Source organism: Zootermopsis nevadensis, unplaced genomic scaffold (genome assembly GCF_977971745.1).
Source record: "Zootermopsis nevadensis isolate Lab colony 2312 unplaced genomic scaffold, Znev_1.0 Znev_ptg000022l, whole genome shotgun sequence".
Lineage (NCBI taxonomy): Eukaryota > Metazoa > Arthropoda > Insecta > Blattodea > Termopsidae > Zootermopsis > Zootermopsis nevadensis.
The window spans coordinates 21,434,668-22,588,100 of record NW_028259154.1 but is presented as its reverse complement, the minus strand read 5'-3'; the positions used below and the strand labels follow the sequence as shown (position 1 = coordinate 22,588,100).

Sequence of the window (1,153,433 nt, the reverse complement as noted above, 5' to 3'; positions counted from 1 at the left end):
ATGCGATCGAGGTATATCGGAGACAACAGCTTATCTTATATTATCACCATTTTCATTAACTTTATAATTCCACAAAGCAGAATTCTTCTTTGATATTCGCTCATCAAGTCAAGAAATTTCTCGAAATTCATGGAACTCGATGGTTTCATTACCGTGTTCACTTGAACCCACTATTGGGCCTTGCACTGAACCAGATGAATCCAGCTAGCTTTCTCAAGATCCGCTGTGATATTATTCTACGGTCTATGCCTACATCTCCCAGTTGGTCTCTTCCCTTCGGTACATCGGACTAAAATTTTGTACGCTTCACCATTTTCGTTTCATAATAAAACATAATCAAGAGGAAAACTTCGGGGATTGAAAAAGATGCTTAGAATTAAATACAGCGAAACACCTGCAAGAAATTCTTTAGCTATGTGTACAGACAGACCATTCCACCCGACACCAAAGAAAAAATAATCTTAATATGAAATGCACATTGTGTCATGATGGAGGGATGTTTCAACAACCAGAAGGAGGAAAAAAAACCTGCAGAGAACTGAAGAGGAAATGGTGGATGACCAAGAAAGAAAGAGAAGAAAGACATGGGAATGCATAGTTGCGAGTGAGAATAGTGGTTGGTAAAAAATGGTAAAGGGGAAGAGGAAGACAGGAGAGGAAGAATTTGAGGCTAGATTTCGCCGGCAAACAGGCCCTTCTCTTTTTTCACGCAACCCACTCTTTACCGCCATCAAGCTTCATCAGGATGGCGCGGGCTTACCCCTTCATTCCCATACTTTCCCAGCAGATAAGTCTGGTGGTAAAGAAGTTAGTTATTCGGCCCCGTTGTTGATGCCCGCCCATGTCCAAGGACAACCAGATTGCACCGCCATCTGCAGCCCTGAGCCTTGTCGCACACAGTGTGAGTCTGACTTACGAGAAGCTTCGTACAGAAACTCCTTCAGCTCTTGACAGAAAAGTCTGCTCAAGAAATACCTTTTTCCCAAATACGAAGATTCATAATAATTACTTCTCACCAAATACTAATGGGCTGGGGATATCAAGGAGGATGCGTGGAAGAACATGAAGTACACATAGGGCAATCTGACGAGATGATGGGAGGATAATATTAAAATCTATGTAAAAAATAGGGTGCGGACTGAATTCAGATGCCTCAGGACAGTGTAATATGGAGGATTCTTACGTATATAATAACGCACTTTCAGGTCCTCGACCAGCTAAGCGACTATCGACTTTTTAAGAACTCTGTTGCATGGTTAGTTTATGGTACCTTGAACATTCATTACCGCCTTTCACAAGCCTCATCGTTAAACCCTGTTCATCACTAAATCAGTTCAATTCACATCTTCAAACGCCACGATGCGGCCTCTTTTCATAAAAAATTATAGTTATTAAATGCTTTAATGACACCTAAGATCAGTTAGCATACTCACAGTATCCTAATATTGGACCCAGTCTTGGGTTACTTAAACCCAGTACAGACACTCATACTCGATATCTTTGTAATCCAATTTAATATCTTCCCATCTACGCCTAGATCTCCATGACGGTTTTTCGATCAATTTCTGTATGCATTACTTATCTCCTCCATGGTTGGTACATGCTTAACCTATCCTGCTTCGGTATTGAAAGGGCGGCTGGCAACCTCTCACCCAAAATCAAAAAGTGAAGGTGCCAATAATTATTGTAGCAACTGAAGAAATTATCAGGTTTGTTCACTTTGTACCTAAGGGACAAGATTCTTATTAAAGTGCAATGCTAATAAACAAAATAATCATGGTTACAAATTATTGAAGTCCACACTGCCAGCGCCCTGTTAATTTTAATGACAAACGTTTACGTAACAAAGATGCGGTGGCAAGAAGTTTAATCTAAATTTAATGAAAATCGGTCTATTAGCGTGCCTCGTTGGATCAGAGGCATATAGTCTGGCAGATTGTCATGCCCACACATTTCAGAAAATGCTCCGAATAACATTTCCTAAAGACAAATCACGTTTGTTTTAGTCAGAATAATTTTTTGGTCAAGGCGGTAGCAAAGTTTGTCTCGTCTTTTGTCCGACTTCCTTCGAAAGTTAATTTTTATTTTCATTGCTTTATACTGAGAATTGCCCATCTTATTAGTGGATATACGAAGCCCATACTTCTAGATTAAAATAGCCTGTATTCAACCCCAGGAAAGTCCTTGTGGTATTTCGTCCGAGTAGGCTTCCCCTGCTATTCATCATCCTGCCTACTTGGTTCCGTAACAAAACTGAAAGCTTGTGGCGGCTAGGTGAAGAAGTTGTCGGGCCGCGTTGCGCCAACGATCGCCAGTCAGTGTACGAGCTTCCCCCGGAGGGCCAGACTATGCAACATTTCTCCACAGCCGACCAGCCCCTCATCCTACGCACAATTAACCCCTTCGTTTTTTATTCGGTTCCTTCCACGTAAGCCCTTAAAGAAGAAAACCTGTTTTAAAAATTCCCGCGAGTCAGCACCCCCCCCCCCTTTCCACACTCGCTCTTTTCCACGCAATAAAAAATAGCAGCAGTCACAACCCACATACGCACAGCGAAACCTGCCTGAAGCGACCATTAGGAAGAAAATTGGGGCCATTTGACAGGTGGTTTTGTTTGAATTCTGTTGCGGAGTGGAGCATGAAATAATCAACGTCAGCGATGAATTGTCCCATCCAGTGTAGCTGGTGGATGATTATAAACAAAATTAATACAACGGTTCGTCATCGTAATTCTGCTTTTTTATGGGACTCAAACATTTTCTTCCAGTCTTACAAAGTGTTATTTTTCTATCTCTTTCCTCTTCCGTGATGTCTCTTGTTTCTTTCTTCTCCATTCCTTTATGCACTTGTCTCTCTTTGTTTTATTCTACTCCTTCTTTAGCTCCTTTAGTTTTCTTCTCCTTGTATATGTTGTTATTGATCTTCATTATTTTCGTCTTCCTCCTTTTTAAGAACTTCAGTAGTATTGGAAACAACTTTGTCTCCTCTTTTGCAGAATCTCTAAGTCTTGGTGTTATTTCGGGTTCTCACGGAGGCTGGTATGAACATGATTTTCTTCTGGGATGTTGCTCCGTGTAGCCCAATAGAAGTTTACCGACGACTTTCGATTAGCAACAAGTTGAGCCGTCGAAAGGCAGGGGAAGTATGCGTAATTAAATTCATATGACCTACTTGAGGACAGACTGACTAAGTTCGCTGTTCGAGTGTTTACCAATTATTACGTAGCCGAAGCAAACATAAAGTCCTATAAAAAGATTGAAGTTTTAATAAATTGGCTAATTATGTGGGTGCATGTTTGGTTATTCGTTTGCTTCATTTGCTACATTAGACGCGGTGTATTATGATAATTTAGTTACAATTAGCGACGCACTATAGTCTGGTTGTCGTTGAGTCTTTTTGCTGGACACATGACACATACACACACGCCTGGATTAACAGACTTTTAGGAAACTGAAACATTATTTGTTTCACATTTATTTACTTTTCTGCTTCAGACTCCCTGTAACAAGAAGGCTCATCTAAATGAAACCTTCCCTGTGCGTCAACACCTGTTCGATGATGAAGGCGTTCTTATTCCACCTGAAGTCTGACTGGCTACCTCAAGAGATCTAGAATTCGGTTTCGATCTTTTAGCTTCTTCTCGTTGGCTGTGCCTGCAGTCAAGTTACATCCACAATAACCACTTCCCCTACAGTGCGTCACAGATGCATGCGTGCATGAAAAAAGGGGCTTTACTTACGCATGCAAAACAACGCACCATCACAGATCCTTATGCTTGTGCGTGTCCTTAGAAACATGCAGGGGTGCACATAACTACCCTACTCAAAACACTACGGATATGTTGAATTAGAGTTAGAAAAGATAAAATTGTCCCTGTACCAAAGTACAACGTCTTAAATCATATAAGGGACGTGACAGCAAATTCTGCGTATTCTATATCTCTAGATTAGAGTTTCTCAACCTATAATACGCGTGCCACTGTTGGTACGCGAACTAAGTAAGAAAATCAAAAGATAATATTAACATAAATAAGTTCCCCATGAACGCATTTGTCTAGTGGTACGCCAGCGAAAAAGGGTGAGAACCCCTGCTCTAGATTGAGGCGAGGAGTCAGCCATCTGTACATATTTCTGGAGGCTGGATGGATAAACAGCTGGTCTACAAGCTGTGGCGGAGAGCCAAAAATACCTGGCTTTGCCAAGAATCAATCTCAGAGGTCCATTCCGCCGTCAGTCTGTCCTGAATTACATAAACAGGCTTATAAGATTTGATTTAATGCTAGCAAAAAAAAAAAAAAAATCAGATTTCATCTTCTTGAGATTTCCCATTTCTTCTGGTTTCTTGTATGACTATAGGCCTTAAACTTATAATTTCACTATGAAGGAATGACATATAAACTAAGAGCGCTTGAAAACAGAGTTGCGAGGAAAATACTTGGACTTCAGAAAGAAAAACAGAGCAAATTTAATTTTATAATTTAACATCACAACTTGTACTCTTTAAGAAGCATGTTGATTAAGTCACAAAACAACAAAAATTATGAAATACTGGAAACACGACATGCATGTGCATTTCGTGTCGGGAAACCTCAAAAGAAAAGATCGCGTTGTTATGAATATAATCCAATGTACAGCTTTCGTGAATTATGTGACGAAACTTCATGTTCCATAAAATACAAGTATCTCTGACCGTCGGTAAACTTTTATCAGACTACATGGCGCAACATTTCCAGACGACAGCCATCTTCATACCCGCTGCTGTGAAAACCTTTTATCTCCCAGAGGCTGATTGATATTTGTTATCCTCCCATAATTCTGTATGCATCCCTTGCCTCCCCATGCGTGCTACATATCCAGCCCAACGGAGTCTCCTAGATTTCACTATTCTCACTATGCTAGGTGACACGTATAATTCACACACCTCTTCCTTATGCAGTGGTGCAGACCATTCAATTCGTGCCCTTCCTGTTCATGTTCTAGAGCAAAATTAAAAGGCACTTGGGATAAAGCATCCCCCTGTTTTTGGTAATTGATCACTGGGAAGGGATCCGACAGAAGTTTATTTATACGAACTCTACTAGACACTCCGTCCACACACATCTTAATTAACCTAAGAGTTTCCTTGGTATCTTAACAAAACAAAAATTATCATAAGTGACCAGGCGAAGCCAAAACATACCAGAATCTTCATGAAGCCAAATGGCAGTGGCAATCACAAGAAGAAGTTCAATGAGAATGACATTAGATGGCACGAATGTAAACTCTGTGCACTACTTTACACTTTTTTCACTGTAAGTTCATAAAACTGTAAGCTGTAGTTCATTTCGTGGCGTGTCAGCCGATGGTTTGATTCCCAGTGTGGTGTTTCTTTTTTAATCACCACGTCTCCAATGGCTTAGGAGGCCGTAAAATGAATTTTACTTTTAGAGACATTTAAATTTATTTCATTTATTCATATAGCATAACTTGGTCTTCCATAATTATAACAAGCCATTTCTCTAAACCAGTTTTAATTTATTTACCACCATAACAAATTTTTCGTTGTCTCCATTATAAAACCAGTGTTCACATCTTGTAAATGATACCGTCATTATAGCACGAGAGATGTGAGACGCACCAAATTACCTTCGTATTTTGTACTCAATAACACTGACGCTGAACAGTCTTAATAGCTGGTATAAAGTCGTTAAATAAATTAGTCGGACTAACGTGGCATTTCATATGTCTTAAAAATTATAAGTTACTATTAAAAGGACAGCATCTCCAGCATTTACTGTGATCCTTTAACAAGCTCCACTGACAGGTATTAATTAATTTAATAAACGCAAAACGTGGCACAGTAAATTACATACACTTACGACACCATTATGAGAAGGATATCTGTGAATTCAATGCATGATTTATGAGCCTTATAATGTTAAATTATCAGGCGTGGAAGACAAAAATTAGAACACTTTATGAGAAGGGTGTGTCCCTTTTTACCTATTTTCACCATTTCAAAAAGAAAAACAGGCTTATGGTACCACAACGTCCGTCTGTGTATCTTATATCCCTATTTTAAACAATTGATCCATTTTCATGAACCTTGTCAGAAAGCCACACAGCTTTCTTATTACTGCACTGTCTGAATGAGTCTGGAGCCCATCCAGTCTGCAACTCAAAGACCCCCGGATTCCTTTTCTCAGGACGTAAATTAGCTGAAGCGCTAAGCTGACGTACAAAATTCTGGACGTCTTTAACGCAAGAAGCTATATATAATGCAACTTCAAGCAGCAGTTCTTAGGCACACTGGAAACTTAACTTTAAGGTGGATGTTAAGAAGATTTGTTGTGATGATGGTTGGGGGGGAGGGGTTACCATACAATGGTCACATTCTGTTTTACAAACATCAAGGAATGAAACATACCTTGCATACTGAATCAGGGAGAAAGAAGGCAGAACTGACCACACAAAGGCGCCAATTCCCAGGACAAAAATTACCTGCTGTGTAGACCTAGTCTTCATCAACACTAACAGCACCTACACTCACCACTGAGCATGATCATCTCATCTCGGTATCAAAGCAACTCTCACCATGTATAAACCTTTTCCTTTAAAATTTATCTTAATATTGCCCTCGAATAGGATTCTCATGATTCTAGTGTAGGCTTCCTTACAGTTTTCTCCCACCAAAATTCTGAGTCGATTTCTTGTTTTCTCTATCCGAGCTACACATTCAGCCCGTCCCGATCTCTTTCATTTCCCTAACCACTCAGCACTAAATAACCCAATTTCTATATGAATACGGAACTGCAGAAAGTAGAATTATCTGAATAAAAGAAAACTAGATAAATTGTGTTTTACACATGCTTGTACAATGGCAGAAGCACTGAACTGAAGGTTAACAGAAATCCCTTTGACAAGGAACCAGGACACGACGGCATATAGAGATATCGAATGTAGCGCCTCAAACATTATTAACCTCGGCAATAGACTAAGGTGAGTGGCTAGCTACACGCTCAGGCCGCATTACAGTCTTGGAGAAAGACTGCGACACTACCAATCTAGTAGGAAGTTGTTCGACCCCCTGTGCCAGTCTGTACGCGGTGCAACGAGAAATCTCCACTTCCGATCGACCGGCATTGAAGGTTTCTAAACGGACTAGCGTAGCGGCAAATCTACAGTTTTGTATTCGGAAGGCATTCGGTTTGAATTTCGGCTACATTATTGTCTATCGTGACTGGGGTTTTTCATAGTTTTCTTCGGACTTTTCGGGCTAATGCCGAGATAATACCTTGAAATAAACTTCCAAATTTCTTATCTGTCATTCACTAATGATCTCCGTTGCAGTTGTTTCGTTTATGATCAAGATATGCATTTGAACAAATCAATAAATACGACCTGATCTGGTAAAGAATCTGGGTCTCTACTGAGCAGCCCGTATTTACACAATATTTGTGGGCATTAGTCAGATGGCGTCCCGTTCACCCCTTTCAGCGCCTACTTCCTGCTTCCCTCGTCAGAGGGAAAACGTTTAGTCTGGTCTTCATTTACATTTTGGTCATCCCCTTTGGACGCTTCACCCCATATGTGTGCAACACAAATGTTTCAGACACACGGAGACGTAAACAAGAGAAATCAAGGCTTTCATTACACGCAAATAGAACCTCATCTCCCATCCCCGTTTCGTTCATCTACAGGAAGAGAACCATATTTCAGCTATGACTGCGCAAACAGAAACCGCCTATTCTACTTGTCTTTGATGCAAATGTCAAATCGCATCTAACATTGATAAGAATGTGTAATACATTAAAATTATACCAAGATAAATAGTTAGAATACATGTCCGTTATTCAAAATGGCCCGTGTTTCATCTCAACCGCCACTACTGACCATAAAATAACGATGTCAACAAATGATTACCTGAAGAAGGCAGCAGATTGAACTCTTCAAATGTCATGAAGGCATATATCAAACACATTCCCTCTGACAAGGGCAAATGCCCAATATAATATTGGTATAATGAATGAACCACTGTCTCAATTTTTATTATACTTCCTTAACATGCAGAATAGGAGTCACGTCCCTCAGAGGGACCTCTGACATGAAAGTGGCTCGTTTCTCAGCAAAGCATGTTACACAGAATTGAGTGAAAAAATAATTATATAATAAGAAGTTAAGTAAGTGTGTCTTATTAAACGGTGCTGGTTCAGAATTATACAGTCCTTTTTCGATCTCCGCGTCGAGATTTTGATTAATCCGAGTGTATCTATGCGTGATAAGAGTTTATGGGAGACGATACGTTTCAAGCACAATTACTTATACATGTGCCAAAACACTGTTTGAACTAAATAAAAGGGTACAATATGTACATCTAGGTTTACATACAGAAACCGTGGTGTAATTTTGCTACAAGTTTGTTCAGAGTTAAAGGTACATTTAAAACTCAAAATTTGGATTTTTGAAATGCCTTCATACATATTATGGAAGAAATTTCCTTTGCTTATGTACTTCACCGTAAATTGTATAGAGGGCCATCACATTAATGGAGATAGATGGTCAGCCTCACGGCCCGGCCGCTTTACACCCGGGTAACAGTAATCTCGACTCACTGAATAGGAGGCTGGTTGTGACCTAAAGCTGTCTGGAGACGGTAGGGAAGAGAAGAATCCCTCCTGTTTCGAAAAGAGAAGCCCTGTAGACCAGTCCCTAGCTATTCGCTTTAGTGACTACCGTGGTAGTTATTCTAATGTAGGTCATTTTTACTATTGTGCCTTTCCGTCTTCATGTACACATATTGTCAGGATTTGCAACACGTAGCTCGAAAAAAAGCTTTCCCTCTGATAAAGGTCTCTTTACCTCCATACAACCTGATACGTACAATTCACGCAAAGTGTTCGCTTGTTGCATAGCGACCGACAAAACATAGACCTCTCCCCACTTCCTCCGCCCACAACAATTGTACTGGTTTTACACGCATCTACTTCGCATTCTATTCTGTTATTTCCTCGCCATTAAGACTTGCTCTTTTGTACATATAAATGTGACTCGTAGAATAATGAGAATGTTATGTCTAATTCAAGTTCCGGCTACACTCTGCTCTGTGGTATTCTTAGGGTAACTCACCGTTTATGGAACCCTATCTTGAGTCAGATGAATGCATCTCCACATCCTCGTAATGCTCCACAAGCTAAAAGTTTATTTCTACTACAACAGGAATGCAAAACAGTGTACCCCGGATTGCATATTCATCTATTACAGATATAAAACTATGAGTACCTTAGCAAATCTGATCACATAAAGATATCACACAGTATAATGAACTATTAATAACTCCACAGAGAAAAAGTCCTTATTCAGAAGCTGACAGAAACTCACCTTTACAAAAACTGAAATTTTATTTATGTTTTCACAACAGTCTAAAGAATATGTGCACGTTTGAGGTCCTGTGTAGCATTTCATAACATGCTACTTTCTAGAAAAGGTATCCTAAATACTTAATTGTTTGATAATTCTGTTGTCTAACAAAATACTTTCTCTTCAAACTTTATAGACAAATTTTCATGGCGACTGGACTTTGATAGCCCAAGACAGGGACCGGTGAAGGGCTTTGGTTAATTCGGTGATAAACCATCGGGTTCCCTAAGACATCTGGTTGGTTAGTTAGACGCATTTTCATACGGATTTTGTTCTATGGTACAGACTTTCATATTGATGTATTCATATGCAAAGATGTTTTATCGTTGTGTGACCATTTATAATTCACTCACTGATTCATTGATATGATCTGGGTTGTATAATATTTCTAAAATATCTCGTGTTAACCTTTGGTCATCAATGGCATGAAACAATAAACCCATTTCACTTCTCTGCAAAACTTAGGCATGGATGTTCATGAATACGGTATATGCTTTCACTCTAAGATCGATCTTACGTGAGTTCACGAAAAGCAGGAATAGTTTCGGTTGTTTCGCAACTGCGTCTTTGAATTTATAACAGGCGCTATTATAGGCGATGCAATGTGAAAGCTTTATGGAACGAGCCGTAAAGGGTTAAGAAAACAATTTTGAAGAAAGCCATAAACATTGTGGAAAAGATTGCGTTTAAGAACTTCAGCATTACCTCAGCCGTTGTAAAAATGAAAAGGGTTAGAGCAAAAAGAAAATTTAGAGAGAAAGAATTGGTAGAAGCAAATCCTCACACCCTTAACTATTTTATTAATGTCTACGACTTATCCGGATCCTCATCCCCTTTCAATCCAACCATTTTGGAAGCCTCAGTATAACCCTGACCCTCTTCATAGCCATTTCTCTTAACCCAAACCCTTTCTGTTAATATTACCCTCCCTCTTTCTTGTCTCAAGTATAGGAAATATCCCGTTAGATTAGGTAAACGATGTTGGCTAGTAAGTTGGCTGGCTGCCTACTATCTCACTGGCTTGCAGTTCCAATAAGGGTGCCTGCCCTTGCATTTCTCCTTTAATTGACTGAACCTCCCAACCCTTTCACTTTAGTAGCCGTATTCCCTTCCCCTCGCATCGTCTCTCTGAGAGTACAATGCTCGAAAACTGACCTATGCCTTACAATGAAGAATTCAAGCTTGCAGGACTTTCGAGACGAATGTACGATTTCCCATTTGATTGATTGACATGAGAACAAAACAAAATTGTAAAGCCGTTCAGAAGAGCGCAGATCAACGCGAAACTTTATCACGCCCGGTCCTCGTCGAGGAGTTTGTAGCAATTCAGATGAACACGAAACGTCCTGATTTTAGAAAGTCTCCAGATCTGCAGCTTTGCTTACAAAATCTTTAATTGAAACAGCTCAATCCAGTTCCCATCTTCAAAATCGGTATCTCTAAGAGTATTTCTAATATTATATTCTCATCTACGCCTAATTGTCATAGAGCTTCAAAACAAAATGTTGTGTATACACCGCGTTTCTCTCATCCGTGATAAATGTCTAGCTCAGGACATGCTTCTCTCTGTTTTACCTACTCACGCAGCAGTAAGAGGTGTGTAGGTTTGCTTTCCTCAAAACTCTGTCTCTTAGATAAAAGTTCTCTCAGCCTCCCAGCCCTATCCTCCTCAACTCACCTCAGTTAAAACCACGGCTTCTACGAAACCCCGTAAAATCACATAATGTCCGCATATTAAGTTATCACCATATACACGATATTAGGAGTGGTGGTTTACACAGTCCAGTAAGTATCGAAAGAGGGGGGGTCCTTCAGTGGGGTGCAGCGGCAATTTCTGTATTATACTGCGTTCCAGCGTTTTTGGCCGCTGAACTTTGTGAATTGGAACCTCGAAGCGAGTCACTTACCAGAAGTTTCCTGGGAGGGATTTCAGCAGGTCGCTTACAGTACACTCCAAATAAAATATCACCACGTTATGTAACACAGGATAGTAGATTTCACTACACTACACATCACTAGAAAATTAACACTGCAGAGAGTATTAGATAATTTTATTTTCTTCACAACTCTTCGGTCCTCTTCAAATTCTTCCACTCCTCACAGACCATCGCCTTTTGACATATCAATCGATTCATCACTACCGCTGCTGCTGTCCAATCCATTATCTTCAAGTATAATACGTTCAATAGCGTCTTCGATTATGCCTTCTTGCTCACAATAAATTTATTCTAGTTTTTCCACATGCTGACATACATTATCCCATTCCTCTTGCCCAATTTCTTCGAATCTCTCGCTACGTAGGTGTTCGACGTCCTTACTTTTAGATGTTGTGTTCTTGCTTACAACCCATTGTCTCGTCACAGTACGTTCTTTGTCTGCTAAAATCTGATTAATCACATGTTATTTGTTCTTTGACTTATTTAATTTGATTAAATCGTACAGTCGAGCTTTCAACACGTTGTCACAAAATGGGATGTTTATTTCCAATAGCCAGGCTTTAATTTCGTCCTACTTTGATTAAGACGTCGGTGGTTTGTCTGTCTGAGTGTTATGATACGAGGCGTTATCAATGACCAGAAAGGAGATTGCAACGAACAGGTGGCATGTTGTTAACACAGCACAGTCACAAAACAACAATTATCAGGCTCCTAAACTGCTGCATTGACACACTTGTGTCCAAACATTCTTCTCAGGAGCTCAGACATCCTCAATTCATATTATTTCCTTAACATGAGAGACCATGTTTCACACGCATAGAATATACTACGTAAATTCATAGTTTTGAATAGGCTTATATTCAAGTATTTACACTTTTAAATAGGAGACAAGAAGACAGAAGTGTTTGTACTGAATGGAAGCATGCAAGTAAATTAGGTAGTGGCATTTCTTCCACACCAGGTGTTAGTTAATGGTTATACCGCTATGGAGAGGTGACATTTCCCACATACAGACGTAATCGCTAAACAGCCAAATTCAGTCTCCAGTTTGCGATAACGGTATGAGTAAATGTGAAGTCGAGAGGCTGCATCACAATGTTCTTCAGTGCAGCACCAAGCGCTATTCTGCCACCCGCCTACCCCTCACCCCACCTACCCCATTCTTATTTTACTTTTTAACCTTCATCATCCACCCACTGCCAATTGCTTTTTACTGCATCATCTCTCCGGGTTGTTTTTTCCTGTAGGGAAGTCCCCACCAGACGATATTCGGACATCCTGTTCCAACCCCTTTCGAGGATTTTCTTTTTACCATCGATGGGAGCATTAGCTTAGCTGGTGAAAATATCTTCTTCGGGATGAACGACCTGAATTCGGTTCTTGACAGCGATCCTGAAATATTCAGTTCTGAAGATGGAGGCAGTATATTTCTCCAGAACGCTGGTATCTCCTTACGAGACCACAAGGCATTTTAACCCAGGAGACATCAACATCTTCACACCGCTGTGAGAACTCCAGATCTCACGTTTCACTTAGCTACCACGTCCAGATCCGTTCTGGAGTACAAAGTGCCTCTTTCTCGATGTGTATAGCCCATCGACAGTTCTACCCACTCTGGTAAAATCGGTTGGATCTTGATGATCATCACTTCCGTGCCGGCGTCTGTAATATGTGAATCTTGATCTCATTTCCGCTTTCCACTTAAATTGAGTTGAATTTAAAAACAGCTACATCTATGCCTACACACGGACTGGACGACGTCAATTCGGTTTATGACACGGATGCCAGTGTTCCTCAGCTACCACGTCCAGAAGCGCAATACATCGGTCTTTTGCCTATTTAAGTTGCTAAAATATAAAGCTCCTCACCATGCAGTTTTTTCCATTTTCATATACTTCAGGTCTATTGGGATCAAATACACCACACCATAAAAGCCAAGTAATTTATATAAAGATTTTAATACTATTAGTAGAATCACAAACATTAATGGCACTGCTCGCTGAATTTTACGTCGGTTAGGATCTGCCAGAATGCCCGGTGAAACATTCCAGAATACAACCATTTTACACTCGTCGCAACGAGAATCTGAAATCTCACAGATTACTTACGGCACGAAACTAACCTGTTTTTCGAGACGTTTGGATGTATCACGAGCTGACAATGTACTTAATACAGAACGCAGCAATGGTGTAAGCAAAAGCCAACGGCAAAATCTGCATTGCAAGCATGTTAAACAATACTTATTTGCATGAAACAATAAGTATTTTAAAAGTCTGCGTCTATACCATCCCTATTTAGAGACAATTGACGCTTATTTATAAGCATAATGAAACTACACTACCTTTAATGTATATATCAAGATAGTTTCACTGAAGTGTCACCAGAAGGGGCCTTGTCTCTGGCCCAGAATCGTAAGTTGTGCTTCGGCAGTTAATTGGCTACATCTTATTATATATGACACGTGAGGTAGTCAGTCACACTACGATGTCCACTCGAGAGATTTATGCCGGTAATCAGAGGTTCAATAATGACACAGCACCGGACAAGGTCAGCCTGTCATGAACAAGCCATACTCTTTTCAAGTCCTCGAGAGCGACAGTGACAATAAAAATTATAATTTGTTTCGGAACACTAATTACTCCTGTTTTATCCCTAACTCCAACGTGCAGCGCCTTCCTTGAAAAGTTTATACTTACTCAGCTGATCAACAAATTCCCTTATTTTATAAAACCAAAACTTTCTTTAGCGTGCCAATAAGACCCTACCATTGGACCCTATCCTGAGATTGTTGAATCCAATCCACCCCTTCACATCACCATATTTGTCTAAGATTCGTTTAATGTTGTATTTTCGCGTACGCCTAATTCTCCCAAACGGTTTTCCGATCAAATTTCTATTTGAATTTCTCATTCCTCCCATTAATTCTAATAACATTAGCTGAAGTGTACAAATTGTATTGTGTAATTCGATCTAAGAAAAAGATGAAGACATATATAAAACCACATTTAAGTTTTCCACTTGTCTCACATTCGTATGAAACGCATGTTGTGCTAAGTAGGTCTCTTCCAGCGTACTGCTTATAAAGGTTCCGCATTACACAGGTGTCGTATATTCTATCTTGCTATTGCAAGTGTACCGGGCGGTGTTGCTGGATATTCTCGCTTTCCGTTTCAGTCAGGTTTTACTGTAAATTCTAGTGTGCCGCTAATTGAAAAATATTATGGAACACTGTAAGACGAAAAACGTGCTATTTCCAGTCTTCCTGTCACACTAATTGTACTCACCTCCCATTTTCTGTGTTAATTAAGGATGAAATTTCGTTCAGTGGAAAAGACTGAGGTGGGGGTGAACAGTGGTTGCTGTATGTAGGAAAGGGGACAGAGTTGTGGGTAGTTTCAGGTTCAGTGCCATGATTACCGTCAAGAACAGAAGCCGTGTCCACTCACCGTGAAGCTGACCCCAGAAACTCAAACCGTGGGTCACGACCGTCCTTCGCACGAAGACAGGTTCCTCTTGAATTATATTATTTACTGATACCATCAATTGCATCCAGAGTAAAGCAATGAAGACCACACATGTACCTTTTTCTAGGAATAGTTCTGAATGTCTTTCCTGCTGCAAAAATGATGCAGTTCCTTTTCATAAGTTAGTACGAAACAAGGAAATACTGAATAATTTATGCATATGTTTGGAAAATTTAGCATCACAGATCAGAAACATATAAACTCGCGCTGTTTAACATAAATTGTTACGTTTGGGCTTAATTATATAGCCCGTTTGTTTGATACGTTGATCGATGATGGCAACAGTCTGTTGAATCCTACAGCGAAATGTAATGGCATGTCAGAAACGTTAATTTTGTGGTTCAAAATCGAAACTACGAGTAAGATGAAGTCAGCTCTTCCGCCACAGAACCAAGAGGCTTGAGCCAAATGGCTGTCTCTTGGGAGTGACTTGAGGAATTCAGTACTGTAAATATGTTTTTGTCTGTTTTTGTGCGTGTAGCAGCTACGCTGTTGTGCGTATGGGAAAGGAGAGAGAGCAAGAATCATCCGTGGATCCTGTTCTCGCCTTGTAATTCCAGTGGCGGACCTCCAATTGTCCTTACTCTGCACCCACACAGACTGACCCTGCACGGACAAACGGACAAGGTGCCCTCGAGTGAGAAGAAGCAATTCACTGGTTGACAGAAGTGTTCCTGTGTCTAAGCACAGCTGCGTTGTGGGGAAAAGGGCACTGGACGTGAAGATCAGCGTATTTTAACCGTTTAACTGAACGCATCCCGCTCCGGCAACTTTACCCTTATAAAAACCCTAGTTCCTATTGGATCTGACACTGCATGACCCCTAGATACCGTTAGGACATGGTGGGAAAAAGAAAAACTCTGCCCCCACGCCCAATTCGATGTCCAATTTGCGTAGGCAACCACTTCATTGACTTAGCTATCCTGGCTCACCGTTGAGTGATCGTATGTTATTTAAGACTCGTTATAAGGACTGCAAGGTTAGAGTCACATCAAAACATTCCTGACAGATTTACCGGCTGGCTACGAACTGGGTGACGTCTGATTCCCGGCAGACGCAGGGACTCATTTTCTTCACTATCACATCCAGATCAGAAAGTTCTGGATCCCGTCCAGCATCCTGTAAGACGGATACTAGTGGCCTCTTCTCCCGGGTTTCAGTGGTCGTGTGGAAAGCCGAAAGCTCCACCTAGTGTCGAGGTCGAGCTTTAACTCCATGTGTCTGTCTACCTTAAATCTTATATGCTACGTCTTAAAGTAGATTCTTAGATTAAAAAGGAAAAACAAGAGACAGACAAATACATGGATGAAAACGACCTGCAAATTATGCATTAATTAATGCACTCTGTAAAACGTGTGCACAAAATAGTGACCATACTGCGTTTCCCTAGAAATACCGTTATCACGTTACTAACGAATATTGCTTAATGAGGAAAATTTTGAAAACAAAACAGTTTTAAGTAAACTTCTGTGAATTTATTTAAGTAATAAAGATCTTGCCCTGAGTAGGCCTATTTTATCTTCAACGATTGCAGCCGCGAGAGTCCTTCAGCAACTCCTATCAAAAATTTGCATGTCTCATTACACGGCTAAAGTTTTAAGAATAACGCTAATGCTAGTCATTCCCTGCCTTCTAAAAGACTACATTTAATCGATATAATTATTCAGACACTGGCCTAAATGTATAATAGGCGAATTTGCCTTGAAGATGCACGGGGAATGGAGTTATAGCACCACACATTCTTAAACTCAGCACTACTTGAATGTGAGTGATCAGCTTCGCGCTCCGGCAAATTTACCTCCTGGAAAAAATCCACCAGTAATCGTTGAGCAGGAGGATGGCTGGGCCCCACAGTTGATCTAGACGCGGTGGCGAAGAAGGGCATATGTCCCTGTCGGTAATCGGAACCACGTATTTCAGCCCTTAGACTAGTTACATCGGCTCCTATTCAGCGATTTATAAGCTTTAAGATTTAAACAATCCTAAATAATTTAATGCTAGCTATAACAAACGCGGCAGTATTCGACAACCCACAAAAAACATTTTGATCTTTTGAACTGAAATTATATTCTTGTTCCTGAAAAATCTTCTCAATTCAATGTACCAATTTGTGTGCTACGAAAACGTTTTAGAAAGAAATTAAATTAAATTTGAGCTTTATATAATGTAGGGGTTACACTATAGATCGATACATAGCACATTTAAATTCTCTCAAGGTTTTTTTTTTAGCGTAGATTTCCGATATCAAATTCCATTGAATTCAGTTACGCAGCTTCGGTAATGAAAGTGTAAAACCAACATCGATGGATATTTTCTACCCTTAATGCGTTCACTTCGTCCAAAGAACGCACAGTGACCCAGGGTCCAAATCCGCCTGTTCCCGCCACTGACATCTCTTCATATACATAAATGTATCCCCCTACATTCACGGTGTAATGAAGAAGAGTGAGAAAGATAGGGTTTGCCGTGGCGGGTCACTGACCTCTCCTTGTGTTCACGCAACACGCCTCGTCTTGACTGGGACCCGAGGCCTTCCTATCCCGACCCGTAACACTGAGACTCCTCTTTAGCTTGCCCTAGAGTTACAAACATTCTCCTCTTTCAGTGTTTATTCCGAATATTCTTGTCATATTTCATGACATCAAGATATTACATACAGGAAAGGCCAATGTCAATAATTTGTAATATTCTTAGTGTTTATGTGGAATATACACGAACAGTCACGGCGTTCTGCAAACATAGGCTATCAGTATCGAAAGTTCACTGAGGGAGCCAAATAAATCAGGATGTTCTAAGATAATTTGCGGCACCATCTCGCCTTTAAATGTATTATCTACTTACAGAGTCTAATATAAATAACAGTTAATAATTATCACAAATAAAAGGTCCATTTCTTGCGCAGCGTCCGCTGGTATAATTAAAACTACCTGACAATTTTAAGAAAGAGCTTAAAAGTTTCACACATTCGCAACACACTTACTGATACAGAGTGTCCACAAAAGATGTATAAAATGATCTCTGTTAGATTCGTGGCACAGCTGACAGCGGTGATCAAGTGACTGAAAAGCGGTCATCGTATTATAATGTGTATACATCTTTTGGGGACAGCCTGTTTTAATCGACTCTACTCGAAATACAGGCTTACATATATTCTTATTATTATTTTTATACCAAATTTCACTCCAATTTTAAATGCAGAAAAAAGGAGAAAGAATTCTAAATGTTACAGCACACAACTGGCTGCTGCATCATGACAACGCGCCAGCGCACACTGCCCTCAAAGTTCGGCAGTTTTTGGCCTCAAACACCATGGCCGTCATCCCGCACCCTCCTTATTCGCCGTGTGACTTCTTCCTCTTCCCAAAGATGAAAATTCAGCTAAAGGGAAGAAGATTTGAGACGATAGAAGAGATTCAGGCAGAATCGCAGATGGTGCTTGACAGGCTGACAAAGAAAGATTTCCAGGGATGCTTCCAGGCTTGGCAGCGGCGCTGGGATCGTTGTGTTCACTCCCAGGGGAACTACTTCGAGGGTGATGGATGAATTTAATACCTGTGATAAGTGTACGGGTTTTTTTATACGCGTAGTCTGGAAACTTTCCGATCGCACCTCGTATAATGCAGGCACCGTATCAAAACTATTTCGTGTTTTGCGCTTTAGGATTAATGAAGTTTTCTTATACAGCGAGATAAAACAGAAACAATATAAACTGCCACTGAATTAAGACGTCGAAACGTTCAAGTAACTATACATTCTTCATAATGATTGTGGTTACGTTGAGCGTCAGGTTCTTAGCAACCGACCAAAGGATTTATATAACTTCAAATAAAATGTAAATATAAACATAAACTGTAAGAACATAATTAATTAGAAGGAGGAGACTGTCAAATTTCAGGACACTATCCAAGAATCCGACTGGAGAGACAGGACAAAAACCAAAGACTTCAATCAGGCTAGCCAGCAATGCGTTAGAGTTTCGAAGCGGGTAACACTCAAATACAAGTCTAGAAGTTACTTCTACGCCGCCCAGCTCCGTATGATTCTTTTTTCGAAACAGTACGTGGGGACAATAACTGGCTTACTACAAAGTCCAATGACAGAACTCTTGCGAACAAGGTGGCGAACCTTATGTTTCAATAAAAGCAGAAAATTTGCTGACCAATTAAATTACCAGCAACTGCTCAAGAAAGACCATGGAGTTAAACTATTTTCTCTCCTTTTTTGTGAAATACAATATTTAAATTAATGTAAATGTTCCTAGATGGTCAATTTTGACGCTCAAACTACGGATTACAAGCCATACACTCTTTGTGAAACTTCAGTTATTTGATTTTAACAGGATGTAAAAAAAGTCCTTCTTTATCCCACGTGGCATTGGACGTAACGCGTAATAAGTGTGAGATCTGCAGGATAAATCGCTGACATATCAAAGACACGTGGACAAGCCAGGTCTTGATTCCAGACTACTTATTGAAAACTACGTACGTGATACTGAGGCTCGGCGCATGTTAGGAATACCGTACGTGGGACTCTGTTAGCGTTTGTAAGCTCTTCGTCCTACAATTCAGATATTATCATCGCCATCAGCAACTGTTAATAGCACGCCATTCTCCATTGACGTCATACGATTCTTCAGAAGGAACTAATGCAATTGTAAACCGTCTCCCTCGAGTACCCTTGACCGAGTCAACGACCGCTTCCTACAATCTGCTATCTCAGTGTCAGGCAATACGTAAAACGAAACAAAATAACGAATTATGAAAGATTAGTAAGCGTACTGTTTACTATCTAAAGCATCGTCGTTACGAAATTATATAAAACATACACGCACTACCTTCGGGCGAATGGCAAACATGCCATTATACTGACGGATTCTTAAATGGTTTTCGATTATAGTTAAAGCAGTTGGATTCGACCCGTGCTTCTCTGATAACTACTAAACTATGAATATGACAATAAAATGGTCTGTCAGGAAGCCTGGTGTAAAATTTATAGGGCAAACTGAAATTTCACACGTGTTCTGTATATTACAATCGCCCTGATGATGGAGGCGACAAGGACCTCTGAAACGTCGATAAACTTCTACCAGACTACAAGGTGCAACAACCTGGAAAACAGCCATCTTCAGGAAGGAAAGTTGTGCTTGTGGTTAAACAACACTTCATGAAGACGTATAGCAGAGTGGAATTACATATCCTAGCGGCACTAGATGGAACTGATTAGTCAGTTTCACACTCCGACCATTTTATCACCGGGAAAGAGCCCCGGGTCCTTTTTGTTGGACGTTGGGTGAGCACCTAAGCCAGTCTCGTCGTGGTGATGAAGAGAACAAACAATTCCTGTCAAATCGTGTCCAGAACTTCTGCTGAGATCAGGAAATGGACCATTCGCAGCGTAAATCGAAATAAGCCAAATTATTTGTTGGGTATCTATTTACGCGTATCTGTAACGTTATCTAATTGTAGTAAACTAAAAACTCTTAGTAATATAACTTTACAGCTGCAGATGAAATAAAAAGTCGAAGCTTTTCACATTAAAAGTTATATTACATCATAACGGTTTAAAACATACATAGATGGCATATTCCTTGCATTGTACAATTCTTTTGATTAATTATTGCCTGTTCGTGCATTGCGTGGTTTAAAAATTCATATTATGAGCGATATACAGTATTCAAGTTATAAATAACTTAATATACAAGGGCAGTAACGGGGACGAATCAGATGGGCCGATTTCTCGTCCTATTACAGACAATCTGCAGAAGAGAATATTCAAGCGGAATAATTATATGGCACGTACGCTATGCTTTTTAATTATTTTTTTTATTTGGGGAAAGCTCCAGGCACTCATCTCCGAGTGGACGCCATTTCCAGACACTCCTACTTTTATAACATTAATATTTCAAGAATCATGATTCAATAAAATGACTGACAAAATGTAAATTCAGAAATAAGGAGAAGCACGCTATGTGAAAGTGAATAATCTAAACTACTCTTTCGTCCTTGCTTCCGTTCCCTTCCCCGTTTACCCATCTATCCTTATATTGCCTATACATTGATGTTAACAATTTTCGTGTTCCTTTGTTCTCCCAGGTTTTCCCGGAGAACTGTTACCATTTATCTCGCTATATTTGGTATACGTATGCATACACAATGTGTGTATGTTTACTATACTGCCTGTACTGTATACACAGGTATGCATTTCGATTTATTTAAACACTTTGTTTTTTATGGATGAGTTATACACCGTCGGTCGGGAGGAGAAAAGCAGCGACAGCGTGAAGCTGACATTTGTCTCCATATGATTCCAACGCGGAGCGTGGAGACATTACACGGACTTAGTGACAGCAACAAAAATAGTGTGTGTATGAAAGAACTTTAGTACGCATTTGTAATTATATATTTACATGGATCCCCCGTTTTGGAGTTTCTACCACGTAGGGTATAACTCAGATGCAACGTAGTCTAACTCGAAGTTCAGTCTTGGAAATAATTTCATATGGCTTGAAATGAACAGTTCATCGAAGACGATGATTATAACAAAACATGTCTTAAAGAGATCGTTTCCAAAATCAAATTCATAGTTAAGAATTTAATAAAAATAATTATATTGAGGTTCACATTTATTGATTATTAATACTACCAACTTAGATTCTTAGCATCATCGAAAGCCTCGAGAACTGAAACGATGACAATAGAAAACTGATTTTTAATACCATTTGTTTTATTTGTGCATTTGAACTACGTTTTAACAAATATACATGCTGTATAAATTCATATGTACCAGTAATCATGAGTGAATAACTAAGAAGAATGTAAAAGAAAGTGGTCAACCCAGTACGTTCTTAGAAATGCTGACAAAAATCACGAACCTAAGTTAGAACGGCCTGTCTGTGAACCGAGATCAAAGCCAGGACATTCCGAATAGGCAGCGGGACGTTTGTCTAGACAACTACGAAGAGCACGTGGATCTGTGAACAACAGAGCGACCTTCAGATTTTCCCTTTCGTGTTTTGCAGCCTGTATGCAAATGAAGCGTCATTTCATTTCAAGAACAAACCTTGTTTCATTCAAATGCATGCATTCACAGGCATAGGTGCTCACGCATTTGCAGAAGAGCTTTTGCAAGCCGTGCAATAGATACTTGCTAAACCAGTCAACCGTGTTTTGCATTACATTAACAAAACTGACCTTCCTCTACTGTAAAAATATTAGCGAGATCAATCCCAGCACGTCGAAACCCTACCCTCTTTAAGGAAACCTGTTCTTAATCTCGCCGAAACGTATTTTGTGGTGAAGCTACTTTTTGTCCCATGTGATGAGAAAGGATGCCAGCTGTCGAGGTATTCGAACCATGCATTTTGCAACGACAGTTCCCTATTTAAATTTCCTTCTCACACTTATGGCTTTGAACATTCTGAGAAATGATTACTGTTTCCTCTGTACTAGGGTTCTGCAGAATCGGGAGCCTCTAACATGTTCTCAAAACTCAGAATTGTGTAATGAATGGCATGCTACGTGCCTCGACTATCTCATCTCTATCATCATAACAATAATAGACAAGAAATCCAGAAGGATGGAATGAAAGAAAGAAATAATGATCATTGGCACCGGTACAATTTATTTCGCTTATAAGAACACCCGACTGTGGAGGAATTAATGAAACTGAATCAGGATTCAAACAAGGTACCGACATTCCATTCTGTTTAAGTTTTCATTAAGCACAAATGTTTGCATAAACCTTAAGTTTATCTTCCTAGATAACAGAGAAGTAATGTATAGAATTATGAAAAAATAAGATGAGAAACATAGCTCAGTACATTACTTTGCGTGAGTGCGTGTTTACGTGAGTAGTAAGAATTTCTTCGCCGACCTCATCCCCAGCCGTTAGCACAGATAGTCTCCTACCACCAAAGTTACAACTCCGTTTGTTTGACTAAAGAAATAACTGCTGAAGTCGATGTCTTGTTCACATCAAGTCTGTGATCCTGCTTCTCCTACCACCGCTAAGTTATGCTGTGTTAAACATCCCTCTCGCCAGTGATGTCCAAACCGCTCAGCAAGCGACGCATTTGACTAGAGAAGTGTTACTTGGTATAAGGTTTCGTGAAGGGACTTAAAAATTTGTACTTTTTAAGTACAGTAAAACCTCTCTAAGTTGGACACTTAAGGGTTCCACGAAAATGTGTCCAACCTACAGAGGTGTCCAAGATAGAGGGAAAAATCAGATTGTGGTCTAATGAAAATATAATCTATTTATTTACATACACTTAGTACTGTAGGCTTACTTGAATTAGGAAGTAATGAAAATAGTACTGATAATAATCTTTTTAAGCCCACTCCCATGCATTACACATTACACCCCAGCCTCAGTAACATTTTATAAAGTTAATTCCACCAATTTTCGCTTCCCCATCGCAAAAAGAAAAATTCCATTTCTGTTAACACAGTCTGAACTCAAATGCAAGCACAGTACTGATGGAATTAAAACTGTGTCTTCTGCAATACTGTAGTCCGGTTAATGGTGCAGCAAAAGAATATTTAAACGCTTGCAATGCATTCCAATGATGGGTTCATGAGGAGGCATTCGTCAGTCAGAAATTCAAAATAACAAAATATTTAACTGAAAAAGTTTCCCTGAAAAGTATTGAAGCTAAGTGCGTGAACCTGTCCAACTTACAACAAAAGGGGTGTTCAAGTTCCAGGATAAAGAGGTGTCCAAGATATAGGGTATTGTGGACATGTAACATTACAGGATATTCGCCGGTTCCAATTAAAAGTGTCCAATATAAAGGGGTGTCCAACTTGAGGGGTTTTACTGTATATAGATTAGGCTCAGTGGCTATACGGCGCAGGTCTTGGCCGCTCGAAAACCGGGATCGTGGGTTCGAATCCATCCTTTTTCTGTGTTGTGTTATCCTGACACAAGCCTTGAGCCGGAGCAACCCCCCCCCCCCCCCCCAAATAATCCGCCCAAGTAAACCTTCCAAATGTTGAACAACGTTTTAGAAGTTGATAGAAAAGTTCTCTAGGAAACGTCAAGACTAGGAGAGGAATGCAGCGCCGATGCAGTATTTCTATAGCACCCTCTCGCGACCTCCAGCTCTCACGGATCACAGTTTGGGAAGCACTGACAAAGACAATTTTCTCAGAAAAGATTCCTTAGACTGGACATAACACAATCGCAAGGTTTCGATCATAATGGGACGATAGCGAAATTCGAACCCGTAACCTCCAATAAGTGCTGAGGTTTAGAATGTGTCAGTATTTACCTCCGTGCCTTCTGCCAGCCTTCATGACGCGGAGCTCAGGCACAGAAACAATTTCGAGACCGTTTTATTGTTTGTTGTCCGACAATCTTTATTATCATAACAAAAAAGAAGAACTCCTACTATCACTACTAAAAATAAATCACTTATTATACTTTTGCAAGAGCTGTACCCGACCAAAGTTTCTCTTTACCGTTACTCTTCCTTAAGGCATTGACCAATACCATTCATAACGACGTTTGTATCGAAAAGTGTGGTTGATATGGAACTACGCACACTCATTCTTTTTGATTCGGAACACTTAATTTGCAGTAAGAATTAAAAGCGAACACAGAACACACAAAACTGAATGGAATTAAATTGAAAGAAAATTAGAGGAATTACGTTTTTCGCGTATGAAATAAAAGTTTTTTTTCCAAACGTTTTGTGAAAAGATTTCGGCCTGAAAAATATAGACAGAACCTCAAGCCGTGACCAAAGGTTGCAGACATAAAAAGGGAGATAAATGAGCTGCATGTTCCACTCAAGGTAAAACAAAGCAAAACTTAATTTCAAGATGATCCCCAGCGTATTTCAACGTTTAGAGGAACGTTTTATTTATTAGTTATTTATTTTCAAAATATGCAAGGAAAGAACGTTTGCAAGAGAACATAACAGGACAATATTTCTTTCTCTCATTATTTATTTATTTTTGCAAAACAGTATTTGGGAAAGAATGAAAGAGAGACAGACAGACAGACATAAACACATATTTAGAAAGAAATATAGGAGGATACAGAAATAAAATATGTTGATGAATGTCTAATGTTCACAAATAAGTTATAATGAACATTAAGGTTTTCTGGTCTTGATATAATATAAATGGGTAGTATAATTTATCTATTGTATGTAATGGGTGGATGTATTTGTAAAGTATCACTAATTTTGTTAACACTTTGTAATGTGTGTAATATATTTTGTATTATTAAGACTTATTCCATAACCTATTGTTGTCTGACTAACTTATGGACAATGGAAGGTAATGCATATGTATATATGAAAGAAAGGAATGAATAAAGAAGAAATTGTGCGAATTCCACGAAAAAAATAAATGCCTTCCAACGCATTATCTTTACGCTGTTATTACGCATTTTAGAAACCAAAATGCCTAAGAATCATGACATGTTTCATAAAAAAACGTTACTTGCCTCATTAGGACGGATGTTGTATCAATGCAGACTCAGACTAACCGGAATATTTTATAATGCTTGGTCTCTGCAAAATGTTACCAGCTCTATTTAGGTTGATTGTAAGGCTCTAAAATGTCGTTCTAACCTAAGGGGAATTCGAAAATTATGTATTCGTCTATACTCCACATTTAGATACTGCCATATTTCATCGTTGATATTCTTTAGGTACCATTACACAGAATCTGTGTGGCATAAACTCCTCCTGAGAAAACACTGCATACAAATAGGTCTACTTGTCGAGGAGCAATATTTATTTAAATACACTAATGTAACCTAAAAGTAAGATACTAGAAATCATTGGACATGACAAGAGTGAAAAGATATATGTATGCTAAGCGCATCTGTAAAAGTTCTCAGCACTAAAGTGCAGAATTTTGTCAGCTCCTTAACGCAAAGGGCTCGGAAAAAATTAGTATATAATATAAAGTACGTATCTCATTATTATCTATATTTTATTTGAAACATTTTAATATATCTTCTGTTTATTTAACGAGAATCATGCCATAGTGTATCAGTTTAAACCCGAACAACTTTTTTTCACAAATTTAATGATATAGTGTACTGAATTATTATACACATCCATATCCACGAAACTGCTTTGCACGACTATGTCTGTCTAGCTGAAACACACGAACTAAAGGATGTGGAGTCCCTGTTTAGTGACACAAACTGAGGATAGAAGGCCTTAAAACAACTTTCATATTCAATTGCTCTGAATAAGTCTTTTACCATCAATAGCTTAAAAAGTCCATTCACGGCTTATTTAGCAAACGAAACTTAGACAAGACGTATTCAAAGGTTTTCTAAAAGTCAACGTCAGTAGAATTTAAATAAATGGATTTTAGGGTTTATTCCAGTATACCAGATGCTTTCTAGCAACTTTTACTCAGTCACTGGTCTTTATTTTTCTTAACTGCAGAGAAAATACATCGCTGACAATGCTAATCAACAGTGCAGATATTGTTTAGAGGCATAAGAATTTCTCTCGTATTTTCTTAAATATAAAATCAATTGAGCAATATTTCAAACAAAATTTAGACCATTAATATTTACATTTCATTGTCGTGTGTCATATCTTTTTTCGTACAGTGAACAGTTCTTAAGAAATTAAGTTAAGCTAGATCCCAGTTTCATGCAAAGCAGGGGTTTATTCGACCTGTAAGGACCAAAATTAAATTCGTCTCATATTAACATAAACACCCCTTCATCAAGTTTCATCGAAATCCGTCGAGTAGCTTTGGACGTAAAAAATGCAGATATGTATTCCTTTCACATTATGCACCCATTTCATTAACTCTGTGTAAATAAAACATAAAAAGTTAAAATTTTAAACTTACACTGGGCATCCCTGTAGAATTCTTCCATAGACATACATCCTCTCTCAGTTCTTTGAAGATAAAAAAAGGGTTAGAAAAGTGTTGCAGGAGCAAAAGTTTTGGTTCATCTCATTTCACCCCTCGGCGTTTACAATATGAAGACCACGTTTCCTCATTTAGTGTAAATTACCCGACTTACAAGCAAGCAAGCTGGCAGCACTACCAACCACATGGAGCAACATAAACCCTTCTACAGGACCCAGGGCAACGACCTTTATGGTCATGATAAAGCTGGTTGTACTTGTTCACGAACTAGCACCACGTTGGAACCAAGTGACCAAATTCGACAACTGCTTGTCGCCCGAATAAAGTTCATTCGCAGGATCAAGCGTAGACCTTGCACAGAACGGGTGTTTCACCAGCTGTTTCCAGCTGCAAAATATTAGTCCCTCTAATATGTTAAAAAAATATTAAAAGAACTTTAGAACTGTTTGAAACGCGGCCTGCATAACAGTCTTCTGTTCATTGTGTTAGGACGTCTTGCCATTTATGTTCGTTTTAATTTAATGATTTTAACCGATTATCTTAGCGTAAGATGTGAAGAGCGGAACTACCACTACCAGAAGGTTTAACACAAATAATATCAAGCACGCCACTGGACATGATCCTCTAAACCAGTACCAGCGCCATCCACCTCCAGCCTTCACAACCAACAACGTCAAACTACAAACATACTTATGTACAAACAGCATCGTCATATGGTGAAAATACAAGATATTTTGTAAAATATATTTTAAATGTTTTTAAATGTACTTTAAAATGTTTTAAAGTGCAAGTTCATTCCCTAATATCGTTCCCTAGCAGTCTAATCATACGTTATTACACAAAAATAACTTTCCTACTACCGTGAACATCAATCGCTTCATAACAAACTATTTATTTTATAGACTAATTTATGTTCGGGAAAAGCACTATTTTCATGTTGTCACAAAAATATTTTTGTTGGGGAGGCGGAGGATTTGAAACCTCAAAGCTTCAATTTAAATGTGAGCATAATTTCAAATAACGTTCTAAGAACACGACATGTAGTAAAGATGGTAGTTCTGTGTCCCCTCCTGGCTACAGAACACATCAATCATAGTAACAAAGGCAGAGTAATAAAATAAATATGCACGCAAATTGCATAGGGCGAAGAAGGAGTGACTGAAATCAGGATCCTTACGAAGTTTACAAGCAGCGATAGATCTGCTGAAATAATTATGAAGCATGAAAGCGACTGAAGGATTGCATTTAGCGAGCATCATTAAGATGGTACTTTGCTTTTTATTTAAATAATAAATCTAGCGTGTACAGGTTAACAACACATATGGAGTTCAGAACACGCAACTCATAGTAATTGTAAATTCTACTGCTGACGTTCATACCAACATGTCACGTATGAAGAAGCTTATAATTCAGGTTCTCATATTTAAAATTTCACTAAGTGTAAACAATCATTCTGCGTTTGGCGAGTACTTTGTCACCAGAGCATGACGCGCCCTCACTTTGAGGAAGGTTGAAACAGCCTTCTAATATAAACATGTTGAATAAAAGTCGTGAATAGCAGCTAAAAATGCTCCTCCATATTATGAAACAGTCATAATGATGATCCCTTACTATGCAATCAAAACAGAAGAGCTACCATGTAACGAATCGTTAGATAGGCCCCCGCAATTGGATAAGTTCTTTGGCACGGCTCAAGAAGAGGAAAAGGATATGGGATTTGAAAATAGGAATCATTATTTTTATCAGGTTTATGTTTTATGTCATATATATTTTTTTGTACGATAAGAATATTTATTAAATTCGTATGGTACAGCGTCTTCCCTGGAAAGTTCACAGTTCTTTAACCGAACAAAAATTACCTTTTTAGAGAGTCTGAGATTTATTCCTTTAAAATCTCCCTTGCATCCTATGTTTGTTTAGCTGAATCTAGTCTATATCACCGTACCCAACTTCTCAATGTGTTTTAATACTACCCACGTATCTATGCTTAAGTCTTCCAAGTCACTCACTTACCAAGTTAAGAAATTACCCGTCTTTTATGGAACCCTAAGTTTCAACAGCTCGCCACTGGGCCCTATACTAAGTCTAATGAATTCAATTGATATCCTCACACCTCCATCTCTAAACCCTTTTTAATACCATATTCCCATTTAATTACCCCAAGACATAAAATGTAATAAAAATCAGTTCACGCAGAGTAGATTTATACCTCAAGTATGAAGAAGCTACCAGGAGCTGTCACTTTGCAAAAACAAAAGGACCCCGAAGGAAACAAGGAAGACAGCAAACAATTTCTTTTTCTACCGAGTATGAGGCACAGGGAAGTACGGTCCTCGATGACATGATTATAATGACATTTCCGGTAACATTAAGGGAGTTTTCTTTTCTGTGCTAAATTACAAGGAGTGGATGTGACTTTGTATGAATTCTGTATCCAAGTCAGCAATATTCTAATTCAATTTTCATATCGAAAATGAAAAGGCACCGATATACAAGTACAAAAGTGTACAAACCTCCTGTTCAGTTTTAAATGAAGACACGGCATCTCATGAAATATAAAAGGAATGAAATAAAATGAAACCAATCGATATGTCAAAACGTTTTGTCACATCCCAAACAGCCATGTAATTGTGGGCATTTTAATGCAGGCCTATCCCAAAATTCATACGACGGGTGTAACATAACATTGAATTTGCATGTCTGTCATTCAGCTGTACGTTTAACTTATTATTAATATCTGAAGGAAAGCTGTCAGTTTAGAATATATATACATATACGATCACAGAACGTAGACTGCTTTGTTCTATAATTTTACCTTTTGAGTCTATTAGAGGAAATGGTCAGTGATGGGGCAAATATGAAATCGTATGTTCTGTTCATTCATTGTTTATTTGCCTAGGATGTTTCAAGTGTAATAATTATGTAGCGTGGAGTGAAATGGAATATGATGATGATGATGATGATGATGATAAGTAAGAATTCAGAAGACTGTCTGCTTAAAAGTGTCCGAAGGCACGAAGAATTAAGAATAATCGGTTCGATCTACTTCAGAATCTAAGGCGGTAGAACAATTACTGAACTGAAGAAATATGAATTTAGGGCCTAATTATTTCTTCTCATAATGTGTCAACCAACCAGATTTTATAGAAAATTAGGTTCGAAGTGTCCGGGCTAAGAAACTAAGAAAGCGGCGTTAAAGTTTTGTAGTTGTTGTTGTTGTTGTTGTTATTATTATTATTATTATTATTTAGGTATTAAACTCCCACGATAAGGAAAAAACATAGATTAAGGTGCCTGGAAGAGTAATTGGACCAAACAGGAGGGAACTAACAGGAATGCAGACGAAATTTATAACTTGTACTCTTCGCCAGATATCAATGAAGTGGTGAAACCATGCCGAATGAGATGGACAAAGCATGTAGCACGTGGTATAGAAGAAACAGACAAGGGAATTTGATAATACTTTTTATTAGACAAAGTGGCTGTGCTAGCGGATAAATTTTTGATCAGCAAAAATGTAAAATACTATACATCCGGACCCAACAGTTCCCGTGGCGAAACTACTTAATGTAATGAGTTCAAAGGGAAGAACACAGCATTGGTCCAAACCAGTTAAAATCCTAAGTAAAGTTGTTCCTGGCCCTTAAACACCATTTCATGCAGAAGTATGAAAACTTGGAGGTATAGTGCCACGCATTCGTAATCTCGGCACTAGACAGTGGAGAGTAGTTAGCTTCATCCCCCAGCCGCTTTAGCCCAAAGAATAAACCCCGGTTGGTTATCACTGGAGATGGACAAAACTGTACTTCTTTCGCGTTAGGTAAAATGATAAAAGGCTCTACGAAAAAACTGATTGTCAGGTTCAATGGCGTCCTATTGTGAATACATTTCTCTAAAATTAGGAGAAATTCTTGAGTAACTTACAACTTCTCAAGAAAAGTCCTGCACCTTACAAGTCAGTAAGTCGTAAGTTTTTAGGTTGTCATTGTATATCTACATAGAATGTGGAATCACTCTCACGATGAAAGACGAAGTTCTTACGAAAAGTCAGAAGATTCTTAAATTATACACGGCGTTACAGCCCACAAGACTGTTCTTTATTAGAAAGTCGGTTAGGGTTTACAAAAAAGACCGGTATCTAAGATTCTTTTCAATGTATCTGTTGTATCAGATTGTTGATTCTAAATTAATTAAAAATCTGCATTTTATTTGGCAGAGTTGTGCGTTGAGTGTCATCTGTGATAGGAGCCATCTGGTAACTCTAAATGGAGCCAAATATGAACTTCAACATTGAAGTCACAAATGCAAGAAACGACAGCTTCGCTCTCCACAGACCAAAGATCGCTGTGTTGCATGATGACAGAGAGATACACGCAAATGACAAAGATATAAAAAGAGACATTTATACAGCGTCACAACAGACGAGGAAGAGAGAAGCCAGACAGGACATGTAAACAGCATAACCTTGAACACACTGAGGAAGGTCAATAAGGGTGGTGGATACTGTCATAAAAAAAATTTAATTCTCCCACCCTGTTGATTGTTAACTGGAGACCCCCACCCTGTCCTAATACCACACACCCTACAGGCAGCAAGCCAAATTTCGGTAATAGTACATATTTCGTTTCCCATACAGCAAGAGTGGACTGGATGAAATAAACCAACTTTCGGCCAAAAGAAATTACTAAATTCGTGTGAGATTTCAGGTTCTCACAGCGGAAAGTTTGAAGACAACTGTCTTATAGGTTGTTACACCGCATAGTCTGGTAAATGTTACCAACAATTTAGAGGTCCTTACTACATCCATCATCAGGACGATGATAGCAGATGGGCGTAATAAATTTTGTATACAAAAACTGATATGTATTTTGCTCCAAAAATAAATTGTATGATGGACCTCTTGCAGAAGTTGTTGAGTGTAGACATGAACACCACAAGTTTGCCCTCCTTTTACTCTCAAGATCATAAGTGCAATATTTCGCACAATATGGCACTTTAATAATTTAATAAGTAAAAATATAGAGACCCAAGAACAGAAAATAAAAAGTTTATCTCTCCCGCTTTTACTCCAATATTGCGGGTGGCCTTGTCAGGGTTCGACTACACCTTTGCCGTTAACTTGCACAACTTTTTCGCGTTCCATGAAAACTCGTAAAAAATAAATAGATACGGGAACATACACCATAATCCATTCATCTCTCTTCCGTCTCACATTCCTTGCTCCATTCACCACCGTCAGTACCCAATTGAAAATCTTGTTAGACGCCGGCTTTCATTTGCCATTCCCTTGTTTAGACTGGTGGTGGGGTGATTATATCCCCCAACCCCCAGTAGCCCGTCTTTCCCCCGACTGCCACAACCCTCGTCTCATGGAACTCCTTCCGATCCGCCGCCCTCCTAATCAGCGACCTATTATCACCGCCAGAAATACTGCCTCGTGACAGGGCAGCTGGCTTATAGGAATAAACAAACAAAACCAAGTGATATATTGTAGGGATAGGCGACAGGCAGATAAAGGTAGATTTGTGTCACTTCCTTCCACCACTGAACGGTGTGGTATAGCGGTGCCTCGTATCCTGCAAATTTGGTGTTCGAACCCCATAACTATCCAGCCTAAGTGAAGGTGTTATACGATTCTTTATAAGTTACTTATCAAATGCGTTATTTTCATATCACTTATAGTGAACAACATATAGACCTACGAATTACGATATAAATATTCTGTCTGTATGATGAAATAGTCTGTTCACTACATCACAACAAAAGTTTCATATACAACTAAAGTGTGTGTCGTGGTCCATGCAAAACGCCACAAGCCTGTCTTCAGTGGTTAATTAACGTACGTAATTATTACATCAGATCCTTAAGAACCATCAGAGTGTTATCTTTCGCAGATCTATTACCACGCAACATTTCGAGATAATATATAGTGTTATCCCACCTAAGTTCGCAGGTTACCATGTCGGTATTATTATTGCGAAGAAATTAAAAAGTAGCCTTCAGCAGTGAGATATGTTCTGGTGGCTTGATATTCATATCAGTTCCTTCAGATGGTTCAAAGTGATTAAGAAACGGAAGACAGAGGAGCACACAACGCCACAGCACACCTTTCATAATAAATTAAAGAAAAAGAATTGAATATCGGCAGAGGACAAGAAATAAGCATTACTCTAATGCAACTAAATTTTATAACGGTATAGCGCATGCTACATCTTTCATGCCATCGTTGAATAGGAGGCTTTGTTGGAAGCTATTTTTTAACTTTCGCTACACAAAGGGTGAAGCACAGTCAACAACTTTTTGTGTGTTGGTGTCATTATCTGGCTGTTCACAGAGATGTTCAAGGAGGGAAAGAACTGTTTTTTACTTTAATCCTGGAAAGAATATTCTTGTGCGGTTGTGTTTTGCCATTTTGTTCCGATAATTACTATCTCTGAGATTACTTTCTCCTGTTATCGGCAGTATCCTATTTGGTGGAGGAAATCGTTACCAAATTGGTTGTTTCAATAGCCCTGTGAGTGAATGTCTTGTGCGTGTAAGCCTATGTAAGATTGTTCGGAGGGCATTGCACCGCGAAAGACCTAGTAAAAAAAAAAGTTTGGCTGGATAGAGGACAAGAGTCGAAATTCAATGACCCCCGAGTCTCTAAACTTCCAGAGGTCATCGGAAGGACATAGAACGGCAGAAGACGAGATGCAGTGTAGAAGGGAAGTGCGTTCACAGGAGATAGAATAGGGAGGGAAACAGATAGAAGGACAAGTAGACGGAACGATATACCGAATCTCCATTCAATTGTCAATGGTCCATTGACGCTTCTGAGGGGAAAAAATCTTCACGAGTTCAGGGGTTCTTAAACTTTTCAACAGTGTCAGCAATTGCTCTAACACACATTATATGGCTGACATTCATATATATGTGTTCATCAAGGGTTATACCTTTCTTTCCTTCAAATTCCTACTATATTTTCTTCATTCATCAAACTCAAATTACGTTTTCAGTTGAAATAACACATATTAGAAGCGTATTGCCTTTAGTAATGCTTCATTCAACATGCAATTCGGAGAACGCCTGCTACCTTGCAGTTTAAAATGTTTTGTCTTACAGTCTGCTATCTAAAAAAGTAAAAAATGATAATGGGCGTAATGATAATAAAATAGTGGCAATAATAATAATCGTCTAAAAACAACAACAAATATATCACCCCTTAACAATATGTAGTTTTGAAGCATTTGGCAGCTTAATATTTTAGTGCAGCACTGATTTCTACCGTTAGAACTCACAACCTTTCCCTGGCAGACTATTCAGAAAATGACGATAGAATTAATTTCCTTGTTATTCCAGCAGCTGTTCAAAGTTTAATTTCAGTGTGATCTAACAGGTACAGACCAACGTTTCGGAGAAACATGCTTTCTCCTGGGCCATTCCCCTAGCTCGACCTTCGTCTATCCCTTTATAAACTCTTCATTTCCCAGAACCGCTACTTCAATCCTGAAGATGGAAACAGCGTATTTCTCCCAAACGTTGGTATCTACCTACGAATCTACATGACATCACAACTCGCAAGAAGAGTACCGCCATCAACATATCCTTTACCTCTATCTAAATTACAAATCAAGCACATAAATATGGTGAAGTGAACTTAGAAGGAAATATGGTGTTATAGTGCTTGGGAAAAGGTGATGGAATAAAATAATTGCAGCCCAGTTTAAATCTCTAACCTCCTATCCGTACAGGGAAGCTTGAAATCAGTAAGTTGTAGCTGTTAGCAACGCCTGTAGTCACAATCTGATCTAGCCATTTCTGCACCTCGAGAAAGTTCAAAGATCTGAAACCCCCCAAAAAGTTTGTTTTACCAACATACATAACATTAATAACGTATAATATTAATATATTTAACCGAATAATAATCACACGTAATTAACCAATTCGTTTCATTCGCAGTTCGTAGTTCGTTTCACACCACATATGCTGCTGCCACAGCGGTAAAGCTCTCAATTTCTGTGATAACATTGTACATAATAATTTGTAAGTATCAGTCGTAGTCTATTTTAAGACATCATACCAGTAATTGCCTAAAGTAAACGAGTAAAAAAACCCGAAAAGTTCTAACTGAATAGCCGGCTTCATAGCCGGTAATTTAACCCAAGGCTTTCCGAGCACAAAGCAGTACAAACCACTGAACAGACACATTCGGTTTTGAGGTCGGTCGGAGCATGCACTAAACACATTCCGTTGTTCTCAAGTCACAGATAGGGTGGCGGTTGGTAAAGCGGACCTACAATTCAAAGTGGGTCCTAGTATTCCTCACACACACACAAAAACTCCTTTTGTCAGATGTAAACATTGACTGACGAGCTCAAAATTAGCATTGAAGCCGGGTGGTTTCGACCCCAAGGCCTATGGAAGCAGCATACGTATCCTTTGACTACGGCGTTCTCGGGATACTGAGAAAGCGCATCATGATTAGTCATTAATGACAAAAGTCAGCTCATCAGCCTAGGTTTCGAGACAGACTGGGAGAAGTAGACGGCATTAGGACAGACAAGAACGAATTCAGGAATTACTTTGTATTTTTATTAGGCTACCCAATTTCCAAAACAATAATATTGTCAATTATTTTGTGTGGCTGTAATAGATGGTCTCTTGCTTGATAGGAAGTACATGCTTAACAGACGTTTCAAAAATGTGAGCTCATGAAAACATTAAGACGTAAGAGAAATTAATCAAATGGACAGATAACTTGGGATATTACATAGCAAGGATGATGGTCGTTTCACAGCTAGTCTAATATCGTTTGGGCTAAGACTTGTCATGCAGCTCGAACGAGAAAAAAAAGAAAAAGGAAATAACTACCGAATTTGCATAGGGAAATTTGTTGAAACTTAGAAAAGCGGTAAGGATATAGGATAATAGCACAAGACAGATGTTGCAGAAACAGGTTTTGAGAAAAGGAAGCAGACCGATGAAATTCTATCAGGATCATGCCCAATGGCGAACTTTAATATTAACTACATTTAACCTCGAGGTTCTACTGCCGGAGGGTTTTCTGACATTCGGACATATAAAATCAGCGTATGAGCAGCAGGAACTCAGCAGCAATTGGGTAATTATGATCTCAGTACTGCCATGAGAGATCCGCTGCAGTTCCCTTTCAACACCAGTCTCTCATCTCAAAAAGGGATATGTGAATGGCTGAGACGTTAACACTCTGCCTTCCGCAAAAGCCGCTGAATAAACAAATGCAAACACGTTTTATAATTATTTGTTATTTGACAATAATGTTATCAACTATGGATTTTCTGTGTCGTCCAGTGAGATGATGTGATAATTTTATGTCGGGTAACCCTTCTCATAAAAACACATTGCAAAAAAGGAGTCAATTTTAGAAGTTTTCTTTTTTGAGTGTGTTTTTTCGAGTCAGTTGGCGACTTGCTTTCGATTATGTTTCTGTGTCAACGTATTTGGAAAATCGAAATCTTCGCTTTCGTTCGCATCCTATCTGCCGTCTTTCTTCGTACCATGTGTTTGGGGGACATCGAAAGGACAAATGGAACCCTGCCCACACCGATTATGATGTGTTACGTAAAAAACCCTCCGGATTAACATTACTTGCACATTACGTACTCACATAGTTACAATACAAACCGCAACGGCACCACCTACGTAACACTGTTTGTATCGATACCTGGGAAGCGGAAATCGATTGTAATTTACGTCTCTACCACTAGAGTGCAGTTAAAATCTCTGTGTCTAAATGGTGTTTCTGTTCTGCAGATAGAAGTAATTGGTATTGATATCTATATTCATCTAAAAAATGTTAATGTTAAATATGTGATAAAATGTAGATTTCGTAACAAAAATTTGTTTCTTTCATTGTTCAATTACGAAAGCTTTTGTAGACCTTATAAATATGTAGTAACTCTGATGTGGCGTGGGGCTTTCAGGATGTATGCAAATTCGTTTCGTTTCGTTTGTTACAGGTAAAAATGGTCAAACCGAAAGGAGAAAAGAAAAACAAATCAGCTATCAATGAAGTAGTCACACGTGAATATACTATAAATTTGCACAAAAGACTTCATGGAGTCGGATTCAAGAAACGTGCGCCCCGGGCCGTGAAAGAAATTCGTAAATTTGCAATGAAACAGATGGGTACTCCCGATGTTCGAGTAGATACCCGATTGAACAAGCAAGTGTGGTCAAAGGGTATCAGGTTTGTAATTATTAGACATTCAGTGCAATTCAGCACATTTAGTGTTAAAACTGATAAATGTAACAAAAGTACTGTTTGGTATGTATGTTCAAACCTAGTAGATGAATATTACCATAGGACTAGCAGCACCTATGAAGTTTTCTGTATTTTAATTTTGGATTATGTTGTAGCATTGTAAGTACAAAATTCACTCCCATAGGAACAGAACATTTAGAAAATCCATCTTATAAACAAAGTATTAGAGAAGATTAATGTATACTTGAAAAAGTTTATGGACATGGTAGGAATCTGTTTGTGGTTTGCATTACTTTTTTTGGTAGAGTACATAGTAGATTCATACGAGAACTTCCTCAGTATAGTATTTGTGTTTGATTATGAGTGTGTGAGACAAAGTTTTCTAGTTCTCAAATATTTCATTAATGGTGGAAACAATCACTTTCACATTGTGATTATATTTCAGGCTCATTTTTGTTGAAACCAATAGAAAATATAACATTTGGGGTCATCATGAGATTTTATGTTTACTATCTTCATTAGAAACAGATTAAGCAATAAACATGATGAGTTTAAGGGCTTGATTTTTGTTCCTCAAAATGTACAAGGGTTGTCAAATTGTATTGTCTGTCCATATGACTTAAAAGTGTCCTGCTGTTGAAAGCTCTTAGTGCTATCGCTGAAGTCTGTACCAAGGAAAAGTTTACACAAGTTGACCATATGGAACACTCACAATCTTGTGTGTTCTGTGCCATAAATTTAATTTTGTTATCTTGTATTTCTAGGAATGTACCTTTCCGTGTTCGAGTTCGCCTGTCCCGGAGAAGGAATGATGATGAAGATTCACCAAACAAGTTGTATACTTTGGTCACTTATGTACCTGTAGCAACATTTAAAGGATTGCAGACAGAAAATGTTGATGCCAGCCAGGAATGAGTGTTGTGACTGATTTCTTGCAATAAAACTTTGTCTCATAACCCAAGTGATTATTTTGCCAACTACCCATTCCTTTTGCCTTGACCCCTTCCTCAGTGTTTTAAGTACAGTATGCGCTATAATTTCTTGGCCATAATTGATGAAAGTATGGAAACATGAAAAGATGCTTTTTTCCTTTTATACTTCTTATTTAAATTGTGTGGTTTGCTGGCCAACCATTCCAATGAAGAATATATAATTTAATTTTTAATCAATTAAAAGACATCTAAAGTTATAGAATGCAGTTTTTCAGAAATCATCAGTGTAATGGTTGACTCCAAACAAAAGTTTCTTATTAATAAGCATATTGTGTACTTTACCTTAGTTTGTGGAAAGTCCAATCACACTACATCTTCCAAGGCATCTTGAGATTTCCCATTTTAGAATGTGTCCTAATGTTCACTACACAGTTTCTTGAATATCACATTCATTTTAAACTCATTCACAATTATTGTGGCAGTATCTCTTTGTAGGTGAATCATAGCAAGTATGTCATATCTCGTACTACTTCCTCTCATCAAACTTCCAAACCAGTTTGGGAGAATTACACCCATGATAATGATTATTTTCTTGTCTTACAATGGAGTATGATCAACATTGTCAGAAACTGTCAAACTGCTCTTTTTGAGGTTAAAGTTATGATGGTTGGGGAAAAAAAAATTATTTTCAGAAACATTTCAAATCAATATGAAATGTGTAACTGTTCACCAGTTTTATAATTCATTTTTAGAAATCACACTATTATTGATTTTTATCTTGCAATTTTATACCATCCTTCCATGAGTGGTAAGAATATGTAATCTTCATTTATGTTACAGAAGCTGAAGCATTAATGGATGCAGTAAGTTTAGTCTATTACTTTGGCTTTCAGGGAGAAGACTAGAAGAGCAAGTTGTAACATGCTATGACAGATTTGTATATACAGTCACCTCATACAGCACTGCTCTGTATACTGCCACCCTCACATTGTACCCATCAAATCTTTGGAATAGAAATTCCATATGTAATTTAAAAGAGAATCCCCCCAGTAAAACATTACTTACATTAGCCACTATGTGGCAATACAAATGTACCATTTAAGCATTATAATTTTGTGTGATACAGTGCCCTATCTTTTTTTTATGATTATTTTCAATATATAAGCATGCTGTACACCAAAAATTCAGAACTAATAAATAAAACCTCAGATAAACTTGTTTATGGAGGTGGGTTGTTACTAGAGGTGACCAGTTTAAATGGTAACATTACAAATCCAAGTCAGTACAGTAAATGAGCTTGCTACTGGAAAATCATTGATTTAGTAATGGGCACATTCCCCAGAATAAGCTGTGCAGTAACAGGTAACATTCCAAGAATTCTGGTGACGGTAAGAAAGTTAGTATGCACCAGATGTGTACTGTATAATGACAACCATTTGTTTGACATGGGGAGTGGCAATGTTAAGTGCTGGTGAAAATAAAATGTGCCTACAAGAACAAGATCCTAGTACACGTCAGCAAAACATTGCCAACTATTTCTCCATTTTCTGGGTAGTCTAAAACTGAAAAAACTAGGCAAATAAGGGTTTAAATTTACCACTACCCCACTTTGACACCAATATTAGAGGTGGGCAAAAGGCGCTTTAATGGGGTATGACTATTTCATTCGCTTTGTCCTACTTGTACCAATTTTACAAATTCACCACCGATGGTCTGCGATAAATTACGTTCACTAGTCACTACTTGGTAAAATAAAATCTTATATAAACAAGTCGCCAATGGTACACACAACGGTTAAGTTTTCCCGCTCACATTGTCCATTTACTTTCCGCCATGATATTTATGGTCGCTTTTTCCTGCGATTGAAAGACTAACCAAATGACGCTAATTTTTCTTTCTTAGAACAGTGAATATTTTTTGGTATTATGTATCTTATCTTGTACAACGACTTTTTCCACGTCCTGATTGATGAGGATCATGTAAGCTAATCTATTGTAAAAAGACTTATGGAGCACAATCTTGCATTTCATTTTCGGTAAAATTCGTGTACGAAGGCACAATAGCGAGTGAGATTGGCAGCGCCGAGATCACCAACTACCGTAAACTAAACATGGTTCAAATTCTACATACCCTAATCTGAACGTGATATTACCATTAGTACGTAGGTGGTTACTGTTTAATTAAGTTTGTGAATTTGGGAGTGCCGAAAGCCCGATAAAGACCGTCAACTAAACTGTAATATATTATCTTAAACTAAGCATTACGTGAAGGTAATATACTATTGTTCGTTTGGCGCAGTTTACTACTCTGTATGCTGGCAATGATACTGCGCCCCTGCGTGCTGCGAAAATTCAATCTAGTCTTCTTTGGTATAGACAGTTTGTGGTCTTGATTACAAAAAAGAGTTTTTTAGAAAAAAAATAATGTTTGTCCAAATAAAAATGAAACAGTTACTGTTGTGTTTAATTATGAAGAACTTTCAAATTACCAGTTTTTGCCAAGAACATAATATTGGCGTTTCGGAAATAGGAAAGTATAATATCTGAGTTTAAGAGGTTGCAGCAAACTACGCACCGAAGACTGTCATTTATCAAATCCACGTGCCGTACTAAGTTTCTATTCACGGCATATGTGTACAGTAATAGTTAGCGAATTCGTACGTTTTAATGTATCTTGCCACAATGAATTGTGACGAAAATTCAGCATGTGATTGGAAGGATAATGAATATTTGGATTTTAAGGAACTTGAGGAACAAATAGCACAAATTGTTGGTAATGGAAATCTGGAAGAAATGCTGAGAATACAATTGTCAGAAGTGGAAATGTTACAATCCATGTTCTCAAATCCAGGAGAATTTTGCGTTTATGATTATAGTGTGATAGCTGATATCAACGAATTTGTTGATGGCAAATGTTCGATTTATCCCCCTCGATTAGACTTTACCATCAATTTATTCATGGATAAGGTATGATGAAAATAAACTTGGGTGATGTCTTGTGAAAAATCGTAACCAGGGTTTAGCAAAATGAATTCACTGATCTCATATAGATCTTAGGGTGAGGTTAATACAGAAGATTTTACCTCTGCAAGCCCTTTAGACAAGCTTATATTTATCAGCAGCTTCACAGAGGGAGGAAAGTATGCATGCCCTTCAATAAAATCCTGGTTGATGTTTAGGACAAGGTACTGACTTTTAAGACATTACACCCAGCTTCTGATATTGATGTGTCAGCTAACTATTTGTTTATTTAATATTGGAAAGCAGAGTACAGTCATTTCCGCAGAATTACACGTCACATAGTGTTATGTAAATATCTTGTGTAGTGCAGATTAAGAACATGATTGTCATAAGTGCTTCCACTATTACAGACCCACTGGCATATTACACCCAACACAACCCCTCCCATTATAAGCATAAATGTGTTGTTGTTTACATGGGAATGGTGTTATACAAGTTTATCCATTGCTATTAATGTCAATTACACTGGCAAGCATGAATATTTGTTTTCACAGTTGAAGTTATAAGGGCCACTCAAATATCAGACAAGTATGTGTCCTGTCAAATATTCTTGGCACATTGTGGTAAGGCTTTTTTTAATTAAGAGATTGTATGTGAACTTTAGTATTCATTATTTTTAATTATTATTACATTTGGAAGTAATACCTATGTATTTATATTGCAATAATATTACATCTGAATATGCTGAGTAACTGAAGATAGTATAGAAATTCTGGAGTTTTAAAGTTCTGGAAATGTGTTACAGTCCAAAACTGTTAACAATAATTGGCTGTTTTCATTTTTAGGCAAAGCTGGAAGTGTGCATTAATTTGCCTCATGATTACCCTGCTAGTGAACCAGATATTTATGTCCGAAGTGACAAGTTGGATCGAAACCAGCAGCACATCTTAAACAGTGATTTAGCCAATTATATATCTACACTTGAAAGAGGAGAGATTTGCACATGTTCAGCAATATCATGGTTGCAGGAAAATGCATCCCGATACCATGTTGAATCTGCAAAACCCAGGAAAGATGTAAATCTTAGTGATGAAAGTGATACGTTCTTTACACGATACTGGATTTATTCTCATCATATTTATAGCAAAATTAAAAGAAGGGAGATTCTAGATCTTGCAAATGAGTTCAGCATTACAGGATTTTGTTTACCTGGAAAACCAGGAATAATTTGTGCAGAAGGATTGGCTGGAGATTGCAATGAATGGTGGCAAAAGGTATGTATATGTGTGTGTTTACCTCTCGGTATGTAAATTGGTTATTAATTTGTTTTATGAGCAAGGACCTCTGAAACGTCAGTAAACATCTACCAGACTACATGGCGCAACAACACAGAAGACAGCAATCACTTGTTAATTCTAGTGTTTCTATTTTCATTTTACAGGTTAAATGCATGAATTGGAAAAAAATAATGTGCAAGAAAAAGGAAGTAATTAACTTAAGTTCATTAAGTGTGAATTCCCTTCGCAAGTTCTCTGCATTTCAAGAAATTTCATTTGAATGTAGTCAGAGTAAGTCAAGGGAATGCCATATGGATATGGGAGAACTGTATCGCTACCTGACTGAACATAATTGCAGTTATGTCTTCAAAGACTACTTTGGTGTTGATGGAAAATGCAGCAGCAACCCACAGCATTGAAATATGAGGCATATTTTGCTTAACAGCTTTCTGATGTATCAAACAAAAGTAATAAAACTGTTACCAAATGTATAAAGCTGTTTCTAAGTTATACTACCACTATGCTTTCTGTCTGTAAAAACTTTAGATCTTAAGGGTCATTAACTGAGCCAAATATTTGTAATTGGGGAAATTAATCAAGTGATACAATTAATTAAATGTATAGATTAACTATGTTCTTTCATCACTAACTGATTGATCACACAGGTTAATTGGTCAGATTCTGAATATATTGTTTCATAAGTTACAGATTCAGGTGATCAGTTATGTTTTTCAGTACTATACAATGACCTTAATTTGCATATGCTCAAAGTATGAAATGGATAAGGAGATAATGTAAGGTATATATTTTTGTATTTTTAATTTGTACTTTTTTGGTTCAGTACTACCTGGCAGCGAAAGGAGAAAGCTTAATACAAACTTCATTACTTTTTTATATAAAAATGTGTAGCTTCTAATGTAACTTGTTGCACTTGTGTCTTTCATATTTGCAGTTTGGTTTGTAATGTTGCTCAGAAATTTCAAGTACTGCTAGAGTATAAGAAAGTACATACACCACTGGTTCCCAAATTATTTTCACCATTGGAAGAATATCAAACAAAATTCCAATACAACCCTAATGATGTACATTGGTAACATATATGATTCTTCTTGGTGCTATAGCCTTATTCAATTCTTGGCCTCGTCTGTCAGAAGTTTTGTACATTCTTAATAAGATTGAGAGTATGGCTCCTTGGATGGAGATTCAGACCATCTCAAAGCTGCTTGTTCAGGACAAAAATCACAAAACATACCCTTTTTATTAATAAGTTAAGATTAAACTTGTGCATTACCAATTTGTTTCTGTGGATACCTAAATACATCTCAGATTATTTAATGGTGCACAGATTATAGTGTTGACTAGGATTATCATGAATGGTGAGTAGATATGGATTTGGAAGGAGATGGTTATAGCCTGTTTGTTTCAGCTTCCCCCCCCCCCCCCCCCCCCCCCCCGAAGTAATAGAATAACCACAGAAAACCTGTTAGGATAGTGGGTGACCTGGCTATGATTTGAACTTGATACCTCCCAAATATAACCCGTGGGTCTTTGCCACACCAGGCCACTTTATGTGAGCACCTAAAATCCTGTTCACCAAACACCTTAGTTCTACAGAGGAAAGACTCAGAGCCAGTGGCTTGCATTGTTCATTTAATCTCAAATGACAACTCTGTTTTAAAGAGATAGTACATTAACTTGACTGCCACTCTTCATATCTTCCTGTTTTGTAAGTACGCATTTTATCTTGCCTTACCTAAGGCAGTTTTATACATTATAGTTTGTATTCTTTAAGTACATAATTAAGAGGACTTATATGATTATGCAAGATTAAAAATGGAGGCAAGTAGGGATTTTATTTTGTATTTTTAAACCTGTTGACTATATGTATGTTTTGAAATTTCCGACTTAATTCAACTTCATTCACAACTGTTAAGATTAAATGAACTCAGCCATAAAACTCTTCAGTAGTTAATTCTTTAGAAAGAAGTTTTGTCTTGAAACATAAAAGATTAGTAATGTATTTTATTAGTGTTGAGTGTCTGTTTCAGACTTCCAAAGTGCAGTTTTGTATAATTTTGCTTATATTAAATTCAGCATTAAATGGGTGTTTATTATCAGTCTACTTCTTACATTCTTTGTTATCAATAGCAGACAGACAGTGGGTTCTCCCCTTCACTATTTCCAGATAGTTTTGTTTCTATGTGTATTATGTGCATTTCTGCACACACAAGTGACTGAGGATTGCTTACGCTACCACAAACACCAACATTACCTGAGGAATCCAAAGCATCCAGATAACTCTGACATCACTAGCACCATTCAGTGGTAAATGTTCAAATTAATCAGAAATGTTACAATGTATATACATTTTCTAACTTATTTGTGGAGATTTGAAGTGTTATACTAAAGTAATAACTTTATGTCCTTATGTAACAGAATGCTGTTTTACACAAAAAATAAATATTAAAGTTGTGACATTCTGTAATGTCTTTTTTCATATTGCTTATTTATAGATTTCAACGAACAGATTGTATTTACACTAAGATGGATGTCTTCTGGGTTGTATTACCATGTACTCTGGTAGAAGTTTACCATTTCAGAGGTCTTTGTTGCTTTCACCATCAGAGTAATGAGTATTTACACTAACACATCTCTAAAATGAAAGCTCTGTTGATTCACAATGTACAGGCTGAATTTTATATTCTAAAAAACAATATAAAGGAAATCTGAGTACTGCACTGTCCCAAAAATAAATGTGGCAGTACAGTATGCTAAAATTAATGTAACATAAAAATTGGTAACCTACGATACCTACTTTTCTTCAGATGCTTTAAACTATACAGGGACACCTGCAGATGCAAATTAATTCATAATTATATTAATTTCCAGTAATATAGTCCATCTACATCATATATGCCAAATATCACTTCAAAGCTACAAATTGTCACCGTGTAATTGTTAGTATGAAAGTTTCATATATAGTTCGTAAATATATTTATGGTCCATTTCCATACAAAATTTCACATGCTCATTAGTTACCACCATGAAGAAAAATGTCAGGTTTAGATCTATCAAGACAGAATTTGCTTAGGGTTCCACAGTAAGTGGTATTACTGTTACTGTCATCTCAAAAGTTTGTATGGCTGTCATGTTCAAATTATCCCAGGACATTCAAAGATCTGATGGGAACTGGAATGGTCAACAGTTATGGAGTACAACAGTGAGGAACCTATGAAAATTACATCCAGGATAACTGTCAGTCACTTGACTAGCTACAGGCAGAATTCTGCCTTTGGCCACCACATCCAGGACTAGTCTGGGGCCCACTCAGCCTCCTATCCAATGGGTACCAGAATAGCTTATGAGCAGCAGGAGTAACTTAAACTTTCAACTTACCTTAGCTATGAAAATGAAAAAGACTTGAAGGAAATGAATAAAATGCACTATACCAATACAAAATACAATATATTTCAGTCAGCGAAGTGTTAAAACGATTTACATTTGTCAACTCAATCCATTCATCTTATGTAGCTATATTGTTGGCAAGCAACAGTCACAAAGTTTCCAAATTCTTCTATTCCAATTCCTCTACACTGTATCGGAGAGTGTATCTTAATTTGTCGCATATGAGTGTCTCTTCCATTTTGATGATTGCTAATAACTGCTATTTGAATCATGAATGTCCTTATTGGTTTTTCATGAATGTCTTTAAGTGGTATGAGGACCCAACCAGTAGGCTCATTCAAGTCGATCACTTCAACTTCTTGAAGATCATTAAAATTAGTGCCAGCACGGATTGAAATACTGAAACAGAGACATGAATTATAAGTTACAAATTACTAGATGAATACCTAGGACATGGCATCAGTTGGCCAGTTACAGAAATAAGACTAAAAATTAAGCATTTAATAGCAGGTCATTAAGAAAAATGTGAAAGAAGATGAGATGAAATCTGGTACACAGTGATATGGACACATTATACATAGAAAATAGGATTACTCTGTGTAAGAAATAAAGATATCAAATGACAAGGGACAAGATCAATGACTAAAGCTGAAACCAAGTGGGGAAAGAGTAGACAGAAAAACAGAGTGCTTATGGAAGGATGAAGAAGATTTAGTCAGGGACAACCCACCCCACCATAAATGTTTTGTTTTTTGGTCTAACATAAGAATGGTAAAAGGGGGAACATCTTGAAGTGATCATGGTATATTTTAAGAAATTATCACAGTATTTGCCTGGACTGGCTGAAGAAGAAAAAAGACTGGTCAAGCCAATGTTTCAACATGGGACCCTGAGACAACAGCATGAGTGCTAACTTCTACAAAGTAACATTTAGTACCACTACAGAAATAAGTTTTTAGAACAATATTTAAATCTTGATAAACTCATAACATTACATTACATATCACTGTTAATGAAACATACACTGGTATCACCAAGCTGCCAATCCTGAAAATGTATATTATGTTATTAAAATGTTTGTATCATCGAAGACAGTCTGCTCAGAAGTTTACTTTAGACTTTTTGCAACAACATTTCCACTATTAGTTTTAGAACAATAATTCACGATAGCTCAAAATTTCTTGGGTAAAACCAGGATATTTTCCTTGAAGCTCATTTAAATTGTCAAGTACTTTGACTGAAAAAGAACACGCACAGAATATTTAAAAATGGCAACAACACATCCAATATTTAAAGACTTTCTGATATTGAGTTTAAATCCTGCAACTTCATTACATTGTAAAATAACAAACATGTAATATAATTTCTATACAATGTTTGCTTTCAATCATTAGCAAATATTAAAATACTTTAATTGCAGATGATATAGTATAAACACCATGGTACAAGTGCCTTTAGAAACTTACCGGCTAGGAGTGTAGCTTTCATCCAGTTTGTAGTCTGTAAAAATATATATATCATGAACAGTTGTCTTTCTTCGAAACTGAATATTTACTAGATGTGGCAATTGTCCATCAGATTGCCAGTAGGTTTCCGTACAATTATCACGCAATTGGTCAACACCAAAACCTGAAAGAAAACACAAAACAGAAAAGTATAAATAAGCAGTAAAAACTAAAGAAATATTGGTATCACTTAATTTACTTATATGAAGGATAAGTCAAGTGAATTATAAGAATTAAAGAGTGATATAACCTGATACTGAACCACATGTATTTGCCACAAACATATTATCCTAAGTAGCTGCACAGACTTGTATTCGTGAGATACTTGGCTTGAAGTTTAGACAAAGTTTTCAGACCATCATTACTCTCAAGGCATGAAGAAATTCAAATATGAAAGTACTTGATCGAGATGGTCACAGACGAAACCTACAGTTCAAATCTCAGCCAAGAGGAGTGGTTTTCCTAAGTCCCTCCAAGCTAATACTGTGGTACATCCCTAGTATAGGTCATAATGTTGCCATTTTTCAGTTATAATCAGTCTTATCATACTTGTTGGTTGGGTTAAAGGCATGCCAGCAACTTCGACTGTTTGTGCCTGTATACTGTCATTTAACATCATGTAACCCATGCAAGTGAGAAAGTGCCATTTAATAATCCAAGTAAATAAATCACAGGTCATAAGAATGACTGGTGAGAAGAGAATTAACAGCAGCTAAAATGTGCTTTATTAGAGATACAGCAAATTACACCCTTTCAACCACAAAACAAATGATGAGAAGATTACAAATTCTACCAATATTATATCTTAAACACTATATTGAATGAACTTAAAGATATTAAGGTATTACTGTAAAAATTATGATGGGTTCCTTGCACTCAAAAAATATTCAGGCCAAAGAAAAGAATCATTAGGGAACTGTCTAAAAACTTGATAGAAAAATTCTGTTTTGTAATATATGTATCAAGTCACATGTCTAATACTTGGGAAGAACACCCAAAATCTACAACATTAATACAGTTTCAAATATACCTGGTTTACATGATGATAAGCTCCATATAGCCTGAGAACCAACTTCCCGAACTTTGCCAGCCCTCTCTTCACGGATTGGATCAACAGGTTCTACACCCATCTTTGTGGTCATTGCAAAAAGACAATATATATCTATAAACAGAACATTCAAACACAAGGTAAATTAGGTTTACTGCTATGCCTATGCACAGTGTCTGGCTAAACTTAGCACTACAGCATATGCAAGAACTGCAAGCTGTTTTATAAATTCTGACACCAGGGAGATAATTTGCCTATCATAATAATCAGAAGGAGGCAAAAATCAAATATTTTGCAATGTAGCAAAAGTGGATGTGGCAAAAATCCAAGCATTCGCAGATCCTAATATTGAACCAAAGTAAATGGTTGGATGTTTCCTTTAACTTTATCCAAAAGCCTGGTACTACACTTGCTAGGTGAACTCCAGAAATGTTCTGGATATTATGGATATAATATTTCACAGCAACTCAACCATGCACACACACAAAATAATTCGGACAAAATAACATATTAATTTATTTTGAATTTATGAAGAAGGCAATGGCAAACCACTTCTGAATCATCTGCCAAGTAAACGGACCTGTCGTCAGACAGAACACTAATAATAATAAAAATTGAATTTATGGCAGATTAAGTGCTAGTTACGAGATTTTCAAGAAATCTACCATGTATTCTAAAAGAGAACCTAGTATAAGCACATAGAATAGTTCTGGACCTTATAAGGTATGCCAATCTGAACTGTTTGCTTATAGCAGAAGTAAATCTGTAGGTTGCTGAATGTTCCATCACAGTCATCCCAGCAACATATGAATGTGTCTGGCAAGTCTGGTAGCAGATTCTTCCCAACATGAACATATGAGCAAGCCAGAAGACTGAACTGAGCCAATGTGCTTGATCCAACAGACTTTGAGTGTGACATGAGTGGAAACTGACATGTCTCATGTCATTGGGATCCACAGACTTAACTTCACATGACTCCCACAAACTAGCATATACACTTTCCTCATCATTTTTCTCCTTCACCTCTAGTTGTGGTGTATGTTATAGCATTACTAATGTCTGAATCCATCGAATGTGTAGTCTGTGTTTGTAATGTTTCCAGAAATTTCTCCTTTCCTTCTATATTTATCAGACATATACTTGGGCAGAAATTATACACAACATCGTGATACACAATTATATAATACTGAAAATAACTTGTATTTCCAAGCAACATCCAAAACAATAAGGAACATCTTATGAATACTATTTATTGTAAGCAATTATTTAGAATCCCTTTAAGAATAAAAAATTTCAGACACTGTTATTATTACATAATTTATATTCAACCCGTTTTATTTTTGGAATACTTTTTTTTTTTAAATTTCCTACCATTTAATCTAACATTTTCAAAAACAGGATTAAAACCTAACTTACAGTACAGCACACATCCGTGGCGTCGGTAGGCACTAACGTAGGCGCAGTTCATCTACATCTTCTTCTTTTGTAATCAATCCTGGGATTGGTTGTCAGCAGCTTCCAAGCTTTACTTATAATTGGTCACAGTTTGAATTCCATAGATCCTTCATAGAAAAGAAACCACTGAATTCGTATGGCCATATGGCAGCAATGGAATGGTTACTTCCAGAATATAAGCAGAAGGCCGCCAATAACATGGGGAGAAGGCATTAGAAAAGCAAAGAGCGACAGAGGACTTACAGAAGAATGCAAAAGAAATTTGGGGGTGAGAAAGCGACGTTAGGCGCTGTGTTCCTTATAAGAGCTAAACCAAAGGATGTAGAACATGTCCTGACCTACTAGGGTACCTGTCGATTTTTACACCCAGATTCAGCTATGGTTTTTCAGTGTAGCTGTTGAATAATAAAACAAACCTTTGCGAAAGATTATGACAGCAATTGATCAGATTCTGAAGAGGTGTTACATAATAATTTAATTTCGGTCACAACATGCCGAGAAACCAATTGCGCTCCTGTCGTTTCAAATGTGAAAAAAGGGAAACAGAAACTAAATAAATACATGGTAATTCAAAATAGAAAACCATCATCGTGGTCGATACCACATAAGAGTCAGTATTGTAGAGTGTGCCGCGTGGCGTAATGCTATACAAGGCTATGTGCGATAGGTGAAAACTATGACAGATGTTTGATATCCAGCTGAACTCATCTGTGATTATTAGATGAGGTATGGGATCCATGGTTTACATTGCAGCGGATTAGGGGAGGGGATATGCCACACGTAGATCACGTGCTAAATTCGTTAACGGTACTTCCCGAAGAGATAAGAAGGTAGTAATTGATGTTGAGTATGTTAAAGTTGCGACGATGTTGAAAAACAAGCTGGGAAAAAGTAAGAAAATTGTTTTAGTAGAATGTAAATTATTTTCTTTATGTTCGTGTAATAGTGGGAATGTTAGTACGAAATGAACTTTTTTTTTTTACTTTGCACAATCTTATGCCCTTTAACCTCAAATATATCAATGGAATTTCATACATCTTTATTACAATCCATGTGTCCATAAGATAGTCAGATGACAGTAGGATGTGGAAAAAGTCGTAAAGTACTTTTCATACTATTATATAAGTTTAACATAATGTAAACAAAGTAAAGTTGTTCCACTATGCACCATGTAGGCGCTTGGGGGAGGGGAGGTGTTATACTCCTACTCATTCTTGACCTCGGCACCGGATGGGGGTGAGTGGTCAGCATCACGCCCCTGCCACATTTTACCCATTGGAAAGGACCATGGTACCCATTGGATGGGAGGCTGGGTGGGCCCCAGAGCCAGTATGGACACAGAGGCTAGAGGAAAAATCCTATGCCCCGTCGGGTATCGAATCCCGGTCGTCCAGTCCGTAGCCAGTCAGTATACTGAGTGAGCTATGCCAGCTAATGTAAACAAAGGGTTCACCCAAAGTAATGATAAGTTACAAATAAATCTACCCATTACATACAGCAAATAAATTATCACTTATTTGTAAACAACAGAAATTCATTGACAGAGTAAAAGGTGTGTGTAATTAAGTATGTTTCTAATGCTGCATTAAATTGTGCCTTTTTATTTACAAGATTTGTGAGACTTGATGGTATACTGTTGAAAATTTTGATCCCTGCATAATATGCACTCTTGTGAAAGCATTTGAGGTTGGCAACTGGTCTATGAAGTTGATTTTTATTGCTTGTGTTGACACTGTGTACAGCACAATTAGTTTGAAAAAGTTTTTGGTTATTTACAATAAAGTTCATTAATGAGAATTTATATTCACAAGGAAGAGCCAAGATATTTAATCTCTTAAATAGATAATGGCTCTTTGGGTTCCATGAAAGGCAGGAAGTTTCTTGACTAGGTGAGCATGGTATAACTTCTAAAGAAGAACTCTGCTTTGTGGAATTAATTACTTAGTTATTGAATTGCAGAAAACACATCAACCCACTAATGATGAAAATCCCCCCCCCCCCCCAAATGTTTTAATGGATAGTTTTGCTTTTTGAACAAAAGCTCATCCGTGTTTTATTTATATTTCAGCTGTAGCAGAACATTTTACTTACTTTCTGGTCAGTAAAGGTTATATGGAAGATGAATACTGTATGAATAAGAAGAAGTTGACTGATATTTTTAAGGATGAGTACCTGCCACTGTATCATGTTCGGATGACGCCTTACTTAATCCTTCAAGCTCTTGCGCAATATAAATGTATCAAAAGAGTAAATAAGGACACACCAGAGTTAGTACTTTTCAAAGCTTCAAAGGTCCAAGAAATAGTCTCAAGTCATGGAGGAAGGGTGCAAGGTAATAGGATTTCTTCATATTTATTAAATATATACCATACAAACCAATTTGTATTGTCTCAGTTGTGGAATATATTAAGATTTTTAACACCAAAGCTCTTTGAATTATGTGAGTTTTTTTTTAATTATGCAGTGAGTTGTGGTATTAGGGAATAACATTCAGTATTGCAGCTGAAATACATTATTTGCTTCTAGAACCTCTGCCTCCTTCTCCACCAGACAAGTCTGTGACTGATTCAGTCATGAAGGTGTATGTGACACAGCAGCATGCCTTTCACATTGGATTTAAAAGAGAACCTGCAGTTACAAGCACAGAGTGTAAGATATGTTCAGTAAACTTTGCTGACGAGGTTCAATATGAAGCTCACCTAGGTCTTGAGAGTCACACAGTGAAAGAAGCTTATAGATCAAACAGGTAAAAGTCCCCATTATTCATTTGTTTGTTTTGTATTTGAATGGATAATTTTTGTTTTAGATTGTTTAATTGATGCAGTAACATTTACAAAAAATTATTTAGTGTGAAATTAGTTGGGAGGATAATTATAAAATCCCCAGTACCTTGGCTAAGACTCAAATGTGTATGTTGCCAACACAGTGTTTCTGCTTAAGCTAAACTGCTTGGAGCATCAAATAAAGATGCATTATTTGTATTTTATTCAATAGATATTAGGAAAATTAAATTCTACGAGGACAACTAAATACTAAACTAACTAATTCAAAAGATAGATCAGTTATGGTGACTGAGCTGTGGCTGGATTACTGAGATTTTTTCCTGGCAGGAACAAGGATTTTTGTTTTCCCCACCACTTTTAGATTGGCTGTGGAGTCCACCAGTCTCCAACAATGGATGCCAGGCATGTTTTCTTTTCTTTTTTCTTCCCCCCCCCCCCCCCCCCCCCTTATAAGAAAAAAGGGACGGGGCAGCTGGGGATATGACGCAGTAGGCCTGTTGAAGATTACAGTGTCACAGGATGTGGTCTCATCTCAGTTTCAGTTCACTGCCACACGTACAACGTTCAATCCCATTCTGTCATTGTGTTACCTGTATGTACCTTTCATATTTTGACTGTTACAGGAAATCCCTGTTTAGCAAACACAGCATTTCAGTAAAGTTTGCAAGTGAAGATGTGGTGGAAGAAATAATTGTTAGGGATGGTGCTGTGGGAAGTGTTTCAGTTACTGTTTCTAATACAGGCATGGCACATTGTCAACTACTGAAGATATTTGTGTTATATCAGTTAACAGAAATTGAAGAAATGTTGCCAGCACTTCCTCTCCACTTAAAACCAGGTATAACAGAATTTCATAGTAGAGATATGGTTGTCAAGTGGTAAGGTGAAAATTTGTTGTGCTAAAGGTCTCTTGTTCAAGACTGACGGGATGGATGCAACTTGATCCACACATCTTTCTTGTCTGTTGCCTCTGGCAGGAGTCAGAATGTTGGCATATGAATAAAATTGTTTGTCATGTGCGCTACTAATTTTTATGTGTAATGCATAAAAATAAATGAAGAGGTTGATTTTGTTAAAATTAATAGAATTATGTCAAGTTTTCAAAATCTGCAAGTTCATGTAAGGAAGTAAACTGTTTCTAGAACAAGTATGAAGGTCCGTCATCAGCACCAGCAGGTAATGGTATAATTTTTAAGCTCCTCAGTAACGTATGGAAGCTGGGACATTAAAATAATAACTTCTCATTATAACATTTGGTCATTATTGCACATGTACAGGTTTAGCATTCCCATAAAGCTGCAAAAAAGAACAGCTAATTGTGCAGTGTTGTTACAGGTGGCCATATAACCATTTCATTGGATTATGACTTTCGTAATTCAGGAGCGTATTTATATCCTCTGCTACTGAAGGTACTGGATTCTAGGAACATTTCATCATACATCCTTAAGGAACTGGTAAATATAACAGTTACAAGTATTAAACTTTGTGTCTGTATTGTAGATGCATATTTCCTTCACAAGGTCCAAGTCATAGTTCATGTTTAATCTGAAGCTGATTTCCCCTCCGCCACACATATTTGTCACCTGTCATACAGAGTATGCAGTACTGTCCTATGACAGCTCCCATGTCAGGAGTTTATTTCATCACTCTTGCTAGGCAAGCAGAGGTCATGAAGATTAAAAGTTTTTAACTGGTAGCATCATAAAGAAGTCTTTTGTAACTTAATTTCTAATACTAATCTTAGGTATTTCGAGTCCAGTCAGAGTTAATGGATGACCTAAAGCCAACATCCCCCTACAAAAGACCACTGAAGAATGTAATGAAGCATTGTGAAGGACCTATAGTGTATGGAGAGCCTATGCCTCCGTAAGTATTATTGCCTTGTTACTCGACATTATTGTGCTTTTCCAGGATTGGCATTATTCATTGTTACATGTAGTTCTTTGTTTTTGAGATTATTATTGAGTTTTGTCTAATATACATACATTATTCTCAGAATACCAAATCGGTTGGTTTCTGCAAGGAAGTTACCACAGTATGAATTTCCTCAAGCATTGCGCCATGTTATTAATCATGGCTTTAAGCCCTTGGAGAACATGAATCCTGCTGTTGCTCAGAAACTGAAGGAAGTGAGGTAGGTACATCATTGTACTAAAAAATTGGGGATATTTTTAGATACTGAAATCAAATCTTTTAAATCATACTTCTTCTTCCTCTTCTTCTATGGCTCTCTGGTCCGTATTCGGTCCACGGCCTCCTCAATTCTCCTCTTCCATTCTGTCCTCTGTTAGGTCCGTCCGTCCGAGGCTTTGATTGAGGTTTTGAAACATCTTCTCTTTTACGGTGCAAGGTTGTTGGCCTTGCAACCAACCCCCAACCTGGAGGACCAGGGTACCTGTCTTAGTCTGACCTCTCCCCCTCGACCAATCTGGCTAGGGAGGTCCTACCAGTAGCTCTTGGGATCACTAAGGTACTCTAGCCCCATGGCCATGACAAGGTGCAGGTACCATTAAGTGGGGTTTTAAATCATACTACTTAAATAAATTTTATGAATTGGGATAGCTCAGCCAACAGAGTGAATGGCTGTTGGCTGGACAGGTGGAGTTTGTTCTCTACAGTGACAGTTTTCTCTGTTTTACTATCTTGCTGGTTTATTTATGGTTTATGTTGGTGATGCTGTCAGTAGCTTATACTATATAGTGAAGAATATTTGGATGATTAACGATTATTGATTTAGAAAGGATATGGAGGAAAATGGCTGTGGCCTAATTTAAGGTATTATCCCTGATTTTACCTGGAGATAGTAAGGAAAATCTGAAAATGCTGTCACATAGCCTGTCTCCAGGTCAAGTTTTGAACCTGTAACCTCCTGGACAAAGCAGGAATGCTGACCACTCTTGCACAGAGTTCAGTGATTATGTTAAGAACGCATGAAGATTTTCTTCACATTCTCTGCAGATCTTTGTGGTGTGGTGTGGTGCTTGGCACAGAAGTATTTTTTTAGTTTTTTGTGCATTACTGATTTCTTGGTGAAGGATACAAATTGTGGATATTATTATTATTATTTGTTTCCTTCTTGATGTTCGTTCATTTTTCTTGGGTCCAAACTTTCTCTTAAGCATAAAGAACAATCATTTTCATGCCACATGTTTTTTAAAAAAATCAGTCTTAGAACTAAATCTTTATACCTGAAGTTGTCCTTGTCATGTTGAAACATGTATTTGATGGAAGAATAATTACTTAGAAAAACTGTTGTGTAGGTGGTTATTTTTATGTATTTCATATTGATAAGATTTTTATCCTTTTTTATGAATGTTTTATTAGCTCCACAGGAAAATACAGATCCTTATCTTTCTTGCAATTGTGTTATGTTAGGTTGTTATTAGGACAGGATGGTGAGAAATTACTGAAGGAGGAGAAGTACACACCATTCTTTAGACTACTTCTATACATTGAAGAACATCAGATGGAAAATGATATTCATGCATATGACTGTAAAGGCCAAAAAATGGAAGCTGTGGATGGAAACAAAAATTTGCTGTGCTTAACGGTAAGGAAGACAGATATCTTTGCTCAAGTTACTGAGCCCCATAACCTTACTTTTCCAACAGATGACAATTCTGAGTGACTCTTATAGTTCATAATGTAAGATTTACAACTGTTGACCTTTGAAGACATTACACCCATGCCTTCCTGCAATAAAGAGTGTATGTACAGTAAAACCTGTGTTAACCGACCCTCGATTATCCGATTCCCGCATTAACTGACTGAATTTCAACCAGATCAGTTGTGTTCGGTTTCTACCGGCGAGAGTCAGTAAAGCAATGCCCACTGACACTGCCTTGTTCTATTTAAGATTGTGCCTCCTGGGTTTGTATTCACATTTCTGATAACCTTTTCCATGGACAGATTAAACATGAGTCTAGATAATGAATCTTAGTAGCTAAGTTTAACAATACATGGACCTTTCCTTCCACTCTCCCTATACAACAACTTAATGGTGTGATGCTCTAGACACAGGGTTAACTTCACTCATAAATTTATCATACAGGCTTTTTGTAAAGAAATTACTTATTTGATTCAATCCCCTGTAGTATAATGAACTCCGTATTTGTAACTTATTTTCTTATATTTCCAATGCAGGTGCCTGGTCTGGCAGAAAATCGACCATCTGTCCTTCGTGGTGACAGCATTTTTGTGATGATAGAAGGAGAGAAGTCTGTGAAATATGAAGGAGTGGTTCATCATGTGAGGGAGTTGGAACTTTTGTTGGGCTTTCACAGATCGTAAGTGTGTTTAATTTGTCAAATTTGGGGGTTAACATTAGTAGAGAAAAATCAGGAGAGTTGAGAATGCACAAAAATTGAGAAACCTAGATTGCTGATCTTTTGAGTTTCATGAAGTTTGTGGATTCATATAGGCTGTAAGAGAACTGAAATACTTGAAGAAATGTCTTCATGAAGTAGTTCTAAATTAGAGTTAAAATTTGAGGTTGATGATGTCATTGATGTTTCAGTGGAAATTTTATTTGTTTCAGTTTGAGAGAGAAATTTTTGCCCAACATGAAGTTCTGCGTCCAATTCGGGTTCAATCGTTGGAATCTCCGCTGCCAGCACAGAGCTCTTGAAATGATAAAAAGCCATGGTATAACAAATCACCTGTTTCCTAGTAAACACACAACAATTCCACTCAGGAATGTGACTATAACGTAAGTACTATAGTATAAATACTAGTTATGTGTACGGTTTGCTGTGCAGTATGAAATATATGATTGCTTCCAAAGTATTGTATCAAACAGATATATGGAATATTCCTTGAAAAGGAATTGGATCTTATTTAATAATGTTTCATCTTTGAGGCATTTGTAATTCTGTTTTACTCTAATCTTGTATTGCCCCAATAGATTTGGGTGTACAGTATAGTGATGCATGGATGAGTCCACTTTCAGATATGGAGTTAGTTTAGCATGTTGATACTGTGTATGACCTACGCTTCCGGGTAAGAGCTGCGTTGAATTTCCGGTGATAACCAACATTTTGGCAAACATTTCAGTTTCCATTTTTAAGGTGGTTATGAGATGGGGCCACTTTTGGATGCTTTATATAGGGCAGGCACTGAGTGGTGAGATATATTTTATTGTGCTGATTATTCATCGTCCTGATAACAGAGGCAGTATGACCTCTGAAACGTTGGTAAACATCGACCAGACTACACACTGCAACAACTCGGAAGACAGAAATCTTCATACTCACCGCTGTGAAAACCTCAAATCTTACATATATTTTCGTTCAGATGCTTTAATCTAATCTTTGTACAGAGGATAGCAAAAACTATAAATTAAAATAATACGATATAATGATCATTTCTTTTTACATTTTTCACTATTATAAATTTTTTGGACTCCAGCAAGTGGTTCAGTAAACACCTGAGTGGGAACCCAAAGCAGCGGCAGGCAGTGCAGAGCATAGTGTCAGGCACATCATATCCTGCTCCCTATGTCATATTTGGTCCTCCTGGTACTGGCAAAACTGTTACTATTGTGGAGGCTGTCACTCAGGTAAGTATAATTTGAAGGGGGGGGGGGGGGAGTTTCAGTGCCTGAAAAAAGTGCTGAAGACAAACTTCCCAGAAAATGGAAAACTTACATGAAAAGCTTCATGCACTTAAAATATTGGTAGAGAAGCCTAATTTAAAAGGGGTTTCTTGGAGATCCAGGGCATAATAGGAGGATAATATTAAAATGAATTGTAAGCATATCAGTTGCAGTGGCTTTTATTTTAGTGCTGATGAATTATTGGGACTCGTAAGATTATTGCATGAACATGTAACTAAACAGTGTGATAATGTTTGTGTATTGTAAATTTTAGATGTTAAAGGTAGCTTTAAAGTTATGTGCTTATACTGAACAGCCATTTTAGTGTGGTTGCTGAAACTTTAAGTAAGTAAAACCTTTAGTTCCATAATCTTGTCATACTGATATATTTAATTTTATTCTAAAACAAATACCCCATTAGGTTGTGCTCTGACATTTGTATGTTATAACTCCTTTACTGAGTATAATCATTCAGACAGTGTAATGGACCTGGGAAGTAAAAGCATTCTTAATAAGACTTAGGGTTGTCAAGAGGTAAAGAAAGTACTGAATTTACATGTATATAAGTGGCGTACATATATATATATATATATATATATATATATATATATATATATATATATATATATATATATATATATAAGGACCACCTGACCTTTATGAAGACAAAAAAAAATAATAGAATTACATTCATGAGCTATTGCAAATTAAAATTGTGTTTATCAAATATACTACTAGTCAGTGGAAGGATAAGGAATATTTTTCTTTTTGATATCAATAGTTGTACCATCTGGACAAGCCTAATGGACATCTTCTGATTTGTGCACCATCTAATTCAGCAGCAAATGAAGTCACCAAAAGGCTGCTAATATCATGCCAAGGCCACATTCCAGACAGAGACATATTCCGCCTCTATGCTGCCTCATATAATGTGTAAGAAACTTTGTCTTCATGTTCATCTGAAATATTGATAACATGTACACGTTTACTCTGCTTTGTAGCACAGAAGGCCACAGTCAGCTATGTATACCTGCCCCCCCCTCTCCCTCTCTCTCCCCCTCCCTCCCTCCCTCTCCAATCCCCCCTTCTCTCACCATCTTTTCTTTTTTATAAAAATACTGTAGAAAATTTGTTTTGTCTTTTATTTCCAATGTTGGGGCATTTGTGCTTTGATCAAATTGTATCAGACTTTGGTACTTGTGGCTTATCGGGACACATCGCTTTAAAAATAGGTTAGGTTAATGTGTGTGGATAAATGACATGTAATTGAAAGTTATTATATTTTATTTCAGTAAATGACAACTAACCTAACCTAACCTAACCTATTTGTAAAGCGATGTGTCCCGATAACCCACAAGTACCCAGACTTATTATATTTTCAGTGTGTGTTACAGAATTTCATATTTTTTTCTGTATACTATAATAATTAAATCAAGATGCATGTGTTTGTGTGACATGATAGCACACACTTGAGAAATGGGAATTACATTCAAAACTGTGACCAGAAAACTTGGTAGGAATGTACCTATACAAGGGAGGTAATGTTAAAATTGACCATAGAGAAATAGGGTATGAAAAAGGGTGCACTATATTCAGCAGGCTATAGATAGGATAGGATTATTTTCTGTATTGGTTTGTTTATTGCTGCTGAATTACAGGCAACTGCCAATTGACAAGGAGACTAATGTTTTCACGGTTTTTAGTAGCAAAACTGCTGTACCTGTTAGTGGTGGGAAGGTTGGTATGATTCATTGCTTCAACTGCCACACATTCGTGGACAAGCTGGGCATTGAACTTCAGGTTGAATACTCTAGTTAGAAGTCAAATTAAGTTATCATGACTAAAGAAGTGAAATATATTTGAGTCCCATTTGTTTACACAGACCTATATAGTTCAATTAATGTGACCAATTGAACTGACTATCTTGTGTCTTATTGTGTTCTAGTGGAGCTATTCCTGAAGAGCTAAAGAAATGTAGCAACTATACAGATGATTTCTTTTTTCCATCAAAGGAGGAAATAATGAAATATGCTGTTGTAGTGGTAACACTGGCCACTGCTGCAAGGTATGGGTCACTCTTGACTTCTTATATTGTATTTATTTTAACTTTTATTATGTTATAATTTTCTCTTACACTTTAATGAAACCAGTATGTTACATTCTTACAATGACAGCCTAAATTGAATGTAAAATTCAAGGAAAATGAAAACAAATTGATGCATCTGTTGAAGAGTATAAAATAATACAGAACAGTATACTGTGTTCTTAAAATATTTTGAAGTAATAAAGCACCAACATATATGTCCTCTTTTACTGTTAAATATTTATGTATCTTAGTTTTAAATATAAAAATACTGTCTGTTGTTTAAAAGCTTTCATAAGCCCTGCTTCCGACATAATGGTTTATTAACCAATCTCAGGTTACAAAACAAAATTCAAGAAAATATTTTACAGTTTTCTCCTTTATGATAAAAACCTGTAGCTTTTCATTATTCTTGGGGAGGAGGGGGGGATTTAACAGTCATTTAATTTCATATCAGTTTCCCCCCACCCCCCTCAAATGCTCTTAATACCTTCCAACATTTTCATAACTTCATTTTCATTCATTAATCTGCTGTGTTTCCTTCTCTTGCGATATAATAATAATAATCTGTGGCATAACAGCTCTCCGAGAGCTGAAGCTGACTGTCCGACTAGCTGGCTGCTGGCCTCACGTTCACATGCCTAAGCAGAGGTGAACGATCATCCAACCAGATATAGGGTGACATGTGGTCAGCACGACGAACCCCCAGCCATTGCTAATTTTCATGACCAGATTACGCTACCCGTTGTAGCTCCCCAATTTCCTCATGATGCTGGGTTGGCACTGATCCCACACACCGGTCGAAAATCTCATGAGAAATTTCTTTCCCCGAGACTCGAACCAGCACACATTCTGTATCACCTGTCCGAAGCATCTTGCCATATACCCTTCTTATTAATTCTTACATACAGTCTTCATCAAACCAATGTTGCTTTCTTTTACACTTTCGTCCAGAATAATGCATTTTATCCTTGGCAGTCTTAAGTAAAAATTAACAGTTGATTCACTAATTAACTCTTCTGCTATATTTTCTGTTAATACAGATTGTGGGACATGACATAATAATTTAAGTTTGTTTTCAGAAATGAAGGGCACTAGATACTAGATTGAAGGAAAGAACATTTGTTTAAATGACTTGTTTCCTGAGGATGTGTGTTTGTAATCAGGCTTGTCACTGGAGGTATTCCTGCGGGTCACTTCTCTCACTTATTTATTGATGAGAGTGGTCAGGCTGTGGAGCCAGAAACATTGATCCCAGTAGGTGGTCTCTTCACCAGCGAGAAAGAGAACGGCAGATTGTTTGGACAGTTGGTGTTGGCTGGTGACCCAAAGCAGTTGGGACCGATACTGCGATCCCCAGTGGCTATAAATCTTGGTTTAGGTGAGCATTATACCTCTCTGAATCTTTATGTATTCACTGCACAAAGTGCATAAACTGAATATATGATGTCGAGGTTGTGTCTGTTGACCCATTTGTTTTGTCTTTGAAAGTACTTAGCATTGTTTGATATCTGTGATTCACATTGAAAGTTGTCAGTTGAATTTAATTTTGTTGTGCTTACCTAGTCAGTTACATCCCCCACTTTATATGAATAAATTAAAAAAGAACATTTTATAAAATAATTAGTGCATGTTACAGAATATAAACCTCTTTAAGATATACAGGCACTTGAAGAACGGGTTGTTCCCAGTATTCCCCCAGTATATTCATATGTAAATGTTTATGTGACTGAATCAGACTTTTTCTTTCTTTAAGGTATGTCTTTCCTTGAACGATTGATGAACCAGTGTGACTTGTACAAGAAGAATGAAAGAGACCAGCTTTATAACCCAGCTGTACTTACCAAGTTGGTGCAGAATTTTCGATCACACAAGTCAATACTTGCTCTGCCAGATAGAATGTTTTATGAAAAGGAACTACAGGTAAATGTAAAAATATATCTCTCAGAAGTATGACTTGTGTTTTTGTTACATAGCAAGTTGGAGCTGAGTTTCATCTTCCACTTGGCATTTAGCATGACAAAGCATTGTTAGCATGAAGTTCCAGCACTTTGTATGGATTATTATGAAACTGTTTTCCTTTTTCTGGAAAGTGTTTGTAAACTTTTTTTCTTCCCAGTTTTGCTTCAGCTTAAAGTTTGACAGTTGCTAAGTTTGAGACACTAACTTGTAGGCATTTTGGTATTTCAAGTACTGAAATTGACAGCAATCTTGAAATGCCAATAAGAAATTTATTAATGGCATAAGTAATTCCATTTTTACCAGTTTGTTTGGATGGGTCTTGCAAAAGAGATATGCCCCCCCCCCCCCCCATTTCAAAATTAGAAAATGGGAAAATTAGACTTGTTTTTGTACCATGACTGCTGGTCAAGACCTTGCTGTAGGAACCTTAAGGCATTTGCATACGCACAAATATATAATTCTTTTGCTGTTAATTATATAAATATTAACTGCGTTAGGTATGTGGTGATCCCGTACTAACATCTTTGGCATGCAGCTGGGAAGGTCTTCCAAAGAAGGGATTCCCATTAATCTTTCATGGAGTGAAGGGTAAGGATCAGCGAGAAGGAAATTCCCCAAGGTAAAAGTCTGAATGTTATGCTACATATTACATTGTAGCCTGTTCTGACAAGATGGCTATGTTTTGAATTATCTTTGTATGTCTTTGTCCTCTTTCGCCTCCCACATCCTTCATGTACAGTAATATGTTATGGTAGGTTATCAATTTTTCATTGTAATCCTCTGGTGATTTTTGTCTGTCTGTCCTTCCCTTTCTCCCTCCCACTCCTCTCTACTACTACTGCTGCTGCTGCTGTTATTATTGCAACAATGATGATGATGATAACAACAACAACAATATGAATTTTGCATAGTTTCAAGTTTATACGAGGTCTGTTCAAAATGTATTGGACCTTAATTTTTCCCACAGAAAGGAATGAAGAACGGGAGGTGTCCTCTGGTGGGGGTGGTGGGGGGTGGTGGTGGTGACCTTCATGCGCATGTGTGAATTTTTTCCCGCCCGCAGAGAGCGGCAGTCAGCCTGTGAGTGAGTGAGTGAGTGTAGTGAACGCCCGTCAGATTTTCATTTACCGCGATTCGGGTCCCTTACGGCAGCAGTGCTTCGTTTGTTTCCATGGGAAAAATTAAGGTCCGATACATTTTGAACAGACCTCGTATATTGTAATCAACTCCTTGACACTTTTTAAATGTTAATTTCTGCTACTTGAATTTTACGAACATTTTTATGTTCCTTAACCCAAGTTTTTTCTCTTCTCTCTCTCTCCCTCCCCCTCCTCCTCTCACCCACATAAAAGTGTGGGAACTACATTTGCATTTTAAATTCAACCTTCTTGCCTTGCTTATTATCCTATGCATTCAATAATAATGATGAATTGAATTACATCTTCATTAATTTCGTAAAAATGTATCATAGAAGTAACTAAAAATTAAAATGTTTTGTTAATGATTTAATTAGGTAATTGCCAAATATCACAAAATCTAATCTACAATACTTTATGAGCATATTTGTCGCCCTGATGACGGAGGCAGTATGACCTCTGAAACGTTGGTTAACATCGACCAGACTACACAGCGCAACAACCCAGAAGACAGAAATCTTCAGTAAAATGACTGTTTGTGTCTTCATGGCTAGAATTCATTTACCAATATGGCATAAGGATTTTTTTCTTCCATCACATCCAGAATGATTCTGGAATTCACCACCCCCATTCAATGAGAACTGGGGCTCCTTTCTTACATTGAAAGTACTTACAGGATAAAGCTGTCCACTGTCCTGTTGAGGCTAAGAACTTGTGGTTCTTGACTGCAACACTGATGTACTGATTTTGGTATGGTGGTTAGGCAGATGTATTTTACTTTTAACAGTGTCTTTGCCACACACTATAGAACTGTAGGAACAAAGTGTTTTACTTGCAGTTACTTCAACGTCCAGGAGATTGAGGTGATTGTGCGTTATGTGGAACAACTGTTGGCAGATCGTTTCAGTGGTCGAAAACTCAGGCAACAAGACATTGGTGTTATTACACCATACAGAAAGCAGGTGGGCTCCTTGTTATGCAGTGTATTGACTTGAAGACTGTTTTTTTGAAAATTTTACTGAAAAATGGAGGTGGTATTGATATTATTTATCTTCAACTTCTTAAAAATAATTGCCACTTCTCATGTAAATGTATTGGTTACTGGAATTTTTCTCTTGGATGTTCCTTCACTGTTTGATGTATGTATCTGTTAGATACATATTTTCTTTCTGAAAGGTGATGTTCTGAAACCCAGTAGTGAATTTTATGTAATCTTGGAAGTGAAAATTATTTGCACCTTTTCTATCATATAGTGCAGTTACTGAAAATGCAGTTTTATTTGTATATGCCAGATGTTGAGTAAATGTATGAAATGCATGCTAATGATCACTGAAGTTGGATTACAGATTTTCCTGATCTAATTATCAGAAGTGTTCATTTTTATTAATATTTTAACCATTTTAATTATGTGTGAAATAACAGTTTGAACAGTGAACTTACAAAACCCTGAAGTGGAATGTATTTAACACAGAGGTAATTGCATTGGAATCTTTTTTCCCCCAACTTTCAGCTTCATAAAAATAGGGTTGTCTGTTTTTCAGGAATATGTATAATTAAGTTATTTGAACAAATGTGTTGTATCTGGGAGTTTAGTATAATTTTGTGCCTAGTAGGTTTCGCAGCTTTACCAAATTTCAGTAAATCTGTTGAGTATAGGTAAATATCATCCTTTCATATAATTTAAAATGGCATGACCGGTTATTCTATTTAAAATAGTGCTGGCAGACAATTTACCTCCCCTCCCCTCTCATTACTTTGTTGTTTTTTTATCTCCCACCCCCAAGAATGTACTAAGCAAATGCATGTCAAGGAAGACATATCCATCTGTATGGATTCTTTATATCTGAAATGTAATGAACATGTTTTTATGAGATTTAGTATTGGATCTTGCACCAAAAGTTGTCAGGCAAATTTAGTTTTGATTTTGATGGTTCATTGTAAACCCTGCTTTGTAAGAAACTGAAATCAAACTTCATTGACTACCTCAAAAGTGGCTCATCATATAAGAGAATAGTATGTAGTACAGAACATGTTTAGATATTATTAAATATCTATATCATTGAGATCTATACTTTTACATTAAATGATTTTTGATTGGTGAGTGGAAATGCCTTTGGAAAATGTTTGTATTCCTTTTGGCTATATCTCTAAACTCTTATTAGAATTTTTGGGAAAGTAAAAATAATTATCTTTTGTGAATATACTGAGTGCCTGCCTCATTCATGTCTGGTTATGGTGTGATTGATGAACATAAATGTGTATACAATTAAAGGTTGAGAAGATTAAACAAACTTTCAAGAAATGTAAGTGGGAACACATCACTGTAGGCTCTGTGGAAGAATTCCAGGGTCAAGAACGTCTTGTAATCATAATATCAACAGTTCGTTCTACTGTGGAACTTCTTCAAGATGATTACAAGCTTCATCTTGGTTTTCTGAAAAATCCAAAGGTATAGTTGATGAGTTACTTTATAGTGCATCCATGGGTTTAATTCTAGAGCTTTGTTATTATTGTTGTTTATTGGATGATAAATCAAGAAGAGTGAGATTGACAGAAATATTATTTTTGAGTGACGTGGGAAATGCATACAAAACTTTGGCTCATAACCCTCAAGGGAAGAGGTCACTTGAGATACCTAGGTATAGTTAGAAGGATAATATTAAAATGGATATTAGCGAAATAAAGTATGAAAATATGGTTTAGATTGAATCAGTTCAGGATAGGATTCAGTACGGTTGTGTGAATAGAGGGTGCAAATGATGATAACCTCAAGCTCCCATGGAAAATAATTTCTTGAAGATGGCTGTCATCTGGGGCATAGCATTATGTATTCTGTTGGATATTTACCATTGTTTTAGAGGAACTCACTGCATCCATCATCAGCTTGATTTGATTAGTTATCTATCAGAATAAGCAGTGCTTTGTTCTAGAAGACAGCCATCTACATACTTCATGTCCATAGGTTTTCATGGCCGGTGTTCAGTATATAACTTCAGCTCTTGGGTGAGCAGCAAAGTTATACGTCTTTATAATCTTCGATATGGACACCTCAAACATCAAAGAATTTCCTTACCATTTGAATGACAACTGTATAATAGAGTTAGATGAGTTAAGAATACTTGTGTTTTTTGACGTGACTTACATAATTATTTCAAATTAAGAAATCTGCAGTTAGATCAGTAAATGATGTGCTAGTTTGTGTACTAAGTGGCTGGGGATTGGTTGCTGGTGGGAGCATTTGAAATTTTCTTTTTGTTGACATGTTTGGAATGGCCCTAGTTCCCACTACTATAGGGAATATTTATTATTATTTATTTGGGGAGGATGTGGACTGGATTCATGTGGATCATGGTAGGGATTTGTAGAGATCTTTCATAAAAAGCAGGGTATTTCTTGACTAGCTAAGTGATAATTATTAGCATCTGAAGAAAGGCTGTGCACCATGGAATTGTTTAAATATATAAAGTCTACATTTTTAATACACCTTTCATTACACATTTAATATGTAGCCCTCAAATAATATTAATTCTGTATAGTTCTGATTTATTTTGTACAAAAAGTGAACAACTTGACTTTATCTCCTTTGTGTCAAAATGGATCATGAACAAATGTCAAACCCCCTGGAAATGGTTTTGATACATAATTCAGTGCATTACCTTCCAACAGATAGCAGAGACATCCGTTGCTCTAGATAAATATTTATAACAAATGCTGTTTCCTGCTTGCCTATTTCAGTAACCTCAATATTTAATCCTTCATATTTTAAGCAAAATATTGTGCTAGCTTCAAAGGTTATATTGTCTTTAGAAATAAAAGAGTAATATAGAAAAAATCTCTCCTGTTCTGTTTCAGAGATTCAATGTAGCCTTGACACGTTCAAAAGCTTTGTTAATTACTGTGGGAAATCCAGATATTCTTCAGCATGATGAACATTGGCGAGAACTGATCTTATTCTGCAGGGATCATGGAGGTTATAAAGGCTATCCACTTAGGTTAAGCCCTTTGTCTCAGCAAGTGGAACACATAACTTTTGATCTCTCTTCTCTAAGAATTGACCTAGAAGGTAATATATTTCCCCTTAGTCTAGAAGGAGTCATAATAAAAACTGTATTTTCCATAAAGAAGCCCTTATGCAGAAGATGTTCAAGGTCTGTGGAAGCCCATTAATGGGCTTCCTTAAATTCTGGTATATCCTCAAACACTATTAAAAAGTAGAGTATAAAAAATATTTTTTATTTTGATCAGTTTGGATAAAATGTATTTGAGAGGATGACATTTGGACATCAAGCATCATGATTAGCAGTCTTGTTTTATATTGAAACTTTTCCCACAGACTACCTAGTTATGCTAACTGGAATTATGTTTCTTTTGGTTCCAGGGAGCAGCAACACACAAGATGCTCCACAATGGCACAGTGACATATAGTTTCCATTGGATAATGTGATGATCAGCAGTATTTCATAAATCTCAAGATAAATCCGTGATATGATTTTGCATTTTGGAAGCTGTAATGTGTGTTAGAAGTAGTGGGATTTTGTCATGCTGTAATTCTTCATATCCTAGAACAAATGCCAGATGCAATATGAAAACAAGAATGAGAGAAATTTCATCATAATAAAAAAAAGATACATGTACCTGGAACAGTAAGTTGTAATTGATTTGATTTTATCAAACATTGAATTTGTCATTTAAAATGTCTTTTAACCATATATATTTTTATACATCATTGCTGTATAATGTAAAATTAGGCGAGTGGAACTGGATGCATGTCATTAAGAATCCGTCTAGCATCTTCAGCATTTTATATGCCCATACTGTAGCAGATTCCTGCCAAATGTTGGGCTACGCAGTGCAGACTGAAAGGGGTTTTGCTTCAGGAAATGCTGAATATGCCCAGTGCTTCATTATTTCTTCTGCCTATAGTATGGGACATTCAGTTACATGTATAGTCTTTCTAAGGGTCTTGACTTTTATTTAATGATTTGCAGTGGTTGTATATCAACATGGAATGTTTTATGCATACATTCTAAAGATTGGGGAAGTAGTGTAATACTGTATCTAGTTAGTACAGAAAATTAAATTCTGTAAGTCACATTTTAAAAAAGGTTGTTGTCTTTTTTGCATTGAATTACTTATATGAATATGATGTTATATCATTATGGTGATGAAAATGATTGAGAAATTAAAAATATGCTATTAGCACTGTATTTTGTTTCTGAAATATCAAATAATTTCTTGGAAAGTTGCATGTAATGATATATATGAATATAATTTTTTCAACAGAGAACATGTATTTTAAAATGATCTTTCTTATATATCAGTGCATGACATAGGGACGGAAGACAGCAATCTTCATACTTATCACCATGCCAACCTCACATCTCAAACTGAAGTAGGTTGGTTTGAAAAAACTGGGAAGGAGGTGAGTGTGATTTTCATGAAATCCTTGAATTGGGAAAACTGAAAAAGGTCCTCTTTGTTTTGTGCACTTTAATAGATTTGATGTGTGCTTGAAAAAACTAAACATGTATTGACCTTTTTTAATTTCCCATCATAATGGTGGTCATGTAGTGAATAAACTGCTTATAGACAAGGACTGTATTAAAACCTGTGATTAGGTTCATTGTTAATTTATAGTTAATTTAGCAATGAGACAATCAGTAATGAGCTGTTGTCAAAGTATTCAAAGTTTAATGTGAAAGAATTGTGTAGTAAAGAGTATGTACAAGAAGAGTTGCATAATTTGTAGCTAATCAGAAATTGATAATGTGATTCCAGATTGAGTGATTTCATATGTAACCATTTGTAGTAATTTGTCAGATAGTATTAAACATGATACTGGTATTGTGAATAAAATTTGCCATGACTTTTTATATTCTTAAGTATAATCTTTCCAACTACTAATATTTTTAAGCACTGCTTTGATACAAGTATGAAGTTCTTTCTGTTATGATGTAGCTTGATTTATAAAAATGTTGATCATTTCCATTGATATATAAGAATTTTTTTGTTTTTCGTATATTATGAACATGATAAAAGTTTGTAACGTTTGATTCTATGATCCATTGTTATAGTAATTAAAGGAATATTTTTTTGAAATGTTTCAATAGAGTATGTTGTTTTTTTTAATTACATTTGGAATGATGATCATAATTCTGTGGAAGCTATGTGTGAGATTCAAGAAAATTTTGGTGTGTGTCTGAAAGTTATGGAATTAAATACAAATGCCATCCATAAATTGCATGTAATTTTTACAAAATGTTTTACATAAGAATTGTTAAATTTTAATTGTTATTGAAGTCAGTTGATTAATATTCTCTGTATTTAAAAAAAATAAATTAGTGCATTTGCGTGAACAATTATTTATTATGTCCCACCTTTTAAGGGTAAAATTACTTTTATTATTCCATTGCTGTGGCAACATATCTAATTGCAGTCATTTTTATCATTGACTGTTAATCCAGAATAGCTGTCAGAATGTAATAAAAGTTATGTTTTAAGTGTGTCTATAAATAATATGCTGTTTACTATGTAATAATGCAGGGTTGGCAAACTTGAGTTGTTGAGTCTCAGTTATCCTGTCTAGAAATACTTATGACAGATCTTCCAGACTTTTGAGTTCCATGAAATGACTCTGGGGTCCAGTGCATGAGCGATGGGGACTAGCAATATAAAGATGATTAGAATATGAAACTTTCACTTTTTACTCATAGTGCTGATTTATTAGAATTCATAAAGCTGAACCTCCATAGTACCTACATGCCTTCATGGCATGGTCTGTACTTGATGTTTTCTTATAGACTTAATAAATACTATTGCCATGGTTTTTTCTCAAATTATTTTGATGCCTGCATGTGGTACCTTAGTTTGAATCTGGTATTGTGCATAACCCTAAATCAAGTTACCAATAAAATAACTGTAGCTGTAAAAAAGTTGGTCAGTCCACTCTTTATAGGCAAGTGGAATGCAGTTTTGAAACTGTTAGTCAAAAAGCAAGCTTTAATAATCCCTGCAGTTTCGCAACAAAAGTGGAACTAGAATGAACATTTTGCGCAATTAAATATTAATGAACGTTTCTTGGAACGTAATTTGAATTAACCGCCCCGGGTTGCTATGGCGATACTGAATTCGATGTTTGGCATGGATGCCCAGTATTGAACGAATTCCTTTCACTTTGTCGTTTAAAATTGACAATATTTATTTTCTTGGTTGTAAGGAGTGATAAAGTATGCAGATTGTTGGTGTAATATAGCTGCATGCCATATATTTGAGCTATGTAATTTACGTAAAAGTGATGGTTTATTATTGTCTCGTATTTTTAGGTTAGGTGTAGTGTATAGACAATATATACATATATATTCCGAAACTTTTATTCACCAATAATAACAACGATCGTAATGATAGTACACAATGGTTATGTTGACAGTAATTATTAGACTAACAATTTAATTGTGTCATGTTGCTATTTTGAAATATAGATCTGACCATTGGAGAGAGGCAGCTGAGTTTTTATAAATCGTTTATTAGGGAAATAAATATTTATGGTAATATTTGAGTTTCTAACCTCCACTTTCCAAGCTTCCAATGTTAAAATTGTGAATAAATGTAGAATACTAGGAGAAACAATGGATATATTGTAAACTCTCCTGTTTTTACTGACTTACTAAATGTACCAACCCATGTATAATTTTTGTCTTGATTGTGCAGAAATTTTCTTGAATGCTTGAAAGTCTTTGTCAATATGTGTGGCCAGGATTGATAACAAGATAGTATATAAAATGCAAATGGTGTTAAAAGCTGTAAAGATAACAGAGTTTGAAGTTGACAACTTAATTCTAATTCCATAATTAAGAGTACAGTGAACTCTTACTCCATATTCCTGTATGCCTTCATGGCCTGGGTCTTTGGCATAGGGTACATTTATAAATATAAATGTTATTAATGTGTTTGTTGTGTCACCAATACATTGGAATGCAACAGTCAGGCTAGACTTCCTGGCCTTTCTTACAGAAAAAGAATATCATTTAGTAAGGTAACACACATTGAGATTGTATAAGCTCAATTGAAGGCTGATTTTTTTAAAATCTGTTATCGTAAATGAGGTCCAGTTTATTTTTGAGTTGAAAATATGAGTGATTCTTCTTTGCTATGACTCAGTTCATAACAAAAGAAACTTTTAGTTTGGATTTGGTTGTCTGTGTAAATCCTCAAATTCCCCCTTCCAAATAAATTTCAACCTTATTTATGGAATTAAATTATAATTTTATACTATTTTCATTTAATGTCATGTGGCATGTATCAAAATATAGCTTTTAAAGGCAAAAGACAACTTAATTGTAAGATTTGAGGTTTTGTTTGTGTACAAATGCACATGAACATACATATGTATTTATTTCAGAGTGATTAAACCCTTTGTGCTATGTGTTATCTTATGTTGTTTCTTTTCAGATTCCATTCTCTGTCTTTTACATCATGGAGATGGAGCTGTCGAGAGTGGATTATACATTGGTGGGGATAACAGCTCCACAAACAATGAAGCTTTTACCTAGCACAGGAACAGGAATGACGCAAAAGGTAATTATTACATTTAAATAATTAAGATGGTTGAATCATAGGATATTTAGCAATGCTGTATTATCCATAGTGGTTATTTAGTATTGAATTATGTGAGGAGATGATCACAAATATTGAACTTGATAGCACTGGGTGGGGAGACAATTTGCTGGCATTCACCTACAAGGACTGAGGATAACCATGAAAAATATATCAGGATAGTTGTTATCCTAGCCAAGATATTAAAAATGGACTCATCTTGATTACAAGTAGGAAGAATTACCACTTGAGCTAATTTGCTTGATTTGTTATTGTTTAGTAAACTGTGTACAACTCCAGTAAAATTACTATTGACCCATTTAGTAAAGTAGAGTAAAACTGTCCCACTATACGCCATGTAGGCGCTTGGGGGGAGAGGTAGTATAGCTCCTACTCTTTCTTGACCTAGGCATTAGATGGGGTAAGTGGTCAGCATCACGCCCCGGCCATGCTCTACCCCTGTGAAAGGACCCCGGTACCCAATGGATAGGAGGCTGGGAGGGCCCCAGAACCGGTCTGGATGCAGAGGCTAAAGGAAAAATCCTGTGCCTCATTGGGGATCGAACCCTGGTCATCCAGTCAATAGTCAGCCACTATACTGACTAAGCTATGCTAGCTCATGTTGACCCATTTACTTAACATATTGCTTCTCTAAAATACCATTTTAAGTTCTGTAATTTTCACTACATTTGCTTTGTTATAGGTAACTGTTGCAGATCAAGATGGGGTGTTACAAGTATTTTCTGTGAAGAAAGGAGATATCCAGATAGGTTTTAAAACATTGCCAAGTGCTGGTATATCTCGTTTGGAACTTGGTGGTGCATTAGGTAGGCATGTTTTAACTAGCCAAACTTCTGTTAGTAGGACTTCAAGGTTCAGTGCCACAAATACTAAGCTCACCTAGAACAGAATTCTGAGCCACTTGCATCCACCTTCTATTCCCAAAACTTACTTTCCAAGATGCATGTTAATTGTATGCTTCCATTTCCTCTCAGTGATCTCTAAAATCTGTTTGGATTTCTTGTCTTCCCCATCTGAAATGCAGCTTCCTAGATTTTATTATGTTATCAATACTAGGTGACCTGTAGTAATAACAAAGTCCCTTATTATATAGTAATTGTCTGCCCTGGGATTGAAGGCTGCTGAAACATGGATAGCTTTATAGAATGATGCTAGGCACAGTAATAGGTACCTTTTAATCTAGAACTTATTTATGATGTAAACTGTGAAATATTGTGTAATTATGGTATTTGTTACAGGAACTGTAAAGGATAAAATATTTGTTTCCTCTGAAAACGAAGTCCGTGGATACACAAAGAAAGGAAAGTTATTTTTGGGATTTGACACAAATCTTACAGAACATATTAAATCAATGTGAGTGAAACTTACCATACTTTTTGTGACATTTATAGATTATTTATTTATTTCAGCTTGAAGTACAATGGATTTTTACTAAGAAGATTGGTGTAGCAGTAACACTGTAGCTCTGTTGTCAAAAATATCTGCTTCAAATTTTGACATGGTTACTGGCCATCATCGTTGGGGTTTATAATGACTTTCCTCAAATTTTAAAGGCACATTTTTGGTATAATACCTTCAAATATGCCATTGCAACTCCTTCCCAAACCTTACCTTCTCTTCATTTATGATCATATTCCTATCTCATTTGACATTTTAGAACTTGCATATCTGGAAAAGTGTGATTAAATAATCTAAGAATCGTATAAAATCATGGATACAAACAAAACTGTTTACACATTAAATAACACTTTGTGCCAAATGCATTTTGACCTCAAAAGGTCATCATCGGTGGCAAAAACATTAATTCATTAGTCTGTCTATTAAAACCATACAATTCATGAATCGATGGTTTAGTATAAAGCACTGTAAAAGGTCGCACTTTATAAAGCCATACTTTATGTAATACCACACTGAACATTTAATTGCACGTGAGTTGGTGTATTATCTAAATTGAGTTACTCAGCTTAATGTCCACTGACCCAAGTTTTACTTGAGGTTGCCATTGTTGGTCTATTGTGAGCTGTGGTTGCGTTGTCTGTGCCTGGATTATTTATATATCAATACACTGCACGGTATGCAAGGTTTTAAGAATCTAAGAATCAATCAGCATTGGGTCTATGAAAGTCATTGGCCTTTATGAACATACAGTAGGGAAAAAAAGTAAAAGTAGGTGTATTCTGGTAATATATGAACTCCAAATTGGAGATAACCTCTTTTCTTGTTTTACAGGTGTTGCTAGCTTGCTAGTGTAGATAGCTTCATATGATTAGTTATTGGACAGATGGCATTAAGAAAGTTGTTTTGTAGTGTCATTGTTACTTTTTGATCTGATCACCATGAGTATTGTGCATTTCTTGCATCTGTGTAGCAATCTGGGGGATTATAAGTGTGTTTTTTGTCTACAAAAGAACATAATAGATCTAGGTTAAACACTATATGTGATATATATATATATTCACTGTGTAGAAGTTTGTAGTAAATGTTTTTTGTTATTTCAGTGAGCGTACATAGACACCAGATGAAATGCCATTACCTGTTGTAATTTGGTAAAACAATTTTGCATTGGATATTCATTTTATTTCTTGATTCTGAAATAAATAATCATAATTTCTGCAGTCATGTGTAATGGTACATGGGAAAGAAGAAAATGTCATTACTGGAAACTTTGTGAAATTTTTACGAATTTAGAATTGTGTAATACAAGTAGTGATTATAAAGGATTGGATTATGTATTAGGGCAGAATATTATTGTGTACTGAACTTGTACAAATTTTAAAAAAATCTCACTCCCTGGGCCTGTCAGATGACAAGAATCAAAGAATTAAAGTTGTTTACAGCTAATACTGAAAAACACTTTGTGTGGTTAAACCATGTTCTACTGCAGTTCTTACTCTCTCTGTCTGTGTACATTGGATCTGACCCATTTTTGATGTAATGTGAACATTGCTTGTTGCAGGCATGTTAGTGGTAGTAATCTTCTTGTTTGTGGTAAACATGCATACAATCAATATCACGATTGTAAAGACACAAACTCCTATCTGTGTGGTGATGAAATCAATGATGTCATTTCACTCTCTGCTGAAAAGGTAAAATATCTTTATCACAGTGGGCTCAAAATCTTTACAGATAGATCTCCCTTAGAGTAATTGTATGTAAAATCCTTTTTATATCTCATTGCCTATTCTCAACCCACCCATTCTTCTAATCAGTACAACTAAGGAGAGAACTTAAAGTAAACTATTTACCACAATATGGTTTCTTGTTTAAGGTGGAAGCCATCCTTTCACTAAAGGAGCTCTGTATATATTATAGTTTTCTTTCTTAGAAGTTTCTCCACCATAATTCTATATAATGTTTTTGCTTTCCTCATCTGTGCTACATTTGAAGCCCATTGTAATTTCCATATCTTAACCATCTGAGCAAACTAGAAGAATTTACAAAGCACATCATTTAGTTTCTGAATTTTCTGTGTATGGTGAACCCTTCTTAGGCTGAAATACTTTTCTTATATGTTTGTTTCAGATACTTGTAATTTATATTCTTTTGTCAGGATAAGAGTATAAAAATACTAAAAAAATGCTGAAAAATGTATTATATATATACATTAATCGTTAGTGTTCTTGGAAAGCACACACATGGAGGCAAAATCTTGAAGTGAAGAATAACAATAATTTCCTGCATTTATTCCTGTCATATCTTTGTCATGAACCTCATTTTAATTTGTTATTGTTGTTCACTGAATTAATGCCCTAACAGAGGATAAAAGCAATATTACAGAGCATAGCTTTTATGAAGAACTTATATGAGTATTTGATACATTTCCTATGTGCAGGAAATGTAACACACATGGGAGGGATGAGAAATGCATACAAAATTTTGGTCAAGAAATGTGAAGGAGGCCTAGTCATGCATGGGAATATAATATTACCACGGAACTTAAAGAAACTGAGTATGAGAGTGTGTGTTGGATTCATTTGGCTTTAGAGTCCAGTAGTGGGCATTGTAATGAAACTTTGCTTTCCATAAAAGGTGGAAAGTTTCTCAAATAGCTGAGTATTTATCAACTTCCCAAGAATGATTCTGTTCCATGTAGTTAGTTATTAGGATTTCTGTTGCCCTTCCTATGGAACTGAACAAATGAATATATTATTTCCTGTTCTTTTGCAGGTATTTTAACTCTAATGCTAAAGGTTTTTATGTATCTGTTTGCACAGAACAACAGGTTGACTCCGGTATTAGCTTGCGAGGATAGAACGCTTCGAGTATTGGACCGATCATCTCTGCTTCACAATATAGAGGTTGATGCTATACCCACAGTGCTTCATCTTAATGGCAATGAAGGAGGAGAAACTGGAGATGAGATACTATATGGCACTGCAGATGGGAGAGTTGGGCTTGTTTGCATAGGCAGGTTAGTTCTTTTCCTTTTTCGTTTTCTTCTGTCTGTTCTTATCTTGTGAAGTCAGTGTTTGCATTCACATCTATCCCTGCATAATTTAATTTATGTCCATATCATCTTTCTCCTTTCCACATTTTTCTCACAGTCTGAGATTTGAGATTCCTACAGTGGTGAGGATGTTGATTTTGGTCTTCTGGATTCTGACACTCTTGTGTTCTTGCAGGTGGATACTGTCGATATCAGCGTCTGTCCATCATATTGTTGACCTCACAGGTTCCTTTCTTCTTGAATTCATTTCCATTGCCATTGTGGGTAATCCATTCACTTCACAAAGCCATATCACTTGTAACTGTTAGTTTCTAATTTCTGATGTAGTTTATGTACTTATTAAAAATTCTATTTTGGTTTGCCTGTATTCTTTTTATGTCCTTCTTGTTAAGAGTGTTTGTCTGAACTGCATATGTCACAGATGAGCACAAAGGCAGGAGAATTCTAAGGCACACTCTTTCTGACTCCAGGTATCTAAAAGAAAACTATTTTTAAAATATTTATATTGGTTACTGGTTTTGTATAAGTAATTTCTCTGTGCTACCTATATAAGAAAAACAAAGTGTCTGCCAACTATTTCCACATTTTGTGCAGTTCACTTCTCAGAATGTTGTGTTCTGATGGTGAGCGCTTTTGCTTATGTTAGGATGTTTCCAGTTTAAAGGAGATTTGAATTGTGACTGAGATTTCTGTGGTCTTCCTCAGTCATTTCAGGTCATAACCACATCCTTCCATTATTTCCCCAAATCTCATTTATAATTATACAGCTACAATTTGATGATATACAGCACATGTGAAAATTCTCATGTTCTTTAGTCTAGTCATTAGGGATTAATGATGTAGGTGTCCATATTCATAGTTGTTATTTTCTGAAACAAGAAAATATTCGATCTGTTGGTGGGGTTTCAGTTTTAATTTGTGACTGGCTTTGAAAACAATAGTTCAAGAGATACATCATGAACTAGTGTTTTAAAATAGATTTTTCTCACTGCAAATTGTCTGTTATGCAGATGTTTTAAGCAGTTCATGCAGTATCTTTTCTTTGTTAGGACAGAGGTGAATCATCGATGGATACTGAATGATGGTAAGCATCGTGGTGGTATCCTCTGCATGGACTGCTATGATATGTCAGGGGATGGAGTATTAGACCTCCTGATAGGGCGACAGGATGGAACTTTGGACATTTTCTCATTGGGTGATGATGCTGGTGACGGAAAACTAACACAGAGGTTTTCATATGTAAGTGTGTGGTGACAGATGTAACCAATAAATGCTAAAGTTTTGGCAGGTATTATTATTTAATTCTTATTGGACACATTTTGCTGCATCCGTCTTGTCAGAATCCCACACTAACTCTGTAGTAGTTAGGTTACAAATTTTGTATTTTGTTTCAGTCATGCAATGAAAGTATTACCTCTATCCATGGTGGGGTTGTTGGAAATGCAGGCTATGAAGAAGTGGTGGCTTCAACATATACAGGTAATGAATATTTTTGTCTTTTTTCACAGTATGCCACTAAAAGGTTTTAAAACTTCAAAATGTTTGTTTTGAGAAATCTTATCACGCCAGACATATCAGAGCTACGTGTGTGTATGTCAGGTAATTGAGGTAAGACGCTCCTGTTAAGTGTAGAGTGGACCAAACTCATACCTATGGCTCATGAGGTTGTGTTATTTTTAACAAACTTTTAGTTTCATCTTGAATAAATGAGTGAATGGAAAATCTGCATTATGTCCATGTAGCTCCACCACAAGTTGTTAATAATAGATTTCTATTTCTTTTTCATGAATATAAATTCCATCGTTTCTTATAATATCAATAAGTTTATATTGTATAGGGTGGATTTTTGGCTTGACGACAGAAGTGGTGGATAAACAAATACTTATGGATACAGAGACTGGCAGTATGAACATTTCCCAGGATGCTCAGCAGAAGATTATGCGTCTGAGGTATCTTGCACTACATAGTGTTGGCACTTACTCGCAGCAGCTTACTGAGAAGTCTTTTGTGCTTGTTTCACTCATTGTCACTGTTTTATTTATGTTGGTTAGTTTTGTTAATTTTTCATTGAATATTTAATAGAAGGCATTTATTTATTTATTACTGACTTTCATATTAATGTTACCTCATGTTTTATTTTCATTATGCATCACACTGTAACTATATTCATATTTATTGATGTCATTTTATCTTTTTACTATCTGATAATATGAAAACCAGTGTTTTCTGTACGTACAAAAAAAGTCAGTAATAAAAATATTGGCTTCTTGACTAAGTTACATTGCTTCATGTTTTTATTTTTTGTTTCATCAAGGTTCTTATTTTGGTGTTATTTGTTTCAACTTCTTCAGGTTTTGTGTTTGGCATGGTTTCATCCAGAACAGGAGTTTGCTGTACACGTAGCACATTTACTCCCTTGTCTGATATTTCTGAAAGGCTTGAAAATTTAAGGTACTTATCATTATAAAACCTTGATACCTGCATGTAGAAAAGGATCAACTAAGTGAAGTGATCATTGTATAATTTCTGTTGTGCAGTATTTTTCATATTTTTCTCTCTGGCTAACTGCATTAATCAACTGGTGAACTGTGCATCTGTACTTTCCATCAGAAGTATCAATCCAGCCCATATAACTTCCTAGATGTTTTCTTTCCTAACAACAGTAGAAGAACCACCCATCTTATAGTGTTTGTTGATTTCTTTTGTGTGAACCTATGAGGTGGGAACAACACTTGTGCCATTCATTGACAGTTCTGAAGTTTTATATAGGGATAGATTTCTTTAAGCTTGACTTGTGAAATCTGCGTTGAAGTATGTTTGAAATGATTTTATGTGAAACATTTCTTTTCATTCTTGGTTTGCTACTCCATGGTAAGTACAAACTATTATAGTGCTAGAAAAGTGGCATAGGTTTGAATTTTGATGTGCTGTCACATTCTTTTTAGGCTCAAAAATGTAAATTAAAAATAAATCATTACATTGTTTAAATTTTAAGATGGAAGTGATCCCTGGAAATAGCAAAATGGAACAAGCTGACACTGATTTCTTTATTTGTTATTTATAATAATTTATATTATTTACAGAATGGAAATTGATGAGATAGAACAAAGAGTGAACAGAGAAAGAGAAAAGTACCAAGCAGCAACTCAGGACAAAGTGGATGGATTATCAGCAATTCCATTCATTGCAATTAATGATAAGGTAACAAATTTTATTTGAATTGAATTGTGTTATTAATGATCATAGGAAGAGTTCAGAAGTGTTGGAGTATAAGGTAAACAGCAAACTTCATTGTTGTTACTGTACAACGCTTGAGGCATTTTGTTATGATAAAATTTGCTTCCAATATCCATCAACTTATATAAAATGGAAATCACAAGAAGATTTTTTTAACTTTTGCCCAATATTGTACACTGCAGGAGACAAGCTTTCTCACTTTTATGCTTTTTACGACTGCCAAGTGCATTACCATGGGCTGTACATGAATTGGTGGGTGTTTAATACCAATGTAAACACTGTTTCATAAACAAGATCATTGTTCTCAATACAAAAATCATGCAGTGTTGAAAATAAAATATTTTGCTAGGATATGCTATCTCTTAATACAGGAAAGAATTACATGCAATTGAAAAGCAGCCATTAAACATTGGTCAGTTTAAATTATGACAGGCTTAGTAGAACCTGCTTCAATAGTTTATTTGCCTATGTACCCCCAAAATTCTAATGTTTATGCCTATTTTATAATTATGAAAACTAATACCACCTCTCATATGTTCTTGTGTCCATGTAATGCCAACATTTTGGTTTTTAAATTTCTATAAAAACAAAATTACACATTAACTCCCATGATAACATATTTTTTAATTTTAAAAATGTGTAATGTTTGTTATCTATAAACAACTCAGTGTGTTTTTGTATTTTATTTAAATAATGAATCTCTGGTACACATTAATGAGATATTATAGTGGATTCATCGTTTAATTTTTCTTGATTCAACATATAATTTCTGTTTTGTCTCCCTGTTACTTGGTGCTGAGTTCCTACCATTTAAGGTTTTCACCAGATTATGTTTAAAGTCATTGTTCTATAGAACAGTACTCCACTAAATTTGTTTGCAGTGGTATTTACATTTTTCTCAGCTGTCATTTTATTAATTATAATTGGACTACTTGCTGTCAGATGACTCTGTGCAGAGAAGATGCTTCATATTCACTAGTCCTGGAAGTGCAGACACCTATTGACAATGTGCTTATCCAAAGTGACGTTCCTGTGGACTTGCTGGATGTAGAGAGGAATTCAGCAGTTGTAAGCTACAGCGCATGTGAACCAGCGGTAAGAAGTGCACCCTGAACCACTGACACATTTTCTTCATGTTTCCTCAGCATGTTATGACAAAACCTTGTTCATTCTTCTGTTCTTTAAATAATCTTCCTTTATCTGTCTATTCTTTCCCTCACTTTTTCTCATCACCTAGTCCCTGCTGTCCCCAGTAGTTCTACTGTTTGTAATCGTCTTATGTCTCTGCCAAGTTTTTGCCCCACATGTAGAAATAGGCAAGTACCTTTTTGTTTTATATAACTAAATAGCTACTGTAATTAACTCTGTAGAGCCAGAGTTCTTCTTGAGATGATGATAATCACTCATCTACTCAAGAAATTACCTGCCATTTATGGAAACCACAAGATCATGTCATTGGATCTTTTCCCAAATTGGATGAAAACAGTCCGCACCCTCACACCTTGTTTCTGTAAGATAAATTTTAATATTATTCTCCCTTCTGTCCCTACATCTCCTAAGGAGAGACTACAAGAGACGTTTCCATTAGTGATATTGTCAAATGTCAAGCATATATTCAAAACATAGGTTCTGTATGAGACATCATATTCATAACTTTAAAAGGGTTTACTGACATATCTTCTGATCTACTGCATCATCTTGGAAATGATGTGGATATGAATATGGGAAGCAGAGAACAGTGAAATTGTTTTCAATTCTTACAAAGAACTAATTCTTTGTAAGGTTTGTTGTACAATCTTTAAAATGTCATGTATTTTGAGATTTATGTTTCCATTGTTGGGTGATAGCAATAAATTATGGTGGGCTGGTTTCCCGATATTTTCATCTCCAGAACAAAATTAGGTCTGCAAAAGCCTGAAGGCTTTAATGATTGTTTTATATATACAGAGTGGTAACTATTTGCTGGCAACATACCGCTGCCAAATGAATACTACCAGACTTGAGCTGAAGCTGCGGACAATTGAGGGACAGCATGGAACTCTGCGCACATATGTCACACCATTGGTTCAACCCAAATGCTGCCAGGTGCGGCAGTACAAGATAAAGCCCCTCTCCCTGCACATACGTTGTCATTCCTTTGACCATCAGCGGTAAGTAGAGTCCAACCCAATGTAAAAAAGTAAAGTAAGGTAAAGCTGTCCCACTATATGCCATTTAGGCACTTGGGGGAAATGTTTGTGACTGCTAGAATTTCATGTTTGTTGAATATAGGACAGCTTGAAGTTGGTTACACCACAAGTTTTATTGAATTTATGTACAGTTGAATTCTGTGTTTTGCCTGGTGTTATTCAGTATGTATATTCCAGGCCATATAATATACTTACACTGAAAGGAGCATTCAGCCTCGGAGAAATACATACATGGGTCTCATTCTGCCTGCCTGAAATACCTGAGAAGGTGCCAACTGGTGACAAAGTCACGTTCACTTTTGTCTCCACATTCCTCGACACTGTGTTGCATTGCAGCTATTCGTATGTATTGTATAGTAATAAAATAATATTTAAAGACAAGACTGGTAAGGTATAGATTAGGAAGCCCATAAAATTTTAATGTCCAATTTATAATATCCAAAATAGGTACAGGTAAACCTCGATTTACGCCGGGGATGCATTCCTGGGCAAATCGGCGTAAATTGAAACTCTTTTTATAATGTAAATCAATGGGAAGTCAATCACATGCGTTCCCGGCACCCAAACATTGATGACTTAAGTTCCTCAAAAATTTGCTTCACCTTATCCGTGATAGCAATTTCAGTCAAGGGAATGTTTTTTCGATTCATGTCATCCATCCATAGCAACAGTAATTTCTCCATTCTTTCTAAAAGTTTACTTCTGCTATAACTCACTTGCATTGCACTTACTCATAGCCTGTTGCACTGACTTTTATTTTATATGAAGTTTTCATTATGGTAGTCACAGTGGAAGGAGGCAACTTCATACTTCTGCACACATTATGACGGGTATCACCACCTTCTATTCTACGAATTACGCCCATCTTATCTTCTAACGCAATAGATCTATGCAACTTTTTAGCAACACATTCACTTCTCTTTCCAGACATGGTGGTTCTTTTGCAATTTATAAATATAAAACAGTTGCTACTGCACAATAGTGGTCGAACAACAACACAAACAAGTTTAGCACACAGTTTTCAGCACATTCAATGTCTCAACAAGAAGCGAACTGAACGCAATTTTCCTTACTCCCTTATCAGACTGAACGCAAATGACTCACCATGAAGAGTGACCAATGCTTATGTGACTGTTGCGCAATGTTGGCAAATTTTTAGATTATCTCGCAACTACTTAGCAATGAGTCTAGAGGTGACTGTATTTATAATTTTTATTCAAAATCAGCGATGTAAGAATTACAATTTAGTTTAAGAATCAGTATGAGAAACATTGTAAAACGTTATAAATAATAGTAAAATATATTTTTGTCACTTTTTGACTTGCTGGTTTCAAAAGCGGCATTATTCTGAATCGGCGCAAATCGAGGTTTACCTGTACATGAATTTGTGATTTATCAAAGGATTGGAGCTGGTGTATGGAGAAAGAGTTTTGTATGACTTGATTCACTTTTGTTGGGGGTTTCACAAAATATCTGTACTGTTCATTTCTTAAATAAATTTTAACTAAAAAAGTTATTATTAAGCTTAAATATTTAATATAGAATGTATAGCACCATAAGATGCTATTTGTGAAGCAGAAAAATTTGTTTATAGGAAGGGGGAAGCAGAATTCAAGTCAGATAACATTTCTACTATCTCAATTTTGAAAGATATTTTAACTAAAGAAGCTACAAAGAAGAAAATAAAGCTTGATCTTTTGTGTGGTAAGTATTCCTGTTCTTGTTATAATCAGTGGAATATGCTGCAACATTTGTGAATTATATTGTTTTCTTAGGCAAAGATACATTTAAATTTGCATACTTTTTGGATGTCATATGCTGCTGCCTTTTACACTTCTTGGATTCTCTATTTATGAAATAATCAACTTGCTTTAGACATGGTGTTGAGAAGGAAACAGGAAAATTGTTACGAATTTTAACATTGTGTAGTGATGATGACTGATGAATTTTATGATGTGTTATCAAATTTTTTATATATCAACTGAAGTTGCAAAAGTGTGAAAACCCTAATTCCTATTGTCTTGGAAGATGAAACATTTTCTACGTCATAGTTGAAGGCTTAAATGTATTGAATATGTGAACAAAATGATTGCAAAACAGTCTTCTTTTTTTTTTTTAAATTCTAACAGCAGTGAATGATGAGAGTGTAGTGCATACTCTACAGCTGCTGCATCCGAAGCTGAAAGTCCAGTTGGCACTCTCCAAACAAGTGTCACTTCTGGAAGCACTTCGAGAACTCGAAACTCATGATGCAGAATCATTGGAATGTCTTTTGCCTGAATACAAGCAGATATTGAAAAATGAGAAGGAGCTGCTGACCCAATACAAACGGCAACCTGCACATCTAGATCGCTTATATGGTAATTTTTTCCTTCATGTTGGTTATCACCAAGGGCTTTTACAGTACAGATTAGTACTGAACAAGACATACCATGTAATTCAGCTTCATGTAACAATTACCTGTTCTGTTGACCTCATTTAGGAATAAGGATATATCACCAATGACAGAACTGGTAACATCTTCAAACAACACATACAGAAGAGCTTCACTGAGTATTTTATAACCCCAACAAAATGGAAATAGAACAAGTCTACCTGTACATCAGTATATTGCACTCTAAAATCTTAGTGCTAAGGAGTATTTGAAGAATACTCATGCATTAATATAGAAACCTTAATACCTTGTTTTCTTTAAAACATAATATTGGTATTTATGATCAGTAATTTATTAAATTAGTGGCTGTGGTTTGGGAATGTAACATTTATATAATGGGACTAGGTCAACAGAAATTGAACACTAAGAAAAGAAAGTCAAAAAGGAATTAAATAAGTAAGCCATTGCACTAGTTTTATACCTCAAATGTAGCCTTAAGAACTGATAACTTGTTCTCTGTATTTCAGGCATGATTACAGATTTGTACATCGACAGACATAAATTCAAAGGAATTAATGTGAAAGGGAAAGTTCCTCAACTGATAGAAATATTAGATAAATATGACTTGCAAAATCTCCTGGACTTCTTTCAGCAACAGTCTGTGTAAAATCATAAGTGCACAACACCTATTTGTATCCTTTAGATGATTATTTAATATGATATTTGTGGTTTAGTAGGAAGACAAATGCTTCCTTTATTCTACATCTTCTACTTGGTTAAATTTCAGCTCAACAGTTTTTGCCTGATTGAATTTTGAGTTTTAGCAATGATACTCATAAGTTACTTAACTTACATTTATCAGATAGAATGGGGGGAAAAACACCTTTTGATGAATATGGTGAGTTCTATGGAACTTTCAATTAAAAAAAAGAGTTTATCTGTTAAGTGGTACTGGTACTTTTGTTGTATGATCAGTAGTCAAATTACATCCATGTGCATATACATGCCAATAACAAGTGAAAGCACTGTCCTAGATTTGAAATTTAACATCAGGTCTTTTCACTGTTTATTTTGTATTCAGTCATTATGCCTTTAAACACACACACACACACACAATTTTCGTCAGTTACAAGAGATATTCCTGGTCTGTTCTGACTCAGTATTTTCAGTCTTCTAGGTTGTCCTAAATCTGTGACCAGTCAGTAAAGATTCTTTAAGATGTCCTATTTGTGTCTATTTAGAGATGTGCAACCTGTCCCTTGGTATTTGTGCCAGTAAATGTATTTCAGCTACACTCATTCATATATATCAATAAATATATTCATCACAATCCATATACTTTGCACATTACAGTAAAAATAAGTGTCACAGGATATCCATAGGCAGTCATAAATAAAAATATCAATGTGATAAAGGTGAAAATGCATGTATTCAGAAAGAAAATAAAAACACCACTGTCTCTGAACACAACATTTCTAGCCAATGCCAGTTTTTATACAGAGATATTCAAAAGGTCAGGGCCAAACTGAAGGAGTGTATAGAGGGACTCAGAGAGAACAACTTTCGAATATGAATCCATGTCCGCCGAAGTTATCCTGAGTCAGTCGAGGCGATTGAAGGTAGGAAAGTCTGATAACATACCGCTGAAATAATTTGGTTTGTAAAATTGCTAATGTAATCCTTGTACATTAATAAAAAAAAACAAAATTAAGCTAGGAGGATAACAGCAAAGTACGATTATTTCAGCTGTATGTTATCAGACTTCCCTACCTTCAATGGCCTCGACTGACTCAGGATAACTTCGGAGGATATAGATTCCTATTCGAAAATTGTTCTCTCTGAGTCCCTCTATACGCTCCTTCAGTTTGGCCCTGACCTTTTGAATCATCCTGTATATCATGTTTCAAAAATAGGCTGTGAGATGTGAATTGGGGTGAACTGGCTACGGATACAATCCAATGGCAGACTTTTGCAATGACAGCAATGAAAGTTGAGCTTGCAGCTGAACAATTATGTGCTCAAGAAAGACTTCTGATCATGGAGGTCTTCTGGAGCAGTTGTTTTAACCCATCCCCCAGAGTATTCTGACAGAATTTATATTTTCTCAAGAACAATACACCAGTTTCCTTGGTCATAATAACTCTGGATAGGTTTAGCACCCTTCACAGAACTGCAAAGACATTCTAATTCCCCTTCCTGAAACACATGGTAATATCTATAAAATGTAGGCACTTCCTGAGAACTTTCAAGATGTGATGCCTCTGTTGTTTTATCAAGTTCAGCCTTCCCTGCTACTTTCAGCTTCCATGGTACTAAAAGATCCTGATGCTGGAACTGTGTTCTATTTGTATGGATAGGAAGTGATGGAAATTGACTTGAAGCTTTGTTTGAGGTTGTGTCTTTAGATTTACTGGCATCACTGTGTTGCTGTCCATGTTTTAGTTCACTATCACACACCTTCTTTCTGTTTTTCCTGTCCTGTTTCAAGTAGCTAGATTGTGTCTTGTACCTTTCTTGCTCTTTAGCCCATACATAAATAAGAGCCTTTCCACCTGGCAACAGAATTCTCACCATTTCTTCCACTGCTCGTAATCTTCGTTCCTGAAATATATATGCAATAAAAAAGATTTTGAGGTCAGTATATGAGCATGAAGCTACTTAACCCATACACAAAAACAATAAGAATGCTTCTTATGCTAAATTTACTTTAGTGGCAAGATGATGAAGAACTGCAATACTAAGACATCCCTCAGCAATTTCAGATTTCAGTGGCAATGACAGGCAGTTGCAATTGAACACTTCAAACCCACGATCTCGACAAACATCTGCAAGGCCAACACTATGGTCACATCCAATCTAAATACAGAACATAAATTATGATCTTAAGCTAGTGCATCCTGTTATGTATTGAATAAGGAATATACATATGCCATCAAACGAAAGAATTCAATACTGGAATAGTTGTTTTATAATAATCAGTAGTGTACCATTAAATACTCTACATTTGTCCACTTGACAATGACCAAGTACAAGGTCAGAAGATGTAGTGGATCATTTATTTGGTAGAACATTTATATAATCTAAACTGTGTAACAGAAGGTTATTTTTAGATAGTCTTAAATGAAATGATAATAACAAGGTAAAATTTTTTACCAATAACATATTTTGCACAGCAGTACAGATAAAAATTGAAAGAAGCAAAAGAAGTTAATTTTTAACCCAGAGAAAGAATTATCAGCAAAGCCTCTGAAAACATCTAAGATTCTGTTTTGTATCAGGCCAACCAGGTCTGATAAAAACAGTTACGATTATGAATTTCACAATACTCATCATTTATCTGTGAACTTACCTCAAAAATACCTGTCTTCTTCCCAAAGTACTTGCCATTACCACATCCTACATCAACTAAGAGTGAGCCGAATGGTAAAGACTGCACAAATGATACCACATTTGGCCAAGGTTTATGACGAGTATGACTGAAGTGATTAGCAATCTCTTCATATACCTGCAATTAGATGGAAAGTTAATATCTTATCCTCTTTATTTAACATTAATTGCTGGTGTATGAGATGGAACAGACATTACAGAGCGCCCTTAATTGAAAGGGTACGCCAGCAGTTGCATATCTGACATATTTCTACAAGTTCAACATACTTCACTCATTCTTAACCAATAAAGAAAGTTAAAAAAAAATATCTGTCTCCTTTCACACTGGTCAGTAGAAGAAAATTAAGAAAATGAGAGAAATACACATACAAGCTATTGATGGAACATCTGAGAAATTCAGTTAACTAATGAAGTATGATTAATTTTGACATGCATGAGATGAAGAGGTTAGTTTTTTTCTCCATATCACATTGCTGCTCTTGTTAAACATAATGGGCACTATAAAACACTGCTTGTAACATTTTACTGTCATATTGGCTCGTACCTCATGTACATGGAGTGATTCTAATTGTGCTGCTAGTACATCATCTATGATATGAACTTTTGATATACTATTTTTCTTCTTATATGAATCACACTGATCATGGTACACACAGGTACACTCTCCTTTTCTGATGCAACGAAATGTGAAGGATGTTCTTTCCCCACGTTGCTGAATCGTGAGATCCCCACTCTGTGTTGGTATAACATCCGTTTTACGTGGCGTGATACCATGGCTCCAGGCATATCTGAATTCAACAAGCAAGTCTGTATGTGCAATGTACAGAAGAATTTTGATGATTCTCATTAAATTTATAAATTTCTGATTTTCTCTTTTACTATTACTGTACTTACAAAAGGGGATTGGCGTTATATACATATATGTGTGTGCTCATGCATATATGTATAGAATATTGGCGGGAAAACCTCTTGAAGTGTTATCACATAACAAATTGAAAGCAGTGGGAAGAAATATAATCTCATACATCCGAGCTGGATTGAAGTGATTTGAGATAGTGGTAGGCTTTATGTTGATGAAACTGAACTTTCAGGTTCTATTTTCAGATAGTTACTCAGCATATATATAGAACATGCACTAATGAAAATACTTAGAATGTGACATAACTCTAAGCAGTACCTTGCCTCTTCTGACATGATTAACAAAGATCGGCGGGGTAAAAGAACAGGAATCATTTGGCCAATCTGATGCCTAAATTCCATTACTATAGAAGACCCGAGTGACAGTGATAAGATTGGATCTTCAAAAGCACTGTGTGTATCCACATGGGGTGGAATACCTGAAAATATTAATGTAATATGTATTTAGAGAAAACAGGTTGCATTAGCATTAGTTAATTAAAAAAATTGTAATGTTCTTTTTTCAAAGTATGAAGGAGGTGTCATCGTGACAAGTTTTTACACCCTGAATTAAACATGACACTGATCAAAATTATGAAAACTGAATTCATATCTTAGAAAATCAGAATGCACAGTGACATGGCTGCAATGAACGTATCCTAACATGTTACTGCATGTCCAAGCATGTTTACAGTTCATTCTATTATCAGTCTTTTCTGATCAGCATTTAAGTAACATCAATTTAAAGATATCAGAGTGCACACAATAATGCCTGCACATTACAATTTGGGAGGCTAGAAAGATGGAGACATGTACTATACTGTGAAAATGTGGGAGGATACACTCTGGAAGGATTTGATATCATAGCAGTTTATATGCTGATTGTGGTCTAAAGTGACCCTTACTTTAGACTAGTGACAATGTTTGTGATGGAACCCAAACACTAAATTTATAGTCTGCCACTGAATATGGTAATAGTCAACTCCATAACATCATGCTCATTAACTATACTTGAGACAATGGACAATATCCAATATAATTATGGTGTAAATATTATGACTAATTTGGGAACAATATTGCATGTATATGTTTCCATTATACATACAGTTATTTGCACTTATTGTTTGTTCTCTCTCGGGTAAAAAAGAAAAGAAATACAAGAAAGTAGGTGATTTATTTCCATCATGATGCAGTACATTTTGACATTCATGGAGTTCAAGAGAGATGTATGCATTTAGGAATGTCTAATTTTAATTATTCATAATTTACATATTTCCTTACCTTGGCCAGGCTGATAATGATTCACTGTAAGTTGAGTTGGGAATGATGACAGGACATTTGCATTATTTTCTTTCAGTCGATCCAGCAGAAAGTTGCATTCAGATGGTATAATTTCAGACAATGGACAATCCTTATCAACACTGTTTATATCATACCGAAACTCATAACCATAGTGTTTTACTCTTCTGTGCTTAAGGGTTTGGCCTGGAGTGAAAACACAATTTTATTGCAAAAATTTATATACACTCCAATACTAGAAAGAAAGGTCAAATTCCAGCCAGAAGATGTTTCTCTAAGGTACTTCATCTATAGCTATTAGTTACAGGAGATTTCTATCAATGAGGTTTTAAAACAAATATATTCCTTTTGCCTCAAGAAAGCTGCATGTCCTACCAATTTCACCCTTTTAAACCAAACCTCATTAGCAAATTAAGAAGCTCCCTATTGTGGATTTCCTTCATTCCTCTGTACATTAGATTTTGTATCACCCTGTATTTCTTTTAAAGTGACAGGTTATTAAACCCAAGCCCAACATTCAAGCTAAAAGAGAATCACTGTTATTGCACCTACCTATGCAACATATTAGCAGTTACCCTCTATATCTACAAGGATCCTGAATGTGCCATGCTATGATGACATGAGGCACATTTAACATGGAAACCAATTTCCTCACTGTGTGTAAATTTTATATCTTTTTTAAGAAATTATATATATTACGAAAAATACTGCGCTTAAATTGTTTGCTAATTCATAGATCTGATGTGTGTAAAGTAAATTACCGAAGGTATTTTTCATCATAATGAATAATATTTTAAACTTTGATTTTACTTAACTCAATGTCACAAAGTTCTTCTTGAGATGCTAATACATGCTCAGCTATCACGAAATTCCCCACTTTTTATGGAACAAAGAGGTTCATTACCATGTTCCCAAAAGCCTGCCAATAGAACCAATCTGAGCCAGATGAATGCATTCTCATTATCATATTTCTTTCAGCTCAACTTTAATATGATCCTCCCATCTATGCCTACTGTATGCTAGACTTAAGTGAATACTTGTGGCACAGAAAACCTGGTAGGAATATAATGTGCACATGCATAACACTCATATTCCTGAGTGGAGAACATTGGTCATTGTTACAAAGTTATTTCTAACATGTATTCGTTGTTTTCCACTGCTCTGCTCTTTGTAATATCATTGTCATTTATATGTTTTGTTATTAGTGTTCCTCTTTTAAAATAATTCCAGGATTACAAAGTATTACCAGCAAAGTTTACATCAATAAGGACAATATTTTTCAGTCTGCTATTAATGCAGCATGACTTCCTAGGTTGCATACATCTCAGGTATATAACTCTCTTGCGACAGGAGGTTAAACTCTGATCTTTCTATACCCAAATGTGAATCTGTTGTCTTCCAATCAATACAGTTTAACAGTGACTCTTCTTCATCTTCAGTGACAAATTCTTCTAGCAAAATTAATCCAGGAGGCTTCTGATAATAATTCCAAGAATGTGAAAACTCTGGCACTGAAACAATAAAAATGTCATAAAAAAGCAGGAAGATGTGTTCATGGCAATGTACATGCAATCAGTTATCCATCTGCATTGTCTGCATGTAATTATCTGTACCTATTTACTTAATGGTACAAGGCTTCCTAATTAAATGATTCATAAGATGTAGCATATTAGCGAATATAACAGTGACAATATAACAAATTCTAGGATTATATGAATTTAAAAATAATTGTCCCATTACCTCTCTCTGCATATGCAAGATACAATGGACCTGAATCATTTGGTGTTAATTTTATCTTCCCATGTATTGAAACATATGCTCTGGAAGCATGAAGTACATCCTTAAAAATTAGAAAGCAGTATGATTTTCCCGGCAGCATAATAATGCTATCAACTCCTCCATATGGTAAGGTGAGCTCCAGTAACTGTTCTTGCTGTAGACCAGTAACCAATCCGGCGTTTGCCACCATAACATACTGGAAAGAAAAGGCCAGTCTCAAAATATGCTAGTTGAACCACTTCATTAACAAAATTTAAATACCCCTTACTTTTGTAGGCTCATCTACACAACTGATTCCAGTATCTCGGAGTAATATATTTTTTGCTTTTGTCTGTTTTCTTTGTGCCTTTTTCTTGTATTTATTCTCAGCCATTGTATGACTTCATGTACAATAATAGTGAGTTTTTACTCTCTTGGAGGTGAATATGTAGATTTTGGTCTGTAGCTCCAGTAAGTATTGTAAACAGTAACCAATTGGTTCGTATGCGTCTGCCAACAGACGGAAGTAATATTCTCATTCGAATCCTTGTTGATCACTGTCAACACTGACGATGGAGGTCTTGTGTTTTTATGAAACGCTGCTAAACAGCCTATATGATACACGACACAACAATACTCCATACCACCACCTGCATTTACATCGTCGTGAACATCCCACACAAATTCAAATCGTTGGTACCTCAGATTACGCCAACACTGGTAACCACAGCTTAGTGACCGGCTACATGATAGTATAACCCACAGATCGGAATTCACACAAACCGAAACTTCCCTACAGTCAGTGTTTAATATCAAGGCGAAAGCAATATCAACGCCAATATTTTTTGACGTAAATACGTCTATACGGAAGGGTCATTCGGCAAAAAAGTGTAACGAAAATGTGTAAGATCCGTATCAACAAATTGACAACAATGGTTAGCTTGCGTGCATTGTTATGTTACCTAGGAAACGTCATCTGATAACTCGGCAGTGTTGTGTTACATTACTGCCGTCAACAATCCGCTTTCGTTATTGCGGAAAGAGCTGAGCTGTAAATCGCTTGTAGAAGAAATGCGTCGTAGACTAGATAATTTTGACATTACATTTCATTACATTACATTCAGCTACCTTCCTTTCATTGTATTTATTGCTTAAATATAATTTAAATACAGAGAATTATTTACATCAGATTCTCCGGAACCGTGGTTCCACTGACAATTTTTTAACAATACACGCTGCTTCACAAATCTCTGTCAATACATTGTTTGTAGAGCTATCTTATATATTATTGGTAATAAATGTTTCAACAGTTGGCGAAATGCACAAATAGTTGTGTGGACAACATGGCTGTTAGCTGTTTGAGTTCTGATATGTGGAAAAGTTGGGAACGGCAAGGGAAGACTGAATTGTAAGATATTATAACATTTGTTCCATTTTCTTACAGTAATTTTTGCTTTTGTGAGTGAATATATTTTCCATCTCGTGGTTATGTTGTGGTACAAAAGGTTGGTTTGCCTGTGTAGTACGAGGCTGTTTTTGATTCCGGTATCAAATGGGCAATATTTGTTGAGATTTACTGTTATATTTCTGATACATGTAACTTGTAGCACACAATAAATTGAATGTAATAAATATTTTGTATGTCTGTTGTGTTATAAGTTTACTTGTGTTTCTTGTACTCATACAGAAGACCGATGTTATACATAAACAAAACATACATTTTTAATGCCACCACAAGAGAGCAATTGTATATTCTTATTACTTGTCTTCTTTTTTGTGCGTCACTCCTGTGTTCCATTTCAGTAAAATATTTAAAAATTGTTCTTTTACAGCATCAAGGCATGCAAGCAATTTGTGAAAAGTGATGAGAATGTTAGCCCTGTTTTGACAAAGAATGGAAAAAATGCAGGTATGTTCTTATGTGTCTATATTATATGAATGTTACATTTATCTGTCCACATGTTTTATCTCTGAAACTAGTGAATGAGTTTCCCAATTAACCCTTTGCATTGGAAAGAGACTCAAGATTTAAGATGGTCTTTATGCTGGGCAACATCAAGGCAGGCTCATGAACAGTTGATATAGCCTAGGCTTAGTATATTCACTTGTCTCCAGTGGATGATAGGCTAGTCTTAGTATGTGTTCTTTGCACGATGTGCATGAAATGAATGCATGTAAGGCTGATCATGTTTCTGTCCACATGATTCAATGAAAGTACTGCTGGACAGGTTTGGATAAAATTTGGTATGGACATTGTGCCATTTGAATATTCCCTAGAATTGTGCTTTTCAATTTTCTAGGTCAGTAATACCAACATGGCAGATGAACAGTCTTGTTGGGTGGTGTCAACACTGGTACTACTTGCATTAGGGTCATACAATGATAAATGGTTATATATTTTCAGAAAATACAAAACTTTTATAAATACATATAATGTAAAATGATAACATGGCAGCATAACAACTTGTTTGTTTGACCAGGTTTCAATCCCATGATCCCATGTGTACAAGTCCAGTATGCTACCACAGAGAGCTAACATATATCTATTGATATACAGTTCTACAGGAAGACTGCATGATTAGTATAATAATTGTTCTTTGGAATAATTTTAGTTTGGTGCCTTCAGAATTAAGAATGTTCAAAGAATGTGTGTGTGTGTTTATTTTGGTACAGTTTTATTTTCTGAAGATTTAGGTCACTCTGTTGTGGTTGTGGTGGTCATATATATCTGTGTGTGTGTGTGTGTGTGTGTGTGTGTGTGTGTGTGTGTGTGTGTATATATATATATATATATATATATATATATATAAATAAATCAAACTAACTCCTGTTTTGTCTTAAGATTGACAGCAGAATTTACTTTTAAAGTAATCATAGTTGCTGCAGTCTCACAGTAACTCCATGGGGCAGACAGTCCTTGAGAAGGTACTAATATACTAAGCTGGTCAGGAAACTCCCTGCTTTTTATGAACATCAAAGATTAATTAATGTTTACAGGAGGCTGCCACTAGTCACTATTCTGAGCCAGATGAATCCAATCCACATTCCCAAACCCTTGCGTATTGCAGATTTTAAATGGCCATTCAAGGCCAAGCAGGTAGTTGTTTAAATTCCAACACAAGTTGTTCAATTTGGCATAGGGTCCACAATAAAAGTTGTAGTGACATATTTCACTTTAAACTTAATTGATTTTCTCAAAATCAGCCCATTGTACAGAAATGTTGTTTATGTTTTAAAGTAAAGATCCTACTGTTATCAACATCTGTTGGAAATGTATTTGAATATTTAACAAAATGCAAGTATAATAGTGTTGCTTCTGTTCAGTGTGATATCTTTAGCTGGATTGGCTTTGTGGCACAAAGTTGTATGTGCAATAAATGAACATAATGGTAATGGTATATGCTAAAGAATAAGAAATTGTTGTAACTGATCCATTTCTTTTGATTGCCTCTTGTCAGGAGTCTACAATTTAGTAATGGATTTGTGTTTCATTGCAGGACTCACAAGAGCAGTTTATGAATTAATATGGCATGGTATCAAAGGGCCATTGAGGCGAGAAGCAACTGCAACCACTCTAGGTGAAATTGTGGTAAGTATTTGTATTCTGTGATTTTTGTAGTATTTACTCTTTGTCACTTCTGTTCAACTTTGTCAGTCATCTAGAAAATCTTGTCTCATTCTGTTTGTAGATTGAGTCTGACAATTTACAGTTAAAATATAATAAATGTAATTGTGTGGTATTCACTCAGGTAAATGGATGTAAAAGTGTGTTCTCTATCAAACTCAGTCTGATGCAATAAAAATTACATATAAGTGTAATGGAGGCTGCAACTGATAGTTATAAAGTTTTAACAAAATAAATTAAAGCTATTAACATGTCATGTTGAAATAAATGAGCCTCGAAAGGTAGATTCTTTTTTGCCATTGATTTGTGGCTACATTTCTTACAAGACTTCTGTGGCCATCAGTAAAATGTTTATGAGCTGTAGATGTTGAACACATTTTTCTATTATCAGGTTTGTTTGGTATTGAAATTTCATATTGTGAGCTGAAGTAAAGTACCATATTTTTCTAAAATATGTTAAATTTGAATAATGTGTATGTTGTTTTAGAATTTAAATTTTACAGAGCTAATGGAATCAAAAAACAGCCATTGCACTTCTATAATTCATCTCCTCATTATGAAATGGAAACTGATGACATTAAGGAATTGTTGGACTGTTTTTAATAACTCAAGTGGTTTTTACTTGTTTCCATTGTGTTAATTTATAATGAAATTGTCAAACTTTACCAGGACTCAGAATCTGTAACTCTAAAAATTCCTTGTGGATACCAGTTACCAGTTGAATGAATGTATGTAGACTTAGGTTTTAATTTAACTAAATATTGCTGTAATATTTAAGTAAATTTTTCCCCAACATCCTGTCATTTTTCTATTCCAGAATCTACACAGTGATATGCCATCTATAATATTGGATGTTGTCAGTGTGATTGATGCAGAAACATCATGTGCAGAGAATAATGGCGATGAGAGGCAAAGATTTTGCTTCATTGTGAAAGAAACTGAGAAGGTCAGCAGAATATTAAAATTTTTAGGATGTGCAGTTTGTGAATCATATCTCTTATGGATTGGCATAAAAGTTTAATTTTTTCAACTGTTAATGACTGGATGCCCATATTTTTTTAATTTTAATTGATAGCTGTAAATAATTGTACTGTTTCTTTTATTCTAGTTTCTGTCTGACAAGTTACTGAAGGAACGTTTGGAGATTGATACTCTCCAGGATGTTGGTACATTAAAGAATAGAAATTTTTACACTAAGTTTATCAAAGTGAAGACAAAGCTATAGTGAGTATTATAAAAATAGTTGTACCCTTTTACAATTGGTAATATCAATATAGTCTTCATATTTCTAGTTTTTGTGTTTTCTCCTGTAGATGCTTTCATTATAACATGTGAGGTAGTTTTTTTACTTGTTAATTGATTTGGCTATTTATTTCAGTTACAAACAACGCAAATTTAACCTGTTCAGGGAGGAAAGTGAAGGTTATGCCAAACTTATTACGGAGTTAAATCAGGAAGTGTCAGGAAATGTGACACCTACTAATATTTTGGAAGTAATTAAGTCATTGATAGGTAAGTTTGATTCCTATGACCAGATAATATTCTTTTGTATTCATTAATTTTGAGGCTAACTGAAGTTTTTCCTATTATGGGATAAACTTTCATAGTTGTTCTTGTTTCTTGACTGGACAAGGTTTATCAGAGGTGTGTGTGAAAGGGCTCCAAGTTCTTATTAAAAATTGTGATTCTTAGTTGATTGTATTTAAAAGGCCTTTGGGCAAGGTGTTTGTACCATACAGGGATTTTACATAGCATATATTTTACTATTTACTCTTTATTCATTGTTCCCATGAAACTGGGATTGGAATGTCCTAGCTTATTAAATGCACAACCAAATAAATATATTTAAACATATATTTACATATTAGGATGGACATCCCCTGTTTAACATAGTGTGATGTTTTGAAAATGACAATTATGAAAGCCAGAAAGAAATACTGATATGATGGAGGGTCTTGTTGAATAGAAATGGACACCAAAGATTAAATATGTTCATAATAGCAAAATTTCTCTTGTAATGTAGCAAATTCAGTATTTTCCATTTTATATTTGAAATACAATTTTTTTTCCAGGATGTTTTAATCTGGATCCAAATCGAGTTCTAGATATTATCTTGGAATCATTTGAATGCCGTCGTGATCATCACCATTTCTTTATTCCATTGCTGCGTTCCTATATGTGTGATCCAAAGATTTTGTGTGAAGTGTTGGGTTTCAAATACTGTTTCTACCAGAACAATGCAGAAGAAACAACACCCAAGTCCCTGTACTTTGTAACTGCTCTTATGCTACAGCATAATATAATTGCTCTTGATGATATTTATTCTTGGGTATGTATCATGATGATTTTGGTAAATAGATTAGGTGAACTATTAATATCATTTTTATATTTGTAAAAAGTGAATGAAATTAAATTAAATGAATGCTTAATAGGAGAATGCTATCCACCTTCATATTATATTTAAACTACCCCACAAGTTTTAATTGAATTTTTTATTTGGGAGTCTTTGAAACAACAAGTTAGGAAATACATTACACAGAATGAAGAATATGGGAAGAAACTGTGAAAAATGTGTCAGGAAGAAGAATAAGTCTGAATTTTATGTTGGCCTGAATTGATGTCGTATTCTTTATATGAATCTGGATTACAACTTTTGTGTTGGAAAGAGTAGTTCATTATGTAAAACAGCGTTGTCCAACTTTTTATTCCCTTGGGCCATGAATAGCTGGCCACCTTACTCATTATCCTCAGCTGATGTTTGAATGTAACGTTGGATGTGTTTAAAAGGTTAATGCATAATTACGTATATGTGTTGCTTCAGCCACTGTAATCTGTGACATAACACTTATATCATACCAGAGTATGAGATCTAAATTCCCATACTATAGGCCTGCTTGTTGATCTTTAACAGTTTACCAGTACTACCGAGAGACACAGCCTGCTGGACTGTGCAGAATAACTGGCATCCAGCCAGTGAAGGTTGAACATATTCTTTACTTTAATATGTCTTAAGAGATGACTGAGTGGGATTGCACATGCATGATTAACAAACAATACAATAGAATCAGGATTACTAAATTCTTGGACTTTGTCCATTGTCTAGTATTCCGAAGAACACGTTTCGGAAACTGGATCTTTTTCCATCCTTGGGTGAAAAGGGAGGGGCTTATACTCACTTGGGTCCGTTAGAAAGATCTAACCTCAGTCATTGGACCTTGTCAGTAATTTGGAGTGTAACACATGATCATCAGATCCTTTTAAAATGCAAAAGAAGTTACCACTTTATCTTCACCTCTCATTTATTCATTATGCTTAAATAAATGTGCAATTCTTAGAATTTTTAATAGGTCTGTGTACATTACTTTAAGTATTGAAAATTATGCCATTGTGAGCTGTCGTTTGCTTATGTTTTATGTAATATTACCATGTAAATGGTAATAAAAAAGAACAATGTTTCTTTGAAACCCTTTTTTTAATCCTTTGTTTTGCTTTCTTGTACCGTAGTTGACTCCTGATGACAAAGTCATTCACAAAGAATGGGAGAAGGATATGAAAGAAGCTAAGGAATATGTCAGAAAACTCGGCATTATCTGTTTGAAGGACAAAGATAAGGAGGAACCAGTAGAAGAGAAGGAGAATGTACAGGAAAAGGTAATTGTATCATGGGAGATTAATATTTTCAGTATTTCTGTGTGTCATTGATACATCATACTGAATGTACAATTTAAGGTATTTGCAGTCTTAGATGAAGTGAATTCTGGGATCATGGGTTGGAATGCTGCATATAGTATGGATGTTTTTGTGCAGTTTTGGTCACTACTGATCATTCCACTTATCTGGTAATGTACACCTCTAATAATTTGCTGTTTTATCATGGACCATATTCATGCAGTTAAATATGATCAATGTATGTGATTCCTAGAATTCAGTGTTCCCAGAAAATATTTGGGAAATGTGCTGTGAGAATTGTCATTGTTATATTATCTTTAATGTCAGTTGTTTTTTCAGTATTAAATATTACAACACATCAGGAAAGTACTTTGCACTTTCATCTTTAGGATAGATGTTGGCAAGCTTTGAACCTCACAGAATTACAGTTATTTTTAAGTTTTCTTTTCAATGCAGTATGCAGCGAATCAGAAGTTTGGTCTTTGTGAAGCATTACTGAAGGTTGGAGATTGGAATCATGCCAAGCAGCTTACAAAACGGTTGCCAGAACATTGCGTATTGGATCAGCCACCTGTGGCACGTGCTTTATGCGAGTTGCTGCATTCAGTTATGGAACCAGTGTATAGAAAGTAGGTGGATCAAATACACATTTCTTACAAATTGAGACATTGGCATCCTGTGAAGGTCACTTTTATCTGATAACTTATATCATATATTGTTGATTTACTTAAAAGATTTGGTTGGATTATGTCTCAGTATGAAATCTTATTCTGAATTTCTTAGTTGTTCACACAGTCAAATAATATATTGACCATCCTAGTTCCTCTATTTCTGTTTTCAGTATCCTTTTTTAAATTGTGGCTCTATCTAGTACATTTAATTGTTTTGTAAATTGTCCTCTAACTTTGTGGTTTGCACTTTTTATCATATCGCTTTATACATTAATTGTACAAAGTGCATAAAATGTACTCATTATAGGGAATTCATATCCATCTTCATGTTTCTTGTCTAAAACTACTACTAGATGCTGATGTGTTATTGAATTTCACATCAATTCATGTTATTGACAGACTTTGTCCTTCTCCAGGAATTGTGGCCTGGCAGAGAAGATTGTGGGGCGTCCTGTACCTCTGCTTGACAGTCCACTGGCACCGCAGCCAGCACGTAGTTTTGTGGAGTTGAGGGAGTCTGTAATACCAATGCTACTAGCCCTAGGACCTTCCATGCATTATGACCCAGTGCTTATGTACAAGGTTATTCGACTAGCAAAGGCTGCACTTACCCAGGTACTTACATGTAGTGTTCAGAAGCATGTTTTATTATAAAATGGTCCATACTTTTTGAGTAACATTATTTTTCCCACATGGAAGTTGACATAATTGGAGACCTGCTAATAAAATTTGAAATTTAAATGTGTATTGTTCATTCAGATCAAATATATTGATATTATGTCTGACAAGTGGCATATAACAAAAGCCTGTAATTGAATTAATTGTATAATTTAATGTAGAAGATTAAAAATTTAAAGGAAAGTACCAAGCATTTATCTTAAATGCTTCTGAAAACTTTTTGTTAACCCTTTATAAGGCTTTCATTCATTAATGTGCCATTTATTTTTCTTATCATTAGGGATGTGGTGAAAACCAGCAGGCAATCCCAGAGGGAGAAAATAATTTATACTATGATATTATTACACTTTTGGATGAAGTCATACTTCCCTCCCTCTCATACATGGACTGTAACTGCTGTATAGCTGAAGAGGTGTGGAACGTCATCAAACTGTATCCTTACCAGTGCAGGTTAGTTTAACAAGTTTAAGATTGTCTTGATTGATAGTAAGCAGTTCTATAAAATGTCAGTATAAATTCAAACAAAATGCTGAATCACTACATTTAACTGGATGGAGTGATAAACAATGCCTGCAGGGGCAGAAAATATATATTTAATTTTTGAATTGAAATTAAAAAAAAATGAAATTCTGCTCAGAGTTCAAAAGACAATTATAAATTCAGTAACTTTTGGTATGGCACTGGAATGGTTAGCTTATTACATGTGCAGCTGACTAGTCAGTGTACATTACCATCGGCAATTGACGCAGCAAGTTACTTTCTTATAAGTGAATAAAATGTGAAATTTAAAATTAGTAATAGATCAAATAGTGCCAAACATGTCATTCCTCATTTCATGCACTCTTTGTATCATTGAAAGATTTATTATATATCTTACGATATCTGGTGACTGCTACCTTTATGCTGTATGATGATTATTTGCGTACATTTTACCTTAGGGGTGTTTTTCTCACACCTTGTGTGAATTTGGTTTCTGGGTTCATAAATTCACAAAACTTTTTATGAAATGCTTAGTGCAACACATAGGTACATGGATTGTTGTATAATAAGCTGTAGGTTGTGAGACTAGCTTATTAAATTTCTTTGGAGAACTCTTCTGAATGTGTGACATTGTCAAAGAAAACATTCTAAAGTACTGACTGCAATTATGTTTCCAATACATATTTTTCATGACAGAGGATGTTAATAAATGTAAATATTCAGACTTTGAGGATATTATAAAAATTTTAATTTTCAGTCCTCATTTAAATTTGTTCTTTGATTTAAGGTACTGTTTGTACAGCCGTTGGAAGAATGAAACTTATCAACAGCATGCAAAATTGTTGCGGAAACGAGGTGAAGCACTGAAGAAGATCAAGTCTATTATGAAGAGAGTTAGCAAGGAGAATATTAAACCTGTTGGGAGGCTCATAGGAAAACTAACACATTGCTCACCCGGATTCCTCTTTGACTATGTATGTTGGCATTTAGAATTTTACATTTAATATATTACTAGGTAAGTGTGGATCTTTACATCACTCTCCCATATGCCTTCATACAGACGTTATGTTCCTTCAAAATGTTTGGTAGATACCTACAATTCCACACAGCGTTCAACCCAGAAGACCAACATTGACATGATCACTGCTGTGGGAACATCACTCATGTAATTTGTTTTGTTTGTTATATCTCCAGGTTCTAGTTCAGATCCAGATCTATGACAACCTCATTAATCCAGTCGTTGATTCGTTAAAATACCTGACAAGTTTGTCATACGATGTACTGGGCTACTGTCTCATTGAGTCCTTAGCATCGGCAGATCGTGATCGTTTCAAACACGATGGAACATCAATCTCTTTGTGGCTACAAAGCCTTGCCTCTTTCTGTGGTGCCATTTTCAAGAAGTACAACATTGAACTTACAGGATTGTTGCAATATGTTGCCAACCAACTGAAGGCACAGAAGAGGTATGAACAGTAATTTACTTACGAACTATGTCTGCTTTATAAAAGAGAGAAAGGTCAAGAATATGAGCAGACTTAAATTGAAGTGATTAGCATGTACAGATGCTTGGTTTTGTCCAAAATTGATATAAAATGAACAGATTTGAAGCAATTTAATTTCTCTCTTCTTCTTCTGTTTCTTGACCGTTACTTCGGTCTTCTGGTGCCTAATATTTTCTTCCATTCTTCTCTATTTTCCCATCCTTCCGGATGTAGTTTCCACTCTATCATGGTTCTTATAATTCTGTTGTTCCATCCTGGTCTCAGTCTCCCTCTCTTCCTTCTCTCTTTTGGTTGCCATTTCATAGTCTTCTTTGGTAACCTTTCCTCCATCCTTTGCACGTGTCCGTACCAAATCAGTTGTCTTTTCTCTATCTCCTCAATTATATCTCGATCCATCCTCATGATTTCTCTAATCCTTTCGTTTCTCACTCTCTCTCTCTTCTGGAAATTCCAGCCGCTTTTCTTAGGAAATCCATTTCCATTATTCTCAATTTATTTTGTTGTTCCGAGAGTTGCCAAATTTCTGCTCCATAAAGAACCACGCTTTGTATCATCGTTTTATATATTCTCTTTTTCGTTCTTTTTGTGATATTTTTGTCCCATAATATTGGGTTGAGGGCTCCTATGAGTCTCCTTCCTTGTTTTATTCTTTCCTCTGTTTCAGTTTCATACATCCCTTGGTCTCCTATCATCGCTCCTAGATATTTAATCTTTTCTGTCCTCTTTATTATTTCTCCCGTTTCCATTATCAGTGCGTCATTAGTATTTCCTAAATTCCAATACATTGTCTTATCTAGATTTAAAGTTAATCCCCAACTTAATTTCTGAAACATTTAAAAACTTTTATGAACTTCAGTGGCATGGTAAGATGTTACTTGGTGTGATTGTTTTTTTATGTGGAGTGTCTCTTGTTTCTTATCTGAAGAGTAGCACCAGGTTGCTGCAGTATAGACTCGGTAATCTTCTTGTGATAACACATTGAGTACCAGTTACAAGAATTCTATATTTTTTTTATTTTATCAGCCGGGCTTCATGTTTTCTCCCCCGTACTCATACAAGCATGCTATAGGAAGTTTGTTAAATATTTGCACATGTTTTTTTAAAATCTTTCAAGGGAATTTTTTAGTAAATTATTGTTGGATAACTGGAGCTGAAAACATTACTTACCTTAAATATAATTGTTTAAATGATTTTTATGGAATTGTGTTGGTTTTTGATTTCCAGTTTGGACCTTCTGATTTTGAAGGAGATTGTTCAGAAGATGGCTGGCATTGAAGCAGCAGAGGAAATGACACCAGAACAGCTAGAAGCAATGGCTGGTGGTGAACTGTTGAAAGGAGAGGTATGTTGGTTTTCAGATTAAGAACTCGGGTTTTTATACACGAAGTTCTGAACTATAAGTTTATGCCTTAAATTCTACATAAATACATGAAATCAACTGTGAACTTAATGCCAGTTCGTACAAGTTTTTAGCAGATGTTGAACGTGTTGCCTTCTGTATGAGTATGTTTGCTGTATATAATGGGGCTTTATAGTGCATACTGTGTCCTGTTGTCTTTTATTTCAAGTGGCTTGTTCAGTGCCCTTTTAAGAAAAAGCTATTTACATGGCACTTGAAATTTCCAAGGTAAAAGAAGCTGGTATCTCTAAACTTTAATGGAACAATTATATTTGAACATTTTGCTGTTTGGATGTGGTGTACATGTGAGCAGAATTGCATGACTTGAAGGTACTAATGTGTTGGAATTTTCAGGCCGGATACTTTAGCCAGGTGCGGAACACAAAAAAGTCATCACAGAGATTAAAAGAAGCACTGTCAGAGCAAAATTTGGCTGTGGCTTTGTGTCTTCTCATGGCCCAGCAGAGATACTGTGTTGTGTACAAGGAAACAGACAAGAGTCATTTAAAACTTGTTGGTAAACTGTATGATCAGGTATGAAGACTTTCTTTTGCTGAGTTACTTTTACCTCATAAAGTACATCTTGAAGGAATGTGTGTAAGTTTTAATGATAAATACAATTAAATTATTTCTATGCTAAGGTACATGGGTTAGAAACAAAACAAATAATCTTGTTTGTATTGAATGAAAGATTTTTGCTGGGAACTAAACAATTATAAAATGCTGCATGTATTAATATCCGTGTTTTATTGTGACTTTTTGGATGCTAGATAATTGATATTTTTATCTTAATGGTGAATTGAGATGACATTTGTTGAACCCTGTGTTGGTAAGAACAAATTTTTACTTTATTCAGTCTTTACTTTCTAAGGTCCTTCCAAGGTTGTTATTAATAACTGATTTCTTCCATTGTGTAGTGTGGATGTACATTGGTCCTCAGAGAAACATAAATGGGGATTTAATTTTGCATCATAGAATTAAGCTCCGAGTAGGAATCTTGAATTAGGTGGAAGAGAAATGTGTGGAAAATAAATTTATGTGATGATAATTTTGTTACTGCATTATTTGCATAGTTTGCAAAAGTTGTTGCTGATATTGAGCTGGTGGGCCAACAACAGATGATGTAGAGACCTTCTTGAATGTCATGAGTTTCACTGTGTTTCCTTATTTCCTTCTTCTCATTTTTTAACATTATTTTTGCACAATTTCTATGCTGTATGACTTCCTTTGCTCATATGGCTGAGTATATTTGTGCTACATAAAATAGCAAGCTGTAACTACCACTCTTGAAATGTACTCAGTTGTGGCTTTAATACTTGCATACACTAGAATTCACATATTGTTTACCATAGTCTGTTTCATCAGAATCATAAACACTCACTTCAGCATGGTGTGTTTCATATTATTGTAGGATTTCAGGATGATTCCACTTTGTTTTGGTTCATTCTGTAGTGCAAATATTATAGTTTGTTGTAGTGGTGTTATCTGGTAAACTCTGAAAGTGAGGAAGTTTAAAATTTAGATTTTAGAGATTGCTCCTGAAGACATGAAAGTTGTTTTGCCATATTTATCCAAATACTGTGCACCCTCCAACAAGACACATTATCATTTTTGTAACATCAGGAAAAGATTATTATTTTAATGAAACATACCAACGATTAAAAAGTGATCAATCTTATTAATGTTCCAGCCTATAAAAATTTCACAAGTGCACTTGATAGCTAATAAAACAGCATAACATAAAAAATTAATGACAATGCAATAGTATACTTATATTACTGTTATGCTTCACTACTGTTAGGATTGCCATCTGAATTATTTCAACATTGTCACTGTCTCACAGTGCATTTTTGGTACTTTTGAAATGTTAACATCCTTCTTTATATGCATTAGGTGAATTTTTGTAATAATTCAACAAAAAAGCTGGTGCACAAGCCAAAGAGATGAAAAAGCAGGATTACACAAGGTCTTATGGTTATAAACACATTTTGTAAAATATGCATGTAAATTTGAAATGCTTGCAGCAGACCTATAAACATTGATTGAGAAATGCTGCCTTACTTCAGGCAGCGAGAAACTAATATTCAACCTTGACATATTTTTTTTCTCTCTCTCTAGTGCCAAGATACATTGGTTCAGTTTGGTACATTCCTGGGTTCTACATTGTCAATGGAAGAATATGTGACAAAGTTGCCTACCATCCACAGTATGCTGGCAGACTATCACATCCATGCTGATGTTGCTTTTTTCTTGGCACGGCCCATGTTCACACATGCTATTAATGTGAGTGCTATTAAATTATTATGTTTTTCAACATTGTCACTGCTGTGGACAGAATGATTCTATCATGAATGAGGAAGATGCCTTCTCATTTGAAATGGTCAGAGAGAAGAGAATTAGAGGAATGGAACAATAGGTAAAAACTTAAAAATATTTGAAAAGTGGTTACATATGTACTGCAGTGTTATGCCATTTGATCTTATGAGACATACTTGACATTTTTGTGCAAGGAGTTAATAGATCTGTGAGTGTTTCCAGCAGAAAATGTTTAACCAGAAATATTAAGAAAACATGTATTTTATCTTCTCCTACTTTTAAAAAGAAAATAATCTTTACCTTCATAATTTCATATCTTGACATAAGTTGGTATTATTGTTAAAATATAGGAAGACTAATACAGTGTTATGTTTTTTACTTATTTATTTATATATTTTTTAACATTGCCACATAATGCTATATTCATGGAAAGCATTTATCAGTATGTTAGTAAATTATAACAAAGAACTGACTTTATGAATATGATGTTACATGCTTGTGCATGGTTGATAGAGGAATGCTGGGTAATGATGCTTGAGTATGCAGCAGTAAAGAAAAAGCTGTCCCTGTGTATAAACTCTGCCTTGTATACATAGGAGCAGAAGGTAAAGCTCAGTGCATTCTTGACCATGGTTCTAGATGGAGGTAAGTGGTCACTTCACCTTTTTGTCTTGGGCCCCAGTACCCATTGTATTAGGGGCTAAATTGACCATAGAGCCTGTTGACAATTTCATGGGAAAGAATCCTGCCCTTGACAGGAATCAAATAACAGTCTTATAGACCATTGCCAGTCATTTAGATGACTGAGCTGTCCCAGTTCTCAGTAAGTTTCAAAGTGGTGCCTGGTTGGGTTCTTCATTCTACATTAACTTGGATGTAAGCAATTTTTCTGTGTTCTGTAAAATAATTATGAACACAAAGTGGAGTCCTGCATTGTTCAAATAATTACTGTACTCATATATTTTGTAGACAGTAGATATTGTTTGGAATGAATGGTGGAAGACGATAGACTATTCATATTTAACTGACCACGGTTCTGTTATATACTTTCAGCTGAAGTATGATGCATTGCGCAAGGCTGATCCAAACTGCAAGAAATTATCTCCTTCAGCAAAACACCAGAAGTACTGTGAGGCTGCTGGTGAAGTTATGAGCCCTATAGTTGCTTCTGTTCGGCCATTGCATCCTCCTAAGGTGTGGGAAGACATCTCTCCCCAGTTCCTGGTGACTTTCTGGTCTCTAACAATGTATGATCTGTTTGTTCCTAATGATTGTTATCAGCGAGAAATCAACAAGATCAAACAACTCTCCCTTCAAGTAATGGACTCCAAAGACATGGTAAGATTCATTTTTGTTATGAATATGTTGTTTTTAGTTGTTGTGGCAGTGCTCTGGACTTACATTTAGGATGTGCGCTGTTTGACTATCAATGTCAGCTGTGTTGCTTGGTTACACTGACTGGGTTCTTTATAGTATTTCTTCAGTCTTAGGATGGTGCCTTGAATGTACAACTGCCCCCTTCCAAGCCCTTAAATACTTCCCTTTCATGATCATCTTTCCATCTTGCATGATACTATACAATCTCTTCAGTTTTAGGAGCATTGTTATATAGTCCAATAATCAGTCATTTAGTTCTGTTGCTCCTGTGCTTTGTATTCTACCTCCATTTCCCATCTGATCAGATTGATGAATGGATCTGATTCCATGTGAAAGACAGCTTCTGTGTTAGCTTGCAGTAAAGTTTTTATGACTGTTGAGGCAGCAGTGTCATTTTAACATTGTGTCGTGTGCACTGCAGTATCCCTTCTCCTTCACTCTTGCCATCCCAACAAACTGTATGTTGTGTAATGGAACTGATGTCCAAGGAAGTCAGCTGGCTTCTTCTTCTTCTTCTTTCAAACAAGGTTTAGGCCCATCAGGTCTGTTCTGAAGTTGCACAAACTGTTCAAACGATGTCAGTGAAGTCAACTTAATTGTGTCTCAAAACAAAATGCTTACATCATTCAAGCACCAGTTCTATGCTTATCCTCATCATTGTGTTTTTTGTTAATGTTTACTTCATGATCTTCAATACACATTGTTCTCCTTCTCTGCCTTTTTCTGAATGACTGCAGGTGATAACTAATAATAACGCACATGCTCAAGTGTCAAGTATTCATAATTCACAATTGGTTCATCAGAATACAGTAAAGGCAAGAGCATTATTAAAAAAATGGGAGTTAGTGAATGATAGTGTTCTGCACTGTGTGATTTATGCTTTTAATACAGAAGCATATAGTAAAACTCCATTTCTTGTTTCTGCATTTTCTTAGAATGTAGAGAAACATTTAAACAAGTGCAAAAGAAGTAAAGATTTCATATATATTTAATGTCATTTTGTATCAAAAAGTTAAGGCAACAGTTGTCTTATATAAATAAATATCAAGGCAGCTACTGAATTTGTGATACTACTGAATATTTTGGTATACAGAGGCCATCCCACTTGTCAAGAGATTGTGGGGCAAATTAAGAGACTTGTTTTCTTTTTCAGGCTGCCAGCAAGGGCAAGAAGGAACAAGAGAGATATACAGCACTCATGGAGAAACTTCAGGAAGAAAAGAAGAAACAGCATGAACATGTTGAGAAAGTTATGGCCAGGTTAAAACAGGTATTGTTTTAAGATAGCTGTCTAAACTGGTTTACCAACTTCACTCCACATGTCAGTCTTACATTACATTGTGTGTACATTAATTATCATTCAACTTGTTAGCTTGGAACTGTCTATCCTGGTTAAGTGTTTGCAGCTAACTGTGCATAATAATTATCTTAGTTGGTATACTGTGTGGTTGATATAGCATTACCTACAAACAAACCGTAAACATTGTTGCATTATTAATTACAGGAAAAGGATTCTTGGTTCTTGTCACGATCAGCCAAATCAGCAAAGAATGAGACCATCACACAATTCCTGCAACTCTGCCTATTCCCAAGATGTATTTTCACAGCTACAGATGCTGTGTACTGTGCTAAGTTTGTGCACACTATTCACAGTCTTAAGACTGCCAACTTCTCCACTTTGCTGTGCTATGACAGAGTGAGTATCATTATACTTTTATCTTAAAAATAGAACAAGTAGTGCCAGATATTGATCTATGCATAATACATCTTCTACAAGTATTACATGTGGATTTTGTAACTGAGAGGTAATACAGCAGTTTCCTTTGCTGATATATTCTTGGAGGCATATTGTATCTATCTGCTCCTTGTCGTGGTGGTGTGGCTTGAGTACCTCAGTGACCCCAAGAGCTATGCTGGCGGTAGCATAGCTACTGGTAGGGCCTCCCTAGCCAAATTAGTCAAGAGGGAGAGGTCAGACTAAGACAGGTACCCTGGTCCTCCTGGTTGGGGGTTGTTCGCAAGGCTAACAACCTTGCACCGTAAAAAGGAAGATGTTTCAAAACCTCAATCAAAGCCTCGGACAGAATGGACCTAACAATAGGACTGAATGGAAGAGGAGAATTGAGGAGGCCATGGACCGAATACGGACTGGAGAGCCATAGAAGAAGAAGATTGTATTCATATCCAGTGCGGATGTTTACATTTGTCAGTCTCAGGACTCGGGTTGTGACAAAATCAAAACCAGAAGGAATACATGGCCATCATGGTGGTTGTGAACCCACACTGTGTTCATCGGTTTCCAAGTAAGGAAAATGCCTTGGATTAGAATGGGTTCTTGCTGCACAATGAATCCTCCTCCTGATTTTGGTTCAAATTAACCACTTTTTTCAAAATATATTTGTGGTTCATGTTCTGCTAAATTCATCTCCTGCCTACAGCAAACTTTAGTGACAGTTTCAATAAAATCAAAGCAGTCGGTGATTCAGCCATGGTTCCCAGTAAAGGTTCCAGCAGAAACAACTGTCATTACTGCTGTCAAACATAAATACCTTGAATTAAACTTCAATGTTCTTGAACCACCTCTCCCATTTAAAGACTTAATTTTTAGAACTCAGTCTAGTGAGCATGCTTATGTTCTGGAAAGCCTTGATGTTTGAACTCATAAGCCGATCTGAAGAACTAATGAAATAGCTGCAAATGTTTCTCACTATGTATATATCTTAATGCAGTAAATGGTAATTTATTGTGCAAGCTGAACATCATACACGGTTCAGCTTGTTAGGAGTGATAACTTACTTATCTCCCAGGCAATATGGGTTCAGTTCAGTTGCAAGGACAGAGTTTATTGAAATTTGTATTCTTTTGCAGCTTTTCTGTGATATCACATATTCAGTAACATCGTGCACTGAAAATGAGGCTAATCGCTATGGTAGGTTTCTCTGTGCCATGCTGGAGACTGTTATGAGGTGGCATTCTGAGAAAGCTACTTTTGAGAAGGTTAGTAATGCAAATTAATATTTTCTTTTTAGTTATGATGTAGTCTAAGGTGTTGAAACTTATGTAATTACAATTCTAAATATACATCTTTTTATTTATGTTGAATTGTTTCTTTCATCACAAGTATTGATTACATGAATGCTTCTCTCTTCTGTGCCATGTTCCTTCCTTTTGTGTCCAATAATGTACCACCCATTAATCCTTCTGTGGTGTCCCTCATTAGAATCCTTGTAACCTAACCTAACCAAAAATTCTTTTGCCCTTCCCTGGATCTGTCCCTGGATGTTTTTTAACCAGTTTTGTTTCATCATATGGCCATGTGTAAGCTGTTTCAGCTTGTTTATTTTAATTTAATATACTCTTCAAAATGTTTTCTTTAAGTTTTTGTTTTCCCATCTGTGCTCATCATTAATCCTGACTTATAATATATAGTTGGTCATAGCTTTTTCATTGTCTGTTCTGTTATAATAAGTTTTCATATAATTTCTTTGACCAAATGTTCCAGTTGAGTATTTAGAATTCTTGCTACATGTTCCTGTTGAGGCATTGGTGATTTTCTTCGGTCCCTACTGATAAATTCTGGGTTGATAACATTAAAACAGATCACATCTGCTTCCACATCCTTCCCAATGTATCATTTAGTCATTCTATTCAACTCTATAATCTGTACATTTGAGAAAGTGCTATTAAGTAAACCACAAAAAAGATATAAATTTGAGAGACAAATTTACCTGTTAAATTCAGTTTGAGGTTTGCTGTTTGTAATTGTTTTACAACTTCTTGCTATTGTGCTCCATATCTTACAATTACAAACTTTTTTTCTTGTTACAGGAATGTTCAAACTATCCAGGGTTTGTAACCAAGTTTCGTGTAAGCAACCAGTTTTCGGAGGCAAATGACCATGTTGGATATGAAAACTACCGCCATGTTTGTCATAAGTGGCATTACAAAATCACCAAAGCTATGGTTGTCTGCCTTGACTCTAAGGATTATGTCCAGATTCGGAATTCACTTATCATCCTCATTAAGATTCTTCCACACTTCCCAGTGCTTGCCAAACTGAGTCAGATTATTGAGCGAAAGATTGAGAAGGTAAACTGCTTTTGAAGATATTAATTTATAAGAGCATTCCAAATTTTTAATTCACCCTTGCACCAAAAAAGACACATTCCATGAAAAACTATTATAGTTTTCTGCAGCCTAAGTTTTGTTGAGCACACTTCCATATTCAGAAAATTGACCAATTTTTGTAATTACCAGAAACAGCTCAAGCTCTGTATTCACAAGAAACATATATATGTCTTCTCACTGTGTGAACAAGTTGCCATCCATATTAGATGCCACAGGCTGTAAATACAATTTTTCATAATTGTGGTTATATTATCTGCGTACATTGTCTGTGCTGTCAGTACAATCAGTGTACTGTTGAATCAGGTCTATGGCCTCCTTACAGTACAACTGAAAATTTCTGTGCAAAAAGATTACTCTAGAATGAGAATCATTTTGTCTGTATTGCAGTGAAATGCTTACAAGATTCTTCTTGGGGACAACATATTTGGACACGGCTTATGACAACTTTAAATTGTCGAAATTAAACATGATTGTAATTTTCTTGGAACCTTGTAAATTTAACAGTAAATAAAAGAAAACCTCTGGTCAGGATACACTAAATTAGGATTAGTGTCAGAATTATAAGACTAGCTTCTGAAGAATGTTACAGATAATAAGTGATGTGCAGTTTGGCAGTGATATAATTGTTTTGCTTTATCATGTCGCTATTTGTGTTACAAAAAATGGCATCCTAATTACCACATTACATACATATGTCTCTTTGGCTTTAATACTTACACTTCCATAAATGTAAGAAATTAAAATAAATTGAAAGGTATGGTGTCTTGAGGCATTTGCTGACTTCCCACAGGTAAGTTAAAATGACCTGTTATTAGTATTATGTGTATTAATTGTGTGATTAATTGAATCTTAAAAATATCCTTTGATGTAAGTTTTAGGTTGTGGGCATGAATTGTGTTAAGTGGCTAGTGGAATTTGTTTGTATTTTTGAGCCCTGCCTAATGTTGTCTATCTGTGAGGTAATATCTATAAGATACTGTGGGGAAAGAAGGGACACAGGAGAAAGAAGGAGAGGGTGGAGAAGAATGGAGACAGACACCTTTGTTAGATAACCTGCCCTGGTAGATATGCCATTGGATGGTGATGATATATTTTTATATTTTATTAACTGGAATTATAGTTTTGTCATCTGTTGATCTCAGGCTGCCTTCCAATTATTAGATGTTCAATTTATATTAAAATGTAAAAACAGTTTTGAAGTTTATACATATGTGTATTTCAGGTTCGTGAGGAGGAGAAAAATCAGAGACAAGATTTATTTATCCTTGCTACAAGTTACAGTGGTCAGCTAAAGGCAAAATCAGCTTCCATGATCCGTGAAACTGATTTCCATCAAGTTGGTGATAAGGTAACTTTGTTTCTGGTTTTGCTATCAAAAAAGGATCAAAATAGTTCACTTACCAGCTATGTGGGTGGTTGGTCCCTCACTTTGGCAAGCTTTTGTTGCCTGGATATGATCTCTCTTTCTTTCCCAGCACTGTTGGCTACTTTTCTGTGCAGTGTTGTTACACTTTGCATTTACCTTAATTAAATTTGCTTCAGCCATCATAGCTTTCTTTTCCATCATGCAAAAAATAGGAGGGGAGAAACAGGAAATGCATATGACACTTTGGCGGAGTAATTTCAAGGAGACCATCCTGACAACTAAGATGGAGGATAATATTTAAATAGCTTAGGGAGAGATGTGATGATGTGAATGAATGTTGGTGTTGATGGAGATCCACTGGATTTTTCTTTTGTTTATAGCCTTCAAAATCTCAAGACTGTGGATCAGTAAAACAGGAACTGAACAACCCAGCAGCAACTGTTGCCACAAAGCAAGTGAATGGAGAAATTAAGCAAGAGAAGGATCGCTCAGTAGAGAAAACAAAGGATGCAGGAGCCGTTCGAGAGAGTAATAAGGAAAGAAGTGAGCGAAAAAGTGCTGGCCGTCAACAGCAGCAACAGACAACAATTACAGGAGAGATGTCTGGTGGCAAATTGAGCAGTGCATCCAAGTCCGGTATCATAAATGCAACGAGTACATCTGAAGGCAAACGTGAAGCCTTGTCAGGGTATGTTTCAGTAGTAACAGTAATAGTAGTAGTAATCATTATTTTTATTGTCAGGGCTTGGCAAATTATGCCAAGTTCTATTCGAGCCTGACATGATTCTCATTGTTCTACTGCTAAGAATTTATTAATTTCAGCTTTCAGTATCCAGAAAAGTGAAGAATTTATAAGACATTGTTAGATGTCAGTCAGTGAAAGCAATTGGTGTCAATGTCAGAACTGTTAAAAACAAAAATTCCATTAAATTAATTCTTTTCTTGCAAGTGGGCATCCTTGTTTTTCAAGCCCTGATCATTGTCATGACCCTTATAAAACAAACTTTTTCATCTTTTGTGAGGCTTTCCTAAGTGTCTCATACTGTGGTTTGAAATTTTATTTATGCCCCCCCCCCCCCCCCCCCCCCCCCCCAAGAATCCTATTTGAACATCTAACTGTTTTCTTCTGTCAGATTCATCAGTTATGGTTACGACAATGTAACAAGTTTTGCCATGTGTTAGGAATATAAAACAGGTATTGGTGAAATCTCGTCGGAAAAGATGTCATCTTATATCTGATCCATAGGAAAAGAAGAATGTTATTCATTTTACAGTCAGTTTAAAAATGTTTTGACAGAGATAAACATTAGTTATGTGATACATACCATGGGTTTGATATCAGAATGAGCAGTGTAAAAATTTGTAATAGTGTTGCTCCAGTGCTTTTTGCCTGTTGCCTGTATTGATAGTGGCTTCTAATGTTGTGTTAGTAGTGTTGTTTGCCAGCCATATGTCTGTTGTGAGCTCAAAGTAAGCAATTTCTTTGAATACAAGTGTCATCATGACAAACATTAATATTTGATATTCATTTCAGATCAATTAAAGAGAAATCTGAAAAAGAAAAGAACAAAGAGAAAGATTATGAGCTGAAAGAAAAGTTGTCAAAGAAGGAAGAAAGGAGGGAGGAAGGAGAACGGGAGAAACGCTCCAAAGAGAAAAAAGAGGATAAAGCTGCCCAAAGAGAGGAGAGGGCATTACAAAGAGAAGAAAGGGCTTACCGAGTAAGAATACTTTTACTAAAAGATTAACACACAAATAGTTTTTATTTGAGTCAGTTGTTTCAAGCATGGTTACATTGCAGGATGACCGTTACCTGGAGATGCCAAACCCAAGCCTGAAGGAAGAACAGGTGTTGCAGCAGCGTTTTGGTGGCGGTGGAAGTGGTGAGAGGTACTATGGTGGTAGCAGTAGTGGGGGTATTGAGCGTAGTAGCCACTACTACCCACGTGAACCAACACATGATGACCGGGACAGAGACCTTAGCAGCCTCTCCAATAGCAGTTCGGGTTCGGGCCACAGGCGCAGCCAAGAGCCGCCCGAGGTCGACAGAGGTATGTGTAGTTCATGTTCAGTTCCCATTGATTTTTATTCTCTTGTACTCCTTCCAAAAGTGTCATGATATACTGGAACTCCTGTGATATTTGAGATTTCCATTTTAGGGAAAAGAATTCAGCTTGACATTCTATCATCACAAGAGTTTTATAATTAAAACAACAATTGAAATTGACTGTCTGCCTGTACCTTTTGTTCAGATATCCCAGTTCTCCATATCATCATCATCTAGTTTCACATAACACCACCTATTTTATTACATGAAGCTTTCAAACCTCCATGCTTTCACTGCCATGAACTCATCTGCATTTTGTATGGTTTAATATTGTATACTTAGGTCTTCAGCCGACACTGGAGTGGTTATGTTTGTCATTTTCTGCTCTCCATGGAACTGGAGGAGCATGCTGGTTTTATTGTAAGATATTCAGCACTTATTGTCCACCTATAACATAACAAGCTGTAAGAAACTAAGTGTATTTCTAGTACTTCTGTAAATGCAAACTTGGTTGCATTGTTACAGATGTGAAACGCAGAAAGCTGGAAGGCGGTTCGTCCACGAAGGTTAGTATCCAAGTCTCCTAGCATCGCTGGCAGGGGGAGACAGCTTGCAGCTTGCAGGCAGGCTGGAAGGTTTTCTGGGTTACAGACGTGAGATACAAGGTCCCTGCTTCGCTGAACGGCTACATGGAACCCATTCCGTCTCCCACACCAACCAACCAACTGTGTGTGCATCTGTCCATGTGCAAGCCAGAACGCAGCTCACGTGCCCATTGCTGCCAACTAGTTTGGCCTGCCTGGTGTCTGGTCACATGTGTATTGTTTCTTCTTGGGAATCTATCCACTCTGTCATTTTTCCCAGTGGCTAGTGGGGTGGAAGATGTAGAAGGTTATAAATATTGGAATGAAAGGTTGTGTTCATTATTGTTTAGACTTTGGGTTCCAGGAGAAGATCTCATTTTCAACAATGCCATCTTACAGAACATTTTTAGGTTATTTTCCAAAAATAGTTTTGAATTTTATTGCCCAGTGAATGTTCTTAATGGGTATAAAGGACCATTTTTCCATACGAATGTACTCGGCTTCATTTCTTGAAGGATCGGCAATTCTGGTTTTGGGATAGAAAGAGAAGAAGGGAAAGCAGTTTTTAATTATGAATAGTATACATATTACATAGTATCAAAGCTGCTGGTGCCAAATTTCCTTGCCCTTAATTATATTGGCAATTAAATTTGAGTGATATTTAGTAAATAGAGTATTGCCATGTCCCTGTGACACATATTCGATGTGAAAGAACAGAAACATGAAGAGTACGGATATGAATAGAAGAATTCTTGAGAGAAGATACTTTTCAACATATAACACACCTGAAACAATTCATAATTGCTCAGCTGTATATAGTTTTGAAGACTGCTGTGACCGTCTCCAAGTTGAAAATATATGATATATTACTAAAAATTACAGAAATATTATAGTTGTAAAACATTTGTTGTTTAATTCAGTGTATGTTGTTGATCACTGTTCCTCAAGATATTGTGTCAGAAGACACCTATGAAGGAAGAAACAATTGTAAATAATATTCAAAAGTTGTTGCAGCTAAAAATTGCTCTATGCTATTGGGGACATTATTCATCCTAAGTCTGAAAGTCCAGGAAACTTCTGATAACACCAGTTTGTTATACAGTATGATCTTCATTTTATGAGGAAGACTGGGTGTTTGGAGAAGATTGGAAGTTTAACATGAAGAAAGAAGACATTTTTATGTATAGAACTGTCATTGAAGACATAATGAATGAAGCAGTCATCTTTCCATTGGAGTGGGTTTTTGATTCTTGGATCTTGGTGCCGGCGTAATGGGAATTCCGAGCTATGTCGGAGAAACATGGCTGTCAGTCAAGACAAGATTCCATCATCTTTCTATTGTAGGCAATATGTTGATCTGGCTTCAGCATCAAAACCCTACATTTTTATGCACATTCTGAGATGGATGTAGAGAATTTTTTTGCGTTTGATCAAGATAGCACTCTGTGCAATTCATTCTATACTCGCTTGTAGTATAGAGAGATCAGCTTTGATTTCTCATCTGTGTCATGGCACATCTCGTGTTGATGAACATTGTAAGTAGAGGACAGAAACGGATGTAATGTGAATACTGCTTTACAGTTGTGTTTTGAAGATGTTTATAATTTTATCACGTTTGGAAGAGAAGATTGATGGTTCAAGTATCCACATCAACTCCTGAAGTATTACAGCAGTGTTACAAGATGATGAATATCATGTCTCTACAGTACAATTTTAAACATACTCATTTAATGCTGAATATTATATTCTGTAGTACAAATTTATTATTCATATGTTATGTTTTCTGTGTGCCATAAAAGAATTTATAACGGCTTATTTGATAAAAACAGCATTGTGTGTTGGAAATATGTTGCAAAAGGAGTTCAGTTCCATTTAAATCTACATGCTTATGGAATCTTGTTTCTTACAAGTGTAGTGTTAGAGACAAACTGATTTGAAGTTGGCAGTTTGCTGTTTTATCTCCGCCCCACTATACAAGTTACGCAGAAGAAGATTAAGGATGTATAATGAAGTCATCAAGGCAAGACACCACGAAGCTTTTGAAAGAAAGAGCAAGGTGATTTGGATCTACTCTAAGGTTATGGACATTCTCTTCGGGGTTAATCACGAGTTGAAACATTCCTTTGATTTTTACTGCTCTGACTTCATTCCCATGTCATCCTGTGGTCTATATCACTTCAAACCATCTACTTGTTGTTTTTATACATTTGGCTGGCTAATGGGGAAGCAATCGTCATTCACCAGGAAACTAGTGCCTGTGTATGCATATTTGTGAGCAATAGTAAATCAACCAACCAAAGAATAAGTCAAGTTTATGTGCTGGTCAGCCCAGGCAGGAATTCTGCCACATTCTTCTTTACTGGTTGCATCTTCTTGGAAGGCTACTGAATGAATATGAGTCTTCATGCAGAACAATTTGGTTAGTGATTTCTCAAATTCCTCATCTATTGGTGAGTATGCAGTACTGCTTAACATTTTGTTTCTTAGCAGTTGTTCTCTTTGTTTGAAGGACTTTAATAATGTGCATATTGCTGACTATCGACACTATTTACATGAAGATCAGTATTTCATGTCACTTTTCATTTTTTCGTATATGTTGTAGTGTTTAAATCTACAGCATTTATTATAAATTGTTACCATGTTGTAACGTAGTAAGTGTTTCTTAAACTGTTTCCTCTTGATATGTTATGAGACTGACAAACTACAAGAATAAATGCTAATCCTGCATCACATCAGAAATGTATGATTGCAGACCTGCAAAGACAAGTTACATTGGAAGTTTCTAAATATATTAAAATAATTACTCTGATGCTCAGCTTGGTCCATGAGCTTCAAAGGTGGACATAGATATCATGCTTTGCCGTTACTGGGATGAATACACATATCTTCAACTTACTATGGCTAAATATGAATATGTGAGGTGTTATAAAACTTTTATTCTGGTAGGCATGTGTTTTATTCATTATAGAACAGTAAAGTGTCTTAACATAGAAATGTAGGGTAATTTGCAGTTGCCATTTTGCTTATGTCCCACTAAAAGTTCATATATGATTGTAAAAAGGGCAAGCTGTCAAAACTGGCTTTTTAATGTGCAGTATCTGTTGTTTATGAACCTCCAGTACTGTTTTTTTTGAATTCTATATTATTGTATCTTTTACTGCTATTTGAACTTTGAGCTAAACTGAAATTGGGGTACTTTTAAATTAAATTTGAGCTTCTTCTTTTGCCATTTGTTTATCATCATCATCATTAAATCCCATATTAATTCTTCCCTTAGGTCCCGTAGTTTGAAGGCAGTATCCTGCTGAATGAAAATGGGGTCGTTTATTTCAGATATACTCCCAAATAAATTTTGGTTCATTTCTAAGTTAAAATAATAAAAAAAAAGATTTATTGTTGCAGTTATAGAGTGTAACAGCATATTGTGTCACCACTCCTGTATACTGGAAGCTTCTTCCCTTCAGTAGCAAAATTATAATTGATTTACACAATCACGTTATGCTGCTAATATGGCATATTATTTTTGAAAGATGTTAATAGCCACAATCCAAATGCTTGGTAGGACTTCCAGCTCTAAAATCAGCTGTATAAACTATTGTAATGGTTATTAACAGCATTTCTCTGCGCCCCCACCCCAAACTAAAAAATACAGCTTGAAAATAGCCGAAGGAGTTGCCATTTAGAAGAGTGTAAATTGCATCATTTTCTGTATGTAACTGCTTCAGGAGTTGAGAATGTTCTTTCTTACAGGATATGGTGTATTAATTATTCAACTAATGAAAAATTTTCAGAATAGCCAAGGCTATTAAAATCACCCGTTACTGTTCCTAGGATTAATGCACTATTTTCAGATAAAGTGTACAAGATTATGGCAATTGACACACGTGTAGTTGGGGTGAAAGTTTGTTTTTAATTAAGTGTTTGATTAAATGGGTAATTTGTTATGTTTGCTTTTTCGTTGCATCTGCAGGAACTTGTTATTAATGGTATGTGTATTTTCATTGTCAAAAAGTATGAGACTCACAGTTACACTTTTGCATGGAGTGAGAGAGAATATGATAATAGAACATTTTTCATTCTGTTTAATAATACTACTGGAATCTGACCTTGAACCAACTTACGTGCACACTTGAGGATAACACTTTTAATTGTGTCAGCTTTCCTTTTGCACAAAGGCTGTGTTTGTGTGATATGCCTTGTGAGAATAATAAGTGGTTTGTTGAATGAAGCAGATAACAGCTTGTGTGAAACATTTATTTACAGAGTAGGTTCACCTCATGTTTCTCAGAAAAGTGCAAGTTTAGCAACTGCAAATCAATGTTTTGAAATATTTTTAACCTGAAGCTATGTAACTCTGTAGTAGTAGAAACCAAAGGTTTATCACAACAAATACTGAATGTTGTTATTGGACATTGTGCTAGTGCAATCCAATTTATTTGTTCATCAACATTCATTTTAAAGTTACTCTTCCATTTAATTTTAATTTTTTTAAAGTGGTTGCTTTTCAGAAATATTTTTACATATTAGAACAAAAAAGGCTTAGTTGTTGTTGATGCTGTGTTGCTATGTGAGAGACTGCATTGTTTGTATGCGATCAGTCACCAGTGAAGGTTGTGTTAGTGAAAGTGATTTTCAAGCAAGCAAAGACTGATTTGCCAATTTTACAACAGGAATCAACGTGCATAATATGAAGCTACAAGGTGAACAAGAGTCAACTGATCATGAAACAGTTGCATGATTCAGGCTCAAGTTCTTAGAATTTGTGAAGGAAAGAGGATGTACTCCTGAATAGATATTTAATGCTGATATAATGGGTCCTTTTTGTAAGAAGTTGGATGCTAGGATGTACCAGAAGGCAGCTCCTGAGTTCAGGGCTTTTAAGGATAGGCTAACTGCAAAAATAAGTAATATTTGCATGTTGTTTGGCAGTCAGATAGTTCCTTTGTAACAGGGGTACTATTAAATGACTACAAAATAGTTTTGTCCTTGAAGTAAAAGCATACTTGGTGAAGAAGAATCTTGATTTCATAGTTTTATTACTTTTGGACAGTGCCTTCAGCCATGACCCAGAAACCACAGTTCATTCATACAGATGCTTATGTAATGTTTTTACCTCCAAATACCACATTGGTCTTGCAACCGAAGGACCAAGGAGTTATCAAGACATTTGAGACATCAAACTTGGACCGCCTTCAGATGTGCAGTTATTTGCTTTAAGATGGTTCCTCGGTGTGTACGAATATTTGTATTTCCTACTTTAATGTATATGTGAAGTTTGTAAGATGATTTTTGACAATGAACATACACCAGCATTTGTATTAAAGGTACTGCATTATTTTGAAGGGTGATTGGTGGTATAATTTATGGAAGTGTTGCTCCTCCTTGTTGCTTATTGGTAAGCAAGGAGTGAAGGAAAACTCTCCCCACCACACCCACAGCTGGAAGCAGTCAGACCGGCTGGCCAGGTGGGATGGAGTTGTTGCTGCTCACCGAATAACCTCCCATTTGTTTTCCCTTCCAACTGTGTTTGTCTGCAGAGCTCCAAGCATGAAGAACGCAAACAGCAGCAGTTACTGGAGGCCATGTCCCTCGGCGGAGGCAGTATGGAGAAGCCTGAGAAGAAGGAGAGGAGTTCCAAGACAAAAGATAAAAGCATGCGTGACAAAAATGTGACAGAAGAAGAAAAGGAGCTGCGTAAAGAACGAAAGCTGGGAAGGAAAAGGGTATACAAGTTGTTAATATTTCATAGGACTTGTAAAAAAAATTGGGATTTGTGTTTATTACGTATTATTTGCCAACTGAATGGCTTGAGTTTTCTTGAATGGGAAGTTGGTTGTGAATGACAAATTGGGAAGTAAATTATAGTGGCCCAAATTAGTTGTGTTATGAAAATCATTGATGGTAAACTTGTCCCTCTGCACAAATGTCATGCAGTGAGGATATATCAACTAAATGTCATTGGTGTAATGATAATGGCTCCTGCTTGGGAGATTCTCGGTTCAGTTTTCATCCCAAGAGGCAGCTGCCTTGATTGAAGATATTTTTCTCTTTCCATCAAGGTGAATTATCTTAAAATATACTACTGCTATTTCTATATATTTTCCAGTTTAGCATTCACATTCATACTCTCTTCTTACTATATAATTAATCTGTAGAGTTAAGGAGTTTTTCAATAAACTAACAAATAAACAGGGTGCAGATATGCTGGATCCATGAAGGTAAAATTCCATGCATGTTCAACCTTTGCAATAGTTGCATATTTTCACATATAAGGTTTTTAGTTTGACAGAAAATGAAAGCACAATTATAATGAGCTTTATCCTGATGGATTATACTCATATATATTTCTGAAAGCATAACAGTACCTTCATTCAAGTTTCATGTGTATTTGTCGTTAGGGAATTGTATTTGAATAGTATCTCTACTACAAAAACATGTTTTGCATTAAATTCAAATTATTTTAAAATAAACATTTCCTGATAAATGGAATTGGAACAGAGTACCCAGAGTAGGGGTAGAAACCTTCAAAATATATTCATTGTGAAAAAATTTGGCTTGCATAGAATTCCCTTACAAATAAAAGTTAACTATGTTTTCCTTTATTCAGACTCATACTCCTTCATTCAAGAAAGAATACATTTTACAAATAAATAATAATGAAACTGGAATGAGACTGTTATGTTAACACTAAATTCTTATTGCTTATATACTGGGATCCAACAATTTTATAAGTTCCTCTTTCTTGATATGTTTATAAAAACAAAATATTTACACCAATTGAAAGGGGAATTTTTGGAATTATTTAAAGTGTATATCATTTGCAAAATTTTGGGTGCATAAATGATGTGAATATAAATTACATTGTAAAACAAAAACACAAAATGGACATTTTTTTAATTTTTTTATAAATTACAAGGGTTTAGTTTGTTGTTATTTTTTTTAGGACCGTGCTGAGGAAGCTATGCTTCTAGCTGAACAGAAACGCCGAAAGGAAGAGGAAAAAGGTAAGGACAGTTCAGAAGTGTACTAATTTTTTTGGTTGCTGTAATCACTTGGTTCTTTGAGTAGTTAAACCTCAGTGAGGTAATATAGCTTTGTGCTAAGCACTACTCTATGAAGTCATAAATGGGTGGAGGAATAATTCCATGCATTTTGAATTCTTCACACAGTGCTCTTTGAAATTTATATAAATTCACAAAATGTGTACTATTTTCTCAGCCATGCCACAACTCAGTTGGTGAGTTGCTGGCTTGTCACTGCAGAGACCGGGTCCAGTCCCTAGTGACTACATATGAGATTTGTGGCGCACAAAGTGGCAGTGGAGAAGGTTTTTCTCCAGGATTTCTTTGGTTTTTCCCCTGCTAATCATCATTCCATCATTGCTTCCTACTGAACACTGCCTGTTGAGGTGTACAGTAGCCCCGACCAAGCAGCACATTACTGTATCCTAGTCCTAAATTAGGGACTCTGTCTCTAACCTGGCATTTGGCTGGTGTTGGAGTAAAGGTAGATTATGTAAGATTTTCAAAATCTATGCCTCTCTTAAGCAGCAGACAAATTTTGAAAGGCTGTTTAAAAGATTGGGTCCGTTAGGCTCAGACACTGGTGCTGTAACCTGGAACAGTCAAGGTTTGATAGTAATTGGAGGTAGTCTCCCTGACTTTCTGTCCATTAGGGGTCTTCAGGGTTATGATGCCATGTGGACTGAGGTCCACTGATGTTCCTCCAAAATATTACCCATTACAAATCCACAGTGAGGACCTCAGATTTCATGTAGATGTTACTGTTGCTCAGTCCTCTGAGCCATTTCAAGTTGTGTCATGGGTACCGTGAATTGCTGAGCAGGTGAAAACAGCTCATTTAGAACTAACCATGTTTTTGATAATAGAAACTGAAAACTCAGCACTGTTGATACTAAAGCATGTCATCAGACACAATTCTGATTTAGTTCCTACCCATCTTCAAGGTCAATTCTAATTTGACTTTTCCATCTCCTCAGTATTTCATATGACAGTTTCTGCAGTATTTTACCCAACAGTATTATGTGAATTGTTAAAGCTTGTAACTTGTTCTTATGTGATTTTCCCCATCCATTTAATTTTTGGTTGATTGATTTAGTTTCCTGTATTCTGACTAGAAGGCAATAAATTTTGTGAGAGAGATTACATTCAGTTCCTGGGAAAAATCACTTTTTAATTGATTAGAATCAAATTATGTGTCTTCTAACGATTTTACTTGGTGTTTATCACACAGTGCATTACTATTTCCACAGCTGCAAAGCTTGCAAGTCATCAGAATGGAGAACCCAGTGAGTCCCATGGTCGTGATAAGCACCATTATCCCAAGGTAAGTGCTAACTGCAGAACTGAGGAATCAGAGAAGTGAGATAGCACAGAGTAAACTGCAGAATAGTTTTTATTTCTACAGTGCAGGAATTTTGTGATTTAGAATTAAGGTGTTTGACTGGTATGTCAAAAGTTCTTCAATTGTAGAAACATTTTATAGCTGTGAGTTGTAATGTTTTCTTAAATTACTTGTAATACAGATATTTGCATTGTAGTTGCATTGTTATGGGACACTCTGGATTTACAAGTCACTCCAAAAGTTTCTGGACTGATGATAATGTGAAACAACAGAAATGTATGTACACCATTTCAAAATAGTCTCCTAAGTCTATATACAACTGCCAGTAGAGCTGTGGCAGTAGAAAATTGTGTTTAAAGTCTTCATATTCCTTGTAAGCATTACAGATTTATTTTGTCCAATGCCTCAAATGATTAAAAGTTGTGTTCTCAACAATTATTGAATTTGGACAACAGAAAGAAATTGTTAGGAACTAAGTCAGAAATATTTGATGGTTTATCTGGCTCAGAGACATTAAACTTCGTCAAAATCTCCTTTACTTGTAAAGTGCTGTGCACTGCAATCATCTTGGTTGAAGAAACAAATTCTAAATAAACTACTCGTTAGAAGTAAAGTTACTAAAAAGGAAGTTGAGAATGTTTACACTTCGGATTTTTACTTTTTTGACCTGGATGAATCAGAATATTTACATTGTCAGATCCGATGCTTGTTTGTGGATTGTGCTTACATGTCTCTTCATGTTAAGTTTTCAATTAAAATATGCCACACCATTACATTTGCCATAACATATTTCTGTCAACTCATAGTTCTTTCACTCCTTCAAAATTATCCCAGGTTACAGAACATTTTTATCTTCCACATTAGTTGATCCCAGACTTTTTTCTCTTGGACCACTTGAAAATTGCTGAGGGTCTTGCTTAACGATTTTCTACCTGTTTTACAGTTGTAATGCACTGTACTGTAGGTGCTAAAGATGAGAATAATGAAGTTGGTAGTGCACTTTATTTGTTCCCTAAGTATCTTGGTACTTCTGTACTGCTTGTCTACATACTTTTATAAATTTTGTTATCCTAGTTCCATGGATTGCTTGAATGAAGCTCGTGGATGACTTTGTCCATAGACCACAGTTATGGTACCTCTGTTCGATGTCATTCATGTTGTTGTCATTCTTGAGCCTCTTAAACAATTCAGAAGCTTCTGTATTTTATTGAACCTATTTACCACAGCCCACTTTCAACATTTCATACAAATGTTTGGGTTTTTCCACATTTGATACCCTTTCCATGGCTTCCAACAATGGCACATTGTCCAAAAATAACCAGTCCAAAAACTTATGGGTTTGATGGTGTATTTCCCTGTGTTAAATTCTGTGCCATTCATTTGAGATTTTGGTTTCAGGACAAATCTCCATATTCTCGTGAAAGAGAGAGGTCACATGATCGAGAGGGCCGTGATAAACAATATCCTTTTCTGTATACAAAGCTTTATAACTGTAGTTTATTGTCCAAGTGTTCCTTCAGCTGCCATAGTTTTAATTAATGCTTTGATTAATTGGTGTGTTCTGAATGATTGTAGATATTTATATTGTTTACCCTGCTTTCACAGAGTGGGTTAATGAAGTGGTAATGCACTTGATTCACATTCAGGAGGTGCCCAGTTTTCATTCCAGAAGGATTAGCTGCCATGGCTTTCATCATTCCTTCCAGTATTATACCAGGACAGTTACTTAAAATAGGCTACAATCAGTTCTTCCACATCTTTACCAATTTGTCATTCATAATTGCACTACTATTCTTTGTTCAGTGCCACATAACCAAACCAGTTGATACATAATCATATTTTTTCATTGCAGTGTATGATTTTTCCTGTAAGATCTTTCTACAGCTTTAAAGTGAAACTTGAGATATTTCAGTTACACTTTCAATAAAGTTTGACTTGTAGTGTATCTGAATCAATGGAATAACTTGCATTATGTCAGTAATGAAGGATAATGTAGGAATATAGAATTTGTGGTGTTGTTCAAAGCGATGGTATATGTCATTTAGTCTATTTTTGATTATTAACCAAATGCCTTCATGTGGCCCAGGAAGATTAGTGAACCCATTGGTATACTATTTGATTTTGTTTACTCAAAATATTTACAAATTATTAATGCAGTGTTCAAAACTATCACTTCTACATAGGTATACATTTTGTCAGAATATGCCAAGAGCTTGGTTTTAAACAAATTTTTGATGTTAGGTAAACAATGTCTATTTGATATCTTTCCTTAATGTTGTTTACTCGGCGATCAAATGAGGGCAAGCGCAGATGATGATGGGCTGAGGAGGGGGAAAGGGAAAGTGGCATAACTTTCAAGGCAGCCAGCATCCCAGCCAGCACCCTCCACGAGTCGTTCTCCACTGGTTGAAGCATATGGACACACAAAGTCATAGAAATTTGTTTAGAATATTTTTTTTTGTTAGTACACAAGAGGGGTTTAAATTGTGCGATACATGTGTAAACTGCATTTTAATTTTATTAATTCACTCAGTTCATTTTGACCTCAGATGTAATTTATTACTTTGTTTAAAATTAGAAGAAATGCTTGTATTTTGGTTAATGTTATAGTTTGAAACTGTGAAGAAAAATATCTGTTTGTAATTTCATGGACTGGACAGAGTGGGATTATGTTGCAAAAACAGATGCAGATAAGATGTGAATGAACGCATCATAAGTAATTCAGTAACAACATATGCCTGCTTGGAACATTTATGATAGTATTTTCATTGTCATAAAGAAATTATACTATTTTACACATATGTGAATGAGCTTTCATCTTGTTTTTAAGTGTAATTGTGACTGTAAATACATCCTCTTATTAATAAGGAAAAACATTGCAATTTGTGTAATGATTACTTGAATAATGGAATATATACAAAGTCTCTTTGTAGCATTTGTGAACAAAAAATAGATAACATGCCATTTGAAGAAAAGCATACGAATAAATTTCCTTTAAACACAAGTCCCATACCCAGTTTTGCAAACATATCACCATGTAGTTAATGATTTTCAGATGTCTCATGTAAATGTTGTCACCATTCAAATTCTTACATACCCAATTATAATTATGGTAATTACATTTCTGATGCTGTTCACCCTTTCATACCATTCCTCTGAGATTAGTTTTAAAATTATTCTCCCATTTATGCCCAGATCATGCCAGGACGGTTCATCAGTACAGTGACTAGCTGTGAGCAGGTATTTTTCTCATCACTACATCCAGACTCTAGCTCTGGTCCTTACTCAATCTCTTATCCAGTGGGTACTGCATGTAGCTGACCACTCTCCTACTGCTGTGGTTTACAGTGTGCTAAGCTCTACATATACTCCCACTTATTCATGGTATGGTGCTTAATCACAGGGACACCTTTACATTTACGTATGTCTAGACCTCCAATGTGATCCCTTCATTTTGAGATTTTCCACCCAAAATTTTGTATGTGGTTCTCATTTCTCCCATGAAAGCTACTTGTCCTGCTCATCTCATCTTCAACCTTTTATCATCTGTGCATCACAGCTTGTGCATGATTCAGCTGGCTGCCATGCATTACCATAGCATACCACTAAACCATTAGCCTCAGACCTAAAGTCTGATCATAAGTCCCCTATTCCACATCATGAAGGTTAATCAGACTAGGGAAAGGAAAAGATATTGAAAACATAATTTAAAAATGATATATTATTACCATTTTAAAGTTACAGTACTGATTATCACGTTTTAATTATGTTATAATTATTACACATTTCCTCTTTAGTTCTTAGTAAGACACAGCCACAGACTTTTTGGGGTGGGAGTAATCTACAAGACACAACAGCCATATCACTTGTGTTATTTACAAGAATTTTTAGAGCACCAAGAATGTCACACTTGTGAGACGAAACAGGCAAAAATTAACATCTAATTCCACACATACAAACAAAACAATAGTGTTATTCAGATTACAATAAGACAAGAGCAATAATTTAAAAGTAATATTATATTAAAAACTCAGATGGTTTGTAATACTATTTAGTTTCAATGCCAGGGTAAAAAACATTGAGTGCCTTTTCAATATGACAGCTAACTAAACCCATTTCTTAAATAACCATACCTTATACACATTTATAATTGGAAATTTAAATAAAGTATGGCTTGTCATATTTATCAGACATGTTTGACTAGGAAGAGGCACCTGACATAGGCAATTATATATTTTAAAATAAGAATTACAAATATAATATACCTAGATTGGTACTCAATTCTTACTTTCTGTTTAGGGTTACCAGATACATACAAAGCCAAACATTTAATAGCTATCCCACTTCTGGAAATATACAAAACATATTGCACAAAATTTCTTGTATCTGTTTATAAATTACAGTGTTGCATGAAAGTTGTAATGATAAGTACATACATTTTATGTAGTCTCATGTTTTATAAATTTATACTGGGTTTGTTTCCCTCAGGGTAAAGAGTTCTGAGCATGAAGCTGACTAGTTACTTCCATTCTAATTCCAAGGTTAAGAATGTGTGGAGATTTATCTGTCCTATTACACACATTCATGGTGTGGTATAGAGACCCAGGAGAATGTTTTATTCTGGATACGCAGAATTAAGGAACTATTTATTTGGAAATAATACATGAAGTAGTATTTTCAATGCTCTTCTATTCAAATATATATATAAGCTTCCATCAAAACAACTGGCCATTTTTTTCTTCAGAAATATCATGCATCATGTAATCGAACTGGGAACTGTTTGTTCCATTTGCGTTTTAGCCACTTTCAAATCACTAAGTTCATAGTTGTGTACAGACTAAATATGTACATGATGAAATAATTACAACACTGAAATTAAACCTGACATGTCAACATAATATGTATAATCAAAACTACATAAATGGCATAGTTTAATAAAGAAATAACATAAGGCAAAGTTCCTTTGTTACTTAAAAATAACTCATGACTTCTGGTAACCCTAAGATTGTCCACTGAAAGACTAGGATTTCTGTAAAATAAATGTGCAGATATTTTAAGTACCTCAATAGAAGACTTTTAATTAGACCAGTAAGTTTTGACAATAATGTATTCTTTCATACCCACACTCAGCATTTCTTTCCTCAATGTTATCACTCAGTGTTTTTTACTTGAATTAGCCAAAGACTTTGCTAGACATTCCTGTATAAATACTGTCCAAAGCTTGTTTTTTTGCAGTTCTTCAATAATGGCAAACACCTTCAGTTTCAAGATATATCTTCCAGTAAATATCTCTTAAAATTACTTTTAAGAAAATTGGATTGTGTTCCAGACATATTAAAGGGCATTAGCGTTGCATTTATTGTAGATGTCATAAACATCTGAATTTTACGACAGTCCCACATTGTGAGTGAAACATATGTGTGGTGTGTTTGTGCATGTGTGAAGATATTCAGAAATACAAAATTATCACAAAGAGTAAATTAAATGAAAATAATACTAAGTTTCTATGAATAATACCTTTGGTCTGAAAAGATGGTAATGTTCCTTGCCTACACTGTAAAATAAGAATTATTGAAAAACACTGACATTACTATAGACAAGCCACCTATACCACGTGCACAGTGATTTCATAACAATGTTCAACTCAAAAAGCTGCAGATATGGAAAATACATGTCCAAACCACACTTTAAAAGTGTTAATGAACTTCACTTTATATTCCACGTCAATGAAGAACCAGTTTCTTTAATTTGTATTCATATGACCGCAACTTCTTTAACTTTGGGTTCAATAGCATCATTTTTTCATTTACGTCTGATCAAGTAAGATATGGATACAAGGCTTTTGTATTACTTCATGAACTTGACAGTTAATAAACAAATGAGCACTTGCCACAGTATGGGCCCACATTCCACAAAACCCACCAGATATTTTGTTTGCACTGTTAATATTTTAATGAAGTGTTATGACAATAAATGTCTTCTAGTCCTCACAAGATTTTCTCTCTTCCTCCCCACCCATTCTAGAAGATTCTCATTTAGAAAGTTAACAAAGCAAACAGTGGGTATCTTCTATCACTGTATCAGTGGGTCCTTGCTCTTTTGCAACTTACGTTATATACAATTAGGATATTTGGTAGCTGTGCCACTAGGACTAGGAAATACCAACTGATATGACTGCACGTAGCAGAAAGACCACCAGCACAGCCATCAAATATCGTCACTGTGCATACATTTCAGTTTTCTTGCCCTTGAAATTTGTAAATGCTGCTCATGAATTTTCATGAACTTGGGCTTGTATTCAAGACTTGTAAAAGAACAACTATTACAAACATCACAAATTCCAAATTGTAGTTCCCTTAATACTTAGTAACATTAATACTGTATAAAATGTTAAAATCACTCCATGGACTCATGTTGCACTACATGTACATCAAATTTCCTAATGGCAAAGATTTCACATATACTACAATTCCCTTTTGCAATAAGTACAGAAATTCTGATTTAAAAATGAACTCATTACTCCTCAAATTATGCTTATATTTTAGAAATAAAAAACATAACCATTAGGTATATACCTCATGCTTCAGTTCTGTTGCAGCTAAAATTGTTTCTAGCAAATGGATTTTGAAGATGGCTGTCTTCTGGGTTGTGGCACCATGTAGTCTGGTCGAAGTTTACCAACATTCATCCCGATGATACAGGCAGCAACAACCTCTGAAACATTGGCTGCTATAACCCAAAAGACCGCCATCTTCGGACTCACTGCCGTGAAAACTTCAAATTCCACCAAATGGATTTTATTTTTATTTTTTAGTTATAAAAAATATAAATTATTATTTCAAATTTAAAACTTTCAACACTATTCTAATCATAAACTCTAAAACATTAGGCCAAAGCATCGGGGTGTGTTATAGGAGTTGCTGCTTTAATCAGACCTGAGGATAATGTTTAAATGACACAATTCAGTATAATTAGGAACATATAGTGAACACAAATCTAAATGCTTTCCTATGTTTAAGTCACATTTTGCTTTAAAGTACTAATGCAATTTTATATTCAGAAACTCTAAGTCCTTCATGTAAGGAAACTTTCAATTAGTATGTACTAATGCTATTGAGAATGTAAAACTTAAAAGTTGGTAACTTACTGGCTTCTTGATTATAATGAAAAATAACTAATTTTAATATATAATCTGAGGGTTTATTTTTAAATCTGACTATAAAAATATGTTGTATGTAAATATATAATCTGAAGGATATAAAAATTTGGTCATCTTTATGGTATTCAAAAAGTTATTGTATTGTGGTTTTTGTATATAGATTATTTTTCTTAATTATAAATTCCAATCCTAGCACAAAAATGTGCATGATATTTATAAAATAAATACTCACACTATACACTATAGCTTCAATACTGTTTCCATATTATTTAAATACATCTATAAAATATTTAAGGCTTCATGTGAAAAAATTCCATACGAAGAGATCTTGTACTGTAGTTCTTTTCTTTTCTTTGCTGAATTAATTTTGTATGAGTTTTTATGCTGTGACTTTGTCCCCATACAGCTTGGCACAGATCCGTTTGGTTTCTCATCATCACATATCACCAATCTATCTTCATCACTATCATCACTACACTGAGTCATACATTTCAAAGTACTATTTTCACTTTCTTCTTTTACACCTTTCCAGATCTGCTCTTTGTTTGAAGAAGGATACAGACTGGATATTGCACTTTCCTGTGACACCGTGAAACAAGAACTGTGAATTTTCCTCTGGTGTTTCTGAAGGAGAAAATTGCGAGTGAACGTGGCTTGACAAGCACTACATTTAAAAGGGCGTTCTCCAGTATGGGTCAAGATGTGCCGTTTGAGATCAGTAGACCACCCAAATACTTTCGAACATAAGTGACAAGGGTATTTCTTCCTAGATGCACAGGAAGAAACAACCTTCTCAGAATCACCTGAAACAAGTTCTGATGCTACATAATTGTGGTTCAGTTTTCCGTTTTGATGGTAGTACACTTTCTTTGGAGTTTTCTGTTTGCGACTTGATGCACCCCGTGGAGTCTTGACCATGGATTCTTCAGCCACCTTCCCTTTTTGCTCTTCTGCATTGCCCTCACTTTCCTCCAAGGTTACAAAACAAAATTTTAAAGGGTTAAAGTCCTCTGATTCTTCATTACTCTTTGCATACTCCTCCATTTTAATGGCACTTATGTTACCTGCCAGTTCTGAATTTGGTTTATACTGTACAGGATACAGTTGAATTTTCTTGTCTGGTTCTGATAAATTAGTGGCGCCACTTTTAAAAGATTTTTTGTTTCCTGACTTTAGCCCATTTTCCTGCTTTGATGTTAATTTAGTTATGCAATTTTCCAAACGTTTCTGAAGGTCATATTTAACAAGCTGAACATCACTGGAAGAATAAGATGATGATGATGATGACAATGATGAAGAAGAAAAGATATGCTGTGAACCCTGACTGTTCTCTCCTCCATGCTGCCCAATTTCCAACAACATATCCAGTCCAGGTGAAGTGTTATTTTTCAGAACCTCTGTTTTCAAAGAGCCTGCCGTCATGCAGCAGAGTTGATCTGGACCTACTGTTTGCAACACTGATGATGGGGAAGACAAACTTGTGTCAGGAAATGTTCCAATATCTTCATTACCTGCTGAGGGACCTGGTTCACAATGGCTGGTTACTGTCAAATGGCGCAAGGCTGAATTGCGTTTTAATACTTTTTCTAGAATGGTTTCCGTTTTCTTTTTCTGTAAATCTGGTACTGAGGCATGTTTCTGTATACACTGTGCCACATCATCAGATAGCTGGATACTGACATGCTTTAACTGACAGCCAATGGCTTCCTGAGAGACGTGTTGAGCAAAATGTTGCAGCAGCAAGGAAGCAGAGTTGAAACTAGACTTGCAATCTGAACATCCTAACAGACTTGTGACTTCTGCAATCAAAGAAGGTATTACAGTTAGCAATTAAGATATGATTAAAGGCAATGATAAAGTGACTGAAGATTCAAACACACAACTTTACTTTGAAATAAAATTAAGGATATATATATTCAAAAGTTCTGGATGACGTGGTATGTAAAGTGACAATGTTTCATAAAATTATATAAAATTCCACAACTCAATACATATAATAATGTTCCTAAATATTTTGTAAGATAGACATACGTTTCATGGAATATACATGAAACACGCTGAATGAAAAGTGTACATAATACAAAATAATTACAATATTATGTTTTTTAATCATGTCTAAAGCATTTTCAGAAATGGTGAATATTTAGTGAGATAAACAGAAGTCTGTAATATGTAACCAGCAAAAAATTAGTGGCTTGGAAAGACTTCCACAGAATCCTACATTTCCATGTATTAAAGTTACACAATTTCAGTACATGAAGACATACCTGTATGTGTTTGCATTACAGATTTCCCTGCAAGAGCTGGTCATGAAGATTGTTTCAGCAACTGGAATAGAACAAAGTCAATTAACTCAACACACTCTATATGCTCTACAGAATCAGCATCCAGAGAATAAACACCATTTGACAGGCTGCCTAATACAGTTCAATCTAGTCTACTCTATAATAATCAGTCCTCCATCAGAAAATTAAAAACTGAATTTGATTCTACTAAAATTGTCAACAAAAATATGTGAATTTATAGACACTTACGAATCTACAAGAGGCCTTTACCAACAAAACTGAAACACAAACTAGGCTGCCCATGTATACTTTAATAAATTTAATTATATCCTTGTCATTATTTGAATGTATGCCAACCATCTCATTAATAATTTGAATGTTGCCACGATGCTGAAATACATTTTTAACTAAATAAAACTTGAGTAATGGTACGTAACTACGAAATCACCTTATATCGTCATAAATAGAATATTCTGCTCTGAATCTTAAGCACGTATATACGCACAACAGCCCATTCCTTTATAGGGCAAGCAGTAATATACGCACAGTTCCAGATAGTTTTAAAAAGTATGAGATATGGTATTACATTTGCTACTTATGAAGCATAATTCACTATCACAGAACAGCTGAAGAATTAAGATGGATTTACGCTAACGTTTTAGGTTTTAAATCTATAAATACCAATAAATATAAACTTCTGACTGCCATCTTGGAAAATTCCGGTTCCTGTCGCAGAACGTTTTCAAATACACGACCAAAAGACTACAATCCATACTCTTATTTAATTTCCCAACAATGACTAAACTTTTAAAGTGTCAGTATATTTACTATAATATTTTAGTTTATTTTTTATTAAGTAAAAGTCCCATTTAATAAATGTGCAAGTCTTTATAATGAATTGTGTCAAGGACTACTACGCAGAACTGCAACATCTTACACGCTGCGTACAACAAGTTCAATTATCTTCTGGATTTAGTAATGGCCGTTTGACATCTACGCATGCGCATCTTGTTTCACAAGAGAGTATTTCCCGCCATTTTGTTTTGTTGCTTCCAGTGTTCCTCAGGTTGTGAAGAAAGCTGAGAATTTAATTGTTTTCGTGTCATTGTCCATGGTGTGGTGAGTGCATACATTTAGAATTACTCATTAAGTCTTAGTACAACAAGGATATTAAGCTGTACTATCCAGTTTATACTAGAAACTCCCATCTTGCTTATGAATTAGCTCATTTTTGCACAGTGTGGTTTTCCATCTCGCAACTGTCACACGTACGTCATAGTGCGAAAAAGAAGCCTACTTGTCCCAAATTAATGTGTTAGCGATGCTTATCTGGGATGTGATGCCGTGTAGACTCGTAAGTCGACACCATCTTTTCTCCATCTTTATCCTAGAAAATTCCTGAAGATGGAGGCAGCATGTTTTCTCCAAACGTTGGTGGGCCTGTCTACGTACGCGTTTACATGACGTCACAGCCCAGGATAGAACATCGACATTTTCAACGCTTTTAAGTATCTCAAGTCTTACAAATTCAAATTAATTGTTTGATTCAGGTGCGTTGCAATTCATATTCAGGGATTTAGTCGTAAATGAACGGAACTGTTTGCCCGAGCTTTTGTGGAAACAAGGTCCGTTTCTTCTTTTCCTGGGGAGAAAAATTGAAGTGTGGGAAGACAAATTTGTTTATCAGATCGGAAGGGACATATTCAAGGATACGTCTTTCATACTAGGCCCTATATGAGAAAATCTTGGACTATTCCGTTGCCCACATTTTCTGCCGTTCTGGTCTCACACTTGTTAGCTAATAGTAAACCTATAATAATAATCTGTGGCGTAACAGCCCTCTGAGAGACAAAGCCGACTAGCTGGCTACTGGCCTCACGTGAAAGATCATCCAACGAGATATAGGATGACGTGTGGTCAGCACGACGAACCCTCAGCCATTGCTAGTTTTCATGACCGGATTACGCTAGCCATTGTAGCTCCCCAATTTCCTCACGATGCTGGGTTGGCACCGGTCCTATACACTGGTCGAAAATCTCATGAGAAATTTATTTCACCGAGACTCGAACCTGCGCGCATTCCGTATCACCGGTCCGAAGCATGATATAGTAAACCTATAGGCTGGTGAAATATAAACTTGTGAAACATGTTGTGCTGTCATTGCTCGTAGTGAAACCGACCCACCTGAAAGCTGTTTATTGTTTGTAATCGAGCGAAATATAGCTGTTACTTCATGAGTTTATGAAACTCATATCCCAGAAGGCCACAATTTATATTGGCGATACTCGCTTAATTTGCTTTTTAACTCTGGAGCAAGCAAAAGACTGGCGTGGAGAAATTATGAATAAGTGCTTTATAGACAGCTGTTGCACGTAAACGGCGCCGTTATTTAAATCCGTCGTGGGATGACAGTTTTCTTTATTTAATCATCGCACTCTTTGTTTAAAGACCAATGTTAATGTTATAACGCGATGTTAGTACCGGTAGTGTGGGTTGAATAACTTATTAGAAAATTTGGTAAGTAGGTCGGCAAGAAAGATACTGAATTTCATAATGATGCATGTTTCCTGAGTGAATAACAAATGTAGAATTAGGCGAGTTCGAACATTGTTTCAAGTTGGGCAATTACAGGTACTGAAATCTCTGCCGCCTCTTGTGTCGAATAAAATCGTAAGGATTCAATCTGGCTTGTGTAAATCTTACTGTATGTCTAACTCTTGGCATTAGACTTAGTTGAATAGATTCACGCTCCGGCCTCTTTTACCCTCGGATGAAGCCCTGGTTCCAATAGAATAAGGAGACAGTCAGTTCTCCATAATATTTGCTGCTGTGAATATCAGTGACCTACTCAACAATCAGTATTCCCCTGACCATCAAAGTCTGAATATCAGTTACATACTGAATATTGACCCAGCAGAGTATTTTTAATTTTTAAATATTTATAATTGGTTTATAGCAGATAGTCTTTGTTATTGATTATTAAAAATAATCAGAATTGTTCTATAATTGTTCCTACATGAAAAGTTTGGACTATCTTTACCTGTACTGGTTTCAGTGTGATTGTTGGGGGGGGAGATTACAATATTGCGTTTCTATGCAAACTGACACCTAGACCAGGATTTTCCATAGATTATGTGATATATATTAGCCAGATATACAAATAGAAATATAAAACTAAACAGTAACATTTTCAATTGTTTTATTATGTGGTATGTTTTAATCTGAGATACAAAAAAAAACGAAAACTATACCCTTTGCATTTCAATTAATTTCTGTTTTGGCTCAATGGCCATAATCAGGCTCAAGTATAATGTGGCAAGCTGTTGTGGATTACATGTGTCTGTAGAAGCTGAATATTCCACAACAGGTTGCTAAAATGTTTTGCACATAAATGACTGCCCCTTCTCAATCATTATTTAAAAATTAAATAGTTTGTTTGTTTGTTTGTAAGAGCTGTACTGGTTTTCAAAGAAACTGCATGTTGTGTTTCTGTTAGTTAAACTAGTGCTAGAGTCTGTATATTCACAGAAAATTTATATATAAGTGTGGTACTTAAAAATGGTTATACTGCAAAAAGGAATGTCTTATTTTGCACAGCATTTTCTCATAAAAGTCCTTCTGAATGAATTTAATTTTCCATAATGCTGTCTGTACTGGTTGATTTTAGAAAACAGCTGAAAAGCTACGAATAACTTTAAACATCAGTCACAACAGAAAAACTTAATTTTCGGTGATATTATCAAATAACAAAGGTATGCATACCAAAAGTGGTTGGAGTTCCTGATTATGTTACCTTCTTTATAGCATGGAATGGACTGAAAAGAACCCAGAAACTGCTGTGATAAAATTCCGTTGGACAACTTTATTAGGAATGTTTAACTTACCTGTCCAGATACCAATTACATTTTAAACATATCAGTAGCCACTTTACTTAACGACCTATTAATAACACTTGTCCCCTCCTCAGTTATGCAAACAATCCTCCAGGCTAGTTCAGAATGCTGGGAAATATGTGAGCAGTTAATGCGAATTTTAATGGAAAAAGATGAACACAAAATAGTGGTGCAATTAAATAAAAGTCTGTGCTAAAGTTTTTACCTAAATTTTGTAAACAATAACTTCAAATATTTTGTTCAGATCAGTGCATGTGAAAGAGGATAGTAAATATTACCATCACAGTAATTTTTTGTAGGTGGTACAAAATTATAACAGTACTTTAGTAAGTATTATTTAAATGTGCTGTGATGTTGGTATGAAATTCTCGGCAATAATTCTTTTTAATTGACTAATCTACACCAAAATCCATTACAACTGAGTCTGAATATATCACAACATAACTTTGTAGGATATGAGGTTTTCATGATGGTGAGTCCAAAGTTCACTGTCTTCTGGGTTGTAGTTCTGTGTAGTCTGGTAGAAGTTTACCAAAGTTTCAGAGGTCCTTACTGCCTCCACCATCAGGGTGATGAGACCTCTGAAATGTTGGTAAACTTCTACCAGACTACATGGCACTACAACTGGGAAGCCAGTCATCCTCAAGTGATAACATTGATAATTTCTTGGGCTACATAAAGTCTTTATTGATAAATTAATAATTTGCAGGCCTATCAAAATAATTTTAGCCAAATAATCGTAATTAAACAGATTACTGGAACACATAGGTATTGATATTTTTTTCATTTACCATTACTTATGTTCAGCAGTACATGTTAATCAACATCTAAGGCTCCATGAAAGCATTTACTGCTTCTGTCATGCTAATGGAAATTTTAGAGGTGCTTAATAATATAGTAAAATGTTAATAACTGGTGAAAAATGTTTGTTATTATGGTGTGAGCAGTCAGTCAAGTCCCTGCATCCTTTTCCTGTTCACAAAAAGAAAATATTTGGCAATTTCCCAAGAAGAGCTTCGTCGAGTATTTCGAAACATGTTAACGAGATGTGAAACTTGCTTGCAAGCACAAGGAAGTCACTTTGAACATCATTTGTGATTTAAGGGAAGAACAATTAATGTAATAACATGTATTAGTGACGAGAAAAATTCGTAGTTCGCTGTTACTATCGGCACCGAAACTGATTCGCCCGTGACTCACGCGTACAAGTCCCGCCTTCGTCAACAGCAGCGGCCGATAACGCAATGTATGCACGACCGTAACCTCATAAATTGGAGACCCGGTATGTTCACAAACCAAGAAGTTTTCAAGTTATTTTGTATGGGTGTAAAACAAGGACTGTTTGAGAGTTAAAAAAAGTATTTGAAAACAAAGTACTAAGAAAAATATAAGGACCTGATTAGGCTGAAATAAGTGAGAAATTTATAATATTCTTAACGTATTCATCCAAATTATTTTCATGTAATAATTTAACAGATTACTGGTAATTTGAGCAATCAAGTCAGGCCTATATAGTTGTAATGTAATGACAATTTTAAATAACTAATTCCATGGAGCAGAGTTCTGCTTGAGATTCTAATTTTATGCTCTGCTAATCAAGCAATTCCCCACTTTTTATGAAACTTGGTTTGTCAAACTTTTAAATCACATGCAAAATTGATGATGAGGAAATTTCAGTGGTTCATGATATATACTGGACAGTGGCAACTGTTCTTTTGTGACAGAGCATTCAACTGGTGCCATGTTTAAGAATACATGGAGCTTTACCTCCACATCTTTGTTATGTCTTCACAGTGTGGATGACTTTAGTTTTGTTCCACATTCACATTTTATAAAAATACTTGTTTCTATTTATATCTTTGGAGTTTCTGCTCACTCTTGAAATTTGGATAATCTGTTGGACAAAGAAAACTGCTTTTTTATATATTTGAATCAGTGCACACATTTATGAAACCTGATGAACTAATTTTCAGCCTTAAGTTGGTAAGCAGAATCTACTAGCCATATATTTCAGAGCAGATCTAGATTTTTGTTCTATCCAGTGAAGAGAATCCCTGTTCCTGAACTGTGTTATTCATCAAATTTACAAATAAATAAAATAAAATAAAAAGAAAATACTAAAAATGTGAATGTAAAATTCTGAAGCAGTGCCAGGATAAAAACGATCAGAGTGTAAAACTCTTTCCTACCTCCCAATAAACTGAGCCCCTGTTTAGGTGTTCTCATGAAAAGAAGTTAAAAATTAAGGACACTATTTCTTAAATATCCTTTCAGTACTTTTCTAGGGATTTATTTTGTGGGATTCTTTAATTTGGCAAAAAATAAAACGTTAAGGTGATTTGGGATTGTAAGTTGTTGACACTATTCATCATCCTACTCTATGAAAGAGAGTGTTATAAACTTTCTCACTGATTACCCCTCCTTAATAAAACATCAGAAGTTTAGTTCTTTTTCATTAATAAGAAGGAGAACAACTTCGTAAAGAAGAAAACTAAGAATATCTGACTCATCATTTTGTAAAACTTATTTAACCGTCAGTTTTGTCTGATTAAATATGAACAATTGAAACAAAATTTCTAATATGAGAGTGGTGAAAAATATGTAACAAGGAGTTTCATTACCTGTGTAGTTCACCCAGTATTGCTGTTAGGGTGACCAAGTCAAGAGGATGTAAATATAACAAACCAATGCTTTAGCTTCACAACGAATGACGTACAAAATTGGGCTACAGTCTGTTCTACTTCATAAAGTCACATTTTTGTTAATTTTTCACGTGCATCCGAAAAATGAGGTTGATTATTGGTAGTCGATTTTGGTATATTTTGACAGTTAAAAAAAACAATTGCTATGCAAGAGCAATGGAAGAAATTCCTCTTCTCCACCGTATATTGATTGTTCCTTCTAATCAGTTACCAAGTGCTCGATCGTTATGATGCAAATCAGTTCCGCATTTTGAGAACAATATTATTTGATGCTACCTTCATCGTTTTATATCCAATTCGCGCAGAGAAATCATGAGTTCAGCAGAACCGACTGTACATAAACAGAGGAAATAATTCTTCAACAGTGCGTTATAATTCACAGTGATGCTATTGTTGGACGGAAGTTAGTTCAAATCAATGTTCTTTCCTGCCCATAAGCTGTACTAAATAATCATATACACTTAGTACCTGCGTTTTAAATGGGTAGCGGGTACTCGATAGCGAAGATTTTTATTTCACATTAAATAGGTCTGAATTCCGTTAACATACAACTCTTGTCGACGATTAAATGCAGCGCCATTCTGTAGCTAGTTAAACAACTTGTACATCTGGATTTCTCTTTATCAGTTTAATTGTTGTTATTAATCATTGTTATATTTTCAGGCCCCTCACCCCTGCGCCATGCATATAGCCAAACGGCAGTTTCAAATCAGGGTGTGATAAATTGTTGTACGAGGCTGAATAAGTAGACAGCGTTGCCCCGCATAATTCAAATATTTCAGTTGTCTCTAAATTCGAAATGTTGGGAAGAAGATTATTACATTTGGATGCTTCTTGCACGGATTGCCTGTTTATTATTTGTTTAGGTTAAGCACGATATAATATCAGTATAATCTAGCATAAATTAATTATACTTGTTTTATTATATGGCTGTAAATACGAGCAAATTATTCTGTGATAACAAGAAAGCAAGAAACGTGGTCATCTTGTTTAAAATTCAAAGAAACTAATTGAGTGAATGTAGCATAATTTTGAAATCACATCTGCGTTTCCTGTAAGCTGGTTGAGACGAAGTTATACAGTGTGTCCACAAAGTCCCTTCAGGGTTTTGAAAAATTGTGGCGCGCAAACAAATTGAGCCAGTCACATGAGGTTTGCGGCAGATTACAGTGAAACTCTGGAAGGGACTATGTGGACATCTGTATCTCTCTGTTCTCTTCCGGTCAGTGCCCCAGTTTTGTCATATGAATGTAGAAATCGTTTTTGTCCTAGTTTTCTATATTTTTAAAATTATACTTGCATTATTTGAGTTTTGATTTCTTTCCTTATGAGAATATCGAAGTTGGAAAGATTTAATGGTTATATTCCTAACATTATTACTCTCGTTATCGTGTTTCCGTATAGCAGTCCGTTTTATGGTGTTCTGATATAAAAGGTTTAACCGCTAGATGGCACTACTGTGTAGTCGAACTTTCTGGAATGACTCTGCGCGTACGTCTGAGCACGTGTAATGTGCCATACCTTTTGAAGAACTCTGAACAATGACGCAACGTAATGCGTAATATATTGCGCCTGTGAAGTTCCCAGCGCTTGCTTACCTTAACAACTCGAGCATTCTGTTGTAAAATGTGTAAATGTGTGGTTAAATTTACACAGCAGTTTTGTTATTATGTTTGAGAACCTCGGTTTTGAAAGCTATGAAAATGAATGTATAACGATAAAACCGTTGTCTGCCATTCTCTATATCTGCATGCTTTGCTTCCTTTCTGTTACACAGCTTTGATAGTACAATTCTTTACAATTAATGGTCAATATGTGACCTGGGAAGCTAGCGAAAACTTTGTTGATTGCCTACAGTTAAGCCTGAAAATTATTTGAACATAACATTATGTGGACATTTCATAACAATAATTCATTGATTTTGTTGGCCACCAGAAGTCTCCACTGTCACGAGGCCAGTTATGTTGGTGGTTTACCCGTAATGGTGGATGTGTCTTGTTTTGTTGCCAGAAAGAGTGTTGGTGCACATGTATGGTTCTGCAGTGTATGTTGTAGTTGTGCCATACTAGTTTTCAAGCAGGATATCAAGTGAGTATTATTTATTGGGCATATAAATACATTAATAGCCTTAAAATATACTAGTGTTTACCCAAAATGCCCTATGAAACGTTACACTATGAGTGCATATGACAAAGTGCAATTTTAGGCGTTTTGAGGCTGGTTAGAGTTGAAGTTTGTTTTGAACTAGGAATTTTCGCAGTGTTTAATTAATTGTGACTCTTCTTGTGATATGTCGTGCTTGCTGTCATGGTAACCCAAGTAAATCATTATTGGAAGTGAACAATGAATGGGCGGCCATCTTTTCAAGGCGTGAAGAATATACAACAATGGAGATACGTTAATTTCAAATTTAAATTCGTTTGTTACAGTACAGGTAAAATATATAGGTTATGGATCTGCAAAAATTCGAATCTAAAAATAACCTTGGCTTATTTAGGTATGAAAGCTGCATTTATTTCCATGATGCCTTTCTGTCTTTTAAGCTTACAGTACTAACATTCTTGTTTGATATTTATAGTGGGAGCATGAGATTTTGAAATGTGCCTGAATTTTTATGTTACTTAATTTTTGGAGTAACCTTGCTGGGATTTGGAAGTAAATCTAACTGGAGTGGTCTCTTCCCTCCAGGCTTACCAATCAGAATCTGGTTTGTATTTCTCTTCGCCCCATGCATGCTACATGTCCCACCCATCAAATCGTTTTTTATTTGATCATTATACTATTATATAGTGAAGAGTACAAATTATTTAACTTTTCTTACTGCAGTTTTACCCTCCCTCCTGTCATTGCATCCTTAGGTACAACGATTCCCTTCAGTGACATATTCTCAAACATATTTGAGAGACAACTTTTGATAGCCAGAAAGAAGGACATGTGATAATAATGTGTTGTGTTATAACTTTCAAAGTTGCTTTCTGCTTATTTATGCAAAGTTTGATTTATTATGCAATTTTAATGTTTCAGATCAAATTGAATCATTCTGCGTGAAGTTTTCCACAGCGATTGGGTCATGTCAGAGTTTAGGCGAGCCTTGACAAATACATAATAACAAAAGCAATACTTCATGTGGGAGGACAAGGTAATATGACAACTGTGAACATTTAGCTTGTTTCATGTCCTGTTGTTTACTTCATTATGAAGTCACAGGTAACGTAATTCCAGAACACACAAATTTGATTCAACTAAATTTGTTGCCTTGAGCAGCCCTTTGCATCATTCTGGTGCAAGTTATATTTTTATGCTTGAGCTGCATCTCTGTAAATGAGTGCTGATCTTTTTGTTAGAAGAAGCAAAAATAAACATTACTTTTTGTTGGCAAGTCATGTTATAAGTCTGTACATGGTCTGAGGAGGACATTTAGCCCATTTCATTTACTGTGATACTGGGAATGACCCGTTCTTCAAGTGCCTGAGCACTGCAAGTCCCAACTTTTCGTTGGCTTGATCTATAGACATTCGGTAGGACTCCTTGGACGAGGGATCGGCCTGTCGCAAGGCCTCTACCTGTACACAGGACAACACAACACAGAAAAACATCCATGGCTTGAGTGGGATTCGAACCCACGGTCCCAACGACCAAGCGGCACAAGGCCCATGCCTCAGACCGCGCGGCCACTGCGGACCCGCATCTCATATTATGAAGTGATATGTAGTAAGAAATTTGGTCAGAATAATGATGTTGTTCTTCCTGGTTTTGTCGCTGTGTAGACTTGTTAGCCGGAGTCTTCAGCCCTAAAGGTTGAGACATCATGTTTCTCGGAAATGTTGGAATCAACCGATGAGTCCGCGTGGTGTCAAAACCCAGGATATCATCATCATTGATTTACTGCAATATACGTAGAAGTCTTCATCCTTTCCATAAATGCTGTTCATGAATCCGAGATTATGCTAAACTGCCACCCAGTTTCCAACTGCCTTGAATCTGTTTCTGATTTTGCCCTTTATTGATAGTTTATACGCTTCTCTTGTTTTTCAAGTAGTTGTCCTTCAGAAATTTTATGTGTGTTTCTTGTTTCATTTGTGCGGCATTCTCCGGCATCTAATCCTTCGTAATTTAATCAGCATAGACGTATTAGATGAAGAGGGGGGGGGGGGGAGAGAAGTTCCTGAAGATGACAGGCTTCTAGGATATTGCACCATGTAGTCTTATAGAAGTTAACCAATGTCTCAGAGGTGCATACTGCCTCCATCATCGAGGTTACATGGAACACAGTATCACAGAAGGCTGTCATGTTCATACTTGCTGCTGCGAGAACCTGAAGCCTCACTATGTTGCTTCTCATGTAATTTTGCTCATTCTCCTATCTTCCTGCACACATGCACGCGCTTACAGTAACTAACTAACTCACACCGTAGTTAATTGAGTAAACAGCATCCACATTTGTCTAATGTTCCATTGACAGTAACACATAACTAAGTGTTAGAAGAGATGGTATAAATTTTGTCTTCTCTGATGAATTTCTCAGGAGTATATAATTTTATTTTTTATTTTCTAGGAGCATGAAGGAGGCTGTCTGCCAGGGACATTACAGACTTCTTTCTGGAAAGATTCTGAAGGTTGCTGCAGCAATGTACGGGGCAGATTTTATTTGCTGATGTATGTGGTTTAGTCAGTTCCTTACTGCATTTGCAATAGAAGTATTTTAAAACACATTAATCTTGTTCCGTTATACTTCCTTCTAATTTAAAAACGTATTAGTCGAATTTTGTTGTTAAAAGACCTGAGAATTTATGAACATACCAATCATTCATCCTCTCAAAATTAAATGTTTCTTTTAAGGACGATAATTATTTACCATGTTTAGTATTTGGTGTAGAGCACTGGTCCCTAGTCATATCATCATCACGATAAGATAGTATCCAGATACTAAAACATCCATTGCAGATTGTGTAATTAGTAAAATGTTACAGTGAAAAATGACTAGTGTCAAAGTGTAATTGTCTGTCCAAAATATATGTATCACTTGGGTTAGTATGTCTGGAGTATACAGGGTGATATAAAATGTCAGGGCCACACTGAAGGAGCATATAGAGGGACTCAGAAAGAGCAACTTTCGAAGAGGAATCCATGTCCTCCGAAGTTATCCTGAGTCAGTCGAGGCCATTGAAGGTAGGGAAGTCTGATAACATACAGCTGAAATAATCGTTCTTTGCTGTTATCCTACTAGCTTAATTTTGTTTTTTATTAATGTACAAGGATTACATTAGCAATCTTACAAACCAAATTATTTCAGCGGTATGTTATCAGACTTTCCTACCTTCAATGGCCTCGACTGACTCAGGATAACTTCGGCGGACATGGATTCCTATTCGAAAGTTGTTCTCTCTGAGTCCCTCTATACACTCCTTCAGTTTGGCCCTGACCTTTTGAATCACCCTGTATATTTTGTCATAATTAAGGTATGTAGTTTGATTATGCCTTTCTGATAGGTTATTTAGTTATGCTGAAGTTTGGTAAATGAGTATATCAAATCTTGACTATTTGTATAAATACTATCTACTTACCTTATTAATTAGCATATTGAAACTGAGAAATGAGATCTGATTTAGCAGTCCCACAACTATATGAACATGGTGGAGCATATTGATAGATTTTAGGTAAACTGTTCTTGACTTTGCTTTGTATAGGTTCAAGTTCGAAGAACATTCTGCAACATCAGGACGACAGGACCATGAGCAAGCTCAGAAGCACTGATCCATGTGACGAGAAAATGATAACAAGGCAGTTATTCAAAAATGTTGCTGTTGTCAGTAAAGAAATCCAAAGAATGCCATCTCATACATACAATGTTGATGGCAGGTCAGCTGTAGAAAGCACTGAGGAGAGTAAATCATTAAATGAATCAGAGAAGAAAAGATTGTCGCCCACTAGTCGCAACAAGCCCCCAGAACTTGTGCCCTATTGTGATGATGTGCCCGTTTCTGATCCGAATGAAGATAGCAGTCCACCACATTTATTTCCAGAGGGTATAATAACAAGAACTAAACTGAACAAATCCGTTCCTGGTAAAACAGTTCAGGATATTTGGGTCGTCAGTATTGCTTCAAGCCCACCACAAAAGCAAGATGAAGTGAAGTGCGAATTTGATAAGTCAAGTGAATCTGAATGTGATGAAGAATATATTTCAGCAGAAAAACTTAAGAGGAAGGTTCATCCTTTGTGTAAGTCAGTGGGTCTCCATCCAATGAAACGAAGGAAGTCGGGGGATAGAGTGGAAACTGATTATGAGCGTAAAGATAGTGAAAAATCTGTTTCCAATTTCTTTATAAACATGAAAATGGGTAAAGCAAGACTGAAGGAACGAGACAAACTGAGAAAAGCGAGCGAACGAATGCGGAGAAGCCCTCGAGCCCTGATACCGAAAGATGAAAATACTAACATGCGTCCAAGCTCGGTACATGAAAGACACTGCGGTGATGATGTAGGTACTTCAGGAAGTGAGACATTTAGAACCAGTACAGACAGTGATGATGTGAGTAAATGCTCAGCATCTTCTGCTGTTTTAGACAGAGAATGGAGCAGAACATTTTCTCAGAAACCTAGTTATACACTTTGTAAAGGAGTTCATTTTTCGCCTCCCTCTCAAGACAAAGAGGGTGGTATCTCGGACATTATGGAATGTATAGATGCAAGTCGAGAATCCATAGGTTCAGTCGAGTCTAAGTATGTAAAAACTAAACCATATTCCGTAGGAGGGTATGTGAGAAGTGGAATTGCTTCGTCAGAAGCCGCATTGAAACAGCAATGCACGGAAACAAATAAGGACTATAGTACCTGCAAGGAATCTTTAAAGAATGGTTGTACAGAATTGTGTCATAATCATTCAGCTCGTGATGTTGCCAAAGGTATACAAGAAGAATCCAAATCGGTCGTAGAGAAAATTTATAACGTGTCTAAAATGGCTGCGAAGGATTCAGATGCTTCTGTTTGTAATGAATACAGCAAGGCACAGTATCGTACATCAGTGTGTCTTAAATCGGGCATTGATTCTGACAATTTTAAAGTCCGAAGCTTGAGATGTGTATGTGGGAAACTGAAAAGAGTTTCCACTGAGCAAATAAGGTGTACAAGTTTGCAACAAAAACAAGTTTCAAGCATAACAAATTGTTGGGAGAAAAGAGGAGATGAAAAGGAGTGTAGTATAACAGAAAATGCTGGGGATTCAGCAGTAAGAAATTCGAATAAAGATGATGATTCTAGTTCATGTTGCTGTAAAGAAACATTTAAGACATGTGAAACTAAAACGAATTGCAGTAATGAAATTGCATCGCACATGCCAAATGAAGAATTGAAGAAGGATGAAACGGTGATGCAGACGCAGAGTGCTGAGTTTGCCAAATGTGATTGTGATTCAAATGAAAGTAACACTCTGGGGATGAAAAAGAACAAGGAAAATGAAAAACAGGTTGTAGTCGTAAGATTACACGAGGATCACAGGAAAGTTGACTGTCACAAATGCAGCCTTGGTTCAACAGGAGCAAAGGTTAAGAAATATGAAAGCATCTGCAGAGAAATTTCAAACATGTCAGAGTCTAATTTGAAGACCTACGCAAACACGACAATAGGCAACAAGAAAGAGACGTCCTGTGTTATGGTACCAGAAACTTCAAGTGACAGGATCTTCCCTGGCTTTTTGGGGAAATCAAATTTTAATGGCACATATAAGTTGAATAATTGTCATATTTCTGGTAAGAGTGTTAGTTGTCAGTCTAATGTTTCAAGTGCAGAAATTATGGTTGACAGTTTTGGTAGAGATTTACTTGCTGGATGTGATATTGCACAAGAGTCACCTGATGTCACTGACCCTAACATGTATGTGACGCTGGATCCAAACAACTGGCCTGTAATAGAGGGCGATGAAGATGATGATTATGATTATGATGATGATGATTATATTTTTACATTACCACAGCGTGTTAGTACAGGAAAGGAGGAGCGGGATATAATTGATGGAATTGAAATGTTATCTTTTGAGACGGAGCATGACATGGTTGAGTTTACTAAAATTCAGCAGGATTTCTGTCATGGCTCATCTATAGATGATGGGATGATTCAGAGTGATGATGGCCTGGATATGATGGATGATTCATTTGCACACTCTGGTGATGTGGATTTGCAGTATGCACGCCACGTTATTGTCCTCACAAAGACAAATGACATTACAAAAATTAAGGGCTGGAGGAATAAACAATTCGCTGTTAATGATAATCCGTCTCGTTACTCTGGCTTTAGCAACGAGGCTTTTGAAGAAGATGATGGCTTTGAAAGCTGTGATGTTAAAACAACAGATGAGACAAACATGGAGGAAGATCAGCAAAACCACTGGTATTCTGAAGACGCCAAACATGATGATACAGACCTAGTAGGTACATTCATTAGAGATGAGGACAGTCAGGTAACAGAGGAGAGGATTGGCAGCGCCAGTCTTGGGAAACAGAAAATCAACCCAGTAAAAGATGATGTAATGTTGAGTTCTGGAGCTGTTATCCGGCCTGAGGCAGTTGAACCTTTGAAACATCTTCAGGCGAGCATTACCGAGACTAATAATTCCAAATCTGCCTTTGTAAGTGATGTATTGGACAACTACCTTTCAGCCCATTCTCAGCTCAATGTTAGCTATGAAATTCCAAAACTAGGTGCAGAGGAAGGAATAACACACCATTCAAAACATGAGACAGACCAATTTCTTTCTCCTTCACCTCCCAAACCCTCACATACAGTTTCAGAGAAACCGTCTGTACCAAGAAAAACTGGGCCAAAGCCCAAAACTTTAGCGGAAAAAAGAAAACTGTTAGAAAAGGAAATGCGTGAGGCCGAATATATTAAAGGCCACAAAAAAAGACAACGGGGAAGGCCAAGATTGCATCCTAAAAATGAACCTGTCACACCAATAAAGTTTCAAAAACATTTTGAGTCTAAAATGCCTGTCACTCTGAAAATCACACCTTCAGTGCCAGAAAAAGAAGATTTGGAGCAGAAAGTCTTCTCTCTGGATCCTGACTATAAATACGCTTGGATTGGAAAGAGACCAATACGAATTACTGGAAGTAACGTGAACAGGGAACCCACTGTTAATGAGCATGTTTTGTTATGTAATGTTGAGCCACAAATTAAACTGAATCCTACTCATGTTTCAATTGCATCTGATATTACAAAGGATAAAAATGAAGTTAACACTGATACAAAGCTATCCTATGAAACAAGAGAATGGAATAACAGTACGGAAAACATAACAGCTTGCAGTGATTTACAGCCACATTCATCACATGATTCAACAAATCCTTATGAATATGGAGTGGTGGTTTTTCCTGGTGTAGGTCACCCATTACATCCCTTCGCTATTAAACATCTCATGTTTTTGAGAAGTTCAGAGGTTTGTATAGATAGAAAATGGGCTGAATTTGCTGTTGCAGTTGTTACATCACGCAAGGATATCGGCAATCATGAACGAACAGAAAAACACGTGATTCTTGTGAGACACACGCTTCCCTTTCAGGATTTAAATTTGGAGACTAATTCACCCAAAAACAATGAGATTTCTCCATCAGAGTCTGGAAATATATCCTTAAATACTGAAATTCCCAGAGACTGTGATTTGACTTCTTCATCCTTTAAAATAACACAGATGTCTCCAAACCCAGAATTATCGAAGCCTAATCTAAGTTGTACAAATACTGATAGTTCAGTAGGGTCAGTAGAGATTGATCTTGGAGCCAAGTCTGTGAATCATAACAATGGTAAAGCAGATAAGAATCTTTCATCAAATTCCAGTTTTGAGCCATGTGATATGGTGCTAATAGAAGTCAAAGTCATTCTTACAGAGATGATAGATTGTGTTTTGAATCATGAAATAGAGAATACAATTATACAAGATGATCCTGATGCAGCAAGTTCAGTTACAGTGATAACTCCGAAGTGTTCTAAGAAAGTTGTCAGCAAATACATGAAGAACAAAGTGTATCGGGAACTTAACCGATTAAATGTGAATGTTATTGTCATGGGAGAAGACAGAAATGGTTATGTGGAGAAAACGAATGGAGATTCCTTCTGTGAACAAGATTTCTGTCGATTAGGTTGCGTGTGTGCTAGTCTTGAGGCCTGCCAGTCTAATGCAGCATTATCTGACCACTGTGGCAATGCAGAATGCATGTTTGAATGTTGTTGCCAAGAACCTTCCACAAACCAGTCAAGTAGCAACTCTGCTGAAGAAAAGCCCTCACTCTTGTACAGTACAGCAATACGTTTGCAAGATGAGGGAAACAGGCACCTTGCAAAAGTAGAGAAGGAATTCCGACACACAGTGATACAGTCAAAGAATGAGGTGATTGTTATTGGTGGTGGCAGTAATAGTGATGGAGGAAGGCGTCGTAGGGAGAAAAAGTTGCCTGAGAGGTATAGGGATTCTTCTCTTGTTCTTGGTAAGGAGTTTGCAATGGCTGAATTCAAGATGATGACAGGTGAGGATATAAATGCTACATCAGCTCTGTCCGGTAATACAAATACTAGACGTGAGCGACAGCTGTATGTACCAAATTATGTGGAATTAGGAGTACTTAAGTCACCAGCAGCAAGTATCGCAAAACCACCCCGCAGGTCTTCAAGGGGGAAATTAACTCTTGACCAGAAGATGTCACTTTTGTGTGAACACTTCAAGGTTAAGTCTTGCAAAGTTCGTATTGAAAGAATGGAAGGATTAGAAGGTGTTGTGCCATGGTGTATGGTTCACTCAAGATACAACTGCTTTTGTTCTGGACAGAGCTTAAAACCATTCAAGAGAATGTTCTACCGACCTATAGAGAGACCTCCACCAGTTCCAAGCGTACCTCTTGATTCGACCGGAACAAAAGTGGATACTGTGAAACAGCATTGTGCTTCTAGAAATGTGGCAGTGAAGAGCACAAGTCACAGTACAACCATTCATACTCATAATGTGAATCATCATTCTGCTCGTACAAGTGGCACTACTGTAAACTATTGTCTTCGTAATCAGTCACATTCGTTCCAAAGGCAGCATGAGAGAATTCATCTTGAAGACTCTGAGACAATGAAAAATGTAATCAGTGCTCATTACTCGCCATTCACACTGCCTGTAAACAAAATCTCTAAATTAGATATGATGCCAGGTGACTCTGTGACGTCTGCCCCCTTTTCATTAAATGAACAGGGAATCATGCCCAATAATTCTGATCTTGTAAAGGATAATGAGGAAGTTGGCTTTGGCAAGATTGTAAGCATCACATCTCTCAGACCAGAAGAATTTGAGAAGTGTGGATCAGTGGATCAGTCACATGATGATGAAGATGAAGAAGAAAAGGAAAAAGAAGAAGAAGGAGCCTGTAATGCGGACATGTTTCTAAATCCTGAAAGGCAGTCAACAGAATTTTTGTCTGGTGGAACAAATATATCAGAAGGTAGTGCTCACTTAATCCAAACTAAAATGAAAACACTTAATTTCCCCAGAGAGCAAGAATGTCACTCTGAAGAACAATCTCATGAAAATGAAATATTTGGAAAACCATCATCAGCACTAATTCCTATTTTACCAGAAGGTAGCAACGATATAAATTCTGTGCGGCTGGCAGAACTGATATCAAAGAAAGACTCTGAGCTTAGAAGCATTTTGGAAAACTGCATTGTGCCACTGAATCTGTCCCAAACTACTATTGGTTCAATTCAGTTAATCAATTGGAAGATTCTTTTGGACCAGGTGGAGCGTAAAATATATCATCTATGGTTGCAGTATAAGCATGGGTCTGTGCCTAAACTTATTGTTACAGGAACTGCTGATAAACCTGATCAATACTGCATCAGTCTGCATAATACTTATCCTCATTCCCTTCCTGATTTTCACAGTAAATTACCACCATTTATTATTTTCCTTATAGAGCAATTATGTATCAGTAGCAGAATACCTGGTATTAATTCAGGAGGCATAAATTGTTTTGGACTCCTACAGTTTGATGGGAACAACTGGGTGTTGGTTGGTTCTTTTCAGAGGAATATCAGAGAAGTTGAGCAGATTCAGACCACAGAACAAGCAGGCTATCGAGAAACTTCTAAAAGTCAGCAGCAGGATCATATATCAGTTGAAACTTCCCAGAAGGAAATACCTGGAGTCATAATTGGAAATGAATCTAGCATTTCAGGTGAAAAAGAAATTACAAAGGAAGAGGAGGAAGAAATTAAGAAGTTTAATCAGGAGAACGAAAGTAATAAGAATGCAGTTGCTTCATGTAGTTCACCTCACAAGAATTTAAGGAAACGCCTGTGTGATATTGACAGTTCACAGGAAAGTGTGAATGAAAATTTACAAGTAAATGAAGAACCTTCTGTAAAACAGCATGGACAGAAACAAGAGAGCTATCTAGATCCTAATGTTTCATTACAGGAACAAGATTCGCCTGTTTGTGAATCAATCCTTTGTGAAACTACTGGGATACTCATAGATCCTAATAAACCATTGGGACCGCAGTTGGTGCAGGCTCGCTCTGTGGATATTACAGGAACTCTTGCAGATTTGACAGAAACCTGTAGAGGTCATAATGAACATATTGGTATGGTTTCTTATGGTGAATTAACTTCAGATGGTGTAAGTAATAATGACCAGACTGTGATAAACTGTGTAGAACAGAAGTTTGTTACTACAGGTCTAAAATCTGTTGCTAGAGAAGTAGTTCATCTTCCTGATACTCCTCTTTCAGTTCAGAATTTATCCACACAGTCGCCAGAATCTGTCTGTTGCAAATCTGATCCAAAGGTAATTTGTTCACAGGAACAAATCAAGAGTGATGATATCTTGAAGGGTAATGACTGTGAGATAACAATGGTGGTGAGTCAGGAACAAATATCTCTTATTTCAGAAGAAACAAAGGATACTACTAATCTGGAATCTGCTATGGAACATCCTCTGCCATCTTCCACTGGCAAAACACCTGTCACTTTTTCTGCTAACAGCTGTAATTTTGACAGCATTATTCATACTTCAGGGGTTGAAGTTCCACTTCCAACAGGACCTGATCCTGCTCGATGGTACATGTTAAATATAAGAAGTCATTTTGATTTGCTACATATTGCTCATAGTAAGTGCATCATTAGATATTCACAGCTGCTTCGAGCTGTCTACTTGGCTAACAGTCATCGTAAAACTGTCCGTGTACCACTACAGAAGATACCCAAAAAGGAAATAAACAGTAAGAATTCTCATGTGTCAGATGACAAAAAGCAAGCTCCTGATACTACTCAACCAAAATTTGGTGTGTATACTGTTCCAAACCTCTATACTCGAGTTTTCATTGGTCCATATGGTCTCAGAGATGAGGCTGGTGTGTGTGCTATCAAGATTGTAAACGGCAAATTGGTAAATACAATGTACTTAGATAAGGAATCCAATTCTTCAGCTGACACAGATGAGAGTTTCACTTCATTATTGAAATCTGGTGGAAAAGAGGCAATTCTGAACAAGAAGATGGAACAGTTGTATGATAGTGTAGCGCTACCTCCAAAAGATGGTGGAGTGTGTCGAGGTCTGTGGCTATACACAGCCAAATCGGAAGACAGAAAGAGCAAAGTAAAGAATGTAAAGGCATCTGTTGTAAGCCTAGATTGGAATGGAGTGTCATCAGGCAATAGTTCTGCTCCTTTACCTGTAACAGGGATGGGCGATGGGAAATCCAACTTTGCAGTGGATAGAAAGGAGTCATATACTGAGTGTCATGCAGAAATGGAAGACAGCAAATCACATAGTGAAAATGGAAACATTGCACAGTATTCATTAAAGGATGGTATTGGAACTGAGTCTAGAAGACAAGGGTCAAGACGTAAACAGACCCTTGAACTGAAGAATGACGTGCCTGTAACAATCAGCTGTCATAAAATTTCAGTACATAAGACTTCAAGAGACATGGGACAAGAGTCTGTTAAGGAGGAAGGAGAAAATGTGGATGGTTCACATTTGGCAGTTACTGAATCTTGCCCAAGTACTGCAGATGTATTTTCATCAGTGAAATCTGATAGTGATGAAGAAATACTTGATGTGGAAACACCCTGTGACACAGGAGAATTGTTTCGTAAGACATATTTGTTGATGAAGAAGAAAACTAGAAGGAACATAAATATTTTAGAAAACTTGCAGAAACAGTTTGTTCCAGGATCCAGAGGTGATGAAGCATCAACAATATCTATGTGTGGTACAGCATCTGTTAACAGGTAAGGCAGTATGAAGGTGTTTATTTGTCAAAAATGTTGTTGATACTGCAGATGTACTTGTGTTAGTAGTGTTATGATTGGCACCACCTCCACAGAAACCACCACTGTTATTATCAGTCACTCTGTTATTCTGGTATGTATTGTATAGTGCAGAGGTGTACAACCACTTCGTAGTTTTGGCCAAATGGAAAATACAAAGCTTTTTGAGAAACAGTTTGAAGTTTGATACCCATTTGTGTGAAATATTGTTATATTATTTCTAATTAATTTATTAATGAATTAGACTCGTGTGTAGGACAGTTTTGAACTGCTCACCATCGATTGATATTTGGCATTAATGTCTCCATTGAGGTTACAAATATTTATTTTAATATTAAGGAAGTAAATTTTAATTCATTTTGCTTCTTAGTTTCAGTTTGGAATGTTTCATAATTTTAATATACCTTACAAATATAGGTACTTATAGACAGTGCATTGGTTGCCTGTAAAGCTGATTGAAGTTACATTGTGAAAGGTGGAATTTGCAAAATTTAGAAGAGATGCATTGAGAAATTTTGATTTTTCTGTTGCCTTGAAAATCTATGAATTCTGTTTGGAATATCTCTTTGAACTTGAATTTGAACTCTTCTTCAGATCTCAACTTCAAATGCTTAATTTTATATATTTAAATATTCAGATTTAGCTCTCATTATGTTAGAACATAACTAACTAGTTGACTTAGGGAACCTGAAGGTTGATCACCAAATTAACCAAAGCCACAGGAAAAATATTGACTGTATTGAATGGATTGACCATGCTCCCTGTATTAACAAGTGGGAAAGGGCAAAGAGTATCTGAGCATGCCAAGCTTCTTGATTTTGGGAAAATCTAGTCCTCATCTACCAACTTCTTTCTCAGTGATTATGTGAGCAGAATCATCACAGAAATTCCCAGCTGAAATCTCACTTCACTAAGATAGTGTAAATCCAAAGCCAAAACGTTTATTGTAGTAAAATACAGATAAGCTAATGACTATTTAAATTTTTTTAAAAAAATTATGCCTGCTTTGAAAAAGCTGTTACAGGTTTACAGGCCATAAATTATGACGGTCTTGTTATGGCATTTGGACCATATGTGGCATATGTCTGATATAGTGTGTCTTATGTTTTTATAACCAGACTATATATGATTTACATGTTTAATAAATGCATGTATTACAGAGCATTGTTTAGAAACTTCTTATAATATGACATGTTTCAGTATCTGAAGTACCTGTTATGTTTTAATATTAGTCCATTTCTTTAAAGAATGACTCACAGTTTTTGCTTTTTTATTTTATTTCAGAAGCTTTTCTGATATTGCTCTTATTATGTCTTTTTCCAAGGGAATGTTATCTATTATGCTCAATTTTGCTTTATTTATGATCAATTTATCAGGTTTAATATTGGGAACTGTTTTATCTGTGATGACACTGGCATCCCAGTAGAATTTATATATTTTATGTGTTTTCTGGTAATGGTTGTGAATTGTATTTGTGACGTGGTAAATATTCCTTTATTCATTTTTCATCAAGGCCAGTTTTTGGTATGAATATTTCATTTTTGACTGTATCATGTCAGCCAAGTGCCTCAGTCAACAACAGGCTTGTATCTGCACATCAGAACCAATGGGAGGTGCAGAATTACAAAGTAATTCTGTAGTTGCTTTACTTTAAATTGTCCTTTGTTAATTCTTTTACAGTGTGGATTCTGTGTTGAAAAACTCATCTGAAGCTCCAAAGGATGCAGAACCACTATTTCCACAAGGGTCACCAGTGATGTCAGTTGGGAAAACCGCTGTGGAGATCAAACTCGTACCTTCCATTCCCAGTGTTGGCTACATAAAAGCTGTCATGTACCATAACAAATCTGTTATGCTAAAAAGTCCATTCTCTCTGCAGGGTGAAAGGGTTTACTTCAAGAACTTGGAAACAGCTTCACATTGGCTTACAGAGTAAGTACTGAAAAATATATGTGAAATTGTTATTTTAGTTTTCCGCTTGCTGCATACCCTATTTGTCAAAGACACATGACAGCACACCACAATATTTCACCTCACAGAGAGGATATGAAACTGTACATGGCCATAAATATGTACTATATATAGATTCTTGTCCTACAAGTGTGCAGGCATGTGAAAGCAAAACCTGACACATGTTGAATAAAACTATCAATTAAGAACTAGAATGTGTGTGATGCAAATTATGATCAAAAAAGATGACACAGCCTTTTTCTAGTTATAACATATGAATGTACAACTTACAAAAATTTGTGGCACACCTGTAACTTTGTGGTGACATGCCATTTGTGGAAAACTTCTCTGCAATATTTTCTTAAAAACTGTGATACCTTTTTATGTGTTTATTTTTATTTATGTAAACATTTTGAGTCAAGAGGATTTTTAAATGTCCCACAACCATATACTGGAGGGTTAAAGAGCAGTAGGTATATTAAATGCAAGAACTATATTGCATTGTTAACTAATTATCCAGATTTTAGTACAACAATCATCCAGATGGTGAAATATATTTTTAGACTTGGAAGTTTAATGTCCTGTTACTCACTCCTGTCATCTTGGTCATAATAATAATATTTTGCCATGAACATAAAAGAATCACATGCTGGGCATTTGTGTAACAGTCAGGTGGAGGAGGTTAAGTTCAGATTATGTTGTAAGTCCTCTGGCATCTTGGCAAAATGTGACAGGCACTACTAGTACAACATCTTTGCTCATAATGGTAATAATCAGTTCAGCATTGTAAAAATTATGAAAGTGCCACAAATTTTATATGAAACAGTTATTATTGTTGTATGATGGTAGATACAAATATTAGGATAGTGTGCCTTTCTGAAGGTTTGTTTTCAAGATGAAACAGTGTAGTGTGTTGCAAAGAAATTTATAGTTATTAATTATACCTAGAACTTTGTATGAAGTTTTCTGTCCCAAAGAAAGGTGTTGAAAGCACACATTATATAAGTAGGTGGTTTTTATTTAATGATTACTTGCTTTGTGTTTTCTTATATTTTGTTTTGTTACATTGTTAACAGTGAACTAAAGAAGAAAGTAGAGTTTATTCCACATAACATTACACTTTTATGGAGAGTTAAACATGCAACTGTGGATACCAAATTTTGCGAACTGTTTAATTGCAAAATATTGAATGGGAGTCATGTAAGTAGAAAAATTTCTCCATAAAATGTAAATAATATTTTCATGTATGTATGAGAGTTGTTCATTGAATAACTTTCAAGGGTGTGTTATTCTCATATTTCTTATTTCAACATACACACACAAAAGAACAAGGAGTAACAGTCAAATTATTTGTTTCTCCATGTGATCACTGAAGTAACTGAGACAGTTATCCTTCTGATACCACATGTTTGATTCCTACAGAAAATAAATCTTGTCTTAGTATTTGCACCTACTGGTGCACCTTGTCAGATGTGTTTTCCTTCTCTCTGTCATCTTGAGGAGATCATCCTGGGTTGCAAAGTTTGGGCTATTTGGTGGATAGGCAAGATATTTCCATTGAAATTGCTTCGGTAGTTCTGTTGGGATGTGGGCTGTTTGGGGCAAGTGTTGTCTTGAAGGATCACTTTCTCTGTGAGCTAGTCAGGGCCTTTCCTCTGGATGGCTGATTTTAACTGCTGCAGTGTTGTGCTGTACAACTTTACATTTCTGTTTCTTTATTATTGAGGAATACCAAGGAAGAAAATGCTTTGTGTGTTCATAAAGTCCTCTTATGGCATTTTATGTAGTGTTCTCCCTTCATTTTTGGACCTACTATTTCTAGTAATCTTATCCTTCATTCTTAATACTTGTTTATAAAATGCCACTTATTTTCTTGAGCCTTTGTTTCTGGTTTTTTTACATCATAGTTTGAATATTTCTGCATTTCCCATGCTCTATGTACTTGCATGTCTCTTATAGCCTCAAAACAGGACACTACCTATTCTTTTCCCTCTGTACTCATTGATAATCATCTTATCCTAAATAACCTCTGAATTTGATATACATTTGTTAAGTAACCTATAAACCAGCCAGCTACAGCTGTAATATTTCTTACTCTTCACAGTTCTTAACAGAGATAGGAGTGTTTGGACGACAACAAAAGAGCACTGTAGCGCATACCAGCCTTGAGCCTGAGTTGCTTCATGGCTTCCACAAACTTGGGTCCACATTCTTGTCAGAAGAGCAACTTTGTAGAACCGACAGTGACAACATACTTAAGCTGGTGATTGTAAAAATGAATATGCCATATTTACCTGAATATATAACGTGATTGATGATGGCTGTCTTTTGGTATGTAGTCTGGTTTTACATCGTAAAAGACAGTCGTCTTCACACTTGTTGCTGTAACCTCATATCCATAATACTTAAATTTTCAGCATAGACCAGAAGCTGATGGGTCTGGTTAAGTACCACTCCTTCTGTGTTTTCTTTGGCTTTCCTGATGTTACATTCTAAAGTAAAGTTGAAAGGCGATATAGATACGCCCTGCTATGTTTGCATGCATGCAAATTGTAGGCATTGATTGCACAGAGTAAAACAATTGTATTGGATTTTCAGTGGCGTTAGTAAATGCTGTATGCCGCATACTATACGTGACTTGTAGATACAGTGACAGGTGGAGCATCTGCTTCATGACTCTGACTCCACCTTTTTGAAATAGCTACTACAGTCATTTGAATATACAGGGTGGGTAGGAAGTAAGTAGGCATTGAGAAATGGTTATAACCTCTATATTTCCAATGCAACGATATTGAAAATAATTTTTACATGTACCTTTTTAAATGGGAATATGGACGCATAGCTTAAAATTCAATGTAGGCACCGGCGGCATCCACCAGCTTCCTCAAACAACCGGGAATGGAATCCACAGTCTTACTTACTTCCCACCCACACTGTAGTTGCCAGATCGTACAATGTGCACTGTAGGTCATAAAGGCTTAATGCCTTTCTGAAATCATTCAAATAAATTATTAATTTTTTCTAGTGGGGTTAAACATAATCTGTGGTTGGTATTACTGAAGTTCACGAAGTCCTTTCAGTTAATGTGGGCGTTGCATACTGTCAGATTGTCATTTTGTGGTCATATGATTCAAAGATTCAAATATGCCTTACTGCTGCTTTTAAAATCTTAAATACCATACTAATTACCTTTGTGGTATGAATATTCTTCCCTTCATATTTTGTTAACTTCATGATATGATTGGCTTTTACAGGCTATAAATGAAGTTAAAAATGTTGATCTTACAAATATGAAGCTCCTGTCAGAACTGGAGGTACTCAGTAAGAGAAGACTAACAAATTTTTCAAGATTCTATCAGTTATTGAAAGGTAAGGAACTACAAACTCACACATTAACTGATAATGTATTTAGGTGTTTAGCGTTAGTAGGAACAGTTTCTTGAGAATCTCTTTCAGTCATTTAGGTTGCCATTCAAGTCACATACATCAGTAGATATTAGTAGTGAATGCATATTGTTTCTCAGTCTTGACACCAATATTTTTGTACTCAACATCTCAGTTCATTTGTTATCAGTGCTATTGAACTAACAGGAAATATCCAGGCAATTTGCATTGACATATTTTACATGTGTACCGGGTTTTTCTTGTCAGCATCATGAAATTCACTTACTATTTTGCATACTTTGCATGCCAGGTGCTTATGTCCTGTGTCCCTCCCCACCAAAAGTAACTTGTGACCTTGTCTAACTAACTAACTAACTCCCTGGTACCAGAACCTTCAGGTCCAACATCGACAACACCATAGCCCGCCACCGGCCACAATCCAGAGCCAACTCCATCCATTTGCCATCATCGTCACATCTCACCTTCCTAAGACCCATCTTGATGTGATCCTCCCATCTCCTTGGTCTGCCCAGTGGTCGTTTTCCAGAAGGATTCCCTACCAAAATTCTGTATGTAGCCCTTGCCACAGCCCCCCCCCCCCCCATGCATGCTACATGTCCAGCCGATCAGAACCTCTTAGATTTCAATATCCTCACTATGGTAGGTGACCATACAATTCACGCAGCTCCTCGTTATGCGATATTCAAAATTCCCCGATTATTTCATCCCTCCTAGGTCCAAATATCTTCCTGAGCACCTTGATTTCAAGCAATTGTAATCTGCATTCTTCCTTCAAGGCAAGAGATTATTTTTATGTCTAATATATGATATTTGTTGTCAAATTTCATACATAAAAATCACATTAATATGTTTCTGTTTTCCAGCTCTTCCATTTGTTGAAGACAGAAATAGGGAAATGGCCAAGTTAAAAGAGGTTTTAGGTGACAAGATTCCTGTTGTTTTTAATGTAAATGCAACTTTCAGTGATGCATCATCCAGGTTAGGAGTAAATGTTGCTTCTTTCTTTGTGTTGTGAGTTTAGTGCTGACTGTACAGTTAGTTTTCCCGTGGCATTTAAAATTACATTTCATTATTTTTAACTGTCTACACACATACTATTTAATTTTGGTTTACTGTGTCTTCACAAGAGCACTCTGTCTTCATCCGAACTTCTTAAAGTAACTACATAGGTCGGTCACTTATAGTGATATCAATGCCCATGACCAAATAAGCAGGAGTTATGCAGCTTAATTCCAATGTACTTGGTAGCACACAAAACAGTCTCACTATAAACAACTGTATAGTTAAAGAAGTACTGCATAATGAAAAATTGTGTACAGGTAGCCCTCGATCGCGTTCCTGGACAAACCGGCGTAATCGGAATTGGCGTAAATTGAAATTCTTTTATAATGTAAATCAATGGGAAGTCAATGACATGCTTTCCCAGCACCCAAACATTGACGAGTAATATAATGGCATTACATTTAAAGCTCTGAAATAACGTAAATAAAATAAAGGGAATTTAAAAAATATATTTTATGCATTTTACGAGCCGGGATAGCTCAGTCAGTATAGTGACTAGCTATGGGCTGGATGGCCGGGGTTCGATTCCCGACGGAGACAGAGGATTTTTCCTCTAGTCTCTGCGTCCACACCGGCTCTGGGGCCCACCCAGCCTCCTCTACAATAGGTACCGAGGTCCTTTCCCGGGGGTAAAGCACGGCCGGGGCGTGATGCTGACCACTCACCCCCATCTAGTGCCTAGGTCAAGAAAGAGAGGAGCTATAACTCCACTCACCCCAAGCGCTTACATGGCACATAGTGGGACAGCTTTACTTTTTATTTTATATATTTACAATCGGCAATTCGTTGGTCCCCGCGATTCTTTCATTTGATTGATGTGTACAGTCATCTCTGCTGTTATGCGATAGTTGCATTCATGTAAGACACCGACCTATAGAAAATTGTGTAATAAAAATAACCCCGGTACCTCCGCAGAGATTAAATTAGTCCTTTGAAAGTTTAAAGCACCAAGAATGAAACTGCATAAGAGCATACTCGCATATGCAAAAGTTTGCATTTCACAAACAGCTTTTACCGATTCATCGATCTCATTGGAGCAAATTCGCGTTAACGAAAAATACGTAATTGCAGAGCTGACTATTTATAATTTTTATTGAAAATCAGCAATGTAGGAATTACAATTTAGTGTAAGAAGCAGTTCGAGAAACATTGTAAAACGTTATAAATAATAGTAAAATATATTTTTTTCACCTTTTGACTTTCTGGTTTAAAACTCGGCATTATTCTGAATCGGCGCAAATTGGGCCAACAGAATTGAGGGATACTTGTATTTTGATATAAATTATTACATGATGTATGTCAAATATGTTATCATCCACTTTATTTTGCTTTTGACATGTTATTCTGCAACAGAACCAATTAAATGTGTAACTAATTAAGAAATTCTATACATTAGTTTGGTTGTGCCATAATGCATCCACATATCACCTGATTCTCTGTGATAGTACTGGGATTGGTGTCCGCAGTGGCCGTGCGGTCTGAGGCGTGGGCCTTGTGCCGCTTGGTCGCTGGGACCGTGGGTGCGAATCCCACTCAAGCCTTGAATGTTTGTCCGCATTTTTTGTGTCGTGCTGTCCTGTGTACAGGTAGAGGCCTTGTGACGGGCTGATCCCTCGTCCAAGGAGTCCTACTGAATGTCTACAGAACAAGCCAACGATAAAGTTGGGACCCGCAGTGCTCAGGCACTTGGAGAACGGGTCGTTCCCAGTATCCAGTACTGGAATTATATATTGTCTTATTCCCGTGTTTCTCAATTACCATTTTGATGAGGAGGAATTCTTTTTAGAGAAATTGTATTGTTACTGAATATATTGCATAGAGGTTATCTTATGTTCTATTAAATATGTTAATTTTCTTACAGGAAATCTAAGGATTCTTCTCATCATGCTCAGAATGTTTTGCCTTCACACAAGTTTGATAGAGAAAACAGGAATGAAAGTAATCCAGGTGGTGAGTTTATTTTTTGTTAAAATAATGTAATAGGTTTTCGAAATTAGTATTTGAAACTTTATTCATATGAAGTTTTAGTTTGCAGCTATCTGTACCTAACACGAAGCACTGTTTGAATGTTTTTTTATGCATTTGCGGGCGTGTGGTATGCCTATTAAAATATTAAATAAGTCCTCGCTCTCTCGTTTCATAAATCCCCTTTTAATATTTTATCCCAACACAATGATCCTCAGCCAGTTAAATTCACTTCACGTTATCACAATTTACTCCCCTAGTATCCATTTGAATATTTTCCTCCACCTCTTTGGTATTCTAAAATGAAATCAGCAGCAAACAATCTACATATATTCTACAAATCATGCCATGTATATCTTCTTTGTTTCAGATTGCGTAACAAATGAAAATTGTGTGGGAGACAGTGTTATCAACACAGAAATGGTAAATAATGAAAAGCCACTGATAGCTCACTCTTTGCAATTAAAAGAGGGCGTGGATGATGATTCTGTTTCTGTGAGCATTTCAGTTGTGCAAGATGATGAACCAGTGCCAACTATATCAGACGCCGAGGACAGGGATGTGGTGACAGTAACTCGAATTCCACGGGGGTGTGTTGAAGATAAACTCCTCCAGGATGTAGTAAATAGAAAACATAAGTCATTTGTTAGCAAAGCTGAAGATGCCATTCATTCCAAATTTAGTGCTTCAGGAAAGCAAAGGAAATCAGAAGTTACAACTGTTCTGGACATACTGCAAGTTATTCCTTCAAAACCAAATACTGATACATCTGAAAGGCAAGATAATCATATAGTTAAAATGGATGAATTAATTGGTTCTCCTAGTAAATCTGAGAAAGAAGTAAATGACATCTCACCTGAAAACTTGAGTACTGTTGGCATTTTGAAGAAGTCATCAGATGAATCCATAGGATTCATTAGGTTTCCTGCTGTGCAAAAAATAAATAAATCAGAGGAAGTCACAAGGAAGGCAGTCTCAGAACAAATTGTTCAGAAAGAGCCAAGAAAATTGTTAATGGGGTCACTTGATGTTAAAGATGCCGTCCCAGACTCGGCCAAAAATCGGATTGACACCAATGAGGAGATAGATGTAGGGGGTTCAGTTTCTAATGGTGGTGGTGTGTGGTACACTTTGATGCCCTCAGAGAGAAAGAGAATTTCTATTTCTGTTGACAACAAGACAATCAGGACCTCAACTTCACCTGGAGCGAGACAGGACACAAATTTTATATTGCATAATGCAGATAAGTTTAATTTAAAACAACAACAGCTCGGTTTAAACTCATCTGGAAATTTAATACTGCCTAATAACGTGAATGACGTAGAAGACGGCCTTCTCAAAAAAGTACGAACGCACCAGTTGAGTAGGAATCTACAAAATAATTGTGTAAAAGCTGATAATTCTGCTGAAAAAGACATTGCTGTAAAAAACCCAGTCAGTGATTTGCCTACACAAATGAGCATCTCTAAGAGTCCCAGTACAAATGAGACAGTGTCCGTTAGTGCTCCATCACTGAAGGGAAACATTCTTCACGGCCAGAGTTCTGATTTAAAATATGCTGTTTTCGACAATTCTAAATGTAAATTGGTTTCTGGAAGAGTTCTTTCAGGAAATAAAATGGGGCACCATGTTCTAACAAGTGGCCAAATTGGGAAAAATATAAATTCCCTGTCTTGTACCGATGCTGCACAGAAGATAGGAACTGCCACCCCTGTGTTTGTGGCTGTTTTACCATCAGCATGTTCAAATACAACTATGACCAGCAGCAGCATTAGTGCTAGTACAGTGAAAAACAGCGTGGCCACTGATGAAGGCAGCAACCAACGAACTAAACAGGTCAGACCTCAGGTAGGAAACAGTGATTATTTCTTAGATTATTTAACAAATTTAAGGGAACACAGTGATGAGTGGTGCGTAGGTAATACTTTGGAAGTAGGTTATCATCTTTCTGGCATGTTTTCAATCTTCCCGCTTGTCTCTTTCTTTGTGATCTTAATTCGTTCTTCACCAGTGAACAAACAGCCTATGAAGCAGGTACTAGTGATTATAAGCTGTTTTCTTGTATGTAGTTCTTTTGGCACAACTATTACAGGTTATTTTAGTTTAAAAACTTTGTACTTATCTTGGGATACAAATATCTCTCTGATAAAAGAATAACTGTACTTTCCTAAGCAATATTTTTTCGTATTCTTTTTGAAACCCATGAAGATTTGTGTGTTTGTGTCACTCAGATTATTTAAAATTGTTGCATTATTATGTAAACCATTTTTTGTCACTTTTTATTTCATGTTTCAGATTGCATCCAGTGTGGGTCACCCTTCCAGTCATTTTGTTCACGTATTGCAACCAGTCAACAGAAAAAATTTATGTGCTGCTGGAAATAGGTTGATCGGTTTTGAGAGAAGTAAGAACAATCAGTACCTGATCTGCAATGGACACCAAGTCTATTCAGCACCCGTATGTTATCCAGTATATGTTCCAACACAATCACCATCAAGTGTGGTTAAAAACTCTAAGAATTTAAACAGTGGTGCTAATATAAATAGTATCCCATTGCTTGCGGTTGCGAATCCAAACACTAGTCTTAATAAAGATTGCCACCGTTCACTGGAATCTTCAATAGTTAAACCTGTGCAGCCATCAAAACTCAGCACAAACTCTTTAAATCCGACTATAGAAATAGAACGACTTCAACCTGGTGTGTGTGCTGCTGTTGTACCTGACAAAGTGAGAAAAATATCTTGTGATCTGGTCTCCGATACATACGTACCTACAACCAATAGTTTTCCAAAATCGACTTTAACAACTCGCTCAACTCATACAAACTCTACTGCATCTCATGTTTTGATGCGAGATCTTGTGAATACAGCACAGAATAAACCTGTAGTATCTGTCGTAAGTTCAGATTCACACGCAGCCACCATACTCCCCCCAAAATTAGAATCATCCTCAGGTTTCATTCCAGTTTCAAGGAAAGTACCTTCTGCCAGTCATTATAATTTAAAGAAGAACCCTACATTTTGCTTTAGAACTGCTGCTTCTAACATCTCAATAAGCAAAATAATCACAACTGACGTGAAGTCGATGGAGCCAGAGCCGTTTAATCTGAATGTGGCATCACCTGTTTCTTCTAGAAGACTTTTCATGGAAAGTGTTACAGGGTTTTCAGACATTACATGCAGTAAGAATAGTGTTTACAATGGTAATAGGATTGCGAGTGAAAAAACTGAAAAAGTTAGCGATAGACAACCAGTGGTTGCAGATATGGCAGTGACAAGTAACAGAAGTGAAAACAGAGAAATCTCTGAGAACAATGGTTCTGTTGATGTTAGATCTGAAACTAACTTTTCTATTCTTGGCTTATCAGATGAAAAATCTCAGTGTGACATATCCAGTGGTAGAACATCAGATGAGAAGTTACGAAATAAAAGCGTTTACAGTGTTCGAGCATCACCTAAAAAACTATTAGATAGATCTGCAATGTCTTTGCCAAAACAAGATTCCCCCAATACTTTAAGTCCAAAATCAAAGTCTAAAGCTCAAGAAGACACTGGAAATACAGCAAAACATATGGTAAGGGCAGGTTCTGGGAGAAATAGGACGAAGTCTCCAGTAGAAATGATGGTAACCAGAAGTAGCAGTAGAAGGAAATTAGTATTATACAAATTAAAATCTTGTACATGATTGTAAATAATTACATTTTGTGAGTTTTCTAAAATATCTAAACTGTTAAATATTCATGTAATATATAATAACCTGTTAGAAATGGCAAGTGATAACTATTTTGTATGTTCTTTAGTTTTGAATACAGTGAATGTTCTTTTTATAAAAGTAAGTCATAATGGAATTTTGTTTGTGATATATTAGTATGTTACTGATAAGTTACCCATACACGTGTATAAATTATCAGTGCTGAAAATTTGGCATCCTTTAATTTGTAACCAAAAAAGTATCTATTCTATATGTCAGTATAAACTTTGCAATCTCAAGTGATAGTAACATTATATTTGTATTATTACTGTTCATTTTGAAGTATTTGTTTTTATAAAATATGTAATTTTATCAAAAATGTTAAATAAGGTTTTAGAATGACATAATTCTGCATCATGATTGTTATCTGGGTTTTGATTTGACATATTTCTTGGTGGACTAGTGGTTAGCGTGCTTGCCACTGGACCCAAGGTTCGTGGGTTCAAACCCGGCTGAGGTCGATGGATTTTTAAGGGTAATAAAAATCCGTAGCACAACTTTGGAGGGAAGTAAAGCCAGCGATCACATGTCATAGATTTACGGCATGTAAAAGAACCATACGAGCATGATACGAGATGTCTCGTAAGCTAAATTCAGCGGCCATTTCTCACCCACGTCTCTCCTGATTCTCTAGCAGACAAATCAGGATTCAGTAGAAATAATGCAGAGGCAGTGAGCTTGTCATTTATTACTTACAGATGCACACTTCAAAGACTAGGAAACCTCCCGAATGGGAGGAGGCCAAGGCCCATATGAGTCTGTAGTGCCATTGGATTGGTGAAAATATTTAGTGAAAATTAAATATCTGTAATGGGCATGCAGAATTGCAACAGTCAATAGTAGGGTGACAGGTGTTTGAACCAACAAAGTTTTCCACAAAAGTAACTTCAAACTCGGCATTTTGAACACTTGCTAAGAAATATTTACTCTGATCACAGAGCAAAGTAACAGAAATATGATGCTGAAGATTTCTGTCTCCTGGGTTGTTGCGCTGTGTAGTCTGGTCGATGCTAACCAACGTTTCAGAGGTCATACTGCCTCCATCATCAGGGCGATGAATATGCCAATAGGGTGTGTGGGGCTAGTTTTATAGGGCCGTAAAGTGAAATTTTGGAAAGTAACAAGTGTTGTAAGTTGAAAGAGAGTCTTTTCTGAACTCGTGCTCATTACAGTTCTTTTAGTTGTTTTGTTGTGTGCAGCTCACCCTTACGTTTGTGTCAGACCTTTAAGTTACAGTAAATAACATGAAATACTTTGGTACTTTACTAGACTGTGAGTTTGTCTTCATGTGTACTGGTTTTTGGTTTCGAGATACAATTAATTTGATATATAGTTGAAGCTGGAAACCAAAAGTTGGTGGGAAATCTTATTTTATGTTGTGAAATCCCAATACTGTCATTTAAAAACGTGTAGTCCTTGAATATGTCTTGTCATAAAACTGATATGCTTCACACCTGTTCACAAAATGGCGATTTTTAAACTATACTTATAGTCGTACTTTAATAATACATCCTGCCAGTTTCATTTTCTTCATTTAGTTGATCTTAAATAATTTGAGAGTGGAAATTTAATGTTTCAGAATATACATTAATAGAGTAGAGCCCTCATTTAAAATTTACACCCAGCATTTAATTTCTGTAGTCTACTTTCACATTACTTGATTGATATATTTATTTTAATATTTATAAATAATATAATTTTCTGCCAGGGAAATATTAATATTAAATATTGAACTGTAAATCAGACATGAACTTTTCTAATTAACTGCAGTAAAAAAGTATATCCAGCATCTGCAGTTAAAGTAGTATATGCTGAAACATTAATTAGTACCATGAAACACATGTAGGAAATTCTCACATTGTGCATAAGAAAGAGAATGAGATACCGAAAACATGGTGAGAAATATGTTAGGTGAAGCAAGCTGTGGACAAGTTTATATTTTGTGCTGTATCCCTCTTCTGGGTAACACAAGTAATGTCCATTATTTGCTGTCTTGTGGGTTGTGAGGCTGTATAGTCTCTTAGGTTGATAAAAGTGTTTCAGGAGAATATGGGTGACTACCCATGAGACTATATAATATCACAAACCAGAAGACCATAGTTTACAACTTCACTGCTGTGATAACTTCTAACCTCACAAAGTTGTGTCCCTTTGCTAGGATTTCATGATTTTGCACTTGCAGCACAACAAATCAGGATATGAAGAAAGTGTTTAATGCATGATTTGTAGATATGTTTATAACATGTTACAGTACAAATTTCAGTGTCATGTTATAATGATGCTTATAAACAAAATTGTGTGTTCACCATCTTGTTATCCTACATTTTATAAATATCTTGGCAAACAAGAATTTAGATTTTCACGTAGATATATTACCATATTAGGACCCCATATTCAGTGATAGTTTGTTCCCTCCTCCTATGCTACCATTTTATTTTAATAGTGAGAGGGAGTTTAACAGAATCAAATGGGTGTGTCCAATGGCATGCTGTTCATACAGTTTCACAAAGATCAGGCTGGATCAAGGGGTGGATAGGCATATCCAGTTTGGTGACATGGTTCTGGAGAAAGATCAAGGTTTTATCAGAACAGTAAACATATTTGTTGTGCATAGCTCTTATTAATGGCAGGCAAATAGGTGGCATGGAAGTAGCAAAATGTGAAAGAAAAAGTTGTATTGTTTCTGAGTTCAGAGCCAGGATAGACATGAAGCTGAGTGGGGTGATAGGATTTGTATGAGTGGCATATATTGTGTTGGGCCTGTTCAGTCCAGTCCACAATACCAAACCATATTTTCTAATTGTTTAATAAATCACTACAGTTTTATGGTTGTTCCTTCCTGGCATTTGTTTCTGTATAAGCTAGATGTACAACCCATCAGAACAAATTTATTACGATCTCCCCCTCCACCAGTAGGTCCTGCTTGTATAGGTTTTGATACCCAGAATAGAACGACTTTGCAGTTTTCTGTAATTTCCAGTCTTGATTTCCGGTTATTGCGTTTTACATTCTGGGCAAAACTTAAAGGGTGGCATCATACTAGTTATTCCTTCCACCTCCACTTCTAATTTAGGACATAAACAGGTACGAACATCTCATTTGTTGAACCTGTGACGATCCGCGATTCCACAGATTATCGCATGCCCCCTCTGCTCCACCTAATAATTTTTTTATAAGTTGCAATGTTTCCGATAGAGTGCGTTGATTTTCATGAGTAGACCTGTTGTATCGTTGGGCTACCGCCAGAGAGAAAAGTTGTGTGGCATTTGTGGTCTGGCCGTGGAGATGTAAGTGCATAGAAGGTTTTGTGTAGAGTGTGTAGCTAGTTGCCTTGAAGTGAACACGTGTGGAGCTGACCCTGACATCTCAGTGGCACTGGTTTTTAAATATAGGCAGCGTTAACTGGGTGCTTCAGTGTGTATTATTACCCATAATAAAACTTCTTTTGTGGCTAACATTTCGTTGTGTTATCAGGTGGGAATATTGCTTTGGAGCTGTCAACACGACTTGTGTTTTCAGCTGCAGCGATTGATCTCTCCTTGAAGAATGGATTTATTGTGCGCTGAAAGGCTTGCAGATTGCAGATTAGCAGAAAGAGATCGTGTTATTTTTGAAGACATGAGAGTTTTGCAAAATTTATTGGACTTAGAGACAGTGTACACACCTACTTGCAATTACTTTGGGACTGTACAGAAAGATATTCAGCCTTTCATGCGGAAAGTTGTGTCGACATGGATGTTGGAGGTAAGTGTTGTTTTAGTATATGACTGTCAGTTATCGAGCACAAGTAAATTGTGAAATGTCGGTTGTTTTTACAATATTTAATGACGAAATTGGTACTCTGCAAGTACGTATTTTCTGCATTCTTAATAGGTTATCGCATAAGAAATAGCGGGAACCATATGGATAACTATGATTTGTTACTAGGTTTAGACCGCTTTTGCGTGAGTTGTGATATGAAGAGTGATGCTGTCTTGCAACAGGAAGAATTGGAAATTGACAATTTACATACAAAAACGGTGCCATGTTGAGGAGAAAATAAACAATTGATAATTCAAAATTATACGAACGGAATACAGCATATTATATTATAACATATTTCAATTTTATTCACTGTTTTGTTTTGTGTTTGTTACATATATTCCGCCGTAGATTAAATTGTTCGATGAATGACTGTTTTTCCCTGTGAAGGTCCCTGCACCTAGCTCGTATAGTTTTTGTGTTATCTTTGTATTGTTACCAAATTTGTCTTTCGACAGTTGTAGTCTGTTTTCAGCAGAATACCATTCTGTCAAATGATTAACTTTCAGATATTAGTGCATGTGTGCTAGCTAGATAGAGCATTTGAGAGGTAAGTGTTGGGATCTTTGAGGTTCAGATTAAATGTGCATGTATTTCTCTCATCTCACATCCCACTGTGATTTAACTAACAGAGCAGTACTAGGAGTTCGTAGTAAACGAACCAATTAGAAAGCATCTAGTTAGAGTTGTGCGTGAGGTTTAATCATTCCCGCATAACTGGAATTGGTAAACGGCATCTTGCAATTGGGGATGTGCTTATGTTAACGGGATTGTCTTGTCTGAAGGCCTTGACAGGATCAGACTATGGCCTATCGATGCTGATGAGAGGACGATCTCATCAGGCAGTTCGTCTGTAAGTTAATGTAGGTGCTTCCCTGGCACGGAACACACACGAGTACATTGTAGATTCCCCTAACCAATTTTATACGTTAGCATCGGTCTACCAAATGGCCTATTTGATGAGGTGTTCCAACTAAAATGCAAAATGCACTTCTTTGCTGTTTTTTTCGTGTGTGCCGTATGTCCGACCGGTCTTCAAACTCATAGTTTAAAGCTGCTACTTCTTGTTACGGTGGGGCGAGACGTCTTCGTTGGGCTAACGGGCCCATTGTCCACCCCCAGGTATACTATACGGAGTAGCGGTGGAATGATGACAGGGGAAAACCGAAAGATTTTGAGAAAAACCCGCCCCTATCGCCACTTTGTCCACAACAAAGCCTACATGGACTGCCTTGGGTGTAAAATACCTGCAGTATCTCAACTTTTTCATGACGGAGGAAATAGTCTCATCGGCTCCGCAAGTGTAGTATGGAATTTGTCAGCAGAACATTTTCTGTACTTTTGGTATATAAAGTTTGGTGCTCATGGCCCCTCTTCTGTTAAGAAACCGAAAGTTGCATTTTCAGGCAGATCGTGTTCAATTTATTCTCATTTTATTTATGAATTATTTTAAGGAAATGCCTTATCCCCATTCCTTTTAAACTGTGCGCTAGGATGGTCCGAAAAAAATTAGAAAGTATCAGTTGATTTGGGCATACTAACTTGTTGTCTGTGCCGACAAGTAATTACTAAGCTCTACTATATACGTCTTTTGCCTTCAGAGATCCTCGGACCACCATTTGGAAACCACTGTCTAACACACTTCTTGCTCTCCGTGATAATTGAACATCGGCATTCCACCCCCTACCCCAGCCCATGTAAGTTATAAATAATTTTCGCGTGTCAGAAACTGTTTGGACGTTGCTTTTTCCCCATTTTCTCTGACGCGTTCAATGTGATGGGAAGATGGTTCGGAAATGTGAGGATTTATAAAGGGGGTTGTGGCCTAATTGAAGATACTTCAGTCAGAATATTTCCAAATTCGGCCGATATTACAACTTCGTTTATCCCGCGTACATGTATACTTCACCTTCCGCTACACACTACTTGTGACGGTCTTGGGTGACCTGGCGGTAACCACCTCGTACGTACATTTTATTTATTTATTTATTTATTTATAGCTTATTTAACGATGCTTTTTAGTAGCTCAGACAATGTAGCGTCGAGTTAATTTGTTTCCTGAATCAATTGTGATAAACACCATATTTTGTTTAATTTGTCTTGAGATGGTAATGGCATCAGAATTGCTTTGCATTTTCGTGGATTTAAAATGGGTTATTATAGTCTGTGATGACCATTAGCTTGTCAGGTGAAAAGCATGTAACAGAAATTTACACAACATGAATCCTTCGGGCCATTAAGCGGCCACATTCTTAAACCTACAGCTAAATATATGTAACTTGTTGGTTAGAAGTGAGGTTAGGTTTCGTGTTCTCACAGCGGCGAGTATTAAGATGGCGGTCTTCGTAGTTGTTTGTCGTATTGCCTACACTGTCCGGGCACCCTGGTCAGTTCCTACGATACTACACGACACAACATCCCACAAGGCAGTCATTTTCATTGTTGGTTATTGAACAGTAGAACCAGAAAGTTCTATGTCGCTAACACCAACCCCATTGTAATGTTGCCATGATCAGAGTTCTAAGCTTTCCGAAGCATGCTTTAAAACTGTCTATTTGGTCACAAGGGAAGAACGGGCGTAGGCCACATTCAGACGAAAATATTTTAAAATCTTAGTTCCAGAGGTTTCAAGTTTAATTTTATTTTCAGCTTTTGTGGACCGTCCATTTAGAAAGAAATTTTTTCTCTCACCAAATTTTAAACGATTTGGTTGCCCGCGTTGACTAATAATATGACTGTGTTTTTTATGCAAGGTGTGTGAAGAGCAGCAATGTGAAGACCAGGTCTTTCCACTTGCGGTGAATTTCTTGGATCGATTCCTGTGCATTTGCGTCATATCTCGGCGTCAGCTTCAGCTCGTGGCTGCCGTGTGCCTGCTCCTGGCTTCTAAGATCAGGCAGTGTAATTCACTATCTGTGGATCAGCTCTGCTACTACACAGATCATAGCATAACTCCTGAGGAAATCAAGGTGAGACGTTGTCCTTTATATCCAGTTTGCAGCCAGACTACCTTACTTCATGATTCAACGCATTGAGTAGTTGATTCAGCCGAGAATAGACTTTGAACTCTCTGGTGTCGTGGGGCGTCGTCATGCCTGTATGAACCTTCCATTCCTTAATTAAACATTTAATAGGATAAAGCAGAGGTTCCCAAACTTTTATACCTTGCGCCCCCCTTAAAACATTTCATAAATTTCACGTCCCCCTTCCAGAACAAGTGCAAGCAAACAGATTTGACGTAAAATTTAGCTATGAGTATATATTATTTTATAATTTAGTATATATTATTCAATACATTTAATTTTAAAAAAACTAATAAAATATACGCTTCATACCTGGGTTAGTGGGATGGATGTGGTTGCTTCTGTTAACATAACTTACCATACCGAGGTTGGAATTTTGAAATGACCGCTCTAAGGTCGCTTTCCAGGTTCATCGTAGAACGATACTTTATTTTGATGGCTGCCACTGCTGAACTGCCTTAATCAAGCGAAGGATGTTAAAAATGTTTCTCCATATTTCGTTAAAAAAGTTTTTCATACAAACAACAGCCCCCCCCCCCCCAGGGGGCGTCCCCCACATTTTCAGAACCTCTGGTATAAAGTAACAAACTAACTCCTTAAAGCAGTCTTTACCGAAGTGCTAATAGATTATGGAATGTAATAAATGATAATATATTGCATGGATTCCTAGATGTCGTTGATTTTACAATGGCAGATCCCAGTTTCTTGTACCTAAGCACCATACCATGACGGAGTATGGGCATGTTGGTGGCGAAGCTCCACGAATTCTAGATCTCGTCACGAAAGTGTGGAGGGGGGAGTGGCCAGCTTAATGCTTTGGACATATTACAATGAAAGGATCTTCCAGAAACAATTTTATGCAGTGGGGTGAGTTGCAGAGCCATTCTGGAATTTCCAGGTCTTTGTCTTTTCGTATCTAGGAAGGAGTCGTGTTTCGTCGCAGTGGTGAGTGTGCCTTGGCGCCTGGTGGCAACAAATGTCCTTATTATTGTGTTCTGCCATCGCTGTATTCATTGTTAGTCCCTTGTTACAAGAAGCGTGAATCATACTATGGTCTATTCAATCACCGCGGAGGCCGATGTTCGCGTCCAGGCCACTTCACGTGGGATTTGTGGCACTGGACAGGTTTTTGGCTTCTGGGGGTTGGCAGTGGGTATGGTGAAGGCCAATTTCCATAGAGACATGGCCTTATAGCCAAGTGTAGGGGTTCTCAACCTTTCGTGCTCTGTGGCCGCCCGCCCGGTTGCAGTTGACGTCAGTTTATTGAAACTTTGTTCACATTTATTAAAAATGATATGAACTTGTTACAAAGAGGTTGACACATTACTTGAACCTGTGAGAAATTTGTTCTAGAGTGTAGGATTTGAGGTTTTCACAGCGGTGAGTATGAAGATTTCTGTCTTCTGGGTTGTTGCGCTGTGTAGTCTGGTCGATGTTTACCAACGTTTTAGAGGTCATACTGCCTCCGTCATCAGGGCGATGAGTATGAAGATTTCTGTCTTCTGGGTTGTTGCGCTGTGTAGTCTGGTCGATGTTTACCAACGTTTCAGAGGTCATACTGCCTCCGTCGTCACGGAATTCTTCCTTGTTCTAGAGTAATTGTATAGCTTGTAGTCGCCTCGCATTTCCGCTGCAGCATCAAGCTGTTAAGGTTTTTATATATGCCGTCTTCCGAAACGGCGAATACGACTAGTTCGCAGAACGTTGAATTTCTGTTTACCTTAGTGCCGCCGAATTATCTGAATAAGATTTTGCGTTGTATCCATGTTCTTTCATCTCTCTATCTACCTTATTTTTATCATTCCCTCTCTATTCTTCATACTGATCGTCCTTGTGTAGTTATTAGCTCTTTGTTTCGTATTTGGGAGATGTTCGGTTTGTGTCTGCCCTGGGTTGTGGGATGGTGATCCCGAGATATTAGGCTGTCCACGCATGTGGTGAGATGTTCGGTCAGCACAGGAATAAGACGGTATATGAGAGATAGATTTTTCCAAGAAGGTAGGCGTGTGTTGTACAGATAGTTAATTTACTACGCCAGTTGCAGGCTGAGTGAATGAAAATGATGAATGGAGAGGATGAACATTTTCTTTGTGTCCATTTGTGTGTTTTTGAAGTGGGTAAAATATTGAAGTTGGAAAACCGGTAACAGGATATAAGGTTACTGGGCACCAAGAGGAAGCACATGACAATTGTCTTTTAGCCCGCAGTTCCTTCGCCGTGAAACATGAAGGAATCTGATGGGAAGACGTTTGACCACAAAAAACGGACTCTGGCTAGGCACGGGCCGAGACCGAGTAGAGCACGGCTGGCAGGTGGAAACGAATTCGTAGGACAATGGTAATAAGATGATGACCTAATGATTTCTGTTGGTGACCCCGGATGTAATAGGGAATTCGTGCTTTGTTGCTGGTTGGACGTCCCTTATTAAGATAAGAAATGACCTCATATCCTCTAAATCAGAAGCAGAACGTGTACATCGCTGTAGAGAGGAACTCACGTGTGCACCTTTTTTTGGGGGGGGGGGGTGCTTGAATTATGAGTCGTCTTGCGATGAATGACTCAGAATTTCGAACTCTTTTGCTGAAACCTTGGGTTCGTTGTAAATTAGTGTAGGTGCTCACAATTAAATATTAGTTCCATTTGACCATACAGGAAACGATATGTTTTGTTTTTTTTCAGAAATGTCTCTGCAGGAGAATTGAGACGCTGCTTATATTTTGGGGAGCCATTAGTGTTCTTTGTTTACACCGTGGGAATCAGTGTTAAAGATTCCTAATTTAACATTGTCTTTCTTTCTTCCGTCCGGGAAATTTCCAATAGTCTGCTGTGTAATATACATGCATATCGCCCTCCTCCTATTTAGTGTTCAGTTAACTTTGTAGGCGACTTACGCCACGTCATTTCCGGTGACTTGTGACTTCTTTTCATTCATTTGGTCGTCCCTCCCCGTATCGGTTGTGGGACTGTCAAGACCTTTGGTGTATGTACATGTCAGGTAAAGCCTATCATATTTGTGATAATTGATTTTTCTTGAAGGACAGAAGCGTTAACCTTTTGTACCAAGTAATGTAATTGTCGCCAGTCTACATAATTATCTGTACTTCTAACCCTTCGTCTGGAACTCACTGTTTATCTAATGGGTTCGTTGGTTGCCATATTTTAATATGACACCGAAAATATCGCCGTATGTACAAAGCTTCACGACCGAATGTTAAAATGGCACTGGTGTTTTCGCATCTCAGAAGTTCGCATGGTCTTCATATTGGCATTGTTCAAGCCGTAAATTAAGAAGCATAGACATCTCTCGGTCTTTAGTGGTGCTGATTTGTTCGTACTGAGTTTCGCGAAATTCGTCGATGTATGTTTGTAGGTACAACAAAATAAACAGATATGCGGGCACACAACGTAGTAGGTCTTCCTAGGGACAGAATTTTCTTCTAGGGCGCTGAGACGATACTGACTGTACTGGGACGTCATTTCATGCATTATTTTTGTAAGAATTTTGGAACTTTGTTTCTTACTTTGAAGGAGAGACGTAAGTTGAAAGTACTTCGACAACGACGCATTGAAAGTGTCTGGTCCAAGATGAGCAAACAAGGAACTGAGAAATGAAACTTGATATATTTTTCGTCTGTTGGTGCTGGGACATTTGAATGAAAGGGGGTGGGCGCGTTGTTCCCGTGGCGGAAGCAAGTACAATTCTTTCATGGTGGAAGGGTGTCACTACAAAGATGTAAATGCAGATGAAGTATGATGTGCTAGGCACACCCGGGGTGTGAGGTAGTACACTTGTATGTGAATTTCGTGATATTGTACTGCTGAAGGAGATTGTGCAGTGTTTAGGGTGTTTTCCGAAACCAAAACAATTTCACCGGTTACTGCGTGCTGTGCGTTCCGACGCCATGTTCTTTTGATTGCTGTCTTCTGGGTTGTAGCATCGTGTTGCTACAACCCTGGAGACGGCCATCTTAGGACTCGCCGCCGTGAAAACCTCTAATCCTACCCAAGTTCTTTTAATGTCCGTCTCCAATGGCATTGTGTCTGTGCGATGGACACTAGCGCCATTGTAAGGGAGTTGCGTCCAGGAATATGAAATTTTAAGATCTTTCTTTGAAAAAAAAATAAGTGCCAGTTTCTTTTATTATTGACAGATTTTTGTATATACCACGTTCTAACTGGCTCTGAGGAACACCTTGCCTCGTTCCCAGGGACGAAGCCACCTCCGTGTAGTGCTGAGGTGTGTTTATACTGAACATCTCGTTTAAGTGGTAAGCACTCCTTCGTATTCGACCGGAGATAGATCTTGGCTACGAATATTGACCTGGAGATGTATTTCCCGAGGTTGTGTGGTTCGTTCTCTCCTACTTGTCATTTTAAATTACCTTTCTGCTCAGTCTTCATAATCAATGTATTGAAAAAACGTCGTTAAATAAACTCTGTACTGTGAATATTTACCTCCATTCCGTTTTCATCTTTATGAAGTGGTGATTTACTTTTTGCCTTCGGAACTACGAGGAGACTAATAAATGATGATTCCAAATTTGTACGATTACTCAGTCTTTTGCATTTTGTTGCGTGTTGGGACGACATTACGCCCGTTGTTTTTCGCTTGCATGTCAGAAGATGCGTCGCTCCGCTGCCCGTGTTTCCGTTCTTCTGGCTGTCCGGGTCTCGGGGCGTCCACTACGTTGCGTCTGTCGCCTGGGAGTTAGCTATTTCTTCCATCTCTGATGCTCAGTCTCGCTGTTTGTTTGTTTGTTCGTTTCATAATACGTTTGGGGTTATCATACGAAGCGAGCGAAGAGGAAGGAAGTGTCTTCGCCCTTCCTTTCCCAGACCAAGAGACCGTAAACACAAGCGACAGACGGCGAATACCTTCATACGCTACTTCACGGAATTGCGTCAGTCAAGAAAGGCATATGTTCGTGTTGTCATTATAAGTGCCCCTCATATGTCTTTGTTATCGAAAGGGATGTTCAAATTGCATTCACCGTAGCAAGAATATTCTATTAATGCAGGCGGATCACCCGTAGCGCATTAAGCGTCTCATATTGAAGGTAAGGTTGTTATTCAGCTCTTTCTGACCTCACCTTTAGATTAAGATGAATGGTCAGCTTCACGCTCTGGCCATTTTAATCCCCAAAGAGTCCCTGGTACCGCTGGACAGTAGGCTCGGTATACTCCCAAAAGTCCGTCTCGATATGGCAAAGAAAACATCAGTGAAAAAGTTTTTTTTAACATTAGAATATGTTATCAGGAAGGACCAAGAAAACAGAGGGATGGGAGTGATATGTGAGGTTCTGACGGCGGCAAGTATGAAGATACATCCTTTTGGGACATTGCGCATCGTAGACTCATTGCAGTTTACCGACGTTTTAGGGGCAGTACGCACAACATTCTGTTCTGACCGAAAACTTGGAAGTTACATTTGTAATAGGTGTGAAATTTTGATACTTTATTACTACATCGCTTTCTGCTGTTAATCCGAAATCCATCAGACCAGGAAACCCATTAGAAGACGTCACGTAGATACGTGGAGAAATTATCCATGCTTCGACCGCGTGCGGCCACCGAGGAGAGTTCGGTGCACCAGTACCTAAAATTAGCAAAATGAAAATTTAATATTCAAGAACAAAGACCTCTGATTGCCTGTTATGCCGTTGTTTCTTTCCCAGAGTATGGGAACGTTTTCTTGAAGAACAAATTACTTGGTGGTCTCAGACTTGAAAACATGTGCCCCAGTGGACCTTTCCTCCATTTCATCAGTTGACTTTTCTTTACGCTAGGGCGTTGAATCGACAAATTGCTTATTCTTTTCCTTTGTTTTCAAGACTTTTTTTTTTCTGGGCATCTTGTTTGTTACAGCATGCCGTTTATTTAAGAAAGCTATAATTGCTGTTGCTTCTCAGCGCTTTATGTTGGGACTATTTTAAGAACAGTTCCTAAATAAAGTGTGTCTGCCTTCTGTTTCTTCAATGAATGACATCATGCCGAGTCCTCTTGATGAGGTCAGTGTCAGACTCAGCAGCCGATGTAGTTTCTACGCGAATCTCCTACCACTCTTGCAGAGAAAGGAATGTTATGCCTCAGCTCGTGGGATTGTTTTCTGTTGCAGATAATGAATGTAGCCGAAAGTAGATGAGCACATCCCATCGGGTTTTCCGTTTTGCCAGATGCACCATAAAAATATGAGGCCAAATTTTAATCGAAAATCATATTAAATTAACAAAAGTTGACAAATGCAGCCATGACTGCTTTTGCAATGCCATTGGCTTTGAGATAATTTATTATAGATGTGCCTACAGGCTTATTTTTGCCGAGTTAGTTCAACAGAACAGATGAGCCTGTGCCATTGTATTGAGATCATTTTTATTTGTATTTCGGTCAATATTTATTAGGCCCTGTGTTTAAAACATGTTCCACATTAAAGCTGCAAATGTTAATGTTGAAATTACAGATATTTTATATGGTGAGCGTTCTTTAATAAAATGGACAAATTTTAATTTAATGTTTATCCCATGTGCATGTTTCGTCTCCGACAACTCAACAAGTCTGGGAAAGAAACGTATTTTCCGCTTTTATTTGAAGTGTTTTGTGTAATGAATTTAACTGATTGCAAAAGGAAATAGTTTGCGTCTGTAGGCATTGCAGCTTCCTGAGTACCGATCAACTCGGCAACAGCATTCAGCTCTAACGAAATTGCAAAAATGCACATTTCCGAAGTTGGAGCAAACCCTTATTATCTTTCGGAAGCCGGGGTAATTCAGTCAGTATCCTGGCTATGCAGCGGGTTGGAGGACGGGGTTTGATTGTCGGCAGAGGCAGAGATTTGTTCTTTGCTCTGGGTTCCACCCAGCCTTCTCCCCAGTTGGTAAAAGGGGCCCCTTCCCCGTGGGTAAACTTGATCATGCATTTCCATCCAGTGTCGAGGTTAAGCTTCCCTGGAGCTATATATATTACCTCTACTCTTCTTATTTTCATGGCGCGATGCTTAATTACGGTGCACGGATACCTTTGCCTTAACTGTTACTTTCCCAATCTTATTTCAAAGAATGGAACACTGAAATCAAAATAGAAAATCCGAGAAGCTTAACTTTAGTATTTTTGTATTCATACTGCCCTTTGGGTGGGTACAGTGCAACTGTTGTGGAGCTACTGTTGAATCGTTTCCCATTCCCACGTTGCTACTTAGGTCATGAAAGTTGTTTAATTTAATGCCGATCGCGTCCCGATAATATTGTAGTGTCAATGTGTCACGGTGTAATGCGCACGGCTGCCATCTTGAGACGCGAAATGGAGTCGTGGTGAGACATGCAAGAATACAACAGGTTGCTGACGGCGATCGTATGGGGTAGTTTCCCGGAAGGGTGAGTGGGGGCTCTTTAAAGAGGAGCAGACTCCCCAATTAGTTTCGCCATTAAGCCGCCCTTTGACCAGCCATTAATTTAAGAAAATTAAGTAGGTTCCTGCTGGCCTAATAGGTTTGTATGGGTTTCTTCCAAAGTAAAGGTAAATGTCCGTTGTATTATATGAAATGAGTAAGAAAAGGTCATTTTGTGGTCACATGATTAACCGTGAGAAATGTGGGGTCATTGACCGTTCTCGATGTCGCTTTGTTGAATGCTTGAAGCAACTTTTAAAGTTGTGTCTGTGTCATGGGGTTTCACTGCACAATAGAACATCAGCAAGTCTGGGTCTGTCTGTGATGAGGGGAAGAATTGCCATTGGTTCCACAACCCTCTCTGACTGAGAGAGAAGTGTGAGCCAAAACTTTGGTTTTTCTACCAGAATTTAATGAAGAAAAGAGAGATTTTGTTTTCAAGGAACAATAATATGTGTCGGTAGGATAACTGACATAACTCCAGTTTCGGAAATGAAAATTTAGACACTGAACTAGTTCTTCTTTTCCTCTTCTTAGGAGTATGCGATAAAGCCAGATGCTCATATTTTCTTTTGTAGTATTTAGCGTACCTTTTTAAAACTGCATTATTAAAATGTTCGGATTATTTCCGCTTTCGTCTCACCGTGGAGGTCTTGGTTCGCGCCCAGGGCAGTGGACTGAGATTTGTGGTGGACAGGTTTCCGTTTCCAGGGAGTTGATTGACGTTTCCTGGAACACTTCTTAATTGCGTTAATTGTTGTAGAACTGGGAGTTACTCGTCCTCTCCAAGCTCCAATGGATCGTGACAGCAGTAACGGGCTTCGACTACGTGGACCATGTTCTCGAAAGGGTCGATTGGTCCAAAGAAAGTCCATTGATCCGTAGACACGCGCACACACTCGTTGGTCTCTGCTATACCGGTAAGTATCATCTGTTTATTCAATAATCGCATGCCTCAAATGCTGAGATATTTGTAATATTCCATGTTCCCACAGCAATGAGTATGAAGGTGGCTACCTTGTAGGATGTTGCGCTGAAGAGTTACATGACTCTGTAGACAGTCATCTTCACCGAGAAATCTGTAAGGAATTCCTGTCTGAAATAGAACTGCTGTTATCGGTAAAATTATCTGGTTCCAGGAATAAAATGTAAATTTAAATCAAAGTATTTTTTGTTTTGGTTGTTCAGATATCTTTTACGTTTATGTACTATTTTGGATTTGAGGTTTTCACGGTGGTGAGTCTGAAGGTCCTTACTGCCTCCATCATCAGGGCGGTGATGGGGGCATAGAGGACCTCTGAATCGTCGATAAACGTCTAGCAGACTACATAGCGCAACAACCCAGAAGACAGTCTTCTTCAGAATTGTAATTTGTTGCCGAATGAAATTGCTGTGAACGGCAAACTTTTAAGGATTTCGTAGGGTTTGAGGTTTTCACGGCGGTGAGGATGTTGGAGGCAGCAAGGACCTCTGAAACGTTGGTAAACTTCTGCCAGACCACACGGCGCTACAACGCAGAGGGCAGCAAACTTGAAAGGATTTACGAGTTAGAGCCGTGACCAATTGAAGATTTTAAACCGTAAGATCTGAGTCAAGATGGCCTATTACCTGTCCCACATTACTTCTGATAACATGACAGTGTTGTGACTTTACTGCTCTGTGGCTGATGCTGACTTATTCGTATCGCCATGTGTATAGGCAACTTATCAGACAGTACGGTAACGTTGGTTGCATTCGAGATCCGTGACAGGGGCCGGCTGGTTGTAGCTCTTTGTAATTTGACTTGCTGCGGTAATGGCGTTTATAGATTCGTAATGTTCATGCTTAATATATTGGCCAGGATAAATTAATACATTCTTTCATAACGTCCTTTTGTTAATAATGCTGTCTTAACCGATGGTGTGCGGTCATATTTTAGTGCACGGCTGCTAACGGGTTTGGGAGTTCCGTACACATTTTGGATGGTATGCGGGTACTTATCAAAAGTGCAGACCCATGCGTGTGGAAACATGCGTAATGGTGCTCTGGACGTTTCTTAAAACAAAGAATTCATGCCTTGTGACAAGCACCTTGAATTTTTATTTGGGGTGTATACCCTCTACCAAGGCCGATAATAATATTACTGTCATTTGCGTTGTAGGAAGTGCAATGAACCGTATTAACGACGCAAGTGGGTTTCTTGGAGAGCAACAGGGGTGAACACTTCCGTGTTTGGCACTGCATTTGCTAACTTGGTCTTTTAATAAAGAGTTTCGCGATGCAATTATATGACGACAAGATTTTTACTTACATCTCCTTCCCGTATCACCACGGATTTAATGGCGCCCTGTCAAGCGATGCTACTTGGCGTAAAATGAGGTCATGAACGGGTTGGATTTGATCATGTGTTGTGTGACTGCACTCCGTCAGTTGCAGATATCGTTTGCAGTTCAGTTGTAGAATATTTTGAAAGAACTGTCCGAGTTTCCTCAGGAGTGCTGATTCTTTTGTGTTTGCCATCACGTGAGGAAACCATAGTTCTTAACTGATCCGAAATTAAATTCTAGATAGGATTCTGTGTGCGTTTTGCCCCCACACCCCTGTGTGTGTGTGGCAGTATGAGTGCGTTGTTGTGTATTTCGGAAGGACTCGAGAGCGCTTTCATACGGGCTCAGGTGCAAATACGGGAACTTTAATTAGTGTGCACGGTAAGTGAACTTGCCTCTTGTCACCTGGTTTCTTACGTAGTGAGAGTACTGTCTACTTACGTCAGCCGTCGTAGGTTATATAACGAGGCGGTATTAATTGCAAAGGTCTTTCATCTTCTGAACTGTTGTTTTCGTTTTGGTTAAACTGTGTTACCTACCAGTTTAGATTGGTTCTTAATGTATTCAATAGACTTAATACGGTTGTTAATTTACCATATGGGAAAGGTAGGGCTTATTTGTTGCTGCCAAAAATTCTCATGTTTCTTCAGGAAGAGTTTTCTGACTATATGGACACAGCTTTTGAGGTAGTTTACTGTTCCCAAATCATTGGAAGTACATTTAGTTTTTCAATTATTTCAGTTTCGTGCCTATAACTCGTAGTGTAGTGATTATCGCTCCTGTTTTTATGTGTAAGTTTATGGGTTCAGTTCTCGTACCAGAATTAAGCTCTCCTGAGGCTATACGTGGGTTTCCTCAATCCCTGTATACAGTTTTGCATTGAAATAGGGCATGTAAATGATTAGGAAGGAAGCAGTCATGGCTTTTTTCAAGGTAGTGTCGTAGAATTTTCCTTGTCTAAGACAAAACGTCAGTGACTGTCGGTCTTTGGGCCGATATTCGAACGAGCACAGATATTAACCACTTTACCGCAAAGTTTTGTACATACTATGTTTAAGTCCAGTGAAAGAAAATAATTTGAGGTGAAGACGGTGACACCCTGGAACACCTGAAGAGTCGTGATTTTGTTGTATTTGGACCAGTGTCTGTGATCTAGTAATGCGTAGGGCGGCAGCTGGTGACGTGTCACAACACTAGGGGAACCCTTATGCAGCTGCTCGTGTTCTGTAGCCAATCAGAAGCTTTAATTCTATAGGGGGAAATCCACTCCAATATTGTCTCCCATATGCCAAAGGAGATGTATTGGAACTATCTGCGATACGAAGCATGCCATCAGGCTCCGATTGATCTATAAAAGAAAAATATAACACTTATTATTTTGAAGATGACTATTCTGGGTTGTAGCGCCGTGCAGTCTGGTAGAAGTTGGCTCATCGATAAGTCACCACCCTGATGATGGAGGCATCAAGGACCCCTGAAACGTTGGCTAACTTCTACCAGACTGCACGGCGCTACAACCCAGAAGACAACAATTTTTTGACTTACTGCCGTGATATTCTCAAATCCTATTTATAATTTTGGTTTGTCATGTGCAATGTGTGAAGATTTGTGATCTTGTAAAGAACTCTTTTTTTAACTTATTAGCATTCTGTAGGAACCCATGCCACTGCTTTTATCTAATTGCGTCTTTTTAATAATTGTGATTCTTAGTCTGCTATAATATCTGGGTAGAAAATTAACTAACAAATTAATTTCATGAAATTGTAACAACTGTATCACGACGTTCAATAACTTGCGTACCGAGATGCGTTAATTAGGCTTATGTTATAGATTTCGCTCATTTCTGTGCCTATTCAAGTGAAAATGCAGAATGGAAAACCAGAGCTGACAGGGTATCCCAATAGTGGCGGACTGTGGTAGCTGTTTATCATAAATTACCGGAGTTGTATGCAAATGCATTGTGACTCCTCACAGTTTTGCAAGGAGGTCTCGCCAGAGAAGTAACAATCTCATTACCATTGACAGTGAGTTGGACAAAATTTGGGGAAATAATTGCTCATGACCAAGGACCAGACGCACTATTGTTTCCAGGAACAAGTGTGCGTGTGTGTGCAAGCCCGCACGCGCGTAATGAAATAATGATTCTCCAATATTAATTCCTGACTTTTTTTTTTAAAGTTGGTCTTCGAAATTAGGCGGGGACAAAGATTTTTCACTTTGCCACCACGTCCAAACCGATTTAGGGGTCCGCACAGACTATTCAGTACGTGGAGAGTGTTCTGTCCCCAGGCATAAAGCTGATTGCCTACCTCGATATACTCTGAACTTGCCCTCTACATCCCTTTGCGTCTTCTAAGCCTGGCGATTCGACACAAAAGGTCGTGCTGTAGCGATTTCTGCTAGACAGCACCTAGCAACATTACTGCGCGCAACGCACCCCCAACCAACTTTTTCCTGCTGACAATCTCTCTTGGAGCCTTATCAATTTGAACACCGGAAATGGTTCTCTTTTAAGGCACGAGAACTCAACAGTAACGCATTTTTCGAAGACTGAAAGTGGGTGGAATTTGATGCAGCGCAGTTTCTTGATAAGAAAACAGTAGGTGGCTCTGTATGACATTAAGTCAACGCCAGGCATTGCTACACTTTTTGGGTCTGTTATTAAATCCACTGCCAGACGGCACAGTAAGTAAGTAACCATGTGGAATTATTGCTCGTTAGACCGTTCTTTAGTTCAGATAACGGGATACAGAGGGCGTAAGAGCACGGTGCTGCAGGGAATGTTTGAAGCCCTTAGAGATGAAGAAAAGTACAAAGTAATGGAGAAAATTACGAAAATGAGTAGCGTCACACTTGTAAGATTTGAGGTTTTCACACCGGTGAGTATGAAGATTTCTGTCTTCTGGGTTGTTGCGCTGTGTAGTCTGGTCGATGTTAACCAACGTTTCAGAGGTCATACTGCCTCCATCATCAGGGCGATGAATCTTCAGCGTCACACTTGTATTACTTACAATGTTATAACGATTGAATAAAAATTATGATATATTTGGGTGTATGTGTAGCACGAATTCTGGATGGCAAGAGATGTATAACTCTCCTCCCCCCCCCCCCCCAAGTGATTTCTGCAGCAAGTTCCTCGTTCCATGCCATGTCACGTTTTATTTTCCATACCAAAATATTATTTCGGCAATATCGCGGGCTGATTCGCCATCAAGCAAGCTGAACAAATTTAATATCTCGTAATTCTTAATCAGAACAGATCAGAATCAATGAAAACGTACTGTTATCGTTTCTCCCGAATGAGAATAGCCGAAAGAAAACGTAAAATATCGTTCTTTTTAAATAACCACGCTCAGGCTCGCATCACCTCTTGCGAACAGCGTAGAAGTTCTTGTTAGTGTTATTCAGATGGCATCTTATTTATTCTTTGGTGCAATGTTTCCATTATAAACGGAGTAACTACCGCTCCTCTGATCTCCAACTGACATATGTACTCATTACGGGCAATGCATGAAGTTGCATTGTCGGCCGATGCCCACGGTGCAGCACGTGTTTGCATGTGTTATGATCGGGTTTGTGCAGCAGCTGTGGCAGACACACAATGGCGCCACCTCCAAGTACCACTAAGCTACATGCGACGCTTTGTTCTCGCACCTTGCGGGAGAATAATATGGAAACTAGGACCATATCCACGATTACGAGGGGTTTAAAAATCAGTGCACAAAATCTTGTTTGTAGCCGACTTTCCAATTCCACAAGGACAGTTTTGCTTGTACCATCATGTATCCTAACCCTTTTCCAAGAAACTTCTGGACAAATTGTCCATTTATCATGAAACCTAGACTAGACGCTTTGACCATGTGCGGTAACCCGACTTTCACAGCACTTTTTAGACTACCTACATAATGGGCGTGCAAACGTCTGCGGTGGAAGCAACGCCAATGCTATTTTGTTGAGATCGATATTTAGTGTAGTTATCTGTGTTACAAAAATTGTCTCCGTTTGTGTTTTCTATTCAGATTAAAGTAGGAGTCTGCACTTTGCATTGATGGTGATAACACATTAAGTACATCAACTTTAAAAGGCTTATTTGATTTGCGTCTGTCGCATTTCGTCGTCCTGTAAGAGCATCGAGTGACTTACGAACTTTTAAAGGAACGCATTTCACCACGAAACAAATTTGCGAAATTCGCGTGTTGCTTTGTGTTCTCATTTTGCCCTCCGTGTTTGTTTGCTGTAAAATAGAAATAGTCTAATTTTTAAAGAAGTGTGTGTAGGTTGGTTTGATGTGGACCCTGGAATTAGTAAATTTTATTATAACTATGTGGGATGGGGTTAAAGTATTTGGCTTTGTTGTTTCCCCCTTACTATTTCCCCCCCGTGTAATGTTATCCCCCCTCGACCACCCCCATTCCTCTGTAGTCGCACGCGCCGATAGACACCTCGGCCCTCCTTCCGTAGGTCTTCGCCCCCCGGATCCAGCTGTCGGGATCCCCACACCACTTTGTGATGGACAGCTGCGGCAGTAGTTGTCGGGAGAACAGACTCGGATGTTACGTCATATCTCTGCTATCGCCTGAAAATTTTAAGTGTTGGTTCACCAAATTACTGCCCTAATTTTGTCTTTAATTTTTATTCGCAAGAAGTGTCTTTCGATGGCGAAAAACTTGGTCAAGGACACCAGCTGTTGCTCCTGTAGCAATTATTTATTATTTTAGGTTTTCTGCGTGACTTGTAGAATTGGGTCAACGAACAAGGTGTGAGGGGGAACAGGGCGAAGACACTCGGTTAAGGAAATTTCTTAGAAAAAGAACATGTGGATGGCAGAAAATATAGATAAGAGTAACCGTGACAATAGAGTATTCCCCCATGTCCTTGGAAATTTTTATTTTAAGCCCTAAGTATGTTTTTTCCTGTAATAACGCTGTGAACTAAATTATCAAGGAGTCATTGCCCGTTCAAGGTTTTCATCTTTATTCATTAAGAAATATTTCCATAGGATTACAATAACTAAAATAAGATAATATGCGATTAAAAGTTAGTATACATTATGAATATGCATGTTGAATTGGTGCATAAATGTGTTTGTACAGGATTGCCCTGCTTCTAATTTATGACACTGTTTTTAAGGGAAGAATATGCTGTGGGTTGCAGCTTTTTTAAAGAAGGGGCTTTATGACTCTTGATATGTTAGAGCGTTGCTGAGGCGGTGATCGTTATGCATACTGACAACTTTCTTTTTGTTATTCGTGTGATAAGCTAATGTCCAGGTTCGGTCCTCGGCAGGGACCTAGGAAAAATGTTCGAAATTCTGTTACGTGTGCTTGATAACGCCTTCCCGTGATGCGTCACAACTTACATCTTAGTGCGGCGGGACTACATAACTCAAAGACCGTGGGGTATGAAAATTGTACGAATCCCGTAAACTGGGATGTTTTATTGTGGACACAGTAAGCAGACTTTTGGAAGACGAAGACTGAAATTACAGGCTAATACAAAGATGAATATTAGGGAAAGGGTTCGTGACAGTGACAGGTGAGTCAGGCTGATTGAAATAGTATCTAGTACCGGGCATTGGTACATAGCGACACTGCCCTTAGTTTTCCGTTGACTACGTTTTTAATTATTACTATGCATTGCCGCCGCCTCCCGATTTATGCACCGGGGAAATTCTCGTCGGGGATTTCTTTTTGTACCTTTCTGATGGTAATGCTCACTTTTCTTCCTTTTCAAGTACTAATTTACTGTGCGTTATTTTAATTCAGATTAATTTTGGTGTTCACATTCTTCTTTGAAACCGTTCCACGAACAGTTGCTTCAGCGGTGATGAGAGATTTTCAGAAATGTTTCAACTCTTTGGCGCAGAGAAGTGTAGAACATATATTAAAATTTTTGAATATACATTCTTGAAATATTTTCATGACACTTTTGTTTACCTGTGTGGATTATGGTGTTCTTTGTGCTTAGATCCGTGAAACTCACTTCACCGCAGAAGGAACAGAAGAAGGTGTTTAACTTGAAAGTTGATATTTAAAAAAAAAGAGAATTGATTCTGAACGCCGGAGAACTCGTTTTAAATCTCCCTTACCTAACCAGCACACGAGTCTTCATCTGAATCTCCTGAGTAGGCAGGTGGCTTTCGGAACAAATAAAACACTGCCAGATGAAGCTGTGTGAATGTCATTAAGCACCAGCGTCTTAGCCTTTCTTCCTTCCTTTCTTTCTTTCTGTTTTCTCTTCCTTGGAATCTGTGGTGTTACCACGCGCTACCACTGCGCACGTGATCTCAGGCTCTTTAAACTAACGGATTTCTCCGCTCAGGGATATCAAACTTCACCTTGCGCTGTGCGCTCTTGACGTAGAGACGGTGTCCGTCTGCGGGCTGGTGATGTGTGCGTTATGGACCATTATGTTTGACAAGGTGACGCTAACGTTATCGCCGTGATTTTATCACGCGTTCCGTAATGGAAGCAAAAATGGTGGACCGCTTTACGCAGATTCTGTGACCATCCGCGATCTAGCATTAAAAACACCTTTCTGTGGTACTGGTTTGAATCTCGGTGGGATTGTCGTCTATCCTGTTAGAGATTTCTCGTGGTTTTGGTTTTCCTCAGATGCGAATGCTGGTTTGATGTGATTTTCTGTCAGATCATTGCTCGTCATTCACTCACTCACTGCCGTTCGTGATCTGCCATTTCGTGGCTGGTGCAGGTGTTCAGCTTATCAGGGAAGCGTCTGTTTTTGTTTATCACGGAAGTCACCACTCTTGAGCCAGCTGAATTCACTCCATCTCTTCGCGCCTTCTTTTTTCAAATCATTTTTATACTGTTCACGGCATGTCACAGCCGAGTTGTTTTCACTTCTGCTTCGATTCGGGAGGTCCCGAGTTCAAATATTTTGCCCGGAAACCGACTCGTGACGTGTTCAATAATTTTCCTCAGATTCTCCAGGCAAATACCGGGATAGTTCCTTAATTAGGCTATAACCTATGTTTACATAACCGTTTTAATTCATCATCCACTAACCGTCCTATCATTCTACACTGTGTAGTCTGAGCTGGTTACAGCGTCATTAAATGAATTTTAAATAAAAAAATTCCCCATTTTTTTTCTTTATGTAATCACCCTATAATGTTTTTGAGGAAAATAAATTATGAGTAAAATACCCGAGGAATCTGTTAATCGTTCCAATGATAGGCCTGTGTGTGCTGAAAGTCGTTTAGCCCACATTCCACGTTGTATAATTTTAGCTACCCCTGTGATGTGCTGAGTGGACCTAGGTCTGAAGCGTATCCCACTACTACATTGAGTACTATAAACCTGCTACGTGTCTTCGGGGCAAGTCTACTGACTGTCCCTAATTCTTAAGACGTTTAAAAAGACTTGAAGACAAGACTGATTTTATACTGCAGAATTTCAGTAGCAGCACTGTCTACAAAATAAATTAAAGAGCCACTATCCTGTAAATGTGATGGATCCTATGTCTCTGGATTGTTTGTGAACATAATGTTTCATTATCTTTCTATGCAGTTCTGGAAATTAGTTTTTAATGGTTTTAAGACTTGAAGCGCTGTCGTTTTGCTCTCTGAAGCCGAACATCGTCTTCTTTTGCCTATCGGGGTGTCTTCTTCAGTAGTAAAGTTTGCCAGTTCGTGAAGCTAACTGGTCACATCTGATGCCACGGCTCTGTATGTGTTCTTGGCGGGGAGTTTACATCTGAAAAAGTAGGAATTTCAAGTAAACGGAAATATTTATTTCATTTGGATCTGCATGTTTCATATGAAGTGCATTTACTTGTTCTGATAATAAGTTATCAGATGAATAATGAACATGATGACGCCCGTCCTTATGTAATTGTCTTTAGTCTCCTGTTACTTCTTTGGTCCATGTTTTCTCTTGAACATCCAGATCTCACGCTCTGTTTGTATTCTCTGCACATGGTAAACTTATGGACGGCTGAGGAGTGTATCGTTTGTGTGACGGTACAGGAATACGTTTGTCCACGTATTCTGCATAATGATATTTTTCATATGAGATTGTCATCAATGGAGAAAGAAGCTCTTTAATGTCCCAGACGGACACGCGTTGCCTTCTCCCCCACAGATCTGGTCCTTCACCGCACGGAGCAGGTGGTAACACAACCTCAAGGTTCTGACCGGCATACCCAACGCACGACGACTTCTTCGCACTCATGAGGGTCATTCTTTGTCTCTTCAGTATGCACAAACACGTATCATAGCCCAGTGTTTGGTTAGACTAATTAATATCGGTACTTGCTAGGTTGCCTTAGGGCAATGTTTTTCTTTTGTCCAGCCTTACAGTTTAAGGAGAGTCGCTCTCCGATTTACGATGATTGAGTTTGTGGTGTTACTTGGGATGACTCAGTCGGTAAAGTGACTGCTGCGGTTTAGACGACTGGGGTTCGAATTCCTACAGGGGAGTTTTCTCTTCACCACCATGTGCAGTCCGGTTCTGGGGTACTCCAGCCTGGTCTTCGATCCAGTGAGTAACGGGAGCGCTTTCCCTGGGGGTGGTCTCCATTATGCTACTTTATGACGAATCACTCGGACAAATGAACAAACTATACTTTTACCAGTGCTCATGGACAGATGTAACTCATTCCAGCACGGCGTACCTTGACTGCTACGTTTGTGTCAATATGTATACAAATTCGTAGGCCTAAGACTTCATAACACTATGAGACTGTTTTCTCACATATTGTAATATTTTCTAACCCTTAATTTTGCAATGAAAAATGTAGTTTCTAGCCCGTCAACCGGGACGGAACTGCCAGTTACCGTCTAAGATTGCATCTGTGAAAAATGGGGTTCGAATTACAACGGAGTTTCCAGAAACTCCTGTGTTTTGTATAAGCCTGTTTTAAAATGCTTACTTTACTATTTTGCATCCTTCATTGTTCTTTACTTTTATTTACCTTTGGTAAATGTTATTTAAACATGGTTCGAAATTTTACCAAATAAAACCGAACAATAACACAAAAAGCCATATATGAGATCCAGCACAACGGGGTTTGCACTCATGCCACAACATGGCAAGTTTTGTTCACGTGTGCTGAACTTTTTGCCAGGCTGGACGTCTGCTAATGCATCATCTGAATCACCATATCAAATGAAACTTCAATAAAAATAAACCAAATATTTTTTAAAAATAATGTCTATAGTCGACTCTTTGTTACGAAGCAAGTTTTGCGATGGGGAGGTCATTCTTTGACCCCTGAATTTCTGTGTCACCAGTTGAGTTAAAAGTTCTTCGCCGTCTTTTCTTAGTCGTTCCCCTCTGGTCTTTTTCTCTTTTTCTTTTCCCTGAAGCAAAAACTGTTCCCACCTTTCCATTTACTGTTCTATATATCTATTACCCCCCCCCCCCCAATACCCCACTGTCTTATTTCCCAGTGAACATTCTTCTTGCATCCCCGGGCCACCATTCTTCAGATCGCAGCCTCCCTCTTTGCAAGAAATTTTCTTTCATGATGTGTACCTCATCCCATGTCCCTCCACTCACCAATATGGGAACACAATGCATCTTGATACCAGTTTCAAGAGAGAGAGAGGCAATGTTCAGGTTTGCATGAACCCTCTACATGGTCTTTTTTGAATGCACACCTGGCTTATTTTTATATTATATAGCGCACCCTTATCATTACGTGTAGCACTGTCATATCGGACATTGAGTTTGATAATGAGGAAACTGTGGCAGCCGCAAATTATTTTGTTACTGTGGGCCAAATTTGATGAAATTCTATTGACTCGTATTGAAGTTACTTCACGCGAACGGACAAGTGATAAATGGTCATGTATTATAGGCTACATGAACTGTCGTATTATTTCCATATGCGCTAAAGAAGGACCAAGTAGTCCCCGACATTTCGTTTAGGTAAGAACTCGGTTTGTTAAAGGACCGAAGTGAAATTTTGTGTTCATCTATCTTTAAAGAAATAGAAACATATTTTGAAAAAATATCCCTTTAAAGCCGAATTTCTCCTGAATAATATTTTATATCTCAGCCCTTACCTCAAAGAAAACACCATACGTCATCATTGTAAACATCAGTTGTTTTAAATTATTTAAGGAATTAATCCATGTCTACACTGAGAATCATACGAAACACATATTTATTTATTATTAAAGCAGGTGGGACAGTTACTGCTAGGTCGTAAAGGGCCAAAGACATGTAACCATCTTTCTACCAGCCCAGAAGAAAATTAAACCAGTAATAATTTAAACACTGCTACAAGTAAGATTCTGGTGAAATACTACATTGCACATTGATCAGGTTGGTGTAGCGGCAATACTTTACAGAAGTACCCGGTTCGAATGTTGGCCTAACTTTACAGTAGAATTTTACAATGATAAATTTAAATTTTCTTGCCTGATTATGTTGACTGTAGTATTATCATTTCGAATTATTATTATGATTATTATATGCAGCTGGTTAATGTTTGAACTGTGATCTCCTCCTTACAAGTCCGTTCTTACTCGTCACTTGTGATCATCTTTCTGTTGTGTAAATCCTGGATCTGAAAGAACGTCAATCAGCGTAGTATCTCTTAGGTCTGTATTTCTAGCTTCAGAGTTCTGAAGACGTGGTCATATGGTACCGTTTGCCACTTGGTTCGTTGTTCCATACATTGTCAACGTGGAGTGTGGCAAGGGAATGGGAAGGTGACTCGTGGCCATTGCGCCATTGCGGTTCATAACTGCAGGCGGCGAGGTGATAGGAGAGAGGACAGAGGGGGACACAGGACTCAGAAGGGTGAGAATGTAAGTCGGAGCGGGGTGATGTACAATAGCTTCTCTAGTTAGCCCTGTCAACTTTTATACCTCACCCCCGTCCTTTGTATTCTCCCATTCTTTATTCTTAAGACGAATTCGAAATCTTATAAAAGCCCCTTCTCTTCTCCCTTCTTTGTCGTTTTATGCCTTGGAGTTCTTGGGCTGATTCCAGCTCGCGTGCTGGTCGCGTGCCTCCTGACTCGTCCACCCACAGGATTCACGTCGGTTTATGATCGTCTCTCGGTAAGGAGGATAAGATGAGAGGAGCGAATCGCAGATACTGGAAAAACACAACTTTTGTTGAAGAATCTTGTATGAAGAGATGTTTGAGGGAATTTTGTTAGACGGAACTAGGCTTTCCTTCTGTATCGGAAAATGCGTTATTATCTTGTGCCTGTCGGATATTTCCTGGTGTTTTTTTTTATTATAATATTCCTTGCGTGTGACATGTCTTCGGCCATGCCTGCAACATACGACACCATCGCAGCCCTCTCTGATCGATTGTAGGATTTGGTCTCTCAGTTCTAGAACGAAAGGAAGTTGAAACTTGACATGGCATCGCTTCCCCCCCCCCCCCCCCCCCCGGTCACGGTAAAGTTTTATAATTTTTAATCAACACTAACCTCGATTTTGGACTTTTATTCTTCTAATGGTAATAACTTACTCGATATGCAATATCATGGCCCGCGGCCATAATCAGAGTATATCCTGTTTGGGGCTACTTTCCTGTATTTAACTAAACGGAGCTCGGTGACAGTCATATGTCGGACTTGATCTTTTATTTAGAAGTTCAGACATCCTAATTTGGACCTGAGGTGTCAGCATCAACCCTCAAACTATTAAAATATACCACAGCAGCTTTCGGTTGTGCCCCTGTCGATTCATTATTCATAGTAAACTTAAAGTATCTCCTTCGCGGCCACATAACCTCAGCATCTGAACGCACCAAGAGGAACGCAGATTGTAAATGTGCGGGGAACGGGAAGGGACGGCAGAGTGTCACGTCTTTTGAAACATGCTGTAGGCCTGCATCGCTATGCCGTCAGCACATATGGCATACGAGAAGGCGGGATAGACCTAGACAACAGCACGAATTACTTTATAATAAAGTACTAATTATACAGGCAAATAGCTTCATAGACTTGTCAGGCAGGGAAGTGAGCGAGGGATAATTACTGGACCCCGCTGTAGCACAGTCACTTCTTAGAAATTTTCAAAGGTGTCTTGAAGATCGCCGCTGCGGCTCTATTATCAAACGGAAACGGGAACAGCAGGAATGCCAACTGTGATAAACGGGATACAAGTTTAATTTCGTGGTTTTATTTCCAAGCTGTTATCTTTGAGTTCTTATAATACATTATCAAAACTTCATTTTTATAGGCGACGTCCACGAAAATATAATTCAAATTGTTGTGTTGTCATGATACTCTCACTCAGGATTTGATATCTGTAATTTGAGACAAATTAGTGCATTCTGCCGCTGTGCGAGATGTCATCACGTTCTGATGCTCTCTCAGGCCGCAGACAAATACACTGCAGAAATGTTGTATGTTCAGGGTGAGGAGTGCGCAGAGACGATGCACCATTGCAGCCAATAACGTATGAAAATTTGTGGATGCACTTAGCAGAAACATCGTCTCTTTTGAAGGTACTGTCTCTACGGGAAAGTGGCAAGATTGATTGTTTGTCTAAGTTAAATTTTGTTCTAATTTGTTCCTTTTAGTGATGTATGTTTTTTATCGTTTTCTCGACATATGTGTTTTGCTGTTGGCAAAACTCTAATCAAGGAATTTATTACCATCAGTGTAATCATCAGCATACTGCTTTGCAGGGAATATGTCCCTAAAGTTCAATACTTAGGCTAGTATTTTCTGTCCACGAAAATTCTGTGCTTCAGGGATGTAAAGAATGTCACTATGGCTGCATACTCGAAGGCGCTTGTGGCTTTAGTGGACTCATGGGTTTAGATTCCGCTCCTGACACGGTTGTTGGTATTTTTCTCTATTTCGTGGCGGTAGAGACCTTGCGATGAACTGCACTGTTATGTGTTTAGGAGACCTGTCACCTGTCTGAACAGGAGTTATGACGTTTCTGTGATTCTGAGAGTCCTGAGACGAAATATTGATGTTTACCGAAAGGTGTTGTAAATTTTTTTCCAATATTTTCTCGTCTTTTCTCCAGCCAGCAATGAATTCGTATCGTTAATGACAGGCGCCTGCCGTCTGTCTTAACTTACGTGAATGTTATCTGTCTGCATCTTCTTCACCCCCTCAGCTTTTCATTGTGGCACCCTTAAATTTGTTAACCCTAGTTTAAAACTGCTTTTGCTTGTTTCACAGTGCCTTTCCTTTTCTACGAAGTGGATTTTTTGTATGTACTGGGGTAATATATGTAACGGTCAAAGCCCGGCAGAAGGGTCTAGCATAACATGTGGTGTACGTGAAGTCTGTCCTTGTCAGATGTTGAAGTTCAGCGTTCTGCCCCGCCGGTTAATGGACTCATTTATAGGAGCAATTATGACATTGGAAGTGAAATGGATTAGAAAGGTTAGGTTAGCTAAATCGAAATAAATGCTGCTCTAATTGGTTCCAAAAACTGCGTTCCTTGGAATCCGAAGGTTTCTAATGTTTTATCTTGGATGTTCACGTTTTCGTATATTATGGCTGACACTGGCAGATCGGAGAACGCGAGTCAGTAGTTACAGTGTTTGTTATTTTTGTTGTGCATAAATGTGAAACAATTGATCTTGCCACTGTGTTGAACAGCTTTTGGTATCTCCAGGAAATTCGTTTTACTGCAGCTTTCATTGTCGTGCATTCTCTAGAATGTTATGTGTTTACTCTCCGCATTCTTGTTTTTTTTTGTTTGTTTTTTTAAGAAAACAGTAAGCCTGTTATGTCTGACACCTTAAGCAGTTTGATTATAATTGTTGTTCCTGTATGATAATTTCTCGAAAAGCCATTGTTTGTAATGCGAAATCCAAAATGAAATTGAGCAAACATTATTATTATATTTTATTTAGTGTTCTGTCTGACGACAGGTCCATATGAACAGGATCCTTCCATCCTTTTCTCGGATTGGGACCTGTTCATATACGTTCTTGGCAGATGATCCAGAAGTGGTTTGCCATTGCCTTCTTCTGTGTGTGTGAATGGAGTAATTGTTGGGATGCCACGGAGAAACCGGGGAAGCCCCCGGAGGAAAACTCCGTGTTGCCTAGACCACGGCCTTGCCCAACACAAGTTATAAATTCGGGCACCTAGACTTACGAGGAAGGTACAGAGTTCACTGTGAACCCTGAAAGGACCACTGAGATTTGAGCAGGGCCTGCCTGATTCCAGTAAGTCAGATTATTAACTTATCGACTTTTATAGTGAGCCAGAGAAACAAGGCACTTGTTGAGTGGCCTATCATTCTAAACCACCCTGCATGTTAACTCTAACTCCCCTTCTCTTGTTCCCTCTCAACAACTTTGAAATAACAGGAAACTAAAAAGTGAAACTCGCTTAACATGAAATGGGTGTACAACATTGTGGCTCATGCGCAAGACGACAGATGACGCGGGTCATTGTTCTCAATTTGTTAACTGTAATTGAAACTACGATATGTTACGTTACCTATTTAATAAATTCTCATCTCTTGCAATCCCAGTTGTAGAAACCGATAGAAATGCAAGTTGAAGCAGGTGTGTAAACGGAATATTCGGGGAAGAGGACTGTTATTTGTTTTACACTTAAAACCGTACAAGAACAGCTGCATGATTAAATTTCACCGTCATCTACATACGAAGCACATAATTTGAATCGAGAAGACAACGGACCAGGTTAAGGCCTGTCTCTGACTTCAGAAGCCCCGTGACGGGAGCTGACGGCTGAACCGAATTAAAGTCGTCTTAATCTTTTTAGTAATATCAAGTTGACATTGTGCATTGTCTGTAGTAGATCTTAGGTACACTACGCCATCGTCTGGCGACTGGCTGTCGTACTAACAGAATTGATGCTGTTTTTGTTGTAAGATTCTTATATCAAATGTTCCCTTTACCGCCACGAAATTTAATGAAAATCGACATTTGTTTAACAGATACGAATTAAAATTAATGATAGTAGTTTAACACCTTCATCGTGTGCTTTCCCTTATTTGGGAAGCAAATTTTTTGTTTTTTTGTTTTTTTATCTTTACGTTTTTAGATGGAAGACGAGCAGACATAAATTTATAAGTTGAATTTATTGTACCCTTGACTGCTTTGTGGATATAATTTGATTTAAAAATTCGCTGAGCTCTGTAAAATTTGACAACGAAATTTTTTGTTTCCGTACAAAAACCTTAAGAACTTTATTCTTCCCCCCCCCCCCGGGGGGGGGGGGCTGTTTACTTCCAGGATATTGGTTTTATTTTATTGGAGGTAAATTATGCAGGTAGTGGTAAATGTTTCTTTGGAAACTTGCCTGAGATGTTGCTTCTTGGCCCTTTAAATCGTGCAGAGGTGAGTAGCAGGTGGTAGGCTGTATTCAAGGGTTTTAAATCTCATCTTGGCTTCGAGATGCTGACGAAATCATCACCTTGCTTCACCCGTCTCAGGAGGCAGTGAAACAAGAGATACGTTGGAGAAAAATTGCTGGAAGTGCTGGACATCATCCTGCTGTTTTATGACGCTGTATCATGTGATAAGCTTATGTAACGTTTAGAAGTGTCGTGTTTGCGGGAATCCTGTGGCATAGAATAATCGGTATTTGGGCATCATAATGTGGTATTCTTAATGAATGTTGGTATTTGGTTATTTTATTTTACTGTACCAACTGCTGAGGTCTTATAGGGTGATATTTATTATGTATGGTGGACAGATGGGATGGGGAAATAAGCGGTCGTTTCGTAATTAAAGTTGCTATTTTGGCATTAAACGAGACAGAGGATAAACTTTACGACATTCTGGATATCTGGTTCTCGGTCGTAATTGGTATCTGGTAATCCTGAATTCGAGTCACACGCAGACTTGCTGCTCAATAATATTTTTTCTAATGGGAAAGCAACATTATCCGTTTGCTTAGCAGGAAACTTTGTTAGTGTAGAAGGGCGTGGAGTGAAAAATCCATGCATTCTAACCTCGTCACACGTTATGGCACCATCACACAGGCCATTGCGAACTGGGGCATAAATCCAACGCCGTTGCCGATAATCGAACCCCTGCCACCTTCCTGAAAAGACGTTTCACTATACGTGAACGTTGCATTGTTTGGTACAAGAGTAATTTTGTGATGTTAATCATACCTCTTTCCTTTGTCAGCTGTCTTGCTTTACCGATTCTGAGAACTTACATCAAGCTGATTATGAGCCGGGATAGCTCAGTCAGTATAGTGACTAGCTACGGGCTGGACGATCGGGGTTCGATCCCCGACGGGGGCAGAGGATTTTTCCTCTAGCCTCTGCGTCCAGACCGGCTCTGGGGCCCACCCAGCCTCCTCTACAATGGGAACCGGGGTCCTTTCCCGGGGGTAAAGCCGGCCGGGGCGTGATGCTGACCACTCACCCCCATCTAGTGCCGAGGTCAAGGAAGAGAGGAGCTATACCTCCATTCACCCCAAACGCCTACATGGCGTATAGTGGGACAAACTTTACTTTACTTTTTACATCAAGCTGATTATTGCCCATATCCTATATCCTCATATTCGGCAAAACCATTGAATCATGTTCCGCTGGTATGATAATCTGAATGTAAATCAAAACTTCTGAAGTACCCCACAGGGTAAAGGTTGCACGCGTTTCAAAAAGCCATCGTTTCGATTCTTGGTATTTATTTATGGTTTATTTAACAACGCTGTTATTATCTCTCTCTCTATACACGCACGCACGAATAGTAGGATGAATGATGAATTGGAAGGGACGTGTAAGGAAGCGACTGTTGCCTAATTTAAGTTACTGAGGTGAATTTGTGAGGTGGTATGGCTGCTGGAAAAACAATTGCTCTCGTCTGCATGTATGTAGGCCTTTTGTTTATGCATTTCTTTTGCTCAGGCATGGAAATAATATATGACGAACTCCCAAAATTCAGCTGTGATATTTTCAGAGTAGTATAGACCAATCTGTTACTGAGTGGTAATATAACCTACAAGATCTTGTCCTTCGGAACCACATATGCACCCCGCCTATGAACATGCTTTTGGAACTTGTTTCGGCGGTACACTAGGCCTACTCACTTTTTTGTCGTGTTAACAATTGAACAAACACAGCAGGGCCGTTTCCAGACAGTGCAAATGTATTGACTTATGTTTTATACAGCTTAATGCAAATAAACCATTCTTGTTCTATTCATCGTATCACTGTCGTTAATTTGTCTCCCGAGTATACTAAACAGGCTTTTAGTGTCTGATGAGAAAACTTGTGTTTTTGCGTGTTTCAAGTCTGATCTGCCGATGCAAAGTGCAAATAGTAAGTGCCCGGTTCCTTCAGGCGTGAATTTCGAAGGCCTGGATTCAGACAAGTGCTAGGACCTGATTAGAAAAAGTTATGTCCCGTTTTAATAATATTACGAGTGTGGACATGTTCCAGTTGTCTTCCAGAATGTGTTCCCATAGACCCACTGTACGCATATGAGGCAGGTTGATCCGCACAAGTGTTCTGGTTGTGAAGAGAAAAATACCATTGATGTTGAGGAGGAATCTGTCTGTTCGTTAATCAGTATTTTATTTTCGTTCTGTAACGCCGCGATGGTTTAACGCTCCTTTCATTTGAGTCGAGAATTAAAATATCCTGCTATGCTCGGACTCCCATTATTAGTTGTCCTTAGTAATTTAATAGCACCTCCTCATTTCTGCTGCAGATTTCGGTGATAAAATCTGCTATTTTGATGCCCCAAAACCAGTGTGAAGCTACGTTTGTGTTAAATTTCTGTACGCAGAGTTCGTGAGTTACGAAGCTGCTGTTCTTAGCCGACACGAATTATTAATGAAACGTTGTACCGAACCCATACCATTGCAGTATTAAGTGTTTACTACGAATACTCCATATAAGACCGTACAATGAAACGTTCTTCAAGTACCTGTTGATTTGGAGTAACTCGGTACATCCGCATTTACTGCGTTGTCATGCTGCCTGAAGAACAATTAATGTCGTCTGTATGCGTTAAGGGACTTTATTTATGTCTCTGTTTTGCTCAGGTATGGAAATTAACGAAGTTGTTAATATCTGATGCTTTTATTCGGGTTGTGTATAGGTCATTATTTTAACCCGTGGTAATATGATTCCATGTCAGCCTACATTCAGACTTCCGCTACATTTATGAATATTTTGTTGTGTAAAAGAAATACGAGAACTATTGTTATACTGTTTCCGTTGAGATCGGTACTTGCATTGCATATTAAATGTTCGTCTAACAAATCAATAGTTACATAAAAGTTATGCGTAATTATGTGTACCGATATGAGCTACGTTGGATATTCTGACAACATCCAGGCGGTGTAAGCCTGGAAAGAAATTTAGCATCAACTTTTCAAGTTGTCTTGTTCAGTGGATTTATAAATTAGATGATTAGGCCATATAATGAGTTGGTACGGGCCGAGCTTAGTTATATACATTTTAATATCGTTGCCCTGTAAAATGTTATGAGACTTGCGAGTTGTATCAGTAAATCTTTAGATCCGCCGCACTCGACGCCATCTTACAATAAATCGCTTACTTCGAGAAAAAAGTTTTTAAAATACTGTTTCATTTGTTACTAGTCCTCTGTAGACCATTTAATTGTAATTGTTATCTTTCTTAGTTTTAATTTGCACATATTGAACCAATTAAAAGATTATCGAAAATAATACAAACGTAACTCTGTTTTAAGAAAGATATTTTCCTTCTCATTACCATACGAGCCTAAACTGGAATTATGACATTACACTTATGTACTAATGTGCATAGTGCATATTATGTCGTGGGATTATTTCTCCTTTCCAATTGTATGAGAATATTGTAATATTCAGGACAAGGGGCTAATGGGCGTGATGACTAACCGGAAACAGGACCATTCTGTTTCATCTCCACTGGGGCTGTCTCGTTTTGTGCATCTCAAAGGCTTTGTGTTTGTGTAGGCATGTGTATGAACAGGAAAGGTATAAAAAAAGTCGATAATGATAGGGTTGACTGGGAATGAAAGAAGTGAATAAACTTGCGCAAATGTACGAACCAATTTCACACGGTGATAATATTTTACACAAATCTCTGCCCCCATTTCGATGAATGCACATAATAACAACATTAAAACTTATAATATTTACTGATGGATATATTCGTATGGTTTGTAGTAGCTTACATTTTAATTGAAATGTTCAGACGTATTTATGGAATTACATAAAGAAATTTGGATTCATTATTTCAAGACACTATCCGAAATTAATTATCTGCGTTGATATTAAGCGCAGGTTTAACACAGCTGAAATAGAAGCCAGTAATTGGATCTCAGTCGTTCTAAATCACCGACGCCTATTTCTTAATGCCCGCATTCGCCTATCTTCCAATGGTTTGTTTTTCCAAGAGGCTTCCCTACGAAAACTGTGTATCTTATCTGATCTGTAGGGTTTATTGACTGCCACCTTAAGTTTGTTGATTTAACTGCTTTGACAAAACTAAGAGGAGATTATAAATCACAGCTCCTCTAATTTTTAAGATTTGTATTATTTCTTAGTTCTCATTCTCCATACTAACTCGTTACCAAGTACGTATAAATTATGCACTTCGATCAGGACATGATATATTTTCAAACTGTACGAAACAACGACAAAAATTCTGCCTGTGTTATGTTTTGTATATTTTTTTAACATATGAGATGATGTAATATGTGACACGTGCCCTTTACATGGATGGATGGACAGGCGGAGAGAAAGTCGCCAGCGAGACATAGAATTAGCTGGCGTGTAGTTTTTTTTTTAAAAAAAATTCTGGCGACCAAGCTGGGAAATGTTGGCTACCCCTGTGACAGCTGTTTCAAACAGTTTGTTGGATCTGTGATTGTGTCTTTTGACATCGTAAAGGCAAAGTTGCAGTTGCCTCCGAAAAATTTTAAGAATGTCTTCATATTGAGCTTTGTTACGTAGTAAAAGTTTAGTGTTATGTAAATGTTCCGTGTTTAGCCGTGTTTATTTGTATCAGGTTAGTTAACTTTCTGAAGGAGCGACGACCTTTCCTAGAGTCTGTGCATAAGAAAGCATTTTCACGAGGGTAGTGGTGGTACATCGAACTGTTATTTTTATTCGCTTTGGAAACTGTCTCACTCGCGTTGTTTACGCATTTCGTTCAAAGCCTTAGGGGTAGTATCTTTCCTTTCCCACATCTTTTGCAAACAGTAGCTCGTTTGAATTGAACTCATTTACAATATTGTCTGCACAAAGCCTGTCTGAAAGATCCTTTGAGTAAGGTTCGTGTACCTTTTCCATTTTGCTGTACCCTGTCGTTCTGCCGGGTGTTAATATTGTTATGTATATGAACGAGGTGTGTGCAAGTTTTGGCTTGCTCAAGGCTGCGCAGTGCGAAAAATCCAGTTCTGAAGGGCATGGCGAAGTTATATAGGGGCGATAATTATTGTTTCCTGAAAACGTGGAGATACGCCGATGTACGTTCGCTTAGAAACGAAGAAACTTGGCGGAAGGGTCGACGAAACAGGGAGAAGGAAGGAAAGAAAGGAGTGAAAAAGGAACGAAGGAAAATGCAAAGAGGAAAACAACAATTAGAGGGTTGGAAATGCGTACTCCTTGGTGTACACTGGCATTCCAGAGGTGTTCTTCACACATCACGAGCATTGACGTCAGTAGGGCGACAGATGCAACAATGGAATCTTAGGTTGTTGTTTCATTAATGTGATCCAAAGTCATTGTTCTCAGTATAGTTTTCCTGCAGTGACCTCAGTTTAAATTGTTTTCCGTGCTCCAACAATGGGACCTCTTGCATCGTTGAAAGTGTGGGTTTATTCAAAATATGAATTAATCTTGTTGTAATTTTATTTGTAATCCTGACAGGATTTGTATCTATTTAAATTCGTATTCGTGCAAAGGACAATGGGTTGCTCTCAAGTCCTTGTGGCTACGTCGACTGCTGCTTTGTTATGACATTTGTCAGAGATGTATAACGAGCTAACGGAGAAACAAAACACAGGTTCCTGGCGCGGAGATCAGACGTTGGAGCAAGTCTTCGATTGCATGATCGTATCTTCGTGATAAACAGAATCAGACTTAGCAGGTCAGTGAGATTAGTGGAAAGACAATGCTCGATAATTTATGTGAAGAATGTACCCGGTTCGAATCTCGGTCAGCTTGTCGGATATCTTGACCGAGATTTTTTATAGTCTTCTCGATCGTAACAGACAAATGCGTGGGCTCTGTCTTCATGTAGGTCACGACAGCCCCTTCCCAACCCTTACCTACTCATATTTCGAATCACCTTCGTACCGAAGAATGAAGACGAGACCACGTGGTGATGTAAACATGAGATCAGACAGCCATTTTTAAAGGTCTGTTGAGATGACGGGGTGTCGCCCCATTTCCGGAATGGAGTGTAGTATCGTAAGAGTGGTTCGCGTGGCTGATCGCTTCGTTGCGCAGGTGTTGCTGCCAGGTAGCTGGTCACCCCCATTCTCACCCCCGACCTCAGCCATAAAGTATACCGAAGAACATGACTCTGGGGTCTACGCAGCTATGCAGTTGTGAAAGACCACAGGCTCGTAGAACTTCAACAGGATGGGCCTCTTCAATTGTGTGGACAAAATAGAGCTTGTGCCTGTGATGGACTTACTTTAGCCTGTTTTTGGCTTCAGATTATATGAGGAGATATTCTCCTTCAATGAAATTAATAGGATTCGGAGGAATCGGTGGTTGTCTGTTTCGAATAACTGTCCCGGCATTTCGGAGGGACTGAGGAAAACCATAACCTATTAAGACGGTTTCCCAGTAGAGGATTCGAACCGAGCACCTCCCGAATACGAACCAGAGTCGTTTGCCCTCGAGCAACTTGTTCAGTGTCGAATGGGTGGATGATTGTTAATGATGGATTGGGTACAACTCTGAATACAGCAAGTGTGATCTAATTGATAACAGCATCCTTGCTTGGAGGGACTGAGTAAATACACGAAAAGTCTCGTAATATCCGGCATTCAGGCTAAGATTTGGACCCGGTATTCCTTATGTATGAAACAGAACTTCGGACTTTCATCCGTCAGCGTTTGGTCAATTGACACGTTAAGATGAATGGTAGTTGAAAGGACGCGGCCTTAGAGTTATCATAATCTGCAGAAAACCGTGAAATCTCTGTGTAGTGGATAACTCAACGCTGGATATTTTGATCAGTTCTATAATGACACCATCAACCCCCTCTCCCGAAAAGACGCTTTGTGGGCCCCAGAGGGCCGTGGCTCACACTTTGGACCGCTGATCTAGATAGGATGTGCGCGGCTGAATCCTATTCCATCGTCCTCGAGATTTCTCGCACCTGTTGGCGCGTGATGCAATTTCTGTGAAGCGACTTGTACCGGTCGCCTTTGTCTTGAGACCGACGACCCAATTCTTTGTTCAGCTTCCTCTCCTCCTTTCCAGCCCAGACTGTTTACATCCCTGCTCCAGGTATGTTCACGTCACAGATTTAAAGGTCCACGTCTTCTGTATAACGGGAGCCGAGGAAGAAAAAGAATCAAGCAGATCTTTAAATTCAAGAATGAGTTTGTGCCAGGGCGGCGGAGTCTGAACTCCTCCCGCCCCTTCGAACCCAAGTGTTCCAATATTCTCTTATTTCAAGTTTTTATGGCTCTCACATTTCTATGAAGTATTTGGTTCGAATATTGGCAGGAAAATCTGATGTGTTCATGGTTTTACTCAGTATGAGGATCTCGGTTTCGTTGGGGTCCTGCCTTCTACAGTTTTCATTTGACTGTCATGTTATGAGTTTGGCGTCAAAGTGAACGATAGGCATACTGAGCTAATTGCAAAACGGAATTGTACAAGCCGAATAATTTCGGATGTCCTACGTACTACGTCAGTAAATATCGTCATTAATATTTCCACATCGCCCTGATGCTGGAGGCAAGAACATTCTTAAACTTCTACCAGACTACACGGCGTTACAGCCCAAAACACATTCATCTTCACTCTATCTTCGCTTCCATTTTCGACACTGAAGATCGTTATTTTGCTTTCCCCTTCTACTGTTATCTACTCCTTCCGTTCGCGTAGATCAAAGGCCACAGGGAAGTTATCGAACTGCAGTGGTTCTCACCCGGACTAGGGTTTGAACATATATGACTCAAGATTTGTGACTATAGTTGATTCATTATGCCAACATTTTGTGTTGGGTTTTCTCCGTTGTCTGACGGAGTTGCGTATAGTCTCGTCTTCAGTGGATCGCTTTATTTTAAGAATTGTGGCTACAATTTTAATCGAAACCAGGACTTTTAAATTCTAGGTTTTGTAATTTCCTTCCAGGGAGTGAAGGGCATTTTTGGCATAGACGAACATTTGTGGTATTCGGCATATTTGTGTTGCATCGGTTGTTCACAGCCTGCTGCTAACAATTCTTGCTGACTGTCATAATTATCAAATGGAGGAGTTCAATATATGAATTAGAATGATGCGAAACAAAGCGTCCGATACCTATGTTATGGTGCAATTCGAGCATTTGCATGGAGGTGCTGATGAAATGCACGTAAGTTGGTCTGATTCGAGCTTTTGTTTTAGAGCCGGAGTTAATCCAGAGCAGACCATCTCTTCTAGCAGCCGCCAGCATCAGCGCTGCAGTTCGCGGTCTCAACATGCCCTCTGCCGCCACCGCGTTGACCTCAGTTTGCGAACTGACTCGTGTTGACCCAGCTGCAGCTGAGAACGTCGTCCATCACATCGAACGTGTTGTAGCCTCGGAGACAGCGTCCCTCCAGCCCCTGCCCGCCACCACCAGCAAAGTCAGCAGCTCTGCTTCTTCAACCGGGAAGTTGATATCGGTGGCTGATGAGACAGGCCAACCTGAGACGCCTACAGACGTGCAAGATGTTTATTTCTGAAAGAAGGTGTCTCAGGATACGAAGGCTTGCCTTTAATCCTTTCATGCAGTGTTCGAGTTGTCTGTGTCGACATTCCATCTGATCACTTAATTTCATTGCCCATTCTTACACTGCGTTTTAGGACAGTAATCACGGCAGAGACGTTCAGTTTACCGTGCTCCGCGTGGCACTTTGTTAATTATTGTAATTCATCATTTTAGTTGTCAATGTTAAGAGAATACTTTTTTAAGTACCCACTGAATAATGTAATTTTTTCTTATGAATCTAAGGTAAAATTAAGCCAAACTTCTGATTTGGATCTTAAATATACTACCCACATTAACGCTTTGAGAATTGAGAAGTACTTCTTTCATTATCAATCTAAGGATGGAATTTCTTAACCAAACAATTTGTTTTGTGAATACCACTGAATTGTCCCTACATTGTACAGTAGCAGCCATGTTAATTTTTTATTTCAAGGACAAGTAGCGACAGTATCGCGCAAACGGGTCTCTCAGTGTGGACGCGTACTACTGGACAAAGAAATTACGTGCTTGGCAAAATATTTTGAAAAAGAAATTCTTTTAGTTTAATAATTTTAAACCACACGATTCAGATATTGAAGTTCTGTGATCCAGTAAACACTGCTGGAGAATGAACATAACTCATCTCCATATAATGGTTAGTGTTAAGAACAATAGTTACACCACTCTACCCCCAGATATGCTGATGGCATGGAGGTAACATTTCATTGGCATACATATTCAGTGTTTCTTCCAAAATTTAACTTTACATGTGAACGTATTACCGTCTTTTATTCATGAACGCACAGTGTAAGAATACAAGGTATTGAGCTGTAACAAAATTATAATTCTGCAGTTAATGTAGTCCTGCCTGCACCTTACTTACTTGTTGAGTATGTACAGCGTAGTTTTGATGATAGAGAATTTAGGCTGTCGAGGATTGTCGTGTCATATATTTTGCCAAGATATTAGAATATTAAACCAAACAGATGGACTGTTTCGTGAAGCTATCTCTGAAACTAGTTCAGTAAATCTGTATGAGAAAATACTGTCATACTTGAAATCTGGAATGATGGTAGGGAAAACATCGTGTACTTTTGAGACGCAAAATTCTGTGCTTCGTGAAGTATTCCAAGGTCCTGATCGAACATTTTTACGTGCCTTTAACTGAACATTCAGAAAGAATTTGTATTGCCAGGAAATTAATTTTCAATTTCCACAAACTTGTACGTAAAATTTTATTTCACACACATCTGTACATTTATTGTGTCCGGTAAGACAAAATTAAGGACTTCTCTCTTTACTGAAAATCCACCACTTCATAATTTTGTGTGAGGTTTTGATGTTTCCATGGTTTTACAGGTCTCAATGGGTCTGTGCGATTAACTGTCAAAATACGAACAATATTACGTGAGTTCATTTTACGCGTAGGAGTGAATGCTTCATCATCAGCTCACCTGACCATGCACAGTAGTTCTCATTTCTTTACGTTATCCACTTAGCTTACTGGATTCGTTACGAACTACAGAGTAAATACAATTTTCATCATAACTATATCCTACGTGTCTCATTCAGTCACCTAAATTCGTTGAATGATAGCAGTTGTGGAAACAAGGGGTGTTAAAATGTTCCATGTGGGTAGTCAGGCATACTCTTTTGTTCATCATGTTCCATGCAACATCCAAATAATAAATACGTAATGTTTATCCACCACATTTGTACTGTTAGTAAAGTAACATCATCAGTATGTACTTAGCTAAACAGAATGTATTTATACTAGCATGCATAATTTAATTCGTGGTATTAGAAATAGGTCTGCACCTTCAGGTCATTTTGTACGTCTTATATTAAACCAAAGCAACTAGTATTTTACCGGAGAAGATTTCTGTCTTCTGGGTTGTTGCGCCGTGTAGTCTGGTCGATGTTAACCAACGTTTCAGAGGTCATACTGCCTCCGTCATCAGGGCGATGACAGTATGACCTCTGAAACGTTGGTTAACATCGACCAGACTACACGGCGCAACAACCCAGAAGACAGAAATCTTCATATTCACCGCTGTAAAAACCTCAAATCTTACAAAGTATTTTACCGTCACCAGACTATTCTTATCCGACTAGTTTGGTGTCTGACGTCTTTAAATGAAACCTCTTTGACTGCCTCTGTACATTTCAAATGACAGAGATTGTAAGTTACAGTTTAAATATACAAATAAAATAACTTTTTCATCAAAATATGGAGCGTTGAAAGGGTTAGAACCAGAGTGTTATATGTTACATAACACTTTCTGATACCAAATATTAATTTACTGATGCGTGGTAGCTGTGTCATTTTAATAATACCAATGATGATAAGTGTCGTTACCTCATATTGATCTCAACGGCTTTCTGTGTGCCTTACTGAAGTGCCTTATCTTCAGAGACGTCAGAAGTGTTTTAAATCTAGAGGAAGAAGGGGTTGAACTCTGGTATGTTACATTGGGTTCCACTTATTAGAGCAGGGACCTCCCACCTACCTTCTGACGTCCCTACTTCTCTTTATGTAAATAGAATATTATTAGTTATTTTATATTGTATAGATTACACATCTTGTGAAGAAGTAAGATGTTTGAAGTAAGCCAGTATGTGCCTTGATGTCTGCGTGCGACTACACGGTGCGAAGTTAAACAATTCACCCTTCTGGGTTGTAGCACTGTATGGATCTACATTTAGAGACCACCGTTTTAGAGAAACACGCTGTCTCAATCTTTAGCCTAAACGACGTTACAACCCCGAAGATGAAAGCTCGTTCTTAATACCATTAGAACCTCAAATCTAAAATACACTTGGCCAAATTTTAATGCGTCCTATAATATAATGAGCACCCCAGTTCTAAGACCTTATATTGAAGATTACACAAAATTCTTTAATTAGTAAACAAGTGTCTCTGTGGATATCTTTTACTATTCTGGGACGCCTTCGTTTTTGTTGAAGAAAGACATTCTAATATGTAATAGCATTTTCTAATGAGTTACCTAACGGAAATTTACTCTCTCAATTACGATATATTTATCGCTGTATTACAATGACTCATATTTGAAATAACTATAGTTTATTAAAGGTTTGAGTAAGAAATAAATCAAGTGGCATTCAGAAACAAATTAAAATTTATGATTTAGAGGTTTTCTTGAAAAATTACTCCACTGTTAAAGAATTTCCTTGCTTTTGTGCAATATGAAGGTCCATGACTGTTCGTAAAGGCCCTCAATTGGACCCTAACTTGAGCCACTTAAATCCATTTTGCACCCACAGACCTTGTTTACCGGTGTTTGGTTTAAACAGTTCAAAAAAATGCATATTCCTTGTTCAACAAAATTTCTCCTGCATTATTTTGCGTGAGAATAAATTTTTAAACATGTAATGCAAACTGTCTATTGGCATTTACGCTAAAGTGCATTCAATTTACAAGGAAAAATTTGTGTTTCTTTGCCAAGGCTTGACGTATGCCATGTTTATAATAAGGTCACTTCCATACATTTTTTGAGGGGGGGGGGGTAATTCCTTATTGCCCGTATACACCTTTCTTCCACTCTGTGGTACAGATATCAAGGTATGTGAATTGGTAAGTCACTACATGGTTATATCAAACAACATATCTTATTTATGTACATTACCATGTACAGAAACTTGAAAGGGATGTTAATGAGTGCCGATTTTTAATTTTAAATAAATTAGCTAATTGATTACTGGCGTGTATTCAAAAATGCACACTAGGATTTTGAATTAATTATTTCATTGTTGACTCATGATGTTTTAAAATATTGTCTTGCGTAATTTACTTGAATTTCACAGATCAATATAGATACATAATTTATTATCGCGCATTGATTGGCATCCCTGATCTCACAGCTGTGTCTTCTGAATATGACGTACGATACATATTGATCTCATAAGCCGAATACACGTGGAGAGATTCACATGTCTTTATTGAAACTTTGAGAATAAAGAAGAAAATTAAAATAAGCTATTCTGTGATTAATAAAAGTAAAGTGTAAAAAAATCGGAATGAGTTTAACCCATAAATATTAATAGATGTGTTATGAGTAATATACCAATGTTGTAAATTTTCAAGTGTATATAGTTTACTTAAAGTTATTAGCAGGTATTTTAAATTATACGTTTCATTTAGTTGAAATTCGTTGTATTCCAAGTTTTAATTGTCTAAACAATTCCAAATATGTATGTAATGTATAAGTTATCTAGTCCTTCCTTTTTCTATTTATTCTGTTACGATAGTGTTCGTGTGTTTAAGTATTTCTGTTTAGAATGGAAATCACTTACATTAGTTCTTTTTGTGTTTCAAGTCGTGAGGCAAATTTCGTATGCCATTATGACGCACGCACTGTGAATAGCTCACGTTTGTGTTCTTCCAACACCACAGGTGACTGAAATTATAGAAACATTCCTACAGTCGTTAGTAGTCATATTTATGATATGAAAATATATATATGTAGTTAAAAGTAGAGTTTGTGTAATTGCATTGAGTATTTGTTTCCATTTCAAATTGTTGTATTCCAATTTAACGTGTTACATTTAACAACAAAGTGTTTCAGGTTACTTGTTCTGATAGATTTATTCAATTCAGTGATTAAGGTTATAAAGGAAGAATTTCTTAGGATTATCTGTAAAGTAATTTAATCAACGATTTTTATACTAAATTAATAATGTTTTGAGATTATTATATTAATGAATAAATGGTAAATAAATTCCAAATGTTTGTCTTTTGTTTTCTATAATGGGATTCTGGAGAAAAAATTAAGCCTTTGTATCAATTTACGAAAACTTTAACCTCTAATGTGGTCATCCAGTTTGATAATACCAGTTGGACGCCTATCTTTGAACTTTGTACAAATTCTACACCATTGTTCGCTGAACGTCCTGGTTGAGTGGTTAGCATTCCTTGACATTTTCGAGCTTCCTGAAAACTAAGCGCTATGGTCACCGAAGCACTATAGAGATCGTAGTAAGAAATGAAATATAAAACGATGATTACAGCTCTTTAAACAGACATATGACAACGAAATTCTTTAAAATTTTGTGTTCGTCGTTTGACGCATACAGTCTCCTCATTTTTGCAATATTTCCAAAAAATATTCTACGCTTTATGTCTCTAGATACATACCGAAACAATTTGATGTTGACGTGACTCAACATGACGATGTCAATGGACCGATTGTCATTGGCAGCAATAGCAACACACCTGTCCCTCACCCCCTCGAGCCTGCATCCTGCGGCAGACACCTGGAGATTGTAGTATATATCTGTCCACTGCTGATTCATAGTTACAGAAGGCCTACAATATCCGGGCATATTCCTGTCGTATTTGTAAAATGCATTAGACACATCCTCGATTCTCCCAGAGTACAAGCTAAGATGTTTGAATGTAGCAGTTTCAAGGCTATTGATCCATTCAATAAAGAATAGATACATGCTAGGTGCCTGAAGTTCGATTCCCGGCAAGGACACAATTTATACCTTCACTATCACGTCCAGACTCTATCCAAGCTGATCTACGACCCTCTTCATCCGAGTCTAGCACGCTAACCCTTGTCTGCTAGGAATTAATTATTCTGATCAAGTCTCAATATTGAAGTAACATGACGTATGTTTCTACTGCAACGTATTATTGTTTCTTGAACACGCCGAAAGATGACTGCACTACCTGGATTACGTAGACACATCTCGAAGGCTTCAACGGTATGTTTAGAAAGTATTTCCTTGCTGTCAAGTTGCTTCAACTGATTCGAGGGGATCGTTTTCTGAAGAATCGATTAATACTGATAACCAATATGGCGACATGTTTACATTAAGTTATTAGTGGTGACGGAAAGTAATTAAATTCGTGAGGAAATATACTTTCTTGGTGCCGTGTGAATGTACAAAGTTGGAAGAAAATTCTCAAATATGCTACTGTTAATGTTAATGGCATTGGTGACGAACACATATTCTTTTCATCTGTGATTATAGGTGAAGACTGTTTGTGATTAAGGACCGTTCGTCAAGAATGCAAGGAACGATTCGGGAGGTAAGTTTTCCAGTTTACTCTGCCCTTGCCCTTTATACTAGCCATGGTACTGTAACTCTGAGCGGAGGATAGACTCGACCCCCAAACAGAAATACCCATTGCTCAGGCGCACAGCCGTTCCAATACGTCGTGTAGACACATTGGCTCTCTTGATTTCTCCATTAGTTACCTATCTTTCCGAGTCCCGCGCCGTAGCCGCGTGGTCTGAGGCATCATGCTTCGGACCGGCAATACGGAATGGGCGCTGGTTCGATTCTCGGGCGGCCAGCAGTCAAGCTAGTCGGTTTTGGCCCTCTGGAGCTGTTACGCCACGGATTTAATTTTTAATTTTTACCTAACTTTCCAGTGTTTCGTGTCATTCTTATATTTATAATAATAATAATCCGTAACGTGACAGCCCTCTGAGAGCCAAAGCCGACTAGCTTGACTGCTGGCCTCACGTTCACGATCATCCAACCAGATACAGAGTGACGTGTGGTCAGCACGACGAACCCCCAGCCATTGCTAGCTTTCCTGACCGGATTACGCTACTCATTGTAGCTCCCCAATTTCTTCACGATGCTGGATTGGCACCGGTCCCATACACTGTTCGAAAGCTCGAGAGAACATCCTTATATTTATAGTATTTTATAGTTTATACATAATTTAGTATATTAGGTCACTGGTAGTACAACCATAGTACTTTAACATGAGGCAGTGATTTTAGGATAACATTCAGCATGATATTTCGTTAAGGTCGAGTCTATTCTTCGCCCAGACGGAAAAATTAAGTGCCGCAATTATCAGTTACCTGTGACCTGTGAGGTATTGAGTAGTTTCACCATTTACCGACAGACGTCTGTAACTATTCCGATAAAGTTAAAGGTTGTTCCCTTGTCTCATATTTGAATATGCATCGATTTTTATCCAAGAAATCAAATCCGAAGAGCTGGGAAGCAGGCAGGCTCTTCAGTTAATGATTCACAGAGAACAAAACTTTAGGTCTGTGACTGAACATTGCTGCAGTTGAACTGAATACCATCATTATCGCGCGACCCGCTCTGGGCTCGTAATAACTTGGTGTGTCATCCCTTGCCTACAATCATCACGCGAGAGAACCATACGACACATTAATGTCCGCGTTGTGTCCCATCTGTCGAAACGTACTTCCGTAATCTCGGGACCTGTTTCCGACAACAATTAAGAACACCTCCCCTGCTACCTTATTCCACTTCCGTCCAAAAGGGTTGTAACATCTCCTATTTAAATATTTGTTCAGAATACCCGTCCCTAAAATGTTGCGTAATTGTTATTTAATGAGGTTAAATGAATCCTGGTTAGTTAGGCTTGAATAGAAATACGACCACAATTTTTTTCCGGATGTGGATAACCATGTGTGTTTACACATCGAAGACCGACGCTCCGACTAATGAAAGATAAACTTCGGGCAGTGCCAAGTAACAGAAATTTAGTTCTCGAAGCCCACGAAGCCTCATTTTCAGTGGGCACAGGAGGTTCCTTTCTTCGGGATTGAAGCAGCCAAATTGGCTGGGAAGTTCTATGAAGAAAGAACATTTACTGTAATTAACAGGAATTTATTTTGCCCAAAAAATGAAATGGAACGAGATTTCAGGGGTGGTAACCTCAGACAAAACACCCGTTTTGTCTGAGGTTAGCATATCTAACTAACCTTTCTTAAACTAACTTAACTTGACTCGTCATACTCTTACCAATCTTAATTGCCTGCACATAGGACCCACATTGCTTTGTCGCATAATTGCCTGTTCATTAGCTCACTTGAACGAGCGGCCAATGCTCCTTAATATGTCTGTTGAGTATGTTATTACACAAGGATGCGGGATTGCGAATGCCATCCGTGCATCATGAACATATCTCACGCGTGTTTTAAAATCTCTTCCTGAATCAAATTCGAACAATAAAATTGTCGATTAGCCTTGACAAGGGGATTTAAAAGACATTAAAGAAATAAAAACAGAAGGTAAGTCGAGTGGTATGAGATGGAGGCGATGTGGGGGGTACTGAAAGATTTATAACAACATTTAGGCCTGCAGATCCTCAGCGTGATGGACCAAGGCGGGACTTAAGAATAATTTTAAGATGGATATTAAGAGAAATACGATGTGCGTGGACTAGAATGAAAATGCTCAGGATAAGATTATCGGGCGGGCTTTTGTGAACACGATAATTTTGTCTGGATTGTAGGATTTGTGGTTTTCACTGCGGTAAGTTCGAAGATGGTTGTCTTCTGCCTTTTCCAAATAGGTTAACAAGAATTTCGTGGTTCATTGTGCTTTGAGTAATGGACTAATGAATCCTGCCCTGATATTTTCCTGCTAAACATTGCTATCCACCTACAAAACTGTACATCACATACAGGAGACCACAATCGACATATATGGAAGATTTTATAGATGCCTTGAGATTGGTTTTTGGAGCAGGTTTTGCTGTAATTATATAAAAAACTTATTTCGCTGAATGTCGTAGTTATCACGTTCATCCATTCATTCTCGTTTAGAAGTAACTTGGGCAAGATTGTATGGGGGTGGTTGTGAAATAAATTAAGCTAGAAGTAGGGTTTTCATGCCGACAGTTTGTGAGGGGTGGGCTCCCCTAGGTCCTGTCATAATTATCGTGACATACGTCTGTTCATTCTCTGCATTAGTCTCCCATCAGGCCGAGGGGCATCTTCTAAAATTTTGTTTTGTCCTTTGCCTCAGGTCGTCGAACTTCACAATTTTTCTCAAGAAACAACTTATCATGCAAAACATTCAGGATACATCACATCACGGACATTGAGTGCTTTTAATGAAATACAAGACCACTCGACCGACAGAGTCAAAACTGAAAACCTAAAACTTTTGAAGTAGAGCCTCCTAATATTTCACAGTTTCCGAAGTGAAACAATACGATATCTGAGCTTCAAATCGTGACTTTATTTTATAAATTATAATTCGTGCAGTCGAGTGAGGGCATGTTCTCTGCTAGTCTTTAAAATTACATGACGTGGTCGTCGTGTCCGGAATCTGGACCCATCTAATAATAAACCTTCATGAGTCTAGTTTCGTCCATCCTGAGAAGGAGTCAATGTCTTGTAGTTTCACGGGTCGGGGGAGGATTCACTGAACTGACTCAAGAGTCAGAACGAAATTATTGTCTTGATGTCCGGGCATCAAGCAACTTAAGTAGGAAGTGACGTAAACGCCCAGATCGTCCCTTTCCTTCTTGCTAGACAGACGCCATGCCTCCCCCCTTATGTGGCCCACCATGGCCACGTTGAAGCAAAAGTACCAGAAGAATGTCGAGGAGGATAATGATTGCTTCTGCCACATTGATCTTCATAGTACCCTTTGTTATTTGTTCCAGTCTGTCTGATTTTATGACTGATCGATTATTAATAACGATTATTCCAACAGTGGTGGTTGTGGGCGCTATTTGCTGTACTATCAAGTTGATTGGTTCGACCGTGACTAGGACAGAAGCAAGTTTTAAACAAGATTAATATTCCCTTATTGTTGAACATCGCTGTCATGAAAACGTAGGAAATGCATTTTTACGCGTTCTGTTACTATATCAAAATTTTAAGAACGCTTTATTGGAAACCATTCAGCCAAATAGACTGTATCTTATAATAAAAATACATTAAAAATTGTTTGTAGAATTTGGGGTTTTCTGACGCGGCAACGAACGTGAGGACGAACGTCCGTGAGCTAAGAATAGACATCGCTTCAGGTACTACATGGTGAATTATTAGCTTCATACTCCGATCGCTTTAGTACTGAGAATATGGCTCCTGGTACCCTTTAAAAAGGAGGCTGCCTGGATTCGCTGGTAAAGAAAAAATCCACTGTCTCTACCAGGAACCGAACCCCAATAATCCAGCCAGTGGGCTGTTTATTACACAGACTTGGTTATCCCAGCTTCTCACATTCGCAACTAACAGATTAGAATCTGTCAAGAATTTGGTGGTAGCTCTGAAAGAGCTTCTGAGAAAGAACAGGCACTTTAAAAGTTTTGACAAAATTAGGTGATGCTTATGTGTAGGTACCAAAATATGAAAGTACACATTAACGAGTAAAACAACTTCATCAGTCTGGCGGTCAGAGGTCAACGAATTTCGGCTCACCTCACCAACGGAGATGCAACGTCTCCTTCGGAACACGGAAACCTGAGTAATTTTAAGGAACATTTTGAACAACGCGGTATGAGGTTCGTATTAACGCGATTCAGTTGGTGAGGGTAATCGATGTGTGACTCTGAGTCTGGTTCCTCCGTCTGTCTTCAGAAAGATTCGCAGAAACATTTCTGGCGGCTTCTTACAGCCACGCGCCTTATGCAGCTGGGGTGGTGCTCTTTGGGAAGGTGGCAGTCCGATTTCAAGGTGCTCCCTACCCTTAGCTCCTCTTTATGTCGAAGAGAAACCACCCCTATGTGGAACTGCTCACACGGTACTGAACCTCGGTAGCCTTCAGCTGTACTGTGCTTCGGAGAAGAGCGGTACAAGGCACGCCAATCTTGCATTTTCGTGTATGTATCTTCATTGAGCAGCTGATGTTTGCGTGATCAAGAAATTACGTAAATTTCTGATGCCGAATATCTTGATGTTGTCTTGGCCTTCCTTGGCCCATTCAGGATTGTGATTAACTTTCATTGTTCCAGTACTTTATTTTTGCCCACGCAGTTGTGGAAACAAAGGTGCAAACAATTATGAAATTCTCTCTTTCATTGGAACCGTTGTATAAAAGACTCCCTTATAACTTTGGCACTACAGCCGGGATGCCATCATAGCCTATTTCTTCAAGATCCTATTTAATATTATCCTCTCATCTGTTTTCTTCTCTTAAAATCATGAAGGCATTTCTCTCACGCTTCATATCCTGTCTTCGAATTCTTGTTGTTTTGATAATTAAACAATACAAGGTGAAATTCGAGGAATTAAGCTTTTTTACTATCACCCTCAGAAACAACTCCTTTCTTAGAGTGGCCATATTGACACCTAGATGTAAAAGATAAAGCAGTGCATGACATGACTTGACCTGAAATACGAGAAGTATGGTTTTAGGTTCTATTGTATCATCTGAATACTGATAGAACTATGGGATCTGAAACCTGGACCCTTGTTATGGCTAGGGTCTGACTGAGTGGTATGAGGGCTTTGATTCCGATTCTAAAACTGACCCTGTAATCTGTAACTGCCTCAAGTTGTCAGCGATAATCCCACGCCCAGTCACAAGGCGAGATAAAGACATCCTGTCACACTCTTTCTTATTCTGTGGACTGTGGTCTGCGCCCTCATCGGGCTTCGTTTCTTCCCGAATGTTTTTCCTGTTGCGCAGGCCAAACTGCAACTTTATTGTGGAATCTCAGGTTCTCAAGGCGTCAAGTATTAGGATGGGTGACGTCTGGAATGTTGCACCGTGTGGTCTGGTAGATATTGACAGTTTTCCCAACTTCAGTTTCTATTTCTATTTCATTCGATGCTGTAAAACCTCTTCAGATTCACAGCGCAGTTGAGAGTCTAACAAACAAACAACAGGCAATGTCCGAATTTTAGTGTGGTCTGTTGCTTCGACCACTCTTTGTACAGTGCAGTCCACCTAAGTAAGATGCCAGTTATTTATAACCTAAATTTGGCCGTTGTTTGAACAGGCATGTTCCTAAAATTAAAACAAAACGCAGGGAACGAGTGATGATTACCTATTGCCGACTCATGTCATATTTAATATGGATTTACTGAGTGCCTAAAAGCAATGACGTAACAGCTTTGAACATTGGCGAATAAAAGCCACTCTCGCCCTCATTGGTAGTCGAGATCTCTGAAGTCTGGACCAGGTCTCCCCCTCCCTTTCCTATCTGAGAGCATTCAGAAGACGGCAGCAGAATATAATTCCTCCAGTGACCCTAACCAAGCTTCAAAGGAAAGGGAATGTCTCTGCCAAGGGCAGAGACTCGCAGAAATAAAAGGAAACCAACCCTTGTTAAGTCAATGGACTGCGATTTAGTTAGGATAATGAGTCTGTGGCCGGTTCTCATACTCGTGGGAAAAAAGTTAAATATGCATTTCAATAGCAGATAATTTAGACATTGGTTATTGTAGCATGCTCCTTTATAGACCAGTAGTTCTGGAGGGCTAGTATACTGCAGTCCGCTATTTCCAATATTTCTTGATAAATCTAATTAAGGCGATTATGTTCATTTTTATCAAAACAAATGTCACTACACCAAAAATATTTTATTCATATCATAAAGCTCAGTAGGGACAAATTATTTGTTTTGGGGTTTGCAGTATATTGCAGTATAGAACGTCGGTCACTCGGGTAGGTATTGGATGTAAAAGAGAAAAGAAGCGGACAAGTGAGGTTATGACTTAACGACGAACTTCCTGATTTATAAATATTATCGTCAGGATGGTCAAATAAAGACTTTTCTCTCCTGCGTCCTATCACTATTATAAAGTACACAAAGTCTTACCAGGAAAACTAGGATAGAACTAGTGCAAAGAGGGAGGCTTGAGTGATAAGCTGACACAGTTTTCCAGCCTCAGTTTTGACTCCAAGTCACGTAAGAAATTCGTAAAATATGTGTCGGACTCAGTCCGACAGAGACCGCAAAGGGTTAATGAGAAATGTTAAATTAAATGCAAGAATTTCGGCGATAGTCTTCTATTCAGGTCATCAAAACGTCGTACATTCTCTCGAATTGTCCTTGGTTCTGTGAAAGTTGTCACTACGTTCCGCTGTCTGTTGTGGCCACATTTTTGTTCCGTAAATATTTATATTCAAGGATATCAAACCGTTATTAGAACAAACACATATTCTTACCACAGAAGAGATCTGGTTTGATAGTATGTGATGGCAGTATAAGATTTTTATTTTTAAATGGTTTTGGCTAACAGTGTCCACTTACTTGACATGTTGTGTAGTAAGCGTTTCTTATTTTGGTACCAGGCAGAGGTAGTGGTCCATGTTTTATTCGAGATGTGTCCGGTTTCAATTTCCAGCGATTTACCGTCTTTCCTGACTGAGGTTCGGGAGATTCTAATCTGTTTCTGAACGATAAGGCAGTTATGAAACCTTGGCGAATCCAGATCGTTGTACTCAATCGCCATTATCATCTTTCCGTTTTATTGAATGCTGCATCATTTGTGCTGTTGAAGAAATGGCGTTTAATAATCCAGGGATCGATAAATGAATCAATCATTTGATGATTTGTTAACGACATTCCATCTTCTTTGTCCTGTTTACAACGAACGCTTTCTCAACTTATCTACCATTTAAAGACAACTCTTTGTGTCGTATAAATGTAACCAGAGCGTGTTCCATAAAATTACATGTCGGTAAGAAAAAATATTTATTCATTCGAACATTCTTACATTTTCCACCTCTGACTCACTTGTTCCAGTTTTTATATTTTGGTCCTAACCCAGTTTCTCAACCTTGATAACAATCTAATATTCATGCTTGTAGACATTTAGTTTGTTTGACACTTGGACTGCAAAGTTATTTGTACTGTAAGGGTACAAGGGTTTGTTGAGGAGTTTGGACCCGTAAATCATCACCTTGGCACTTACCCCACGTTTAGGCAAATATGCTGTAGTAGATTATGATATTTCTTGAAAGTTCATTGAAAGAATTTTCTACCAATGAGGAAAACAAGTCTCTTTGTGCAAATAGTTCCTAAACAGTGATAAATTTAATCGCTGTCTTTAAAATTATGAGTTAATTATGTAGTGCAACGTATTGTATGTTTTAAAAGCGACTAAATTTCAACAAGATCTAGATTATTATGATTAGAAATTATCTGTATTTATAGATATAGACGTATAAAACATAATGAAATAAATCTTCTAGTAAATGAGTTAAAACTACTGATTGTTATTCTTTGGCACGCTAGAAAGAATTCTTTTGTTGTTGCGGGAACACTCTCTACCCTACTTATTATTTCTAATGCCACGGACTTAGAATTTGCAAAAGGCACAGGTTTCGAAGGAGAACAGATCATATAACAATATGTAATTAATTCGGTAAATAGTTAAATAAGGGCAACAAAATATTTGACCAGAAAATGGAGATTGTTAATTGTTTCGTGGGATATTTAATAATGCTTTTAGAAAGAAATTATGTGAAAGTTCATTACAAGCTTTCACTTGCAGGAACTAAAGGAAATTTCTGTAAAAAATTTAAATTTAAAGCTGAATCACTTTTCAGTATGACAGTAAATTTAAATTTTCACTGTTGTTATAACAAAGGGAAAGGCTGCATACATTTGTGTAATACTGTGATATATAATCTATTTTCTTTACCAAATATTCTTAGGGTGATCAAATCAAAGAACATGAGATGGGCGAGGCATGCAGCACGTATGGGAGAGAATGGAAATGTTTACAAGATTTATTATGAAAAACTGAACCTCTTAATTTACCCAGGCGTATATGCGAGGGTAAACAGAAACTTAGAGGAACGGCGTAGGGATGTCGACTTAATTCACTTGCCAAGGGGCAGTTTCTCGTGAATGGGACAGTGAATTTTTGGATTCCATACAAAACGGGGAATTACTTGACCAGCTGGACAGCTATTAGGTTATAAAATAGGCCCCTGCTTCAAGGAGTTGGTGAGTTCGTTTACAAGAAGCAGTGACGTGTCATTCATACGCTGATGTAATTTTCACAATTTTAAATATCGGTGAATTCCCGCCTTTTCCGTGGTAATACGTGAACATATCGCGACATCTGTTAAAAGTTTCCGAAAGTTCGTATGGCACTGTCGACACCGGGCAAATGTCGACCAGGCGTAAAGCGAGACTACAAAATATTGATCGCTGACTGTCCTGCTTTGCTAGTCTTTGCTGCCCTCTTCCGCGGCTGCCGGAAACTCGAGAGGACCACCTACCTTGCGGTTTTAGAAGTGGGGAGTCTTTTTTCAGGATTTATTGATTGTTGATTTATTTAATGACGCTCCTTTTCTATTTCCTCCGACATATTTCGTCAATTGCTAGGTTGATTTGCGAACGATAAACTGGAAAGGAAGTTGTCGTGGCTTATTTTAAGATAGGTCTACTGTCCTACCATTTGCTTGAAGCGACGGAGGATCTAGAAGGAAGGAGCCATGGCCTGTTGGAAGATATCTCTTTGGGGTGGTACTTAAGCCCAAGTACAAATTCTGAATACAATACAATGTCAAAGGTTCGCACCTTCACAATTCATGATATGCATCATAATCAATGTGTTAGTAGTCTATTCATGTTGTTAATCTTTGTTTAAAATTTCATATTTCTAGCTCGAATGGCATTTTAGTTGTGATTTCCAGACTAAAATCTCCATTTTCGAACCGCTGTCATGTTGCTATTTTACGTTCACGAAATAAATTATCTTGGCAAAAAATTATTATTGTACGAAAATCTGTACATTGTTTTAGGAAGCAGCGTTAAGGGAGACTATTGTCGCTTCTACCTCACAAATTCGTGCGTACGCCATGTTGTTGTTATTGGATGTAGGACATTAAAAAGTTTAGAGTGGGAATGACCTTCAGTGAAATGTTTATACCAGATTTCGTGATAGTTGGTTTATTGGTTCAACGTTGAAAAGGAAAACATGGAAACAAAAATGGTAATATACTGTCAGTAATTAATCTCATAAGCCTATTTTTTCGTTAAGGAAGGAAAATAGTCAAAACATATTATGATATTGATTTTAATCTAACTAACATTAAACGCTGTCGAGAAAATTTAATTCAGATTTGTTTGTTCCAAATATTAAAGTCCGCCTTAAAAGCTCAGATCAATAGTTACCGATTTTCATTTAAACGTCTTATCATACAAAGTTTCTACATATAAAAAATATATCATTGAGATCTAAAATTTGTGTTTGAAACATGTTTTCCACGTGGTGAGTACCCATGTTACAAGAGATTACAGTATAAGAAAACAATCTTACTCTTGATGCTCTGAGTGCAACACAGCCGTGACTTTAAATATTTATTGATCGTCCTAACTTTTATTAAGAAGATAATCGGAGTTAATGCGATTCCAAACATACGCATATGCAGTAAAATAGTCAATAGTACGATGACTATTATTACGTTGTGTGAATGGCAGTGGTGTGTGCATGTGTTTGTATGCGTGTATATATACAGACCAGGAAGCCGATAAGTTCGTCGAGGTCACGGAGTTCAACCTGTAAGCCAGGCATCTTAAACGACGTGGAGTATATAAATCCACATCAGTTGTCAGGCTATATAAGTGAATCACGAATAGGCGAAAGTCGTGGCCGATGCTGAAGGTGTGTAAGATTGCAACACCCGTGCAGACTATTCGGAACGCCGAATGCAGAATCTCCGCTTTTGCTAGTTTATTTCGTTTCTCCTGGAATAATTGCCGTTTTATTTCTTTGTTCATGTCTTCCTGTCGTCTAGCCACTCTTTCCTTCATCTCTCTTTCTTTGATGTCACATCTCTTTGTTTCGTAATTTTTTCCCTCTGTCTTCTTGTATGTTTCTTCATTTATATCCTTTCTAATTTACTTGATTCATTCCATATTTATTTTCATCTCCTACTTCTTTTGTGTCCCTTCTTTATTCCATTCTTCTCCTTCCTCTCCATTGCCCGTCCTTCGCTGCTTTCTGTTCTGGTGGCCTGCGCTCCCTGTTAACAAGGATTATGCCAAGTGGAGGAGTCATTGATTAAAACACGCGGTTAGCTAACTGCTGTAATGAAATCCATGTAGGCAAAGCGACGCGGCCTCTAATTAGAAGAACGTGTTTCTGCTACTGCTCCTTGCACGCCATAACGCATATTGTTTTGATTTTCCACTTCCATCTCTGCCTTTCAAGATTACTGTATTGTTTTAATTTTTTTGACAATGTATTTAAACACAAGTGGTTTTTGTCTGATTCATAAAATATGTACTGGTATGGTGTTCTAAATTTGTATGTTTAAGCATTTTGAAAAAACTTAAGCAATGTTCAGAAGTCGTGTCTTCAGATAAGGAAGTAGGGTTTTAGTTCCATGTCCCCATTGTTTCTTTTACTTCAAGTAATTTCAAACTCAAAATAACTCGGTAACATTCACACAGCCCTCAAAGGGTAAAATGAGCTTTAGTAAAATTCATTGAGCTTATGGACTCCCTGGTTCGCCCTCAAAGTTTCGACATCACGAATTCCGAGGCCCGCTATTTCGACCTTGAGCTAGTTCAGTCCACATTTCAAGTTCATAATCCTACTTTCATCTTTCTTAGTTTTTCGTTCTATTGGAAAGATTTAAGTTATTCAAGCACCAATTTAGACGTTCAGAACAGGAAGTATTAGATGAAAACGAAAAGGGGGTGTAAGTATATCTAGTTCTCTTCTGAGGTTATCGCATGAAAAGTAATTTGACTTGGGAACCGCATGTAAGCATGCTAACTCCTTGAGTAACACTGTTATATATTACGATCTACTCCTTTCAGTACAGGGATTTCAATTGTGCTTCAATAAATAGAAAGTGACGTACAATGTACAAAAGGTTTAGCAAATAGATACACAAAAGAAAATAGACCAAATTTAAAGCTATTTGGTCTGTCAGAATAATACAAAGTATGTCGAAAAATTGCCCGAATCAAGAGAATAACCGATTTACAACACGCGGAATAAGTTACCTACGAACTATTCGTAATTGCCTATGACAGAGTTAATGCGAATTTGAGGCAACACGCTAATATTTTATCGTGCCATAAAGCTTTTTTCTATTGGACACGAATTATCGGCACGCAGAAAATCAAAGTGTTTGCATAATTAAAAAATCATGGCATAACATCACATACACAACACAGGCCTGTAACGTCGCACCCGCAAACCTACACATTAACAAATATCACGTATTGCATACATGAAGCAACCATACACTGTTCAAAGCTTTCAATTATTTAAACATGCATCCAAGCACATAGGCCTATGCATACATTCTCCCACTCTCTCCGATGTTCGCTGCTATACATGATATATTTATTGCTATGGTCCTATACCATACCACAATTTATTTCATACACTAGGTAATTATTGTGGTTATGGGTTGTTCACTCACGCCCACCTCTCATTCCTCCCGTGTTATTTTACCCCTTCCTATATTCCTGCCCCTGTAGATTCGAGTGTTGTGTTGTTTCTGGGCGGAAAGTTAAAATTAACATCCCACCCCATCCCCTTTTTACCCCCTCCCCCTAGAACCTGCCAAAACTTCATTTAATATCCATGAAAATGTCAGGCCAGCCTCATGGGCAAATGCTCAGGCTACGAGCAGTCTCACTGTTGCTTGCCAGTTTCCAATCGAAAAGGCCGTCGGATGTCTACAGAGCTGTGAATGCTGGTCTTGTTTTAATACATAACATCGCACTTGACAGCCTCTGTGCCAGAAAAATGTGGAGGACTCTCTGTGTGCATGCCCGTCGAGCTCAGGGAACTACCAACATCCCAATTAAAAAGACAAATTGAACACAAATAATGCATCATCTTAGCGATCGGTTTCCTCCTTCAGGTGTTGAATGAATGAACGCCTGTCAAAAGCTGTGTGCTGTTAAATCATTCATCAGGGGGGAACATGAAGTCCCATTCCGATAGAGAGATTCAAGCGGATTTACTCGTTTGTGTCACATGATCATGATACACATGTTGCTTGTGTTAGGTGAGTCGTTGTACCGCGGCTGCTGCACTGATTTCGACTTTTTAAGGTTTTGTCAGTCCCAGTCTCAATGTAAACCACAACGTCTTTTTCCTTCGTACTTTTCATTTCATATTTTATGTCAGTTCAGCGGTCTTCATAGTTTTCCATACGTTTTATTGATATAATACCGAATCTAGATCTGTATAATCCATCGATCTGTCAGTTGAATATTGAAGTTAATTCTGGACATGTTTCTGGTACTGTGGATGAATGCGAAGAGAGTGTTCACTAAATATGATTACGTTTATTCATGGCCTTCACATTGCCGTTTTTAATTTACGATAAAAGCGACGCAAAATCTACACGTGTCATAACAGAATCTCAAAAAATAATAATATTCACTGTTCATACACTTATTACTGTCTTTTATAATAACATTTATCAATAAATAAATGGTAATTTTTAAAGAGCATTTTATGTACGTTAATTGATAATTAGGTCTAAGCTTATGCAACTCCGCTCTAATTTATATCTGATTCACTTTAAACACTACCTTTATTTTTAAACGTTCGTTATCTTGTGCTAGGAGCGTACATGTCACAGAAAGATAGTATTGCGTATGCAGTTATTTTTAAGGCATTTAAAGCGATTTTTGAAATGATGTCTAGGATGCACGTTGTTTTTAAATGTCGCGAAGTTAAATTATACCTCAACGTTTCGGCTTGTTCAGAACCAGACCTTCTGTTAAATAAATCCTAGTAGCTTTAGTCTGCATTTACAGAGTTGAAAATTATCAATTTGCTGCTTCGTTTGCTGTTCACTTCGTTTTTATCCAATTCAGGAAACAGAACGTCGAAGTCTTTAAAAGTAATTTGCACTATAAATTAGTTCTTTCAACCAATCACTGGTTTACAGGAAGTGTTTTATTGCTCAAAAATCAGTCCTCCGGTAGAATAAATTATTACCTTTTGTGTGTTTTAAGAAACCCGTCACGTTTCTTGTTCATTTCGCTTTCCAGAAATCTGCTTGTAGCAAAATTTGTCACCCGTCAAAGTGCTACATCAGGCGAAAGCGCACCGAAAGCTTTTCGAGCTTTCATTACGCAGTCACTCTTGAACTTTGCCAACACCTCGACACACGATAGCAGTACCAAGCCTTTACAATTTCACTTGCATACTTCACAAGGAATAGGAAGTTCTGATGGAACATGGGCTTAAATGCCTACATTTCTTTAGATTCATCCATGTCAGGGATTCTCAAACAGCGCTCAGCGTGTATTTTTGCAATATTGTAACACTGCGTACAATAAAAATTGTTATCGCCTATGTCGGATATTTAATTTTAAGTCAGCATTCAATAAAACAAGAAATAACAAGTTTGTGAAAGAACGGTATTGGATAATATTGTAATCTGTTTGCGATAGTAAGTTTGCACACATACAAACGCACGCACGTAAATATTTTACTCTTCATTAAAAATTAAAGTGGACTGAAACTGCTTATATTTAAACTTTTAACGATTCTTGTAAATGTTATGAAGACCAAATAAAAATAGGAACCAAAACTCTTTCAACAACTATACAATAGTTCATGGCAAAATGCTTACAGCTAATTTTATTACTTATTTTGTAAGGAAACATTGAGAGATTTTGGAGAAAGGACCTGAAAGCGTTCTCTGAATTCAGTTACCAAAGTTAAATGACAAGCTTTTATGAAAACCTTGACGAACCTTTGTGTTTATTAAAATCACACAATTTTTTGATTAATTAGGCCAACGAGTATCAACTTTTCAATGAAGATTTTCTTCCTTGGGCTAATACGTAGTTGGTGAGCTAAAGACTTTAATATGTGTTCCACTGCAACAGTCAGACTAATCCTTTAAAATAGGGCTTATCACGAAAGAAGACATTAACTCAGCTACACTTTTTTAGTCACAAAATTCACACTTTTTTCTATAATAACCATGAACTGCAGTTAACCCTCCGTTACTAAGTGAGGCGAACACGTGCCTGATTCTTATATCGCCTCTGTACATTAAAAGTATTGTTGTTGTTGTTATTGTTATAGCAGCTGTAGGAGTCTACTGGTTAAGTCGTAGCCCCTTCAAAGACTGCCCCATAAAAAATTTAGTAGTTACACGCTTATGCGACAATCGCTGCGAACATTTAATCACGAATGCGCCTTAGGGTAGAATTTTTTATTTCCGTGAATCATCTTGTGAATTTTAAAACGCATGAAAGGCTTTTGAACATCATTCTGCCCTCCCAAACTTCGCTTGTGTCACGAGTGAGAAAAGGATTTACCTGTTCGCCAGCATCAGAGAAAAGTCTGGTGGTACATAATTGGTCGGACGATTGTGAATAATTCAGTCCTTCAGCCCAGTTTTACCCCTTGTACCAAGGATGCATGTGTGTGGTGGTATATGTCGCTACACAGCTCGTGTCCCTTGTAAATCCATGCTGTATTTTTAACACTGTCGACGTATTTCTAAGGGTGTAGGTATAGTATGCAAAGTATCGGCAGGTCCGTATGCCAAAGTGCTTTTTAAAACGTGGTGTTTACTAATTATTTATACAGTAACATGCTCAAGAAGACTGGGGAAGTGAGAAAATTCTCTTTTTACTTTTTTTCCTTCTGTCGAGTGTTGCAGGAAAATTAAAATGTTATATTTATCTGTTCAGTAGGCGTTAAAGATTATTAGGTTTTTGCTATGGACGGTGGTTTTCATTCTATGGCTCTACAATTCTCGTAGAAACGTGGCCGACTCCTTGTATGAGGTTTCAGAATTGTTTTTCGACATTTCGCAGGATTCCTTGGACGAGATGTCGGTCGGTAGCAGTGGTAGTAATGGTAGTAGCACTGAACTAATTAGGCTTTGTCATTGCATTCGAATCCAGTAGCTGACAGTCTCATTTTGAGAGTTTACTTCTCTTCTCTGGGCGCAGCTGTCACACACTGAGACCTAAAGATAACATGTTTCGTCTTTAAAGATCACATTTGGTAGTTTTAAGTGGACAATCGAGTCATCCTTTTTCTGTGGACGGCACTACGTCGTAATATACGAGCGTGACATGTAGGACGCATGAAAGAAATTATAAATTCGTACGCCGAAAGGAAAAGATTACTAGTGGACGTAGTCGGAGATGTGAGGATAATATTGAAATGGATTGTAAACAAGTTGGTAGTGAGGTTGTGGAGTAAATTTATCTGACTCAGGATGCGGTTCTGTGGTGGGATTTTGTGAACAAGGTAATGAACCTTTAGGATTCATAAGAGGCAGCGAATTTCGTAACTGACTGAGCGACAATTGGTTTCGAAAGAAGGAGTTTGCTCCATACAATAAGTTGGTTATGAAATGTGTTATTGATTGATTAATTTTCAAGTGCGCATTGATACTCTCTCTCACTTAGAAGCCCACATAAATTAAAATCCATTATTTATAAACGTTTTTAGTGAACTTTGTCACACATTTATTTATGTGATAGGTTATGTCTCAGAAAACAGTTTACGATCTCGTAAAAAATAAATACGAGGCATATTTCGTGGTAGATGGCATACAGGTGACTTTCGCTTCTTGGGATTATTTATGCTTTCTTTCCAAGAACTTGATAAAATGAACTCACAATAGGGAGGTGAAATATCTCAGTCGGTGCGCATATTTTATCTCCAAAATTACTTGACCGATTTTAAAGTAACGGGCAATTTGAGTGCGGATTGGTTTTATCTGGCTCAGGACACGGACCAGATGTGGGTTCTTGTGAACGCTGTTTCTTGTAAGGTAGAGATTTTCTTAAGTAACTGAGCTACAGTTAGCTTCGCCAGAGCTCTGCTCCATGAAGTTATAGCAAAGTTGACTATCCTTTAGCCAAACAATTCAACTTCCTACATTCAATCACTGCTAACAACCAATTAAGTACAAACTCAGGATATTCTATTTACGTTAATAATGCAGATCATGCGTCGAATGCCACAGATCCAAATCCGCATTCGCCCTGTTGATGGGTAAAATGAATGCTCGTAAGACGCACAAAGTTCTTTGTGGAATGAACATAAATACCAACTGTATGTATGTGACGTGTTCTGTCTATTACTGCCGTGAAGTTGTTATATGAATCAGGTGAAGAAGGAGGATGAAGTGTTCGTTCGGTTACCTAGTCTGTTGTTGCTTAAATCAGCTCCCAGTTTCTGTTCTCTCACATCCGTTTTGTCATAATCCTTGCGTCTTTGCTTCATCATTCTGTTCTCAAGACTATTCTGGCTGTCACATTGTCTCCCTGCCTATTTCCATATTTGACGAGCGTTTGGGCCCCCTCCGGGGGTGAGAAGGGTGGCAACTAGGACTGGCTGCTTGTTGAGGATGCTGTATCTCTCCGTAGCCAAACATTCCATTTCGTACGCGTGGTATTATGGGTATTTGGTGACATTATAGAATCTGTTTCGAAATTTTTCTAGGCTATCAGAAACACTTCCATAATAGGTAGTTTGTGTTTGTCTGCATTAATTTCATTCAGTATCAAGCGACTTTTGATATTTCTGTGTTATCTGCACGAAGACCACTACGTGTGGGCGCATAGAGTGTTTGAATCCATCCTTCCGTCAGTCTCTTAAGATACTGAGCAGCTTTCTATTGAATTTGATATTGAGAGCCAAGAATATAAGATGCTGAGCAATTTGGTAGAAGAGACTCTATTCAGAGTTCGTCACTTAGAATATATTCAGTTTAGATTTTGACTGCCACTGTAAATATATTTTGTTTTTCGTGAAGTAATTTTAGGAATTTGATTAAATATCAATCCTGATAGACGATGAGATCGAAGAAGTCAAATTTAATGAGAATATTGTAATCATTGTGAGACATTCGGTTAGTTTGTACTATCTATGATGAAAACATTTGTAATTCAAGAAGTGTGTGCAATTACTTAATGGCGAAGGAAACGTTGTCATTTGGAAGGGGCGGAAGGGAAGCACTCAAGTGACTTAGAGGTACACTTCCGCTCCCACAAAGTCAATTCTCCACCCCTTTATACTTCTGTGCCGTGGCGTGCTAAAAATTTTTTTGTCTTCAACATCCAACAGCCCCTTCATTCGGCTCGTTCCAAACCAACCAACGTTTATTCGCTCGTCGGAGAGGAGACGGCTGACTACGTACCAGAAACTGGGTAGTGGCTGGTAGCTTGTCAAAGGCCAACAGTGCTGCTTAGTTATGTTACTGGAACAAACGCTGAAATTGGCAACGGCCTTCTGACCAAGAATTGAAGCTGTATAAGCAAGGATTCAAAAGTCATACATGACATTTTTGAAAATTAAAGAATTATGATCACTAACACTTATCTAAAGGAGCATAATAATTTGATTCCATCAGTAAAGTTATCATATTTAAATAATTCAACCAATAGATTTAGTTCTTTTTCTTCGCAGCTGTTTATTCTCATTAGTTTGGCCTTTTATAATTAAAAATGCCTAAATCCGTTTGAAGACATACGTCATGATTCTTTGCAATCGAGAATCAGATCATGACCTCAGTATTAAACTGTTTATCACGTATATTATTTGCGCCCCGCGGACAGCAGGATCGAAAATATATGACACGACACATGCCAATGTTAATTTTCTTTACACCACGTTGTCAATTGCAAATTTATTGAATTAACAGACCACAAGGGGTGGACCTCCAGCTTGGGGTTGGACGTGGACCTAAAATCCCCTAACTCTGCGTTGGACCGATTCTTTTTCATGTCCTATGCAACAGAAAAAATACACGAGATTTTGAAAATATTAAAAAGAAATTCTGATAGAATTAGCATGTATGGGTGTTGAGTGGATGTAGTTGGCTCAGAATTGTGTCTGTTAGCGGGATGCAGTGAACAGTGACGAGCCTTCGAATTTTATAAAAGCAGAAATTTCTTAACCATCTGAATAACTATCAACTCTACAAAAAATTATTTTCATCTACTAAATACGATGACTTTAAACACGATAATTCAGGAGAAGTTGAAAGTGTGACAAAACCGAAAGTAATTTTTGAAAATATTAATAATTCATTGCAATAATATTTCTTCAGACATCCAACGAAGAATAGTCTCGTCTCGTGTTTCCTCTAAATTGTCCTTGACTGTGTAATCCATGTCCACCCCATCTAAACCTCCTTGCTCTAGGGTAGGACCAGAGCGAAGGCAATGTTTGAAGAACTAATGAGTTACCCTCTCTTTCTTGTTCTGTCTCGCTCACTCTCTTGTCCCTAGGGATTTGCCCTATGCACTGACGTACAGGCTCTGTCTGCCAGCATGTTGGAATTATGGCAAATCAAATTATGAATGAAAATCGAAGTTGTTTTTTGTCTGTGTGCGTGTACGAATGTGTGTGTAGTGTAATTCTCTATGGGACTTGCCCATGCGGCACTATTACATACGTTTGCTTGTACAAAGAGAGAAAAAGGGGGAAGTATAAAGCCCGTACGAGCCAATGTGTGTTTATGTAGTTAGGACTTTGGTACACACACCCACACAGATCCACGTATGATGGAATTATGTGACGGATAAAGAGGGTAAAAATAGTCATATATATATATATATTTTATACACGTGTGTGTGTGTGCAGAAAACAGAAGACTCCCAAACGGTTAAAACACTGTCGTTTCTATAACAATTAGGATATTTCTTCCTCTAGTGTAAGCGGCTTAGACAATAAAATTAATGTTTGCTAGCCTTGCTGTTCCAAAATCCTCGTTCCCGGTTGTAGTTCTTATTCCACACAAGGACTGGAATTTCTCGGCTGCCTGAGCGATTATTTCTGTCTCAAGAGAGATTGTCCGATGAACTTAACAGTGAAAATCGAGAACGCACGTTCGGTAATTTTCGGTTTTAGTTACAATCTAAACCGAATGTCACGGCCGAGTGGTTAACCCACCTCCTCCGTATTCGGGGTTCAAATCTTGACCCGGAGACTAGCTATCCTGACTGACGTATCTCCTTGTTTTCCTCCAGGAAAATGTTAGGTAAGTCAGCCGTTAAATCGTTAACTGGCAAATGCTTACTGACGACACATTTGAACAGAGTTAACATGTACATGGGAATTCTTATACCACAATCTGTTGGCCTATTCAATAAATGTAAACAAATTGTAAAAGTCCGGAATAGTCGACAATAAGAACACTTTTTGTTGCTGAAGACAGTTCTTTCGCAAAAGGGAAGCAGTGCTTCGAGAACTGAAGCTGTTATTTGTATGAGATGTTGAGAGTTTGAGCCGTGCAAGGTAGGTTGGGATGAAGAGGCGGAGGAAGATGATAAAGTAACCCCAGGTCCGAAGATGGTCTTAATTTTCTCAGTTGCTGCTCGTGAACTCTGGAGAAATGCAAATAACTTGTTCTTCCTTTCGGTAATTAATTCCTGCAGGGACGTCTCCAGGATATCAATTATATTTTACTGCCGTTTCTGGGCTTTGCCATGCAACTTGCAAAATATAGAGCGTCCATAAAATTGTACTGAAATTTATAGCCATGTCCGTTACATGACATAAGCATATTCAAAAAATATAAACTTCATAGCGTCTGTTTACGTGATATTTCGCTCAGACCGGACAGATTTTGATAAAGTGTTCTTACAGAATATTTTCAATGAAGCTTGTTGAGCAACGCCACTAATTTTTACCTGTAGGAAATAAAAAAATCGGCAGACTAAAATTTATGCCTTGTGTCTATGAGATTGGTATTTTGAATTTTACAAATTAATTTTTCTTCACGGATCTGAGATAGGTCAGTCACGGAACGATAAGGTCACCGGTCTCTTTCCCCGGGCTAATGCGGCTGGAGCATGATTGTAACCACTCATATCCGTTTAGTGCTTTCATAGCACAGGACAGTTGTAATTACATTATCTTCCTAAAGCATGTTGCTTTCCAGAGAATGACGACTTCGTCAATAGCCTATATGAAGGCCTACATGAAACAAGCGTGTTTATGATAAATTGTACACTTTTGTCAGCCTTGTTGTGGATTTTCTGGTAAACGCAATTCCATTATTTTTAAAGAGGCATAGTCTGTTACTATAGATTATCCCTAATACGTTAATACCAAATTATATTGAATAGTAAAAGTACGAAGTATGAAAATCGAGGGAAAAATTATAATAATTACTTCTTAATTTTTAATTATGTTTAAATAATAGGTTAATGTCTTGAGTCTTGACAGGTTGGTCGACTAAGGGAAATATTTAACTGAGGAATTAATCGATTATTTAGGACAATCTTAGTGTAAACTAATACATCAATGCAACAAAACGTATCACCATTCTTGGAGTGTTCTTAATTTTGCCACATAAGTTTGACGTGAAATAAAAGTTTAAACTCTTTACGTTAAAACAGACAAGAGAGTTATAACATTAAATTGCTGGACGGTTCTCAACTCCCGAATTTGTGCTTTTCTTATGAGGAATAAACTAAAAGTTTTAAAACACAAGATGGGAAAGGATTTAATTATCATTACAGGGGGTGGTTCTCTGCAGGGTGAGATGTGTTACTTCGCGTTTCCTTTATGACTTCCTTCGCAAAGAATGAAGGGAGAACGAGGGAGTTACAAATTAAATAATGCTGTTTGTTCGACTGTTAAACCTAACTCCTAATTCCAACTTTGCAGAGACGATGGCGAACTGAAAAGGGATGAAAATCACGGAGACAAACAAACAATTTCACAACTTCTAAATTTTAATTTCTCCGTCTAATTGAAGGTCATTCTTATGAATCTAATCCCATCTGTCTAGATTTGTTGGATGCAGCAGTTTACTGTGGAAACTAAAGCAAGACTTCTTTCCATGCAGAGAGAAAGCGTCTTAGACTTCCATTGTTGGCACTCCACAAATTTAATTAACAAAGAAAGACAGGGAAAGTATATGAACAGCCTGATACTTCTTTTGCTGACGGTGTTAAACGCCCGTGTTTTTCATTGTTAAACAGGTTGCGTTCAGCATTGCCAGGCGACGCTGCATAAAATTTGCGTTGATGTATTATATAAAGTGAAATGTTATGCTTTCTGCAGTTTTTATTGATATACTGCATTTCTTATGAATTCATACGAACAATAACCGCCACGGTGGTCTAGTGGTCAGAACTTGTAATCCTGGGGTCCCGGGTTCAATTCCCGGTGGTGCTCAGATTTATAACTTGTGTTGGGCAAGACCGTGGTCTAGGTATCACGAAGTTTTCCTCCGGGGGCTCCCCGGTTTCTCCGTGGCATCCCAACAATTACTCCATTCACACACACAGAAGAAGGCAATGGCAAACCACTTCTGGATCATCTGCCAAGAACGTATATGAACAGGTCCCAGTCCGAGAAAAGGATGAAGGATCCCGTTCATATGGACCTGTCGTCAGACAGAACACTAATAATAAAATAAAACGAACAATGGCAGAGAACTACTTTGCCGGTATAAATACAATCGGAATTTGTGTGTAGTAAAAACAAACCTGCGCGAAGCATAATTGCGTCATGATATGACAATTTATTCTTTGAAAATCTGTGCACTTAAAGGAAGCACTAAATTCAATATTCTGACTCGTTGGCTTCAATTGGCTTCAAGGGGGCTGTAACGACGTTTGTGCGGAGTAACGACATTACAGTATTAGATTACTGCTCTGTGCGTACCCCAGATGAACTCGTAACTGGCTCCTTATGAAGTCTTATCGTCATCTTGTTCACTCCAGCATTCGGAAGGAGACCCTGTCAGAAGATGCGCTGCATCTCCTGTCGTGTCCCACAATATAACGTTGCTGACTCTATGGATCAGACAGAGCCATTCGTGAGAAGCTAATAGTCGGATTTGAGGTTTTCACGGCGGTGAGTCTGAAGATGGCTGTCTTCTGGGTTGTTGTGCCCTGTAGTCTGGTAGAAGTTTACCGACGTTTCAGAGGTCCTTGCTGCGTCCATCATCAGGACGATGAGTAAGCCGTGTGAGTGGAAAGCGCTTTCCACTCGCGCGGCTTAATTTTTCCCACAATCGCCCCTTTTAAACCCTTACCGACACTTAATTCATAATTATCCTTCAGTTTAATTCGATTCTGTATAACCCCTGAAGTTCAAATAGAGAGCTTAAATATTTAATAATCTTTCAGTCCCTATATGAAGCAATAATTTCAGAATAAATCGATAATTTTTTATGAAATAAGCTGTTTTATTGAAATCCGAAATAAACTCTGACTAATGTAAGGATTCCCTCTGGCGTAACCTTCAGGAAATGGCAGATTTTAAACAGTGGATTGTCTACGGTAATTCAAAAGACCGCGATTCCAAAGGATTAGTGTGAATTCGATTTTTGTAATATTACGAATTGTATTCAGTACATCGCCTGCAGGAGCCGTCTACATGATCCTACTGATTATGCTGCTAACAGCAGCCGTAGAATTGGCTTTGAATTCAGGGAAAGAATTAAATTGAAGGAACGACGAGCTAGCGATCTGTTGCAATAAAACCGATTAGAGCCAATGCAACGTTTAGATTATTGGAGGCTTATCACCTCTACATCTTCACTGCTGTCTGGGTCTTCTGCCTTCAAGACCCAGACTGATGGATTTTCTCCTTTGTGCCTGCTTTCGTAATTACCACCACCGCCAGTTTTATTAGCATTATCATAGTATATTTTACCTATTTAACACTTCTAGGACGATTGAGGAAACCGTAGGATTAGTATTCTCTCCCTTGTATGCGCGTAATTCGCGAGTTTTGTGCGAATCACATAAAAATAATCTAAAGATGTAGGCCTATGTGCTGTGAGAAAACTCGGTCGACTGTGCTCTGACTGTGCAGCAGACCCCAAGCGGGATTCGCTAGGGGGCAGCTTACAATGCAGCTGCAAAGTAAAATTACAAGCATCGACAACTTATCTCCTCGACGCGTGTCCTGGCACCAAACACGTGGCGGGCCCCTTAGCTGATCATTGATTAATGTTTAGGTCGCGTGTTCATCGGAGTCACTGATCCACTTTGCTGGTCGCACCCAAGTGCTCTATTATCAAAAGAGAGGAAACAATTATGCGATTAAATCTGTTTCTTAGTTGTAATAAAGCGGCATGAAGTTGCTTCTAAGTCAACAGGCTTCATCGCCGTTAGTTACAGATGGAATGAAGAGAGTTGTTCTTTTCATGCGAGTTGTTGTGATTGAAGGTTCAACTTCAGCATGAGCACATTCAGAGGTTTTTATTATTTCGAAGAAGTGTCAAATTTGTTACTTGCCTGAACGAGTATGTACTTCGCCGCGTAGACTTAACTTACATCCGTTCATCTGTACTCATTCTATATTATTAAATACTGATATACACATATTCCAGTCTCTATTTGATGACAATAAAAGCGAAATCAGGTTTTGCGCTCAAGAAGGGCGTACGAAATTCGAACGTAACGTGAGAATCAGTTTGTAGGAACTTGATTATCAAGAAAGGATCGCATACAGCGCATTAACCCTCCATCGGTACATGACCATCCCTATAGTTATTCATATAGATATTTTACCACCGTCCCTTGGGAGATTGCTCAGTCTCTAGTGGGGACCCTCAGTTGTTAAGTGTCGCACTGGTGGCTGCTCCAGGCCAGTGCGGGACCGCCTCCCTATGTACTTTCCCATCGTAAAACAAACAACGGCGTCTGTCCCTCGGGATGCCCCTGGCTCCTTGTATCATACCGGGTTAGTCCCGCCACAGACGACACGCGTTCTCAGCTCTAGCGGCTTCAGCGAAATATGCCATAATGTCATTGTTGTATGTGAAAGTCATTGTTATGCTGGAAGTGGCAAGAAGTGAGAATAAATAAATTGACCAGACAAATAACTAAGAAGCTAATGGACGAAGAAAGTAAACCCTCATAATTTCTAATTCATTATTCAAAAACAATTTGATGCTGTAGTAACCAGTGTAAGTGGTAAAGTGTCTTTAACATATATGAATAAGATATTAAATTGAGTGAAAAAATAGATTCTGCGAACACTTATGTGACGAATGATTTCCTTTAAATGTTTTGTTCAATCTTTGCAAGGAGGCAAGAAAAGTTGAAACACTGTATAGACGATTTCTACTCAGTAATTCCGCTGTTGGTCTTACAGATTTCCACAACCTGGAACTTGTAAGGGATAGCCCCCCAGAAATTCGTTGGTTCGATGTTATTACTTGTAATCACGTAACATAATTTCATATAAACGTTGTAAAGGTGTTCATAATCTGTTGCCATTACTCATGTCGTAGTTGACGTCACGAAACCAAAAAAATAAATGGGCTTATCTGAAGAGACCAAGGATAGCCACTATTTTATACTTTACTCGTTGACGACTGACTTCATGTTGAGCCAACTTCGTCGTGTTTGTTAATAAGCACCTCTTTTCTTTCTAGAGCCATTGATATAATTTGTAATTGCAACTGAACAAATGAAGTGGCTTTCATAGCATCAATGAACTCTTGAACATAACAAATATGTAGTGAGAGTTTAAACGAGCATCGACAGCATGACCTTTAGTAAGGATTGTACAACACATTAATACGCAAAATTACTCTTTTCGATCGATCACCTGCATTAACGTGCAGCCATAACAATCAGCCTAATTCAGCTGCCTCTCAGGTCATCGTGTTGAAGGAACATGAATATAAACGGTAATTCTATTGTCGAAACATTTTTAAATCGACGAGAAGTCTTCGCAAACAATTAAATGCTGAGTTTAGGTTCTGGTTGAGACGAGTATGAGGATGAAGAGAGTCATATTCGAGTATAGTAGCTTTTTTCGGAATATTTATGAAAAATTTGTATTAAATCGGGAGGTTCCAAATATTTCACAACAGTTTTACGTGTAAAAGCGATTGGTTTATTTATTTACTAGCTGAGCGATTATCAGCTTCTCAAGAACTATTCTGCTCCATGGATTTTGTTGGTTAATTCGTAATAATTAAAGAAAATTTAAGGAAGCTTTTCGCAATATGTATTTCCACTTTTTTTTTCTACTTGTCCGTACGAATCAGGTTTTGAAATCGCAGATTTAACGTTGCCTCAGCAGCTTTTTGTAAGCCTACGGTAGCTGTGGTTCTTGGCTTCACCGTCTTGCCCATTGTTGTCATAAATTGCAAAACTATGGATAAACTGACTTGCGTTTTTACAGTAGGCCCAGCTGTGTCATAACCTCCTTTTACTGCCACGTACAATGTAAGCACGTGATGGGAGGCATTTGTCAGCCATTACAATGAGACCCAAGAGCAGTCGAGCAGGCGGGCTGGCACGCGCATGCACCCCAGAAGAGCCACAGATGGCCGCGGATGACGGCCGCATCGTGTTTGGTGTCCCAACACTACTTCATGTTCTGACAGTCGGGGGTGGAGATGGCGAGGGGTAGCTCGAGTACTAGCTCAAGTGGCGTGTATCTCTATGAACTGTGGCAAGTGAATTAGTACAGTCTGTGTCAGACACCAAGCGAAATTGTTGCCCAGTTGTTTCCAAATCGAGTTCATGAAAGAAATATTGAGATTTCTTGAAAGCTAGGAGTAACTAGTGTAAAGGCCGTTGAATTTTCAATCGAATGTCTCTGCATTAGTTGTAGGAACTGTATTGTCATTGTGTGTACATTCAGTACGGCCACTCATAACGCAGGCCTATTTCTTAGCTGTAAAGATCAACAAGACGGCGAGACCGTAAAGATACGTGCTTGGAGTAACCGTGAATTTTTAGAGCTTGCGGAAGCCAGTATTCTATGACATCTCCTTACGATTGTTCATTATAAATGATTTGATAACCTACAGCGTTGTTCCACCGCGCAGAATCCACATTTCTGTCTTGGTTGCAAATTATTACCAAGAATAATTCAGTGCTTGAAGATTTCTGTCTTCTGAGTTGTTGCGCTGTGTAGTCTGGTCGATGTTTACCAACGTTTCAGAGGTCATACTGCCTCCGTCATCAGGGCGATGAGTATGAAGATTTCTGTCTTCTGGGTTGTTGCGCTGTGTAGTCTGGTCGATGTTAACCAACGTTTCAGAGGCCATACTGTCATCGCCCTGATGATGGAGGTAGTATCACCTCTGAAACGTTGGTAAACATCGACCAGACTACACAGCGCAACAACCCAGAAGACAGAAATCTTCATACTCACCGCTGTGGAAACCTCAAATCTTACAATTCAGTGCTTGATTTCTTGTAGTGCTCTGAGTAACACATTTAGAATCCTAGCTGAAACTATGCTGAATCGTTGGGTAAGTCGTAATGATCACGGAAATCTCGCTCAAGAGACCTCAATCCTTTGGATTTCTGCGTGTGGGTCACACTCAGAATTAAGGTTTATTATACACAGGAGGAGTTGGGTGGTCGTGCAATGCGTGCAGTAGCAGGAATGAGACCCACAACAGAAGTAACGTTGAATTTATGTTAGTTTCGGCTAAATACAGCTTAGGTTCTGATCTAGTAAGGGTCCCGAAAAATAAACAACATATTTTAGGTACAATTATGTTACTTTAAATTCCTTAAAACAAAATCCGTGTGTTTTATAGAACTTTTCCTGTCCCTATTTCTACATCATGAAAGATTTATTCCGCCTTTATATAGTAATTGTGCCCAGAAATTTGGCGATTATACGTGAATATATCTTATTTCCCCGCGTATCCTTGTGGACCATTTTTCTTACTGACATTTAAAGGAGCGTCCGTGAATTTTCTTTGTGATAATTTTGTCTTCAACAAATAAATTAAGGTCGAAAATTAAGTGGACTGATAAAGTACGAAATGAGCTGGTCTTGGACAGGATAGGCGAAGGAAGAAGTCTATGGAAAAAATCTTACCAGAAGAAGAGATAGAATGGTAGGACACATTCTGAAGCACCCAGGATTGGCTAATTTGGTAATGGAAGGAAAAGTAGAAGGGAAGAATTGTAAGGGGAGACAAAAATTGGAATATGTGACGCAGATTTTTGAGGATGTGGGCTGCAAAAAATATGTGGAAATGAAGAGATTGGCGCAAAATAGGCGAAATTGGAGGACCGCAACAAACCAGTCGAAAGACTGATGACAAACAACAACAACGAGCGTAGACCAGAAGCTGATGTCCCGCCTCTGTTTTCTTCCTAATGACATTCTAGAGCAAAGTTGGAAAGAAACGCGTTCAGAATATCTCGATCTGTAGCTTTAGCAAAGATTGTGAGGCTGTCGGAAAAAGTCTCGTCTCTCTGGTGGCTCGCGGCTGATTCGGCGACCGGTATAGCCAACGGCCGACACATCCAGTAAGTATTGTACGGTCCTTGGAGATTCCCTGTAGAAGACTGGGGGTGAGTCGAGCCCCTTCTGGCTGTAGAAGCATAAGAAGTCTGTAAGGGGGTAAGTAGCACGGAGACGCAAAGCAATTTCCCCTCATGCGACGGGAAAAGCAGCGTCCCAATGTGAACACTGACCGGGCGGGCTCTTACTCTTTGGTTTTATTTGTTGTAACAACTGAGGAAGTCGCTAAACAAACTGAACATTCAAAATTAGAAAACTGCTAAAGGCAAAATTTTGAGCCTATTCATGGCCTTGTGCAAAATGGGACCAATGAACCACGATCTTTGGTATTAGCAGCGTTGTCATTTCGCGTTCTGCTAATGAACTACTTACTGTTTATTACTCATTGCTGTGCCTATGTTTTCACGTAGTAGTTTCGTAACTCTGTACATTAAAATTGCCGTAATTTTGTGGTACAAATGTAAATTAATACATTTTAAACAGATTCCAGACGTTTGAAATTGTTTAATTGACTACGCAGTACCATTTTGGGTTTTTCTAATGATAATGCTTCTGCAGCTTTGCCCTCTGGGAAAGAGTTTCTGGTGCCCATTTTGTAGGACGCTGGACTACCCCCATAGCCGGTCTGGACGTGGTGATGAACAAACATTATACTCCTGTCGGGAAGGGCTAGACGATAGGACGCTGGCCTTGTAATCCTAGGGTCTCGGGTTCGATTCCCGGCGGTGCCCGAATTTATAACTTGTGTTGGGTAAGGCCGTGGTCTACGCAACACGGAGTTTTCCTCCGGGGGCTTCCCCGGTTTCTCCGTGGCATCCCAACAATTACTCCATTCACACACAGAAGAAGGCAATGGCAAACCACTTCTGGATCATCTGCCAAGAACGTATATGAACAGGTCCCAGTCCGAGAAAATGATGGAAGGATGCTGTTCATATGGACCTGTCGTCAGACAGAACACTAAATAAATAATAATAATATCTTAAAAATAATTGTAACTTCTGCTTGCAATACAAACATGAGGGCGGTATAACACCGTAAGATTATCGTTATATTTAATTTAGCCGAAATTATGCATAGAAATGGATCGCAATATTTTATAGTTACGTATTGCACACTGGTTTCTACTGTTTTCAGCAATTTGAAGAAAAGTCAGCGTTTTAAGTTCTTGCCAGGGGGTCTTTTGTGATATGAATGTGATTTCGTGACTTTAAACGCTGCTTGTGACACAAGTAGGAACATTGGGACCGGACCAGCCGGTCGACCTAACGTCTTCGACAAATTGCACAGAGGAATCGAGTGAGGGAGGAGGACGAGCTCTCAGTCTTGTTGCTGTTCCAGACCCCAAGCCTCCGTGATATTTTTCTTTCAGGAGGAAAATACTTCCAAATGCGATGAACATGATCACTGCGTTCAGTATAATAACGCCGATGTTAAAACCGCGCCTCGCATTGAAACACAAGATCGTTAGCGCACAGTCCTGAATAATTAGCAATGCCTAAGTGAATTGTCTCAGAGTGATTCTTTCTTAATCAAAATTGTATGCACGACTTAGCTAAAGTGTCTCTTTTTCGCCCTTTATTTTCTTAAAATAAACTGTAGGTTGCTCGTTCTTATGTCCCACATCTTTGACGAAACGTATATATTTAATGCTTGTAATTACGTATTTACGAAATTAATTTTCTACACACGTCTTTAATAAATTTAATAAAAGCTTCAGAGACACTTTGACTTCCTCTAATTGGTGTATGGAAGAAAAGTTAGTAATCAGCAAAACGCAGAGAGTGAATTGTTTCTGCTTATAATTAAAGTCTGTTATAAAAGACCAAAAGCTGTGAAAAGTCACGTTTTTTCCCCTATTATTTACAGCCGTAGCGCCACGTAATTTTCGCTTTATGCATTACTACGTATGATTGCCTGACTACAAAAAACTTTGGTTCTGAATTGCTCTATGTATTAACAAACCTTATATGATCTCCAAGCAACAAGATTAAAGGAGACAAAAAGAGAAATATTGAGGAGACGGATTGATCTTATATTGCTTACGGAAGAAACACTTCCAGACTTCAGACTGTCTAGGAACAGCAGTAGAAAGTAGAAATGAGGTTCATGATGTAATTACGAGTGTGGATATGTTATGCGGTCATATTTAAGGGAAAGACGTAAATCATTAGTGTTTGAAACGAAGGTGTTCAGGAAAATATTTATAATTAGAGTGGTTGAAGTGAGGAATTTAGGATAGCCATCTGCGTAAACAAGGAACTTGGTAATTTTTGGATATTGTTTAGTATTTTTATGAAAGTGGACTCTAAGATGTTATATTTGGTTGGGCATGTAGAGAGAGTTGGGAGAAAGGGAACTGCATGCACAGTTTTAGCCGAGAAACCGCCTGGAAAATGACAAAATTTGAAGATAGAAGAAAGAACTTTGAGGGTAAAAATTATATGGATTTTAGCGATGTTTCAACAGCTATTTCTCTAGCCTGTCAGTTTAGTTGAAATACCTTTGCATGTCTTATAAACACTAATAAATTGTTCTCGGGCAATTATGATGCTTTAATTCTTAGCCTATTGATGGAATTTGGAGATAGGAGACCAGAAGCGCTGTAGCGGCCACACGTGGCTAGTTTGTCCTTGTGCCCCGACACACCGAGGCTCACTGTGTTAGTGGTGATGATGATAATGACGGCGTGGCTATGGTGAGGTGATGGACAGATACAGGGGATGATAGTGGGGGTGATTGAAATATTAGGGTTTGTATGATGGTGTGAAGAAGATAATGGCTCTGCGGACCCTTGTTTTCCATTACGGCTTATTGCATGTAAATTGCTACCACAACACGTTCCAGAAATAACTTTCATTAGAAAATCTTAGTTTCTGTCTATAAGGAAATAGTTAATTTGAAACTTCAAGGTATTGACACTCCAGCGTAGTAAATCTCAGTGAATTTTCACTGTCAGTCTGACATTTCGTAACAGAGGTAATTGTAAGATATGGAAGAATTTTTAATCAACACTCACTATAGGCCTGTAATTACTGACCTGTTAACATTAATCTTGGGTGTGTGCTGCGTTATTTTATGTATTCATTTATCGGACTATTTAAAGATGCTTCATCATCTCAATGGCGTTAATGCTCGTTTAGTCAAAAGACTATACGAGCATGAACGATTAATTGCAAAGGACGAGAGAGGTGTGAGTTTTGACCTGTTTTAAGTGATTATCCCTGAATTTGCATTTATTGGGTCCAGTAATTGAATCCGGGGATTTTCCGAATATGTGCGTGTCCTAACCACTACACTACAAGGATATGTTGCTTATTTTGACGTTCTTGAAATGTATTCCTTTGTTTTTCTGTTTTCGTAGTGCGCGTATGCATTGTATTAACACTGTGTAAGCCTGTGCAACAAATAAGGTCATAAGTAACTGTGTAAGATTTGAGGTTTTCACAGCGGTGAGTATGAGGATTTCTGTCTTCTTGGTTGTTGCGCTGTGTGATGAATCGCCCTGATGACGGAGGCAGTATGACCTCTGAAACGTTGGTAAACATCGACCAGACTACACAGCGCAACAACCCAGAAGACAGAAATCTTCATCATAAGCAACTGTTTTCCAGTAGAGGCCTGTCTTTTCTTACCGGCATCAGAAATCTCGGGTATCAAATAGTTCAGTTCTTTTTGGTGTTATTTGTTAGTGAATCCGAAACACACAACCCGTCGACTGGGCTGTGGTCTCCATGCTTGTTATCTTGGGCGCACCGGGTCCAAGAAAAGCGAGTTCCTCTTAGAAAGATTGGAACCCACGTGACAAGTTGTGTGACATGCCAGAATGATCGATAGCAGAACTCCTCGTCTCCGATGCGACCCGTGGTAGCATCTGGGTCCGTACAGCCAGCCAACACTTTCAAACTAATTTGTTCTCGAACACATCAGCACAGTAATTGCTTTTCACCATTACCCGGTCTCTGGTATAGGCTCATGTTAAGCACCGATGTGACTGAATGCCTGAGGCACAGCACGTGGTCTGAGGCGAAGGAAATCCGATAAATCTATGATATAAAACAGAGCCAATACATTGAACACGACGTTAAGTGTTGAGCAGCATAATTCAGAACTAGAGCCGTACGTAAGTGATTGGGTTGGATGGTTCGGTTCGAAATTAGATACGTTGGTTGCTTTGCTGGTTTGATTGGTTTGTTAGTTGTTTTTTATAGAATATTTAATGGAGGTCACTGAGCACTGACAGTGATATTTGAGGAGAAGTGAACATGGTTAGGAGGAATAAGTGGAGTGTTATTTCGGATTTTATCACCCGCGTTTGACTCAGTGTCTTATTATTTTCCTACTGCTGTGTTATTTTTAACCATGTTTACCGTAATGGGTGGAACACTTGGAAAATAATGTCTGAAAGTCGAACCCCAAAGCTGCGCGATCAGAAAGTATCGAAGGGCGGAAGATCATAGAGGCGTTCAACCAGTTTTAACCCCCGGATTCGTGTTGTTAATGACGATAAACAGTCGTCTAGATAAATGGCGGTGGAAGAAGGACTTGTGACGTCTCTATTTTGTATCTTGTAGCCTTATATATTCTGTTGATTAGAAATGATACGACACTTCAACTCTTTAAGTAACGCGGTGTGGTCAAGCAATGTAGTGAGGGCGTGAGTGTGACGAAATCGGGCGAGAAACGTGTCGGTTCTCGTTACTCCTTTACGGACGCAGCGATGTTAAAGTGTTTGGTGCAAAAGTGACACATTGACCCGTAGAACTGTAGAATAATTACAGCGACGCCAAGCAACATTAAACCTACGCGTCATTTATGGGGATTTCTAACTTGCATTTAATACGAATAAAATAAACTTCAACACAGCGAGGATTATCGACTCGCTCTGGCATTGGTAATACGTACTGACTTCTCATTATTCTATATTCTCTAGCCTCCTTTTTCTTCCTGCTGCCAAGTGCAAATATTCTTCTCAGCATCCTGTTCTCTAACATAACAAATCTGTTTCTTTCCCCAGGATGAGCTAAGTTTCAACTCCGTATAAGACAAGAGGAAACATTATATTTCCTTTTTTGTAATGTTTACGCTTGCCTGTAGCTGTCTTGAATTCACATTCTCTACACTCTCATAAATATAGGCTGAGGAATTTTTACGGTTCTTATGCTGTAAATTTACATTCCACGAAAACTGCCTTACGCCTAACAAAAGTAATGTATTTTTCAGCTATCACATTGTCGGTATTGATGATTGGAAAGTAAAAGTTTGAAAGATGTGAATTGTCCAAGAATAATATCATATTCATGTCTAATATGATGAAAAGCGACCGTCTGTATTAAAACGGTTTTACCGGGTGAAGTTCACACGCAGAAACGCCTAACACTTGGGTTCAGTATAAAATAATGAAAACGGTGATAGAATGTCGACATTCTCACTGACATATTCTGTTAAACATGTATAAATTTATGGAGTTGCCCAGAAATAAACGCCGGAAGTTACACAAGCCGCTTTGTATTTGTTCCGTTCATGTTCTGGAGGTGCTTGCTGCGTGGCCTATATCTCAGGCGTTGTGTCTGAGGGAAGGAAGAAAACAGACGAAATAATCGTGCTTATTAAAAGCGCCACGTCGCTTCGACTCAGGCTCTGGACCAGTAATGTCCGCGCTGCCGTTGGCTTACAAGTGGGTAATGTCTTCCAGAACACTGGAGACCACAGGCGGAGAGATACTGAATGCGACAGTTCGCACAACTCAACTGTGGGACATGCTTTCTAATGTGCTTGAAGCTTCTCGCGAACCCGCCAATACAAGAGCTAGTAGAGCCTCATTACGTGCTACAGCGTTTCAAAACCGTTGAGCCGCGATATTTAGAATTTAAATGTGTTTCTACACATCTGGCAATAGGGAACAAAATGTGATAATAGCAGCGGGATTTTGTTCAGCCCTGTTTCACCATCTCACTGGCTTGAGCATGTTGCCTCAGCACTTTTCGTATATTATTTCATTGTTTTCATTAATTTTACAACAGCGTGTCTGTACGATACGTTGAGTTAGGGCCTTTATTTTGAGAAACACCAAATTTTAGACCAGACTCTGATGTTACGGTATGACACAACGTCGAAACATGTTCATGGTAATTAAGAGTTTGTCTAGAAAATACCCAGTATGTTCAATGTAACATTGTATATTCATGTAGAATAATAAAAATGCGTAAGAATATTTATCCGTCTTGTACACGACGAAGTAGATTCATTCTTACTAGCATGCAAGTTTTACTTAGTTAAATGATATTGATTACGTAATGAGCAACAGTTTAAAATCACGGAAACCTGAAAACAGATAGATATATATGCAGCTTAAAAGGAGTTTAATCTGCAGCTCGTAGTTTGTTTGGATTTTGCATATTTTCTCCGAGTTTTACTGCCATCATAAAAATGTGCGAAAGAGTTCCTGCTTTAGGATTTGAGACTTTCGCGGCGAGTACAATTAATAAAATCTTCTCGGGCTATCAGCCGCGTTAGCTGGTTACCGTAGTAAACCGACGTTTCGGGAACAAACTCTGTCCCCATCTTCAGGGTTCTGATGGGGACAGAGTTTGTTCCCGAAACGTCGGTTTACTACGGTAACCAGCTAACGCGGCTGATTGCCCGACAATATTTATTGTTAATTCCTGCTTTGTGTAAATTTTACGTTTAAATTTAGTGAAGTGTAATGGGATTTTTTGGGGATCCCTTTCTTGGGTATTATTGTAGTGTTTCGTTCGCTTTAGTTGAGAAAATGTCTAGACTTGCTCATAATAATGAGCCCTCTAAAGGCCGCGCTGTCTGTGATGGATTCTATGCACTTTATGTGCAGACAAAGCGATGTGGTTGGATTGCTGCCTGCATCCAGAAGTTTCGTAATAATAATGTGTTGACAATGGGTGCAAATAAATTCGCGTTTCATTTTGCAGGTTTAAAAGGATGAACGTTCGATACGAGTTGTGTGAAATTATAATCAGCCTAATTAGTCAGTGTGTGTGTATGTGTGTTTGGTGAACGGGTCTTGGTGCGGGGAGGGGGGCAGCGTGACAGGCACCAGTTGGGCGTGTACTAGTCGCTAATAAATATACAATTTTTAAACTCTACTTGGTTTATAAATTTCTAATTAATATCTGCAATTTTTTAAAATGTGCTATTTTTTTCTTGGCTGTTTGTGCTCTATCAGTTCTTAAGCAAAATTAGTGTTAATTTTTATCAGATGTCGTTCTTTGCCGAGAGGCAATTATTTTATTCTAATTAGTATGTTATTTATGGATTCCATTCCAATTGAAGGGGTTATGTGGTTTGGAACGAGATGAGATTATGATTATGAATAACGGCAATGTGTTGCAGTTTCGGAATGTGTTAGAATCCGTAATGGAATGAAGAAATGTATCAATTTATAAACTAATTATCGGGCTAGTAATTTCTACTGTGACCAAGATAACTAGCCGTACACACAACGAACGGAACAAAATTTCTTATTCATTTTTACGTGTTATAAACTACTAGCTATGTTTATGCCCCATTACATTTTATATTTTAATTCTTAATATCCATTTACTGAAAAAAAATGTATTTTGAAATTGCACGAATAAAGTCTTAGTTGTAGGAACGACAGTTTGAAGTGACAAGAGTTGATCAAGGGTTGTCGTCAAATAACTGAAGAATCACAAAGGGACCAAGTTGTCGCTAGGCCCAGCCAAAAGTTATGCAGAGACATCAGATTTCTGATCCTTAGCAACACAGATTTTTGTGTCGTCTTATTATTATTATTATTATGATTATGGACCGCGAGACTCCGCGACCGGGCGTCGAGTCCAGCGTCGCATGCCATGCAGCAGCTCGGATGTATCAGGGGCGTGACGTCACTGGTATTGAACCAATGACGATTCTCGCGTTTCTGGACCAGAGAAAGAGGCTTGGATTGGTTGTCACGGAGACAGGGATGTGTTTATGTGGAGAGAGACAGAGAGAGAAAGGGACAAGGGTTGGTAAAAGTACAGCAGGAGAGAGAGAAAGAGAGAGACGCGAAGAGGTGTTCCATCACACCAGGGTGACTATAAGCTCCGCCTATTCTGTCCCCCCGGAATATGCCCTTCTTCCCTCTACCTCACCAGTTTCCCCCTCACCCTTCATCCCCCTGTCCTAACATCAAAAACTGAACCCGCTACTGCTCTTTGCCTTTCCTCTTGCACATCCCTCGCTTTCTCTCGTTAACCACCTCCACCCACCCACCCACCCAACCACCCACCCCTCTCTCGCGCGGCTTCTTCCTGGTCCACCACCTTATCGGGGATGCTGCACTATGGAGAGACTCTCTCTCTGCTCCAGTTCTGGCTCCACGTTATTGAATTAAGCTTATCATTTGATTTCCGCACAAGCTGTGAGCGAGTCGGGCTCGTTCTTGCGCTACTATAGTCTGTACTGTACTAGCCCATCCGCACAGCGTCAGCGTAAGCACATCAGCAACAGCTTCCTCCTCTCTTCTGAGCAGCAGCGGCGACGGCAGCCGATATTATCCGTAATCGCCATAATTTGATATCACGACTTTGATTCAATTATATTCGAAGGACCAGTAGCTATAACATCAGCAAGGCAGAGCTACCAGCAAGAAAGAACTTCTCTTCCTTCGTACGTGTCTTCATTCAGAAAGGGATTATTATTATTTCGTTTACAGTTTTAGATTAACTTTGACTGAGACGAGTTCTTTTTTTTTCGCTGCTTTTATTATTAATTTATTGCGTCTTGTGGTTGAGTAGAACTTTAAGGGTAGGGGAAAGAAGGAAAATGGGAGAAGAAAGACAGCAAGAATGCGGTATCGCTCACCCCACTTTTCTAATATTTCTTCACGCTGAGTCGATTTCATTTTGACTTGCAACATTTCGTGCTGTCGTGAAGGATTTGGTTGCAAGTTTTTTTTATAAATCTCATATTGTCGTAAAGTTGCAAAATGCTGCAGGAAGGCTTCTTGTAAATGAATACATTTCACAGGCTTGTTGCACTTAACATGATAGGACAAACGTTTTCTTAATCTCGCAGACGAATTTTAGCAGTACCTTCTGCAATTGAAGTAAAATTGGCGTGTACAAAAGATAACTGCTCCTTTGTCTCAGTGCTCGTTTGAACTGCAGTCGCGTGTAGCAATTTTAAGTCCGGAGACGGAGTTTAATGGTGTCACGTGTTGTGAAATGACGGCCGCAGAGTCGAGCCAATAGTCACGAAATGTGTCTGATGACAGTTATATGATGTGAAGCGAAATATAGTTTTGTATCTCATTTATTTGTGTCTTCGTGTGAACCAGAAATTCGTGGACAAATAAAGTGCATCAAGAAGCAAGTCCGTGGTTTATGAATGTCAGTCTTCCAAGTGTCTAGAAAACTGAACAAGATTTGACAAGTGACTGACAAATGCCGATAAAATAAATAACTGTAAAATTAATATTACTAATCAAGAGTACAATTTCTTCATCGTACGGTGATAATCGAAACGAGCGTCTGTATGCAGCCTGAATTAATGTACTGTATTGTGAAGTGACTGTTATTCTCGTATTACTTCTTAAAGAGAACATGAGTTGTGCATTACTTATCATATGTGTCATCGACGGTAAGAAAGCTTAGAGGGAACTCTCAAAGCTATTAAGACAAAGTTAATGTTATTAGTCATATAGTGTATGTTTAAAAAATTAGGTAAAATCGACTGTGTGTGCGCGTTATTTAAAACTGAGGAAGAACAAGACATTTGTTACATAAACCATCGTGTGTCAATCTGTGAACTTCTCCTTTGAATTATTCGGCGAGACTGTTAACACAGAGTGTGCAGTGGATGGCATTGTGACATTAACTGACTATTTTAAAGTACTCCATGTCACTGAATGTTTTCTGGAGTAGAGTTTTGGGATTAGAACATGCGAAACACTAAAAGGACTAGCGAAGCACATGTGAACTTGGAACGTAACACATTCTGAAGTAAACTACTGACTCACATCACAACTTCACATAGTTTCTGTTTGTTGACGAGACTTAAACTTCAGCGGCTGTGACAAGTCCTGTGGGTAGATTCTAAGAACAGAGCCATCAAGAGGACGGACTGTCTTGCACAGGAAGACCATGGACTACTCGTATCTGAACCAGGCGGGTTTCGACGCTTCCAGTTGTTCACTGACGGCTGCGGCCGCCGCAGGGATGGACCCAACAGGTCTGAGCAACATGCCTTGCTCGTACGGAGACCTCACGTCCTGCAGCCAGATGTCCCAGGCCGCGTACCGCTACACCGCTGCCGCCGCGTCAATGGCGAGGTCCTATAACCCGGGTGCAGGTGTCGCCGGAGGAGCCGCTGCTGGGCACATGGCCGGCGTCGGACATCATCACCCAGGCGCCCCGGGCTCCCAGTGCGCCGTCATGGGCTCCAGACCCCATCATCAGGAACACGTGCACCATAGGGCCCCCATGTTTCCCTCGACCATGAATCTGCAAAGTGAGTACTACACTGAGCGGAGGTCATGTAGCCTAGGACGCTAATGCGGATTCTTCACTCGGACGGGTAGTTGTAGGCCTAAATTAACTGAAGTTTAATTTTGATCTCTGTATCAAGAAATTTGCAATGTTTTCTTTTAACAAGTAGCCCTTGACACTTTAAAGTTGGAGCTATATAGAGTGAAGTGGGTCTAATTATTGTATACTCACTATAAAGTTGTCTTCATTAGACTGGATCTGTTCGTGATGGATTTCCCAAATTCCTTTGCAACTCTGACTCGATAACAGGCTCATTGTAGGGTAACACAGGATTTGTCGGACACTTTTAAAACTAATGCTCTGCTCTGCTACAAGAGCATGTCGTTTGTTTAACTTTTGTTATAGGATATGCCATGCGTGTCTGCATGCAGACCTAGGCTAAACATAATGTTATGGAACACTTTTTGTAAATGATTTGTATCACCAAGGTACCGACATCTGATACGATAACCACTCAAACTTTAATCGGTATGACAAATGTCGTGACATATGTAAGCATAAAATGTGTTGTGACATGCACGAAATCATCAGTAAAAGAGTTTCATCTTCAGAGTAATCTTGTTATGTAGGTTTTATTTTTTATTTTTACAAGTCAGAACTACTTTTACGACTTTTAATAAATGCTCGTAGGGATACCAGGCGTCCTAATGATTCTGTTCAGTAGATGTAGGGAAAATGTTTTCATGCCATTGAAGAGGTACCGTACCGTCACAGGAAATAATTCAGTCACAAGCAGGGACAGTGCATGGAGTCTCGTGTAGTGTCTGTATCTCAAAGCAGCGGAAACTTCTTCGTCTCTAAATGAACTTGGTTTTTCTCAAAAGTGGATGTTTACACAATAAATTGGTGCGTAACAGAACGTACAGATCACATCAATATATGCCACTTTTTATATTATATGTATCTGAAGTAGACAGATTACAACGCCAACGAGGGATGAAAATGAAACCTCTAACTTTCAAGGGTGATTGTAGAATGAGAGAAAAGATATTTATCAACAATAATATAATAAAATAAATAAAAATTTTAACTAGGTTGTTTAGACTGAAAAATATGTAGGGTCTGGTTTCAAAAGTCTTGATTCAAAAATAAATTACACCGATTTTATGTTCTGTGTCGTGCATTAAGACAAACTCTGAAAACAAAACGCAAAAGAAAAACATTTTTGAGTTCTGTAAGACATTTGCAGTCCCATCTGTCATATGGAAGTGAGTTCTGGACATTGAATCAAGAGCAATATAAAACAACTGAAGCAATGATAGGCTAGTTTTTATTGGATAAAGAGAAATGAGGATATGATATAGGAGCATAATGAACCTATTCATCAGAATTGACTGGAAAAGTAAAGGAATATGCCCTTCAGCAAAATGGTTTCGACGCTTAACCGGAATGTCCACAGACTGCGTGTCAAGGAAGATGCTACAAGACCACAGTGAAGAAAAGAACGAGAAGCCATTTTAAATGATGGAAGAATTAGCTCATACAGAATTGGGGTCTGAATAGCCAGGCCGGCCTAACTCTGGCAGATAATAATTATAAGGACGATGAATGCGATTACAGTTAGAGAAGGTCTCTCAGCAATCATGTCGCGTGTTTAGGAAGTAATGAGATGTCCTGTAATCGATTCCTTTGACCACCGCCAGACCGAGTGACGTGAGTATCGATATTAACTATCATTTCGTTCTAGTTATTATCCTCACCATATCACAGCAAATCGTTGGAATTAGTAAGGAAGCAATCTTGAAGGAATCGAGACACAACGTCAAAAGTAACATAATTTCATTAAACTAAAATTACAATTTATAAAAATTCATCTGTTGTTTGTTAACTTGGTTTTTGTTTCCTGATGATTCGGGTTATAGGCAACTCTAGAAATTTCTCCTAAACGTAATTGGCATGAACTCCGTTATCTGCATGGGGGCCTGGGTTAATGAAAAGCAGCCAAATGTGGGAAGTGATTCATTGAGTGGAAGGATTAGTGATAACCACACACAACGGCCGTTACCTAGGCTGGAATCAAATCCACAAGCAAGTGAGCGGAGACCGCAAGTTGACCATCGCACTTGGGAATTTGTAAAGCTAGTCATTATGATAGGCTAACGGTAACGAAACTAATGTTGATTGTCTTAAACTTATTTGTATGTGGAACACACCGTTGTTACACTTGCAGTATTTCTTCTTTCCTTGTGCGGTCCATAGATTTTAATTGGACGAATTTTCGATATGACGAATATTTACTGAAATAACTTAATTTGTTTAGATTCAGTATAATTATACCTAGGTAATAGGCCTGAACATTGTCTGTTATGGTTATGTGATGAAGTTTGACTTAAATTGTGAGCGAGGGCGTGAACTGAATTAAACTTCCTCAGCCATAAAAGACGGGGTATTTCTGGAATAGCTGAGCTAGTTTTAGCTACTTAAGAGGGTCTGTTTTGGAATTAATGAAAGAGCTGAACCATTTTTTGGCCAATTCCGACATCAGATGTCTAGATTTTTTTATCTTCGCACTGTTTCTTTTTCCATTTAGTATTCATGTTATCATTAATTGATTTTGGAAATGTTTTTCTCTGTACTCTAACCTTGTAAAGAATACATTTCTTTCTGTAGAAGCCTATATCAAAATTGTGTCAATGCCGATTTTTAGTCCAACCAGAAGTAACGTTACTTAATTAAGTTAGAGAATTTTCTGGGTGGAGATTCCCGCCTAGTTACTAAAAAAATGCATGTAGGTGTTCGTTCAAAAAGACCGTTATTATTTTCCGATGTTAATCGAAATTGCAACTTCTCGAAAAATCTTAGTAAAATAGCTCAGTATTAAATTTAATGAAAATCCGTTCACTGGTTCTCGAGTTGTTACATACCAACAGATGGACAGACAGACGGACGGATTGACATATGAAGATAGCGAAGCTAACAGACGCATTTTTGCAGCTTATAATTGCAAAAGCGCCTGGAAAGAGGAAATGTGTTTTATATAGTCAAATACTTCACTATTTTTTAATAATTTTCCGCACATTTCAATAAAGTGGAGGTTTTAAGTTTTCCCAATGATATAAGATATCAAGAAAGTGAATTGGAGAGCGTAGAATTCAATCACCGTGTGTTTTCTCAGCATTTCGTATATTTCTGTATGTCGGTAGATAGGCTTCATGCAGTTTTGCTTTGAATCAGCAAATATATAATTTAGAAATTATCCGTTAGTTTATTATTGGCCTAAGAAGAATACTCTTTCACACCAAATTACCATTAGCAAGTGGAAAGATTGTTCTGCTTTTCTGAAGGGAGTTTTATCTGTGATATAAATCGTTAGCTGATTCCGAGTGTGCATTGTCAATTGATATTACATAATAACGTGTAGCAGTTCATATAGCCCATATAACGTTGTCAGAAGAATGAATTCTGCTGCTCCAGTGCGTTCGATGGAATCACGCCAAGTTTGCGTTGTAGTGATTGTATTGTGCGATCAGGCGATTGTAAGATTACTATATTTCCTCTAAGTCAGCATCTGAAGGTTTAGACTTAGCAGCAACTGTTACTGATTACTAAATAATATCAACGGATGACTTCCGTGTTTTAAGGCGCAAGAAATCTTATTATGTGACAACGACATCTTGTCACAGTGGGCGAATGTAGAGACGATAAAATAGGCTGCCTTAAAAATGATTTTGGAAAGTGATTACAGTCTGTACACAGCAGAGAAACAAATAAAATATACTGTTACAGAAAAAAAGTTTTACGATATTTTCTGACCTATATGCTGTATCTGAAGTGTAATATTATTTTATACACTCCGGTCATTAACTTACCAGTAAGGTTAATGCAATCACAAGATACTACTTGATTTATCTTCATTTTTTAATGTAACAAATAGTAAAGAACAGCGATATAATTTCTCCCATAAATTTATTAAAACCTATACACCTGAACTGTGTACGGAAAATTATATGTCGTTGTATTTTGTAATTTACGTATTTTATCTGATCTATAACATTGTGTGGAGCCCTCTGGACGATACTATAATCACTATAAAAACTTAAATTTTGAAAATATGATTTATGTAAAACTTTCATAACTCTTTCAAGTTCAGTGTGATTTATAAACTTATTTTAACTTCCTAATAACTCGAAACACGCAGTTTCATTTTGAGTTTTATACGATATTACATAGAAATTAAACACCTCTGTTAAAAACTATATTTATTTATCCTGTTGTGTATAGATTTTCATTGCTTCCTAATATGGCTTTGATCCACAGCGGGATTGTCAATATTATTTGAACGAAGTTCTGATCTTGATGAAACTTGGGGTTATACGATATTTGAAACACTCTGGAGGTAGACCCAACGATGTTGGATTATCACTGAAATCACAGCACTCTGATAATTTTATTTCTTTAGTGAAATGAAGAAAAAGTGGACCTCTGTTTTATATTATGAACATATAATCTGTCTGTTACGTGACCACGAACTGACACTTGCAGATCGCAGAGAGAGTTAAATTTCTTCGGTCGTACCAACAGATGATTAGCTTCATTTTGCTTCCTTCACAAAAGATATGATGTGCACAGTAGAATCTTTGAGCATCTACACCATCAACTAGTAGACTCTGACACCCCCACTACACATATCACCACCATCTTCACCCTTTGAGGAGACACAGCGGGTTTATGTTGACGATGCCGAAGAACTGCAGAGGTCTCCTGGAAGAACCGTCCGACCCGTGGGCCTCCTCTATTCATCCTGGTACTGCCGCCTGACTCAGACTCCCAGCAGCTAGCAAACCCGTAGCCTTCTTTTTCTCATTCGCTTGCATTATAAGACCATAACTCAGTTGTGCCCTCAACACTAACAAGGTTACCACCTCGCCTCGGCCTTGCAGTAGTACCCACCCAACCCCGACTACTTGAGTCCCTTCCTCTCCCACTCACTCACTCACTCACTCATTCACTCTCTCTCTCTTTCCACCGAAATTAAATAATTTAATACGAAGCGAAAGTTTATTGTGAATAATCTAGTTTGCAGGGCTGCTTGATGTTCAAGCTTCTCCATCTCCGAGCAAATCCCTTGGCTTCAACCAAATTCGGAGCAACAGAGAGCGAGAGGGTAAAGGGGGATAAGCGGGGGATGAGAAGAGAAGGGTGAGGGGTGGGGAAAGATAACTGCTTTATCGAGAAGATAGGATAGGGGTAAGAGAGGAAACACAAGGATGGAGAAGTGGAGTCAAGGGGGTGTAGCTGAGATGCATGAGTTTGTAGGTGATAAAGATCTCGGTGTGTGTAGTGACCAAAATATTCGAAACATTTAGGCCTATGTTTATTTTTAAAGTGACTGAAATTTATTCTCAAAATTAGTATAGATATGAAGAGACAGTCCAAGAAAACCTCATTGTAGGTTACAAATGTTCCGTAAAGCCTGTGTCTGGTATTGCTTTGGCATGGAAAATACTGCTGTTGGAGCATTCTGTTGACAGGGTCCACACACTTCGCTAGAAGTCTGCTTGATATGTACTAAGGGTAGTATGAAATTCTAATCGGGTGACCAACTTTATGGTCGCTTTGCATTTCATCTCTTGATACTGGAATCACAGAGAGTGTTTTGTTCTGTCAAAGACGAGAAAACGTGAAGATGACCAATAAGCACATCACGGAACAATTTATGGCCTATATAAATTTTGAGTTCTTCATGTGCAGGACAGTTCTTCACTTGCTGAAGACGAAATGAAGCACATAAGGGTATTTTTGTTTTATTACTATAATGGGTAAATTGATGTAGAAAGGTAAAGTTGTGTGCTGATGCCTAACATAGTACCAAATAATGAGTGTGAGGGAATGGAGATTAAATTCCGCGTATTCTAAACGTTAGATTAAGATGAGTCTTCACATTCAAGTCCCGGCCGCTTTATTCGCGACAAGAAAATGTGCTGGTGGAAATAAAATATTCCTCCCCCTAATTGGAATGGAACTCCAGTCGTGCTGTCCACTGTGGGTAAACTGCATGGCTCCGTGGTACAAAGCGCAGTGAACTAAACCGGCACTGGAAAATAATCCAGAAAGCCGGAGACCAAATATCAGTAACTGAAGGTTCTAGAACGTCGGTGCGTTCATTCCCTCTCGCCGTTCCGACTGTCAAGTCTCCAGTGAGATTTCGCCTGCCTCAGACTTCAGCTTCCATTAGCTGTGCAATTCCTCAACCGTTCTCGGGAAAAGGCGAGCTGCTTCTTCTGCTAGTTCCTGGTTCTTCTCGGAGTCGCAGTGCACAAAGCAGTAGATCCCTTTACGGCATAAACAACCGGAACAAGCTTTAAGCGTTCTTTGTTCCACTTTGTTAAGTAGTCCGAGTGAAGGACACTTCTTATTATCGTTATTCTTCTTCCTCCTTCTCTTAGTTGTCTTCCGCTTTGCCCGTGTGCGTGTTTATACATGAATTAGTTTTGATCTGAAAATGGCGAAATTAAGAGTCGTCGGTTCAGTGATTTATTCTGCCAAATGTGGATTACAAACGCTGAATGGAACGATTGCTTAATTTGTTTAGGTGGTAAGATGACTTTTTTGGCACATATCGAACGGGTGTCAAGAAACATTTCTCCCCTTTGTCAGTACACCAAGAGCATGAAGCTATAACTTAGGACAGGGATGCTGGAAGGAGGGAGTAGTGAAATGACGTCATAAAGTTAGTCTTATGGCTCTTTCTGCATGCTGCGACACTAAAATGGAGATCATAAAATAGGCAAGAGCATTTTTATGTAGCAGGAGCGTACACAGAGGGACCAAGACTTTAACAAGGAAAGGAATTCCCGTATTCCACGCCTCAGAGAACTCCGCATGTCGAAAATCCTCCCCCAACTCCGCAAAACAATTCTGTCGCTCGTAGTATGGGTCATGATTCCTGTCTGTCTGCACTTACTTTACCATGTTTTATATCAGTTCCTTATATGGCTTTCGTATTATCACAGCATTACTTCCGAGCTTTTGCATGTGTACCACAATTAAACGAATGTTCCCTTATGAGTGTTTCCGTATTATTAACATGAGCATTGCTTCTGAAAACTACAAGTTATTTATGACACTCCCAAATGAGAGAACAGAAAGTTGAAATGAAGGAAAATACAATTTTTGAAGATTCATTTAAATTTATGTTTTAATTAATCATCTTTATAGAGAGGGCACTAGTGGTCTCCCTTCTTTTGTACTTAGACTAGCGGTGGACAAACACAGTCTTAATTAGCTAGCGGCGATGTTCAGGTAATTATTAATAAAAATTTATTTTATCAGCATTAATTCCCTAGGCCTATTGACATCGTATAAAGGCAATAAATAAATAAAATAAATATTTTGGTGTAAATAAAAATTGTGGACTTCCTGGTATAGTAATCTGTATTTTAATATGACGCTAACTAAGTCACCCCCTGTTTCAGCAATTTTCTTAAAATAATTAATATTGGTTTATATTGTATACTTGAAATAAATACTTCTAACAAATGAAGTCGCTTGTATTTTATATCACACTTGTTTAATGAACCGTATGTTAATTGGTATAAACTTGTAACCACATATTATATTAGATTAATCGTCTGTAGGCCTATGCATCTTTAGTAAACTTTATAAACAATTACGGGGCATTTTAAGCTCTTACGTGACATTTGGAAGTTTCTATATATCACGAAAGTCGGGGGTAAATTATATTCAGAGGGAAAGAAAGTAAACTGGATGTCTGAAAATTTATGCGAGAATTATTGTATTCAGTCGTAGTAAAATGACATCTTTTGAGAAATAGTTTTAGTCATAACGAAGGAAATTCCTCCCTCAATGACAGTGTGGAACCCTAGCGTGCACGTTGCAAATGTGAGGTCGAAGTGAACTTGAAGTGTAATATAGTACAGCGATTTAGGACAGCGACTCTGTTCATGTATTCTGGTCGACGAAAGGAAGAAATGGTTTCCCATTTCTTTTTCTTTCGTTTACATTGACTTTTTTCTTGTCTCCATTATTTATTCCGTCTCCTCTCTTCCCCCACAGTCAGACTTCTCAAAAGGTCGAAGAAAGAAGAGAATAAGAAAGAAAAGGGGGGAAAACACAGTAAAATATATTATGAAATTCAGTTTAGTGAGATTTGCCAATGTATCATTTCAAATACGAATGCATACGAAATGAAAATAACGCTACTGTAAAACTGGAAGTTTGCAAGAAGGGATTTCTGTGCCGTATCTTGTGTGGGCCCTGTGTTTCTACCAGGGCCAATAAGTTAATGCATGCTAACCTAACCTAACATACATTAACATTAACTGTGTGTTTGAGAGCTCTTAAAGTGACAGATTATGTAGCCCAGTCCGGAATATGTCTCAATCGTCTTTCATAAATTTGCCCATTCCATTTTCGGGATATTGATAATACTTTTTGTTATTGTTTACAATATTTTACTGGTGCTCTCTCAATGCACGTCATATAAATCTATAAGTGTTTTCTGATAACTGAAGTTGTGAGTGAACGAAATTTCTAAGAATATTACCAGAATGAAACGACTCTCGTTAGAAAATATCGAAATCCTCAAGTCCTTCCTTCGTTTTCAGTCACAGTTGGCAAGTTTCTGCATTTCCTTAAGTATTGTGGCAGTGTTAAAAAGTTGTTGTGCAATATTACTATGGCATTACTTAAATATTCATGAGATAAAATATCTTTTATTATATTAAATTGTTAACCCTTACTCCCTCTTATAAACTAAATTAATTCTGAGTTGTTCCCGTATCTTTTTATGGTCCGAACCCCTAGTTTAACTTCATAGTCTGCAAGAATTTCCATTTTGTTAATATTCATATTGCTTTGTTTAAAAACTTCATCCCTTACGTAGAGAACTGAGTCATGTTTAGTATAAAATGTTCTTCGTTATATATTTATACTCTTGTCTTGCCGCTAGTTTATATGCTTCATGTTGTAGCCGATACGAAATCTTGGTCGCCCCATTGCCTGCTGCATGCCTGCGGTTCCATGCGTTAATTTAAACATGGTGATGCAGCAGGTCGGGATTTGGACTCCTTGTAAATTAGCTTAATTAACCGCTCCACTGAGGAGCCCAACCACACAGCTGTACTTCTCCATGTTATTGGTGCTGCACGGGCTGAATCAATATGCAGATTGTCGTAGTGTCATCGTGGTTAGGTTAGGTTCTTCTGCACGCAATGAACAACAAACGGTTGCTATAGGGCATTCTTTGCACGACACGTGTTGGCATAATAGGCTGTCATTAGAATTTGGAAAAGGACTGTCATCAAAGCAGTCTTAAAATTGTACTTTCTAATCACTTCTATCAATAGAAAAAGCCATTACGCTTGTAGGCTTTAGTAAATATGTCTGAAGACTTTATAAGTTAATACTTTACCATATCAAAAGGGAGTACAATTTAAATATGACTTTAAGACTTTTATAGGATATGAGGTTGTCATAGGACACGTCTTTACCACTTTCTCCAACATAAACTTGGAATTCTAAGTTTGTGGTGTAATGAGGTCCTGTACTCTGTGGCCGGCTCTCTGAATATTAGACAATTAGGCTGATAAAATCAAGTTTGTGATGGACGTGGCATGCAGCATGCATGGAAAAGATGAACAGTATTACACAGCTTTAGTCGGAAAATCTGTAGGGGAGAGACAACTTTGGACGGTAATAATAAAGCGAGTGTTAAGTAAATAGGGCATGACAATATGAACTGGATTAATCTGGCTGATGACAGGCATTAGTGGCCCGATCTTTTAAGCACGATAACCAACCTTCGGGTCCCGTTTGTGGGAGAACGTCTTGAGGGACTGAGCTGCTGTTGGCCTGCGCGCGAATATGGGCGTTTTTTCCGTAATTACTTGAAAATAATTTTCTTATTTTCTTAAAACTTAGCAATGACGTCATACCGCTCCATTTTAATAACTTTCTAATTTTATGCTATCACTAATGGCTGTCCTATGATCTTATTAGGTGGGAGTAACACCTGTCGCTATTAGGGTCCTGAAATTATGTGTGGTGATTGATCTTCGAAAAATGTTGTCTCAAATGTACTTTTCTGTGGACTGCAAAATACGAAATAACAGTGTTACTATTGGGCGAATGGTGTGCTTCATTTCAGTTTGGTGGCGATGACTGATGAGCAGTTGAATACCTGGGAACAACAGTGGGCTAACTTACAAGTTTGTACATATGGAATAATAAAAGAACTTGATCCCACTGTCACTCGCTTTTTTCATATACAGGCCACAAGTGGTTTCTTACAGTTAAATGTGCCTTTAAAAATTTTAAAAATTAAAATTACAGCAAGCATGTTCAAATTTATCTCCGTTTTTCTCACGGTGTAGAGTACTTCTTGAGAAGCTGATAGTGCGCACAGCTAGTGAAGAAATTACGCGCCTTTTATGGAAATCAAAGTTTCATTACCGTGTTCACAGGAGCCCGCTACTGGTTCCTGCCCTGAGCCAGATGAATACAGTTCACAGGCTCCAATACTATTTCCCTTCAGGCTTCTCATTTCTCAAAATTTTGTACACATTTATTATTTCATCATGCTCTCTGCATGTCTCCCCATCTCACCCCCTTTGATCTGATCATTGTAATATTTGGTGAAGAGAGTGAATCATCAAATAAGCCTCGGACGATGGAAAACACTCAAACTTTTACAGGTTTTGTTGTATCACCCAGTGAACAAGCAGTCAGCGTGTTTAATTTATGCTACATGCAAATCTTTTGCATTTGTCCCTCATGCAGCTGGATTGCCGTACAAGGTGTATCCGGGACACGAAGGAGTACTGACGGAGAAACGGAAGCAGAGGCGAATTCGTACGACATTCACATCGGCGCAGCTCAAGGAACTGGAACGGGCGTTCCAGGAGACCCATTACCCAGATATCTACACGCGAGAGGAGATCGCTATGAAGATAGATTTGACCGAGGCGAGGGTGCAGGTAAGAGAAAGCGAACTCTGGCTTCTGGTTGTACCGATAAAATCAAACGAATATCTTTTTACTGTCTTTAGATAAGTATGTAGACTATAATCCCTGCTGCCCCTATCGTCAGACCCTTGAAATGTTGGTAAACTTCTACCAGACTACACGGCGCTACAACCCAGAAGACAGCCATCTTCCGAGAAGAGTGTAGTCTGCGCGTCGCGTTCTAAGTGTAAGTGGACGCTGGTAATTCCGATCGTGAGAAAGCTGTAGCTGTGAGAAGTGGGGTCACGTGGCTGTTGTGAGCTTTGTTACGGAGGCCGCGAATTATTTAAGTGAAAACTGTCATCGAGTTATCCATCCGTTCTCTGAGATAGGAATCACACGTGACAAGCATGGAGAAACTGTTAACTGCATTATCGGGGGTCAGGTTGGTGTGTTGTTGCAGCTCGTTCGGGGAAGGAGTGTGAAATCATTAATATAATTTACTTTTATGCTTTTTAACGAAGTACATGAAGTTAACAAGTAGATGGGATGACTCGTCCAGTTGGTCTGTAGGTTTCGCCTGTATGCGAGAATAATAAAATAATTTTGTATAGATTTAGATTATAGATTATGGTTTTGGTTGTTTCGCCGTGTAATATTTTGTCGTTGTGGTACTGACGTGTGTACTAAATGTTGTCGGCCTAAATTATTTTTTTTTGTATTTGTCCAATAACAATCCACATATATTCTAGGTTATTTATCTGCAGACGTTATCTAGAATCGAATAATATAAGAAGATGATCGTAGATGATAAATCGGTAAGGACTTGGAAAGACGCGATTCTGCCATATTTCAGGGCATTATTCCAGTATTTGCCAGAGAAACTGAGGTAACCAAAGAAAATACGGTAAGAAAAATATGTTGCTCAGTAGAGGCTCAAACAGGATGCCGTACTAAAATAAGTCTAGGGATTTACCGTTACACCAGATCGCTCAGTATTTGTTGGAGAAACAGATATTATTTGCGGTGTCGTCAGGGATCTAAGGCTAGCGCACCCGGAATTCAAGTCGGAAGCGTTAACACTGAACTAACCTCCTCCGTCACAGTTTCTGAATCACCAGTGCACAAACTAATATTCGCAATAGTTGAGCGAAAATGAAACGCACTAATTTGCAGTGATAATCTGATACTTCACAAACAGCTTGGGTTTCTCTTCAACTACTTTGTACAAAAGTGCAAGCGACCGATCACGTGGCAATCTTACACCCCTCTCGAAAACGAGAGAGGGCGTGTTGTTATACACGTGCCGGTTTTTTAACCCCCAGTGAGTGAATTATGTACCAACTCTGAGCTGCAGCTGAGGTGAAATATCATGTGGTGACTCGAGTCTGACAGATTTATCATCTGTTGATGGTAGGTGGAACTGCTTTAAAAAGAAATCATATTTTGAGATAAAGTAAAGGAGACGTTGTCTCTGGTGTTTAATTGAGAACCACGCCATGCAGAGAGGTACAGGAGATGTAGCTACGCATATTCTGTATGGAGGTGAGTGGTTAGCTACACGACCCGACCGCTTTATCCCTACGGAAACTACGACACTGGTTTAATGTGTGGGGGGGGGGGGGGGAACTGCAACGGTCCCAGGGCCGACGTGACGTGGTAAGGAGAAAAATATTGTTTTTCCGGAAACTGAACCACTCTTGTCCAGCCTGCAGGCTAGTCACAGTATTGTCCGTGTGATCCGGGTTCAAATATTTAAGAGCGACATTAAAATATATTTAAAAAATAGGTTTTAGGGATGTGAGCTGGGATGATCGACTCAGATTAGTCCAGTAGTGTACTTTTTTGGTGACTGATGAACCTACGGGTTCTGTACTGCCGCGAACTTCTTAATTAAAACACACACCGATAGCTCAGGTAAGACCGTGAAGAAGGAAGTTAGTTTTGTCCAATACATGTAGTAAATAGCAAATTGGCGTATCTCACAAAGGTACTTAAAACAATCTCGAGTAGAAATGTTTGTGTTGTTACGTAATGCTTGTGATATTCCCAACTGGGATGTGGGAGGGGGTGGGGCTACGCCTGGCAGACAGTGACATGTCACATCACAATACAGTCACCTTGCAACACTAATCATTTGTCATGAAACCCTGCGTAGAAACTGTATCGATATTAGCTGGTCAGTAAAATCAGTACCTCTTATTGAAACCGAAGGTTTATTGCCGAGCTCATAAGATCTCGATACTGAACTTCGACCGAGTCGAATCGATTCCACATTCTCAAGCCCTAGTTCGTTAACATTAGTTTTAATGTTATTATTATTCGATCTACGACTGAAGTCGAAGTTGTTTGACTTCCTAAAACTTAACGTCGTTGTGTACTGGTAGCTTTTTGGACGTCTCGGCTTCGAATGTAGGATCAGTAACTGGTTCGCTTGACTGACTATTTTTTAGTCTGTTGGTGGATTTGCTGGAACGTTACTTTAAAATAGCATTATATCTTTTTATCAAAGACTTTCTAATTTATCATTCACACAGTAATCCTACCGTTCGGCGCTATAACTTCTGCAGTTGACAAAGCATTGTGAATACGTAAACAAAGACTACACCAATTTCCAAGAAACTTTTTCGATTGAGAGTGAACAGTACCTAGCTCATGCAGAATCAAAGGGTGAACAATCTGTGTGCGGAGTGTACTCGTTCGTATAGAGTAACTTTGCCTTGCGGGGTGTCTGCTTGCCCTTGTTTCCTGTCTGCTGTATAATCGCGTTAGTTTGGCTGCCTACGTCTCAAGGGGTTTCTATAGCCAGCACTATGGTCAGACAGGCACGTCGAGCTGTAGTGAAACAAGAGAGCAGACGTCAGGTCATTCTAGTGCTCTGCTGGTGCGATCTTAGCTCCATAGAACGGTATCCTCGAGAAGTTCATAGTTGCTCAGCTATCCAAAAAAATCCCAAGAAATATATGGAGTCATATTCACAAGAGCCAATTCGATCTTGTCTCCATCGTCTCAAACTGTGTGTCTAAGATCTTCTTTAATATTATCCCCCCATATACGTCTACGTCTCCCGAGTGTATCTTCACTCCAGGTTTTTCGAGGATAGTTCTTCTCATGACTCCCATGCCCTGCTCATTGCGTGTCCCTTGTTATCACCTAAATGATATTTATCGAAGAGTACCGTTAGCAAAAATGTTAATGAAACGAAGTTAGAATGAAGAGACAGATGAATTTGTTAAAAATGGTGACTTTGTCTTTTCCGCTGTTCTATTTTTTTTTTCGCCCTCGTTCAGCAAAAATTATTCGCTCCGACCCTGCACGCAAATATGCCTCTACCGTTGGCAGAACGCCGAAGTTCGTCAGAGCCTAAGTGATGGGCAGTGGCTTCAATACAAAAGGCCGCACGTATGTGAGAGATAAAATACGACTATGGGGATATATGGGGTAAAAATCATCCTAGTGGGTGAGAACGGATTCTGTGGTTTTTTGAGTGTGCAGTGAGGAGAAATTGCGGTAGGGTTGAGACAGGAAAAAATTATGGAATAAAGAGGAAAGAACGAGCAAGCATATGAGGTCATAAAATTCACAGTGCGGGAACGCGAATGCCATTGTTCTGAGCAAAAGCGTTATTCGAAAAAAAAAATGTGAGGTGGTGTTATTATAGGGACAGTGGCGAGAGTCTACACAGATTGTTCGTGGCTGTCGCCATTTCTACAGATGGAAATAAAACAAGTAGGACGACACAATTTCACTAAGTTAACGAGAATTTTAAGTTCTCTCATTTGTTAGCTTGTTGCATGTTAGAGTTCAAAAAGTAAAGCTGTCCCACTATACGCCATGTAGGCGCTTGGGTGGGGGGAGATGGTATAGCTCCTACTCATTTTTGACTTCGACACTAGAAGGGGGTAAGTGGTCAGCATCACACCCCGGCCGCTTTGCCCCCGTGAAAGGACCCCAGTTCTCATTGGACAGGAGGCTGGGTGGGCCCCAGAACCGGTCTGGATGCAGAAGCTTGAGGGAAAAAAAAAAAAAAAAAAAATCGTCTGCCCCCGTCGGGGATCGAACCCCGGGCGTCCAGTTCGTAGCCAAACACTATACTGACTGAGTTTATAAGAATTTTAAATATAAATCATACGGTACCTTGGGAAGACAGTAATATTAAATTAGAATAAATATCTGCGAATAAGTAGCAGCATGGAAAGGGCTGGTCAGTTTTTCCTCTGATATTTCAACAGTTTGTTTCGGTGAACAATGAAATCAGTTTTGCCTTAAGCTGGTGGAACAGAACACTGTGTTGTGCTTGCTAAGGGTGCAAGAAAAGGCAGCGTGAGACGGTGCAGACTTCCGAGACGCTGTCGTGTGTGCGCGTGTGTCCAAGTTTACGACCATTACATCGGTGCCAGGGAGTGGGTCAGCCACCTGCATTAAGTACTTTCTGCCTCTTGTATGGGGAGCGAAGTTTAAGCTGTAGCGGTGGGCGGTTAGGTTTACAACCATCTTGCTTTTAATGGACACATTTCGTTGTGCTACAAGGCTAGTTTCTTGCACCACAACACTCAAAGCAGCAACTTAAGACGTTGATGCTGTAGTCAACTACAGAGCCGTACTTCCGAGATTGTTACACAGTAATCTTCGCACAAAGTAAACTCCAAATAAGTACAAGAATCTCTCATTGAAGAACATAGACGCCATATACGTTTGAGACAATGGTGTATAGTCATATACAACACACATGTTGAATCCGACACTTGGGGTGGTTCCTAGGTTCGACGCTATATCAACTGAAGGTGTTATTTAGAGTAGCTTTAGACAAAGGGTCAGTGAGAAAGAATATTGAGGGATACTGTACTTTATTTTTACTTTTCAATGTTATTGTGATCAGGTTTGACATTATAATGCTTCATAAAATTAAAGAAGGGATTCACAGTACGAGTGGGGCGAAATAATATAATAGAATTGGATGTAAGTTTGGAATCGGGCCATTTTTTATTCATCTTCTCTACAAAGTCTGTAGTTTACAATTTACAACATGTACCTTCAATAAAACAAATTTTTAAGTACACGATAGGCTACATGCTAATTTGATATTCGTGTAAAGTGTGCTTCATGATGGAGCAGTTCAAACCAAGCTTGACCCAAAATTTAGTGTAAACGTAACTATGTCTCTTCATCCTCCGTGTAGTAGTTTCTGAGATGAAATACGCAGGAGGACAGACAGACGGTTATACATAATCTGCCAATTACGTGTTCATTTTATGCACTTAGTTCAAGGGTAGAATATAATAGAATTTAATTTTTGGTAGAAATACCCAACCTCCTATAACCAACGCGGTGTTAGCAGGACCAGAATATTCAACGCTGCTAATTCCAGAGTCCGCTATTGGATACGAACCTTCGCGAGTCCCACCCGTCTTCCAAACTTTCTCCTTGAAATTAATTTTATTGTTATGTCCCATCTTCTTATTAGTTTTCCAAGTGGACTTTTTCTGGAAGATTCCCGGTCTCCTATATTTTACTGTTCTTTCAGTATCTGTGCAGACAACGAAGCTGCCCCGTAAAATTGTTCTCAATTGTAACTTACTGAATCATTCTTAAGTCCATGGGCATTTTGTTCCCTGACATTTGCAGTGGAACTTCAGTGGTGGTGACTAAAAGAACGGCAAAGTCACGAATCACCACTTTTCAGGGAAAGAAAAATTACTTAGACGATTGTTCAGTAAGCTAATGCACGTATTACTGAATGAAAAGTATTGTCCTTTAGTGACATAACTCGGTTTTCACGTTGTCCTTCTTAAGGCGAATCTCTTGATACACCTTTTGACTGAACAGTCTTTACCGTAGAACCAAAATTTCTTATGTAAAAGTAAACAGTCTTTACGAGATTTGATTTTTCTAATTAGTATTTACATTGCACAATAATGACAAGAACAATATTTAAGTCGTTCGTACTCATCTTTCTGCTGATGTGAGTTTTCTGCTTCTTTTCTCGTCTCCTTGCTCGTGTTTCTGCGGCCTCCACACCAGGAACCACTCAAAGTGATTAAAAAATGTCCGCCTGGCGAACGATTCAATACATTACAAGTTAATAGTCCTGCTCGCGATACCCATCCAATTCTATCCCATCTCATTTCGACCCAGACCGGTCTACTGTTTCCCATACCGTCTTTTCGGAGGCTGCGTTGTTAAAATATGGTCATTACTGTACACTTGTTACCCTATTTGCAAGAGGTTCTTGCTTCGAGCCGATGAATGTAATATGTAAAAGTAATTGAAAGTTGTACTTTTATTCCAAGTGTAAGTATTTTCCAAATGCAGTCATCGCAAGTGCTTGCTAATCAATGATGCTGAAATCATTCTAATCCGCTATCATTTTTAGAATTGGCCTATAAAGAATCAGATCTACTTATCTATTCTCGTTTTTGCACACTTGTCAAGAACCTGGTATTCCTCCTGGGATTCCTCAACTTTACCACAGTCTTTCTTGCCAGCAATCAAATTTACATTCTGTAATAATCAGTCACGATCAAATTCCAGACGTATCTTTGTCCCCTTTAATCTGTCCAGCAACATTGTTTATTATCAACATTTATTCCAGTTATCCAGCTCGTCTTTTCTATTTACCAAGCTCCACTGAGCAGAGATTTTAGTAACCTCCCTCAGAGCTCACTGTTTTCGGGACGAGACTTTATTTCTTTCATGCCAGAAAGTTCTTTTACTACAGTTATTATTCCTACATGGCTTGTGTTTAATGTGCACAATTCCTCTAGATCCTTTTGTGAAAATAACCACAGAGAGATCGGCAATGCAGATCAGTCCATCGTTCTCCTTCCGGTGTGTCACAGCAGCACGCTGCTACGCGCCTTTTAATTGCACCGAAGAGTGAGATATTGGTGGTCAGGTAATGAATGACAATTAATAAATTTGTCCAGATAAAATTAAAATGTGTGGACATGTGAAAATAATATCTTCTGGCTGTTGGTTGATAGTGTACTGTGTTACTGGAGGTCAAACCACTGCTGCATTACCGTGAATTAGAACTCCATGGAGCAGTGTCCCTCTTGTTCTTGGGAAGCCGTCGTACGCTGAGCCAGTTAAGAAGTTGCCCGATTTTCATAAACCCCAAAGCTTCATTATCGTTTTCACAAGATCACGCAGAGGGAAGGATTATATGAATCACAGTTAATTTTCTACTCACAAGTCAGATGATCCAAACCTGAGTACGATGTTTGTTTTCCACTAGAGAATAATTCACAACCTCATTTAAAAGAATATTGGCATGTTCAGTGAAGTTTTTAAGAACCAGCCTAATTACGAAACGTCACGTTTTTAAAGTTCGATTCTCGATAATGAGATTCTTCGTGTGTTTGTTCAATAACTCCAGGCCATGCTGTAAGATTAAAACATATGAAACAAACAACTCCTTGTCCTTCTCATTTCATGATTCACAATTATCGTTCCACTCCGTTATTTTGTTACATAGTCACTTGGTTCTTGGCGCATTTCTCAAAATTCGGCTGGAAGGACTAAGGTTTCGCTCCTGGACCTTTCGACTCACTCAGCACTATGAAGGCTATAGAAGCAGGTGATCTCGTCAGTATGACGAAGCATCGTGTTCCATTAGGCTGAGAGGACAAGATGCAATTAATCACGAGTTAAACAGTCACGGGGATGTGACGGGAATCCATGCACCGGAACGTTACCCATGAATGGAAGCGACTTGGTCCCCCGACAGCCCTTACAAGCGTTCCGCTACCCCAGAATTTCCACTAGAATGAATCTCAAACCCGCATCTGTTACTGCGTCTGTTAATTTAAATATAAGGCAAAACTTAGAAATATACGAGTTCCTAACCTAACTTAACCTTATGGATTTTGATTTCGGTCTGATACCAAATTATGATTTTTTTTTCATATCTCACATGTACTTCAGTTAATTTTCAGTCATCGCACTTCTCAGTTTCATATAGGATTATTGTTACTGTATTATTGTTATTTGTAGTTAGTGGCTTCAGTTAAAGTCTGTAAACATTCCAGCGTTTGTTCAGTAATTATTAAAGTACTGAAGATACATATTTGAAATTTCCTGTAATACAAGTATTTATGAACGCAAATAGTACGAAGTTAATTTAAAAATTATCGAAAATAATTGGCTTAATTTTTATAAACTACAGAGCAAATATGAAGATGGGTCTAGTGACAGTCTGGTTAACAAAAGGACAGAAGAGCATTTATCATTTTAAATTAATTATACCAACTACTGACGTTAGTGTGATATGTGTCATGAGCAAATTTTTATACAACGAGTTATTTTTTGAGAAAGTCGGTTACGTTGACGTGAGCTTCTCATAAACTCTTTGCGATTAAAAATTAAATTCGCCTACAAATGTTGTGTGCCTGTATTTCCATCACCAAAATTAATCTAAATCCTTTCAGTAGAGTCGGAGATGAGAACCGCTGGTATACAAATGAACGGACGGAGACAACTCCCTTTATACATCCTCCTTGTGCTAAAATCACATTATAAAACGACTTTTTGTAAACACAAAATTCGTGGCTTCCGTCATCGTTACAATGTAACAAGCCACATGTTGTATTTGTAAATGTAAAACTTGCCATTCATTGGAAATGCAGGACTGATTATTTGAGGCACTGCGTTGTTTGCTGTCGTACTTTCATGAGAGCAGTTAAACGACGCGTTATCTTATTTAATTCTCTCATTCCGCTTCACTTGTTTTCAATCAACTCACACAGAGGTTCTATTCGTACACTTGCTCCAAATGTTTCTGCAATCCTAAGTCGTAATGAATATTAAATTATTTCCAGTTGACATGCTCAGAAAGAGGGTTCGTGATGTATGCGCCTGAGTCTTTTATATCCGTGTTATTATTAAATAAGTATATCCTGACTGTGGGGGAGATCAACCCGATGTATCAGGGGGTTGTACACTATTATCTGGTGCTTCTTTGTCACTGGCCGCTGCTGATGTTTGCATGACACGGATCTAAATGTCATGGTGAGTTTAATCGTTGTTTGAACTTTGCACAGTAGGTGTTAACTTGTTCTGAGACTTGTGTAGAGAGAAAGCGTGAGGGACAGATAGAAAAAAGAAGCCTGAAGGATCTGCCAAAATGTCAGATTCTTTTTATTAGCGAGATGACATTTTTATTACGTGATACTAATACAAGTACACAACGTGTTAGATGTCTGATGGAGCTGTGGGTTTTATCTTATTCATTCTTAAACAGGATAGGTCAGCGATGCAGCATATGATTTGACTTACACCTGGTTCGAATCTCTACCGGTGCCAATTCGTCTGAGAATGGAGGTTTTCCTTATTCTCATCAAGCAAACGATGGAATAGTAACCAAAGTTATGGTTTAGGGTCCTCTTAAGCAGTTGACAAGTTTCTGGAATTTTCATAAAATCCCGATGTCGGACAGTTCAGATAAATCCTCCCCTTCTGATGTCATTTTGATACATCGTCATGTAACGGGACATTTGGCGATAACTGTGTGGGTTTGTATTCAAGAGATACCCGGTTCGAATATCTGTCAGTATATCGGCTATTCTGACTGATGATTTTCTCTGTTTCCCTCATGTCACCTTGCGAATGTATGGATAGTACCTCGAATTAGGCCACAATCACCTCCTCCCAAATCATAATTTATTTTGCATTAATTGTTATCTTCCTGTTTAATGTGCACTGTATAATCTCTGTAGTTAGATCATGGTCATCAGATAACCGAAGAATCAACAATTATCATCTACTATATATGAGTGGATCTTTCAGTTAGTCTCCCAATCCTAAATTCTGCAAAATGTGCTTTGTATATATTTATAATTTCCCCTATACGTGCTACATATCTTACACGCCTCGTCTTTCATTATTTAATCACCCAACAATGTTAAGTGATGAGTAGTTCCTACAAATCATTTTGGAATAGTATATGAGCATGCATATCTCACTACTGGCTTCCTCCCGCCTTCCGTGCGAGTGGCGCTGTCCATATACACCCCTAACCTGTGTCACAGTGACGGACACAGCTTCCTGGGCTAGGCCTACGTGCAACCACGGAACATGATTTCTAAACAAAGCATGAAAAGACTCCAGATTCGAATGTTTTTAGACATCCGCTGTAAGTGACAGCGCTCCTGTACGGGCAGCCGCTGTTGTGACGTTCAATATTCTAATTGGCAATATGATGGACGATATCACACGGGATGCTCTTTTCTCTTCTCGCCGGCCACCAGGGAACGCGCGCCGCAGGAGTCATTAGTTTATTGGCTGCTCCCTACAGAGGCGCCCTCCGTCGTAGGAACCTGCTGCAGACATCAGCAGATGTCCTGTGACACCTCGCACGCACACGTGCTGGACGACTGATAAACACAAAATTGAGTTCTGCGACCGACTTACCTAACTGGAGTTTGGAACAAACGTACGAAATGAGCAGCGGAAGTGCCGATGTATTTCTGAATTCATTCCACGAAAGAAAAATTTATTATATTTAGGAGTTCTCAGACACCGAGTCGAGGTCGTCAAAGAAACGACGCGAAGCCACTCATTAACGTCTTTACACTAATAGAATTAAACATATGAATAAAATTAAAGGTTTTTAACTTGAATTAGTGAATATATTGTACCTAGTTGAAAATATAACAAAACTATACTCAGTAAAATATAAGTTTTATCGTTGATATTTAGCTTGCATCCAGATAGGAGTTTGAATTAACCCTCCTGTAAAAGCATTGCTGGCAACTCATCAGTACTAATAAAGCAATGAACAACTGTGTGACTGGCTCTGTAGTTTTCAGTCCTTCTTGAGTAGTATATAATGTATTCGGTGTAAAAGAAATGGTAACATTTGAAGTTTTATCATAGTCATGAACCCTTATCCTGTGATACTTCAATCCTGTTTTCATGCATATAATCTGATCCAGTAAGTTTCGCTTTAATGTACTTAATAACTAACTGCATTGAGGAAAGCCCTTCTTAAAACGCTGATAGTCAATTAGCTGATCAAGAAACTTGCCGCGATAAGTGGAATTCAAATGTTAATTGTCCCATTGTGTTTGTACCTTGCACATAGGTAAACTCCAGTATCCTTAATCATGAAACGTTTGATAATCTACACATGTTGTAAGGAATAAACATACACCGAACATTATGTTTAAGAAATTAGTGGATAACACGTAAGACTTGAAGTAGGTATGTCATCACAGAATTTTGTTATTGAAGTTTAATATGAACTGTTTGATAAATAACAAAAAAAAAAAAAAAAAATAGAGAGAAAGTATGCCATAAAATGTTCTTCTAAAGTTACACGCGGGCCCCCTTCCACCCGCTTGGTTAAAGTTGCTACATGTGTGACAATCATAAACCCTCTCTCGCGTCGCCAACACATCGCAGATGGCACTGTAGTCTATTAAAGATCACCCAATTGATGCTGATATTTACACAACTGATTAAGAAGGTGTTTCCTGCAGAACTATTATTATTGGCCTGTCTCTATTAGCTGGGCTCATTTAGTATTCATCCCTGCAGGCTTAGGAACCTCTCAGACCCCAACTTCACGCGCCACATATGATATTAGCTTAAGCCAGTAGCTATCTGCTGGAACGAACAGAAGGCGAGGTTCAGTGGCTTTGCCTATGCATGTATTTCAGGGATATACATGTCACGGAGATGGTAGAATACGAAAAATTTACATTGACAATATGTCCGACGTTTCCTAGATTCACAGATTCTATCTCTAACGTTGTATATCATTTCCATTTATTAAAATGTCGATCCCGGAAATTGCGGGCCACTGGAATTGTCTTTTTTTATGTATGTATAACCAGTTCATTCATGTTGAGATAAGGTTTCTGTTCATTCTTGCGCAGCAAAAGTTAGGATCCGGTAAATTGACGGTGAAGGTCCAGTAATTAGGCTGCAAGCTCAAACATTTACGTGACTATACCACGCGTTTAACATTTATTGTGGGTTATCTTTCTTTAAAGCAATGCCAACGAAGTTATAATAATGATAATGATAAATAAGGGAAGAATCCGAGGATTTAGTGATCTAGAGATAATGTGTTCCGTGAAAAATTCTAGAAGAAAGTGGGTAAATGAGAGGTATTTCCATGTTGAGGCTGCACGTTAAGTTGTAGAGCCATTTGCTGTCACAATATCCTTCCAGAAATAATTTTCTCATTCGATTCTACATAATCTAAATATTTAATACATTGCTGATAAATAAAACGAGATGTAGCACTCTATTTGAAAGACGAGGGTCTGTTACCGTCGTGTGTGGCTGTGTTGGTTGTATCTATAATGGACGACCCTGTTTTGAGCCCACATAGGCGCTGTAAGAAAGGGCAGTTGAGCATCAATGTGTGCGTAGGTAGGGCTGCGAGCATTAGCGTATTGCAAAACAGGGACCACCTGCTACCCTGCCTCAAGTGACAAGGGAGCGCTCGTGTCGCCGCGTCAGAAAATTTGTTGAGCGCAATTTGAGCTGAGCATCGATTAAATGTAACGAGGAAGGAATATGCAGTTTCGATATGTAGACTAAGCTGCCTGTAAAATTTCTGTTTACCACAACCCTTTTTTATTCGTAGATTAGCCTCGGTACTGGGTGAAGGTTAGAGGTCAAATTTACGCCTCGGGCGCTTTGCCCTGAATTAAGATATCCGGCGTAGACTACTGGATTGTTGAGATAATGATTCTCTAAAGGTCTTGAGGAGAGCAGAGCAGTGCACATAGGCCCGTAGGCTACAACACACTCTCAAAGATCCGCCTGTTTATTTGTGTTGTTTTTATTTCTTTCTTCTTTCCTTTCTAATTTGATTCTCTTCCATCCTTTTAGTCAATTGTGTAGAGGTTTTGCACTGCCTATTGAAATAGCTTTGCATAACTGAAACAGCGAAGTTGCTGTGAAGTCTTGTGTGTTTAATGTCCCTTTTTCGCATATTTAAATATATATGTACTAGAAGGAACAGACTCATAATTTATACATTAACAGGAGACTAACATGAACGTGCAACTAAGGTGCCTTGACTATTCAGCAAATCGCAGTGCCAGCAAGAGTTCGTGGTTGTCATTTGTCTCATTAGGAGTGCGTCACGGAACTAATTATCTTGCCGTAGCCTGTAGAAAGAGTGCAAGTCACTTTCATTAAGGCGAATAAGACAGCTTTACCAATGAAATGTGCTCCTACTATTAAGAGTTTCATGCACTGTTCTTCATTATTTAACTTATAATTAATTCATCGATTATATGAAGCCACGGAAGCTGGAATGACTCTAATTTGCTTCACTACATAACTGCCCATTTCTTGCATTCTACTTTTAGAAGCTGATAACTTGCATTCTTTATAAACTGTCTTCAGGGTAAAACATGTACACCAGAAATTCTTTTCGTTTTAGGGTTTATTCCTGTTCACATCTAAGAGTTCAATCAGGCGTAAATTAATTTCGGCTAAAGTGGAAGTAGTCCATTGTATCATCCAAACATGACGATAGTCCAAATTGTACGTTATGGACTACCACTTTAAATTAACTTTTAAATATGCATTTACATATATTTATATAGAAATTGACTACAGATTTCTACCTATAAGTAAATTGTCTTAAAAATAAGTCCTGCAAGCGAGCTGATAAGACAGATGGACTTCCCATTACACGTGTTCCTTTCCAGTTAGTACAAGAATCAGAGAGGCGCTCTTTTTCCAGTGTCTAACATTTATAAGAAAGGTCGACCCCCCCCTCCCACCCCAATCAAAGCTGAAGACAAGCGAAACATTGGTATGTGGATTGTAACGCTGGTTAAAGCTGTGTTTGAACGAATTTAATGAAGCTTAACTGGCAGGTTAACCAGGTTTTTATCCGACGTTTTGTGCAGCAGCTTGACCGATAGAACTGGGGGTGGTTTTTGGGGTGGGCAGGGGAGAGGCTTGACTCAAGCCGGGTTTCAGTGGAGTGGAGCGTTGCAAGAATTACAATGTGCACCAGTCTCCTTTGCGGGGTATTTTCCTCGAGGGTGAAACGGCCAGGGTGTGAAGCTGACCTCATATCTTCATATAGTATCGAAGTTAAGAATGCGTTGAACTACAGCTCAAATCCCCCATACGCCTGCATGGCACGGTGCTTAGTTAACTTCCAGGAACAACTATGACTTAATCTTTGCTGCTGCAGAGCAGTCGAAAAGCTCTGACGTCTGCGAAGTACAGAATATGACTAAAAAGTTCAATGATTCTCGATTATTTTTTCAAGTCTCTTCGTGGATTCTGTTCACAAAGTGAAAGCATAATGAGGAGGTATCTCTCTGGTCATCCAAACCACTTTCAGGATCTTTAAGAAATCTGGTTTAGTGAGAAGAGGAAATGTTTAGTGGCTCTGTACATTGTACAGTTTGGCGTTTCTGTAGTTGGTTATTCTTTCCAATAGCTTTTATGGGACAGTGGGACAACACACCAGCCAGCTACTTATAGACTTCAAGGCGTACGAGTCTCAGAAGAAAAGTGCTGTGCAATATTCTCATCTAATTTTGCAATGGACTATTCCGTCATGCGTTTCTTTATGTATCTTGATCTACCATACTGTTCTAGATCACATACCTGGGCGACTCTGAAAATGCGTGACAAGTAGGCAGATTCTCTTTTTAGTGCACGTCGAACGTCGTGTTTAATTTTATTATCTCGTGTAAGATTTTACTCGCGGTCAAGCATTCCTGCCAACGTGTGTGAGATCTGAGGTTTTCGCGGCGGTGAAAATGTACATGGTGGTCTTCTGGGCTGTGTCTAATAACCACCCTCGAAACTTCACGGCGCCACAACCCAGAAGAAAACAGCGAATTGAACACGATTTGCATAATTTTTATTTTCTCGAAACGAGTAAAGAAATTTCCGGTCTCAAAAGCGTAAAATGTCCACTCTTGATCCTCCGTTGGTTTCAAATCCTGTTAGAAGCAACCTGCCTCCAGCGACCCGAAAAGCCAGGCACGATAGAAAAAATAGAGGGTATGGGGTGAGGAGGATAGATTGGAAGAGCGCTAGGGAGCTAATCAAAAACCCAATAGTGGAGTGTTTGACTTTGGAGACTGTGGTGGGATACGGCTGCTGCAGCTGTGCGCCTGACTGATGTCTGTCTTCCGTGCTCCCAGCCAAACAAATCAATGCCTGCAGAAGCCTCGACGCCTTCCCTATTCTAATTGCAATTCTGTAACAATAAAAACAACAACAACAACAACATGAATAGAAATAATCATACTCTGTGACATGGTGTGGAAGTAATAATAGAAATGTACCCTAGTGATATTCGAAACACCAACATCTGCACCGTCACCTGGAATAGATGAAGATTTCCGTCTTCTGGGTTTTTGCGCTGTGTAGTCTGGTCGATGTTTACCAACGTTTCAGAGGTCATACTGCCTCCGTCATCAGGGCGACTCTTAGTATGAAGATTTCCGTCTTCTGGGTTCTTGCGCTGTGTAGTCTGGTCGATGTTTACCAACGTTTCAGAGGTCATATTGCCTCCGTCATCAGGGCGACTCTTAGTATGAAGATTTCTGTCTTCTTGGTTGTTGCGCTGTGTAGTCTGGTCGATGTTAACCAACTTTTCAGAGGTCATACTGCCTCCAACATCAGGGCGATGAGTATGAAGATTTCTGTCTCCTGGGTTCTTGCGCTGTGTAGTCTGGTTGATGTTTACCAACGTTTCAGAGGTCATACTGCCTCTGTCATCAGGGCGACTCTTAGTATGAAGATTTCTGTCTTCTGGGTTCTTGCGCTGCGTAGTCTGGTCGATGTTAACCAACTTTTCAGAGGTCATACTGCCTCCGTCATCAGGGCGATTCATTTGCATGGATTTCTTGAAAAAAATGATGGATAGACAAACGTGCTGTTGACATAAGTACTGACCCCTTCTTCGCCAAACATTTAACTGCTTAAAACAACTTTTCTTGTCATTCTTGAGTTACGAGATCACGTGTAACCTGGCTGTCATTCGAAACGAGTGACTTAAGTCTAGAGCACTGATCTGCTAACAGTAATGTAAATGTTGAGCTGCTCTTAAAAACTGCTTGTGTCAATTACAGCCACCGGCATTGTTTAGAATGAATGGATGGATGGGTCAAGCTGAGAGTTCATTTCGCAGTCTTTATACTCAGTTTGCCTATTGCTTTGCATCACCCTTGCCCGCAGTGATACATACATACGCGTGAAAACGCTTGTTACCTTCCCCCCAGTCTCCAACACAAATTTAAACATCGATTCGTTTTTGTTTGGCGCAATCAGTGTTGCGGTTTGCTGATGAACTAGCGTAACCTTTATGTTAGTTATTGTCAGAAGGCCTTGATGTTCCTCTGTTCCACATGTGTGTTGTGTGAATGTGTACAACGCACGGACAGCGATTGTCGAAAATCCCTCTAGTTAGAGGTTTGCTAATTGGACAGACAAACTGTACATGTAATGAAACTTTGACTGCGTGAAAGAAATATTTGTCAGCTGCACAAGTGGTGTATAACATAGGTAAATGCACTACGGCTTCTGAATTAGATTCCAAAAATGCAGAACATTACAATACGTAGCCGTCATAGACCAAATTGGAAACGAAAGCACTTTAATTACAGTTTTAACAGGCATTTTCTCAAACTCGTTTTTGGATAAAGCATCTCAAGCGTTTTTACATAATCCCATAGATGCAACAAGTATCTCGATAATTATCAGTGAAGGGCTAGGATTATAACTTACAATATTTGCTAGATCATAATTGTTTTTCTTTGCAAGTTTACATTCTAAAATCATGAAAATTTCTGCCGATTAGCCTGCAAGATATTGCTGACCTTGATTAGATCAGGTGGCGAGACATGCACAGTAAGTCTGTTATCATATATCAGACCCTATGTGTAAATTGAGTATGAAATACAAATACCGTTTGATTCGCTATAGAATCGTTTTTAATGTAGAGTTGAAACTTTTGATTAAATAAGGGACAGATGATTTTTGACCTGTTAAGTAACTGTCAGCTTCTGAAGCAGGATTGTCCTTTGTGGAGTTAACCATATGACCTACTTGTAATTCATCATTGATATTATGGTCTATATGGGACGATTGAACTAAGAACTAAGAACATAATACAGCAATATCATCAAATTTAATTTTCATGTTATTCTCCCTCAGAGAAGAATTTCACGACGTACTTGACAGTACATCGTGGTTTCTTACCTGCAGAAGAGACTTACAAAGGACGAAGTTTATTAGTAAATGTAATTGTAATGTTATCGTATAAAATTCATATTTCAGGGAATGGATATTTTATGAGAGTATGTAGAAAACACCCAATGAATATCTATAAATAAAATCAACTTTGAGTAATGTGCTTTGTTGTTTATCTGATGTTTCAATACCAATCAGGGGGTGACTGCATCCAGTACTGAGGGGTGGGAAAGGGACGGTTGTTGCTGATGGGATTGCAGTGTGCAATAAGCATTATGAACATAAATTTGCCCTGCTACAATGGTGATTTTGAAAAGGCGGCAGCAGTGGGCATCCACCGACTAGCAATTCACAAAATTGTTTACTATTTTCAGTGCTCGTGCAGCCATAATTATCCGCGAGATGTTGGTGTTAACGTTTTGGCTTTTATGGACATAACATTGCACTGCAGTTTTGTTGTTGTGTTTGGTGAATTTATGAGTGCGGGAATCTGTATGACAGAGGAAGCGATGAAACGAAAAATTGGGAAACCGAGTTTCACATGGATCCGGTGCACATACTGGATTTACGAATTTCTAAATAATTCAGATTCATTGTTTTTGTGTGTCTGAGTTATAAAAAATTGTGTACGTAATAAGATATAGATAAAAGGTGTTTATTTTAACATTGATCTAGTGTCTGGGTGGCCGAAGTCTAAGAGCAATCATTTTAAACATAAAATTTACTCAGCAGATCAAAACTCGCTTTGTAAAATGGTTTCTCACGATGATGATGTAAATCGACTAATAGCAGAGTTATGAACATTTGTGATAGGTTAGTTTTGTAAGAGAAATATAATCTCCGTTTATTTAGCAGATAGATGTAAGCGCGTGTGTTTGGTCAAGGGAATAGCAAAACGCTATGAAAGCAATTCGCTGGTAGAAGAGAATTGTACCTTATTAAGTTACTATACTTATTTTCCAATATGGCGATATAAAGGAACAAAAATTCTATTTAATATGGAGCTATGTTCCCTGTGTTCAGCATTAACTGTCTTAACATACGAAAATTGCATAAAAATGCTTTACCGGATTAAATCCGAGGCACTGTTACATTATTCTTCCCTAAAACGTGAAATCGAATTACTGTTCAGCCAATAAAACTGCTTGATTGTCTCTGCCTTTCTTCTTTGTTGATTTATTTATCGATTCTCTTAATATCTGTTTCATTGACGTGACCCAAAGTAAGAGACCGACATCTGACCCTTGTACCTGTGTTTTCCGCATTTTCTTACACGTCGATGTAATTACCTCTAGAATGATGCGCATTCATCGGTTATCATCCTCTTGCGAACACAGCAGTGAAACGTGGAATTATGCAGCAGTCGGCGAACTTGGAGTAAAATTTTACAATATTGTTTTAAATAATCGGATATGATTCAGGTATATTTCGCTTCGCCACTTTAGTGGTCAGAACGTGAAGCTGACCGCTTGCATCTATATAATGCCGAGGTTAAGAATGCGTGGATTTGTATATTCACACCTCCATACGTCCTGAAGATTTAGTATTTACTTAAGCACAGGAATCACTTACTCTTTCTCGTTTTAAGTTGTGTAGGATCTGCTCCTTTATGTACGTGCAGTCTGAAGACAAAGTGTCCGGAATTTTTAATCTGAATTTGTCACGCGATTCTGCAGGTTTGGTTCCAGAACCGACGTGCTAAGTTCCGTAAGCAGGAGAGGTTAGCACAGCAGAAGGCATCTCAGACGTCTTCAACCGGAGGCAGTGGTGCTAGCACGTCGTCGCCTGGGGACAATGTGACGGTAAGCGGTCAGCAGCAGGTGGTTAAGAACGAATCAGGCGGCGGGAAGCAGACCGGAGGAGGTTCGGCAGTATCGGGAAACCCCGGAGGCACAACCGGCAGTAACAAGGACGTCAAACCTGGTACCCCGACTGCTACAGTCTCTACCACCCCCAGCAGCGTCTCCTCCAACAGCAACGATGTGAAGCCCATGAATGGAAACGGTAAGTCCGATGCTCTGCTGCGGCATGATATTTTGCATGTTATGTTTCGGGTCAAATGATTTGATGACAATCACTTCTTTTTGTTTTTACCATTCGTCAAAGCGTCCACATGAGGTCTGAATTTCAAACTCGTGTGCATTTATCTGGTGCTTAAACTGACTTCTGCATGGTTTGATCCTAAGAAGATTCGGTCCAGTTATCCTATGCACACGTATGTGTAATTCGTTCCAAGGTCGCATGAAGGTCGGTAGAATACAGCAATCAGAAGTTCAATACAATCTATTGTTGGATTAAGGAATTCATCTTTTCCTACACAGAATTTAAGTCTGGATATTACTCATTTAATTGCATGGCGAAGAAATACATTTATGTGTTCGGCTTGAAAATTAGCATCACTAAGTAGTGAATATAGAGATCAGTAAGATGCGTAATATCACGAGGTATAGCTAACTTATTCCACAGATCAGAAGCTAATAGTCGTCCAGCTAGCCAAGAAATCACCATTTTTATTGAAACCAAAGGTAACCGGTTTCTTTCCTGAACCAGATGAATCCTAGCCACACCCTCCGACCTTATATCCCAATGATCCATTTTAATATTATTCTCTCGTTTACCCCTACGTCTTGCAAGTGGCCTCTTTCCTTCAGGCTTTCTAACAAAATTTTATACACATGTCTTATATCTTCCTGCGCGACTTGTCTCACCGATGTTATCCTCGTTTACGCGATCAGTAGTGTCCTGTTTCAAGTTGCCATCCAAAAACTCGCTAGGAGAGACTAAGGCCAAATACAAAAATATGATAGTCGATAATCTGGTCGAGATTCGAACTTGATACGTCCAGAACACAAGTCCAGATTCAGTGTTGATCTGCGTTTTAACGCCGTTTTCGCTTGCAGGTAGATAACCAACGCAATGTTTCGGAAAAATATACTCCCTTCATCTTCAGGGCTAAAGTCAGAGGCGGTATATTCCTTCGAATCTTTAGTATCTGCCTAAGAGTAGGAAGTGCGTTAAAGCCCAGAATACAAGCATCGACATCTTTACCGCCATGAGAACCTCAAATATCACAGGACTGCATTTTTACCGCTGCTCCAGTCTATTCTGTTGTATTGTCTTACTTACACGTTGCAGAATTTATCCACGCAAAGGCAACTTGCGTAAATGGCGGAAACTCGGAAGGCATAAAAACGCCACTGGAGGCCCGCGAGTCATGGATTGTGGTGCAGTGAGTCAGTGCACCGGCAGGCACAGAGACCTAAAGAGTTGACAGTAATGGAAACACACGACCAGTGCGAAGCAATTTTCTAGATTAAACGTCAGAGTTGGTGCTGCTGAGAAGGGAGAAGGATGCCTTCTGTGATGGCGAGATATATGGCGTTCAAGCAGGAGCTACAAGGGGTGGTAGATCTTCTCGGGGGATGATGTCTGGTCTAGGGGCTGACTGTCACAGTCGTATGGGAGAAGGGATGCAGTTGTATAAAAGAGATGGACGAGGTCCAGTTGAAATCTTGAAGCTTCCCATATGGACGTCAAATTCAAAGGCTCGCCCTTCAGATTTGTCAAAAAAAGAAGAAGCGATGGTGCGTAACCATAAAAAACTCGATAGACACATTGATAGAGTCAGCCAATACAGTACACACGCGAAACATCGGATATCAAAGGAAATGAAAGGAAGGCGTGAAAATATTTGGTATTTTGTTTTAGTTTTTAAGCTTTTAACACAGCGGACTACGGATGTTCACTTGTCATGTTTTTGCTGATACACAGATCAACGTAAAAGAAGTGTGGAGGAGGTACGTTTATTGCGATATAAAGATATAGGCTGCACACTCATTTGTTTAAAATTAATTTATTGAAGACGCATTGAAACAGATGAGTAACTGTTGATGTTAATATACGGTGAATGGGGTCTATACGTGTACATGAACAATTGAAAGAGAATACTGAACGTATTTTAGGAGACTCCTAAATATTAAACAGTGGGAAAATTTTTAATGATATATTGCCGAATTTAATTAATGTTCTGCAATAAGTTCTTACCGTAAACGCAGTAAATCCAGCATACAGAAGTATCCGTGTGTCACAAACACTGTGGCTGAATGGACCTTAATTAAATTTTTGAGAAAAATAATATATAAAGTAAATTTAAGTCAGAAATATTTATCGATCACAGGAAATGAATTGAATATAATATTTTGGATTGCAGAAGATATTTGTGGAAATTAAACATGACTCTGTCGTTTTATCTTGTACGGGTTCTTGGTTCAATCTGTCTTCGCGAGACGACCACTCTGTTCTGAAGGGTCGGGTATAGTTTGATCACTCTTAACCAAATTGTTTTATTTTTCCTCTTTCCGCCGCGTACATCTAACCCCTGCAAGAATATAATATGTACGCCTGCGAGTATTTAGTTATACTACACGCGGCACACATCAGGTGGAGAAGTTGCCGAATCGAAAGGCGAATGTGTTTTTTGTTCAGAAATAACAGTACGTTCCTGTAGGTTAGAGACGGAAGTGTTACTCTAGCCATTTGGTATACGGTATTGAAGTTAGTATGATGATTGATCTTCAAACTACAGCTTTTGATATGGTTTAAAAATGTGAAATATCAACATCACCACAGCTACAAACCTACGTTCGGTGTTTCACTTGGCAGTCGCAGCTGCTGAACCTTACTAGCTAGGCGTGGGAGATATCGTATGACGATAAATATAAATACACGATCGTCAATATAAGCTGATCTGTTTGTGCGTTGAAATTTACAAATATGATTATGACGTGACATTTTGATGCTGTGTTTGAATTCTTCCGGGTAGTGAAATTCTTTACTGTCGAAAATTGTCCAAAGAGATAGATCACTGAGTGTCATTAATATTAATGGACGCCAGAAGTGCTTCTTATATGTACTGGTCGCAAAACGAAATTTGCTTTTCCATATTCTTGCAGTATGTTCAGGCGTAATACGGATGTGTTTAGAAACATAAATTGAAGTGATAAATATTTAACAGAGGTACAGAAAACCATAATGTTTTATTTTATTTTCTTTATACAACTTGGACATGATAATAAATATGTTATTGCATTTTAACACGTTTAAACCGAGGCTCTCCGTCAGCTCGTCCTCGCTGGTCTCTCCACACAGATGGCAGCATTTGGTCTACAGTAAGAGAGTAACAGCTTCTTCCAGGAAACTTCAGTTTTTCAGTTTTGGTTATTCAGCACAAGGCCAACGCCGGCACTCGACTAAGAGATGATTACCCACCTTTCACATGACGAAACCTGGCATCTCTACTCTTTGAAGCTCCATATTTTGTTGTGTGTGCGCGTGTTCTGTAAAGTCACTTGGCAAAACAAGGGCGGAAAGTAGGAACCTTGCACTCCGCGATTTCCGCTGGGTCGTTAGGGACAGAGTTAACGAGCGTCCAATCTCTTAGCACCCGGCGGCGTCGCTTGATTCGTCGGAAGAACACAATATGTCCCTCCTCCATCCTCAGCCCATTGGTCGATACCATATGACGTCACTGATTGCAGCCTCATCGTGTACTTACTGACGACGTCTCAGCCTCCCTTACGATGTCTCTAACACAGGACGATTCTTAAATCTTACGCACTGTCAAATTTCTGAGCCAAACGACTGATCGACTCCCTCTCTCATGTTTCTCAATTTTTTTTTTACATCCAAATGTTACAGTAACTGCCAGCAATCTAATTGCACTCGACACCCTTTTATTCCTTGAAAACCATATTAGTATTTTTATTCACCTGAATCTTGATCTGTTTCCACGAAGTTTTCGGGAAAATCGTTGTTTCTCTTGTCTGTCATGCGCCTATACATGCCGACCCTAAACGTTTCAAGCTAATTGGGTTTTGAGCCTTCTATAGACGTTGGGATGGACGAAGATGAACATTGTTTCGGAACTTCTGAAATTTATGAAATTTTAGTAAAATTAGATGTATTTAACCTGCAATAAAATGGTTACGTAATGAATTTTGATCTTCCAATTTTGTGGACTAATCAAGGTACGTGAATATTTCGCTGACGTGTTTCTTAGTTTCAAAACTGTGTAACTCCCGGTTGCATCGTGTCAAAATTACTCTATACTACGTGATACTCAGCAAAGTAGATGTTTTTCTTCTTAATCTTAACAACACGCTTATTGCGCAGTGGTCGGGAACACGTCAGTCTGTGATAAGTTACAAGCTTTCCAATATCATTTGATTCTGAGGATTACTCTCTGCTAGATTTTATCTCTGTTTAGTCTGGTTGAAGTTTACCAACCTTTCAGAGGTTCTTGCTGCCTTCATCATCAGGGCGATTGCCCTGGTGAAAACCTCACATTCTACTTGTTTGATTCGACTATTTCAGTAGACTTTTCTCTTATGTTACGTTCATGCAAGATAGTTAATTTATATAAAGACGAGCAGTGAATGGAGTATTTTAAGATTTCTTTGCGTGAAGTGATTAATTGCAAACTTTGGAAACGTGACAAAATAATCTTCGCGAATTGTAACAGCATTCCATCTGATTATGACACAAATAAGCTAAACGGTGACGAACCTGTTCGTGCGAATACAAATGGGTAATCAACTGTCAGTTACACATCCCGTAGCCTAAAAGTACTGCGCTGATCTGAGTCTAGCCAACTGTTGCCATCTGAGAAGAAGACGAGAAGTTTACACATTTTTAAGCGGAGCTGTGTTCTTTTCAATCTCGGTGCTAATCGAGTACGCCGGTGTAGCTGGTAAGCGTTAGATCCTCTTGGGCTCTTGGACGGGTTACCCTCTAAAGTGTGGCCAAACTGAGATGCTTCGTGATTTTCTTCAGTCATTTAAAGCTTGATAATCGGTGTTATAATTCGTTGCTTGCTATCCAAAACAGTAAAGATCAAGATATATAAAACAATAATTTTGCCTGTTGTCTTATATGGCTGTAAAACATGGTATCTGACCTTCAAGGAAGAATGCAGATTACAAACAAGGCGATCAGAAGATATTTGGACCTAGGAGGTATGAAATAAGTGCGGAATTTAGAATATTGCATAACGAGGAGCTGCGTGAATTGTACGAGTCACATACAATAGTGAGGATATTGAAAGCTAAGAGGTTCCGATGGGCTGGTCATGTAACATGCATAGGGCGGCAAGGGCTACATACAGAATTTTGCTAGGGAATCCATCTGGAAAACGACCACTGGGCAGACCAAGAAGGAGATGGAGGATACAATCAAGATGGATCTTAGGATGGCAAATGGATGGAGCTGGCTCAGGATCGTGGCCGGTGGCGGGCTTTGGTGTTGATTCTTCGGGTTCTGTTACCAGGGAGTTAGTTTAAGTAATTCAGTATGCGTTTTTATACAAAAAGCTTAATATAAACTTATATCGGATAAATCGCGTCTCCACGTACTTTTAAGAGTTCCATCTTCGAAACCATTTATTGTACTTCGATGAAATTAGGTGTAGGGGGATCTACTCTAAACGTCGCGGTACGAATTTAATTTTGATCCGTATAATCCCTACTTTACAAGAAGCTTCAAATCTAAGTTCTATAATTCCTTTTCTGCGTCGATCTGTGGAATCCTCCTTTGCACGTGCAATTAGAAATGCCTAGTGTCGTGAGCCGAAAGAGAGGCTCTAGTTTTTGTAAACTCTTTTGTATACTTCTAGTCCCCCCTTTCTTGTTTTTTACCTCTGAGACAAAAGATAAAAAAGGAAAACCTTGGGGTGATAAATTGAGCAGACTTGCAGACTTACCCACACTGCACCCCTCAGCTCCCCTCGTCTTTCGGTTTCCTCTTCCATCTTTTTGGCTGTAGGGAGTGCCTCATGTAAAGTGTTCTTTCTGCACGCATAAAACCGACTGGCACAGCCCATTATTTCTCACCTCGCCTTGCATTTGTCTCTTGTTGAAATTTTTCCTTAACGACAAAACTCGTAACGAGTCCTGAGGGAATCACTGGAGAGAGATTAAACTCTGCCGGAGTCCACGTGGTTGAATTCCGGTCCTTCGTAGGAATTGATGACGCTCAGAAAAAGTCGAAAGCTTGGAGTTCTACCTACATTTGTGCTTTTTTCATATGTACGTTTTCAAGCTTATTCTTTCCTTAAACCTCCTTCCAAATTCTGCTCTGTGTACACGTTTTTACTTCGAAAAATTCTTAGTAGGCTCGCATGTCCAAAGAAATTGCACACTTTTCAAAATCGGCTCTATGTGGAAGAAGGTAGAAAACTTCTCTAAAGTTATCTGATAATGTTTAAAATTTAAATTACTTTAAATTTAATTGTTATGGATTAATTATACTATAAATGTACATACTTTTTTATTTCATTTAATGAAATAAAATATTGGATTATATTTGATACATTGTTTATGTTGGTAATCCTATAAGAATACTGTTTTATATACTTATATTACTTTAATTTGGAGTACTTGTGGTAATAGAAGTATAAAATGAACAGTCTGTCATACATTTAGATAGCTTTCTGTGACACTTAAATACTACGTGTGTTTCTGGTGTTATGTTTTGTAGCACGCATGCGTAGTGCAAATGACAAAGGAGTGAAAACAACGGAGCACGTTGGAATGTAGTGTCGTTGCTTGCTTTTCTGTGTTTTGTGGAAGATCGTTTACAGAAGATATGAAGAAGTCCTGAAACTACTTTTGTCGAGTAAGTACTGCATCAGTTTATTTTTTGTCTTCATGTTTATAATTTCAAGTTCTTTGCTTATGTACTTGCATGCATGCGTGAGATTACGTGATTTTGTTAATGAAAAAATGTATCATTGGTTGCTAAATGTTAATGTCCCTGTTCCAAAACATGTCAGTAGCTTTAGTCACTCTTAACGGCGAAGTCCGTGTACTACTTGAAAGGTCGCCAATGAATAAACCTCCACACTTATTTTTCCCTCTTTCAGTCTCTTCTAGTTCGAAACTGGTGATAGTGCAAATCACCAGCTTCAAAATGAGCCCCACACCACAAATTACAGTGTTATTTCCTCCTCTATGCACATCCCATGGTATCAGAACAGCATGGCTGTTATGTCTTTTGTCGTTAAGGTAATTAGTTGGTTAATTAATCAGTTAATTACGTGATTCGTTAGTTAGAAAATCACTGGATTGCCGAGATAAATATTCCCTGATCGCGATACTAATTTAGTTGGGGTGTGGGTTGGGCTTGTGCCTAACTGTGCCTCAGATACGACTAACAGCGTTGTTTGATCGCAGCCAAACTCGTGGATGACAGCGGGTCTGCAGGGGGCGCTAACAAGTGGTCGTCGCAGCAGTCTTGCGGTACGCCACTGCTGGTACAGCAGGCTGTCAGCAACAAGGTCTCTCTCACCGTGACCCAACAACATCAGCACCAGCACCACGGCGGGAGCGGAGGAGGCCTCAACAATTCGGCCATTTCCCACCACCACCACCACCACCATCATCATGCCGCCCTGACGTCTCCGTTCTCGTCTCTTTTGGGGGCGGCAGCGGCGGGGGGCAACTCTGCAAGCTATCTCCTGGGGGGTCCAGGTGACCCCCTCAGCCTCAACAAAGTCGTCAACTCAGCTGCCACGGCGAACCATCTTTTCTGAGATTTATCCATCTAGGGGCGTCTTAGTATGGCGCTTTGGGGTGTGCATCCACCCGAAAAATGTGCTTGATGAAGCAGAATAGAAATAAAACGTGACATGACAGTGATTTCCAAATCTTTGCTGGCATCAAAAAAATGTTAACATAACCGCACTTCAACACTAACATCGTGACGTAAGCATAAACTATGTGCAGCCTGTGCATTCTCTTGAATTTTGGATTAGCAAACGAAAACTTTCTCCTAAAAATTACACTCTAATTTTGTAATTTGCTGTAAGAATTATGTACAGTCGGTAAGAATGTAAATTTTATTCTTTTTTTATTCCTACGCTATTTACTTCAAAACGCATTCATCTCTCCATACTCGTGAATCCGATATTCGCACATTTATGACTCCCAAATAAGTGATGTTAGTAATGCAAGTGAAAATTCAAAAGGAATTAAGAAAGAAAATAAAATATATTCATACTTCATTAAAATGGTATATAGGACCCTGAATATATATTCATCACAATCCAAGCCTTCGTTGGTGGAATGCATAATGCTGGTATGTGGATCAGCGTTTTAGGGGTTCTTAAGGTTAAGAATTTATCCCAGTGGAACTTGAAAGAGCTGTATCGTGTCAGAAATCTCTTACACCCGGAATAAAAATAACGGAGAGCTTCGACGTATGTCTGGATTATGTTGTCTGAATACAAAATAATGAACATGTCTATATTTTTTAAAAATATATTACTAGATCAAGGACCCTGATGATGGAGGCAGAGACATTCTCCGAAGCGTTGGTTTGTAGCTCCGTACTTAAATAGCTGATCGCCCTAGAAGAATTCATTGCATTCAGTAGAGGAATATTGTTGCTCCATGTAAGCAAGAATGTCTTTTCTACATGACAGCGTTATTTCTGTTTCACTTTGTTAGTACTTCGTTCCTCGCAATAGATGTTTTGTTTTTGGTTCTCTGTAAAAGCCAGTGACAAGGAAAATCCTGAGCCCATCTAAGTTCTACGCTTATCAGTAAAGTTCGTTTCAGAGATAAGGCAGAGAATTGACGTTGTGAAAAAGACATTTATTGTTCGGATTGTATACCCCATCATCTGTGAAATACTTCAGATTTGATCCGTGTTTTCCTATTTGTAAAGCACTGTTTAGTGTGTGTCCAAATAACTTCTCGGATCGTTATGTTATTATCATTTCATACATTATCAAATAACAGTTAAAAGTGAAGGGTGTTTATTATAAGGTGTGCCTAATTCTAGGTTACCTTTACTCCATCTGGGCCCAATTTACGAAGGTAATCCAGATGGTTACAGTAATAAGGAATGCAGTGATAATCAGCATTAAGAAATGTTAATGTAATTTTAGAGGAGTATAATGATTTTTGAATTTATTTTGAAAGTGCGAGTACTTAAGACTGCCACCATCGCAGGAAGATGATTTCATAAACATTTTAGTGGGTATATATTATGATATTATAACTGTTCTTACAAGAAAACCTTAGGTTCGTTTTCTCTGTTGCCGATTTCTAGCCTCTGCATTCAGGCGTGCTGGAAAAGTTCCAACGAACTAGAAGAGTGGTGTGTCCTTGCTTGCCCGAAGACATTAAATAATAATCGTCAACCGTCCCTTCTTTACTTTAGAGTAGGCGTAAATTGTAAATTACTGACACAAGATAAAATTTGACTATCATTTTGCATAACATTTGGTGGAAAGCGATTTGATGCAGGAAATTTAATTTTGTAATATTATGTAAAGATGTTTATTTGTCGTCATAAAATTTCATAAGTTCCAGTGTATGGTTGTAAATCTGTTGAAGAATATCAATAAACTGTAGAATTTAATGGATTAATTGAATGCATAGCCCTTTTTTAGAGTGGAATCTAGTTAGTATGAAAATACCCTTAAACCATTTAATTTTATGAAATGTAGTATGGAAAGACTGATGATATTTCTGTCTTTAGGTTTACTTAACTTTTCAGAGTACAGCGATTTCTCGATATGCGCACCATATGCGTTAAACTTAAGCAATTCTGCACTTTGCATACAGAGTGTACTTAAAGGTTTCGTATGTTTCTCAGAGTAAAAAGCGATTATATCCGTAAAGACCGCCAAATACTAACATCGTCCGTGTAACTTCATTATACTACAGTATGTCATTAAACATTCATGTGAACATGAAGTGTCCATGCGACGTCCAATTATTGTAAATCAATTGATCACCGAACTTCGAGTTCAAATTCTTCAAAATATTAACGCACTTCTGAAATATCCCCGGATTTACATCTGAAATGTCACGTGTTCTGAATCTGTCATACCGCAGACAGCTAGACGCAGGTTTCTCATCGTGAAGACCCTTGATTAATCCCAGGCGACTTAAGTGAGAGTCGTGGTGTATGAAGTGGCACTGAAGCAGGTTTGTTTTGAGTTCTTCGATTTTATCTCTCAAATCCTCATTTTATTATTACTCCATACTCATCTATCAAATATATCACCCCCTCCTCCCAATGAGGAGTGCGATAACAGTGATAGACGATATTGTCATACCCTCGGACATTACGGGCTCCATCTCTGATCTGTGCTGTATTGTTTCCATGAATTTTCATCCCTTGAAACTTCAATGAAGAAGTCCTCAAACGTCTTTATGCAGGCATTACGTTAAGCCAAGCGGTTGGCTACTGAACAGCTTTACGTCGAACATAATAATCTGGACAGTTACGTTAGATTGCAATTAAGTTGAAACTTTTTTGTTATTACATTTGATCCTTAAGCTCATTAAACCGAAGCCGTGCATCGGACGTCGATTTGGGATGTATTTGAGATGTTACATATATACAGTTGATTATTAGTTTTGAACATAAAACGTTCTTTGTTGAGGTAAGCAATTTGTGACTGAGAGTGCCTTTCTTTAGCTCCCCACCCCTCCAAGTTTGATGATAATTATATTAAATTGTGAAAACATTTTAAGTTTCTTACGTAGAACTGCAATTTGGATTTAGAGAAGATCTACCTGATTCGCTCGGATAATTTGAATTGTGTATATCCTACAATAAAAATGTCACCTGGCACTTAAAACAAGTTCGCATTATGTAATCCTGTTAGACAAAGGTTAATGTGTTCATATTATGGTAGCCTACAGACAGCAGTTATCTCCTTCACATCGGTATTTTGCGATTTGATTACCTAATCCACGACTTAATCGCTTATAGAAACTGCGTCTGCCATATCAATTAATCTCCACATTTTAACCAATTACATTTCTGGCGCAAGGAAAAATTTACATTATTTACGTTATCAACTAACATATAATTTCCAAGTTTATGAGCTGAAAACCAACTTAATTTTGCAATTTAATCTAGGGAGCATTGTGCATGTATACATTATTTCGATCCAAAAGAAAAACAATACAAACTCACCCCTATTTCCCAGAAGGCTAATTCCCACATGAACCGTACGTTACCACTTGCCTCCCCCCCACCTCCATTCCCCGTTACCAACACCTGCCCCTCCCCAATTATCCACACAAACACGTACAGGTAGCCTTTGGGGGATTTTTGTTTATATGCATATGAACACGATTTATGCTTGAACCAACTCCGCTACATTGTAAATTAGTAAAAATTGGATGTAAATCACTGGGTCCACATACCTTTATTCTGATTAGCCAATACTCGTTTAGTTCGGCTTACAAATGAACGCAACTGCAGTCGGAGTGTGCATGCTGGTCTTCTCCATGGTAGCCTATTTTTACTTTTTGTCGCGAAATACTGAACATAGGCTATTTGATGGTTAGATTCACATCAGCATTGGTAATGAGCATTACGAATTTAAATCCCACCATTCAAAGACTACAAAGAATCAGGTCTAATCGCAGATATAATCGATAGATGACTCAGATTTTGACCGTTAATTTTTAAAATGTAGTAAATATAGCTACAATGGCTTTGACCTTTCATTAGAATTGACCTAGTGATGCGTGGTGCCTATGATACTGTGGCGTGTCTAGGGCTTCATTTCGGTTAATTAAAACATCTGCACAAACTTCAAGTAACGAATATTACATAGACTACATCAACTGTGCTGCTTAATTGATTTTTTTAATTTCGAATGTCATTACAGATATTTTAAGGCGGTGCGAAGAGCTGAACCCTTAAACTTCCTTCTGTATAATACGCAGGGAGCCTTCGATTTACGTTGTGGGCGGATTCTTAGAAACTACGATGTACAACTTAAAAGCAACGTAAATGGGACATCACAAAACAGTTAATTGTCTGCTGCATTAATCAGAACGACGTTGTATGAGACAGGAATGACGTTGAATGATTTTTCTTTTGTTAGTTAACAAAAGTAGAGCGAAGGAACTCGTTCGGAATTACGGTAAATAAGAATCTGTCTGTGTGAGTCCTTGAATATCACTCAAAACACAACACTAGGACACCAAGTCTTTTTTGAAAAAGAGAGAAGAGGCAGATTCGTTGTCTCCTTAAGAGAAATTCACTTTACCCTCCTGAGAATTTCAGCACATCATTTTATGAAGTCGAGGCTTTGATGGAGAAACGTCGTCTCCTGTGGGATCCATTTCTTATTGAGCGAAAGAACAGAAGGCGAGCAGTTGAAACCTTTCTCTCTGGTTTCAACAGATTCATCATGCACGTTTTAACCTGAGCTTACAATTTTATATATTGTGTTACTTTGTAGAAGGGTTATACTGTACATAAGGCTTGTAATACTCCAGGACCAGCAAAACAAAGTTCGAAGGAATATTCATTTTCAGGATCAAGAGTTAGGGTCACGTGGCATGATGGCACGTGGGAGATAGTTAGTGTAACCTGACCGTACTAACAATAGCACGCTGTGCCAGCTGTTGTTATGACTCAGGTCATTTTCCAAAAGGAATAGCGAAGTTGCGTTATCGTTTGGTCCCTTCCTGAATCAGTTGACAGAAAAAAAAATAAGAGACGAAATCACACCATTTTTGTGGACCCGTTTATCTTAACAATAACAATATAATAACTGTGTGAAATTTTGAAGTGTAAGTAAACTAGCGGAATTAGTGCAGTCGTGACATCCGTTTGGAGGTACGTCACTAAAATCAGTTTGGCCTATGAAGCAAAACGATGTGAGTACTTGTCCTTTGGATTTCGCGACTGGTGTTTAACAGTACAACTTAGATTTTCAGGGATAATCCACGACGACTGTTGAAGGTGTTGCAACGTTCCGGCAATGGCAATGTCTGCCGAAACGTTGGAACCTCTTCCAACACTCTACGCGGCTTTTCCCCGAAAACCAAAGTTATGCACAGTGAAAACTATTTCCATTTTAGGTTTCGTTGGACGTATGAGTCATTACAGATGGGCACGCTGAATCTGGTATGCTTAGAGGTTAAGAACAGTGCAGTCTGGTTCTTCTCAAGGATTACCGTCCGTTTACTTCCATAGGAGTATGTATAATCTGTTACTGGTAATTTGCTTGCTACAGCCTATCGTGAGTCAGAAGGGCACCGTCTCTACGGCAGTGTGGTAATGGGTGTCATTTGTCGCCTGGAGAAGACAGTTACAGCGATCCGTCCAAGCCTCCAGCTCTTTCGCCTGTTGACGTATACAGTCGTACTTACCCCTGCCCCTCCCCTATCTTCGTGTTCCTGATTTCCCAAAAGGCTTTCCTCCTCTTTGTCGTCTTCTTGGTTTTCTCTTCTCAGGATCTCGAATACCTTGCATCAACTTCCGACTCTCACCACGGCGTAGAAATTAATGGCCAATCTAAAATTATGCTGCTGTAAAACCTTTTCTGACATTTCGGGTCGTCGTTATAATCATTACATGTCTATACCGTCACTAAGTTAGGTCATTAATGTAGTTTCTCCTTGCCTTTTAAAATTTGCATCGCCCTTTGTCTTTGAAATTCAACCGAGTCGTCTTATTTCTGTCGTAAAAATATCTCGGAGTTCAGTGTCATATTTCAGCTCCCCATATTCAAGTAATCCAAAGTACCACGTGGATTGTCGTGAGACCATCGATGCGACTTACGTATGTTGTTGATTCCGGTACTGGTGAAAGTAGCTTCATCAGTGAATAGTATTAATGGAAGCAATTGGCGATGAAAAAGCTCTATCTCAGAAACCGTTCGGAATAGGACACGTGTGTATATATATATATATACACTTTTTGCTTAGAATGACCGATACTATGACCTCCCAGAATATTGACCATTCCTCCTGGGACACCTGTATATATAAAGACAATATGCAAAGATGGAAAATAATTAATGTATAGGTTGGAAATGTTGAATGTATTAGTAGTAAAAAAAAGTTGTTTATTTTATGTAATATGTGAAGGTATTATAAAAATTTTGTTTCCTGTTTATTATCCATTATGTACAGGTGGATGTGTGTGTGTGTCTGTATATACAGAGTGAGTCAAAAGTATGTTTACAAACTTTGTGTGCGTGTTCCAGGATCAAAATAAGAAAAAATGTTCCTATGAACATGGAGGCGCTAATGTTTAATTTTCGAAATAATAGCTAAAAATAAGTTTAAATGAAAGAATTATGCAAAAGTGAATCCAGCTCCAGAAAGGATTTTCAATTAACATTTGGACACGAATTGTTGGCGACATGCTTATTGGTCCACACATGCTTCCATCGCGTAAAAGAGGACCTCCATGTCGGCGATTCTTAAGAAGACGCTTGCAAAGACCGGGTCCGGCAGAGCCCCTGAGAGGTAGAGACAGGGTGAGACAGAGAAAGTGTCCGGCAAAGACAGAGTCAGGCAGAAATCGGTGCTGTTAGGAATCGGGTACAGAAATTTTTGAAAGAAAATTTAAAATTTTTTGAAAAATCAAAATATTCTGCAAAATGTCTAAAAAGCTAACAAATCAAAAAAATTCGAAATATTTGAAGATTTTTTGAAGTTGAAATTTATCAAAACTATTTAGCTTTGTGCGCTTTTTGGACAAAGTCCAGGATTTTTTAATATTTCGAAAATCATGAAAAACTTGAATTTTTTTCTTCAAAATTCTCCCTACCCGATCCCTGCCAGACCCGGTCTCTGCTTGTCTCATTGTTGTCACATTGTTGGTATGGATCTTACACATCTTCCTAAGGCTTTTTTGCCGAATGACCCTTCCGTATAGACGTATTTACGTCAAAAAAAATAATAACAGCATCAAGCAGAAGAAACTCTCACTACAACGTGAAAATACAAGGAAAATCACAATACTGTCTGTTATTCTTGGAAGCCGCAGCACATCCTCAGGTGAGACAAATCCCTTCTTCACCAGTGACTCTTCTGTAACCAGATCTGTAAACGAAACAAGGTTTTATGGTTGTTGGTGCCAATTATGAGGGGCTACTGAAAAGAGTTGTCACATCACTCTTCAAGAAAGGAAGAAACAACTTTTGAATTCTATGGAGTTCTGTACTTAACTCGGTATTTCACTGTCATGATTTCGTGACGTAACTCGATTTTCACGTCATTCTTGTAATAATAAAAATTTCATTTGCAATTATTTAGTTTGAATTTACTTAACCCTCTTTTCAGATCATCACTGATATTTGTACTTCGGCTGGTTGGAAAATGTCAGACCAAAAAGTGCATGCAACACATCGTAAGGTATCGCATTAATATGATATAAACAATTACCTCCATCTAATATTACGGTGTCTTTGCACTCTTTGTTGGGAATTGAATATCTTCCCATCCCAAACTCTCTGGACTCTTAGTTATGTCTGTAGTGTTTGACTTCCTTGAAATACATATGGCGTGTGGGGTGGAAGACGGCTGTTTGTTTGTGCAACGTTGCTCACAATACTCATTTCTACGTACGTTTAGTTCAAACACCTGATTATTTTATTGACCACACACATAAATTAACAAAAATATGAACAATGTAAACCTCTTGTTAACGAATCAATCATAAAATAAAAGTTAGTTGAGATATGAGGTCCTCACTGTGACGAGTGTGAAGATGGCTGCTTCGTGGAGTGTTAAGTGCTAATCTTTCTGTGTTTAATAGAACGTAAGTAAAACTCTTTAGGCTCATGTAGTGCTGTGCAATTACAATTCATGGGAATTGAGGTTATTAAGATTTGAGTATTTTTAATGTGAGTTTGTGCCTTAACAAAATAGAACTGGGCTCTAGACCTTTTATAGTACTAGGTTTTTGATTGGTGTATGAGGTTTCTGGGATTTCTTGTAGGTTTTAATTTTGAGATATTAGGGGGACGGTGGAGAGTTTGGAATACAAGTAAGGTGAATACCCTTGGAGGGGTGGGTTGTCTTCTAGGCTTTATTTGTTTTTGAGAGGAATGGTGTGATTCCAGATTAATAGGGTTTCCTCTGAAGTGCTTTAAGCTTTAATTGGGTTTATATCCCATGAAATACTTATTTAACTTCAGTGTGGTTATTGCCTTGAGAAGGGTTGGTTTCTTCATGTGGTGGGTTTTTCTTAGTTTCTCTTTTGTAGTGGTAGTGATCTTTATTAAAACTTTTGTAATTTGTAATAGTAGTTTCTTCACATATTTTTCTGTTTAGTGTGTTTGGTTATTTAAAGAGCTATTGGGTTATTAGTGGGATTTTGGGTATAATATGTGGTGTTGGTAATTTGTTTTTTATTGTGTCTTGAAGACTCTCAATCCTTCTCAAGTTAAAGTTTTTTTGAGACCTCAGAGGTGTGCATAGTCTCCTGATGTTCTCTTCGAAATTCTTGGGGTTGTTTTGTTTTCAAGTTTCAAGCTACATCTGGAGTTACTGGGTCTAGGAATTTTCAAACTTGTAAGGGTCTTGAATCACTTCAGAGGACTTGGGCTTTTTAAAGCATTCTGGGTTACCGGAAGACATCTTAGGGTTATCATGCTAGGCTTTACCTTATCGTATTAATTTTTTAGGTTATTGTTCCCTTTCTCTGTTAATAGGTGTTTTCAGAATTTTAGGTGTCTTGATTTTCAGGACTGGGCTTATATATTTATAGGTTATAATTTTTCCCCAAGGCTGTGGGGTCATTTGAGAGATGTTATTGGTTTTGAGGGGGATTGTTTGTGCCAGAAGTTTGTTTTCTTCAGGGGTTTGTCTTGTAGTTGAGGGGGTTTAAATTCCATCAATATTATTGCATGTGTGTTAGGAGTCTCATGTCTTCTGGGGTTAGGTTTGTTTTGAATGTTCTTTGGGTTGTTTGATCCATTCTGGACTTGTCATTGCAGTCTGGATCGTTGACTTGAGTGTTTATTATTGTTGCAAGCATTGTAATTTTTTTCTCAGGATATTTTTAATGTATGTGAGTACTTTAAGCTGCTGTGAGTGCTGTTGGCTGGGGTGAGTTCTGATGTCTGAATTCATTACTGTTAGGAAGTGAGTGTAATGTTTGTGGCGTCTATTTTGACTGTGTTGTGTGGCTTTTGGATGGTGTGGGTTGTGTGTGTGTGTGTGTGTGTGTTCGTGTGTTCAGTTTGTGGTTACACAAAATGTCCAAGGTTTCAGGAACTATCCCTTACCCCATCATTAGAGTTCTAATGTGACATGATGGGGGCAGAGATGGTTCTAGAAACGTTGGTCTCTTCGTGTAAGCATTTGATGCTGCTGATTACCCAAGAAGATGTTATTTAGCTTAGTCTGCAGATGATGATTATGATGCATGTTTTCTGTGGTCACACCATTTGTTAAGTTTATGTAAAACAATGTAGCCCCTTTCGATTCCTGCCACATAAGTCGAAAAACAGAGAAAGAAAGCAAGTCCCCATTTTCCCCAGCTTTGTCGAAGAGTGTATATGCCGTATGACCTCTGCTTACCACCCACTGTGCTCGCTCGTGTTCTACAGGTTGCATACAAAGTCCCACAATCCCAGGGTAAAACATAATGTCATGGGTGAGCTTTCAGGTTCTCATGGCGGCTGGTATAAAAAAGACAGAACGTCCACCAGACTACACAGCGCAACATCCCAAAAGAGCCATAATAATAATTTGCCATTTTATCGGTATGGACCCGCTCTTGGAAGTCTTTAAGAATTTCAGGCACGATCTTCCATTTACGTGGTCTTCTGGGTTATGATGCTGCACCGCCTTATAAGAGGTCATCCATCAACGTCTGTGAGGAAGGCATTGTGTTCTTGTTTATAAAACAGCACTGCTATTCTTATAACCCCCAAATATATTCAACCTGAAGCTGACGACTGCATTATTTGTCGAAGCGTTGGAATACCTTGAAAATACGACGCGGATTATTGTCTATCGGCTTCGAGGGCGAAGTTGATAATACAGAAACATTTATTTGGGGTAGCGAGACTTAACATGCACACTGTGCATTGCCATTACTTCTGTTATGCTACCCTTTGGTCCCTACCTCCATTTTTCCTTCCGCCCCCATCATGAACAAGAACCACTTCCTACGCCGTTGTTGTTAGACCGGTTTACCGTCTATTTTTTTTTTTTTTTTTTTTTTAGATGTCTTGTTCTTCATTCTGCTCTTGGCACCAGTGCAGGCAACGCAGTTTCTGGTAAGTAAGGACATGTTTCGCTTTTTCGTAGTGTTTTCTTGTTAAATGCTGCTTATACTTTACTATGACCTCTATTTGTTAGTTTCGAATAAATTGTTTTCAACTCTAAAGACGTTTCAGTATAACCTTGTTTTATCATTCTTATTTTAATACTGTTTGTGATTTTTATAACGTATGCAATTAATGGTCTTAGAGCGGCAGACATAGTAGAGAGGTGTGTAGAAACATGCTGATTTAGAAGTAGTTTAGTAAAGAATGCAATCTATACGCCGCTTCCCATACTCACAAGATGTGAGCCCCTGAGGGTGAAATGTGGTAAACCGTACCGATAAAATTTGTTAAAAATGTCCCAAAAAATCAGAAATTGCGCGATGAGTTTCCTATTCAGAATAGTCTGAAACTAGAACATATTTCATTGCCACTGCTTTTAAATCTTGTTTTAGAATATACGCTAACAAAATCCGAGAGGGTACTGGAATCGAATGGGGCTTCCGGCCTGTATTGCAGAGCGGAAAGACAGGTCCAGTAAAAGAGACGAGCACAAAAGCTGTGCAAGACGCAATAAGGATGTTGGTTGAGAAATAAAGGCAGAGGAATATAATTACGGTCAGTTCTGATAATGACTCGTGTTGTTTGGATTTAACGCGATGGAAATATTTGGGAACATTTTTCATGACGCGATCCAACACGTGGCAGAGGACCACTAGAGAAGTCCACAAATAGAGATGTTGAAGACAAGGCGAAGTTATCTCTAAGACTCGAGCACCGCGCTGTGACGCAGATGCATGGGGAATGGAGGTATAGATCCACGCATTCTTCGCATAGGCGGTAGAAGGAGGTCAGTTGTTAGCTTCACACAGCCTCTTTACTGAAGGAAGAGACCAGTGTCCATTGGATAAGAGACTGTTTGGACCACAGAGCCTGTCATGATGTGGTGAGAAATTCTGCCCAGAATCGAACCCCGTATGTCCAGCTCATAGCGTAGTTCCTGTACTGAGTGAGCCATCCATCACTCTGCATAATTTAACAATGGTTAATGCTTGAAATATTTAATTTTAGGTGGATAATTAATAAGTTAAGTAATATTGCTTGAGCAGTATCTGAACCTGTTGGTAAGTTAGTGACTAAATGCAGTAGAGCCATTGTGAGAAGCTAATCAAGAAATGGTGCCTTATATTCATGTAAGGCACAAGGTTCATTGCCATGCTCACAAGAGTCCTCCATCAATTCCTATCCCAAGACGGAAGAATCCAGTTCATTCCCTACCACTCTTTCCTTAAGATTCATTTAGGCATTTTGTAAAATTTTCTACATGAACTGAATTTCACTGGAATTTTTAAAGATTACACCTCGACTTCTTCAAGTAAACTGTATTCATGCGGATGAGGACCTGAAATGCTGTTGTTGATGACTGTTATCAATGCAAGATTTCTATGCAGTCTGAAATGCAAGAAACACGACTTATTAAAGAGAAAAGTATTTCAAGTGAAATGACTAGAATGTGAGAAATATACTGAATAGAAGAAATGTGGTCACAAAAGCCGAAATATTGTACATCAGTGATATGAAGTTTGAGGAGGTTTTGGAGGACAATTATAAATGAATATTGACATGATTGTAAATGTTGTATTTGTTCTAGTTCATGGTTGAAGTGGTTTCCTGATGGTGCGTTGATTACTGCGGACAAATGAATTCTAGAAGATAATGTAAGAGAATTACAATTTACCACCTGCATGTATTCTGATTATGGAGCCATGGACTTGGAAGGAATCATGAGGTAGTGGACAAAATCGATAACAGTATTAAGCTTTCTATAGACTTCAAAGAAACCAGGATTAATATTGGTCTTCTACATGCTTTAGTCCCCTCCAAAATCCAACCCTTGGCGTCCTCGTCGCGGAGGGGGGTAACGTTCTCGGACGGCTAACAGGGCTCTGGTCCACCGAAGCCAAGGTGTGAGGTATCATGCTGAGGGCTGCATGGCACAAAGGATCCCTTCAGGGCACTGCCGCCTTAGTTTGCTCTCAGTATCAGCCAGCCTGGGAAAGTTTAAAAGACAACTGGAGGCAGAAGCCCAGCAGTTGTCAGAAAACTACCAGAAAAGTTCTGTGATATGGAGTCTCCATTTTAAAGCTGGTCATTTTCAGCAGGGAGTCGGTATTTCTGGCATACCACCACAGAGAGCTGGCATTTGCAGCAGACCCATGGAAGAATGCGATAAACAGTTTATAGCCTTGTGGCCTTATGGTCGACAGGCAACATTTGGCACAGACTGCGTGTCTGGATGCCAGACGGAAGCTTAAAAGCCAGAGAGAGCCAAGATGGTACCAGGGGCATATGAAAACTCGGGTACATGACACTACCCAAGTTTAAGGATGCTCTGACCAGGGTGCTTACAAGGCCCAGGTCGAAGGGCAATACCGCAATTAAAGAGGTTAATCCTCTAGATAGACCCAGGGGTCTACAGGGAGGCCATGATCATGGTCACCAATAAAAGCTCTTTAATAAAGAGCTTTTCAGGATTTTGGCATTTGTCTGTCATTTAGAAAAATCAGACGATTATCACGAGATCTCGCCAGGTAGGGTACTGTGCTTTGACGTGGCTGGGGGCTACTGGTAGGTTAGAAGAAAAGGAAGCACAAAAGATCAGTTAATGGTCACTTTGAAGACCATGCCCATTTATTTACATTATATTACATGCTTCAGTCCACATGTGTCATTGTTTGCTTTCTTTAATTACTAATTATTGTGCTTTTCTCCAACTGAAAATATGTGTGTGTGTTTTTTATGCAGTTCTGTTGTTTATGCATGCAGCCTATGTGATGTTATTTTAATGTTTCTGAATTGGCCTATTTGTTGATTGATACATGCTCATACTGCATTTCTTTGTTATGTACTAACACATTATTGAAATGTGACAGAATACTTTAAACATGCTCTTAATTATAGGTTATTCCACTTGTATGTGTTGTGTGTACGCTGCATAGCATTTCACATCACATTTACTTTATTTTTTCCCAAGTGCTGTGTTCTTCTATACCTGTTAAAGTACAGATAATTATTGAATATTATGTTTATACACATCTTACTTATGCCATTGAGTTAATATGTACGGCCTACATGTGATGCTATTTTAATTTAAATTTTTTTAATTGTCCCATTTGTTGCAATGATGTATGTGTTCATATTGAATTTTTGTCGTGTTTTTTCACTGTCGAATTGTTGTATAACATTGATTAAACTTCCTGTTAATTGTTCATAAAATACAATTTTCTATGTGTCCATTGCAGATACGTAATCTGTACATCTGCCTGTTGATATATTTCCATCTGCTGGGAAGAGGCAACCAATCTGAATTGAGAGGGAAATGAGCATGCCAGGTGGAATGGAAAGTGACTTGTTTCTGTGACGAACATACTTTTTGCTTCAGAATGTTATGCAGGAGCTTTGAAGTTTCAGGGAGCCATGAAATACTAGAGAAGAGAGGTTACAGTACTTGTTTCTAACAGGCTTCAAAGAAACCTGATCTAATTCTTCTGTTCATGTGTTTCAGTGCACACATGCCATTAGGCCATTAGCATTTGCTTTCTGGGCAATCTGTGTTCTGCTGTTGTGTATTCAGATTTGCTGTATGTCTTATTTATTATGCTGTTATTTGTACACTTATTATATCAATTCTAATTTTTTGATGTGGTTTTATGTGTTGTATGTTCATATTGCATTTCTTGCTTCTCTACTTCCCCATTAATTGTGACACAAAGTAAAATTAATTAAAATTGACATTAATTATATTCTTACAGTGCAAATGTTTGGCTTATTTATATTACATGCATAATGTTGAGTGTACTTCATTTTGATGTTTTCTTGTTTTTCTTACTTTGTTGTGAATTTGATATGCATGTGCTGATTCTGTTGTATTATTTCATGCCAATTATAACACTAGTTTCATTTTAAGGCTAATATCTCGATGCACACGAGATATGTTTGTCTGGGAGTGTTTTAAAACCTTGATTTCAGGAGCTCCCTCATAGGCCGGCCACATTTATTGGCGTTTACAAGGCAACCAGTCTGAAGTGGCAGAAAATGAGCATGCCTGGTGGAATACGAAATGGATTGATTTCTGTGATGAGCGTAATTTTTGTTCCAGAATGTGGTGCAGAGAGCCTTGATGTTGGAGGGAGCCATGAGATAGTGGAGAAGAGAGGTTACAGTATATGCATTTTAAATAGGCTTCAAGGAATCCTGATCTAATTCTTGTGTTCATGTGTTTCAGTGCAAACATGCCGTGAGGCCATTATCATTTGCGTTCTGGGCATTCTGTGTTCTGCTGTTCTGTACATAAATATGTATTCAAATTTGTTGTATGTATTTCTTATTTAACTGTGTTCTTTTTACATATATTGTTTAAATTCCAATATTTTGATATGGTGTATTCATTGCATGTTCATATTGCATTTCTTGCTTCTGTAATTCCCTGTTAATTAAATGTGATACAGAGTAAAATCGATACTAATTATATTCTTACTATGAAAATGTTTCCTTATTTATATTGAGTGTACTTCATTTTGATGTTGTCTTGTTAGTTGTACTCTTTTGTGCATTTTATATTTGAGTGCTCCAAGCTGTCATAGTAAAGCTGCTGTATTGACGCACACAGGACATATTCTTTGCCTGGGGCTGTTTTAAAAGTATTTCAGGGATTCCGACATCAGGCCATGTTGATGGGTATTTGCGAACGATGGCGGGGCCTGTCTGCTAGGAAGAGGCAATCAATCAGAAGTGACTGGTGAGTGTGCATAGTGGAACATGAAGTGGATTTGCTTCTGCAATGATTCTCTCTCTCCCCCCCCCCCCCCCCCCCAAAGAATTTGAAAGCCTTTGGAGTCAGTGGGAGATTTTGAAGCAGGATGTGTGAAGAAAGTAGAGAACGCCTGGTAGATCAATTTTGTAGGTGGTCCTAAATTAGTACTATCCACATTTTATTCCCCATGAGCCTTTTTTAAAGCATGAATTCAGATTCGCACCTTAGGTAGTGTTCCTGTGTGTAAAGGACATATTGTGATGAATTAAATTTTTTCTTCCAGAGGCAGTCATTCAAAATCAGCTACTCAAATGCCATAGCAACCACAAAAGGCAGAGAAAGTGAGACAGTACGTGAGTAATTTATAGAATTCACTTAAGCCTGTGATTTAACTTTTGGAGACATTCTGGTAGTATACGAAATTCTTATCAAATGTAGGGTATCAATAAACTCAGTTTAGCTAGAAAGAAAAGTTTGAATGGCACATATCGCGAAACTCACAAATATGTTTGGTATACTCACCATTCAATGGTCTGATGTAAAGGATGCTTTATTTCTAGTGCCACAAGTATTTTTGTCTTGTCTCCTGATTGAAGGACACATTCAAGTAGTTAGGAGTAAGTGTAATAACTTAAAATTGCTTTCTTGATGATCAGCCAAAGTTTCAAGTGAAGACAAAATCCCGAAGCCTGTAATAAGAGGAGAGGTATTAGTTTTGAAAAATTCCGTTCATGGAGACAAACCAATTGATATGTTACAGACATATCGAATGTATGTCTGAAGGAAGTGCTGGGTTGTTTGCTACCAGGAAGACCACCAAGAGGTAGAGGGATAGAAGAGGTCCAGGATAGTGGCAGGGAGACGACTGGAAGGTCAGTGGATGGGTGGAGAATTTTAATATCAATGAGCACATTTCTTTTCAATGTTTCATGAAATTTAGCAGTATTTCATAAGTAATTAAAATAGTTTTTAATAGCAATGCTTTCAATTTCTCAGATTGTTTTCTCTGTTTTAAATTTCAGGGACAGAGTCGGCAGAACACGGCTACCCGTCTCGACAGCGTCTCATGAGCAGGTTCGTGCATCATTGCATCATGAATAATTACTGGTATTATCCAAGGTTCATACAGAATGTAGTGTATCAATGAAGGTTGTGTAGTTATTGAAGATGTTTTTAGGTGACATCCATCCTAAAATAAATGCAGGAACAACTTTATTACACCTGACATTCATGTGTATTTCTAGTATCATAAGGAGAAACATAGGACATTTATGTGTGTTCTTGTTGCATCTCTTGCACTAATGACTGAGTTCAAGTGTTTAGTACTAAAATTGCCCTCTCTTAATATCAGTACTGCTACCAATGCGAGATAAAATTCAAAAGCGTGTGATCAGAGAACGGGTATTAGTTTAGCTACTCTGTTTGTTCAGGTATAAAGTCAAAATGACTGATGTGTTACAGACTTGTCTGAACTATGTGTGAACGAAGTGTTGGGTTGGTTTCCACCACGAGAAAATAAAGGAGGAAGACCAAGAAGGAATTTTAATATTACTAATCCTATTGCTGTATTTTCATATCCTTCATGAAACTGATACATACACCATAAATAAACGAAATAATTTTCACTATTAATGTTCATAATATCTTCTCAGGTACTTGGATTAATTATTATATTTGTTCTCCTTTAGTCATGGCTGTAGTAGTTTCAGATATTGGAATTTTCACCGGCAAGCTATCTTTTACCAATATTTTATATAATACAATGCACACAGAAGAATTTCCTGCATAAATGTTCCTAATTCCAGGGACAGTGTCCACACAGAAGGGCCACTCACCTTGAAACATCGTCTCGAGATGTGGTTCGTGCAGTCGTGGAGTTCCTATGGGTGTGAGGCATGGTGGCAGCAGTTGCATATTGGGCACTTCAAGTTGTCTGTGGTTCAGACGTCACGGGGCTGACCAAGCTGTCCATTGGCAGGTAGTCAACGTTCAGGGCATAATGCAAGTGGACAACGGGTGACTGAAGACCAGTGAATGACTGAAGAATATAATCTGTGATGTGAAAGAGAAGTGAAGGCCAAGTGTCACAGCTTGGTTCAAAAATTGATCCCTGATTTTGTGTTATACCATTCATGAAGTCTGCAAACATTTTGGAGGAACAAAAGAAGACGAGACATTCTTTACTCCTGTGCAACTTGGAGTTGAGGGGTCTGCTGCAGGCCCTAACCAACTTGCCCTGAGAAGAAGCTTTTGGTAAGAAGTGAAATGGGTTACGCTTCTAGAGGGAATGAATCTGGTGGTCCATCTTGTGACTGAGCTACATATTGTGGTATGTGACATTGTAGTGTTTATGTATCTGCTACGTGTATCCTGAGATTTCATTCTATCCCCTCAATTATTGGTATCGTGTTGGCCCACATTCCTTACAGGCACAGAAAAGAAACAAAGTAGGCTTACATGTTTACCGCGAAGTCTGCGTTTGTCCGTCTTGCAGGAGTCAAATGAATTCACCAATTTTCATGGACAATTAGCCATTAGGCGTGGCGCGTATCTTGCACTTCTCAACCTTTTATAGCTGATAAGGTTGTAAACTCGCAACTTGTAGTTTTAACAGATTATTGAAACCATTGCAATTTTCATCTGGTAAAAAGCTAACTGGCTGGGACATATTATGAGAAGGAATGGATTACTGAGTGATATCACCGAAGGCCAGGTTGAAGGAAAGCGAGGACTAGGAAGAAGATTGATACAGCTACCCGACGACCTTAAACAAGGAAAGAAGATGACGTTCCAGGAATTAAAGCGAGAAGCCGAGAATAGGGACAACTGGAGAGCTCTGTTTGGGCAGAGCAATGGACCTGTCGTAAGACAAAACACTTAATAATAATAAATTTCTTGTGGAATTAATACATCGAAGTGACTGATGATAAAAAGTTTTGAATTTTAGGTGTTTGACAGTGACAAGTAATGAAATATTGAGGGTAGACACGCGAAGTTTAATATGGAGATAAATCTTAAACATATCGTCTACATCATTTACATTAATTTCAGGATACTTGCTTTTTTGACAATAGTATTTCTTAGTTGTTTAATGGACTTTGTGTGTTCAGGAAACTGATTTATGTTGCACATTCATAAAACATAGTCTTGAATTATTTTGGCGTTGCCCAATTATATTATTACTGTCCTTACTATATGGACGTGATGTTAGCATTCATCATTCTGCAGTAGGTGTTGTAAAGCGATATTTATATTTATATTTTAATTTGATGTTTGCGTGGTTAGAGAATATTAGTATTTGAGCTACACAGTGGCCTGAAAGAGGGCTGTTCGTTAATTTAATGCTTTTAATAGGTCTCTGGTTCAAATTCCATTACAGTACATTGAATGAGGTAATCACTGCCTCGTTTGTAGTCGTTTCCACTTTGATAGGGACCGGCCATTATGTCATAAAATTCCATATGTGTGTTTGAAGCAACTGAAAATGTTAAATGAGAAGAAGTAATTACTTAAGGACCCACAGACCAGCAAAGTTTTAATCAAAAAGTGACACAACCGTGTTGAGTAAGTCATCAGTTTCATGATTGCATATCAAGAAATATAATTCATAGATTGTTTTATGTGGCTAAGAGTAACTGATGAAGTCTTTCTTGCTGTGACCATTTCTGCGTGAATTTAGTTTATTTGTGTAGTAGTAGTAGTAGTGCATGCAGTTGAAGTAGCAGTGAGTAGCATGTTGCTGATTTGTGCTAATTTGAATTGCATGATGCAGAATTGTTGGTTGTGTGTAGGTAGATCATGTGTGAACATAAATTACGAATGTGCCATTTGTTATTGATAAACTGAAACAAGATTTATATTTCTGCAGTTTTGTGTACTCTGAAATTTGTGCTAGAATGTATTTATTGAAATTCTGAAGAAATTGTTTTGTGGGGGGCTTGAAGTACTCTCACACATGAGCATCGAAGTGCACGTTGAGAAAGGACGTATTGCGCTTCTGGATTGTGTTGGGCACTTTGTGCGGATGAGTTTGTTTTGGAAAGATGTCGCGGTGATCCTGCAGATGGGTAATGCGATTTGTATACCTTAATCCGTGCCTTTGCTACGTTCAGCGCACACGATACACGTTACCTTTGCGATAAGAAGCTTTTGTATTTGATTTGTTTTTGATTTTGTTTCTCGCCGGATTGTTTCAGCTGCCAGTTGTGCATTCTGGTGAAGAGTTATCTTATATCCCAAGAAGACATTTTGATGTTGCTGTTTCAACTTGCTCCATGAAGAGTATGAAGTTGAGCTGCTCCATTATATTAAGCAATCGCTCATGTTCACTTTGTTCTTCATAAATGAAGATGGGTGATACGTGAATCAATTTGCTGTAACGGTCAAAATGACTTATGTACAAATATGTTCTCCGTAAGCTGAGGTGGGTGATATGTGACTGAATTTGGCGTAATACTAAAATGATGTATAAGTGTATTGTCTGTAATAATTTCCTGTATCTGGAATAACTTACTGATACTGGTGTTTCATGTTGCAATGTGTATAAAGCGATGTAATGTGTTTTGCTTGTGTAAAGAGTTAGGAACTTGGCCCTGTATACTGTACTGTACTGTACTGTCGAAATTTTAAAAAAATCAAAAAACGTCGGAAATCGTCCAAAACGACAAATTTCAAAAAATGTCGAAATTTTAAAAAAATCAAAAAACGTCGGAAATCGTCCTAAAAGACAAATTTCGACATTTTAAAAAATCAAAAAACGTCAAAAAATCGTCCAAAACGACAAATTTCGACATTTTTTGAAATTTCTCAAAGGGGTACCCCTTTGAGAAATTTCAAAAAATGTCGAAATTTTACAAAAATCAAAAAACGTCGGAAATCGTCCAAAACGACAAATTTCGACATTTCTTGAAATTTCTCAAAGGGGTAACCCTTTGAGAAATTTCAAAAAATGTCGAAATTTTAAAAAATCAAAAAACGTCGGAAATCGTCCAAAAAGACAAATTTCGACATTTTAAAAAATCAAAAAACGTCAAAAAATCATCCAAAACGACAAATTTCGACATTTTTTGAAATTTCTCAAAGGGGTACCCCTTTGAGAAATTTCAAAAAATGTCGAAATTTTAAAAAAATCAAAAAACGTCGGAAATCGTCCAAAACGACAAATTTCGACATTTCTTGAAATTTCTCAAAGGGGTACCCCTTTGAGAAATTTCAAAAAATGTCGAAATTTTAAAAAAATCAAAAAACGTCGGAAATCGTCCAAAACGACAAATTTCGACATTTTTTTGAAATTTCTCAAAGGGGTAACCCTTTGAGAAATTTCAAAAAATGTCGAAATTTTAAAAAAATCAAAAAACGTCGGAAATCGTCCAAAAAGACAAATTTCGACATTTTAAAAATCAAAAAATCGTCCAAAACGACAAATATCGACATTTTTTGAAATTTCTCAAAGGGGTACACCTTTGAGAAATTTCAAAAAATGTCGAAATTTTAAAAAAATCAAAAAACGTCGGAAATCGTCCAAAACGACAAATTTCGATATTTCTTGAAATGTCTCAAAGGGGTAACCCTTTGAGAAATTTCAAAAAATGTCGAAATTTTAAAAAAATCAAAAAACGTCGGAAATCGTCCAAAAAGTAAAATTTCGACATTTTAAAAAATCAAAAAACGTCAAAAAATCATTCAAAACGACAAATTTCGACATTTTTTGAAATTTCTCAAAGGGGTACCCCTTTGAGAAATTTCAAAAAATGTCGAAATTTTAAAAAAATCAAAAAACGTCGGAAATCGTCCAAAACGACAAATTTCGACATTTCTTGAAATTTCTCAAAGGGGTACCCCTTTGAGAAATTTCAAAAAATGTCGAAATTTTAAAAAAATCAAAAAACGTCGGAAATCGTCCAAAACGACAAATTTCGACATTTTTTGAAATTTCTCAAAGGGGTAACCCTTTGAGAAATTTCAAAAAATGTCGAAATTTTAAAAAAATCAAAAAACGTCGGAAATCGTCCAAAACGACAAATTTCAAAAAATGTCGAAATTATAAAAAAATCAAAAAACGTCGGAAATCGTCCAAAAAGACAAATTTCGACATTTTAAAAAATCAAAAAACGTCAAAAAATCATCCAAAACGACAAATTTCGACATTTTTTGAAATTTCTCAAAGGGGTACCCCTTTGAGAAATTTCAAAAAATGTCGAAATTTTTAAAAAATCAAAAAACGTCGGAAATCGTCCAAAACGACAAATTTCGACATTTCTTGAAATTTCTCAAAGGGGTACCACTTTGAGAAATTTCAAAAAATGTCGAAATTTTAAAAAAATCAAAAATCGTCGGAAATCGTCCAAAACGACAAATTTCGACATTTTTTGAAATTTCTCAAAGGGGTAACCCTTTGAGAAATTTCAAAAAATGTCGAAATTTTAAAAAAATCAAAAAACGTCGGAAATCGTCCAAAAAGACAAATTTCGACATTTTAAAAAATCAGAAAACGTCAAAAAATCGTCCAAAACGACAAATTTCGACATTTTTTGAAATTTCTCAAAGGGGTACCCCTTTGAGAAATTTCAAAAAATGTCGAAATTTTAAAAAAATCAAAAAACGTCGGAAATCGTCCAAAACGACAAATTTCGACATTTCTTGAAATTTCTCAAAGGGGTACCCCTTTGAGAAATTTCAAAAAATGTCGAAATTTTAAAAAAATCAAAAAACGTCGGAAATCGTCCAAAACGACAAATTTCGACATTTTTTGTAATTTCTCAAAGGGGTAACCCTTTTGAGAAATTTAAAAAATGTCGAAATTTTAAAAAATCAAAAAACGTCGGAAATCGTCCAAAAAGACAAATTTCGACATTTTAAAAATCAAAAAACGTCAAAAAATCGTCCAAAACGACAAATTTCGACATTTTTTGAAATTTCTCAAAGGGGTACCCCTTTGAGAAATTTAAAAAAATGTCGAAATTTTAAAAAAATCAAAAAACGTCGGAAATCGTCCAAAACGACAAATTTCGACATTTCTTGAAATTTCTCAAAGGGGTACCCCTTTGAGAAATTTCAAAAAATGTCGAAATTTTAAAAAAATCAAAAAACGTCGGAAATCGTCCAAAAAGAGAAATTTCGACATTTTAAAAAATCAAAAACGTCAAAAAATCGTCCAAAACGACAAATTTCGACATTTTTTGAAATTTCTCAAAGGGGTACCCCTTTGAGAAATTTCAAAAAATGTCGAAATTTTTAAAAAATCAAAAAACGTCGGAAATCGTCCAAAACGACAAATTTCGACATTTCTTGAAATTTCTCAAAGGGGTAACCCTTTGAGAAATTTCAAAAAATTTCGAAATTTTAAAAAAATCAAAAAACGTCGGAAATTGTCCAAAACGACAAATTTCGACATTTCTTGAAATTTCTCAAAGGGGTAACCCTTTGAGAAATTTAAAAAATGTCGAAATTTTAAAAAAATCAAAAAACGTCGGAAATCGTCCAAAAAGTAAAATTTCGACATTTTAAAAAATCAAAAAACGTCAAAAAATCATTCAAAACGACAAATTTCGACATTTTTTGAAATTTCTCAAAGGGGTACCCCTTTGAGAAATTTCAAAAAAAATTTAAAAAAATCAAAAAACGTCGGAAATCGTCCAAAACGACAAATTTCGACATTTTTTGGAATTTCTCAAAGGGGTAACCCTTTGAGAAATTTCAAAAAATGTCGAAATTTTAAAAAAACCAAAAAACGTCGGAAATCGTCCAAAAAGACAAATTTCGACATTTTAAAAAATCAAAAAACGTCAAAAAATCGTCCAAAGCGACAAATTTCGACATTTTTTGAAATTTCTCAAAGGGGTACCCCTTTGAGAAATTTAAAAAAATGTCGAAATTTTAAAAAAATCAAAAAACGTCGGAAATCGTCCAAAACGACAAATTTCGACATTTCTTGAAATTTCTCAAAGGGGTACCCCTTTGAGAAATTTCAAAAAATGTCGAAATTTTAAAAAAATCAAAAAACGTCGGAAATCGTCCAAAAAGAGAAATTTCGACATTTTAAAAAATCAAAAACGTCAAAAAATCGTCCAAAACGACAAATTTCGACATTTTTTGAAATTTCTCAAAGGGGTACCCCTTTGAGAAATTTCAAAAAATGTCGAAATTTTTAAAAAATCAAAAAACGTCGGAAATCGTCCAAAACGACAAATTTCAAAAAATGTCGAAATTATAAAAAAATCAAAAAACGTCGGAAATCGTCCAAAAAGACAAATTTCGAATTTTAAAAATCAAAAAACGTCAAAAAATCGTCCAAAACGACAAATTTCGACATTTTTTGAAATTTCTCAAAGGGGTACCCCTTTGAGAAATTTCAAAAAATTTCGAAATTTTAAAAAAAACAAAAAACGTCGGAAATCGTCCAAAACGACAAATTTCGACATTTCTTGAAATTTCTCAAAGGGGTAACCCTTTGAGAAATTTCAAAAAATGTCGATATTTTAAAAAAATCAAAAAACGTCGGAAATCGTCCAAAACGACAAATTTAGACATTTCTTGAAATTTCTCAAAGGGGTACCCCTTTGAGAAATTTCAAAAAATTTCGAAATTTTAAAAAAATCAAAAAACGTCGGAAATTTTCCAAAACGACAAATTTCGACATTTTTTGAAATTTCTCAAAGGGGTACCCCTTTGAGAAATTTCAAAAAATGTCGAAATTTTTAAAAAATCAAAAAACGTCGGAAATCGTCCAAAACGACAAATTTCGACATTTCTTGAAATTTCTCAAAGGGGTACCACTTTGAGAAATTTCAAAAAATGTCGAAATTTTAAAAAAATCAAAAATCGTCGGAAATCGTCCAAAACGACAAATTTCGACATTTTTTGAAATTTCTCAAAGGGGTAACCCTTTGAGAAATTTCAAAAAATGTCGAAATTTTAAAAAAATCAAAAAACGTCGGAAATCGTCCAAAAAGACAAATTTCGACATTTTAAAAAATCAGAAAACGTCAAAAAATCGTCCAAAACGACAAATTTCGACATTTTTTGAAATTTCTCAAAGGTGTACCCCTTTGAGAAATTTCAAAAAATGTCGAAATTTTAAAAAAATCAAAAAACGTCGGAAATCGTCCAAAACGACAAATTTCGACATTTTTTGTAATTTCTCAAAGGGGTAACCCTTTTGAGAAATTTAAAAAATGTCGAAATTTTAAAAAATCAAAAAACGTCGGAAATCGTCCAAAAAGACAAATTTCGACATTTTAAAAATCAAAAAACGTCAAAAAATCGTCCAAAACGACAAATTTCGACATTTTTTGAAATTTCTCAAAGGGGTACCCCTTTGAGAAATTTCAAAAAATTTCGAAATTTTAAAAAAATCAAAAAACGTCGGAAATCGTCCAAAACGACAAATTTCGACATTTCTTGAAATTTCTCAAAGGGGTAACCCTTTGAGAAATTTCAAAAAATGTCGATATTTTAAAAAAATCAAAAAACGTCGGAAATCGTCCAAAACGACAAATTTAGACATTTCTTGAAATTTCTCAAAGGGGTACCCCTTTGAGAAATTTCAAAAAATTTCGAAATTTTAAAAAAATCAAAAAACGTCGGAAATTGTCCAAAACGACAAATTTCGACATTTCTTGAAATTTCTCAAAGGGGTAACCCTTTGAGAAATTTAAAAAATGTCGAAATTTTAAAAAAATCAAAAAACGTCGGAAATCGTCCAAAAAGTAAAATTTCGACATTTTAAAAAATCAAAAAACGTCAAAAAATCATTCAAAACGACAAATTTCGACATTTTTTGAAATTTCTCAAAGGGGTACCCCTTTGAGAAATTTCAAAAAAAATTTAAAAAAATCAAAAAACGTCGGAAATCGTCCAAAACGACAAATTTCGACATTTTTTGGAATTTCTCAAAGGGGTAACCCTTTGAGAAATTTCAAAAAATGTCGAAATTTTAAAAAAACCAAAAAACGTCGGAAATCGTCCAAAAAGACAAATTTCGACATTTTAAAAAATCAAAAAACGTCAAAAAATCGTCCAAAGCGACAAATTTCGACATTTTTTGAAATTTCTCAAAGGGGTACCCCTTTGAGAAATTTCAAAAAATGTCGAAATTTTAAAAAAATCAAAAAACGTCGGAAATCGTCCAAAACGACAAATTTCGACATTTCTTGAAATTTCTCAAAGGGGTACCCCTTTGAGAAATTTCAAAAAATGTCGAAATTTTAAAAAAATCAAAAAACGTCGGAAATCGTCCAAAAAGACAAATTTCGACATTTTAAAAAATCAAAAACGTCAAAAAATCGTCCAAAACGACAAATTTCGACATTCTTTGAAATTTCTCAAAGGGGTACCCTTTGAGAAATTTCAAAAAATTTCGAAATTTTAAAAAAATCAAAAATCGTCGGAAATCGTCCAAAACGACAAATTTCGACATTTCTTGAAATTTCTCAAAGGGGTATCCCTTTGAGAAATTTCAAAAAATGTCGAAATTTTAAAAAAATCAAAAAACGTCGGAAATCGTCCAAAACGACAAATTTCGACATTTCTTGAAATTTCTCAAAGGGGTAACCCTTTGAGAAATTTCAAAAAATGTCGAAATTTTAAAAAAATCAAAAAACGTCGGAAATCGTCCAAAAAGACAAATTTCGACATTTTAAAAAATCAAAAAACGTCAAAAAATCGTCCAAAACGACAAATTTCGACATTTTTTGAAATTTCTCAAAGGGGTACCCCTTTGAGAAATTTCAAAAAATGTCGAAATTTTAAAAAAATCAAAAAACGTCGGAAATCGTCCAAAACGACAAATTTCGACATTTCTTGAAATTTCTCAAAGGGGTACCCCTTTGAGAAATTTAAAAAAATGTCGAAATTTTAAAAAAATCAAAAAACGTCGGAAGTCGCCCAAAAAGTAAAATTTCGACATTTTAAAAAATCAAAAAACGTCAAAAAATCATCCAAAACGACAAATTTCGACATTTTTTGAAATTTCTCAAAGGGCTACCCCTTTGAGAAATTTCAAAAAATGTCGAAATTTTAAAAAAATCAAAAAACGTCGGAAATCGTCCAAAACGACAAATTTCGACATTTCTTGAAATTTCTCAAAGGGGTACCCCTTTGAGAAATTTCAAAAAATGTCGAAATTTTAAAAAAATCAAAAAACGTCGGAAATCGTCCAAAAAGACAAATTTCGACATTTTAAAAAATCAAAAAACGTCAAAAATCGTCCAAAACGACAAATTTCGACATTTTTTGAAATTTCTCAAAGGGGTACCCCTTTGAGAAATTTCAAAAAATGTCGAAATTTTAAAAAAATCAAAAAACGTCGGAAATCGTCCAAAACGACAAATTTCGACATTTCTTGAAATTTCTCAAAGGGGTAACCCTTTGAGAAATTTCAAAAAATGTCGATATTTTAAAAAAATCAAAAAACGTCGGAAATCGTCCAAAACGACAAATTTAGACATTTCTTGAAATTTCTCAAAGGGGTACCCCTTTGAGAAATTTCAAAAAATTTCGAAATTTTAAAAAAATCAAAAAACGTCGGAAATTGTCCAAAACGACAAATTTCGACATTTCTTGAAATTTCTCAAAGGGGTAACCCTTTGAGAAATTTAAAAAATGTCGAAATTTTAAAAAAATCAAAAAACGTCGGAAATCGTCCAAAAAGTAAAATTTCGACATTTTAAAAAATCAAAAAACGTCAAAAAATCATTCAAAACGACAAATTTCGACATTTTTTGAAATTTCTCAAAGGGGTACCCCTTTGAGAAATTTCAAATAAATTTAAAAAAATCAAAAAACGTCGGAAATCGTCCAAAACGACAAATTTCGACATTTTTTGGAATTTCTCAAAGGGGTACCCCTTTGAGAAATTTAAAAAATGTCGAAATTTTAAAAAATCAAAAAACGTCGGAAATCGTCCAAAAAGACAAATTTCGACATTTTAAAAATCAAAAAACGTCAAAAAATCGTCCAAAACGACAAATTTCGACATTTTTTGAAATTTCTCAAAGGGGTACCCCTTTGAGAAATTTCAAAAAATTTCGAAATTTTAAAAAAATCAAAAAACGTCGGAAATCGTCCAAAACGACAAATTTCGACATTTCTTGAAATTTCTCAAAGGGGTAACCCTTTGAGAAATTTCAAAAAATGTCGATATTTTAAAAAAATCAAAAAACGTCGGAAATCGTCCAAAACGACAAATTTAGACATTTCTTGAAATTTCTCAAAGGGGTACCCCTTTGAGAAATTTCAAAAAATTTCGAAATTTTAAAAAAATCAAAAAACGTCGGAAATTGTCCAAAACGACAAATTTCGACATTTTTTGAAATTTCTCAAAGGGGTACCCCTTTGAGAAATTTCAAAAAATGTCGAAATTTTTAAAAAATCAAAAAACGTCGGAAATCGTCCAAAACGACAAATTTCGACATTTCTTGAAATTTCTCAAAGGGGTACCACTTTGAGAAATTTCAAAAAATGTCGAAATTTTAAAAAAATCAAAAATCGTCGGAAATCGTCCAAAACGACAAATTTCGACATTTTTTGAAATTTCTCAAAGGGGTAACCCTTTGAGAAATTTCAAAAAATGTCGAAATTTTAAAAAAATCAAAAAACGTCGGAAATCGTCCAAAAAGACAAATTTCGACATTTTAAAAAATCAGAAAACGTCAAAAAATCGTCCAAAACGACAAATTTCGACATTTTTTGAAATTTCTCAAAGGTGTACCCCTTTGAGAAATTTCAAAAAATGTCGAAATTTTAAAAAAATCAAAAAACGTCGGAAATCGTCCAAAACGACAAATTTCGACATTTTTTGTAATTTCTCAAAGGGGTAACCCTTTTGAGAAATTTAAAAAATGTCGAAATTTTAAAAAATCAAAAAACGTCGGAAATCGTCCAAAAAGACAAATTTCGACATTTTAAAAATCAAAAAACGTCAAAAAATCGTCCAAAACGACAAATTTCGACATTTTTTGAAATTTCTCAAAGGGGTACCCCTTTGAGAAATTTCAAAAAATTTCGAAATTTTAAAAAAATCAAAAAACGTCGGAAATCGTCCAAAACGACAAATTTCGACATTTCTTGAAATTTCTCAAAGGGGTAACCCTTTGAGAAATTTCAAAAAATGTCGATATTTTAAAAAAATCAAAAAACGTCGGAAATCGTCCAAAACGACAAATTTAGACATTTCTTGAAATTTCTCAAAGGGGTACCCCTTTGAGAAATTTCAAAAAATTTCGAAATTTTAAAAAAATCAAAAAACGTCGGAAATTGTCCAAAACGACAAATTTCGACATTTCTTGAAATTTCTCAAAGGGGTAACCCTTTGAGAAATTTAAAAAATGTCGAAATTTTAAAAAAATCAAAAAACGTCGGAAATCGTCCAAAAAGTAAAATTTCGACATTTTAAAAAATCAAAAAACGTCAAAAAATCATTCAAAACGACAAATTTCGACATTTTTTGAAATTTCTCAAAGGGGTACCCCTTTGAGAAATTTCAAAAAAAATTTAAAAAAATCAAAAAACGTCGGAAATCGTCCAAAACGACAAATTTCGACATTTTTTGGAATTTCTCAAAGGGGTAACCCTTTGAGAAATTTCAAAAAATGTCGAAATTTTAAAAAAACCAAAAAACGTCGGAAATCGTCCAAAAAGACAAATTTCGACATTTTAAAAAATCAAAAAACGTCAAAAAATCGTCCAAAGCGACAAATTTCGACATTTTTTGAAATTTCTCAAAGGGGTACCCCTTTGAGAAATTTCAAAAAATGTCGAAATTTTAAAAAAATCAAAAAACGTCGGAAATCGTCCAAAACGACAAATTTCGACATTTCTTGAAATTTCTCAAAGGGGTACCCCTTTGAGAAATTTCAAAAAATGTCGAAATTTTAAAAAAATCAAAAAACGTCGGAAATCGTCCAAAAAGACAAATTTCGACATTTTAAAAAATCAAAAACGTCAAAAAATCGTCCAAAACGACAAATTTCGACATTCTTTGAAATTTCTCAAAGGGGTACCCTTTGAGAAATTTCAAAAAATTTCGAAATTTTAAAAAAATCAAAAATCGTCGGAAATCGTCCAAAACGACAAATTTCGACATTTCTTGAAATTTCTCAAAGGGGTATCCCTTTGAGAAATTTCAAAAAATGTCGAAATTTTAAAAAAATCAAAAAACGTCGGAAATCGTCCAAAACGACAAATTTCGACATTTCTTGAAATTTCTCAAAGGGGTAACCCTTTGAGAAATTTCAAAAAATGTCGAAATTTTAAAAAAATCAAAAAACGTCGGAAATCGTCCAAAAAGACAAATTTCGACATTTTAAAAAATCAAAAAACGTCAAAAAATCGTCCAAAACGACAAATTTCGACATTTTTTGAAATTTCTCAAAGGGGTACCCCTTTGAGAAATTTCAAAAAATGTCGAAATTTTAAAAACATCAAAAAACGTCGGAAATCGTCCAAAACGACAAATTTCGACATTTCTTGAAATTTCTCAAAGGGGTACCCCTTTGAGAAATTTAAAAAAATGTCGAAATTTTAAAAAAATCAAAAAACGTCGGAAGTCGCCCAAAAAGTAAAATTTCGACATTTTAAAAAATCAAAAAACGTCAAAAAATCATCCAAAACGACAAATTTCGACATTTTTTGAAATTTCTCAAAGGGCTACCCCTTTGAGAAATTTCAAAAAATGTCGAAATTTTAAAAAAATCAAAAAACGTCGGAAATCGTCCAAAACGACAAATTTCGACATTTCTTGAAATTTCTCAAAGGGGTACCCCTTTGAGAAATTTCAAAAAATGTCGAAATTTTAAAAAAATCAAAAAACGTCGGAAATCGTCCAAAAAGACAAATTTCGACATTTTAAAAAATCAAAAAACGTCAAAAATCGTCCAAAACGACAAATTTCGACATTTTTTGAAATTTCTCAAAGGGGTACCCCTTTGAGAAATTTCAAAAAATGTCGAAATTTTAAAAAAATCAAAAAACGTCGGAAATCGTCCAAAACGACAAATTTCGACATTTCTTGAAATTTCTCAAAGGGGTAACCCTTTGAGAAATTTCAAAAAATGTCGATATTTTAAAAAAATCAAAAAACGTCGGAAATCGTCCAAAACGACAAATTTAGACATTTCTTGAAATTTCTCAAAGGGGTACCCCTTTGAGAAATTTCAAAAAATTTCGAAATTTTAAAAAAATCAAAAAACGTCGGAAATTGTCCAAAACGACAAATTTCGACATTTCTTGAAATTTCTCAAAGGGGTAACCCTTTGAGAAATTTAAAAAATGTCGAAATTTTAAAAAAATCAAAAAACGTCGGAAATCGTCCAAAAAGTAAAATTTCGACATTTTAAAAAATCAAAAAACGTCAAAAAATCATTCAAAACGACAAATTTCGACATTTTTTGAAATTTCTCAAAGGGGTACCCCTTTGAGAAATTTCAAATAAATTTAAAAAAATCAAAAAACGTCGGAAATCGTCCAAAACGACAAATTTCGACATTTTTTGGAATTTCTCAAAGGGGTACCCCTTTGAGAAATTTAAAAAATGTCGAAATTTTAAAAAATCAAAAAACGTCGGAAATCGTCCAAAAAGACAAATTTCGACATTTTAAAAATCAAAAAACGTCAAAAAATCGTCCAAAACGACAAATTTCGACATTTTTTGAAATTTCTCAAAGGGGTACCCCTTTGAGAAATTTCAAAAAATTTCGAAATTTTAAAAAAATCAAAAAACGTCGGAAATCGTCCAAAACGACAAATTTCGACATTTCTTGAAATTTCTCAAAGGGGTAACCCTTTGAGAAATTTCAAAAAATGTCGATATTTTAAAAAAATCAAAAAACGTCGGAAATCGTCCAAAACGACAAATTTAGACATTTCTTGAAATTTCTCAAAGGGGTACCCCTTTGAGAAATTTCAAAAAATTTCGAAATTTTAAAAAAATCAAAAAACGTCGGAAATTGTCCAAAACGACAAATTTCGACATTTTTTGAAATTTCTCAAAGGGGTACCCCTTTGAGAAATTTCAAAAAATGTCGAAATTTTTAAAAAATCAAAAAACGTCGGAAATCGTCCAAAACGACAAATTTCGACATTTCTTGAAATTTCTCAAAGGGGTACCACTTTGAGAAATTTCAAAAAATGTCGAAATTTTAAAAAAATCAAAAATCGTCGGAAATCGTCCAAAACGACAAATTTCGACATTTTTTGAAATTTCTCAAAGGGGTAACCCTTTGAGAAATTTCAAAAAATGTCGAAATTTTAAAAAAATCAAAAAACGTCGGAAATCGTCCAAAAAGACAAATTTCGACATTTTAAAAAATCAGAAAACGTCAAAAAATCGTCCAAAACGACAAATTTCGACATTTTTTGAAATTTCTCAAAGGTGTACCCCTTTGAGAAATTTCAAAAAATGTCGAAATTTTAAAAAAATCAAAAAACGTCGGAAATCGTCCAAAACGACAAATTTCGACATTTTTTGTAATTTCTCAAAGGGGTAACCCTTTTGAGAAATTTAAAAAATGTCGAAATTTTAAAAAATCAAAAAACGTCGGAAATCGTCCAAAAAGACAAATTTCGACATTTTAAAAATCAAAAAACGTCAAAAAATCGTCCAAAACGACAAATTTCGACATTTTTTGAAATTTCTCAAAGGGGTACCCCTTTGAGAAATTTCAAAAAATTTCGAAATTTTAAAAAAATCAAAAAACGTCGGAAATCGTCCAAAACGACAAATTTCGACATTTCTTGAAATTTCTCAAAGGGGTAACCCTTTGAGAAATTTCAAAAAATGTCGATATTTTAAAAAAATTAAAAAACGTCGGAAATCGTCCAAAACGACAAATTTAGACATTTCTTGAAATTTCTCAAAGGGGTACCCCTTTGAGAAATTTCAAAAAATTTCGAAATTTTAAAAAAATCAAAAAACGTCGGAAATTGTCCAAAACGACAAATTTCGACATTTCTTGAAATTTCTCAAAGGGGTAACCCTTTGAGAAATTTAAAAAATGTCGAAATTTTAAAAAAATCAAAAAACGTCGGAAATCGTCCAAAAAGTAAAATTTCGACATTTTAAAAAATCAAAAAACGTCAAAAAATCATTCAAAACGACAAATTTCGACATTTTTTGAAATTTCTCAAAGGGGTACCCCTTTGAGAAATTTCAAAAAAAATTTAAAAAAATCAAAAAACGTCGGAAATCGTCCAAAACGACAAATTTCGACATTTTTTGAAATTTCTCAAAGGGGTAACCCTTTGAGAAATTTCAAAAAATGTCGAAATTTTAAAAAAACCAAAAAACGTCGGAAATCGTCCAAAAAGACAAATTTCGACATTTTAAAAAATCAAAAAACGTCAAAAAATCGTCCAAAGCGACAAATTTCAAAAAATGTCGAAATTTTAAAAAAATCAAAAAACGTCGGAAATCGTCCAAAACGACAAATTTCGACATTACTTGAAATTTCTCAAAGGGGTACCCCTTTGAGAAATTTCAAAAAATGTCGAAATTTTAAAAAAATCAAAAAACGTCGGAAATCGTCCAAAAAGACAAATTTCGACATTTTAAAAAATCAAAAACGTCAAAAAATCGTCCAAAACGACAAATTTCGACATTCTTTGAAATTTCTCAAAGGGGTACCCTTTGAGAAATTTCAAAAAATTTCGAAATTTTAAAAAAATCAAAAATCGTCGGAAATCGTCCAAAACGACAAATTTCGACATTTCTTGAAATTTCTCAAAGGGGTATCCCTTTGAGAAATTTCAAAAAATGTCGAAATTTTAAAAAAATCAAAAAACGTCGGAAATCGTCCAAAACGACAAATTTCGACATTTCTTGAAATTTCTCAAAGGGGTAACCCTTTGAGAAATTTCAAAAAATGTCGAAATTTTAAAAAAATCAAAAAACGTCGGAAATCGTCCAAAAAGACAAATTTCGACATTTTAAAAAATCAAAAAACGTCAAAAAATCGTCCAAAACGACAAATTTCGACATTTTTTGAAATTTCTCAAAGGGGTACCCCTTTGAGAAATTTCAAAAAATGTCGAAATTTTAAAAAAATCAAAAAACGTCGGAAATCGTCCAAAACGACAAATTTCGACATTTCTTGAAATTTCTCAAAGGGGTACCCCTTTGAGAAATTTAAAAAAATGTCGAAATTTTAAAAAAATCAAAAAACGTCGGAAGTCGCCCAAAAAGTAAAATTTCGACATTTTAAAAAATCAAAAAACGTCAAAAAATCATCCAAAACGACAAATTTCGACATTTTTTGAAATTTCTCAAAGGGCTACCCCTTTGAGAAATTTCAAAAAATGTCGAAATTTTAAAAAAATCAAAAAACGTCGGAAATCGTCCAAAACGACAAATTTCGACATTTCTTGAAATTTCTCAAAGGGGTACCCCTTTGAGAAATTTCAAAAAATGTCGAAATTTTAAAAAAATCAAAAAACGTCGGAAATCGTCCAAAAAGACAAATTTCGACATTTTAAAAAATCAAAAAACGTCAAAAATCGTCCAAAACGACAAATTTCGACATTTTTTGAAATTTCTCAAAGGGGTACACCTTTGAGAAATTTCAAAAAATGTCGAAATTTTAAAAAAATCAAAAAACGTCGGAAATCGTCCAAAACGACAAATTTCGACATTTTTTGTAATTTCTCAAAGGGGTAACCCTTTTGAGAAATTTAAAAAATGTCGAAATTTTAAAAAATCAAAAAACGTCGGAAATCGTCCAAAAAGACAAATTTCGACATTTTAAAAATCAAAAAACGTCAAAAAATCGTCCAAAACGACAAATTTCGACATTTTTTTAAATTTCTCAAAGGGGTACCCCTTTGAGAAATTTCAAAAAATTTCGAAATTTTAAAAAAATCAAAAAACGTCGGAAATCGTCCAAAACGACAAATTTAGACATTTCTTGAAATTTCTCAAAGGGGTAACCCTTTGAGAAATTTCAAAAAATGTCGATATTTTAAAAAAATCAAAAAACGTCGGAAATCGTCCAAAACGACAAATTTAGACATTTCTTGAAATTTCTCAAAGGGGTACCCCTTTGAGAAATTTCAAAAAATTTCGAAATTTTAAAAAAATCAAAAAACGTCGGAAATTGTCCAAAACGACAAATTTCGACATTTCTTGAAATTTCTCAAAGGGGTAACCCTTTGAGAAATTTAAAAAATGTCGAAATTTTAAAAAAATCAAAAAACGTCGGAAATCGTCCAAAAAGTAAAATTTCGACATTTTAAAAAATCAAAAAACGTCAAAAAATCATTCAAAACGACAAATTTCGACATTTTTTGAAATTTCTCAAAGGGGTACCCCTTTGAGAAATTTCAAATAAATTTAAAAAAATCAAAAAACGTCGGAAATCGTCCAAAACGACAAATTTCGACATTTTTTGGAATTTCTCAAAGGGGTAACCCTTTGAGAAATTTCAAAAAATGTCGAAATTTTAAAAAAACCAAAAAACGTCGGAAATCGTCCAAAAAGACAAATTTCGACATTTTAAAAAATCAAAAAACGTCAAAAAATCGTCCAAAGCGACAAATTTCGACATTTTTTGAAATTTCTCAAAGGGGTACCCCTTTGAGAAATTTCAAAAAATGTCGAAATTTTAAAAAAATCAAAAAACGTCGGAAATCGTCCAAAACGACAAATTTCGACATTTCTTGAAATTTCTCAAAGGGGTACCCCTTTGAGAAATTTCAAAAAATGTCGAAATTTTAAAAAAATCAAAAAACGTCGGAAATCGTCCAAAAAGACAAATTTCGACATTTTAAAAAATCAAAAACGTCAAAAAATCGTCCAAAACGACAAATTTCGACATTCTTTGAAATTTCTCAAAGGGGTACCCTTTGAGAAATTTCAAAAAATTTCGAAATTTTAAAAAAATCAAAAATCGTCGGAAATCGTCCAAAACGACAAATTTCGACATTTCTTGAAATTTCTCAAAGGTGTATCCCTTTGAGAAATTTCAAAAAATGTCGAAATTTTAAAAAAATCAAAAAACGTCGGAAATCGTCCAAAACGACAAATTTCGACATTTCTTGAAATTTCTCAAAGGGGTAACCCTTTGAGAAATTTCAAAAAATGTCGAAATTTTAAAAAAATCAAAAAACGTCGGAAATCGTCCAAAAAGACAAATTTCGACATTTTAAAAAATCAAAAAACGTCAAAAAATCGTCCAAAACGACAAATTTCGACATTTTTTGAAATTTCTCAAAGGGGTACCCCTTTGAGAAATTTCAAAAAATGTCGAAATTTTAAAAAAATCAAAAAACGTCGGAAATCGTCCAAAACGACAAATTTCGACATTTCTTGAAATTTCTCAAAGGGGTACCCCTTTGAGAAATTTAAAAAAATGTCGAAATTTTAAAAAAATCAAAAAACGTCGGAAATCGCCCAAAAAGTAAAATTTCGACATTTTAAAAAATCAAAAAACGTCAAAAAATCATCCAAAACGACAAATTTCGACATTTTTTGAAATTTCTCAAAGGGCTACCCCTTTGAGAAATTTCAAAAAATGTCGAAATTTTAAAAAAATCAAAAAACGTCGGAAATCGTCCAAAACGACAAATTTCGACATTTCTTGAAATTTCTCAAAGGGGTACCCCTTTGAGAAATTTCAAAAAATGTCGAAATTTTAAAAAAATCAAAAAACGTCGGAAATCGTCCAAAAAGACAAATTTCGACATTTTAAAAAATCAAAAAACGTCAAAAATCGTCCAAATCGACAAATTTCGACATTTTTTGAAATTTCTCAAAGGGGTACCCCTTTGAGAAATTTCAAAAAATTTCGAAATTTTAAAAAAATCAAAAAACCTCGGAAATCGTCCAAAACGACAAATTTCGACATTTCTTGAAATTTCTCAAAGGGGTAACCCTTTGAGAAATTTAAAAAAATGTCGAAATTTTAAAAAAATCAAAAAACGTCGGAAATCGTCCAAAAAGTAAAATTTCGACATTTTAAAAAATCAAAAAACGTCAAAAAATCATCCAAAACGACAAATTTCGACATTTTTTGAGATTTCTCAAAGGGGTACCCCTTTGAGAAATTTCAAAAAATGTCGAAATTTTAAAAAAACCAAAAAACGTCGGAAATCGTCCAAAACGACAAATTTCGACATTTCTTGAAATTTCTCAAACGGGTACCCCTTTGAGAAATTTCAAAAAATGTCGAAATTTTAAAAAATGAAAAAACGTCGGAAATCGTCCAAAACGACAAATTTCGACATTTTTTGAAATTTCTCAAAGGGGTAACCCTTTGAGAAATTTCAAAAAATGTCGAAATTTTAAAAAAATCAAAAAACGTCGGAAATCGTCCAAAAAGACAAATTTCGACATTTTAAAAAATCAAAAAACGTCAAAAAATTGTCCAAAACGACAAATTTCGACATTTTTTGAAATTTCTCAAAGGGGTACCCCTTTGAGAAATTTCAAAAAATGTCGAAATTTTAAAAAAATCAAAAAACGTCGGAAATCGTCCAAAACGACAAATTTCGACAATTCTTGAAATTTCTCAAAGGGGTACCCCTTTGAGAAATTTCAAAAAATGTAGAAATTTTAAAAAAATCAAAAAACGTCGGAAATCGTCCAAAACGACAAATTTCGACAATTCTTGAAATTTCTCAAAGGGGTACCCCTTTGAGAAATTTCAAAAAATGTCGAAATTTTAAAAAAATCAAAAAACGTCGGAAATCGTCCAAAAAGACAAATTTCGACATTTTAAAAAATCAAAATAAGTCAAAAAATCGTCCAAAACGACAAATTTCGACATTTTTTGAAATTTCTCAAAGGGGTACCCCTTTGAAAAATTTCAAAAAATGTCGAGATTTTAAAAAAATCAAAAAACGTCGGAAATCGTCCAAAACGACAAATTTCGACATTTCCTGAAATTTCTCAAAGGGGTACCCCTTTGAGAAATTTCAAAAAATGTCGAAATTTTAAAAAAATCAAAAAACGTCGGAAATCGTCCAAAACGACAAATTTCGACATTTCCTGAAATTTCTCAAAGGGGTAACCCTTTGAGAAATTTCAAAAAATGTTGAAATTTTAAAAAAATCAAAAACGTCGGAAATCGTCCAAAACGATAAATTTCGACATTTTTTGAAATTTCTCAAAGGGGTAACCCTTTGAGAAATTTCAAAAAATGTCGAAATTATAATAAAATCAAAAAACGTCGGAAATCATTCAAAAAGACAAATTTCGACATTTTAAAAAATCAAAAAACGTCAAAAAATCGTCCAAAACGACAAATTTCGACATTTTTTGAAATTTCTCAAAGGGGTACCCTTTGAGAAATTTCAAAAAATTTCGAAATTTTAAAAAAATCAAAAAACGTCGGTAATCGTCCAAAACGACAAATTTCGACATTTCTTGAAATTTCTCAAAGGGGTAACCCTTTGAGAAATTTCAAAAAATGTCGAAATTTTAAAAAAATCAAAAAACGTCGGAAATCGTCCAAAAAGTAAAATTTTGACATTTTAAAAAATGAAAAAACGTCAAAAAATCATCCAAAAACGACAAATTTCGACATTTTTTGAAATTTCTCAAAGGGGTACCCCTTTGAGAAATTTCAAAATATGTCGAAATTTTAAAAAAATCAAAAAACGTCGGAAATCGTCCAAAACGACAAATTTCTACATTTTTTGAAATTTCTCAAAGGGGTAACCCTTTGAGAAATTTCAAAAAATGACGAAATTTTAAAAAAATCAAAAAACGTCGGAAATCGTCCAAAACGACAAATTTCGACATTTTTTGAAATTTCTCAAAGGGGTAACCCTTTGAGAAATTTCAAAAAATGTCGAAATTTTAAAAAAATCAAAAAACGTCGGAAATCGTCCAAAAAGACAAATTTCGACATTTTAAAAAAATCAAAAAACGTCGGAAATCGTCCAAAACGACAAATTTCGACATTTCTTGAAATTTCTCAAAGGGGTACCCCTTTGAGAAATTTCAAAAAATGTCGAAATTTTAAAAAAATCAAAGAACGTCGGAAATCGTCCAAAACGACAAATTTCGACATTTCCTGAAATTTCTCAAAGGGGTAACCCTTTGAGAAATTTCAAAAAATGTTGAAATTTTAAAAAAATCAAAAACGTCGGAAATCGTCCAAAACGATAAATTTCGACATTTTTTGAAATTTCTCAAAGGGGTAACCCTTTGAGAAATTTCAAAAAATGTCGAAATTATAATAAAATCAAAAAACGTCGGAAATCATTCAAAAAGACAAATTTCGACATTTTAAAAAATCAAAAAACGTCAAAAAATCGTCCAAAACGACAAATTTCGACATTTCTTGAAATTTCTCAAAGGGGTAACCCTTTGAGAAATTTCAAAAAATGTCGAAATTTTAAAAAAATCAAAAAACGTCGGAAATCGTCCAAAAAGTAAAATTTTGACATTTTAAAAAATGAAAAAACGTCAAAAAATCATCCAAAAACGACAAATTTCGACATTTTTTGAAATTTCTCAAAGGGGTACCCCTTTGAGAAATTTCAAAATATGTCGAAATTTTAAAAAAATCAAAAAACGTCGGAAATCGTCCAAAACGACAAATTTCTACATTTTTTGAAATTTCTCAAAGGGGTAACCCTTTGAGAAATTTCAAAAAATGACGAAATTTTAAAAAAATCAAAAAACGTCGGAAATCGTCCAAAACGACAAATTTCGACATTTTTTGAAATTTCTCAAAGGGGTAACCCTTTGAGAAATTTCAAAAAATGTCGAAATTTTAAAAAAATCAAAAAACGTCGGAAATCGTCCAAAAAGACAAATTTCGACATTTTAAAAAAATCAAAAAACGTCGGAAATCGTCCAAAACGACAAATTTCGACATTTTTTGAAATTTCTCAAAGGGGTAACCCTTTGAGAAATTTCAAAAAATGTCGAAATTTTAAAAAAATCAAAAAACGTCGGAAATCATCCAAAAAGACAAATTTCGACATTTTAAAAAATCAAAAAACGTCAAAAAATCGTCCAAAACGACAAATTTCGACATTTCTTGAAATTTCTCAAAGGGGTACCCCTTTGAGAAATTTCAAAAAATGTCGAAATTTTAAAAAATCAAAAAACGTCGGAAATCGTCCAAAACGACAAATTTCGACATTTTTTGAAATTTCTCAAAGGGGTAACCCTTTGAGAAATTTAAAAACATGTCGAAATTTTAAAAAAATCAAAAAACGTCGGAAATCGTCCAAAAAGTAAAATTTCGACATTTTAAAAAATCAAAAAACGTCAAAAAATCATCCAAAACGACAAATTTCGACATTTTTTGAAATTTCTCAAAGGGGTACCCCTTTGAGAAATTTCAAAAAATGTCGAAATTTTAAAAAAATCAAAAAACGTCGGAAATCGTCCAAAACGACAAATTTCGACATTTTTTGAAATTTCTCAAAGGGGTAACCCTTTGAGAAATTTCAAAAAATGTCGAAATTTTAAAAAAATCAAAAAACGTCGGAAATCGTCCAAAACGACAAATTTCGACATTTTTTGAAATTTCTCAAAGGAGTAACCCTTTGAGAAATTTAAAAAAATGTCGAAATTTTAAATTAATCAAAAAACGTCGGAAATCGTCCAAAAAGACAAATTTCGACATTTTAAAAAATCAAAAAACGTCAAAAAATCGTCCAAAACGACAAATTTCGACATTTTTTGAAATTTATCAAAGGGGTACCCCTTTGAGAAATTTCAAAAAATTTCGAAATTTTAAAAAAATCAAAAAACGTCGGAAATCGTCCAAAACGACAAATTTCGACATTTCTTGAAATTTCTCAAAGGGGTAACCCTTTGAGAAATTTAAAAAAATGTCGAAATTTTAAAAAAATCAAAAAACGTCGGAAATCGTCCAAAAAGTAAAATTTCGACATTTTAAAAAATCAAAAAACGTCAAAAAATCATCCAAAACGACAAATTTCGACATTTTTTGAAATTTCTCAAAGTTGTACCCCTTTGAGAAATTTCAAAAAATGTCGAAATTTTAAAAAAATCAAAAAACGTCGGAAATCGTCCAAAACGACAAATTTCTACATTTCTTGAAATTTCTCAAAGGGGTACCCCTTTGAGAAATTTCAAAAAATGTCGAAATTTTTAAAAATCAAAAAACGTCGGAAATCGTCCAAAACGACAAATTTCGACATTTTTTGAAATTTCTCAAAGGGGTAACCCTTTGAGAAATTTCAAAAAATGTCGAAATTTTAAAAAAATCAAAAAACGTCGGAAATCGTCCAAAAAGACAAATTTCGACTTTTTAAAAAATCAAAAAACGTCAAAAAATCGTCCAAAACGACAAATTTCGACATTTTTTGAAATTTCTCAAAGGGGTACCCCTTTGAGAAATTTCAAAAAATGTCGAAATTTTAAAAAATTCAAAAAACGTCGGAAATCGTCCAAAACGACAAATTTCGACATTCCTTGAAATTTCTCAAAGGGGTACCCCTTTGAGAAATTTCAAAAAATGTCGAAATTTTAAAAAATCAAAAAACGTCGGAAATCGTCCAAAACGACAAATTTCGACATTTCTTAAAATTTCTCAAAGGGGTAACCCTTTGAGAAATTTAAAAAAATGTCGAAATTTTAAAAAAATCAAAAAACGTCGGAAATCGTCCAAAAAGAAAAATTTCGACATTTTAAAAAATCAAAAAACGTCAAAAAATCATCCAAAACGACAAATTTCGACATTTTTTGAAATTTCTCAAAGGGGTACCCCTTTGAGAAATTTCAAAAAATGTCGAAATTTTAAAAAAATCAAAAAACGTCGGAAATCGTCCAAAACGACAAATTTCGACATTTCTTGAAATTTCTCAAAGGGGTACCCCTTTGAGAAATTTCAAAAAATGTCGAAATTTTAAAAAATCAAAAAACGTCGGAAATCGTCCAAAACGACAAATTTCGACATTTTTTGAAATTTCTCAAAGGGGTAACCCTTTGAGAAATTTCAAAAAATGTCGAAATTTTAAAAAATCAAAAAACGTCGGAAATCGTCCAAAAAGACAAATTTCGACATTTTAAAAAATCAAAAAACGTCAAAAAATCGTCCAAAACGACAAATTTCGACATTTTTTGAAATTTCTCAAAGGGGTACCCCTTTGAGAAATTTCAAAAAATGTCGAAATTTTAAAAAAATCAAAAAACGTCGGAAATCGTCCAAAGCGACAAATTTCGACATTTCTTGAAATTTCTCAAAGGGGTACCCCTTTGAGAAATTTCAAAAAATGTCGAAATTTTAAAAAATCAAAAAACGTCGGAAATCGTCCAAAACGACAAATTTCGACATTTTTTGAAATTTCTCAAAGGGGTAACAATTTGAGAAATTTCAAAAAATGTCGAAATTTTAAAAAAATCAAAAAACGTCGGAAATCGTCCAAAAAGACAAATTTCGACATTTTAAAAAATCAAAAAACGTCAAAAAATCGTCCAAAACGACAAATTTCGACATTTTTTGAAATTTCTCAAAGGGGTACCCCTTTGAGAAATTTCAAAAAATGTCGAAATTTTAAAAAAATCAAAAAACGTCGGAAATCGTCCAAAACGACAAATTTCGACATTTCTTGAAATTTCTCAAAGGGGTACCCCTTTGAGAAATTTCAAAAAATGTCGAAATTTTAAAAAATCAAAAAACGTCGGAAATCGTCCAAAACGACAAATTTCGACATTTTTTGAAATTTCTCAAAGGGGTAACCCTTTGAGAAATTTCAAAAAATGTCGAAATTTTAAAAAATCAAAAAACGTCGGAAATCGTCCAAAAAGACAAATTTCGACATTTTAAAAAATCAAAAAACGTCAAAAAATCGTCCAAAACGACAAATTTCGACATTTTTTGAAATTTCTCAAAGGGGTACCCCTTTGAGAAATTTCAAAAAATGTCGAAATTTTAAAAAAATCAAAAAACGTCGGAAATCGTCCAAAGCGACAAATTTCGACATTTCTTGAAATTTCTCAAAGGGGTACCCCTTTGAGAAATTTCAAAAAATGTCGAAATTTTAAAAAATCAAAAAACGTCGGAAATCGTCCAAAACGACAAATTTCGACATTTTTTGAAATTTCTCAAAGGGGTAACAATTTGAGAAATTTCAAAAAATGTCGAAATTTTAAAAAAATCAAAAAACGTCGGAAATCGTCCAAAAAGACAAATTTCGACATTTTAAAAAATCAAAAAACGTCAAAAAATCGTCCAAAACGACAAATTTCGACATTTTTTGAAATTTCTCAAAGGGGTACCCCTTTGAGAAATTTCAAAAAATTTCGAAATTTTAAAAAAATCAAAAAACGTCGGAAATCGTCCAAAACGACAAATATCGACATTTCTTGAAATTTCTCAAAGGGGTAACCCTTTGAGAAATTTAAAAAAATGTCGAAATTTTAAAAAAATCAAAAAACGTCGGAAATCGTCCAAAAAGAAAAATTTCGACATTTTAAAAAATCAAAAAACGTCAAAAAATCATCCAAAACGACAAATTTCGACATTTTTTGAAATTTCTCAAAGGCGTACCCCTTTGAGAAATTTCAAAAAATTTCGAAATTTTAAAAAAATCAAAAAACGTCGGAAATCGTCCAAAACGACAAATTTCGACATTTCTTGAAATTTCGAAATTTTAAAAAATCAAAAAACGTCGGAAATCGTCCAAAAAGACAAATTTCGACATTTTAAAAAACCAAAAAACGTCAAAAAATCATCCAAAACGACAAATTTCGACATTTTTTGAAATTTCTCAAAGGGGTACCCCTTTGAGAAATTTCAAAAAATGTCGAAATTTTAAAAAAATCACAAAACGTCGGAAATCGTCCAAAACGACAAATTTCTACATTTCTTGAAATTTCTCAAAGGGGTACCCCTTTGAGAAATTTCAAAAAATGTCGAAATTTTAAAAAAATCAAAAAACGTCGGAAATCGTCCAAAACGACAAATTTCGACATTTTTTGAAATTTCTCAAAGGGGTAACCCTTTGAGAAATTTCAAAAAATGTCGAAATTTTAAAGAAATCAAAAAACGTCGGAAATCGTCCAAAAAGACAAATTTCGACATTTTAAAAAATCAAAAAACGTCAAAAAATCGTCCAAAACGACAAATTTCGACATTTTTTGAAATTTCTCAAAGGGGTACCCCTTTGAGAAATTTCAAAAAATGTCGAAATTTTAAAAAAATCAAAAAACGTCGGAAATCGTCAAAAACGACAAATTTCGACATTCCTTGAAATTTCTCAAAGGGGTACCCCTTTGAGAAATTTCAAAAAATGTCGAAATTTTAAAAAATCAAAAAACGTCGGAAATCGTCCAAAACGACAAATTTCGACATTTTTTGAAATTTCTCAAAGGAGTAACCCTTTGAGAAATTTAAAAAAATGTCGAAATTTTAAAAAAATCAAAAAACGTCGGAAATCGTCCAAAAAGACAAATTTCGACATTTTAAAAATAAAAAAACGTCAAAAAATCGTCCAAAACGACAAATTTCGACATTTTTTGAAATTTCTCAAAGGGGTACCCCTTTGAGAAATTTCAAAAAATGTCGAAATTTTAAAATAAATCAAAAAACGTCGGAAATCGTCCAAAACGACAAATTTCGACATTTCTTGAAATTTCTCAAAGGGGTACCCCTTTGAGAAATTTCAAAAAATGTCGAAATTTTAAAAAAATCAAAAAACGTCGGAAATCGTCCAAAACGACAAATTTCGACATTTTTTGAAATTTCTCAAAGGGGTACCCCTTTGAGAAATTTCAAAAAATGTCGAAATTTTAAAAAAATCAAAAAACGTCGGAAATCGTCCAAAAAGACAAATTTCGACATTTTAAAAAATCAAAAAACGTCAAAAAATCGTCCAAAACGACAAATTTCGACATTTTTTGAAATTTCTCAAAGGGGTACCCCTTTGAGAAATTTCAAAAAATTTCGAAATTTTAAAAAAATCAAAAAACGTCGGAAATCGTCCAAAACGACAAATTTCGACATTTCTTGAAATTTCTCAAAGGGGTAACCCTTTGAGAAATTTAAAAAAATGTCGAAATTTTAAAAAAATCAAAAAACGTCGGAAATCGTCCAAAAAGAAAAATTTCGACATTTTAAAAAATCAAAAAACGTCAAAAAAATCATCCAAAACGACAAATTTCGACATTTTTTGAAATTTCTCAAAGGGGTACCCCTTTGAGAAATTTCAAAAAATGTCGAAATTTTAAAAAAATCAAAAAACGTCGGAAATCGTCCAAACGACAAATTTCGACATTTTTTGAAATTTCTCAAAGGGGTATCCCTTTGAGAAATTTCAAAAAATGTCGAAATTTTAAAAAAATCAAAAAACGTCGGAAATCGTCCAAAAAGACAAATTTCGACATTTTAAAAAATCAAAAAACGTCAAAAAATCGTCCAAAACGACAAATTTCGACATTTTTTGAAATTTCTCAAAGGGGTAACCCTTTGAGAAATTTCAAAAAATGTCGAAATTTTAAAAAATCAAAAAACGTCGGAAATCGTCCAAAAAGACAAAAAAATTGAGAAATTGAGAAATTTCAAAAAATTTCGAAATTTTAAAAAAATCAAAAAACGTCGGAAATCGTCCAAAACGACAAATTTCGACATTTTTTGAAATTTCTCAAAGGGGTAACCCTTTGAGAAATTTCAAAAAATGTCGAAATTTTAAAAAATCAAAAAACGTCGGAAATCGTCCAAAAAGACAAATTTCGACATTTTAAAAAATCAAAAAACGTCAAGAAATCGTCCAAAACGACAAATTTCGACATTTTTTGAAATTTCTCAAAGGGGTAACAATTTGAGAAATTTCAAAAAATGTCGAAATTTTAAAAAATCAAAAAACGTCGGAAATCGTCCAAAAAGACAAATTTCGACATTTTAAAAAATCAAAAAACGTCAAAAAATCGTCCAAAACGACAAATTTCGAAATTTTTTGAAATTTCTCAAAGGGGTACCCCATTGAGAAATTTCAAAATATGTCGAAATTTTAAAAAATTCAAAAAACGTCGGAAATCGTCCAAAACGACAAATTTCGACATTCCTTGAAATTTCTCAAAGGAGTACCCCTTTGAGAAATTTCAAAAAATTTCGAAATTTTAAAAAAATCAAAAAACGTCGGAAATCGTCCAAAACGACAAATTTCGACATTTCTTGAAATTTCTCAAAGGGGTAACCCTTTGAGAAATTTAAAAAAATGTCGAAATTTTAAAAAAATCAAAAAACGTCGGAAATCGTCCAAAAAGAAAAATTTCGACATTTTAAAAAACCAAAAAACGTCAAAAAATCATCCAAAACGACAAATTTCGACATTTTTTGAAATTTCTCAAAGGGGTACCCCTTTGAGAAATTTCAAAAAATGTCGAAATTTTAAAAAAATCAAAAAACGTCGGAAATCGTCCAAAACGACAAATTTCGACATTTTTTGAAATTTCTCAAAGGGGTATCCCTTTGAGAAATTTCAAAAAATGTCGAAATTTTAAAAAAATCAAAAAACGTCGGAAATCGTCCAAAAAGACAAATTTCGACATTTTAAAAAATCAAAAAACGTCAAAAAATCGTCCAAAACGACAAATTTCGACATTTTTTGAAATTTCTCAAAGGGGTACCCCTTTGAGAAATTTCAAAAAATTTCGAAATTTTAAAAAAATCAAAAAACGTCGGAAATCGTCCAAAACGACAAATTTCGACATTTTTTGAAATTTCTCAAAGGGGTAACCCTTTGAGAAATTTCAAAAAATGTCGAAATTTTAAAAAAATCAAAAAACGTCGGAAATCGTCCAAAAAGACAAATTTCGACATTTTAAAAAATCAAAAAACGTCAAAAAATCGTCCAAAACGACAAATTTCGACATTTTTTGAAATTTCTCAAAGGGGTACCCCTTTGAGAAATTTCAAAAAATGTCGAAATTTTAAAAAAATCAAAAAACGTCGGAAATCGTCCAAAACGACAAATTTCGACATTCCTTGAAATTTCTCAAAAGGGTACCCCTTTGAGAAATTTCAAGAAATGTCGAAATTTTAAAAAATCAAAAAACGTCGGAAATCGTCCAAAACGACAAATTTCGACATTTTTTGAAATTTCTCAAAGGGGTAACCCTTTGAGAAATTTAAAAAAATGTCGAAATTTTAAATTAATCAAAAAACGTCGGAAGTCGTCCAAAAAGACAAATTTCGACATTTTAAAAAATCAAAAAACGTCAAAAAATCGTCCAAAACGACAAATTTCGACATTTTTTGAAATTTCTCAAAGGGGTACCCCTTTGAGAAATTTCAAAAAATTTCGAAATTTTAAAAAAATCAAAAAACGTCGGAAATCGTCCAAAACGACAAATATCGACATTTCTTGAAATTTCTCAAAGGGGTAACCCTTTGAGAAATTTAAAAAAATGTCGAAATTTTAAAAAAATCAAAAAACGTCGGAAATCGTCCAAAAAGAAAAATTTCGACATTTTAAAAAATCAAAAAACGTCAAAAAATCATCCAAAACGACAAATTTCGACATTTTTTGAAATTTCTCAAAGGGGTACCCCTTTGAGAAATTTCAAAAAATGTCGAAATTTTAAAAAAATCAAAAAACGTCGGAAATCGTCCAAAACGACAAATTTCTACATTTCTTGAAATTTCTCAAAGGGGTACCCCTTTGAGAAATTTCAAAAAATGTCGAAATTTTAAAAAAATCAAAAAACGTCGGAAATCGTCCAAAACGACAAATTTCGACATTTTTTGAAATTTCTCAAAGGGGTAACCCTTTGAGAAATTTCAAAAAATGTCGAAATTTTAGAAAAATCAAAAAACGTCGGAAATCGTCCAAAAAGACAAATTTCGACATTTTAAAAAATCAAAAAACGTCAAAAAATCGTCCAAAACGACAAATTTCGACATTTTTTGAAATTTCTCAAAGGGGTACCCCTTTGAGAAATTTCAAAAAATGTCGAAATTTTAAAAAATTCAAAAAACGTCGGAAATCGTCCAAAACGACAAATTTCGACATTCCTTGAAATTTCTCAAAGGGGTACCCCTTTGAGAAATTTCAAAAAATGTCGAAATTTTAAAAAATCAAAAAACGTCGGAAATCGTCCAAAACGACAAATTTCGACATTTTTTGAAATTTCTCAAAGGAGTAACCCTTTGAGAAATTTAAAAAAATGTCGAAATTTTAAATTAATCAAAAAACGTCGGAAATCGTCCAAAAAGACAAATTTCGACATTTTAAAAAATCAAAAAACGTCAAAAAATCGTCCAAAACGACAAATTTCAAAAAATTTCGAAATTTTAAAAAAATCAAAAAACGTCGGAAATCGTCCAAAACGACAAATTTCGACATTTCTTGAAATTTCTCAAAGGGGTAACCCTTTGAGAAATTTAAAAAAATGTCGAAATTTTAAAAAAATCAAAAAACGTCGGAAATCGTCCAAAAAGAAAAATTTCGACATTTTAAAAAATCAAAAAACGTCAAAAAAATCATCCAAAACGACAAATTTCGACATTTTTTGAAATTTCTCAAAGGGGTACCCCTTTGAGAAATTTCAAAAAATGTCGAAATTTTAAAAAAATCAAAAAACGTCGGAAATCGTCCAAAACGACAAATTTCGACATTTTTTGAAATTTCTCAAAGGGGTATCCCTTTGAGAAATTTCAAAAAATGTCGAAATTTTAAAAAAATCAAAAAACGTCGGAAATCGTCCAAAAAGACAAATTTCGACATTTTAAAAAATCAAAAAACGTCAAAAAATCGTCCAAAACGACAAATTTCGACATTTTTTGAAATTTCTCAAAGGGGTACCCCTTTGAGAAATTTCAAAAAATTTCGAAATTTTAAAAAAATCAAAAAACGTCGGAAATCGTCCAAAACGACAAATTTCGACATTTCTTGAAATTTCTCAAAGGGGTAACCCTTTGAGAAATTTCAAAAAATGTCGAAATTTTAAAAAAATCAAAAAACGTCGGAAATCGTCCAAAAAGACAAATTTCGACATTTTAAAAATCAAAAAACGTCAAAAAATCGTCCAAAACGACAAATTTCGACATTTTTTGAAATTTCTCAAAGGGGTACCCCTTTGAGAAATTTCAAAAAATGTCGAAATTTTAAAAAAATCAAAAAACGTCGGAAATCGTCCAAAACGACAAATTTCGACATTTTTTGAAATTTCTCAAAGGGGTAACCCTTTGAGAAATTTCAAAAAATGTCGAAATTTTAAAAAAATCAAAAAACGTCGACATTTCTTGAAATTTCTCAAAGGGGTACCCCTTTGAGAAATTTCAAAAAATGTCGAAATTTTAAAAAAATCAAAAAACGTCGGAAATCGTCCAAAACGACAAATTTCGACATTTTTTGAAATTTCTCAAAGGGGTAACCCTTTGAGAAATTTCAAAAAATGTCGAAATTTTAAAAAAATCAAAAAACGTCGGAAATCGTCCAAAAAGACAAATTTCGACATTTTAAAAAATCAAAAAACGTCAAAAAATCGTCCAAAACGACAAATTTCGACATTTTTTGAAATTTCTCAAAGGGGTACCTTTTTGAGAAATTTCAAAAAATGTCGAAATTTTAAAAAAATCAAAAAACGTCGGAAATCGTCGAAAACGACAAATTTCGACATTTCTTGAAATTTCTCAAAGGGGTAACCCTTTGAGAAATTTCAAAAAATGTCGAAATTTTAAAAAAATCAAAAAACGTCGGAAATCGTCCAAAAAGACAAATTTCGACATTTTAAAAAATCAAAAAACGTCATAAAATCGTCCAAAACGACAAATTTCGACATTTTTTGAAATTTCTCAAAGGGGTACCCCTTTGAGAAATTTCAAAAAATTTCGAAATTTTAAAAAAATCAAAAAACGTCGGAAATCGTCCAAAACGACAAATTTCGACATTTCTTGAAATTTCTCAAAGGGGTACCCCTTTGAGAAATTTCAAAAAATGTCGAAATTTTAAAAAATCAAAAAACGTCGGAAATCGTCCAAAAAGACAAATTTCGACATTTTAAAAAATCAAAAAACGTCAAAAAATCATCCAAAACGACAAATTTCGACATTTTTTGAAATTTCTCAAAGGGGTACCCCTTTGAGAAATTTCAAAAAATGTCGAAATTTTAAAAAAATCAAAAAACGTCGGAAATCGTCCAAAACGACAAATTTCTACATTTCTTGAAATTTCTCAAAGGGGTACCCCTTTGAGAAATTTCAAAAAATGTCGAAATTTTAAAAAAATCAAAAAACGTCGGAAATCGTCCAAAACGACAAATTTCGACATTTTTTGAAATTTCTCAAAGGGGTAACCCTTTGAGAAATTTCAAAAAATGTCGAAATTTTAAAAAAATCAAAAAACGTCGGAAATCGTCCAAAAAGACAAATTTCGACATTTTAAAAAATCAAAAAAAGTCAAAAAATCGTCCAAAACGACAAATTTCGACATTTTTTGAAATTTCTCAAAGGGGTACCCCTTTGAGAAATTTCAAAAAATGTCGAAATTTTAAAAAAATCAAAAAACGTCGGAAATCGTCCAAAAAGACAAATTTCGACATTTTAAAAAATCAAAAAACGTCAAAAAATCGTCCAAAACGACAAATTTCGACATTTTTTGAAATTTCTCAAAGGAGTAACCCTTTGAGAAATTTAAAAAAATGTCGAAATTTTAAATTAATCAAAAAACGTCGGAAATCGTCCAAAAAGACAAATTTCGACATTTTAAAAAATCAAAAAACGTCAAAAAATCGTCCAAAACGACAAATTTCGACATTTTTTGAAATTTCTCAAAGGGGTAACCTTTTGAGAAATTTCAAAAAATTTCGAAATTTTAAAAAAATCAAAAAACGTCGGAAATCGTCCAAAACGACAAATTTCGACATTTCTTGAAATTTCTCAAAGGGGTAACCCTTTGAGAAATTTAAAAAAATGTCGAAATTTTAAAAAAATCAAAAAACGTCGGAAATCGTCCAAAAAGAAAAATTTCGACATTTTAAAAAATCAAAAAACGTCAAAAAATCATCCAAAACGACAAATTTCGACATTTTTTGAAATTTCTCAAAGGGGTACCCCTTTGAGAAATTTCAAAAAATGTCGAAATTTTAAAAAAATCAAAAAACGTCGGAAATCGTCCAAAACGACAAATTTCGACATTTTTTGAAATTTCTCAAAGGGGTATCCCTTTGAGAAATTTCAAAAAATGTCGAAATTTTAAAAAAATCAAAAAACGTCGGAAATCGTCCAAAAAGACAAATTTCGACATTTTAAAAAATCAAAAAACGTCAAAAAATCGTCCAAAACGACAAATTTCGACATTTTTTGAAATTTCTCAAAGGGGTACCCCTTTGAGAAATTTCAAAAAATTTCGAAATTTTAAAAAAATCAAAAAACGTCGGAAATCGTCCAAAACGACAAATTTCGACATTTCTTGAAATTTCTCAAAGGGGTAACCCTTTGAGAAATTTCAAAAAATGTCGAAATTTTAAAAAAATCAAAAAACGTCGGAAATCGTCCAAAAAGACAAATTTCGACATTTTAAAAATCAAAAAACGTCAAAAAATCGTCCAAAACGACAAATTTCGACATTCTTTGAAATTTCTCAAAGGGGTACCCCTTTGAGAAATTTCAAAAAATTTCGAAATTTTAAAATAAATCAAAAACCGTCGGAAATCGTCCAAAACGACAAATTTCGACATTTCTTGAAATTTCTCAAAGGGGTACCCCTTTGAGAAATTTCAAAAAATGTCGAAATTTTAAAAAAATCAAAAAACGTCGGAAATCGTCCAAAACGACAAATTTCAAAAAATGTCGAAATTTTAAAAAAATCAAAAAACGTCGGAAATCGTCCAAAAAGACAAATTTCGACATTTTAAAAAATCAAAAAACGTCAAAAAATCGTCCAAAACGACAAATTTCGACATTTTTTGAAATTTCTCAAAGGGGTACCCCTTTGAGAAATTTCAAAAAATGTCGAAATTTTAAAAAAATCAAAAAACGTCGGAAATCGTCCAAAACGACAAATTTCGACATTCCTTGAAATTTCTCAAAGGGGTACCCCTTTGAGAAATTTCAAAAAATGTCGAAATTTTAAAAAATCAAAAAACGTCGGAAATCGTCCAAAACGACAAATTTCGACATTTTTTGAAATTTCTCAAAGGGGTAACCCTTTGAGAAATTTAAAAAAATGTCGAAATTTTAAATTAATCAAAAAACGTCGGAAATCGTCCAAAAAGACAAATTTCGACATTTTAAAAAATCAAAAAACGTCAAAAAATCGTCCAAAACGACAAATTTCGACATTTTTTGAAATTTCTCAAAGGGGTACCCCTTTGAGAAATTTCAAAAAATTTCGAAATTTTAAAAAAATCAAAAAACGTCGGAAATCGTCCAAAACGACAAATTTCGACATTTCTTGAAATTTCTCAAAGGGGTAACCCTTTGAGAAATTTAAAAAAATGTCGAAATTTTAAAAAAATCAAAAAACGTCGGAAATCGTCCAAAAAGAAAAATTTCGACATTTTAAAAAATCAAAAAACGTCAAAAAATCATCCAAAACGACAAATTTCGACATTTTTTGAAATTTCTCAAAGGGGTACCCCTTTGAGAAATTTCAAAAAATGTCGAAATTTTAAAAAAATCAAAAAACGTCGGAAATCGTCCAAAACGACAAATTTCGACATTTCATGAAATTTCTCAAATTGGTAACCCTTTGAGAAATTTCAAAAAATGTCGAAATTTAAAAAAATCAAAAAACATCGGAAATCATCCAAAAAGACAAATTTCGACATTTTAAAAAATTAAAAAACGTCAAAAAATCGTCCAAAACGACAAATTTCGACATTTTTTGAAATTTCTCAAAGGGGTACCCCTTTGAGAAATTTCAAAAAATGTCGAAATTTTAAAAAAATCAAAAAACGTCGGAAATCGTCCAAAACGACAAATTTCGACATTTTTTGAAATTTCTCAAAGGGGTACCCCTTTGAGAAATTTCAAAAAATGTCGAAATTTTAAAAAATGAAAAACGTCGGGAATCGTCCAAAACGACAAATTTCGACATTTTTTGAAATTTCTCAAAGGGGTAACCCTTTGAGAAATTTCAAAAAATGTCGAAATTTTAAAAAAATCAAAAAACGTCGGAAATCGTCCAAAAAGACAAATTTCGACATTTTAAAAATCAAAAAACGTCAAAAAATCGTCCAAAACGACAAATTTCGACATTCTTTGAAATTTCTCAAAGGGGTACCCCTTTGAGAAATTTCAAAAAATTTCGAAATTTTAAAATAAATCAAAAACCGTCGGAAATCGTCCAAAACGACAAATTTCGACATTTCTTGAAATTTCTCAAAGGGGTACCCCTTTGAGAAATTTCAAAAAATGTCGAAATTTTAAAAAAATCAAAAAACGTCGGAAATCGTCCAAAACGACAAATTTCGACATTTTTTGAAATTTCTCAAAGGGGTAACCCTTTGAGAAATTTCAAAAAATGTCGAAATTTTAAAAAAATCAAAAAACGTCGGAAATCGTCCAAAAAGACAAATTTCGACATTTTAAAAAATCAAAAAACGTCAAAAAATCGTCCAAAACGACAAATTTCGACATTTTTTGAAATTTCTCAAAGGGGTACCCCTTTGAGAAATTTCAAAAAATGTCGAAATTTTAAAAAAATCAAAAAACGTCGGAAATCGTCCAAAACGACAAATTTCGACATTCCTTGAAATTTCTCAAAGGGGTACCCCTTTGAGAAATTTCAAAAAATGTCGAAATTTTAAAAAATCAAAAAACGTCGGAAATCGTCCAAAACGACAAATTTCGACATTTTTTGAAATTTCTCAAAGGGGTAACCCTTTGAGAAATTTAAAAAAATGTCGAAATTTTAAATTAATCAAAAAACGTCGGAAATCGTCCAAAAAGACAAATTTCGACATTTTAAAAAATCAAAAAACGTCAAAAAATCGTCCAAAACGACAAATTTCGACATTTTTTGAAATTTCTCAAAGGGGTACCCCTTTGAGAAATTTCAAAAAATTTCGAAATTTTAAAAAAATCAAAAAACGTCGGAAATCGTCCAAAACGACAAATTTCGACATTTCTTGAAATTTCTCAAAGGGGTAACCCTTTGAGAAATTTAAAAAAATGTCGAAATTTTAAAAAAATCAAAAAACGTCGGAAATCGTCCAAAAAGAAAAATTTCGACATTTTAAAAAATCAAAAAACGTCAAAAAATCATCCAAAACGACAAATTTCGACATTTTTTGAAATTTCTCAAAGGGGTACCCCTTTGAGAAATTTCAAAAAATGTCGAAATTTTAAAAAAATCAAAAAACGTCGGAAATCGTCCAAAACGACAAATTTCGACATTTCATGAAATTTCTCAAATTGGTAACCCTTTGAGAAATTTCAAAAAATGTCGAAATTTTAAAAAATCAAAAAACATCGGAAATCATCCAAAAAGACAAATTTCGACATTTTAAAAAATTAAAAAACGTCAAAAAATCGTCCAAAACGACAAATTTCCACATTTTTTGAAATTTCTCAAAGGGGTACCCCTTTGAGAAATTTCAAAAAATGTCGAAATTTTAAAAAAATCAAAAAACGTCGGAAATCGTCCAAAACGACAAATTTCGACATTTTTTGAAATTTCTCAAAGGGGTACCCCTTTGAGAAATTTCAAAAAATGTCGAAATTTTAAAAAATGAAAAACGTCGGGAATCGTCCAAAACGACAAATTTCGACATTTTTTGAAATTTCTCAAAGGGGTAACCCTTTGAGAAATTTCAAAAAATGTCGAAATTTTAAAAAAATCAAAAAACGTCGGAAATCGTCCAAAACGACAAATTTCGACATTTTTTGAAATTTCTCAAAGGGTTAACCCTTTGAGAAATTTCAAAAAATGTCGAAATTTTAAAAAAATCAAAAAACGTTGGAAATCGTCCAAAAAGACAAATTTCGACATTTTAAAAAATCAAAAAACGTCAAAAAATCGTCCAAAACGACAAATTTCGACATTTTTTGAAATTTCTCAAAGGGGTACCCCTTTGAGAAATTTCAAAAAATGTCGAAATTTTAAAAAAATCAAAAAACGTCGGAAATCGTCCAAAACGACAAATTTCGACATTCCTTGAAATTTCTCAAAGGGGTACCCCTTTGAGAAATTTCAAAAAATGTCGAAATTTTAAAAAATCAAAAAACGTCGGAAATCGTTCAAAACGACAAATTTCGACATTTTTTGAAATTTCTCAAAGGGGTAACCCTTTGAGAAATTTAAAAAAATGTCGAAATTTTAAATTAATCAAAAAACGTCGGAAATCGTCCAAAAAGACAAATTTCGACATTTTAAAAATCAAAAAACGTCAAAAAATCGTCCAAAACGACAAATTTCGACATTTTTTGAAATTTCTCAAAGGGGTACCCCTTTGAGAAATTTCAAAAAATTTCGAAATTTTAAAAAAATCAAAAAACGTCGGAAATCGTCCAAAACGACAAATTTCGACATTTCTTGAAATTTCTCAAAGGGGTAACCCTTTGAGAAATTTAAAAAAATGTCGAAATTTTAAAAAAATCAAAAAACGTCGGAAATCGTCCAAAAAGAAAAATTTCGACATTTTAAAAAATCAAAAAACGTCAAAAAATCATCCAAAACGACAAATTTCGACATTTTTTGAAATTTCTCAAAGGGGTACCCCTTTGAGAAATTTCAAAAAATGTCGAAATTTTAAAAAAATCAAAAAACGTCGGAAATCGTCCAAAACGACAAATTTCGACATTTCATGAAATTTCTCAAATTGGTAACCCTTTGAGAAATTTCAAAAAATGTCGAAATTTTAAAAAATCAAAAAACATCGGAAATCATCCAAAAAGACAAATTTCGACATTTTAAAAAATTAAAAAACGTCAAAAAATCGTCCAAAACGACAAATTTCGACATTTTTTGAAATTTCTCAAAGGGGTAACCCTTTGAGAAATTTCAAAAAATGTCGAAATTTTAAAAAAATCAAAAAACGTCGGAAATCGTCCAAAACGACAAATTTCGACATTTTTTGAAATTTCTCAAAGGGGTACCCCTTTGAGAAATTTCAAAAAATGTCGAAATTTTAAAAAATGAAAAACGTCGGGAATCGTCCAAAACGACAAATTTCGACATTTTTTGAAATTTCTCAAAGGGGTAACCCTTTGAGAAATTTCAAAAAATGTCGAAATTTTAAAAAAATCAAAAAACGTCGGAAATCGTCCAAAAAGACAAATTTCGACATTTTAAAAATCAAAAAACGTCAAAAAATCGTCCAAAACGACAAATTTCGACATTCTTTGAAATTTCTCAAAGGGGTACCCCTTTGAGAAATTTCAAAAAATTTCGAAATTTTAAAATAAATCAAAAACCGTCGGAAATCGTCCAAAACGACAAATTTCGACATTTCTTGAAATTTCTCAAAGGGGTACCCCTTTGAGAAATTTCAAAAAATGTCGAAATTTTAAAAAAATCAAAAAACGTCGGAAATCGTCCAAAACGACAAATTTCGACATTTTTTGAAATTTCTCAAAGGGGTAACCCTTTGAGAAATTTCAAAAAATGTCGAAATTTTAAAAAAATCAAAAAACGTCGGAAATCGTCCAAAAAGACAAATTTCGACATTTTAAAAAATCAAAAAACGTCAAAAAATCGTCCAAAACGACAAATTTCGACATTTTTTGAAATTTCTCAAAGGGGTACCCCTTTGAGAAATTTCAAAAAATGTCGAAATTTTAAAAAAATCAAAAAACGTCGGAAATCGTCCAAAACGACAAATTTCGACATTCCTTGAAATTTCTCAAAGGGGTACCCCTTTGAGAAATTTCAAAAAATGTCGAAATTTTAAAAAATCAAAAAACGTCGGAAATCGTCCAAAACGACAAATTTCGACATTTTTTGAAATTTCTCAAAGGGGTAACCCTTTGAGAAATTTAAAAAAATGTCGAAATTTTAAATTAATCAAAAAACGTCGGAAATCGTCCAAAAAGACAAATTTCGACATTTTAAAAAATCAAAAAACGTCAAAAAATCGTCCAAAACGACAAATTTCGACATTTTTTGAAATTTCTCAAAGGGGTACCCCTTTGAGAAATTTCAAAAAATTTCGAAATTTTAAAAAAATCAAAAAACGTCGGAAATCGTCCAAAACGACAAATTTCGACATTTCTTGAAATTTCTCAAAGGGGTAACCCTTTGAGAAATTTAAAAAAATGTCGAAATTTTAAAAAAATCAAAAAACGTCGGAAATCGTCCAAAAAGAAAAATTTCGACATTTTAAAAAATCAAAAAACGTCAAAAAATCATCCAAAACGACAAATTTCGACATTTTTTGAAATTTCTCAAAGGGGTACCCCTTTGAGAAATTTCAAAAAATGTCGAAATTTTAAAAAAATCAAAAAACGTCGGAAATCGTCCAAAACGACAAATTTCGACATTTCATGAAATTTCTCAAATTGGTAACCCTTTGAGAAATTTCAAAAAATGTCGAAATTTTAAAAAATCAAAAAACATCGGAAATCATCCAAAAAGACAAATTTCGACATTTTAAAAAATTAAAAAACGTCAAAAAATCGTCCAAAACGACAAATTTCGACATTTTTTGAAATTTCTCAAAGGGGTACCCCTTTGAGAAATTTCAAAAAATGTCGAAATTTTAAAAAAATCAAAAAACGTCGGAAATCGTCCAAAACGACAAATTTCGACATTTTTTGAAATTTCTCAAAGGGGTACCCCTTTGAGAAATTTCAAAAAATGTCGAAATTTTAAAAAATGAAAAACGTCGGGAATCGTCCAAAACGACAAATTTCGACATTTTTTGAAATTTCTCAAAGGGGTAACCCTTTGTGAAATTTCAAAAAATGTCGAAATTTTAAAAAAATCAAAAAACGTCGGAAATCGTCCAAAACGACAAATTTCGACATTTTTTGAAATTTCTCAAAGGGTTAACCCTTTGAGAAATTTCAAAAAATGTCGAAATTTTAAAAAAATCAAAAAACGTTGGAAATCGTCCAAAAAGACAAATTTCGACATTTTAAAAAATCAAAAAACGTCAAAAAATCGTCCAAAACGACAAATTTCGACATTTTTTGAAATTTCTCAAAGGGGTACCCCTTTGAGAAATTTCAAAAAATGTCGAAATTTTAAAAAAATCAAAAAACGTCGGAAATCGTCCAAAACGACAAATTTCGACATTCCTTGAAATTTCTCAAAGGGGTACCCCTTTGAGAAATTTCAAAAAATGTCGAAATTTTAAAAAATCAAAAAACGTCGGAAATCGTCCAAAACGACAAATTTCGACATTTTTTGAAATATCTCAAAGGGGTAACCCTTTGAGAAATTTAAAAAAATGTCGAAATTTTAAATTAATCAAAAAACGTCGGAAATCGTCCAAAAAGACAAATTTCGACATTTTAAAAAATCAAAAAACGTCAAAAAATCGTCCAAAACGACAAATTTCGACATTTTTTGAAATTTCTCAAAGGGGTACCCCTTTGAGAAATTTCAAAAAATTTCGAAATTTTAAAAAAATCAAAAAACGTCGGAAATCGTCCAAAACGACAAATTTCGACATTTCTTGAAATTTCTCAAAGGGGTAACCCTTTGAGAAATTTAAAAAAATGTCGAAATTTTAAAAAAATCAAAAAACGTCGGAAATCGTCCAAAAAGAAAAATTTCGACATTTTAAAAAATCAAAAAACGTCAAAAAATCATCCAAAACGACAAATTTCGACATTTTTTGAAATTTCTCAAAGGGGTACCCCTTTGAGAAATTTCAAAAAATGTCGAAATTTTAAAAAAATCAAAAAACGTCGGAAATCGTCCAAAACGACAAATTTCGACATTTCATGAAATTTCTCAAATTGGTAACCCTTTGAGAAATTTCAAAAAATGTCGAAATTTTAAAAAATCAAAAAACGTCGGAAATCATCCAAAAAGACAAATTTCGACATTTTAAAAAATCAAAAAACGTCAAAAAATCGTCCAAAACGACAAATTTCGACATTTTTTGAAATTTCTCAAAGGGATACCCCTTTGAGAAATTTCAAAAAATGTCGAAATTTTAAAAAAATCAAAAAACGTCGGAAATCGTCCAAAACGACAAATTTCGACATTTTTTGAAATTTCTCAAAGGGGTACCCCTTTGAGATATTTCAAAAAATGTCGAAATTTTAAAAAAATGAAAAACGTCGGGAATCGTCCAAAACGACAAATTTCGACATTTTTTGAAATTTCTCAAAGGGGTAACCCTTTGAGAAATTTCAAAAAATGTCGAAATTTTAAAAAAATCAAAAAACGTCGGAAATCGTCCAAAACGACAAATTTCGACATTTCTTGAAATTTCTCAAAGGGGTACCCCTTTGAGAAATTTCAAAAAATGAAGAAATTTTAAAAAAATCAAAAAACGTCGGAAATCGTCCAAAAAGACAAATTTCGACATTTTAAAAAATCAAAAAACGTCAAAAAATCATCCAAAACGACAAATTTCGACATTTTTTGAAATTTCTCAAAGGGGTACCCCTTTGAGAAATTTCAAAAAATGTCGAAATTTTAAAAAAATCAAAAAACGTCGGAAATCGTCCAAAACGACAAATTTCGACATTTCTTGAAATTTCTCAAAGGGGTACCCCTTTGAGAAATTTCAAAAAATGTCGAAATTTTAAAAAAATCAAAAAACGTCGGAAATCGTCCAAAAAGTAAAATTTCGACATTTTAAAAAATCAAAAAACGTCAAAAAATCATCCAAAACGACAATTTTCGACATTTTTTGAAATTTCTCAAAGGGGTACCCCTTTGAGAAATTTCAAAAAATGTCGAAATTTTAAAAAATCAAAAAACGTCGGAAATCGTCCAAAACGACAAATTTCGACATTTTATAAAATCAAAAAAAGGCAAAAAATCGTCCAAAACGACAAATTTCGACATTTTTTGAAATTTTAAAAAAATCAAAAAACGTCGGAAAACGTCCAAAACGACAAATTTCGACATTTCTTGAAATTTCTCAAAGAGGTACCCCTTTGAGAAATTTCAAAAAATGTCGAAATTTTAAAAAAATCAAAAAACGTCGGAAATCGTCCAAAACGACAAATTTCGACATTTTTTGAAATTTCTCAAAGGGGTACCCCTTTGAGAAATTTCAAAAAGGGGTAACCCTTTGAGAAATTTCAAAAAATGTCGAAATTTTAAAAAAATCAAAAAACGTCGGAAATCGTCCAAAAAGACAAATTTCGACATTTTAAAAAATCAAAAAACGTAAAAAAATCGTCCAAAACGACAAATTTCGACATTTTTTGAAATTTCTCAAAGGGGTACCCCTTTGAGAAATTTCAAAAAATTTCGAAATTTTAAAAAAATCAAAAAACGTCGGAAATCGTCCAAAACGACAAATTTCGACATTTCTTGAAATTTCTCCAAGGGGTACCCCTTTGAGAAATTTCAAAAAATGTCGAAATTTTAAAAAAATCAAAAAACGTCGGAAATCGTCCAAAACGACAAATTTCGACATTTCTTGAAATTTCTCAAAGGGGTAACCCTTTGAGAAATTTCAAAAAATGTCGAAATTTTAAAAAAATCAAAAAACGTCGGAAATCGTCCAAAAAGTAAAATTTCGACATTTTAAAAAATCAAAAAACGTCAAAAAATCATCCAAAACGACAATTTTCGACATTTTTTGAAATTTCTCAAAGGGGTACCCCTCTGACAAATTTCAAAAAATGTCGAAATTTTAAAAAATCTAAAAACGTCGGAAATCGTCCAAAACGACAAATTTCAAAAAATGTCGAAATTTTAAAAAATCAAAAAATTTCGGAAATCGTCCAAAACGACAAATTTCGACATTTTATAAAATCAAAAAAAGGCAAAAAATCGTCCAAAACGAAAAATTTCGACATTTTTTGAAATTTCTCAAAGGGGTCCCTTTGAGAAATTTCAAAAAATGTCGAAATTTTAAAAAATCAAAAAACGTCGGAAAACGTCCAAAACGACAAATTTCGACATTTCTTGAAATTTCTCAAAGAGGTACCCCTTTGAGAAATTTCAAAAAATGTCGAAATTTTAAAAAAATCAAAAAACGTCGGAAATCGTCCAAAACGACAAATTTCGACATTTTTTGAAATTTTAAAAAAATCAAAAAACGTCGGAAATCGTCCAAAACGACAAATTTCGACATTTCTTGAAATTTCTCAAAGGGGTACCCCTTTGAGAAATTTCAAAAAATGTCGAAATTTTAAAAAAATCAAAAAACGTCGGAAATCGTCCAAAACGACAAATTTCGACATTTTTTGAAATTTCTCAAAGGGGTAACCCTTTGAGAAATTTCAAAAAATGTCGAAATTTTAAAAAAATCAAAAAACGTCGGAAATCGTCCAAAAAGACAAATTTCGACATTTTAAAAAATCAAAAAACGTCAAAAAATCGTCCAAAACGACAAATTTCGACATTTTTTGAAATTTCTCAAAGGGGTACCCCTTTGAGAAATTTCAAAAAATGTCGAAATTTTAAAAAAATCAAAAAACGTCGGAAATCGTCCAAAACGACAAATTTCGACATTCCTTGAAATTTCTCAAAGGGGTACCCCTTTGAGAAATTTCAAAAAATGTCGAAATTTTAAAAAATCAAAAAACGTCGGAAATCGTCCAAAACGACAAATTTCGACATTTTTTGAAATTTCTCAAAGGGGTACCCCTTTGAGAAATTTCAAAAAATGTCGACATTTTAAAAAATCAAAAAACGTCAAAAAATCGTCCAAAACGACAAATTTCGACATTTTTTGAAATTTCTCAAAGGGGTACCCCTTTGAGAAATTTCAAAAAATTTCGAAATTTTAAAAAAATCAAAAAACGTCGGAAATCGTCCAAAACGACAAATTTCGACATTTCTTGAAATTTCTCAAAGGGGTAACCCTTTGATAAATTTAAAAAAATGTCGAAATTTTAAAAAAATCAAAAAACGTCGGAAATCGTCCAAAAAGAAAAATTTCGACATTTTAAAAAATCAAAAAACGTCAAAAAATCATCCAAAACGACAAATTTCGACATTTTTTGAAATTTCTCAAAGGGGTACCCCTTTGAGAAATTTCAAAAAATGTCGAAATTTTAAAAAAATCAAAAAACGTCGGAAATCGTCAAAAACGACAAATTTCGACATTTCTTGAAATTTCTCAAATTGGTAACCCTTTGAGAAATTTCAAAAAATGTCGAAATTTTAAAAAATCAAAAAACGTCGGAAATCATCCAAAAAGACAAATTTCGACATTTTAAAAAATCAAAAAACGTCAAAAAATCGTCCAAAACGACAAATTTCGACATTTTTTGAAATTTCTCAAAGGGGTACCCCTTTGAGAAATTTCAAAAAATGTCGAAATTTTAAAAAAATCAAAAAACGTCGGAAATCGTCCAAAACGACAAATTTCGACATTTTTTGAAATTTTAAAAAAATCAAAAAACGTCGGAAAACGTCCAAAACGACAAATTTCGACATTTTTTGAAATTTCTCAAAGGGGTAACCCTTTGAGAAATTTCAAAAAATGGCGAAATTTTAAAAAAATCAATAAAACGTCGGAAATCGTCCAAAACGACAAATTTCAACATTTCTTGAAATTTCTCAAAGGGGTACCCCTTTGAGAAATTTCAAAAAATGAAGAAATTTTAAAAAAATCAAAAAACGTCGGAAATCGTCCAAAACGACAAATTTCGACATTTTATAAAATCAAAAAAAGGCAAAAAATCGTCCAAAACGACAAATTTCGACATTTTTTGAAATTTCTCAAAGGGGTACCCCTTTGAGAAATTTCAAAAAATGTCGAAATTTTAAAAAAATCAAAAACGTCGGAAAACGTCCAAAACGACAAATTTCGACATTTCTTGAAATTTCTCAAAGAGGTACCCCTTTGAGAAATTTCAAAAAATGTCGAAATTTTAAAAAAATCAAAAAACGTCGGAAATCGTCCAAAACGACAAATTTCGACATTTTTTGAAATTTCTCAAAGGGGTACCCCTTTGAGAAATTTCAAAAAGGGGTAACCCTTTGAGAAATTTCAAAAAATGTCGAAATTTTAAAAAAATCAAAAAACGTCGGAAATCGTCCAAAAAGACAAATTTCGACATTTTAAAAAATCAAAAAACGTAAAAAAATCGTCCAAAACGACAAATTTCGACATTTTTTGAAATTTCTCAAAGAGGTACCCCTTTGAGAAATTTCAAAAAATTTCGAAATTTTAAAAAAATCAAAAAACGTCGGAAATCGTCCAAAACGACAAATTTCGACATTTCTTGAAATTTCTCAAAGGGGTACCCCTTTGAGAAATTTCAAAAAATGTCGAAATTTTAAAAAAATCAAAAAACGTCGGAAATCGTCCAAAACGACAAATTTCGACATTTCTTGAAATTTCTCAAAGGGGTAACCCTTTGAGAAATTTCAAAAAATGTCGAAATTTTAAAAAAATCAAAAAACGTTGGAAATCGTCCAAAAAGTAAAATTTCGACATTTTAAAAAATCAAAAAACGTCAAAAAATCATCCAAAACGACAAATTTCGACATTTTTTGAAATTTCTCAAAGGGGTAACCCTTTGAGAAATTTCAAAAAATGTCGAAATTTTAAAAAAATCAAAAAACGTCGGAAATCGTCCAAAACGACAAATTTCGACATTTCTTGAAATTTCTCAAAGGGGTACCCCTTTGAGAAATTTCAAAAAATGAAGAAATTTTAAAAAAATCAAAAAACGTCGGAAATCGTCCAAAAAGACAAATTTCGACATTTTAAAAAATCAAAAAACGTCAAAAAATCATCCAAAACGACAAATTTCGACATTTTTTGAAATTTCTCAAAGGGGTACCCCTTTGAGAAATTTCAAAAAATGTCGAAATTTTAAAAAAATCAAAAAACGTCGGAAATCGTCCAAAACGACAAATTTCGACATTTCTTGAAATTTCTCAAAGGGGTAACCCTTTGATAAATTTCAAAAAATGTCGAAATTTTAAAAAAATCAAAAAACGTCGGAAATCGTCCAAAAAGTAAAATTTCGACATTTTAAAAAATCAAAAAACGTCAAAAAATCATCCAAAACGACAATTTTCGACATTTTTTGAAATTTCTCAAAGGGGTACCCCTTTGAGAAATTTCAAAAAATGTCGAAATTTTAAAAAATCAAAAAACGTCGGAAATCGTCCAAAACGACAAATTTCGACATTTTATAAAATCAAAAAAAGGCAAAAAATCGTCCAAAACGACAAATTTCGACATTTTTTGAAATTTCTCAAAGGGGTACCCCTTTGAGAAATTTCAAAAAGGGGTAACCCTTTGAGAAATTTCAAAAAATGTCGAAATTTTAAAAAAATCAAAAAACGTCGGAAATCGTCCAAAAAGACAAATTTCGACATTTTAAAAAATCAAAAAACGTAAAAAAATCGTCCAAAACGACAAATTTCGACATTTTTTGAAATTTCTCAAAGGGGTACCCCTTTGAGAAATTTCAAAAAATTTCGAAATTTTAAAAAAATCAAAAAACGTCGGAAATCGTCCAAAACGACAAATTTCGACATTTCTTGAAATTTCTCAAAGGGGTACCCCTTTGATAAATTTCAAAAAATGTCGAAATTTTAAAAAAATCAAAAAACGTCGGAAATCGTCCAAAACGACAAATTTCGACATTTTTTGAAATTTCTCAAAGGGGTACCCCTTTGAGAAATTTCAAAAAATGTCGAAATTTTAAAAAAATGAAAAACGTCGGGAATCGTCCAAAACGACAAATTTCGACATTTTTTGAAATTTCTCAAAGGGGTAACCCTTTGAGAAATTTCAAAAAATGTCGAAATTTTAAAAAAATCAAAAAACGTCGGAAATCGTCCAAAACGACAAATTTCGACATTTCTTGAAATTTCTCAAAGGGGTACCCCTTTGAGAAATTTCAAAAAATGAAGAAATTTTAAAAAAATCAAAAAACGTCGGAAATCGTCCAAAAAGACAAATTTCGACATTTTAAAAAATCAAAAAACGTCAAAAAATCATCCAAAACGACAAATTTCGACATTTTTTGAAATTTCTCAAAGGGGTACCCCTTTGAGAAATTTCAAAAAATGTCGAAATTTTAAAAAAATCAAAAAACGTCGGAAATCGTCCAAAACGACAAATTTCGACATTTCTTGAAATTTCTCAAAGGGCTAACCCTTTGATAAATTTCAAAAAATGTCGAAATTTTAAAAAAATCAAAAAACGTCGGAAATCGTCCAAAAAGTAAAATTTCGACATTTTAAAAAATCAAAAAACGTCAAAAAATCATCCAAAACGACAATTTTCGACATTTTTTGAAATTTCTCAAAGGGGTACCCCTTTGAGAAATTTCAAAAAATGTCGAAATTTTAAAAAATCAAAAAACGTCGGAAATCGTCCAAAACGACAAATTTCGACATTTTATAAAATCAAAAAAAGGCAAAAAATCGTCCAAAACGACAAATTTCGACATTTTTTGAAATTTCTCAAAGGGGTACCCCTTTGAGAAATTTCAAAAAATGTCGAAATTTTAAAAAAATCAAAAAACGTCGGAAAACGTCCAAAACGACAAATTTCGACATTTCTTGAAATTTCTCAAAGAGGTACCCCTTTGAGAAATTTCAAAAAATGTCGAAATTTTAAAAAAAACAAAAAACGTCGGAAATCGTCCAAAACGACAAATTTCGACATTTTTTGAAATTTCTCAAAGGGGTACCCCTTTGAGAAATTTCAAAAAGGGGTAACCCTTTGAGAAATTTCAAAAAATGTCGAAATTTTAAAAAAATCAAAAAACGTCGGAAATCGTCCAAAAAGACAAATTTCGACATTTTAAAAAATCAAAAAACGTAAAAAAATCGTCCAAAACGACAAATTTCGACATTTTTTGAAATTTCTCAAAGGGGTACCCCTTTGAGAAATTTCAAAAAATTTCGAAATTTTAAAAAAATCAAAAAACGTCGGAAATCGTCCAAAACGACAAATTTCGACATTTCTTGAAATTTCTCAAAGGGGTACCCCTCTGAGAAATTTCAAAAAATGTCGAAATTTTAAAAAATCTAAAAACGTCGGAAATCGTCCAAAACGACAAATTTCAAAAAATGTCGAAATTTTAAAAAATCAAAAAATTTCGGAAATCGTCCAAAACGACAAATTTCGACATTTTATAAAATCAAAAAAAGGCAAAAAATCGTCCAAAACGAAAAATTTCGACATTTTTTGAAATTTCTCAAAGGGGTCCCTTTGAGAAATTTCAAAAAATGTCGAAATTTTAAAAAATCAAAAAACGTCGGAAAACGTCCAAAACGACAAATTTCGACATTTCTTGAAATTTCTCAAAGAGGTACCCCTTTGAGAAATTTCAAAAAATGTCGAAATTTTAAAAAAATCAAAAAACGTCGGAAATCGTCCAAAAAGACAAATTTCGACATTTTAAAAAATCAAAAAACGTAAAAAAATCGTCCAAAACGACAAATTTTGACATTTTTTGAAATTTCTCAAAGGGGTACCCCTTTGAGAAATTTCAAAAAATTTCGAAATTTTAAAAAATCAAAAAACGTCGGAAATTGTCCAAAACGACAAATTTCGACATTTCTTGAAATTTCTCAAAGGGGTACCCCTTTGAGAAATTTCAAAAATGTCGAAATTTTAAAAAAATGAAAAAACGTCGGAAATCGTCCAAAACGACAAATTTCGACATTTTTTAAAATTTCTCAAAGGGGTAACCCTTTGAGAAATTTAAAAAAATGTCGAAATTTTAAAAAAATCAAAAAACGTCGGAAATCGTCCAAAAAGACAAATTTCGACATTTTAAAAAATCAAAAAACGTCAAAAAATCGTCCAAAACGACAAATTTCAAAAAATTTCGAAATTTTAAAAAAATCAAAAAACGTCGGAAATCGTCCAAAACGACAAATTTCGACATTTCTTGAAATTTCTCAAAGGGGTAACCCTTTGAGAAATTTCAAAAAATGTCGAAATTTTAAAAAAATCAAAAAACGTCGGAAATCGTCCAAAACGACAAATTTCGACATTTCTTGAAATTTCTCAAAGGGGTACCCCTTTGAGAAATTTCAAAAAATGTCGAAATTTTAAAAAAATCAAAAAACGTCGGAAATCGTCCAAAAAGACAAATTTCGACATTTTAAAAAATCAAAAAACGTCAAAAAATCGTCCAAAACGACAAATTTCGACATTTTTTGAAATTTCTCAAAGGGGTACCCCTTTGAGAAATTTCAAAAAATTTCGAAATTTTAAAAAAATCAAAAAACGTCGGAAATCGTCCAAAACGACAAATTTCGACATTTCAAAAAATTTCGAAATTTTAAAAAAATCAAAAAACGTCGGAAGTCGTCCAAAACGACAAATTTCGACATTTCTTGAAATTTCTCAAAGGGGTACCCCTTTGAGAAATTTCAAAAAATGTCGAAATTTTAAAAAAATCAAAAAACGTCGGAAATCGTCCAAAAAGACAAATTTCGACATTTTAAAAAATCAAAAAACGTAAAAAAATCGTCCAAAACGACAAATTTCGACATTTTTTGAAATTTCTCAAAGGGGTACCCCTTTGAGAAATTTCAAAAAATTTCGAAATTTTAAAAAATCAAAAAACGTCGGAAATTGTCCAAAACGACAAATTTCGACATTTCTTGAAATTTCTCAAAGGGGTACCCCTTTGAGAAATTTCAAAAAATGTCGAAATTTTAAAAAAATCAAAAAACGTCGGAAGTCGTCCAAAACGACAAATTTCGACATTTCTTGAAATTTCTCAAAGGGGTACCCCTTTGAGAAATTTCAAAAAATGTCGAAATTTTAAAAAATCAAAAAACGTCGGAAATCGTCCAAAACGACAAATTTCGACATTTTATAAAATCAAAAAAAGGCAAAAAATCGTCCAAAACGACAAATTTCGACATTTTTTGAAATTTCTCAAAGGGGTACCCCTTTGAGAAATTTCAAAAAATGTCGAAATTTTAAAAAAATCAAAAAACGTCGGAAAACGTCCAAAACGACAAATTTCGACATTTCTTGAAATTTCTCAAAGAGGTACCCCTTTGAGAAATTTCAAAAAATGTCGAAATTTTAAAAAAAACAAAAAACGTCGGAAATCGTCCAAAACGACAAATTTCGACATTTTTTGAAATTTCTCAAAGGGGTACCCCTTTGAGAAATTTCAAAAAGGGGTAACCCTTTGAGAAATTTCAAAAAATGTCGAAATTTTAAAAAAATCAAAAAACGTCGGAAATCGTCCAAAAAGACAAATTTCGACATTTTAAAAAATCAAAAAACGTAAAAAAATCGTCCAAAACGACAAATTTCGACATTTTTTGAAATTTCTCAAAGGGGTACCCCTTTGAGAAATTTCAAAAAATTTCGAAATTTTAAAAAAATCAAAAAACGTCGGAAATCGTCCAAAACGACAAATTTCGACATTTCTTGAAATTTCTCAAAGGGGTACCCCTCTGAGAAATTTCAAAAAATGTCGAAATTTTAAAAAATCTAAAAACGTCGGAAATCGTCCAAAACGACAAATTTCAAAAAATGTCGAAATTTTAAAAAATCAAAAAATTTCGGAAATCGTCCAAAACGACAAATTTCGACATTTTATAAAATCAAAAAAAGGCAAAAAATCGTCCAAAACGAAAAATTTCGACATTTTTTGAAATTTCTCAAAGGGGTCCCTTTGAGAAATTTCAAAAAATGTCGAAATTTTAAAAAATCAAAAAACGTCGGAAAACGTCCAAAACGACAAATTTCGACATTTCTTGAAATTTCTCAAAGAGGTACCCCTTTGAGAAATTTCAAAAAATGTCGAAATTTTAAAAAAATCAAAAAACGTCGGAAATCGTCCAAAAAGACAAATTTCGACATTTTAAAAAATCAAAAAACGTAAAAAAATCGTCCAAAACGACAAATTTTGACATTTTTTGAAATTTCTCAAAGGGGTACCCCTTTGAGAAATTTCAAAAAATTTCGAAATTTTAAAAAATCAAAAAACGTCGGAAATTGTCCAAAACGACAAATTTCGACATTTCTTGAAATTTCTCAAAGGGGTACCCCTTTGAGAAATTTCAAAAATGTCGAAATTTTAAAAAAATGAAAAAACGTCGGAAATCGTCCAAAACGACAAATTTCGACATTTTTTAAAATTTCTCAAAGGGGTAACCCTTTGAGAAATTTAAAAAAATGTCGAAATTTTAAAAAAATCAAAAAACGTCGGAAATCGTCCAAAAAGACAAATTTCGACATTTTAAAAAATCAAAAAACGTCAAAAAATCGTCCAAAACGACAAATTTCAAAAAATTTCGAAATTTTAAAAAAATCAAAAAACGTCGGAAATCGTCCAAAACGACAAATTTCGACATTTCTTGAAATTTCTCAAAGGGGTAACCCTTTGAGAAATTTCAAAAAATGTCGAAATTTTAAAAAAATCAAAAAACGTCGGAAATCGTCCAAAACGACAAATTTCGACATTTCTTGAAATTTCTCAAAGGGGTACCCCTTTGAGAAATTTCAAAAAATGTCGAAATTTTAAAAAAATCAAAAAACGTCGGAAATCGTCCAAAAAGACAAATTTCGACATTTTAAAAAATCAAAAAACGTCAAAAAATCGTCCAAAACGACAAATTTCGACATTTTTTGAAATTTCTCAAAGGGGTACCCCTTTGAGAAATTTCAAAAAATTTCGAAATTTTAAAAAAATCAAAAAACGTCGGAAATCGTCCAAAACGACAAATTTCGACATTTCAAAAAATTTCGAAATTTTAAAAAAATCAAAAAACGTCGGAAGTCGTCCAAAACGACAAATTTCGACATTTCTTGAAATTTCTCAAAGGGGTACCCCTTTGAGAAATTTCAAAAAATGTCGAAATTTTAAAAAAATCAAAAAACGTCGGAAATCGTCCAAAAAGACAAATTTCGACATTTTAAAAAATCAAAAAACGTAAAAAAATCGTCCAAAACGACAAATTTCGACATTTTTTGAAATTTCTCAAAGGGGTACCCCTTTGAGAAATTTCAAAAAATTTCGAAATTTTAAAAAATCAAAAAACGTCGGAAATTGTCCAAAACGACAAATTTCGACATTTCTTGAAATTTCTCAAAGGGGTACCCCTTTGAGAAATTTCAAAAAATGTCGAAATTTTAAAAAAATCAAAAAACGTCGGAAATCGTCCAAAACGACAAATTTCGACATTTTTTGAAATTTCTCAAAGGGGTACCCCTTTGAGAAATTTCAAAAAATGTCGAAATTTTAAAAAAATGAAAAACGTCGGGAATCGTCCAAAACGACAAATTTCGACATTTTTTGAAATTTCTCAAAGGGGTAACCCTTTGAGAAATTTCAAAAAATGTCGAAATTTTAAAAAAATCAAATAACGTCGGAAATCGTCCAAAACGACAAATTTCGACATTTCTTGAAATTTCTCAAAGGGGTACCCCTTTGAGAAATTTCAAAAAATGAAGAAATTTTAAAAAAATCAAAAAACGTCGGAAATCGTCCAAAAAGACAAATTTCGACATTTTAAAAAATCAAAAAACGTCAAAAAATCATCCAAAACGACAAATTTCGACATTTTTTGAAATTTCTCAAAAAATGTCGAAATTTTAAAAAAATCAAAAAACGTCGGAAATCGTCCAAAACGACAAATTTCGACATTTCTTGAAATTTCTCAAAGGGGTAACCCTTTGATAAATTTCAAAAAATGTCGAAATTTTAAAAAAATCAAAAAACGTCGGAAATCGTCCAAAAAGTAAAATTTCGACATTTTAAAAAATCAAAAAACGTCAAAAAATCATCCAAAACGACAATTTTCGACATTTTTTGAAATTTCTCAAAGGGGTATCCCTTTGAGAAATTTCAAAAAATGTCGAAATTTTAAAAAATCAAAAAACGTCGGAAATCGTCCAAAACGACAAATTTCGACATTTTTTGAAATTTCTCAAAGGGGTAACCCTTTGAGAAATTTCAAAAAATGTCGAAATTTTAAAAAATCAAAAAACGTCGGAAATCGTCCAAAACGACAAATTTCGACATTTTATAAAATCAAAAAAAGGCAAAAAATCGTCCAAAACGACAAATTTCGACATTTTTTGAAATTTCTCAAAGGGGTACCCCTTTGAGAAATTTCAAAAAATGTCGAAATTTTAAAAAAATCAAAAAACGTCGGAAAACGTCCAAAACGACAAATTTCGACATTTGTTGAAATTTCTCAAAGAGGTACCCCTTTGAGAAATTTCAAAAAATGTCGAAATTTTAAAAAAAACAAAAAACGTCGGAAATCGTCCAAAACGACAAATTTCGACATTTTTTGAAATTTCTCAAAGGGGTACCCCTTTGAGAAATTTCAAAAAGGGGTAACCCTTTGAGAAATTTCAAAAAATGTCGAAATTTTAAAAAAATCAAAAAACGTCGGAAATCGTCCAAAAAGACAAATTTCGACATTTTAAAAAATCAAAAAACGTCAAAAAATCATCCAAAACGACAAATTTCGACATTTTTTGAAATTTCTCAAAGGGGTACCCCTTTGAGAAATTTCAAAAAATGTCGAAATTTTAAAAAAATCAAAAAACGTCGGAAATCGTAAAAAACGACAAATTTCGACATTTCTTGAAATTTCTCAAAGTGGTACCCCTTTGAGAAATTTCAAAAAATGTCGAAATTTTAAAAAATAAAAAAACGTCGGAAATCGTCCAAAACGACAAATTTCGACATTTTTTAAAATTTCTCATAGGGGGAACCCTTTGAGAAATTTCAAAAAATGTCGAAATTTTAAAAAAATCAAAAAACGTCGGAAATCGTCCAAAAAGACAAATTTCGACATTTTAAAAAATCAAAAAACGCCAAAAAATCGTCCAAAACGACAAATTTCGACATTTTTTGAAATTTCTCAAAGGGGTACCCCTTTGAGAAATTTCAAAAAATGTCGAAATTTTAAAAAAATCAAAAAACGTCGGAAATCGTCCAAAACGACAAATTTCGACATTTTTTGAAATTTCTCAAAGGGGTATCCCTTTGAGAAATTTCAAAAAATGTCGAAATTTTAAAAAAATCAAAAAACGTCGGAAATCGTCCAAAAAGACAAATTTCGACATTTTAAAAAATCAAAAAACGTCAAAAAATCGTCCAAAACAACAAATTTCGACATTTTTTGAAATTTCTCAAAGGGGTACCCCTTTGAGAAATTTCAAAAAATGTCGAAATTTTAAAAAAATCAAAAAACGTCGGAAATCGTCCAAAACGACAAATTTCGACATTCCTTGAAATTTCTCAAAGGGGTACCCCTTTGAGAAATTTCAAAAAATGTCGAAATTTTAAAAAATCAAAAAAACGTCGGAAATCGTCCAAAACGACAAATTTCGACATTTTTTGAAATTTCTCAAAGGGGTAACCCTTTGAGAAATTTAAAAAAATGTCGAAATTTTAAATTAATCAAAAAACGTCGGAAATCGTCCAAAAAGACAAATTTCGACATTTTAAAAAATCAAAAAACGTCAAAAAATCATCCAAAACGACAAATTTCGACATTTTTTGAAATTTCTCAAAGGGGTACCCCTTTGAGAAATTTCAAAAAATGTCGAAATTTTAAAAAATCAAAAAACGTCGGAAATCGTCCAAAACGACAAATTTCGACATTTCTTGAAATTTCTCAAAGGGATACCCCTTTGAGAAATTTCAAAAAATGTCGAAATTTTCAAAAAATCAAAAAACGTCGGAAATCGTCCAAAACGACAAATTTCGACATTTCTTGAAATTTCTCAAAGGGGTAACCCTTTGATAAATTTCAAAAAAATGTCGAAATTTTAAAAAAATCAAAAATCGTCGGAAATCGTCCAAAAAGTAAAATTTCGACATTTTAAAAAATCAAAAAACGTCAAAAAATCATCCAAAACGACAATTTTCGACATTTTTTGAAATTTCTCAAAGGGGTACCCCTTTGAGAAATTTCAAAAAATGTCGAAATTTTAAAAAATCAAAAAACGTCGGAAATCGTCCAAAACGACAAATTTCGACATTTTTTGAAATTTCTCAAAGGGGTAACCCTTTGAGAAATTTCAAAAAATGTCGAAATTTTAAAAAATCAAAAAACGTCGGAAATCGTCCAAAACGACAAATTTCGACATTTTATAAAATCAAAAAAAGGCAAAAAATCGTCCAAAACGACAAATTTCAAAAAATGTCGAAATTTTAAAAAAATCAAAAAACGTCGGAAAACGTCCAAAACGACAAATTTCGACATTTCTTGAAATTTCTCAAGGAGGTACCCCTTTGAGAAATTTCAAAAAATGTCGAAATTTTAAAAAAATCAAAAAACGTCGGAAATCGTCCAAAACGACAAATTTCGACATTTTTTGAAATTTCTCAAAGGGGTACCCCTTTGAGAAATTTCAAAAAGGGGTAACCCTTTGAGAAATTTCAAAAAATGTCGAAATTTTAAAAAAATCAAAAAACGTCGGAAATCGTCCAAAAAGACAAATTTCGACATTTTAAAAAATCAAAAAACGTAAAAAAAATCGTCCAAAACGACAAATTTCGACATTTTTTGAAATTTCTCAAAGGCGTACCCCTTTGAGAAATTTCAAAAAATTTCGAAATTTTAAAAAAATCAAAAAACGTCGGAAATCGTCCAAAACGACAAATTTCGACATTTCTTGAAATTTCTCAAAGGCGTACCCCTTTGAGAAATTTCAAAAAATGTCGAAATTTTAAAAAAATCAAAAAACGTCGGAAATCGTCCAAAACGACAAATTTCGACATTTTTTGAAATTTCTCAAAGGGGTAACGCTTTGAGAAATTTCAAAAAATGTCGAAATTTTAAAAAAATCAAAAAACGTCGGAAATCGTCCAAAAAGTAAAATTTCGACATTTTAAAAAATCAAAAAACGTCAAAAAATCATCCAAAACGACAATTTTCGACATTTTTTGAAATTTCTCAAAGGGGTACCCCTTTGAGAAATTTCAAAAAATGTCGAAATTTTCAAAAAATCAAAAAACGTCGGAAATCGTCCAAAACGACAAATTTCGACATTTCTTGAAATTTCTCAAAGGGGTAACCCTTTGAGAAATTTCAAAAAATGTCGAAATTTTAAAAAAATCAAAAAACGTCGGAAATCGTCCAAAAAGTAAAATTTCGACATTTTAAAAAATCAAAAAACGTCAAAAAATCATCCAAAACGACAATTTTCGACATTTTTTGAAATTTCTCAAAGGGGTACCCCTCTGAGAAATTTCAAAAAATGTCGAAATTTTAAAAAATCAAAAAACGTCGGAAATCGTCCAAAACGACAAATTTCGACATTTTTTGAAATTTCTCAAAGGGGTAACCCTTTGAGAAATTTCAAAAAATGTCGAAATTTTAAAAAATGAAAAAACTTCGGAAATCGTCCAAAACGACAAATTTCGACATTTTATAAAATCAAAAAAGGCAAAAAATCGTCCAAAACGAAAAATTTCGACATTTTTTGAAATTTCTCAAAGGGGTACCCCTTTGAGAAATTTCAAAAAATGTCGAAATTTTAAAAAAATCAAAAAACGTCGGAAAACGTCCAAAACGACAAATTTCGACATTTCTTGAAATTTCTCAAAGAGGTACCCCTTTGAGAAATTTCAAAAAATGTCGAAATTTTAAAAAAATCAAAAAACGTCGGAAATCGTCCAAAACGACAAATTTCGACATTTTAAAAAATCAAAAAACGTCAAAAAATCGTCCAAAACGACAAATTTCAAAAAATTTCGAAATTTTAAAAAAATCAAAAAACGTCGGAAATCGTCCAAAACGACAAATTTCGACATTTCTTGAAATTTCTCAAAGGGGTAACCCTTTGAGAAATTTCAAAAAATGTCGAAATTTTAAAAAAATCAAAAAACGTCGGAAATCGTCCAAAACGACAAATTTCGACATTTCTTGAAATTTCTCAAAGGGGTACCCCTTTGAGAAATTTCAAAAAATGTCGAAATTTTAAAAAATCAAAAAACGTCGGAAATCGTCCAAAAAGTAAAATTTCGACATTTTAAAAAATCAAAAAACGTCAAAAAATCGTCCAAAACGACAAATTTCGACATTTTTTGAAATTTCTCAAAGGGGTACCCCTTTGAGAAATTTCAAAAAATGTCGAAATTTTCAAAAAATCAAAAAACGTCGGAAATCGTCCAAAACGACAAATTTCGACATTTCTTGAAATTTCTCAAAGGGGTAACCCTTTGAGAAATTTCAAAAAATGTCGAAATTTTAAAAAAATCAAAAAACGTCGGAAATCGTCCAAAAAGTAAAATTTCGACATTTTAAAAAATCAAAAAACGTCAAAAAATCATCCAAAACGACAATTTTCGACATTTTTTGAAATTTCTCAAAGGGGTACCCCTTTGAGAAATTTCAAAAAATGTCGAAATTTTAAAAAATCAAAAAACGTCGGAAATCGTCCAAAACGACAAATTTCGACATTTTATAAAATCAAAAAAGGCAAAAAATCGTCCAAAACGACAAATTTCGACATTTTTTGAAATTTCTCAAAGGGGTACCCCTTTGAGAAATTTCAAAAAATGTCGAAATTTTAAAAAAATCAAAAAACGTCGGAAATCGTCCAAAACGACAAATTTCGTCATTTTAAAAAATCAAAAACGTCGGAAATCATCCAAAACGACAAATTTCGACATTTTTTGAAATTTCTCAAAGGGGTACCCCTTTGAGAAATTTCAAAAAATGTCGAAATTTTAAAAAACCAAAAAACGTCGGAAATCGTCCAAAACGACAAATTTCGACATTTTAAAAAAATCAAAAAACGTCGGAAATCGTCCAAAACGACAAATTTCGACATTCTGGAATCACACCATTCCTCTCAAAAACAAATAAAGCCTAGAAGACAACCCACCCCTCCAAGGGTATTCACCTTACTTGTATTCCAAACTCTCCACCGTCCCCCTAATATCTCAAAATTAAAACCTACAAGAAATCCCAGAAACCTCATACACCAATCAAAAACCTAGTACTATAAAAGGTCTAGAGCCCAGTTCTATTTTGTTAAGGCACAAACTCACATTAAAAATACTCAAATCTTAATAACCTCATTTCTCATGAATTGTAATTGCACAGCACTACATGAGCCTAAAGAGTTTTACTTACGTTCTATTAAACACAGAAAGATTAGCACTTAACACTCCACGAAGCAGCCATCTTCACACTCGTCACAGTGAGGACCTCATATCTCAACTAACTTTTATTTTATGATTGATTCGTTAACAAGAGGTTTACATTGTTCATATTTTTGTTAATTTATGTGTGTGGTCAATAAAATAATCAGGTGTTTGAACTAAACGTACGTAGAAATGAGTATTGTGAGCAACGTTGCACATACAAACAGCCGTCTTCCACCCCACACGCCATATGTATTTCAAGGAAGTCAAACACTACAGACATAACTAAGAGTCCAGAGAGTTTGGGATGGGAAGATATTCAATTCCCAACAAAGAGTGCAAAGACACCGTAATATTAGATGGAGGTAATTGTTTATATCATATTAATGCGATACCTTACGATGTGTTGCATGCACTTTTTGGTCTGACATTTTCCAACCAGCCGAAGTACAAATATCAGTGATGATCTGAAAAGAGGGTTAAGTAAATTCAAACTAAATAATTGCAAATGAAATTTTTATTATTACAAGAATGACGTGAAAATCGAGTTACGTCACGAAATCATGACAGTGAAATACCGAGTTAAGTACAGAACAGGTTCGTTTTCGTAAGGGATAAACACATTCATTCCTTTGGATAATAAAACGACTCTGTCCATACATCTATTCATGTGAAACATTGGAACAAAATTTTGTGCCAATTACAAGTTTTAGCCAGTTTCATTTGACACTATTGCAGTGTAACCTATATATTAATACAAATTCTTGAAACTTCCAACTTTCAGCCAATGTTTTATCAGTTACCAAATCAATCTTTTAGGAGTAACAAACAGCTTCTTTATTTTAAACACAATAACATCTGCAAAATTTTAAATGTTTATTGGTTTCAATATTAAAGCACTAGGTGTATAAGGAGTAGGAATTATGTTCACTGATCACTAGCTAAGAATAAATTTCAGTTTTCGGGCAAGAAGTAAGAATGTCACACTTAGAGCACGGACATCTCTCCTGTCACGTTGGCAAATCACTCTACCAGTCAACACATCTCCTGAAAACACAAAAACTGCTGGGTCATATAATGTGCAGAACATTCCATGGACACACACATAGAAAATATTGAAAACTTTTACAGTTTTTGAAGAACAAACTTACCACAAGCAAAGTTTCTTTTAAGGGTCAAGCACTAATAACAAACTTGACTCACCACACAGTGAAGAGCCCACAGTCTTCCAAGTCTATCTATTGTACTTTTTAAAATAGGAAAGAATTAACAATAAAACAATGGAATAGGTCTGTGTGTGTTTTATTATATACAATTCAGTCTGCCTCATGTTTAAGTACTTTAAGAATGGAGGAAGACATTTAGTTTTATTATATTCTACTATTATGTGAGATGTGGTAATCATTCTTTGGAAATCAATCATATGATCTTACAACTTACCTTGTTTGACAATTATGGGTTCCTCGAGGAGAAATACAGTTTGTTTCCAATGTGTTGGTTTTGCATGTGGACCCGTAGAAAATGAAACTGGATGAGCCAGGTCAAAAAACACATCAAAGTAACCTACAAATGCTGTTATTGACCCATCAGCTATAGCTTCCAGTTTCAGTTCAGATGAAAAATGAAGGCTATTTGTACAGCATGTATTGAGATCCAGTTCTGTCAACAAACACGGTGATGTAATAATTTTGTCTGGAGGCACCACCTCTATTGTTGCTTCTTGAACCACCTCATGCTGAAGACAAGTCATACGATATCCATACACATCTGTCCAGAATCCAACCAGTTCTGCATGGCGATCTACAAAAGAGGCAATTCAGTGTGACCTCTGTGAACTGAGATTCTTCAAATGAACAGTTTATTAGCCCTTACTCTGCTATGCCATCAATATTCTGGTACAAAACAAGCTGTACAATATATATATATATATATATATATATATGTGTTCAAGGGCTATCCTGAACTGTAAAATTTACACTGTTAAAAATCTTACCAAATTCTCAAGATAAGAAACTTTGTGAAAATGAAGAACTGTTTATGATAACCCTTACATAACAAATGATTGAGCACAAAGTTACAGTCTTAGCACACTAGTATGAAGTACACAGTGACTAATATGCTCACATAAACAAAACCTCTATCATGAGAAGAAGAACATAACTTTTTTTCTATCAATCAGTCGAAGTATGTTCTTGTGCTCAGTGAGAGGCATGAAGTGAAGGCATATGTAAAAAGACAGAAAGGAAAGAGTAAACACATGTACAAGAGGAACTTTTGTGAAAGATGGAGGGAGGAAAAAGGGAAACAACAACTTAAAAATATGTTAAATTTGTTGGCCACTTAATTTCCAGACTAATAGATTTCACTGTGAATGCAAGTATGTTGGGTGGGAATAAACCAAATGTTATGTACATTATACTGAATCAATTCTAAGCTATTTAAAGAACTGATAATAAACATAAGATAATAAGATTATAAAACATAATACCATCTTATTTTTACCTGTGTCTGCCAATCCCACCAAGCTGATGGAACATCTGTTTGGAAGAAGCAGCCCTCCTTCAGCCAAGTGATGGTCTCGAGCATATACAAGGCTGTCCAACATTCCCTCGAAGAGAAGGAAGTAGCCCATCCACTCTGACACAATAACATCTACATGTGTTTGTGGAAGCTTAGTGTCTTCTATGCGACCTTTTATTAACTGGATCTTATCTGACAGCTTATTTTCCCTTTAAAAGAACATAAATCAAATCCAGAACAGTTCATGATAGTTGTCTTTATTCCAATATCCCATGGGAAGATGAACACAGATATTGAGAACACAATTCTGATGAATGTTTGGACTGAAAAATGATGCAATAAAAGTGGACTATTTTCAGAGTGATTAAATCAATAACAATGAGGTGAGCAAAACAAAATGCACACCAGGGGAAACAATAAACATATTTCAGTTGGATTACCTCAAGGGGAAACACCATATGGAAGATTTTGGCATAGACAGGAGGATAATATTAAAATAGAGCTTATAGCACTATCATAGCTGAGGTAAGCAGTTCAGTCTTCCTTATGTCAAAGGAAAAGATGTATTCTTGTAGCAGAAAGTAAACAGTATTCAAAAGCTGGCAGATTTTAAGTTCTACACCTGTATTAGACATAGGATCAGTCAGATTTTCCTGAATTAAACAGAACCACTTTGCACATCTGCGATGAGATGAGAAGTATCTGAAAAAACAGGAAGTGTCCTGCAACAACACTGATCTCCATGCCACATAATGTCTCAGGGAAACATGGAACTCAAATTCACAATTAGGCCTGCCTCATAAAATGTTACTTGAAGTTGTGCAAGAGGGACTAAAACCTGTCTATAACCTTCAGATAAAGATCATGCATGAATCAAAAAGTCTGTTTGCATTATGGCCTTCCTTCACAGAATCTACTTTTTATGAAGCAATGTTCCCATGTGGAAGAGTCAACAGACAATACTGCCATGACAGAATATATGATCATTTTTGAGCACACCATGGTTCCATGAAGATCAATATGTGGACTGTTTTGATAAGAAACAATGTTATTGGTCATTCCTTTTTCGAAGAACCAATGGAGACTGATAAAATCTTTCACACACTGATAAAGAACATTTCTTTGCCCCATATACCCACTGAAACAATGTTCCATTTACATGATGTACCACCTCATGTCTCCCCTGCATTCACACTGTTTTGGACAGGGAATTTCCTGAGCGATGGAATAGGAGGCAAAGAGACATTCCCTGTCCCCCTATCTCCGCAGATTTGACCTCCTCTACTTCTTTTTAGGGATCTGTAAGAGATTGTCTATTAGGAAAGATGCAAAATGTGAATTAGTTGAATGCAAGAAATGTCAGAACTGCAGAATGTGTTATCAAGAATAACTAACTAACTAGCTGGCTTAGGGAACCCGAAGGTACATCACCAAATTAACCAAAGCCCTCCAATGGTCCCTGTCATTATCAAGGATATGCTATGAAAAACCTGGCGAGAAATGAAAAACTGTATTGATGTGTGCATGCCACTAATTTTGCACATACTGAGCGAGGTTTACCTAACAGATAAGAAAGTTAATGAGGTACATTTTCAACATGTATCACTTTTCCCATTATTCAAAGTGACCTAAAATGGCAATAAATTATCATACACACAAATTGCAACAGACCAAGTGGAAGTTTCTTTTATACTAGAAACCAAGAACATTATGATAAAAGGCTGAACCCAGAAGTTCCTTATTTACATCACAATTACCTGACTATATCAATAGCATGGTAAATAATATCTGACTGGTCTATGGCAATAACTTTCCGAGCACCAGCTGAAGCTGCAAACATAGAAAGAATTCCTGTGCCACAGCCTAGATCCAGAAATGTTCTGTCCTTCCACAGTGTACTGTTAAGCATAAAGGCATCTCTGTAGCTTGATGTACGAACATGGTCCTGACAACAAACAAAGACAAATAAATTGTTCACATTCTTCTATATTTTTGTTCATTCACATGTTTTTTAAGCATTACACTTTTATTTAAAATGTCATTTCATTTAAGTGTATATTTTCACACAAAATTAATGAAATCCCACATATGAAATTTGGAGTGGAAAATAATGAACTAATATAATCACATCATACATAATATAATTACATGATAAATTAATACCCATACCTTGTGGTAAACTATACAGTGGTTACATCAGATATTAATCAAATATTATTCTTACTTACTTTACAGTCAATCAAACTTCAAGTCTGGTCAATGTTAACCAACGTTTCAGAGGTCATACTGCCTCCGTCATCGTCCTGATGACGGACGCAGTATGACCTCTGAAACGTTGGTTAACATCGACCAGACTACACAGCGCAACAACCCAGAAGACAGAAATCTTCATACTCACCGCTGTGAAAACCTCAATTCTTACAATCAAACTTCAAGTTGGAAATTTATATGGAGAAAACTATAATTCTTTCAAATATAATATATTATATTTATTCGCATCATCATAACAATTCATTTTCTTTTTACACTTAAACAGTCACAAATAAGAAAATTATGCAGTTTTCTCTTATAATATTCAAGACGTCACAAGTAGCGCATCCAGATTACGATCAGGTTACAGCTATTTGTATTCTCAAATAAATCATTCTGTGAATGATTGTGAATGCATATGATACATCAGACACTAAAATTTTCAAACCTGACTATAAGTTATGGTAACTGATTTCCGACTTACAGACAACATCTCATGATGAATGCTGAAATGAGAGTACGTATTAAAATAACCCTCATCACCTTCCAATTTGATGGCCTTAATGCACTGAGGTAAAGACGAGTTTTCCTCACTTTCTTCCCCTGCCACCAGTTCTTGAGTGACACAGCGCATTTTTTCAATATTTTCCATCAATGTATTTATTTCAAGATCTTTCTCCAATACCTGGAAAAATTATAAACACATGAAGGCATAAAACTAAAGTCGCAAGAAAGAAAACTATGTTGCAATAATAAAACTAAACACTGGCATTGTTAAGCACTTCTTTGTTTGTTTGCTTGTGTGATGATGCTCATGCACTGTTTCCATGTTTGGGATCTGCACCAAAAATAAAAAATGGTTTGTTTTAAATGGAATAGCAAAGCATTAACAATACTGTACCAACTGCATAGAAAGAAGAGGTCACGCCTTATTTTGAGGCAATATACTTGCATTTGCTTCTGAGGTCTGAGATGAACAACATAAAACCAGATAATAGTTGATCTCTTCACCAAAAATCAAATCACAGACTTCACCGATATGAAAGAAGAGTGCTGCCCATTGTACTATTTGTGTGTACTCTTATTTATAAAGGTAAAATTGCTAAAACATTACCATACAGCATTATATGACTATTTTGTGTTTGTTTCCCCAAGTTCCATATCAACACATGCACTGACTAAATTTTGTGTTCTTGTTTTGTGAAAATTTTACATTAGAATTGACAACTAAATTCAGCAATCAATACAAATTTTCTGACAAACTACTGGACTACAACTTTGCTCTAGATTTCAAAGACTGGTGGCTTAAACACTATAAGAAACTGTTCTACTGACTCAGTGTTAGGGATGGAAATCCATCCCCAAAAATCAAAAGTACATTACCGTGTCTCAAGCATTATTTTTTCATATCTACTAATTTTAATTCAGGAGCCAGGATAGCTCAGTCAGTATAGTGACTAGCTACGGGCTGGATGACTAGGGTTTGATCCCCGACAGGGGCAGAGGATTTTTCCTACAGACTCTACGTCCAGACCGGCTCTGGGGCTCACCCAGTCTACTATCAAATGGGTACCAGGGTCCTTTCCAGAGGGTAAAGCGCAGCCGGGGCGTGATGCTGACCACTCATCCCCATCTAGTGCTGAGGTCAAGAATGAGTAAGAGCTATGCCTCCACTTCCCCCAACGACCTACATGGCATGTAGCAGGACGGCTTTACTCTGCTTTTACTAATTTTAATTCAGGAACAGTCTTGCTATAGATTACATCAATGATCTGGCATATTACAACTTCAGTTTCTTGACATAACACTGTACCTGATATTCGCGGAAAAGTAACATTCAATCAAAAAGGACTTAACCATTTTTTTAAAGAAAAATAAATCTTATTCTTATTGGAAATGAAAATAAATGTCTTTAATTTCTAACACATAAAATATTACTACTTTATTATCATACATTGTGTTACTTTTTGTAAAAAAGTGCATATTTCTTTAGTAAAGACTTTGATACATAATAAAGTGGATGACACTGGGTGTCTTGAAAAGTAACGCAAGTCTCAAGGGGAAAATTGAATAATCAAACAAAAACAAAAGTACAAACACAAATCTTCATAAACTAAATTGATGTACAAAATACCTGATTGTAAATCAGTCAATAAACAAGCTATCTCTTTCTGGACTGTAATACAAGCAACATATCCTAGTATAAAACCAAAATCTTTATACTAATTACACATGCAGAAATAATTCAGCTCATTGTATTTGTTACTTGAGACGCTAGGCTCTGAATTGTCCGTTGCAACTCTGCAAAATGTTGTTCTGTCAGAGTAACAAGTCCATCTTCTGCATTTACATGGAAAGCACTATTACTGGGAATTTCAGGAACTGTTATTGGAGAAGGCAATTCAATGTCATCAAAATCTGAAATCAAACAGGTAACACAGTATGCAAAATTGATCATGAGAACAATGGTTCTCAGTTGATATGTGAGTGTAGAAGAAACTGAGTTACATCTGTGCACTAAAACACAGTACAATTTTTATAAAAATCCCAATATGACGAAAATTAAGACTACAAAATCTTGAGGTAACACACCTGATTTTGTGCCTTCCATGCATCCAATAAGCATTCTGTTGATTGTGCTCTTCTGTATTATAAAAACAGCAAAATGAAAGACAGAACAAAGTCTCATGTCATGAACCAAACATTAGAATATGCACTGTGCTTTCTTTTCAACATAGATAGAACTATTTTTCAACTTACCATACATCAACAATGGATCATCAGGCTTTACTGGTTTCATGTACTCTTCTTTTTCCCATACTGGTTCTGTTACACTCATCACAAGAGAAGCATCAGGATGATGTGTACGAACGTAATTCACAAGTTTTATGTAACCATAGCAATCCATACCAAAACGACCTTTCAGCTTTACCAAATCAAAACCATGATCAACGTAACAATGTGAGAGTACTTCAGATATTGTTTCATACACTTGAGGACAAAATAAACAACTCATATGTTCTGTATTGTAATCTTCCACATCAAATTCCTTCCAATCAGAATCATCATCAGAATCTGCAGAATCACTTTCACAGCACAGAACTGGAACACCTGTAAAAATATATTATCCTGCAGGTTTTGTGCTCATAGTATACAATTTTACAATACAGTTTATCAAGGACTGGAATTGAATGGGACATATTGTCTTCTGCTGTTCTGATGTTAATTTCTTGAATGAAAACATGCCATAAAGAAAATCAAGGAAACTATCAGCTGCTAGTAAAAAGGTAGGCATAGAAGTAAATGCAGAGAAAACTAAAATATATGTTCATGTCCTATAACCAGAGTGAAGAAGAAAATAATAATACACGGATTGCTATAAAATACTTAAAACAATATGGCAAAGTTCAAATATTTGGAAATGACAGTTAACAAATCAAAATTACATTCATAAAGAAATTAAGAGCAGATTAAGTTCAAGAAATTCTTGCTAATGCAATGAAGTTCAGAATCTTATATTTTTCTGTCTCCTATCTAGAACCATAAATTTTAAAATAAAAAAATTGTATTTCGCATATTATTTTGTATTGATTTAACACTTGATTTCTCACCCTACAAAAGGAACATTGACAGAACAATGCGCTAGGAACATTTAGCCCAAAAAGACAAAATAACAAGAAGATGGAGAAAGTTACTTAATAAGAAATGCTTACAAAATATTAGGTGAAACCTAAATACTAAAGACCACTTTGGAGATTGTGCATAAATGGAATAATAATATTAAAATGGATCCTAAAGACATGGACTGTGTGAAGTGGGCTGGATTCATATAAGTTATAATAATAAATTCATTAATAATATCTTCTGTACTAAATTCTTGGGAATTATGATTGATGGTGCATTAACTTGGAAGAATCATATTGATCTACTTATTAAAAAATTGAGCAAGGCTTGCTATGTAATTAGAAATATGAAACCATATATGTCTATTTCAGTACTAAAGACAATTTATTATGCTTTCTTTCATTCCTTAATGAGCTATGGCATCATTTTCTGGGGAAATTCATCTAGTAGTTACACTATTTTTCTCCTTCAGAAAAAGGCAATTAGAACAATGATGGGATGTAGCAATAGAGTATCGTGTAGAAATATATTCAAAGAATTAGATATCTTACCGTTGGCATCACAATATATATTTTCTTTATTATTGTTTGTATTACAAAACAAAACTCTTTTTCCATCAAACATTGACTCTCATACTATTGATACTAGACAGAGACAAAATTTGTATCTACCCCAAGCCAATTTAACTATTTATCAGAAAGGAGTTCACTATGCGGGTATAAAGATATTTAATAAATTACCCACAGAGGTTAAGAATACCTCAAATAATTTTAAAAAGTTCAAGGTTGCATTAAGGCATTTCTTAATTACTCACTCGTTTTACACTGTGGATGAGTACTTAATTGGATAACTATTGTAATAAAAATACTAATTATATTGTCTTGAATTTAGTACGCTGCTTGTCTAGATGTAATTTTTTTATGTATGTATTTTATGTTTTTATACTTGAGTTTGTGACGTGTTCTATATCCACTATTGGATTCTTGGAACTTGTAAATAAATATATAAATATATAATATATAGGACAAGGTATCATGGTAGGCTTTTATAAAGATGGTAATGAAGTTGTGAGTTACATAAAATACACAGAATTTGTGTTGTTTTTACATGGAACAACACAAATCTAACAGCAACATCAACTACAATAACCTAAACTCATAACTTAGAAGACTCACTATTATACAACATACTCTGATCACAACTTTCCACAGATTTCCTTAACAGTCTACAGACAGCTTCAAAACCTGAGAGCATAAATAAGATAAAATATCAACAAGAAACTACACATATAATATAACACCTGACTTCTATCCCTTCAATTTAAAAACTACTTAAAGCTGAAAATATAATACCCTACAAATATTTCAGTTGGGACTTACATGATTCCTAAAGGATCATATTTTGAAAATTTCAACTACTCCAGGCTCTGACCCATTTACAAGTTTTTATATACCCTGGACTATAATATTATGAGACCTGGAACCCATAGTGAGGCTTTGACAATGGCCACACACAAAATAAATCTCTTTAAAGCTGATCTTTCACCCAGATACTGAGTGTACTTAATGTGAAGTTGCGGATTACGAGAAAGGGGATGAGCAAAACATCAAGAAATGGCCGTGGTGCAAGGGTACATTAAGAGCACACCCCATTTAAAACAAACCAAACAATCTGGTTTTCATATCAATTACCATGTACAGTACTTATATTATGTATAAATTCGCAAGTTAAAACACATTTCAAGCAACCTTATGGGTGTGCTTATCATACTGCACGCTTACAAAATAGGTTAGCAGTAGTACTCAACATCATATAATACGAACGGTAAAATGTAATACAGAAATGGGACTGTTAAATTTTTTTAATAATAATTACAAAACTCAACAGTAAATACATAAAAATCTAGATCTGTCAAATTAAACCTTGCGTTACAAGTACATGATTTACATAGAACATACTTTCACCATCTGCCATTGCGTAACATTAATGTACTTGTGTTACTGTGGTTCAGAAACTCATGCGACCTGTGATGACCGAATTATCTTGTTCCGCCATCTATCCGCAGCGGTAGTAAAACTACTACATAACACTCTTGTAGGAACAATCGATAAAAACGTTAACTACCATTCAATTTACTCAGGCCTCAACACCAACATACATTTCATAAACAGGAACAGTTAATTTTACAAATCTGAAGAAGACTGACTTCTTGGATGTTATGTAGTGTTGTCTGGTAGAAACTAACCGACGTTTAAAGGTGCTTACTATCTCCATCATCAAGGTATCACCCTGATGAACAATGCACATTTGTGGAACCAAGGAATTACTATTGACCAGGATGTTTTGGAATGAACATGAAATTTGGGAAACTCTATTTGAAAATCAACAGATATATATCTGTCACCATGAGAAGCTCTCATGCTTTATGTTACTCATGTGGAGCTGAGATTGCTGACAAGGATCCTTAGAAAGGATGGGACACTTCAGAAAATGTTTCTAGCTCACATACTTTAGGGTCATATATTCCTACAGACTGAATGCCAATTTGTAATAAAGTTACCTTTACTAACAAATTATCTGAGTAGTAGTAAAACACAATATAAAACTATGTATACTTCATACACTCTCACAAATATAAACACAATCAAAATAAAATGTTGCAACAAATACAAGTTGTTGAACAGTTTCAACTCTTATTTATAAGCCATGCATTACAGCCAATGCAACTGAAATTATGCTTCATGAACTGCCGGTGCATAATCATTGTTAACATAATTAACTTTGGCACATGAATAATTGAAGATGTTTAAACATAGTTTAAAGCACATCCCCTACTGGGGGAAACTGCCAATGAAATAATCAGAATTCAGTATATTTACAAAAATTTACTCATATCAGTTTACCTACGTTACGTAAGAAATGTATCACTTGTAATACCAATGGGTAAAATCAGAGATATTCTTGGATACATGAACACTGCATCACATTTATTAATTTTTAATATATGCTAGAGAGACATGAAATCTACATCAGAATAACAAAAAGCTGGTAGATACTTGCTATCTGCTAAGCTGACATTTTCTTTGCCAAAGGGTTGATGGAAGTGCAATGTTATACAATTTAGAAATGGTAACAAGTATGTCATTAGTACCACTTATGGAATGGCTCATGTTTTATACGACATCCTTAAATTAGAATATAAGTATTAAAATACTGCTAACAATATTATTCACATTCTGGCTTCAAAAATAATATTGAAATATAAAAATTCAATGCCTTTCCAATCGGATCTCTGGTAGCCACTTTCCAATAACAATTATTCCTTTCGACACATAATTGCATAGAATGGTAGAATAAAATTAATTTCCTTTCACATTCTCATGCTTCAATGTTGCATTATCAAGAATATAATCAGGTACTGCCAGAAAAGTATCATAATTCAAATGGATCTTTGTGAAATACTTACCATTCCATGACAAAATAATTTTAATGGCCCTTTCTTAATAACTAATGCACAGTAATCAATTAGTAGTGTAAAGTAAAGTAAATATTTCAAAATACACTGAAGCACCACAATCATTATTGTTCTTGGGATTAAATCAAAAATTGAGATGGGTCAAATGCAGCACACAAAGAAAATACAAATGCATAAATTCAAATAAAATCAGACCACTTGATTGTCTGATGTGCAGCACTTTTTCATAGGGAAAAATGTTGCAGTACTCCAAGGTCATATCTGACAATTTTATTCTATTTTGAGAAAAAGTGATGGTACTGCATACTGCCACAAACACCACTGATAATGATAAGCAGAAGAACAATTTGTAAAATGAATACTGGAGACATAGCTGATTTGAAATTATTACAGACTGAGTCCAGTGTTGGACAATTATTATGGAATTTTCAGTGACTGTCTACTGCAAAAATACTGGCTACTCATGATAGACTCAATAAGTTTATCTAACATACTTGTGTATTTTTACTTTGATACAAATCTTCTAATTTAAAAGTTGTTTGGTGAATACAGATGACTGGCAAACACATCACTATTAGTGACTATCATTATTTACAGAAAATAGTTGTATTTCTATAAATAAATTAGTATTTAAGAAAAGGTTTAACAATTTTCCATTTAGTTCACTGTTACAAAATTTCTGCTTTCATCAAAACAAATTTCTACATTTTTCATTATCACACATATGAAATCTACAAGCAGTAACCAATAACCTAACTTCCACACCATAAAATGTGCAATACATCCTTAACTTTTACATTTCTGAATAAACCACATCTGTATTATATATCACTGAGAATATGTAGTCTGTTTATCATTTTATTTTTGTTACCACCAATGCATGGAGTAATTTTACATAACACTCCATAATCTACTGTACTTTCACCATTAGAATAAATATTACTAGAAATACATGCTGCCATACTACAAGTTCTTTTAAGTATCAATTTCTCATATAAAACTAAGGATAGATTTATGAACAAATGTATAGTTTATCCTAACTTGCTACCTGAGAGGTGGAATATAATTTGTGCATGACACATTTCTGCTACTGCTCCTATTCCTGGGCTACAGGCATCATTATTGTCAACGTGTTCTCAACTATTAACTGTCATGCATGTAATATGAACAAAATTACTTAAATTACAAATACAAAAAACTATGCTTATTTATGTGATATATCAAATTTCTGAAACGGGAATGACCTACCCATTTCAATAAGTTGACATTTGAAAATTTGAAGCCCCTCACAGGGCATGATAGCCGTGATGAATTCATAAGAAACCAGGTAATTAAACTGTCTTATTTAATACCTGCATGTACTTTGACAGCATTACTGTAACCATTTTACACCCATATATTTGATCACACCTGTCTTCAATTCATATGCAAGCTTGCACTGTATGGACAATTATGTTGTAACTACTGTTTTCAATTCCAAATTTCAAAACTGAAGGAAGGGAATTGCATTGTTATGACAGAAGATGTGTTTAGTTCAGTGTGGCACTGCTGTTTAAAAATAAGTTTATGTATTCCAACCTGAAATACTACACACACTTAGTAAAATTCACAAAACTACTAAACAGGAAGAACAATTAATTTAAAAACTGATTTCTCACATAGCTTTGACTCTGTAGGGTTGAATGCCTCTGTGAGGATTTATAATAACCTGCAATACAAACTCTGTAATATTTCAGTATGGAAGTAAAAATAAATACCTCTAATATCACTTCATAACAAGCACTGTAAATAGAATTTTTTGCAAATTACATTGTATGGACAAGGAAGATTATGTGTCATTGACTGTGATGAGAGAATGATTACACATTCTTAACTGGTAAGAGTGTGGAAGGAAACAATCTAATAGAGATGGAAAAGTTTTGTTCTGAACACTTTATGGCACAAATGCAGTACCCATTCCACAAAATATGTTAGAGCATGTCACATTATGATGATATTACTTTTGGAAGCACATACAGAAAAAGGTAAAATCAGCAACATTAAGATTAAACTTACACTTCACTGACAGCATAAATCAGAATTATAATAATATCCTGACTTTAATAGAAACAATGGTATAACACAAAAATGGAAAACAGTGGCTATTGCTGACTGCCTGATGGTATTAGTATGACAGGAAAATATATTAACTAGTCACATTTAAATATCTTCATAATTTAATCAAAGAATTTTTACTTAAATTACTACACTGTTCAAAAATCACATGTCATACATGCTCAAATGTCTCCCTAAGTTCTTACATACTTATTCAAAGATGTTATCTGCTAAAGCTGCTTAGTTGCCACTTACAAGACTGAGACATTGTAGAATGAAATTATTTTTAAGGAAAAATCATATTAAAATCTGCAACAGCACAAGTTTATATACTACACATCCCACACAATAAAGTGGGAATCAAACCTGGGATTATGATATGAAAGGACAAAATTATCAGAATTTCATAAACAAATCAAGAACTACATAATTATATGCCTGGCCATTATCAGAAATTAATACTTTGAAACAACAGGCAGTATTAGGGTATTTAATATATAAGTATTTGGTGGCCATAAGAGATTCATGGTATTTAATAGTCATATGAGATTTAATGTATCATACAGATGACACTTCAATTGGATTATATTGTGTAAACAAAATTATTGTAAAAATATCATTTGGTACTAATTTCATTAACTTAACCCCTCCCATGCTAGAATGCAATAGCCTACTATTACTTATCCATATTTGTTAAAATTCAGCACTTTCCTGCCATCTAATATCACTTGCTTTTGCTCAATAAAGTATGAACACAGCAAATGGCAACGGAATGGTCCAATAATAGCATGCAACATAAAGAGTATAGAATATATTCTATACAACATGAAGCAGAAATACTAACTCGCATAATAATCTGTAAAAATCATGAGGATTAAGTGTGTCCATCCAAAGATAATCTTTATCCAGTTCTCCATTCAGATCATCTCGGTACTTACACATTCTACAGCTGACATATGAAAGAAACTGAACTTCCAATATCTAACTGTGCACACTTAAATAATTTGTTATGTTCTCTAACATAAACCTTTGTCTTCTATCAGGTAAGAGGCATAACAAACACTTTGTATAACAGGAACACATTTAGAAAAAAGAGGCAGATTAGAATTCATCATGTCGTGCTAAGGCTTCTCCAAAGTCAGTTGCCTGTGATCCAACAAATAAATCATATTTGGCAAGAATTTCTTCCTTAGACAATTTATGATCTGCATCTACATCTGATTCGTAAATAAGATGTAGAGCTTCTGCTTCAGAATGATCAAAATCTGGTGGGATGATCCAGTTCTTAACCTGTAACAGAACATTTCAGATAACTAAGCTGAAATCCAGCATAACATTTCTTGTAAAACAGCTCATCACAAAAGAAGCTGGTACATAACATAAACTAAAACAGATTCAACATAAACCATACTTTACAGTTTACACTTGGAAAAGTATGTTAACTGTATTTGCACTCTTCATTACCTTTGTCAATAATGGAATTTCTAATTCTATGCAATGCAGTATCTGTACTGTTAATGGTACCTGCACCTTGTCATGGTGGTGGGGCTTGAGTAACTCAGTGACCCCAAGAGCTATGCTGGTGGTAGCATAGCTACTGGTAGGGCCTCCCTAGCCAGATTGGTCGAAGGGGAGAGGTCAGACTAAGACAGGTACCCTTTTCCTCCAGGTTGGGGGTTGGTTGCAAGGCTAACAACCTTGCGCCATAAAAAGGAAGATGTTTCGAAACCTCAATCAAAGCCTCAGACAGACGGACCTAACAGAGGACTGAATGGAAGAGGAGAATTGAGGAGGCCATGGACTGAATATGGACTGGAGAGCCATAGAAGAAGAAGAAAAATTAGCTGTCAACAATAGACTACCTTCGGTATCAGAATATCAAAACAAATATCATAGCCGAGTTTTTCATATTTGGGAGGTCCTGCACTTGGCCTAGAAATTGGTTATCATTACCAAGGCTTATCATGATCTTCCTCAGTCCCTTCAGGCAAATGCTGGGATAGTATCTCAAATTACACTATGACTGCTTCCTTCCATGACTTTTCCAATTCATTTCTCATTAAGGATCCTATGATTCAAGGCTACACAATCTGAACTACTGACAGAACCTTAAGACAAACCATAAAAATAAATTAAGAAACCATGATGGTTTCTTAATTTATTTATATGGTTTATTTTAAGGTTCCAATTGAGCCAATCATGACCAAATAATGAAGCAAAACTGCAAAGGACTAATTTGGAGAATGTTTGTACTTCAAACTGAAGTATACCTTTCTACCCTTCTTAAACTTCCACAAACTCACCTCTTCTTTATCCATAAACCCATCTCCATCTTTATCTCGATACTGAGAAAACTGTTCTCTCTCATTTTTTACCCAGTCAGGCTCAGGTTCACCCTCTGTGCCACGATACATGTCTGCAATGTATTCATTCAGTGAGATTCGCCCATCCTTATCTTTATCTATATCCTCCATGGTTTCTAAAACTACTATATCCCTCATATGGCCAGTTTCCTCAGGATGAAGAAACCCCGAGAACTCTTCTTTCGTAAGAGCATCATCTCCATCTTGATCAGCCACACTCCATCGCCGCCTATCACGACGCAGCATATTTTGATATGAGAAACCTTCTTCTTCCTTCTCAAATTCACTGGGATCCATATCTGAAAGAATCAAATGTTTTCCACAGAATGAAAACTTCAGATTAAAATAACAAAATAATTAGAAGAAACTGGTAAAAACATATTGATACAATAAGCTGTAGTAAAAATACTCTCATGATTTTACTCGATCACTTTCTGAAGCCTTTAAAATCACAACAAAGTCAGAGTTCCCACCAAAGATACAAAATGGCTGTTGATGACAAAGGAACTTGAACATCACTAGCAATAAATAAACAGATTATTATGTGATAACCCATATGCAGGAAAATGCTAACCTGCAATTACAGGAGACAGAAAGCATTCAACATGCCAAAGTGACTAGCAATGAAGAAAATGGAGGTAAAACACTTTTTGTATGCAAACAAAAGCATTTGGAGCAATTCACTCTGACGAGTGGAGTTACTGGAGCAAAGTATTTCAGGGCAACACATGAAAAAGTAAAGATTTAAAGGGTCAAAGGGTTTGCCTCATGCCCATGTGAATAAGAAATGGGAACTGGAGGGCCAGAATCATTCTTAAGACTACATTCAGACTAAAACTGTAGTTAAACTGACAAATTTCTTAGATTTTTCTATAATTTAAAGGTAAAGTTGTCTCTGTTCCTAAGCATCATATGAGGGCATTTTCCATTCCAGGAACTGAACACAAGCAGCAAGAATGGTGAGAAACAAAAAATGTCTTACGTTCTGAAGCTAGGTTAAACAAAGTACTTGACCAAAACTCAAAGAGTACATTTTGACAAAATGTGGTTTCATAAAGCATAACACACCACCACAAAATGCAAAGATCCATCTCATAACATGCAGTTTTCTTCAATCCTGTGATTTTTTTCAAAGAGGAACCAAATATAAACTTGATATTAAAACAAACCTAAGTCAAACATATCTAAGTTAAGGGCCTCCAACACTTCAGTTATAAGTCACCTTACATGATTTAATTATAAGTTACTATTGTTTTCTTACCATCCATGAACCCATAAACCATTTTCTTATATTCCTCCCATGAAAGGTTCCCTTTATTTTCTGGATTGTGGGTCTTCCATTGTCGTTCAACATCATCAGTTATGTACCGTTTCTGTGTGTATTGAATCCAGTCTTTTAGTTCCTCTCGTGTCACAAAACCATCTGCATCCTTATCAATTTTATCGACTATCAACCTGAAACAGTATACAAATTCCACAGAATAACATGGTATAATTACTCAGCAAATAAAAATTCTTGACAGACGTGCCACCTGTAATTAGCAACTCCATGGAGCAGAGTCTTTTCTTGAAAAACTAGAACCCATTCAGCTAGTCAAGAAATGCACAATTTTTTATGAAACCAAAAGATTCATCATTGTGGGTGCCACTGGTAGAATTGTAACCTATATGTTAACATCAAATGGTGGGAGAATATCCAGAAGTGTTCCCAGTGGGTGCAGGCCCCACAGGTGTTCTAGCCTCTAGGTAGCCAAGTCTCCAGTGAGCAGTCCATTGCTCCTAAGGCTGAAGTGAATGAGACAATGGTGAAACCCCAGAAGTAACCAAGACTAATGAAGGCAAAGCTATGGGTAACAAGTCTTATGGGCAAAGCCCTAGAAACTGCCTAATTCCTGGAGGCAGAACCAGTGGGGGATAGCTGAAAGACAAAATTATACAGAAATGAACGGACCCATAACCTATTCTTCATTTATGCTAAAGTGTAAAGAACAACTAACAAAATAAAACCTCAACTTCAACCAGGATAACTGTTTTTTGGCCGGAATTCAAATAGGGTACCTACCAAATATGAGTCAAGACATGTTACAAGTGTGCCAACCCATTGAGATGCATCAAGAATTTCACAATCTCTGCTCCACTGTTCCCAAAAATTAACATACACTACAAAAATATAAAATAATTTGAACACATGTAACTAAGGTATACAAATCATTACAATTATGTTTACCCTAATCTTCTTCTGCTTTCTTCAGGTGTCAACTGATCAAATGTTTTAGCTTCTTCACCTAGAAATGCTTCATGATCATACTGTGTATTGTGCTGTGCATTCTGATAATGCTCCTGATCACTTAGTTCCTGAAATTAAAATTACAGAAATTCAAATAATTATTTCACTCACCTTCATAATTACAAATGTAAATTCACGACTGTTAAAGTAAAAACAAACATAACAGAATAAGAGTTGAAAATAGTACAATTATGGCACAACAGAAATTTTAAAGATGGCGGTCTTCTGAGTTGTTGCATAATATAATGTGGTAAAAGTTTACCAATGTTTCACAGGCACTTGTAGCCTCCATCTTCAGGGATATGGATCTTCTGCCCTGATGATGAAGGCAGCATGTACCTCTGAAACATTGGCAAACTTCTACCAGATCAAATGGTGCTACAGCTTAGAAGACAGCCATCTTCACAGTCAATGCCAATGAGAACCAAACAAAAATTTTAATTATAGATCCCTTACACAATGACTGGATTTCTTATCATGTCTCTACACACTGTTAATGGCATCATGTAAAACAATTTATGAACATTTTTAGTGTATTTACTTTATCTAAAAAGGAGCATGACGACAATTACTGCAAGACTATTACACATCTGGTTTGAAAAAGTTTCATTCCATACAACTACACTCAGATAGTGTTCAACTGGCTCAAATGTCACTTCCTGTTCTCTACTGCCCCTATTTTATGTGAGTTTGTCTTTTATATGTTTCCAAAGCAACTTTGGATTCCCGGATACTTAATCACAGTTTTTATGTAACTTATGCACAAAATTTTTACAATGAAACCCATAATGGGGAGGAAGTGTTAATCTGTCCATCTATATGTCTCACCTCCAAAAGTACTAAACAGGTAGACAATAAATTTGGTATTGTTGTTCTAAACTAAAAACTGTCAAGTAGAAATTACTTTTAGTTGATACTGATGATGTCAGAGAATGAGACCAAAATAAATTTAGGCAAACATCATTAAAGCTTAAGATTTGATGTCAGGAAATAATTTATTGTACAATTTACATAGAAATGAAAAAGTGCCTTAAAAGACAGAAAATAAAAAAATAATAAAATAAATAGCATGTCCAAAAAACAAGAAATTATACATTGAAGGAAGGTAGGTCTTACATTGTCCAGCACCCGATCTTTCTTCTCCTTGTCATCTGGTTTAGGAATTGCAAGTGCTATGCTAATTATTAACAGCAGCAATGTTGAACAGCATACATGTCTCAAACGAGTCATTTCTGAAATTAATAACTTTGGTTAAAACTATTCACTTCTTGAAGATTACTGTCTTCTGGGATGTTGTGCCATGTAGTCTGCCAGATGTTTATAGGTATTACCGAGGTTCTTGCTACCTCAGTCATCAGGACGATTGTAATGAAACTGGATGGAGACAGCAAACACCTCTGAAATGTCAGATAACATCTACCAAACTACAAGGTACAACATCCCAGAAGATAGTTATCTTCATACTCGAAATCAACAATACAAAAGCAACTTTAACATTACTAGTATTTACGCCACACCGGCTGCAAACAACAAACAATCCATTGAGAATTCAGGTTCTCACAGCGACGAGTACGAAGATGGCTGTCTTCTGTCATCGCCCTGATGATGGAGGTGGTAAACACGTCTGAAACGTCGGCAAACTTGTATCAGACTACACGGCGCTACAACCCAGAAGGCAGTCATCAACAAATAATCGCACTATACCATTGTGATCAAAATATTATTTGCAATACCTTTAGCCACAACTGACACCCTCACACTCTAACAAACGCCAAACACTTTCATTAACCTCTAACTTCACTCACGAGTCCCCGCTGCTGTGTGTTCAATTGTTTCACTTCCAACTCATTCGCAAACAGGGTTGTCACTAGATGGTCTGATATGTGAATCTGTTACAACGCTGGATAATATAATTGCTGAAGTACTGGTTTTACGTATTAACTTAATACAAACTTACTACTTCAAAATACTTTGTTTAGGGGCATGATAATTCATTTAAGTGTCTCAAACAATAAAATATAATATGTTGGTGTTCATATCATGTTGGTAAAATCCTATGTTGGTGTTCACTGTAATAATTTGTGAGAATCGATAGTTCTTCCCAGCTTCCGGTTTTGTTGGGCCAGAGTAGGTATTATCATCAAAAATTAATATTATCATTTCGTGTTAATTAATAACGACTAAAAGCAAATATATTCAAAAAGTAATTTATATAGAACAATATCTTATCAGATATAACACGTTTCGCTTTTGCAGGAAATATTATTTAGTAAATCTTGGTTAACTGTACTATCAAGCCAGTATACCACGTGTGGTGGCATGGTTTTTCATGAAACTCAGTAAAAGTTTTTGTGTTTGACAGTAATATGTGAAATGTTTCAGGTTTACTCAACATGACGAACTCCAAAGGCTATAGGAGAGGTACGAGGGATTTGTTTTCACGCAAATTCCGTAAACATGGAACAATTCCACTGTCTACGTACATGAAAGTTTACAAAGTTGGTGATATTGTTGACATTAAGGTCAGTGAAAATGTAGTGTTATTTGTGCAATTCTAAATGCAGCAGTTGCAAGTAGGAACCTTAATCTTCCCAGTAGCATAGCTAGTTACATGGGTTATATCAGCATTCTGGTTATTACAAATTTCTTTTAGCAGTATGTTTAAGGTACAGACGTTTCAGAATGTCCATTGAACTGGTAAGAAAAAGCAAAAATATTAATTAGTCCAACGATAAAAATGAGTGTTTTGAAATGTCTGTATATTTGCAGGGTAATGGAGCTGTTCAGAAGGGCATGCCGTACAAGTTCTACCATGGAAAGACTGGTCGTGTCTTCAATGTAACACCTCATGCTTTGGGAATCATTGTAAATAAACGGCTTCGAGGGAAAATAATCCCCAAGCGGTATGTAATAATTGAATGGCATTGTTTTTGCATGAAATCCTTCAGTTGAAATTGTGGAAAGAATTAGATTTGAAATTGAAGCTGTACAGTGGTATATGAGGATGCCTCTGCAGACAAGACATTTATAAGAGTAAAGATAACTTCTCTGGTAAAATATGTGCAGTCCAGATACAATTATAAGATGCATTTGTACATGTCTGTTTTCTCCCCACCAGGATCAATGTTCGTATTGAGCATGTGACTCACTCCAAGTGTCGTGAGGATTTTCTAAAGAGAGTTAAGGAAAATGAGCGTCTTCGAAAGGAAGCAAAGGAAAAGAAAATAAAGGTTCAACTCAAGCGAAAGGTATTTCAGATACATTACTTACAGATTCACTTCACTGAAGAATAGTATAATTTAGCTTTATCGTTTGTGTGTTGCCTTACGCATATGATCTACTTGGTCATTTGTCACAGTAGCATACTGCTAAAACAATCAAAGGTGAAGTCTGACTGGTAGCACCTATTCCTCTATGATAAAGGTTGATACATATGTTTGACAATATCATTTCATGTCCTCGTCCCTATTAAATGTACTTTTATTATAAAAAACATTTTGGTCTGTGGGTTGCCTGACAACCAAACTTTTCCAACTGTCTCTGTCATCCCACCTTTCATTATAATTAGAGAATGTATGTTCATTTATGTTTTTATTTAAAGAAATCCACTGTGTTCCTTCCAGTCCTTTTTCTGCCATTGCATCATTGATTCTGTTCATCCTTCTAATGCTTAGTCTTCCTCACTTCATCTTCCTGCTAGTTTATACTCTAGCACTTATTTGGTCTGCTATGCTTTGCACACGTCAAATTAATTGTTTTGAATTTACATAATCCAGCATAGAAGTTTGTAAAACCCATTTTTTTTTGTGTAATGTGATCTGGTATTTTATTTCCTTGTTCTTATTGGTCCTCTTGAAAAATCCATTTTTAGAGCAAGTAATCCCATTACTTGTGTGTATTTTAGTAGTTATTTTTCTTAGGTTTTATTTATTTATTTTTCCTGTTTCAGCCTGCTCAGCCACGGCATGCCCATGTCATCAGTGGGAAAGTAGAACCTATAATGCTGGCCCCAATACCTTATGAATTCATTGCATAAACTGTATTCATTGGAATATATAATAAATTCAGTTCACTGAAATGAAATGTTTTATAATTGGGAGACTTACTAAATAATTACACATTCATCACTATATGTTTGAATGACTGGACATCTGTAGTAAGCACTTCTACTTTGCACCAGGTTTGCTTACTATATTTGACAGGTGATTCAGTACCCATTTTGTTTTTATGTTTTCCTAGTTCAGAGTTCCTATCCTTTTTTGTCATGGTATATGAATGCATATTACACAAAGGGAATACATTTAATATTTTAGAACAACATTTTGCAACTTCTGTTATACATTAGGAAGTATTTCCTACTCTTTGAAAATATTTGGATTCTGAATCACTGAAAACTTCTACATTTCATTCTGTTTGAAGAGTGAAATTATGCTATTTGTACAATCACCTTTGTTTTTATATTGTAAATGAGTTTGTATAGAATTATAAATTGTTGGTTCTGTGTTCTATCAAAAGAAAAATTGGCTGAATTTCAGTGTCATGTTACAATTATTTTGAAGGCAGTGATGTATGTGGTAGAGAATGTGTTGGAGCAGTCCAAGGTAAAAAATATTCTCTTATAAACATGAAACATAATGTAAAATGCTTTGAAGTGGTCCTGCACGTGCATAACTCAAGTACAGTAGAGTCCCCATTACTTGATCATATCCAGAACCAGTCTGGATGTAGTGGTGAAGAGAAATCCCTACATCTGATGGTAACTGAACCCAAGACACATAGAATAGTCACTCGCTCAGAATCATAAAATATTAGTAACATATTCTATGCAGCAGTCCTCCTTTAGAGGCTGGTAGGCACTCAGCCAGTCAAGAAATTCTCTGCCTTTTATGGATATCGTAAGTTCATTACCATTTCACAAAATACCACTTCTGGTGCTTATTCTGGGACTGATGAATCCAGACTACATCCACATACCTTGTTTCTTTACGATCCATTTTACTGTTAACTGCCCATTTAAGACCATATCTTCCAATTGGTCTATTCCCTTCAGGTTTTCCAACTAAAATTTTGGATGCATTTCTCATTTCTTCCATTATACCCACCCATCTAATTCTCTTTGATTTGATCACCATAATAATACATGGTGAAGAGTACAAACTATGAAGTTCATCATTATGCAGTTTTCTCCAGCCTCCTGTTACCTCTTCAGCACCTTGTTAGCACTTGACAGATTTTGTTTCCTTTGCCCAACATATTAATATCAGCAGAAATCAGAAGCTCATGTGTCCCATTCAAAATATCAGTGTAGTATGCACAAACTGGTTCTAGAAATACTAACATCTAGGCCATTTTCTTTGATAGATCATCAGTATGTGAGAAGTCCCCAGTAGATGCATTATTTACTACCTTGACATTTAATCCATGTCTGAACTACAACAATGTACACAATATTTCTTAAATAATTAAAACAGCTTTCAATCAACACAAAATTAACTATGCACAAAAGTTTCCAACTCTCAATGATTCTAGTCATATCTGCAATCCAAAATATACAGATATGGAAGGTGTAGACTCCTGTATTTATATTCCCTATTGTTTGACAAGTCAACCAAGTTCCAACAAAACTGGTGAGGGTTGGACAAAAGTTACTGCATAATATTACAAATGAATAAAGGCACAAATATTTGTGGATCTCAGAAACCATTGAAAACTGTGCTGATTCAAACAACACTGACATAAAAACAGTGCCTTGGCAATAAAACAACATGTCATACATATTGCTTCAAAAGTGAAATTCTCATATTAGGGAGATTTTTCAACATTATTATAGCCAGGGAATATGAAACATTTTAACTTTCATCATCTGCATATACCTTCATAAGATACAGTAAATTTATAGTTGTGCACAATTTGAGAAAATATATTAAAAACATATCAGCCACTGCAACTCGTACCTGCTGCTATAATTGAACATCCAGACAGCTAATCTTATTTAGACATGTACTTCTTTTACTCATGTCTGTCTTATAAATGTAATTTATCAATTTCAGTCAGTTCCTTATCTCCATTCTCATTTGTTTGATGTAATTACATATTTTAAAGAATGGGAGTAATATTATGAATGATTAATTGGAAAGCTGTAAAAATATTCTTTGTCTATGTTAAGGGTTTATCTTGTAATTAAACATGCATACACACATATGCACATATTATTCATATCACCAAAGTTTACCTTGTTTAAGAAGACCTACTGTCTTAGGGCTATCTGAATGTCGAATAACAATGTGCTATGTTCTCAGAACACTACAAATGGTGATATTTTAAACATGAACATAGTATTTCTTGTAATGTTAGGCTACTTTTTATGTGCATATCTAAATTGTTCTTGTCAACTGATCACAAACTATATTCATGAATGCTGCAATATATACATTTCTTTAATTTGATCCTCCCTTTTTTAAACATATACAACAAGCCATATTATATTAAGTCTTTAATATCACAGTTCACTACTACACCTACATACAACTTATTTTTGTTTTATTTATTCCAATGTATATCAGATAAATTTACAAAAATGAAGTTGCAGAAGAATAATTGAATTCTCAAATATTGTTAGATTTAGCCTGTAACCAGGAGCTATACTATGCCCTACTCCATGTAGGATAATTAAATCAAAGAAAAGAATCTGGCAAATATAATAATTACATTGTTTGTACTGAACAGTACAGCACCAAATCATCACTCACTACCTATCTGCATAATGTTATCAATCCCTTATTTTCACTTACAACCTAAAGAAATTTAAACCAATTCAACACACATATGAACCAGGACCAAGTCTTGTGTGATTTACAATTTACTTTGATTTCTTTGTCAATGTGACACAATATCTCTATAACTAATTCCAATATTTTTATTCTAATTTTTTTTAAAATGTCCTGACCTACATGACCAGCCTATACGGGAATGATAGTCTTAAAGGCAGTTCTTTTAACTGCAAAAGTCTATTCCATCCTAACAGGCTGGAAATATATCATGATGCAAGAATTAAGATCAAACACATTCCATGATCCTAATATCCACTTAATATATTCCCAGAGGCATCACAATTTCATAATGAAATGTATAAAAAAAATCATTATTTATGAAAGAAACCCACCATCTTTGAACTCACCACTGTAAAAACTTCAAATCTCAATTATTTACAAATTCCTATAGGTTGATTAGATAAAAAGTTTTTTGGATGTTTTCCTTCATCTAATTTAAACCTACTCTGTTGGGCCCAATCAGAGATAATCCCTATCTCCGGATAACTCTATCGATTAGGCCCAACAGAGTAGATTTACCTGAAGACTGAGATAGAGTCCCATCTCCGAAACGTCGTTAAATTTTATTAGACGATGGAAAACATCCAAAAAACTTTTTATCTAAATAACACACCATCGTCACAAACTTTTAGATTTGAGATCCTATAGGTTGGAGATCACTAGTGTAACCTTTAGGATTCAAACACTGAATTACGTGTTCAGCAATACCCCTCCAGCTCTCCCTCTCACATGCACGTACACACACAAAATGGAAACAAAATATTTCTCTGGCTTCAAATGCCACAGTGTGTCCATAAATAAAATAATTAGAATGACAGAACTGAGCAAAACATAAAATTCAGGCCAAGCAAAAGCATGATAATACAAATTGGAGGGTGTAGTTCAAAAACTCATAATCAGTCCATTTAACAAAATTTTCAGAAAAAAAAACTGTGGGAAAGTAAGCAGTCAATACATTTATTTGGTATACAAAGTGCTAACACTTTTTGAACATCAGGAAATGTTGAGGTAATTTAAAATTGCATGAATTTAAATCACTCAATTTCTGTGCCTGAAAATAAAATCTTTCAAGTTGGCAAAACTGTACTTTTTTGTAACTGTAAACTGCAATTTTTTGTCACAATTGTTTTCTTTTATACCTATGTAAGATCTATATACTTTCATCAACCAATATTTGTATAATCTGTATTATTATGAAATTAAAATAAGCAAATTATATTGAGTTCAATATACAACTGAAAGGAGGCACACAGACACACAAGCCAATTTGTTTTTATTAAGAAAGGGAAGTGGGATAGTACACAAAGGAAGCAGCAATGCACTAAGGGCCAACCATCTTAAAACATACACCAATGCAGCATACTGCCATGTGCACATCAGGATGACAAAGTTTTGAGGTAGAACACGCCCTGGACTGAATGAGTTTTGTAAATACCAGAATTTTCAACATTCCACTCAAAGGATGAACTGTATTTTTCCATGAAATGTTCTAAATGAAGTAGAATTTATTCAATTAACAACAGCTGCTCTTAGATAGAACATTCACAGAATGGACTGAGCAAGTTTTAGAACTACTCTCTTCAACTATCTGGTTACCTAAAGATTAAAATGTAAACAAAACTGTTTTATGGTTTCAAACAAAACTTACATGTATGTTAAACACACAGGTCCAGAGGCATTATACAAGCACACTTATGGCCTGTCTAACTTTCAGAAAAGATTACAGCTCTTAGAGGAACAGCATTGTAAATCTACAGTAGGATAATGTAGGCTGTCCATGTACATCACAGACTACAAGTTACACCAACATAACCACATTCCAAAACAAGTCTCTCTAAATCTCATAATCAACCTAGGGTTGCTCTTACATGAAGAAGTGGAAATATATCACATATCCCTACAATTTATTGTACACATTATCCCTTATGTTCAACTGAAGCCCTCAAAATGTCTAAATTCAAAAGCTTCGCTCCTAAAATAATGTACATTTTTCTCAGGATTTTTACTTTCATTTGATTAAACACGTTCAACACTAGTTGTCATTCTTTGCTTCTAAGCACTTGTTCACTCATACACTTCATGAAACCATCAGCATTACCCACTTACTAGCAATGCACACTTTGTATCACCACAATAAAACATGGAAACTAAAACTGACTGCTTGAAAAGATATTGTAACAAAGAGTACTGTTAAATTTAGAGAGCAGGGCAATGGAAACAGAAGAAATAAAGTTACAGTCCAATGTGGTAAAACAAAGATGGAAAAGTAAAAGCTCATAAAACCTATAGTCTTTTCATAAAGCTAAATGGACATAGTTTTTCCATTAAACACAATCTCTTGACTGGTAAAAGAGAATGTAACCCGTCTCTGAAGACTTCTGAATATCTGATGTCAGACCATAAAAATCTTCAATTGTAGATGCATCAATTTTCTGGCAACAAGAAAAGCATTAATGTAAATATCAGATACTTGTCTCCATAAATCCATGCCTCTTTACATCTGATTTAGCATTTAATGAAACATCATTTGAAAATCAAGTGTTCCCAACAAGTAACAGCGCATGAACATTTCTAAAAACATACAATTTGGTGTGATAAATTTTAGGGCTCTGAAGGATTATACCTAGTAGGTTTATAAAATGTCAAAATTCATATTTTACTTGTTCAGTTGCAATGATTTAGCAGTTAGTCACACTCCAAAATATTCCATATAATTAGTACCACATTGTTATATCCTGTTTTCCTAAAACCTAACCAGAATAAAAATAAAACACTTTTCACGGATCTTTCACCATTTCAAGTTACTACATGATATAATGCATGCTAATGTTCTCCACACCTCACAAGTCTGCAGAACTGTATGTTGTTACTGTTGACAGCCAAAGAACTGCCATACCTAACACTACAGAGTATAGTACAATTAAATGTCCTCCCTCACACTTAACATATTAAAACATAGCATACAAAGAGTATTGAAACTAAAATGCTTTATAGCAACAGAATACAGTGAATTTAAATGGCATGGCAGGGGTTAAAATATTATTATGAAATAACAGACCACTATTCAATAAATTTACTATCAAGACATAATTCCTGCAAAAATTGTACTTTTAATTTTAACAAGATGATACAATGTGTTTATGCTGAGTTTCATACTTCTAGTTACAACTGAGAGGAGGTAAAAACAACAAAAACAAACTAAAAACCAAATCCAGGAAATTTTCTCTTGGGTTAACTCCACTATTCAGTTAAAAATCATATTGTCAGAAGTCTGGACTGGGAAGGACTAACATGTAGCAACTTGCATCTGATAAAGTTCATAATTTTTTTGTACCAAATATCAAGCAAGATCTTGACCTAGTATATACTGGTTTCCACTTAACTATTAAACACATAGGTTCATGCTGTCACTCATGGACCAAGCATTTTCACTACCTACACAGGTGCTTACTTTCATACATAATGTTTATTGTTATTTTTCAATGTCTGTTTCATAAAAACAGTCAGATTCTAGATTACTGTCTGCAAACATTTCTTCCACAATTTCATTTTCTTTTAAAATCAACAGGTAATGCATACACATGCTCGCAACAATGCAAAAGACAAGCATGTTTCAACAAAATAAATCTCAATGGCAGAATGTAAACAAATGCACGGTACTGAAATATTTCTTTTTCCTTTATGTCCCATTTTGAAAACTTTATTTTACTTGTCAAACTTTGCGTAAGCTGGTTACCTAATCCCTTTTGCATTTACTGTCTGTAATTATGAAGTTAAAATGTATTACTTACATCAACCATATCATCATCAAAAAGAAGCCAAAAACCATGACTCTTCACAATACTGATATAATGTCCACGATTTGGACCACTTCCACAATGTATCACAACAGCAACAAGATCGTACAATCTGTCAGGGTTCACTGCATCATCAGACTGAAACACATAAGATCAACATACCATTTAGTTGTGACTTGCAACTTCCTGTGCCCAATCTAAAAATCTAGGAACTAAATTATATATATATATATAATTTTGTCAGCAATTTAGTACGAGCATAAAAACAATATCTACATGAGGAAGACTGTGAGTGACCAAGAGTAATGCACTGAGGATGATACTGCATTTGACCTTGAAAATATGGACTGAGAGGACCAGCTAAAATCTAAAATTGAGGAGTTACATACTTTTCATTTCTTTCCTTATACTGTTATTACATAAAGGTGAAATGTATAGGACATGTACCAAGAATAGGGAAAAGAATAACTGGATGCAAATTTTGGGTGGAAAATTTAAATGACGAAACCACTTGGGAGTCCTAATTATAGATGGTATAGCAATATTAAACTGGATCTTATAACTTGAACATCCATTTTAAGGTATTATTCCAGCATTTGTCTGTAAGGATGAAGGAAAACTAAACAATCTTAATGAACACAGATTGATAATCAAAACCACAATCTTCCTAACAAACAGTAGGAATGTTAATCACTAAACCAAATTTGGTACCTAACCTTAGGCACAAATGCTTGCATATAACATATGTAAAACATAAGAAATAAAATGTTTATTGAGCTTCTCAATGTTTGAAAAATATAGCATAAAACAACTGAATAGATAAAGGAAGAAAGGAGTGAACAGCAGAATTGCAGACAAACCATTATTGCATTATAACAATCAGGAGTACATTATTTAATCACTTTTAGTTACAAACACAAGGACCAATTACAAAATATCTAATCCTATATGCACATAAAAAACACAGCAATACAATTCATACATACTGTATTAAATAGCCTCAATTCCAGAGGAAACACAACCCTATGTGAAACCTTTATATGTCTGTTGAACTGCTCCATGTACTTAAACCTCTTCAAATGAAGTGCTAGAATCATTGGAAGCTTCTTTACCCTCATTCGTTTCTGTAAAAGAGAAAATATGAAAACGTGCATTTGGAATAAATGAGATTTACAATAAATCAAGGTATAATTACACTTCTGTATGTTATGTTTCCTCTCTCTTTGTGGGCACCTCAAATTATTTCTTATCATAATATTATGCAATTTGGCCCTTCCATTATTGAAGAACTGACTGAGCAAAGAAGAATTTTTTTGCTGGGCCTGCCACAGCTCCTGTGGCTCATACCTACAGGCTGAATTTAAATTCCAAGTAATTCATGAACATACAGTTGACTGGATTTACTTCTGTTGCAGTTACTACAATAATCAGTGTTCAGTCATGCATTTCCTTTTATTTTCCTTTGAAGATTGCATTATATTATTCACCTATTATAAATATCTTTCTTGTTTGGAGTGGTTTAAGTAAGTTTTTGAAGAACAATATTTGTCTTCAGATCTGAAGATTATTATTGTATGCTGTACCTTTAGCCGGCAAATCATTGTTATGCTTAGTAAATGGTGGTGATGACTTTTCACACTATGCTGCATTTTTATTTCCATTTATATTGGAATATGGCTGGTACATTTTAGCCACTACTCACAATGGCTAATGATTACTAATAATAGCCACTTTCAGACTCTGACCATACATGTAAAGTAGAAGTCCATTTTAACAAGAGCTCACAGTGTTTACTGAAAAATGTTGATATAATGAATATTTGTAATAGGCAATTAAACATCTGAAAACAGAAGAAAAAACTCCCAAATCAAATGGCACATAAATAAGTTTATTTTATGTTCCCATTTATACTAAAATTTTAACTAAATTTGAGTGTATTCTACAGCATCAAAAATGGTACATTTATCTTACTGACAATATACATAAAATTCATAGAAGAAAGATATTACACTCGTTTAATAACTGTGGTAGTTCATAATTTGAAAGTGTTGCTGTGGAGCCTAGAACAAACATGGTCCAGAGTGGCAGCATGGAACAAACAGCATCTATACAGTCTGGCAGTAACATGGTATCTAAAACAGACTTGTCAATGTGGGCAACACTCATTCCATTTGACTTTTACTGTGTGCTAATGAGAATGCACAATGCAAAATAATCAACTTCAAAAATTGTTTGTTGTCCCTTCTATATTATATAGGTTTCTGATGTGAGCATTACTTAAGAAAGATCCTGGCCATTTTACATCTCATGTAACACTATGCATGGCAATAAAAGTAATCATTCCTACCTGTGCTTCCTGGTAACTGCTGCAGTGGTCACATTTGAACTTGTTATCACTGCACAGTGTTTCTGTGTTGCTAAAGCATTTCAAACAATGGGTGATACTGGTGTTCTGGTCAACATCAACTTGAAGATCAAAAAAATCTTCATCTTTACTACTTACCTACAAAGTAAATAGTTGAAAATAAATTTCCAATATACAGAAAGACCCACACAACATCACAATTATCTATCTTACTAAATCTGAAGGTATGTGTGTAGGATGTATTATTAAAACAACAATATTCTTGGACATTCTTGATTTTGCCTAAGGTTATGTCTGTGCTCATTAAAACATACTTCCAGGAGTCTACCTGTTTTGGAAATATAACATATGCCAGAACGACAAGTAAGGAAATGTCTATAATTTACTCTGTGACTGTGGCAGATATTATATCAGTAAAACATGTAGACCCCTAGAGATATGCATTAAGGACCACAGAAATAATTTCAGCAAGATCTCTTGGAAAATTGAAAATTTGCTTGCATATGAAGGCCACAATGTAAATGTAACATTATATTTCTTTAACTTGGTCTTTGGTTTCAGTTTTTCCTCTTTTGTTTCACTGAATGTGGTTGGAATGCAAGCTCTTATCTATTTTGTTGTAATTTTAGGTTTGTATTGTCTCGCTTCATTTCCATGCCAAAATTTGTACTATTGCTGCTGTCCAGAGATAGGGACTAGCTTCATCAATTGGGCCCAACAAAATAGGTTTTACCTGAGGACAGAGGCAGTCCTGTCTTTAGAACATCATTTTTAGTTACATTGTGGTAATGGACAATGTCCAAAAAGCTTGTTATTTCAAGCAACTTACTGTTTCACAATTGAGGCATCTTGTTTCACTTGTCAGTATTCCTTGAAAAATCTCATGCACCCATGTAGGCTCAGGCTGAGGAGTAGGGGCCTCACCATTTCCCATCTTTGGTTTAGCACTACTTTGGTGCCTCTCGGCTGGAAAGAAATTTCAAATTCATCTTTCATTTATTTATTCTCAGTTCTATACCACTCACATTACACTACTGCAGTGCTTTCAAATAACAATGTGTGTCCACGTAACAGATTTTTATTACGTGTACAAACCTATATGCTTCAAGTCTTATGAGAAAAATTGTATGCATATGAAGGTTTTTATACAAAACTGACCACCATTCATTAACACCAAGAAGTGAGGATGATACTTCATATCAATTTCCTCACCAAAGAGGTAAGATGAGTTACTCCCACTGAACGTCCTCTTTATTCAAAGTTGCAGACCTCAATTTTCATTAATGGGAGTAAGGTTGGAAATAATGTGAAATCTTTCCCTTATCAGAAATATAAAATGTAAAACGACATTTCGGAGATGGGGCTCTATCTCTGTCTTCAGGTTCCTACTCAGTTGGGCCCACTAGATAGAGCTAATCCCTATCTCCGGACAAAGTAAAAAAGTGAAAGTCCCAGAATACAAGAACATCACCACACCATCCATCCGTGGGACGTAAAAGAATAAAATAGAAACAGTAGAAACATAATTCGTTAAACATGGAAAAGCCAAATAAAAACAAAGACACACAAAAAATGGGAATAAATACATATGACCAGAGGCGGCACACATAGCACTACTTGCTAATCCTATCAGCCAGCCTAGTTTGGATTAATCTCGCATGTGGATTCCGGTCATCTCTGAAGAAGTCCAAGTTGTTCATCGAGTTTCAAATTAATGGTCATATGCATTTATTCCCATTTTTTGTGTGTCTTTGTTTTTATTTGGCATTTTCATGTTTAACAAATTATGTTTCTACTATTTCTATTTTATTCTTTTACGTCCCACGGATGGATGGTGTGGTGATGTTCTTGTATTCTGGGACTTTCACTTTTTTTACTTTGTCCAGAGATAGGGATTAGCTCTATCTAGTGGGCCCAACTGAGTAGGAACCTGAAGATGGAGATAGAGCCCCATCTCCGAAACGTCGTTTTACGTTTTATATTTTATTTACTAGACGATGGATAATATCCAACAAAATTTTTATTCATATAATGTAATATAAATTAAAATGCACTAACATGACATAATCTAATCTAACAAAGCTGTTGAATCATACAACTATGTCAGAATACTGTGTGATCCAAAAAACAAAAACACAAGTCTCTATACTGTAAAGATATACTGACTCAAAACTTGATTGTGTTATATGTGTAAAGTGCTACTTTATATTTATACATGTATGTGTGAAAATCTTGGGAGCTAACTGATGTAAAATTCTCAAGAACTAATGCATTTTGAAATTTGTTTCATGACTGTACTTCTGGTAACACATGGTGATCTGAGGACTAGTATAATTGTGCTATCAAAACACAAGGCCGCTCTTTTCATTACTTTGTAACAAATGTGTACAAAAATATATAAAAAGCTTTAACAAAGAAAATTATTCACACACAGAAAGGTCACTTTGTTTAAGAAATACTTCTAAGCAAGTCAAAGAAAATTCTATAATAATGATAAAAAATGTTATAAAATGCCTATTGTCCCACCAGCTCACAAAATGTTGAAGACATTTCTTTATGTATTTTAAATGGTTATTTCTGTTGATCTTATTCTGTTTCATGGATAAAATTGTGAAAAATACTCACCTAAAATTATTTCATTGATATGATTGATCAAGAAGTTAAGGAATTCATGTGCATCTTGTTGCATGTAGTTATCAAACTCCTCTGAAAAAAACGGGAAGATTAAAAAATCTAATACATTACTAACTAATGACAAAACACTTTATCAAATGTATATTGCATATTAACAATACCAACCTTTCTCTTTCCGAAGCCTAGCAATAAACTTTTTTGGTGCAATGGATCCAACTTTCTTTTTTTGTGTAGCAATACTATAGAAGAGGTCAGCAAGGCATGTGAGAAGTGTCTCTTTTGTTCTTTTATTTCTTGCTTTATACTCTAGCACTTTTTCTCGAAATGGTTTACAAAAATATAAAGCCTGAAGGACAGAATTGCTGTAGCAAGTATTACCAAACTGAAAATAAATAAAACAGTTATGTAGATAGTTGACTAGTGACTTAAGAATAAATTGCATTTATCTGCAAATACAAAGTTAATTCTTCTGTGCTGACAGCCTGGTCACACCTTGGATATTTTCCACCACTTCACAAAAAGTAAACAATTTATGGTATGCCAGAATACATGGGTAAATGTAAATGCATTTCATAATACTATTACAAATACCGAAATTTATCTATTTGGAAACTCACATTTACCAGCCCAAAGTAATGTTCGTTGGCTGGAAACTGATCTGATCCAATATCTCGTTCCAGTTGAGAAATATTTGCACCCTGGATGCAAACACACAACAAATTAAAAGAATTGTAATAAGCAGTTCTTAAAATGTAAACGTAAACGCAAACGCAGAAACAAACTTCACCAACTTCTCCTTAAATAACACAATGTGGGCACAGCTGTCTACTGGGGCCTAAAATACGTCGTTATGATTTGTGAGTTAGCAGTCAACGTAAAACGCATGGACATGTGTATGCACATATTTACTGAAAATAAAAAGTCATAAAATGTTATTTCATTGTTAACAACATTACCATTATTGTGTGAAAATTCGGTCGAATTTAAATCAGTTACGATACTGCAATCCACTCAACACCCCCATCTTTACTTTTCTGACAGTAGCGCTACCTACAGATAGAAATTTTAAGTGTCGTAGGAGGATAATTGTCCTCGCTACTACGGGTTTCAGGTTTTCCAAATGTAGAAGAAGAAAGTGTTAATTTTCACCTGCATACATTCGCAGACATTGTTTGCATCAAACATTTGCGGACAAACATCAGCTGTGCGCACTAGGTATGAATATGTATTGATTGGCAATTAATATTTTCATACTTGGTTGGCAAGGCAACCGTCAAATGAACTGAACCAAACCTTATAAAATGGAGGATACAGAAGCAACAGAACCACAAAAAAAGCCCACAAAGCGAAAGGCAAGAAATCAGTCAGAATGGAAACGAGAGAAAAGAAAACGGTCTATAATTGCCGGAGAACCACATGTGACTGTCAGAGGAGAGATGACAGAACAGAAGAAGATTGGTTCTGATTGCCTCTGTAAGCTGAAATGTTATGAAAAAATTGATGGGAAAACTAGACAAATGCTTTTCGATGGTTTTTATTCGTTGAAAACATATGATGAACAGAATGCTTATTTATTTGGGTTAATCAGAAAACATGACGTTAAAAGAAAGAAAAATGCTGCTTCGGACAGAAGAACGTGTACTTATAAGTACTATATACGTTATAGGGGACAAGAAACACAGGTCTGCAAATTGGCTTTTGCACATATTCATGCGGTGTCTTTCAGAAAAATTAGAACACTGAGTGAAAAACTGGATCAGAACATACTATTTCCCAGAGATGGTCGTGGGAAACATGATAACAGGCCCACAAAAATTCCCCAGGAGACAAAAGACTTGATTAAAAATCACCTGTTTAATGTAATAAAATCAAATGATTTGAAAAGCTTTATGAAAGAAGACAAAAACAGACAAATGGTGCCAGAACTGAATGTGGCTAAGCTGTATCTTCATTTCCTTCGAATATATGAATGTGAAGCTTTGAACCCACAAACTGGTGAGTATTACAATCATTTTGCTTTCAGTAAGTACTTAGTACAAAATAATATTTGTTTCAACAAGTACTTGTATGTAAGTTGACTGGAGTAATCTATACAGTGTGTTAGTATGATAATATGATCCTTAAAAATGTGTTAATACATTAATATTAACTTTGAAAGTGTTTATGTTGTCTCTGGTTCTTATTGATTAAATAATTACAGCTTTTAGTGGTGTTCATTTTTATATTTACATTTTAGGACAGCTAATTCCGGGTTACATTCCGAAAGTGAAGAGCTGGTTGTACCGCAAAGTATTCCACGAAGAAGTGAAGTCGAAGGATTTCCAGACTTTGAAGAAGAAGTTAGACATCTTCAATGAGAGCCATATTCACAAGATGGATGAGATGGATCTTGCAGCTAAGGACAGGAACCCTAAAAAGTCAAGAAGAAAGGGAACTGCAAAGAAACTTTCCTTGGTTGAAAATGCAATGGTATCTAGTGATCATAACTCAGCTGCTAAAGCAGCTGAAGCACTCATGTTCCAGCAGAAAACTGCTGGTTTGGGCTGTTCTAATGTTCATTTCCCTATTGCTCCTAACTATAACACCCAGGGTACACCAACAGTTCAAAATATTCAGTTACAGGTACAAAGAAACATAGTAGAAACTGCTAAACATCATCAGCCAATGCAGAATCAACCTCCAACCTTATCAGTGTCACAGTCCATGAATCCTCATCAAGCCCATTCAGATTCATCTGGCCATCATCATTCCTCACAAGAATTTCCAAATGCTCATTACCACTTCTTAGCAGGAAGACCTGGGAAGGAACCTGTAGGCATAGGAAATCGTACCATGACACTTTTGCAGCATTCCATCAATCCTCAAACAATTGGTGCCATCTCTCATCACCATCCAATGACAACATTCACTGGAAGCATGAATGATCCTTTACAACGTGTTAGAAACTCTGCACAAAGTCAGCACTATGGGGCAGCCACTGGGCTGATGCATTCAGCTGATGCAAATCAGCAGTTGGATTTGTCTGTTAATGATATGACAAATGCATTCTATTCATAAAATGTATCAATGTTATTTGTTTTATCGTGACATCGTTTGGTAGATTTTAGTACTGTGTATTCATATGGATTCAGTATGCAGTGCAAATTTTTTTAAAAACTTTTAAAGTGCTTCTTAGTTTTATCTACCTTTTAGACATGTGATTAATAACATGACCTTTTTAATTGACAGCTGTCATTGCATGAATATTAAATAAAGATGAATAAATGCAATTATGTGTGACAGATTGTGTTCTGGAAGAAATATATAGACGTGTGCTTTTGTAATATATATATGTGTGTGAAGTTATTAACAATCATACTTTTGGGGTTGTGGGTAGTGTGGTTGGGTACGGGATATTTTGTGGATGCACGTTGGCTACTGTTGAATGTGGAATAATAATATTATCTGTAATGCATCAGGGACGGTGATGGCAGAAAATCGTAAATGCCTACGATCCGGGTTAAAATCAGAAATGTAACGTCTGTACTCCTAAAGTGTTTGTTTTATGGTGCATGGATATATACATTTTGGCGGGAAATGCGCCGCATCATTCTTCAGGTCCTGCAATTCACAGCATTGAAATTCCCTAAACGATGGCGAGTGCAATTTGCAGTATGGTAAACAAGATAAACGTTGTCAATATCAATGTGTACTCCACGTGATTGACGATGAACAAGTGAAACAAAAGCAGTACGGCTCTGTACAAACATGACACAGTGGACTATTTTATCAAATAATCTTGGTCGAAGCGTATCAGTTTTAGCTGTACAGCCCTAACGAATCTGTCGAGTAGGTTATTACAATTCAGAATGCTTATTGGAAACACTAAAGCTATTATATTTATTCTGCTCGTCGTCCTGATGGGCATTGTTGCAATCGTAAATTACCACGATCAGACTTTGAATATGATACCAGTTGTCATAAACACATGGCCATTTACAAATGCAACACAAAACGGTAAGTACAGTAACGTAATTATTCGACGAGCCTTGAATTGTCCAAATCCCAAGATGTTACTGTATGCCGACTGGTTTATAACATGGGAGATCACTGAGGATGAAATTTTACTGTTATTACTTTCCGTTATTTATTAAATTTAGGTCCGTGAAGTGTCATGTGCCCTGCTGACAGGTAGTCCATAATATGTTTATTCGTTCTTCGAATTATTTACTGGGAACCAACTAAATCTGCCGTGGGATCGAATAGCGAGTTATCAACTTTCTCTCAAAGTATACATTGGGCACAAGTGTAAAAGGCTTGTATTAGATGCCATCCCACTGAGAAAGAAAGAGTGAAGTGGATGAGATGTATAAATTTTAATGGGATTATTAGTTTTGCAGCCAAGTGTGACCACCCCACACTTGGATGTCTAAGTACACAGTCCACTTCTTGCTTAGGGAATTGCATATACCAATCAAGACTTTATTTTTTTCAATCCCTCTGGTCAAATGCAATAAACACTTCTTGGGATGTCACATGTATAAGTATGGAGTTTGAGATTCTCTGCCATCATCATCAGGGTTGATACCTACACTGATGATAGAGGCAGAGATCGTCTCCAAAATGCTAGGATCTAATGTCGTATATAGTTACTTGTAGCTCCTTGAATGAACAGATGCATTTGAAGGAAAATAAGTGTCATAAGTTCTCTTAAGCTGTTAATATAATTGTTTTTATCAATGATTTATTAGCTTTATCATCATACATGGATGTCTCCATTTGCTTCACCCTGACATTTATATTCCTTTATATTTCCCAAAATCTTTCTTGTATTTGTTTCCATATGTTCTTACCATATTCCTCATTTTGCCTTAATTTCCACATTTAAAGGTACCTTTACTGTTTTGTTATTGTCCATTCCTATAACACTGCCAAACCACTCTAATCCTGATGTTTGCAGATTTCCCTTAAAAATCTGATGACCATTGATTTAATTTGCAGGGAGGACAGAGGCAGGTTGTGAAATTGTCTTTCATTGTGGTAGGAAATACAGTGTAAGGAGTTGGACATTGGTACATTAAGATGACTTGAATTTTACTTTCACAGCTTGGAATACTATATACTTTAAAAAGAAGTCAGCACTGGATGGTGTAGAGAAGGGCTGTACTACATGTGAAGTTGATCAGTGTGATGGAACTGTAGGTTTTGGAGGTAGCCCTGATGAAAATGGAGAAACTACATTAGATGCTATGATTATGGATGGGTATGTATGTAAGTTGGGTTTTCTGGGAAATATGTTATTTATTCTGAGAATCTACAAATCCCGTTCCCACAGACTTATTGAATTTTGTAGTATCTATTTTAAAGGGGGCTGTGATCAGTTTCTTGGTTTATTTAATGGTGCTTTTTCTACTGCACAGCTTTAAATGGTAAGATGACTGTCAATGATTAATTGTAAAGTATGTGAGAGAAAGTGATAATGACCTATTTTAAGGTGCTGTCTTAACATGTGCCAGGAAGTAATGAGGAAACCCACAAACATCCTCTGTCAAAATAGCTGGTCACCAGGCAAAGACTCAAATAAGGGACATCCTGATGTCACCTGTAGTGTTGCCCATTATATTTGGTGGACTTTAATTAGTGCATAGAATACAAAAATACTGATCCGTTATGGAGACTGCTGTCAGATAATCTGAATGAGAATGAAGTATTTTACCATTAGGACACATTAACTGAGGTGACCAGTAGACTCATTAGTGTGATGTAATGTTTTACAGAATGACAATGAATGTGGGTGCAGTTGCTGCTTTAAGGCGTGTGAAGAGTGCCATATCTGTTGCACGATGTGTACTAGAGCACACACAACACACACTTTTAGTAGGTGATCAAGCAACACAGTTTGCTGTCTCATTGGGTTTCAAGGAAGAAACATTAGAGACAGGCAAGTCTCGAAAAATGTGGCAGCAGTGGAAGGAAAACAGTTGCCAACCAAACTTCTGGGTGGTATGTAAGATAATATAAATATACATTAATATGTATGTGACATACAAAAGATGCAAAGACATATGAATATATTGTTGTTGCTAATAATGATAATATTAACATATTTGTTACAATTCAACAGAATGTAAAACCTGATCCCACCAAATTTTGTGGACCATACAAATCAGATACTTCCATCACTAAGAGGCAGGAAGGAAACTACCCAAAACATAGAAGTGTATTTAATGATAAAAACCATGACACAATAGGAATGGTTGCTATTGATACTGCAGGCAGAATAGCAGCTGGTACATCAACCAATGGAGCAAAGTTCAAAATTCCAGGGTGAGTAATTTAATGCTCAGTGTAACAAACTGTAAGCATTTGAACTAAATTAGTATTATAGCTGGCATAGGGCCTGATTCTCAGTGACACATGTCCTATTCTTACAACTTATTTATTATTTTAGCCTTATTCTTTATTCTGTTTTTGGTCTTACATGGTCAGTTGTCACTAAAGATATGAAGTAGATAGGGAATATTTTTATGAGGAATATGCCCAAAGTTCTGTTGGATATTCAGCATGAATATGTCAGTATTGCTTACAATACCATTAGCAGTGTCAGTCTGTTAATACTGAGTCAATTAGCTGCATAACTAGATATCCTGGGGTTTTCATTGTTTTACTCAGTCACTGTAGACAAATTCTGTGATAGTAGTCCTTCTGAATCCTGTCCAGTACAGCTTACATAATCATCCCCATGGCATTTGCAGCTGAAGTATGTGACCTTTCAGTTCAGACTGCACTGTGAAACTAAAGTAAAGTTAAATGCAAGTGGTCATCAGTTGTTCATGTTATACATTTACTCTTAACCAAAAGCTGTTAAGACTGAAGGATACCCTAAAGAAATCTGGTATATAGCATTTGTAAAAGGGATATTTTGGTTAAAAAGTAATTTATTTTAAATGATATTTGGGATGAAACTTGTATAGATATGTCCATATAATGCACAGCGTTCTTTGTATTAATAAAAGATTTCTTAAGACGTGGTACAATAGGGATTTCATTTAAAAAACATAACAAAGGTACTTTTAACTTGAAGCTAGAATTGATGATAATTCTCCAAGGAGGAAATGTGAATTGCAAATACTGTGTATCTGTATATTTTAAAATCTCTATATCTTCTATGTAACTTTTGACATTTTAAAAATATTAACTTATTTTCAACAAAAAAATAGATTCAGTTTCAAAGAAATTTGATGCTGTTGGCATTCTTTTAGGAGAGTTGGAGATTCACCTATCCCTGGAGCAGGAGCATATGCTGATGGCACTGTAGGGGCAGCAGCAGCCACAGGTGATGGAGATATCATGATGAGATTCTTACCCAGGTATATATTTAGGATGATGAAGTGAGGACATGAATACACCTGTGAATTAGAGTTTAGTTCTGTACAGTGTTTTTATTATAGGAATAATCTGTTTTTCTCATATGTTTTACCATAATATTAAGGCTGTCACTCCAATTCAAGGTCTGCTTTGTCTGTTGTGCAAATATTTCCTTTTAGACCGAGACTGATTTTGTATGCATTCGTTGTACACAGTGTATAAAAGAACACATAATGGGCAGGTCTTGTCTCTTCACGTTTCATCTCTGAAACAGCTGAATGAATTTGTGTTATATTTGATATTGGGACATAGTTATCAAGTAAGTTTAATGTTAGCGCATATTAGTCAATTGTAATCCTTGGTTTACATTAAGCCCAGTTTGAACTTCATCAGGTTTCTCAAAACCAATATTTTAACACTATTTGATGAAAAATAAAGATATACATGACAGAATATAGGTTTTATTAAGTTTTACAGCTTTTATTTGGAACATCTGATATGGTGAATAGTTACATAATATAAGTTACACTAATTTCTGACTCTGCACAGTGTAATTAGCTTTGATACAATAGATCTTTATCTACAGTAAATGAACACCTAGGTGAATAACATATGCAAAATAGCAAGGAACACACCTTCAAATTATGTATGTCATTCGAAAAATCCCTTTCCACAAAGTATCTTGATTTTTTTATTCAAAATATGCTTCTAAAGGCTTTTTATCATGTGGTATTAATGACAACCTACTTACTTATTTCAGTTACTTGGCTGTTGAGGAAATGAGACGAGGGTCTTCTCCTTCACGTGCTGGTGAGCTGGCAATTAGGCGTATTGTTACTTACTACCCAGAGTTCGTGGGGGCAATTGTGGTACTAAAAAATGATGGCAATTATGGAGCTGCCTGCCATGGTCTTCAAAATTTCCAATTTTCAGTGTGTAACAGTGATCTTGGGCAGGTTACAGTCCATACTGTACCGTGTGTTCAGTGACCTGTCTGGAACAGTTACAAAATCATCGGAAAAACACAAAGTTATACTGCTTCTGCTTTCGATTTTAACAACTGAAGCAGTGCTGAAAGTGGGTTGGGATGACACAGTAGCATCCAATTTCTTTTCAGGGAGTCCCAAAATGATCTCATTACCACTACAGTTCCCTAAAATTATGTCAGTCTTACCCATTCCATCTCACTTTTTCACCCTTATGAAAACATTACAAACAAAATACAATGTACACAAAAATTTTGGTCTCTGCTTTTTAACAGTCTAAACGTCCTTACCATTGCAGCAGGTTCTCAAATAAAATGTTAACATAATTCAGAGTAGCCGTTTCAGATTAAATTAATACCAAGTTATAAATAAATTAAACATATCTGAGATCTGAAGTTATTACAGTGGTGAAGATGTCCATGTTGGTCTTCTGGGATGTGGCACTGTGAACTTGTAGTTAGGTACAAACATTTCTGAGGACTGAAGATGGATGCAGTATGTTCTTCCAAACCATTAGTATGGTATCATAACGCAGAAGACCAACATGAAATCATGCCTTGTTCTTTCCATATTTACCCTTGTCTTTGCAATTCTCTGTTGCATTGCTTGTGTGGGTATATTTAGTTATTCTTTCTGAAACAGTTAATTTTGTTAATAAACACAACTTTTTCCAGAGTTGTTAAAACAGAAAATAAGGATAATGTACAGTTTACTCTCATTATTTTGGTGTAACATGATTTTGTTATATAGTGCGTAATTTTGAAATAAATATTTACATTTTCATACATAAAGTATTATTATATCACCAGTATTTTTCAGTCCTAACCTTGGTATCCTGTGTTTGTGGCTAAGTCATTCAAAAAGTTATTGGAAAAATGTATAATTTACTAACTGTTGATATGTAGTGGCAAATAATACATAGGAATAGAGAACTGGGAGGATTTGAGATGAAGTTATTGTGTCTAATTTTAAGATATCACCCTGGTCAGGAAAATGTGGATGAAGTCTTAGACTTCTTGCTGACGAAGCCTGCAGTTTGTGCAGCTTCCTTTTTTTATTCGGTTTTATGTTGCTGCATTTGGAAGGAAGATTTTTTCACTTAATTTAATTTATTAAAAATTATATTCTTTACTATCAATGCCATTTTAAAAGATAATGTTGGTATGAACTGTATTACTTTCAACTCAAAAATGGTTCATTCCACCAACTTTGCTAGTATATATATATATACACACACACACACAACTGTAATTATTATGTCGAAGATTCATGGAACTAATAATTTGTGGTCTTCTGGGTTGTGACAACACTCCAGACGAACACATTACCTTCACTCAGGGTAGAAGACCAAGCTGCAGAATATCAATGCATAGATGAACTAACCAGGAAAAAGAGAAGTGAATTCAGAGATCATACACTTTGCCTAGCAACTTTAAAGTAATTAAATCAAGGATAATGCTGTTAACATGACATGTATCCCACAGGATGTACCAAATTTTGGTTCAGAAAATCATGGATTGAGACGAGTATAATAGTACTAGAATGGACAAAAGTGCACTGCATGATGTAACAGACTACTAAAATACATTCTGTATGAAACTAAATAAAAGACCCTCCCCCACTTAGTCTATTACCAGAAGAGAATGCTAAGGAACATAACCAAATAAAGTTAAGTACTAAATACTCTTGCATGCCTCTGAGAAATAAGTTGCCAAATTCTGAATGTAATATAATAAAAACTCTCTCCTGATATTTCATCCTATCTGGTCATGTATAGTTAAATATTATGTAAACTCCAGTCATTATCTTAAGTAATAAAATTGAGAGAACTGCGAACTTGGAATTATCTCAGATTGCGAACAGAGGTACAAACTTTACCTGTCAGGAAGTATGGCCTCTAGGTTGTACTTTGAACCTGATGGCCCCTGAAGCCAGAGTTCTAATTCACCATACTGTGGTACTTCAAATGTTAATGTGTAATGTTTGTTCCAGCAATCGTGACACTAAAGATGCCTCAGTCCTACTTTCACTCTCCATATGCCCAATGCTAACCTCACTACTTATCAGAAGAAGCCTATCTTTCAGGATGTTGCACCATGTAGTCTCGTAGAAATTCGGAGGTGCCTACTGCTTCCATCATCAGAGCAATAAGAACCTGAAATCTCACAAAGTTATTCAATACTCTTCAATCTAACATCAAAAGTTTAAATTTTGATATAAAAATATGTAAGCCAGTACAGAAAGATTATCCTTTATCTCAGGCCATCAACTCTGTAGGATTTACTGCAACTGAAAATTCTTAAATACTGTAAATATTTATATAATACGTGAAACAACCATGTACTTCAGTATATATTTATTTATTATTTCAGTCTATACACAAACTTGATTTTTTAAAATGTTGTTAAAATTAAAATTTGGCGCTTTTCATCGTTATTACGATGTTACAATTTCAGCGCATATTATTTTACGACATGTTTCGATGCTAGCTATTTATTTTTAAAGATAAAAATAACAATAAAAACCTGAGGATGATGCAATAGCATCGAAACATGTCGTAAAATAATATGCGCTGAAATTGTAACATCGTAATAACGATGAAAAGCGCCAAATTTTAATTTTAACAACAACATTTTAAAAAATCAAGTTTGTGTATAGACTGAAATAATAAATAAATATATACTGAATTCCAACACAAACATGACGCATCTAAACTACAAACCATGTACTTATATTTGTATCAGTATTATATCTGTACAAAGTGTTGGCATTGTGTTGTAACATATTCCACATCCTTGGCTTGTACTATGAAGGATCTATAAAATTTAAATAAATTCTATTCAATTCAGGATGCAGTTAATGAAACAAGTTGGATAAGGGTTTGAAAGATCACAAGAAAATTACTGAAGATATTTTTCAACTGTACATAGCAGAAAGACTGTGGATAATTACGTGGGAATGATATGGAGGGAAGCAGTTATCTCCTATTATTGCTCTTATGCTGTGACATACAACTTTAAGTCAGATGTTTGTGCAGTACCTCATACTGTGAAATTTGACTTTAGTCCACATTAAAGCACAATCTTCTCATTTAGCTGCAACATTTTACTTTACTCTTTGAGGTATAAAAAACATTCTTGTTGGTATATGTTACAGGGCTGCCATACTGTTTAAAGTCATGTTTTCAGATTAATTTGATGTTTCCACTTTAACTGGTTAAATGACTGTAAAAAAGTGTTTTGTAAACATAATATTGAATATCTGATCTGTTGGTAACTGTGATTTATTCACATGTGCTCATAATAACTTGACCCTCATAAGGAGTTTACATTTGTAACTTAAAATTATATTCTTTTAGCAAAGCAGTGAAAAAATAATATACAGGCTAAAGGTCAAGGTAATATCCTGCCATTTTCTTGGAGGGATTAAGGTAAACCATGACAATCTTCAGTCAGGATAGTTGGTTTCCTGCCAAAGATTCTAATCTGGGATATCCAAATGTGAAAGAAGAGTACTAACTACCCAACCACGACATTCAGTTTAAATGTGTGACTGAACAAGCATAAGAAAGTATAAACTACAAAGGGGATATGGAACCATATGTTTAGTATATTTATTTAATTTAAAAATGTATATCACATACTGTTAATATCTATCAATCAAATATGTGACATCCAAATGAGGTTGGTCATACAGAGACACATAAAAAATGTGATATCACGTTATGTAGTGCTATGCACATGATGCAGTGAAAGTAACCTGTAGTGCTTGCAAAAAATAAGAGTGCATTGTAATATCTGGTACATTCACACACAAATAAGTCACATATCTGAACTCAAAGTTCTGTTATGTAAATTTCATTGACAGTATTAACAAAGTCCTGGAAATCTGCTATCACACTGGCAACACCTTGAATGTAACATAAATGTTCATCTCATATATTACATATAAAACAATTCAAACACAATTGTACATAGAAAACTGTGACAATACCACTGCAAAACATTAATGCATGTGGTAAAAGTGTACATTTTTATTAACCCTCTGCAGTCACATAAAAAGTTATGAATTTCTACAACCAGGTCAAATGCTTGTTGGAAAGAAAAGAGCATGTTGATAATATATCAACATGTGACCATCGAAGCATATTCCAAGTGGCAATCATATATTAATATATGATGGAAAGGGGTTAAGAAATAAAAATAGGTTGGTGCCTAAAAATTTCAAAAAAATATATAAAACTTCTCAGTAACCAGAGGAAAAAATAAAAACTTCAAAAATAACCAACAATAAAATTGTACAAGACTTGATGATTTCATGGTGAATGAATGCGATTTATTCTCAGGAGATCTACCATGCCAACACTGAATAAATTTCTAATATTTCAGAGACAGTATCTGCTTCCATCACTAGAGACTGATGTGATGAGTGATACAGCTGTTTGTTGTATGTGTATGTGTGTGTGTGTGTGTGTACATGTATATACATGCATACAATTGGCTCTCACAGTCTAGTGTCCTTGAAGAGTGAATTAACAGTCATCCTACCTATGGCTACAGTCCATGTTTAACCCTTATTGTAAGGTAATAGGCGATTCAAACCCCTGTATTATGAAGTTGACAGCTGGACTTCAAACTTTGAGGTTAATGGTTTAGCAGTATTCTATGGCAACACAGTCAGATAAAATGCTCATAATCTGCACCACAATGGACGATAAAAGGTTAATCTGGAAAATCTAAGATGTAAGCTACATTTAGCCCTTCATTCTGTGGATCCTATTTGATGTATGCTGATGGATTTTCTTTGTTGAAGTGTGCTGGTAGTGAGATTCCAGAATCAACTTAAGTATGAACCCTGTATCTTCGGTGAAGTTGCCTGAATGTCATTGAAACTAAATGGCCTCTTTCACTAAGTGATACTTTTAGCTGGTACTGTAGTTTCCTTATCGGCATATCAAGGAACAGTATGTTAAACTTTTCAATTCCCATTGTCAACTTGATGTTTGGGTGGATGTTACTGAGATGCATCTGGAAATCCTGAAATTCTTTCTTGCCATGATGCAGATCACGAAAGTGTTGATGTACCTGTAGCAATATGTACATTTTGTAAAGAAATGAACTTAAAGCCAGCTGCTCAAAATTCTCCATGTAGAAATTGGTCATGACTGGAGCAAATGATGACTACATGATGATACACCAATTTCATCATATATCATCCCATGTACAGGAAGTATGTTGAAATGAGAAATTATATGAACAGCTCAATGGACCTAGATTAAAAATTAATAATTTTAAGATTAAACAACATTAACTATAGCCCTGGGTAGGTTGAATGAACAACTGACTTTATCTACTGTTCCCCAGTTGGTCTGCCCTCAGCCAGGGACACAGATTCCAGGAGCCAACTGTATACAACAAACATGCATCTCTCATCACACAAATTAATGATTATGGAGGCAGAAACTCACACACAAACAATGGAAACTTATTCCACATTGATATGGCTGGTCACTTGAGAAGACTTCATTACAAGAATAACATGAATTGCTATTAAAATGTATGCCATTATTTACACTTGTTAAAAACAAACAAAATACTGTTCCTGCTTCTAATTCATACTCCACACTTCCTTTTCACTGATAAAATGAAGCAGTATTGACATTCATATAACCACTAGAATTCTGTGCTAAACTCATAGTTCCTCCTGGCAAGGCAACAACACTAGAACACTGAAGTCCTTGTGCACCTGACCCTTGGACATTCATTAATGGACTCAAAACATTTTGTGTGGAAAATGTGTGTAGGTTCAGTTGCATGGCATGATGTTGCTGAGAGATCATGTCTGATGCCTGCGGTAACTGCAGGTCTTGCAGATTCACAGGTAATATATACATGTCTTGTGATGTCGCAAGAGATTGCATTTGATTGTGATGGATTGATGATGACATGTGATCAGCACCCATTGGATTTAAAGTCTGAAGACCAACAACATTCACACCAGAATCCTTCTCTCTACTTATCTTCTTTGGTGTCTTCTGTTTTCTTTCTGCTTTATTTATTACCTGATTTGATTCCACTTTGTCAGTATCCTTTAGATGCCAAAGTTTCTTCTTCAGAGTAAGGAAATCATGAAACTTGAATTCCTCATGAAATACCCTGCTGTACAACCAATGTTTTACAATAGGTACATGGCGTTTTTTATCTTCTTGATTATTGTGAGATTCTTCATCTCTGTTTATATATCGAGATTCACTATGATGTCCTGAAATGAATGTGTAAAAGATACATAAATATAATCCTTACACATGATATGCAAATTTTCTTTATTTTACTGTATATTCCTTACCCATAAGATTGATGTTATGATTCATTCCTGTCATCTGAAAATGTGTTAGGTCAGGTACATGCGCATAAGGACCAACATGCTGATGTGTAAGACCTTGATGACTTTCCATTCCAGAGAAACCAGGCAGAGAAACACCTTCATGTGGTACTTCAATACCATTGGTTGGATGTGACATGTTAATCTTTTCATTACCAAGATGCAGAACATAAAAATTGGGATCAAACTGTTCCAAATAATCTTTCCACATTTTTGTTATGTTTAAATCAGGCCCATTGTGTTTTTCTTCTTTCAAGAAATCCCTCACCTGAAAGACAAATTTTAAGAATGCTTAAATACATATAACATAATAAAAACAAAGAAAAAATTAAAAAAATCATTCAACATACATACTCTATCAGATTTTATTATGGAGTAAATGTGATCCTTGATCTGAGTCAACGTTTCAGTTGAAACTTTGCGTGGCCTGTTGTCATGTTTTCCTCTACCATCACGTGGGAACATTATATTTTGATCTTGCTTCTGACACAAAATCCTAATCTTATGCGGTGAAATGCCATGTATATGAGCAAATGCAAGCCTGCAAATTTGTATTTCTTTCCCTTTGGTACGAACAAAATATTTATAGCTACATGTGCGGCGATCACTTTCCTTACTTCTCTTCCGAGCAATCTCAGTTTTTCGAATGAGGCCAAAAAGATAAGCGTTTTGTTCATCATGGCTATTTAATGAGTAATAGCCAACAAACAACTTATGCCTTTCTTCTTCAGTTACCAGTGCGTAACACTTTCTTCTACATCTGCAGTCTTCACCAATTTTCCTCTCATCCACAATATCACCTCTACTGTTCACATACGCCTTACCGGCCACCCTCAGTCGTTTTCTTTTCTCTCGTTTCCATTCTGAAATTGAAACATAAACATAACCTTACTAACGGTAGGCATATTGAGACCCTAGGATTCAAAGAGAGACTGAAATGTACGTAACAATCAAACTCGACAGCGTACAATTTTCAACTTAAAATACAATTTACATTAAATACTAGGCTTCTTGCATATGAATACCTACCAGAAGGATTCCTTGTCCGCTTTTTAACTTGTGTATTATTCTGCTTACTACCTTCTGCTTCTGCCATCTTGTTTCGAGTTTCAAACTCTTTGAAATTCTTGCACAAAGAGTGTAGAAGGGGATCTCACACTGTGTTTACTATCTTTGGCAACTTCCGTAAGACTAGAGAAAGAAAAACTGGCATGGCAGTAGAATAAAGACGTAGGTGTACAGAAATAACGGAAAAGTTACATGCTGCCTTCATAACTTATCAAATGGTTCCTGCTTATTTTTGAAAGGTTAGAAATATGGTCTAAGTGTCAAAGAACGTCCAAACACTGCAGAAATACAATAATATTTAGAATACAAATGGTTTCAAGTTGGCACTAAACGGTGTCAAGAGGTGGTCTAGTGTATTTTTAATGTAACCACAGTAAAAGGTATTTACGAACGATGGTGACACTATATGAAGTTCTTGGATGCGACACTAATGCAACACACGACGAACTCAAAAGAAAATACCAAGAACTTGTGCTGAAGTATCATCCAGATAAGCAAGAGAAACACTCATTTTCAACAACCACATTCTTGCAAATTGATGAGGCATGGAAAATTCTTAGAGATCCGGAACGGAGGAAGTTGTATGACTGTCACTTGAAACACATGCAACTTACTGAGCAAGCCCTTATATATGCAACATTATCTGTAACTGAACTTGACTGGCATGAAGATAATTTAAACTACAGTTATTTGTGCAGGTGTGGTGGCATATATAGTATTGAACACTCGGAAATTGGATTGGAAGACTGTTTTGTGAATTGTGAGAACTGTTCTCTAATAATTCATATAACTTGTGACAAAAATATTTTGGATTGCCAGTGAAAATTAAATGTTTTATGACTGCACATAAAGTACACTATTATTTGTATTCTTAGGTATTTATTTTCCTTGAAACAATTATGCTAAAGGATAAAAGTGAGTGCCTACATGGCGCATAGTGGGACAGCTTTACTTTATTATAAAAATAAAAGTAAAGCTGCCCTGCTACATGCCATGTAGGTCATTTGGGGGGGGGGGGAGTGGAGGTATAGTTCCTACGCTTTCTTGACCTCGGCACTACATAGGGGTGAGTGGTCAGCAACATGCCCTGGCCGTGCTTTACCCCCAGGAAAGGACCCTGCTGTCCATTGGATAAGAGGCTGGGTGGGCTCCATAGCTGGTCTGGACGCAGAGGCTAGAGGAAAAATCCTTGGCCTGTCGGGGATCGAACCCAGTCATCCAGCCTGTAGCTAGTCACTATACTGACTGAGCTATCCCGGCTCATCTTTACTTTATTGTATATGTAGTAAACTAATGCTGGAGAACCTGCAAGCTGTCTGTAGTAGTCTGTTATTTAAAACTTGGCATTCTCATAGTAGTGAGTACAAAGATGGCTGTCTTCTGGGTTGTAGTGCTGTGTAGTCGGGCAGAAGTTTACTGTTTCAGAGGTCATTGTTGCCTCCATCATCAAGGTGATATTCATCAACCCAGAAAACAGATATCCTCTTATTAAAGACTTTCAGCTCTTAGGGCATCAAAGTTAAAGTCATGTGCATAGGCTGGGATCTGTAGTATAGGAAGAAGAATCAGTAACAGTCTAGAAAAGCTGAGTTTCATTTATTATACTGAAATTTCTCTTTAAAGTACATACTTAAAATTACTGTTTCAAATCATTTCATCTTGGCTGATACAAAAGGAAAAATCTTTAAACTCTTGTGTCACAATCCAGAAGAATAATATTATATCTAAGCTGCTGTGCAAACATAAGATCTCATAAGAATGTTGTATTGTTGGGAAGCACAAGTTACGTGGTAATTACTCATATTAACAATTGTAAGAACTGAAATAATTGTAACAATTTATATGAAGTATTTTGAATCATAAACATGACCCTTTCCAATATCATTATCTTCATAACAGTACTATGTGCATATGCATAGGTTGTATCACATAACATTACAATACCGCTGTGTACGAAATGTTGCAGTTACAAAAATGATATTATGCTATTTGAAGATGTTACACAGTGTACATTGGTTATGATTATTCAAGTTGCATAGGCTCATAAGACTTCTCTGGTATAGACTGCATGTGCAGCATCCTACTGTCCTAAAAAGGGTTTTAAAAATGACCAGTAATTCGTATTGAAATTCTGGTGAGTGTTACAATAGAATGGTACTGAATTTTTGCAACAATAAAATGAATTATACTCCACTATACACAGCTCCTGTAAGGTTTCACATCTTAACATCAATGACCTCCCAAGATGTTATCTAGGTCCCTCAATTCAAATTGTGCTTTAGAATATTCTTCAGTTGCTTAACAGGAATTGTATCTTATTAAATAATGTCTCACAACTTTGATAGTTGAAAGGACACTCTTAAGTAACAAACAACATTCCATTTCCTGTATCCAAAATCTGATTCACCATATTGTTTACATTAATTCATTTAATAATGACATGCAAGTTTCTATGCAACCAAATGTTAAGTACTTAAAAATATTTATTTTTATTTCTGTTTCTATTTTTGACATTGGTCACGGCATAAAAATTACTACCAGTTCGCTTTGGTTTCATTTCTCTTTCCATCCTCCTCCGTACCTTACTTGTCAACCAAACTGGCATTTTATCATCTGTTGCATCAGCCTTACTTTTCTTTCTTCTGTTAGAATACATATTCTTCCTCATACCTGTGACACAAAAGGCTCCACTGCTTGAACATGTTTGAGTGCTTGATTCCTTATCAGAATCACTGGAGCTGAACTGTGATTCAGATTCATCATCACATTCTTTAACCATGCTGGTAACTGAAGTTTCCACTTCTCTTGATATACCACTACTGGGTTCACCTACATCTGTAGCTGCTGTTTCTAATGTATCACTTATATCGGTCATGTTGCATTCTTGTTCAAGAGATTTCATGTTTTGTTGATTTAACTTTGTACCAAGATCTTCTGTATAATGTAGATTAACTCTAATCTTGCTGAAGTCTTGTATGACTTTGAATGCAGGTTCTGTAATTGTAGCTACTTGATCAGGAATACTCTTGCTTTCTGGATTTAAGAGCACATCTGCATTTAAATTTCTTTCCAAATTACAAATTCCTAGACTCACCTCTTCGGCATTATTAGCACCATTGCTTTCATTTGAAGACACATTTTCTGGCAATGCAGTGATTGTTGTAGCTGTGTTCTTTTCTGTACCATCAATTACTTGGCTTACCTTAGGTTCAGTGATCAGAGATGAAATGGTTCTTTCATTTAGAGGAACTTCATACCCAGGTGGAGGTATGTAAAATGGTAACTTGCCTCTTTGCCAATCATTAAGAACAATCCGAGCAGCAGTTGCAATATCAGGTTCACCGCCTTTCAATAGCTTCCCCATTCTTGTAGCTAACTTTTCTAAAAATCCTTGAGCAGAATCCCAATCATCTACTTTATATGTTTTCAACATATATTCCTTTTTTACTCTCTCAAGAACAGAAGGAATGTAGTCTTCAGGATTCTCCACCAGCTCTACCCTTACCACCCCTTTCAAAACCTTTTCAACATCAGTCTCTGCTGATGGGCACACTACTCCTGGGCAATCAATCAAGTAGATACGTCGCATCAGTGTAATATACTGCCATACCTTTGTTTCTCCTGCAATAGGTGCAACTTTGCATACTTTCTTAGATCGTAAAGTATTGATGACAGAGCTCTTTCCCACATTTGGATAACCAATAAACCCAACACTTATTTGCTTCTTATCAATATGTAATTTAGCAAACTGTCGCAGTAAATTAATCAGTGAGCCTTTACCAAATGGATGAGTCAATGATGCATGAAAAGCAACTGTTGGGTATTCTGAACTCAATATAGCGACCCATCTTTGGGTGACCCATGTAGGAACTAAGTCAACTTTGTTCAAAATAAAAATCAGATGTTTATGTGGTTTTTCTGTGCGCAAGAACTTCTCTATGTGTGAGGACCTTGTTCCAAGTGGATCCCGAGCATCCAGTACTTGGAGCACAACATCTGACGAATCGATCACCTTGTACAACTCATTCCAAATTCGTTTACTCTGACCTGCAGACATTATCCATTCTCTTGGAGCATCCTTTATACCCAAATCTTCTTTAACTAGATCCCTATCATTTTCACCATCATAAGCTTCAGATGATTCTACTGCACGGTGAGAAAGCTGATCCAGATTCCTGAATTTTAAATTGGGTCTTTTTCTTATTTTTTTAGGCCCAAAGACACTTTCAAAACTTTCAGTATCTAACAGATGAACTCTAGCATGCTTAGCTGTTTCATTTAGAAGAGTTACTGGCAGTTTAGTTGGTTTCATTACAACCTGATATGGGTTCTTAGCAGCTGCCCCTAACTCTTCCTGGAACTTCTGGAGTGCATTTTGTGTGATTACTCTGGAATTTCCAAACCATTTTTGATTAGGTTCTACTCTTGCAACAGTTCCTGATGGAAGTCTTCCCTGAAATGGAGCTGGACTGATTATCTGTCCAATTTTATTACGTTTTGGTTTAAAATTCCTGTACATTTGCAATCTCTTGATTGTAGATTTGCTCCGTACAACAGCAACACCTTTTAAGCCTTCAGATTTCCTTTCAGGGTTCATGCTGTGGCCATGACGATTTAAGCCCTGCTTCCTTGGTGCTTTTGATGCTGATTTTGTTTTTGCCATGTTCACCTTAACAGAGAAAGGAATATCTTCCATTATGTTTATTAAGTACATAATCCTTTTTGTTTGACAGTAAATACTCAGAATGTACTGCTTGTATTCTTCCCGTAGAATATGACATACGTTTTATACCTCGGTTTAGCAATCATCTCAAAAATATTAACAAATAAACTATTTCTGAAAGGAAAAACCCAATATGTATACTGTAATTCTTTCATATTATTGTTTTGCTTTAATTTACCTATTTCATTGAACTCCCCCCGGTAATGACATGTTATCAGAGGTACACCCAAAACCACATTCTTAAACCTTCACTACTATTCCTATTGGACCAGTCAAGTTAAAAAGTCATATGAATGGTAAGTAATGTTTTGAGAATGTATTAAAGAAATATTAATTTCATCAAGATTCAGTTTTGTAATACCACTAAGTACCCACTGCAAATTTTTCTGAATCTCCAAAACATAATTAAATCTTTTCTTCTGGTCTTCAATTTAATCTTGGGAAACAAGAAATTTCTGTGTGCAATGTCCTGACAGTAAGAACAGAATATTATTTGTTTACATTCCATAGATAATTCATAGGCCCCGGCCAAGGATGTAGAACATGTCATAGCACAAATACAATAACAACGGGAAAATAATGGTAATTTCCGGCAATAGACATAATTGAGGTTATGTTTAATGATCAGTTTGTTTGCTATTCGTTTGGTTCTTGCTCTTTTGGCAGTTTTATGTTTTATTATTTAAAACTGAAATGACTCGACGTTCTGTTCTCCATTTATTGCAAGGTCTCATACATACCAATAATTTTATCCGATGTTTCAGTACCAGGTCGGTATTATCCGATATATTGTACACTTTTATTCTGGGGCTATTAACTTCCTTTATTCACTTCATGAACTTATTTGTAGCACTTATAGTATAGGTTGTCCACTATGTTCCCATTTCTTGCTACGAACTGCAGTCTGAGAAGATACAGAATTCGGTCTGAAATCCTAACCACGTGGCCAAGATCATCTGCCAGTGAATAAATTATCTGTGCTTCTAATATTCTCATTATTCAGTCTGTTAACGTGAACGCACTAACATTAATATTACCTAGACAAGAAAAACTTGGTTGAGACAGACTAAATAAAATCCCTTTCTTTGTTTAACAGTAATAGTTCAAATTCAATAATTTAGATCCACTATTTGGAAAATACTCGATTGGATTTTCCTCATTAGTGGTGGGTTTTCATTCGTGGTATTGGTTAACCTGAGTACATGACAATTTTTTACGCTAATTTTCCGATTCATATTTCACTGAAATTTGTAGCTGGCTGTGCAAGTAAAACGAAATTTAAGTTCTTTTAATTTTTATAAACTTTCCAATAAATGATACTTAAATAAAACGTGAAATAGTACCTTTCTATTTCAAATAGGGGGTATTAGTTTTTGTCACCATATCTAGAATCCTTTTATTCCATGTTTTTAACAAACTCTCTTGACAGTATAATCCAAAACTAACATCAATATTACAAACGTCTTCATGAAGAACAATCCCATCCATCATTCCAATCCCAAAATTGGCAGGATTCCCCCCAAAAGAATACTACATATATAGACACCATCTGAGCTACATGAAGCCAGTCTTAGAGTAGAGAGTAGAGTTTATTTACATTACATAGATCCTTCTTATGACTCAACCAAAGGATGTAGAACATGTCATTTCATACAATATACATACACTTCAGAACTTTCAACACAAGTACAAGAACGTATTTCACATATCAATGTACATAAATTTCAGATTCTGCAATACAAGTATGAAAAATAATTTTACAAATTAATATACATACACCTGAGAATTTTAAATATAAATACAAAACTTGCTTTACATATACGTAGATTATGGATATAAAGCTTAAACATTTTCTTGTAGGTGGTTACATCTCACCTTAAGATACAGATTATATGAACCCCTGAAATACTGATAACCACCTACAAGACTACATAGTGTCACACTTCAGAAGATCACAATTGTCATCTTCACTTCAGTTCAACATAGGTAATAACGGAGTAAAATATCTGGAATAGATATGCTGACCACACAGAAAACACATCTCTTCATCATTACAAAGGTCAAATGGTTAATGGTGTTTAAGGAAATAACCACTGTTAATTACGGGATTCATATTAAACATATAAATACACTCTGTTAGCAAAATTCAGAATTATCGTGAGATTACTGATTGGTAAAGTTGGTTGTACTCTGGGCTTTACAGGGTTAAAAAAAGAAACCATCAACACATACTGGAGAAAATATTTGTATGATGTGTAACAACAGTAATTTTTACAGGCACTTGTATTTACCTTCCTACCTCCCATCAGCCACTGAAATAATTTCCCACACTAACACAGTATGTCAGACAAACAAAACTGAATGCTGTTTGCGTAATCTCACCACATGAAATGTTACTCTCAGTCTCTTGTCTGCAGTACACAGAATATACAAAAAGATTCAGTGCCTAAGAGAGAGAGAGCACAAAAAGTGCACTAAATTACTTGAAAGTAGGAACTACTTTCTACACACAATTACAATTCTTGTTCAGAATTGCTTCCACAACAGAAAAGAGATAGCAGCCATGTTTCTCCTACCATAGCAGAAATACCACACACATTGTTCTTTGATGCACAATTACTAATAACATGTGATTCTATGGAAGGCAGTGTAGAACACCATTATTTTCAAAAATAAATAAATATGACACTGATTTGGTGAGGGCCGCAATTAAATTTTTAAACACAAAAATGGTGTGAATAACTGTTGTACAAAAGATCCCAATGAATACATAGAACTCGTCTTCCATAAGGGTGCCTGCACAAGTTATTATATACCTTTCAAAATAAAACAAACAAACTTAAATATATTCTGTTAAGCAGGAATCTACCTCAAATGACATTACTCCAGAATAATTTAATTGTGTAACTGGAAAATACTTCTAAATGTACTACATGTTATTATTTCAGATGGTATGCATCATAAGACAGTACCATACATAATTGTTAATTGTACATAAGTAGCTGTCTACTGCAGTAATTTAATTGCTGAAACATGTAGTAGAGAAAATTGAATAAATATATAATTACATTTTTGTGACTGATAAACTTCTATTAATCTTTATTGACTGTGTCCCATCTTATGTACAATCCAGACGGTTGTATGGCATATTAGCACACTGCTAAACTATTAATAATGAATACATTTCAGCCAGCCCCCCCCCCAGCATATGAGGTTCACATCTCCTATTCCAATACAATGAATGTAAAAAGTAAAGCTGTCCCACTACATACCATGTAGGCACTTGGGGGGGTGGGAGGTATAGCTCCTACTCATTCTTAACCTCAGCACTAGGTGGGGGTGAGTTGCTAGTGTCATGCCCCAGCTGCACTTTACTCCTGGGAAAGGACCTGGTACCCATTGGATAGGAGACTGAGTAGACCGGAGAGCCAGTCTAGACGCAGAGGCTAGAGGAAAAATCCTCTGCCCCCATTAGGGATCAAACCCAGTTGACCAGTCCGTATCCAGTCACAAAACTGACTGAGCTACCCTGGCTCAATCCCATATAGTAAAGGTTAATGTAACAAGTCTGACAAAATATTGGGTTCAATTCTATAGATTTGTACTACTAAGGACCCAATCAGAACCAACAGAAAATGCACAAAGCTGGAGAACATGTACATACACTAAATGCATGATATGAAGACAGGAATTGAAATGGTTCAAGATCACGTACAAAAGTTCTGTGATAGAAGAATAATACTTGAAAGCAAAGAGATTAGATAATGCCCATCAAGTGCTTGTTCATTGGGAATAAGAGACAAATTACTGTCTGCCTGTTTGGAGTTCATTAGTGAAAACAAAGGAAAACATTCTTTACTAATAATATGGATTTCCTTCAACATATGCACATTAAAGCCACATACACTCATATCTATCCTGGACATCAATATAGCATTGTATTTGGGGTATTTTAATCACCTTCAAACAATGGACCAGCACCAGGAGTACGGTTATGCTGTAAAGAATTCCTGTGATCCTCAATAAGAGCATTACCAGCTGACTTGGCCGTCACTTTGGCAATTCTTTTTGGGGTAAAGTGCCTGACATTTCTTGCTGCTACAAAGGCATTACCCATTGAATACAAAGTATTATCTGTTGCTTCAGCTACAGAATGTCCATACCTGGAAATGAAGGACAATTTTGGAGGTCTATTATGAACTTTCTTCATATATTTTATACATACATCATACATCTTTATTACATTCCAAGGATCCATAAGTTAGTCAGATGACAATAGGATGTAGAATAAGTCATAATAATACAATACATGTTATACAAATACAAGTCATATAAATGTCACAAAAATACAAACAAAGGGTTCACATGAAATAGAGATAAGTTACAAATAAATCCACCCATTATATACAATAGATAAATTTTGACTTACTTGTAAACATTAGAAATTCATCGACAGAGTAAAAGGAGTGTGTAATTAAGTATCTTTTCAATGCTGGTTTAAATTGTGCCTTTTTATTTACATTTACATATACATGTATAAGTCAAAAGTTCTGTTAATCTAATATTTATCAAACTCAAATATTTATTCCTACATGCATGCATATATACAGATGTGCTCAGCAGGTCATCAGAACTTCACCCATTTCTAGGTGCTTTAATGACACATTAATACTATTTAGTGTTCAGAAGGAAGAGAAAACATGAGATATCAGTGTTGTTCTTTTGGGTTGTAACACTAAATGGACTAGTAAGTAGACACCAATGGTTCACAGGAACATACTGCCTACATCTTCACCAAAGACCTTATCTACAATTCCACATGGCATTACAACCCACAAGATCAACATCAACAAGATGAAGAAACAACTAAGCATATCCTGAAACTACACTTTGGGGTGTGAAGATAAAGTTACATCTATTCTACAACTGTACACAGATGGGGATGGGTGGTCAGTTTTGCACTCAGGTGGCTTTAACTCCTGGTAAAAGAGTCCCCCTCAGTTGAATTCCAGTCAGTCTGGACATGATGGCAAAGACAAAAATCCCTGCCATAGAAATTATCTCATTGTTCATATCTAGTCATTATACTGATCAGATATCCTAGCTCTCTGAAGGATAATTATGCACAACTGGAAACACTGTGAGAGAAAAGCAGTCATGGTCTTTTATGGGACTACCACTATACTGACTGAGAAAAACATGAAAAACGACCTGCCTAGGTAGTTACCAGTTACTCAGCTGAAATAACAGATGGACAAACTTGTGTAACAAACCTTCTCCATGCCACATAATAATTTAAACAAGGTAACATACTTACTTATGATCCACAATCTTTACAGTATTGTTGGCCAAACTGCTTGCAAGAAGTCCTGCAGATTTTTCCAAACCATCATACACTGTACTAAACCCTTCAACAGCTCCTGCTGCCACTTCTAGGACCCCATCCATTTTACTGGAAGCTTCTTGCTCTGTTAAGTTGCATGTGGAGGACAACAACTTTGTACCTTGTCTCTGGATGTGAGGCGCAAGATATCGTCCAAGAGCCATTGTACAACTCCCAATTTTTGAGGCTAAAAATAACAATCTTATTCTCAATATAAAGTTTACCTAAAACCAATAAAACTGCAATAACAATGGTATCAATAGTATTCAACCTAATATTATAGGTTTTGCTTATTTGGAACATGTAGCCTGAAGACAAACATAAGTCTCTTACAGTGCTAACAGAGAAGTTATGATTTGTGAACAAATCAAGCCAAATCAAATGAGTTGGGTAGCTAAGTCAAGAATGAGTAGGAGCTATCCCCCCCCCCCCCCCCCCCCAGTCCCTACATGGAGTATAGTGGTACAGCTTTACTTTTTTTTTTCTTTTATCAAGCCAAATGGTGAGCAGATAATGCTATACCTATTTTCAAGAACAGTCAGTGGTGGAAATGCATGCATTTATATAATGCACAACTGCTGCATCTGGGTGTACACATTTCTGATTCTTCCCATGTGTGCTACATGCCCTAGACCTTACAAAGATTAAAATTAAATTAAATCCGTGGTGTAACAGCTCTAGAGAGCCAAAGCCGACTAGCTTGACTGCTGGCCTCACGTTCACATGCCCAAGCAGAGGTGAATGATCATCCAACCAGATATAGGGTGACGTGTGGTCAGCACGACGAACCCCCAGCCATTGCTAGATTTCCTGACCGGATTAAGCTACTTATTGTAGCTCCCCAATTTCCTCATGATGCTGGGTTGGCACCGGTCCCATACACTGGTCGGAAGCTCATGAGAAAATTTCTTCTCCCGAGACTTGAACCAGCGCGCATTCCGTATCGCTGGTCTGAAGCATGGTGCCTCAGACCACGCGGCTATGGCGCGGGACCCTTACAAAGATTACAGACAAGTATTATCATATGGTGATTTCCATCTCACTGTGCTGTGAACAGGATATATATATAGTTGAATAACAAGTAAGAAAGCTGTACTTCAATGTAGAAATCATTTTCCAAATGTACTATTTGCTATTTTCTGAAGTTCATCCGCCTTGATGTTCATTTACTGCAGCCACACAACTATTAAAGACAGCAACCTACAGCTACAAATTACTCATACTACAGCTGCACTCTGAGCCAGAAATTATTTGTATTCTACTTCCACTACCACATTTCAATGAAAGTTATAGATCTTCATTAAACAGGAAGCCGGTGGGCCCTAAAGCCAGTCTGGATATGGAAATAAACACAATACATCCTGGCTCATTAAAAAAATGAAACCTCACCATCCACCACAGAGCCACTCACTTATGAGAATGATTTCACTTTGTGTGTTTCTTTTAGGTTGCTTCTTACACTATTTTTGTATTTTAATAACATCTGGGTAAATTACTTTTAGTAAAGAGCCTATCACAATGTAAACAGCAAACAATTTTATACAAAAGCATAACCAGCTGAATTAAAACTGTTGAAAACTGATTAGTACACCAGTCCAAAAATTACTACCTCCAATTTTCCCCAAAATAGGGAAAACCTCGCTACTCCATACCCAGTTACTACTCTCTCGAAACAATCTATAAGAAATATGCATTTTAGTCTGTCACATATGATCAGAAAATTAAATTAAATTTTAACTGTACTTTATGTGTTTATGCATATACAAACTAAGTTATAATTACCTTAAACACATTCAATTCCTAAAATCAGATGACAGTATACATTTGGACACATGGAAACACTGATTCTCACCCATAAAACCTGTGACTTCTACAGCAGTTCCTGTAACATCCTTGGCAACTTGTAGACCTCGGCTCAACTTAGGATTGACAGGCTGAGGTACAGGCTCAGGGGCTATCTTCTGGATCAGTTTAGGGGCTCCATAGTCCATCAGTTCACCAACTTTTTCTGCACCTCTTATGAGGCCATGAGAAATGTAATGTGCTCCTTGAAACAACAAAAATGATAAATGAACCACAAATCAATCAAGTGAGTACATTGAACAATAATAACTATGTTTTTCATTTCATTTTATTCATTAGTCACTGACTGAATGACCAACACTGGTATTAGAAGTCAAGTATTCAACAGTCAACATTGTTAGCACAAAAGTCTGACCCTGAACCAGTGCAATCCAACCATCAGCACCATAAACTGATATTTCCACCAGGACGGGTCATATTATGACAAAGCCTGATATATTATACCACCTAATATTACTTAGAATCAACTTTAGAGTTACCCGTTACAATCCCATGAGAAATAGAATAACTGTAGCCTGCATCCTTCTGCTGTGCAGAACGTTTGGTCTTTGCTGGTACTCTGGTCACAGTTAATTGCAAAATACCCTCTAATACCTCAAAGACTGTGTCATCAGCTTCTTCTGGAAGAATTAATCCCACTGATGAACCTAAAAAGTACAGTGGATAATGAGAAACAAACTGTAATTCTTAATACTAGATAACATATTAGAATTTTAGACACAAATATTTAAGTTGAAATGTGTTCTAAAATAAAATTCTTCTTCTTTCAAAGGGAAAAAGTAATTCTAGCCAGAATTCATAAACCTTACAGTTCTATTGTACATATTTCCAGCCATATAATAAATGTTGTGCCATATTTAGGTAATATCAGTTTTTTAGCCAACAATAAACCACAATGTATGAAGATAATAGTCTTCAGGAATGTTGTGTGGTAGACATCTGCCAGCATTTCAGAGGTGCTTGCTGCCTCCATCATAAAAGCAATGACCATGTTTAACATTTTAATCTGCATCAGCAAATTGTACTAGGTGAGGATTTACTCTCCAACTATACGTTCCACTATACTATACTATAGTACCATGCTGTATTATATTGTACTATAGTATGGACAATACAGAATTATATACCTTCTACAGCAGAATGAACATCTGGCAGGATGAATATGTTACGTCCTGTTTGATAACAAGGAGATACACCAGGAATTAATGGATAAATCCAACTCCCAACCTGCAGGAATGCCCTTGGTTTGTTTCCATTGCACACACCTGTTACCAAGAAATGCATTCAAATAGCTGATTACTTTGATTCTTGAAGCAGTGTATTATACTGAAATTGTGATTTTTATATTGAGAGGACAGGAATATCTTTGAATTTTGGTTTATTCTAGTGGTGCTTTTCCAGCCACTGAATGCAGGGCATCAAACTGTAGAATATTTCTCTGAAGGGGGTCATATTTTATTTTAAGTTGAATTCTAACATGTCTGAAAGAACTGAAGCTGGAAGTTCCCAAATATGAAGCAGGGATGCATATCCTATATGACAATGTTGTGTTTGAATTTCAAATAAGAATATTCAGTTAGGCAATGTATGTAAAATGCTTAATTTGACAGAGGCCCCTACTTGAGGTCTATTTGTTTAAACACAAGACACATCACCAGATCCAATTTCAATTAGTATCTAAAGTTATATTCAGGCCAATCTAGACTGGAACACAACTTCCCAAATGTCAAGCTGATTTTGTCACATGACCTAAAATTGTTAAAAGATTAATTGCATACCTTCTAGTTGGGCAATTTGTAATGTTTCTGGTCCTGAAAATGTACTAACAGAGCCATCAGGAGAAATGAAGTAGATGTGCACATTTTCTTGGACATAAATTAGCTGTACAGTTTCTGGTCCTAATTCAACTTCCAGTTCTTGTAGTGCTGCACTCAAATCATGGTAAGTCAATAGAGGCTGTGAAGATGCCCCACCAGTGGGAGATCTTGGGCATGTCATTGCTTCTTCATAACATGGTGGTGGAACCACAGGTGGGCCTGGTGTTACCTGAACATCTGCAATCCTGCAAAGTACTTCTTTCCTGAAAATAAAATTTAATGTGTACTTCTAGTACTTGGAGAGAAATGTGCCACAGACACTTTGTCCACCAAAGGCACCATATGAACTGCACTGTGAACCATGTATATGCCATAACACCTTAGCTCCCCTGCCTCTTTGGCTCTGGTACATGGGTTACAGGCTTCCAGTTTGATTTCAGCGTGCTCACCACTGGAGCCAAGGTTCGCAGGTTCAATATCAGCCGAGGTCGATGGATTTTTAAGGGTGATAAAAATCCATAGCACAACTTCCTTCGGAGGGGAAATAAAGCCGGCGGTCCCATGTCATAGATTTACAGCATGTAAAAGATCCTTACGAGCATGATACGAGATGTTTCGTAAGCAATATTCGGCGGTCATTTCTCACCCAAGTCTCTCCTGATCCACTGCTAGATGGCTTTGGCAGTCAAATCAGGATTGAGTACAAAATGTGCAATCAGTGGGCTGGTCACTCGCTACTCATAAATGCACACTTCAAGACCAAGAAACCTCCCACATGGGAGTAGGCCAAGGAACAATATGGGCTGTAGAGCCATTGGATAGATGGAACTGATCAAGACACACATCAGTCAGGACAGCTAGTCTCTGAGGTGGGAGTTGAATCTGGTTTGAACCCAGGACCTCACAAATACAAAGCTGGACTGTTAATCACTCACCTGTGACATTCAGTCTGTATTATATAATACAGGTTGCTGGAGATGGAGGCCTCTAGATATGAAGAGTAACAGTGATTATACTAAAAAAAGCAGTTGTGAAGAGCTGACTAGAGACAGTCCTCCAGCTTGGAGCTTACATACACATCCACATTTCAGTTTTTAGTTACATGCATGAGATATTAAGAAAGGAGGTTATAACAAGGAAGGATTTTCTTACCTAGTTTTCTTCATCTTCTGTAGCATCAAGGAAGTTTTTTCCCAAGTCACATCAGGATATGGAGGACATTCAATGGGAATACTTAGGGCTTTGTCTATCAGCAATAGGCCATTTTCATACTTTGCATATGCCTAAGAAAATCCAAGCAAATAAATTTATACAAAATATTTAGTGTTTTATCTAAACACAGAAGAATAGCATATATTTCAACTAACTGAGCTGCGGTCAGACCCAACACTATAGAATCAAAACAGACAAAATGAGAACAGTGAAAGTATTAAAAGGAATATTATCAAACCTGAGGAATTTATGTAAGAGATGACACAAAACAGATGTGTGACATTCAAGCAATGATACATCACAAGTAGAAAACAACAGGATGTGCACACAAGCCACACAGAAAATAAAATCATTATTACAAACAGGGCTCTGGAAATATGCTCACCCTCTCGCCATGGACAAGTTATAAGACACTTGTGGTACATTTATAAATACTTGTATGAAGCCTGAAAGACTATGGGGGAACAAATGTAGTGTAACAGTTTGTGGGCCTAAGTTGTATTTATAAAGCCCTGACCATGACAACTTGAGATAAATACACCACAGGAACAGCACTTAATACAGACACATAAACATAAAGAAATGATTCTGCCCTGTGATTTGCAAAAACCAAATATAAAGCAAATATTTATTACAAATATAAATTCCATCAACATACTTCACTTTGTTTTCCACCTATTTCTAATTTTATTGCCTCATCAATCATAAAGTAAGCTTCATCATGATTCTTCTTAAGCTCTGAATACAAATGTGACAAACTGCTTGTACTGTCAGCCATTACTGCAATTCTGAAATAATTAAAAACAGAACCATGAAATAAAAAAATATCTACTTCAAAATACAAAGTAAAGCTGGTAAGCAACCATTGTGATCGTGCAAGTGATTTATACCGCACATTTACTTCTACTTGTGAAACATTCTGAGTTCACATCATATTTATATTTTTGAATGTGATGTATTGTCATTGATTTGTCCCATACCATGCTTCCTAGGGTATATGAAATACGTCTATACCTATCTTGTCTATCACTGACAGAGCTTAGTACTCCTGCTTCATACATTGATCATTATTATAAATACAATAAAGAGGAACATAGAAGTTTTACTAGAAGCTAGTAAAAAGGTTCTAGAAATAAATTCAGAAAAAACCAAGTACATATGTTAGTATCCCATCAGCAGACAGGTGGACAAAATCTTATTAGGGTGGCTAATAAATCCTTAAATATTTGGGAACAACAATAACAAACCAAAATGATATTCACAAGGAAATTAGGAGACTAAATTTTGGATATGCTTGCTACTTTTCAGTTCAAAATATTGTCTTCCCATCTGATTTCTAAGAACCGAAAGATTAAAATATACAAAACAATAATTTTGCCTGTTTTTTTGTATGGGTATGAAGCATGGTCTCTCACTCTCAGGGAGGAACATAGATTGCAGGTGTTTGGGAGGATAATTAGGCCTAGGAGAGAGAAGAATGGGGTATGGCAAAAACTGCATAATGATGAGCTTAAAAATTTGTACTCCTCTCCCAGTAATCAGGGCGATTAAGTCAAGAAGAGATGGGCAGGCATGTGGCACACATGGATGGGGAAAGAGGTGTGCACCGGGTAGACTGAGGGGAAGAGACCTAGACGTTGATTGGAGGATAATAATATCAAGCAGGATGTATGGGAGATATCAGTTGACGGCGACTGGATTTTACTGGCCCAGGACAGGGGCAGGTGGCTTTGGTTGATTCAGTGATGAACCTTTGGGTTCCCTAAACCATCTAGTTAGTTAATGTCAAATTACGATATATAGTCCGAGATACTGAAAAAGCATGGTTAAATAGACTGCACAATAAATACACATAACCTAACACCAGACTATACAAAAGATCTGATACTAAACGAATAATATAGTGATTTTGAAATAAACTACAATGCAATAATGTAACCACCAAACCAATTAAAATCTCAGTAACTTAAAATGAGGCAAACATCAGATTAAAACGCCCTTTCAGTGAAATTGCTCTTTACCAACTATAAGACAATAACAAAAGTAAATAATCAACGAGATCGAAAACATAAGATAATCGCAATTACAAGCAACTACGTAAATCGAAGTGCGTTAACAAATTGTCCAATTCCACAATTACTATCACAGATTACTTAATTTCGGTAATGTAGGTGTGAGATTAGTGAAAGTCCACGGATCATAAACATTTTCTTGCTTCCGTAGTGCATTTGCGTCATTGATAATTTGTAATTAGAAAATAATGCAAGTTATAATAACTTAAATTGTTTGTAATGATAATACTTTGAAAAATGGTATTGTCTTCTGCACTTATTATTATGTACGCCACAAGGTCCATATGCAGTAAGAAACCAATTTAAAAGATCATCTCAACGAGCAGACTTACGAATGTATTGTTCCGTGTTATGGACATTGTTTGTGAACGTTGTCAATAATTTGGTTTTTCGTAGTTCTGTAACTTGGTCGTCCTTTGGTAAAGAGGGAGGATTTGTCATTAATACTTCCGGTTGTTTGTCGTTGCTGGAGGTCAATATTCGAAAGGAGTACGTCAAGTTCTGGAGTTCACTTATATTAAGAGTGTGTACAAAATCTTATGAAAATTAAATTTGTATTCTGTTTCAGAATGGATGGATTTGGCGACAGTTTTGACCAGCCAGAGGTAGATCCAGCAGCTGAATTTCTAGCTCGTGAGCACGATCAACTTGCTGGTCTAGAAGATGAATTGCATCCTGTTATTGCCACACCGCCAGTAGAAGGTATTATGTTTGCTATTTTCATTTGGTTTTGTTATTTAGCGTATTTCCATTCCATAATGTCATAAGGAGTTGTCAGGGGAAATTCGGCAGACCGCAAAAGAGCATTTGTAATGCAAGAGAAAATCATAGAATGACAGGTGTTACCGGAAAAGTATTTTGCAGAGATCTGTTTAAGAAAATTAATATTCTGTTTCCTGCTCTCATTGCCGCATTTCATTATATACAAAATGGAGAAAGTCTAAACAGACTGACATGTATAGTATATTTATGAAAATAGGTATAAAAAGTATGCATCTTTATATTCTTATTATTAATTTTAGTATGAGCAACTGATGTTCTTAAGTTTGAGTGTCTAAAGGAAATTAATTTATTTTTAATTACTTGCTCATCACTGGTCTTGAAGTATCTTCTGTAAAGGCCTATTAACAATTTTTTGTTGTTGCTTTATTCTCTTGTATGTTAAAGGAGAATGATTAATGTTTAGTGTTTAATTTGTGCTACTTGTTTTTATTTTTGATGGGTGTTATGGCATGTATATTTGCTTGTTGGTGTGAAATGCAAGATGGCAAAGCAGTGATTTCTGCTCTGCCTGTAGATGGTTCATTCATTCCACAAGGGTCGACCCTTCCTCAGGTCGATCACACAGGCAGCTTTGAGATGATTGATAACTTTGGTCAGCAAGATGGTTTTGAGTCAGAGGGAATAGGTTCTGGTAAGTTCTAAAAATGTTTAAAATACCTTTTATTTTTTATTTTTAAAGAAATGTGTTGTTTCCTGATGTTAATTATTGGTTTGAACGAGATTTTAATGATATAACCTGTCAGACTAACAGTTTTTTGCCAGGTGATCTAAGCTAAGTTGACTGCACACGCTTACTTTCTCGTCTCCTCTCTAGCACTCATATACTAATGAAAACAAACAATACGACCCTCAAAAGTGGAAAGTGCACTCCCTGCCCAGGCAGATAGTACCAGTTAATGTCAGATGTCATTTTAGGAGGAAACAAACACATGCAGTTTATGAAATTTTCTTTGCAGTGGCACTGAAGTTCCCTGTTTCTGTATGTTTGTTATGAATGCCATGTCTTATTATTGTGGTATTTCATATTTCTTTGTGTTCCCACTTACATAAAGTCTTGTTTTACAAGTTTCTCATACTTCTTTGAAACTGCCTTACCATTGTTACCAAACTTCTTAATTCACAGTTATAAGCTTTATCATGAAATTCTTATCTTCTAATCCATTGTAACACTATTTATCACTAATGGCTATTATGACCATAGGTAATATCCATTGCCAATAAGCACAATCAAATGCTATCCTGTGTATGTATCTCTATAAATCAGATATGATTCATCTTGTCTCCAATTTGATGTGTCTGCTTTGAAATTGCATTAATGTAATTTCCACAAATGATTTATTACTTTCTTCTTTGTTATAGTTTAATAGTTTATTGAAAATTACTAAAGCATACTCAAATTATTTTTGCTTTAAGTGTTGAAGTATTTGGAGTATTAGTGCATGCTTTTTGGTGATGGCATTAAATTGTCATATATATTTTCTGTGTAATTAAAAATTGAATATTTTACCATTGAAGTGACCAATAATAGGAAGGAAGTCCACATTAATGTAAGTTACTGAAATAAACCTTTGATGATTGCATGCAACTGTTTTATATTTGTGTTTGCTTATTGTTGCATTATTTTTATCCAGAGGGTGCCACTCTTGAAGGCAGGGGAGTGAGAGAAACAGAGAGTGGTAAGTCATTCTGGCACTTGTATATCAAATTGTTGTTGCTTTACTGTCTAAAACATTCTCTGTTTTATTACAAAACTGAAATGGATGAAATTATTTATATGTACATGCAGCTGTGCTACAGGAGGAACCGCCAGAAACTCAGCCAAGTAAGTTGCTTTGCAACCGTTGACTACTTAAATTTGTTACTGTTTCATTTTGGCTGCATTCATGAATCCTTTCTTAAACTAAGAAATAGCATGGCAAGAAGAGGTATCCTATAGATGTCTGCAGCTGAGTTATTCTTCACAAGAAAATGGCATCACCGCAGAGTGGTGAACCAGTATGTTTTCTACAGCCATTTTATTACAGCAGAGAGTGGGAACTCTAGTGTACATGAAATGGGCCTCTGCTTATTTTCAAATGATAAATACTGCTACCAGTCATATATCCTGTGTTCTACTTTATTCAGCATAACATTCGTGTCTTCTCACATATATATCAGAACCGAAAACAGTTGTATGTACAGAATTTCTTTGTTGTGATTTTAACTGAAATGAGAGGCAAATGTATATTGCAATCTTGGCAAGATTTATAATTTGTGAAGGACAAGTTCTTCTTGTGAGAGATTCTGAACTGGGAAAGCTCTGGATAGTTCTAATGTAATGATACATTCAATTTTTACATTGTATGTGATCCCTATATGACTCTTATCGCTGCTGTTCTTACGTGTTCAGTGGAAACCATATTTCCATGTTTCCCAATTTAAGGTGACCCTTATTTAGTATTGAATAACATAATCTGTATATTAAATTGTCTCCAAGGTTCTTTGTTTTGAATAAATTCATTGTCCCTCTAGAGGAACACTGAAGGGGAATTTAACTGTATGCAGTATATATTTCTGGAATGCCTTCAAAAGGTAATTTAGAAGATTTGCATCAATTATGAGAATCATCAGCAGTTCATTTGATAAAGCAATGGACAATACTCTGGCTTTTTATTGGTTATAAGAACTGTTAAACCATATAATGCATATTGTTGACTTTAATATTTTTTAAGGATGACTTCACTTACTTTAGTGTTTATCTTCTGAGTTCAGTATATTGCAATGAAACTTAATATATGACATTTAAGCAACATGAATACTATCATTATAAGATTCACATACTTCTGTTCATTCTTAGAGTGCAAGTGATCTTTTCATACATTTTGATCAAATAGATACAAGTGTTACCATGTGTTTTATTACTGTAATGGCCAAAATGAATTTCCACATACATCTTCTGAGTTCTTTAACCAACTTCTGTGAAATTTGATATATTAAATCTGGATTATCATGTTATCTAAGTTTAATTTTCTTTGGTTTATTTTAAATGAAGTTTTATGAGCTCTTTGGCAGATTTTGATGAAACTTAATATATGGAACTTGTATTGTATGTGATTACCATGTAAGAATTTTATTCACTGTAATTTGTTTTAAGGTCCACCTTATTTAAGGCTGTAAGTAGATTTTGGGGTTTAGTTTTCTAAGTATTCTCCAGGAAGAATATATCTTGAATGCATGCTATGACATTGGTAATATTTGTACATAACTTGATGATTTAGAGAAAATTGTTACTATAGTAACAGTACCTATTAAGTGTGTGCGACTGAAAGCATTATGAAACTTCCTATCTCACAGTCATCTATTGTCCACTCTGTTTACTATGCCTTTCATATACATAGACAGTGAATGGATATCTTAAGCAAAATACGTCTCTTTACGCTGTACGTGAATGTTTTCATGGTTACCGATACTTTAGTTTATCACTGTACACTTACCAGGATTGTTTGTCTAATTTCTGTAGAGTTATTTGCATCATCAGCTCCTACAAGATCTGTTACCAGAGAGGAACCTGAGAAGATTAAAAAGTGGCGTGAAGAACAAAAGAAACGATTAGAAGAGAAAGGTAAGATGTACGGTTTGAAAGAAAACTTGTGTTGTAGCTTAGTGCCTTGTGCTGTAACTGCTCCAGAAACATTGCCATCTATCGTTAGTTAATATTGCCAGGAGAGGAAGATTATATCACAAATATATATTTGTTCAAGGAAGTCATGGAAGTATAACCATTGCGTCTTGTGCAGGAAATGCCTTACAATTTTAGGTACATTTAAGTTCAGGTTCTGGTTTTGATTTATTTGTTGACATATGCATGTAACTATTACAGTTGAGTACAGTATAAACTACTTAACCACTCAGTCATTGATCATGTAATTCTGGAAAACAGTTGATTTAAATATCCTGATATCATCAAAAGTTTTGTTTAACGTACTAGACTAGTTACAGAACATTTTTGTTTACATATTATCTTGAAGCAATGAAAGTCCTACTAGTTGGACCTGGCAAGTCTGCTTGTAGAATTTCTACCACTTTAGCCTTTGAAGAGACGTTGTGTGCTTATTTTTTCCAGTCCTGATTGAACAATTATATTTCCATGACTGCCATCAGAGCCATGAGATTGAGAATGACATTTGAGTAGGAGAGGTTATTAGAAGTGCTTCTCACTCCTTATGTTGATATTTCAGATGCAAATGAGGAGAAAAGAAAAGAGGAGTTACGTGAAGGAGCCAAAAAGGAATTGGATGAATGGTATCGCCATCATGAGGAACAAATTTCAAAGACAAAAACAGCAAACAGGTATGGGTTTTCTAGCTCTGAGTTTTAATATATGTAATATAGTACTAATTTTTAGTTGAATAATGTATTTAGACTATTCAAGGATTACTATAAGTAGTGTGCTTTTGTAACACACCTTGTCTATCTTTTCTTGCTACCACAGAGAAGCTGCTAAGTAAGTATGAATGCAGTTAATGTTACTCTAGTCTATAGCATGAGTTGATAAAGAGTAGCTGGGATGCCTGAAGTAATTTAGAGGTTATAAACAAAAGTAACTATGTATGATCAGGTAAGCCTGTATGTAAAGCTGTAGGGTTCCTTCCTCCTGTAGTCTGCTGTTAATGAAGTTTGGATGCACAGTATAATCCAGATTTGGGATTGCCCTGAACAAATTGAAACATATATTAGCTTACATCTGATATATTTATTATTTAACTGTGCTGAAATATATTTTCCACTCTCTAATTATGTGGGGAAAGGCATGACTGTGGATAATACAAACAAGGTTTCACTTTCTTAAATTGGTCCATGAAGTTTGCATGTTTTCCATTGTCTTGGTAGAGTTTCTTGTATCCATTTGTATTTGAAAATTATTTCCTGAAGCAGTTAGCATGGTATTATGCCAGACTTTATTATTTTAAATGAACTTCTCTACTTTCCATTGTTCCCTGGTCTCATTTTGTAATTTTACAACAAACTGGCCTTGTAGTATTAAAAATTGATCTGTAATTCATGCTGAAGTATGAAATTGTAGGGAAATAAGTAGTGATTTGCTAACTGTTCAAAATGTTAAGTCGAGTCCCATCTATATGTAGGTCTTCCAAGTGATCATGTGCCTTCTAGTCTTGCAACTGAAATCTTGTATGCATATATTAAAAATAAAATAAGAGTCCCAGAACTTGCTCTTTGATACCATTTTATATGAAGAGCTAAATGCATGTACCTGATTGTGTTAAAAGTTATTCATTTAAGATAAGAGTTATTACATAAGGACAGACAATTGTACATAGCAAAGCTAACAACAGGTGTAGACTTTGCAGTATCTAAAATAGTGGGAAGCTGCTTGTCAATAGGTGTTATTATGTGGGCCTCTTTTTAATGTCTGTTCTTCTGTCCTACAGAAATGCTGAAAAGCAGTTTGTGGCCGAATCAGATGAAATTGAGCCTGGTACAGAGTGGGAACGAATTGCTAAATTGTGTGATTTTAATCCCAAATCGAGTAAGACTAGCAAGGATGTGTCTCGGATGCGGTCCATAATTCTGCAGCTGAAGCAGACTCCACCTGCTGCAAAACGTGCTTGAAATGTGCCGCATTATATATCTTCAATATTATGGAATATGCATTCCTAGTTTGTTAATATATGAATCTGTTAATTTATACTAAACAATTGAAAGATTATGCTTTATTTGTAAGATTGTATACTACATTAGAATAAAAATGAAAATCAAGTAGAAAAATTTATTTACAATATCAGTGAATACATAGTTATGTAACATGTAAACAAGTAAATAATGAATAAGAACATATTTTTCTTTTCTTTCCGTTTAGTATATGGTCCATGTTAGCTGTTTTAATTGTGACTTGGCAAAAAGTGTTCCTAATGCAACCCTAGATGCAGCTGTAAATAGAAATTTAACAAAGTAAATGTCACTGCAAAACTGGAGTACAAGAAATCAAAGAAAGACTGAAGTAGAAGTAACAGGTAGCATTTCATATTGTTTAACCTCTTCAGACAAATGTATTTGCACAATTCCTTAGCATGCTCGAAATGCAATAATTATGAAACTTGCAGATTTTCAAATACAATATTCAATAAGATGGCGTAATTTCCAACAGGGGAAACGGTATTGAATGTATTTTCAAATACAGAACAGTTCTTCTGATTACTTCGTTTCTTACAAATTTTTCCTGCACAATGTTTTTATTTATTAGTTTTATGTGGTTATTTCAAGTGTTTCAGCTGTTGTAGCTATCTCATCTTAGATTTGTATAGACAAAATGCACTAAAATATGTTATGGGAAGAATTTATCAATACTGTAAGTTGCAGAGTCAAGTGGATGCAGTCTGAGCTTATCTGAAATGGGCAAATGAGATAAGAGATTTATGGAATAATATACATTCATTGCTGGAGAATTTAGTATTCCACATATAAATCAGGTCTGATACAAGTACTACATATAAAATGAAGATTAATACCTTATAATATGCAGTCCAGATCTATAAATTTGTTCACAAAAATGTCTAGCCATCTGCATGTTTCATTTCCAGTACTATTAATTTAATTTAATTTAAATTAAACTTAGTTTCACAGAATTACATGCTAAATGATTTAAAAGAAATGTAGACTTGATTTCATTTCTTATTGATTCCCTATAATACCTTTACATGAAAAAACATCACAACACATTCAGATCCTTTCAAATAATTATATGCTATATAACCTTGCAGTTCATACATCATCAGTAAATAACCTATAAATTAGGAAATTAAACTATGGGAATGCATACAATCCTGTTACCTAAGTAATATGGGAACTAGGTTTGAGGTTAGTCCCTGCCTTCAAGATGGAGACTACAAATTTGTCCACAACAATGGAATCGACCCATAACTGGTATCTTCACCCAAGAATGGAAATATGTGGCTGAAAATATAATATTTTCTAGGGCACTACCTCATTGGTATGTAATGACTCGGCTTGTTTTCCATCCTCTTACTACGTTATTTGCATACTGTAAGGAATTGTAAGGTATAATTTACATTAAAGAATTCTTTTCAGGATACTTGTACTTCTGTACCTTGAGGACAAGAATGAAATTGGTTCTCAAAATGTTGGTGTTTTCTCCATTCAACCACCAGACACAGCTGGTAGCCCAAGAAGAATTCATTATATTTAGTCACTGTGAAAACTTGAGATCATACAAATTTACATTAATCTCACACTGATAAAAGACGTTCAAAGATGAAACCTACATTAGTAGTTTCATAACTTACTTACCTGAAATAGGGCATCCATGAAAGATGAGGACCTTCATGTTAGTACAGTGGAGAACAATGGCCTCAATCGCAACTTCTGTTATCCTTGGACTGTTTTGAAGTTGCAGTTCTGTGAGTGATTTTCGACATTCTCCTTGCACAAGGGCTGAGATTCCTATATCACTTACCTAAAAGCATATAACATTCACCTAGTCAGAAGTTTTAGACTCTTATTTCTTTCTTCAAATAAGTAGTATCAGGCGTGTGACACAAATCGGTCAATTGAAATGTAATAATGTCTGCCAACACATTGCATTTAGTGTATAATAAAACAGATCAGTTTTACTAAGTTAATAATCCTAAAACAAATTTCAGACTTCATAAGTATATTTACCTGTGAATGTGATATGTTTAATGAAGTAAGGTACTGAAGTTTCTTTAACAATTTGAGGGATGTATCAGTGACTGCTGAGCAACCACCAATATCAAGCTCAGTGAGCAAGGGACAACTGTTGGCAATGGAAGCCATCACTTCATCTGTCACAGTCGGACACTGACGCAGATATAAACCTGATAAGTATGGAATGCTTGGAAAGAGATCCAACAGAACTAGAAAGGAAAACAACATTCATTTACTACTGAATACTTAAAAATAATACATTTTTAGTCTATTCAGTTGGTTAATATTGATTTTATAACTTCCAAGGAATATGCTTGAAGTGGTTTATAAGCCTCTATAAATATGAATGAAAACAAATGACTTATAATTTATTTGATTTTTTTGACATCTTGTTCCAGTACTGTTACTTCTAGTGCTCAAGTTATTCATTCATCAATCATAAAAATTTGCTTATTTCTCTATTTCCTTGAAGATGAGTGCATTCTGGGATGTTGCACCATGTAGTCTCATAGAAACTGACCAATATTTCAGAGGTAGGTGCTTACTGCCTCCATCATCAGGGTGATTGTCCTGGCAGTAAGCACTGGTCAATTTCTACCAGACTACACAGAGCAACATCCAGGGAGACAGTTAATTTCATATTTAGTGACAAAAAGGTTCTCACAATGGTAATGGTGAAAGAGAACAGAGACAGCCATTTTCATCTTCCTACCTACCACCAATACATCTGTAAAGAGAATAATAACTGAATCTCTATACCTGCTGTACTGATGTCTCTTTGTTTCATTCCTGGATTCAGATAAAGTTTCTTCAGATGTGTGCATTTATATATTGCATGTATGAAGTCATCACATGCATTGCATTCACTCAAATTAAGTATCTTCACATCTGGATGGACCAAGCAATGCAAACCTTTAACAGTAAGTTTGCCTCTCTTACTGGCAACTAGTAACAATTTACTTTTAAGACTACGAGGTAGAACTTGCACTGTATCAACATGCTGTTCCATGTCCTGTACCACCTTGTTGACACACCTGTTTAATAAAATGTTATACTATAGCTGGTAAGGTTTAAAAAAACATATAAATACAAATTCAACAGAAATGCAATGAAGAGGGAACAAGCTATCATAAGTACTGTGGATACATTGAAGGTTACTAATAAAACTATGAATTATGTGATAAAATGGGCTAAATTATCAGTGACTAAGAATGTCAAAAATGTGACACCATAGAGAAGAACTACTGCTTGCTAATCCAGATTATCACAATATCAAGCCCCCCTCCTACTACAAATGATAATGAGAGTAAGAATTCACTAGCTAGTGGAAGAATATTAAATTTTTTAAACAGTTCCCTGCATGAGGCTGTATTTTTAGTGCCCACCATTATTCTAATGATTTTCTTCTGAATATAAAATACTTCTTTGTTGTCTGTTAAGTTTCACCTAAAAATATTTCCATATACCATAATCAAATGGAAGTAAGCAAAGTAGACTAATTTTAAAGTTTTTGTTTTCACGAGTGATATGAGTTCTCATAGTAAAGCATGCTTGAGCTTAGTTTAGGGATAATATATTGAATATGTTTTCCAATATATGTTATTGTCAATTTTTAAGCCAAGAAATGTTACCATTTATACTGTTTCAATTGTTTAATCATCTTACCCTGTACCTAGATTAACACATTTTGTTGGTAGTACAAAATTTAATGAAATTTGTTTTGTCAGAGTTAGAGTTTATTTACATTCCATAGGTCCTTCTTTGGGTTAAACCAAGGGATGTAAAACATGTAATAACACAAGGACAGAACTTATTTTACATATAGGTATACTGAAGAATATTTAATACAAGTACAAAACCTTATTTCACATATAGATATACATAACACTTAAAATCATCTACAGCGCAGGAGTGAGTTAAGAGGTAATCTTTTAATGCAGGCTTGAATACTTTTAATTGTAGTTGGAAGATTATTGAGTAACTTAATACCTGTATAGTACTCCTTTTGATATTTAGTGAGGTTAGGATTTGGCATATGGTCTTATTTACATCTTGTGTTTAAATTGTGTACATCTGCATTTCTTTTATTTCGCCTATATTTTCCACCACAAATGATAGTAAGGAGAGTATATATTTGCTTGCAAGCGGAAGTATTGTAAAATTCCGAAATAATTTTTACAAGAGATTCTTCTTTTAACACCTGCCATTATTCTAAATACTTCCTTTTGGATGCAAAATTTATTGTATGTTGGCTTGAATCCAATTGTTTAAGCAACCAAAGACATCGTTCATGCAAATTTGGAACCAATTTATGGATATGAAATAATATTAGTGCATTCACACAAAGCATGGGTTTACACTTGGAGACAGATCTGTTGTATCTTACAAGGTAAGTAAACTTCTATCAGTTTCCCATACGTGTTCTGGTAACATTTTTATGTGCTGTTTTATCCCAGTTGGCTTGAACTTGATTACAAATGTTCCAATTAGTGTAAAATTATTATCTATGATCACCGTGGCAATGCCAATGTATGGTGTGACATCTATCAGCGGCAGTGATCGAACTACTAGAAAGAAGTCCGGTGCTAGAGTCTCAGTTGGTTAAACCGCTAGCTATAATACTCATTATAATTATCTGTGATTGGTGTAACACACTATGTTGGTATTATGTGTGTGCTTTGTTACTATCAACATCTTTCATCTGTGTTACAAACAAAAAGTTGGACCTGAAGCAACTTATCAAGTTGTGATTTAATGTTTGAAAGTATAAAAAACAATATGCCATATTCTTCTGACGATATTGTTTCAGGAACTCCAAAAGAAGGGGATTACGATCTTCAAGAGTTTTTGTTGATGGAGAAGCAGAAAGCGCAGCTTAATGCGCAGGTATGGAATATAGTGGGAAGTTATAGTAACTATGTATGTGGTAGAAACGGTACCTTAGTATGGATGCCAGCTATATCTTGGTGTTATCAACAAGACAGTGTGTTATTTTGGGGAGTGGGGCATGCAAAAGTTTTTAGACCGAAGGAAACAATCTTTAACTTGACTGAGGTTTCCCATATTTTTGCTCACTTGTAAGGCAACTGTTAGTGTAATTCTAAAGGGGGCATGGTCTGCCTACCCAAGCCATGGAGGCCTCAGTCAAAATGATTCTCTCTCAAGTCACAGAGGTCATCAGCCAAAGTGATCCCAACCCTTCTGTGTTCATCTCCCAGACATCTGTCCAACCAAAGTTCTTTCTGTGAAGGACAAATTGCCTGATGGGATTATCCTCCCACCAGTAACAGTAGCCGCTAATCTGAACATGTCAAGGTTTCCCGCCATGATAGTCCCATTAGCATAAGCATATCTGAAGTCATAGTTTATAAGGCACCATTTACCAATTCCAGCTGTGCATTTTGTATGCATGAAAGGTTTAACCTAGCAGTGGATGGTGCTGTGTGCTTGTCAAGACTCTGCTCTTAGTTTTTTGGTTGGTTGAAATGTAATTATCATGTAAGAAGCAGTTATGTAGCTGGTTTATGAGTCAAGATGTGAAACTAGGATTTTGCAAATGCAGAGTATGTGTTCTAAGCATAGCAGTATGGTGTATGTTAATGCATGTGTAATAAATAACACCTGATTGTAATGAAAATACATTCATAATAAAAAAATATTATGTGGCCATGCAAAAATTGTATATTTTAACACTGTTTATAAGAACACGTTTTTCCTCTCTTTGCAGATCCATGAATTCAATGACATTTGCTGGGAGAAATGCATGGATAAGCCTGGTACCAAGATTGACACTCGGACTGAAACGTGCCTGAATAACTGTGTAGACCGTTTTATTGATGTGTCTCTTCTCATAACGAATAGGTTTGCTCAACTTCTTCAGAAAAGTGCCATGTAATATTTTGTAGAGCACTTATATTTTGAGATTTGCAGTCACTTGCAAACCAATGTGATTTATGTTACATGAAAAGAATGTTATGAACTTTAGAAAATTTATTCTGTGCTTGTAAGTTTTAAATACTTTTTATTTTTTTCTGTCATACTATTTGCTCATACCATTAGTTTTGTGTTCAGAGTTTTATATTACATTTTGTAGATTTCACTACTTGATATTCTTTTTGGAATAACAGTTCCCATGATTCAGAGTCTTCCTTGGGAAGTTAACAGTCACTAGGCTAGTCAAGAAATTCTCTGCCTTTTTTGGAACCAAAATGTTCATTACTACGTTTGCAAGAGCCTGCTTCTTTTCACAATTTATATTTATGTTTTGGACAACAAAATTGAAAAGAAACACAGTCAGAAATTTTTACCTTGTCTGTACTTCTCTTGGAGTGGAATGTTGTTCCTGTATCATCTTTAAATAATCTGTGTTGTCCTTTGTGAGATAGGTTATGTTTCAATGCTTTCATGTTATCAGAGGCAGCTCCAGTAATGTAGCTGTTCTAAGAATAAATTTGTAAATAGAACTTTCCCTATGATACAAGGTCAAGTTATAAAGAGAGTAGTTTCACTGTTGGACTGTAAGTCCAGTTGCAGATTATTAACACCAAGATGGTTAGGTAAACAATATACCATAGGGTATGGGTGACTTATGTATGAGTAAACAGTCATCCAGCCATCATGACACTTATTTAATACTTCAAACAGAGTCACTAGGCAGTGAATGTCAAAACTCTATAAAGCAAGCAGCATTGCGGTTGAAGAGTGCATTCCAGAATAACATATTTTACATCCTGCCGATGTTCTGCCATGTCGTATAGACCTCATTGTTACCTTTTGAGCTCCTGTACATGTCTTATCCCCTGCTGGATGAACCCAGAAGACTTCTACCCCGAGTTTAAATTGTGGCCCTGCTCTCTGACAAATTGATCCCATGACCCATCTTACCTGAGAAACCAGAACCTATTAAGGTGTGGTGTACCAACACTGATAAATAAAGACAGTTGCAATACATAGTGTGGGACTGTTATTCTTAGATCTCCGTAGTTTCTTCCATCCTCTGTGTGACTGCGGTGTCTAAAAGTCCATTTATGGTATAATACATAAAACAGTCCATTTCCATCACTGTTTTGTCACAAGGGAACAAAATAGAATTTAATGCAAAAGTGATAAGTTTGGTATTTAGAAGACTTTTGATCATGCAGCACCATGTTTATAAATAATATAAAAGTTCTGTGGTGCCCAGTTCTTTGATTTGATAACCTTGATTTAATGGTAAGTAACACTAATTCATTCCTTGTTGGTAGTGTACATCCATGTGTCATTTAAGAGGTTAAAGTGTCCTGTTGCTATTATATACATTGGGTAAGTTTATTTAAGATGCACAAGGAAGATTAATCTAACATAAGTTCTACATGTACTTACAGGCATTATGCAAGAGTTTATTAAAGATGTCATATAATAAATAATTACATTTTATTTTAAGAAAAACCCAGGTCTACTTTAGTTGGTGATCTAGTAACATTACTCAGGAATCTACTCACCTGATGTGATGTAGATATTTGTTTCTGAGGTGGGAATGCAATGAAATGTTATACTATTTGTAGTATCAGGTTGACTGTGAAATTTATAGTAAACTAATTCACTTTATATTTAATGATTTTCAGGATCTAACTGAAATAAATCAAGAAATGATTGCATATAATTATCTTTTGTATGTAGTGAGAGGGCAAATTATAATCCCACTTAGTAGTGACTATTTGGACCCTAAATTCCAAATTAGTAGTGAGTAAATGATGAAAATAACTTTAATTCTAAATTAGTAGTGAGTAAATAATGTAAAGACCAGACATTTAAAATGGTTTTATTTGTAAACAGTCACAAAACACTGTTTTGGAAATTTTAAACACCAGTTGCAGTATGTACAGAGTGTTCCCTTTATTAAGTCACAGTCTATTTATAAGCAATAAGATGATGTTTCCTTTTATTGTCTGTTCATAGACTATCGACTTCCACAATAGCTTACCATTTCTTGTATGGTACAACTTTTGCGACAACATTCATCATAAACACCGCGTGTATGTCTTCTGAGTGAGCCAGGAACAAGGGTTGCTGCATTTGATCTTGAATGGAATGGATATTGTAATTGGGGTTCTTCTATTGGTAGAGGCTGTATCCAAATACCAGAGTCATTCACATCTTCCACATCTGTGAAAATTAATATACAAACAATTTTGTTTTGTGTTTTGAACACAATATTTTCAAACAATTAAACTCAACATAAACAAATGATTAACTGTATTGTGTGTAGGTTTATCTTAAGGAAAGACGTTTCTAGTAATTTAACCCTAGGAGTGACAGTTGAATATTTCTCATCCTTTGAGTCTTTTATGAACATGAAACTACTTTTCTTCAGTTGAGTATTTTAAGTTAAATTTTATGAGAATGAAGTTGCTGTTTCTCCTAATACCGAAATTAGCACTGTCACTTCTAAGGTTAACAGCATTTTGCTATTATGCTATTACCTTGTGATGCCTTTTTGAACATTGGGTAGTAATTTCCATTACAAACGTATCGAAGCATATTTGCTAGATTTCTGCCACAATATTTATTTGTATTTCTTTTGTCTCCTAACTGGAATAAGTCTGATTGAGCTTGGGCAAGGGTACATAGACAAAGAGCTGCAATGGCCACCAGTCGCAAATACAGCCTCCACATCTGAAATAAAATTTGTAACATGAAATGATTATTTAATAATGTCCTGCAGCTGTTAGTTATGAAGTGTTATGAGAACCAAGTATCAGTACCTAACATTTGAAAGATATTCAGTTGTTTATGGTGATTCCATGGGTTTGCAAAACTTGAAGATTCATCAGTAGATCCTTATCATTAGCCACATAAGTTAATTAACATCCTTAATAGCTATTTTCCTAAGACAATTTCTAATTTAAGAACATGAGACTTGACTGTACACTTATTTAGTGCCAGTTAAGCTTGTTTTGAGAAATTGTTACTTTTAATAGTCTATTACTTTAAATCTGGAACATTATTTTTTCATTTAATGTCGGATAAAGTTGAGGATCTTAGAGTGTTACAAATTATACAAAACACAAAAAATAAATTTTTCAATTTTTGAAAAATTATGGGGGGTGCTGCAGCTCTTATGGACAGGCCGCCACTTACCAGATGATAATATGAATATTATGTATGAGGAGCGTGTGATATACCAGCATGCAATGTTGACTCTGCTCCTGTCTTAAAGTGACTGGTTGTGATATTTGCTAATTATTGTTTGTTTTGATGTCAATGGCAGCAGTTGGGATCAAAACCTGGAAATTCTTTGTTTCCTTGGCCTTCCATGGTAGTTTAGTGGTTAGTGTTTAACAATAAAAATCTGCATAATATTCAGTCATCTGAAGACGGGAGTACAGCCAACTTCCGAAACATCGTCTATCAAATATTCATCATTCAATGGGTATGTCCAACATGATAATTTGCGCAATGAAGCAACCACTGTCGCAGGCCTTGCAGAATAATTAGAACCGAATGATATCTGGCATTATTCATCACGATTATTTACCTTACATGAAGTCGCTTATGAAACGCTTTTCGAACATTTATACGCATAACAATGAACGCCGTAGTATGCTGGTTGTACCCGCTGGAGGGCCGGGGAGAAAGAAGTATGAGTCCAAAATAGTGCTTTTTTGTGGATTACAGTGTTATTCTATTTCAAGTCGGATATACCCATTGGATAGAGACTGCGTGGACCACACATGGTGTGTGTGTGATGGCGAACAGAATTCGTACCCTTACTGTGAATCTAACCCCACCCCACCAAGTAGTTTATCCCGCAAGTGTACTTTGCTGGCTGGCCGGGATAGCTCAGTATAGCGACTAGCTACGGATTGGACAACCGGGGTTCGATCCCCGACGGGTGCAGAGGATTTTTCCTCTAGCCTCTGCGTCCAGACTGCCTCTGGGGACCACCCAGCCTCTTGTCCAGTGGGTACCGGGGTACTTTCCCGGGGTTAAAGTGCGGCAGGAGCATGAAGCTAACCACTCACCCTTACCTAATGCTGAGTTTAAGATTGAGTAGCAGCTATATACCTCTCCTCCCAAGCGTCTACTTGGAGTATAGTGGGACAGCGCCCAGGACATGACCTCCACGCCCTCAGCGCACTTACACGGTATGGTACTAAGCACAAGGATAGATTTTTATTTATGTTTAAACTTTCGTTACATACATTTGTGATTTGGTTTTAATCTCTCTATGTGAAGTTGCAAGTTAAAACTCTTTAGGTTGAATGTATTGAGAACAATGTAACGTTACAAAGCTTCTTGTAAGTAGAGGGGTCGTTTAACCGAAGTCTGTATAATAGCGTCTTGATACCCAATAGAACGCAAAGGTTTGCTCATATCGCTTTGTCTGACTTCTTTGCCTGAATTGTCCCAATTGATCGTTTAGAGAGGTAATTTATCAATCATATGACAGGCAGGCAACATCATTTAGTCTATAGTACTCAGGAACCTTCTTGCCCTTGAGCAGTTCTAGCTAATCCTTTCGTAGACTATCGGACAAACTAATTCCTATTAATCCTTAGTTCTCACGTGTACTTCATAGCCAATTAACTCCATCGAATAGTCTCTATACTGACAAGCTGATAGTCACTCATCTGGTCAAGAAATTCCTAACCTTTTATGTGACTCCCAAGGTACATTACTGAGTTTTCAAAATCCCGCCAGTATATATATATATATATATACTCTAAAACATGTCCCATTGTTCATATAGGAGTGCGCAGTTTGAATATATTTTTATTTCATTTTTTAAATACTGATCATACCGAAAACATATTTCAATAGAAGCTGTAGCTCAGTGAAGCGTATAGTTTGCTTTATACAGTGTAACAATTTTTTGAACAATGGCTTTTTAAAAAATTATTCAAATTTGATATCTATGTAGATTATGTGTTATGTTCGACCGATTTAAAACAAAATTACATTTGGGTCACAACGTTTGGTATAGCCCGGAAATAAAAAAATTGAATTGAAGTCTTTTAGTAGTTTTTGAGATCGAATATATGGAAAGTCATCCTCTTTATGTGTAGAGTTACGCATTTTCGTGCGAATAACTTAACAAACTGAGAGTAACACGAAGTCTTAGGAACTTATATGACACACACTTTTGTACTCTTGTAAGATATAACAATTCTGAAGAAAAAAATCAATTCATATTTCTCTAGTTTAGTTTGCAACGATCGAATATTTTTATGTGGCCTCTGTGATGACCCGATATACAATGGATGCTGTTTTTTTAGGACACTGGGTCATCAGAGAGGCCACACTCACACAAAAACATTACAATAAATATAAACTGAAGCATGGTTTCCTGTTGAACCAGAAATTTAATCTGGCTACTTCCGATTAAAGCAATAAGATGGGATATTGCATAGGCCTCACTAAATTTTCAATTGACAGGCAAGTTTAATTTCGGTGTGTATTGCCGTTCTTTTTATGAAGCCAAACTTTTTAAATCATTCATATAAAGAACAGACCGTCTTATAAAACAGTAATTATATAACCAAAAATACGATGTATCATCTGCATATTTTATTCCAAACATTTTTCTGTGTGGTAATTATTTAAAGAAACATAGATTCATGTCTTTTACGCTGTGCAGGGTGATATCTGTAGTGTTTTCAACAATGCAACAGCAGATATGTAGCAGCAACAAATTAATGTGGAAGAAAAGTAAGGAAGGCCAAATTTGAAAAATACCTGTAACTCAGTAGAGTATAGCTTTCTAGCCATGTTCTAGACTCCTTTCTCAAAGAAAACTGTGGCTTACGAAATCACCATGCTTTCGAATCAAGTGACCTATTTTCATGAAATCTGATATGAACGTTACATTACTGGGGCCCCACAAGCTTGTAATTCTAATTTCCTGTAGTCAGTAATAATAACGTGACGGACTTACGAACTTGTGAGTTATAAGTGACACTTCCTTTACTTAACGCAGGGTCATGAAACTGTGTAGACTACTATAGTAACATCTTAAAAAATATAAGTTTTCCGAAGTTTTATTTTGCAGAATTTTAAACAACAGCATGGCGGTCTTACAAAAATATTAATTTTATCTAAATCTGACATTTATAATCAAACTGTGAAGGTATAACTATAATATGTTTTATGAAGGTAGATTATATACATTCCTACAAATTATGTATGAATATTATTTATAAATAAACAATTAAGAACACTACAAAAGTGTTAAGCGTTGAAGTCAGGCCTGTTCTCTTCACATTTAATGCAGTTATAATCGCGTTTAAGGAAGAAGGTACAAATACCAATCTTTTATAATAAATAAGAACGTAAAAGTGCGAGATTTTAAGTAGTAATGCATGCAGTTATTAAAATTTTATTACTGTTTTAAGCGTGTTTTATAGACTGGTTGAGCAATATATTAAATTAACAACCAGTTTGAACCTGCTGAATGTCACAGTTGCGTTTATACATCCTACGCATTAATCACACGTGCTATATGCTGGGATGTTGGCATTTCGTGTTTTGTCTAAACCTGACTTTTAGCGACATTAGCGGCAGTTTTGCAAACTTGCGTTGCACCTAATTGTGCTATGCTGTTTTGCTCCAGGAACTTGATTTCTTAGCAGTTAATTGTGGCGTATTGGTACTGACAAATGAGTAGTGGTAGAAGTGCGTGGCGTTGAAACGAGGTTATTTTACTTACTTCATTACTTCAGCAGTTAATGTAATTCAAATTAAGTTTTCTCTGATACGTGGCGTGTCATAGAACAGTTTAAGTAAAATGACGTATGTTTTCATACCAACTTGTACAATATTTCTTTGTTCAGTTTTCGATTTGGCAAGTGAGTGTGTTGTCCAACTAACTTACAGAATAATAGGTAGGTTTATAATAGGTTTATAGATTTATAGATTTTAGCTGTAAACAACTGTAGGATGTAGATCACATGTTCACTTGTACTTTCCAAAGTAAGCAAAGTACTTGTCGGGTTAAACAGATCCTTAATAGCATTTCATAACTGTGGCATTGGCGGGCTTTGTGTATTGAAGGCGACAGTGGGTACATCAACACTTTTTAATACCCACAAATTTCCAGAAGACTTGCGGGTTAAGGTTGGATGTTTGGTATAAGTTTTGTGACAGTGGGTGGAAGCATTTACGTTATATTTTAACCCACTGCGAGTCGTCTACCATGAAATGACATTAGTTACTTTGACAGACGCGAAACATCACGAAATGAAAATCAGAATTTTATTTAATAGGTTCGCAGTTTTGTATTTTTTTAATGTACGAAGGGGATCAAAAGGGACAACTTTGGAATATTTTCGTTTATGATTGTCAGCACTATTGAGGTGTAGCGTGCTGTAGCTCAAGGTCAGATGTGTCATGCTGCGAGTGTAGTTCAGTTGTAGTCCGTTTGTGACGAGCGAGCGTGGTGTAAAGATGGCTACTCCACCAGAAGTTTGCACCAAGGTCATGCAACATGCAGTAGCATGTTTTTTGGAGTCTGAAGAAATGAAAAGGGCAGAGGTCTATCGACAATTTACTGCCAAGTATGGACAAAACTGTTTGCCACTATGTAGTGGGTACGAGTGGATCGAAATGTTTAAAAGCAGCCGAACCAGCGTTGTTGATGCAAACAAGGATGGTCATCACGCCCACAAACGAACAGAAAGTAACAAATAGCTAAAAGACCGGGCATTAGTGTTGCTTGTTCTTGTTGCAAACCTGTAGTGTAGCAAAAATCTTTACGCGAGACCCACCCGGCACAAATTGTCTGCAACTGAACCACACACCCATCATGTCATACTCAGGCATTAACAGGGTTGACAGTTTTCAACAGGAATATTCCAATATTACTATTACAGTTTTAGTTCCCTTCGTATGTACTATGACCTATATCTTACGAATCTAATGACGAATATTAAGTAGGTTGGTTAATTTCCTTGTGAGTGTAGGCCAATCTATGTAGAGGAGTGAATTTATTATACAGTCAACATTACCGTAAAATTTTATGCAATAAAATACAATGGGAAAACTGTGGAAACGCTTAATTTATCGTCACTTAAGAAGAAAACATTTTATTTAGATTTAGGGCCATTGAATAAAATTATGTCAATAACTGGGTTCTAAAAAGAGTCCTTAACATTTTGTCAGAGACCAAATTTACTAAAGCTGACAGGAAACAGCAAGACCACTGAAGATTTACGTAATTTTTTCAAGCAAGAAATATATATTGTTTATGATTAATTTAAGTGTTAATTTTTTGACTTTCTTTGATTCAAATGTTGTTGGTTCTCGAGTTTCAAAAGGCCCAGAAACACTCAGTGTAGGCCTAGGATGTGTTGTACCTATAGTATTCCTTCCACCAGTTACGATAAACTTTTATTGTATACTCTGAACTGACAACACTCAAGTCATCGTAAACCGATGACTGTAAGTGCGAAACGTAAATAGGACAGTCTATAGCCTTTCAGTTACTTATGTCTATTTTGTTTGCACTGTGCTTTCAGACATTTAAAACAGACACATGTGGTTTCAATAGCAAAGTTGTAAACATCTTACGAAATTATCTGAACAAATCTTCATGTTTTGCCAACAATTACAAATTCCATGACAGGTTGGAGTCCTTTCTAGAATAAATTCTACATTTAAGTTTGAAAATTATTTGACATTAAAGAATAGCTCGGAAAACAACGGCGTTAGGGAAATCAGAGAGCCCAATTCCGTATACACCTGTTGTAAGCTATACCTGAAAGTAACGTTATTAAATTCTGAAACTCGTCTATAGGCCTTTATTTATAAATAGCTGCTAGTTTATGAATGTAACTCTCAACAATTTCATTGGCAATTGACGTCATGAAGGTGAGTGCGTATTTGTAAAACCGCTCCCAATTTTGTGACGCGAAACCACGATGGAAAAGTATTGTTTCGCACCTAGTTTTATTTCTCCAGACAAAATGGTCTGGTTTTTATAGGCTTGCACTTATCCTTTTCGCGGCATTTACCTTTGGTTCCATCGTATGATTTTTATTTAATTTTGATTGGCGTATACAAATAAATGATTCCCTCATTTCTGATTATTTAGTTAAAATGGTTATTACACCTTTATTAAAAAGTTGTTTACAGCATGCTGGTTATTTACAACATGTGTGCGAAACAGCGTGTGTAAAATAGTTTAAAATCACCACTCTGTGAGATTTCTTTATAATTTTACAAAGTGGTAAGTTGTAGACCTAGTTTTATGTGGACTAGCAATCTTAAATGTTAAACTACTGTTATGTTCTGTAACTAATAAGACGACATCGATGTCGAAGCTGCTTAAGGGTTCATGCACACTGGGGGTCAAAGGTTTGATTCTCTCTCAGAACTTGGATGTTCTTCTAAGCTTTTGTGTTACTACATGATCTTAGAGGCCGTTTAGTAGGGTAAACACCCAGCCTAGGAGTCTTACAGAATCTACTGTCACATAGTTAATACTGTGGCGGAGCTGGGAGATAAGTCCCTACTCTTTGGAAACACTATTTATACAGGAATAACGCATCTGACTCTTATTTGGGAGATGACCCGAAGTCTTCCTCAGTCCTCCCAGAAAAAATTGAGTTATCATCATCTTCCACGTCTGTGCATGCATTATCAGTAATCGTATTAAATACCAAATGAACTCTACGGTTGATACAGGTTTAGTTCCAAGGCTTACGAACTTCAGCTTCTTACTTGACGGTCTGTCGGGTTACGAACTTTCGAAGAAGACCGGCTTAAAAATTCCGTTAAGAAAGAGGTGTTCCACTGTAGAAATAAATAGGCATAAACAAAGAAAAATAATAGTTATTCGTGATGTAATAATAGCAGATATAATGTGAAGCCATAGGAATTTATGATATTGATAAAATCTAAACTCAACTGACCCTAGGCCTTGTAAACAACTTGTAATATTTTGGTGTTTACATCCAAACCACCTGATACGTTTTATTTGCTTCATTTGATGCTTTCTGTAGAGACGATGACTGGGACTGATTAGACGATTAGAAGAATATGTGGACTTTGTAAACTACTCGTACTAAACAGAGAACTTGTGAGACTGAAGATGAAGTCTGTTGCTACGAAAGGAATCAGACATCCATTCCCCTTCTGCATTAGGGTTTTCACACGAACACTATGGAACACAGTCCTTCTTGAGAAGATAATAGTCATTCATCTAGTTAAGAAATTTCATGTCTTTTATGGAAACTGTTATCTCATTACCATGTTCTTAAGAAGCACCCTTATCTTGAACCAGATAAACCCACTCCACATATTTCTGCTTCATTTATTTAAGATATATATTACTATTATCCTCCCGTCTACGTCAAGGTCTTCCAAGTGGTCCCTTACTTTTACGTTTTTCAACCAGAATTGAATTCTGATATAAATTCTGCGTGCTGCATGCCCATTGACTTAATCTCCATAATTATATGTATGTGGTGAAGAGTACAAATCCTCAGTGTTTCTCACTTTGTAGTTTTCTCCTGCATCCTTCTACTTCCTCGCTCTTAGATCCACTTACATGTGAGCCTCTCCATTGTAGGATTCGAAGACCCATTTAAAACTCAGTAGGAACTATATGTACCACCACTTTAACAATCAGTAACTATGCAGCTTTGAATCATGGGTCTTGTATGATTTTTAGCATAAAATGACGAGCTTCGGCTTCAAAGGGATAGAGACTGATATTTAGAGGTGAATTTTGTAACAACACCGGAACTGTATTTGTCCTTCCGTTCGTCAATGGAATAGCTAAACTACGGATTAACGAATTAAGATAACTTACGTATATAGTGATTTTTATAAAATTCATTATAAAACATAAATGTTGGTCTACTGTAAATGAACATTTAAATACATTTGAAAAAATATGTATTAATAAATATTGTTTGCTTTTCATTTAATCTGGCAATTAAAATACTTATGGAAGTTTGTAGATCCGATTTCATTATGAATGAAATTGGAAAATACGCGCTGTCAACTCAATGAAGGCTTATGTCGTGCTTTGATAACATTTACACACGTAATGAGTATAAGTACAAATATTTCGGACTTATGTTGCAACCACTAATGATCTACAGCTTTACATTAGGTCTATTAGCCTATTGTCTTCGAGAGTGTCCCTAGATTTTGGGGTAACTTTGTTGATTCAAGCACCTGGACGAAACGCTTGTCTGTCAGCGAGGTGCGCTTTTCCGACCTAGCAAATATTTCAGTCATGTCTGATAAGTGAATGGGTACCTAACAGTAGTATACTTTACGGGTTTCTTCATAATATACTACTGTTCACACTTCACTATCACCACAATCCTTTCCGTATATCTCATGGCAAAAGTATGCTATGGAAATAATGCACAGAAACACAGAGTAATGCATGCGTAATGTTGTAGTTGACCCACCTTAAAGACGACACAGCCGACAACCAACTCGAAACCCAGTTTTGGTTTTATTGCTGTAATTTATATGGCAGATACCCCGTACCCTCTTACTCCTTGCTGGATGTCTCGTCTGGAGCTGCCCTACTCCACAGACGGACTACGTGAAAAGAATCGTCCTCTTCTTGAACAGCTTGCAAGCACGCGAGGCGGCCCCACTATTCCGTCATCTCTTTCCCTGTCTCTGTTTTTACCCTTCCATTACATACTGTTTAATCGCTAGCTACACTTTGCTACTGACCGCCTGTCTCTTCCCTACCTCGTGTAATATGCTATCCCCTCTGGAGAGACCCTGGTCAAAGGCTAAAGTGTGTTATGCCGATAATTATTGTATTTCATAAAATATAGACTATTTTGAACTGAAATCTCTGTTGCTGCCAAACTATTTCGCTTCTTTGTACACAAGAGACATAACCAGCCATCAGTCCAAGGATTTTCCTTGTCAGTATTTTTTCAGGTGGTCAAGACGTTCCGGAATTTCATCATCGTTTGTGTGTTTAGGTCCAATAGGGACTGTTCTGAACCAACTAAATTCGGTTTAAGTGTGAACATGTTGCTGTGAAATACATGCGAACATTTTCCTTTAAGGTACGCCCTCTCGTTTGGTACTCCCCATTAGGCCTCGTTAGGTACAGGGTTCGAATCTCGGACTGGAGGCTGAATTTCACGACTTGTGGGTTTTCTCATCTCTTCAAGTGCTACTACCATTTCCTTCCTCGTCCTTCACGATTCATCGTATATAATGATCCTGACATTTGACCTATGCCCTTATAAAGCACCATTAAATCAACCAAGAAAGAACATTTGTCCTATTTCGCTATTGTCATATTACATTGATGCATAGACGTGTCAATTTCCCGTTTCCTTTTAGTAGTCGGAGTTTGCTGCATGTACAGCATCACTGGGAAACCTTGTTTTCCCCTCCTGACACCATCTGACTCTAGAAAGGGGAGAAGAAATAGAAACCAAACCTATTTCTGCTACGTTGTGTTCTGTCGTAAGAACTGCTTCGACGGTCTTTATCATCACAAATGCATTGGCAATTTTTACTTAACTGGTTTATTATAAACTGATCTGTGGGGCAGAGGGATGTGTTTAACTGAAGAGTAAAGTAAGTGGCTGTGGTTTCGATACCCAGTGTTAGAGGACTGATATTTATGTTCCCATGCTGCACCTGGGAATCAAATCCCAGCCGTCGAGTCCGTCACTTTGCTAAGTGACGATTTCCGTGCAGTCTTATATCTGGTACGAAGGAAATAATATTACCAAGGAGTAAGCTGGATTAGTTTTAAGTTTAGTCTAAGTTTTTATTTGGACTGTAAGAGGTGTTGAAATTTATATTTAAGTAGCGCAGTTGAGTCGAATATAAATCAATCAATCAGTTGGATCAGTAGTTCCATTTAACTTTATATTTTTAATTAATATATAATTGATTTACTTTCCTTTAAGATGTTCGCGCGGAGAGGCTATTGCGTCCAGACACAATGTGCTTATATGCAGAGACCACAAAAGCTGGAAACGGTATGTACGAGAATTACATATTATCTGAAAGATTATTTACGAGATACAAATCACAGTTTTCAAAGGACGTGGACGAAATATTGATACGTATCACAAAACACAGATCTTGTGGAAATATAAACTTTAATGATGCCATTTTCCGAAATTACGCACGTTTAACAAAATGCACGTATGTAAATCTCCTTTGATTCTAGGCTGAGTGGGATACACATTTTTCTCAAAATGTTTTGGATTTTTCCATGTGAAAACTTTTTTTATATAATCGATGTTTATCTGCATAATTTTATACGAAACACTGTGAACTGTGATTTGTCACATTTAAAGTATGATTAAATGCGTGTTATAATAAGATTAAATGTAGTAGCAGATATGTGATTTGTTCATACCTTGTTTATTTCTAGTGCACACTGTATGAAAACTTATGTTAAGAATCAAGTAACCTCAGAAAGCATCTCATCTTCGAAATGTAGACCGCCTTGTTCGTGGTGTTAAATATTTAGAGTGAAAGACTGCTTCGTAATATGCGTTTTTCAATTCCCTGCAAGGTTTCGGTCGGAAAACCAAGGGAGTATACTTGGAAAGCATAAACATAGGCGGGATGATAATATTAAAAAGGACTTAGAGAAATAGGATGAGATGGGACTGGATTCGGTTGCATCACAGTAGGGCGATATGTTGGGCTTTTGTGAAGACGATTATGAGCCTTCATAGTCTAGAAAGGCAGGAAATTTTGTCGACCAGATGGGTAATTAAAGATGTTTCAAGAACGATTCTGTACCATGAATTTGTTCAGACGCTTTCAAGTAGCTGAAATTTCGCACTTTCCTTTGTAGATCTACGTGAAGTCAATAAGCCTCAAAACTGAAAGGCCCAGTTCATTGCCTGTACACCAAGCGGTCTGAAAATAAGTCTCTTTAAAATAAAAGTTATTGGTCTAATGTAAAGGCATGTTGCAAAACATTAGTCTGAAGTTTTTGTGTTGAAGGGATGTTCTTAAACTAATACATATTCATGCATGTTTTCCTTCGTCCCATATTTTTGAGCAGAGTAAGGGAAAATGGGCAGTAGTAATAGTAATAAACCTTTAGGGAACACAGCAATGAATTTAGTGTTTAGATGCAATTCTCAAAGGTGATGTGCCGTGGAGTTAATTATTTGATTGATTATATTATCTGCAATGTATATCTTTAAGAGAGCTTCACAACAACATATGAATGTGTTGACGTCATAGTTTCCATTAGCACAGTGTGTCCGTACCATGTAATAATTACGTTTTGGATGAATGAATTCTAATGAGACTTGACACGTATAATTATGATATGATATTCTGGGTTGAAACCAGGGCTGCGGAGTCGGTACTAAAATCTCCGACTCCGCCTTCGACGCAGACACCGACTCCGACACCGACTTCTTCATAAAAGCTCAATATCTATTAATAAATGTAAACCTACTAAAATGGCAAATGGCACTATGATACATTTCATCACCACCACGTGAATCATCAGGTTACTTTTTAGACTTATAACCTATATATACGTCTAATGGTTATTGCAGAAATCGGTTGATTTGTAGACAGTTTGTGTTCTTAAGGTACAGGAGCCAAATTTACAAAGCATTGTTCCCACACCACGTGGCTCAACGCGTCGTTGAATCTTCCTAAGAGTGAGGCCGCCGGCTCACACGGTATAGAAATTGTTCTTAAGATTTTATATCGAGGTCGGAGTCGGATTCGGTACATTTTTATCGACTCCGACTCCGGCTCTACCTAAAATTGCTTCCTACTCCGACTCCGACTCGGACTCCATAGCCCTGGTTGAAACGCAGTGTAGTGTGGTAGACCACCTACAGGACTATACGGTGTCATAGACCAGAAGACCACAAACCACAAGCCGCATAGTTGTACGTGGAATTGTTGACTGGAGCATCGGAGTTCGTTACCAGGCAACTGTAAAAACTGAATTGAATTAAAAATTGATATTTGATGCATACGTTGTAACCACTGATGATATATTTTATATTATTTGCTTCTCGCCCACATAACGTTTTGTTTTTCTTATACCGATCTTCAATTGACGAACTGGTAAGGGAAGGAAGGAGCGGTTGTGGCCTTTTTGAAGACACTATTCCATGATTTTTTCTGAAAAATTTTTCGATTGGGTATCTTGCTGATACAAGTTATCCCTGTTGTTAGTTGGAAAAAATAGATTTGTTGGTGTAATAAAATTTTATTCTTAAATATACATGACAAAGGCCGATGCCACAGTTGTATATTTTTAAGCAGACACGTAAATTAGAATCAGTGACGTAGAAGTTGAATCACAGACTGCTGGCAATCAGATATGCCTTCTTCTTGTTGCGAACTAAGGAGCGCAGTAGCTCCTGAGTTCGTACACGGTGCAGCCCTTATTGATGCAGCACTCGTAGGCGACACCTACTGTGTGTCTTTTGAATATTCTGTGGGCGAAAGTAGATAAGCTGGAACGTGAACGGAATGGAAACTTCATTTGTTCTTCCACAGGTTGAAGTTGTTGCCAGAAATCCTCGTCAGCTTCTGAAAACACAATTGTTAATATTCGAGTAAACAGGATTCGGAAAAACGAAGTATCAGATAACTTCTTGTGTCTGTCTGTCTGACTGTCGCCTAAACTGCGGATACCGATTTTATTGTTTAACTTTCACGGATTAGGCCATCTATAATGTTAAAATTCTTATTTTGCTCTGAAACAATAAATCATTTAGATGTTTGATGGAAATTTTTGGATAGGATGTCTTTCTAAGCAGAAAAATACAAAGAAGCCTGAACATACATGTTCCACTGTAGCCATGCCACTAGCAAGATATACATCATTAATATTATAGACAGATTGACCAATTTTTGGTATTAGTATGACCCCACTGGAGAACATATCGTCAGTCAGTCAGTCATGAATTCAGTCAATTGTCTAATGACGTTTTTGATAGACAAGAATTTGTACTTAGTTTCGAGAACACTCAACTTGTTCTTTCATATGCTAAATAATGAGATAGGTTGGAAGCAGGAAAATTTGGCAGCAGAACTGTCTAGAGAGAAACAACATTCGAATTTCTTTCGGAGTAAATGCATTTTAGGTTACAATATCTCATCACAATTATAACAGCAAAACTATTGAAAAGTATCCCGAACAAAAATTGATGCGAAAAACTCATCACGCTATCTTACTTTCGTACGCCTTCATTTGTGTTAAGAAATATCTGAGATATACAAGATTTCCACAGTATAACCATTAACAGCATTTTACAAACCTATCTACTAATGTTATGAGTTATATCAAAATTCAAAGATGTATTTCTTTAGAAGGGCCACGCTGACGTCGAGTACTTATGTCCTGTCAGGAGCTAGTGGTCATCTAGTCTGTTAGAGCGTTTTTGTGTGTGCATATTAAACAAAATAGTGAGGTAGCATAGCAAGACGTTTTGTTAGACGGACACTTCCGTTTCTCACCGATTTGCCTTGAATGGGATTCATGAGTAACAGTGATAGGATGTCACTGAAATTACCTGGCATTGATTTCTTCCGACCAACGTGTGGGCTGTAGTTGTTGCTGTTGTTTATGTTGGAGTAGTATTTTCCATTGCAGACCAACTGCAATATGTCAACAAGGTTGCTGCCGCAGTATCTCTTGGTTTCTGGCCTTTTATCAGGGAACGGGAAGATGTCGGACTGAGACTGGGCTAGCGAACAGAGGCACAGAGCCACAACTACCACTATTCTGAAGCAAGCCCTCCACATCTGGGACAGTAATCGGAGAACAAATTATTGTATCACATCAGTCATAAAAGAGCGCAACTGTTATTGCGATGGTAATCGTACCGCAGTTTTAAACTATTTTTCCTTATACCTCGTTGTACATTTACCACATAGAAATTGTTTCAATAAATACAAAATTTAAGGAATAATGAACTACAGTGCTACCTAGCGTTTTGCTGTGCGATGACAAGAACTGAGACACATAATATGTTTAGTGTGGACTTCATCCAAAGTAGGGGTAGTGTGCCAAAATTACATTAGCCACACCGACATAATCATCATATAAGCTTGTAGGATTTGAGATTCTCACGGCGGTGATTGCAAAGATGACCGTCTTCTGGATTGTAGCGCCGAGTGGTTTGGCAGAAGTTTAGCAACATTTCAGAAGCCCTAGCAGCCTCTACCATCAGGGCGATGGTGGAGGCAACAACAAACTCGTTGGTAAACGTCTACCACACTACGCGACGTTGCAACCCTGATGATAGCCATCATCATATAATCTTAACCTCGAAGTACCTAACTCCATCGAGCAGGGCTCTATTGGCATGCTAATACTAGTTGTTCAGGTATTCGATAAAATACAGCCTCTTACGGAACCTGAGTGTTCATCATCGTTTTCACAAGATCCCGTCGCGCTGGTCCCTATTCTAAGTCAGATAATTCAAGTCCACGCCCTGTTTATTTAGGATCTTAATTTAACACTCCTATCGATGCCTACTTATTCTAGGTTCTCTCTTCCCTCCAGGTTTTCTAACTAAAACTTTGTGAGTATCTTTTGTGTCTCCTAAATTATTTCTGCGGTTGATTAACTTCAGTAATCATGTTCCGTGTATACAAGAGTACACTTTGCTTGCTGTTTGATTTTGTTCATTAAGGCCGATTAATAGTTTTAAATAGACTAGAACATCAAGCCAGAACATAACTCGTGTGCTTCCAGATTTCTGTATAATTTAAAGTGAAGAGGACAGTGCAGTTCTAATGTTAGTTTAGCTTCTTTATTTGCTACAAATATGTTCAGAAATAATGGTAACCTCATTTGAAGTTATGCTGGTAATAGAATCTTAAATTTTAACACTGCTAGTACCAAAGCCAACACCATTTCCCCTTCGGTCTTCCAAGCGGTTGCTACGAGAAGTTTGTTGCAAAATTGTGCGATTTATTCCCTCATCTGAGTTACATCTCAAAGTCATCATCAATATTCTTCTTACCATCTTAACAAAGCTAGGTGACAAGTTCGAATGTATGAATCAAGAATTTCTTTGTTGTGCAAGACTAAATTGTTCGTTTCTTCCCTCTTAGGTTAAGCTACTTTCTAAAGACCTTGTTTTAAACATTTATAATAAATTGAATAATTACTGTTAAGATAATAATATGATTTCACCCTGCCGTTGTACAGTTTAGCTTACCTTTCTATCAGTGAAGCTCCTTGAAGCTGTACCTAGTAAACACTGTTGTAATGCTCTGGAGGGTCTCGTAGTTATATAGGGTGCGTCCTGTTAACTTGGGGGAAAAAGCCAGGGGTTTTACACCTGGTTGCTTATCTCGAAACTATGATACGCATTCAAGAGTAAACGTTTAACCGTCTCGACGGCTGGCGTCTGTAGGGCCTCCTCTTCTCCCACGCGTCTGTCCCCATATTTGTTCTTGTAACACAATGGTGAAAACATGGCGTGTTATAAGATGCCACATGGGGGAACAGCCCCTCCCTGAATATTATCGAGGAAGGGAACAAGAGATGAAAGTGGGAAGATACAGTATACAAAGATCTAACGAAACCACATAAAAGTATCAAAACATTCCACGGTCAGAGAACCTCCAAATCGTTCACACGAAGAGAGTCGAGCTTCGTTCGTTAAAGGTTATTACATGGCTGTAATAATTTTAATCTGTCCAATTCTTATATCAGTTATATTAGATTTTATCTAATATTCAAACCGGAAGACAATAGTTAATCAGTTTAATGGAGAAGCATCCCTAAGAACCGATAATCGCTTATCTTGGCAACCCGAATGGTTGTTGACGTGTTTACAAGAATGTGCCGCTGGATTTAATCCTGACTTAGCTGAATAGAGTCTCATCCTCACACACTATTTCCCTGAGGTCCACTTTAATATTTTTACTAAAAGTTTGTATTAATTTTCCGCCTTCTGTGCATGTGCTACATGTTCATCCCATCTGACTATCCCCTATTTGATTACCCTCATGGAATATTCTCCTTCCCCTGCTATGCACTTTTTCGCTCGTATGTGCAATGTCCTCAGCACTCAGGTCTCGAATAACTTCACTTTTTTATAGTCATATAACCCACACGTTAAATTAGTCATTGCAAAATGTTTTGAAAATAATGGTCGCAAGAATTTTCCGAATTTAAGTTGTTCTAACCTTCGTAATTTAATTTCCTATTACCGTTCAAAAGTATTTCAACTTTAAGACATTTTTAGGTGTATTAGCTAGTTTTAGTAAGACAGCAGCAACCAAACATTTTCGTTTGTAGCTGCCTTCGGACAATTACATACCTCTGTTACTGATTTTTAGGTTAAGTACATCATATGAATTTCTCGGGTTACATGGCGTTGAATTAAATGGAAACATCGTGAATACTGAATTTGTAATAATTTGGAATGAAACAGTTAACCTGCTGTAAAACTGAGTAAACTCAAGATAAATTTTAGCCGAAATAAGCGACTTTTAGCTTCCCAAGGACTCTGCTGCGTTGAATTATTCGTTCAATACCAAGCAGATTGACGAAATGTAACTTAGTGTAAGGCGTTGCGTATTTAGGAATCTTATGTTCCATGTTACGGACACATTAATAATACGAGGGTCGCTCATTAAGTAATGCCCCACATTTTTTTCCTCAGAATATATTTATTCAAGATGGCTGAAATTTAGTGACAATATAAATCAATGTTTCCTTTACACATACTATTTTTCCACATAGTCCCCATCAACTTGTACAGTTTTACGCCAGCGTGGAACAAGTGCATGCATGCCTTGCCGGTACCAGCTCTTGTCCTGTGCACGTAGCCATTTCCTCACTGCTTGAATTACGCTCTCGTCATCTTCAAACCTTGTTCCGCGGATAGCATCTTTGAGTGGCCCAAAGAGATGGAAGTCGGAGGGTGGATGGGGCAGCACCGTCCAACCCAATTTGGTGATTTCTTCCCGGGTGCATTGTCGTGCAGGAGCAAAATTTCTGCTGGATGCTTGTGAGGCTGAACTCGTCAGAAACGCTTCTTGAGGGTTTTCAGGATCCTGATGTACGCGTCTGAATTGATGGTCGCACACATCCACAAGAATGACCCCATCACTGTCCCAAAAGCCAGTCATCATGACTTTCCCGGCGGAGGGAGTTGTCTTGAATTTCTTCTTTCTCGGTGATTGAGGATGATGCCACTCCATTGACTGCCTTTTTGTCTCCGGCTCAAAGTGGTGTATCCAGGTTTCGTCACCTGTAATGATCCGGGACAGAAAGACCTCTCCCTCAGCATCAAAACGCTCCAACAATTCAGAAGAAATCGTTTTCCTTTGAATCCTGTGGTCTGCTGTGAGACTTCGTGGAACCCATCTTGCGCACACCTTTGAATATGCGAGAGCCCGGATAATTGCAATCACACTTCCATTGCTGACTGAAAGCTGTTGGGCCAATTGTCGAGTTGTGATGCGCCGATCCTCACGAATAATGGCATCCGCGCGGTTCAACATGTCTGGAGTGATGGCTGTGGCAGGACGCCCAGAGCGCGGCAGATCATGGAGCTCGGTTTCTTCACTTCCTGAAGCTTTAACTCTCTTAGCCCAGCGACCAACAGTGCTCCTATCGACTGCACAGCTTCCATACACAGCACACAAACGTTTATGAATGTTCACCACCGTTTCTTTTTCAGCAAAAAAGAATTCAATTACAGCTCGTTGCTTGTAACGAGAGTCGTTCACAGACGCCATTTTAACAGTTCACTACAGCTCCGCCATCGGTTGGAATAATTTGAAACTCCGTACACGAACGCGAGAAACATCAAATCTCAAGCATGTAAAAGTACACTTTTCTATCTTCATTATTGGCTGAGAAAAAAAATGTGGGGCATTATTTAATGAGCGACCCTCGTAGAAGTGCTGTTTCAGGGGGAAATAGGATTCGGTCATAAAGATGAATTAATGTATATGCACAAGCTCCGTATGTTGGCTATGAACTGTGCTTACTTTGCGTTAAGTCAGTTCCTCAACCTTTTCAAAAAGGTCATTTAAATAAAATACAGCGTTTTGATGCTGGTGCAGTTTTATTGTAAATATGTAATTGGCACAACAGTTTGAACACAAGACATAATTAACATTATAATACAGTAATCTTAAAAAGGGTGTCCAAGAATATCATAATAAACTTTATACATATTTAACAGACTTTAAAATTTTTAAATATTTTGAATTTCCGTTTTATCCGTTCATCGTAAATAAGTCACCTTTAAATTTTCAAGGGACTAAATTTCTCACGCTTTTTTATCAACGAACTGTTTTACAAATATTAGTGTTACACGTTCTTGTTGTCATACGGGTACCAGGCCTATCCCTTTCAGTGAATGAACCGAATTTCATATAGAAAATTTCTCTCTACGTGATCAAACAAGAATTTCCATGTTTCTATAGATAAAACTTGAACTTTATAGAGTGAACATTAGATTTTTAAATAAATGAAATAAATATGGTACGGTATTCGAATACTTATCGTTCAGTGTTCGTTATACAGTGTGTGGTATGTGTTACAAGTATATGACGTTCGGCTGTTTGTGTGTCGTTTGTTTTTAGAGTACAGCGTGTTACAATTGCAGATATTCCAACATACCTACTGTAATATAATTTGAACATAACGCAATATTAAAAAAAATCTTTACAAAGTCCAACATCATATTGCGTTTTCAGGCCTACGCAGTTTTTTTACCTGACGGAATAACACAGATCACTTTGCTTTTAGCAGAACATCGAGACGACACATGATTTACCTAAATAGTGGAAAATGTCGAAAAATAACATACAGTTAGGCATTTCTTAATTATAAGTGGATCATAAATATACATATAGGCTTGGACATCCCTAATTCCATTAATACACCATCGCCAGTTAAGGCTACTGCACGGGTGAACAATACTCTGTTAATTCACTCAATGTACAACCTTTATATATGCAACATTCTTCGACAATGCCACCATTGTTCCTCTTTGGTCTCCTCCGGAATAACTTGTTCAGTAAGACGCTGGATACTGAACGGGGTCGGAACGGGTAATGTAGGTCTGCAAAGTCATCCACATCTTCCGCCTGGCTCCAAAAATCGTAGTCATGATCTAAAAATAAAATTCATGCACTTATTTGCCAGCTCTGGAAATAATAACCCCCCCCCCTTTTATGTTGTTAAAATCGCCAGTTGCATCGAATAAGAGCATGTACTATAAGTGTTACCAACATTGAGAATCGTGGTCGGATACTTGGCAGTCTTCCTTCGTAAATGGGATGTCTTGAATTCGAATTTTGACTAATAGGTTAAGATATCCTGTAGTTATTGTGTTTCATTGAGTCGTTTGTTATCAGGTATATTCTTAGGTAATAAAATAGCTTACAGTAGACCATGAGTCACGTTCCAGGACCTTCTCAACTCATTATTCAGAGCCATTCGAGCATTTGACGCTAAAATATTCAGTTGGAAAAGAGTCGTTAAATAGACTGAAGCAAACAACCAGTAGGACTTGATGCATTTAACGCCAAGACATGTAGCCTGTAGTTTACACACACAAGTGATTTATCAGTTATCAAGTTGAGATATACTTTGGTAAAATAACAGCTTGTGGAATTTCTCAAACGGCTTAATTTTAAGGAAACTGAGCTTGAAAGGGGTAGACAGTACAGTCTGTTGGCATGCTGTTCATTTATGATCGCACGGAGATCAGTTACTGGTGTGTCGTAATCAGCTGCACGACTGAGTTAACAGACTGACAGACGTTAATGGGGCAGGGTTCGTTTGGCATCGCCAAATGAAAGCATTTCATGGCATTTGTATCGAGTGACAGAGGCTGTCGCTTTAACATTCTTTCTGAAAGCAAAAACACCATCTCTGGACGTACAAAAACTAGTTAACATACATGAGAACTTCCCCGTTTTATTTAAACAATGGCTTAATTTAAATGAGGCAGATTTTAATTTTTTTAATAGAAGTTTTAGAAAATTAACTTAACAGTTTAAAGTAAGATAAATTCATTAAAATACCTCCGTAACGTGAGGAAATACAGGACTCGAATTTAGACAGTTTGAGTCACCAGTTTTTTTTACAAATTACTGTATCGCGAAGTGCTTCTGAAGAAACCTACGAAGACGGTAGAGGCGTTTTATGGATTTCTTTGGTTCCTCCAGGCGAATGCTGTGATAATAATCTGAAATAGGTTAATCCTGCTCCCACAATCTTCTCCTCATTTCGTAGTGTTTAGGAAGCGGCGCCAAGTAACCGATAGTTAATAGAATGCAGTCAAGTATCCAAACAACCAGTCATACTGTACCTCCATACAACTTCGGTTCACCGTAGAAGTCCACATCTCTTCTTTTCCTGTCGTAATCTATGCCGTTGTAATGGCCTTGGCACAGGAATTTCAGAATGTTGGCGAGGTTTCTACCACAGTACCTATGTGCCTCTCTTTTCTCTACAAATTTTGGAGTGGTCGATGGATTATCAGTTAGTGCGCACACACAGATCATGCTAATTAGCATCGCACGTAAACACAGTCTCCACATCTGAAACAGTAGTGGCCGTATTACGCCTAATAATAGACAGGAATGCAATCTAAAAATGCAAAAAGTAATTTACAAACTGTTCTTATTTTATAGTTATGAAATGTAGGTTGTTATTTTGAGGCTAGAGAAAATTACATATACTTAAAAACAAAACCCAAAATATAATGAAACACATCAGTTTCTGTAACCTGTAGTAAGTCTCTCATTTACATCATGGAAATTGCGCTGCATATCGAGACAAGCGAGGTCTAATTCAGTACCAAAACCACTGCGTTAAAAAAATTCTAGTTATTACTTGATGGTATTACGGGGAATGAACCCAGATCGGTGCAATTTAAATGTAGCCACTTCTACACCGAACAAAAGATTACAACTCTGGCTAGACGTTTTCAGCAATGCTGCAGCACAAAACACAGATAATACATGTTATTTACAGTGTGTTCGTTTTTAATTTCAGTATTTAAAACTAAGTTCAGCTCCGAGAGAGATTAAACGGAGGATTTAGAGTATTAAAAAATAGTAACAATCGCAGTTTATTTGCCACGCTTATTTCGGTTTGAAAATTGCAACTGACTCCACATAGTTCGGTCTGTAGAAACAAAAGTGCTTATACATTTTAACGGAAACTGTAAACAGCGGTCAGTCTCTGGAGTCCGAGCCGAAGATCGACAGGAAATATTAAAAGTCTGAATTCAGCAACTTAACAATGCGCGATTCACTGCCATGTGGATGAAAATGTAAACCAGCAAGTCACTTCACCGCAGATGATGCCTGTCACTTCTTGGACACGTGATTCCCTTATGTTGATCGCTGTGCATAACCTAGGATACTTTACGGTCACTAGGCCGTTATCCAACTCATGGCACAGATTGTACGGTTAGCGAAACAAAATAAAATAGTATCCGTAAACAGATCATCAATTACTTAAATGGTTCGCAATAATACTTGCAGATTTGAGTTACTAAAATGGTCGAGAAAGTCTTTTCTCTTATGATTAATTACAGTTTTCACAAAACCTTGTCATAGAATCATATACCGGGCCAGTTTAATCCAATCCACACTTTTGGACCCCATTTATGTAAAATCGTTTCTAATATTCTTTCCACGCTTCAGTTTTGCAAATAGTCTGTTCCCACGAGATATTCCGGCGAAGATTTTAAACGAATATTTCGTATAAGTCTTGCGTGCTACATGTTCCCTCCATGTTACCGTCCTTGATTTAATCAGCAGACAAATATGAACATAAAGCTCACATAATTTTCCAGAACGGGTTATTACACAAAAGATTTGTACACATGGGAACATTTGACAAACTGCAAGCAAAACATATGAAAGTTTTCCTCGAAGTCCAAGCCGATTCAAATACAGTATGGGGAAACTGGAATAGCATGAGTGTTTTTTACGTAACAAGAATTAACATCCCCCCCACGAAGATTGTCTATTATATGCACTGAGGTGCGTATAAATGTGGGCCTATAGCATATATTTTAGGATATAAAATACGTATACTAATAACATGAGAACGAGTACGAATGGAAAAATAACAGCGTCTAGAAATATTTATGTAAAACAAACATGGAAACATTTTCACTCATGACCCTATTAAAACAAGGCGAATGGAAATCATTTTTGTAAATATACTTTTTTATATGAATCGAATTGTTGAGAAAAGTAATGAACTGCATAGAGGCATGAATGATTTTCCTATGTAATCAAATGCATGTCTTGTCGAAATATGTTACTGTTGAAGTTTTAGGTTTTCATTAATCCATATTTTATGTAATGAAAACTATTTTTTCACGAACCATTTGTGTGAAAACTGAGAAGTATAAGTGAGATACTTGTAAAATACGCTTTGTGTTGGGCAAATACGGACAAAAATTAAATTCCTCGGTGTACGTTTACACAATATTCCTAATACTGAATTTTACTGAACTGCGTTTTAGTTAATTTTGGTTTAAAGGTGTTCGACGAAGACGTTGTCATTAAATTGAAGCAGATCTTTAGAATAGCTCGGAAATTAAATATACTGACAAAAATACACGAGATTTACGTTATTATTTTTTAATATGTCCTTACTCATCCTGCGAACAACTTATAACAATTGCGTCAATATAAATTTCTTAAAATTTCTTAGTTTCTGTTTAAATGAATTTTGAAGTTTATACAAGTACGGATTTACTAATAAATAATCAGCAAGTAGTCGTATTATACTACCACATCTTGGAATGCAAACTTACTCTGTTCAGTACTTGTTCCCTTACGTCGATCCTAAAGAATACTGTTCCGATGAACCGGCCTGCCTCTTCTTTATATAGGTAGAGGTGAGTTCCCTGTCAACTTTCAACTGAAGGTTTTTACTCCCGACTTTCCCCATTGGTAGGTAGTCAACCAAGAGAAAACATTTAGTGCTCTCGACGGCTGTCGTATGGGGAGGATTTTTCTTCGTCTTTAATTTTTTAATCCCTCTTTAGTATTTAACCATTACTGACATGAGCCGAATAGGAAGTGTCAGCTAGTTTTCCATTTATTTCATTTGACGGTGTTATTTGCTAACGTTCGTAAAATTTTCATTATTCCTCCCTCTTAAAGACATTTTGTATGTTTATATGTTATTATGACCTGAATCAGTGGTTCGCGGACTGGATTGTCTAACAACTGTCAGCCAGCCTGTCCAGTTCATTTTACAAATAGGTAAGGTACAGATCGCTTATTTGCAGCATGAACATTAATTCCTGTATATATGGCAAGATTTCATTTAAATTATGATTACTGTATCAACTTAATAATTTAATTAAAATGTGTCGACTTATGAATAATTTGTTTAGTAAGGATTTGTAGGCAACCGTCTGAGGATATATTCGAAGTTTTCACTGAGCCAAAACAAGGAGATATCGTATTTTCAGCTGCTTTTCGACTTTGGGCTAGAATCAAAATCAGAAAATACGTAGAGAATCGGGAAGGGCTGGAATTTAATGGATTAGCCTAAGTTAGACATAAAAAAGAGAAAGTTTGAAATATTTCGGTCATATAATGAGAAATAGTGATAGATACGGGCTGCTTCAGCTGATAATCTAGGGGAAAATTTTCGGAAAGAGGGGACATGGCAGGCCAAGAATCTCCTGGCTTCAGAACCTAAAAACTTGTTTCTCGATGTCCACTGGAGGTCTGTTTCAAGTAGCAGGCAGTAAAGCTGAAATTGCTATGCTGATCACCAACATGTGTTTTCACACAGCAAATTTATGTCATCAGCGTATAAAAGAAATTGATGTGTCTTATTTACTTCCAATCTTTCTTTGCTTTCTTGAACCTTCTTAATGACGTATTCTAAAGCCAAGTTTAAAAACAAAGTTATGAAGCATCTTGTTGCAGACCATTCTGAACAGGAAAAGCATCAGACTTGTATTTACCTGTACGGACCTTTCCATAGAATTTGTTTAAATATTGTACATTTTAATTATGGATATACCTAACTCATTGAAAATATTATGTAATATTTGACTACTGAGTAATTTTGAGTACATTTTGTGAAATTTCCTCCCCACTTTACATTAGCTAGGTCGTTATCATTATTTTTTATCATTATTTAACGGACGAATCCCGTTTTGATCATTATCGACCCAGTATATGCTCTGCTTGACACGTTGATCAAACAGACCTATCAGTTCTGTAAATAAATTGGTAATTGTACGGTACGTAGGAATTTGTGCTTGATGTAAAATGTTGACCTCATTAAGATCTTTGTGTGAGACAGTTTTGGCACATGACACATACTTAATGAAATAAGAGTGAATTCAATTTGTGTCGCTATGAAATATAATTTATGTATTATTAATCAGCTTCGTCAACAACACAATTCATTATCTACTATGTGCGGCTTGGCATTTACTCGCATGCGGTTCTTTAACTCTATAATAATCGAGTTACATTTGCAACACACTAACAATTACACCAAAGAAGGATGCAGAATTACAAACTAATACACTTGAAGAATACTCTAATCAGAAACTCAAACACTGATGTCATGGAGGAGCATATTCGAGCAGGAATGTGTCCCTCTAAGTCGTTTAGCCTACTGGTTCACTCAGCCTGTTTTATATTACAAGATCTCTTCTACCAATTCACCTGATTTTCAGAAACTCATACTAAACTTGAACGTAAAATTAACTTGAAACACTACTGCGCTAAAGGTCACGTTCTTCCGCAGTTCCACAAAGGTCAATGAGCTCTTCATTCCATCAGACTAATGCAGCAAAACGTATCCCATCCGTTTCCAGAAGTACGGAGCGCACAGCTGTCTCTCTTCCTTCAGAATCTCCTCTGTTCTTAGCGGACAAAAAAATTTCTCTGCTTAAAAGAAAAGCATGAAACCGGCCTACACTTCCATATATAAGTCAGGCATGCAAAGGGTACGCCAGCGTTAAGTGCGGACTGTCATAAATATAGTTTCGTTTCGAACGTGATGTGTTTTATGCGATCTTTGCACAAAAAGTTCTTATCTGGATACAAAAATAACTAGAGGAATTTCGTAAAAAAAATTTATTATGTGTTTAGAAAAGACATTCGTTATTGGAATTTAACTTTGACTCGTATCCGTTAAACTTGAAGAACAGGGGACACTTGCAGGTTCCTGTGAACACGGCATTGAAATTTTTGTACTGTAATGTTTATTGATTAGCTAAGCGACTACCAGCAATTTGGCTTAGTCATCGTTTAAACGTACCCCTCACTTTACATGGAGTTCAAATGAAATATTAATTTTATTAAAAAAGAAATATGTTTCATCGTACGGAATTTAGGTAATTACGTAAATTAAATATGTTATTAAGATGTACAACTTTTATTTGGAAAGTTCTAAATATTTAGTGAAATTCAGAGGAAATAATGTGACTATTCGGTGTGGTACCTATAGTGTAATTAGCTTTGCTACGGTAGACACGTATCTGCAATGAATGGGCATCAACAACTGTGAAGTATGAAATACACACAGAATTAATTTTAAAAATATTGTGCCCTCCAGACTGGAGTAATACTTTTTCTCTTAATCGTGAATTCGCATTTCAGTCAAGTAGAATTTAAAACATTTAACTGACTACTTCTAGCAAAATGAACCCGTATTAATTACCAACTTCATGGGAAGCTAATAGTTCTTCAGTTAGACAAGAAGTTACCATCCATATATGGAACCCGCCACTGGTTGTCCTTATCCCGAATGAGATAAATCTAGGTCACATCCCCACGCCCTGCTTAGTTCCAGAGACAAGTGTCTGGTTCTTCTGAACACGGTAATGAACTGCGGGCTTCATAAAGGGCGTGAATGTCAATAACTGGATGTGCAACTGCTAGTTTTGCAAGAAGTTTTTATGAAGTTAGTTAACTTTATTTTCCCATATTCTCGGAATGCTAGGAAAAAAATACAACTTGACGATTTTTCTGCCGGAGTAATTTTAGTAAAAGAAATGTTAAATTGTAGTTTTCGGCTGTCTCTATGACTCATTCGACGTTACAAAAGATATTTTGAATTTACCTGAAAAATATATTGCAGATACATTATCATATCTATTCTTTACAAACTTACGCTCTCGAAATGCCTGTTGCTTTAGCAGCTTCGCTTGTAACCCAGCTTCGATATTCTTGCTTTCAATAAAGTTAAACGCATTTAAAGCAGTCTGTTGTTCTTTGTCTCCACGCACTTGTCACTATTAAATGTAAATGTTTACAAAACCAGAATTTGCTCTGTGTAGCAAGCAGCACGCACTTCACGTCACCACATTGATAGACAAAACATAAAACCGTTTCGGAACGCACTATGTTGATATATGAGAAAATTATGCCGTGTGCAACAAACGCAGGCTGGAGTGTATAGTGAGCAGGGCAGTGCTGAAGAAAAAGGACATTATTATTATTAAAGTAAAACATAAAGCTTTCGCTTGAAAGATTAAATTAAGACGCGTTTTCCTTATTGTCTTATACAAGAAACTAAACTACATCACAATCCAGTGTGAGGAATTAGAAACAGAAAATTGTATCATAATAAATAAGAAAAAAGAATGTTATTTATTAGATGAATTTTGCTGTAAAGCGGGTATATTAATTGTATGGGTGGAGCCGATGAAAATAAAATCTCACTAGACAACATACTACAGTCTAAAGGCTGGATGTCCTATAGTATAATTTTTTTTTGGCAATGAAATTAGAAGTATCGAATAAATTTGATCACAAATGCTGAGGTTTCTTTATCCACTTTATAATATAACATAACATTATTTAAATGTATTAATAATTAAACAAGTTACTAATACCAATTAAATTTCATAGTAATCTTTCTAAAATAAGTTATACACACTCTTTTCTGTTTAAATGTCGAGGAATGTATGTCAAGCCATAGTATTTAATATCGGTGCTTACTCGTCTGTTACAATTATGTCGGTATTGGAGATATAACCGAATATGTTACGACCGAAATAACTTATTTGTTTGTAGGATTTTAGGTTTTCACGGAGGTGAATCTGAAGATTTCCGTCTTCTGGGTTGTAGCCTGGTAGAAGTTTACCGACGTTTCAGAGGTCATACTGCCTCCGTCATCAGGGCGATGAAACGTCGGTAAACTTCTACCAGGCTACACGGCACAACAACCCAGAAGACAGCCATCTTCAAGTTATTTGTTTCATTGAGTTTATCATCCTTCAATAAATTTACCGCGTTGAATTTTCCTCACATATTATCACCATGTGTCTACAGATGGGAACCCAGAGTCCATAGTCTGCAGTGTTACAAATTTGACGCCACAAAATATTTATGCTTCTGTAGTCAGTGCCACGGTGGTCTAGGGGTTAGAGCGCTGGCCTTGTAATCCTGGGGTCTTGGGTTCGATTCCCGGCGGTGCCCGAATTTATAACTTGTGTTGGGCAAAGCCGTGGTCTAGGCAACACGGAGTTTTCCTCCGGGGGCTTCCCCGGTTTCTCCGTGGCATCCCAACAATTACTCCATTCACACACAGACGAAGGCAATGGCAAACTACTTCTGGATCATCTGCCAAGAACGTATATGAACAGGTCCCAGTCCGAGAAAAGGATGGAAGGATCCTGTTCATATGGACCTGTCGTCAGACAGAACACTAAATAAATAAATAAATAAGTCAGTGTTGTGCTTACCTTGATGGTATTTTGTAGCCTTTCGATGCAATTCAAATGTTTGATATTTGAATTCAGTAACGAGTAACTCAACCCAAAGGTGGGGGGGAGGAAACTGAACAACCTACGCGTGGAACTAATTAAAATATAAACTTCTACAATAATTTATTTACCGTCTTTACACAAACTTAAAAATGTTGTTAAAATTACTTAAAATTATAACATTTTTTCATTAGATACTAGATCTTGTTACATTTTACATTTGACGACATGTTTCGATGTTATCTTATCATCATCAGGTCTATCAATTAAAATCTGTTGCACTTCTTGCTCTGCGTATATTGATTTGTTTTATTTGTTTGATTTTTTAAGTTCCTTCCATTAAATTTGAAGGCTGTGCCCGGATGCTTTAAATCGGGTTGTATGTGATGTGTTGTGTCCGATATTACGGGCCGATTTAAAGCATCCGGGCACAGCCTTCAAATTTAATGGAAGGAACTTAAAAAATCAAACAAATAAAACAAATCAATATACGCAGAGCAAGAAGTGCAACAGATTTTAATTGATAGACCTGATGATGATAAGATAACATCGAAACATGTCGTCAAATGTAAAATGTAACAAGATCTAGTATCTAATGAAAAAATGTTATAATTTTAAGTAATTTTAACAACATTTTTAAGTTTGTGTAAAGACGGTAAATAAATTATTGTATTAATAAACACAAACATGACGCAATTAAGATATAAATTAAAAAAAAAATAATAATAAAAAGTAAACTTATAGTACTACTTATCTTCTGTTATTGTTTTACCTTCTCTTACCTCATATTTTTCAGATGCAATCGGGAAGGTATTTAGTAGCACACTGGGTTGCAGCAGTAATTAAAAAAATTGCACGCTCGACCTATCTCTGCCTTGACTTGCTTTTAAAATCAACGTATACAGTACAGGAACATGGTTACATGAGTCGGTGGCACTGAATTTAGAATAGAAGTTTATTAATATATTTACTTCTGTTGGAATGATACTTTTCCTACAGCGGTCCGTGAACTTTAGACCAGTGGCAGTATAGGAATCGTCTGGAGAATTACATCACGCTGTTGACACGTCCACAGGAGGCATTCAACCAACATTCACACAGAAATACTGCATATTTAACGATCTGAAGCTATTGTACTTAAGGCGCCCAAAATTATGAATGGAAACAAAATTCACATGTGATGTAACTAGTTAACTACATTCTGTTCATGACGCTGGGTCTTTTATCAGCAACCAAAAATTTCTCTGCTAATTAAAAAAAAATTCCCTTGTATATTGAAACCAAAGATTTGAGTTCATCGCCGTATACACAGAAGTCTGCCATTGGACCCTGTCTAAACTAGTCCAATCCAATTCTGTACGTCAGAGTCGCTCAAGCTGCCCCTTCCTTTGAGTTTTTAAACAAAAATTCTGTACGAATTTCGCATTAGCCCACGAATACTCCGTGCCTAGTCAGTTAATTTAATCCTTCTTCTTGATTTCATCACCCGAAGTCTGTTTCGAACTCCTTATAAACTCGGCAATAAACCCTCGGGCTTCTTAATTAAGTATTACAAACATGGCGACCGTGCAAGCTTGTGAAGTGGATCTACAGCTGTCATTATTCAATGCAAGTCAATAATTATATCCATCATGCATGGCGTTTCTTTTAAAATTAATAGTTATTTGTCTACTTAAGATATTTTATTCATTTATTGGAGGACCCGAGTGTGCATTACTGTGTTCAAAAATTATTGGACCATGTCGTGAGCCAGTTGAGTCCCGTCCACGCTCTCACATCTAGTTCCCTGAAATCTAATATCCAATGTAGATGTGGCTCCCCCAAGCCATTTCTTTCCTTGAGATATTTCGACAAAAATTTCGTAGTAATTTCTCATTTATCACAAGCATGTCCCGCCTATTTTATCCTCTTTGATTTTATCACTCTAATAATATTAGATGGATACATGTTATAAAAAACCACGTTAGGTAATTTCCTCCATTATCTTATTTCATCTCCAGGTCTTTATGTCTAAATATTCTCCTAAACACTTTTTTCTTAAAAGTTCACAATCTGTGTTACTCCGCCAGGGTGAGAGATAGAGTTACAGTCCCGTGGGAGAACAAGTGTGGAAACCTCTTTTTTCATAATTTGTTTGATTAATTTAACAAAATCGCAAGAACAAAGCCTGACTAACTGTATTAAAACCCGAATTTGAGACGGATACACTAATTATCTTGTTCGGTAAAGTGAAGGCAGCTCTCTTGTTATTGTCGCCTGAGGTTTGGCTTATTTTCATAAGCTAAAGGTGAGAAAATAGCTTAAAGGTACATCACACGTAATTCAGCTGTCACTTGACATCATTTCGCTGTGGCTGGTCTTGTGAGTCGAAACTATGCAAAAGTGAATTAAGTCAGTTATCGTTAAGACAGTTAAATTACAGTATAATTCATACTTTGAAAGGTATAAGCGATAGAATGCGAAATGTAAAGCACACACTAACCTAATGACAAACTCTCTCCGACGTGATACTCTTAAATAAACGAGGCTGTGAAAACTCAGTCATTGTCGTACAAACGCCACATTTAATGTGAGGGAAATATTATTACCAAAATTGCGTTAGGTTATAATTATGTGCTGTTTTGTAAGTTTAGAATCCGATTTTTTGTTTAAAATGTTGACACTCACGTAAATAAACGAAGCTATCTCGACTTTAAAACGACCCATCGTATGTAGCATCCGTTATGTCATATCGTTAAAAGGTTGAGGTGGGAAAAAATGTGCCAGTTGTTTATAAGGGTGTAAGATGTGGTCTTTTACCTTGGGGGGAAGGGGGGAATACGTGAATCACAGGGAACATTTTTGAATTTAAAATGTTAAGGAAAATATGTGGATCTAGAGAGTAGAACATAACGTTAAGGCTTCGTGATGTGTACACCTCATGTACTATCCATACAGCAATTAACTGAAGAGAGTCTCATTTGTTCGAATATGCATCTTTTAAAGGGGAAACAAGAAATGTGTACATATTTTTTGTGGTCCTCATTCCTTACCATTTTCCTTTTCCTTTATCCACGAGGTATTATGTAACTGCAGTAGCACTTGTAAAACAATATTCTGCCATCTAGCGTCGTTATTGAGAACTTGATCAGTCATTTATAACATACACGTCATAACAGTATCCTATTATATACATATATAATATGATAATGTTTATGAACATAATATTACTCAGGTTGTAACGCTATAGAATTTTGGCTGGGTTACCAGTTATATTGACTGAGGTGTCTCATGATCTTAGTCTCTCCAGGTGACTACAGAGATAGTGCCTGAGTAGACTACGATAACTTCATTTCAAATACTTAGCTATTTATTATTCATCATCGTCTTTCCATCTTATTCTGTGCTGTATAACCTCTGGATTTGTAATACAGATGCTAAATAACCTAAGAATTAATCCATAATTTCTTCTTACGACTATTTTAAGTATCAGTAAGTAGTACATAAAAAGTCAACTATTAAGTATTTTTACCCAGCAAACTCCCATGAAATATTTCTCGTAACTCCCTTCCCCAAGTGATTCGCCACCCACAGTTTGGTAACCACTTACCTGGCTTAAGAGATAGTCCACTTACGATTCAAGCCTCGCTATTGTAATTACATGCGACCTACAGAAATTGGTGTCGTGATTATAACACGTGGGGTGGAGTGGGGGCGTGGTGCCATATAATCTTATAATATCCACCTCGTCGATTCAATTTGTTCACACTCTGCAGCACACTCTAGCGTGTTCTTTCTGGCCTAGGAGACAGCGGCTGAGTTCATTATTAAAATGTAGCCGTTATCCAAGAGGGAGCACTGTACAGGCTTTGTTTTATGACGGGAGGTTGTGGGAGGAACCGCAGACACACACAATTGCCAGAGGGCGCCCATCATCGTGTTGTACAAATATGCTATTTTGTGGTGACCTCTGACCTGCGCGAGAGACACAGGGATCTACGAGTACAGGAAGCAGACCGGAAAGGCTTGATGTGAGGCAGTGACAGCATAACTATGGATCTGTTTTAAAACTTCTGTCATCAACAAACTGACCTACATACGGGTTGAGAACTATATCCATGAGAGTGGTCTCGACTAAGTTTCTTGCCAGCCAAAACTTTGCCACCTCCATAAAATAAATGTACTGTATTATCTTTCGGCGACGGAATTCCGTAAAGAGTTGAGTACAATTTTTTTCATGCAGGGGAGTTAGTTTAAGCGGTATCGCAACCCTCGAAATGTACCAGCTTCGACTTTCGGAACAGGCACTAGTTAACTCGATTAAGATTTCCTTAGTTCTGTGGGAGATTCGTGTAAATCAGAAGTTATATTTAGCTGGTATGGACCGACAACGCCTGACAACCATTAATGTAATCTCCCATATTATAATTAATATACTATAATATAATTTCATTGAGTAGTTTCAGATATGACAATTGTGGACAAGAAAAGACTTCCTGATGTTACGTTAATTTTTGATACGTTTTACATAAAACACATGAAAAACTACAAATTTAGTTTGCAGAAACATCTCTGTGAATGTCGTTTATGTTATCAAGGCCATTTAAATTAAACCATCATAACAAGGCGTCGTTAAAGAGCAACGGAAATTGCAGCATATTTTAAGAAAACCACTCATGCCGCCTTTTATAAGATTTCTTACAATGACCATGGGTATGCTGTTCTCATTAATGCATCCAATTATTAACAGTGATGATTTAACGAGCGGTGACCGATGTGAATGGTTGGTTTAGGCGGCCACGTTCGGGCCCATTGAACTCAACGCTGCATTTCCTGCGGTGATCATCTTTAGTAAGTACAGTCGCTTTTCTGTAGCAAAGACTGCTTAGAACGATATCCAATGAGAACATTATTTTCCCGTTTTATACCAATTTTGCGCAACCAAGAAGTTACTCGATATATCGGTGGACCACGCTGAATTCATACAGATATAAAATTCAACCCGATACGTCGTATCGATTTATCGATATCAACTGGCAAACCTAATCGGCATATGGAGATCATTCAAACACGGATATGAAATCGAAACAAGCTTTAGCAAATATTATTAAGAGCAATAGCTTGATTCTGGTGGTAGTGAAAAATTCCGATTTTTTTTATTATTTTTTGATCTGAAGTTTGAGGCCAATATCCAATCAGTACTGGGGTTCATTCCTCGCGGATGAAGTTGTCGGGTGTGAAAATAACGACTCACACTATCTAGTGTTAAGGTTAAGAATGCGTGAAGCTATCCCTCCACTACACCATACGTATGTACGGCGTAGTGCTCAGTTGAACACCAGAGACTGCTTAGTTAAATAGTAGGGACAGCCTTTATATTTTATTCCAGCTTAAACATTTTACATCTAAACGGAATCATATGTCGTGTACCTACTAAACTTTATAGCAAAATATAATTTTTAGGCTTGAAATTGGAAGTCGCAGTTTTAGAAATTTGTGTGAAAACCGCTGTAGATCGCGTAATAATGCATTCCTCGTGCTGAATGAGAATCTGTGACCCAAAATCGCGCATTAACATAGTAGTTAACAGGACACGAAATGCTAATTCCAATTTTTGTAACAGAAGGATCACAGCCAAGCTGGCGACGACTGTACAGTAACAGCAGCAATTTGTGAGAGACAAAGTAGGCATAATCGTGAATGTAAATTGCGGCTAGCTGTGCGCTGAAGTCATTCAGTGTTAACAGGAATCAGCAGCAATAATTTAACTGGCTATAAATATATGGCATAAGTAGCTAAAAAGCTTCCGGGCAGTTTTCAGGTATTTTCAATTGAAGCCGTGCTAGGACGGCAACTTCTTCACTATAATTGTTGTGCGTATAGCCGAAACATTAAATTGCAGGCGTTTGTCTGATTGAAAAACACGTCTTCAACACAGCGCATCCAGGGAGCGACGGATTATATTGAACCGAGTCAAATAATTTTTTTATTCTTTTGAGCTTAAAAGTAAATTTTAATGCAGAAGTGGGTTTACACCTCATTGCACAATTTCCAACCGGATTTATTTACTTTTAATCAAAGATCTTCTTTCAGGCAAATGATAGTCTTCAATATTGTGAAGGTCGTATATATCAGTGGTATTCAACCTTTTTTGTTCGCTTATCCCCAGATATAATTTCTCTTCAACTTTGTACCTCCAAAGTTGTTGGTGTATAATTCAAGTTATACATAGTATATAATCTACATCTAAAATAAATTAAATAAATTACATTACTGATTATTCAGTGTTATCATAAAATAATTTTTTTTTTTTAAATTTCACGTACCCCCTAAGATGTTTTCGCGAACCCCCGGGGGTACGCGTACCCCAGGTTGAAAACCACTGGTATATATTATGAAGCAGCTCACTTGACGCACGCCGCGATGTTTATTTAATCAGAACCGCTCATTTTACACCTATTAATTTATATTTTGGCTGTATTATCAGTATTTTAATCTCTTGAAAGATATCCCACTATACGCCATGTAGGCGCTTGGGGGGTGTGGTAGTATATAGCTCCTACTCATTCTTAACTTCGACACAAGATAGGGGTTAGTGCAGATATTATGCAATGATAACATGCTAACATGAATATAGTCTAAGTAGCATTGCGAAGGTTTTTAAACAGACAAAAATGGTTGGTTGCCTGTTCATTTAATTAATGGAGAATAAAACAGAATAGTTCTCTAAAGGTTTGTGACAGTAGTCGATTCATTATACCAACATGTTTTTGACACTGTCTACTGTCCGAGTTGTGTTTGAAATACACATTTTGGGATTTGGCTCTTCTGCCATTTTCAAGTGACTGACCTGTAATTATACTTAGATCAGTGGTAACAACTGGGAAGTTATGGATAGTAAGGCATCTTTCTGGTATAGCGGTTAGTGTGGTAGACTAATATTAAGAAATTTCTGTGTTCAACTCTAACCACGGCACGTACTTTTATAATAAAAATTCTGCCAGTACAATGACAACCAGTCACCTGAAAATGGGAGGAAACTCGACTACCGAAACATTGTGTACATCAAACACATCTCAGTGTTTAACATAATGTCTTTATAAAGAGTTCATTTTAATGTGTTTTGATAAATATTTATTTGATACAAATTGCACAAAATGAAGGTCATACCAGAGTTTAATCTCATAATAAATAACAATTCATAATCTTGGAGTTTTTGCAAGAAATATACGTCACAAATGGCTGTTTTGAAGTTCAGTTACTGAAACATTGAAATTAAAAAAAATTTAAGCTACAAATTAATGTACTCCTTTTTGGATTTTGCTATTTTTGTGGGATTGTCACAGCTGACATAAATACAGATGCTACTGATTTTCTGCATTGTATATATAATTATTCAGTAATTACTTATATTAATTTATCTTATTTGACACATCATACATTTAACAGTACAAGACATTTTTTATTGATTGCACTAAGTTGCAAAGATTACTCCACTTTCTCCATGCATTAAACTCCCTTTAAATAAGCTCTGCAGATGAAATTTGCTTATCTTTTTAAAACCACTTTCTCCAAACCTTCACTTATAATAATATCAGAATTGTCAAGAAGCTTGAAATGAAAATAAATTAATTTAATTTATAATCAGAACATCACTGGTCTAATCACATAATACATGTGGCTCACTCGATGAGTAATGATGCAAACTATTCTGTTACAGTAAGGTATAAAATTCATTATTTCATTTTTTGTGTTTTAAAGTAGTAATAAGAGTAGTTTCAGAGTGGGGATGATGGATATACATGAAATATATAAAATCATGCATTCACACAAAACCGTTTACATTTGAAAAGACAATTACTGCCAAACGCGTTTTGACCTCAGGAAGTTTGGCACTAAGTGTCTTTTCAAGTGTAAACGGTTTTGTTTGAATGCATGATTTTATATTCTAGCATCTTGTTATCGGGTTATTCAGGAACATATACTGTGGATACTTTCATTACATAAAACAAAACTTTTCAGTTCACTGTTATATTTTAAATGTTACACATTAAACATTAAATGTTCCATGTAAAATTTAAAATATTATTATAAATTATCTGTGTGATGGAAATATTACATACGTGTAAAATGCACACACAAATAAAAATGGACCAATGAACAAACCCAAAATTCTTTACCAATCTTTGGCTAACGTGCATATATTTTTACATTAACTTATCCTACTGTAACCAGAATAAGAGTGCACATACCAATTATTATGCAGAAATTAATAAACTACAGAAAGGCAGGGATTCCCATGTTCACTGTCCTGTTTCCAAAAAGACATGTTTGTTTTTTAAATAATGCTATTTAAAAAACACTTAAGAAAGAGCAGATAATTCAAGATATCTGTCTGAAATTTAGAAGACAGATCTGGGATTTGTGGAAATAGCACCAACACTTCAAATACTTTTCCTCATGTATTTCTTTGGAGAAAAATATTTCTAAGTGAAAGCTACTTATTGCTGTATTAAAATAATTACCTATAAACCCAAAAAATTATACCTGAAAACTGTGCAACAAAACCAAAATTATTTGCGAGAATCTAAAAATGGAAAATTACTTATGAAAGATCAATTTAATAACTGACTGTATCTGAGAAATTAATAACTCCAGACCTTATGTCAGAAATGAAAAAAAAGCCTATTAAAATGGCTACTGAACATGTTCCAACAAAATTCCAGTTATATTTTATTAGTAAAATTTTTATATAAATAAAATGGGGAAATTATACAGATTATTAATACCATTGTCTCCAAATAACCAAAAACCTGGTAAAGTTACATGAAGGTTTACTGATTTTCCAAAAGTTTTCAAGACTTCTCTATTGCTAGACCTCTTTCCTGCCAATATACACTGACAAAAAAAACAACCAAAGTTTCGTCACTTATGAACGGGCCCATGGGAAACATTGCCATGATAATACAATAAACAGAAGCAAATATATTAAATCACAGATATGTTTACAGCATTAGATAAAAATATGTAAGTAAAAATCACAAACTATATATATATATATATACTGATAAAAACTGAAAGTTACCTTCAAGTAGTTAGAATCTCAGATGGATTTCCTTTCTCATTTTCATCTTTCTTTGTCATGATTGATGATCACTATTGAGAACATTCACTTTCCTATAAATATAGTAATACTTTCAGTCTCTCCGCATACACAACACTAACATCACTCGTCTGTTGCACAATGTGTTCTCTAAAACAGATACCAACAATTTTCTTAAAAAAATCACACATATGTATATATAGCTGTCCAGGAAAAAAAACCCACAAAGAACAAAGCATCAATTATGTATAGAGTACTGTCGTACAAAAACATTTTGCCTGAGTACAAGGGGAAGGGCAAAAGTACATCGTAGTAATTCATTTTGCCTTACAATTAATATCATGAAGCATCTCACTAAACTCTTTGCTTTGTTTTAAAAATGTATTTCACTGACTGTTCTCATCAGTATATTCTGTACTTTAAAGATTGCCATAGGTAAGACATTAAATGCAGAAAAAAGAATAAAAGTTGGCATATGTACATTTGCTTGATTTTGGGCCTTGCATGTTATGTATTTAGATTTACTAGTGTATTCTGCCTCTCCAGTCCTAAAATCATCAAATTAATTAAACCCCTTTTGCTCTTACAAAAGTTTTGAAATTGCTAATTTATTGTATGTGAACCAGCGTTCATGCCAGGAACAATATACAAACAATGTTACATGAATAATCTGAGTGTGATTACATCATATCAAACTGAAAAGTTAAATCACAATGAATGACCTACACTTTTGGCCAATAAATATATAATTTATGCTATGAAATATAATTCTTCTTTCTCCTATATTGACTTTATGTGGGTCATCTAAAATGCATCATACTGTATCTATAGAATTATATACCTCCTGGTTACTCTTAAAGATAATTCTGTATGAGAAGTTTCTGATCATTTTTAATACTGAAAATATTGAATATCAATAAAGCTTTGCTTTTTAAAAAGATTTATGGGCAAATAAAACATGAAATATCAATTTGCAAAGAAAGGCATAACAGTTCAGGAATTCCCCATAAATGCTATACAACCATAACATGCGGTTAAATATATGTGATATTGAATCATATACAAAGGAGTAAATTTTAATAAAATGCATTACAAAATACTGGATAAAAAATGAGTTCCCTGAAAATGCTGAAGACTGATATAAGCATTTCATCAACAAGTACTTCAGAGCCATGTTATTTATGCTAATGGAGAAGTCTATTTATACCATAACAGATAAATACGAGGTCCAAAATCCAGCCAATGCAGAGAAAGGTTATTTTTAAGCTCAACTAATGCATACCTACACACATATATATATGTACATATTTCCTACATCACATTACATTTTACAATACAAAACACATCATTACATTTATATACTATACTATTTTATAAGTCCTCTCTAGTTTTTGTGTGAACATCTTTCTAACACCATTTAAATACCTGCTTGACTTTATTTTTACTTTTAACATATATTTTTTGTGTTTCCAGAACATTTGTTTTAACTCTCTGATGAACATATAAAAATATTCATTATTATAATATATCTTACAAAAACTCATCTTTGCCTTAGAAATTTTTAACTTCATTTGTACAAGGCACCAATATACACATTTATATAGAAATATTTATATAAAAAATCATTATGAATGTGTGCTGTCTTCTGGAGTTGCAATACAAAACACTCTTCATATTTATGAAGGACCGCCTCATGTCAAGACAAAAGAAAGCAGAAGTCTCATAAGCAGCTGATTTTGCTCTTAATTTTATTAACTCTTCCAAACCACAATTCAGGAAAATTAATATGTAACACTTTAAGTTTATGATAAATAAAGAATTGTATAATATGTCAGTCTGTTTAAACCAAACAACAGAAGTGCTTAAAGAAAATAGGTCAGATTTACGTATAAAATGAACTTGAAAGTTTCATGGAATCATAATTTACTATTAAGATAATGCATTTTATTTGGCCCAACTTTCCCTTGCTTTAACCCTTATACCGAAATTAAATCACCGATATAGACATTCCTGCACAAATGGTCTTTAAAGACACAGTTCAAGTTTCCTGTCAAGGTACATTGGGCTTATAAAGGTTAATGTACAATGAGACTTTTTAATATTGTACCGGGATACAAAAGTAAAACAAATGCATTAAAGATGACACTTCCACATCATTTTACCTTTAATTCCAAATCTGTTTCTGTTAGAGTAATGAGTAGGTGTCAATAAGTCTGCAGGAGAGTAAACTACATGCTTGTGCGGTGCAGCCTACAACCCCCTAGCGCTATTTTCCGTTACTATGCTTCTCCATATACCAATTTTCTTACATAATGCACTAAAAATCTGGAAGATAAAGAAATCTCTTAGAGATACATACAAAGGATAATACAATTCCTAAGATTTTCCATATGACACAAATGTCACAATAACTGATAATATTTATTCTATGTTCATGACTCACAATGATGGTATCCTACCTCATAATACTCCACATAATATCTAGACACTCACGGTCCATCATACATGTACATCCATACAATATACTAGCTGTCAAACATTTTCATTGCACAAGGAAAGTTTACAGAGCAGTTACTATAAGTAGGAAGCATCATCAGTAAATCCTTGTACAGACATCGAGACAAGGCTACCAAATTACAAGCAGTTTACAGCTTACATAACCTAAAATCTCAAGAGAAATACAACTTTTAAAGTTATATAACACAAAATAAAAAGCTGTAATGTGTGGTATGGGTTTTCATGTGGGTTACTGCAATATCAGTCATAGCCATACGTATGGTGACACATAAAAATTCATGTTTTGTGATGGGGATTGTAGGAATTAGAAAATGCCAATCTATGTTATCAACACAGAATAACTGCCAGGTACAGAGCTCTCTAAAAGCTCTTATTAGTTGCTCTGCTAGTCACCGAATTTCCTGCCTTTTCTGGAAAATGAAGGTTTACGATCATGGTCACAAGAGCCCACCACTGGACCCTGTCCTTACTTAGCCAGATGGATCAGTCTACATTCTCACACCCCATTTCCTTACTACTGACATGCTGGAAGAAATTTTGGATCCATGTGATTCAAGTTATTTCATACTCTATTAGCACGTGTATAAACACACACATGCTTTAATGTCCTTGCAGATTTTTTAGAAATTTCAATTTAAAACCAATATCCTAAATACACAAGGTAGAGAATAAAATATATGACAGCATGAACAAACTGCATTAAAATAAATAGTCTGAAATGGTAGTGCAGACTGTTCTGTCTATATTCCCCCGACTAGGACTGGAGAGATGTATGAAATGCACGGCCATGTACGATCTTACGGCAATATTAGCAAAGGGGGTAATCAATGGAAATGTGCTATATGTCATTACATTATGTACCAAATTATATCTGTAAAATAACATAACAACAAAGAATAAATACATATAACAATTAACTCATAGCTGACAGTTCATCATTTTAGCAGCACCCTTTCCAATAAATGCACCTTCCAAGCCCATAAATTATAACACAGTGCTATGTCTTTGTAACATACCAGCACAGATGGTTTGTAACACTTATCAATGCTCTAAAAAGTACAGAATCCACTACCATAAATAAAAAAACCTTAAATACAGTGCGAGTTAAGATTGGAAAAAAGCCAAATTAACAAATAAATTTTTTTTATTTAACTCATTCATCTTGATGGTGTCATATGTGATGGGAATGTTATGTATAATAAACCAGAAAGAACAGAGGCAAGGTGATATCCCAGCATGGTCTGTATTCTTCCTTTAAAAAAAATCATCACAGCATTGGCACCTCAGTCAGTGAAGTAAATGACTATGGGCTGTATAGCCATTACATTCCATAGATACATAAGTTAGTCAGATGACAAAGGGACATGGATTGAAATGTTTTTTTGTCATTCTATACAGAACCACTCTGGGACACACACCCTTGACCCTTACAGTTGGTGCATCTTTTATTTAAGATAATCATAATTGCAAATATAAGGGTAAATGACCGACTCTTCCATGGGGAGTAGAGCAAATGGAACAAGAAACATGTTTGTTTTCTTTCAAAGGAATGTTGTAATTTTATGACAGAATGTTGACTGAGGAAGATAAATTCTTCAGATTACAAAAATGACAAGGGTAATTTTGCAAGGAAAATTAGTAAAAACCCACTACCAAATGAACATATAACACAACTGAAAATACAGTTATGGTAAGGACACTGCTCATTCTGAAACAAAATCTCTTTTGACTGTAGATGGTGTAAACCCACCTAAATTTATGTACAGCAAATCATTTGCAGTGAGTTTCCCACTTCACCTTTATCAGGGTAGAAAGTATGAACCACGTATGAGCTGTTGGAAAATCTTAAATGATAAAAAATAGACTGCCCCCTAAATGAAATTTTAAATGGATTTGATTTTATTCTCTTGTCTTGGATAAGAAGACTCAGTATAGATTGACTGACCTTTGAGGCAGTTAAAATATTTTTAATGCACAAAATTTTAGATGAACATTTGAAACACAATGATGAAATTCACTTCCAAATACCGAAGTTATTACAACACAACCAGATAACCTTGAGCTTTTAGGTATGAAAAGCATAGATCAAATAAAATTTATATAATTATACAAAAACATAACAATGCATAGAAAGTATATTCCACAACTTGTGAGATATAATATCACTAAGGTATATACATTACTGGAAGGCTAAGGAGAATTTCGTGCCCTAGGTACAGCAGAACTTAAAGCTATGAAGTCTTGTAAAAGAAACATCAAGCAACACAAAAAGCCCAACTTGCCTAACAAATGTGATTTCACTAATATAAAGCATGATTATTGTACTGAGATATCAGAAAAAATTCACAGAAACTCACATTATACTATAGAAACAAATGCTGATTATCACAGAATATTACATCTAATTATGTTGGGGAGCAAACCCTGTTGCTATACTGCTGCCAGTATTATTTCTTTAAGATATTTTCATAGTTGTCACAAACAAAGAAGGGATGATACAGAGAGGACATTTAACACCCCCCCCCCCCCCCCCCACAAAAATAGACATTACTGCTGGACAACCTCACCCACTTAAACTACAGCTAAAACATTGTTAGAATATCTTGTACTCTATTTGCGTGAAGTCTCAGTATAGTAAAACATAAAAACAGTACAAGAAAATTGCTTCTAACTGAAGTATGGAGGAAATAATGATAATTAAAATGTAATTTTCAAGACTTAGCAGAAAAGTTAAATGATCATTGACACAGTAAACTTTATACAATCAGCGGAGAACAACGAAATTCCTTGCAAAAGAATAAAGTAATGGTTAAGTACAGTACAATTTTGAATGTGCCCATATAAATCACGACTACCATATTCAAAAAGGGATACATATATCATGCCAGAGAAGAGGGAGGTGTATTAAAATAAAGGTCCCAAGGGGAACAGAGCCTCTTTTATAAGAGTGATCAAATTCTTTTTCACTTTTACTCCACCACACATTAAGACCTCACACAAGTTCCAAAAGGGAGTAACATCTTTTATGGTAGAATGTTCCAGTAATTTATCTCCATGTCAAGACATTAACAGATTAGATAACTTGCATTTTTGTGAATACATTTTTAATATCAATAAATAAAGTTTAAAAGAAGGTGCTGAAAAATAAAAATAAAAGAATTATTAACTGATATAAGAGATATATATTTAAAAGCACAAGCGAAATGTTTGTGAATAAAAATATTACACCTCCCATTAAGTATTGCACATTTTGTCTGGCACACTTATCAAAGGGTGGAAAATGGAACATTTGCAGATTCTGTTGGTGTCAGCTGATTGTACAGAAACTCTCCCCCTGATCCATACATAGGAGAAACATACACATTTCAGAGGTATCTACTTACTAGAGTAGAAATGCAAGTCTTACTAAAATGTGTGGTGCAAATTTATGACTGCTAAGATGATGAATGTTTGTTCAGTTCATTATGACTCAGTGTTTTCCTTTGGATTTGTTTTTTCAGACTGTCTGAGAAAATTGTTTCTGAAGATTTCTCCTCTTGTCTTCTTTCTGCTTGACTGGTAGGAGTATTTGAAAAGACTGGGTCTGTTGAAGTAAGGTGTGATTTATGTTTTGTGTTTCTTTGATGCGAATTGAAAGCTGAATATTGGGTTTCTTGAGGTGAAATGTTCTGTTGTTCAGGAGTGACTTCTATTGTAGGGTTTGGGTTATTTTCTCTAGTAAAACCATTCTGCACAGATGATTCTTGTAGAGTTTGTGCAAATCTTGTTTCAGACAGTTTCTGCTGATGTAATCCACTGTCAGTGAATTTCGATGTTTCATCACCTGCAACATCAGAATCCTCTTCCTTTTCTACCAAATATGCTTTCCTGAGAGATGCTTTGTGGTTATGACTATGTGTAATATCCCTTCCAATGTCTTCAATTACTTCAAGATCATCTGCACCTAATTCATCATCAAAGTCTCCCCCCAAGTTATCATCATCAAAATTCTCTTCATATTGCTGAAAGTCATGTGCATCCCCAAAATCTTCAAATTCCCTTCCCTCTTCTGAAGTACGAGGAATCTGGAGTTTGTTGATCTTTGATTGAACAATGTTGAGATGTCTTAAAACATACTCTTCATTTGGGGCAAGTCTATGAGCACGAGTCAAACATGCTTCAGCTCGTAGCAGGTTTCCTCGTTCCACATAAACCACACAGAGGTTGTGCAAGCCCTGAATATTTTCAGGTTCAAGTTGCAAGATACGTTTGTAGCACTGCAAGTAAAAATATATATTAACGTTTATGCAAAATATCAAGAGCTTCTAATATGAAACAACCAATTTATTAGCAAAGAAAGGCAACAATAAAATAACAATAGCAAAACGAAAGAACATTTCAATTTCAGTGCTGCACAAGGTCAAAGTAAATTATAATATGCATGAAGTGTAACTCTCACATGACAGAAAAGGCAACAGATTAATCCTGGGAGCATATTTTTAATATGAATATAATTTAATATTTATCACATGACAGATCGAAGAGTAAGAAGGAACATATTCTCTAACTAGTAAGTAAATTACATGCACCACTCATTAAACTCACATTTTCGGCTGCATCCAAATCTTTAATGGTGTTAATATAGATATCACCAAGTAAAATAAGTCCCTTGACGTGGTCAGGATAGAACTTGACCAACTGATTTAGAAATGGAGCTGCTTCCAATGGACGGTGATCATCTGTTAGTAGTAGTGCTAAATTAAATAGGGCACTGCGGAAATCTTCTTTCAGTTGAACTGCACGTCTGAACCAGTGCTCTGCCCCTGCAATATCTCGGTCATCCATTGCCAACATGCCCAAGTTGAAGTGCACTCTTTCATTTGTTGCATCCTGGAATGCATATGAAAACTTAATAAATTCTGTTGTATTCTATTTGTTGTCTTGAAATGAAACCAAAAGATGTGGGCTGATTTCTGAAGGCCTTTTTGTCAAATAGAAATATATTCAATACATGAAGTCATGTCACGAATTTCTCATTAAGAAATATCCTAAACCCACATATTTCATTCCTGTACGCTCATATATTCTGAGTATTTTTTTAAGCACTTACAGTGCACATTCTTCACTCAAAATGAGGCCATGTTTCACAACCATATGAAACAAATGGCTACATTATTTTTATATATATATTCAGCTTAATGGTTCACACAGTAGATATAATTATAATATCAGTATTTGAATGGAATAATAATAAATATTTCCGGACTTTTTTTTGGCTTAATTTCAACAAAATTATTTTTATTTGCTATCATTGTTTAACTATGTGTCTTCTTTACAAGAATTTCAAGGACATTATACTTTTAATCACAATTTATAACCATTACAACATAAACCACAATTAACATAACCACCATGACAAGCGTAAAAGGTAAGACAATTAATGAACAGGCGTACAGAAGTAAAGGAGACTCTTCATATATCTCATGACTTAACTGAAGTCTGATTTTGTTAACGCAACTAACCTTACGCAGTAGTTTAAGCAGTCTTTCTCTGGCCACTTTACGAAGCTCTGCACGACCCAACTCTTGAAGCAGTATGGCAGAATTGAGTAAGGCCTGTTCATGTTCTGGATCAAATTCAAGAGCTTTATCCAAGTAGGCAAGAGCCTGTGAAGCCTTCCCTTGCTCCAAGAAAACCACACCCAACTGAAATCAGAGATTGAAAAAATTATTCTCTCTCACTAGGATATCCATGTTTCCACGAATATGTTCCAATAATGGTAAAGCAGCAGTTAAAACTACACAATGTGATAAAAGTATATGTATAAGCCTGAGCAGCCATGATAAAATTCTTCAGAAGTACAACAGGAAAATATAGAGGATACTGATTTTGGAATGAAGTAAGAAATAATGTAAATATTGGTAAATCTTCTTCTTTTTCTGGTTTAACAATGTTTGTACATTTTCCGGTACCCTTTACGAGTTCCCAACTTTTTAGTTGACTTGATGTATGGACATTCAATAGGACTCCTTGGACGAGGGATAGGCCCGTCACAAGGCCTCTACCTGTACACAGGACAACACAACACAGAAAAACATCCATGGCTTGAGTGGGATTCGAACCCACGGTCCCTGCGACCACTGCTAACACCAAAGAGAATTTATAAAAAGGCTTAAATATTTCAGTCATATGAAACAAATAAAGGATGACAGACTGTCCAAACAGAAAATGGAATCAAAACCAAAACAAATAGATTTGCGAAAGGACCAAAAACATGGTGGATTGACCATACGACAGAAAAACAGAAAGAAGGAATTAAACATGTACAGAAGTGACAGACTTAAAATTTGGGGTGGACAGGAATGGAAATTTGTATCTCATACCTGATAAGGAGATATGGTAAAAAGAGGACTAGAAGAAAAGGAAGAATTTATAAAGGATGTATTAAAAATAAAGTGCATTCCAAATCATCTGATTTTAACAAGTGTTATTTTGAAGGAAATATCCCATAAGAATAATATTAATACTTATAAATGTGGAAATATCACTAGAGGTCATAAGTTACATCTGCTTTGGAAATAACAGTCCTGAAATGTGACAACAAATAAAATTCAAGTTTCAGAAACATGTTGATGGAACATCTTGTTAGATATACAAGGATATACTCACATTGTAATATATGTCAGGATTGTTGCTGTCATAGAAGAGAGCTCTCTCATAGACCTCCTGAGCCTCCTTGGTACGGTTCAGTTTAAGTAGAATGTCCCCTCGGTTGATGTAGGCCTGTGTGTAGTCAGCACGCATGCTTATAGCCTGTCGGTATAACAGGTCAGCTTCTTCGAGCCGCGTCTCATTACGGGCAATCAGATTTGCCAGGTTCAGGAACACATTCAAGTGATTGGGAGCAATGCGAGCTTGATAAGACTTACCTGGCTTTGCTTTTGGAAGTAGTGATTTTGCCTTTGCAAAGAAAAAAAAAGTTTTATAAGGCACAGTATCAGAAAACCGGAAGCAAACAGATGGCTCGGGTGACCAAGACATAGATGGGGGATGATACAAAAATTATATCAGTCAAATAAAGTATAAATGTGTTAACTGGATTCAACTGACCCAGGAGGCAATAGATGTGTGCATGCTCGGGCTCACACACACACATTCATGTGTGCATAAACACACACAAAATATATCTAAATGCATTATATTTAGACTCAGACATTTAATTAAACAGATAAAAGTCATCTCAAATATTTATAATATTACAGTGACTGAAAAAATAATATCAATATGCAACTGATAGGCTAGCATGAACTACGTTACAGTCTAGGACTATAAAACAATAAAGAAGTATGGAAACCAGCAACTTTTAGTGTGCTACTCTATGTGGAGAAACTAAACTCTTTCCATCTAACGACTTCAGAATAAACAAGATGATGTAGAAAGACAGTGGAAAATGTTATTATCGTGGAAAAAAATATCTGGTATTCTCCTCGAGCAAGTATACCTGTATGTCCATACCCTTGTAAGTAGTCCTCGTGTTTTGTTTCTTTCAACCATATAATCACATATGTTATCTTATCAGGTGTTTCCTAGAATATGGTAATGGCAATATTGCACAGAGAAAAATATTACTACTATGTGAATCCTATTTCTGGCCAATAGTTGCTGACTTTAAAACAATGTTATGATAACCTAGCACCACATACATATTAAAACATAGTATAGTACCTTAAGATATGCATCTTCAGCCTCCTTGAACATTTTCAAATGGTTGAATGTTCGACCAACATTGATGTGTGCTCCAATATCATCTTGCTGAACACTACAAAGAAAAAAATCATTGTAACAGATGAAAACTGACAGTTATTTAGCAACAGTACATGGATGCAATAATATTATAAAGGAAATATAGCAGATTAGAGTGATTTACCCAAGTTTACAGATGGTCTTTGTAATTCCCAGAAACCTAGTGATATATATTTATAGTCTATTTAACAAAGCTTTTTCAGTGGCTCAGACTAATCAGTGTCAAATGGGATGATGACAGGAAATTGGAAGCAGTCATGGCCTAATTTAAGGTTTTATCTCAGCATTGGACTGCAGGGGCTGAGTAAAACTGTGAAAACCCCCTGTCAGGATGGCCAGTTTCTGGGCTGAGATTTGAACCTGGGGCCTCCTGAATATGAAGCAGGAGTGTTAACCACTCGACCACAACGTTCGGTAAACCTACTGATAGACCAAGAACAAGGTTAAGATATATATTTACATGGATCTAATACATCATTTATAACACATTTCCATCTCTCTGAAAACAAATAAACTTACACACATTAAAATTTACCATTCTGTTTTAAGAAAACTTACTCTGAACCCAGCTAAATGCCCCAAGTGAGGACTGTGGTTGTCACAACATGTTAAACTTATTTTTTTTTAAAAAAAAACTTGGTTCCTACCTTACAGCTTTTTGGAAGTATTGTAAAGCCTCATGAAAACGTCCTTGGCTCTCAAGTGCATGACCAACATTATTAAAGAGCTTTGCATTGCGCTGGTTCACTTTCAGTCCAGCCATGAAGATAGTGTATTCAGATTCCCAGTCCAAGTTACGTGCGTAAGTCTTACAGCCATGGACTAACAGTAGGAAGCCCACTGAAAGCCATGCCAATTTCTTAAACCTGAAACAATAAGATGTTCTGCATAAAGCAACAGTGAAAAGGTACATTAAATTACTGAAAGATCCACTCTTGATTCAGCTGAATTGTAACAAGAATAGATTACAAAATTACTTTGTTAAGAATAATGTTTAACTGTAAAATTCCTACGTCTTTTTCTTCTGTTTTGTGACCTATCGCAACAACAAAATTTGTCATGTTAACTAACGTGTGAAGATACACCATATTTCTCATGGACATTTTCATTTAAAAAAGTAGCCTATGGGCCATAATATAAAATATTTGCCCAAACAGTATACCTTTCATATAAAATATTTTAAAATTTGATGAGCATTTAGATAAGCAGAAAAGTTTATATAAGCCTTCAATTAAAGTGTCAGCTCTGAGTAATCAAAACGCACGAAGAGAAAATTTTTAAACAAGATATGAAGGTAAGAAAGCTACAAGAAAAGGCAACCAAATCAAGGAAACAGCATTACAGAAATGTGTTGGAGGGCAATATGATTCCTCTGAAAGATTCAGAAATGAATATTGGGACAGACACCAAGGACAATGTGGAAAGACCAAGTTATGGGAAATATACAAATGAGAATACAGAAAGAGTGCACACATGCAAGGGGAATGCTTATGGGATAAATGCATAGTATGGCTCACCCTGCTGTAAAAATCTGTGGAAGATGAAGATCATATATATTGACAGATTGCTGGATATAACACACTCTTTCAGTGTATGTGTGTGTAAGGAATTTTTAAAAATATAAATTCAGATTATATGGATGATACAAACAACCTGTGTGCTACATAAACAACAGCTTACCTCATCTGAGCCAAAAGACTCCAACCGTAGGCAATTAGCATACACAATCCCATGGAAGGAATGTAAAGAATCCTTTCTGCAACCACAAATCCCACTGGGAAGAACAAGTTGGAGGCTGGCAGAAATGGTAGTATCAAGAATACAAGACTCTGGAAAAATTACAATTTAAGATTACATCTGTGGAAACTGTCTGGTGCTCTGGCATAATGAGACTTATTGGGACAGCTTTGTCTTATCATTTCCATATTATATCACCCCAGATGTTCATGGATCAACAGGAGAAGTAAATTCTTTCTTTAGGTAGCAGTTTCTTTTCTAATTATTTCGTTAAATAAATCTTAACTATGTATTATGAATGAAAAGGTTTAAAAATTCTGAAAGCAAAATAGCCTGTAATAACATCCAAATTATAATCTTTTAATGTCTTTGTCAAATGACAGTCAACCAGAAATTTCTTGATAATTAATGATAAGATAAACAAAAAAGGGTAGATTCTTATTCATTGATGAAGTTATGAATACAATAACAACTTGAGGACAATTAAGTGTAAATAAATCTGACATTTGTTGAAGATGAAACTAATTAATTCCCCAATGTTTCATATCTGAAACATGCCATTTCCTGTAAGAATTACTGGAACTTCAAATTACTCTTATACTGGAACTTCATGCTTTCACTCTTTCAGTAAAATTGTCTTTATTTAGTATATCATGCATACACGTATCCTTTAAAAAAACTGTTATAACTAGTGAATATTAATTCATGGCGTTTTATTTTAATTAGTTAATTAATTAGTTATACTTCTAAATTATTCACTTCACATATCACTTTTTTCTTACCATAATTATGACTGTTGCTTGCTGCCTGTTGTCTGTAACAACAGCCACGTATGTCAGAAGCGAGAGGATTGCATAAGAAATCAGTGTCACTAAATTACGTGCGTCAAGTAATGATTCAACTAATGGCACAGTTCCCATTGTCCAATCACAGCACAGATCACAAGGAAACAGCATGAGCCACAAATTGACACTAATTAAGTAGTTGTATGACAACTGTCGAACAGGAGTTGGTGCTACTGATGCAGGATTGTCAAACCTGTAAAAAGAAGTAAATTTTATAAAAGTAAAAGTGTGTATGTATTAAGCTGTCCGACTATATGCCATGTAGGCGCTTGAGGGGGAGAGGAGTTATAGCTTATATTCATTCTTAACCTTGGCACTAGGTGGGGGTGAGGGTTTTATAGAGAAGCAAGAATCTTTAGGAAAGATAACATAATATTTTGAATAGGCAATAACTAACAAACATATGTTATATAAATATAAAGCTAAGCTGTCCTGCTACATGCCATATATGTGCTTGGGAGGGAGAGGCGGCATAGCTCCTACACATTCTTAACATCAGCTCTAGATAGGGGTGAATGGTCAGCGTCAGGCTCCCACCATGCTTTATCCTCAGGAAAGGACTCTAGTACTTGCTAGACAGGAGGGTGGATGTTATTTACATTACAAAAATACTTCTGAATTGTCAATTCCTGCACATCTTTCAAATCCAATAAAAACAGTCTCACAGTTTAATGGGTCAGGTTTATTTAGATGCATAAAAGATTCAGAAAGTTATATTCAACCCTCTTAATGCTAACCTTAGTGCTACAGACGTAACAGGGTTTGACTGTAGATAAATATGAAGCATTGGTATATGATGATAAGCAGGGGACAATACTTTATCTAATACAGATTCAAAACAGATTTTGCTTAGACAGAACCAAAGCCTCCATGGTAAAAAGGAAGTGTTTGGCCACGTGATCTGTGAGACAGCTTGACATGTTTACTGTTAATATCAACTTTTTTTGTTTTAATGACAAAATAGGTTTTCATTAACTATCTTACTTATGGTAAATGGTTATTATTAAAAAAAATACCAAGTGACAGCCCTATAATATGAATGCCATAGTTAAGCGTGCATGCGCGCGCACACACACACATGTAACAATTCGAGTTGAATTTAATTACCTAGTAAATACTGGTAATCTTGAACCCATGATCTGCAACCTCATCATAAGAAGACAGATAGTTGTTGCTCCTAGAACGCTAAGTCGCTTAGTTGCATCTGACGTCCAAGATGAATTTAGGGATCCCTTTCCACTCACTGCCGAACGCAACATGTAGTGTAAGTCACTCAAGCGAAGCTGCAATTAATCCAAGTTTCAATAAAAAACTGCACAAGTGGAGATCAATGACACTTCATAATTAAATTTTCTGTAAACCTTTTGTGGCCTCCTTCACTGTTGCTACGTGACCAAAACTGAATGAAAAGAACATAAAATAAGCAAACATACAAACTATTAACACTATAAAACAGACACTAGTGCCAATAGTGTTAATAGTTTGTTTGCTTATTTTATGTTCTAATACACTACGGTATGCAAAGTTTTAAGATGAATGAAAAGCATAACGTTTTGTCCATATCTCTTGTTTTGTTGCCTGACAACTAATAATTGATATGTAATGTTATGGCAATAAACAGCACTCTCTAGTATCATAATAAGGAAGCAACTTCATTACTTAAGTACAGTTTATATGAACTTTCAGTATCCTTTTTTTTGTCAGCAACGATATGTATATTCACATAACTGTTATAATAAATATACAATTTCATTACTTCAGTAAATTTATTTAAAGATAAAAATGGGTGCTTTCATCATTTCATTCAGAAAAGGAATGCTACACTTACCTTCTGAGTAACTATCAACTCGTACACTGCGCAAATACCCGTGATTGTGATGCCTTGCTCCTTACATAACATTGCAGTGGCAACAGAGATCATAGATAAAACCAAATTCCTCCAGCCTACAGATCAGAAAATATATTAATTATGTTTCTAATTTACAGCAGTTGAATCATAAATACTACCTTCCTGAAAGGTAGCGCTGTAGTTTAAATACTGTAAAGGAAGAAAATTTTACACTATATATATATATAAATAAAACATTAGCACAAATGACATAAAGACAATTACATTCTAGTAAGGAAACTGCTCTATAAGCAAAGAAATTAAATCTAATATGTTCAGTCTTGTCACCAGACTACAAGACATAATAATAAATAATAAATCCCAAAATTTCATTTACAAGCTTCGATATTTGGAAACAATAGTAATAAATTAAAATTGCATTCACAAAGAAATTAAGAGCAGATTAATTTTAGAGAATGTTTGCTATCATTCATTTCACAACTGTTTATCTTTCATAAAAATACACAATAAAATTTTACCTACTGTTTTGTATAGAAGCAAAACTTGGTCTCTCACTTTATGGGACAGACTGAATGCGTTTCAGAACAAGGCACTGAGGGAAATATATGAACCCAAGAGGAATGAAGTGATAAAGGCCAGAGAAAATTGCATAATGAAAAGCGTCATTGCACATACTGGAGAGACCTCTTGGAAAGTTTCACCTTGCAAGACTAAAAAGGTAGAGGCTAAAACTAAACATAAGATGAACTGATTCAGGATCGTATCCAGTGGCAGGCTTTGATATTAGTTGTGAAAAACGTACAGGTTCCGTTATCGAAGTTTGTCTATCTGTTTATAAACATAGTCAACTATATTTTTATATCTATACCTGTGACATGTTTCCTCTTAGTTGATTTGGTGTACAAGATGAAGGCTGCAAGAAAAAACACAGAGGACAAGGTTTCAGCTCTCCCAACCACACCTGTCACCTGCAAAAATGAAATAAGAGAATTAAAATATGAAGTTTGAGGTTTTCATGACAATGGAAATTTGCACTGTTGTCTTCAGGGTACTATTTATTTTTTATGTTAATTTTAATGACAGTGATAATAAATCTGGAGTACAAGTAACTATTCAGGCAGTGAAGATAATTTAGCACTTGTAGAAGCACAAAACAGAAATTAAAGAAATAAGTTTTTAAGAAGCAAAGAAATAATACAAGGAACTTTCTTTAAGAATGTTTAAAACCTACTGCCGCAGCAGTGAAAATGTTAACTGATCTACATATTTGTGTTGGATGAAAACTGAACTACAGAGTACAATCGGTTTTAGTACAAAAGTGAAGAAAAAATTACAACAAAGCATCCATCAAAATTTCACTTACAGCTTCAGTATGGATTGGATGGACGGCAAAGAGCATTGATGCTATAAAACTTGAGATTTCTGGTAGAAACATGGAGCACATTCTAAAACAAAACAAAAAGTCAATTTTAAAAAAACAAACTTCATGGTAAAGAATCTTCCAGTTCAAGAAATTTCTTTTATGGAACATAAAGGTTGATCATATGTTCACAAAGCACACTGGACACAACTCTTATACTGCTGTATCCAGTCATCACATTTATACACTGTTTTTCTAAGAATTAAACCATAAATGAAAATGGAGGGCATTAGACACTCAGTTAATGGGGTGCAAATAAAGAAACTGGACTTCAAATGAAGGGAAATCAGAAACTGAGAAATAGTAAACGGGGATTTCACTGTCAATACCACATAAAGTTATATATAAACGCAACAGATTCGGGTGAAATTAAATTTTTGAATCAATGAAAAGGTGTACCAGTGTCAAATAAAAACAACAGGGACAAATCAAAAAAGTGTCACTGCAGAAAATGTAGAGTCAAACAACAAATACAGAACACATGAATACCAAAACCATGTCAGCACCAAGACTGATTAAAGCTCTGTTTATTAATTTTTCTTCTTTTACAATTGTTTAACAACTAGTTTAATTTCTTAGTTTACCTGAAGTACATGAGACATACGATGCTGTGTAACATCATATTGACCAAATGATAACCCATAGGCTCCAACTGATGTAGGGAATAATTCCACCGAAATGTCAGAATACATAAAGGCCGATATGACTTGTGACTCTGCTCCTAGAAAACAAAAAGTAAAATTATCTTCCTGCACTTTGCTTAGGAAAGAAAAGGAAATATGCAGTTGTGATTCAATGCACAGGTTAAATTCAGAAAGTGGCCGTTATCAGTAATGTACAGCCAGCACCAACAGTTGCCAAAATCAGCTAGCCAAAGTAGGATCTGAGGTAAACATGGCAGTACATACATACATCTTTATTACATTCCATGGATCCGTAAGTTAGTCAGATGACAATAGGATGTAGAATAATGCAGTGAATACGAAGACGGTTATCTTCTGTGTTGTAGCGCTTGTAGTCTGGTAGTTACGAACATTCCTTGTTGCCACCATCATCATCATCACGCTGATGATGGAGGCAGTAAGGACCTCTGAAAAGTTTCTACCAGACTACATGGCCTTACAACCCAGAAAACAACCATTTTTCAAAAAGCCAAAATCTGAAATAAATGAGGAAACAATTTCTAATAATGGCCTTTTATCAATAGTGTCAAATTATTTTTAATTATTGCAGCTTTGCAGCAGTAGTAGTTCTTTAGCTGTGTAATTCAGTTATGATTTTTTAATCTTAAAACCTTCCATACCATGCAGTGTATTGATATATAAAATCATGCATACAAATAAACCTGTTTACGCTTTGAAAAGACACTTAGTGCCAAACGCGTTTCGACCTCAAGAGGCCATCATCAACGGCAAACAAATTAATTCATATTAAATCATACAATTCATAAGACAATGGTTTGTTATAAAGCATGAAACATCGCAACAGAAACCTCAACTTAGGCCAGTGGACATAAAGCTAAAGCCAAGTAACTCACTTTAGATAATACACCAACTCTTGTGCAATTAACATCCAGTGTGGTATTACATAAAGTATGGTTTTATAAAGTGCGGCCTTTTATGCTTTATAACAAACCATTGTCTTATGAATTGTATGATTTAATATGAATTAATTTGTTTGCCACTGATGATGGCCTCTTGAGGTTGAAACACATTTGGCACTAAGCATCTTTTCAAAATGTAAACAGTTTTGTTTGTATGCATGATTTTATATATGATTTCTTTTAAATTTACTTTTCTTACTAATGTTTGTTGAGATATTCCAGTTTTGGTTAAATCATTAAGACATTTGCAGGTTTCTGCAGACAGAAGTGACTGTATGGGGTATTCCCAGGTAACTTTGGATGCCTGGAGGAACCCCAGGCATACAGGCAATTCTAATACCATTGGCACCATTTGAAAAGGTCAAAGGCAAAATTCTGGTAATTGTGCCAGAACTGTGATGCTGTGTATAATTTCCTAACTTCTTATTTTTAAAAACAATTTATCTTGTCCTTCCCATTCTCTCTGTATTTCTGTCCTGTCTCGTAGTATCATATTGGCCATTATTTCTCCTTATATTTGTGATTTTTTTTATACTCTTAGTCAGTCTTGTACTTACTTCTTGCTTTTATCTGTTCTTTTATTTGTGCCTCCTTCATGTTATCCCTTGCAGCTGCCTTTATGTGCGCAAGCATGCAGCATCAAACAGTCATTGAAGATATCTTCGTGAGATGTTTTAAAATTATCTTAGGTAGAATAAATTTATGCATGACTCCCAGAGATGTTTGTAAAGGACAGATAAAAAATAAAGGGCGAAGAGATAAACTGAGATGTTAAAACAAAAATTGAGAGTGGTCATGTAAGTTAATTAATAGCTATTTATTTATAAGTTTTTTTTAATTCTCAGATTTTTCTCATAAAGCTCTGCAACCATGATCATAAATAACTGCACATACCTCAGCTAAGACAGGTTTTAATTATCACAGAGTGAAATACTGAAATCAGAGCTCAATGAATCCTAAGTGCCAGGCTGCAATGGCACCTAAAATCTCCATTGTGGCACGCACTAATTCCTGGATTATGGCCCTAAAAGTTTCTCTGTGTGCATGAAACATTTTAAATTTGTAGCTGTTTAAATTCCATCCTGAAAATATCAGTTTCAGTCACTGATAAAGCTAGAAGCTTTTCTGTTGAGTCACTGTGACTGGAATAACTAGCAATTTTAAGTCAATCACAGACAAGTGGGGAGGCTCCCCTTATGTTACATTATTATAAGTCTATCAAATTTTATCAATACTACCATACATGCAGAGGCAAATGTTTTTAGATACACTCCGTAATAGCGTAAAATTAACAACTCACACGCCCATTAACACGCCACTATAAACCCATTAAAAAGGAAATCAAGAAATACAGATGATCATACTTTATGAATAGGGGTTCCCCAGAAGTCATTGAAAAAGATATTCTTCAGTGGCATGTGAGGTCTAAGATCTCTGTTGTCCTTGATGGCACTGATGTCATCGAACACAAAGCCGCACTGCAGGCTGTTGTAGTAGCACACTATGCAGGTGATGAAGATTACTGCAGAAAGTACCAAAGGTGCTGCCATTTTTCCTGCTGGTTACACAACACACCAAAGCTTTCAGTTTTAGCAGGTGTGAACTTAAAATATGTTATAAAATACACGATGCAAATTAGTATAAAAATGTAATTACAAGTAGACGAAGATAATGAATTAAATAGCACACTCTCAAACACAAACAAGCAAACCACAAGCCACAAATCCTTTTTTTCTGGATTAATATGATATAAGCCATAGTGCACTGAGCCAGCATAAACTATTTTCAAACTGGTGATAAATCTGAGCAAAGCTACAAGCCAGCCATATCACTTACCAGTGGTAAACATTGTATTCATACAAAATATTTTCATAAGAAAACCATTAGATGCTCTTCTCACTTGCATGGTGCATTTTAGGATTCCAAAAGACAAAACATTATAATTTAACTACTGTATCAACTGCTGAGGTTATGGACAGTTGACTGAGATATTAATGGGTGATGGTGAATGATATGTCAGTCCTGGCTGATCTTTATGTAATATATTGACATTTACTTAAGGGACTGAGGAAAATCATGAAAAACCTCTGTCAGGATAGGTGCTGGAATGTGAATTAGGTATCTCCCAATTTCAAGTCAGATATAATAATGAGGTGCTAACCCACTTCTTGTACCACAAGTAACAATTAATTATACAAATTCAACATGCCACATTATAACGTTTCATCTGTTATTGTCCTTAACCTTATTTGTATGATAATAGGGCTGCCAGCAAGATTTTAACTCCTAGGTTAATGGTGTAGCAATATGCTAGCAAAATGCACAGACAGCTGGACCACACAAGGTAAAAGCAAGGAAATAAAATGACTGATTGACTGAACACATTCTAAAGTTTCTTAACAACTGTTTTGTGTGTGTCCCGTTTGTGACACAGCTGATATTACAACGATAATCCAGTTGTCATGAATTTGCTGTGTGACTCATCAAATCCAAACCTTTAGTACTTTAGCACACTATGATTTGGTACTATAATACCTCAGCAGTGTCAGTACCATAAATATTAATTTTATATTTCTCATTTCTGCCATGTTGTCATAAACTCATAATAAAATAGTACTTATATTAGTTTATTCTAAAATATAAAATGCATTTTATATTTATTTTTCAGGCAGTCAGTCCACTGCTTGCTAACATGAATGGTCCCTCGAATTTAAACTACAGTACCGAAGATTTCCTCAATAGTGGCTGTATTTATGTAAGTACATTTTTGTTTACACACATTAATTGTTGAGTCCTTAGGCTCCTATGAATAAAATTAGATTATAATGATAGCATATGATATTTAAGCACTTAGTTATAAATCCTAGTTATACTCACAGCATTGCTGGTGATGGTAACCAAAATTTAAGAGCCTTCAGGACCTCAGTCAAACACTGTTACACCTTAAAACGATTTTTTAGAAGAGGCAGATCCAAAACTTTAATTCATTTTATAGAAATACATTCTCAACCTTCAAAAATCATCTTTACAACATATATTGTGTCATTTACAAGTAGTTCCACCATAACCTGCCTGACCAGGGTCAACCCCCTTCTGAGACATGTGGTGTAAAAAGTAAAACAATGCAAAATTTATATATTTCTGGTTGTGCATCCTTTAAATCACTATATTTAATGTTAGGCATGGCAGAAACATTCAAAATATACTGTGTGTTGTAGCAATAGGAATGGCAAGCAGATTAATTAGAACACTTTTTCATAAAGTACTGGAGTTGAAGATACTGAGCTCAATGGCAGTATAACTCAAATTTGCATGTCATATTGTAGGTACAAATTTGTTGATTTAGTGACACAAACGTATATTTCGATGGCTTACAAAACTATATGTACCATCTGCTTTAACAGTCATTAACTGAATTTTGTATTTATGGGTTTTGTACATTTCTCACTGTAAACAGTGATTATTCCCTTAAACAGCATTAACCAATTGATATTTGTAATGGAGAAGTGTTGTTTTCTTTGCAGTATGGATTGAACTCTTATATATTATTTAGACGAGCGTTCGCTTCAAAGAGTTAATGAGCACTTGAGCTCTGGTGTTTAGCTTTTATATACATTACCTCAGTATAGGGTATTTATATGTGTTTTGACATGTGGCATTTAAAGTCTCATTGACATTTCTGCAAATTTTGCATATGTCTGTGACACTCGTGTCATTTAGGTAGGATAACTATTGAAAGTTAGCCCGAGTTTAGGAGAAATATTCTGAATGAATATATTTTCAGGATAGAAAATTGTAACATTTTAAATGAAAAAAATTATTATAATCAAAATATCATAACGCATCTCCCACCAAATACAACAAACCCTTCAAGTATTCTTAAAGACACAGATATTATTACATATGTAATCGACAGTCATAAAGCAGTGCACATTGTTAATTAAAAACAAAGAACCCTTGGCAAAACTTTTTAGGCATGAACAGTCTACAAACGTAGTGCTATAGACTCACCATTCACACAGAAAAGAAGCAAATGACCAGTTAGCCATATTTTCAAGTTTTACATATGGGACAAGGAATATTATTAAATGTTTTTTTTCAATTTTTGACCATATGCCCTTATAAAAACTTATTCTGATCACAGTCCTGCATTAACATGCAAACTACATTCCAGCAGGTGTGATTACAGTGTGAATAATCATTGCAGTTGATGTGTTTAAAACACAAGTATTTTTCTGTTAAATATAATACATAAATTGAACTTGAGAGTCAATTTAAAATCTTAAATTACAAGCAACTGATAAGTGTTATTAAAATGCAAATTAACAATGATCATAAAACCACATTACTATGTTACAAAATTAAAACATCTGGCAGCAGTGCTCATTTACCATTTGTTGTTAAAATTAATTTGAGTTTAATTTCTACAGTTAATATGTTTTAATTTTATGAAGAGGAACGAAGAATAGACTGAGAAAGTAAAATTTTCAAACATAAACATAAAATCGATGAAAAATGCAAATAACAATGTCTTAAACCAACTGAATATCACGCCACCACATTTCGAATATAACTTTGGATTATAATTCACCCAAAAACACTGTTAACATATTATTTCGGCTGTGAACTTTCGCACTCTCCGCCGCAAGGTTGACGTAGGATTTAGGCCTAGCTGACGTATCCGCCGACCTACAAGACACTCCCCGGGAAAAATATACAAAAAACACTCTTCACAACCTTAATAAAACATAAATAAACCCTTCCTTCCTTAAATCAATATCTAAGGTTGCGCTACAATGCAATCATACGCCACTTGATATCCTAAAAGGGCCAAGAAAAGACATTCACTTTCCTCGTCACTTGCCTTTGCGGTTGTATGTCTGGTGCACAGATATCACTTACGGAGAAAAGCAGACAATAAATGTCGCCTAATGTCTTTTTCTCAGACACTATTTCCGAAGATTAGACCTTCCTCTGAACAGTATATGTGTGTAACAATGCGTGGATCTCTCGCTTATCGCGTTCATGTCGGATGAAATCGGCAACAGCTATCATAAAACCCAGGCTCAATAACGCAACTAGGATTTTTAGGAGCACTCTATACGAGCGACCTCAGGATCCCCGGCTGCCATACTGCAAACTCCCAGGTCACGTGATCCAGCCCCTTTGTGCTCAGACTCGGAGGCGGTCGGGCTACATTCTACTGTCGTTAACCGCGCGTCTTCCTTTCAAGTAATTAGGATCAACTAACGAGGGAATTTATGGGGCTGGTGTATCGGCATTGACAGTCTTCTGGGCACTTTTTAGTTGTACGTACACCTCCTCCTGGTTTACTTAGGCAGGGCAAAGAATGTCAAAAAGGCCAGTTTTCTCCAGAACTTTTAAGATTGCGTGGGGCATATAACGCATATCACAACATTCCAAGTTAATGAACGTAACGTAGGATAATCCCTATTTTTGGATAGGGAAAACTTTGATTGGTTACTCCCTAAGATTAGTCGCTATATTGCATTGTCATAAACAATTGGTCAAATTGGTTTCATACGAAATAATTCACAATTAATCTGCTACTCCATGAAAGTAAACACGTTTTAATTAGGAAATTAGCATGCGTTACACTCGTTTGAATCGTTATCTGACGGAAGGTAATGGTTAGTGTTCATATCAATTATGCGTGAGGTCCCACGTTCGAGTCAGTCCGAAATAAAATCACCAATAGTTATCGGATGTTATAGGTCTTTGTGAAAACGCATTCCATCACAAAAGGTGCTGAAAACGATCACACCCGACGTCCATGCACACAGTTGGACTCATTGCTCCAGATTTAATGGAGACCGAGTTATCTCATAATTAAAGAGCTTCTGGGGACAATGCCCGCTAGTTTTCCTCTGATGCCTACTGAAGGGAAAGGCGTAGACGAACACAACGAAGAGTCACCAGGAGGAATGTAGGCATTCGCACAGACATGCGACAGTGTACATTGCATCCAGTTGTGCATTATCGCCAGGGCGGGATGCATTTTTAAATACAGCATTTGATCACCATCGGTATATATTAATAAATAGTGATTTTATTTCAGAGGGCCCGGGGCCTCTAGCGAGAGGATCATTACGTATAACCTCTGAAATTTTCACGATTTTGTTAAATTGGCTGTATTTAGGAACAAATAAGTATGTTAAAAGCAAAGCCTCTTATAGACCAAGTGGTGTGGTGGTAAAATTCCATCCATACCTAACCTTGGTTCCAGTTGAAGCCTTTTTCACTGAATTGGAGACAAGATGTGTCCCAGAGCTAGCCTGAACATTTAGAAAAGAGAAAAAAACCTTGCCGGGAATCGAGATCTTGGTGATAGAAACTGCAGCGCTACATTAGCTTTTACACAAATTCGGCTTTGGTGACTACATAAAACGTAAAATGGTGTCAAACATATCAATAAAAAGGGCGAATGAAACTATGTATCTGCTTAGTGTAAAATTAATTTTCCATTCGAAAAATGCGGCATTATGAATTGCTAATATCAGGCAATTACTTTTCGATGGGAAAGTAGGAAAATTTGAAGAAGACGACAAAAGAAAATAATGCAACTTTATAAAACTATTTTGCTATAATTATGTTCTTGTATCGTGCTGCATAAACTGTATTTATGAATAACACAAAGACAGTAGCAATAAAATCTAAGGTGGTATAAACTTTCATTTCTATCTAAACTATATTTCTGGCCATAAAACCTTGGTAGATATGTAGATTAACATGTTATAGCTAGTCATTGTGTTCCGCATTCGATTATAGGAACTGTCAAAGGAAACGAAAATGCATACATTTTTAAATTGCATTTTAAGCCCTTGAAGACCGACGTAAAAGAAATTTCTGAAATATCGTGCTGTGTTTGTGAAAATCATCTCCCATAACAGACAACAAAAAATATATGTACAAATAATGAAAAGATTGTACACAACACAATACTTAAATTACGTTGTAATGTACCTACACAAAATATCCAACTGTAACAAATAATCTAAACCGATGAAATTAAGAGCATTTATATAAATATAGGTCACTTCGTTCAATACATCTCATACGTGGCGCAACAGTAGTCTGATTAGTGGTTTCTTATTTGTCTTATTAGTATAAGTTTGATCCCGATCTATGGTAATAATAGTCAGGATTCATACAACAAACTTTGATTCTAATCCCAGAGGTGGTTGGGAAGTTTTTGTTAGAATTTCAGCAGGGACGTATAGGAACTGGAATGGTGGAGGGGATGGAGAAATTATTATCAGCTGAATAGCTTCTCTCTCTCTCTCTCTCTCTCTCTCCCCCTTACTCCTAGTTATATATATATTGTGTAAGTGTGTGTGTTAGAGATATAACATCACAAGGAAAGTTTATGCTTTTGTTTTCCGTCGTACGGATAGAGAACAGTGAATTCAGAATTATAGCCATAAAGGCACTGCGCTCAATGTGAAGACCTCGTAAACCAAATGTTCAAATTGTCTTATTCAGTAAGATGAGGATAAAAGTGAGCGAAGAGAAAAGAAACAGAAGAAATTCAAAAGAAATAAACGGACAGAAGTCGACTGAAAGATCTGGAATAAAATCGGACATACGTAGCATAAGACCAGTCTGCTTCCACATCGCCTTAGGAAGCATGAATTGTGTTCCTTAGTTTAACTGACTGCATAACATGACTAAGTTGCTGGTGGTTGTTTGTATCTTTTAAAGTCTATTGGTGTGTTGTGGAGACAATATTTTTAAGTGTTAAAAGGCGAATTTTAGCACCTTTCTGACATCTAAGCAACCGAGGAATAAAATAAACTTCACAAAATTCATTGCACAAGTTTTATCACGTCCATTGAACGCCAAAATGAATAAGATCTACAGTGGCTTAAAGCAAATATGGGCAAATAAGTCGTGCGGCCCCGAATCGACCAGCTTTTAGAACCTCTTAAGGGCTGTCGCACAGGTAGGAGGCAACTTGACCGGGAGCCACTGTTCATATTTTTATTGTTGATTCTATTGTTTTCTTATTTCTTGGCCTTACCTTCGCCGGATTGGACACCCCTGTCCTTTTATTATCCTGATTCGACATTTCGTGCAAAAATGATTTAAGATCATTGTTAAACATATTGTTGCGCAAGAATGGCATTGGATCACAGTGCAACAATTGTCTGCTTGACGTGCCGTAAATAACATTTTTGGAAAGTCATTGTACTCGAAAGAGTACACCTTTCCAGTCTTGTTACTTTTTCGTTCGTGTTGTGTAGGAAGAATTGTAATAGAAAATAACAATACATCTTGACGAAAATTAGGATTTTGGGATCTCTAGCACTTTTAGCTTATTTTTTTAGCTATTTTTTTTACTGACTAAAATCTGGGCAAAAGGTAGTCAAGTGCGGCTGCACTCTAGACTTGGTTTTGTCTATCACACCGCCTTGATAATGCAATCAGAGTTCAGGATATCGTGTCCGAATTAATTAGTAATTGACAGCGAACCGTATGGAGGTTAGAGAAAAAGGCTTCGACTAATGAACGTTGTTATTGTAGTTTACAGTGCAGAAGTAACACTGTTTCTATTAGTACTTCACTAAGGAGAATTTACATTTTCGATTAAATTATGCAAACTGGCGCGGTTGTTTCATAGTTCAGACGGAGTTGTTCAGAAAGAGGGCCTTATAAATTCCTCTTTGTTTATGCAGCATACCATCACTGCCTTAAACGCGTCGTTTAGATTTATGGGTCCAGATTATTTGTACAATAATCTCAGAACGGTTTGAAAGGACACAGTTCTACCCCAGAAGACGTGAATAGATTTCTTATATTCCAACACAAGGAAATATCCTCTGCCTCTACGCAATGTCTACCAATTGGTCTCCTTACGATTTTCATAAAATTTTGGTGTGAGAAACTAAACTAGCGAGTACGGTTCAGAACTGGAACTCGGACTGTTGCCAGGTGGACATGATTGATTCTTTGAACACCAATTTTTATTGACAGAAATTTCGTACACAACGAGCCTTGAAATTTTCTGTATTATCATATTGCATGTAAATAAAGATAGCCCAAGTGGGGATGTTCGCCCAAGATTTGGCAGATTTCTGAATGTTGCCTGCGTATAACCCACATACAGGTGTAATTGTATTAAGAGAGACTTATAAAGCTGCCTTGTTATTACCTCTGGCCAAATTTTTGATTTTGCTACCCTGCATCTTGTGTTCGTCTTGTAACATGGGTTTCTACTGCCTTGGTGAGCTACGAGAACTTCGAAAGTGACTTTGTTATTTTCTTTGTCTGAATGTAGCCGCTTAAACCGGTATCCATCATCGCCACATCGATGCCTGCCGAGGTTTATCTGGGTTTAGAGGTGGTATCCGATTTACGACAGCCCGTTTTAAGACGATCAATATTTATGGCACTTGTATAATATGATTTATGTCTCGGTTTATGACAAAGAAACTTGTATTTACTGTGCACCTATCAGTATGACTCACGAATCCAAGTACTTGTAAAGATTATTAATAAGAAGGAACCTAGAAGTCCTAATTCATGTAAGATAAAAAAGAACAACAAAAAATAACAAATTTAAGAAATAAATGAAAGGAAGAATACAGAAAATATGCACTGCTTTGTAACATTGTATTGTACTTACGTAGCATGAGTTTTTTACTTATGATCTGGATAATAAATACATACGATTAGTATCGTGAAATACATTTTTGATCCAAGTACCTGCGTTAAATTGAAACCTATCTGATATGGAAAACATTTCATTGAGATTCCATTACAGTTAAGAAAATTCACTGTAGTGATATCGACCGTATGTTGCATGTTCTGGAGTGTTTCTTGCACGCTTCTTCTGTGGAAATATTCCATTATTCTCTGGGAGGGGTTGAAAGTCAGCAAAAGAAAGAATCTTAATACAGGATAAAAATAAACTTTAATGTGCGTAGAAACGAAAACAAAAATAAGAAACATTTGATACAAGGCAACATAGTTCTTATTCTTGGTATAAAGATATTTGAAAGGTGAACACGTGGATTGTTACAGTTGTGTTTTATTCGTATGTTGCATGTCTTCTTCACAGAATTTGTAGTAAATTGTATATTTACTTTTCTGTATATCAAGATTTTCTCCGAACCTAGAATATTGCATTCGTTAGAAGGAAAAGAGAAATAAATTCTGCTGCAGATTTTGCAAGAACATCGAAATGTGTACAAAGTAGCTAGATTTGGAGCATGTCTGTCTCTCTGCCTCTTGAACACAAAAGTTCCAATTTATCTCGTTCTCTCTTCAGGTTGGAACAGAGTCTAACTCTAACGGGTACAAAGTGTGTACCTGTTGGTTTCTCAAAATAATACCAGCAGTTGGTTTTGTTTCTTCACTGCCCCTCAACCAAACAGCAATGTCGGATACATAATTAAGCCTTCTGCCCGCCTGACAGCAGAACCAGAAGGTCCAACATCGCCGTACCCCCAATGGACGCGACTCTGAATAACTTCCCACTCTTGCAATTTAGAGCAATTTAATTTTATCCTCCCATCTTCCTTTAAATCTACCGAATGCTTACTTTCCACGAGGTTTTACCATTAAAATTCTGGACATATCTCTCGTACAATTTCAGTTATCTTCTTTGATTTACGTTCCCAGTGTGCCATGAAAAACCTACATAATAAGCTGTGAACGACGTATCCAAATCGTAAGGCTGCAAATGTGTCATAAAGATGAACATGATGAAACTTTTCTATCAACAGAACACTTGCCATTTCATTGGCGCCTTGTTGAACTAAAATACTTTAATCAGTATGTTTTAATTACTTCGGTGTACACATTACACGTTATATATAGGCGTTAAAGCCATTACATTTCCAGTTGAGTCAATTTTGTTTAATGGAAGGTTAGGTTGTAATAAAGTGCTCAGAAGTGCATTTAAGATGAAATTAACAGCTGTCGAAATGAGAAAGAGTTCTTAAACTTTCTACATGTACAGTTCTGATATATATATATATATATTAACGACGCTATTAGTATCTCACAGTATATAGCGTTGGATGATAGACTGATTAATAAATTATAAATTGGAAAGGATATGGCAGGAAGCGGTTGTGGTATAATTTAAGGTATTATCCCGATATCTGTCTGTAAGAAATTAATAAGAATTATGACAGTTTTCAATCAGGATATCCGGACTCCGGGCCGAGGTTTGAACCCGGGTCCTTTCTAATACGAAGTAGCATAACTCTATGCATTGTATGTATTATGTGTTCAGTTTTTATTTGTATAGTATTAGGTTTCACTATTTTGTTTATTTATACTTTTAAAATGTGTGACTTTGTTTCGGAAAGTATTTAGAAGGCACACGCTGTTTGTATAACACTCGTATGTGATATATTAAAACTGCATATCACACACATTTAATACTGATACATTCTGCTTAGTGTATTAGTTATATCTTTTTCAAAAACATACCTGTATTGCAGCTTGCTGTTATTTTAACGTTGCATTGCAACATATTTTGATTTTATCTTTTCATTCCTCCGCTACATCACACTTAATTTATTTATACATTACAAGTATTTTCTTATATTTAATTTACTTAATAAAGTAACGCCCTAAATATGTGTCTGTACACGTGCGAGCACAGGACGTAATTAATTACTCATAAAGCATAGCTTTGGAGAAGCACATAATTTGAGTACTGTCATTTTCTTATAAATGCATAGGTTATTTATGTTAAAGAAAGCACGAATTACATCAGCCTGTAGTTTTGAGAATATTGATTTTTCAATGATAATATAAAACATTACTTTTTGAACCCGTAAATGTCTACAGTATTCCTATTTGTAGTGAATTTTTTAATCGTCGGGACCGACAGTAAATTTAAAGAAGAGAATTTTCGACTTTGTAGCAAAAGAAGTTTAGCCAGAATATACATATTATCAAAACATATCTTGTAGTACAAAAACTGAAATAAACATCTTAGATGTTTATGAATAAAAATAAACAAAATTTTAAGGATTTATTCCTCAAGGTCTTTGGACACACGCTACTAGCTCCTAAATGACACTCGCTTTAGTAAAGTGTGTTCAAAGAAAATTAATTTTAATGGAAGTAATAGTATTTATACTTCCCGCCTTGTCTTATCTCCCATTCAAGATGTAAACTTTAGGCTTTGATGTCGTTTGATCAGCGTTTGTACTTGACGCCTGTTTCGTCATCTTCTCTCTTGAGGGCCTGAGAGAGTATAGTGGATAACACTATGTTGATCACCTGCAGGGTACAAACAACACAAGAGCACGATATGAAAAACGCTTATACTAATAATGCTTGCAAAAGTGTTATTTTACGAAAACTGGATGCGTTTTTATTCATAAATTTCAATAATTGTATCTCAGTTCAAACATACGAACCATTTAGTCCTACAATAAATGACAGTATAACACCACGTCATGACTTTGTCACTTTGTCAGTAGAAAAGTTTACTCCAACGCGGCATAACATTTTTTTCAGTTTAAGTCTTTGTGATTTTTCACATCGCATTAGCTCTGATGGAGGCTATATTCATATCAGATAAAACACTGTTATTGCACATACAAACCCACTGTTCTAAACGTAATCACACTTAGGTCTATTACAGGTTTCACACTGTATAAAATTATAAATACTTTTTCCTTATATTTCGTTAAATATTCTCTGTGTTCAAATATGTATTGATTTGAGCTTTTTACATTGATTCGTTACAAACCATGGACAAATTTTCTCGACTAATTTTAGTGTATAGCCCTCTCTCTTTAATCGGTTTAGTCAAAATCCTTCATTTGTTTGAGAAACATAACGTGAGGGGACATGTACGACATTCTCAATATTCTTTCATACGTACTTCCTTCGAAGTGATCATATAATTGGAAAGCTAATTTCCAACAAATAATGATCTTATTTCATATCTCGTTTTCAAAACACGCTGTGATCCGATCTCTCTGTTTTCTGCGAAAAATCTTGTGGCAAATGTGATAAATGATCCGTGCAGTTGAGAGGAGAGGCGATTCAGACACAGTTTACATTTAAAGTTTGATAGAGGGAAGCAGTGCTGTAGTGTAAAACATGCAAAGTCAACAAGACATCGTCGGCTATAAAACCATACACGGAGTGCAGATCCATGTCGAAAGACATGTTATCGGAAAAGACGAATTGATCTCCGGTCCTGAATGTACTGGAACAACTTTACTTGATCTATGTCTGACTCTGAAATGTAATACAAACTAATTTAAACGTAGCCCTTGCTTATGGGGGAAAAGAGTTTACGGAATAAACTTCTACTTAGCGAATTTCCTGATTTATTTCTGTTACAGTTTTGTCAATAAAACTCTTTACGATCCGAAACGAAAATCTTGTATCAGATTTGTCGTAGCGTAGGTAATTACCTGAAGCAAGTTATTTGCATTCACTCGCCAAGATTAAGAAAAATTAAGTGTTAACGTAGAACTAATACCCTGTTTGAAAAAGTATACGTCGTTCTGTGCACTGTCCCATTTTTTAGGTATGGTCGATGTCAGTTAAAAGCACGGTGGGCTTGATCGAATCCGCCAGCAGAGAGTACAGTCTTGTCTGTTTTCGTCATATAGAAACTGTGAGCTACTCAAATTCTCTATATGTAGTGGCTCACTGTTCTCAGTATCGATGATTTGTTCAGGCTTAATATGACTACGTCTGCCATAATTTTATTTACGCTCAACCCAACGATCAGAACTAAAAAAAAAATAGTAAGTTTTACGCTACTATTTGCTATCCATTATCTGAAAATCATAGCACTGAAAGATATTTTATATAATACATTATATTCGTCTCATTAATAGTAATAGCTTTTACTTGAAATATTTTTCTACCTACTTAATGTCTGTTAAACATATCTAAAACGTGAAGAAGTAGGTCATCTTTCCCAGCATGAACACTAATTCACTTGATATTTAGTAGACCCTAAAGTATATTTACCTTCAGCAATGACTTTCAGCTGAAATATTTTCGATCTGTTTGGTATTTGCATAGATGTGTCCACAATTGATTTAGGCATCCATATAAAGTAGTAGTCCATCTATTCTGTTTGGTACTACAGTTTGGTCCAAAAATTTAGTGTCATTGGATAATGGTTTAGAGTTGCAGTCTTTACAAGAACCCACCACTGACCCTTCTTACCAAGCCAAATGAAACAGATTCACCCCGTCGTTCATCTATATTTATTTTAATATCATCCATCCTTATGAATGTTCTCCTCAGTTTTTCCTACTAATTTTATACGAATTTCTTATATCTTCCAATCTTGCTATATGCCTGCTCATCTTATTCTCCTTATTAGCATACGCGGGGCAATATCTCAGAAAGCTGCCACCTTCGTACTTGACACCATGAGTACCTGAAATTTCACAGTCATACTCGTTGGTTAGATAACCATTTTGTTTAGTGACGAGTAAGCGATATTAAGTTGTCATTATTCAATTTTCTCCTGTCTCCTGTTACGTTCTCCCTGTTAGATCCAATTGTTCTTCTCATCACTCTGTACTCAAATATCCTCAACCTAGGCTCTACCCTTAACGTGACATAAAATTTCACACCCTTAGAAAACAACAGGTAAAATTATAGCTTTTTATATTCCAGTAGCAACGTTATTAGGTAACAGACGGGGAGACAGATGTTTCTGAATCGAATTATAACAAGCATTCCGCGATTTTAAACTACTCTTAATTTCCCCGTGAATGTAATTCTGATTTGTTACTGTCGTTAGAAAATACTCGAAATCTACCACATTTCAAAAGGAGTAATTAGCTGCCTTCTTTTAAGCTACTTAAAAATCACATATAATAATTATTTATAAAGTTAATGTCAAATGTAATAAAATCTGTTTACCAAGGGATAAATGATTGAAACAATAGCTAAGAGGCTTCCATATATTTTCCCGGGAGGTCATAATAAATGGAGCTAAGTCAGCCTGCATTTGATGGGAGGTCATAAAATGTAAATGATGTTGAAGTTATTACCGGATGCAGCTGGAGGCTGAAATGGCATGAGCTCATTCCAAAGATGAACGACTCATATCAGTCTACGCGGATCAGTGTAATAGGAATCGATTCTCTTGCCCAGAAATCAATAAGCATACAGATATATGTTTTCAGAGGTATGAGAATGGTAGCAATGTTTATTGTCCTTTGAATCTGAATCATTGTCCTGATCTTGGTCATGGCAGATTGTTAAACCAGTGGTATAACTTAATCTTTAATCCGATGTATTAATTGACTACAGTATACTGGTTAGCATTTCAGTGATAGGGAATAAACTCAGTGAACTACATAATCTATAATATATCAATAGTTTAACTAACGGTTCTATGCACAAAATTAAAAATTCTTTAAGGGTGGGCAGTTGGTGTCTGTGTCTCCGTCTATCCGTAAATTTCAACGAAAAAAAGAATTGATTGGCGGAGTTGGGTGTAATATTTCGTAAACGTGTGCAATAAAATTTATTAAACAATTTTACGTTCATATTTAGCATAAGGGTATAAATGATTAATATATTATATTTCACTAATAATATGGCAAATAAAATGTCTGAAAGAAAATTACTAATATTATCGGTGTATGTGATCATAAGAAACACGCTCTGGCATTAGTACATCCGAAAGTTACCACATCTGTATCAAAGCCCGCTAAGGCTTTATACAGGTATGTTTTGGCCATATTAAAGCATATACGAGACGTGTAATTGAGTGACCAGACTTCTGAATTTTATCACCACTAGTGTGCTTCACGCTACTGCTGATTTACCCCGGAAGAAAGCTTCTCATACCCATTGTGTAGGGGACTCGGGTTACCTCAGTATCATTTCTGACATGGAGGTGAAGAAGAATTTAATCTCTCCTACTGGGATTTGAAGCCTTGCCTGTATAGACCGCAGAAAGTTAAAGCTCTGAGAAACGATGCAAAGAAATCTGGAAAACTTTGATAATGTCATGTTTGTCAGAAGAGAGATTCTCATGTGCAGCCGCCAGCTATTTTTATGAATAATACGAAAGGCCAGAATTGATCGTATTAGGGTGTTATCGCGTTCCTCGCCAGGTTGAGATTTTTTCTGTATATGCTGACTGAATGTTTGTATACCCGTCCAGTGACCGAGTTTTTTCGGAATATCACGTAGTAGTAACATTAATGTGTGTGGAGGTGCTTCCTCCCCCGTGTTTTTCCACCATGGAGCATAGTATTAATACGTTAGTCGAAACTTAATTCTGCCACATCAAACATTTTTGTTTATGATAATTTATTTTGTCACAAATGTGGTTGAGGCAACTTTTTGTTTTATAACCTATATATTAGGTACAAAAGTTGTAAAATGAGAGTCAGAAATCTTTAAATTACTGCTACCATGTTCTGTTGAATATTTTCAGCTGTGAGTCACATTAGCAAAAGCCTAGCTTCAAAGCAGAGTTGAACAAACATTTTTTATTTTACAGTAAAGAGAAAAGTCTTTATCTCTCTGGTTGTCCTGTGAGCGTCGGCCACCACAGAACGGACTGTGGTGGGAGCTACAATGAAATCGCACATTTGTTGTTTCAGGCATATTCTGAAGCGTTCATACTGCGATATGTGTATTTTCTCTATCTTCTCTTAAAAATACAGCTAAATGAAATATGATTTATTTGATGTTTAAATGAAAGTTACAAGGTTTAATGTGATACATAAGGAACTCCATGGCGTAGATGCCTTTCTGAGACGCTAATCGTAGCCTATCTGATCAAGAGATTACATGTTTGCAATAGGCCGCTTATGAGCCCTATCTTAAACTAGATTAATCCAGCCCATATCCTCACATCTTACTTTTTTAAGATCCATTTTAATTTTATTCTCATTTCAGATTTTCTGATTGAAATTCTGAACGAATTTACATCCCTCTCGAGCTCCGCCCATTTCATACTCAATTTAATTATTGTATTATCTGGTGCAAGGTTCATAAAACAAAGACTCTCCATAGGTCAGTTTTCCGCCCATCTGTTCATCCAGCCTACCTCATGTTTCAGCTAAGGAACTGTAAAAAAGAAGGGAGATGATGATGGAAAGAATTAAACACTAAAGCGCTTCATAATTTGAAGGCCGATGGGTAAATAAAAGAGGATCAGATGGGCTGGATAAGCAGCATATGTCTGCAAGACACAGGCATAAATGGGAGAATAATATTAAAAAGGACCCTAAGTAGTGGGATATTACGGACTGGATTCTTCTGGTTCATGGGCTCCATTGGCGGCTTAATTTGAAATGCACAGGATTAAGCAAGAAAATGAACTGCGGTCTTAATTATAGCTATATTCATGCTACTGTCACGTGACTTAACAACTTAGTGACAGTGTAATATACGGCGTGCCTGACAGATGCATTTGGTATTACTGACATAATATTATGTTTTAAAATTATAAGTGTATAAATTATTAATGCAATGTAAATTAATCATAATAGTTCAAATTTATTATATGGATTAATGTGTAATAATTTTTTATTGTCGTTACCTCTCAAGACTTCGTTTCCTTTCTCTAATGATGCAACTCGGGCTACGACGTCGAGTTATAAAATTTTCCCAGAATTATGTAAGAGCTTGACAGGCACATTCTAATGAACAGGATAACGCAGCTTACTATCTTTAATTATTCTGCTCAGAAGTTCAGGAATTTTCCCCTACACACGCACGCCCAAAATGCCTCTGCGTTGGATTTCAGATTATATTTCCCCGGAGGTCAAGACAGATTATTTAAACAAGAATAAAACTAGGCCTGTTCGTTAGTAGATAAAATGTATTAAAATAAAAACTAACCGAATGGAAGGCGAATTTATGAAGCTTCATCCCACCACTTAGTCATGGATAGGCTATTAACCTCTCATGGGAAATTACCACTCCTTGCAAGCCTCAAAACTGTAAATGCAACTAAAAAGTAGCATTTATTTTTAACTTGTTTAAGATAAGTATAGGACATTGAATGGGTCATTGGGTCATTTAACGCTCTTTCAACTTGAATTGGGATGTAATAAGAAATAAGCAGGTATTTGAACTTACGTGCATGAAGGAGACTGTGAGGGCAAGTGCACTGAGCCATCCCGACTTGTCTTCTAAGAACCATGTTAGTTCGTCCACACAACCGTAAAAGAACGCGTTTCCTGTAACGGTGTCTCGGCATTCTGTTGGTAGAGGCTTCAGGAGCTGTATGTAGTCGCTGGGTCCGTCAGCACCGCAGCATCCGATCTGCGAAACATATTCTGCAGTCTCAGTGTAATGTAGCGAAATTAAAGACTTTCTGAATGTTGTAAGTGTTGATGCTTTATTGCTACTGATTCTATGTTCTAGAATGTGCTATAAGGAAAGTGCAACAGAAGTCTAAGACTTGTTATATTTATTATTAGACGTAATGAAATTAAATTATATTAGTTTTGATTCTAAAAGGGTTTTAAATACTCTTAATTTAATTTAATTTTTATTATTAATAATGATATTGATCTGGCAGCTAATTAGATGCATGGAATTTATACTGGTCGACATAATGGCTATAAATGAACCTCTAAATTATATAATTCCTGCTAGCTTGCTAGTGTAAATGGAAGAGTTGATGTCATACATTATTTACGGAACTTCTTTGTTACGCCTGTTAGTTTGTATGGCAAGAAGTTGCTTCTGTATTGCATGTTGCCTCACGGACCCTGATTACGGCCATAGTGTCTTGATAATATTTTCCTGCATATTTCTGCCCTTAACTTGTATTTTCATTCGTAGCCATTAAGTTGTTAACCTCAATACCATCGTTTCCTTCCAGAACCGTTTTTATTTCGCCATGCAAATTTTATGCGCTCGTCACAAATGAAAAAGATGTAGTGAAACTACGTAACGACTAGACCCACTTAACACATCCTATAGCAGAATAAGTGTAGATACGGTTCAGAGAGTTTTATCTATATTACTCTGCAATAAATAGTTACGTCTTTTCCTTAGGAAGAACTTGAAACTTGGATCAATTGGCTACAGTTTAAAAGTTTGAAGGATTTTCTATTTAAAGTTGAACTGCAAATTTGTTTCTAACTAACAGCTCTCTTTTCTTTCGATGCCTCCTATTTGTTTCTTATTATTTCCTTCCTTTTCTTCCAATTGGCTGGTTTTCTAGAAGTTTTCACATGATAATTTTGAATGTATCTTTTCCTCGCCGTCCGAGCTACGTGTCTAGCCAATCTTAGCCTCCGAGACTTTACTTTCCTAATGACATCAAGTGACCTGTACAGTTTTCACAAATTGCTTGCTTACGTCATCCCTCATAGATCAAAATATTTCTCAGAATACTCTCTTGTGAAACAATTGTAATGGAATATAACACAAGCTCTTCCCTCAGAACAAAACGTTTTACAACAGTACAGAGTCACTTATGGAAATATTATTATATTTTGCATATAAATACACAATAGTGTCGCGATTATTCGAAAAATACTCGCTTTTCACATACAAATGTTAATGAGATGGTTAAGTTGCGTCATATTCTGATATAATAAATATATATTATTTAAATCTTGTCCGTCTAATCACAATAAAGTCTTATTAAATATTAAAATATTACATTAATTAACATTTAAAATATTTAAAATATTAAATGATGCTCTTTGTCGAAATATTCGATTTACATTAGACCATCAAAAATGATGGTCATTTTTGATGGTCTAATGTAAATCGAATATTTCGACAAAGAACATCATTTAATATTTTAAATATTTTAAATGTTAATTAATGTAATATTTTAATATTTAATAAGACTTTATTGTGATTAGACGGACAAGATTTAAATAATATATACTAATGTTAACTTAGGGGCCTTGATCTATAGGCGTATTTGTTGTGGAAAGTAGGCGTTATGATAACGGGTTTGTAACTGAGTAAGAACTTCTTTAAGACGTGTGAAGTAGAGTAAATAAAGATAAAACATAACAAAAGCGCTTACGGGAGAGTAAAAAAATAATGGCGGACGCTTTATCACCCATGACGTCACTGTATGATAAAGATTTTGACGATGTTACCATTAGACCTAAATTATGAATCGTAATCCACGTAGGTACTCACTGTTTCTTGGACCATTCTCAACACAGAGGAGGCATACTCGTTTTGGGATTCGCTTATGAGATATCTCATCCGTTCCCTGATGAGCGGTTGGATCTGGGAGTCGTATGTGCTGTAGTCTAACAACACAGCTGCTCCTGCTGTGCCGATGATAAAGCAAAGAACCTGCACTCCAATAAACTGAAAACATACATAGTGTTCGATACAGGTAGCTGCTAGAGGAAACGAAAATAAAATAATATCGCAAGTTTCCTGGAAAACACCGATGATAAACTAGTAGCCGTGGATTAGATGTACAAGTGATGAAGATATGTTAGTGGCTACTCAACTCCTTATCTCATGGTACCAACTACATGAGTACTGATACACTTTTATAAATAATTGTTTAATATCAATAAAGACGGCTTTTATTTTCAATAAATGTAATTCACAAAACTCTCGAGTAAATTCAGTGGCTTAAATAGCAACTCAAGGGCAAATTGTAGCGCAGAAATTATTTATAATACCACTATTATTATCATAATCATCATCATTATTATCTCGCCAGCCTTTTCACTTAAAACAGACTCGTTTAATCATCTTACACAACAAATGATTATTACCCCTTGACTCTTGGTAGGAGCCAGAGGCCACAGTAGTCGCAGATAAAGCCTCGAGGAATGTATGTTTGTATTTATTTAGTTTTAACACCTCTCCGAGACGAAAATGTGCTGTGAGATTAAACAGACTTTTGAGTAACTGCCCTACATTCCACCCCCAAGGCGAGAATCAGTATTCCTATTTACAGAGACTTCGGTAAGTTGTCCAATGTCGTAATGTCTATGTATTTATTTAATTTATTTTTTAAAACAATTACCAATAAATGTTGTTGTTATTGTACGAGAAAAGTTTTTCTAACACATGCGTTTTCGGATTATTCATATTACCAAGTTCAGATTCTGCATTAACTAATATTGACGTTTTCTTGGTGAATATTTGACTTAATCAGTCACACTGCTGCCTAGATCACGTATGTTAGTGGCATTGTTACTGTGTTATGATGCTAACGTAGTATTTGGCTAATGTTAGTGAATTCCTATCAAGAGAACAATTGAAGACACCAACTCGGCTTCGAAATTTATAATCACCGATTTTAGCTCATCATTTTATTTTCTACGTCTGTGTTTGAATCCCTCTATTAGTAATTATGACGGGATATTTAGGCATTTGGATAAAGTTTTATTAACATAATTATCATCATTTATGGAGAAATAGAACCAGCTATAAAAGTTCTACCGGAACCGCTAGGAGTCTCCCTCGTGCAACGTTTGGAGTAGATTATTGACCGTATGACACAGCGTTACAACGCAGAGCGGAATACGTAGTAATCTTCAGAAACTGTTTACTTTCAGGCCTACTCTTTTAAAGAACAGCATCAGCTATTCTCTGCGAACACACACTTTGCTTCACAGCAAATCTAACACTGTTTAACATATTTTAGCACATAGTGCATTACCTGCGCGTGTTTAGAGAGAAAACTGTTTTGTGTAATGAGCAGAACTTATATTGTAAAAGCAACAGCGAAACTTTCGTCCGAACAAGTAAACTATGAATTGATTTAATTTCAGTCTAATAGGAGGAATGTAACTGTATTAAAACCGAGTGTTGTTATATGTGGAAATTTACTTCTTAAGAGTGGCTTCGTTGGAAACTTCCGAGGATCCAGTCACATCAGAACCCTGAGATGGGGACAGAGTTTGTTCCCGAAACGTCGATTTACTACGGTAACTAGCTAACGCGGCTGATTGCCCGAGAAGATTTTATTGAACCTCATATTACCTTACCTAACCTAGCTAAACCTAAGCCAATACAACGCAACTTAATCCAATGTAACTTATACCAATCAAACATAAACGAATCCAAATTAACATAACCGCATAGGATAAAACCCACCGCTGGTTTAGGACTTCCACATAACCTTCTAGGACCTCTCCAGCACTTCTCCAGGATTTCTCCAGCTCTTCTCCATAATCAATGAAATTCCGCATAAACTATCCAGGACTTGTCCTACAGCACTCTAGGACGTATTCAAATTTTCTCCAGAACTTTTCCAGGATATCCCCACAACCACTCGATGAACACGAATGAAATTCTACCTGACAACCTAACCCATCGTAAAACAACACAACGTTATCTAACTTAACTCGATCAACCTACCCTTACCTTACCTAACTAAACCTAACCTAACCTAACCTAATCTAACCCAACCTAACACAAAACGCACGTAAAATAAATTTGGAGAATTTCTCTTTCTATGCTACCATCCATTGCACCATTTAGGTCTAGCATTTTTTGTATTGTGTATAATGTCGAAATAAAACTGATAGATTATTAAGAATGGTGAGCCGGCAGGTATTCGGAAAGAGGCGTCTGTGACGTGTCTGAAAGTAATATCTCGATTTTCACGTAGAGGAACTGAAGAGAGTCGTTCCGGGTACATCCCGATTACAAGTGTAGAGCTTAACAGTTTAGACTTTCTCGGCAGTTACAGACAATTTAATGCCGTACGTATCTTCTGCGTTGTGGAATTCTGCATTTATAACAAATTTTTGAAGAAAGAATCTCATCGTAAATGGTATTTCATTCCGCACACGAGCAGCGGCCTGGCGAGTGTGCACTTAAAGATCCATCCATAAATAATATCACGTGTTACTGGGGCGGTGCTGAAGGGGTTGGGGAAATTACCTGGTTGAGAAGGTGACACCCTGCAGTTAGGGGCTGTGGGACAATCTTAGTTTGTTTGTAGGGGTTTCATACCTCACTCTTCACACTTTGGGGTTTGTATAAACTAAAAAAAGTTGGATTTTTTTCACGAAGATGTAATTTTCTTTTGGGCTTCGTTTATGATGTCTACCATCAACGCACTTCGATTTCACTCTCTCAGACAGAGCTGAAATACAATATTAGAAAGTGGCAAGGTGTTTTAGGACGCACTTTTCACCAGGAACTGTTTCATGCTACAGAAGAAAAATTATATTTTGTATGCAGCTTTAGCATCGTTTCAATTCTGATAATAAAATTACAGATATGCCAGACACATGGGTTATAGTTATGAAGGCTTAGAATTTCTCTCGTGTCTCATTCCTTCCAATAATCTTATGCCGTAGAAGAGGGTAATCACCAAGATGTGATGCCGCGAGAGCTCGTCTTTGTCTTATTTCTACAGCATTCTAAAATCCTAAATATACATTTTTTAAATTACAGGAACTCACCGCTGGACGGTGTTTTGAGCGATATGATTCGCGCTCACTGCAGCGTAAGTAGAGTAATTATCATTACTTTTTGAACTGCTTAACATGATAAAATTCGATGTTCTAATGAACATGCGCGTTATGAAAAGCCCATCGCCGTTTGAAGGTAAAATACTACGTTTGATTGACATATAGTACACTGTTGATATTTTAGTTCTGTTTTTGACATTGATGGAGAGACGAATTCATTTTGCTTATACAACCTGATATAGGTTAATTTGGCACCATCTGCTATAGTAATGGAGAGAGGTGTTGGAATTCTGTAGTTAGGTAATTGTGCTTAAATGACGCAACACACCTCTATGTATGATCACTTCACAACTTCGCGATTCTGTACCGGGCGCAAGTAACTTATCGCGCTTTGGTATTTAAGGGTTTTTTACCTGTAAACTAATTGGAATCTGACCAGCTATTTAAGAAGTGCAGTTATGACGAAATGCTATAGTGGATAAAGAAAATGCTACGGTTATTTATAACTCACATAACATTTTAGTGTTTTGTTTCAATTTATCAATTACAACCCAGTATGACGGGTTGGTTTATGACGCGACATCGCTCTGGCTATATGGGAGGTATGAATCGAAACTCGTTTGAGTTACCGGCCATCTCGATTGAGAATTTTGTCCTCAGACTTTCGAAACGGAGTTTCTGAATTGGGGCACGGTTAGATTGTTCCGGTTCACCACTCACCTCCATCTAGTGCCGAAGTTAAGAATGCGTCAAACTATAGCTCCATTGAACTTTATCTTATCTTTCGTTGCTTTACATGTGTCTGAACACTTAGACTAATCATACAAATTTCACAAGTCAAATTTAAATGCTTTGCCCATTGTCTTACACTAGAATTTTATAAATGATTACCATTCTGTTATTCTTCAATTTAAAGCTGTTATAAAGTGTTATCACTGCACTGATGTCGGTCTGTAATGTAATGTAAAGGTTGTGTTATCGGGAAGGAGCAGGGAAGTTTCTCTCTTTACTGTATCCAGCTCGACTCTGGGTGTCGTAAGGTGTGTTGAGCGATAATTCTATGGGAGTAAAACGGCAGAGAGACGAAGCCAACGACTTCCCGCGTGTAGTGTCAACGTTAAGAATGAGGCTGACTGTCTTCTGAGATGCTGCACCGTATAGTCTCGTAGCAACTGACCGACGCATAGGGGTACGTACTGTCACCATTTTCATGGCGATGTGTAACCCTCTGAAACGTCGGTAAATTACGCGACTACGGTTCAACAGCCCAGAAGACAGTTACGTGTCGTTTACGCACACGGAAAACTCTGCCGTTGCCTCCAGACACGTACTAAAATAATAATAAACTTTAAAATAGGTCTCAACTGTTTCTTTCTATTCGTAATTTACACTGTTCCTACCATACGATGCTGTGTTACTCATGAAGCTGAAAATTGTTGTTGAATAAGCTAAGAAACAAATGTGTATTTATATGAAAAGAATGTACAGCAAATTCTTAATTTTAGGAAGAGAATACAAGGAGAAGCTTTCCTACTCTTTTCTTCCTCACTTTTTCTCTTTGATTTGTGAAGGAAGGACCTTAAGGTATAAATATGCTTTTTGAAGAATGGGAAGAAATAAATTCTGCTTAATATTTCTAAAGGAAACAGCCCCATGAGGTGCGCGAGGGGCACAGCTGCTTGAAACTGCCAGAGCTTGCCTTGGTGTATTCATGCGAGTTCTTTTTGTTGGTAATATCAACCCTTGTTAGCAGCGCATTGGGATAAACCGCTTTAAATATGAAATAGGATGAGACAGAAGTGAGCGAATGTTCGATGCTCTCAGGGTTGAGTTACCTAAGCTGTTTTTCGAATCGGATTAACCTGAATCCTATTTTCGTTCTCTCCGTTTAAAATGATAAGTAATGGCGTGCTCGTATCCAAACGTGAAACAAAAGCAGTTTTCAGCGCTGCGTTACATCGGCTTTAACGCATGGTTCCAGATTTTCCACTGATGACAATTACAAAATAGTATTAAGCTTCGAATTAAGGTAGGCGTATGATGAAGATACTCTAAGGTATGCCCGCAGAAATTTTAACAGTAGATTCATGTATGCATGAAGCATAGTCCAATTTTGCACCAGTGATAAAATAAGGAGATCGCAATAAACAATTTTTACACGAATCTCCTCTTTAATTGTGCACATGGGCTTGCCTACCTGACTGACTCACCCACTAAATGACATCTTATGATTTACATTATTGCTATAGCTGTCGACAGATATTTTGCTGATCAAGAGATTATCTGTTATGAATCCTGGTATTGCAAATTCCAATAATTTGACTACATAATGATCCGGCTCATTTTTCCAATTCACGATTCCACAACCTAATTATCTAAGATCCATTGCAAATAATGGTCGGTACATTAAGTTACCTAATCTCTGAGGATAAAATAACAAGACGGCAGCTCGCGGAACTCCTGAGCGTTCCACAACATGCGATTCAGAAGCCGACAGCGTGATATTTTGACACGCAGAAACTAACGCATTGAGTTATCGACCTATGCAAATGTACGGAAGAAAGAATCAGAAAGTGTGGACTATAGGTTGTGTCAAGAGAAAAGCATCTCTCATGGTTGACCTGAATATGACCCTGTGTTGTCTTTCCGCCGATCTCGTGATATAAAGTGATACGATACGTCGCCTTCTGGCCCACTTCCCTAATCGGCTTAGTCGAGGTCGCGTGCTAAATCACTGTATCTTAGCAACTGACATCTCTTCTACTGATAGTCGTGGGATTACTGAGACCTCTCGGGCAAAGAATCAAATCTGCTCTGAGCTCTACTGATGGAAGCAGTAAGCACCTCTGAAACGTCGGTAAACTTCTACCAGACTACACGGCGCAACAGCTCAAAAGACAGAAATCTTCTCTCAACTATTCTTACAGTATAGCGCTACTATTCTCGAACCACAGAGAGTTCGCGACTCACTGGTACTAAAACAGCGGTAGAAGTTCGGCGGTCTTTAAAATTTACACATTCATCGTCCTATTTATTAAACCATCAATTCCTGTCGTTCATTTTCCCTCTTTATATAATAATTTGTATGTGAATTAGAACCAATTTTGAGGTGTTTGTGAATTGTGAAATATATCTGAATTCTCTCACTGTATCGCTGAAATTAAAATTCTAAAGCGACACTCATTATCCACATCCGTCTCTTCCACACTCGTTTTGCAGTCTCATATATCCATTACCGAGTTTTCTAATTCATTAGTCACGTTATATGAGATTTTAATTACTGCATTGGCCTGGAGAGAATCTAATATTCTGATGTACCATTGCTTCGTATTCGATTGATTTTCAGGGTCGACTAATCTAAGATATCGCAACTTTCTAAATAGGCCCACAGCTTGCATTTCTGTTTCCAAATAAATTGTTACTTTCCGACTATAATCTGTTAAAAATGACTTGTTGATAATGAGATGCAAACATAGTAATGCCTGCCTTTTAAATACCATTTTACAGCAGTGACTTTATGAATCGTGCTTTAATTTTCAGTAAATCTGTAAAAATGTTTCTGTAGAGTTTGTTTGGTTCTTACGATAGTCAGGATGCGTCTGCTGCCTTTCATGTCCGTCCTATTTCAACTTACATAGTCATTCTGCAAATATTAGCAAAGCCTTGTTAAATAACAGGCCACCGCCAGCAATAAAATGATAATAAAAGTTCAACTTTTATGCAGTTCATAGGTGAAAGCGCCAGTAGTAATCACTGGAATCACGTCGAATCCCTCGAGAAGCTTGTACACTACGCCTCTAGTACAAATTCTGTAAAAGCAACTGCTATAGGACCATAGTACGTACTACGAATCACTGATACAATACATCTATTAAATTTAGTTAAGTGCATGCCTATTTTACAGCTTTAGTTGTTTCTCTTCGTATCTACGTGACAAGGTGCGTGTTTCATAGATATAACCTAGAATTCTGAAGCTGTTGTATGAAAATAAACCGAAAGGTAGAAGATGTCAGGGACATATACGTAGACTATACAACTGGCTGATTGCCCAAGAAGATTTTATTGATGGAATAAAATAATTGGTACTAGACAGAATGAGATGGGCGGGACATGTAGCTCGCATGGATGGGACAAGAGGTGTGCATCGGGTACTGGTTGGGAAACCTGAAGGGAAGAGACCGCTGGGGAGACCTAGACGTAGATGGGAGAATAATCTCAGGCGGGATCTATGTGAGATAGGAGTTGAAGGAAACTGGATTTTGTTGGCCCAGGACAGGGTCCGGTGGATGGCTTTGGTTAATTCGGTGATGAACCTTCGGGTTCGGTAAGCCATCTAGTTAGTTTAGTTAGTTAGTTAGACATTCGCCCGTCACACATAGGTCTGTCAACCATACATGCAGACAGTGAAAAATACAAAATGTTGATTGTTATAAGGACTGAAGAAACACAGAAGTAAAACTGAAAATATAGCAGAAGAGAAATCCTTGGGGTACACCATTTGGCGTTGATTTTTTCTAGCTGCCGAGTGTACATCGTACATAGGGTGTTTTGGTACGTACAGTAGTGTGACTCTACAGTGTGTGTTCAGTAATGTTTGTCATTCAAGTCCGTTATTCTCAAGTTAACTGAAACACAACCTAGTAATTGCCAGTCCATGTTGTATTTTAGAATGCAGAAAGTCTCGCAGGAAATCTCGCGGGTCGAGACACCAGTGTAATATATTGTTATATAATTCCTTACTATGGCAAGCATCCTCCTGTCCTCCATGAATGCGCTGAGACAGCCGAGGAAGGACACAATTATGATGAGGACAGCTGCAGCAATGAGGACATATATCCCCGCATAATATTCGTGCAGCTCTAGTTTTTCGACCCATTCCCCGAACCCGGGTTCTAGTTTCATCCACAGGGCCAGACCGAAAATAGACGCTCCCAGCAGCTGCAAACAATGAAGCACAACATAAATAACTTGCACTTGTTAATTATTTTGTAAAATATTTATATTTAAACTCTGAAAATTCTTAATATACTCAATTATATTTTGCGTTGATAGATTATGTACTTCACAGACAAATATGTACATATGTTAATGTTTTATCACCAGAATTCAAGACAAAATCACAGTTAGTACAATAGGCAATAAATCCTTCGAAATTGTAGCAGAGTTTGAATATTTTTAGAACGAAAATAACAAATCAAAATTTGAGGTGAATAAATTAATATCATGTTAAATTATATAAATATTTGCTACTGTTCAATTCAGAATCTTTGAATTTACGGCATGCTGTCTAAAAACGTAAATTTTAAAATACACAGTCTGGTAGAAGTTTAGGACTTCTGAAATGTCGGCAAACTTCTATCAGACTACACGGCACAACAGCCCAGAAGGCAGCCATCTTCAGATTCACCTCCGTGAAAACCTAAAATCCTACGTCTCCAGACTTAATTAAGCATATAATTAATCTCGAGTGAGACATTATTCCGTAGAAATAGTTGCGTCTTAAATCGTTTTAGTCCTCCCTTGGCTTCAGTTCTACGTACTGAACTTCGGTTACGGAAACCAAAAAATTGTAGGCCATGCATGAATCAGCGTTACGTGAAGCAGGAAACTAGGGCAGTGTCCTCGAGTCGTGCCGCTTGAAGCTCTTGGCAGAAGCATTATTATCGGTTTGAAAATCTTATTATTCCATTAGATGAAGTCTTGTTCCAGTCAAGTCGTCTCTTGGTCTTTCCCCTCTTTCTCTCACTACTTTTGCCTTCTAGGAAACAAATTACTTCCTATATATTCTAAGATACGTAGGAGACTGCCAGGAAATTTCATTATTCTTCGCCATGTGCAAAACGCCATATCCAATATTTTGATATTAAGACGAGGACTGTATTCTGAAGAATCACAACAAAACAGAGACATATATTTTTTGAGGATGTGTCGCACTGAGATAGAAAACTTAAAATTTAATTTCGGTTCTCGGAATTGTATGTAGAGGCCGTCTATCAGGAGCATATACTTTCTTGATGTACACAAACCTACTACATTATATATTTAACTAAATAATTCCAAAGGAGCAGAGTATCTTATAATAATATTCTCTCAGTTAATCACGACATTTCTCGTCAGTTATGGAACAGAAAAGATCATTTGTGTGTTCACAAGAGTCCACTTATCTACGCGAGGACCTTAAATCTTACCACCATATACATATTTCGTACAGAGAAGATTGTTGTGGCAGTACCGATCCGGACTTGAGTTCGTGAATTCTTCTTACCTAGTTCAAATCTCGGCCGTGTTATCGGCCATCTTCACTGAAGATTTATTCGAATTTACTTCGTGTCTCCAGGTCTATTCCGGGATAAGACGTTGAAAAGGGTTACGACCACCACATTCAAAATTCTGACCTACACATTCATTTTAACTTACCATGTCTTCCTGCTTCGCATAACCTCTGCAGTTGAAGCGTTTGTGTGTAGTTTAAAGTAAATAAATTAGTTTTATCAATGTCACCGAGCAGGTTTCTGTAGGGGTAATGTTCTGGTATACTTCCATCAGAGAGATACATGATTTAAATCTTGTCCTAGATATTGGTCTGTCCTAGCTAATTTTGGGATAACTCTCGAAACAAACCTTTTCTGGATCCTTCCAAATATTTAATTATTCCATCTCTTAATATCCTGTGCAACCTACTCGTACGTAGTTGAAAAATCATTGTTAAACAGTGTAAGAATTAATGACTCGTTATAGTGATTACTGTACGTTGTGCTACTCGTAAAGGCTTGTCTTTTGCACCCGTTGGACACGCGAAGCTGTTTTGACGCGAGTGTACTTCCTGCTTTATATCATCGGGAGAGCGTAAACTTCCTTTCACGAATCCTGCCTCCAAAGTGTTTAATCGAAGCCAAGACGATAGGCCTTGTGCATTTTTTTTTAAGTATACGATAGCTCAAGAGGCCATTAACGTAGCAAATGATGTTGTGTCTGTTATATCTGCGTTTCCAGATGCAATTTAATGTTGATATGTTTATGAAATATGGGCTCTGCGCAGTATTGTGGATGTTATATGAAGCGTATACGAAAGCCTGGACTGAGATTCACATCGAGCATTCAACATATTTGATCTTTATTCGCTTACCCCGATTCGAGCTTCGGTCGAATTATTGGTCAGACTTAAAAATGTTTTCACATGTTTTATTTAGTTACTTCAAAGACATGCCAGTAAATCAATTAATCTCACTCGATTGTATATTATCTTAGTAGTTGAAACAGAATTATTAAATAATATATAAGACAACCATATCATCTAGCAAATTTGTGTATGGTACTAAATTCTGAAGGTACCGATTTTTAATTTCTTCTGTGTTGTTGATTATCCTAACAGACTCCTTGACTCTTCACTGTCTCTCCGGGCGAATACTGGGATAGTACCTTAAAACAGATCGCGACAGCTTTCTTGCAACTTCTAGCCCACTTCGAAGATATTCTAGCCCCAGTCAGAGCTATGTGACGTCTGCCGTTGAAAAATTCTAATTTCGATAATTTAAGAGTCAGACAGTCCTATTCAATACGCGGCCTGTCATCTTGACCTTTTCTTGTTATACGCTACTTAATTTTTGCATTTGGCACAACGTTGATGAAGGACCGATCAAGCAACTAGCCAGTAATTAAGAAAACAAGTGCCCGCCTCCACGGATACTGATAGATGCAGTACGCATTTCTGAAACGTCGGTCAACCTACATTTCACAATATTTCAGACGCCTGAAGCCTGTCATCTTTGGACTCGCCGTGAGAACCTGAAATTTCACAAAAAAGTATCCAAGCATCCATCAAGTCATCCAATTATAGAGTCAGATTCTTTTGGTTTCCCGAGTAGTTCGTGGTAGTCAGTTACAGAACTAGTTTACTCAACAGTTCGTCCTACATTAATGATTATGCAGATCGAAGCTGGAAGGAACTTTGTGCGCATTCATGCAGACTGTGCGGAAAATTCACACAGTTTAATTAAAAAGCTGAGGTTTGCAGTTCTAATGTTCCTAGTACTGTCTGGTAAAACCTCATCGTCGTTGTAACCATTCCATGCACCTGATGATATCATTAAGAATGAGGAGGGTAAGGAGAGACGAACCGATAAATCGATGGTCATTTCTCTGAAGTGAAAAAGCTCAAGTAGTGACTTGATACACCGATTCTGAAACATATACACAAAATAATCGTCTTATATTAAAAAAGAGAAAAGTTTTAAGATCGTAGGGATGGATCAAAGGAACCGAAACGGTTTGAAATAGTAAAATATCTCTGTGACTAAGCAGTATAACCATAAATATGTACACAGAGAGTTTGAGTGAAAATAAAAAGGCCTTGTATTCTTAATCTCTGTTGTAGATGTTTGAGGATTACCTTAAAGCTCTGTTTCCACTCTTAAGGAACAGACGTATAAAATTCATCACTTTAAAAGCAGACCCGACATACGTATTGATCTAGTTTTCAAAGTACAATGTTTCTGTCAATTTCATCCGTATACTCTGTTTATATTTTCGATGTTTAGTGAGACTCTTTGATACATCACTTACTTTCTGAAGGAAGATTATGAATTAAAATTATTTTAATAAGATTTCCAAGATTTACGAGTTTAAAGATAAACTAAGTCTAGAACGGAAAAAAGTAGCAACTTATACTCATCTCCTATTTGTTTATGATATTTAACGAGAGAAGTCACTACCGGCTAAACGTGTATCTCGGTGATAATCAATAAACTTACATGCTTCATACATTTGTAGAAAACAATTAAAAATCCAACGTGAAATATTAACATCAGAGAAAAGTATCTTTAATTTGCTCTTTGAGCCTTACATGTCATAATACGTATATTTTAAATTAAATTTTGGTGTATTTAGACAGACTAAATACGTAATCGTCACATTTTGTTGCGAATTCGTCCGTGCGGAGTCTTGAAGCGTATTTATGGAATTTGAGTCTATACATTTCTGAGGAATTTTATCAGTATTCCTATTTATTTCATTAATTGAATATTATTATGAACGCGTAATGGGGAGGTAATTTATGCCCGTTCGTCCTCCAGCATGTTATATATATCTGCTGATATTTTAAATTTAATTTTGACAATAGGATAACTTTCAGATTTCACATTGTAGATCCTACCAAATGCAATCGGAATTCGTCTAGTGATTTGAGAATTGAGACTTTGACGGGGTGAGACAGACGGACAAAATATGACCCGATGTCTGTTCACTTTATACTCTTCCTACTCGGGACACATGAAGAAAACAAAACGCTACAGCTTACAGACCACGTGTAATAAGCTTATCGTTTCTCAGAGCAATGCCTGCTGTTTCTGACTTGTGTGATTGAATACGGTGTATGAACTGGGACGTGCAGGCAAAGAATCAGAATCTGCAATTGTGTGGTTTCTTTTTGTTGTAGTCCAACCGCTTGTGGTTTCTAGTTTGATCCCGTACGTGCAGAATTCCTTGTGCTCTACAAAAAGAGCTGGAATGGGATGTGTGTGTATTGACGTACAAATACAAATGCACCAACTGTTTCGCAATCGGAGATTGAGGAAAACATGCGCAGAGTTCTGCGAAGCCGTGATGCAGATCTTTTTAGATGCCTGGCTTTGTAAGAGATAGAAAAACTGTTTTGAAAATGCTTTTTTGTAAGAGGTCTATAGGATTTTGATTCTTGAAAGCTCTTCAGTACTGTCGCTATGTATTTTCTTTGCACTGCGTGCAGTGTTCTTCAGCTTTGATCACGTACGCTGTTATTTATGCTTAACTAAGAATTTATGTGTAGTTGGATGCATACTGTCAAAGTGAAAAGAAATGCTCTGTGTCTGTGTGTACAACATTTCCGTGTGCTTATTTTTTAGAATATAGTTATTAATTTATTATGCATGCACATCCGTAGTTGATAGAGCTGTTCAGAAACAGAGGGATATATTATTGTACAGATTAAGTATTGATTGCTTATTGTATCATGTACTGCTCATGCGTAGATGCTACAAAGGGAAAGGTCGATGCTTTTTAATATTTATACAAAGAATATCGCCAGTAATAGAATGTAAAAAGAACTGGAAACTTGAATTAAAACTTGTATTATTTTTGTTACTGTTAATACATAAATTTCATTAAATAACTAACTCGATGGAGTAGAGAGTCCTTGACAAACTATAGTACTCTGAGCTAGTCAAGAAATTTCTCGCCTTTTATAGAACTAAAATTTTATTATCGTGTTCACAAGAGCCTGACAAATCCACTCCACACTCACCTTATTTTGTTAAGATCCAGTTTAATATTATTTTTCCATCTGTGCCTAGGTTCAGAGTGGTCTCTTTCCTTCAGGTTTTCCGACTAAAATCTTGTACACATTTCTTATGTACCACGTGCGCGTTACGTATTCTCCCATTACAATATGGGTGATGTTAGCGTATTATGAATCCCCTCTAGCCGTTTTCCCCAGCTTCCTGTCACTTGATCTCTCTTATGTCCAAACATTCCCCTCAGTACCCGGTTTTCAAACATCCTCAATCTGTTTTCTTGGGCTACTACTGCCAGAATTTGATCAGTTCCTGGAGGCAGGAAGAACCTCTGAAACATCGGTAAACTTCTACCGGACTACACGGCCCTACAACCTAGAAGACAGCCATCTTTGTATTCGCCGTCGTGAGAACCTCAAACGTTTATGCTTTTTATTTTTGTTTATAATTAATGTGAACTTTATATTTTATGGTATGTTGATGAATTCAAACCCAAGTATGTTATTTCATAAATACGTTATGATTTTATAATTGTAAAATTACATGAATTTATAGCAATTCACGACAACTAAATAGAATGAAGCATTCTCGGGCTATCATCTGAATCGATATAGAAACGCCAAAAGGGAAACCCTGCAAAATGCCGAATTCTTATTCCGTTCCGACGCAGCAGATAAACAGATATAACTAAATAATTTTGGGCTGAATGGAACTGAGTTTTTCCGAAATTATATCCGCCTTAACGATACTACTACAAACATCGAAACACATCCTCACAACATCCACTCACCCATATATTTGTCGCCTCTTACTCGCATCCACCATCCGTAAAGTTTGAGGGCTGAACTAGGTCCCGATTTCGATTCTTGAAACAGTACTCGCCTGTCCTAAGGTTTCTATTATTCAGTTTAGAAAAAGCTAGAATGATTTTAAAACAGGCCACTGCCACTGCCTCTCCAATTCGTAATTCGAAATCATTCAACCTTTCTGTGTTTTTAACTGCTGAAATTGAGAAGGTGTCATTACATGCAACAAAACGAATTTTGCCAAACCGTTCATCTACCCAACAGCTTCCACTCACTGCAGTTCTCATGTATCCACCCACTTACTGACCCGCTAACTCAGCCACCCAGCCATACGTTCGCGCGTCGATCAAACCGATACGTCATATTACGTTTACAGAGTTCATAACCGGTATTTGACTTTAACTATAAAAATGAATGTGAAGAAAGTATTGTATTTTGCATATTCTTTCTTGTCCGTAGCGTTACAGCCTCTGTCCACTCTTAGTCTTATCTAGAGCAGAGATGTTCTAAATCTTGTTAAGACAATCGATGGGAGTCCTTAGATGGAAAATTCGATAACGGGAAAGGCACATACACAGAGAAATTAGGAGAAAAATTCATTCTTCGAGCAGAATTCAAATTCGGGTTGTCAGTGTGCGCATCTTTGGAAACAGGAATGGTAAGTGTGTAGCTAAAATGCTAATGTGTCTGGTTAGGAGCTTAACCAGCAATCTGCTCCCTCTATGGGCTTTTTCGTTCATCAAAACTTGCGTATCAGTTCAAGGGCTCGTCGGGCCTCTTACGGGCTACCGGGTGTACTTCCTGTGGGTTTAAAGCGGCCGGAGTGTGAATTTGACTAATCGTCTCGATCTAGGATAGTGTCGACGTCTACACATCATACAACTCTTTCATGGCTTAGTATTTGGGCACAGGGACATCTTTATCTCTACGCAGCCTTGCAGAGAGATTGTGCAAGATGATTTGAAAGCAAGCGACAAAGAGCAAACCGGACCGACGAAGTTACTAACTCCCAGGACAGCAGCTGTAATTTTCCTGTCATTCCTCACAACGCAGGCTGACGTCTTGTTTTCATTTAATCCTTCCCAACCCTGGAATTGATTTATTCTCCGTCCTTCACTTTCTTTTTGTTGTTGTTGAAAAATGATTCAAAGCTCAGTTTCAGCATCTTGTTCAATGTACGGGGATTTATGACGGCTTAAAGACTTTTCATTCGAATTATTTGGCCTCGTCCCGACTCAATGTTCGCGGATGTTTGTTCCTGTGAAGTAGCCTACTATACTTTTGGATATAAAAGGCCTTTATTTACAATGTAGGCAGCTGTCTCTAGTCAATACTTTCAACGACTTAGTTTCAAGAAGTAGAGAGAGAGTGAGTGACTTCATGCAGAGTGGCAAGCGTGCTTGGTGTTGCACTTAGAAAATTGAACCTCCATGGAAAAGGAGAGATGTAAAGGAAACAACATAGTAAGCGCTAAGAAATTGGTTATAGACCTCTGGAATAAAGTTTGAGATGTCCGTCCTGTAGTCGTATATGCATTTATTGTATTGTCGTTGTTAGAGAAATACAAAAAAGAAATCAGAACGCTGCACAAAGAAATTCAAGAAGAAATTACTGCTAGAAACGAACGCTACAGAGTGTTTGAAAACGAAGTGGCGAGGAACGTAGTTGGATATCCGAGGGATGAACTGACAAAGGAATGTAGGCAATTATATATCGAGACTATCTATGATTTTTAATTTACATCCAATATTCTTGCTGTGTTTATGTCAAGAAATTTAACGAGCACAGTAAAAATGGACACCTCGTTTCGGTCGGAAAACTTCAAGGGATACCTAGGCATAAATGGGGCGATAAGATGGATTTTAGATGAATAAAGTGTGAAGGCATGGAGTGCATTGGTATGGCAATCTAGAATCCATTTCCGTGTGAAAACGGTGATGGGCACTCAGTTTTTGTAGAAGCGTGTGAAATATATTCGATGGCATCTCCTTTGCGTAGCTTCTGATCGATACATTTAACTGAGATATATGCCATTTGATTATCGCATTTACCTGTCGTGTTTCTGTAATTAATTTATTAAATGTCATCAATAACTATTACTAAAGGCTGAATTCTTAATTGATATTGATTCCATAATGTGATGCACGTTGATACTACTTATTCAATTAAAGAGACTTGCATTTTAATTAGCTAGTTTAGCTCAGTTAATAATGCGATTGGCTATGAGCTGGGAGGTTGGGGTTCTATTCCCGGTAGGAACGGGTATATTTCAATTGTTATGACGTTCGTATCGCCTGTGGAGCTCACTTTGTCTCGCCTACAAAGACAAAGGAAATATTTTCTTTGTAGCAAAGCGGCCGGAGTGAGAAACTAACCACTGACGTTTATCTAGAGTGGAGTAGAATATTTGTAGCGTCAACCTAGTCTCTTTAACTCTTCACGGCGCTCTACATAAATAGACGCAAAAGCAAAGTTTTCTTTATATTTCATTTTGGGCCTTTTTTCTGTTGTTGTTTAGAAATTCCGGGTATGTATATTATTATTACTGAATTGAATTAGAGCATTAATGTGCTTGGAGGTGTAAGTTGTTTATTGATCATATTCAGGGGAAGGCGTAAGGATAAAACGATGGTATCGCGGGACCTAACGTCTGGAGTTACGCGTTTGCTTTTGAGTGTTACTGAAAAATGCAACTGGTTTTGTATTGTCTGGAACGAGTAGATAAAACTCTGTTTGAAGTATGGCGGAAAAGTACAAGTTATTCGTTATTGTGAACATATACCGAGTTTCAGGGTCAAGAATTATACTCCGTAGATTTGGATTAAATGAATTAAAGTAAATTAAAGTTGCAATTAACAGAATTTAATATAAAATATAAAATTAATTAAAATTCACAAATTTTATTAGAAAATTTTTCGCTATGGTGCATATTTACCGAAATGAAAGAGAGAAATAATGTATGTCTCTATGCATTGTTGTAGTCGGTAATAATACTGTCATTCATTTAGTAAGGATAGGTTTGTTCCTACCGTCACGACTAATGCAGAATTTTAATGATAGAGTTTTGAAAGTAAATTGATATAGGCCTTGTTGTTCTCTATTCTCGCTTCACACTTCATCTGTCATGACACTTTTAATTTCGTAGTAGGTCTGTGGGCTTAATATAAATTATTATGCAACGTAAATAAAACTTCATTAAATATGCTGCATAATTTTACGGGTATTTGTAAGCCTAGGATATAGCATGCCTGCATTGAGGTGATAGTACGTACACATTGGAGTTCTCATCAACAATGAGACACGGGAATATTTTTATTATCCATACCCCTGAAGAGGAGATAACGCCATTAATTTAAATAATTGTTTGCTTTTCGAATGAATATTTGTTTTATCTGTTTTTAAAAAACGAGTCTATGACACGGTGGCACGTTTAGTTTGGTATTGTAGAATGACATGGGCTTTATACTTACAGACGGTGATCATTCCAAGGGCGATTTTAACTTTTAGATGTTGCTTGGGATGTTTGGTCGACTGTTATCATGCTCAGTGACTGATGCTAAAGAGGTGAAAGAGATAGTTACTGCTATTGTGGCAAATGGAAAACTGGTGGTGTGTGAAACATATCTTATGACCAACTTGAAGATCGCTGTTTGATGGTATTAGAATTTGGTGTGTAGGTAAGTCGTACGTTGTCGTTGAAACGTGTCTGTCAACTACTGCCTGTATTTCTCTAAGCCAAGCGACAATGTTTATTCTAATTCTTTAAAAGACTCATGTGCTAGTGAAATGATTGAGTTGGTAAGGCTGAATACCTCAAGGAAATCCTCGATTCACTTTGGTTCTTAAACGATCGCTTTCCGTTGCATGCCGTTAATATAAGTTGTGTATGTTTTTGTGATAAACCAGGCTTAAATGGCAAGTGAATCAGAAAATATTTGAACTACTGTGTTAACACATAACGCAGTTATGCAAGATGTTTGACTTTAATCTTTGCTGTTTTATTTTTTTTTAGCACAGATATCTCTATTGCATTTTTAAAACATAAAGAAACATTTTGGCAATCCTTGCATTACCTGAAGCAATAAGGGGTTTGAAGTGTGGTTCCCTCTGTTACTAGGAGAGCCAATCATCTAAACCCCGCCAGTATTATTAATGCTTGAAATGTCGTTCAGGTATATATTCAAATAAACCTCATAAAATGGACAACGATCAACAAAACAACGTAAATAGGCCAAGTCAAACGACGTATTTCACTCCCACTCATTTGTCTACTGCCAGATTGATAAGAAAGCTTATTTAACCTTTCAAAAATATTTACACTGAAGATAGCAATGGTAGTGGCAGTATTTTCTATAACGCCGGGAAGCACTAAACATTCGATCTGGCTTATCTCCGAAAGTCAGAGTAAAATTTTGGACTCTAACCCCGAAAGTCTAAGGATAAGAACATAATAATTCTGGTGTAATTTTAAGCGTGTTTCCATTCTGTACGCCACACCAACCCAGGCGATGGAAACTAGGTACTTTGTATTTAACAGGTTTTAATTACATGATTTTGAATATATATATATAAGGTAATTGAGTACATGGTAACAGAGGGTGGCTGATATTAAAGCAATACTACAATATTGTAATTTACCCCCTGGTAAGAACGCATATCAGAACAACAAAACATTTCCCCACTGGCCAAACGCAGGTGCAGAACGAAATATAGGTTATGAATTTTTATATGAACCATCAGGTATCTTCCTGACTCCAAACGCCGATGGCCTTTAACCTAGTAGCGTCATTTGGATAAACGTTTTGTTTACATTTACGTGCCTCTTTCCGTGTGATGTTGAAAAAGAAAGGAATTAATAAAATAACATCAATCAAAGAAGAAACCTGAGAAACCGAACTTAAGAAATAAGTGAAATAAAGGGAAATTTTGCAGATAGCGAAGAAGGGATTTCTAGCTGTTAAACACAAATTCAGAATGTTTAGAGCCATCGAAATTAAATAGGATATACTAGAAATAAAGTAACTCAGGGATGAAGAAAATTACGTAATTAGGCGGTTCACGGTATTTAGTTAATTTTCATTGATTTAATAATTATAATGGTACCTGGCGAAGAGAAAAGGCCATGAAGATGCTTATTATGTAGTTTTCTCAATGTTCCTGTTATTTCCTCATTTTATTTTCAAAATATTGTTCTTAAACACCCTCCATCCATGTCCTTCTCTCAAAGTGAGAGACAATAGGTCAAATCATAATTTTGGTACTGATGGGAAAAAATTACAAATCCTGGGGGCAATAGAGTAGCGGTTCAGACTGGTGAATGCGATGTGATAAGCCGTGTGTTGGTCTGATCCACGTGGTAGATTATTTAACGTCGGTTCAGCGGCGACACAGCGAATGGGGGTTGGGATGGGGATGTGGAATTGTCGGGTAAGTCAGGGGGCGATAGATCCCGATGCAACTTTGCCCTGATCTTCACCTTCCTTATCCACGTAGGCAGTAAGTGTCCGTTTGTCGATTATTTAAAGATGCTGTATCATCAGGGAGATTATTTGGCTTCGAAAACGCTGAGAGACTGATTATAGCACGTACTAAAATGTAAGGGATGAGGAATGAAGTGGTTGTGGCTGATTTCAACGTGAATCTCGGATACTTCAGTGTATGTCAGAAGACTGCAAAAATACAGACGGACAAATGCAGAGAAATATAGGTAGACAGGAAATTGAGGAATATGACCGGGTAAGGACACTAACGTAACGAAGTTTAAATATGTATTGAACAATGTTATGAATACAGGATTGAAAGCTTCTTAAAATTTACTCTTCAAGGGGTAGAAATTTGTAATAACATCCCTCTCACTTCAAACGCGTGGCTTCGGTTGAGAAATCAGTTTGCAGAGTGTTCATTACAATGGATTTTGGGATTAGGCATTTACTAATAAGTGGGGATTGTGCCTGCCTGATTCATAAGGGACGCAGATCGACAACAGATACCATTAACAAACCCATATAGTCTGCAACAGTTTTGAGTGCAGCATATGTTCCGTATGTGTGAAATGATGTTGACTACAACGGTAATATGATGATAATGATGAGTGACGATACGGATTATGCGTACAATGATGAAGGTGGTGATAATATTAACGCTGTAGGGGCGAAAGGGGTGGGAGGAATACCTGCATAAACTGAAAATCAAACAGACATTCACCAACTGTGGCTCAGCGGTCAGTATGCCTTACACCATTGTATTAATTCTGAAGTTTTCACGCTGAATCTTGTTTTTCTACATAGAGGAAAGTCAGCAGTGACGTTGATTACGTATTTATGAGATGTGTCAGAATTCCTGTGACGTCGCCTAGGTGTATTATGTGGTAAAATAATATACTTTACATGAGTGGTTGAAGGTCGTGTCAGTCAGTCTGTCCGTACGTTACATGACAAAGTAATTGATGGATTTTGTTGGAATTTGGCATCTGAGATAAACACTGAAAATTTCCAGGCGAGCTTAATGTTGGTGCACAGCGGTCCGTTTATAATCCTTTCTTTTCATGAAGCTAAAATGAGATTTATCAGGTATCTCAAAGTTTCTAAAATTTGGTTGTGCCATCTACGTAAGAAATAAGCAGTTTTATTATGCCAGTGCAATTTATTGCAACAAGAATGGATAATTAGCTATTGAAATATTGGAAACATGACTAATAAGATAATACGAGCATACGTTCTACAGCCATCTCTGGTTGTCTCTGTTTACTGCACCTGCATTCGAAAGAGAACCTGTATTTTCGCATTATCACTTCTTGTCGACATTAAGAAGACTTTAAGCGCACAGCCGAGACTTTTCTTTTTCCAATTATTTTCACCACCGCTAAGGTCAGATAAAAACATTCGCTCCACCAAACAGAGTTTGGATTAATCTCTATCTTTCGCCCGTAGTCCGTTTCCTTTGGCTTCGTCTCTCTCCACCTCCAATTCCACCGGGACTAGCAGTTCTAGCCGATTACAGAGCAGCGATTGTCAGATCCTATGGGGAATAACAGGAGGAGAAGAAACAGCAGCAGCTAGGAACCAGCCATCCAGTCAGGCATGGAGGGAGGCGAGCCCATATTCCCGATAGCGAGCCAGGTCGACGCCGAAAACAATGTGGAACAGTTGACAAACTATTCGGTTACAGATCACGCGCAAACAGCAGACGAAAGGAGGAGAAATGAGCAAACCCATGCCTTTTTCCAAGCAACAAACAACAAGCTGGGCAAAAATAATAAAAACAGGATGCCAGCGAGATGCATGAAGGCAATGCGATGGAAGATAAGTTACAAACAACCCAAGAAAACTGCACTGGAGACCGCGATGTAGACATATTTCATTATATATTAAAAGAGGGAATAAAGTTGTGGCGACTGAACGGAAATCCTTTAATGACAGATTTCGTGAATAAATGCGATACAAAAACATAGAGCAGTATTGTGTTTAACCTTTCCCATGCTACGAACGAGATTAATAGCCAAGAAACCTCGGTTGTTCTTGATCCGACGATCTTCAATATGTGATATTATTAGCGGAAATCAATTAATTCAAGTAAAGAATGTAACAATACTCGTAAAGTTTAAAATAACTATTTACCATAGAAATTTTTGTGTTCTTTATTATAACGTTCCAAAACAACGAAAAGAGGGTCCTTATCTCAGTTTCTCACCTTTAAATTGTTGAGTGTTCGGTTTTATTTACGTATACTTTTCAAGTAATATCTAGAGGAACTGAGGAAATCCATGGAGACTTCAGGATAGCCAGTTTCCGGGCTAGAATTCGAACTCGAGGCCTACCGATTATACTAAACACTCGACTGTGATGTTCGGGTCTTACAGTTGTATGAGCTAGCTGTGTAATAGTGTTGGTTGGGTGTCGGAATAGTTCCTGAATATCAAATTATGTTTAAAATAAAATGGTGCTTATTTATTTAAACAGCAGATTTTCAAGATGAAAGTTTTAAGTTATGTTGCGGTACAATAGTTTACAGGCCTAAGCGTTAATTTTCGTTTAAATCTCAACTCTGCGAGTTCTCTGTGACGTGATGGATTTTATGACGAAGACGTAGGGACCGTTCACTGGTGCATGAGTAACAAATCACTGCTGACTTAATGCAACAAAATGTCAAAGAAGAATCTTCATGTTAATAAAGGGGGAGATAATATATGTGTGGCAAAGTTTGCTCAGAGTTATCTCTTAAAACTTCTCAACATCTCTGAACTAGCACATCCAGACATAAAGTTCTAAGAACAAATGGGCGCATAGAAAATTGCACGTGATCCACAATGTGACAACGAATCCTTCAAAACTACAGAAGTGCAACCACTTCAGTGGTATCTTACTTCTATAGTAGCTTTTCCAGTTTCTATAGAACTATCGTTTCTCATTCAAATCAAAAGCAATTTTAGCGGATCTGAAGATTTATGGTGATGTTATCCACTGTACCTGCCTGACGCTGGTCTTCAAACTCCCGAGACCTATATCGTAATAGATGTTCCCTACGTGCTGGAATATTTATAATAGTTCATATCTACAGCTTTTTAATAATAAATGGCAACTCATTTTTATTATTTCTTGGAAACGAATGGTTGCAATGTGGAAGGGAATTTATTGAGTTGTAATAAATATTGTCCGGAACTTGGTACGTGCGTGACGGTAACGCTGGATACGAAGTTATGGTACTTTGCGTTATCTCTTCGCGCCATAGTGCTTGTTTATGCCGTCGGACGCCATTATGTTCGTCGCTTCTGATATCAGCGAATGATTTCTAAATTGCGCGTAGCAACGATGATCTGTTCGTTACCTGGCACAGCGTGTTTTAAGAATTCTCCTTGAGAATGTGATATTTGTTCAGCTAGTCAAGAAGAACCCAGCCAGTTATGGAACTCGAATGTTCATTACCTTGTACACGAAAGCCTGCCACTGGTATCTATCTAGAAACAAATGAATCTAGCTCATTTCCTCCTACCCCACATCTTTAAGATCTGTTTCAATTTTATCTTACCATCTACGGCTAGATCTCCAAGTGGTGTTTTCGCTTCAGGTTTCCTGATGGAAGTTTTCCATGAATATCGATTGTCCCTGCTACACGTCCTTACCGTTTCACTCTCTTTTGTTTAACAGTCTGATTACATTAGGAGAGCAGCTGAAATTGTGTAGTTTCTCATTGAGTATTTTTAATTTTATTGAATTGTAATATTCTGTTCATCACCTAATTCTGGGTTTTTAAATTATGTTGCGTGCTAGCCTTCGATCCAAGGAGTTATCGGATAACAAATCTTTACCAATAGCACTTCATATAAATGGTACGCTTTTCAGTTAAATGACTTTCTATGTATAAGGCATCATGCTTTGTTTCTTCAGCGTTACAGTTATTTGTCAGGTTGCTACCAATGTTTGAAGGCAGCTTATCCGTTACTCTTGATTAGAAGTTTTCAGTTGTATAGATAACGTGACCTCCGATGTTGTCAGTTTTAAAGTTAAGATTACAAAACTTCTAGATTTAAACAGATGACACAGTAGAGCTCTCTTACTGTGATTTGTATTTCTTATGCGTATCCAAGTTTTGAACCTGAAATTAATATTGAGACACGTGCTTGAATTTGATAAAATTCTGTTCTTGATTTATATGCATAGCTCTGCTGTTAAATAAATTGGTCTAATATTTTTCAAGGTCATCATGTTATTAGCCAACTTTTCTTACTTTAAAGAAAGAACCTTGTGTAAAATATTTGTTGTGTTTTAAAAGTTTAAACATGTAGACGGATAGAATATTGCAGGTTATAGATAAACGTAACGTAGTAGGATGCTGTACTTGTAGGAATGGGAGTCCTAAATAAGAGTCGTAGTGCAGCGCCTACGTAAGAATTTGCATTTCTTGCTCGCTTCACCATTTGCTAGGCTGAAGTATCATAAGCTCTTTTCAGACTTCTTGTATGTGATGAACATAGAATTACAAGGATCGGCTGTTATCACAAAGGGCCCTGGTGTAGCAGGAACGATTTGGGTTTATGTTCTGGCGATGCTTTTTTCTTCTTCGAATTTTGACTGAACTTCCGGTTATATTGAGAGAATATTTACGCTGTTTTTCCTCAGTTTTTCAGGTCGCATGTGAGGATAGTCCCTTGCAGTATGTCGTGAATTATTCCTTATATTTATTTTTGTAGAATTAATTATCATCTTCCCGTATTATTCTAATATAATAATTTCAGCTGGAACAGCAGAGTTTTATAACCGGAAGAGCAGTCAGTTGACGCACAGGTCATGTGTCAAACACAATAACGTTTGACTTATGCAGCGGGAAAACGCTAATAAATTCAATACTGCTATTTTGCATATGTAGTTGACCAATGAGAGGATCATAAGCGCCTTTGTTTAAAAGTCTGAGTCGCAAATGTGATTTACTGAGACGGTAGGAGTAGGATTCGCACCGAGTAAATCTTGTTAGTCCTAAAGCACATTTGGATGAAATAGAAAGGATTAAGTTAATTATCAGTAATGTTTATGCACACCAGTGAATCTTCCGCAGATCTGCCTGAGATGTTTGCGTACGGTTCAGCAGTTCGTCGTCGTATTGCAGATAATTCAGTGAGAATTAGACCTTCCGTAGAAAGTGATCTACACACTTAGAGAGGTCCACAGGTTTTGTCACTTTTCTTTTTTATCGTCATATCTACGTCATTAAATTTTGGCGTCGCCAACGACAGACTGATGAATTGCAAGAAATAAATGTAATTCCATCATTCTGAATTTAGTATTATAGCTGTAGTTTGGTTGTGCACATATCCATATGTCTTCCTTGTGGCTTTGTGTGTTTTACTGGTCTTGATATTTGTTTATTTATTTCAGGTGCAAATGTATGTTATAAAGCTAATCACACTGCAGATGACATACAGCAAAGAATTATTTTATCGTAAATCTGTTCAAGCTTGCCTAGTTAGAGGATAACCTGACTTAGTATTTTCATGGTTTTTCTCGGTCTCTTAAGGTGAACGTTGCAACAGAACCTGAAAAGGGCTACGGTCAGATCCAATTACATCATTACCTGCTTAGTATCCAAGAACATCCTTCTAATTGATGGGGTTATGTGTAACCATTGCAGTAGATAGATTGTCGTTACATAACATGAAAGATAATCAGCCTGTATTTACAGTTAAGTTACGGGCTTACCTGATTAAATACAATTCGACTTTCACACACCGTGTTAACAAATTCAGTATTCGTAAGCAAATCATAGACTACCTCTTGTCTAAACTATTTTCTGGGCGTGAAGATTACCTTTAACACTAGGCTGTATCGTATACTCGTGCTATACTGACATCATGCGTATTTTAAGGAGTTCTAGCCGGTTATTGTAGTGCATGGAACAGCAGAACAAGATCTAGGGAAGCATGCGGGAAGCATTCTACCCCTCACTCCACTTGTGGGGATTCGTTTCATTGATCCGAGTCCTGACGAGAGGAGAGGAGAGGAGATAATACTGAGAGCAGGAGCAAGTACTGAGGGACAATATGTCATCTATCCATCCGCCTGTCTGTCAATCCATCCATTCATCCATTTCTCTGTTTATCTATGCATCCGTCATTCATCTGTCTATTCCTCTGTTCCTGCTTCCACACGTACATCCATTCTTCTATCCATCCACTAGTCCATCCATCCGCCAAACCATCCATTTATGTCAGATAGGCCAACGATCCATAAATCCAACTATTATTCCATCAACTCACACACGTACCAAAATCTTCCACCCAACAAACTCATTCACCCAGCCTTGCACCATCTACCATTCGTCCAGTAATCCAACCATTCATTCTCAACCATTCCACCTATCTGCCTTTAAATATATATCAGATAAAATGTGAAGTAAATATTATTTTATGCGTTCTTGTTATGCACATTTTTATATTGCCATCAATTTGTTATTCTTGAAATTTGATAAAACTCGACTTCAGCTCCAGTTGTGTGCTTTATTACAGTCTTGTTGCCTGTTAAATTCTTTTATCTGTTGGATTTACATGGCACGCAAACGAAATTTCAAAATTTCTTCCGCTGTATGTTTATCACGCAAGCCAGCAATGTTTCGCGCACACTTGATCTAACTCGTTGCAGCACAGACCTCTGAGTAAAGTTAATCCAAGTAAAACTTATTAATCATGTGTAATATCGATTAGCATCACGTCTGCGATGTCGTGTAAAGTTTCGGTGGTAAATAGAAATGAGAGGAGAGAGGTTTGACAAAGCTCAAACGATTTGGCCTTGTAATCTGTAGATATCCAGTCAGAACCTCGGCCGAATTGGTAGACATCCTGAGGATTTCGGTAGTTTTCATAAGTTTCCAGTGAATGCTGGGTAGTATTTTGAAATAGGGCACGATCACTCCTTTCAGATCCTTTCCTAGTCACCAGTTATCACATTCATAACATCTACATCATGACGCTTTAAAACGTCTGCTGCTGAAATACTGTACTTAAGTAACTTATGAACCAGTTAATAAAAGAAATGCTTGAATACACGCTGGGTGAAATCGATTTGTTTTTAAAGCTTTACGCAACCTTGCTGTTCAGAGGAACTCTGTCTACTGCAGATGACGTATAATGCTGCCGGGGATGGATTTTCGAACCTCGGTGAGTTCCCTACATCTTTTTGAGAATTACCATGTTGCCTGTAGGTCTTGAAACAGATAATTCTTGTGATTATGTGAGCAGGTAACTATATAAACGGAATGGACTGGATTTTTATTTGCTTTTTGTTCGTGTGAAAACGACAGTAAGGGAGGAAATAACAGCTTGAAGGAAACAGATTCCTGGTAAGAAATAGTTTGATGTAATTATGGGCCTATGTATTCCTTGAAGATCTACAAAACTATTTCTTTCTGTTGGCTTATTTCCTATGCCAGATAAGAAGTAAACTTTCGCTTCCTTAATTATGACAGCTATTAAAAGATTTAAGTGCATTTGTTCACCCAGAAGAATATTATGAGAAATGATAATTATGAAGCCCTCATTATGCAGTTTTTTACAGTACGCGTTATTGATTACAGGTACATAAACCCGCTCGTATTACGCTTTGAAGTGTGAGATACTTTTTGCCTTATTTCATACAGCTGCAGAGCTGCTCCGTTTGTGGAATTAAATCAACTTTTGTGTCAGAGCGCCACGGAAATACGCGGCGGAAACTAAATTTGGCTTGGTGCTTTGATACAAGAGCAACTTTATTTTTAACCTACTTTAATTTCTTAAAGAAATTGTCTTAGTGTGTGTTTACCCTTTACGCTTTTGAAGATACTGACAGATTCTCATTAATTTTGGCATAGCTGGTTTGATATTGCAGACCGCTCCAACCTCGTATTTTTTAAATTTCGAAGAGCGAAATTAGCACCGATTCATATAAGGTCATAAATGTTTTGTGCTAGAATATTTCCGAGAAATGTGCAACTAATGTCAATGCAGTTTGCTGCAGAATCTAAAGCAACTTTACTGCAGATGCACAACATGTGCATTCAACTTTCGGATTGATGGCGATATTGTGCTAAACATAAAATTTTTCAAAAATTCTGTATCCTTCTGAAATATTTAGGTTATATTGACAGAATTTGTACTTCAGAGGTACTTGCTACCTTCATCATTGTCTTGATGATGGAGGCAGCGAGAACCTCTGAAACGTCGGCATACTTCTACCAAACTGCATGGCGCAACGTCCCAGAAGACAATCTTCCAGGATTTATGAGTTTTATCAGGAACTCTGATATCATCCGTGGTTCGCCTACAGTAGGAGTGAGACTACTCGCGTTACAGAGGTGTCGGAGAAGTTGCAGCGCTAGGTCGCTGAATATATAGATGAATTGTGGATAGATGGATGAATCGTACACCCTTATTAGAAACGTTTTAGCATAATTAAATCATTTATCAATTGTTCTTGACACTTTTTCTTTTAAATCGTACAAACTGCCCGTAAATAATATTTGTTATCAATTATATTTAAATACAACTTTCTCGCGTATAAAATCTGAGTTGAATTTGGCGGACTAATTATCTGTGATATCCTTATTTTATTGTTTTAAAGCTGCATTATTAGTCGCTTCGTGTGTCGAGTAGCCACAGGATAAGTTTCTCTTGTCTTTCTGATGTCACACAGCAAAGTCAGTCAGGGAAGAAGCTCGGTTTCAAGACCATTTATATCGTTTTTAGCATTGGAAGTGATGATCAGTATTTAATTTCAACAGATCCCCTTTTGTAACGTATATTTTGTGAATTTAATATGTCTAGTTTCAAATAAATATAATGGCAATTTCATTTCTTCTTTCAGACTTTTCCTTTATTTCGAAGGCTTTATTTTATAATCGTCGAGAAACTAATTTCAGACTGCAATTTAAACCTAAGCACCTCAGTCCTTTGAAGCATCCAAAATGAAAATGCTTTTTTTGGGGGGGGGGGGGGGAGGGGGGGGGGGAGAGCGAAGATACAGCTAAGACTGATAGCAGGACCATGTCTTGCCCTCGCGGACGCTGGCTTCTAGTGGCAACTGTAATCTAGGAGGCAGTGATCGAGAGTGACGTAGTGGGCTTGCGACGTGGTTAGCCAGGCAGCAGTGGCACTTGCAAGGGGTAAGAAAGAACCAGATCGAGCGTCGGCGTCGCTGTCGTCGTTTTCGATCGTCTCTACAATGGCTAGAAGTACAAGACTTGGGGGAGGGGAGTTCAGAGCGCCACGACGCCGACGCCAAGTATATATAACACAGTAGCGCCGTTTCCATCGTAACAAAATTTAGGTCTATGGATGCTGTTCAGGAGCCCATCTCCTTTCTCCTTCTAATTCCCTGCTTCCTCCCGTGATGTCCTAACAGCCCCGAATATTTTCTACGTTTCCCGAGAGATGGAAGTTGTGTGAATCCCAAGGTGCATAACGACTTGTTTTGTACATAAGCTCTGAAACCTGAGAGAAAATTTAACAGTTACTGCCTCTTTCTTTGCCTTTCCTGAAACAAACTTGTAACACGACCTGTATGTGACAACTTAACTATGTAAGCTGAGAGACCAGCAGAACTTAAAATAACTTACACAAAACGCAGTGGTGCGGGGTTCAGATCTTAGTACGTCTTTCAACAGGTCAAAATGAGCCTTAATATAAAGGAATCTTCGCTGTTATGTGTTCAGGGTCTCAAAGAAAGTGGACGTAATCGTCAGTTTTTCGTTGCACTGTAACATCGGATTAACACAAAGGATGATTAAGTGGTTTGTTACGTCGTCAGTAGACTTGTGTCGGAATTTCGGATGTAGGCTACTAGCCTTGTAGTACGATGATGGGGTTAGCAGGGACGCTATACGATATCGTACCATTCACATCATGTGTTTCCTAGCAAAGAATCGATTACACGCCATTAGTGTAACTAAGTCACTTCAGTACTGAATGAATGTGTTTCGAATTTTAACCGACTAAATTTACGGCTAAATCCGTCATTAGATAAATGTATCCGCTGTACCCACTAGGGACACAATTTGGTGATACTACTGCAAGGACGAATAAATACCCATCAGTCCGTATGAATTTATTATGTGAAGCAATGATTGACAGATTATTCGTACTTTATTGGCGATGTTACATACCGTCGGGCAAGATGGTAATATGATCATAAACGATGACTAGAAAAACATTTCAAAGGAGAAAGTTGTCACTTATTTTAGGGTTGTATCCCATTCACCACAGTTACTTTAAGCCCTTTCTGTATTTTTCTACAGTTCGCTGTTTTCACGTCTTCGACGTTCGGTCGCAATTGTAAAACGTTTTTAATTGATCTCATTTGCAAAATTAGTGAGAAGCTTAAGATGTAATGGCAACACACAAGGTACTGAGTTCGATCCCTGTCGTTACCAGTAACTTCAATAACATTAGTAAAAACGTGTTAGTACAATAACAATCAGTCTACCATCCGACCGCTTCCACACTGCACTGTATCTAACTTCAGCAACTCTCTGTATGTCTGTAACAAATATACTTCGGGTAATGTCGAACATAGTAGAGTATATTTAATCAAGTCTTTTCTCGCGCACTTTTGCAACATCAGACGTTAGTATTTGACCCGGAGATAAACAGAGCATGCTCAGTAACTTGGTACAGCACAAGTCAAAAGTTACTGACTCACTAACCTGCTCTTTGCGAAGACGCATACAAATAAAGTAACTGGCTACAAAATATACACTTCTCTCCAGTTAGCATTTCAATACAATTTCAACATCAATCTATCATCGAGTTTAATGTCAGTGTAAAAAGCCTTATTATTCGTGCTAATAGACATCTAGTTGAATTATCTGCGCTTAGTACGAAATTGGGATTATAACATTTTCTTTCTACACGATGCCCTATAATATTATTCTACATGGAAGGTCTTTTGAAGTGACGTTCTGTTCAGTAAAATACCGCAATATTTAGTTTCTTTTTATAAACAGTATTAAGAGAGGCAACAGCATTTTACATCGTAGTTTAAACAGAAGAGAATGTCTTTCCTATCAGTAACTTTCAACTGATAGGGAGGTATTAAAGTATCGACCACTTGCTGATATTTGTATAACGCTACATGATTTGTTATCACTTTGTTATCTGCGTGTTTGTTCTCTGATGTGATGTGAGGTTATTTCATCGAATATTTCTCATTTCTTGTAATTGTGAAATAAATTTTACAGAATACAAGTTAATATAGCGATGAAAAAAATTTAGAATTAGGTTGACAAAATATATGCTTTTATTTCTTTTATCACTCTTTACTTTCTTCCTCTGTTTATTTGACGAACCTTACTTAGCTTCACATGTTACACAGTATCCAATTTTAAGACAGTCGTGATTGGTATATTATGTAATGAAATTGGAAGAAAGTGGCAGAATTCTGATACGGAGTAGTCACAAACGCCTTGATAAAGGGTGAAAAAGGCAAATATAAATGGGGCATTTTTATTTTTAAATTAACTGCAGATCGGTTATAAGGTTAAATGCTGCTTATATAAGTTTTAATACGAACGCTTGATCTTTAAAAGGAAATCATCACAAATTTGCTTGTACTGCCTGCGAGTAGCTGCTGTCTTCTATTTTGTTCGGAGTGTACAGTCGGTTGCATTCATCATACTGGTTTTTCACTTCAGCATAAACAGTTAATGTGAGTTTAAAGCCAAGTCCCTGAAGTGGACCAACAACTTCATGGTATTTCGATGTGAGTGACATATTTTTGTAGTATTCGACGAGAACTGGAGCTGTAATCGTCAAAAGCCGAAACTTTATTCTATTGTAAAACATTTACCTCCCCTCCCCTCCATTATAAAAAAATATTTGTAGTTTATTGAACAATGCTGTTAGTAGATCAGCCGATGTAGCGTTGAATTAATGGATGATTAATGAATTGGAGAAGATTTGGAAGGAAGCGGTAATTATCTTATCTTAAAGTAAGCCTATTGTCACGAATTTTTTTGGAGAGACTGATAAAACCGCGAAAACTTCAGTCAGAATACCCGGTGCCCGGACCGAGATTTGAACCCGTTACCTCCAGAATGGGAAGCAGGATTGCCAAACAATTTGCAGGAACGTTTGATTTCCCTCAAAATAATTCGAATGCACGTAATTTTTTGTGATATGTATTCATCACACTGAAGTGCTTAATGTGATGTGTCTAAAGCGCAAAGTCTTTCACATTTCATGCAGTTTTGTATGCTGCGATGATGGTACTTGGCGACTGTGCCGCTGTGACTAGAAAACTCGAGATTCGACGCAGTGATCATACATTAATAACTAATTTTCTGGTACAGGTTATTCACTAAACTTTGACGAAGAGAAGTTACCATTTTTGCTTCTCATTCTGAAGGTCCTGGTATTATTTCTTCCTAGATACCGGCTTTGTCTCAGAAAACACTAAAATAATAAGTCACTTCACTTTGTTTCCTTCCACCAGAAAACAGTAATCTTCATATTGAGGTGTCTGATATTCGAGCACATTATTTTCTCGACACGGGCCCTGTGTTATGGCAATAAGTATTATAGCAAGCATAAGAAAGTTCCGATTGTTTAATATAGTAATTTGGTACCTACCCATGTTGCGATATTGAAGCAGAATAAAGTCGCTTTTAAGCAGGTTATTTTGGAATTCAAATCCCCGTAGCCGGATCCAGCTCCGTCTCCTTTCCCCCCAGCCATTTGACGATCTTGAAATTATTCTTGAAGTTTATTAATATCCTCACACAGTGGAAGACACACACTTGCTACTAGACTCTATTTCTCAGATAATGACTCAATAACTGGAGGGGCTGCATTAGCTGTTGGGGGACCTTATCTCTTACGTATGAACATCAAACACATGCGTGTAACATAGATAGGTCTGCCATATCTGAAAAGATACAAGACTCTAATAATTTATTTAGGATTGCCAACTTTGTTTCGAAATAGGAAAGTCTAGAGTAATTTGGTGATTTGATGCCTGTTCCCATGTTCAGGTGTTACATTTTTATGTCGATCCTTTGTTTGGTGTTTCTGTATCTCAATTTTCCCTGGAAGCACACCAACTTGCAGTGTTATAGATGATTTTATAAAGGTTTGTGACAATGGCTGATTCATTATGGAAATTATGTGTTGAACACTGTCTATTATTTGAGGTATATTTAATATTATACATGACGTTTCGTCAGTTGACTCTACTCCCTAAACGCGTTAAATATATTAAATATACCTCAAACAATAGACAGTGTCCAACACAGTGTTCCTACAGTGAATCAACTATTGTCACAAACCTTTTGAAATTTATCAATGTCCGACATGGGCCTGGAGTTAAAGAAACTTTCACGAGTTATGAGAAATCCCTGACTAGACTGGTGAAGGAAGAGAATCATCTGGCTTTCTTCTGCAAAATAAGACAAAACATTAGCATCTTGAAAGGCCTGAAGTTGAAAGTTCCGTTTCAAAGCCAACAGATGTTTAAAATCATGGCCCAGAAAGCGAAGCTCTACTAAGAGAACTTAAAAATATAACAACCAATTATCTGAAGAAATAATTAGTCAACTCCCGAAACGTCGTGTATATCAATAATAATAATTGTAACTTGATATTTACTTACACGCAGGCGAATTGATAACTGTGCATTTGACATAAAATGATGCTTTTATCAAGGTGTGATAAGTAACTTGTAACTGGATATTTGATTAGAACTTGCTTCAAAATGCGTTTACAGTTGCCATTTGTAAGAGGATTCACATTTTTTGTGCCAAACGTACGGATGATTTTTAAATAACAAATAGTTCTGCTTAGACTATTTTGGAGATACGCCCCTTTTCCACAAAACCCTTAAATTTTTAGAACATGGCAAGCTATATACTTCGAAAGGAGAACGGAAGAGATACAGTGTCCATTATTATTCAAATTAGATCCAGTTCGCTGGTATCTTCGAAGACATATGAAAGCAAGAGACTTTGGAATGGCCAGGAAATTTATAGACTTATGTTATCTCAGTTTTCTAGGAAAAGAAATTGGAAATAATTCATACAAAAGAGTATTTACTTCTGCTATAAAGTTAGCCGAATGCTGCAACAAAACTGACGAATTCTGACGCAGCATTTGTCCCTATATGTAATATGTATAAGAGGTCGTTAAAATGCTCCGTTACTGTCTATTGACTTCACATATCCATAAAACTCCTACCATAAAATATGGGAATGTTTTCACACAGCAAAAGAACATTGTACTATAATTTTTGCTGTATAATAGCAGTGCGAATTATTTTGGTTAGAATATTGAAGTTACTCGTACATTTTTAATTGTGTTTAGAGAATCATTGTAAATATAATTTGTTTATTTTATTTCATTGCTGTAATGTTCTCGGAGAAGGCTGGGGTATAGTAAAATTTTAAATAAATTATATTCAATAAAATATAGACTTTATTCTCATTTGGTTTGTGAATAAGCTGGTTTTGAGATTTTTAATTGGTTCTTGTAAATTACGTTTGCTTACCACTGACTTACGCTAACTATTGTTACACATTGTATTTTTTTATTTCCAGGTGAGTTTGCATGAAGTTGCAAAAAATTGCTCATAGAGATCCAATATGTACGCTGAACAGATTTTCATCAGTTTGATATTTCGAAGAAACTCTTTAGAGAAGAATAAACTCATTTTTACCCAATAGGCTACACTTTTTCCATACGGGTTCCGAGGTAATTAAACGAAAGGGGTATTTATACTGTACTTTATCATGATTCGAGAACCGAGGAAATGATTTTGGTCTGAAATATTGTGGAGGTTTTTGCTTGTCGGGTTCGCCTGTTTTATTTTATTTATATGAGAGCATCTGAAGTTAGAACTTACGAGTTCAGAATCCAAGATCAATAACAGGGCGAATGTGACATAATTTTATACTATGTGTAGTTTTCCTGACCTGTTTTGACCTATTGATCATTGAGGTAAATGTCCAGTGCCACGTGATTATTGCTAATAACTTTAATAATAATAACACCAAAAACAACAAGATTAATAATATTTATTGCGTTGAATGTTCACTTGGTGTTAGACTGAACCGCTTGCATTCGGGAGGTACCCGAATTGAACTTAGACCATTGTTTAATGTTTTCATTGTTCTTTTCACCCATTAAAAGTCCGGACCTATGTTTTGTAATACTTCCTTTCAGATCCCCATGAACGTATTAATTACAAGAAAACATAGGAACGTTGATTGCTTTCTTGTCATGGCTGTACTGTGCATTTGAACTGAATCATTTCAAGATAACGGTAGATAAGACTTCACGATAGGTTATTTCAGTGCGTAGGCGCAACAGTTTACGAAATTGTTGAAACTTGGCGTAGTGAAGAAATCACCAATCGCATTCCAAACAATTAATGGCAATGATACTTGATTTAAAGCGCATAAAGCGTGCATTTCGACACATCATATGAAAACAAAAGAAATTAAAGGAAACAGACGAAGCTGTTGAATTACGCAGTCAATCTCAGGCATAATAGCAAGCTTCCGAGCGGAGAACCGAACCCAAGCCCTCTCAGGTACGAAACATGGGTGATAATCACTGAACCGGGATGTTCGGCTGATGCATGGATTTCTTTGGATAGGAATGTCGTTCCGCAAGTGTACAGTGTGGACTAATCCAGTTTTAACAGAAACTGTGATAAAGTTTATTGTTTTATTGCACATGTTGAACACAAGTCGCTGTTAATTACTGTGTGTTGTGCAAACGAGCCCCGCCCGTAATTCAGGAATCCAAAACACGTCTCAAGAATTGATATCATACATTACATTCAACATCAACGTGTTATTTATGTACCGGTATTTGCGTGAAATTATTCGGTTTAAGGGGCGAGACTAGTGAAACCATAGTGGCTGAAAGGTGACCTACAAATCTTTAAGACTGGCTTAATTTTGCCGAGCATATTGTACTTCGTCCCAAACCTTGAACCCGCTTCTTTCGCAGTTTAATATTATACATGCAAGAATTTTGGGCGGCGTCGGGCGTTCTTTGCAGTTGTCCGTGACTCAGAGCGACAGTTTGCCCCCCGCCCGCTGAAGACCTTGTGTTGGCAACACAAGCATTGTGTTCTACCCAGATCATTTGCGTAATGTACGTTCTGCAGGTATCAAACAGTGAAAGTTGCTTTACTTCATAATTTCATCTTAGAAAGGAATCAAACGAATTTACAAAAATTCATCTCCTCTCGAACAACCTAATCTAGCGGGAAAATGTGTCTTTGGATCTGGCCTCAAGGTCGTATTTCATTTATGCTTAGGGTAATCATAGGAGCTTGGAGAACGCTTTCGATAGCGCAGAGTTAACATGAGTTAATTATTGTAGTTACCATTCATTTTCTTAATTTGTAAGTGTTAAACAAAGTGCACCATATTCTTAGGTACCTAGAAATTTGTTCTGTCGAGGCAATACTTAAATTGCGTTGCCCTTGAAATGTATTAAATTTATACGTAGCAATGTTACAGGAGTACCGTATATATTTCATCAACACCTGACAAATACTCACAAAATCATTTAGATCTTTAAGCAAAGTGACTCTTTGAATTTTTATGCTCTGTAGATGTAGGCGATAAATTTCTCCAGAGCGTTTGTAATCATCTATAAAACTGCAGAAAAGCATAATTCAGATTACAGTCAAATATTTACAGCTATGAATATGTGAAACATGATGTGGTGAATATGTTTAATGTTATGGATGAAAGACTATTCAGAGCATTGCTGATTCACGAACTTTTCAATATCTTGGAGCTTCTAAATATTAGGGTTTTTTTAATTTTCTTTCCTGATTTTAGTCCGCTGTACTTTTGTATATAAATTTTCTATATCATATTCTTGTTAGCAATTTTCCGAAGGCAGGAGCATAAGCAGTTTTATTATTTTACTTTCTACCCTACCAGAAAAGTAAGATAGAGGCGAAATGACAGGAGTTAACACAGCTCTGCCTTTGGCAACCTTGCCACAACAGAGACGAATGTAGGAGGAATGAAGACATTAAGTTTAGGACGACCCTCATGCTTTAACTTCCAGACGTTCTTACGGAATTGCGGGAGACGGAGAATAAAGGAGAATGATTATCAGTGGCGGGGTGGAAATAAACCTGTCTAAATACCCACAGTCTTTGTACCTGTGTACTTAATTTCCAACAAGGCATACGTTATAACGTCCTTCTGGAAACATTTTCCAGTTCACTTTTTTAAGAATTTTATTGGAAGTTGGGCCTATAGCGTTATTTTTAGGAATTAAGAATGTAAAGAATTACATTAACTAGCTCCATGGACAAAAGTTTTTCTTCAGAAGGAAATAGTTGATCATTTGGTAAGGAAATATCACGGCTTTTATGGAAGTAAATGGTTCGTTATCTTCCATACAAAAGCCTTCAAACGCTTCATTCTTTAAAATACCAGTTGTTGGCCATATCGATGTGTAGTGTGGATCTCTAATTTTTGTATGATGTAAGGAAAAAACTCCTATGACTTTTCTTAAGATACTGATGTAGAATTTTTTTTGAAGAGGTTGAATAAGTCTTGATAGAACTAAAGATGTATGCTTCCTGTCGGAATTCCAAATGTGATTTTTCAGAATAGGAGTCACATGCTGAATAGCTGAGCTAATGTGTTCCCATGGACTAGCGCTTTGTTATAACTTTGTATAGTATTGTATGACCTAAACAGATTTGAGAGCGATATCGACTCAGAACGGAGGAAAATGTATGCTCTTTTCAGAGTATGGTTTACTGAGTTAAGAGTCGCAATTTAAATTTCGATTCTTAACGCGGTAAACCAATTCACCCTGTGGTCCAGACTTGTTGGTCAGATACATCGTTATCATCTTTTAAAAACAAATGTTCCTGAAAATTGTAGACCTATAAACTAACTGGGCCTATGTCTCTCAACAGTCTAACTAATCTGTGCGTCATTTCCGCAGTCACTGACACGTAAAACTAGAAGATAAACGGTACGAAAGTGTTCAGATACTCTTATGCAACGTGGCGGAATTTCCAAATGAATATTTCAGCAAGAAACAGACATTTTATTGTTACGTGTATAAAGAATATAGAAAAATGATTAAAGAATGCCCCTAAAACAATACGAATGAAAATAAAACCGAAAAGACTTTGAAGAGAGGATGCAGGGCAAAGGAATAGTGAAACATAAAATAATGGAAATTTTGAGGATATAACATGTGGAGCTTTGATGCTTAGCTAACTACGTGCAGCAATGTTAAAACAATTTAATTCTTTGAACTTGTTTGGAAAAGGCGTCAGTTATTTGTCACCTGGCCAGAAAGGAAGAGACTTATCTAAGTTTGAGATAAGATAGGATGAGTAATGTTTTGATAAACGCTGCAGTAAAATGCCACGCAACATTGCACAGCCAAAACAGAATTTTCTCATCCTTATCTTGCTCCACTGCGTGCTTTAAAGCCACTAGCTAATAAGAGCGAAATCTTTACTTTACTAGACTGGTTCAAGGGCTAGAAGTAGTTTATATTCTTTTATTTACATGGGTTAAGCACCGCAGAATTGTAGGATTATTGCTTCGATTAGGCACTGCGGAAGGACGACGTTGTGGCTTGTTATAATGCACTAACTCAACACGTGTGAACTGAGGAAAACTAAGAGAAACTTCCCGCAGGATTCCTTTCCGATGCACAAACGCAGGACCTTTCAAACATGAAGGAGTGTTAGGCCAGATCATTAAGCTACGGCATTGTGTACTCATATGAAATGCACACGATTTAAAAATGCGTTTTTATCGTTTTTATACCTTATTATCCTTGATTTGCAATTTTTCTGGTACAGATCTGCTGTGAATCTTATCGTACTACGGATCCTGCGGAATCAGAAAATGTTTTCATAATCGTCAGATATTTACCACATGGAAAAATGTATGTTTTGTTGTCGCCCATTCTGCCTTCCTTGTATTTTACACCCAGACCTGAACAACAAACATACACTGACCTTGTCCTTTCAAAAATCTGGAAAAGTATTTTAAGGATAAGAATTAAAATATCCTTTTAACTGTTTTATTTCGATACCAATAATAACTGAACGTGTATGACCTATTATAACAGATAAATTTTACTTAATGTAGCGGACGGATATCGCGTTTGCTATTTGGTCCCAGAAAGAAACTAAGTTACAACTCGTATATAGAAACTGGGACTTCCATCGGGTTTCTCCCAGTTGTTGCTTTTCCTGGAGGAATTGACTATTAAAGTAAATCCACACTTTGATCTCTAGTTTCATTACATGCAAATGAATGTTGCTACCACGGCACACCCTTGACCTCTGACCAACAGAGTCTGCTCCACAGGCAGATGCCTCATTCCTGTTCCTTCATTAACTAAGATTCTCGCTGCAGTCTCTTACGTCGTGCTTGGTTGGCTGTTATGTTGGTATAAATTACACAGTTTACTATTGAATGTGAAAGATTACGATCATGATAACCGACCCGCTACCATCCACCTCCTCGCCCTCTCACACTTTTTTTTTGGCATAACGTGACTTGTTACAGACTTAAATGAAAAGGATTCTAATTCAGATTTAGAAATTTTTTTTCTTAACATTGAGCTCGGCTCTGGGGCCAACTGAGACTCATATCTCGTAGGTGTCAGGGTCTCTCTCTGGAACGATAAAGCTACACCCCACTGAAATAGGTAGGCCGAAGCGTGAAGCTAGCTAACCGATCCATATGCTGCCAAGGTTGTCGCTTTGTGGAGTTGTACTTAGTCATAGGGACAACCTTACACTTTCCGACCCATCTCTGTGTTATCTTATGTAACTCCATGGAACAGGCTGAGAGAAAAATTCCCCGTCATTTGTGAAACCAAAAGGTCATTTAAATGTTCACTAGAGCTCGCCACTGGTCTCTGTCCTGATCTCGGTGAAGGCTGTCCACTTCCATATCCTATATCCTGTTTTATTCTGATTTATTTTGATATTGTCCTTTCATCTACATTTATCTCTTCCAATTTCGTATTTCTCAGTTGCTCCGTACGTGATCATTTCATTTTATTCTCATTGGTTTATTTATCCTAATAATATTTTGTTAGTAATATGTTATTTGATCTTTCAAGGGTCATTTTCCGAGAGTCTCTTTTCACCAAAACTCTTGTAAGCTGTACATTTCTTGCCTCTTCCATCTAAGCTACATGTCCACTTCACATTAATGTCCTTGATCTCACTTTCCTAACAAATTAATGTGTTGAAAGTAAATAAGGAATTTCCTCATAATGTAACACCCCACTTCCTGCTTCTCGTGTACGGACGTACGATTACTTTTCTCAGCACTTTGTTTCTGACGCTTGTAATTTATATTCTTCCCCCAAAGCAACTTCTTCTCTGTTACCTACACACATGTCTGTGTGAAACTGTTTCATCTGCGTTCTTCTCAGCACGCGAAAGAGTATACACCATGGGTCGAGAAAGGAATGTAGTAATCAGTGGTATTTGGTATTATGTAATTTAGAAGTACAATCGCAGTCAGGAACAGGGTATTCTACGTGGGTATGTAGTTTAACTTTCGGTGCCAAAATTCCCTGGCAGTTTCATAAAAACAATAATGAATTGACGTGATGATGGTGCATGCCATTTCAAAATGGTTTACAGTTTTTGTTTAACAGTTTAAAAAAATTGTTAATTTAAATATAACTTTCTAAATCACTTTCAAAGTTGGCAATATTCTGATAGTTTGTAGATGTAAGATTAGTTTTTCAGTGACGCTGGTTAGTGATGAACACAGGGGATGGATTCTCACTTGATCGTTCTAAAACTATTCTATCAAACAACAGGGCGTTGAAGTGTTCACCCTACGAGCTTTCCTCTAGGGTAACATGAACATCTTCACCGGTGTTGCATCAACAGAAAATTGTTATGTAGGTGTAAAGTAAGATTCTATAACAGGCCATGAAAGTCACAAGCAATTCTTATTTCTCCCAGTTCGAACGTTAACTGAAGGAACGGTGCCATACTCGAGTAAATCTGACAAAATAACTTTTTATGCGAAGTTTTACGGCAGTGATCAATATTTCTGTTATGATACGAAAAGATCAGTGTTTGGAAATGTCACTTGCAGATAGGGAGTACAGAAAAATACAGTCGTGTTTTGTAAGTTACCTTTTGTAAATACGAGTCGCAATTGAATTTCTTTTAATAATGGAGCCGATAGGATATTTTTCTATTCGGTTTCTAAGTAGTTAGATAATTTATTTGCTCCGAGTTAGTTAAATGTTGGTTCAGAAGAAATGAGTTTCTGAGCTATGAAACTGCTTATTTTCTATCAGTGCAATAATTGTAAGTTTTTGGACACGGCATTAATACGAAATTCTGGCTGTGTGATGATACATGACATTTTACATTATTTTCATATTGCATGTCTTATTTTATAAGATAATACAAGCTATGGTAGGCCTGTCATATGCAACAAGAACACAGCGGCTTTGCGAAATTCTGAAGTGGAAGATACAGAATACAGGATTCCGAAGTTTTTATTAAAATGAATAGGACGCCGAACGCCATGTTGTTTCAGCTTAATGGCTACAACGTATGAGCCAACGTAGATGTGGAAGATTTATTATGAAAATAAATTTTAACTTTGTTACTAATTTTGAATCAAACTTTTACTCTTAACAGAATATTAACATCTTAAATGTGACCTTTCAAGTTATATTTAACAAATACAGAATATTTATTATAACAAACATTATTCCAAGAAGGAGATAAATTATAAGCAATAACTGAATCCATGAAGCAGAGTCTCTAATATTCCCCTAGCTGATCTACAAATTTCCCGCCTTTTGTGAAAATCGATTGTTCATTACCATGTTCACAAGAATGGGTTACTGAGCTGCATTATCAGCTAGCTGAAACAAACCACACCCTCATATCCTGTTTTTAAGATCTATTTTAATATTATTGTCTCAAATATGCCTAGGTAAATTGTAAGCGGTGTAAACCTTGAAGATTTCTGTCTTCTGGGTTGTTACGCCGTGTAGTCTGGTCGATGTTTACCAAAGTTTCTGAGGTCACCCTGATGACGGAGGCAGTATGACCTCTGAAACGTTGGTTAACATCGACCAGTCTACACAGTGCAACAACCCAGAAGACAGAAATCTTCATACTCACCGTTGTGAAAACCTCAAATATTTCGGTACAAACCTTAATTTATAATTCCCACCACAGTATCTAAAGATGTGAAAGCATTTAAAATTACTTACGCGCTATTAATTATTGCCGTAACTATTTTCATCGGGTAATACTTTATATGCACCCGTGTGAACATACGGCTGGAGCATTGTGTGTTAGGAGCGCCTGCACCAACTCATTACTAGTAGTATTATGTGCATACCGTAAAATTCTACCGTGCCTTCGGTCAAGGACCTTGTTGACAGCTTCTGCGTAGAGGGATTTGGAACTCCCCGTTATTTTATTCCATGCAATTCCATTGCTTCCAGCTATCCCACAGTTAGTTTCATACATAGTCAGTAATTAGCTAATTCTAAGGAGATCACTGCTTTCTGAAGTTCAACAGACGTCTAGTGTGTAATTAATTAGATTCCTACTTCAACATTATCTTGCAAATTCTCAGCGCTGTTTATGAAATTAGATTCGCAAGTTCATTAGATTGTAATTAAATTAGTCATTTGCAGAAGGGCATCAGCTCCTTTAAAAATTAATTATGTATGAATACACAAGATGGAGCCATAGATGTGTGTGTGTAATCTTTTGGAAATCTGATTAGCGCTGTAAACGTAAATGTCAAAATAGCAAACATTTTCTTTTGTGCTGGATGAGACCCTTCTTAATTCACATTTAGGGAATAAATGATTGCTTTTAAACACAATGAATAAGTTTATGTTGTTTTCAATTTTGTTAGTGGAATTCCGGTATACGGAAAATTAAAAAGGAAAATTAGGATGCGCACATATGGGTTTCCTGTTATGTTTGGGCCAAGATTAAATTCACCCAGTAACGTCAGTATAGATCCCGTTCAAGTTTCATTAAAATACTTCGATTTAAGAACTCTTGCTGTTATTATTGCTACTAGTATTGTCGATTTATGGTTTAGAAAAATATATTTGTGAGATGATAAAGTTGCGTCATATTGTGATAAATATATATTTGTTTAAATCTTGTCAGTCTAATCACAATAAAATTCCTATTAAATATTAAAATATTACTAAAATTAACATTTAAATATTTAAAATGATGATATAATTTTATACACCTGAAGATGGTTCTTTTAGAACTGAAACATGTCGTGTAAAAAGTGATGATCTAATGTAAATCGAACATTTCGATAGAAAACATCATTTTAAATATTTAAATGTTAATTTTAGTAATATTTTAATATTTAATAGGAATTTTATTGTGATTAGACTGACAAGATTTAAACAAAAAATATATTTGGTTAAATTCGTTACATAGTTTTATGTAGACAGCCTTCATAAGAAAGATTAGGATGTAAGACAAATTTTTAAAGGCAGTTTAAACGATTGTTAAAAATAAAAGGAAGTTCAGTTATAATTTACTGTCTTTATTGTCGTTTCTTAGAAAAATACATAGTATATTACAATTATATTTATATATGATGTTTTTCAATATTGGATTGTTTACTTAATATATATTTACAAAACTCACCAATTATAAACAAAATGTAGCACATTTTATACAAATGTGTAGAAACGTGTTTTGATCTCAGAATAAAACGAATCCCTCCATTTCTAAGTAGTATTTAAATTATGCATGAGTTTAGTTTAGTTTTCTTTTATTTACAGCGCTTATTGAAATTGAGCTAAAAACTTATGTTTTCATCTGAGGTTCTCTCTGCACTTAATATGTCGATTATAGTCTCTGACTTTAACTTCGCAAGTGGTTGCCAACATTTTTCAGAAACTTTGTTAAGCCCCTACAAGACTACACGTCATAATATCCCACAAGATTACAATAGTCATACCAAATCCACACATTACGATTAAGATTTAAGTAAGAACGTCGGTGGGGTCTGCTGTTCGAAGCCTTTCTCTTCCATTTGAGTTTAAGTATTTGGACAGCGTGTTAGTCTCTCTCTTTTTTCAAATATTCTTACCACACCCGAATAAAGAGAAGATAAATTATGTGCTACGTTATGGCTAGGATGGAGTGAAAGGAAAATAGAAAATAATCTCGATGTTTTCAGCGCATCTTGGCAAACATGATGTGCCCTGAATTGTACTTCATAGACTTGTTTGTGCGATGCTCTAATGTTACGGCAGTTTCAGTTATGATCGGTCACCCAATCGGGTTGGGAAACTGAATGGCACAGAGAGAGGTCGCACGTTTTGTAAGTTCATTGCTGAGTTGGTTCTAGGTAGTTGAGGGAAAAATAAATGCTATCTCTTTGTTTTGAATATTAGGTTTGGAATATAAACACGACATTTTTATAAAAAGAGTTCTCGAAAAAGTTCCTTACTTTAAAGATTTCTGCAAAAAAAAATAATAATAATTTTTCTTTGGTTTCTTTAGATCCCATACATCAGGACGAGATTCTCCCTGTGGGTCCAGGACGTTTCTCATCTGGTGGTAAGTTACTACGGAGTCAATTCGTAATTCTCAAAACGTTCTACAGCAGGTATCATAGAGCTTCATGGCGATGGACAGAACGTATTTTGTGTCAAATGTACGTGGTTTAAAATGCATTGTTTTATGGGTTTATTACAAGAAATATATTTTTAATTTAGCGGTTAAGATGTATTGACATTTTAGAGCCATCGTATTTTAAGGGGTGTTTTATTATATTATTTATATATCTCTTCCTAACAACGTCCAAACTGGCTCTGGGTTTTACCTAGCGTCCTATCCAATGAGTATCAGCTTTTCCCCCCGGGAAAAAGCGGCCGAAACGTAAACCTCATTCCATCTAATGCCGAGATTAAGAATGCGTTGTATTATATCTCCACTCCACCATATATCTGCATGACGTGGTGCTTAGTCAAGTACCAGGGATACATTTGCCTCATTATATTTATGCTGATTGATTCAATTGTGGATAATGTTGGATCTGCATTCATATGAAACGTCTGCAAACTGCTCTACTTCATTTGTTTGCCACGTAATCTCATCATAGTTGAGATCTCGCACTTAATCTCAAACTTGTTCTATTGTGATAAGTTCATTAGACAATAAGTGTTCTGTTCATTCCTAATTAATGTAATGAAACACAGTTTCCTTAACAATTTCCCTGCATAAAAGGCCCTTAATGTGAATGACAGTACAATATTATTCGGAAACTGTAATGCGACGCAGACATAAGCCGACAGACTCATACACTCTTGCATATCTTTAGATGCCATATACATCGAAAATGAGAGGATTTCCCGACTAAATTCACTTGAGAAATGCGAGTTTCATTGTTATTCGAGTACGTCAGAGGGTAGACTCATCAATTACTCTCGAAAGAATTAGGTCTTCGCAGATTTAATGAGGAGGGGGATTTACGGAACATGATTGTTATTCATTAGCTGTAGTTGGAATTGTCGTAAGGGCTGCATTTATTACAAGTAGCACATAATCTGTATTTAAGTGTATTATGATTTTTTGTAACAGAAATTCAATCATTTAAAATAAGTTTCAAGTATAAAAATCTTCTTGGATATTATCCATCGTCTGTTTTATATTTTAATGACTAGACGATGGATAATATCCAAGAAGATTTTTATTCAAATGACTCATCACCATCGTCAAGAAGTTTTAGATTTGAAGTTTCAAGTAACTCTGTAAAGTGTATTTTGAATGCATTTTGTTCCGATGGTGTATTAATACATTTAGAGGTTTTTAAGGCACAGACGTTTACCCACTGGCTCTTGTACGAAAGTAACGCCACAAGTGGGCCCCAAATAAAGTGAGGAAAAATGGACTGTTTGCAGAGATTGTAACTGATAATTGTGACATCGATTAACTCAGTTTTGCTGCTTTCTTTATTCGGTGTAAAAAGCTAAATTTCACGGATTTACAATATACTGCCCCTAATGTGGAAAAAGACAATTTAAATTAGGTTGAGCTCATTTGGCGAAAGAGTGTTCCGAATAAATTGTACCACGTTCACAGTCGCATTTTTCTTAAAACTGCGCACATCGGCGTTTCTAGCTATACGGATAGAGATATATTAGCACACAGAAAAACGATAAAGACTCTCAAAGTATGAATAATGTATGTGCATAGATTCTCTCAAATCTGTTTTAAATTCTAGCCTCGGTAACGGAATGATTGATGTCTGCATTTGGTCACATTACAGACGCATATTAAATAAATAGCATTGCCTTTGTGGCTGCAGAGGTTTGTCAGGTAGCGAATTCTATGAAGATGTGTGATGTGGTCGTGAAGGCAGCCAAGGTGAGACGTTATTTCTCTCCTTGTAATTGAGTGGAAGGTTGACGTGGCAGTCTCTAATGGTGGGACACCAAGTGTACTTACTACAACTGGAGGAATAAACTGGTAGAGGAACTGCGTTTTCTATACCGGTTACAATACCAGAACAGTTTCGACATCTCACTTGGGAATGCGTTGAATATGACAGTAGTAGTCCATATTGTGTCACTAGTCTGAATTAAATTAAATACTTTCACGTTTCCAGAGAGATCTCTTCTTTGGAGCGAAATCATCTTATCTTCCGAAACGGCGTGTATTGTCCAACATTTATGAATAATGGTAAACAGTACGCTCAGAACAAGAAGTCCTCTGAGTATTAATTGTTTTGTAGACAAAATTATATTCACTGGGGATAGCGCCACATTTCGATTTGATATTTGTGTATTCCATTCTTCAACATTCATTTTATAGTCCCCTCTCGTTTACCATCCCCCTCACTTTCGTCTCCCTGAGACATTGTCACGCTAAAAGTACTTTGGCTTTAGGCAAAGTCCACCGGATAGCAACAAAGGTTGTGTTACCTCGTTAAAATATATGGGACCTTTGTGTGGCGACAAATTCAGCCTACAAAGGGAAATTGTGGGTATGGCGCGGGGAAATATCCTGGGAATGCCGGTGCTGAAGGCTGAAGTGGGACGGATCCAGTGACATAAGTAGTTAAGACAGTTGGTACGACTTTCGTGGACAGAAGAGTAGTGTACGCCGTCTTGGCTCCAAACGTCAGTTTGAGAACCTTGCTGTCTGTCTCTGTCACTACAGTCTGTGTCACAACGGGAGTCGAAGTGAGTGCAAACTGGTGTTGCTGTTGGGGGAAGATGGGATTTAGCTGATTCACGGGAGGCACCGGCAATGCTGGCAATGTGCTTGTTCCGTACTCATATTCTGTTTTGCTGACGGTAGCCACTGGTCGGGAAATTGTGCTGTAACTAGTAGATGCTCCGTTTATAACTGGTAGAACATGCGATTCATATACAGTTTCAATTTTTAGCACCGGTCTGGATGTGGTAATAACTTGTGGAATAGCTGCAGCTGCAGCGGGATTTAAGAGTCGTAACAGAGCTAGCTGTTGAAGTTGTTCATGGCTCAAAGCAGGCGTTTGCTGGGAATCTGGTGAGCTGGTCTGTTTCGGAGGCGTGGATTGAGCTTTCTTAAGTCTGATATGACCTTCGGGGATACGGGTCTTGTCTACATCGGACAGATCAAAATCAGAACCAATATTTGCCAAATCAATGTCAGGTTGTAACGCCCTGAGAGCCGCCGGTTTGTCACCATCGTCGTTGTCATCACCAAACTCTAGCTCCAGGTGCAGTTCAGAGCCAGCCTCTTCCAGGTGCGTGTTGAATTCGTTGAGGGTCTTGCTGGGCACAAAGTGGTAAACCTCCATGGGCGGCAGTGTTTTCGTGGCTGTGACGAGGCGCGTCACGTGGTACGACTGCACCAGAGTGTACCTGGTTGTGTTACTGCCCCCACGAATCACAGGAAGAATGTGGGTCTTGAGTAGAAGCTGTGTTGTGCTGAAAGTCTCTGTCAGAGTCTCCAATGGTGGCGTTTCGGCGTCTCCTGCCAGCCCAATGGGAGGGAGCGTGGCGATGCTAGAGTCCAGAGGCAGGTTGTTTTCCTTGTCGTAACCGGGCGCTATTGTGCTGGCCAGAATGTTCTCGGTAAGTGGTTCGGTGGCGCTTGAGCTGATAATAGCGGGGCTATCTGTGTTCTCCAGGCTCTTTTCAATTGTTGACGTGACTGTGATGAACCGAGTGTTCTTTATTGTACCAACCTGAAATAGACAGACATCCATGTATATTGCAACTACAGTCACATTTTGAGTGTGGATGGACATTAATTTCGGTCCTCTGAACTTATTAAGGAATTCCTTGCCAGTTATGGAACCCAAAGGTTACTACCGTGCTCCCCATTCTGAGCCAAATAAGTCCCGCCCTATTTCTTTAAGATATATGTTCCCATCTGTGTCTAGATTTTGCAAGTTTTTCTTTCCTTATGGCTTTCCGACCAAAGCTTTATATACATTTCTCGTACCTCCCATGTGCGCTACATGTTCTGCCCATCTCATCCTTCTTGGTTTGATCATCCTAATAATTATATCAGGTGAAGAACATATATTATCGTGATCCTCATACATTATTATGTAGTCTTTCGTTACTTCCGCTTTCTGAGACCCAAATAATCTCCTCAGCATCCTGTTCTTATCTGCCCTCACATAAAAACAAAACACGAGGCACCGTGAAAATATGTTTTAATCTTTACCTTTTTAGATACACTGGAGAGAAAGACATAGAACAGGTGGCTAACAACGTTTACCCGAATGTAATCTGTTCTTATTTTTTTCGTAAATAGAGTTTTAAATTGTTATTGTAATTTCCAAATGTTTGAATTTCGTTTTATTTCCGAGTGATTAATTAGCTATGCGTATGTTGCATATATTATTTAACTTCGAATAAATAAGCCTATGTGTTCGTAAGTCGTACTAATTCCTATAAATGTCCGCTATCGAACAGGTCGCTGATAGCAGCACTCCAGGTTTAGAATTTTGTTTATGGGGATTATATAGCACGGCGGAGTCTCACACCACATTCTCGCCGTCTTCGCTGAGATCTTTGTTTTTTAATTACAGTTCAATAGCGGTACGTTGCCTTCAAATAGGTCGCGAAAGCTTTCCTTTGGAACTTTACCTGCTCGCCATTCGTAACAGCCTTACTGAATTTCCTAGCATGGGATATGGGTCGTAGATATTATGTAACTTGGTCGCAAATGTGTGAGGCTACTGTTTTGAATGGTGCATATATGTGGAGGAGGCTATAGAAGAGAATATCTCGTTCGTTAAGCAAATTATACAGTGTGTTAATTTCTTACAATGTTCTCATTCTGTAATGTTAAAATTACAGCACACCCATTGCAGTAATCTATGATCTCACCATGCCATTTCAACTATCAGAGTGAGATATTTAAAATTTCAAAGTTCAGCCTTTAAGTGGGTCATGAATGCGAAATGTGTAGTTAAAATTACAGCTTAATAATTGAAACTGCACCTGGAAAGTGTACGGAGATTTTATTGTTGCAATTTCGTAGTATGTGTCTTTGAAGTCGGCCGGGGTGGATATTTCAACCTTGATTGTCTCTGCCACTGGAACATCCTCCTCAAGGTCATCGTTATTTACCGAGGTCACTCCTACGTCAGACCCTGTAGGCTCCTGGTCAGGGTCATCTGACCTGGCTCTAAGTTCAGAATCTGCCGGGTTGTACTGAGGTTGAGGTTGTTGGGTTGTCGTAATGGTCGTGTTGTCGTACGGCATAGCTTCATCCTCGTTTTGCTTTCTGATGCTTATTCGCGGTTTGGGCGTTGTCTTGTATTGCCACCTGCCTGGTGGCCGTGCTAACTTGAACTTGTAGAGGCTGGTACTGCCAGAGGCGCTGTCTGCAGAAGAAGACTGGACTCGAGGCTTGTACCCCCTGCGGGTATAGCCGTTACCTTCATTATTGACTGTATTGCTGCTAGATCGGTAGCCGCTTCTCCGCTGTGAGGACTGTTGCTGATATCGTCGTCCTCCGGAAGGTGTCGCAGACGGAGGGTCACTGAACACTGACACGGTGGCCAATTCGGGCGTACTGGACACACGGGCAAACCGGTTGTTGCTGAACCTGACGGAAGACAAGCTGTCACAAGTTATGCTTCGAGAAAGTGATAACTAAAGAAATAACTGATGATCCCGTCGACTATAACAACAGTGACTGGCTTTCTGATTAACTTGTTAACTAATCGAATAACAGGCTGACTACCTACCTGACTGGTCGACTGATTGAAAAATTGAATAATTCACTCCGTGAGCCAGTTCTGTTCTGTTTGTGTATTTACATTCTATTTCTGAAAATTTTATTTCGTTATTTTTGTTATTGACTTCCGATATGAGTCTCGGCTTACAAAGGACAGTCCGCAAAGAAATTTCCTCGCCTGTGCACTAAACAGTTTTCCAAACTTTCCGAGTTCTATCATTGTATTGACTTTACAACACGAAACAATAATAATGAATTATTTTAAATCGATAAGCCAATCGTTGTTGTTTCAAAAATATTCTTGTTTAATTAAAATGATTTATCTTTAAAGTCAATAAAGCAATAAGCAGGGCAAACTTAAAAATATTTTTTTAAAATGTCAAAGGAACAAATTATATACTAGGTATATTTTCTTTTCACTAAGTCTTCGAGATGAATCTAAACACAAGCCGAACTTTTAGCGACAAAATACTTGCTTCCTTTTAGGCCACGATCTGTGGAAGGTAGGACAAGTGTAGTTCGCGCGATGTCTCATATCCCGCGGCAGAACAGCAAGCAGCCAGAAAATCAGGAAATGTGCCCAATACAGAACGATTACAGTGCTGTAGTTTAAATGTTTTTGTGTCAGCAGTACAGTAATTTATGGTTAGTTAAGCCTGTTACAAGTGGCCTTAAGAATTTTGAAAATTCTACCCTAGACCAGACGGTTTACTATAAACTAGTTTTTGTAATTATCCCAACAAATGTCTTTCCTCGTGTTTATAGAAACAAAACAGACATCGTGATCGTGATATAATGCATAGGAACAGAGTAGCACATGTGTGAATAAAATAAAATTCTTACGTATTTTTGGAGGCAGATTTGAATGGCGATCTGACGGATTGGGTGGGCTTCACGGCCGCAGCTCTAGAAGGCGCCTTTCTGCTGCTAGTTGGCGCAACAGTTAGATCGTCTTCTTCCTCCTCGTACTCTTCTCCCAGATCTTGCTCGCGATTGTCCTGATGTTCTCGGCCTCGTACTCGGTTGAATTTACTGTGAAAATTACTCTTCGGCGCCGTTAGACCGCCGTGTCTTCGAGAAGACCGTATGAAGTTCGAGCTAGGCGCTGAGCTGAATAGGGCTTCTAGAGGCAATGCGACGGTCTCTTCATACAGGGATCCGGCAGGAGTGGGCTCCAGATGTGCAGAACTTCTGGATTTGCCAAGGGCGGGAGCGGCCGTTTTCAGTATCCTCAGCGAGGATGATGGAGTTGGTTTTACTTTCCCGTGTTGTGGCTGGATTATGTGGGAAGTGCTCTGGAGAACCTGGGCGTACTTCCCCGAGACGTAGGTTCCGATAACGCTTGTCTCGTGCACTGTGGTGACGCCCTCCTTCACCACGGTTCCTCCGAGTGTGGTTACAAGTCCTGTGGGGTGCAGCTGTTCCCCAGCCCCGCGTGTCGCCTTGTTATTGTGATCATCACGACTGGTGATCACATTCACTTTACTTCGAATGTCGGACTGGCGGGGTTTTAGGTGAAATTTGGAGCTCGGTCTCAGGTTTATGACCTGCAGAGGACATTTTAATTAATTAATTAATAGAGTTGTCTTAGCTCAGTATCAGTCGTTACATTCAGAGGTCGAAAGAGGAGTGAAGCTGTTAGAAATACATTAAAAAGTAACAATAATATTACAGATATAGTTTCCAGCTACAGAAATTAAAAGTGTTTATGAGATAGAAAATTGTATCCCAGAGGGAATTTTTAATTATGGTCCACGAGAAAAATGGACGTCGGAAGACCTATGAAAATGGAGAATTGCCTAAAGGAGAGTTTATTTTGAACGGAACAAATCTTTGAACATGATCCTCTGAGATTTTTTTTAATTAAATAACTTCTTTTAAGCTTACTACAACAGTACAATGACAACCAGAAACCCAGATATTGGAATCGTGCCAGTTCTCGAAATGTCATATGCATGTATAATAATACCTCAGACAATGGATAAAGTCCAAAGTAACTACAGGGCTCTTTCAGATATTGTCACAGGCCATTATACTACGAAGATGGCTATCTTCTGGGTTGTTGCGCCGTGTACTCTGGTAAACTTCTACTAGACTACACGGCACATCAACCCAGAAGACAGCAATCTTCAGACTCACAGCCGTGAAAACCTCAAATCCTGCAATTACAATACGTACATCCAAACGCAGTTCTAATTACAGAATGTATTTTACTTAATAATTTAAAATTTTAATAGTTTGAGGTTAACGAGAGAATTTTGAAAAGCAAGAAACAGAGTAGATTGTACCCTAGAAAGTTAAGCATTGCTGTAGGGAACTTTACAACTCACGGATATATTTTTATACATGACGTAATGTTGAAAAATGAAACAGCTGATTGCGAGTATTCGTGTCAGCTGATGACAGAGCCAGTAGCATGGTAATTACGTCTAGGGTGTTGCTGCATCCGGAGGCACTAGTGTGTGTCCTGGTGCAGCTAAGATTCGCACAGCCTTCAAGAACTTTCTTATTCCCTCTGTTGGCTACAACCTTTTCACCAAGTTACACTCGTCTTTCAGGCTGTAACTCAGTGGTACATGTTCATCTCTCTGCAGTGAATATTTATTCAGCAGATAAAGAAATTCCGTGCGTTTGAGGAACCTGAATGTTGAATTTATAAAACACACATTGTTCGGCGAAGAAATGTGCACTACTTCTGCTTTGTATCCGGGAAACAGTGGCTACGAATCTCGGTTCGGGAGAAGATAAACTACGTCATTAGATGCAACATGTATCTATAACTCTGGGAAGCAGAGTCCATCTTGAGAAGCTAACAGTTGTTTATCTACTCGTTTGACCCCTAACCAATAGTCCCTGTCCCGAGATAGATTAATCTAGTCAACAAGCTCGGGGTTTGTTTATTTAAGATCCATTTTAATATTTTCATACCATTTAGGAGTAGGTCTTCTAAATAGTCTCTTCCTATGAGTCCTTCCGATGAAAGTCGTGTAAGCATTTCCCACCCCTATCATGCGTACTACATGTCCGTTCTTCTCACTTTCCTTAATTTTATAACTTTTGCAATATTCAATTGTTCTTCATAATTATTAGTGTCTAAAATATGAAAAAGACAAAAATAGTTAAAGACCATGTTGGAATGGCCACGCCTGTCTCCTTCCAAATCGTTGGATATTTACCGTTTATCGTCACCCCTTTCTGTCGTATTCGACACCACCGGAAAGGTGTCCGTAAATAACCGAATAATCAGTAACGATCTTGAATTATCTGAACATGCGTCAACTACCTTGTATGTCTCATCCACGACCTCGGACGGTTGTCTGGACAGGAAGTCGTACTCCGGTTCCAGGACATTGTTTCCGGACAAGGCCGGTTCCTCACTGCTAGACCTCACTTCGACAACGCTCGATAAAATGGTGGGTACTTCATTGTGATGATTCTGGTGATTCTGCTCCACGGTTACCGACGGAGAGACCTCTCCTCCGACAACCTGCACGTGACTCAACAGGATCTTAGATGGGCCCGCCTTCACTTCCACCACGCTGCTTGGTCCTTCGTGCACCTCAACCTTTGTCGACGGTTCTTTCTTCACCTTCGTTACCGTAGACGTCCCTTCTCGAACTTCTACTTTACTAGAGAGGCCATTCAGACTTCCTCCACGAATTTCAACTATGCTTGAAGCGCCTCCCTTTATTTCAACAACGCTGGATGACCCTTGTTTCAAATTCACCGCGCTGGATGGACTCCCACCTCCACGAACCTCAACTACGCTGGAAATTATGGTGGCGGGGGCCCCAGACTTTACCTCCACACCGGATGTTAACTTCTTGTTGGTCGGAGCGTTTCCTATCGGAACGGTAGAGCCTTTCTTCTCCGAGACTTTCGCAGTTGTTTTGCTTGGTTTTATCTCCAGTAATGATGTTGCTGCAGGCGAAGACTGCGTTGCAGGTTTCGTTTCTATGACTGAAGTAGTGGTAGCGGCAGTTTTCTTACCCCCATCTGCATACAAATAAGCAGCCATATAATTTATGTTATGTGATATTATACAATATGATAGATTCGTATGATATTATACAGTGTTCACATGACACCTAGCCTTATATTTCTTGAAGATTTCTGTCTTCTGGGTTGTTGCACCTTGCAGTATGGTAGGCGTTTACCAACATTTCAGAGGTCATACTGCCTCCGTCATCAGGGCGATGAATGAACCATTTGAGTGGAGAGGGCTCATTCATCGCCCTGATGACGGAGGCAGTATGACCTCTGAAACGTTGGTAAACATCGACCAGACTACACAGCGCAACAACCCAGAAGACAGGAATCTTCATATTCACCGTTGTGAAAACCTCAAATCTTTATGTTTATTTCAAAAAGTACAGTTAATCCAATGAGTAAGCACCACGAGCCGGAGGTGGATGTTTATAAGGGTATGAAGGTAACGTTGTACTTATTGCTGGGATGTAATTGCACTCAGACGAGTGTTCATGACTTCGGCTTTTCATTTCGAAAACTGTATATTGATTTAAAACAGATCTGTCCAACATTTCTGAATGTTCTCCTTCTGAATAGGCCCTAGTAATTTAACATATTTTGGTTCCTTGTCACAGTGTACAAGTACGTTTAGAAAATTTCTCGTTGTTTGCCTTAAGTTCTTTGTCCTCTTAGACGAACCCATTTGCGTGACCTACAGTCTTCCTTTATTCCTTATAAGTACGAAGAATGCGTCTCATATGATATTATTGAGAGACGACTATCAGAGAACTGAGAGTTGACCGACGTTTCCCGGTCTCTCATGAGCTTGGGTATTGTCAGGGTGATTTGATAAATGTGGTTGAAGCCTGCCGAAAAGGTGGCACACCATTAATTTCTGTACCTGCTAATAAACTTTGGGGAGAGAAGACCATCACGGTGTTGCCGATGGTAGTAGTAAAGTCGAGGAAACCGTAGACAGTTTGTGTGAGAAGCTCCACCGCTTCATTCTGTTGAATCGCTACGGATTTCGCAGTCGCCGCATCTGGATTCACGTACACCGGCCCCCCTGAGGGCGTGTACACGGCTCCATTACATCTGCACCACACTGCAAATCACATACACTGACTATTAAGCAGGAATATCAGTTTTTGATTTCCTAGAACAAATATAAGGGAACAACAGTTATTGAAGTCGCCGTAGAGACAGCAATGAATAGGAGAAAGTGAAATGGGCATAAAAACAGAAGTAGAACAAATTCTTCCTATGTCTTGTATATCAAACACCCCAGATACATTAATTGATTACAGTACTCGTATTTTATTCTTGTCAGGATTTTGTTGATGTTGAAATTGGTTCTGGGTAGTGTCACCGTGTGGAAGTTGGCTTGTTGCCAAAGTTTCAGAGGAACATTCTGCTTCTACCATCAGGGCTGAAGTGAGGAAGATCGGAGAGTAGTTAGTTTCTGTCGGGATCAGGTCATAGAAATTAGTCAGCCAACTAAAAAGGGTGAAATACTGTGTATCTACAATTACATTTAGGAACTAGTTTACGGTGAGTAGATAACTTTGCCCGAGGTGACTATTGAAAAGGAGGAGGGGTAGGCTCCAGATCCGGTCTTAAGACCTGAGTAACTCGCTTTTGTTTTATCGAGACCTGTTTAATTTGTCGTATTATCGTATAATAAAGTCAAGGATAGTTGAGAGCTGGCTATCCAGCTCTTGGAGAGATGGACGCACTTTCAGTGGCAGTACCATGCTTCCCCACTATCGATGTTTTCGTTATTTCTTATCCAAATATGATCGGAAGCCTTTCAACAACAAATTACGACCTTGTGCTTGTAACACACTGATGGCTGAACACACACTCACCCCGGGTTGTAAGAGCAGCAGTTGAAGGGTTTGGTGCAAAATGGATGCACCTGAAACGGGTCGGAAATTTATTTTATGCCGTCTTTACACAAAAGGCGTAACATGAACGCATTGTCGAGGGGGTACGTCTGTTTACTTAAATAATCACATATTTAATCTCGTGAACTTCTCAACGAAATTTATCTTTCTCATTACGCTGAAAACTGTCACGTGAGTTTAATTTTCTCCTGTGTTTGTCCAGTATCAGACCTGTTTTAAGAATTTTAAGTACTAACGTATAGATATCTATGATTTTAATGTCCTATAGAATCTAACTTTGTCATTACGCCGAAAACTCTCATAAGAATTAATTTTCGGCTGTATTAGTCTAGTATAAGAACTATTTGAAGAATTTTAAAGACTAAAATACATAGAACTATAATCTTACTCTCCTATAGAATGTTAAAGTGGTTTTTTTGCATTAAGGGAAGGATATAGATGTGGGTGCTTGAGCACAGGGTGCTGAGGAGAATATTTGGACATAAAAGTGAGGAAGTAGCAGTAGGCTAGACAATTTTGTGGTAATTCAATCAAGGGAGATGAGCAGAGACTATATGTACTTCTAATGGTAGAAATGAGAAATGAATATACAATTTTTAATCGAAGTATTTGAAGAGAAGTGACAACTTTGAAGACCTACTCGTGGATATAAATTAATATTAAAATTGTATCTTATAGAAATGAAGATTGAGGATTTTCAGTGGATTAATGTGGTTCAGATTAGGATACGATGTGGAAACATTAATTGCCCTATACCTTGTTTCATAACATAGACTTGATCTCCTGAAAATTAGCTTCAGAACTAATGCCTCATGGAAAATTGCAACACGTATATTTTCTTAAATTTTATCTACTCGAAAAATAAGAATATTTCTTCACTCTTGCTTCCCACGAGTATAGTAACATGGAGCTACACTACTTTTATGTGCCATACTCTTCAATTTCTTACAAACGTTGCACTCTGTCTGTGAGAAACAAAAGATATCATCACGTCTAAAAAGAAAATAAACACAAAAATTAGAGTTTAAATAAGTACCTGTACCAGAACTGAACACGAAGGAGTCAGTGAACGGTCCATCTACGTCCTCGCCCTCTCACGTTCGTGCCCTGACCCTCCTTGAACTCAAAACGTGGCGTCACACTACCTCTGAGTTTTTGTTGTCACATAAGTTCTTTGTATTATTAAAAATTACTTATATATATACACGAACCATTCTTATGCTCGATCATAGTGGCTTGTGAATGTTATTTTGTTAGCCAAAGGCGTGGAGTGTCTCCCCATCAAGAGCACCTGTGCCATAGCTGCAGACGGAAGAGAACGTACTTTAATTAATCCTCTTATTTTTAATTACAGCATTCATATTTAGTGTTAATCGTTCTGCACATGAATAACTAACTCTGAACTGTAATCAATCCGCCCTGCTCTTAAAACGTTGTGTTCTCTCGTGGTACTTAAGAACCTTATAGAAACAGCGGGTCTCACCCTCAAACAGGAATTTCAATTATACAGTAGCCTCTTCCAGTCTTTTCGTCGTGTGACGCGAAGTAAACTTACCTAAACGGCACAAAGGCGTCTCATTCGACTTCGCATCTAACATTTGAAACCACATCTGTTTGGTTACGTATTGTAAGAATGAATTGTCGCCTAAAAGTTGTAGTCGGGAGATACCCGGTTCGACCTCAAGCTATATTACCGGCTATCCTAGCTCACGGTTTTCGTAGTGTTACTTAGTTTTTCCAGGGGAACGCGCTATGCTCGTGGCTTAAAAGTGACTTCTTGTTTCATCCGATCTTCCATTAGGACGTTTCTTGGTTTCTGAGATAAGAAATGGGCAGTTTCTTTCACATCGCTATAGGATGTGTTGCTTTTTTTTTTGGCATTATGAAATTACTCAGCATTTCGCTTGGACCAAGCTTGTTTAATCATGTCGATTGTTTGGACATAAAGGCTGCGAGGATATTGAAAGCCAGACACTACAAGGCGAAATTGGACGCAAGCGCATCACCTTTTCCAGAACGTCCGAAGTTTGAATGAATCAACAATTTCCTGATTATTCCTCTGCGTTATTATTCTGGGCATTCACAGAGCAATTTTAAACCCCGTACGTGAGAAGTTTCATCATGAATGTCATTGATACACAGGACAAATTGTAGAACGTAACATTCAGAAACTCACAGAATTCTCATTTGTTAGACTGCAGTGGCGCAGAATATACAATATAGTTCAGAACTGTTGAAATTATTCGGTTTTGTCTTCGCCGATATTGCAAACTGCAATGGAATGAATACAAATGAAAGGATATTTTCAGGGTTATGTTGATATAATAAGTTATTATATTAACATTTGTATGCCGTAAGTAATATTGAGAGCGTGTTCCTGCTGAAAGAGAGAGACAGAAAACTCAAAAAATTAGGGATAATGTAAGTATCAGATTACTTCTTGAATTTGCTAATCTCAGTTTATAAATTAACCGAACGTTACGTAACTTGTAACCATGATCACAAGAGACTGGCACTTGTCTTTATCCTTAGCCACAGGAATCTGCTGCATATCTTGTTATTTTCTATAAAATCCACTTTATTATTATCATCTCGCATCTACAGCTAGGTCTCCCAAGTAACTAGTCTCTATATTTTTCCATTTCCGTCCATCTCATCATCTTAATTTTCTTAAATATCAGTAAATTAAAAATTTAAGACTCAAGGGTATGAGCTAGCATGTTGTTTTATTAATACTAATAATTTTAGTAATTGGAAATCTAAGATTAGTTAAATAAAGTATTTATGTCATTATTTTTATAGCGATCCGATTAATATTTTGAGCTTAATAAATTGGGCCTTGTTCAAAATTCTTCTTATTCCAGAGCTTAAATCTTTTACTGATTCAAGAAAAAATAAAGTGGATTAGGTCAATAGGGTAACTGAGTGACGAATCACTTTTCGGCACAGCAAGGACTATGTTGAAATCCTTATATTCAGTGTTAAATGTTGTGTCCACCTTCGTCCAAACAGAAATGTTGGCGCAACCATCAGGACGACCAAGAGCTAATCCTGTCGTCCGTCTCTGCCGGAACAAAGGATATTAAATACGTCACTAAAGCCCGCGTTTCGAATTAATCACTGTCCAGTGTTTGCAGGAAACATTTGTCTCTTCTTCGCTGTTAAACGCTACTGTCAGCAGAAACGGTCGCTCGGAAAATAATACAATTGCTTATGATAAGAAGAAAAATACTGTCATACATTCAAAATTAAATTGTTTTAGGGAAAATGCAACGCATTCATACGTTTGTGATGAGAAAATGTGTAAAGACGATCAATGTAACTGACCGTTTAAATGATGGCTGCCTATAGTTTAGTCGCACTGTTTGAGACACACACAGGCTTATCGCAAATTAAATACATACTTTTAAAAAATATTTTTATACAAAAGTTTAACTAACATAAATTAAAACAGTAGCTAAACCGACAATGAGCGAGGCATTTCTAACAGAGTATCAACTGTTCATGGACGATGGATTGTCTGCGAAAATCTAAACCATGAATCCCTACGTCTCCGGAAGTAATTATTAAGAACTTCTTGAAGATCTTGTCTATATCCTCTCGTAGCGACATGGTTTGATGACCTGGAACTTCGAATGGTATCAGTTTAAAAATAAACCCTGTAAAAAATTGGGACGATTTGTGCAGCTTAGATATTATAAAATTACTTAATGTGCTCAAATTAAACATTTAGGACATGAACTTGTAATTTAGTTATTATTTACATTGACGGTAATATAACTTTTATTTTTGAAACATAATTTGTTAAACTCTACATATCACTTGCAGTAGCAATTAGCTGTCATAAAAAATTAACAAAAATACAGGGACAGTTTAACATATAGTCTAATACTTCTTTTAACTGAACATTGACCTTCTATGTTAATCACATAAAAGTACGCGATCGTTTACAAACTTGTGTATGAAAGCAGAGAATTGTTTCACAAATCAAGTAACTATTGCTTTTAAGAAACACTCTGTATCACCGAGTAATTTAATTGTAGATAAATGTGTATTCCTTGTAAATAACAGAAGAACGATAATATTGTGCCACAAAATGCTCTGATCGAAGTCATTGCCAAAAGGTTAATTTTAGTGCAATAAATCTCATTCTTATCGGTTCCGTTCTTCAGATTATATTTAATTAGAAATGAATTATATTTGTGGTTAAATGACCTTTGTCCGTAGCCTTAACCTAACAGTTTACTTCAACTTATAATGCAACATGATTCATACAGCATCTTCTGCAATTGGAAAGGAATTCTTCCATGAGCCTGCACGTTTCTCGAACACGTGAGATTTAACGTTTACTGCGGACACACCCAAGAATATTGAACCTCTGAGTTCAAAGGCTGTGAGATTCACTTGTGGCTCTGGTGGTTACTAACAGATAACAGTAAATTAGCATAATTAGGAATCTCTGAGAAAGCAAATCCTATTTATTTCACTCGGGTGAGAAGTTTTGTGTTCAAACTCGCAAATTTATTACTAAAACTTTTGTTGAGAGAAAAAGACAGAGAGCACGTGGTTATAAAAATAATAAATGTGTGATATTGTATGCACTCAAGTTTTATCAGATTATCTCGTACTGACTGCTACCCGTTTTGTATTACTTAACTACTTAGTATCTTGGTTACGTGTGTCGTTTCAGGTTGGTCTATTCATGGAAAATAGTGAAAAACGTATAAGTATTTCTTATCTTACTTGTGATTCTTACTACAAACTTGACTCACCTTGCCGTTCCTGGTTTAACCATCCTTACAATTCTTTGTAAAGAATATAAATTTAAGAAGTTCGGCATCATATAAAGTTTGTATTCATTATTAGTTCATCCTTCTTATTACATAAGAAACATGTCCAATATTTGTTATTCTCTTTAGTTTCGCACACATTCAAAACAAGTCGCGGGATTAGAATTAAAGAATTTTGGTCGGAAAACAAGAGACATATAGACGTAAATGAAAGGATAATATTAGAAGCATCTTAGATAATTTGTCTATAAAAGTGTGGATTTGCTAAGGTTGTAGAAACAGAATATACATCAATGTTTCCTTTTCCATTTGCGTATGTTTGGGCTGAGAATTCCGTTTAGGTCTGGGCTGTAAACTTTTGTGACTCCTTTTCAAAATTCCAGCTTTGTTACTACACACAATTGGCACACATCGTAGAACCAGTATAAGATCTGACGGTATTCTTTATATAAACTTATTTACAAGTAAAAGAGAACCAAAGCAACTCCGTTCTTCAGAACGTTGAATTTTAGTTCACATGCTTGACGGTGAAAAGCTATGGTTCTCATTCTCCCAAGGACATACAAGAGGTCACATTATTTATCTAAATTTGGTGTGACATGCAAGTAACTGAATAATGGTTACGTTATAAAGAGCCTCCGTTAATCGAGACGAATTTTCACACCCATCAGACCATGCAGCATTATCTCATCTCCATCTTCCCATTGTGCTAATCCTTCACGCTAGATGCTTGTCGTGTGCGCTCAACATTACTTCTCCATTCATCTCACAAAACTCTGACGTCAAGCTTGTAATATACCACGGGATATTGCGTCATAACATTTTAGATCTGCTGTAAGATACCATTACTTCTCCCCTACTTAAGGGTTGCTTCATCTTATGTAGATTCAAATGAAGGTCCATGAGGGTTAAACTCACTTAGGTACCAGACTTAAAACAATAAGCTGCAGGATTTATGGGTAAACTACGCAGTAATCAATAATGCAATAACGTTGGAACACAATGTCTATTGTGTAGAAGTAAGAAATTTGAGTCAGTTCAAGCTATAAAAAAATATTAAAATGTTACCATAGCTGGTACATGAAACATACATCTAACAACAAAACAACTTGGTAGTCCTTAAATCTCGTTTACAGTTTCATAAAAGCCGTTAGATGGTGTGGGGTCGCCCAGAGCAGTCCAGAGAATTATTTACGTGGCCAAGAAAATCCCCATTGAACGTAGAGGTCCAGTGATCATTTCTCTTGTTTCGTATTCGTGAGGTCCAGGGCTTAAATCTCAGGCTCTGTGATTCTGCATGGAATCAATGTTGTGTGAATTAAATTAGAACGGCAACAGATAGCTCAAATTTAATTTATTCTTACATTATTTAATGAGACTTTTCAACTGCAGGGGTTATGTGGTGCTTGGTAAAAATGGTAAAGTCACACGTAACTAAGTCCTTCTTACCAACCATACCGAACGTCGTGGTCGAGTGGTCAGTACTCCAGATCGGCTAACCTGACTGACTTTTCGTGGTTTTACTCTGTCCTTCCAGATAATTTCCGTAAATTAGGCCACAACCGCTCCCCCTGTATCCTTTACAATTCAGTACCCATTAATCATCCTATCATCCGATGCTGTTTTGCCTCAGCTACTGACAATGCTGTTAAATAAACCACGAACGAGAGTACTTACCGAACAACAGAGATACAGCTTCATACAAGATCGAACTCATGGTGGTATAATCTTAGTGAATGGCGAATGCAATTTATTCAAGGTGCGGGGTTGCTGATGGGATAAATGATGAGGACGCACAGTAGATCATTATTGATCGCAGGGTATAGGCAGTTGGACGCCCACCGCTTTCCGGTCTGTTCTATTCCATTCTGTCATGTATGGTATGTAGATAAGGATTTGGAGCTAGTACATTGTAGATTAACTACCTGTATGGAGTAGAGTCCTTCTCAGGTAGTCAAGAAATTGCTCGTCTTTAATAGAACCCTGAGGTTCACAAAACCCCACATTTTTATACTATTTTAGTAGACAATTACGACGTCCTATTGGAGAGACTGAGGAGAACCACAACAAATCCAAGCCAAAATTGCAGATACCCCATCGAAATTTTATCCGGATACCCTTCAAATATAAATCTAGAGGGTTACCTCTATAAGAATTTGATCGATAGCCCAATCTGGCATTAATGCCTTCTTTTGTAGGAAATTATAAAATAAACTTTTAAAAGGAATCTCGTACTGGTATGTCAGCACATCCACACATGTCGTTAAGGATAGTTCATATTTAATTAAATATTATAAAATTTTGTTTTCTAAATAACTGAATTTAGTAATTTGTTCAGTGCTTATTCTGGCACTGAACAAATTACGAAATTCAAATATTTAGAAAATAGAATACACAATGGCACAATGACAACCATTTCGCCGTACGAAGACAACTAGGACTGTGTTAAGAATACGTAACATAACATCGAAGGCAGTACTCAGGTGAGAGGTTTAAAGTGAACACCGTTTGAAAGCAACTCAGACGAAGTGCTAAGGCCATTGCTGGGATTTACAGAATTGGTTTTCCAATTGAATACAGGTACAAGGGAGAGATTGCAAGTAAGAAATTTAGTGAGACACATCTGTGGTTATAAAGAAAACTATAAAAACATGTAGAATGAACGCAGAGGAACGTACTACCAAACTTAGCACTGAACTATACGCTCGTTGCGAAAGAAATAGAGGTCGTCTCAGAAAGAGATGGAAAGACAACTTCTTGCCTGAGAAGTGATGGAAGAGGCCCTACAAGAACAAGATGGCAAAACCAGAACAAGAGCACATGGCTCTGTGTAGTGTAGCTTTTGTAATAATTATGTTATGCACAAAAACTCGTTTGTACGAATACATGCAATAACACCAGGGTCGACGAGGCATGAATAATTACAAAGAAGGCAGCTGAAGAACATGTGTACTCCAAACTGGAGCAAATCGGAGTACGTAGCAGTAGGACCAACCTCGACACCTCGCTTATGAATAAGTAGGCCTGCATGTTGAAACGACCGTGTGGATTAGGAGTTTACACTCTACTGTGGTAGCGGTGCCTGGTTATGTGTGGGGCAGAAACGTAACTGCTTTGACAGAACATGCAATTCTAACAACCTTGACCAGTGAGGTGTGCAATTAGAGGCGCAAGGTTGAAGAGAAGAGTAAGAAGTTGAACATTTTCCAGGCGTGGTCTTCATATGAATTGTGGCTCCGGTCTTGTTTAATTTGTCAGCTGCCGCTATCCTCTCGTATTAACCCGTGGTTAAGACATCAAGACCTTGGTCATAGAAAGGACAAGAAGGTCCGTCATTTTCAGTTAATTTAGATGACCTCTAAACTCCTTTAACAAAGATGAGTTAGTTAACTGATTAACAAAGTTTCTGGTGTAACGTGTAAATTAGAGTACCCATTCATACTCTTGTTTCTGTGTGTTCAAATTCATACGAACATTTTTACTTCTCTGTGGCGTAAAACCGTAGGACATCCTTGTCTCTTTATGTCATAACTTCCAGAACAAGAGAGAAAGTGTACGCCTTCCGTGATGACATGAAATCTCTCTCAGTACGTAATTAACTTACGCTTCATTGCAACATAATTTATTGTTACATACACAGAAAACTGCCGCTTCTCACAACACATTGTTTCCAACGTAATTTTAAGGTATATTTATGTAACCGGAAGTTTTATATACTGTTTTAAATAGGATTTAAACTTCACCCGCCACCTTCTTTATAATTTCTGAGCCTGGCTTATCGCCATCTCTCTCTGACATCGAAAACCGCTGTTTTATTCAGTTATCGTTCTTAATAACATTGTCACTCAGTGGAGTGAGCACGTGGAAGCAGTGAGAGCCTGATGCTTGTCTAGATCAATTGTACTTTGTAGTCTCATAATTAGTGTTATTGCATACATGAGGAATCTTGCACAAGGCAGAGCAACAGCTCTTAGTGGGGATAATTTAATGCTTTAATTCCTTAGTGGCTTATTTAACTACGTTTCTTCATCAGAATACATAGAATATCGCAATAAAGGGATATATGTATGTTCAGGACAAAATTAAGAGAAAATTCACGCCTTTGATTTTCAGTGTCTTGTATCTTTCGGTGTTTTGTGTAAAACGTAAATATTAAAATGTACTAATCTATAATTTTAGATGTGTCATTATAACGAGCAACTGCATAGATTCAGGTTGGTTGTGCTGAGAAGGTTATTTGGATCTGGGAGTCAGGAAATGATAGAAAATTGCATAGTGAGGAGCGTTATAATCTGTTCTGTTCACCTGAGGGCTAGCAAGTTTCAATTAGTCAAATATGTAAATTATATAGTTTGCAATGGTACAGGATTCTGGATTTTTAATTGGGAATGAATACAGTGAGATATTTTAAAGTATTAATTAATTATTTTCATGAAGTAAGCGATATAAAATCTGTCTTTATAGCAGGTTTCGTAGCCGACATTCAAACCTGACATTTCTTAAATATGAGTGCTAATCAGTACAGCACGTTTTCTCTGAAGAACTGACCCCATTGAGAAGAATCTTACTTGAGAAGCTAATAGTTGCTAAGATTGTCAAAATGATCCTCGCAGTTTGTGAAATCCGAGTGTTTAATACCCCATAAAAAGCCCAGCACTGGTTCGTATCCTGAGCCAGATGAACACAGACCACGCCCCTATGTCCTACTTCTTTAAGATTCATTTTAATGGACTGATATGCTCGCGACTTTAAGAGTCAGTAAGAGATTGCGGTTTCGCAGGTCTTCATGGGTTATTTAAAGGTGCGGGTCATTTAGGCCTAATTCACGTTTTCAATTTTAGACAAAAATTTGATTGTATGTTTGTTATGTGTGTAATAAGAGGTCATCAAATTCGAGATAATTCTAGAAGAGAGTTTTATTAGCGACTGGATAACTTACCGTGCAAGAAGTAACACAGTAACACCAAACTCTTGTTCATCCTGGCTGTCTGATTATTGGTTGGTTGATGTCACTCTGGGTCAGCTCATTCTCAAGTTAAGACTGCTTGCTGATGCTTCCTTAACACTGCTGCTTGCTGCTCCTGCAACGATGAGAGGAAAAATGAAAGACATCCTTGTTAAGACTGTAGTGACTGAACAGGCTACAATCTCACACCATAACATCCCGTCATGTGAAAATTACGCCGAAGCGATTATGTAATATCAAAGGAATTTTTACTTACTACCGTTTTATCGTATTTAGGATTTATTATTATATTTTTCACAAGGGCAATTATGAATGCTTTATAAACCGTGCTTTCTTCTTCTTTGTATCTAATACCCCGTCCTTGTCTGCATGATCCCTAATTTTCTGTGGCCTTCAAAGGTGCCACAGTATCATACATCTTCTAAGCTCTGTGAATAATGCGAAAAAATAGCCAGCGTATATAAATAAATTTATTTTAATTGCGTGTCAAGTTTATTTTTCCTCATTTTAAGAACAGGGAAGTGGAGGACAGAGGAAGTTATATAACGTAAACCTACAATGCTCATTCCCCTCCTATTCGAGCAGTTACGCCTATACGTCTGACTTGTATTTGAGAATTACGTAGTTCGAGGCTCGGTGAGGGCATTAGCTAGTCTTACTGAAGTTTTTGTGGTTTCCCTCGGTCCCTGCAGCCGAATTCCAAGCTACAATGCTTGAATATTCCACGATTATCTGCTTTCTTCCGAATCCTTTCCAATTAATCACAAATGTCGTCTCATTTTATTCGACGGTTAGTAACCTTTGAAGCTGATACAGTGTCGTAAAAGAAGAATACGTACCAATTAAAGAATACATGTGTTTATGATAGTGTTGTAGGAGCAGTCTGTTCAGTTATGGGATGGGGTGTAGAGCAAATGAATTTGAAGCACGTAGTAGTGCGAATGTAACATTTGAAGGGAAATGCATTGGAAAATGACAGGCTGGAAGACAGAGGTGAAATGGTAAGGCAATATTAAAACAGACTGAAACCATTTCAATGCTAGTTACAAAATATTTATTTAAGAAACATATACGGAAATGCAGATACTTTTGTGGCAATATTAAAAGAATACATCGTTAAGTTTTTTGTTAATACGGTCGACATCGAAACGCTCAGGGAAACTGGGTTTAAGCGATTCAGGATTACGTACAACCCTTAGGTTGTAATTCTTGAGAGTTGCTATAAACAAAGTACAATTGTACTGCTCGTAACATAACTTGGATTTCTGAAAGGCCCATAATTTATATATGACAAGTGTTTTGTGTTATAATCATCGTACCTTAACTGTTCTGCTCAGAATAACATTGCTTACTTGCGTGATCAACTCTTGAGTCGTTCATGCGGATTCAGAGCCCTCAGGTAATTTAATGTTATAACAGTGTAAATAGTTAAACATGAGTTTTAAAAATGTTTTTTTCTTGTTTCCTACTATCAGAAAGTTAATATATCCAATAAACACATCCCATTATTTCCCTTAAAATAATTTAGACTGAAGACATTGGACTCAGCGTACGGAATCTACACATGACATCCTTATCACAGGACTATACACGCATCGAGTAATACTATTTGAATTTATGATATAAAAACAAAACAATTCATATGCGTGTCTGTTAGGTATAAAAATAAAATCCTGCTTAAAGAACCCTGAAAATGCAGTTGCATGTCGCCAGGCTGTGTAGCATGAAGAGACCGATTCATTTTAATTATGTGGAAACGTTAGAGTCTCTCTTTTTATCACAGGCACAATGTGAACGTGACGTCACGCAAAATGTCTCCCATGTCGTGTCACGAAACACTTGTTAGTCGAGAAGCTGCCCGTTTTCCTTTCTCTGTCACCTACAAAGGTATGACATAATTTATGAAACAGCCTGTTTTATCACGTTCGAGTATTAAAATTGGGCAGATCTGAAACAGCCATGTGCTTACTAAGCAATTTTATTGGTTTTAATAGCACTTAACTCGCTAACATTTCATTTAAAATTTTCTCATCGCTGATATGTCCCAAGGAAAATAAACCGAAACGAAGTCAAAGGGGAAATTAATATTATAAAATACAACTTTTATGATTTATACAACGGTATTATATTAACAGGATAGTGAAATCAGGGGCGTTTAGATGGGATGGACATGTAACTCTTTACATGAAATTCTGTTCATTATAATTTCTAACCTAACATTCTGTGTTCTTATGTTATATTTTAATACTGTCCAGTCTCTCCAAGCTAATTCACATTTACCGTTTCGAAACTAGAGATTGTAAACTCAATAAGAGGAATTAAACTCCCCTGCGAACCAGTTGGGTTGTCTAGTTTTTAACTTTTTGGTTTTTTTGTTAAAAGTAGATCGCTTTGATTTTACAGGTAGTTAGGTGTGGACGAAATGTTGCACCTAATGGATAGGCATACCACATATCTGCACGTCTCGCCGCGTTGCATGAGCAGCAAGCTTTTCCATGTTTGCTGGAGTAATAAAAAGACTGGCAAACTTTCCATCAGCCGAAATTACGTGATCTTTGTAATTTCATTTCTTAAATAATACGACGTTCCATTCTTTTCCTAGTTGCATTGCGATGTTGTAAACAATAATGTCAAATGAGAGGAATACTTTCTGTTATTGTATTAGCATTATCGTACAAGTGAACATCGTGTTAGATTCTGATTGGCGTATGGTTAATGAGGCAGTGAATCTTGTTTGGAGCTTGGAGCATGAACAGCTAACAGTTTCCATGTATCCTATTAATTTGATGTTGGACATTATCACAGAATAAAGCAAGGCATTATGCAGCGGTTGTAGTGTTGTGGTTATTTTCGGAAACGAAGATGATCTCGTGTTCATTCGAGAGCTGTGGTTATACATGATAAAATATTCAACATTGGCTTCGCAAGTGACTGAGTAGTTGGTGCCACTGACTGCTGCTATTTCTAAAGGAATGTTGTTCGTGATGTCCTTTAATATTAAAATGACGGTTACCTGATGTCTGCTTCAGAAATTATATTAATTCAGTCAATCAGTCCCATTTAATCGTCATGTTCGATTTAATTTTAAATAAAACGCCATTCAAAATAGAAGTACTTGAAATATTCGGTTCCCATTAAATGAACTACAGTTGAGTGACTGCTGATTCTGTGCTACGAGATCATCCTTCAGCAGTGCAGTTATTCAGTTAGCCATCAAGAGTTACCCTTATTTTATGAAAGCCCTAGGTTCCTTATAGTGTTCAGAAAATCCCACCATTAGATTCTGACCTAAACAGCTTGAATTTAATCTACACCTTCATATGTTATAAGATCATTTTTACATTATTGTCCAATGTCGCCTAGTCAAAGAATAGTTTTAAAATTTCAGAGAATATTAATAAAGTATTCAAATGGAAACTGCTGAAATATGTAAGTACACGTATTCATACAATAGGGACTTCATTTTTAAAAAAATATATCACTAAATTATTACCGTATTTGTGAAGAAGATTATGACCAGTTCTGTCAAATACTTTTAGTATTGAAATCTAGTACTTTCGTATCTAAAGCGTGACGGGATAAATAATTTATGTACATAGTACATGTTTCCTGTATTGATATCTGATGTGTCTAGTATAAAGTTCTGAACAATACCTTTATACAATACAGAAGCAGTGGCATGTGCGAAATCAAAACTGGGCTGTAAAATATCGTGTTGGCGGTGTAGACACACAATTAAATTACTTCCACTGCTATGTACAGCCGGCTGGCTTGCCCCCCTTACATTCACATTTAAATTTATCAATTTATATTTCTAATAATACAATCGACTCGTTCCCAGTCGCTTCATTATACGTACCCTGCTACTTTCAAGAAGGGACACTTATGTAGGAAATCACAGGCCGTGTGAGATAAAATTTGTATAAATAATATTAATAAAACTAAATAATAAATGTAAATACAATAATAACATGTTACGTAGTCTTATAATAAGAAATATATAATTTAAAATGGGGCCCATATAATAAGTTTTAGTTTGGTATGTAGCCAGACAGTAGCCTATAAACGGCCCTTAAATCGTGTCTTAGAGAAAAATTCCTGTTAGCGTGATTAATTGTTCCTAATGAAATATTTGTTATTTGTTCAGAAAATAGTAAGAAGTCTATAATGTACTCTGTGTGCAAAACGAAATTATTGATTTTTAAATCTGGTGGTGCATCCAGTTACCGCTGGGTTTTACAAGGTTGGCCTCTTAACGGATACGTGGAAAATCGGTGCACTGCAGAAAAAAACACTGAATTTTTATTTAAGTTTAATTTTGGTTTTAACACCGAACAGATGCGACGTATCAAATCTTTCTTTTGTTTTCCTATGACGCTTCTTAGTCATGTTAGCCACTTTACAGATTAAGTGTTTCGAGTCCGAGAAGTCCCCTTTGTGTGACGTTGTACCTTTATTCTCAGAATCATTCTTTTGTCCTCTGACGATATAGTGCACACATTTAGGTCATTCTGTATAACATTTGCATATGTTAGGTCTACACACGATATGAACATAGGACACTCATATGAAGAAGCAATGATGCTATCTCTAGTTTTATTACATATGCAAATTTGGAATGCAGACTATGTACAGTGTAAATCAGGTTTCAGAAAAAAAGAGTGTTGTTACGTTTCTGCTAGAAGTTGTATTGTTTCCGACAAACTATTCGATTTAAATGTAAATGAATTAGTATCTTGAAGTGTTTTTAATAGATGTTACTTTATTAACTTTAACTCTTTTGACTTCTTAAAGCTTTCTGTGAACTGATAGGGCACAGTCATGTATACGAATATAATTCAACGCATCTGTTATTAAGTGCTTAATACGTGCGATGGTGATTATGAATAGTAAACTGGGGATATATTGGAACAACATTCTCCTGGAATGACTGAGAGAAACGTCGAAAAAAGCCCCTGACAATAGCAGTTGCGTCTTTCGCAGTCTTTTAAAACGATATTACCTATATCTATAACAACTAGCAATTCTGCTCCGCATTCGTGGGGTTCTGTGAGTGATTGTCTGCCTGGAGATACGCTATTCCGACTGATGTTTTTAATATTTTTCTCAGTTACATTAGTCAGATTGTGGGTTTGTATCTTAAAATATGCAATCACTGCATGTTGTCAAATCGTTTTCAATTAATAATTCACTGCAATCCTGGGTTTCAACGCTATATAAGCATAGACTAACTAAGAGGTTAGATATTCATTATGTATGTAAAGTGGAAGGGAAGTTGTCGTGGCTTATTTCGGCCTTTTTTGAATCCACATCTCAAACACAAAGATATTCGTGTGATTCAAAATGTTGCTGGTTTAATGCATTCGTTGTCACGGAATTTTAGTATGTGGGAGCGATGAATGAGAAATATACAAAGGACCTTTTTAGTGTTTACACTTGTCACCTGTATAGCTCATCCAGTGTGACACCTGTATAGCTCATCCAGTGTGACACCTGTATAGCTCATCCAGTGTGACATCTCATTTAAATAATTCGACTTCAGTTTCTCATGTATGGCCTTGCCTGGGTTACCTATTGATTTCTGTGGCAGTATAGCAACACGTGGTTTTGTCTCTGCAGAATACTTCGTTATCCATTCAGCAACTGACCTTCCGCAAACTTCATTACATGTATTCCAGATGTCTGTATCGTTTATAGTTCATTAGATTATTTCCTAATTCAACAACTGTTCTTTCGATATTTTAATATTTCATCGTTCATGACTAAAGACAGATGATGATGAACTATTATTTGCAGTGTGAATTGCCAGTTTAGATGCATGTAGCACGCATGGAGGATAAGAAATTCATTCGACATTTTAGTCGGCAAACCTTAAGCGAAGAGAACCGAGGTAATCAGGCCCCAGTTACTGGCCACGGTAATGAATTCTCTATTTCCATAAAAGGTAAGGGATTTGTTGACTAGCTAGGGACTACTATTGGTTTTTTTAGGAAGGATTATGCCCCGTGGATATTGTTTAATTATAAAGTATGTATGCAATATACTTTCATTTGTGTTAAAAATTACAAAGTGGTTACGGCACAAACCTTTGCGTTATATCTGACACTCTTAATTTATCTAAAGCATATCTTACTAGAGAAATGTTGCACAAGCAAAATAAAAGTTAATGTTAGTCGTATAACCGCCCTGCACAATGCACGGGGAACACAGAGATTAAGTTCCGAACTTTCTAGATCTCGAAACGAGGTGAAGGTGATCATCAGGTTCAAGCTACGGCTGCTTTAATGTCGATAGTAATTATGAATGTGTAAGTTGGTTTTGGAACAAGCAAGAAGACCGGTTAGCGGAAGACGGAGAAGGAGAAAGGTGAGAGAAATAAAAAAGGAAGTGTGTGCCCTATTTTCGTTCGAAATGGAAAACACAAGCTGTTAATTTACATGAAGACATAAGTAAAATCTTAGATAAGTCTGTATTTCAATGCATTTTTGTGCAGAGAAATACACTGGTATATCACTATAAAATGATTGTTATTAATGTGTTCAGTATAATGTGTTACAAACATTTTCTTCGTAAAACGTGTCTTTTTGAGGAAATAAACGTGAGTTACTAAAGTTGATTTCATGAATACATAACGCGTCTAGTTGGAATACTCTGTATAATTTGATATCATTGTTAATTAATATTGTTTGCGTGTAGGCATCATATACTGAAATATTCTCGTTTCGCTAGATATGTTTGCTTGCATGGAACTTTGATATATGTAATAGATGAATATTTGTAGCTTCCATATATTAAATCACATTTAGTAAGGCAAGCAGACAATAAAGGTTTTTCAGTCATTTTTCGTCACACATTTTTATACTTCAAGAAATGTCTTAGCTTTAAAGTAGGAGGAGTCCATATATGAACAAGATTCATAAAGCAATTTTAGAAGAAAACATGGCGATAAACGATGTAAGATGAAGGAAAATATCTTTGCAGATATAATATGGTATTACCAACCATGTCCTAATTTTTGGGTTCAGAAAGTGCACGTGGAATTTTAACGGTTGTAAGACACTGATATTTACTCGGTGAAAACAGAACATATAAGAGGCATCTTTTTCTTGCTTAATATGGAGGTAAATGTAATGGTATGCAGGAACACTGGCACAGAAATAAATAAACACACGATATGTACAGTCTTCTTCCAAGACGTTTACGATTTGTCAGAAATGAGGGGTCGACTTTAATGGTTTCCAGACTTTTATCAGCCATGAACCGCTTCTAAAATACATCATGTGAAAGCAGAGAGAAAGTAGTTTTGTTAAAGTTAAGGAAAACCTAAGTGTATTATAATTCCAAAAATTAGTCTGTTGGAAAGTCTGGAAAATCAGAAAGGACCCAGAAATAGGTAGTATATCTTAGCAGAAGTCAATAAAGACCGTATTTTGCAGGTAGGATTTATCAGATTCTGCTAGACTCATCTTCAAACAATTGTAGATTTGGTTGTACTAACAAGCGAAGTTTGAAGGCCAGTCACATGGCAGAAGACATTCTGCTAATTGTAAGGGAAGTACATAAAACCTTTCATTCGTGTTGAGGAGCACATAATCGTTGCTAGAAATTACTATGAAAACTGAAGCTTTATTTATTATTTTGTTCTGTGAAGGCAAAAGTTCTGTTATTTTTTCAACCCAACGTTTCTTAAACTTTTCGAAGACGATTTTTTTGCTCTTGGTATTGTTTTAGTGTGTAACATCTCCATCCTTTTCGTCTATCACGAGCCTATTCCGTGAAACTTGCTTATAACAGGATCCCAGGAGACGTTTGGCAGGTTTACCTTTCATATAGTTGCTTCTAGATACACTGCACGGAACATGCTACATATGTCTGTACTCCATATCACTAATAAGTCTTTTATGCTCCTGTTACATTAAATTGTCACTGAAAAAAATGCATTTTTAGTTTTCTTGTCTTCCTATTTTTTTTACCATTTATCTGTAGTCTGCGAAAGTATCATGAAATTATTTAGTTAACGTTCAGGTTCAGTTACTATGAAAGAAGTGTCCCTTTACAGATTAGAGAGCAGTAACCAAACATATTTTTTCGTTTCCGCTTTAAAGAATTTACATTTATTTCGGGTAATTTTAGGTTGGTTTTTGATCTACGCGCCTATTTACGATACAGGAAATTATTTTGATAAGGTCAGGTATCTTTTAAATTAAAGTTCCGTCTTAGATGGATTATATTGCTCAACTATTCATATGATTTGAGGCTATATAATCTCAGTTGATGAAATGACTCACCATTAGTTCTATATCAGTTGCAAATTAGTGTAGTTTGAATACACCCAGCATAACAGCTTCAGTCAGTAGAAACATCAGAACATGCCTTTAAACCTGCAAGCGCATTGGTTAAGTGAAACGAATTATAATCTAGTTGATATGTGGATTTGCATTTCAGTTGAATTGACTAATATATGGGGGGTCACAATGTTAAAATACAATGTATGTATGTTTGACGTTAACAGGAATTGAGCTGTGCTACCCCTAAACATGAAGGTTACTCCCTGTCGACCACAGAAAAAGATATTGACCACCAAGATAGGTAAACAACTAACCAGTATGGAATCTCAACTAATTGGATCTATGCACCATGTTCCGAATATGCATGAATATAGTAGCAGTAAGCATACATGTAAAAGAGCAAACGAAGCATTAAAACTCATTTTGGCTCTGTGGAATTGATGTCAACTATGCACTTTTCCATTTACCGGTGGATGTTAATAGAGCTGGCTTTATGGCAGTACGCAGCCATGCGTAGAAAATGAAGACTCAAAGGTTGTTCAGTGGAGGGCTTATGACCAGATTTAATGCTGCATGAATTTTCAATTGGCGGTGTTGCCATTGCAACTGACGTGAGCAAGCAACGCGGATTTCGGGGTTTCGTACTACCGTATCTAGACCGGCGTCGTCTACGACGAAATAGACGTAGTTTGTGTTTGTGAGTGTGTATGTGTATCCTTGCCCAAAAATACTGAGAAAAATTGGTCGATCTTCATAAATCAGCGTGGTACAGAGTACCCCATTTTCGTAAAGGCCGTTTCAAACCCAAAATTGAACAGTGGACTATAACGCGGCGAACATGGAAACTACCGACGACCGAGCATTAATAATGTTGAATTTACGAATGATGGCGAATGTTTAAAAGAACGGATAATGTTTTTAGAGGCTTATTATTTTTCCTAATCTTGGCCAAATTTTTAAATAAGAATAGGCCTACACAGAAGATTTTAATTAATATTACGTCCTATATTCACACCTGAGAATTTAAGTAAATAACAACAATAATTAAATTAAATTAAATTAAATTCTTTATTAATAATAATATAATTATATAATATAATAATTATAAAGCTAAATACAATTTTACTTTTTTTTAGTTTATACTTAAATTAATAGTGGTAACAATGTAAGCATGCAAAATTCAAAGAAGTGTCTTTGTAACAACACGCGTTTGGACTTTATATGACAAGATCAGAAATTGCTTAAGGCGGAAATTAAATGTCAGCCTCGTTTTAATCGTTGTCGTTCATACTTCAGCAAATAAAACTGGGGGGTGTGATGCAGGGAATGAGTTATAAAACAAAATCCTTCTCAAGACTAGAAGGCAGAACTGATGCAGCCTACGAGACAGCAAATTTCTCGTTTCGATGGGGAAAACAGTGGGTGTGTATAAATGTCTTAACTGACAATAAATTGTTGTAGTGGCTGGCCTTGTAATCCTGGGGTCTCGGGTTCGATTCCCGGCGGCGCCCGAATTTATAACTTGTGTTGGGCAAGGCCGTGGTCTAGGCAACACGGAGTTTTCCTCCGTGGCATCCCAACAATTACTCCATTCACACACAGAAGAAGGCAATGGCAAACCACTTCTGGATCATCTGCCAAGAACGTATATGAACAGGTCCCAGTCCGAGAAAAGGATGGAAGGATCCTGTTCATATGGACCTGTCGTCAGACAGAACACTAAAAAAAATAAAAAGTGGCTGCTAACCCATTACACCCAATAGCATATAAGTGATATGTATACCTAATACACTATGTGTCTGTCATATTGAAACTAAAGTGGGGAGGTTTGCATGGATTTGGACAACACATATTTTTGAAATGTCATTTCTTCTTTTTGCAGATTTGCAGAATTTGTTGATGGGGATGTTGATTTATTTGTTATGCGCATCTGTTATTGCGAATCTAGTGTACAATATACTTCGTAAGGATATAAAGATTTTAACGAGATTATATTTTATATCGTGTAATGATATTCTGTACTACGATCCGTTTAAAACTGTTAAAATGCTTGAAGCTAAATTTAACATAAAGAGGTGATCATATAAGTCAGGTTCAGACTGAAGTAGCAATTTCTCGTCGACTGTGAGCTTAGACACAATATCACAGTTAATCTAAATCTAATGAGTGTTTTCGTTGATTAAACATGGGGACGGGCAGATAAACCGACAGACACGACAGTTCCATTGTGAGTTTGTCCAAAAACATATACAGAATCATTCAAGTAGTTATGATGAAATCCAGTCGCCTGAGGCCGCTAACAGAGGCGTTTAATGAAAGAGTGTGAAAACTGATTTATACATACGCAATGGGCATCGTAAGGTGTCTGTTTGGCTTGATTTACATCGCATGAAGGAAACCTTGGTATAGCTCCGTCACGAGACGAAATTATTTTTTATACAAGCTCACTTCTCTGATCATAGCAGCTAACAATAATTATTTCTGTTAGTTTTCAGTTTGGTCAGAATGAATCCGCAGTAATGAAACCCAGCAAAATTTGTTTCAGACTAGCTGCTATGATTAAGTGTGAAATGCTCTCAGCTGACAAAACAAAACAGATTGGAGCGAATATTAAATGTATTTTATGACACTCGTTGATGTGTCATATGGTTTGTCTTTGTGTGAAGTTTTGGATTACTAATTTCACAATTTCACACGATGACGAAGGTTTTATTTTTTTACTCCTCTAATAATTTTGCCGTTGATCTTGTTCTTGTCCGTCCGTAACTGTGAGTGGAAAGCATTTAAATTTGTTGATGATGGGCTTTATGAAACTGTCTAGGGTCTGCATTCCATGAATATTCATTGTAATTCTATAATCGTGACAGTTAAGAGAGAACTGTGAATCTCGATTCATTTAATGACTGTCATAAGCTGTACGACATAAAAAGTTTTGTTTTCTATTCATCCGCAATACCGTAGAAAAGATTCGTATTGATTGAGTGATGACACCAATTATTTTCTATATTTCAAGTCGTGCGTATGTGCCGCGTGGCTTGTTGGCACAGTAATTGGTGTTTACATATGTTGAATTGATTTTAAGTATTCAGTAGGAATGTTAACAGACATTGAATCATAAACATGACACAATATAGGTGAAATTTTCCCGGAAAATTCCATATCGATTAACAGCTGGTGGTTGCTCCGTAGGACTAATCTTGAAACTAGCAAACTGGTTTAGCAGTCACTCTTAAAATTCATTCGTGGTATCTGTCAATTATAATTATTTCCTTACATGAACCAAAATTCACGAGAGCCGCATTTTGAGAACCCCTGGATTGTCCTGTTGGCTATAATTTCATCGTCTGATTTGTGTTATGTTTAGATGATTTTTTTAGAATTAGATATAATTGATATGAGACCAATATTGAACCCATTGTTTCCTATCCCGTAAATTTATTCAGTACACTAATGTTTCAACTTTTTTCCAAACCGTGTTTATTCTCTTCCTAAAGATGTACTATGCCATCGTGACAAGAGATCCATTTTATTTTAACGTTTTCATAAATATTCCTTTAAAGTTTGTCCCACTATACGCCATGTAGGTGTTTGGGGTGAGTGGAGGTATAGCTCCTCTCTTCCTTGACCTCGGCACTAGATGGGGGTGAGAGGTCAGCATCACGCCCCGGCCGGCTTTACCCCCGGGAAAGGTCCCCGGTACCCATTGTAGAGGAGGCTGGGTGGGCCCCAGAGCCGGTCTGGACGCAGAGGCTAGAGGAAAAATCCTCTGTCCCCGTCGGGGATCTAACCCCGGTCGTCCAGCCCGTAGCTAGTCACTATACTGACTGAGCTATCATAAATATTCCTATACCAAATTTATCTCGCCGTGAGGTCTTACAGATGTGTATTTTGTAACCGTGACAACACTGGATGAACAGTATAAAACCATCAATCTCATAGTTAAAGTCTTTTTCCTTAATTTCTTCTCGGGGTGAAGCAGGTTTCTAATAAGTGATCGTACATCTTTGTTAAGTTCCAGGTTCAATTAAAACGCTTACAGAAACTCTGTATTTAATCATGGATTGTGATTATCTTCCGGATTCCGTCACAGAGAATTTTTGTAAGCTAATTTTATATAGGCTAAATCTGGCCCTCCGGTAGATCTACATTTATGTAATCTACACAAGAAAGACTTCATCGCAGGGATACGTACGCATGACGTGCTTCTTAATTGAGCACAAAGATAAGTTTATCGTTACCTTCCCGACTGAATTTCACGTCTCGGCTCTCATTATAACTTGTTTTAAATTTAAATGTCATTTCAACCACCTTAATTGCTAACAGGAAACGAAAGCTTTAGCTATATTATTTTCGTCGGCGAGATGAAGAGCTAGACTAGGAAAGCATTCCTTTCGAATCTGTGGATCATTCACGAACAAATGCATTACGACTTAGTTTCACCGTTTAAAACGTACTTTCTTTAGTGCTGGTAAACATAAATTTGACTTTATGTTTGACCAAGAAGCAGGAAATTCTCCTCAGTTTTAATGGCATGATGGTCCAGCAGTATACCATCAACATAACTTACATCACAGAATTCGAAATATTTTATTTCTGTTGGCGCGGAACATTTTTGTGCCTCAGGAAACGCTTTTTAGAACCAAGAATGGAACTGGTTACTAAACAAATTAGTAATTTACAGTGAGGGCATTCGATTATATGCACCGCTGTGAGGTGACCACAAGGGTAATGTTTTTTAAATGCCTAAGCGACCTCTGTTTGGAATTCATTATTCCATGGAAATAAATCGAGCTTCCAGCTGTGAAACACTTCAAAATTCTAAACAGGATTGTGATTATGAACTCTTCTTTTAACGGAAGAACGTGGCAAGTCACATACTTTAATATAACTGTGCTCCTTAACAGCCAATTAAATGGAAATTTCCAGAATGAAATTAGAATTTACCATGATACTTTGGGCCGACCTGATGTTTCACTGTGAAGCACTCGTCATTGTTGTTAAAGGTCTTGGATTTGAGATAGACCGGAAACCGTGTGGGTTTTCCCTCACCACCTCTCTGACAAAGTCGAAATTCCCTGCGAAAGAATTCCCCTCCATGGTTTGAATCACGTTTTAGGCTGAAGTATGCCTCTGCTGATCATGCACACTGTTCGGTCGGGTGTTGTGTTAAGAAAGAGTCATGAGAATATGTAAATTATATTTACAGCAAGTCGGGGCTTCTTAAAAATAAGTAATAAGCCTAATGTATTTGGGAGCGTCTTTTTTAACCCTTTGGCCCGAAGATCGACTGTCCTGAGGTTTTTGTGTGTTAGGGTCTCGTATTGTATTGCATGGGTCCCTTTCGGCTCTGAATCCAAAGTATCTCCTTCGTCTCAATTTGTTGCAGGTATGATTTTCTTATCATTCACGGGTTCAATAAAGTTTTGTGTTTACAATTTCCCTGTGGGCACTTTACCTGTGTAAGAAGATTACAAATTATGATACGCTGGATTATATAATTTCGTTATGTTCCTGTTACTATTTTCCTTATGTCCACTACTCTCTTTGGCGTTTTCCTTTGAATAGTGTATGTAACCCCCCCTGATTGATAAACCGCATTTTACATTTGTAAGAAACAACAGTTTGATAGGGTGTAAAGGAAGTCTACCACACTCGTGGAACGTATTCGGTTCTTCGTAGTGCAGGGTCTTTGATTTTGCCAAGGTTCACAAAAGTCCGCCATTGGACTTTATCCTGGACTGGTTTAGTCCAGTCCACACTTTTACATTCTTTTAATCTAAGACCAATTTTTATCTCTTCCCTTCCGCGCTTTGATCTCCCACGTGACCACTCTGTTGAGGTTTACTGACAAAGTCTTGAACATGTTTCTTATTTCCCTTTTGCATTGCTTAGCTACTCGTGTCCTTGATTTGATAATTCTAACAAAAAAAGGCGGGGATTAAAGATTATAAAGTTCTTCATTGAGTACTGTTCTCAACCGGTTTCTTCCTGGTCCAGTCATTTTGGCTCTTCTCAGTTATTTGCAAACTACGTTTCTTTGTGGTTGGTCAAGTTTTACACCTATTCGTGAAATTACGATGAAGCAGAACGTGATGCACTCGTCTGAAACGACTTCTCGTATCTCCACACCATGTGCGTGTGTATCCAGCAAACGTTTCCCGCCCTAGGCGTGTTATTAAATTCTGCGCTCTCCACGCATAATATCGGATATTATATGAAAAACTGTTCCCTGCTCTGAATCCATAACAGAGAAATCTGGATGTAATAAATGCAACATGTTTCGAAATCCTGTGGACGCGGAGGACTGGGTCATGCATATGGCTATTAATACATCTTCGTTTTTTTTAATTCTTTATGCTGCCTGATTTAATATATTTTTAAATATCTCTCAGAACGTTATTTCGAATTTCGTGTGGTTGATCAATCCTAGGAATCTCTCCACTTCTTCGTCGGGTTTCCATATCTCACAGCTTACACACGTATTTTTTATAATCTTTAATGTTTCAGTTTTCATTAATTTATTTATTTTATTTATTTATTTAGCAGAATAGATTATATATTGCTGGCAGGGTAAGTATTATGAATGATGATTTCGAAAAAGAAAATATATATAGAAGGAAGAAATCGTAGCTTATTTCTGGCATTAGAATATCTACTAGAATGTTGGGACGAGGAGGTTATTTTAACGGAAGGGCAACGCTTGTATTCGTGAGGTTTCAATATCTGTCGGGTTACCAGCTATTATAAAGTTCTTCGTGGTTTTTCTCAGTTTCCGCACGCATGTTCCGGAATGGAATTTTCAAAAAGAATTACACTTTATCCGACAATTGTTTCTCAAGGCTACGAAGATTCATATAGTGGTCTTCTGGGCTGTGACACCCTGAATGTGGCGGTGATATGTTCCTCCGAAATATTGGTAACCACCTACAAAGCCACCGAGAAGACCACCTCGTCAACCAGTTATCTGCTCATTATTCACGCTTTCTTCCTATTTCACTCGGTGCCCTGTGCCTGTAACTTCTGTAATTGATACAGCGTTGTTATGAGCGTAGGCCTATAAACAACAGCAAACACGCATTCAAACCGGAGAAATTGGGTTTCTAAGAGCTGTCGCTGGTTATTAGAAGGACTGCCAGTGCAGAAAATCAATTTGAGGATAAATTAATATATTCGGCACCCTAAACACGATCTTCCAGAAGGAGGAGTCAAATTACTGTAGGATATTACGATTATGATAAGCTGGCATTGTGTGCCTGAGGTGTGAAGTGGGCTCGATAATGAATGAATGAATATGTTATCAATCTATTTCCGTCTTTAAACGCAGTAAATGCCTTTAGTGCTCGATAAAAAGGGCTTACGTCAGATGTAATTTATATTAACTCCAGTCCTTCTTGCCGAACACCAAGATATTTTCTTATAATTTCAATACCGGTATTACAATACAAAGTTCGTCTGTCCAGTTAAGCTGTAGTCCTGTAGTTCAGTTAGTGTGTACCAATAGACTGTAGACTCTCATCAATATCTGTGGTAACTTTCATTATCTTAGCAAAGTTTATCATATTGCTCGGCTGTTGAAGAAGTAGCTTCAGGACTTAGCTCTTCTGAATTACCGAGTTTCAGCAGTATTGGGCGTATCCTATCTTATTAACCCAGTAATATTGACCTAAAACGAGTTAGAAATAAGTAATAGGAAACGTATGTTTTCAGGGAAGCTGTTGAACTAGGTATTCACGTGTTATAAACAAAAGTATTTTTACATATTTTCCAAAATATATTATTTGTGATGTTACGTACCACATTGAGCTTGATTTTAATTTTTGTAAACATAATGCTGTTGTTTCAAAGGTAATTACAGTGCATATTTGCTCCAGTTAGAAATGTTATTGCTTGTTTTTCGTCAAATATACATCATATCGAAAAACATTTCGATTAAACGTGATAAATCTTAATATATATGACAGTTTTTGTACGATGAGCCATTTAACAAATTATATTTGTTTTTAAGCTTTATGTCAAGTTGTGATTATATACGTATTGAAGCGATATGAGCTAAATTTAAATCTCCAGATAACCTTTATCGTAATATTCTCCTCCTATGGCAAATTGAATCGAGATTTAACAGTCACTTTGCCTTTCTCGAATAATAATGCTCATTGATATAAGTGTTGAATTACTGCTTCAAACAATGGTTAAAGGTTGTTTTAAAAGCTGTGTCCAAGGTTTTCAGAATTTTAGAGCTCAGAATGATTAGACATTTCAGACCTACTATTAGCAAGTATGGTATGACGGACATACCACACAAATTTCACACGTTACGTTACAATGATTCGTAATTATAATTGTCGCAGTAAATTATTTCGTGCGGCTGTCGTGTTATTTTTGCTATTTACCTAATACGACTGCGTATTGTTGAGTTAAGCTGTCTATCTCCAAACGAAAGTTGTAGTCTTAAATATAATGCAACTTGATATTTGTCCCACCTAACAAGTTTACACGGCCTCATGTTGGCATTCTTCGTAATAGGAATTTAAAAGCACAGTCCAGTCTAAATAATATTTAAGAATCCAGTCCGTACCTCAAATAAAGCACAACCCGTCACCATTACAAAAATCGGTTGGTTAATGCTGTTTAAGGAAATTATCACTGTTTATTCTGTGAATCGTATGAAATACATAAACCATCTGACATGGTATATAGGCAGGCGTACGCTACCTCTTCAGAAGATTCTAGGATGTTGAGTCATCTGTACTTACAAGTAGACGCCCTGCGTAGGGTTTTCTGCATATTTCCTCTACCTGAAGAACTGGGTTTGAAATCTTTGAAGGTGTAGAACGTGTTGTCATTTCTTGGAACAGAAGTCCCTGGTTCTGCCGCAAACGACTGTCCACCCAAGTTATTTGTATAGACCGACACGTCAAGGGCGAATAGTCCTCCCATCGACTAGCGCACAACAAAGGAACGAATTGGTTACCCAGCAGCCCTGAGGATGAGAACAGAGATTGTTCTCGAAACGTTGGCAAAAGATATGGTTTATTCACCGTTCAGCCACGTGACGCGGCTTGTAGCCCGAGAATTTTCTATCAACTTCAGTCGACGCGAAAGCTTCACCGCATTTCTCTTCGGAGTTCACCGCATGTGGTTACCAACTACATGGCATGTAATTTTATGCAGTTATTTATACTATCTGTATAAAGTAGAAGGTTTAATTACAGCGAAGTTAATGACTCGTTTGCTGCATCCTCACTGCTTCCTGCTGTCAGACATCTTGCAAGAAGATTCCCTCCACATTTCCTTACGAATTTATCCTTTCTGTTTTGAATCGCATGTCTGTCCCATTGTAACATCCTTAATTGGTTGCCCATATAAATAGTATAGTAGGTGGAAAAAATCACGGATTGTCTTGATGTGTAATTTTCTCTCTACTCCCACGTAATTTCGCACTTATGTCTGACAAACTTGCGACTCTGTCTATGCACAAAACCATCGATTGAAGGTTGGGGTAAATTTCAAGGGGTTCTAGATTTCGGTGTTGTAAGGATATAGGTAGGTAGGTATTCTGTCAGCTTTAAACTCCGGCTGTTTCTACCCGGGACACACCAGTCTGTGCATACATAGTTTTGGTGGCCCACCTTTTACTCAGTATTTTACGTGACTGTACATGAAATGGAGTATCGGACAGGAGAGCATCGATTCACTTTCGCCTCGTCCGGTATTTTACTTTAATGTTTTATCACCAGGGACAGCGTGTTTGTTCATCAACCATAGTGGTGGCCCATCAAGTTCCGACTGAAGATCAGTAAGCGTAATTGATGAACAGAATCAACGAATGAACGCTCGGCTTCGTACATGCAATTATTTCCCTATTATAGAAACCGAAGTTCGTCACTGTCATAAAAAACCCAATGCGTGACGCTAACTTGGAAACAGCTCAGTCTGATTCATATATACTTAACAAATTTCTGTAATATCTGTTTATATATTGTCTCGCCGTCTAATTACAGGATTAGTCTTCAAAGTGGTTTCTTTCCACCAGATGTTCCATCGCGGTTTCTATGAACTGTTTCAAAATATTCTACAAACCAAGTTCATTGTGACCAAATTGGTTTCTGCTTGTTTTGACAATGCACATGAATTGTAATGCAAACTTTTAAATTGAATTTTCTGTGCTTTATTTTTAGCCTTTTTCATTGAGATTTTCCAACCAAATTTACTATTTAATTCTTTTTAAAGTCGCTATGTTATATGTTCGACCCGATATCCTAGATCTTGTCATTTTATCTGGAATATGTAAATGTTAGAAACAATGAAGCTCTTCGTTGTGTAAATTTCTTCGAACGAAGTGGCGTCGAGGTTAGCACTTCCTATTCATATTCAAGAGGTTTTTGGGTTACATTCTCGAATGAAAGTCTGTTTTTACTGAGGGGTTTTATGATTTTCCTTAATATCTCTAGGCGCACTCTTTGGTATGTGACTTTGAAGTAGAGTCTGTCTTCAACTCAGCGGGTCAAGATATTCCTCGCCTTTTATGGAACCTCAAAACCATTGCCGTGCTCACAAGAGACCGTCACTGTAGGCGCATTGTATTCCGAACCATCTGAATGTAATTGACAACTTCACACACAGTTTATTCAAATCAAGTTCGATAATATTCTTCTAAGTTGTTACTTTATTTCCTGAAGCCAATAAATATGAAGAGCCTGCGGAATAATGCAGTAGGGATCGTATACAAACAACTAAAGCTTGCAGCGTTTGGTTGTTATCCATCCCTTGCTGTAACTGAACGGTTTCCTGCCGATTGATTTAGTGATCACGTAACGCAGTCAGAAAGTGTGCTGTTTAAATAGGTCCAATACGTATTTTAAAACACTAAGCATTTTATTAATACTAGTTCATGCAGCGTTTTCAACACTGGAAATAATGACGTTTCAAAATAACGAAATGACGAAGCAAAGATAGAACATCGTTGTGGCTTTAGTGCTTATAGGTGTAGCCGTCTGAAAGCACGACCATCGATTATCATGATAATTAGCTTCATTGATTATGGATGCCGCTTTTTATGTCAACATCGAGAGAGCAGAAACGATATTTCTTGTGCCGATGTTCTTGCCATGAAACATAATAGGGAACGTGAGTGGTGACTGCTGATGTATTTGCAAACGAATATTTAACAAGTGTTCCGTACCGACGTAGGACCACACCATTGCTAAGAGGGCTTTCTTGTCGGTTCATGTCATCGTATGTGTCCACTTGTAAAGCTGTTAAAACTTTGCGGTACGGACATTCCATTACATTCGAGGACCAACTTCCGTGAATGAAGACAGAGGTCATGATTCGTGGGATTTTATAGTTTTGAATCTAAAGTGTTCGTCTTGTTCATTATATTATCTCAACTTCGCGCGTTTTATGGCGTCACATTAACGATTTATTATTATTTATGAACTAGGATAAATGTAGAAGGAAGCGATTTTGAAATATTCTAGGGGACTATTCTAGCAGTTATTTGGAGGGACTGAAGAAAATGACGAAAACCTTTAGGACAGAATTCCCCCGGTTCACAGCAAAACTCACTTAACATTGTAAGATTTGAGGTTTTCACAGCGGTGAGTATGAAGATTTCTGTCTTCTGGGTTGTTGCGCCGTGTAGTCTGGTCGATGTTAACCAACGTTTCAGAGGTCATACTGCCTCCGTCATCAGGGCAATGAGTATGAAGATTTCTGTCTTCTGGGTTGTTGCGCTGTGTAGTCTGGTAGATGTTAACCAACGTTTCAGAGGTCATACTGCCTCCGTCATCAGGGCGGGAAATTTCATGATTATCTGAGAGACTATTAGCTTCTGAAGAATAACTTTGTTTAATGGCGTTAGGTATAAGACTCAAATAACATTTGAATGGAGAAAACTACATAGCCTCCAATTTAACGGTAACAGGAAGTTCTGTGTTAATGACAGCCAGATAGGCTATTGAAGTGGACTCATAATTATATTTGTACGAAACACTCCTATTTGTATTTCATACGTAGTGATCTTTATGAGCATTACTGTGTATCATACAACGAGATAAGCGCTCGTAAATCTTTTACTACGCAATTTGCCATAGAAGAAGGATTGGTATGTTGTGTGCCGAAGTAAAAACATAGCCTGTTCACCCCAGTCTGTGTGATGTTTGACTGAAGTCAAATGTAATATCACAGTCTTAGGTATACATGCTAAATTATGTGTGCAGAAGGTGTTTTAGTATTCCATCAATCATGTTTGAACACTGCGTATCATCACTAGGCCTGTTAATTCACCGGTGCCAGGCTAAAGAGGTGCACGTTCAAAAGTTACAGCCGGAATACGATTCCCTTTTCATATTTCATATTACCAGTAATTTATAAATAATTAACACTTGAGCCTTAAAAATAAATAATCTTGTATTTTGGAACTTTTTTAAAAGATTTTCTAATTTTGATGTAAAGAAATCTCGTAGGATTGATGTGGTCATGTTACTATTGTTTTTGAAAGACAAGAAGGCAAAGTGAGTAGAGTGCTGTAGGTAGACAAGGGTTGTGGAGGTAAAGTATTAGGTAGTTGTAATTTCGTCACTATGTGGAGATGAGTGGCCAGACTCACGCTCCGGCCATTTTACTTCTAGGAAAAGAGACCATTGAATCGATAGGCCAGGAAGTTGGATGAGTTTCAGAGCCGATTTGACCGCGGTTTTTATTTGTAGTGTTCTGTCTGCCGACAGGTCCGTATGAACAGGATCCTTCCATCCTTTTCTCGGACTGGGACCTGTTCATATACTTTCTTGGCAGATGATCCAGAAGTGGTTTGCCACTGCCTTCTTCTGTGTGTGAATGGAGTAATTGTTGGGATGCCACGGAGGAAAACTCCGTGTTGCCTAGACCACGGCCTTGCCCAACACAAGTTATAAATTCGGGCGCCGCCGGGAATCGAACCCGAGACCCCAGGATTACAAGGCCAGCGTTCTAACCGCTAGACCACCGTGGCACGTGTGACCGCGGTAGCGAAGATAAAATATTTTAACCTGCCGGATCGAATTGTGCTCATGAATTCTCTAGGCAGTCACTTAACTCTCTGAGCTGTCTCTGCTGAAAGAGTTTTCAGTTTACATCAAAGTTTAAATTCTGTGCAGGCTGAGGTACAGTCCATCATCAGCTCTAGTTCCGTCCAGCTGTCAAGCATTACCTCAGATAATTTAACATTCAGGAGAACTTACTGATTTCTTTTTCATGGAAAAGTTAAACACAACCGATCAGGTTGAATGGTATGACTTCGGATGAATTAGGTCTGTATGAATTACCATACACATAAATTTCAAACCAGTCTCTTTTCTTAATCATTTCACTGTTGGCGAAGGAAAATATGCCAGTTGGCATTATTACCAAGCATTCTTCCACTTGTTCTGACAGAACGGTTAAAACAGACAAGCAGTCACATTGTTCTCAATTCAATTCAATTCAATTCTTTATTATTTGTTCCATAATCAATTTTAACAGCAAAAAATAAAGAGTACACAGACACTATTAATCTAGTATCAAATTTAATAGTTCCAGTCTAAACGACGTAATGTACCCAATTAGCCCCTGATTCAAGAATAAATTCCGTAGTAATATAATTTGCTATGGCAGCTCTCTGAGTTAACTTGATTTCTCATTGCGATCGTAAAAATGTGGAGACGATGTGAAATACTGTTGATACAGTTGACAGTCGTAAATAGATTTCACATTTCTCTATTGACTGAAGAGAAACACAGAGATTACCAAACATATTCTGATGTAGACTAATATATTATAAACAATTAAATATCATTTACACAGCTGTTCACCTTAGAAATCTCCCTACTTTACTGTGTAACGGAGCACGTAATTACAGTTTAAGTACAATTATAAATAATTTACGAGTTTCAATCGTATGCGGTGTTCTAAATTAAGAAACAACTTGTTGGCAAGGTAACAGATGGCTTAAAGAACTTACAGAACTACATTAGTCTGTTTATAAAGTGCGTTATTTTCTTTTATGGCTTTCATTTAATTTTCCGCCATAGTTAATACACAAAATAGGTCCGCTAATGGCTCATAGCAACTGAACAGAATTTCACTTTCTTCAGCTACAAATCTCCCTGTTCGAGTAATGTGTGAGTTTCGTTGTATTTTAACTAAATTACAGATAAAGGTTTAAGAACCAAATATTAGTTTACATTGAAAATTAATAACGATGTCGACAAGAGGCCGCTGTGGTCTAAGGATTGTATGGCCTTGGATCGCGGGCTTGAATTCCACTCATGGACATTTTCCCGCGCGTTGTGACTTGAGCAGAGTCAATGCTCTTATACAAACATTCGATTTTTTCAGAATTAAATTTAAATCATATTCTACAGTGCCTGATCCCTTTGTAGCTGAACATGAAATGCATATGTGAAAACGTGCTAACTATTAAATATAAGTAAATCAGTTATAATTTGACCACACTCTAGCATTTTTATTCAACCCTAGTGTTGGAATCATGTGTGACATTTTCCAACATTTATGAACAATTATAGATGACGTACTTATTACGTGTGTGAACGCATGTGTAAAGTTCGATTACATTCCTACTAGTAAAAAGGTAATTGATATGTATGTGAATGAAGCAAAGATCGAGTCATATGACTGATTGCTTTGTGTTTACAATTAAGGGGTAAGTTATTTTTATCAGTGTTAAAATATTTGCTAATGTCTTATGTTGGGTGGGATTTGTGTGTTACCAGGTTACTATTTACCCGATTCTCATTTTCTTTTCAGGTAAGTGTTCTGCCACGTTTGATCCAGAAACGGATACCACAATAACAACGTAAGTGAATTCACGTTTTATTCCCACAGTTCTCTTTAGCAAATTGTAGGAACTGGGTACGACGTTTTCGCACGGAAGTTATGTCCAGTCTACAAAAAACATGTAATTTGTTTCCCCATTACCTCATCTGCCATTAGTAACACTAACTCTTCTTGCTTAGTCAATAGTTAATTGTTGTGAAAGTAGAACCAAGTTAGGCATAATTGATTTTTTGCTTTGCAAATTGGCCATTTTATCTGTTTAAATGCCGCTCATCCTGAACACTAAGGAAATTAATTTTGTATTTTGTAATTAATTACATTGTTAAGTAGCAGTTTTGTGTATATTGGCTTGCAGAAGACAGCTTTATGTTATTCAAATATTGTGTTTAGACCTTCATACTCTACTGAATCCGCGTGCAGCATAGAAATAATCTCCCAAACTTCCTCTTAGCATTTCATTGACTGTAACACTGCTCTTTAATAGTTTGTTTCTGATGCGAGCCAGGGCTTAATTACTGCATGTCGTTCTATCATATGTGGAAGGTCAGTATCAAAATTCAAAATCCCAAAACCCGGTCGAATGCAGCAAGATTCCTTTCAGCCTCTCTTCGTGCTCCACTTCTCATCTCTTCAACTTACCTTCAACACAAGGATGAGCGGATTCAGTCTGGGAATCTTCATAGTCAAAACTTATCTCTACCCCCCACCCTTTAAATGTAACGCTTCTCACTAATTTCCGCCACTTTCTCTTCTCTCTCTCTCTCTCTCTTTGCCTTTAGAGGTTTACGGTTTAATAAATAATCTAGAGTTCTGGGAAGCAATTACAACATAATGTAACGTATTTAATCCCGAAACTGTCAAGATGGATTTAAAACATCTCCGGTAAAGCGAATTGCTTAAAACGAGAATGTTGTTTAGGTTTAATACATCCGCCTTTTTGAACATTCAGCGTACTCCTGATAGCAGATGCGGGCCTGGAAACACACAATTGTGGTAGTATTTTTGTCTCAGTACTTGCAATTTCTATAAAAATTGTGTGTATTGTCGAAGTTGGCACTGGAAAGGATAAAATTCAGGATTTTATGGCACCAACATCGAATTGAAGTCTACATAGTTTTACAGCGCAGAAGATAAACGTTAAAATCTTTACCGCCGTGAGAACCTCATATCTCTTCATTTAACAATAAACTTCCTTTCCCGTCTCGATCTTCAAGAGGACCTTGAACGCCATTAAATAATCAAATGGTGCGGTGTCGACCTTGTGAAAGCTGATGGCTGCTCAGCTGGTAAAGAAATTCCCTTCGTTTGAATTAATTCGAATGTTAATAACTGTGTCTACAAAAGCCCGTCATTGGGCCTAATTGTAAAATATTTAAATTATGTTCACATTTTAACATCTTTTTTCTCCAAGATTTATTATTTATTATCTTTCCATATAGTCACAACTATCCCAAGTGGTTCTGACTTTGAGGTTTTTAGACCAAACTTTGTATTAATATTAGGCCGTATATCGTTATGGTTGGCACTTAAGTTATAACGATGTAAGCCTTAGATCAATTTTAGTTTTGTCTTTCTTTTCCTTATTGGTATTCGAAGTGAACATTCTTCTGTAGCGAGCATAAAGATTGGTAGCCACAGTGCAAACTGCAAAAGAATACAAGATGACTTTCACTTTGTAATGAATATGGATTAAGATGTTCTGCTTTACATAAAATAGCCACAGGTGGTAAGGCATTCAGATGCATGCCGGCTGTATTGAAATCGCAAGAAACACACTAGATACACAACAATTGGCATTGTAGCTTGAGGGATTTTGAAGTAGTAATTTCAGATCTAATAAGCGAGTTTAAGATTCTAGGAGACGTGGAGTTTGAATATGTAAGTCTGTAATTGCTCGCTGACCTGCTCTATGTAACGTTTAGGTGAGGTTCCCATTATATTGATACGTAATCAGTTTTATTTGTGGGTTTAATGATGTCTACAACAATCACATCATAAGCATTGTCCTTATTGTCCCTTATTCTTCGTAAAGCTGCTAATATTTTACATTTTGAAGTTGAGTGATGGAGGTTAACAACGATATACATTTAATGCGGAGTTAAATAATCTCTGTATTTCAACCTCGTTGTTTGTGGCAAGGCAATACAAACTTCCTCATTAACATATTCTAAATAGTTAATATTTTATTCCAATATTGTATTTTAATGTTGTATAGTATTCTATAACGAATTTATATACCCAATGAAACAGCTTAAAGCCGAACTACTGAAGGATTTCACTTTCAGACTCTTCCGATAATGGTAGATTTGGCATATTGATCGTACATATGTGAGTTGGAATTAAAAAAATACACAAGGGTAAAGAAAATTATATATTTTCCAGTTTTAATGCCAGTTAATTATTCCTGCACATAAAAATGCGTCCATTTAAAATCGGTGTTGGTAAATTATGCATGCACCCCTGCCATGTGCCTGTGAGTTTGGCTAATGATAATATTTCGAGATGCACCTAACTACAGCACAGTTAATTAATTCTGGTATGTCATGTCTGTGTGAACTATCCTAACAACAAAACACACACAAATGGAGACACTTGTTGCTGCTAGGTAATTGTGTGAATTTGATACTGACAATGTGACTCAGTTCCCGCGCCCGCCCTGTTTCAAAATAAGCCAGTGAATTTGTAAAACGAATATAACTTGGTTAGTCATGTTGACTACTCCTTATCATCAAACAAACATACTCATAGCTATATAAAACGTGGAGACTGAAAGACAGTCATCCAAAAGCGTAGCGAAAAATTAAGAAACTTATGTTTAGGACAACATACACTGGTGTGCCTGCCTGCTGCCTAGTTCAGACCATGAATTCTCTGTGCCAGGGTGTAATAAATTTTATACATACATTATAAAGTTTGTTTTGTAGTTATACGATCCGAACTCAATCACAGACGCGGGCACAGATCTTAGCCGCCATACCTACATTCGATATGGGTCCCACACAGTCCGTCATCCGAGTATCAGGAATTCGTTCTCCGGGTATAAAGCCGGCCGTGGAGTGAAGCTGACCTGACTCTTTACCTCGATGTCCCCTACAATCTTTCGTTGTGTGGTTCAAAAGCACAGGGGAAATACTACAATTTCGTTGATTAAGTTAATTTAATTTAATTTGTTCTTATTTTATTAAATAAGCACCTTATTGAAAGTGATCCAGACAGTAGTTGCATAGGCTGTATATACGTGGAAAGCTTTTCGTGTTATACCAAAACGACATGTTCAATTAATAGGTTTTAAAACGTTTCAGAATGCTTCATATTTTTGAGGTTCCTAGTTCAAATCTGTACCTGGAGACAGGTAATCGTGACAGGTTTTCCATTGCCTTACAAATTAATACCGAACTTATGAGACAATACTTTTTCAATTTTTGGTGTAGTTGAAGGAGACACGTTGTATTTACAAACTCTACCGCGAGCTGGTTTATTGTAAAGTAGATGAAAGTGTACCAGCTCTCGTGCCCTATATAATTAAAGTTTCTTCTCATACTTCTTATTATTTAGGTAATCTGGTTTTACTTTTTATCAGCTTCAATTACTTGTGTGCTGTTGTTAAAATTTTCTACTAAGCTCATTCTACAGACCACTGCGCCTATTTAATCATTGCCACTGTGCATTATAGTCTGTTGAACAATTTCTTTAGATTTACACGAGAAAGTTTCCCGCCGTTTTGTACATTATGGAGCTCACATGTGCTGATATTATAGCAATTTGTTTTTTATTAGTTGAGGGTATTAATGAAACTGTAAAGTACATGACTGTTGTTTCCTTAAGATAAAGTGTTATGCCACGGCAGTAATTTCACAACGTTCCCAAGCCAGTAGTGAGTTTCTTTCGCAAACTTTTTTTTTAAAGAGAAATGGACTTTCGTAACACATTTATTTGCTAGACTTCTGCAACATTTTCCTAACTTCTCTCGATAATAATCTCTCCACTGTTTACAACGGATTTATTTTATGTAAAAATTACTTTAACGCGATTAGTACGTCATATTTTTGTTGTAAACTTTTATTGACTTCTTCTAAAATTAATGGTTTTGTTTGTATCCGCTTTCTTCTCCTCCTGACCCTTGTTATACATCTTTACTTTGTCATTATCTGGGATATGAAAGCTACATTTATGTAGTCTCCGTATAACTCAATGATGCTTGGAAAGGAAAGATAAATTTGTACCCGTGCTTAAGCACACACACCGTTAAGATTTATTGTGAAGTAGAGGGGAAGTTACAGACATTTAACATTGGCCCTAGATAACGGCGAATGATCAGTTTCGCGCTCCAGCTGTCTTAACTTCTGAGCACAGAGTCCTTGGTTCCCATTGGATGGGAAGTTGGTTGGGATCCAGAGTTGATACGGGCGTGGTAGAGACAAAGTTTCCATCACCTACCGGGGAGGAGAACTCCAGTCATCCTTGCTTATCACATTATAACATGTTAAAACGTCAATTAAGATAGGTTTAGGAGACTTCAAGTTGACTTCACGGGAACCACGCAATTTTTAAAAGCGAATTTATTTTGTAATCACTTATTTGTGGCGATAATCGTTTTTTATTCAGGAGATACATAGATTAGTAATTATCCAGAGGTTATTGTGGTTTTCGTAATCTTTTTAGACTAACACACGGATAATATCTTCATCTAGATAGTATAATATGAGTTTATTCATGTCTCTGAAGTTAGTGGACAATGGCAGTTAAAATAATGTTATAATAGACTAATTGTTTACAGTATAACATAATAGAAGAATAAAGAAATAAGTGAGGTTGTGCTTAATGGGAGTTGGAATTAAACAAATAGATATTTTAGATCGGATATGTCAGCCATATTCATCGTTACGAGAGAACAGCATTGCAGATCATCTCCACATCAAAAAGTCCACAACAGCGAATTCATAGCGAAACACGTACTGTTAAATCAACATAAAGAGTATTGGTAAATGATATACGATTAATTAACTTTAATAAGCCCAATTAAATCTTCTGGCAGTTGTTATAATTCGCTGTAATTGCAACATTAAATATGCTTTTGTGATAGCAGTATATAAAATCACACCGTTAAAAATATGCTAATATCATCACAGTGCTTTATAATCTAATGTACTCATAACAACTGAAAATACGAATTTAAGCATCTGTTTTATCCATCATGCAGAATCTAGTTCACATGAGTGCTGCTCAAAATGAGTGACTATTTCAGAAGTTAAGAGCTTTGTTGGCAATCAAACAATTGTAGCCTATAGGGCTGGCCTATGCAGACTCGCCTCCAGTTTAAAAAGGGATACGCCCTTTAGATGGTCGTGAATACATGCGTGTAATCTTTGAATAAATTATTTGCAGCAAATGGCGAGTTGTGGACGAAAGTCTGCGATTAGTTAACACTTGCTTCATTTAAGATCTGAGGTTCACACGGATGTGAAGATATCGATTGTGGTCTTGTGGGTTGTGACGCAGATTGGTTTTGTAGTCGATTGTCAGTAACTCAGACAATAAACCGTCGAATTATAGGACGAATAATGAACTTGGAAGAACATGGAAGGAAGCTGTCGTGGTATATTTTAATGTATATCCCGGAATTTGTCTCGAGGGTCTGAGTAAAACCACGAAACCTCAGTCGGGATAGCCAATATAGAGGCATAGGTTTTAACCTGGGATTTTCCAAATACGAAGCTCCACTCTAACGATGGAGACGATACGTTCATAAGAACCTAGAAGATCACGATTGAGATCCACTTTGTAATCGTGATCATAATTGTTTATTATTTGTTTCAAGATATTGAAAGAAAGCAAGTGAAATGAGTCCGAAGTTGAGTTAGCATTAACATTTTGTTAAAAGTATTTTCAGCACGTTCGAACATATCAAAGAAGCATGAATGGTGCAGGCTAATTCAATGTGCATATTGAATAATGGTCTGAAATGATAATCATTCTGTTTTCTTACATAAATTGCTGTATCATATTTTCCGACCCAAGTGAAATCTGAAAAGGAAAGCTGGTGAGTGATTTGTATGGTAACTAACACATGCTACTACCACCATCTTGTTATCGTCATGTTTGTCATTTAGTAACAACCTTTCACAACCCGCTTAGCTCGTCTGATTTTGGGATTACCTTCCTGAATATCCCTTCGATTTAGTCCGTCGTAGGCCAGGTTATTTCTTAAGAGATCACACTTCTAACAAGTTAACACCCAGTCACCTTACGGAGTTTTCTTACAATAATGAACTTTTACTACAGTATAAATTTAGGGAATAAGTGTATTATTCTTGCTTTGTCAAGTGTCTAATATGCCTTTTCAGAAGAGTAGCTTGAATTGTGAGGTTGGAGGTTTTCGCTTCAGTAAAGATGTTGATTTTGGTCTTTTGGAATTAAATGACATACGGACTTGTAAGGAGATTCCAACGTTTCGGAGACGTACTGTCTCCCTATTAAATGCTCTGAAGTCTCTCCTGATTTTACGAGAACAGTGAATTTCTTTACCAGCCTTTTAACTAGCGATTTTTCAAGGAATACCCCACGCTTTCGAGTTAGATATTGTTTTTTGTGGGAAATTAAATTACCACAGGTAAGATGAACACAGGCCTATGTGGTATGACGCTCAGACTTATTTTAAGCAGGAATAAATTGCTAATTTGACATATTAAGAATTCTGATTTAGTTTTAATATGAGCTGCTTAGGTTTATAAGAATTCTAGAGACAGTTCTCATTGACATCCAATGAACGAAATTAATTTTTATGTTAACATTTATCAGAGCCTCCCCTAGTGTCTGCTCTCGTGCGATACTTGTGATGGAGTCAATTTGGGCGGGCCATGAGCAATTAGTAACGTCATCTCTGTAATTTCTGTGGGAGCACACAGACACCAACCGTCTCCCTAAGAAACACCAAACATTGATTACTGTATTTAAACAAGTTTCAGGCTTATTGTCAGAGATGTTCTTTGTTTTCCTTCAGGGCAGGGAAGTTTTACGTATAAAGACACAACGGTCCAGTAGTTTAGTTGCCTTAGGCAGGCTTGTGCTTGATATTTCTAGGCACGAAGGCAGTATTTATTAAGTTTCAATAGCCTATGAGGTTGGTGTGTGCGTAGTTTGTGGGGTGTGTATGAGCAGCTTTTGTAATACTGCTCCTGGAACATCTTTAAATAGTTCCCTAAGTTAAGGACGCTATTGTTTCTGTCTCAAAGTTGCTCTTTATCCTCTTCATCTTATTATTAGCTCTGGTATTAGTTTCATCAGTAAGGTAAAGTTTATATTATTAAAATAGAATACGAATAACAACATGAGTATCAGACAGTGTTCAAGAAGGCGAGAGTACACAAGCAGGTTTTTGTGGCTGTAACGATCTGGTCTCATATTCGGAAGGTTCCAGATCGAATCTCAAAGTAAGTATGGACAATCGTGATTAAGGTTGTTCCTATTTTTACTGTCTGTCCAGGCAAACGCAAATATGTCATGACCGCCGCCTTTAGAATTCAATCTTATTCACAATTCATTATCATTTTATGGTCAGGACAAGGTATAAATATTTAAATATTTCTTTCCGAATGGATTGCTAGACTCTTTACAGGCGTATATAAATGTGATATACTTCCAGGTATTTATAAATCGGTTTAGTCGTTTTAATTGATTTTATTAAAAATATCTGAACCGAAGAAATCGCTTGGAATTTGTGTTTATTTGGGAGGATGCTGTTGTGTTGGATGTCAAAATGCATTTTATGCAGATGTGGACTGGATTCTTGTGGATCATTTCGGGGCCCATTGGTGAGTTCTTGTGAACACGATCCCAAACATTGTCACTGTACGACTGTGTAGGGAACCTGTAAAGGGGTTCAATTCGCAGATCTCACAGATATATTGGTCATTGTATGACAGTTGTAAGTGTTGAGCTGGCGCTTTCGGTACAAACACCATAAGTCAATTGTCCGATCATTCACCTCTAGATCAAAGGCTTTCATGCATTTAAGCTATTCAATATCTATCCTATCAACGGCATAATATACATTCCGCCCTAGCGCGTTCATTCCTATATAATTTTCGAAATTTTGTAGAGGGTTCCAACAACAAACAAACATCTTCTGAGATTTAAGATTGTCACGGCGGTGAGTCTGGAGATGGCCCTAGATTACTGCGCTGTGTAGTCCGGTAGAGGTTCGCCGACCTTTCAAAGGTGGTTGCTGCGTCCAACATCAAAGCGATCTAATCTACACAGCGCAACAACCCAGAAGGCAGTCATCTTCAACATACATCCCAGTTCAGATTATTTCGACTTTTAATCTTCTTCCAGAAATATTAACAAGTCCCGGATGCGCAAGCCATGGATATAGTGAATCTTAAGATGTTAAAGGAGTAGAGTGTTGAGGCCTACGTTTTAAAATCACTCCTTTCAACAGATGCCTCTGTAGCACGTCACGGAACGGGTTTGACAGGTGAGGTTACAATGATTCGTCGGTTACCTTCCTCGCATCAAAATAGTTCCGCCACCTTGTTATTTTTTTTTCTTCTAAAAACACCTTCATAAAACTTTCATTTGTTTCAAAGATCTATCGCCATACATTCTTTCAGACTCTGTCCCCACTTCGCAATAAAGCATGACTGTAGTGCAGAGACTGTTCGCCACAGAAAGTTAGAAAGTAATTTATCACGCGGTTAGTTCGTATATGTGATCTTGAAGTTTGTAATTCCTTCAGAGCCTTTGGAATAAAAATACACAAAACTGTAATATTGCTTGTCGTCTTACACGGGTCTTGGGGAACAAGAAAATGAAAGAAGAATTATGAATAAGTAGATGGGTAGATGGATGGATAGACACACGTTGGAAGGTACATAATAAGGAAAGGGACAGAGGCGGGGAGATAAAAATAAAATACAGAAAAGAAGGAAAGGAGATGAGGAACAAACAGTCACAGAAAACGTGAATGCATGCCTATCAAATCGAACCATACCAGTTATATGATATATTGAACTGTAATTTAAAATATATTTCTTAACTTTTTCTTATGCTGAATAAACCTCGATTTTCGCCATTGTGGGTCGCCCTCTCACAATCCACACATTTCCTATTTAGGCTCTGAAACAGTTTCCTGGCGGTGTGGTTTACCGCAGCATAGCGCAATCTTGACGACTGGATGAAAGGAGTGTACATTTCTCCTTGAGTTAATGAGTTTTCTACTTCTTTGTTGCTTTCAACAGATATGGAAACGCAATTCTTATAATTATTAAAATGTTTGGCAAGACCACTTACATGACATGAATGTTGTAGACGGAGAGTAGAGGAGGAGATTAACATTGTAATGATGTTTGAGAAGTTATGTGTAAATGCGTAGACACATTACGCTGACTCAGGACAGAGTCCATTGGCGGATATGATGAACGTTCTGCTTTCATAAAAGCAGAATTTTTTTCCAAATTAATAACTGTTAGCTTTTCAAGGCAGACTTTCTGCCCTTTTAGAATTGTTTGCAGTTCATTTCACACATGAGTCAAGCGCAAACATCTGCGCTAGTTACTGTGATGGAGGTGCAGCTAAGCTGAATGAAATGTAGATTCTTTGTTGTCAGTCTCGTGTCCGAGAAATGGGCACACCAAATCTGCAGAAGGGTCGACGAGGTATCTACAGCATCCACAGACAAAGTGAAAATATTGAGAAAGCGTCCTCAATCTTCCGTTTGAGATTGACTGGTATCAGTACTGAATGAAACAGCGGATGCAAGACAGCCTTATGGGGCTGGGAGCTTTATCTGCCGTGTTTAAGGAAACGCTGGGTAAATGAAGTTATAGAATTCCATGTACTTTCAACGTCTGTACTGGATTGGTGTGTGATCGCTTTGACTCCGGTTAAAAATTCTAGAGTTCCAGTTGAATAGACACTGAGTGACTTAGAGCAAAAAAAGGAATCTTGCCTCTGCCAAAAATCGACAATCGATAGTCATTCAACAAGGTAATTCTATAAAAAAAACACAGTAACTATGATAGCATTTTCTAATTTGTTTCCTGGCTTCTTTAATTACTATTTGTATCGGTTATATAACGCGAATGTCTGGTGGTTGATGTGTAGGTTAGTTAAGGACGCTCTATATCAACTTCAGGAATTATTGAGTGCCGTATATGGTGACAAGATAATTGTTATATTAGTGTTTTAGTGTATAGTTGAGGATTTTTATTATGAGTCTGTATTTATGTGATTGACCTTCTCAAAGTTTTGTCGTGAAAACGCCAGCAGCTATAACGCATCCGGAACAAGTCTATTTAATTTTACATTTTAACCATCGATTCCACTAAAACTTTCAATATTAAACTCCCATTTGCGTCTCGGTCTCTTTAAGTGATATTTTCTCATGGCATTTTGAAAAAGAAAATTTGTATGAATTTCATGTATGCTAATTTAATAATGGTGTAGATTCACCAACTAATATTCTTTACTGTCTTTACTAGACTCAGAAACGTCTTCAGCTGAATTCGTACCCCATAATCTATATTACTGTTCTACAACATAATTGGGACTGACATTTAACATGCAGATGACTGCTGGATTTTTTTCGTGACCTGGAATATGTAATTTAAATATCATAAGCCGTCAATCCAATTAATGCTTAGTCTTATAATGACCAGAGCTTACCGTTTAAGGTAAGATACGAACGACGAAGAGTATGCGCTCGATATGTGTTTCATGTGCGTTGCTGTTTTCAGTGCAATGATTTCTTCTTTCAGTTCCCTGCTGCTGTATTTATCGTCACAATTTAATTTATATTTACATGTTATTGCTATGAAATGTCTGAACATTTAATCTCTTCTAGACAATTTGGGCGTTGAAGATTCCTGTCTTCTGGGTTGTTGCGCTGTGTAGTCTGGTCGATGTTTACTGATTCATCGCCCTGATGACGGAGGCAGTATGACCTCTGAAACGTAGGTAAACATCGACCATACTACACAGCGATACAACCCAGAAGACAGAAATCTTCATACTCACCGTTGTGAAAACCTCAAATCTTACAATTTAGGTATTATCCGTACAGGAATACCTACCACTACTGCAGATGCCGGGTGTGAATGTCGATGGAGGAGTTTTCATGGATTTTGTAGGCGTTCGGAAGAATATAGATAAAAATATTTTCAAATAGGCCACGACCGCTACTTCTCACGTCTTGCATGTCACTCGATGGTTTGTGATCTCAGTAGTTGAACGGAATTGTAGATTAATCGAATCTGTTGTATATTTAACGATATTTGTCAGCTTTATTGGTGGTCTGGTATCGAATGGGAATTGGAATGATGATTTTTGGGGAATGCGTAGGAAAGCATGTGGAAGAAATTTGTCGTCGCTTTCTTCTGTATTGTTCCAAAATTTCTCTATAGTGGCTGTGGAAAACTCAGCTATCTGTCGACCAAGAACCACGTACATCCCAAATATACCGGATTAATATTTGGACAGCCTTTGATTTGTCAATAGCACAACGGAACAATGTAAAATGAACGGCATACTATTGCGAATTAGATGAGAATATATAAGAGAAATGTTAAACTCAAAGATTGTTCGTCTGGAAGGATTCGTTATAGATGGTTTGTATTAGATGGTTTCTATCCCTGTGGCTGAAATGCCATAAGAATCAATAATGAACGGAAGTCGTAACACGAGACGAAAGTTTGTGGCATTCTCAGCGTGATTTGCGTCACTCTTGTTCGAAAGTACCCATCATCTGTCCCCCGTATCACTGTTTGCCCGCCGGTGAATGGTGCAGCGAGATGGAGCTCCGAAGTGAAAGTAAGATGTGGAAGTTGCAGGCAGGTTCAAGGTTATCCGAGGACAGTCAGAGACTAGAACGGAATAATAAATGGCGCGAAGAGTGTGAATTTATTAAAAAGGGCGGGTGGAATACCGTCCATATTCAGATTTATGATACTGTTTGAATTATGCACTTTTGTGTAGGGGCTGGACCGAAAGATTTGGTGTAGCGTTTGGGCATCGTTCGAGAGGTATCAGGTTTGAAATATGGCCAGATTATAGGCAATCCGCATTCCTTAGTCCCTCCAGCCAAATTCTCTGGCAGTAGCCTACCTTGCGATAGTTCTTACTCTTCCAAACTTTTACTTAATCGGCATTTATTATCAAAATGCATTCTCGTTCGAACACATAATGTCTGAAATGAGACAGCGTCTTTAAATAAGTCGAGTATCAGCAAGTATGCAGGGTTGTGTAACAATGTTTGTGTAGGATTAGATGAGGATATTTCGAGGTGATTTCAAACAGTATAGTATGAGAAATTCTGCAGGATTTTTAAATAACGTAATTCAGTTTGCAGATTCAGGCCTGTCAAGAGACGGATTATCCATAATTACATCAGAGGCGATATCTAAATTCTGCTTAGTGTTAGGTATGTGTTAAGACGCTCATTGAACTGTTTCACTGGTGCACTGTTTCTTTTCACTGAAAGGTGTTTTCGTTATTGATTCGCATATTTCCATTTACTTAGTTATGAATTTTATGTCTTAATCAGTGTTATTAACACATATACACATAGTGTATTTGGACTGTTTTGCTACATACGGACTGGATAGCAACTGGCAGCTATATCGACAAGTGTGTTTGATAAATTAATTCTTCATGGTCGGGTGTAATTGAGAACTGTTTTGCATATAATGTCTCCTAACTACGTAGTTAAATTACACATGATTTCCTGGAAGCAAGAAGTAAAGACAGCAATTATATTGGCGATATTTTACAATGCACGTGGAAACATCACATTTAAACAGATTGATAGTGAATAGTTAATTTTCATTATGAAGTTTGTGTTATCAATACTCAAAATTACGGTTAATAAATTTATTGAATGTTCAGGAATATTTTATGTGTCGTATTTTGTTTTATAACGGCGGAAGTGCAGACAGACCTACTTTGGGGGAGGGGGGGTGTCGTGGTGCATGGTTGCTCGGATAAAACCGATATAAGTGTATGGTAAAGAGTCTGAGAAACTGATTCTTTCTCAGCTGGTCAGGAAATTTCTTTATTTTGTGGAAGGTATACCAAGCGTTCTCTTCTCCTTAACAGTAAATACTTTGTATGTATTTTTATTTCAGCCTCGCTTGCTTGGAGTTAAAGTAACAAACAGAAATAAAATCGAAAATAATGAGGTGAAACCAGTTATTCATCAGTAAACAGAAAATTAAATCTTGACACATTTTGCCTAAAAATGTTCAGAATGCCGAACCAAAAAGAGAGATTTTACGTGGGGCAAATTTCATGCTGGTGAAAATATATAAAATTTATTTGGGCGCGTAAATCTGCTTCATACGTAAAAGGAAGAAACCTTGAGATCAAAACTGTGGGATGTCTCCACAACTTTCACTTGTTTTGCGGGTATCATATATCGCTAGGAATATCCTTCGTTCATAGGAAAATTTCTTGGAATAAGTGATCATCCTATGCCGGGAATGGAAAAGGAACGTGTTTGCTACAAGACACGTGACGGTGGAAGCCTTGATGTTTGTCTGTAGAACACAATCTGAGGCTTTCGCTTGATTGTACTCATCAGCACATGTCGCACTGCCCATCAGGAACTTCGAGAATCAAGTCGTTCAGGGTTCTCGGGTACAGAAAATCTGTCTCTATTAAATCTAAATCTTCTTCATTTTTTATGTGAAGCGCCTTTGGTTTCCAGAATATAGAGTGAAAATTACTCCTATTGAAAGGAAAATGTTTTAAGGAAATAGCGAGGAGAAACGAGGATTTATCTTATAAATATTTTGCTTCAATGATTATTGTTCTTTCTTGATGTAATTTTGTTTTGTACTTTGTTTGATTCCTGGAATTGATCTGACAAGAAAATTTCATGTTACAAATAAGAAAGAAAAAATCTGACCGCTGTCGGAACACTCGTATGTGTAAAGTACTTTAATGGACCACTAGTTGAACAAAGGAAGGAGTGAGAGGAAGAAGGAAAGAAGAGAAGGAAAAGGGAAAAATGGATGGACGGACAGCATATGTATCGTAATTTCTAACCTGCAAATACCACTTGCCTTATCTAGTCGTATACGGGAGGATGATATTAAAATGGGTAAACAGGGTATAATTCTGTGGAGTGGATTCTTTCGGTGAAGAACAGGAAGAATTTGCAGGTTCTTGTGAACAAAGAAAATAATCTTGGCGAATTTCATGACAGTAGCTACTGCCTTCTTCAGGAATGACAAGCCCAATATAATAATAGTTCAAGGGTCTCAAACTCTTCCTGACAGAGGGCAAGGCATTCAACATAAGAAGACAAAAGTTTATACATTTTAATTTGGTCCTTGGGAGGGGTTCATCGTACACTATTGTTTATTGTAATCTGATAAATGGGATGACTAATACCAGACATTCCATTACGTTAAATCCGGGTCTCTCTTTAGATGTTTTAACCTGCGTTACGTAATACACATTCCAGTCTGACCTAGTCATTTAAATAACAGATTGCAATATATCTGTTATTCATACTGGACTTGGTAGTATTCATTATTCGTAAAGTCATTTTAGTTCGTTACAAATCTCGGTCACATGTTGAGATTAGAAAATCATAGGGTTTCTGTCCTTGGACACTACTTTCTGGGTTTAGCTCTCGGTGCTTTATACAGGAACCCTCCCCCCCCCCCCCCCCTTACACGGGTCAGGCATGGCAACCTATTGAGTGTTGTAATGCGACAATACCTCAATAATTCATTCCTTTGAATAATCTAGACAGGCATATATTATGCAAAGGAGATCCGAATTTGAATTTCCTTTGTCTTTTATATACCATAAAATTTCTCTAATTCTTTCCTGAACCACATGAATCTAGACCACACCCTCCAACTTTATTACCTGAGTTCCATTTTAATATTATTCTTCGATCTTTTTTTGGTGTCTTCCAAGTGGTCTTTTTCTTAAGGTATTCCGGAAAGAATTTATGCCCACGTTTTATCTTCTCGCCATGCGTGCTGTATGACACACCTATCTTATCTTCTTTGATACGATTTTCCAAATAATACTTGATGAAGTGTGCAAATTATGGAACTCTTCATTATGTTGTTTTCTTCCAGTCTCTTCTCAATTCATCCCTCTTACGTCGAAATATTCTCCTCAGTACTCTGATCTCAAACATCCTTAGTCTCTATCCTTCCATTAATATGACAGATGAGGTTCACACTCATACAAAACAACATGTGAAATTATATGTTCGTGTATTGTAATCGTTTCGTTTAAGCAGGCCCCGTGTAGTCTGGTAGAAGTTTACTGACGTTTCAGATGAGCTAGAAGCCTCCATCATCAGGGCGATTCGCAGAATGCACGGCGCAACATACCATAAGACAGCCATGTTCAAATAGCTTTATTGCTTCAACATTAATTTGCTTTTTACACTTCAATATAATTATCAAAATATCGTTAGCAGCAAACACCAGTCACCTTTACGCAGGTGGAGCCAGTAATGTTTTGACCTTATGGAGTGAGTGGTGCTGGGTTTGCACATGGAATGCGTCACGTGTCAAACAGCAAACACGTGAGTGCAGGCCATTATAGCCGCTTCTCTGCCCTTGCAGCATTCAAGTTTATCCTTCACATTCCAACTACTGCATAATCCCGTGAGCTATAGACATGTGCCTCCGTTGTGCGATGGGTATTCACGAACTTATTGTCCTGACATCAGTTGTTTACGTGAGACTGTCTGAGGAGCCCTTGAGAGGTGCACATCCGCCCACTCGCGTCGTGTTCCTGTGGCTATGACAGCGGAGTCTATGTTCTTCGGTATGAAGTCAGCAGCAAACGCACAGTTAAAGGTCTATCTGATTCTGCTAAGTATATTGGAAATCCATCTTCCAGATCAGAGCAGGGGTCGCTTTTATTTAAATCATTATCACAGTAAATAATAATGTTAATATAACTTAATTATAAATGCCTCCAGAATACAAATGTTAAAGCACGAACCCGCTCGTGGTACGAATCGAAATTTTTTTTCCCAATAAATACTGTAAATCTTAAAGACATTTTTACGCCGCTTATTTCATTACGCGATGGTCTGAGTGATTTTATAAAGTTCTGTTCGAAGATCACGAAGTCTTATGACTATGAAGATTGCAGTGTAAATGACGAATCTGTCTTGTATTTGGGTCGGACCCCCTTCGAATGCGAGATGACGAAGCGCAATTTTAAATTTCATTTCGTGCATGAAGTGTGTGCGAAATTGTTGTGAGTTCTGTGTGGAATGTGACAGCTCTAGACTGCATGATCGTATTATTTGTTCGAAGTAACTGTATTTTTCATTCACTGAATATTATTATGACATGAAATTCGTTGCATGCACGAGAAACTAATCACGTTATGCGTATTACAGTAACATGTATGTGTTAACCAAACATGAGAATAAGAAATTGAAATTCGCGCACAACAATAACAATAATTATAATAACGACAATATTCGCGGTGGTGGATACTAATGCCAAAAGCAGATGTAAGAAAAAAAATTCCATTAGTATTACAGCCAATTTATGAAACGCCGTGTATAACAAGAACTCTTATGAATCAGCAAAAGGAAATGTACCGTGAAGATGCTACTGATCGTACAGACAGAATAAGGTCAGTAGAACAACTTCAGAGTTTTACGATCACACGCAAACTCCATATTTGGTAGAAAGTAGAAAGGTAATATTAGGTCAATATTTGTCCCTCGGTTATTTGTGAGAAATGTAAAGTTCCTTAATCTAAGAGTACGCTTAGAGCGTTCACTCAGCCCTGATCAAGTAAGGGTGATATCTGTCGTTTACCTCTTTATATAAAATATCCTTGAATTTCTCTAATATTCAATGTGGATCCTTTTTTCCTTGTTGCCACGGGGCCTTTCGTTAGCATTTGATATAGTTAATGGTTTACTAGTGAAGTGCAAGGGTGTTACAGTTATGGAAAGCAGGTTCGTTTCCCGCCCCTCCCTCTCAGCCTAAAGCCCTTAAAACTTAAGAAATCATAGCATTAACTCAGTCTGTTATGTCTACAAGTTACTAGTCGTGTTCCAATAAAATTATTGCAAATGTTGATCATAAGATGGCTTAAAATTCCACTGCCACTCCCCTTTTGTAATCAGTACCTTTCACTAACTAGATGGTATTCACGTTTCAGAAAAGATTCATATCTTCTATGCAACCACAAATATTACAAATCAGAACGAACGTCGCTTTACTGCCTCATATTGTAGAAGTCGGTTTGGTTCTTAGCCGAGAGGCTTAGCTCAGAATGTAAAAATAAAAATAACTGACATGTCACACTGTGAATGTGATTTCCACAGTTATATTGTCAGATAACAACGCATCATAAACACTTATTTATTATCGATTATTTGAGTTTGAAAGTGTTATATTAATAATTTTAAAGTATAAGTATCCAAACGCTATATAACTGAACACAAAACATAATAACGATTTCATTCAGCGACTGCGCCTTAATCATAATATATGTATAATATGTAATGTGGGGAAATTATTTAATGTAAAAATAGTTACAATCTTTATATGACTTTAGGTATCACGAATTAGAGACTTAAAGGGGGCATGCAGTTTACGTTTCACGCATTCTTAATCTCAGAATTTGTTGAAAGTGAACTGTCAGCTTCAGATTCCGGTCTTCTTAATCCACTGGCAAAGTTTTCCTGGTTCGTACCTTTTTATAATCAAACCGTAATTTACGTCATATTTGTCCTTCGAACGACGTCGACCTGTAAGTGCTGATGACACAACTAATAACACGATGCTTTTGGGAATGGGCCACTTTGAGACACGATGTAGACTACAATTTTCTGGCTCTCTTACCCTCCGGAGAGTAATTGGTCCCATTTCAGAACCAGTTAATCAGTAATAAGTAAGGAAATTATGTTTACTTAGAATAAAAACGCGGAGATGATCATCTCATATTGTATTCTTGAGGTATAAATGAACACTAAACGCTGTGCGCAGGCCTGTATGCTATGATTTGAAGAGAAGTAAATGAAGGTATAGCTAAAGCCCGCTCAGAGTTGAGATCAACTGAACCCAGCTCTCTGATGTACGGACCTAGGTCCGTAGCCGTTAGGTTACCAAAATGTCCGTATCTATGAAATATTTAATGTTGTATAATGTATTAGTGATTGTTAAGGAACTGATAACATCGTCGGAAAGAAAAGGATGGCAGGCAGGTTCGACATAATTCATCCAGGCATGTTTGATTTCTGCTGAGCAAACAAAGCAAGCACTTAACCTTCGAATATTTCTCTTGTATAGAAATATCTTCCACGCATCTGCATGTTAATGCTGAAGGTTCGCGTTATTTATTTGCGTCAACGGAGAATAGTTAGAGATTCGTGTACGCCTCCGGATACTGCATGCATTTCATAACTTTATGGTAAAAATAATGGAATTTATTGAGAAACCTGCGATTCTCAGGCAGACTTTCAAATTATATAGTTTCATGATGATTTGCTTTGGGTAGGCTATCTAGACTTCATAATAATAATCCCTTGCTTAATAAACGTGAATGAACCCACCACTACTGATATTAGATATCATTAGTTCTGCACGCTTAAGTCGCCATGCGGTGTTAGGTGAACGGAACTTTGGGATCAGGGCTGCAAATGTTGTCCAGGATTCAACGTCGGTCTGCATCTTTCATCACCACCTGTTTTCCTAGACATTCCCGCCGTCTCTCAGTTTTGGAGCTTTGCTGTGAGTTAACCCCACGACAGATAAAACGTGGAGTTATAATCCCAACAGAAGGGAGGTCGAGAAATGAGATTAAAAATGAGGCGACGTGAACTTCTTGTAATGTGTGGGGGTTTCGTATTCACAAACCAGTACCTTGATATTTAAATCAGACTTTATCAAAACATTTTATTTCAGCCTTTTTTATTTCCTTCCTTCCGCATTTCTCGCTGCCCGCTTTTCTTTTTTTCCCATTAATTTTTTGCCCGTTTTCTTCTTTTCCTTCTTACTTTCCATTTTGTAACTTTGGCATGTTTACTTCTACAACAGTAAGTTACTATCTATGTATATAAAATATTTTTATTTGTAGGGGCGACCTTCGAGTTCGACGAGGGGCACAAAAGTGCAAAGAATGTGTCTGTAAAATATGTGTATTCCAACTAGTATAAACTTCTTTTCCATCTTAAACAGTTTCGTTTGAGGATGCGGTCAGTGTATACAAACACTGGCTTGCCCTTGCTTCTAACATTGGCTATGATCCAACCTTTCGGTATGACACATCTCTTGTTTGTCTTAAGACACCGAGCATTTTATCTGATGTTATTGCTGTCGCCTGCTTTTTTTTAAGTTGGCATCCTCCTACACAAAGTGACTGTATAAATAAAGGTCTTTTAATTTTATTGTTTTTTACCAGGAATTCTTTGTAACTTACTACCTCATTTCCTTTTATTGTGTACTTGAACTTTACCTTCTGTTATGTAATCTTACTCTACAGCGCTTCATCTATATTGAAAGTAATGAGTAATACAAAGAAAAATATGTTTATATCGATAGGATCTTATATTAATAACCTCACGATTTCAGAAAGTATTAAGTACGTATTAAAGAAAGCCGCTCATATTAAAAATCTTTGACAGTTTTATAACAGAAAGCGAATGACCTACTGCAGCTTGTTACGTTACGAATTCGTGTGTTACTAGAAACGAGGTCATTATCAAGACCTGTATTTAGCGTCTCGTCAGTGCAGGAAGTGTTAAACGGTGGTAACAAATGAGACCCTGATCTCTTTCGTTCACCGTTAACTTCCCGTTTTGCATCACGACACTAATGGTATACTACATACATTAACATCTTATCCATCTTCCCTTCATCCACATTGGCGTAGATTTCGTGGGGTTGCAAATTTTTAAGACAATAAGTAACACTGGAAAATACAATACTTAATACCTGCTAATGTAAAGTGTTTGTACGCCGTGATATAAGTTGTGGTTATATTACTTATAAACTAGTTTATTTTTCATTCAATCAAATTATAACAGTTAGTTGATCATTAAATAGGACAGTTTTCAACTATTGAATATTAACAAAATATCGGACTGTTATTTTGTCAGCTCACAAATGTTCACTAAGATCTCAGGAGAGTCAGTTCTTAATTTACTTGGCAAATTCTAGCCAGAAAATCTTCTCAATTTTGATTTGGAATACGTTATTTTTAAAATTCCAGATGATTATACAAGTTTAATGCAGTGACTGTAAAAATGGAGAATTGTTTTGAGGGAGGTGGAGTTTGTAAAATTCTCTAAGGGATGCACTCGGAAACAGCGTAATTGTACTAAAGTAGTCCATTAGGTTAAACTGTTATGGATTCTCACATACTAAGAAAGAGTCAGCTAAGGTCTAATTACAGTTCTCCCAGTCATTATCAGTTTATGTCTCAGTATTTACAATCTGCGACGCTACAGAGATCTAAGTGAAGCTAATTTTTCTCTAACTTCATAGTTATTCCTCTTAAAATGTGTTAATAAAAGAGCGGTTTACAGAACAGACGATTGATTTCCATTGTATATCAGCTGACTAGCGATGCAGCCATTCATAATCTCGGCATAAACTGAGGCGATGACACTATTGAGCGTGAAACGAGCACAAGGGAGTGTCCCAGAAAGATAGAGAGGAATGAAAGCATGGGGAAATATCAGCGAAACTCTTCCACCAAATATGCCACGTGTATCACACACCCCTCACGATTTTACTCATGGAACCCTGGACGAAACAGTGAAAGACCGAGTCGTGACTGTAGGCATGGTCATGCATGTTGTTAGTGGCGATAGTTGATGAACATTTAAAGCTGGGATGTTTTTTTATAAATAATAGATAATAGAACTGTCTATAAAGATTGTATGAATGCTTCTGTTGTGCTGCAAATTGCAAATATGGCAATGGTTCGAACCTTCCATGTTTCTTGTTATAACTTCAAAGTATTAGACATTTTGTACTGGCGTATATCTTGAATTGCATTATTTTAAGCAATGTTATGAATATATGTGTGTATATATATATTATCGTGAAGGATGTAAATAATCAAGTTTGTCACTGAAAAATATTCTCTTAGAAACGTGACTCCCAATTCTTAACAGAAAACGTGTCTTGTGTTATGCGGTGTTCGTACGGAACACAACTTCTGTGTAAAACGGATTGTAGAATAAATTACGCTCTTTTAGAATAACGCCGAGTTAAAGAATGTTGACTTAACTATTTTTATTATCATCTAGGATGCATTGAAGTCTCTGCCAAGTGTTTTTAGTACATTCAGACATCTGAAACTCTGGTTACACTCTATCATAAGAAAGTTTGGTCCATACCAGCTGCATTTAATTGATGAAGATTTTGCTATCACATCATTTCAAGTGAAAGCAGTCTTTATTAAATTTGATGTCTGGTAGCTAACTAACGTCCTTCTTAGGTATAAATGTTCTCCTCGGCACACTGTTCCAGACAGTCTCAATGTGGGTTCATTCCGTCATGTCATAGACTAAGTTTTACACCCATAATAATCCAGTCCGCAGGTAAATTTATAGTTGTGTACATTTTTATATTTGCATATTTAAATAGCAGACGGGAAGACAGAATATTTTGAATTGCATTCTAGCAGGTATCTCTCGATTTTAATCTGCTTCTAATTTGAATACTGCTGTCTTGTATGTTGTGTCGTCATGTGGTCTGGTAGAAATTTGACGTAATGATTTACACTAATTCTCTTATCAAATGTTATATAACCTGTGAAATTAAGTAATTAAAAGCGTATTTGTTGGCAGCTGAGGAACTGAAGAGTAGTTGATAAAGACTGCAGTCACAAATAAGTTAAGGAGTTTATGAAACAACTTATGGGTTTCAGATTAGTTGTGGGCGCGGAAAATATTCCTGGTTTCTCTGTCAGATATAGAACCCAGGTCACCTAGTATGCAGCCAGTTACTTCACTCAGTGAACTGCCATGGAGCTTTCGTCAAGCATTTGGATCTGTTATTAGAACGTGAAACCGAACCATCTTTCCTCACACTCTTCACAGACATGAAAGTGCAAGTCAAGTCATTTCACCATCTTAGGTGTAAGTAGTTGAACAAAAGCGAAATTTGTTTGTGGAGAATCTCTCTGTCAACACTTGTATTCAAGCAGCAACCTGAGAATAAACCGAATATACTTTTTTCACTACTAGATCGCGCTATGCCTTTGACCTAGATCCCATTTGCCTTCATGTGTTTGTGGTCCAGTCTCTCTTTCCTATCCTGCCACACTCTTATGTCTTCCATCAGAAACCTGAAACTTGATGAACTGGTATTGATTCGTGTGAGAAAATATGGTACCATTCACAGACAAATTTATAGGATTTCTCTTCTCTTAGATCCGATACCAAGGTACAGACGACAGGAGCAGGTAGTTTCTAGAATGAACTTGTTATCGACAAAACTTTGAAATAGAAACTTAGACGATGGATTAACACAGATTACGTCGTGTGCATTTGTCACATCTCAACTTGTTAATTTGGGACTTATGAACGCCGAAACAGTTGTAACTGAATGTTCTCTGATAATCGAACTGTTGTGTAACGGAATTAGAGAGGAACAGTTTTGTTTATTGGAGTTCTGTTAGAATTCAAACTTGAACCACGGTAAAAGTAAACTTAGCCCTACAAGACGACGCGATAGAATGCTAACACTCGTGTTTAGTATCCGGGAGGTTCGTTATTCGAATTTGGGCGGGGTTAGTGATTGTACTGACCGAGGTTTATTTTTCTAGTTTTCCGAGGGCACTCCAGATGAATGCAATGAAACAAGTTAATGACTATATTGAGGAGGTACCCGGTTATAATCTCAGTTGGGATACCTGTTATCCCAAAGTCTGTCCAAGCGCGTGATACAATATCTTTAAATGGGCCGCGATCTCCTAAGTACTACTCAACATTGTACTTTCAAACAGGACACGACTGTGATTTTCGAAAAACGTTCACTCATCTTTCAGCAGAGAACCTCTGGAGGTCGCGTTACCGTAGGACTCAGTACGGTCAAGCATTCAGTCAGTCAAAGTTTGCTCTGCACCCAAAAACCATGCCGTATATGTGCACGGGGGCATTGATTAAGGCGCCATGTGTTGACCATGTGCAGCTGAATTGTAGTCTTCACTTTACCTACAGGGCACAGCCTCTCTGGCGCTTATATGAGTACTTGACAGAGCTTTCCTTTACACAATTCAGAGAATTTACGTTATTTACTGACGCTTTATCAACTGCAGGATTGATTTCGCATCGAATGAAAGGATAGGATTATTATGGAATGGTTACTGGAACGTCAATGTATTCTACCGGCGGTTGCTTGAAAGGAATGGGGAAAATTATGAAAAATCTGCCATAACACACGGTGATCTGGCCAAGACTCGAATCCTGTACATCCTGCATACGAGTCAGCGTCTTTTTAGTAACGGAGATTAAAATTCCCTGTAAGGCTAATACGTAATCATATTGTGAACACATGTTTATAACTACCAGACCAATTGACTAAGCAACCAACAAATCTCGTTACCTCTCTGATTGAAGCCATAACACGGGTCCCTTGTAAGCTGTTGGTCGATATACAGCTGAACTATAAATTCCCTGTCTCCAGTAGCCCAAATACTAAGTATCGTTATCACGAAATGTCGCCAGAGAACCCCGCCCTGAAACAGTTCCGAAGGAACTTTTATATTATCGTCTAATCAAAGTCTTGATCTTCTAACGCTATTTTCCTGAATGTTTTGCCACCAAATTTCTGTATTCATTATATTTCTTTCTTTTAACTAGTCCTCATATCCGCCCCATAATCAACTCCAATTTCATAAAGTTTTTTATTATTTAATTTTCTGGATTTTTGCGTATTTATCTTCTATGTTTTTTCTCAGCACTTCGTTTAAAAATGCTTACATTTTATGTTCCTTCTCCACACTAAGATATATTTAATAAAAGCAGGAAACATCCGACATTATTTTATAATTATTACCTCAATTGCAAACGAAAAGGGTAGAGTCGCGACGTAGGATCGAATCTTGTACATCTTAGGAGGGAAACAGATTCGACCACCCGTTTGTTTGAATATATATACACATATTTCACACTTCATTTTAATAAAACAGCAGACGATGAGAACTTAGAATGAGCTACTTTATGGGTGTGACGGAAAGGGACTAGTTCTGTGAAGGTAATCGGGACTCAGATATGCATAGTTCACGATCTGTTACGCTCATATCTCCCAGTTAACCAGCGTGGTGTGAACTCATTGGGCTTTGTTGCTTATTATTTTCAAGCGGTAAGGTGTAGCGGCAACACGCTAGATTCATAGTCGTGACGTAACCCTTTCAAATTTCACCAGGGTTACCGACTATCATGACTAATTTCGTAATTTTCCTCAGTCTCTTTAGATGAGTGCTGGCATAGTAACTTGTATTCCACTACTGTCCTTCTCGTTTTAAGGGATGTCTTTTCTACTCAGGATCTTTTCCCCAAATCATTCGACGCTATATTATTATGTATGCCAGCTTCTTCTGAACACCTTAGAGTCTTATGAAACCAGTACGTGGACGGGAGGATATTACTCAAAGGGATCTTCGCATAATGAGTCGTACGACGTCATGAGATTGCGTTTGACAACTATCAGAAATTTCTCACACGGACAGAACACTTGATATTTTAATTAATTTTGCATCCGTCTACATTGAAATGAAAATAAGATCCATGAATTTTTCTGGAATTTTTTTTAATGACTGCAGTAATCTGATAATGCGATTGTTCCACAAATCATTCTAAAATGTGCAGATTTGTAACATCAGCCTCAGTGAGTACGATAAGAGAATTGTAATATGATCTGAACGGACGGACGAAAGGGCTCAACTTGCGCGTTATACGTTCATATTTAGTTCTTAGATAAAACAGTCGATAGAAATTTCATTAACTCGGTTGCAAATTGGTATCATTTTGTAGCTTCTGTTTGGGATCGACTGCCACATCGTCTTGGATGTACTCTGAGTAGTAGCCGTGTTTCGATTTCACACAATGAGATTATTTAAAATCCAAAAGTACAGAAACTTACACATTTCAAGGGACGCGTTGCTTTTATAACTAGGCGCTTTAATTTCCAGTTCCTTCGAGTATCTGGCGGAGAACAGCCTGTTCTTTGTGAGGAAATGCTTAGCTTTTTGTGGAGTTTCACTTGGAAAGAATCGACAGCAAATAACTGTTAGTTTAATGTTGTCACTCGCTGGCACTATAAAGTTTGAATTGTTTTAGAAGGTGTATCTTTATTTGAACACTAAAAGAAAGAGACAGGACGTCGTGATGATGCGGTCAGCACAAATTGTCTAACTCCATGGCGCAGAGTTTTTTACCGGATAAGCTGTTACTCGGCATTAAGAAATAGCGGGTCTTCTGCACAAATTTAAACGGAGACAGATCAGTACTTTGTTATTAATTAAGGGAAATAATATATAAAATTACAAATATCCTAAATAAACTAATATTTACGAAATAAAATAAACGTAATTTATAAATTACATTATATTTTCGTATATCGCAAAGAAATTTACCCTGGAGATGGAGGAAAAACGCCCCTCCAAGAAACTGGTAACCACCTGCAAAATTATGTGAAATTTCAACCCAAAAGACCAGAATTCACACTTTATCCGCCGTAAACCTCAAACTTCGTATGGGTTACGTCGACCGATATGGATCAAATTTAATTAAAGTTCATTGAGTAGTTTTCATAATGAAAGGTAATAGACGGAAAGACACGTTAATTTTGTGGACGTTGTGAAAAGAAAACAAGGTGATCTTACTTGTCTAAATGCAAGTTTTGGGAAGTTCGCAGGCGTAATACGCTGAACAAGCAATTGGCCAGTTCTCAGGAGAGAGATCTGTGAGCCTCTTCCGTGTCCGTTTTCCCGCGTACAGCTGTTTGAGCGCCGCAGGAGAAAGTAGACCGTGGCAGACCGCGAAAAGTGAGAGATCCGGACGTGGAGGTTAGCCGCTTGACCCCCACTGGGAGCAAGTTACTCGCGGGTTCTGTTGGATATAACCTACGAAACGCCATATCACAACAGCCTATGTCACTTTCCTATTACGATACAATGTTCTGATCCTCTGCCAAACGCAGAGTATGTCAGCTGTACGCTCTTCCGTTTATTATGAACATAGTAATGCTCACTCACTGCTACTTTCGTATGAAGAAGGGCTGATAGTATACAGACCGTAACTGGATCTACTTGACAGTTTTCGACTTAAACCTCTAATCGCAATGTTATCTTTAATATATACAAATTTTTGGTAGAATTTTCAAATAACTATTATTCTTATCGCCATTTGACGATATTAACTTTTCATTACAGCATTTAATAAAATATATGCACATAAATTTTTTGAAGCTTTAAATGAGATTAATACTGATGTTGGCCTCAAATATCTTACTTTAAGTTTAACATTTTACGTTATGTGAAATTTATTTAAAGAATTTTTTTCGAGATAGCGAACATGTATTGCGTGCGTTTTCACAACGAATATAACGCTGAAATGACAGTAAGACTTATTTCGAAAGAAGAGACAGTCCATAATATTATATTTATTCCACGCAAAAGCCATAAACAATAGCGGAAAGCTAATGCACGTACATGCTCGTGGAACCTACATAGGCCTACTTTTGCACGGAAACTTTCCGGATTATTTCGTCACAGTCTGCAGTCTCTTGGCCACGATTCCACACTCAGTGTCACTTTGCCAGCATCTTGGCGGGCGGCAGTTCCACTTATTATTCGCCGCTCAAGTCTTCCTCAACGCTACATTTTGCATTTCAATTGCTTGGGCGTGCAGATAAACCTACAATGCATAACACTGCTTACTACCTTTAAAGATAAAGAAGAAAACAATAATAAAAAGACCAGTGCACTTTCTAACGTCGATCATTCACCTTCTTCATCTTCTTACACCTTCAACGTCACTTTCTTCTTCCGAATTCTATTTAAAATGCATTAAAGAAGTAGAACAGTTAGCTGCGATTTTTACACAGCTCTGTTTACAGCGTGGACATTTTTATATCAGAATACGTTGCTGGGATCTAGCCGTAAGTAAATAGGTTTCAGTCGGTGGTACAGTATCTGAGAGGATGTTCATCTTCAGCAACTACAAGACACTGAGTATTAGTTTACTCGTTCCAGAACGTATTACTGTCTTAAGAGATAAAGGGTATATGGACAGAATATTATCTGGAAGTGGGATATAAAAAGAGGTGGAGCTTACAAAGGGAGGAAACCAATAACCAACCTAAAAGGTAATTATTTTAACAGAAAAACACACCCTTTTGAAAGTATAGTTGGAAATGGATGACATAGGCATTCTCCAATATGAGGAGGAATGGAGGGGGTTCAAATTAAAAAAAAAATTCATCGTGACATCAGCGTCTGTAGCTGGTGGGTCGTCATAAACTCGTGGTTGTTATTTGATGATTAACTCAGGTGATTGTTCAGGAATATTTTATTTCTTCTGGTTCTCCGTGTACCTTCTGTCGCTGAAAGGTGGGTATAGAGGGGTGTTGCAGTGATAGGTAGACCTTGCTAAATGTGAAGGATTAATTCTTGCCACAAGAATATAAATAGATGAAAGATTCAGCAGAAGAAATTCGTTTTTGAAACTGTCGGTAGCTTCTAAATTTGTTACTCTCAAGACGAAAACTGCTTCCACAAGGTATATTTGATTTTTACGTAAACGTTTCTTGGCAAGTCTATTTGAGAAAACAATTGAAATTGTATATATAAAAACGAAGTTCGAATTGATAGAGATATATAAATCGACCTTATTTCTCCGTTGTGCAACCTCAGTTCTGAACTCTATGAAAATGGTATTGAGGACGAAATTGAAATTTCACTTGTGCCAAAAAAAAAAAAAAAAACTTGGTTTTCAGGACGATCACGTGCAAAACTCCGACACAGGATAAATTGTCGGTGTCTGTGAGAAGTCACTTACTGCATTTTAGAAGGTTTCGAGGGAAGCGAGCTTCAAAGTTCTCGCAGCTGCATATGAACAACACTTGTGGAAATTTCGAACTGTGTTTCAGTGGTAAAATTTCGATGTGTTACTTAGTGACTTCTTCTGCACGTGCTTCTGAACCAGTTCAGTTTGATACATCGCTTAACTAAATGTCATTTGATTTAATCACTTTTCCATGGCGTGGACGTAATAACATTGATTTAAGTCGTTTCAGATAAATATTTTATAAATAATTTAAAATCTAAATATCCTTGAGAAGTGTTAGGTAATATTTATCTTTACAATCAGAAAAGTTGCTGCTTTTTGGAGTGGTTGTGTGAGAGTAACAAAACTATATTCTAGTTTGTACATTTGGGAATAAAAAATGTTAAAGAACGTTAAATGTGTTTTCCCAAATATTGTTAGCAGCATGAGATAATCGTGATAATTGTCTTAAACCAATTATGCTTTCAGCGTTAAATATAATAAAAGTCATTTGTTATTGTTAAAAGAAAAATGAATAAGCGTATTTAATTTCAAAGGGTCCACGTCCTCCCTCTTTACTACCCCCTCCCCCAAAATTGACAAAAACTGTGTTACTTACAGTTCGTTGGCTCAGCTCGCGCGTGTTCTGTTTTGATGCTTTTCTGTCTCGCTCGAGAGTGAATCGACAGGAACTCGGTGTTGTCGCCCTGCCCGCCTCTACCTAGGTCGGTCTCGGCAAGTACAGCTGCTGGTTAAGGACGTTCTTTCTCTACTTCAAGAAGATTGTTGTAGACGCTGCGAGTGTTACCAGGCAACTGAGCAACCACGACCGACTTGGTCATTCCAGCGTCACGAGAAAATAAAACAGTGGCCCGTGCACCAAACATGGCACCCTCTAGGTCACGTTTACAGCATCCTAGCAGGTGGAACGTGGTTAGTTTTGTCAGTTATGTGGTTCCTAAGAGAGGGCATAACGCGTCGTCGCATATCTCACATGGTTACTGGGTAATCGGCAAAACTGCAGAGAAATATTCTGCCAGTTTTATTTTTGGAGAACCGTTAGTAGGCTGAATTTTTTCTGACGTTTGAAATATTATTTTTCGTAAATACCGTTGGAATCAATACTAGACACAGCACGTCACATCTGACGGTAACATGGTTGATAATACAACCCATGCCCTCACGCCCTAGTTAAGATCGCCATTAATATTATCCTCCAGTTCATGCCTAGATCTCCCAAGTGGTTTCCTCCCTTCACGGTTTCCTGACTAAAATGTTGTAATCATTCCTTATATCTCTCATACTTGCTACATTCCCGTCACATTTTACGTATTACCAAAGTTTTTCCAGTATACCTTCTTCTAGGTTCAGCTAGCAGACACCCAAATATTTCACTCCTTTACATACCAAAGGGATACAGAGAGACCACGAAATTGCGAATTTATAGCAGGCTGGAGCCTAATCAGTTGAGGGCAGACAGTTAACATGAAAAAGTAATTGGCCTATGGAGAAATGCTTTTATAATATCTGGATGTTGTTAATACACGAAATTGGCTGGTCTCGAACACCATTCCTGTAAGGAGGAGTAAAGTCTTCTGTGTTGCTGTTCATCTCATTTCTTTATGATTGTGTTATTTCCGGTGACATCACAGAAGCTCTTACTTCTTAAGATAATATGATTTAGTTAGCAACAGGACGCAACGAATGAGGTACATTATACATCATTTTTTAACTCTGTGACCTGGTGTGATCCAAGAAATAAATCCACTTCCTTTTCGGAACTTTCGAACACGTTCACAGCGAAAATTTTATGAACTTCTCTTTAGGATCTAGGGCAATTTGATCGTGGTTTCTCTTCGACGGTTTAACTAATTTAAACGTCTTTACAATTCTCCAACGGCTTTATGTTTAATTGAAATACTTTTCAGATAATTCTTGTTGTTGTTTCTAGGTCCAGTCATCACGCCAACACAGGAAAATAATCACATTTTCCTCCAATCGTACAGATTTTATTTAGCGACATACTACAAAAAAGCATCGTTGTTGATTCCAGACTATTTTGACAATTTATATTATTTAAGCTACTTATATAATATATAAATGTATTCTTCAAGGTCCTTTATGCTGTTATTGTGGTCATTAATTCCTGTTACCCCAATACCATGAAAGCGCCAGCTGTAATCCGTACATGAACTAAGAAGATTAGGCAATTGACGGCTTCCAGTCGGTTTATAATTTAAGAATTTGAGAGTGAAAGTACTGATGAATCAATAAACAGTTCTCATATGTGCACTGCAAACTAGACATGGCAGACTTTCATGTAGCCCATAGTTTTATGTCAAATAGAATGATCCTTGTTTGATTAATCTTTGTCCACGTTGTTCTTAATTTTTGAAATCAACTTGTTTGTAATTAATATGATTGCTTAGATCATCTTTAAACATTGCGATAAATGTGTTTCTTACTAATTGATTATTAATAGACACTGATATGCGTCCCGTTTTCAATTACGTAACACGACAAACACCGTAGAGCGTTCATAACATTATAAGACCTTACAGTTACTTAACAAACAGTACTTGCCAATAGTCTCTCGGTGTTCTTCATATTAAGGAGATATTTTTTAAATCTGAATATTATTTAACTCGATATTTGGACTGTGTTTATGGTAAACTATTAGGCTAACGCTCGTATCTTTTCATGGAATTAAAGGTTATAGACTTAAAATTAAAAGTGACAATCTTCAGTTTAGTATGGTGACGGTTTCTTATCCCATTCACTGTATAGTTTCTTTGTTTCATAATACCGTTTATCCAACTTTTAAATCTTTGTATGAATTTCCTGTTAGTTTATTCATAGGCCTACTACATATGCAGCTCCTGATGTTTCATAACAGTCCAGTGGGAAGTGTAGAAGTATAAAAATTATGTAGGCTGTCTTCAAGCTGAAGAATTTTCTCCGTTAATGCGGGAGGCATGTTAATCAGTGAGTCACAAACCTGTAAACCTTGTGATTAACTGTGTGGAAAAGTATCATCACATAACTTTAATTACACGTCTTTCTGGCTCCTAAGTCCCCAGAATCGCTAGGGGCAGAGATCTCTTGTCTATTCCAAATCTTAATTATATTCTAGAAAAAGCAGACTTCATCAAAAGGACGTTTATCTACTGTAAGGCTTTCGTTACGTTAGTGGAATGTATCAGAGTCCGTAAGTTATTCGAGAAGAGAGAAATATATCGTAACTGAGTGGAAGTCTTTCACTTGTTAAGCGGGTGGATGATGCTCGGGAATAAGGCGTAAACCAATTAGCATTGTAAAGTACGTGTGTGCTTCTCGTTACGTCGCACGGTTTGAGAAAACTCCGGTAACTGAACGTGGCAGCCGGATGAAATCACAGGAGCGTGCGCGAAACTTCTTTCCACTTGAGGTGCAGTCTGCTCTTCCTGGCACCTTTCGAAATTTACTCAGCTGCTGAAGAAAGTAGCGCTTCCAGATGTTCATTTCCTTATTAAACTTTCCGTCATTAGAATCTGTTTTGAGCCTGTTGAATGTAGTCTGCAACTTCACACTCCATTTCTTCGTCGCTTTTAATATTATCCTTTCAAGTCTTCTGTCTGTCTTAGATAGGCCTAGACTGCTATCATCCATGCTTCGTTTTCTGACACTTCAGAATTAATAGTTTGCTTAAAAACATCTAAATTAACGTAAGTATAAATTCTAGTATCCGACTAAACAGATTTCCTACATTCTTCGACCATTTGCCTCGTTTAATCTCTTACACTGTCCAAACACCTTCTGTACCAGAATGATCATTTCTTAAATAGACCTAAAGGGCAGTGACAACGGTGAATTAAAATATAATTGATATTTTTTGGGCGTATCCATCTTCTTATGTTTTAAGAACAGACAACTGCCTTTAAGGGGGCTGTATCTGCTTCTGTCTGCAGACACAGCTCCAAAAATGTAGTATTTTGTTTGTAGAACATAAGACGACGGATAGCGTCGAAAAATTATTATTTTTTCCACTCTTAACATGTCTTTAATTTTGCAGGCCTACATTTATTTTAATTGAAAACAAACTGTTATATTTCCTAGATATATCAGTCATAATGATTAATATCTACGAGTCACTTTGACGGACATTCTTTATAATTATGGGTTATTACTTAGGAATGGTAATAAGTACGAGAGAAAAAATGCAACACCTCTTCAAGGGTCGGGCAGCGCAAATTAACAGTTGGAACGAAGTGGCATTGTGTGTTCCAGTTACCATGCCTCGCGAAGGTTGTGACTGGAAAACAAAGGTTTCTGTTTCACGCTCACATCAAACTCCTTCTTCTAGCCGTTCATACTGACTGATGTGAAAATTCTGAGATCAGAAGTGATTTTAAATTTCGGACTACGAAAATCGAAGTAGGAAAATGTAGACTATTCCGATGGACTTTACATATTGGCCAAATGTATTTGTCACCCCTCATTGGCCCTGATGTTGTAGCCGCAAACCTGTCTTTGCCAAACGGACCGCACTACAAATCTCACCGACCATAGAATTATAGATAACTTTTCTTAGTATTTATTTAATATTCACCACACCTAAAATATTTGATGTTATGTTATCAGTCTAACAAGTCTTCAGATACATTATCTTTGTCTTATTGTTTGAGAGAGAAGAGAACATGAGATTTCAGTACCCTGACCCAAAAATGTTGATTGGAATTTTTTCCTACAATAAATACTTTTCTCTCTTGCGTTTATTTTGCTATGCTCTGTTTTGATGATACGGCGCGGGCCGAGTGTGATAGCCATTGCCTGTTGAATTTTGATATGTTTCTTCGCAACTTTTGGTATATCGGTGCAAAATTTAGGATATAATTTACTATCTGTTTGAAAAAATTCTTCCATTTGCTTCTACATTCCTCTGTATAGTTCCCATATGTCCCGTTCCAAGCGATTAAATTATAGTCAGTTTTAAAGTTAAAGGTCTAGAGTTTCTATGCAGACAATTTGGGTTTTGGTGATAAGCGAAGCGGCGATAACACGGATACTAAGCGTTTGTAATCCATTGCCAAGAAACATTTTTCCTTCAACGTGACTTTTAAGACTTCACACACATATTAATGACACTTATACGTGGACCTTAACTTCAGACCCCTATAATCCTCCACGACATGTTACTTAGGCAACGAGACATTAACATGTGATAGTCGTTCACAGACGGTCAGTCATGGGCCATGCCTTCTGTAAGACTAGCCAATTGCACAGAGTGGCGAGGAGTGTGGACATTTACAGTCACGCTCTCCACAGAGTGGTGCAGTGTTTTAAGTGGATGACAAAAACCGAGGGTTAACATTACATCCATACATCGAGATATACAAGAGAGTAAGTGAGTATGTGTGTGGTTTAGCTCTGATATACGACATCACACGTGCATGTGTGTGAGGACGTCCATCACTGCACATTACAGACCGTTAACAGTTTCATTGTAAACTGTGCACTTGAAGAGGCGCCGAGTAACACTAGTAACACGGGACGGAAATGCGGCTTCAGAACGCGACGTGTATCATCGGGCATGGCGAAATAATGCAAGATGGAGTTATGCCGGACTCGACTAGTTTAATCATGGGAAACGGACTGGAACTCAATGGGAATAGCTTTGAACTAATTCCCATGTGTATAGATAACAAAAAAATTGCAGAATCTACTATAATTTAATGCCTCATTGGATTATGGCTTCGAAATTAGATCACCAGGGACCGGATAGTCACTGCCGATACCATTTTGCTGTCTGAAGTGAGAACGTGGAATGCTTTCCCTTCTCAGTAAGTTCATATAACATTGCAATATTAGACAATTTTAAAAATATGTTATATGCAAATGAGTAATGAGCGTTGAAGAATATTATTCTGCATTCCTAAACCCACTATTCATATCAACTTACCTCCATTCACCTGCCATATAGTGGCCTTAAGTCGTGCCGATCAGGTGTATATCTCCTTGGGATTGTTGTAAATTTGTCAGTTTACTCTCCGACTTTCAACGGAAAATATAGAATTACACGTTTTACAGGTTACTTAAATTTCACTTAACGTGTAGGTTTGCTGATAATATGGGTGATTACCACCATAAAGAGCATGAGAAAGTTGATTTCTGTCGGATGTTAGAGGCAAGAACACGTCCAATTATCGAATGACATGCTGAAATAACGTGACCTCCACAGCAGCCTTAAACGAGGTTCGAATGTATATAAGAAGCAATAAAGTGTTCCAATATGATAATACTGATAGAAAGTCTTTGGCCCTAAATTCTTCGAAATCATGTGTTTGTTTTATTTTTTTCTCGCCTCGAAGTGACTTATTTTAAATACATTCTATCGACACTACATTTAAGATTTCATCGTGATAATACGATATTTAATAATGTATTGACACTTTAGTAACCTATAAAGTTCCACTCAATTAGCCTTAATAATCCATAATTTAGTACTCAGCTTTAGAGTCAGCAAGAGTTCGATTATAATTAACCGTGTTACAGTAAACATAATTGTACTGAACTCAGAATCATGTACTCATTAATTCACTGTTCTTCTACTATCCTACCCTACGTAACGTATACAATTGAGAAAGCGTTGTTAAATTAAAATACAGAGAGTTGAAACTTATCGGTTATTCTGCGTTTATATGATCTGTATCCGCATCCCATCTCGTGCCTACCTGACATGAATACTCGTCTAGCAGCTTGTCAGAACACAATAGATTTACCTTAGCATATCACACGGACAATTAAACACATTAATTTCCCACCGCCGTATTATTAATTCACAAAATTTAACGTCACTTAGTTATTGTTAAACATGATTCCAGTATCCCTACCTCTCATATATGGTACATAGTAACCTGTGTTAACTCGAACGTGGTTCAAGGTTGATCTTCCAATTAGAAGCCTTGAAAGCTAAGCTCACTTACAATGATTTATTTTTGCTTTTGCAGTAGGATCAGTTGATTTTCCGACAGGCCTGCAAGTCACGTCGTGTGCTGTTTGACCGCAGGTATTATAATAGTTTAACTGACGGACGAAACAGGAAACGTTTTATAATAGCTGCAACATGGCGTTCTTTAATGCGCGACCTGAACTCTGCAGTACAATAGATCAGTGGTATTTAACCTTTTTTGTTCGCGTACCCCCAGATATAATTTATCTTCAAATTTGTACCCCCAAAGTTGTTGGTGTATAATTCAAGTTATACATATTATATAAAATACATCTAAAATAAATTAAATAAATTACATTACTGATTATTCAATGTTTGTCATAAAATAGTATATATTTTTTAAATTTCACATACCCCCTAAGATGTTTTCGCGTACCCCAGGTTGAAGACCACTGCAATAGATGGTGTTTGCAAGATTGTTGTCAGCGAAAATTCATATGCTGAACTGGTCGAAGTTTTTAGAAATAAGTTATAATAGTAGTAGTAGTATTAGTAATAGTAATAGACCTAATTGCAGTGGTAATGAGGTAAATACTGTATACTCGTGTGCCTAAGTACCCTTTGTCTGAAGAAGACACTTTTATGAGGAGTCACATATTATTATTATCATTATCCCATCTATTCACCACTTAATGGGGTATGTACTTCTATGTACCCGAGACAGACCTTGTCCCTAAGGTACATAGGGCAGCAGCTATTTCCGGGATCCATATTGTTTTTAGCAAGTGCCACATGTATTATATAATTTTATTTTATGAAAGCGATTTCGGATGATGTTTGAAGTTCCCAAAATGGCGGTCTTCTGCAGTTCTCTGATGTGTTCGCCTGGGATGTTGGCCAAATATTTTCTGAGTGACCTGGAGACAGTTCCTGTCGCTCCTATAACTATTGGGATTACTTTTGCTTGAACGTTCCACATTCTCTGTATTTCTATGAGAAGGTCCTTGTATTTCAAGATCTTCTCTGCTTCCTTCTTAATCACATTCCTCTCAGTTTATTATTATTATTATTCAAATAATTGTTGTTATTTATTTTCCTTATATATATATATAATTAATTTTCACCATATCGCAGTTTATTTTATGTAAAAGTTGTAGGACTTTGAGATATATTTTATGTAATGCAGACCTACGCGGTTCTTGTAGAATGAGCCTTTTTAATCCAGAAGTTCAACATGAAATTCATAGGCCTATACTGTGTGGGTTAAACCGCTAAGAGTAAAAATTAAACACAATGCCATCTTTAGCAGAGACCCTTAATGTAACTAATTTAATCGAATTCGTCAGTAATTTACGTCAGTCTGCAATTATTTTGATATTTGCCTATTATATTTAGTTTCCTGAATGTATACGACGTTTCGGTAGTTTGATATAATCATGTCTGCAATTCATTTTACACATTTTATTGTTATTGTTACTTTTACCATATCAAGTATTATAATTGCAACCAATTATCTTCTACATTTCTCAGTATGATGACAAAAAATCTAATTCTACAGTCCGATACTATAATGTTTAATAACTGAAGTCATTTATTTTCTATATTCTGTAATCACTGGTAGTCTGTAATGGCAACCACCTGCTTCTCATATAGAAAACTTTAATGACAACCAATTATTTTCTATATTTGCCAATAAAATGACAGCCAGTCACCTGAAAACGGTAACAAATTTTTCAAGGTTGTTTTATACTAAATATACTTCATACAGTGGGAATTCCCCCACATACATACGGTATATTGGAGCATGGAGTATAATGTACAGTTCTAGAGAGAATCATCATGAAATGTCCGTGTTGACACATCGGCCATTGGTCCATAAGAACTCAATTCAGTGCGTTATTTATATGGGAGTGTCTTGAACTGTTGAGAAATGTGACATAATTGCTTCATCACCGAAAGCATTCCACATACTTCGGCTATTAAAGCCCATTGTGTATGTTTTATTGTGCAGTTCCAACCACAAGCGTGACATAATTTTATTTAATGAAGGCGCTTGTATTTCTGAGAGTTTAAACATGCACAATTGAGACTATCGATCTGTTCACTATGCCGTCCAGTCAATGAAGGCTTACCTTGACGTGAAATTGCTTTATATCCATGTACTGTGGATTACAGTGCTGATTCGCAAGTCCTTGTTCTGTTCATGGTACGTCACATTGTTCCCTAACTGCCGTTAATTGGCTACTCCAGGATATCAACCATCTGCTTTGAGTGGATTCCAAAATCAGTATGTAACTCCACACAATGGAATGCTTTTGTAGCAGAGTCCCTTGGAAGGGGAAGTTTAAGTATACTTACGGACAATTAGTAGCGCATCCATCATAGGACTTCATTTCGGAAGTGTTTTAAAAAAATCGTTGGGTAGAAGTCGAGTCTTTATTGTTCAGTCTTTGCGTGAAATGCATGTTTGTTCTTCGAAAATACAGACAGTATTTAGACAACGTTTGGAAATGAGAAATCCACGCTAATTCTTCTGTGCCAATTTAATTTTGATTTGTACCGTTCTAATATAATCCATACTTTACATGAAACGCAGATAAAAGTTAATCCATTCCTGAAAAGTGGAGTATAGTATTCTATAGGAAATTCCAGCCTATAGTAACAAGTATGGTGTTTTATACAGCACGATAATAAGTCGCATGAACATACATACATATACACATACTTCACGAAAATATCGAATGCGTGCTTTTAGCATTCAACTGTGATCGAATTTGAAGACAGTGGATTGATTGATTGTGGAAGAGGGAGTAGATTGTGATTAAGTGGGTGGTGGTAATAAGTATGTGTTGGATTGACTTTGTGTACGAGTGGAGTGTAATTAAGTAAGTGGAGGAAATTAGTGAGTTAGAAATCCATTGAATGATTAAGTTGGCGAGTGACTAAGTGGGTTAGTTGATAACGGAGTAGATGAGTGAATGAGTTCTTCAGTGAATGAGAGAGCTCATTAAGCGTTGTAATTTTTATACTGTTTACTCTTGTCTTCAGTTAATTACTCATTACAGGCGAAGAGGAGCTTCACATCCTGTCTCCTTCAAAGCCTAAGACTTTTAACCTAAGTTCCTGTTAATTTTCCCAGCGAGCATCACATGGCCTTGTTTTGTGTAGTTACGTAAGGCCTAAGAAGGATAAAAGCAATGGAGAATGACGGAGACTGCATAATGAGGAATCTGATGACTTATAATGTCACGACGTTTAGTTAGAGTAGTCAAACAATAGGACTGGTCATGTAAATCGGAGATGGGAATAAAAAGGAATGCATAATTTTAATTGGAAATGGGACACTTTAATGGTCGTTTAGATGTGGCCTCAGATGGTCGAAGGCTTTGTATTCGTTTTTATTTACTAATCGTTTTCAGGTACTTATCATGTCATCGTAGTAAAAATGCCAACTGTGGGATGACGAAGAAGCCGATATCAAATTATCATGTTGCACTGACAGTCTAAAGGATAATAAATTTACATTCCGATATAAGGTTTTATACAGCGAGTAATTGACCCTTCTTCTCAGGGTTAAAACGATCGGAGCGTCAAACTAGCCACTCATCTCCATATAATGCCGAGGACAAATGGTTAAAGATTTTCTTCTGTGACCTTTACACACCTTCAAAGACAGCAGATAGTTTGGTGTTGGTGGCCAGTTACATGCAAAGGGGAATTCATAACAAAACCGTCTCCTTCCGAATTCAGTGAGCCAGTCTTAAAACACAGGGCATTATCACCCTCGGAAATCTGCTTAACATTAACCTGTGTTGGCATAAAGCCTCAGGACTAAGGCGCTATCCGGGGCTTTTGTTAACATCGAGATACACGAAATTCTACGTACGAAGTCTGCGGTTTAACATCGCGTCATTATATGCATGCAGCTGGCGTAATGAGGAGCTGGATAATAGTGCGTAATAATTTCCTACAGCCGTAAGCACAGAATCTGGAAGAGGTGTTACTGTCTAATGGCTGGATACAACAGACACGGCTTAGAGGAGTAGCGGTCCTTCCTGACTTGCATAACAGGAGGTTTTCATTAATCCCAGAACTTTCTGGAAACTGTTTGACTGCAGAAGGACATGGTGCAAATGAGACTTCAAATTACCTGCGAGCTGAGAAAACTTCTCGCGTAGTTTATTTGTGTTTCTCACCTTCGTTCCATGTAGCAGTCACACATTAAATTCGTGTCATTCAGGCCAATTAAACTTGTTCTAAAACGACGTTTACTCATTAACATTGTAATTAAGTGGAAATTCTTAAAATACGGTTCTAGTTTTATCTTATTACAAATTGTATGTTCTTTCGTCTTTACGTGTTTCTTTATTTTCGTGACAAAATCAGGGAGAATGGTGTAGGCGGAACGTGTAGCATGCACGGGAGATAATATCATGTAATTCTTTAGAGAAGCAGTGTGTGAAACCGTAGATTAGATTTTAGTGGCTCACTGTTCGGTTTAATGATGAGTTTTTTTTAATTTCTTAAACAGTTATCAAAGAAAGGCTCTAAACGGTGAATAGGGAAGGAAGCGGTTGCGGCCTGTTTTAAGGTAGACTACATTCTAATAGAAATTTAAAAAAATCGTTCAGAACTCTCACTGTCCTGAACACAAGAATTTTTGAATGCAGATGATGACAGCCAACCACTACACCTTGACGTTCGGCGAAGAAAAATGTCGCCCTCTTAAGTATTAAGACAAATCGATAATTGATGACACGAAGCACACGTTTTTAAATTTGAGTGTGAATGCCATTAGAAAACATTGAATGTCTCTACAGAGAACTGCAAAGTCTGAGACGAAAGAAAAAATAATTAATGAACTACAACTTCAATCACTTTTCCAGCCTTGTTGCACAAGGATTTACTCCTCAGATACAGATTATATGAATTTGTAAGTAGAGAATCTGCTTTCACAGAGATATCTGATAAAATTTGCGTTATCTCGTAATACAAACATATTATTTTGTCACAGTTCTAATAACAAATCCTATTAGGTACAGTCCCACCACTCCTTTCAGATTTATCTTCAGAATGCGTCGTTAATAATCCGCTCAGCTGACGTCATATGTGGAAGACGAACTGGCTGCATGTCACCTCACACTCGTTCTGATGTCAGTTTCATGCTGACATGTACAATCAGTTTATAAATATTCTGCTAGCGTATTTTCGTAAGGAAAAGTGTTCGGGTTACATGCCATGAAAAAGCTACATCACGAGTTTTGTCTATACGAGACCTGGCAATAAAAGAACCGACTGATAATTTTAAGTAAGTGTGAATGCTGGTGAAATGGCAAGTGTTGAATCGCAAAGCAAGTTTCTATTATTCAATCATTATTTAATATGTTTTATGGTGACAGTAACTGTCTCATTGGCGCAATGCTTAGTTTCCTAAGATATAAAATTGGAGAAGACCGGTAAGAATGAAACAAAAATGGATCTCTAATATGAAGTCATTTTAATATGTTTAATATTTTAGGAAACCGTCACCCTATAACAATTGACATATTCGTAGTTAGACAGATCAATTAGGTTTGCCAAACAGGTTCGTGCAGCATTAATACTGTAGACCTGTATTCCAAACGTGCCCATTACTCTTCATATAATTCGACGCTACGAAAACTTTTCAATTGCACGAATGTCATTAAATCATCTAATAATCCTCCTGGAATTGTGGAAATGTAAAAGTCACTTCCGTGTAGTAAAACATATTGGCATTAAAGCTTCAGAATCGGAAGTGTCAGTACGCAGCTCAAGACAGGTTGTCCGGAAGAATGTTTGTACCACAGTTCCTTTCTCGGTGACGTATCATGCTTAATTGGAAACTGTTCTCTTCCTTGTTTAGGTTCAGTCAGCCTGCTTCCGCCCTTGAGAGATCTTGTTGTTGGACTTCAATATTGTAAAATGACGTGATTTCAATTCCAATTATGATAGATTATGAAATAACGCTTATAAGAACTGTTACAGCATATAAAGGAACTTCAGTAAGTTGGTTTGTATTCTGTTATCGAATATCCTTGCAGACTTTAGAGTTCAAGTAAAAAAATCAAGGCTTCTCTTTCAGTATCTGAGAAGGCTTGTACAATCCGCAGTTCCGAGCCGCATTTGGCCCACGTGGGCTCTTAACTACATAATAGCGAAGTGTTTTTGGAGAAGCCAAGGGGGCTGTACTCAAACAACCTTGTCACAGGACGTGTTTCATAGTTGGGTGATTGAAACTCAGGGAGGAGTCAAGACCACTTAATAGCCTACTTAAGTTCTCTGTGCTAGTCTGCTAACGAATTACCTAACTCTCCGAAGAATTTTCTTACTTGGAAAGCTAACAGTCGTTTACTTTAAGAGAAATTATCGTCCGATCATGGGACCGGAAGGTGTGATTACAAGATCTAGTCATTCGACCTTATCCTGAGCCAAATTAATCCAGTCTCTCTAATATGTATTACAGTATTATCCCACCATCTATGTCTGTCTCTCCCAACTTGTCTCTTTCCCTCTGGTTTTCCGACTAAAATATTGCACATATTTATATTATAACTTACAGCATGCGTGCTACATTTACCATCAATTTCATTTATTTTATGAAGCGTACATATCACGAAGCTCCCCAATATATATATATTTCTCCAGCCTGCACTTTCTTTCTCTGTCCTAGGTTCTAAAATTCTCCTCAACAACGTGTTCTCAGCTATCCTCAAGCTACAGGGTCAGAGACTAAATTACTCACAATCTAAAGCGATTAGTAAAATTGTAATTTTGCTTATTTTAATCTTTACGTTTCCTGACAAAAATTAAAGACGAAAGCTTCTAAATTGAATTTCAGCAGACATAATATGAATTAATTAATAATATAACCACTCAGTCCCGTCTTAGGAAATAGCAAGACTGGCAATTTTAGAGTTTATTTTCAAAATTCATTCATGAGCTATGTTGCGAAAATTGTCAATGAGCTAATTGCACCTTTGTTTGATCTACGTAACAATATTTGCCGAAGGATAAAAGTTGTAGAGTTGAAACGGTTCATAAAACAATAGATTACGTGAATGATCCGGTGAGACTGATAGTCGGTTTAACGTCTTCTCCTGATGTCTTAATAGGAATCCGACCGTGAAATGAGACGGTAGTGACGGAAAGAGCAATGTACAAACATTTGTGCATGGAACTGACTGATCACGTATTGATCTGAACGGTCATGCTTGTCGAGATTCACCGTGCCGATGCTAATGGTGATAATGAAGGTGGTGGTCAAGCTTCTACTATACAGATTCAAAGTCATATGTTTGAAGCGATTCATGCTATTACTGTGTAAGTCTACCCGAAACTACTCCTGTTACGTGACTGATTGATTCTCGCTTTATTTAAAGACTTTTTCATGTTTCTCCTAATATGATCCGTAATTAAACAGCAATGACACGAAAGTTTAGTGGACTTTGGTGACAGGACATGCAGGGGTAGGAGTATTTGGAGGGGCCACAAATACGAAATCTTTTCTTTCAGATATTTAAATTTGAAAATAAATTGTATTTAAATTATCTGTACACTAATCGTGTAATTAATCTGTAGGTCCTGTCAGTGTACCTAGAATTCAGAAGTAACAGAAAACTTGTAGGATTTGAGGTTTTCACAGCTGTGAGTCTGAAGATGGCTGTCTTCTGGGATGTTGCGCCGTGTAGTCTGGCAGAAGTTTACAGAAAACTTACCCTTTGTTCAGGAAATCGGTTTAGACATCAATACCATATTTGCCTGCTCCCATAAAGAGGATCACTTCATTTTCTAAAACTGAATTGAAGAATAAACCTGTTAAACAGATTTTGTAAAAGCATATTGACTGATTTGTGAATACAGTTAACAATTATGGACGTATTAAGCATTTTAATGGTTTTTTAATATTTTATAATTATCACTTTAATGCACAGTGGAATGTTAAGGGTTTATTTGCAGGAAGGAAACTGTTTGTTATAATCGGATAATAAGATAATAAATAAATTTCGGCATACTTCCTCTGAAGTTTAAGACTTCAGTTTCTGAACCGCAGATTCAGAAAATATCCGCGGATCATTTAGTGGGTTTATCCAGTGGAGGTTTGTTGTGTAACCATACGTTTGATGGCCGAACTGTGTGTTGTCAATATGCGGTTTGAGTATCGCTTGCACTTTGTGACTCAATGCCATGCCGACTGAATACTGACGAGAGAAAATACCGCTACCTGTCCTTTTACGCAACTGAACCTGAAAAAAATTCGTTGTCACGTTGATGAAACGTAACTTTCCACAGGGTTTTAACGTGAATTTGAAAAAAGAAATTTAATGTTTGCAATAAAAGTCTGCATTTATGTGGTTACACAGTCTGAAGTGTGGGATTTTACAACTGTAGATTGTGGTTTACCGAAATAAATTATTTAGCCTTACACTTACAATTGACTAATAATAGTGGACACGTTTTAATGATTCTGTAATTCTTGTTCAATAAGGTTCCAAGGCTCTGTAGCTGTGTGTGACGACCCTAGGTAACAGTCTTTATGGGTTTTAGAAGGACAGACTGTAATAACATCAAACTCCCTTTAGGATAAATTCTTTCCCAGTCGAGATCTGAAGATACTCGCCTGTTTGAAATTCATTTGTTTTCCTCTTAATGCTTCGATATTATTTGCAATGGTAACTGGTAATTATATTTGTAATAATAATGATAGGTATAATCTTAGACTGCTGCTGCTTCAACACATCGAGTCCCAATTAATTTTATATTTGTATTGCTTTCAGAATAGTATAAAGTGGGATGTAATTTTTAATGAACATCTTACAGAAATTTTAGTATTAATGGAGATTATAGTTTCCATTTACTATAACACTGAGGACATTATTAGTGTAAGACATAGTGGTTAATACTGCTCCTTTGTATTTGAATGTATTCGGTTGTGAAATTGTCGAAAAATACCTTAAAATGTTCCTAATTTCTTCCATATCCTTATCCAGCACAAAAGTTCTGTCATTCATTCCTTGTTTATCTTGTTAATTTGGTTAATATGTAATCGCGGGAGATGAAGCCACAGACTTCATATCAATCAATCTAATCACCGAAAATTACAGTGAACTGGTTAGCGATCATACTTCATTTTCAGGAAGCACCCGGTTAAAATCTCAGCTTAGATGCAGGCTATAGCGACTGTGACTTTTCGAGTCTTATTCGTTTCGATCTATTTATTTCATGTCTTCTTCCAGTCATCACCAATAACCATACAATTATTATGCGCTATGTAGGCGGTTAATTCTCTCCCAAATAGAGCGTTGCTGCTACACTAAAGCGTTCGGTTTCGGGAACACACCGCCAGTGGCTTACAGTATAATCTCGTATGAGATCCGAGTCCGATGCCAACAGAATACGAAACAGGAATGAAATAGACTGCACTATTCAATTCATGATTCTCCAGAATACAAGGCCGGACACTATATCAAGTGGGCAGTGGGAAATATTTTTGTTCTGATTTGTTCAGACGCCGAAGAGCCTCATATGAAAACTTATGTAATTCAAATAGGATTATTGTTGAGTATCACTTATTTAATTTTTCAGATCATTTTTTATAGATACTTCCGCAAAAAGATTCGAAAATGGCATTTCTTTTACTAACAGTTAAAGTCAGCAAGCTGTTCTGAACTTGGCTTGGCTTTCTCAAGCTGTTAACACTTTTATATTTAAAATTTACATATAAGATAATTAAAATATCATTTTATGTTCCATATCGAATAATCGATTTACATTTGGAACATTTTTACAACATGTTTCGGTTTCATCGAACTATCTTCAGGTGTAAAATTATATCAATAAACTTAAAACTCAATTACAATTTCTGTTGTGTAGCTTTTTGGTGATGTTTTCTGGTGATGTTCATATCCAGATTATTTTTCATATATTGGAGCAAATGTATTGTTTTGAAGTGAAATGCTTTTGATGTTCTACATCGGCCAAAGATGATAGTGTAGACACGTTGATGTGTCTGGAGGTGTCTAGAAGTACTAGCGTATCCGACCAGGCATGGTTCAATGTAAATTTTAAATATAATTGTGATTAGACGGATAATAACCGAATAATTAATTTAATATTTGATTCACAATATGACGCAATTATACTATCTGTTAACACCTGCATTTAATAATCTGTAATGGTTCTCATTGCACTTCTTCATACGCAGATGTAAGTAGAGACTATAATAAATGGAAATAGTAAATATTCTATGAATTCTAGGTATCCAACCATCGGGATTTCTAGCGTCGCGCTTGAGCCGTGGCGTGGAAGCAACTTCTTGAACTCAAGGCGACAAAACGAACTGATTTGAAAGAGTGTTTCCTTCACCAATCGATTCTCTCGATTAGTTCCATTGGTATGCTTTCTTGAACATAGTTAGGTACTCTGTCAGTTCTCCGTCACACCGCATTCAAATACGTAGCTATCCTGTACGAAAAGAAAGATGGATTGCTTCAAAACCAAGTTCATTCATTAGTTGTATTTTCATCATCTAAGTCAAGGATACTGAATATCTATAAAGTAAAGTAAAGTTTGTCCCACTATACGCCATGTAGGCGTTTGGGGTGAGTGGAGGTATAGCTCCTCTCTTCCTTGACCTCGGCACTAGATGGGGGTGAGTGGTCAGCATCACGCCCCGGCCGGCTTTACCCCCGGGAAAGGACCCCGGTACCCATTGTAGAGGAGGCTGGGTGGGCCCCAGAGCCGGTCTGGACGCAGAGGCTAGAGGAAAAATCCTCTGCCCCCGTCGGGGATCGAACCCCGGTCGTCCAGCCCGTAGCTAGTCACTATACTGACTGAGCTATCCCGGCTCATGAATATCTATACTACTGATGTATAAATGGCTTGTTGGTATTTTATTTAACAAATGCATTTGAAATGTGGAGATTATTGTAGCCCAAGCAGATAAGGGGTAAAGGTTAAGGTAATATTGTATGAGTCTTTTGCTCTGATGGGAGAAATTAGATTGTTGATGGAAGGTGTTTGAAGGGCTATGGCGATTGTGTCTGTAAAACTGCAATGCTTTGGGACCTGAAGATCCGGGTCCGATGCGAGTTGAACCAGGGGACCAAACGGACACGCTTTGTCATAGTCCTTCCTTATTACGTGAAGACAAAAGCAGAATCTAGCTTCCGAAATGTTGCAGTTTTATAATTTTATAATTTAGACGATAAACAAAGTCAAAAAGAACAATTTTGCATATTACATCGTAATTGTTTGGGAGTAAAAGTTTCCCTGAAAGAGAATGTGGAGGGCGAGAAGATGCTACTGTTTAAGAAAGAACTTTGTAATTTGTTCTGTCCGGCAGATAGGCAGTTATTAGTGTGAAAGGACGAGGAGGATATGTAACGCGAGTGGATAAGTATGAAATAAAACCATTTCTTTGTTGGAATTATTGAATCGAATAGAGAGCAGAGAGTGAAGATGTTTAATGGATTGAACTGGCTAAAGATCTTATATTCTCTTATCTATTTCATACAAATTAAGCATGTCAAGTAACGAGTCATAAGTTAACATCATCAAACTAAGCGATTAGAGATGCAGACATGCTATAGTGATGATGTGTCGTCAGCGCGAGGCCAGAAGGTTAACGCGATGCACGCGAGGGGGCGGTGTGGTCAGCATTGCGAGTTTGTAACCACTTCCTGTCAGAAGCCAGATATCACTAACAACTGAAGAGAACTGATAGCGTGTAAAAGAGAGTAACTTGTGTTATTATTTTCAAAATGTAATTTTGTACCAGTGATTTTAAGCGTAATGTCTCGTACTTAGCGTGGAAAGTGTTAAGGCCGGACGGATTAAAGTCGCTTTCGTTGGTTGTATTGTTTAACAATGTACGTCATCTTATTCCGCAAAAAGAAACCACATCTCGCTGTCTCATGACTGCTGACGTATTGTTGTTAATATTTGGGTTTAAGCATGTAGGGCGTGTTATTTCTTTACCGCATCCCAATCGAACAAAGACCTTTCATTTAAACATCCATGCAACAATGTAAGGACGTAAAAGAAGCCGTCGATGGGGCGAAACAGGTAGCGGGCCGTCCCTCATGGAACGCAAGATCTGAGAAGGTGAATCATTCCACTTACGTTCGGCAACAAATGTGCAGTTATCACAAAATATACAATTTTCTTCCCGTCTTTGGTAGCAGATACTTCAACACAGAAGTAACAGAGCTGATTTGTATTCAGTAGGAAAACTATTGCGTATGATTAGCTTTCGACCTGGACCCAAGTTATCCTGACTGAAGTTGAATTTGTCTTTCTTGTTTTGTTTATTAGTTCCTAAAGACACTTTCTCAGCTTCCTGAGATTCGTATAATGACTCTGAATGATGAATTGAGTAGGGTCCGGAATCAATCCTCTTGTAGGGCAAGGCTTACTGTCACAGTAGTTGTTTGGATAGCCTGAAGAAAACAACGGAAGCCTTCATTCTGAATTACCAACCTTCGAGCCGAGATCCATATCCGGAAGCTCCAGAAAACGAAGAATGAGTAATAAATGGCTGAGTTGTAATGTCGATAGGTTTATTTCAGTCACTCCAAGCGAGTATCCGAACGTTGCGATGAAGTGTTTAATAGTTACCAGAAATCATTTGTAATGGAAAATAAATTATGATTACAATCCGGACTGTGGACACACTTTCGCCTCCTAGCCAAGGTTAGTTTAATGGAGATCCGTGCTGAGTGGGCTATAAAAATATATGTGTTGAGGCTAGTGCGAGAATGGGCGAGATGGTTGTTTAAGCTGTTAGTAGATGCATAATCCCCCCAGCTGTGTTTATTGTTCTGAGTAGGCTATAATTCTTTAGAGTAAGCGATTAGCCATTTGTTCGAAGACTGTGTATTTCTATTACAAACAAGATGCTTTAATGCAAAGATAAAGATTCATGTTGCGTTAATGTAAGAGACTGTATCTCACACGCGCGTCTGCTTTTGTGTTTGGGCCAGAGAAATGAACGGCAAGACATAAAAGCATTAAAATGTTATTTTTTTCTGCTTGTTTTTTCCATAATTATATTTTCTTTCGTTGTTATCTTATAGCCGAAAAAAGTATGTCACACAACACAGATGATCGTGTAAGTATCTGCCCATCTCTTCGTCAGGCAGGTTAAAAGGAGGAGGAGATAAATGCTGAGTGAGGTCAACAGGCATGACGCCTGTTTGTAGGCTTCAGTATTCACAGGGACGCCCTATGTCATTATAAATTCAAGGGAGAGGCTCCATTGCTTGGTTCTAAGTATGGTAGTTGTCAGTAAATAAAATGGAATATCTTTTAAAACACCTGTATGTGTATCTGCTTATCATTTGTATTCTTATTCATGAGGTCATCTCCAACATGCGAACTACCACGCAGATCAGATAACTACAAACGTTCTGAAACACATAATAGATTGCCTCATTAGGAGTTCAAGCTTGCATGCAAAATTCTATCCTTCGTGATATACGTAGTATGACAGGTCTCGGTGAATACATTGCCTGTACTTGTCATTAGATTTACACTGTCAGTTGTCTAGGGATACTTAATAATAACACGACATTTCAGAATTTGGCTTTGCCCAAACTACAAGTGATGGGTTGGTTTTGTGCAGTTTTCTCCGCGTGTCAGTCACTTGCCCCTATGTTGTTTTAATACCAAGTGATTTCGTAGAACATCGGCGTTTCCTGTCCGTTGTTTCTTCCCGTAGATGCGTTGTAATGCTGATAGGCGAAGTCCGTCACCCCAAATGCGTCTCTTCACAGCGGAAGGTCGATTTGAATTATTGAAGTGTCTTCATAACTTGACGCTGTCAAAGCGACAGTAACTGAATATTCCTTCATGGTTATAAAGTGCTAACTCCTGAAGTTGTGCTATCCATCATGAAGATTTCAAACAGAACTTGGATTCAGAACTAAAGTGTACTATACTCTCTCCAACACCCGGGAAGCATTTCGACATTTATCATGGGTTCACAGCCCTCGAGGTGAAACACTCACGAAATCAACAGTATTTCGACAATGCCCTCATGTTGGGGCATGTGGATAAAAGACGAAAGCAATTAAAAAACTGCAGGTGCTTGAAAAACTCACCAATGGCCCAGTGCATTTTTTCTCTATTTAGAAGCCAGTAGTCACTTGACTGGTCAAGAAATTCCCCGAGTTGTATGGAACCCGAAGTTCCATTATCGTGTTTACAAGATCCCTCCACCGGTCCCTATCCTGAACGAGATGAAGTCTCACCTTGTTTCCAAAGATCCATTTTAATATCATCCTCCCTATGCGCCTTAGTCTTGTGAGTGATCACATCTTTTGATCAAAGATTCTATACCTACATTATAGGGCTGTCCTACGACTGTCCTAACCAAGCATTAGCGGAGCTACGATGGTTCATACATTTGAAAAGCCTTTAAGTCTACAAATTATACGAATGTGAAGTCATGATACGTATAAATGCGTCTATCGGTTTGTCAGTGAACATGTACTAAAGTAACAAGCACTTTAAACCTTCAACATGAACTCCAGAATAGATCTTATAAATTAAAGTAAGAGTTATTTATTCTACATGACGTTGCTTTTTCAGTTAAAGTTGTTAATGGTCGGATTAAGATTCTAATTAGGTATTAAGATACATATAGTCTGTAAATAAACTTTTGTATAAAGATATTACCAGGCCTTAAAATATCTGTATGTTGTCCTCAGAAATATAGTGGCTGCGTAGGTTTGTGCTTCTTGTATCTACATAATGAAGCGGATATGAAGTTAGTTGAAACTACGCGTTGTCAGAATAGAAGCAAACAGATCCCGAACCCCTTCCTTCACGCTCAGACCTCAGAGAACGAATATTAAGGTAAGGCCAGGATCTCCGTTAAATCACTGTGATAAGCCACAACAATCTACTGGACAGAGGATGCAGAATAATGAACGTAAACTACAGAATACCCAGACACCCTTTGACCGCGCAATATGGGCGGTATGCGTCACTGTTAAGTGTAGAACAAAGATGTGAGGGTCGTTAATCTATAAACTTGGCTGGAAGTAGACATAATAATCGACAGACATCCCCTTCTCTGAAACCTCTCTTGCAGCACTTCGCTCTAAAACATGCTTTTGTGCTTTACCGTAAGGTAATCAACCCAAGAATACAGGTCGGGGGAGGCGAGGTGAATAGTTTGGCTCGAAAACACTGTCTGGAGATCGATAGCCACTACTACGCAGGTGTTAACTTTCCCTTCTTTTAGAAAGGGGAGACTTATGGCATCATCATGCCTGCGTGTCCGTCTGTCTAAATCATTTGATGGATTTCCATTAAATTTCGCATGAAATTTGCTGTTAATTTAGTATCCTGATGTTTTGTGCTGTTAAATATCATCGAATAAAATACGTTCTGTTAATGTTACTTCTACGGTTATAAGTATGATAATTTGTACGAGAATAGTTCAGAAACAGCACTGGTAACCACAAGAAGAAATCGAAAAGAAAAAGTGTGCTAAAATTACAAATATGGTGACATGCTGGTTTTTGGGTAAAACCTGGAAAATTGCAGGTAGGATAGGGGTTTATATTCGAGAGAGTTATGATCGGAGATTAAATATAAATTACATAATTAATAATTTGTAATTCCTGTTAGCCAATCCATATTTTTGTAGATTCCAGCACATAACGGAAGTACTATTTATAAGGCTGAGCTTATTGTTTTACAATTTGGGCTTATAAAGCTTCTGTATGAGCGAGATCTTGTTTCTCAGTAATCCGCGACGTAATACGTGCATTATTATTTTCAGCAGCTACCATGAGAAGATTGAAAGGTGCATGGCGAATACTGTAGCTAAATGCTACAGGAGTTATTATATTCAAATTTCCGATGAGGGAGGTGCAACACAGGAAGAAATGCCACCCCGACCACCAAACCTTTCCTGCCATTTACAACCCGCGGTTTCTAAACGGCCCGCATCGGACCTCCTAAACCCACAGAGTTTGTGGCGGAAAACCGGTAGGGCTAAAACAATTGCCCCCAAATTCAATAACGTAGCTTTACAATATGCGGTGTAAAGCGAACCCTTTAGCCGCAACATGCAATTTTAGTGTGGGGGTGGATACAAAAATTATCTAGACGTTTATATGGGGTTCCTGAAATGCTGGCAATCACTTGCTTTCGACGATTGTAAATTCTCTTACTGCCATATCTAACTACAATGGTACTGTATGAGATTTTATGCTGTTTTTCGAACTCTTGTCATATTTATAGTCAGCTTTAAAGTATCCTCATTATCTACATTTACATTGAAATCCGTTCAAAACTTTTCATATTGTGCACTGGATCTGATGGAATACACGCTCTGATTCTTAGTGTTGTCACTTTTTCCATAGTAGGAAGACGAGCATAAAGTATGATAGAATCACACTAGCGACCTCGTAGTATTAACATTTAAAGACTAGGGCAACTGACCCTGGCACATCGATCTCAATTAGGAACTACCCTTAGGCCTAATTATAAAACAAACTGAAATTGTTTTTCTTCCAAGAAGATAGTACAGTTAAATAAGTTTGATTTGATTTTGAACAACGTGCGTTTTTAAAACTTAACTTAACTTCTAAAGAAGCTAATAGTTGTTCAGTTGACCAAAAATTCCCACCGTTCGTGAAATCCAAAATTTCATTAGAGTCCTCAACTTGCTACTTTTTTTAAACAAGATGAATCGAACCCTAAAACCAGATGTGTTTAACATCCATTTTAATATAATCCTTCCATTTGGGTTTTGGTTTTCCGAATAGTCTCCTCCCTTAGGATTCTTTTGTAAAATATTGCACGGATTTCGCATCACGCGTGCTACATGCTCCACCCTTCTCTTAATTGTTATTACTCTTGTAATATTTGGTGGAGATTACAAACTACGAAGCAACTCGTTATGCATTGCAATCTACCTATCTCATTTTGATTATTTTATGACTTGATTAATATTAATAATCCATAAACATGTAGAAGTGGTCGTCGACTGTTTTATGGTATCATCATGCCATTTTTCTGGTAGAAATAATAAACCACGATGAAGGTAAGTCATTATGTACAGTTTCTGCTTGGGATTCGAGCAGGTTATCTCTGGAATGCGAATCAGATGCTGTACCAGTTACTAACCCGCTCGATCCATCCTTTTTATTTCATTCTGGATATTGATGTCAGATGTTTGCCACTAGGTTCATGCCGTTAACGGGAAATTGTTTCTTGGAAACCTAACCTAGAAGTGACATAACAAAAGATGAATTTCGTGTCATGCTATCTGAGCAAATATCGAAAACTAGAGCGTTATATAATGGAGATCTTTCGCAAAACAAACGAAAACATGACCGCAGAAAAATTCTTTCTTTGTCTATGTGGCGTGATGCTCCATTAGGCACTTCTCCCATGCCTCAGTGCTCCTGGTATATAGACAGGCTGCTTCTTTCCAGCAGCGGATGACCTCTTGTGAACATCGACCCACGTAAAGTGACTGACTACTCGGATTTCCAAAGAAAGGAACTTTCTGTTTGTTCTAATTAAAGAAGACGGCAGGAAACCTAAGAACCCAGGGATGTCTCACGCCATATTTAAGTTCGTTTCTTAACATTTCTTTGGGCCAGAATGGTTCAGCCATTGAAGTGAATGGTTACGGTCCTGACGATCAGGATTCGGTTCCTCGCAAGAAAAGCCACGGATCTTTTAACAGAAGTAAAGCAGTATGAACGTGAAGCTGACCACTCACTTCCATTGAGTGGTGGAGTCTGTAACGCGGCAAAGTTTGCCCTTATGCCCCCTTTTGCGTCTCAACGACGTTGTGCTTAGGTGCAGAAACAAATTTACCTTTGCTTACGTAAATTTATTTGACAAAAACAAGGTTCATGATGGCTGCGTAACATTAAATAGCCTCAAGATAAACTGATTTTAATTTATGTACTAAGAGTGTTTATTAATATTTATGAAACAATTTATGTGTAAATTCGTCAGCAAAGAAGGTTCTCAGGAACATAGATTTGTTTGCATTTAACGATAACTACGTAAGTGAGGAAAATACATGAAGTTTAAAGGAAGAACTTCGTAAATCATGCACTTCTCCTCCTCGTATTGATACATTTCCTGTATTAGGAAACTGAGATGTGATGGACATGTAGCCCATATGACGAATGAGCATGAACAGATATGATATAGAATACTTTTTTGAAGGACTTTTCTTGGAATGTCGAGAGGAAGGTATGAGGATACTAATGATATGTAAATTAAATATGTGGGTTTGAGGCATAATAACTGACTCAAAATGATGTGTCAGTTTCTTGATGTCTTTGAAAGCTATCGCTTTGAATGCAGAGGCGAGGTGAACGGGCAATATTAATATTAACTTTGTAAAGATGTGATGTGGACTGGACTCTGTTGACTCAAAACGTAATAAAACACCTGGCAACTACAACAGCAGTTTTCAATCTTCTGTTTCCACTACGACGTATGTAATCAATCAGGCAGTTAGGAAGGCCTGTATTTTATGTATTTTAAAATTGTTCTATTCCGGTTTAGTGTTCTGAAATACTGTATAGAGAAATAGGTATTAACAAATGGCGTGTATTAACTTTACATTCTACTGTAGTGCCTCAGTGACGAGATAATCGTTACGGTTCTTAGTCCGAACGAATGAAAGCCCACACTTCAGGATTATGTGCCATGTTGTTGCACGCTTACATAAGAATCCTGTTATATACAGATAGACAGAGGGAATATGATTTTCAGAAACCGCAAGGTGCCAAGGAAACTTAGTTCTTGTAACTGTGCTGCAATTACAAATCTTGGTCTAAAGGCTAGAAAGTGTGACGCTGGCCGAAAAGTTGCCTCGGTCGCATGCTGACTTGTGTTAGTGGCTCAACGTGATTGGCGATAGAGCATATTATTGTTTGTTGCATAACGTGGGGGACAAATGGAACATTCTGCCGTCTAGGGATCAAGTAAACATGTACGTGCGTTTTAGAATTCCGAATAATGAAGCATTGTAGGTTTTAACACGAGTGACACGAGAATTAATTGGAAAAGCTCAAGTTAATAGACCAATCGAGACACTTAAGACCATGAAAGAATGTGAACTGCATTCTGGATCAGGATAGGGTCCGACGGCGGGCTTTTGTGAACACGGTAATGATTCTTCAGGTTTCCAACTGAGCCCCTATAAAGTAATAAAGGATTCTGCCCCATGGAGTACATGAGATAGAGTAATTGTTTTGAACTGATTTCTCATCTAAGATATCCTACCGCTGAAACTCTGTGTTACTACTAATTACTATTAACGTTAATCACTCCAGCGTATTACAATTTACGTGATATTGTCAGTCTTAAATTTTCTGCTGTACTGATTGTATTAGCTTTAGAGGTCTGTATTTTCAGGACTATTCGTAGTCTAATACGTGATGGAATTTACCATTTAATGTTAACTATAACTAGTCATCACAGCTAGTGATTTCAGTAGATTAGAAACTGTATTCTTCGGTTCTCGCTTGGAGTAAATTTGTTAGTTTTAATACATAGGCTTATTTATTTAGGACGTGCCACAAGAAACGGAACGAAAATCATTCAAGATATTATAAAAGTAGTTTCACTTTCATTTGCTTCAATTAAATCACTTTCATTTCTTACATTGAACGAAACAATAGTGTCCACGCGAAAAAATTCTGAGAAACCTCTTTTCTATTTCGTTTGGGAGTGTGCCAATTCATTTAAAATTTCTATTAGGCCTACTGCATGACAATTGAAGTCAGATGCAAAGTCACCGAATGGAAAGCAAGGCTTGAGGGGTGCCCAGATTATTTGTTTGCGATTTTCGAACCCGTGTTGTTCTTGATATTCATTTATTACAGACAACCTGTACATTTAACGTTGACATATCTAATCGTCTGCATAACACCTACACAAATATTGCACATTATTTCAAATTCCATTGTTCATATAGCCAATAGACACGGAAGCGTTGAACTACATAGCGATGTAAATTGTTATTACTTGCAGAACTTGTATTAAAATTTACTTGTTTTGCATACGAACCGTGTACCTCCAGAATGCATCGACGATCGGTGAACTCACTGGACCAAAATAAAACTAATCAGACAACTTTAAAGTCAGACCCCAGTATCTCATTTCCTCTTAATCCGTTGTTCGGGATTGAGACAAATTAGAATAAACCTCAGTTTAGCCAGCTACCGGGCCAATAGTCGAACCGAGTATCTTTCAAATATACAGAAGATGCTTTTAGTTTCTATCTGTGAATGTATACGTGCTTTTCTGTTTTTGTGGTTATGATATTGGCCCCAGACATTTCGAAAATAATTATTCACTAGTGCAAAATTGTGACGACAGATGAAATGGAAGTTATTTAAATATTTGATAACCTTTTTGCTCGCGTTTATTGTAAATATAGTAATAAGTGTAACAAACCAATTGTATATGCTATAACACGTTATAAAACATTTGTTGATTGATTTTGCACATGATGTGATCCAATCGATTGATATCCGTACACAAAGTCAATGGATGTTATGAAATTAAGTTTCATTAATAGTTACCGGCGTTACTTCGAACATCACAAGACTTCAGCTTTGACGTTGCGAACTATAATTATAGCAGTTACGAGTTTATAATCCCGTATTTAAACACTATAATATTAAATTAATTATTACTTGGACTTCTCAGTGCTCTTCAGAAACAAAATCTTGTTAACTATGGTAAGTACCAGAAGCAACATGGAATCCATATTTTCATTTAAGAGCTTCTATATCACAGCCGGTTCAGTTACATATACTGGTTACCCTGATTATGTGGTTCGTGGTTTTCCTCAGTCACTGTGAATGAATGTTGAAATAGTACCTACCACCTTCTTCTACATTCTCACCTACTCACCACTCACGATCAACTGCCTATCACACTCGACGTTACACAACATCTACTCAATTGTCACGAGAAAGTTAGACTATGTCTATGTGGAACTGCAGCAGGTAATGGGCCCACTGTCCATTCCTCAGGTGTTACGTGCATGAATATGGGCTATCGGTGGAATGATACTGACAGGGGAAGACCTAAGGACTCGGAGAATAACCTGGCTCAATGACACTTGTCTACCATATGTAACATCTAACCAGACTTGCTAATCTAATCCGTTTAGGCAGTTGATAAGGCTCTTTGGACATGTGGTAAGCCCGACGCCAATCATAAAATCTTATTCGTTTCCTTTATTACATGAATTTGGCAAATTAATAAAATTCTGGATACGACAGTAAATGTGTTTTGGGAGACAGCCATCTTCATTCTCGTGGCCGTGAGACTCTAAAATCTTTCTTAATAAAATTATCCTGCTTGGCGGATGTGATGTGATGTTCATATTTCTGGCTATCGTTGAAACAAACTTTTTAAGGATGAGCTTCTGGGGATATTATTATTGTGAACATTTTCAAATATATCGCTTAATAATGTCATACAAATCTATCAGATGGTTTTTGTAAGTTTAAAGTTACTGACGGATTCGTATGAAAGAATGTTTACGGGTGTTTACCTGGTAATGCTTAGTACTGAATTACCAAGCATTTCAGTTGTTGGTATTGTCGACAAAGTATTAAGTGTTTCTGTTTCACTTTCAGGACTTCAAGCCTTCCACGGACATCACCTAAAGGACGAAGGACATGTGGTGCAGGTAGGGAATACATCAGACTTTCATATTAGAATATAAACATTTTAAACGTCTGTCGTTCTTAAATATATAAATTAACGCAGTGCATCACGTTATCCTGGCATATTAACAAAACTGTACCGTGAAGTAAAAGGAGAATCGACCATGTGAATTACAGTAAGAGTACTTTTCTTTAGTACTCTAAACACGTTAGCCATAATCTATAGTTGGCATGAGGCTCAGAACTGTATCAGATAGGACGGTAGCTGATGATGCTTTAAAAGTCAGCGACTGAATTAAAAAAATAAATAATTATTCTCGTTATGTTTGAAACGTGGTAGTTTAATTCCAAGGGCAGGCATTACGTTACAAACGTACGTGCTGTTAGTGTTCAGATACAGAACATAAATGTTAATTTATTATGTGGTCTGAGGAAAAATGGAATTTCATACACAGTTGACATTAATCCATTTATCTGGCCACGTAGTTCACGATGGAGTCCTGAGATATGCAATAATACTAAAGTAAAGCAAGGTTTATCCGTATCTACATCTACAGCGCAATCTGTAGACAACATAAACGGTGTATAGTGCATGCATAGCGTGTCCGGAAAAAATTATGCATAATAAATGTATCCCTCTTCCAAACTGATAAGAATTTGGATTGGAATTTATCTCAGAAAGCCTAGGAAATTTCTCACGGTGCATGAGAACAAGAAAGGAAATGCGAACGACAAGTTGGGAAACATATTTCCAAAATACATATTTTGTATCTTGTCTGTTTTTCTGGTTATCTAATTGTTTGTGCCAGTTACGGAATGAGGGCAGTTTTAAGAATTTTTAATTGTAAGGGGAGAAAACTAATGCTACTTTATCGTATTCTTGTTGGCTGCAAGATCATTTAATGTGATTCTAATATTTCAATCACGAACAGCTTTCCTCTTCAACTGGTGTAATCAGCCTGAGTAGCTATGATGGGCGTACACATGAAACTGTATCATGTCTCATGATGAGATTATGATTGAAGTTTGTGATAAATATATAACCACCTGATGGACGGAATTAAACTGTTTATCTCATATGAGAATCGCATGCTTAATAAGTCAAATTAATACGAGTTCAAGAAGAAGAAGAATCACATATTATGCAGCTGTGATCATAGGATTATAAACAGAATTAAGATTCAGCTGATTAAAAAATGTCCCCCTTCTGTTGTTATGGTCTTCATAAGTAGATGCTTCGATTATATGTCTCCATGACAACACAGAGCCTTGTAAATGTGCGCGGGGATTTAGAAAGACATGCCGCTATTTGGCAAGGCTTCTTATACGCACCGCACAGCGTATATGATGCACTGTGGACCTCACCCATTGCTCGAGGAATGCTTATAGACAGTCAGATCTTGGACCTTACACTCGAATAGGACTGTGCATGAACGAAGATAGCATTGTCTCTTTAAAGGTGTGTGTTTCTAGTATTCGAAACCAGTACTCTACCGTTTTGTCTCTTGTGTACTGTGACTCTGAACTCCACGTGGATTAACAATTGCCTGAGTAAAGTAACAGTACTGGAAAGCGGGACTACCCCTGAGTTCCTAGGCAACCCTAATCGCTCATTAGGGATAAATAGAAACGAACTGCGTCGAGGTTTGTGCGTGAGACTTTGGGAACTCCGACTCCCAACCCAGCACGGTTTGAGGCCTTGTGTAGTGTTCATGCTGTGAACCCACGTTTCGGAGGATGATACTGCGTCTGTTATCAAGGATAAAGTGAGAAGGATTAGGAACTATGCCATCATCTGTACTCTTTCTTGTTTCGTGGTTTATTTAACTGCGTTTTCTCAACTTTATGTTTGTTTTGGAGAGCGAATACAAGTAAGATTGAAAATTGTTAGCTAGAGAAACTTTTGAAGAAAGTTCTTGTAATCAATTTTAATGTGATATACCAGCATTTTCTAAAAGGTGTTTAAGAGAACTTAGCTATAACCAAGGTATATTTTTACTTTAAGTATTATTAGATATGATAAATATTTGAGTGAAATGTAATATATGAATGTACCCTATCGTCAATTTTGCAATATCTGTTTTTTATCCGGAAAATCGCTTATATATCTATTACGTGTTCTGTAAAATATAAAGTAGCGCCTTTGCAAAATGTATGCACTCCAAGTTGGAGTGCATCTGCCCACACTTGTTGCGCTTGTTGCATAGTGTATAGGGTAAGCCCATATTTCTTCAGTTGCTGCCTTCGACTGTCTGAAACCAAGTGATGTAGCAGAAATCTGTAAATGGACTCTTCCAGAACACAGCGATGGATTAGAGCGACACAATCTTCTCAAAAGAAGATAGATGACTTCGTAACGAGGTGCACTTTAGGCCACAACAGTATTCTGACGCCTCCGTTCAAACAAGCCGAAACATAGTCTGTGCCCGAGAAATTGTGTCAATCTAAGAAAATAAAAGGAAAACGAATCTCTTCTTCCGCACAGCTCCACTGTAGCCAATTTCTTCAAGCAATAAACAGCCTTCAGCCAAATGTTCTCTGCTTCTCGTCGCAAATTACACATCAGTTCCTTTCTACCGGATGTTAACTTTTGAACAATATATTTCACAAATTAAGTTTCCTTTACAAATCTATGTACCACTCGAACTTCTCTTTAGTGTTCTAATATATTTTGTAAGTTAATTCAATGTTCCGAGTTCTTTTACATGGTTGAGCGAGATTTAGCAGAATGGTATTAGATGACAAATTTTTAATACAAAACCTTGTTAGTTCACACATCACCCCACATTGTCTATTTATATTTTTAAAATTATAATCGTAGGTTTCCGTTGAATTTTAATATCCATCACGCAAAATATTCCATTGCAATTATTCTGATCAATGTTGTATTGAATGGTTTGTCAATAGTATAGAAACCACATTCCATGTATTCATAATTCCTACTTCTGACAGATCTAGTAACAGAGACACGGAACTGCGTGCAGTTATGCGTTATTTTCATTGGATTTCGATAAAAATACATTCCGAATAAGGTTTTTCAAATAAAAGTTACACACGTCAATCAATTTTATATTTACACTCTTTATTATATTTTTAGTGTGATTCAACAAATTTGAGGAAACTAATCAAGTTTAATTTGAGCTTTATGTAATGTAGAGCTTGTATTTGGCTGACACGGGATAAAATACCATTTTTTACGACACTCAATATAACCCCCCCCCCTTCCCATTTCAATGATAGTTTCATCAATATGTTTTGCGTGGTCTTGAACGTTCAACATGAGAACGGACGGACGATGAGATTAAGTTGCGGTCTCACAACTATTTACTGTGTAAATGGCACACAAAACGACGGCCAAGTAAGGTTTGTAGACATAAATATTGTGATTGAGTTAAACGTTGTGCTAAAGTAATGCGCGTTATTTAAAACCAGTCTTGTATTTTCGTCATGAATTTTCCTTCTGTAAGGCTCCTGGACCATCTGCCATGTACACCTGAAAAACTGTAACTCAGGTTCCATCACTGGACATGCAGTGAGCATTATAGATTAATCACGCGACGGCCATAACAGCGGAACGAAGATCCTTTAGCAGTCTTCAGTGCCTTGCCTGAGTGTCGTAATATTCTGCCAAACTTAAGCAAGAATAACGCAATCTTCTAGCAGGGTTCTGTAATGTTTTCTATATGTAAGACGTAGTAATCGATTGGACAATGCGAAGTGCCTTAGAAAGGTATTCCTCATTTTACCCCTCCCCTGATTACTGTCGACAAACGGAGATTTGTTAGTAGAATAGGCAAGGACTTTTTCGTCAGATCATCTTTGGACGATGACGGGAACAATTATGGGTGTGAATCGATGGGTATTTGTCTAATACGTGTCGTCGAAATGAATTGTAGCTGAGGTTACAAAGCAGAAATACTGGAGAAGTACTACTTTCGTCATTATGTAAATCCGTATATAATAAGAAATGGATAATTAAGCCTATATGTTGAATGGAACTTGATACTCCAATTTATTGACAAACTAGCTACCTTACAACCTAGTTCCCTAAGGTCTGTTCAAATGTTAGCCTCTCATCTCCGTCTCTGTCTTCCAGGTTAACTCTTTCCAAGAGATTTTCCCAGTCACATTCGCATGCCTTCAAGCTACCAGTCGAACTACTTGTCTACATCTTAACGTCCTGCATTGTAGTATCTTAACAACACTAAATGTCTTGTATAATTCAAAAAGTTTCTCGTTGTATAATTATCAAAATGTTCCACTTCACACCAAATATTTCCCTGGGCACATTGTTTCTCTCAATTTCATATTGAGAATTTAACAGTCATTCTTGTTTGCTCACTATGTCAGTTCGTTTCAAACAATTATGTCGCGTAAACGTAGTCGTTTCCTAGATTACTATATACTACATGACCGCAAATCGATTCTCGATGTGGGTTGTCTGAGAGGTGGTTTCTGTGGTTGGCCTCATTAAGTTCAGCAATGCACTGATACGCTGTCTCAAAAACGGGTCACTGTAGTGGCGATGTGCGAGGGTCTCGATTAAGTCTCCACCTCCATCTAGCCTTGAAGACGTTTTGTCAGGAATCGTGAATGAGACGTTTGTAGCAGTAGTTAGTAACCAAATGTTAATGAATTTCCTTATTACCTTTAGCCAAATGATGGAACTCTGTGTAGAATTTGATGTTCTCACGGCGTTGAATACGAAGATGGCTCTCTTCTGGGTTATATCGCCGTCTGGTAGAAGTTTGCCAGACAAAATGGCGCTACAACCCAGAAGACAGCAATCTTAAATTGGACACCGCTTTAAAATAGCCCCCCACCCATTCCAGTTAATGATTCGCAATCATTCAACCATTAGAGCTCAAAAACAGGGCAGATTCAAAATCAGCTATTAGTATCATAGGAGTCAGTATGGTGACTATTCAAGAGAAGGAACATCGTTCATTTCGGATCGGATCCCAAAAATGAAATCTGAGGAGGAAGCCATTAATATTCTCGGCGCTTCGGTCCGAAATTGCTGTACGTTTCAAGTCTTGCTTATTTTAACACTGCACACTGCCATTCGTGTTGTGAATCACAAATCATGATGACCGCTCCTTTGAACCTCACGTATTCCAACGATCAGACCATCAAGTTCATTGTCCCAAATGACTCCGATGCTGACATAGGCCTGTGACCACTGAGCTATGGCGGTTTAGCAAATATATAAATAAGTATTTCCGTGGGGCATTTTAGTTCATCTGTTATTTATAATTTAAAATGCGCAATGTTCACTCGAAACATTTTCCCTCGTCACATTTATGTAATAAAGAATATGTCGTCACGTTCTGACCCGAATTCTTGTTGGTGTTACCGCATTAATGTGTTAAGAACAGCTCAATGTACTAAAATAGGATATTTAATTGTTGAAAATAAGTGCTATGCTAATTTTAATGTCGTGATATTATTAACTGCTCTAATTAGTCTAGTAACCCATTTTAATAAACCCAAACCAAGCAAACTTTTACTGATAACATTTATATTTTATTAAATACTTGCATAGCTTACATCTCATACATAAACACATGTGAATGTAGGCATATGCCGAACATAAAATGCATTTAATTATTATTATAAATTGTCCATTTGTCGGCACATTACTACTACTACTAATACTACATGTCATTTTAACGCCTTTCTCTCTTACACAGGTTTCTTTTATGTCTTTTATTACAAGTGAAAATGCATTATTAGTCACATTAAAATTAGAAAATGAAGAGCTTGTTGAACGCGTTAAACAATTTCTTCAACTTATCCTTTTAAATTATATTGTGAAGTTTCGATGAAGGTAGAGTGACAGACTCCGTCCTCTGAAATGAAAGATAATTCTCTGGAAGTTCTGTAAGTCCAGTCCCGGTAACAATTGTCGTTTACTTTAATGACCGCCAGGAGTCGCCATGAAGCAAGCCATCGCTCCGGTGAAGTTAGGAAATGTTAGTCGTTTGTGTCCATACTTGACTGACAAACTGTGGATTAGTCAGCTTAACTACTTTTACGTCCCGTCAAAGTTGCTGCAAGTTACAAATTGCATTCCCCACCGGAAGCGAGGGCCTTGAAAATCCAGCTTCTCCCACTAACTAGTAACACACACTCACAAGAGAAAATTTATAAACATAGCCCAGAAAATTTGTAACGTGTTCATTCGACGCATGAGAAAAACTTTGTATGTTAAACCACTAAAAAGAATTTGCAATTTTCATGATTTCTGTCCCCGTGCAATGACGAATTATTACTGGTCTGCGGGGACGTCTGACTATAGTTCCACTCATTCTGCACGTCGGTCAGCAATCAGCGATCGGTTACCTAACCGGCCGCTCTGCTCCATGAAAAGATACCCCGGTACAAGTAAACCTTGGACAGAACACCGATGGATTAACAACAAATTTCAGATAGCTAGTCTACGGGCTACTATTTGAAGTCCGGACCTCCTGAATACCAAATTAGGAGACGTTCAGTTTGCTTATTCCCCGTTTAGTGGCCTGTAATGATCCGAACGCAGTCGACGCTGCGTAGTCTCCGAAGTTGAAACAACGTAAAAATTTAAAAATGACTTTTATAGAAAAAATGTATGTAATCGGCCTGAACTTTGCCATAAATGTCTTTTAAACAGAGTTCCGATTGTTATAATGAAGTTATTATGGTATAAAATTGCTTAGCAATGTTGAAATATAACCATGTACCATAAAAAATATTAAAACGTGAGCTTAAACAGGTACAAGGTGGACGTTAATATGCGAATGACGGCATTACAGGCTGTCCTTTTTTCTTTTTCACTGACTCGACAGGGACAATATCGTCTTCATGCACATCCTCCGTGGGAAGATAAAATTGTTCCTGTCACAAAGTACAGCTTATACAACCCTGACCTCGCCTTTCACCGCTAACCTAATATAGTTAATCAAACATCCTCGGATGTGTAACCTGCGTGCTAGCTACAAATGTACTTGCGATGTTATTTATTTTTTCATCATTGTCAAGGTATGTATGGTCCATTTCGTGACGTAGAGTTGTGTACAACATGAGGTAGTATGGTTACTAGTAGGTGGAAATCAAAGATAAACAAAACTAAATTATGAACTCTGCCGCAAGGAAAGCAGGTACTTAAGTCACCAAAAAGACCTAGTTGCCATTGTAATTGCTTTGTCCCTGAAATAAGTAGGCGAAATTGTATGTAACACAGATGATTGATAACATGCTTAAATAGCATTCGTATTATAACTACAAAGAAATGCAGATGTTATTGAAACATGTTTCTTTATTATTTCATTTAAATAGCAAACAGACGTGCACAAGCAGCGGTTTGACATGCATTTCAGATTTAAAATGTATTAACGCTGGGAAATTTGGGGCCACGCATCGTGTATAATTCGAAAACTAGGTTTGGCCGCATCAATCATGATAGCATATAACACAGCCGAGGTTCGAAGCAGAAGCCTCCCTAATTCAAGTCTAAGGTGTTAACGTTACACCACCTTGCTCGGTCCAGTTCAGTATTCCGTACTTATGCTGAATATCTAGGTTCTGAGAAATCTTAAATCTTGATCAGAGGATTAATTATTAAAATGAATTGTTCAATTAAATAGTAACTTTATAGTACGGATTTGTCGGATTATTTACGAAGCATGAAATCACATCCCCACATCATGTTTCCTGGTCAAATACAATATTTATACAAGATTTCCGCCCTTTGCTAACTGGCGAACGGCTCCAGTTATGGAGGTATGCCCGTAGAAGGAACAACACGTAGGATTTTTCACGTTCGCTTTCGAAGATTTCTAACACAGGAATAAGCGTTGTGGCCTTTAACTTGAACCATAGCAGGAAGCGGTCCTGCGGTGTTTTAACGTACTATCCCAATGTGTTTGGAGAGACTGAGTAAGTCCGTGGCAAATCCTGAATCAGTATAGCCGTTAGCAGTGTCGAGGTTTCGAACCAGATACCTCACAATTCAAGTCTAAGCGTTACTTCTCTACTAACATTCTCTGTCATGCAAAATAATAGAATGGACAAACATACATATTTAACAGCGCATTGCTCTGTGTAACGTACACATTGCATTCAATCATCCTGTCACATGGGTATTAGTATATTCTCCTGTTCTCTGGTTGTCATGCCAAACTGTAACAACGTGCCAGACGTCCTTGTGTTTTCTGCTGAAGTTATTCATGTGTCATTATGCCCCCTCTCATGTAATAATCAAATCGCCATTAAAATTGTTACACTAACTGTTAGTACAACCTCCCCCTTCTCCTTGAAATACATCCCGCTTCTCTTTTTACATCATTCAGTAAGTTATGAATTATGGTACAGTATAACAAGTATTATTAACAGCGGTATAGAACCTATTCTTTATTATGTTGGTTTTTAATGCGGAATTCACAGCTTATTTATAAGCTTTTTTACAAAGAGCCGACTTTCATTGCATCACGTGTCTTGAAAAACACGTGACAAATAGAATGTTTGCAGCTGGAATGCAAATACTTGAGGAGTACTGCTTCGTAACAATATCAGGCATCCAGTTAAACAATTAAGAGAATTATAAAATATCTCGTTTACAAACAAACGCTTCCGCTGTAGGGACAGGCAATCCTGTTTTTGTATCCTTCCTCACTGCTTTAATTAATACGAGTACACCACATAATGTACTGAAACAATTAATTTTTCTCAGCTTTACGAAAGCGAAGGCAAATCTTAATTTCCGCTATAAGTACCAGCAGTTCCCTTGCACAGCATTCGGTTGTAGGATATAAAGTATTGTGGTTAAGTTGGGCTTTGTAGGGAAGTCTGATACGTGAATGAAGTCCTATTATTAGCGCATTTAACGACGCTGTTACAACAGCAGAGATTTTATAGCGTAAAAATGTATGTAAAACTGGAAAGAAAAGAGCATTGGTGTAAGTTATCATCATCCTCTTACAAGTCTTTAACTTATTTGGTAGTTGTGATGTCAGTAGTAGTAAGTCTGTTTAGACTTCGACATAAATTGTCTCAGGTAAGAGATAATGAATCTTTCGGGTTTCGTAAAAGGCGCGAAATTTTTTCACCAATTGAACGACTGTCAGCTTCTCAAGGAGGAGTCTGCTGCATGATGTCAATAATTTTTCTTCTTTGATGGATTTATTGGCTAGAACCTATAATTTTCTCTTAGTGTGCGCTGCTGAAAGTTCCCGCTTAACAGCCACCTGATCGAATGCATTGCCTTTGTTAAATGACCAATACCCATCGTTCACTCCATAAGTAAACCCTTTATTGTGCTCACAAATCTGACTTCCGGTGAAGGTAGCTGAAAAATCCGTGATTAAGATTGTAAAAGATCTGTAGGACCGTTTTGTTATTTTGTGTAACAGTGTGATGTTTTATTTTACCCTGAACTGCATAAAAAGTCCAATCTTTTTACTCCCTATAAATATCAGCCAGGAAGGAAAGTTATTCGTCTCTGCTCGTGTTTAACTGTTTTTAAACCTCACGCAACATCTGGGGTACCACCGAACATCAGGCTATTTAATATGCAGCAGGAATATTTGCTGTTTTGCTGCCTGTCGGAAGGATAGACGTTGAGGTTTAGGTCCATCCTTCTTGTCATAACTATCTATCCTCCTGACTGAATAGCTCTGCATATCATACTTCCACCCAAAGGACTCGAGACCTGCGAAGATAATATTGAACCTAGTAACGTGCATTCTTCACGTTAGTTACTAAAATATAATTTATAAATTGCGTGTGGCTCCTCAGAAACAAAGTAACCAACCATTCGACCAAAACCACTAAACTTTTAGTCTAATATTACGCTTTCGCTTGCCTAACTAATCAACTAAAATGTAATTAATGGCGTAATAATATCGCACTGATGGTGAAGGCTGTAAGCACCTCTGAAGAGTAGTTCAGTTTCTACCAGAATACACGGCGCAACAACTCAGAAGACAACCATCTCCGTACTCGCCACCTGAAATCTCAGTGTAATAGTAAGTTTTCGTATCTGACTTTGTTTTACCCGGAGTAACTTAAATAATAATACAATACAAAACAAGCACAACCCCACTAATAATTTTAAAAATTGGCATAATTTGTACTACATAAATTATCTTCTTGAAACAGGGTGTTGACGTCTTATTTGTGTGTCGTTCTCAAATCATCATTTAGCATAATCCTTCCATTCCTGTAATCATTGTGTGTGGGTTAGTGTCGTTAATTTAAAACAGTAATCAAGCAAGATACTGATTCGAAATTAGATTATCTTAATATTTATTGACATCTGCACAGATACTTTTGACTGGATCTTATTTGTACGTCAGTGTTTTTCTTGGAAGGTCTTAACTTTTTTCAGAAGCTTCACAAAAGTCGCCCGGGGCAGCAATGAAAGGCAGAATGTGAGGTTAGCAAATAATACCGGTCTTGGCGGAAGCTGCACAGTTAGTAGTGTGCTCTATCTAGTACGTGTCCTTTGAGGGAATTCATGTAAGCTGACCAAATTGGTCCAGTCAGTCTTTTTTTTCTTCAGTCTGCACACGCGCACACACATTCCCGTTTTGTTCGTAGTGATAGCCTGCTTCGAGTCTAAACACCTTATAAAAATGGGATGTGTTTTATCGATAAATGTAGACTTCTTCGAGGTAGTTGTTCATACTAAGTTACATTAAATAGGTGGTTTTTGTTCTGTGCTGTTCGTATTTTCTCTAAATATGTTTTCTTTTCCAGCCATTGACCACCAGTCACTAAAATGCACGTCTTACATAACATACCTGTGTACTTTGTATTGAATATCTAGGTGTAGATGGGGTTAAATATTAAAACGAAACTGGAATAAATAGGATGTGAGAGTGTGGACTAGATTAATGTGTCAGTGTCGAGCTGTTGCATACGCGTTTGTGACTGAAGGTGAACTGTGGTCCACCGGAGTAGTTATGTGCCTTACGTTAAAAACAATAAAAATTTGGTGAGAAATACCACGGCTAATTCTTTCTACGCGACCAGCACGTGCTCCACTTTAAGGAGCTTCATTAAAATGTCTGGCTATTCACATGCCTTATCATGAAATTTCCGCTGTCGTAAAATCCGAAATTTGTAAACGGTCATGGCAGAATCTCGCCATTAGACTCTATCCTGAACAACTTTAATCCAGTACACATCTTTACAACCATTTTACATAATACCGAATTAATTAATATGTTATATACTCCTGCCAGGTTTCTTTCCTTGACGTTTCCTAACATTTTAACGCATTTCTTGTTTCCCCATGCACGTCATGTGTCCTCTCGATATTACTCTTGTTTAATCAGCGTAAAATATTGTGTGAATAATAAAAACTTTGAAGCTCTTGCTGTGTAAGTTGCTATATTCTTCTATTCGTCTTTCTTGAGTCAAAATAAGGTCTTATGCAATTCGCTTCTGCGCTCCACAATTTTTGATCTCCTCTGAGGTCAGAGACGACGCCCATACTCTTCAGTTCTGAAATATGCGCACGCCACACTGTGAGAACTATTTTATCGCCTGTAGCGTTAATACCATTGTTAACTAAATTTTACACATAAAAGGGCATATCGTAATCATCATCATCATCATCATCGTTGTGAAAGTTTGTTTCGTTGCATTCTTATTGATTTGTATACGTCTTGCAGGAATACATTTCATCATACAGATTCATTACGTGACCTTGGGCGTAGGGCTGTCATGGAGTGAAGCAGACAAGTCACGTGCCGATGTCTCGTGAGAGAACAATGTTGCGTCTCTAACATAGTTCGACACACCTATCTCGCCAAGGTTTTTACAATATTATTTTTAGAAGGGGGGCGGACACGAGACTGTGTGGGCCCCTTAGATACATTCTGAACTGTTGCTGGCGACTTGAGACGGGAGGCAAACCGTTACTCACGTTTAACTCAGGACAACGAGATCAGCAGAATTACCATTCCTCAATTTCGGCAGAGTTGCAAAAATTTCATTGTACACGCTGCTTACACAAGCAACTTCTTGACGAAATGGACAGTCAGTTCCGATGCAGATGGCTCCTTTATTCAATCGATTCCGTGTTCTGAGTCCTTTAGACATACCAGTAGCGGTGCCTGACTTTTTCAAAAGCCTTAACCAAATTCCAGGCAGGGGTTATGAAAATTTTAGCAGTTTAGTGTGTACATACCGTAGGCCTGTTATGTCTGAGGTGAATCAAACTCGGTTCCATTAAATGATATGTTGTTGTCAGTTACGAGTCCATTATTCCCGACTCATCAGTTGTAAAGTAGTGTTGCCATTAACGTGTTTTGTGTCTATGTTCCTGGGTTATTTAATACGATATCATTTGTTTAAGTCATTCAGCGCAGACTGATGTCACAAAATCATTGCAGGGTAAATGATAAGAAGTGCTAGACGGAGGAACTGAGAAAAACTTTGACGGACCTATCCGGTTAGTATTTTGCAGTCTATTCTTAGTTCTTACGAGTGACTACTACTGTTAGTGATATAATTCACCTCGTGCATGGAATTTCCATTTATTCTTATTACTGAGTCTTCATGTCCAAAATAAACTGTATTTCAGATACATATTATAAAGCCTTTGTTAAATGTTATTCGGTTATGAAATGCCTTTAATCTATCGTTTATGTGTAATCGCTCATCTAAATATTTATTTAAATGATTATTAATTTTACACCACGGGTATTACATACGAGACTTGTTTTAATAATCCGATTTACGTGCCTGTAAATCTGAGTCGCAGTCCTGTCAACAACAGATTGGCACGTCAGTTACCTACCAGCTATCGTGTTTTATTCACAAGACAGACTCGTTATTAACCAACCTTGGACTACATCTCCACGCGTTTTAACGGAAGCGAAAGGTGGCAGATTTCTGTGATGATGACGACTGCAATGGAATTACGGAACTGTAATCTTAATTGCTGTTGTAGTGAATAAAACCAGTACACAAGGTGGCTATCTTCTGGGTTGTTACGGTTAAACTTCGTAGGACGAGAATTATTGAAACGGGGGTAGAAGTAAAGTTGTATAATTTACACTCAGGTAACTTAACAGAAGAAATAATGGCCTTTCTAAACACTGTATAAGGGTGTAATGGCTTCACTGAGCCGGTCCCCCTGCCTGCTTATACAAAACGCATATCACACGGCCGCTCTGAATAAATGGGCTATAACGTAATGTAAACCTTTGTTCTTGTGATGCTGACCTTTTGTACAGAACACGTATGGTTAATTATGTGCACATGAACCTATTTATATGTTATTCCACAACATGACGATTCATTACAATCTTGTTTAACCTAATTTTTTTATTAAGAAGAATTACTATAACGGAAAAAAAGTTTTGGTCCAGTAGGACAACACGAACTGTGTATCATGATGCTTAAATGTATTTTTATACTTCCTTCCAGCGATATTCTGGCAACGTGACTTAGAATATGACAAAAACTCTCTATTTTAAAACCTTCATGACTCTTTTATTTATTGTCATCCTACTTGGATGCTCTATAATCTTAACAGTTGAAACACGGTTATTAAATAAACCAAGAATTAATAAACCACGCTTTCCTAGCAATAAACGTTTGCTATCGTTCTTTATTTTACACGGAGTAATTACCGTTAACCATTGCAGATTGCGTGTGGTTTTGCTGCCGGTTTAAAAACTATACGTCATTCAGTGTGGGGCTTTCGAATTAACCTTTATACAGACAATAAAAAGTGTGTTGTCCAGTATTGATGTTTAATTGATATCGCAGGTTGAATTCCAACACGCGGTTGGCCTTGTCGAATACGAGGGCGACTAATCGCCAATAGCAGGTGGCGCTTTGCCGCCGCGTCCTGGGGAACTGGTACAGCTGCTAGATATAATTCTTTGTTCTCGTTTAGATGGGCAGCTGAGTAACTGCATGTATTAATACACGGCTATTGGAAGGAAGAGCATTTTTGGTTATGCGGCAGTGCTATTAATGTTAACACAGATTTTAATGTTCTGACGTCACGCATATATTTCAGACACCATTCTGCTGGTACCATTTTAGGTTCTATGCAGTGTTTAACTGCTTATATTCCATTCTTTGACGTGTGTGTTATCGATTTGCTTGAGATTTGTGTTAGACAAATTGGTACTGGGACAGGTTTTTATCCAAGACCTTCGGTGTTTCCCTGTCAATATCATTCAACCCCTGCTACATATTCCTTCATGTATCATATGGGGATTGGACAAAGGGCCCGTTACTGACTGTAATTCCACAGAGACAGTCTCTGACGAAAATAACACATCTCCTGTACTTAATCACCTCAGCATGAAGATGTATAGGAATGTGGAGGTAAAACTCCGCGAGATATAGAACTCTAGATGTTACCGGTCAGCTTCACGCAATTTCAGCCATATTTCCTTTAGCATTAGATATAATACTGGCTGAAGAAAGATAATAACTCGGACACCTGGATCGAACACTTTTATTCCAGTCCATATGCCGCCACCATGTTATCACGGCTTATAAGATCGTAACCCGGGACTTCCAAAATATAGGAAGACCTATTAAAGCGAAATGAATTTTTGTGTTCAGCGTTTCGAGAACCGGATGCGATTCGTCTTGTCATGTGTGTGTCAGTGCTGGAGGAAACACTGTTTCGGATTAGCAAACTTTGGCTACACTCCATCCCAGTGAGGTTACTCCGCCCTCCAATTCGTCTTCATTTAACATAATACCCGGATGGAGATCATGATGTATCGTACTCGCTGACCTTACGACTGAAAACTAAACGTCATTCTGTATGGGAATAAGAACATGTTTTACCTCCGACCTGTACTGAAACAGCAGGCGATAAAAATATGTTGTTACCAAGGAGAGCGCCTTATCCACGTTGATCAATTGCATTGTCGCCGTTAGTTGCTAGGAGACACATTACAACACGACAATATTATAAATAAGTAACACTGTATGTAGATCTAAGGGGAATGTCTTCAGATGATATTCCAACTTACTCAGCTAGTCATGAAATTACCAGTTTTCACGAAGTTCATTACCTTGCTTTAAAGAGCCAGTCACTAGACTAAGTCCTAATGACACTGCGTCTAAAGCAGTGGTCTCCAAACTTTTTTGGTCGTGCATCCCTACTTACTAAAAAAACCTAACACGCACTTCCGGAATAAATAAATATTTAAGTGTAATTTTTATTATATTTATTATTTATTTATAAATAATTTACATGATATGCATTTATATTTAGCATCACATCATAAAATCACATATAATTTCGTAAAATCACAAATTCAATTCAATATAAAAATACAAAACAAAATTACATTGAAATTATCTCGCGCACCCCACTTTGGAGACCACTGGTCTAAAGTACTCTCAGGCTGTCAGCGGTGTCGATTCGAAATAATTACCTTAGTACCTCGTTGGCGATGCTTTTCGTGTATGATTTGAGGTTTTCACAGCGGTGAGTATGAAGATTTCTATCTTCTGGGTTGTAGCGCTGTGTAGTCTGGTCGATGTTAACCAACGTTTCAGAGGTCATACTGCCTCCGTCATCAGGGCGATTCATCGCCCTGATGACGGAGGCAGTATGACCTCTGAAACGTTGGTAATCATCTACCAGACTACACAGCGCAACAACCCAGAAGACAGAAATCTTCTATGCTTTTCATCTTTGTATTTAGTGGCGAAGGAGAGCTTTTGGTCGCCCCTTGTGATGCTTTGCCTAACGGTTGTTATTGATTGCCACAAAGATTTTGTTTACGATAGTGATGCCTTGTAATGCTAAAATCATGAGTGCCTGTCCAATGTGAATTATATTAATCTGCCGTGATTGCAGTGGCGGTAGCGAACCTGTGTTACTGGTGGCTTTGTTATCCTCTTATGGCCACTCTTTCTTCGTATATGAATACTGAACGGCATGCTCTGGATTAATTACTCACACCAAGTATCTGCCTGTTTCATCAAGGGATAAAGGAAACCCTTAGTAGTAACTACGGGTTTGATGACAAAAATGTATTACATATATCAGGGTAATCCAAATAGTGTCATACTCCGGTCAGATTGCCAGATTTTAAATTATTATGAAAGGTTCAAAATATCCTCTGGTTCCAAATTTGCATACAGATCACGGTATTTAATCTCATGCAAAATAGAAACCGTATTACCTATAGACCTTAATTACTATAATGGATTGCCATATTCCAAATTTCTCATGACTTTGTTTTTAGAATGCTACGTGTTTACAAAACATTCACATTAATACGTACACTAAGTTTTCCGAGGAAATCTAAAGGGGTATTCTTATTTCCTTTAAAAATTAACATTTTTTAATGAAATTGTGAAGAAATACTCTGAAGGTGATCATCTGTGGTCTTTCTCTCCAAGGTAGAGTAGCAATAACGTCAAGCTAATAATTGATTTTAATTTAGTTCTCAGGTTAATAATTGGTGGATCTATAAAGTACTTCCCCATGCGTCTTAATGGCGTGGTACTTAAGCACAGAGACACCTTTATGACATTTTTATAGAAAGATGTATTTTTGGTGCTTGGTAAGAAGGGTTTAATTCGGTACAACTTAGGCTGACTTTAGTCCGTCTATCAAGCGCCATATATGTAGCATTCTTACATGAAACTGCGCTGTGTATTCAGTGGCAACAATCTGAAACAATAACCCATAACATATTCAACGCAAAATCGCTCGTTATACATGCCCTTGTTAGGAACATATTTTGCCATTAACAGATCAATGGGACTACATACACAAGCGACAACATTTAATATTCAAAACGAGGTGGAGCACATATTTTGTGCTTCTCCCGAACATCAACGTTTTTGCCACATTCTGCTACAATGATAACGTTATTTTAACCATTATTAATCTCTACTGACGACATAAAGTTCACACTGCAAATTCAAAATGTGCAGATTCGGGTAAATTGTGGGCCAAAGCATTTCTATCAATCTAATTTATATTTTTATGTTGTTTTATGTAACTTCTTAGCCCTTGAGATTCCGTATGTTATTTGGTTGAGTCTCTGGATAACGTATGAAATCAGATTGGGTGTTTTAATCTTTCATACAGAAAAATTAAACACAATTTTTAAAAATGAAAGGCAGTGACATTTCCTCCGCGCCCGATAGCAATATAGAAGGTAACCCAAACTGAAGTAAAGAAACATTTTTATTTCTTTCAGAAGTGAGACATTAATCATATGAATGTGTCCGACCGCCTGAAAATCCGTCTCTTTATTCAATTACATACATCAACATTATAAAATGTAATTGACTCATTTTTGCGAAACTCTGTAAAATTATTGGTTCTTTTCAATTTCATGCTATAAACAGTATTAATAGGCTGTAATATCATACAAATTTCTGAGGTGGTGACATCGCAAGCACTCTTCAGTGTGAAAGACTTTAAATTATATAAGGTGATATGTCTATGAAAATATTACAAAATATAATATTTTAGGAAAATATGAAATATTAATATGCCGACTGCATGAAATGCTTTGTTATATTTGTCTAATAACATGTTGGATACACGTCTATTGGTGTTGAAACTTACGAGGCCTATTCATTTGGAATCCTTAAATGTATACTACCACTGCGATAGCGAGATTTTTACCCCTAAAATTTGTGTAATTCTTTACTTGGAGTCTTTTTCTCTATGCCCTTCTTTCTGGTACTAGGGAGAAGCTAGCTTATATAATTCTGGTTATTATTTATTTTATTTAGTGTTCTGTCTGACGACAGGTCCATATGAACAGGATCCTTCCATCCTTTTCTCGGACTGGGACCTGTTCATATACGTTCTTGGCAGATGATCCAGAAGTGGTTTGCCATTGCCTTCTTCTGTGTGTGAATGGAGTAATTGTTGGGATGCCACGGAGAAACCGGGGAAGCCCCGGAGGAAAACTCCGTGTTGCTTAGACCACGGCCTTGCCCAACACAAGTTATAAATTCGGGCACCGCCGGGAATCGAACCCGAGACCCCAGGATTACAAGGCCAGCGATAATTCTGGTAATGAGAGAAAAGTAATTTTTGTACTGTGTCATTACACAAGTCGAGAACCGTTGGACTGAGTTGAATCAGATTTTATATTGGAAGTCCGCAATTGTCCGCTTCACTCGTTTTGCGCTGTTTGTAGATGAGCGTTATAAGTTATCAATCTCGAATAGAAAATCTATATCTAACAAGAGAGGGAACGCGCCAGGACTAAAAACACTTTGCGTACATTTCCTGAATTTTTATGATAGTGACAGCGGTCTCTGAAAAAAATGTATTTTTCAGTACAAACACAATCACCTTAAGACTTTAATAAAACCTAATCTCATGGTATTATGTATCCTATCTCAAAGATTCGTCATACATAGACGGTTTTCACCACAAAGTAATTGCTACGTAGCGAATCGATTGTAACAAATCATGCGTCTAAATTTTTCATTCATAGTGGAAACTGTCATGTGGTTAATACACTGCATGGTTGTACTTTATTTCTTCCTTCCAGGAAATAACACTAAAGTCTGCTTCGTGTTACGACAATTCCATAGCAGATTATTTTAAAGATAATAAAATGCAGGTTCTTGTTGTTGCCGTAAAAGAGGAAAGTAGGAAGACGACAGAGCCGGAATCAACCTCATCATCCATTCTCTGGCACACTTCCTGAGTCTGGTCTGACAAGGCTGATTTTCTTGTCGGGAGAACGCTCGGCTATACTTTACGACGCGATTAAGATGGCCTCCAACCACACAATGCATCGAAAAGTTTTTATCTCGTTGGTGACTCGGACGTTGAGACTGGAGTTGTTGATCCACCTAATTACAGTCGGCTGTTCCGAGGTAATGCGTTTGTATACACACTGTTTCTTAACAGGAGATAACAGTAGGACTTACCGCGGATAAACGTTCGGTTTATATGAAAATGTGGACGTGATCTTAGTTAGGCCTGAGTTGAAAAAGGAAATTCTACTGCCCTGAATTGACGGAGAATTATAAGCAATTTGGGAAGTTAATAAATTACATTCTCTCAGTAAAATATGAGTTCTAAAGTGTGCAGACGTTTATTGAAGGAAAAACTGTATCGAACAGAGGATGATATTCTTGACATCTCAACTAAATTTATGGCAATGAAATAACGTTTTGACAGCAGAACCTAAAGTTTTGACACAGCCTAATTAGTCAGGTTCGTCTTAATATGGATATGCAAATAAATATTGGCAGTGAGTTTGTTATTAAAATTAATGCAGTTATTAGGAGACGTACAAGAATATGTTGAAAAGCAGTTAATTAAGACTTCACAAAACAGGGGCAAAATCTTTGCTAATGTTTGGATTGGATGCGTAGACTTTGAAAATAACGTATTAAAAACAACATTTTAGATTTTTCAATCAGTTAGTTGGTCTTTTACGTAATTACAAAAATAAGGAATAATTAGAGATCAGGCTAACGGATGTTATAAAGAGATACAGGTAGCAATGGGAAAGGAGTCGGTCTATAATAGTAGATAATATATAATATTTTGGGTGTACATTTTATAATCAACCGCCCGCATACTATAACAACCAGATCAGTAATAATTTTCTATATAATAGGAAGCTTAAATAGCTTCTCATTTATAGAAGCTATTATTCAATTGAGGACATTATCAGTAGATATTTCTCATAGTGGATACCGATAAATTGTAATTGTAATTGTGCAAAATTTTGTACATGAACAAGCGTATGCAAGATTAAAAAAAAATTGAATAGTTCTACGTTATGATGTTTAACGAAACAAAGGAATAATATGCCGTGGATGTGTAATATATAGCTCTGTCGAAGTTCTCATTCTTGGCTATTCACAGTGTAGTGCTTGAATTGTTGAGTAGCCATTTCTACAATAGTTTTTACCTGCAATGAATTAACTAACAACAATGAAGTACGTAGTGCATATTTTCACTCTTGTTTTACACTTTTTTCATTCATACGTGTAATATATTTTAAGAGCTTGATGTTCTGATTTGTTATATTATTTCCTTATTTGACGGTACAACACCGAATAACAGGTGTTTGAAAAAAGTGTCGAGGAAAGTATTTGGATCTAAGAGGGAGGAAGTAAATTAATAATTTGGGATATTACTAACAAGGTTATTTGCATAGGTCAGATCTTTTATTGCGATAGTAAAATCGGATGGATTACAATGAGCATAACATGTAGATTGGATTTTGGGAGAAGATCCCTATGGACAGTCCTTATGGAAAGGAGTCACTTGCAAGAGAACGAAGGAGATAGAATAATAATAGCTTATGATAGATCTTTGGAAAGTAGCTTGTGAATATCGGACATTTTGTTGAATCTTTCATTATTAAATTTAATTTTATTAATTGTAATTGTTTTATGAAATTATCGTTGAATTTTTATATTTGTGGTTTATTTTATTAATGTATGTGGATGGAACTGATTACGATCACGTCTGATAAAGTGATTTGGCATAAACGTTGCTGACCCTTCAGTATGTATTATCATTAGTATGGTAGTTGTAGCTTGCCTGTTTAAAATAACTTTACTCCACTACACATGCACTACTCTAAAGACGTTAACTCATTTCAACCAACATTAGATCTCCTGCTGATTCAAAATTACACCTTCAACATTAATCAATCTAAACTTGCTCATAAAAGTTTTTATGCATAGATTATACATACCATAACAGTGAAACTACTTGTAGCATGCCTTAAATGCATGTTTATTATAACAAAAAAGCGTTCTCTATACAATGAGTTTAAATTAAGGTAATGAAAATACAATGTGTTATACATATTTTCAACTTGAAGCTACTTTAATTTTCGTGTAACAAGTATTTTTCGCAGAAACGCCTCCTGTTATTGTGTGGAACATTAAACCAATGCACATCTCGTTATATTTTTAAAATATTCTTTAATATCACATACACATACCTTCTAGAAATTTCTCGCTGCATGTTGTTTGAGGTAAAATATAAAATATAAAAGTAAAATATAATTTCACTCAGACTGCAGTTAATACCAGAAAAAATGTAGACAGACAATGAAATAAACTTAACAGCAACGCGCGAGGATCAATTACGTATTTATACTGCGTTCGTCCGTCCCGTGCAGTTTCATTAAACATATTTCACATTCTTAATAATAAGTATTAAATATTCTTACCTTTGTATTCATATGGTAATTTAGGGTTTCGAACAGATACTGACTTACCTAGCTGGTTTTAAAATCATTCTTATAACTAGTAGACCTATTTGTAGCTTATAACGTATCAAGATAACAGTTATTGGTCAATTATTATTGCATTAATTAGTGTTTGGCGCGTTTTCCATAGGCCTGATGTTGTTTCCCGTTACATAAAAAAATGTCATAATATCTCGACACCAATTAGGGCTAAAAAACAATACAGAATTTCAAGAGTCTGCACTGATCGACAGTAGCTTTCTCAGTTTCTCCATAAGAATTCTGTTAAATACGCCATAAATAATATATTTCAGTATACTTACAGCTTTAAATTCTGAATAAGTTGAACATCACACACACGGACACGACGCTTCGGTCTTCAGGGTTGTTCCGGCATGTAACATTATGCCACCAAAAAGTCTACACGAAGTAACAACCCAGAAGTCTACGATTTAGTTATATCTTTAGAGAAATTGTTGTCTTTGATGTGAAAGGACTTTTCAATTCCGCAGATCACGTAGTTTAAAATCGTAGGACGATTCTGAGTTACAGATTGAAAAAATATATAGAATTAAGCCGTCGGGGCTTATTTTATGTTATTATCCAATCATAGACAGAAGAAAACAAAAAGAAACCTGTGATTATAGCCGGTCCCGGAGACAAGATTTCATTGCAGGAGCTTCAAAACACGAAACAGGAATGCTAACAATTGAACCGCATTTTTCATTAGATTTTAATATGGCTTACATTTTATTTACGTTATTCACCATTTCAAGTATAACTAGTCAGATATTAAACTGAACTTCATAAATAGACCTATTTGCTCAGGAAACCCATTTATTGTAATATACAGGCCTTGTTTCCGTACCATTACTTGCCGTTTGAAACATAACCCAGCATTCGTTATAATGAGGAAGTCTGCAAACGACAATTTAACGATGTAAACCACTAATGGTTATTTGCAGTCTATTTAAAAAGTCATTATACCTGAAACCTCGACAATGGGGAGCTTTTGTCCAGTGCTCCATGCATATCCGTAGAAAGCAATGGAAGCTTATACTTTAATAAGTAAAATAACACTTGTAGTTGAGGATCCCAGATTTCACCACTCAACACTATTTGTTTCAAGTGCAACCCTTGAGAGTCTGAAACAACCTTGCTGGTGTATTGTTTGTTTTAATGAATGTCCATCACTTCCTGAATAATCATGCTGTCTTTCTACTTTTGTTTTAAAATTGCTTATGCTAGAATGATCTCTTAGAATAGAAGTTCCATGATTTCTGTCCGTCATCAGTGGAGCTTAAGTGATCCGGGAACTGCATTGTGGCCCTTAGAGTAGATGACAATATTAGCCGATGATATGAAACAGAAAAACATGATTTAAATAAGAAGAGAGAGGAAGCTTCTTCAACAAAAGAGCCAGTTAGAAAATATGTCTATGTATTATTTATTAATAAAATATACGAGAAAACGCTAAAACCAACCCCACTGAACTGTATAGTGTACCAATTGAAGTCTGCAATGTAGCATCTCAGTGTATTATGTTGATTTTTTTTCTTGTTTGTCAGTTTTTATACACTGTTTTTCACTGTTAATTTGCCAGAATATGTTTCGGTCAAATGCTGCCATCATCAGGTTCAATTAATTCCCTGCTTTATAGCATTGCACTGGGGACTGTATTTTATCCTTCTAGCAAATGGACAGTCATCTGTGAAAAGTGACGAGAAAAACCAACAGGGAACCGATTCAATACACTTTGCGCTACTAATTTTTCGTTTGCTAAGATACTACTTCAGGTCGCCACTTTCATAGGTGTGCCCCAACAAAAGTCTCTATTGATCTCTGTTACCTTCAATTTAAGCCTACCGCGTTCCGTGACCTAACTAAAGTTATGTAATTGCTCATCTCTCCATATGTCGCTTATCTGATCTGCAAAACTTAACCTTTTTTTTTTACAGATTACCAGGCCAAACCCTAACTAAGACGCGAGGTTGTGATAACATGCTGGCTGGCAGGAACTGTCCCGTACCTCAGAGACGGTGATAGATTAGTAGCCCCATAGAATATTGGCGGAATTATGTTGAGTTCTAATGTCATTTTGTCCACAAATCTTGGGATCTGACTTAGTCTTACGCTTTGAAAAAGAAACATCTAACAGTCAGAGCTGTGGAAAGACTGACATTCTATAACTCTTACGTCATCTAAGCAGATTTGTATTCGGGGAGTACTAGCTTAGAACATTAATAGGGGTACCTTCTATCCAGATTTGGATCTCGTAGATTTTGTTAATCTCTTATTAGGACTGTCCAGAGTTTTGGAACCTTACTAAGATGATTACCACGCAAGCTCATAAGTAAATCCCTGATGTAAAACAGTGTTAGCAAATTATACAGGGGTGAATCCGTCATATCTTAATCGCTGTAAGACAGAAAAATAAATGAACGTCAGTTCCCGGACAGGATATGATTGATAGTTAATTATTAAAGTATTAATAATGCCTGGTGCAAGGTATAAAGCTCTTAATGACACGGAGCGTCCATAAATGGACACATTAACTGAGCCACTTTATAAGTTGCCGTTAGGCTACTTATGTTTAGTTGCTCGATTTCTCACAGAATCACGTGCGAGAAGAGAACACGTGACAACATGAATTACTGAGGAGTGGCCGTTTGTTCAGGATGCTTGAAATTTTCTTTACAAGGACAAATACCATATCCCAGTGGTATTTTTCTGGGAGGAGGGATAGTTTGAAAACTTAAAAAAATTCTACCGAATCCGAAAGTCAAATAATACCTTTAATAAAGTTATATTTTGTACTGTGCTGTATTCTTATTAACATTTTTCTCCCGTCTACGTCTAGGTCTCAAAATTGATCTCTTCCCTTTAATTATTCCAAGGATCGGTTTTTGTCTGTTGTTTTTCCTTTGCATGCTACATGCCCCATCCACCTAATCCGTTTATTTACTTTGTAATCATTCTTACTTTAATTAAATGTCATAAAAATCAACCAAAAATATTAACTGTCAGGTGCACGATTTTAAAACCTATGAGTCTTCTCGAAAATTCTATCCACGTGGAGAATGCCCTTGTATTAATATGCGTAGATTATACATGAGACTACGAGGTAAATGACAGTTTTCTGGTGTTATGTGCCTTGCGAGGGACACGAGATATTTCTTGCATTATATTTTCTGCTGTTTAACGTTTTCTTTTCCTCTGGCGTAATTTGGTTAATTTTTAACTGTACAACAGATGCCCAGCAGAATGTGACCTTAAACTCAGAGAACAGGCAACAGAAAACACTAAAATATACGTGAGAATAAATGATCAACAACGTAACCCTCAATTTGCCGCTGCGGTCATCTGTAAATACGCAAAATAATTACATTATTTTGTAATAGTTTATTTGCGTGTGTGACTTTGCACATATGTTAATTGATTGGCTCTTTATAGGTGGAATTGTGTGTTCTGTGCGATATCTCTGTTTTAGCCAGTAAAACCACGTGACTCACTCCTCACACCCCCAAATAATTTCTGGCTATTAATCCTTCTGTTTTGTACGTGATAGCTTTTCCTTTCATGCAGTATCTGAACCTCCCACGTGTCAGTGTTTCAGTTCCGTGTTATTGGGGTCACCTGCACAGAAGAACTTAACGCTTTGCCTTCACCCTGTTGCCGTAACTTTGTTTAAATTGCCGTGCGTAAGAATAAGTCATTCAATACGGCATGGAATTTATGCAATTTAATTTTGGCTCTGTTCCTATTTTTTGTGCTGTATATGACCATTAACAATTTAGGTCTTACAATATGGAGAATGCTCGTGTGGATAATTATTATACTTGTAAGTTAAATAATTGCTACTGTAAATTTATTTGCTTCTTTTGTTCAAGTTGTCTTAGCTTAGACCTGTAGTTCACGGTCAGTTTGTGAATGGCATTCTCTTCTAATTATGTTGACTGCTTGCTTAGTAACTGGCCACACGATACAGGCAAGTCGGTCCACCACATGACTCTACATTATAAAACGTAGAAAGTAAGTGAATTTTAAATTATTGTTTTGAAATCATAATATCGAAATTCTTCGTCCTGTCATGCACTGTACTCCGCTAATGAAATGTCAGTAATAAATAATACTTTGCTATGTAATTTTTTCCATTTAACATTCTGGGTCCCCTAACATGGAGCCAGCATGTTTCTTCGAAAGTTTTCTAATCAGCTAGCGAGAAAACACGGTTTATTAACCCAGAAGACCACAATCCACAACCTACATTCTAACCGTCATAAAACTCTCATGTGCTATACAAAATTATACCCAGTAGTTCGTTTTAATTAAATATAATAGTTCTACTATACTGCCATAATTCAGTTTTCAAGTCCTCGTTTAAAAGAAAACGTGGTTAGCCGCATGAAAGTGTTGCGGGTTTAAAATAGGAGTGGCTTTAAGATGTGCCTTACATCATACATGGGATAAAAAGTATTTTTAAATAGTAAGGTAATATTGTATATGATCCCAATGGGACCCACCGATTATTTTGCTGTAGACAACAATTTAATTGTAGCGTTCCTTAGTTGTTAATGTGACTGGGCTGAAACACAATTCGAGAAAGCAATTTGTAGCAATTAGCAGAAAGCATTGAAGCAATTATAGTAGTTAATTGTAGAGTGATTAGAAAGTTAGGTGATTGAATTATTCAAGGAATTAATATCTTAACAAATTATACTAAATTCGTTTATGTAACAATGTCGTTACAGTGCTTCTGTGTCTGAGGCTGATTAGAAGGGAAAATTCTAAGTTTCTAATTGTAATGTCATTATTATCACGAGGAACGCAAAAGTGTTCATCATATTAGAACGTATTTTATTCTGTGTCAAGTTAGAGTTGTTAGCACTCCTGAATCATATTTTTAAGGTACCGGATTCGAATATTAGCTCAGAGATCGGCTATCATGAATCTTCATGTGATTTTCCTCAACCTCTCTAGACAAATTCCTGATAATACACCAAATCAGATAATGACCTTTTTGGTTTACATCCTTTTCAATGTGTTATTTACTAATCATCCTATTATTCGACCTTGTATAATCTGAAAGGGTCTTTAAATGAATTAAGAAAAATAAATAAACAAATACAAGTTGATTCCGATACTTCAAGTGTCTTCCCGAATACAGAAGGCTATCCCATTCTAATGAAAACAGGCATATTCCTTTGATATGTAATTAACTGGGAATAAGTTATAAATTACCACAAGAGCGACGGGGATTTGTTTTGAAAGGAAAAAAGTGAAACTCGGACATGTAAGTTCATTTTAGTTCATTTAATGTTGTTTAGTATAACAAAGGAAAGGAAAATAAAATTCAATAGGCCTACGTATGGTGAAATTATTGAATAAAAATGAGTCTATCATAAAATTAAGAAGTATCAGTGTGTTGTATTCAAGAATTAATCTGACCACGCAGTTTGCTGGCCACGTTTCAAGCTGCCTTTTAATCTTCTCAAATGTTAAGCTTGAATTTTGCAGAAATAATTATTCGTTAGTGGAAAAGGTAGGAAAGGAAGTCGGGCGGTATCCTGCTTACCACTGCTTTATCGCTAGATCAGTGAAATAGTCGCTCCAGTGAGCAACTGGAGGGAGGGGTCTGATACAGGGACCGCTGGCAAGCGTAGGCACGAGGACACATGGTAAATGAGATAGGCGTTTTTCGAATAAGAAATTGTGTGATCATTCCTCAGTGTCTGGTCATCACAAGTGATAATTACAATCACTGAACATACAGATAATTAAGATAAATTATCAGACACGAGTTCTGGATACTGATAGCAAGAAGCAGAGAAGTGAGGGAAGGAAGACGAACTCCACGGTCACGTGCCACGTTGTCACTTAGATTATGACAACCCCCTTTTCACATCCTTACTTACTCGCACTATTCATGATAATCTTCCCGTCTCATAGACGCTAAACCTGTGTATTTGAAATAAAGTCTTTAAATAATACATAAATCAATTAATCATTCTGTGATGGCTACCACACGTGCCTTTCCAAGAGATCATCATTCATTTCCAAGAAATTCTCTGTCAACCAAAGCTTCTATTGGCATTCACATAACAGCATGAGATTCTGTGTAGACTAACAAATGGACATGATGAGTTTCAACTGGTTCTCACTTGTTGATCTCTCTGTCTGTCTGTCCCATGCATTCCTATCAATGTCGCGGCGGAACTGAAGACCTCGGAGCACAGACTTCAAGTAGATGAACACGCATTTCCGCTTGTCGCTTCTGAAATGTTTTCCGATCGATACTGATAACATCAACTGAGAGAGTCAACCTGCTGTCAGGCACATGTCGTGTCGTATTCGTATTTTATTCAGGCAATACCTACCTGAAATAATGACTTATGTACCACCGAATGCTTTAGTACAGTCATTTATAAACTTTAAAATATTCTTGCGAACTACAGAAACGAACAACTTGTCCTTTACGATGTCCTGTAATTCTCATACAGTTGTCTTCGATATTAATTTTTGTTTTATTTTCTGAGGATATTTTTATTGAAGACGTATTCTTCAAGTTCTTGTTTAATATAGTTTAAGTCTGCTGTTTTATCTGGAGTATATTACATTTGAGTTGCAGGTAGCGGGAAACAGAGGCGTAGAGAAACATATCAAGTGCTGGTATTTTCATTAACAGCGATTAAGCAGGCGCAGAATAAAAAACGCACCAAAAAGCAGACTTTAGTTAAAGAATTATGACAGTAATAATAATAATAATAACAACAAGAAATGTTTATTTATACTGTGGCAAATCTGATGTTAGCCTAAAATGTTTCATGACTCATAGATATGGTCGTCCCACTGGTTAAGAACATGGCGAACTGAGATTTCGTTCAGTTACACTTTAGTATAAAATTAACTTTTAATAAATTGCCCACATTTCGTTCATGTAATTTAAACTTCTGGAGGTTAATTATATACTTTTGTAATTATTCATTTGATTGGGCCTGCCTTCTTTAAACTTTGGGATCTGTATGATGACCTCTCTCAGAACATGGGCGAGGTGATATCAATGGTTAGTATTTTTTTTTATAATATTTCTGTAATCCGGCCTCGTAATGTTGCGTGTAATGCACCTCGCACCACTGTTTCGCTAAATGTTCGCACTGACAGAACTTGTTACAGCTAGCATTATGACGATGCATATGCCTTTAGTCATACACGAAACATATAATTACTATGCTGCTTAGTTGATCACGTGCTTTTGGAAGAAAGAAACTTCTTCCCGATCGATCCCGTTTCGTTTCGCAATTTCTCTATAATAACAACCTCACAATGGGACGGACATTGTGAAGAAAAGAAAGGTTTATACCCATGGCAGTTTGACAAGTTATGTTACGTAAGGCAGCATCGACGTATGTCATTGGGAGTTGATAAAAAAAGTATCCAATCTGCCATTGTTTGTTTCATCCGAAAAGTGTCTTCAGTACGCATTGCCTTACAAGAATTACAGCAAAAGTGATCCAGTGTTAGAAACACGCCTTCGAGATGTTTGGGAGACTGAAGGTATAACTCCACACATCCTTAACCCATGTTTATGTTTTGTAGTAGCATTTCCTAAATGTAATCAAAATAGCTCCGATATGGCTTGGTCATGACTATTTATTAACTTTTTAATTACAATAGCCTTCACTGCGGGTTGTCGAAACCTACACAGTAGATCGGGTAACCCACTATTTACATTCTGATGAGCTCATAACGTGGTGGTGGCTTCTTCCTTCACAAGTTACGAATATCTTGTAGCCAGTCAGAAAGTTGAATTATTTATCCGTCTGCTACTAACCTTCACTATTAATTATTTTTCCTGTGTGTCTATATACTTATACGTAATTTATTTAGACATACTATTTCAACTTCAGGGGTTATACTCGAATAGCGTCGAATAATATGGCAAGAAGTTCACAAGTACTGAGTACGAAATGGAATGAGATGGTTGTGGCCTATTTTAATGTACTGTCACGAATAAAGAGTGTTAAGCTCCTTTAATTAGAGGTCGGTGGTAGCAGAAAAGATTTTAACTTCAGTAATGCAAAAATGATATCCATTAACCTCTGCATGTACTGTTCATTTATTATAAATATATAAGATTATTCTAAAATATGTGTAGTTACAAGCATTAAGTAAGGGTTCATTAAAAATGTGTGATACAAAAATAACTAATTTTATTGTTTCTTCAATGACTCGGATGAAGGACTTGTTCCTTATCAAAAAGTGAAGAGGCCTGGAAAGAACAAAGCTATTTAGCATGCAAAACGTGCATTAAGTGATGCAATTCAGATATAGAAACCGAAGGTTTAATATATATTTAGCACGAAATTATTAAAATCTAAGTAACTCAGAGACTATTTTCCAAGTCCCCGAGAATTGTAGGAAACTTTGCAATGCGTAACACAGTTAAAATTGTGAAACTCCCATTTCGAAAGCACTTTGTTCTGAAACGCACTTATTGTTCTCAGAATGAGAAACGCGACTTTCATGTTCTTCTGCCTTTCTATTAAACATGGAAGAGCTAATATCGAAGCGAACTGTTGAGGTTCTTTGTTAAAGATGAATGGAATTTAATTGAAATCATTGGAAATATTAATAATAACTATATAATACATGTAACACATAATTTAAACAAAATGTATTTCGGAAATAGCTGTTACACTATGTACCTCAGGGGCAGGGTTTGTCTCGGGTACATAGAAGTAAATAATAATTAAGAGTTTAAAATTTCAAATTGTGAGCTGCCTCATTCAGCAATCTCTTGGACCGGATTATTTAATTACTTTGTTCTCAGACACTCAATCTCTGCTATTTCTCTAAGTTTAGACACGAAATTTGAACTTGATTTTAAACGTGGAAAATCTTGCATAGGAGAAACTGGGAATCGCGTTTTAATGTTAAAACAGAATAACATTTTAGTCATTGTCAGTGCAATTAGTGGAACTGGACGTTTCTCTCTTGCGCCAAGTGTAGTTTCAAGCGGTTGTACGCTGCAGAAAGAAGTCTGGACCCGCGTCACTGATGCGTTTGTCTCAAAGCTGACAGCGAAAAGGACAAAAGATGGAAACGCTATCGGAAATATCATTACTGTTATTAATGTATTGTTTGCTGCAGACGATCAGCAATCACGTGCAGCTCTATTGTATTCCGCATTTCCATAATCTCGCCACTCGTGTGACGTCATGTACGCCGATCTGTCCATTTTTGCACACTTCAACGGTTTCACTCCCCTGTCTCCCAGGCACATCCACAGGCCGTCTTCACATTGGAATAGGAAAAAAGTATATTTTAGCTATTAGAAGCTGTAGATGTGTATGGCTTCAGGCTTATTGCTAGTAAATAGGGATGTGTTATTGGTAATTAATCAGCTGTGCTCAAACTACAGACAGGCCTATATCCATGCTGTTTTTCATTCCATTTTAATATTCTTTCCCATTTCCCGTCTTGTGTTCTGAAGTCTGAACCAACCAACATACCACTTTTCCGGATGTCTAAGTGGTGTATTTCGTGATTCTCATCAGTTGTTTGAAACTAATTCTGGGAAAGTATTTTCCTTTGTTACGCATTTTTTACAAGAACAGCGTGAAATAAAGGGATAATGGGGATATCGTGTCTGTCCGTCTGTCCGTATATTCCATCTACAAACCCACCTGCTGGATTCCAAAGTAATTAGGGTATTGTGAGTTTTCACTAAAAATTCTTTATGAATATAATTTAGAATTTCATTATATTTTCCACATTTTAAATTATTTATTATATGTTTTATATTATTATAAGAATTTGTCTTTGTATCCTACACATCTCTAACATCAACCATTTTCAATGTAAGGCTAATTATAACGAAAAATCCTACAAGAGACAGTATGTCCATGTCTGTTCGTAGTGTTATGCCCGTGTTGTTCATTAGTTTCTCAACTATGGATCTGTATCAGCAATACTTGAACGTCAAGACCAATTAGGTATGCGAAATTTCGTATAATTTGTTAAGTTAGAGTTCGGTTTGTGTGGTGTGTTGACAGCGAACAGCCAATGCTGATGTGTCGAATTCAGACTCAGTAATCAACCAAGCGAAATAAAAATGGCAGTATGTTACGTGCTGTATTCGAATGTCTGTGTCTGTACGTACGTGAACCTCTTCATCTGCCTCCAACACACGTCAAGACCAGCCTTCGGAATTATTAAACCCCAAACCCCACACTGCGATATTAGATGCATCTATTCTCGTGTCACTCATAAAGCCGAAGAGTCTGCGTTTGTTTGATGATACTTCTTGTCCGTGCCCGTTCTTTTTTCCGACAGCTCGAACATGGTTCGTGGTATGCAGAAGTACTCGCCTTTCCTCACTGTGCACCCTTTCTGCACTAATTCCATTACAGATTGCTTCTAGTTCAGTGCTCATGAATTTCTGTGTAAAATTAAAATGGACAGTTGGTCATACAATTGTTATGACATTTTCAAATTTAATTAAATAAATATCGCAAATATCACTGACAGCGTCTGCAGCTGTTAATCCACTAGTAGATGTTTTTATAAACCAAAATCTGGAAAATTGTCTAGCATGTTAACCTCGATGTAACATTTTTCATTTAGTGTCCCGTTTAAAAAAATTGAAGCAAAAACAATATTTGTTTTCGGTGAGCCTAACACCACGACTTTGGGGCGTGTAGACAAGCAAAGATCAATCTCTATGCATCCATGTCCACGACATAGAAAGAGATAAGTTGTAAGATTCACGCTCCTGTAATTCACCCTTCCCAGAGAAAACAGCGCCTGGTACCCACTGGGAACGAGGCTGCGTGTTTTCCACAGTCGGTCTGTATGTAGTGGCGAAGACAAAGAGCCCTTTTCCTGTCGTAAATAGAATCCCTGCAGTCGGGTTCACACCCAGTCACTTTACTGACTGAGCTGCATTGTGATATTTTAAAAGATCCTGAAGTTCACATTATTCAAAACGAATATTATACTTCTTGTTTTATGTAGGGGTAGAACTTAGTCTCTCAATCTTAAAAAAAAGAACTTAGCATTGACAACTGCTAATGTGTAGTTTTGTTAAATTTGGTTTTGATAGGTTAGGTTAGATTAGATTAGTGACGCGCGTGCGCACATGACCATGTGCAGTGATGCTTGCACAGACTACAATGTGCAATGATCAGTTGTTAATGGATTGTTTTGTTGAATTTGATTAGACTGGGTTACTGACGCGCATGCGCGGACGACCGTTCGAAATTATTCACGCACAGACGACAATTCAAAACGTTCAGTTGCTTCTTGTTTTCCTTTTTCTACATTTGAAAATGTTGGATTACGTTGGGTTGGGTTAGGTTATGTCAGTTATTGTAAATTGTTAGTATGGTGACTTAAGTTTTAATTATCTTTTGGTACGAGCTTTGTTAATCAGATAGTACATAACAGTGTAACATAATAACTTGCTTTACACATGGCTATATATCTTTTGCGCGTACAGTTCAACAAAGGGGAGTTCTACCAACACCATGAAACGTACAGTGTAATGGACATGACGCAGGCTGCTTCTATAAAGATCAGTCCAGTGTAACGATGCAGTTTATTTCTTTAAGTAATGAGATAAATAATTGAACAAGGCGTGTTATCCAGAGGAGTGTAAAGTCATCTGCCTTCTGCGTTCTGTCTTGCCATAAACTTGTCGTTTCTTCACATACCCAGCGGCCTTCGTGTACAGATTAAAACAATGGATTCCTACAGTCACGGTAATGCCATTTCGCGATTTCGCATTTTGTTCGAGTCTGCTGCAATTTACAAACAACCTCTACGATTATGTACAGTCAGTTGAATTGCACTTATAGTTCATGACAAAATAATTAAGCTCAATTTGAACCGTAAATGCTTTCGGCCATTACTTGTTTCAGATATGCATTGCACTGTTTGATATATCAGTTTGTCTTACTGAATGGATGTTTACTCAAATTACTATTGCAGTTTACATCTCTGCTCTGGGCAATCAAACGCTTATCGAAAAACATTGTAATTTATGTCTCATTGTTGCAATAGGAGCATAAAATTTGTAGTGAAAGCATTTAAACGCTTTGTGTTCTCAGAGTTCACAGCTCGGTTGTTGTCTATTCGAACTTGAGCTATAACTGTGAAGTTTTCCTGTAGACTACATCAGCACTTATACATTCTTAACACATATATCAGTATTCTAGAATAGATGTCAGAGTATTGTGTAAGTAACCTTACGACTACTGGAAATGTCAACGTACGGCTTAGTATCCTTGATCCCATTCACTGCCTTCCGCCTGGTACACCTCCAAGTAATGCCGAGGTTTAGAATGTGTGAAGCCTTTCCTCAACGCCCTCTATATGCCTTCATAAACGTGGTAGCTTCTGAACGGTCCGTGTGGACTAATGTTTCTGTCAGTGTTTCTCGTATAATATGAATGTCTGAATTTGTTGTTTTATTAATAAAATAATTCCGCTCTGTACACCGCATATACGATATTTACATAAACTGATTGCAGTAAAGAATTATATTTTGGGTGAAGGTTTCTGGTAAAATGCCTACTTAACGTCCGAGAATAAAGTAAACTGCGAGACAAATTTTTCGGCTCGTATAAATAATGTTTATTATATCTGGGGGAACTTCAGTAGGACTATTTTTTAAGTAGATAGCTTCATGGGGCGTATGTGAGATTGAGATTCTCGGACAGGTAAAGTGGTCGATTGTGATCATCTGAGTTTTCATACAACTGAAGTAGGATCCGCAAATCTGATTTTTTAAGTACAGTATTTAGTTTATTCTAATTTGTCCACAATTTCTTATCTCCAGGTAAGAAACGTGACTGAGAAATTAACCACGGATGAAAGGGTTAGTTACCGTGATGTTTAGGTCCGCCGTCGAGAGATCTTCGGGCAGTATCCTTAGCGGCCTCCGACTGATCAGTCAACTGTAAAAAGGTTAATTAGCTGTTTTATAGAAATTTAAGCGTTGCCGAACGTTCTCGTAGCTTTAGACACAAAAGCGCAAACAACAAAGAAACAGAGGCGGCAGTCTTGAGTTAGCTCATTAACAGCCCGAAAGATTCAAAGAAGCCAAGAACAAAAGACCGGAGTTGCTCAGACATATTTTTAGGATAACATATTCGTCCGTAGGAAACTTATTTCCTTACAGGTTTTAATGGTGATTAGACGTAGGCCTAAGTAACCTTGAAAGAGTTTTGTGAGTGGGTTCTTCAGGACAAAGTGGATCGATTTTTCAATGAATATACTGTATAGAGTTTTCGCCTTTTCTCGATACTTGGCACGGCCTGCAAAAAGTTTTCTTAACAGTTGTTTACTCCAGGGCCCTATGTAATATATTTCATGTGTAAAATGCCAGTTTCTTTTATATTTGACACTGACTGATCTACGTTTATAATTGGGCATTATACTAGCCGCCATTTTGGACTTCGTTTTTTTCTCAATTACTGGTAATATTTACTTAGTGCGCAGTGTCGCGACCCGTGGCCACTTTAAGAAAACTGGATCCACCCCGAGGCAATGTAAAGTTGCCCATTGCCTATCCTAAACAGCGAAACCTACAGATCTCTTGTTTAGTTGTTCTCGCATATGGGTGTGAAACTTGGTCTGTAGCATGTTGATTTCGTTTAAATGACCAGAAATTTCTCGACTACCTTAGCGACTGTTAGCTTCTCAAGAAACACTCTCTGTTCCATGTAGACCGAACGTGCATCATGCATGCGTCCAATATAAAGGAATGCATGTATTCAAACGCCTTCAGTTCGTTAGACCTCGTCATGTAATTTGAACAACGCTGTACCACAGTTTCCAGCAGCGCCCATTTCGACACCATCCAGTGGTGTAGGGTGGAAGCGTACGGATCCCGTCGTCCTCCGATTATCGTCTTAATTGCACTCCTGAGCAGAGTTCAGCACAGTGACCATTGTTTCACGTGTCTGACCTCGGGGATCGGTGACAACGGATTTCATTCCTACTCAACAAGGTCACATTGCTAGCTCACCTTTAACCTCTTTCTCTCTTTCTGCGCAGATTTAATGTCCTTCAACCAATAGATTTTGGGAGTGGCAACTGATTCATTTGTAGTTATCCAATCAGAGCTGTATAATGAAAGTCTGATCATTGGCAATAAAGGTTCTGGCCTTCAATGACTGTGGAGTGAGCACCAGTTATAACTTGGTATTTAAGATGACAGTAAGACATTCGACATATTACCCAAACAGACAATGGAACTTAAAAGGTTGACTTATGTCACGTGGCAGCAAGCTTTTCTGAAGGCGTTAGCTAAATATCTCGATGGCTGTTACTAAGAATCTGAAGCACGATACTAACTCCATAGAACAGAGGCATTTGGAAGCTAATAATTGCTCATCTGCTCAAAAAATCTCCCATCATTTATCGAATCGGAAATTTTATTGTATTAAAGTTTAAAATAACACTTTATTTGTTATCGTAGTTTTAAAACATTTCCATAAAGAAGTTGAAGACCTGCTTACTCGTACATCCCTTACAGAGATTGTTACTTTTTAATGTACAGTTGATTAAAGGGCTGTGGGGACTGTGGTCTGCGTTTTATAGCAAACAAGGAAACATTCCTTCGGGTGTATACAGTAAACGTGAGCTTCAAGTACCTTGCACGTGATTATAGGTCGCCCTCGGTATTTTTAAGCACTTGGTGTAAGGAATGGAATGTTGTAACGGCAAAGGCTAGGTAGTATCAACAGAACAGCAGTATCGTACGAGGTAAGTATAATGCTTTTGACCTTGTGGTCATGATCAGTTTCATTTATTTCTTTTTTAATGTAAACGTGTTGTGTGCTGGAAGAAGCAACGAGATTTTGTTGGGTGCCTCGCAAACCGCGGTACAGCGTGGATGCTGTAAGAGAAACAGGAATCGTGATAAATGCTACATCATCCTGTCAGATGTTTCTACAGTGTAACCACATCACTACAGATGCACATATATGGCCTTGGTTATTGAAATCATGACTGTGACTGCTCCCGAAGCTCGTCTCTATGGCATGTCATTGTTTTGCCCACGTCGTTCAGCCCTTCAGCACCCCAGGTAGCCCATTCGTATACTGTTTATTAAATATCCAGGTAGAATCTTCCATAAGCTGTCAATACATATCTAATTCTCTGTTCCTATTGAAGTCAGTATTTGTCACCGTCACAATGAAATTCATGTTCCGGACTCCGTCCTGAGCCAATTCAGCCTTGTTACTGCCTTAATAATGTATTTTTCTGCCGTCTATTTGTATTAGATGCACGGGTCTTCCAAGTGATCACTGACATTTTTGGTTCAGGTAGAGTGAGCATTTATTCTTTCTCCCACTGCAGGGAACAAGTTTCTTCTGTTCAGTAGCTACTAGTCATTCAAGTCGCCTGCTGGTATGAAATCCACAAATTCCCAAATGCCTGTCTGGGTTCCCTAGCCTGAGATCCATATATTCACGTCGTATTTTAGTAAATTTTGTATTAATATTATCCTTTAATCTTCGTCTTGGTATCGCAAGTAATTTCATGCTTTGATGTTTACTAACCAATATTGGGGAGTCCCAGCATTTTTCTCTCATACTTGCTACATGTTGGTCGTTCTCAGACTTATTTATCGATTCTCTAAAGATTTGTCACTTCGAAGACTGGTGCATAGACTTTTGGAATATTATGTTGGATACTCTGCCAATTGCCTAAGATACCTGGGTCTATATATGTCATAAACGATGGGGGTCTAGTCTAATCACCCCAAGACGGGAGGAGTGAGTGGCCTGGAACGTCGTCTTTATAAAATGAACCTCAGACAAAGGACAAGTTCAGGATAACATTCCTGTAATTTATTAATGACTCTAGTAACTCTAGACGAAAAATACCTGTTATTATTACAATTAAATCAACTTCTTATCACGAAAAAATCATGGCATTATCTGAAACGTTATAATTTATATGGAAACAGAAACATGTGTCAATATAAAACGACGTAGGCCATTGCAGTTTTCATGGCTCGGGATATAACGAGTGAATTGTGACTGGAAGATGGAAGAAGTTGCGAAACTCTGATTAGGATTCTTGCATAATTTTGTGAAGATTGTTGCTAATCCTCGTGAAATAATGATCTCCCCTTATTTCCATTCCACTGGTTTTCAAAACTGCGATCATTAAAGTGCATTGTGTATCAATGGAAAAGAGTAAACTAAAATTAGTTCCAATTATCCGAGATAAAGTTACAAAAACATCGTAACATTTGCACCAGAATGCACATTTAAAACTGAAAATATTACTCTTCCGATTACAGAAAACTGAAATAGAAAAGCGTGCTCCTATATTAATAGAACTTTTTTTTATCCGGTTTGTATTCGAGATGTACTCAGTTTGAGTCTCGGCCGTGGCAACGGCTTGCCTAGCTGAGCTTGTTCGTATATTTTCTTAACCCATTCAGTCTCTTTTTAAATGATACTTAAAACAGGCCACGATCATTTGAAAATTGCACGTGACCTGTACAAATATCGAAGTTCTTTGTTATTTAATATAGTTAATTTCTCGTGTACTTGATTTTTCTTAAGTTCGAACAGCGTATTTTCGCCAGCACTTCGCCATCAAACACTTGTTTAGTTTGTTGTTCTTACTTCAAAGTAATAATAAACCACACTCAGACCTAATCAAAATAAGCGGAAGAATATTCTATGTCTTGAAGCTAGATGATCGCCACTTAATTTTCTTCTTGTTATATTGTTATGGTAATAACGGGGGTGGGGTAGATTTTTCCTTGCGGGGTTTTTGTTCCATGTGCATTAATAGCTTCAAAGCGAGTGTTTATTAAATTCAATTAAATTTGTAGGCTAATCATATTTATCAGTGACCAGACACTGTAAAGTCCAATGCCAAATTTTTTAAGCAGTTGTAAATCATTCAGTTCCTCAAGAAATTCCGAACGTTAATGAAATCCGAAAGTTCATCACAGTGTTCAGGACACCTGTCCTGAACTAATTCATTGTAATTCACATATTCACGATATTTCCTTAAATTATGTGTTAATATAACCCTCCTATCCAAGTGAGGTCTTCTACACTGAAGTTTAATTGTCCTTACAGTATTACGTGAAAAAAAATTGCATGAAAATTTTCATTGGGTCCTTCTTCCTTTTTCTGGTTTGTATTTCTTTTTATCCTACATTCTTTTATCCTCTTTTCGTTTGTTTTCTTGTTCCTTTATACATATCTAATTTTATATAAATTAAGCATTTCTTCAGCGACTGTTGGGGCCAAATGCTAAATTGTTTATCGGCTCAACTTCGGCGCTGTGTCACGAAAACGTGAATTTCCTCCTTGTATGTATCCTAGACAGATGGAAGGCATGTGAGCTATTCAGGACACGTGTTAGAAATTTTTATTTTTATTTTACGCCGCGATATGGAATAGTTCATTGCTTCTGACCTAGACCCTCCCAGCAAGCGGTGGATACTACACCCACTCAGTTCGACACTGCAGCTGTAACCCATGGTCTTTGTGCCCTGCATGAAGTTGGCGCTGCTTTGCATATAATTATATTTGACCTCCAATTCCATCGCGTCTATCTATGACTACACTTCGGTCCCTGACCACATTTAAGGAAAGTATTGTCTTTGACGGCATTGCCTCTTGATCTACGTAGCTGGCAGAGTTGGCGATTAATTGAATTTAACCTCTGCAAGTGGCTGGTATCGCCCGTCTTTGCTCGTCCAGGTTCGAAAGGCTCTTTGAAGGAAGGTACAGCACTTGAATGCTTGTAAAGCTTCTTTTCCTGCGAGATTCTTTGAAGACACGGTGCCCAGGGGCAGCGTCTCGTCCTTTACAGGATGTGTTGACAAGAGTTGATACACAGGCGTATACTCCACAGGAGTACAACTCGTTCCTTGCTATTTTGTGTAGGCTGTCTCTTTCGCCTTAGTTTTTATCTATTACAGATATAGAAATACTGTCACAAAGATAATCACACGTTTAATCCCTCTTCATATTCTACAGTACACAATGGAAAGTATTATATTTTAGCGCTTTAACCTTTTATTAAATACAAAATCGAAATTTCGAATGTGAAAAGATGACAGAGTTATTCTTCAGAAACTACGAGTCGCTAGGCTAGTCAACACATTTCCCGCATTTACGGAAGCTCAAAGTATAGACAATATGCCGCCATAGACCTTATCCTTAGCTAGGTGTATGCAGTCCACATCTTGACACCAAATTCCTTTAGTATTAATTTTAATATTTCAGCTCATTTACGCCTGTGGCGTCTATGTGGTCTCTTTCGTTCATGTTTTCAGACTTAATCGTACTTGGTACGTATTTGTCAAATCTTACATATACGCTGAATTAATCGTCTTACTCTACCTATTAATATTGGAAGATTAATAAAAATAAGAAGCTCTTCATTATACCCCAGCATCCAGTTACTTTCTGCCTCGTAGCTCTAAATTTTTGCATCAGCACCCTGTTTTGAAACACTTTCAATCCATTTTCTTCACTCAGGGTGAGAGCCAATTTTCATGCCTATACAAAAACAGCAGATAACGTTGCACAGTAGGACTTAAACAATTAGCTATTGCAGTCCAAGGCTTCATGGTGCTAGTGTCAAGATGAATGATGTACAAATATTCAGGCTTTCTCTGCAATTTGTAATGTTTCTTTCACTTCCGAGCAGAAAACATTGTGTTACGTAGTGTTGTGGGCTTGTTTTCCGACAGTTCTCTGTCAAGGCTAAATTCAGGGCCTTGAGGTACTAGGAAATTGCGCTCAAGTGCCCCAACTGTAATAGAACCCATTTTGCCACGTTTTATAGAAGATGGACACAACCAGTTTCTGAGAAACGTCTGAAAATCAGCCCACAATGTTATGGTGTCATGTTTTCACAGGATTAGTAGGAAGAATATATAATCTATATTGTCGTTTGGGCGTATTATTTATGGTTTTGCAGGTCTCAGTAGACTTGAATAATCGAGTCTGTTACCTTGTGAATGTGAAAGAGAACTTTAAAAGCCTTACTCATATATTATTTGAATATAATATTAAACTATTTAGAAGGTATCTTACTTTGATGTTTTCTGTGCATTTCGAAAGGGATTTGCTGATCTACATAATGAGTCAAGGTTCACACAACCTTCGTAGTATAATTTATGCTTCGCATATTTGGGTATCCTATTGTACTCATATTCATGAGCTGATAATTTTTTTAAAGCGGTGTACTTGAATTATATTTCATTAACGTATCTTAGAGATATTACTGGTATTGAAACTGGTAAACCCCATTCTTTACATATTCCGGCTGTCAGCGATAGAAAGTGAACTAGATTAATGCTTAATAACAAAACAAAAGATTATCTTTTTTGACAACAACATCGTAACTACTTTGCTTTAGGGATTTGATAGTTGTGTTCCGCAAACCTTCGACAGAAGACAAACACAAGCAACAAGTTTGAATGGAGCTAATACCACTCATAGTATTAGATGTGGATGTAACATGTTACCATACACAATTCATGTGTCAAGTTACATACATTTGTTTGTTGCGTCATCTCACCGAAATCTTTCGCTTGATCTCCGTGTTATTTCTAACTTTCCTGAACGTAACAAATTATTATAATAAAATTATTGGTTTTCGACGACCTATGAATTTTAATTTGAGAACCCTATATTGCCACTGCTGGTCTTTACAGCTCACAAGTTCTCAAAGCCGTCATTTTGGTACTCTTTTTACAGAGTGTTGAAACTACAAAGAAGAAGAGGTTTGTAACGGTGTAATGAGTATAGCAAATTTAGAGAAAATCGGTCAGTTATTGGCGATGACTGTCTTCTGGGTTACTGCGTCATTTTTCTGGTATAGTTTACATTTTAATTTCTACCAGACTAACTGCACGGCGCAATAATCCAGAAGATTGTTCGCTGCCTTGTGAATCTGTATTGTTGTTACATGCAATTGAATAATAGGACGGACAGACACGCGAAAGATTTAATAGGGTTATGAATAAATTGTCTAGCTCTTCGGAATACCGGGAATTGATTTTTATTATCGGCTTTACTTGTAGCCACAGAAAATCTGGAAGCACCCACCAACCTTCTCTGAGGAGATAGAACATTCTGCTCAAATTGCTCAGTGAACTTGAGGCAATGCTATGCTGTATGCCTATCTGCATTATGATTTGCAACACGGCTTATGATCCTGAGATACTCCTGGAATCTTGCAAACCAGTAATACTTAGCAAAAATCCGCAGAGAGAGGAAGAATTTAATATCAGGTTTCGTAACAAGACAAGTAGTTTCGCTGAATTACGCTTATCTCTAAAACTGTTTTAAACTTGCAGGGAGGTTTCCTAGTCATAGTTCATGGTAGGTGTTTGTGTCACGCAAACCCACCACTGTCTCTCTCACACCTGATAGTATCCCTAAGGAATACTAGTTATAAGGTAGTTTCAGGCAATTAATCATTTACTAAAACCATACATTTTGGTATCCATTATCATTACCACTGTAATCAACCCCTCAAGTATCACTTGTGGTATTTCGGTATTTCAGATTAGCCGAGTTACGTGCATTGTGTAGAATCCTAGTAACTTCTGCTAAAATTAACATTTATCCCTGCGGTAATCTTAAAAGTCAGCATTGCCAGAAATCTTTAAGGTTTACCGATAAAAATTAGACGAATGTTTCATTAACTTTAAATATCTGTACTGTATCTCCAACTTGCGCCTTCTTTAAATATCCTTAATGAGATCATTCTGTTGAGTAGATTGATTTCTTAAAAACGTATAAATATTGAGAAGTTCGTAGAAATTGAAGAAACTTTACACTTTTCAGTTTTGTATAGTGTCAACACAGTTAAACGGTATGTTGTATAAGTTGAAACCTGTTTTCATTGGACAGTTTCTCTGGCCTTCTGGATGTAGAATGTCAGTCAATTTTAAATTGTCTCCGATAACCGGAAATTGTTAACAACGAAACCAAAGGAATAAGAAAGAGAAAATGAAATAATAATACGACAAAAATGTTTGGTTAATAGTCTGTGCAGATAATGTTTTGTCTGGAATTTTCATTTCGTCTCATCTCACATGGGAAAGTATTGAAAATCCGTATATAAAATATGTTCCTTATTCATCAATAAAATGCTGAGGAATAAAAGAATGGAAAGAATAACAGAAATATAAAATGAAAAATAAAAGTATTATAACTAAAAATAGACATAAAATAAAAATGTAGAAAAGCAAGTTCTTCCATTCTCTGGCGTCTTGTCAGGTGTGTAGGTTACATGGCGTGGTCTGACAAACTACAATTATGAATGATGAATTAATAAGAGTGTGACAGGAGCGGTTCGTAATTTTGTTAAGATACTGTTCAGTCATTTTCCTGCGAAGATTGAGTAGCAATAAAAATATCAGTCAGGACAGTTGTCCAGCAGAGGTACTAATTAACGACGCCGATGCGTCCCATGACACAAGGAATGTTGATAGCAATGCAGTCCTGCGCTGCTCTGGGCCTGTTTAAAACATGTTTTCATGTCTCGCGGTTAAGGGAGTGGCTAAAGGACACTTCGTTGGCAGGAACTTCCGGCAAATCCTGCAGGTCCTGCTAATATGGCAACGACAACCGCGAAAGAAACCACGCAAAGCGTGAAGCGCCATGTTAATTCAAATAGGATCATTATTTAAAAATTCAGGTCGTAACTTAGAGAAACCAACGCGTCTCCATTATAAAGATTAGCTGGTTAATGCTGCTTAGGGAAATAATAGCTATTTATTTTGAAAAACAGGGCGCCCTTAATTACACGAATAACATGTCATTGAATGTTGAAAAAGGTAATATATGTAATTACCACTTTGCCTTAAAGGGTTAATTAATGATAAACTCAGAGGAATTTTCGGAAATTGGTCGTGGCCTATACTAAGCATTTGACTCAAATACTGAGGACAATCATACGAACCTTCAGTCAGAACAGCAGAATTCGTACCCAGTTGGATTAAGAGCGTTACTGCTACACAGTCTACTCGCTATTGACAACCTTTGAAGCAAGTTTCCCCAAAATCTGTTAAAACCTGCTAATGGCAGAATTTTAAGGGATCTAAGTATGTTTCGTCTAGCACACGTGCTTTTAAATAAAACACGACTTTGCGTCTTACATAATCATTCTTGCTGTGAACTGGTAAGCAGAAAAATCTTGTTCCACGCCAAAGTTTGAGTGGGAAACAATTGAAAGGATGTCCCTGACACTACGCAGATGTAGTGAGGATTCATGCTAATGAATGTTGCCGTCACACACGCCCAAAATAACGACGGGTATTACTGAACGGATGAAGGACTGACTACGGCTTGTGAGAATGGTAATATGTTAGTAGGTCGAATAAGAATCCAGGATCCCACAACGCAACAACGAAGGTGATTCATAGGTTATTTAGCGACGCTTCATCGATTACTCAGCCAAGGTCGTGCAAAATTCACTTTGCTTATATTGTGCTGTTTCGTCTTCGCCTTGCACTGGTAATTTCTTAGATCTGCTATGATTTAGAATTAATTAAGAAATTTAAAATTATATTTTGGAGAAGGATCGGCCTGTTACCCGTTTCTACTGTAAAATAAAACTGAAAGTTTGTGCCTCTGATAGGATAAGCTTAATACGGAATGTAGCAATGGAATTGTCAGAACTTTTGCCTTTTGTTCAAGGGATACTTGGTTCGAACTTTGGCTAAAGTATCTGCTGTTCTGAAATGTCTTTTATGAATTAGTCTGTCCGACGTAAAAGCAGTGACGACGCTTTGAAAACATCACGACAGCCTTCTCTCTATATTTTGCAAGCCGTCATACATTTATCATCCTCTCGTTTTATCCGATACAACATAGCAATTCCAGTTGATGTAATGTCGTTAAGTAAAACCTTTGACAACTGCAAAACTTTGCGATACTTAGGTAACGTGAACATCAGCCTAAAAATATCCATGGAAATTTGTAGGGCCGTCTGACTGCCATCTTGTTCACATTCACTTTAATCCTATCTCCGAGCGATCTTGTATAAAATGTATATTCTTGCTGTCGTTCATATTGGGCGGGCAGGTATCAGGAAGGAAGGCACAGGACACAACGTTGCGACACTTTTAACGCCATTTCTGCATCCTATAACATACTATAAAACATTCCCCACACTCTCTGCGCATTAAGTTTAAGTTTTTCGTTTCGCGTAAAGCTTGCCTACAAATACCGATTTGCATGACAGAAACATCGACGATGGTTAAGATGATTTTTTGGTTATTTTACGCTGGCACTGTACCATAATTAAAACCGGGTTCCATACGAATAAAATAACAACCCGCTTGGCAATGTGATTATGATAGTAAGGCCAATACGTGCTGAATCTTAGATGTAAGATAAAATGGCTGTATAAATTTTAAGCAGGTGGGAATGAGGAGTCATTGTTTGTCACGACTGGGGAGAGAGGGGAGAAGTCTACGGCAGAAAACTCATGAAAGTGAAACTCCTGGCATGGCACCTACTTTGTTGGGAATCTTCATCTTTTTCCCTTGAAAACAACATTTGTTTAAATGCTTAAATTAAGAACAATAAGGTGCAAATGATTCTTGTCATATTTGCATAATCACTGCAATCTTGATAAGATTTAAGGTTCTCGTGGAACGAGTGTGAATAGGACCGTCATTCCACACTTCTTTCTCCCAGGCTTCAAAATAATGGCCTCCTAGCAAATACTTAGTTATAAGCTGCTGTTACTATTCAATTGTTTCTTCGTCTTCGCAGACTGGTGTAGCGGAAGTTGCATTCGGAAGATACACGGTTCGAATCTCGACAGGGTTACCTATTTTCCTGACTGATAATTTCCCTGGCTGTCTTCAGGCCTTGACGCAACGCATTTAAATAATTGTTAAACGTGTTGTTTCACTTTAAAATTGTTTATATGTTACCTGTACCTTTATCACTTCTAGCAACTCTAAAGAATCCACTTAGTTGCCCAGAGTCAAAGAAGTTCACAATTTTGATTACATATCACTGTTAATTTTCATCTTATTATTTATAATTTTTACTTATGGTATTCAAATATAGACCGTTTTTAAAGTAGAAATATGCTGTATGTATTAATTAATTTATTTATTTGTTTACTTTAACGTGTTGTCTTGTCGATTGCAACTAAATATTTGAGTCCGGGAAATGCAGGTTAATTAAAAACTCCAGTTCCTACTCCCTTAAGCCTTCTAATGAAGTCAGCTGCTAGTTCAGATGCAATTAGTGAGTTAAATAGGGATTTAAACAACAACTAGTAAAATAAATGAAATCGCATTTTGAAGTTCCTTTTGCCTGTCTGCCGAACGAAGCAAGCTTATTCTGTTGGCTTAATTGAGGTTGTATCTTACAGCACTCAATATTCATAAAGTAAGCATATTCAGTTAGAGTGTGCCACAGTGTCAACAAGCAGTTTGATATGCATGTATACCAGCCGGGTTGGCGTAACGTTAATGCTCTATAAACTTATATTCAGCAGGTAAGTTGTTCATATGCTTAATTAATTACCATGCCATGAAAACTTACTGAAGAGCGGAGAGCTAGCGCCACGCATTCTTAACCTCAATACTAGATTTCAGTTGATCCGATTCACTCCCAAAGAACGAGGCTGTGAGGGACCCAGAGTTCGTCTGAACACGATGGCAGAAAGATAAATCCTGTCCTTGCTGGGATTTCAATCCGGGTCGTACCCAGTTCGAATCTCGGCTGGATTACTGTCTGTTCTGGACGGGGTTTATCGTGACTTTTCTCAGTCCTTCTAAGCGATTTATGGGATGGTACAGTGAAAGAGACAACGACAGACTTGTTCCAAATTCTTTATGATCATCTCTCTTCACATTCCAAAAAAAGGGCAATAACCCCTGTAGCTGAAATAGCGCTGTGAGTTAAATGATCAGGACTGTATGAACGCCATTTATTTTATTCGTTTATTTACTTATTTCTTTTTTATTCATATAATTTTTGAAATAAATTTTCCTAAGTGACCGAAATAAAATCAGACACGTGGTCTGTCAATTTTTTATCTATTTATATTTTCACTCGTTGCATATTTCTTCCCATTACTGCAATTGTCGATATGGAAGTTTCCATATTCCAGGTTCCGTTCATAGGCACTTTTTCTTCCCAGTTCGTCATTCTCATACAGGCTAGTTAGTCGACATTTTATAAATGTTGCATTTGAGAGGGCGTTCTTAAATAAACTAAGAAATAATCATTTTTCTTTTAATTGAAATAGAAAAAGTTTTTTGAACTCTAAAACTGAAAAATTCATATCACTTATTAACTTTCACCAATAGAATTCTTAGAAACCTTGAGTTAATGATTTTTTTATATAATTTAATCATGTAATTATCGTGGATCAATGAATGAAAGGAAGGACAGTGAGTATTGCTTTGAATTTGTATTCAGAACACTCTTAAACCTGTGCACCCTGTATTGGCAATCACAGATTAGCATATTATCCTGTAAAAATATCGTAACAAGGAAAACATGTCTTTGGCTTACGGGGATTAATTTTCTTTGTTTTCAGTCGATCGCTTTGCGGCTGTGAGGTTCAGTATTTATATTCAGGATGCACCCAGTTCCAATCTTATACAGGTTAGATGGTGTTCTGCATAAGGCATTTTACATGAATTTTCTCGACCTCTCGAGGCTAATAGCGGTATGGTATGATACAGCGAAAAGATAGCATATTACAAAATGTCACTAAGGTTATGTGTATGAAGACCGTTCTTTCACTCATTATGGCGTCACAAGCAAGCATAATACAGATGAAGGATCAGAACAAATTAATGAGGATTATATATGTATCTATGAGAAGGAAAATAGCAGCAGGATAAAGAAGATTACGTAACGAGGGGCTTTATAACTTTCAGTAGTCACTAAAATGTTATTAGACTTATCAAATAAATATGAAAGAGACAAGACATGTAGCAAGCATAAGGAAATTACAAATATGTAACTTATTTTAATTACAAGGGAAGAAGGTCACTTGGGAGAATTGATAAGATAATATTAAAGAAATCAGAGAAGTAAAGAGTGAACTTGTAGATTTGTCAGGTTCAGGATAAGGTCAAAGTTTCAGTCTGTTGTGAAGGCAGGAATGAACTTTTGGGTTTCATGAAAGGAAGGGAATTTATTGACAAGCTGAGCAACTATCATGCTTTCAATAAGGATTCCGCTGTATGTATCTAGTATCTTGAGATAGGCCGCGATCTGCTAATCCGCTTTAAAGGCCGTCTTATTCCATCAAAGATGATTTAAACATCTGCAGCTATATAATCGTCGTTAAATAACTTACAAATTAATTAAATCACTGTTATTTGAGAAGTTTACCTTGTTTTTCTGCGTCCTGCTTGTAGTTTAGTATCTTTGCAGCACTGTGATTTTTTTTTTTCAATTTTATGTAGCTTAAATCTACATGACCCGCAACACCCGAATTTAAACGGTGAGTTTAATTTTCATAGTTCGTGTTGTTATGTGGCTTTACATATGTGTGCCCAATAAATCACTCTAAGCAGCAAATACACATAAATCTCCCATCAGTGTGACCATGTCGCAAAATAAATATTCGGATATTTTAAGTGGCCTCTGCTTGCAAGCTCGCATTTTGTTGAAAGAGTATTTGCGTCCCCCTACTTAGAAACACGGGAGTGGAAATCCTTCATAAGGACCGCACCGCAACATTTCTTGTTTCAGAGACCGAACTATCCATTGTATGGAAGGGAATTAAGTGCCACATCCTGGCGGCAGATTACGCTTGTCTGCTTCTGAAGCACGTTCTAGAGGAAATAAAAAAGTAGTTGTTTGAAAGGATGAGCGACGAAGTATTGAAAGCCTCTGACCTCAACTGTTCGGAATTAATCAAGATTCTCTAACTAAAAACGAAATGGATTTACGTGATATTTGACAAAGATTTTCGGCTCATACCTAATGAATAGACTTTGCATTTTCAAATCTCATAGTTAGAATCCAACCACCTCTGGTCGCTTTTAATCTTGATTTTCTTAGTAATTCAGAGACCAGGTCCTAAATTAAACAAAGCGTTTTAGTAAGAATTATAAATCCTACTTTTTAAAATGTCTGTCTAGCAGAATGAAATACGCATTTCAGTTTCTGTGCATAATTTCTACACATGCGCATTCAGACTTTGTTAAATACGTCAGGTATGAAATGAGAGCTTGGTTAATTAGTAATCGCCATCAGGCCGATAGTTAAATATAGATTTTATACGGCTACCATGTTTTATATTTTTTGAAGTCTTTCACCACTCGAGATTTTAGTATCTTACGTAGCTATAGTGTTTTCTTCACCTCAGCAGTTAGCATTGCTGTCGAACTAGTAGGAAATTAAAAATATTCGTAAAAAGTTGAAGTAGATGACATTTGAGGTTCTCACTGCGACCACTACATAGATGATGTGCCGTGTACGACCATCGCTCAGATAATAGAGGAAGTAAGCACTTCTGAAACGTCGGTCAGTTTCTACCAAACTGCGCAGCGCAACATCCTAGAAGGCAGCAAAGATGCCAATTTTCATGATAATCAATCAATTTAACATTTACTATGGGCACAGACACTGAAATTTTGTATACCATTAGCCGACATTCCTTCACAAATAAAGAAAATAGGCTTTAAGAAAAGTTTATTCTTTTGTGAAGTAACTCATTGTCCTACGTCAGAATCGCTTAAGGTATAAATAAATCAAATAAACATATATTATGTGTAATTATAATATCCGTATCTTATAAATGATATATTATCTAGTTCATTAATTTCTCATATGCCAGCTCTGGTGACAGTAACTCTATTGTTATGGTGCCTTATTGTAATCATGTTTCTGTCCCCGTTTGAAAGGGGGAAAAAGTAAGGTTTATTCAGTTTAGTTTTTATGTAAACTATAACGTGAAGGACTGTTATTTGTGCAATGGTTATTAACATGGTACATATAAGAACATGAGAAATGTTGACCCTGCCTATGACAGAAAATGAGGCCCCTCTAAAACTCCGGGAAAGTTAAAATTGTGAAACATTGCAAAAGAATGTCTCGAGACGCAAATTCGCGGGTGTTTTCAAGGATTCCCTCTCTGCTTCGTGATGAAAGTCAGCTGCGATCAGGAGGCCGTAGCCCGAGTGACTGGAGAAGATCATTTGTGCCGTTGTACTGTTTCGTAATATTAATGGGCGTTTTCGTACATGCATACTCGCCCAGCTAACATCACGTGTTGGTCCTAATATCACACACGTATTGCAGTTGAATGTTGATGTAATCGTGTTTACCAGCCAAGGACTTTGTTCCTGGTGCGACATCGTGTCCAACGCGACACGTGATTCAAGTTCGTGAGGTAGAATTCCCCTTCTTGATCTTCTGATTTGATTAATTTGTATGCATTCACTTATGACAAAATTCAGTGTTCAAGAACTTTACTTCAAATACATTAACAGTAGACCTATATCAATTACGAACAATAAATTTTTGTATCATTTTGTGTTCATCAACATGTATAATTAACACAAAGTACTCTCTGAGACTATGTTGAATTTGCTTCAAATTATAATGTAAATGTTACGCATGTTACCATGTTAATAACTGTTACGATATGAATTGTTTTACACATAACTAGTGGATATATTTATTTACATATGTCCTGTCTCCATACCGGAATTCGCATTCTTTCATCCTTGTGGTTCATTGGTTGCCGTCATAAAACAGAGTGTTAGATACACATTTCGCGTAGCTTCGAATGTAACTTATATGAACGAACTTAATAAAACTGCGTATTTTTCAAACCACACAGAATGGCAGATTCCTAGATTTCCTCCATTTCTAGCCCTGAAAACCCTCAACGCAACTAACATTTCCGACGTGGTTGTAACCACAATGGATGTGGTTAAAGCAGATCGTCTCTGCGTGGATTCTGGGATGACAGACTGAATTCATGAAAACAAATTAAAATATACGGAATAGTTCTGGGGCAATACAGCGACTCGTCGTGAGGTGGTGGTAGATGAGTTTGGAGCAGTGGTGATTAACAGGAATAACCGAAGAAAATCCTACTTCAGTGCCACTCCCTCCATCACCAATTTCGCTTGAAGTCGCCCATGATTGCACCCGGGTCTCTGCTATGAAAAACCAGTGTCTTGCCGCCTGAGCTAACACAAGGTTAACATAAGAATTAAGTCGTCTTAATTATTAACAGAGCGATATGTTTTAGCTTTAGTGGTTATCGTCCAGGAGTCAACCTGGATATGAAATCCCAAATTCCAGACCCGGTGACGCGTACCTTGAATATCTGTTCCCTCTCTCCTTCCATACCTGTGCCACCGAAACAGGAAAGAAAAATTTGTTCGTGCCCTCGCACGCCATGTTACGGATGTTACAGCTTCCTCCTACCGTAACATATATTCGTCGACGATAATTCTAATCTTCCGCTCTGGTTCACCCAGGCAGTGTTTTAAGACACTGTAACACTGGCGAAGAAGCTCGTTATTCATACAGTTGGCTTGGCAGATGTGGAGAGCATCGCATTCCGGAGCCGACGTTTAAACACTGCTACAGTGTCACAAACACATGGTTACTAACCCCACAGTGCCAGGCTCTTCGCTGAAAATGTGATAGTCACTCACTTAGCCAAGAAATTTCCTGCTTCTATAGAACCAGAAAGCTCGTCGCCGATAAATAATAAAAAAATATAAACGTGCACACAAACATTTCTTTGTAAAACCTAACGGAAATAGGTCAGTTGGAAGACACAGAAGTAGACGAAAAGAAGATATTAATTGAGTCTTGGATAAATAGGTTATGAAGATATGAAATGTAGCTTGCATCATCCGACTTCACATAAAAGGTTGAAAAAGGCGTGAAGTGAAATATTACCAGGTAAAACTGAATGGTTGATGTTCATTCAAGACTTCAGAATCTCTGTACAGATGGTTAACGAAAGGCCTGAACACCGTGCAATAAGAGTGGGTGGTAACCATAATGATACCTACCGTAAATCTAATAAGTTACGACCTTTGTAGGCGATACTCTATTATTTTGCCTCCGCGTTATGAAACGTCATTTTACATTACGGAATGACTGACTTTAATATTATAGAATGGGTTAAATACATGAGTCATTCTGCAAGCTAAATCAGATTCATATTTATTCTATGTACACACACTGAAGATTATAAAAGTTATTGTCTGAGGATTGAGTCCCTCACGACGATGAAGATATTGGCGTTGTTCATGCTTCATGGAGATAATTAGTTATGTTTTATAATGTGAACAAGCCGCCAGTGCATTAAGGATAGGATGGAAGCTTGTGTACTATTAAGATTAAGCTTGTGTGTGTCTTTGGTTGGAACGTTTGTAAAAGCACAGATTATCTTAAATACAAATTGTAGATATACAAAATTATACGAGTCAGTTAACTAAGTATGGTCGTTTGTGCTTCTGTGACTGTTATAAGTTATATATTTTGAAAAATTAGTCTACAACAGCTACAGTTTATTGCAAGTTAATTGACCTGTTGACATGAATGTTGGTCGCTTTATCATAAAATCTCTTTCAACTAACAGTTTTTACGTGCGACGCATTTAAGGGAGGGTTTGAACATACAACCTGCTAACCCTGAATGCGCCCCACTCATCGTCCAAGGGTCCGGACACCATTTAAATGGGGCACACGTCCATATTCGTTAGTTATGGAGATACACCACAGACAAATAACGCTATGCCAAAAGTCCCGTGCCGTCATCTGTTCATCAGCATTCGTTACCGATGTAAGAAAACTATCATCCTTGAAACGAAAGGCTTACACAATTTTAGTATTGTCTGACCAGTGCAACTAAATCTAGGTTGAATATTCAGTAACAATTCGCGGTAGGCGTCGACACATGAAGGAGTACTAGGTTCTGTGTTGCTGTTTTTGGACGCGGGACCCAGCAAATGAATCGGAAACAGTGACCGTTCTGTTGCCCACTATCCCTGCAACCACAAAACTAAACTACCCCTAATTGTATTGCATTTCCACACTGTTAACTCACTTGATGGTCGTCGTCACATTTGCCGACCTTTATTAACAAATTACAGTAGGGCTACTTTTAAGCTTTGTCGAATAAATACATCCACATCTGCGAGCGAATAACTAAATTGAAATAAATCTTGTTTGAAGCATGAATGACATCAAAATAATATTTAAAGATGTAGTTCATACCTTAAAGAAAAGATAATGTATCTGTTACAAAAATCAACTGACCCTTGCTGTTTAGAGATATAATCGCTGTTTGTTCTAAGAATGATACGTAACCCATAAACATATTTCATGGCAAAATGCAGAGTTATTACGTGTTAAAACAGGTAGTGCAAAGTTCACATTGTGCTTTTAAAGGGTTAATGCTTTAGATGTATGAATGAAAAGTTTTCTTTAAAACAGCTACTATATTCTGATTTTGACTTACATATTTCTTCGGCAAACGAAAATGGATTTTTGACTTTCATTAATGCAAACTAAGACTTAAAATGAAAATACTGAAACAATATAATTTGTAACGTAATTGATCAGTGTGGAAAAGGTTGTTAATCAATTATGATTTATAATCTTTGAAGAATATTTTTGCGGGGATTAACTGAAGAAGAAGAATTACATACAATACTTCAGTTGGAAAACTTAAAACGAAGATACCTAGACGCAAATGTAAGGGTGATTCTAAACTGTACATTACACAAACGGAGTCGGTAAAGTGAATAGCTGTGTGTCAGACTAAAGAGGTTTTATTTCTATTTCGGACGGCATTTGCCCCGCAGTCACCGCGTTTAACGTCCTTTCGGGCCACCCCGAACCTTGGCAGTTGCGAACCAGATGGTTTTTTCGACAGGGAAGTTTGCCACTTTCCTTTGCAGAGATCTAAACCTGGAACCTCCCGAATACGAAGTAGGCATGGTAATCACTGGGACCCAACTTTCCTTAATTACACATTTGTATCTTATAAGAAACGTCTTAAATGCTGAAATTGGTAGCCAAGTAACAGGCAAAATGTTCATGAGTGAAAAAGTAAATGAGAATCATGGTCTTTCATGGGGTGTGTACGCAACTAATTTTTCTCATAAGGTCTGTAAAGCATATCGATGGATTAAACATAGATTATAAAAGCCTCACTTGGTTGTTTGAAATTAGCTGGAACTAATAAAAGTTTCATTAAAAAGAAAGTTATTTCTTTCTCAGAATCATTTATTAATACATTTGTAGAAGCAAAAGTTCGCTAGGAACTGATAATTAATAATAAAGAAGCACTGTTTCTCTTCATTTCCAGATATTTAAAATTCGGTTCCTTGCGTGACAGTTGCTTTACCACAAAATGTATTAAGAGCAACGCATTTTTGTGAGAATTTATTTTTCAATAGATGTAAGTGCTGGCGTATAATATATAATATTTTGTGTTCACTATAAAACACTTTACATTGTAAATCCTGTTGTTTCATCGTTCAAAACACCAAGACACTTTTGATTCACTGTGATTTAAATACGTTGTATTCAAGATACATTCGGTTCGAATCTCGGATTGGTGACAGGAAAATTTAAGAATGTCATATGTCATGCCTGTATTTTATCACATCGCTCTAGATTCCACTTGAAATACGTAGATGTAGATGACATGATAATATTAAAAATGTTACCAAATAAATAGGATGTGAGGGTGTAGGGTGGATTGGTGTGCCTCAAGATACTGCCCAGAGCGTTCTTGTAAATACGACAACGAATCTACTGGTTGCAGAATTTCTTGATCAGCTGAACGACTGTTAGCTATTCAATAAGGACTTTGCTCCATGGAGGTAGCTACAGTACGGCGAAGACTTATAGCTGTCTAGCCTGTGAGGGTGTGAAATATCCGGCTAATAATCACAACTGTGTTTGCATTGGGACATAAACTTTAGAAAAATATCACGGTTGTTGATTAGGTACTAGGAATTTGGATGAAGGCGGTCTAAGTCTAAATCAGGCTACTATCCCAGCATTCTACTGTAGAAAGAGACAAAACTGCGTAACATCTTTTTCAAACGGAGGGTGTACTACATTTTCTCTTTCAATAACTGAGATTATAACAGGCTGCTTCAATAAGCTGTAGGTTAAAGGCCTGTTAATAATACGTCAAACTAACATTTTAGGGTGATTAAGGAAAAATGAGGTGGGCGGTTAATCTAACTCTCATGAGAAGCATTAATTACCTGTGGATGTGGGTAAGAAATATGTATGATTTATTGGTTGGTAAACCACTGGTAAGATACCACTTAGGAGATCAGAACGTAGACGGAATACTGTAATAAAATATATCTTCGAGAGATGAGTTGTCGGGAATTAAACTGGATTTTATTTACATAGGAAAAAGTACATTGGAAGGCTTTTGAGAATACTGACATGGGCTTGGATACAAGAGCATGAGTAAACATTGTGATTATCTGAGTAAGTATGAGAACATTTTACGTCATGTTATCGTTAATTTTTGTTCAACGCTTCCACAGTTGTAAGAGTTATGGACATGTAATAATTTCAAAGTCTGTTACTTAGTTTTCATAGTGCTACTACCAACGTGTGGCTTTAATTTATTTTGCTTTGTGGTAAGGAAGTGTGATTTTCTATTAGAGCTCTTCCGTTGTCCTTAATCGAATTTCTGTCAGAAAATATCGGTAGTGACTGGGATGTTGCTATTAATAGTTGAGGACTAAGTAATTGTTAATTAAACGACTAGCCGCAAGCTGTTTTTTTTTATGCTTTAGCGAATAAAACAGTCTGTGATGGAGGAAATATCTTTTTTTTTAAACCGCAGGCCTAAGAAATCCTACATTAGAAACTTCAAGAGAATAAAGATGATAAAGAATAGTCCCAAGATCGTAACAGGAGTCTGATTTCCTGTGTTGCAGGGCGGTGATCCGGGGTCCGACTTACAGGCGCACAGTTCCGTCCACCTACTGTTGTTCGCAACAGACGTCACACACCCTGAAGACATGGCTCCCTCACCCTCCACTGTTATCCGGGAGCAGGTGTGCATTGTGTACTCAACTACAACAGAGGAAATTGACTGTGACTGGAAAACCTTAATTATTAAGATTTAGGCTAGTCTGTTAAAATTGATCTTAGGGAAACAGCTTAAAAGACGTGAACTGAACTGTCTCAGTACATGGTCCAATGGTGGATCAACCTTCCGGGTCTCCTAAAACCTAATACGGAAAAAGCAGGGATTTGAGGAAGCTTCAACCAAATGGTACTAGGATAATGAAATCAAGGAAAGTGAGATGGGCGGGACATGTAGCACTCGTGGGAGGGATGATAAATACATAGGCCTACACAATTTTATAGGAGAACCTGAAGTAAAGGGACCAGCTTGGATACCTAGGCACAGACTATGCGGAAAAATGATATTAAAATGCGTCTTAAAGAAGTGGAATGTGAGGATGTGGACTGGATTGATCTGGCTAAGAATAGAGACTATTGGTGGCCCTTATAGACATAGCCCAGTGGCGCGATTTTATAAACACGATAATGAAGTATTGGATTTCATGAAAGTGTAGCATTTTTTTGTAGGAGGGCTGAGAACGTTACATAATTAATCACTTCCTAATGTACTCCTTTCGTCTGCTGTTGTTACGGTAATTAAAGCACGGAGCATGCACGAGCCGGACATGTAGCACGCATTGGAGAAATGAGATATACATACTGCACTTTTTGGAGAAACCTCATAGGAAGGGATGGCTTTGGGGTAGCCCTAGGCGTGGAATCTACAAAAATTGTAAACTGAATTAAAGACATATTGTAGGAATTGGATTAAAATTGTTTAGAATATGGCCCAATGGCGAGCTTTTGTGAATGTGGTCATGAAAATTCTAATTCCATACTAGAGTAAAAGCAGGGAAATATCTTCACGAGCTGAGTGAGTAACTGCCATTTGTTTAGGAAATACCGTGGACTGTGACTTTGATTGTTGTTAAGTTTGTAAGTTACTATGTTGGTAAGATTGTCGATTAAGTGACTGGTTACGTTGTTGGTTACTTAGATAACAGCTCAGTTGATTAGTTAGTTCAGTAGCTGGTAACAGTCAGGATTTCCTGTACTGGACAGAATTATGACTGATGAAGATGGCTGTCTTCTGGGATGGTGTGCCGTATAGTCTGATGATCCCTGGTGATGGAGACAGTACGTCCCTCTAATTTCTACCCGGTTACAAGGCGCAACATTCCAGAATACGGTCATCATCAGTTTCATCGAAGTGAGAACTAGAATTCGCACTTATTATTTATGGTTACTGGTTGTTACCTCAAGGAGTTAAGTTTGGTGAAATTGAAGAGACTTGTACCTGCGTTTTCGTAATAGGATGTCCATTTAGCACAAACAGAGCCTGTGGTCATTCGACATGATACCTGCTGCCGCTCGAAATTTTCCCATACCTCTCTGAAATTTGGAGTCGTACCATCGTCTGCACAGGGGAAAAAATATCTTAATTCAAGTGTAAATATTTGCCTCGGCACACGTCTTGTATTTTTATAAAAACGAATATCTAACTTGGGAGCGACACAAGCGCAGAACATAAAGCTCTCGGTAAGGTTATATTTTAGAACGCAAAATAAATCTGGCGCCCTCACGAAAATTACATTTAGCTTTCTGTTTGATGACTGTATGATATGAACTATTGGAGAAGCTGGACTTGTAAAATTTTGTAAATGTACCAACAAATTTAATATAAAACATTTCTTGGTTCATTAAATTATACAAACATAGCGTTGAAGATAAATTTGAGGCTGCACCTAAGAACTTTCACATATTGGGAATTTACAGTCTAACAGAATGCATTGTTTATGAAGCAGAATAAGTTATTTTCACTTTTTCCTAATTCTGACCGTACATAAGGTTTATGAAGAAACACAGACTTTATCGTCATGACCATTTAACCACTTGCTTTTTCTCTTAATTATTGGACTTTCGAGAAGATTGGTATTCGCAAGATGCCACTGAAAGTTCTGCAGCTTTGAACTGATTGCCATTCCCAATTAAAACTAGCAGAAAGGAGGTTGAGCGAATTTCTAAGTTCAAAGAACACTAACTCTGACTAATTATGAGCTATTGTGTGTTGTGTTGGAATGGCTCTTTATATGCAACTTCTGTTAAGTCATTTTGGGCGGTAATGAGAAGCCCCTGAAATAACAATATGGCGACCGCATAATATCTAAATATATTTAGTTTTCCGTTTGATTGCAGTACCTAATGGAAATTTGAAGCTTAACGTACGAAATTTGATATTAAACAGGTCATAAACGTACCAACAAATTTCGTATGAAGCATTTCTTATCGCACAGTGTATAGTCACTGCTACAGCGCAGAACTTTGAGGTTATATCTGACAAAGTTTGCGTAGTCGTAATCTGTAATAGTGTAAATTAGGCACAGAAAGGAACCACTAAATTGCATGGTTATATTGCAATGGGAAAATAATTCACACAAGAAATGTCCTTCACTTACTCGTGATGAGCATGGGGTCTCTGCAGTTGTCGAACACATCTGCACAACTGGTGCTACCGTTCATAACACTATCGTTGTTAAAACCGGGCCCCATCCAGGTAAATCGAAAGCAGTAACTATCTTCTGATCTGATGCCTCCTAGAAGTCCTGTTATCAGAAACAAATCCTCAACGACGTGATAAAAAACAGAGTAGAGGGTTCAATAGGAATCCAATCATCACATGTCTGGTGACAGAGCTCGTTGACGCTGCTGTAACCAAAGTCAGAGAAATTCGTCTTGCAGTGAAACATCCACAGTTAACCACCAAGCTGTAAGCATTCTATCGAGTAATGGTAACGTTGTGTCTCTGCCAGCAGAATGTTTACCCTTCGGATATTAAAGAAGGCAGACACCCAGAGGAAGTCAATTGCATTCGGCCGGTGATTTGCAGAAGGGTAGAAGCGATGTTTTAGCCAGATAGATTTCCGGCAATAAAATGTATTTAAATTCTTTCTATAATTTTGCTGGAATAACCTATTTTGCGAGCTAGATTTAAGACAAGTGCAGAAATTCTTCTAGGTAAATCGTCCTTAACTGCTGTTCAGTTTGAACCTTAACTGAAATGTCGACAAATTTTGTGCAGGAAAATGTAAACATTACAAAATTAATAGACTTTTTTTTTACAACTTTTATTTGTGGAAATGCCGAGAACACGTACACAGTATATATTCTAGTGAATGTAACACCGTCATCAGGCAGAAGGGACATATTACTAAGTTATTTCAGAAAAATACTTGCCTGATATTATCCAGAAAATGGAAACAGAACCACTCCTTAGAAGTAAACTGTTCATTTTATCAACTCTAATTCTTTGACAGAACTGATGACAATCTGTTTTATTAGTACGTGTTTGAGTTTATCTTGTGTTATCTCTATTCTTCCTGTAGATATTGGTGCTATAGAGATAAGTGCATTATTTATTGCTGTGACGTCTAGCTTGTTACCTTGTGTAGTGCTGTCGCGTATAACACTTCTAAATATTGCTAATGAAGTGTTATAACGGGCTAATTAATCTGGAGAAGTCCAAGTGTATTTGTTAATAACACGGTGTAGAAATTTTATACTTTTTACAATTAAATCTTTAGACGTAGCGAAGGTTACTGCTCTAACACCGTTATCATTACTAAGTGCATGGAGACTCTCGCTGCCTATTGTGGGTTTGGAGGTATCCTCCCTCCCAATTTTTGTATTGAAATCTCCTAGAAGAATTTTCATGTGATACTTGCCATCTATATCAAATACTGATTCCAATTCGTCATAAAAGCTATCCTATCATTGCTTTTGTCCTCAGTTGGGGCATGAACATTAAGGATAATGATCTCGCACCAACGTCCTTCCAAAATTACGTAAGACAACCGGTCACTAACAAATTCTACTCTCTTAACTGCCGCCCTAATTCTGCTATGAACAAAAAACCTGCCCCTAACTGATGACTGTCATTCCCCTTTCCAAAGAAAAATGTGAAATTGTCCGCTGGGATCACGCCCTTCCCCTCCCATCACACCTCCTGCACTGCCACTAAATCTAACTTATAATTCTCTAATTCCCTACTCACTGATTTCAGTGCCCCAGCCTTATAGAGGCTGCTAATGTTCCAAGTACCAAATTGCATATCCTAATTCAATTGCCATGGTCGTGCCAGAGTCCGTCCTGGTCCGAGGCTTAGTTAATGTGTTCGTAATAGTGCCTTTTTTTACGGTGAAAAGTTGTTAGCCTTACGCCCAACCCCCAACCTGGAGGACCACCCCTCGACCGCTGTCCACGACTGCTTATTCAATATATTCGTAGTTAACCTCCTTACCTTGAAGCCGTCCCTCTATCCCAACCTGTGGATGCGCCATGCGGTGGTACAGGTGACCCCCCCCCCCTACATAAGAGATAAGTTGATTGCCGCGCCATATATTAGCGAGGGCATGAACTAATATAAAGATAAGTGAACTGCCGCGCCATATATTGGCAAGGACATGAACTAATGTAAAGAAATGTGAAATTGTATGATTTTTCACAGCGGTAAGTATGAAGATTTCTGTCCTCTAGGTTGTTGCGCTGTGTAGTCTGGTAGATGTTTACCAACGTTTCAGAGGCCATACTGCTTCCGTCATCAGGGCGATGAATAAGTGAAATTGTTTTCTGAAAATGTTGCTGTATATGACGTCAAACTCATTTTCAAATTATTTCTGCACAGCAGATCACATGCGATTGGCATACATTTGAAACACTTCGAGTAAACCGTGATTTAAATTCTTTTCCCCTCCTCCCTTACTAATTGTTTTCTTAGATTCGTCAATTTATGTACTAATGCAGAGACGTCCTTTATCTTCCGACCCATTGAAGCCTGTTTCTTGCGCCATCAATAAAACCGTATGTTCGCCATCTACTGCCAACTGATGAAAAACTATTTTGTGGCTTTGTGGTGAAGTGTGTAACCATGGTGCTGAGCAAATTGCTTTTGTGTCCGTGTTACTGTGAGCTACTCTTTGACAAGCCGAGTACACAATCGAGTTTTCAACGATACTTTACATTACAATCGATGTTTGTTCTGTGCTAGCAATCGAGGGGACACTGACGTAGCGTTGTATAAGTGTGTGGTGAAGAGTGGTACACGTTGATGTGGAAGGAATTAAATTTAGTTTAATAGTTTATACAAATATTATATTTATACAGTCTTTATTTGAACCTTGTTAGAATATACTTGTAACATGCATTCAGTATTTACAAGAGGGAATGCCATATTGGCTTACACGTTAAGTGTTCTTGCGGCACTTACGTTCTGTTGTTTTATATCTACCGTTTTCATTGACTACAGAACTAACGCTGCTATGAATACCGTCAAAGTTGTCGTGTAAGTAATGCATTTTTTAAATTAAGGTAATGAGTGTACAGGCAATGTATGCAATTTAAGATAACATCTGTTTCTTTTTCTGAGTGATAGCTCCTCTGGGAAATAGTACACCGTCTTCTATTTTATCTTTGTGAAAAGGCGTATTAGTTGGGGCTGTGTACTTATGAAATGTAAAAGAGATTGGAATAGTGGTGAATTAATGAAATACATAGTTTGTAAGCAAAAGGTAGAGTCTGCCATGTTCCTAAGCACCATGGAATGAAGGAGCATAAGGGAATTGGAGGTGAAACTCAACGCATTCTTGACCCCGATGGTGACTTCAGCTTCACACTCCCGCCTAGTAGAAAGAATACATTACAGCATTGAAGAGGAGACTTGAGTGCCACATTTGCCATGATAGAGAGACAAAACTCTGCCCCTGTCTGGAACAAAACCAAGTCATCCAACCTGTGGCCAGTCACTTTACAGTCTGTGGTATCCCAGCTCATACATAAGTTATTCTTCGGTCCATGGATTAGGCATTTACCTGTTTCTACCTCATTCATATGTCACTCCATGTTTTCTTCAGTAGTTAAATGTCTCCTACCAAGTATTTCATTTTTCAAGATGATTACCCATTTCATTGTATTTCTTGATTCATTTAAAACTAATTCTCTTCCAGAATCTTAATTTCTTATTCTGTATGTTTTATGACAGTGTTTCAGATCTTAACCATTTATTTCTGTTGATTGTATTTGTGTCTGATCTTTTTTTTTAAATCCTTTGTGAGGCAGATGAGTAGCAGAATATCCTCTGGAGGCAATACCACCTCATAGAGTAAGATGAGTAAAATGATAGAGATTCCAACTTCTGGTTTCTCGATATTGTTTGAATACTGAATATATTGTGTTTATTCATGGGTTGTTTCTAGCTATGTGGTCATAATCAGGGATAGAAATATTTCTTACATTTTATAGTGGCAGTGAAAACCATACATAAAATACTTGTAAATTCTGCCATAATTAGAGAACATTTTACTTAAATTTTTATCACTTAGTTCTTATCATTCATCAGAAAATCTGTTAATTTGTCTGTGTACTTAACAAAATGTTTCCTTTTCTAGGAAGAATGTTCCAGATTACAGTGCTTCTCGAGAAAAGAATGATCTTGGATTCCTTACATTTGACTTGCAAACAGATATCCTTTTTCTTTGCATAGAAGCTAGTTTCCCCTTGCACTTAAGTTCCAAGCTATGAATGTATATGGACAAACCTTGGTATAAAGTGTCATACATTCTTAACCCTAACACAGATGAAGGTGTGGGGTCAACTTCATGCTTCAACATTGAAATAACTTGTGTATTTTAAATTACTAACATTTGCTTTGGTTCTGTGCTGGAATTTCTGTAATGTTGCCGGTAATGCCAGTTGATATACCTGGTCCTTGTAAAAATCCATAAGGAGTGTCAGGTCTGTGTTAATTGGAAGCCAAGAAATTGGATCGCTACATCCCATCCATTGTCCCTGGAAGTCTCATTGAAAAAATTTAAAATGTCCCGTAAGTAATGAGGCAGAGCACCATCTTGTTGGAAAAGTAACATCATGAAGAATCTGTCAGAAGCTGAGGAAATAGCCATTTTGTATGTCCAAATAAATAATTCTTATCACTGTTTGAAAAAAGAGAGACAAAGTACTCAAATACTTTTTGCCATGAGAAAGCACAAGAAACATTTATCTTAGGATAAATTCAGACAACTTTATGTAAGGTATGCAGGTTTTCACATTTCCATATCCACATATTATGTGTTGACTCATCCAGAGAAGTGCAAAACCACCTCATCACTAAACACCATGAAATCTGTTAAAAGCTTTATCCCCCTCCATTCTCTGCATCATTTGTTAACAAAATTGAGAACAGCATTTTTTGTTAATGATTGGTCTTGAATGTTGTATTTATGCTTGAAGTTCACGTATTGTAAGTATAAGAATATAGGAAGAATTTTCCTTAATTTATAGTAACATCTGACTAACTTGTTCAATTGGAATGTAAAAGAGCTGTTCCTGTACCTTACAGCAGAATATTCAACTGCAGCTAACAAATTAAACCAGGTATAAGTTGTCATTTGTGCATGAAGTGTGTGCATAAATACTATCGGTATATTATAAGTTATATGAAATTATTCATTACTACTCCTTCTAGGTTGTTCTGTGGGACAAAATAATTTTACGTGGAGAAAATACAGTTTTGGACTTCAAGAATTTGAACACCAAATACTACTTTTGGGATGATGGCAATGGATTAATGTAAGTGAGGTTATTTTCTTGTGTGCATGTTGCCTATCAGTTGGCTCCTGATCAAATATTTTCTATTATCAAGGCATCCAGTGCTGATAATTTTTATGTGTAAACTAAATTTTCCCTTTGCCTTATTTCAGGGGCAACCCTAATGTCACTCTGACTCTGTCATGGAACATTATTCCAAATGCAGGACTTCTTCCCAGTATATTTGCTTTGGGCCAACATGTATTTCACTTCCCATCAGAGTACACAACATCCAGGGTTTAAGAATGAAGTGTCATGTTTGGTATATGAAAGGTGGTATACAGTCTGTTTCTGTACATTGTGTTGAAATAGTCTGTATATAAAGAAAATCACAGCACACATTCATGATTAAACTGTTTTTATTTAATGTGAATTTTGTTTTATGTAATTAACTTCCTCCAGTGGAGGGACAAGAAGGTAGATGGTGTCTTACCATGATACATATTTAATTATACATTGATTACAAAAGTTAATAACAGGTATGTGATTGAAAATGGGTACAAAACAATGTTTAAAATTCTTTGAAAAGGTCACAGGTGGGAAGATACTAGCAAACCTTATTACATTTGGTACACCATAATTTCCATTCACTGAGGGGCTTTTTTCACTTGGTGCTGAATTTCTAAGCCTTCTGTCTTACAATCCTCATTCCTCTGGTGACACATTAAATGGACATTTCACTGTATAACACTTTTTGAGTTGTTCACTGCCACACCCTTTAACCTTTATCATAAATACCAAGTATTCGGAATGAACAATAATATAACAAATGTTTCATTGTCAGCATTCCACGGATTTTTTTGTGTCAGCTTTAACAGGAATCCAAATTTAGGGTTTCAGTTGATATTTAATCCTTTGCTATTAGTCAAGATTTATATGTCATAGGGTGTCCATTAGCCATTTCTAATAGTAAAAGGGTTAAGATGAAAATTACATACATTGCCTGTGTAACCCCTTAGGAAGGGAGTCTGGTGGCACAGGATCTAGAGACCTTTGGTGCTGACAGTTCACATACATAATACGTCTGGTAATTAAGCGATATACCAAGGAAATAAATATTTTGTTGATAAGCCAGAGGAGCTTGCTGCTGAAAGATTAAAATCCCTCAAGCTGCAGCAGCATTAAACAGGGGTCTGACATGTCAAAAATAGGCTTTAATGGTGTTTAACTTACTAATATGTTGCAGCCTACAAGTATTGGCCATAGGTTGTGGTAGGCATACCCAAGCAGTGTATATAAGATGCTGAAAATAAAATGTGGGAAGATATCTGAACAGGGAGTACATATTTCTTGAGGGTGCTAGTGTTTGTTTTCATGGCTTGGGTTCTTAATACATTAACTGCCAAAGTTGACTTATGTTGACCTATTAAACCTTGTGTGAAATTGCCAGCATCAACTTAAATCAATCTAAATAGTCTCCTCGAAGAGGTAAGTAAATGCTGTATATTTTTGGTGTTGGCCTGTCCACCTAGAAGGCTGCTACACATGATATCACACCCTGAGTGTCTTCTAAGTTATGTTTAAAATTTCAAATTTTTCACTCCAATACTTTCTGCATAATAATTTTATATAGATTTTTATTCTTCATTCGCATTTGTCCCGCATTTGCAGGGTCTGCATTTTTACCTCTCTTGGAGGTTTTATGATTGATCTATTTTTTGGACATTGGTAGAACTTGCATGAGTGATCAGCCCTACCTGCAAGGCTTCTACCTATACAAACACAAAGACGCTGACAAACATCCATGCCTCAGACAACGTGGCCACTGTTTAAAACAAAACTGGAACTATCATGAAAATATTAAACTGCAAGAAATAATTACAGAAATATGAATACTTTCATTACATTGACTGTTTTCTGCAATTAAACTTTATTTCCTCCAACTTGGTTAGCAAACCATAAAGTGATACTTAAATTACTTGCAGTTTTATTACAATTTTTTGAGACTTTTATTTTAATGTCTTCTCATAGCTATGATATTTATTAAGTTGCATGTCAGGATATGTCTTGAATGACTTCTGTTTGACTTCCTTTGTCTTCTGCCCCAATTTTAAGTAAGGATGAACGCAGTGAACCAAATTTGGATGATATTTCTAGCAGTTCTCGTAAGCCCTGGAAAGATAACAATGACAAACAACTTCAGCTTTATCTCAATCACGTAACACATTAGTTTGTTATAAAGTGATCTACAATGAATTTTACACATTTAATAACAAGTTTATACTTTAACAATGTTGAGTTATAATACTGACAGAATTACAAAGCAAGACTAACAGAGCCTAATGATGAAGCTGAAACATACTGCAAATAAGCTTTATGAAGGTGGCTGTCTTCTGGAATGTTGCACCATGTGCATGACTTACTTGTCTCCTGACAATGCAGACAGTAAGCGCCTATGAGACACTGGTCAGTATTTACCAGGCTGCATGGCACAGCAACCCAGAAGATGGCCGTTTTCAAACTCATCAATGTAAGAACCTGAAATCTCACCAAGCTATATAAAGGCTTCATTTCAGTTGTGTTATGCCATCAAGAGTGTTTTTAAACATGACTACACAAGCAAGGCATTCAAACAGAAGAAATCCTACAAAATAATGTATAGTTTATGAGCAGAACCACAATGCTGTCATGATTTCTGGACCAGAATCTCCAGAATACAATGTTACCAACCAGACAGTGGATGCATTCCTACAAGCATAACTAGGTTTAGAATATGTAGTCATATCAGACACTTTCACAATTTTGCTGGATGTATGTAAAATGAAAATACTTGAAATATTACATATAAGAGCAGATGCTTCCTTGAGAAGCCAACATTTCATACTTACTTTATTTTCAGTTGTGAGTTTAGAAATTAGCTCCTGTTCACTGAAAGCTATTTTGTCGTCTGTCTCAGCAGCTTGTTCCATCACAGCAGCCATTTCACAGATTTTATCTGACTGTTCACAAATCAACTATAACAAAATTCATAACATAATCATCCTATTGTCAGTGAAACAACTGCCATATTGTAGGATTTGAGGTTTTCACAGCGGTGAGTCTGAAGATTGCTGTCTTCTGGGTTGCGTCTTGTTGTCTTGTAGATGTCCACCAAAGTTTCAGAAGTCATGCTGCTTCTGTCATCATCACCCTGATGACAGAGGCAGCATGACCTATGAAACGGTGGACATCTACCAGACTACACAGCACAACAACCCAGAAGACATCAATCATCAACTGCCATATTATTCATAATATTCAAAGAAAGATATCTGACGCTACATTAAGTAGCAAAAAGTGTTGTAAATTAAATGTGTTACATATGTTTCTGCCCTCTTTCAACAAAGATATATATAACTCTATTCCAGTTGTTTTTAATGTCATTAACTAAAAAGCAAAGGTTGATGACAGTATTGCCGAAATAAGTGTACTTTTAATAATCTTTGGAAATTTATGTTCCCCTGTAAAGTGAAGTTTTCTGAATCCTTTACAGAATGGTACTCCTACGTCCCTGGATAAAACCACCCCCTTTATGTTCTGTTTTGGAAAGTGAAAGTAGGTAAAGGAAGATAACATTGTAGAATTTGAGGTTTTCAAGATGGTGAGTCTGAAGATAATACAAAAAATCCACCAAAAGCCATTTTGTCAAAAATTTGTTAATAGCAGATGAACATCCAGTTTTTATGTGAGAACTCTATACATTAATGTGCCTGTGGTACACACCTAGCTTACTCGGTAGCAACAATGTAAGAGAGTAACAGGAAATGGCCATATCTAGATAAGCTCTTTTACATGGGTCTCCCCTACCTTTCCTCAAAATGGCCTGGGGGTATCAAACAAGTTGAGAAGGTGTTATTCAACCTATGACTAGAAATGTTTTGTTAGGAAGCTGCAATCATCTTATTTTTAACATCCATAAGAATGAAGGGACAGATGAAAAATAGTTATTACATGCTAATGAATGTATTACAAGAAAATATTACAGGGGAGTTATATATACACTTCCGAAATACATAATTCCTGGGTACACGTTAAAAGGATGGCAAATTGTGTTTCAAGGGTAACTTTAAATTACATAATTTTCAACTTGCTCACCTTAGAATAATTGTTGTTGGCATGGATACTTGTCATATCCTGTTTACTGCTTGAAACTAGTTTTGTAACTTGTTGGCGGTATTTGGACATAATGAGTTCTAATGCATTCTGATGCTCCTCTAAAGCTGCCCTAAGCTCCCTGTTCTCTTGCTGCAATTCACGAAGATGGCGGTTTTCTTGTTGTATTCCTGCAACTAGTACAGTGTGTGGACGTTGGCGGGCTGTCTCATTAAGTTCTCCTACCTCTTCTTGATACTGTTAAAATGATGTTACATGTAAATCTCACTTATACAAAAACACATGCAGTAAGATGTACACATCATGGTCATATCAATGAAGGGCACTCAACATAAATCCTCGGTTTCAATATAACATTTCAAAGCTGTGGCACTGTATTAGTTCAAATAGATGGCATGATTTTGATGAATTTATGGAACACAAACTGAACTATGTGACTAAAGAGCATGAAAGGTTTTACCAACATATCTCAGGATATCCTATATGTTTATTTGCCCACTATGCAAATTTAAAGTATTCTAGTATAAATGGTGGATTATTGGATTTTCAATTATTATGTTGTTTGCTATATACCTGGTAACAAATGGGCCACATGGAAAAAATTTACTAGTTGCACTGTTATGCATTGCTGCCCTCACATCCAGCTAGGAATTATTTCTCCAACTTGGTGACTTAGTTGTTACTGATAATTTCAGGCACAGATAAGACTTATTTCAGCATAAAATGTATGTTATATTGCCTGAATTATTATACATTTTTATTGTAAGTGTAAACTCACAATAATAATGTACTGCAGAGTGACATAAATAATGCACATCATTTAGTAGCAACCTTGATGGTAATCCATAACCATACTTCACACTTCCTGTTGATGTACCATATCATCCTAAATGTTAATGAAATTGATTTGAGTGCAGTGTTACATATAACTTCCCACATTTCGGTCGTGAAACAAATATTTATGTATTACATATATACTGAAATTTATATGAAATTAGCAAACGATTCCAACCTGCTTCATAGCATCAATTTGTTTATACACAGACTGTGTCTGTGATAACAAAGCATCAGCTGCAGAATCATGTTCTTTTAATCTGTTGGCTAAGCGCTTGGCATCGAGAATTATTTGCTGAATTGTTAAAGACATCTTGAAAAATGTATCTATTATGCAGAAGTAGGTAACGTTTTGTAAATTTCACCAGACGAAAGCAGAATTTGTATTTATTATTCATCAACACACAGCACACCTAACACTACTGTAATATTAGTCAGGTACTTTTATGATTTATTTTATTTTATTTCGGCCACTCCGTAAAATATTTAAACAGCTGTTCTGTATCGATGCCGAAAAACAAGCAGCACATCTTCAATGTTATCCATAGACCATCGAAGACAGATAAACCAGTCATTAATTAATACCAACCCGCAGCTGAACTAGTGCTATTTGAATTGGAAACGGAATAGTGATTTATGTTGGTAATCCGTCCTATAATCACAGGTTCTTATATATTTTTGTCAAAGAGATAGATTCCTGGTACTTGTGCCGCTGTAGAAAGAGTATTTTCTATCACAAATACTCTGTGGATTGATGAAAATAATTGTTTTCGTGTTGAATCCATCAAAGTATTGATAGTTACAAAAGCATTTTGAGAAACGTTCGTGCAACGACTTCTATTCTTTGATTTCAAACAATCCCAGATTACTGCAAGAAATTCGTTTATCTACGAAGTACAATACATTTGCCCAAGAGGAAGGAGCAAATCCTTCAACATTAATTGGAAATTAACTTCAAATAAAATTTTGTGTTGATGAAAAAATTAATTAAAATATAAATGTAGTTATAATAGCAACGGTGATATTTGCTTTCCAATGTATAAGTAACATATTACTTTTCTTTTAATCAACGGGTCCATGCATTAAATTACAAAAAATAATTGAAGGGAACTTCTTCAAACGTAGGGAAATTAAGGTAACAAACTTTGACCCTGTTCTGCTCATAGATGGTTCTGCTAACGAACGTCTGCTAATGTAAATCATGGCAGCAGAAGGTAGGTAGAATTGTATAATATTCATTGATATAGCGAACAGTCGTGCTTCACGTTAGTATTTTCCTGCTTCCTCTGTTATATAGTATATACTTCAAGTAATGTTGAATTTGTAAATGTATTCTACATCAATAAACAAGACCCTGTTATATAATTGCTTTCTTAAATAAGACAGCAAGATGACAATTGTCAGTTACAATCTAAATTGAACATAATATTACAGGTATTTCGGAGTTACGTGGGAAAAGACGTAAGTGAATCTTTTTTTTAAGTTACAGAGCTTCACGATACATTAGATCTTTCTGGGCAAGGACTGAAGAAACTATCCAAAGCACAACCGCATGATGCACAAGTAGTGACAACTCTGATTGTAGACAACAACGAACTTCAGAGATGGGATAATATTGACTCATATCCTATTCTGAAAAAGGTAGGAAAACTTTTATATAAATTGGAAGACCCTTTTACACATAATCAAAAGACCCTTTTACACATAATCAAAAGATATATCAGAAAGTAAAAACACCAAACACTTTTGATTTATGTGACTCCCTTTTACTGACATCAGGTTTTATTTATGGTTAGAGAAATCAATTCTGCTTACAGTTATGTTCAGGAAGCAGTAAATTAGGACAGTCACATGACTGAGGAGATAAGGGTGGTAGAGGTGTATTACTGTAAGAAAACACATGACCTTGCATGCACAGAAATTAAAAATACATTGTGCTCATATGTTGTATGCTGCAGCTGTGTGTGCAAAGCTGAAGGCAATGTCCAGACAACTTATAACAGTGTACATCTGTTCATTTATGTAGTCTGAACATAATAATATTGGAGAATGTTTGCATTTACTGTGGCTTCAGGCATGGTGACATATAAATGAAACTTTTTATTTAGTTTCAGAAGAACTTTTCTCAGTCACTCAGTATTTTATTGAAGTATCAATGGGTTGTAAATAAGTTGTGTTGTGTAAAAGTCTGTACTATTTTTAACTTTTCTGTTCTGTAGGATATGGTACCACTCATTCTTACGCTGTTGATAATATTAGGTTAGCTTCATTTGTGTTCATATTTCCTGTAATCATCCAGTAGTATTTATGGGTGTAACACTGTAATGGTTATATGAAGTGGGACTCTGAATTCTATTCTCTGCTTTGATCCAAAATATTCGGTTCTGATACCCCCTGTATAATTTTATGTCAATTAAAAATTAAAATGTTACAGCTTAAAGTAGGTTGTTATTAGCTTTCTGTTTCTTTAATATATAGTTTGATAACTGTCTTGGTTAGCTAAGATATAAAGTAATTGCTGTCATTATGCATTCCAAATGTCAATTGCTTTTGCCATGTAGCATTCTCTTTGTAAACTTTAAACATAGAATTATATTTATATCACTACATACAGGGCTTGTTGTTAAGTTACATATATATATATATATATATATATATATGAATATGTATATCTGTAGATCATATTTGGAAAACATGTGCTCCAAAAAATTTTCATTGGACCATCACTCAAGGGGCTGCAGGGAGAGAAGTTGCAGCAGCCATGCCATAATTTATTTTTCAGCCACATGCAGAGAGAGTGTGTGTGTGTGTGGACATGCATGATGTATTGTTCTTTTGCAGTTACAACTTTCATATTCTGTAACAAAATTTTTAACCTTCAACAGCTGTCAGTAACACATAATCAGTTGCTGCGGATGTATGGTGTTTCTCGTCTTCATGGACTCACAACATTGAACTTGGCAAATAACAGCATTTTGACCATTGAAGGATTGAAAGACCTTGTGCATTTGAAATGGCTGTGCCTTGCAGCTAACAAAATTAAGGTAACTGTCCTTTGATATCCTGACAATGGTCAGTGGTTATGTAACCTGTGATGGAACTGAAGTCTGTGACTAATAATTTGATGCTATTACATAGCAGCTCACTACCTTTTTCCTTTTCCTGATATTACTGTAAATTTATTTTTATTTTAATCTGTCTTTTATTCTGTTTGTTTTCACAGAAGTGGAGAATGGTCATGTAAAATGTATATTTTTGACATTTAATTTACATGGAATTGATGCTTATTTGAATCATCCATTACTTCTGGATACACATCTGTATGCTAATAAACTGTAACAACAAAAACTATAAAGTATGAATTAAAACAATTTTATTTGGGCATACATGTTCATGTTCAAGACAGAATGAATATGTGTTTTGGATATCAGGATGCTTGAATTGTGTGTGGATATGATGTGCAGGGGAAGGACACTGAAGTTTTGATTAGCATTTTCTTGTTAAGTGTCAGCAATCATGAGAATTCTTCAGTTACAGTTTTAGAAAACAGCTATATTTTTCCTTATGCATATGCATTCATGTATGGTATAATTGATTTCTTTATTTGGAATATATCAGTAAGGTTTAACAAACAGCCTTTAGTATAATAATGTGCATGATATGTAGCTGTTTTAATTGTAATGATCTGAATTTATTTCAGTGGTTGAATGATACTTATGCTTTGTTGTTTTTAGACAATTGAACATCTTAATACGAACATTAATTTGGAGCATCTAGACCTCTCTGAAAATAGCATTGTTCATGTATCTGATGTCTCACATTTAAAAGCCCTGAAGGTAAGATTTTTTACAAACTGTAAGATCTTGTGTAAGATATTTAAGACTATGCAGCAGTAATTATTATTTTGTTAACAATATATTATTATTTACTATTGAATTTTATGTTATTTTTATTTTATTTCATTTTTAAAATTGAAAATTGTTTTTCTAAGTAAATTGTGGCATGTCTGCTGTTCAATATGCAACTAATTTTGGTAAGATTGTAGAATAATGTGTTGATTTATCATGACATGACATGACATATACCAATAAATATTACCATGTGGTTGAAGGAGATTATAAAAGTATACATTGTACACTTAGCAGGTGCATTTGGCAGAAGGAATTATAAATGACGTTCGTAAGTAAAACTAAACTGACATAAACCTCGTTTTGTTTGAGATTCTTTGTAGATGTAAAGCTCTTCACGAATGTGAATAATTATGATGTGTTAAATTCTACTCGTAGGAGGCTGGGTGGGCTCCAGAGTCAGTCTGAACACAAGGGCTAGGAGAAAACCTCTTTGCCCCAGCCAGGGATTGAACCCAAATTGTCCAGTCTGTAGTCATACACTAATTTGACTCATATATGTGTACATTCTTGAATTAATAATTAAAACTAAGGCTTTAATGTTTAGTGTTATTATGCAATAAAATAAAATGGTAAATCAGCTGTCAGTCTATTTCATTCTTTTTCTTCAAAACCACATGCTTACTCCAAACTTTACAGAAGAAGAGATAATGGTGACATCTTGCTTTTTATAAAAGAGGCAGTAACATCACAAAGTTGGCAGTAATTTGGCTGATGGCTTATATTAAGGCATCTAGGTAGGAAAATGTATCCCTGGCTAATACTTGTAAGAAATTGAAGATTTTTTTGTTTTCATGAAGTGTTTAATATGCATGAAAAGGTTTAATGTATGAACTGAATTGGAAGGTAACCATAGATGTATATGTTGCTTAAACGTTTTACAGTGCCATTATAATCTTTTACTACTTACAGTTGCTGAATTTGTTTGTGAATTTCAGCAATTGCTATTACATGGTAATCGCATCTCACAGCTGCGCCAGTGTGAGCGACACCTGCCATCAAGTATTGTCATGCTCACAGTTGCTAGCAACAATATCACTGATCTTAATGAAATGTCACATCTAGTGCACCTAACCAACCTCCGAGAATTCACCATTAGAAACAATCCCTGCGTTAATATGACTGGCAATTGTATGTATCCTTATCATTTGCTTATAGAGAGAAACATGAAGTAACATTGCTCTTAATTGTGCTTTGGGTGAACATAGGTTTTGATTGCCTATTAGAAGTAGAACGTAACATTTCTTTTAATATAAGCTAGAAACTAACAATAATAATATCAGAAGCATCTTGAGATCACAATATGCACTTTGTAACACATACATCACATTGAAAAACAGTCTTCCTATTCCAGTATTTTTGATGCATTTGAATTTTATATTTTTTCATGTAATTAAAGATAAAAGATGAAGTTGTTACTGGTGCTGATTAAGCACCACACCATGTAGAAGTGTAATGGAGCCCAGGTATAACTCTGAAGATAATATATTTATCTGAATAAACCATTATGATCAAAGTATTCTGTGAACAACAGGAACCTGCACTGGGATTTATTGGATTTGGAGTGAGTGATAACATAGTGTTTGGCTAGTTTGACTTGCACACATTTTAACATATATTTAGGTAAATAATGCCCCTGGAGTGGTGTTCAACATTTTTGTACTGCCTGGATTAATCGCTAGAGCTTTCCTGTTCTTAGTGTTAGTTATAGTTCCTTCATGTGCTGCTGTATGTTCCTTAACTTCATGATAGCGGCTTTGACTATCGTCCATTTGTCATTAACTGGTGCATGAGCCTCAAGGTGATAGATGGCTTTGTGGTGGATGCTATTGAAAGGTGAGTCATTGTTCTGTTGGTACAGAGCAGTTACTGTGGCAGATTTAGTAATCTCTTTTCTTTGGATTGTAGATTTTAAACATTTCTGTAGACCTACTGGCCAATCTCTCTTATAGTTGTACTGGTATGTGCATATTGTTAGCATTTGTTTTTTCTTCAAACACCAGCTTGAAGGCAGAGTGGCTCTATTCCCAGGGAAGAGGCCGTCAGTTTCGAGTAGGTGAACATCAGGCACTGTCTCAATACTTGGCCTCAGTCTGTCCACTATCTGGAGACAGCTTAGAATCAGAAGATGATCGCAAGCTGAGACTTATCCTTAGCAAAGCTCAGCAACATCAGCAGCAGCTAAGAGAGCAGCTAACTACTGATGGTAAGTAAAGTACCAGATTGGCAGAACATAGGCAATGTCTGCTATCCAATAAATTGTGAGCATTTTGTTAAAGAAAAGAGGTGATGCAATGATCACTAAAACTCTTTCATTACCTCTTTTTCCAAAAACAGGGTCACCAACATTTTCATTTCTTCTCCTCCTCACCATGTGGCCCTAACCCTTTTTCTCATCACCTCTTTTCCTCAGCCACATGCTCACTCTTCTTTTCTGTCAGTCTGATCCTATACATCCTGTTTGTATATGTCTTATAGGAGGGGTTGCCAGAGGAAGAGGACAGGTTCTGAACAGAAGCCAGTCTTCTCCTGCCACGAGGCGGCGCATCAGTAACAACAGGACTTCTTCAGTTCAGCAATCCAGTATGTAAAGTAACAGTGTGTTGCGTTCAGATGTAAAAGCTGAGTATAACAACAGGGAATGATAAGGTTGGGAATAGAAAAGATGTAATTGTAAGTTTTGTTTATTAGGTTTTCATTCAACAAGGAAAGTTAATTTGTTTGAAATGAAGTAAGCTTAAAATTACATTATATCTGTGGTACATCCACTTAAGCGGCCCATCCACGTACGAGTCTGGCTTGGCGAGCTTGACTCGTGAGCCGGGCTCGGATATAGCAGACTCAGCTCGTGACACCCCACCCACAAACGAGTTTGGCTCGATGGAACCCAAGCCGAGCCAGACTCAGAAGCCAGACTTGTACGTGGATGGGCTGCTTTAACTTGATAACATGATAAATCAGGGATGAGATGGGTGAGGCATGTAGCACACATGGTGTAAATAAAATTTATAAAAATGTAAGTAAAGCTGTCTTGCTACATGCCATGCTGGTGCTTGGGGGGTAGGTATAGCCCTCACTCAATCTAAACCTTGGCACTATATAGGGGTGAGTGGTTAGCATCTCACCCCAGCTGCACTCTACTCTTGGGAGAGGACTTCGGTACCCACTAGTCAGCAGGCTGGGTGGGCCTCAGAGCCGGTCTGGATGCAGAGGCTAGCGGAAAATAAATGAAATTCATACAACGTTTTAGTCTGAAACTTGAAGGGATTAGGTCACTTGGGGGATTTAGGGATAGGTCAGAGAACAGCATTGTATGCCATTGCAATTCAGATAATATTTTTGATACATAGCACCAAGTCTGCTGTACCTTTGGATGTAACAGCATGATTTTTCTGAGTTTCTATCTTTATAAATTCACCCCCAATAAATTAAATAAAGATAACATAAAAGGAAAAAAAAAATGTTTACACCTTGCAGCAAGATACCAGTGCTGTAAACATTTTTGCAACTTACAAATTTCTTTTTAGAACTACTAATATGATATAGCTGGCTGTCTCTACTTCCAGATGTCTCAAAGGAATCCAGGCTCCCCGTAACAAATCGATGCAGGACGCAGTCTCCTGATAGAATGGTTAACAGTTGCACTGCAATAACATCAAATTGCATGGTCAGTAGTATTGTTGGAAGTGATGATATTTCTTCAGCATCTCTTATGACGCAAAGCCTTGATCCAGAACTGTTGTACACGTCAGCATCCGTTAATCAGGATACAAAGAACAGTGATCAGTCAGAGAGTCTGTCTGCTCAGCTTGTGCTTGAAGATTATACCACAGGTATGAAGCAGGTGTTCCTCAGTTTCATGTAGTACACCAGCAATTTGAATTATGTTTAAAGATATTTACTGTCTCCTCTCTTTTATAACAGTGGTATTCAACCTTTTTTGTTCGCGTACCCCCAGATATAATTTCTCTTCAATGTTGTATCCCCAAAGGTGTATAATTCAAGTTTTACATAGTATATAATCTACATCAAAAATAAATTAAATAAATTACATTACTGATTATTCAGTGTTTATCATAAAATAATATATATTTTTTTTAAATTTCACTTACCCCCTAAGATGTCTTTGTGTACCCCAGGTTGAATACCACTGTTTTATAATGTTCAAGTAATGACTAGAGTAAGGGTAAAGTTATCCCAAGTGCTTAAGGCTGGGGCCACACGACCGTACAAAGTACGTCTGTTGCAACGGATGTTCTTTTGTATGGACGTAGGTGAGGACACCACATGAGCGCAGTGTGATGCGTCAGTTGCCCCGATGGAGCCGGAAGAAGCCGTTGCATTCTGTGGTCTTGCCCCTTCATAAGTCTATGACGTACGTCACGATGTGCATTACGACGGACGTACTTTGTACGGTCGTGTGGCCCCAGCCTAACTAAGTACCCTTACCTTTGTTTACTGTTGTTTGTGAGAGAATTAGGTAGGGATGGAATTAAATAACTTGTGCCAAGTTATTGTTTGTATTGATGGATATTTATTTGTTGGAGGCTAATGTTTCATGCTTGTTTGTTTGTCATCAGTATTTCGACTGGTTTGATGTGGTCCTCCATTTTTGCATATCTTGCGCCAGTCTCTCCATTTCCACATATTTTTTGCAGCCCACATCCTCAAAAATCTGCGTCACATATTCCAATCTTTGTCTCCAAAAATTTCCTTTAGGCAAACAAAGGAGTTTTTGTTGAAATAAATGATGATGATATTTTCAAAATTTAAGTTCCTGGGAACAACAGTAACATTTAGGAGCAAGGTTCATAATGGAATCAGGCGAAAAATAAGTTCTGGACATGATAGTTATTATTCAGTTCAGGAACTGTTAACACCAAGTCTATTTATCAAATGTTTTAATATATATACATATATACAGTAATTTTGATAGTTGTTTGAATGGATGTGAAAAGTAACATCTTTCTTTGAGAGAAAAATATACATTGTGTCAGGAAACAAAGTATTCAAGAAATTACTTAAAGCTAAGGGGGATGAAGTAAGGAATTTTGATATTACATAATGAATATGTCACCTGGTATCAGGAAAGTAGCTAGAATGGGTGGACAGTGAATGCAGAAGTTTGGTGGAAAACCTCTTGGAAGACCGAGAATAGGATGAGAGGAAAACATTAAGTAGGATCTTGGGGAAATGGTTTGTTGTGGGGTTGCTGGCTGGACTTTAACACTGGGGTTTAATTGTTTAGCAGTACGCTACTGGAACACATGGCCATCCGGACCACATGCAAACCATGGTGTAAAGCCAATAAAGGTTAATGAATTCTTTCAAAGATTGCGTCTGTTTTGTAGAATGAAGAGTTTATGTGTATGCATGTATTTGTAACCCTTCTTTTCATCTCTGTGTCCACAATGGCTCTAGGTTCTACCTACCTTCGTATCCAGTAGTACAATGGCTACTTCCTCAAGGATAAAGCACTGGGAATGTAATCTGTCTGCCGTCTCATAGTACCGTGTGTGGAACTTTACCTCCATAGCCCCTCCATGCCTTTATGACATAGTGCTTAGGCATAGGATAAAGAACACCATGACAAGCACAGCATTTTCCCCATGAATTCCTCTACAACCTAGTATGAATTATGAGCCAGGATAGCTTGAACTTGTGAATTAGTGGTGCTGGGTGAAATGCCTGCTTGTATGTACCTCCATCACATGGAAATTTCCAAGTGTAACACCAGAAATATTTTCTGCAATCTTAAGTTGCTTGTCGTATGTCTTCCCTTACCTGTGCTATTGATAGGTATTCAGTTGTTCAAGTAATTCGCAGTTAATTTTTTCAGATTTGATTAAAGTGTAGGAAATGCATGTAAACTGTGCTTTATTTTTTACATATAATTGAAGATTTCTGTTTTCTAGGTTGTTGTGCTGTGTAGTCTGGTCGATGTTTACCAACGTTTCAGAGGTCATACTGCCTCCGTCATCAGGGCGATCGCCCTGATGTTGAAGGCAGTATGACCTCTGAAACGTTGGTTAACATCGACCATACTACACGGCCTAACAACCCAGAAGACAGAAATCTTCATACTCACTGCTGTGAAAACCTCAAATCTTACATATAATTATTTTCAAATGCTGATGCCTTATGAATATCATACATGTTTTTCAAAATCATTAAATATATTAAAGTTTGTGGGTTGTTGGTCATATTTCATACTTATTATGCCAAAGTTATTTTCGAAGACTTATTCTCTTCAAGTTTCACAATTTATACTCTTCACGTAACATTATTTATGTGACTAAATTAAGAGATAAGACGGGTAGGACACTGCTGTGGAAACAGAAAAACTTTGTATGGTTTTAATTACAAGATCTAAAGAGAATTAATCACTTCTGAGATCTATATGTAGATGAGGGTAAAATATAAAAATTGGATCTTCAATAAAAGTGTTTTAATGGTGTGAAATGGAATTTACTAGCTTAGAATAGGGTTCAGTAGCAGGATTTAGAAATTAACTTTCAACTATTCAAAGAGGACTGTGTCATAGAGCTAATTGGGTGGTTGGTTAGTTCATTAGTTTGTTCTGCTTCATTAGTGAATCTACTAAATAATTGTTTTGTTTCAGAAAATGGAGCATCAGAAATCAATTGCCCACTTCAGACAGCCACAAAGATGGTTCCTATACCTGAGTCCTTAATGAGTCCAGACTATCGGCCAGCAGTTGGTACTGGCATGACTGGTTGTGGCATTCGACCCAAGCCAGCCGTAGTGAACAATACCCAGAATATTCGACCTGTTCCACGAGGATCCCCCAAGTTGTCACGGAGCCGCCATTCAAGTCCACTGCTTTCACGCCAACGAGGGGGGCAGATGAAACAGTTTACAGTAGCGCTGGCTAGGAGACATACCTCGCCCCGGAGAGTAGGTCAGCGAGATATGGCACCAGTTAATAGCAGTGAAGATGAAGATAGTGAAATGTCAGCCTCTAAACTTGAAACCATAAGGCATCGAGCACAAGAGCGTTGGCAGAGAAAAGAAGCCACCTCAAATAATGCTTTAAGCAGCAGCTATGGTAGGTTTCTTAGAATAATTAGATGAAATTATAGTAAAATTGTGATTGCATTCTATCTGTGTAATATGGTGGTCTAGGACTTGTGTTCACTAGATCTTGTATTCTCAACCATCTGAATCCAGTACAGATTATTTTGCACATCTTTCTCTTCCTTGACTGGCAGTGGTAAAATGTGAATTCGACGGATAACTGGTTCCTACCTTGGTTTGGACCCACATTAAGCTGTAGGTTTCTTATCATCCTCATTTAGAAAACATGCCTCAAATTGGATTGCACCTCACTGTGCTCATGAACATTTTGAGTCAAGTATTTTCATTTTTTGTTTCAGTGACAGCTGTCTGGATCAGACCCAGAATCTTTGAGCACTTATGTTGCATGCCAACCGCAAGCCTGCCATTTTAGAAAGCAAGTGTTAGATGGAACATAATAATTTAAATTAATGTAAAATTATAATCGGGTTCAGAATGCGTCGCTATTTGTGTTCCGTTTCATCTTGTGGTCTCATTTCAGCAAACATGTTTAATATCAATTAATTCTGATTTTGTGTATCTCAAGTATATAGTAAGAAAGTCTCGCATGTATGTGACCATGTGTTACAGCAGAGCATGCAGCAGTATGCATTCAGCGCATGTGGCGTGGTTATCATACCCGTAACCTCAACAAGAGGGTTATTGCAGCCTACCATGACATACATGCATCACGCACACAGGAATACATACAGTAAGTTTCTCTACAGTAAAAATTAACAGAAATGCAACATAGAGGACACAACTGGCAAAACAATATTGAAGTTACACTTATGAAAAGTAAAAGAATAGTCCGTTGTTGCTCAAATTGTTCAGCAGCTTCTTAAAAAACATAAAATGGGTTATTCAGTTCTTAAAAGATCGATAAGTTTCAATTTCAGAAAGATTATTAGCTACCAAAAAATTGTCAGCTGTTGCTTCTAAGGTTAAATTTCTTGCTTCAGTGAAGTCCTAATTTAAGATTCCTGTGGGGAATGGTGGCTCGAAACATTGAACAGAAATGGGTAGGGGACACTGAGGTTATTGGAATGAGACATTGAATGAAAATTATAAATCTGCAACTCTATTCGGCAAAGCCATTGACTGATATACTCGTGACCTTGACATGAAGCTGACCTGTCCGTGACCTCTGTCATGAGTAGTATGACCACTCATATTCCCACAGATATGCAAAAATATGCGGTTGAAATAAATTACTTTCGGATGACCTTGAAAATTTTAAAGGCGTCTATTAGGCAAACCCTCAGAGTGATATTTTCGTGACCGTATCATGATGCTGACCCCTTCGTGACCTCAGACTGACATGAGTATGGCCACTCAGATTCCTACAGATCGGCTGAAATATGCATTTAAAAAAACGACTTTCGAATGACCTTGGAAAGTTTAAAGACCTCTAATCAGCAAAACCAGTGACTGATATAGTCGTGACCCTGACATCGCTGACCTCTCCGTGACCTCTTCCATAAGTATGAACACTCAGATTCCTACATAACGTCAGAAATATGCGTTTGAAAAAATTACTTTTGAATGACCTTGAAAGCTATAGATTCCTCTATTCGGCAAAACCTGTGACTGGTTTTGTTGTGACCTTGACATGACGCTTACCCGTCCGTGACCTCTGATTGTCTTAAGTATGTCATTCAGTCACATTTCGAGGTCAGCGTTTCTAATCATACTACTTAATTTTAAAAGGCTCCTCAAAGCTAGCGGATGCTAAATAAAATAGCTTAATGGTGCATCCCGATGAAAGTGGCGACTTATGGCGTTGGTTTAGTAGCTTCATTAGGCACTCGGAACCTCATCTGCGGTATCATTGGCGTCATTCGAAGACGTCGCGTCTTCTGCTGGCGTTGACACCAAAGGCTTCGAGAGGCAAGCTTCAAATTTCTAGTTTCCCTTTCGTCACATTTGGACTTATCTGCCGTAATCTGGCGTCGTTTCGAGATGTCCCAATGTTAGGCGTCGCTACGACAGGCGGAGACTTTCAGCCATCACTCCCAATTATCCAGCAAGATCATTAGTCACTTTTCGGGGGTCTTGTCATGGCGTCGCGAAGCAGGTCGCAATGCTAGGCTTCGATACCCTAGTATCGTTTCCATTGTCATCTGAATTCATGTTTCAGATAAATTTTGAGACACTCAGTCATCCCAACGCTCGGCGTAGAGACGTTCAATGTCGCGACGCCTAGCGTTTATTTCAAAATATGGTGACCAGTTATGTGCCAAGCGCCACATGGCGCCGTCTCGCCAAGATAAATTTGAAACCATTGTAATAACGCTGGACGATGTTTAAAAGTCGACGGCATGCGTCGCGGCGCCGAACATATCGACGTTCTCTAATGACGCCAAATTAACCGCAGGTAAGCCTACTGATCACTGAAGACGAAATGAGGAAAACGACGCCTATCGCGACGCCGTCACAGTACCCCAGGAATGCGAATAAAACCCATCGTAAAACATTGGTGGCGAATTTAGAAAACCGACGCTGGGCGTCGCGACGCCTGTAATAGTGACGCCTTGAAATGACTCGAAATTTGCAGCAGATACGTGTCCAGCTTCCATTGAACGCCTAATTAGAAAAGCGACGTCTGGCGTCGCGACGCCTATCGTCGTGACGCCAGAGGAGGCATAAACCCTTCGCATACCGTTCGGCAGGATGCTAGAAAACTGACGCCAGATGTAGCGACGCTATCGAAGAACGAAATTATGCCTAAGGCGACGCCCTCAACATAACTTAATCAAACCTAACCTAACCAAACCTAACCTAACCCGACCTAACAACCTGACCTAACGAAACCTAACCTAACCCAACCTAACCTAACGAAACCTAAGCTATCCTAACCCAACCTAACCTAACCCAACCTAACACAACCTGACCTAACGAAACCTAACCTAACCTACCCGTCGCGACGCCAAATTTACCGCAGGTAATTCTACAGATGACTGAAGACGAAACGGGGAAGATGACGCCGAACGTCGCGAAAACCATCGTCGCGACGCCGCCGCAGGACACCAGCAATGCGTACAAAACCCTTCGTAAACTGGGCTAATTTAGCAAACACACTCCGGGCGTCGCGACGGCCATCATCCCGATGCCAAATTAACCGCAGGTAAGCCTACTGATCACTGAAGACGAAACGAGGAAAACGACGCCGAGCGTCGCGACGCCTATCATCGCGACGCCGTCACAGTACCCCAGCAATGCGAATAAAACCCATCGTAAAACATTGGTGGCGTTTAGAAAACCCGACGCCAGGCGTCGCGACGCTTATCGGGACTCCGTCACAGGACCCCGGGAATTCGAATAAAACCCATCGGTAAACATTGGTGGTGAATTTAGAAAACCGACGCTAGGTGTCGCGACGCCTATAATAGTGACGCCTTGAAATGACTCGAAATTTGCAGGAGATACGTGTCCAGCTTCCATTGAACACCTAAGTAGAAAACCTACGTCGGGCATCGCGACGCCTCTGTGGTGACGCCAGAAGGGGAATAAACCCTTCGCATACCGTTCAGCAGGATGCTAGAAATCTGGCGCCATGTGTAGTGACGCTATCGAAGGACGAAATTATGCCTAAGGCGACTCTCTCAACATAGCTTAATCAAACCTAACCTAACCCAACCTAACACAACTTGACCTAACGAAAGCTAACCTAAGCTTACCTAACCCAACCTAACGAAAGCTAACCTAAGCTAACCTAACCCAACCTAACCTAGCCCAAGGTAACCCAACCTGACCAAACCAAATCAAACCTAGCCTAACAACCTAACCTAACCTAACCTAACCTACCTGTCGCGATGCCGAACATTTTGACGCCGAATTTACCACAGGTAATTCTACAGATTACTGAAGACGAAACGGGGAAAATGATGCCAAACGTCGCAAAACCCATCGTCGCGACGCCAACAAATGATTCCAGAAGAGGTATAAACCCTTTGCATACCTACCTAACCTAACCTAACCTAGTCTAACCTAACTTAACAAAACCTAAACTAACTTAACCAGAAGACCATAATTGGCAACAAAATTACTAACTTTAATGTAATAGATACTGTAAAGAAGACCACTTGGAATAAATGAGTTCTGTCATAGTCTTGGAAGACACTTGCGAAAACATTTACAGCAAGTAAGCCACTTAAAATGAACATATTTTTGGAAGATGTCTTTCAAAAGAAACTGTTACTATCTTATTTCATATCTTAAGCATGAAGTAACTCAGAAAAAAATGAAATCTTCGTGCCATTTAATGATTATAATTATATCAAATTTTACTGCTTGTCTATGCATAAAATGTTAATACAGTAATGGTTAACTGATAGTTCAAAATATCTATTTTTTAGGAATTATATTAGATCAGTTTAACTTGTGTCCTTGCAGAAAATTGTCCTCAGATATGGAGGCTACCAGAGCAGCTCTGGACAGTGAGAGGAAGCTTCAGCTGTTGCAGATGCAAGCAATCAATGCCCTGTGGAAGAAGGTAACAGTTTATTTTTAGAATTGTTTACTTTTGAAGTTTTTAATTTATCTTTTCATGTTTTATTTTTATACTCTTAATTTTGAATATTTCTGTCAGTAAGTATGGAGTAATCATTCTCAAACTTTCACAAGTTATAACATGTCTTTGTTTTATCTTTGTTAACATCACCTCTTGATAAAAAAATGGTTATACATTTTGAAATGCTTTCTTTATTGAAGTTTCCTACATGTTGCCCACACTGTTCTGTGCCATATTATGTGAACCATTTACTGACTGTAACAAGAACAAGTGCTGAATATTTCCAATTTGAGAAACTTGCCACTGGCATTTTACATCAAAATTGGGTCTGAATGTTCTGAATTTGAATCGATGTTTTATAGTTATATCACGTGAGAATTACAAGTTATAATGTGTTTCACAGGTAGTAAGTTTGCAGCCATCCCTTCCACAGCCAGGCACCAGTAGCTCAAGTATGGATGCCAGTATCAGTGTGCAGCAACCTGATGCCGAAACTGTCCGAGAGCTAACACAAACTTGTACACGCCTTCATTCACAGGTACTGGCGTTGTCGTTTAAGAATGGCTTGAAAATATTGTATAATTTTTCCCCTGCCATTAAGCGTGTATGACCTGTTATGAGAAACACTTGCAAAAAAGGATGTGATCCAAGTGATTAATTATTTAATTTTATGAGAAACTGGTATTAATATTTATTTGTAGTATAAATTTGTTTAGTATGACCTACCGTATCCACGTTATTGTGATTTCAGCATGTTAGCGTATCGTTGTTTGCTAAACAATAGTATGCAGTAGTAAATGTAAATGCTGTCTGAGCTGCATAGCATTTATCTGTTATTCAGTGTTGTGATGATTCTGAAAGATGTAGAAGAAAGCAGATGTGCCTCATTTTAAGTTACTATCTACCTGGAGAGACTAAGGAAAATCACCAAAACTTGTCAATATAATGAATCTTATAGCTGCATTTGTCCCGCGTAGTCTGAGGCATCGTGCTTCGGACTGGTGATACGGAATGCACGCCGAACAGATGACATGCAAGCATTTTTTAAGCTTCATAATGTTCTTCCCTCATGTTACTTTCTCACATGAGAATCTACACCTCTTTTGAGTAGAATAAAAATAAGGAAGAAGGTTGAAGATTTCTGTCTTCTGGGTTGTTGCGCTGTGTAGTCTGGTAGATGTTTACCAACGTTTCAGAGGTCATACTGCCTCCGTCATCAGGGCGATGATGACGGAGGCAGTATGACCTCTGAAACGTTGGTTAACATCGACCAGACTACACAGCGCAACAACCCAGAAGACAGAAATCTTCATACTTACCGCTGTGAAAACCTCAAATCTTGGAAGAAGGTTAATGTATAAATATGAAAACATACTTTTTGTAGATAAATAATGTCATCTGTTATGATATTTATTCATGAGCATACCCAATTCATTGTGCTGTGCCTACAGGTGGAGCAACTGCAGGACTCGATGCAGAGCGTGATGCAGTGTATGTCACTGTTTTGCCAGAAAGGTCAAGTTATTATTCCTCAGCTCTCAAATGAAACTGAAATAGATGGTGTTGCAACTGGTAGCACACAAACAGATATAATAGCAGTTCACACACCACAAATGGAATCTGGACCGGGCATCCCATTTCCTTACCAAAGGGCATCTCCATCGACCCGCCCATCATCCCTACCTATTTTGCAGTCTCATCCATCCACGGCTCCCCATAACCTTTGTTCTGCACTGGAATCTGATGCTTCACAAGAACTGAAACAGTTTGCTATGAGCCTGGTTGATGGAGTATTAAGGACAGTTGCGGAACAGGGAGGGGAAACAGAGACTAAAACTGACAAAAGGAATGGTACTCCATTAGGCGAAGGTGAAGTGAAATTTTCAGTGAAGGAAAATGAAGATAATGCTTGTGGTAGTAGAGAAATGACAGAAAATGGTTGCATCCAAAATATTGAAAATGACCGGGATGGTTGTGATGTTAATGAAGGTGTGGGAACTGGAAATTCTGCATCTGAAGAAAACATCAGAGAAAGTTGTGTAGATGCAGAAGATGACCACAAAGGTGGTGTGTCTCAGGATGTGAACAGCTCCTGCATGATAATATCCACGGAACCACCATCCACTCCAGGCAGTCCATTTGAACAACTTGACTCGCCAAACAACAACCAGCATCCCATCAAGGGGAATGTCATTGAATAGGAAATGAAATTAACCTTCATTTTTGTTATAGCTTATTGATGCCACTTGATAAGTACGGCAAGAATTTGTTGGCATGTTTCACTTACGCATTGCAATTTGCTGAAATTATATACGAGTTCCAACCAGAATGGAAATAAATTGTTGGCTTAGCTCTTCGGGACTCAGAACCCACTGTTTTGCACATATAGATACATAGTCATATAAAGATACTGTATATATATTTTCTTTATTTATTGTCACATCATTGTATGTATTTGCTTAGTTCTTGTCGCATCACTGTACCTAGATGTTTCCTTATTTCTCATCGCATCATGCTACCCAACTTCATTATGAAGGATCTTTCTTGAGCAATTAACAGTTACAAAACTGGTAACAGCGTTTTCCTAAATGTTCACTGCTGAATTCACAAAGATTGTCATTGAACCCTGTCTTTAACCAATTAAATCTAGCCCATACATTTACACCTATTTTTGTAAAATCCATTTTTATTGTAAGACCCATTTATGCCTAACTCTCCAAACTGGTCTGTTCCGTTCATGCTTTCTGGCCCAAGATTTTTATGCATTTCTCATTTCTCTGCTGTGTTGTTACATGCCCACCCCTATTGATCATAAGGAAAAGGTATTTGAATCCCACAGTGCTTGAACATGAAGGTGTTGTGCTGTGTTAGTAGTTTTATATCATACTTTACTGCCCAGTAATACACCTCAAGCTGGAGATGAGAAAAGGATAATATAATATTGAATATTTTATAAAGTCTTCATCCTCACTTGCTGTTTACTTAGGTCCGAAAGAGTTAGGAACACAGGCCATAACAAAAAGATACAAGAAAGTTCTCTTTCATGAAAGTTATAGTCTTTATAAGTATTTAATGTCATAATGTACATGCTTTTCAGCTACATATAAGAGATGGGTAGTAAAGCAACATATGAGAACCAAAATGAATAAGGATACCGAAATGGTGCTCTGTACTAATACTGTATTTTATTACAAAATTCATGCACTGTGTATTTTTTATGATTTTTCTCTCTAACCCCCCCCCCCCCCCCCCCCCCCGGTAAATTGAATTTGAGACAGTAAACCTAACATTTGTCTCATTAGTGTCAGTAATTGTGCGGCAAATTTAAGACATTTCCGTGAAGGACTTCACTTTGCAAGTTTGCCACGCTTTGAAATGAGTTTCAAGAACCCTGAGGAAGAACCCACTGTGGAGTCCAAGCAATGGGACAACTACAGTAGTATTTACAAGTTAATACTGCAAGTAGCTGACACGTGCATATGTGCATGTACATGGCATACCCTTTGTGAAATATTTTTAATTTAGCACATTTGCCATAGCATTTATATAAATGCTGATGGTTATCATCTTGCAAGTTGGCATTTTGAGAAGAAAGGAGCCTAACATAGACCTGTTCTGCTTTGAATGAGGCAATTTATACTTGTTAGAATTTAGAGTAATGGATGTGTGCAATGCGTTTTTCCACAGCAGAATAGAACTGTAAATGAATGTAAAAATTATGTGTCAGAGGAAGGTAGACTGCCAGTATGATGTTTATATATATATATATATATATATATATATATATATATATATATATATATATATATATACACACAGATAGATACTGGAGATTGCATTTGACCATAGATGTGTTATGTATTCTTAGTATCAGTATGTGACTCTGGCAAGTGAGACATTGTTTGAAATTGTTGTGAAGAATGTATACAGAATAAAAGCAAAGTTAACATTAAAAAAATGTCTCTGATATGTATTCAGAGGCTTTACTTATTTGCTCATCAGTGTTACTAAAATGCAAACTTCATTTCTTTAATATATGCCTGAGGATAATTTCTCATTGTATTCACAGAAGAATGCAAGACTCAAAGTAATGTAAATGTGAATATTATCATGATTAATTTTCTACAGCTTCAATTGTACAGAAATAAATAAAATATTTGCACTCATTGTTAAGTAATTATTTAGTAATGTTATATTAAGTGTATTCTAGCTGTTAGCTCTTAAACAGAATAATGCACTATAAAATCATTCACAATTTTCAGATGGATCTATTTTTGTCTTTAAGTGGTTGAATCTCATACTGATTTTCCAAGTGGTTACAGTCTAAAGATATTTTATCATTAAAATCTCAAGTGTCTACCAGTCCTGTCGATGGTGGCCATCCGAGTTGTGACACTGTGAGGACTTTTAGGTGGTTATCAACATTTTGGAGAAACATATTACCAGGGCTGTTTATTTGATTACCATAAGTATAATTTCAGAATCTGCTGTAGGCCTTTTTAATTGTTCAAATTAATTACATCGTCTTAATATTAGTGAATGGCAGTAAAACATAGACATTTCATCCTAGTCATATCTTTAAGTGGCGTTGGACTGAATGAAGCCAACTAAAAGAAAATTACCAAGTATCTTGACTGTGATTGTAATCAACATATTAAATTTGAATTCTCTACATCATTCTGTCGTAACAACAGTCGGTGTACTTTATTCCATTTTTCTGTATAATTGAGATCACGAAGTCAAGTTGAAAGCTGGTTACGTATGGTCATCTTTTCTACGTTATAGCTGATCGGTGTATATGTGAGCGAAAGACATCACCAGATCATTATACAAGAGCGTACAAGATGGCTGATTGTTGTGATAGTGAGTTTATTTTGAGAGGTTAATGTGACTTCCTTTATTTTAAGTCATGGTGAATTAAGTTTTCAAGTATGAATATGTGATTTATTCGTGGCTTATCACAAACTGTTCACTTCATTCTCATAACAGAACTCTTGAGGTAAGAGAAAATGTGAGAGGAATGTTGGAAAAACTATATCGTATGGTATACAAGGACCTGTTAAATGTGTCAAAGAACTACCATAAAATTTTCTTTTGTGATCCAGATCTGTTCGGAGTGTGTTCAGTGATAATGATGCAGATTGTGATGGTTCCGGAATATGTTACAGTACATATAGTAAGGTTTTAGTTGATTGCATTAAGTAGGTAAAAGGTGTATTAATGATGATGATGATGATAACAGTTGTAAAAATAACCTAAATAACTATAACAATACGGTATGTTTGTACGTTTTTGGTCTTTAGGGGCTTTGAGAATGTGAGCCAGCATGAAGTGACCAGAATTGATTTCATACATTTATTAGGATATTAATTTCATTAAATGCATGGAAAAATTTGAACTGCATCACTTCCAGCCTGCTCCATGTACTTTAGTATCCTTTTACAGCACTTCACTCGCCATACAGATTGTTCATTGTAGTGCCATCAAGCACCTTCAAGAAAAACATTATTTTGAAAGGACATTAAAATTGCCTCCCTTCCTCAATCTCCTATCATGTCATATTAAAGCCATGAAACTGGGGTATACTGTGACAAATGTGAGTTTCCAATTCAGGTGCAAGAACAATAGAGGAAGGGAGGCAATTTTAATGTCCTTCCAGAATCATTTTTTTCTTGAAGGTGGTTGATAGCATCTGTTATAGGCTTCCAGAGAGGTTTAGATAGATCCTGTACTTCCACTTTCTTACCAAGTCCAAAAATACTGACAACTGTTTGCCTTTTTGAATCACATTTTTTAGTCAATATAATATAACACAGGTTGCAGAAGGAGACATTAGAGTATGAGCAACCATGCATGTGTGTGTGGATGGTGGGGATGAGTGGTACATTTAGAGATGCATTGAATTATGTGTGGGTAGCTGCTCCCATTTTTCAGTATCAGGTGAAAAATGTCATTGTGCATTGATTATGCTGTGAAAAATGTTATGTTCTTAAAATGCTCTGTTGGAAATTTAATGACAGTTGTATGGTAATTTTAGAATTGAAGTATAATATAATTAATCTTTTATATCTAATTTTGTGAATGGGCCATCATGAAGTAACACATCAGTACTACAGTTCTCCAAAACCAAAGTAATACAAGGTCTAGTGTTATCTATGCCTAAGCATGACTCCATGAAGATATTGGGGAAGATGAAGTAGAGTTCTGTTCATTTGTAACTTGATACTAGATGGAAGGGTCTGGTCAGATTAATGCTGGAACAGTCTAGCCACAGTGATGCAGAAAACATAACTGTCCCTGTCAGGAATTGAATCCTGGCTGCCCAACCTTTAGACAGTTACTATATTAACTGAGCTATCCCAGCACGTAACATAGAATTATAGCAAGCTAACTTTTGTGTGAAAAATTATTTGGAGTAAATAAACACTCAGATATAAAAATTGTCAGTGGCTGTATCATGTAGCAGTATGACATACCTTCCAAACTGGATATGCATGAGACTTTAAATGACAGGTTTATGTAGTGTAGATCTCTTCCAATAATACAATAATATGCTTGGCCACTTGGTCAAGTTAACTGAGATTGGTGGCAAGATTAGATTTTAAGTGGGAAGTGTAGTATTTATCGAGCCCTTATGACATGTTATATTTTATAGGATAACAATATCTGGAGAGAAAAGGCCAGTCCCAAGTGAAAGTAAGGAGTAGGGTTGTTACTAAATACTTTAAAAGCCACTAATATTAACTGGATTTGATCTAAGCCCCCATTAATGTTACCAGTGACATCTGGATGCAAGAAGTCACACTGGACTATGCTTAAATCTAATCCAGATAATTACAGATCTTCTCTTATACATCTGCATATTAAATTATTAAGCTCTTCTCCTTCATTTCCAGTACCATCTCTATTTTGTGAGAGTTTTGAAGTATGGCTGGTAAGGATGGAGGCGATGAAGTAGTGAAACAAGGTCTGATGGTGAAAAGGTCACAGAATAAAAAGAAATTTACTCCAGTCAACTATAAACAGCGGTGGTTTGTCCTGACTCGAAGTTACCTCATCTACTACGACACAGACGGCGAGGTATGTTTGTGAGCTAGCGTATGTTCTTACACTTGTTATTTAATTTGTCTCTTTTCCTGATGCACAGAGAAGAAAATTTGCTTTGGCTATGGGTTGGAGTATTGGTTCTAGACATTACATATTTTACCTCATCTGCTATTAAAACTTAATACCATTGTACTCCCCCTATTCATTTTCAGTTTGCAAACACCCAGTACATACAAAGTATGCTAAACCGTCTTTTTTAAACTAGCAGTTATCAAGATATAACATTAGGAACAACTTTTAAAATTCATTAAGTGACATATTAAGCATCACACTCTTACATGATGTACTGTATCACCAAACATAGAAAAATTTGGATTTAATTTACACTTATTAGACCTGGCATAAATATATTATAAGGTAAATTTAAAATAACTGAACCTGTCACTAACTGTAACCATGCTATCCGGAGTTCAGTCCTAAATGAATTATTATAAGCTTTATTTATGATAAGACACACACACACACACACACGCATGTGCACATGTGTGTGTGATTTTCCCAGTCAAGTCTCTTTAATATATCTGTGCAGTTTATTATACATATAATCATATCACAGATGAGCGGGGACAAATGGCTTAAGTATGTTGAAGGAACTTAAATGGGATGACACCCAATTTTTGTTGCATTTATAGCTTTAAACAATTGAATGATATTAAATAACATTTGTTTTCCTGCTAATTGATATCATTACAGCAAAAGAATATAAATTGGAATAACACAAATGTTGTAAGGCTGGGTTATTTAATGATGCCATTTCAAGTATAGAGGTATACAGCATTGAATGCTATAAGATGTTTATCATGACAGTGAACTAGGTTGTGGCCTTTTGTAAAGTACTGTGCTAGCATTCAGCTAAAGATACTGAGGAAAATCATAGAAAAACCTAATCAGAATAGCTTATAACTCAGTTGAGATTCGAACCAGATATTCCCAAACATGATTTACTATGATGCTAACCTGTTCTCTGATACAATTAGGAGACTGTCGTTTATATGATAGGCCTGTAATGAATGGCTGTAGGATGTGCTTTTGTCCTTTTAGTGCATCTGTACAAAAGAAATCTACAGTCCTGTAAATGAAGTTATTATTTGGTTGCACTAATACTGAATTGCAATTGTGTTCAACACTTTCTGTTATGACACATGTTTAAGAAACATGATATATTCAGAGTTGACTCTATTTTTGCGTTCTGGTGATTGTTGTTATATTAACAATTTGTTATTGATGACACAGTATTACAAAATGATATGCCAGCTGCACAAAACATGTTGGCAGGTCTTGAGTTGAGAATACCTTCTGTAGACCATCAGGGTGACATTTGGCAATGTCCAGCTTAATTTCAAAGTATTAGATCAGTCATTTTCACAATCCTTTCGAGAAACAAGAATTTTAATGAGTCACAAAACAAATTGGAGTTTTATTAATTAAATTTTGAAAGCTGTAATGTTCCTTGTCATTATGTAACCTGGAGGTTGAGATTGTGTGATGTTGTTTAGTTTCAAAAATCATTTTTGAATATGCTTTTTGTATTTTGGGCTGATACTGTATGGATGAAAAGGGAAAATATTAAAATTGGGCTGTTTATATGTTATGCTGTTGCAGTACAGTATCACGTGAATGCATATCTTCATATTTTTAGAGATAATTGCTACCTTGGTATCTGGTAGTATAAGATAGGAGGTGAAGTCAACAGTAACACCTTGATTTCTTTCTTGCCCCTCCTTTTTTGAAGCTGTGTTGTACAGAATTTCTTTTCCCTTTTATACAATTTTTTTCTCATATACTCTCAGATCTTATGCATTAAAAGCATGATGTTGGGTGCTAATATTTGTCAGCTAGGCTGTCCCCTTTGTGAAGTAGCCATTTTTTGTACAGCACACATGGGTGGACATGCACAATTGGAAATGAAAGGTTAATGCCTGATTAAACATTATTGCTTATATGCAAATAATAGCCTGTAACATGGTACTTACATAAAAATTGTATGTAGTCACTGGAGTTAAAGTAAGGTAGACAGACAGGCTTGTTGGCAGGGTTAAATGAAGTGTGAGTGATAAGCAAGATGACAGTGCTATGATTTAGATGGTATCAATATTTGACCGGATGGGGATAAGTATTCAATTTTTGTGTTTAATTTTTTTTCGTTTTTGATTATATGTTTTATTTCAGTTAGTATACATTTCTAAATTCAGGAATTATAATGGTGACATTTGAATTTCTTATGGCAGCAAACATGAAGGAGACTGTCTTCTAACCTCTGAAACACTGGAAAACTTTGAAGACAGCCATCTTCAAGTATTGTATTGTTTTGTTGTGAATGTATAATTAAATGGCATACTTAGACTATCCAAGAAATTGAGGTAGGCTGTTATTCAGACATGTCTGGTAATAATGCTGTAAACCATGTAAGTTATTGTTGTCACTGAGGAAGTTTGTTTGTGGAATAACTGTGTCTTCTGTCAACAAATTTATTGGACTTGCACGGTCCCTTGTGATTCCCCCTTTCTAGGACGTGAATTCCGAGTGCCTCAGAGTAAGCAAATCCTCTGCAGGGTTGGCTGATTTGTCCTGTCTACACAGTCTGCACATTCTCTTAAGTAGGGTATGAGTCACAAGTGTTCTGTCTTTGGGTTTTCTGTTTTATTTTTGTTTGCATCAGTTCTTAGGTTCAGTAGTGGTAGGTAATGGATTATGGTTGGATGTAATGTACTTGCTTGTTGAATGTGTAGTTCTGGTAATTTGTTGGCGCAGTCTTTCACAGTTTATCTGTGGTTTGTTTATTAGTGGAAGAAATTGCATGAGGAATATGTAGCAAAGCAAACAAAGGTGTCAAATATAAAGTTCAGAGAATTTCTCATTTAATTTGGAAGGTATAATTCTTGCACAATAAATCACTGATTTTTTTCCTTTGCTTGCTACTAGACGTACACTCAACTTAAAATTTGAAAAATTGACTGGCCATTCTGTAGTGATGTTTCATGTAACACCTTGAGTTTTTTTAAATTGTTTCTTTTAGTACAAAAATGGTAACAGATGGCAAAGTGATTTTTATACCTTCAGAGTGAAGAAAGAACAAAATCTTTGTATCTAGTGTAAGTCAACTTGTTTTGTTCATTTTTCTTCTGAGAAGTAGAGTCCTTATAAAATATATAGTCAGTAGATATATTCACGTAAGTAGGCACTAAGGTAAATTTAAAGGTAAAGCTATGTGCGTTTGTGGGTACTATGAAAAGGGTAGTCTAACAGTGATATCTTTATTTCAACATACATTTTTTCCAAACTATTCTCTACTTCCTTTGCACCAACTCTCAAAGCAATGATGCCATTCATTTTATGGTATTGCTACAAGTTTCTGTTCGTAAGTTCCTTGGGTGTATGATGCTTGAAAATCAACGACCTTGAAGGCAATAATTCGTTGTTAGAAAAAAATGGGTTGTCCCAGGTCTGTGCTGTACAGGTAAGTTGATTCATTGGAATGTTATGCAGGAAATGTAATGTTTGTTGCATGTGACAAATCACTGCTGTAGTATAATAGCTGTGTTTGTCAGTGTTTTTCTTGATAATTATCAGTCACTTAGGCCAGGCAGATTGTGGTGTAGCATTGTGCAGTTAAACTATGTTGAGTTTCAAGTTTAGTGGCAGCCATTTGAATGTTTGTTGAAAATAAAGAAGCCAGCATTTTCTTTCTGGCATTTCTTGGCCATTTCAGATACATGAGGTGTGTGTAGTTAGTGAAGATAGCTGCTTGGAATTTTGTTTCAGGGTCAGATTCATAGGTCCATGACTCTTAACCCATAACAATGCAAAAAATTGGTTGAAAGTTGTCATTCTCAAGTCATCCAAACATTCTATGGCATCATTCCACCCAAGTGAGTTTTTAGATTTATATCTCACTGATACCAAAATAACTTGACAGATTTTTATTGTGAAATACCGAAGAAACACCTAGTAAACTAAGAAATTATGTTTACTCTGTATCTATTTCTTTCTCTCTCTCCCCCCCCCCCCCCCCCCCCAATCGTCCTTAATTGTGGTTACCAAATGAGTTATGTTTTTCTTAGTCAGTTTTTTATTTGATTGTTGATTCGTTTGAAGTTGCTGGAAAACAGTGGTGCAGTATTGAAGAACTTGAAGGAATTATTCAGCTGGAGCTCATTATTTCACTCATTGCATAATTTTCAATTTTTGCAGTATTATTGTATGAAAACATTTACAAGTTAGGTTTATAATAATTTTATTTCTTTTAATTTCTTTGCAAGTATGGCATTTGTTTAGTGCTTCTATCCTTCAACCTCAACCTCGACCCACGGTCCATACATGTTTTTCCCTCCCTCGACTCAAAAGAAGAAAACACGGGTGACTGAAGGATGGAGTGAGCAATTATTTTAAAGTGGAGTAAGAAAGGCAGTTGGGGAGAGGGTATGAGGGATGTCCAGAGAAGTGAAGCAGATCTATTGATTTTCCTTTGTGTCACTCCCTCACATTTTCTATGTCACGGTTGGTCGACACTGTGCTCATTCCGGTCCTACTTTTTTGGGAGGAGAAATTAATAAATATATACTATAATTAACTCTGTTAAGGAACTGTGTCGAAAGCAGAATATAATTTAATGAAATAAATTTTTAAAAAATACTGGATACAGTACTCATTTGGGTAGGGTAAAGAATGATGACTGTCAAAATGATATCGGTCCATATTTGCTGTATAAGATACAGAATAAATTTACATGGGGAAGGGGGTAGAACATCATTAACATGAATTAGAGTGCAATTAAACCCACAAAAATGTAAATTTTGGCATTGAAGCTACCAAATGTGTACAGATATTAGACATGTGGGAGTTGAAACAAAAAAGTTGGTATGGTATGATCATCGACCATTTCATGAAATAAGGTAACCGAATGAAACGTGGAAATGAATTTATGCATAAAGCCAGGAACGTGGTACATTGTCGTATCTCCGTCTTTGTGGCCTAGCTCTCAGCAACAGATCGTCCACGAATTTTATTTTTTAAGAGTTTCCCATGGTGCGTTTTTGCGCATCGTCGGAGCACGTGATCCAAACACGTGTAATGACCGACTGTGAATAAAATCCGCGGAATATTAAGATTTTTTAGAGCAGGCGTGGCCAAATATATTTATAGGCCGGATGGGTTTTTATTTTGAGGTAACCGTGGGCTGGAGGCCTCACGAGTAAAATTCAGTGCCTGAAGAACTGTTACATAATGCTGTCAGTTATTCGTGTTGGTCATTGTGCACATACGGAGTATCAGAAGACACATCATCATTGTTAATAATCCTAACACGATATCGTGAAGTGACTGGCGCTGTCATGAATATATTTATGTAAATATCTCGAGTGTCTTACGATTGCAGTATATTTACTATATCGTTTATGAGAAAGTAAAAATTACTAAAGGGATGTATAAGATCATCAAAAAAGGCGAACTCCGGATTGAATTTTTTCACGAACCTAAGTTTTCCCGCCCTTACTAGAGGTAGGCTGTACATTTCACTTTCTGTATTACATTAATTTTGCATTTTTTACCGTTCTTGCCCTAGTGGTTCCCAGCCTTTTCTGTTTCACGTACCTTTGAAACAACGCTGTGTTTTCCGAGTGACTACCTTTTCTGTCTCAAATGCACAGTACAAATAATTCCTATGCTCCTAAATCTGATTAATGCTAACACTTTCGAACATCTTTATGTACAATATAAATACGAGCATTAACGTCTTTATGTAGTATTCATGTTGAAGCGACGTCATGATCGTCCCCATTACACAGTCGCATTTAACAGTTTGCACATTTGAAGGCGGCTGCAGCGGTGGGGCGTTTGTTAGCCGTGTTAACACTTTGAAAAATTAAAAATAAAATGTTTTATGTCTTTCATGGTTCAGTGATACACCATACTCTGGAACAGCATAAACGATCAGATAAAGTGCATTGCTAATCTGCTCTGGCCGGTTAGACGTTAGCGTTGTTGCGCTCGCGGCGAGCGTCAAGCCTCGACTAGCTGGTTAGCTTCAGATCCCAAACTTTGGTGGAGTGAATGTCTAACGAGATACAGTGAAGAGTAATTTATGTTTATGCATTGCAATTTCGATAGCGTGGTTAGCATTATAATAATATAGTCGTAGGGAATACATGCAGTACATGAATACGTACACTATTTAAATCCTAGGGTGGTAAACGTTAGTTATCCCAGTTTATAATATTTTTTCTTACAATCATTATGCGCAAAACTCCTATAAGTTCATTAACTTAGTGACGCAAACTTATGGGAATATTAATTGCTACCATTTTTTCTCGTACCTTATTGTTATATTAATCACAAAACAAAAGCAAAATGAGAAAATTTGTTTATTCATTTAGTTTTGCTAAGTTTGAAAGAATGCAACTGGAAAGTATGCGCTGTGTTTGTATCAGACAAGGTAGAAGTGTAGTGTTAAGTACTGTGATGCTTAATATGCAGCGATTATTTTCTTTAGCTGTACTGACATTACAGATTTTGTTTTGTTACAGTTAAGTTCACAGACTATGATAAGAAGATACGAGTTTGCATGATCTTGGCTTGTAGATTATTGACACGAGGTATCAAATTCTGTTTGCCATGACTCCAGCAGCTCTCTCTTGAATTGATTTGTGGTTGTTGGGCTCACAAAGGAATAGTGCCCATTCCACGTTTTCAGTGTTGAGGTTTCCTACGTCATCCGCCCTCGCAGGCTTCTCTTTCACCACACTCCCAAGTTCGGAAATCAGGAAAAATGTGTCAGGGTTGAGTGATTTTATGTCGGTTTTTAGCTGTGGACATTTTTCTAAAAAAAAATGTAGAGGTGCAGTTCAAAGTGATTCTATAGTGTACGAAAATTCATTCATGTCTCACGATGAGGTTCGCATACAGCAAGGGGATTTAAGATAAATACTTTTTTTATTTGCTTCCTTTGACGTTTCGCCATTCAAGTTAATCTCCAAATCTTTGTAATGTAGGAGCTCGAAGTTCTTTGATCATGCCCGAGGGTTCGTTGTGCTCCTTGATTTCACGACACACGGTACACATATCGAGTAGGGTCGTGTAGTGAAGGTAGCCGATTTGTTTCTCGGTCAGGTTACCTCTTGATAAGGTTGAGTTTTATACAGGTGTTTCAAAAATATTTGTACACACAACCACTACATTCGTGAGTATTGTGTATACATCTTTTCAGGACACTGTATTAGTCCTTTGATTATCTCCATGCAAATACCGGCATAATATTCATAGATGAGCCATGGCCGACTTCAAAATTCTTTCTTGTTTACAGCATCAAAGACGATATTTTCATCTCATTTGATAATATAAGTACCTCTGCAGTTGAAACCGCGTCACTGAATAACATACGCACCAATAAGTCTTGCGATTATCTGTAGGAAACCTGGTTGCATCCGTAGTAGGCTTACGTTTTATTCACATTAATACGAGCCCTTCAAACTGAACATGATCGCTTCCTTCCAAATTCATACCAAGTGATGTGTTTTGTAATATCCGTCAGTTCCGTAGGAATTACTTTGCAAGTAGATTGTTTGCATGAGCCTTCATTTCATGTTGTTCCTCGCGTATAAGATAAGAGATCCACGCTCATATAAAACGTGTTACGAATAAGCGTATATTTATGTTTAACAGTAAGTGGTACAGAACTTGATGTCTGCGTGTTACATTGTATTTTTACGGGAGCAGAAATGCCCGTAATTATCCATACCCAAGATCGTAATTTAGTGAACGATTTACCACCCAGTTTCTGCCCCTATTAATGTTCATTTGTTGGTTGCTTTGGAATAATACATTGCATTACAATTAATTGTCCAGCCTTGCATACGTTATTTGATGTTCATTTATGAGTTATTCATAGAACGAACAATCGCGGTGTTATGACAGAGGGGTGGCGGTAATGCGGGAAACCCCGTCCTGCGATTGACGGATTGCTAGGTCTGCCCCACAGTTTGTTCAGGTTATGACATAACTGGTAAATCTGTGGGGCGGGGTGCATGAGACTGTTATTGAAATTAACTTGGGCTCGGACGTTGGCCATCGTTGTGGAACACGACGCATTTCGTTCTGATTTACGTCACTGAAGCGTAGATAACATCTTAGCATAAGTGAACAATTGTTGTTGGAGTTTGCTTTTTTCTTCTTGAATTTCGTTTTTCTTTATTATTTTCTATTTCTTATTTATGTCATTCCTTCTCTTTGTTTCTTTTCCCGTCTTTTCTTTAAAAAATTGTTGCGTGCTGTAAGGCTAAACGTATTAATTGGTAAATAAGGAATGGAAAGAAGTTATAACATTCAGTGAGATTCGTATTTCGTGTTATACATGTTCACAACAAGTCCCAGAATTATAAACTACTTCATGCCGAGGAGAGAGCGTATTTAATGCTTCGAATGTAATAACATTCACCCTAAAATACTTTGAGCGTGTCAAACTCGGTTTTTGTGTTGTGACGTTTCGCGTTTCCGTCGTCTTCTGTTTCCGCTTGTCATGTGCCTGCCATTCACGAACTGCACGAAATATTCTTCGTTTCTAAATCAGGAGATCGTTTCTGTCTTAAGTAGCCATTTACCATTACATGGTGTTCTTATTTATTGTTCTACCAACTGGGAAGGACATTTACATTTGAAGGTGTATTTTATAAGCCTTCTTCGTCTGTTCAAGATGGATGACAACATAGTCCTAGGATAGCTATGTTCTGGGTTGTAGCGCCGTGTAGTTTGGTGAAAGTTTACCAACGTTTAGAGGTCTTCGTTGCCTCCTTCATTAGGGCGATCAGGGTTCTGATGGTGGAGGCAGAAAGTACCTCTGAAACGTTAGTAAACTTTCACCAAACTACACGGCGCTACAACCCAGAAGACAGCTGCTATCTTCGTGCGTAACTGCCGTGGAAACCTCAAATCCAGCTTGGTCGTAGTTTTCCATAATTGGCAGAGAAAACATAGTTGCAATAGTGTAAATGTTATTAGATAGCAAGAAGGGTAATGTTTACCTACCTTTTCGAATGTAGATTACAGTCTTGTTGTAAATATAATCGTGTATGTGAAGTTAGTGATAATCTGTACTGTGGGAATTGTGCACACAAATGAGTCGCTAAATTCCTCAGTTCTCACTGTCCTCATAAGATATAAAAGCGTTTGAATGAGAATAGTAGTAGTAGTTATAAGTTTTCTCTGAACCTCTTGTTTCTTTCTTTTGCGAGCTAATAGCTGTATGTCCATACGCCGTCCAGAGGTCAAAACATGCTCATTTGTTTTTTATCAGGTCCTAAAGTTGTTTTATGGCACTAAAGGTCTTTCGCGGTTGCGATGCAGAGGTTTAATAGGAAATCGTGTGATTTAATTTACGAATAGCCGTGTATATCTGCAGTCTTCATTTTCGAGTTCTGTTTAAGTTGTACATTGTACTTTTTGGTTCAGGTCATATAAAATAATTTAGTTTGTTGATTGAAGTTGGAGCTCGTTTGTTTCAGTGCCGTTTTAATTAGTAATTAAAGTTGGCTCATTAAGAAAGAAGCCATTTCTGTTGCGTTCGTCACTCTGTCATATCCGTGTCGTTGCTAAGGAAACGGCGCCCAAAGACGTGGCTGGCAGTAATTTTCCTGCACCTCGATAATAGATGGACTCCCCCAGGGGGAAGAAATTTGTAGCGGTGTTCAGTTTCTTCCGTGATCAACTAGGATTTCAAATCCTATATTATTTATCATGTGTGTCTGCTAGCACTCGGCTGTAATTTGAGTTTCGGCTTTTAATCGAACATTTACGATACCTAACTTTCGAAAGATGTGTGCCGCTGGTTCTGAGAGAACTGAAGACGGTTCAATTTAAAGCAAAGTATGAAAAAATTTTGAATAGTTTTTTCCACGCACAAACGACTTTTGCATTTCGTGTTGTAGTAAGTAAAGTGTAGATGTATCGTTGCATTGGGAGAATTAATAATCCTGCTTCTTTTTTCTCCGTACAGAGACTAGGAGGCATTACATATTAGCTATCATCTACCACATTGATATGTTTCCGTGTACAATTTACCTTAATGCACTGTTCCGTTTCTTCTGATTCTGAGTAAAACTGTTTATTTATTTTTTCATCTTCGTAGAGAGGCTGGGATGTAACCTATTAACATTAACAGGCCAACTGTGCCTACTTATCGATATATTTACATGCATCGTTTTCGTCAATATAGATTTTCAGTAATTCAAAGTCGCCGTATTTTGGCTCATCTTCGTACGACCATAATATTCTTTATTTTAGAATAAATATTATGTGATCCGAAATTTTCAATTCTGTTTATGATGTTTCCATACAAAATTCCATATGCTTCTCCACACATTGCCATCAGTTATCATTGTTGTCGGTACCAAATGGAAAGATAAGTATAGTTATCGCCGGCCGCCATTTTGTTCTTGTATATTCTGACCAGTTAAGTCAGTAAATGTTACATAGGCCTGTTTTTGACAAGCTATAACCACGCGAAATTTGATGATCGTGTATTAAGTGGCGTTGTTTTTGCTGATTCAGAAGTTTGTATGCCGTCCTTCGGATCTCTGGATGGTATGGATTTAAAATATAAGATGGATGGGTGGACTTTACTGACATGGTGCTTACGTCACACTTTGGTAAAAAATTCGTCTGTTTGTTTAAAAGGGGCAAATACAGCAAACATGAGGATACAACGAACCTGCAGTTACTTTTGAGGGAACCCGACTAAAACAGCTTGAAACCCACCAACTCTGCATTCGAGACATTTTCACGTCGCTCATTTGTTGGACAAAATGACATCTGCTTTCTGGGATACTGAAATGGAGTAGGAAGCCGCCATAGTAATGACAGTTAATTGGAAAACGTAATTATTGAACAAAGGACAGAGGTACTAGAATTTGTGTAGTGTGCTGCCTCAACCCAACTCATACGATGTCTGATAATTACATAGCGGGACTGACGTTTTTATGTGGGAAATGTCAACACTAGTGAGTTGATGCGTGTTGGATTCATACCTGGATAATTAAGTAGTTTTGTGTCCACAAGTCGTTGGAATTCAGGTTGTTTTGAGTTTGAATTAAGTGTTTTATTAGCAGTGTTTTGTGTGTGCGCGCGCGCTGTGTATGTCAAACGGTGCAAAGAAAATAAATCTGTTTCGACGTTTCAGCAAGATGCTGATCAAAGGAAGTATGCATTATGAATTTGTTTCTCCAAAACAATCAACCAAGCGTTGTACCTTGTACACTTTTGGAACGTTTATTGTAGCGCTTTCACAGAAAAAGACGGAAGTCTTCAAAGCGTAATCAAAATCAGTTGGATGAAATTGAGAATTTCATATGGGAAGATGCATGTATTTAGAGTGGTTTAAGCTCCAGTGAATCTGTAGATTGACGACTCTTGACCTCTTCGGAGGTACATATTTGACTGAAGAAACAGGGAAAATTTCAGGATATCCTGTATCCTCTCAGATATTAAAACCGAATCCATGGTCTAGTCGCCATCGTGCTCTGCGAGTGCGTAGAAAATGACGGTAATGTGACGTGGACAATTTCAGTTGCCTGTGTACAGGAGATATAGGGAATCCCTGTTCCTTTCCTGTATGATAGGTGTGTATTGGACTGGCTCGTTTTTCTGACTTCAGTTTCCGACGTGCTGGATTTCAACAGTTCCATTCAGCACGTCTGGGAAGTTACCTGTTAATCGATATGGAAGTTGGTTGGTTATTTATGGCTTCACGTTCGTAGAACGATAATAATTTCATCTGTAATTTGCAATGTCTCTATCGATCCATATATTATTTAGTGTGACAGACAGTTGTAAGAGCAAGCCGAAATGCTGTGAAAACTGAACATTTATTTTCTTGCTACATTTAGTTGAAATGACGGGTTTAATGGTGATAAAACTAACATGCCATCAAGAGAGTGAATTTGTGACTGCGGAACGTTTTTGAGTGGCTGATTTTGCAATTGATCATCCCCATCTCCGCCTTCGAAATAAATTCAAAATTAAAATATATACAACATTCCTATATCGATTGTATATGATCATATAGAATTTAAAACCCATTATTTATCATTTCAGCTTGTAAGAAGGGTAGTAAGTTAGCGGATAATTTAACTGGACACAAAATTAATTTAAAATTGTGTTTCTGGAACATTTTTTCTTTGTCTGTTCAGGGAATTATTATAAGCGGAAGTGGTCAGTGAAGTGTAGTGGTGGGGTGATATTATGTGACGGGCGGGGTGTAACTAAAGAGGGTGCTGGTTGAAGTAGGTGCTCGACTGTCTACCCCTATCCAACTCCACGCTTTTCCCGATACCAGCCACGTTACTCTTCTGTACGGCGGGTTAGTCTAGTCGTGTCCTGGGGCTTGACTGGTCCAGTCGACTGAAGCGTCGATAAATTCAGTTCTTCTTCGAACCATCATTTTCTTCACAAGGTAGGGAACACTGCTTTTGAGTGCGAATAGTTTTGGATGTATGTTGTAAACAGTTTCAGCGTAAAACGTACTGTAGGGATTAATTCGACGTGGTTGTAATCTACTGGATTTTTCAACTTAAAAAAAGAAATGTATAAATGATGGTCCTACAAGTCGGTAGTATTTATTATTGTCTATGTACGTATTTATTGGCACAAGCGAATCGATCCTATGTTTATCGCCCACGAACCCGTAATGGTTTTCTTTCAAAAACAGAGTCGTGTCATTTCGGCTAGACCTGTATTTTAGAAATAGAAGTCTTCCGTTAATTGGTGGAATTCATATAATTTCCGAAACTTCAGACTGGCCTGCAGTAAGCCTTGTATTTTTCGGTGTTTTGTACTATAATATTTTTTTCTTAAATATAAAAATAATTTAGGCAGTTTCACGTAAGACCCACCACATAAATTTCACTTAAGTTACTTTCATTTGTCATTTATCATTAAATCATGTTTGGTACAGATATCATGGTATTTCCTTTTTATTGAAATACCAACAAAAATTATATATTTATAAAACATTTATTACCACACAAAAATTATTCTCTGTAGTTTGCTACTGCAGTTTCCTTCTCATCTCGTAAGTTCGCAGTTTCTCCACATTGGTTATCAATAAAGCGAAGTTCAGAAGTATCGAAAATGGATTTCCCTCTAGCATTACACTATTACCGAATTTCACGGGTATTATGGGCATAAGCCTAGCCTATCAGTGCCCTCCGAAACTTAACGGGAAATCCAAAATATATTTAATTTCCTCGATACACTGTTAAGTGATCCTCAATTGTTTGGCTTGAAAAGCTTTATAACGTAGGAATATATATATATATATGGGGGGAAACCCCGTATATAATTACCCCTACAACGCGTGAAGTTTTTTGGACACACTTGTTTCTAATGTTTGCCTTTTCTGTTTATTTTGTGAATGTGCATTACTTTTTGTCTTTTTGTGACAATTGCGGCCGTTGCTGCACACATTTTGGAAAACACTAGTTACATTAAAATGGAGCATGCATCGATATGAACTTCATAAATTTTTTCAGCCGTTTATTTGTTTTAATTTCATGCAGTTGAAGTTCGCACAGGTGCAAACCTTTGGTCCATACGCAGCGACGCCTGTGCAGTTATGTTTAGACTGTATGCACAACATGTAAGACGGAGAAGTTGCTGTCCCAGCACGGCTTCAGTAGAAACCCTATTTTCGATTGCACTCGTTTTGACACAAAACCATGAACTTACCAAAACTGCGTGCGAGAATTCCTTCATTCTCCGTATTGTTTGTTTTATGTGCCAATTTTCTCTTCACGCAAGAGATGTTTTTGTATGTAATGTACAAATGTAGATTATAAAAGTAAAATATATGCAGTGATCGGTAGCATCTAGGATATGAAGGTAGGCCTATATATTGTACCTTTCTCATTAAAAAAAATTGAAAAACACTTGTTGTGGTACAAAGTTCCATTTTCAAACATCAGCGCAATCAAAGAGCACGCTTAAATTTAGGTACCACTTCGTCCACGTTAAAAACCTCTTTGCTGCTTGTTCTGTAGCTGAAACCCGTCTAGAAACCTTCTCAGGCATTGCAATGACGGTCGATCAAGTAAATACAATGTTTTGCCCTTTTCCTTCGGCGTGACATTGTTACGGTATTCGTGATTAAATGACCTATCAAGGAAAACGTTTTGTTTAATTTTGGGAATCTTCTAGAAATGTTTAGAATTTCAGTATATTTTAAACTGTTATACTTTTATTCGGTAAAAATCGAGCCGAGGTTTTCTTAAGTAACTCCCCTGACTTGTCCACTTGAAATAATAAATTAGAATGACGACAGATTTTAGGAATGAAAGTTATTTCACTAGTTTCAATCGAAAAAGTCATTACCATACTTCTATCCAGTAAACTTGGAAGTTGCAGAGTGAAACTTCTTCATTAACTTAAGTCCCTTAGGGGTCGAAGAATGAAGTGACGTCATCAGTCCTTAGATGTCAGTAATCACATTTGTTTCCTTTCAAAGAAAGTTTGCTTTCTACGTGGCTTTTAAAATGGAGATTACCCTAGGGTATGTCCTTTTAAACCATTTCGAAGTCCACAGTTTTAATTCTCATAAATACCAGACAAAAATCTCAGCTGTCCAATTGTCATGCTCTGGATAATATCGTGGATCATTGTTACGTTATTGTTACGGGAATCAGCGACAGATTCATCCCTTGATTTGAGTAGGGTATCTGCTGTGTTATTCGTTACGCCCCCAGCTTCCGGCCATCGTTCATATTGTATTTAGTATCGCCTATGGACTCCATTGTCGGCTGTCAAGTAGGCCTACTCGTAACTGGTCATCCTCATTCTGAGTGATAATGGAAGGCATGCACACATCACTCCACTCCACCATATCCATATCAAGGGTTCGTCATCGTCACTTAATATCTCGGGATATTGCTTCTCATGACTTTTCAAACATAAAAATTGTACTGGATTCCTAAGCAGAAGAGTCCTTTCGAATATTCTGTTGGGAAGGTCCAAGAAAATCAGGAGGGACGCATGAGCTTGTGGTCTGTTCTGATGATTATTGAACGAAAGAAATTCCATAAAACGCAGAATTACTATTGGAAGGTGGTCACAATTTTAAATGACTTCAGTTGTGAAGAGCTAACACATCTTCATCCGTACTTTGCGGAAACATTTCCCTTTGTCTGTACATAGTAAGTGGTATTTGTCATTTATATTCTTACCTTATATTGCAGTGACCATGTCTCACATACGAAACAAGAGGCCAGGTTACGGCCTTGTATGTCTAGTCGATGGTTTGGCCTATGTTTGAAGTAAGGACATGCATTCGTAATGAGTATGAACTACTTCGCGTTCTGAACGTGTACATAACTTAACGAAGTATCGCTTTAATATTAATAATTCTAACCTTAATTTTAATTATTTTTAAGATGAATTTCAGAAAAACAGCAGCGGGTGGCTGAAATTCGATCATCATCATTTGAGACTTCTTAATTTTCTCGGTTACAGGAAGAAAATTTAACTTGTTTAGTTCGATACTCAGGCATACAGCTTCAGAGTTTGGGGACATCACCGACAAGCTGTTGAGAGCGTATAGAAACTCGTGAGGGAGCTGTCAAAGCAAACCTAAGTTGCCACCCGCAGAAACAAATCAACTCGAGAGGAAGGCTCTTCAACCCCCTCCCCTCTGCCACCCACCGAGACCTCAAAAACGCGTTCGTTACTCGTTAAAACATTACTGCTAACGGTTGTGGGAGTTTCGACAGTAATCGAGAATGTGATGAAAAAAGATTAAAGCCATTCGTTCTTCATTCACTACAAAAGGAAATTACATTTTATTTAAAACGATTGCTAAGTATGTCCTAACTTATTTAAGCGTTAAAAGTATTAACCATACAGAAATGAGGTTAAAGATTAAGAAGAATTTCGTACAGTGAGTACTGCCATTGAGTTAAAAAACTCGTATAGTATTTGTTTTCCAAAACACTAAACATTTTTGAGTATAAGGATTGTTTTTGACGGACCAGATTCCCTGAGAAGTTGGCCAAGAAATCCTCCAGTTTTTGTGGAATACGAAAGTCCCCCCAGTGATCTGTGTTCTGATATCAGGTATCGTCAAATTATATTAATTTAAGAATATTTGCATGTTATTATCCCATATGCGTTTAGTATTTGGTCTGTATGGCTTACATTCTAATTCAGGTTTAACCTAGGTATCAGCCATCCATGCTTTCTTCCATCCTTTTTTCTTCATTCTTCGTTTCGATCTCTTACTCTTTCCTCTTTCGTTCTGATGACTTAGAAGCGTTACGGGCGTCGACTTCCAATGCAGTACATCCCTGTGTGACTAACTAATATTGTTGCTGAGGAGCTGTAGTGTTTATCGAATTACGGGGCAGCCAATGAGGAAACCAACAGGAGGTGCGGTGAACGACCGTCACCATAGCTACTTGCATCATTGGTGTGCTGATTACGGGTTCAGCAAACTATAAAATGATCGGCAATTTTCAGACCCTAGTTGGGGATCATGATCATGACTTCTGTCTGTGATAATTATGAGCTAAATATAAGAGCTGTGGCGATGAGTGAACATATTCGAGGGTTTTTTGGTGGAGAGAGCTGCGAATTGTTCTAATCAGTGTTCACACACATGGCGTTATGACGTATTGAACAGCTGAGTGTCTTTAATGGGTTTAGTCTCCCAAGATAGGTGATACATTTTGTAGCTTAAATGCGTCATGTTTGTGTTGATTAAATATATATTTATTTTCACAGTCTATACACAAACGTTGTAATTAAATGATGTTGTTAAAATTATATAATATTCAAACATTATGTAGTATAAAATATTATATTTTGGCGCTTTTTATCGTAAATACGATATTACATTATTTAGCGCTTTTTTATTTATTAAACGACATGTTTCGATGGATAAAACCTCATCTTCAGGTTTATATCAATTTTATAATATTTTAAAATTATTAGATATTTTTATGCAATGTATTATATTGATTTGTGGTTTGTTTGTAGATTTTCTATTTTTATTTTCTACATTAATGTTTGTCAATTTAAATGGTTCAGACTAAACATCTGTCAAATAATAATGGTTCGACACTGTTAATGCCAAATTCCTTATGCCATTCGTTACGATCCTCCCCTTACTATACTGAAAGGTCTTTTTTATTCGATTTCTTTTAGGTTCGCGTGGCATTGAACTCGGCTTTAGACGTTCTTGAGTTCGAACGTCGCGATTGAATTGTTAGTTCAGGTGTTCTCGGTTTCAGATTCCTCACCCATGAATGCTTGTTACCACACATCCTTTTCAGTTTATCATTTAGTCATCTTGCCTTTCGATGCAATTAATGATCCTTGTTAAATAAACTTAGAATATGTCATAATGTAAACATAATTACTCTCGATAATTAAGCAGGATGTATAGCTGTACTGAAAGCCGTATTTCGATCTCGACTATCGTCTTTTCACTTCTCTCATCGGTGTGTCGATTTCTAAGCAGGGGTTGTATGCTAATTGCTCCATTGTGGCTTTTGATTGAAAATATTCCTATCATAACAGATTCATTGCAGTATCTGAGCTGTTATTGCAAGATTTTTACTGGCATTTTGGGCTGAGGGTCTAAAAATCGCAAGGCCTCAATCTATACACGGCAGCACCAGACTGAAGAACGCGGACGTCGTACATCCATGCCTTGAACGGAATTCCAACCCTCGACACCATTATTCGAACATTCCAATAATACAGCTAACTCCATGAAGCAGAGTCCTTCTTGAGAAACTAATGGTGGCGCAGCTAGTCAAGCAATTCCTAGCATTTTATGGAACGCGTAGGTCCATTGCCGTGTTCATAAAGGCCTGTTCACTGGCCTTTACTTGATCCAGATGAATCTAGTCCTACCCTTCAGCCCTAATTTTGTGAGATCCATTTTTAATATTATCATCCCATCTACACCTTTGTATTCAGAGTGGTCTGTTCGCTTTGGGTTTTTCGAGTAAAATTTTTATGCATATCTCATATCTTCCACCTCGTCCTTCTTGATTTGGTTGCCCTAATATTTGTAGAAGAGTGCAGGTTAGGCCTTGACTGTCATTCTGCAGTTGTCTTCATTCTCATGCCATTTCTCTCACTAGGCCCAGATATTTCGTCGCATTCAAATACCGTACGTCCCTCAAATCGAGCGACCGGTATGATCGCACAGATGCAGATAAAGTTAATGTTGAAATGTCACTCAGGTTTGTGGAGCTAAAGACAGCGAACCGCTGTCTTTTTGATGGGGGCTATGAGTGATTGGGGAGACTGAGATCGTTGTCACGTGCCGTAAATAACCGAACTCTGGAGCAAGCAGACAGCGGTGTCATTCTTTGTGGAGTCTGTGACGTCTTGGGGGCAAGACTTTATGAACATCAGGCTGATGGAGAAGGCATCCCACGTACTGCGACTGAGTTACTACAGCGGATGTTCCCGTGAATCGATACGAGATTTTTCGGGTGTTCTACTTGTGAATTCAACTCATATCCTTTGCACAGTGCTGAGCAACGCATTGTCCGCCATGTTCGAATAAGTCTCTTTCGTGTGTTTTTGGTGACGAACTGAATTCCATCATTCCCTCGGTAAGCCTCGTTTAATACGTCACATTTGGCAAGAAATGCGAATAAAATATCTGTAATTATAACATCAAACTTCGGCTTTCGGGAATAAGCCGCATCGAATGTTGAAGAAAGTCCAGCGTTTCGGCAGATACTGCAGTTGCCATCTTCAGAGCGAACGACTGTGTGTGTAGAAGCGGGGCGATGAGTATGGATGAAAGATGTGTGTCCGAGAAGAGAAACTGAGCGACCACGTGTTCGAGGGAAAGAGGCGGTGAAAGTTTTTTTTAGCAACCACGTGCTGATGAAAGGATACCATTATAAATAATTTTTGTAGCAGATAATACAATTCTTAAAAGGGTCTTCCGATTTAGATCGATAGAGAGATAATAATAATGGAATGATAAAAATATGGAAGTCAGAAGTGACTTGAACTCGTCAAGTAATTTCATGTCAGGTTCAGAGAAAATAAAACTCCTAACTAAATGAATTTAGTGTGTAAAAATTCTAGCTACACCTTCCGACCACAAAAACTGTCCACTCCAGTTCGTGTCAGACCTCGTATCCAGACTATATTTCTGTAGGACTCGTTATAGTGTAGTGTAGTGGTGAGGACTTTGTAGTTTGTATTCGGAATGCCCTGGGTCAAATTTCCGACCTGGAAATTGGGCTTACGTTTCCTGGGATTTTTTGTTCGCAAGTATCTCCGGGCAAGAGGTAGGTTTGTACCTTCACATATGCCGCGATCCTTTCTTTCAACATCTGACTGCTTATTTCACAATCTCATTCGTCGATGTTGCCTGTAAAGTTGAAAAAGCGTCTTAAACAAACGGTACTTCGTGAAATAGAACTCCAGCTAACGAATTGAATTTGCCAGTCCAGGCACAAGCGTGGGTGATGGTCGATAGGCCGAGTTTGCTATTGTGGGTTGGATAGTCATTAGGTGATGCAGTATAACATTTAAAGGCCAGCAGGACGGGAGCTTAAATAACTTCACGTGCATCTCAGCAACAACAAGAAAACCCCTGTTGATTCGACGATCTCAACAACAGTTTGAATAGAGGTACAGGGTTCTGCCTTCACTAATCCATTCACTGGTTTGTTGCTGTGGCAACCAACATTCCTTCAGGGTACTGTCTCTCCAGAGTCAGGCGGGCCCGCGATCAGCTTTGCAAGGAATGTATCACCGTTACCAGCACGAAGGAGTATAAGTCCAAAAATTGCAAGGACGTATGATTGCTATTTTATAGTCTGTATTTTATATTACCTGTAATTTAGCAAAGCTGTCACTTTAGCCGTAAGTGCTTGTAAATTGTATGCCATCTTTATGCAAATTTTTCTAAGCATGGTGTAATTTATTCTTGGATCTGATCATGTCGGTCAAACAAATACGATGCGTTCGCATGAATATGTTCCGCTCCGTGCGTCATATTTTATGTTGAGAGTAGAACATCAGCACGCATTTTCCAAATGCGTGCTTTGCACTTTTTGTTTACCTGATTGAAGTTTATTGATTGCTGATACAGAAATTCACTTTCCAGCAGTGGCCATTATTATTGAGAAGCTATTGACAGTGCACAGAGTTAACAATTATGTTCTTTTGTAATCCTTTAAAAACTATCACGAAAAGTGGCTATATCCTATTTCGAGGAATTGTGTTGCACATACACAGAGGGACTGAGGAAAATCACGAAATCCAGCAATACTCGTTCCTCTGCCAGACTTCGAATCAGCTATCTAGAGTAAAGAACGTTACTGCTTAACTAAACTGGTTAATGTGCAGCTTATTTTAAGGCCATTCTCCTAAGAAGGCTGAGCAAAACACCGAAGTATCAGGATGTCAGGATGTTACTCCACCGTGATTCGAACGCGGTACCTCCCGAGTAATATCAGACGCGTTACCGAAAATCTGTTCATTTTGAACAACTCTTATTACCGTTACATTATGATTCCAACACTAATATAGTTCGTAGATTTCAATTTCAATTAATTTTAAAATAGTTGTCAGTGTTTCGTGGGTGTGCACTGATTCTGCAGCAGGCCCAAACGTCTCCTGTAACGTCCGGAGCGATTCACGTTCCCCAAGCTCACGCTGTTGGCGCCAGAACGGTCCAGCCATCACACGTGTCGCCTCTGACCCCATCGCATCGATCTAGTCCCCGCCCGCGGTGCGTAGGCCTGCCTTGTAAGGTACTGGGTTCGGACAGATCGTCCTTAGCGAATTGTGGCTGCTCCTTTCACTGAATATGAATGAAGCGAAGTTACTTCCTTTTCTTTCATTCCTTTGGCCCGGGATCAAACCTTGTTTAATTCGCAGGGGATTCATAATTAATCTTTCCTTGCTGTTTATTCGCCGCAACATTTTTCTACACCGACCAGGAACATTATTTACACTATGATATGTTCCTTGTTGGCCAAATGACCGGATGTTTCGTTTTTATTTCGTGTTTTATCCTCGGTGTCTGAAGATATTTGTCTAGTTTCTAAGTACACCAGAACAGCTTTCTTCTCCTTGGTACTAATACAGCCATAATCATCATATAATCATTTATTGGTTGCTAAATAGGCTGAAGTTAATACATATTTTTAAATAGATTAAATAAAAGACCATTCTCTGCTACTTTCATTAATTGACAGCGCCTCTAATGAAAGGTTAGATCTGTGTAGGCTAAATAAGAAGAGGCTCCGAAGAATACGATATCCATCCGTGTCATGGTGGAGCCAGCTCGCCTGTTGCCGTGGTTTTGCCCTTCGGGGAGACATGATAGAATGGTCCGGCGGGAATACATCTGTCTGTCTGCTGAACGAACGGGTAGTGAGTGGTGGAAGTGGAGGAAATGTTATTGGACGGAACGCGCAAGTATTAGGTTCTCATGGCGGGAAAGATGTCTGTGTTGAGTTAGCCGGAGTGACTAGGAAAATATCCCAGTCTGATGCGAAGCAATTATTTTAATTTTCTTGTAGAACAAGGTTAACATTTTGTGGGATGTGACATTTCCTGTGAAACTAAAATATTGTATGTAGTCCACGAATTTACGACTGCAAGTTAGAGTCACCCACGCCTGTCTTATGGTAACATAGCTACATACTGTATAACGTAGTAAGTGGTTTCTAATTTAAATGTCCAGCCGAAGCCAAGGACCATTCCGTTAGTGTGATCGAGAATGTGAGGACGTCCGAGTTGATCGGCCGCTATTGCTACACTGCGTTGCCTTTTGCTGTGTTTAGTGACGGATACCGAGCTGAACTCCTAGTAGTTGTTGAGTCAGACTCTGCCTATCGTTTCCGTTTAATGGAGTTGATGGTAAATACGCCCATAGATATATTTCCCATAGGCTTATAGATCGCATCCGATCTCTTTGACTTTGGTTTAACGACGTTGTATCAACAGCAGGGGTTATTTTGCTTCGAATTAGAAAGGCGAAATAAGCAACCATTACCTGTTTTACTTCGATTCTTGTAGGTCTCCAAAGTTTACAGCGTTGTAAACTAAGTCAATTACAAAAGAAGATACACGATATGTAATTTCAGGTAATTCGGGAGTACTGGATGACTCCATTGTGCTGGGGATAACTCCTGCTTTTAAATATATGTAATAATAACCGTGACCTAGATGAAGGTTCCGTAATTGGATTTGCTGTTCTCTAAATATTTACGTCTACCTTGACATACATTGTGGCTTGAATGTTTACCTTTGGGAAATTAAGTTCTTTTTAGAGGAATAAGTCCCTGGCCATTTTAGCCACATTTAGAGACAATAAAATTATGACGGACTGTTATAAATTCCTGTGTAGCTTGCTTTTAAATAAACCAAAGACTCTTTACAATCTCTTAAATCAGTCCGGAAGATTTTTCCCGTTAGAGGTGTTTTAAATTGCGGTCTCGTATTGAATCATAGTACATATTTTATTTTTAGTTAATGTTTTCCTAAGGGTGCAGTTTAGTTTGCTAACGGTAGGCAGAGATTTGAACTCCGGCAAAACTTCTTTTTCTTCTGGGAGTTGTTAGATGAATTTTATTTTACTTTATCTTCTGAAGGAACGTTCTGCTTTCTCTTAGTTTTCCAGTTAGTATAAACTGGGCATTAGACGGGAATATTACCTTAAGATAGGTTTCGACTGTTTTATTCCACGTTCCTTCACAAGCAGAGTATCTTTTTACGCTCTTGTTGAGAAAGCGTCTTTAAGGTGCCCAAGGATCAATCGGGCGTTCGTAAGGGCTTCACAAATCAAAGTTTGTGGGTAATCGCTTCGTAGTGAGCAGTAATATGACAAAGCTGCATTAACCGTGCTTTCACTATTATTTCGACGTATTCCAAAATCCGAAAACTTCATCTGCCCCTCATCACACTGTCTGACGTTGTTTACATATATGGGACATGTGATGTGGGCATCTCACTACATCGAATCTAATATTTCTTGTGGCACCAAGATACAAGCATTCGAAATTGCTTGAGGGTTCTGGATTAGTTGTTAGTTAAGTGACTGGATATATACTGGACTGATGGGGTTTGATTCTCAATGTTGTTAAGATATTTTCTGCGTCAATTCGTTCACGTATGTTCCAGGGCCCTCCCAGCGTCCTAGCCAAATTATTTTTACTTGGAAATAAAATAGCCTGAGTGAGAAGCTGTCATTATATTTCTACGTAATGCTGATGTGGTTCCTACATGCTTTTATGGTGTGGCCCTTGGGCCCAGGGGAATCTTTACTTTTGTAACTGTTTTGCATGACGGTCCGTAGATATATTTTGGCATGCTATCCTTTGTGTATATAGCAATTTATTGGGGTATATAGGTGATTTGTGTTTCACATTCTTCTTCAGCAACGCCGTAAAGAACGCGGCCGTATCGATATCGGTTCGGTTCAAGTGGTGGAGTCTGCACAACTCTCTGGTAGTGGTGCATCGTCTACCGGCGGTGCAGGTGGCGGTGACATCAGTCTAGTCCTAGACGGTGTGACGCATCCCGCTGGATTTCCTTTCCAAGTCGGCTACCAGGAAGGTGGACAGGAATACACCCTCTACCTCTTGGCTAATCGAGATCAAGACAGGGCCGAGTGGATCCGAGCTCTGAGGGCAGGTAACCAGTCCATCTTCTTCAGTCTTCTCACAAGATTGCAGAGATATTCACATCTCGCATACGCGTTTCGACAGAACGATTATGTCCGTACGTTTGTCCAGTTATGTAACTGGTGTCGCAAGAACTTGTTATGTCGTTGAGGTGAAGTAACATACAAATGGAGAAAATTATACAAAGAACCTGTTAATTTTTTCTGTTCGCCCATTGTTACTACAGGGATTATGGGACGGGTGGGATATACGGCACGCATGGAGAAATGCTAAATGCATACATAATTTTGATCAAGGAATACCTACTGCGGACTGTCCAAAAAGGTCTGACGGCAACTGCGTTTCAAAGTATCCCCGGATAATGGGATGAAGTAAACCGCTCGGGTATAAGTCTGATTTATTCTTACAGGAGCAGATGGAAATAACACAATTTCATAATTTGACAGAAAGCATTCGTTCTTTACAAATTATTGCTTTCGAAATGCATCAAGTTTTAGAATCTTTACTGGTATTCGTTCTTTTGTTTCGAAGCGTTTATCCTTAATACGGTTTATAAAACTATCGTAGTCATTCTCTCTTACCATCACGATGAGATTAGTAGAACTAAAATTATTAACAATCTTTTGAAGTGGTTCTTTGAAATTTTTGAAACAAAAGTACGCTGTTGCGTTACCCAGCGGGGCAGTGATAATGTAAAAAAAAGATGCTTTATTAGCTCTGTTAGCAAAATGTAAAACTTTTGTCCAAACGAGCAAACTGTGAATTGCTTTTACTGCTGTATTATAGAAGAAACCTAACTGTGTTACAGCCGAAAGAGATAAACAGATACAGAAAAGTTGACCCGGACAGGGAATAGTCGGAATTGAAAGCCTGTGAGGTTTAACAGCCCCTTATGGCCATAGCCAAAAGCGTCTGTTGCAGATATCAAAATCTTAATATGAACTGAAAATTACACATACAAATACATATACAGGCTGCAAACGGATTCAAGACATTAAGAAAATTAAATACTGAATCAGATTTATCAATGCGTTTACACTAGTAGGTCTCAAAATTTGTGATTCACGGACCGATAAACTGCGTGGTTTTCGAAGATCGGTACCCTATTGTCTAATATTGTACACTGCATATAATAGTGTATTATTCGTACGACTGAACATGTTTACAACATGAAAACAGAACCTTTGTATAGTATTAACATGGAAGAGAAGTCATCACCCACATTGAGCAGTCAGTGCTGAGTCATATTGGTCATCCAGGGTCTTGGGTTTATAACATGGCTTTGTCTCTTCATTTCTTAGAATTACAGCGACCGACCCCAAAACGTATATTACGTGAATCTCCTCGGGTCAATATCGACATGCTTAGCTGAATCTCGTCTAGCAGTTACTTGTAAAATACTAAATATCTGTGAGTTTTTGTCGTAAGAATAACAGCGTTGCCTTTGGAATTCTTTTATCTGCCGTTTTAAAATGGTCTGTAGGACTTGTATTTTGGTATTAGTTTTTATAAGTATGGCGCTCTTCTAATCTTAATGTCCTATAGAATGTTCTTTGAGGTATAAATATTTGGGCTTGTATTTTACGTATGAAGAGAATCGGTCGATAAAGGGGACTGACGCCTCACTACATGTCATCCTGAGCATTATGAGATGGTGGAATTTCGCATTTGGCAATTTCTTCCATTTTTATCATAATTAATATCTTAATCTTAGTGTTAATTATTATATTTGCAGCTAGAATAGGTTAATTACAGTAATCCATTAAGATAATGTAAAAGTTCAAGCGAAACAATTATGTTTAGACTACATTTGTTAATAATTTTCACGCCCATTAGTATTATCATTATCATTATTATTTTAAAAGTGATTCACTCTGTTATTTCGCTTGTTAAGCCGCTTATTGCGTGACTGGAAAGCCTTTGTTAACACACGAGGACTGGATGTTGTTGCTACTGTCAGGCAAAGAACAGTCTTTGTCTTTCAGTGACAAAGGAAATGACATGTTTTGTAATACGCAACATTGAACGTTCTCTTGCATTATGTCGAGAATCTGGGGTGGTAGAAATCAGTGATAGATTTTTCGTTCTTTTTTTCCTTTGACTCCCAACGTAGAAAAATAACATATACACCCAACAGTGTTACCTGTGCCAAATACATTTTTCATTAAAGAAGGGCCCACTTGTAGAATTTAAGCTTTGAATAAAACTTTACATTCATCAAGGTGCCAAAAAAGGGAGGTGGATTTTATGTTAGGTAAATAGCAGTCGTGGTCTGATACCATATTGTTTATGTCCAGAATTTATGCAGTCATTCGGGGCAGTGTCCTATGCGCACGACTGTCACGAAACATGCGTAAATGAAAAACAATTAGTAATTTTAAATGTAATTGTGTGGTGCAGGCCACGAAATGCGAACGAGGCGAGAGCGCTAACTACGAAATGTTGCTATTAAAGTTTCTGTTTATGGACTCTAGAAGCACCAAAGGGGGATGAGAACGCGTGTTTTCGAAATTTTCCTGCTGCAAAAGTGGCATGTTCCTCTTCCGGTCAAGCATAATCACTTTTTGATTAGAACTTCTTCTCGCAGTGGCTGAGCTAACCCGACTGCCGAAGAGACTGAGGAACATTACAAAAAGAAAATCACGTAAGCAGATAACTGGAGTTGCTGCTTCAGCCTACTCGTGTAGGCCCATCAGTTGATTTTCTCTTTTCGTGGAACAGGTACAAGGCCCTACCGTGGGGAGGAAAGGTTCACCTTTTTTGAAACGGTTGAAGGATATGTGCCATGGAGCGAAATGCTCTTGATGTCTTCGTGGATATGAAAAAATTATATATTACGCTAATGTATTTTATGTAGTTACGAAGTAGCTAGTTAATCTGTTTTATCTGGCTGTGGATGCTTATGTGATTATATAGTTTATCTTTTATGCTATTGTGAATGTAGCTAGCACGGTTTTGAATTCAGAGCTTGTTTGAACTTTTAAACATAGGGCCGATCCATTACGTCCAAACTTTGATTTAACCTCGGGGGAGTCAAGCCTGCCTCTTTAATTTGGAACACTTGAATATTCGCAATCGGTATTCCTGCCGACACTGATCGTCTTCTGAAGGGTGGCTTGTTCGCCCTCCTTATGAATGCGGTGCAGGAGGCACGAAGCAATCATTGGCTGGTAACCGTGAGCTCTCGCGGCAAGAAGGGTTGGAGAAAATAGTTTCCTTGCAAGTAATGGATGTGTGTGAGACTCTGCGGCTAGAAAGGAAGCTCACAGAGATTTAGCCTTCAACTTTCGTGGTTTAAGTTTGCTAAAATGGAAACCGTACGTCGAGAATTACAAGTTTTTACAAGTCAGTGTTATAAAATTTTACAGAAACATTTTAAAGAGTATTTCCAATCTCGGACTAGAACGCCGAAATGTTATAGCCAATTTGTATGAATTGTTTCTTCTGATTTAATGAGAATTTCAAGGTTTAGAGGCTGAATTGAATATACGAGGCGCGTCCCAAAAGTAAGTTTCCCACTCGTCCCACAGCTAGCAAACCTTATATTGAGCGAAGCGACTGTGCGTACGTGATAGAGCAATGACGTAGCATGGCGCATGCACTAACGGTACTTCCCGCGTTCTGACAGTAGCATCGTTGCAGCTGTTGAAGATGGAGGTTCTTATTCCAGCTCCCGCCGACTGTGAAGTGCGGTCAGTGATAACGCTAGGCCGCACACGGCTCGACGGACAGCAAGTCTCCTGCAGGAGTTCAGCTGGGAGGTGTTTAATCATTCACCCTACAGCCCGGACCTCGCTCCCAGTGATTTCCATCTTTTCCTACACCTCAAGAAATTCCTGTCCGGTCAGCGTCAGCGTTTTGAGAATGACAGAGAGGCGGAGATGGTTGTCACACAGTGGTTCCAATCCCAGGCGGCAGACTTCTACGACACAGGTATTCAAAAGTTGGTCCCACGGTATGACAAATGTCTCAATTCCGGTGGCGAATATGTTGAAAAATAGCTGGACACTTGTTGTATCTGTTGCAATAAATATTTCCATGAAATTGTGTTTTGTTTCTGTAAACGGCCCCAGGGAAACTTACTTTTGGAACGCGCCTCGTATTTGTGCATTATTTGTACAGAATGTAAGCCTCCTGAAAAATATCTGGATACAATAAAGAATTGTCGAAGTATCGGAAACCAAAATTTCTTATATATCATAGAATAAAAATACAATTTTAATAAATGTTTGATAGTTTTGATAAAATACCGGACAGTATTGAACGTGCGAAAATACGATGTGCAGTGAATTTATTTGGATGCGAAGAGCAGGCTTTCAACTTTACAAGTGTCTCAGAAAAGAGTTCTTAGTCATTTTATGGTATATTGTTATATGAGTTTGAAAGAGGGGACAGAGCAGCAGAATTTTTTTTTTGAACCGGTTCCATTCGCTAATGTATGTACTAGAATGCGAATTTATTTGTACATGCCAATGTTGTATGCCTTCCTGAACCAAAATCAGCTATTCTCGTCGAGAAGTAGATGGCACTGAAGGAAATGATAACGTTGATGACAATCTTGCCAAGGCGACAACCGTATTCATGGATAGTTGGATGATGAAGTAGCCAGAAATCGAGAGGTAATGTTTATTTCGTGACCAGAGGGACCTCCACAGTGGCCTTCAAACATCTCCTTCCCCTACCTCAAGGTGTGATCGGCGTGCACTAAGTGCGTACAATGAACGCAGAATCGAAATGTTCGTCTGGCCCCTGCAAATCCCATTTCCGAAATTCTGTAAGAGTTTTGATGGAATTTCAAATAAGGTCCGGTGGATTTTATTTTGTTATGGATCGACCGAATATAAACCCTATATTCGTTTTCTTATTTTCACTTACAGTTTGCTCAGAGAACTCGTGTCTGAGCGAGAGATTCCACGTGGGTCTGTGGAGCGGAAAACGTTGGACCTGCTGTCGTCTTTCAAATCGTTCTGCGGACGGCTGTGATTCTTGTACCTCTTGGTCCCGGACAGCATCGACGCTTGGCCTCAACAGAAACGAACCTGTCGAGTCCATCAACAATAACCCAGCTGCCCTTGCCAGACTTGCAGGTAAGCTGTTCGTCTTTACAGTACTTTATTTTCGTTTTAATAACAGCCACGTGCCTTCTAGTTTGAACCCCAGAATGCACACACCATGCAGGATCGATATTTTATAAAGAAAGGATTTACGTGCGAGACGTCAAACTGGGAAGGGTTGACTTACTGAAGTGTAATTTAGTTGTATGATCTTTTGTTTTTCACTTATGCCGTGTATTGAAACCGTATCTGGACCTGCGTACTCGTATTTTTATATTCGTCACGCAACAAAAATCCTGTGACAAAATATGCCTCGTTTAGAAATCCCTGCTCCTGAATATGGACACTTCTGTCTCAGTTCTTCATTAACCGAGCTGAAAGGGAGCAGTCATGAAACGAGCTGTACGTGAACAGAATAACTAATGTGCTTAAAAAAAGACTGTTCAGGTCTCAGCACAATTCCGGCATTACTAAGCAAACAGAGAAATTCTAAAATACAGTATTTAAACCCTTTGAACTGATATGGAAGAAGGTATTTTCAAATAGGCTAATAAAAATGAAGACTATCACGTACTTTAAATATTCTAAGAAATTGGTTTATGACGTGAAATTTGAAGGTAATTATATACGTAACTTTAAATTAAATGTTATTTTGTATTTTGTTTATGTAATAAGTAGGAAGCCTTCATCTCAAATTTTTCGATCTAGAATGATAACGTGGAGTAGATCTTTCAAATATGTTTGTGTATAGTCGGCGCAGTAGTTTTTGGTCGGTGGAGCTGGCGGACGGGCCTACTCTGTGTACCTGAGGTGGCACGGTCAGTGTATTTCTTTTGTTTGTGCGTTCAGTCCGATAAGCTCCTCGGTGCAGTCAGCATTATACCGTCGCAAAAGAGACTCGCTCCTAGCCTTCCCCTTGAATATTCCACCGGCCAAAAACTACTGCGCCGACTATACTACATGCAGCTTTGATAATGTCCAGTGCCCCTAGCTATGTAGGCAACTTATTCGACTCTTCTATTACGCTCGTTGCCTAAACAAAGCGTAACAAGCTCTTGGCGCGATCTTGTTTCCAGTCTTCGCAAGGTAATAATTCTCTATTATTATTTTGTTCGGTACAAGTAATTACCGCTGACGTTACATATGCACCGCAAGGGATTTTCGAAACTTTTGCGATGCTTGCTATTTTTAAGAACCTCGGTTTTTGGATTTAATTGGGCGCCAACGATGCGTAGTAGAAGCTTAGCTCAGCTGTCTGTCTCGTACAAACTCCTTAGGCTATCAGTGCATAACCTCAAGTTTATTGTTGTAAATGAAAGGGTGTTTGGTGGTTTTGCTGGGTTCGACTCCACAGACGTTACGTTAATATAATGTAGGCCTATAAGTCTGCTTCTAATATTCTGTATAAACAAAACATGCTGGTGTGAGTACAAAGTTGTCCAGTTTAGGTGAAAATTGAATTTTTATTTGCCAAATAAATTTTAGTAATGATTATCAGAGTTAAAGTTAGTTCTTCCAGAATAGGACGAAGAGGTCGTCTCTGAGTTATGCAGATATGTAATCTTATCTGAACACATTAACACGCGTATATGAAAATCTGTCACTTGTCGCAGCTAGCTCAGTCGCTTCCCAGTTTTCTTGCTTTGTTTTTTGCGTGTGCAGTGATGTTGTGTATTTGATACGATTTTATAAAAAAAAGTTACCTCTGTGAAATTATTCATTGGAAAAATAAATCCCGGGACCGAAAAACTAATTTTCAGGTAGACTCTATGGACTTCAGTCATAAGAGAGCATTGTTCGGTATGTTTGCTAAACCTTTTGAAGTGTCAAAGAAAACGAAGAATCTACTTTGCAACTCGATCCCGCAGACCTTCATTACAGTTGCGAGCTTAAAATTCAAAAGAGATTTGCTGAGCGTTTAGAAACTTCGCCCAGAAGGCAAATATTCCAATGTGCGACATGAGTTTCCTGGAAAGAACTCGACTGCATTTGTGTTGAAGCTTTCTTTTTGGTGAAGATGAGCAAATCGGCGTTGTGGTGTCGGCTTACAGTTGGAAATTTCACTGCATTTATTCCGTAGACCATAAGCGTCACACGTGATTTTACAGCCTAGGTACTGGTAGGCGGAAGCTCGGCTGTAAACTTCCGAAATATTTATTTAAATATTTCAGTTATAACTATTGTATATGAAACGCTAAAGTTACTTTGTATTAGTTTTTGGAAGAAGATTGTTTAAAAATACAGTTCATGTTTGTATCCCTGACGATAAAGAATAATTCGGTTTTATTTATTTAACTTTTGTCGACGGAGACTGAACTGTTGGTTCAGCATTGTGAAATAACCTGTAAGAAGGTCTTCATAATGTGACCCACAGACAAATCTCAGTTAGGCACTTTGGTGTTCTTGAAAGAGATGTGGAGATTGCTGTAAGGCTGAGTAGGAAGGGACATGGTAGGAAGTGGTCGTGGACAGTCCTACACCAGAAGCAGCCTGAAGGACTAATGAGACCCACGGTAGCTTGGAGTCAACAGGGCCTGTAACCGGTTACCGGATAGAGACCTGAATCGTGTATCTCCCAAATAGTTTTACTGCTGATTCAGCTTCGTTGCATCACTGCTTCAGTAATAATTTAACAGTTACCGTAGTATTTGCAGTTTGAACTTTATGCCCAACAGACGGATACCCTGAAGAGCCCCAGTCATTTACCCCTCCCCCCTTCCCAGTTCCATTGGCCTGTAATTGACCTTGCGGGACACGTGAGGTAATCTCCACTACCCGTTCTGGACCTGTTCACCGGTACAACGTGCATCAGAGGTTATGACGTCACGAATTACAGTCTTCGTTAAGAAGAACTGTAGCCGTGGCCTCAGTGACGTCAAAACCCGGCTTGTTGTAGTCTTGTGTAGCCAGTTCGTTGTGTCTGTGTGCGGTTCTTAGCGCCTCGCAACGTGCCGGAAGGATTGATAACGCGTGTGAAGAAACGGGCTCACTGACGACACCAATCGGACACTCGTCCGATATCTCAGAGCAGGAGCTACATTTTTATGTCGAGAGAAAAATCCGTATTTGAAACTGAACTGATGTCTGTACCAAGGATGTTGGTGATAGCTGTGTTAAAATTTGTGACAAAACTGGTTGAAGCTTTAGTGATAAATGATGTGTAATTACACATACAAGTGCGTTTTTGCTTTATATAACCTATTATTTATGACAGAAAGTTGTCAGTCCGAATTCGTGCATCTTATATTTGGAATAGTGGTAAAATAATGTGTGGAAACAGCTCGTAAATCGTCTAATGATATCAGTGATTTGTGATTTGTGCATCGAGTAATAAAGTCGTTTCAGTCTTTACTGCTGATATAACCTGCGTGTTAGTACTGACAGCTGATGTTATCTTCTATTCGTTAGTAGTGCAGTGACTTGTGCCAGTTTTGTAGTGAAACTATTCGCTCTCAATTTTGAGAGAGCGCACAGACGTTTAAAATTCTCTGTATTAAAAATTTCAACACTGGATGGGGTTTGGCTGGGGAGCTATGCGAGTGTTTGGTTGTCGGTGGCCATTTTGGAACTTACCAAGCTTGCCAGGTAATTGCATATACCTTGTAATAGATGATATGTATGCATTATAGCGTAATTTGTATTAATGGAAATTTATTTATTATTGAGACGCATTTAGCTAAGCATTTGGGGTGCCGAGAGGGCATCTTGGTAATTCATGGTTGCTTTCTGTCCGATTAATACCGATTTATCATTGATTATCCGTTTCGTCTGCGAAATGTACCCCGAACATTTAAATCGCGTTCGTTAAAGGTCTCAGGAAACTCGTTTGTGTGTCGCGAATTTGTGTGCACGAAACTTCTATGACTGTGAATGAGTCTGTGGGGGTTTTCGCTGTTTACTCCATTCCTTGTGCAGTCTTCTGCATGTAGCACCGTGTCGAAAATTACATACATTTCGGAAAATATTTCTGTCTACTCTTTAAGAGTCTTAAGTCCTTTGAGATATCTACCATTTTGACAAGATGCTATACCGGAAGACTACAGTGAATCCTGTTTTAGTTGTTCTTCTTGCCTAACACAAGAATTTTCGGTGAGGTACTTGCTTTGTAAATTAGGGCAATGCATGATGCACGGAGTTTGATTACAATATCTGCAATCTTGTAATAAAATTGTAACATTGCATTCGTATGTTTGTTTCTGTAAACTGCTCAGCAGAAGACGCTGTGTGATGTTTGGTTGTCAGTAAATGAAAGTTGACGTAAACAGGAAAAAATAATTAGTATTGCCCACGTGTTATCTGCTGTTTCTCGCGTCTCCTTGTGCTTTCTTATGTCAAGTGTCCCTACGGAGGTGTAATTGAAGGGTCCAGTGCTAAAAGGACGTGGTTCCACTGTAAAAAAACTTTTTGAAACCAACAAGAAGCATGCCAGAAAATTTAAATCAAGTTGCATTTCCTTCTCCCCTTTATAGCATGCACTGCTAATTAGTTTTGACATGTTGCCACTCATTACTGTTCTGTTTTAATTGTTAAAAACCAAAATCTCTTTCTCTATGTATCTCTGAAATCTCTAACATTTGAACAAATGTCTCTCATCAGTAAATAGGGCAATTTTTTAATGCAAGGTATAAATCAATTTAAAACTAAATTTCGGGAAGAACTGGAGTCACCCGTTCTTGCACTGGGCCCTTTTATGACACCTACCGCGCCATAAAAACACTTGCTGCAAAGAAGGTCGAAGCTCGAAGAAAGCGATACTGCTATGCGTTCTTTGAATGAAGTGCTCTCTTTTATGTCATCTCCAAATTAGAAAATTTTCGCGCCCTTAAATTTTCCCTTTTCCTATATGTTACGTCTGAAGTGTCTAATGAAATGCGAGAAGGCGAAATGTGGCCGTATATGTATTTGTAATTATCTTGGCAGTAAGTGGCTTGTATGATGCAAATCTTGATAGCTAATTCCTGCCGCAATTCAGCAAATGACAAAAATAAATAAAGAATTATAACATATCTTCCTCAGTTGCATCGTCGACAGAAGGATGAGTGAGAATAATCAAATGGGAGGATTCTGGAAGGCGACTGTCGTGACGTGGCTTTAAGTGCCATCCCAGCTTTCGTCTGGAAAACGTCTCAGCCATGTGATCTGTTTTGGGACCGAAAAGTGGACTCGAGGCCTCGTAGGATTGATAATTATTGAAAAAGCGACTTTCGATCAACGTTTGAATTTCGACTGGCTTCTCAGAGGATAACAATGTACCAGGGTCAGTCAGTGGTGTCTTAATTATCAGTGTCAAAATGCAACATAAAATCGCTATTGTTGTTGTAGTGTCTAACTTGGCAACAAACGCTGTTCGAGGAGAGCAAAAACTACTTAGTAGAGTGGCAGTGTAGATTGAGTGGCTGTTCTTGCCTGTGTGTCTGCTTTCGATTGAATTTTCTTTCTCTGGATGCTACAGGTCCGATGATAACCGTGTGTTCGTTAAATCGGAAAACATGGTTTTCCACAGTGTTGCTTTTGAAAGGAAGTGTGTTCACAGCCACGGAAGAAATTCTTTTCCACTTCTGCCATTGAACTAAACATAGTTATGACTGTCATTGCCCGGAAGGAAGGATCAACATCAGCCCAAGGCTTTAGAGGTTAATGTCGTCCAGAACCTAAGCGTGTTCCCTGTCTGGTTTCAGTTCATAAAATCACGTTCCTTAAATTTTAATTGTGCGTTTAATTGATTTTTATAACGTTGTTGGTATGTCTTCTTGAACTTTTGAAAAGTGTAGTTGTAGTTATAGTTTTCATTCTGACAGGCGTAATGTGACACCAACTATTTCATTTTTTCGTTGACTGTGATGACCCACGGAACCACTAAGCAACTTATTTTAAGATAACTTTGTGATATTCGAGCTGCAGGAAAAACTAGTTCCGGTCTTGGCCTACAGTTTTCTCTTAAAAGGGGGAGAAAAATTATGTCTTTGTTCCATTTTAACTTTTGAACCACATGACCGTTTTTCACGAAATTTGGTGTAAACGTATGTAACTGGATGCCATATCAACTTCGTAGGCTTACTTATTAATTTTCTACGGTCAGTATTAATGTAAGCTGACAGACGGAGCGACGTAATAGGCCTATATGGACATGATGTTTGGTAATAAATATTGGAAACAAGGAAGTTTCAAGTGGCTCTAAAATGTCCGGTGCTGACGTGATAGCAGTGAACCGTCTCCAGATGGCGACACTACAGACACGAATTTTATATTCTTATTGTAGTCTTCAAGCATGAATCCGCATAAAAATACGATTCCTTTCGCATTAGAGCCACTGAAAACGTCATTAATGAAGTGAAAGAGTTTACAAAGAGTAAGAGACAAATCCTTTAAAATTACGCCTTTATGGTGTAACCGACCACAGTATTATGAGAGAAAGAAAATCTGAGAATCCAAGAAAATCCTCTCCGACCCTTATTCCGCACCCATTCGATTTAGTACCGGCGCTGAAAATTAAAAGGGCTCAAGTGACATTTCACATACGAGCACTGTCTTCCATGTGGCTGGCTGGTTGATTGTTTGACTCAGCATCTGCCTTTGGTGTTAGAGTCAGAAGCTTCAACACAGCTAACGAAAAATCCCGTCATTATCGTATATCTTCTTCAGGGACAATTAATTTCCCGCGCCAAAATCTGTTCTCATTAATGTCGTCTTCCATTCTCCTTCTTAGTCTTCTGAAGGCAGTGTTCCGCAACCTGTGTGCCGCGAACTTTTATAAGAAATTGTATCCTATATTCGCACCTTATAGTTAGAAGAAGGAAGTATTTTTTAATTTGTAATTAGAATTCGTAAAACACACACACTGGTTCATCAATGGTTCTAAAAGACGCCGCGGATCAGTTTTCTGAGAGACATGTTTTTAAAGTTACTTCGTAAAGATGCATGCGCGTATTTCTTATTTCTTCCATCAGAACCACACGCCGAAGCCAGTGTTATTTAATTTAACCACCCAAACAGTTGTCAAAGAGCATAAATCATGAAGTTTGTTACATTTCTGATATTCTAATTGGGTTTAGACTTGAGTTTGTGAATCTGCATCTTCTTCAATGTATGCTTCCGTCTCTTTTTTTTCCGTAGCCGATTTCGTTGTTCCTTTTCGGTTTTGTTATCCGTGAAAGAACATTTGTAGCTAAGATCTCTTTTGCCACTCTTTCATTCAGTAGTGCACGTGTAATATCCGTTTCAGTCTGCAACATAAGCGGAATGACTGTCATTTATCGAAAATCGATGGCTTTCGCCAAGCTGGCAGGCCTCAGATTTGGCAAATATCAATTCTTTCCTTTCTCGGCGTCTGAGTGCTACAAAAGGAACGTAATAAGGAACCATTACACGACTTATCCCCTTAAAATTATTTTTTTTATATAAAAATTAATTTCATTTATTTTAAGCTAAAGAAGAACATTATTGTGGAAACACTGCACACGAGAAAGCATTCTGTCTGAATTTTGACTTTAGCCAAATCATTCTCCCTTTGCCCGGTTTGTTTCTAAGAATAAACTAAGCTTTTGAAATTATAAAAATTATAATTTCTTATAGGGCTATACGCTTATGACGCATCTTTGATAAAATTTTACATAATTCTTGTAACTACGTGTTATATATTACATTTGTATCCCACAAGCATCTGTAAATAAGCTTCGTAAAAAATATAAAAATATAACCTCTTCACTGACACTTGATAATTAGTGAGTGGACTTCATGAAAGAAACACTAAAAGTGATTGAATTAATTGAATTGAATACAGGCCCTAAAACGAAAAGGGCGCGACATCACGCGGTTGGTCTGTTATTTACCGCCATGGTGTCGCGTGAAGATAAGTCTTCTGAATGAGAATTATATTACTTTATTAATTAAACCGTATGCGTAGCTAAGAAACAGCAGTGTTATGTATTTTAATTCGCATTTTACATTATATCCTACGCATTCCAACATCCAGCAGACAGGGCGGAGGAACCTGCAAGATAGATTGAGTCACAGTCACGTTTTGGGGATAACCATTAATGAAATTAATAGTTTGTTTTGAGCATTACATTTGCAGCCATTGCTGAATTGGGGATGTGACGATATGAAACTGTAAAAAAATGTAACGTGTAGAACTCAACCGAAGTCAGTATAAATCTGTCGAATAAATTACGAACTCTACTTTTTATAGCAATGATAACTTTATTACTATATGTTTTGATATTTCAAAAATGCGTCAGTAAAAGTAAAACATTGTGTTTGTTTAAATTAAGGTATCCCGGGAATAGGGTTCACGTGAACATTTTATATACCGGCCACTTATATCTTAAAAAAAACAGTATGAGAATAATGTGTGTAGGCTTGTAGGTTGTTGCCGAGATTTTGGTGGAAACCGTCGTTTCAATTTTCAGGGTAGAAGTCTACCTGCGAGAATACACGCCATTGTTACTCACAGGATAGCGACCGGTGGCGGGTTCTCGTGAACGTGGTAAGGAACTCTGGGGGTTCTATAAAAATGGGGATTTTCATGACTACCTGAGCGACTGTTAGCTTCTCAAGGATTGTGCTGGAGTGAGTTATTTATATCTTTAACTGTACTCCCCTCCCGCCCCTACTCATGAATGTTTGTTTATTTACGTATGTGACCACCGGTTTGGTGACGTTGGCTATTTGCTTCGCTTTTCTTCACAGTGTCATGAAGTGACTGTCGTTTTCAGGTGCTTTGTTCCCCGTCATCGCTTCTCTTGGAATTGAATAGGGACCTTCAAATGGTGAACTCGGCCAACCGTGCCTTTTACAAGAAGAAATTATAGTTAATTAACATTCATCCCAAGAAGCTGAAATGGATATTGTCCTCTGCATGTTCGAAGATTCTTATTTAACTGCTGAAGGATATATACAACATACATAATACATAATATATATATACATATCACGTACACACACACACACATGTTCGGTTCTGGCTAGATGTCAAGGTCGATTTGCTGTGTTTAATTCTTCGTGACGTGTTCTTGATGTGAAAGTGTCAATCTTTACCTCATTCATTTTTAACATTCTAGCATTAAGAGGTGAAGAGTCTCAACTGTCGAACTGAACACTCGAATCGCTGGTTCGAATTCCGTTCGGTTCATGTATAATGGTCTGTATTCTTCTGCGTTGTGTTTCATTGCGATGGGTCATTGAGTTCTGTCAGACGTGTAAATGATTGTTTCAGGGCTGATATGAATCTAAACCGGCCAAAAGCTCCAATTTATGATAGGTGAAGATCCTGAGTTTGTTCGTGATTTTTCACTCCCTCCAGGCAAGTGGTGGTGGGATAGTCCTTTGAGCTGATACTCAGATTCCTTCCACATCCTTTCCAATTCATTATTTATTACCAAATTATCTCATAATTGGAAATCTATGGTCTAAATTACTGTCATTGTCGTTAAATAAGTCACGACGGACGCCCTATGCACCAAGGAAGTAAAAGCAAGGATAGCCATGGCCAAGGCAGCTTTCGTCAAGAAGAGGATACTTCTCACTAGCAAGTTGGGCTTGGAGATGAAGATGAAACTAGTGAAGTGTTACGTATGGAGCAGAGACTTGGACACTCAGGAAGAAGGAACAGAAATACCTGGAGAGTTTTGAAATGTGGTGTTGGAGAAGAATAGAGAAGATCAGGTGGACGGATCGAGTGACCAACGAAGAAGTATTGAGGAGAGTCAACGAGCAAAGAAACATTCTGCAGGCGATTACACGAAGGAAAGCTAACTGGCTGGGACATATTATGAGAAGGAATGGATTACTGAGTGATATCACCGAAGGCCAGGTTGAAGGAAAGAGAGGACTAGGAAGAAGATTGATACAGCTAACCGACGATCTTAAACAAGGAAAGAAGATGACGTTCCAGGAATTAAAGCGAGAAGCCGAGAATAGGGACAACTGGAGAGCTCTTTTTGGGTAGAGCAATGGACCTGTCGTAAGACAGAACACTAAATAATAATAATAAATAAGTAAATGCCGGGATATAACCATAAATAAAACCACGTCCGTTCGATTTATTGATCATTGATCATCCTCCAATTTGACGCTACGTAGTCTGAGCTGTTGACTGTCGTTGAATGAACCTAGTTTAATAAATACGTGGTGTGGTATATGTTGTAAGAACGAAAATTGTTCTGTAATTTCTTCTTTGAAGTAGGTTTAAACGTATCGTCGGCCTTGCAGTTACATTTTCGGTCTCCTGTGAATTTTAAACATTTCTACTATATGAATTTGTGTGCTGTGGGTGAGTGGAATATATTTTAGCATGCCTCACAACTTGGAGGTGGCTCAGGAACACAGTCCTTTACCATTTACTACTCTGCGATCGTAATGACATCCGGTACAGTTAACCTCCGCTGAAAGCTGTCAAGCAGACTAGATTTTGTGTCACATCACTATCATTGTTGCTGACACACAAAAATGAATGTAGTACTGTTATTGTGAACTCGACCGTTAGTGCTATGCTGTATACCTTTTTCAGTCTTGTTTGTACCATTAAAACGATTTCTGATGTATGTTTTGAAAAAAAGAATACAGTTAATGTCATTGTAATTTTAAACCCTAAAATGGTACTGTAACTGTCTTTTGTCTGCCTCGTATTTGCACATAATCTTTGTCGTTCTTGAAACCGTTTGTGTTGGTCATCCAGGAGATTTTCTGGTTCATCCTCTTTTCTTTAACGGTGGTTCTGGGCGTTTTGTCGCATGAAGAATAAATACCATTCTTGCCAGTCTCCATTTATTTAGGTTGGTTGATAAGTTTGGTGTAAAAAGGATATAACAGACTTCATGATGCTTGTTGTTCCTTGAAAACGTCTTCTTGGCAAGTGTCATTGCTTTTATAAAATTGTCATCTTAATTGAATCGCGTCATTTAATTTTCCCCAAATCCTGAAACATTTGTTATAGTTCGTAACACGCTAATTTCAGGTATTAGGATATATTATAAGGCCTGCCTACGACCAACCCTCAGGTCGTATGAACACCTATTGTCGATTGTAACTTAATACACGTCATTTTATCCTTACAAAGTACTTTCAATCGAACCGTTTATAGCATCTGTGAAGGAATTTTTCACACGACTGTCCTTAAAGTTTTAAGGCTAGACATAAAATCTCCACTGAGATATTCCGTGTGGCATCCGTTTTCGACAGAAGTAAAATTCTCTCCGATTAATCCTTTTCTTCTCTGCCAATGATAATAATTTACCGAAAGTGCAGTCAGTATTGTTCTATCGCGATATCACAACCTCCGTCCTCCATGTCTGTCCCGGCACTTAGATGGACTCAGAATACTAAAGTTAATAATTTGTTCAGTTTTTATTTGTTGCCCGTATGTTTACAATAATAACTGGGTGCTGTACTCCTGTGCAATACGTGGTCGCTTCAGAAGCCAATGGTAAAATATCTGCAATCTGTTGCTGACAGAGATACATTTTTACTTGTATCGTGTTAAATACATATATACATATATACATGGTTGATATAAACGTTTCTGTAAATATTTTATGCCAAATGCTAGTCAAAAACTTCCCCGAAGTTCAAGCCCGATGTAGATCAAAAATTAAATTTGCCGAAAAGCTGTTGATTTAGACACCATATACTTAATTTAATCGAAATCTATTGAGTGGTTGAGGGAATATGAAGACGGATTCTACGATTTGCCCGGCTTACGTTTATTTTACTCGCCTCGTGTCAAGTAGAGGTGCGTAATTTTCATATCAAACACTTTGGTTGAAAAGGTACCGATAACTGTAGAAATCATGTTTATGTGTTTGGAAATAACGGAAAAACCACGGTCTCGGTGTTTAGTTCCTGGGTGTGCTAAGGTTTATGTCTTCAAGATTACAGTTTCATGAACAAAAAAAGTGGAGTCGTTTGACTACTTATTGCGTAGAGTAATAATTCAATGCCGGTCTTAGCTCGATCTTTATCTCGATGCAGATGAAAGGAGCCGGGGTCTGCAACTCAGCAAAAACTTGTTCTGGGAGTAGACCTACCGGATTTCCTGGTCTGTCCCGGGGCACTGACTTCTCGTAAGTTGTTATAGACTCGGATGACTGTGGAATGGACGTGTTAAAACGTTTATTTTCACGTCTCTTTATTCGTTTTCCGCCCAAGAAAAATGAAGTAATAAGCGATTATTTAAAAATTACATAATGAGTAGCTTCACAGTATTAGTACAGCCAGACTAGTTATAGGAAACTCTGCGTCTTTTCTGTCTGGGAGATCTTGCCCCAGAAGCAAAACGGCTGGAACGTGAAGCTGACAGTCATCTTCATATAATTTCGAGGTTTGTAATGCATGTAGTTTACCTCCATTGTTCATACTCGTCGTTGTTGCTTGATGCTTAAGCACAAGGGCAGCTTATCTTCATGTGGTAATAGAAAAGCAGTGCATTGGAACGTATTGCCCGCATATGGCAACAAGAAATACTCAACTAATTATATTTGAAGACCTTGTGGGAAGAGAATGCTCATAAGACTTAGGTATCGTGACGTATGGATTACCCTGAAGATGGAGAATGTTTCTTCGAAACGTCGGAAATTTTTCTGCTTCTAGACGGCGTGAGAACCCGAAAGACGAAACCTGATGAATTTTGTTTTAGCGTTTAGGATCATTAATATTTTAAAAAGATTACTACAATTCGTATCTTGCACTTATTCATTAACCATTTTCCATTTGTGGTTAAGGTTCGCTCCTAAACGTTGATATTGATTAGGCAGCAGTGTAGCAAGAATGGCGTAAATTAAACTGTCACTTATTGTCGCCGTTCAGAAACCCAGGCAATCCTTTTAGCACAAGAAGGAAACTGTCAACAGCAGGAATAGAAATGTAACAGCAACAGTACTGCCAATTCCCATCTCAAAAACAGCAGGCTACACGCCACTTCATCCGACGCAAGAACATGCCCTCCTTTCCATAATGTCGTGAATAAGGTTACGTTATTAAATTTATCGACGTTTATTCATCTACATAGATTCTACAGTGACCGTAAGTAAATATTTGGTTAAAGATGGCTGTCTTCAGGGTTGTAGCGCCGTGTAATCTGCTAAAAGTTTACCGACTTTCAAAGGCCCTTGCTGCCTCTATCATCAACATATTAGAAGCATATTTTAATTGCAACAAAATGTTCTCATCCGTTAATTTGACACAAGATGAAACGGCTGTTGAAATGGTTTATATGGCAGATAAGAGCAATAAAAAGATAATTTAAAACTAAAAAAAGGCGGTTCTATTTCAAGTACCCTCGTATCCCGTCGCAGGAGAACAGTACTCCATTATAACACTTCTCCGAAACAATGTCTGTGTTCAGGTAACAAAAACTAGCCCTCTCCGATGAAGCCGAGTCACTGGCCACAAACATCGATCTACTTTCGAGTGTGGTGGGTTTGGTGTAGGGTTATTATTCGTAAATCTCTTGCGGGTATTTCGAAAAGACTGCTTTCGAGCACTTTCCAGTGAAATACAAATCTCCAGGCTGCAATCTTTAATCTATCACATAATCATCATTCACAGTTATCCTTCATGTAGACGTTACATAACCAATGCCAAGAAATACCGTGTTAAAAGTAATGGAACAATTTAAACAATCGTTGAATTAAACGAATGAATAACCATTATTCCACATTTTCTTATGTGCTTAATTTCGAAGTTCTGTGCTATTAGTATAAGCTACACAAATTTTATTTTAGGGTGGTTTTCTTAGAGATAAACTAATGCCACAGTTTAATGTGTTCTGATGCCTTGAGGCATTAGGCAACTCGTAAGCCACCTTATAATATCCGCAGATGCCAAACTGACAAGTTGGTCGACATTGGAGCTTGTTTAGAAGGATAATTACTGATTAGATAGTTTTATAAGATAGACGATGCAATGCCGAAAGGCGGAAGTTGATGGTACAGTAGAAGGAAAGGCTGTAAGGGTAGGGAAATTGGATTATGGGTATAAAGGATCCCATTAACGTTGAAGTTTCGCAGGTTTCCACTGCCTCCGCCAGACCCTCTCACAGTTCATTGCACCAACAGCCTTTGCAGTTTTAGAAACTTGTCAAAAGACTAAGAGTTGTATTGCAATTACCTTTCATAACATTTCGACAAGTAAGTAATTTTTTCCGCGGATGGGAGGATCAGCCGTAGATTGCAGTGGGTTGATCTCGCGTCCAAATGTTTACTTACTGTTTTGGGGTTGCTTTATCCGCTATACTGAATATACAGAAGTTCCAATTAAAACAAAAAATTAAGGGACAGGGAAAAAGGAACTGGGGAAGACAGAGAAATGTGACCTCTTCGAGGCACTATTCTAGCATTTGGCTGTACAGACCGAGAAAAACCATGAATATCCTAAGTCAGGATATCCAGTCTTCGGGACGAGATTTGACCATGAGATTTTCTAAATGTGAGACAGGATTCCTGTCTCTTTTTCACGACGTTTCGGTTCACCTACATGATCACCATGTATCTTTCGATTATGGGAAACGTCTGCAGCTGATATAACATGATTAAATAAGTAACTCAGACAACCATGATGTACTTTTTTGGTTTCACTACCTTGCCAAGGACAGCGAACCCATAATCTTATGACTTGAGTTTCCTTCCAGACCAGTTGCCGAAGACCCCGAGGTTCGAGGGTATTGTGGAATAATAACTTGCCCATTGAGGTCATAGAAGCTTGATAAGTTGGTTGTCGCAGTGTGCGAAACACAGGATGGAATGAAGTTTTCCCTAGTTTTGTTGTTATTTATAATATCGTTCCATTAGTCCGGTCCACTGAATGGCTGTTTTGAGTTATTCTCTGTAATAATCATTTCCATAATCATATATCGTTTTATTTTATTTAGGAATCGTTTTATAAACTAATGAGTGTGATGAACCAGTCGACTGTTGAAACTGAAATCGTCATTGTTGAGTGCACTGCCCTCTTCCTACAGTTCACTGCATAGTGCAGTTTTGTTCTAATCTTTCATATAGTGGTTACTCGACCGATTAATCACTGATGATCTGTTTTTGCGCCCCAATAAATGGGTTCAACTACCCTTTTATTATGGCGGTCATTTTACTGGCGTGTGTGGGACCTCCTAATAAAGTTTGTAAATATTTTTATTCAGTCATATGCTCTGTGCCTGCAGTAAAACTGAAAAATATTATCTGTTTCCAGTAATTGCATTTTGAAAGCATGTTTGTGTGCTTTTCTACCAGTCTTTGTTATTTTAACGTCTAAGAATCTAGTTTAAAACTTTTAGAAATTCACGATGGAACTTTTCCTTGTATTTCGTTTGAATATTCTTCACGTGAATTTTTTAAAATAAACGTTAAATTTGTTAATGAGGCCTGTTTTTATGTTATGTACGTTTTTCACATGGTTGGCATTTTTTATATAAAAAATTTAAGTTGAAATTTGAGCTTCATATAAAGTAGGTGCTGTATTGGATCCATATGAACTAACATTAATTTCCAAAATTTAATCGAAATCCATTTAGTATTTTAGGAGCTAGAACTGGCGGACAGACAGACAGGTACTTCATATTATGCGAAAATTTTATGAAGCTATAGTAAACCTTTCTTAAGGGTACAGTGGTTTGACCAGTATTAGATGTTAATTAATTTGACCGCTAATTTCAGTGTGAAGTGCATTCAACTGGACCAGTAAATGGCTCTTTTGAATACGATGGGTTGATGATGTTTTGGAGTCCGTAAAAAGCGGGAAGTTTTTTTTACCAGCCGAGTGGCCGTCAACTTTTAAAGACCTGCACAATGAAGTCAGTTTTTTGAGCGTTATTTCAGTTCCTTTTTATAAAGGTCTTGCGCTCGTTTCCTTTAAATAATTTTACATAATCTGCGTCACTTAAAATTTTTTGAACGATATGTGAACTAATGCAAAGGGGTGAAGTGTTTTGACTTTCTTCGTGTATAAGTTTTGAATGTGTTTTCTATATACCTCCTCCTTTCTTTTCAGTCTTGTTTATTTTCTTTGCATGTTACTCGGCACTGCGGTATCATCAGAATAGGTTCTGTAGTCTTAAGAGTAGATCCCGACTTTCCATTTATTTTGTCTCTGGCGTATTCCATTCCTTCTGGGGAGAATTTACGGACTCCGGGGCCCATCATCTTCTCTGTTTGACGAGATCATAGTCATCAAAGAGCGACTCTTTACTTCCGCATTCTTTCCCATTCATTAGTCACTATTCATCCTAATATTCGATTCTTTCTAATTTGATCAGTTGAAAGTGTAGTTAAGTAAACCAAGAACAAATAAATTACAGACGCGTGCAGCACGCCTACGTCTCTACGTCCCTCCACCATCTTTCTCGAAGCTCAGACATTTTAATTACATGGCGTAAATGCCTCATCTTGTGCCGTGACTGAGTTTAATGTCGTCGTCAGCATGATGACGTAGGCACTTCTGTTTTAGCTGTGAGGCAACCGAGTTGCTGGTAACAAGAAGTTAATCATTATTTTTGTATTTATTGTCTTCTAGCCACTCCCAAGTGTTGATTTTGGTTTCATTCTCGCCGCCTCTTTCTTTACGTCGTTTGAGCTGAAACTTTGGGGTTGAGAGACTTTGATCGCTAATCGGAACACGCTTTAAACTTCGTGGTTCTACTAATTCGCTTAGAGTCTCGTTCAGTTCAGAGTTCACACGTTCTTCGATTGATCGAATACGTATAGCGATTTGGTTTAACAGTTCGCTCATTCTTCTGTCGATACTATTATTTTGGCAACAAAAATGTTGTAGGTAAAATGTTTAGTGTAACTCTTACAGGTGTGATTAACCCCCCCCCCCCCCCACATTTCCTTCATTTTTATTTCTCTCCTTATTGGTTCTTCTTTCACGTCTTAATTTTGATCTTTCCTACTTCATTCTTAATCCTTTCGTTAGTTGTGTCATTCCGTCCGTATTTCTTTTCACTGTTTCTTTGTTCTTTTACCTTCCTCCCATTCGATGTCTTTAGTTATTTCTTTGAAATGTTTAAGTGTTGTGCTTCATTTGTGCATTGACGGAATTGTTTTAAAGAGACATTGTTTGAAGATTCCTGTCTTCTGGGTTGTTGCGCTGTGTAGTCTGGTCGATGTTAACCAACGTTTCAGAGGTCATACTGCCTCCGTCATCAGAGTATGAAGATTTCTGTCTTCTGGGTTGTTGCGCTGTGTAGTCTGGTCGATGTTAACCAACGTTTCAGAGGTCATACTGCCTCCGTCATCAGGGCGATGAGTATGAAGATTTCTGTCTTCTGGGTTGTTGCGCTGTGTAGTCTGGTCGATGTTTACCAACGTTTCAGAGGTCATACTGCCTCCGTCATCAGGGGGATGAATCAGCCCAGTGAGTATGAAGATTTCCGTCTTCTGGGTTGTTGCGCTGTGTAGTCTGGTCGATGTTAACCAACGTTTCAGAGGTAATACTGCCTCCGTCATCAGGGCGATCGCCAGGAATCTTCATACCCACCGCTGTGAAAACCTCAAATCTTACGAGACATTGTTTGTCTGCTATGAAAACGTATATTACATGGAGGGCGTCATTGTAACAACGGAAGTGGTTGAAGGTGTTCGTTGTCAGGTCCTGTTGTACCATGTGGACCTGCTTGCTACTATGCACTGTGCAGAAACGTCAGCTGTTCAACTCACCAAGAATCTCGATAAACTTATGTATTGTGTGTAAGTTGCATCTTGTGTCTTGCATTGTGTTCCGTCACTTCTCTTCTTCAGTCTCCTTTCGACTCGAATTCATTGTGTCTTCCTGCTTTCTTCAGCTTTACCTGGTTATCTTATTGCTATCTAAATATTAACATCGGAATATTTTCATGCATTTATTCGTTATATTTTATGCTGCAAGGTATATTTTCCTCGTGTATTCAATTACACCTTACAGATTCCCTCCATTCTCCACTCTTCCTGTTTTGAAACTTGTTGTCTCCCCCTACCCCTCAGGGTTACTGTACAGAACCAAATGCAAATGAATTATTTCGGTACGTCGTGCCACCTTTCATATAACATTAATTTTGTTAATTTAAACTCGAATCATTGAAAAAAAAGTGTACATTTTAGATTTTTAAGAATAAATACTTGTTATATTTTTCCTGAAGTCTGTTTAATTGTGTTACTAATCTCGTCCATTTTGCAGGTTTACTGCTTAAGATTTTCTGTCATGGAGTTTTTGATAGGGCGTTGCAGAATTTTTCTTTCCTGATTCGTGACAGATCTTCGTACCGTAAACTTCTGTCGGTTACGAATGCTAAACGAATTTTTTGGTATGCGTATTTTGTGCACGTGTTTGCAATTTTGTTTCATTTCTGTGAGGCGCGTAGGGACATCGCGGCAGATATCGATTGTCATGAGGGCTTACGTGCCTCGATTTGTTTTGGGGTCTTTGGTCTCTTCTCTCGTTCTCGCTGTGCTTCTCCGGCGTTCGTACCAACCTTGTAGTTCATTTACATAGTGCTATAAAGGATATGGCTTATTCTTCAGCACGAACCCTTTCGTGGTTAAAATATTACTTCTAAAGATAATTCGAGCGTACGTTTAAGGTAGGATAGCTATATTTTTTTAAATGTAAAATATCTGTATTGGCATGGGAAAGATACACGTCCGTGAATAATACGACTCTCCTTTTTGAGTTTTATGGACGTAGAAACGTCAATGAGAAGCCTGACATTACTTCTTGTCATACCTTCCTGAAAATCTGGGCGTGATAAAAATAACAACCCAAAAAACAGCTTACTATAATTGTAAAAAATGTGATTCTTAATATGTACACCGTAGAAAATTTATATATATATATATAAGAATAATTCAGTCGATAATGTAACTGGCTACAGACTGAAGGAGATCGAAAGTAGGAACTTCTCACTTCGGAGAGTACGAAGATGGCTGTCTTCTGGGATGTAGCCATGTAGTTTGGTAGAATTTTACCAACGTTTCAGAGGTTCTTGTTGCCTCCATCATCAGTGCTAACGCCTCTGAAACAGTGGTAAACTTATACCAGACTATAAGGCGCTGCATCCGAGAAGAGGGGGAGTTCGATTCTCGGCAGGGACAATGATTATTATATTCATGTTTCGCGAACTGGGAGATTTCTCTTGCGAATTTAAAGTGTCCACTCTTCCCCCAGTATAAAGAGACAGAGGCGATCATGCTGATGGGCTGTATGCTAGGGCGGTTGTTCAGGAGTTCATCATTTATGACGACGAGCTTATTTCATCGCTTGACTAAATTTCTCGTGGGTCACCGAGCGAGACCTCCAAGCTCGTAATTATAAGCATGAACACTTGGACATGCCGCGAAGATGCAGACTCACACATGCTGTGACGTCACGTGGAGCCAGACGACTCGCCCCGTCATCTCTCGCCTTGTGATGTCTCTGAAATCTAATTTTGAGGAAAGTGTGAACATGATGCAGTTTGACATTTTCCCTCCACATTTTCGCTTTAGGTTGTTTCTTTTTCCATTAATTTCACTAAGTGCATAAAAGAAGTTTATGATGGGTTACTTACTAAGAAGCCAACAGTCGCTCAGCCAATCAAGAAATTCCCAACATTTTCTGCAACCCGGAGGAAATACAAATAAACACAATTTCTAGCAATGTGCAGTATTTTATTTCCAACTGTGCGTTTGTATCTGCAACAGAAATGGATGAAGGACAACGAGGCACGCAAAAGGTGCAGTGTCTCCAGTTCTTTTTAGTGTCTTCGTAGATCTGCTAGGTCTATGCAAGTCAGTTCCGCAAAATAAGCCACATCCAGTTGGTTCTATTAGCTATACTTCAGTTGGTAAAGACAGCTGGAGCGTACAGCTTATTCGGCCCCGTAAAGCATTACCTTCACGTTATTGTACGCCTTGCAGAGGAATGCCGATGTTAAGACTGCAGACATCGATCGCGCGATATAAGAATACTGCATTCTGTTTGCTGGGAGTAAAGGTGTTGGAGCGTGAAGCTGATCACTTCTATCTAGTCCTGAGGTTGAGATTGTGTGAAGCGTTGCCTTCATCGTTCTCAGCACTGTTTTTTTAATTCGTCTTTTTAAGTTTTCCGAAGTCATCACAATAAAAAAACTATCTCGACATCATGAGTCGCAGAATAATAATCGAGCACGAAGTAATTAGAAATACTTGCTACTGATTTATTTTATTAGTTGTCATTGATGCGTACTTACTTTGTAGAGTGGCATTCTACACATATTTCTTAGAAATAAAATAACGACACAGCTGCATTAGAAGACATTGAGAAGACGTTTTATTTGTTTTAATGTAAACCGGCGAGTAGAATTCTTGAAAACAAGGGTCATTTATAAAGGAAATTATCCATACCTAAATGTAAAAAGTGTGTGTTGTACCTCTTCCTACATTCCTTTGGCGTTCATGGAAGGATCGTTGCACAATATGAAAATATTTATCGATGTTACAGACGTGAGTGAAGCTTCGTGGATAAGGAAGGCCATACTCGTTTGTTCCTATGTTTGACATTATTTAACGTATAAGAGTTGTCTGGTGAAACTAATTTTGACTGTTGTTGTTCCACAGCAACTCCCTTAAATGAAACTCGATACTTAATTTATCACGTATCTCCAAAACAGCTGGTAGTGCTATCGTTTTGTACATAGCATAAAGTATAAGTACTTATATAATTAACTTTTAATTCACTTTAGATACGAGGAAAAGGTTTGCATATGTGTGGTGTACCATCTGTAGTATTGGAAATCCGTGTTGACAGAGATCTTAAAGTACATCAGGGCAAACGAGAGGCACGTAATTGTAAAGAAAGCATTTTGAAATTGTATGTTATGCATCCATCCCCCAAAATGGGTAAGAAATGGTATATTGGCTCACATCAAAACTGGTTCAGCAGTGTAACGCAAAATAAATGCATGTTGCATATAAACGTTTTATTGGAAGACCCATGGGGGGGGGAGGGGGGGGGTGTCTAGACTTCGATGGAAGGGAAATATTAAAAATTTGTTTCAAGTCTGATATGAAAGTGTGAACTGGCCTAGAATGTGTTGCATTGACGAACTTCTCTATGGAACTGACGTCGGTAGTAATCCAATTGTCCACCCTCCAGCTGATACATGAGTAAATATATATATTCCGAGTGGAATGATATTGACAGGGGAAACCCTGTCCATCACTGGGCTTGAACCGGGACCCCGCAGTGAGAAGCTGGTGACTGACCATTTGCGTTATGGCACAACAACCTTTACCGAGTAGGTTATTGCGGTGACGCTGTAGACTTGAATTCTGGAGCAAGCCGGTTCGAATCTTGGTCGGGATATTGGTCAACTTGACCTAATTATTCCTCTTTTTCCATCCGAATGCCGTGATACCTTAAATAGGCCGCGACCGCTTCCCCTAAAGCTTTCAAGTTGCAATCCATCACCATCTTCCCATCTTATTCAGTGTTATATGACGGAATTTGAACTGGCATACAAATCAGTTGCCACTTGAGAGAACTAAAACTGAAGGTAGCTCTCAGACACTTATATGCTGAAACATTTCTCAGTATCAGATTTTAATTATATGACTCTATTACAGGTGTTCCATCCGCACCAAACATGCCAGGTGGAGTCCCAGGAACCCCTTCTTCCAAAACTAAAGTAAGTAATGACCTAGCGCATTCTTTTGCACATTTCTGCTAATGGGTCTAGAATAAAAATGTAATTTATTTATCTTCTTGTTCAGTATGCTCTGATGGCGTGAAAATCATGTGGAATAATTCATGTTTTATACTTAATGATTTAGTATTGTTTGATTTATGGTATTTTGAAGATTGGCTCTGTGTCTTCAGGTAACAGGATAGGACACCTGTTCATAGATCCCATTAAATAAGTCTATAGTAGTTCTAATTATTGAGCTGTTGTTTATGACCAGGCGTAGTGATAAGGGTTACTTTGCCTAATTGGTCTCTTGGAATATGTATCCTTTCCTTGTGTTTGAAACATTATATATACATGTATCCCTCGATTTGCGCCGATTCAGAATAACGCCGATTTTGCAACCAGCAAGTCAAAAAGTGAAAAAAATATATTTACTATTATTTATAACGTTTTACAATGTATCTCGTACTGATTCTTATACTATATCGTAATTCTTACATGGCTGATTTTGAATAAAAATTCTAAATACAGTCTTCTCTGCAATTACGTATTTTTCGTTAACGCGAATTTGCTTCAATGAGATCGATGAATCGGTAAAAGCTGTTTGTGAAATGCAAACTTTTGCATATGCGAGTTTGCTCTTATGCAGTTTAATTCCTGACGCTTTAAACTTTCAAAGGACTAATTTAATCTCTGCGGAGGTACCGGGGTTATTTTTACTACGCGATTTTCTATAGGTCGGAGTCTTACATGAATGCAACTATCGCATAACAGCAGAGATGACTGTACACATCATTCACATGAAAGAATTGCGGGGACCAACGAATTGCCGATTGTAAGTGTGTAAAATATATTTTTTAAATTCCCTTTATTTTATTTGCGTTATTTCAGAGCTTTAAATGTAATGCCATTGTATTACTCGTCAATGTTTGGATGCTGGGAACGCCTGTCATTGACTTCCCATTGATTTACATTATATAATAGTTTCAATTCACGCCGATTTCGTCCAGGAACGCATCCCCGGCGTAAATCGAGGGCTACCTGTAATTTAATGTTAAGAAGAGGTAATGTTACATCCTCATTTTGACTGAATATGTTTCAGGAGAAACTGATGATCAGGCCAAAAGTGGTTGTGGCTTTGTACCCATTTAAAGCAATTGAAGGGGGTGACCTTTCTCTTGAGAAGGTGAGTGTTCTAAAAAGAGCAAATTACAAGTTGTTGAGTTTATTAGTACTAAACATTTACATAATTTCACGTTTCAGAAAAATGTTATTGACTTCTGCTTATTTAATTTATAATATTCAGGGGGCTATGTTAGATGGGACTAGTTTTCATGATGAATGTTCCCTACATAGAGATTTTTACAAACTGAACGCATTTTGAACTTACTTTTCTTTTATTATGGAGAGTAATGCAGTCGCTTATTGGACAGGGCTGACTCATTACCTTTTATTTTAGAAAACTACCTGTTGCCTTTGAATAGCTGTGGTACTACAGGACACTGTAAGGGATTGATTAATTTCTTACAGGGTGCAGAATATGAGGTGCTAGATGATTCACAGGAGCATTGGTGGAAAGTAAAGGATGAACAAGGGTGAGTTTCTGATGTGCTCCAGTGACTGTCCTTTATTTAATAAACTGTGTATGAGAAATGTGCAGTTTGTGTCACATTGTCATCATTATGCGATAGTATCAGGCAAAATAATACGATATACATTTTGCTTTTGGGATGTTAGGTTTTCCTCTTATCAGATTTTGAATGTGAAAATGCGTTTCCTTCCCGGAGTGGAATCTGTGTTAAATTTTTTACGTTTCTTATCTGCTCTTTTGAGTATCGCGCTTATTCATTTGCCTGCATTTTCGTCATCATCTTGCAGCAAGTCTGACTCGATGTTTCTGCTGTTAAAATAGAACCTTCTTCTGCTTCCATCATTATTCTGATAATTGTTTTTGTTTTATTTCTGCAGGTCAATAGGCTACATTCCAAGCAATTATGTGAAAGAAAAAGAACTGCTAGGGTTGCAGAAATATGAGTAAGTAACAGGCAATATCTCTTTTTTTTCTGCCTTTTCTTCTTTTGATTTTGTTGTCGTCGTCTACTGCAAGGTCTCAAAAATATTTTTTGACGAAAGAAAATTCTTGAACCAGATGCTTCTGAATTTTGCACACATTTGGCAGTTGCTTTTAAATGTTCGCAAGTTTAAATTTGTGTGTTTATATGTGTATGTAAATTTTATAACGGGATTTCAAGTTGACCGTATCAGTTTCGGTATATCAGGTACGATTTTAAATATACTTCTGTACAGAAATTTTTCATGCTGAAACAGAGGAAGAAATAACGTTATTTTCACAAGTACTTTATCTTTAAAACATTAGATGGGATAGAAAATATTACAGAATTAAACTATATTTTCATCTGCCCTTTTCATAAACAATATGGCATTGTTAATAGTAGTTATATTAACATCTTTGTGGACTAACATTTCCATTACAGCTGTACAGATTGGTATACACCAAGATTTGCTTGTTGAAACTAATAGCTTTTGTTTTTTAGGTGGTATGTTGGCGATATGTCTCGTCAAAGAGCTGAATCAATTTTGAAGCAAGAAGATAAGGAAGGTTGTTTTGTAGTTCGTAATTCTTCTACAAGAGGTCTCTATACACTCTCTCTTTATACAAAAGTGTAAGTAAAAAATTTCTATTTGCTACTCGAGTCAGGTCATTAAACTCCTTGCTTCTAATTTTGAATTTTCCACTTATGATTTAATGCAACAGACTGTAAAATGTTGTAAACTAAAATTACGTCTAAAGCACTTCTGAGGTTTATGCTGTGTCATTGATTGATTGATTGATAAGTCTTTTAAAATCTTATCAAAGAAAATTTGGTATCTCAAAGTAATTTTAAGGCTTCATCTTCAGGGTATGGTTCTTTCAAAGACTGCCATCGTCATGATGGACTTTCTGTAGCTGTGGCTATATCACCAGATAAGGCAGGGCTTACAGCAAGCAGGATTTGGCACCACCAAATTTACATTTCAATGTGAAAGTGTTTCTGGATTAGCAACTGCCAGAAAGTTTGATAGGATGTGGGAGACCCAAGATCCAGAGGCCTGTTATGTAAAACACAATATCACACTCCTTGGCACAGTTATAGCAATGAATCTGACTTGCAGTTGCTGAGGTTCGGATGAAAACTAATATCGTCTGGAAACTTGTTGCATAAATAAGAGTACACTGATTGATCACCTGTGGTCAAAACTTATTGTTTTTCTACATTTATTAAGTTATATAATTGTTTTAACTCCTGTAATTTATTTAATATCATTGGCCTTTATTTGTCCCATTAATTTTGGATAGTTATGTATAAGTGAAGTACAAATATGCAGGTAGATACTGTAACCAGTGCTAGAATCAATCTCAGAGTGTCCTAATGCAGACTACAACAATTGTAGTATCTATTTAAGGTATAGAGAAGAATTGCCATCTATTCTCTGTGCAAATAAAGTTTGCTTCTTTTTTTCAGTTTTCACCCACATGTAAAACATTATCATATCAAACAGAATTCCCGGGGTGAATTTTTCCTGTCTGAGAAACATTGTTGTGGATCTATACCAGACTTAGTCAATTATCATAAGCACAATAGTGGAGGTTTAGCGTCAAGACTTAAGACTAGCCCATGTGATCGACCCGTACCAGCAACAGCAGGTCTCAGCCATGGTACGTATAAAAAATAAGGAGAAATTGATGGCATTTATTGAGATATGCATTATATTTCTCATAAAATGAATTTTTGTTTCAGGTATATAACTTTTTAATTTGCACTTATTGTTGTGTATTTCAGACAAATGGGAAATAGATCCTCAAGAACTGATGTTACTGGAAGAACTGGGTTCAGGTCAGTTTGGAGTAGTTCGAAGAGGCAAATGGCGTGGTTCCATAGATGTAGCAGTCAAGATGATGAAGGAAGGCACCATGTCTGAAGATGACTTCATAGAGGAAGCCAAAGTTATGACGTAAGTATTGATCAGTTTATTAACGTGTAACAGAATATCACTGTCCATTGAGCAGTACCTATGTTAAAATACTCTGTTAAGTCTGTTATAAAATAAAATGGATCATATTGTTTTACTTCAGACATCTAGGGAAATGGTTTACTGACCATACATATGACTGCAAGAACATTGGAGCCCTTCGTTTTAGGGTGCCTACAAGAATATTAGAATATTCACAAGAAGTTTTAAGTTTGATATTTTAATTGTCTAATAATCTGTCAAATACAATATTTCCTCTGTAGGCAGTTGATATATCAGATGCTAGAACAGTTTCATAATCTCAATAAAATACTCTTATGCTATCAGCTATGTCTGATGGCCTAAAGGGATTTTATTGAGTTTTGTCACAATGAAAGCTTGACATCATATAAAAGTCATCACATGATTATTTCAGTTCTCATCTTTTTTTGTAGGTTCACATGGGGCCAGGTGTAAATCATAAGCTCTTTATAGTTAGTTTCCCATCATTCGAGAAAGGTCGGCAATCCCTGTCTAGCATAAACAGAATAGAGTGGATTTTAAAGTAAACAAAAGATGAATAAAATAAAAATGTGTTATTTGTATATACTGTATTCAGTATCACTTAGAGCAATTTTCATGCTGTTTTTATTGCAGATTTGCCAAGTACTTGGAGTAATGTTAGAGAACTTGTTGCGTGTTCATGGTAATATGCCATTTTCAGATGTGAATTTTTTTGCTAAATTCTAAATTTTATGTGGTGTATGTAATATTACAGTAAACTTCAACACCAGAACCTAGTCCAGCTGTATGGAGTGTGCAGTAAACATAGACCTATTTATATTGTGACTGAATACATGCGCCATGGATCTTTATTGAACTATCTTCGTCGACATGAAACTACACTGGAACGAAATGTTGACATGCTGCTTGATATGTGTATACAGGTGAGGGTCATGTTGGAATAACAGTCATGTCACAAGTGGTTATATATTGGTGGTAAACTGTGAGATCGTTCTAAGGACACTTTGCAACGTCATGAACACAGCAGATGTTATGGCTATGCTTACTGTATAGCTCTCCAATATGACATTGTGCCACAGTCAACAGCGTAGTGTTGTGTAGGGTAGTAAATGAAGATTCTGCTTCCTGAGTTTTTTTCCTTTCTTCTTTCTGAATTCCATTATTCTTGCAGTGAGATGTATGATTCAACGATAAGTGTACATAGTTCAATTATTCGCAAGGAAGGAAAGTTACAGAAAGTGCATTCAGATAATTATTTATAAATACGCACAAGAATGAGTTCTCACAAAGTCATGTACTACCTCAAAGCTTGTCAGAAAGTGGTGGATCACCTTCATGATCATGCCAGTACACACAGTTTATGATCTTTTTTCATGTCCAGTACACACCATTCAGCATTGTGGGCATTGGTGGTTAGCAGGATTCACGACCCATCAGTACATGGGTTTGATCGGGACCGTGACATTTAACGCTCCTGCTGTGACCCCCTTTTTGCGAGATGATGATGAAAGTGGAGTAATTGTTGGGATGCCATGGAGAAACCGGGGAAATCCCGGAGGAAAACACCAAGTTTATGAATATGGATTGTTGAAAATCCTTATGCTGTTTAACTGTCATTATGCAGCACGAAATTTTGGGTGTGGAGGGATGTAAGTGTGCAATAAATCATTAGCCCAGTGGGTTTTTTTATACAGACTATGAGTCAGAGTTTTGAGGTAGCTATTTGGCCTTTCACTGTGTGAGGAATTGTGCTCAGTATTAGGACACAGTGTGTTAAAGTTACTAGCCAAGTTATTTGTTTATATTTCACGGCACTGCACTGGTCTCATATTACATGTTATCCTATGTTTAATGATTCGCTTGACTCATATAGATTCTGAGGAGCCATTTCAGATGAAAGTGATTGTTAACAGTGGCTGTACCTGAATTGTTTGTTATCCACAGATTTGTAAAGGAATGGCATACTTGGAGAGGCATAACTACATTCATCGAGACTTGGCGGCTCGTAATTGCTTGGTTGGCTCAGAAAATATTGTGAAAGTTGCTGATTTTGGGCTTGCGAGGTTGGTCATATTTTGTGTCATAAGTGTGTGTTATAAGAAATATAGATCTGTTAGTATAGTGTCCAGTAGTTGACTGTTGTGAGCAAAGTAATAAATGTTTAACTTAAATAAGAGGAAGGGAATTTCTTGAATAACTGTCAACTTCTCAAAAAGACTGCTTCATGGAGTTCAAACAAATCCAAAGTTCACATGCATATTATATTGTAACATATTACTAACATTTTCTACCATATTGAAAATTGGGTGGTAATAATGTGATTGAAAACGTTTTAAGCTTTGTAATTACATTTTCCTGAGATATTTATTAATAATATGAAAGTAAACAATGAGTAGCCTTTGAATGCAGAAGAAGACAAGGTCGGATGTTATTGAGGCTGATTTTCACAGAAGTATTTTCAAATTGTGGTCTTTAAATTATAAATCTGAACACCTTAACAACACACAGACAACTTGGTGTCTCCATAGGAACACCAGTCGCCTACTGTGTAACGGTGCAAACAACAATGCATAATTTTTAAATTAATACTACAACATGGTGTGTATTTAGCAGTTTGTTGAAACTTTAATGCTCATCTTGAAACATTGTCTAGTAATGCTTGAGACAGCTGTATCTGGCCAAACATTATCCTCTGTATAGATAAACCAGATCTAGCTGCCATAATTTTCAGAAGGGTGAAGCAGCTTTTGTTGCTTTCAAATTTCCAATTCCATTGCTTTCTTCAACTTTCTGAGATATTTTTTTGTTTTTCATCTTAGTTTTCTATAGAACCATCAACTACAGACATGTATAAAGAAGTAATTTAACTAAAACCTTTCAAATCTGGATTAGTGCAAAAATTTGTTTCCTACTCTTCCATCAGCTAGTGCAAGTAGCACGGGTACAGGACATTTTGCCTTTCTATTACTGATGTGTTAAATCCTATGCATGTTTTAGGTATGTGTTGGATGACCAGTACACAAGTTCTGGAGGAACAAAATTTCCTATCAAATGGGCTCCACCTGAAGTCCTAAACTATACACGCTTCTCCTCCAAGTCCGATGTTTGGGCTTATGGTAAGAACTTACACCTGGATTCTGCATGGACAGGCAATTCTTAGTGATACTGTACATATTTCCAACTAATGATACTGGTTTCAGTTTCTGACCAGTCCGCAGAATTGAATTGAATTGTGTGCAGATCAATGCACAAAACAGGGCTGGGGCAGATTTTTATAAATCCTCCAATTCCCTTGTCATTTGTATTATCAGTACTATTAAAATAATCTGTAAGCTGTGATGAGAGTCTCGCGCCGTAGCCGCGCTGTCTGAGGAATCATGCTTCGGACCGGCGATACGGAATGCGCGCTGGTTCGAGTCTCAGGGGAGAAGAAATTTACTCATGAGCTTTCGACCAGTGTATGGGACCGGTGCCAACCCAGCATCATGAGGAAATTGGGGAGCTACAATAAGTAGCGTAATCTGGTCAGGAAAGCTAGCAATGGCTGGGGGTTTATCATGCTGACCGCATGTCACCTATATCTGGTTGGATGATCATTCACCTCTGCTTAGGCATGTGAACATGAGGCCAGCAGTCAAGCTAGTTGGCTCTGGCTCTCTGGAGCTGTTATGCCACGGATTTAATTTTTTTAAGCTGTGATGAGAACAAACTGAACTGAAGATTATATTCACTGTTCCAATAATTCATGAGGCTAGTGAAATTCCAGGTAAGAGTTGAAGCTCCTAGCTGAGAACCAAGATTAATAGTATGCTGGCTGATCAGGCTTATCACACAGCAGGTGCATTGAATGTAAAAAGTATTGGTAGGATGGTTATTGATGGAGGGAAACTGAAGTACCCTGAGAAAAGCTTATCCATTTGCCACATTTCCAACACAAATCCTGAAATTTAAACCATTCTGTTTTGTTCTCTACTGTTCTGCTCCATAGTCTCACTGCCAGAGTTATGATATGAAGAAAATGTGTTGTTTATTGGTCTTGATTGTAGCCCCATGCAATTATGAGGCTTTAGACCAATGATGGGCCTGTACAGTACATGGCTCAGCAACATACGCTTAATTAGATATTAAGAAGATGACTGCCTTCTGGGTTGTAGTACTATGGTGTAGGCTGGTAGAAGTTTACCAATGTTTCAGAGGTCCTTGCTCCCTCCACCATCAGTGCAGTGAGTGCCTGATAATGGAGGCAGGACCTCTGAAACATTGGTTAACTTCTACCAGACTACATGGGTCTACAACCCAGAAGACAGCCATCTTCAGACACATTGCCATATAAACCTTAAATCTTGCTTAGATATTAAGAGTCTTTTATGCTGCTTTGCTATTGTTAATGTGAGATATACAATAGTCAGTCAGTTCATAGCTTACCACAGACTGTTATTTAAATTATAATAGTAGTCGGGTATTAAAATGATTTATATAAAATATCAATGTATTTAGGTGAATACTTGCATTAGAGTGAAGTACTTCAATCAATATTATTTTTGTGTATTGAATAAAGATACATCAAAAACTTGGTATTAGTGCATTTTGTGAAGGTAGGTAATTAATAATTCACTCCTGTGTATGAAAATCTGTTTCTCAATATTTTCAAGAGGTCCCATAAGAGCTTATAAGGATTATATAGCAGCCTTTCAGACTATTGATTATTGTGTTCAGGTGTGCTCATGTGGGAAGTGTTCACATGTGGGAAGATGCCATATGGAAGACTGAAGAACACTGAGGTGGTGGAACGGGTTCAGAGAGGCATTGTTCTAGAGAGGCCTAAGGCTTGTTTCAAGGAAGTTTATGAGGTGAGCAGTTTTGCATGGATGTAAGTCTCCTCCCATATTAAAAATTGTTTTGTGTATTTCTCTTGACTGTATATTTTATGAACATCAGTTACTTTTGCCTTCATCTCAGTATGAGATTCTCATAAAGTGTATGTGGGTACGATTAAATATTCTTTGAAGTGTATGTAAGGTAACACTACTGTTGTTAGTACAGAGTTTCTCTGCTATGTGATAGTAGAATACTATAAATTATTTTCCATTAATTTTAAAAACTGTAGGATGTTTCATTCCGGGAAGCCTGAGGGGAAGAGACCACTGGGGAAACCTAGACGTAGATGGGAGGATAATGTCAGGCGGGATCTATGGGAGATAGGAGTTGAAGGAGACTGGATTTTGTTGGCCCAGGACAGGGACCGGTGGAGGGCTTTGGTTAATTCGGTGATGAACCTTCGGGTTCGGTAAGCCATGTAGTTAGTTAGGATGTTTCATTCAGAAGGGGCACATCATGGAGTAACATCGGTTGTATAATGGTATCTGTGGTCCTTATTACGAAAATTACAGACTTAAAGTAACAGAACAGATGCATGTTCCAGCTAGGACCACCTGCAGTGGAAACCTGTGACATTGGTGTTAAGAGGAAACAATGAGCGTAACTCAAACATTTGAGTGTGTTCTGAAGTTTGAAAATGGAATGACTTCTCTTTGGGTTGCTGTGTATTTAGGTCATTATCCATGAGCAGAATGGTTGGAAATGTGATATGAATTAGGTATCTTATTACTGTAAACAGGTATCTCATCATCCATGAATTATCTAATGTTGTGGAAGTCTCTTTTGTTTCACACCAAAGGATTTTGATGCAAAATTTGAACATATAGTGTAGTCTGTTTAATTTTTTCTGTGAAGAGTAATTCATATTACAAAAATATTGTATGAATATAAAACATAACAATATGAAAAATATGAACACTGGTTATGTGTGTGTGCATGCACACATGTTACATGTTTCAGGTGATGAGAAAATGCTGGAGTCATTGTCCTGAGGACCGCCCATCATTTCGTATGCTCAAAGAACAGCTCATCAGTGTATCACAGGGTTTACTGGCTGATTGACTCTCCCTTATCCACTGCACCCTATCCTCAACAGTATCACCAAACCCTTCTCCAAATTGCAATCCTAACCCTCCAGGACCTCCTTCTCCTACTCTTGCTGCTACTTCTCCAGAGGCATGCATTTTCTGTGCCTCCTATAGCAGTGGACCTCCCTGGATTGAGATTTGCCGTGCCATTCAGGCCACAAGACGCAAGTGAGGGCATCCAGATAATCATTCTGTTTTGTAAGTCTTTGGAGTAAGCTTGGATTTGTATGTCAGCAGTATTGAGATGTGCAATGTTAAATGTACTGGCCTGCATGTTTTCATGTTTTTGCTGGACATACCATGTCTGTTTCTCTGGTTTTATATTCAGGAGAAGGTTTTTTTATTATTATGATGTAGCACATTCTGGTTACAAGAGACAGTTGATTATATAGTACCTTAGAAATGTTAAAATTTCCTGTACTAGTATCATTCATGAGACATGTCACTCTGGTACGAAAGCTTCTGTTGTCATCATTTAAAAAATTAATTCATGAGGATGATATTTTTACATGGATTTATCATTACAGCTTAAGAAATATGAAAGGTCACAGTTTTCAAACTACAGCAAAGTCTTTTTAGTCTAGTCATTATTATGACTTTTTCACATATATGATACTTTTAGTTTTATGGGTTCCAACCCCACTTCTATAAATATGTACTTTACCAATTCCTCCCCCACACAATTTCAGTCTTAAAAACTTTCATGGTGTATCCATTACAACTACAATTTATTTCTAAAATCAGACTTGTTTCAAAAGCATTATCTGTTCAATTTCACTATTAGTAAATCCATGAAAAACTTCTTTTGAGAGAATCATAATTTGGATACAAAGGTTACACATTGCACTGGACAGCAAGTGGAGAGCCAGCGTAGCTCAGTCAGTATAGTGACTGACTATGGACTGGATGACTGGTGTTTGAACCCCGATAGGTGCAGAGGATTTTTCCTCTAGCCTCTGCATCCAGACCAGTTCTGGGGCCCACTCAGCCTCCTATCCAATGGGTACCAGGGTCCTTTCGCAGGGTTAAAGAGCAGCCGGGGCATGATGCTGAACACTCACCCTCATCAAGTGCTGAGGTCAAGGTGAGTAGGAGCTTTACCTTCTCCCCCCTCTCCCAAGCATCTGTATGGCATATAGTGGGACACCTCTCTATCCCCCACCCCTTTTTTAACACTGGACAGCAAGTTTATTAAAAATATGCTTAAGACTGATTGCTCCTTTGAACACTGGCCTTTTATAAGCATAGGAGAAGCTCTATCAGTTTATAAGTTTATAATCTGATATGTTTCCTGAATGAATAAATTGAGTTGTCCTTAGAACCAGTTCTAATGTGACATTTAATTAGCAACATTATGAAAACTGATGTTAATCGTGCCTACATCTACTAGTCACTGGACAGAGAAATGTTACTGTCAATACAGTTTGGGAAAATGGATAACACTGGCTGTCCGTGTGCCGTACAGGTAGTGAATGTTTGGTTTAAGTAGTACAGTAAAATGTACAACTGTCAAAATGGCTGTGAGGAATAAAATTTTTTGTATACTAGAGCATTCCTTAAAAATGTTTGGTCAAAGAGTATGTCAAGATTTTATTACTTTAGAAATCTGTTGATATAATTTTAATTACAGACATCTAAGCAGACATAAGTATATTAAATTGTTAAGCATATTACTGTTTTGACTTTTTTGTAACACACTCTTGTTTCTGTTAATTCTGTATTTCACTGATTAACTTTCCTTTTATCAGATGACAAACCACACATTTTCCAATAAAAAGTGGATTTAATCTAGTTTGTAGTTCTCATTTTTGTAATCCTATAAATTGATATATTAAGATATTCTTTATCTGCACTTCATTTTGATCCTTATTGTGTTGCATAATGTTTAGCATGAATGAGAAATAGCAAGATTTATCTAGCAGATTTCTGTAGTGCAAGAAGGAAACTAAGTGTGTGTAATACAATAAAGTGAACACAGTATTATAAGTTTTGCATAATTGTTTAAGCTTAAAATTATAAAAGTTGAAGTTGATGAAATATATTGTGTGACTGAAAGATAATTGACTGTTAAGTTACAGATTTTTATATGCTTACTATGCCCATGTTTTTTCTAAGATTATTTAATTGCAGTGTTAGCAATTGATTGAAGTTTCTTAATCAGATTGCATAGCAGCACATGTATGTATCTCATCCCAATTGGTATGTGGTATAAGATGTGTATGGTATATTCAGTTGTTAGGTTCTCTAGTGTCTCAGGTTCAGTAGGAAAGAATTATGTTTAGTTGTGTCATATGTCAGGGGAACAAGGGAAGATCATAATCTGGAAGTAATATGTTCCTGTGATACATTGTTATCCATCTACAGGACCACACAAGATCATAAACCAGAACATAATCTATAGTTCTACCACTGTGGAAACCTCAAGTCTCATATGGATTTCATGTAGCTTCCATTGTTTGTGTACACTGCACAGAAGAATTCTGAGCATACAAAATTACAGGATCCGATAGTGAGCATTGATATTGTTGCCCTCAATTGCCATGTTAGTTGCAAAGAATAAAAATATATGATTTACAGTGGTAAGATCCACATGAAATTTGTCATGGAAATTTACCAGGTGGTTCAAAAGTTAATATTCGGAAGATAGAAATTAAGAGACTAAAAGCAAATCATCTTCAATTTTAGTATTATATTGTGTTGCTTGTTTCACCCTTATTTTTAATATTGCTGATAGAGTCAACTTGTGAAGAAATTGGTGACCTAATATCTGTATTTACAAATCAGAAAGTATTACAATAACACAAAATCATCTTTTTTAATGTCAAGTTTCAAGATGCAGGCATTTTCCAAAATTGAATACTCAGAAACATAAAGTTTTCTCTGTTTATGCTTAAATGAAAGGGCACTTCAGACATAAAGGAGTGAAAATGTGTACCATTTCTGATTGCTTTCCTCTGATTCTGTCTAATGGGAATGAATAAAATTCTTTGATTAGTGCAGTAATGGTTCAAGTTTATATAGTGCCATGATCATTAGACAGTATTCTATTCACACACATGCCAGCATCTAGGCTACAAAACATATCATTATGAAAGACTTATTCAGAGTTCTGTCAGTCCCTGCTATAAAAGTACACCAAGTCCTCATTTTGTAAACGTTTGATTATATTTTCATATTTCAAAAATCAATTTCTTTTCTGATATTTACAGTGAATTTTTACTGAGATAAAAATTCACCATTTGACAGGGACTCTGAGGTTTTCTCAGAACCTCAGGCTTTAACGTATACATATAAATGAATTCATCCACCATCACTCAGTGTCAAATATTACTGTTTTAAAATTACATGTATGTGTAATATAGATATACTCCTTGTACTGTTATGTCTAATATCATTGCCTTTAATGAAGAGGAAATTAATTTTTGTTTATAAAGTTTTGCTTAATGAACAGCTTTCAAGAAACTCATCACCTTCTTAAAATGAGGAGTTTATGTGTGGCATTTTGTCTCCTTACCATTTTATGATATGGTACAGCAATGAAGTGTGTACAAACAGTGGTGTTTAATGTGGGTTGGAACTGTTACTGTTTGTTTCTGTGTTGTAAAAGGACCTATACCAACCCATTGCACCATGACTGAAACATCTTGGGCATTGACAGTGAAGAATTTCACAGTGCTGTTTTCTCATCACGTTCTTCTACAGGAAATTTCTTAAACTAGGTAGTTTCATCAGAACATATGTTAACCACTCGGTTTCTTATAAATGACAATATGTTTATGAAGCACAATTGTTCTGTGTAGGAACCTGAAGTTGATGTTGGTGATTTGTATAATCTGTGCCAACCAAGGCAGCCAATTCAGTATTAGAGTACTTAGCAGTATGGCATAATGTAACATGCTAGAATTGAACTCTGTTTTGTATAACTGAAAGTAGTTGTATATACAACTACACCATATCTACAGATGTTTGTAATACAGCCTTAGTGATAGATAAGAAAGTCCGATTAAAGTAGTATTACTGTCATAAAATTTAGCTCAATAACTGCCGTTGATTTGTGATAAATACTGTATTACTATGTTTATACAACAATACCAGAATTTTAAATGAACTGTAGAATGTGAAATCAATTTTAATCCACCTAAAGGATCCTTATTAATCCTTGATTTCATATTTATTTCAATTTAATTTAATTTTGTTTAATGTGTGAAAGAAATTACAGTTTTGCTTAAAGGTCCCTTGAGAGGGGGTTGGAAGGGAGGTATGGGTTAAGAATGTGTAGACATGTTTCTTGGATATGTTGTTGGTTGTTCATCTGGATAGTAATGCCCTGCAGACTTGTAGCTACAAGTCCACATGGTTAATACCCAGAAGACCAACATCAACATGTTCACGACTGACAGATCCTCTGATCTCATACATGTTTTCATATGTCTTTAGCTTAGGTCTATGAAAGCATGCAATGGGCATTCATAGCTGTATGTGAACAATATTGTGCTCATGGTGAAAATTAAGAACTGGACAACCCTCTGCCACACATCCATACATATGTTTCTGAACATTTGTACAGAAAGTGCTGTAATGTAAAAATGAGATGTAACTAGTTATGTAGATTTCTTAACCAGGGTATCTGTAAATTTATCACTTGTTTCATTATGTTATCCTGCTTGAGCTTTGGTATGTTAAGCTGCACTTACAAGATAGTACTCTTATGTTAAGAGTGTGCGAGCAAACTACTCTAGTTCTTCTCTCATCGATTATTGCACTGCCCTTGCTATGGCTTTGTAGGCATCCTATAACATTCCTGTTACAGTGACATGTCACTTTTAAGAGACCTCTTTTTATAAAACAAGGTTATGGTTATGTTATTATCAGCAAAAGTATTTCCAGGTCATAAGTTTCTTGTTTCGAGGACACAGAAAGATTTATTTAATACAGGTACTGCATATTATTTTCTGTTGTTTTTACAATCCCATGTCCATGACCAGCAGTTTCATGTGATTATACTTCTTGTTGATGAACAGTAAAATCAATGTGAATGATTACTGATAACTAGGATTTTTTGAGTTTTAGCATCAGTACCAGTGCACTTTTTGCCTGAATAAATTGGGCAGCATTCTACTGAAAAGTCTGGAACTCAAGATAAAACACTTTATTTTATTGGGTAGGATATGAGGTTTTCATGGTGGTGAGTCTCAAGATGGCTGTCTTCTGGCCTGTTGTGCTGTGTAATGTGGTAGAAGTTTGGTAAACTTGGAAGACAACCATCTTCAATTTATTTTATTGTTACTGTTATTTTACAGCATTTTTCAGTATCACGCACCACCTTTTTTAAGGCATGTTTGAATTGAATTTTTGTAATCTCAGAAACAAAAGTTGAAGGACTCAAACGAAGATTGGAGTCTGTGAACCGATTCTATTGTCTGCCTGTACCTGTCCACAGTAATGGGATTATTTCAACTAGCCCTGGCAGACTGAAAGCACATAATGTATGAACCCAATGTGGCAGCACTCTGCTGCTACCACTGTTATTGATGAACTGCTCTGTTCTTTGACACACACAAAACTTGGCATGTGGCTGGTCATGTGCATGAAGAAGACCTAGAAGGGTTAATAACAAATTCATCAATTATATCTAAGTTTATCTGCTTGAAAGACATGTCTGTTCATTGATGAATATGGCAAACATGGAGCATTGTGATAGCACACTTTGCAGGACATTCATCTGCTTTGCTATTATGCAATAAAATATTTTCCTGTGGAACACTGAACATAGAACTGCTTATGTGCTGTGTACATTGTAATGGGCATACTTTGCCTAAAATGTTTTCAGTTTTTAAATAATTTTCTTCTTCCACAAAAAGACCATTGATTTTTCTCACCCAGAAATGTATTCACAGCCATAAACCTGTTATCACTGGAGGATTACAGTATTTCTGTTTGCCAACTAGAATACCATTCCCTGGATGTTGTCAAATGGCATCTGTATCTTAATTCTTCCACTATCATTGGAAGTAATTTAATCAGTATGAAATGTTTACATGAATAAAAGTATACAGCAGCTCTACAGTCAAATTTTCATGAACATTGCAATAAAATGGAAATTTTTATATGTGCGACCAAGATTGTAAGCTTGCAAGGTGTTCTTCATATGTCTTCTTTCATATATTTTCCATAATCCTGCTTTGTATGTATTCTACAAACAAGGAGAATGAATTAATAACACTGTTAGTAACTGAGAACAGAGGAGATGAAGCATTATTGTTACTTTACTAAGTTTGGTAATTTACTCTGTATTATTATATACGGGGTCCGCAGTGGCCACGCGGTCGCTGGGACCGTGGGTTCGAATCCCACTCAAGCCATGGATGTTTGTCCGCATTTTTCTGTGTTGTGCTGTCCTGTGTACAGGTAGAGGCCTTGTGACGGGCCGATCCCTCGTCCAAGGAGTCCTACCAAATATCTATAGATCAAGCCGGCGAAAAGTTGGGACCCGCAGTGCTCAGGCACTTGAAGAACGGGTCGTTTCCAGTATCCAGTATCCCAGTATTATATACAGGGTGAGAAGAATGATTGTTATTGTTGGTCATCAGTCAGCTACTGAATGAATCTTCATTGTCACAATACAGGCCACTCACTTTTGTAAGTAGAACCATTAATATTTGTTTGTCTTTAAGATGGTTTAAATTGTACACTCAGTTCTTTTTAGACTTTTCTTAACTATTGTGTTGAAGGAACATCCTTATCTGTTTATCCAGATAGTCTGAAGAAAATCTTTTATTTGGTTATCATTGGAAATCAGTATGTTCATAGTGGGCAAAGTAATATAGATCTCTGGTAAAACAAGCTCTGTTTGGCTAAAGTTCATATAATATGAGTGAATCGAAAGCTGTAAGTATACATCTTTGTAAAAGTGAATCTTTTGAAGACTTATTTATATCTTAAAATTATATATATTGTTTGGCCCATTTTGTAATGAGTTATTTTATTGTATTTTTGCACCCAACTATTATACTGTAATAGCAAGTTTGTCAACATTTTAAATAATGTATTGCCTATTTTATTTACCTCTTTAACTGTGCTTGAAGTGCTACCATAATTTATTTGAATTATATGTATGTGGCAAAAATATCCAGGTAGAGTCTTGCTGACTTTACTAACCTCTTTCTGCTTTGTAAGTTGAAGAAATCTATTTCTGAGAGGAAGCATCCATGAATAATTATACCACGCTCAATGACAGGAAATTGATGTATGTTTGATAAAACAGAAACATTCACAGTGGCATGATTAATGTATGTATGTTCAGGTTTTAGTCACCATAAATTGGTCCATTTCCAGTTTAAAATGTCAAGATAGACATTTAAGGGTTTGGTTATATGTGCGTGTATGTTTATATATATAGCTCAGTCATTACGACCTAGTGAGAAACAAATGAAAACCGAATAACTTGTGTAATTTTTTGTGAAATTGCATTTATGAACATTATAAATGGCTGGGTTCACATTGTGTTTATACCAAGTGTCTGATGTGGTTTACTGAATGATATGGTTACCAAAAGGGAACAAAATCTAATTTTTAAGCCTCGGTCTTTTAGCATCACACCTTTCAATTCTTAAAGATGTCAGATGTTGGTTGTCTGCATCCAAATTCTGCTAAGTTCTTGGACTTTGTTATTCAGGAATTATTTATTTTGATATCATAGTCTGTTGTAAATCTGTAATATTGTAACTTGCAAGGACCCATGATTTCCTTGTCAGTAAGCAGATAAGTCATGGTCTATTTAAAAGTACTGGTATTATCATTGCATTTACTTGGAGAGAGAAAAACCATGAAAAATTTGTCAGGTTAGGCTGTAACCACACCGAGATTGTTTGTGTGTATCCCTGTTATAAGTATACATATAGTGCTACTGTTACACTAATCTGATGCTATGATTTTCTTTGTAGGAATTTATGGTATAAGAGTTTTACTGTGATTTGCCATCCTTTATACTGTAATTTATAATTATGATGAGACATATTGCCACTGTTGTGACAGGATTAATTCTCATTGCTGTCATTCTAAATTAAGGAGAGACAGAATTAAATCTTATTACTGTCATATAAGAGATGAATCCATTAGATATAGCAGATAGTAATGATTCTTAGCTGGTAAGAGGAACTTCCAAACACAGATTAAATCTGTAATAGAATTAGCTTTTGTAGTTTTAAAGCAACACTTTGAAAAACTCTTTTCTACGTAAATTTATGTAAGTTAACCTAATTTACTGCAGTATTTTGAATCCAATAGGGTAAAAACAGAGAATCACCTTCATAGCCATAAGAAGTATGCTAATGAGTTAACATTACATGAGCATCCATTAGTTTCATTTTGTTGTCCTGTCTGTCTGTATATAACAACTGTTGCAAATGGATTTTGATTAAGTTTCATATAGCCCTTGGCACTGTTATTGATCATATGTAATTTTTTCCTGGCTGATGAACTTGAATTACACTTTGCTTGTAAGTAAATGTTAGCTGTATTATGGTACTAAATGTTGGCTATTGAAAAATGTTTAGACTGAAGCCCTTGATGACAATATTTTCTGGTATATACAGTGTTCACATAACTTCATATATCAGAAGTAATTATATTAAATACAAAAGTTGGACATTGTAAATGTAGATGCACATTTTCCAACCTTGTTCATGTCTTTCCAAGACTCTGCAGGCAAATACTAGAGTAGTATCTAGAAGCAAGACAAGGCAAATTCATCTTTACCTCCTTTCTGTATCTGTATTCATTATTTTCCTAACAGTCTGCATTCCCTGTCGACAGTAGTTTTTAGGTGTAATCGTATACAAGTAATATATTCACTATCACAATGAAAATAAAGATGGTTCTTTTTAAATAATTTTCGTTTATGACATCACTCACTACAAAATATTGAAGCCACACTTGTAATTTTAATGTGGTTCTGTAAATTTAAAAATACAGCATTACCATTTTATACCATTCCTTTTATAGGATAAACACATAGAAGTTCTAGAAAGAAAATGAAACATTCCTTTCATTGCCTCTATTTATTTAGAGAGGCTAGCAGGAATTAACAATTAATAATTGTCCAATTTAAGTGATTTGTTTATATGCCACCACCTTCGAATTGTGCTAATTGTCATGTACATCCTCTATCCATCGTCTTCCATGTGATTTGTAGTTCATTATCTGCTGTGTTTATTTCTTCTATTCAGTATGGCATTGTTTTCTGTCCTACTTTTACTGTTATATATAATCAGCCCAGAAGTTCATCCATGATTCTTATGACCCCCATTTTGTATAGATGCTCATTTAGAAAACCATGTAGTAGATGATAGGCATGTGTACAGGAGAGAGAGAGGTGATATGCTAGTGCTGGAAGTGGGAGTGTAGGGATTTCACTGCCTTTAAGTTGGCTCAAAATTACTCTAGTATTTTCTACAGAATGCCTAGGAACATGCCAACAAATTGTATACTTTTGATATTTTTCTTTGTGCAACATTATAAATGGCAGATTCATCTGAAGTTAGCATTGATGCAAAGAGATTGCACAATCCATCAAGTATCTATCATTCCTACTCACTTTAAGTAGCATATTTATCATCATGATGGCAACATTTTTAATAGAGAACTGTGAGAAGAAAATTGGAAGGAACAGGCTGGTACACTATTGTTACATTAAAATAATATGTAGGGAAATTAATCAGGCCATCTTTCCTTTCATGTTGCAAAGTCATGTTTCACAGATCGTCCCACTTGTGATTTTTACTCACTTGAAGCACTGGGTGGGATGTTACTCATTTAAAAACTACATAATAATTCTTAAAATAACAAATCCTACACACGACATTTGGCAGTTTGGGTTATGGTACATCTTCAAATTCAAGTGTCTGCAGTTCAGTATCAAGTTCAGTATTTTAAATAACTACTATTTATTTGCTCACAAAATTATAGTTATAAACAAGTTATAAACAACAAAAAATGGAAACAGATTACTTTGAGAATAGGGGCTTTACATATTCTGAAATTTTTAACTGTTTTCCTGTTTGTGTTACAATATGTCATCATCTGTCTGTTGGAATATGTTAATGCTCATCTATAAAAGTAATTTAATTTGATCAAATTGTTTTATGATGTAAGTTATAGTTGGGCTTGTTAAGTTAAACATAAATCTTGTAAATGTGTGGACAGAATGATGTTCCTATGTAGGCCAGGCCCTTGTGTGTGTATCTGTGATACTAGTTAGACAAGGAATGACAAAAAGATCAAGCCAACAGACTATAGGTATTAAAATCATTAACACACACTCTGAAGATTAAGGGGATTAAGTAATTTGTTGGCAGTAAATTACTTCAAAGGAACGAACTGAATGCATATATGAATTATGCTGATAAGCATTGATTGATGTGAAGAAAGTGTAAAAACTATCCATTTTTAATAATATTGTGAATTTGTTTGTAAAATTGTCTTTATCATTATCTGTATCCTTAATCCTTTAACCCTGGTGTTGAAGTCAGGCTGGGAGCCCTGTAGCATGGCGATATAAATTCTCTGTTCATACATGATACAGAACTAAACATAGGATGGGGTCACGCCTGTTCTAAGAGTTTTGTGATCCTTTAAATAGAAAACTACAGCGTACAACTGATATAGTGGAGTGAGACCTGCTTTATCATTTAAGGATTAGCCTCAGTTCCTCATGAAACCAAACCACAAAAGACAGAAATAAGAACACATAAAATCAGTAACACATAGTGTTTTAATTATTAAAATTGCATTGTACACATTGAAACACAACATAAGGAACAATATAGTCTGCCAGTATATCACATTCTTACAACAACAACAACAAATAAAAGCACCTAAAATGTTGTCACTGTTTTGTACTAGTTCACATACAGAATCAAAATGCAATGTCAAAATATAAATGCAAAAAAAAAGACATTATGGAATTAGCAGCTACCATGCTACATGATTCCAAACACTGCTTCCATACATATGTGTACTTTTTATAAACATAACTTTCAGTAAAGACTTTGTAATACATTTCTATGCAGCACTTAAGTAACACAGTTATACAGTCATTCATTTTTAAACATTGAACAAGACAAAGTTCTCCACAAAAATACATTTCACAATATGTTTTTTATTTATCTTTGGTACCTTTTCTCATCGCAAGGCATCATCAGTAGCAAGACAGTTTTATATGACGGACATTTCAGAGAATCATCTAAATCTGGCCTCCACAGCCTCATATTTCCTGTATGATAATTACATTAGTTAAAAATATGTGAATGTTATGCATTATGTATAAATAAATACAGAAATGTCATTAATTACTGAATTAATTAAATTTAAATATTGGTGCATTAATGTAAAATAAAATAACTAGTTTTGAAAGATGGTTTTTCAGGGACCCAGGCGCAGTTGAACTGATCACCCCTGGGCCAGAGAAAATCTTTCTGTGGGCTGCATGTTGTGCAGGCCTGATCTCAACAGAAATACAAATAATGTAAACACTTTTTAATTACAGTCTATTATTTTTAAGTGTTTAATAAGTCTGTACAGCATTACTACTGATCATTATAAACTGTTTCAGAGAGCATACATGGCATCCATAAATTTTTTAAATAGATTTGAGGTTCTCATGGCATTGAAGAACAACATAGTAATTTTTAGATATTTTATTCTTAGAATAAAAAAAATCCTTGATTTCAAATCTGAATTAAGAAAATAACCAATTATCCTAGTTTGTTTTTACATAAACTTGTGGCTTCCTTGTATTCAACACAATTATATTTTCATATTTGGTACCACTTAATTTGTGATGAACATAAGATTCTCTTAATTTTCATTGACTATGTAACAGTTAAATGAAGCAATTACACTATGTACTATTTGTTTTTTATATATATTTAAATTATTAACTTTCAGTATATATTTATTTATATATATTTCATACAGACTATAAGTCTGTCTCTTTTCTCATGTTTTTGTTCATTACTCATCACTGATTCAATATAATGCTTATATTTCCATTCTTAATTGCAACAGAATCAACAATTCATCATTTATTAACATCAGATATGTAAGATCAGGTGTGAAGTACTGACAATTTTCTTCAATGCACTTAAAGTCATACAACGAAAATAATTTTCAGAGATCAATTTTCATTGTCATTTGAAGAACATGGTTGTTTTCTAATAATTCTACTTTGAACATGTAATGACTCAAACTTGATCCAACCATTTCCAGTAAGAGTGTTGTCAAGATGCACACAGCATATTTCAAAGTCCAACAAATGCAATGAACAAATCCATACTTCATGCACATTACAATCCAACATAAAATGATGAGGTGTTATGAGACTGTATATTACAAATTCTAAATGTCATCTGGTAAAATGTCAGGTATAAGATACTTGCACAATTCTTCTTCACTATTAATGAACATAACTTTGCCTGATGTGTTCTCATCCAACCTGTTAAAGAAAGAGCATCACAACATTAACATCCATAACATTGATACTAAATGCTAATTTTGATCAATTTATTTACATTTAACCCTTTCATGGTATACCAAAGTAACTTGCTATAGACGGATGTTTGCTTTACCAGAATATAATGAATATAAATTATTCAAACTCTCAACAGACTTAAATTACTTCTGAACTATGAATGAGAAATAATACACACCATCCTCTGATAATACCCCAACAACCTGAAAATAAAGCAGGGGCATTCAGTACAAGGCATATGCCCAGCCGTTCTGGATAGTGTCGACTTAACAGCCAGATTAAATTCTTTATCACTTGGTAATCCATACAACTCAATCCAAATTCTTTCAAATCAAACACTATGCATAAGTTGTCCACAACCTCTTCAAAACATTTCTTGCAGGCTTCTTCCTATGATACAGAAACATAAGTCAATAAATATTGACTGCTGAGGATCGTGGATAGAAAAACTACAACTTGAACAAACACTTAGTGTGCGTTAGACATACAAGTATCACTCAACAGGATACAGACAATTTTCAAATTCAGTTTTGTATTCTGCATACTTCCAACTTACTAGACAGTAGACTATGAACTTTGTTAGGTCATCAATATCCCTGTCATTAACATTGTGATTTTTGGCTGGAATGTAGATAACAGGTCTTCCCACGATGTCTCGATGTCTTAAAACCCTGGCTTTATTGGTTTCCATGTGTTTCTTAACAACAGGATTGTCTTCAGTTAGAGATGCCACATTATATTCATTTCTCCACTTGTTTGTTTTCAATATTGCCTTGAAAAACATAAATTGTTAATTTCAAGTTATACACTCAAGTGCTCATGTTTAAAATCAATTTATAAAAATACCTGAAATGCTGCATCAGTCGTTTTAAATGCTCTTAGAAATCTTTTAAGAGAGAGCTCATTGTGATATTGGTTAGGATCAGCATCAGCTATAAGTTTCATTCGCTCCTTCAAATCCTTCAAATCTGTTTCACTGAAGGATTTATGTGGTGCCTGTTCGGACATTGTGACTGTGAAAATGTTTAAAAAAATTACACTCTTTATTAAACGCTGGTTAAATGTGGTGAAATTTGTAAGACGTACATTGATAACCTACAAAATTGAAAGTAAAAACGAAGTCCTGTAATTATGTAACACTATTTAGTCGTTAAAAAATTTCATGTAACCAAACTGAATGAAAACAGTATTTCCCTGACTCACATATTTATTGTAGCAATAATATTGATATTTTACTGATATTGAAGTGCATATGGAAACTGCCTCCATCGTGCCATCTGTACATAATTTGAAAAATTACATTAACTTAAAAAAAATAACCTGTTTCAAGTAGCTTGTCACCTTACCAAAACGTTCTCTTATAAACGTGCAAAGTGTACTTTAATTTATATATATGACACACTTTCCATCTCAGTCTTAGAAATTGGTTACTCCTTATCCGATCTTATTTTCCTTAGATACTGCGCTATAAGCCATATTTGATTACACTTTCATGACGCGCCTGGATGGAAATTTAGCGCCCGGTGTGTCCACCACGGGTTACGTAGAAAGCTCTCAACATCCGCGTACTTTTTGATTCCAACCGCAAGATTGCGTATTGGAAGAAATGACGCTGTAAGGTTGGTATTAATCATACTTTCTGTGATCGTGATACCAATATCGTCGTTACCACCGGTTACCAATGGAGTTGGTTGCTTTCCAGAGGACTATAATTTATTAATTGTTCTTATGTTGTTACCGACCCTGCAAAGCTACCAGTGTCAACAAATCTGCCGTCTGGTAGACAGTTAACTAGCTAAATGGCTAATTGAAACCGAAGGTTCATCACCGAATTAACCAAGGCCCTCCACCGGAACCTGTCCTGGGCCAACAAAATCCAGTCTCCTTCAACCCCTATCTCCCATAGATCCCGCCTGACATTATCCTCCCAAATACGGGTAGGTCTCAGCGGTCTCTTCCCTCAGGCTTCCCAACCAATACCCGGTGCACACCTCTTGACTTAATCACCCTGACAATTCTGAGGAGTATAAATTTTTAAGTTCGTCATTATGTAGTTTTCTCCAGAACCCATCGTCTTTTCTCCTGGGCCAAATATCCTCCTCAACACCCTATTGTCAAACACCTGCAATATATGTTCCTCCCTCGGAGTGAGAAACCATGTTTCGCACCCATTGTGTTGTATACTTTAATTTTAAGGTTTTTAGAAATCAGACAGTAAGACAAAATATTTTGAACCGAATAGTAGCTAGCATTTCCGGTATTTAGTTTTCTTCTAACTTCCTCATGAGTATCATTGAGTCCATTGCTCTGAAATTCCATGTGTTTCATGTTCTCTGACAGTTTCAAGTCGATTATGTATGTTCGAATTCTGAAAGTCGAAGTTGTCAAAATGGTGATAATGGTTTGCGGAGTATGCAGTATTTGTTTTGAATAATTAGATAGTTTGTGTTGAAAATGTTGCCAGTGTAATTAAATTGTTACAGAATGGAACTTATCAAAACACCCAAGGTAAATTTACAAGTTACATTTCTTTAAACTATTTTCTTGTTCCGATATGTATAACCTTATTGGATTGTTGTAAGTGCCAGAATGCTTTTTTAGGTTCGTGTATTTGTAATTTATGTCGTAATAACGTGACCACCACCTTTGACTAATGATAAACGTTTCTGAGTAATCGAGTCGTGTTATCAGCTTGTTTGTCGCTGCTGTAAGAAAATTTGTGCGAATTTTGTGGCAGATATAAGAGATATCATGGCAGGGTTTATGTATTTAACCTCATATCACAAAATAGCTGTAGTGGTGCTAACTTCGCCAGTCATAAATGTTGTCTTTCAAAACCTGATGAAGTGTTTAGATTTTTTTATTGGGCTCTGATAACGGACATATTCTCAAATATGGCATTAGGATCACAGAAATTAATCCAGAAATTATTTAATCCTTGAATGGCTATAACATCTTGCATTTGAACATTAGTGAATTAAAATTGTTTCAGTCTTGTACTTATTTGTGTATAGTAAGCTTTGCAGTGACATTTCAATCTCGGAATTATTGCATTTCATTAACAACAGTCATGGATGTCAATATTTCATGTCTGAGGAGCACATTTTATACATTATAACCATATGAGCAGTAATTTGTGGGAAGCTGATAATTGCTCAACTGGTCATGATTTGATCCACCTATGACACACTTGTGTGGCAGCCTGGAAATTATTTAATTCACAGCACACAAGAACATGTATAATCAGAAGCTTTCACGGCGATTAAGTATAACTAGTACTCTGTACCCTGAAGATGAGGACAAAGATGGTTCTCGAAAGGTTGGTATTTTCTCCATTCAGCCACTTGACACAGCTGGTAGCCAGAGAATAATTCATTACACAGGAATATTTCAATACAGTGGAGAAGTATATCTACAAAACTATGAAATCCAAGTTGTTATCTCGAAGTCCATATACTAAATGCTATATTTTAAACCGCACAGACGTCCTTCTCTTAAATATGTTGTTATATGTTTTAATGTAAAGGTAGTTTTATAGTAATGATGACAAGCACGAGTATGTTATGGTGTAGAAGATTATGTGGATTCCATTTAAGTTATGACTGCTATATCAAGATGGTCACATAAGGCTGAAACATGTCATTATAAGAATTGGCATATTGGATGTTTATTAAGAAATCATTATTACCTCATTTTGTTAGAGATGTACAGCTGTTATACATTTCCAAGAGAATTGCTGCTATACCCTTGTAGGTGAAAGAAATACAATTTTATTTTCCATGCTTTTTTATGCAACCCTCAACAAACATACTGTCATTGTGATATGTGGTAATGAAAAGGTTGCCAACCCTGCCAGTTGTTCATTAACATGTTTTTTACATATTTTGTTGGCAGTCATGATTAGTTCTTTTGCGTTTGTGGTGGTGCTCTGATGAATTCTGTGGAGAATGGTATGTGGAATTAAATTATGTCTGTATGAACAGAAATTAATAAATGTTTAAGTAGTCTATTTTGACTTAAATGATATTTATTTTGTTTTCCCATTAAACAGTGTTCATATATTGGAGATAATGTTGCATTAGTGTTTGTCATATTCTCTAATCCAGATACATATTCATATAAAAATAAGTTTCCACGAAATGTGTGTTTCCATTTGTTTTTATTATATTTGTTTGGACAAAGTGGTTAGGTCAGGGAAGAGCAAAGAACAGAAATATATACGTTAAATCAGATCTTAAGCAAATTGGCGTATTTGTTTCATTTTTGAATGTAACTAACTAGATGGCTTACCGAACCCGAAGGTTCATCACCGAATTAACTAAAGCCCTCCACTGGACCCTGTCCTGGGCCAACAAAATCCAGTTTCCTTCAACTCCTATCTCCCATAGATCCCGCCTGAGATTATCCTCCCATCTACTTCTAGGTCTCCCCAGAGGTCTCTTACCCTCAGGCTTCCCAACCAATACTCGTTGCACACCTCTTGTCCAATCCATGCGCGCTACATGCCCCGCCCATCTCATTCTTCTCGACTTAATCACCCTGACAATACTGGGGGAGGAGTACAGATTTCTAAGCTCATCATTATGCAGTTTTCTCTAGACCCCATCGTCTTCCCTCGTAGGCCCAAATATCCTCCTCAACACCCTGTTCTCAAACACCTGCAATCTGTGTTCCCCCTTCTGAGTGAGAGACCCCATTTTTGGATCACATCCCTAAAAATGAAAATTCTCTCCAAAACCTGAGAGTTTCCAAATATTACACTTGTTGAACTAGTATAATTAGTTGTGTGAAGTTCCAGAATGCTCTAGAAAGATAAATAATGTGTCCTGTTTAACAGAAGCACACAGTGGCTGTGTGTACTGACTGTCTTTACATTTAACATACCAACAATTTTTTTTTACTGTATTTGAACGTAGAGTTCTTGTAAACGTATTTCAATTTTTTGCCCCCCCCCCCCCCCCTCTGTTTTCGCTGCAAAAATTAAACAAAACGGGTCTTAAATCACGTTATAATATCGTGACGGTATATCTGTTTCGTAAATATACTTTTGTACTGATTAGTAATTTGAATAGCACCTTCAGATGGTCTTACAGATTCCAAACATTTTTTCACATATGATGTTTTTCTCCGCAGTTAATGGAATTAATTTTGCTTTTCCGTTCGCAGTGTACTTCTGGTAGTGTGGGTGGGGCATGCGCTTCTTCGCCCATGGCCGTTAGACTACTCCAATGGCAGAGGTTTACCAAGACAGTCAATACGAACAGTCGCTATGTGAATTTCGGTGCTTTGTTGCAGTTCTTTCCAGATAAGATTTTTTTAATAATGTAATGTGTTGTGTGCGTATATTTTAAACATTGTGCTCTGGTATTATTCCAGCCATACAACCAGTCCGGAAAATGGTTATTATATATATTAATGACGTTTCAATGTGACGTGATTGGATAACATGATAAATTAATCATGCCATATATCTTTAATGAGAACGTTTCAGATCGTTATTTGTAAAGTGTCTGAACGATTATAATGCAATGAAATTGTAATATATGTATGTTTTATAAATATTTGATTTGAAATCGAGTGATGACGAGCAGGAGTAGTCTTGCGCTAATTAATGAATGACCGATTTTTGGAGACAGATACTCTGCTATGAGTGACGTACGTTTATAGCGCTAATGAATATGTATCGTTACCAAGATATAGTCTCACCCGAGACCCCAGTTGCGTCGGGTAATTACACTGGAATCCCGACCTCTCCCTCTCTCTACGTACGTGTGCGGTCATGGTTGCTTCAAGACCAAGGAGGGTCATCGCCACAGCTCTACCACGGCCTCTCCATTCACAAAAAGGTGGCTAAGACACTTCTGTGTGATTATGAAGTCGTCAGAAAATGTTGTGTTCTGTATTACTGTGATTGGCTGCATGCATTGTTTATTGTGTGCCATTTACGTCTCTGACTTTCTGCGGACTTAACAGGACGACGCTATCAAACGTCGCGTTTCAGTAATAACCACTCGTGCTTCGTATTTGGAAAGTTCTGGGTTTGAGTCTTGGCTTGGTGTCGTATCCTGAGGCGTTTCCTTGCTTTGTTTAGTTCCAGACGAACGCTAGGACAGTAGACTACGTCAAGTATTCCTGCCAGTTAAATTCGCAGTCGACTTTTATATAGGTCTAAACCATGAAGTTGAGAAAACATCCTTAAATAAACCAAGAAACAAACAAATAAATACTATTTTAAAATTTCAGTCTGCGTTACGATTTGGGGTTGGAATTGGAATTAAGATCAACTACCCCACTGAGATTTGTTGTGCAATTCCTCTGAAACGTCGGTAAACTACTACCAGACTACACGGCGCTACAGCCCAGAAGACAGCCATTTTTACGAGTCACTGAGTTTCAGTCTCTCCCCCTTCATTTGCCGATAAACTGATAACAATCACTGACTCCTTCCCCTGGAAACTGCACTGATGAATGGGGAATAAGTCAGGTCACGATTGGATCCATAAGAAGGTTGGAAACCTCCTACAAGACTACGCGGGTGATAACCCAGATTACCACAGTCGACATCAACGCCACGAGAATCTCAAATACTTTACATATTCATTAATAAAGACGGAATACAAACTTGCATTGACGTTTAGGGGAGACACCTCCTTTTTGTTAGTTGCTTTCTCCGTTCCATTTTCGCCTCAATAGTTCGCGAGAGATTTGCTACGTAGACCATTACTGTCAACGTTCCTCGACATTTAATGTCAAAAGTGCATTTGCTGCAGGAAGAAAAAGCTTGAGAACCATTGCTTTGGAGCTTATTCGAATTAGAAAGCGTCGTTAAATAAACCATTAGAAGACGAAGACAATGATTTCGTATTCTCGTCATTTGTAATCTTCGTAGAAAGATTACAGGATCGACCTATTTAATCACCCTGAAAATGCATTGTGAAGAGTCACTTCATGCATCTTTGTTGTGGTCTTGTGGGTTATGACGCATTGTAGTGTTTTTTTTATGGTTATCAGCGTTTCGGAGGATAAGTGACTTCTACCATGAAAATTTAGGCGAAAGGTTCCTCTGCCTACTTGACTGCACGGCGCCGTAACCCAGAAGACCGCAATCCAATGACTCCGTTTTCGTCTCACTTTTCTTTGTTTTTTCAAACGTTGGGGCCCACTAGCACGAAGACTCTTGTAGTTCACTACTTTAAAAAACTATTATTCCGTACGTGGTCTGTGTAGCGAGTGTTATATAGCAATTAAGGGTGGGTATTTCCTTCGTAATTCGGGGAACTAAGCTCTCGTGTTCGGTGGTGTACGTTTTGCACGATATGGCTGGTGAAATTTGACGAAATATTTCGACTTCACGCACTGGTATTAAAGGATTTGTCACGTGTTTCATTTTCCTATAGCGATCTAGCTTGATATTGCGTCCAAAATTTCACAATGGCACGCTTGCTTTGTCCTGTTATCGGTACTGCTGAAAAATATCAGGAACTTCCATTCATCGCTTGAACATTGATTTATTCCTTTGCTAGTTTATATAGGCATACTGTTCGTGTTGTGCCTTGGTTTAGCTAAGCAGGTTGGAGTATCTACAACGCGTTTTGCACGTGTTTGAGGCGTACACAGAAGTTCGCACGGACAATTGATTTTCTTGGCTGAATGTCGTAATTTTTCGCAGCTATTCCATCCCAATGTGCCTTGGATAGTGGCTAGTGCTTTGGAATAGGGCACGGCCGCTTCTTTTCAAATTCACCGAGCAGGATAATGTACAGATAAGGCACTAGACTTGAACTTATGAGTGACCAGTTCGAATTATTCCACGAAATGCAGTAGTGTATTGGTTAGCCCTTCTGCTTCGTATTTCACATGTCTCTGGTATAATTGTTTACTGTAAGACTGTGTAGCCAGAGGTCTTTTACAGATTATCGTAGCACTTGTAACAGGTGATTGAATGGTATCTTGAAATGGGCTGTTGTCTTCTGCTTCCGCTAATTTCAAACTCACCATTAACTGGAAATCATTCCTTAGGACATATATTTTTCATTAGGTTGACGGATTTGCGTCACTTGCCAGTTAATGTATTAATAATGTACTGACGGCATTAATTAATGAGCTGTGTTGGTGGAACTGTTATGGCTTGTGATTTTGCAGGTAGAGAATGTCCGAATGCTGGACCGCTACAATGCCCGCAAACCATCAATAGGAACCTTGTACCTTACTGCAACACATCTTATATTTGTGGATCCTGATGGCAAGAAGGAGACATGGGTATGCAGCCTTGGATATCCTATCATGGATTATGCCACTCTGTTAATTCTTTTGACTCATTCTTGGTAACTGAAGAGATTTGTAATGAACTACATTTTACAGAATTGCATTAGAATGAGGAATTTATAATTGTGATCATAAAAAATATTTATGATGGTTCATTCCTTCACTGTTGAGTTTTGTTCATATTTGTTCTGAAAACAATATGTCATGATAAATAATTCTGTTGTAGAATATCATTGATGTTAATTGTTTGGATTCCAGATACTTCACATGCATATAGCCAGTGTTGAGAAATTACCACTGACAACAACAGGCTCTCCACTTCAGATAATGTGCAAGACATTCCTGTCTGTAACTTTTGTGATTCCACGTGAACGAGACTGCCACGAGGTGTTTGTGACACTCCAGCAGTTGGCCCAACCAGGTATGGCACACATTACCATTTTAGCATCTACGCAGGTAAGAAGAACTGGCTTATTTTCAGGTAAAAAGATATCCAAGTTTCCCATTCTCAATGTTTATTAAGATCCACTACATGTAGTAACAATCCCAGTTTTGAAATCCTGATAAATTCCAGTATTACCTAAAGAGTGTTCTGTCCACCCCTCCCTCCCCCAACCACCCAGATCTACCCCTGAAACATGAACCAACTCCTTCAACTACAACTTTTCACCAGTAACTACATCTACATAGGCTACTCTGACTAAATAGGTAAGCTGCTTAATGCACAGTCCATTATGTGGTGGAGTCCGCAACAGAAAGTATGTATACAATTTAGCAGTCATATCAATTAGTTTCAAGCACTTAGAGAGAACAACCTGAAGATGACCAGTTAAAGTTGAAAAATGTAATGGATCTTAAACACTGAGACTAATCAAAAATTTTTGTCTAGAACGATTGTCAACCAAACTTAATGATATTTGTGCATTAATATCCATTTTAATTGTGGCAGTAAAAATAGTCTGTGGTGTCAGATATAAACATTATTCTGTTTCCAATCATGGGATGCTTTGTATGTAATGTTTATTGTCTGGGTATGTAGGAGGCCGATTCTATTTTTAGGTACAAGGGAAGGGTACATACCAAACATTGTGGTCAAATGGTTTCCAATCCTGCTCTGTATTTAGGAGGTCCCAGCTTTAAATCTCATTTTGGAAAGTGGCTGTCCGAACAGGCTTTTCATGGTTTTCCTCATTCCCTCCAGGCTGAAGCCAGGATAGTACCTTAAATTAGACCATGACCACTTTCTTTTGTATGTTTTCTATTTTATTAGTCATAATATTGTTTGATATTGAATAGTAGTACTGTAAATGTTTCGCTAATTCCGTAATATATTTTTTTATTTTGAACAGTTCACATTGAGGACTTGTACTGCTTTCACTATACATCAAGCTCCGAGGATATTCCTAAACCAGCTGGCTGGAACTATTTTGACTTGCAGTCAGAATATCAACGTATGAGAGTTCCTAGTGATCAGTGGACCCTTACTTTACTTAATAAAGATTACGAGGTATGTGTTGCGTACAGAAAAAGAGTGTTTAACACAAGAACACAACCTTCACATTTCAATTTTAATTTTTCTCCAACTCTTACCTCTCCATTATGACTATATTTAATTTAGTTTAAGTTAGATTAAGATGATAACGTTTTATCAGTGTTGGTACATTTTTTCTGCTTATGAATTTTTATTATTTTCCTATAATGATTCTAATAATAAATGCGTTGTCTTGTGTTTCTGATTATATTCAAATACTGTACATAGTTTTAAGTTACAGTTCTTGTTACTACTGCAGTTGTCTTTTTTTATTGTTGTATTTCAGCTTCCCTATTTTAATGCTGTTATTTGTTTTCAAACCAGCTGTGTGACACATATCCAAGATATCTGTATGTCCCTTCTTCAGCTTCAACTACTGTATTGCTTGGTAGTTCTCGCTTTCGAAGCAAAGGCAGACTTCCAGTTTTGTCATACCTTCACAGAAATAAGGTAATGTGTAAAACAAATTAATGAAATGGTGTTTTGCATTTATATACACATTTGTACAGAAGAAAACCATTGTTTTTATTTTAATGTTTTATTTGTTTGAATAGTTGTGTAGCTATATAAGATATCTATGCTAGTAGCCAACTACATTCTGAGCCCAGGGTACTATTTGATCAGATGTTTATAATGTGAAGTTTATATTATGATACTTGCTTTTGGAAATGTTAATGTACTTTTTTTCTATTAACTGTGAAAAAGTAAAAGATACAAATTAACCTTTGTCGTGTGGAAATAGTGTTTTTAAACCCCTGTACTATGAGGCTGCTTGCTAGATTTTAACTCGTGGGTTAATAGTGTAATGCACAGCCAGATGGACCACATGTAAGCCATGACACACAGATGATAAAGGTTAAGAAAATTTGCTTAACCTGTCACATACTAGAATCATTAGAATTATGAGATGAACACTCTTTGTTACCTTCATGCTAATTTCTTATTAGAATTTGTCTACTACTACCTTGTTTCAGTTTCAGATGTGGTAACTGTTTATGATTTTTGTATCAGTCTCCAAGTAGAATTACAGGCCTGGCCAATGTTTATAATTTCTGGCTACAATTTGATACTTGGCCACTGTTTAAAATTTCTGTTCTAGTATTTGGCTACAATTTCAGACATGAATACTATTTACACTTTCTGGGTTACTACTCAGCTAAGATTATAACCCAGGCAGGCTATTTCTTCAGTTTCTGAATTTAGTTTAACATTTGTTTGCATATGAAACAGAAAAATTGGAAGACTCGTCATGTATACTGATTGATCATAATTTATTCTTATTCTTTATTCAAGAATGCAACAAAGTACTTTATGCAGTGATATGTCATTGCACTTGCGACATTTAAATATAGCTAGGGTATATAATAATTTAAGTACAATCATCCTTCACAGGCAGCAATATGTCGCTGCAGCCAGCCCCTGTCAGGGTTCAGTGCAAGATGTATGGAGGATGAACAGATGTTAAATTGTGTTCTGAGGACCAATCCGAACAATAGTTTCATGTATGTGGTAGATACACGGCCACGGGTAAGTTACTGCTATTTGCACGACATAAAACACACTTTTATTGCATAATTTTAAAGATACTTGAACTTAGGAATTTGTAAAATTGTTGAAAGTTGTACTGTCGATTTCCTTACATACTGTGGCAGCGTAGGCTTTTGATTTGGGCATAATAAATTCAATATAGAGTGTTTAAACATTACTGACTACAGAAATGTTCATGTACTTATTTTCTTTGAGCATTGTACATTGTCTAGATAAGGAAGATAGAAAATATTTAAGAGACTTCCTCTGTCACATCTTCTGACAGAAGGAAAGGATTGTCTGCTTTGTGCTACTACTGTCCTGTGTACTTTATTGAGACCACTGAGTTTTGTCTACACTGGAAACTTGGTCAAGTCATTTCCTACAAACATATATCAGTAGATGTATGGACTAGTTTGCTTATGACTGTGTATGGTAAAGGTAAAGTGTAGAGAGCAGTGTTTGACAATACAAGTGAGCATTAACCATCAATTCCTAGTATGTAATATATACTGTGTAAACTACAAAACAAAATTCTGCACATTCAGACAATAACAAAAGTGGGCAGTCTAGTGTTGCTTTAGTGAGATCCCTATGTCATACAACATAAATATATCTCATGGTATTTAACATTTGTTTTCCAACAGGTCTATAGCTATACTGTTTTTTGCTTGCCCCTTATAATTCTTACCCCAAAGTGATGGTTTTTGTATTACTGTATGCTTTCAGTGTTATTTATGACTTCCTGTTTTCCAGATAAATGCCATGGCAAACCGTGCAGCTGGGAAAGGTTATGAAAATGAAAATTTTTATGAAAACATCAAGTTTCACTTTCTTGGCATTGAAAACATTCATGTAATGCGTAGCAGCTTAGCAAAGTTGATTGAAAGTGAGTAAAATATATTTTAATAGCATTTGTTTGTGAAAGCAAAATATTGTTATGTTTAATATATTGAATTAATATATTTACATGTTCTGAGGATTTAAAGTTTTAAATTGTTGCTATTAAATACTATGTTTCAAGAAGCACATATAAAATGAGATATTTGTTTGCAGCTTGTGAACTGAAATCTCCTACCATGAATAGTTTTCTGGGAGGCATAGAGTCAAGTGCTTGGCTTCGACACATCAAATCAATCCTGGAGACATCGTGGTTTATAGGGCAGGCTGTTAATGAAAGAGGAATAAGTGTTGTGGTGCACTGTTCAGATGGCTGGGACCGTACAGCACAGGTGTGCTCACTTGCAAGTTTGTTCCTGGACCCCTACTACAGGACCATACAAGGATTTCAGGTATTGATTGTTAAGTCATGTCAGGAATGTGTTCTTATTTGCTCATACACATGAATTCAGAAATCCTCTTGGTCAGGTGAATGAATATGAACTTGTATTTCTGGTAACCAAAAAGAAAACATTCAGTCTTCTGTAACACCTTTTTCTGTTATAAAGTCTTAATTTAAATTATATAGTGGGGTGCTTAGGAAGAGACGAAACTTATGCACAAATATATGAGAAGCAGGATAAATACCACATTTAAATAAATGGAAACATTTAATTTATTTACAGGCCCTGATAGAGAAGGATTGGTTGGCATTTGGTCACAAGTTTAGTGAGCGATGTGGTCATGTGGCAGGAGACCCAAAAGAAGTGTCACCGGTGTTCACCCAGTTTATTGATTGCACTTGGCAATTAGCACAACAGTTTCCAGGCACATTCCAGTTTAATGAACGGTTTTTACTCACATTGCATGACCATGTTCAGTCATGTCAGTTTGGTACTTTTATTGGTAACTGTGAGAAGGATCGCATTGATCTAAGGTATGTATGGACACTGCAGTTATATTTGACTTTGTTTGTTGTTTGAGGTACATAATGTTTTGGGAGTTGGCTCTATTCTTGCCTTCAGGAGACTTTTTATTGCACTATCTGATATTTTTATTGGTTTATGTACAATATTAACAGTAAAAATCAGGAATGAAGCAAAACCCATATAATAAAAAAATTATTGATAATCACCAAGACTCATATATAACAGATCCCAAAGCTTTGGTCCCACAAATTTGTTTATATGGATGTTTTACTATACAAACACTACTTTAAAGGGAATAAAATAAAACCAAGAAGAAATCAGGATGTCATGCCAATTTAATGTGGCCCTCTTGAAGCACTGTATTGACTGCAAGCAGTAAGAATCCCCTGTAGTGATGAAACATGCACATTTTGCATACTGAGGTCTTGTTATCCTCACTTTAATACCAGTACATAGTAAGGAAACATAATTAACATCACATTGCATTTTCAGGTTAAATGAGCGAACATTCTCCCTCTGGGGTTACATGGCAAATCACATGAATGAATATCTCAATCCATTGTATTTAGAACTGGCTACCCCAGATATCCTTGTGCCCAATATTGCACCCCAGAATATAAAGTTCTGGCGTGGGATGTACTGTCGTTTTGAGAGTGGTGTCCATCCCAGAGAACCTTTGGGAGACTTGTTGCTAGCTACCTGTGATCACAGTTCTTCACTTGAGGACCATATACGCCTGCTGACAAAGGTAAAATTGTCATGCTTTTATAGTGTAAATCTTATGCCATATTAATGTTATTATCATTTAAGTGTGTTTGTCAGCAGCTCATTATCTAAATCTGTTTAAAAAGGAGCAAATCTGTTGGCATGACTGTCAAAGGTTAAGCTTTGGAAAAGTGAAATTGATCACATTCGTGTCATATGTGAACACTAGATCTTTTTGCTCTATAGAATCTTGTGATAATTTATTTTCTTTGAATTTTATATTTATGTTTTGAATATAAAGTGAGATAATGTGCCAGTGGATTAAGATAACAGCACAGTATGTTCTGATGTGTCTTAACATTACAATTGTTATGGGTCAGAAACTTCTACTGTTAGTTAATTTTGGTGCCAGTTAATACCTCGTGAAATGTCTTTCTATTGGTGTTGGGCTCTACTGTTCTTGTTTACATTATCTTAAATACCAAGGTGGTGAATGTGGTTATTGATTGACAACTTCCTGCCCCAGAAAAAATTGAGTTGTCATAGGGTCAAATGAGGTTCATGTCCTCAGATAACTGACCTTGCACATCTTATATGCATTTACATCTGTATCTGCAAAGTACATCTCTTTCAATAATGTTACCCCAAGTTCTTACTTTTTATGGGAGAAATGTTTTCTCCTACGTGGCTTTCGCTGGTTTTCTTGATACAGTCTGTATCATTGCGTGTTTGATTTATCATCAAAGGTGTTGTTGAAAGGGTTTGTTACGTAATTATTAAATTAATTTGTTTTAAAGTTACAATATTTTCTTTTTTATTTACAGAGGATAAACTTCTTGAAACAGAAACTTACAGAATGTAAGGATAATAAGAGAAATTTTCCCACTGTGCCTATAGATGGCACCATTGTCAGCCTTCAAGGTATGATGTTGGATAACAAATATCTATATGAGAAGTGCAGAGAAGACAATTTAGCTCCAAACAGCCTGGTACAGCTGAAAATAAACCATCCTTCCAATAATGGTAACTATATACAGATGGGTTCCAAACTTTGGCACGTTATCCATTATCCTAATGACATGAAGATCACTTTATTAAGTTATGAGCTTGTAGTCAATTCAGTTTAAATTCTTTTCACGCTTTATCAACATGAAACAATTCAGATCAAAACCCATACTAAATTCCAAACTAACCCACTCAACTCTATGTAGAGCTGACGTCAAGAAGGTATGCGGAGCTGTACCTCCAGTTCCCCCTACATCTGCATGTTATGGTGCTTAGTTACAGTATTAGTTAAATACTAGGGACAACTTTACCTAACCTATTTCTTAGTAGTGGTATTTCCTCCACACACTGTGGAATTTTTTTACCACAATGGCTGTCTCTTCTGTAATTACTGGCATTTGTGTCACATTCTGTGTCATGTTTTACTACCATAACTTCATCTTCTATAAATTTGAATTAAAGACTCAGAGACCAAATTCTCTGTTACAGAACCCAAAGGTATATCATGCTCACACATGCTGACATGTGAATCCCATCCTGAACCAGTTCAAATTTTTAATCTATGTCTAATATCTATTTGGATCAAATGAATATTGATATTAAACATGATTTGTTGGCACAGGAAAGGGCAGAGAGCTAGCAGAGTCTGATTATTTACTTTATCTTAGTAATCTTTCACTTTTTAAATGTGGTTGTTGGGCCATGTTTTTTGCCATTTTAAATACTTTCAGTTTTCTCAAGTGGCCTCTCCCTTGAGGACTTTACTCCATTTTTCTTTGTAGATTCCCATGCATACTACATGTCTTGTCTGTCTCATCTTGTAACCATTACCATTCTTATGTCTTCAAGAGACCGTGGACCAAATTACAAGGCACACTGTCATGACTGGTATTGGTCACCTGAATGAAATAAATGCTGATTACAGGGTTACGAGCAGATTCAACAAAGTTGAGCAGTAATGCAGCAGGTGTTTTGAGTGTGGAACAGTTGGCAGCAGAATTGGGCTCTGTTGCTCTTGACTGGAAAACACTGCGGAATATCAGAGAATGTGCATGTTCCACACCTTTTGATCACTTCAGTAGGAAGGTGAGGGATTTTATTTTCAGTGAAATCATTGTGAGCTTTATCTAAAATTTAAAATTTGTAATACCACCACCACCACTCTCAAGATTCTCTTCCTTGTTCCCTTCTCTCCTTCCAGTCATTCACTTGACCTTGTTATCAGTTTGATTTTGTAAGTAAAAGAAATGTAGTCTAATTACCTGAGTTATAAAATTAGAAGAGACTGCAAACAATCACATTTTCTCTGAAACAAGTAGTTTGGAATCACTCAAATAATTGTTTCTTGTGGTTAAAAACCTGAAAAATTCCACGTATATAACTTTTGTCTAAAACATTTACTTGATATTTATTAAACTGTGTATATAAATTTGTTTAGGCCTTTATATATGTTAACAGTCCATGTTGTCCAGTTTGCATCAAAGTTCAGTTTGTTAACACATTTCTGTAGGCCTTTAATACCAAATTTCATCAGTCCCTTCATAAATAATGTAGGTTTTAGTGTGGATATACTGGTTGAAATTTAAAAAAACTATTCACATTTACATTCAAATTGGTACTCAGGTGTTTGTGCAATGTACATATGTACCATGCCCTAGAGTCCTTCTTCCCCTGTTTTTCTTTTCTTATTCTTGCTACTGCTATGTTGGTTTTCTCATAGGTTATCTCCTCTTACATTCCATAGCTGTCAATAATTCTAGTTGCTTTCTCCAAATTTTTTCCTTCCAGTGTTTTAACCATTCCTTTTAACAATTGTACTTTGGTCTTCTTAATATCCCAGACCTCATATTTTTAATATCTGTTATTTTCATATTGCATTGACAGACTTTAGTAAAACATAAACTTTTGTTCCATCATTACACTTTAAAATTGTTCTGAATACTTTTGAGGTTTACAGTTTTCTTTGACCATGTAAATTGTTTGTTGCATTATAGTACCACTGCTGGAAATGTGGAGAAGTTTTCTGCACACGTTGTATTGATAAGCATACACCACTCCCTGGACATCTGTCACAGCGTGCTGTGCCTGTTTGTCGCCCATGTTACCGTGATATTCGGCATTCTGGTTCCATTGAGTCTCCCTGAGAGTTGCATGCAATCATAAGACTAAGTCAGCCTTATTTTCAGTCTGCTATTGTAGCAGGTAAATATGCAGTGTGTGTTTGGATTTTTTGCAGTTTGAACACCATAGATCTGACAGAAAAGTCCTCGCATAGTGATGAAACCTTAACCAAGATGCAGTCATGCAAAACAACAAACAGAATTTTTGTCTTATATGTCACAGTTATTGTTTACATATCTTCTGTGTTTTGGAAAGTGGATTTGTGAATAACATACTTTTTAATATCAAACATTTCTTGACTTTGTGTACAAATGTAAAGTCTCTTGAGGTTATGAGTTATTTCTGGAAATTATTTTTCACACATTTCCTTCCTCTAGATTTTTCACTCTTCAAATTGAAATAAGTATGTCTCACTCAAAATGAATTATTCAGTGTATTTATTGTAGTTGTGTAGTTGTCTCCTAGTAATAATTAAATTCTTTCTGTTAGATTGGCTCTGTTGCTGCCTTTGTCACATCCTCGCTAGGATATGGCACCAGTCAATCATCTTATGCATCTGTCTGCTGCATATCTCCAATACATCATGAATGTCTGCTTTACTAAGCATCAGAGACTAAAGCTGCAGTGTTTTTGATTTTAATCATGATGAATCTAAAATGAGTGGTTCTTATTGTCAGAAACAATTTGCCAGTTTCTTAGTTTGTTACATTTCTGCCATTACTATATGAGTACAATGAGTCCTCTTGACTAATGTTCTGTTTTTTCCCCCTTTTTTAAAGAGTGGCTTTTAATAAAGATTAATATAAATTAGGCATTTTGTAAATTAAATGGAAACAGATAAGGCAGTTTTGAATGAACACAAGAAACATTTAATGAATGTTAATATGCTTGTTAATATTTCATTGTCAGGGGGTGGGTTGTGAGCACCTCTATTCTCATTTCTCAACTTTCATGTCTTCCTTCAAGTGGATTATAACACTAAATATTTTTAATTACATAGTCCATCTCTAGAAATATCTCATATCCCATTTACTTATGAGACTGATTTGAAAATCATAATTTTTCTGTCCCCATTTTTCAAAATATATCTTGGTAAAAATAATCATATATCACCTCCATATAATATGTGAATATTCAGATGTGCGTGGAAGGGTAGTGAAGTATTTATTGTTTTCTTTTATCCTTTGTGTTCTGACAGATATGAAAACCATTTTGTAGCCCACCTCAAATCCCTCCATTCATCAGATAGGAAGTGCTGAATTATACTGATTACATTTACTGATCCACATTTTGAAAAGGAGATGTAAGTTGTATCATCACATCTTCTACTGTGGCGTAACAGCTCAAAGTCGAGCCTTGGACTCCTCCCATGTGGGAGGTTTCTTTGTCTTTGTATCATCACATAGTGAACCCAAATTATAAGTATTTATGAAATAAATTTGGCCAGAAGTTTTACAATGCATATTTTTGTGGTGATAATTTTAAAATGTTACTTTTTTCATTCACTTTTATGTGTTGTTATATTTATGTGGTTTTTGTAATTTTCAGTTTCTAATTATAATTCAGTAATTTAATTAATGGTAAGATACCAGTGTCAGTTCATGTGTCAGATGGGGTTGTACATACCTGTTTTATGTTATAATTGTTAAAGTGGAGTCTGAAGGCAAGAATCTGATGCTCTAGTTCTCTGTTTATTCAATGTGTTTTGTGTTGATTGCATGAGGTCTCAAAACAGACAGCCTTGATTTTATGATTGAAATTCTTATAAAGTAGAATGTGAACAGACTAGTATTATGGTTACTGTGTGTTTTTGCGAGAAGAAACCTTTGAGAGAAAATGTGTGTAAATGTTATTATAATGGGTGAATCGAAAAAAAGTTATCAGAGAGACTGAGTACAGTAGTTGTGCTCTCTAAGATGTATACAGTCTTGACCAGTCAAACATTGATATTGCGTGCTCTCTAAGATGCATACAGTCTTGACTAGTCAAACATTGATATTGCACATTCAAATCCCACGTGTAACATGGTTGTGCCTGTTTTTTGTTGTCTTGTATAAGGTCATGTGAGGGGCTGATCCCTTGTCTGAGTAGTCGTACCAAATGTACAGAAAATTTATTGTCCCAGAAAAAATTATGAAACAGAATAGGCCAGAGATAGGTGAAGAGTAATAAATGTCAAAGAACAGAATCATTAACCCTTCAAGCATGACCAGCCATTGCCTCTACAGGATGTTGTTTTTTGTCTTTTACATTGTCCCCCCAGCCCCATTTTTGTTTCTTCCCCCCACTGCAGTTTTTTAAGTGTATGGGGAGTAACTTGTGATGTGTGCACTATGAGATGCATCGTTAAGTGGATGACATCTTACACACTTAAGAGGTTAACTACGTTATAGTTGCAAAAATTGGTTGCTGAAAGGGTTTGGACACATTTGTATTTTTATTGTTGAAACCTAAGCAAAATATCTACCCAAAATTGTTGAACAAAATTCATATGTAGCAACTGCTCAGTAAGAACCACCATTTAAAATATGATTCATCACCAGATAACAGAATTCTCTTTTTCAGTAAAACAAATAACATTGTATTTTCTGATTCAAACATGTCAAGACACTGTTATACAATAGAATGTTCATATCCTGTGCCTGCCATATTGACATGTTTAATTTTTTTAAATTTTTAGTATGTGTCAACTTGTTTATTATTGTTGTTATCATCATAACTGACCAAATGGTGATGTTCAGCAGCTGCTTGAGCCATTATAACAGTAAAGATGTAATTATGAGCACTTATAAACACTGTGACAGAAGGTTTGAATATTAATGTTGCTTAACACCAAGTTGTAAGAATTCTGTATAGCTAATATAGGTAAAAATAAATTAATATAATATCAGAACTTTTACTGTCAACCTTACTCCTTGTTGTAAATGGTCTGACTGCACCATCTCTTTCATCCAGCAAAGGATATTGACATATTGAACAGAATGGCTGTGATGATGTCACAATGTTATGAATATTGATGTTTACGAAGATTACAACTTTGTGTATAAACCATGACAATGTATAAATTTTGGAGATGGTTCACTTTGTACATTAAATTTAATATTATTCTTAATAGTTAACTGGAAATCACTGTTATTTCACAGAAACTAGGCAGCTTTTTTGTCAGGGTTTTAAAGACAGTTTAATATACACATTTTCCAAATACATTCTTTGCTGTTTTGCTATCTCACTGTCATTGATGTTTATTTATTATTCATACAAATTTGTTGTAACAAAGCTAGTTTCATTACAGATATAATACAGCACAGAGAAGATTTTTTCTTTCTCTTTAATTAAATATTTACTGTATCAAAAAATATGTCAAATAAGAGTTGTAGGTTGTAACCCTTTGACTGTTGTGGATGGAACAGTTCTGCAAAGGTACAGCATGTTGTAATGTTAGTGTGTCTTTGCTGACAATATATTGATGTAATTAAGATTGATCATAAAAGGTGCCAGTCACCTTCTTTTTCAGGGAACAGTTATGCTAGTGCATATTTAGGATAGTGTCACCTATTAATATAGTATTCTAATCTAGGAATGGTGTTTACTAATTAGTAAGTTTGTAGACAGTACAGCAAAGAGAAATTTCAGTTCTGTTTTGTATTTTCTTTCTGTGACTTCTGCCCTCCTCCAAGTTTCTATCCCAATGAACCACTAAGGAAGAGGAAATGATGGTGGTTAATAAAATAAACAAATACTTCTGATAATATTATAATGTACATAATAATTGTCATAAATTATGGGCTTCATTACTTGTGTGCTCTTTTAACATTAATGTGTCCTTTTGTTTATGTATTATATTGCATCATCATGTTCACCCTTTCTTATTGACTGGGTAAGTTCATTAAAAAGTTGTAAATATTTCAGAAAAGCAATAAGTGCAAGAAATAAGGTAAATGGCATTAAAACACTTTCTATCTTGAAATTCAAATAAACTTATCAAATATGAGTATGCTCTCTGCTTTAAGTTATCTCAAGTAAAATAAACTGATTAATTTGGCTTGCTTGGATAAACTGGAAATATAAGAAACATAAATTAAAATTGGCTTTCTCATGAACGTTCACTACGGTATTTATTAATTAGTTAAATTGTATTATTAAGAGCAAAATTGATGTCATGTCGGGGTCAGTTAAATTTTTAACCTATATTTGTTGACTCCAGTTTCTCTCCGTGTGTGTGTGTAGTCTTTTATAAATGATCCGTGGATATGCATTGATAATCTGTGATTCTTTAGCATGAATTTGTGATATCTACATGATTGGTTCTCGATAACCTGGAAGGTTTAGTTTATGTTCTGTGGCGTAGTCGGTAGCGTAGATCGATCATTTATTTCATGTGTACAAATTATTTTGCGTTGGTCATACTGGTTTATACCTGAGGTTCTTGACGCTTGGAGAAGATGGTGAGTGTACGGTGTGCTTGATGTCGGCTTGTTAATATATAGATTTATCTTACTAATCTGTTTCCTTGTAAGGTATTTGAAAGTTTTACAGTGTTATAATATATTTACATTATTTTTTTACCAAATGCGTTTCGTAATGCATTTCATGCTTAAGTATTGATGAGCATATAATTTTTCACATCTATTGAAAAAATTATAGAGGAAGACATGTTGAGTTGAATTGTATGTATTAAGTTTTGTAGAGAACAGGGCACATTATGTTCCTAGTAACGGTACTTATATTCAACTATTTTTATTTGTTAGTCGACTCACAAGAAGAAGACCAGGAAGCTGAGAGGACATGTGAGCCATGGCCACGGACGGATAGGTTAGTATTCAAGATTTATGGCACGTTGCTTTTATTGCAAAAGGAACTAACTTTTAGTTTGTAACATTGTCATCCTCTGGATAGTCTGCCCGAGAATAGAAGTTATTCATGTTTAAAGTCATTGTGTCTTACAAAGTGCTATTCTAGGAGTATAGTTCCTTGCTATAACTTATTAAACACTGTTGGACCAATCTGCATGCTTGGTGTTAGAAATTACCACCTCTGAAGGAACTCTAAATAGTAGCCTGTTTATGAATAAAATAGAATTTATTTACATTTATTAGTTATATAAATCATAGGCCCTATTGAATGAGTGGACCAGTCTCAAGTATAAAGATTATCCAGATGGCAGAGCACCTGTTGACATTGTGAAGGGGATAAGTGTGATTCTGTTAATGTAATCTCTTACAAGTTCTGGAAATGATGATTTGTGAACGGGCGGACTGACTCATCCTGAATGACTGTTCACATCTGATCAGAACCATAAAATGGGGATGATATTGGATACCAGTGACCCACCCACAATATTTTTGAATTGGTGCTGTTAATTTCATATCTTAGTATTCAAGATTTATGGCACGTTGCTTTTATTGCAAAAGGAACGCGATAATTGATGTGGCACTTTTATTTCAGGCAAACATAGGAAGCATCCAGGTGGTCGTGGTAATGCAGGTGGTATGCATCATCATAGAATAAACTTTGACAAATATCATCCAGGATACTTTGGGAAGGTTGGTTTAATTCGGTGTATGGGAAGTTTTCATTATGTGTAAGAAACAGTTTTGGACTTTACATTATATAAGTTTGGAATGTATACTCAAAGAGTGCCAGATTTTGCTGTTTTATGTAAAACATAAATAATATGTTACCATATTTTTATTTAAAACTAACTTTTAGTTTGTAACATTGTCATCCTCTGGATAGTCTGCCCGAGAATAGAAGTTATTCATGTTTAAAGTCATTGTGTCTTACAAAGTGCTATTTTAGGAGTATAGTTCCTTGCTATAACTTATTAAACACTGTTGGACCAATCTGCATGCTTGGTGTTAGAAATTACCACCTCTGAAGGAACTCTAAATAGTAGCCTGTTTATGAATAAAATAGAATTTATTAGTTATATAAATCATAGGCCCTATTGAATGAGTAGACCAGTCTCAAGTATAAAGATTATCCAGATGGCAGAGCACCTGTTGACATTGTGAAGGGGATAAGTGTGATTCTGTTAATGTAATCTCTTACAAGTTCTGGAAATGATGATTTGTGAACGGGCGGACTGACTCATCCTGAATGACTGTTCATATCTGATCAGAACCATAAAATGGGGATGATATTGGATACCAGTGACCCACCCACAATATTTCTGAATTGGTGCTGTTAATTTCATATCTTGCTTTCTTTGTCAGAGTCAACCCATACATTTTTTTTTAATTTTCTAAAAATTACTTGTCCCCTTTGACAATCAAGTTTGTTAGAGCTTGTGCTGTCCATTATTCCTTTCAAGGAAACATGAAGACACCACACCACCAGAATAATTAGTTTGGAACTTAAGTTTTTTTAATTGTGTGTTAAAACAGCTGTGTTTGAGCATTCTTAAGAATCACATGATACTTAATACTTTATTTGTGAACAGTATCCTAATACATGCAAGAGCTACTTAGAATCATCATCAGTGTGAAGCAAATTCTTTGTGTAAAGGCATTATTAATGCCTTCAAAAGCCACGCCTTATAATAGTCACTGATGTAATGTACATTCTGTGAGGAATGAAATGATGTAATTCTGCATGCAGAAATATAATTTCCAATTGCTTGATATGTCCTAGCTCGGAATGAGAAATTATCATTTGCGAAGAAACTCTAAGTGGTGTCCCACAATTAACTTGGATAAACTGTGGACCCTAGTCAGTGAGCAGACCAGGCTTAGGTACAAAGATCATCCAGAAGGCAAGGCACCAGTTATTGACATTGTGAAGGCGGTAAGTGTGATCCTGTTAATGTAATCTGTTACAAGTTCTGGAAATGATGACTTGTGAACGGGCGGACTGACTCATCCTGATGATTGTTCACTTCTGATCAGAACCATAAAGGGAGACAAAATGTCTGAAATATGCATAGCTTAAAAACTGTAGCTTTATTTTATGTGTATCTACAAGCTGTTATTGACTTAACATTGCTTTGTGTTGGTTATGTACAAGAAGAAAGGTGTAGGAAAACTGAACCAGCTGATATACTTTAATGATTGTACAGTACATTCGTGTTATCACTGAATTTAGTTTTTTGGTTTGGTGACTGTTATAATCTGATTGAGTGGATGGATGAAGGCAAAAGTCCTTGTTAACAATACTTTTATATATATCTTGTGTCTAAGTCAGTGGTAGTGTGCTGTAGCACTATTGTAATGCATTTATTTTCAGCATGATTGTTGTATTCAACTGTTGAGCAATCTGTTTTTAGGATATTACTATTATGTTTTCTGAAGTTGTTTTGTGAAATTCATTTGCAGGGTTATTACAAACTTCTAGGAAAGGGAAGCCTGCCAAAGCAACCAGTCATTGTAAAAGCAAAGTTCTTCTCCAAGCGAGCTGAGAACAAGATCAAGAAAATTGGAGGTTGCTGTGTCTTGCAGGCTTAACCTTTGATGGTGTTACTATTTTATAAAATGATAATAAATATGTCAAATAATTTATTGATTTTTTTGTTGAAAACATTGTCTCAAAATTCTTATCCTTTCCATTGTGGGATCCTTTAAATTTAATTATTGAAGAAACTGATGTCGAATATTTGGTGTTCACGTGCAATATGGACTGTTTTGGTTATAGTAACCTGCAGTCTTGTAGGTGGTTATCATTTTGGAGGATTGTTATGAATTCTACAAACTATTTGTAGCAAGCTACGAGAGTAAATGTCATCAAGAGGGGTCTACATTTTTCCCATTATAAATGCCTCAAATCTTGCAATAGTACTTGTTTTATTATGTCCATGAAACAGGTGTCGATTGTGGTTCTTTCTGTTGTAATGCAATGCATTTCTGTAGGAATGCTGGTTTTGCACAGAACTGTCATTGCAGTTCTTATCAAATTCTGTGTGGCTTGTAGGTAGATTTCAGGTTTCTGAGGGACTATACTGCCTCCATGTTTGGGGTATGTACCTACAAGTCTATATGGTGTTAGAACCTGAAGGACTTAACAGCAGGTTTGCTATGGACTCTGAGGCATAAGAATATTTCTTTTCACTTGTGTACAATGTCAATAAGTATTAAATTTGGCATGCAACATATTTAAAATCCATGTCTGATGTAGAAACCAAGAAGTTTGAATTCATGATCGGTGAGGTCTGTAATTTATAGTGTTTTATACTGTAATTGTTGAATAAGAGGATGAAGCAAGTAGTTCGAATGTGCACAGTAAATAACCCTATGAGATCAATAGATTGCAGAGGTCTGTTTTTTGGACATTTTCATTTTTAGCTATGTTGAAGGAATAGACTACGGAATACAGATGGCAGCACAGTAGGCATGGTGCCTGCATTTAGATGTATGTCTCTGGAGGACTTTTTACGGTTGGTAGTCGACATTGTTCGTGTCTTCCTCCTAATAACCGTGACCTTTACGTTGCAAAATCTGAGCTGTACCACAGATGTTTAGTAACAATGTTGGCATTAACTGTGTTCATTTTGGTGATGTGATTGTTTACGATTTGCTTGGTGGTGCCGAATATTCTTGTATTGTGTTATCACTGTAGCATATAATCCACTGTAGGTATAATCACTGTTTTTTGTGCATTTGGATGAAAATTTTAGTTTATAGTATAAAGTGAAAGAGAGGTGTGAATGTTATTGTTTTTGATGTCTTTGGCTATAATACTTTTGCTCTTGTTTTTGTAAAGTTGTTTACATCAGTTACATCCACAGGTTGAATAAATAATAATATAACTGTAGTAAAAGGTGGCCAGGGAGTTAACACCTTGACTTCCCATGAAGGGGCATTTGTTGTATGTCATGAAATGTCCTTACCTGGTAACTTTAAGCATTATTTGCATAACAGAGGGTAGTATATTATGTTAAGCAGGTGCATGATGACATGACTAGAAAGGGCTAAAACAAGGAGAAGTCATCACCATAGCAAACATTTAAAATTAATGTGCTAAGTAGAAGTAATGGTAACTGTATGTTTTCTGTAGTACTGACACAGTATGGATTTCCAAAATCGTCCTGGTGGCAAAACGGGAGGTGGTGGACAGGCATCATGGTCAGAAAGCAACAGAGATCGTCGAGAACGTCTCCGTCAGTTAGCACTTGAAACTATTGATTTAAATAAGGATCCGTATTTTATGAAAAATCATTTAGGTAAGTGCTAACTTTTTGTACACTTTGGGATAATCATAACATTGCATAAGTAGATTTAATAATTTTATTAAATTGTAGTTTACGGCTCAAATGTGAAGTGCTCAGAAAGGCCAGGTGCAAAACAATGAAATGTGAGTTTTGTATCATTTGTGTATGAAATACATAGTACCAGGATACTTGAAACAGTTACAAGTGGCTAGTTTCACCTTCACAGCAATGGTATCATGCCAGTTTACTCTCTTCTTAACACTGTAAAAAGACAGAATAGCTGAGTATACATGAAATGTGTTTGGTCGGTGATTTCTATGAAAGCTGTTTTTTTTTTGCTAGTATGTCTATTTAAGCTGAAGTTCTGGTGTGAGAGTACAGAAAGAAATAATTTTAATGTTTTCAAATTGTGACTGATTCCCTAAAGAAATTGTCTAGTATTTTAAAGATGAGTTTTAATCACATTTATTACTTTTAAGCAGTTAACACTAGATGTGTATTCAGGATATACCCATTTTAAATCTTGGTTAGGGTACTCATCTTTCTGACTGAAAAATGTCATTGTTGCACTTGCTTATTTCCAGTTTCACAATGTCTTTCCATGTCTTGTTTACTTATTTTTGATGTTAGTCTTCTTAACTCATTCAAACTATATAACTTATACAGTTGAGGCTGAATTTTTATATTGCTAAGGAAGCATGTATTCCTTTTAAGTACCAGCAAGTTTTAAAATTGCGTGCAAGTTCAAGGTAACTAGAGTTTATCATTGCTTCTCATTCTGCTATGAATTTCTTCTGATTCAGTAATAGTCACAGTCAAAGTGAGAAAGATCAAAGCAGTTATCTGCGCAGTGTTGCAGCAAGCACCGATTTTAATTTTAATCTTGACAAAACATTAATATTAGTGGTTTTGTAAGATGATGTAATGCTACTTTTGTTGTGTGTTTTGAAAAGATTATATTTTTGTCTGTTTTAGGCTCATATGAATGTAAACTTTGTCTTACGCTTCATAACAATGAGGGAAGCTATTTGGCCCATACGCAAGGCAAGAAACACCAAGCCAACCTAGCTCGTAGAGCAGCTAAGGAAGCAAAGGAATCACCTCAGCAGGTAAATGAAAAGCCAGATACAATTTCATAATTAATACTTATAATTTGTTAAAAGGGTCAAATCAATGGATATGAAGAATGCAATAATGAAATGTGAAAACATTAAGAAATATCACATGGCATTTTATGTGATGTATTGGACTTTTCTTTACAGCCTGCACCAGAAAAGCCCAGAGTTGAACCTAAGAAATTTGTTAAGATTGGTCGCCCAGGATACAGAGTCACGAAGCAACGTGAGCCTGAAAGTGGTCAACAAAGTTTGCTTTTCCAGATCGATTATCCCGGTAAGTAATGACTGTATTATGCATAATTTGTATGCACTTCTCAAAGCTTTGTGTTCAGAGACTTGTTTGCATGATTTATGCAAGGCTTTGTGCTTTATCCTGTCTCCCTGAACTTGCCAATAAACTGGGAGGTTCAACACATGGTTTGTTTTCAACAGAAGACAGCTTATATATTTTTTTTATACTCTTAATTCATATATTAATGTATTTTTACTATATTTTGCTGATATAATAGGTTTCTGGCAAAAAATAACTCCAGTCATGAAATCACCAGGCAATTTTTAGAATCTCAGATCTTAATCTTCATAACATAATTTTCATCAAGCTATGTGAAATTTGTTGTCTCGTGCTCACTTGGATTTTAATTCCTGTTCCAGTATATCAGAATATAAATGAATACCACTGTTTGTGACTCGGTAATTATTTGCTAACAAAAAAACAATCCCCTTACATTCATAATTCAGATCTCATTTAGTACTATGTAATTGCAGCAACTGATTCAGACAGACTCAGTTTGTGGAACTGTAACAAGATTTAATTAGATTCTTTCTTTTTATAAATCTTCTGTAGTCATTCTTGCTACCTTGTTATTTATTATTTTCTTTTTTCTGCAGAAATAGCTGATGGAATATCTCCCCGACATCGTTTCATGTCCGCGTATGAGCAAAAGGTTGAACCTCCTGACAGGAAATGGCAGTATTTGCTGTTTGCTGCAGAACCTTATGAGACCATCGCATTCAAGGTAAGAATTTTATCTTGCGTTTGACTTCTGAACTGAAATTGTAGTTGTATGGTGTGTTAAGAATTATCTGTTGCCCCCCACATACTTTATTAAACACAGAACTAAGATTTTTGTGTGCATTTATCTTGCGCCGTGTGTGTCACTCTCTCTCTCTCTCTCTCTCTATTTTTCTTTCTTTCTTTCTTTCTTTCTTTCTTTCCCCCGTATCCAGTACACACCCCGGAGGAAAACTGCGTGATGCCTAGACCATGGCCTTGCCCACCACAACTTGTAATAAATCTGAGCAACGCCGGGAATTGAACCCGGGACCCCAGTATTAGTATTACAAGCCCAGCGTTCTAACCGCTAGACCACCGTGGCGGTAGTATTAGTCTTAAGAAAGTTAGAACGAAGCAGTGTAAAAGTAATTTAAGGGTGAATTGAAATTGATGAAATCGTTAAACTTGTAGATGGCTGGAAGAAATGTATTGAAATGCAGGTTAAGTCACATTGGTAAATCAGATATGTGATTTGTGATTATTTTGTCAAAACGAATAATAAAATTGGCTTTCATTTCTTATTTTGCTTTGTAACTAAAACAGTAACTTTGTGTGTTGTATGCAGAAAAATTCTTTTTAACTTGTCGCCAGTATTCTCTAATCAAATAAATCTGTTGTTTAGGTACCAAGTCGTGAGGTGGAGAAAACAGAGGGAAAATTTTGGACTCATTGGAACAAAGACACAAAGCAATTTTTTCTTCAGTTTGCTTTCAAGAATGATCCAAAACAGCAGCCACAAGCTAAACCTCCACCTCCCCCTACACCACCTCTAAGACCCCCTGGACCACCCCCAAATCTTCCACCACCACCCATGCCTCCTCCTCCTTTGGTTCATCCGCCGCCTCCACCAAGACCGCTACTCCCACCTGGTATGCCACCCCCACCACCATTGTTTAACCCCGTACCACCCCCTCCGCCCAAGTTAGGGAATCTTCCTGTTCCTCCACCACCTCCTAAGATGAACTGAATTTGAATTTGACTAGCTCAGCTAGGAACTGGTATGAAAATGTACTTTTTTTGTATTGAAAGGTGAAAAATTGTTTGTATTTTATAAGAATTAGGGTGTGTTTCTGTTGTTTATATTAATGCTTTGCATTTCATTGTATGGTACAGAGTGCTTATTACTGCACTATTACATAATTTATGTAACATTGCATTCATAATACTGTAAAACTGTGTAATATGACAGTGTAAAAACTTAATATAGTACTTCAACCCTTTATTTATTTTGCCTTGTGATCAGATTTGAACTATTGCCTTGCTCAAAACACCACACATATACCAAATAATGTTTTACATGTGACGTTTTTCTAAAATGTCACAGGTTTAGCTACAGTGGGTATAGAATTTATTGTCCTTTAATCAGAATGGAAAAAACTCGTCAAACAAGCTAAGACCCACATAGTGTTATAACGCTACAAGAACAAGAAGAAGAAGAATCGGTAATAGTGGAAATGTGTGCTCCAGTAGAATGCATTTTTTAAATGTCCTCTTTGCAATGTTGTTTATCCTATTAGCTTTTGTGTACACTTAATGCAGATCAAACCCCATTCTCAAAAATAAGAAATCTTTAGTGTGTGAACATTAACTTTACCAGCTGTGGTTTTGTGTCCATATTGGATTTTGCAGCATCTGACAGAACTGTTACAAAGTATTGATGTGTCAAGGTCTGCTACGATGCCTCATTGCCATCCTTTGGTACTCAGGATAATGTGTGGAGCTATACTTCCACCTACTCTGCTTGGCTTGGTAGGGAAGTGGGTCACTTTACTTTAGCATAAAAGGACACATGAAATTCAGCTAAGATTCCATGTAAGTGAATGCAAAGAATAAAAAGTGTGTAGATATAAAAACCGAGGGAACGTAACAACCACAGCATGTCAGTATTGGTTATTTAAATTCTTTGCTTTAGTCATGGTGTGTAAGAAGATTACGTAGTTATTGATAAAGCCACCGAAGCCGGAATTGGATTTATAGAAAGTAATGCGCAACGTGCAGATGGCAGGAAAATCTGGGGATGCAACCAAGAGGAAGTTTGATATGTTAGTCATGTAGTGAGCAAGTGCGTGCATTTTAATGGTAAATTTCTGAAAGGTTTTAATGCCATTATTAAAAGTTATGGGATTCTGGTTTTTCTGTAATGGTAGTATTAATAATTTTGAAGAATGTGTCCATAGAAGATATTGCAAGGAACAGAGAAGTGACATAGGTACACGTGGATCTACGTATTTCGCATTAGTGGCGTACTACTTGATTTGGTGCACAGGTATGTTTTTCTTAACTTTTAGCAAGAGAACTAGTAACTGATATTCGATTTCTTTGCTTTTTGCGCAACAGACATTTAAAAGCATTGGCAGTAACAAATTATCCTGATGTTAAATTGAGTTAATATTCTCAGAAAGTGACCTACTGGAGGTGCTTTCTATCACTCTTAACCTTACCTAACCTAACAAACTTTCTAGCAGACGTGTTAGGAGAACTGTAGGAGTTCAGACAATCTTCTGACATCCCACGTACCAAACGTTGTGCCATTTTATTGCTTTAATCAAGGGTAAGAATGTGTCCGATTTCTGGGCGACCTTGATATTTTACAAGTTATCACTAACACTAGCTAATGTTAAACGTTGCCAAAGCTATTCTCCATTCATGGTAAATTTAGCAATTGTTTTGCATGGTTTCTTCCTTGCAGACTATAAAGTAGAGAAATGAGGTTATCTGCATGATACTTTAAGAAGTGTATGTAGACCTGCTTCATCATTTAAGTATAAGTTTAATTATTTTAAGAAAATAATCTTTGTCAATCAAAGTGAAAATGTACATATTGAAACCATGTGGTGGTTGGAACTCCTGATCATATTTGAGAGGTTCCAGATTCAAATATCAGTATTCTAGTATAATGCCTTAAAATAGGCCGCAACCGATTCTCAAGCATCCTGTTATTCAATGCTATATAACCTATGCAGTTGTAACAACATTGTTACATAACAAAAAAGTAGAATGATGACAGTATATGAATTAGTTATGAATCACAGCCTAAGTATTAGGCAGCATTAGTAAATCTTCTAAAGCATGAATCAGGGAATAAATAAAACTCTTTATTTGTAGCCACAGGAAAGGTTTTCATGCTTAGGATACCAACAAATAATGTTTAGATGAGTAGGTTATGATTATATTAACCAGACTTTAGATACCAAAATTCTCTACTTGTTTGTCTCCTGAGACGCCTCTCGAAACATGGGAGTAAGGACTTCTTTATGACGGGAACTCCTGAAAGTTCAAAGACGAGTAGGACGGAGGCTGTCACAATGCCAACCAAGAGGACAGCAAGGAGGGGCGCAATATGCTTAATTCCAACACTGTTCCAGTGTGGCTTGGGTTTCGGTGAAGACAGCGTCCACGTGTCCTCCTTAAGCTTCTTCAGCACTCCTGTGTTCGTCATAGCCCTTAAGCTGAAAGGAAACGCGTAAGAATTAGGCGCTAGTTGGTTAGTTCACTGGACGTGCCAGGATATTTCGAATGTTTATAGCGAAACGTTTAGTCAAGCCTTGCCACCAGCTGTTTATTTGTTATCTTGAAATTTTTAATAGACTGTTTGTTACATACTATGCTTTTTCACAATATTCATTTTGAAACTTAATATTTTACCAGTCGTTCAGTCTAATGATTTATAACTCCTTGCTTAAATTTTATCTCGTAATAGTTCTATGGCCACTCCATTTAGATGACTGAGTTGTTTATTCCCAAGCCCAGGTAAAGGAGGAAGGTTGGACATCTCACCTCGTAAAAGTGGAACTTTTTATAAACTGGTAATTACTGAAAGAAACGCCTTCAGACCTAGAGTTACTATGTGTAGAGAGTGGATGGCAACATTCTAACTCATGCTGGCCAATTTAAAAAAAATCGGACACCTTACAACGTATTTCCACCACAAGAACCAACTTGTCAGTGTCGTTTAAGGAAATAATCACTATTTATTTTAACAATCATACACTGTGATACTGGGAACGACCCGTTCTCCAAGTGCCTGAGCACTGCGGGTCCCAACTTTTCGTTGGCTTGATCTATAGATATTCGGTAGGACTCCTTGGACGAGGGATCGGCCCATCGCAAGGCCTCTGCCTGTACACAGGACAGCACAACACAGAAAAAACGCGGACAAACATCCATGGATTGAGTGGGATTCGAACCCACGGTCCCGGTGACCAAGCGGCACAAGGCCCACGCCTCAAACCCCTTAACAATCATATGATCATACAAAACCAATAAATGGAGTTAGTGAATGTTGACGTAGGACAGCCTGACACTGCTGGGACTTACTTATGGTTGATGAGGTTCTTGTATTCACTGTCGCTAGGAAGTGCAATGGCGAGTATCTTCTCAAAGTACTGTCTTGGTAGAGGAACCACATCACAGTTCGCTGCCTCTATGACTGATACAACATACTCTGTAGGCGCCATATAAGCATACTTTTCATTGCAGATTCGCTGAAAACCATCCTCATCTGTCTTGGGAAAATTCTTCGGGTCTTTTGTCATAATTTCGGAATAAATCCGATGTAATGTAGTATTTGGTTTGGCACCCTGTGGTCCGAGAAATTAAAGGCTATAAGACGCACATTAACTTGTTCGTATTGTTGTGTAGTTTATCTAGGGTTTTTCTGTACTGATTCTGGCTGATGACACGTCAGGTATACGGGGTTCGTATTCTCCTTCCTCTCACCAGTGAAGAATTTGCCAGCGTATTCATAGATACAGACTAATGATTACTTTAACAAAATAGCGATAGTATCACCATTGTTGTTATCAAAATATCTAATAAGCGGTTACGGACAGCTGATAAGGAGTGGTCCTCCAGCATGGAAGTTGGGCGAAGTGATAACTTTTCACCATAACAAATAATGTAGCACGAAACGTTAAACAGACAATACAGAGAAAATGTTCATGTCTCGTCAACAAGATGTAAAAATTACAATGATCATAGCTATCAATGCCTCAAAAAATGTTTAAAATTTCATTTATATGAAGGGGATATTAAAAAGTCAAATTAAAATAGATCAAATTCGAGAAAGTTAAAATTATTTTGGCTTCCAGTCACGTATCTAAAAACGTGAAGATTTAAAGTCTCGTTTGATTGGCGTGAAATTTGCCTCCCAGTCTGGCGGAAGAGCATAGTTTGAGGGTATTTGAGCCAAAGAGGGACGAACTGATAATCCTGATCGTGATTATTTCCCCATCTAATTCGAGGATATTCTCGTAACATCTTAAGTTAAGACAGTGTAGTGTACTCAAGAACCAATCAGTACTGGTATTGTATTATAATAATGTCTTACCGAAAAGTAAGTGAAAGGTATTGAGTTGTTTAAAACGCCGAATGAATATATTCCAGAACGAAGGAGTCCGTCCAGATCACTGAATGGAAGTGCTCCATATTTGTTTGTGATGAAGGAGACGAGGAGCCCCGAGTACGCGGCAAGGACAACCGAGGTGCTGAGGAAGAAGAGACTGTAGACCATGCGGCCTGAGGTCTCCTTTGGCGTCACGTCGGTCCCTGCAAGGACGCATACAGAATCAACTTACTGCTAGCTGCTCAGGAAAGTAAGTGACTGATTAACAGATTTTTTTAACCAGCTGTCCTATTAACTAGACTATCTTTAGAGCAGGTTCCAGTGGTTTTTGGAACGTGGCGACGGATTCCGTGAAATCGGCAAAGCTTTCCCGCTACCTGGGCCATTATAATGTCTTCAGAAGAGACCACATATCGTATAGTTAGTTACAAAATTATGGATCTTACCTTGCTGGCATAATGCACCGAACATATAGAACACAGAGTTACAGAAGCTGAATTGTGCGTCTCTGCCATTACTCTCCTCTTTTCGCAGTACACGCCCACAATACTGGGAAATTGAGAGGAAGATGGCGAATATGGGAATCGCACCCAGTACAGTAAGCCACAGACTCTTCCTGAAAGGTTCTAGGTACATGCTCCAGTCCGAGTCTTCGCTGTCCGGTAGTCGGATGAAAACAGAAAACCTAGACAAAATGCACTTGCTGTGTGGGATGCTTGTGTTGTGGTTCCTAAAAACTGAAGTTGGATTAGTTACGAAAGTATTAACTTACAAAACGCATTCAATCAGACCGAAATGTTATTATGAATCTACCTCTGTATATAAAATAAGTATTTTAAAATGGAGATTTTATTATACGTTCAAACGCGATAATTACGCAGTACTTAGAGACGCCTTCTTTTTTACGTAATTGCCTTACTTTGACATGCATTTGGTACGACTTTAGAGAAGTTTCCTAATTAAATCAGAATTAACCGTTTTCGGTTATTCCTTAAACCAGTGTTTCTCAACCTATGGTACGCGAACTAAGTAATAAAATCAAAAGATAATATTAGCATAAATAAGTTTTTCCTGAACGCATTTGGTTAGTTGTACATTTAATGTGTTAAATTAGAGTTAGTGGTACGCCAGCGAAAAAGGTTGAGAACCCCTGCATTAAACAATTCCTGCAACTTTTATTTCCATAACTGATGCTCATTCCAGACGTATTTTCGTCATTGCTGATTCGTCATGACATGTGACCCAAAAGCACGTCAAAGTGACGACGGAATCAACACTCCGCCTCCCCTTTGAATCTTTCCACCAATTCGTAACTTTTCTAGGGCTCGGACACTTGTCGCTACAGTGAACTGTCACATTTCCGTAAATGTCATTAGTTTTATGTCTTCGGACTTTCTGTTTAGACCAGGTAAGAATAAAAATGTCTGCTCAGTTTGTTTGGCGTCTGCACTGCACAGTAATGATTCGAATCTTGGTTTTTGCAACGGGACAGAGATGCGGGTATTCGATCGTCAAAAACATCCAATACAGCGGCGAAATTTTATTTTTAACTACAGTATCGATCAGAGCATGCGCACAGCGTTTCATACTCTCGACTCTAACAGATGCCAAGTTAAATGACGCGGATAATATCTGAAATGTATTAATATAATTAGAACATACAGCAATAGTATTACAGTTTTGAAGAGAAACAGTGAAAGAGAGGGCAAGAACATTCTGACAAAAATGTTAAATAATAGTTATGAATTAAAGAGAATTTAAAATACGTTTACACCTCTCGAGTCTAAGCTTTTGAAACTCAAAAATGCACCATATCGAATGAGATTGCTCGTAAAAAGCGTTTCATTTGATACTGTAGCCTAATTTATTTACGATGATTATGAAGACAGATCATGCAAGGTAGTGACAAAATTTGGAACACTTGTCCGTTGCCAGAAGTGGAAGTTATTGAAGGAACTGTTAACGGGACATCCGAAATTTTTACAACACAAAGGCAAGCAGAAACATGATCTCATTGTGAACAAGGCTTCACACTTGTCACGCCCCCGTGTGAATCCGTCCCACTAACGCTGTGAACGTAATGCAGTTGCATATAACAATATTTTGTCGCCCCTCGGGATTTCTCTGTATTGTCATAAATTACCTGTACGTTAATAACGGAACAGTAAAGGTGACGACATCTGCGCTGGATGGAGTAATTGTGACGTCAGAGACCACCATATCAACTTGTTTCCGAGAAATCAGCTGTAGAAGTTCCGTTCCGTTCGCTGTGGTTTCGTTCCATGTCGTGTTGTGGGGTGTGAACCAGTCGGTGCTAATGAAACAATTGGCAACATATGAAGGGGGCCTTTTGTAAGTAATTGTTGAGCGGAACACAAAATGTAATATGTGAAATAACGTAAAGTATTTAAAAGAGATACTGAGGTCAGTCAGGTTAGAAAATATGGCTTGCTTAAATGTGTAAATACATTTAAGATGGCTGCCAACCAAGAATGACAGTAAAAGATGAAGACGGTAAATTAGTTGGAAGTTCGAACAGCATTTTGAATGGGTGAATCAGTTATTTTCGTCGGCTATTAAATGCTAATGATGTTGGAAATACTGAAGTATACAATTATAACACTAGAGCCCAATTCTTTTGCAGACGAAATTGCTACTGAAAGTTGAAAGTCTGCTTCCCATAATTCATTAAAACTAATAAAGAAGGGTTTGCAATATTATGTTCTGGGATTGGGCGAAAGCATGAGTACAGTAACAAATTATTAAAATGTAGGTTGGTATAGAAGCGAACGCAGAGACAACTATACACAAGTTCATGCATTGTGGCCAGAATAAGAAAAATACGAACTTAGTTAAAAATCCTTCGAAAATGTAGCAAAGTTCAAATATTTGGGAGTAACAGACAGGAGGGGAAGTTACAAGTAGATTAAATTCAGGAAATGCCTACTATGACGTAGGACGATTATTTCATCTTCTTGTCCTCCATACAAAAGTGTCATTTGCAAAGCAGATTAAACTAGTTTTACCTGTTGTTTCGTATTGATGTAATCTTGTTCTCTTTCCGTAAGGGAATAACACAGATTGAAAGTGTCTGAGAAGGGGCTGATTAGAAGAATATGTGGCCCTATGAGATATGAAACAATATAGGGATCGCGAAAACTGCATAATGAGGAGATTCATATCAGTGTTGGTCTTCTGCCCTGTTACGTTTCGGAGGGAAATCCTGTTTCCATATTCAAGGCTTAAGAGATATCTTCCTACAAGTCCACAGTCACTTACGAAACCAGCATAAACATTTTCACCGCCGCGAGAATCCCAGATTTCATTTAGAGAACTCATAATTTGGGATTCATAACTTTTTTTTGCCAAATATGAAGGGGATTAGGGTCATCGAATCAACAAGAAGTAGAAGAGCCGGCCATGTAGCACGCATGAGGAGACTAGAAATGAGTACTGAATGCCGACATGGATCTCAAAGGAGTAGGACGCAAGTATGTGGACTGGATTCATCTGGCCCAGAATAGGGACTGGTGGCGGGCTTTTATAAAGACGGCAATGAACCTTCGAGTTTCATAACAGGCTGAATCGATACGCACATTCAATTTTGGGGCTTTATGAAGTGCAGTTTTATCTGTTCAGAATCTGTTATTGCTTTGGTCAATGGTCTTTGACCCATGCTATTATTTCTATCAACTCACATAGGCGAAGACACAAATTTAAATTCAAATGGGAAGACACATAGAGGCAGCAGTGGTTCCATCTTTTATGTCGATAATCGGATGGCAGTGAACAAAAATGGTACGTAAGACGTACAGCGTGATCTTGGATTCGAACTTCACATATACACATTTTTAAGATGCGGGCTTGCGGTGAAGTTTTTGCTGAATATGACAAGTCTTGAAACCGACATTTGCACTGAGAACTTATGCTTAAACTTATACTGTTGTAGGTGTTCTTGTTTACAGAGTACTGGGCGACAGGCCTGTCTGGTCAGAATTCATAGCCTCTCCTACACAGAGATTTTATCTGCTGTAAGTTTTATGTGGAGCTGTTAAGTTTATAATGAAATAAAAACACGCAATATCTGACCCACAGTTCCCTGTTATTTGTTTTCTGCACGAAATAAATGGAAGGTGTAGTCGCGTCTATCACATGTTTAATTTACAAACGGACCTCAGATTACAATTGAAATTGTGGTCTATAGGAAACAGATTTCGGCGAATTTTATTCTGATTCGTGTCTGTCAGTCATAACCCGTACTTAATAAATTTTAAATGACAATTAATCAAATAGCTCAGAATGGATGTGTCATAAAATATTTACATTAATTTTTCAGTGTTTTGTGTTTAACGAAATAGAAAGTAAATAATTAACGCCAGTACTCGATGTAATATCTCTACTATTCAATAACTTTTTCACTAATATCATTTTTGACGCCTGCTACCAATATGCGTACTGTGCTTTAGTTTCGAAAAGTGTAGACTCAGTGTGCAGTAAATGAAAACGGTCTAATTTAGGGATATAACATTGTAAATGAAGCATTTTGATATTCAGTGTATTACTCAGGAAACACTTTTTCTTAAATTAAGAAAACCTAAGGATACGTCACAGAAATTAATCAAACTAAAAAAAAAATAATAAGTTTTACGTAACTGTAAAATGTTAGGATTTAATATCTGAGCCTGACCATTATAGAATATTTTATCTAGAAGACACAAACAGTTGAAAAAAAACCGTGGAATGTAATTGTACTTACCTGAATCCTATTCTCTTTTCTAGTATTTTCCATACTTTACCAAAGAATCCATTCGTAAGTTGCGCTCGGTTGTTATTCAACTCTACTACAGTGAAAGGCGGATTCTAGAAATAATGTCAAAGTGAAAAAATACAAAGAGTTACACTAGCTTACAGAAAGAAAATTATTCTGTATATAAAACACAATATGACCATTCGTGTTATGAAGGAATTTAATGTTTATAACTGTTATAAGTGAAACAGGCACTTTGACAACATGTTAGAAAATTAACAATTCTACAAAAATTATATTATTAACAGTTTAATTAGTTGGAAAATCCTTCCCCCAAATCACATGTTCTCAATATACAAGTTCCAAGTGATGAAGGAGACCTTCAAAACTTTTTGAGACATTTTATTATAAAACTGATGCAGTGGCTTCGCAAAATTTATGTTTAAGGTCAATTAGGTAAGGGCGAGGCATGGAAATTTTGTTAAAACATCTGCACGAACATATCTGAATATATTATATCCTGATATGGTAGGCCCCGCGTAGCTTCTTAACCATCTGAAGCAAGGTTTACCTAAATAATATTTGATTTCAGACCGAACCTCAAAAGCAAAGAACACGCACGCATACACACAACAAATCTCTATTACAAAGACGAAATAGTTAATACTGTTTAAAGAAATTATCTCTGTTTACAACAAGGCGTATATGAAGCCTATCGGTAAAAAGATGCAGAATTATTTATTATTAAATTAGATGCTGAATACAATTATCATAGGGCCTTAAAATGGTTAAACTAAACCACTTTCTGACATAGAAAAAACAATGCAAGCCTATAATGCTGTTGTTTCAACTGATATAAATTTTGTAGACATTTGGTTCAAAATAGAAGTGCGCACACTAGAAAGTATGATTTTCCCAAAGGATTTTGACATGCATAAAATTCCAGATAATCACTTTGGGCACTGTCAAATGTCTAAAGTGGAAAAAGGCCTACACAAATTTTAGAAATGTGACTCTAGTCCCACGTTCAGATGAATGGTTGTCATTATAGTATACTGATGGATATTTTTGTTTTTAATTTTATTGCTGGTATCGAACTGACGCGGAATCTATATTTAACTTTCGGTTTGATGACGATAACAAATGAACAAGTGGAGACAGGTGCGTGAAATTTGGTATGGAGATGGATCATGAACATATTTGCTGCTTCTGTATTAAACAATATTTTATGTGTCAATGATTTCAAACACGGTGATAGAGTGAGTTAATACCGAGAGAATGCAACGTAGTCATAATCTGAACTAGCGGAAACTTTTCACAGATAATGGATCGCTCTATGTGATGAGAAAATGTACCGTAAGCTATGCTTCAAAGGCTAAGGAAGAAACTAACTCAATTAAGGAAGTCATTGATGGTAAGTTAATGCTCACTCAGTTGGACGAGAAATTCCCCACATTTTATGTGACGCAATAGTTCTTTACAGTGTTGTCTTGGACCAGACAAATCCCGTCTACACACTCACATATTTCATCACCATTCGTTTACATGTTATTTTCCGACCAACTCATAGTTCTTACAAATGGTCTCTCACACTCTCCCCTTCAGGGTTTCCTAATACAATTTTGTATGCATTTATCGTCTCTGCCATGAGTGCTACATGCCTCGCCCTTTTTCATCTTCCTTGATTTGATGGCCCTAGTAACAGTGAATCTAATAACTAATTGACATGTTACTCGGAGGAGGTTTTATGTCCATTCCCCAACATCCGTAAACACAGCGGAAATCTCAGCCAACTTACGTGATTTGCGGCAGCCTTGATGGTCAGACCATGGAGATGACTCCTGCTGTCTACTTGTCTGGTCCAGGACAGCTCACCCGTCGTACTGTTCCACGTGCCTATTCGCCGGGTCACAAGAGGCAGATGTGGAGATACTCGGTAAACTTCTTCGAGAATTACCATCCTTTGTCTGGTCTGTGTTGCCACCACTACAAGGCTGTTGAACGGCACGTTCGAGTCTTCGAACGCTTCTTTCGTTGTCGTGTTGAGGAACAGAAGCCAAATGCCTTGTGAGAGGTAACGTTTCTGTGCAAACTGGGAAAGGAGAGTGCACCTTTTATCAGTGACTACCGACTTGAACATGAAATTACATCACAAATTTCGGAATTAGGACTATAACATGCGGACGGGCAGACAGACAGACCACCCAACACAAAATTATGTATAAATGCTTACAGTAGCGCACATTTTTTGAATGCATAAAATCTGTGGATAGCGTAAACTGCAAATCTTGCCATATACATTATTACACTGTGTTCCCAGATTCTTTCATTATGATAAATGTACCTAGCGGGTTGAAGTGCAATTTCGCTCGGGGTTCATAGTCTACACTCTGTATTTGTTATCGTTTTCCAATGATTTCGTATAAAACCATCTATCTGACACATATGTTGTTTGCATTTAAAGTAACAGCTGAAATGTTTCCATAACTTGGTGAAGTTAGCTGGGGGTGAGTGTACCTCTTGTATGCAGTGGCTTCTGCTCTCGTCTGCTGCGATGATGGCGTATAGATTGGGACTCCGACCGCAAACGGATGTGCGACCTAGTCCACTGGGACCAGAAAATGCCACCTGTCTCCCGTGCAGTGACAGCAATTTCCAAAATTGTGACGTCATTCGCTGTTCATCTAGAAGGGAGTACGGCATCAAATTTTCAATGAACCGAACATGTTACTTCGTTAAAAAAAATTTTTGAATCTAGTCTTTCGTTGAAATATTTAAATATCTGGATTCCACTCTACTATAAAAATTTAGGATTCAGGATACATTTCTGTGAGTGCAGATATGCCTTTCAATTTATTCTCTGTAATCTCCAGAAAGGTACACATGAACTTACCGAAGTCGACTGCCCTGTTGTGGACTACGTACACACATTGGAGGTGAAGACGTTTCTGAATAGCAGCTACCACATGAGCCGAAGTTGAGAGCCAAGTGTGTGCAGATATTTGGGCCTGGACACTAGATGATTCTTGTGGAACACAAGTTGAATGTAGCAGTATTACTATTGCCGTTAATACACCCCTCATCATTGGCTTTCATATTTCAGTTTGTTGAATGTTTGTGTGAAAACAGATATCTGAACGTATCTTGTGTGTCACAGACTGATTTCTTAGACAGTAGTATTTTGTGTATCTGAAGAAAAGTAACACATTTCACAAATAAAATAAATGAACAGTTTGTAAAGTAACAGAATTTATTCTAATTATATTACGTATTTTACACACATATTTCTGTTTTACTCGTAATTGTATTCACGTGTGTAGACTACATCGTTTGCATTTCAACAGATTCTTATGAATCACAACATACGAAGAAACTTTCTTTTCTTAATCTTGAAAATTCAAATACACGATTGATAAGTGTAGCTGAAATTTCATGTGTTTAATAATAAATACTACTCATTTTTACTAAAATAGCCCTACAACTAAATCTGACAACAGCCAATAACCAAACACGTCTAATTAAACTAATCAAGCATCTAATAACGTTCTTCGGTGGGCTATTGATAATTATTCAGCTGTTCAAGAAATTCCATGCCTCCCTAAGATCCGTTTACGTGTTAAAAACTTACCATTAATCTCTGTCTCAAACCAGATAAATCCAGTTTATACAGCCATGATTTATTTCAGTAAGATCAGTTTTAATATTATCCTCAAATTTTCGAAAGTCTCCGCTAATGATGGCTTTCTCTGATACTTCTCTATAATACGAGTGTTAAATGCCGTACTTCGTGCTCAGACATTCAATAAGTCTTATCTTTGTCCACAGAATGTTTGTGTGGGTTTCATTGATTATCGGAATTAACAACTAACATTTTCCTCAACGTAAATAACCAAATAATCCTTGTGATGAAAACGAATTTTATTTTCTTTGAGTTAAGAGTTTAATTTTTAAGTGCACTTTCGACTGACTTTGTGTTTTAATCCAGTAATCTATAACACTCATAACACTGCAACATCACTGTCTAAGGCACCCACTTCATTCCACTTGTTGTAACGAACTATTATCCATTGCCACAAGATATCTTTTCCTGACTGTCAGAACTTTTGAGTTTAATATGTCCACCTGACCAAACGAGGTCTGCGCGGTGAACCGTGAGGTGTGCGTGCGACGTAGAATACGGATCGGGTGTATTTGAGATAAACCACACTAATAAACTGTCACAACCAGTTGCAGGAATTAGTGACATAAGTCGTAGCCATAACTGCTCGGCTAGAACAACGTGGGGCAGTCTATCTGCAGTGTTTCTGTGCGGGACGAAGGACCCCAGAGTAAGCAGGTGATTCACACATACGGGCTTCAAGAAGAGGCTGTATTGAATAACAGTTGGCTCTGTAAGGAAAAACGGGATTTTGTGTCAGCACTGTTGAAACGTCGGGTTCTACAGCCTTACCGTTCTGATGTAAGAATAAATTATTTATCACAAGAAATTTTGATATCATATTGGCAAACAGCTAGAAGAAACTTTACAGAATCTACGGGCATTTTAAGTGGTGCAGTACAAAGTTCACTTATTCGAATTCGAGATGATTGACGGAAAAGTACATCGAAATACAAAGAAGAGCCTGATTTTTTCCACTTACGCACATAAAATCACTGGACGCTACACCGCCTTGCAGTTGATGCAGCATTGTTAAAACACCTACAAATAAATAACAACAAATATACAAATTCACTCACGATTGTTTTAAAAAATCTACCTATTTTGGTACAACGAAAAATGCAACAATATTTTATTGGATTCTAATGAAGGCTGTGTAACTGGTTCAGGATAGGAGACAATAATTGCAGGTCGTCGTGAGTAACATACAGTAACGAACCCTTGGGTTCTATACAAGCAGGAGACATTTTAACAGAATAAATACCCATCAAATTTCATGGTCGAGACTGTAGCGTAAAGTTAGTAAGTCACATATTTCCATACGTCGCTACCATAATTTTTTCCGCAGTGGACAGCCCTGTTACTATTATTGGCATTCGTTTGTTTCGTTAATAAAGGCTGAAATTACTATGGATATAAACTGTTCGATGCATATTTTACGAGGCATTGATCGATGGGAACGGGCAGAGAAACGACATGGTCTACTCTAATAATAATGTGAAAACAATAATCTTAGGCAGCAGAAAATTAATCGACACCTTTTAGCGAAAAACGGGCCTTTGTCAAACAATTTGCTTGAACGGATTTTAATGCAGTGTTGTTATAATACTCTTTATACTTTTTTCGTTTCACGCTGTATCTGAAACAGAGGTTATTTAGCATGGCCTGGAGAGACTGAGTAAAATGATAAAACCTCAGGTAGAAAAGTTAATAGTCGCTGAGGTAGTAAAGAAATTACCTGCCTCGTATGTAATTGGAAGCTTCTCCATCTTGTTCACAAGATCCGATCAACGGGATCTATTTTAAGTCAGATAAGTCAGACCTAGTCCCCCAAATAGTCTCTTCCCATCACGTTTTCCGACTAAAATTTTGTATGTATTTCTCGTCTATTCATTACGTACTACGTGTTTCGCTTCTCTCATTACCCTTAATTTGATTATTCTAATAATATTTAGCGAAGAATAAAAGTTATGAAACATTCTCATTATGCCATTTTCTCCGTCCTCTTGTTACGTCACCCCTTTTTTGTTTAAACATCTTTTTCAGTACTTTCAAGTGGCATGTTTATTTACTTAACCATAGTTTTTATTTGAATTTTCTTCTTGGGTGTTAAATTCACAAAAGAGATCTTTCATCTTTTCATAAATAGTTCTGAAATCGAAACCAAAAAAATCCTGTCTCTGGCATCGATAACGCTGTACCGCTAATTTAAGTTTAACATTTTCGGTTTGTATTTGTTTCCAAATCCTAAAGATGGAATCAAATTGCAGTTGTTCTCACACAAACTTCGCAGTAAAGGCGGTTAGCAGACAAAGCAGTTTAAGAATAATATAAGGGGGTTTACGTCATAAATTTTTGTAATTTCTTACACACAGATAATGCTTAAAGGGCTGCATAATTTAATATACGTTTATGATCTACTTTCAGTGCTCCAAATTTCAGACTTTTCCTTGTTAATTCTTTATCACGAGCAAACAGAAATATAAATACAGATATCGGGCGGCTGACCTGTTGTTTTGCATTACACACAAATATCAAAGGTCTTTTATGGCATCAAATTTTAGAATCCTATATCAGTTGGCCTTTCTACTTCAGAAGTTTGCGTTTCTCCGATCCGATATTATTGGTCTTAGGACATTGAAAAGAATGAATTTGAGGTGGCGTCTAGTAGTATGTTGTTCATACTAAGTATTATCGAAATCCGTGGTTTGGGTTAATGTTTTTAGGGAGGAAACGGATTTGAAAATACCATACATAAGCTTATCTTTCTTTATAAAATGAAAGAAACCTATATTCAGAGTTACTTAATTATTAATACCGGTGTTTGACATCATAATGCAGAGTGAGGCTTATTTTCACCACACGTTTTTATATCAGCTTTGTTCCTTTGTTATAATGGACGAGAGCATTCACGTGTCATAGCAATGAACTCACACTGTCATTTTATCACTTCACGCTGCTTATGTCTATCTCATGTCAGCATCTCGATGACATTTGCAGCTTGGAAAGCACAACAAAGCTTGCATGTTAATGATCTGCGGTAAACCACAGCACAAAACTAGCTTACTCGTGCTCTTTTATTCTGTGTATAATACATAATTAACGAGCTTTAACTTTATATCATTCACGACAGCATTTCTCTGTTCAGCAGAAGTGCCTATTCCAGACGAGCGAACTAGGTCTAATTCAAAACCACAATGAAGTTCTATAAAATAATTTTTTTTACCAAAATATTCTCCTATAACGTGATTTTAGATCCCCGTTTTGAAAGTAGTGGGGGCTTACCAAACCGATGCTTTTAAATACTACAATAGAATTCTGGAACCGATAAAGCTACTACGTAACCCAAAATAGCCACAGTAGCTGCATCTAAGGTTCTTTCAAAAGGATATATGGCTGCAAACGCAACCAGTGTTACACTGTTCACACAAGCCACATTTTTACAGCAGACGAAATCACGAGGCAAGTTCTAATGGGGCCTTACTTAATTTTTCTCTGTTGCATTATTGTTTGTAAACAATCAGCTTATCAGCAACAAGTGTCAGTAATTGTTTTCACGTACAAATTCCCTTACAAAATATTTTTAATTAGCAAAACTGACACTGCTTCATGGAGGTAGTTAGTAGAACTGACTACTGACATTTTAACAAATTCAATTTAAAATCCATTTAGAAAACAATGGAGATCACACAAAACTGCACAAATTATACATGACTGTATTTGCTACAATTTCATTCTCTGCCCTCCTCGCTATTTAATCTCTCGTCACCCCCAGGACCCCGTTCTGCTTGTCGTAATTATGTAATTGCAAAATTAGATCGTCACGAATGGAACAGTGTTTCCACATAACAGTTTGTGCTTTGCGAGCTGCTTGAAATTACTGCAGTTCATGTAGTCTCGTCGAATTGTCTTTCTGCCCGTTGTACGTACCATTTAATATTTTATTATATTAAACAAATGATTCATGGTAAAATCTTACTGCAGCTTGCAGGAACAAACACTATTTTATATACAAGGAGCAAGACATTTTTTTTAAATTTCTGCAACGGTAATAAAAGAACGTTGTTGAGAGAGAAAAATCTGTATAACGAAGCATAATTTATTTTTTAATTCGTGGTGTGTTTAACGACTGTGTCAGTGAGTCATACTATACAGAGTCGGATAATAGGATAAATAATGAATCATGTATAGAAAATATATGGAAGAAATCGGTCGCTGCCTATTTAAGGTAATATAATATAATCTTACTGGAATGACTGGCGAAAAGCACGAAGTATTTGCCAGGATAGCCGTTATCCGGATCGACATTTGAATTAGAGGCTTCTCAAACAGTAAGCAGGAGTGAAAAACATTCATCCTGGACTTTAGGTGACACGTCTATAGTATTTTTCGACGTGACGTATATTTAACGAAAAATATGGAACTGTAATGCGCTTTATGGCTGTACAGTATATCGGGGTGTAATTTTTGTTTAGAAAAATACCTTAGTATTTGCAATCAAATTAACATCTGTATATAAAGAACACTTTGGAAAATATTTCTATTTTAAAACCGAAATTCAGCTTTCCTTTGCCTGACTAATAAGAGGAAACAGGAGAAATACGGGAGTCTTGGCACACTCTGTGTACAGTATGAAATACAAATATGCAATAAATACTAATGTGACCCGTGCTTACACCTGGCGCACTTCTGCACCCAACCAGTATATCACACGTGCCTCGTGGATAATTTATAGGCGTTGTGCGACATTGGCGTGGTAATTTTCGAGAAGGGACACGAAGCCTTTGTCTTGCACGTACATTCAGCTAGACAAGCGTCTGCCCCAGATGAATACAGTTCTCTCACTCATGTTATCCCCTGCATCATAATAAGTCCACTGTTCTAGTGATACTTTCGTAAATAAATAAAATGCACGTGCGAAAGTTCCATAAGTATTTGTGGCCTCTTGACAAGAGCGCTCATAGATTGTGAGCCAGATGATATTCGAATGAAAAATTATCTAAAGTCGTCTTTAAAATTTTTCTTCTTATGTTTTAATATTTATTTAAGACATAATTAGATTTTGTAAACTGAGAGAGAGAGAGAGAGAGAGAGATAGCTGATTTTTCCAAACATTGATAAAAATAATAGAGATATTCTCGATATTTTCTTCAGACTAACATAACTATTGTGAAAGAAGGACTCCACATTTTAGACAGGAACACTGTGTAATCTTATTCAGATTTTGTTTACGATAACAGGGTGACAGTGAATGTGATAAAGATATCTGACAGAGGGTATACACATTATTACGCATTATGAGATCGCTAAATAAATAATTCCCAAATAAAATATATTAATTATAATAATACACCTTGCTATTGAAGTTCAGAACGACATTTTTGTCATTGTATCAGCAGTGGATGGAATTCCAATATATAATTTCATAATTTATTTTACAATATAAAGAGTACTGTCCGGCATTCATGACCTGCGAAACTTTATTACTTGCATGACCATCATTATACGTTTTGCTATTGATTCACCGGCGATAAACTGCCAAACTACTAGAGCTGAAGCCTTATAAAACAGAAGTTTACAGGGAAGCTGAATGGGCTTACGACCTCTGTAACCACACATACCGTAACTTAGAGATTAGCGTTCAAAACCTGCTAATAACAGAATTTGGCTATGGCTTCTTACTGGTTCATCCCTGTCTTGAGCAAAATAATTTGACCTCAGCCGCAAAGACTCCTAACACAGTCTTCAGAAATGACCGTGATCAAACTTCCTCTACAAATCAGTTCAAAATAGTGGATTTAATTAACATTAATCCAACTTAGAGACGACCTCATGTAGGTACAACGGTAACTCTCACTCCAGTTAAATCCTCCAAGTACGGTATCATCAGTGCTAATGAGGGGTCTCTAGCAGCGACCCCGCGAAAACCACGAAAGACAGAGACGGACAACATCGGAAATTGAAGCCAGGACTGAGAGAGTGGGCAAAGATATTGGGTTTGTTTAATTATTCGAGTGGACTTTGGGGAAATTGTAGGGTAGGTTTAGTGGGGCGATGCACAGAATGCAGATGAAATGAGAGAAAATACGTAGATTTAACCTCGCATTCTTGTCTACAGACCAGCAGACATATTTAAGTGTCCGGCGTCCGTTTCCTTTTATTTAACTCTTTCAATTTTGATTCTGTGAAGTATAGGATCAGTGTTCTGCAACTGGTGTGCCACGAGGTGTGTCGCGAATTTTTATAAGAAATTGCATATTCACGCGTTATAGTTAGAAAAAGGCTATATATATATTTTTTTTGTAATTATAATTAGTAGCACACACACACACACACACTGACTCATCATAGACAGTTTTATTTAACATATGTTATGATTGGTTTTCATATGTCTGAATTCTTATAGGACAATGATATTATGGCCATGTATAGTTCTGTACCCCCTTTTCGTGATGTGCTGCCATGTGTCTGACATCCTTTTTGTGGCTCGTAGTCCTAACGTTCAATGATGAATTTCGTAGAACAGTACATACAAAGCTCTCGTACAACGTTTGTGCAGTTCACATTATATCTCGCAATGAGCGAACTCTGAGAAACAAGAACTGATCTACGGCTCTCCATCTACAGATTAAAACTTCTAGGAAGACGTAAAGACTTTTGAGTTTTGTTTGTAAACAGAGAACGCCATTTTAATTCCATATCGCATTGTAGCACTTCCATTTATGACTTTTCTTATGATTAAGCGGATGGAGTTTGTGGTTCATCTGTCTAATGACGAGAATTTGAGTGCTAAAAATGGTGAGAGGTCATTTGAAAAATGTGTGAATAGAATATATTTAAAGTAAAGTTACACCTCAAACCAATGCAAGTATTAAGTCAGAGTTTTTGAATTGCCACAAAATTAATGATAAATCTCAGACAATTGTTGTAGGCGTACCATGTTTTCCCATCGCGTAATATTCTGTTTAAAGACACCATCAGTAACCACAAATATGCTGTCGTGCATTAATGCAACCTTACGTCACTACAGTTTAAAAGCTATGTCAGTGAGATTGGGGATGATTAAAAAGAAGATTCTGAGGGAAATTTTTGCATTAAGATAAATTAAGTAACCAAAAACAAACTTCTTGGAACAAAGTTCTTCTTGAGAAGCTGATAGTCGCTTAGACTTGAAACAGAAACATTTTAGTGCATGGGGGGGAGCCATGCAGTTTCTTACAGGAATGTGACAGTTTCTTTCCGGTCTGTTAGCGAACCACTGTATTAGGGGGGTTATGAAGCATGATACAAGCGGTCCACGTAGTGCTTATGGGAGAAATTAGTAATGCCTTCAGAATATTAATCGGAACACATGAAGAGAAGACACCATTTGGATGGCTTAGGATAACATAGGAAGGTAATATTAAATAGTTGTCAAAATCGGCTTGAGGATATGTACAATTATATAATATGCATACAACTTAAATTTGCGTGAATATTTTACGGTAACAGATGTATTGAACGCCACTCATTATTATTATTAGTATTAGTAGTAACCTCTATGCTGCTATCTGTTGGAAGATTACTGTATCGGAATCTTGCATGACGGAACTCAATTTATCAGCAAGATTTATGTCTGCAATTAATTATCTCAAATTTTAAATTTTATGCACCACTGTTTAGAGTTTTCTACCTTCGGTATACATTATGGAGATTCAACGAAGGTAAATTGATCCAACAGTCGAGTTGAGGAATTGGGGTAGAAGCCTTTGTACACGGCCTCGAAAGTGACGTCACTGCAGAGGAGAATTGCAATTACTAAACGATTCTCTTGATAATTTTGGGGAAACGTGTTGATTTAGAATACTAAACGTGGGCTGCACATAAATTATTTGTATGAGAGGTTCACGGTGGAGGGCTTTGGTTAATTCGGTGATGAACCTTCTGGTTTCGAAAGCCATCTAGTTATTTAGTTAAAGGTTCACGTTTGTTATACAAACAACATGAGAGGTAATCTGGAGGAAAGTTAAACGAAATATCTGTCTTCTGGGTTGTAGCGCCATGTAGTTTGGGGGAAGTTTATCAACGTTTCAGAATCACCAAAGAGTTTACATGCCATGTGTTAGGAGTGTTATAAGAGTATAAAGATAGTGAGACACAGTAACTGACTCAGTACCACAGAGGAAGAGCATCAACGTGGGATCTGGAGAACTGGGTAGGTGTCCTCAGGGAGTATCTAAAACCAGAAGCCACACGAGTAGCAAGGGCTAGAGGAAATTGCATAATGATTTCTGCTGTTCACGGAACATTATTCAAGTCATTAAATCTAGAAAAGTGAGATGGATGAGACATGTAGCACACATGGAAGATACGAAAAACCCACAAAAACAGTAGTCGGCAAACGTGAAGGGAAGAGACTACTTGGGAAACCTAGACACAGGTTTGAAAATAAATACATGGATGAATCATGTCATCATCAGCTCTCATGATAACGTTTGTAGCAGAATACAACTTTTTATAGAGCCTTCATATGACACACATAAAACGTTCTTGTTTGCTTCGGATTTTAGCATCAGAAGGTCTCATATCGAGGGATGGTAGAAGTGGCTTATGTCGTGATCCAACGAGGTCTTCGGAAGTGAATCACCGCGGACAGCGGGAAGCCTCCCACAGGGACATGACCTCTGACTCGCGCTACACTCGGCAACAAAATAATACTACGGGAAATCATTCGATACTAAACTTTATATAAAGCTCAGAGTTTGTTCACACTTCCAATGTAACTGTTACATACGCTTCGGTGACATGAAACTACGTAGTCTGAATTCGAAGAAATGGAAACGGTGTCGGAAATTGAGAAGCTTCACTAAGAATATTATTTTTTTGCACTCCGTTTTTTTCAGGACTTGAAATAATGGTTTTTGTGGAGATCAGTTAAAAATATGCACGGCGGAATTATACAGAACGGACGCGTTGAACTCCATATGTTTTGGAAAGTTGGGCGTCATGTGATCAAGTCAACAACCAATACGATGACGCTCGATACATAACTGTGTTCTAATGAGTCAGAATGTGGCCGTGAGTTTAGTTAATTACACACAATCAAGAAGGAAATGTAGAAGAATGCTGTTGTTAGTAAATGTGCGTATTATGTATGTATTGGTGAAAAAGTTGTTGCCTACTTTAATGTGGAATCTTCTGCCCAACTTTAATAGATTTTAGCACGATCTATGCCGACTTACGATGGCGAAGTTTGGGGTATATGCAAACAAAATGAAAGAAGGAAGACGTCAGCAGAAATAAAATTCATGACAAGAACAGCGGGATATACTTGTTTGGATTTCTAGCAAATTCAGGAATTAGACACAACACCAGTTAAAGAATTCATAGACATACATCTAAATAGATATTCTATTGTTTTATATGGAATTTGCATTCGGGATTCCCGTTACAGATTTTCAGTTACCAAACTGAAGAATCAAGTTCTATGGGGAGTCTACAGACGCTGGTATGAGGCTGCCAAGATGTTAGGATTAAGACGTAGAAAGGCTGATTGACATAATAGACTGACGGTGTTTGGAAACAAAGTTATCAGCAAGAGTTTCAGATGTAAGAAAGATAAGTAACAAAGGAAAGGAGAAAATTTCATAACAAGTATCTTCGTAATTTGCCTTCTTCACAAGGCCTAACATCATTAACGAAGTTTATGGAACACATTGCCTGGCTCTAAACTTGGTATCTCGCTCTAGGAGAAGAGTATCGGTTGAGACTGTTTCTAAACAAAGTTATGAGGAATATATTTGGCTCAGGAAAGATGAAGGTTCGGAGGTCTCGAAAAATTACATAGGCCTACATAACTCCGTAAACTGTTGTCTGCTCTTTGCTTGGGAGTATAAGGGTAAGTCAGGCAATGCATGACACAGACATGATAATGTTAATCATTTTAAATATATTTTAGAGCGGAATATTACGGGATGAGATCGACTGGGAGACTTCGGTTTTGATCAGATGATAATATATAAATGAATCGCCATTAATTTGAACATGGCTGAATTGAAGTGGCTCATAAAAGATTCCAATGGACGACTTTTTGAAAACGTCAGTGAAACTTTGGTTTCCAAAAAACTGTGAGTTTCTTAAGCACATGTGTAGGCCTTTCATAGAGTGAGTTGTCTTTATAGACGAAAAGAAAATGCTAATATTTGTCGATAAATTTATCAGAATTGCAAGGAGGCGAGGATATTGTGAGACCTGTTTTATTAAGTTCTGTAAATTATTACCGTCTTAGTACGTGTTTCCCACATTTCTGTTAAGACGTTCAGTTCTGTCACATATTGCATTAAACGTTGCTTTGCTAGAATACAATATGCACCTGCGTTCTCACATATAACTGCTTCTAAGCACAGTTGTCGGAGAAGTTGCCGCTGTATGAAGGCGATCTATATACTAAGTCAGTCAGCTCCCGACAACACCACAGATTCAGTTACTAGTTTAGTTCCATTGCTGTTGGAATTTTATTGCTTCATATGGCACTGACTTCCCTCACAGATTCAGAAACAGATATCAAAATCGGATTTTTATGGCGCTGCATTTTTGTGTTTTGACAATGCAATGAAACACCGTTTATAACTGAAGTAGAAAGTACTCGGGTTTATAGCACTCGTATTTTATTAACTACCCACTTATATAATATAATTATCCGATAAGTTGGCGGTTACTAAGCTAATTAACAATTTCCATGCTCGTTGGAAGCGAATATTTATCATACCAATTTTGAAAAGCCCACCAATAGGCTCTGTTCCGTGATTGGTCAGTCTAGTCGGTAAATTCGCGCATTATTTTTTTGAAGATCGATTTTAATGCTATCCTCTCACAAACTTTTACGTCTCTGATGTGACAGATTTTACAGCATCTATTTATAAATTTTCCATGCGTGATACAGATTCCGTGCAGGTAGTTTAAGTACCTGAAAATACTACGTTAAAGAATGAAAATTATGAAGCTCCTAATTTGGAAATTTCCTCTCAAACATTTTTGTCAAATCCAAAATTAGGGCGTTCTAGAAATAATTATCTTCTATATCGAGGCAGGTCAAATGGTCGCTTCGAAAATGTAATACGTGAAAACAAGTGATCAGAGAGGATGAGAGAGAGAAAGAGAGACAGAGAGACAGAGACTGAAATTAAAGTAGCCTAACTACAGGTATAATTTGGGACAACGCATTAATCTTGTCAACTGAACCAGACGCTGTAATAAGTACAAAAGGACAATAAAAATATATTATCTAAATTAAAGGGCCTTATGTGGCTTTGTGCTTATATTCAGTTGATTTCAGTATTTTTAATATAATTTTCGTCAAAATATATTCTGCATGTTGTATGATTTTAACGATTCTAAAGGGTTTTTGTAGTCTATACAATATAATGAAAACCTCAACATATGAATTATTGGAGATTAAATCCCCTGGAAATTAATGTTTCAATCACATTTTTTAAAAAACTGACATTTTATTCCGCCTAAAGAAAGCATACGCCCTTTTACTTATGACTTCATTGAAATAACCTCACTTGATAGGTACAGTATATTCGTGACATGACAGAAATGAAATGAGAATTTAGCCTGCAGCGTGTACATAGACAGTACGGCCTCGGTTGTACAAAGAGTATGGCAAAACGAATTGCTAACTTATCTGACCATCCTACGGACACAAAGTGTGATGCTTTATAGAATTTTTTGCACTGATGGTGACAGACACAGACAGGAATGCATTGATGCTGTTATCCTTTATTGCTTTATGAAAAGGGGAAACAAAATCCGGACTATGGTTATCCACATTAACAACAACACAGTAAAATAGGACACTGCTCTCGACGTTTAGCGAATCGTCTGTACGTCCTTCTTCAGTCAGTACTGACAGGCATTTCTTATTTCTCTTTTATTATTTAAGCGGCGGACAAAGTGATGAGCCAAGCCACAGAAAGGCAGACAATAAACAATTCCATCCTGATTGCACAAAAATGAATAAACGACTGTTAAAGCCTATTGGTACATAAATGTACGACCTTCTTGTAATCTATAAATCTGCACCTCTTTATGTTTGGTATAATTCTAAGGATAACAGCGATTATTTTCTTAATCAGCGTTAAAAACTGATCTTCGTAATGGTGAAGTGTTGTTTTCTTTTACGTACGCGGTGAATATTTTTTTTTAAAAAAAAACAAGCACAGTGCCCGCAGTGCTACTGCCGAAATCGCTAGTGTCAAGTCTTCGTCCATTTCTTCTCTAATACTGTCTGATATTGAACTGAAAATAAGTGAGAAAATGATTACAAGGCGAAAGTCCTCAGCACAGGTCAACTCAAAGACTGCTTTTATCTACTCGACCTCAGTTCCGTATTATTGTGACGACGACTGGGCTCTATGCCAACTATGATTTATTTAAAGAAATCAATTTACAGAAGTCTACACACAGGCAAATCGGCCAAAACTGTTGCTAAAACTAATTCTTCGAGTACGCGACACACTCAGCTCTGTCCACAAGTACTCTCTGTCTGGCCGCTCCGGTCCGCAAACTTGGTGTTCTTCGCGCACACTAACTAGCTCCCTTTCTAGCTAGTTCACTCACTGTCCACTGTCCACCACTGTTCCTTCTAATCCACCCTCGACCACCAGCATTCGGGGAGGCGACTCGTATCCGTCGGCCCATTCGCTGAACGTTCCGGGCCAAGAATCTCTTATGTTCTCTTTCCCGAAACTTTCTTTCGGCGAGGGAAATACATCGTCTTGGAACATTCAGCGACGGTCACACCCGTAGCCCGCGTCTGCTAGCCAGGGAGGGGAGTAGGGCGGCCCCTCCCCTCCAGTGGCAGCCGTCTGTCCCTTCGACGCCACGTCACATTATTCTTGCCCAGTACATTGCTGTCCTCCAATTGGGAATGTTACGTAAAATATAGCTTACCGTCGCACGCTGTGACACATCGCGGGACAGGTTTGGACAGCTTCGGACAGATTTCATCAGGTCTGGCGCGGTCAGGGCAGGTAAGAACAGATAGGGTGTGAGACTAGGTTAGTTTAGGTTAGGTTTTGTTAGCATATTTTAGGTAAGGTTTGATTGTATATCTTAAAGTCTATCCACGTCCCAGCCTTCGGCGGCGTAAAATTTTTCGTCGCGACGCTCGGAGTCAATTTGTTAGAGTTGTATATGGTTCCGGAGGCTTATCTCTGCCATACTCGTCGCCACATTTGGCGTCGGTTTACTAGAATGTTGTATTTTGTTAGGAAGACTCTGTTGGCTTCACTTACATTTAATATCTGGTGTCGGAGCGTTAGGCTTTTTGACGCTTGACGTCGTTTTTTGACATTCCCACTGGTACCCCGAGTCTCTTGCTCTAAATGTGGCGCCTTTAGGCTTCGTAACAACTACTGGTGTCGCGACGCTTGGCGTCCATTTTCCAATGCCATGTCTTGTGGCATCCGAGGTTTATGTTAAATACGGCGTCTTACGGAGGCGTCGATTTTGCAATTTTGTGTTCATGTTATCCCGGGACTAAATAATACTATAGATGGTCTATAAAGCAGCTTCACGATGATTGGCGTCGCGACGCCTGGCGTCAGTTTTGCAGCATCGTGTCTTGTGGGTTCCATTTGGCTCATGGTCCCAAAATGTAATATTGAGTCAGGGTATTGTCTTGATCTTGGTTTTGAATTAAAAAAAAACTTCTTCGTCAGGACTCGAACCCAGGACTGTTTTCGGTGGTGTCGCGTTTATTTCAGTAATATTCTCTTCGAAATAAGCAACTTTGGCCTTAACACCATTCTTCTGCCTTGCTTATTATCCGAGATGCAGAATTCATCTTTCCTGGAAATGGAACCATGGTAATTTCTTGGGTTTGCGGTAGAATTCTAACGATCACTTCAGTCTATTGTAAACCTTGTACCTAATATTTATTCTGCAAACATGGGCGAGTGCCAGAAGTTATCAGAATCATCCATTGACTGCATTCCACACTGATCTCACTAATAAATATTCCGTCTGCCCTTTTATTTCAGCTTAAATTAATTTTAGTTGGTGGTGGCCTGTGTGAATAGGAGACGATGGAGGGAGGAAACTTTGTCTGTCGTAGGGATTGCGATATGCACTTGTTTTCGGAAGTAACTGCGCCTTCCGGCCATAGGTCGTTACGGTTGACACTAAATCCACCAATAGGAAATTAATAGCTTAAGGGGTCTCCTAGGCTGGGAAATGGAATTGTTTTGGAAACAATATTCATTCTGACCAACAGTAGTACTAACGACTAAACAAATGCCATCTCCTTTGTGTTGCTCTGATTCATTGTGTGGCCTACATTGGGTATTATACGTAATGGAACAACTTATGTCGTCATGACATAAATATCTCCTTATCTATTTTCTACTCTCAGGCCACGTTTAACATTCATTATCCTAACACACTACAGAGGACTCAGTCGATAGTATTTCTTTATTTCTGGAATCATTGTGGCTGGATTCAGCGTAACTAAATTATGTGATAAAATCTAACAGGGTATTAAAACCCGACTAAGTTTTGTAAACAGCCTCGGTTCATTTCCAGACGCCGTTAATATTAACTTAAAACGTAATGTCTGCCAGTATAATGACAAACGAAACAACTGAAAACGGCAGTAGAGATAGCTACCGAAACACCGTGCATATTAAAGATACCTCACACAAATAGAGAGTGCCAAACCTAGTATTCATGTAATGTATTTAAGTAGCAATTACATTTTAACGCTTGCTTTATTAATATTGCTATATGTGCAGTGCTACCAATATAAGCTTTTAAGATTTCACTACAATGCGCAGGCGTGTAGTAATGCTGTTGCCGTTTCAAAGTTTCGTTAACTGTAACTCAGACACACATAAAGCCGACAATATTTAGCCTCCTTCTCGCTGCACATCCATCCGTATTCAAAGCAGAGTAAACATACTTCGAATACAATAAAACTTAACAAGCTTTTGCTAGCGTGCTAGATCGCGATTAACGGCTTAGAATGGATTCATTACTCAGCCATTTGTTGGTGCTTCTGAGACAAATTCCTGCTGTTTCTTCTCTGAACTGTCTGAGTTTTCGTATAATCGAAAATGAAGTCGGAAAATTAAATGGCGTTCCATTACGTCTTCACAGTACCAATAAGCCTGAAGTTTGGTAGATATTCAAAGTCAGGATGTTCTGAAGTGATTTTTAATTGTGAGTAAATTTCGAGTGAATAATTAAACCCGAGTTCAGCATAATTACACAGTGATTTACTGTGTATTTGAGTTACTTAAGAAAATACAAGGAAGTCGAAGTTCCATAGACTTAATGACTGAAATAAGTTTCTCCACGAGCTGGTATGTTGTTACTGTCAACTTATTTTTGTTATATTTTACTCATTTAAACGCGAAATAGAAACAATATACTTTTAATTGTATAGGGACATAAATTATAATGCTGTGATAAAGAATTCATTACTTTCTATAACGTAGTAGGTTCCTCTGTTGATAGGAGAATTTATTTACACGGAGGATCAAGATGTCTAGCCCCCCGATATGCATCCTGAGAGAGTGACAGCTCAGTCGGCAAACTGACGACCGGAGTTCGATTCACGACAGAGGAGAATATTTATGTCTTTGTCAAGACATACAGACCAGCGGTAGACCCTACCCGTTCTCCTACATGATGGGCACAGTGGGCTTTTTCTAGGAGATATAATGGACGGAGCGTGAAGCTCATTAATTATCTCCATCAAGTACTACAGTTTCGAAAGCGACAAGTCTTACCTCGTCATGATTTTGCAGAGTGACAAATTTACTTTAGTTAGACTACCAGGGGGGGGCGATATGAGGAGGAAAGGAGGCTTCATTAATTCTTCTCGGTTTTGTTCTGAGCTTGATGTTTGAACTTCTGTTGAAAGAGAGTTCTGCACTTGTTGATAATTGGCACTGCTACCAAACGTGGCTGCTGATCTCACCGCTTTACAGTATTAAGGAATTTATACGTTCAAATATCTGCCAGGAAACCGACAATCGTGGTTATGATTTCAGCGATTTTCTTCAGTTCCTCTAAGAAACTGACAGAATAACTTCTTTTGTTCTACTCAACCGCCTTTTTCCGCGACCTGTCCAATCTATGTCTGGCAGTTTTCCTACTTGTTGTCCAAGCCTATGCAGTTGAAAAAGGTTAGTTAAATAAATGAAGAATCAATCAGTCATCGAAGTTTGTTTTTAAATACAAACATCAAGGCGTGTTTATCTTTAGTTTGTGAGGACTTGAACCGTTTTTGACGCCAGATTATATCCGCGTTTTCTGAGAGAGTTAACAGCTGACAACCGCTTTCTTCCTCTTTGAGGATCCGGAGTGCCTTTTCCCCCCTCACAACTTTTTCATATATTCATTTCAGAGATCTACTGCTCCTTCTCCCGCTATATATACATAGCGCCCATCGTCAGCCCAGAAATGCTGTCCTCTTGCCTCCTCCGAACCGACCAGGCGTTTCCTGGACGCCCGCAGGAAGCGCTCAGGGGTAGATTTCCATTTGGCTGTCTCTGCTCCAGGGGTGAGTAATTACTTAACCGTACTTTCCTTATTTTATGAGAAAACTCAGTTTCATGGCGCCGAGATGCCCAAGGGTCTACGGTCTAACCTAAATGTACTAATGGATTTTCATTAAACTTGGTATGAACGTAATGCTGTCAGCAGATTTGTAGTATCAGTGGTTTTCCGACTTCATGAGTTGAGATTGTCATTAGTGTCACTTAATATTGCTGTTAAAGGTTGTAAGGTAATTGATCTCTGTTTAATACTTTCTCTATGCGATTCATAAATTTTTAGATGATTGTGTTATTACTAATATGAACCGAAAATAACGATCGAGTGGTCATCACTTCGTCTTTGCGAGGTCTCGGCTCGGAGACTTGATATCCTTACTGAGAATTTTTATGGCATTCCTTATTCTTGTCAGGCAAAACCTGGGATAGTATCTTAAATTATCCACGTATGCAGTCCAGTTCACTGCTACGTAAAATGAGCTGTTGGAAACGAAATTTAATAAACTACAAATGAATTACTAAAATGTCAGTATAACCACGGGTCAGATTTGTGCTTTTATTATTTTCCCAGCCCTGTTGGAAAAGCTCAGCTCAGGGTCTGAGATTCTTCCAGGCAAAGGGAATGGCGTTTTGCAGAAGTATCGGTACAGTGCGCTGTACTTCATTGCACTACTGACCGCCACTTTCGTCGAGCATTCTTCATAGGGTCTTGACATTTTCACTTTCCGGTCTCAATGCTGCAGCTGCCGACAGAGATAAGATATTAAAATATTCCAGCAAGTTAACATTGAATTTTGTTGCAAATAAGAAAACTTAAAAAGTCACGACTGTAACACGCTTTCGTAACATTTTCATACTATGCTTCTTTCTCAAACTTAAGAAGTTTGTGCGTTTGACATAAGCGGGTTTGTGCAATAATAATATTTTAATAATATTAAATTGTTTGAACGTATAGTAGCTGCAGTATTAAAGAAAGTCGTCTTTCAGTTACATTAATATAAATGGGAGAGTATGTTTTTAAGGAGTGAGTACCCTCCGTATGAATTTTGAGAACGTCTTCTGTCTCGCCGTTTACGATTTTAGGTTCCCGTGTAGGTGCACGAGTTTTTTCATATACTGCATTTAATTTACTTTCATGGGCTGAACGGAATGTATATTACCGGTAACAGCTGTAATAAAACTTACAAAAATTGTGTATGCATGTTTTTGAAAACAAGAAACGATAAAAGAACGTGAACTGAATAATGAGGATCAGATCTTGTAAAAATTTCTCTTTCCACTAAATACCTCGCCTAAGTAGAAACCACCATTTGCTCCGGTCTTCAGTTACTTCAATCCATCCCTTTTCTTATAACCTATTTCTTTATGAACCATTTTAATATTATTCGTGCTTGCAAGTTTAAGATTCAGAAATCGTCTCTTCTTCATCTCTTCAGGTTTTCAAAACAAAAATAATGTGTGCGTTTGAGGATTTAAAAGCTACTTACACGTACCATCTCGTACTTTTAAATTAAATTAATAATACTGTGAGATTACTATTAAATCCGAAATTCGTCATTATATTCCTTCTTCCGCGTTCTTGCTACTTCCTAATACTTTTCAACTACTCAATTGCGCAATTCATGTCAGAGCACCTTTTAAGTTTTTGCTCTATGCAGTAATATAACAATTATTTAAAAGTTTCCCGTTAATATCAACGGTGTATGTGTTTGTATTGACCCCAGAATCATAATTTATGTCGCACAAACCAAGCTTTTTACTCTCCATAATTTATAATAACTTTTATTACCACCGCAGATGATTTTACCACAGATCACAAAATTCACATATATTTTTTGAACAAGAAATCCAATACCAGTAATGTGGCACGACTCCATTTTGGCGGCTGTTTTAACTGAATAATGTATGTCGTTGCCTTTATCCCCGTCTGTGACCGTGGGGTTTTGCCTCACTTCCTATCCATCTCTGCTCTCTTACCGGATTTACGCAGAAACTGAAGGCCTGGATGGATGTGTGGCCGGGGCATTTCTTGCGCCACGATATACCACACTGGCTAGTTGATTGTGTTTCCTTGGTCGGGTGTAGTACTGTGTATACATGATGATAAAGCGACACACTGCTCAGTGTCTCAAGTGCTGAGTGAGACGTTTACAGCGAGTTACGAAGAGCATCTCGTGCAGATGATCATTCTGCTTACGGCGTTTTAACAACGAGACGTGGTCTGGAATGAGCGACATTCAGATGAAAAATAACAGCGGAATTGAAACCAATGAATTGTGTTTCCTGAGATCTGTAGCCGAAGTTACACTAAAAGATGAAAAATGAATTAGAACGTGAAAGACGAATTACGTAAAACATGATTCGAAAGGCGTACTTTTTGGAATACTAGAGCAGAGCGCTCCTTTCGGAGCTCCTCGGGGGTTGGTACGTCAGCGTTTCTCAATCTATGGTACTCGTACCACTGGTGGTACGCGAACTAAGTAAGAAAATCAAAAGATAATAATAACATAAATACATTTTCCCTGAACCCATTTGATTAGCGGTACATTTAACGTGTTAAATTAGAATTAGTGGCTCGCCAGCGAAAAAGGGTGAGAACCCCTGTCCCAGGTAAATCTGGACAGACAGACATACACGGTATGACCGAAACGTGGCGTAAGGAAACAGCGTGAACACTCGTGTTCACTGTAATCCCAACCAGACATTTCCTCTTCTGCCTATAAAAAGCAACTTTTATCTCACGAATTTCGTCTTTTATTCATTGGAAGCTGTGGGCTGTGGTTACGACTCAGTATTACTTCTGCTGTGGCATACGTAAGTGACGTAAAATTTCCGGTCAGCTCATTCGGTGGCTGGTGTCGAATACAAAGATACCTGCCCGGAATTTTTATGTTAGGAAGCTTTCTTTTCACGAGATGCATAAATAAGCTCAATGTGGTGATGTTGTTTCTGTCTGTCCGTAAGCATGTTTCGCCTGTAAAATTGCCTAACAGATTTTGTTTTGGAAGTGTAGGAAAATGGACACTAGAAGCTTCTACGAGTTTAATACTCATCCTCATTGGTCTAACGCAGATTCTAGTTTACATAAAACAATATTAATTTTATGTTTTTGCATCTGTTTAGTGAAGATACTTCACGAGAAACTCTATCCGAAGTGTTTCTGTTTGCTGTATAAAAATCGATACAGCGTATAAAATATAGATCTGATTAATATTTTAGTATGTACACAGATGTATTTTCCTTGTAATCTTTGGACTGCTTTGTAAAACTCTACATCTCTTACCTAATTTTTTAAAACTCTTGAAACATTACTGTAGATCTAAGGCAAATAAATAATGAAAGCATTGCACCGCTAGATAGACGCCTTACCCAGACACTCGCTTTTTTTCCCCGAAACGCATTCAAAGACGTTCGGGAGCTGTTAGTTTGCTACATAGTGCCAGCAGGACTGGTAGTACCTGTAGTAATTTTTGGAATGGGGAAATCCTTTTTTCTTGTGGTTGTTGTCACCAGAAGGCATGGGAGAAGGGTTTCGTCTGAGGTCATCTCCCAGGAGTACTGCCAAGATACAGGAGAGCATTTCAATTTATCGCAACGACACCTCCCTCCTTCAAGGGTGCACCATGACAGACAAAAAATAAAAGAGGAAAATACAGGTAGAGACAGCGCATGGGTATAGTAGACTATGCTCTCTCTTTTCTACTGAAAAGAGAGGCTGCTGAAATTTCAAAATGAGAGGGTTCATAATTTGCTCTCTTCGCACGAAATTATCAGAGTAATTAAATAGGGGATAATAAGGTGGGTGGGATGTGCAGCACGCAGGGGGCAAACGAAAAATTTATAATAATTTTAGTAAGAAAACCTGAATTGAAAAGACCACTTGGAAAATGTAGACATATGTATCAATGTAATATAGAAGCGAATCTCAAGAACCCAGCTGTTGAGGTTATGAACCACAATCATCTGTCTCAGTGTAGAGGCGAGTGGCGAATTTATTTGAGAGTAATTACGGGCCTTCTATTTTATAAAAGGCTGGAAATTTCTTGACTAGCCAACCAACTATCATATTTTGAAGAGGGATTGTGCTCCGTGAAGGTAGTTTTTTACTTTCTTTTATTTTTCTGGGTAAATTTTTCCTGGCAAGGAAAGTGGCACTATTACAACTTTCTCTTAATGAATATTGAAGAAGAATATTCAATCATGAAGGTATTATTTCGAGCAGGAATCTGTAGTGTCTTAATGAGATTAAGTTCTCTGGTTCAGTATCTGAGATTACACTTTCAGCGATAACATTAAGTTGGAAGGAGAGATGAAGTTGAATGAAAGTAATTATGCTTTACTAATAACTCCTTTTGATGGATTTTCATTAGACAGAAATATGGCTGTAATTTGGTATACATTACGGAGATTAGTTATTAGAACGCAACTCTTGTTACTGATGTAAATTGGTACAGTGTTTATTAAGACAGACTGTACACTCTGTAATATTGAAACATCCACTCCGAAACAAACTATAATACGGCGAGTAGCTAGGATTGAAACGGTGTTTACTGCACTGTTTTCGTAACAAGCAATTTAATTTTGTTACAACTGGAAAGGTGTTGGAGTGGGGGCACGGGTTGAATAAATCTTTCTTCGTTTATGTGAGCATGAAGTAACAGTCTGTTCGAAAGATTTGTGCACTTGCTGTTACATGTGCATTGAATTTCAACTTGAAGTGCAACAGCGTGTACGATGGCGGGACTTGACTGAAGTTGAAGGCGTCATTATGAGGCGAGTCCCTAATAAGAAATGAAGGATGCCAATGAAGTACCGAATTCAGAGCATAATCTTTCGCAAATTTGTTGTAATATATTATAACAATTTATTTTCTGCTTGAATTATATATATTGTTTATGTAAGATTTGAGGTTTTCACAGCGGTGTGTATGATGACGGAGGCAGTATGACCTCTGAAACGTTGGTAAACATCGACCAGACTACACAGCGCAATAAGCCAGAAGACATAAATCTTCATATTCATCGCCCTGATGACGAAGGCAGTATGACCTCTGAAACGTTGGTAAACATCGACCAGACTACACAGTGCAACAACCCAGAAGACAGAAATTATCATACTCTGATGACGGAGGCAGTATGACCTCAGAAACGTTGGTAAACATCGACCATACTATACAGCGCAACAACCCAGAAGACAGAAATCTTCATATTGTTTATGGTTGTACCTCAAAGTCAATTGACGATTCTACGTTAAAACTGAAGAAACCACGTTTTGTAGGAAATTAATGTCCTTTAGTCTTTCATATCAGGAGAAATGTGTTCAGCCTTAAAATTACATTGCTTTGAGATGAAAATAGGCAATTCTTAAAACTTCGTCACATCCAAGTTGTTAGTTATTCATGGGAGGAGAAGTTGTCATAAAAGTAGAATAAAATGTGTGAATTGAAGCGAGACTGAAGCATTTGTTGGTTTGAACAGTGACATATTGGAAGAACATTGTAAAATCAAGAATAAGGACAGCTGTAAAACTACCACAACCCCATATTATTGTTGCCTGTGCACACGGACAGTGAAATAAGCGCATTGTCTGTAGTTTCTATGGCAACTCTAATGACGAAATTGTGCGTATGACGCAGATAATCAAAATGGGCGTGAGTAATGTGCACAAAGAAAAGAATTCTGTATCTACCTATCAATTTCATAATATTAAAAGCAATGGTGATCAAAGTTATATGGGAGGATGCTTAATTCATGGAAACCAATTTAAAAGCTAACTTCTATGAGTACCACAAGCTAAATTACGCCAATTTAGTTGATGCTTTACTGAATAAAGTGTTATTATAATGACGTTATTCATTTTGTGATTAGAAGTAGGAAGTCTGAATAATTCGTAAATATTATTATGTTTTACTCTGTGTTCGTTGTTGTTGATAATGTATTATAATTTATTTATCCTTGTACTGCTGGGTCTTGTCATGAAATTGAAATTGAAAAATTACAAGTTAAGTGATACTGGTTTAATGGAGTTGCCCTTCGAATATACGAAACGCAATCATGTTCAAGATTACGACAAGTCTTCTCTAAAGTAACTTCTCTCTATTCGACTGGCTATAAATCACTACAGACGTCGCACTGATCTTTCATCAAGTGTGTCTATCGACTTTACCGTCTACCGATAACAACGAACCTCGTAATGGCTTCAGCATCCACCAGAAAAATGCTATGTCCGAGTTCCGATGTACAAATTATTTCCTCTCGTCACATGTTGTGGGTGCATGGCTTTTGTTTAACTTATTAATAATAAAATGAGACACGAGGATGAAGTGGAAGGAACGGGAAAGGAAGATTCATAGTTTGTTTCAAGTAGTCTGCTGTTCATATGGAAAGGTTAATGGGACCACAAAAACATCTTAATCATTATTACGAACCCTACTTGCAATCGGCTGAGATTCGAATCGTGTACCGTCGAAATACAGTCGGACATATTATCATCTGACGCCTTCCATCACGTCAATAAGTCATTGGGTTATTTTATTGGTTTTTTTAATACACTTTATCAACTGGTGAGGTTATTGGCCGACGAATGAAGTATAGCAGGATGATTACGAAACAGAAGTGATCGTAAAATATTTAAATGTGCAATTACGAACTTTGTCTGGGAAGACTTGCGAAAAATATAAAAGCTCAATTCAAATATTAATTCCATCTGTATATCACGTAACTAAAAACAACAATTTCTCTGTTATAAATGGTGCCAAAGCGATACCATAGTATGGAAGTTAGACAGCATAGTTCGCCAAAGAAACCGTTCGTGCCCAAAATAAAAATAAAGATTTCGCTCTTAAGAAGATAAAATATTTCCAAGACGGTGTAGGAAGAACTGAGCAGGGTTAATATTTTCCGATATTTCCACGTTGACAGAGTCTGTTTTAACCAAATTGTCGATTAATGCAGATTACTAATAACTCAAAGATGCCAGAGGGACTTTGAGATGTTCGAACTGGTACGCTGTGATTTTTGGGTCATAAAAATAGTTTGTACTAACTTTATGATAACCTTCATGATAAAGAAAGACAGAATATTTCATGTACCTTAACATAAAACTATCCATCACTCATTTACCTCAAGCTGAGAAGAAATTGTAGATTTCTCATTCCATTGCATAATTTGCGGATTCTTCACCGATCTAAATGTTTGTGACATATAATAAGTCACATTCCCATGGTAACCATGATGTCCGTATACTTGGAGGGAAAGAGGGCTTTGTTTCAGCAGCCAAAGTGAGAACGACGTAGAGACTGATTTTCACAATAAAGTGTTTTTAATGTAACAGTGGAATGAGTCACATAGCGAGGTATGTTTTCTTTTTTGAGTTTAAAGTATGGCTGGAATGTATATTGGACGTACGAAAACACATTTTCTATTTGTAGAGCGATTTTAAGTAACAAATCGTACGTTATCATTCTACCCAATTTCGAGATTCAAACACAGAATAATGTTTCTCTGGGCCCTGTGTTCAGTTGCATTAAAAAGCGACTGTACACAAGAAATGTGACGAGAATTAGAAATTTCGTGTCGGAGTATTTCCATGTGTTACGGTGATTTATGTGGGAGAGGACATGTCTGGATTAGTGATGTTTTAACGACGGATTTATTTGTATTCAACAAGATACTTTGATTTAATTTACAGTTCAGAACTTTATGCGACCATAAACGTTTAGAATTGAGCAGGACACTCTAAATCGATCATTGCTCTGTGGTCGCGTTAATTTTCCGAATGGCCGGTTTACGAATTCAATGCACTTACAGGTGGTTCTTAGCAGTTAATAGAAAAAGGTAATTTATCAGATTGAAACTCATTTCTGATGTTTTTAATCAAACTTAGAAGCTTTTTATTTGACCGAAGAGAAATTAAGTAAGAGGGGTAAAATACAAAATTACTCGCTGAGGAGCTGTACAATTTGTACTCCTCACCAAATATTGATTGAGATGAACAGGAGAAGGCTGCACGAGGCACGTGGGACGCAAAGGGAAATAATTCATAGTGTATTTTGATGGGAACACATGTTCGTTTCTCGTCAGGGTCTAAGTGGGGAATTTCTGTTCACCACCGCTTCCGGGCCGGTTCTGTGACTCATCCTGTCTCCTATTATGTTCTGGCGGCTCGTTCCCTGCACTGTTTACAAACTGAATGTCAGTTTTAGTGAACCGCTACCACTACTGCACGTGTCAGAACAACTGCGAGAAAGTGTTTGTAAGACAAAACGAGCATCTGTTCTGTACAACTCACGCAAAAGCTAATGTTGCACAGAAACCTTACTAAAATGCTCAAAACTACGTGTTCCCCCACCAAACCGACGACCGAAAGGTGAAGTTGACCAGCCACATGTTATTACTAAGTAAAGAATGAATTGAATCTTTCTTCACTCATCTTCATGGCGTCGCACTTAAACGCAGGAATAAGTTTAGCTTCTTATGTGTATCGTAAATGTGCTTATTTATTAGTTTTTTTTCAACGGCGAACAAGAGGACGATTGAGAATGAAGGATTGAAAAGGAATAGGATGGAATCAGAGTGGTATAGTATTATCCGAGCAAATTACTGGAAAATCTGATGAAAACCACGAAACACCTTAGTTGAAACAGTCGACATCAGGGCTTAGAATCAAGTACGGAAATACTGAGGAAAAAAATACTTAAGTTGGTACTGAAACCTTGAATGAGCGTACTTTACAAGCCCCTGTGGATAAATGTGTGAAGTGTTTTCGAAGGAGACGGTACTGTGCTTACGTTTGCCTAGAGACTCTGAGTGAAACCAGTAGCTCAGTCTATGTTTAATCTGTGTAGCCTTCTTCCCGAATGCGAAGAATAATAGAAGTAATTCAATTCTAAAGGGTTTTGACGACGGTAGTTTACACTTAAAATTATTCATTGTCAGGACTTTTTTCATCGTCTGTTCTTTAAAACCACGACGTTTCGGGGGCCGGTTATGTCTCCGTCTTCAGGTGAGAGGTACCTACTCTGTTGGGTCCCTTAGATAGAGCTAGTCTCTGTCTCTCTGTTTAGGTGACCTTCCAGGTTCAGGGGGTTAATGAAGCTATTTTTGTCAGACGGATTAATTCCAATACTCATCCTAAAACTGTAAATCTGGAAGCTCCTGGTTTAGAAGTGTAAATGTGCGTCGTAAAACTGAAATAACTGTGCTAATTCTGGAAATGCTGAATTATGAGGCAAATTTTTACAAGACTTCGAGGCGATCAGAGGAAAACAAATTTTGGAAATGTCGGAGAGAGAAAAAATACTGTAGGAAGACGTTTAACTGTTCAAACATTCGAAAGCAATAAATCACTATTATTACTTCTCCACACAAAAGAACGTAAAGGCATTTTAGTAGATCTCCCTGTTCAAATCTCGTTTTAGAGACTCCAGTGGTTTTATCACAGTTGCCAACTGATTCGGGAAACTCTTCTGCCGAGATTGGCCGGCACATTTGGAACTGTTTATTTGCTAAAGCTTAGGAGAAAGGATGAAATCCCAAAAGTAATTTTGTGAACTGCAGTCTTGTTATCGAATTCATAGAATAAAGAAACATTTCTCTCAAAGCGACAGGCACACCAAAAGCATACGATCGAGCGAGAAGAAAGACTGTCGATTACGCGTATGTTGTGACATGTGGAAAGGAGTTTTCTCAACAGCGTTCAGTTTTCAAGAACGCCTCTGACAATAGCTTATATAATTGGAGAACTAAGTGACTTAAATCTCATAGGTCGCCAGCCCATTTCTAAAATCTTAGTCTCTTTTTTAACGAGCAGACTTCACTGGAGTCACTAGAGCATCTCCTGTCAACCGCAAATTACTGACGCTGCCTGCCAAACACTTGTGTGATTAGTTGCAACTCGCCGTCTCATGTCTGCGTATGTTTGACTTTTACTCTCGCATTAGAGTAATAGTGGCATAGAGGATTACATAATACATATAACAGGAATGAAAGAACAGGTGCTGAATAGGGGTTTAGACACAGAGCGAACAATAAGGAAGTTCTGGAGAGAACTTCCGATGCCAACTTTCATTTAAATGATTCTGTTGTTCTTCAGTCCGTACGACAAGATATCTGGAACTATAAATAAATGAGGAGACATGAAACAGCTTAGTTATGAATTTCGGTGCACAATTCCAAATAGCACAGATTCATTCATTACATTAGTATTTGTCGGAGATAATTATAAAGTTTCGCAAATATTTGTCAACGTATAAAATGTTTTAAAGGGTTTTTGTATTTGTTTATGTTTATATGTACCCATAAAAATTCTGATGATGTGCTAAAATGGTTTATTATCATTATAATCAACATTATACCGAACATCATTATATATTTCATCCAGTCGCCATGATTAAGAAAATTTACCTTACATGCTGCATACTTACCGAAAAATCACTACCGTGACAAATTTCTAGTTTCGTTTCTTTCTCACCGCAGCCAAAATATTGATGCTGCTGGGGGGGGGGGGGGGGTGTCGAAGCCTCGAGTGGCTTTTTAAAGTACTAAATTTCGTGAAGATTTGTCACAAGCTGCGTTATAACGAATTACGTTTGAATTGCTTTATTTATCGTATGAAAATAAATTGACGATTATTAAACTTATAGCAAACACTGTAACTCGGTGATACAATGACAGACCGCTTAGTTTACAGTATAAATATGAAAGACAGATAAAACAAAGAAATCATCACAGGTTATTTCACCCTCTTATACAGAGATTACTTCATTTCTTGTTGATAATACGCTCACTCTTACTTTTTTCTTTATTATTATTATTCCCGTTTACTTTTTATTTCTTGTGAAATTTCCGAGATGATTTACGAATCAAAGCTGTCCTGGTTTCGTATGTTTTTATGACTTCCAGCACTAGGATAAGAGCAAGCAGAGTTCACAGGCGGAACCTCTTCGTCACCCCCTGGCTTCTTCTTCTTCTTCTTATCTCACTTTTTACGACGTGTCATAAAAAGTAGTGGAGTAGAGTTTGTTATTGTCAGTAGCTGGACCGGCGAAACTGTCACATTTTGCTTTTCGGTGACCAAGTTACATCCTCATATCAGGAGGCATATAGGGAAAATGTAGTGGTTTTAACTCAACATTCGTTTATCTGACAGGAAAGAGATCTTCTTTTTTTTTATATATAAAATATCGTTCTCAGGAAGACGTGCATACAACAAACAAGAGGCTGGCGAGCGGTGTGAGCATTTCATGGCCCTCGTAATATGAAGACAAGAAAGATTATCCTCTATATCTTGCTATCGAAAACACTTTATAGCGCATTGTTATTTACGGCAGGATTTCACTTCTTTATTCGTAAAGCGGATTGAAATAGTCTACGTCCTTACAACGGTAACATTTTTGGCTCTGCATGATTTGCGATTTGGCAAGTGTCTTGGTCGCAAGCCACGACATTGGTACCAAGCAGGGTGGTGAAGTGATAATGCTATCGACATGCATTTAAAGTTATTTGGTTCGATTCTCTACTATATTACAGGCTATCTGACAGATTTCTTTTTTGCTTTACTCAATATTAATTAACTGGGTGAGTAATTCAGCTCATCATTACGGTGAAGTACTTAACGAATAAAGTAAGGAACAACAAACTTATCTAAACGTAACCACGAGAGACAACCTGTCTAATGTCTGAATAAATATGAAATTGTCTCCACACTTTCCTGTATGATTTTATTCTGATTCCATTACATGATATACCGGATTTTCTGATTTTAGACAAAATGTTCTTATCGTGCTACAGAATGCAAGGAACTGCCATTGAATCCAGTCAGGTACAATTTTGACTTAAATTTTACTTTTAGCGAAAGAGACAACTTGTATATGATTTTATTTGTTGTGTCAAGATTGTTTATCTTATGATAAGGATTCTGCCATTTTCGTAGTTTTATGCAGAAGAAAATTTGGCAGTCTTGTGGATTTTCTTTGGTTGTTGTAAATCAGTTCGCTTTTAAAAATTCCGATGCGTGTTATTTTCCAGTTAGAATTCGTAATTAAGACTCGAGTTACGAAGGAGCTCTAGCTTATAATGAGACGGAAGACGTTCACGTAATGAAATCGGGAGTATTCGGAAATCTTCAAAGGGAGACCACTGAGCGCTGGGCCAGAAAACTCTAGTGTGTTTATCAGAATCTGTCTACGTCTGAAGATGACTGTCTTCTGGGTTGTTGCGCTGCATAGTATGGCAGAAATTTACCTACGTTTCACAGATCCTTGCTGCCTCCATCATCGCCCTGAGGGTTAAAATTATTTTGGGTGCTATAAGACGAAGCAGTTAATATGTAAGCGAGCCCAAGTATGTGCTGGAGTGGATGTCACAAGGAAGAACAGATAAAGCCAAATTTGGATTTATGAAAGAAATCCATGATGGAATGGCAGAGAGAGAGAGAGTAATATAAGGATATTTAATTAAGTTACATCACCAGAAGGATGACTCGGCTATTTGAAACGTAAGGTAATGGGGGCATTTGATCCGTATTGGGCGGTAACTCATAACATTACTGACCCTATTGTAATGAATAGCTCGTTGTTATGGTCCTAGAACAGTTGACAACTGCACAGCACGGCGCCTCGCCGCGGGTTAGTTGGAAATTATCCACCGCAACCCTTCCTCCTCCTAACCCTCTCTCACTACCTCGTGTCGTTTCGATAACCCGCAGGCCATTGGAAACCATTCAGCAATGCCTTTATAGTACTGGAGCCGTAGTAGTGTATATGGCCTCATTCTGCGGCTTGACGCGTGTTTTACAATCACACGTACAATAGAAATACTTTAACATTTAATAGCAGCTCCCAGCACCCCAAACGCTAGTATGCAATCATACTGTATGAAATACGTTTTATGAAGGAGACCGTGAAATGTGACTTAATTCATTTACAAAGTGTGCTAGGCTACGAATGTAAGGTACACGGGTGTATTTAATGACCGGTGTAGACTGCACAGTTGAAAGTCTATGTACCTTACTGTCTGTCTAATGTTTACGTGCAGTACTCCGTTATCACGCACGAATGAGTCTCTGACGACCGAGTCATTGTGGTAATTAAAAATAGTTTTGGAGGAAATTACACTGCCAAATTCAGATAATCGATTTATGGTCATATAATTGTTACTCTTGTGAACGAATGCTCTGACCGAATTAAAGAAAATAGTTCTGGAAGTGGAAATAGTCTGTTGTAACACCTACATTTAAAATAAATTAATGTTTATTTTTTAAGTTGTGTTGTTTGTGTTTTAACGGCCCCCTTTAAACGCCCACGTAATTGTATGCACATATAACGACTTCCTTGTTGGCGCTGTATTAACAGTAGATTTTATGTTCACAGAAACACGTGTAATAATAATTAGGTACAGTAAATTGGAAAGGACGGGGGTGAGAAACGTCGTGCCCTGTTTCAAGGCGTTTTTGTGAATGTCAGTCCGATTAAGCATTGTCTGTATATATCCCAGAACAATTCATATACATTACTTCTTTCCAAAATTTCACGTGCTCAACATTCGTGATAATATTTTCATCCCATTCAACGACATATAACGTTTGAAATTTAAACCAGTCAATTTGTGGCCTACGAAATAGTCATCGAGAAGATTTGTTGAATGCCTAGAATATTATTTTTTGAATGAAAGATAAATTATAAACATTTAGTAGACATTATTACGTAATGAAAATTGTCCACTCCAATTTTAAACTCCCAGGTCACATAAAATGTCTACAGTAGAAATTGAATAATAACGTAGAGATCTGATGTTTTCATGATTGTGGTATTGTGAGTAGTGACACTATATAATCTTATAATAGTGGTTACCAACACATCGCCTTCATCTTCACGGTTGGTGACCTACAAGACTACACGGTGTCACATCCCAGAACACCACAATCAACTGCATCTGTTGATTCACTGGTGTGTGGTTTCACAGGGTTAAAAAGAGAAAACTGCACTCTGCAAACAATGTGTTTGGGTACCTCGAACTTTGTTAAACATTTTGACAGCATATCAGTTTTCTTGCTCCAAAAATATAAGCAGCTGTGTAAGAGGACATGCACACTTCCAACAGTATGTTGCTGTTTGCCATGATCATTTGTCCACGTAGGTTAACGTCTAGCCACTATTGTCTGTTGACCACTTTTTTTCCTTTGTTGTGGTGTAATTGATGGATAACGTAATGTCAGAACTCGTTAGGTTAAACATATAGCAGTACTGCAACCCTATACAACTCAACAGGAAGCAAATGATTCCTTTTCCAGAATCATTTAATGACACATTAAGGAATAGTAGATATGACAGGGATGATTGAAAAGTAAATTCAGTTTTATTATAAAACGAGAGAGGATTTGGCTCAGAGCAAAATAGTTCGGTTTTGAAATCAGCTGGATTAAGTGCGAATTTTTTCTGACGACTTTCCCCCTCAATTATAAATAGCCAAAAACTTGTTTATATGAGAATACTAGACCCCCTTACATAATTAAAAAATAATTTAACTTTGCTGTGTACATAATACACCTTAATTCATAGTTGTAACGTGTTAAGATTTGACGCATATGATAAATAGTTCTATTTAAAAGCAATAGAATAAATAGTTTACAAATTTTTTCAGAGTTTTTTACGTTTAGTATCATTTCCTAAAGTAGATTCTTAGGGCTTTCAAGCCTGGTCGGAAGACGTAGTTTCGAAAGACAATTGAACAAATGGCATGAAGCCGTAACTGGCCGCATGGTAGAGCAACTGACAGGGAGACAAGGATGATTATGCTGATGTATGTTATCGTATGATGTGAAATAATCGTTTCAGCGTTGAACTGCTAATCTCCGAAACGTTGGTTCTTAACTCACAGTGAAACGGCTGATTACCCGAGAGGATTTTATAAAATATATGCCTTCGTTTTAATTTTGTCTAATTTGATTCGTAGTTTAATAACTTCCACTACTTGAATTTTTAGAAACCTTAGTCCAATCGATTGAACTATGGCACGGCCTATAGGCAATGCTTGGCATCAAAGACACAGCATCATCAGATCTACTAATGGAAACCACCATCCTCTGAGATTCTCAGGTCTCAACCGTAACTGCCACCTTTCCCCCCCTGCAGATCAGAGATCGCTACCTTAAACCCTCATCTACCAATTTAATCCCACTGAAGTCCCCACAACTACCGCCGTTCACAAGCCTCTCATTACTTTGCAATTTCACCTTGTCATTACCCTAATCATCACATTGCTCAAGTATTGTAACTAAATGGGTGTCCTGACTGCAGATTTTTCGTGGTTTCTTCCACAATTCCCTTGGGGGAAAACCTCAAAATAGCCAAGAAATTCCTCGCCTGTTATAGGACTAGCGAGATTATTACACTGTTTATAAAACCAATATGCACGGCAATACCAATCACACTTGGGTTCGTCAAAGCTTCTCATCTCCAAAGACCCGGGAACAATTCCGTCTTTTCTAAGAGACTCGCAGGCCGACGTTTATACATATCAACTTAATACAGCAAAGTACTACAGATTTTTTGATTTGCTATTTTTATTATTCAGTTAAAATTTAAAAGGGCCTGTTTGATTAGTCGGTTACAAACTCTTCTTTGTACTAGGTAATCCATTCTTCCGGGTACTTTCATTGACGTCTCTTTGAAACAATCGAATTAAGGTCATTTTGAACCCGGTCATTAATCTGCCGGTCCGAAGACTGAAATGCCAGATCTAGGTTCAATACCGAGGCCGCACGTGTTTTCATTTCAAATTAAAGGCGAAATTGGTTTCTGTACACAGAAATTACTATTTCTGCATAGGTTATAACAAATGTTTCCGACCATTTTACCCCACGGCGTTTCGCTGCTTATAGCTTACAAATGCGTTTCTGCACATTTAACAGTACTTACCAAAACAGTAGGGAGGTCTCGTTTTGCCCTGTTTTTTCACCTCATTGGATTCTGCTGAAATTTCTTTGTCAAAGTGCTATTACTTGCTTTTAAATGATAATCTTGAACACTTTATGAACCGTCAAGCACATTACCGAATGTTTCTATAAGTAAATAAATATAAATAAATGTGAACTGTAATGTGAACTTTGTTTATGTACGCATACACATAACAAACATTTACAATAACACAATATTTGATGTACCACGAGTACTAAACAATGGTTTAATGTGTCAGCAATTCCTCCTCTTAACCTACATAATCGAATAGCTCCTGTAAAACACACTCGTTGTTTCTCTCAACGATGTGTTAAAACGTGCACTTACATAGACCTATATATACATACCAAATAATGGAATCATACCACGCTTTTTAAACCCGCAGTGTATTTAATTTTTAGAGGTACTATCCAATTGAGCGAGAAAGACGTAATTCTTACAATTTGGCAAGTAACAAATTACATTTGTGATGCTGGATGGAACAAGTAGATAAATACCCTGAGATGAAAAAGAACCTAACCTATCCTCAAAATTCAGTTATTTTGCTATGCGCTTAGCCCAAGTCAGTGTATTTTAAACCATTAGTATATGGCAGGAAATTACCACATATAAAGCAGTAATCAATAAATAGTTGCAGTCTTAATAATAAAGAAACTGTAAAGTTTAAGTTGCATGTAGTTTTATAATTTTTAAGCTAAATACCTTAGTTCAGAGTCGAAAGTAATTACAGCTGTGATCCGCAAAGCTACAAGTTTTGTTAACTGAAACTACTTCGTAATTTTGTATTCTCTGTCTTACTTTTGGAGGGAAGTTTGGTGTTTGAAGTGCTGTAGGGCACAGAGCAAAGCAAGAAGTGGGTCTTGGAGTCCAAATTAAGTCAAGTTGTTCTGAAATATATTAATGTGTGACTCAAGTTTGCTCACAGAGAAAATCTGTCTTCTATAATAAAAGCATTGTGACCAAGTGCTCAAGAATAATTCTAGAGTATATAATTGCATTATTTTGTGCCAAAACAAAGTCTGCGAACTGCTAAAGGTTAGAAAATACAAAGATATAATAACGTGCTTTTGGCGAGACAACTTCAATGGATTTTTTGTTTGTTTGATTTTACGATGTCGAATAACAGAACAAAGCTATTTTATTATATGAAACGAAATTATTTTACCCATTTATAATGAATAATATTTAATTATAAGAATTAAAACATTATATTCTTACATGTAAAACCCATAAACTCAGTCAATATTTGCCTGATGCTCTGTCCTCAAAAAAGTTTTGGCTCGAAAGTAATGTTTTATATTATTTCTTTATAAGCGAATCATGGAACAGAATTATTGTTTATAAGCTATTAGTCGCTTAGATAACCAATATATTTGCCGGCATTTATAAAACCCTGAGGTTCACTACCTTATTTGCAACATTCCGTCACTGATCTCTGCCCAGTTTCAGAAAATCCAGTCCACATTCTTATACCCTATTTATTTAAGGCCCTTTTTTAATATCTTCCCACCTGTATCTAGACATTCTAAGTGGTCTCTTTCATTAAAGTTTCCAGCTATAGTCCAGCTCACCCAATTCTCTTTGATTTCATCACCATAATAATTTGCATTTTATTTTATTAAATATTATAATAGCCTTGTGTGTGTAGCTTATGTCAACATCTGATTCATAATAGGCGATTTTGAAAGTTATTTTAAGTACCAAAACCCATAGGCACAAATTTATTTACTACACCTTTTGCTCGATCAGTTCCGGACTACTTTAAGATAAATAATAGCTTCTGCAGTAATAATGAAGAAAGTACTCTTACTCGACTGTTAATGTTTATCTGGAGTTTGTATTATTGTGTTACTCTGTGAACACAACGCTGTGTTTCTTTTTACTTTCCGGAAAAAAACGTAAAATGAATCAAACCGTCGACGACACTCGAACTGTAGTTAAAGCAAAACCGGAGTTTTTTTTTCCACTTGAGAAGGACTTTGACACGGCGATAAAATAATGGCGGTTTCCTTTGTCTTCATTCTTGGTTCATTTAGTTGTGTTCAGTATCGATTATCCATAAATCTTAGTGTTGATCAGCAGAGCAAGATTTGTTGGCTGGCTGAAATAGAGCAGTGGTGTCCGGCGCAAGATTTCAAGATACATCGTAAACAATTCAGCGCTAGGAAAAAGAAAATAATTCATTGCCAAGGAACATTGTGGACAGGATGCATTAACGTCAGTTACTGGATTAAATGGCGAATAAGAGAGAAAAGACAAGCGAAGTATTTCAGAAATTAAGCGCACTGCTCCTGTTACAGGAGGAGGGGCGAAAGACTATTATTGGCGGCTTAAAATTTCTCAAAAGGTAATCTTACATTTGGATTCGACATCGTGGCAGAGAATCCAATTACGTTTGTTTCCAGTTGTTTTTATTAATTTTAAATTTCAGATGAGAAACTGAGCAAAGTCGTTCACGAATGTAGTTGTAATGTGGAATTTCTGAAACATCTCGGAAACTGTTCTAGGATCTTATGAACTTGAAACGTCTATTTAAAAATGTTGTACTTATCTTCAAGAAAACTTCCTTATCACTGTTGGAAGTTTCTCAGTATGTTAGTGCTTAGTACATTATTCTAAAAAATCAAAATAATTATATAAATACAATAGCACGTATTAATAAGCTACGGATACATTTTGTAATCTGTACCAATATTTTACAAAACAAAATACTTTTGAGAAAGCTTATAGTATGAATTTCTATGTGGGTTACATGTAGTGTATCCTAGCATCTTCTTGGTCTTCTCTCCTGCTATTCGCTCTGTAGGTTTGAAATTTCACTCTGCCTTTTTGCACTCGGTTAAAGTTTCAGTATGTTACTATATTTTGTATACTTCAAGCATAAAAATCTGTCTACCTGCAATATTTAACTAAATGAAAGCAGTTATAATTCACACTTCTCACCATTGTGTTTACCAAGCTTTCATGAGTAAGAAATTAATAGAATCCAAGAGAAGAATTCGACGAGAAACTAACTTGATTTCGTACCCGTACGATTACAGTTTATGAAAATTTGAATGCCTGACGGAGAACGCTTTAGTTCTAACATTTTACGGGCAGTCGAATTCCAACTTCTGTTGCTCTATAACTTAAGTAGAATATAGAAAAAGGGGCTAACCTACCCTTTACACTTCCTTTCCTTTACAGCCCCTTGTCTGAGAAATAATTGTTTTACGCGCGAAAAGGCTGAATGTATTATGGTGAAAATGTAGTTGTAACAAAAACTTACACCTCTTCTCGCCCTCATCACATCGTAGTTCCAGTAGAAGCTAGGCATGGTGAAATAATTATACATGACCTCTGCTCTGAAATGTGTGAATAATGTATTTCAGGAGGAGGGGGGAACAAACTACTCAACCTCTGTGATAATTTGTGAGGCCTCGCCATTGGGTTTGTAGCAGAACAGAGGGGATTTCACTTCAGCTTTCAGAAGTCACGTACGTTTTAATTAATTACTTCTCTGGAATCTGCTATCTGTTTTACAGGAACACTTAGTCTAAGAGATAAAACAATTCACAGAAGAATATTGTCGGAAAATTGTGCTATATATTAAAAAAGAGACATGAAACGTTTTAGGGGACGTAAGGATGTTATAGTAAAAGTCTCCTTAGAAGTGTGAAGGCACGCATAATGAAAAATGGACAGATTAGTGAGGGGCCAAATGCTTCTCCTTCGACTACTGTAATATTTTTAGAACGTAACAGACTGAGAGTGTTTGATTACGTCTTCTAGTCTTCAACTTGACGCCTGCACCGGCTTCAGACTAACCTTTCCAGCACCTCCGTGGTCTCACACTTATTCTTGTCCTGTAGCAGGGGTTATGAACCAGCGACCCTCTATTTTATTTTGTGCGGCCCGCGTAACTTTAGTTTAAAAATTGTCACACTGTTTGATGAGAACATTTGCCCAATGTCAGAAAATGCGTTCTGTCCATGTCGTTAGTATTACTGTTAATAATCGTTCAGCTTAATGAAAAATGTCAAATTAGAATGCGTCTTACTAATAAACGCTTTGAGGGATGCATGTTACTTGCAAAAAAACCATTAACTTGATATCGGAAGATTACTCACGCAAAAACAATGCCGATAAACGAGGTGGTAAATTTATGTAGGGAAAATTGGTACCGGGCCCTGTCACTAGTATTTTGCTTGGACATTTGGCTATCAAACCGCAAAATTCTGCTGTGAAATGAGGTAGTAGAAAACGACGTACGTGTCTGCAAACACTTAATCTTTGAATAAACTTTTTCCTCGTCTTCGAAAAGAACATTTAACTGTCAATCTTCACGCGATATAATCGTTACTTTCTTATAATACATTAAGGAATGCTTCATTTTGAGAAAGAGAATTAATTGTTCGTTGTACCGTATCGCATACCTTAAGAATTGTACAAAGGCTTTATCATATTAATCACGGAAATATGTTTAGGATTAGATCTGTATTTGCGGGCTCGTCAAGCAGCTAAAGGCGAAAGCCTGGATTTAAGTTCGGAGGGCACCAAATTCATATATCGACTGGTTCTTCCAGTCACACTGACTGAGATTTTTGGTTTTCTCATATCGCTAACTATGTGCAGGGAAAGAATTTTAAAAATTCTGCAGTCGTTTTCTTTCAAATCCCTACTCAGTCACCATTAATAATCACATTCAGTGTAATTTATCCTTTGTCAGGTCCAAGTATTTTTAAGTAGTGCACTGTCATATTATCTTTGATCTAATGTAGCAGATATGACAAACAATGCCTACGCTCTAATTTATCTTGTCATCGCTATTGAACACAGGTTAAAGATAACTCAATTGTTAATCGGATATTAGCCTACTGTCTAGTGCAATAAATTATCGTCAATACATATCTGCCGCAACACATACTAGATCTATGTGAAATTCTATCACACTTCTGTCGTCTATCATACTTCCGGTCCACAGGGCGCAAGATATTAATTAACTTTTAATTTATTATCTGTTTAGCTAAAACTGACTCTCTGCAGCACGTATTTATTTTATATGGCAGAGTCAACTGAACTCAAAATCTTACAGACTCAGTTACTTACAAATGCCACTGTTACACTTCCAGGTGGTGTTAGGTTAGGTTAGGTTTCGTGAAATTGTTTTCTCTGGCTCCGTTTCCAGATCCTGCCACACCAAATGATGTAAAGAGTTGTCAGTAACCCCTGACAACAATTTAGTCTGTCTCTAATTCTGTTCTCTTTGTAGCTGTAATTAGCATGTGATCTATGGCAACTCGTTTTTCGCTTTTCTGTCCAATAGCGTACAAACGTATGTGTGCGCTTTATTCTTTTCTGGGTGATCTACGTCAGATGCTAAAATCTATGTGTAAGAGGGGCACATGTTGTTAAAGTGCACTTGAATTATCCATCTTTGGCTGGAAAAACAAGTGGCATGATGCATTGTTGCACTGAAGAACAGTACCCTGAGAGAATGAACTTGAAAAACTTGTATGCTGAAAAAGTTATTTTTGTTGCTGCTATACTTTTGTGTGAATTCTGTTCTTTCGCTTTCCAAGAGTTCAGCAATGCACCGAGGAAAACCGCAGGGAAACCAGATATTGTTCCTCGCCTGCGAGAAGATGTATAATTCACGCATCGGTGTCTCATTGTGTTCAGTGAGGTTTCTTTCGTTCTTTTTCAGCAGTTTATGTCTATCCCTTTTCACAGCAAATTCACAGGAAGAGTGGATTAAGGAGAAAATTTTTCTTTCTGTTTATAGCAATCTTAAGGACGTATATCTGTCGAAGAAACGATTCAAATTCACATATGTATGAGCTACGATTTTTACACAAAAAGAGCGATGGATACTATAAGTAAACGTATATTTACTTATAAAATAATAACGTAGGCTAGTCATATAGAAAGCCTGCTCTACGTAATTAATTAATTATTCTCGTTGCGAGTAGAACATTTGTTGCGCATTTTAAATTTAGAAATTATCAATGTTGAGAGGAAGTATCAAATGGAAGGATAAAAACAAGAGAGAAAGAGAAATATGAGCCAGTAAAATGGCTGAGAAGTTTAGCCAAGTGAAAAGGAAAACCAATCACAGGAGGAAATTTGTTGAGGGTTGGTTACTCGTCGGTTTCCGTTGTTTCTCTCCAGGGGACGATCAAGTCTCGTTCATTCTGAAATTCCTTACCCGTGTCTGACGCCAGGAAGTCACCTAAATCGACTGCAATTTTCAGACACGTCTAACAGCGCAGTGGTCGTAGCTACAAGCACAGAATGGAAGACGACGTTCATGTCACGGTAATCAATAATCGTACCAGGTAGCCGTGAAGATTTCGTTACACGGAAGATTACGTGGGATCGTAAACTTTCAATTCTAGAAATCTGATAATATATTCTTTCCTGTGTGAAAGCACAAACCATTGAGAAACATTTACTGTTACGTGGAGGTAAGCGGTCAGCTTCACGCTACGATGTCTTTACTCCAAGGGGGGGGGGGGGTGAACTCAACGTACGCGGAATGGGAGATCGCATATATCCCGAGCGTGCTTTGGATCGTGCGGTATTTATATTTTAAAATAACCTGTGTTAAATCTACTGAAACAGGAAAGGCATACGGCCACAGTCCTCTTTGCCTTTCGTAATAAGCAGATCTTACTGTAAATAGTGGATAAAACAGAGACAAATAGCTGGATAGATAATTTTGCTGGTGATGTAAGTTAAATATAAATATAATTTGTAGTGTCTGGAGAAAATGTAGAAATGTCAGGCTCATGCAAACTTTACGAAGTAGACCTTCGAGTAACAAATGAGGAAACTCTCCGTTGAATTTTTCAGCTGTAATTACACTAGTCGAATTGTTGTAAGTGCCCCAAGGGAATCTAGATTGAAAGTTATCTCTTATTGTGTAAAGTTCTACTGCTAATGCAAGTCAGTGAACTGATAATATCAAAGCGTGCCCACACGATCATGCAGGAGGAAGGAACAGACTCTTCCCGGGAAGTACAGTTCTCTGTTTCCAGTTACAAGTGGCCACAAGCTGATTACCTTCCTTCCTTCCGTCCTTCCTTCCTTCCGGGGACGCACTCAGGACGGAGTGAGTTCCAACTTTGTTTCCGAGCATCTACTTATGCTTTACCATGCCTGATAAAGCCATAAAAAATGTAGGCCGCACTCTTGTTGCATATACTTTGGAATACAATAAATGAAGGCCCTGTATTGTTTTTAAGATGAGTTTAAAGAAAAATTAATATCACAAATGGATCCAAACAGACATCATATTTAAGTGATAAGTGATTGATGTACTTGCAAATACTGAAAGTATGTATCCAATATAATATTCTTGTAAAAAGTTTAAATTAGGTATGAAAGTGAAGCACAGATAATAATTTAATTTATTATTGACTGCAAATGGGTTTTTACCCGGTGGCAGTCAATAATAAATTATATATAATATATAAAATAACGAGAACATTCTAGACACCTATTCGATATGTACTAAACTCTAATTCCACCCATGTTATCGGTTAACATGGTTAAATTGTTCGCAGTTTTACTCGTTTTCTTAGGTAATACAATAATCTTCAGACTTTAGTATATAGTTAGGCTCTGCAGCTCAAACAATTTTGTTACAAACCCTAAAATGGACGAACCAGAAAATTGTATGTTTAAAGATTCTGAGATATTTATTAAAACTGGTATATATAGAGCGTCATTATCACTGTACACTGACTAAATAAGTGTAGGCCAGTATTTGCTGACTTATGACCTGAAAACCCTGTCCAAGTAAGAAGCCAAGTGATGACAATAAAGTGAATATTCTGTCATCTATACTTTTGTATTATGTTTTCGCTTTAAAAAAATATCGTTGTAAGGCTGGATGAAAGCGAAACATTACAGTCAATATTTGCTTAACCTACACTTTAATTTCTGTGTACGAGAACGTCATTGATAAACTCGGCACTGATGTTTTGCCACAAATATATACTACATATTTGTAAATATACACAATTGTATTTTTATTGTAAAAGGAAACAGATAAATTCAATTTAAAAAAGGAAATTGGAAACCCCTGAACACGAATACTTTATACGCAATCAGCCATAGTGTAACATCTGGCAATACGAATGCCCACCAGTTGTATACCACAAAATTCGACCTTACAATAGGCAGGGATCATGTGGGCCTATTTTGAACCGACGATAGGCGGCTGGAGAGAATCCCCAGAGAAATTATGTGGTTAAAAATTGTTATACGGCTATTAATTGTTAAGGGGCTACTCGGAATACACTCATTTTATATTTACCAGAATTCATAAGAATTCAATTATTAATAACTAATTTGGACACCATGTAATGGATGCAAATTTTACTTTCTGAGGCGTCTTTGGTCAGTTATAAAACATAGACTGACTTGTCACATGAAGTGATGCAACATTATAGGAAGTGCAGATGACCTTTGATTAAAAGACCCTCTCTTTCCTTAGTCGAATTTGAGGTTCTCGCGCTTTTGCATACGAAGATGGCTGTCTTCTGGGTTGTACCAGACTACACCTCACTAAACTCAGAAGACCGCTGTCTTCCGCTACTTCCTCAATAGCAAGTCTTCCTGTAGGATTTCCACAGGAGAAGTGTGAAGATTCTCTACCGATTTACCGTTTTTAGGAACCTCTTACTTTTATACATTAAATTTTAAGCAATGTATACTCATTGAGATGAAAAGTTTTCTTCTAGCTTACAGCCTATTTTATGCACTGTATTTAAAATTAACTATTTGATTTACAACGTTTGTCATATTATGTGGTGACATCAAAGATGGTCGACCAATTGCTAAATTTTAATAGCCAAGGAGAGTAACGTGTTTCGATATCATGCCATCTTTCTTATCGTTATTAATCGATATCGTGAAATATATCTCTTCACGGCCTTAAAAGCGATTGGATCAACACACTTTTGTTCTCTGGAATAAAATTTGTCTACAACAAAAGAAGGACCATACTGTAATGCAAATAAAAATTGTGTAAGCGCTGACCCTGATTACGTGTTTTTAATTACTCACAATTTTCTCATTCTTTCCACTAAGTTAATATGTAATGTGTAGGTACTAAACGCGTATAGACTACATTTGATAATTATCCGCGTGCACTGAGAGCTATCGAACGGATAGTTTTTGTTAGCATCGAACCCTAAATCATTTCACGGAGCAGAGTCCATCTTGAGAAGCTAATATTCGCTCAGCTACACAAGAAATTTCCTTCTTTTATGAGAACTGAAAGTTCATTGCCGTGTTCAAAAGAGCTCGTCAAAGTGTCCTATCCCGAGCCAGATAAATTAAAGCGGGAAATAGAATTATTGTTTTTGCATATTTTAGTTCTTACGTTTGTAGATAACAGACAGGAAGATAAAAGGTCGTAACCTTAGGGAACCTAATGATATCAAGCATCAACGAAACTGAGTAAGCAGTTTTATCGCCTGTGCGATAAATATTAATATACGATTATAGCAATTATCTTTACACTTGTTGCGTGAAGGAGCAGCTCATATCGGGCGATTTTCACTACAACTCGTGAGGTCAGATCGAGAGGTGCGGAGGGTGAGCGTGTTAAAGTGCCGTCACTGACAATAACTAATAAGGGCTAGCACTCATATCTCCTAAGACTTTGAAAGGGATGAAAGGGAAATATTCGGAGGGTTCAAAGGGGCAATATCAGGAAGCAACCCCAAGTGTGAGAAATTTCCTCGTGACGTCGATCCGTGAGTTGAGAGGAACCAGGAGTAGCTTTAGCGAAAGTAATTATCTCGTTTAATTAAAGGAACAATGAATCGAGCGACCCCTCTTCTTTCTGCATCCGTTTTACTCCTGGTGCCACTGCAGACACCACAGGATTTTCAAAGTCATAAAAGCGGCATAATTTTTTGGTAGACCAGAAACCATAAGTAGTCAATGAAAGTTTTGTAAGTTCAGAGTAAGGAAATATGTGCAAAACTTCTTGAACGGGTGGAGAAGATGCGAAAGTTCATAGTTTAATTAACAAAACTTTATTGCAGTGTGGACAGATTCTTAGACTGTTTTTATTTCTATCACGCTCTCTTATATTCAAGCTATATTGCCAAGCAGTTGTATTCCGGAAATCTATGTAAATTACGTAATATATTAGTAAATAAAATACAGTCTGGCTTGCATACTAACAAGTGACTTTATGAAATACTTAATACATAATAAAAATGTACAGACAATCTATAGAGGTAATATGAATATAGACCTCATTTTGAAAGTCTGCTGATGAATGAAAGGTCGATACTTACTGGTGCCACTACACACTTGTGGAAACTGTACCTCATGCTGGATGTTGAGAAATCCCAGAACAACTTCCAGCTTAGAGTATGAGTTCGCCACATTTCGAATGAGGTGGACGGAGCCTGAATTTTCTTTGTTTCTGCCGATAGCCTATGTATCTTCAGTCTGTCCTAATAGGATGTACGCCTTCCGTGTTCAGTTTAACACCGGAGCACCCATAACATCAACAGTTGTAAATATCACTCTCGATTTGTAGGTCAGTAAATAGTTCATCGTGGTTTATGTTTTTTGTTTCCAAAACTGTCCGATATTCTCAACGCTTCTTCACATGAAACCTCTAAATAGGTTTTTTATAAGTCTAATTACTTCGCCAATGTATGGAATCGCTGCCCATTTAAATTGCTAGTCGTTACTCTAATGCAGTCTCCGGGTTTTTGTGACGTATTGAAGTTTTATTCTTTGAATTTTCTTCTGGAAGCATTTAAATTACATCTGATATTGGTTGTTTCCATCGCAGTTGTGGTTCATACTGTTTTAAAGTTTTAAATATTGTATTATAAATTTTATGTGTAAGTTTTCTTGAGTAAAAAGTTTCTGCTTGAAAATATGTTATTTTCTTAGTAGGATTACAAAGAAGCTCATATTTAATTACAACAGCAGCATGTCTCTGTGGTTTCAGCAGCGAGAGCAATGAAACGCTTTAAACTTTGTTTAAAATATGTACAAAGTAAGTACAATGCAACTTAAGAACTTTCAAGCACAGTAATATAGCTATAAAAACTAAGTTTAAGTGGCGACATCATCATTTTAATATTTGTTGAAATTCTGTGCCGTAATTTGGAGGCACACATTGCTTTTAAATAATGCAACGTCCTTGTACGATGATCTTGACTATCGGCATAAAGGAAGTGAAGCATTTTACGGTAGATCTACACGATTTCTACACCAGCCTCTTCAGGGAAAATTATATCTAAAAGTAAAATTTCTGGGTCAGTGTATCAAAGGTGTTGAAGAATTCCCTACCCTCTTCGCTTACCTCGACATCAATGAATATCCTTTTTATGAAATTTGTCAAAAAGCCATCTATAGGCTACAAACATATGAGAACGAAGTGAAAGGCAGGTTTCATGAACTTCACTCTAATACTTTTCAAATGTAAATATCATCTTTTCGACACACGTTATGAGTTTTCACAGCAACAAAAACAAGCTACAACGAAAATACGCCAAGCGAAATATAAGCCATAAACTCCTATCATTTACGATTATGTAGCATCCTGTTGTGTTCGCTAATGATTTTCGTGTTCAGTCACCCTCATTTTTTCAACATTCCCTTTCATCTTTATAACATACATTTGTTTTTGTCAGCAGCATTTCAAATTAATTGCAGTTAATTGTAATAAATATATGACTACTACACATTACTTTTCTATAGAAAAATTTTTGCACGTGCCTTTGGTCGCCAAATATCTACTACTGTAGTAGTCAGACCTAATGCATTTCTTATTATCTACTTATTGCGTTGTAGGAGACTGATTTTAATTTAATAAATACTCGTTAAATAAACGACATTCAGGGATCGCGTTCTTTCAAAAAAAAAATTGGGATGAATTCATTACATGTAATATGGCCGATATGCATATGCTGGAATATATTATACTTTTATGAAATGGTTGTCGCATTACAGCTGGCAGCCACACCAAATTATTATAGTCACTAAACCATATCGTGTCTGGTTATATTACAGTGGTATGTAATTGATTATATTTAACGACATTAATTTTGTACATGCTTTTAAGGTACTTATTGCTCACTGTGTACATATATATATATATATATATATATATATATATATATATATATATATGTGCAGGCAAAACCCAACGAAGGAACAGAAGCTGCTCCTGCAATTGAAGAAGGCATGAACATGTTTCGTTAACGAGTTTCTCAAGATGGAAGTTTTATAGAGCTATATAATTCTTTACACTTATTACAGGCACTAAGTTTGCACGTTTTACTCCGCTATTTGTACTGCCATCTGCGGGGTGAAGCCTCTATTTCCTTAGTATGGGTGTGGTATGGAATGAGACATCTTATATTTTGTGCTATATCTATATACCACCGCTTATTTTTATGTGTTACTTTCACAAAATGTAAGAAATGAAGCTACGTAGAGGGGATCACATCAATTTGTCCATCAGCTTATTAATTTTGTATTTTCGACATTTGTGGCAGCGGCTGAAACCACAATCACCTCAATAACAATCTTGTATTTTAACTGATACGACTACCGAAATGTATTTTATGTTAAAGTGAGCTAGGTTCACGTAGTTAAAGTGCAGTGAATGAATCACTCTCACAGATATGTAGAGCACTGCTGTGAATTTTTGAATCTCAGAAATGTTTAAAATTCTTTCTTTTATTGATTGTTATAATTATCTCTGTGTGTGTGTTGGAATGTTAAACGCGGATTTGCGACTGATAAAGGACTCAGTATTTCTGGCAGTAATGTTTTCTGACTTTATCAGCGTTGGCAGTTTTATTTAATTTATAGAGAACAGTCAATTTTTTCTGTGACAAAATTTTATTTCATTATATATCCAGCGTGTGTACGAGTGTGCAAACTTTATTTGCCTTAATGTTAAGTGGCCACATCCTGGTGTATTAATGTCTACTTTATGCAATTACGATGACTTGAAGTAATTCCGTTTTTAGACTTGTAATCAAAGTGTTCATCAAGATCCTTAGTAACTATGTCTCTTGTTACCACAGCATGGCGTATCGTCAGGTGGATGAGATGACCTCCACATGTCGAGGGTCGACGTGAATGTGTACTTGTAGAATAAGCAGTGGCGGAGAGCCGATGAGGGTTGAAAGACTACGAATGGCTTCGTACTGGTAAGTGCTCTTTGGAACAATATAAATGCTAAGGAAATGTCTTAGTGGTGGGCTTTTGGGAAAACGTTCCGAAAACATTGAGAATTTCTTGCCAGCTGAGTGACTACTAGCTTTTAAAGAAGGACTTTGCTTTGTGGATTTAGTTTCTGTTAAAGTTCTATTATCGGAAACAAAACAGAAACACGAAACACTCAAGTAATCAACCGGCCAATGAAATTTCAGTGCACTGTAAATAATATAAATTGTATCAGGTAAGCAGAATCATTTCTCTTCGTCATAGGTACGTTACATTAAAGCGTATGTCTACGTAGTTCTATGGAGGAAACACTTGGATGAATGAAGGATTGAAGCTTCTGTGTAGATGCTACAGAGAATTGTAAGCAGCAACGTATAAAGAGGAAGGTCACGTGGGTATACCCAGAATATGACAGAAAAATCAATTTTGAGTGTTGGGAAAAAAGGAGCAGTAGGACATAGAGGCGATGATAATGGGGCTAATAATGACTATGATGATAGTATAGCCTAAAATATGAATCTGTACAGGGTTAATATTAGATGTGTTAGAATTATTTAGTCTATGCTTCGCAGACTTGTACATCCTCTTAACGTTTCTTGTGCTGCTCTGCTTTCAAGAGCTTCTTATGAAAATATAGTGCGTTAACCGAATAAGAGCCTGTTGTTGGTTTCATTCAGTACGACCTTTGTAAAGAACATTTTAATGGAGTACAGTTAAGTTCAGATTTGAAAGTATGAAATAAGGCACAAGAAGAAGGAAAAAATAAAGGATTGTGACGCCTTTTTTTGGCACGCACAACCGAACAAGTCACTTGCTCTAATACCTGCTCTAGTATGAAATAAGGAATTAGGTTATGTTTTCAAGGAAGCCTGTATAACGATTGTCGTGTAGGATTGCGTAGTACAACAATTTAAGGTATTTAATGTTCGCCTGTATAAGCCCATAGTTAAATAAATTAAGGATAACGAGAACATGGAAATGGAGGTAGGTAATCCTGGATAGAATGTTTAATACTAAAAACGGGACGGAATAGTACTTAATTTTAAATTCGCAAGAAGTGAATGGTGATGGCACTTTATCAGACACGAATATGCAGAAAAAAAAAACGTTTGAGACTTTTCATTTAGTCCTCAGAATTCACTGATAAGATTCAATATTAAAGAATATGGAATATATATGCACGCCTAAGTATGAATATGAAGCGATGTCAACATTAGTTACGCGCAAGTCGCACCTTATATTTGTAACTTAAACGCAACACGATTATCTAATAACAGAATTAACAGTCTCGCCAAATGGGATTAACCTCCCTCGTTCCTTCTCCCCGGAAATACAATTATCTCGTTCGAAACACGATTAGAAGGGAGACGCGCGACTTCCTTCCTGTCTACACGTGTAACGTCGAGGTGTGCCGTAAGCCCTGACGGCAAGGTGATGAATTGGTTGAGGACTGACCAGTCCCTTTGCACATAAATAGACACTTTGCGTAAATCTGGGTTCTTCTGACAACCACCAGCTCCCAGATATGGCAACCTTCGTGAAGCAGACGCCTTCCAGACAAACTGCTAGTCGCTCAGCTGGTAAAAATGTTCCCAGCCTTTAGGTATAAAAGTGGTCTCTTTCTCTTCGGATTTCCGACCAGCATTTTGTACGTATTTCTCATCTCTTTGTTCATGCTACAAGTTCCTACTATCTCACCCTAATAAATATTTGGAAAAGGTTCCAGTTATGAAGATTTTTATGTAAATGTTTTATATTTACCTACCTCGTATTATTTGTTCTCTCTTGTGTCTGAATTTTATCGTTAAACACCCTCACGGTTTACTTAAATAAGTAGTTTATTTTGAGATACTATTCCAACATTTTTTCTGGAGGGATGTAGAACACCGCGAAAATATCATTCAAGAAAGCGTCCTTAAGACAATGATTAGAATTCAACACCTCCAGAAAGCGAATCGGGAATGCAAATGAATTCCTTCTGAGTTTTGGTGGTTGATTCCTGTAAAACGCAGATGCTATCGGAATTGGCAGGATTATTATGGAACTTGTAGGCCTAATAGGTAATGGGAAGGGACAATCAGTAGTCGCCAGTTTTTGAGAAAAACAATGCTGCACCTCACTGTAGACCTCTACGTGTACAATAGGCACTTCGCTTGTGACTGTTCATGAATACAAAGCGAAGAAAGGCCCATCTGACCACATTATGTTGGGAAATATGAATATATTTGTTGAATGGTAGAGTGATAATCAGCTAAAATGGTGTTTTTGAAACAAGGGTTTATCTGTAATAGGAAATCAACGGATTTCCGTAAATATTTTAGCATCAGTTTTGCGCAGATCATTTGTAAAGTTTCGAGTCAGTTATGTGATTATTTTTCGAAATAACTAGTTATTAATCTCTTGAACTGTTATTAACGACGGCTGGTTATTCAGTAATTAAAATAGTAACGCGGGAAATATAGCTAGTTTCCACTTTTGTGGTCAGTAAAGGCCCAATCTTTAATAGTTGCTGTACATGTGAACTGATATAAATCGCGTGAAACGACAATTCAATTTTCAAAGCTCTCTCTGTGTGAAGCACGATTAACCACAAATTTGGAAACCGCTGCGGTCCAGGTCATGGTCTGGCGCTGGTAATAAGCGTTTTGTCGACAGAGGGAGCATGAGAGTGGATGGACTTTATTTACATGGTTGTGAAGTTCCGTGAATATTTAAAGCTGCCTTTGTTGTGCAGTACATAACCAGTTATCGTTCCTTCTACCTTCAGTTATACCGCCCGCTGTCCTTAAAACACAGGATTCTCACACTCACAAAACGTAGTAAGTTGTAACGTGAAAATAAAGACTTGCGGCGAATGCCTGAAAGCATCTTCGAATAGGCCACGACTGGTTTATTCTCAGTAATTACCGATTTACCATACGTAATTATCTCCTCATATAATTCGCACTGATAAACCTTCATAGCTAATAAAAAGTATTTAAACAAATCTTGGTAGATGTATTAATCCTTAAGCAATGTGCTAAATATTACTTTAGGGTATGAGTAATTAAAGTATGTTAAATGCAAAATTAATACTGCTCTTTGCATAAGAACGCGACGTAAAGGCTTATACAAGTTATTAAGGTAAAGCTCGGTAAATGGTTAGTTTAATGTTTCGGCTGATTAACATTCCGGCTAATTCATTAGAATGCAGACTGGTCTCAGATCAAGTATGAACGGGTTAATTACGCGTTACTGTTAGTGTGTTAAACAAAGTAAGCCGAAACTTACTCGTACAACATTCACCATAATTCTCCTTACATGTTTACTGTCTTATTTCCTCTATAGCAGATGTGATGGTTATACCGCTATGACACACAAATTGAATTTGTACCCATGTGAGTTTTGGAAGACGCGAATTGGAATCATCTGGCTAAGGATAGGTTCTAGCGGTATTTCATAAACACGTTAATGAACCTTTGACATCAATAATAGGGGGATAATTTCTTGACTAGCTAAGCTGCTGTTAGCTTCTCAAAAAACATTCTGCTCCATGGGTTATGTACATTAATTTATTCCTGACTTGGTGTGAACATTCCCACAATCTGTTTCGCGTATGCCTTGTTTTAATAAGATGACTGACAGGTACAATTCCATCAATACCAAATACTTTTCATTCCATCAAAACCGTGGCTCTGAACACCCGTCATGCGGCGTCAATGTGATAAATGATGCTTTTCCCGGGCAGAGATATGGGCAATGTCGTATTCCGCACAGATTGTGTGTCCGGAGACATCCAGAGCAACACGAATTTAAATAAAACCACGAATTGTTAAAAGATTTTCCGTGTTATAGAACCAATGACTGAGGAGTCAATTTTGATTGGTATTTCAGCGGAACACAAGAATAGGGAAAGAATGTGCCGTTTGGTGTGGAATTAGAAAGATGAGTTTAATTTATGCATGACGCAAGTTTCCTACTTAGGTATGTGCAATGCCTAATACATCAAGCAGGTGTTGGCTGTAACCTTTGTCAAGGCGAAAGCAGGTAGTAGCTGATAAAACTTGAAAGGCACTGGCCTTATATAACTGACCAGTGACTATCTCTGTATTAGCATTATGCAAATTTTTAGTAAGGTAATATTTATTTAGTGGGCCTAAATCCTTAGAGAGATTCAACAAATGTGTGCTTATGAATGAAGTAATGTAAGCTTTAAAGCAAATTATCAAACGAAATGAAATTGTAATATCCGTATAACAGAGGTTCCTCCTATTAACGTTCATAAATATATATCATCGAAACGTGACATAGTTGAAGTGCATTCAGGCCTTTAAGCAATAGGCGTGTCTATTAGTTACGAGTCGGGACAGATTATTATAACTGAAGAAGAAGAAGAAGAAGAAGATGAATATCTCATTATTCGCGTTTACTGTTGTTTTCCCTTTAATAGGTCCAGATATTCCCTTAAGCAAAGCTGAATAAATGGCGTCTTGTAGGATTTGAGGTTTTCACGTCGGTGAGCTAGGATCTCTGAAAGTCGGCAAACTTATATCAGACTACACGGCGCAACAACCCAGAAGACAGACCCATCTTCAAATGGCGTCTTGTTATTCTCTCCTTGAGGTCCCAGACTTTAAGCAATAAAACCACTATTTATGCGCGGATGATGATCGAATGTAGGTGACCTACATACCTCAGCCCTCGTGAATCTGCGTCCAGTCACATAGGAAATAATCCACACATTTAGCACTGAGTCATTTAATAAATACTACTTCATTTAAATCAGTTACTCGGTTTAGTAATGACCCTAGTTCTAGCGTCGAAGCGCTGACAATATGGCCGAGAAGTTAACAGTAAAAACAAAGAGACGGCATCCATTTAGCCCGCAGTCGTTACTTTTAATTAAGGTAGAGTGAAGTATTTTATGGCAGTCATAACGTCTGACACAATTGGATATTATGCAGTTATAGTTTTGTTCTTCACTGTGAATCTGGCGTAATAAAGCTAGTGGCGCCGCGTCAAATATATTTGTGGAAATAAACTAATACTTGCATTGAAACTACACCAGTGGAACATAACAAAATAACTTACGAAATTTCGCACATTCTTCCGTACGATCACTACGGGAGCGAATGTCACGGCGTAGTGGATATCAACCACAGGTCGCCAATTCGAATCTCGCTCCATTCAATTAATGCGACAATGCTTTAGAACAAGTCCCAGCATGGCGGCACTAACAACCGGAGGAAACAGACAAGTGTCGTTCGATGTTAAGTCTCGAAATTTCTTGTGGTGATGGATACCTAAAAAGAACAAATGTTTTGACACGTAAATAAATTTGTAAGGACCATGAAAAGTAATGTTTCCACCGCCATCTACTCGTGTCTTTTGGCGAAGATGACGAATCATTATTAATTAATAAGTTGAATTGTGTGGTTCCACGTCGTAAATATAATTATTAGTAATATGGTGTTAAACGCTGTAGCATATAAGTGGTCCTTCATTTTTTAAAAACTGCATGTGATAACGTTGCAACGCAGGAAGCAAGATCCGTGTATCTCGAGTGTAATTCAACACGAAGTGCATAATGGAATGTTATAGATTAAACCACTCGACCGATTTCGATTCCGTATAGTTGTAGGGGTCAACAGTTGAAATTAAGGCGAATTGTCTTATAACCCATATAGGCAAAGTGTGATAACTAATTTTCATCTTATTCTCAAATAGCACAATGGAAACATCCCCCCAAACAGTTCATTTCACCATAAACTAATACATAAGTTGTTTGCTCTTATTACTGCCACACTAGTGCAACACAAACTTAAGACGGAAATGGACTGTAAATCTGGCTATGTTTATTTCCGCATTGGAAACTCGTCTGTCTCTTACATTCTGCGTGAGGAAATTAATGCATCCATATCTTCTTGGCAGCCTTTGTTAACAAGACTTTTTCTTCGTTATTCATAGTCTTTCATACTTTGTGCTGTCAGCATGCAAGAGAAGGCGAACTGAGAATTTTTAAGTAATTTAAACGCTTTCACTTTATCAGCAATTTATGAAGCCATTACTGTTACAGAATTTATCTGTTCATAATGGTCTTATGGATTATGGCGCCGTGTAGACTCGTCTGTAGACGCCAGAATTTAGGATAAACATACTGTATCCATCTACAGCACCGAAGATGAGTCTACATGGCGCCACAACCCACATAATCATCATCGTCATCGCTTTGAAAATTTCAAATCTTTCCTAGTCGTAAGTGTGTCTTCATGGGTTAATACAAGAGAAATATTTCTGATTAGCTTTGTCGATTTATTTTGTGATATATGTGAAATAGTTGAAGATTTCAGTCTTCTGGGTTGTTGCGCTATGTAGTCTGGTCGATGTTAACCAACGTTTCAGAGGTCATACTGCCTCCGTCATCAGGGGGATGAGTATGAAGATTTCTGTCTTCTGGGTTGTTGCGCTGTGTAGTCTGGTCGATGTTTACCAACGTTTCAGAGGTCACACTGCCTCCGTCATCAGGGCGATAAGTATGAAGATTTCTGTCTTCTGGGTTGTTGCGCTGTGTAGTCTGGTCGATGTTTACCAACGTTTCAGAGGTCATACTGCCTCCGTCATCAGGGCGATAAGTATGAAGATTTCTGTCTTCTGGGTTGTTGCGCTGTGTAGTCTGGTCGATGTTTACCAACGTTTCAGAGGTCCTACTGCCTCCATCATCAGGACGATGAGTATGAAGATTTCTGTCTTCTGGGTTGTTGCGCTGTGTAGTCTGGTCGATGTTAACCAACGTTTCTGAGGTCATACTGCCTCTGTTATCAGGGCGATGAGTATGAAGATTTCTGTCTTCTGGGTTGTTGCGCTGTGTAGTCTGGTCGATGTTTACCAATGTTTCAGAGGTCATACTGCCTCCGTCATCAGGGCGATTCTTAGTATGAAGATTTCTGTCTTCTGGGTTGTTGCGCTGTGTAGTCTGGTCGATGTTTACCAACGTTTCAGAGGTCATACTGCCTCCGTCATCAGGGCGATGAGTATGAAGATTTCTGTCTTCTGGGTTGTTGCGCTGTGTAGTCTGGTCGATGTTAACCAACGTTTCAGAGGTCATACTGCCTCCGTCATCAGGGCGATTCTTAGTATGAAGATTTCTGTCTTCTGGGTTGTTGCGCTGTGTAGTCTGGTCGATGTTTACCAACGTTTCAGAGGTCATACTGCCTCCGTCATCAGGGCGATGAGTATGAAGATTTCTGTCTTCTGGGTTGTTGCGCTGTGTAGTCTGGTCGATGTTAACCAACGTTTCAGAGGTCATACTGCCTCCGTCATCAGGGCGATTCTTAGTATGAAGATTTCTGTCTTCTGGGTTGTTGCGCTGTGTAGTCTGGTCGATGTTTACCAACGTTTCAGAGGTCATACTGCCTCCGTCATCAGGGCGATGAGTATGAAGATTTCTGTCTTCTGGGTTGTTGCGCTGTGTAGTCTGGTCGATGTTAACCAACGTTTCTGAGGTCATACTGCCTCTGTTATCAGGGCGATGAGTATGAAGATTTCTGTCTTCTGGGTTGTTGCGCTGTGTAGTCTGGTCGATGTTTACCAACGTTTCAGAGGTCATACTGCCTCCGTCATCAGGGCGATGAATAGCTGAGCTTAAAGATTTTAGAAATATAAGAATAGTAATGAACGTGCTTTTAAACTTTTAGAACCAGAAATTTACAACACATTTTTAATTTTGTAAGTAGAATCTCAGGGAATAAGTTATCGGTTTGTCCACGTACGAGTGACGCGACGGAATAAGATACCAGCCATGAAATTAAAAAGTAGTATTTAGAAACCACAAATTAAACACAGTAAGGTCTATGCCTTCTCACCGTTACGTTTTTACTTTTCTCACTGAACAAAAAAGCTATTTTACCTAGTGAACGAATATATGAGGCAGTAAGTTAGTATTCCTGGTGTGTCAGTTTTAAAAAGCAAAAGATCAGACGACTGTACATCCTGCAGGGAACTAAAATTCCGTGGAAACAGGAAATAATTTCTCTCCTTTTCACTGCGCACCGTTTCAACCAAAGAAATGCACATGAAACTCTTGTTTTAAGAGTTTTTGTACCTTGTTAGAGGGAAAACGATGAAAAGTTGCACTGGATATCATCCAACTACCTGTTTTTAATGAAAATCCATTGTCACTAAAGGAATTGAGATAGAGTTACACTGCCGAGCCCCAAAAATATGGTCTCTGGGTAATCACGCAAAAATAATAAAGGAGCTGCAAGAAAGAGACGCTTTTACTGCTATAACGTGAGCAAATTCTTTTTTCACAAAGTCCCTTTTTCGAGACCAAATTTTGGTATTCTAGAATTGGAACAAGGCAATGTTGGCCATCCATTTACTTAATTTATGGTTTCGGGACAGGAGAATGAGTTTGCTACAATTTTCTGTTTTGTGTGCTTTGCTTGAAAACTAGTGTAAAATCAGTTGTTGTAAGTCTAGTTTGTCGAGATTTGGGTTGTGTTCCAGTATAATAATTTATTAGAAAGTAACAAAGTAATTTATCATGATTATTGACTTCGTTGTACCTAACATGCAGATCAGATATTGTGCTAACACATTGATAAGACGTTTATGGGTGTTATAATCAATGCCCACAAAGGCGTTAGCAGCTTTAAAATGTTAAGTACACTTCTAGTGGCCACCAGCAGCAACAACGCTGATAATGTCGAAGGGAAAATTTAACTTTTTATAAGCCTGTAGGCCTAGGCTTTGGAAAGTGTTTATGCTCTTCTATATTGATATACGAAACTGCTTTTCTCAGCTGTAAACACGTTTTCCTGGGATAAATTACATTTCGAACTTGCTCCAATTTGTTATCTGACCCAATTGACCTGTACCTGCTTCCAATTTTCAAAGCACTGCAAATTTCTTTAATGTTATAAATCCATTTACAAATGTTTTTTGTTGTACGTAACTCCTTGTAGCACGAAGAGCACGGCTGGTCGCATGTTGCGAACCAATAGACTATATGATTTCATTCTGAGTTGCATTCATCATGTTTAGAGTGCAGGTTGGTGAATTTATCTGTGATGAGATATAACATATGAGGCCAATGTTAATATATTTCTGCCCCGTTTGCAATGTACCGTTCCCCTGTTCAGTTTATTTGGCTTATTTATACTGTTTCAGCATCGAAAAATCTCAAGATTGTATTTGAATTATTTATGTCGTGGCTATAGTTGGTTCAAACTAGTCTTTTCATAGCATCCATGAACGTGTATGCTCCATTTTTTCGTTATTTTGCTACAGTATTCTTTTAATATGCAAATTCTCCAATCATTTTAAGCATTATAAATGCCTTATTTTATATTTTGCATTGTTAAGTTAATGACTTCTGTGATAGTATATATAACTGGAATACAATAATGATTAAATATGAAGATTTCCGTCTTCTGGGTTGTTGCGCTGTGTAGTCTGGTCGATGTTTACCGACGTTTCAGAGGTCATACTGCCACCGTTATCAGGGCGATGAAGATTTCTGTCTTCTGGGTTGTTGCGCTGTGTAGTCTGGTCGATGTTAACCAACGTTTCAGAGGTCATACTGCCTCCGTCATCAGGGCGATGAGTATGAAGATTTCTGTCTTCTGGGTTGTTGCGCTGTGTAGTCTGGTCGATGTTTACCAACGTTTCAGAGGTCATACTGCCTCCGTCATCAGGGTGATTCATCACACAGCGCAACAACCCAGAAGACAGAAATCTTCATACTCACCGCTGTGAAAACCTGAAATCTTACATAATGATTAAGTCGTTTGCAGTCCTTACAGTACTTTTATTGTTCTGGCCAAGTTCAACCATTTTTGTCCATATTACTAGGGTCAGTATTGTCACCATCATTAAACCCAAGCACGTTGGTTCAGCGAATTGTTTAAGAGGAAAAAATTTCAGTGTCGGTCGCTCATTTTATAGGCAGTGGTACAACCGTCAACTCATCATTCCTAACCGTTCTTGGTAACTTTGTCTGATTAATAGTATTGTACTAAAATGAGCACTAAACGCCATTGATATTCACTGAACGTGAAGAACAAAGGGAGATCGATAATAGGTTAATGTATTACTGAATGCCGTCTGTAGCCACGAACTGGACTTTTCAACTTGGGTGCATTAGGCTGTATAGATTTCCTGCATCTCATATTCCACCCATGTGATCTCGTTTACGAGAGAGACTTTGTCATATTGTGAGTTAATGTGTTGATTATGTCGCACATATACGCGATATCTGGCAATTAATACAATGTAATGAACTTCGCTGATAATTAAGTTTCACAAATGACTGAAGTTCCTACAGGTAGCACGGACAGACGAATACACCGAACAGAATGTTACAAGGCCTTCTTTGAAAAGCTTACATTTACTCAGTTGGTTGAAATGTGCGCACTATTTAATGAATACTAAGGTTCATTACCGAATTTACGAAACCCCGCCATTAAACTCTGTCATGACCCAGTCGAATCGCGTCTCAAATTTCGTATAATATTTCTCTTAGACGCATTTTAACATGTATATAAGCCGTAATACTTCAAAGTGGTGTTTGCTCTTGATGTAAAGTTCCGACCAAAGTTTATGCCCCTCCTCAACTATATCAGAAATGCGACAGTGAACATTACTTGGCAAATTTAAGTCTAAATCCCTTTATACAAAATTTTATTGACAACCATAAATTTCCATCCAAGATAAAGCATGGCAGACACACTAACTCTCCATTATGAGTTCACTTTATGCAATTTGTAGAAATAACGTGCACAATTTTTGGAAGGAATATGTCAAGGAATGAACCCGACACAAGAAATGGAATGGAGAAGCCACCCATAAGCCATGTTTTATCATGGGATGCAGAAGAAAAGCCCAGAGTGAGAGCCAACTCGTAGCTTCTCCTTCCTCCACCCCTCTCTCTCCGTTTCTATATGTTTCCTTCATCAGTTTTCATTCTAGTGATCAATCACTCTTTATTTTTTACACTCTTTTCTTACACAGGTAAGATCGTATAAGCCTGTCTCTTCAAGATATTTTCTCTTTTTTATCACTTTCCATGTCGCCCCTTTATTACAAACGGTGTTCCGCCCTCTGTCATAGTGTAGGAGCTCCGTTGATGCTCCGTTGTCATTTCGGGGTGACACTCCAAATATTGACACCAGACTGTTTCTTTTATATTGTCGATGGGAGCAAAGCGCGCTGAGAGCAGAGAAGACATGTTTGTCTATTCGGGAAGCATTTCGGCACTCTTGCCGAAATTATAAGGACAAAAGAAAAACGCTTCTATGTAAGAACTTTGAAGAACGTTATTTTTGGCCGGGCAGGCTGATATTGGAGTCGAAGCTATAGACACGTATTTGGGAGGTAAATAGCTCGTATCTCGATCTCGCCACCTCCTGCATTGATTGACATTTCTCATTAATTTTCGTCTTACATTACGAATTCCACCGTCTTGATCTTAATCGACTCGTAATTTATAACCACCTTTCCATCTCTTTGAATTATGTAGCTTCAGAAGTTAAACAATCATGTGTAAGTATTGAAACTTGACTGAATTGAATTATACCAGGACATGTATAACGAATACGTATACAAACAAATTAAAGGAATCGTTGCACTATCATCATCTGAACCATTTATACTAATTTCTGAACTTGATAGAGCGCTATTAAATAACCGACTGATTGGCGGAAAATGGCAGCACAAAATTTATTGAACAGATGAATACTGAGAGTAGGGAACACTGCACGGTGTATGAGACCATGAACTATAATGCATGTTGGTTATGTTTAGTAATTTTCACTAATGACGTAATTCAGTTACCCAATCCATGAAGTTAATGCAATATGCATATTATATGTCAATAATTAAATTACACATAATTCAGCGAAAGGAATCTTGAGTAACACGCAGTTGTGGTAACCCAATTTGCAGACGACGCGGGAGTTCATTATGCAGGACAAAATTTAGATTTCGTAAGTCGCCGTCAAGGCCACAAGTGTGTTCAGTTTCAAGCACATGGGGAGTACTTGTTACTTTGCTTCTAGTTGAATGCTTTGAATGTTCCTGCAATGATGGTTTATTTAATCAAACTTTTATTTTTAGGATTTCATAGAGTCGAGTATAAGCGTAATTAACTGGAAAGGATATGGGAGGAAGCGGTCGTGGCCTAATTTAGGATATTGTATTGTATCAGCATTTTCCTTGAGTGACTGATGGAAACTGTGGAAATCTCGGTTAGGGAAACCGGTCTTCGGGGCCGAGATCTGAAGCGACGAGCTCCGGAAAAGAAGCAAGAGTTGATCTCGACGTTTATTTTCTGGATGTTTACTTTTCGTGCACAAATGAAAGTAAACGTTTTCATAAAAGCTATATTTTACAGCTGAATATTTATATGGATGTTAAACTTGGTCCCTGACGTTAATGATGGAACAGAAATTAAGGTCCTTTGACAACAGGGTTATGAGGAGAATATTTAGACCCGAGAGAACTTGGTTTGTGGAAGAGGACGGTAAATCAAACGAAGAATTCAAACCCGTTTAGTAGCTGCTGGAAGACGTAATCTGTGTCTGACAAGATTTAGAATTTATTTGCTTAGACTCTGATGTCCTTTATTATTCCTGCTAAGAGAATATGAATTAGTTAACAAGTAGTTTCAGAATCATTTCAATAACATATTATTTTAACGCCAAGAAATTTACAACCAATGAAATACGTAGAGTACGTTTCTTAGTTATCGCTATCAAACCAAAATCCAAATACACTTCCAGCGGCCGCCATGATGATGTTTACAATTCTCGAAAGAAAATGTTAACTAAACGTAGCCTACTTTTTATTGTATATTATCGTGCACAATTTCAGTATCGTACTTCGATAGTAAAGTAATTGCCTTTTATACCCTTCGTGGTGTGAAATATTTGCAGTTGAATAATAATAAAATTACAACAGAGGATTAATTCATGGAAACACAACGACGACTGGTTCTGTACAGCTGTTCATTAAATTGTTTAAATTAGTTAACTCGGAATCCTCTGATGTCACTTCACTGCTTCATCCAAATGATTACAGACTGTGATTAATGGAATACTGTCAGAACCTGAGGAGTGGAAATATTTAAACTGTACAGAATTCATTTCGCCCTTTGATATGTTTTGTATGTTCCATATATGCAATAATAAAATACTGTCAATTCTATTACTTTGACCATATTGATTTCCGCTCCGGCTATTGAATAACTTTCCAATTCTATGTACGGAGAACTATTATTATACAGAAACTATGTATTACACTAATTAATAGGACACAAAATTTCATGAATATTGATATTTACATTGTAGAAATGCGTACAAGTCGCGATATTTCAGTATCAAACGGACTGTTTCGTGAATGTTGGTTTCACACAATTTTTCCCGCAATGTAAAATAACTGGTTCAGATGAGTTTTCGGACACCTGTCTAATACATAAACCTAAGATACACTGTTTAACGTTTTGATAAATGTTTGAATACATCTGTTATTTAAAACAATTGCTGATGTTACGTAGGGTCTAATGATAGAGTTATTAGTAAATAATGAACTAGAAAACATATATAATATATCGGAAATTGTAGGCTTTATCTCCCACCATTTAGCTAAAATTTAAAGCTACGGTTTTCCGGATACGAAGTTGGAGTGTTAACTCCACCGCTACGTTTGGTCTTTCAGCAAATAGTCACTGTAATAGGACGGAGAAATGGATTGTGAAGATGGGAAGTGGCTCCTCTGTCAGGTGGCGGTTTGAGTATAAACAGTCTTGAACCTAAGATATGACGTAAACCTGTATCTAATCAGGAACTGACAATAATTGGGATTATCAGAACATACATGCTCATCAAATTCAAGCAGCTCAGATGTTACTAGAAGGAATGTCATTGTATGCATCGGATTGGACAATATTTTAAACGAAGTTACACGGAAGGAATAAAACATTTACAGTCGCTGAAAGATTGCATATCTGTTGACAAGTTGGGAATACACTCTCAAAAATTACATTTGCTCACGAACCGAAAAAAATCGGGATACCGTTAAAGATGGCTGTGTATTCGGATAGGTATGAGTGTAATGAGTGGAGGGTAGGAGGAGAAATAAGCTGGCACATGACGGAAAGGGGTAGAAGTGAACCATTAAGTGTGTCACTAGAGTCACCACTGTAAGTGGCAGGCAGTAGGAGGTCCTGCAGAGCCAGACCTGGCGTTAATTAACTCTCCAATTAGCAGCTACTGCGTGCAGCTGCTAGCAACTTCTTCCTACAGTAGTCCCGCGTCTTTACGCGCAGTCGGAATTAAAATAAATTATGAATAATGCTTTACGTGAAAGAGCTTTTTAAAACAAGGCGATCTCTTACTTGTCTGGAACACACAGGCTAGAACACACACAATTATCTTACTGTAAATTATGTGAAAATAATGAGGTAATGAGAAATGAAACACATTTACACTTTGCGATTATGAAGTGTTTACATAAAACAATTTATTACCGGGAAGTTTACAACTTCTTGTCATTAAAAAACATTGAAACTTGTCGACTTACAGAACACTTCGTTCTAAAATTAAACGCTTCGCAAAGAATTAAGTAACAAATTTAAACACATATGAAATTACTAACTACAATGCCTGTAACATTATGTAGCACCAATGACGCTAGAAATATGCAGAATAATGCAAAAATATTTTTATTATGGAAAAATACCTTCGGATTTCATGAAAGGCAGAGAATTTGTAGCCTAGGTTAGTTAATCTGAGATTCTGTTAAGTGCGGAATGTAATGGACCAATATCAAAGAAACTGAATTATCCTGACAACGTATAATTCACACGTCACACGTCACACGTCAGTTACTTATTGTTTTCATGAAATATCGGTGCAATTAAAGGGTCATTCGAAACATGTGTTCTGTCATTCGATCGATAGGGATTATATACAAACTCACACTCATTAATTTAATAGAATGTGTAAGATTCAATAGAACTTATATTCGCATAGGCACATTTCGAATAGTCGGAGAAATTACAGTTTATTAAGTCAACTACGAATATTTCATTTCAAGAAATTGCGAAATATACACAATGATACTGTGTAGTAAAATGAAAAAGGTGACGGTATACATTATGTTTATTACTGTCTTCCATTACTTAATTAATTGCGTCTTTCATGAAAGCACAAGCTATTTCTGTACCGCTGTGTGTTACACATTTTAATTATTACTAGGGATAGAAAGGTCTTGTGTGACTGTGTTAATTATTCTTCGTCATAAAGCATTGGTCTTTTTGATGTTCTGTTCAATCTCTCATTGTGTCGTTCAAATAATACCGTCTTTTACTACATAGTACAAAGCTTTTCTTGAGATGGTATTAATTACTCAGACAATAAATTACCTGCCCTTCATGGTGTCAACATTTTCGTTGCTGTATTTACATGATTGCGCCACCGTAGGAAATTGAATCCATCCTGAATCTCACATTCTATTTTTTAACAAACACTTTAACACAAAAATCCTTAGTCAACCGCGGGGGTTAGGTTCACGGAAAACACCGCGGTTGGCAATACCAAGACTTTATGGATAAGTGGGTGACATTGCAATCTTGTCCGCAACAAAAGTGGAAGGAAATTCAACCATAGTTTCCATGTTGACACATTATAAAATACTCTTATTCATAAATGAAGTTTTGTGGCTGCCAGGAAAGCATGCGAATGGAAAACCGTGGATACTCGAACTCGGCGTTTGCTGAGGAATTCCTTCATTTTATTCCATTATTTTACCACCTAATAAGTAATAGTAATAATAATAATTCTATTACTTATTCTGTTGAGGTATCTGTAAAGAACAATGTCTGCCGAACACCATGTATTTATTGTTAAAGAATTAACTCCTGAGCTAAAAAAGTAAACTGTTTAAGTAAAATAACCAAGTCATGTAAGTCAAACCACCAACGAACAAAACATTCAAGTAAATAACTTCTTATCCATTCATTAGGACACAGCCCACTAAATACTTAGATTTATTTTTAAAGAAATATGCAATTTATAAAAATTGGTTTATTGATAAAATAATTTGAAAATTGCGCGAATACATTTTGTATTAAATTACTTCAAATGCCATAAATGAATGATGTAATGTCTTATACGCTCTTCACATCCTTTCGTGCTATTTAATTCCAGAAAAGTTAATTCGGATTTAATGGCCAAAAGTACCATACAAGCAGGTTATTAAACGCTGAACGAAGGTTTTGCCAATATAGTGGAACTACGAGAGCACAGTGCGCTGTTCTCACGTAGCAAAAGTGTTGCAAGCTCCGTTTATTAGGAATTATTTTTTATTAAAATAACAGAAAAGGTAATTACAGCTGTTAACCTCCTTTTAAAGAGGCCATATACTGGGATACAGGTTTTAACGTTACCTTTTATGTAACTGGGAAAAGCAGGAGGGGGCTCTGTCCAGGGTAACATGGGACGTCCGCTACAAAGTATGTAGAGTAAAAGCCATTAATTGGAAATCTGCAGACCATTTCACGCTACATTCACTCACGTATAGCCCGAGCAGACAGTTTGTCTCTGGCCATGATTGCAACAGATTTCTCTTTGATAGACAGTTCGAATTTTACAAAGCAGCTATCAAAATGAAAATTTTCAAAAGTTTAAGAATGATCGTATATATTTTCAGTTATATTACTTGCATTAATGCAGTTTGAACACATATTTTTAATTTGCAGTATTTCATTGTAAATAATTTGCAAGACGGCGAGGCGTTGAAGAGGTTGTTTAATTTAACAGTTACTATGCAAATTTTGGCACTCTTTTTAGAAAATTGTCAATCCGTAACTGGTAGATTACGTTTGGCCGTCTGAATATGTGTTCTTGAGAGTGGAGGGAGGGTAGAACCTACATGAAATATTTTCTCATATTTAAAGTTCGTTTATGTGTATGACGTACGAATGTAAGTTTTAAACAATTTATGTGCGATACCTGCACTAAATTAACACGAACAGCGATGTGCTTACGTGTTTACGAACTTGAAATAATACAGTCGGAGCGACGATATAGTTCACCCATTACCCTCGCAGTACTTTTTATACAAGTTTTAAGATTCTCTTAAGTCCAGGTATTCCAAGCAGTAGTCTCCTCCTTTCGCTTTTAGACGAACATTTCGTATGCATTTTTCATCTCTCTCTCTCTCTCCCTCTGCCGTCCTCCCGCCACAATAATGGGTTTTGTCTTATTTAAATTAACAAACCAAATTATACAATAAAGGAATACATGTTTCTTACGCAGCGTCTTAAGTCTAGAAACTGTTACTTCGGTTTGATTATTGGACTTATACAACCAAATGCAGAAGCATAGCAATGAAATAAATAAATGAATAAATTATTATTCTGATGGTAATTAATATTCATTTAGCAGTGAGTTCTAAAAGTAAGTTCTTAAAGTTTCAAAGATATTTTATTCAACTTCTTATCCAGTACATTACAGTTACGCTCTTAAACTGAGTGCGAGAACTGTATAATTTTTGCATTAATATGGATTCCGAGCGAAGTACTATAATGGGATTTTAACACGATCATTTGGAGGGTACCGTTAGCGGATGACTTAATAGGTCCAGCAGTGAACCGTTAAATAAAATGCTTAATTATAGTTTGGGACAGAAAACAGTGAACTATCGAATAGAATGTCATTATTTGTAGATAAAATTTCGCCTGTGTCTTGAAGGCCTTGAAGTTCGAGTCGAAGTACGAATACAACAAAATTTTAGTGTTTTAGGAAGACGCGTATTCACAGACTAAAAGTGACCGAAGGTGTAATCAATATTATACAGAACTAACTCCATGGAGCATAGTCATTTTTGAGAATCTAACGATCGCTCAAATGGTAAAAATAATCCGTGGCTTTTACGGAATACGAATGTTACTTATCTGTTCACGAAATGTCATAATTTTTTCCTACAATTTGTGAGATTAGTCCGTCTCACTTTCTCAAACATTGTCTCCCAAAGATCTATTTAATATTATCCTGCTATCCGTACCTCGATCTCCAAAGAGTCCTTTCTTTCAGATCTTCCGACAAGATTTTACATGCATTTATTAACTTTCTCACGAATCCTGTGCACCTTCACATCTCATCCTCCTAGATCCTATTAGGGTCACAATGTTTGGAAAGGAATATCTATTTACAAGTTCCTAATTATGCAGTTTAAGAGTATATGCTTGTAGTATGGACATCTTCGAAGACCAAACCAACTGATATATTCAACTGTTTTCGCAGTAAAGCCTATGGTACGTAATTTACCAAACTTTATTTTTCCTTGTGCACTAATTTCATTACACAAACATTTATCCTGGTTCTGTTTTTTGTTAAAAACCCACAAACATAAAAATCATACTCGGTTTTTAAACCTATATTATACTGTACTCTTTAAAACAAATTAAAATTCTGTTTTATCAACAATATCATATACAGCAGTGGCAGTTCAGAACAGTGATTGTAACAAAATAATTAATCTTATGCTACCAAGATTACAATGGGGAACGCATTGTGTCATTGTGCACGGGATGATTGCATGTGGTAAAGAAACACAACGTTGTTTTAGATTAAAATTGTTATACAGCGCTCTAACTGCTCCCTCGGGCGATACAATGGGTTTTCTAGTTATGAATACTCGTCTAGTTTTGTCAGATATATTCAGGCATTATACTCGTACATTATATATGTCTGTTTTAGCAACATTTTTCTCTGTAAATAGTTATTACAAAAGTAGGCTGTATAAAGGATTACAAATACGAATCGTTTTGTACCATAAAAAATTCCGTGGTGAAGTATTTAGTAGTTTTCGTATAATGATTATTCATGTCCTCTTTGGGGTCAATTCCTTTTTCCGCGTATCCTACAGTAGATACCACGCCATACATAATCCCCTGGCTTTCATCTGCATGTGGTTCCCTACTGCTTGCTTTCTCTGTAAAAATAGATAACAGATTTAAGTTTGATTTGAGGTATTCACGGCTGTGAGTCCAAGTCTTGTGGGTTTCAGAGGCCCTTACTGCCCCCGTCATCAGGGCAAATCATAAGACAGAAATCTTCCGATTTAAGTTTTTGTAATATCGGACACCTCTCGTGCTACCATATGTTCAGAAATATATTTTTAGACTTGTAATTATTACCATAAGATATTCGGTGCTCGGAAATGACTCAAACCGTGTTGAGACGAACTGACCAGTCACTCTGAGTGCCAGTGAATTAGTTCATGAATTGAATTTGGTATTATAATCTGAATGGAGTATAATTATGGTACCTTATAACGCTGTGTTAACGTTTAGGTGTTAACGAAGTCCGAATTAATAACATTTTTGAGTTGTTTTGCATTTTAAGATTTATTGGTTTCTCGAATGTAAATATTTTTATGATTTATAAGTTTTATCTGAATGACTGGATAGAAAATAAAATTGCAATAAGGGCCCCTGGTACCGCTTCTTGTATGTAACTCGTGATACAAATTTATTGACAGACGGTGGAAATATTCGCCATCTGCACTTTAAAACAGTTGTTTCAGATTACGGAATTAATGTGGCAACTGTTTTCAGCAGAATGGAATTAGTTAGTGATATCCAAAAATTGTTAACAGACGTTGACTGATAAAGCGTAATTTCCAGATGAAAGAGTACACTGAATTTTTCGAATGCCACGCGTGTTGATGATTCGGCAGATTTCTCGTGCACTCTTCTTATTTACTCATGCGAAATGACAGAAGCAGTAGTGGGTGGACGTACGGTGTCCTGACGGGAAAGACAGTGACTGGAGCTTTCGTTTCGAATTATGATACAGTTTGCATTTGCATCAGCTTTTGAATATTAATTCTGATTTTCATGTATGACATGCCAGCTTCTGCTTCAGATAATTCCATAGCAGTGTTGCATTGAAAATATGTGGAGTTAGAACTCTTTGTTTTGTGTCTGTATGTAGGCTATAAAACTAAAATGAGCTAATGATTTAATTAATATTTCCTGAAAATTCTGAGAGTAAAGAAAATAAAAGATACGTATTCGTATTTGATTTTTTTTAGAGAAGTAGAACATTAAATCAAGAAAAAGAAGAAACAAAATTGAAATTTTATAAAACAGTTTCAGGACTTTTATATAGAGGTGAAAACTGACTTGAAAGAACAAAACTGTCAGTGTAATTCATTCAGCGAAAATTAAATTTATAAGAAAGGAATATATTAATTTATACAAAATTAAAATTAAGATTCTAAGTATTTATCTGATAAATTAGACAACATATTGTAAAGAAGGATGGGTAACATAACTAAATAGATTGGAAAGTAACACTTCAGAAATTTGTTTTTCACTACTAAAACTGACTAGAAAAGACAGTCTTTGAAAATATTAATACGAAATTGGAGCAGGTCTGACAATAATCCTTCCCAGAGAAAATAATAACAAACATGTAACATTGATTCAGACTTTACGTTCATGAGCGTAAGTGGAGCATCTCTTCACCTACTTTCAGTATCGATCTCTAAGGAGTATTCCCTTCGCCTGCTTTGTGTCCTCCACCTAATCGATTTGTATCCCCTTCTCTGAACCGCGAGCCGATTTCAAATAACAACCAGAGAGGACCCGCCTTTGAAGGAGTCAGCCACTAGTACGATAGCCATGTTAATAAAGCTTGCATCTGCAAACGTAACTGTCTCGGTCACGAACCAGTGAATAACAGGTCGGCGACACCAGAGGAGCTCTCGTTCAGTGAACAAACAAATCAGTTACAAGAGTCAGCACTAGACCTAGGAATTTCAATAACCACCGTTCAGAGAACCTTTTGTAAGTTACTTAGCTTCAAATAGTACAAGCTGCAGAAAAGAGGTCAAATCGAAAAGGACTGTTTGCTATGATGTCATCGCTCAGACATTGCATGAGAATTACTCGCCAAATAAGGTTGCGGGCTGTGAAGAATTAGACACAGCTTTATAGGACCATGTTCCTGAACTTATTAAATTATTTCGTTCTTTTAGATCCTTAGTCTCATTAAACGTCTTGTCGTGTGTTTAAACTATCTCTTTCGTTTTCAAATAATCTGTTAATTTGCAACAGAATGAGATGATAAAGTTGCGTCATATTGTGATAAATATACATTTGTTTAAATCTTGTCAGTCTAATCACAATAAAATTCCTATTAAATATTAAAATATTATTATAATTAACATTTAAATATTAAAATATATTAAATGATGTTCTCTATCAAAATGTTCGATTTACATTAGATGATCTAATGTAAATCGAACATTTTAATATTTAATAGGAATTTTATTGTGATTAGACTGACAAGATTTAAACAAATTGCAACAGAATGTCAAATCTTTACTGTCTTTGTTTTCCGAATGGTTTACCTACATTTTTTCGTACTGTATTTGATGTTTATAAGTTTTTTAATTAGACACATATCGTATAGACCATAAGAATTAAATTTTGAGATTTCTCTACATGGAAGATGAAACAATGTATAGATTTCCTCGAAAGTGGCTATAATAATTTTCATCAGTTTTTATTTTTCTATGTTGGAGGTGAGACATGAATGGAAGTGAGAAGTAAAGGGGAGACTAATAAAAATGGTATCTTAATATGAATCTTAAGGAAACAGGTTGTGGGAGTAAATCGGGCTGCCTTATAATATCCGTTGATAGACTGCTGTGTTATTACCGCGATTGAATCTTTGGTCTCTAGTGCAAGATGATTAGTTCTGGTTAAAGAATGAACTATTTAATTATTCTTTGGTCTTGACCTGTTTAATTCTGATGCTTCTGACAAGAGGGCTCCAGTATCTCTTCCTATTCTCCTCCCATACACATGACTATTAATATTTACGTAGGGTAAATACTGATGTGTTTTAATTACGGTTCAAAACGGGCCAGAAGTTTTCCCTTGTGTTTACATATTCTCGTAACAAATGGAAAAATTGCTGACAACTTGAAACTCAAACAGAACATGCATATGTGGGGTGAAGTGGTGAAATTCTGTTTTCATCCCTTCGCTGTGTTGTCGATACACTGAATAATATTAAGGTTGAGCCTTTGTTGAATCGCGTTGTGGTAGTTCTTCTCGGCTTACTATGATTGTCGGGTAATAATTACATTTACAGTAGCATTATAATGTACGGGGATTACTTCTGTGAAATTAAAGCCATTCGTTTGAACAGTATTATGGTACTTCACTTTGACATGCTGAATTGATCCTGTCTTTAATATAAATTAGTTCCCTTTCTGTAAGGATTATAGTACATATCACGGAAATCCTAGGGGAAACTTATGGAAACGTGTTGAAAGGGAAACCCACGTTTTGCTTGGAATGAGTCAGTTATATATGTAGTCTATTGTCGTAGGTCTATAGCCTATAATGTCACAAACTATTTTAATGTTATTCATAAAGATTATATACAAAAATCTGAGGAAGCAGATGCATAATTATAATTGCAGTTAACGATAAGCATGAAGGGAATAGGATAGAATCTGTTTTGTTAAAATATCTATTTCCCTGGCAGAATATTAATTTCTTCCAGAAGATAATGTCGCCCTTTTGTTATAAACTATAAGCATACGTAAGCTTTTATCGTTCTAAGTGCAAATATAAATTTACCTGCAGTGTTATGCTATTTGTGTTTTATATATTATAAAGAGTATTTGCTTTCAAGACTGCGTTTTACCATGAATCTTATTCTTGTATTCATGAATATTTCACTGAATGCTGAGATGCTTCCTTGTTACTCAATCGAAGGAAATGTGATGTATGACCCTTTGTAAATAAGCCGGTGAAGGTTTTTATTTATTTTTATTGGCTACATAATACAAATAAATACATTATTGGCTTGCTGCAATACATATTCAAGTTGCTATCCATAAAACTGGTACTGGAAAACGCAATATTTAGATGTGAAACATAATCGTATTAGTGTTAAAAACACGCTGATTTAAAACCATAACCACGCTTTGATGACACACCAACAATTGAGGACTACAAATATACAACCAATTACCTCAAAATAACAACCTTTCTGATTGTGATATCACACTCTTACAGTTTCGATAACTGAATTGGAATTGTAAATTATGTACAATGTATCACAGCAACCATTTCATTTTTGTATGTAACCTAACGAATTTTCTGGTGGAAAAATCTGAAGTTTCGACATTTGTATATACCAGTTTTGCATGAACTACTTCATCAATTTCCAGTCCTCAACTATTAGCTCTCTTAATTCGTAATTTGTCTTTTGTTTTCTTGGCTGTTTTATTTCGGAATCTGTTAATACGTTAATGTTTCGGGCATTTTAATAACATTTCTCGGATCTAGGACCGGTTTCTCGCAAAGGTCCCTACGTATAGGTCTATGTAGGAAAAAGCAGCACAGATGAAAATATACATAATTTAAGTCCTCTGTAGTATTTGAACCCGCCATGCCAATGTTTAAAATGTTGCAATTCCTTACTCTCTGTGGCCAAATATAAGACTGGACGTCTTCATTTTTACTATAGGCGTTCGAAGTGGCTCCTCAAGTATTTCCGTAACATCGGTAATACGAAATTATCCCCTAGACAAGCCAGAATACATTTTAGTGTTTAAATTTTACGCGAAATTTGATCTGAAGATAAATTGAGCGACACAAATTGTTGCAACTGCGGTCGGACAGTGTGTAATATGCTTCGTCAGGCTACATGAGGCAGTGTGTCATCTGTAATGACTGCTTGCTCACCATCGTTTTGGAGTAACCACTGGGTTTTGTAGGTGGTAATGATGTGCCAGCAGGAAGTGGGGCTGGTGCACCTCTGATAATTGATCCCCGGGCTCTTCCCGTCTCGGTAGCTAGCAAAATTACCCAGGCGAATAGCCCGACCGCTGTGAAGAAGCTCATATTTACACATCACAAAAGGGCGTTTGTGTCGTTTCTAGGCTATTTAATGACTGCGGCGACTTCAGAGTTTCATTATTCTCGAAGAGAGGCTGGTTATGTACGGCCCAGGCTGTCAAACATTTTTGCTAACTGCCGAAATGACAGTAAAGATAATTCCGTGGAGAGCAATACTTCATAAGTTAATAGTTTCATATCTTGGCAAGAAATTCCCCGACTTTCGTGGAACGCGAAACCGTTGTCCTATCCTAAGAATTGAGACCACAACCTTTTACATTATTTCTTTAAGGCCGATTTTAATATTATCCTCCAATCTCTTCCTAGACCCTTACTTCAGGCTGAGTTGAATCTGCTCTTATTGTTATTGTGAATGAAATTTTCATTTTACTATTGTTCCCAGGTACTGTAAATGACCTTTGTCGTATTTTCGAAGGATGCCACCTGTATATTATGGTTTTGTCCTGTATTCTGGTGAAAGTTATGAATATAGGCCTATAATCCCGATAATATTAAGCAGGCTTTTAGGTTCCCAAGGCGATGAATATAAAGATGGTTATATTCTGGATTGTAACGCTGTGTAGTCTAGTAGAAATTTACCAACGTTTCGGAGGTACTTGCTGCCTCCATCGCCCTAATGTTAGAGACAGTAAGGATCTTGTACCAGACTACACGGTGCAAAAACCCAGAAGACAACCGTCTTCATACTTTAATATTACCTCCTTCTACGATGATTTCTCACAAGCGTTTCTTCTGTTGAATTTTCCCGGCCAAACTTGCATATTCATTTCTCACCTCGCCCATAGCTTCAGTAAAGCATAAGCCGCAGAAACGCAGATGAAGCGATTGTGCTCAGTTTGTCGAAATCTTGGAGCCAGCTCACAGGATTAGGGGCCAGATCCGGTATAAAGGGAGAAGCATGAAGAGATAGGGTTTGGGGGCGGAGGGTTGAACTAAGAGCCGTGGAGCCTGTGCTATTAAAACGAATGAGGTTCTTCCATCACCCCATATTTTAAACATTTCCCTTGAGTCTGGAGGGATATGAACCATAGACCATACATTATCCCGTCTGAACCCCCTCTCCTGCATTGCTATTACCACGGACTGTTACCCTCGCGTCCGCTGTGGCCATAACGAAGCATTTTTTCGCTTCATAAAAAGGAGAATTATATTAATTCTTCGGTATTCTACAGTTATAGGCCTACCCCATGCAACAGTGGAGATAAATTGATTTGTTGAATTGTTCCCACTTGCGCTAAGGAGTTATTCCTTAGGCTGTGGTTTCGCCTTAAATGTCTTCCTGTTGACGGTGGTAGCTTTAAAATACCAGCCCATCCGCACAGCAAGTCAAATAAGCAAGAAATTGAATTTTAATGAACACAAATATGTGACACACTTTTAATTATAAAAATTTTTATTGTTGGAACTTAACACTCACAAAACTGAAATTATATCTTTCACTTATGAGACCAACAGTTTCTATTGGTGGCCACGTTCAGACAGACCTACGGTGTCACAGTCCAGAAGACCACAGATGATTTCAGCCCGGGGAGAACTTCATGCCTCAGATATATTTTCTATATTCTAATATGTAAACCATCTCGACTTTTCACTGTGATCTTTTATGGCCGTGGATGTAGGTAACGCCAACCGAAGTGCCTATCCAGACGACCCCTAAGTAGGATAAGGTGTTAGGGTAGTTTCCCCAATATTCGTCTAGAATGGCTTAGGAAACAAATTTTCATTCACAAATCCCAATTTCAATCTGATTCTTCCCTCCCTCCTCCCAGCAACTAAGCTAACCTGCTCTGTGCTTTTGCTCCTCTGCAATTTGACGAGAGACATCTTGTTCTACTGGGCGGCTGGCTTTAATAGCAGCCCCTGCATACAGACCGCACGTCGGGCGTCAATACGCCTTTTGAGAAAAATTACAGGGACGGTAAACAAGCTCTTGTTTCTGCTTTCTTAGTTACCGTAAGTTAAAGCAGTTTAATAAATGACTGTCTGCCTACTTTTTAGCCGGAAAACTTTAAGAAAACTTTTTGGATACCAAGAAATACAAGGGAGGTTAATATTAAAACGTTTCTTTAAAAAAAATACTGCTTGAATGTGTATGACTAAGGGTCGTTACCCATCGGATAGCAACCGCTGTTATCGTACAATCACATCATTTACCTCTCACTCATCTTCCAGCATCAAATCTTCTTACGGCTTCTTCGTGTTCCTCATAGATATTCACCCCCTCCACAGACTTTCGCCATGAAGAAGGCAACTGCAGCGCTCCCGAAAGCCTAAGTTACACGTGTACATTTGAGTAAGCAGATTCAAATGACGTAAAGGAAAATATTTATTTTCATGTGCTTCTGGAAAAGTTTGTTATGAATGTATTTCTCTACGTTCTTTCTTCCATTTCTACTTAGGCACTGCAATGCATATATCTGCTTCAAAAAATGTAGGTATGGATGATTATTCTGTCCTTCTTTCACTAGTCTCTTTCTATTGAAGACTATCATGAACGGAGGGAAAAGTCTCAAGTCTTCAATTTCTTTCGATTTACTTTCTCCTTCAAGTTAGCTCTACACGAAATCTCTTTCAAATAATTTTTATCTTTTCCGCCTGAGTTCTTTCTCCTCCTGTCACAAAAATTGTTAGGCGTCGAAGAGTATTTGCATATTGGCGCTACGAGTTTCTGCATCATAAAGCCATTTAACTGCGTAGTTCGGAAGGTAAATGGCACTGTAATTATGGATGATGGATTAAGGGAGTGGAAGGACATAAATGTGCCTTGCATTAAAGTAATATCTTAAAATCTCTAGACAGGCCAAATAAAATAACAAACAGCCGCAGTGTAATAATAATTGTCAACTTGGTGTTTAGACCGAGGTTCGAAACCGAAAGCTCTCAAACGGGAAACGAATACCACTTCAGCTTAATATTTCTTTTCCGAAGCATCTGAACGGTAAAGAATAAATTTGGGGCGATGGGAAACGGTGTGACATTGACCCCGAAAACCAGAATGACGGAAACTGAGATCAAGGTGTATTATATAGGATTTGTATTTGTGGTGTTCTGTCTGACGACAGGTCCATATGAACAGGATCCTTCCATCCTTTTCTCGGACTGGGACCTGTTCATATACGTTCTTGGCAGATGATCCAGAAGTGGTTTGCCATTGCCTTCTTCTGTGTGTGAATGGAGTAATTGTTGGGATGCCACGGAGAAACCGGGGAAGCCCCGGAGGAAAACTCCGTGTTGCCTGGTTCTATTAGTGGGGTCTTATGGTTACGGTAGTAAACTCGTTTTTATAAAATACGTGAATGTATTGATTAGCTGAGCGACTACTAGATTCTTAAGAAAGGCTTTGCTGCGTGAAATGACTTAGTCGTTATCTAGTTGGTTTAATTCTCAATTTGATCTGAAACACGCTGAATACTTTTAACATTTTTTCGCCTTTCCTCTTGCAGTCCGAAAAATTGCGAGTACCTTCAAGATGTCGCGATATAAATACACCAAGCGACACGTCACGTCTGTTGACGGAACACTCGAAACAAGCCGCTTGGTGAAACAGGAGACTGGAAACTGGGGAAATTAGAGCCGGGAGACACGTGGCTGCATGAAGACAGAGAATGAAGGTAAGTGAGGCAGAAAATCCGAATTTTACAAGTAAAAAAGAATGATTTGTGTCTGTTCATTCGCATGTGACATGAGCGATACGAGAACCGTAACTGATAGAGCCCTGGACGGCAACGAGCAGCGGGAAATAACGCCTCGTTAGACACGGGAAACCTCCCGTCCTTTCTTGGTTCTAGGCAGCGGTATTTTTGCTATTGTCCTTCGGCACAACAGTATCGTGGTATGCTGAGGTCCATAAAGCTTCATGCATTATGCACCTCGACTTTAAATAAGGCTTCACGCTGCAGCCCCTATTCCTGGGGAAGAGTCTTCGGTATCCACTGGATAGAAGATTGTAGATCTGTAATGGTTCTGAACATGGTGCTCTAGAAACATTTCTCAGCTTCCATGGGGCGCGACACGTAACAAGCTTATGAATGATTAAAAGAAAACTCATTTTCGTTTATCCTGTAAGACCTGTGAACCCTTTATCAGGTTAAGAATATAGATCGGATACCCCATATACTGTAGGTTTTTTATACGTTTTCTTTCCCTATAGAAGCATAGAAGTTTTTAATTTAAGATTTTTTCTTAATATTTGTTACCAGCTAGATTCTTATAGATTTCGTATCATTTATTCACAACGAAAGCCTGTCTCTTGGAGATAGATATATTCTCAGAAGCGAACTGAGAAATTGTATTTGTGCATTTCTTGTTCTTATGTCAATAACCATTGTTCTCTTCTAAAAGATAAGCTCGATTTGGATACACTGTCAGATGAATAGATTAGAACAAGATTGTGGACAGGCGGTGTCTTGCATTGTCTGCATAACTACTTTCATTGTGGTTACAAGCCAAATATGAGTTGTGGGTTGAAGTAACGCGTGTGCATCGGCCATCAGTGAGCGGGTGACGCAGAGAATCGATACTTGAGAACAAACGTTCAACATCTCCCTTCATCTCTTCTCTATAATTCAGCAATCAGAAAAAGAAAATATTGTCTGCGTTTTGCATTACGTTTTGCCTCTACCTCACATTCCTTCTTAATTACTGTTCGAAACAGCGCGTATCTGTGGAATATAAACAAAAATAATTAAGAAAATAATGTACAAAATAGATTCACAAATATGGACGTATTAACTAAATATCAAATAGTAAAAAATAAATAAAGATGTGCTTCTGAGGTAATCATATTGTGTCTCTTCGCAAGCTTCTCAAGAAACTTGCTTCCAAATAAAGCAATAATTTTAAGCAGTATAGCCCACCACATGCTCACATTTTGTCTTCTCGAAATTCTGAAGTGATTCTGATTAAATTTTGTGTTGGGATCTATGTTAAGATTTTTAGTCTATTCCTGCTTTCAACCTCTCCAGAATAATTTCTAATTTAAATGAAGTAAAAATTGAGCTTTATTTATCTTCTGAGAAATAGATTAATGGAAATGTAAAGCGCTGGTTTATTAGAGTCGTCTGCTGATGCCGTCAAACAAGAAGACGAAACGGAAGTAGCTGATAGAACATAAAGTTTGTAGAAAGAGCGGAAATAATAAGAGGACGGAAATAGGAAATGATACGAACAGAAAACGTGAGCAGTAAGAAATAAACTAATCAAATGGAGGAGCCGAAGAGCCTGCCATGTCGCTGCGAACTGCACAGTCGTCATCTGTGACCTGGGGCCGTGTGTCACTGCGTGTGTAATATTCTAACGGAATATTTCAGACTTCATGCGACGTCTCGGAGGTGATGCATACGAAGTATTCGTAAATATTGGCTTGTCCCTGCTCATAAACAGAACTGTGCTTTACCTCTATTTGATGTTCATGAAACAGCGTCTCACCCAAAGGGCATGTGACCCCTGCAGCTGCTGTTACTACTACTACTACTACTACTACTACTACTATCATTACCACCGCCACCACCATCGCTGCCTTCTATTTTGCGATGCTGTATGAACTTGCAGGTGGACAGCAACGTTTCCAAGGAACGTACTGTTTTCGGCTTCTGAAGATGAAGGCAATATGTCCCTCCGAAACGTTGACACCCATCTACAATTCAATACAGTATTTTAACCTAGAAGACCATTAATGGCATCTTCACAGCTAAACGCATAGATCATCATAGGCCTATACATCTTTCTGGTTTTAGTGTGACTTGGGTTAAATAATGATTGATATTGGCTTATTTGTAACATACACAAAACACATAAAACTTATGCCTTCATCAGTGTCGTGTTGGCTCTGTATCAGTGTATGGAGTACCACTAAAGTAAGACAGGATACTTTTTATTAGCCATGTTTCAAATTGTTAGCCAGCAAAAGACGGTTAACGTGAACGCTAAGTCCGTTATGTGTAAGTTTAAACTCGGTTTAGAATATTTATGTTGCGTATTTGATTTCCCTTGTTGCACAGTAGTGGGTAAAAATGAGGTGAGTTAAGGAAAGTTCTGTTGGTGTTTGTGAATAAATTATTTTCATTTTAAGTTACCGTAAGCTGATTTCTCGAAAAATCTGTTTCGGATAGCTATCTTTAACACGAATTCCAATTATAATAATTAGAACTCTGTTAAATGCAGGAACTTTAAACTCCTGGACTTTTTATTAGGTTTTAATTCAATTAAAAACACGGGTTTGATATTTAATTAGCTCTCAGTTTCAGGACTTCCCATGAACACTGAGGTCCAAACTCGCGTAGGAACTGCAGAAAAGCATCCCGAACCACAACCTTACGAGTGGTTCTCATGGCACTGGATGAGAAATGGGAATAGCTAATCGATTTCCAAAGGCAGTCTGAACCAGCAGCTGAGTTGACATTAACTCGGATAACATACGCTTACTTAGAGGGTCAGACTTCATGATCAATTTCCAGCAACTTGAAGTCCGTGCTATATTTCTACCCTTTAGCGGCGAAGTATTTCGGTCAGCTTTTGTAAAAAATGTAAGCCTTCCTAAAAAGCTGGAATAAATCATCATTATAAAGATTCATTAAACAAACCAATAAACAGTGTACAATATATACAACTAGAAGCCCTGGGAAGAATGATTGATATGGTATATTTAAATTTTTACAGTGTAAATCAAAGCGGGATTTCCTAAGTGGCATGATCATGTCAAGTTTCGTAACAATTCGCCAGCTGGTTCCAAATCTATTGGAAGGCACACACGGGCACTTCGATAGTCTGTCGTCGTTGTCATCAACTGTAAGGACCAAGTTTTATTAGGCTATTCCGGCCACAAGATTTGTAATCATTGCGTCCTTTTATCATTTACAGTTCTCCCTTATCTAGTTTTTCTCTGACACTGACAAAAATCTTCTTTGCATCAATTTCTCCAATTGTAATTGATGTAACCAATATGGTTGGTAGTGAACAGCTGTTTTTACATTCAATTCTTCTCTTACAGCCTGATGTAGAAACTTAGAACGCTTTTTAGTTGACATACATACCAATTGTTTGGAGTTGGGGGTTTGACAGTGGTGAAGATGTCGAAGTTAGTCGAACGTACAGGGCAGAAGATGGAGGCAGTATGTTCCTCCGAAACGTTGGTGATGCCTGATTGCAATTCGGCACGACTACGAAACTCAGAAAACCTACGTCGACATCTCTCCTGTTGTTTAATTACAATATTACATGCTTATCTATATATCAATATAAATGTACTAATTTCTTTATAAAATTTTGTTTAAAGTAATGGCTGTACACAACACATCTCTCTACCAATACCTAAGCTAACTACAGACGCACTTCTTGTGATTATATCTCCCCCCCCCCCCCCGGGTTGTTAAATGATAAATCTCTCTTAAATAAACTCGCGTCTTGGTTTTTGTTTGGTTTTATAGTCTCTGCTTTACTTCGATCAAAAATATATTTTTAAATAGTTAACGATGAAATTACCGCAAAGAAAATTTCTCCCGATTGCAGGGACTAAGACACAGATCTCACCAAACTGCCTCCTCAGATCATTAAGGGTGATGAACTACAGCTGCAACTTAAATCCTGACTATTTTGGGACGTTCTTTTTATTTATTTGAATTACTTTCGGAATTTTAGGCGTTTTCCATATTGAGTTCCTTCAAAGTTTAGATATACCCCATATCACTTCTAACACAATCTCAATTTATCATCGACGTCATCAGCATTATTCCCCAAGGGTTGTCATCTATCACCGTCAACTCAAGGGTAAAGGTGCGGAAGACATTATTCGGCGTTGAAAGGATTGGCACCAAGTAATGGTAAGAGTTTGTTTATACTTCAACTCTCACAACAGGCATAAAAATAGAAGCTTTTATAGGAGGTGAAATACCATTCTGGAGAAAGCGAGACTTAGTGAGTTCTTTGCACGAAACACATAAAATGACGTTATTTGGAATAGGGAGTAGGAAATGGTATCGATCCGCTTTTAATAAACGAATTCCAACAAATTTAGTATTTGGTCTTACATTGAAAGTTATTGAGTTGATTACTTTTGATAAATATTGGTAAAATATAGATTTTAATCGAGGCCCATTGTACGACCCTTGTCAAAGAATCTGAAGTGTTTCTTGCATTCACATTCAGGGAACGTCGAGTATTTTGTCCACCGTGTGCTGAACCACTTAACCCTATCTCATGTCAAAGCTGGAATCAACGAGTCTTTATATTCACGTTCGATATGTATCTTGGGCTCAGCAGCAAAATTTATTGCTTATTTTAAGTCCTTAGCGGTATCAAGTTGACTCGATAAATTACCCTTAGCTTCGATTAGAAATTTAGGTCCGGAGACTAACTACCTTGTCTGAGATTTTCCTGGATTTCCTCAGTCACTGCAGTTAAATGGCGTGGTAGTGCCATTACCGATTTTTAAAAATCACTTTCAATTCATCGTTCATTAATAATTTCTTTATGTGTCTCTGTAAAATTTGAGCTACTAAGCTAATAACAACATTGTTAATCAGACCACAAACAAAAGAATAAATAAAGTGCCGGTGGTTGAAGCCCCTGTTTATCTCTCCACTTTCCTCCTATACTGTACCATTTGATCCCTATTAAGAGTTTAGACGAACTAAGGCCTTGTATTGCGGTTTCTGGTAGAGAACCCTCGAGCAGCCGTCGCCAGTTGCAAACCCAATGCTAATCACATTGTGGGACCTATCCCACTCCCAGGTTTCGGGATACACACTGGAAATTTGCCAGTTATAAGAGCCCGTCGAGTAAGCAAATCGGGTGAGGCTACTCCTACTCCTGTTGGAAGTCTTCAAACAATTTCCAACCGAGAGAGATGTGCGTCGTTGGATAGACCCCAAGCCTTCAGATGAGTTATTAGGCTTGTTCGAGGACAAGAGACAGTCTCGTTTTGTACGTTCTGCAAGATGTAACGATGCAGTGGTAATGCGATAGGTGGGCTTACTAGTACTAAATTATTGCGAAACGCACATGTGCCATGGAAACAAAGAATTTTCCGTTTTTAATGAGCTTGGAACGCAGTTTCATACATTGAGAGAATAACGCAAGCTGCAAACTTCTGGAAAAAGTCCCTAGGAAATATTTGAATGTATGAAGTATGTGTGTGCGTGCACTCTGTATATGACAGGGAATTTGGTAATTTATTCAGGTCACTTAGTATTGCCAGATAAATGAAAATGGGGAATGCGAACAGAATTTAGGTGATGGAAACATATTAGAAAGCGGTCACTTGGAAACAGCAAAATTAGTGGCCAATACAGATGGAAATTTGGGAAATATTTTGGGATGAAGGATTGTAGTAGAAATATTTCACATGTGTCCAGTGACGTTTTGTCTTAGTGGAAGATTTTAAAACCGGGTTATGTACTCACGAAGTCAGATACGTCATTCTTGCTTTGAACAGTTCAATTGTTACTGGTTGCTCTTTGCTGTTCTCGGCCTGTTCCTATTACGTGGTGGAAAGCAACTAATGGATGTTACATCATCGCCTGCATTGCTGTTGCCTTCGCTGTACAATAAGCGTGCGCTGGGTATACGCAATAATGGATTTGAATGTGGAGAATTTCATGCGCCATTGTTGGCAGGTCAGACAACAAACTCTCCCCAAGATCGCAAGCATTCCCTCGAGATATTGCGGTGTGTGGTCTGAAGTGAACTTGAATCGTGCCTTATTGTAAGCCACTGCGAAGATTTACTGCTATAGGCACAAACAATGGTTTTTGGTAATGTATTCGTATCAAGACAGTCTTGCTATATAATTTCAGGTTATGCAGAGAAGTGAATATGAGTGTTGAAGTTATGTGTGAATTTGCTGTGGTGTTCAGTTTCGAATCTTTTTTTTTATATATATATTGGCTATAGGATATTCTGCACTTATACCATGTAACGTTTACAAAGTAAAGTCGTGCTTTATAAAGATTACTTAAGAAAAGCTAAACATAAGATGCAGTTTTCTGATATTTTCAAGTACAGAGAGCCTCTTTAATACTTCGTTGTAATGTCGGGATTTAAAATTGTAACATTAAAGAATTATTCCTGGTAAAATGTAAAGTGTTTCTGTATATCACGTCTTGTAACATTACCGGACCTACAAAATATACAAGAATAGTTTAGGGGCTTCGATGAGTGTTAGGATTTTTATGTTGAAACTGTCGTCTATAATCGAGCAAAATATATTGAAACTTTTAGTTCTTAGCCGAAAGAGGACAGAAGACACTTTTTTTCTAATGTCACGTGAAGAACAAAGGGACACGAGTCAGATTTCATGAAGTATTTCCAACGTACAAATAATTATATGGGACTGAAATTTCAGTTCTAAAAAAAGATAAAACCAGAAACGAATCTACTGATAAGAAATGCTTTAAAACTAAACTATGTACCCTATTGATAACATAAAAAATAAGCACGCCAATGAGCTCTCTTGAACACTTTTTGTTTCACCTCTTTATTTGGATCGATTACTTAGCTCCTTCATTCGTTCATGCATTCAAGTGAAATATTCTTGGTCGTGTCAGAACAGCTGAAAAGACATACAACGCTCATTTCTCTTAAGAAATCCTAGTACTGCTTCAAGTGCTGTGTCTGCTCTCTGAAGCCTGCAAACGTCCAGCATGTGTTTGGACTTTTTCTCTGGTAGCCTGCAGGTTGCTCGGTTGCCCTGACTAAAGTTGAACAATACATCGCAAATCCATACATTTCGTAGCATTTTATCGCCCATTCCAGACTTTCGTTTGTACGTCACTGGTCTAAGTCTTCTTAGAAGAGATTATACGCGTGTTTCGTTGCTGGATAAACAGGATTTAAACTTTAATGCCAGCCTCCGACTTTGTGCCTTACAATTCCATTTATTCAGTTTCTATCCTGTTCAAAGTCAAAGCCGTTCTAGTGATAAGCTAATTTAATTTGGTTATTTTTTCTTACTGGATTCCTGGTTTTCAGGTCATGGATTGCCTAGTGAGGGGATAGCTGTAAATGTTTAACGAAAGTAGAGAATTACTTTAAAACTGATGACACAATTTTTCATACTGGCATAATATATTAAATGTAAGTTATAAATTTATTATTGAATTTCTTTACTTTTATACATATTTTAACCCGTCGTTGCTAATTTTTAACAAAACGTACGCTATTACATTGTTTCTTTATATAACACGTTTTAATGAGTAAATTGTTTGATGTGTGCTATGTTTTGACTTTGTTAAAATAAATCGGTCTGTGATACGTTGTATATTCACACACTAGGAATGCATCACTTGAATTTTCTGTTATCACTGTTAATGAACGCTGAGTACACAGCGCTCGTCAACATTTGCCATCCGTAACTATCAAAATACAGTGTTGATTAACATTTCTGTAAATTTGGTCAACAACATAATAACGTTTCCTTTAACGAAACTACCAACTAGTATTATTAGTAGCTTTACAACCAATTTATTTATAAGAAGTTACATTTGAAGATCTTTGAGAAACTAAGTACGTTTAGCATATAAATTAGATTGCACAGGAGTTGGTGTATTAAATTGAGAAAATAGCTATTTTGTCCACTGGTCTGACTGCCGTTGTTGGTGTATGGTGAGCCATGTTTGCGTCGTCTGTGCCTGTGAACTTAAACGATGAGTGAGGTGTTACATAAGTATGCTACCTTTTATGCTCTGTGAAAAACCATAGTCTTTTGATTTGTATCATACGAGTTAAGTATTTCTCCCACCTCTTGAGGTCGAAACGCGTTTGACATTAATTATCCTTCAAACTGTAAACAGTTTTGTTTGTATGCATGATTCATAAGAAATATGAGATGAGAAGACAATACTTTTGTTATGTAGTCACAGAACGGAGGTTATTATTCATTTACATCTTATGGAAATAACGTTTAAAGTTATGAACTGAAATGAATTCTGTTATCACTGATGTAGACATTTGGATTCTCTAAAAGAAGGGAATTTCTGCACTCGTTGAATACTCTGAGGTGCTGAATAAAAATCCTGTATCAGGGAGTTAATTAATGGAGGAACTGATAGATAAGCTACTCTACGTCGTAAGTTTGAAATTGTTCTACTTTAGTTCAGTTATGAACCAAGTGTGTGATATTTCCAGTAGATGACGCAATAAACAAAGTATGAGAAGGTAGGGCGGGGGTTTATGCGAATTATGCGGGTTGCTGCACAATCTGGCACAACGAGTAAAGCAGAAAGGACAAAGGAGAACCATTTCTGAACTCACTCCGCCAAACAACTAGTCCTACCCACCACATTCCAACACTGCGAGAATGCAAATTGTATCCTACGTGTGGTGGAGCGCAGAAGAGAGGGTTGTGAGAGAGAGGGTTGCTGGGTTAGACGTAGTGAATACTCTCTCACCCCGTGTCTTCGAATTTTGCTACACAACAACACAACAAACAAAAGCGAATAAATAAAAACACCTGAAGAAGCTTCTTGCTGTTCGATCAGCATGTTAGACGTTCGTAACCCTTGGCACATACGTAGTAGCTGTTTGCTGTGTGTCTGTGGTCAGAAAACGTCCAAAACGTCGCTATGGTAACCATAATGCAGTTACAAATTGCCTTTCACATCACTGGCAGTTATGTTTTATTATAAACAATCTCTTGTGTCTCTGGTTTTTGGAATTATTATTTATTTCTTGTTTTCATAAGCTAAGTGTGGTTTGTAACACAATGCCGAAAGTATTTACCTGAAAAAAGTAAACAAACGGAGAACCCTCACCCAACAGGCCAGTGTTCAGATGTCTGACTTGCGCCAGTTATATAGATGTACAGCAAATTTAATTAAACTTGGGAAATGCTCAGCTTTGGTTAGTATAATTAAATTTAGTTTATATTACCGTTCTACCATTGATACTTGTCTCGTTCATTAGTTCTCTTGCAACAAAGGCCAAAATGTAAGTTCCTGTAAGAATGAAGCTCAACGTAGGAGCCTGAAGGCCATTAATTTCAGTTTTGCCAATATTATGTTGGACATTGTCTGCTAGCTGTAGCTTGACATACACGATGTCAGGAAGTGGCTGTGCTGAAGTTTTCAGGTAACTGGTTGTCATTGTACCGACAATTTATTATGATTAATTATATTATTGTTTATTGTCCTAATATCAAAGTTAAAACGAAGAAACGAATTATAATAAAACATGCCAGTGTAATAATAATCAGCCACCTTAAGACGAGAGTCGAGCGAGTTCCCGAAATTTCGGGTATATCAATCATATAATGTCCATCATAACATTAGCGTAATGTAAGAGCCATTTTCACAAACCCTTAGAGAAGCTGTTTGTTTCAAGTCTTGTTCTCACAATAACCCATAGGGTATTTTCCTAAAATATGTGTCGTTGCTATTCCGTCACCTTGGCTTCAACACTTTATGGCATTACGCGATTTAGAAAGCGTTAAATATGCCAAACTTTCACTTTCTGAGTGGTGTCTCCACCACATTTGTATGCATTTATCATTTTCTTCGTTCGAGGTTTGTGTCCAACCCACCAAAACCTCTTCCATTTGTTTAAAATTCATCTCTGCAGTGGAGTTAATTATTCATAAACTCTAATTAAACGTGTTGCACAGTACACATGTAAATGTTTTGGTAACATTTGCCATGTTCATGTAATTTGCATGTATTAGCTGTTCATTAATGTACGGTTTAACAAATTATTTCTCTTACATTCTGTTATCTTTCAACCACTGATATCATTTAGTGGAATTTTATGAATTAATGTAGTAATTAAATAGAGATAGACTCCTGTCTCCGAAACATCGTGGTTCTATTGATTTTATTTAATCCTGGACGACGTGTAATGTCCAGAAAACAATTTGCTTCAACAACCACCAGAATTGACCTTGCAAAGTGCCTATCCGCCAATCAAGTTATACTGACGAATGTCTTAGCAGATAGAATGAAATATAAATTTTTACATTTAAATAAAGACGACAGATGAGATACAAATAAGTAAGAATAACAGAAAAACCAATGGAATTAATAATATGGGACCCAAAGCCATTTACTGAGACACTGGCGCACTATCCTTTTGGTCCAGTGGCTGGAACATTAGTATTCGGAGTGTTGCGGTTTTCGAACTCATTGCTGCTGTTCTAAAGTCTAGGGGTGATGTACTTATCAGTAGGCATTTAATAAGCAGCGGTTACTGTAAGAATGGAGTAAAGACTGCTGGCGAAATGTTTTGTATAAACGCACCCACGTTAATTGGCTATGTTCAGTATAATTGCATTAAAACAAACAAGTGAGCTCGGTTTGTTTAACCTGTAGAAGACGTTGAGGAAAGTTCGTGGAACGAAATTAAATATAGACGTAAACTAAACTGTAACAAATACCTCACAAAAATATTACCTTTACTGTTGATATCAGTTTACAACTGACAACGGAATCAAGATCGTGCTGGCCGAGAGACAGCTCATATTTTGGTTCATGATTTTAAATGTGTTTTGAAATTCCATTAACTTATTGTCTCAAGAAGTCTGTGATGTGCTGTGGGCATAGCCTTCTGAGTACAATGGCTTTATAATGCTTTTCTTTTGTTCTTCTTGCTTTCTTCAGATAACCCGCCTTTTAATACAGCGTTCGGTTTTCCAGTGGAATCAAATATCAACTGAATGTTGTATTAAACGTCATGCTTTTACAAAAGCCCCGGTTTGGGAACTTAAGAGCAGTCGGTAAATAGGGTTCCAAAAAAAATAAGCCATGTCTTAGTTCTATTTTCGTATAGTTTGTTTCACTGTCCTTTCATCTGCTAGCTTGAACTTCGAGACACGGTGTACGAGTACGTATAAATGATAAATTGGGAAGGACGTGAATGGAAGTTGGCTTGGCCGATTTTAAATTGGCTAGAAATGTTCAACTCTAGAACGTTCCGTATATAAATCTGAGATACGAAATAGCACACTGCAACGTCGTGTTCTTGTGCACCGATATTCATGTGTTTGAAAGCATATCAAAGGAGTATCTTGTAGTTAGGTCGTACAAGACCTCTGTCTGAAGTAGTTTTTTTCGTAGAAAGGATTCGAACCGTGCACAGAAGAAGCTCAGACGGCGAAACCTTTTATATTCATTTCAGTACTGTAACATAGCTTTTTCCTTAACGATATCCTATTATGATTGCGAATGATGAACTGGTAGGTATGTGTAAAGAATCTGCCGTGGCAGATTTAAGGTGTCACTGGAACTGAGGAAAGACACTGTGGAGTTACCCCATCCCCCGATTAAGATTAGAATCAGGTCTATCCACACATTGGTGCTTTGCCAACTGCAAGCCACAAAGTGTGTGTGTAATGAAATATATTCCTGAGTAAATTCGTGGTTGTAAACACGGGAAGAGAAAATGGAACAGATTTTATAAATTCATAATAAGGTCGTGTTTTCAGGCCTGCTTGAGTGTGTGTAGTGCACAGAATGCAGTACGCCTTGTGCAGAAAACATGTCCATCAGCCTGCTTACTTCAATTGCAAAACAGTTTGAAGGGATCTTCATTAAATGTTGTCGGTCTAATTTTGTTTTCGTTCAGATTGGTCTATTATAATTTAATTAAGAGCAAAACAGTTTTTAACCGTGTAATTAAAATCCTTTTAAAGGAAATAGGTTCTGGTACTGCGAAATTTTCTGACCCAGGGTGGATCTAGAGACAGATTTAATATTAGCGATGGCAAATCTACGGTTTTTAATGTCATAGAAGCACGTGATTGTACAGTGGGATGAAAGTAAATCCCTTGGAACTACGGCCTCGAGTGTTGGAATAACTCCGGAGAAAAAGGCAAAAGAAGGCGGTAACGACGTATTTTATGGTGTTCTTGCATTATCCTAGAGATACGGCAAACCATTTAAACAGTTGTTAGGCTTTACAGTAATCCGACAGAGATTCGAACCGGCTATGTTCCGAATACAAAACACTGTATAAACCATTGTACAGCCACTTTATATTTGAGATATCACTTTAGTTCTTTCTTAATTACAGTAGTTTCCTTGTTACTTTGTTACTAATCAGGTTACCAAATTCTTGTCTGGCTGCCAGCCGTATTAGGTGGCTGATAACGCGTCACCGTGAAAGCTCCAGATCATACTTAATCAGTTGTCTTTTTGGCTAAAGTCTCATAAGGTGCAGTTTGAGCTTATTTTTGCTCTAAGTTGTATTTTAATTTACTCCTATTTCCTGTTGTCTCCGGGTAACATTGTTTGTTAAACAACTGTGCATTCCAAAGTGTAAAAAAAGAACGTGGTGAGATTTAAGGTTCTCGTGGAGATGAATATAAAAATGTGCACATTCGCGATCAGATTCGTTTGGATAGAACCTTGTCTAAAAGGCTGGCAGATATTTTGTTAAGGGCGCTTGTATTTTCTCCAACGTTTCGGAGAAACCTACTGTCTCCATCTTCATCCCGCGTTTTAACCCAGATCATCGTCAGAAAAGAACTTGCTTAGATTGTATTTACCAAAGTTAAAATCTTTACAAGGAAATTGTGTGCTTCACTCCAAGTCCGGTGTGATAGTTGTTGACAAGTGATGTTTTCACGTGTATTCAGACTGGATTTGCGCTGGAGGTCGTGTGATCGCGCCAGCGTGGTCTGTGTGTGCTAGCAAACGGGGTAATACGCTGTATTGTTTTTCTGCTATGTAAAAAGCAAGTCAGGGCACAGGATTGTGTTACTTGAGAGAAAGAAGCAACGTCTGGGATCTTTTGAAAGCGGAAAGCCAAAACCAGTCCCCCCACTCTTCCCCTCAAGCCTTATACACTTCTCTGGATACAACGGGGCTTATTGAATGTGCGATGTCAGAGTAATATCTGTCAGTGAGTTATTTATGCTTAAGATACGAGGAGAATTTTTGTTACAATGGAATATCCGAGATGTAGAAGGCGTAAATGGTACATGTTCACACAGTAGGCTATCGGCTCCCTTTCCAGAGAAATTCTGACATATATCCTGATGCTGGTTCGAAATTTGTGAAAGGTATTCTGGCCAATAAATCCTTTCAACCAAAATGAAGGGCAAAATAACTTGGATCGGATATAAATGTACGTGACTGGACTAAGGCTTGAAATATTCTTTCAATTTCTTCGTTCTGCGAGTTTAGGAGCCCAAATGGAAAGGATTCTTTTGTGGCAAGTACAAGAATGATGTTTTTATGTTGTCTGCGTTATGAAGAAAAGTGAAACATTAAAACGGTAAAAAGTAAAGTAAAGTTTGTCCCACTATACGCCATGTAGGCGCTTGGGGTGAGAGGAGGTATAGCTCCTCTCTTCCTTGACCTCGGCACTAAATGGTCAGCATCACACCCCGGCCGGCTTTACCCCCGGGAAAGGACCCCGGTACCCATTGTAGAGGAGGCTGGGTGGGCCCCAGAGCCGGTCTGGACGTAGAGGCTAGAGGAAAAATCCTCTGCCCCCGTCTTGGATCGAACCCCGGTCGTCCAGCCCGTAGCTAGTCACTATACTGACTGAGCTATACATTAAAACGGTATCAGATATGTTATAAGAGTAATTTCCTACGTGCAATAAAAATTTTCTGTAAATATCTCTAAAAATTTATAGAGCATTATATTTGCGAACTTTTAACGACGTAAAGTATTTTACAAGAAGCTATTGCCGAAATGTGTATGTTTTTTTAATTATTGTGTTGCAACAACAATACAACTTTTCCAGATATATTAATGTGATAGTTTTATTACAACTAATAATTTGTGTACATTATAAGTATATATTCTTCGTAAATTCAACCTTTCGAAATTATGGTTCTGATTGTCATACTTGGGAAAATCAAACTGCCAGTAATTCCCGAACCGTTTATACTTATTCGTGGATTTAATTATTATCACTGTAGTATCCAAAATTAAGATTAGAGAGTGTTGTATTTTCGACTTATATTTTTAACAGCGTTCTAAATCCCCGTTTCGTTTTTAGAGAGGTTTGTAATGAAGTTGTGTCTTACATAAAACTGCAAAGAAAGTAATTCATAGTTTTACTTGTTCGGACGCAAATTTTACATTTATTTTGATAACGAACTTTTTTTTTTAACTGCGTCCTTTTCATTACATCTTGTAGCTTTCCCGTTATTGTCTCATGTTATTACAAAACAATTTTGTAAACAGTTTCCTCCGCTCTTCCTGATGGGATGTGTAGCATGTGCCTAGAAGCAAAGGACGACAGACTGTTTAGACCTTGTTTAATTACATTACAAGGAAAAAAATTAAAATATAATGTATCTCTTAAAGCTACAGGCATTCCTAAAGCTTTAGTTTCTACAGAAGGAATGTGATAAACTGTACAAGCAAGCTACGTTTCCATTTACGTCCCTTCAAGTTTTTTTTATAAAATGAAGAGTATATTTTCAGGAAGCTTGGGAGAATACTGCTCACGTGCTTAACTTGTGGCAGTTCGTGCTGTACCCCTGTGCCCTGTATTAACCCGTTGTATGTTGTGCCACTGCTGCACTAAAACAGTGTAGTCTCTTCTTAACGTAGGACAAATTGCAGTGTTGTATGAGATCACTCTGTATAATGTTATATAAATGAGAAATGGCCTTGGCTTCAACGAGCCGTATATATACGATGCAACATAACTAATGTCTTGATAGAGACCGATGTATTTGTATATTTTCAAGGTATTTTGGAAAGCAGTTCATTGAATTTCTTTCGTAATGGTTCGTATTAAGAAAATATGCGCCAATGTAGGTACATTAAAGTTTAGAACGTTTATTCTAAATATTTCTTGATACAGTGCGCCAGAATTTAACGAAATACGATGTAAAATAATTTTTTTTTAATTCGTACTACTTTTGGCTTTGAACTGCAGCAAATTGATATCAAGGCTAATGAAATATACGTAACACAAGTAGGGAATTTGGAAAATATTTCTACTTCACTGGCCTGGGTATGTGTCAGGTTATATCTCACTCACACATCATATCCAATACATTTACCAATCTCTTCCGTAGAGGTAATCTATCTTTGTCATGAAATTGTTCCTTTCGAAATATAACCTATGACGAACTCATCAGCTGTTCAGGTTTTTCAGCATGACATGTATTCAGAATAACGGAGGCGAGAATTTTTGGATAAGTTTCAATAGAAAGTTCCTCGAAAAAAGCTGACAAATGACACATCTTTCACCGTCTATCAAAATTCGCCATGTAGAATTCAAAACTAGGTCCGAGAAGCTGATGATGTGTTTTGCAGCCATAACTGCAGTACCAGGTCATGTTCGTCTCTCTGCAGATCTGGATAGAGAGACAAGGATCAATTGTCCTTGACGCCTGACATATAGTCCGTGATTTGTGAGCACACAAAACTGCTTTCAAAACAGAATTTTCATGTGGCCGTGTGAAAATTTAGGTGATACCTGTAACTACCGCTGCAACTAGAAGCTTATCGCATTTATTTGGAAGGCATGGTATCCGTTTTAATGACTGCGACGGGAAAATATAAAAGACGGAAATTCTATGAACAGCACTCATCTTGAGGAAGAGATTATCATACTAGTTTTATTCATGAAAAGGCATTGCCCACACTGGGTTCAATAGTTTCGACACAGTAAAAGAATGTAAGTACTAACTAAGAACTTTACCGTGTGACGAAGAGAGAGTTAGGAAATACATTATGAGAGTAGGTACAAAGAGAAAGTCATGGGAGAGAATTGTAAGTTTCGTCCTCCTGATGAGGGTAGAATGAAATTGTAGATGCTTTTCGCAGGTGGTGCTTACAGTTACCACTGTGATTTAGTGTGTGAAATGGATCTATGTGTAGTTCATTCTCGTGTTGTGTGGGTATCCTGTGCAATTCAACACGTGTTTATTATAATGATAATGACGATTACGAAGAAACTGGTCTTCTGCAATGTGAAGCTTTATATTCTTGTAGATGTCAGTCCGCTCGTAGCTATTACATCTGCAACAGCTTCCAAAATGTATTGTCTTTTTATTTCTTATACCGACGCCTCCCAAAATGAATATAGGCCTAAGTGCTGTCGTAAATGTTAGTGAAATTGTAAAGACCACAAAAAGGTAGAGGATTAATAAGAAAATGATTAAAGGGGGTACAGGCGTAGGCTTATACTTTTCAGTTTTTCACATTTTTCGCGTTCTTCTCAGGAACGTATCCCTAGCAAATACAGACATATTTGTTGTAAACGAACACCAGAACCAATGAGCTATGAGGAAGACGTCTTCCTCCATCGTCATTAGGTCTTATGTAAATTTCCTGATGTCCTGTTCACAGAAGCAAACAACTGAAGACAAAACCTCTAGCAAACCGTTACTTGCACATCTGAGGCGGGAGACGAATTCGGTAACGTCGATATTTATGTTTATGGCTTACAGTAAAGATCTCCTTGGCAATTCCTCAGTCTCTCTGGCTATTTTACCACAGCATCCAGGTGATATATCTTATCGACGTTTGGATTCCACCGTGTAAGCACTGAAATGTGTGTAAAGAACACCTTCTGGGCACATAAAACGTTTCCGATAAGCTGATTCATTGCTGAGTTAGAAAGAAATATTACATACGTAAACGTCTCACAATGCAATGCTTCAAAACTGTTATTCAAACAGCATGCATAGCAACTTCATATTTTCGTTCTACATGCATCTTCAGCAGCAAAAGGTTTGCTCTGTAAGGATGCCAGGGTTAACAACAAACTAGGTGCTCACAAAGTATGTATATACTCACTCAAACGATTTTCGTGTTACAGAAGTATATGGGCATTTTCTTTCATGTAATGACTATAGTCTGATTGTGTAGAGTATCACCATACATAAATTAATTCATTGAATTAATTTGCAATATTCACTACTACCGTCACTTGCTTCGCGCCTGACCTTAGATGTAGATGAAAATTTGATTTTTTTTCGAAAATGTTTTTTCAACTATTTTATAAAATGATTATTATATCTATTTACTTTGTGCATATACGTATAGAATCCAGTTTTTGGATGCAGTACGTTTGAATTAGGTAAATTGACTTTCACTGGCCCAGGACAGGGACCGGTGGAGGACTTTGGTTAATTCGGTGATGAACCTTAGGGTTCCCTAAGCCATCTAGTTAGTTAAATTGAACTTTAGAATTCATTACACTCTGATTTATCAATGGCTGAACGGTATCTATTGTGTCTGGGGACGAACAAAGAAGTTCAATAATCATTTTAAAAATGTATGCAATGTATCGAAGGTCGCGGTCGAACGGTCAGGAATCCTGACCCGTGTTTGGGGGTCGCGGGTTCGAATTTGTGCCCATGGACCGTTTATTCTGTCTGGGACTTTTCATGTTTTTCCTTAATCGCTTCAGATATGCGTGGATAGTGCGTTTTCTCAATGAACGCGTGACGTGAACGCAGTGTGGTCATGCGACAGAACTGGGAATTTTGTCAGACTGTGCTTAGAGCACACACAGTATTGCTATTTTGTTGTTTTTCACCATTCCATTCAAGAGAAGATAAAGAGAACGTGCGAGCCTGTTTTGATTGGTAGAAGCGGAGGGTGGGGGTCAGCCTCTGACCCACATTATTCTGGTCCCCTCTGGGTTTCTCTGAAGTTAACAGACAGTGCCGCTGATGGACCACAGAACAGCGTACATCGCGCGGTCTACCATAACAAAAACACCAGGGGCGTTAGTGGGAGAAGGCTTCACAGCTGCTGCAGCCACTGCTTAACAGAAGAACTGTTTGCGTTGCTTTCATAACGCAAACAAGGAGAACCGCACAGAGCCCACAGCCAAGTTTTCTAGCCAATTTCATGGCGGTTTTCAAAAAGAAAATATTGTCTGAGAGCGGGGTCCGTGTATCGGCTTTGTTATGACACTCATGCAACGCCAGCTCTGTAACGGGGAATATCGCTTAAATGAACAATTTGTCAAGGAGATAGAGTGCAATTTAGTCTTCAGAGTACAAGTCATACTGCCACAAACATGAATGACACTATCTGATAATATACTTAGTAACTTGAACATTATTTCTGTAATATTTGCACCGATTTTTGGAAACGTGTCTTGTGCATATTCAGTCAGATGAAGATATCTATCTTCTGGGTTGTGACTCAGCGCCGTTATGATGCCAGAAGGGACCACTAAAACGTTAGTAAACTTTTACCAGACTACACGGCGTTACAACTCAGAAGACAGCTATCTTCGTACTCACGACCGTGAAAACTGTGATCCAACTTAATCAGTCAGATGTTTTCAGTTAAAATGTTGAACGTTGAAGCTTATATAAACTTCTCAGTAGTTCCCAGCGGGGTCTTTGTTACAGTTAATACATTTACTAGATGCAACGCTATTGTACCACTTCTAGAATTTCACACATCCTATTATTGAAATTGATACTGTGACTTCTGTTTCAGTAACTGCTTCCTAATATCGATTCATATCCACCCTCCTATGTTTATAGTCAGTTTCATGTTACATTATACTTAGATTGTTACAAAATTGTAGCTGGAATAGTTGCCGTTTCATGGAAATAATAGTTCATGGTGATTCTGCATAAATTCTAGCGCGAAATGTAAAAGTAAAACAGATGTAGTTACACGAAGTTGTTCCATTATTTAGTTATATCATAGTAAATTTACTTAAAAAAGTAGCTCATACTGGCATTACATTTTACGCCAGGAAAAGTAACACTGTAATAAACTATTCCTGAAACAAAAATTTTGTCGTAAATATTTTTTTGAATTTTCTTTGTCTTATATGCGATAAAAGGAACATTTTTACGCTGAACGTTGAAAGAGGGAAAAGTATCAGGCATAAAGGAAAACACGAGAAGCTATTAGAAAGATGTTCTAGAAATATTCACAAAATTGTTAGTATATACTCGTAAATTGTCACTATAATACAGAATTAAATTGTAATTACGCGCCTACTTTTAATATTAATAAAAACTTAAGTCACTGTGAAAGACAGTAATAATTATAAACTATATCCATAGCAAAACTAAATAATATTTTTCTTAATACCATATCATTGACCTAACTTTAAATGAGTGATAATATTGAAGATTATCTTAGAGGGGATACGAGGATGTGGGCTGTAGTTATCTGGCTCACGATCAGGACGAGTGACGAGCTCTTGTGAAGACGGTAATGCAACTTCGAATTTGAATACCTTAGGGTAGGTCAACATATCTCCTTTTTGTGCTGAATATGATCCCTCAGGAACTTCTGAAGTAGCCAGTGGCTGCTGTTTTGAAAAAATACATTTAGTTATATAAATACTATTCGTGAAATTTCGCTTGACACGAAAGTCTGAATCAGTACTAGTGACATCTGACGCATCTGGAAGTACAAGCACATGCAATGTTATTCAGATATTCAACTCAGGTACGTAAACCAAAAGGAACATTGGGGAGCAAATCCTTGCCTCTTTGCCATGAATTAGCCACCACTTCAAGTCCAGTAATTTTATTACTCTCAAAGGATGTAGTGAATATGCAATAAATAATACGTATATGGCTGTTCCTCTATGAGGAAGAAAGCGTTCGAACGGTTAATCCATGTTCTTGCTTACAGTTAACGTTATAGTAAATAAGTGTCATAGTCTTCTGTTGTCAGTGAGTGGAGCAAACCAGCATTTAACTGAAATACTGAACACACTGTTGGAACAGCTTATGAAGCCCACTGCCAGTTAGACGTTTCGATGTTTAAGCTGCAGCTGTCAGAAACTGTAAATGAATAAGTATTAAAAATTCGTTGTCAATTTATATTCATAACACAGATTCATAACATAGGATTTTTGCAAGTCTGCAGTGCTGGCACTGCTAATAATAGAATACTATAAAATATTACGGTGGGGAGTATTCAGCCAAATTTTATGAAAATTCGTCACATTAGCGATACACTAACATGTTTATAAAAATTAAACTGCGATTTATCATAATTAAGAAAAGACTAAACATGTATAACTTAAATTCTTATTTTTAAGTACATATTGCTCTGGCGGTAAAATATTTAGTGTTAAGCATCAAGCCAGAAAGGCTTAATGACTTCAATGGAGTGGGAGTAAGTTTAGCGTTAATTTTAGGTACTTTCGTAGCTAAAATTTGCATAAATGCGCCTGTTAACTTCTACAGATCTGTCTGTCCGTTTATATCAAGTTGAGAACCGCTTGGAGAACAAGAAGCACGCATATATTCATTAAACGTTATTTTAATATAAAAGACAATATTGATAATTTAAGGAGAAAAAGTATTTTTTTCTCACGAATGTTGCCAGTACTGCTGTAGTCGTCACTGGAATGCTCGCTGTGATATGAGGTGTGGACTTGAACTTGAATATTCATGTCACGACCGCCAAGAAGGTCTTGCTCGACTCTGCCCTTGTTAGTCAGCAAGAACTGCCAGCCAGAGGCACACACACACACAGCCAACATTCCGCCGTCTACGAACAAATAGACTCTCAACCTCCCTCTCATGGACTCATCTCTCCCAATTCTAGTTCTTGTGATTTTTAGAAAGACTCCGTGATTTCTTCGCGATCCTCGACAGATACATTCAAAAATATCACCCGGTGTTAGAAATCAAGTTTAGAGCAGCTGATTCAGGGGTACGAGGCACGTATCATCAGGAATTCGAGTCGTGTTTGACCTCTACAAACAATAATCTTTGTTCGTGTCTTCGTATTTGAATACACGCTCAGTTGCTTGATTAATACCCTCTTCTTGACATTCCACACGAAGGTAGGGGAAGTAGCAGGGTGTACAATCTTCGTACTTCGTGCTCTTAACGAAATATAAAATTAATGAAGATAAGCGAGTATGTAACATGCACGTAGAAATGATAAATGCGTACAACACTGTAGTCATATAACATTTCAGAGGAAGGAACCAGTTTAAAAAATTAGGAGTAGTAATATTAAACTTGATTTAAAAAGGCACGGGGTGTGGTGTAATGGTATGGATTGGATTCAGCTACTTCAGGATACGGTCCGGTGGCGGGATATTCTAAGCTCGGCAACGAACTTTCGAGATCCATAAAATACGGGGAATTTCTCGACTATTGAGCGATTCTGAGATTCTTCTGTTGTAGGATTCTTCTTTGAAGCTCGTTGTTTTTCGATTTTCTCCTGCCCTTGTGACTTCCTCTTGAGTATGAATAACTTAATAATTAATACAAACTTTTATTGTACTGATTAGCCTTGCAGCCAATTTGCTTAGCGTAGACACATAAGATAAATTTTAAAATTAAGTAGAGAAAGTGCAATATTTTATCAACTATTAAAATATGCAATATATACGTATTATTTATATAAATAACTCATTATTGTGCGTATAGGATTGTCTGAGACTGCAGTGATATTCAAGGCGAAAGCTGCTTATCTGTTATCGAACAATCAGAATCAGTTGCATATTTTCTGTTCTCATTTTCCTCCCATTCCGTCTGAAAGCAAGCGTTTTCACTCTGCATTTCTCGCAGTTCCTCGCATTCACTTGAAATTGCAATCCAGTTTTATAACTTTCCGTCATCTAAAGGACTTCGTTCCTTTCCTTTCCGAAGAGTTGGTGTGAGGTGGAAGGTAAAGGGTGAACACGCATGCGCATATAGTAATCATGACTGCGATTTCATCATTAACAAAATTTATCGATAATCGATACGGTTGAATAAGTGAATGCGAAGACAAAGTGCTGTTATTATTCTCCAAAAGAGATCGAGCAGGGACGAACGTCTTGTCAGAAGTTCAACTCTCTCTTCTCATATCTTTCTCTATTCTGATCTTTCCTCTGAGACGTAGTTCATGAAATTGGTTGTTATATATAATTCACTTAGAAAATTAAGTGCCATCATTATAGGAACTATGATCAAGCGACATGATTGTGTAAGCCCGCATTCTGCACGTCGAAACCACAAATGTAAAGCTGTAATTCTCATGTAAAACTGAGATAGATGTAGCTGTAAATTCGTCCGTATAGGTACGCGCCATGCCATGAGGTCGTACAGGGGGAAGGGAGTTGCAGCCTCGCACATTTTAAGGTCTGTACTATGATCATTTATATTTATGAAAATGCAACAATATTTGTGAGCTTTCACTTATAATAGGAAGCCATATTTTCCATTTTCCTATATTTCTCCCCCTCTGTTTCTTATATTGGGCCGTGATTTTTAAATTTCGTCTGTAAGATTGTAGTGAATACAAGTAATAGATTTCTCGTTTAACTTAGCAAGTTCCATGGAGCAAGAACCTATTTTAAAAGCTAGTGGTTACTCAGCTGGTCAATAAATTCCATCTCGTTTGTGGCACACGAAGGTTTTTCCCGCACTTACAAGAACAATTAGATTTGTGGAGTAGGAAATGACAGGAATATGGAGATAAGCTTATAATAAGGAACTGAACAAGTCATTACCAACCATTACAATTATGTGATGAAGCCGAGAGGATGAGATGGATGAAGCATACGTTACCCAAGCGACAGATGAGAAAAGCTTGTAACATTTTAGTGGGAAAACCTGAAGGAGATAGACTAATTGAGAGTTCTAAGCGTAGATGGGAGAAAATATTAAAAATACATCTTCAGCCCATATGATATGAGATAGGATTAGATCTAGATACTAGAAGGTTTTTAAACCACTGTTTAACAACTAGCGGTAATAACAGGTATATGATATTTTATATATGTTTATGTTACGTTTACAGTTAAAAAATTAATAATAAAACTGATTAGTGTTGACACAGAAAGTATACACCATGAACGTATTGTAGTATGTATTTGATTTTGTGGCTTCAAGAACTTTGCGAGAATAATTAAAAAAAAACATGTATTTATTTTACAAAAAAATTAGCCTACGGGGCACAGGGTAATTTCGGTGGATTACGATTCTCTTACCAGAGACTGGTGCAGAAATCGTTCGTTGTCTTATCACAAAACATGTATTTTTGTTAAGGAAAATGCCCTTAAATGAATTTGATGCAACGTAAAAGAATTCTCATTACTGCTGCTACATGTAAAAGAAACGAAAGTCTCTTGCCTCAAGGATTTAAAGATAATATTTTCCATGTCCATAAACACCAATTTATGAAGGCGCACTGTTATTAATAACACTGCAAAATGTACTGAGTAATTGGTTCCTTTATCAAGAGCAGCAGAACACCGCCTTTGAACGAGATAGGAGGTACTTATGTAAAAGACTTATAACTAAGTTAAATAAAGTATATCAAAAACTTCGATATAGGAGAATTAAAAGCTTCTGGGATTTACAGCCATAACTTGCGAGCAATTACGAGTCGGTGACACAAATATACTAATAAAGGCATTACAGCAATATAAAATTCTGAACAAAATCTCTTGCAAGAGAAGTTTCCACCTTGAAGATTGTAGTGATATATTCCTATTCCTCCGGAATGAATACACAATGTCGCAATCCTCATGACCACAGTTCTCATTTTCAACATCGTGAAAACCTGCAGATGAAGGCACCGTGACCCTCCGAATCGTTGAGTCAGCAGAGCGCCATATTCACTACAAATTAAGTGCCTCCAGAATGCATGACTAGCGTGCTGATGCATCAACTTCTGGTCGATGATAACCAACGTTTCAGAGGTCATACTGCCTCCGTCAACAGGGCGATATTCATCGCAATGAATATCGCCCTGATGACGGAGGCAGTATGACCTCTGAAACGTTGGTAAACATCGACCATACTACACAGCGCAATAACCCAGAAGACATAAATCTTCATATACAAAACTGTTGCGGTAGGATTTGAGGTTCTCACAAAGAAGGCAAGTCGCTATAACACAGAAGGCAGCCATCTTAGAATTACAGATTAGTAACTAATTTGCTGAAACTGGAGGCTAATCAACTCGCATTTCGTGACTTGAACGGAGGAAGCGATCAGCAAGACAAGGTGCCTCACTTTTCATGAAGTTGTTCCTGCTGTCATTTCTCTGCGGTGACTGCTTAAAGCTGACAGTCGACTCGAGATGCGAGCAGCGTTCAAAACGCCAACATCTTTTAGACGTTCAGCATTCGTCACAGTTTCTGTGTACGAAATGTCACAGAGTATGTAGTAGGATTTACGACGACAGCCAAACGCATTTTAAATCTGTGGATTCTTCCTGAATAAATTACTCGAAAGCATTCCGTCGGCTTCAGGTGGAAGAAAGTGTCCTGTAAAAAAACCCTCAAATATAAAAACCCTCAAAGAGTTTGTGAATAGAATTTGCAACTTGTATTCTTTTTAACTGATTAAATGTATTCCTTTAGGTTCATATTTTTAGGATTAAAGGTATACAAATCTTTAAGGAAATTTCGATTTCTCATGCATGCATACATGTATATGTCGAAAAGATCTATTCTTCCTGGTGTCGAATGAAAAGCTGTCACTTACACAACACTTGGTGGTATTTCACTTAAAGGTGCACATCTCTGAAAACTGTCGAAGTATACGATATTTCGGTATTTACCTAATATTATTATCCCGTCTTCTTTTCGGCCAACCAAGTGTCGATTTTTAAAATCTTTCATTACAATTCCGTATGAATTTATAATTAAGAAGGGAGACCGAATAAAATCATAGTTATATGTAATTTTAAGCTTCTAGATAGGAGACGAGAAGGTAAGAAGTGTGCTTAACAGAATGCAGCAATCATTTCTCGCACTTAGTAGTTAAATACCATAACCAATCAAAGAGTCTCCTGCCATCATATGATTTCTGCCCCTTGTTTCTCTGTTGATTGTGACACTGGACACGTTTATTCATTACACCGCCGTTATATTCATCCGAAATTTTCCAGTGCCTGAGGCGTGCTTAGTGGTCAACACACATCATTACTATTCATAGCATTTCGAGGCAGCTGTGTTTTATCCAGTATTCAACCAGTTCCCACAATTTGGAGAACAATACAATATTTTTGCCCCAGTTCAAATGACTGTATTTTCGTTTTCTTAAAATTTGGCTAGATTCATGTTAAAAAATTGCTAACATTACTTCCTTGCTGAGGGGTTTTCCAAAATAATTATCACATAGTCTGTGCCTTTCAAAAAAGTTTTGTGTACAATGAACACATTTATTTTCTGAGTTCTGGAACTGTAACGAATGTCAGCAAAATATTTTACGCGTTTTAACTGGCAAGGCGAATACTTTGTTGATTGTTAATAACGTTTCTTTTCAAATGTGTACAAATCTAAATGTCACAACATGTCATTGTTTTAGATATAAACCTTGTTCAACTTGAAGGCTTCTGGTTGCTTTAAAACTCGGAATTGTTCTAAACTTTGTTTGATAAGTAGGACAGGATAAGAGAGCGATACGAGGAAGTAACAATTGGAACAAGAAACTACGACAGCAGCAAAGGAACAAAGTTCGTTTGAAGCGAAATGAGTGGCGAAATGAGGGGGATTGTTGTAAAAGGGGGTGGAACTTGGGGAAGATAAAAGACTTGCACAAATGGTAGAGAAATGTACGGTGGGAGCTCAAGAAGATGAATTGAGCCTGGCGGGAAAATATCAGATTATAATTTTATTTGACTCTCAAAAGGAAACGCCACGCAAGTAAAATAAGGTAAATCCGGAAGTTGTGTTGAAAAGAAAGCACTGTCGTTTGCTACCCTGGAAACGGCAAAAATGCTGAAGCGACTATATTTCTTAACCCCTAAACGATGCAGTGGGTACATTTACCATGGTATTCCTGCACTGTTTTTTGCAAGACACTTTGTGAGCTAATATGTGTGTGTGTGTGTGTATTAAACGCAAAGATTTTAACATCCTACATAAAATTTTCATTTTATCTTTTTTTACTTTCCACTCGATCTAAGGGGTGAAAATATGTTGAAGATGTTTGGGAAGATGTTTTTGAGGAAGATAATTAAACATAGGAGAGATGTAGTAAAAAAGTACCTGAGGAAATTAGCTAGGTATTTGATGAACTTCATAATTTGTGTTCTTCAATTAATGATGTTCTTCTGGTCACGAAATTAAGCCAATAAACGACCTGTTTCTATGTTAGGGTTGTAACCGTATATTTTTTATAGTTTATTTAACGACGCTTTTTCAGTCTATGTAGATTTGACATAACCGTCTAATAGGCTATGAGGTAGTCATACAGATCTTCGTCTTGAGACATGTCCGTAGTCGTTAATTTGTTTCGGGTTTCTAACGTGTTCATTCTTCTAACATAATCTAACCAGTTTTGTTTACACTGCGCTAATTGATTTCCCCATCAGGTCCATGCCAGTTTCTTTTAAAATCTCATAATTTATTATATGGTCTAAAATTATATATGGTTTCGTCTCATGCATGCCTTCTGTGCTGGCTGCAGCTTTACATCCTGAGAGGATGAAACCAGTGGCGAAACATGTTGGGTGAACTGGAAATAAGAAATGTATACCAGGTTCTCATATAAAAATCATAAAATAATCACTTTGGAAACCTTCCCATATATCGGACGTCATTTCGGCCGTTGTAATGGATCTTAGGATAATATTTCATGAAGACGTAGACAGGATCTGAATGGCTTAGGATATTATTTAAATCCTCACCTTTGTAAACGATATAATGCACCATAACTGCAGAAGACCTCTTAGTGTAACCACCAGTCTTTCAAGAACGGCCCTGTTTGTTTAACCTGGTAACTTAGGCGTATTAATTTGCATTAATCATTAGCGAGTCTATAGATGACTCGGATTTAGGCGGATGCAAGCAGACGTCAGTCTCACGGCTCCTGGAGATTGTGTTTACACGTGCATAAACGAGCGTGACGCTTAAATGGCTGTTCTGACCGAAGTTTCACTGACTTTTCCCAGTTCCGTCAAGAAAGTTTTCTTGTTCGCCCGGTAGGTAATCTAGTTGTTGGCGTACTGACGTAGTATTCGAAAGTTCTGGGAGTTCAGTCTCAACCAATGCCAAGAATATTAAACAAAAAGTATTGAGGAGTTTGCCAGTCGCAACCAGTCACACGAAGACGGGAGTACAGCTAACTTGCGAAACATCGTGTAGGCTCACATAAAATTTACCTAAGCAAATGGGACAGTCAGCCGTAATATATAGACTTCGAAATTCTTGTTTGTTTTATTATTACTGTTATTCAGTTTATCACATTTTTATACAATTTAAGTTTTCAGTGAGTGAACTTGTGTTGAGCTCTGATATTATAGCAGTTTAATTTTGCGTGTGTGCATCAAGCATCCTGTATAACTTAAAACTTAAAAAAAATCATAACCAGTTGGTTGCGTCTGCTTGTCGATAAACATAACTATTTTCGGTCTGTCGTGTTAATTACCGAATCCCATTTGCTGTTATCCACAGATTATGGATTAAAGTATTAATATTGGTAGAATTTCTACGTACTGCATCAAATTCGTAGTAAGAACTCAAGCTTTAATACGAAAAAATGTTGATACTCCATTACTGTGATGATGAGCGAAATATTTATAGGTTTCATCACTTAATAAATTAAAACCTCAATAAAAACCTTGGGATATTCTCAAATGGAATTAACTCGAGGTTTCCCAGATACGAAGAAGAATAAATGAGAGAATACAAAGAGAAAGTACAAGATAACGGTCGTGTAGGACGTGACTGTTTTGTCTTTTCTCTCCACCTTGCTAATATATCCTTTGTTGCAACACCGGTTCCAAATAGCGTTTGTAATGGTGGAATCGAAAAAAGAACCAGCCCAGCTTCCACGATCCGAAATAGATCGAGGGACTACAAAGGCTGAAAGGGATATCAGATGACTAATGTCAGTTGAAAAATGCATTAGAACGATTGGAGTATAGAACATTGCGGAGGAACAGAAAAGCCAAGGTGGAACCATGAAATTGCGGTACAGTTTAGCTCCAAGCTACGAAGCTGTTGAAAAATTAATTTTCAAATACAATTTTTAACCTATATTTAGAATTAATATTTTGTTATGTGCGTGAAGATAAACATATGTGTTACTTGAGAATACGATGGTGAAGATTAAAGAAGAGTAGGTCTACTTAGTACAGGAGATTGCTAAGCTCTGCTTGTGTTGTGAGTGAGGGAGCTGTGCGTTAAGAAGGTTAAACGGATAAGACGCGCAAACGGCGGTCTAAAAGGAAAGTAATGTGATTTCCATTTAATTCAATTTAAGTACATACACACAGAAAAGCAAAAACAAACAAAGTTTTCTCCATGGAGTAAGGCCCGCCTTGGAAGGCTTGTAGACGCTTAGCAGGTCGAGATTTGTTTTTTATACAGTCCGAAGATTCATTACGTCTTCAACAGAGCCCGCTGCTGGATCATATTCTGATTCGCAGAAATGCAGAGCACATCGCCAAAGAAATTATAATGGTCATGGGAATCGTGTAAGAAGTAAGTTTGTGGGGAAACCTCTTGGAAACAAGTAATTTGCAATATTGTAAAATGTAAAAAATATTACAGTCTTCGAAACACGAAATCGTTGCAGCTGTCTTGGGGTCGTATCCAGCTTTTATCTTTATGTAAGTCGTGTTAAACTTTCAAGATTAGTTGATTGATCTATTCACGCAGCCTTTCAGTTCTGAATTGTGGTACAAGGAAAACTGATAATGTCGGTTATGTCTACGCAGAACTCCGTGCAATGTAGTCAAAGAAAAACTACAAAGATTTGACAAAACGGGATGTCTCTCGCTTGACGAGAGGAGCACCTCAAATGTCTTCATCTTCTCCATTTACAGTAGATACGTAGGCACATTAGCTTTTAGTCGGAGGGTTGGGGGAGTGTCTTGACGTACTCTCTCCGACATCAATTTCGTTTGTATAAAGGAGCCGCATTAAAGAATTGAGAAAGGGAAAAGAATGTAAGAGATGTAGCAGAAAAGAATGTGACTGGTTTAAAACAAAAGACGAGGAACGAAGAGATAAAATGTATATGTGTTAAACGTAAGAATGAAGGGAAAGGGGATAAATTGGGCAGGGATGAAGAGAAAGATTTCAAGTGTAGAAGTTCGCTGGGAGACAGACATTCTTGAAGAGAAGAGTCTGAAATACAGTGTTGCAGAAATCAGACCCAGGCGCAAGTAGACCGGGCCCTTACGACGCCGAAGCATCTGAGAGAAGAATAGAGTTAATTTTGGTAATTTCCCCTGAGAACTATGCAGCTTCGCGCACTGATTTGTTGTCGCTGTCTCCACCTCTCGCTCTTTGCAGGTCCCTTGGGGAAATATCCCCTGGGGGATAGGCAACCGATGCACTAGCACCTTACGCTCGGTATCAGAATTTTGCTGTTCTCGATAGCTACAGCGATCTCTGCTCTCTGTCAGAATGAAGCTGAACAAATGCACGATGCGGACCAGATTCAGTGGAGACTCCATTTTGTACGAATAGAACTGTGGGGTCAAAAATATTGGTGCGGTTTTTACAATACAAAACGCTTGAATTTCAATTAACTCTGTTGTTGCACATCACAAAACCATTTTTGTTATGAATGAATCATAGTGACACAGCCAAATAATTTTAGGTTGCTTCCGTTTACTTTATATGTTGTGAGATGATAAAGTTGCGTCATATTGTGATAAATATATATTTGTTTAAATCTTGTCAGTCTAATCACAATAAAATTCCTATTAAATATTAAAATATTACTATAATTAACATTTAAATATTTAAAAATATATTAAATGATGTTCTCTATCGAAATGTTCGGTTTATATTAGATCATCACTTTTTACACGACATGTTTCAGTTCTAAAAGAACCATCTTCAGGTGTATAAAATTATATAAACTTAAATATAATTTCTTAAATTCAACTTTTAGTCAGATGTTTATCAGACTTCAAATGATGTTTTCTTCCAGATATGGAAGAAAACTTTATTGCATTTAAGAAATTATATTTTAAGTTTATATAATTTTATACACCTGAAGATGGTTCTTTTATATTTTGTTTAAATGCGTTTTAATTTACGTAGATATTAAATGGTTGACTGTAAGAGATACTTTTCCTCTTACGTTGAATATTATTTGTCGTAAATGTCTTAATATTTCATTGACCTATAAAGAGACGATAACAGGATGGTTAATATTACGCAACGGAAAGATTTATAAGGAGAACAAGATGAAAAAAACATATAACACGCGTGGGTAGAAGAAACATTGAGTGTTTATTTTAAATCTGTACGAAATAATACTTATTTAGGGACGTGGTCGTAGGTGGGGGGATTATCTTAAATAGGGTGTGACCAAATTTAAATGATAAAGGTATCCCCCAGTGTCTGGCTTTTGTGAGCAAGTTAATGAATCATCGTAATTCAAGAAAGTAGAGTAACTAAGTGATTCAGAGATTTCAAGCAGCGCTGAGCTTAATGAAGTTGGCTTTAGCCATTCGCCGGGCCTCAGCATGAATAGGGCAATTTTATATATAAAGAAAATATCGTAAGTTTCCAGTACATAGAAAAGTAGTCAGAGAGAAATGTGGACGAATTGTGTTCTTCAAGTCGATACATTTAACCGGTATAAAGTTTCTTTACAAATATTTGCGCAGTATATAAAATGACAAATTTCCGGGAATGCGGAGTTTAGTAAATAAGCTGTAGGATCCAGTGGCTACAGCGATGTATTTTTCTCTTCTGTTCTTCCACCGATTCCACACATTTTTATTTTATTGTTTATTTTTTCCAGAGCCAATTTGAAGTTTTCGTATACATTCGAATGCATATATTAGAGCGTACCATACAAATAATATGTAAGAAACTACACTATTCATAAAAGATGCAGATATAGGTCTACCATATAAAATATGTTGAATGAACTTTCTCGTACTCGTCTGTGTTAAGCAAAACTTTTGCAAATATGAAGTTGTTTTTCTCGATGCCTAACTTTCACTCTGTAAAAATAGCGGACTATAATGACAATAATTAGATTCATCACTGAAGAAATTATTGTGTGGGAAACCTTAATGTAGATTTCCCTTAAAAATGAGTTCTTTGAGAGTGTTTTTTACTGGGTGCTGAGGAGAACATTTGGACTTAGGATATATAAGGAGGGTGGAGAATAATAGATGTGTATCTTAACAGATTTATACTCTGTGCGAATTGCTGTTTCGGCGATTAAGTCGAGAAGGATGAGATTTTCGATCAGATTAGACTAAATATCTGAATGGAAGCGACTCAAAGCACTATCAAAAGTAGCAAATTCTATAAAAGGGACACCGAGAGATTGGAAGGTGTATACTATATGGCTGCATTAAGTTTTACTGGGTATTTCAAGACTACACCAACAACGAAACACAAAAGCAAATGAAATAAATAATACGTTTCTAATATCAGTACCAACGAAACTGAAGACTACAAAAAGAATTTGCTACAGCATATATTCAGAAAAAATACAGTATAATATTAAAGCTACACGGAGGCCGCATTAATACAAAGCAATGGGGAGAAGGCAAGCAGGATGCCTGAGGAAAACATGGAGACACCAACTGCACCTAGCGGATTTAGGAAGAGGGAGTTCATTCTCTTATTGGGTAATTCACGAAGACGATTTGTTTTTAGTTGGCACAACCATTCATGTTTAGGATTACCAAACATGTTTCATGTTATATTGTTCTGGAAGTACTTGCTATACTAAACATTTTTTCTCTACGATTGTCTCCAATGTTCATTGTTACTAATAGGAAATGCGACCGATGATCTCTTGATGTTAATGACGCAGGCAGTGAACGTTTCTTTGGAAACTAAGGCACTTCCGTCACGAAATGCCTTGGAAATAGTGAGAAAACGAGAGTGGCGCACGTAGTGTGTTAAATTAAGAGTATGCGCTTGTAAGAATAACATGATACTGTTTTATACTGTTGCTGGGTAACAGGAGGGTGGGGTCGTTGGATTTCTGTGATCGTCGAATGAAGAAACACGGTATTTTCCTGCCCCTACAGCCACCTCGCCTTACGCCAGGGATAAACAGATCTGTGGGTCTGTGCCAATTCGTTGTATTGTCGAAACCTCGAATTCAGTGCTTTCGGTACTTTAGCGGTCTTCGCAGAATATTAACACATTCGTACACTCGTATCAAATGCATTACGTTGGAAGAATGTTCGGTGATTTTTTCATGTTTCGTCAATGTAAAGTAGTGTTAATAAATATAAGCCTTTGTCCTTATATTTGGACTTTGCTTATATGTAACAGTTTCGAGTGTCTGTCGCGAACCTCTGTCCATCCGACATTTCCATGACTTTTCTCAAGTTTTTCAGACAAACTTCTGAGTCGTGCTATGAAAAATATAACGATCGTTATGATAATGGGAGCGATTTGGGATTAAACAACCGTGACCAGGGGGCTGAGGAGCTGAGAAAGGCTCGAACTGGGTACCTCTGGAACGTAATTTTATTTTTACTGCTTTAGGTTATTACCAAAGGAGCTCAGTTTCTCTTCACTTGACAGTTACAAAATGAGGATAAGAAACATTCGAGTGTATTATAAAGCCAGACATCTATTTGTTTGTTTGTTTGTTTGTTTGTTTGTTGCGTGACCCGATATTACGATTCATGTTGAATATGATATTTTTTGTAAAAACAGAGGTCATATCTCAAACGTTTATTCCAATTTCAAAATATGAGTTAGGTTTATGAATGAGTTATAAAACCATTTCTGGCAAACTGTTGCATGTAAAACTACCATTATGGCTCTGAAGGGCAGCTATCGCTCCACAATCAGATGGGCAATTTCCTAGCTGTGTTTATGCAGCGTGTAATTTGTAGGCTACTTCCTACATCTCAATGTCGCTTAAAACAATTCAGTCTGGTTGCGGGGGGGGGGGGGGCAGAAATTTACTAAATGTATGAAAGTCCTCCTTGTGAAGCTGATTATTCGTTCAGTTGGTCAAAAATTTCCCGCTTTTTATAAAGCCCCAATTCTTAGTAACCGGTCTCTAAACCGATTCAGTTTAATCCAGACCACAACTCACACTCAGTTTCAACAAGGTCTATTTTAATATTATTCTCTCTACGTAGTCTGTTGTTGTTTGAGTCTAACTCTTTCAGATCCGCGGCGGCCCAGGTTAGTACCCAGGTCAGTCTCGTGGGATTTCTTGCTGTGCGAAATGGCATTGGGGCTGATTTTTGCCAGAGTTCTTCCGTTTTCTCGCGTTAGTCTCATTTCACCGCTGCTTCATATTCACGTTCACGTAAATTTGGGGGATAGAAAATGGGCCCGTTAGTTACCGCGATTTAACTGAGCTATATCCTCACTCCTCCGCAAAAGTAATGTTAATTCTTCAGGGAATAATGCATTTTGAACAACTGATAACCGTATAATAGTTTCGAAGTTTTACAGCCTTTAATGGAGCTCATACGTTCATTACCACAGTTACAGCAGCCCGACACTGGCCATATCCTGAAACAGTTTAATCCTTCCCACACCGTCGCCTTATATATCTTTAGGTTCAATTTTAATAGGGTACTCTCATCTACACATAGTAAATGCATTTTTTTTTCAATTAAAATAAGCCTATTTATGTACTTCACGTTCATCAAAAAGTAACTTCGTCTCTTCCTTGATTTATTACCCTTATAATGTTTCATGAAAATTACTAAGTATGAAGCTCCTCATCATGAAATTTTTTCCACCCTCATTTTACTTCCTTTGTATTAAGTTAGAATAGATGCAATGCCTTTGTCCTCACTTTCTGCTCTCGAGTAATTTTGCGACGCAATTTTCTGATTCAGCAGGAAGTACCAGACACACAGCAGGACTTCCCAGCGTATTATTAATATTTACAGGCGTTTCAAGTTGGTCTCTTCCACGGCAAGGCATGTATGTTAACCATGTTAGCCCGGCTAACACTTTGAAAAACGAAAAATAAAAAATCATCTGTCTTACTTTCGTGGATAAGTAGTACTCCATACACTGGAATATTAATAACCATTAAGATAAAATGCATCGTTAGCCAACTTCAGACAGCTAGGCGCTTGTTAGCCAGCTAGCTGAGGCTTACGCTCGCCGTTAGTAGTTCCTCGTTTCTTAATACCTTTAATTACCTACTTTGATATTTCACTTTGAAACATTGTATTTCAGAATATGGATTTCAAAGAGAATATTACAGTTTTACGTTGATGTCTAATATATAAAAAAGGGGTCTGTAATAAACACATTAGAGACGTATCGCGGAGCGAATATGTCATTTTACGTGCCTCGTTATCGATATCAGCTTCCATTATAGGTACGCAGTTCCAACGATATCCAAACAGTGAAATGCTGAAAATATTCAGATGCAGCCCATTGGCCCAGTGGAAATTGAGTTTCCGTATTGACTAATATTCGTTTCGACACAGTCCGCTTGTTACTTTTCATAAAGGTATCCCAAAAGTGTTGCATCCCAAATTAAGCACTTGACAAACTGATGTCATCGTCTGAAAGGAACTTGATAGGCTATGTCGTCAAATTAGAATAACGAATGGAACACTGGTCTCTATGAACAAGTAAAACGTTCTGGAAATAAAATATTTATATTGTAGCGCCATCTGTTATGAATTCTACAGAGTAAATGTTCAATGTTTTCGATTATTTTTACGCATTCCCGCACAACCAATAAATAGTCTTTTGTTCCGGTCTTCTCTCAAGCGCTTAATATGGAAATATAGCGCTACCGGAATATATGCTGTGCATTAACCGAGAGGATTCGGTTGCTGATCTGATTCTATACAGCCTCACATTGTAATAAAATACGACTGCCATCAGGAACGAAGGTATAGAATATACATAGAACGGAGGAAGAAATACAGATGACAGCGACCTTCGCTAGTAGGTGTAATCCAAGAAGTTCACCTGATCTAACAGCTGTTAGCTGTACGAAATAAAGACATGTTTTAAAGTAATAGAGTGTAGTGGGGGTTTGTGCTGGACTGCATACAGAGATTTCGAAGAAACTGAAAATTAACTCTATATAAAGTCTTGTCCCAGCTTTGGCCAATGAAATCAGGATAAAGCGAGCACAAACTGCTTTCCGTTTAACTGTGTTTATTAGCGGGACTAATTAATTCCATGGAACATCTTCGAGATTTATTCGTCACTGTGCTTGTCTGCCATCGATACTCCGACAAGTCGATAGTATGCCGTAAAGTAAACGAAGTATAGACTTAAATTTTTAATTACTGAATTAACCCTTAAATACAAATTAACATGCGTATATAATATAATACAGGAAGCTCATTTTAATAACATTTAATAATTCTGTACCTGTACCTACTTCAGATATATCGAAGAAATCACAGTGCATATTCAATAAAAATACTAACTTGCTAATGGTGCTTGAGGAAACAATCTCTGATTATTCTGAGAATAATCAATTCAGGAGACCCATATATAAAATCTTGGTGTAAATTTCAGTCATTAAATGAACGAACTGGGGGTTTGTATATTTACCAGTGTCAATCCGAGATAAGAATATAATGTTAAATAGGAGCCTGCATAAATCAACAAATTAATACTGAGTAAAGAATTTTAGAATTAAAGTGATTTTCTGATTACACTGAACATTAAATAAAAAAGATCTCTTATATAAGTATCTGCATGTTGGTTATCATGGCTTCACAAAATTTAGATCCTAATTAATTTTTGAGGAAGTAATGAACTCTGTTTCATTGTCTGATGCATTAACAGGTAAAATGAACGTCCTCAGCTAGCCACAGGCTACATTCTTCGTATCCATATTGAGCACAAAGATGCTGAAAGGTACAAGTGCTTGAATTTTCAGCACTTTCGTGCTCATTCGTCGGAAACAAGTGTTCCTTTATACGTAGGCAACACGCTTTACTCTTCCTTTATAAATTCGAATAGTCGAGGCACTGGAATTGTGTTTCCTTTATGGATGCGCAACGTAGTGTGAACAATGAAAGAATTGCACTCGCAAATTGCGTTAAGGCCCACTTCTGTTTTATAAGATTCCAGATCATTGGCAATGTGATACAGAAATTCAGTCGCCCGTGTTTTGACATTTCATTCTTGGTACAATTTTTTTCAACAAAATGAAATTTTACCTAACTATATGCTTTGTGTTGCCTCACAGACTGGTTGATTCTTCGCATATTTGGCTACACCTTACCTAATATTCCGGCTGAATGGTCTTTGTTCCTGCGTTCCGCACACTACAAATATCGTTAAGCACATAATAGGGAATGGCTATAGAATTCTAGTACGGCTACAGTTGTGGAGTATACAAGGGGCCACTGATAACAGAGGAGAATAAAGTTTTTACATTTAGGATATAATTTCACTTACGGTCCAGTAGCGAGCTCTGTAGCAGTATAGAGCCGCTAAATCGATTTCAGACATTGACCAGGATCAGTAGCACCCAAAACGCAACCTAATCCAATGCCACTTATCCCAATGGAACTTGAACGAATCCAAAATAACCGACCCGCATAGGATCAAACCCATCACCGCTTAAGGTCTTCCAAATAACCTACCAGGACTTCTCCAGGATTTCTCAAGCACTTTTCCAGCAATTCTCCATAAACAAAATATCCGCATAACGCCTCCAGGACTTCTCCGACACTACTCTAGGACTTTTCCAGGATTTCTCCAGGAATTTTCCTGTAGTTCTTCAGTCATTTTTAAATAAAGAGCGGATTAATTCAGGAAAATGTTTTGTTACTGATTCATTCAGATTCCTCTATTATCCATGTTATATTAGCAAATAAACTGTACTTTAATATCCAAATTTTGTTCTCTCGCGGTTATGACACGTGTAGCCTAATCGTGTAGGTCGTCGCCGTGGGAATTTAAAACATCGTTTAATGTTCTGTTTGTATGGGCCTGTAAATTTACCTCTCATTCTGTGAAAAAAGTAGTTTGTGTGCGGTAGCAGTCCTGACAGAGCTAGGCCTGTTAATAATATGGATCCTTAGAACATTTACTACAAACCATTAATTTGAAACTAATGTCTCTGTCTCAGTGCCTGTCAGAAATATGTTGAATGTTGTGTAGTCTATTATCGATTTTAAAATCTGAATGCACGAGTATTTTTTATGACTTGTCGAATCTCAGTAAGGTATCTAGTAGGTCATAGCTACATTAAACCTCCCACAAGACCTCCTCATTAATCATCCACATCATCACCGTCTCTCTGAGGCTAGAATCTCTGTGAAGGATTATCCTTCCCATTGCATGGTCAGACGTGTCCAAAGAGCCTATTCCAGATCGCTACGTTCACTGAGCCTCAGCACAAAGCCACTCATATATTCTGATGATGTGAAAGCCAGAGGTTACGTTTATTAAACAAATGAATATATAAATCACGTAGTTGTCCTTTAATATCTTATAAACATCCACCGTCAACAAATCATGTAGGATAACATGAAATCACACTGGTTTGGGAATTCCAAACAAAACCGATATGTCTGATACCACACTGGAATTAAAATCATTCACCGTGTTGTTTTATTCTATAAAACTTACCCATACCACGTTAATGCTTTTCTAATAATTGATAATTCCATATTGAATACGGAATTCGTAAAAGAGTGTTCCGGAAGGTTGATTCAGTAACGGTCAGTGCATAATCTGAATGTGCCCGGTTTGAATCTAACAGAAGCTTCCGGCTCAGTTCATATTTCTCATCAGTGTTTCTGAGGCTGCGTTCATAATTATAATCTCCTTCGAGATACTTATCAGCCATAAGCACCTTAACATCACATTCGAAAATATGTACTATGCAACTGAAATAGAGTCTTTAAATAGCCTAAGAATTAATAAAGCATCGTATTGAGTAATTTGGTGGTCCACCGCCGTTCAGTATTTGTATTCGATGGATTTTGTTTTCAAATTTATATCTAGTTACGTACTGTTTTCAAATTATAACTTTCTTACCCCTTTTGCTGTCAAATTTTGAGTGTCTCCATATAGACACCTGTATACTCCATACCGATTTACCATTCATGATTATATGTCCACATCATTAGGTGACATAGTATATAACGTATGCAGTTGAAACAGCGTAGTTGAGTAACCTAATTCTGTGTACTGTTTCCTTTTTTTGGGCTCTGCGTTTGTAAGTCACAGAAGGCGCGATCATAAAGCAAATTAGAAATGTAAATAAACATTGATGGGACAAATACATAAATATGAGGTAGGTGAACCTAGTTTGGGACTGTGGCTTTCACGTTATGATTTGGTTACGTCGTTCAACACTTGTCGTTTAGGTGTGGGGGGTTTAAATCTCTCTGAATGAACCTCAGCTCGGGGCTTAAGGGCTTAGCTGTGTGCTGCTGATACGTTTTGTGCAGTGCGTAAATATTGTTGAAGGAATTATTGTCAATTTCACATCTTGGAATTATCCTAGATAAACCGAGGAAAACTACAAAAATTCAGTCAGGATAGTCGATGTTATTTTTGTGATTCGAACAGTGGACCGAATGAACACAACTATGGAGTTTTACCATTGTATAAACTTGTTAGGTTCCTTAGAATATGGTTCAGTCAAGTGCGTTCCTCTTCTGTTACAAAACGATAACAATTTTATGGTACAGTCTTCCTTGAAACCTGATGATTATTCACTGTGTGTACAAAAATAAGCCATTATAGCCTCTACTGCTTCATTGTAAATCAGTCTAGACCTCCACACATTATTTCCCTGGGATATATTTTAACATTTATCCACCTGTTCATTCTACGTCTGGTAAATAATCTCTCGTGTTAACCTTTCTGAAATCTAACTGCTGTACGTAATACTGACAAACTGATAAATTGTTATCTAGGCCAGTGGTATTCAACCTTTTTTGTTCGCGTACCCCCAGATATAATTTCTCTTCAACTTTGTACCCCCAAACTTGTTGGTGTATAATTCAAGTTATACATAGTATATAATCCACATCTAAAATAAATTAAATAAATTACATTACTGATTATTCAGTGTTTATCATAAAATAATATATATTTTTTTTAAATTTCACGTACCCCCTAAGATGTCTTCGCGTACCCCCAGCGGTACGCGTACCCCAGGTTGAATACCACTGATCTAGGCCATAACTATAGCGTAAATTCGGATAAAAACTTGTAATCTTTAATCAAGCTCTAGAAGCACAGAAAACTGCATTGTCAGTGTATACCTTATTGTCAATTAGAGGTTCATGAACACAAAAATGTTCAGCATTATCCATTTTAGCTCTGAATGGTGACATCTAATCAACATACAGTAGATTTCAAGCAACGGTGCTGTATGCCACTGAGAGATATGCAGATATATTCACGCCAAGGAAGAGAGGAGATGTAGGGTTGTATCCTGAGACATATCTATGTAACTGTTAGCCCCGAAACTCTTCTTTAACCACACAGCTTGAACCTTGAATGCACTACTGTATGTTAAACTTCACTCTGTGTCAGAGAGAAGGAACTATCTTCAGTAACACAAGTTCGGGTTGTGTTATATATACGCGGATAGCTGAAATTGAACGTCATTTCAACTTACGTACAAGGATAAGATTTAAGACTTGTCTCTGCACCTCGTGTTATAATGTTTAGTCTGCTACTTGTCGTGTAGTTATAATGCATGTTATCTAAAGTTCAACTATAGTCTTTCTGGAGTTGACACGTAATCAGTTGCTCAAAAAATCCGTCATTTTTTTTGAAACCCAGAGGTGTATCATATTATTAAAACTCCGCCTCTGGATCCTTTTGTGATTCAGTAAAATCGATTGCATATCTCAACAAAAAACTTACAACGCATTATTATGTAATCTAATCGAGTGTGTTGGTAGAAACGTCTGGGTTTTGATGCGTGTTCGGTAGGTAATAGATTCGGTTGCTGAGTTATATTGATTAGATTATTCATGATTTTTCTCAGTCCCTTTGTTTTTTTTAATTATATGACAAAGTCTTCTCGGCTGCTTAGTTTATATGAGAAATGGTCGTGGTCTGTTGAAATCAAACCAAGTTTTCCCCAGTTACAGTAGTTGTATTGCCATAACTCTGTTTCCACTTCCTTATTTAACCCTCCCCTCAAATTATCTTTCACCACGAATAAGTGCAGATGTCATTTATATAGGTCAGCTTCAAGCAACAATTCTTACCCTTTAATTCTGCAGCAAATTCAGTAATATGAAAGTGTAGTACTGGAATAAACTTACGTCGAAGTCTTTTTTATTTTAGCGAATTTGTCTAATTGTAAGATAATAATGAAACGTCACCGACCAGGAAATAAATTCAGGACTAAAACATCTCTGACTACAAGAGATCCTCGCATGAGCGATTTTCATATATTTGTTTCAAATTAATTATTCGGTTTTGTCCGTCTAATCACAATTATATTTAAAATTTACAAATAAGATAATTAAAATATCATTTTATGTTCCACATCGAATAATCGATTTACATTTGGATTATTCGATGTGGAACATAAAATGATATTTTAATTATCTTATTTGTAAATTTTAAATATAATTGTGATTAGACGGACAAAACCGAATAATTAATTTAATATTTGATTCACAATATGACGCAATTATACTATCTTATATTTGTTTCTCTAAAGAAGTCAGTGACAGGGACCGATTCCAGCAGGACGCTGTATGAGGCATCCGTCAACGATTGGTTTCACCAGCACACTACGAAATTCCACAACCGAATTATCGCGCTAAGAGATTCAATGAGATGCATCCTTAGGAAGATTTTGTGTTACGGAAAAAAAGTCGGTCGGATTTTTGTCGAACCCCTCATTAACACTCGTATGTAGGTCTGTGCTCTTGTGTACTGCTTATCTTCTAGCGGTGGCGTGATTAAATTAAGAACTTATTAGAACAGGCAGAGCACACATGTCAGAAAATGCTAATCCTTGCATCCCGAACAAACAATGTATTCAGCGAAGCGTAATGATTTGCGTAACGCTAGTTCGACAGTACCGGGTGACTATAAATCATGAAATCTCTTGCTAATTATTGTCCCATATTTAATACCTTCCCTTATCCGATGTAAATATTTTCCTATGGCCATGCCTTGAAGCAAACGGCCATGATTTACAACCATGCATAAAAGACGAGAATTTTATTTCTTACAACTCGATAATTAGAGTCTTGAATGGTTGACAGAATGTAAACAATTTTTTATACGAATAATAGCTGTTACTCCTTTCACTACACACAGAGCAAGAAGTGTTTTTATACCTGTCCGAACGTGTCGTGTGTAAAGCTGACCATGTTCAACAGGACCCTATCGATTGTCTGGACCGAGTCCACAGATACTAGAAATATTGGGAAACTTGAACAACTATTTGTTCTGTGTAAAGTGTAGATAATGCTGGTACTTGATGCTTGTCGATTTTATTGGTGGTTTGCGCTCTTCGGTTCAGAAACCATCAGTACTAAAGAAAATCGAGGAACTAATATGTAATTAATCGTAAATTTGACCATTACTGATAGGGTATAATTAATTAATTTAAGAATGCCTGAAAAGTCACGGAAAGTGGTAGCAGTGAAGAGATTAAAGATGTAATAACACTCTGATTCAGATCCTTTGTGGCACCGCAGGAGTCTACCAGTAGACACTGTTCGGATGAATCCTGAGACTCTTGTTTCCAACGCCACAACTTGTTCTCCTCATTTTCATCTTAATCTCGTGCTCCATTTTATGTTGGTTCACCGAAGTGCCCCCGTTCTTTAAGATTATTATATAGACTATATAAAAGTGATGATATAGTAACTCACATTAAACTGGGCTGGACATGTCTACAGGATGGAAGAGTATAGGATACCCAAAAAGATATTGGAAGGAACAATATATGGGAGAAGGCCAGTGGGAAGACCTAAAGGTAGATGGCTGGATGAAGTGACGACTGACTCCAGAAATCTCCTTGGAACAGCAGCTTGGAGAAGGATAGCGTTGGATAGAGAGAATTGGAGGAAGAAGATAGAGGAGGCTAGGGCTCGATTTTGGGCTGTTACGCCATAGTAGTAGTAGTAGACCACATGCACATCAGTAAAATTCCTTTCTACCATTTTGTGTTGGACACTGCTCCGTTGCTCGAACACGCATATTTGATATAAACTACGCATTTAAGTGTGTGCGTATGTGTGTGTCTGTGTGCAGTCGTCTTGAATCCTTTCAATGTTCCATCATTTTGTTAAAAATGTGATAAACATTTCAGGAAGCTATTTCTGGGAGCCTGGTCTTGCTAGAAATTAATCGGGTGTGTTAAGTACAATTTGCTAACCTCTGTTTTACCTACAGACATAGCTGTTGCATTTTAGTTAGTGTAGGTCGTATTAGAAGCTGTATCTTCCATAAGCAGCGGCCCAGCAACAAGGGTAACCTTGACTCTAAAGTTACGGAACAGCTGAATCTGCTTCTGAATCATTTTGTACCTTCTTACGTGATTGTTTTTTCGGGCCACGTTTTAAATGGTGCGCCCTGTGAGTTTACCCTTTTGTCTGAAAAATTGAAGCTACCCGAATTTAGTTCTCGCAATAAATCACGTGCTACCTGATCTCGAAAGAACAGAGGTTGGTCAAATGCGCCTTCGTGGTCAGTAGCCCTAAGCGCGCCGGCCTGTGATGGAGGGGGTGGGAGTTTTTGCCCGCGTGGCAAGACTTCCCGCTTCAACCGCTGCTCAGTAGGGTCGCAGCCTTCGTCACGTGCTGTTGCTCATGTTGGGAGCTGCGGGTCAGTACGGCTGTCCTAGTCGTGACTTGCCAACGGTCAACCAAAAGCTCAGTGACTGTATAATGTGAAGTCTTAAAACGTTCGCTAAACTATGCCACTTTTTAAGGCTCAGGTACTAGTTGTGGCTTTGATCAAGATGTGTAATTATTAAGCAGTTTCAAATAATAAGTCTACTTTTGAATGACGATGCTCAATGATGACATGGACTAAATCTTCAGATCATCATCCTGTTGGCTCATCAAGAACCTCATTTCGATCCAAGGTAACGATTATATTCAATATGATATAAACTAATTACAATTACATCGTTTTATGGTACCAGAATTTGTTTATTACTGAATATATCATCTTTGATGCTATATTTGTTTGCATATGTAATGACTTTTACCAAGTGCAATAACGGGATTAATATCTAACGTTTCGGAGACTGTCACTCCCTCCATCATCAGGGAGATTAACCTATATTTCCCTACAGCTGATCGCCCGAGAATATTGCGTTGCATTCGGTCGTAAGTGTTGTGATAGGCCTGTGGACAATAAAATTGGAGTACTTTGATTGGAGAAATTAAGGGAAACGTAAGTCAGGATAATCAGTTTCCTGATTGAGATTCGAACCTAGGGAACTCCCGAATAAGAAAAGGTACGCTAATCATTAGACCGCGACTTTCAGCAGATATAATTTGCTTCCGTGTGGCGTAGATTTTAACACCTCTACTAATGGCGAACATGTGATTATTTTAAGGGAGGAGTTCGGAAGTGTTTGTAGAAAAATCACTACCGCCTGTAATCGCTACGTGTTTCTCACGAACTCCTATATGTAACTGTTCCACAATGATTTTCTCCACATGTTCGTGAGAGCGATATTTGTGTTGTAAAACTAAACGAAGGGGGAAGTCATTGTATGTCGGTTTGTGAATTATTTAATGCAGTTGCATTTTCGTGCATAAAAATCAAACCAACAATTTAGCGGCAGATTTGTTAGTGATATCGAATTTTATACCATATTTTTTATTCTGAAATTTTCCTGAGGAAATTATTTTAATCTAAGAGACATGTTCTAACAGGAGAATTAAGAAACTCCATGATTTGTACTTTTCACCAAATAGTGTATTCAGATCGTGGAGGATGAATCTGGCAGGCTCGTGACGCGCATGGAAGAGACAAGAAATGAATAGCAAGTTTTAGTTAAGAAAAACTGAAGTGCAAGATGTGTGCGTAAATGGGAGGATAATATTAAAATAGTTTTTAAATAAATAGTATGTGATAGTATGGATTAGATTCAATTCGCTAAGGATAGGCTCCAATTGTAGGCTCTTATAAACACAGTAATGAAATTTTGAGTTCCATGTCATATTATTAATTAATTTTGAGAAGTTATTACAATATATTTGTGTAACTGGTAACAATGTGGTAAGATTTAGAATTAATTGTACACGTATTTAACGCCCTTTCATATTCCAATTTAGTAAAATATTTATTGATATCCCTTAAATACAAATACATCATTTCTCGGTATAATTTAACCAGTAATCTGGTTGCTTCATTGAATTTTATTGATTATTAGTGCAGTCTTGTTGCTAAAAGTCTTATGGCGTCAGGAAGATAAGGTAAAGAAAGAGAATTCTGTGCTGAAAGGCCTTAGGGACTTTCTTCAGAATTGTCAAATGTTCATTGATAGCAAATTACAGCGTAGTTTTATCTTCTTCGAACTGAGAAGGCCCCAAATAATCTAAATTGTATAAAATCCAGTTGATGTTCGCTTGCCTTGATAATTTATGCTTACGGACACTGTTGGCGGGGAAACAAGATTAATACGTAGTCTGGCTAAAACTGTTCATTGCTGTCGTCCTGTTGAGCGATATGTTTATCTAAACTGTAAGATTTACATTGCAGAGTTACTCTGTTGGTTTGTAATTACGTGTGTTTTGTGATACGTCTTTAAATGTTACAAAGAGACAGAAACAACTGTAGAAATGAGGGAACTAAGTAAACGAAAGGATTAAACGGGAAAAGGAATGACGGTAGGACGGATAAATTAAAGGAGTGAGAAAGGAGCATGGGAGAGAGATAAAAGAACAAAGGGCTAAATGAAAGGAAGACGGGTGGGGTATTAAGACCCGGAAGAAATCACCCCCTTTTGAATCTGAATGGGCTTCCTTATACTAATACACGAGAAATGTAGTTAAAGTGAATTCCTGCGCTGTCTGAAGCAACAGCAAATGAACACTGTATAAAAAGGAGTCTCAAAATTCCTACTCGTACCAACTAGTTGGAGGTGATTAAGTGAAGAAACGTGGGTTTGATTCTTCGTTCTTAAAAACACTTTTTCATCTACGTAGATTTTATAGCGTCGAATGATATGATGGTTGTGAATGATAAATTGGAAGGATGTGAAATCCATCGGTTGGAAGGTCCTATACCAGCATCTTTCTGTAGGGACTGAGGAACGGAACGGAAATCCTGCCAAGACTGCCAGTCTTCGACTTGAGATTAGAACCCGCGACCGCTCGAGTTCAAAACGCGAATACTGATCAAACAACCACTAGTTTTGTAAGTAAAATGAGATAAACTGGGTGTGTAGCATGCACGTAAGAAACGTAGAAATGCACGAATCTTACAGAATGAGATCGCTTGGGGGATGTAGTTTTAAATTCAAGGATGATATTAATATTTGAGTGAGAGAATAGTCCGCATCGAACTGCCACAGGATGGTGTTGATATACGGAGGGTTCTGAAACATTGGCTTGCATAACTCAGAACTTACTCGAAATGACTCTTTATCGTGGAAACTGTTTTTCCTGTTCTCTTCATATGACACATCATTACACGTTTTTAAAATGGTGAAATGCACAAGAGAATGATACGTAATTGACCTTCCTCAAACATTGTCCATTATCTTACAGCAATGAAATCTTTAGAGCATGAAGCATAGCAGTATCCCACATTTGCAGACTCTGGATGAGCGTGGGTGTACCGTCAGCCAGTTCTCGTGTATAATACATTTAATTATGTTTCACAGTGCCCCTTGTGAATATACGTCTTTCAAATGTATCGAATTCGATATGAGCCTGTAATTACAACGGAATTCCAAACAGAATATAATTATAGAACATGGGATTAGTTTTGTGATAATGTGTATGAGAAGTTTTGGTTCAAATCCTCGGTATGAAAGACCACTTGGTAGAGCGAGGTGTAAATGGGAATATAAAGTTAAAGCAGATCTTCGATAATGGGTGTGAGGATGTGGACTGGATTCGTGTGGTTCAAGATACGGGCGTGACGGGCCGTTTTGAAGCTGTTAATGAGAATTAGTTGTGGAATGAATGGCGAGGAGTTTGTTGACTAGCTCCGATACTGTTACATTTTCAAGGGGGACTCTTGCTTTGTTCATCCTTCCCGTTTCTGCGCAAATTATATCCAGTTCATTGTAAGTAATTCTGTATTATTTTTTTCACTTAGTGCTCTCACGAATAAACTGTTGGAAATTTTACAGTTGTTGCTGTTTGGAATTTATCCCAGTGTATGGGATTCAGTGACAGTCGAATCTAGTTACTTTCAAGAGCTTAATATTGTTTTGTGTTTTAATATATCACCTGAAACTGAGTTTTTAAATTGGGCTATTTGATTAGATAACTCCCTCTAACACCGTAGGGAAATGAGAATGGTGATCGTATCGATACTGTATACCTACAGATGTTCATTTGTATCCACTGGGTCTTGTACACACAGCAATGATGTAACTGGAATGGCTATCAGTAAAATGCCCCATCCATCTTTACATGTGCCCTACGTGACCGCCTGGCTGCATACACAGCCCACACTAGTCCCACCGGTGTATTTCCAGCTATCTGCGCATACATTGGCTTCCCACAGATACTTCGTTTTCGTGTGCGAGTTCAGCAGGACTTCTGGTTATATGTGGGTGTACTTTCATTTTTGTTGCGTATAAACGTGTTTACTACACACAAAACTGTCTTCCAGAAGCTAATAAACGCTCAGATATCCAAGAAATTTTCCCTCTTTTATGGAACTCAAAGGTTCATTGTCGTATTCGCAGGTGCCAGGTAGATCTATTACCTTACGCTTATATTCTGTTACGTTATCATGCACTTTGACCTCCGATTTAGTCTGCACGTAGATATCTGAAGTGGTCACATGCGTTCAAGTTTACCGACTTATTATCCCCTGCGTGCTACATGGAATACTATTTTTATGATTTTATTACCCTGATAAAATGAATGAATATTACACATTATTAAGGTTTTCAAAACAATTTTCTTCGCCCTCATTTATATTCAAATTAATTTCAAATATTTTCCCCGGATTTTTTATTACCCGTAGAGAATAAAAAGATATATAAAGGGGATTTTTATTGACTCCTCTGCTTTTCCCAGTATCTCATTCTGTAGTCTACTTGGTGTAGCACCGTGTATGGTTGGCAAATATTACCAAACAACTTGCCGCTTTTATCTTCAGGGTTGAGACGTAGGTAAAGCGGAAAACTTTACAACTGACATGACCACGTCATACAAAATTGACTGATACCACTTTGCGTAATTATGGAAAGATTTGGCATAGTTCTTACGTCTCCTGCCTTTGCAAAGTATATGCAATTTACAAGTTCAGTTTCAGGTTGATATGATTATTGGGGCCGAGCTTCAGGTATTTCCTCTTTTGCAAGATGCTGCTAGCAATGTAGCATAACTAAAATTTATGTCCCCCGTTTCTGTCCTCCTTCGCACTCCATAACCAACGCACCGCATATTAGTCGTTACAACTTTTGTAGTAAAGAAAAAAAGTACCGCACCAGCGGTTTTAAACTTCTCCTTGTCTTGGGAACTCTGCAGTGTATTGTTATAACCGCGAAGCCCGATCTTCTGTGCATTTTCCACTCCACCCCTGTGTGTTACATGAACGTAACTCTTGTGAGAGGTGTAACAGCTAAACTATATTATAATTACACGCAGTACAAAAATCTGTGTGAACAGAGCTAGGGTTAAACGAAACTGGTCTTCCTATATAAAAAGTCCTTATAAAATTTCGTGTAAAAGTATAGTTTTCCGTGGCGCATAATTGAGCACCATTCGATGAAAATGTGCGGGAAGTCTAGAATATCGTTACATATTTTTGTGATGAGCTTTCGGGTTGCATAGAATTATGGGAATATCTTGACTATCAGAGTGATTGTCGGCTTCTCAACGACAATTTTCCATGCATCTTGTGTTGTGCAATGTCTGCTGCTGCTAAAGCTGGGATACAGCTTTAAAATTGGTCACTACCACTTCCTTCCTTTCCCGTTTGAAGCCCTCACTCACGATCCCATTAACATTCCATCGCCAATAATTTATGCAGTTAAGAAATCGTCATTAAGTGAACTAAGAACAGATCTATCACGAATACTTGCACGATTTGATACTTCGACATTTTAAATTGAACCAAGCCATTGCAAGTTCTTACGTTTCTTTAAAGACGTGTAATCTAGTTTTCTGTGTATAACTGAACGACTACTTGTCAAAGTGGCAGATAACTGAGGATAATTTGTTTAATGTAGTGCACAGCCTTAGTCAGGTAGTGCAGAATGCTGTGTTTAAGAAATGCCATCGCATATCCCAGCTTCTCAGTTTTAATGTTTTGCATAACAGTTATGATTATAATGTGTTTAATTCCTGTACCAATTGCCAGACATTTCTAAGTTCTGAAGCAGTTCCTCTCTTATGACGGTGAAATATTTCTGTAACAAATGTAGTTCCAGAACGAAAGTGTTTGTCAAAACTAAGTAGCCTCTTTTCTAATGATTTTGCTGTTTGTAATAAACCTGGCACCGGAAACATCCCAACATCCCTCAGTGCAACTTGTCGTTTTACATCCACACTGAATGAAAACGTCGGTGGTAATTCCGAATACGGTCTCTGGTAGGCTCCTCTTTTGGCATATTTTGACGAAACTACAGAATCAACGCCTTTTGCTTGTTAACTTACATAAGAGATTCATGTTATAAGAGTTCCCGAGCAACGAAACTCCGGTAGCTTGAATATTAATACATTTTGATTTCAGACTACTCGTAAGAATTTAATAAAATATGCTATTTTTGAACTTGTCTTTTCAGTTTATGGTGTTAATATTGCAGTATTAACATACGTAGGAGAATGACTGCCGCGTTGGTTTCGTGTTTGTATTGTAAGTTATAATATATGGAGTAATAAGACACAGGCCAAAAGCAATTTTAAAAAGTTCAAGTTCGACGACATTCCTTTCACATTCGTTTAATTAATTGATTCATTACTAAACACCCTACAATTCGTGAGAAGCGTCGTTGAATAAACCACAAATAAATTATTTTATGCATTGTACACAGGAAAAAGTACAAATGAATTTGCGTAATACACAGAGCTGACATTTCCCGGACATGTTTCGAAAGGATAACAAATGCTTTTCTCTGTAATAAAAAAAACACAGTGCTTACCACAGTATCAACGCAGCTCTTGGGGGAAAAGAATGCTGTCATACATATGCCATCAAAGTGTCATTTTCAGAACAAAGAAGCGAATGTTTTCCACTAATGACAATTCGCAAGAGGGATTTCAAAGGATTATAATATTCCCAAATGATTAAATTTAATACAGAGTTGTTAAATCGCTTGGTTTTAAAATGAATTCTTAATATGAACTTTTAATTAATGTATTTGTGTAGCCTCCAGTTATTGCTGAATACGTTCATATATCGTATTAGTCTAAACTACACGGACTCATGGCTTCCTTGGAGCTGTTCCGATAATCGCTTTTTCTTGTTGAAATTTATTGACAGCCTGGGTTTCAGTTGTGTTCCTAGATTATTTGCACAGCCAAAGTTCGCAAAAGCCAAAGCCAATGGCGTTGCGGGTTTGTGTGTCATTTAATACGCCAAATTTCATCACCGTCTACTGAAAATCACAAGAAATTTAGATTCTGTATATAAAAGTGTTACATATTTATTAACCTGTAAAATTTAACTGAATACGATTGTTAGCGAAATTTAACAGTAATTTCAAGTAATGGCGGTAAAATTATTTTCATCAAATGTTACGATGATTTTTGGAGGTCCCAGGTTCAAGTCTCTGCCTGGATGCCGGTTACACTCTCGTCGCCCTGATGATGGACGTCTTAAACGTAGGCAAACTTCTGCCAGACTACACGACGCCACAACTCATAAGCCTCGCCGACGTTAAAACCTGAAATCCTACACGCCAATCCATTGATCGATTAGGATGTTCTGAAACCCACGTCTCGTCTGTCACAAACACTCCAGATCCCGCCTTACGAAAGAAGCATCAGACGATACGGGAACTCGGCTAATATTTAGGTTGTTGCTATGAACCAGAATGTTTGCTGCTTCCATTATGTAAACTCGTGTTACATAATGAAAGTAGCAAAATTTATGCAATGTCCTGTTCCATTTTTAATGAACTACGGTTTCCCTGTTTTCACATTATAGTTAACATTTCATAACAAAACTGTACTCTTTGATTGACACTAACTCTTACGACGTCTACGGTCCGTGTACATATAATAACAGATCCTGCAAAACATTCAAACGTCACATCTGAACTTTATTTAAATTCAGTCTGGTTTCGGTCACCAGTATTTGTATTGCATTTGTCATATATTCTATGGCAGCTTTGGGGGAAAAATCTCATTTAGCATGCATGGATTATTTTAGCTGTTCAGCCCGATACTGACATCGATTTGTGAGAGGATTATAGTGTGTTTTAAGTAAAGATTTATATGTTTCATTCGGTTCTAAATAAAACTATCTGATTTCTTACAAACTTCTTTTACGGTACACTATAAAGTCTGGAGAAGTTTACACAAGTATAGCATCTACTAATTTAAATTCGTATAAAATCTTGTGTTATGGACCAATATTTTTGTTTCTTTTAGTATCTACTCATGTGACTCAGTGGAACAATGCCCTTCATTAGAAGCTAGTTTATTAAATATATTTACCGCTTTTATGGACCGTGTTTGTAAGAACCCACCCCCTGCCTTTATCCTGATCAGAGTGAATTAAATCCACACAATCACACCCTGTTTATTCTTAAAATTTTAATATTTTCATAGCAACTTCATGGTTTCCCACTCATATTCAGTGTGTATTTCTCGTATCTCCCGTGAGTGTTACTTGCCCCATTCATCTCACCGTCCCTTACTTGTTTACCCTACAGATCATATTGTGCAGTTTCTTCTATCTTCTTACGTCAAAATATGCAACACCATTTTTTCTAACTTTCTCAGAATGACAGAGCAAATTCCACACCTGTGGAAAACGAGTAAATTTATTATTACGTGTACTTTAATCTACGATATTATGTAGGAACATGAAGAAAAATATTCTGAATTAAATTATACCAATCTTTCGGACCCTGAGTTTTTATTAAAGTAGTCAGAACGTATAAAAAAAAGTTCGACGTAATGTAAAATTAAAACATTAATTCCACTTACGTTGCATTCGTACGTCATATTTGGAAGTTACTCTGTTGTACATTTGTTAGAACGAACATTTACGCCGTATTATAACGTGGTTTAACATGTTTTTTTGACTGTATGGATAATAAGAGCTTCAGTTGTAAAGACAATCGAGAATTATAAATTTTAAAGGATCTCTCTTAGTCACTTTCAGGTAATATCGCAGCATTTATTAGAAGGGACTCGGAAAAGTAGTAAATGTATAATAGCTGGTGTTCGGGCCGTTGATTCAATCCTGTGCGACGTTGGGTAACTGAAATGTTGAAAGTGAGATCCAAGAATTGTGGCTTATTAACTGCAATGTCATTAGACATAGTGTCAAGTACTTACTGCTGAATACGCTGTGTGTAAATGTGGTAAATATTTAAGCGAGTAGTATTATTATTTGTCAATAAATAGTTTGCAGTCATTACAACCTGATAATGTTGGAATGGCAATACATTTACTGCGTGACAAAAATCCATACTGCACCGTAATTATATAGTATCTACATGAAATAACAAAGAAAACATGGAATTACATTGTAGCTCAACCTTGCCAGATGTATCGACCCATTGTTATGTATGCTTTGAAGTATTATGGCCCTCGGTAATTTTTCATTCGACCGGGTATTAGAGAAACACACTTATTCGCCTTTCAGGTCAGTAGCACGATAGACGTTTCTTGAATATTTGTAAAATAATAATCCGGCCAAAAATTGATATTTTAATCATGATTGTTTGTATTTTATTGTCAAAATTGCAGTTTAGGTGTTTGTTATCTGTCAGTTACAAGTTTTCTTCTTAAATTGTTTTGTATCTTAAACAGTTTCAGTGTATGGTAACTGTGTGATCTCAAAAACATTTGTTTCGCTAACTTTCATTTATAAGCAAAACTGTGTTTACGGTGTCAACTTCCGTATGTAGACTATTACTCCTAGTAAATTTTAAAATAATGGAACAGATTTAATTTAACTACATATGTAACACAGATATTGGGATGTTTCGAATGTTTATGGTTGTACGTAAACGTATCTTAACGTAGAATCTAGAAGTTATTCATAAAATATGCCAGTTTTGTTAAAATTTCTTTTGGTTTAGAACCTGAAATAACAAAATGGCAGCCTGTTTGGCCTATATTCAGCTTTTGGATCTTCAGCAATAACTAATGAATTTCGGCTGGAAATGTGAAATTTGATATGGAAAAACTTAAAGAACTACAAACTTTTATTTGTTTAAATCTTGTCAGTCTAATCACAATAAAATTCCTATTAAATATTAAAATATTACTATAATTAACATTTAAATATTTAAAATATATTAAATGATGTTCTCTATCGAAATGTTCGATTTACATTAGATCATCACTTTTTTACACGACATTTTTCAGTTCTAAAAGAACCATCTTCAGGTGTATAAAATTGTATAAACTTAAATATAATTTCTTAAATGCAACTTTTAGTCAGATGTTTATCAGATTTCAAATGATGTTTTCTTCCAGATTTTATTTTATTGTATTTTTTATATCGTATTCGAAGTTGTTCTGTATATTTAAATGTTAATTATAGTAATATTTTAATATTTAATAGGAATTTTATTGTGATTAGACTGACAAGATTTAAACAAATATATATTTATCACAATATGACGCAACTTTATCATCTTACAAACTTTTATTTAAATATTTGTGTGCCAAAATATCTTGCTCGTCCATGGTCTATTACCTTGTTGAAACGCAGTTATACAAACCTTAAAAATGGACCTTGTGTGTTATTTATCAATGGTATCCAAGACAGCGTAATTTCACACCTTAGGTAAGTTTGGTCATTAACATCTACTTCTCGGACATCAGGGTAATGTCAGATGCCGCTGTGAAGTATTTATTTGTGTGTATCATCCATATTTTTCACTCGAATTCTGAATAGTGTAACTGGAGCTACCTCATTCTCCTTTCATGACGCGAATTTTCGAAATAGTTTTATTATTCATAGAATTCTCTTTCCCCAGTCCCATCTACACTGAGCAGGTGACGAGAAATTTCTCTACGTATTCTATTCTTCACTACATATACGCCTGCAATATGACGTGAAATGCCATCACGAACTGTGGTTTCATACTTTGTTCAAACTTTTCTGAATGAATGTTCGAAGTAGTTCTTTCCACGGTAAGCGCTGAAATACAGCGAAAGAAGCAGTCCGTACTTATTCAAATGCATTTGTATTTCACTTAGGCTTGACAGTTCTGACTCAATAAAACTTCCTTGTTTCTGTCGAATAATTTACGAATTCTAAAACTTAACGGACTTGAGCTCTTTTGTTTTCCAGACAGGGGACATATAAGTAATGTCCATTTTAAATGAGGCATTTTTTTTCAGAACATGTTTCTAGTAACCAGATGTGACAAAAAGCTTGAGAAATTTATAAACAATATATAAGTTTCTGCAAAACATACACCTTACATTTCAAATTCTTCAAGTATGCGTTCTCCATGTAGGAACGTAATTTATATAAAAATTTCACACTCATGGTGCGGTCGACATGTCTCGGGGATGATTAACCGAAGTATCCGTCATACTTGAAGGAAGAGATGTGGCAGTCCCACCGAGAAATTCGCCCTCACCAGCTCTTGTAACGCAGCCGGGGGACAAACTGCTTCCCGACAATCATACAAAGAGCTGTAAGCGGTCTGATAAAATTGTCTAACCGATTCCGTCTAAGGCCTAAACCTTTGTCCTGATTTCAACTTCCCGTTTAGTTTCAGGATCAAGTTTTATTTTTCTTCTGTGCTTACAAACAAAGATGTCGCTCTTCGTATGTTTCTTTCCACTCTGATTAAACGCAAAGTAGCCCCGATTACTAAGCATCGCACCATGAAGGTCTGTAGGAGGTGTGAAGACAAGACCCCATGCATTATATTACGTCTTGCCTCAGGGTGCATATGAGCTGTGTGTTCATCTTCCAGTCTGTTTACCCCCGGGAAATAAACTTCGAGCTCGAATCGGATACGAGGATGGGCTGGCCTTGGTCGGTCTTGATGTGCCTATCGTTGAGAAGGATCTCAGTTCATGCTAGAAATTTCAGTCCGCAGTAAATCGGTAAGCTGACAAATATATTCCGTCTTTGAAAAGTACAAACACGATATTTTATCAAGAATCGAAAATAAATGTTTGATCATTGCTCGGACGATTATGTGCTATAAATTCTTCAAGATAAGAAGTAACAAAAGAAATTTATTTTAAATGCCGGGTACCATTTTGACGCTTTATATGAGTCTATAGAAAGACTTCTACAAACATTTATGATTCTGGGAGAATTAAAACCTGTAACCACCATGCACAGACATTAGGCTGTATTGCTATCGAGATGAATTTTGAAAAATATTTAAGTAAATGTATCAGTGTTTTATTTTATCAGAATCAGATAGTGGGTTGGGTTAATTTGTTTCTTGGTTATCCGGTTTGTGTTATATAGAGGTTTCAGCGGTGGTTTAGAGTTTCCTGTACCTACCTTTATGTCTTATTAGTAAAGATTGTCGACGTTTATATAAATGTGTTTCCATCGCTGTGTTACACTAAGCAGAATCTACGAGGTGTTGTTTGGTTTCTTAGCTGTTTAATTAGGAATTTAATGAGTTAATAAATTAGTTATACAGTGACTTAGATCGTTTCAGTTAATTTGAACTCAACCCGTTTCAAAAATGCGGAAAATAACTAGTAAGTTATCACTCTGCCTTGAGTGTGAAGATTGTGTTGCTTCCAGTCTACGCTCAGAATCTGCACGGCAAATACCCCACGTCCAATTAGCCTTTGGATGGTGTAACAAACTTTAAATAGCACATAATCAATACCTCTATTACTCATAAGCACTTGTCACTTTGTGCACCTGCCGTGTTAGGAATGCTAAGTGAACGTGATCAAGCGAGAAATTATCTGCGGTTGCAAAGTGCTCCACAGCTCAAATTCATAAGTCTCACGTATTTTAATTTAAGACAAGACTTTAACACGTTGAAACCTGTTTATAAAAGGCCAAAGACGTAGTTTCTAAATGTACTTGTGTTGTAGTTTCTTTACATAGTGCGTTGTTGATAACAGCAGTAACGTTTTTGTGCTGATATTTAACTACCTTCCTCACCTAAGACATGGCTCTAAGAGAAAAGGTAGAACGAGCAGGTGACTTACTCTTACAAGTACACTTGACAAGTAGAAAGCTTGCTTCTGTTTTACTTCACTTAGCTACAAAGCACTTATCAAAACTAGACTTCTCAAGTTAACAATGTCAAGTCTACCTCACATTTTTTTTCTCTCGTGCTTGTCGAGAGAGAAACTGACGAGAAGTGACTTAGATATCTCCCCGACATCACATGCAAGAAAATTGAATTGTCGAACAGCTAGCCAGTCAGTTTGGCAGACAGTTGAACTGAGATGGCCAGACAAAATTTACACCGATGTGTTGTAACAGAGGTGCTGTCAGTTACACTTGCCTGTTGAAATAGGCCTCTATAGTTTGTATTGTGATTAAATTTAACGTTTATTCTATCGAAATAAGAGTGACACTGAAAATTATTGCTACTTTTACACTTTTCCAATTCGATATTTAAAATTTGGCATAAATCACTGGATTTATTGATGTTTATTTATTGTAAATATGACTTATTCCCCTAAAGTTACTCAACATCACTATCTGTAACACTGCACTAGGCGTATTAATAAATTATTTGTCTCGTTATTTAAATAAGGATGACATTAAAATGTTTGAAGAAAAAGTTTTATTTCGTAATAATGGTTATGTTTCTTGTTATTTAGGTATTGTTTCATGTGTGGTTTAATGAGTATAATGTTTATCAATTACCTGTTACTTCCTCAATCTCGATACTAAATATTCTCTTGAGCGCATGCTTCTCAAACACTTAGTTATAGTATCTTAAGCACTGTGGTATAATTTCCTTAAGTTAGATTAGTGCTGAGTAGATGGTAAACTGTGTAATTCATACTCACCGCTGTGAGAACCTCAAGTCTTACATAATTCATATGTTGTTTCCGACAAGTAATGCGGATAGTAATCAATCTGTGTGATTGATTGGTGAGTAGGTTGCAGTTTTCCATAGGGAGATTTGGTTGATCCAATACAGCATAAATACCCAATCTAGTGCAATAAAAATCAATGAACTTAAATCAAAGGAGATGAAATCCCCAGATACTCAGATGCTCCTATTGTCACAAACAGCCCCGGGTTGGAGGACTTCAGTTGGTCGGCGATCCTAAAATGCTTATTCAACATATTCGAATTCATATTATATGTTAGTAGACTATCCCTTGGATCAGCAACATAAGAATATGTCCATCGTTCCATGGCGATGGTTCTAATGCACGGTTTACAGCTATGTTTAGAATATGTTACCATAACAAATTTCATTAGTCTCCTTCCAGTGATTCCTTAGTTACCGCTGTCACATTGAAAGCTAAAGAATATTTTAGATCGGACGCTATGTTATTTTTTCATATTGAAAAGTTACTGTAACATACACTGCGAGTTATTTTGAAGCTGCGTTACTTTGCATTAGCAAATGGCGTTTGTGTTTATCCCATCTCGAAGGTTTGTAAACACACAGAAAGTAGAAGTTCTTATAGCTCCAATAGCGTAATGTTTGAAAACACGTTCTCAGATCGCGGTCTACAAAGCTGCTGTCCTTTTTCTTTGGTGGGTTGCCGAACGTTTGGCGTGGTGGCTGTGGTGGTAACTGTAATGCATGTAACATCCCTGCCCTTTCTTATGCCACTGACTGACGTAATATCATTTGCTCCTACCCATAATTCACTTGCACAGTTGCACACATGTGGTTTTGTGTTGTAGCATTTGTCAGGCTCTGTGTGTTTTGATGGTCAGCTCAGCGGCAGATGACTATTTGTGCGTTGTAACAACGCTCTAGCGTGAAAATTACAGCCCACATCCAGGATGAGGAGAAATTTTGCACTCGTGAAGGAAGAGCAGTCTACACAATTGTCAAATTCTCCCTCTCCGTTTTAAGCGAATGGACAGAAATTGCATGCGTTGTGTTCAGAATAATTAAATAATACGAATAAATCATTAGACATTTATTTTATTCAAGAAAGCAAGGAATTGTGTTTATTTAAACGGAAATTAAATTTTATTTATACAGAATGAGTAGTATTCTACTTTACATCTCACTTTAAATATAATTATTCATATTACTGTTTATATTTGGATCAAACCCCTTTGTTTCCTATTACATATTTTTTATAAGTAATATACATAATAAGCGCTTAATTTCAATAATAAGATAAATTACGATAAGCTGCAAGCAACTTTTGTATTTATATGTCCATTAATTTAATATGTCTGTTAAATCCAATATATTTAGCGTATCATTGTAAATGATAAATACATGTGGTTGGGTGGTAGTTTATTCTCATTAAAATAAGCTTTAAATAATTTTGTTTGTACATTGCTCATCACCTGCATATGACTGTTTGAAGCTACGTAATTTAACTAAAAATACGAAAATTTAAAACCAAATATAAAAGGTAAAACTCTTCCTGTGCTTAACCACTGCTTCATGAAGTCATGTGGGAGGCATTAAAATTCTACGATTTAGGTGTGGTTAGTTCCATGCACCGCCCGCATTATTCCAGAATAGACCATTTATTTTCTACACGTTTGTGGTCTGGTGCTTAGGCAGACCAACGTTGGCATTTATGTAATGTATAATTTGAAGCTATGTCCTTACTTACTTATTTATTTTGCTTACTTACTTAATTTACTTACTTCATGGAGCTGAATTCATCCTCAGAAACCAACATTTGCTCAGCCACTTAAGAAATTCTCAGAATTTTATGGAACCCCAAGGTTCATTATCTATGTTTACAAGAGCCCGCCACTAGTCGCAATGCCCCTTCTGTACATTACGCTCTAGGATTGTTTGCTTGCATTCACTTCAGAATTTTTTATTTTCCTTTTGCTATCCAAAACTATAATTAGCATGCATGGAATGTCTACGATTTACTTACTTGTTACTAGGGTTTTATGTAGTCCTTTATCCACATTATGTATGGAACATGATGTAATAACTGCATAAAGTAAGGGTGTACCACATAAAAGGCAACCCAAAATAATTAAATTAGAAGCATGTCCACATTAAATATAAAATGTTTATGATATCTATAACATGGGAATTATATTATCTAGTAAATAAATAATCAGTGTCTAGACTAAGATGATATTTTTTTAGTTACGTGTTGACGGATTAAATTTTTTTACGTAACTATCAAGGGCTCTTATTAACGCGGTAATGAACTTTCGGGTTCCATAAAAATATGGAATTTATTGACCTGCTAAGAGACTACTAGGTTCTCAAGAAATACACTGCTCCATGTAGCTTGTTTTAAATACTTTGCTTAGTCTCCTGTTAATTTTCATTGTTTCAGATTTTTTCACGTTTTGAAATTTAATAATACTTTTCTACAATGTTCTTGGTTCGTGGAACGTGAATCAGTACTTTGGGTTTTCGAGCACGTAGAAAACGGCTTCGGAAATCTGGTATTACGTAACGCAGGTTGCAGTATTAAAGGCGAAGTGGGAGGGAAAACTAGTTTCAAAAATAGACAATGTGAAGGAACAGCTGCTACGTCGATACATCTGATGCCGAGCAGAACCAGACTTGCCATCTGCATGTCAAAGCCTTTCCCGAGGTGCAACATCAGTCAGCGCATGTATCGAAATTTCCCATTCAGTGACATGATAACAGTAATTAATACTTAAGGTAAATCCCATTTTCCAGAAATAATCTGATATTTTAAAGTGAGGTAGTATCCTGAGAATTTTTTATTGTTGTGAGTATAAATCTTATGAACCTGCCTTAGCACCATTTACACGGCTGCGTGAGTGCCATTGAACTTTGAGAGCTCCCTCAGTAAAGTGGTTGTTAATTGATTTTGACGGTGATGTGTTGTATTTTTATATCGTTCATTATCATAAAGTTTTTTGTCCATCAACAGGCATTGGGTAATGAAGATTGTTTCTCATTTTGACTCTTTCGACATAACTAGTCTCGATCCCCGTGTACGGGAGGACTTTAAGCTGCTCACGTAAAATTTGTCGTTTAAAAATTAAGTATGTAGAAGTTTATCGCGATTTTCTGATCGTGGAAACGACGAGCTCAAACAAATAATGAATGCATTTTAACTTGGGCTTTCAGGGATGAGCAGCGCGAAACATTCAGATAGAAACTGTAATGCCTGCCGAAACACTGGATAATTTTAAACATTTGATGCGGATATCCTCAAAATCCGAACTTGCACTCGAGTGTCATATGTTGAATGTCAGCTCAATTTCCCTGTCCGATATTATTTTCAAGGGGCTCTCCACATATTTTTATGCAAATTTGGACACTAGATCTGGTTTCAGAATTGATTTTCGATCCACTAAAACTCAGTTATTGGTTCTCTCTTACACATGCATAATCAACAGGTATGCTTTGAAGCTTCCTGCTTCTGGAATAACTTTATAATGATGTGGGAAACTAATTGAATAGTTAGAAAGTAGGCCTTTGTAGATAGTAATCGAAAGTTTTAGATTTATTGCTCGAAACTATCGGATAAAATAAACAAGAAAAAACCTAGATCGCTAGCCCTGATGATGGAGGCAGTCATTGCCTCTGAAATGTCGGCCAGTTTATATAAGACTATTTGTACAACGTCCCAGAAGACGCCTTCTTTATACTGACCGCCATGAGAACCTGAAACCTTGCCAGTTCTGAGTTTTCACAGTGGTAAGATTGAAGACGTTCTTTATTGGCCCTTGGAGATCCTTCCAATTCCTTTAAGGACACTGATGTAACCCGTAAACTGCATCCGATGTAGTGATCCAAAGTTAAATTTATTTTCACGTGCTTTTTAACGACTTGTTCTTGAAATATGACTTAAGTTGCACTTATGACGATGAATAGAGTTTATTTTGGGTCAACAGATATATCCTATATCAAGAAAGCCTGACAAGCTGAAATTTATTGTCGTGGAGTTCTAACACATTATTAATTTTCATTATAGTCGAAGATTGGAGAAAAGTTTAAAATACATTCTTTCGAACATGATGTTATGACATATGGTCAGTGAGTCTGATACCTCTTCTTAATGAATTGGTTGAGGATATAATCTAGATTTTAGGTCTCATAAACGTAAAAGATAATAGCAGTTGGCATGTTATCGGGCCAGAAAGCCTCTCGTGATGTGTAGTTACTCATACCGACTGAACATAACTTTATAGATTTACTAAACACACAAATGTAACACAAGTAATAAATAAAAATCAACATTACGTTTATGTGCATAGTAGCTTAATTAAGTTTATATTGCCTTCCACGTATCATTTTGTAAGACGGGTGGTTTATTAGAAATTTTATAAGTTATGATTCAGCTTCACATAAAAAGATATTTTATTGTGTCAAAGCAATTTAACTTATAGGAGGAAGACAGTTATCTTCTGGTACATGGCACTGTGTAGTCTGGTAGAAATTTACGGACATATCAGAGGTGACAACACAACGTTTCGGAGAGCAGGCTATTTTTTCAGGGTCAAAGAGTAACAGTTTTAATATTGATATACGAGGCTCGTCCACAAAGTAAGTTTCCCTGGGGCCGTTTACAGAAACAAAACACAATTTCATGGAAATATTTATTGCAACAGATACAGCAAGTGTCCAGCTATTTTTCAACATATTCGCCACCGGAATTGAGACATTTGTCATACCGTGGGACCAACTTTTGAATACCTGTGTCGTAGAAGTCTGCCGCCTGGGATTGGAACCACTGTGTGACAACCATCTCCGCCTCTCTGTCATTCTCAAAACGCTGACGCTGACCGGACAGGAATTTCTTGAGGTGTAGGAAAAGATGGAAATCACTGGGAGCGAGGTCCGGGCTGTAGGGTAAATGATTAAACACCTCCCAGCTGAACTCCTGCAGGAGACTTGCTGTCCGTCGAGCCGTGTGCGGCCTAGCGTTATCACTGACCGCACTTCACAGTCGGCGGGAGCTGGAATAAGAACCTCCATCTTCAACAGCTGCAACGATGCTACTGTGAGAACGCGGGAAGTTCCGTTAGTGCATGCGCCATGCTGCGTCATTGCTCTATCACGTACGCACAGTCGCTTCGCGCAATATGAGATTTGCTACCTGTGGGACGAGTGGGAAACTTACTTTGTGGACGCGCCTCGTATATATATATATATATATATATATATATATATATATATAAACACGTTTTTCGAAATGCTGGCATTTTTATTTTTCGACACAGTGCAACACGCAAGAGACTGGACAATGAATTATATCTAGCCACTTCCAATTTATGTTCTTTCTACAAGTAAACTACCATATTTGACATAAAGTAGCGACTCAGTATAAAGTATCTTAATCCGATTGTCAGCCTGGATGTAGAATGTCGCTGAAACTAAGTGTTTCGGTTAAAATCCACAAGGGATGCCCTACATTAAGTCGTTAAGACATTGACTGTAATTTATATCCTACTGTCATGCTGAGGAGTCCTGAATTTTCAGGGCGCAAAAAACTTTACAAATGACGTGTTTTGTGCCTTTTTATGTGTTTACGTAGAAGCTCTGTGTTCAGCTACATCGAGAAACAATTCGCGCTTCGCGCTTCAGTGGATTGGATTCCACATTGCAGACAATTGAAAACTGCTGGACTCTAACATGAATGACCTTTACTTTTGTTTAATTTTCTTTCTTCGTTTACTGCTGATAGTGATCGCTTCAATTTATTATTGTTTTATTTAACGACGTTCTAACAGCAGTATAACGTATATATTGAACAATTGCGACCATAATTAATGATGAATTGGGAAGGATGTTGAAGGAAGTGATGGTGTCATATTTAGCAGCACTATTTGATGGCACTGAAGAAAACCGTGAGGAGTTTCCGTCAGCATAGCCGAGCTCTGAATATAGATAATCCAAACACGTAACCTCCCGCTTACAAAACTTTCGTGATGAAACTATAATGTATCACTTCGTACAAATTTCTAAAGCCTTTGATGTGTAACCTCCTATTTCATATGTAACGAAATACAGATTAGAATAATTTGAAAATGGGGAACGCGACTTTTGTGTAGGTTATATTTACAATTAACGAACATTAAATCCAATAACAGAGTCCTATATTGCTCTTCATGACCTAAGCTCTCAACGCTATATTTTTAATAAATGGAAATATATATAATTAAGTTTGACTGATTCTTAAGTTACTCGACAATGTTACTCCAGTTGAACAGGTTATGCTACGTAGAATGTGACGGGAGACTTGAATTTAATCGTGAATTGTGCGCTGATAAGGTTTTTGAAGGTAGCTAGTTACCTATGGCTCTTCCTGCATTGAAAGCAGAAAGAAATTCCAACTGCTGTTGGACACAAAACAAACCGATTCATTTAGTTTTGTGTCACATCGCTTTCTCGTCAGTGTTGCCAGTTCCTGGATAAAAACGCCACTCAGACTCTCGAGCCTTGTGTTATCATAGCTATGCAAATTCCATGCGAGTTGAAGAGAAGTGCGTTGTTATGTGTACGAGGGTCATTTAATCTCCTGTGGGTGCCATGTAGGCCTAATGAACGCCGTAATTGGAAACTCTGGGGAGATTAGACCCACAGACAGGAACATCAACTTCGCACGTCTGCCGTGCAACACTTCACGGGCGATGAATTTTGTGCAGATATTTAATCATGTTATGTAACGTCACGTGTCATACTTGGAGGTTTCAGGAATTGATTTGAGGATTATTTGACACTGAACAAAGTAGAGATGGTATTAGCGGGAAATGAGATAGGTGGATAGACAAGGACGTGGAAGGATGAGGTCGTTGCCTGTTTCAAGTTGTCGTTTCTTCACTTGGATTGAAGAAATTAATTCATTTACGATATACCGCAGTCAGAACAGCTCATGCTCCGACCGAGATTAGAAGCGGAAATTTACGCAGTATGTCTCTTTCCTAGAGCAGAACGGCAATTAAAGCAAAACAAAACAGTAGATCATAAGTTTGAAGATTTTTGTCTTCTGGGTTGTTGCTCTGTGTAGTCTGGTCGATGTCGATTCATCGCCCTGATGACGGAGGCAGTATGACCTCTGAAACGTTGCTAAACATCTACCAGACTACACAGCGCAACAACCCAGAAGACAGAAATCTTCATACTCATCGCCCTGACGACAGAGGCAGTATGACCTCTGAAACGTTGGTAAACATCTACCAGACTACACAGCGCAACAACCCAGAAGACAGAAATCTTCATACTCATCGCCCTGACGACAGAGGCAGTATGACCTCTGAAACGTTGGTAAACATCGACCAGACTACACAGCGCAACAACCCAGAAGACAGAAATCTTCATACTCATCGCCCAGGCGACAGAGGCAGTATGACCTCTGAAACGTTGCTAAACATCTACCAGACTACACAGCGCAAGAAGCCAGAAGACAGAAATCTTCATACTCATCGCCCTGATGACGGAGGCAGTATGACCTCTGAAACGTTGGTAAACATCTACCAGACTACACAGCGCAACAACTCAGAAGACAGAAATCTTCATACTCATCGCCCTGGCGACAGAGGCAGTTTGACCTCTGAAACGTTGGTAAACATCGACCAGACTACACAGCGCAACAACTCAGAAGACAGAAATCTTCATACTCATCGCCCTGGCGACAGAGGCAGTATGACCTCTGAAACGTTGGTAAACATCGACCAGACTACACAGCGCAAGAAGCCAGAAGACAGAAATCTTCATACTCATCGCCCTGATGACGGAGGCAGTATGACCTCTGAAACGTTGCTAAACATCTACCAGACTACACAGCGCAACAACCCAGAAGACAGAAATCTTCATAGATCATAACTGTTTGAGTGTTCTTAATACAGTGATTGAATGTCAGTTGCATTTACTGAAATGTTAAGCGTCTGTGGTTTTTTGTAATATACGTGAATCGAAAAGGTATTTATTGCCGATGATGATGATGATGTGTTGGTGTTGAAATGTAACCGCGTAATAGTATATTCATGTGTGTAAGAATAAAATTTTGATGTTTTGATGGAAAATATATTTTTTTCTAGACTTACAACTTTCAGACGCTTGTTATAGATCGATTTAAGGTACATGAGATAAAAGACGATGGCGGGCATACACATGCGAACTGCGTGCATAAATATGCCTACTTAATGAATACGTATTCACATAGATGCATGCATGTGTAGAATTATAACACACTCCTACACGTATATAGGTACAGTGTCATTGATCTCTTTTTGAAAGAGATTTTGAGCAAAAATACTCTTTATGTTGAAAGTTGGTAGAAAATACATTCATAGATCACTGATAGCAATAGCTTTAGACGGAATAGGAATGAAACTTGTAGAAATGTTATGTACGATGTGATAATCAGCGTCGTTGATCTCATACCACACAAAACAATGGGAGCTGTTAACATTTCTTGTAGCCCACGTGTGTACGGAGGAGTCCATATCACCAGCTTCTTTCGTACACAGTTCTGCGGATGATGTATGTACTTCAAAAATACAAAGAGAGTAGGCGATAGAAATAGCTGTGGGTAATCAAAGGCGTGTGGAGTATCCACGGCATAATGGCGAGATTCTAAGAGACCCGGCAAAGTGTAATTTCATTGTATTCCTTTCGACGTTGCTATTGTAGTTTCTTGTATACGTTGCTCATATTCAGACAAAAGCCATAACCAGGCCACGTTAATATTCCATAGGACTAGCACACGCTTCACGAGTGCATGCAGCGTTTTGCATGGAGCCTGGTCTTTTCCGGTGAACTGCCCTAAACCGATTACCGAATGTGTATGTGTGTATGAGTTGTAGGATACGAGGTTCAAAATCACTTATTCTAATTATAAATAGATCACTAGTACATACAGCAGATAATTGTAACGTGTCTCATAAATTGCAAACGATACTTGAAAATTACTCTTTGATTTCCAGACCTTCAAATAGGTCTAATTTTATAGGATTTAAGACTTTCACGGTCATTAAAATCAATAAAATCTTCTCGGGCAATCAGCCGCGTTAACTGGTTACCGTAGTAAACCGACGTTTCGGGAACAAACTCTCTCCCCATCTTCAGGGTTCTGATGTGACTGGATCCTCGGAAGTCGCCTGTTACAGGTTCCTAGAAAATCTGTAGAATTCCCTTTAGACGGTATGTAATGGCGGACAAAAGGATCAAATTTACTCTGTGAAATTTAGTATAGATTATTCGATGCCTAGTTTCATAGAAATCAATAGGACACTTGAGATTGAATGCCCGCTCTGACCTTATTTCTGGGTATGGTTCATTTTACGAACTTCCCGAGTTCTGAAAGGCTAAAAATGTTTGAAGCCGCAATTACACTAGTTATTATTAATGTTTAAATAACGTAACCAGCCAATGCAACAAAATAAGAGTTGAGATATCTGTTCCACTGTTGTGCACGTATTTTTCAAACGTGGCATTACTGAGCATCTCGTAGACTTCAGTGTTCATTTGCTGCAGATACGTATTGTCGCAAAGCTGATCGTCCTGAAGAGCCAAGATGGCTCGGGCAGCGAAGCTGGGCAACACGGTTCAATCCGCCACAAACTCCATGTTGGGTTCTAGGCTTAACCAGTCTTCTGTCCTGTGGTTACCGGGGCGATTTTTCTGTGGGTAAAACGGCCAGAAAGTCAAGCAACTCAAAGAAAACAATATTTATTACTAACCAAAACTTATTTCAAAATGGCCGACTTCTGTTATATCTGTTTTGTAACAAATAACCAGCAGCCATATCTCTGACCTAATGCCTGAATATCAGAAGTCGCACAATGGCAGGAAAACCGGACATTGCGCGTAAACGTTTTCAGCGAATGGTCAAACCCGCATTTGATGAGAGTGTCATTACATTTCTGACAGATATTAAGTTTATTATTGAAAACACGTAGTCAGTAAATCCATATTACGGTTTCGCTAGTTTAATATGAAGTGGTTATAGAAATGTCGCATGCATAATTGCAATTACGTTTATTACAACGAAAGCTGATTGAAATTCACAAAGTAATTGGTACACTTAATATATGTATAAATATAATTATGCACACGCTTTGAATACTGAAAACGAACTTTGAAACCAAGTAACTGCGTCTGTAGTGCAGGAACTGAGGGTTGAAAGGCCGCTATTTGAATCGGTCTTTGCCATTTCAGTCCATTTAATGTGCTAGTAACTGATTTCCCTAAACGCAAGCGAAATTTTGTTCTCATATCTCCTCAGTTTTCGAAGTAGCTGTATTATGACAAGTTCCCCTTTAAAATACCTATCGTATTTGTTGTTTCCCCTAACAGACTACATATCCAATTTATTGTAATGCAGGTGTTATGTGGTCACATACACCAAAGACCAAATTCATTGCAGACACTTGCAATTTAAGTTTTACTTTATATAATAATATATGAGGTATGCATAGATTCTAAATTTTTAATTGACAAGTTATTTATCTCTGTCTAGAACCTAGATCCAAAATGCGCGAAGGTTTATCTGCTCTAGTATTGAAGAGACCGCAGTTCGAGGTCACGTATTGACAATTTATGTAGTCCATATGATGCCTAGTGATCTAAGAATCTAAATGTTATTATGTACTATTATTAAAACTTATTATGAAGACTCATACATTACATAATTAGCATTGACTAAATCTGCCACCGCGTTTAGGCCTGCTTTCGGCACTCCCAGCTTTAGTAAGCGCTAGCTGCCTTAATTTCCCTGTTAGATTTTTTTTAGAATTTTTAATCTGAAAATGGCTGGTAGGCTACGAGAGTTATCTCTGGGTTTTAATACTGTACTTGAGAATTTAGACGTAAAAGCAAAATACGAAGGAAGTTTGGGTTGATCGATTTGTAATTGACAATCTGGTATTGTTGATAATTTCACATTACGAACATTCATTCTGTGTGCATGCTTATTTAATAACTACACAGGACCTGGTTTTGAATTTCATACTAAAGTCTCATTTCGAGAATTTAAAAGAAAGTAGGAAAACAAACATAATTTCTTCAATTCTCTAATTGTGTTCTAATCTCCGCTCGTCTCATTTACCTGCGGTATTCCTCGTTTGTTGAGAAATCCTATTACCCAACCCATGATGCTTAAGCCTCTTTATTGGCTGATATACGAGTTCAGCTGCTCGTTACTAACCAAACACTGCATAGCTTGGGGAAGCGGAAGGATACATAATTACACCTTTTGTTGGGCGGTATTTGTGCAGTAATTTATATTGAAACGATGCAGCACCTTCTCGCATCTCGGAGTAACGTTTCTTGCTCTTACAACTCAGTGTTAACTTAAATTAATCCCTTTCCTCTTAAGGCACAAATTTTCTTCTCTACTGCAGTCTTACTGTATGCCTACGAAGGGAAGTGTAGGGGCAACTCAATCAGGTCGACCGCAAGTACTACGTGAAATAAAAACATCAGTTTAAATTCTGAGATTGTCTCTAGTTCATTTGTAGACTGAATACAATAAAACAGAGGAAGGTGCAATAGCTGTGAGCCCTTTATTTCGGACGAACTGAACATACACACACCCAAAGCAAAGGGGAGCTGAAGAACCTCATTTCCAAATCTTCGATCAAAGTGGTCTGATGTAAGACATGAAAGAAAGTCCTGTATCTTTCGTCACTTCAGGGACATTCAGTCTTTTGTTATTTCGCAATAAATCATGCATCTGAGCTGCCGGTTCGTCGTTTCGTGAAGGTCGTCCAGGAATATGTAAAGCTTCTTAGATCTCGCTTCTTCATATTTACAATTTAATGATATGACATATAAGATTTCTTCAATATTCGTGCCATATTTAATGTCTCGGAAACTAGTGTCAATGTATAGAGGATACACTGGTGTTTTCTATCAGTAAATAGAGGTAATTGATCACGTCACTTTAACCAAACTTTTTTCTCGTATCTTACCAAATGTTCTGACAATAAAAAAATATCCGGACGTAGATTAAATGTTATTAATCCTACCCCACTATTTTAACTCAAATTGACGACACTCTTCTCTGCATAATATTATTGATATAGTTTGACCTATTTGTAAACATACATCAGACCATATTCTAAACAGTCACGAACGACGTAAAAAATTAGTACACTAATTTTAACGCATGCAACCAGGCGGATTTCAAATTAGCACTCGAATTGAATCAAATGGAGTTTCATGTAAATGTGTATGTGAACACTGTTTTATATTTCCATTTATACTGATTCAGTGTAGTTCTAAAAAGGATAGACTGATGACTCTGTTGTATTGTCACTGTAAATATGACATTACATGTATACGTATTGTGGGCTGAATTTAATGTAGCAGGCATTATGACTTTCTGTTACTGAACGCGATTTTAAAGAAGTGTCGATTTAGAGAAAGTAGATTAACCGATATGTCAATATGTGTGTGTATTTGTATGCCATGGACTGGAGTTTAATGCAGGGCTGTGGAGTCGGTACTAAAATCTCCGACTCCGGCCCAATATGTATTAATGGTAAACCTACTAAAATGGTAAATGGCACCATAAGAGATTTCGTCACCACCGCGTGAATCATCAGCCTACTTTGTAGAATTATAACCTTTATTTAAATATACGTCTAATGGTTATTGCAGAAATCGGTTGATTTGTAGACAGTTTGTATTCTTAAGTTACCGGAGCCATAGTTACATTATTCCCACATTTTTACCGACTCCGACTCCGACTTCGACTCCACAGCCCTGGTTTAATGCCAGTAGAAATATTCGTTATCATTTTCCATTAATATTGGCGATTTTAAAAATTAATTTTAAACAAATTAAAGTTATAGATAACGGATAACATCAACGAATCGATGTCAATATGTGTCTGTACTGTGTGTGGACGGCAGTTTATTGCTATTAGAGACATCGAATTGCTGTTTGTTATTGTAAACAACTTGAACAGGTTTTTAAAAAATATCATGTTATAGAAAATATACCAATAATTCGATGAATAAATATGTCGATATGTGGTGTGTCCATGTAATAGGCCTATTATCATAGATCTATTTTAATTCTAGCAGGTATATTGTAACGTTGCATGAATTAACACGCTGTTTAACTAATTCAAAGATCTGTTAGATTGGATAAAATAGACTAGCCGAAAGCAAACATGAATTCATGTCCCACCTCTCAGGGTCACATACCCAGCAAATCACATGCCCTTGTATTTAATAATTTTAATGATATTTGGTAAAAGGTGCAAATTATGAAGATCATGACGATGCAGTTTTCTCGAGCCCCCCTTACGTTTTCCTCATCAGTACCCTGTTATCCAGTGTGTGCTGCTTTCCCTAGAGCGTGGGTTGAAATTGTCTGTTTTAATGTTTTTTAACTACTTAATTATTTAGTATATCGATAAAGTAATTGTTTTATTAAATCGCCTACCTCAATACTATCTGTCAGTTAAGGGATATGGTGATAAAACTTATTTATTATTATTATTCAGTGTTCTGTCTTACGACAGGTCCATTGCTATGCCCAAAAAGAGCTCTCCAGTTTTCCCTAAAACTTATTTATAGTTTAATATTAGGCTAAGACATAAAATACAGTATTCAGTGTAAATGTAATTTCATGTTTTATTTTACCGTAATTGTTTCGGCGTGATTTGTTGGGCATGGTTAGAGTAAGTATGGTAGAGTACAGGACTGGAATTACTTACCGAATGTGTTGTATCTGATGGTTTAATGCAACTACGTACATTATTTGTGTATGACACTGAGTAGCATACTTGAACTTTAAAATAATTATTTACAGACTTGAACTGCTGCAGGGTAGTAAGCAGTAGTGGAGTTTTTTTGGCCGCGGTAATCATGGTTGGGTATACAAAAGAATGGGTCGATGTTTGAGCTTGTAAATCGATAAAGTTGATGAATAGACCCACTGATAAATATATACATACGTAACTAAGTATTCTGCTTTGATATTCGTGTTACAAATGTGACAGTTTCTGAAGCAAGGCAGCGTTTTATTACTGAATTTGGAGCGGATAAATTTTGCTTCTGTGAAGAGGATATTCGATTTGCGTTTATAATAGAGGCACTTCAGTGTTACACAAACAAAAGTTGGCCCATGAATAGTCGACAATGTCGAGTTTGCATAGAAGCCTGTGGGCGCGCTGTAGTTTGTCCGTCTGGTGGTTCGCTTGTCGGTCCTTTTTTGTCAGGATAGTTAGGGCGATGTCCATTTTGGGGCAGTGAGGCAGTATACGGATCTTTAAAAATGTGGCTGACAAGTCCTCTGTACGTAAAAATTTGATCTTTCGCTCTTAATTAAGGGCGTACGTTTGGGATGTCTGAAATTGCTTAATGACCTTCATAATTTGCAGGCTTGATCATATGACTAGTTGGGTGACCGTTATATTCTAAAAATATTTCTGTTCTTGGGAGACAGTGATTGTTAGTTTCGGGTTATTTAACAACTTTGTATGTGTTGCAGATGTTACCTACTTTAGTATCGAACGAAAGAATGTAACATTCTTGTACCTACTGAGATACGACTTGACTTCGGGCGAGGTCCTCGGGTTCAAACTTTGACAGCGACGCCTCCACGTTCAGGACGGCTTCTGACATCCGGAACTCCTTTCGGGGCTAAAGCGGTCGGATCGTAAAACTGACTTCCTCCTAGTGGCTAGGTGTAAAATTCGTTTAGCTATATTTTTATGACCCCGCATGAATATCAAAACGTGAAGAACAAAGCGGAAATAAATTTTTGTATTATCACTTTGGTTTTCCTCACGACACTGAGTCTGTTATATACTGTTCCCAACTCTGCATACTTCAAGGAAAAAGGAGTTGTTGGTTGAATTGAAACTGCAGGATTATATGGGGTTTTCATGTATAAAAAGACATCCTAACTTGGAATTAATTATGCTGTCTGGAATGGGGAATAGTAGAGTACAAACCACTTTTTGTTCACTGATATTTTTCTCGTCTTATCTCGTAGGATTAGCCAACTTAACGCTTGTACGTGTCTCAAAATATTTTTCTCCTCTGCTTCGTTGCAGTGGCATTCCTCACGCTGTTCAGCCTGTGCATTTATAATTCATTTCTGTTGTCGCCCACTTGTCTTAACTCTCTTTCTATCTGCATGCTCTTTCCATCCCTAAAAATAGTTTCTTCAATTGCATTTTGGGAACTGTTGTTACGTTCTGACGTACTTCAGTATTTTTAGTCTAACCGTGTTTACTTGTACTAAGCTAGGAGTACAGGTAAAAAGTTACCATCTCTGCCGCTTCTAACCCTGTTAGATCTGTTACCATGTTCTAATGTCTGTCGTGTTTCACCGATGATTTAACAGACCACTTTCACATTCTTTTCACTGAGAAACTCTCTCTGTCTATAATTATGCATTCCTTACCGTAATCTTCGTGGTGATAAATATCACACTAAACAAGGCATAATTCTAAAAGAACTGTATATAAAAATTGCAAAGGCGTTTTCGCCAAAATGTATCGTATTATCTACCCTCAGCTGATACTAATTAGATCACACATTGTGCACGATTATCACGATGTGACTGATACGGGTTCTTTAAAGAAGCCGATGTGTAATCTGCTAGTCGTGGGAACGGTTGAGACGTGAAGCAAAATAGTTATATCACTGGTTCATCACGCATTTGAAAGTGAATGGGTCCATAAATATTATTGGTACTTGTGGTGGCTTTAAGAAACTTTTGCCGGCTTTGAGGCACGAGACCGGCTGTTTTAATGGACAAACTCTGATTTCAACAACGAGAAGGAAACTGCATCTCAGTTTTATACGACTATAACTTATCTCCTATTACAACAAGAGACCATCTGTCTCCATCCTGACACTCTTGTCTGTGTGTCTCTTTTATTGACTTACTGTCTCACAACTTATCTCTGAGTCAAGAAAGAAAAGTGAAATAGAGGATAAAAGTGCAAGGAAATACGGGACCATTCACACTGGGTTCATTATCAGCCTCACCCTACTACAGCTCTCAAATTCTGAAATTAACATAATGACGATATTAATTCGGCAATTAATGCTTGAGTTTATTGTAGGACTTAAATGCACGAAACGTTTGTTGAAAAATCTGAAGAGACCACTTGGAAGACCACGGATAGATTGGGCCTAATATTAAAATTGTTCTTAAAAATGAGACTGGATTCCGTCTGGCTTAGGATCGAGTCCTTTCGCAGGCTGTAGTGAACACGGAAATTAAACGTGGGGTTCCAAAAAAGGCGGGAAGTTTCTTGAAAGGCTGAGTAAGTGTTAGCTTCTGAAGAAGCGCTCTGCTCCATGAAATTATTTAATTTTAATTCCAGACATATGAGTGAGTGGGAAAGTTGATTATACATGGTTTATAGGGAAATTGGTAGATATAGGTCAGGGTGATTTTGTCTGAGACTTTAAGTTATTCGGTCTGAAGATGTCAGTTTCGGTCTTGTGGATTATGAAGCCGAGTAGTCTTCAGCCCTGAAGACAGGTGACATTGTTAACTACCCGCATAACTACACGGCTTCACAGACACGACCAAAATTTGTATTTTGTCCTCCCGATCTTGTGCCGAGGAATTTGGTGTAAAGCGCAAAAAATAGAGATAAATTTGTTGCTTTCATGCAAAACAAACCGCGCAACACATAAAAATGTATGATGTCAAATGTAATTCTTTATGCGGTTCCACAATATTTCTTTGGTAGACCTAGACTGAGTGCTTGTCCATAGCCCTTGAATATAACAAAGGTAAATTATCTTTGTAATTTTTTTGTCTGTGCTAATGAATTTTAATGCACAGACATTGGTTTGTTCATTCATTGCACACCGACATTCCCTTTTTGTTTAATTTCTCTGCGTTTTTGTAGGCTACTTCAATGCCCGCAGAAGGAATTAAAAAAACAATCCTAAATGTGAGGTTCTAATTTGCTAAAATGGACGTAGCTACAGTAAACTTAATTCTTCTCGTTTCTTTCTTTCTTTTTGTAGTAACAACAAATTTATATTTATAGTTGCTACAGATGTGTCCCATGCTATTCACATAACCCGTAGATTAAATTGGTAATCGTTGTTGAGCCTGAGATATTGAAGTTTTTCCCCTTATGAAAACTAATGTGTTATTCTGAGACAACGTAAACCAGGCTGCGACCAGATCGGGTCCGTGTGCAGTTGGAGTGGCGGTCGAACACAGTCTCTCCTACATTTGTGATCATATTAACGCCTCTAAACGATAACAAATTAAAAGCGAAAACATACAGTAACTTCAGTAAGCCTTAGTTCTGTTCAAATCCATTAAATTTCCATCATATTCTTGATGAATGTAATACGTATTTGAACAAAATGTAGACTCGAAAATATACTACGTACTGCATATACATAAAAGCTTCGAACGAAAATGAAGTTATAGATGTGAACTCCCAGTTACTTTGCGTAGTATGAATATGTGCTGTATCTGAGTGACGTACTGTAACTTGCACTGGGTATTAATGGGGCCAAATACTCAATTCAGGTTATATTAGTTTCTCCGAGTACGAAAGAATAGGTCTATTACAAACCTTCTGTCCATTTTGACATTCGTAACATACTAATGTATTTACAGTGAAGGGATATCCCTTGTCGACTTATCGCTATTGCTTAAATATATTTTAAATGTCGCAGTGTAGTGGGTTAGCATTGTACACAAAGCGCATGAAGTGAATGCGTAATGGGGAAGTCCGTGTATCCGTCTACATCCTCTCCGAAACTACTGATCGGATTTTAATTTATATTATTTTAGGAGTCTGCACTATAAGTTCGACGTAAAATCTAATTTTAATTTATATCTATTCAAGGTAACCTCTATTTAAATATCAAATCTAATTTGAACAGACTGTATGGCCTCATTCAATGCTTTCAAACAGTTTTTTTATGTGTTGTAATCGTAAGTTCACCGTGAGAAATACAGCTGTGTTCTTACAGGTTCATGGGAACTTTTGAATCACTCTGTATATTTCGTTAGCATGTAGATATTTAACGAAATATAAAACAAAACTATTTCCAACAGTTCAGTTTAGCTATGGTTCGATTAGCTTTTGACGGGTTTTTTTTTTCTTGTTTAATAACCAAACATCAAACCGAATGAGGTACGTAAAGAACCAAAGAACACATTTGGAAAGTAATGCAGTACAAACTAGAACACGCCTTTCCACTCTAGTGTTTTGATGTGAACATGTGACCTTTCTGGTCCAGCCGCACCTGCATGCATACGACACGCTTAGCAACTGTGTTCTGTGTGTGCATACAAAGCAGGGGCAAGAACTTAATATATATTCATACCCACGGTAAATTTTGTTACAATAAATGAAGAGGTCAAATGTCAGGTGTTGAAGTTCCGTTTTAACCCCGGGCTATTTACCGTTTCTTTTGCTATTGTGAGGTTTGCATGTGCAACGACGTAGGACTAATAGTGTCGTGGATGCTGTGTCTCTGTGATAACCTGATAACCTTCTTCATAAGCACGTAGTTTAGTAACGCCTTTAAAATTTGTCAGATTTTAATTAAAGGAAGGATAAAAATGCATTATAATACGAGTATTATGCCCTTCTTAGGGATAGTAAAGTGGTTTACATTATGTCTGCAGAAAAGGCACATTTCCACGCGATGAGAATTTTCTTTAAGATAACGGTCACATCTTACTGAAGTCTAGTTTCTTACTTCTGTTCTTCGCCAAAATTACTTCCCAGCTCTAACCAAACACAGAAACGTTTAACAAAGAAAAGCCTAGCTGTGATACAATGTCTTACTTCATCATTTTAAGGGTTAACAGCTGTTCAAGTAATTTTCTAACAAACTAAATTGACTTACTGGCTGCATAATCTAATTATGGTTTACAGTCTTCATTCAGCAATACTAATCAATCAACTTAAGGAGCAGTGTACATAACCGACTTACTGGTCGATTGGCAAATTCTGAAACAAGTCAATTTTAACAAAATGGAATTTCGTAATTAATATACTAAAAAGTAACTGGCAATTTCAATAATTATATTTGAGATGTTACCCTGATCAGAAGTAAAATGCATGTATAACATATACATATTTTAAAATGTTTATCTCTTGTATTATTTAAGTAGTTTAGATGAAAAGTGAATAGCGTTTTGCCCTGAGGAAGTGTGCGTTGAGGAAGTCAAAGAGCTATTTTAGATCACTTTAAATGTTGTGGTCAGCTAGCTAAGCAACGAACTTAAAAAAGCCGCTGGCTACTAGCTGTTGTTATTCGGTTTCCAACGTTGAATGCTCTTCGTAGTTGCACCACCTAAATATTAAAAAAAAATACTGAAAGTAACTTTAGATGTTAAAATTGTTTGTTGTAAACTGATTGTGTGTTTCAGAATCAACTGAAGAGGAAAACATTTTAGATTTAAAAAGTGTTTTTAGTAATTTACCCCTGATGAGACATTTCTCCTTTCTCGTACATGTATATTTTCATCTTTAAATAAGTTGCATTTGTACCATATATAAATGAGACTTTATATTTTACTAGTTCCTCTGTGACGATGTTCACTTTGGCTGCGACTGTGTTACGGCACGCTGGTTCAATCCAATTAACTGGTATCAAGTGGGAATCATAAAGAGATCTCCCTCTTGACAGGCAAAATAACTTCACTCTATGCCGAGAAGCATACTTAGAACAGAAAGTTAAGAGCTCTTGCAATAATTTCGACTGAAGCAGGAAAGCTTGTTGCGTTAGGAAATGTACTTCAGATTTCAGCAAAACTGGAGCACTTTATCGATTTGTTACTAAATATTTTCTTGTTGCCTGATGAGTTAAAAGTCGAAGCAAGTGCAATGTTTATTCTCATTTGCTAACTAACGAACTAATAATGTGGTAACTGAGCTGAAAATTTTACCGTAAGCATCACCATAGGTCTAAAGTGCCCGCTCATTTCTTCTTAGATCAAAGAATTTCCCTAAGCAGTATTTTTTTTCAAACTCTTATCACTAACAATCGTCCCTCAAAGTAATACTACGTTTCAAAAAATTTGGCAAAATTATTGTTCAGGACTTTAAAATTAGACAGACAAGTTCCTAACTGAATGATAACAAACATTTCCATAATTTTACCAAGGTTTTTGTTAACCTTTTCTGGTGTTCGCAGATACATTCTCGAATTAGATAATCCATATGGTTGCAATGTGACTGCCAACAAAACTTCAAAACCTCCATTTTGATGTACGCTAATTATGGTCCCGGAAATTTTCTTCACCGTAGATGTACATTTTAAACTGTCGGGACCTGGTACCTACAGCCTCGTTTATGAAAATGTGGTGTACATCGCTTGAAGATCAGATTCATATCAACGAAAGAGACCCTTTGATAGATGCATTCAGTTTGTCACATGCTCAAACTTAAACATCGGTGCTCATAATTCCTCTTCATTCTTCGGAATTTAATATACACGGAGCGAACTGTAGCTAAATATATACTCGACCGAATGTTCTACACTGAAACAAGAACATGTACGAAGTTCCCAAGTAGAAGCTGGTAAAATCTAAACAATTCCATGAAACAGAAAACTTCTTGAGAAGCTAATAATGACTCAAGCTGTTAAGAAGCTCCCTTCCCTATTTTATGACAGCTCAAGGTTTGTTATTGTGGCGTCAGAAACCCACTGGGTTCTATTGTGGGCACTGAGTAAAATTCACTGTTAGTTTCTCAAAGAGAGTGTCTATTCCGTGGCGTTACTAGAATAGTAATAACATAGATCATATAGTTTATTCAGTTCGTGAATGAGATTTGGAAGATTAATTCATCATAGGTTAAAACTGTCATCTGTAAACGTTTCAGCCACTGTATTACGTAAATCATATACAGTGGAATCGTCTGTCTATTTTCATTTAGTCCTAGTACATGAAATTTAAAATCATAATTGTTTTATGAAGAGGAAGGTTTTATTGACTTTTCTTTTGTTTGTTACGAAGTGTGTAAAAGCGCTGAACTTCATTTATTTCTTGTAAAAATTCTAAATTTAATGTACTTCGATACCTGTCACGTTACATTCACTGTAACAAATGTTAGGCCCTGTTCTGCACTGGAAAAAGAGGGCTTATGTCTAATCTTGTTTTACTAATGAATGTGGCTTGTACCAAAGCAACACGACTATCATTACTTGTGTCAGTTAAGTTGGGACCATTCGTACCACTCACCAGTATTTTACACAGAACTGACTCTTACAAGTGTAATTATCTAAATGACTGATAATGACCAGTTAGGCGTGTATGATGTTACTACCGTGTGGCCATGTACAAACATTATCTGCAAAGAATACTAAGGTGGGTTACATGTAATATTAGTGGCGTGCTAACCTTATAATTCAGTTCTGTTTTAAACAAGATTTTCGTTGCACATTTTGTCAAGTAAAATGTGTAACATGCTGTGGAAATTTGAGAGGCTTTTAGAGCTGCACTTTAATCGTTTCGATGCTGATATACTGGCTGATTTTAAGTGCTTGATATTTTAGATACTCTGAATCGGTAAGGACTTAGAAAGAGACAGCTTTAACGAGCTTCTGGACTGTATCGTCCTTCATTTATTTTTAATACATTCATTACGCAATTTCTAACGAATCTCAACTGTGTATTGATCTTAAAAATGAATAAATATGTCCACCTACCTTTTTGCCATGCAACGTTTGTAGTAACTTGTCGCGGTCGTATACTTGAGGTAAATTTTATTACGTTCGGTACCGAACGTCGGGGCCGAGTGGTTAGTACTCCTACATCGTATTCTGGAGGTCCAGAATTCAAATCTCGACCCGGAGACCTGCTGTCCTGACGGTCGTTTTTTCGTGATTTTCTCCTGTCACTTTATGCATATGTGGATATAGAGCCTTAAATTGGGTTACAGTCCCTTTCATCTGTGTTCTTCTCAATTTATTATTGATTAGGCCTAATAATCCTATCATTTTACACAATATAATATGAGCTTCTATGAGCCGGGATAGCTCAGTCAGTATAATGACTAGCTACGGGCTGGACGACCGGGGTTCGATCCCTGACGGGGGCAGAGGTTTTTTCCTCTAGCCTCTGCGTCCAGACCGGCTCTGGGGCCCACACAGCCTCCTCTACAATGGGTACCGGGGTCCTTTCCCGGGGGTAAAGCCGGCCGGGGCGTGATGCTGACCACTCACCCCCATCTAGTGCCGAGGTCAAGGAAGAGAGGAGCTATACCTCCTCTCACCCCAAACGCCTACATGGCGTATAGTGGGACAAACTTTACTTTACTAATATGAGCTTCTGACAGCGCCGTTAAGTAAAGCATAAATAGGCCTAAATCAATTTATATAAAATATCCCCTCGTCAGCTTTTCAACGTCAAATTATTGTGTCAATATGCGGCCGTTTGTAGAGCGAAATACCGAACTGTTGCGAACAAGAAACCGTGGACAGCAAACAGCATAATTGCTGAGTGATATGTGATTTAAATCGTGTATTAATGCTGCATACGAAGAGCTGTTTCTGTGTAAGACTGACAACGCTAGATATGAGCATTTTTTAAAAAAAATACTGTCCAGTTTCCGTTCACATAAAATAACGGCGGTTTGTTTAAATCTGGACTGTACCAACTAATGCTCTGTTTTAACAACGTGAAACGATCTATGTGAGATACCGCTTATTTGACTGACGAGAATAACGTCAGGTATGGTCTTTATCTGTTGGCACATATTTGTTAATACATCATGCTGGAAGTCATGAAGTCTTCTTCAGTTTATTTTTAGCTTTCCGGTAATATCCGGTAGGTGGGCGTTCTTGAAGCTGATGCTTCATTACGAAAACATGGGTAAAGCGAGTACCACTGATGAGATCAATATCACAAAGTCGGGTACCACATACAGCTCCCTAATTACCTAGTAATTTAGCTCCATCTTGATCATTACGTCAGACTGCTAAACGAGATTCAAATAGCACTTTAGCGCGGAATAACAAGTGAATATTTCTTACACCAGCTTGTCCCAGACTGGTATTTCCAAGAATCAATGGACAAATTCATTCAGTTTATATTAGCTCACGATTTTTAGTATTTTCAGTCAAAACTACAGTTTAATTTTACGAAAATTTAGTATTTTGTGTTGTGAAGTCTAAAATACAGCTCGAGGTACAGTCTGTTCTTTTCTACAGAATAAAACCCATCGTGTTTTATTTTATTACTGTTAACCAGAATCATGCAAGTTTTCATGCAGTCGGCTGTTTATCGTCGGAGGAAATGAAACAATTCCACAAACCTAGGTGTGAACATAACATCTCTAGAAGCCAACTACTCTTTGCACTTTTTAATTCCTTACCGTAAATAATATCGACGGGATGACCTATAAATCTGCTACATGGAAAAGACATTACCGTCACTAAATAAAACTCCCTTAAATACAGTGACGTAATAGATATTTAAAGAGGTTAGGAAATGTACGGACAGCGAAACAATTCTGGTGTTTTCTCCAGAATTTGAACTTTGATCATTGCGATTGTCACCAGTAGGGACAGAATTACTTGCGATCAATGATATTTACGTGGGGCGTGGTGTGTTGCGATTTTGTAACAAAAGGAAACACATCTGAGGTATCCCACCACCAATACCGCGTACTGACTCACCGTCTAGTCATTTTGCGCGTAGGTCTTCGTGTTAACTGTTCGCATAAAATTTAATAAACATCCGTTCTGCTTTTCCCAATTTTTGACATGGAGAGAGAGAGCTAATAATATATTTATTTTTTAAACTTCAGTTACACACGTGCCTGAAAGCATGCAGTTTTCTGTTGTTCTTGTGTTTAATGTAACACAACTTGTCTGCATGACATGTTTTCTGTTTCTTGCTTTGTTAGTTTGTAACAACTATAAGCTAACAAGGATGAGTAAGAAGAACTGGGAAGAAGGTGTAAAATATGTGGGAATGAAATATCGGGTAGAACGCAAAATATTTATAATTTATTGTTAAATGTCAACGTGCTCTCTAGTTTGGTATTAAATAAATGATGGCGAGTGAAGGTTACATCCAGTAACAAAGCTGACTGATACCTTGGTTCCAAGTGTTATGGCACTACAACGCCGGTGTCACTTGTCCATTGAAGCGACCAAAAATCGATTTATAAAATTTGTACACATGTGTAGGCCTAATATTTTACTTCTAACAGCATTTTTTTTTTGTCTGTAACTTTTCTACAGGTTTCTAGAAATGATGACACAAAACTTAAACTACTACTTGCAGAAAAGAACAAAGTTCCAACTTTCGGTACCAATAGTTGTGGTGGTGTGGAGGGGAGTTAAAGAAATAAGTAATTTCATCAAGAACAGAAAAGTTTTCTTTTGGAGTTGACAGAAGCGAGCTCGTGAGTGAACCCCACCCCATGAAGGGTTCCGGGGGTGGGGGGTGACAATAACTGCTGTTGTTGGATTTGCCATGATGAATTGCATAGACCGGCCTTAGGGTGACAAGTGTCAGACGCACTTCTGTACCAGCAGACCCGGGAGAGAGGAACATTTTGATATCAATGCGGCTATTCAGCACCACTACAGAATTCGCTCACCTGCTCCAACTTATGAACCACGGGTCTGTGGAATATCGCGTTCCTGAGGTTCAGTTGGAATTAGACCGCAGAGTGAGAAGGTAGCAAGCATCCAAGCTCATCCCTTGCTTGTTGTGCAGGAATGCCTATGGAAAGGGGCAACATAAATTGTTTCTCATATCCAAATGCCAACGTCACCCCCCACTTTTGTGTCCTCTTCTTACTGACGAGGCTGCAGCTGACAATTTATTCGTTAGTTACTCAGTGATGATGTACCAGATGCAGATTGGCTGCTGTGTGTGTGGCGAGGGGCATTAACATCATTATCCGAACATTATCGCGAGCTGGATTTCATTATTTTTGGCCTTATTTTGCTCACCCCTGTATTAGGAGGATTGAGAAAAGCTGTCAAGAATCGGAATAAGCGGTGTTCGATCTGGGGATTGAACCAAGTATCATCCGAATATAAGATAGGCCTATTATCATGGACCAATTGCACTAACAAGTTTAATTTTAAAAAAATCTATTGGTTTAATTCTTTTTCGTTTAGAGTTTTGATCTTCTGAATTGTTGCGCCTTTCAGTGTTCTGGATGTATACCTACATTCTGGAGGAACATACTTTCTCCATCTGCAGAGTTAAAGTGATGCATTTTTGTTGTGTAGCTTATGCTTCCATGTATGGTCATTGATCATCTTGGTCTCTGTCCGCCTAGAGAAGGTTAAGGTAGGATTTCACAGTGATATTTTAGGTTCTCACGGCGGCGAGTATGATGATGAATTATCTTTTTTAGATATTGTGCCCTGATGATAGAAGCAGTTAACACCTCTGAAAAGACGGTCAGTTTCTACGAGTCGACACGGGATATCATCTCAGAAGACGGTAGTCTCTTTTGGGATCCGCATTTGAAACCGGTGTAACAAAACTGAGTCCCTTCTCACGTTTGTACACGCTTGGATCCTCATATTTTATCCGCACATCAAACAGAGAGCTTTTCTCTTTCTCAGAACTACAAAGTTGTATCCACTGAATTGAACCGGCTTAATGCTGACAGTCGCTCAGTTAGCAAATAAATTATCCGCCTTATATTGAACCAGAAATTGCCGTGTTAACCAAAGTCGGTCCCTTTCCTAAGCCAGACGAATCAAGTCCACGTCATCTTACCCCCCTTTCCTTAATATAAATGTTATTGCTACCCATTCCAACTGCGCGTAGGTCTTCCTAACCGTGTTTTTCTTTCAGGCTTTTCAATCAAAAATATCCATTTCTCCTGCATCCCGCTTATTCCGTTGAATTGTGTGGCGTCTGTGTACAATATTTTAACCGGTAAATAATTAATAATAAAACAAAATGATTTGCTTCCTTTCTCATACAAAATCGTATGCCTTTATGCGGGAAACTACTAAAAGAGTTTGTCAGGATATCCAGTGACCTGACTGTGATTTGAGTCGTACGTGTGTCCTGAAAGGAAGACCCGTCTTACCACTACGTTAGCCTGCTCCATCTGAAGCGACAGACTGCATACCTCGGAACTTTTCAAAAGTTTCACCTATCAAACATTTATTTCTTTAAATCCATTCTACGGTAGTGGTAAGGTAAACTTAAAGTATCTTCAGTTCTTTCAGAATTTTTCCACCGATGGTTTAATTGTGAATTTCTATAGATAACTCGTAGAGACTGCATGTGACCTGTCATATAAATTCACTGAAGGCACTGTGAAACTCCACAGAGAACTTCAACCGAATTTGGCTTCCCGTAAGAAAAGTGTGCTAAAGAAAACAATTCAGCATTTCAATTTGAATAACTTAGCAAGCATTACGGTGCGGTTTTCAATTTATGGTAGGACACAAGAAACGAAATATTAAAATGAGCCCACAATATCAAACTGAGAACTGCTGTAAAAGATAACACAATGCGTAAATTGAAAGAGAGTGTAGGAAGTTAAATTTGCAGGGGATGCAGAAAGTTGGAACGAAAATGTTGTTTTGAAACTGGCAAGGCAACTCGTCTAAACAACAAAACCGGATATAGAGTCGCACAACAATGCAGAAAATTATTCCATCAAAGAAAAGAATAACTCATATCTATACGCAGAGCGTGCATATTGAAGGCCACAGAAGGCTCACCGAATCCCTTACGATGAAAATATATAAATTTAGAGTAACATGAAAACAAAGGTGGTATTGACGACCAAGATGAGCTGATATGTTTGTATGTGTGGGTGGGTGGTTATCCCATGTGACGTGTTAGAGCTTCTCCGTTCAGTGCCCTAACGTTTAAATCTGTGCAGAAAATTTATTCCGATTTTATTGGCTTTCAGGTGTAATTTTATTCCCAAACAGAAGTGTCATTATTCTTTATTTTTATGTGGCTTCCGAGTTCAGTGTAGCAAATCAGTGTATGTTCTGTGCGGTATATTTTATTTTACTAACGTAAAAATTATTATGTGTTATCTATCAATTCATGTTTTCCCAAGCCCCTTGCACAAATGACAGTTATGAAGTAATTGTTACATTATCATCGTTTTTCATCAGTGTTACCAAAGTTAATTTTACGTTAGTAGGTCTATTATTATATTTCTGGATTTTGCCCATCGTCTAGTACTACTCCTGTATACTAAATGATTATAAAAGCCCAGAAATCCAGCATTGTGTACCATTTGTAATATTCCACCTTCGTAACCCCTTATACTTGAGAGTCACTTCGTGTCTCTAGTAGTCTTATCCCATATGGGATAGCTAAAGTCATATTGGACTCCTGAAGATATTAAAGATAACGTCAGTGGGCGATGATTAGTATGGAACAACGGTATAATGATTATTATTAGTAGCGGAGAGCCGAAGAACTCAGAGAGAAACCTGCTTTATTTAGTACCATTACTTTCGCCTCGAATTTTAATTGATCTCACCGGGGGCTGAACCCACGTCTCCGCATACGTGTTAAAACCAGACAAACGCGAGCTTTTAAAAAGCTCTCCTCTCAAGCACCGCCACATTCCGACAAGAAATAACGTGCGTAAGAAATTCTCTTCATAAGTTTCCAAGAATCATATGCGTACTGTTTTACGTTTCATTTATGCTCCGCTCTTGAAGGTAGCTGCAAAGCAACCCGTTGTGTGAAAAGCAACAGTCAAGCCTAATTACATTTTATTTACTGAAATAACAAAGGAAACTGCCTTTTTGTCTGTTGCTGAAACGTCAGCGGTCTGAGTCGCTACGAAATTGTCTGCAGTTTAACTGTCCTCGTGCCATCTCATGTCAGGGGCTAAATTGCAGGGACAGTGGTGAGTTGACCAGGGTGCTTCACGAACAATAACAATTTGGAGCCGGCAGCAGGAATACGAAATAATGTACTTTTCATACTATTTTGTGTTTGAAGTAGTCTTCTCCTGTGGTGTCAACTTACATGTTGCAGCTGAATTCAGTAATACTAAAAAAGACGAGGGCATTAAACCAAATGGGTAACAATGAATTTATATATTTCAGAAAAATTCTTGGTTTACATAATTTCCAAAAAAAAAATTTCTCCACCGAACGATATGTTTTGAACTACCTTCCATTGTCATTCAAATTCTCTAATTTGAACATGGTTACAATCGTATAATGGGACGAAACGAGCAAGTGTAAAACATTTTCCTCCGGAACTACTAATTTCATTAGACCCCAGAACCAGTCTAGAAGTTACAGAGAAGAGAAAAATTCTGCTAAACCCGGAATTAAAACCAGGTCGTCCAGCCCTTTGCCTAGTGACTGTACTGACTGAGATTCAGGATGAAAATATTTTTCTTGTCCTCATGACCTAAAATTAGCAGACCGTGTTTCTTCTCCTAACTCCTAATTATTTTCAGACTAAGTTCTGTTCCACACAATTATAGGCGGACACTCAAGGTATGAAAATATTCGTGTGCCTGGATGTGTGAGGCCTGGTGACACTGTTGTTGAGTTCATACTTTTGAAAGAACATCAGCCTTTACACTTCAGTGTCTTTCTCATTGAGGACCAAAAGAAGTAGCCATGCACTCTTGCGTCAGATTAAGAAACAACAAAATTTATTTTTATTTTAATGACCTGAAAACTAGTGACGCAGATGGAAAGTTCATAATAGTTGTTAACTGGGGGGGGGGGGGGGGGGGGAATTTGCGAAGTATGAAAAAAAAAAAAGGAAAAATGAAAACGGGGAAATTTCATATTGAGGTTCTCGATACTTTGCACGCTCGTCGCCTCATTTAGCGACCCCCATTCGTTTAACTTCTTTCACCGTTTCCATTTCCATCAGTTCTTCTCGTATATCCTAGTATAACCACGTTCTCTTTTATTCATCTTACACTTCTTACCCTCTACACTTTTGGAAAACACTTTGCTTTCTTTTGACAGCTATGTGTAAAATATGAACCAAAGTCATTCAGCTACGACTTTCCAAGCCACCCAATCTTTTTCCTTCAAATTTTCTCGTTGCTGTACAGCAGTGTTTTTTAAAGTCACATGCACGAATTGAACTCTTTTTTACTCTTTATAAGACCTTTCCTTGTAGTATGAGTTTTTTATATTAGAACGACCGTCAAAGCCTGAAGATCGTTTGCCTGGTGGCTTCGAAAAGGTGACATGTGGGGTTCTCTGTTATCTTCAGAATATAAAATTTCTACGTATTTGGCTAAAAGCTGCATGTTATTACTCGTGAATCCGCAGGATTCTCACCCTAAATCCACATGTTTATTGAGATCTTATTTCGATAAATTCGTTTGAAATACTTCTTTCATACCATATCCCTCTTGTACCAGAGAAAAGAAAACCGGAGATTTGGTTATGAAGAGAACTTCAGGACGAATTGACGTACCAAAATATGGATAGGAATTTGCTGTGATGAACACCGCAGAAGTTATGACTTTTTTTATCCTTCGAATTCATAACATGCCGATCTCTGCCGTCGTGTGGTGCTGAGTCTTGGAGACATGATTGCTTTCACTCTTCTGTCTTCACCTCACAGACTTTGCGTTGAATGCCTTGAGAATATTTTATGTGTAATTGAAACTGGTCCTTTTATATCGTCTTTTGGAGCATCAAATATGTGATTCTGCGCTAATAGAAATCTCAAATCACTATGGGAATTGACTTTAAGAATGAAACAGTTTATTTTTATTCAGAATAATTGGTCATTGAGAATGTTAACTCAAAGCGAATACTACTTTTCGGAATTTTTCGGCGTATTTAAATTTTTAGTAATTTACACAGTGGGATAGTATGTGGGTGGGGTTTACTCGGGCACTTTTTACGAAACGGAGATGAAAATTCTGTTTACGCAATAAAATTTTTCTTAATTTGTAGTTTTCACTAAACATTATAGGGATGGTCAAATCAGAAAAAAAACAGATTTGATGTTGAGGCGTGTAGTGGGAGAGTTGAGAAATGTTTACAGAAATTTAGTTGGAAATACGGAGGGGCCATTTGGTAGAATTGTGCATAGTCAGGATACTATTAATATGAACTTTAAAGGATTATGCGTGATCTGAAGCTTTCACAGCGACTAAGTATAATGAATTCTTCTCGGGTATCGAGCCGTGTCAGGTGGTTTAATGGAGAAAACACCAACGTTTCGAGAACAATCTTTGTCCTCGTCCTCGGGGTACTGAACTTCAAGGGATTAGAGGAGTTAGTGCGTTAGATAATTACGGACAGTCAGTCTGCTAGAATTAGTGTTAAGTATTCAGTTATATTAAATGAGTTGGTTAGTTGGTCGGTTAGTTACTGATTGTCAGTCAGAAAGGTTGTTTTCGCTGTGGACCACCTTATTGACCCGCTAAAAAAGGCTTAAAGCTAACTACAGCTGAATTTCTGCTCCCTGAGCCCAGTCTACTGAAAGTTTCTCATTCTGGCTGCAGTACGGTGAACTAATACAACGGCCGGACGTTTTAATTATGATGAATTGTAGTAATCTGAAATTACGTTGCTTTGTTTCCACCCTTTCCAACGGAGTACTAGGCATTATCAACCGGCTGACTTACGTGGTTGCTACTAACGTCGATGTAACTCGAAATATTCGTATCTGATGCGCAGAGTATACAGAGGAAGCTTTTCCAAACTTTAACAACTTAAAGTATAAAATGGAACACCAATTAAATTTTGTTATAAAGTCTGCCAGGTCTCGCTCCATCTATAGATGTAAAGAGCTTGGGTTTAGCAATACATGGATATATACATCGTGTCACTATGTATCTGACCAGTGGATAAGAATGTGTTACGTGATCAAGCTTATATTTAACGTTGTAGTTAAACCAGGGAGCTGTTTCAGGGTATAGGTACAGTGCAGCAGACTGTACGATAATTTTTTTTATTATTATTTCGTGTAAATACTGGGAAATTATGTTAAACTTTTTTGAAATATAAAATATGTATGTATAGTCGTAATATTAAATTCCGTTTTCTCCCCGCCGTATGAGTGATATACACACCGTCATTCTTAATAAAGCAAGGATAAGAAGATTAATGAAGCTACCATCTATAATACGTAACATATCATAGTTATTTTTGAAACTGGAGTAACCCCTTTCTTATGGACATTGTATTCTTAGTGAAAGGTAACATACGAGGTGTAAAAGTAGATTCTTCATATAATAGGCCTAGTTGTGCTAGAGAATAATATTCTGTATAATTTTAGAAGAACTACAAAAGTTTTTTCGTTTATTAGTGTTATTAAGTCGGCCTTTAGTAATTGGTGGTTGTGTATTTTTAAGATTACGATTAAATAATTTCGGTGCAAATGTTGGTAGTTTGAATAAATTTGATTTTCTGTGCCTACTTGTGAAACTGTTGCTACCAGAGAGATGTTAATTTGTAAAAAATATATATAGAAGTTAATCAGAAAAAAAAAAGATTATGAAAATTAATTTTGATTTAATGTTTTAAGTAGAAGAAGGGATACAAACTTTAGACTTATGCTTAACAGACATGTGGCTTATAAAGATTTCCGTCTTCTGGGTTGTTGCGCTGTGTAGTCTGGTCGATGTTAACCAACGTTTCAGAGGTCATACTGCCTCCATCATCAGTGCGATGAGTATGAAGATTTCCGTCTTCTGGGTTGTTGCGCTGTGTAGTCTGGTCGATGTTTACCAACGTTTCAGAGGTCATACTGTCTCCGTCATCAGGGCGATGACGGAGGCAGTATGACCTCTGAAACGTTGGTTAACATCGACCAGACTACACAGCGCAACAACCCAGAAGACGGAAATCTTCATACTCACCGCTGTGAGAACCTCAAGTCTTACATGTGGCTTATAGTTGAACTTGTGCTGAAGTCAGGATGGATAAAACTAAGGGAATAGAAACGAGTTAATAAATAAGTGAAAACAAAAATAACTTTTAAGGAACTCTTTAACTTATTCTCTGGTTAACGATCTCGAAGTTTTAGTGTCACTGAACGCTCTCATAACGCTTGAACTTTCAACTTCAATCAAATTTTAACTTATATTTTCGGAACCGCTAGTTTTGGCGGTTAGATAACTTAATTCCGCTATTTTTTTAACATATGCGGAGGAAATGCTCGATGCCTTCGACTTCTTTGTTTGTGCAGTCGCTAACAACCTATTAAACAACGTATTAAATCCTGTCGGGCTAGTCTTATTTCAAGCATTGTCGTAATACATGCTGTGCATTAACCGACTAAAAGCCATTTGCTTGTTTGATTGCATGTAGCCTTTGTAAACATATTGTAATTGAGTAACGTCATGATGAATAATGAATGTGTGGAATATGGTAAAGGATGAAACAAAAGAAAGGAAGGAAGGAAAAAAGAACTCTTTCTGTAGCAAAATAAAGACTGGTGTTTTAAAGTAAGAGTGTGTACAATTTGTTAATGCGGTAAGATCTAGCATAAGTTTGATAGCACTGAACATTCACCCAGTAATTTTTTGCAGAGTAATATGTGTAAGCCTGGGTTTTTCAGGTCTTCTTTCGTAGTTGTTCTTCATTCCTTATCGCAGTTAATGGTATAGAGGAGACGCAGACCATCAATAAGTAAATGCCAGGGGTTCGCCCTGCGGCTCCGAGAAAAATGAATGTAATGTTCTATGATTCTCCTGCCATCTTTATTCTGCCAAGCTCACTCTCTCAGCAGCAGGATCAATAGAAGTCTATAGCTGCATAAACGAAATCTCCGCTTTTGTGGTAAAAATTTTGTTTCGCCGTGTACAGTCGTCCCTCTGGATCCACGGTCGAGCCCCATCACACATCATCACGAACGTCGTTTGCAAATGTTCCCGTTCGCGCTCTTTCTCAGCGTCCTACCCACTGTTTCAAAAATATTTAGCGAAGTTGTCTTTCATTTTTCGCGCACCCACGGTTGCCGAAATAAGGATAAATGTTGATAAAAGCGTGAATAGAGGTGTAAATGGTGTTAAGAGAGGAGGAATTGAGTATGTAATACGCAATTTATTAAAAGAGCATGCATATATTTATCAGAGTCCGTGATATTCGAGAACTTCGTTGCCATAATTTTGTGAAAACAGAGGTGAACCTGTACATTCTTAAAAAATTACGTTTGTTTAGCTTTGCATTTTTTATAATTTTTAAAAGATAGCGTTAGCTAAGTATTCCTCCCATTTTATCTGGAACAAGATAACTTGTGAGCTCTTATCTCTAACAGGTCTTAGCATATGTATTTAAAACATATGATACTTGGATGACAGGAGAAATCCGTCGAATATTTCAGTTTATAAATCTGAACGGAACAGACCACTTAGGAGACCTACGAGCCTTGGGGAGGATAATTTAAAGCTGAGCGTTAAAGCAGGAGATTCAAGGATGCGGACTGGAATTATCTGACTCATAATGGTGTCAACTGGCGTGTTGTTACGTACACAGCAATGAGTCTTCGGCTTCATGATGCGAGGGCGTTTCTTGACTAGCTGAACTACTATCAGCTTCTCAGTGATGATCCTGCACGGTGGAGCTGGTTATACTATAAATCTTCCATTCTTCCACAACATTTGTTTTTATTAGGCAGGATTCTGCAGTTAAAATCGAATGAACGAACGGGTTAAATTTAGTAACAGATGTAGTACAGAGTTGTGTATAGACCGTGATATTTATCAAGCTTTCTTGAAAGCTCTCTCCGCCAGAAAGCTGACAGCAAATACAGATATGTTTGCTCTTCGTCAATATAACCATCCCTCGTTTTAGTCATCAGAAAAGATTCTAGAGCTAGCCACAGGCCTTTTTCTATGGGATGTGGTGTTTGGGAGGAGAATTCTAATTGCATTACCCGGCTCTGTCTTTTACCCCTCGCCTTAGAAACTAGCAGAGAACAATAAACAACTGAGAATTCGTTGAGCAGCAGAAGTGAGTGGTCGATGCCTGTTGTCAGCGACAAATTATCGGAACCCATATATCGTCTGGTAGGATAAAGATTATGGGCTCTTGGTTTCTGTATTGCAATGAATACCCACAACACAGAACCGGGTGGTATCGTAAAATGTTTTATTCAGTGCCATTTTTGGTATTGTTCCAGGTGTTTAGAGGATTATTTGTATGCATGTAAATTATTTTTAACTATTTTACGTTACACATTTTCTTCCGTTTTTTTTACTTTATGCAGACCAGAATAACACCTTGGCGTACACAAATATTTACTTTTGTTACAAACTTAGTCTCTACGCAGACGTTTACAACCGGATTCGAAAATGCCCATGTTACTCGTAATATGTCTAAAACAAATGGGTTTCTGTAACTAGGATACAGACTGGCAGTGAGGAAAACTATTCGGAAAATATTCCCTATTTTAATTAAACACACAAATTCGTTGCCGGCGCTACGGTCGCTTGTCTTGAAATTATTTCGTGAGGAAATTTAATCTTCGCTTCAAGTCACTTCCTCCTAAAATATATCCAGAGTTTCGTTTTACTGCGATGTTTTCGAACCAAAATTATGATCTGTTGTTTACTTCGTGGTACAAAATTTGAAAGTAGATGTTATTTTGAAGCTTCAGAATAAGAAAATCTTGTATAAGGAGCTGCATTGATTTCAGTTTTTATAGGGCCTATACATAGTGTGCCACGTGCTAATAAACTTAAAAAACGTTATCCAGCCAAGATCATTACTAGCATGACTCAGCCCAGAAATTTATCTCCACGCCTTTGCATCGTAAAACGTAAAACAATGTCACATTACCTCTTGGCTTCATTTGTCTGCATATTAAATATAGCAACTACTTCAGAACTTTGTCTCTAAACCTATTCAGTGCCGGTTTAACCTGGTGTCTAAATGAAGGGACACATTTTTATGAACTTTGCCGTTGTCCATTTTCTCTCAAGATCACCTAATTACAAAAATATATATTCGATACAGCCTTTAGGTTGTATAATGTTGGAAGTTAATATGACTCGTGGAATTTGAAATTACCTTAAAAGCCATTATCTTCTGAAATGTGGTAAGTACGAAATAATGGAGGTCATGTATCTGTTTATACAAAGTTAAGGCGACTATTTTACTCGAGGGACGTTAAGTTGGCGGTGGAACATCCCGTCCTCATACCTTTGTGCAATGATTATATTAACGTGTGATGTACTTCGCCATGGCGGGCAATGACTACCATAGACGTGTTAAACAAAATGTGTTTTCTACAGTGGGTTTACGTCATCCTACAGTGTAATTGAGTTTTCAGTTTGGGTTCTGATTTTTTTAGCGGAGAACATGGAGTTTTTGTTGCCTCTTGTTAGAACAGAACAGATATTGTGACGTATGCCTCAGTTCAGTGTGTTTCGCTTCGTCGAAGATCGTTTCAGAGCGTAAACTCTCTATGAACTTCCTTCTACAGTATGAATATTTTAAAGTGGCTGGTAAGTTCTGACTGCGTAGGTCTTTTACGATTGTTTCGTGGTTTTTGTATCTGCACACGCGAGATGGCGTGTGGATAGATCGATACAGACTATCAGGAATTATGAGGCAAATTTTTGCACATACAAGAAAGGTGCAATGTTCAGTCAAAAAATGGAGCATGGGTATCCAGATTCTCAGTATGAGTGTTACATATGAATTTAAATTAACATACTTAATTCTTCGGTGTTTAGTGATGAAAATTAATCTTATATTGTTTGTAGTTATTTGTTCATATTAGTACGTTATTACAACAATAAATTTGACTCGTTCTTTGTAAGATATTTTTAGTCTGCTCACCACTAATCCGGTATCAAACACTGATTTAATGTTATTGTGTTACAGTTGTCCCTATTTATATTAAGGAAGCCATTCTTAATTAACTTCACAAAGGCTAATTAATTTACTACTTGTTTCTGACTTGATCATGCCCTCACCTACAGTCTGCTATATTGATGGTCGTGTGTACAAAGTCCAGTAGGAAATTCGTAATCTCGTTCATGGGCCTATTTTTGAAGGAAGTCGGTTTGGCTCTGAGGACTAAAACGGTATGATCCACGGTCGTGGATTGTAGAAGCCTGTATAGCGTTCGGTGGTAATAATTCTGCATTAATGAGGCACGTCATGATTAATGGTTAATACTTTCTAGCACTGCTACTAACTTTTACCGTCATCCACTGTCCTCTTCGTCTCTCTTCTCCCGTCACGTAGGCCAAAGGTCATGGGAAAATAATCGAACTGTAGCAGACGGCACCCTGCTACAGGCAGTTTTGTATCTTTTCACTCCTCTGAGTCCCGAGTCTTCTTCTTGGGGTGCCATGTACTCGCCGTCGGCTTTTGCGTTCAATATTTGTGATGGCAGCCAGCTGCTGTGTCAGCTGTCTTCCTTCGCCGAGGTCTGATGTTGGCGTGAGTTTCCATGAGATTCGTGTCCGACCTGCAGTCTGTATAACTTTGCTTTTCGAATGCTACTGGCGACTTGTGTGAGATTCGGTGACGTCTGCGGAGGGAAAGGAAGAATTAAGGAATCAAATCTTATTGTTTAAAGACAGAATGAAACAAGAAGTGCGAAGATGAACAGTGATAATGAAGAATCAGAAAAATAAATTTCAAAAATTAGAAAATAACAGGTGTAAAACAATGCGATAATAAATTATGTAAAAATGATTTATACTAAAAAAATATAGAAATAAGCAGTAAAAGAAAGAGAGGCATGAGTAAACAGATAAATTAAGGGACAAATGGATGAAAAAGGTAAAAATCATATTTATCCGTGACGCCTGGAACCAGCCGAGAAGCTCCATTCATCCTTGACTTCTGCACAGAGCTGGGTGGTCACTTTTACGCTCCGTTCGCTTGAATCCTGGAGAAAAAGTTTACGGTTTCCTTTAGTTAGATGGCTGGGTGGGACAGAGAGCCAGTCTGGAAGCAGTAGGCAGGAAAATAATCTCTTTCCTCTGTCGGAAGTTAATCCCCACTCATAGAGCCCGTTGTAAAATTACTGACTAAGCTACCAGGCAGCTGGACTTAAAAGATTGAGGAGAATGTCGAGGAACGGGGCGGGGTGAAGTCGCTGGCAAAAGTAAATGGTGAATAAATTAATGAAGTGTTAAGATACATTAATTCCGTGGAGCAATTTCCTTAAGAAACTGGCTTTAATAAAATATGAAAGCTGATTTTCGTGTTTACAAGAGCCGGCTTTTGGCTCTTCCCCTGACCCAGATTAATCTAGATCACACCATATTTCCTTGTGATCCGTTTTAATATTGTTGCCACATCTGCGCGTAGGCATGTGAGAAAATTGTGAAGAGTTAAATCAATAAATAGTCTTCTTAATTTACATTAAATATGAACACGGAACTGTGTGTCTGCGCGTTTACATTCAGAATACTCGTTGTTGTAATATAAAAATGTACTGAATTACGTATCTGACACGCATTGTAACTTAAGTAAGTGGAAAAGCATATTTAAACTAAGTAAAGAAATTATGTTAGTGGAGGAAGTGGGTGACATTTAGGTTTAAGTTACGCAGGCAGAGGAAAAGAATTTCGGATGGCGAAAGATATTTTTCAGACATGTCAGAATGCAGCTCGATGTAGCCCTCAGTGACACGTGCTGGGGGGAACCGGAGTTTTGTCTGTAATGTAATGTAACTTTAGGCCCCTGCCCAAACCAAATGTGCCGTGAAGAGTACGCCATTCATGTGAAAATGTCTTTAATTCACTGTGAATCAGGTTACAGAAGATTTCTCCTCTTTACTAGCAGAACAGTGGCGAATTCATTCGATTCACAGAAGTCTAGCCACGGAAGGGCGGGTAATTCAAGTGGTTCACCCAACTGGCAAGATGCAGAGTGGTGAGTGAGAGAGGAAATAACACTCTAGGCTTCGAACTTGGCACCTCGGATGCTCTAACAGTGTTCGCTTTAGTACAGATTAAAGTCAACCGCGGACGGCGATGTTGGTCTTCTCGTTTGTAACTTTGTGTGAACTTGTAAGGAGATCAGCTTTTTGTGTTAAGTAACTGAGAATATTAGTCCACATTACACACATCAAAGTAAATTGCTTTTATTTACTTAACTATAAGCGCTTTATACGTTAAATAATTGATTCGGCTTTCTAAAAAAAACTCGAGGTTTTCAAATATCCGAACTGAGACACATTTCCAAAGGATTTATTATGTTTTTTACTCTGATTTTACCCTGCAGTCTAATTGACGGGTAATCGTGAACCACAATTAAATGCACCTGACCTACACTACTAATAACAGGCTTAATCAGAGTTCGTTATTTAGTTTTGGAGATGAAATATGCAGAATAACATGGCTTCTACTACAGCCATTAACTTTGTACCAAAATCCGTAATGAGCTTATCGATTAGTCTCTTGCCGCCAATTCCAAACACAGAATTCTATCTTCGGAGAGAATGTTCGCTTAAAATTGTACTGGAACTGTTTTTGTAGAACCGGAAAAAGATGATTTATAGCCCAATTTGAAAATATCTTCGTAGTATGTTGCATAACTCGAGTATGAAATGTGATGGGACTATTTAATTCGAAAGCTCAGAACACAGCTCTATCCACAGTAAAATGGCAACTTCTTGCTAAATCATTCCTCTTATCTACAGACCATCTGAAACTTTCAGGCAACATGGCCCCAATCCTCTTTGTTCCATACAGAAGTGGACGATGGAGAATCAACCGGAAATGCCATGCACTTCGAGTTACACCACGTTTCCTTCACCTTCCTGTCGCCAACTACTTTGTTCATTTTAAGCAATTGTGTTTTCTGACGTTCCTGTGTTTCTACAGGAAATTCTTTCAAAGAAAGGATGAAAAATAATATGGCTGTGACTTGTAGCCAAACATTCTTTCAGTTCTTTCAATAAAAACACTTTGATACTAAAACCCACTTCTAATTTCTTTTTGAGGAGACGTCTTCTGCCATTGTGGAGACTTGAATAACAAAGAATGTTGTCGAACAGCGTCTAAGTAAAATTGTGTTAACTTTGTAAAAGGGAAAAATCAACTAAACAACAATAATAAAATTTTCTCCAATAGAATGCACATATTTTTCAGAAACATTCTCTGCATTATGCTTCATTGGAATTTAAGTTCAATCATTATAGATACGAGTTACGTCCAGTATTGAAAACCCAATCAGTGCACTTCATTTAATAGAGCCGAATATAATGTAGGAGTGATTGGACCGATATCAACTAAACCCCCGATACCAAATATCTTCGAAATCGGTCAGCATCAGAGGTAAAACATTTGTACTGACAAGGCAGTTAATAAATTGTGTAAGCTATGTCATTATAAACCATTATCTTCCTTTAGACTACCTTTTGCCTTCCAGATGGGGCCCATACGTAATTACAAAATCTTTCATTGAGTCCATGTTATCATTTTCAGAATAAAAAAATCGCATTGTTGATTGTACGAGTTTGTTAAGTCATCATTCATGCATATTTCCCGGCTTGGTATATCCTCGTCTCGTGTCAGAACAACAAAATATTTGTCGATGCAAATTTGTAGCCCCATAAAAATTACTCCGTTTGGAACTAAGACTACTTGTAAACAGAGAGGGATCTGTTTCGTTATTGAACAGCACATCAATGCTGCTGGTGGTCCTGCTTTGAACAAGGGCAGTGTTGAGTACGGGTCTTGTGCAAACATGACCCATCTGTACGTCTCAACTCGTCTCATTAGCTCGTTTCCGATCATCCTCAACTTGGGTTGTGCGCGCTGCAGTGTGTCAAACATGACGTATCTATTGTGATACATCACTCTTTGTAGCTCGTTTTAACACATCACAGGTACAGCAATGTTAATTTACAACACAAGATCGATTTTCCTAGGCATTTTAAGAAAAATTGGTACAAAAGTTTATAGATTATTACAAATAACTCCTAAATAGATTAATCAAACATCACAAAAATAAAGCAGTGCATTATATATAACTGAGTAAATTATATGAGAAATTTTATTTAATAGGTTTGGTTTTACATAGACAGGCCTATTAGAGACCGCTTGGATAACCTGCACGTAGATGGTAGGATATTAAATTAGTCTCAGAGAAACAGGGTGTTAAGCTGTGAAATAAATTTGACTCATCATTTGTTTTAATGGTGATATTTCTGACGAAAGTGAATAATTGTATTTTGAAAATGTTTAACTGCGGTGCAAAACACAATCTGCAATTCGTACGTCTATCTAAGTTGTACACTGTGGCAGACGTTATCAAAATTGGATATTGTAAACACATAAACTTCACATTTTTATAGACATTAAACAAGACATCCTGTCGTTTATAAGATAGTTAAAGCTGCCAAGTAGAGTATCACGCCCATCAGTGTTTCTGAACTCGGTGGTAGAGCAAAGCCCCATTTGGTTGTTCCGCATCTTTCAAGATAACTGACGTCGTCAGAAACGACTGCAGCTCCAGGCGAAACTTATCCAAGAATTAACTTATTTTGTACTGAACTTGGCAACTTGCTGTACTATGTACAGCAGCTACCATCAATTTATCGAGCGAGGAAATGGGGAAGCTGCCAATGGAATGCTAATTGAATATTCCTTCAGAGCTGAAACCTCACGCGGCTTTCTCTCCATGAAGTCCATCCTTATTCCATGGGTGTGTCTGTTTGGTTAGAGCATAATTTTATATTGCTAAATTCTGTTAACGAAATTTATAATTTGTACTCCTCCCCCAGTATTATCAGGGTGATTAAGTCAAGAAGAATGAAATGGGCATGGATCGGGCAAGATGTGTTCACCGGGTATTGGTCGGGAAGCCTGAGGAGAAGAGACCGCTGGGGAGACCTAGACGTAGATGGTAGGATAATCTCGGGCGGGATCTATCGGAGATAGGAGTTGAAGGAGACTGGATTTTGTTGGCCCAGGACAGGGTCCGGTGGAGGGCTTTGGTTAATTTGGTGATGAACCTTCGGGTTCCGTAAGCCATCTAGTTAGTCAGTTATACATTTGTAGACTGGTAGACAGAATAACTGACCGATTAATTAATTTACGTTCACTCAGTATAATCCCTGCAATTGAAGTAGTGTCATTACATTTTCAATATAATGCAATTATAACTTAAGTATTAGTAATTTGCCACCATTGCGTAGAAAGAAATTTGAACCTATTCAAGGTTAAGATTAACATTTTAGATTATTTCAGATTATTACGCTCGTAATTTTATGTCAGACTGCAGTTTATTTACCAGATAAATTTATGCGAATTCTGTGGTTATATTATTAGTGTGTTCCAAACATTTACCCCTCCGGAAAACGAAACATAGAACTCCCCGTTGAGAATAAAGTTCTCCCACTGGTGTGGTGTTCTACAATTTATTTAAAATGCTTTTAATTAACTTGCGATAAATTTACATATTATAGGTCTATGTACATCAGTCGGCGTATGAATTGTGTAAATTGAGAAAATAAACGCAGAGGGCTAGAACACAGGAACAACCTACCACCGAGAATATTCACTCTGTGGTATGACTGGGGAAAACAGACCAGGGAGGAATGAGGAAGTTGGTATTATGGTTATGTTCAAAGTTACTCAAGCATAAAGTTACAATTTCCTCCTGCATTTGTATAACTCCATAAGCAGTGTTGCAATGTGCGTCGTTTAGTCTCCAGTCTTCACGTGAAAGTATAGTTTGACTGTGTACATTTAACTTTTGCCTTTGTCGCTGTGATGCCTTACATGGGCGGATGTTAAATTTGTTAAGAGTAGACAGAAATTAATGTCTCCACAGTGTTGACGGAAAGCACAAGCCAACATTTTCACGTGCCGATTTTCTGAAACATTGGGCTGCCACCCCTCGTGAAATCACGTGTCAGTAACTATGGTTATGCCAGTGCGGTGGCGCTGAACGTCTCCGGATCTCGACGCTTTGTTGAAACAGACTGTGGTGCTGGAATTCTCGTCGCTGGTGCCTAGCGAAAGTGTAGCGTGACGTAACTGTGACGTCGGTAATGTTGTTAGATGCTATAAAAGAAACGGAAATGCGAAAAACCGCTCACAAAATATGCATAAAGTTGTTATTGTCCGCGATAACGCCTGTTCATGCAGTGTGTGTGTGTGTTCGAACTGTGTTGCGCGTTTCCTATATTCCACACTTTATACTTGTTACAAAAGTGGAATTAACCACTTGTTTAATGATGGATGAAGCACTTAGAGATCGGAACTGTATGCTGTTCATACAGGCTGTAACTTGAATATTTGTTCCAAATATAATGACGAATTCTACACACTAAAACAATAAAAAAATGTTCAAATGTACGTTTCTTCTGAAGAGGCCCCCTTTTTGAGTACGCTGATCAGTAAACTACCAAGCGATTTAGATATTTTTGTTATTGTAATTTTACTTATGGTACTTCCTATAGTGTCCTCAATGCATTTATTGCTATCCACATTCTCTTTTTACTCTGTTCCTGTGGCCAGCTGTGAGCGAAACATTTCCAAGCTAAAGCTGATCGTGACGTAATTCTTGTTCAGTATTTCAAGAAACACTTGTTGGGGGCTATTCACTCTCAATAAACCATTAACTGCACAAAACATTGACCTGAAGGTATTTACTTCTGCATTTATTTCGTACATTTGCTATGGAAAATAAAATCTTAATTCTTATGTGTATTTCTTCTTGTACATATTTTGTGCTAAGTATAGAATAATTACAATACACATTCAGTAAATTGTTATTTTCTTTTATTATGTAAACTAAACTGATAATTATTAATGCGGAATTCTTAATCATACTGACGCACAATATACCCTAGCGTCGCCAACGTTGACATATTATAAAGAATCTAAAAGTGGTTGTTTTCATCAATACGTTGCACTTATAAGACAAATGCAAGACCTGCTCTGTCGTATAAGTCAAGTGGGCAAAATTGTTTTAAAACAACAGATAATAATATTAATAATAATTATTATTTAAACTACTGAAATGTATTTTCTGAGATTAGTAGCAGTTATACTCCGTGATCAAGGGATGAATGCATATTTTAGATACATGCGTAATTTCAGGTTATAGAAATCTACCCCAAAAAGTATTTTGAATTATGGTCCACGACGGGTTAAGCGAAGATTTTAATAGGACCAAACATGTCAATGGAATAGATAACTACATCTGTGCTGTGTTTTATGACGTTAGGCTAAATATAAAATCATAAAATCCTATAGTATTGATTCTGTTTCGAGTTTCTGGAATGCTTGTTACTTCCTGAATTGGGGAAGAAATTTTGGATAAAAAAGTCTAGAGAGAAAAATTTTAAACCTAAAGCCTACTGTTTCGGAAATCTGGAGTGCTTCCAGCTAACAAGAGCTTTAATACTTATTCTCTTTTTCTGTTTTACTTAACATGGTGACCTGGTTATTAAAAAGACGGCGACTTTATTTCTTTGTAGGAAATGACGACAGCGCCACATTGCTGAAGATGATAAATGCCACTACTTGTACTGAGAAGAAAAATGAAGTCTCGTCCTGTATGAAACGAGCGAGTGCATTTAGTGGATATCTCAGTTTTGTTGAGAGACGATGTATTCCAGCGACAAGCTCCATTTAATTTCTAAGTTTTCCTCGTGTTTGAATACGCATTCACTTGACGGCTGATGAAGTACGCGCATTTAATCATAAAACAGCATCTCATAAAAAGGGAACAACTGTGAACGTCAACTTATAACTTCCGTTCTTTATTTCGTGTTCTTACTTTTCTCTTCTTGTAATTCCAGATTTGCCATGAAAAGTAATTGCAGCTCTAGACCTTGAGATAGAAGTTCGACTCCCCTTTGAGTCACACATGAATATTTCTCGTCGTTTCTATAGGCCTATGTTCCTTAATAGCACATCTTCGTATACCTTAAGTTTCGTATTCGAGGCTACTTAACAGATTTATATAAAATTTGGTGTTGTGGTTGTAGAATAAGTGATCTGGAGTGAGTCTTCCATGTTGTACAAAAATATTTTTTCATTGCATTCTTTTCGATGTGGAGAATGTTCAAGGAAATTCAAGGAGGGTGGCGTATAGAGTGTTCCATAATTATTTATTGAGAAAAAATCATTGAAGAGGGAACGTTTGTGAAAACAGTGGAACATTGATGGAATCAAAGAGTCTTGTGCAATTGGCAGCAGTGCGTGTTTACAGCGGGCCTGCCTAGTTATTAACTATGTAGTATAACTCAATTTTTAATCGAAACTCTACATTGCTTGAAATGCCTCCATTGGCTGCGAACACTTCATAAAGTATTCTATATAGGCCTACCGTAAATACGTACATGTAGAGAGGGTGTACCTCGATACACCTGCCCATGACGATATCTTGACACGCTATGAACAAAATTAATATTATCCTTAAATTTACATTTCGGGAAATTTATTGACTGGCTGGGTAACTGTCAGCTTCTCAAGGACTAACGACTCCATGGATCTGGTTGGAAAATGTCTAAATATGCTCGTACCACGATACTGGCTGCGTGGGAAGTATTGCTGATTTTAACACCATTTGAAGTTTGTAATGATGAGTTATTGGAAACTGAAAAGCGATGGAAAATGCAGTGTGCAGGAAGCTGCTTGATATAGGCGCGGGATCGCAGACAGACTCGAATGCAAGTTTCGAAAACGCTCGTATACTATTGGAGATATTTACAAGAAGCAGGCCGGAAATAAAAGTATCATTCTCCTTCCAGCCGTTCGAAATATCGAAGACTTTTTTTTATTGGAGTTAGGAAGGAAAAAAAAGGGTAAAATCACTCAACGTTGTTGTTATCGGTGATCAGAAAATCGAAACTTGGCAGTATTTCAGTCACATTTAAGATGTATAGGTAAAATTACTGGACTTGAAAAAAGTTTACGTTCTTCCAATTAGTTTAAAAATTCGGATAGTGGAACAGTGAGTGATAAACATTGGCAGATCCTGTTTCATAAGTTAATATTATACTCAAATTATTTGTCACAAGATGTAGCAGGAGCCTTTTTGTTACTCTTTTGTCTCGTTTATAATGCACATTTGAAGTTGCCATTGAGGTAAGAACTGATAACGAGTAAATATAGCATACGGCGAAGCTTAAGAAATTCTGCCGAATAAGTAATTTATTATACGCATAGTTTATGCTGTTACTCAATGTACGATAGTAGTTATTGATATGCCAGAATCCGTTCCTCTAGACCAATTTTTTTAGTTTGACTTTTATGATTCCGTTTTATCATAACTCCTATTCGTTACACAACTTAGCTTATGGAATCAGACACCAAGATATTGGAATAGAAAGTGTGCCAGATTTCCTTTCTCATGTTACAAATATTTGTGGTTCAATTTTAATTTGGGCCCTGTGCCAAATTCGGTGTAATACGTCCAGGAAGACATTAGTTAAGGTGACGTTCATAAGGTAAGTAATATTGAAAATCATTGAGAACCTGTTAATAAGTTCGTACTGGAAAATGTGATGCATCATCTTTATGTTTTATCTCTCTTGCAGGGAACATTAAGACCTCGTAATTGATAAAGTTATGTTATAAGGAAATTTTGGTTTAATCTGAACCAGTATTTATTAAATTTATTTAATTTTACAATATTCAGTGTTAAGCGGTCTGTAAAATAGTGTTATGCAATATTTTTTACGTTCATGTAAAATTACGTGTATTATCACCCCTGAATGTTTATCCCCCTCATCATGGGTTTTGATTTAGTCATACTGTTCTGATGACAAATGCAAGACCTTACAGAGCTCTGCAACTTAACAGCTTTATGCGCTTAATCCCTTTACACACTGAAATTTTTCTCCCATTTTATCACGTTTTTTAACACTTTTCTAAACATTTACACTATTACAGTTCATTGCTGTCGGTTTCCAATGCCTAAATTTTAGTCGCAGGTCTAGAGCTCATCCCTTGGCGTTAACAAGAAACAAGATCAATTTCACTCTCTAGAAGATTTTAGAGTCATTTGTATATAGAGTGCTTCATGCAGAGCTGTCGAGATTTAGTGCATAATTGAAACACTGTTTAAGATACATGAAGTAAGGATTCAGTAGCTTCCTGAATAATAAATAACTTTCTGTATACAAGTTCAGTGCCGTATTAACAGCAGCAGAAGTAAGGATGGAATTAAGTTTTCTCGTAATTTCAGTTTAATTCTGTTGGACCCAGTGTCACGCACAATCGGTCTTGTGGCTAGTCTACAAGCTTTCCATCAAGTGGAACTGAATTATACTGTGTGATATTTTAAACGAAGATGTATCTTCTAATCAATCTGTCGTTTCCGAACGAGCAAGTTAGTGTAGGGTTAAAGCTCGCTCAGAAATATTGCTATCTGGCCCCCGAGTGAAACATATTTGCCCACACCTGACGTAAAACTCAACATCAGAAGTCGCATGTTTACACATATCAATTTTTACTTGATATAGAAAACCGTTATAAATACTGAATCCTATCCGAAATCAGATCTGTGAACCGAGTCACCGGTTGTTCTCCAACCGACCAGCAATTTCTCTCTCTGTTATTTGTAATTAACGGAATACGAAGTTTGTACAAGCTACAGCCACAGACCATGGTACATAAATCCAGCAGCTGGCAGACGTCAGGTGTGTATTACTGTTAATTAAATTATTATCCTGCCCATAAGCCTCCAGCAAAATTATGAAATTTTTCATTTTCGGAAAATAATTGGGATTTTTGTGCTGGTCAGTTTTAAAATTATCTCCCGCTAGACACTACGTAGACCGCGCATGCGCTGTGGCCAGCTTATATGCTCTTTATCACTAAAATTTTTAAAAATAAGTTTGGTGTGATTTGATTAATGAAATACCGAATTTCATTTCACTCACAACTCTCCCATTCCTTTATTTTCATGAACTCGACAGCGATAACTGTTTTGTCCCTTTGTAACAAAACGAGCCTAAAAGAAACTGAAAGTCTTTCAGATTTCATCACTGAAAATTTTCGGTATTTCGTCAGGCTGAAAGATTATTCAGAATGCAGCGTCCGAGAGCTTTGTCTGCGACGTCTGTCTGCTTCCCCTATATTTCCGCTTTCAAACGCCATTGCATTCGAAGCACAAAAAATTAGCGGCACTTTTTTCAGAAGACGTAACTCAACGGCGTCGCTGTATTGGAGACTGTGAGGCCGGAAAACGCTTAAATTTTTGTCCCCCTTTCTTTGTGAGCCAAGAGGGTTGTCGATATTACTGCCGGGTGCTCGGATAGGACGACCGAAAGAAGCTGATGGGGCGGCTGAGAAGCGAACAGTTCACGAGCTTCCGGTGACATTAGATCGTCAGATTAAACTGGACCGCAATTACAAGCATTAGTCAGGCAAAGTGCAACTAAGGGATCCAAGAGTTTCGCCCTTATAATGCTAGTTAAATTAATTGATTTTCATTAAAATTGGTGTTAACCCATGCCAATATTGGCAACATAAATTTGTGCTGTTTAATTTATTTTCATCAATAATACCAATATGGCGGCAGTGCAGGAAATTGAAATCAAACAAATGAATATTTTGTCTTCCCGTCTGATTTCTAAGAACCTGAAAATTAAAGTGTACAAAACAATAATTTTGCCTGTTGTTTTGTATGGGTGCCAAACATGGTCTCTCACTCGGAGGGAGGAACATAGATTGCAGGTGTTTGAGAACAGGGTGTTGAGGAGGATATTTGGGCCTAAGTTAGAAGACGATGGGGTCTGGAGAAAACTGCATAATGATGAGCTAAAAAATCTGTACTCCTCTCCCAGTATTGTCAGGGTGATTAAGTTGAGAAGAATGAGGTGGGCGGGGCATGTAGCACGCATGGATGGGACAAGAGGTGTGGGAAGTCTGAGGGGAAGAGAACCTTTTGGAGTCTGTTACATTTTACACGTCACTCTGTTACACTGCGGCCTCACATGAGAGTCCTCTGTCGTCCCATAACAAGGGTGAGATAACTTAAAATGTTTTGGCTTATTTTTATCCTAAATGTGTGTCTGTCTGTGTAACGAATATCAATATATGTTCATGTTATTTGTCCGCTATATAGTTGGAAGTCTTGTGTTGCCACTACAGAAACAGCTTTATCTCTCCGTTGTAATGTTCACAGCACTGTAGACACATGAACTCCGTTGCGAAACTCCGTTGGACAGATAAGGTTTTAGAGCGCATAAACTGAAATCGTTTCCCATTGTTTACCTCAAAGTACAATTGTTTATGGATCCCAGTTTTGGAACAGCCGTGAACTGTAAGGATGTTTAGAAGACCAACTAACCTGAACATATACAACGGACGAAATATTTCCGATATTTCAAGTAAATTACTTCATACAAATTGCGGATCGTTTTATTAAAACTTTATTTTAAAAGAACAGTTTTAGTTTACATTAATCACATATAGATAGAGACTTGTGTTCCTGGCTTTGTTCACGTGTGCTTGTGTATTTGTGTTTCGGCCGTTCTCTCGCAATAAGGACATTCTTATTCCCCTTTCGTGCACTTTTCTTTCCGCGAATGACGCAATAAACGAATATTTCAAAAGTGCAATTTATTTGCTGTTTCTGTATGGCAGATACCGTGTCCTGACTTGTCAGAGTGAATGTAAGACACTCACTAAGGCGCCATGAATTAACTGAATATAACAACATAATACAACACAAAAAAATTCTTGATGTCATTGTAAGAACATACAATAAGCGAGGTGAATAACTTAGGTTGTGTGCAATTTATAAATTAAATTAACGCCTTATTTTGTCATGAATTTTCTCCAAGACATATTACGCGTATTACGAAAATGTTCATAATGACTCGTTACCTTCTCCGCCATGAGAACCTCAAATCTCACTATGGAATTACGTTTCATTATTCTTTTCTTTATTATCAGCATGGCACTTCAAACCCACTAATGGCTTTGTATAGGTAATATACGTCACTCTATTATTGAGAAAATTAGTTACAGTAATGCGCTAAGCCTGCAATCATTCACCAGGTACTATTTTTCGATTTCTTTTGGTTCTCGGACATCTTGAGTCATGTTTTTTTGTAATGTGCGTCAACCTTTCGAGGTGAATGCCGGTATAGGATCTTCGAACAGGACACGATTCCATCCACATCCTTACCTGCTATTGATCTTCGGATACCAACAGACGCTATACAACCTGTGGAATTGAATCTGCTTAGTTTAAACTATTTTCCAGAGACCATCTACGGAAATTGTGTAATATAACTATGGAATAGGCCACGACTGCTTTCACTCCCGTCTTTTTTCTAGTTAAGCGTATATTATAAACTTATTTTTGAATTAAATGGTATTTTAAATATGTATCTGATACAGTGACGTGACATAATGAACATACCAACCAAATCGATCAGTGCACAAGTTCTTATAGCAAAATAATTTTCATTTGAACAGAGCCCACCCATCGCTATCGCATGGATTCCGAAAAATATTTCGCTGGTGCATATTCGGCCGAGGTGTTGAGGTCACCACGTATCGAGGTCTACAGTGCTAGGAACTTTGCGCTCCCTTACGGTGCGATGTTCAAACACAGAAGCGACCTTAACATTTGAAATACGAAAAAGGCGGACACTGCTCAGACTGCAGCGCTTTATATCTGCTGCCGAGTGATAGCAATATGACCGCCCTGGGATCAGCAGAAACGGGGAACGAAGCCGATTCTGTGGGTTCTGTTCATTGAGAGACAGGAAGGGGTAGTGCTGATAGCCGACTTCTTTGTCATGACATCGCCGCAACTCCGAACGGGTGAAAGCAATTACCGCAGGAAGTCCCAGTTAGAGGATACCTTGATTAAGTCGTTGTCACGCGGACTGAGGACTTGAGAGACACTCTTATCGTCCTCTCCCTCTCCTCGTCTCATTGACGCCGAGATATTACAGGTTTCAGGGAGATAAATGCTAAGTTTTGATCATTTATATAGTACATTTATGCGAAACCCAATACTTTAGGGCCTAGAACTCTTTGTGATAACTTCAAATAGTATACGTTTTGTAGACATACGAAATATTTTATGGGTATCTCCTGAAATAATTCATAACGGCCGTGTCTTTATTGATGTAATATCATTTCTTTTCTTTTACAGACTTTTCACATGAGTACGTTATTCATCCTAACTGGTACTTGAGGGTATATGCAAATAAATGAAAATGGTTTACACTTTTTATGCATTTAGAAGCCTGTATTTATATTTCTGACAGTTATCTAGGGCTAAGATGATGAGTGGTTTCACTGACTGTGCTACGCACACAAGTATGATAGTTTAAACACGTTCGAAGTATGGAAACGATTAAACAAATCACATGAGATCTGAAGCTTTTCGATGCTAATAAATGCACTATAATCCTCGAGGCCGACTAGCCACGTCACTACTCTCAACAATGACGAGAGGATTTCGGTGCATTAAATCTGTTACTACTAACTGCTTAACCCAAGACCTGCTAACCTAACCATCCATCTGTTATCCTGCCCTTTATGTAGGGAGACTGGGGTTTGATGAACCCATAAATCATCCCCATGGCAGTTTGGCCTCTAACTACAAATTCTGTTTAAAAACATTCAGTAATCGCTGCTAGATTCTTGTACTATTATGCTCCGGTTTGTCCTTTTGGGCATTCTGGGATTAGATGAGCACATAAATCATCACTTTTTAAGCTTGGTGTCTTAGTGAAAAGTCTGGTGATTACACATAGCGGTCACTGTCCGGCACCACTAAAATATCCTTTGCATTTCAGGGATGTATCCATAAATCACTACCTTGATGTTTTACACTTTAAAGAAATTATCTTTCTGGTTTGGATGTAGCTGGCTTTCTGAAATACCAGTGAAACTGAAGTCACGATACTAACGAAAGTCTGGAAAGACCTTCAAAACATGACACCCATTCGGATCGCATTATAAGACTTAGTATTCTGATATTGGCATATATCAGCAAAGCTCACATATTTCCGAATTTATACCCTTATTGCTTAAATGTATAGCTAGTTGGCTAAATGTATTTATACAGAGGTAATATGTTTACAGTTAACCATATCTTAACTTAATATTTTTTCTATACGTAGCTGCAAAGGTAAACATCTGGTCAGGTGGATAAGTATTTAGATGTTAATTTCCATAGATACTCTGATTTCGCTGTCAGTGTAAAGTTTTCAAATAAAGCCAGAGCACTCCGACCCGACCTTTGTCTGTGCCACCGTTGCGTTGTAGCAATGCGATGCGCATGCGTGAAGAACGAAGCTCAGACGAAGTTGGAGAATGCGAAAGCATTATGACGCATTACCATACTTTAATTACTGTTTCATCAGCATGCGTCTAGCGATGTTTCAGTTACGTATAATAATGGGAAGTGTAATTGTCATCACACAGAAAGTGATGTCTCTATAGTCCTTACAATACGCTGCTGTCTGTACCAGTGTGCTTTCGTTCCTTGCCGGCAATTAGGTCGGAGTGCCTCTGGTACAATACATCTTTTATTATGGTAGTGGTTCCTAAACTGTGTTCCTTGAAACATGAAGGTGCCGTGAGAGATTTTCATAAAGATAACCAAACCAAAGTAATTTTTTTAAAACGAATAAAACTGATATCTGTTTTTGAACACGATACTGAGGTCTAAATTACGATAATTACATTAAAATCTGTGTATTTTTAAATTTATAAAATCTATAACTCAGTCTGAACTTGTGAACAAATTAAAGAGAAAGTGACAGAGGGGAGAAAATTACGAATTGAGACATTTCATGATTCGTAGTTTGCCCTTAATATTTTTAGTGTGATTGAATGAATGAGGTTGCAGTGGGCGAGAATGCAGAGTAAATGGGGAAACTTATACAAAACCTCAGTTGGAAAGTCTCAAGTGAGGAAAGAATCTTTGGAGACCTAGCTATATATAGGAATGTAGCCCTAATATTAGAATGTATCGCTGAAAAGTAGGGTATGAACGAGCGGACGGTACTTAATTGGCTCAGGGTAGGATCTAATGGCGGGCTTTTGTGACCACGGTAATGATTTTTTGTGCTTCTTCGAATAAGAGGCATTTCTTTACCAGAAGATCAACTATCAACTTTCTAAGAAAGTCCTTGAACTTTGAACTTAGTTACTGCCCCAGGATACTTATCAGTATTAGCAATAAACTCACTTGGAACTTATCTTGTGGAGTTCTTTGACTGTGAAGAAGTGGTAGCTTTTGTAGATTGTACATTACAGTTCTCCGTGGTCTTATCTGTTTATCATGTGTTGGTTATTATTAACATGTAATTCCTTTTCCAATATGAAATCGTAATTTGATTGAGAACTACTAAGTGCTATAAACGTATGAGATTAAAATTAAAATAATTTTTTTTATTAATAATCTCGGTTTAAGTGCATAATGGATATGTCCTGGTGTGTAAAGTTTTGTAGTGGGATCAAAGGCTATGTATGGGGAAGGAGCGTTGTTCTCGGCGTCTGAGACGCTAACAAGTGGCTTCCATCAGACCCCTTGTCTCCTCTGCACTTTGAATAATCCGACCAAGTTCATAACACCCCATTCATTCATCCACTCAGAATAACCAGGAAGGAGTTTTGATTGCCCTTCAGCATCGAACTGAACAACATAATTCACAAAGAGGCACTTCCAGATGGAATTTCCGAGCACTTTGGTAAAACGAATAACATAATGTTTTGTACTTATTACAGGAGACGCTTGCGGCCCGAGCATGCGCCTAGCTGTCCTGTGGCTGCTCTTGCTACAGGTACAGGCGGGCCGAGTCGGGCTTGGACAACAACTCGAGGCCCGACTGGACACAGTGCGCAGAATATTGCACGAGGTTCCCCTTGTAGACGGGTGAGTTCAGAAACTTCTCAGTCTAATAACAGGTTCTGACATAAACGTTCCTTGAAATGTTTCCAGTGTGGGGAGATACTAACTAGAATTCTAGATCTGAGATTTTCACAGTGATGAAAGTTCGGATTATGGTCTTTCGAGTTTTTACACTCTTTTGCCTTGTAGGTGGTTACCAACAAGTCGGAGGAACATAATGAATCCATCTTCTTCCCTGAAGATGGAGGTAGCATTTTCCTCTGGCATTTGGCAAAAACCTACGAGAATAAGCATTTTCACAGCTCAGGAGACTATAATATAAAACGTATGGAAAATGTTTTGAATTGTGATCTGGAGTTTCCAATGAAACTGTATGATGTTAAAAGACTGCATTTAGAAATTCCAGAGCGATGAAGGGTTGAATAATACTCAGGCAGTTTATAACATTATCAGTACAATACTGATAACGGTCAGGGAACATAAAAGCACATATTCCCTACGCGAAATCAAAATATAAAAATTAATTTTCTTCATTATATTTCCTAGTTGCCAAAATGGCAGATCTGCAGAGTGGCAGTCTGACCAATTTCCAGTCGTCTCGCCATCTGAGCTTCAGTAGTTATTACTCCGTTCGTCGCTGTCCCTAGAAATAACCGCTTGACTTCCACAAACTTTTATTTTTGGCACGTGGAACGAGTATGAAAGTCTGAGTAATGTATTTCGAACCTTTTACTAGTGTAATTAAATATCATTTTGAAGACGCCTTCAGAATACGATACTCAAGATCTTGCGAGCCTAACATATATTCAGGTCTCAGCTTGCAGGCAGACAAGTATGAGGTGGGATGCGAGAACTTAAAACGCTGGTAATAAAATGAAGTCCCTGCTCCTGGAACTTGCGTAATTTCTGAAAGTGGGTTACGTCTCTGTCGCACTGTCGCACTGTTGCGCTCTTCAGAGACTCATTTCTCATGCGCCGCGCGTCAAGTGATGTAGGGGGTGCAGGAATTTCAGGGGCGCTCTGAGTAACCTATTGACTGGTTAACAGGGTGACAATGAATGAATGGCTAGCTGGCTGGTTGAGTGGCTGACTCACCGAACGAACGAGTGGCCTGATTGCTGACTGGCTGACTAATGAATGCGTGAATAACGATGGAATGGTTGAATGGCTAAATGAATTAATATCTGACATAATAGTTGCTAGTTGTCTGAGGGAGTGATTGATTGCCTGGTTGATTAAACTAATGAGTGATTGGTAGAATTAATTGAGGCGTGAAGGGACTGTACAACACAATCTCTGACAGAATGACTCAAAGCCTGACGATCTAATCGACAGCTGTCGTGCCCGATATAAACATGTAATAAACAAACAAGTCAGTAAATACTATTTATGTTACGTAATGACTTATTAACCAAATTAGTTGTTAACTGAGTGACTTATTTACTAAATTACTGCGCGGCTGACTGGTTGTTATGCTTGACTGAAGGACTAAATATCTGGCAGAGTCAGACACATTTAATTTGCAGTTTTGTGGCCATTACATTTCAATAGCCGATACAACTACAGGCGACGGTAAGAGCTGGAAATGGATTAGAAATACAAAAATTACAAATAAATTTATGTACAGGTTGTATCAAAATTCTTCAGGTGGCTGTCATAGCGTTAAGTATTCCGTATTCAACAAATGAATGTCTTTGCTTATTTAAAGCAAGTATCTTAAAGGGCAGTCTACATGAGAACCAAATTCGCCCAGTAAGTTGCAGTGTGATCGTACTATACCGAAAGCCGTTGCAGTTTGTGAAGTGCTTTTGCAGACAAAAGGGAATGAAGGCCCATATGGCACTCATCACCACCGCTAATTGTGAAGCTCCTCATTATGCATCATCCTCATTCCTGCTGTTACTTCCTCCCTCTTGAACCCAAACATTCTCATCTGCACTCTCGCTCCTTCTCTTATACTCTGTACTCAGACACTCTTAAACTCTTATGGCCTTAAGTAAATGTCAAGATTCACACATGTACAGAACGAAATGATAAAATACTTGACAAAACTGAGGTCGATAATTTAGAGATATCGCTACGTACAGAAAGGGATAGAAAGCTCTCTAGGTTCAATGGTGAGGACACGTAGCTTAAGGAAACGTAGAGCTATAAAGCCACCGCATGATAAGTAATAGGAAGTTCAAGGAGACCTTGAAACGAGTATTTTGAGGCTGGTACAGGCATTGAATTTATAATCCGTTGTGATAATAAAAAGCTCAGTTAGTCAGTTTGAATAAAGCGGTCGAACTTTTAAACATAACAGGACGGTTGTCACTTCTATATTGCGCAGATACTGTAATATCTTTTATTGAATAGATTCATCAGGAAAGGAGAAACGTTAATACTTCCTAAATCGACTCATAAAGTTCTGCGCTGTTAAATGAAGTGATGTCAATGCTCAGTGAACGGAGACACGTTTCAAATTATGGCAAAGTCTAATATTTCGATTCACCCTTGTTTTAAAGAGTTCTGTAGCACTGAACGGTGTGTGTCTTGCAAAACTTAATTTTTTGTCATAAACGTTTGCGCAGGCACAGATTTCAGAATTTTCGGAGAAACATCAGTGACTGGAAAAGATTTTATCTTTTCTTTTTTCTAAGAGGCAAAAACCGAATGTCTCAGCCGATTTATCATCTCCCCTGCTGCGTAAACAGGATGTCCTGGTTCAAAATTTTAGGCCGGAGACCGGGTACTCATGCTTTTCTACAGTCTACCCGGGAAATTTTGTCATACTGCCTTAAATGAAGCCGCGAACATTACCTTCGATAACCTTTTCGATTCCATCTTCATTAATCCTCATGTACTACGATGTGATATCTTCATACTCACCGCTGTGAGAACCTCAAGTCTTACTTATATATTCTTAGTTACTGCTTCGTTAATTAAATTACGAACACACAAATAAATCCAGGAGAAAGAAATCCATACTTGGTTGCCATGTATGGAGGCTGGATGAGAATATTGTGGCCTCATAGTGAGGCTATCCTGTTTCTGAGTTTCACGTGAGTATGTTGTCATAACAACCAAAACATCAAATAATGCGCGTCTCCATTCTCTCAGTCTGTTATCAACGGATCGTGGTGACTATCATACGTTTAAGAAAGATGGCAGCTTCAGATGGGCGGGATGTGTTTCCGGTGGCAGGACACGGATCCTAGTTTACCGCAAAAAAAATAAATGTTCAGATAGTTATAAAACCTGGAGTCTTGCGGTGGCTTAGAGAAGCAAAATAGTGTTATTGTAAATCGATATTTGGGCGCGCAGAAACTATTCAAAGTTCATTGTGAGGTCAGGAAAAGCAAGAAGGCGTTTAGTAAACATCTTAATTAAGAGATTAGGTACATTACCGGAAGCAGATTTATTATGGCTGGGTGTTAGGCCTTCGTTCACATAATAATTTGGGACGACGCGGTGTAAAACAATCAGGCTAAGAGCCAAAGAAAGAAGATTCTTGTTGGTAAAGACGCAAACAGACTCCAGGGAAATCTTAGAGGCAGGTAAATGTTTATTTCCAATTTTTCTTAGTATGTCGACAGTTGTGTGACGTAAAACTAAACTTTGTAATTTATCGTTGTACTTTTATTCATTTGTTTCCAAAGGGTCTGATTATTTGATCTTCCTGTCTCTTGTTTAAAAATGTGATAATTATATCAGGGCACAAAGAACAGTAATTTTGTTTGTTGATTTAAGAAGTTGTAAAGCTTGGTCCCTCATCTTTATAGAATAACTTAGATAAGAAGGATGCTGTAGAACAAATTGCTGAGGGAAATATTTGGACTGTTTGGGACAGGAAGTGATAGATGTCTTGGTAAAATTACGCAAGAATGAGAATGTGCACTTGTCGTCAAATATTAGGCCAATAGAATGGAAGGGGATGAGTTTGGCCCGTCGCATAACATGCATGGGACATATGCGAAATACACGCACAATTTTAGGCCCGGAAATCTTAAGCCACTTCAAGAGACGTTACCGTAGATCAGAGAATATTATTAAAATCAGTCAGAATTAAATAAGGTGTGTACTGAATTGAAATATTTCAAGATGAATTGTATCTAAAATAAACGCACAGTTCTGAAGTTGTTTCTGTATGTACGCCTGTGTTATCCTGGTAACTGTTCGGTGAATATCGATTAAATTTCTTATTGGGATTCCAACATAGCCTTAAATTTACACAAATTTCAAATCGAACTTAATCATTTTCTAAAATGAAGGTTAATAAGAGCTTGAAGCTTGATGCTTCCACATTGAGTCAACAGTGAAGAGACTAAAAGTTACTGTATGCAAAATATGAAAAGAAATATTTTACAGAGAACATTTGGTAAACTAGTAAAACGTAATGCAAGAATATAATCCATTATGCAAAATCTCATTTGTCACTGTCAAAATTGACGGCCCATGCTTGTATAATTTAAGTCATGCTTTAACTTGTTGAAACTTTTAGTAGGTACGTTAAGAAACTCATCGTCCGTTCTTTCTACGTCCTATGAGTAAAGCTATTGTTCACCTACTTTTATTATCCTGTTGAGTGTGCTTATTATAATCGTTTTCGCCATATAAAAGAAGAAATGAAACGATTTGTAAGTTTCGCCTAACCTTCTGAGTCTTCTGCTTTAGCTAAACTTAACTTCCCTTAAGACAGGCGTGAAGACACTTGCGAATACGAATCACTAGGCTGCCAAGTGTTCATTTCAAATAAGTGAATCATAACAGCAACGTTACTCTGTGCTATAAAAAGTTGTGGTACGATTTATATTATATGGGTCTTATTTAAAAACCCGTTGTACCGTCTATTTCTCATTCTTTCGTAAAAACGTTGTCAAACATAATTTGTGTCATCTTTTACTTAACATTTCTCTATCTATCTATCTATCTATCTATCTATCTATCTATCCATGTACGTATGAGCATCTATTCATGCATGCGTGTATGTGTGTATCTGTAGATTTATCTGATGTTCTCTCTGCATGTAGGCCTGTATAATATATGTATCTGTTTGTGTATCAGTCCCTTTATGTATGTGTATGTAACGTATATATGTATGTATCAATCTACTTGTCTGTGTCTATTTTCTGCTCTTTCTCGAGTTCGTTGATTCTGTTTCTGTTTATTTATTTTCCTCTCTGCATGTATCATTCTAGAGTCGAAACCAGAACATGAATATAAGTTCAGTAACGTTGTAGGTTAATAATTTAAGACACTTTTGTACACAGTCCCTTTTAAGTGAGGTCCGGGTTTATAAGTTTTATGCATCAACATCCACCAAACAACGTAATGTAGGAAAAGAGAGAAACGCATTTGTACTCCGATCACTAACGCCAGGACTCTCATGTTCCATGTATAAAACTCTCAGTCATACTCAGATATAATATATTGGTCAGGTATCCCATTAAGCTGTCGTGATCCTGGTGAGGGAATATAACGAATTCGTTTCCAATATCAAGTTAAACCACTAGAGATGGCTGGTTATTCATTGTTCAATATTGTCGACAGCTGAATAGTTGGCTCTACTTCCATAGGCTACCACCTAGAACTCACTCTAGGGTTCCTTTCTAAGTGAGGAAAGCGACAGTCAGTTTCATTGCGATGTCGGGATGTGTAGACGGTACAGATGAAGAAAAAATGAAGCCCCAACAAACTGAGAAGGGACAGTGTCTGCCAATTTAATTTTCACCACTGTAGCCGAAGTTTTTGTGTGATAGGTTCAAAATATAATGCCACTTGGAAACCGAGGTAAAACAAGGTGAAGATTGGAAGAAGATGTGAAAATCGGTCTTGTAGAAACAGCGTGTGATGGTGGAAACTGGAGTCGCCTAGTATAGTATAGGATCGAATGATGGGTTGCATAGAAGCGAAAATTTTCTTGAGCAGCTGACCTTCGAAGGAAGAAAAATTCTAACAAGTATTTACAAAGAAGATAGTGTGCTTTTCAGAGTTGTACTGTGGTAGAAGTTTAGCGACGTTTCAGTGGTGGTTGTTACCTCCAAAATCATGGCGACGAGTAAATCGATTATCGTGTACTCTCCATTCGTATTTCTTGGGTCCAGATATGTATACAACATTATTAATTATCCAAACAGCAGCGACTCATCGGAATTGTATTCAAGATCTTTGTGTTACGGAATGAGTAAGAGACATTTAGATAATTTATTGACGTAACTAACACAGGATCATGATGGCATGTAAACGGACGTGAGAAGATTCACGCTTGCAAATATCAAACATTCGTGAATATATACAGAATGCCCCAAAAGTTTGTATACACACAACTATTACATACGTTAACACTGTGTATACATATTTTTAGGATGCCTGTAGTTTACAAGTAGGCCTGACTTAGGAAAGGGATTTGCCGATGTAGAGAGAGGTCGGCTGGCAGGTCAATTGGCCCCAGGAGAAACCACACCTAGTGACCATCGCAAGCAGCAGGCCGTCTTTGCTGATGACAACTGACGCACGACAGAGGACAGAAAGGCACAGATATTCTCTTTAATTTCCTGTGCCCCTTCTTTACTATTGAAAACAATAGAAAACTTTACTTAATCGACTTATTTTAGATCGTATAGGGGAACCTGAGAAGTGTTGTTCATAGGAATGCCTTCAGGAGCAGTAATAGGCAACCAGTGGCTGCGACACGATTGTAGGAAAGTCAAACCTGGTGAGATATCAAATTCTTATTGCGGCGAGTATGAAGATTGCTGTCTCCTGATATGCTGCACCATGTAAACTGGTAGACGTTCACCACAATTTTAGTGGTGCCTCCTGCCTCCAACATCAGGGCGTCACATACCAGAATACAGCTTCGTAATCAAAGTGTAAAGTAGTAAACATATTTTCCACGATTACAGGATTTCCAGATAAACTTGCATAACTTCTACTCGTCTTTCAACGGATGGAATGACGCGATTTTCCCCCGCAGAGCGTTCGTTTTATTGTCACGCATGTCAACTACAGACGAATATTCTCCATTCAAGGTACCAGCTCAATAACAAATTGTGTTTCTTCTTTTTCAAGACACAACGATCTTCCCTGGAACATCCGGAAATTCATAAAGAATCAGCTCGTAAATTTCCGGTTTGCGGAAGACCTACGGGAAATGTCTCCATGGTCCCGCAGCTCTTGGTCTCACACCGATTTGCTCAGACTTCGCGAAGGAATGGTAGCAGCGCAGGTAGGAATCTCTGTGGTCATTGCCAGTCAGCTGTTTAGAATCAGCATGTGTAGAAACCACAGGACAAAAGTTGATAGAACGCCTTTCCTTTCTCTTTCTTTCCTCTATTTAAATATTTTTATTTATTCCTTCTCTTTCCCTCATATATTCGTTCATGAATTTATTTTTCTCCCTTCCTCCATTCCTTAATGTTTGCTTTGTCCTCCTTTTCTGATTTTGTTTCATTTTCGTTATTTTCACTCTTTTTTTTTGTTCCTTCATTTTTCCTATTACTTACTTTTTCCTTCCTACTCTACGTTATTTATTGGTCTCGTCTTTCCTTCCTGTTGCAAACTCTCCTTCGTGTATTGTGTATATATATATATATATATATATATATATATATAGATTTAAAACTCCTTGCGTACAAATTACACGTTTTGATAACTTCAGTTTCATCCCGGAAGCCGTCTGTTAATTTAAATAACGTAGATAACCTCCCTGCCAAATTGGTTTCATACAGAGCGGACTTCAGATAGCACTGCCTGATGGTTCGGTAGTGACTCTTCGTATGTGAGTGCTATAGGGTGGAAACAGGGTAGAAACCTACCCAATCTACAGGGAAACAAGCCAGCTTCCAGCATAAACGGACACGTGTAGCATTATCAGAAATTATGGTCATTTTTCGGTCACTCGCCCGATCTAAAGCTGTAGTTGGGTGCTGTCACAGAACTGGAGAGTTTGATGAATTTGGTGTGTCAGAACAAGCTTAAAACTGTTATTAATAGAGGCAGTGATTTTTTATTTTACGTATTAAATGTTTGCAACTTCACTTATCTGTACTATAAAACCATTCTCTCACCCTTATCTCTTCTGTCCTGTTTATCTGGTTGTTGCTGGGAAACCATATACGTCGTATGGTAAGACAATATATAAAGTCTTCTTTTCGCATCTTTGTTTTATCTCAAAGCACATATTATTCTGCACAAAATAACCGCTGTATTTATTACATAGTCGAAATAACTTACGATAATTTCATCTTACCTACACCAAGAATACGTGATTATTATTGTTTCATTGTAAAATATAAGCAAGTCTTGATCACTCAGTTTCATTTAGACACTAAACAAGAATTATAATTAAGTTCATGCAATACAACTTTTGTAATACATTATAAATATGAAAAAAAATAATGTTTGATAGACATTTTTTGTTTGAATTTTGGAACACGTAAATACTATGTGCTCCCAGGACACAAAAATAACATATTTTCCAATTCAGTTATGTTATAAACTTGGTGCTGGAAAATAAACGCTTAATTCAAATGTAATTCCAGTTGACTTAAGCCCTTCTTACCTATCACAAAAGATCATTTTGCGAAGAGGAGCGATCCAGATAAGGCATTAGTCGAATTAGGTTAGGCAACCAATCGTTACGTCTGTCAGTAAAGAAAGAGGCTAAAAATACAGACTTGGCGATGGTACAAAATTTTTAGGATGTATTTAACAGCTTTAAAACGCTTACGTTTCTGCTACTGGTTACTTTTAACACAAAGGTCTGTGCATTATTAATTTCGTTTAATATTAATTTGTAGTTTTCGTTATTATTCTCCAATCGCATGGAAACTTTCAACTGAATTTGTGTCGTAAGATTCTTCTGTGACTTACGTTCGTGGCTTATTAACTTTTTCGATTTGCTGGCTGTTTGACATGAAACATGGAGGTAATTTCACGGAATTCAGATATGGTATGCACATGCATCATGCCCCATTCTCTAGTCACATCCTGCCTAATGTGGCTTCCCCTTGGTTATGTGTGGTATTGGTTTGATTGTCTGCCATAGTGTTCCAAGTGTGAAACACGCTGTGCCTCTCAAACCCATTTGAAGTCGTGTTTAAGGATAAAATCGACAAGCATGACACCTTATTCTCGATTTTAAACTTACAACACACTAAAACCATAATTGGAAAGGCAGTCGGTAAAGTAATGTGTATGATATCGGTTGTCCGAATATGAGACGAGACGGTCTGCCGGACACATGCTGCTCCCTAATAGAATTCCAAGAAGGGATTTTAAATGTAAATATTTTATAGAATTCTTTGAAATGATTTCGACTCGCGGCTCTCACATAAATCATTTAACAACATTAATCTAATATTTATGTCCGCATTCGGATCAGGGAGTTTAGTCACACGCAACTCAACAGAGACAATGTTTTGCCAGGTCTAGGGTCAAACAGTGGGTTGTTTTATGGATTGTGACGTCGTGCAGTCTTGTGGTGATTACCAACGCCCCTTATACGTGTTAGATGTACTTCCTGGTCTCCCCCCCTCCCCCGGCCTTGTTCGTTTGCCCAGAAGTAAAAATTATGAAGCTCTTCATTATGTATTTATTTCTAATCACATTTCATTTCACCTCAGGTCTTATTATTCTCCCCGGAACTTGGGTTTCAAATACTGTCAATGACATTCCGTCAGTGAGATATAATGTTCTTTTACGCACAACACAAAGTTTATATTTATAGTATTGTTTATTTTAGTCATTAGGGTTTTGCATTGGAGACTGTAAGATATAAATTTCATAACCGAATGTTAGAAAATATTCGCAGAAATTAATATGGCTTTAATTTCTTGAAATTAGCTTCAGTCTGTGATTGTGATCCCAAATACAGTGACAGTGACTGAAAGTCTAGGAATCACCCTCTAGATTTCGCAGACAGAAAGAATCGGGGAGGAGCGATTTACAGATAATTTATGCTGTGGAAATAAGAATGTGATACGAGAAGCATATCAGCCTACATCTAGAAACATCTATTTCTGTCACGCCCGAAACCAATGTACGTATGTATTCCTCTCTTCATTCAGTGTAACTTTCCACAAAGTTATAAAAAATATTGACGGCATTGCCACCCGTGTCTTGTATTCTGGGCCATGTGTAAATTTACAGGGACGACTGTCGCAGAAACTTACGAAGTGAAACTTGACGATGTAATAAGTTCATTCACAATGCAGTGCTCTTTAACAGCAGCTAATTGTAACACAGATATTGTGGATTGAATTATCTAGATGTGCTTTACCCTGTAAGAAAGAGAGTATTTCGTATTTATTTATGGATATTAAAGGACTTTTAAAACAAATTACTTTTACGTCTGGAATAAATCTCAAATATAATGTAGACTGTCTCTTTTTACCGCGTAGTGGTTTCCATTTATCAGTGATCGATCCCCAGCGTTCCAAGTCATCTGTGACTCCTCGCTGCTTAAATATGGTAATTATTTCCCGTGACGAATTGCATTTGTTCTATAACAGCCACCCCTTCGCAATTTATCTATGCATCACGCCAGGCACGGTTAATGATATGGCGAGCCAATTAACAGCTACAGCAAAACTGGAAGGAAAACGAGGGGAAAATTAAGTTCGTTGCAGTTAAAATACTCTGCTCCGTGGGAAAATTTGAGGCCTGGTAAGGAAATCTTCTCTAAGACCTTTATTAGTAGACAGGAAGAAATTGCTATAATTTCGTGAAATTATCAGGAAACTGTAGCAATTTGTAAGGACTAATTGATCAAACAGTAGAAATTACTGTAATGGAAGATCTGTTTATATACTGTAACAGACTCATTCATTCATTAATTAACCTTTCTTGTTCACTGGCTATACAGATAAATAAAGTGGCTATTAATTTTAACGACAGTGTAATAATTACGCTACCATTATGATATTTAATTGTTTACTTATATCCATTGTCTAATTTACATTAAAACAACTAGACGTGTATAATGTTCTATAAATTAATTTTTGTATTGTTATTATTTAAATTTCAGACAGTGGATAATATCGAAGCTAATGAATCGTTGCCATTAAGCGTTATAATGACAACAGTATGCTAGCAAGGAAGTTGGTAGGCCTGTGAAATTGTTTATGTATCCCGACCGTAATGCAGGACATAACAATAGTATAAAGATAGCCGACATATAGTTGCCACTTTTTGAAGGAAAATCGTGCATAAATTAATTAAATATTTTTAAAATTAATTGCTCAGGAAGATGTCGTCCAAATCATTTATCGTGGCTTCTTATAAAAGAGGTACGAAAGGGAGGGATGTTAGTATGAAATGCTGTGATCGGTACTATTGGCCGAAATAACAGCAGTGTGCACCTATGACAATGGGACAATCAGTGCATCGCAGAATGCTCGTATGGCCGGTAAATATATGGCCATGTCGTCCCATTGCATAAACCTAGCCATAACGAGACGAACTAAAATCCCTATTCACCAAGTAATCTAACGCTGACAATAGACTATAGTGACAGTACGTGGGGATCAGGTATTAAGGGCACGTTGAATTAATTGTGTTGAAATTGTAAGCAAAATTTGTACAAGAATTCGTCGTGTTTTATGTTTTTAATACCCAAATAGCCTTGTACCTATTGTTCGCTACACAGTTAAGTTGTTGTTACTATGATGGCTTTCAATTTAAATCCTTTCGTTTCAAGTGTTCTTCTTTGAACAGATTATCCACTTAGTAATCACAGTGCTTTCAGATGTTAGATATGATATTCATATAGCCCATACAACTTATAAGCTACAACCTAACACGTTAGCTAAGGGTAAACACGTCTGACGCATCTGGGCTATATCAGGTTTGAGACCTACAACAGTGACTTTACTCCACTGAGTTACCGCAAAAACTTAAAAAGTTGGCGTTGAATAAATTCTAAGTTAATCCAGATATACATTGATACTTCGAATGTCCTGTAGAGTGGTAACCGTGTGTGTGTATACGTCATAATGTTAAGTACGCCCACATGTGTGCTGTGTGGCGGGATGCAGGAGGTACGGGATTCCCAGGGGGAGCAATGTGTCATCCTTGCCGAGAGTGAGCACCACATCCCACAGTGTTATCCCTCAAGGGGATTGGAGTTGAAGCCTCCCACTTGTGTATCTACACCCTCTGGTACAATCACTCTAACATATACGAGTAAGCTTCCAACATTGTGCAGTCAGGGATGAGTAGATACGGGTTTTTAAAGACGAGCATCATGAGTATCTGGCGGTCTTAATATACTTCAGTTTGGTTCTCTATCCCTCTCCCCCCCAAGCGCCTACATGGCGTATAGTGAGACAGCTTTACTTTACGTTTTGGTTCTCTACAACCTCGGAACTAAACCACTTCAGGACAGACAATAATATCTGTTAAAGACTCCAATGTGGTTAGAAGTATTTTGTTTAATATTCTTGTGAAGTTGAAGCTTTGTTATTTACCCAGTTACTTTGTCCCTTTTCTTTAAAAATTAGTTGTATTAATTCCTCCTTCCATGAATCATGGAAATAGCATCTTTGCCAAAACATAAAGTGTAGCTAAGGGCGAATCTTGGTGGACAAGGGAAGATGAAGTTCTCGTTAGAAGCGGAAAAAGGCTACTGTTAGGCGAAGGTAACGTGGAATTAAATTTGCTAGTCTTACAGTTTGTGATCTGTGGGTTGAACCGGCATCTCATTTGCTCCAAAGGACACAGTCGGCGAGGATTAATGGAAAACGGCTTAACAATGATAAAGGGCAACGATTTGGAATAATGGACAGGGGACTTAGCCTGGGAACTGAGATACAAATTACGCTTAGTTCAAGGTGTTTGGCGACAGCCCCGTGTGTTACACTAGCATTATGCTGTCTGGTATACACGACGTTTCAAGAGTTGGATCTTGATATTTAGGTAACTGGTTGTCATTATACTGACATATTTGTTCTTACTTTTTAATTTTGATATTAGTGGTGAAGGTTGGATTCAATCCTGGAGCGTTCTGATTACAAGTTTAATTCCAATCTGTTGGTTTTGTACCTATACATGTCCTATATAGGATTCTATATAGAACATAATGGAAACTGATAGAATAAAAACATAAGCTGGCATAGTGACATCCCATTATCTTTGTACAGGAGTACAGCCAGCTTTAGAATTGTGTGTTGTGGAATCTCCCTCAAATTTATTGCTAATTCTTTATGATTTTATTTGATATTTATAAGCTATAAGATGTCCCTTTTGTAGCTGCAGAAGGCTGCCACTCAGTGAACCTCGCCATACGCATTAGTGTAGCTATACTTGGCAAGCCCACTCGGCTAAGTTCTTCAGCCAATAAATAAAACCCTCAGTTCTCTGATTTATAGGTCACGCGCTGCTGACAAGGGAAAACCAAAAGTCTTCCAGGACTGAGCTTCTACCGTATGATATTGTCTACTATGGAATCATAAGGTTCGTTGATTCACATCCTCAGCCACATGATTCCAGCCCGCACCCTTACACACTTTTTGAAATCCTCCTCCTATCTTTCCACTCCTAAGCCTCCTAGCTCCCCCTACAGATTTTCTGACCAACTGTTTACGCACCTCTCTACCCAGCCACCATATTTGATTTAATCACCGTAATATTATTTGGTGATGCCAACAGTCGTCCCATTCTCCAGCATCCTCTTCCCTTGTTGAAAGAGACCAGTTATTACGTCTACACTAAGCAGCGAGGAAAATCGTAGACTTGTATATTTTAATTACTCTGTTAGGAAGTGATCGTAAATTGTAAAGCAACGCGCCAATGCAATTACTTTTTACACACGCTTGTAGTGAAATTCTGATGTAGCACAAAATAAGTCTTTTATTTTGCGATCTTTGCACAATATAAATGGGTAGAGCGTTGATTGTGTCTGTCCGTACACATATTTCATCCCATAACTGCTGGAAGGATTTTGATAAAATTCAGTATAGATATTTCGACATTTGAAGCTACCCTAACCCCTCATTCTCTCTAGTGTGAAATTTGAGTGTAGGGAAGCATGCAGGATATGTGAGATGTGGACTAGCGTGGTTTAATGTTGGTACATGGAAACTGAGAGGGATTAGGAAAGGATTTGAGAAAGGCCGACGCCCTCCATGTAGAAGGGATGAGGGTGATGTTTTACATATTGCATTAAAATGTTTCGTGACGAAGTAGGAGCAACAATTTTTTTTTGTTGAAAATGGCTTGTGATTAATGAAGATGTAGCTTATAAGAGAATGATAAATTGTGCTAATGCTGTAGAATTAGGAAAGAGGTGAATATTTGTGTAAAGCTGGATGTAAATGAGTGAATAAAATTAATACTGTATAAATGTGAATATGGAAAATAAGGGCAGGCTTCTGTTTATAACAATAGAGCCTCTGTAGCAAAAGAGTTGCGGCGTCACAGTTCGTTATATTCGGCTGTGGCCCACAGAATTCCGGTTTTAGACGGACACAGTTTTTGTGTAGAGAGAATTCGGTGAATGAATGAGTTTTTGAGTGAATATTGCTGGTGATGGTCGACAGACCTAGACGCGTTAATATACAGCGTTAAGGAAGTAATTATTTGAACATGTGCGGTCGTGGCCTATTTGAAGGTACTGTCTTGTCGTTCGCTTTGAGGGGCTGAGGGAAGAAGTTGAATTACCAGACACAATGCCTTGTACCTGCTGCGAGACTCACGTCGACATCAGGAATATTTTCAGCTTCAGAGTTCTTTATGCTGGGTTAACAACACAACACAACAATTTTTATTATAATTTAAATGTTTATTAAGAAATTACTACATTTTCCGACCTAAATTCGTCGTCCGTAAGTTTTCGAAACTACTAGATGTGATTGCTAATTTCTATGCACATTTTTTGTTGCGGACTTTACCACGTAATGGACACTATTAAGAAGCTTACTTATTTAAGTAGAGTGGAATTCGTAGATGCAGTTACCGGTGGAAAGCTGTAGTTCAAATTTCTTACTATGAAGTTAGCTTGCTGAATGATTCTGCTGGGAAATCGATATGCTGTGAACTGATCCGAGTTTTAACATAAACTTCTTGTTTGATAAAGAAGTTTTGTATTACATGAAATTTAAGTTTGCCATGAGCAGATGTGACTTGAAACTGTTCTTAGGTTTTTCAATATAGTGAAACAGGTGTCGAGCGTCCTTTTTCGAAGGACGCTCGACACCTTCCTGTAAGAACACATGACTAGTTTCAGCTATGCGAGCTTGGGGCGAAGCTAAAAGCCATATGAAACTACTTCGATTCGACTTTCATGTCGTGAAGCATAACGCAGATTTTAGAATAGTTAGACTTCTTACTGTACTTTGCTTTTATTTTTACATTTCAATTTCTTACCATATCTTTCCGTTCTTCTTGATGTCTTCCAGAACCTCGTTCTGTCCATTTTTTCTACATGGCCAGAATATTGTAGCCGTTTATCTTCTAACTTATTAACAAAATTGGATTCCAGTATCTTCTCTAAACTTTTCATTCATCGTACAGTCTCTTGTTTTTCCCACAGTTGGTGATGGAATTAATACGGTGCTAAACATTCGGGGTTCTTGTACCAGAAGCTCAGCTGGTTACTTACATAATACTTTTAACAGAATTCAAGCAAAGTAATTTGTATCTGCACTATCTTGTCTGTGCTGTTTATTAGCATAAATGTTGGAGCGACATTTCCCTTCCATGCCGTTTATCGTGGTTTTAGAGTTCTCGGACAATGCGTTTCATCTACGGAACCTGCGAGACATTTGAACTTCGCCGACAGATTCCTGATATAGAAATATCTGAGATGTTAATTAACGAGGATTGGGACTTGGGGAACATGGATTTGAAGATCACGTGATTTCAGCATTCAGTGACTGAAACTTTGGGGCTTCGGAACGAATTCGCTGTTACGTAACAAAGTGATATTTCAATAAAGTAAAGATCAACTCGCTACATCGCCTGTACCCCTCGTGTTTTACAAATACGTGATTAATAAATCATTGCATATGTACTCTGTTCCTTTAAAGGAGAAGGCGGTTCATCATTTTCAACACAAAACATTTCCGTGTAACTTTATCCTGAAGCACCTCAGACCGGTAAATGTTTACTATCAATTATCATAAAGTGTAATATAATTCTTCAAGCAATCTTTTGTTTAAGTTGTTAGGCTGCATGTCTTAACGTTCTTCATCCTTCTCGAATCAGGTACCTTCATAATATTAGACTGGATACAAATTTCATAAACTTCATTTCGTATATAAGATTTGAGGTTTTCACAACGGTGAGTATGAAGATTTCTGTCTTCTGGGTTGTTGCGCCTTGTAGTCTGGTCGATGTTTACCAAAGTTTCTGAGGTCACTCTGATGACGGAGGCAGTATGACCTCTGAAACGTTGGTAAACATCGACCAGACTACACAGCGCAACAACCCAGAGGACAGAAATCTTCATTTCGTAAATTTCTCATTTCTGAGGAATGAATCACGTACCCTGACGGCAGAAGATATAACGTCCGTTCATAACGGTGGTAATAACTTCAAATCTCACGGCCGCGCAATCCTGAAGAATACGATTGAGATAAGTCTTTGCATTCCTTTTTTTACGCGAATTCAAGAGAAAATATGAATCGTGTAAAATAATTTACCCCGGAAGTCATGGCATGTTAGATATGCTGTTATACTGGGCTAGCATTTCCATTATACCAATGAAGCTAATATTTAGCTTGGGATGCAAGCTCACGGGTGAATATCGTGTCAGGATTTTGATTTCTTTTGAGAAACTCTCAGCAGAAAATTGTGGCAGAACAAACAATGTGACAGGGTAAGTGTCAGATACATCTATGTCGACGGCAAAAATAAAGGGGGGTTGTTCAAGTAACGACAGAGGAAAAAGACAGAAGAAAATCTGTCTCGCAAGTCTTAATCTAACACTCTCATCTTGAGAAAATGTTCAGACTTCCATCCCGTTTTCTTTTCTCGCCTCGTTCCCACAATAATGGAAACCATTTTCTGTATGTGAGAGGTCTGGAAATAAGTGTCACATCCTATTTTACTTTGAACATTTCACGCAAAACCTTAACTGTCGTACGGAGTTGTGTAAGTGGTTGAAATGAAAACCTTGGCTGAAAATTACCAACTCCATGGAAAAGAGATTTTTAAAAAAGCTGATCGTCACTCAGATATTCAAGAAATTCCCCGTCTTTTATGTACCTCTAACATTCTTTATCGTATTCACAAGACAAACATTGGCCCCTAACTTTAGCCAGAAGAATCCAATCCTCACCATCGCCACATACTTTTAAGATCCACTTTAATAATATCTTGCCGAATACGTCTGAGTCTTCCAAGTGGTATCTTAACTTTAAGTTTATTTGCAGAAGTTTACGCATTTCTCGTCTTCTAGTGAGGAACTTGCATACTCCGCCCAGCGCATTTTAATTGCTTTCATGATTCTGATAATATTTGCTTCGGTTCGAATTTTGTTTGTTGTTCATTATGCAGCCCAAAATATAAAGTAAATACCGAAATAAATAATAACCTTTCGGCCGATGATACAGCCTATTTTCAGACGTTAACTACAGGGTGGGTGGGAAGTAAGTAGATATTAAATAATCGCTATAGATTTTGTAATATTAATGCAGTCCTAATAAAAATAATGTGTACATATACGTCACGAAATAGGATTTCATAATTCGTGCGTCGGTGGTGTGTAAAAATTATTTTCATTATCTTTGCATTGGAAATATAGAGGTTATAACCATTTCTCAATGCCTACTTACTTCCCACCCATCCTGTAGTTATAACAAAAAAAATTTAAACAGCGTGTATAGGTAGATTTATTTGGAGACGTTGCCAAAAATAGCACAACTATAAATGTACAAGCGACGGACAAGAGTAACACCAAGGAAAGTTGTTGTTTTGTTTTTTTCACTACAGGATGAACTGCGTTTATTCTTGCAACTGTACAGAAAAGGTATCCAGAATCGTAAATTTGTCTGTCCCTGGAGCCCTAGCTTCTGATACTTTTCGCATGGCTGTGCACTTCGCGGCACACAGTGGGTACATCAGTCAGAGGGAGTACGTCAGTCCCGTCCATATGGACCCAGTACGAACCTAGAATCTCAATTTGCTGTATTAGATTTATGGGTGACCACCGGGGAGGAGCCAAACCACCTCTGGACTCACGGTTTCTGTCCCTTGATGAAACTCAGTCTCTGCTATGGATTGCCGTATTTCCTTCTACGACACAATCTTTCCTAAATGTTCAAACGTATAAATGCAGCTTCCTTATAAAATATCGTTTATACGGAGATTATTAAAGATTCACACCAATATCATGATCGCTGTACATCTCCACTCTTAGATTATTGGCTCCATTTGTAGTTTCAGGTGATTATTTGTCATCATGATGATCGATTGTTATTATTATTATGATTATGAGGTTACAGCTGTGAGTCTGAAGATAGCTGTCTTTTGGGTTATTGCGCCATGTAGTCTGGTAGATTTATACCAGCGTTTCAGGGGGCATACTGCCTGAATTCATCGCCCTGATGACGGAGGTAGTGTGACCTCTAAAACGTTGGTGGAAATTTACCAGACTACATGGCGCAATAACCCAGAAGACAGAAATCTTCATGATCAACATTATTAAAATTGGTAGCAATTGTCTGCATCGAACCCGAAACCTTTACAATACTAAGCTAGAACCATAAAAGTTATGCTACTGCTTAAATTCTCAGTAAAGAATAATAATATGTTATAATAACAGAACAACAACAAGCAATCACCCGAATTCAGAATTTGAGCAAAATTCTGAAATATCCTTTGTGTCAGACATGCCTCAGAAAGCCGAAGGTTTGATGCACATTAGCGGACATTTTCCGTTGTCTTTAATTTTGAGAACCTATCACATTTCGGAAGCTATTTATGTTTCCGTCATCAGATAAAACTGCATAGCCTATTTGTAGCTTAAATGCGTCATGTTTGTGTTGATTAAATATCTAATAATTTTAAAATATTATAAAATTGATATAAACCTGAAGATGAGGTCTTATCCATCGAAACATGTCGTAAAAAAGCGCTAAATAATGTAAAATCGTATTTACGATAAAAAGCGCCAAAATATAATATTTTATACTACATAATGTTTTAATATTATATAATTTTAACAACATCATTTAATTACAACGTTTGTGTATAGACTGTGAAAATAAATGTATATGCATAGCCTAGTTAGATGGGTCCATTAAAGAACTTTGATGCTAATCCCAGAGCATTCTCAAGTTAAGAACGGTGGAAAATGCCTATTAATATGCACACGTTAAGTTAATACTTTAGACAGTACGCAGTGCCCACATGTTATTGGTATAATGAACCAGCCTTTGTCACAAACCACTTGAGCAACGCCGCTATGCCCTGTGGTTACCACAGACATCTCCCAGGGGTGTCATAGAAATTTAAACCTGTGAGTTACGCAAGTCCTAAACTAGTTGAGCATCTTGCTTGTGCGAATTGGGATTCTCTACACTCGAGGAAAAACATGGGAAGAGGGAAATATTAAAATTCATTAAAGGAAAAGTTCAGTGTGCATTGACATGTACTTGGTCTTCGCTGCTTTTTTTTGTAGACCGACCTCCTTAAACTGTTACATGATACGCCATAAGTCAACACGATTCTGCTGAAAATGGTTTTAAGAGTAGCTCAGGCATTTCTGCAGCGAAGTGTGTAATATTGCTCGATCGCCAGAGTACCCCTGTTATAAGGAGAGTACCATATGTATATGATGTTTAAAAAGAGGCATGTATAATGCGTTTTCTGAAATATGTTTTATTAATTTGTTGTCTTAGTGTTTCGACGTGTTTAATATATAAATAAGCACGATAATAAGAGAGGCTGTTCTTAAGATTCAAGTTGTTGTGCATAAATTAGGTTGAAGTTGCCTTCAAATTCTTCCATAGGCCATTTATTTCGTTTTCATTATATTTTTTGTTATGTATGCTTATTACCGTAAATTAATTTACTTTATGAATTTACAGCAAGTAAATAAAATACGAATTTGTATAGGCTTATGAATGTATCAGAGAGAAAATATTTTTAAAAGAAAGTAACGAGATATAAGCCATGTAATTTAATGCACATAAATAAAAATATATATGTTTTAATACTGCTGAAACAGAAATTTCTTGATTTTCCACGCCTGAAAGAAATATATTTCGTTGTTGATTGTTTGGAGGGTATATAAGGAAACCAATTTTTTATTATGTTTGTTTCAGACAACACATCAATAATAATAATAAGAATATGACACGAATCAAGTAAATGGGGTTTTGATGTGAAAATCTGAATTCAAGCCCTTCAGGGTACTTTGAATCAAAGATGCTAACTTTCCTGTTTATTTGCCTGAGGAATATCTTCTCATCTCATTACAAATTTACAACTGCTGTGTTGTCCCTGCCGACATAATTGGAGCAGAGAGCGAGACGTAGGCCCGGGGTTGAGTCGCCTCTGGGGAAGGGGGAGGGATTTATGTTGGCTCTTGTTCCCAGTAATGCAATGCAACATTTATTCGTTTCCTGATTCTGTTTTCCTCTTATATTTTTTATTCCAAAGTAATTCCATTGCTGAACTCGTAGATTAGTCTTCTGTAACCACACTGCGTACCTACGATAATTTCTTTGTTATTTCTGGTACAGGTAGACCTCACAGCGTCTGTTCTAATGTGAGACTTGAGATTCCACTGCGGTTAAAATGTGGGTTGTAGTCTTTCGTGTTGTGACACCGTGAAGTCTTGTGGTTAGTTACCAAGCTTATCCTGAAGATGAAGCCGATACGTTCTTCCGATATTTCGTAATTACCTAAAGTAATACACTGCGTCACAACCTAAAAACCACAATATGCATTTCCTAACTAATGTTTTTATTTGCTTCCTTATTTCAATAGAATTAGATTACACAGTAGTGAATTAAATAATTTGTTAAAATTATAAAACTTTACGCGGACCGGACATAAAATTACTGCCGGCCGAGGATTACCTGTGCCAGCTAGGCATATGGCATATAAGAATATATTATAGTTTCCAGACATATAAAAATGCTAATTGAAATTTTTAAGTTGAGAAACAGACATATTCATAAAGGTGTTGTGATTACGCAAAAATTATTCGGTGATTTTATTGGAAAAATAAGCTTCTGTTAACTGTCTACTTTTAAAATTCCGTCTGTCTACATGTCTGCTGGTCTTTCAGTATTTAATTTCGTATAATATAAGACATTACAATGTTAGAATGGGTTTTCTACAGATCTGGCATTTATAAATAATATTTTATAAGAACGTGACATGGAAATTGGCCTTTTTAGGATCTTTTGCTCCAATTGATCACTCCACTCCGAAACCCAGAATTCACTCTTCGGAAGTGACGGACTAATCCGCTTCTATATGAAAACGAACAAATTGTTCGATAACCGAAAGTTGTGATTAGACAATTAATTGGCTGTCATCAAATCACACACGAATAATAGAAAATATATTTTCAAGATATTTTCTTCCCATAAAATGTTTGTACATCTTTTCCGTTGTGCGTTGTTGCCGGTTTTCTTAATTTACAAACATGCCACAGTAGTTTCTCTTTCTCCGTTCTTCTGTACATGATGAGTTGTTCTTAGAGTTGAGGAAGAAAGGGCACAGACAATAGATTGGAGGCTGCAACCCCCAAGGCACTAACCTTTAGTCATGAGGCTACTCTCATGTCCGGGCAAGCAGCAGTCTTGTGTAAATTACTTCCTCCCGCGTGAGTGCCAATAGAAATGAAAGCAATATTACCCCGGTACCGTAGATGTCCAGCAGTTACCAGTAATGCTGCCCGAACAAGGGAGAAAAACAAGACTTCGTGAGCTACATACTAAACGCTGAACATCAGAACCCAACTTCGAGTTGCAGACAAATAAATGTACTCTTCACACTGTTTTATATGCTACATGCTGGGCTATTATTGAACCCTGAAATGCATTGCACATCAAGCTGTAGTTCGTACAGTCTGTTCCAAAATTTATTATGGTAGTCAAAATATAAATAAAGTTATTATTTCGTTTAAACTCCTTTAATAATTCAGTTCTTTGTAACAGTGATGAGATATGGTTTCAGTATGATATTAAGAGAAATAGTAGCCTTTTGTGTCCAATTTAATTTACACGCATAAAACATATAAATAACATAAATTTTATATTTTATAAAACCCTAAGCGTACCTTGTGTTTTATATCGGTGTGAAACTCAGACTGTCACCCTGAGAGAAACGTAGATTGAGGATGTTCGAGTACAGGGTGCCGAAGAGAATATTTGGACCTAAGAGAGAGTCAGCAACACGAGGCAGTGCGATAAATTGTCCTCTTCACATTGTACTTTAAGACATGCTTCGTGATTTTACTCATTTCCGCTAGAAAGGTTGGGATTGTGCCTGAAATAGATTTGACATATCCCTTCCAATTTACCATTCACACTCATTGCACCGTTCGATACGCTATAATCAATAATATTTTCGAATAAAGTGGAAGGGCGTTATTTTAATGTGCCATCCCTGACTATTCCTTGAGGGACTGGGGAATTCTACGTTATAAGACTTCCTCTTCTAAATAATCTTTCAGTGTTGATTAATATCCTGAGTGTACCCGACCTGCCGTCAGCACTTAACACGCCCTGTTCGCTTCATCTGGCTAGACACTTGTTTACAGAGTGCTTGCAAACGTAGCAACGCGAGGCCGAAGCAGGGTCCCGACTGATTGGCGTCTCTAGAAACGATTGACCACTGAGAAGCTTTGCGCCTCCCCTAGTCGCAAGCAATTCTGTCTCAGACTCCAGTAAATGTATCACATTTCCCTGTTATCACGTCTTTATACACAAGTTTCTTGCTGTGGAGCTCTGGCCTCTCTTAGATTACAAACAAAATAAAACACACAAACTTTTCTCAAATAAAGACATTTATGCCTGTCCTTCCGCGTATTTAAACTTAACCCGTAAACAAATTAAAGGGTTTAGATTAAGTTCGGTGTTGGTATTGGAGGTCTACATTAAAGGTGATCCGTAATTGTAATTTTGAGTTCATACTGCTACTGACTTACAGGAAGGTCAAAAAGGATTTCATCGGATTTTCTAAAAAAATCTCATAAAAATGGTTACAACAGGCCTTACTTAAATTATAGGCCTCATTATAATCTACATGCCTAATATTCTCTGAGCGTCATCTCTCTCATGTTGCAGTTTTGGTCGGCCTATGTTCCGTGTTCCACTCAGCATTTGGACGCGGTGCAACTGGCATTGGAACAGATTGACGTCATCCGACGGCTGGTGGCAAAGTACCCCACTTACATGACCTTGGTGACAACCACAGAAGGTAAAATACCAGTTTCTGAATTTGTTCCTACGGAAATGGTAAATTGTGCTCAAGCACATTGGTAAAATGAAAGTTAAAATAACATATATATGTAAAAAAGTATGTCTTCCCGAGGATGACCATCTGCTGTGTTTGTTTATCATGTATGTTTTCCAACGTTTTCAAGTTTTATATGGTCGCTGCTATTGTCACAGTCTTAAAATCTTATTTCTTTCTGAAGTCATCCGTCCTGTTTTATATATCTCCTGCGAGGCTGTTCAACGTCTGTGTTGACTGTGTATCTACATCTTCTGTGTTGACTAAATAAAATCCTTTCGGAAAACAATTACGTGAGTATGAGCTTATGTTTTTGCCTTATTGTTAGAATGAGGTGAGAACGAGATGTAGCATTCATCAGGGACGGAACGAAAATGTGTATAAAATATTTGTGGGAATAACTCATTGAAAGATACGACTTGGAAAACTAGACGTATATTGCATAAAACAATAAAATATATTTTAAGGGACAGTGGTGGATGTTGTTACTGATTATAGTGAACCAACTTTGTACAGGGACCAATGTCGAGCTTTAGTTAACACTATGATGAACCTCCTTATGCCTTAAGAAAAGCAAGGAAATTTCTTGAGCAGCCGATTTACTATCACGTGCTAAAAACGACTCTCTGTCATTTAGTTAGTTATTTGATACTCTCTTCATTGTAATATACTTTAAGGAAATTTTATGTCCCTTTTACGTACAGACGGAGACAGCCAGTTGGATGTATTTGTGTTTGCAGAACACGTCTGAGATTTTGAAACTCACTAGTGAAAGCAAGTTTGTATGTGTGCTTGCGTGTGTGTGTCTGAATGCTGTGATGAAAGCTGGCGACCGACAAACTTAATTTGATTGCGGAGAGCAGTGACGTGTTCAATGTGCTGGACGGTGGTTGCCGTCTACGTCTCCTGCGGTCTCCAAAGCCAAAGGAAGAGACGCTCTATGTAGCCTTGCCAATTCGTCCACTCGGTACCATTCAGTTGATTTAACCATAATGCCACACTCTCAAAACAAGAATTATCATTGCGTTATACGTACGTTTCGTTAATAAAGTTTTTAGTTTTACACCAAGTGTTAAAAGAAGAACCTTTTCTATAAATTCAATCAAGTTCAATTTGCACCTCGATAAAATTACATGTAACGTGTTCACCAATTTCAAACAAAATCAGAAACAGTACAGAGCATTTGAAGACGCACTTGTGGTATGACAAAGGCTGTCGAACCGAACGACTGACATGCACAACCGCCTCAATACGTGATCTTTTTAAAAACTGCGTGCATAAACACGTATTTATTTCTTTTTCAAGTGGCATGTTCTCTTCGTCTATTTCATCTTCTTCTTCTCTTCTATTCTATTCTGTACTACTGTTTCTTCCTTCCTTCTCCTATTTTCTTTATTTCTTTGTTCTTTTATCATTCTTTATCCATCAAAGACATTGATATTTTTGACTAGCTTAGTGTATAATTTAGTAACTCCTCAAGAAGGACTTTGCTCCACAGAAATACTTACTCGGTTGGTTAGTTCTTTGTTTTTCTCTTTCCCTTTCTTTTTATCTATTCTTTCTCTCAGTCTTGGCTTATCTCTTTTTCCTTTATTTTCTTCCCTTATATATATCCTTTGACTAGCATCCTTGCTTCAGTCCCTTCTGTCCTACATTGTCTCCATTTCTCTCTCTCTCGCTCTCTACTAAATTGTTCTACGACTTTTTATCAAAATTGGCGTGCATAAATTGGTATATTTCCGTAATATTTCCGCTCAGTACGTGTTAAAAGTTTGTGCTACAACAGCATTATTTGGTACTGAACGACAAACAATAGCAATTTAAAAATACAAGTCTAATCTTTTGAATAATTATAACCAACGTTTTATAAAACGAAAAATAAACATTGTTAGTTGCGCGTTTATGACGCGAAATTATAATTATTTATGGATAGGAGACAATATGAACCGAACATTTATTCCGATAACAAATAACGTGTCATGTAATGCTAATAGCTTTATTGCCTTTGTGGATTTTGTTATGGCTTTGTACTCCTGCAACCATTTTTATAACAGTGCGTGTTGTACAAACAGTTGATTGGATTACGATGATTTGTAATATCTGGCCAAAGTAGAGGACTAATATCTGTAAGAGCATTTGCCTTGGTTAAACAGGCCATTCAGCACACAATCTGTAACGTAACATAATTTGTTACATAAGTTAAGAATAGGATACAGTGTTGTGAATTTATAGCTTACATTTGTAATGCTTTGGGATCGTAAGGCTAGATAACAGCATTGCCGAGAATATTTAATTCGGTTTTATTTGTTGCAAATTGTTATTAAAAATCAATGGTCATGTGAATTTGAATTAAATTTATAAAACATTTTGAACGTTTTCGTGCTTCGGAAGAGATGCAGACAATATCGCCTTGAAACAGGGCTAAAAGACCTTGTAATATGGTCTCCGAAAAAAATTGCCATGATCTACAATTTCCGTAAGTTCTACGGTGACGACTTAAGTTTTGTGCCAATTCTGTTTGTGAGCAGGTCTGTAGGAAAAATTACATATTTATTAAATATATCGCAAGGTCTCGACCTAGAAATATATTTATTTCACAGTGCATTTAGTCACTCAGCTGATAATGAAACTTCTCTTTATGGGACACCGATTATTCGATACTGGGTTCACATTAACCGATCACCAGCTCCTGTCGTGAAATAAAGACCCTGACGCTGTGTTTCTCCTCGCCAGGCATCGAGAGAGCACACGAGTCCGGTCTATTGGCCAGCCTCATCGGAGTGGAAGGGGGTCATGCCATAGGCACGAGCCTCGGGGTCTTGCGAATGCTGTACCAACTGGGGGCGCGCTATCTCACCCTGACGCACACCTGCAACACACCTTGGTGAGTCTCCTACTCGCCTGGTATTAGCGTCAGTTTCACGCCCATTGACGAATTATTGTAACGAGGGGAACGCTCTCTGTATCACCCCACTTGGTTATTGTTAACAGAAGATCAGTACTACGCTCTCCTTGTCATTAGAACGCCACAAACACGTCCTTCTCAAGATGTCTGTCTTCTGTCATGAATAGAGTTTCGTTTGTGCCCCATGGCTGAACGTATTTTGATCACTTTTCAGTAAATCTCGGTATTGCAATGACACTTGGTTTCTACCTGTTTATACGCTGTGTGTGTATTCACCGAAGTTGGCAATCCTGATGCACGTATTGTTACTGGTTAGCTGATTGTTGCTCTCTGTTAGGGCAGACTGCTCAATAGCGGACGAGCCGGGTCACCTTCCAAACATCGGCGGCCTCTCGCCGTTCGGAACGGTGAGTGAATCAAAACAATCTTTTTCTCTTAAGGTATCTCTGTATTAGCTAAGTTATTTAGTGTACGGTCCCGTTTGAAAAGTCATCCTTAATTCTGAAAAAAAAAACCCTACCATTTTGATGGTCCTATGTGTCCAAAAGAAACATTTTCTTTGTTTACAGTTTTTCTATGACCCGCCTTTTGGGAGAAATACGAAACTGTATAAGTTTCAGAACACCTCTGTGCCTAAGTTTCAAAATAGAGAAATCTATAATTTAGTCGGGGTTTCTCCTAGAGGACATTTTTCTACAAAGCACCATTTTTAAGAAACGCTCCATTGTATACGTTTCGTGGGCACAGTTATATATAATTTCTGAAATTGGAAGAAAAAAAAACTTTGTTGCCTTCGAGAGGATTAGCTTTGTGTTTCCCATTTTTTCTAAGACCCGTTGTTTGGGATCAACGGAGTGCATACGACGGATTTTAGTTATTATATTGGACGGTTTTGAGAAGCGTTAACATTACTAACTGTGAATTTCGTGCAATACGCCTATCTGGTCTTTAAAATATAAGACTATGCTTCGTATTCGATCGTGACAGCAGAATATCTCCAATTTTAGTTAAAAGAGGAATTGAAATGAATTAAATATTTAGATTTAAGCGCGTTTCTGTTTGTCTTTCATACAGCATGTAGCTGTCTGTCATCGGCTTAGTTATAAAAGCAAATCAGGTATCAGGCACACAACGAGCATTCCATAAAAGTGAGTGGAAACGTATGACTAACGCGCGTGAATATTTGAATATCCAATACCAACAGGAATTCTGAGATACACAACATGATGTAACCATAGATCTAGAACTAATTTCCTTCGTGATTTGCTTTGCAGTACGTGATCAAATTAAAATGAAACAGGGCACCCAAGTTTCTCGTCTTCTTCAATCCCTCCTGGCAAATACGGCGATAATATTTAAATTAATCCGTGAGAGCGTATAGTGCACACGCACGGAGAGCCTGAGGAAGAGCATGGACACCTCAGTCACTACAGCAGGTAACCCGTGTGGATCCTACGCTGATCTGCCCCAAGTACGGATCTAAAGAGTTTAGCCGTTTCGCCATAGAAGCTTGCCTCTTTTATGCATGATGGCACACGAACGCAGTTCTGTATTCCCTTTGGTGATTGGCGATTCACAAACGGATTTGACTCCGATATCAAAACATCGTGTAACATGTTTCAATATTTAGTTCCGATCACGCTGCGTGCCCCAGTTGAAAGGGCATTGAAAATGCACATAACATTTCGAAATAGCACACACAGACAAAATAAGTATTTTGACTGAAATATGAAGTTTTTGCATGTGTGTGTAGCTGCGAATGAGTAAGATAAATATTAGCGTCTAATCAGTGGGAACTGATTGAAAGAACATCGGGATTCATATTTACAAATTTCATTTCATTTACATATTGTAATTAGCTCGGTTAACTTAGTAAGGTGTGATTACGTAGAACCTGGGAAACTTGGATTCGGTTCCAGGGAGTATAACAGGTAAAATTATAAAGATTTCTGTCCTCTGGGTTGTAGCGCTGTGTAGTCTGGTCGATGTTTCAGAGGTCATCCATCGCCCTGATGACGGAGGCAGTATGACCTCTGAAACGTTGGTTAACATCGACCAGACTACACAGCGCTACAACCCAGAAGACAGAAATCTTCATACTCACCGTTGTGAAAACCTCAAATCTTACAGGTAAAATTATAGTTTTTGTTCTTTATTTTCTGACTTTTCAGACTGCGGGACAGAAGACTGTAAACTGAATGGTAGCAAGCTTTTTCTAATTTATCAAGTTTTTAAACATAGATAGTCATTTGTAGGCCCATTTCGTTCAGGCATCCTACACCAAAGATCTAAGATTGTAGGCCTACCAGTTTAACAGTTTACAGTCCACCATATAAGCTTGAAACTTCTTGCTTTCTAACTGAGTAATGAGGGGCCTTGACGTTTAAATATTTAGACAGAACGCGGGACGAAGCATTGAGGGCTTGTGGCGAGGTTCGTAGTTCGTCTGCTTGAAATCAAAAACACAGAAGTCAATTAAAGAGATTAGACCTCTTTAAATTTTACGTTACGATTCAATTAAATCATCTGAATAACGAATTTTTGCCTGAGTAATTAATTACGTATTCATTACGGACATAAGCCCGCTAAATATGCTAATTATGATGTCTTCTAATGATGTGCCTGGTTTTTAGTCCTGGCTATTGCAACCGATCATCGATTAAAGTTCATGTCTGCATTTCGGAAAAATTCAGATCGAGAAACGAGTCTAGGCGAGCATATGTCATGCATTTCTTGACTGAAAGTGCTCTCGGAGAGTAACCATTGTCTTTATGAGCGGTATATGAAAACTGTGCAGCTTCAAGATTGTGCTCAAAGGTATACATCTTCTGTAAAGTACATTTTAACAAGACTTAGTCACAGAGCAGTTCCATGAATTTATTTATTTATTTAGTTCATTTCGCGACATGTCAGTAGTTGAGACCATATAGCGTCTAGGTGAATAGAACGTTTATCTATGTTGTCGAAGATTCCTGGACATGAAAGAAAAGTAAATGTAGTACAGGATATTTTCAGTTTGTCTTAGCAAAGAAACTTTTGAACTTTTACAACAAAGACATTTACTTCCGTTACTGGAACTCAAAGTAACATATATCGTGGTTGCAATGTTGTTTCCACCTGTTTTATGTATGTTCTGCTGTCTGTAGCCAGGAACTCCTCCCTTTATCAACTGTGCATATAAAATATTTTATAGGCCCGCACACTCTCTTTATTCTTGTTTCTTCTGTTTCCTTTTCCTTCGCTGTGTTTCTTGTATCCGGACCGAGGTTTCTGCAAATGATACCTCATATTGGGAAACAAATATTCAGCTCGTACTGTAACCACGGAAATGTACAGTCTGTCTTCTTTGCTTTTTGACTTTTTGTGTTGTATTCGATCCGAGGAATGAATGCACGTCTGTGATTCGAACATCCGTATGTTTCTCAGAATAAGATAATACATTCTTCTAGGAGTTGGAGGTTATGCTTCTGTAAGTATTATCAGTCTTTGGACTGAGGAGAAATACACGAAGTAGAAACTAATCTCGCCTCCTGCTCTTGTAGATTTCTAAATTCGTGCATGAATAAAAATTGAAGTTAAATTGAGAACAAGTTCAGAGGAGATCATGTGGAAGTAACACAAGACTGGAGGAGGACCGAACTTAATTTATGCTCTAAACCTGGAATTTTTCGATAATTAAATGAAAAGTGGTACAGATGGCAGGACGTGGAAAATCTGAAAAGAGACCACTTTGGAGACTAGTTGTCGATGGGAAGTTCAGATCATGTATCGTAAACAGTCCGTGGGGATGTGAACTAGACTGAGCTTGCTCGGTGTAGGTGCCATCGACAGGGTGTTACGAACACGGCAATAAACTTTCAAGTTCTTCATCGATTGATTATCAACTGGTGAAGGAAGGGCCTGTGTCTTGGACTTAATAATTTCTTTGTTCTTCGCACAAAATGTACGAAGTGAACGTGTATAAGGAAATTTCGTAATTGTCCGTTCATATGTTTCATCTCCGAAACTATTGTATTACTTTTTATAAATATTGTATTTGGAGAGATGAAGCGGGCGTTTAAAAAAGAGGAAAGTAGTCTTTGTGAGTTCTACCATGACGAACTTGTGTATTTTTAGGATGAGACTAAGAACCAAGCGTTTATTTAAGTTATTACAGTTTGTGTGACAGAAATAGGAACTCTGTGGACATGCCTTAAGATGAAGAACATGGCCAAGCGATTCGAAGCGGATTTACGGTTTTGAAGAAGATAGAAACTGAAGGTTCTTATACTCGGAGTATTTCTGTATCTCATTCCCAACTCGTTTCTCATCACTTCAATTCCGCCACCCAATCTTTTCCAAAACTCCTGCATTCTCTCAATTAAATTCTTGGTTGAAAGTTTCTTTGCTCTCTCTCTCTCTCTCCCTCTCGGCCCGGTAAGTTCTTTTCTTATATTAACCCCTACTTACAGTCCCCCTTCACCGATGGCCAAATCCTGTCTCTGCGTCTCTACTACTGTTTGCTTCCGGACTGAAGAGAAACTTGGGCTTCAGACGGCGACACACTGAAAGGGAACGTTGCATAGAATCAGATTCCAATGGATTTCTAGCGAGAGTAATTGAAATGGACTTTGCTTTCAAAGACTGAAATTGGAATTGTCGCTTTAGTTAACTCGATTGTTAACTTATTTTTTTCTTCCGGGCTAATGGATACAGTCAGATTAATACGATAAGACATGCTAATTTAAATTCCAATTGAGATATGCAGATATATGTATTATATTTATTTCTTGCACTAAATTATACAGAAAATAAAACGTTTTTATTGAAGTATGCTAACATGATTGGGATACACTTCACCTGACTGAAGAAAACTCGTTCGAGAAGCCTTACCAAATAATGACGATCTTTTCCACGCAACCCTAACTGGTATACCTTTGACTTTAACACATGTTTTATTGTCTAATCTCCTTGTTTAATGTTACGTTAATTTGTATGTCAGAATTGACACCAAGTAATGTGTTAATACTGTAATATATATAATATAAACTAACTTTAGTTTTCATTCATCATTTTCAACTATGAACTGTGCATTTTTATCAGTCTTGTTCCTTCGGGCACTTATCGCAGACGGATTGATTTCTTTGGAAAGGATGCACGCAGATTAATATGAACTTTTATTTCAGTCTTTTTATAAAATTACATGTTGCTTTCCTTGTTTCAAACACGCCTTTTCTCTATGCTTATATTTTAGTTGTTCATTTTTCCGCTAATATCTTTTTCTGAGAACAATTTTTCCGAGACAATTATCTCCCGTGCGAACATAAAAGAAACTCATTTCATGGTATAGAATTTAAGCCCGATAGAAAAATAATCTCAGTTTTGTAACTCAACAGGGCTGGGAATATATTGAACAAGTTGTCGCGGACTGGCGACAAGGGTTTGTCAATCAGTTTAATTTATCCCAGTTGTTTCATATACGTTTCACGGCTCAGATGCTATGTATATCATCAATATATCCCTGTAAAACACTTAGAGAACAAGTCCATAGGATGCGTTTTATATTTCGAATACAAAGCAAGTCTTCGGTCGTTCGTTTCTGTAAATTTGACTGCGTAACTTAAATTAGGTCGCAACCAATTTTGCCTACTTTGCATATCGATCACTAGTACCCCCACCCGTGGCCTAATATCAGCCTCATGAGTTCCCCTGCCTGGAAGACAGCTGGCCATTACGAAACTGGTAGCTTCCCTGAGAGCGAGCGCGGTCGGTTGCTGTCTGCTCGCAGGAATGTTACAATAAAAATCTCCCAGAGCAGGTCACGACGGAATGCGATCAATGCTGCTGGCTTCTGACTCCTCTGCGTTGCTATTAAAACAGCTGCTGTAGAATATCAATATTTGGTGAAGACGAATAAATTATTCAACAAGATTGGTAATAAGTTACGTTCAAATAGACGTGTTCCATTGAGCACAGAGTTATAAATTAAATTTATCGATAAAATTAATAAACAGCACATATTTGACTCTCGATAGAGGCATATTATTTCTTGTATTTCTTTAGAAATACATAATATAAAATGTTATAAAAGCAGCTATATTCTCAATTAAATTTTATTTCATAATATCTATTAATTGTTTGAGAAAATGTTAAAATTCAATTTGAGCTAGATTCTATATTACTCCGATACGTTTCAGCACATTCCCCCGGATAAAAAGGTAGTCAACATCTAAAGATCAATTTCTGAGATAGAATATACTGTTGGACGAACAGACATTACCTGACCATAATGCGGTCTCTTCTAAACATGGTGAAAATGACGCATCTGTCCGGTTGCGTTGTATCGTCTGTGTCCGTCTCTTTAACTTCTGTAGCGTTTGAGACGTCGTCCTTCTCCTGATATCTGTGGTTTAATTTACGAATTCACTAAGCAATTTATAGGGCACGTGTTATCAGCGGTACAAAATATTAAACGTTGCAAACTTCCGTTTCCGTTTCGCATCTGGCGCAATTTTCATGTGACGTTCTTTGTTTCGACGGCTACTTAAGGATGGTATATTCATCGATTTCATTGTTGATGTAGCGTCCATGGATCTACTGAGAATCTACTCATAAATCATCTGCCCTGTGGTTATAACAGAGCAGCAGTAGTATTTGTAAGGATGACAGACGTCTGTTATGCCTTTAAATGATGTCTTCGATAAGTTCATTCTCGAGAGATCGATTTTATGTTCATTTCTTCAGTCCTGTCTATTTTATTGTAACTTCCTCGTTATGAATTTAAAATAAAAAAATCCCCTGTTAGCGACAACTTTAAATAAAATGCTTAGGTTATTTAAAAATTTTGATTGCTGTCTGTTATGTGTCGTGTGGATAGGACATCATCTTGTCTAACGATTTAGACTTTTTATGTTCCATTGTAATGTGTTCATTATTCAAGTTTTATTTTCGTAATGTAAACTTTCTTCTGACATGGCTTTATAAAGTTTTAATAACTTATTCATACTTTTCTTACCAGTTTTCTATTTAATGGTGTCATTAATAAACTAAATTTCTGTTATGTTTTGATTTGTGTCTTCGTTGTGTATTACAGTGAATTACTAGATATTTAAATATGTTCATGTGCCAGAAAGAGTTAGAACGGCTGCTGTGTCGTCACTGAAATTCCGCGAGACTGGCTAATATGACCGGTCACGAAAACCCATATTGAAGATGCTTGATTCTTAAGTTATTTAACAATACTGCTTCTACTGCAGAAATTATATAGCGTTGGATTACGATGGAAAGGTGGATGAACTAATAGTTTATAGCGGACACGTTTTGTTATTTCATTAATAATTAAATTCGAATAGTCTTATTTAGATGAATATTCATCGCCCTGATGACGGAGGCAGTATGACCTCTGAAACGTTGGTTAACATCGACCAGACTACACCCAGAAGACGGATATCTTCATACTCACCGCTGTGAGAACCTCAAGTCTTACATAGTCTTATTTAGATTAAAAATAAGTTTGCTTATTGTTTTCTCACATTAAGACATTTTTTTCAAAACATTGTTATTACACAGTCTCAAAAATGTACCAAAAGGAGAATAAGTAATTATCTTGGAAATTTCTCTTAGGCTAATATGAATAATTAAGTATTCTCACAGCTATCCACAGACTCTTCCGGAAGAACTAAATTTCCCGCGGGTGCCCATTTATACTTCCTGGCGTAGAATAACATTCAGTTTGACATCTACACAAGACCACATAAAGAAATGTAAAGCAGTCATTGGTGTCTAGATAGAAAAGCATCTTTCTCCAAACTTTGAAGTCATGTTAGTAATCAGTGCCTTCATACGCAGGCTCTAAATTGACTATCGTAGCAACTTTGCACTTAAGCGTCGTGCGTGTGACTGGGAAATAGGTGTGTGGTGGTCCGTATGTCAGTTGCAGTTCACAGATAATGCTTCTTGCGTGACTTGAATGTTCACATATGATGCCCTAACACTTTTCAACCGAATTCCAGACTTTGCAGATTTCATGAACCACAAATATAGCAACGCAGATGCTGGACAAACTTCTAAACAGATGTCTTGCTGGTGGTCTGGGTTTAAGGCGCTGACCTGTGCAAGCCTCGATTTCGATTTAACTTTAAACATTAGGTTTGCTGTAGAATATTTTTTTTTACTCTCATTACATAATGGCGACAGCATTTAAAGTGTATCCACTGTGTGCTCCAGTCTATGATCTTGATTATTATAATCACCCTAGTCATCGGACTTGTTTATCGCACTTGTAATCATTATCAACAAGTAGCCTTACTGACTGACTGACTGACTGATAGACAAAGTGACTGGTGTGTGGCGGAATGGTGACTGAGTAAATGATTATTTTGACTGCCTGACTTACTCATAAATTCAATGACTGATGAATAATTGAGTGACTGACAAGCTGAGTTATTATTTGATACGTAACTGACTCGCGACTGATATCTTATTGATTGCCTTAATTGCTGAGTAACTCGCAGATTATTGGCTGAATCGAATTCATCTTAAAAGCTCTGCAACCAACAAATGTATGATAGACGAACATTAATATGGATATTAATTCATGAAAGTGTTTTACTGCTGTATGAGGACTTCTATTAATGAAACTAAAGCCATGAAAAGAAACTTTACTGAATCATTTGTAATAAAGGGAGGAAATGACAGAGAGTATGACTTCCAGTGTGCTTACCTGCCTGAAGCAGATCTTACGTTGGCTGAATCCGTAGAACAGGTCCACAAATGTTACACGAATATGCAAAGAAGAATAAAGTATATTACTACGGAAATTGAAAACTGTAGAATGAACCGACAGAATTTCGGTTGGGTAAGCTCAGGCTTTTCCTTACATTAAGAAACAAAAAATGTCACATGGTATCAGCAGTTTCTTTGTACAAACGGAAAGAACGCCCATTTCCTGACAAAGAAGAAAGAGATGATCAGCGACTGTTCTCAACGAGGGTTGTAATGGGCGCCACGTTTTTTTAATCTTCATTCTAGAGGTGTTCTTAAAAGTGCTTCATCAGGTTAATGCTAACTGCGAAGAACAGGGACGGGCAATATAATGGCTGGTTCTTAGCACTTTTATGATCCACTTTTACGTCGGATGATATATGAAGAAGTCACTTTCTTCTTTCAGTATCTAACTTGTCTTATCACCTAGTGGGTATTTCTATTACGATTTTTAAGATTCTCTTATCCTTTCTTCTTGCCTTTATTTATTCCAGTGTTTCATGTTTTTGTATTTCCTTTGTTTGTGTATTTTCCTTTTGTTCTGAATTTCATTGTTCTGATTCTTTTTCCCCTAATGTACAGGCACGCCAGCCTGCTCTGATTTCACATCCTCATTTCATCTCTTTCAAGCTCTGCTTTGATCTCGCTGCCCTTTTGGTTTGTACTGAATATTCTGTTCGGTTACTCCGTCAACCACCATTCTGTCCTAACTATTTGCCCAAGTTTGCTTTCGTGTACAGTATTTAGATTGTTCTGGTTGTATTTAAATTGTTTCTCGATGTCTTCGACCATAATTTTAACCGTCAAGTATCTCGTCTCAACTCATAATATGTTATTTATATCTGTTGCTTTAATTGTCTAAGATAAACTTCCAAGGCCCTATGGAAAATTTGATAGTACTACCATTTTATAAAAATGAGCCGGGATAGCTCAGTCAGTATAGTGACTAGCTACGGACTGGACGACCGGGGTTCGATCCCCGACGGGGGCAGAGGATTTTTCCTCTAGCCTCTGCGTCCAGACCGGCTCTGGGGCTCACCCAGCCTCCTATCCAATGGGTACCGGGAACCTTTCCCGGGGGTAAAGCCGGCCGGGGCGTATGCTGACCACTCACCCCCCATCTAGTGCCGAGGTCAAGGAAGAGAGAAGCTGTACCTCCTCTCCCCCCAAGCGCCTACATGGCGTATAGTGGGACAAACTTTACTTACTTACTTTACTTTACCATTTTATAAAATGTTGGTTGTTTCTTTTCTTTGTCTCCCTTCTTCCTTGTTTCTCCCTTTTTGCTTTACTCTTTCTTACTTTATTCGTCTATATTTGTCTCTCTCTTTATTTCGTCTTTCTGTCATCTTTTCTGCTTATTGAAGATTTCTGTCTTCTGGGTTGTTGCGCTGTGTAGTCTGGTCGATGTTAACCAACGTTTCAGAGGTCGTACTGCCTCCGTCATCAGGGCGATGAGTATGAAGATTTCTGTCTTCTGGGTTGTTGCGCTCTGTAGTCTGGTCGATGTTAACCAACGTTTCAGAGGTCGTACTGCCTCCGTCATCAGGGCGATTCATAGACACACGTCGCCGAAGTACCCATCCTATCATCTCTGTAACATCTGATGAATTACAGATGGATTAAAATATGTTCGACTTCGGTTTTCCAAGCTCCTGCTTTCTTCGACGTTTACCCAATCTGCCTCCCTCATCCGAGCTACCTGTCCGGTCATTGCAGCACGTTAATTCATGTACCTAACAGTTTTATAATATACGTACCACCACGTCATGTAATTCACTGCGATCACCACTTAGTCTCTACAGCAGGACTGACATAGACATTCCGTGAGTTTAAAGGCACTGCACCGGGTCAGACGTTATTTTGTCTGCTACTTTGAACTATCCATCCGTGACATCCCGTTTTCTCTTCGGGGCCAAATTAAAAGTCTTTCTTATCTGACTTTTCTCTAGGGAAACCATGTTCAATGTTTGTTCAAAGAGAATTTGGTAGACATTTTTCACAATCCTCATACTTTCCCGTGGAGTTATTGCAGTCTATTCTGCTTATAACCTCTCCGTTTCAGAATTCCTTATATGTTGTCTGCCTCTGCTGTTTCTTTCTTCTGCTTCGTTCCGTTTCATTTGATACTTTCAGATTCAATCTCTCTTCCTTTGTCTCATTCGTGTTGCTGTCTCGTACAACACACGGTACATTTTGTCTCCTTTCAAATCCGATATATCTTTGTTCATTTGGTTCCTCTTGCCTCCCAGTGGTGGATTACATACAAAACTGTTCTTTGTTATAGTATAGCGAGCAAGCCGATTCATTCACTGGTATGAACGATTTTCTGTATTTAATATCACAGAAGATGGTTATTATTTGTTGTTAGATCATTTAATGACTTTTTCAGCTGCATGTGTTATAAAGCGTCGAACGGTAAAATGCATTGCGTGATGAACCAGAGAGGATTTGGAAGGAAGCGAGAGTGAATTATTAACAGTTTTATGACACAGAATTTGTGATTAAAGACTCGGGGAAAAAGAACTTCAGAATTCTTCTGCGGGCTTAAATAGTCTAGATCGAGATTCGAAATAGGTTTTTCTTAAATTGGTATTTAAATTCATAAAAACGTGTTACAACGTCGATTAAAGGAAAGCCCCCAACTAGCCATTAACGTCTGCGTTTATATTTTTCGCTAAATCTGAATACCAACAATTTCTCACTCAAAATTTTGTGATATTACGACAGGGAATTCAGGAGCTGAAAGACGGATGGACAGACAGGTATTACGTCGTGATGATACGTCGATTAATTGTCGTCCTTGAGAAGCAAATCTGGTCAAGAAATTCGCCGACTCTTGTGGACTCCGAAGGTTCATTACCATATTTTGAAGATCCCACCACTGATTCATACCCTGATCCAAATGAATCCAGTCTACATTGTCACATCCTGTTTCTCGAGCTCCCACCTCGATATTATCTCCCATCTACGCCTATTTCTCTCGGGTGGAAGACGAACATTTTCCATTCACTCCTCATTTCTCGCATGCGAGCTATGCTTTTCTCCTTAATTTTTCTCCCCAATAATATTTCGTGACAATTACAAATTATGGAACTTAGTATTATTAAATTCTGTCCACCGTCATGTCCCACCCTCCCTCCCTCCCTCTCTCTCTCTCTCTCTCTCTCTCTCTCTCTCTCTCTCTCTCCTCAGTACTCAGTTCAGAAGCACCGTCAATCTTTGTTATTCCCTACGGGTGAGAGACAGAGGTTTACACCCATACAAAAATACCTATTGTTCAAAACAGATGTTTAGAATTTACTTGTCTTCTGGGATGTTCCGCTGTGCAGTCTGGTATAAATGCACCGACGTTTCGGATGTGTTTAGTGCCTCCATCATCAGGGATCGCAACATCCCAAAAGACTCATCTTCATGCTCGTAGTCGTGAGAACATTTTCTTTGAGTTTCTGGTGGTTTTCTTCCTTCTCTAAATATTTTAGATTTTGGTTGTGAAAGTGACACATAATTTCTTAACCATATTTTAAGTAATCGAAAAGATGTTTTCATTAACAGAGACAAATACCAAAGATATTTGGAATTTGTATGGTTATTATTCGTGTGACATAACATAAAAAGGCTTACATATTTTATATATTTTTAATGGCACTTGAGAACTGTGAATAAGGAAGTCTTCAAGAACTGTATAGTCGATTAATTTGTGTATTGATTGTTTGATTGATTGGTTATTTTTAATTAATACATCGCCGCGTTTCAACATATAGCGTCGAGATATGAATACCATCATAAATGACGAGTATGTAAGGACTTGGAAGAATGAACTGTTTCAAGTTATTACCCAGCATTTACCTGAATAGAATGAGGAATACATAAGCTTCCAAGAATGTAGCCTATAAGCCGGCGAGGTTCACCGATTACCAACCGAGTACAAGACTAGAATAATGCAGATACCTTTTCGGTTTGAAGAATTCAGAGGAAGTAGACTTACTTTGAGCATATTGTGATGTTATATCCAAGTAATCGGTTCCGTGAGGTCTTTAGATCAAAGGTTTGTTTGATGCCATACTTGCTGATCTAATTGTCATATGTAAGGAATTTGTATTTTATCCACATGAATTCTCCTGCGAAATTTTACCACTTTACCGTACTTCCGCTGTATACATGTTCTTATTGTGACTTCAGTCAAGTAATAAATTGCAGATTCTGTAATGGACTTCCTCTACAAAGCCGTGTCAGGCTGTTGTGATGTTCCGAGAAATTACAGTTGATTAATTACTTGAACATAGTTCACATTTTGACTAATTCAATATCTATTTCCCTTGTTATTACTGACAGTCAGAATGACAAAATGAAGTGATGTGACCGAGATATGACACGCTCTTGAAAAAAGTTTCATGATACAATTCCATGTAGCCTGAAGGGGTTGATAATAATTCAACACTAAAACTCTGACAGTTGAATTCTAAAGTTTTAAGCCGCTAATATCAAAACCCGCAAATGGAAATTAAACCGCAAACATCCATCTTATTGTTATCTTCTGATTTACTACTCGATCTTTCAAGTTTTCGTTTTACAAGATCTTTCTTTAGGAATATTCTATACTCATAACCCTCGTCGCTATCTTACATGCTTGTCCAATCTCGTTGATTTCACGATCCTAGCAACGTTTCGTAACATGTACAAGTCACACAGTTTCTTATTATGTAATTTCATAAACTGCCCACATCGTCCTTTTTAGAGCCGTAATTCAAGACTACATAAAATATAATTTTTGGTTAGTGGAACGCTTTCCTGTAAATACAGATCTTACACATAACATTTAATATCAACCGTATTATTAACTTCAAATACCCCACCAAAGCCTTATTACAAATACCTAACTCCCTACCAAACAATCCGTGTCTTTCAGAGCCGTATATTTGAAACAGAATCATTAAATAACCCGATAATTGGCCAAGATGCGATGTCTTCTTGAAAAGTTGATATTCACTCAGCTCATTGAGATATTCCCTGTCTTATGGATGCAGAATATTTCTCTTTGCTGACAGATGCCTAACATTACGCCATGTTCCAAGCAGTTTGAATATTTTCTGTCCTTAGCATTCTATTCTTCTAATATTCATTTGTATATTATTCTCAGATTTTATATATTTTCTTTTCTTCGGAGCCTTGATAAAAAGAAATATATGTATTTATCTGAGGTTTTTATAACGATTCTGTAGGTGACTCAGGCTGTATAGCAACTGCGTTATATTAAATAATGATTAATTAATTTCAATTGATGACCGTCCTATCATTTTCCTGAAGAAAGTTAGGAAACCCACAAGAGACTCATGCCGACTATCCCGTCTTCCAGCCCATATTTCAATCAGTATCCTCCCCCATACGAATCTGGAGTGCTAACTACTCGGATGTGACATTTGTTGGTAAAAACTTGCATTTATTTGTCATCCGTGTATTATCTGAAATCTCACACTTTATAATTAAATAATTGTAAGATTACTAGGAAACTTGTACGAACTATGATACTCCTTATTATATAATTTTCTTTAGTTCATTGCCACTTCATCTGTCTTCTTCAGCGCATTCTTCCCAGACGTTGTTAACAAAATGTCTCGCGTGTCGCTTACTGCATGCGTGCCACCAGTTTCTCTCGACCCGCCTTCAGCAACACGATTTACAAACAGAAAAAAATATAACCACAGAGACTCAGCTTTTACAGTAGTTAGATCGTCAGAATCCGGGCAGACATCCCTAAAATTCGCCATCTCTGCTGTTTTTATCCAAACAAGACGCAAGATGACTCCGCGGGGGACATGTGTGACGGCATTTCAGGCTTCTGTATCAACGTCAGGCTGCCAGAAAAGCTACTCTGGTGTGACGTGTTTTCTGTGGATAGAACAGAAACCTGAGCCCAACTGTTAAAGGCGTTACCCGCCCCATGTCGAGTGACGGAATTGCGAGAAACACAGTATGGGAGGCTTCTTGCCACCCGCATTACATTCACGTTCATGGAGACGCGGTCTATGCGTTCGGGTATGTAAGTGGAGTGCTTGAAAAACTGGGGGTTCTAGAAGTGTGAGTAACTTTACTTTGAAATACAGTAAGAAAGAATGTGATGAAATGAGGTAGAAAGAAGGGCAGATAAAAAAGATAAAAGAGAAAGGTACAACAAACTAAATGCCCACTCCCTGTTCTTTAAGATCCGAAAGTTTCAAAATGGTACTTCTCCTTTGGGTTTTCTTACTAAAATTCTCTATGTATTTCTTAGATCCACCAAGCCCGTTACACGTTCTGTCCTGCTAGAATTTCCACAATCATATTAGTTAACTAGTATACATTGTGATGGTAATCAGATAATTTTTCCTTTCTCTAAGTTCTAAATGGTCTCGTTAACATAGTTAACCTTTCGTTGGGAACTCAGAGAAAGGGACCAACTGGGAGACCTAGACGTAGATATGAGTATAAAATACACTAAGACGTACGTCAGATTTGATACGAAATTGTGATGCGTGTTGAGTTTGTTACTGAACAGCAGATAATAATGAAATGTGTTTTGAAATCTAACGACGGCTTTACAGCTGGTATAAGTTTCCGCAATATCGCGGCGCTACATTCACTGTAATTGAAAAATAATTTGATACATGTATTTTTTTTGAGGTTTTCACAGCGGTAAGTATGTATCAAATTGAAGATTTCTGTCTTCTGGGTTCTTGCGCTGTGTGATGAATCGCCCTGATGACGGAGGCAGTATGACCTCTGAAACGTTGGTAAACATCTACCAGACTACACAGCGCAACAACCCAGAAGACAGAAATCTTCATACTCATCGCCCTGATGATGGAGGCAGTATGACCTCTGAAACGTTGGTTAACATCGACCAGACTACACAGCGCAACAACCCAGAAGACAGAAATCTTCAATTTGATACATACTCACCTTCTGTCTGATAAAGAGCGTGTCCTACGTACTAGTACATTTTCATTTCATCTACTCTTCGGTCTCCTAATTGATCTCATCCCTTGAGATATTCAAAGCATTTTTCTGTAGGTATTTGTTATTTCCCCATTAGTGATCTCATCCCCATAGATTTAGCCAACCCAATTTTAGTGAAAGCTACGAATTATGAAGCTCGTTTTTCTCAGACGCAAATAATTTCTTCATCTAAATATTTTTTAAGCATGGGCAGTATGAAAACGCAGTGATCCATCTGTCGTTATTATATTGCAACTGGGGGATGACGCAGAATGCATGACCCGACGGGTTTCATTCGTTTTATTTTTCTGTGATGGAGGTGGGGAATAGAGTGCTGGATTATTCGCTTTGACCTTCGTGGCGTGGTAAAGCGGTGTGAATCTGAGCCAAGCGGCGTGAAACGAAGCGTAGAAAATTTATTTTTATCTTTATACCACCGCAGCCTCATCTTAACGAAACTTGTTGCCAGCAAATTCTCATGAGATGATTCTAAACAAGATCCATTTTCTCTGTATCATCTTTCTTCCTTTACGTCTTGTTAGCAGTAATGTAATTCTCGCACTTGCCGCGACGCTCAGCGTCGCATAGAAGAATGCTTCCTTACAGTTCGAAGTCATTAATACATCAAGACGTTCCTTAATTTATGTAGTTTATAATTGTTTAATAGTTTGAGAAGTCTGTCCTTTTTTTTGCGTTCTGTCAACGTGTTGAATTCAGTTGCTTTTATGTTTCAAAATGGCATTATGAAACTTATGATTTCAGTTCTTTTAATGCGTTTTCGTTTCTCCTATAGACCATTTAGGAGTATTTTGAAGTTCTTCTCATGAATTCCTTCGTTGATTTTTTACGATATTAAACAACTGTAGATTCGTATATACAGCCACTGTTGTCTAGCGGTTAGAACGCTGGCCTTATAATCCTGGGGTCTCGGGTTCGATTCCCGGCGGTGCCCGAATTTATAACTTGTGTTGGGCAGGGCCGTGGTCCAGGCGACACGGAGTTTTCCTCCGGGGGCTTCCCCGGTTTCTCCGTGGCATCCCAACAATTACTCCATTCACACACAGAAGAAGGCAATGGCAAACCACTTCTGGATCATCTGCCAAGAACGTATATGAACAGGTCCCAGTCCGAGAAAAGGATGGAAGGATCCTGTTCATATGGACCTGTCGTCAGACAGAACACTAAATAAAAATAAGATTCTTATATCTTCGAATTAAATGGAAGTATAATCTTGAATGGTGAGTAGTTTAAAATCTGGAAACATTCGAGGTTTATGTGCAACTACTAAGATATTATCGACCGTAGAGACTGAGAAAAACAACGAAAAATCTGAGGATAGTCTGTAATGCGGTCGGGTTATGAACGTCTTCTCTCCGTTTACATTTCCCAGAAAACTGAATAAAGCCATCATGATTGGATATTGTGAAATACCGGAGTTTACTCATGGCGTATTTAATACCTCTTGTCCAATTGCACACGTCATACAGAGTCGATTGATATGATATACCTAATTGCGAATGTTTAAATGTAAATTATATGTAAGGAAGCGGCCATGGTCTATTTTAAGATAGGCCAAAACTAACAATTTTGGGACTGGGTAAAACTAGATAACGCCTTAGTCACAACGCCTGTTATCATGGACGTGGTTAATTAGTATAAATACGATCAACTACACTGGAATATCCAGTGTGTTCTTTTTTTTTTTTACAAATCCCTAAGATTCATTACCGGGATCAACATAGTATTAAGAATTCTCAAATTACTTAACGATGCTGTTTTAACTACTATTAATCAGATGTGACGATAATTATGAATGGCTAGTGCGTAGGGATTTTGAAGAAGGTAATCGTGATTCAGTTGAAGGTACCGTTCTGACATTATTGTGAAGAACCTTGAAAATAACTCCATGCTCTTACATCTTATTCAAATAGAAGTTAAAATTATTAGACCATTACGAGTGTGATACGTCGTTAAACAAATGCAGTAGCTGTTTGTCTTGTCTTCACGTATTCTGACTTCAGAAGGATTTAGACACGCGAGACCATGGTACGGATACGCGTTCTATTGGCATTTAATTTGACGTGTTCGGGAGACCCACGCTTAGATGGGAGGATAATATTAAATTGTGTCTCAAGGAGGGAGTGAGGACGTGAACTGAATTTATTTGGCCCTCACAGAACCAGTGGCGGGCTATTATTAAACGTTGATGAAACTTGGGATTCCGGAAAACTTTGGGAATTTCTTTATTAGTTGCGCGATCACCAGCTTCTGAAAAAAGAATCAGCCCCGAAGGAGTTGTTCTGTTGGTGCCTTTTTCTTCTGGTGAGTCATCGACAATGATTGTATGATCTCACGATAGACAGTATGATGTCGCTGTTTTGGTCCACCGTTCCGCCACTGAGCCCTCACCCCATGCCTCCTGAGAAGCCGTTCTGCTACTGTCTTTGCCTCGTATGAAGTCGGCCTTTCCTCCGACATTCAAATGGTGTCTGCACGGCAGCCGTCTAGCAGACCAAGTTGAGTCTCTTCAGCAACCGCTAGAATCGATCCTTCCACTTCCTTCTCCGAATTCATTCAATGCCAAGAGTTGACATCCTCTGAGCTAACAAGCTGTTAACTTCAAAGACACGAGACATCGTTTTCTCCAGGTTAGAAAAGATCGTGATTCAGATAGGATATGTCACGTAAGAATATGGCAATCGGGAGAAATTATTGAAGCATGGAACGTCAAATCCTCCTTCACAATGAATTAGTTCTGGATGAAACCGGCTTCGGGCTTAGTCCAATGGTGGGATATACTAAATCTTTGTTATATATTATCAGAGATATTTATCAATTCAGCCATCCGTCCTCTTACTGTTAGGTAGTTTTATATTTAGACACAGCGTGGCTTGCAACGAAATGTGATCAACTGCTGATGGGGAAATGAGGCAGTTAGGTATACCTGACCTAACACGACCGGAACATTTTATTCATATTAATTACCTTGATTAACGCTATTATCCTCAAGATGAATTCGTACTGTTTATGTATGTCATTTAATACATTCATGAATAAAATCTCGTAAATACTGCAATGTAACAGGTAAATCGAATATTAAATGTTATTGGCGGATTTGCTTATTCGCTCTCAGATCAGTTCCAAACATTTCGATTCTCGTGTTGCTTTGATGGTCACTTATTTCTCCAGACTTAAGATAAGGCGCCTTTGATTTATTTTAGAAGACGAATCCAGCATCCGCCTGAAGGGGTTGCGTAAAATAAAGAACAATCTTCTCGTAGAATGGGGAGGCCCCGGGAACGGCAACTACACACGCTGATTGTTGATCCAACTTTCCTTAAAGAAACTTTGCAAATAGCTCCTAGCAACTCGTCCGTCAAACTATAACCCGCTTTAATAATACACAATACATTGTTTATTTTCGGTTAGTGGAAGACTATTATATTCAATTGAAAGTTTACTTTATGTATGTATATATACGTATCATGACGATTGGCTGACTCACAGCGCAGGTTTCGTACATCTATATACGACACAAAGATAAAGTTACGGATGATCTGATAAGTGTGCAATTTTTAATGAAAGGCAAATAACACTTTCGTCGCCAAAAAATTGTCGAAAAAATATTTTTTAAAAAAAGACAAAAACATTTCTGATATGAAATTAAAGATACATCTATGGTAATTTCTGCTTAACCCTTTAAAACCCAAAACGTACGCATTCATTTCCTAACGCAATAGAAACACAACGCTTTTCCATTTCAAAGATCAATTGGTTAATGCTGTTTAAATTACAGAACTGCTGCTTACGAAACCAGTAGATACGCCTTTGGGGCAAAAAAAAAACAGAGCTGTCGAATAGTAAAGCAAGCTGTTCAAGGCCCCCGTTCCAATCCCAAAACTCATCACGAATATTGGAATAAAAATAATATTCCACCTGAAAGAGACTCGTCTGAAGACGGTGATAATGCCAATATTGTCGAAACGAATTAAAAACTTTTACGAACGTTGAAAAAAATATAGGTAGCCTGTATAAGATGTAGTAATTATCAAATAGTAGTTTTAGTCGTGTAGTTCTGAGCCACAAACCAATATGCAAACTACAGAATCATTTGTAATCATATTCGCATCCTTCGTATACCTGCTCGAGGGGATATCATTGTAACTGGTGCAGACTATTTTTTTAATTCTTTTGTAAAGCGTCAGAAGCAAACAGGCAAGAGTATCTAACGTTTGATGTAACACAAGGAAAACTTTCACATGGAACTTCACTCCAAGCCCCCATGTTTCTCGCGACTCCTTAAAATGCGAAAGAGTTATAAGAGTTTCATTAGTGCATTATGTGGATTATCGTAGTTAAAAGTCTTGTTGTATTAAAACAAAACTTTGGCTTTAGCTTCCAGATTGAAACAGTTTTGGAATCTCTTATATGAGATTATGAACTGTGTAACTAACAAACTTATCAATTAACTAACTCTGTGGTATTAGAACTGAAAGTTCAACTTCCCTATTAACAAAACCCACTGCTCGACACGGACCTGAATCAGTTCAGTGCAGCACAAAAACCTATTTTCGTATCATTCATTTTAATATCATCCTCCTTAACGTCGCGGTTAAGAGCTGCACACTCTTCGTCTGAAGGATCCGGGTTCTAATCTCGGTCCGGAGTCTTTTCTCGAGTAATTTGACTTTGTTAGTGTTCCTCAGTTGCCCTAGACAAATTTCATGTTACAACCTTAGAAACAGGCTCCTTTTCACATATTTTTCAGCTGATTATTCACAATCATCCCACCGTTATATTTTGCGTAATTTATGGGGTTGGAAAATGGTGTTAAATAATTCAAGAATCAAGCTCAGTATCATCATAATTCCTTGATGGAGTTTCAAGGCCCCCCCCCCCCACACCATTACAAGTAGATTGTCAACAGAAGATTACGTGTTATTTGAAAGCAGTGTTTAGCAGGAGCTGAAATAAATTGTTTATTTAACAAGTTTCCTATAGTTTGTAAACAATTCATGACGTGTGTACGTTAGATGTATGCAGTATTATGAATTATGGATGATCTCCATTAGCTCTCCACCACTGAGAACAAAACTGCATTATGTCTTTGTACAGACCTTTCGATAGCTAGAATTTTTGTTGTATCTTACGTAATTGTTGCATACAAGTAGTGAGTTAACGGCGTTATATATATATATATATATATATATATATATATATATACACAATGGTGTAAGTGGGCGGAGAGTATTAAAATGGGTCTTGAAGAAAATCCGTGCTCGTCTAATTCAGTACATGGACCACGGCAATTAAAATTCGGGTTCCAAAAAAGCGGGATATTTCAAAGATCTCTGCTTCATGACTAAGTGTAAGATAGGCTTTGAAATTCGATAAACTACTGTAGCTGATGTTATAACTCGGGTGTAATGGCTGCTTCCTGGCAAAGGCTTCGGTTACAGAGTGTACTGTATATTCTGGTACTGTATCATTGTTTTGTGTCTACAAGTGTCATGAGTTCTTGTGGTTATGTAATCAACCCTTCGTAGACTTCAAGACGCAAGCATAATAACATGAAGTTCTAAAGTGAACTGTAATTAACTTTACATATATTAATTTGTATGCATATCATGTAATATAATAGGCGCCCTGTATGTTACAGATATGTGTCTGTAGTAGTAAAGCAGATTTTAAAATCAAATCAGAAGCCAATATTTTTAATGTAAGAAATGTGATTAATACATGTAATTAATCTACTTTACTTAACGTTGTTCTTTGTGTTGTAGATACAAGGCCTATAAATGATGAATTTCTTTCTTAGTCTCTTTAAAAACTTTTCTCAACTGTCTACGTTAGAGTTGAATTAGGGGATGTTTGTGAATGTTGGATTTAGAATGGATGCGAAAGGTATCTGCAGTGGCTTATTTAAATTACTATCCTAGCCTTTTAGAGGGAATAAGGAAAACCACAAAATGTCAAAATGACTGGGACGTTCCTATAAGAAGAAGTACTTCGACTCCCTCCCACATGCGACGTTCGGTAAGCTTCTAGAAATCTTCCGTCTGTTTAATGTACACATTTCGTATGAAAGTATCAGAAGTGTTTATCACTTATACCCTTAGCTATAACCTTTCTGTAGTCTTTCATCAAATCAGAAAGCAAACCCTTGTGTTTGTTAAGCACTTCAATTTCATGTTTTATATTGCCTCCTTGATGAAGTCTTCTTACGTCCTCGAACGTCAAAATCACATCTCACTGTCTGTTAGCACAACAATCTATTGCAACCTAACCTTGAGTGCTTACGCTGATTTGTTTGTCATTCTGTTGACTGATTCTGAAGTTACCTAGAAATTTCCTGTCCTGCTTTATTTTTCAATGTGAAATAAGCGTAATGAAATCTATGTCTTGTAAAAACGTATTATCTTTGATGGGTAGTTTATTTTTAATTTGTAATGTGTTATTTATTTATTTATTTATTAGCAAGCTATTTAACGTCACTCTTTTCACTGCAGAGATCGTATAATGTTGAATGAGACGGCATAATAAACATGATTGGTTTCTATTTTGTGGTTTATTTAACGACGCTATTTCAGTATCTCATACTAAATAGAGTTGAATGAGAGGATGATAGTGAATTGGAAAGTATGTGGAAGGAAATGGTCGTGGTCTAATTTAAGGTTAGCAGTTAATGTTTTGGAGGGAGGTGACCTGTTTTATTCCACTTTTCTCTTGGAGACAGGAACACGACGACAACCTGTAAGGCCGACCAAGTTACGAACATCGTGCCTTGCCTACACAAATGCAAAACATTACCGTTAGACCAACTTCCTGTGTGATTTGTAACGTAGCTTGTGCATTCAATTCAATGGTCTGTGAGGAAATTGAACGACATACTGTTAGAAACAAAGTGTTCGAACACGTTTATCTGGTGAAGCTACTGAGTGTAGGAGATTGTGGAGCCAAACGTCTGTACTGTCAGTAAAGGGGCTGCGAGGAGAGGAGTAGGGCCATGTCAACTGCAAATCAATTGTCTCGTTACCACAGAACAGCTGATACGATGCATTTGTGGCAGTTGAATCACGCCCATGCTATTCAGCTTCTATGTTATCACACAAACGTACTGTTCTATTAGCGTGAATAATGTGTACTCATCTTATGGTATTCAGAACGTGTTATGACTATTGTCCGTTTTATCAATGAAAGTTAGTTTAGGAAATGGGAACATTTCACATTGCTTTAAAGGAATTTAGGTTGTGATATTAGTGTGAACATTGTCTTGGATTTCGTAGGAATATACAGTATTTATTGTGTAACAATTTTAGCATATTTCGGGCAAAAATTGTTGCATTACGTTCCAAAAAAAATGTAATTTTACATTCTACGTAGCAGATAGTAAACTACGCTCAGTTTTAGGATGTTAATTTTTCAACTGGCACATTTAAAGCCCTATAATTTGATGCATAGAAATTACAACACTCAGATTCCTCACAAACGATGTTCTTTAAAAGCTGAAATATAATTCATCCAATAATTGTAATTGCATCAAATTTTCTTTCACAACTTGGATTTCTGTCTCGTAGTTCCACTGATGTACATGGCAATCTTTCACGTAAATTACGCGTCATTTGTTCAGTATTGATTAGCAGCGCCTCTCCTCGGAAAATTAATCCATCCTATCATGTTTCAATGTATCACATGACACAGTTTATATTACAGAGATCGGCACGTGTGACATTCATTATATCTGTAATAATTGAAGGCGATCTCCGCCAAATTTAATTGAACTTGTGTACAAATGTACCTAGCAAAGAGTTGGTCATCTGTCTCATTTAGGTAGAACCCCCCACCACTGCCAGTCTAAACTCGCGTGGAATGAAAAGCGCCTTTTTTAAATTTACCGTTATCTAATTAAATCCAGTGCAGTAGTGCGTTCAAAACTGATATGTTATTTGTTATAAATATGTTCTTTCTGTTCTATAAAAGAGTGGAAATGTAAAAATCTAATTTGAATATATTTCGAATGCATTATACGCTATTTTTCATACTTCATTGACGTGATGTTCATTTAGTGTTACAAATCTGATCAACAACACACGTATACTGTATAATCATTTACTAGTTTTGTTTATATATAGTTTATCGACATATATTTAATTTAAAGTTCTAACCTTTAATTAGATATAAGCTTTGTGTAATGTGTAATTTGTTACACTTACTTGTTTTTACGACAAATTAAAATTAGCCATATGTTATTTTTATTTCTATTTCGTTATATATACAACTTGTCGAAAAAATTATATTAAAGATTTAGAAATTAACCAGATATATTCTTTACTTTTTGCCCGATTTTGTTCTGATCGTCTTTGCCAATAAATTTTATTCTCATATTTAAGCTTAATACAAATCAGCAATTATTTTGGATCAATACGATCAATCATTTTGTAGGATATTACCAAGTTTAGGAAAAACATACCCTGTAGATGGAGGAATTACGTTCCTACGAAACGTTTGTAACCTCATACAAGACTAAAAGGAATGAAGACTACAGCTAAAGTTCCAGTTTTAATTAATTTATAATACCCAAGATCGAAGGTTTCCTTGCCATTAAGTCTTTGTAAGAATTCTCGTTTTCCAAAATGCCCGCTGTCTGGATGCGCACGCCTGTTTTCGAAACTTTTTGCGTTAGTTTTCATCAATGCATATAAGAAACCGGGCCTGGTTGTGACATGCTGCGAAACTGTGCTAATTGTCTGTAAATCTCATTGTGTTCTCAACTTTTGTAGAATCATTATTAAAGTCATCTATTAAAAATGCTTGAATAAGAATGGACTGATGATTATGAACTGATAGTCCAGTGACATTTAAGGCACCTAATCTGTGATAGGTTTCGAATTAGGTTCCTGCATGGGTGACGGGTTTTTCATTCATCCAGAACAAATAGTGTTTTCCGAATCAGTAGACTTCCCCATTGTCCTCATTGCATCACCCATGTCACCTTTGCTGGTGTAGTTACAGATTCGTTGCATAATATCATCTGCCATAGTGGATAAAGCGTAACAAAGATTAAACTACTGTCACATGAAGCAATCAGCTGACTCCGTATTTAAATATAATATCTTCGCATGTCACAGTTCTTTTGTAAAATAAACTGTACTGCACTCGCTTTTCTGATAAGTAGTCCATATCAACTCAAATGTAGTTCAAACTGCACACAAAGTTGTGGCCCGACATTGATTTTAGTCGCCGCGAAAGCTTCAAATCGTATACCAACAAGTCATTCACAATTGCTGAGATACGACCCTGGTACGTCCCGAATGCATCTCTAAAGTGTTACTGCTACATTAATCTGCTGGATGTGAGATATTTGTACAGCGCCATCCACTGAAAGACTTTCTTTGTGTGTGGGGCAAGAAGAATAATGTTCCTCAAGATCGTCGTCACCCTAGGGACTTCGAGTGATGTAAAACCTCGCTACATACAGTAAATCCATTAGTGACCCAGCGGGTTCACATGTGCACCAGTACAACTCGTAGGTATAATAAAAATGAAGGAGAAAGAGAACATTTTGTGGCAAGGAGAAGAGAAAGTATGCTTTATTGGTGTCACAGAAAACTATACCACTGGACCAACAAGATCTCATTTTTCATTTGCAAATACAACGGTACATAGTTTTTTGAAATCTGCGTCTTTTATTTATTTCGAAACGATTCTCTTCACTGGGATTCTAGAGCAGTGGTATTCAACGTCTTAGGAGGTAAGTAAAATTTTAAAAAAAAATATATATATTATTTTATGATAAACACTGAGTAATCAGTAATGTAATTTATTTAATTTATTTTAGATGTAGATTATATACTATGTATAACGAATTATACATCAACAACTTTGGGGGTACAAAGTTTAAGAGAAATCTGGGGGTACGCGAACAAAAAAGGTTGAATACCACTGTTCTAGAGTATGCCTCGACGATTACTGAATGTCAAGACGTTCGGCTAGAAGTATCACAGAAACCTATGTCTTAGGGAGGAGAGAAGAAACAAAATGCTTTTCTAAGAAATATAACCCTCAACAATATAGAAACTGGCAGAACGAGTAGAAAGGGCTAGCAGATCAGTTGAATATTGAAGTTTGTAATGATGTTTTTTTTAAAGATGTCCCTCTTTTCGGCATAGTGTCCACCCCTGTTCTATAACTGCATGTCGTATAATACTCTAAGGACCTAGATACTTGCGTAGACACGTTCAGTGAATTTAGTTCTGTAGGATCGAAAGTTTGGTATCGAACATATTCAAAGTGGGCCTCATATAAGGGGGGAAAAGTTAAGCAAGTGTTCTATAGTATTCTCGTGGTAAAACATTACACATATAATAACTTATATTTACAATGTTATAATTCAGATAACCTACCAAGAAATAGGATAGGTTTAAATTATGTCTCTTAAGGGATTTTAACAAACAGTCCTTCAAACACTTATGCGCTATTGGGAAGTGTAAAATAATAACTAGTCCCTGTATAATTTACTGTATAGTTGGCAGTTTCTGTGAATGAGAATCATTAGAACAGATTTCGCCTGTTACAGTTGAAATCAACCACAGACATGCCAGTTATATATGATGCAAACGACACGTTGCTGGCGTCTGCTAATTAATTGAGCCAGTAAGTCTCCGAATTTAATTTCCATGTCATCTACCATAATTCACATTCGTCGCTAGATTTCAATTCTTCATAAGTAATTAGATTTTGTATTATTTATCATTTAAAATTTTAATCCGTGCCCCGTTAGGATTAACATGTGTGTATTAATAATGCTCTTCGTTTATACAATTTTAAATTTCGAACGATTGTAACAATTTAAATATAATGACAGTAATAATTAAGTCAATCGTATGAATTCTAGTGTATAAAGGAAGTTTTTACGTAGTCCTTATAAGTTCCACACGAGATGTTTAAAGCTGATACAGGTGACGAAACAAAGAAGTAGAGGAAATTGTACAGTGTAGAGCCCCATACTTTTCAACATTCTTGTAATAGTGTTAAACAATTAAATCACGGAAGATACTACTGAATATGTAGCACACATGGGGGAAATTGAGAGAAAAGTATAAAAAAAAATTATCGGAAAATCACTAGGGAAGGCAGAAAGAAATAGAATTTCTATAGAGACGTAGGGTTTAAATGCGTAGACTATATTAAACTGCCTTCGAATGTGGTGCAATGGCGGACACTGTGAACAAAATAATAAAAGTTCCCGTTTCTGGAAAACTGGTAATTCCTCGACTAGCTGAAAATATAGACTTCGTCGTATATTCATGCAGTCTACCAACTCATGCAACGTAGTTAGTTGAATTTTATTGGATGTACTATACGTTCGTTACTGTACCAAAGTCCTATCAGTCCACCTGCTTTTCCTTTGTGAGTTAGTGTTTGTGTAAGAGAATATGCTGTTTGCGGTGTGGGACTGAGTCGTGATAAGTTCCTTGCTGATTGCTTGCAGCTAGTGGTACGGGAGATGAATCGACTGGGCATGATGGTGGATCTGTCCCACGTGTCAGTACCAACAATGCTAGATGCTCTGCGGATGAGTCGGGCCCCCGTTATCTTCTCTCATTCCTCTGCGCATGCGCTTTGCAACAGTTCCCGTAATGTGCCTGACCACGTCCTCAGATTATTGGTAAGTGTTACAATTTACACTTCCCCAAGAAATTCGGGCCATGCACGGGATTTCTTTCCTAATTTCTTTCCTTAACTTAAAAAAAGATTTTAACCGTAAGAAATGTAGGTTTTGTTCCATTCGTCGTTCTAAGACAGGAACGTGCTTTGACATTGTAAGCTTCGGAGTTGTGACCATGCAGTGATGTAGCTGCAAGCTTCTTCGGGGTATAATTATTTTACGCAGAAGCTGAGTCATCACGCTGCAACTTTGTGTAGTTTATCAGTCGACCCAGTCAGACATTATAATTTGTTACGTCTTCCGTCATATGTGTTATTTAAGTTCATTAATGTAATTTGAGTGCCTTTGGTCGCATAATACGAAATACATGTTAAGACATGAGAAGGATTTTGAAACATTACTAGGTATTTAAATTAAATTAAATTGAATCCAGTTAACGAAAATTAATTGATACAATCATCCCTTGATGGAAGCCATGGCTGAACAATACATATTGGAATAAGGTCCCATGTTCGACAGTAATTTGAACGAGAAGTAATCTAAACTACATTGCCACTAATGCTGTGTTACGTTAGCTTTATCTTTACTCGAATTCGATATACTACAAAAGTGTATCTGTGTAGAAACCCACTCGCCCACTCTGTAGATATTAGCTTATGGTCACGGAATGTGCTTGTATTATCAGGTGGAATAAAATATGATAAATATTGCGACAGTTGGTAGATAAGGATATAAAAGGTGGAAGTTGTAACATGTTTCATGATCCATACCCGGTGTCTCGGCCGAGATTCAAATTATATATTTCTCAAATACAAGTCTAAAACGTCATTTCGGAAATAGTCTATATTTCCGCCTTCATGTCGCCAGCTAGATGTCCAAAGTTGAGACTATCTGGCCCTTCTAAGGGCCCTAAAAGAATAATTTTCTTCGGACACCTGAAAACGGAAATAAGACCACTTCCCGAAATGTTATGGTTCAATAAATAAAATCATTTGGACGAAGGATAGAGCCCTGAAGAATAATTATACACATTGTATTTTTATATTTATTTTCGTACCTTTGATATTGCATTATTTGTGTGTGATCAGAAGGACCTGCCTCGTTTGAACTGAGTTTAATGATGGAATAATAAAATCTGATGTAATTAGATTAATTATGGATACTAATCTTTCTAACTGTTCCTGCGTTAATTACTATTGACGCATGATTATAAACGAATTAAATTCAGTTACTGTAAATACCACTTCACATATATTTTCCGTTCTTTGGGATCACCTGTTAGAAGTCTTCAATCTGAAGGGCTTTATCTGCACGGTAAGTGAGAGAAGGAGCCGACCTTGGCAGAATCAGCAGACAGGCGACGAGTGTGATTGACATGGATTTAAAATGGTCACAATCCCCCAAGCCCCTTAAGATGACTGCAGCCTGTACCACGTAAACGAAATCTATTTCTGCTATTTGGAATCTGTGCAGGCTGAGAACGGTGGTCTCATGATGGTGGCCTTCTACCCTCATTTCATCAGCTGCAGCGAATCGGCCACGCTTCAAGACGTTGTCGGTAAGTAAAGCGGACATTGCTGTAGTGCATTAACTTTCTTCCGTACCCTAATAAGTGCTTATTACAAGATATATAAAAATGTACTACCGAATAATACAACTGAATATAATGTGTGGAGTGGACTACAGGGTTCTCCATGAGCTTTGCTGAAATGAAATAAGGTAAAAGTTGTTATACTTACGTATAGGAACAAAGGTAAATATTTCAGTCTTCAGAAATTAGCGTTCTTCGTAGAGCGAAAGTGTGCAAGCATTAGATAAATGGCTGGCGACGTATCTAATATGACCTTCCTTCACAAGTTAAAATTTCTCAGCTGGTTACGAAATTTCTTGCTTTGTTGAACCTCAAGCTTTATAACAGCGTTTAAGGAGATCGTCAGTTTACTTTATCCCGTGCTAGTTTCACACCACATGCGTTCACATTCTGTTTCTTAAAAATACATTGTAATGTATTCCTCCCATTTAAACATTGTTCTGAATATAAGCTTCTTCAATTGCGACTTCGTAATCGTTTATTTCCCCTTTGAATGCTGCATGTGCTGTTCATCTACTTTTCCTTGTTTAATTGTCCTAATGTTTGTAAAAGAGTTTAAATTATTAAGCTCTTCATTAATTAACTTTCTCCAGCTTCCTGGATGGAAAGGTGTAATAAAGATTTTCTTGTTAAATTAATAAAGACTTGTGAAGAGCGAAAGAATTAGGTGGGTTCTGAAAATATTAGAAGCTTCATTTACAAAGTCCGAGACAGCCATTCACAATACAGATTCTTTGAGATTAGAAACCTCCCCAAACACTTTGTCCTGAGAGCTACACACAAAGCACTTCCTGGTTCAGATATCTTGCACTAAACCCAAAATCAGAAATACGAAATGTCGTTTGTGCTATATTAGTTTGGACTTTGAACAACTGCCGGACACAGGCATAAGAAGGAAGTAAGAAATATGCACGAAAGAAAACATTTGCAAATTATCGAAGTTCGTCTGGGAAACAGAAAACGCAGAAATAAAAAAAAACATTCGAGAAAGTTTGTTGGTTTCCTTTTTTCGGAAAAAAGGATCTTTTATCCCATTTTCCGTCTCAAACTATGAAAAATAGGCACAACTTTTGAAAATATTAGCGGACTCTCACGAACATCAGAAAGGCTATTCCAAGTTTTTAATTACTTACCATTAATAACATGGGCATGGCGGCCGTGGCTCGTATACCCAGAAGCTGATCAACAAATCCCTTTGCCTTTTACGGGGCCCTACGATCCATACAGTGTTCACAATAACACGCTACCGGACGATGTCATGAGTCAGATGGATCCGATCCACACTCTTACAACCATTTTCTCTAGAATTAGTTTTGAAATTATCTTTCCATCTACTCCTCAATCTGCCAAGAGGTATTTTAATAATACCTTCCAAACCCTTTTTCGTTCTTTGGTGTGTTCTCTTTCCACGAAGATGTTCACTTAACATTTTTAAGCCTATACATTTATTTATCTTGTAGTTATACGTACAAAATTACTAACCAATTAAATATATTTTATTCAGAGGTCAATGGTGGAAAATAACAGGTGTGTAAACATAGCTCACTTATACTGAAAACAAAAATGTTTTCCAAATTCCTTCTTAGGGATCTGCATATCGCATTGGTCTTGTTGTTCCTTTGTTACAGATAAAATCTATTGTAAAGCTGATCACACATCACACTAGATATTCATAAATTATTCTTCCCCTGAGTTCTTCGATTCAAGGTATCAACCAATATTTTATACACCCCTTGGTCTTTATGTAAACTAAGAGCTACGTCCAATTGAACAAACCAAAGTAAAATTAATTCGATAAATGATTATGCAGATCATCAATACCAAATAATCGAAATTCGTTTCAGTTTAGTTTCGGAGACGAAACACGCTGACGGATGGACAGACGTTGCCTTTCTCTCGTGCCGCTATTTGATACACGTACATAGAACGCTTATCAGTGACTAACCTTGCTAATATTAATCTAAATACTCACCTCAGCAAAGGTACTTTGAGACGAAACCTGGGTCGACTTGACTGATTGTCCTCTAAAATGGATGAACCTGCCAGGCATGAAGGCGTCAGTGTATCGTATTAGGCTGTCATAATAGTATGCCCTTAGTGGGCCTTTATTTCACACAAGTGAGTCGTATAAGGAATGGAGTTGCCATGTCAACTGAGGCATTTTCGCTGAGAATCTACATCACGTACTGCGGGAATCTGCCGTCCTTACCTGAACCTTTCCAGAATGTTCTATTTACGATTCATAAAACTACAGGAATGGGAAGGATAGCACGGACAGCAGTAGAGTTTTCAAGGATTGTAATTCTGAAAAATGGCTTTATTGGGTGCATAACGTTTCAAGCTGTTTTATCGTTCAACATAAAATGAAGCAGACTCTACCCCTCTTAACGTACAGCGAACGTTTTCACCAACACTTTTGTCCATACCATTTCCGGCATGTGCTAGCTAGCATTTTTACTGATTTTCAAACGAAAATCCCCCCCCCCAAAAAAAAAAAACCGCTTTCTAGTGACTGGACGACAGACACAAAGACGACACTAGGCGCTTAAATAATGTTGAAAATGGATTAAAACTGGCATCCACTTGAGCCAATCCACTATTGTACAAGGGATTAGAGAGCTGTATCGCAAAATGGCCGTTCCTAACAATCTTCATAGAACGGACTGATTTGAATATCTAGTACTATGAGAATTAATATAGCACGGTGAATATAATCCTTGATTACATTCTGCAGTAGTGAATAGAAGTCCGTACGCAATCACACTAGCATTGTGAAACTGGTAAATATTCTAAATACGAAACATTATTCTGTTTAAAGACTTCAGTCGTCGTATAATGAATTACGTTGTTTTCGTACAAATGACAAAGTCTTTCCTTACTTAAACATTAGCGGTATTTTACTTTCGCAAAACAACTTTAAATAACGATAAGTTGCAGGGCATTACTTTAAAATTTGATACGTAACCAACGAATCAAGAAATTATCCTCCAAGATTCTTTTCCATGTTTACATCCCTAGTTTGTCTCTTAGATCTATTTATTCTATTCTGTTTAACTTATGTTCTTGAAAGCGTCGTTAAAGTCTAAGAACCAAATATATCAACGTGCTGAGCATCTAATTTGAAGCTTAGTGGCTTACGTAATAATGTGAAGAAACTTGTACTACAGACAACGCTCGTCATGTGAAGAGATGGAGACGCAACTTCTGATGAGACCTAATTAAAACTCTGAATAGACCGTAGCCCTGTATCTGAGGATGAAGACATCCAAAGTAGCATCTATAGATACTGAACTATTGAGAAACTACCTCTCGGGTTTAAGTTGAAGTTCCATTCTCAGAATAAATGCGATTATAGGCATGCTATAGCCTACTGTGTGGCAGCAGATAGATATGATTCTTCTGACAGAGAAACATCTCGCAGTTAAACGTGTATCAGACCCTTCGAGTTAACGTTATGAATTTCAGGATTCCCGAATATTAGATCTTGTAGGTTTCAATACCGCTAGCACGATAGATGTTAATGAAATATGCTGGTTTACCAGTTCAAAGTGTCAAGTTGTAATAATTAATTTCTTGTCATCAAGCCAGACTTTACCCAGTAATTATTCTTTTTTTTCTCTCTAACTGAAGATCTCGGCTACGTAGCTTCTGTTCCTTTTTCATTACAAAAGTTTACAAACATTTTTGTAGCAGGTTTTTCTTTAAATTTATGCAAGCACCGGTAAGTTAAACACAAACTTCTTTATAAATTATTCTCAAAATCTTTATATAATAAATTTGGTTCCATTCTCTTTTATGTCCCCAGTATCTAAATTAATCCTTTGAAGCCGAAGCTCATCTGAATAATAACTGAACATTCATTTCCTACTGCAAAGAGAACAACACACATCCGCTTTACAAAAATTTCAGTTGGTTTTTACTTTAAGGTAAATAATCGCTGATTTCTATTGAAAACCATACGGAGCCCATGAATATAGTCTGAAGAATTTGTTATTTTGAAGGAACGCGGTGCATACAGTTCCCAGTCGGCTTTAAATATCTAAATTAAATGGAGGATATGCATGATTGCCATTGATTCATTTAGATATTTTACTGTAAATGTTGTGTACGGTTTAATTGTCAATTTACTCCGTGTATGCGTACGTTTGTAAGAATTTTAATGGTTTGAGCAAATAATTCTCGGTTTTGTGTTAGCACATTTCTTTCCCCTTAAAAGGAAGTTTAAATTGTGCGGTGATTTTCTGGTTGCAGCTCACATCAACCATATCCGTGACGTGGCAGGGGTTGACCACGTAGGCATAGGCGCCGGTTACGATGGCATCAACATGTAAGTCACGTCTTGTCTACGTACTGTAACCGAGATAACAAGGAGCCTCATAATTTGTATTCTTCACCTAATATTGTTAGCGTGATTAAATCAAGAAGGTTGAAATGGGCGGGACATGTACTCTCCATGTAGGGAAACAAATGAACAAAAAATGTTAAAAAAATTTCTTTTAAAAACGTTTTTGTGCGATGAGGCGTAGATTAGACAAAAGTTTTTTAAATGGATGCGAATTAAAGTGACTGTGAATTTACGAGCGTTATTACTCGCTTACATAAAAAAGACGTATCATTTTCAAAACAAAATAGCATCGAAAGATATGGCCTAATTTTAAAATTCTGCCCCAACAATCGCCTGGATCGAAGCAATCGCTAAAAATGTCGATCCGGATGTCAGATAATCGAGTCGAGATTCGAAAAGTTTGACACCCGAATGTAGGTCTAGGACAATGCTGCTGCAATATCAATGCAAACTGCTGATTTCGGACTCAGAAAAAACTAAGGAAGTGGGCGAAAGGACTGCTCGAGAAGTCTTAGCGTATATGAGAGGATAATGGAGAAATTTATTTTGAAAAGAAATTGAATAAGAACTAGATTTAACTACTTCGTTACAGAATCTAGCGGAAAGATATTTTGAAGACAATAATGAACCTTCGGGTTCTTAAAACACGGTAAGTTTGTGGCCAGGTAAACGACTGTCAGCTACTCAATAAAGGAGTAGAGTTAATATCTAAACATAACAAATTGTCTAGAGACCCAGTTTATAAAGGAAACTTTGTCTGTCTAGTTGAGATGATCCTGAACGTATTTTGCTAATCTTAGAATAAATCAACAGTCTTATCGTACATGAGATACATGCCACTTCGGCCTCACTCTTATTCGTCTGTGAGTGTTTCTAAGCTCCGTATCTCTGGGGAAATTACTTGAACAAAGTCTGTAATTTCCTGTCGCACTTAATTTAAATTGTTGCGTAGACATTGGTACACTTAAAGTGAGGAACGATGTACACATACATCGTGACCATTGGGACTGTACGTCTTTCTGTTCCTAATAATTCTCAAAGCTGTTACAGATAGCTACCAAAATTTCCTTGCTCTTATAAGGTAATAGAACTGCTTTGAATATCATCGTGCATTTTGCGTTTTTAAGACAGCGATATGTGATTAATGTTATCCACTGCAACAGTTAATTGTCTGAAGGAATGACAAATATGCTAACGCAGTGGTAAAGCTCTACCCTTGTGTTTAGGTGGTTCCTATTTCGAATCTCAGCCGGGAGACGTTTGCATGTCATATGTACTCAAGAAATTGGGATGATAGCGCCTTTTATGTGCCACGACAACTTCTATCAAAAGCATTTTCACATATTATTGATTAATTAGGCACCTTAAAAACTCTTCAGTGATAAATAGGTTCCTTTCTAAGAAATTATCTATTTTCTGCTATCCGCTTTCTCTATCCATCTACCATTCGTCCGTTAACTCTTTATTTTATTTTATTTTACGGTTTTTCCGCATTTCTTTTGCGCTTTCTCCACTTTCTTATTTCTCTAGTTTTCCTTCTAATTCTTGCCGTTTTTCCTTCTCTGATATTTATCATAAAGAGTGTACATATTATAGATCCTGTATCTAGCTGACTGTGCCTTATAATTGTACGTTTCGGATATACTTCCTGATTCCATCTTCAAGGTCCTGATTATTATCACAGACAGTGGACGATGTGTGACTGTTAGTCAATCGTTGTTGTATAAGTGTTATTTTTTGAATCTCTGACGATATTCTGGGTTGTTAAGCCACGTGGACTACGAAATTTTGTTATCTGCTTACGAGTCCAAATCATCACAACCCAGAAGAACAGTATTATCATCTTCACCGCAGTGAGAACCTCATATCTCACACTCTGTATCTCTTTTGTAACACTGCAGCTTGGGAGATTAAAAATCGCGGATGAGGAATTACCCTGTAGGTCTGCAGTAAATGATGAGATCGGTTTCGACGTTGGTTCACTACAAAGGCGAATTTGCCCGTCGGGTTCTGGAGGGGTGGGAATCATATGACCTCGTTTCAGCACCATGGCCAAGGGGTTGATGATCCGTGAGACGAGATGATGAATGATGAACAACACAGTTTGTTGTAACTGCGCCGAGCCGTCCCTAGAAGCGTCACTTTGCGTCAACTAAAGTGCGCTTAAACAAAGTAAGTTTATAAACACGCCAATGCTTGACATAACTTCAGTATTAAGGGGGACGGGGAGAAGAAGAAGACTCATCTTGTTCCCCAGAACATTTTTAACTTCTTTCCTCGCTGAAGAAAGCAAGTTATTCCCATGGTGCTAAATGACTGAGTCGTTAGTTATATAACAAAGTTTATTTCAACTGGTTAATTTATTTAACTTCAAACTCAAGGATGTCTGTGAATGATGAATTATAAAGGTTGTAAAAGGAAGCGATCGTGGCCTATTAAAGGTAATTAGTTTACGCGGATTAAGTGAGGAAAATTACGAAAAGCCTCTGTCAAATTAGTCTACAGAACGAGATTTGAAATCGGAACCTCAAGCGACGAAACACCCAGGACGATGTACGGTTTCTATATTATTACCATTCCAGATGTATGTGTGTCTGCTGTCTTTGGATTTATATGGCATGTTGAGCGTGAATTTTAAAGTCCGACCAAATTACACAATCGCTGAATTTTTAAATATTTTTATTCGAGATTCTCATGGCGGATTAGATGTCGCTGTTGGTATTCTGCTTTCATTTTATCCCTTTAACGGTATCGGTATAATATAAATTATAATGCTCCTTGCTATATTGTATATTTTCACCCATTTCTCTGATAACTTTCTCCTTTTGTGTCGAAACGTTCAGTAAAAGGCAGGGGACAGAAAGTGGCTGACACCTTTGTTTGCAGCACACCCCTTGGCCTGGAGGATGTGTCTCGCTATCCATACCTTCTGGCCGAATTGCTTGGCTCCGGGCGGTGGACGGAGGCTGATCTGCAGAAACTTGCGGGCAAGAACCTCATTCGAGTGTTTAAAAAAGTCGAAGAGGTGAGCCTTTCTCCTTCAACACAGGAAGGGAACACTAGATTTTCAGCCTTGCATATTTATAAACCATTCACAATTTATAAATGTTGAATTACTGGATTTGTTATTCTTAAATATGTACTAATATTCTTACGCCATAGTCTCACGTCATACTTGTTTCACTTCCATACATGGCTGATACAACCACAGTTTCTTGGTTTTCTTCTCACTGATTGCCTACTTGAGCTGCAATAATAATGCAGATCAATTTTTTGTATTTTACTTCATCCATTTCAGGTTCGAGACCGGTTACTGGCCAAAGGCGAGGAGCCAATAGATGAACGCATTCCAGTTCAGGACGTGTACGGGAGGACATATTGTCGTTATCCAGAAACATGATATTGGCCGTGATATTCCTCTGTTCCTCTGTTCAGTGATACGATGTTCGGTGACGCGGAGGGTCGTGGCTGTTTCTAATTTCAGTTACGATCCAAGATGCCGGATGAGTGCGCCTGTTCCGGTTTTGAATACAGTTTCAGGTAGAAGACTTTTGCTTATTGCGACGTATAAGCGAATTCCAGCCTCCAGTTGAATTAATGAACGAACCATCAGCTGTTATAGCTAATTTACTTGCACTATAAAATTTAGATTCTCCTTTAAAATAACGACGAAGAAATTTAAAGTATCCCTCAAAACATTTTTTAAACCAAAAGACGATTTAGACAAAATACAGGTCCCTCCCCCCAATAGAAGTTATTACGATAAATATTTCTTATAGGCTACGTAATGAAGGCTTACATGTTTTGTATGCTGAAAAACATTTTAGAAATCTGATTAACTTTATACATTCAATTTTCATGACTGTGACATCAACTCAAGAGACCAACGGAAGAAATCTGTTATAAAATGTGTCATTGTTCCGAAGAAGCTGTCGTGAATCGTTGTTTCCGTGGATCATGGTATTTTTGATCGTGCTGCCTTCGACTAGGAGAAAGACCACACGGCGTTACAATCCAAAAACCACAATCCGCAGAAACAATAATACGACGCTTGGTCATATCAATATATGAGAGGGCTGGATAATGAATATATATTTAACTTTAATGAAAATGTACTTCAAACTTTATCATAACCAATAAAGTGCAAGAAATTACTTTAGTAGACCTGCCATTTATTTGAAGACAAACTCGGCGAAATCTAGCGAACAATAAATAATAAAGCATAGATTATACGGCCTACTATTTGCTAACGAAGGTTCTGGTTAACGAGTTTGTGTGGAACGACGTTCTACAATGTGTTTTGTTATTTCTCTGCCCCCATTCGGTGGTTCGATCGGGGTCGTCTCCCTCCGCCTCCAGCACTTAGATCGTCGCCGATCGAGGTTGACTGATCGTTTATTCACAGCATCTCTAGATATTTGCTTTTGTTTCAAGCTGAATGACCTTGTCAGGTGTGGCCACTGGCGGTCTGTTTCGTTTGAAGAGTTTCTTCATTACGCCTAGTCTATAAGACCGTCAAATATTTCGTTGATGACGCTTGTGTTTGTCTCTTGTTTCTCTCAAAACATGTTCTCATAATCTCGACGATATTGGTATTTGTTTCGACTTTAAATACAGACACAGCAAATAGCTTACTTCCAAGTAAGCTCGGTCCCGTAACCGAAGGACCGCTTCAAGCGATGGCTTCTGAACAAAGTCTTGATGGTCGCTGAGTCACATACGCTGCGTAATTTAAAGTGATAGCATTTTAACAAACTGCTGCATAAGTTATATAATTCTATAATAAATCATTAGAGTAAAGTCTTCGGTTGAAGATTTGGATCCTTTCCCTTTGTATCTTCGTTGCAGTCGTAAAATTATTCTGGAGGATCCTGAGTCCCCCGCGAAGATTTACAGCGCTGCTATAAATAGTCTCCGTTTAGACATTTTAACACGACACCTCGGAGATGCGCTAAACAGCCATGTTTCTTCTGTACGGATTTTGACAGTGGAATGCAGCTTATAGTATATCGTTTGTAATGCAATTTCGTTTACCTGTATTTAAATATTTTATACCTCCGTCTCTGAAACTGTACAGAACGGTACTTTGCTTCAAACTCCACTGCCAGATTACAGTGTATTGAATAATCGAGGGTTTCTGCGATACTGCAGCTATTTTAATCGGACGACTACAATTCGATTTTGATCACTATACATTTTACCTGTCAGTTTCTTTATCAAATCATCTGAATAGCAATGCCAAAAGCGCTTTTTCGATGCACGTGCTATTGATCTTTATTTGAGATCAGGTTATCATTAATGGTTTGCCGGTAGACCATTATCAGAAATCAGCCAGCCATAGTCTGTTTGAAGGCGCTGTCAAGGCATTAGCCTGGATAAAATGAGGAAAAGTACGAAGATTTTAGACGACATGTCCAGTGCCTGAATACAAACTAGATGTTTACTGCCACATCAATTTACTTTCTGCGTTTGGTTAATAATTTAAACTGGGTAGATCGAATGATCGTGACACGTGCTTCCAACACGCTGGTAACACCTGAAAGACCACGTGGCATCTCAACCGGCAATTTCACTGTTGATAACCTGAAATCTCATGATCTAAATACAGTTACAAATTAACTTTAAAATTTATAGTTTTTAAAGACTGCTGTGTTTCTGTCGCCGTTGATTATGTGAATATTGCGTTTAACATAATTTTAAAGGTTCTTCGTATTTATCGTTTTATTTTTTGAATTGACTTGTAGGAGCCCGGCAATAAGAAGCAAGACAGCTGAATAGAAATGACTTGAAGCCATTCGAAAGGTATGTGATTGATGTATTATACATCTATAATGTTGGACACTACATCGTTTTTAGTTTATTTAAATCAAACTACATTTTGGGAGTATAGTAAATTATTATATATTAAACGTATCTCACAAAATTTTTAAAAAATTACTATTATAATACGGCATGAAAAAGTAATGATGTTTTAGTTAGTCCTTTGAAGCACGAATTTTGTTTAAATAATTCCGGTATTTAAAAATTCGTATCCTACCTCAAGCAACAGAAAACTCGCCCCATGAAAAACTTCAATTGTTGAATATTGTTTAAAGAAAATTACTTTTTTTTTAGAATCATACAAATCCAATAAATACATTCTATTTTAAAAAAATACGGAACTATTTACTATTATACATGCGGTACATATAGTTACCATTGTGCTCTAAAGGTTTAATTTAGTATCTTCATAGAATTCTGTAATTGCAACATGTCAGCTTCCGGTGAAAACAAGTAATACGTGAAATTAAAATAGTAGTCAACAATTAAACAAAGAACGCTAAAAAGTAATTTCCTAGTTACAATGGTTAATAATCGCAGTTAACGTTATGAGTTCTTATTGTTTGAGGTAATTAATATACACGACGCTACGGAGGATTGCCCCGTTTTATAATGGGTAGAATACAAAAATAGCATTGTTACACTATCTTATTCAACCTCAAATAATGCCATGAATATTCACAATAAACATTAACAAAACTAATCTTCCGAAGACTGGAGTGCAGCAACCTTCCGAAACGTCGTGTACCTACAACTCATATAATGAGTACTCTGTACTTAATCGACTTATGTACTCTTGGGTGGGCGTGTTTTTGTCATAGGTAGGATCTCTATGCATTATCGTAAAACCTGGGTTTATTGCAGTCCATTTCCAAGCGCCATTAGACACATATTTGATGCTATTAATAAACTGTGTATACGTAAACTGAAACTACATACAGTATACGTTAAGCATTTATTTTTATGATGGGTCCGTTTATTAATTTAGGAATGAGACGTAAAAAATAAAGATAAATGCTGAAATTTGATCGGAACTTTTGTTATACGCATAGACAAGGTAGAACGTCGTCGAAAGAACTCCAGGATGAAACTGTTATGAAATAGCACAATATCCTCCATTTTATAAAGATAATAATGAAAGTAGATTTATAATATTAAATTTCCCTTCATAATGTTACTTTTTTTCGTTCCTTTTTTATATGTAACATTCATTAATTAAAGGTAAAAGAGTCTTTGTTTTTGAAACAAATGTCATAGAATCTAAAATATTCTGCTGTACGTTCCGGTTTAAACAATTTTCCATCATTCTGTGTTATTCTCCATTGTGCTTGAAAGCGGATGTTTATCTCCTCGTTATAAAGGTATTTGGATGTACAAGTTACAGTCGTTCATGACCATACCAATACCCATGTAGCTGGTGATTGGATCAGTCTCAGAATCGACTTGGATATGGCGGAGTACACGACACCTGCCAAAATCTGAAGCTAACTTTTCCTTTAAAATAATAATGATTTCTCAACCGGTCAAGTAATACCTCGCCTGAAGGAACAAGAAGGTTCAAGACCGAGTTTACAAAAATCCATAATTAGGCCCTATTCACGTACAGGTCAGTTTCTTTCTCAGTTGCATCGCATGTCAAATACTTCATACATTGATTATGATATTATCCTTCATCTGATGATACATGTGAACATAGCCGTCTCTCTTCGAACTGCATATCCCCATCTCATTCGTTTCTAATCACCCTTAAGTGAAGAGTACAAATGATGAAGCTTCTCGTCTTATAATTTTCTCTGTCCTGTTACTATCTGTTTCTTAGACCCATTTTGTTCTCAAAAACTCTTATTGCATATAAACTTTTTTATGAACCAGGTCGTCCCGGCTTCGGACCTTGTACTTCTAATCGATATAAGCGACCCAGGTTCATGGCTCTCCATGTGGAAAGAATGCACACAACACCTCCCCGTTTTAGATCTATTACAGACGGTATGGACTGACGCGTGAAAATAAAAATAGAACACTCGAGAGTTTTCTGTGCTCGGTACTCCCATACCCATTGCTGATATTTTAGTCGTTGTAGACTATGTGAAAATCGAAAAGTAATGGTATATTTTTTATTGGAAATAAAGCGAAACATCTTCTTCTCAGAACGTCACCATATTAACGTACTCTAAAAAAGTATAAAAAAATATGGCCCGCTTAGCAGAGGAAGCGAAAAGAGTTAACTTTCCCCCGTAGTTAAACACCCAGCTACGTAGCCCTATTTCCTTAACCTCGACACTAAATTGTAATCAGCACCTTTCCACGGCCGCTCCGTTCCGGTGTTTTAGAACGCCATAGCTCAAACGTCGGTTCCTTATTTCCGCGCGTTCCTATTCCAGTGTCTGCAGGGCACCGACATCTTCAATAAGAATTTATTTCGATCGCTGACATCACTTTTAAATTAATAATTATTTAATGTTTAACATATTCTTTTGTGCAGAGTCTTTAGCCCTCACCTGGGATTTGAGGTTCTCAGAACGGTGAGGACAAATAATGCATTCTTTTCCTTTCAATCAGATGTGATCTACAGCAAGATTTCTGTCACAAGAGTTTGGAATAAGGTGGCTAAGATGAAAATAAAGTTGCAACAAACGAACATCGTTGCCGTGCAACGGACGAGACAGCTTAGAATCGAAAAGCGACCGTTGTTCCGAGCGCCGTCACGTGGTTGGGAAGTATCATAACCGCTTGGGCTCAACGTACGTTCTCCATTACTCTGTTGCCCTACGAACACACAGAAATGTAAATTTCGTTGAAACACGCGTCCCATTAATTTTAATTAAAATGCAAAACAATTGTATGAATGTAGCTACTGGACATGGATTTGAAATCTGAAATGTATTTAAATACGACATTCTGGGTCGCACATCGTGTGCATAAGCCGAGAATTGGGTCGGTCTTCATAAAAAGTCGAATAAGATCGCCAGTTTCACGTGACTGCCATAGAAGCGAGCAAATTAACAGGAAAAAAAAGCATTTTGAAAAATGTGTACTCCACTGGAGTATACATTTCACGCTTTTTTCCTGGACTGAGTGGGACATGATGCTCTAAAATGGGGGGGGGGTGAGGTGATACACGCGACTGTGACGTAGGGAAGTCCAAAGCATCGAGTCAATGATGCTTAACAGGGGAAACCCCCCACCCCCAAACATGATGCAGCATGATACATGTTTCCAGCTTGTTAAATGACAAGTGACGAAACAGCAGCAGGTGCATAATACTCGGAGTTGGGTCCATGTCCGTGTTGAGAGTTACTTTACATGTGATCCTCCGAAAGCTTTCGATTGTTTCACTGCAGTGCTTAAACTAATACCTGACAGCTTGTTGCTGTGCTTGGTAGGTGTGTACGAGAAACTTGTTCGGGGATCCCCCACAAACGATAACACAGTTTTGTGTTGAAGTTATGTGAATTGTCATCAGTTGTTTTGGCACGCTGGACGAGGATAAAGCAAAGGAGATGACCTTGTGTTTGTCCGTATGTCCATATCTCATCTCCGAAAGTATTTAACGGAGAGCGTCATTAAATAACTGAAGAAATAATCAGTCGATGGATTTAAGGTGGCTGTCTTATGGATTGTAACATTGAGACTCTACGCCCTAATAATGAACGTAGTAAGCACCTCCTAAACGTCGGTGTACTTATACCAGACTACAACCCAGAAGACAGCCATCTTATTTATTAATATTTCCATGATATGAATAACTTGTGTACAAATTTATGTCTCGACAGGTTTTCGAATCCTTCCCGATATTCTTGCGTTCCGATGTATGCGTGTCATTATTTCCGCGTACAAGAGGATGGCCATCCGTGCCTTACCTGTCTTGACTAAGATCAGTCCATGTGGAATTTGTGCTGGACAAAGTAACTCTGGCATAGGTTTTTCTCCGAGGCCTTCGGTATTCATTACATCGCTACTCCACATTCGCTTTTGTATCATCTGGGGGTTCATCGCAACAACAACAGTAACAAGGTAGGTTTACGGTAAAAATTCATTCTAATTTTTTTTCTTGCTCTTATAACATGCCCAGGCTGTGCTGCCGTATTTTGACTGAAACTTTTAACTCCAGAATCGCGTGTATATATTTTGTTTTACTGTATTCTTCAGCAGAATTCGCGCCGAGAGAAAGCCTAGTATAAATGTAAGGAATGTGTTCGGGTCGCAATATGTTTCATATATACATTTTTCAATATAAACATCATCGGTGAGAAAATACGAACCACGCTATGGTTAATAATTCCTACAATATAAATTATGAAATACAGCACGAAATATGGGGCTAAAAATCCTTCAACATTCTTTCTTGTGTCTACAGGAAGAAATATGGAAGAAAGAATTACATTTTGTGCACGAACTTTGGGGAAAACAAGGATCATGCATGCCCAGTAAATCAAATGATACTCTACGCCAGGTGTTTACTATTGTGAACGCAAGACGTTCTTTGCAGAACTCACGAGGTGTAACTTCCTATTGCACAGGCTCAAATTCCTACAAATGTTGAACTACGGAAAACATCTTCACTGGGAATCGACCCCATGACAATTTCTTGGGGCTCTGTTGGTTGTTTCTATGATCTTCTTTTCGAAACAAATAACTTTGTTCTAGGTGCCATTCTTCATCGTGCTTAGTTTGCGAGCAGCTATAGGAATTGTCCTCAGAGGGATTCGAACTCACTACACTTCCCCGGAGCTTTAACCTTCCTATGACCTTTTTCTTGTCTCACCTAATAAGCATGCCAAGTTTGGTACAAATCGGTTTACCCGTTCTCGAGCTATAAGCCATCAAACAGACAAAAAGAAATTCAAGTTCATATGTGAGGTTGTTTAGGCGAGCTTCGGCTTTAAAGGGTTAATGTTGTGATATCAAAAGAATTGGCCGATTCTGGTGTAAAATAAAATTGATTGCGACAAAATGCGGTCTCCCAATTACAGCTTCTCATCCCCTAAAATTAAAATGTGTGTGGTATGCTGGAAGGAAGGTCGAGCTATTTGCAACAGGGAATTGTTACAAAATGCTTCTCTCCTGGGAGTTATTTAAATATGGATGGAATTACTAGTGTGATTGCTTGTTCATAAATCATAGCCGAGCTACATTTAGAAAATGGGCTTCAGAAGGGAATTTCCATGTTTTCCCGATAACATTTCCCCTTATACGTATCTCCCTCCTAAAGATGAACAACATTTAGGTCAATTTCCTTTAAACGCTGTTATCACTAAAAGTAATAAGATTTTTTAAGGCATGCTGTTATAAAACGAACTGAAATTGTATCCGTCAATACATATAAAATAATACAAAAATTATTCGACTATTCATATGAAATTCTTTTTGTTTAAACGAAGCATCTCATGCCCAATGACGTTCCTACTTAAACATATTTTGTTGGACTCCAAAATTTGTTGCTATTCTTGGGAGGAAGTTTCAAGTCGGGTCTCACCCCATGGACAGAAAGGTTCCGCACAGCAGCAGGCAGTAATGGCAGTTTTATAGCCTAATAAACGTGTCATATCTCACGTCGTTCGAAGCCTGCTTCTAACCACAGAAGCCCGATTTCAGTCCCTCGTATTTCTGACATCTGTATAGTAACACAACAGATACAATTCTGTAATCAAAATTTGTCCGGCCTTGAGTTTACATAAAGTTATAAAGAGTCGTTTTAAACTAATTTAAAATATATATATTTAAAAATTAATACACACAGGACAACATTTAGAGAGAACGGGATCGAATCGATCACTGAAGTATATATTCCCTTGCGAACATCAAAGCATTGACATTATCAGGTCTGTATTAAGATGGGGCTGAAGTCTGAACTACATTGCGGACATAATCAGTTGAGGAAAATGGTGATTGTGATGATGATTGTGGTGATTAACTTACTTTCTGCCCTTATCTGTAACAGTTTTATCTGTGTATATTGACGTGTGTATTCTCTTAGACACACTTACTTTCGTACATTAAGTAAAATATTGAAATGCAAACATAATAATTCCCTGTACTTAGATTAAACATCATGTTATCAAACGTATGCAATTTCTATTTCACCTGAAACTCAAATTGGACTACGCAATTTTAATATAAAAAATTATTATTGTACGAATATTTGCATGTAACAAGAACGAAAGTCTCATACAACCTTCAACTTTCAGTTGAAACATTTTTTTCTATAAGTTTTCTAATTTATATTTACCAAAATTAAGTAAAATTAATTTATGACGTTTGTTGCACAATATCCGTACTAAAAATGAGAGTTTGTTAACAGTTGGCTTCAAAATTAATAAATCTCAATTCTGAAATACTGGTTTAAGATAACAGCATACTCCAAACATGGGATTTGAAGTGTAAGAGTGCCATAGACAACGGACTGTATTGACTTGTCGGAAGTTAATTTCTGCCTGCAATAAGATGTATACTCCATTGCGAACACTTTCGGAATAGTTTCGATTAGAACAGTGAGGTCCATGTTTTAATGCTGTATGATACATAATACAAGTAGGTGGTTTCCTGATTTTCGCTGGCTCGATTGATCCTGCGTACAGAACAAAAGGCCTGTCTTGTATTTCAAAAATAATGCTAAAAATAAAACATTACCGTTCTGTATAAATGAACGTAATTAACTTTTTCATGTTTACATTCGTGAACAAGTTTCCCAGAACCAGGGCTGCAGTGAAAATCTCATAGTTTATTTAGAACATTGTCTGTTGGGAATTTAAATAGTTCCTCATCGCAGATACAATGCAAATTGAACCTGGCGAAAGTTAAATTCATATCAGTAGGAAGTGAAACTGTGATATATAAATCGATTATACTCTTTGAGCAGGACAAGTATAATGGTGGCATGTTGGAAAGAATGTCAGTGGTTTAAATTTACGGAAGACGATTAATTGGTTAGACTGTGACTTATATAGAAAGATATATAAAATATTTTAAAATAAATTCCTGCCGAACTTTGTGTTGCAGTTATCACTGTTACTTCATTTTAGTGATATCTCGGCTTTGAAACTCTCGCGAATATTACATCTGCCATACCTCGGAAGATAAAAATTAAAACTTGCTCACTTACGTGACATTCTTACCATTTGGACTCTGCTTATACTCATGGTCTTCCAGCAAACAAGTTTCTGGATTCTGGATTATATGTGGAAAATGTGTTGACAGGAGTGAAGCAGGCATGGACGCTATTGAATTTTACTCAAAGTAATGATTTCAGGCTTTCTTTATTAGCAAGTATTCTACAGTAAAGCCCGTCACACGAGCGCTAATGACAGTTCTCATTATAATAGCAGGACGATATTTTGGAAACCCTAAGATTAATGGAAGTCTCCCATCGATTCTGAAAAGACTTCCAACTTTTTCGTTGTTGACAAATTGTAGATCATCCTGACATCGATCTAAATATGTTTTATGAACTTTAGTAATGAGATTCAACTTTTAAAAACCTTGTTGTTTTGTAATTTCAATAGAAGGCTTCTGCACCTAAATTCATCCGCATAGTTCAATGTACATTCCCGTTTATTATTTATCATTGGTGTTTGTTTGCAGCGAATCAATTTATTTTATATGATCTTGACTCTTATCTCAAATTATAAAGATTGAAAAATAGGCACAATTATGAAGCTATCTGTGGTTTTGTATAGGTCTCTGCTGGAAACAAATATGTAAAAATAGACTTGAAGAAATGCAGTGAGGATCTTCATAACTTGTGTTCTTCACCAGATATTTTGACGATAGAATGAATGAATGAGAAATTCATACGTGTACAGAATTTTTAATAAACCTGAAGTAAAGATCAATTTCTGCTATCAAGGTGTATATAGTCTTTGAAGTTATGGACTACATACGTCTGATTCAGAACTGGGCACGGTTGTGGCCTGTTTTGAACACGGTAACGAGTCTCTAAAATGTTTTGAAGAAATTTGTTCCACGCAGTTAGTTATTTCTGTATGAGTATGCGTTGTACACTGGCAATATTTATTTCCAGAGTAAAGAACTTGCATCTCTAATAAAGTCTTCTCGGTGTATCAGCCGTGTTAGATGTTGATCAATCGCCGACGTTTCGAAGACCATCTCTGGTCTCATTTTCAAAGCTGTTGACTGTGTGGTTCGTAGCGCGAACTAACTGATAGCCCGAGAAGACTTTATTAATGTAAGCCGAAGTGAAAGCTTCACATCATATAACTTGCATCTCATTCAAAAGTTTATGCACCGTGTATAAAGAACGGTTCGTATAATAACCCCTTTAGTAAAATGTCCTATTGAGTCGATGTTTAATCTAATTGTGTCTAGTGTCATTTATTGGAGAGTATGTACTGAATCGCAGTTACACATTTTAAGCTGGTAAAATGTAAGACATTTTCTCAGTTTCTTCTTACATATTCATACAGTAAACCTAATGTTTCTAAATCGAGAGAGACTTCGTATACCTTGTCAAGATACAATAATTTAACAACACATGTGACAAGCACAGAGACCGTATTCTGTTTCGAACTTGGCCCATTCCCAAACCCATAACGAAGAGCGCAAGGGTACTAATGACGTCATTAATCTCGTGTAAGTACATAGATGAAAGCAGTACCTCCTACCATGACACACAGAACTAAAGTATCTGATTCGTACTCTTAAAAATTCGGACCGTAATTGAAAACAGAGTGAAAATTCACTAATGTCAATTCTATGTTTCAGATCAGTCTCAGATAAGGTATTGATATACAGAATTATTCTGAATGAAATTTGATTAAATTCATATACATTTTCGGGAAACGAAAATGTGCCATAATTTATAAGATACTTTCAGGAAATTAAGCATTTCGAATACGACCCTTTAAAAAGTAGCTACTCGGGCAAAATGCGACATGGGGTGTTTGGATGTGTAGTCTGGTAGAAGTTATCCGACGTACCAGAGATGTTTACTGCCTCGAACATTGCCCTGATGAGCACCACTGAAACGTCGGTGAACGTCTATCAGATTACGCGGCGAAACACCCCAGATTTTTGTACGTTTCGTTTATATTATTTATTAAGTATAATTTCTTTCTGTTGTTTCTCTTTTTTGGTGCATTTTTACACAGATAAAACATTTTTGATTGCTTCTGATAATCCGTAATGGATTCACTGTTTATTCATACATTTCCCTACTTCAAACACTGAACTAATTTATTTAACTGCTCCTTGGTGATGATCCATTCACATGACTCGTACCACAGACTACCAAAATAGCACTTAATTTTTACATTTTGAAAGGTGCGTTATTAAATTCTTTTGCGAGTCAGTATTAAATTCTGTACGGATATGAAAGAAAAAAGCTAACATTGTTTATACGCATGGGTGAATTTCACGATTTCTATTGGTTTCACATTCCCACTTTTTTTTATTTTTTTGCTCTGGAAATGGAACGATTCAGGAAGTGTTTTCTGGCTGTGGTCGATGCTGCCTGAACAAGACGAGTCCCTGGGGCCACCCTCTACACGGTGTACAAAAGTGTGTCGCCATGTTCAGTTTGTTACGTTATTCAATTCTTTATAAATATTTTCACATGCCTCTGATTTTGAATATCAGGAGGCCAGAGTGGCTATAACGCTGTAGATTTGTATTCAATAGGTACTCTGTTCGAATCTCAACGGAATTATCAGCTATCAAACTGAGATATTTTGTAGTTTAGCTAACAAGCTTCTAGCGAATGACGAGATAGTGTTTAATGTAGGACACATCCGTCTTCTTCCAGATCCTTACAATTTACCTATTATGATCTTCTTTGCTATTGTATACCAGTTAATAATTACTTTGAGAAAACAGCGTAGATCGCAAAGCTTAATATGTGCTTCGTCTAGAATAACGTACCAAGGTTCCTTTCGCGAAGTATTTAAATGTGTTAATAATTGTGATTCCATATACTATAATCTGCATAACATTGTATAGATTAATTTTGTATTGCTTTGTTTTAAACCTATGTTGTATGTTAGTGTGTTGTAACACGGTCGAAGTAATTCTGTAACACAGTTTCATAGAACTTTTACAGATATTCTGTACTATAAACTGACATTCAGGGACAAATTTAATTGTCCGACAACATGAAGCAGAGTCCTTGAAAAGCTAAAAGTCTGTCAGCTATTCAAGAAATTCGCCGCACTTTGTGGAACTTGTAAGTTCTTCAGTGTTTCCACAAGATCCCCTCGCTTAATCCTAAACTGAACCAGATGAACCCCGAGTTTTCTCCTCTCTTAAAAATTTTAAGACCATAATTTTGTGTACATTTATCATCGACATCACAAGTCCTACATACCCCTCCTATCTCATCCTTTATTTAATCGCCCTAACAATATTTTGTGAAGGGTATAAATTCTATCCCACACCATGCAACTTTAAGGTCGGATCGGGTCAGCAAGTGTTCTTGACTGCTACATAATGATGATGTTGATGATAGTTGTGCTGATTTTTCCAGTCTCCTATTACTTCTCCCTCTTTATGTCCAAATATACTTCTTAGCACCTTGTTCTCATACAGCGTCTGTAAACCTAAGAAGCAAATAATCGAGAATTTCCTCCGTGTTCATTTAAACATTGTTATTATGGTGTCGGTAGACGCGTACGGTTTCAGTATTACCAGATTGCAGACCGTAGAACCACTGTTTAAGAACCCCCTGCAATGCGGAACACTTCCCAGTATTTCTACGTGATGTATTGCTGGCAATACCAGGCCGTTATTCAAATCTTAAACGCGCCGACTTTATTTTCTTCTATTCTTAGTCATAAAAAGAACAAAAGTTCTCTTTTAAATGCTCATGTTATTTTACTCCTGTGATCTTTCTGTTCCTGTACGAACATCGGTAGCTGGTGTTTCCCTTTACGTTAAAGCGAATTTCCTGGCCGGAATGTTACTGCTGTTGTTAACATCGTGAACTGTACCCACCCTAAAAAGGGCTGATAACTTATCAGAATGAAGGGAACGCTATCTTCTGAGGGGGATTGTTAAAACCTCGTCACAACACTATAATGACAGGTTTCTTAATACTTCTTATAGTATTATTTTATTAATAAATTTGGTGCTATAAAATGTTTCTGCTGCTTTAGAGTGAAGTGTGCATTTCCCGATTAAATGACTTCGCCTGATATATGAAGTACTAGAAGAATATTAATGATTTTTGATCGACAAATACTTTCGTTGCATTCTTGTGGTTTATAGCATGAAATGTGGGGGGGAAAATGAAAGCAATTAAAATGGCATTCAGTTCAGCTGGGACACGAACGCACATTTTTGCCTCATGTGTGGGGGCAAGAGAGCTATCGTAGTGGGGTAAATTAACGCTAGTAAAATATTTACTGAATTGATGGTTTTTGTGGAATTCTCTATTTTGGCTTTTCAGTTTTAGTTACTCCGGCAGTTAAGTACAGCGTTGGTAACACTGATCCATAAGAACAAATCATAGCAAGAGGCAGATGATTTCATCTACAAAATAATTTGGATATTCATAACCTCCTACAAACACACACACTAGTTTAATGGTTTTGTCCAAAGATCTACATCCGAACACTTTGGTGTAGTAATAACGCTCTAAACGTGAGTTGAAAAATTCCGTTTCGAATCTCCGCCGATACAAATGCTGTAATAGTTTCTTAAAGTGGGCCACGATCATCTCCCTCCAGACTTCTGCCTTCTCGGTTACATTGCTATCTTCCTATTTAATATGCCGCTGTAAAATTTCTACATGTGAAATAGCATAGTTAAATATACTAATAATAGTCGGGGAAGGTAATATCTGAACACTTAAAATTGTTTGGTATTAATGACAATTATTCAGTTCAGGAACAACAGTTGAAAGCTTCTACCTCGGTAGAGAATCAAAAACGTTTGGTTGTACAAGTTGGTTATGCACCTGACTGCGACCATGAGCGAGTGTGTTTATTACCAAATACCATGTACAGTACAAACAAGGCAATACATCTCACAAGTCAGACAAAACGGAAGTCATTTATTTGAACGGTGTCAGAATTTGTAAACGAATTATCCAAGGATCGAGCCCAGGGGAAATTATGTGTCTGTTCATTGACGTTCTGATAGGATTTACTCATGTTCCAAACACCGAAACACCACCAGTTTATCTGAAATTCAGGGGTTATCAATCTGATGTATCCTGGAACGACTGTTTGGAGATAAACGCATTTGTAACTCGTACACGTGATAAATCTAATAACAAATGGTAGGTCTGTGAAACATAAGGCATGAGGAGTTAAGTATGAAGTTTTTATAGGTGTATATGGATGCATTTAGATAGTAAGTAAATTCATTAATAATAAAATCTGACTGGGCAAACTAAGCTTTATTAACTCAGAACGCAAGCAAGATACAATATATTACTTCAGTGACATAACAGATTAAGGTCAAATTTGTGCTGTTACTACACCAAAGAGCAATGCGTAGTCTGCGAATGAAGGGAACATTTAGTAACTGCCACTTTGCTATCGATTGGGCGGACTCGTGTTATAAATGGAGGTGTTTTAGCTTTGTTAAATTAGAAGTAAAAATTATTATTAATAATAGTGAAAATAAGAGGTGGACATATCCTGTGTTTCAGGTTGTCCCCAGCGTTCGTTTGGAGGGCTGAGGGAAACAACAGATAATGTAAGTTACGATCTCGTGTTTACAACCGAGGTTTAAACTAAATAAAATTCTGCCACATCCTGTTGTGCTAACCCGTACATTTGACCACTGTAATGTGAGTCCGTGAGTACTCGACCTTTTCAATAGAATTTTCCCGGCTGATGAAGCGTGTGTAAGTGAACACATTGAACGGAAATGCAGTTTGATTTCCTCGGTGGTCAGTTTACAATTAGTGTTAACATTGATGTATGATCCGCATCTATAGGCTAAATGTTTTCTAGTCGCTTCATCAGGAATCGTGTGATGACTCGATTTCCATTGGGACACTTAATGGACTGAAACCACAGAATCAACACCGTCAGTCACGGTCGTCTTTTTAAGGTCATGCCATTTTACTTCTTATAATTTGTTCACAGGTTTGGTCGTTTTTAGAGACTTTGGTTGATTTCTAGAAAACACTGTCGTTACTGTCTCCTTGATTAATCGTCAGGAGACTACACCAGGCACTGGAGATTCTAAGACATTGACGTACGAGTTTCTGTGGCTTGTATGCCTTGTCTTTTTCACTCCCATGTTGTGCCGAGATTAAGAGTATGTGAAGATTTATCCAATGCCATAACAGACATTCATGGCATAAGGATTGAACTGATTCAGACTTTGCACTTTTGTTCTTTCTGTTCACTGAGTGAATCAAATGGGCGCGTGATAGTAAGGTAGTTTCTGGCAGCACGTTTTATCTCCTGAACCATTCACTGTATTTCAATGAACTGTTGTTCGGGGTGAATAGGAAAGTTTCTGTGAAGATATAAAATGGATAAAAGTGGCTCAGGATCGCGTCTGGTGGCGGGATTAGATGCTGTCGGTATTACATCCGCGGGTTCTGCTACCACGGAGTTGTTCGGGGTCAGCATTGAGACCCGAGTGATGAATTTAACTTCTTTTTGTATTTGTTCATTTCATAGTATCTCCTTTCTTTACATGAAGATGAAATCGAAGTTTTCTCAAAAATGGCTAATCGCACAAAAACGTGCATAATAACAAATATTCATCTTCTTAAAATACAAAATGTTTCATCAATGTGTCTCTTTATGGTGCATATTTAAATACTTTCAAAAATATATATGTTTAGGCAATTCGATGTAGCATGATAACAAAATTTAAAATATAATCCCGCCGTTTCGTAACTCATTTCAGCAACATCTGAGTAATACTTTTGATAAAAGGTTTATTTTTTCATTGCGTCTTTTTTCAAAATGTCTGTCAAGGGTTATTTTGTTTCTGTAGCGTCTGAAATATGCTGGGTCCGCTGTTGCCTTTCCAAATATATATATGATGGCCCGATTAACGGTGCTCATCTCATTCTGGATTTGGCTTTGGCTTCTGAGTTCAGTTTCCACTACCACAGTCAAATTATGGAACGTGTTACAAATTCTTATCCCTTTTAATTTATAAACTTTGTAAGTGCATTATTTGACCTGTAATTTATATAAACCCTTGTATTTTTGCATATTTCCTTTTATTTTCATATAATAATGAACACTGACGGCAGTGAAGGGTACTAGATTTTATTATATTATTCTTAAAGGTCTTTTTTTCATAATTGTGTATCATCCTCTGCGTTCCGCTGTTTTTATTTACCTGTTGGAAGCTTTGGCCGATATACATTGTATGCATATGTATTTATGTGGTTTGGGGAAAATTGCTACTACTTAACAAGCGTGTAGTTAATGAAACATTCGGACGAAATTAAAATATATTTGTATTTGCCTAACATGTTATGTTTGTAATAAATGAACGTGAAGGTCAGTGAGTTATACAAATTCACAAAGAACACATTTTGAAATTTTGAAATATGATTTTCCACTCTAGTTAATATCGATCCGCTTCAGCCATTCACATGATGAATTTATTTGTCTCCCTGTTTCTGTGATCAGTTCCAGTTATAATTTTACATTTCCCTCGACTCCAATTCAATCGTTTCTTTCGACCTGACATGACTCAGTGCGTTTCTGTAACTATCGTGTTATTCCACGTACGCTTTTGAATTAACCCACTGCAATTACGTTTATGTACTCTACATAACCCTGCAATAATAGAACTTTGTAACTGTATTACGGAATCTGTAATATGCACATAGACGATGTGTGGTCTGATGGATTATTTTTATTGGTATTACTTAGTTCCGGGCAGGATCTTGAATTTTGAAACTCTTTATAGGACGCCCCATAAGCCATACAATGTCTTAACTACTTTATATCGCTTACATTTATGTATAGATTTGTTTTATTTAATGTCACGAATATTCTTTCCGTCCTTTCTTTTCTGTTTACTTTTCTTTTATTTTCATTCGTTTCCTTTAATAATTTGTGTTTGGAATCAGAGTCCCACAGCCTCTCATCTAATGAAAGTGCAAAACCAGACACTCGCACTGTGGCCATGCAAGGCTACGCATAAAAATACACGTGAAAATTTAAGTCGTCCAGAGCAGGTTATTTCGACGGTCACGTGACTGACTAACATCTCACGTATCTGAGTCGAATCCTGACTGGAACCGTATATTTCGTCATTGTTCTTCTCAGTTCTCTATGACTGTTCTAAAACGAGATAAGATCATTTATTTGCATACTATAATGTAATTCTTTCTCCCGATTGCATCTGACACTAAATCTGTGGTTGATAGATATTATAGGTTTAAAAAAGAAACGGTATTTCTAGACGTCTGTCAAATTTAACTGGCTTCTGATAGCACATACCTGCTCTGTATCTGAGGTCTTCTAATAGCTTTCTGTGCGTTTTGGTGTGGGTTTTACAAAGCGAAAGATATTTGCCTTGACATTTTATTGCAGGATTTCACTGCAAGAGCAGGTCACGTTAATTAGCGCTGCGAATTCCGACAAAGAGACATCCGCTAGTGTTGGTTTGTTCAAACAAAGCGAAGTGCGCTCACACAGAGAAGGCAGAGCAAGCAGGCACGCACCGTCTCCCAGTTTATCACAAGGGATTAAGTTTCAGAGTCTAAAGCCTGAACCGGCCGTCATGCTAGGAACTCAAGAGTTACCGATTGAAATTTATGATGGGAGACTCATCTTTCGGGCTCCATAAACAGCGGGTATTTTTTTTTAACTTTCTTAACTACTACCGGCCTGTCAGAAAAAACTGTGCTTCAAGTGTATGAACTCAATGGTGAAAATATGAGATCGTGAGTTTTTCACGGCGGTGAAGATGTCTTTGTTCGTCTTCAGAGGAGCGTGCTGCCTCAATGTTCATGACTAAATATGGAGGCAGTATTTTCCTCTAAAACATTAGTATCTACCTAAAAGTCCACGTGGCGTTACAATTCAGATCTAAATCGACAGTGAGCAAATTGTTATTCTGCTTATCAAGAAATCTGATGTCATAATAGGACTTGGATTTTCACCCACATCTTCAAAAAATTACCATTGGACGCTACCAACCATCCATTTCGCTTCTTCAGAAGCTATTTGTCGTAGTTCAATTTTACAGTTAAAAAGTATCAAGATGGATTAGGTCTCCATAGTCAAATTCTTCACGCAAAGTTTTTAAAGTGTTTATTAGTTAATTGTATTAATGTCAGTCACCAAATAGGAGGATAAAATAACAAGTCACACCGCTGCTGCTTTCATAGAACGAAGATAGATTATCCGAGCCCTGAAACGGTACAAACTCTGTATTTGATTTTCTTATTAAATGGATTTAGAATGTCGTCTAATAAGATTTCAGATTTTACCTTTACATCAAATACCATGGAAACTTTCTCCGTTAGAAAACGGTTAACAGGATTTCGTAGCTGGAAGAGTAGAGTTTCCAGAAAATTTAATCCGTAAATAATATTCTAAGCTTGCAATGAAATAATAAAAAAACAAGTTCTTTATTCTCGATCTTTGTTTTCAAAATGTGCTCGAAGGGAGCAGGATCAAAGTAGCTGTACGGAGCACTCGAACTGCTAACAGAACAAAGTGTGGTCAGGAGTTGGGGGGGGGGGGTGAGACAAGAGCAATCGAAAGAGGAAAATCCAGTTCCGTCGGTTGCCCCGCCCCTGTTTTGCGGTGACAGTAGCACGATTCCCACAAAGAAATTGGAAAACATATTGTATGTCGCGCCTTGCCGATAACTTCAAGCCCCTTCCATTCCGCAACCACCAAAACACACAATCGCATTGACATAAATTTTGACTTCTCTCTACCTGACGGTGATACTGCAATATGTGGCGATTGCAAATGCAAAGAAGTAAGATATTTATGGTGATGATACAGATATTGCTCTTAAATGCCGTTCGTTGTTAAAATAGAAATATAGAACTTATAAAATGTATAATACATGGGACGTCTCGGAGGCCGCTACTCCGTTTTCAGCCAATTCTACTCCATAGTCTTCATCAAGAGGTCTCTAAAACGTTAAGCCTCTCATAAGCCTGCGGAGGTGTAGAAAGTCCATTAGAAACTAACCCTTGCGCTCAGCAGCAGAAATCCAACAATAATTTCAGAGTAGGCACACAAGAATAGTTCAGTCAATAAGCCTTTTTAAACTTCGGTGTACGTTTAATATATACGACGTTTCGGAAGTTGACTCTATTTCCGTCTTTAGAATTGTAGGTTTGGTGTCAACCGCTGCTACTAGTCACAAAATGGAAAACAAATGTTACCAACTGCTCAGTATCAAACGCAGATTTTTTTGTGGAGAATAAACCTTGTTACAGAATCTATATAGAAGGCTTATGATGGTGAGGTCATGTAGCATGAATGGGGAAAACAGGTGGTTATAAAATTTTGATCGAAGACGTTCAAGCAATGGAAACATTTGGAGGGCCTAACCGTACACCGGGGTGTAAATTTACATACGTGGATTTTGGTAAGTACTATAAAGGCGTGGACTGGATCCAATTGTCTACGGGGAGAACCCAGTAATGAAATTTTGTGTGCATGGCAATGGATCTTCGGGCTTTATAAAAGTAAGGTATTTATTATCCAGTTGAGTAACTACCATTTTTTTTATCGGAAACTCAACAATCAATTAAGATATTCCCTATAGGCATTTAATAATAATATTTTATTTTCTTTCCTATTGGCTCAATATTACCTACAAGTTTTCAGTAATTGTTGGAAGCAACGTCGTTTTACATTCTTTTCGATTTCGTGTCCTTCCCTTTGATATAGGGAACATTATAGCGATGCTGATATTGAATGTGACAGGTATCATCTCACTGGTTTCAGAACCTTTTTCTTTTAAAGTGTATAAGGCAACAAATCCTGTCTGTTCTTTAAAGACGTGGCATAGTAGCTTCAGAATACTGGTAATATACTTGACAATAAAAATAAAGCACATATTCATGGAGGACCAAGGGAATATTTCGAGATGATGAAACGGGAGGACAGAGAAAGGGTAAGAAGGTATATTACGATTTGGACTGTTCATCAAATAATATTATTATATTAAAATGTGTCTTGAGGATACAGGATGTGAGAATATGGGTTGGAGATACCTACCTCAGGAGAGGGTCCATTCACGGAATGTTGTCTGCACGGTAATGAACTTCGGGCTCCATAAAAGGCAAAGAATTTCTTGAAATGATGAGAAACTACACAACGAGGACTATAATCCATGGAGTTAACTTCCTTTATTTAATTTATTATTTATTACGCCTATTCATTCATGCATCTATATATACCGTGCTGATTTGTTAATTTCTTTGTTTTGTTAATCCGTTGGCTTATATTTAGTTACTCGTTTCCGTAAGCTATTTTCGTATTTATCACAATTTATTTATTTAGACAAAAACGCCAATTATTGTAATTTAATAATCTTCGGTAATGAGCTGACCCACTAGTAAGTGTGTACGTATGTATTACCTATGTGTTTACGTATATAAAATTATATATATAACATAAAACCATTTAAACGCAATTACTCAATTCAGTTTTTAGGCCCCTCGCTCCTGTGTGATTCATAAAGAGGCCGCAACACGCGCGTTCTAATTCTGTGATAATTCACAACCACTAAATTATAAAAATGAACACAACCCTTCTAGCTCTGGTCAGCAGATATACACATTTCATATCCGATTTTAATATTTATAGTATGTCAAAACCATAATCGGGTTTCGGGGGAGATGAAATTTTTATATACGGTCTACTGAATTCGAGGTTAAAGCCAATTATGCATAATATTCTATTAAATATATGCCTTGATTTGTCAGTCACATATAATATTTCTACCATATTTGCCATTTTGTGGGCCTGATATGTTAAACACTGCAGCAGGTTTCTTGTTTCCACCCCTCTCTGACAAGCCATGCACCTTTACATCTCTCTATGAGTCTGTCTGTCTGTCTGCCTGTTTGTCTGCCTATCTATCTGCGGGTTTGTCTGTCCGGGATGTATATGTACAAAACCCTACTAAATGTGACAATAACTTGCTTCCCAACAGAATTCGTCAAAATATCATCTGGTCATGCCATAGTCAGAAATTTTACAGAAACAATTAAAAGGCTAGTAATTTTTTCCCCTAATTCACTAATATTTATTCCAGCACGTTTTCCACAATCTGAGTGAACTCTAAACATCTTTTAAACGACAAAGTAACTAACTCCACCTTGCAATCGCCTTCTTGAAATTTGGCAATTGTTCAGTAAGTAGACTTTTTACACCAGCCTCCTGGTAATGGATAAAGAGACAGCCTCCGAAACATTTAAGTTTTATTATATATCGATGCAGATGGTACTCCGAGAACACTTTATCACAAATAAAGAGAAATTGAACAAGGGGTCATAGTGGCATGCAGGAAAAGTGGCAAAGTTTGAATAGTATGTGGTGTTCCTGTCCTCCTCCTCCCCGCCATTAGTCGCACGAATGCTCATTCAGTGGACCGAAACACAGTAATGGGTCTGAGGAAGACCAGTCTTTTGAGGAATGGAACGGACGCGGGGTTGGGGGTTGGAAACTGCGCCCCAGAGACGACTCGAATACCTCCAAATACGATCAAGGGGAATAGGGAAATGGAAATATAGAATGAAAAGAATGAAGGGAGATGCTAAAATGGGAGACGGTGAAGGAGAGACTAGGGCGTATAAAAGGAAACATAAACGCTGAGTATAGTAGAACTTGTGCATGTAAAATATCCCTCTTTTATTCCTTATAATTCTGACGTCCATGACACGTAATAGAGGACTAGACACTATGTAACGATTGAATGTGTATAGAATACAGTTTTTCCTCCCGGTAGAGTTCAGGAGTACTTTGAAAAAAAAACATGCTCATAACGATTTCTGGTCTCAGGTTATATTATAACTTTACGACTCCCGATGCTATTTGCTTGCGAGTAATATTCCGTAAGTATCTGAAACAAAATACTTTGCGTACGTTCCATTCTGCAACTAATCGTTGAACTGTAAGATCATCTATCCACATGAAGTGGTGATAATTTATAGGTCTATACTGATATAAAAATTTCATTTTATAATTTGTATCGCAGGTTACGTGTTGTTACGTGCAGTTTCATCATACTAGGATAGTGTTCCATGTAAGCACAGCTAAAAAGAATCTGTGTCCGTCTACAGAAATTACCGCAACATTGTACTCTACTGCCTGTCATAGTATCAGTACACTAGGTTTGCATTAGTCCCAATCCTAAAACATTTCATCGACTTAACTTTGTAAAACTATAAACCCCGGAATAACATAAAATTCCAATCTGTCTACGTGTAGTTACAAACATTCTCCGGTCCGAGGGCCATACCCATCGCAGAGGACAAATTTCACGAAATAAAAACGGTATAAAAATTAAACAATTCATAACAAAGATACTGTTTGAATCTTCTGATGTATGTAATTCCTGTTATAAAATTAAACAGAAACGAAAAGTATCAGCCCTCCGATTTGGAGTAGAATAATGTCTGCACTTCTGCATATTTGTTGGACTACAAGTCCGTATGTTGAAGACGTAAAGTTATTATCCAATAATAATCTTAATACAGATTTCACATATGCACATTCCTAAGATTCATAAAGAATTTTTCGCTTTATTTTCTACATATTCATCACCATATCATCTTCATAACAGCCCACCAATAGCATAATAGAGACTTGGATGCAGCCATGGCAGGAATTTTAAGTTTTTGCATTCTCGTGTATTATTTGTGTTACTTAAAACCGAAGCAGATTTAACCAAATGACGATGTTTCAGGTTACAGAACCACTAAACTACACGCGAGTGATTTCATCACAAAATAAATCACGGAATAATCTACTTCTGTATTCCATTTTAATTACAGGTTCTTTGTAGCATAGCCATTCCATATAGCACGAAAGGTTAAACAAAATATCCTGAGCCTACGCTGCGGGGTGTCTTGACCGCCATTAAAAAAATCATCATTCAAGGAAGGGGCGAGCAATTAAATGTTTGCGCCGTGCTCCCTTCTCTCCTGCACGTGAAAGAAATATGGCTCACAGAAATGGGAAAGCTTACCCAACTGGAAAAGAAAACCAATCACGTCAGGAAATTCAACTGCGCTTTACCTTGTAGTTTCTATTTCATCTTCTTTCTCTTTTATACTTTCTGCAACTGGAGAAATTCTGCGCTCCAAACTGCACATAACACACTCCTCTGCCACGTGACCTGAAATAAAGGCCTCGTAAATTGTCGTTTTGCAGCTCATTGATAATATATGGCCGATATTGCAAATGATGTAAGGTAATATGTCATGAAAAGGGGGTGGGACTACAAAAACCTTCCCGTCTTCCAGCTACTCTCTCATTCTCACAACATCCGATAGCCTTGACCACCGACTACGAGGAAACTGGGACCTTGGGTCCACTTACGCTGCACCAACTTATTCTTCTTGTTGCCAGCATCTATTGCACAAATTACAATTTCGTTATCGAGAATACACAGGCGTAAGTTGCCATTGTAAGTAATTGACAAATTACACGCTTTACACAGACCAACGCCCATTCCAAGTATCGGTCATTAAGTATGCGAGTTAATTTACTACGCTAAATAAATTAGTCGGAGAACCCCGAATGCGTCCCATGTCCGAGTAATCCTGTGATGCATCTACCATCCATTTACGTGTGCAACAAAATCTTCTCAGTTCTTACAAAGTACAGGCGACGGTCTCTTGTTTCAGTAAACTGTGTATATTTTCACAACCTGTACTCTCCGTATGTTCTACGTGGGCAAAATAAATTCTCTTACCATAAAAAAATGTGAGAAACTCCGTTTTCTTTCATCTCGCTAGCAGAAAATAAAAAGTAAATATCCCATTCCTCAGCTTCTATTATTAAAATTATTTGTAGAAGATAATTTATATTTAGCAACTAATAATTTACATTTAGATTTCTCTTAGATCAGGGATCACAATCGACTTTGGAGCAATTATTGCCCCGTTTATTTATTTATTTTTTTTACGTTCATTCTTTCATTTTATGTCGCACATATACGAAGGCATAAAACATTTTTGTTCACAAAAGTTTTCGCTACCTTTTGTTATTTTAGCAGTTTATGTTGGCAACTATGAAAATTTTACTGAATTCTTGAATTAAAAGTGTTTGTTCCAAAAAATAAAACAAACATTTTCTTTGTAGGATTTGAGATTTTCACAGTGGTGAGTATGAAGAATTCCGTCTTCTGGGTTGTTGCGCGATTCATCGCCCTGATGACGGAGGCAGTATGCCCTCTGAAACGTTGGTAAACATCGACCAGACTACACAGCGCAACAACCCAGAAGACAGAAATCTTCATACTAAGAATCGCCCTGATGACGGAGGCAGTATGACCTCTGAAACGTTGGTAAACATCGACCAGACTACACAGCGCAACAACCCAGAAGACAGAAATCTTCATACTAAGAATCGCCCTGATGACGGAGGCAGTATGACCTCAGAAACGTTGGTAAACATCGACCAGACTATACAGCGCAACAACCCAGAAGACAGAAGACAGAAATCTTCAAACTCATCGCCCTGATGACGGAGGCAGTATGACCTCTGAAACGTTGTTTAACATCGACCAGACTACACAGCGCAACAACCCAGAAGACGGAATTCTTCAAACATTTTCTAGTAGACGATAAATTAACTAACGTTACTGCCGGTGGTTGGCATTTTCGCTTTGTATTCGTGATAGTACCTTTAATTAGGCTACGATCGCTACTTACCACATACTTTCCATTTCTCACGTAAGATGAATCGAGAAAATAGTTCATGGTATGTGAATTTTGAGTATTAATGATCGGTTTTCAGAACATGGTAAAATATCTCGTACTGAATAGCATCTCTGTAGTTTCTGTATAATAAGTGAGCATTTTTACATTTTATTTGTTGGTATAAATCCATGCATCCTTACTTTTTTGTAAAAGTTTTCTACTATTGTAATAGTTACCTATACTTATGGACCTAGTACCTGTTCCACGAGGGATCTGCAGTAAAAGTTGTTTCGAAAGTTTTGGTTTCCTAATCCTAGGAATGAAATTTCCCTTGTGGTTTCTTAATTCCTCCTTAACTAAATTTCCTTTATTCTTGAAACAACACAGTTCCGTCCCACATTTTCACTGTTGTATTGAGCATCAAGCTTTCTCCACACGTCTTAGATTAGCCACGCTTTGGGTCACGTTTTCTTAAACTAACTGTTGATAGTCTACTAGAATTCGAAACCGATGCTGAACCTATTCAATTAAAATTACAAACCAAAGCCCTAATTAAATTTTTAATATCAGGCGTAACCTTCAATATTTATCTTGCTTTTATAAATAGTTACCTACCATAAACTTCCTTCCAAATTTCTGTACGTATGTGTTATATAGGACCTGGTTGTTTCTTGTAGTCTACAGTGTATAATTACATTGGCTCCGATTTAAAAATTTATAACGCTTCCCCAATACGTCCCGCTTACAAAATATTTATTTGTTTCAAGCTCGGCGGTATGTATCAGTGCGACCGGCTGGAGAAATGATTCAGCACATTTTAAATTAGGGAAAAGGAGGCAGTTATGATTAATTACTTTACGACCCCTTTACAATTGCATAAGTTAAATATCATTGAATTGTTATAAATGATTAGTTTTAAATTATGTTGAAGTTTTCGTGGTGTATTTTAATGTACGACTCCATAACGTTTAAATATTACGTAACTCGCAAGCCACCCTATAACTGACGGGACGGCGTTAAATAAACGAAGAATCGATCAGTCAACGAAATTGTCACATGCCGTAATATTTATCTCTGTAATGGACGGAGAGACAGACAGAGGCTGATAAATGTTGATCTTTTATGTGATAAATTCTGAACTTTGGATGAACTGGTCCAGATGCATATGCTGGCGAGTAAGACGCATAAGTACCCACTTGTCGTGTTTTTATATCTTACTGGTCATAAAGTTTATTTTATTTCAAATACAAATGCAACAGTTTTGGGACTCGCTGAGGTTTCATTGTATTTCTTTAAATACACATTACGTCAAATGTTCCGATTGAAAGTTGTATGTATTAAAGAGATCCATACTTTATGTAATAAGCTTACAAACTTTACAAATGTATCATGTCTGATTTTATGCTTCCTACAGAGTTTTAAACAGATACAAGTCAGAATAAAATCCACCTGACAGCTTTAATATGTACGTCGCGACGAAATTGCGTCGAAATTTATTGAGTAGGTGCGGAGATGAGCCGTTGGGACAGACAGAAGGACAGACAGAATTTCCCCCTCCTCCCTTCTTGTTAAAATACGTATAAAACCCCAATTTATAAAAAAAATAACTTAGTTTTTAAACGGATGAAATATTATCCACCAATTTTTCTTACGTGTTATACTGTGTAAGGTTCGAAGCTTTTTCGAAGTTGGTTTTCAACCCAAACTTGACTCTCCTGATCGCTCGAGATAATTTGAATTATATTCTGTAGTTTTCCTCAGAATCAGTAGTGCAGTAACGCGCCTGAAACCATCCTGTAGTATCCGCTTCGAATCTTGTCCGGAGGCCCAGCTATTCAAGGACTTTAAAGTGATTTTCTGTCATTCCATTCTAAAGAAAATAAATGTTTCGGGGTACTAACTACGACGATAATATTTGTCCAATTTTTTGAGGCTGTAATTGTCCTGTCATATCATCCAGCGCTGTATAATTTTCAGTGGATTCTACGTCATTAAATAATCGGAAACTAAAACCAGTTAAAATAGTAAGAAGTTTAACTTCAGTAAGACTGAATAGAATACAGCCGAAGTACATTCAGACGAACACCACCCAACCCACTTTCTGGAGTAATGCAACAGTAAACTACAATTCCTACCGATATTCCCGCAGAATGGGAAGACCGTAACTTAGGAGAAAGTTTCCATATCAACAAAAGTTTTACAGCGCCGGCCATTGTGCGGGATTACACAGTGAAGCATATTGTTTAAAGAATACAAGACACAAGCTAAGAAAAAGAAGCCAAAATGTGGGTTATGACGCCGTGCAGTCTTGCAGGCGGTAACCAAAGAAACGTACTCACATTTACAAGTACGTGAAAAACTCAGGCCAGAAGAAGCTGGAAGTAGCTATGAATCTCTGGCGAGAATTTAATGACGCCTACGTTTTTCAGATGCCACCACCCATAAAGAACGGCTAACATTAATTATTAATAAGGGGATATTACTGTAATTATCTATTCCCCTCTGTATTAACCACGAGTGTAAACCTAAATTACCGATTAATTCCCACGCATAACCACCAATTACTTGTTATTATCTTTTCGATTGTTACAGTTAGAAACCTTTCTATCATATGAATATCCATGCCAATCTTGAGCTTTGTGAGCCGACAAGTTTTATATATCTACATTTAGTTAGGCTCTCATGATGTTTAAATTGTGCGTGAGTAAAAACATTGTTATAACAGATACATATGTTATGCTACATGTTATACAACTCATTTGTTCATATAGTTTTCACTTCTCTTATACCATTTTTTGTTCCTGTCTGTCTATATACGTAATATTTCAAACAACATATCAGTTTAAATTATATGTATATTTTTTAACAACTGAATTTTTTAAGTTAGCTTCGAAATAAAAAAAACTAACAGATCACATTATTTAAACGAGTGCTAACAATTTTTAAATAGACGAAGGAAAAACTTTCATTGGATCAGTGTCGTGTTAAATGAATTCGAATAGGCTGAAGGTAATGGTTTAAAAAAAAATTACCATCAGTGACTCTGCTCAAACTCTCTCTTTTGGTGTCTCTTTCTCTCTCCGGTTTCCCCCCTTTCTGTTCTGACAACGAAAATATTTTGCCACTCGCATCTGTTAAAGTTTATGCAGGCCCGGTAATATCCTGAACGCTGGTGTTACCTCGCTGTAATACCCGAACAGTGGCTTTATCAGATTATTACTAGCATCCAATATCCTTCGTCTAAAATAGAAATATACCCATGATGTAAGTGGATTTCGCCATATATAAGAGCGAATAAAAAAAAACCTTTCCTGGGTACTCTCCCACCAAGGGTGTGAGCGAACACGCTTCCTTTGACCCGATTAATAACACTTTCTTATTTACAGTCCACAGAACAGGATTGTGCAGTGTAATCCTCTAGATTTCTTTTCGAAAATACCCAGGTTCGAATCTCGACCCTAACGTGCATGTAAAATACAAAATAATTAACGGAGATAAAAAAATTAACACACGCTATTTATGCCCACTTAAGTTTCTTAGTAATTTTGATATTTAATAGATAATTAAACCGGGTTTTTGTGTCGAGTCACCTCATAATTCGAGAACCATTTGACTAATTGTTATTAGATTTTTTGTTGGATTTCCTTGTACACCCGCTGCATTTATTCTTCACTATTTATAAGATAGCATCAAAGTTGGTATTCACAAACTGAAAATCTCAAAGACAATAACAGATCGACAGTGCCAGAATTGTTGCACTGTGTGCAGGGCTTATCTTTCCTACCAACACCCTCACATATCCACCATTAATTAACATATTCTTAACTCATTTGAACTTTTTCGACGTCATCCTTTACAGGTTTACAATTCAGTTATCGTGCTACAATCATTCCCGAGTTCTATGACGTAGGTACTAAATCCTCTTACCACTTCACTTACTAAATTCACAATAAACTCTCAAATCGATGGGCAGCAAAGTATGTGGGTGTTTACACAATGGAAGAAATTCATTTACACATTGAAATACTGCAGAACTGCGTTTTATTCGGTTGGCATATCAGCTAACTTCTTCATTAAGCGAATAATGAAATTTCAGGATGCTATGGAGTGGGCGTAGCTTTGGGAAATTACAAGGTGGATATATTTTTTATTAGTTAATAGTAAAATTCTCCCAGAAAATTCAACAGTAATTCTCCCGATTCGTTACATGTGCATCCGTTGTGTATAACATATGAAAAGAACATCCCATGTATTTTATACAGGCCTATACACACACACACACACACACACACAAAATTCTATACAAGTTTAATTAGTTCCCGATGAATGAGTAGGAGCTCCCCCCCCCCCAAACGCCTACATGGCGTATACTGGGACAGCTTTATTTTATTGTTTATTAGACTGTAACAATAATAATCCAACAGTAATATTTTTCACAAAAAGCAGATTAACCCCTTCTATGCCAAATTCCGTTGACATTAGCTGAGTAACTTCAGAGATTATAAAATATTAAAATTGACCGACGTGACTTATCGTTATGAATTTATTTTATGTAAGATTTGAAGTTTTCACAGCGGTGAGTATGAAGATTTCTGTCTTCTGGGTTGTTGCGCTGTGTAGTCTGGTCGATGGTTACCATATTCATCGCCCTGATGACGGAGGCAGTATGACCTCTGAAACGTTGGTTAACATCGACCAGACTACACAGCGCAACAACCCAGAAGACAGAAATCTTCAATTTACTTTATTCCGTTTTTGCAAATAATACATAGAAATTAAAAATTGGTCATCTCTGAAACATATTCTTTGGTATTTGTAAGAAGAAGAAAAAAAGGGAATTATCCCCAAACTGATAATGTATGAGTCACTGCGTCTTTCGTCGTGGGCACTCTGATGTTTCCATATCATAATAACACGGCCACTTTTTGTTCACGTGTCGAATAGCAAGTATGAATTATTAAAACCCACGGGGCATATTCCCAGAACGCCATGATTTCTATTCCTCGTGATTCTCTACACCTCTCATCCTTTCTTTTCATCTCCCACGAGCTGAAGACCCAAGAACAATTGTGACGTGAACTTTCATTTTCATAACTCAACAAGAGAAAATATGGAAACACCATTCTTACACGAACTTTCCTCTATGAATCTTTGAGGAAAATAAAAATTAAAAAAAAGGGAATTACAAAATATTATTACAAATAATCAAATTTATTTTTAAAGAATTTCCCCTTTTCCTGAACAGAAAGCGTTTAACGACTTCCTCAACAAAATCTGCCTTAATTCTTTAGAATCGTTTATTTCCTGTCTGCCTCCTTTGGAACATTTTTTGGCAGCACCCATGCTTGTATAAAGATGTCAAAACATTCTAAATTATGGTTCTAAAAAGGCATCATTAAAATTTAATTTATTCGTTGTTTTAATTTTTTTTTTGTTCGAAATGTAAATCTTAATGCAGCGTTTCCCCTCTTCTTTAAAGTGAAGATAGAAACTTATTTTCCTATACATATTGTTAGGTTAAACGATAAACTTTTTATAGTCTTTCTAATCTGAATTATATTTTCATTCTTGCAGTGATGTAGTAAGTAATGCCAATAAATAATTATATTTTCGATAGTATCTGCTTGGAGTAAAATATCTAAAACAACTGAATTAGCAGTTTTCGATATTTATTTTAAGTAGAAGATTATACATACATATTATAGGCTATATTAAACGAAATGTGGAACATTATAGCAGCCTACGACAGCTTTCTAGGTTACTGCCTAACCTGTTTCGAAGCTAAATCATATTTCTACTTCATATAATATCTTTAAGTAGCCTGCTATGAAAATACGCACATGCCCAGTTCAGTAGGTGTCGTCGCATGCGAAAAGAATGCTTCGTCTTTCTGTCGGATTAAAACCTCAGAACAAAATAAATTATCCAGATGGAACAGAACAGACGGACCGTGCCAGCTGGGAGTGCATAAGCCCCTAACATGTGAAGGTAATGAAGTGTAATGAGATAGGTGGAAGTGACCGAAGCTTATGGTAGCTTACAACCAGTATAAGGAATACTGTGTAGCTGAAAGTCGAGATTTTAGAGATGACTGTGTTAGTAGTATAGCTACTTGAAACGCAAAAATAATATTTTTATTATTTCAACGAAGAGAGTAATATTTTGAATTTTTGATCCACTTAAATAATTCTATAAAAAAGTATTATCACAAAATTCGCATACCCACAGTCGTTGGCAACCGGACGACATTCGATCCGGATACCTTCTGAATACATGGTGCGGTTCCTCCAACGTAAATTTTCTATTACACGTCGATATATAAAGAGAAGCTTGTTATCGATTTGTAGCAGCACAATATAAAAGAATTTGTTAATAATAAAATGTAGTATATATTTGTATAAAAAGGTCGAGTCCTTCTTTGCATGTAATATCGTGATCTCGGCTTTGTATTCCTTTGCGTTGGCATTTAAAACTTAATGTTGTAATTCAACTGTATTACATCTCAAAAAGCTCATATTTGTATTTTCAAAATTATTTAACGTTTCTGCTTTGTGTTCGAAAATGGAAACATTCCAGATAAAAAAAAAGGTTGGTGATAGTAATTGTCTGTTTCGGAGCCGCACTCTATTGGTGGGAAATAATTAAAGTCAGTATTCTGTACTGACACACAAGTGTTTTATACGCTTTATAACCCGGGTAGGTTCTGGGCAAATGTACCGCAGGAAAACATGATTTTAATACGTACATGGACCAAGATGCTCTGAAAAAATCTACTGCAAACTTTAAAGTGAATAAATTAATTCATTCGGTTGTGCTCAGCACTGGTTACGTAATGTAAAATTATTATCTGAGTGTCGAATAGATTAGTTTTCGCCCTTTTTCACCTGAAGACGGAAACAGAAACATCTTCCGAAATGTTGTTGATTTAATAACAACCAGACGACGGCCAAATACCAAGAAGACAATTTTAAACTATGTTAAGTTCCATCGTCAGAATCCTTAAAACTACGACACATTACGTAGCAAGAAACAAAATTAAATGCATTTGAAGGTGTTGTCGGTATGTTCCCCACGTGTCCTATTTTACCGCTCCCACCGACTATACTTACAGTGGCTTTGGTCAGAATATGACTTCAGTACATATTTAATATGCATTCAAAAATAAAAGTTCTGTTTCAGAACACTGGCTGTAATTACGAGGGTATATGACTTAGAGTCTCAACCTGTGCCATAACACGTTCGATTCCCTAGTAGGTATTAATACGTTTAAAGGGAAATGGTATTATTCTGCAGCTTCTTAAAGTCAGACTTAACAGAAAGCACGCTCGATATACAGTGTCCCTGCTGCTATTTTGTGGTTAAAACAACCTTGTGTTAGAAGCTCATTCCTGTGAGAGACATGTTTCAAATCTTGTCATACACCAAAAAGTTTACCCCCGAGGAATTATAATACAGAACTACTGCTGAAATCATAAGCAAAAGAATATATGAGAAGAGGAAACAAAGGCAAAATCATAAACCGTAAAATTCATGAATTACAGCTGAAAGACAGGCATCAAGGGATGTATTTATATTTCGTGTATGAAATTACAAGTCATGAAACGTGACTCTCTTGCGACTTGAGTCGTATCTTAGCATTTTAGAAAGCAGAACAGAGCCACGTTGAATGAGACTGGAATTTTGGTGTATCCCTTTAGAGGCGGAACCGATATTTTAACTCTCTCCCCACCTCAATGTTACCCAGAAATTTCTTTTCTGTACTAAAGTCTCGAACCATCAGCCGCGTCAAAGCTTCTTCGAAAACCGACATTTTTTTTATTCCCACCATAAGATTAGATGTCGATAGTGAACCAACCAACTAACGAACTAACTGAAACAAAGCAAAAGCAAATTAAATGAGAAGCCTTGGTCCGTTAAACCATTCCTGCGTACGAAAAGCATAGCGGAACTGACTTGGAATCTGTTTGCGTTTGTGCAAATCGACAAGTCATGAGCTTTAATGAGTCTGTGACAGGCCGGAAGACTGCAGTCTAAAAAGCTTTGAAATTTTATTCACACGTCTATCTGATCTTCTGTACATACTGTTTCCGTTTTCAGAGTAGTGAGGTGTAATGTCTCAAAATTTCTTGTCGACTAGACGTGAATATAAAGAACATCTCTACACACTCCTGCAGCAATTATAGAACCCGACTAATAATCTCAGTCAGTACAAATCGTTTCAACGGAGATCAGAAAGTGTATTTAAGGGTTAAAAGTCAGAAGCATTGCAGCTGAACTGATTTTCTTGGTTTTTCCCAGTTGTAAAATGTGTGTTCCGCAGTTTATATGTGTGCTTTTTTAACTTTAAATAAAGTGTGTGGGTTAAGAAGTCGAAAAAGAAAGGAAAGTGGGAGAGATGAACAGTAACGAAATAATGTAATGTCGGTAATAGAAGCTGCTTTATATTAACTTGTCTCTCGCTGGTGAAGATAAAACGTCTACTGTGGAAGCTGCAATTCTCGTTTTGAAGTCAGTAGCAGTTAAGTCTGGAAACACGATTAAATTACTCAATCGCTCCCTTCCTGATCGAATTCTTCGCTTCTCTTCATTGCATATGAGGCTAAGTCTTAAATATAATTAAGTTTGGGTACTGCTTTTCAGTAGTCGAATTATGTACAATGACATAATGGATTCGTTCCTTCTTTCAGACAGTCTATCTCCCCATTTTCAGATAAGGATATTTTTCTCTTGCGGCACGGAGAACAGTTATTTTGACCAAGTGATATTAAGAGTTAAAAGTCTCCATTAAACATCCAGGTGAACAGTCTCAAAGACAGAGCAATTCTCTAATGAAATTACAGTCTAGTTTATTAACCGAAACAAGCTAAGTCGTGATCAACAAAGGAATGATGATTATTACAGACGCTTATGTCACCCACATTAATGCAACTGTTAACTACACTGTATAGTTTATACCGCAGACTGTATTTGAGAACAGGATTCTGTGGATAATATTTGGACCTAAGTGGTAGGATGTGACAAGAAGATGAAAACAGATAAAGAGGAGTTTGATACAATTAGCAATCTTCATCAAATATCAGGAAAATAAAATTAATAAAATAAGATGGGAGAGGTATTTAGCATGCGTCGGAGAAATTTAAATGCACTTTTGAACCTAAAAAGCAAGGAATTTCTACATCATCTGAGCAACATAACTTTCCTAATGAAACCTTGTACCATGAATCAGCCAGGTATCCCTGGTTTGAAGGGAGTGGATTTGTTTTTTGCACACTCGGAAAGATTCGAGCAACATTTGCACCACTTCTGTACGCCTGTATTAGATTATCATACATTTGCATACAGTAGTCCCACACAGAGAAGTGTTCTATATCTGAATTTGAAGAGAGAGTTTATAACTTGTAAAGTTTTCACAGAGTATAAGATGGAATTTTATAGCAGAAACCTCCACAACTAACTCGCGTCTTTACACGGTTCAAAAGCATTAGACTACCAGATTTCAATACTTGTTTCTTAATTACCTAGTTTATTTAAAAAAAAAAATATTAATTTATGAAGATGTGTGGTTCCCGGATGGCAGTGGAGTGTAAAAATTTGTGGGAAACGGTCGTGATCTATTTTGAATGCTATCCGTATATTTGCCTGGAGGGACCGATGAAATTCACGAAAGACCGAGACTTCCCGAATACGAATTATCTCAATGGTCTACATTTCACTACATTTATTAGTAACTGTTCACTTACTGCATATGGTGGTGGTCTATGTGTGACAATCACCCAAATAAATATTATGCACAGGTTACAATGAGTTATTTTGAGTTAAATTAGAAAATGTAAGCACAGCAAAACTATTCTGGTTTGTTCTCCAGAATTAAAAAAGTATGTTGGTAATATTTGTAAGTTCTTAAACTATTACTGGTAAAGAACCTTCAAAACCCTTCTTCACCTGACATTATGTTTGTGTCTGCCACAAAGTCAGTATTGTTGCAGACTACCAACATGTTGCCTCCAGTGGCAGGCAAACTATTCTTATCAACTGTCTATTAAATCCCTCATTTGTTGCTTATAGTGCTAAAAGGCGGTGGTACACACACACACACACACAAACAAACACAAACCGCAAAGGACAAAAATACGTAAAGTGTACATTCCATTGACATTCGGGTTAAAACTCGCTGCAAGGAGTTTCAGATCGCCTTGCGGTTTACATTTCGTCCTTCATAAACCTGTTACGTAATTTATGCTAGACTAGCAAAATCAGGATATCGGAGTTTCCTTCCCTCTGCAGGCCAGTAGCAGTACTTCGAAGTATCAATGTACATCTACTGCCATCTGTGCGGTGAATTTTCAAATTAATGAAGCAGACATTTTGTGACATTGAAAGTTCGCGGGAATTTAAAAATTTCATATATTTTGCATCATCAAGCACTGTTCCATTTCATAAACGCTAGCAACAAATTTATCTTGCCTACAAAGAATAATTCTTGTTTCTCAAGAAAACAAAAACAAAACAGGTTATAGGCAGAACCACACTTAAATATGCACTTTGGTGTAGTGATAATTCCCAAAAATTTTATTCAGGCAGTAAAAGCCATTCTGCTACATGCCAATGTTGGTACTTCTGTGGGAGGAGATACAGCTCCTACTCATTCTCATCCTCAGCACTACGAGGGGGTGAATTGTCAGCAGCACACCCTGCCAAACTTTACTAACTTTTCCAAAACATAAAACTGAAAATATGTGTCTTATTTCTGAAAATATTATATTAAATTATGAATATGACTATTACATTGCCATGAGAACCCCAAATCCCACCCTCATATTACATCCCCAAAATCCTTAACCATATTTTAGTGTATTTTTGTATGCAATGTACATCAAATGTTGTCAAGTGAACTTCAGTTTTTATGGATATAGTATAATACCTTGTTTGCTTAAAATTTAGTATCATGCATTAAGAAAGGTAAAATATGGACTTTATGAAGTGTAGTTGGTATTTTTCATGATTGCATAATTTTTGGTTAAACAAAGACCTTGCTTGTTATTTTATAACATAACTGCACAGTGTGAATAATTGTTTTTTTTACATAGTTTAATACAGAAAGCAATAATATTTAGCATCCTTTGGATGCATATTTACTAATGTTTAAAACATGCGAGGCCTATAGTTCCCACTAGTCTTTAATGTTTTAACGTATTTGTTACTTTTGATATTATTATTGTCCTCGAATTGTTATTGTTATT

The 1,153,433-nt window shown here is 36.8% G+C and overlaps 40 protein-coding genes and 1 long non-coding RNA gene across 108 annotated transcripts in view; 22 read left to right on the top strand and 19 right to left on the bottom strand.

Annotated features, from left to right (window-relative positions):
- The window catches only part of rib (BTB/POZ domain-containing protein ribbon), a 155,240-nt gene extending 115,315 nt beyond the window's left edge, over positions 1 to 39,925 (bottom strand). The window contains exon 1 of the mRNA XM_087353589.1: positions 38,214 to 39,925. The gene's annotated coding sequence lies outside the window, so the exon portion shown is untranslated. The remainder of the gene's footprint in view (positions 1 to 38,213) is intronic.
- On the top strand, positions 36,355 to 37,895 carry RpL31 (ribosomal protein L31). 2 transcript variants are annotated; one of them, XM_022073189.2, is made up of 3 exons: positions 36,355 to 36,494; positions 36,695 to 36,924; positions 37,704 to 37,895. In XM_022073189.2, the coding sequence occupies exons 2-3, from the start codon at positions 36,701 to 36,703 to the stop codon at positions 37,852 to 37,854; spliced, it is 375 nt and encodes a 124-aa protein (XP_021928881.1). In that variant the 5' UTR covers positions 36,355 to 36,494; positions 36,695 to 36,700; the 3' UTR covers positions 37,855 to 37,895. The 2 variants fall into 2 exon arrangements, with proteins under 2 accessions (XP_021928881.1, XP_021928880.1); XM_022073188.2 differs by having other exon boundaries at positions 36,377 to 36,501.
- A 292-nt stretch (positions 39,926 to 40,217) lies between the features above and the next one.
- On the top strand, positions 40,218 to 44,588 carry LOC110834240 (RWD domain-containing protein 2A). Its single transcript, XM_022073185.2, has 3 exons — positions 40,218 to 40,837; positions 41,677 to 42,105; positions 42,273 to 44,588. The coding sequence occupies exons 1-3, from the start codon at positions 40,538 to 40,540 to the stop codon at positions 42,525 to 42,527; spliced, it is 984 nt and encodes a 327-aa protein (XP_021928877.1). The 5' UTR covers positions 40,218 to 40,537; the 3' UTR covers positions 42,528 to 44,588.
- Positions 44,589 to 45,554: 966 nt separating this feature from the next.
- APC10 (anaphase-promoting complex subunit 10) lies at positions 45,555 to 49,770 on the bottom strand. 2 transcript variants are annotated; one of them, XM_022073187.2, is made up of 4 exons: positions 49,483 to 49,770; positions 48,049 to 48,148; positions 46,980 to 47,142; positions 45,555 to 45,912 (listed from the first exon to the last, which is right to left on the bottom strand). In XM_022073187.2, exons 2-4 carry the CDS (start codon positions 48,146 to 48,148, stop codon positions 45,627 to 45,629), a joined length of 549 nt encoding a protein of 182 aa, XP_021928879.1. In that variant the 5' UTR covers positions 49,483 to 49,770; the 3' UTR covers positions 45,555 to 45,626. The 2 variants fall into 2 exon arrangements, with proteins under 2 accessions (XP_021928879.1, XP_021928878.1); XM_022073186.2 differs by having other exon boundaries at positions 48,049 to 48,180; positions 49,483 to 49,765.
- A 496-nt stretch (positions 49,771 to 50,266) lies between these two features.
- On the top strand, positions 50,267 to 69,437 carry LOC110834239 (putative RNA helicase mov-10-B.1). Its single transcript, XM_022073183.2, has 20 exons — positions 50,267 to 50,412; positions 51,590 to 51,853; positions 52,048 to 52,267; positions 52,928 to 53,142; positions 53,640 to 53,758; positions 54,049 to 54,170; positions 54,301 to 54,438; positions 55,680 to 55,854; positions 56,448 to 56,590; positions 56,842 to 57,012; positions 57,711 to 57,861; positions 58,679 to 58,830; positions 59,843 to 59,962; positions 61,147 to 61,361; positions 61,737 to 61,903; positions 62,440 to 62,561; positions 63,917 to 64,040; positions 65,351 to 65,527; positions 66,931 to 67,141; positions 67,457 to 69,437. The coding sequence occupies exons 1-20, from the start codon at positions 50,388 to 50,390 to the stop codon at positions 67,501 to 67,503; spliced, it is 3,078 nt and encodes a 1,025-aa protein (XP_021928875.1). The 5' UTR covers positions 50,267 to 50,387; the 3' UTR covers positions 67,504 to 69,437.
- Positions 69,438 to 70,191: 754 nt separating this feature from the next.
- On the top strand, positions 70,192 to 84,883 carry LOC110834249 (BBSome complex member BBS7). Of its 6 annotated transcripts, XM_087353692.1 has the most exons (17): positions 70,411 to 70,622; positions 71,527 to 71,652; positions 72,374 to 72,497; positions 72,930 to 73,044; positions 74,648 to 74,777; positions 75,906 to 76,102; positions 77,188 to 77,377; positions 77,533 to 77,617; positions 77,976 to 78,087; positions 79,222 to 79,339; positions 80,318 to 80,470; positions 81,323 to 81,525; positions 81,742 to 81,906; positions 83,159 to 83,268; positions 83,694 to 83,924; positions 84,466 to 84,630; positions 84,801 to 84,883. In XM_087353692.1, the coding sequence occupies exons 1-16, from the start codon at positions 70,620 to 70,622 to the stop codon at positions 84,603 to 84,605; spliced, it is 2,202 nt and encodes a 733-aa protein (XP_087209818.1). In that variant the 5' UTR covers positions 70,411 to 70,619; the 3' UTR covers positions 84,606 to 84,630; positions 84,801 to 84,883. The 6 variants fall into 6 exon arrangements, with proteins under 6 accessions (XP_021928890.1, XP_021928891.1, XP_021928892.1 ...); XM_022073198.2 differs by lacking the exon at positions 70,411 to 70,622 and adding an exon at positions 70,192 to 70,304 and having other exon boundaries at positions 84,466 to 84,883; XM_022073199.2 differs by lacking the exon at positions 70,411 to 70,622 and adding an exon at positions 70,192 to 70,354 and having other exon boundaries at positions 84,466 to 84,883.
- Positions 84,884 to 85,348: 465 nt separating this feature from the next.
- Positions 85,349 to 92,167, bottom strand: LOC110834248 (tRNA (carboxymethyluridine(34)-5-O)-methyltransferase ALKBH8). 3 transcript variants are annotated; one of them, XM_022073193.2, is made up of 9 exons: positions 91,924 to 92,167; positions 91,262 to 91,496; positions 90,898 to 91,032; positions 89,504 to 89,707; positions 88,503 to 88,662; positions 87,870 to 88,113; positions 87,288 to 87,443; positions 86,645 to 86,794; positions 85,349 to 86,539 (listed from the first exon to the last, which is right to left on the bottom strand). In XM_022073193.2, exons 1-9 carry the CDS (start codon positions 91,933 to 91,935, stop codon positions 86,033 to 86,035), a joined length of 1,803 nt encoding a protein of 600 aa, XP_021928885.1. In that variant the 5' UTR covers positions 91,936 to 92,167; the 3' UTR covers positions 85,349 to 86,032. The 3 variants fall into 3 exon arrangements, with proteins under 3 accessions (XP_021928885.1, XP_021928886.1, XP_021928884.1); XM_022073194.2 differs by having other exon boundaries at positions 91,980 to 92,166; XM_022073192.2 differs by having other exon boundaries at positions 91,569 to 91,973.
- A 397-nt stretch (positions 92,168 to 92,564) lies between these two features.
- On the top strand, positions 92,565 to 126,492 carry tho2 (THO complex subunit 2-like protein). 2 transcript variants are annotated; one of them, XR_002544540.2, is made up of 31 exons: positions 92,565 to 92,687; positions 93,112 to 93,188; positions 94,777 to 94,868; positions 95,722 to 95,850; positions 96,013 to 96,128; positions 96,283 to 96,416; positions 96,977 to 97,233; positions 98,409 to 98,555; positions 99,030 to 99,202; positions 99,661 to 99,859; positions 100,203 to 100,372; positions 101,190 to 101,376; positions 101,597 to 101,868; positions 103,132 to 103,249; positions 103,661 to 103,840; positions 105,425 to 105,589; positions 106,676 to 106,960; positions 108,153 to 108,269; positions 108,504 to 108,695; positions 109,868 to 109,996; positions 110,828 to 111,088; positions 112,350 to 112,475; positions 112,874 to 113,181; positions 114,028 to 114,214; positions 114,295 to 114,544; positions 115,066 to 115,106; positions 120,662 to 120,847; positions 122,068 to 122,128; positions 123,378 to 123,470; positions 124,887 to 124,948; positions 125,772 to 126,492. XR_002544540.2 is itself a non-coding variant. In XM_022073177.2 (31 exons), exons 1-31 carry the CDS (start codon positions 92,578 to 92,580, stop codon positions 125,800 to 125,802), a joined length of 4,836 nt encoding a protein of 1,611 aa, XP_021928869.1. In that variant the 5' UTR covers positions 92,565 to 92,577; the 3' UTR covers positions 125,803 to 126,492. The 2 variants fall into 2 exon arrangements, 1 of the variants encoding a protein (XP_021928869.1); XM_022073177.2 differs by having other exon boundaries at positions 123,397 to 123,470.
- A 699-nt stretch (positions 126,493 to 127,191) lies between these two features.
- LOC110834238 (uncharacterized) lies at positions 127,192 to 133,846 on the bottom strand. Of its 4 annotated transcripts, none has more exons than XM_022073181.2 (3): positions 133,614 to 133,846; positions 132,915 to 132,975; positions 127,192 to 132,446 (listed from the first exon to the last, which is right to left on the bottom strand). In XM_022073181.2, the coding sequence occupies exons 2-3, from the start codon at positions 132,928 to 132,930 to the stop codon at positions 130,927 to 130,929; spliced, it is 1,536 nt and encodes a 511-aa protein (XP_021928873.1). In that variant the 5' UTR covers positions 132,931 to 132,975; positions 133,614 to 133,846; the 3' UTR covers positions 127,192 to 130,926. The 4 variants fall into 4 exon arrangements, with proteins under 4 accessions (XP_021928873.1, XP_021928874.1, XP_021928870.1 ...); XM_022073182.2 differs by having other exon boundaries at positions 133,519 to 133,627; XM_022073178.2 differs by lacking the exon at positions 133,614 to 133,846 and adding an exon at positions 133,381 to 133,607.
- Positions 133,847 to 133,873: 27 nt separating this feature from the next.
- Positions 133,874 to 168,798, top strand: LOC110834244 (over compensating males). Of its 8 annotated transcripts, XM_087353687.1 has the most exons (14): positions 133,912 to 134,051; positions 141,463 to 141,615; positions 141,848 to 141,961; positions 142,552 to 142,666; positions 144,083 to 144,183; positions 145,215 to 153,792; positions 155,512 to 155,763; positions 156,858 to 156,981; positions 157,886 to 158,044; positions 159,036 to 159,150; positions 160,050 to 160,164; positions 162,110 to 162,198; positions 162,584 to 164,061; positions 164,509 to 168,798. In XM_087353687.1, exons 6-14 carry the CDS (start codon positions 145,259 to 145,261, stop codon positions 165,895 to 165,897), a joined length of 12,255 nt encoding a protein of 4,084 aa, XP_087209813.1. In that variant the 5' UTR covers positions 133,912 to 134,051; positions 141,463 to 141,615; positions 141,848 to 141,961; positions 142,552 to 142,666; positions 144,083 to 144,183; positions 145,215 to 145,258; the 3' UTR covers positions 165,898 to 168,798. The 8 variants fall into 8 exon arrangements, with proteins under 8 accessions (XP_021928882.2, XP_087209817.1, XP_087209816.1 ...); XM_087353688.1 differs by lacking the exon at positions 141,848 to 141,961 and having other exon boundaries at positions 162,110 to 162,195; XM_087353689.1 differs by lacking the exon at positions 141,848 to 141,961 and having other exon boundaries at positions 162,584 to 164,049.
- Positions 168,799 to 168,934: 136 nt separating this feature from the next.
- LOC110834245 (G1/S-specific cyclin-D2) lies at positions 168,935 to 209,904 on the top strand. The gene is made up of 4 exons (XM_022073191.2): positions 168,935 to 169,707; positions 172,518 to 172,733; positions 180,932 to 181,088; positions 205,959 to 209,904. The coding sequence occupies exons 1-4, from the start codon at positions 169,510 to 169,512 to the stop codon at positions 206,276 to 206,278; spliced, it is 891 nt and encodes a 296-aa protein (XP_021928883.1). The 5' UTR covers positions 168,935 to 169,509; the 3' UTR covers positions 206,279 to 209,904.
- Positions 209,905 to 212,108: 2,204 nt separating this feature from the next.
- On the top strand, positions 212,109 to 290,231 carry LOC110834250 (uncharacterized). Its single transcript, XM_087353478.1, has 4 exons — positions 212,109 to 212,341; positions 261,446 to 261,642; positions 280,479 to 280,806; positions 288,030 to 290,231. The coding sequence occupies exons 2-4, from the start codon at positions 261,610 to 261,612 to the stop codon at positions 288,386 to 288,388; spliced, it is 720 nt and encodes a 239-aa protein (XP_087209604.1). The 5' UTR covers positions 212,109 to 212,341; positions 261,446 to 261,609; the 3' UTR covers positions 288,389 to 290,231.
- Positions 290,232 to 296,154: 5,923 nt separating this feature from the next.
- Positions 296,155 to 308,262, top strand: LOC110834247 (uncharacterized). 5 transcript variants are annotated; one of them, XR_015536461.1, is made up of 8 exons: positions 296,183 to 296,394; positions 298,812 to 298,864; positions 299,308 to 303,650; positions 303,949 to 304,014; positions 304,426 to 304,537; positions 304,688 to 304,739; positions 305,471 to 305,994; positions 307,862 to 308,262. It is a non-coding gene; the product is annotated as an uncharacterized LOC110834247 (long non-coding RNA). The 5 variants fall into 5 exon arrangements; XR_015536462.1 differs by having other exon boundaries at positions 296,155 to 296,394; positions 303,949 to 304,022; positions 305,471 to 308,262; XR_015536460.1 differs by having other exon boundaries at positions 296,157 to 296,394; positions 303,949 to 304,018; positions 305,471 to 308,262.
- A 55,919-nt stretch (positions 308,263 to 364,181) lies between these two features.
- On the bottom strand, positions 364,182 to 374,894 carry Art3 (arginine methyltransferase 3). Of its 5 annotated transcripts, none has more exons than XM_022068813.2 (8): positions 374,035 to 374,894; positions 371,213 to 371,563; positions 370,719 to 370,870; positions 368,937 to 369,137; positions 367,960 to 368,147; positions 366,185 to 366,411; positions 365,123 to 365,482; positions 364,182 to 364,729 (listed from the first exon to the last, which is right to left on the bottom strand). In XM_022068813.2, the coding sequence occupies exons 1-8, from the start codon at positions 374,048 to 374,050 to the stop codon at positions 364,620 to 364,622; spliced, it is 1,605 nt and encodes a 534-aa protein (XP_021924505.1). In that variant the 5' UTR covers positions 374,051 to 374,894; the 3' UTR covers positions 364,182 to 364,619. The 5 variants fall into 5 exon arrangements, with proteins under 5 accessions (XP_021924505.1, XP_087209745.1, XP_021924504.1 ...); XM_087353619.1 differs by lacking the exon at positions 374,035 to 374,894 and adding an exon at positions 373,858 to 374,016; XM_022068812.2 differs by lacking the exon at positions 374,035 to 374,894 and adding an exon at positions 373,267 to 374,009.
- Positions 374,895 to 377,749: 2,855 nt separating this feature from the next.
- Positions 377,750 to 384,165, bottom strand: scf (Calumenin B scf). Of its 2 annotated transcripts, none has more exons than XM_022068822.2 (6): positions 384,029 to 384,165; positions 383,412 to 383,527; positions 382,236 to 382,363; positions 381,270 to 381,463; positions 379,949 to 380,307; positions 377,750 to 378,935 (listed from the first exon to the last, which is right to left on the bottom strand). In XM_022068822.2, exons 2-6 carry the CDS (start codon positions 383,523 to 383,525, stop codon positions 378,747 to 378,749), a joined length of 984 nt encoding a protein of 327 aa, XP_021924514.1. In that variant the 5' UTR covers positions 383,526 to 383,527; positions 384,029 to 384,165; the 3' UTR covers positions 377,750 to 378,746. The 2 variants fall into 2 exon arrangements, with proteins under 2 accessions (XP_021924514.1, XP_087209750.1); XM_087353624.1 differs by lacking the exon at positions 384,029 to 384,165 and adding an exon at positions 383,857 to 383,996.
- A 104-nt stretch (positions 384,166 to 384,269) lies between these two features.
- On the top strand, positions 384,270 to 386,388 carry RpL21 (ribosomal protein L21). Of its 2 annotated transcripts, none has more exons than XM_022068823.2 (5): positions 384,270 to 384,422; positions 384,678 to 384,817; positions 385,065 to 385,198; positions 385,414 to 385,543; positions 386,245 to 386,388. In XM_022068823.2, exons 2-5 carry the CDS (start codon positions 384,689 to 384,691, stop codon positions 386,329 to 386,331), a joined length of 480 nt encoding a protein of 159 aa, XP_021924515.1. In that variant the 5' UTR covers positions 384,270 to 384,422; positions 384,678 to 384,688; the 3' UTR covers positions 386,332 to 386,388. The 2 variants fall into 2 exon arrangements, with proteins under 2 accessions (XP_021924515.1, XP_021924516.1); XM_022068824.2 differs by having other exon boundaries at positions 384,408 to 384,426.
- A 1,298-nt stretch (positions 386,389 to 387,686) lies between these two features.
- On the bottom strand, positions 387,687 to 398,976 carry Usp12-46 (Ubiquitin-specific protease 12/46). Of its 2 annotated transcripts, XM_022068820.2 has the most exons (9): positions 398,878 to 398,976; positions 398,539 to 398,619; positions 398,087 to 398,303; positions 397,913 to 397,993; positions 396,117 to 396,253; positions 395,270 to 395,425; positions 393,909 to 394,046; positions 392,917 to 393,060; positions 387,687 to 391,557 (listed from the first exon to the last, which is right to left on the bottom strand). In XM_022068820.2, the coding sequence occupies exons 1-9, from the start codon at positions 398,878 to 398,880 to the stop codon at positions 391,450 to 391,452; spliced, it is 1,065 nt and encodes a 354-aa protein (XP_021924512.1). In that variant the 5' UTR covers positions 398,881 to 398,976; the 3' UTR covers positions 387,687 to 391,449. The 2 variants fall into 2 exon arrangements, with proteins under 2 accessions (XP_021924512.1, XP_021924513.1); XM_022068821.2 differs by lacking the exon at positions 398,539 to 398,619 and having other exon boundaries at positions 398,878 to 398,957.
- A 23-nt stretch (positions 398,977 to 398,999) lies between these two features.
- LOC110832111 (uncharacterized) lies at positions 399,000 to 401,200 on the top strand. The gene is made up of 2 exons (XM_022068818.2): positions 399,000 to 399,916; positions 400,158 to 401,200. Exons 1-2 carry the CDS (start codon positions 399,223 to 399,225, stop codon positions 400,976 to 400,978), a joined length of 1,515 nt encoding a protein of 504 aa, XP_021924510.1. The 5' UTR covers positions 399,000 to 399,222; the 3' UTR covers positions 400,979 to 401,200.
- A 179-nt stretch (positions 401,201 to 401,379) lies between these two features.
- On the top strand, positions 401,380 to 407,048 carry LOC110832112 (N(4)-(Beta-N-acetylglucosaminyl)-L-asparaginase). The gene is made up of 6 exons (XM_022068819.2): positions 401,380 to 401,917; positions 403,007 to 403,163; positions 403,678 to 403,903; positions 404,025 to 404,227; positions 405,163 to 405,270; positions 406,029 to 407,048. Exons 1-6 carry the CDS (start codon positions 401,770 to 401,772, stop codon positions 406,255 to 406,257), a joined length of 1,071 nt encoding a protein of 356 aa, XP_021924511.1. The 5' UTR covers positions 401,380 to 401,769; the 3' UTR covers positions 406,258 to 407,048.
- Positions 407,049 to 409,521: 2,473 nt separating this feature from the next.
- LOC110832095 (uncharacterized) lies at positions 409,522 to 413,772 on the bottom strand. Its single transcript, XM_022068781.2, has 4 exons — positions 413,665 to 413,772; positions 412,990 to 413,498; positions 412,600 to 412,903; positions 409,522 to 412,515 (listed from the first exon to the last, which is right to left on the bottom strand). The coding sequence occupies exons 1-4, from the start codon at positions 413,729 to 413,731 to the stop codon at positions 411,887 to 411,889; spliced, it is 1,509 nt and encodes a 502-aa protein (XP_021924473.1). The 5' UTR covers positions 413,732 to 413,772; the 3' UTR covers positions 409,522 to 411,886.
- A 1,508-nt stretch (positions 413,773 to 415,280) lies between these two features.
- Positions 415,281 to 419,424, bottom strand: Ns2 (nucleostemin 2). Its single transcript, XM_022068780.2, has 2 exons — positions 419,167 to 419,424; positions 415,281 to 418,372 (listed from the first exon to the last, which is right to left on the bottom strand). The coding sequence occupies exon 2, from the start codon at positions 418,364 to 418,366 to the stop codon at positions 416,177 to 416,179; it is 2,190 nt and encodes a 729-aa protein (XP_021924472.1). The 5' UTR covers positions 418,367 to 418,372; positions 419,167 to 419,424; the 3' UTR covers positions 415,281 to 416,176.
- Positions 419,425 to 419,996: 572 nt separating this feature from the next.
- Positions 419,997 to 430,807, bottom strand: spartin. Of its 4 annotated transcripts, none has more exons than XM_087353622.1 (9): positions 430,789 to 430,807; positions 429,360 to 429,489; positions 428,642 to 428,772; positions 427,451 to 427,752; positions 426,800 to 426,937; positions 426,152 to 426,319; positions 425,662 to 425,856; positions 423,744 to 423,996; positions 419,997 to 422,589 (listed from the first exon to the last, which is right to left on the bottom strand). In XM_087353622.1, the coding sequence occupies exons 2-9, from the start codon at positions 429,477 to 429,479 to the stop codon at positions 422,379 to 422,381; spliced, it is 1,518 nt and encodes a 505-aa protein (XP_087209748.1). In that variant the 5' UTR covers positions 429,480 to 429,489; positions 430,789 to 430,807; the 3' UTR covers positions 419,997 to 422,378. The 4 variants fall into 4 exon arrangements, with proteins under 4 accessions (XP_087209748.1, XP_087209746.1, XP_087209747.1 ...); XM_087353620.1 differs by having other exon boundaries at positions 430,723 to 430,801; XM_087353621.1 differs by having other exon boundaries at positions 430,668 to 430,795.
- Positions 430,808 to 431,106: 299 nt separating this feature from the next.
- Positions 431,107 to 437,389, top strand: Clc (clathrin light chain). 8 transcript variants are annotated; one of them, XM_022068769.2, is made up of 9 exons: positions 431,107 to 431,262; positions 431,342 to 431,475; positions 432,071 to 432,187; positions 433,188 to 433,232; positions 433,343 to 433,378; positions 435,056 to 435,157; positions 435,774 to 435,885; positions 436,028 to 436,039; positions 436,986 to 437,389. In XM_022068769.2, exons 1-9 carry the CDS (start codon positions 431,108 to 431,110, stop codon positions 437,164 to 437,166), a joined length of 894 nt encoding a protein of 297 aa, XP_021924461.1. In that variant the 5' UTR covers position 431,107; the 3' UTR covers positions 437,167 to 437,389. The 8 variants fall into 8 exon arrangements, with proteins under 8 accessions (XP_021924461.1, XP_021924459.1, XP_087209751.1 ...); XM_022068767.2 differs by having other exon boundaries at positions 432,038 to 432,187; XM_022068774.2 differs by having other exon boundaries at positions 431,115 to 431,245; positions 432,038 to 432,187.
- Positions 435,887 to 441,781, bottom strand: LOC110832093 (protein AMN1 homolog). Of its 4 annotated transcripts, none has more exons than XM_022068775.2 (5): positions 441,626 to 441,781; positions 439,999 to 440,273; positions 439,234 to 439,448; positions 438,862 to 439,027; positions 435,887 to 436,247 (listed from the first exon to the last, which is right to left on the bottom strand). In XM_022068775.2, exons 1-5 carry the CDS (start codon positions 441,670 to 441,672, stop codon positions 436,150 to 436,152), a joined length of 801 nt encoding a protein of 266 aa, XP_021924467.2. In that variant the 5' UTR covers positions 441,673 to 441,781; the 3' UTR covers positions 435,887 to 436,149. The 4 variants fall into 4 exon arrangements, with proteins under 4 accessions (XP_021924467.2, XP_021924471.2, XP_021924470.2 ...); XM_022068779.2 differs by having other exon boundaries at positions 441,658 to 441,757; XM_022068778.2 differs by having other exon boundaries at positions 441,229 to 441,740.
- Positions 441,782 to 441,904: 123 nt separating this feature from the next.
- Tim8 (translocase of inner membrane 8) lies at positions 441,905 to 444,191 on the top strand. The gene is made up of 2 exons (XM_087353519.1): positions 441,905 to 442,125; positions 442,967 to 444,191. The coding sequence occupies exons 1-2, from the start codon at positions 441,994 to 441,996 to the stop codon at positions 443,132 to 443,134; spliced, it is 300 nt and encodes a 99-aa protein (XP_087209645.1). The 5' UTR covers positions 441,905 to 441,993; the 3' UTR covers positions 443,135 to 444,191.
- An 832-nt stretch (positions 444,192 to 445,023) lies between these two features.
- Positions 445,024 to 461,483, bottom strand: LOC110832106 (uncharacterized). Its single transcript, XM_022068807.2, has 5 exons — positions 461,394 to 461,483; positions 459,738 to 459,969; positions 458,562 to 458,751; positions 445,701 to 445,942; positions 445,024 to 445,383 (listed from the first exon to the last, which is right to left on the bottom strand). Exons 2-5 carry the CDS (start codon positions 459,967 to 459,969, stop codon positions 445,178 to 445,180), a joined length of 870 nt encoding a protein of 289 aa, XP_021924499.2. The 5' UTR covers positions 461,394 to 461,483; the 3' UTR covers positions 445,024 to 445,177.
- A 2,759-nt stretch (positions 461,484 to 464,242) lies between these two features.
- Positions 464,243 to 469,144, bottom strand: LOC110832107 (LIRP-like). The gene is made up of 3 exons (XM_022068809.2): positions 468,993 to 469,144; positions 466,521 to 466,752; positions 464,243 to 465,317 (listed from the first exon to the last, which is right to left on the bottom strand). The coding sequence occupies exons 2-3, from the start codon at positions 466,750 to 466,752 to the stop codon at positions 465,103 to 465,105; spliced, it is 447 nt and encodes a 148-aa protein (XP_021924501.1). The 5' UTR covers positions 468,993 to 469,144; the 3' UTR covers positions 464,243 to 465,102.
- A 17-nt stretch (positions 469,145 to 469,161) lies between these two features.
- LOC110832105 (uncharacterized) lies at positions 469,162 to 725,139 on the top strand. Its single transcript, XM_022068803.2, has 6 exons — positions 469,162 to 469,446; positions 503,431 to 503,517; positions 524,118 to 524,169; positions 565,226 to 565,282; positions 666,250 to 666,302; positions 721,416 to 725,139. The coding sequence occupies exons 2-6, from the start codon at positions 503,455 to 503,457 to the stop codon at positions 721,605 to 721,607; spliced, it is 417 nt and encodes a 138-aa protein (XP_021924495.2). The 5' UTR covers positions 469,162 to 469,446; positions 503,431 to 503,454; the 3' UTR covers positions 721,608 to 725,139.
- Positions 481,018 to 506,692, bottom strand: LOC110832103 (protein O-mannosyl-transferase Tmtc3). Of its 3 annotated transcripts, none has more exons than XM_087353511.1 (15): positions 503,640 to 506,692; positions 502,127 to 502,320; positions 499,744 to 499,880; positions 499,103 to 499,184; positions 498,608 to 498,707; positions 497,719 to 497,834; positions 496,998 to 497,173; positions 495,828 to 496,083; positions 494,989 to 495,137; positions 493,956 to 494,174; positions 493,231 to 493,324; positions 492,175 to 492,465; positions 491,028 to 491,210; positions 490,111 to 490,395; positions 481,018 to 489,782 (listed from the first exon to the last, which is right to left on the bottom strand). In XM_087353511.1, the coding sequence occupies exons 2-15, from the start codon at positions 502,310 to 502,312 to the stop codon at positions 488,961 to 488,963; spliced, it is 3,096 nt and encodes a 1,031-aa protein (XP_087209637.1). In that variant the 5' UTR covers positions 502,313 to 502,320; positions 503,640 to 506,692; the 3' UTR covers positions 481,018 to 488,960. The 3 variants fall into 3 exon arrangements, with proteins under 3 accessions (XP_087209637.1, XP_021924492.2, XP_021924490.2); XM_022068800.2 differs by having other exon boundaries at positions 502,127 to 502,317; positions 505,627 to 506,692; XM_022068798.2 differs by having other exon boundaries at positions 505,627 to 506,691.
- Positions 510,678 to 553,502, bottom strand: Tsp2A (tetraspanin 2A). Its single transcript, XM_022068801.2, has 5 exons — positions 553,291 to 553,502; positions 528,875 to 529,072; positions 520,878 to 521,054; positions 518,841 to 519,026; positions 510,678 to 513,026 (listed from the first exon to the last, which is right to left on the bottom strand). Exons 1-5 carry the CDS (start codon positions 553,393 to 553,395, stop codon positions 512,943 to 512,945), a joined length of 750 nt encoding a protein of 249 aa, XP_021924493.2. The 5' UTR covers positions 553,396 to 553,502; the 3' UTR covers positions 510,678 to 512,942.
- Positions 564,242 to 638,482, bottom strand: LOC110832102 (uncharacterized). The gene is made up of 7 exons (XM_022068797.2): positions 638,276 to 638,482; positions 586,519 to 586,660; positions 575,784 to 575,987; positions 574,197 to 574,909; positions 571,757 to 572,460; positions 570,172 to 570,781; positions 564,242 to 568,901 (listed from the first exon to the last, which is right to left on the bottom strand). Exons 2-7 carry the CDS (start codon positions 586,556 to 586,558, stop codon positions 567,687 to 567,689), a joined length of 3,486 nt encoding a protein of 1,161 aa, XP_021924489.2. The 5' UTR covers positions 586,559 to 586,660; positions 638,276 to 638,482; the 3' UTR covers positions 564,242 to 567,686.
- A 1,449-nt stretch (positions 725,140 to 726,588) lies between the features above and the next one.
- Spase22-23 (Signal peptidase complex subunit Spase22-23) lies at positions 726,589 to 729,559 on the top strand. The gene is made up of 5 exons (XM_087353518.1): positions 726,589 to 726,886; positions 727,989 to 728,064; positions 728,887 to 728,973; positions 729,065 to 729,168; positions 729,300 to 729,559. The coding sequence occupies exons 1-5, from the start codon at positions 726,744 to 726,746 to the stop codon at positions 729,427 to 729,429; spliced, it is 540 nt and encodes a 179-aa protein (XP_087209644.1). The 5' UTR covers positions 726,589 to 726,743; the 3' UTR covers positions 729,430 to 729,559.
- Positions 729,528 to 734,695, bottom strand: LOC110832087 (Fibroblast growth factor receptor 1 oncogene partner 2). 3 transcript variants are annotated; one of them, XM_022068750.2, is made up of 5 exons: positions 734,291 to 734,695; positions 733,261 to 733,515; positions 732,015 to 732,140; positions 731,550 to 731,664; positions 729,528 to 731,298 (listed from the first exon to the last, which is right to left on the bottom strand). In XM_022068750.2, exons 1-5 carry the CDS (start codon positions 734,423 to 734,425, stop codon positions 731,237 to 731,239), a joined length of 693 nt encoding a protein of 230 aa, XP_021924442.1. In that variant the 5' UTR covers positions 734,426 to 734,695; the 3' UTR covers positions 729,528 to 731,236. The 3 variants fall into 3 exon arrangements, with proteins under 3 accessions (XP_021924442.1, XP_021924444.1, XP_021924443.1); XM_022068752.2 differs by lacking the exon at positions 734,291 to 734,695 and adding an exon at positions 733,852 to 734,253; XM_022068751.2 differs by lacking the exon at positions 731,550 to 731,664 and having other exon boundaries at positions 734,291 to 734,693.
- Positions 734,696 to 734,802: 107 nt separating this feature from the next.
- Positions 734,803 to 753,776, top strand: Cep97 (centrosomal protein 97kDa). Of its 5 annotated transcripts, none has more exons than XM_022068748.2 (14): positions 734,803 to 735,326; positions 735,602 to 735,753; positions 736,998 to 737,156; positions 737,847 to 737,948; positions 738,959 to 739,155; positions 739,773 to 739,856; positions 740,024 to 740,226; positions 740,499 to 740,603; positions 741,587 to 741,853; positions 744,643 to 745,089; positions 745,689 to 745,809; positions 749,493 to 749,592; positions 750,014 to 750,148; positions 751,062 to 753,776. In XM_022068748.2, exons 1-14 carry the CDS (start codon positions 735,314 to 735,316, stop codon positions 751,809 to 751,811), a joined length of 2,835 nt encoding a protein of 944 aa, XP_021924440.2. In that variant the 5' UTR covers positions 734,803 to 735,313; the 3' UTR covers positions 751,812 to 753,776. The 5 variants fall into 5 exon arrangements, with proteins under 5 accessions (XP_021924440.2, XP_021924438.2, XP_021924437.2 ...); XM_022068746.2 differs by having other exon boundaries at positions 735,596 to 735,753; positions 745,692 to 745,809; XM_022068745.2 differs by having other exon boundaries at positions 735,596 to 735,753.
- Positions 753,777 to 754,429: 653 nt separating this feature from the next.
- Positions 754,430 to 827,502, top strand: Btk (tyrosine-protein kinase Btk29A). 5 transcript variants are annotated; one of them, XM_087353514.1, is made up of 18 exons: positions 754,430 to 754,609; positions 754,716 to 754,786; positions 756,507 to 756,690; positions 759,227 to 759,319; positions 780,120 to 780,375; positions 785,243 to 785,452; positions 806,965 to 807,026; positions 808,129 to 808,212; positions 808,557 to 808,621; positions 808,995 to 809,060; positions 809,582 to 809,710; positions 810,551 to 810,744; positions 810,869 to 811,040; positions 811,816 to 811,984; positions 813,006 to 813,124; positions 814,059 to 814,177; positions 815,778 to 815,911; positions 816,900 to 827,502. In XM_087353514.1, exons 3-18 carry the CDS (start codon positions 756,538 to 756,540, stop codon positions 816,999 to 817,001), a joined length of 2,127 nt encoding a protein of 708 aa, XP_087209640.1. In that variant the 5' UTR covers positions 754,430 to 754,609; positions 754,716 to 754,786; positions 756,507 to 756,537; the 3' UTR covers positions 817,002 to 827,502. The 5 variants fall into 5 exon arrangements, with proteins under 5 accessions (XP_087209640.1, XP_087209641.1, XP_021924476.2 ...); XM_087353515.1 differs by having other exon boundaries at positions 754,716 to 754,811; XM_022068784.2 differs by lacking the exon at positions 754,716 to 754,786 and having other exon boundaries at positions 754,431 to 754,609.
- Positions 827,503 to 827,780: 278 nt separating this feature from the next.
- Positions 827,781 to 831,108, bottom strand: LOC110832090 (uncharacterized). 4 transcript variants are annotated; one of them, XM_022068766.2, is made up of 5 exons: positions 830,903 to 831,108; positions 830,403 to 830,569; positions 830,113 to 830,328; positions 829,735 to 829,759; positions 827,781 to 829,520 (listed from the first exon to the last, which is right to left on the bottom strand). In XM_022068766.2, exons 2-5 carry the CDS (start codon positions 830,562 to 830,564, stop codon positions 829,372 to 829,374), a joined length of 552 nt encoding a protein of 183 aa, XP_021924458.1. In that variant the 5' UTR covers positions 830,565 to 830,569; positions 830,903 to 831,108; the 3' UTR covers positions 827,781 to 829,371. The 4 variants fall into 4 exon arrangements, with proteins under 4 accessions (XP_021924458.1, XP_021924457.1, XP_021924455.1 ...); XM_022068765.2 differs by having other exon boundaries at positions 829,735 to 829,946; positions 830,877 to 831,106; XM_022068763.2 differs by having other exon boundaries at positions 829,735 to 829,946; positions 830,903 to 831,105.
- Positions 831,109 to 831,859: 751 nt separating this feature from the next.
- On the top strand, positions 831,860 to 850,154 carry Mtmr6 (Myotubularin related protein 6). Of its 3 annotated transcripts, none has more exons than XM_022068759.2 (14): positions 831,860 to 832,064; positions 837,699 to 837,815; positions 838,080 to 838,242; positions 839,171 to 839,328; positions 839,677 to 839,802; positions 840,745 to 840,879; positions 841,636 to 841,768; positions 841,936 to 842,171; positions 842,445 to 842,695; positions 843,180 to 843,435; positions 844,217 to 844,415; positions 845,323 to 845,483; positions 846,392 to 846,599; positions 847,008 to 850,154. In XM_022068759.2, the coding sequence occupies exons 1-13, from the start codon at positions 832,041 to 832,043 to the stop codon at positions 846,539 to 846,541; spliced, it is 2,109 nt and encodes a 702-aa protein (XP_021924451.1). In that variant the 5' UTR covers positions 831,860 to 832,040; the 3' UTR covers positions 846,542 to 846,599; positions 847,008 to 850,154. The 3 variants fall into 3 exon arrangements, with proteins under 3 accessions (XP_021924451.1, XP_021924450.1, XP_021924447.1); XM_022068758.2 differs by lacking the exon at positions 831,860 to 832,064 and adding an exon at positions 834,978 to 835,402 and having other exon boundaries at positions 844,217 to 844,313; XM_022068755.2 differs by lacking the exon at positions 831,860 to 832,064 and adding an exon at positions 834,979 to 835,402.
- Positions 850,155 to 850,835: 681 nt separating this feature from the next.
- RpL27A (ribosomal protein L27A) lies at positions 850,836 to 854,012 on the top strand. 2 transcript variants are annotated; one of them, XM_087353980.1, is made up of 5 exons: positions 850,836 to 850,963; positions 851,267 to 851,330; positions 851,964 to 852,061; positions 853,152 to 853,304; positions 853,832 to 854,012. In XM_087353980.1, the coding sequence occupies exons 1-5, from the start codon at positions 850,961 to 850,963 to the stop codon at positions 853,958 to 853,960; spliced, it is 447 nt and encodes a 148-aa protein (XP_087210106.1). In that variant the 5' UTR covers positions 850,836 to 850,960; the 3' UTR covers positions 853,961 to 854,012. The 2 variants fall into 2 exon arrangements, with proteins under 2 accessions (XP_087210106.1, XP_087210107.1); XM_087353981.1 differs by lacking the exon at positions 850,836 to 850,963 and adding an exon at positions 851,012 to 851,035.
- A 914-nt stretch (positions 854,013 to 854,926) lies between these two features.
- Positions 854,927 to 859,054, top strand: LOC110832098 (splicing factor 3A subunit 2). 2 transcript variants are annotated; one of them, XM_022068793.2, is made up of 6 exons: positions 854,927 to 855,081; positions 855,507 to 855,672; positions 856,636 to 856,769; positions 856,923 to 857,052; positions 857,667 to 857,794; positions 858,455 to 859,054. In XM_022068793.2, the coding sequence occupies exons 2-6, from the start codon at positions 855,519 to 855,521 to the stop codon at positions 858,797 to 858,799; spliced, it is 891 nt and encodes a 296-aa protein (XP_021924485.1). In that variant the 5' UTR covers positions 854,927 to 855,081; positions 855,507 to 855,518; the 3' UTR covers positions 858,800 to 859,054. The 2 variants fall into 2 exon arrangements, with proteins under 2 accessions (XP_021924485.1, XP_021924486.1); XM_022068794.2 differs by having other exon boundaries at positions 854,944 to 855,085.
- A 1,528-nt stretch (positions 859,055 to 860,582) lies between these two features.
- Positions 860,583 to 872,026, bottom strand: LOC110832100 (putative glutamate receptor). Its single transcript, XM_022068796.2, has 10 exons — positions 871,552 to 872,026; positions 870,817 to 871,112; positions 870,441 to 870,607; positions 869,722 to 870,015; positions 867,933 to 868,036; positions 865,320 to 865,490; positions 863,623 to 863,861; positions 863,162 to 863,379; positions 862,150 to 862,412; positions 860,583 to 861,281 (listed from the first exon to the last, which is right to left on the bottom strand). The coding sequence occupies exons 2-10, from the start codon at positions 871,007 to 871,009 to the stop codon at positions 861,005 to 861,007; spliced, it is 1,926 nt and encodes a 641-aa protein (XP_021924488.1). The 5' UTR covers positions 871,010 to 871,112; positions 871,552 to 872,026; the 3' UTR covers positions 860,583 to 861,004.
- On the top strand, positions 863,290 to 1,117,743 carry LOC110840498 (dipeptidase 1). Of its 5 annotated transcripts, XM_087353974.1 has the most exons (14): positions 863,290 to 863,426; positions 887,978 to 888,133; positions 917,145 to 917,270; positions 944,662 to 944,829; positions 1,053,832 to 1,053,979; positions 1,061,009 to 1,061,165; positions 1,077,187 to 1,077,319; positions 1,080,089 to 1,080,239; positions 1,080,598 to 1,080,667; positions 1,107,469 to 1,107,645; positions 1,109,119 to 1,109,203; positions 1,113,488 to 1,113,563; positions 1,116,468 to 1,116,606; positions 1,116,880 to 1,117,743. In XM_087353974.1, exons 4-14 carry the CDS (start codon positions 944,811 to 944,813, stop codon positions 1,116,979 to 1,116,981), a joined length of 1,257 nt encoding a protein of 418 aa, XP_087210100.1. In that variant the 5' UTR covers positions 863,290 to 863,426; positions 887,978 to 888,133; positions 917,145 to 917,270; positions 944,662 to 944,810; the 3' UTR covers positions 1,116,982 to 1,117,743. The 5 variants fall into 5 exon arrangements, with proteins under 5 accessions (XP_087210100.1, XP_087210103.1, XP_087210104.1 ...); XM_087353977.1 differs by lacking the exon at positions 1,080,089 to 1,080,239 and having other exon boundaries at positions 1,080,603 to 1,080,667; XM_087353978.1 differs by lacking the exon at positions 1,116,880 to 1,117,743 and having other exon boundaries at positions 1,116,425 to 1,116,533.
- The last annotated feature ends 35,690 nt before the right edge of the window (positions 1,117,744 to 1,153,433 follow it).

Excerpts from the sequence above, each read along its gene's own strand:
- LOC110832111 (XM_022068818.2), top strand. The coding sequence starts at position 399,223 with ATGGAGGATACAGAAGCAACAGAACCACAAAAAAAGCCCACAAAGCGA. Across the intron at positions 399,917-400,157 it reads AGCTTTGAACCCACAAACTG|GACAGCTAATTCCGGGTTAC; the intron begins GTGAGTATTACA and ends TTTACATTTTAG.
- RpL27A (XM_087353980.1), top strand. Across the intron at positions 851,331-851,963 it reads CCATGGCCACGGACGGATAG|GCAAACATAGGAAGCATCCA; the intron begins GTTAGTATTCAA and ends CTTTTATTTCAG. Across the intron at positions 852,062-853,151 it reads ATCCAGGATACTTTGGGAAG|CTCGGAATGAGAAATTATCA; the intron begins GTTGGTTTAATT and ends GATATGTCCTAG.
- Art3 (XM_022068811.2), bottom strand. The coding sequence starts at position 373,330 with ATGCTCTCAGGTTTTGAAGCTGTCTGTAGACTGTTAAGGAAATCTGTG. Across the intron at positions 370,871-371,212 it reads TGATCCATTGTTGATGTATG|ATTTTGATGACATTGAATTG; the intron begins GTAAGTTGAAAA and ends GTTTGATTTCAG. Across the intron at positions 365,483-366,184 it reads GGTGGGATTGGCAGACACAG|ATCGCCATGCAGAACTGGTT; the intron begins GTAAAAATAAGA and ends CCTCTTTTGTAG.
- LOC110834240 (XM_022073185.2), top strand. The coding sequence starts at position 40,538 with ATGTATCTTGCCACAATGAATTGTGACGAAAATTCAGCATGTGATTGG. Across the intron at positions 40,838-41,676 it reads TCAATTTATTCATGGATAAG|GCAAAGCTGGAAGTGTGCAT; the intron begins GTATGATGAAAA and ends TTTCATTTTTAG. Across the intron at positions 42,106-42,272 it reads GCAATGAATGGTGGCAAAAG|GTTAAATGCATGAATTGGAA; the intron begins GTATGTATATGT and ends TTCATTTTACAG.
- Cep97 (XM_022068745.2), top strand. Across the intron at positions 739,156-739,772 it reads AATATGACTGGCAATTGTAT|CGGCTTTGACTATCGTCCAT; the intron begins GTATCCTTATCA and ends ACTTCATGATAG. Across the intron at positions 745,090-745,688 it reads TGCTTTAAGCAGCAGCTATG|CAGAGCATGCAGCAGTATGC; the intron begins GTAGGTTTCTTA and ends CATGTGTTACAG.
- RpL31 (XM_022073189.2), top strand. The coding sequence starts at position 36,701 with ATGGTCAAACCGAAAGGAGAAAAGAAAAACAAATCAGCTATCAATGAA. Across the intron at positions 36,925-37,703 it reads GTGTGGTCAAAGGGTATCAG|GAATGTACCTTTCCGTGTTC; the intron begins GTTTGTAATTAT and ends TTGTATTTCTAG.
- LOC110832093 (XM_022068775.2), bottom strand. The coding sequence starts at position 441,672 with ATGTTACCAGAACACGTATGGGAAACTGATAGAAGTTTACTTACCTT. Across the intron at positions 439,449-439,998 it reads AAGAGACATCAGTACAGCAG|TTCTGTTGGATCTCTTTCCA; the intron begins GTATAGAGATTC and ends TTTCCTTTCTAG. Across the intron at positions 436,248-438,861 it reads TCATGGATGCCCTATTTCAG|GGCAATCCCAAATCTGGATT; the intron begins GTAAGTAAGTTA and ends CAATTTGTTCAG.
- Btk (XM_087353514.1), top strand. The coding sequence starts at position 756,538 with ATGGCTGGTAAGGATGGAGGCGATGAAGTAGTGAAACAAGGTCTGATG. Across the intron at positions 808,213-808,556 it reads GTGACCTTTCTCTTGAGAAG|GGTGCAGAATATGAGGTGCT; the intron begins GTGAGTGTTCTA and ends AATTTCTTACAG. Across the intron at positions 808,622-808,994 it reads AAAGTAAAGGATGAACAAGG|GTCAATAGGCTACATTCCAA; the intron begins GTGAGTTTCTGA and ends TTATTTCTGCAG.
- LOC110832103 (XM_087353511.1), bottom strand. The coding sequence starts at position 502,312 with ATGGCAGCACCTTTGGTACTTTCTGCAGTAATCTTCATCACCTGCATA. Across the intron at positions 497,174-497,718 it reads AGTTGATAGTTACTCAGAAG|CTTCGCTTGAGTGACTTACA; the intron begins GTAAGTGTAGCA and ends GATTAATTGCAG. Across the intron at positions 495,138-495,827 it reads AAGCAACAGTCATAATTATG|AGTCTTGTATTCTTGATACT; the intron begins GTAAGAAAAAAG and ends TAATTTTTCCAG.
- LOC110834244 (XM_022073190.2), top strand. The coding sequence starts at position 145,259 with ATGAGCAAGCTCAGAAGCACTGATCCATGTGACGAGAAAATGATAACA. Across the intron at positions 155,764-156,857 it reads GCTTCACATTGGCTTACAGA|TGAACTAAAGAAGAAAGTAG; the intron begins GTAAGTACTGAA and ends CATTGTTAACAG. Across the intron at positions 162,199-162,583 it reads GAATGAAAGTAATCCAGGTG|ATTGCGTAACAAATGAAAAT; the intron begins GTGAGTTTATTT and ends TCTTTGTTTCAG.
- LOC110834239 (XM_022073183.2), top strand. The coding sequence starts at position 50,388 with ATGTTGAAAAACAAGCTGGGAAAAA. Across the intron at positions 59,963-61,146 it reads ACACTGGCCACTGCTGCAAG|GCTTGTCACTGGAGGTATTC; the intron begins GTATGGGTCACT and ends GTTTGTAATCAG. Across the intron at positions 62,562-63,916 it reads CGAGAAGGAAATTCCCCAAG|TTACTTCAACGTCCAGGAGA; the intron begins GTAAAAGTCTGA and ends TTTTACTTGCAG.
- Mtmr6 (XM_022068755.2), top strand. The coding sequence starts at position 835,229 with ATGAATATGTATCGTTACCAAGATATAGTCTCACCCGAGACCCCAGTT. Across the intron at positions 842,172-842,444 it reads GGACCATACAAGGATTTCAG|GCCCTGATAGAGAAGGATTG; the intron begins GTATTGATTGTT and ends ATTTATTTACAG. Across the intron at positions 843,436-844,216 it reads ATATACGCCTGCTGACAAAG|AGGATAAACTTCTTGAAACA; the intron begins GTAAAATTGTCA and ends TTTTATTTACAG.
- scf (XM_022068822.2), bottom strand. The coding sequence starts at position 383,525 with ATGACTCGTTTGAGACATGTATGCTGTTCAACATTGCTGCTGTTAATA. Across the intron at positions 381,464-382,235 it reads GAAAGCAGAAGAAGATTAGG|GTTGATAGTCGATAAAATTG; the intron begins GTAAACATAATT and ends ATACTGTTTCAG. Across the intron at positions 378,936-379,948 it reads GGTTTATGGATAAAGAAGAG|GTTAAGAACTGGATCATCCC; the intron begins GTGAGTTTGTGG and ends GTTCTGTTACAG.
- LOC110832087 (XM_022068750.2), bottom strand. The coding sequence starts at position 734,425 with ATGTCTTTAACAATTCAGCAAATAATTCTCGATGCCAAGCGCTTAGCC. Across the intron at positions 731,665-732,014 it reads AACTCACAACTGAAAATAAA|GTTCTTACATTGATGAGTTT; the intron begins GTAAGTATGAAA and ends GTGAGATTTCAG. Across the intron at positions 731,299-731,549 it reads TCTGCATTGTCAGGAGACAA|GGCTTACGAGAACTGCTAGA; the intron begins GTAAGTCATGCA and ends TTATCTTTCCAG.
- LOC110834249 (XM_087353692.1), top strand. Across the intron at positions 81,526-81,741 it reads CATTCCTTTGACCATCAGCG|GCCATATAATATACTTACAC; the intron begins GTAAGTAGAGTC and ends TGTATATTCCAG. Across the intron at positions 83,269-83,693 it reads AAAGCTTGATCTTTTGTGTG|CAGTGAATGATGAGAGTGTA; the intron begins GTAAGTATTCCT and ends AAATTCTAACAG.
- LOC110832112 (XM_022068819.2), top strand. The coding sequence starts at position 401,770 with ATGCTTATTGGAAACACTAAAGCTATTATATTTATTCTGCTCGTCGTC. Across the intron at positions 403,904-404,024 it reads GCCAACCAAACTTCTGGGTG|AATGTAAAACCTGATCCCAC; the intron begins GTATGTAAGATA and ends ACAATTCAACAG. Across the intron at positions 405,271-406,028 it reads ATGATGAGATTCTTACCCAG|TTACTTGGCTGTTGAGGAAA; the intron begins GTATATATTTAG and ends TACTTATTTCAG.
- LOC110832105 (XM_022068803.2), top strand. The coding sequence starts at position 503,455 with ATGAATGGTCCCTCGAATTTAAACTACAGTACCGAAGATTTCCTCAAT. Across the intron at positions 565,283-666,249 it reads AGGACGTTTCTCATCTGGTG|GACTTCAAGCCTTCCACGGA; the intron begins GTAAGTTACTAC and ends TTTCACTTTCAG. Across the intron at positions 666,303-721,415 it reads ACGAAGGACATGTGGTGCAG|GGCGGTGATCCGGGGTCCGA; the intron begins GTAGGGAATACA and ends CCTGTGTTGCAG.
- LOC110832098 (XM_022068793.2), top strand. The coding sequence starts at position 855,519 with ATGGATTTCCAAAATCGTCCTGGTGGCAAAACGGGAGGTGGTGGACAG. Across the intron at positions 857,053-857,666 it reads TTTCCAGATCGATTATCCCG|AAATAGCTGATGGAATATCT; the intron begins GTAAGTAATGAC and ends TTTTTTCTGCAG. Across the intron at positions 857,795-858,454 it reads ATGAGACCATCGCATTCAAG|GTACCAAGTCGTGAGGTGGA; the intron begins GTAAGAATTTTA and ends TCTGTTGTTTAG.
- LOC110832107 (XM_022068809.2), bottom strand. The coding sequence starts at position 466,752 with ATGTGGAGACTGTGTTTACGTGCGATGCTAATTAGCATGATCTGTGTG. Across the intron at positions 465,318-466,520 it reads TGAACCGAAGTTGTATGGAG|ATCATGACTACGATTTTTGG; the intron begins GTACAGTATGAC and ends TTTTATTTTTAG.
- LOC110840498 (XM_087353974.1), top strand. Across the intron at positions 1,077,320-1,080,088 it reads CTTGGTGACAACCACAGAAG|GCATCGAGAGAGCACACGAG; the intron begins GTAAAATACCAG and ends TCTCCTCGCCAG. Across the intron at positions 1,116,607-1,116,879 it reads TGTTTAAAAAAGTCGAAGAG|GTTCGAGACCGGTTACTGGC; the intron begins GTGAGCCTTTCT and ends CATCCATTTCAG.
- spartin (XM_087353622.1), bottom strand. The coding sequence starts at position 429,479 with ATGGCTGACAGTACAAGCAGTTTGTCACATTTGTATTCAGAGCTTAAG. Across the intron at positions 427,753-428,641 it reads CAGAAGATGAAGAAAACTAG|GAAAGAAGTACTTTGCAGGA; the intron begins GTAAGAAAATCC and ends TTTTATTTTCAG. Across the intron at positions 422,590-423,743 it reads GTAAAGATTGTGGATCATAA|GTATGGACATTCTGTAGCTG; the intron begins GTAAGTATGTTA and ends CTTCATTTCCAG.
- LOC110832095 (XM_022068781.2), bottom strand. The coding sequence starts at position 413,731 with ATGGCAGAAGCAGAAGGTAGTAAGCAGAATAATACACAAGTTAAAAAG. Across the intron at positions 412,904-412,989 it reads CCATAATAAAATCTGATAGA|GTGAGGGATTTCTTGAAAGA; the intron begins GTATGTATGTTG and ends TTTGTCTTTCAG. Across the intron at positions 412,516-412,599 it reads TCATAACATCAATCTTATGG|GACATCATAGTGAATCTCGA; the intron begins GTAAGGAATATA and ends CATTCATTTCAG.
- RpL21 (XM_022068823.2), top strand. The coding sequence starts at position 384,689 with ATGACGAACTCCAAAGGCTATAGGAGAGGTACGAGGGATTTGTTTTCA. Across the intron at positions 384,818-385,064 it reads GTGATATTGTTGACATTAAG|GGTAATGGAGCTGTTCAGAA; the intron begins GTCAGTGAAAAT and ends GTATATTTGCAG. Across the intron at positions 385,199-385,413 it reads GGGAAAATAATCCCCAAGCG|GATCAATGTTCGTATTGAGC; the intron begins GTATGTAATAAT and ends TCTCCCCACCAG.
- LOC110832106 (XM_022068807.2), bottom strand. The coding sequence starts at position 459,969 with ATGTGGAGGGCTTGCTTCAGAATAGTGGTAGTTGTGGCTCTGTGCCTC. Across the intron at positions 458,752-459,737 it reads TCGGAAGAAATCAATGCCAG|AAGCTGACGAGGATTTCTGG; the intron begins GTAATTTCAGTG and ends TTGTGTTTTCAG. Across the intron at positions 445,943-458,561 it reads AGGAGCTACTGCGCTCCTTA|CTGCAGGACATTATTAAATA; the intron begins GTTCGCAACAAG and ends CATAACTAACAG.
- LOC110834250 (XM_087353478.1), top strand. The coding sequence starts at position 261,610 with ATGAAGATAGATTTGACCGAGGCGAGGGTGCAG. Across the intron at positions 261,643-280,478 it reads TGACCGAGGCGAGGGTGCAG|GTTTGGTTCCAGAACCGACG; the intron begins GTAAGAGAAAGC and ends GCGATTCTGCAG. Across the intron at positions 280,807-288,029 it reads GAAGCCCATGAATGGAAACG|CCAAACTCGTGGATGACAGC; the intron begins GTAAGTCCGATG and ends GTTTGATCGCAG.
- LOC110832102 (XM_022068797.2), bottom strand. The coding sequence starts at position 586,558 with ATGAACAAGAGTTTGGTGTTACTGTGTTACTTCTTGCACG. Across the intron at positions 575,988-586,518 it reads ACTGTGTTACTTCTTGCACG|TGTGGTGCAGATGTAATGGA; the intron begins GTAAGTTATCCA and ends TGTGATTTGCAG. Across the intron at positions 568,902-570,171 it reads AATCTCCGTACACTTTCCAG|GTTGGTACAATAAAGAACAC; the intron begins GTGCAGTTTCAA and ends TGTCTATTTCAG.
- LOC110832100 (XM_022068796.2), bottom strand. The coding sequence starts at position 871,009 with ATGATGAGGGGTGTATTAACGGCAATAGTAATACTGCTACATTCAACT. Across the intron at positions 863,862-865,319 it reads GTTCCGTTATTAACGTACAG|GTTTTCTGTTTTCATCCGAC; the intron begins GTAATTTATGAC and ends CATTTTGTCTAG. Across the intron at positions 861,282-862,149 it reads AAGAACCTCATCAACCATAA|CTTAAGGGCTATGACGAACA; the intron begins GTAAGTCCCAGC and ends GTTTCCTTTCAG.
- Ns2 (XM_022068780.2), bottom strand. The coding sequence starts at position 418,366 with ATGGCAAAAACAAAATCAGCATCAAAAGCACCAAGGAAGCAGGGCTTA.
- LOC110834245 (XM_022073191.2), top strand. The coding sequence starts at position 169,510 with ATGGATTTATTGTGCGCTGAAAGGCTTGCAGATTGCAGATTAGCAGAA. Across the intron at positions 172,734-180,931 it reads TAACTCCTGAGGAAATCAAG|AACTGGGAGTTACTCGTCCT; the intron begins GTGAGACGTTGT and ends TAATTGTTGTAG. Across the intron at positions 181,089-205,958 it reads CGTTGGTCTCTGCTATACCG|AGCCGGAGTTAATCCAGAGC; the intron begins GTAAGTATCATC and ends CTTTTGTTTTAG.
- Tim8 (XM_087353519.1), top strand. The coding sequence starts at position 441,994 with ATGTTTGAAAGTATAAAAAACAATATGCCATATTCTTCTGACGATATT. Across the intron at positions 442,126-442,966 it reads AAGCGCAGCTTAATGCGCAG|ATCCATGAATTCAATGACAT; the intron begins GTATGGAATATA and ends CTCTCTTTGCAG.
- Spase22-23 (XM_087353518.1), top strand. The coding sequence starts at position 726,744 with ATGCATTCAGTATTTACAAGAGGGAATGCCATATTGGCTTACACGTTA. Across the intron at positions 728,974-729,064 it reads CAGCTAACAAATTAAACCAG|GTTGTTCTGTGGGACAAAAT; the intron begins GTATAAGTTGTC and ends TACTCCTTCTAG. Across the intron at positions 729,169-729,299 it reads GATGATGGCAATGGATTAAT|GGGCAACCCTAATGTCACTC; the intron begins GTAAGTGAGGTT and ends GCCTTATTTCAG.
- Usp12-46 (XM_022068820.2), bottom strand. Across the intron at positions 394,047-395,269 it reads GCAGTTACCAGGAAGCACAG|AAACGAATGAGGGTAAAGAA; the intron begins GTAGGAATGATT and ends TCTCTTTTACAG. Across the intron at positions 391,558-392,916 it reads TTGATGATGATATGGTTGAT|AAAATTGATGCATCTACAAT; the intron begins GTAAGTAATACA and ends TCTTGTTGCCAG.
- tho2 (XM_022073177.2), top strand. The coding sequence starts at position 92,578 with ATGTTTCAACAGTTGGCGAAATGCACAAATAGTTGTGTGGACAACATG. Across the intron at positions 100,373-101,189 it reads CTGTATCCTTACCAGTGCAG|GTACTGTTTGTACAGCCGTT; the intron begins GTTAGTTTAACA and ends CTTTGATTTAAG. Across the intron at positions 108,270-108,503 it reads TTATGGCCAGGTTAAAACAG|GAAAAGGATTCTTGGTTCTT; the intron begins GTATTGTTTTAA and ends TATTAATTACAG.
- LOC110832090 (XM_022068765.2), bottom strand. The coding sequence starts at position 830,564 with ATGTCCGAACAGGCACCACATAAATCCTTCAGTGAAACAGATTTGAAG. Across the intron at positions 830,329-830,402 it reads CGACTGATGCAGCATTTCAG|GCAATATTGAAAACAAACAA; the intron begins GTATTTTTATAA and ends ATGTTTTTCAAG. Across the intron at positions 829,521-829,734 it reads TGGGGTATTATCAGAGGATG|GTTGGATGAGAACACATCAG; the intron begins GTGTGTATTATT and ends TTTCTTTAACAG.
- Tsp2A (XM_022068801.2), bottom strand. The coding sequence starts at position 553,395 with ATGGCTGGGGGGAAAGGAGACGGAGCTGGATCCGGCTACGGGGATTTG. Across the intron at positions 519,027-520,877 it reads TGAGAATGGTCCAAGAAACA|ATCGGATGCTGCGGTGCTGA; the intron begins GTGAGTACCTAC and ends TATGTTTCGCAG. Across the intron at positions 513,027-518,840 it reads TCACAGTCTCCTTCATGCAC|GTGATCAACATAGTGTTATC; the intron begins GTAAGTTCAAAT and ends TGTACCCTGCAG.
- LOC110834248 (XM_022073192.2), bottom strand. The coding sequence starts at position 91,673 with ATGGCTGAGAATAAATACAAGAAAAAGGCACAAAGAAAACAGACAAAA. Across the intron at positions 91,497-91,568 it reads GTGTAGATGAGCCTACAAAA|TATGTTATGGTGGCAAACGC; the intron begins GTAAGGGGTATT and ends TTTTCTTTCCAG. Across the intron at positions 87,444-87,869 it reads AATCACTCCATGTACATGAG|GTATATGAAGAGATTGCTAA; the intron begins GTACGAGCCAAT and ends ATCTAATTGCAG.
- APC10 (XM_022073186.2), bottom strand. The coding sequence starts at position 49,534 with ATGAACTGCGCCTACGTTAGTGCCTACCGACGCCACGGATGTGTGCTG. Across the intron at positions 48,181-49,482 it reads CCACGGATGTGTGCTGTACT|ATATATATTGTCTTTTTGCA; the intron begins GTAAGTTAGGTT and ends TTCTGTTTATAG. Across the intron at positions 47,143-48,048 it reads CTTATCATCATGTAAACCAG|GTTTTGGTGTTGACCAATTG; the intron begins GTATATTTGAAA and ends GTTTTCTTTCAG.
- Clc (XM_022068767.2), top strand. The coding sequence starts at position 431,108 with ATGTATTGTTCCGTGTTATGGACATTGTTTGTGAACGTTGTCAATAAT. Across the intron at positions 432,188-433,187 it reads GTCAGAGGGAATAGGTTCTG|AGGGTGCCACTCTTGAAGGC; the intron begins GTAAGTTCTAAA and ends ATTTTTATCCAG. Across the intron at positions 433,233-433,342 it reads AGTGAGAGAAACAGAGAGTG|CTGTGCTACAGGAGGAACCG; the intron begins GTAAGTCATTCT and ends ATGTACATGCAG.